Source organism: Rhyacophila brunnea, unplaced genomic scaffold (genome assembly GCF_057557595.1).
Source record: "Rhyacophila brunnea isolate RB1 unplaced genomic scaffold, BYU_Rbru_1.0 scaffold_21, whole genome shotgun sequence".
Lineage (NCBI taxonomy): Eukaryota > Metazoa > Arthropoda > Insecta > Trichoptera > Rhyacophilidae > Rhyacophila > Rhyacophila brunnea.
In genome coordinates this window covers 13,938,486-14,880,460 of record NW_028232871.1, presented here as the reverse complement: position 1 = coordinate 14,880,460, position 941,975 = coordinate 13,938,486, and the positions used below count along the sequence as shown (strand labels likewise).

The 941,975-nt window shown below is 34.7% G+C and overlaps 5 protein-coding genes, 1 long non-coding RNA gene and 5 other non-coding genes across 20 annotated transcripts; 7 read left to right on the top strand and 4 right to left on the bottom strand.

Moving 5' to 3' along the window:
- The first annotated feature begins 75,650 nt into the window (after nt 1-75,650).
- Nucleotides 75,651-81,371, top strand: LOC147070765 (uncharacterized). Its single transcript, XR_015070912.1, has 4 exons — nt 75,651-75,766; nt 75,944-76,220; nt 77,955-78,130; nt 81,281-81,371. It is a non-coding gene; the product is annotated as an uncharacterized LOC147070765 (long non-coding RNA).
- An 11,223-nt stretch (nt 81,372-92,594) lies between these two features.
- DAAM (disheveled-associated activator of morphogenesis-like protein) lies at nt 92,595-644,000 on the top strand. 8 transcript variants are annotated; one of them, XM_085949180.1, is made up of 19 exons: nt 92,595-93,519; nt 229,035-229,117; nt 524,419-524,574; nt 591,113-591,241; nt 608,286-608,453; nt 611,989-612,225; nt 614,104-614,244; nt 614,362-614,590; nt 616,035-616,262; nt 617,313-617,647; nt 618,225-618,380; nt 623,491-623,835; nt 631,608-631,747; nt 632,096-632,257; nt 633,950-634,129; nt 634,260-634,383; nt 635,921-636,163; nt 636,462-636,647; nt 637,778-644,000. In XM_085949180.1, exons 3-19 carry the CDS (start codon nt 524,536-524,538, stop codon nt 638,129-638,131), a joined length of 3,396 nt encoding a protein of 1,131 aa, XP_085805306.1. In that variant the 5' UTR covers nt 92,595-93,519; nt 229,035-229,117; nt 524,419-524,535; the 3' UTR covers nt 638,132-644,000. The 8 variants fall into 8 exon arrangements, with proteins under 8 accessions (XP_085805306.1, XP_085805310.1, XP_085805304.1 ...); XM_085949178.1 differs by lacking the exon at nt 92,595-93,519 and adding an exon at nt 227,880-228,384; XM_085949185.1 differs by lacking the exons at nt 92,595-93,519; nt 229,035-229,117 and adding exons at nt 379,455-379,958; nt 621,110-621,184.
- Nucleotides 115,318-118,229, top strand: LOC147070764 (uncharacterized). Its single transcript, XM_085948818.1, has 2 exons — nt 115,318-115,357; nt 115,501-118,229. Exon 2 carries the CDS (start codon nt 115,713-115,715, stop codon nt 117,438-117,440), a length of 1,728 nt encoding a protein of 575 aa, XP_085804944.1. The 5' UTR covers nt 115,318-115,357; nt 115,501-115,712; the 3' UTR covers nt 117,441-118,229.
- LOC147070763 (uncharacterized) lies at nt 151,610-153,808 on the bottom strand. The gene is made up of 3 exons (XM_085949204.1): nt 153,427-153,808; nt 152,637-152,731; nt 151,610-151,976 (listed from the first exon to the last, which is right to left on the bottom strand). Exons 1-3 carry the CDS (start codon nt 153,761-153,763, stop codon nt 151,629-151,631), a joined length of 780 nt encoding a protein of 259 aa, XP_085805330.1. The 5' UTR covers nt 153,764-153,808; the 3' UTR covers nt 151,610-151,628.
- TRNAF-GAA (transfer RNA phenylalanine (anticodon GAA)) lies at nt 205,209-205,281 on the top strand. Its single transcript has one exon. It is a non-coding gene; the product is annotated as a tRNA-Phe (tRNA).
- Nucleotides 244,330-244,402, top strand: TRNAF-GAA (transfer RNA phenylalanine (anticodon GAA)). Its single transcript has one exon. It is a non-coding gene; the product is annotated as a tRNA-Phe (tRNA).
- Nucleotides 279,683-279,755, bottom strand: TRNAF-GAA (transfer RNA phenylalanine (anticodon GAA)). The gene has a single exon. It is a non-coding gene; the product is annotated as a tRNA-Phe (tRNA).
- Nucleotides 280,079-280,151, top strand: TRNAF-GAA (transfer RNA phenylalanine (anticodon GAA)). The gene has a single exon. It is a non-coding gene; the product is annotated as a tRNA-Phe (tRNA).
- Nucleotides 580,795-580,910, top strand: LOC147070758 (U5 spliceosomal RNA). The gene has a single exon (XR_015070928.1). It is a non-coding gene; the product is annotated as a U5 spliceosomal RNA (small nuclear RNA).
- On the bottom strand, nt 626,768-631,351 carry LOC147070757 (THAP domain-containing protein 1-like). 2 transcript variants are annotated; one of them, XR_015070871.1, is made up of 4 exons: nt 631,156-631,351; nt 630,134-630,329; nt 627,020-628,305; nt 626,768-626,970 (listed from the first exon to the last, which is right to left on the bottom strand). XR_015070871.1 is itself a non-coding variant. In XM_085948872.1 (3 exons), the coding sequence occupies exons 1-3, from the start codon at nt 631,224-631,226 to the stop codon at nt 627,946-627,948; spliced, it is 627 nt and encodes a 208-aa protein (XP_085804998.1). In that variant the 5' UTR covers nt 631,227-631,338; the 3' UTR covers nt 626,768-627,945. The 2 variants fall into 2 exon arrangements, 1 of the variants encoding a protein (XP_085804998.1); XM_085948872.1 differs by having other exon boundaries at nt 626,768-628,305; nt 631,156-631,338.
- A 15,013-nt stretch (nt 644,001-659,013) lies between the features above and the next one.
- On the bottom strand, nt 659,014-941,244 carry LOC147070755 (uncharacterized). 2 transcript variants are annotated; one of them, XM_085949174.1, is made up of 10 exons: nt 940,676-941,244; nt 933,702-934,202; nt 888,538-888,594; nt 831,489-831,560; nt 825,148-825,235; nt 822,826-822,952; nt 680,456-680,630; nt 663,645-663,796; nt 661,530-661,754; nt 659,014-659,853 (listed from the first exon to the last, which is right to left on the bottom strand). In XM_085949174.1, exons 2-10 carry the CDS (start codon nt 934,006-934,008, stop codon nt 659,416-659,418), a joined length of 1,641 nt encoding a protein of 546 aa, XP_085805300.1. In that variant the 5' UTR covers nt 934,009-934,202; nt 940,676-941,244; the 3' UTR covers nt 659,014-659,415. The 2 variants fall into 2 exon arrangements, with proteins under 2 accessions (XP_085805300.1, XP_085805301.1); XM_085949175.1 differs by having other exon boundaries at nt 888,559-888,594.
- Between the last annotated feature and the right edge of the window lie 731 nt (nt 941,245-941,975).

The window sequence follows — 941,975 nt, the reverse complement described above, 5'->3', positions numbered from 1 at the left end:
CAGGCTGTCCATGAATGAAAGGTAAAAGAGGATAAGTTTTGATAAAATTAGTTTTCATATTTCGACGCTTGTTCCCTATTACCTTTCAAACGCTGTCAACCGCAGGCTGTCCATGAATGAAAGGTAAAAGAGGATAAGTTTTGATGAAATTGAGTTTTCATATTTCTTCGCTTGTTTCCTATTACCTTTCAAACGCTGTCAACCGTTTTCATATTTCGACGCTTGTTCCCTTTTACCTTTCAAACGCTGTCAACCGCAGGCTGTCCATGAATGAAAAGTAAAAAAGGATATGTTTTGATGAAATTGAGTTTTCATATTTCGACGCTTGTTCCCTATTACCTTTCAAACGCTGTCAACCGCAGGCTGTCCATGAATGAAAGGTGAAAGAGGATAAGTTTTGATAAAATTGAGTTTTCATATTTCGACGATTGTTCCCTTTTACCTTTCAAACGCTGTCAACTGCAGGCTGTCCATGAATGAAAGGTAAAAGAGGATAAGTGTTGATAAACTTGAGTTTTCATATTTCGACGCTTGTTCCCTATGACCTTTCAAACGCTGTCAACCGAAGGCTGTCCATGAATGAAAGGTATAAGAGGATAAATTTTGATAAAATTGAGTTTTCATATTTCGACGCTTGTTCCCTATTACCTTTCAAACGCTGTCAACCGCAGGCTGTCCATGAATGAAAGGTAAAAGAGGATAAGTTTTGATAAAATTGATTTTTCATATTTCGACAATTGTTCCCTATTACCTTTCAAACGCTGTCAACCGCAGGCTGTCCATGAATAAAAGGTAAAAGAGGAGAGTTTTGATAAAATTGAGTTTTCATATTTTGAGGCTTGTTCCCTTTTACCTTTCAAACGCTGTCAACCGCAGGCTGTCCATGAATAAAAGGTAAAAGAGGATAAATTTTGATAAAATTGAGTTTTCATATTTCGACGCTTGTTCTTTATTACATTTCAAACGCTGTCAACCGCAGGCTGTCCATGGATGAAAGGTAAATAAGGATAAGTTTTGATAAAATTGAGTTTTCATATTTTTACGCTTGTTCCCTATTACCTTTCAAATGCTGTCACCCGCAGACTGTCTATGAATGAAAGGTAAAAGAGGATAAGTTTTGATGAAATTGAGTTTACATATTTCGACGCTTGTTACCTATTACCTTTCAAACGCTGTCAACCGCAGGCTGTCCATGAATGAAAGGTAAAAGAGGATAAGTTTTGATAAAATTGAGTTTTTATATTTTGACGCTTGTTCCCTATTACCTTTCAAACGCTGTCAACCGCAGGCTGTCCATGAATGACAGGTAAAAGAGGATAAGTTTTGATAAAATTGAGTTTTCATATTTCGACGCTTGTTCCCTATTACCCTTCAAACGCTGTCAACCGCAGGCTGTCCATGAATGAAAGGTAAAATAGGATAAGTTTTGATAAAATTGAGTTTTCATATTTCGACGCTTGTTCCCTATTACCTTTCAAACGCTGTCAACCACAGGCTGTCCATGAATGAAAGGTAAAAGGGGATAAGTTTTGATAAAATCGAGTTTTCATATTTTGACGCTTGTTCCCTATTACCTTTCAAACGCTGTCAACCGCAGGCTGTCCATGAATGAAAGGTAAAATAGGATAAGTTTTGATAAAATTGAGTTTTCATATTTCGACGCTTGTTCCCTAATACCTTTCAAACGCTGTCAACCGCAGGCTGTCCATGAATGAATGGTAAAAGAGATTAAGTTTTGATTAAATTGAGTTTTCATAATTCGACGCTTGTTCCCTATTACCTTTCAAATGCTGTCAACCGCAGGCTGTCCATGATTGAAAGGTAAAAGCGGATAAGTTTTGATAAAATTGAGTTTTCATATTTCGACGCTTGTTCCCTAAGTTTTGATTAAATTGTGTTTTTATATTTCGACGCTTGTTCCCTTTTACCTTTCAAACGCTGTCAACCGCAGGCTGTCCATGAATGAAAGGTAAAAGAGGATAAGTTTTGATGAAATTGAGTTTTCATATTTCGACGCTTGTTCCCTATTACCTTTCAAACGCTGTCAACCGCAGGCTGTCCATGAATGAAAGGTAAAAGAGGATAAGTTTTAATAAAATTGAGTTTTTGTTTTTCGACGCTTGTTCCCTATTACCTTTCAAACGCTGTCAACCGCAGGCTGTCCATGAATGAAAGGTAAAAGAGGATAAGTTTTGATGAAATTGAGTTTTATATTTCGACGCTTGTTTCCTATTACCTTTCAAACGCTGTCAACCGCAGGCTGTCTATGAATGAAAGGTAAAAGAGGATAAGTTTTGATAAAATTGAATTTTCATATTTCGACGCATGTTCCCTATTACCTTTCAAACGCTGTCAACCGCAGGCTGTCCATGAATGAAAGGTAAAGGAGGATAAGTTTTGATAAAATTGAGTTTTCATATTTCGACAATTGTTCCCTATTACCTTTCAAACGCTGTCAACTGCAGGCTGTCCATGAATAAAAGGTAAAAGAGGAGAGTTTTGATAAAATTGAGTTTTCATATTTTGAGGCTTGTTCCCTTTTACCTTTCAAACGCTGTCAACCGCAGGCTGTCCATGAATAAAAGGTAAAAGAGGATAAATTTTGATAAAATTGAGTTTTCATATTTCGACGCTTGTTCTTTATAACATTTCAAACGCTGTCAACTGCAGGCTGTCCATGGATGAAAGGTAAATAAGGATAAGTTTTGATAAAATTGAGTTTTCATATTTATACGCTTGTTCCCTATTACCTTTCAAATGCTGTCAACCGCAGTGTGTCTATGAATGAAAGGTAAAAGAGGATAAGTTTTGATGAAATTGAGTTTACATATTTTGACGCTTGTTACCTATTACCTTTCAAACGCTGTCAACCGCAGGCTGTCCATGAATGAAAGGTAAAAGAGGATAAGTTTTGATAAAATTGAGTTTTTATATTTTGACGCTTGTTCCCTATTACCTTTCAAACGCTGTCAACCGCAGGCTGTCCATGAATGACAGAAAAAAGAGGATAAGTTTTGATAAAATTGAGTTTTCATATTTCGACGCTTGTTCCCTATTACCCTTCAAACGCTGTCAACCGCAGGCTGTCCATGAATGAAAGGTAAAATAGGATAAGTTTTGATAAAATTGAGTTTTCATATTTCGACGCTTGTTCCCTATTACCTTTCAAACGCTGTCAACCGCAGGCTGTCCATGAATGAAAGGTAAAAGGGGATAAGTTTTGATAAAATTGAGTTTTCATATTTTGACGCTTGTTCCCTATTACCTTTCAAACGCTGTCAACCGCAGGCTGTCCATGAATGAAAGGTAATAGAGGATAAGTTTTGATAAAATTGAGTTTTCATATTTCGACGCTTGTTCCCTAATACCTTTCAAACGCTGTCAACCGCAGGCTGTCCATGAATGAATGGTAAAAGAGATTAAGTTTTGATAAAATTGAGTTTTCATAATTCGACGCTTGTTCCCTATTACCTTTCAAATGCTGTCAACCGCAGGCTGTCCATGATTGAAAGGTAAAAGCGGATAAGTTTTGATAAAATTGAGTTTTCATATTTTGACGCTTGTTCCCTTTTACCTTTCAAACGCTGTCAACCGCAGGCTGTCCATGAATGAAAAGTAAAAGAGGATAAGTATTGATAAAATTGAGTTTTCGTATTTCGACGCTTGTTCCTAATTACCTTTCAAACGCTGTCAACCGCAGGCTGTCCATGAATGAAAGGTAAAAAAGGATAGGTTTTGATTAAATTGAGTTTTCATATTTCGACGCTTGTTCCCTATTACCTTTCAAACGCTGTCAACCGCAGGCTGTCCATGAATAAAAGGTTAAAGAGGATAAGTTTTGTTAAAATTGAGTTTTCATATTTCGACGCTTGTTCCCTAAGTTTTGATTAAATTGTGTTTTTATATTTCGACGCTTGTTCCCTTTTACCTTTCAAGCGCTGTCAACCGCAGGCTGTCCATGAATGAAAGGTAAAAGAGGATAAGTTTTGATGAAATTAAGTTTTCATATTTCGACGCTTGTTCCCTATTACCTTTCAAACGCTGTCAACCGCAGGCTGTCCATGAATGAAAGGTAAAAGAGGATAAGTTTTAATAAAATTGAGTTTTTGTTTTTCGACGCTTGTTCCCTATTACCTTTCAAACGCTGTCAACTGCAGGCTGTCCATGAATGAAAGGTAAAAGAGGATAAGTTTTGATAAAATTAGTTTTCATATTTCGACGCTTGTTCCCTATTACCTTTCAAACGCTGTCAACCGCAGGCTGTCCATGAATGAAAGGTAAAAGAGGACAAGTTTTGATGAAATTGAGTTTTCATATTTCGACGCTTGTTCCCTATTACCTTTCAAACGCTGTCAACCGCAGGCTGTCCATGAATGAAAGGTAAAAGAGGATAAGTTTTAATAAAATTGAGTTTTTGTTTTTCGACGCTTGTTCCCTATTACCTTTCAAACGCTGTCAACTGCAGGCTGTCCATGAATGAAAGGTAAAAAAGGATAAGTTTTGATAAAATTAGTTTTCATATTTCGACGCTTGTTCCCTATTACCTTTCAAACGCTGTCAACCGCAGGCTGTCCATGAATGAAAGGTAAAAGAGGATAAGTTTTGATGAAATTGAGTTTTATATTTCGACGCTCTTTTCCTATTACCTTTCAAACGCTGTCAACCGCAGGCTGTCTATGAATGAAAGGTAAAAGAGGATAAGTTTTGATAAAATTGAATTTTCATATTTCGACGCATGTTCCCTATTACCTTTCAAACGCTGTCAACCGCAGGCTGTCCATGAATGAAAGGTAAATGAGGATAAGTTTTGATAAAATTGAGTTTTCATATTTCGACAATTGTTCCCTATTACCTTTCAAACGCTGTCAACCGCAGGCTGTCCATGAATAAAAGGTAAAAGAGGGGAGTTTTGATAAAATTGAGTTTTCATATTTTGAGGCTTGTTCCCTTTTACCTTTCAAACGCTGTCAACCGCAGGCTGTCCATGAATAAAAGGTAAAAGAGGATAAATTTTGATAAAATTGAGTTTTCATATTTCGACGCTTGTTCTTTATTACATTTCAAACGCTGTCAACCGCAGGCTGTCCATGGATGAAAGATAAATAAGGATAAGTTTTGATAAAATTGAGTTTTCATATTTTTACGCTTGTTTTCTATTACCTTTCAAATGCTGTCAACCGCAGACTGTCTATGAATGAAAGGTAAAAGAGGATAAGTTTTGATGAAATTGAGTTTACATATTTCGACGCTTGTTACCTATTACCTTTCAAACGCTGTCAACCGCAGGCTGTCCATGAATAAAAGGTAAAAGAGGATTAGTTTTGATAAAATTGAGTTTTTATATTTTGACGCTTGTTCCCTATTACCTTTCAAACGCTGTCAGCCGCAGGCTGTCCATGAATGACAGGTAAAAGAGGATAAGTTTTGATAAAATTGAGTTTTCATATTTCGACGCTTGTTCCCTATTACCCTTCAAACGCTGTCAACCGCAGGCTGTCCATGAATGAAAGGTAAAATAGGATCAGTTTTGATAAAATTGAGTTTTCATATTTCGACGCTTGTTCCCTATTAACTTTCAAACGCTGTCAACCGCAGGCTGTCCATGAATGAAAAGTAAAAGGGGATAAGTTTTGATAAAATTGAGTTTTCATATTTTGACGCTTGTTCCCTATTACCTTTCAAACGCTGTCAACCGCAGGCTGTCCATGAATGAAAGGTAAAAGAGGATAAGTTTTGATAAAATTGAGTTTTCATATTTCGACGCTTGTTCTCTAATACCTTTCAAACGCTGTCAACCGCAGGCTGTCCATGAATGAATGGTAAAAGAGATTAAGTTTTGATAAAATTGAGTTTTCATAATTCGACGCTTGTTCCCTATTACCTTTCAAATGCTGTCAACCGCAGGCTGTCCATGATTGAAAGGTAAAAGCGGATAAGTTTTGATAAAATTGAGTTTTCATATTTTGACGCTTGTTCCCTATTACCTTTCAAACGCTGTCAACCGCAGGCTGTCCATGAATGAAAAGTAAAAGAGGATAAGTTTTGATAAAATTGAGTTTTCATATTTCGACGCTTGTTCCCTATTACCCTTCAAACGCTGTCAACCGCAGGCTGTCCATGAATGAAAGGTAAAAGATGATAAGTATTGATAAAATTGAGTTTTCGTATTTCGACGCTTGTTCCCTATTACCTTTTAAACGCTGTCAACCGCAGGCTGTCTATAAATGAAAGGTAAAAGAGGATAAGTTTTGATAAAATAGAGTTTTCATATTTCGACGATTGTTCCCTATTACCTTTCAAACGCTGTCAACCGCAGGCTGTCGATGAATGAAAGGTAAAAGAGGATAAGTTGTGATTAAATTGTGTTTTTATATTTCGACGCTTGTTCCCTATTACCTTTCAAACGCTGTCAACCGCAGGCTGTCCATGAATGAAAGGTAAAAAAGGATAAGTTTTGATATATTTGAGTTTTCATATTTCGACGCTTGTTCCCTATTACCTTTCAAACGCTGTCAACCGCAGGCTGTCCATGAATCAAATGTAAAAGAGGATAAGTTTAGATAAAATTGAGTTTTCATATTTTGAGGTTTGTTCTCTTTTACCTTTCAAACGCCGTCAACCGCAGGCTGTCCATGAATAAAAGGTAAAAGAGGATAAATTTAGATAAAATTGAGTTTTCATATTTCGACGTTTGTTCCTTATTACATTTCAAACGCTGTCAACCGCAGGCTGTCCATGAATGAAAGGTAAAAGAGGTTTTTTGATAAAATCTAGTTTTCATATTTTGACGCTTGTTCCCTATTACCTTTCAAATGCCATCAACCGCAGACTGTCCATGAATGAAAGGTAAAAGAGGATAAGTTTTGATGAAATTGAGTTTACATATTTCGACGCTTGTTACCTATTACCTTTCAAACGCTGTCAACCGCAGGCTGTCCATGAATGAAAGGTAAAAGAGGATAAAATTTGATGAAATTGAGTTTTCATATTTCTTCGCTTGTTTCCTCTTACCTTTCAAACGCTGTCAACCGTTTTCATATTTCGACGCTTGTTCCCTATTACCTTTCAAACGCTGTCAACCGCAGGCTGTCCATGAATAAAAAGTAAAAAAGGATAAGTTTTGATGAAATTGAGTTTTCATATTTCGACGCTTGTTCCCTATTACCTTTCAAACGCTGTCAACCGCAGGCTGTCCATGAATGAAAGGTAAAAGAGGATAAGTTTTGATAAAATAGAGTTTTCATATTTCGACGATTGTTCCCTATTACCTTTCAAACGCTGTCAACCGGTGGCTGTCGATGAATGAAAGGTAAAAAAGGATAAGTTGTGATTAAATTGTGTTTTTATATTTCGAAGCTTGTTCCCTATTACCTTTCAAACGCTGTCAACCACAGGCTGTCCATGAATGAAAGGTAAAAAAGGATAAGTTTTAATATATTTGAGTTTTCATATTTCGACGCTTGTTTCCTATTACCTTTCAAACGCTGTCAACCGCAGGCTGTCCATGAATAAAATGTAAAAGAGGATAAGTTTTGATAAAATTGAGTTTTCATATTTTGAGGTTTGTTCCCTTTTACCTTTCAAACGCTGTCAACCGCAGGCTGTCCATGAATGAAAGGTAAAAGAGGATAAGTTTTGATAAAATAGAGTTTTCATATTTCGACGATTGTTCCCTATTACCTTTCAAACGCTGTCAACCGCAGGCTGTCGATGAATGAAAGGTAAAAGAGGATAAGTTGTGATTAAATTGTGTTTTTATATTTCGACGCTTGTTCCCTATTACCTTTCAAACGCTGTCAACCACAGGCTGTCCATGAATGAAAGGTAAAAAAGGATAAGTTTTGATATATTTGAGTTTTCATATTTCGACGCTTGTTTCCTATTACCTTTCAAACGCTGTCAACCGCAGGCTGTCCATGAATAAAATGTAAAAGAGGATAAGTTTTGATAAAATTGAGTTTTCATATTTTGAGGTTTGATCCCTTTTACCTTTCAAACGCCCTCAACCGCAGGCTGTCCATGAATAAAAGGTAAAAGAGGATAAATTTAGATAAAATTGAGTTTTCATATTTCGACGTTTGTTCCTTATTACATTTCAAACGCTGTCAACCGCAGGCTGTCCATGAATGAAAGGTAAAAGAGGATGTTTTGATAAAATCTAGTTTTCATATTTTGACGCTTGTTCCCTATTACCTTTCAAATGCCATTAACCGCAGACTGTCCATGAATGAAAGGTAAAATAGGATAAGTTTTGATGAAATTGAGTTAACATATTTCGACGCTTGTTACCTATTACCTTTCAAACGCTGTCAACCGCAGGCTGTCCATGAATGAAAGGTAAAAGAGGATAATTTTTGATAAAATTGAATTTTCATATTTCGACGCTTGTTCCCTATTACCTTTCAATTGCTGTCAACCGCAGGCTGTCCATGAATGAAAGGTAAAAGAGGATAAGTTTTGATGAAATTGAGTTTTCATATTTCGACGCTTGTTCCCTATTACCTTTCAAACGCTGTCAACCGCAGGCTGTCCATGAATGAAAGGTAAAAGAGGATAAGTTTTAATAAAATTGAGTTTTTGTTTTTCGACGCTTGTTCCCTATTACCTTTCAAACGCTGTCAACTGCAGGCTGTCCATGAATGAAAGGTAAAAGAGGATAAGTTTTGATAAAATTAGTTTTCATATTTCGACGCTTGTTCCCTATTACCTTTCAAACGCTGTCAACCGCAGGCTGTCCATGAATGAAAGGTAAAAGAGGATAGGTTTTGATAAAATTGAGTTTTCATATTTCGACGCTTGTTCCCTATTACCTTTCAAACGCTGTCAACCGCAGGCTGTTTATGAATAAAAGGTTAAAGAGGATAAGTTTTGATAAAATTGAGTTTTCATATTTCGATGCTTGTTCCCTAAGTTTTGATTAAATTGTGTTTTTATATTTCGACGCTTGTTCCCTATTACCTTTCAAACGCTGTCAACTCTACTCTACCTTTCAAACGCTGTCAACTATGAAAACTCAATTTTATCAAAACTTATCCTCTTTTACCTTTCATTAATGGACAGCCTGCGGTTGACAGCGTTTAAAAGGTAATAGGTAACAAGCATCAAATATGAAAACTCAATTTCAACAAAACTTATCCTTTTTTACTTTTCATTCATGGACAGCCTGCGGTTGACAGCGTTTGAAAGGTAATAGGGAACAAGCGTCGAAATATGAAAACTCAATTTCATCAAAACATATCCTTTTTTACTTTTCATTCATGGACAGCCTGCGGTTGACAGCGTTTGAAAGGTAATAGGGAACAAGCGTCGAAATATGAAAACGGTTGACAGCGTTTGAAAGGTAATAGGAAACAAGCGAAGAAATATGAAAACTCAATTTCATCAAAACTTATCCTCTTTTACCTTTCATTCATGGACAGCCTGCGGTTGACAGCGTTTGAAAAGTAATAGGGAACAAGCGTCGAAATATGAAAACCAATGTTATCAAAACTTATCCTCTTTTACCTTTCATTCATGGACAGCCTGCAGTTGACAGCGTTTGAAAGGTAATAGGGAACAAGCGTCGAAAAACAAAAACTCAATTTTATTAAAACTTATCCTCTTTTACCTTTCATTCATGGACAGCCTGCGGTTGACAGCGTTTGAAAGGTAATAGGGAACAAGCGTCGAAATATGAAAACTCAATTTCATCAAAACTTATCCTCTTTTACCTTTCATTCATGGACAGCCTGCGGTTGACAGCGTTTGAAAGGTAAAAATGAACAAGCGTCGAAATATAAAAACACAATTTAATCAAAACTTAGGGAACAAGCGTCGAAATATGAAAACTCAATTTTAACAAAACTTATCCTCTTTAACCTTTTATTCATGGACAGCCTGCGGTTGACAGCGTTTGAAAGGTAATAGGGAACAAGCGTCGAAATATGAAAACTCAATTTTATCAAAACTTATCCTTTTTTACCTTTCATTCATGGACAGCCTGCAGTTGACAGCGTTTGAAAGGTAATAGGGAACAAGCGTCAAAATATGAAAACTCAATTTTATCAAAACTTATCCTCTTTTACCTTTCATTCATGGACAGCCTGCGGTTGACAGCGTTTGAAAGTTAATAGGGAACAAGCGTCAAAATATAAAAACTCAATTTTATCAAAACTTATCCGCTTTTACCTTTCATTCATGGACAGCCTGCGGTTGAGTTTTCAAATTTCGACGCTTGTTCCCTATTACCTTACAAACGCTGTCAACCGCAGGCTGTCCATGAATGAAAGGTAAAAGAGGATAAGTTTTGATGAAATTGATTTTTCATTTTTCGACGCTTGTTCCCTATTACCTTTCAAACGCTATCAACCGCAGGCTGTCCATGAATGAAAGGTAAAAGAGGATAAGTTTTGATAAAATAAGTTTTCATATTTCGACGCTTGTTCCCTATTACCTTTCAAACGCTGTCAACCGCAGGCTGTCCATGAATGAAAGGTAAAAGAGGATAAGTTTTGATTAAATTTAGTTTTATATTTCGACGCTTGTTTCTTATTACCTTTCAAACGCTGTCAACCGCAGGCTGTCTATGAATGAAAGGTAAAAGAGGATAAGTTTTTATAAAATTGAATTTTCATATTTCGACGCATGTTCCCTATTACCTTTCAAACGCTGTCAACCGCAGGCTGTCCATGAATGAAAGGTAAAAGAGGATAAGTTTTGATGAAATTGAGTTTTCATATTTCTTCGCTTGTTTCCTATTACCTTTCAAACGCTGTCAACCGTTTTCATATTTCGACGCTTGTTCCCTATTACCTTTCAAACGCTGTCAACCGCAGGCTGTCCATTAATAAAAAGTAAAAAAGGATAATTTTTGATGTAATTGAGTTTTCATATTTCGACGCTTGTTCCCTATTACCTTTCAAACGCTGTCAACCGCAGGCTGTCCATGAATGAAAGGTAAAAGAGGATAAGTTTTGTTGAAATTGAGTTTTCATATTTCGATGCTTGTTCCCTATTACCTTTCAAACGCTGTTAACCGCAGGCTGTCCATGAATGAAAGGTAAAAGAGGATAAGTTTTGATAAAATTGAGTTCTCATATTTTGACGCTTGTTCCCTATTACCTTTCAAACGCTGTCAACCGCAGGCTCTCCATGAATGAAAGGTAAAAAAGGATAAGTTTTGATAAAATTGAGTTAGCGTCGAAATATGAAAACTCAATTTTATCAAAACTTATCCTCTTTTACCTTTCATTCATGGACAGCCTGCGGTTGACAGCGTTTGAAAGGTAATAGGGAACAAGGGTCAAAATATTAAAACTCAATTTTATCAAAACTTATCCCCTTTTACCTTTCATTCATGGACAGCCTGCGGTTGACAGCGTTTGAAAGGTAATAGGAAACAAGCGTCAAAATATGAAAACTCAATTTTATCAAAACTTATCCTATTTTACCTTTCATTCATGGACAGCCCGCGGTTGACAGCGTTTGAAGGGTAATAGGGAACAAGCGTCGAAATCTGAAAACTCAATTTTATCAAAACTTATCCTCTTTTACCTGTCATTCATGGACAGCCGCGGTTGACAGCGTTTGAAAGGTAATAGGGAACAAGCGTCAAAATATAAAAACTCAATTTTATCAAAACTTATCCTCTTTTAACTTTCATTCATGGACAGCCTGCGGTTGACAGCGTTTGAAAGGTAATAGGTAACAAGCGTCGAAATATGTAAACTCAATTTCATCAAAACTTATCCTCTTTTACCTTTTATTCATAAACAGTCTGCGGTTGACAGCATTTGAAAGGTAATAGGGAACAAGGGTCAAAATATGAAAACTCAATTTTATCAAATTTTATCCTTATTTACCTTTCATCCATGGACAGCCTGCGGTTGACAGCGTTTGAAATGTAATAAGGAACAAGCGTCGAAATATGAAAACTCAATTTTATCAAAATTTATCCTCTTTTACCTTTTATTCATGGACAACCTGCGGTTGACAGCGTTTAAAAGGTAAAAAGGAACTCGCCTCAAAATATGAAAACTCAATTTTATCAAAACTCTCCTCTTTTACCTTTTATTCATGGACAGCCTGCGGTTGACAGCGTTTGAAAGGTAATAGGGAACAAGCGTCGAAATATGAAAACTCAAATTCATCAAAACTTATCCTCTTTTACCTTTCATTCATGGACAGCCTGCGGTTGACAGCGTTTGAAAGGTAATAGGGAACAAGCGTCGAAATATGAAAACTAATTTTATCGAAACTTATCCTCTTTTACCTTTCATTCATGGACAGCCTACGGTTGACAGCGTTTGAAAGGTAATAGGGAACAATCGTCGAAATATGAAAACTCAATTTTATCAAAACTTATCCTATTTTACCTTTCATTCATGGACAGCCTGCGGTTGACAGCGTTTGAAAGGTAATAGGGAACAAGCGTCGAAATATGAAAACTCAATTTTATCAAAATTTATCCTCTTTTACCTTTCATTCATGGACAACCTTCGGTTGACAGCGTTTGAAAGGTAATAGGGAACAAGCGTCGAAATATGAAAACTCAAGTTTATCAACACTTATCCGCTTTTACCTTTCATTCATGGACAGCCTGCGGTTGACAGCGTTTGAAAGGTAATAGGGAACAAGTGTCGAAATATGAAAACTCAATTTTATCAAAACTTATCCTCTTTTACCTTTCATTCATGGACAGCCTGCAGTTGACAGCAATTGAAAGGTAATAGGGAACAATCGTCGAAATATGAAAACTCAATTTTATCAAAACTTTTCCTGTTTTACCTTTCATTCATGGACAGCCTGCGGTTGACAGCGTTTGAAAGTTAATAGGGAACAAGCGTCAAAATATAAAAACTCAATTTTAACAAAACTTATCCGCTTTTACCTTTTATTCATGGACAGCCTGCGGTTGACAGCGTTTGAAAGGTAATAGGGAACAAGCGTCAAAATATGAAAACTCAATTTTATCAAAACTTATCCTCTTTTACCTTTCATTCATGGACAGCCTGCGGTTGACAGCGTTTGAAAGGTAAAAGGGAACAAGCATCGAAATATGAAAACTCAATTTCAACAAAACTTATCCTCTTTTACCTTTCATTCATGGACAGCCTGCGGTTGACAGCGTTTGAAAGGTAATAGGGAACAAGCGTCAAAATATGAAAACTCAATTTTATCAAAACTTATCCTCTTTCACCTTTCATTCATGGACAGCCTGCGGTTGACAGCGTTTGAAAGGTAATAGGGAACAAGCGTCGAAATATGAAAACTCAATTTGATCAAAACATATCCTTTTTTACTTTTCATTCATGGACAGCCTGCGGTTGACAGCGTTTGAAAGGTAATAGGGAACAAGCGTCGAAATATGAAAACTCAATTTCATCAAAACATATCCTTTTTTACCTTTCATTCATGGACAGCCTGCGGTTGACAGCGTTTGAAAGGTGATAGGGAACAAGCGTCGAAATATGAAAACTAATTTTATCAAAACTTATCCTCTTTTACCTTTCATTCATGGACAGCCTGCAGTTGACAGCGTTTGAAAGGTAATAGGGAACAAGCGTCGAAAAACAAAAACTCAATTTTATTAAAACTTATCCTCTTTTACCTTTCATTCATGGACAGCCTGCAGTTGACAGCGTTTGAAAGGTAATAGGGAACAAGCGTCGAAAAACAAAAACTCAATTTTATTAAAACTTATCCTCTTTTACCTTTCATTCATGGACAGCCTGCGGTTGACAGCGTTTGAAAGGTAATAGGGAACAAGCGTCGAAATATGAAAACTCAATTTCATCAAAACTTATCCTCTTTTACCTTTCATTCATGGACAGCCTGCGGTTGACAGCGTTTGAAAGGTAAAAATGAAAAAGCGTCGAAATATAAAAACACAATTTAATCAAAACTTAGGGAACAAGCGTCGAAATATGAAAACTCAATTTTAACAAAACTTATCCTCTTTAACCTTTTATTCATGGACAGCCTGCGGTTGACAGCGTTTGAAAGGTAATAGGGAACAAGCGTCGAAATATGAAAACTCAATTTTATCAAAACTTATCCTTTTTTACCTTTCATTCATGGACAGCCTGCAGTTGACAGCGTTTGAAAGGTAATAGGGAACAAGCGTCAAAATATGAAAACTCAATTTTATCAAAACTTATCCTCTTTTACCTTTCATTCATGGACAGCCTGCGGTTGACAGCGTTTGAAAGTTAATAGGGAACAAGCGTCAAAATATAAAAACTCAATTTTATCAAAACTTATCCGCTTTTACCTTTCATTCATGGACAGCCTGCGGTTGAGTTTTCAAATTTCGACGCTTGTTCCCTATTACCTTACAAACGCTGTCAACCGCAGGCTGTCCATGAATGAAAGGTAAAAGAGGATAAGTTTTGATGAAATTGATTTTTCATTTTTCGACGCTTGTTCCCTATTACCTTTCAAACGCTATCAACCGCAGGCTGTCCATGAATGAAAGGTAAAAGAGGATAAGTTTTGATAAAATAAGTTTTCATATTTCGACGCTTGTTCCCTATTACCTTTCAAACGCTGTCAACCGCAGGCTGTCCATGAATGAAAGGTAAAAGAGGATAAGTTTTGATTAAATTTAGTTTTATATTTCGACGCTTGTTTCTTATTACCTTTCAAACGCTGTCAACCGCAGGCTGTCTATGAATGAAAGGTAAAAGAGGATAAGTTTTTATAAAATTGAATTTTCATATTTCGACGCATGTTCCCTATTACCTTTCAAACGCTGTCAACCGCAGGCTGTCCATGAATGAAAGGTAAAAGAGGATAAGTTTTGATGAAATTGAGTTTTCATATTTCTTCGCTTGTTTCCTATTACCTTTCAAACGCTGTCAACCGTTTTCATATTTCGACGCTTGTTCCCTATTACCTTTCAAACGCTGTCAACCGCAGGCTGTCCATTAATAAAAAGTAAAAAAGGATAATTTTTGATGTAATTGAGTTTTCATATTTCGACGCTTGTTCCCTATTACCTTTCAAACGCTGTCAACCGCAGGCTGTCCATGAATGAAAGGTAAAAGAGGATAAGTTTTGTTGAAATTGAGTTTTCATATTTCGATGCTTGTTCCCTATTACCTTTCAAACGCTGTTAACCGCAGGCTGTCCATGAATGAAAGGTAAAAGAGGATAAGTTTTGATAAAATTGAGTTCTCATATTTTGACGCTTGTTCCCTATTACCTTTCAAACGCTGTCAACCGCAGGCTCTCCATGAATGAAAGGTAAAAAAGGATAAGTTTTGATAAAATTGAGTTAGCGTCGAAATATGAAAACTCAATTTTATCAAAACTTATCCTCTTTTACCTTTCATTCATGGACAGCCTGCGGTTGACAGCGTTTGAAAGGTAATAGGGAACAAGGGTCAAAATATTAAAACTCAATTTTATCAAAACTTATCCCCTTTTACCTTTCATTCATGGACAGCCTGCGGTTGACAGCGTTTGAAAGGTAATAGGAAACAAGCGTCAAAATATGAAAACTCAATTTTATCAAAACTTATCCTATTTTACCTTTCATTCATGGACAGCCCGCGGTTGACAGCGTTTGAAGGGTAATAGGGAACAAGCGTCGAAATATGAAAACTCAATTTTATCAAAACTTATCCTCTTTTACCTGTCATTCATGGACAGCCGCGGTTGACAGCGTTTGAAAGGTAATAGGGAACAAGCGTCAAAATATAAAAACTCAATTTTATCAAAACTTATCCTCTTTTAACTTTCATTCATGGACAGCCTGCGGTTGACAGCGTTTGAAAGGTAATAGGTAACAAGCGTCGAAATATGTAAACTCAATTTCATCAAAACTTATCCTCTTTTACCTTTTATTCATAAACAGTCTGCGGTTGACAGCATTTGAAAGGTAATAGGGAACAAGGGTCAAAATATGAAAACTCAATTTTATCAAATTTTATCCTTATTTACCTTTCATCCATGGACAGCCTGCGGTTGACAGCGTTTGAAATGTAATAAGGAACAAGCGTCGAAATATGAAAACTCAATTTTATCAAAATTTATCCTCTTTTACCTTTTATTCATGGACAACCTGCGGTTGACAGCGTTTAAAAGGTAAAAAGGAACTCGCCTCAAAATATGAAAACTCAATTTTATCAAAACTCTCCTCTTTTACCTTTTATTCATGGACAGCCTGCGGTTGACAGCGTTTGAAAGGTAATAGGGAACAAGCGTCGAAATATGAAAACTCAAATTCATCAAAACTTATCCTCTTTTACCTTTCATTCATGGACAGCCTGCGGTTGACAGCGTTTGAAAGGTAATAGGGAACAAGCGTCGAAATATGAAAACTAATTTTATCGAAACTTATCCTCTTTTACCTTTCATTCATGGACAGCCTACGGTTGACAGCGTTTGAAAGGTAATAGGGAACAATCGTCGAAATATGAAAACTCAATTTTATCAAAACTTATCCTATTTTACCTTTCATTCATGGACAGCCTGCGGTTGACAGCGTTTGAAAGGTAATAGGGAACAAGCGTCGAAATATGAAAACTCAATTTTATCAAAATTTATCCTCTTTTACCTTTCATTCATGGACAACCTTCGGTTGACAGCGTTTGAAAGGTAATAGGGAACAAGCGTCGAAATATGAAAACTCAAGTTTATCAACACTTATCCGCTTTTACCTTTCATTCATGGACAGCCTGCGGTTGACAGCGTTTGAAAGGTAATAGGGAACAAGTGTCGAAATATGAAAACTCAATTTTATCAAAACTTATCCTCTTTTACCTTTCATTCATGGACAGCCTGCAGTTGACAGCAATTGAAAGGTAATAGGGAACAATCGTCGAAATATGAAAACTCAATTTTATCAAAACTTTTCCTCTTTTACCTTTCATTCATGGACAGCCTGCGGTTGACAGCGTTTGAAAGTTAATAGGGAACAAGCGTCAAAATATAAAAACTCAATTTTAACAAAACTTATCCGCTTTTACCTTTTATTCATGGACAGCCTGCGGTTGACAGCGTTTGAAAGGTAATAGGGAACAAGCGTCAAAATATGAAAACTCAATTTTATCAAAACTTATCCTCTTTTACCTTTCATTCATGGACAGCCTGCGGTTGACAGCGTTTGAAAGGTAAAAGGGAACAAGCATCGAAATATGAAAACTCAATTTCAACAAAACTTATCCTCTTTTACCTTTCATTCATGGACAGCCTGCGGTTGACAGCGTTTGAAAGGTAATAGGGAACAAGCGTCAAAATATGAAAACTCAATTTTATCAAAACTTATCCTCTTTCACCTTTCATTCATGGACAGCCTGCGGTTGACAGCGTTTGAAAGGTAATAGGGAACAAGCGTCGAAATATGAAAACTCAATTTGATCAAAACATATCCTTTTTTACTTTTCATTCATGGACAGCCTGCGGTTGACAGCGTTTGAAAGGTAATAGGGAACAAGCGTCGAAATATGAAAACTCAATTTCATCAAAACATATCCTTTTTTACCTTTCATTCATGGACAGCCTGCGGTTGACAGCGTTTGAAAGGTGATAGGGAACAAGCGTCGAAATATGAAAACTAATTTTATCAAAACTTATCCTCTTTTACCTTTCATTCATGGACAGCCTGCAGTTGACAGCGTTTGAAAGGTAATAGGGAACAAGCGTCGAAAAACAAAAACTCAATTTTATTAAAACTTATCCTTTTTTACCTTTCATTTATGGACAGCCTGCGGTTGACAGCGTTTGAAAGGTAATAGGGAACAAGCGTCGAAATATGAAAACTCAATTTCATCAAAACTTACTCTCTTTTACCTTTCATTCATGGACAGCCTGCGGTTGACAGCGTTTGAAAGGTAATAGGGAACAAGCGTCGAACTATAAAAACACAATTTAATCAAAACTTAGGGAACAAGCGTCAAAATATGAAAACTCAATTTTATCAAAACTTATCCTCTTTTACCTTTCATTCATGGACAGCCTGCGGTTGACAGCGTTTGAAAGGTAAAAGGGAACAAGCATCGAAATATGAAAACTCAATTTCAACAAAACTTATCCTCTTTTACCTTTCATTCATGGACAGCCTGCGGTTGACAGCGTTTGAAAGGTAATAGGGAACAAGCGTCGAAATATGAAAACTCAATTTCATCAAAACATATTCTTTTTTACCTTTCATTCATGGACAGCCTGCGGTTGACAGCGTTTGAAAGGTATTAGGGAACAAGCGTCGAAATATGAAAACTAATTTTATCAAAACTTATCCTCTTTTACCTTTCATTCATGGACAGCCTGCAGTTGACAGCGTTTGAAAGGTAATAGGGAACAAGCGTCGAAAAACAAAAACTCAATTTTATTAAAACTTATCCTTTTTTACCTTTCATTCATGGACAGCCTGCGGTTGACAGCGTTTGAAAGGTAAAAGGGAACAAGCGTCGAAATATGAAAACTCAATTTCATCAAAACTTACTCTCTTTTACCTTTCATTCATGGACAGCCTGCGGTTGACAGCGTTTGAAAGGTAATAGGGAACAAGCGTCGAAATATAAAAACACAATTTAATCAAAACTTAGGGAACAAGCGTCGAAATATGAAAACTCAATTTTAACAAAACTTATCCTCTTTAACCTTTTATTCATGGACAGCCTGCGGTTGACAGCGTTTGAAAGGTAATAGGGAACAAGCGTCGAAATATGAAAACTCAATTTTATCAAAACCTATCCTCTTTTTTCTTTCATTCATGGACAGCCTGCGGTTGACAGCGTTTGAAAGGTAATTAAGAACAAGCGTCGAAATATGAAAACTAATTTTATCAAAACTTATCCTCTTTTACCTTTCATTCATGGACAGCCTGCAGTTGACAGCGTTTGAAAGGTAATAGGGAACAAGCGTCAAAATATAAAAACTCAATTTTATCAAAACTTATCCTTTTTTACCTTTCATTCATGGACAGCCTGCGGTTGACAGCGTTTGAAAGGTAATAGGGAACAAGCGTCAAAATATGAAAACTCAATTTTATCAAAACTTATCCTCTTTTACCTTTCATTCATGGACAGCCTGCGGTTGACAGCGTTTGAAAGGTAATAGGGAACAAGCATCGAAGTATGAAAACTCAATTTCAACAAAACTTATCCTCTTTTACCTTTCATTCATGGACAGCCTGCAGTTGACAGCGTTTGAAAGGTAATAGGGAACAAGCGTCGAAATATGAAAACTCAATTTTATTAAAACTTATCCTCTTTCACCTTTCATTCATGGACAGCCTGCGGTTGACAGCGTTTGAAAGGTAATAGGGAACAAGCGTCGAAATATGAAAACTCAATTTCATCAAAACATATCCTTTTTTACTTTTCATTCATGGACAGCCTGCGGTTGACAGCGTTTGAAAGGTAATAGGGAACAAGCGTCGAAATATGAAAACGGTTGACAGGGTTTGAAAGGTAATAGGAAACAAGCGAAGAAATATGAAAACGCAATTTCATCAAAACTTATCCTCTTTTACCTTTCATTCATGGACAGCCTGCGGTTGACAGCGTTTGAAAGGTAATAGGGAACAAGCGTCGAAATATGAAATATAATTTTATCAAAACTTATCCTCTTTTACCTTTCATTCATGGACAGCCTGCAGTTGACAGCGTTTGAAAGGTAATAGGGAACAAGCGTCGAAAAACAAAAACTCAATTTTATTAAAACTTATCCTCTTTTACCTTTCATTCATGGACAGCCTGCGGTTGACAGCGTTTGAAAAGTAATAGGGAACAAACGTCGAAAAATGAAAACTCAATTTCATCAAAACTTATCATCTTTTACCTTTCATTCATGGACAGCCTGCGGTTGACAGCGTTTGAAAGGTAATAGGGAACAAGCGTCGAAATATAAAAACACAATTTAATCAAAACTTAGGGAACAAGCGTCGAAATATGGAAACTCAATTTAAACAAAACTTATCCTCTTAAACCTTTCATTCATGGACAGCCTGCGGTTGACAGCGTTTGAAAGGTAATAGGGAACAAGCGTCGAAATATGAAAACTCAATTTTATCAAAACTTATCCTATTTTACCTTTCATTCATGGACAGCCTGCGGTTGACAGCGTTTGAAGGGTAATAGGGAACAAGCGTCGAAATATGAAAACTCAATTTTATCAAAACTTATCCGCTTTTACCTTTCATTCATGGACAGCCTGCGGTTGACAGCGTTTGAAAGTTAATAGGGAACAAGCGTCAAAATATAAAAACTCAATTTTATCAAAACTTATCCGCTTTTACCTTTCATTCATGGACAGCCTGCGGTTGACAGCGTTTGAAAGGTAATAGGGAACAAGCGTCAAAATATGAAAACTCAATTTTATCAAAACTTATCCTCTTTTACCTTTCATTCATGGACAGCCTGCGGTTGACAGCGTTTGAAAGGTAATAGGGAACAAGCGTCGAAATATGAAAACTCAATTTCATCAAAACATATCCTTTTTTACCTTTCATTCATGGACAGCCTGCGGTTGACAGCGTTTGAAAGGTAATAGGGAACAAGCGTCGAAATATGAAAACTAATTTTATCAAAACTTATCCTCTTTTACCTTTCATTCATGGACAGCCTGCGGTTGACAGCGTTTGAAAGGTAAAAGGGAACAAGCATCGAAATATGAAAACTCAATTTCAACAAAACTTATCCTCTTTTACCTTTCATTCATGGACAGCCTGCGGTTGACAGCGTTTGAAAGGTAATAGGGAACAAGCGTCGAAATATGAAAACTCAATTTCATCAAAACATATCCTTTTTTACCTTTCATTCATGGACAGCCTGCGGTTGACAGCGTTTGAAAGGTAATAGGGAACAAGCGTCGAAATATGAAAACTAATTTTATCAAAACTTATCCTCTTTTACCTTTCAATCATGGACAGCCTTCAGTTGACAGCGTTTGAAAGGTAATAGGGAACAAGCGTCGAAAAACAAAAACTCAATTTTATTAAAACTTATCCTTTTTTACCTTTCATTCATGGACAGCCTGCGGTTGACAGCGTTTGAAAGGTAAAAGGGAACAAGCATCGAAATATGAAAACTCAATTTCAACAAAACTTATCCTCTTTTACCTTTCATTCATGGACAGCCTGCGGTTGACAGCGTTTGAAAGGTAATAGGGAACAAGCGTCGAAATCTGAAAACTCAATTTCATCAAAACATATCCTCTTTTACCTTTCATTCATGGACAGCCTGCGGTTGACAGCGTTTGAAAGGTAAAAGGGAACAAGCATCGAAATATAAAAACTCAATTTCAACAAAACTTATATTCTTTTACCTTTCATTCATGGACAGCCTGCGGTTGACAGCGTTTGAAAGGTAATAGGGAACAAGCGTCGAAATATGAAAACTCAATTTCATCAAAACATATCCTTTTTTACCTTTCATTCATGGACAGCCTGCGGTTGACAGCGTTTGAAAGGTAATAAGGAACAAGCGTCGAAATATGAAAACTAATTTTATCAAAACTTATCCTCTTTTACCTTTCATTCATGGACAGCCTGCAGTTGACAGCGTTTGAAAGGTAATAGGGAACAAGCGTCGAAAAACAAAAACTCAATTTTATTAAAACTTATCCTTTTTTACCTTTCATTCATGGACAGCCTGCGGTTGACAGCGTTTGAAAGGTAAAAGGGAACAAGCGTCGAAATATGAAAACTCAATTTCATCAAAACTTACTCTCTTTTACCTTTCATTCATGGACAGCCTGCGGTTGACAGCGTTTGAAAGGTAATAGGGAACAAGCGTCGAAATATAAAAACACAATTTAATCAAAACTTAGGGAACAAGCGTCGAAATATGAAAACTCAATTTTAACAAAACTTATCCTCTTTAACCTTTTATTCATGGACAGCCTGCGGTTGACAGCGTTTGAAAGGTAATAGGGAACAAGCGTCGAAATATGAAAACTCAATTTTATCAAAACCTATCCTCTTTTTTCTTTCATTCATGGACAGCCTGCGGTTGACAGCGTTTGAAAGGTAATTAAGAACAAGCGTCGAAATATGAAAACTAATTTTATCAAAACTTATCCTCTTTTACCTTTCATTCATGGACAGCCTGCAGTTGACAGCGTTTGAAAGGTAATAGGGAACAAGCGTCAGAATATGAAAACTCATATTAATCAAAACTTATCCTCTTTTACCTTTCATTCATGGACAGCCTGCGGTTGACAGCGTTTGAAAGTTAATAGGGAACAAGCGTCAAAATTAAAAAAATCAATTTTATCAAAACTTATCCGCTTTTACCTTTCATTCATGGACAGCCTGCGGTTGACAGCGTTTGAAAGGTAATAGGGAACAAGCGTCAAAATATGAAAACTCAATTTTATCAAAACTTATCCTCTTTTACCTTTCATTCATGGACAGCCTGCGGTTGACAGCGTTTGAAAGGTAAAAGGGAACAAGCCTCAAAATATGAAAACTCAATTTTATCAAAACTTATCCCCTTTTACCTTTCATTCATGGACAGCCTGCGGTTGACAGCGTTTGAAAGGTAATAGGAAACAAGCGTCAAAATATGAAAACTCAATTTTATCAAAACTTATCCTATTTTACCTTTCATTCATGGACAGCCCGCGGTTGACAGCGTTTGAAGGGTAATAGGGAACAAGCGTCGAAATATGAAAACTCAATTTTATCAAAACTTATCCTCTTTTACCTGTCATTCATGGACAGCCGCGGTTGACAGCGTTTGAAAGGTAATAGGGAACAAGCGTCAAAATATAAAAACTCAATTTTATCAAAACTTATCCTCTTTTAACTTTCATTCATGGACAGCCTGCGGTTGACAGCGTTTGAAAGGTAATAGGTAACAAGCGTCGAAATATGTAAACTCAATTTCATCAAAACTTATCCTCTTTTACCTTTTATTCATAAACAGTCTGCGGTTGACAGCATTTGAAAGGTAATAGGGAACAAGGGTCAAAATATGAAAACTCAATTTTATCAAATTTTATCCTTATTTACCTTTCATCCATGGACAGCCTGCGGTTGACAGCGTTTGAAATGTAATAAGGAACAAGCGTCGAAATATGAAAACTCAATTTTATCAAAATTTATCCTCTTTTACCTTTTATTCATGGACAACCTGCGGTTGACAGCGTTTAAAAGGTAAAAAGGAACTCGCCTCAAAATATGAAAACTCAATTTTATCAAAACTCTCCTCTTTTACCTTTTATTCATGGACAGCCTGCGGTTGACAGCGTTTGAAAGGTAATAGGGAACAAGCGTCGAAATATGAAAACTCAAATTCATCAAAACTTATCCTCTTTTACCTTTCATTCATGGACAGCCTGCGGTTGACAGCGTTTGAAAGGTAATAGGGAACAAGCGTCGAAATATGAAAACTAATTTTATCGAAACTTATCCTCTTTTACCTTTCATTCATGGACAGCCTACGGTTGACAGCGTTTGAAAGGTAATAGGGAACAATCGTCGAAATATGAAAACTCAATTTTATCAAAACTTATCCTTTTTTACCTTTCATTCATGGACAGCCTGCGGTTGACAGCGTTTGAAAGGTAATAGGGAACAAGCGTCGAAATATGAAAACTCAATTTTATCAAAATTTATCCTCTTTTACCTTTCATTCATGGACAACCTTCGGTTGACAGCGTTTGAAAGGTAATAGGGAACAAGCGTCGAAATATGAAAACTCAAGTTTATCAACACTTATCCGCTTTTACCTTTCATTCATGGACAGCCTGCGGTTGACAGCGTTTGAAAGGTAATAGGGAACAAGTGTCGAAATATGAAAACTCAATTTTATCAAAACTTATCCTCTTTTACCTTTCATTCATGGACAGCCTGCAGTTGACAGCAATTGAAAGGTAATAGGGAACAATCGTCGAAATATGAAAACTCAATTTTATCAAAACTTTTCCTCTTTTACCTTTCATTCATGGACAGCCTGCGGTTGACAGCGTTTGAAAGTTAATAGGGAACAAGCGTCAAAATATAAAAACTCAATTTTAACAAAACTTATCCGCTTTTACCTTTTATTCATGGACAGCCTGCGGTTGACAGCGTTTGAAAGGTAATAGGGAACAAGCGTCAAAATATGAAAACTCAATTTTATCAAAACTTATCCTCTTTTACCTTTCATTCATGGACAGCCTGCGGTTGACAGCGTTTGAAAGGTAAAAGGGAACAAGCATCGAAATATGAAAACTCAATTTCAACAAAACTTATCCTCTTTTACCTTTCATTCATGGACAGCCTGCGGTTGACAGCGTTTGAAAGGTAATAGGGAACAAGCGTCAAAATATGAAAACTCAATTTTATCAAAACTTATCCTCTTTCACCTTTCATTCATGGACAGCCTGCGGTTGACAGCGTTTGAAAGGTAATAGGGAACAAGCGTCGAAATATGAAAACTCAATTTGATCAAAACATATCCTTTTTTACTTTTCATTCATGGACAGCCTGCGGTTGACAGCGTTTGAAAGGTAATAGGGAACAAGCGTCGAAATATGAAAACTCAATTTCATCAAAACATATCCTTTTTTACCTTTCATTCATGGACAGCCTGCGGTTGACAGCGTTTGAAAGGTGATAGGGAACAAGCGTCGAAATATGAAAACTAATTTTATCAAAACTTATCCTCTTTTACCTTTCATTCATGGACAGCCTGCAGTTGACAGCGTTTGAAAGGTAATAGGGAACAAGCGTCGAAAAACAAAAACTCAATTTTATTAAAACTTATCCTCTTTTACCTTTCATTCATGGACAGCCTGCAGTTGACAGCGTTTGAAAGGTAATAGGGAACAAGCGTCGAAAAACAAAAACTCAATTTTATTAAAACTTATCCTCTTTTACCTTTCATTCATGGACAGCCTGCGGTTGACAGCGTTTGAAAGGTAATAGGGAACAAGCGTCGAAATATGAAAACTCAATTTCATCAAAACTTATCCTCTTTTACCTTTCATTCATGGACAGCCTGCGGTTGACAGCGTTTGAAAGGTAAAAATGAAAAAGCGTCGAAATATAAAAACACAATTTAATCAAAACTTAGGGAACAAGCGTCGAAATATGAAAACTCAATTTTAACAAAACTTATCCTCTTTAACCTTTTATTCATGGACAGCCTGCGGTTGACAGCGTTTGAAAGGTAATAGGGAACAAGCGTCGAAATATGAAAACTCAATTTTATCAAAACTTATCCTTTTTTACCTTTCATTCATGGACAGCCTGCAGTTGACAGCGTTTGAAAGGTAATAGGGAACAAGCGTCAAAATATGAAAACTCAATTTTATCAAAACTTATCCTCTTTTACCTTTCATTCATGGACAGCCTGCGGTTGACAGCGTTTGAAAGTTAATAGGGAACAAGCGTCAAAATATAAAAACTCAATTTTATCAAAACTTATCCGCTTTTACCTTTCATTCATGGACAGCCTGCGCAGGGTTTGAAAGCGTTTGAAAGGTAATAGGGAACATGCGTCGAAATATGAAAATTCAATTTTATAAAAACTTATCCTCTTTTACCTTTCATTCATAGACAGCCTGCGGTTGACAGCGTTTGAAAGGTAATAAGAAACAAGCGTCGAAATATAAAACTAAATTTTATCAAAACTTATCCTCTTTTACCTGTCATTCATGGACAGCCGCGGTTGACAGCGTTTGAAAGGTAATAGGGAACAAGCGTCAAAATATAAAAACTTATTTTATCAAAACTTATCCTCTTTTACCTTTCATTCATGGACAGCCTGCGGTTGATAGCGTTTGAAAGGTAATAGGGAACAAGCGTCGAAATATGTAAACTCAATTTCATCAAAACTTATCCTCTTTTACCTTTTATTCATAAACAGTCTGCGGTTGACAGCATTTGAAAGGTAATAGGGAACAAGGGTCAAAATATGAAAACTCAATTTTATCAAATTTTATCCTTATTTACCTTTCATCCATGGACAGCCTGCGGTTGACAGCGTTTGAAATGTAATAAGGAACAAGCGTCGAAATATGAAAACTCAATTTTATCAAAATTAATCCTCTTTTACCTTTTATTCATGGACAACCTGCGGTTGACAGCGTTTAAAAGGTAAAAAGGAACTCGCCTCAAAATATGAAAACTCAATTTTATCAAAACTCTCCTCTTTTACCTTTTATTCATGGACAGCCTGCGGTTGACAGCGTTTGAAAGGTAATAGGGAACAAGCGTCGAAATATGAAAACTCAAATTCATCAAAACTTATCCTCTTTTACCTTTCATTCATGGACAGCCTGCGGTTGACAGCGTTTGAAAGGTAATAGGGAACAAGCGTCGAAATATGAAAACTAATTTTATCGAAACTTATCCTCTTTTACCTTTCATTCATGGACAGCCTACGGTTGACAGCGTTTGAAAGGTAATAGGGAACAATCGTCGAAATATGAAAACTCAATTTTATCAAAACTTATCCTATTTTACCTTTCATTCATGGACAGCCTGCGGTTGACAGCGTTTGAAAGGTAATAGGGAACAAGCGTCGAAATATGAAAACTCAATTTTATCAAAATTTATCCTCTTTTACCTTTCATTCATGGACAACCTTCGGTTGACAGCGTTTGAAAGGTAATAGGGAACAAGCGTCGAAATATGAAAACTCAAGTTTATCAACACTTATCCGCTTTTACCTTTCATTCATGGACAGCCTGCGGTTGACAGCGTTTGAAAGGTAATAGGGAACAAGTGTCGAAATATGAAAACTCAATTTTATCAAAACTTATCCTCTTTTACCTTTCATTCATGGACAGCCTGCAGTTGACAGCAATTGAAAGGTAATAGGGAACAATCGTCGAAATATGAAAACTCAATTTTATCAAAACTTTTCCTCTTTTACCTTTCATTCATGGACAGCCTGCGGTTGACAGCGTTTGAAAGTTAATAGGGAACAAGCGTCAAAATATAAAAACTCAATTTTAACAAAACTTATCCGCTTTTACCTTTTATTCATGGACAGCCTGCGGTTGACAGCGTTTGAAAGGTAATAGGGAACAAGCGTCAAAATATGAAAACTCAATTTTATCAAAACTTATCCTCTTTTACCTTTCATTCATGGACAGCCTGCGGTTGACAGCGTTTGAAAGGTAAAAGGGAACAAGCATCGAAATATGAAAACTCAATTTCAACAAAACTTATCCTCTTTTACCTTTCATTCATGGACAGCCTGCGGTTGACAGCGTTTGAAAGGTAATAGGGAACAAGCGTCAAAATATGAAAACTCAATTTTATCAAAACTTATCCTCTTTCACCTTTCATTCATGGACAGCCTGCGGTTGACAGCGTTTGAAAGGTAATAGGGAACAAGCGTCGAAATATGAAAACTCAATTTGATCAAAACATATCCTTTTTTACTTTTCATTCATGGACAGCCTGCGGTTGACAGCGTTTGAAAGGTAATAGGGAACAAGCGTCGAAATATGAAAACTCAATTTCATCAAAACATATCCTTTTTTACCTTTCATTCATGGACAGCCTGCGGTTGACAGCGTTTGAAAGGTGATAGGGAACAAGCGTCGAAATATGAAAACTAATTTTATCAAAACTTATCCTCTTTTACCTTTCATTCATGGACAGCCTGCAGTTGACAGCGTTTGAAAGGTAATAGGGAACAAGCGTCGAAAAACAAAAACTCAATTTTATTAAAACTTATCCTTTTTTACCTTTCATTTATGGACAGCCTGCGGTTGACAGCGTTTGAAAGGTAATAGGGAACAAGCGTCGAAATATGAAAACTCAATTTCATCAAAACTTACTCTCTTTTACCTTTCATTCATGGACAGCCTGCGGTTGACAGCGTTTGAAAGGTAATAGGGAACAAGCGTCGAACTATAAAAACACAATTTAATCAAAACTTAGGGAACAAGCGTCAAAATATGAAAACTCAATTTTATCAAAACTTATCCTCTTTTACCTTTCATTCATGGACAGCCTGCGGTTGACAGCGTTTGAAAGGTAAAAGGGAACAAGCATCGAAATATGAAAACTCAATTTCAACAAAACTTATCCTCTTTTACCTTTCATTCATGGACAGCCTGCGGTTGACAGCGTTTGAAAGGTAATAGGGAACAAGCGTCGAAATATGAAAACTCAATTTCATCAAAACATATTCTTTTTTACCTTTCATTCATGGACAGCCTGCGGTTGACAGCGTTTGAAAGGTATTAGGGAACAAGCGTCGAAATATGAAAACTAATTTTATCAAAACTTATCCTCTTTTACCTTTCATTCATGGACAGCCTGCAGTTGACAGCGTTTGAAAGGTAATAGGGAACAAGCGTCGAAAAACAAAAACTCAATTTTATTAAAACTTATCCTTTTTTACCTTTCATTCATGGACAGCCTGCGGTTGACAGCGTTTGAAAGGTAAAAGGGAACAAGCGTCGAAATATGAAAACTCAATTTCATCAAAACTTACTCTCTTTTACCTTTCATTCATGGACAGCCTGCGGTTGACAGCGTTTGAAAGGTAATAGGGAACAAGCGTCGAAATATAAAAACACAATTTAATCAAAACTTAGGGAACAAGCGTCGAAATATGAAAACTCAATTTTAACAAAACTTATCCTCTTTAACCTTTTATTCATGGACAGCCTGCGGTTGACAGCGTTTGAAAGGTAATAGGGAACAAGCGTCGAAATATGAAAACTCAATTTTATCAAAACCTATCCTCTTTTTTCTTTCATTCATGGACAGCCTGCGGTTGACAGCGTTTGAAAGGTAATTAAGAACAAGCGTCGAAATATGAAAACTAATTTTATCAAAACTTATCCTCTTTTACCTTTCATTCATGGACAGCCTGCAGTTGACAGCGTTTGAAAGGTAATAGGGAACAAGCGTCAAAATATAAAAACTCAATTTTATCAAAACTTATCCTTTTTTACCTTTCATTCATGGACAGCCTGCGGTTGACAGCGTTTGAAAGGTAATAGGGAACAAGCGTCAAAATATGAAAACTCAATTTTATCAAAACTTATCCTCTTTTACCTTTCATTCATGGACAGCCTGCGGTTGACAGCGTTTGAAAGGTAATAGGGAACAAGCATCGAAGTATGAAAACTCAATTTCAACAAAACTTATCCTCTTTTACCTTTCATTCATGGACAGCCTGCAGTTGACAGCGTTTGAAAGGTAATAGGGAACAAGCGTCGAAATATGAAAACTCAATTTTATTAAAACTTATCCTCTTTCACCTTTCATTCATGGACAGCCTGCGGTTGACAGCGTTTGAAAGGTAATAGGGAACAAGCGTCGAAATATGAAAACGGTTGACAGCGTTTGAAAGGTAATAGGAAACAAGCGAAGAAATATGAAAACTCAATTTCATCAAAACTTATCCTCTTTTACATTTCATTGATGGACAGCCTGCGGTTGACAGCGTTTGAAAGGTAAAAGGGAACAATCGTCGAAATATGAAAACTCAATTTTATCAAAACTTATCCTCTTTTACCTTTCATTCATGGACAGCCTGCGGTTGACAGCGTTTAAAAGGTAATAGGGAACAAGCGTCGAAATATGAAAACTCAATTTTATCAAAACTTATCCGCTTTTACCTTTCATTCATGGACAGCCTGCGGTTGACAGCGTTTGAAAGTTAATAGGGAACAAGCGTCAAAATATAAAAACTCAATTTTATCAAAACTTATCCGCTTTTACCTTTCATTCATGGACAGCCTGCGGTTGACAGCGTTTAAAAGGTAATAGGGAACAAGCGTCAAAATATGAAAACTCAATTTTATCAAAACTTATCCTCTTTTACCTTTCATTCATGGACAGCCTGCGGTTGACAGCGTTTGAAAGGTAATAGGGAACAAGCGTCGAAATATGAAAACTCAATTTCATCAAAACATATCCTTTTTTACCTTTCATTCATGGACAGCCTGCGGTTGACAGCGTTTGAAAGGTAATAGGGAACAAGCGTCGAAATATGAAAACTAATTTTATCAAAACTTATCCTCTTTTACCTTTCATTCATGGACAGCCTGCGGTTGACAGCGTTTGAAAGGTAAAAGGGAACAAGCATCGAAATATGAAAACTCAATTTCAACAAAACTTATCCTCTTTTACCTTTCATTCATGGACAGCCTGCGGTTGACAGCGTTTGAAAGGTAATAGGGAACAAGCGTCGAAATATGAAAACTCAATTTCATCAAAACATATCCTTTTTTACCTTTCATTCATGGACAGCCTGCGGTTGACAGCGTTTGAAAGGTAATAGGGAACAAGCGTCGAAATATGAAAACTAATTTTATCAAAACTTATCCTCTTTTACCTTTCAATCATGGACAGCCTTCAGTTGACAGCGTTTGAAAGGTAATAGGGAACAAGCGTCGAAAAACAAAAACTCAATTTTATTAAAACTTATCCTTTTTTACCTTTCATTCATGGACAGCCTGCGGTTGACAGCGTTTGAAAGGTAAAAGGGAACAAGCATCGAAATATGAAAACTCAATTTCAACAAAACTTATCCTCTTTTACCTTTCATTCATGGACAGCCTGCGGTTGACAGCGTTTGAAAGGTAATAGGGAACAAGCGTCGAAATCTGAAAACTCAATTTCATCAAAACATATCCTCTTTTACCTTTCATTCATGGACAGCCTGCGGTTGACAGCGTTTGAAAGGTAAAAGGGAACAAGCATCGAAATATAAAAACTCAATTTCAACAAAACTTATCCTCTTTTACCTTTCATTCATGGACAGCCTGCGGTTGACAGCGTTTGAAAGGTAATAGGGAACAAGCGTCGAAATATGAAAACTCAATTTCATCAAAACATATCCTTTTTTACCTTTCATTCATGGACAGCCTGCGGTTGACAGCGTTTGAAAGGTAATAAGGAACAAGCGTCGAAATATGAAAACTAATTTTATCAAAACTTATCCTCTTTTACCTTTCATTCATGGACAGCCTGCAGTTGACAGCGTTTGAAAGGTAATAGGGAACAAGCGTCGAAAAACAAAAACTCAATTTTATTAAAACTTATCCTTTTTTACCTTTCATTCATGGACAGCCTGCGGTTGACAGCGTTTGAAAGGTAAAAGGGAACAAGCGTCGAAATATGAAAACTCAATTTCATCAAAACTTACTCTCTTTTACCTTTCATTCATGGACAGCCTGCGGTTGACAGCGTTTGAAAGGTAATAGGGAACAAGCGTCGAAATATAAAAACACAATTTAATCAAAACTTAGGGAACAAGCGTCGAAATATGAAAACTCAATTTTAACAAAACTTATCCTCTTTAACCTTTTATTCATGGACAGCCTGCGGTTGACAGCGTTTGAAAGGTAATAGGGAACAAGCGTCGAAATATGAAAACTCAATTTTATCAAAACCTATCCTCTTTTTTCTTTCATTCATGGACAGCCTGCGGTTGACAGCGTTTGAAAGGTAATTAAGAACAAGCGTCGAAATATGAAAACTAATTTTATCAAAACTTATCCTCTTTTACCTTTCATTCATGGACAGCCTGCAGTTGACAGCGTTTGAAAGGTAATAGGGAACAAGCGTCAGAATATGAAAACTCATATTAATCAAAACTTATCCTCTTTTACCTTTCATTCATGGACAGCCTGCGGTTGACAGCGTTTGAAAGTTAATAGGGAACAAGCGTCAAAATATAAAAACTCAATTTTATCAAAACTTATCCGCTTTTACCTTTCATTCATGGACAGCCTGCGGTTGACAGCGTTTGAAAGGTAATAGGGAACAAGCGTCAAAATATGAAAACTCAATTTTATCAAAACTTATCCTCTTTTACCTTTCATTCATGGACAGCCTGCGGTTGACAGCGTTTGAAAGGTAATAGGGAACAAGCATCGAAGTATGAAAACTCAATTTCAACAAAACTTATCCTCTTTTACCTTTCATTCATGGACAGCCTGCAGTTGACAGCGTTTGAAAGGTAATAGGGAACAAGCGTCGAAATATGAAAACTCAATTTTATCAAAACTTATCCTCTATCACCTTTCATTCATGGACAGCCTGCGGTTGACAGCGTTTGAAAGGTAATAGGGAACAAGCGTCGAAATATGAAAACTCAATTTCATCAAAACATATCCTTTTTTACTTTTCATTCATGGACAGCCTGCGGTTGACAGCGTTTGAAAGGTAATAGGGAACAAGCGTCGAAATATGAAAACGGTTGACAGGGTTTGAAAGGTAATAGGAAACAAGCGAAGAAATATGAAAACGCAATTTCATCAAAACTTATCCTCTTTTACCTTTCATTCATGGACAGCCTGCGGTTGACAGCGTTTGAAAGGTAATAGGGAACAAGCGTCGAAATATGAAAACTAATTTTATCAAAACTTATCCTCTTTTACCTTTCATTCATGGACAGCCTGCAGTTGACAGCGTTTGAAAGGTAATAGGGAACAAGCGTCGAAAAACAAAAACTCAATTTAATTAAAACTTATCCTCTTTTACCTTTCATTCATGGACAGCCTGCGGTTGACAGCGTTTGAAAAGTAATAGGGAACAAACGTCGAAAAATGAAAACTCAATTTCATCAAAACTTATCATCTTTTACCTTTCATTCATGGACAGCCTGCGGTTGACAGCGTTTGAAAGGTAATAGGGAACAAGCGTCGAAATATAAAAACACAATTTAATCAAAACTTAGGGAACAAGCGTCGAAATATGGAAACTCAATTTAAACAAAACTTATCCTCTTTAACCTTTCATTCATGGACAGCCTGCGGTTGACAGCGTTTGAAAGGTAATAGGGAACAAGCGTCGAAATATGAAAACTCAATTTTATCAAAACTTATCCTATTTTACCTTTCATTCATGGACAGCCTGCGGTTGACAGCGTTTGAAGGGTAATAGGGAACAAGCGTCGAAATATGAAAACTCAATTTTATCAAAACTTATCCTCTTTTACCTGTCATTCATGGACAGCCTGCGGTTGACAGCGCTTAAAAGGTAATAGGGAACAAGCGTCAAAATATTAAAACTCAATTTTATCAAAACTTATCCTCTTTTACCTTTCATTCATGGACAGCCTGCAGTTGACAGCGTTTGAAAGGTAATAGGGAACAATCGTCGAAATATGAAAACTCAATTTTATCAAAACTTATCCTCTTTTACCTTTCATTCATGGACAGCCTGCGGTTGACAGCGTTTGAAAGTTAATAGGGAACAAGCGTCAAAATATAAAAACTCAATTTTATCAAAACTTATCCGCTTTTACCTTTCATTCATGGACAGCCTGCGGTTGACAGCGTTTGAAAGGTATTAGGGAACAAGCGTCAAAATATGAAAACTCAATTTTATCAAAACTTATCCTCTTTTACCTTTCATTCATGGACAGCCTGCGGTTGACAGCGTTTGAAAGGTAATAGGGAACAAGCATCGAAATATGAAAACTCAATTTCAACAAAACTTATCCTCTTTTACCTTTCATTCATGGACAGCTTGCGGTTGACAGCGTTTGAAAGGTAAAAGGGAACAAGCGTCGAAATATGAAAACTAATTTTATCAAAACTTATCCTCTTTTACCTTTCATTCATGGACAGCCTGCAGTTGACAGCGTTTGAAAGGTAATAGGGAACAAGCGTCGAAAAACAAAAACTCAATTTTATTAAAACTTATCCTCTTTTACCTTTCATTCATGGACAGCCTGCGGTTGACAGCGTTTGAAAGGTAATAGGGAACAAGCGTCGAAATATGAAAACTTAATTTCATCAAAACTTATCCCCTTATACCTTTCATTCATGGACAGCCTGCGGTTGACAGCGTTTGAAAGGTTATAGGGAACAAGCGTCGAAATATAAAAACACAATTTAATCAAAACTTAGGAAACAAGCGTCGAAATATGAAAACTCAATTTTAACAAAACTTATCCGCTTTTACCTTTCATTCATGGACAGCCTGCGGTTGACAGCGTTTGAAAGGTAATAGGGAACAAGCGTCGAAATATGAAAACGGTTGACAGCGTTTGAAAGGTAATAGGAAACAAGCGAAGAAATATGAAAACTCAATTTCATCAAAACTTACCCTGTTTTACCTTTCATTCATGGACAGCCTGCAGTTGACAGCGTTTGAAAGGTAAAAGGGAACAAGCGTCGAAATATGAAAACTAATTTTATCAAAACTTATCCTCTTTTACCTTTCATTCATGGACAGCCTGCAGTTGACAGCGTTTGAAAGGTAATAGGGAACAAGCGTCGAAAAACAAAAACTCAATTTTATTAAAACTTATCCTCTTTTACCTTTCATTCATGGACAGCCTGCGGTTGACAGCGTTTGAAAGGTAATAGGGAACAAGCGTCGAAATATGAAAACGGTTGACAGGGTTTGAAAGGTTATAGGAAACAAGCGAAGAAATATGAAAACGCAATTTCATCAAAACTTATCCTCTTTTACCTTTCATTCATGGACAGCCTGCGGTTGACAGCGTTTGAAAGGTAATAGGGAACAAGCGTCGAAATATGAAAACTAATTTTATCAAAACTTATCCTCTTTTACCTTTCATTCATGGACAGCCTGCAGTTGACAGCGTTTGAAAGGTAATAGGGAACAAGCGTCGAAAAACAAAAACTCAATTTTATTAAAACTTATCCTCTTTTACCTTTCATTCATGGACAGCCTGCGGTTGACAGCGTTTGAAAAGTAATAGGGAACAAACGTCGAAATATGAAAACTCAATTTCATCAAAACTTATCCTCTTTTACCTTTCATTCATGGACAGCCGACGGTTGACAGCGTTTGAAAGGTAATAGGGAACAAGCGTCGAAATATAAAAACACAATTTAATCAAAACTTAGGGAACAAGCGTCGAAATATGAAAACTCAATTTTAACAAAACTTATCCTCTTTAACCTTTTATTCATGGACAGCATGCGGTTGACAGCGTTTGAAAGGTAATAGGGAACAAGCGTCGAAATATGAAAACTCAATTTTATCAAAACTTATCCTCTTTTACCTGTCATTCACGGACAGCCTGCGGTTGACAGCGTTTAAAAGGTAATAGGGAACAAGCGTCAAAATATAAAAACTCAATTTTATCAAAACTTATCCTCTTATACCTTTCATTCATGGACAGCCTGCGGTTGACAGCGTTTGAAGGGTAATAGGGAACAAGCGTCGAAATATGAAAACTAAATTTTATCAAAACTTATCCTCTTTTACCTGTCATTCACGGACTGCCTGCGGTTGACAGCGTTTAAAAGGTAATAGGGAACAAGCGTCAAAATATAAAAACTCAATTTTATCAAAACTTATCCTCTTTTACCTTTCATTCATGGACAGCCTGCAGTTGACAGCGTTTGAAAGGTAATAGGGAACAATCGTCGAAATATGAAAACTCAATTTTATCAAAACTTATCCTCTTTCACCTTTCATTCATGGACAGCCTGCGGTTGACAGCGTTTGAAAGTTAATAGGGAACAAGCGTCAAAATATAAAAACTCAATTTTATCAAAACTTATCCGCTTTTACCTTTCATTCATGGACAGCCTGCGGTTGACAGCGTTTGAAAGGTAATAGGGAACAAGCGTCAAAATATGAAAACTCAATTTTATCAAAACTTATCCTCTTTTACCTTTCATTCATGGACAGCCTGCGGTTGACAGCGTTTGAAAGGTAATAGGGAACAAGCATCGAAATATGAAAACTCAATTTCAACAAAACTTATCCTCTTTTACCTTTCATTCATGGACAGCCTGCGGTTGACAGCGTTTGAAAGGTAAAAGGGAACAAGCGTCGAAATATGAAAACTCAATTTTATCAAAACTTATCCTCTTTCACCTTTCATTCATGGACAGCCTGCGGTTGACAGCGTTTGAAAGGTAATAGGGAACAAGCGTCGAAACATGAAAACTCAATTTCATCAAAACATATCCTTTTTTACTTTTCATTCATGGACAGCCTGCGGTTGACAGCGTTTGAAAGGTTATAGGGAACAAGCGTCGAAATATGAAAACGGTTGACAGCGTTTGAAAGGTAATAGGAAACAAGCGAAAAAATATGAAAACTCAATTTCATCAAAACTTATCCTCTTTTACCTTTCATTCATGGACAGCCTGCGGTTGACAGCGTTTGAAAGGTAATAGGGAACAAGCGTCGAAATATGAAAACTAATTTTATCAAAACTTATCCTCTTTTACCTTTCATTCGTGGACAGCCTGCAGTTGACAGCGTTTGAAAGGTAATAGGGAACAAGCGTCGAAAAACAAAAACTCAATTTTATTAAAACTTATCCTCTTTTACCTTTCATTCATGGACAGCCTGCAGTTGACAGCGTTTGAAAGGTAATAGGGAACAAGCGTCGAAATATAAAAACACAATTTTATCAAAACTTATCCGCTTTTACCTTTCATTCATGGACAGCCTGCGGTTGACAGCGTTTGAAAGGTAATAGGGAACAAGCGTCAAAATATGAAAACTCAATTTTATCAAAACTTATCCTCTTTTACCTTTTATTCATGGACAGCCTGCGGTTGACAGCGTTTGAAAGGTAATAGGGAACAAGCATCGAAATATGAAAACTCAATTTCAACAAAACTTATCCTCTTTTACCTTTCATTCATGGACAGCCTGCGGTTGACAGCGTTTGAAAGGTAAAAGGGAACAAGCGTCGAAATATGAAAACTCAATTTTATCAAAACTTATCCTCTTTCACCTTTCATTCATGGACAGCCTGCGGTTGACAGCGTTTGAAAGGTAATAGGAAACAAGCGTCGAAATATGAAAACTCAATTTCATCAAAACTTATCCTCTTTTACCTTTCATTCATGGACAGCCTGCGGTTGACAGCGTTTGAAAGGTAATAAGGAACAAGCGTCGAAATATGAAAACTAATTTTATCAAAACTTATCCTCTTTTACCTTTCATTCATGGACAGCCTGCAGTTGACAGCGTTTGAAAGGTAATAGGGAACAAGCGTCGAAAAACAAAAACTCAATTTTATTAAAACTTATCCTCTTTTACCTTTCATTCATGGATAGCCTGCGGTTGACAGCGTTTGAAAGGTAATAGGGAACAAGCGTCGAAATATGAAAACTCAATTTTATCAAAATTTATCCTCTTTTACCTTTCATTCATGGACAGCCTTCGGTTGACAGCGTTTGAAAGGTAATAGGGAACAAGCGTCGAAATATGAAAACTCAATTTCATCAATCGATCATGACGATAAGAATGCCAAAACTATATCCGTCTTCTTTTCAGTGACGAAGGGTGGACGTAGGTCGTGCATATCGGGTATACATAGTGCATACTAAATTTTGTCAGTCAAACATAACATAAGTTTTCATTGAACTCTAAATTGCAATGTTTACTAAGTTTAACTAAGATTTTAAAATTCAATTAAATCCTACTGATCTAAGCGATATAATACTAAAAAAATATTCGACTATTAGCTGCTGTCTTTCTAATGATTTTTTATTACCACCTTTAAAATGCACGTTAATTACATCGATCGGCCGCCTGGTCATTACGCGCCAGGTGCTTCTTCAGCGTCCAAAATATTTATAGGATGTATTCTTAATTCAACGAAAATAAATAAATACGACTGTAAACGAGTGCACCATTTTCGTCGGGTCGCGCATAGCACACCTGAACTATAATGGTTTGGAAAAGGCAGGGCTTAATTGAATTTTAAAAACTAACAGCACCATCTGCCTGTATTCTTAGTTCAATGAAAACAAATAATTATGACTGACAAAAAGTATAGTGCGCACTATTTATGTTGCATCTCAACAGCCTACCTCCACTCCTCGCCACTGCCATTAGACACAGAGATTCATTTTTTAAGCTATTAGTAAAAAAAACTTCATCATTTATATTAAAATATATAAGTAATAATATACTTACAAATAAACTATCACACACATATTATGTGTCAACTTACCTACATATGAAACGTAATATCTGCTTCTTACTTCTCAGTACGGCTATTATAATTTTTAGTTAGACCCCTTTTTCTGACTCTATTTTTGTGACCGAATTGCATAAGCGACACTAATTCTTAAATTGAGTCATATTTTTAAAAAGTATCAACACCACCACTTAGACATAATCCTCAGGACTTTATAAAAGTGCAAATTTTAAAAATCGAATTATTGGGTGATTAAGAATGATTTTTTTTCCAAAATTCTTAACTTTTGAACATTTTGTATTTTGTCGGTTATTCCCGATAGCCTTTCAAACGCCGTCGACGTATGAAAGGCTTAAAGGAATAAGCGACAGTTTTGATGAAATGGAGTTCTATGTAATGGATGTTCTTTTTCATGTGTTAATAAAACTAGCTAAACGGTGCATAAAAAACATACAAACTATTAAATTCCATATGTACCTATGTGATAGTTTAATACATATTAAATGTGTTTTAAAATAAACAGTTCGGTTGTTTTTACAACTTTTTTCTTAGCTTGTATTCTTATTTGTCCGGTGATGCTTTGTCCGGTACAAATCTTGCAATCGATTTTTAACTAATTTCCCGACTAGCTAGACATTTGAAACTTTGAGAATATATCAGAACACGATGCCAATGCATTCTTTTAATACTTTTAGCTCTTTTAGTAGAATTGAATTCATTTTCAGTTAATTCTGTATTGTATGAAAAGTTATTTCGACACCATTATCGATTGCTAGGGGTCTGGGGTCCTAGCAACTAAATTATTAATATATACGTGCCTTACTATTGAAATCATTATGACATATTGTCAAGTACTTACATTTTTTTTTAAATCGTTTAAGCTAGTCAAGTCAAGTTGATATCTTTCAACAGAATTTAAAAACGTTGTATATAAAAAGTTCTTTTTTATCTTGTTATTATTTTTATAAAGGTAATATTTTATCTTAACCAATCCAGTATTCTCAAAATATAAATTCATTTTAAATCAAAAATGATGCTTTAGGTAAGTAAGTAGGTACCTAGGTACATACCTAATTCATTTTGCTATTGTCAAAATATATTTTCCTTTCAAGGCTGTCCATGAATGAAAGGTAAAAGAGGTTAAGTTTTGATAAAATTGAGTTTTCATATTTCGACGCTTGTTCCCTATTACCTTTCAAACGCTGTCAACCGCAGGCTGTCCATGAATGAAAGGTAAAAGAGGATAAGTTTTGATAAAATTGAGTTTTTATATTTCGACGCTTGTACCCTATTACCTTTCAAACGCTGTCAACCGCAGGCTGTCTTTGAATGAAAGGTAAACGAGGATAAGTTTTGATGAAATTGAGTTTTCATATTTCGACGCTTGTTCCCTATTACCTTTCAAACGCTGTCAACCGCAGGCTGTCCATAAATGAAAGGTAAAAGAGGATAAGTTTTAATAAAATTGAGTTTTCATATTTCGACGCTTGTTCCCTATTACCTTTCAAACGCTGTCAACCGCAGGCTGTCCATGAATGAAAGGTAAAAGAGGATAAGTTTTGATAAAATTGAGTTTTCATATTTCGACGCTTGTTCCCTATTACTTTTCAAACGCTCTCAACCGCAGGCTATCCATGAATGAAAGGTAAACGAGGATAAGTTTTGATACAATTGAGTTATCATTCCACACAAGTATATTTCACATATCTTAATTTTTTTTAATACTTATAAATATACATAAATAATTACTTACTTCGCATGCTTGTACGTTGGTTCTGTTTCGACATCTCCACAATCATTACCTACCTCTTCAAAACATTGTTTATATGCAAATATGAACCGATAGCAAGTGTTTACTTAAGTCAAATTGACATCTTACGCCAAACTAAAAATTACGAAATTTCCATAAACTAAACTTTATGTCGGTGTCATAAAGACGAAACGCCGCTTACGCTGAACTGTCCTTAATCAATCGGCATAAATGTCAGTCACACAGGCGTAAAAAGGTGTTCGCCTATATGAAACTAAAATTCCATATTGATTTGTAGATACGCCGAGTAATGTCTGGCAAACCGCTATACGTACGAGTTTCATCTTTGTACATATAATAGAACTGCGTTCTAGCAAGACAATGCAATATTTAACTCAAAACAGCCATTTTGTAATTTCGCCCTTATGATCCTAGAACCCCGATTTAATGTCAACGACACACATACTCTTGCGCAGCCCTTATGAATGATAGCTTGGCGCATGGAACTCAAAAATAGTAAAAGTTCTATGGCTTGGCGTAATAAGGAAATTTGTTTAGAGTCAATAAATCGGCGAACTATATTTCTGTAGACGATAAGAATGCCAAAACTATATCCGTCTTCTTTTCAGTGACGAAGGGTGGACGTAGGTCGTGCATATCGGGTATACATAGTGCATACGGTACATGCAGGCGGTACAATTCTTTTATAATACTGTATATAATGTGTTTGATGAATGTTTTTCAAGGAAGTCGCCATGTCGTGGTGGAAGGCGATACCCGAGGTGGTTTTCTCGAGAGATTATTGGGGACATTCAGATCAAGCATTGCTATCACAAAGCTTGGAAGGCTGAGCATGGTCAACGCGACTATGAAATGTTTAGCCTTTATCGCTTGAGAGTGAGGCAAGCTGTTCGAGTGGCCTATCGAACATATATGGAATCGGTAGAAGATTGCATTCGTGAAAATCCCAAATCGTTTTGGGATTATATTAAATCATTAAGAAGGGATGGCGGGTATGCCGATTCGATGAGTTGGAAAGGCGAAAAGGTGACCGGACATGGAGTGGCAGAAGCATTTGCTGGTCACTTCAGGTCTGTCTACGCAAGTAGTATTCCTTATTTGGATGTTGCCTCTGCGTCAAGACAGCCATCATGCGGTGCCCAGTCCATTGATATTTTTCCAGTTGATGAGAGTGATGTGTTAAAATTTATTAAAAAACTAAAAAATACTCACTCTTTGGGACCTGATAACGTCCCTACATTTTTTTTAAAGGGGTGTGTTGATTTTGTCAAAGGCCCACTTGCATATATTTATAATCTTACAATGGAGACAGGTATCTTTCCGGAAACGTGGAAGATGTCGAAGGTTACTCCAATCCATAAGAGTGGTACAGAGTTATCAGTGGAAAATTACAGGCCGGTAGCTGTTCTCTCTGCACCAGCAAAAGTTCTTGAGATGATCATGCACAACATGATTTCTCCAAAAATTGAGTCATTTATAATAAATGAACAGCATGGATTTAGAGCAGGCCGATCAACGGAAACTAACCTGATAGTATTTACCAATTATGTGTCATCGGCCCTGGATAGAGGTCACCAGGTTGACTGTTCTTACAATGACTTCTCGAAAGCATTTGACAAAGTCGATCATGATGTCCTGATGGAAAAACTCCAACTTATTGGATTGTCTGATCGATTTTTGAAGCTATTCGGGAGTTATTTTAGGAACCGTCAACAATACGTATCGTACGGCCTGTATCAGTCACAGACCTTTAACACATTTTCTGGTGTCCCTCAGGGCTCAAACTTAGGGCCGTTGCTGTTCACGATTTTTATAAATGACATAGCATTGGTAATAAAAAATGCTATGTTTTTGTTGTTCGCTGATGACTTGAAACTCTTTTTGGAAGTTGTCACCTTGGACGATTGTCGTCAGCTCCAACTTGATATAGATAATATATTAGATTGGGGCAGGCGTAACAAACTAGAATTCAATATTGATAAATGCAATCTTTTGTCGTTTACCAGAGCCTCAAAAGTGTTGTTTTTCCAATACTCGATGCATGGCAGAGTTCTGTCACGAATATCATCTGTAAGGGATCTTGGCATTACGTTTGAGAGTAAACTGACATTTATTAGCCATATAGTTACCATTTGTAACAAGGCGCTTAAAATGTTGGGCTTCGTCATGCGTACTTCCCGGGTCTTTTCGGATGTTACGGTATTAAAACTTTTATTTAATTCTTTAGTTCGAAGCAGACTTGAGAGTGGGTCTATTGTTTGGGCACCGCATCAGTTGAAGTATGGCCTTATGGTGGAGAGGGTTCAGAAGAAATTCTTGAGACTCCTTTATTTGAGGTTGTACGGATACTATCCGTGGCTTTATCCAACTGACTTTCTCTTAGGCATGCTTACATACTGCAGTTTGCAATTTAGAAGAAATCTTTATTTAGCTAAGTATTTTTTTCGACTTATACGAGGTATAAATGAGAACTCTGCCATTCTGGGCAGTGTTGACCTGTGTGTCCCTGATAACTATCTTAGAAATAGAGAACATCAGTTGTTTATTCTCCCAAGGTGCAGAACCAACCTGCCACTGGTAATGCCAATTGGGAGGGCGATAACTATGTTCAACGAAATTGCTTCGGGTGTTGATATATTCCGCCTACGTGAGGATGAGTATAGGTGGACGTTATTTTATAAATTTTTAAAATAGGGTCTGCTTAACTCATCCGGTGTATTTCCATGTACCTATATAATTAATATTTTTGTATGTACATATTTGTTTAATAACATATTATCTATCTCTTTTTTATGTCATGTTGTGAACGTCTTAAACTTATAATTTGTAATGTCCACAATATGTAAAAATAAATAAAAAAATAAAAATAAATTGAAATTGAATACTAAATTTTGTCAGTCAAACATAACATAAGTTTTCATTGAACTCTAAATTGCAATGTTTACTTAATTTAACTAGGATTTTAAAATTCAATTAAATCCTACTGATCTAAGCGATATAATACTAAATAACGGTGCATAAAAAACATACAAACTATTAAATTTCCATATGTACCTATGTGATAGTTTAATACCTATTAAATGTGTTTTAAAATAAACAGTTCGGTTGTTTTTACAAGGTTTTTCATAGCTTGTATTCTTATTTGTCCGGTGATGCTTTGTCCGGTACAAATCTTGCAATCGATTTTTAACTAAATTCCCGACTAGCTAGACATTTGAAAGTTTTAGAATATATTAGAACACGATGCCAATGCATTCTTTTAATACTTTTAGCCCTTTAAGTAGAATTGAATTCATTTTCAGTTAATTCTGTTTTGTATGAAAAGTTATTTCGACACCATTATCGGTTGCTAGGGGTCTGGGGTCCTAGCAACTAAAGTATTAATATATACGTGCCTTACTATTGAAATCATTATGACATATTGTCAAGTACTTACATTTTTTTTTAAATCGTTTAAGCTAGTCAAGTCAAGTTGATATGTTTCAACAGAATTTAAAAACGTTGTATATAAAAAGTTCTTTTTTATCTTGTAATTATTTTTATATAGGTAATATTTTATCTGAACAAATCCAGTATTCTTAAAATATAAATTCATTTTAAATCAAAAATGATGCTTTAGGTAAGTAAGTAGGTACCTAGGTACATACCTAATTCATTTTGCTATTGTCAAAATATATTTTCCTTTCCAGGCTGTCCATGAATGAAAGGTAAAAGAGGATAAGTTTTGATAAAATTGAGTTTTCATATTTCGACGCTTGTTCCCTATTACCTTTCAAACGCTGTCAACCGCAGGCTGTCCATGAATGAGAGGTAAAAAAGGATAAGTTTTGATAAAATTGAGTTTTCATATTTCGACGCTTGTTCCCTATTACCTTTCAAACGCAGGCTGTCCATGAATGAAAGGTAAAAGAGGATAAGTTTTGATAAAATTGAGTTTTCATATTTCGACGCTTGTTCCCTATTACCTTTCAAACGCTGTCAACCGCAGGCTGTCCATGAATGAAAGGTAAAAGAGGATAAGTTTTGATAAAATTGAGTTTTCATATTTCGACGCTTGTTCCCTATTACCTTTCAAACGCTGTCAACCGCAGGCTGTCCATGAATGAAAGGTAAAAGAGGATAGGTTTTGATAAAATTGAGTTATCATTCCACACAAGTATATTTCGAATATCTAAAAATTTTTTATTACTGTAATAAATATACATAAATATTTACTTACTTCGCATGCTTGAACGTTGGTTCTGTTTCGATATCTCCACAATCATATCCTCTTCAAAACATTGTTTATATGCAAATATGAACCGATAGCAAGTGTTTACTTAAGTCAAATTGACATCTTACGCCAAACTAAAAATTACGAAATCTCCATAAACTAAACTTTATGTCGGTGTCATAAAGACGAAACGCCGCTTACGCTGAACTGTCCTTAATCAATCGGCATTAATGTCAGTCACACAGGCGTAAAAAGGTGTTCGCCTATATGAAACTAAAATTCCATATTGATTTGTAGATACGCCGAGTAATGTCTGGCAAACCGCTATACCTACGAGTTTCATCTTTGTACATATAATAGAACTGCGTTCTAGCAAGACAATGCAATATTTAACTCAAAACAGCCATTTTGTAATTTCGCCCTTATGATCCTAGAACCCCGATTTAATGTCAACGACACACATACTCTTGCGCAGCCCTTATGAATGAGAGCTTGGCGCATGGAACTCAGAAATAGTAAAAGTTCTATGGCTTGGCGTAATAAGGAAATTTGTTTAGAGTCAATAAATCGGCGAACTATATTTCTGTAGACGATAAGAATGCCAAAACTATATCCGTCTTCTTTTCAGTGACGAAGGGTGGACGTAGGTCGTGCATATCGGGTATACATAGTGCATACTAAATTTTGTCAGTCAAACATAACATAAGTTTTCATTGAACTCTAAATTGCAATGTTTACTAAGTTTAACTAAGATTTTAAAATTCAATTAAATTCTACTGATCTAAGCGATATAATACTAAAAAAATATTCGACTATTAGCTGCTGTCATACTTATGATTTTTTAATTACCACCTTTAAAATGCACGTTAATTACATCGATCGGCCGCCTGGTCATTACGCTCCAGGTGCGTCTTCAGCGTCCAAAGTATTAATATGATGTATTCTTAATTCAACGAAAATAAATAAATACGACTGTAAACGAGTGCACCATTTTCGTCGGGTCGCGCATAGCACACCTGAACTATAATGGTTTGGAAAAGGCAGGGCTTTATTGAATTTTAAAAACTAACAGCACCATCTGCCTGTATTCTTAGTTCAATGAAAACAAATAATTATGACTGACAAAAAGTATAGTGCGCACTATTAATGTTGCATCTCAACAGCCTACCTCCACTCCTCGCCACTGCCATTAGACACAGAGATCCATAATTTAAGCTATTAGTAAAAAAAAACTTCATCATTTATATTAAAATATATAAGTAATAATATACTTACAAATAAACTATCACACACATATTATGTGTAAACTTACCTACTAATGAAACGTAATATCTGCTTCTTACTTCTCAGTACGGCTATTATAATTTTTAGTTAGACCCCTTTTTCTGATTCTATTTTTGTGACCGAATTGCATAAGCGACACTAATTCTTAAATTGAGTCATATTTTTAAAAAGTATGAACACCACCACTTAGACACAATCTTCAGGACCTTATAAAAGTGCAAATTTTAAAAATCGAACCATTGGGTGATTTAGAATGATTTTTTTTCCAAAATTCTTAACTTTTGAACATTTTGTATTTTGTCGGTTATTCCCGATAGCCTTTCAAACGCCATCGACGTATGAAAGGCTTAAAGGAATAAGCGACAGTTTTGATGAAATGGAGTTCTATGTAATGAATGTTCTTTTTCATGTGTTAATAAAACTAGCTTAACGGTGCATAAAAAACATACAAACTATTAAATTTCCATATGTACCTATGTGATAGTTTAATACCTATTAAATGTGTTTTTAAATAAACAGTTCGGTTGTTTTTACAACGTTTTTCTTAGCTTGTATTCTTATTTGTCCGGTGATGCTTTGTCCGGTACAAATCTTGCAATCGATTTTTTACTGAGTTCCCGACTAGCTAGACATTTGAAACTTTTAGAATATATCAGAACACGATGCCAATGCATTCTTTTAATACTTTTAGCCCTTTAAGTAGAATTGAATTCATTTTCAGTTAATTCTGTTTTGTATGAAAAGTTATTTCGACACCATTATCGGTTGCTAGGGGTCTGGGGTCCTAGCAACTAAATTATTAATATATACGTGCCTTACTATTGAAATCATTATGACATATTGTCAAGTACTTACAATTTTTTTTAAATCGTTTAAGCTAGTCAAGTCATGTTGATATGGTTCAACAGAATTTAAAAACGTTGTATATAAAAAGTTCTTTTTTATCTTTTAATTATTTTTATATAGGTACAAGATCTTAACAAATCCAGTAATCTCAAAATATAAATTCATTTTAAATCAAAAATGATGCTTTAGGTAAGTAAGTAGGTACCTAGGTACATACCTAATTCATTTTGCTACTGTTAAAATATATTTTCCTTTCAAGGCTGTCCATGAATGAAAGGTAAAAGAGGATAAGTTTTGATAAAATTGAGTTTTCATATTTCGACGCTTGTTCCCTATTACCTTTCAAACGCTGTCAACCGCAGGCTGTCCATGAATGAAAGGTAAACGAGGATAAGTTTTGATGAAATTGAGTTTTCATATTTCGACGCTTATTTCCTATTACCTTTCAAACGCTGTCAACCGCAGGCTGTCCATGAATGAAAGGTAAAAGAGGATAAGTTTTGATAAAATTGAGTTTTCATATTTCGACGCTTTTTCCCTATTACCTTTCAAACGCTGTCAACCGCTGGCTGTCCATGAATGAAAGGTAAAAGAGGATAAGTTTTGTAAAAATTGAGTTATCATTCCACACAAGTATATTTCGCATATCTAAAATTTTTTTAATACTGTTATAAATACACATAAATAATAACTTACTTCGCATGCTTGTACGTTGGTTCTGTTTCGACATCTCCACAATCATAACCTCTTCAAAACATTGTTTATATGCAAATATGACAGCCTGCGGTTGACAGCGTTTGAAAAGTAATAGGGAACAAGCGTCGAAATATGAAATCTCAATTTTATCAAAACTTATCCTCTTTTACCTTTCATTCATGAACAGCCTGCGGTTGACAGCGTTTGAAAGGTAATAGGGAACAAGCGTCAAAATATGAAAACTCAATTTTATCAAAACTTATCCTCTTTTACCTTTCATTCATGGACAGCCTGCGGTTGACAGCGTTTGAAAGGTAATAGGGAACAAGCGTCGAAATATGAAAACTCAATTTCATCAATCGATCATGACGATAAGAATACCAAAACTATATCCGTCTTCTTTTCAGTGACGAAGGGTGGACGTAGGTCGTGCATATCGGGTATACATAGTGCATACTAAATTTTATCAGTCAAACATAACATAAGTTTTCATTGAACTTTAAATTGCAATGTTTACTAAGTTTAACTAAGATTTTAAAATTCAATTAAATCCTACTGATCTAAGCGATATAATACTAAAAAAATATTCGACTATTAGCTGCTGTCTTTCTAATGATTTTTTATTACCACCTTTAAAATGCACGTTAATTACATCGATCGGCCGCCTGGCAATTACGCGCCAGGTGCGTCTTCAGCGTCCAAAGTATTAATAGGATGTATTCTTAATTCAACGAAAATAAATAAATACTACTGTAAACGAGTGTACCATTTTCGTCGGGTCGCGCATAGCACACCTGAACTATAATGGTTTGGAGAAGGCAGGGCTTAATTGAATTTTAAAAACTAACAGCACCATCTGCTTGCATTCTTAGTTCAATGAAAACAAATAATTATGACTGACAAAAAGTATAGTGCGCACTATTTATGTTGCATCTCAACAGCCTACCTCCACTCCTCGCCACTGCCATTAGACACAGAGATCCATAATTTAAGCTATTAGTAAAAAAAACTTCATCATTTGATATTAAAATATATAAGTAATAATATACTTACAAATAAACTATCACACACATATTATTATGTGTAAACTTACCTACATATGAAACGTAATATCTGCTTCTTACTTCTCAGTACGGCTATTATAATTTTTAGTTAGACCCCTTTTTCTGATTCTATTTTTGTGACCGAATTGCATAAGCGAAACTAATTCTTAAATTGAGTCATATTTCTAAAAAGTATGAACACCACCACTTAGACACAATCGTTAGGACTTAATAAAAGTGCAAATTTTAAAAATCGAACCATTGGGTGATTTAGAATGATTTTTTTACCAAAATTCTTCATTCATGGACAGCCTGCGGTTGACAGCGTTTGAAAGGTAATAAGGAACAAGCGTCGAAATATGAAAACTCAATTTTATCAAAATTTATCCTCTTTTACCTTTCATTCATGGACAGCCTGCGGTTGACAGCGTTTGAAAGGTAATAGGAAACAAGCGTCAAAATATGAAAACTCAATTTTATCAAAACTTATCCTCTTTTACCTTTCATTCATGGACAGCCTGCGGTTGACAGCGTTTGAAAGGTAATAGGGAACAAGCGTCGAAATATGAAAACTCAATTTCATCAAAACTTATCCTATTTTCCTTTCATTCATGGACAGCCTGCGGTTGACAGCGTTTGAAAGGTAATAGGGAACAAGCGTCGAAATATGAAAACTCAATTTCATCAAAACTTATCCTTTTTTACTTTTAATTCATGGAGAGCCTGCGGTTGACAGCGTTTGAAAGGTTATAGGGAACAAGCGTCGAAATATGAAAACGGTTGACAGCGTTTGAAAGATAATAGGAAACAAGCGAAAAAATATGAAAACTCAATTTCATCAAAACTTATCCTCTTTTACCTTTCATTCATGGACAGCCTGCGGTTGACAGCGTTTGAAAGGTAATAGGGAACAAGCGTCGAAATAAGAAAACTCAATTTTATCAAAATTTATCCTCTTTTACCTTTCATTCATGGACAGCCTGCGGTTGACAGCGTTTGAAAGGTAATAGGAAACAAGCGTCAAAATATGAAAACTCAATTTTATCAAAACTTATCCACTTTTACCTTTCATTCATGGACAGCCTGCGGTTGACAGCGTTTGAAAGGTAAAAAGGAACAAGCGTCGAAATATGAAAACTCAATTTTATCAAAACTTAACTCTTTTACCTTTCATTTATGGAGAGCCTGCGGTTGACAGCGTTTTAAAGGTAATAGGGAACAGGCGTTGAAATATGAAAATTCAATTTTGTCAAAACTTACCCTCTTTTACCTTTCATTCATAGACAGCCTGCGGTTGACAGCGTTTGAAAGGTAATAGGGAACAAGCGTCGAAATATGAAAACTCAATTTCATCAAAACTTATCCTCTTTTACTTTTCATTCATGGACAGCCTGCGGTTGACACCGTTTGAAAGGTAATAGGGAAAAAGCGTCGAAATATGAAAATTCAATTTTATCAAAACTTATCCTCTTTTACCCTTCATTCATAGACAGCCTGCGGTTGACAGCGTTTGAAAGGTAATAGGGAACAAGCGTCGAAATATAAAAACTAATTTTATCAAAACTTATCCTCTTTTACCTTCTATTCATGGACAGCCTGCGGTTACAGCGTTTTAAAGGTAATAGGGAACAAGCGTCGAAAAATGAAAACTCAAATTCATCAAAACTTATCCTCTTTTACCTTTCATTCATGGACAGCCTGCGGTTGACAGCGTTTGAAAGGTAATAGGGAACAAGCGTCGAAAAACGAAAACTCAATTTTATTAAAACTTATCCTCTTTTACCTTTCATTCATGGACAGCCTGCGGTTGACAGCGTTTGAAAGGTAATAGTAAACAAGCGTCGAAATATGAAAACTCAATTTTATCAAAACTTATCCTCTTTCACCTTCATTCATAGACAGCCTGCGGTTGACAGCGTTTAAAAGGTAATAGGGAACAAACGTCGAAATATGAAAACTCAATTTTATCAAAACTTATCCTCTTTTACTTTTCATTCATGGACAGCCTGCGGTTGACAGCGTTTGAAAGGTAATAGGGAACAAGCGTCGAAATATAAAAACTCAATTTTATCAAAACTTATCCTCTTTTACCTTTCATTCATGGACAGCCTGCGGTTGACAGCGTTTGAAAGGTAATAGGAAACAAGCGAAGAAATCTGAAAACTCAATTTCATCTAAACTTATCCTCTTTTACCTTTCATTCATGGACAGCCTGCGCTCGACAGCGTTTGAAAGGTAATAGGGAACAATCGTCGTAATATGAAAACTCAATTTTATCAAAACTTATCTTCTTTTACCTTTCATTCATGGACAGCCTGCGGTTGACAGCGTTTGAAAGGTAATAGGGAACAAAAGTCAAAATATGAAAACTCAATTTTATCAAAACTTATCCTTTTTCACCTTTCATTCATGGACAGCCTGCGGTTGACAGCGTTCGAAATATGAAAACTTAATTTTATCAAAACTTATCCTCTTTTACCTTTTATTCATGGACAGCCTGCGGTTGACAACGTTTGAAAGGTAATAGGGAACAAGCGTCAAAATACGAAAACTCAAATTCATCAAAACTTATCTTTATTTACCTTTCATGTATAGACTGTCTGCGGTTGACAGCGTTTGAAAAGTAATAGGGAACAAGCGTCGAAATATGAAAACTCAATTTTATTAAAACTTATCCTCTTTTACCTTTCATTCATGGACAGCCTGCGGTAAACAGCGTTTGAAAGGTAATAGGGAACAAGCGTCGAAATATGAAAACGGTTGACAGCGTTTGAAAGGTAATAAGAAGCAAGCGAAGAAATATGAAAACTCAGTTTCATTAAAACTTATCCTCTTTTACCTTTCATTCATGGACAGCCTGCGGTTAACAGCGTTTGAAAAATAATAGGGAACAAGCGTCGAAATATAAAAACACAATTTAATCAAAACTTATCCTCTTTTACCTTTCATTCATAGACAGCCTGCGGTTGACAGCTTTTGAAAGGTAATAAGGAAAAAGCGTCGAAATATGAAAACTCAATTTTATCAAAACTTATCCTCTTTTACCTGTCATTCGAGGACAGCCTGCGGTTGACAGCGTTTGAAAGGTAATAGGGAACAAGCGTCGAAATATGAAAACTCAATTTTATTAAAATTTATCCTCTTTTACCTTTCATTCATGGACAGCCTGCGGTTGACAGCGTTTGAAAGGTAATAGGGAACAATCGTCGTAATATGAAAACTCAATTTTATCAAAACTTATCTTCTTTTACCTTTCATTCATGGACAGCCTGCGGTTGACAGCGTTTGAAAGGTAATAGAGAACAAAAGTCAAAATATGAAAACTCAATTTTATCAAAACTTATCCTTTTTTACCTTTCATTCATGGACAGCCTGCGGTTGACAGTGTTCGAAATATGAAAACTTTATTTTATAAAAACTTATCCTCTTTTACCTTTTATTCATGGACAGCCTGCGGTTGACAGCGTTTGAAAGGTAATAGGGAACAAGCGTCAAAATACGAAAACTCAAATTCATCAAAACTTATCTTTATTTACCTTTCATGTATAGACAGTCTGCGGTTGACAGCGTTTGAAAGGTAATAGGGAACAAGCGTCGAAATATGAAAACTCAATTTTATTAAAACTTATCCTCTTTTGCCTTTCATTCATGGACAGCCTGCGGTAAACAGCGTTTGAAAGGTAATAGGGAACAAGCGTCGAAATATGAAAACGGTTGACAGCGTTTGAAAGGTAATAAGAAGCAAGCGAAGAAATATGAAAACTCAGTTTCATCAAAATTTATCCTCTTTTACCTTTCATTCATGGACAGCCTGCGGTTAACAGCGTTTGAAAAATAATAGGGAACAAGCGTCGAAATATAAAAACACAATTTAATCAAAACTTATCCTCTTTTACCTTTCATTCATAGACAGCCTGCGGTTGACAGCGTTTGAAAGGTAATAGGGAAAAAGCGTCGAAATATGAAAACTCAATTTGATCAAAACTTATCCTTCTTTACCTTTCATTCATGGACAGCCTGCGGTTGACAGCGTATGAAAGGTAATAGGGAACAAGCGTTGAAATATGAAAATTCAATTTTATCAAAACTTACCCTCTTTTACCTTTCATTCATAGACAGCCTGCGGTTGACAGCGTTTGAAAAGTAATAGGGAACAAGCGTCGAAATATGAAAACTCAATTTTATCAAAACTTATCCTCTTTTACCTTTCATTTATGGAGAGCCTGCGGTTGACAGCGTATGAAAGGTAATAGGGAACAAGCGTTGAAATATGAAAATTCAATTTTATCAAAACTTACCCTCTTTTACCTTTCATTCATAGACAGCCTGCGGTTGACAGCGTTTGAAAAGTAATAGGGAACAAGCGTCAAAATATAAAAACACAATTTAATCAAAACTTATCCTCTTTTACCTTTCATTCATGGACAGCCTGCGGTTGACAGCGTTTGAAAGGTAATCGGGAACAAGCGTCGAAATATAAAAACACAATTTAATCAAAACTTATCCTCTTTTACCTTTCATTCATGGGCAGCCTGCGGTTGACAGCGTTTGAAAAGTAACAGGGAACAAGCGTCAAAATATAAAAACACAATTTAATCAAAACTTATCCTCTTTTACCTTTCATTCATGGACAGCCTGCGGTTGACAGCGTTTGAAAGGTAATAGGGAACAAGCGTCAAAATATGAAAACTCAATTTTATCAAAACTTATCCTCTTTTACTTTTTATTTATGGACAGCCTGCATTTGACAGCGTTTGAAAGGTAATAGGGAACAAGCGTCGAAATATGAAAACTCAATTTTATCAAAACTTATCCTCTTTTACCTTTCATTCATGGACAGCCTGCGGTTGACAGCGTTTGAAAGGTAATAGGAAATATTGCGAGGAGGTGTGTGTGAGCGAGGATGAGGTAGATAGATGGACTTCAATGGATCGAAGGTAGATGCGTGTTTGAGTAAATATCAGTTTATTCTCCTCAACAATACTTGAACAATTCTTACAGACAATATATTTAGAATTAAGGTAAAATTGATAAAGTTAAATTATAAAGGCGTGTTGCTATGAGAAAAGTTGAACCGAATGCGACGAGCAGAGATTCGACTATATGTTTCAAAGATTTGACGACGTGTGTTATCAGATTCGCCCCGCTTTGAGCTTTTATAGAAGTTTGAACAAAGAAAGGTTATCTGAGGTCAGGACGTTGACCCGATGACCACATGTTACTTGTTTACTGTGAGTTTACTAAGTACGAGCAAATCTGATAAGTTGGCACATTTCCGGATCGCTTTATAAGGACATGGAAATGCTGCTACAGCATACTCGTTACAATGTTGCTCAATAATTCTTATGAATAATTATATTTTATCAAGAAAGCAAATGTGTTTATGATGAAATTTGATGTCTTGCAAATTGCTGCGAAAGTTGGTTGACCTGACAGCGTGTGCCGTCAGTCAGATTATGAATCATGCCAACACGCTTTTCTTATCAACTAGTTTACATAGTAACAAATATTATTAGATACTTAAATATATTATGATAATTTATATGTAATGATGAGTTTCCATGCTAGTCCCGACAGACCCCCTCCCTAGCGATCTGGTGTGGCAGGTCGTGATGCAGGAAGATAGACGGTGTGTAGCATGGTGACTCTTGCGTTATAGTTGTCTTGGTGGTGCTCGGGATCCTGGGACGTCTGCCCTGATGTCCTTGAGGATCCTTTTTGTGAGGTGTTTCTTGCAAAGCATCCACAACAGGAAACTGGTTGCTGCTGCGATGATGATGATGACGATTGCAAAAGTTGTCCAAGAAAGCTGGTTGGCTGCTGATGTGTCATTTATGATGGTGCCACCCGCGGCGGCTTGTGACAGTACGATTTCCTCTTTTGTCTGCTGGGAACTCATGTTATCGGATGTTGGCGTTAGTAACTTGATTCGTTACTGCTCTCGTATTTCACACTGGTTAGTCCAGCTGTGTGGTCCAATATATATTGTTATTTTCTTGCTTGCGAAACGTTTTGTCGTTGAGAAAAACACACTGACCTGTATTTCGGTCACTCGTATGGTTTTTTTGCTTGCACTGGTTTTGTAATAACAATGAAACTCGTGTCGTCGTTTTGCAATTCGACGCTTGGACATTCCGGCGGCGCGTTCCGTGTGCGATATTTATGGTTTATTGTTCTTTCGCATTTTGTTGACCCAGTCTCTCCGGGAAACGGACACGACGGCCTGTTTGAGTTACATATTGTGTTTGTCCGAGGTCAGTTCCCTTTGTCGGCGTTGTTTGCGTATGCAAATTATTTTCGTTAAATAAATATGCCGGTTTTAAACGATCGATTGAAACCGTGATATTTTTTCCATGTTTGCAAATGACATAAGTACGCGTGTTGCGTGTTATGACTTCATATGGTCCATTGAACGGGGATTGAAGTGGAGTCTTAACTGTGTCATCACGTACAAACACGTGTGTTGATTTGCTGAGGTCCTTGAAAATAAATACACGCTTTTCGCCGTGTTGTTGAATTTTCACAGGTTGTAGCTGTTGGAAGTGCCTTTTTAGTCTCGTGACGAAGTTACTAGGGTCTTCGTCTGAGTCGACCTGTTTGCACAGAAATTCTCCTGGTAGTCGTAAAGGTTCACCGTAAACCAGGTCGGCTGCTGTTGTTTTCAGGTCTTCTTTCCAGGCTGCTCGAATACCCATTAACACGGTTGGGAGTGTTTCCGTCCATTTATTGTTTTCATGGCATTTGATTGCGGCTTTGAGCTGTCGATGCAGGCGTTCGACCATCCCGTTTGCTGCGGGATGATAAGCTGTTGTGTGAATTCTTTTCGTACCAGTCAGACGATTTAATTGCCTGAACAGGTTCGATTCGAATTGTTTCCCTTGGTCTGTAGTGATTCTTAAGGGTGTGCCAAATCTTGTGATCCATCCGTTGTAAAACGTACGAGCGATTGTTTCTGCCTCTTGATTTATTATCGGGAATGCCTCTGGCCAACGCGTGAATCGGTCGACGCAGGTAAGGCAGTATCACATCCTTCAGACATGGGGAGAATGACGATGTCAATATGGACATGTTCAAACCGGCCTGAAGGTGCGAATATTCCGAGCGGTGCTGAGACGTGACGGGTGATTTTGTTTTTCTGGCACTGTACACAATTGCGGGCCCAGGTTCTGCAATCTTTTTTAATGGACGGCCACACGTATCTTTGTATGACAAGTTTGACCGTCGCATTAATCCCTGGGTGGGCAAGACGATGAATGTGGTTGAACGCTGCCTGGCGATGTTGTTTGGTGACGAATGGTCTAGCTAGCGGTGTCGATAAGTCACAATATACGTTTACGCTTGAGTCCGGAATTTGCACGCGTTTTAACTGCAGTGCTGTTCCTTCACGTAGGTACGTATGTAACTCTTCGTCGTTTTCTTGATCGGCTGCTAGGGATGTATAGTCCAGTGGGTTGTCAATTTCTTCGATTCTTGACAAGGCGTCAGCGACAACATTGTCTTTTCCGGCGACGTGGCGAATATCCGTTGTGAATTGGCCGATAAAATCCAAATGGCGGAATTGTCTCGGCGAACATTTGTCGGATTTCTGTTGGAATGCGAACGTAATGGGTTTATGGTCGGTGAAAATCGTGAACGTGTGAGCTTCAATCATGTGTCTGAAGTGTTTCACGGCTAGGTAAATAGCCAGCAATTCACGGTCGTAAGCACCATACTTTTGCTCCGCTGGGCTTAGCTTCTTTGAGAAAAATGCCAGCGGTTCCCATTGGTCGTCGATTCTTTGTTGCAGTGCCGCGCCGACGGAAGTGTCAGATGCGTCGCTGATGATTGCCAAGTGTGTTCCTTTACTCTTGGGATGATGCAGCAGTGTTGCTTGTGCTAGGCTCTCTTTGCTTATGTCGAAGGCCTTGATTGCTTCTGGTGTCCAGTTTAGAGGCTCTTTCTTCGACGTTTTTCCTTGTAGGAGTGTGTTTAGCGGAGCTTGCATCTCTGCGGCCTTAGGAATGAATCTTCTATAGAAATTCAATATTCCTAAGAACCGCCGTAAACCTTTTTGAGTTTCGGGTCGGGCGTAGTCACGTATTGCGCTAACTCTGTCTGGAAGTGGCCGGGTTCCCGTGCTGGAAACTAAGTAGCCGAGGAATTTGACTTCCTCTACTCCGAAGTGGCACTTTGAAGAGTTCACTACCAGGCCGTATTCTTGAAGGCGTTTGAATAGTACTTCCAGGTGTTGCAGATGTTCTTGCTCAGAAGTTGACGCGACTAATATGTCGTCGATATAAGCATAGCAGAAGTCCAGGCCTTGCAGCACCTCGTCGATGAAGCGCTGGAATGTCTGGGCTGCATTCCTCAAACCGAACGACATATACGGAAATTCGAACAGTCCGAAAGGGGTTGTGATCGCTGTCTTGGGGATGTCTTCTTTGGCAACAGGGATCTGATTGTAGGCTCTCACCAGATCAATTGTGGAGAAAATCTTCCTGTCGCGCAGTGATTGCGCGAAGTCCTAGATGTGCCGCACGGGGTACCTGTCTGGTATGGTTCGTGCGTTTAATCCGCGATAATCTCCGCACGGTCTCCACTGATCCTCGTTCTTGGGAACCAGGTGAAGCGGTGAGGCCCATGAGCTTTCGGATGGACGTGCTATTCCGAGTTTAGTCATGGTGTCAAATTCCTTCTTGGCGATTCGCAGCTTGTCAGGGGCTAGGCGTCTGGGTCGTATGGCGACTGATGGTCCTGCAGTGGTACGGATGTGATGTTGAGTATTGTGAATGACTTCTCTTCCTGCTCCATCCGGGCGAGTAAGGTCGGGAAACTGCTGCAGTTATCCATGAAATGTGGATTTGCCTGCGACAGTCTTGATCGATGTGATCTCCGATGTGCTGTAGCGTCCAGAAGTCGTAAGATGAGTCGTTTGATCTAATAGCTTGCGGTTTTTGACGTCGACGAGTAATCCAAAATGGATTAAAAAATCGACGCCAATGATGGGTTTTGTTACATCCGCCACGAAGAAATTCCATGTGAAATCTCGCCGTAGTCCTAAGTTCAGGGTCATCGTGATGCTGCCATATGTTGAAATTACCGTTCCATTTGCGGCCGAAAGTTCGTATTGTGCTTTTGTTCGGCGCCCCTGCACTTTTGTGCGTGGGAAAACGCAAAGATCTGCGCCGGTGTCGATTAAAAATTGAATTTGCGTAGCGAGGTCGGTAACGAAAAGACGGCTTGAAGTAGGGCTGAAATCGCTTGCCGCATTTAACGAGCGCCCTGTGCGTTTCCCTCGGCGAAAGTGCACGGTGTGACGCACTTCTTCGCCTGCTGGCCGAATCTGTGATGGTACCAGCACATGCCGTGGCGTGATTGGCTTCGTTCTCTGGTTCGGGATGCGCTTCGATTTCTGCTGGGCTGACGTGACTGCCTGCTAGCTGGGCGGGAATCCTGGTTAAAATCCTTGGAGAGTTCTTAGCGGAGTGCTGAGATTTCCTGGCGTAACGTGACGACCAGCTGCTTGATCCGGCTGTCGAACATGTTCTCCATGGCTGTTTCAGCGATGGTGGCTTTCGATGATGATGCAGCAGACATGGCGTCTGCTAGGTCGGCAACTTTGTTCAAATCGGCGTCCTTCTGTGTGGCCAGGACCACTTGCATGGTGTTTGGTAGGCGGCCCATCCACAGAATGCGCAAGATTTCATCTGACATAGATGTGCCTGCGAGGGTTCGCAAGTGACGCAGGAATTGTGATGGTTTCCTGTCGCCAATTTCTTCGTGTTCCAGGAGTCGCCTCGTCTTTTGTTCTTGGGTGAAGCTCAGTCTTCGTGTCATCTCCGTCCTTAAAAGCTGGTATGCTCCTTCCTCTGGTGGATTGAGGATGATGTCTCGTACTTCCGCGGCGTAGCGTGGCTCCAGTGCTCCCAGGATGTATGCGAATTTGGTTGCGTCGGTCTTGATCCCAGATGCCTCGAAGCTCCTTTCTGCCATGCAGAACCACATTTCAGGGTCCTCCGGGCAGAATGGTGGAATCCTCACCGCCACGCGGCTGATCTGTGCTGCTGCTTGCTGGGCCGGTGCTGTGGTGTTTTCTCCGGCAATGCTGCCATACCCAGTGGAATCTTGTCCAGTGGGCATCTTGAAAAGCAAGTGATTTTAATTGAAAAGAAATACGCGGGAAAACGGATGTTGAAAAACTTCGCGGGAAAAACCAGATCGACGATTCAGTTAACTTTCTCAAAGCAAACGCAGTGTAAATTTATAAAAAAATAAATATGCAAGTAAAGTCTGTAAAGATTGATCAGCTGAATTGATTGATTTACTTTTGAGGGGTCACCACTATTGCGAAGAGGTGTGAAGGATGAAGATGACCCAGTAGTAAAACTGATCAGAAGAGACTCGAATGTGTTGTAGTCTATTGCAGTTCGTAAATTGAGATTTCTTACTCTCAATGATACTTGAACAATTCTTACAGACAATATATTTAGAATTAAGGTTAAATTGATAAAGTTAAATTATAAAGGCGTGTTGCTATGAGAAAAGTTGAACCGAATGCGACGAGCAGAGATTCGACTATATGTTTCAAAGATTTGACGACGTGTGTTATCAGATTCGCCACGCTTTGAGCTTTTATAGAAGTTTGAACAAAGAAAGGTTATCTGAGGTCAGGACGTTGACCCGATGACCACATGTTACTTGTTTACTGTGAGTTTACTAAGTACGAGCAAATCTGATAAGTTGGCACATTTCCGGATCGCTTTATAAGGCCATGGAAATGCTGCTACAGCATACTCGTTACAATGTTGCTCAATAATTCTTATGAATAATTATATTTTATCAAGAAAGCAAATGTGTTTATGATGAAATTTGATGTCTTGCAAATTGCTGCGAAAGTTGGTTGACCTGACAGCGTGTGCCGTTAGTCAGATTATGAATCATGCCAACACGCTTTTCTTATCAACTAGTTTACATAGTAACAAATATTATTAGATACTTAAATATATTATGATAATTTATATGTAATGATGAGTTTCCATGCTAGTCCCGACAGAAACAAGCGAAGAAATATGAAAACTCAATTTCATCTAAACTTATCCTCTTTTACCTTTCATTCATGGACAGCCTGCGCTTGACAGCGTTTGAAAGGTAATAGGGAACAATCGTCGTAATATGAAAACTCAATTTTATCAAAACTTATCTTCTTTTACCTTTCATTCATGGACAGCCTGCGGTTGACAGCGTTTGAAAGGTAATAGGGAACAAAAGTCAAAATATGAAAACTCAATTTTATCAAAACTTATCCTTTTTTACCTCTCATTCATGGACAGCCTGCGGTTGACAGCGTTTGAAAGGTAATAGGGAACAAGCGTCGAAATATGAAAACTCAATTTTATCAAAACTTATCCTCTTTCACCTTTCATTCATAGACAGCCTGCGGTTGACAGCGTTTGAAAGGTAATAGGGAACAAACGTCGAAATATGAAAACTCGATTTCATCAAAACTTATCCTCTTTTACCTTTTATTCATGGACAGCCTGCGGTTGAAAGCGTTTGAAAGGTAATAGGGAACAAGCGTCGAAATATGAAAACTAATTTTATCAAAACTTATCCTCTTTTACCTTTCATTCATGGACAGCCTGCGGTTGACAGCGTTTGAAAGGTAATAAGGAACAAGCGTCGAAATATGAAAACTCAATTTGATCAAAACTTATCCTTCTTTACCTTTCATTCATGGACAGCCTGCGGTTGACAGCGTTTGAAAGGTAATAGGGAACAAGCGTCGAAATATGAAAACTCAATTTTATCAAAACTTATCCTCTTTTACCTTTCATTCATGGACAGCCTGCGGTTGACAGCGTTTGAAAGGTAATAGGGAACAAGCGTCGAAATATGAAAATTCAATTTCATCAAAACTTATCCTCTTTTACCTTTCATTCATGGACAGCCTGCGGTTGACAGCGTTTGAAAGGTAATAGGGAACAAGCGTCAAAATATGAAAACTCAATTTCATCAAAACTTATCCTCTTTTACCTTTCATTCATGGACAGCCTGCGGTTGACAGCGTTTGGAAGGTAAAAGGGAACAAGCGTCGAAATATGAAAACTCAATTTCATCAAAACTTATCCTTATTTACCTTTCATTTAAAGATAGCCTGCGGTTGACAGCGTTTGAAAGGTAATAGGGAACAAGCGTCGAAATATGAAAACTCATTTTTATCAAAACTTATCCTCTTTTACCTTTCATTCAAGGACAGCCTGCGGTTGACAGCGTTTAAAAGGTAATAGAGAACAAGCGTCGAAATATGAAAACTCAATTTTATCAAAACTTATCCTCTTTTACCTTTCATTCATGGGCAGCCTGCGGTCGACAGCGTTTGAAAGGTAAAAGGGAACAAGCATCGAAATATGAAAACACAATTTTATCAAAACTTATCCTCTTTAACCTTTCATTCATGGACAGCCTGTGGTTGACAGCGTTTGAAAGGTGATAGGGAACAAGCGTCGAAATATGAAAACTCAATTTTATCAAAACTTATCCTCTTTGACCTTTCATTCATGAACAGCCTGCGGTTGACAGCGTTTGAAAGGTAATAGGGAACAAGCGTCGAAATATGAAAACTCAATTTTATCAAAACTTATCCTCTTTTACCATTTTCATAGCAGTAAAGGAGAAATTGACAAAACAGTGATGGATTTATCGGCATTTGGAACTCACTGTCAAATTTATCGTATTTAGGAACCCAGTAGGTGTGACTTATCGGTCTTTGTTTCTCAACGCTAACGATGAGTGGTTGACAAGTATAGGGTAAATAAAAAACAATTATTATTTCAATAAATACAAAAATAATTTGTTAGAATGATTTCATTCATTGGTGATCTGGGAATTTTCGTCAGTAAAATAAAAATCGTATTTTTTTTAAATTTATTTATTATCATAAAACCTAATACATTAGAACGAATCGAACATAAGTTTTGTCTTCTCTTTATCAAATAGACAAATGATTAGTAAAATAAAATCAAAAAAATATAACATGTTTAGGTAACTTAAAAAGATATTTTAGGTAAGTGATAGTAGAAAAAGATACACAAATGTAATTACCGTCTTCGCTCCTAAGCAGAGCATAGGAACCTCTACAGAGTGAAGGTTATATTAAGAGACCCTTTTTTTTCGAGGAATGGTTGTTAGCCATTCGCCCAACCCATTAGGCCCTTGCACTGGATCAAGCATACCATGAAAAAACAACATGTCTTTTTACACAATGTACCTATTATGTATAATTTTGACCCTTTTTTACTATCAAGAATGTAATCACAATTTTTTTTTTCTTTTCTTTTCTTGATGGGGGCGTCTCGTAAGACTGCGTCCAACGCATCCGGCCTCTCGCCAAGGGTTATCTCTTCATTAGATATCAGAGCACCGCCATTAATTTCTGGATCCTCTGAAATCTTGCGTCCGACGTTCGACATCTCGAAGACATCGTCGTCGCGCTCTTCGTGCGGAAGTTTCTGATAGAGTGTTGAGTCAACAACTCTTCCCACTTCAGCATCTTCATCGCTAAGTTCGGAATCTGTTCCTGAACTCGCCAGCAGTTCTTCCCGCGCACATTCCTGCGCATCCACACGACGTTCTGACTGGGCGTGCACTCCCTCGTCTCTGTCGTTGGTAGCTTCGGAAGGCGGCGCAGGCGATACCACTGGGTCGTCTGCTCTTTCATTAGCCAGATTCTTCTCAAACTATTTCGCACCGCTGCTCCAAATACTAGTAAGGACTTAGCGTGGAAGTCAAATGCTTCCCCACGCCTTATCTAGCATCTTTCTCCGTCTTGCAGTTCCGATTACTAGTAAGGACTTAGCGTGGAAGCCATATGCTTCCCCACGCCTTAACTAGTGACGCTTTCTTTGCTATTAATTTAAGATATATCACACTTATCACAGATATGTATATCACGCTTATCATAATCATATATATCAATTTAACGCTAGTATTTAAAACACTTTTAACACTAATATCTCCATCAATTAATTTCTTATGAGGTAAGCTATTTTTATTACGTGCAATTGCAGTAGTTGGTAATTTCTCTTCACCCGGCGCATCCAACGTACTACCTACAATTGTCCCCGTATTCTTGATTACGCTATTTGGACGGTCTGTAGTCGTTACATATGGTAGTGTCTTTTGACACGCCGCAAAATTCTGTCCCGACTACACCTGTCCCTAGGATCTAAAATATTTACAAACCCAAATAAATCCGTAGTATTGTCGCTTTGTTTGTTATGGGCAGCCGTAGCTGCGTCCAATAACTTTTGCTCTCCCATATCGTGTATATCACCGCCTTTAAGACCGTGATCAATGATCATACACAATAACCTTAACGTCCCTATATCTAGTTTTATCTTTGTACATTAAGTTACTATCTCTTAGTTCAAACTTAACGCTATCAAAGTTAATCTTATTAATGCTACGTAACTTATTTTTAACATTCTTAATACCAAAGGACTTACATTTACTTGATCTTTGCTTAAGATAATGATCATAGTCATCTAATGCTATGATCTCTTCTTCATTAAGTTTATTTCGCCTTAATTTTACGAAGGTATTAATGTTTCGTAGCCGACGATTAGTTTTACTCTTCCTAATAATATTCTTAACGCCAACCTTGCGGGGTCTGGTCGCTAATTTAAAAGGTAAGTCCTTTCCTAATGCTTTGTTGCTCGATTGCAACGACGATCGACTATCTAAACTACATATGTCATTATCAATACCAAGTAAACTGCCAGCTTCGGCTTTAGTAGAATTAGTACAATTAATGTTTTTACACAAATGGTTAGCGGAAGCACAATAATTCATTAGATTATTTGTTACAAGAGGTCTGTCGTCAGCTTTGACGAGACTACAGTTACTAACGTTTGCCGATGTTCTCAGGACTGCAAGTGCGCCACTGCTTACGCCTTCGCCGCTTCCACTGCTTGCTGTCTTAAGCTACTTCTCTTGATAACCTTTTTCTTCTCTTTCGCCAACATTTATTTCATAATCCCCTAATTCTAATCTAGTTAAAAACTTCTTATATTCTACCTCGCCGCCGGTAAAAGAATTAGCTCGCGAAGTCTCAACATTGGACAACGTCTTACCGCTATTCTTTTTATTTTTAAAATTTACTATTTTACTAGCAAAATTCTTAATATCGCGTTACTGGGGCCAGCTTCGACCTTACAGATAACCTTAGAATTAAATGATTTCACCGGAAAGGTGTCTCTCAATTCACTTCCACTGTTAACTTTATTCGCCAGAAGAGCGTCTATTTCTTTAGCTAAAACTCGGCTGAACGATGTTCGAGGAACGTTCGCACTATCTTCTCGAGTCTTGTCTTCGGCGGTCGGCCAGTGTCCGTTGTCTGGAAGCCGCTGACGATCAACCGGGTCCGCTAGCCGACTTCATTGCTCCTTCCTGGTCTGCTGAGCTGATTGTCTGACTGGGCAATCCTTGTTTTCGTGGAAGCCAGGACAATTTTGACAGCGCCTTTGTCCGTTAGCGTCTCGCTCTTCAATGCGAGGAAGTGGGCGGTACGCAGGTCTTTCCGTATTAATTGGTTGATTTGATGGCCGCGGAGGCCGTTTATCGGTAGCCTCCGGGGCTTTATCAGATCGAGTATTAGGCTCCTGTACCGAGCGCGGATTTTCGCGCCAAGTATTTTGCTGTACGGGCCTCTTTTCATTATTAGCCTTGACGGCGTTTGCTGGAGATGGCACGGATGCCAATGCTGACTTCAATGGACGAAGTGTATGAGCTACTTCAAGCAGCTCGTCCATCGTCTTCCATTTCTCTTGGTTAACCCTTATCTGATCGCTTACAGTGAGCAGGTCGTAAAAGGTTGAAGCCAGGGTTTCCGACTTCATTTCTGGAAGGAGTACCTTGGCTAACTCCATCTTCCTCAGGAGAAAACCATAAGCTCCCACTTGAGGTCCTTGCTCTTTATGTTCGAGCTCGGTTCGTTGAGCACGTCGCCTTGAAGGTGATTCGAAGTGCTCTTTCAGGTCGTTACTAAACGACCGCCAGCTATCTGACGCATCAATGTTCTTGGACCAGGTCTTGGCCTCTCCTCTGAGTTGACGTATAGCCAACTCCTTCCAATGCTCGGCCGGGTACTTCACGGCTTCACAATACTCTTTGCAGCGGCTGAGAAACAGTTCAACACTCTGTTTCGGGCTGCCTTCGTATGTGGATTGGAGTTCCGGTTTCACATGGCAAGGGGTGCAAACAGGTGGTTCTGGTGGCGCCATTTTCTGTTCAGGATTCGACGTGCTTATTTGTAAACACTAACTTTCCTCAGAGAATACTTGCGCGTTCTGAAGACGTTCTTCCAATATGAAGTCTTCTTCTACACTTGGACCCGGAATAGGGCTTGGCACAATTTCTTCGAATTCTTCCGTCCCCTGAAGTTGGAAGTAACAGACCTTCGAAAGTAAATTCATATAAAATTCTAGCTATCGATTGCGCTAATTTTCATCTTTCTACGACTACCCGTTCGTCCGCAATCGACGTTTAAATTTTTTGGAGGGCATGCGCTGCTTGTCGCTGATAACCCTGGTGGCTTGTAACTCCCGCTACAAGCGTCCAATCTTCTCCGATAAAAATCTTATATTGTAATAGGTACAGGCCTTCATGTACCTATACCTATGACGTCACGGTAACTATGATAATTATCAAGATTTTAATATGCAAAGTAGTATAAATTTATTTTTTTCAATTTTTTTTTCTTTGTCTGGGTTCTCGTACCTATACTTGTATGGTACTTAACTTTAATTTAGAAAAAAGCTTAAAAATTCACGCGTAATTTTTATTGTGCATTTTATTATTAATTCTATTATTTCTGTTACGGTGAATCACACCATTTGTTCTTATACTTTCTTTATGGTTTAAAAAGATCAGAAAGATCCTTTGGATAGTCTCATCGACATAATTTTGCTTAATGTCGGTATTTGACTCTAATAAATCACCAAAAGTATTTATTTTATTTATTCTTTCCTTTTCCAAGTATGTCAAGAAAAGTATTCTATATATAGTTGCCTTTACGTATATATTCTTCCCCAAATTATATTTTTCAAAAGTATCCATCACTGGTTCCTTGTTAATGTGAGTTACACTTTATTTCATTGTACTCACAGTTATAAAGTTGAGGTAGATCGCTCTTGTAGCTCCGGTATAAGGTTCTTAAAACCTCTCAGGTAACCACAATTGATTGATACACTTCACAATATATTGTTTTTAAAATCTTTTAGTAGATCTTAGTTGTAGGATCGTTCAGGTTCACGCGGCCTGAAGATGCCGCACGCATTTAGGCGCCATAATGATATGACCCGGCTCACGGCTAGCTCAGTTAATGTAACCGGGCTGTCACTAAGGAGACTAGTGATGAATTAGGTGGGTGGAGCTTTCTTGTGGTAACACAACTTTTGATTATCCCAAATAAAACTCTCGGTCGGTGTGATACCAAATTTATTAGTCGAGCTTTTATACTCTCTGGATCGAAGTTTAGTAAGAAATAGTCCGAGCGGGATGGCAAATCCGTCCCTTTCACACGAACTTTAGTTTTAGGTATCTCTTATATATTATTATCCTAAGAGATTTTGGAAAATTCACTAACGGCTCATTTAAGCGACATTTTATTGTTATTTTTACATCTTCACTTCGAAATGTGCGCTACCGATTCATCTACCGTTTGAATTGACGACATTTCAGAAATTTTCAATGATTTTACAGGTACGTGACGTTTATATCCGATATTTTCTTACATACCGTATACGATTCGCCATATTTCATTTAACGTACAGCAGAATGACGTCTTCGTCGCTTAAAACCTTCTAATCCTTTAATTGACAAACGGATTCGATTATTTTTATTCAAATATCGTAATGTAGGCATTGGCGCACTTTTTTCCGGTGAAAAAACCATACTCCTGGTACAATTCACTACGTATAATGTCTTTTGACAGGAGCGTGCGCCACTGTCCGCAATTTCATAGATAACATGATATTCCAAATTTGATTTTTTTAAATACTTCTTTGTGGCTGTTACGCACTATTTTTTTTATTAAATAATTACCTAGGCTACTAATTTCCATAGATCACAATATAGTCATATTAAACTAACAAAGTTGCCATTGCAAACAATGAAAGAAATTAATACGAATTGTTATAGTTATCAAAATGTGTGATATTGTATAATATCTACCTATTTTTAAATCTTGACCTATCCACTGCTGGATGAAGGCCTCCTCAGCCTTATTCTACTCCTTATTTACACATGAATTGTTATATTTATCAAAATCAGTGATATTATATTATTATCTACCTATCTATATATAATCCATTATTATCACGAGCCTCAATAAATCCACTGCTGGATGAAGGCCTCTCTACGTTGATTATATTCTAGACAGTATTGAATTTCTAATGTTATTTATCTACATATTCATATCGTCATCATAATCATCATCATCATCAACCAGGATCAATCCACTGCTAGATGAAAAGTTCCGCAACCTGATTCTACTACTATTGGTTTAACGAATTTGTGATATTATACATATTTCTATCCATCTTATCATCATCGACTTGAACCAATCCACTGCTGGATAATGGCCTCCCTGGCCCGAATCTACTCCTTTCTGTCATATGAATTGCTGTATTTATCAAAATCGGTGATACTATATTTATCTACATATTCATTTTGTCATCATCAACCAGGATCAATCCTCTGCTTAATAAAGACCTCCATAGACTGATTCTACTCCTTTTTGTCATATGAATTTCTGTATTTATCAAAATCGGTTATATTATATTTATCTACATATTCATATCGTCATCATCATCATCACATCGACCTGAACCAATACACTGCTTAATAAAGACCTCCCTAGCCTGATTTTACTCCGTTATGTCATATGAATCCCTGTATTTATAAAAATCGGTGATATTATATATTTTATCTGCATATTCATATTATCATCATCACCATCAACCAGGATTAATCCACTGCTTAATAAAGACCTCCCTAGCCTGATTCTACTCCTTTCTGTCATATGAATTTCTGTATTTATCAAAATCGGTGATATTATATTTATCTACATATTCATATCGTCATTATCATCATCATCATCATCATCGACCTGAACCAATTCACTGCTTATTAAAGACCTCCCTAGCCTGATTCTACTCCTTTCTGTCATATGAATTGCTGTATTTATCAAAATCGGTGATATTATATTTATCTACATATTCATATTGTCATCATCATCATTATCATCATCATCATCATCGACCTGAACCAATCCACTGCTTAATAAAGACCTCGCTAGCCTGATTCTACTCCTTTCTGTCATATGAATTTCTGTATTTATCAAAATCGGTGATATTATATTTATTTACATATTCATATCGTCATCATCATCATCATCGACCTGAACCAATCCACTGCTTATAAAGACCTCCTTAGCTTGATTCTACTCCTTTCTGTGATATGAATTTCTGTATTTATCAAAATCGGTGATATTGCATTTATCTACATATTCATATCGTCATCATCATCAACCAGGATCAATCCACTGCTGGATGAAGGGTTCCGCAACCTGATTCTACTACTATATTAAACCTATTTCTATCGTCCTTATCATCATTGACCTGAACCCATCTACTGCTGGATAATGGCCTCCCAAGCCTGATTCTACTCCTTTCTGTCATTTGAATTGCTGTATTTATCAAAATCGGTGATATTATATTATATCTATTTATATTTCCATTATCATTATGAGCCTGAATTAATCCACCGGTGGATGAAGGCCTCTCTAAGTTGTTTGAATTTTAGTCGGTCATATGAATTGCTATATTTATCAAAATTGCTGATATTATATTTACCCATTCATAATATCGTCATTATCATCATCAACCAAGATTAATCCACTGCTGGATGAAGGTTATCCCAACCTAATGCTACTCTTCTTGGTCATATAAACTGCAATATTTTTTTAAATTTGTGATTTTATATACCTACCCATTTATATCGTCATTATCCTCATCAACCTGTATCAATCCACTGTTGTATGAAGGCCTCTTTAAGCTGATTCCACATCTTTAGGTCTTATAAATTCCTATTTTTATCAGATATAATATGTATTGCTTCATTATTTATCAACATTTGTCTCGATATGAATGTCCCGCACCGGGAAACTATATTGTTTAAGGTTAATTTTTAAATCAAAATATGATTTTTAAAATATTATTCTATGGCTCCGAGCATTTATTTTTTATAGACAATGAAACAAAATAATGTTTAAATTTATTTTTTATGCTGCTAACCTTTTTCTATTATGTAAATGGGACCCGAAAGAGATTAATATTCGCGTTATATTGGATCGCTATTTATGATAATCACGATTGAGATGTATAATTATTTATCATATTTAAATGCACATACCTATACATATATTGTATTAAAATTAAAATGACAGTGGTAGCAATCGGCGATTGCCAGCTGTTCTGCTAGGCCTAGCAGCCTGAAATGGTGTCAGACGATATTGAGAAGGCCAGACTCCAGAATAGACTACGCACATGACTCCAAATTTGTATTGGCAGTGACGACATGCAGATCGTAAAACTGACAAATCAGCTAAATTTTTAATTGTCTGACGTGAATGAAAATCCATCCCGAAGAGAAAACTATGGCGCCGTCTATACACGCTTTACAATTTTTATATTAAAATCCAACACCAAGTCACTATGACGAAAAGCTGTCTGCAAGACCTAGCGAGACAGACTGGCGAGAGCCAGCTGGCTCAGCTAGTATCTTTTATTTAAGACACCTTTTGAATAGAGACAACTTTCAATAAAGTTGAGCTGAAATTACTTTATATTATTTTAGTAATTTTACATGTTGACCGTGGCTATTTCTATGGCCTCCGGAACATGTCTTGTAAATACGCATTTAGAATGACTCAACTTAAATAGTTAATTTTGTTCATTTTTATGCATTCAGAAGAAGGGAAAGTTTTTTAGCTTTCCAATGAGCTATTTTAATAAGTATTCGTACATAAAATAAAGGAATGGCAGTCTTTAGATTTAAACAACAAAATCGTGACGCGTTTAGATTTTCCACTACTCTAAACCGTTTTAGGCCAATAGAAATTCACTTAACTTTAACAAAACTAGTTGGGCCCAAAATATCTTTATCAGTCAATAACTTCCCTTAGCACGGTAATTATCACGTAATATTATTACAATGATATACCTGACATTTACAATTAAATAGGCAAATGCTTTAATTTGACAAGGATATTAATCGCGAGTAATCATTAATTTATTAAGCTTTTAAGGGTGTTTTACACTTTAATGTAAACATAATCCCTTATTTTATTCCCTCTCATGACGAGGAATGGTCGATTCGAATTTTTACGTCGAACACATTTTACAATTTCAAAATCGCGCGATGTATATCACGTACAGAAATTTAAAACTTTATATCGTCATTCATTCGAAGCACGTTCAAGATTTATTATGGCTGATGGGTGGAAACCCATCTAAGGCAAGACCTTGAGATTCTCTGCTAATTATTTTTACGAGATTTAACGGATTTAGCGGATTTTTCGTATAAAAAATACCTAGATTTTATAATTACGCATACATAAACATATGTACGAGTTTACAATATTTTTACAATAATAGCTTAGCTCTATCGTAATCTAATTTAATTAACATAAAATTCCATTATTCATTATTATTTATTATACAGTACAGGAATTTATAAAAATTAATATTTCTATTTTTATTTTTATACATTTCTAATAAGTACTTGTACTAAGTGTAAGCAAGCATGTACTTATCGGCTTTTGTGTAAACAATTTTTCACATGTTCTATTTTCAAATTTCAATGGACATTTAATCAAAAGAAACAAGTTTATTCATATTTCAAAAGATCGCGGCCAAAATTGGCAGGATGACAGCACCGAGAGTCTCTGATCACAGCGTTATAATTACGCATGAGATCTCTCGATTTCTGAAGTAAATTTTTTAACATGAAATTTTTATTACATTTATAAAAAGTGTTAATAATAATACATTTATCTTCTGCTACTAAACGATTATTCTAACTTATTACCTGTTTATGGTCTTTTGACCAATTATTTTTCTACTTCTTCCATAGTATGTACTAAGAAGTCATTTTTGACTTGCTGACAAGGACTATGGGACTTATATACATTTTATTAGTACTTTGTCGCGAGGTTGCCGCATGGCTTTTGAGTGGCGGAATTGACTACAAGGCTAGATTTGTATAGTTATGTCGTCAACCATACTCTTTTTCAAACACCAACTGAAGGTCGGCGTTTTTGTTCGTGTCACTACCCGGAACAGTTCGATGGAGCTGCACTCGTACCAATCACGAATCTTAAGCCACGAAATGCGGCGCCGTCCTGTGCTACGCTTCCCATTGATCTTTCCTTGACTGACAAGTTGGGGAATGCTGTATTTGTGTCCTCTCATAATGTGGTCGAGGTATTGTAGTTTCCTGGTTTTGATACTACGTAGAATTTCTCGGTCCTTCCCCATTCGATTGAGAACTTCAACATTTGTCACCCGGTCAGTCCAAGGAATTTTGAGGATGCGTCTATACAGACACATCTCGAAAGCTTTAAGTCTCCGTGACATCTCTTAGTTTAGCGTCCATACTTCCATGCCACAGAAAAGAATTGAGAGCACATAACAACGTACCATACGCAGTCTCAGACCAAGGTTAAGATCTCGATTGCTAAGGAGGCGTCTCATTTTGAGAAAGGCGCTCCTTGCGATCTCAATTGTAGTTTTTATTTCCTGAGACTGGTCCCATTTTTCATTGACCCATAATATCGTTGTTAGGCAAAAAATACATCAAATCATTAATAATTAATAATTATTATGCTGTGTTATAATATGAATCATTATTTTTTACTGTTTATGTGTTAGCAGATCTAAAAAACTATAACGAAGTGATCGTATACTATTTTAAGCCTTTAACTTCCAAGTCGTATTTTTGATATAAATTTTATAAGCCCCACTTGCCTATACGCTGAAATGATTCATTATTTTTCTATGTTACTAGAAGCTTCATACATCGAATGGCGTAGGCCGTAGCGTATCGTTATACCGTACAATAGACAAAGGGTTAAGTTGACGATTATTCGTTATAAGAAAATATAATATATTATGAATTTTGCAGCAATGTGAAAATAGATTACGGCAAAGCAATAATTCCTTACGGGGCATCCCAAGTTTTCTAATGCAGCTCGAAGACGGTGAATTCCCATAACACGGGTAAGTACAGCGCAATTATTTTTTACTCTAGTAGACTTAAAATGTAATGACGTCATTCTTTAGTTCCTCGTACGTACTGCGGTCATGCGACTTCGAAACATTTTTATTTTTGATAATAGTGTAAAGATAAACTTTTAACATCACTTATTTTATAATAATGTAGTGTTTTGAATGTTTAGTTTCGTTATAATTATTACATTGAACTAGCTAAAGTTTTGTGATGTGATTAACGTAATCAATGTCGTTTGCCTAATCTAAATTGTTTTTAGGTGATCGAAGTTGGATCCTGAACAATTATTACCTACCGCATGAGATGAAAAAAAATACTCTATAAGATTTTACGCATGGAATGTAATGAAGTTAGAATGTCACCATCAATTTCCTAGGGTAAACAGTCTATTGTAGAAAAAAAAACTATCAATTATAATCTGGATGGCGAACCCTTTTGAGTAGGTATATTAATATTTTACTAAATAACTAAATGAATACTTTTTTAATCAATTTTTATGGGTAATGATTACTCTCTGGTGTTTGCTTTTCTCCATCGCCAACCACCACGTCTCGACACACATAGTCGAGCGTATACCATGGTGTACCGAACATTGGGCGTTTTTCATAGCTGTGCGAAGAGTGACACCTGTAGAATCTTCCCGATATCTCGATTGGCGTGCAAGAATGCATGATTTCTAGTCCAATTTAAGGCCTATGGGTTCATTCGTAAGAATCAAATTTGACGTAAGAGCCACAACAAAATAGCAATACGCGGAGCGCGCATAAAAAAACAAACAGCGTCTCTGGGAGTAGATACGAAATCAGAGGTTTTAAAAGTGTTGAATTAATAATATTTTTTTTCCTAACAAATTTTATAAACATTTTTGTGGTAGGTAGAATAAATTATAAGAATAAAAATAGTAGACCTCCAAATAAGAACCTCATATTATTGATATGCTGAATTTGTGAAGTGACACCTTTTCTTGAACCTATCATATTGTGGGTTCAAATTCAAATATTTTTCAAAAAAAAATCTAATACTTATGTATGTTTCTGAGGTGTTTCAAATTGATATATTATTTATATATATCGGTGTGTATGAATACAAAAGTTATTCATTTTTTCATGAGCTCACATTACAAATTATAAGTTTAAAACATTCACAAGATGCATAAAAGATTTCTGTTATTATTGCGTTTTTATTGAATTATAAAAACATGACTCATAAAAGAAAGCAATTCAATGAATATTTACAACTTTTTACAATTTTTTTTAAATTTATTACGCAACAATCAAGATTTAAGAAACCATTATTATAATAACGTGTATTTGACGGCAGTACGTTTTGGTCGCCGCGGAGGATTTCGGAACATTAGTGTGTATAGAAAATTAATAATTGGTTCTTTAATTAGTGTACAGGCTTAACGGTATGTAATGTGTTAGAATAACTATTATAAATTATTATTTTTTATTTTTTTTTCTTTTCTATTGATAGCATCTAATATAATTATGATATTGAGGGTTTCTTATATCCATCGACCGTGTTAGTCTAGGATCAATGAGTTCAGGCAATATACAATTCATATAAATCTTGTCAGTTGTGATGTAAAGAGTAATATTGTTTTTATTATTCAATGAACTAGGTTCTTACCTCAATATATTTTTTACTTGTGTTAAATAATTACTAATAAATGCCTAAGGTGATTCCATTCAATTCAACTCGGCATTAAATATATTAAATTCTAATGGATTTAAGTTTTGTACTATTTCATTTGAGTCGTTTTATGCGATCCTGGTTTCGCCTTTCGACATCGTCAGGCACTATGCGCACTCATCAAATACACACTGACAACGAAAGCAGCTAATTCTCACTTAACAATAAATTAATACAATAAAGTAAGGTAAAAACTTTATCACCTACCTATTAAGTCAAAGTGCACAATGAAAAATTTAACAAACAATTAATTATGAATAGTTGAATTGTGGCAGTATGAAAAAAAAAGATTTTACCACAAACCATCTGAAAAATACATACATCATAAAACATATACGTGATTTTCTGCCCCAAAACACTTATTTTATTATTATTTTGACGATTAGGAAAATTATGACACATGTTTCAGTGGCCATTACTATGACAGCATTCGAAAACGTATTTTACTTTAAATTTTCTACAAATTTACTATTTGTGACATAAACCACTTAAGATCGATAATAAATAGACCTTGAAAAATAATATTATTTTGTTTCTATTGATAATGCCAATAAACATACTCCTGGATACGTCCCTTTGAAAATAACAAAACATGGCGACCCAGGTACATAAAAACTGTATTAAGTACATGCAAAGTTTTTCAAATCGTTTAAAGCCCAACCAAGTAGGTATTTATCAAAATAATTAAAGTCCACCTATATTTTATCTAAACTGCTCAAGTCCAAAATATTTTTTTTTATAAATGTTGCACCGAACGAATACCTTTAGGACTTCTTTGTAGCCATCGTGGTTATAAGATTCAATTATCTTACAATATCTCACATGCTGCAACCATTTGTATTACAAGATAATAAATAATATAATATAACTACATTTTTCTCAGTTTGACATTCACTGGTATTTTATGATGTTTGATTTGTCAACACAAATTATAACACCTGGTCTACGTCATGTGGTCTTGCCAATTTGATTGTTACTGCAATGCGAGTAAAGGTCATTTTTCTATGAGTTAAAATACTGTTCGCGACGGATAAAAATTTGGAAAAAAAAGACGTCCTCACCCGTTGAAATTTAGAAGCCTACTAAGGTTAGAAATGAGAAATTAGAAAAACTATATGGATTAATCGATCAAATGGTCTCTTTTTGTTAATTTTGCAAAATAATTATATATCTAAATTGTCTGAAAATAGGATAAATACATGAAAACGTACGACGTGTTTTGGTAATATAGCGTCACTAATTGTACCGAATTTATAGGGTTTTATTTATTTTTTCATTGTTAATTATTATTTATAGTATTACGGAAATGTTATATTATAATAAAAAAATATTTTTATTGTGCAGTATATATTATTTTGTGAGAAAAAATCATTCAAAATTGGCTGATGTATACTCAAACTAAAATGGCTTTAAAATCTTTATTTTTCTGAAATTAAAAAAAGTACGTGAGTTAATCAATGAAATGTATTGTTTTACCCATTTCTTTCATACAATATATACCTGCAAAACTATTATTAAGTTCAAAAATTCACTGTGGCGTGACAGTCGTTTTGGCCAATTTCGAAAACAGGACCGACTATTTGTCATTTATTTTAAAAAGTAAAGCGAATCAGAAAATTTTAATGACACAAAAAGTGTTATTTGAATATTATTTATTAGATTTTAAATAAATAAAGTGTTTATTATGTGTCAATTCGTGTTCAACGTCCTTGCCATTTCCACGATTCTGAGAAGACAGGAAAAAACGGGTCCAATGGCCTTAATCTATTATGGTCATGCCTCAATGAAAAAAGACCTTGCTCATCATATGACGTTTCAAACTTTTTGAAAGAAATAGTGCCCCATAGAAACCAAGTTACAATAACCGAGCGGGTATTAAAACTTACTCGTTTGTATACATTGATATAAGTACCATGATAATACACCGTTTCATACAAAATCATACAAAATCACAATATTAAAGTGGGCAAGTTTTGCAGAATAGGTCAAAGACATCTTTCAAAAATCTCGAATAATCCTTTTTTTGCAATGTGGGTAAAGTTAATATTTAACTACTTGCTACAATATAATATAATATCGTCACCGTTCAGGCAAAAGTCACCAACCCTAAAAACATAGTTTTGAGATATCGCAATTTGAAAGTTTGAAAATGCAGGAAAAATCGGATTTTAATGTTTTTAAGGTTTTATCTACATTAAATTATTTTCTTATGTCTTCTTAATAATTTCTTTAAAGTAATTTTACTTTTTGATGCTAATTAAAACATCTGGAAGGTTTTGAAGGGGGCAAGGTAGCTCAATTATGGTTTGGTGACCTTTGCTTGTTAATAATCTGAACATTGTTAGCCAAAAGAAGGATCAGTAAAACTCACCACCCATAGTATAGTGACTTTTGCTTGTATATTTATAACGAATGATTTTTTTTTATAAAGTCAATAATGTATATTCACCCATAATGACTTTTGCTTGTTAAGATTTTATCGAAAGTCATTTAGTGAAAAACAAATAATTCGGATTTAAGCAAAATTTTACTAACTAATGTACCGTGGTGAGTTTTTCATCTTAAAGAACATAATTTTACGCTTCGGGTGACATACTCAACTCAAAACTGCCATTTTCAGGGTTGGTGACTTTTGCCTGAACGGTGACGATATATATATTAGCGTTTTGGAAAGAAATGTTGTACAACAATAACCCTTATTGCGATGTAGGCAGGGTTAATTTTTCAACCACATTTATCCACATTTTTATGTCCAGAGAGAATGATATTTGAATGAATGGATGGGACCTGTCAGATCTTGATTTCTATTAGCATCGTTTGCGAGGGTCCTTTCAATTTTTCAAATTGCGTATTCTCATATAAATGTTTGTATTCTATAAGGTGCCGTACGTAAACAAAAAGAACTGATGACTTCATTAAAATCTTGGATGCGGGCCGCACCGCGGCCAACATCGATTATTCTAACTCGGAGAAAGATCAGATGCGGTGCCTGGACATGCTTGCCACATACTGCGTGCAGGAAGCTAACCATGAAAAGAATATAAACATGAAACGGGATCTGTTCACCAAAGCCACACACCTATACACCACTGCCGACAAAATCATCATGTATGATCATGTAAGACGATACCTATTTTATTCAACCTAGTCAAATTTTGTTCAAATTTCTTTATATATAATAATCCATTCACAACATGACTTGGAAAAACAAAATGAAAACAACTGATTTTTCAACAACAGCCGAATTTACTTTACCGGCGAAAATGCTGTACATCTGTATTTTTTTTTTTTGCAGAATCATCCTTTGGGCCGAGCATACTTGTGCTTGTTGGAGGGTGATAAAGTGGTGGACGGTGGATGCGCAATTCAATTTTGTGGTGAATCAATCTTCCAACAACATCCCCTCGCTGTTCTGGAAAGTGTGCATCGCTTTCAATAAAAAAGGACTACCGCAGCGCTCTCGGCTTCTACAGGGAAACTCTGAGAACCAACCCCAACCGCCTGGCTGTTCTCCGTCTCCGTTTCGGCATGGGCCATTGCTTTATGAAGCTAAATAATCAGGATAAAGCAAGGTTTGGGATACTTACATTGTTTTAAATATTTTTCACAGCAAACGTCAATCTGTGAAATGAGAATATACTCATCTCTCATTTAAAATAGTTCAATATAATAGTTTAAATATTCAGTTAAAATGAATATCTAGAATTTTTCAAAATTGAGTTTGCATGTTTCATCAAAGATCCATTAATTCTCATGTTTTTTTAAGTTTTGTTGATTTACGGATGAATGCCATGTGCCAAGTGCAATTTTGCATTATCTATCTTATATTCAAATTCTAAATAGTCATGACTCATGACTCTGGATCCAATTGATAATGCAAGTGGCTAAACATCCATTTCTCATAAAAAAAATATTTTATATTTAAAATATTTTTTCCAATGAAAAACCATTATAGTGTAACAATAATTTAACCCTGATCATCCACAGATACGATTTCTAGTGCGCATGAATTACACAACTGATAGACATTCTACGAATAATGTTTGCTTTATAATAATTATTGACCTAAGAATAAGGTAGTATTATTTTGAAATACGCCATTTCTATTGGCATTTCCCAGTGGCTAAGCCACAACATACGACCGTAGCCATAACCATAATCTAACCTAACCGAAAAAAAATATTTTTTTAAATCGGTACATGTTCAAACACGGGCATTACCATGATCTTACTCCCTACTTCATTTATCATTTGTCAATTTATGGCTACGGCCGTATGTTGTAGCTTAACCACTGGGAAATGCCAATAAATATGGCGTATTTCAAAAAATAGTACCTTATTCTTAGGTCAATAATTATTATAAAGTAAACATTATTCGTAGAATGTTTATCACATTTGAATGGTCAAAGACATAGCTTATAATTAGTGTCTTTAGAATTATCTTCAAATGTGTTAATCGTGCCAATTTTTAATAATAAAATGCCTAATTTTTGTTAAATTTGGGATCACAAAGATTATTAAATATAATTTTTTATCGTAAATATGTCACTATATAATGTTAACATTAATTTTACTAATGGTTTTGTAAATGCGTTTAAAAATTAATGAATCTAAAAAATATTAATACCACTGCACATGGATGTACCGAAATATGACTATATTCTAAAACATTAGAGCGAAAAGTTTAAAAAAAACTATTTTATGTAATAAAAATACTTTATGCAGTCATCAAATGTTTAAAATAAATATAAAGGATAATAAGGCTTCAAAACTATATAAATAGATTATCTAAAACGTTTAAGGAATGTCCAGGATTATGCTCTGAATATACCTAATAGGTTGAGCAAATGGCTGACATCCATTTCTCGTAAAAAACAAAATCTGTCAATACAAACCTCTACTCTGTGGAGGCCCATATGATCCTATTAGGATCGGACATGGTCGAAAAGAAAAAAGAAAAAGAATACCATAAAAGCTCCATTTTTACCTACGCTGAGCATGTGGGCCGTTAAGTCTCTGTAAAGAAAACATGAAGAAATTATATGAACCTATAATTATGTCTGATTAATAAAATTACATACTTAATGTAAATATTATGATATAAATTTCATATATCACATGAGTATGAAATGAAATTTATGAGGAAAAGAATAAAATCCTTTCTACATAAATTTTAAAAAGATCTCATTGCTCCATCTATCTAGTAATCATAATAGTAATTCAAGAACCTTGTCTATCCGCTTAATTCAGCAGGGTGAAAATTTTTCTCAGTTCAGTTCATTCAGTTGTCTTGTAATTTGTTTTCAGGATTACAATCCAAGTCCAATAACAACACAGAGAATCAGGGGTTGTGTGCGGAGAACTGTTACTAACTTGCACGAGAAACCGCGACCAGGCTACGCAGTTTGCACTTTCTGCATTTGTCCTGCCGCACTTTGGCCTCGAGCAGATGTATATCATTTTATCGGGGGGATTCAGAGAATGTATGTATATTTTATATCATATTTGTATAGGCGTACAGTTAAAAATATATTTTTTACTGGCCGTACAATCCGATGTGGATCTCGGCTGCCTCACGAAGAGGTCTCATAACAGATATTTTTTACAAGAAATATATGATCGTTTGCTCAACCTATTGGGTCCACAGCTTAACAGTTGATATTCCTAAATAATACACGTGATTTAAGAATGTAACAGTCTTCATTGAAAATATTTAACTTGGAACAGCCTCAGTAAAATACCCATTCGAAAAATCTTGGATCTTCTCAAGCTGACTCAGCTGGCATGCGATAAATCTAGGGTTGATTCCCATGTCATGTTCTAACATTTTTATCAATTAGGTTTGTTTCTGAACCTGTTTCGAGTTATGTATGGAAGATTGATGAATGTTTCATTGTTAAATCTTGTGTAACATCTTGAAGAATCTATAATTTAATTTAAACTATTAAAAAGTACTAGTATGTCAGTACGAAAATTCGAAGAGATCCTTATGCTATCTATGAATCAAAATTTGTATATAATAGAATATGACCTGGTATTCACCACTTAAGAAAATTGCTTTACAATAATTGTTTTGTTCACCCATACGCACTTGCGGCAGGCCGCTGCGGCTAGCCGGCATACAAAAAACGATATGCGGCAGGCCGCTTCGGCTAGCCGCAAGTGCGTATGGGCACTAAGCTTTTTATCAAGTCATCATCATCAGCCGGGGTCGATCTACAGTTGGATGAAGGCCTCCCTTAGCTTCCTCCATTTTTCTCGGTCCATAATTCTTTACTGCCACATACATCCTTCTTCTTGGTCGTTCACTCATGGCTGAGGATCGTGATGATACACCCCTGTTACAGGCGGGCTTCTCCCGGTGTAAAATAATCATTTAGTAGCTCAAGTCGAAACGTAACCCTGACCTCTAGAAACGGCTTCATAAAACATCTAATCTGATTCCTTGCTCAACCACGTAAGTATTTTTTTTAATTTAAAAAGTAAAAATGATGATGGATGAAAGAGATAATTTTAAGACTAAATATAAGGATTTAAAAATAATAAATTTTGCCGCGCTTGTCGGCAACGTCCAAATTTCGACGCGCCTGTGCCAGGGTGGTCCTCGTGATTCGTGAAATCAAAAAACATCACGCGATAAAATTTGGCCAATCACGAGAGTCCTTTTTGTGGAATGGCGTGGGTACGCGAAGTTTGAAAAAGAAAAAAAAAAATAGTAAGCGTCCCCTCTCCGATAGGATAGGACCTGCGACTATAATCGTAAAAACCCAGATATAAATTTGTGAAACTAAAAAGGATAAGAAAATATAAGACCACGTCACGAACACGAAAGACCGAGTTTTATTTATACTCCAACCGTTTGAATTTCTTTTTTTGTGAATCCGGGGTTCGATGGACTCCTGAGCTAGCCGCTGGAACCCCGGGGATCTCAGTGACCACTTTTTAATTTTGCCATCCAACTTTATTGCTGAGTTTTTTCTTATTTTTTTATCAAGTATGAGGACTGAAATTTATGTTCTAGTCTATATTACAGTGGCGAAGGGTGGAGGTAGGCTGTTAATATTCGCTATAAATAGTTCACACTAAACTTTTTTAGTCATATGTATTTGTTTTTATTGAACTAAGACTACAATTTACAGACGGTGTTAGTTAGTTTTTAAAAATCAATTAAACCATGCCTAAACGAAACCATAATAGTTTTGGTCTAATTTGGGGAATACGACATAATTGTGCACACTTTTTCATTCATACTTATTTGTTTTCGTTGGATTAAAAATACATATTACACATATTGTTGGTTATTTTTTTTTAATTCATTAAGCCCTGCCTAAACCAAACTATAATAAATAAAAAATATTATTATATATATAAAATATTCAAAGTTATGTATGATTTAATTGTATAATGTTAGATATTTTATAGATAGACATGTATTTTTTGACTATTATCTATTATGGCTTGGTTTCTCAGGGTTTAATTAAATTTTAAAAACAAACCAACACTATCTGTAAAATGTAGTCTTATTTCAATGAAAACAAATATGTATGTCTGAAAAAGTTTAATGTGCACTGTTTATGACGGATCTTAACAGCCTACCTCCACCCTTCGCCACTGCTATATTATTATAATGTTGTAATTATTATTGTCAATACTGTATGGTGGGCGAATTTAAATAATTCATGCAAAGCCAATGTATAAATATATTAAGTTGTTTTATTGTATTCAACAATTATTCCTTCACTGGGCCTCCCAATGTTTCAAAAATGTCATAAAGGCTCAACCAAACAACTACGAGATAATAAAAATTCTTGGATCACTATACGCTAAATCTACCTTTCAATCTTAACGAGATGTAGCTCGTGCACATCTCAAGAAAGTCACCAATCAATTCCCAGATGACATCGAAGCTTGGATTTAATTAGAGCAGTCTGATTTGCAGTTATATCATCCCATTTTTTTATTAATATACAAGACATAAACTTTCATTTTTAAAGATATAATAATTATGTATAACCATCTTAGTCATTTTGTCATGTGTCTTTGTTTCATCGTTGATACTAGATAGATCAAGAGGTGTTTATTATCTGCATTGTGAAACTTGTAAAACAGTTAAGAGATTCAGATTCACAATTCACCAAGCACGTCTTTATAGCGAGCAGCAGCCATATTGTAGATCCAATCCATGGTCCCAAATATGTGTATCTATATGACAAGGGTGATCGACTAAATCTCATGGAGCAATTTGGGATAAAAAAAGTGTATTCTAAAAAAGTCTATGTGGATGTTAATCTGTAAAAGACTTGTTTTCGCAGGGTTTAATTGAATTTTAAAAACTAACCCAACACCATCTGTAAGTTGTCTTATTTCAATGAAAAAAATATGCATGACTGACAAAGTTTAATGTATGGCAGTTCTTAACAGCCTACCTCCACCCTTCACCACTGCTATCTATCCCCAAGGCTTTCTATGCAATGTGCTGCTCATCCATCTAATGGTTAAACAATCAATTAAATGTAAAAACAATAAATTATTGACTACGTAGTATACGTTTATACAGCAAATATTTTAAGTAATATTCTGTATAAAATCTATATCACGTTTGCTTAATCTTATCAATGCTTTTTTGTTTGCAGTATGAGAATTGTTTGAACAAATTCCACGCTCACCATAATGTGGATGATTTGATTTACATGGCCCGAGCTGTGTCGTATGCGAATCGACTCCAGTAAGCCAATATAGCTTTGCTACGAGCCAGACGAGTTGGGCCTTGTAACGGCTCTCTATTCTACACCATGGTGCTCATCCTGGAAGAATGTCCGCCCACGTTTTGATTGGTCACAGAAGTTTATTACTTTCAATACTTACCTATGTAACTACCTACCCACAGAAAATTGATTAATTTTTGTATCATAAATTTCATGATTTTTCCTTTATAACATTGATGATTTATTGTAATATATTTAGACCAAGCAAAGAAATTACACGTTACATCTCCTTACATTTTTAAGTTTATGTCGACCACCCAGTTAAGTACCTCTTGGATTGATGATTGATAATAGAAAGGTAGTTTAAAGTATTTTAATAAATAATTGATGTTTTATGATAAATGTTGAATTTCATTTTTTCACCCTTTCCTTTGCTCAGCTGTTAAGTTATAAAATATTATTATATTCGCAGAGAGCATAATATTCATGGACTATAGATACATCTAGACGCCACCCGTTGCATTGCTAAATGAAGCTGCGTGCCATGCGTTTGGTTTGTGGGCGAGCGAACGCATTCGTCTACAAATGTTCGAGACCATAGACCATTTCGGTAGTGCTCGCACTAGACGCTCAGAATTAAAATATAATTTTCTATTTTTTTTACGTTATATAGTATTTTTAAGCGGTCAAAATGCAACCATTAGGTAAAGATATCCATAATTTAAGTTATTTTAAAGAAACTAGGTCACTGATATTAAAATATATAATAATATACAAATAAATTATCACGAACATGTATCAACTTACCTATGAAACGTTGTCACCTCCGAAAGGGGGGGGGGTAGGTATTAGCGCTGGACCCCCCCTGATGATGTAATGTCATCGTCACGGTGGTATCGTCTGCTTCTTCTTTCGGGGACATGTTTATGTTGATTGACAACGCGGAAGTACAGGCGAAAACAGGGCGTTTATTGTTCGGAATATAAATACAGTAAAGTACAGCGTACAAAATATTTAACAAAAAAATATTTTAAATTTAAAATGGCGGTGACGCCGGCAAGCGCGGCGCCACAGCCGACGTCACGCTCGAGAGTCCGAAAACCGAATGACCCTAATAGGGGCTGGTAGGGCAGAGTAGGTAGTAATAATACCCAACAAACAATTCACAATTATTCTATCTCTGACAAATGACAAAAACAGCCTCTGGCATATGTACCTGGCTTGTAAGTAGGTACCTCAGGTCTCATATTTCAGACCTTTTCTAGGTACATGCTTTGGAAAGGGGCTGTGAATTTTTTGGAATTATTACTAGATTAGCTACATATTTTGAAATATTTGAACTAGGTACAAATACATATTTTTTTCAAAGTAATCTCAAATCAGATATTCTAGGTGCTAGGTACATTGTATGGCTGGGAACTTTGCTTCCAATATTGGTCAAAATTGGATGAAATTTAGGTAATAATATTAAAAAAATGATATTAATAATTACTATTTGCTTACGGGCTAGAAATTTGCCTCGCAGTCGATCTGTTCATGTTTGCATGAATCAGCCCAATGATGATTCAGGCCTCGTGGCCTTGGATCCTCTGAGGATGCCATGGTTTAGGCGGTATCAAGCGACCTCTCTGGGAAAGGCCCTGAACCGTAATTGGGCCGATTAAGATCGACCACGATACAAAGTTTTTAGCGTGTGTAACTGGACAATGCGGCGGCTTGATATGTGGGTGGTTGCAACTCCTGCGTTAAAGGATCGAAGCCCCTCCGAACCGTCGGTGGCCGGTCAAACTGGGAATACAGTACTTTGACGCCTCGCGGTCAGTGGTTCCACAGTTTTCCGGACCCACCGTAAGGATGCTGAGAGAGGAGGGCATCGCGCCCAGCCTCTCTTAACGCCGGTCCGAAGATCGAACGACACTTCACCTAGATGCATACCACGCGACCACTTTTTGATTGCTTGCTTGCCATGCCTCCAGTTACACACACTGACAGGCAATTTTACATGAAAAAAAAACTATGCTAACACGTAATTACACAGGCTAAAGTTTTTTTTACACAGGCTTAGGTTACTAGGTATAAACTGACGCTAAAATGTTGTATATTTAAACTGACTTTACACCACATTCAAACACAAACACTATTTGAAACTACCTAACCTATGACGCTATGCTACGGCTGGTTGAGGATGCTGCTAGGCTGCTCGCTTTGCTGCTGAAGGCTGCTTTTCTCTGCTGAAGAAGGCTGCTTGGCTCTTCCGAAGTGTGGTAGATGACGCGCCGGTGGCGTCGACTACGCACTTTGGTGTCCCGTGTCTGGGCCAGGGCTGATTCCAAGGCTCGCAGACAGTTGGAGCCAGGAACTTCCTCGACGTATCCGTCCGTGGGCCAGGGTCGACTGATGATACAGCTGGTCGGGGAAACATCGAGAGTCCTTGGTTTTGAAATGGTCTGGCGTGCTGTTATTCGGCAGCATCCTCGTGCGTGATTACTGATGATGCGCGATGAGTCGGCCGGCGATAGTTTCCCAACTGCGGCGGATCCATGACAGGCGGAATCTTGAAGGCTTGATGATTCTGCTTGCTTGCAAGTTGAGCGCCACCAGAGGTCGAGCCTCTGGACGCTGTACTGTTTCACGCAATTCCACACGCTGCTCTCTCTTCCGGTTGTCAATCAATCGCTTCTCAGGGCTTGGATTCGGGCGAAAAAAATTCCGCCTACCTCCTAATCGTAGACGATCACGATCAGAAGGCGTACGCCCCACGCCTTGGGGGCCATTGTCACCTCCGAAAGGGGGGGGGGGTGATGGATGAGTGCTCTGGACCCCCCTGATGATGTAATGTCATGTCGTGTCACGGTGGTATCGTCTGCTTCTTCTTTCGGGGACATGTTTGTGTTTATTGACAACGCGGAAGTACAGGCGAAAACAGGGCGTTTATTGTTCGGAATATAAATACAGTAAAGTACAGCGTACATAATATTTAAAAAAAAAATAAATAAATTTAAAATGGCGGTGACGCCGGCGAGCGCGGCGCCACAGCCGACGTCACGCTCGAGAGTCCGAAAACCGAATGACCCTAATAGGGGCTGGTAGGGCAGAGTAGGTAGTAATAATACCCAACAAACAATTCACAATTATTCTATCTCTGACAAATGACAAAAACAGCCTCTGGCATATGTACCTGGCTTGTAAGTAGGTACCTCAGGTCTCATATTTCAGACCTTTTCTAGGTACATGCTTTGGAAAGGGGCTGTGAATTTCTTGGAATTATTACTAGCTTAGCTACATATTTTGAAATATTTGAACTAGGTACAAATACATATTTTTTCAAAGTAATCTCAAATCAGATATTCTAGGTGCTAGGTACATTGTATGGCTGGGAACTTGCTTCCAATATTGGTCAAAATTGGATGAAATGTAGGTAATAATATCGACCCTTAATCGGCAGAACAACGTAAGCGACACTTTTTGGTAAATTGCGTTTTAAATGGAGAACTGTTCAATATCACCTAGCGCATAAGTGACAAAAATATTAGAGCCCGATCTCAATCGCGTGACATTTTTTTAGGGTCTGTGCCTTTTAGCGTTTTAACTTGTAGCGCATTATAAAGTAGAGCAAAACAACGTAACCGACGTTATTTGATAGTGTAAGCTACGGTACGGTTTATTCGGTGGTCCCTCTGGTAGTGAGTTGTGCGAAAACCGATTTGGGAGCAAAGTTCGCGCCGTCCAGTAAAACTGGCCGAGATAAAATAAGCCTGGTAATAGAGTTTATTAAATAATAATTACCCGCCGTTCCATCTCACTACTGTCGGAATAATCTACGAAGAATAGTATCTTCCTGTAGATTTTTGAAATGTTAAAAATGTATATAAAATTTATACTGAAAATTTGGATTCTTCGAATGAATCCACTAATGTCGTGATTCGGAATGTTTTCAGAAACGTATTTAATAGACAGTAAGTTCAACTTGGGTTTTCATCTACCAAAAAAGATAACAGTGTTCTTTTTGCGAGAAAGTAACAAATATGTCTGGTGACGAGAGACTTCGGCTAATTGAAACGGATACTTACAAATGTCCCCTTACCGTAAAGGATAAATGCAAGGAGATGTTCTTTAATGATCTGGCCAAAAGTAAAAATCACAATGACATTTTGTGCGCAAGTTTTGACCTCGAGAAGGTGCTAAACACTCCCTAGTCGAAATACGCATACTATAATGAAAGTATCTACAAATGGAATAAATATAAACAAATGGAACAAATAATGGATACTGCTTTTTATGGGGTGAAACTGATGGTAAACGTGGCAGTAATGAGATCTCAGCAATCATGCACAAATCTTTGGACAGGACTGACAAAGCGGGAAAAAATTAAGGAATTATTATACTGTGATTGGTCAGAATAAGAACCGGGCAACACTGGGTATGCTACCTTATTTTATGAAAAATTCAACTTTCATTGAATTTATAGAAATACACTTTCTATTACCAGTGGGTCTATTCTGTATTTATCGACCGCTAAAGTGAAAGTGATAAATATTATCAAACTTAGGGTAGGTTTGTATTATAGAATTAGCACTTATTGTAACAATTACAATACGTTGATTGTAATTGTTGCAATAAGTACTAACACTTTTATATAAACCTACCCTAAGTTTGATAATATCTATCACTTTAGCGGTCGATAAGTATAGAATAGACCCACTGGTCGTACTACGATGCCGGTCAATTCCATTCATACGACAATTGAGTCTTTTATATTCATAGTAGTTTGGGCACTATCAGAATGACCCACCATCATTTCAAACGCTAGGTCATCATGTCATATGCAGAATTCCGTGACTGGAAATCTTTCGCTGCTACTTGCATTCCTTCAAAGTTCAAAATTAAATTTGGTGAATTACGATAGGCATAATTTAAAAAACTTACCAAATATTGTACCTACTCTGGTGACAGTAGGACTAAACTGTTATACCTAGAAAATGTCATCAGATCCCGATCAAGTGCTGTGATGCTTTAAGCGCAGCCACCCTTGCTGTATAGTGCTAAATCACCAATATCGGAGATCGAGTATAACGATCTTAAAAGTCTCTGTGTTAAATGTAATATCCCTCAGAGATGAAGGATGAGTTTATGAAACTGCCACATGGATTATCAGTGGAAGATACTTTACCGGAATCCGATCAGGAAGATGTGAATGAGGATAATACAGCGATTACTGCTTAAAAAATGTGGGACAATATTTTTTTTGTAAAACTGAATAGTTGATTACAATTTTATTTTATCATAATTAGTAGGTCCCCATATTTAATTATGTACGAGTAGATACGTACCTATTTCATTTTGAAAAATAGCAGTACCTGATAATATTAATAATATAAGTGAAACCTTAAAAATACCAATCATTTATTTTTATTTTACCTATATGTGATTAAGTATCTACAAGCAAAAATATTAATTTAAAAAGTCAAAGTATTTTTAATTTATTTAACAACGTCCCCTTTCGTAAAATAAATGGGTGCTTATGTTATTTATTTTAATACTTAATTAGTAATGCCCTGTGATGATAATTAGTATGAAATTTATAAATAAAAACGACTACGCCAAATAGCGTAAGCGACATGCCTGGAAAAAATATCGTGTCATAGACATAAGCAAAACAGCGTTACCGCCACTATCTCGAAAACTAAAAGCACTAATGCAATTGTTTTATAATTTCCGTATAGGCAGTAACCCATTATTATTAACCACATTAACAGAATTCATTTTTGGAACTAATTACGGAAATAATTAAAAAAAAACCTTCTCCTCTAAAATTTATGAATTGTCGCTTACGTTGTTCTGCCGATTAAGGGTCGATATTAAAAAAATGATATTAATAATTACTATTTGCTTACGGGCTAGAAATTTGCCTCGCAGTCGATCTGTTCATGTTTGCATGAATCAGCCCAATGATGATTCAGGCCTCGTGGCCTTGGATCCTCTGAGGATGCCATGGTTTAGGCGGTATCAACGTAATACCATCTTTTTGCTTATCAGTACGGCTACCATATTTTAATACAACACACAAAACCATCTTTCCTGCTTAAATAATTAAAAATATTTACCAATGACTATGAGCTACGACGCTACGTGAAGCGATTTACCACAATTTGTCGGCGATTCTTTTGGAAACTAACTCAAACATATGTAGACCTTTTATCTTACTCTAGCGCGTGTCGCAGAGATTATAAGGGTGCCGAATACTTTCCCACTCGCACTCATGCATCGTTTTTGTTCAGGCCTTGATAATATTACTAATTTCACTTTTGGAGGAGTCCACACTGCTCTAAAGGGATCTTATAGAATATACTATATCACAATATTTGTGAAGGTGACATTCTTTATGAACATAAAACACAATTTTAAAACATATCTGCTCGATTAATGGAACCGCTGGAAGCTGTGTCCCATTGTATTCTTACCAAGCCGCAAAGGTCAATAATACTAGCATAATTTGTAAAAAGCTTCAGTCACATTACGGCTTGTTATGCCGTAATTGGATATAATACTGGTGACTAAATTGGTAAAGCGCATCGGCCAGAATTCAATGTATACAGGTTCGAATTCTGTCAGGTGTCTTATTTTTTTAAGTACCAATGTTTCTGAGGTGTTTTCAAACAGTGCAAGTAGGTAGGTATATTGTTCTTGTCGGTTTATAGGAAGCCAGCGGCAAACAAATTTTGAAAATAGCTGATATACCTACTGGATTATTTGTTAGGTTAGGTTTTCATTTTTGTATTCATGAATTTTGCCAAAATCAGCAATAAAAATTGGCGCGGTTCCCGCCTGGCTTCCTGTAAACTGACTTGCACCGGTATGTAAATCAATGCCCCGCAACCTTTTCTCACCCACGACACACCACAGGTCTTCACAGAAGACAGTGACACACCGCATGTAAAACAATTTATACACCAAAACATGGACCCCACATCCTGAAGGGGGACCCCAGACTAGGATATTTGCCCCCCCTACCTATCGCTAAGGTTAAAGACAGTGTGATACTCTAAAATAGAGTTTTTAAAATGGTGTTTGAGGTATAATTAATGGTATTGAATGTTTGTATTTATTAATACATCCACTTGAATTATGGTTAGTTGTCTGGTTAAGAATATTTGTTTGTCGAATATTGACACAATAATAATAAATAATTATTGTAACCTACAATCGAATGTTTTAAATTATTAATACCAGCGTAGTAAAATAGCGCTGCAGTCAATTATTTTTAATATGTGAGCAAATTTGTAATTTATGTTTATCTTACTTATCTGGTTGACCTGCCACGCAGACCCACCCCTGAGCCTGGTCCCCCAGGCTAGAGGCTTATCAGTCCCCCACCCTGTGGGGGCCATGCACCAAAATAACATTAGTTTATGTTTTTTTAGTTGATACATAATTAAATATTTACATGTATTTGTATTAATAACAAATTAATGTGATACCTGAGCTTCTTTCAATGAAGGTAAAAGTTTTATATATTTTTTGACTTGATATTTGAAAAAGCAACCCGAAGTTCTTGGTTATACTACATTCTCGAAATTTTTAATTATAACTTGAGTTGAAAAACTTTTGCACACATATATCGTAGATATGGTAGCTGAACTGCAATAGCCTTGTCGGAAATCCAAGAATATTCTTTTTTAACCGAAATCCAGAAAATAGCCAATGGAACATCTGCAAAATTCAGTTTTTAGAGTCCCATCGTTTCTCAATTCAACTAATTCCTCTCAAATTTATAGAGAAAGCGCTTCCATAGAATTTTCGGCATTGGTTGCGAAAGGGTTTCGAATCCAGTCGTATTGATTGTATGAATGTAATGATGAAATTTCTTTTGCTGCAAAGTTAATTGTTTTTGAGACGGATCCAAAATTAATTGCTTGTTTTTAATGGTGGTCTGGTAGGTCCTTTGATACATTTGTAGAGATCCTTGTCTTAACTCCTTCTAGTTTATCAGAGCACGTCAATATATTATTTTCATTCTGACTTTGCATTGTTTTATTAAGTTCATGCAGGTGCTAAAATATATTAAGTACCGAACATATATTTTTATATGTACGCAAATTTGGTTATTAAGTAATTATCGTATAATATACAAAATTATTTGTTTTTTTGCAAGCAATGCACCGCGACACACCTACTAACGTCTAGCGGCGCACCGGTGTGCTATAGAGCTACAAGCCTCATGACAGTGTTAAACAGAGTATGATTCTCTCAGTTCAGATGGCATCCTAGTTATTTTCGTGGAGCGTATGTGGCATAGGTGCTGGTGCATTATGGCTCATCCATCAATATTGACCACGGCACTGGGTGTGTAGAAAATGATGGGTATTAGGAAATGAAAAAAATATCGAAGTTATCGTGACATTGTTACCATAGAATACTTCAATGTAGTTACTAGGTGCTGGGAAAATTCTAGGGAGAACAATAATTATCCACTATAATTGCTTAAGCAGGGATGTGGTAAATAGACGGATAAACTTGTATTAAATAGTATTTCCAGTACCCAAAACATGAAAGGCGCATCTCATGTGACAGAAGATTTTGACGTATGATAGGCAACGACAACAAACTTAGTATACATAATATAATCATAGACAATATATGACAAAATACAAATATTAAATAATTATTAATTATACATGATTCATACGCTGTCATTCGAAAAGGTGGATAATATCTACTTATAATTTTGTTTGTTGGTTGTCTTATTATTAAACGTACTTAAAATTGGGATTTTTAAAGTAACTAGCGTTGGATATAAAGCTTGCTCGTCATAAATTAATGCATAACGAAACATTTATGAACGCACGAGGTCTAAAGATACAGTGAAAGCCATCAATAATTTGTAAACAACAATAAATAGTATAATATTATTATATTGTGACATTGGAGTGGTGAAAACAGTTTTTGGTGACAGCTATGACTGTTGCGAATGGCTTTGCAAAATATATATTTTGACGACGCACCAATAAAAATATATACAGGTGCTTTCCAAATTGAAGCACGAAGATGTTGATTATCATTAATTAGTATAAATGGAAAACAGGTAGATAGGAGCCGTATTGGCTGTTTTGCGAAACTCTTTTGACCAGACCATCCATGCGGATGCGATTGTTTTTGTTCGGGATATTTTGACGGGGTACTTAGTGAAAATGGAAAAATGCGAATTTTTCGCGTAATTTACATGGAAAAACAATAAAAAATATATGAAAAATCATATAATTAAATTATTCAAAGGTATGCATTTAAAAAATGTGGAAAAAAATGTTTGGTGTTAAAACTTGACGGCCACTCAAAATTAATTTTCTAGATTAATATAAAAGATAAAAATTTGAAAAATCGTGTTCAAATTTTAAATAAATATACATAATCGTATGCACTTAACAATTTTTTTTTAAAGCAAATTTAATTGTTCAAGTATCAAGTCACTGAATTTAGAGAACTAATATCTCTCACGATATAATCTCGAAAACAAAAAAAGTACGTGCAAAAACGTAAGCTAATAATAGGCAAATTGATGACCTAATAAAAAATTTAAAAAGTTTGTTGGATGGTTCTACTTAACGTTCATCAAATATATCATATCGAATAACTCACGCACTATATCAGAAAAAAATTAAAAAAGTATGCAGGATTGCGCATTAGCTATGCGACAAGAGATTTTACTAAAAGAAATATTTTTAAACCCACGCAGTCAGGTTTTGCATACAAACTTAAAAATTAAATAGCGCGCTGAATACAGATGAAAAGACAAAAAAAAATCATGCACTAACGTTCACTACCAACGCACTAGTGTTTACAATTTAAATTTTGAAAAAAATCTAAGTTTAGTGACACAAGTATCCAGCATTTAGCTGGGTCACCCAAATTGAAATGCAAATAACCCCCTTAATGTGCGTGTACAAACGAAAAAAACGCGTGCACAAACGTGCACTAACGATGCACAAACGAATGCACTAAAAAAAGTTGAAAATTCAACATTGGGTGACCCAACGTTTAGCTGGAACACCCAATTTGAAATTGGAATTTTTCGGTTATTATAGGTGCACAAACGAAAAAAAATCGTGCACAAACGTGCACTAACGATGCACAAACAAATGCACACAAAAAAAAAGTTGGAGTTTTAACATTGGGTGATCCAGGTAAATGGACCTAATAATTACCGTGAATTTGTTACTTTTATAATATAATATTGATTTTAATACATCATGGGTGCTTAATAATTATTAAAGAACTAAAAAAAATCATCACCATTAAAATAGTTTAGAAACTGTAGTAATTATAAACTACTGTCATAGCTAAAGCAGTGTTTCTCCAGATTAAAAAATATAATATATAAATCTATTATTATTTATTAAATTTTAATGGTTCGTTGTAAGCAACTTTTATTAATTACAACGCTCACTTCGCAGTGGTCCTAGTCAAGCAAAATGTTCAAAAATGTTGTTGCCTTTTGATGCATATTGAAATACCGACCGTTGTATCGATAGACGGAAAACGTAACATTTGCTGGTCTTTAAAATTTAAAAGAGGGCCACATACGAGTTAAAACCTGCCACTCATATAAAATGAATGGATGGATATAGGTTTTGATTAAATATTTACCTTCATTATTGTAATTCACATAGATCCGTTCTACCTATTCGATTGTAAATATTTTAAATTCATGAAAACTATTTTTCAAATACGAAATTGGTGGGTATTATGATGTTATTATGTACTTACTTACTTACTTTTGTATTATGATGTGTAAGAAAGGAGACTGTTTCAATTAAACCAAAATTAGATTGTAAATTTGTTTATCGTAGGGGGGCTCAAAATCAGTCAGTGCGTCGGGTCGCTATGTCACTAAATTCACCACTGGCTGTCTGCCTCTCCAATCGCATTCTTCAAACGTACGTTGTTTCATTGTATGGTGCTATTTGACAGGGTCGTAGATAATCGGTAAACGTCAAAATATTCTGTGCTGTGTAGTTCGTATTTCTTCCGACAGATTCGCCACTATCGTTCTCCATCCGCCGTGCAAGTACTAATTATCGCGTGAAAATTCAGAAGCTTCTGAACTTTTTTGATCCATACAAGTAATCTTGCAACTTAAGTTATGTTCGCGATAATACGTATTGTGAACAGTAAATCCATGCACGTGACGGGTTAGGTAGTTGTCGAATAGAACAACGTCATCTTTTACCGCGCTTAAAAAAGTTTCATTTAAAAGAAGAATAGTTTCACGAAACATACTTTTGAAGAATTTGGTCGGGGGTTGAATATCGAGAATATTCAAATGTTCATTCACACTGCGCATGTCTAGTGAGTTGATGTATGTGTCTGGAAAAGCAAAACAAGGAAATTACGAAAACACCCCATTTAGAAAGCGTTAGCCGTGGAAAATGATCGTTCGCTACTTTTCTTCGGACATAACCGCCGACCAAATTTAATTCGCATCTAGGTTCATAAATAGCCCGCCGCGTTATTTCCGATTCGCGAAGTGACAACGTTCTGTTCTAAATTTAAATTTTAAATTTCGAACAGAACAAAAAGAAACGCCTCTCCTAGCAATACTGTGGACATTTCGTAAAAATGACATCTCAGTGTTTTGTAGCAATGTTAAATAATCTTCAAACGTTTATTTACAGTTGCAAAACACATCATTGCAATCGTGCTCAGCTGTCTGAAATAGTGCTAAAATCACAATAACAATAAGCATCATTGTTTCGTTTTGAATCGTGAGTGAAATTCGCCGTGTCGAAATTGAGACAGATCATAACATAATATAACATAACAGAATACTGTCAGATCAATCATATAAACATAAACGATGTGTTTTTGTGTTTATTATTAATTTCAGTTGTGATTGTTATTGTTATTAAAATATAATAATGTGCAGTGTTTCGTTAGGGATTGTCGAGCCCATGCGTTATCGATCGCTATTCACCCTTAGTTGTTAGACAAGGACGAGGAAGGAAAAGGGAATACGGCTTTTCTATATTATATACATATTGTGTTATCCTCCCTTGCCGGCTCCAAGTAGTAGGTATACCCACTTAGTGAACAGTGTGTGAGTTTCTTTTGTTCTGTGAGACAGTATATAGTGAAGGAATGTGAATTTTCCGGCTGGCAGGGTGAATTGAGAGGTAAGCTACTTTATACAGACTCTTGTTTGACATGCGAATATTAAGTATTTATATTCGGTGTGTGGAGGTATTTTTGAGCTTCGCACTCCTGTGCACGTGGTGGATTTTATGATCGATAAATCTGTCTGCGGTTGAGAGGTTTGCCCAGGACAGGTTTAGTGACTTTTAACGCCTATGTATATTAATATTTTAACTCCAATATTTTGACAGCGTCATAAGGAGTTGCAACGCAAGGAAGTCTAGTTTAGTTTCAACATAATGCAATTGGTCCTTACGGCGTATTCAGGGTGCAGAGTAGGGAATACAATCCTGGGATCCCGGACAATTTTCGATACCTATGAATCCCGGGACTAATTGACATAATCCTGAAACTTTCGGGATCAATCGCAATCAATTGGTATGTGTACAAAATCATTTTGTTAGTGACGTATGTGTACATACACATTGTATATTCTACATTGTACAAAAACCACCTTTGCAATTTGTTGAAAATATTTCATCCAATCAATGAGATTTTACAGTTACCGGCATTTTATACGCCAACGTTGGCTTGGCGGGCTGTGCGGTGACGCTGGTGTAGCAATTTAATTTTCAAAATCGCCGCTTCTTAACGTAATATAATTGTCCAGCAGCAATCTGGATCCTCATTAAAAAAGTCACATCAGACATTTCATATCCCGGGATAATTATCACTCTGAATACGACATAGCATATTTTTTATTACATTTTTATTGATTTAGGTTTAGGAGATAAGTGAAAACGTCCGTTCTCCGTAACGCTAATTTTTTATTGAGGACTTCGCCTCATCACCTTCCCGGCCTATGTTCCGTCCATATTAAGAGTGCACCAGTGGCTAGTATCGCCACCTTGATAATTTGACTTAAACATATCCGGTTAGTTTATATAAATTTGAAATTTTGCGCCATTCTTGTCGCCTCATGCCCGCGTGGACAGTGTGGAACAAGTGACACCAAACAGTGAGAATATCTTGGCATTTTTTTTCTATATGATCACATTTACAATATTTACAAAGATCATAGCATTCCTCGATATGAAGTCCCGATCGTCCCGTTGTAAATTAACCGAATGCCAATAATTATTAACGGTAACACTTAGTAGTTGCCGTGTATGACTACTTAAGTGTGAATTGTTATTATTTTCGTTTTCATAACAGGCAGCTTTCGTCCGTGATTGATAGTAATTAGGGTAGCTTCCTACCCTACTCCATATTTATATAAATAAGTTGGCTATAGTTATTGTATTACCAATCCCAATCCGACCCTGCGCTTGTTAGTTCCGCTTTTAATGACGGGTATTGACTTCCGACAGTGAATGGAAAAGCGAACGCGTGCATTTTATTATTTTCCCTAAAGCAGGTGCACGTCGAAACGAAATTATGAAATATAGCCCAGACACATTGTGAAAACAACAAAGCATGTTTCTTGGAAATGATTATTTCGGATAACAGCATAAACATAAATAAAATACCTTGAGCTAAAAGTGCAGAAGTCACATTTTTATGTGTATTCACGTTCTCCAATATCACATGGTTTTCAAAATACTTACCTACTTCTAAAACGACGGTAGTCCAATAATTATTATACTTCAGAGCTGAAAGAGTGGATGTCCAATTTAAGTCATACTCATACTCATAAGCTATAGAAAAAGATAAATTTTATTGCAAAAGTGCAGAAGTCCAAAATACGGAGTTTGAGTACGAACGCGAGTGAGTATTTTAACTAGATTAGATTAACTATGCTAAAACTGCTCTCCTGCAATATATTGAATATGTGACTTCCAGACTTTCAGCTCTAAGGTACAGATTAATAAAATACCTACATAGGTATTATGGTAACAATTTTCTAAACATTGAAATAATAATATCTGTACCTCAGAGGCAGACGGATACAAATCCGTTTTTGGGGAAAATGAGTTTTTTTAAGAATCGTCATGCTAAAGGCTTTATCTATTAGTGGCAGAGAGATGAAAGTCCTAGTCCAAGATATGCATAGCATAAAGATGCAAATGCCATACCTACATTAGAAGCAGAAGGATGCAAATCCAATAACCCACTAAGATAAAATTCTCTCAAACCGTCTGCAATATGTACTAGACGAAAACCAGCCAGGAGAACGAGCTTTAGAGGAGGATACAGCACTATGGACCATATTATCCAAGTCATCAGAGAAATCAGAGCGGTAACAGGAATACAAGCTGCCGCTATCCATGGGTTTTATAGACTATGAGAAAGCGTTCGATTCCATAAAGAAATTTTCAATACTCGATGCACTCAGAAATCAAGGAATCCCCGGGCGCTATATAAATATTTTCAATAATATATACAGTAGCGCAACAGGATCTCCATACACCATCGCGCATTTCCTATCAGCAAAGGAGTCCGACAAGGTGATACAATCTCACCTAAACTATTTACAGCTACATTTGAAGACTTATTTAGACAACTTGACTGGAATGACACGGGTCCCCATAAATGGAGAATACGTGAGTCATCTACGCTTTGCCGATAACAATAAATAGTAGTTTGCAAGACTCAGAAGGCCTCCAAAGCAGAATGCAGTAACTCGCTGGAGTAAGCAACAAAGTAGGCTTGGAAATAAATGTATCAAAGAAAAAAAATCATGTTCAACTGCTTTGCGGGCCAAAAAGAGATCCTCATCAATGGCATTCAGCTCGAACAGGTGAAAAACTACATCTATCTGGCACAATAAGTATCTATAGATGGATGTATATTTGATGAAATTGTTCGCAGAGAAAGCTAGCCTGGAGTGCTTTTGGCCGCCTGAGTAATTTCTTCGAAAATGCCTAAAGTGCAAAGTGTTCAACCAGTGTGTACTTCCCGTAACCACATGCGTGTGAAACATTGAGCCTAAGTAAAACAGAGATCCAGAAACTTAGAGTAGCACAACGTGGTATGGAAAGGTGCATGCTGGGCATAACGCAAAAGGACAAAAAAAGGAATGAGTGGATAAGGGAACAGACAAGGATTAATGATGTGATAGAGTTTGCTAAAAACCTCAAATAGAAATGGGCTGGAACATGGCTCGAAGAAAGGACAATCGTTGGACAAATTTAGTTATCCAGTGGTATCCAAGAGGTAAAAAACATCCGCAAGGTAGACCTAGAGGCCGCTGGATCGATGAAATGATAAAGTTCTGCGGAAAAACTTGGCAACGCAACGCACAGGAACGAGAGAAGTGGAATCAGCTTGGATATTAGCGAGGCCTTCATCCAGCAGTGAATAGATTCAGGCTGGTGATGATGATGATGACATAATAAAAATTAAAAAAAAATGTGTTTTGCTTTGTTATGTTTATACCTATAATTTTTTTTAACTTATAAATTGTTTTATTTTGGCTAGGTAAATAAGATACAAATCCACATTAACAAAATATCTTTAGAGGCAGAAGGATGCAAATCAACACTACGTTTTTTATTTAATTTTTTTTAGATATAAAATTGTATTATATTTATTCCTTTCTTACATATTCCAGAAGTACTTTAATTGAATTAGAATAAAAAAATAATGATCATTCTATGTATATTTTCTTAGAAGTTATGAGTATTCGTTTAAAATAAAAATTGTTTTTTGGCTCTCCTGAACAATTGGGTATTTGGATTTGCATCCGTCTACCTCTGAGGTACAGATATTATATCTGTATAATTTTTTCTCAAAGTGATTGAATCATAATTGTCATGTAAGCCGGCCCTCACATCTAAACTCGATCATCTGCCACACAGCCATAAATCAAACCTTCTAAGAACGTCGATCCGGTGTTGCATATGAAGACCGCGCACATCTACCTAGCGACAGTCGCACGTAACTCTCGAAACGTATAGATATTAATTTAATGCGACCAATTCGTAGGTGTTCGCATGCGTTCTGGCGTCTTTGACTCGCAGCCCGAGAAGCATGCAACGTGTCGATTGCAACAGTAGATGTTTTTTCAAACTAAAAAGTTGCATTCGACCAATCTGCGGAGCTCCATTTGGCAACGTGTGTTTTGTGAATAACGATGACGTCATATATACGTATTCGACACGTTGCAGACGGACGAGTTTTGATGTGAGAGCCGGCTAAAAGGTTTAGTTTCAACTCAACTGACGTCACCACGTAACGCTCCATTTGTCATGTCCTGCACCTCTTGCCGTGGCAGGTGTAGGGTCGACGAAGGTGACTTTTTGTAACTTGTGTGCAAATGAATATTATATATTTTTGCATACACATAAGAAAAAAATATTCTTTATAACAGTACAACAGGCCAAGAGGCTCAATGATAATATTGTAGTGAAACAGTAGTGTATTTCGCTATCGAAGTGAAACAATCACAAATTTTGAGAAAAATCACATAAATATATTGTGATTTCACCAGGCTCGAGCCCCGAGCTCCTGGAAAAAAACAGCGCCTTATTCACTGCACCATGAGAGCCGCGGAAAGAGATGTAGGTACTTATCTTATATTATAATATACTAGAAAAAAATCCAGGTGGCAGTACCTTCTGTCCACATTCTTTGATGTGGCTTATTATATAACATAAATTATTTTGATTAATATCACATTTACCTAAATTTTAAAATCATCTGTCAAATTTTTTGAGAGTATCGTAGCATTTGTTTTTTTTTTAAATTTATTTTCGTGGCAGTTTATTTTACCACGTTTTTATTAGCCCGTATTTTTGTTTGTCCGGTACAGATTTTTTCTTGTGTGTCCAGTATACATTTTTTCTTGTTTGTCCAAGATTTGTATTGGACGATTGAAGATTTTTAACTAACTTCCCGACTAGCTAGATATTTGAAACTTTTAGAATATATCAGAACACGACGACAATGCATTCTTTTAATACTTTTGGCCATCTTTAAGCAGAATTGAATTCATTTTCAGTTAATTCTGTTTTGTATGTTTCGGAAAAAAATCGTAAAAAAGTAATATTTACTACTCACTATTATTGGTTGTTAAGGGGGTCCTAGCAAATAAATTATTAATATATACGTGCGTTACGATGGAAATCAATATGAAATGTCAAAATGACAATTCAGTATTCTATATTTATTCAGTACCTATTTCTATCAAGTGCAAAAAAAAGTTTTTATTAATACATAGAATTGTCAAGTTTATATGATTCAACAGAAAATTTAAAAACGTGGTATATAAAAAGTTCTTTTTATCTTGTAATTTTTAAATTTAGAATTTGCGTTGTGTATCTTTTCTTTCAACTTACGCCATAAGGCTCCTGTCTTGCTCTCTCATTTACATATTATGTTTTATCTCATGCGTTACAGACAGGGAACTCAGAAATTATTATTTGTGCTGTGGTTACAGATAAATTAAGACAATTAATTATGTATGTAGATATAAGGTAATATATTTTTCAAAAGACGGATAAGATTCATATTAAAGTGTTTTGAGCGCCTGCGATTTTTTGTTTGCCTGCAATGTTTTATAATCATCGTTTTGTTCTGATTTATAAAACACTGCCAATTTCTGCGAATGTTATAAGATGCAAGCACACTCCACAATGCCCATGTTATGATAATATGGTGACATTGCTGTAACATAATAAAATATTACATACCATAATAACACTCTGAACACAGAACAGATAATAAATAAAATTCCGATAGGCTATATTCAATACGCTACATTTTGATACAGGGGTTTGAATGCGTGAATGTCCTACGAAAATGAAGCACGCATTATAGACGTGCAATAGTGTGTGTAATACACCAATATTAAATGAGCGTCAATGCATAAACCGAGAGCAGTTGTCAGTATTCGACGTATGGCGTATTCTTGACACGTGTTTAAGTTTATCACGGATTCTTCCTTACTCGAGATCGGTTACCTGCCACTCCTTACCCGTTAGGTATTTCAGTTCCCATTATTTCTTAGTTCCCTGACTTTGAATAATATCATTGTTAATAATCACATACTGATTGATGTTTTGCCTTCTTGCAGTAAGTACCTTATAACTTCTACTAACTAGATATTTTTGAAGTTATACTTCTTTTGGCGCGTTTGGTAAAACAGACCAGAGTGTATTTTTGGCGCGTGACATGTAACACATAATTTATTTTTTCACACGAAAAAATCGCACTCGATTGGATTCGAACCACCGATTGTTCGGTTATCAGTCGAACGCACTGCCTTTACGCCACAATATGATAATGCAATCGTGACGATTATACAGTATAATATTATAGTTTAGAATTGTTCCGTTGCCTAGGCAGCGAATTTATTATTGTCGGCCATTTGCAATTCCTTACATAAACAAACTATTAATCGTCAGAGTGATTATTATTACCCTTATATACTTTAGTAATATAAGTTAAAGTGTATAGAAATAAACCAACGGCGTTCCAATAAGCGGTCCTTTTTATTGAGTGTGTAATTTAACAAGATAATTATTAAGATGATACATCAGTGAAACGGCAAATAATTTTCAACTATAGGCGCGACGAAATATTGGACTCGCTGGCATTCGGAGAGAAAACGTCGAGCTGGGAACACGTCAATTTGTTTCGTGATGGCGACGGGGGTATTAATTCTTAAATTGTGTAAAGATGACTAAAAACGTTACCCATTTACTTGAGAAAGAAAACATATTATTATTGTTACTACTAGAACAATAAAGAGAACATTAAATAGACGCATGTTGGATTTATATGACAAATTATATTTCGTTCGGCATGCGTTATTTTCACCCGCGACCCGCAATCCACGCATCGCCTAACCACGATCTTTTTAGACCATGCCTCAACTGAGGTATAGCCTTAAGACCTAGTCAAAGAATCTAGTTTATCACAAGTTTTGTTTTTGTTTGTTACGCCAAAGAAGTATAACTTCTAACGCGCGTACATAAGTACACACACCGATTTTTTTTCATGTATAGTTGTAATGTCCTCGTCAATCTGACAAAGAGGCGTAAGTCAGTTTTGGGGGGAATGGGACGACTGGCCTCCGGACAATTGGACGCCGCACTGTCGTAGACACGTATACAGAACGTAGACGAGGTATTTTAATCAGTTTCTATCTACTACTTAGTAGTTTGAATTCATTTTACTCTTACCATAATGTATTCTTTATCGCGGATTGAGAATTACCATGCCTAAGGCTTTTTATAAAATAAAAAAACTCTTTTTTCGTTGGAACTTAAACATATGCACGATTAAATCATTGTTTACGTCTGCATATTTACATTCTCACCAACTATTAAATCATAATATAATCATTTAAATATAAATGATAATATTGAATATTTATTTTTAAAGTACCTATAAGTGCCTAACGTCTATTTATTTTCGAATTCCGTGGCGTCCAGTTGTCCGGTGCCAAATCGTCCTAGACCCGTTTTGAGGGGGTAAACACAGTTTTGAGGGAGAGGTAAAATAAGATATTTTACACTTTTTGAAGTTATACTTCTTTTGGCGCGTTTGGGAAAACAGATCAGAGTGTATTTTTGGCGCGTGACATGTAACACATAATTTATTTTTTCACACGAAAAAATCGCACTCGATTGGATTCGAACCACCGATTGTTCGGTTATCAGTCGAACACACTGCCTTTACGCCACAATATGATAATGCAATCGTGACGATTATACAGTATAATATTATAGTTTAGAATTGTTCCGTTGCCTAGGCAGCGAATTTATTATTGTCGGCCATTTGAAATTCCTTACGTAAACAAACTATTAAACGTCAGAGTGATTATTATTACCCTTATATACTTTAGTAATATAAGTTAAAGTGTATAGAAATAAACCAACGGCGTTTTTGTTTTATAAGAATACCGACATACTTTGCCGATGTGATGATATGGGTAATATTATTAGAAATTGTTTACCATTTCCAAATTATTTTGCTTGGAGTAATAGCTAGAAGTGTGGCAGAAGGAAGACTGCGAAATGTCAGTTCTCGCTTGCCGAAATTTCAGATAAACGGCGCGATTTTCCGACGCTGTCCGGTCGATGAACTTTATCGCTGTGTACCTTTTGGGTTATGCAATATTGTTATAATATTTATACATTTACGCAACTTTTTGGGTCGATCGCTTTCTTTCACTTGATCTTTTCGAAGATGGAGGAAATTATGTTTTATATTGCGAGCTGTATGTATGCAATCTGAATATACACATATTTATAACAGTGGTGGACCGCTGAATAAAAAAAAATCGGTGTGTGTACTTATGTACGCACGTTAGAAGTTATACTTCTTTGGCGTAACAAAACAAAAACAAAACTTATGATAAACTAGATTCTTTGACTAGCTCTTAATTATCTTGTTAAATTACACACTCAAGAAAAAGGACCGCTTATTGGAACGCCGTTGGTTTATTTCTATACACTTTAACTTATATTACTAAATTATATAATGGTTTCTCGTTGTTATTATCTTTAAAGTACTAACTGTCACTCTGACGTTTAATAGTTTGTTTACGTAAGGAATTGCAAATGGCCGACAATAATAAATTCGCTGCCTAGGCAACGGAACAATTCTAAACCGTAATATTATACTGTATAATCGTCGCGATTGCTGTACCATACTGTGGCGTAAAGGTAGTGCGTTCGGCTGATAACCGAACAATCGGTGGTTCGAATCCAATTGAGTGCGTTTTTTTCGTGTGAAAAAATAAATTATGTCTTACATGTCATACGCCAAAAATACACTGATCTATTTTCCCAAACGCGCCAAAATAAGTACAACTTCAAAAATATCTTTAGCGGTGATTTATGTTTCCCTACCCGATATTGACTTTTCAGCTTTTCAAAAACTATTCAGAATTTTCTAGGGTCCGTTGTAAATTTGAACAGAGAGTGATGAATAGTCAAAAAACTATATTAACCACCAAAGAATAACATATTCTTAATTAACAGACACACAGTAATATGTATTGAACATAGGTACATAATTTTGAAAACATTTCTGAGAAAATATATTATAACCGATAGAAAAAATCTTTTTGAAAAAAGTAAGACACCCCGCAGGAATCGAACCTGCATCTCTCGGGTATCGCACCCACGCACATAGACTACTATGCTAAATGAGCGATACTTAATTGCAACAAATTTTAACAAAATAAATGGCTTTTAATATACCTAGATATAAGATAGCCGAAAATAAATAGAAACGTAGGTACAATACGTAGGTAGATACATAAAAAAATACAATTTAAAAAAATGAAGGGGACTGCATTCTAAGTCTGCCTAAGGGCGGGGCAATTTCCTAAGGATATTACTGTACTTGGATACACTGTTACTCTTTATCTAACAAATAATCATTGAATAAGGGTTTATTAAATAGCTAACATCCAATCCTAATAAACAATGCATTTTGCCTTCACGTTGCTAAGTTCATATGATCCGAATTACGGTAAAACTATACCAATATATTAACTCCAAAAGCAATAAAAGTGATAAGTATGATAGTTAGACGTGATATTTTTTAACACGGCCGCTCATGACCGCGTTATATGGGAGCTATCAAATTTTGTTAAGTGACATAGTTAACACGTCTTACTTAATTCCAAAATTAATGTATCACATTAGAATCAAGTGAGACGTGTTCACTGTGCTAACAATTAATTATTGTAGTTAACCACCTTGTTTATGAAATTGCTACGGAGTGGTATCCGTGTTATTTTGGAGCAATAAAAATAACGGAACCGTGTTTCCATGTAGAATAGCCCTGCAAGACAGATACGTTTGTTATTTTTTAAGGGCTGAATGATGTACGGCCCAACATGGTATTATTATACCTTGGCTGCGTGGTGTGGTATATCTGGTGGGTTGGCCTTGGTGCCTTAAAAGGACTGCAGAGGTCCTCGAACTGAACGTGCCTTTTTTGTCCCTACCGCGAGCCTACCGCGATCGTAGTAGGGTTGGCACAACTCGTCTGAAGACGTTAATTGAACGATACATAGTACTCTAATATTTTTCCCCCGACTATGTCCGATCCTAATAGGATCATATGGGCCTCCACAGAGTAGAGGTTTGTATTAACAGATTTTGTTTTTTACGAGAAATGGATGTCAGCCACTTGCTTAACGTATTAGGTCCATACCCTGACAGACACAAATTGAAAAACAATATGTGTACTTGCCAGACCCAGGAATCGAACCTGAACATTGAATACGAACACGAGTGTAGTTAGTGTTTTGAGGGTACGATTAATTGGCGCGCAATATTGTCGGCGTTCGGCTCGTTGGTATTTTTCTTAAGTGGATCACCACGACTTGCATTATACCTACATACCAGTAGCGAAGGGTGGAGGTAGGCTGTTAAGATCCGCCAAAAATAGTGCACATTAAACTTTGTTAGTCAGACGTATTTGTTTTTATTGAACTAAGACTACGATTTACAGATGGTATTGATTAGTTTTAAAAATCAATTAAACCCTGCCTAAACCAAACCATCCTTGAGTACCACTGTATGATGGCATTTGTCCAGCGGTAGCCCACTGGCCTGGCCTAGCGACATATTCAGCCTATTGTCATTTCATCTGCTTAGCGATCTCTATCACAACGTGTACCCTTGTCTGCTTCCTTATTCCATGCAAAACCGAATACATTTTTATTATTATTAATTTTATTATAAAAGTTTGCTAACATGATTTTTTTGTATGTTTACATAATATTATATTTTGGGATTAAGAGCATACTTCAGTGAAACGGCAAATAATTTTCAACAATAGGTGGGACGAAATTTCGGACTCGTTGCCAATCGGAGAGCGATAGTCGAACTGTAAGCACGTCACTTTGTTTTGTGATGGCGTCGGAGGAATATATTCTTAAATCGTGTAGAGATTACTAAAAACACGTTAAGCATTTACTTGAAAAAGAAAACGTGTCAATGAATATATTATTATTATTTTTATTATTATCAATATAACAATAAACATAACATTACTTAAACGGACGCATGTTGAATTTTTATGACAAATTATGTTTTGTTCTGCACACGTCGTTTGCACAATCTGCGCGTCGCATAATCACGATCTTTTTAGACCATGCCTCAGCTGAAGTATGTATGATGTGTTAAATTAAATAAATGATTTATTATTGTATTTTTCAACGTCACGATGGCAACCCTAACGATTGGCGCCAATTTATTCCTATTGTGGTCTGTGGCTTAGTTATATTGTTACGAGATAAAGTTATTTTTATACAACGTCATTGTTGAAAGAAAGTGGTCCATCTTCAGATCAATTTAACAATTTATCAGTATCATTCACTTCTCTATATTATATTCATAGAGTATGCAACTACAGAGAAATATACAACTGCTGGGTATTATTATATAATACATAGGAACCTACGAATTTAATATTGTATATGATTGACAGTTGTGGATTGAGAAATCTCGAGAAATAAATAATGAGGGATCAGGGATTTCGTTTCTCGGTTTTCAGATATCAGTTGCAGGCATTAAGTCGATAAAACGGTCTACATTAATTGAATCTGAAAACGATAGTTATATTATCCTTTTCAGACAATTCTAAAAAAGATCTCTTATACGGAACTGATAGGAAAATTTCCAACAAATTTATTGGCAGCTCATAACACCACTGAATGTAAACAGTAAATTCGAGGGCTTAGTGTCAAACAACACTATCTACAAAAGTGCAACATTACAGGAGAGCCAAAAATCGTTATTTTAGATTCTTGTGACTTAACAAGGGAAATGTTTATTTAAAACCTAATGTTAATATTTTATAATTTATTGTGTATTGTACATTTATCTTGCTTATGATGATGTTAAAATTTATAGGGATAGTTTTAAAAAAATATGAAAACAAGGGTAACTTATGTAATTAGCGTGAAACTTTACTGACGATTTAATAAGAAATTAGAAAAGATTGACATGACGTTGTTTGACTATCATGTAGCCGTAAATGTAAAATAACGTTATCTCAAAAAAAAAAACACTTTTTTGTAGATAACGTTGTCTGACTTTAAGCACTCGAATTGGGCCAATAGAATTAAAGTAGAAAAGGAACAAACTTGTTAAAAATTTGAGTTCTTTTTTGTTTTTTTTTATGGTACCTTACCTTTTAATATAGTATAAATTTCTCGAGAAACCAATCTCCAATAAAAACTGAATAGGATCAAATATTTTTTTAATTCTGGACTTTTCAAGAATCGATAAAGTCGAAAGACTTTTAATTGTAACTAGCATATCATTATCAAAGTTTCATTTTCCTTTTATGGAGATAAAATAAAATAATAGTCACCGGAACAGTTAGTTACTGGAGAGCTGTAACTATTGAAGCAGATTATTTAAATGTTATTTTGACAGTTTGCATACCATGGGGTTACGAGATGCTGGCATGGCCTGGGACTGGCGAGGCGACAGGGATTCTTGAAGGCATTTATTTTGTTCTAACTGAGGAGCAAATATGGTCAAAGAAGAAGATAACACAAAAATAAGTAAAATTTTTCATAGGGTTTTTTTAGGTATTTGTCGTTAACGTCGTAAAGTTTGTTACAGTCAGTGACTGTTACAATCAGTAATTCATATCTTTTTTTACTAAAGATCTAAATTCTAAACCGACCCTCATAACTAATCTTTCAATACTTAAACATAATTGTATTCATAAAAGTGAATACTTTGATAATCTTCACGACTTCTATTTCTATTTAGCTTATGGATAGGGGGGACATTTTATATTATTTTTTACACTACAACAGGCCGTGATGGATATTAGTTCCAATGACAGTAGTGTAGTGAAACAGCGGTATAATCAGTAATAGAAGTTGAACAATCACAAACACCCAGTTTTTAAGAAAATCACATAAATATATCGTGACTACAACGGGAATCGAACCAGGAGCCAACGCCTTACACACTGAACTAAGAGGGCCGTCGATCATCGGCATCTAGATATTTTTGAGTCTTTTCCATAGCAGTAATAATTGTAATGTTAAATTACTATCATGTCATTTACCGGACTATTATTTTGTTCTGAGAACAAAAAAAATGAACTCGTTATAGATTTATTTCTAAATACTTAGTATAAGTATGGGATATTATGCTTTTCTAACGTCTCTCAAGATTTAGTAAGATGGTAGTATGAATTCTTTTTTGAATTTGTCGCCCTTCGAATAACGGCGCATAGTCTGCTTGGCCCCACGGGACGTCACTGGTTACCGTGTCATTCCCTTTTTCTGTCGCAGATAATTTCTCTCTTGTTTGCGCTGCACTCAATTAGTGACATTATCTAATTAATGGCACGTCAATGCTTTTGACGGCGCTGTCGCCTGTTTGCTAATCCAGTAATGGAAAATGGTGCTTTGAGACTTTCAGAGGAGGGTGGTTTCTCATTTACTTTAAACACTCTCGATTTATAACTAAGCTTTCCTGACAGAATACATTTAGAAACAGAGGTAAAATAAAATTAATGCCAGTTAAAGATGTCAGTTCCATGATTATAAAAAAACATTCCTTTTTTTACATAGCAAAAGACGCAGTGACGTACCTAGGGGCTTAAGCAGACTTAGAATGCCATCCTCCTGTCAAAATATCTGCAAATTTGTAAGTACTTAGTACGTACTAGGTACTTACATATTTTTTCATTATTTTCATTAAACAGACAATTAGACCAAACAACTTAAATTAACATACACCCTTTCTACAGAATATTGGAACATTTCCACAATACGTGGAGGTCTGTGACGCTGATAGATTTGGAGGCACCCCTGTGATGTGCGATAAACCGCCACGACAACATGGGTTACAGTGGGTTTATTGTGTTGTCTGGATTTTTTATGATTCTTATATTCTAACAAAAAAGTGAGGTTATTTATCATTTGGCCGTATTTAAAATAATTCCAGTGTTGCAAAGTGTCAAATATAATCTTTTCATCGGATTTTAGGACAATTTAATAATAATAAAAAAACATCCGGATCAGTGGAGCACTACAAATTTTCGGTGTTCCGGCTCCGCTCCTACTCCGGGTAAAACCCCATTGCTCCACTGCTCCGTGCTCCTGCTCCGAGCTCCGCTCTAATGCTCTGATTCTAGCACATCTTGCTGACCTGGAGAGTCACTGGAGAGTCCTAAAATCAAAATTCAAAACAAGATCCCTCAACTGTTATGGGTGCGGTAAAAAGAGAGATCAAATTGGAGGGCTTGGTTATATCCAGTATCTGAGAAGGGTGGGGGGAGGATTATGAAAATTAACGATTATGAAGTTCTAGATTCTAGATCAGTGGTTCTCATGTGAGACCACCAGAGGATTTTGCTGCGGCCACCAGCGCTTCACAGAATAATATTTCAAAAAATATTTATAAAATTATGAAATTGGTTGAATACACATGACTTGTCTTAAATTTCTTTCCACGCTCAAATGATCCATAATGTGTTCTTGTAATGAGATCGTATTGTATGACATAGTTCGGTTCTGACTTAATGACTTAACTGCCGGTATACAATTTCACGCATTTATTTAAATGTGGGACCAAATATGGCAACAATAATTGCTTTATTAATATTATCGATTTTTCCTAATATTGTATACCAACTGTGTGAAAGATCATTCAGTGTAATGCACGTCTTCATAAAAAAAACAAATATCGAATCAAGTTGACATGATAATATATTTTAACTTAGAAGCAGCCATGCGGCTCGCATTAGAAAAAGGAAGTATTGAGGAATTTCCATTTTTTTTTTAAATAAATAGATATGTACTAAAATGTCCAAATGTCTTTTATTAAATGGACTTGTCTATAAATAAATTGATCCATTGTTTAGCCTTAATTTTTACAATCACACAAAAGTGAACTTTGGTGCCGCCACCAGACGTTTCCATAAAACTGTCAGTGTCAATTGTGTGGCCACAGCTAAATTTCACGTGAGAACCACTGTTCTAGACGCACTGTATCTATCTAGTATCTGCTATTTTTGAATCCGCGGCAGAGTTGCATCACAGAACCACAATAATCATAATCACCTATTTGCCGTATGTTTCGTAAAGGGTTTCTATTTTTAGTCGCTTTTAAGTTTTGCAGATGTGACGGATTATGAGACGAAGCAGAACATGCTGTCGCGTTTTTGGGTAGAAAAAATATTTATTTCGTCGCGCATCAATAGTCCCAAACTTTTGATAATAAATCGCCACGTGTATATTATTTATTCAGCGAACAAAATATTATAAGGAAACATTGATATACTACTGGATGAATCATATGCTTCTTAAAATGACGCCCGATTTTCAGCGACTCGGCCAGTGTTAAAACTTACTGTTTTAATATCAGCGGACTTAACTCGATATAAGCTCACTTAATATTTGTCTCGAAAACGACCTGGCAATAATTATGAGTAAGCCCGATCTAGCTTGCATCCTACTCTAACTAATAGTCAGCACATGACGACTTGCTCTGTCCGCTCAGACATGAATTTTTGGTAGCTTGCAAGCTTTGGGTTGCAGACACCCTTAGGGTCACTATTCCAATAACGCAAATTTAGTTTTATAGCCAGGGCAATACGGCCGAAATTCGGGAATCCATGTTAACAGTCTTAACGCATTATACCGACAAGGAAATATTAGAAGACGATATTCGTAACATCTTCTTTTGTGGTACATTTTTAAAATGACACTTGTATGGGAACTCCTCATCTAGTAGTATATCAATGTAAGGAAAGCACTGTGAATGTGATGTCTCTTTATGATGACATAAAGTTTTGATATGCATGTACCAACCGAACCGCATTGGACCAGTCATTCGACATTCGTGTATAACTGATTAAAATTACATGAGTGAGAGCCTGCCCGCTATAGTGAAATAACTTAACCTTGAAATTGCGCAGATTGCGATTTCTTCTACTACGCATGAATTATACATAGGGTAAATTTAATTAGTGTCACCATTATTATTTCCGACTGCTCTTGATTAATCCTATTGCATCGTTTTCTCTTGCTCGGCGTCGATATAGCTATGTCATATTTTCTGTCAAAACTGTCGAATTTGATGTTTATGTGGTATGGTTATGCAATAGCGTTATTGCTAAAAAGCTACGCTTCCATAGTCAGAGTCAGAGGTTCCATGTGAAAGAGTCACCAGCCTTTAAGTGAATGATACATACAGTTTTATGGTGTTTGTAAGCTCGTAACGCTTTTTGCAGTGGACTGTAATTTGAAGCTGATGCTGGTAAATTTCGGATCTAAGGGAGGGGGTTTAAACAGGATACCAGACACTGGCTGGTAAACGGTTCGGAATGTCACTGGTTTTGGGATAAATGATAACGACAGGTATACGGTGTATGATAGACGCGACGTTCGCTCAAACCGTATCAGATTTGGCGCAACGAAGGTTTAACAGATGCGTTTTAGGTGAGTAACTCTGTGGTTAACGCGGCTTCGGTCGTATCGTATCACATAGAGCACGATAGAGTCTTAGCTTTAATAAGCCTAGGCGCGTCGGTTGTCTTGAAGTAACTGAATGTAACTTGCAATCACGGTCGACTCATGACCCGTAACTGCTGACTTGCAACAATATCTGGGGATTTAAGGTAGGTGGGATAAGCGACCATAATTAGCCCAACCATAAGCAAATTTTTATGATTTAAATCATTACATGATTGATTGTTCTAAAATAGTGTGACGTCATGATTAAAAAATAGATTCGTGTGTTAATGTTTCCAACTGACGAAAATCCCTAATGACTCAAATGAACTAATAAGTCAGAACAGATCATTTCCTCAAATTGAACGAAAGCCTCAGTGTCACTACTGAGTAGATCGATTGGCATGGCTGCCTTGGGCCATAATTAGGTTAACCGCCATTTCGGACGGTTTGGCGACCGCTGGTAGTTGAATTTGAAAGCAGACAATGTGGATTTTGAGAATCGTTGATAAATTATTTATTTATCAGGTTTATTTTTAACCTTATCTCGAGCCACGTTTTTTTAATGTGTTTTCACATTTATCAACACTTTTTTATATGCAGTTTTTTATCCTGTTTGATTACAATAGTAATAGTAGACGTACATACGTAGTAAATTTAATGATGATCCTAACAATGCCGGGTCATCCGCTTCCTGGCAGACTGCCTTTTACGGCCAATGAATAATAAATAAACAAATTTTGAAGATTACGCTTTTGGCGCGTTAATATTCAGAACCCGCCATATTGTCTATTCAACGCGCGCATTTTTAATCAATTTAAAAATGGAATGTTTATATTTTTTTATTGACATTTGCATAAAGGCGAATCTGCAGCAAACCTACCTATATTGTCTCCGTAATGTAAATAACATTAACTCAGATTTATTGTGTCAAAACGAAATTCTGGTTGAGAAGTTTGGTACCTACCTAGATGTTTGTTTTCTGTCGTTTTACCTAATCTAGACCTAGAACATTATAATATGCAATGTTTCCCATCCGCATTGGAAAACAAAAATTAAAGGTCGTTTGTTAGAGTTTATAATATACAATGTTCAATGTTCACCAAACCGATGTATTTTGGTTTGGAATAGGTATGCATTACAAAAAACACAACACACAGGGCTCGAAAGGGACCGGGGCGCCGTTCTGGTTCATATGATCCTCAAAATTATCGCTTTCTCGTGGAAAAAATAATTGTCAAAGCTAAATAGACCATATAACAAAAAATATAACACATTTATTTTTTATAAAATACCCATAACATAAGACAACTAAGTTAATATTTTCGTACAATTATCGAGCGCTGATAACACATCGACATTTGCACCCAATTTTATAATTATGTAAAAGAAGAAAATGATATACTTAATTAAGAAAGTAAAATCAACTTTAAAATATGACTGGGCTTACATTTAGCCTAAACAGGACTAGCCTTGCATCTTTTTTAAGCTTAAGGGCGGACGTGCTCAGCGTGGGTCAAAATGGAGCTTTTATTCTATTTTCAAAGCATGGTCCTGGACATTTCTTAAACGTTGTAGATAATCTATTTATGTAATTTTGAAGCCTTATTATCCTATAGTTTGTCAATTTATGGCTACGGCCGTATGCTGTAGCTTAACCACTGGGGAACGCCAAAAGAAATGGCGTATTTCAAAAAAACACTACTTTATTCTTAGGTCAATAATTATTATAAAGCAATCACTATTCGTAGGATGATTATCACACTTGAATGGCCAAAAACATAGCTTATAATTAGTATCTTTAGAATTATGTTCAAATGTGTTAATCTTGCCCATTTTTTGAATAATAAAATGCCTAATTCTTGTCAAATTTGGGATCACAGAGATTATCAATATAATTTTTTATCGTAAATATTTCACTATAATAATGTCGACATAAATTATACTGATGGTTTTATAAATGCGTTTAAAAATTAATAAATGTAAAAAATCTTAACACCACTGCACATTTATGTACTGAAATATGACTATATTCTAAAACATTAGAGCGAGAGGTTTAAAGAATACTATGTTATGTAATAAAAATACTTTATGCAGTCATCAAATGTTTAAAATAAATATAAAGGATAATATGGCTTCAAAATTATATCTACAACGTTTAAGGAATGTCCAGGATCATGCTTTGAAAATAGAATAAAATCTCCATTGTGTGGTGTTAAGATTTTTTAGATTTAAGTATTATTTTAAACGTATTTATAAAACAATTAGTAAAATTGTTGTTAACATTATAAAGTGAAATATTAACGATAAAAAATTATATTTATAATCTCTTGACAAGAATTAGGCATTTTACTATAAAAAAAAACAAATTTGAAGATAATTCTAAAGATACTGATTATAAGCTATGTCTTTGACCATTCAAATGTGATAAAACATACTACTAATAATGATTGTTTTATAATAATAATTATTGACCTAAGAATAAGGTAGTATTTTTTTTGAAATACGCCATTTCTATTGGCATTTCCCAGTGGTTAAGCTAGAACATAGGGCCGTAGCCATAAATTGACCGAAATAAAAAAAAACGTTTTTTTCGGTTCGGTACATGTTCAAACACGCGGGTTAACATGATCTTACTCCCTACTTCAGTTAGCGTTTGTCAATTTATCGCTTGAATCATGACAGTAGGTCATCTTTTGTAAAGTCACCATTCTGCAGTCTCCAACTGACGAATCTTAATTTTTGCAGGAAGTGGAAGTGTGATGCTTTGAAATCAAACGTACTTTTTATTACCATATCCCAGTTGGGGCTTGGTTTTCTAATATAGGCAGAATATACAGACAATCTGTAAAAGGACATTCGATATTATAAAAATAGTTTTGTGCGCACGCGCCCGTCGCCGCGCCGTGCCAACAAAGGGGCACAAAATAATCAGTCACGCCTATTTTTGGAGGGACCGGTTAAAAAGGAACTAAAACAAATTTGAAAAACGAACGTCATAGGAATAAAGCAGAATAAAAAAAACTATTTCTTTTTCAATCTGATTTAAGGCCATCGCGTGAATGAATCTTTTGAAATATCATTTCATTCTTATGTAAATTTTGTTTGTTTAGGTAACTGGGTTAGGGTTATATTTTTATTATTTTTGTGGTTGATTTTGTTTGATTAAAAATAAAACGATGTTTATATTTTTTTAGATTAAAATTACCCGATTTGGAGCGTGCTAATAATTTGTAACATACTAAGTCAATAAATGCATTGGTTTTCAATGGAGAATAACTGTAGGTACATAGTTTATATTTGATGTGATTATATTATTTCATAAAAAGCACAGGCCGCCTGAGTAATGTCTTCAAAAATGACCTACCACTGTGCCTAAAGCGCAAAGTGTTCAACCAGTGTGTACTTCCCGTAATCACATATACCGGTAAAACATGGACCCTAAGTAAAAGAGAGATCAAGTAACTTGCCAGTAACATAGCGTGGTATGGAGAGGTGCATACTGGGCATAACGCGAAGAAGTAGAAAACGTCCGTTAGGTAGAACTAGAGGCCGCTGGATCGATGAAATGGTTAAGTTCTGCGGAAGTACGAGGCGACGCAACGCACAGGACCGAGAGAAGTGTAATCAGCTTGGAGAGGCCTTCATCCAGCAATGGATAGATTCAGGCTGATGATGATGATATTATTTCATGCAATCTGTATTGCCATGAATTGAAAATACATATAAGTAACCGGTTTTTTTTCAGGAAAGGGCGTCAACACTTTATAAATCACCATTTTGTCTGTTATTTGAGACTTGGCCAAGGTTCTTTTATACTTACTTCTATACCTAGTAAGGAACCTTTTCTTATTCGAAGGCCGCATTAACTTAGATGTATCCTAAAACATCCGAGAAACTTCATTTAGATACCTACACTGTAATACTACTAAGGCATAAAGCCCACCAAGAAAGCGCTCGACGCGCTCACTACTGAGTAGGCCCCCTCCCACCCGCGCATTACCCTTCACCTATGTAATAAGCGGCTCAAGCAGCACAAAATAATTATTATTACAGCGCCTCTCATAACAAAGCAATAAAATATTATATTATTTCGGGGCTTGTAATTAATATTCACGATGACATTATTCTACCAGCGAAACATCGGACACGCAATAAAATTAAACAATGAGTTCTCTGTTATTAAATAATTGCTTCTCGCCCGTCGATCGACGACGCTTCGAGCAGCGTGATTTTGGTAGCCGTGTTCAATGAATGGACTTCTTTGTATTTTCATTAAATCGTATCGCCGAGAAGCGAAAAACGGTGACTCATGCGGCAGGCAGGGCACAAGGCATCGTCAAGTCCAGTGTGCGCTGGCGTATTTGATTACGTTGTATTTTCGATGATTTACGCGCCACTTGTAGAAATTTTGCGCGAGCGCCGCACTCGCTGCGTCAATGGACTTTATGCCTAATAGTACTAATGTAATTGAAGGGTACACGGTAAAAATAGGCTCATCACATTTTTTTTTTCATTTTTGAGATTTGAGATTAAATACAAATTTGTTCAACAGAGGAAGGGCTCAAGAATGGTATCAATAAAACTACCAAAATCGATTTTATTGCTTCATAAATCGTCGCCGTAGATGTCAAGGGAGTCAAGCCACACATTTGGCGAAAATGAGTTAAGTACACAAAAGCATTTTAAAACCATCAAAGATGCCGTGGTCAATGGATTTGAGCCACAAAAAGCCCTATGTATGAGTATTTTGTAAATTGCCAATAGACCTAGCACACATACATTAAAGTAGTCAATGACGACAAGCCGCATAAGTCTTTTGACTTCCGAATAATTTCACATGATTATGTGACTTAACGCTGTTGACCACTGGGACTTCCCGCTCAATCTGTGGCCCGGTACGCACGCCTCGGCTCACATTCGACAAAGATTTATAGTGTTGTCTTGCTCTAACTCAGCATAAGAAACAGAGAAAACTGAGTTTAGCGAGTCGGGTTATTCACGCCAGCACCTGTATCGTGTCATATTATTCATACTAACATTGCGGTTGGTTTATTTGGTGATCTTTTTTCTTTGGGTTTGCGACTGTAAGCATTTTTATTCAGTGTATTTAGTGTGATTGTTGTATTCAGTTGTGATTCAGTGAGAAAAGGTGCTAAATAATGAACTATTCACGTGGGAGACTAATGGTTGCAGCCGTTTTAAATTCTACTAATCAACATACCCGTAAAGGTAAGTGTCGATGAAATATTGAGCTAAAAACACTTACTAGTTAAAAATGTTGATTCAGGCTGCTTTGACAGCAATGAGTAATGTGTGCGCAAGCTGTATTAGTTTTATTTCTTTTACAGACTCTCACGGGAATGCCGTACAAGCTGGATGTGCAGACCTCGAGCTGAATATGCAAGCTCCGGACAAGATTGCTCGTCCAGCCATATATACAGAGCTCCAAAATGTCTCTCCAAGCACACACGTGGGAGGTCAATATTTTAATTTGTTGGTTATCAATAATTGTTGGTTTGATTAAAACCTGTGACCATCAGAGAGTCATTTGCTAATAACAAATTATTAATATTTACCTTGGTAGTTTCAAAGAAATAAACTACTTTGTTTTGTTTTACAGATTGGAACGTCAACCTGGCACCAACACTACTAGATTCAAATGAGTCATGCCAGCAGGAACCTGCATATTATCAACACAACATTAATGTTTCAGGAACTTATACTTCTGAAATAACCGAGAGCAACCATAGTAACAATCCTGTATCATCCATCCCCACTTCTACAGATCAGACTACAGATGATTTAAGTAGGAAACGCAAGCGAAACCCAAAAATGTGGAAGCGGAATTCACAAAAGATATTGAGAATGGCAGGCAGCGAATATCAAAGCAGATCCGGAAAAAAAATTCGAGCAAGGGCGATAAGAGAAGTTAACTGTAAGTGCCATTATAAATGCACATCCAAAATAGGAAAATCACAGCGGGAGCAAATGTTGGCCGACTATCTGAGTCTGGATTCCGAAAGAGCAAGATGGGCCTTCATTGGTAACAGTATAAATCGTATCCCAGTGAAACGAAGGTACCATGGAGACTGCACCAAACGAGAGTATACCTTGCAATACTCTGTGATGTGTAATGAATTGAGAGCCCAAGTGTGCAAACAGTTCTTTTTGGCGACATATGACATCTCGAGCAAAAAAGTTGAAAATGCAATGAAAAAGTTGACTCCTTCAGGTGTCACTGATATAGATCGGAGAGGTCACAAAGAACCGCCCAACAAAAAACCAGAGGAAGTGAGGAACATAATCAGGGACCACATCAAATCGTTGCCCGTAGTTGCTTCCCATTACTGCCGGAGCAGCAGTAAGAGAAAATACTTGCCTTCTGGTTTGAGCGAGACTCGTATCTACATGGACTATGTAGAGTATTGCAAGGAGCATAATGTTGAACCAGAAAAGCACGGCTTCTACAAATCGATCTTTGTCACAGAATTTAACTACGGCTTTCACACTCCTAAAAAGGATCAGTGTGACTTTTGTACTCAGTACAAGAACAAGTCAGACGAAGAGAAGGCAAAAGACGAGGAGGAATACAAACTGCACTTGACTCGAAAAGAGGAAGCGAGAGAACACAAAAAAATCGACAAGGCCCAAGCTATGTGTGATCCAACAATTAGTTGCTTTACCATGGATCTGGAAAAAATATTGTTGACTCCAAGTTTGCAAGTAGGACAGTTGTATTATACCAAAAAGCTGAAAACCTACAATTTCACAGTGTATGACCTGGCTACTAGACAAGCGACGAACTACATGTGGCATGAAGGTGCAGGTACAAAGGGTGCTTCGGAGGTCGCCACGTGCCTGTGGAAGCTCTTGGTTTCAGTAGGCCCCAAAAAAGAAGTAACTCTGTATTCGGATACAGCTTCAGGTCAAAATCGCAACTCAGTTGTATCTACAATGTTATTACGTGCCGTGGAACAGCTGCCCATCAACACAATAAACCAAAAATTTATGGAATCAGGGCACTCCGAAATGGAGTGCGATTCTGTGCACTCCACAATAGAGGCCCGAGGAAGGAAAGTGGACGTATTCACACCAGAAGGATGGTATATGGTCGCCCGTACCGCGAAAACTAGTAACCCCTACCATAAGGTTGTGGAAATGGAATATTCCGACTTCTTCGATTACAAGAAATATTGCAGTCAAGTGATGACCAATAAAACTCTGTCGGAAAATGGAGACAAAATGAAGTGGCTAAAGGTAAAGTGGTTCCAATATCGCAAAGGTGAACCCACGACTATCTTTTATAAATACCAATTGAGCCAGAATAACTTTGAGTCACTACAAATCCAGCGAAGACGGCATCGAAACGTACCTACCCTAGAAGTACCAAGGCTGTACAGTTCCAAACCTAGAATTGACCAAGGTAAACTAAAAGATCTGTCAAAACTATGCCAAAAAGGTAGCATTCCGTCAACCTATCACGACTTCTATAAAAATTTGGAGCCTGAAGATCGTCCAACTCAGAAAAACAGCAGCTCAGAGAGCGATGGAGATGATTAAAATGTGTGTCTAGTTTTATTGTAACTTAATTGTAATTATATATTTTTTTCTTTTATTTTGTTAACTGTCAATTCATGGTGTAACTGCATTGTATTGTTGTTTTAATTTAATAAAACGCAATTTTTTTGTAGTACTTATTCCACTTTTAATCAATAAATTAGGACCGGTTTCGTCCGCCTCATAGGGACATTTTCAACTGAAATGAACAAGTTGAAAATGTCCCTCTGAGGCGGATGAAACCGGTCCTAATTTATTGATTAAAAATGGAATAAGTACTACAAAAAAAGCGTTTGATTAAATTAAAACAACAATGTAATTATATTTTTGAAAAGCTAACTTTTTGTTTAGAGACGACTATGTTCACATACTGAATGAAATCAGGTAGATTCTAGGTTAAGGTGGGCACCATAAAAGGTCAATAATAGACTTTTCTTTAGAGTATATCCACAAAATGTTAGTGCTTTGTCCACAAATTCTCAGTGTTCAACAGGCATAAGAGGCCTAACTCTTTTGACTACCGCACAAGTATGCCAACTGTACATGTCAATATTCAGTGGTCAAGAGATATAACACACATTACTTTTAAAATACAATTTTTTTTAGTTATTCATTCAAAATAATAAAAAGATAATATCACAAAGTATCTACGTTCAAAGTTTCACAATTCTATCTTTAAAAATAAAAAAGTTACAACAAAAACTGTTCCTTTTTTTGTCACACAAAATCTTTGCGCGCCGATTTCTCAGCATTATGATTTTGTGGACTGGCTCCCTTGACATCTACGGCGACGAAATAAAGGGAGAAGAAAGTGTAGTCAAGGCAAAAAACAATCTCATTATATAAATAACTGCACAAAAACATAGGATATGTTTTTATTACTTTTTTTTCCACTTTTATTATATTTCTAATTAAATGAGAAATCGATATATAAATTCTTTTACTTAATATTAAACCCATTTTCTAACCAATAACGATTGGTTTGGTCAATTATGGTCACTTTTTCCCACCTACCTCAAATCCCTTATTATTGTCGCAAGACCAGGCGACCACCAGTCACGGGTCATCAGTCGCCCGTGATTAAGTTACATTTAGCTACCTATTTCAAGACAGCGAACTCGTCTAGGCTTCTTAAAGCTACGTCTCTATCGCGATAAGATAAGCTACACAGATAATGGACCATGAGGTCGCAGGTACTGCACCTCTATTCTATGGTTATAATATTATTAAGTATATAACATTGAAGTACTTACCTATATATTTGTGCTTTTGTGATGTGAAGATGTGCCTTCTGATTTGATTGATGTTGTGATATCTCGGCATTCGGTCTGCGCAGGGCTCGAAATGGATCGGAGCGCCGTTTCGGATCATAAAATTACCAAAATCATCGCTTCGTCTCGTGGTAAAATTAATTTAACCAACTGAAGTAGATAGGCCATATAACAAAAAATCGAACACACTTACATACAATTATTTATAAAATACACATACAAGTAGATACATAACTATGTTAATAAGTTCGTAAACTTATCGAGCACTCCGGTTAGTAATGGTGTCCATTTCGAGCGCTGACTGTGTTAGTGGAATACTCGTGGCACTCTTGGTTTGGTGTGCCAGTGAGTCTAGCTTGAATATTGATATAGATTCTTTATGATAGTTTATCGAGTTGATTATTGTTTACAGTTGCATTATTTTGCAAACATGAACAAAATATTATCGCTTGTACTTTATCAACTTCCTTGTGATATTGATTCAGCCGGCGTTTGAGAAACAACTCGTGCATGTAATTTTTCTCGATAAACCTAATTTATAAAGAAAAAAAAATATGTTTCTGGCAGAGAAACGGCCTTGTCCTAGAAACGATGAAATCAAAACGTGATAATCTAATCACATCGTTCAACCATTGTATAGTTGGTTCATTAATCGAGCTGGCATTTGCAAGTATTTCTTCTTCTTACGATGGCTCTATAGATCAACTGCTGCCTTGGTCCACTCTCACCCAGCGTCAGCGATTCTCTGTGGCTTTTCTTCATTCAGAGGGGTTGAGAATTAAGTTTTGCACCGCTCTTCAGCCCCCTTCTTCCAGCGATTACTATTTTTTATACTCGTATATACTATGCGCTGAACATTTTTTGTATAAAAAATACGAAAACAAAATAAGTTTTTTTTATTTATTTCAGAATCTTACCTATTTACTCACATTTATAAAGCAACTGAGGCATAGATTTATCCAGATCGTTTATTTACTAGCTTACATAATATATCTATCAATAAAATCAATATTTAATTAACCAGAATCCCCCCCCCCTACCCTTGTGTGCCCGCCTGAGTGTTTGAAATGTTCAATTACAGTTAGTGGCAGTGGCGAATTCTTATTTTAATAAGAAAAACTATCGACACTTTAAAAAATACATATTTTATTTACCATGCATAAGGTCCAACAGTACCGAATTAAACACAGAACAGATTAATAAATAGATTTCCGATAGGTTATATCCCAATACACTAAATCTTGAGGCAGGATTTTGTATGCGTGAGTGTCCTACGAAAATGAACCATGCATTATAGACGTGCAATAGTGTGTGTTGCAACCTTCAAATATACCAATATTGAACGAGCGTCAGTGCATAAAACGAGAACAGTTATCAGAACGAAATACAAGCGTATTCTTGACACGTGTTTTAGTTTATCCCATATTCTTCCACATTCAAGATCAGTTGCCTGTTTCTTCACACCCGTTAGGTATTTCAGTTCCCATTATTTCTGAGTTCCCTGATATTAAATAACTTTTTATCAAACCTTTATAATTTAGATATGTAGTAATATTGTTTGTAATCTTTAAATTACCCGGGTACCTAATCCAGATTGAAACACCTTAAATTTAATATATTGTGTTTTTTTTATTAAATGCACTGATATAATCTTCTACTAATTCCCTGTGAACGGCATATTTAACTGTAGTTTCAGGGCTCGCAATAGACCGGAGCGTACCGAAACGCCGTCCCGTTTTATGAAATCCCCGAAATTATCGCTCCGTCTCGTGGAAAAATTAATTTGACCATTTGACAAAATATAACAAAAAATGTTAAAAATTTATTACAACGTTTTTATTAGGTCGTATTCTTATTTGTCCGGTGGTTGTTTATCCGGTACAAATTTTGCAATCGATTTTAACTAACTTTCCGACTAGCTAGACATTTGAAACTTTTAGAATATACAAGAACACAATGCCAATGCATTTTTTTTTAAATACTTTTTAAGTATCCATCTTAAAGTAGAATTGAATTAATTTTCAGTTAATTCTGTTTTGTATGAAAAGTTATTTCGGAATAAATCCGTAATCCAATCCACTATTATTGGTTGCTAGGGGTCTGGGGTCCTAGCAACTAAATTATTAATATATACGTGCGTTGCTATGGAAATCAATATGAATGTCAAAATGACATTTCAGTATTATTTCTATCAAATACAATTTTGTTTTGATCGTTTAGGCTAGTCAAGTAAAGTTTATATGATTCAACAGAAAATTTAAATACGTTGTATATAAAAAGTACTTTTTATCTTGTAATTATTTTTATAAAATATACACGAAATTAGATATCTAACTATGTTAATAATTATTTTCGAAAAATTATTCAGCGCTCCGGTTCGTAAAATTTTCTATCTCGAGTGCTGCATTTCCAATCTTAGTTTTACAATGAAAAAATATTTTCTTTTTAACACACAAAATGACTATTTTTTTAGGCTTTCCAAGCTTGAAGGGATTGCAAAACTTTTAAAAGTCATGGGCCTTTTATGCCTGAATAGACCCTGTTGTAAAACTGAACTTAATCAGTATATCTAGGGATTGCAATACCGGTTTTAAAAATCCAAAATGCCGGAATTTTCGGTATTAAGAAAGCACACTCGTTTACGTTTTTGAAAATGAATTATAAGTTATGTGCTGCTAAAATGTAAATATATTGAGTGTACCCAATAGAGATGAAAAAATAATAAAACAAATTTCATCAAATATATTTATATAAGTAATTGTCCCGATGAATTATATTATTTCGAAATAGAAAACATCCATGACAAAAATGTTCAATTATTCTATATTTATTGATGACTGTACAAGCGTGGAATTTAAGAAGCTTTTCCAGCAGCCGGATTTATTTGCACTTGATGAACTTGTGAGGGCTTTAGTTAAAATTGTCAATATATTCAAAGTATTTGTAAAAAAATCACTAGTTCTACAAATATGATCAATACCTACATATTTTTTAATGTCAACATAATAAATGTATGTATGTAGGTTTTTGCTATAAAATAATATTTTTAAAAGATTTTAATAGCTATATTTTTGTTATGTGCCATTCAAAATTGTAACTGTTAGTGAGTCAGCAGTGAATTCGACCGGCTGAAACAATGAGTTCATTGTTTCTTTTACATGTTAAATCTTGTTCATTTCTTAAGTTTGTTGCATCATCTTTATTGTTCCTTTCTAGTAGCATTCCAATATATAAAACACTAGAAATGAAAATATAATTAATATTAAATTCTACAGGTTTTTTAAAAAGGTTTGTCGATAGCTATTTCGGTTGTAACACCATTATCAAGACTATTCAGATAGGCCGTTTGCCTTTGCTTAAATACTATACGTGTATAGATAGAGACAGAATACATTTTCTTATTCGTTCCAGCAATATTATGAATTTTTACATTATTATTAATTGTAATATTATTAATACTTTGAAAACCCTAAGTGGGTTTTTTAAAAAATGGATATCGAAATTTTCAAAATTTATCAAAATTACAGTGTTCGATGGTTATTTATTGACATTATTAATCAATTAAAATATTATTAGTATAATTGTCTTAATCGTGTGTTTAGATTATATTTAATAGTGGCGACGAATACATTACCAAATTTTCATTAATTATGTGATTACTTTTGGATAATTCGCGATTAATTTCCAACTGTTCAAGTAAATTTAATTTTAGACCTTTATTACATATATGCAAACATTGTAGCGTTTCATTGTTACTGATGCTATGCGAGTTTGATATCGAATGTTTAGCAAACTGAGAATCTGTTTTACCATTCCTAGATTCTCAGTTTGCTAAACATTTGATATCTAACTCGCATAGCATCAGTAACAATGAAACGCCACAATGTTTGCATATATGTAATAAAGGTCTAAAATTAAATTTACTTGAACAGTTGGAAATTAATCGCGAATTATCCAAAAGTAATCACATAATTAATGAAAATTTGGTAATGTATTCGTCGCCACTATTAAATATAATCTAAACACACGATTAAGACAATTATACTAATAATATTTTAATTGATTAATAATGTCAATAAATAACCATCGAACACTGTAATTTTGATAAATTTTGAAAATTTCGATATCCATTTTTTAAAAAACCCACTTAGGGTTTTCAAAGTATTAATAATATTACAATTAATAATAATGTAAAAATTCATAATATTGCTGGAACGAATAAGAAAATGTATTCTGTCTCTATCTATACACGTATAGTATTTAAGCAAAGGCAAACGGCCTATCTGAATAGTCTTGATAATGGTGCTACAACCGAAATAGCTATCGACAAACCTTTTTAAAAAACCTGTAGAATTTAATATTAATTATATTTTCATTTCTTGTAAAATGGAATTCTACCAAGTAAATGCTAACTCAATTAATATAAAACACTCTTCAGTCGGACTTCTCACAAGAAACACATTGTACCTAGTAATATTCAACCTTATATTAGTATACCAGTAATAATATGTTATGTGATTTTGTGTTATAAAGCGGAAATAAAAGGATTACATTAAATACAATAATAATATCTTTTAATAATTCCAACCCATAACATTTTTATTGATAAGCACCTACTTCTGTTTTTTAATGTTTAAGAAATACCGGTATTCAATAATAAATACCGAAAAACCAGTATTGACATTTTCATTCGGTATTGCAATCCCTAAGTATATCACGAGTCCCTTCATTTAGGCTCAATCGAGTCTATAGAAGTGTTTTTTCCAACCTTTCTGATATATTATATATTAATGTGTTTATGTACGAGTACTTACTTAAATATAATTTTCATTGAATTGTATGGAATTGCTTGTTGCGCATTTCGCATCTAGATGTCTCTAGTCGTTCTACACTAGCACTCTCTCAAGATTAGGTGGTTACATATTACTATATACTACCAACTGATACATCGGAGATATCACTGTAATGAACATATTATTTTATTATCATAAGCGCCAGGTGAAATAATTAATTCAACTCACCTGCCTATCTAAGCATAGTTTATCCGCTGTACGTATTCAGTATTCGCTGACAACTGACAAAGCTCGGAGGAAAAGATAACAAAACCAATACTATGAATTAGATATTTATAAAATTATCTATCCACTGATGCTATTTAATTAAACATGGTTGCGGGGCTCAAAAGAAAAACCGCCACAATATTTAAAAAAAAATCTATTTTTACTGGCTTTTGTCAATATTTCTTCTTCTTATTGTGTAATCCCCTAGCGGAGGTCGGCCACCATCAAGGTGATCTTATCTTTGTAGTCTGCTACCCGGAACAGTTCAGTGGAGCTGCACTCGTACCAATCACGGAGCTTCTTAAGCCACGAAATGCGGCGCCGTCCTCTGCTACGCTTCCCATTGATCTTTCCTTGAATGACAAGTTGGGGAGTGCTGTATTTTTGTCCTCTCATAATGTGGCCGAGGTACTGTAGTTTCCTAGTTTTGATACTACGTAGAACTTCTCGGTCCTTCCCCACTTCAGTCATTACATGTCATGTCATTGTCAATATTATTGTAACATTGTCAATATTACTGTTGTGTAATGGGAGGAATAATAAAGTGATGGAATGAACTGACGAATATTCTAATATTTTGACATTTGACCGTCAGTATTGGAGTTAAGATGAGATAAATCCAGATCATAGATAATATTATATTGAGATTTGTAGTTAATATCCTCGTTTTTTAGCCAGTTTTTAACAGAAGTTTATGGTGTACTATTTTTTTTATTCAACGATTAATTAAGAATGTAACATTCTAATTATTGAACATACATAATTTTGAAAACATTTCTGAGAAAACATATCATTATAACCAATAGAAAAAATCTTTTTGAAAAAAGTAAGACACCGCAGGAATCAAACCTGCATCTCTCGGGTTTCACGCCAATGCACGTAGACCACTATGCTATAGACGTCATACTTAATTGCGACAAATTTTAACTAATCTCAAGAGCATACATAATAATAACATAATTTTCAACAATAGGTGGAACGAAATTTCGCACTCGTTGCCAATCGGACAGAGGTAGTCGAGATGTGAGCGCGTCAATTTGTTTTGTGATGGCATTGGAGGAATATATTCTAAAATCGTATAAAGATGACTAAAAAACGTCACGCATGTAATCGAAATAGAAAACATGTCAATGAATATATTATTATTATTACTAATATAACAATAAATATAACATTAAATGGACGCATGTTGAATTTTTATGACAAATTATGTTTTGTTCCGCACGCGTCGTTTGGACAATCTGCGCATCGCGTAGTCACGATCTTTTTAAACCATGCCTCAGCTGAAGTATATCCTTAATACTCTCTGAAACGCTTTCCAAATTTAGTTACTATTGCCCATGTAAGGGGGCGGTACCCGAGAGATGCAGGTTCGATTCCTGCGGTGTCTTACTTTTTTCAAAATGCATGCCCCAAGACTGTGTGATTCTAGAAGTATATAACAAAAAAATCTAATACACTTATTTTGTATAATAAATATGTTAATAATTTCGGAAAATTATCGAGCGCTCCGATTCGTAAAATTAACACTTTCGACCGCTGTCGTGTTTATATTTAATGTCAGAGAGAAATCTCCTGTAATATCTAATGAACTGGCCGAATTCAAATCGGCAATATCCGATGCGGGTAGACGAATGATTTCCAATAAGGCATTTTTCTAAACCGGTCATTTTATTTTGAATTTATATCACGTACACGTAGAGTAGATAGTTTGGATGACATTGTTATTAAAGAAACTTTTAAAAAAGAAATAAAGTTATTAAAAAAAACTTGTTATTATTTTATCAAAAGGCAAAGTAGCGGTTTTACTTCTGAGCCTCACATTTTATGATATGCATTGGGATATAACCTTGTTGACAGTGTCGTGCGAAATATTTACAAATGCACGGTACACATTTCATCGTGTTTTAGAAGGAATGAATTTAAATGTTTAACATAAAATTAAAAAAAAAAAAACAGTATCGGTCCACCAATGCATACTAGTAACACAATTGACTCATTGAAAAGCGATACAATTTTTATTTTCTTTCAAAGTTTTTGTAACTAAAAAAAATTGGAAATTATACATTGTTTGAGACTTTCACGGTTGTTTTTTTTTATCGTAATAGATTCTGGGGTTTCCACCGCATGTATTTCTTCTTTCCTCGACGTTTCGGGCTCGTTGCAGAGGCCATTATCAAAAGATATGTATTATTATCATAGTAATGCAGTAGTGTAGGTGTATGATTGCAAACGTCGCCCTAAAAATACTAAAATGAATCCAATTGGCTAAGAGCAAACGTTGTTCAGAGTAAGTGTCACTCGTTACGACGAGAGATACTGGATCAAATATTGGATTTTGCTGACAGTGCCGGAAGCCATGACGTTTTTAACCATAACCCATTATCCCTATTAATATGTTCAGGGTTTCTATGGATTTAGATGGCCCTCTTTACCAATCGTGAGAAATATCCTTATTCCGACCCAGTATCTTGGTTTCTAAGTCAAATTTGTGTCCTGTATCCATCGAGTGCTCGGCAATTGCTGACATCGTGTAGTGTTTAACTGTTTAACAGTAGTGAACACGAGAGGGCATACCGACTTAATTGCATTTAAAAAAAATGCGGGGTCTTATTGCGGACGGGAAGATCTCTTCACATACTTTTGTTTGTCCGTATTATTTTAGCTTTGTTTTTTTGTCTCTCATATATTATTAAATTCATTTCTCCGTGCCTTTCTTTCCAATGGCACTTTTTATTAAATTACGTCTTTCAGTAAACGCACTTAAAGCTCACTTGAGAGCGTGGCGTGGACAAGTCCTGAGTCCTAAACGTAAACAACTTCTGATGCTTCACACCAAACGTAGGGCATCGTGATACGCTCGATTAAGACCGAGTGTTGTGCGGGGGGATTAGTTTGTATGTTTATGTTGTAGTTGGTAGAATCCGGGAGGCTTGTAAAACAGGCAACTTTTCAACTCTGAACCAATTAATAATATTTTAATTTTATATCAGTTATTTTAGATGAAACTGATTATTAAATGTAAACTGGTTGACACAATGCCGTATTGTATTCTTAATGATAATATCCAACTTACCTGGAAGAGGAAATTGACAGCGACGTCCCTGGTTTCCACCACTCGCGGTAAGCTGGTTCTCAATATGGTTTAGATTGTGTAAAACCTGTAAATTCCATGATTATCTATGATGCAAAAATCTATGGAATAAATGAATTATCTGTTTTATTTGGATGGTGGTTAAATCGCTTTGGGTCTTTATAAGGAGAGCGTTTCCTGTGGTGGTATCAGTCGCTCGAGGACTGCGTCGATTTTTCTATTGGACTACTGACTGATTCATCTCAACATGTTTCATTATTTATTCAGAGTGAGTTCACATTTATTTATTTATTCTGAAATACTTTGGATTTTTTTACATCTTTCTCGGCGGTTCATCATAAGATAGAGCTTAGCATCTTCCATGTGTGTCTTCGATCGGCTCCATATACTCGATGATCTCTGATTTACATGCATTTCCATCGTGTTCTAGTATTCCACCTGTTTCGTGGTCTGCCTTTATGTTGCTTCTACTGGATTATACATATAGTCAGGATCTTTGGTATTCGGTCGGCAGGTCATAATGTGGTCTGCTCATCGCAGTCTTTGTGACTTATTTCTAATATTGCTGTGAATAAATACCACAATTCAAGGTATTCTAAAGGTCTGATGGCCAACGTTACGTGAATCCATGATCTGATCATCGACGAACAATGGACAGAACATTGAGACCTTTAATACTTTCAAGTACGAGGCAACACAAACATGGACCCTCCAAATCAACCCGCCACCATCGTTCAAAATGGAAAATTTTACAAACCGGAACCCTCGATAATTTTCCGAAAATATTATCTAACATAATTATCTAATTTTATGTATATTTTATAAAAATAAGTGTTAGATTTTTTTGCTATGTGGCCTATCTAGATCAGATGGTCAAATTATTTTTTCTATGAGACGGAGCGATAATTTTGGAGATGTCACTGAGCGGGACGGCGCTCCGGTCCATTTCGAGCCCTGTCTGCCCCGTACCACTTTTGGTCTTAATCGAGCCTATAATAAGCTGTTAAGATCTGACATAAATAATGCACTCTAAAATTTACAAATCATACGTACTCGTAGGAATTTGTTTTCATTGAACTAAGACTAGACATTGCAAGCCTTGCGGCCGTTTGGGTTTATATAATTGTTTCTTCATTCTATATATCTGTCATGGCCCCCACAAAGGGGGCTGACAGGGCTCTTGCCTGAAGGTCCGAGCTTAGAGGGAGCCTGGCGTGGCAGATCGACTAGTTAAGTTAGATAAACACACAACAAATTTGCTCTGATTAATCTCTAATAAAAATATAAACATTTACAAATATGTGGCTATGTGATGCAATTCGATGCGATATGATGATTGATATAATTCACATAAATGTTACTTGACTACCACAAATGGAGGTTGCGATTAATGCTTCATAATCGAATTCCGTAAACTCAATAATTCAAATGAATATATAAAAATACGAAAAATCGCTAAAAAAATACACAGAACGCCCTTAATTTTACTTTGCGAAACCCTGGGGTTCCATTAGGAATACCATTTATGTAAAACTAAAGTGTAGAACACCACACTGCCCTTAACTTTAGTGATAGGTATGGGGGCCCGCCAAACATTCTGGCCTAGGCGCCTGCTTCAGGATCTCTGTCAATGTATTTTTTTTATTAAGTTCTACGGACTATCATTTTATCATTATGGCATTTACTTTACTTTAGGTAGAATTCCATTTTACAGATGGTAACACAATTATATTAAATTCTAAAATGTTTTTTTTATTGTCATAGGTGTTAATAATTTTAATAATACCGTTTCGGATTCAAATACTTTGCCAGGCAGCGTATGATCATAATGCAAACAATGATGCCGTCAAGCAATTGTACCAGGATTTTTCGTATGGTTATAAACCACTACCGATCAAAACTATGGGTCCAAGAAGGCCCAGTCCCAACAGTGGGTCCACCCAATCTCAATACACAGATGACATTTGGACGGAGTTGATCAATAACGAGCGAATGCTGAACACGCTTTTAAAACAGCTGCAGCAGAACAGACATGGTGACGCAGGGAACGTTGCTTGGACCATGAAGGGAGGCAATGAGGAATACGAAAACTATTCGTATGGAGGCCCTCTCAAGACGATTCCTGCAGTCCAAAACGATGTGAGTAATTTGATATAAGAAAATGTCTCTTCATATATTACGTCATACGAGGTCAGATCATTCTTTTTAAACAATTGTGTTAGACTTTTTCTTATTGTGACCTATCTACCTCAGATGTCCAAATTATTTTTCCACGAGACGGAGCGATAACTTTGCCGATTTCTTGAAACGGAATGGCGCTCCGGTTCATTTCGAGTCCTGTAATTATCTAATCATAATGATAGTTCGGAATTATATAAAATCTATGTGTACAGTAATTATTATGTTAATTATATAGGTATGACAGATTCTAATGGAATTTAAATTCGATTGTTTCACAGCTGGAAAAGTTTCCCGACATCAACATGCGAGAGAATCGAGATGAGGTAAATACATTTAATATTAATTGAGTGAGTTTTGGCCCACGGTGGAATTGTTGATCCCTGTAGAAAGCTCTGGCAAATAACTAACATATTAAGCACTTCGATGGATTAATTAAGATGTACTTGGTAGCATTCAATTTAAAAAATATGATATTATACATTATATTAAATTGCACAGGTTTTTCGGCTGTCACGCGATTATCAATACAACAAAGAAATTTTGTATAATTGCATTTAGATATTCAGTGGCGAAGGGTGGAGGCAGGCTTTTACAATCAGCCATTAATAGTACACATTAAACTTTGTCAGTCATACGTATTTGTTTTCATTGAAATAAAACTACAATATACAGACGGTGTTGGTTAGTTTTTAAAATTTAATGAAACCCTGCGAAACTAAACCATAATAAATTATAGTCAAAAAATACTCGTCTATCTATAAAATATCTATAATTATACAATTAAATCGTACATAACTTTGAATATTTTATACTCAAGCTTTGAGAAAAACACATAAATATTGTGTCCTCACCGGGATCGAACCCAGAACTCTCGGGTGGAAGGCCAGCGCCTTACACACTGCACCACGAGAGCCGTCTACCTATCAACATTATAATATTTTTAGGATTAAGAAAAAATTATATGATAAGCATTCTTCAGCATTTGTATATCGTGAGATGTTCGTATTAATATTTTAGACATTTACACAGTACCTAGGAGGTCAGTTGAATTATGTATATTATAGCTTAGTGATCAATACTTATTATGCACAAGTAACCATATACGAATAAAAACAATAAACCGCTTTTCGTCACACCAGCTGTCAACATGAAAACAACAAATTTGAAGCGATTTGGAAAAGCTTTGGGCAACAGTAATTTTGAAAAACCTTTGTCATATAAATCTTATAAATGAACTAGATGGGTACTTATTCACGAACTGTCGTAATCATTTATTTTAAATGTACCTATAAAATATAAAAAATGCTTCGTTTACTGGAACGTGGATCAGTATCGTGCGACTTAGTGGCGAGATTCCGCATTTACATATAAATGAACACCACCTTAGTGTGTCGCCGTTTGAACGCGCCCATTCAGTTATGTGTAAATGCGGCCGCTCGCCACGCCGGTGGCGCCACACAGGTGTCCCGTGTGAAACGGGTCTTACTCGACCGTGAGTACCGACAGTTAGGTTTATTTAACGATTACATTAATATATTATAATCAATGGGTAATAAATACATTTGTATTAAATTACTGTAATATTTTCCAGGCATACTCCTTCTGTAACACCATCGATTTGTCATTTAAGCCGAAGATACGTGGCGTCTCAAATCCAGACTTGAACTATATATACTGGCCGGACAAGTTTGAAACAATAGAATGCCTATCGGATAGACCATTGATTGACAAATATGTAAGTTTACATGCCTACTACAACCTCTCCTCCTCATGTTACCTTCCACTACAACCTTGTGACGGTCATAATACCAACGTCCACCTTCAGATTTTAGTGTCTCAGTTGAAAACAAAAAGTTCTTCGTGGACAAAAAGCATAATATACAATTCAACAGTTACCATTATTAGAAACCGCAGGAATGCAATTTTATCCAGAGTACGGACCTAATAGGTTGAGCAAGTGGCTAAGATCTATTTTTCTTGGAAACAAAAATCTATTACAACCAAGGCCTGAACAAAAACGATGCATGAGTGCGAGTGAGGAAGTATTCGGCACCATTATAATCTCTGCGACACGCGCTAGAGTAAGATAAAAGGTCTACATATGTATGAGTTAGTTTCCAAAAGTATCGCCGGAAAATTGTGGTGAATCGCTTCACGTAGCGTCGATAACCTGCGAGCTCGTGTTGATAAAATTGCTATTTTTTGTGTTAAACATAAAGTCAGTGGTAAATATTTTTAGTTAATTAAGTAGAAAAGATGGTTCTGTGTGTTGTATTAAAATGTGGTAGCCGTACTGATAAGCAAGAAGATGGTATTACGTTTCATAGGTAAGTTGATACATGTTCGTGATCATTTATTTGTATATTATTGTGTATTTTAACATCAAGTGACCTAGTGTTTCTTTAAAATAACTTAAATTATGGATATCTTTACCTAATAGTTGTATTTTGACCGCTAAAAATACTATATAACGTAAAAAAATAGAAAATTATATTTTAATTCTGAGCGTCTAGTGCAAGCATTTTGGGCGAGCACTAGCGAAATGGTCTATGGTCTCGAACATTTGTAGACGAATGCGTTCGCTCGCCCACAAACCAAACGCACGGCACGCAGCTTCATTTAGCAATGCAACGGGTGGCGTCTAGATGTATCTATAGTATATGTAGTACATACCATTTTTTAACAAATTGTTTATATAATTATTATACATTTACTTACACTATCGCGCATACAATTTGAATTCAGTTTATAAGTTCCAATTATAACACTAAAAATCGAGAAACTCGACGTGACGAAACCAGATAGACGCGTAAATACTTATCAGAAATCGAGCACTAGTACCTATTCCGGGACTTGAGTCTAACGTCAACTCAATATAAGTCTCATGCTACCCATACACACTACGCCACACGTATTGTGTATGGGTAGTTGAATCCGAGACTTGCGTACACAGACTGGTGACTCACCTCTAATCAAAACTCACCAGAAATATACGATCGTACCTATGTATTATTTATTTTGTGTAGGTATGCCCAGGCCGTGGACTCCGATGTAGAATGTTGAACAAGACAGTCGAATTCATCTACAGGGATAAAGCGGCTGGGGGGTAAATATTATTTTTTTACGTTACTTCTCATCGTAAGTGTACGGCCTGAGTGCACAGCGTTCGGCGGAGCGTTGAGCGGCGTGCGCAACTCAAACGTATAACCGTGTGTGAAAATGTTCGTAGACAATGTCTTTTTTCAGAGCGTTGGAGCGAAGCTCGGAGCAGGAGCACGGGGGGTTTACCCGGAGCAGGAGTGAAGCCGGAGCACCGAAAATTCGTAGTGCTCCACATGATTATTATGACATTTTCGTCCTAAAATCCAATGAAAATATTATATTTGACACTTTGCAACACTGGAATTATTTGAAATACAGCAACATTGCCAAGTGATAATTAATAATCGCACCCTTTTTTTGACAGAAGAGGCAGATAATGAAAGACGATTCGCTGCCGGAAAATTTTGTTTAATATAATTAATAATGAAAATGACGAATAATCATTTCAAATTCATTTCAAAACTAATTATTAATTCCATTTTTTTAACATGTATACCTATACATTTACCCGAAGCGGAGCAGACCCTGGAGCGGAGCTGGAGCGGAGCTGGAGCGGAGCAACTCAAAAAAGGATCCGCTCCAACCTTCTGCTTTTTTGGTTATACGTTAATACGTTTGAGTTACGTACGCCGCTTAACGCCCCGCCGAACGCTATCCACTCATGCCGTACACTTGACCACACCGTGGTTTTATGAAGAACTTTTTTAGAAAAGTTCGGAGTCAATTTGTACTAGCTTTCGGATTCCGCGCGGGACCCATTATTTTGCGGTTGACTAGCGGATACCTATAGAAGCTAGCACAAATTGACTACGTGCAGATCAAACCGCGCGGAATCCGCCGTGTCTAAACCAAGCCTAAAGCCAGTACAACTAATCTTTAATTGCATTATAGTATTTTCAAGACAGCCACGGCTGACATGTTTTGTCCTCTGTCAATCAAGTAATCATACCTAATCAATTAAGGACTCCTCAGTTTTGGGTGATCTGATAAGAGTGCCAATCAATTTTAATCACATCTTACATTAAATTATATTTCAGAGAGTGGATTCTTGAAAAAATGCACGTTCCCACATGCGAATTAACACTTCACAATTAAGAATTTGATAATGCTTCTACGACGAATCGCTTGAAAAAACTGAAATGAATGTATTGTCTCGATATTTCTTAAGAGTTGAACCTTTAATATGATTAATAGTGAATATATTATATTTGTAATTTATTATTATCTGTATATCAGTGGCGTGCGGGTGACTTTTGAAATCAGGCGTGCTCTTAATTATATTATTACGTAGGTTTTATCTCTGGGCCTATCAAAACAGCCGTTTACTTGTTACAATAATTAATTCTCGAACATATACATTTTTTGAACAGGCTGACTATAATATTATGAGTTGATGTTATCAATGGTAGAAATGTCACACATATTAGGTATACCTATATGGGATAGCTCGACCTTTGGTAGAGACCTACAAGTTTAACGTAAGGCTTGGCGGCGGCGCTCGTATTGTTCAAAGTATTGTAAGAGGATTGTCAGGATTGAAAGATATTATTTCCCACTTTCTTATTTTTGCAAATTTAAAATACAATGGTAAGTATGCATATTTTCCCAATTATATGGCAACATTACAATTATTTCAAGTGTGTTTTGTAACACGTCTAAATGACCGATACCGCGCACTTATAAGAAACGTCAAATGCTTTCATGGTGAGGGGATTGCGGGGAATGAGTACTAAAACGCAAGAGGAGGGGATTCTAATTCTTCAAGCCACCGCACATCAACTTAAACTTTTCGCGTTCTAGTAGACTACTCGAATACAAATTTGATGTGACAATTGTATATTTTGATACAACTATTATTTAACTTTTTAACTTGACATCTTAGGTTAGTATATTTTTTTATGTTTTGATTTTGAATAAAACGAAGAAAAAATATTTTATAAATGTATGATAACAAATAAAATGTAACTTCACACTGACTATGTGCGTAAGGGATAAGCCACACCATTGCCGACTCAAGTAGAAAGCCGATACATTCACAACGACTGGCCCTACCTTTTCCGCCCCTCCCGTTGTTATCTATGGATGACCTGTCATTGCCTGTCGTTGTTCTATACTCTATAGAGTGCTCATACTGACACGTATGTCGTGTTCACACAGGGAGTGGTTTTTATTTGGATATATTATGAGTTACATGATAAATAATACACTAGCTTTAACACACCTTCTGCAATAATGTAATGCATAGATCAATGGTACATATTTTTTGAAAATCGATATTACCACTGGTTTTTGTGTGAAGGACTAGTCTGACTTTGACAACTGATGAATAACAGGAATGTATAGTATTTATAAATAACACTGATAGTTAATATATTTGATTTGAGAATTTTTTATAATTCAATTTGAAACTAGAAAGGGCGAATCAATATGTCAAGCAATTTGGGATCTGATTTTGACAGCTGAACAGTGGACTAATCGTTGCTTGTGCAAAAATATATGTCCAGGCTTTATTAATCTAAAGATGGCGCTGGCCACACACAAAGGAGCGGGGTGGGGCGCACGCGCAAATTTCGCAAGTGGCGCGGTGAATCATCGAAAAAAAAACGTGATCAAATACTGCAGCGTACACTGGATATGGTGAGGATCTGCACCCGCCCGCCTCGTAATTCAACGCACACAGGTGATGTATGGCGAGAATGCGCTGTTCAGCGCACTTTGACCACGATCGCCCCGATTCGCTTCTTTTAGTGGGCTTTGTCGCCAATACTAATAATATAAATTAATACCAGGTCCACAATCTCTCGCACCGACGTTTGGTTATGGGCTATTCGGTCGTCGCGGTAAGCATATCAGGCGTAGCTCATATATCTTGAATTATGATTTTGTCCTTGTCATAGGTACGTATACTGAAACACAATCAAAACGGCTATCGAAATGAAATATGAATTATTTTTGAAGAGGATTTTTGCTCAATAAATCTTCTTGGCTCGCCGCTGTATTATTATTATTTTGATATTAATTGTTAAATTACATATTTTTTACTGAATATCTTATTTCATATTAATAACTTAGAATAATTTAGGGATGCGCCATATCTACAGCACCTATTAACCGTACGCCACTGCTATATGCACAGTGGCGATTATCTTTATGCCGCTTTCTATGAGTTTAATATTAATAAAGCATTGTTAGTTTTCATTGTTGTTTTATTTATTTTCCATGTCCTTTAAAATAAATTAAGAAATCAAAATCTTATGCCCTCACTCCAGAAACATAAAAAGTTTACTTATAATAATCACTGGAAATCTGGAAACTCTAGGGAGTGTTGGCAATATGGCAACAATTTAATGCAGTGCCAGGCATGAATATGTCAGGTCGATTGAAAATTATGTAAGTTCATATTTTTTTAATGATATGTAATTACTGATATCGAGCGATTTATAGTAGGTACTGATAACTAGAGGTTTGTCAGGGTAACTCACCTATACATATACCTATACCCATGGCCCCCACATCCTGAAGCGGGCCTCCAGGCTAGGATCTTTGGCGGGCCCCCCTATCTATCGCTAAGGATAAAGGCAGTGTGACGCTCTACGATAGCATTTTCCAAATGGTGTACGCGGTAAAATTAATGTGTAGGTACCTACCTATGTTTTAATACATCCATTTAAATTATGGAGTTGTTGAGTATTAATACGATAGTTAAAAATTGTATCGTACAAGCACATAATTTTAAATAATAATATTATTGAAAGATAATAGCGACTTTTTTTTTTACTAGTGAAGCAAATTTGTGATCTGTGTTTATCTTATTTATCAGGTCGTCTCGCCTCGCCGGTCCCCTCCTGAGACCGGGCCCCCAGGCTAGGGCCGTGTCAGCCCCCCCTTGTGGGGGCCATGCCTATACCTCCTTAATCTTTACAGCCCGAACGCCACAGCTGTTGTGTCCTGATTAAGGGGTCATTAGGTATAATTAGCATGCTATCTCAATGTGGTAATTAAATATTAATTAACTGATCCGCAGTGAATGACATGAGTTAACTAGTTTTCACGATCCGTCAAATAGTACTATAAAATGAAACATCGCGTCACGTTTACTCTTGAAGAATGAGATTGTGGAGTCAAGTGGAGGATCAGTACATTTGTAAACAGCAGTGGTGCAGGGTGGAGGTAGGCTGTTAAGATTCGACATAAATAATACACACTAAACCCTGTCCGTCATTTTGTTTTCATTGCACTAAGAATAAAGTTTGTGAATGGTTACTAGTTTAGGGATGCTATGAGCAATCTGACAAAAATAGTGCACACGTTTTCAGTCATACTTATTTGTTTTCCTTGAATTAAGAATATTCATCACTGTTCTGGCAGAAAACACTAATTCGAAAAAATGACATATTGAGTTAGTACCAAAATGTTCCTTATTTCAAACTTTACCGTCTGGAAACCTTCTTAATAAATAAACAGTCTTTATTTTAAAGTCATCCTTTTTACGATTACTTAATAAACTCACATGATAGACCATTATTTCAAACATTTTAACAACTTCAAAGTCAAATTACTCAAAACTAGTATTCTCCAGTTAGTGTGTTCTGCCAGAACAGAGACGATGTATTACAGTTGGTGTTGGTTAGTTTTTTTTTAAATTCATTAAGCCCTGACTAACCAAACCATAATTGATAAAAAATATTCTTCTATCCGTAAATATCTAAAATATATGATATGTATGATTTAATAGAATAATTTTAGATATTTTATAGAACGAATATTTTTCTACTGTTATCTACTGCGGCTTGGATTAGGCAGGGTTTAATTGAATTTTAAAGACTAACACTATGTAGGTACATATTGTAGTCTCAATTTAATGAAATCAAATACGTTTGACTGACAGGGTTTAGTGTGTACTGTTTATGTCAAAACTTAACAGCCTGCCTCAACCCTTTGCCACGGCTGTTTACAAAAGTGCTGACTGTCTCGCCAATCTCATTCTTCAAGAGTAAGCACGTTGTGCACTATTTATGTCTGATCTTAACAGCCTACCTCCACCTTTCGCTACTGGTAAACAGTTATCGCGATAGTTTTAAATACACACTATTGCTGCAAGTTAATCAATGCACGTGTACATGCTCTATTATTCTGTAATGAAGTTAGAACTACTTTTTGTAGAATAGGACAAATGTACTCGTACCTATGATGAAAGCAATAATTAAGTTCTTATTTCAAATTTCTCCTTTGTAATGTTGCAAGTCATAACTTACATTAGGCACTTCTTACCACATAACTTTATTGCCAGATTTTCAGAGACAATTATAATTAATATTGGGATGGCTTTATGGCTATCTCTTTAGTTAGATAAATGCCACGTCATTATGGATGGTAGGGTCGCTGGTTATCTGGGTTATGGTAGTTAGGTAAGGTTAAGTCCGCACCTCACTACTGCCGTTCCGGTTCATAAATTCCGGCGGGGTCGCTCTACCGGAAAATCATTGTAAATTAGTACCTACTCTAACTACTATGACCGCAAATTAAATGCAAACATGCTGAAGCTTGAAACAAAAGCACCCAAGATGGCGTGACGACGAGAAACAGTATTATATTATTAATTGACAAAATTAATAATTGTCGTAGCGCACACGTATCGAGAGTAAAAGCCCACCCACATTGAGGTGCATGTCGCGGACTATCACGTGAACTCACGGCGATAAAAATGTCTATGGTTTTGTCATTTTGAAGAATATTTTGAGCGTGCACCATCTCGTAAATTCTCTGAATAATGACACTGATGAAGAGTGCCTACTATAATGTATTAGTAATTTGAATTATTATTAATTATTCATGCTAATTTCAATTAATTTTAACAGTTTCTACGTGTGCGTACGTTAAAATCCATGCGGCATAACATTCATAGATAATAGAACACAGCCTGCAGACCATAGATAATAGACAACATTCTCATAGAAAATACATAGTGCCAACTGCTAAAATCAAAAAAGAACGTCAGTTTGACAGTTTGACGTGACATTCGAAAAGTGCAGGCATGTGGAATATGATAAAAACGTTCAAAACGTCATGCAGATGCAGTGAAGTTCTACGTGAAGTGCGCTCATTCTTGTTTTAATTATTACGACAGATTTTTCCAACTGACAATGTTCGTTTAAAGGTTGAAAATGTGCTACGGAATGGGAGCATCCATCTGATAAGATTTTAAGCACCAGGACCAACGACATTATACACTTTTCCTCCGTAGTAGCAGCCCGTGACAGCAGGCGACAAGCACCGTGACATGCACCTCAATGTGTTGGACCTTAAGGGTGGTATTTTCACGAGGGTTAGGTTCGTGGTACATGTTAGCTATCAGTGATTTCTTCTTTTGTCACTACCCCCAGTGTGGCTTCTGGAGTCGCCCAGAATTCATGAATTCTAGTAGAGGGCAGCTTCCATCCAGTTTTATACTCCTAGTTTATCATTAGTGAGGATGGTGATAACTGAAATTACAAGCGTAGCCACCAATCTCCTGCCATCATGAATGATCCTCCGTTGATTTTTGACCAATTCATAGTTTAAATATTTTTTATATTTATTTTAAAAAACATCGATTTTTATAAAAATATAAATGTGTTGGTATAACTTGAAATCCTTTTTATTTATATTAAATCGAGCTTCAATATTGAGACCACACCTAAATAAGATTTCATATAAACTATGAATTAGTCAAAAATCTCTTAGGTACAGCATAGAAAACTTAATAAGTGAACTAAATTTTAATAATAAATATGACTATAAAATCTATTATGACGTAATAATAAGATGGGTCCTATCATAAATTCACATTTTTTACAATTGTAAGCTGTATATCTTTGACTTAAAATAAAAATTATTTTTAGATAAGTACATATTTATTAATAATTAATACATGATTTGAGATTCCCCATCTCCACCGCCATGTATAATGCAGCCGCGGTTTGTGCACGGCCGACTTCCATGACGCTATAAACATATCAGAATGAAAAGATTTTAGTGCCACACTTCCTTGTCCAGAAGCGATGCTGCACGGGACTGATGTAGCAAGAAAATTATTTGTAATTAAATGAAACACAATTTTATAATACTTATTCCACTTTTTAATTAAATTCTGTACCGGTTGTGTCCTCTTCAATGGGGCATAATCAATTTAGAAAATAAAAAGAATATTGTAAATTATCAAAAAAAAAATGTCTCAAATTGCAAGCTTCATATTTTTCCGCTAGGTGCCTCTGGTAGGTAAAGACGTCGCCTTAATACCGGACCTGTATTTGAGTTCAAGATGATAATTGAAAGCAATCCAACTTTCAGTGGCGACACGTTGATTCCTGCACCCCGTTCAAAAAACGCGACAATTTTAACGAGCCCCTGTGAATAATTGCCACAATAAAAGTTATTTTCGTTGGTAAACTTTGTGTTGCCAGTTAAATAAAAGAATTACTCGTTTAGTGACACGTCTTGTGATTTTGACACGGTCTGACTCGCGACAGCCATTAAAATATCCAAAGAAGTGACATTAATTTATTAGTATTACTGTGAGTCATGGACCTTATTTCTATCCAGGGCTCGCACCGCTGACTTCGTTTGGGAATTCGCTCCTTTCACATTATACGGTTTTGACCGTACGGAAAAAAAAAAATTACTAGTCCAGGATCCCATAGACTTTTCGTATACATAATATGCGGAACGCATTCTGACAATTGGAATAGGTTCTAAGGGTCACAAAGATATATAATGTCGATGTTGCCAGGCGATATTAGTGGTAAATTTTTTTTTTTGAGGTTTTAATATTTTTTCTTATAACCCACCAAAAGTTGTTCTGAGTTCTTCAATAAAACCAAGACCGAATCAGGGATTTCCTACAACTTGGCTATGAGTTACGAGAAAATAATTTGTATCCAAGACAAATGACGAACGAACCTCTACCAAATTATTTAGTTAAACCATGCAAATGTAATTCTAACTGCCGTACATTATCATGTATTTATAAGAAATCGGCTTTGAAATGTATATCATTTTGCAAATGTCGACGGCCCCAGGAAAAACCGGTGTAAGTCTAAAATCACAAATGTTCAGGAGAGCGAAAAAACTAAAATATTTACGCTATTAAATTCATCATATAAAATGAGTGAGTTTTTTCCTATCTTATTTAAGTAAATCAGATAGACTAATTTATGGTCTATATTCCTATCAAAATTTAATGTTGATTAATTAATAAACAGCTGAGATATTGTCAAAAAATCGTTTTTATTTGGAATAATATTACGCGCTTGGTGCTTTGACTTGATTCAACATGCTTTTGCGCGGACGAAATAGATTACAGACTCCGCGTAACAGACTCATACTCTGAGATGTAACCTTGTTTTATGTCGCGTTTTTCTTACTCTATACGATTTTATTTAGTACAACTATATTTATAATGCTCTTTTACGGAAGAACCATCATTGCGCAATGTTTAACTCGAAATAATACAGCGTGTCTATAAAGTTTTAACAAAGAGTATGAGGATATATTGACATATATAATTTTTTATACGGAGTTTTTATAATTTAAAAGTATTTAAGTATGATTTTTTTAATTTTTTTGTAAATTATTATTGATATTTTTATAAATAATGAGAATATGTACATAACGAAACAATAAACATTCAGGAAAAATGTTAATAATGGAATAATAAAGAAGTTGTATAAGAAATTAGTACATAACACTAGTAACTATTAGATTTAAAAAATAGCTAAAAGAAATGTTTTTTTATTCTTTACAACACAATTTTCATTAAAACTGTTGAAAAAACATAATGTCAATCGCCATGTAAATCAATAAGACAATTTTAATTTATTAATAGTAATTGACTTAATTATGAAAACTAGGGAACTAATTACTTTTATACTTATTCTATTAACTGCATCATTGTATTTCTTAGGGAATGAATTTTATTTAAATAAGTAATTACCATTTTAGAAAAAATATATGTACGGTTTAATACAATAATATAAATTACTAACCGCTTTGCTTATTTGAACATAATAATGTAGGTAGTAAACAACTACTGAAATATATTCTTGAACATTTGGCACAGATATACCTATCTAAACATCATACTATTTGCAAAAATATAGATTTTCTAGTTTGAAAATTATAACTACGTATTAACAAAATAACTAGTGTTATGTATACCTAACAATTATAAATGAAAGAGAAATTTATTACGTTCGTTCTCAGATGAGACCGAAGTCAACTGTTCATCATCAGAAATCTTTATAAAAAATTATAATCAATATAATTATTAGGCTTGTATTACAAGCCCATTCGATAATTATGATTAGGTACCTATCTAAAATGATATTCATACAGTATCTGTATAAAAAAGAGAAATTCCTTTGTCAGTACCTACCTTCTATTTTTTTAAGAGTATCCTTATTTGTGCATATAATTTTATAATACCTTTATATAATTAAACAAGTAGGGACACTTACTTATTAGATTATAAAATTTCATATAAATCATGACCATATTAATTATCGTTTGTATTTTTTAATATCTATCGTTAATATGAATGTTATTGCCAATTATAATTAAATATAGATTGATTATATTCTATTGTCAACATAAACTTCAGTAAGTATATTTCATAATTGAGCTCAGTTACGTTAATTAATATGATGTTTTATGATTTTTATTATTTATTTAAAAGGTTGAAATAAATGTGTACTAATGTTTTCAAATTTAAATAATCAAATTTATTTTGTTGGTGTGGATTTGCATTTTTTTTATAAACTGAAAAAAATTAAATAATTTGCATTCAAGTAGGTAGTATGTTCTTGAAATGTTATATTATTATTTAATCGATTGCGTAGAGTTTTAATACAAATTTTCTCAAAGAAACACAGTTTACTATATCATTTGTCCATTCATAACTATTTATTTTGATAGTTTTACAAAATGTATAATTCAGACCAATTTAAATTGGATGAAATAATAATTAGGTAGTTACTATTTAAAGTGATTTTCATAATTTATAAAAATCATAGTCAATAGGTGAATAGGAGGTAAGTATATGAATTTAAGTACATACTTACCATTACAGATTTTTCAAATCTAATTGATATTTTAATTAAAATCTACGAGATACCGTGTACGATATCACCATTTGACATGGTTTATTTAAGTTTTTCACAAACTATAGATACATAATATTTATGTACTTATCTATAGTGTTAAAACTCAAATAAACCATGTCAAATTGTGATGGAAATATTATAGAACTGTTATTGTTTGTTAAAAGCAACACTGTATATTTATTTTGAACAAATTTAAATAACATCGAAAATTATGTCACCACTCACCAATGCTAAGATTATAATATAAGTATGTCTTTAATTAGTAGGTAATATTAGAAATTCCCAATCACCAGCGATGCGTTTGTTTTCAGAATACCTACACATAATTTTGTTTACTTTACTTCATCGTTTTTCCAAAATATATCTACTTAGATAAGCATAAAATGCTTTAGCAATTATTGACCATTAAAATTTTATTGCTACTTTCAAATTGTATTGTAAACAATTACACGTTTTCAAAAATCCCAGCCGCCTAATCCCTTTCGGCGAATGGCATGTAATAAAATTATATAATCCTTTGGGTAATTTCTATCTTTGAGGAATATTCAAAATACAAAATTATGCATAATATACTTAATGTGTACACTTTTATATTTTCAAAAATACTGAGAACTGACGCACGTGTTAATGATATTTAAACGAAGTTCATTACTATTATACTATTTCCAAAGCAAGCCATTCATAAATAATTCCATTTCAAAATGCAATCAAAAGGATTATTTAACTTGGTTGGATCATAAAAAATTAGTCAGCAATTAGTAATGTTTTCAAACTGAACCATGATAATAGTGATTTTTTATTATCTTTGTGCAAGATTAATTTAACCTAAATAATATGTAATGTCATTTTCTACTAATGATAAAATAACATTTTGAAGTCAAAACATAATATTTTAGGTAGTTACCTTTTCAGGTCCAAAATATTTGATTTTATAGTGATAGTAATATTTAATTAAAATATGTATTTTTCTACTGGGTATTTATGTAAATTAAATTTATATATTAGAATATTACAAACTAATTTTAAGTTAAGTAGGTAACTGCAAAGTAATTAAATATAATTATATATAAATAACGTTTTATATATAATATTATTTTTCTATTAAATAATATAATATTTTCAAATTGAAACTTTACTTCATTGTTTTGTTGATTATCTATATGGGAGAGTAATCAACCGAAAAGAGTAAGAGAGAGCTTGAAGAGGTCTTTATCATGCAGTGAATTATTTAAATAAGCGAATCAAAATTAATATAAGTACTTAAAATTTTAAGATAATATTAATTACTGAGAAGTTTTTTAAAGTAGCTATGCAAGTGAAAATTAATTCCGTTTCTTGTATTGGTTTTATATTAAATAATATATTAACTTAACTTTCTGACACAATAATATTGACTAACTTACTGCAAATACCAATATTTTTCGGAGATAAACCAATATGTTTTTTTAAATTATTGTGATACGTCAATATAAATCATGCCGTATATTTAGATCTCCGTAAAATAATGTTATAGCAAGTATAACAACCTTCTTATTTGTAAAATAAAGCGCAGTGCACTTTTGTTATCGAGGTATGACTATACTCCTCGGATATTTCTGTGAACACAAATTTGGTCGATGCGATAAGTAGATATAGAGCACCATTGTCAAAAACCTAACTTTGTCAATTTTTATGCTAGAGACCTGATTTTTTTACAGGACATGCATAAAAAATTAAATATTATAAAAAGCGAATAAAACCGGAAACGCTATTTTCAGACTTACAATGGTTTTTCCTGGGGCCGTCGATGTGTAAGTAGTATTATTTGTAAAAACTGTGATCATGATACTTAAAGCAGTTTGAACACTTGACTTGTTCGTTCTTTTTCTATTTTTAATAAGTGGGGCATGGCACAAATAAGTTTGGGAAACTGGTTTAGATACTTTTAAACTGCTTTATAAGTATAATTTTTCAGTGAATTCTATGGAATTGCTTGTTTAAAATTTCGCACTCTTAAGGTACATACCTAGCACTAGCACTCTTAAGGTACATATCTATTACTAGAGACCGGATTATATGCAGCATAAAAAGCTTGAAATATGCATGAAAAATGGTTAAAATATGCATGAAAAGTGTCAAAATATGCAATATTAAATAATAAAAACTCGACAATATAAAACATTTCCGTCGTATGTAAATGTTGCAGGATAGTCAGCTATCCACAAAGAGACACTTTTTTTCGGGAGGCATGGTATACATCAAACTTTTCACAAATGAAAAAAAAAAAAACTAAACTGATGCAATGCGTGCGTCAACAATAACATGCGTAATTTAATTGCCTAGTGGGAGGAGTGCTGCAGTAGGCGAGCGCGACGCAGAACGGTATCGTCCGTCCTTGTCTGTGCGGCCAACAGGTTTGGCCGGCTACAACGTATTAAGGCTATACCTCAGTTGAGGCATGGTCTAAAAAGATCGTGGCTAGGCGATGCGCGGATTGCGGGTCGCGGGTGCAAATGACGCATGCCGAACGAAATATAATTTGTCATATAAATCGAACATGCGTTCGTTTAATGTTCTGTTTATTGTTCTATTAGTATCTCCAAACGTATTCTGCAGGCACCAAACTAGAAGACTCCAACCTTCGCACTGGATTAGCCAGTTCCTCACCGGCCATGGCAACTTCGCCGCCAGACTCCACGAGTTTGGCTTGATAGTAGATGGGCCGGGTTGTACCTGCGGGCATGACCACCAAGATGTTGAACACATCCTCTGGGATTGCCCGCTTATGGAATTCGAACGAGCGGAGCTGTTCGCCAGGGTCCGTCCGCACACGGGCCCAATTGGTCATGGAGATCTGATAGCAACCGAGGCCAACTTTGCGGCATTCGAGAAATTTGCAGCGTCGTATGGGGAGCGGGATAGTCCCGACTCTTCTGTAGACTCATCCATTTCAATTCGTGACACTCAGTATGCGGGTACACAAAGCGCTTAACGTCAGCGGACAGCAGAGCCAGTCCAAAAAACAAAAACAAAAATTCTTTCTTAACTTTATTCTTTAAGCACTACGGTGCATGGTTGCAGCATCAGTCCCGTGCGGCTCCGTCTCGGGATGGAATGAGTACTTAAAATCACTTCTTTCAGACACGTTTAAAGCGTCATAGAAAGCGGCCGTGCATGTTGTCGATAGCTATTTCGGTTGTAACACCATTATCAAGACTATTCAGATAGGCCGTTTGCCTTTCAGAAAATGTATTCTGTCTCTATCTATACACGTATAGTATTTAAGCAAAGGCAAACGGCCTATCTGAATAGTCTTGATAATGGTGTTACAACCGAAATAGCTATCGACAAACCTTTTTAAAAAAACCTGTAGAATTTAATATTAATTATATTTTCATTTCTTGTAATAATATATTCATTGACATCACTGATGTATTCTCTCAATTATTATACGATATTGTAAATATAGCGAAAATATGCATCATCACTTGATTTTAGGTAACATATGCAATATAACCAGTGTGAATGGGCTATGCAAATATGCAAATGCATACTATAATCCGGTCTCTACAATATATTACTATCTACAACCTACTGATAACTCAGAGATATCACTGTAATGAAACTATTACAAATATTATACCTAGTAAATTATTAGTAATATAATTATTATATTATTGCAATAAAAAAAACAAAATTTTTCTTTCCTCCCCCCCCCCCCCCCCCCACACATTTCATAATTCGAAATTCAATTTTTTTTAATTTTCCATCGTTTGCCAGGTGAAATAATTACATCCTAACCGGATTATCTAAGCATAGGTTTATCCGCTGTACGTATGGAGTTTTCGCTGACAAAGCTCAGACGAAAAGATAACAAAACAAATTCAAAGAATTATCTATCAACTGACGCCATTTAATTAAAAATGGTTGTGGGGCTCAAAAGAAAAACCGCCACAGTATTTTTTTTTAATCTATTTTTTAATAGATTTTGTCAATATTACTGTCAGTTCCATAAAATATTGACATTAATACTGGTTGTGTAATGGGAGAAATGGTGGAGTGATGGAATGGATTGATGAATATAAAAATATTTAGATATTTGACTATCAGTGTTGGCAGTATCATAGATAATATGAGATAAAACCAAATCATAGATATTAGATTGAGATGAGTAATATCCTCGTTTCTTAGCCACTTTATCATTCGCTGTTAGTGATTCAATAATTATAACCAAAACTAGCTTTGAAGCAGTGCTCGAAATAGAAAATCTTACGAACCGGAGCGCTGAATAATCATTCAAAAATATCAAATTATGTTAAATATTTTTCGGATATCATAAGGGCGATATGCCTAATAATCAGGGTTTCATTTATACTTGAAGGGGCTCTGCGCTAATACACATTACCCCCCCCCCCCCCCAATAAAACATTAAAATGTAGTTTTTTTTTTTAAATGGGTACACTACTCATTTTTGCAAAATCATTTGCAATCAATGCAAAACTATTTTTCAGGTTCCGGAGCCCTACTAATTTAAGGTCTTGGACCTGTAGCCCTTTAGCCCTTTTTTTAAACACATCTGAAGCCTATATTATATTATAGACCTTGTAGGACTAATCATAAATAAATAATATACACATTTTGTCAGCACCGCATGCGAATTTTTTTCCCATGAATCAGTTCTTACAACTTTAAAAACTATATACCTACATGCAATATTATCTCAATAACATGAATCGGAACGCAATTTTCAAAGAATCCACGAGCCGGAACAGTATCTTTTAGAATTTCACGAACAGGAACGGCGCTCCGGTGCGTTCCGGACTATTTCGAGCCCTGCTTTGAAGAATAAATTATTCATTTCGATAGATGGTGAATAACAGCAGAGGCCATTGATTAATTTATACTGACAAGTGCTGCCGAATGAAATTAGTTATTAATACATAATATCAGTGATTTAAGAAAAGGACTAACTTTTAAAACATGTATATCGTTATAATCTCACACAAACAATTTAGCGAAAACAAGTTAAAAGCGATATTTTCGCGAACGACGTAACGTGACCATGATGTCATGGTGAAATTGAGTTATTTATATGATTAGATTATTATTATTAATGTCATCGGCAGTAAACCAAAAATGGATCATGAATAGTTATTATGTATCTCAGCTACTACTGGATGAAGGCACTCCTTGCTGTCACCACTCGTCTTAATCTTGCTTATATTGCTCGTGTTTATATTTAATGAAGTAACCTTCTGTAATATTTGGATTGAGATAAACATAAAGGACCCAACTGATAATTGCTGAATGGAGATATTGAGCTTCAAAGTCTGTACATGTTTTTAGATACTCCATGAAAATGTTGTGAACATGAAAACTATTAAATACTGTGACTATTAATATATTGCTGTTACCAGTAATATATCTTAGGATATTAATCAATAATACAGTTGGTTCTTTTTTACTTTATGACATTTTCCATACAAATAATCACTAGAAACTATTTTACACAAAGGAACCAACAGGTGATTCTCTCTTTTATTATTTCATATTACTTGAAAAGTCGTAAACTATTTATTTTTTCATAAAATATTAAGCTGGTAATAAATATTTGTATATCTGTGATAACCTTATCAAAATAACTTTAGGTAAATTACTCCATATCATTAAAGAAACCTTGACATCTTGCCTCTTCCAGTACTTTGATACTGACTATGACAGATACTTTGCAGTTGGTTCCTTTTTCATCACAGAAATATAGCCTTTTAAAATATAAATGTCCGTTAAACAAAAGGGAAATACATAATGTAAATAAAAATTTGAACAACACCGAATACAACTTGGATCACTTTTGCAAAAATTGAAATTTGGGATATTTAGGACCAGTTCTCATTCATAACACAAAATACCTAAACACGTTAGTTGGGTCCTTTATGTTTATCTCAATCCATTTAATCAATTGGTCAAATTCAAATCGCATGAAGATCTTAGATGAATGATTTCCAATAAGGTATTTTTCTCAACCAGCACACTTTCTTTTGAAAAATTATGTATATGTATATATATGTATTAAGTATGTGGTTTGCGTACCATAATAACTTTCGTTAGTTAACGCGGGGTATGCATAAAGGCATTACTAAAAATTATTTCATGAAAGGCAGTGAGGCGGTTTTTCTTCTGAGCCTCGCATTTGTGATATTCATTTGGATGTAACCCCGTTGACAGTGTAGTGCGAAACAAAATTCATAAATTGACAGTGGGTACCCACACATTCCATCATGTTTTATAATGAATGAATCAAAATGTTCAAAAAAAAAAACGTGGGTATACTACTTCGGCGGTGGATAGGTGTTGTAGATGAAAGACGGTCGTATTTGTTCGTGATGATGGAGGAGGCGAGACTGTTCTAATAATTTATTTATTTATTTAAAAAAGACACGTTGAGCACATAATAAATTATTAATTCAAGACGTTCACAACATGACATTTAGAATAAAAAGTACAAGTAAATCAACTAGAGAAAAACACTAGGTTCAAAAATCAAAAAACAAAGCAAAAAATAATTTTATAGAAAAGAAATAAAATAAAAAAACAAAAATAATTTAATAAAATGCAAAGTAAACAATAAAATAGAATTTTAAAAACAAAATACATAATGCAAGACTAAAAATGTCTACATCTCTAGGGAGTGCATTGCTAGCCGTACAGCCCTCGCTATCAGTGCCTGGTGAGCCTGACATGAGGAAACAGCTTTCACCCAAAATAGGTCAACGCATGTAATAATTATTGACGGGTGCATAAAAATTCAAATTTTTTAGAATATCGGGATTGGAAACTATGCCACGTGAGAGCAGGAAAAATGAGTTAAAAGCAAAAGTGACCTACGAGCTTCAAGAGAATTAAAGAAAAGCATGCCTTGAAGAAAGTTAGTCGGAAAATACTCGTTTGAGAAGCTGTCAAAAGGAAAATAATTATAAATACTAAAATAAAGATGTCGAAGAATTTTTTCTTTACTCGCTCTAAAACAAGCTTATAGGAAACCTCATAACGACTTCAGATAATGGACCCATACTCAAGAACTCATAGAGTGTACGTGAAACAGTTGGATTATTGAATGGCTTGGCTTGTCTCATGACGAATACTAGAAGCTTGCTCGCATGCAATGCCGTAGAAGTGATGTGTGACTGAAATGATAAACGTGATAAATGACAAAGGTACAATCGATACAATATAATAAATACAATGACAATACGATGCGATGTGTTTTTAACGGGAACTTATAATCGAGTGACATGTCCGTGAATTCGTGGGCTTGAAATACAGTAGAGGTTTAAACTCTGAATAGATTATTAACAATTATTTCATAAACAGATATTTTAGCTGAAGCAGATTAACAAATGTAGACTTACAGCACAGTTGGAGAGCTTACCTATCTTGAATGATCAACTTAGCTATCCTAGTAGCCCTCTGTTATATCCTATATGATGTTTTACATATGAGACTATATTATGGTCAATGTTATTGACACAAAATTTATATGTGTATGTATGAGAATGCATGGATGAGGATGTAGGTATGTATAGGTTAGTATATACATATATATTGTATTAGGTGAGTTATATATATTATCGTCTGTTCACGTCTTGTCTGCACGAAGAGAACATCCCAGAGTCATGGAAAAATGCCTCCATTATTATTCTCCATAAGAAAGGAGACACTGAAGATCTGAAAAACTATCGACCAATTAGTCTACTGCCAATTCTGTATAAGGTTTTCACGAAAATACTCTCAAACCGTCTCGAAACAGTTCTAGACGAGAACCAACCAAGAGAGCAAGCCGGTTTCAGAAGAGGCTACAGTACTATGGATCATATACAGGTCGTCAAGGAAATCATAGAGCGCTACCAGGAATACAAACTGCCATTATATCTTGGTTTTATAGACTATGAAAAGGCGTTTGATTCCATCAAAAAATTCTCAATTATAGACGCCCTTAGCAACCAAGGAATTTCCAGACGCTATATAAACATATTGAACAGTATAGGTATACAGTGATGCCACAGCATGCGTGAAACTCCACAAACGGTCGTGTAAATTCCCCATTAACAAAGGTGTCCGGCAAGGTGATACCATTTCACCTAAACTATTCACCGCTACTCTTGAGGACTTATTTAGGAAACTTGATTGGGAAGAAAAAGGTTTTCCAATTAATGGGGAGCACCTCAGTCACCTGCGCTTTGCAGATGATATTGTTATGCCAGCGCTCCATTGGCGAGCCAAAAGTCCGACGACAATAAGTCTTCAGATTTTTCTACGTTCTGCTACTGGCCAACAGACGTTCAACGAAACGAGTATATAATTAATTTGACGAGTAAAACAGTCGACTTTGACAGCATAGATAATATACGTATATCTGACAGTTAAATCGTGATGGCGTTAAATGATACCGACGTTTTATGTTTTTTGGGTTATTGGGTGGCAGATAATGTAATAACGAAGCAAAGGGTACACAAATACTGGGTGAAACATTGGATAAGGAAACGAACGACATTATCCCACACAAATTTAATACAAGAATTGCGTTTGCAACCGAGCGATTTCCGCAATTATTTGCGAATGTCGGAGGATGTATACACAGAACTGTATAATTTGGTCTCCCCATTTATTAAAAAAAAAAATACTATGATGAGGGAAGCTATTTCTCCTCATGATAGATTATGTGCAACCCTGCGATTTTTGGCTGCCGGCGGAACATTCACTGACTTGCATTATAGAACTGCGATTGGAAGACAAACTCTGGGCAAGATAATTCCCGAAACTTGCCAAGTCATCATTGACGTTTTGAAAGGAGAATATTTCAAGGTGTGTATTATATTATACGTCATCTAATAAAGTTGGGCAAATTTACAAATATATCATTAACAAGTAGACATTGGTTGGTCTTATAAAGTGAACGTTTAGTGGATTGTTTTACCTATATAAATCATAGACGGCAACATCATAAGAATGGCAGACAAGATGCATTTGAGATAGGTATATATATAGTCACAAATAAGGCCATCGTTGACATGCTAAATATTCAATAGACCATTAGAATGCTGTACCTAGCCAGGACTCTCCATATAGGCTGTAAGCAAGCTGCTTAATTATTCCTGTTGAATGTATTGTAATACTAGTCATATTCTTCGAAAAGCAAGCATGGAATTTGATTTCTAAATGAGGCCACATAATAATATAGGTTTGCTAACATAGCTCAAATACTTACCATTTGTTGTATCGCTTAAGCTAAGGTTTATAGGCATAAAAACAAACAAAAAAACAAATATTTTTACAAGATATTTATTCATACAAAAAACATTAATTTATTATACCGGCTTTTGTACATTTTTGCTTAATATACGATAAACTGGTTGAGTATGAACAGTAGTTGCTGGCGTTATTTTGTCACTTTGTCCCATAAAGGCAACTTCATGCATCAGCTTCTCGGCCAGCAATCTTTGTCCCTGTGACATCGATCGTAGTTTCATGGCCATCATTTTGCCAAAAACATCAAATTCATCTTCAGTCTTGCTTAGTTTGTCGGTGATTAATTCTAACACTTTGTTGGCGCTATCATTCGATTTTTTTCGTTTGAACGATGGGGGTTCTGGTGCTCTATTGAGATTCGACCTTGGAGTAGTCGACAACGTGGATGTTGAAGGCGAATATTCTATCTGTAAATAAAATGTTGATTATTTTTTGTTGCAGTTCCCTGACACGCACGAAGAAATGGAGACGATTGCAGAAGAATTTAATAGTAAATGGCAATTTCCAAATTGCCTGGGCGCAGTTGATGGGAAACACATTGCAATCGTGCCACCTGCAGGCGCCGGCTCCCACTTTTATAATTACAAACATTTCCACAGCATTGTTTTGATGGCGATTGCAAATGCTAATTATGAATTTATTTATGTTGATGTTGGAACAAATGGACGTATTTCTGATGGAGGCGTACTGAGAAAATCTGATTTTTTCAAACGTTTAGACGAAGGCAGATTAAAAATACCTGCACCAAAAAAACCTACTGCTAATTCTGATGCACTGCCATTTGTTTATATTGGCGATGAAGCCTTTGCATTACGTAACGATTTCATAAAGCCGTATTCACAAAGGCAATTAAATCACAGTAAAAGAATATATAATTATCGGACATGCAGAGCCAGGCGAATTATAGAAAATGTTTTTGGCATTTGCCAATGCCACTGCCAATGCTAAGAAAGCGCGAGGAGATTTCGAAAAATATTTTAATACTACCGGGGCTGTCACATGGCAAGAAAGTATGATAAGCAATAGATAAATTAAACCAATGTAACAATTTAGTTAAAATGTTTTACCTCAATACAATCTTCGTTGTTTAACGAGTTGGAGTAACTCTCATCAGGAGACATGTTTTCCAAATCGTCCACCATGCTGGATATTGAGCTCGATTCTGTAAAACAAAATGTAAATTGTTAAAATACAACATAATACTCAAACTTGTTTTTTATTATCTCTCCCCTAAGTACCCATTCCTTCATACGGTTAATATTGATATTGGTATAATTGGTGTAATCCAGTATATCGGGTATTTTCAAAATGTGTTTTCCGCTGTATTCCTCATAACCAAACTGTACCATTAATTTTGATTGATGATTGACGATTTATTGATTGTCTCTGAAGGAACCTAACTCGAGCGATTTTTGATTTTATGATCATTTCTTTTCTTCTTCTTTCGACCATGTCCGATCATAATATGGACCTCCACGGAGTGGAGGTTTGTATTGACAGATTTTGTTTTTACGAGAAATGGATGTCAGCCACTTGCTCAACATATTAGGTCCATACTCTGACTCATACACAAATTGAAATTCAATGTGTACTTGTCAGACCCAGGATTTGAACCTGGGACCCGACCACGACTCAATAAGCCGCGCTTCCACCGCCATGATCGTACCTATATATTATTATTTCTTACCTACCTCAGCAAAGAATAAATAATTTTATTGTGACTAGAAGTGATTCATAGCTGTATGTTTTAATTGCTTAATAGTAGCTAATCTAATGCGATGTCACTTTCAGAGCTAGGTACGACAATTTCATAATCTGCACGTGTATAATAAATAGCTTTAAAGCATTCCTACGTACCTTCCATTTGGTCGTTCAAGAACTCCAAATTTTTATAGTACCACAGTTTGGGTAGATAAACTGCGTCTGTGCCGGCTCCGCTTCGATATGATGTCCTTACTTTATTTCTCTCCTTTCTGTAACCCGACCTCAATGTCTGTATTTTCTTTTTAACATCGTCGACCCTTGCCTGCGGCTCCACCTTGATTAAAATCTCCAAAAGTTCCGCATACGCCAAGGACTTGGCATCACGATTCTTGTATAGTGGGCTGGTCGTCTTCCACAACGATGGGTTGTCTTTAAAACAACTAATAAAATCTTCCAAGAAACTTTTCGAATGCACTCGTAGATCTACCATTGTTGTTATCGATGTGAGATGTCCGAACACTTTGAATGACAGTAAAATAATGATGGCGCTGTCGTCCGTCGGCATAGATATAAATAATGTGACGGTAAAGCGTGGTGAACGTACGAATTTCAGCGGCTCGGCGAGTAAAATATCAAACATGTTTGAAATCCAACGAGCCTGGTCTGCGGATTAAAAAGTCCGCAGACCTGGGGTGCTCCACGCGAAAAAAAAGTCCGAAGACTGTAAATCGTCTGACTTGCGTGCCAATGGAGCGCCGGCATTATACTCTCACAAGACCCGAAAGACCTCCAAGGTAGAATGCAAGAACTCGCGGATGTCAGTCAAACGGTCGGTCTAAAGATAAATGTCTCAAAGACAAAAGTGATGAGGAACTGTTTTTCGGACCCTGCGATTATCTGTATTTCTGGCACCCAACTCGAGCAAGTCAGCAGCTACGTCTATCTCGGACAGCAGGTGTCCATAGACGGAAGCATGCACGATGAAATTGCTCGAAGAACAAAGCTGAGATGGAGTGCTTTCGGACGTCTGAATATTATCTTCAAGAGTGACCTACCATTATGTCTTAAGCGTAGGGTGTTCAACCAATGTGTGCTACCCGTGCTCACGTATGGCTGCGAGACGTGGACCCTCAACACGAGAGATGTCCAAAGGCTAAGAGTCACACAGCGAGGCATGGAGAGGTGCATGTTGGGCATCACGCGAAAGGACCGTAAGACGAACGAATGGGTTAGGAAGCAGACAAGAGTACGCGTTGTAATAGACGTTGCCAAACAGCTGAAATGGAGATGGGCGGGGCACATTGCTCGCCGAAAGGACGGCCGCTGGACAAATGCCGTCATCCAGTGGTACCCAAGGGGTACGAAACGGCCACAGGGTCGCCCTTAAAGCCGCTGGATTGACGAACTGGTAAAGTTCGGCGGAAATACGTGGCAGCGAACGACACAGGACCGAGAGAGTTGGAGAAAGCTTGGGGAGGCCTTCATCCAGCAGTGGATTGGCCCCGGCTGATGATGATGATGATATAATTATATTAAGCCAGTTTAAAAGTATAGTTTTTTAAAAATAAGGTTATAAAAGTAGGTACAATGTAAGAGAATACTGAAAGAGAAGACTAATATCCCATTAGTTAACTCCATAAATTATTTTTTAGAATTGACGATTTACACCCCTTGAGTGTAGTATTTTTATTGTTTATAAAGGATAATGATCTATTATTAGGTTTTTTACTGACACTCCGACTATTCATAACTTGTTTGTTGTATTTTTTGTGACCTCTGACTAGATAGGTAGGTAATGGAGTTTTTACCTACTTTATTGTATTGATTTACTTATTTACTATATAAGGTATAGTTCGTCGTCAGTGTGTGTTTACCTTTGGTGAGTGTACACGACGCCTGAAGATGCCGAAAGGCGAAACCCGGGTTGCAAAATACGACTTAAATGGAATAGTACAGAGCTTGAATCTATTAGAATTTAAATTCAAATTCCATCAAGAACCTTCGGTCGATAGTATTAATATTAAATATAGACTGGTTGACACAATGCCGTATTGTATTTTTAATAATAATATCCAACTTATGTCGAAGATGAAATTGACATCGACGCCCCTGTTTCCAACCACTCGTGGTAAGCTGGTTCTCAATACGGTTTAGATTGTGTAAAACCTGTAAATTCCATGATTATCTATAACCCAAAAATCTATGGAATAAATGAGATAACTGTTTTATTTGAATGGGAGTTAATTCGCTTCGGGTCTTTATAAATAGAGCGCTTCCTGTGGTGGTATCAGTCGCTCGAGGACTGCGTAGATTTTTCTATTAGACCACTGACTAATCCATCTCAACATGCTTCATTATCTCTTCAGCGTGAGTGCCCATTTATTTATTTATGAAGGTTTTTTTTACACCTTTCTCGACGGTTCATCATAGGGTAGAGCTTAGCATCTTCCATATGTGTCTTCGATCGGCTCGTTATACTTGCTGATCTCCGGTTTCAGTGTCTTTTCATCGTGTTCTAGTACTCCTTCACACAGTCAATTCACCTGTTTCGTGGTCTGTCGCTTTCGCTGGAGTACTCATATAGTCAGGATTAGGGCTTCCAATCAACCGGGGGAGAAATACTACCCGGTTAGCGGTTTTTTTGCTAATAACTAACCATTGACCCAGTATAAAGAGTCAGAATTTAGAAAATATTTTGCATATTTATTTTTTGATATATGTACCCAAGTCCTAAATAATAAAGAACACACATAAAAAAATCTACCTATTATAAAAAATATGGCGCCGGACAATACACGAACCTACAACCATCGGCGTGGCGACCTCAGTTTTGGGTATCTGCTCACGAGCTGCTCTGAAACGTAAGGCTTCGTGATACGCTCGATTATCACCAAGTGTGGTGCGGAGCGGTTGGTTTGGAAGGGTCATTGTTTGTGTTTTTTCTTCATTCTATATTTCTATCTACTTTTTTTTATTAAGTTCTGCGGGTTTACTACTGGTGTTTAATGGTAAATCTACTGGACATTAAAATCAGCATTTACATTACTTTAAATGATAATATAAATTATATTAAATTCAAACATTTTTTTTTATTGTCATAGGTGTTGATAATTTTAATAATACCGTTCCGGATTCAAATACTCTGCCACGCAGCGTATCATCATAATGCAAACAATGATGCTGTCAAACAGTTGTACCAGGACCTATCGTTTGGCTATAAACCGCTGCCGATCAAAACTATGGGTCTAAGAAGGTCCAGTCCCAACAGTGGGTCCACACAATCTCAATCCATAGACAACATATTTTGGACGCAGTTGATCAACCACGAGCGAACGCTGTACAAGCTTTTAAATCAGCTGCAGCAGAACAGACATGGCGACGCAGGGGCCGTTGATTGGTCCACGAAGGGAGACAATGAGGAGGACTATTCGAATGGAGGCCTTCTCAAGAAGATTGGTGGAGTCCAAAACGATGTGAGTAATTTCATTTAATAAAATGTCTCTTTATATTCAGGGTCAGATCAAAAAGTTCAACGATTTTTTAAATTCCGCGTACCTTCTATCTATACATACAATTTAATTGCACCTATTAGTTAATTTTCACCCATATTCGATGTGTTGTTGGTTTTTAACAGGCTGATGAAAAATTGCGCTCATTTTGAGTCGATGTTGGCTTAATTGCGTTAAATGCCCCGATCAGTCTTTGAACGTTTTGTGTTTTCTGTCCACTTTTTTCATATGGAAAATCGTTTTTTAAATAATTAATATGTGCTAATAAAGAAATCTCAAATCCCGAGAAAAGATTCTCGAGATTCGGGATTTCCCAAAATATTAAAAAATTCAATTCCCGAGATTCGGAATGGAAAATCTCGAAAATTTCTCGAGAATTCTCTTCGGGAAATTCCCGAAACCCAACTCTAGCAATGGGTAATAAATACATCGGTATTAAATTAGTGTAATATTTTCCAGGCAAACTCCTTCAGTGACACCATCGATTTGTCTCTTAAGCCGAAGATACGTGACACCGCAAATCGAGAATCGTATATATACTTGCAGGACGAGTATGAATCAAAACAATGCATATCGGGATCCGAACCATTAATTGACACGCCATGCGTAAGTTGTCATGCCTACTGTAACATCTCCTTATCGTGTTAGACTTCCACTACAAAGTGAGACGACCATAATTTCAACTTCCACCTTTAGCCGGCTCTCACATCAAAACTCGCCTCGTATGCCGCACAGCCATAAAACAAACCTTCCGATAACTGAGATCCAGTGTTGCATGTGAAGACTGGGCACATCTACCTATCGACAGTCGTGCGTAGCCTTCGAAACGTATAGATATTCGAATGCGGTCATCGGCGAGCCGGTATAGGAATGACTAATTCGTAGGTGTTTGTATGTGACTTCGATTTTTTGACTCGGAGCCCAAGAAGGATGCAACTTGTCGATTGCAACACCAGATGTTGTTTTCAAACGAAATAGTCGCATTCGACCAATCTGCGGAGCTCCATTTGGCAACGTGTGTTTTGGGAACAACGATGACGTCACATTGACGTAATTGACACGTTTTAAGCGAGACGAGTTTTGATGTGAGAGCCGGCTTAGATGTTGGTGTATCAGTTCCCCGTGGACAAAGAGCACAATATACGATTCAAAAGTTACAATTAACATAATATTATGTTAAACATAATATCATGATAACTAACTAGCTTATTTACCGATTAATTAGCTACGAACTTCAACAATAAATCGTTTAATAATGCAACGTTAACGGGTAAGTACTGATTAAATATGAAGTCATTACCAAAATGGATAAAAATGTTATTTACTTTCCATGAAATCGACAAAGAGTTCCGTCTTGACATGTTTACTTTTTAATTATTCGATAAAATTTCTATCTCACTCTAACGCAGGGGGGGGCAAACTTTTTGGATGGAGGGCCAAATTCAAGAATTCAAAATGAGTGGCGGGCCGCAAGTAAAATACCATTTTTAGATAAACACTGTTTATTATAACGAAAAATAAACATTACAAAAAAATCAATGAGAAGAATGAAACTGTTGAACATTTTTTAACATTTTTTTAAAATTTAGGTAGTTGATATTCTCAAAACTGCTTGTAAATGGGCATCGGAGGTATTTGATCGTAAAGAATTTTTATTGAAGTTGATGATCGAAAATATTTGTTCACATATATATAGATATATAGGTTGATCCACAAATAACGAACATTTTTCATGCATAATCTTAAAGTTGGTCGAATTTGTCTGAATTAAGGGCATTGTAAAATTTGGAGATTTCTTCACGACGATGCAATTCTCTTAAATCAGTGTCACACTGCAGATCAATAATCTCAAGTTGTAGCTCCGTCGGTACACTATCAATATATATTGAAAATGGATCGCGTACTATTGCTAAACTTGTCTCAATTTTTCGGAAGTCACCAAATCTTTGTGAAAAAACGTCATTCAGAGCTTTAATAATTTTACCATATTCTAAAAAATTTTCAAATTTATATTCTGATATATTCAGCAACTTTAAAGTTGGAAAGTGATCCACGTTGTTATTCGATATTTGTCGAAGGAATAACTTAAGTTTAAATTGAAATCCATTCAAACTTTTTACCATATTATCATGGGCATATATTTTTTTCCTTTCAACGCAGAGTTAAAAGTATTTAAACGTGTACATAGTGTGAGACGAGACGCAAGGAAGACGTACTGAGATAATACATTTACGAAACAACAAATTCTTCAAATTTTAATCTATTGTCAATATTTTTTTTAAAATTATAAAAAAGTTATTCGTAATCAGAAGTACAATTAATGATGGCGGGCCGCAAAAAAATACCCGGCGGGCCACATGCGGTCCGCGGTCCGCGGGCCGCAGTTTGCCCCCCCTGCTCTAACGCATGGACCGGAGTAAGCGTGCCGAATGCTTACTCACTCGCACTTATGGCTCATTTTTGTTCCGGCCATTCGAAGCTCTGTACACACAATATTTCCTTTAAAAATAACAATTTCTTGTGCTTCAAGGACTTTAAGGCTTCAAAATTTTTACTTTTTAATTATTCAATAAAATTTCTATCTCACTCTAACGCATGGACCGGAGGTATAAGCGTGCCGAATGCTTACTCACTCGCACTTATGGCTCATTTTTGTTCCGGCCATTCGAAGCTCTGTACACACAATATTTCCTTTAAAACTAACAATTTCTTGTGCTTCAAGGCCTTTAAGGCTTCAAAATTATATAAATAGATTATCTACAACGTTTAAGGAATGTCCAGGGTTATGCTCTGAAAATTCCATAAAAGCTCCATTTTGACCTACGCTGAGCATGTGGTCGTTAAGACATTATGAATTTACCAATAATGTAAAAAGAAGAAAAATTGGATTAACCCACTTACGAACGCGAGTGGCAAATGGGTCAAAACTCATCAGGAATATACGATCGTACATATATTATGTATTGTTTTATTTTGCTTAGGATTGCCAAGGTCGAGAACTCTGGTGTGTACTCACGTCCAAGACAGAGGATTTCTTCTACGAAATAGGGGGGTAAATATTATTTTTTACGTTAGTTCTCACCTTGACCACACCATAGTTTTATGAAGAATTTTATGAAAATGCTGCGATTTTTTGCCCATTAATGACTTAAGGGGGGACATGCTCGTCGAAGGTCAAAATTGAGTTTTTATTGTATTTTCAAACCATGATCCTGGACACTCCTTAAACGTTGTAGATAATCTATTTATATAATTTTGAAGCATTATTATCCTTTATAGTTATTTTAAACATTTGATGACTGCATGAAGTATTTTTGTTACATAAAATAGTATTCGTTTAAACCTCTCGCTCTAATGTTTTAGAATATAGTCATATTTCGGTACAGAACTGTGCAGTGGTGTTAAGATTTTTTACATTTATTAATTTTTAAACGCATTTATAAAACCATTAGTATAATTTATTACGAGATAATTTTTGTAAAATATTCACGATAAAAAATTATTTTGATAATCTCTGTGATCCCAAATTTGACAAGAATTAGGAATTTTATTATTCAAAAAATCGGCAAGATTAACACATTTGAAGATGATTCTAAAGATATTTATTATAAGCTATGTCTTTGACCATTCAAGTGTGATAAAAATCTTATGAATAATGATTGCTTTATAATAATTATTGACCTAAGAATAAGGTAGTGTTTTTTTGAAATACGCCATTTCTTTTGTCATTCCCTAGTAGTTAAGCTACAACATACGGCCGTAGCCATAAAATGACAAAATATAATTAAAGTAGGGAGTAAAATTATGTTAACGCGCGTGTTTGAACATGTACCTAACCGAATTTTTTTTTATTTTTTTTAAACGGTACATGTTCAAACACGCGCGTTAATATCATTTTACTCTTCACTTCAATTATAGTTTGTCAATTTATGGCTACGGCCGTATGTTGTAGCTTAACCACTGGGGAATGACAAAAGAAATGGCGTATTTCAAAAAAACACTACCTTATTCTTAGGTCAATAATTATTATAAAGCAATCATTATTCATAAGATGTTTATCACACTTGAATGGTCAAAGACATAGCTTATAATAAATATCTTTAGAATCATCTTGAAATGTGTTAATCTTGCCGATTTTTTGAATAATAAAATGCCTAATTCTTGTCAAATTTGGGATCACAGAGATTATCAATATAATTTTTTATCGTGAATATTTTACAAAAATTATCACGTAATAAATTATGCTAATGGTTTTATAAATGCGTTTAAAAATTAATAAATGTAAAAAATCTTAACACCACTGCACAGTTATGTACCGAAATATGACTATATTCTAAAACATTAGAGCGAGAGGTTTAAAAGAATACTATTTTATGTAACAAAAATACTTCATGCAGTCATCAAATGTTTAAAATAACTATAAAGGATAATAAGGCTTCAAAAGTATATAAATAGATCATCTACAACGTTTAAGGAGTGTCCAGGATCATGGTTTGAATATACAATAAAAACTCAATTTTGACCTTCGACGAGCATGTCCCCCCTTAAGGCGATGTCTTTACCTACCAGAGCCACCTAGCGGAAAAAATATCAAGCTTGCAATTTGAGACATTTTTTTGATAATCTACAATTTTAACTGTGTTAATTAATAAATATGCATCTGAAAACTTTAAAATGAAAAATATTTTGTATTTTTAGTCAAAGATAATCTTACAATTGTAAATATTGTAATAATGAATTTGTTGAATCAGACCCCATCTTATTATTACATATATTTTATGGTCATATTTATTAGTTTATTAAGTTTTCTAAGCATCGGCTAAAGACTTTTGACTAATTCATAGTTTTAATATTTTTTATATTTATTTTAAAAAGCATCGTTTTTTATAAAAATATAATTGTGTATAACTTGAAATACTTTTTACATAGATCAAATCGGGCTTCAATATTTTGACCATCTATACCATTTTTTTTATTTATCTAACAACCTACGATAATAAAGGTTCAAATAGACTATGTGACGATTGGGCACATATGTGACAAGAGCGTTTTAGTGTCTATGATCATATATATGCCATTCCGTTTACACATAAGCAGATATATGTCAAAAAAATCTATGACAGAGGCATGGGCATAGATTCTATGACACCCGTATGTGCCAATCCGTTTACACACGATGCCGTAAAATCTATTGTGTCACATATTTGCCACTGATAAATACTACCAACATGAAGTTTGACAAACTTTATGGTTTGTACGCCTTCGTAAACGTCAAACAGATAATAGAATAAAATTAAATAAATCAGTAGGCTTGGCTTGTTAATGAGATTTTAAATTTGTTTATCTATTTATTAAACTATTTGGTTCCTGTCCATATCATATTATAATGCCGGTGGATGGAGCTACTGCCGTGGCTACCGTGGCATATTTATTGTTGGTAGACAATATTTCGTACCTATGCTTGTCGCTGGAAGATTTCGATGCATTGTTGTTAAAGGTTGAGCCGATTATAAAAAAAAGACACCCATATGCGAAAAATCGTCTATTCCGGGTGTGTGCCTCCGAATCCCTCGGCTAGCTCTGAGGGTGGGAGTGGAGGTTCATCGATGTAGGAGAGCAGGCAGTGGTCTCTTGGATTGGAGTATTCATGAAGGGGCTTCAAATGAAACTCGTCGAAAATTAATTAAGTCCTTATATTGTCCACATTCACACTTTATTAAAAAGTTTTAGTTTAATTATAGTCAAAGGGTTGTTTATTGACACAGAATCAATTATTATTTAGTTCACAATTTATCAAAGTTCACATAATTCAAACAAAGCTGTCACCGATATTATACAATTATTATTACAAAGCGCACGGAGCCGTCACGAAGAAGCTTTGGAAACCGATGGCCAATAAAATAAAAGTTCGAATAAAAAAATTTAGGGCCTCCGTTGAAGAGCCGCTGTTCAAAACTAAAACTTTCGCGTCTCCAAATGATTAAGTACTGAAGAGGTATTCCCATTTCGGTATTTATAATTATTCGAGTGAAATTTTTACAAGTCCCAGTTAGGTATTTAACCTCATGGGGTGACTTTGGGGTGGTAAATCTACTACGCACGGAGCCACTAGACTTAAAGATTATGATTTTGTATGGAAAATTTTTGAAATCAAAGACAGAAAAAACACTTCCCGCGCGATCTATGACACATAAACAATAATATATGACAACATGTTTGGCATAGATGTCACAGACATGGAACTAGTGTCACACAAAATTCCGAGGTGTTTACACTGAGCCGAAAATCTATGACATAGAAGGCCGTCATAGATCGTTTGACATATATGTGACAGTCTATGACATCGTATTTACACTCTGTGACACAGGACGCCAACATAAGAAACGGGTTTTTCGACATATATGTGACCGATCGTCATATAGTGTATTTGAAGCATTAGTAATAATTAGGTAATTACCAGAAATTGGAATCTCCGATAATAGTCAATCCAATGCCATATTATGCCTAAGCACACATTCAATTATAATATCTGATACCATTATATCACTGTAACTCCAATAATGCTCCTATTGTTTAATTGCGTCGTTTTATTTCTCAAAAAGCGACCCACCTTCATTAAATATCTGATGGTCAAAAATTTAATGTGCAAGAAAATAAATAAACTAAATATCTACGTAGCTTATTTTCGGCATATTTAAAGCTGTTGAAGGCATCACAAAGGCTAATAAAAACGCCATAAGCAAGATGAACTTTTTGCAAGCTAGACGGCTATCCAAACTGCTAGATCTGGTAAGAAGTTTTTCTTGCGTTTGCTGGTTCCAATGTTGATATGTTTTGTCCTTTGTCAATCAAGTAATCATACCTAGAGTTGGGTATTTCCCGAGAAAATCTCCATCTCGAGATTCGGGATTTCCCGAAATGATGAAATTTTGAATCCCCGAGATTCGGGATTTCCAGAAAACAATTCTCGAGAATACTCGAGATATCGATAAAATTCAAACTTGTAAAAAATTCTAAAATCAGTGTAAAAATAGACAAATTTAGTTCAATTAAAAAAATCGTTTTTTCAATTAATTTTTGAAATACCGAATCCCGAGAAAAGATTTTCGAGATCCGGGATTTCCCGATATGTTAAAAATTTTAATTCTCGAGATTCGGGATGGAAAATCTCGAGAATTCCAGTCGGGAAATTTCCGAAACCCAACTCTAATCATACCTAATCAATTAAGGACTCCTCAATTTTGGGTGAACTTGGAAGAGTGCCAAGCCAGCAGCCCTATGTTGTAACTTGTGACATGAAGACACCCGATGACATGACGTAATTGTGACGTAAGTTCAATACACGCATCGAGGCGAGCCGCCCAATGCACACAGCTCACCATAGATATTATTATGCTGAAACACCTATTTGTGTATGGGGACAATGAATAACGCCAGTATTAGAGTAGCGTTAATTTCTCGAATGCTATTGACTCACTCCGGTAGTACGACACAGTGATGTCATATGACGTCATGTTGCCGGGCGACTTCAACTCGCAAGTTACAACATAAGGCCCCTGGGGTGATATCGAAGCGTGATTTTAATCTCATCATACATCAAATTATATTTCAGAGAGTTGCTTCTTGACAAAAAGGAAGTTCACTATTGCGAATTAAGACGGAATTAATAATACTTCCCGAAGAATCGCTTGATAAAACATAACTGCATGCATTGTCCCGATATTTCTCAAGAGTTGAACTTTCAATATTATTTATAGTGAATATATTATATTATTTGTCATTTATTATTATCTGTATATCAGTGGCGTGCGCAATGCAAGTGCATCTGCAATCTCTCGTACCGACGTTTGGTTATCGTGTAGGTATGACAGGGTTCGCGGACCTTTTTACGTAAGCGTGCCAAAATTTCCCAAATATTATTTTTCGACTGTCTGACGTGCCGAGGAGTTTTTATGGGAAAGAAATGAAAAAGTAGTTTTTAATTAAGTAATCGATTTAGTTTTTTTAGTTTTAGAAAAAGTTTAAAAATGACAATTGAGTTCTTGAGATTCTATCTTTCAGCGTGTTTCTAGCCGAAAGCATATCGTTAATTTTTTGAATATTTTTTCCTTGTTTTCAAGAGCTCGCGGGATCATTTTAACCACGTTTCTTTCATTAAATTCCTCATAACTGAACGGTTTTCCATTTTCACTTTCTGCCAGAATTACTATTACAAGCCCCACCAAGTTTTTGTTTCTTATTCTGTACAGCCATTTTTGTGGGTACCAATAAAACTGTTTGTTACTATATTACTTAGCTTAGTTTTTATGCACAAATGATTGATCGATCAGCATAAGGCATAAGGCATTCTCTCGTTACAGTGGTCTCAAACATTGTAAATCAATCAAAATCAGAAGTTCGCGGTGCGGTTTCCTTCGCCGCCTGATGAGGTCAGTGCGATAATATTATGCGTAATGCATAAAGCCTGAGGATCAAAATATGCAATTATATATTTACATTAAATCTAATGTTTATTCTTGAAGAGTATTTACCTGCTATTGTTTTTACAATGCGATCTGTCATTTATGCATGAGTTTCGTCGTTTTCGTTTGTGCATCGATTGGTAAATATTACTGGATATATCTATTATCTTTTAATAATATTAAAAACCGTAGAAAATACGCATGGCTATGCCGTCATTATTTTACAACGTTTTTATTTACTCGTATTCTTGTTTGTCCGGTGGTTGTTTGTCCAGTACAAATCTTGCAATCGATTTTTAACTAACTTCCCGACTAGCTAGACATTTGAAACTTTTGGAATATATCAGAACACGATGCCAATGCATTCTTTTAATACCTTTAGCCATCTTTAAGTAGAATTGAATTAATTTTCAGTTAATTCTTTTTTGTATGGAAAGTTATTTCAGAAAAATCCGTAAAAAGTAAAAGACTATTATTGGTTGCTAAGGGGATGGTCCCAGCAACTAAATTATTAATATATACGTGTGTTACTATGGAAATTAAAATGAAATGTCAAAATGACATTTCTGTATTCTATATTTGTTTGTTTGTTTTTATTTACTTCATATCAAGTACAAGTTTGAGCATATTGAGCATAATAATTCAACAGAAAATTTAAAAACGTTTTATATAGAGTTCTTTTTATCTTGTTATTATTTTAATATTATATATATTTATTTGTACTTAAACCTTGTTCGTAACAAAAATATTTTTTAAATTAGGTAAGTATAGGTTTTTTTTTCTTTTCAAAATAAAAGATTCGCGTGCCATAACTTCGCTATTACGTATTTAGTATGACATAGTCTGTATGTATACGCATATGGCTCAAAATGCATCGCGTTGTGGGCTATTCGGCTATCCTTGCATCAAGACACCAAGAATTAATTAAGATTCTGTCCTTGTCTTACGTATCCTGAGACACAATCAAAACGGCTATCGAAATTAAATATGAATTATTTTTATAAAGCATTTTTGCTCAATAAATCTTCGTGACTCGCCGCTGTATTATTTTTATTTTGATATTAATTGTTAAATTACATAATTTTTACTAAATATCCTATTTCATATTAATATCTTGAAATAATTTAGGGATGCACCACTACATCATCTATGAACCGTACGTCACTGATATATATGTATATGCACAGTGGCGATTATCTTTATGCCGCTTTCTGTGAGTTTAAAATTAATAAAGCATTGTTTGTTTTCATTGTTTTGTTTTTATTTTCCTTATGCCCTTCAAAATAAATTAATAAATCAAAATGTTGACCTCACTCCAGAAACATAAAACGTTTAATATTAATCCTCAGAGTGATAAGATAATATAAAGAGAATGAGAGTATTGATTAGCTTCGTTTTTGTTATATATGTTACGCCGAATGTGCGAAATTGACTATTACATGAAATGGGAAATTTTTTGTCTAATTCATGTAATAGTCAAGCCCGTTGCCTTATTCATGAATTAGGTAAATTATCTGCCGAGTACCTACGTGAATTCGCCAGGGTATGGAAGTCTCAAACTGTCAACATGACAGTAGAAAAAGTAAATTTAATACGGATGGTTTTATTAGTTATAATTGGACAAAATATAATATTATTATTAGGTTAGGTTAGGTTAGGTTTTGTAATTCTGAATTCAACTGAATGTCCGTTTTGAGGTTAGCTAACAAGTGTTAACAAACTATCACAAACATACAATCGACCATTGCACGATTGATACCCAAGCACGTATCAAATCGCGAAAATACCTTTTAATAAAATTCTTCCGTTATCATATTATAGTTCTAGATTTTTTTTGGACATAGTAAATAGATATGAACGTCATTGTAGTTATTGATTGGTATATTTTTATATTATAATCAATGTCATTTGACACAATTGGTTAGTTTGATTAGTTGCATAAAACACCACCGGAGCCTGACCATCTATTTTGACCATAGATATTATACGTAAATTTTGACCAATGCATGAGCATTTGACACATTTAGTTTAGTTGCAAAAAACACCACCGTAGCGCTACTATCTAATTTGTCCAATGAATGAACTAGGCAGAAAAAATACTGCCGAATTCACGCACTCGGTAGATATTTTGTCTAATTCATGAATAAGGCAACGGGCTTGCATTTTTCATGATTTAGGCAAAATTTTGCCCATTTCGCACATTCGGCGTAACATATATATATTATTAAATTCCCTTTCCTTTTGTTAATAATTCTCCGTATCTTTCTCTACTACGGCACCTTCTATTTGAGTAAAATAATTAGAATCAGCCAAAGCTCACTTGATAGCCCAATGATTGGGTATCTGCTCCTGAGACATATCCAGGCGTAAACAACTGCTGATGCCTCACATGCAAACGTAGGGCCTCGTGATACGCTTGATTAAGACTGAGTATGGTGCGGGACGGGTTGGTTTGGACTTTGGAGGGTCCATGTTTGTGTTGATCATGGATTAAAAATGTAAAATTTTATTCTCGAAGAAAGAAAATAATTAACCAGTTTATTGATTGATCATAATGCTCTTATACAGGGGCGGGTCTAGCGATAAGCGGACTAAGCGGCCGCGTGGGGCCCCGAGATCTTGAAATGTCTTTAAAGAATTGTCTCACAGACGGATTTTTTATTATTTCTGATATTTTTTTGATAATTTCTGTGACTGGGTGCAGTCCTTTAAATCTAAAGAAGATTCCAAAGTAAATTCATTTTATGTCATATGTGATAAGACCAAGGCAGAACTATCGCAAAGAACACAAACATATGAAATAGTTATAGAGCCTTTTCGAATATTTTTTGATTTGAATCTATCAATGGGAGAAAAAAAGAACGCGATAAAAAAGTTGATGGATATTTATAAAGAGGACATTGATGTTTGTAATTTTGAAGATGATTTTGACCCTTTTTCAAAGAAAACCAGGACACTATTAAAACCACACCAGACATCTATCGAGCCGCTAAAGAAATGTCTTGCACATTCCCAAATGTAGAAATATTATTGATTTTTTTTAACAATCTCTTATCTAATGCGTCATTTGAAAGATAATTTTCTGTTTTAAAGTGTGTAAAAATTTATTTGAGAAGTACTATGGGAGAAGAAAGATTAAAATAGTAAGTATGGCTATTTTGTATATAGAGCAAGAAATTTTAAATCGAATTTATTGAAATTTATTAAAAAATATTTAATTTTTATTTTATTTCTATTACCTACATATATATTTTACCATATATGTTATATTTTATGTTAATAAATTAATGAGAGCTTCTATGTATAAAACTTTTTTTTCTAATTTGAATTTGGGGAAATTTTTACCGCTCAGGGCCTCCGCTTGAACCGCTACTGCTCCTATAGAGTATTTAGTTTGCCTAAAATGTGAAATTTGCCCACTCAGTTTGCCTAAATCCGGATATGGCCCTATGGCCAAACTGGTCTGAGACTCAACACTAAGAAAATACATAATGTAAGAGAATCTCCTACCTACGGGAGATTCATTTTAATTTTAATATAGCCCGAAGGAACGTGTCACCTTTGTATGCGAGTGTATTTAAATGTTTCAAGATGCAATAAAAATAAAAATTAAATTAAGTATTTATTTTATTTATGTAGGTATTAGTTAGTACTTACAACAAAATTGTTAAAAGTACAGTGTGTTTGCTAATTCGATGATTTCACGTTAGAGATAATTTAAAGGTATTGCTATGAAACATAAGCGCGAACCAAATTGAGGCGCATGTCGCCTACTGTCACGCCGTCGCGGTGACAAATTTAAAATATGGTTTCGTCATTTTGCAGAATATTTTGAACGAGCACCATCTCCGTAAATTAACTGAAGAATGGCGCTGATGAAGAGTGCCAACTGTAATGTAGGTATTAGTAATTTAAATTATTATTAATTGTAATAACAATATCATGCTAATTAAAATTAATTTTAATAGTTTCTACGTGTGCGTACGTTAAAAATACTTACGACATTATATCCATAGAAAATATTTTTAACACAACCCAACCTGCACACCATAGATAATAGACAAAATTCTTATAGAAAATAGATAGTGCCAACCGCTAAAAACAAAAAAAACACGCGATTTTGACATGAGTCGAAAGTGTGTAGGCATGTAGAAAATGAAAAAAAAACGTTCATTGAGTCATGAAGGTGTCGATGCAGTGCAGTGAAGTTCAACGAGAGGTGACCTCATTGTTGTTCTTGTGACTTCGGCAGATTTTCCTAACTGACAATGTTCGTTTAAAGATTCAAAATGTGCAACGGGATGTGAGCATCAGTATGATAACATTTTAAACACCAAGAAAAACGACATTACATAATTTTTCCCTGTAGCGGCAGCTTACTGTGACGTCACGTGATAGTACGCGACGTGCATCATAATATATTTCGCGCTTAAGTTTTGTTAATATGATTAACATTTTTTTTAAAATAGGAAATTGAATAGATCTTGTGACTACCTACATACATACTCTAGTGAAGTCATTCGTTTTTTATTTATTGTTTGTACGAAACCACCGGAGGCGTGACTGTAATGCTCCGGTCACGGTGTATAAAAATGATAATAAACACACCGCCCAAGTTGATGGTACAAACTCACCTCGTATTTATGTCTGGTACCTACCATATATTTAGTTAGTTGCACTTTGTGGGTGTCAGAATGTAGAACCATAGATATTCAGAGATTACTATCTCTATAAAAGTGATTTGGAAATAGTTGCAACGGGATATCTGACGATGATATTGCCAGTAGTAGGGTTTTTAATGACGATTGGTTATATGTTGTCATGGCAATGATCTGTATTAATTGGATGTAATGTTGGGTTAGTCAGGTTAGTGCATTCGTCTTCGTTGTCATTATCTTTACATTATGAGGGTTGTGATGTCCTCTGGCCGGAACAACTACGTTATCTTCGACGGTATTCTAAGGCCCGTTTCAGACGGGACACCGGTGTCGCGCTCGTATTAATATATGAGGCCTTTGTATTCCAATAAAGGGGCCTTTCTATTATGTTTATGAACGCCCCAGAGCTAATGAGCCAACGCGTACCCGGTACACTTTTCCGTCGGCTGCTACATTCTCAAGCCGCCGATACACTTGTTTTTATTGCCGCAGCCAGTTTTATGTTCTAATTTATAACTCGAAATTATGCGTTGACTTATTAGCTCTGGGGCGTTTTATTCGAATACATAGGCCTCCTATATTATATACGAGCACGACACCGTGTCCCATCTGAAACGGGCTTAAGAGCCACGCCAGGTTGCAATCGTGCCCGGAAAGTTGTACGTATGCAGATCGCCGTATCATGCTTCACCGTGAAATGTGATACGGCGAACTGCATACGTACACATTTCCGGACACGATAAAGTAGAACAGAATGTATGTAAATATTAAAGTAAAATGATAAAAACAAATATACATTTAACCTATTTATCACACCCATGAATATTATAAGTATAGTTTAAAAAAATAATTAACCTTTATGGTGCCATCAAACAGGCTAATCGCGCGATACACAGCATCGTGAAACATCACATCCGTCCTGCGACACGTGTCCGTAAACTTGTACGTATGCAGTTCGCCGTATCACACTTCACCGGAAATGTTGTATCAGAAATATATCACCGTATATTAAAGACCGTCCAACCTCTTTGGGTCGTATAGTACTGACATAAAATTCATGTCAAAATAAAACACGGTTCTTGTCGGTTTACACTTTACAGGAAGCCAGCAGCAAACAAATTTTGAAAATAGCCGATATATTAGATTATTTGTTAGGTTAGAAGTTTTCATTCTTGAATTCATGAATTTTGACAAAATCAGCTATGAAAATTGAATTAATGTTCATGTTGAATCTAATAAAATTGGAGACCTATATAGTATACCTACGGTCATCTCTTTCCGATAAGAGAGCTCACGGCGAACTGTGCCACAGTGAAATGCTTTACGTACAATTCGCAGAGTTACAAGTTTAGTGATATTGGTGGGAAAATGAATATTCATGATACAAAATATAAATATAACTTAGTGGGGTATAATTTATGAACACGATGAGACATGAGAGAGATAAACCTGTCATTTTCTTTTGTTTTCACGGTCTCCTATTATAAACAGCTCCCAATTATTGATGAAAGCTTTGAATGAAATGCGTGAAAGAATTCGAAAAAAGAACGTTCTCACATTCGGTCTATTACTGTCCATATTATTTTTGTCTAGTTCTAGAGAAATAGAGATTACGTTATTATTTTATGACTGTTATAACTTTTCATTCACGGAAAATTGACCGGTGATGAAAAATTAAGGCGTGTCCGGAAAAATTGTATGTATCACAGAGTTCATCGTCAGTATTATATTGGTAATAGGTAACCAAATAATATTGAGATAAAATGAACTTAAAAATAGGTAGGTAACCTAATAATTCATTTTTTACAACGTTTTTATTACGTCTTTTTGTATTTTTTGTCCGGTGGTTGTTTGTCCGGTACAAATCGTGCAATCGATTTATAACTAATTTCCCGACTAGCTAGACATTTGAAACTTTTAGAATATATTAGAACACGATGCCAATGCATTTTTTAAATACTTTTAGCCATTTTTAAGTAGAATTAAATTAATTTTCAATTCAATTCTGTTTTGTACGAAAAGTTATTTCGGAAGAAATCCGTAATCCAATCCACTATTATTGGTTACTAGGGTCCTAACAACTAAATTATTAATATATACATGCGTTACTATGTAAATCAATATGAGTGTCAAAATGACATTTCAGTATTATTTCTATCAAATACAATTGATCATTTAAGCTAGTCAAGTCAAATTTATATGATTCAACAGAAATTTTAAAAACATTGTATATAAAAAGTTCTTTTTATCTTGTAATTATTTACATTACAGTGAACATTACAAATTACAGCATGACATTAAGAAGAAAAGAAATATGTATTAATACAACAGTATTATATACTTAAGTATATAAAAAAGAAATAAATCAGCATTAAACAGTAGAAAAGTGTAAAAATACAAAAAAATATAAATTAGATACAAGGAAGTAGGTACACTGAATGAGCTAAGCAGACCCTATTTTAAGAATTTATAAAACAATGCCCACCTATAATACTCACCTCACTCAGGTGGAATTTATCAATATCCGAAGCGATTTTATTCAACATAGTTATTGCTCTCCCAATTGGCATTACTAATGGCAAGTTAGTTCTGCACCTTGGGAGAACAAACAACGCTCGATTCCTAAGATAATTATCAGAGACACACAAGCCAGCACCACCAAGAAAGTGTCCGTTTACGGTGCGTATGTCAGAAAAATATGCAAGTAGCTAAATAATGATCCCTTCTATTACATTGGTAATAGGTGACCGAATACTATTGAGATCAAATTGTCTAAATAAAACACTTAAAAATAGGTAACCTTATAGAAACCAGTGGCGAGGAGTGAATGTAGGCTGATAAGATCCGACATAAATAGTGCACACTAAACTTTGTCAGTCAAATGTATTTGTTTTCATTGAACAAGGACTACAATACGTAGATAATGTTTATTAGTTTTCAATATTCAATTAAACCCTGTCTAATCTAAGCCAGAGTTGATTTCTAATAGTCAAAAAATATTAGTTTACCCATATAAAATTATGTTATTAAACCATACAGATATTTTAAAGGTAGAAGAATAGTTTTTATCGATTTTTGTTTGATTGACAGGAATTAATGAATTTAAAAAAAACTAACCAATAACATCAGGAATATGTATTGTCCATTCAACGAAAACAAATAAATATGACAGAAAAAGTGTGTACTATTTTTGTCAGATCGCCCATAACACACTTTAACTATTATGGTATGGTTTAGGCAGGGTTTATTTGAATTTAAAAAAAAAACTAATCAGCACCATCTGCTTATCGTATTCTTAGTGAAAACAAATACATTATGACTGACAAAGTTTAGTGTGCACTATCTATGTCGAATGTCAACAGTCTATCTCCACCCCTCGCCTGCGGTGGAGGATTCGCCTTAACTGATTTGAAGTTTGTAAAGTATTTGACCTCAGTTATGTTATCTTCCAACTTGCAATAATATTTTCTAATCGAGCCTCATTATCTTGGTAAACAGTTGCCTTGAAAATGTGCAAATATTTCCAGCGCAGCGAAACGCATCCTGTTCAAATATTTACACGCATAATATTATTATTTCCCTTTGCGAATGCTCTTCAGTCTTTTGCACACGTACATGTCATGAACATAATGTCAACTTCACTGGCAACACATAATAGGTAGCAACCAGTGGCGAAGGGTGGAGATTCAATGTACGTAAATAGTGCATACCTACTAAAATTTGTCGGTCATACCTACTTATTTGTTTTTATTGAACTAACAATACAAATTGCAGGTGGTATTTTACTATTTTTTATTAACAAACAATATCGAAAAAAAATATAATATAAAATATTTTATTTATTGCAAAAATGCTTTGGATGCACGATTTATACGAATGGTGTTAAGAGGACGTTCTACAGAATTGGCCTTGAGAATTGAAAATATGATTTTTTAACATGTGGTCCATAATATCTGGTCTACTAGTTAATATAAAAAGGTCGTGTCAAAGTTGTTTGTGTTAATAAATTTGCTCTGTGACTGATCCGACTCATATTTCACATTTATTTCATCAGGGCTGTCGAAGACATAAATCATAATATATATTTATAATTTTAAATTTTTATTTATAATATATATTATTTAAGTTTTGTGCATCTAATGCCGGGTCCACACTGGCAACAAGTTAATTTGCTGGCAACCTCGTTAGATTTTACGATAATTATTGTAAAATTTCTTAAGCAATTATGGTAAGTATCGTAAAATTTAATGAGGTTGCCAGCAACTTGTTGCCAGTGTGGAAATGGCTTAACATCCACTGTGGTTCACGTAGTGGCATGGACCTGGGCTTAGCTAATTCAGGAAGTCAACACCCATGATAGAATTTTTTCCAGTTTTGGTTGCATTATATTCCAAAACTGAAGAGCCCGCCGTTCAAATATAATTCAGTATAAAAAGGACCTCGGCGTCGTAACTACGTCAATTTAAATCGATCTTTTCGCAAAAATCACTAATCATCGGAGATTTTATTTCAAGAAATATTATTATTATTACTGATAATTTCTGCCGCGCGGATAATTATTATTATTTTATGAACACCTGCGAGATGAAGCCGATCAGAAAACAGGGCTGTCAAAATAATATTAAGCATTCAAATTTTTTAAATGTTAATTTCATCATGGTTTTTAATCAAACCTGTGCAAGTACGTACTGATAACTTGGGTGGATTTTGTAGCAAACATACTATTGATATATATACGGGTATATTATTATTATAACCCAATTCAAATTGAACATAGGTTGATACTCAAATACTATTATAGTATGTTTATGATTTCGAGAAAATAATACGATGGTATAATTAATCCATATCAATTATTTGAAAACATTACATTCGCACTTTGCACAAAATTACAAACACATTCGAAGTTTGCCGCACACGTACAGACCACGTGATATTTGTTTACGCAAAATCGTCGCTTTTCAAAATGGCGAATTTGATTACCAGATTTTACTGCGATGAATCAGTATGTTCCTTTTTGTCTTTTTTTATTCGTAGGTTTGTTTACTATGTACACCGAGAAATTTCCATTTATAAACTCGGAAACGATTTTTACAGAAGAGTTTTGGAATATAATGCAACCAAAACTGGAAAAAATTCTATCATGGGTGTTGACTTCCTGAATTAGCTAAGCCCAGGTCCATGCCACTACGTGAACCACAGTGGATGTTAAGCCATTTCCACACTGGCAACAAGTTGCTGGCAACCTCATTAAATTTTACGATACTTACCATAATTGCTTAAGAAATTTTACAATAATTATCGTAAAATCTAACGAGGTTGCCAGCAAATTAACTTGTTGCCAGTGTGGACCCGGCATTAGATGCACAAAACTTAAATAATATATATTATAAATAAAAATTTAAAATTATAAATATATATTATGATTTATGTCTTCGACAGCCCTGATGAAATAAATGTGAAATATGAGTCGGATCAGTCACAGAGCAAATTTATTAACACAAACAACTTTGACACGACCTTTTTATATTAACTAGTAGACCAGATATTATGGACCACATGTTAAAAAATCATATTTTCAATTCTCAAGGCCAATTCTGTAGAACGTCCTCTTAACACAGTAACATTTAAACACATCGATAAGTACCTATATATTTTTTAGTTTTGACAGAAACAAAATGGGCCGGTGACATTAAATAATGACAACTGATATAGGAGTACGTAATATTATATTTATTCCTTGTACCTTTTCACAATATTTTACGAATTCTCGCGGAGCTCCAGGGTTCCGCGGACCGGTTGGGAATCACTGCAGTCTCAGAGATGCGCCAAGCGGAGGTGTTGAAGGATGCGCAGCACCCGGGCGGCAAAATACACAGAAAATATATTGTATTATACCTACATAATATTTATTATTAAAATATAATATATGCTGATAATCAGAGCGTTGGAGCGGACCCTTTTTTGAGTTGCTCCGCTCCGGGACCTAATACTTGCTCCAGCTCCGTATACCTATGTATACAAATGTATAAAAAAATAAGAAATAAGTTGTTTTAAAATAATCGTCGTTTTCATTACCTATTAATTATATTAAACAAAATCACCGAAAGCAAATCGTCTATCATTATTTGCCTCTTCTGTCAAAAAAGTGAGGCTATTTATCACTCGGCAGTGTTGCCATATTTCAAATAATTCCAGTGTTGCGAAGTGTCAAAATATAGGTACTTATCTTCATTGGATTTTAGGACGAAAGTTTAATAATAAAAAAAACATTCGGAGCAATGGAGCACTACAAATTTTCGGTGCTCCGTGGTCCTGCTCCAAGCTCCGCTCCAACGCTCTGCTCATAATGCTTCTATAGTACTTCAACATTGTTCATTGACAAATGGATTCTATATCCACGCGAACTTTGTAAAATCGAGATCTTATAAGTAAATTAATATTGTGAAAAGTGCATTAGCAAACTAGTGCTCAGTAAATAGATTTTTGTTTGCTTCAATATAGGTAGGTATATGTAAAGCCTAAAAATGTAATGCCTATGTAATGCATCGTGGCCCAGTCGGACAACGGCCCTAAAGCAGAGGTCTATAACTTTTTTTTTATCTGTTTACACTAGTTTACAGAAACAGATTAAAAATAAATATCTAAATATGAAGAATGGAAGTAAAGCTGAAGGGCTAAATCGCTAAATAAACGTTTTCACTACAAATTTTGAGCGGAAAAGCTGTTTAGGTCGAAGAAAATATTGGAAACAAGAGCTAAACATTTTTTAACGCTGAAGGGGGCCATACAAAATTTTTGCGTGAGCCCCCTTAACTCTAGCAACGTCACTACATATATATCTGGCGCAGAAATCATTTAAAAGTGGAAACATGACGAACTTGTTTTTTTTGTAATTTTGATTTTCACAGCTCCAATTTTTTATAAATCCTTCACTGTGAATGCATTAGTGGTCCTTGCAATGATTTATTCACTCATTTTTTTAAATTTCAATCAAATAGACAAGCTTAACAACAAAGTTATCGTTTCTAAACAAATTTGCCTCGAATTTCAATAAGTATTATGATTTGACCCTTTTATATCATTTTTTCACGAGATAGCCAGCGCGCTTTACAATAGTAGATATTGAAGTGAGGTATAATAAAATTAGTCTCCATATCTTCAGACAGGTTTGCAAACAACCTTTTATATGACTGTTTTTTTAATACTTAGCTTATAACTAGCGGCCGTTTTATAAAATATGCACTTGCAAACTACAAACCTGTACATTTGTGTTCAACTTTTCGCGCCTCCTTTGCAACACTCCGCGCCCAGTTTGGAAATCGCTGCTGTACATAATCTAAACATATATGCCATAATGACGTATTATCTATTATAATTGTATGTATACATTAGCCATAAACTTTTGTTTAAAATAGGAACAGTTTCATCGTTTCCCGCCAGAAATACAGCGGCGTGACGTCACAGTCAGAAATAGGCCCATGCGTCAAACAGTACGCGGATTTGCATTAATGAAATTAACATTGAAGTTCTGCGATATGTTCCTGTAGTGAAGTAGTCACTCAATAATGTACCCAGTAGCGAATAAAATGAAATGAGAGGGAGAGGGTCTATTCATCTGGACCGCGGGGTATCGTGCTCTCGCTCGCGGAACGTGCACTATGAAACGCTTACATGGGCCAAATCGGGTTAGCTACTTCTTATTGTATTATTATTTATTAACTATTTTTTTTATTCAACGAATAATTCACAAGATTTAAGAACGTAACATTCTAATTATTTATGTTTATGTTCAATAATTAGAATTTTGCATTCTTAAATCTTGTGAATAAATTATTCGTTGAATAAAAAAAATACTTAATTAAAAATTATTAGCAAGTTCAAGTAAGTCACAACAAAAAATAGTGATCCGTGACTCCGGTTAGTAATTAAAGCAATACTTACATACTTTGATATAAAATACAAAAACCGATCGCCAATAGTAGCTCAATTTGGAAAGCCCTTCAGTGGGTCTATTCTATACCTATCGACCGCTAAAGTGATAAAGTCATAAATATTATCAAACTTAGAGTAGGTTTGTATCAAAATATTAGCACTTGTTGTAACAATTACACGAAGTTGGTTTTTATTGTTGCAATAAGTGCTATATTTTAACAGCACCTATCCTACTGCTGTTAAAATAAAGCACTTATTGTAACAATAAAAACCAACTTCGTGTAATTGTTACAATAAGTGGTAATATTTTGATACAAACCTACCCTAAGTTTGATACTATTTATCACTTTAGCGTTCGAAGTATAGAATAGACCCACTGGGAGTACATATTAAAAGCCATTAGTTAAAATTTGTCGCAATTTAGTATGACTCCTTCAGCATAGTGGTCAATATACGTGGGCGCGATATCCGAGAGATATAGGTCCGATTCCTGCGGAGTGTCTTACTTTTTTCAAAAAGTTTTTTTCTATTGATTATAATATATTTTCTCAGAAGTGTTTTCAAAATTATGTGTGTTCAATATTACATTACTGATAAACGTTTATTAACACAATGACGAAACGTACCCGTCCATTGAATGAAAGATTTTAATATTTTACATAACATACTGAATTTTTAAAACACTAATCTTATAAAGGGAACAAAACAAAAGAAAATAGGATGATGTGAAGTGAGCCTCATAGTGAACTACTGAAACTAAACTGAGCAGGGTGTGTGGGTTACATGTCAATTGTACGTGTTACATTTCGCCGTAGCACAGTTTACCGCGAGCTGTTTTGCAGTAAAGAGATTGTTGCAATTTTATTAGATTCAATAATTAAAAAATAATAATTTTATATTTATTGGTACTCGTATCAAATGTTTGATAATAACGCTGTCATTATTATGCCGATATTTGATATGTACGACTTGATTCGAGAACCTTATCAGAATCTTATATAAATTATACTGTATGATTGTATGTCTAATTTACTTACCTACCTATTTTCCTTCTTCCTACTTTCCTTTGTATTCCGGTGGTTTTTATTACGTATTTTTAAGTGGTCTAGTCTGGGGGCTCGGGCTTAAGGGAGGCCCGGCATGGTGGGTTGACCAGTTAAGAGAGATAAACATGCATCACAAATTTGCTCTAATAGCAAAAATAGTTACATGCGGGGTTATCACACGACAGTATTTTATTTTATAATTATTTTCAGTGTGTTTTCTGACCAATTAATATGACTATTTATCCAATATAGCGAAGGGTCGCATGTTACTTGGCCATCACAAAAGGGGATCGCGATCAGTGCTTCATAATACGATGCCGAGTTCTAACAGCTCAATAATTCAAGTAGACTTATTTATAAATACAAGAAATCACTAAAAATACACAGAATACCATTTGCAGAACACTAACGTAGAATATTAAACTACCCTTAACCTTAGCGATAGGTTGGTGGGCCCGCTTTAAGATGTGGGGGCCATGACATACAGTGACGTGTTTAGACACGTAGAGTATCGACGCACTGACTGATTTTGAAGCTCTTGACGATAAAAAAATAATAATCAAAGTTTAAACGGAAAAAAACTATTAAACTTATATATAACAAAATACAGGCATTTTGTATGCTCTAAATTTATGAGAAGCATGCATCTTCTGAAGTTCATAACTTTATGACTGGTTTGAACCATTTAGAGGCCACCTTTTAAATTTTATGGTGACTAAGTACAAAGGGAAACTATTTTATATGCAGTGATTGTTTTTATACGTATTAAATAAACTCCATCCTTACATATGTACTTAATTAATGATTAATACAGGTAGGTGAAGGTGAGATTTACCATTTTTTAGTATGTCAACCCTTTGAGCAGCCTAGCGGCTAGCGGCCGAGCCTTCGAGCGTCCATTTTGGGAATGTTCTAAGTAGTTAGTCTAGACCACGGATGGCGAATCTATGGCACGCGAATGAATTGTGCTGAAGAGAAAAAAAATAGATATATAAGTTTAACGATATTTTTTTTTACAAAAAGTTTTACAGCTTATATAATATTAAAAATGCGTATTTTCTTCGGTTTTTAATAATATGTTTAACAATAATATTTTTTAATCGATGCGCAAACGGCGACGACGAAATTCATGCATAAATGACAGATCGCATTGTATAAAAAATTACAGACAGTTGATACTCTTGAAGAATAAGCATTATAATTAATTTAAATTGCATAGATGGGTCCATACGTTTTATGTGTCACACATAATAATATTATAGCACTGACCTCATCAGGCGGCGGGGTAAGCCGTGTCGCAACCCTCTGATTTTGATCGATTTATAATAATTTTACAATGCTTAAGACCACTGTGGCGAGAGGATGCCTCATCTGATCCGAGAAATTTCGGCGTCAATTTGTGCGTAAAGAACCAAACTAAGTATAAATAAAATACTAAGTAAGTTAATACTAAGTAAATAGTAATAATACTCAAGAACTCAATTACTTATAATGATGAACTTTTTTAATAGAATTTTTATGACTATTTTTATTTTTTTCCTGCTCGAACTGCGCGAAAAACTGCTCGGCACGTCAGACAGTCAAAAAATAATATTTGGGAAAGTTTGGCATGTGTACGTAAAAAGGTTCGCCATCCCTGGTCTAGACGTGTCATGACGACTATGACGATGGCACAGATGTAGTATTTTTTAAACATTGAGCAGCATGAAAATATGTGACGTGTGTAATATATTTTTTTATTATAAATTTTAATTGGAATATTATGATTCGATTCGCCCCTGCCTCACCCTACAAAAATAAAGTCTACCCTAAACACAGCACACGCCACGCGAGAAAAGTGATCTAAACGCCAGTCGATACAGCTGTCCGCCGCAGCCGCTCGCTTGCGACAGCGCCACCTACCTACCTCGCGGCGAATCGCTCACTGAACACGGAAACTCGACTATTATTATTATTTGTACAATATTATCATCTGTTCCGATTGCATTGTTTTGCGTTCGAAATTCAAAATGAATCGCGATTATTTTTAAATAAATAAATCGGCAGATGTATTGAAGGGCTATTGTGTATTGTTTATAAGTGGCTAGGTTCTTAATCGAGTGTATTTTAGAGGTTTTTTGCCGGTGTTTTAATAGTAAACAAATACGAGGTGACATTGTGACATACAAAAATAATAACAAGCTAACTCGCGCATTATTAAATTTGTTTATAGTGATTATGAATAAACACCTACATAGTTTGTTTTAAAACTGTAGTGAAAACACAGTTATTTAAAATATTTTAAATTATTACTAAAACATAATTTTAATTAAGTGTTACCAATAAATTGTTTTGAAAGTTTATATTAATTTATCACAGTTCATTTGTTCAATCTCTCTCCAAGTTCGTTGGTGGAGTAGGTAGAATACGTTAATAATTATTGTGTTTTTTTCTTTAAAAAAAAATCAACGTTCAAGTTATTTTTAGCGTTTCAAAAGACAAGTGGGCGTGCGAGTGTGTGTTAATAAATTGTGTTGCCCTGAATTTGGTCAAACCAAATTATTAAAATATAAATCATTTGACACAAGGATTTAATAATTGGATTACCAACAATAAAAGTGAGCCTTTTAATGTTACTCCCTTCTTATATGTTATTATGTATAGGTATTAGAGGTAATATTAAAGTATGTATTTCGACAGTGACGTCACTAGATAAAATGCCGCCCCTAGGCAGCGCCAAAATGCCGCCTCATTTTTTTATAATGCAACATCAACAACAACTCGTGCAACATCTACATCTAATGAATATGGTAGTCGAAAAAGAGATTATTGGTGTAACAGTCAATAAAAGTTTCGAAGAGATATTACAATCGTTTAAAGTTCAACATCAGTTTAAAGTTCATATAGTCAATTTATATGCCGCACTTACCTCACCTTACATTATTTTTATCATCTTTTCATGAGTCCAATATCTAAGAAATGGGCTGTATGGATATTAAATTACTAACAAAATACCAGACTAATTATTCGCAAATCTGCACGTGCCGTTTCTGGTCACCAAGGACGTCGAAGGGCAACGGAAGTAAACTAGATATCGCGAACCCGACAAAACCAGTGAGCTGATTTTTTTAATGGAAAGATATTTTCGTTATTACTATGTTTAGGTAGCTATTTCTATATATACCAAATGATTTTCTTCGATTTGCCGCCCTTAGAGTAACTGCCGCCCCCAAGCGACGCTCAATCTGCCTACCCCCACGCGACGTCACTGTATTTCTAAATTATGACACGGATAGTGTTATGCTTGTACATTATGTACAATCAATGACACGATAGTTATAAATAAGTAAATCAAAAATGTTATGAAACTGAAAATATTGGTTTAATGTTTTTTTCTGTACTGTTCGGTTATCAAGAATACAGCGGAAATCACATTTTGAAAATACCCGATATACTGGATTGTTTGTTAGTTTGGGTTAGTTTAGGTTAGGTTTGGTTAGGTTAACCTAACAAATAATCCAGTTTAACGGCTATTTTCAAAATGTGTTTTCCGCTGTATTCCTGATAGCCGAACAGTACCGTTTTTTCTTCTTAAATATCAGTGGCCAATTTATGATATTGAGATAGGTAGCTAGGTAATTAATTTTACCAATTTGGTGAGGCCTTCTGTTTGTTCAATCTAAAATATTGAAATAATTATAAAAATTCGACAAGGGGACACAGAACTAATGGGAACTTAAATACCTAACGTGTGTGGAGTATCAGGCAATCGATCTCGAGTGTGGAAGAATATGGGATAAACTTAAACAGTGTCAAGAATACGTCATTCTAAGCTTGTCATTTGTTCTGACAACTGCTCTCGGTTTATGCACTGACGCTCATTCAATATTGGTCTATTCGTAGGTTGCAACACACACTATTGCACGTGTGTTTCATTTTCGTTGGACATTTATTAACACATTCAAAGCCTTGCTTCAAATGTAAGTAGTGTATTGGGATCTGAATTCTATTTATTATTCTGTTCTGTGATTAGACATTAATTATTAATTATGCACAGCGCTCGAAATGGAAAATTTATGAATCGGAGCGCTCAACAATTTTCTGAAAATATTAACAAAATTATCAAATTTAATATGTATTTTATAAAAATAAGTAAGTTAGTTTTTGTCATATGGCATATCTAGCGTAGATAGTCAAATTATTTTTTCAACGATACAGCGATAATTTTACCGATTTCACGAACTGGAACGGCGCTCCGGTCATTTTGAGCCCTGATTATGTACTCTATTTTCAGGGGGAAATTAACCCAATAAAGCAGAAAAGTAAATTTGACAATAGTCGACTTACACGGCTACAACTTTATTATCTATGTGTAATTTCAATATTTTTTTAAAACTTGTGTAGGTAGGTGTGTATACCTACCGATTCCTATATTTTTGAACAGCGAAACTTTTTGACAGATGCTTTGCCATTGATACTTTCTTTCGATATGATATTATGATACCGGGTTTCGATATTGTGACAGCTCGGGGTAGGTATAGGCGTGGGCAACAGTGACAAACTCAAAATCACATTATCACGATGACAACACTAGAAAAGCACCGGTATAGCCTCAATGGTATGTCAACGCCTAAGACGCTTACTGTCCAACAAGAAGATATAGGCACAAGCCGGAAGTCGCTGTCGTCGACTAAATAGGAGGAGCTTGTTAATTCAGTTTTAACACGTGGACAACTCGTCGCTAACCTGAATGCGCTATAATCGAAGTGCGGTTAAAATGGGAGGAGCTTTTTAACAGTTTTAACACGTAGCCAAGAAGATCTTGTTCGACGTACTGATTTACACGCTTCTTTTATATGAAATTTCACATTTCTGTGCTTTTTAATATGTGACAGACAGGTCCACATTATCACATTATCGTAAAATTTCTTAAGCAATTATGATAATTATCGTAAAATTTAACGAGGTTGCCGGCGACATGTTGCCAATGTCACCCGGCATTAGGTATGTTTTACAAAATACTTTAAGGTTTCCACGAAACAAAAGAGTCTGCGAATCACATTTTAAACAGTAGTAACGTGGTTATTTTTAAATACTCACGTCTTGTTTTTTTGGTCAAATGTTTCGCATTCAATCGTCAGGATTTATTAGCAGTAGTCTTTCCTGACGTCATAACAGTTATTTTTTAGTGTTTATTTTCCAATGTTGATAGTGTTCTCAATTTATATTATTTATTAAAAGCTACATAGTTAACTATATTTACACAAATGATTTATAAAACCTGTTTATGATTTAAATTCGTACTTAGGTATACGCTGTTCGATGCTATATTTCAGTGTTCAAATGACGAAACCTGATAACTCGTCATTTTGACGAAATTGAGTTATCACCATATTCAAATTCCTCTCAAGAATATGGCAAAACCCAATAAGTATATCGTCGACCTACTAGTTCTGGAGTTATGAACGTTGGCATTTTTTTATATGTAGATAATATCTCCAAAACGTTGATTTACGAAAGTTGAAAAAAGCTTATAAGCAGAATATCTCATTGTCCCATCTTTATAATTAATTATTATTAGCATTATAAACCAAAACGTCCACGACTTTAAACGTTTTAACAGCTGTGGATTTAAATTCTAAATAAATTAGTAACTACGCATTTATTGTACTGTGATAATGCACTTTGTCATGCGAAGCTCATTTTATTTAAGTATAGATTGTTTATCATTTTATCTTAATTAAATTTCAGAATTCAAACCGCTGCCCCATTACCATCAACTCTCCCCTATTTTGAAAACAAATAAATTTATAGCTGCTCTGCTGAGAGATTCTATTTGTTTTTTTTATTGCAAGGGTGCGTTGTTACTGGCGGAAGTAAAACGAAAATTGCTATAGATTAGCTTAGGGATTGCGATTTTTAAAAAATGGCAATGCTGACATACGATATAAAGGTACATGGTACCAAGCCCGCTTTATCTATACGAGCTAAATGTGCATTGTACGAGGGCGGTTAAATTTAGAGGGGTGGCAGAAACTTGTTTGATGTTAGGTATTAATGTTTTTATAGAATATAGTATATTCTGAAAGCTTTCCTAAAATCGTCAAAATTTGCCATAAAAACGAATATGCAGTTAATATAAGTGAATCCACCAGGGCTCGAAATGGACCGGAGCGCCGTTCCTTTTCGTGAAATCGGTAAAGTTATCGCTCCGTCTCGTGGAAAAAATAATTTGACCGTCTGAGCTAGATAGGCCATATAACAAAAATCTAACAAACTTGTTTTTATGAAATACACATACAATTTGATAACTATATTAATATCTTCAGAAATTTTCCGAGCGCTCCGGTTCGTAAATTTTTCCATTTCGAGCGCTGGAATCCACGTCAAATAATGGCAGGCCTGAGCAACGCATGTGGCTCTGTCATAACAATCAAGTGTATCACACACAGACTTCAAGAAAATATAGCATTGTATATCGTATAGCGTAGGGCATCACGCGAAAGGACCGTAAGAGAAACGAATGGGTTAGGAAGCAGACAGGAGTACGCGATGTAATAGACGTTGCCAAACAGCTGAAATGGAGATGGGCGGGGCACATTGCTCGCCGCTGGACAAATGCTGTCATCCAGTGGTACCCAAGGGGCACGAAACGACCGCAGTGTCGCCCTAAAAACCGCTGGATTGACGAACTGGTAAAGTTCGGCGGAAATACGTGGCAGCGAACGACACAGGACCGAGAGAGTTGGAAGAAGCTTGGGGAGGCATTCATCCAGCAGTGGATTGACCCCGGCTGATGATGATGATGATATCGTTTATTTGTACACATCATACAACACTATTCTTGGTCGATTATTGTCCACAATACACCACCTGATTATTCTGACAGCTGTTTCTTGGAGCAATTGAATATAATTAAACCTATTTTACATTATTGTTATAAAACGTTTTTTCTTCTCTTTCCGCTCCCTGAATCCTACATTCTAAGGATAAATTACTAAGAAAATATATATTTACCACTAAAATATACAAGAATAAATTTAGATACAGAAAGCGAATAAATATAATAGGTAATCATGTTAGATACTTACCCAAATCACCAGATGTCTGAGGTTCTATTTGGTGGATATTTCTGACACATTTGGTCTGTGCCATTTAGCAATAGGTAAACAGATTTATTATTTTCACACCATTTTTACTATACAACACGTAAACAAATCAATAATGTTAGCTATGTCGAACAAGAACTTCTTGTCCACGTGTTAAAACTGTGAATTAACAATCCCCTCTAATGCTGCTAATCGCACTTCCGTTTGCAAATGAGGAACGCCCCCAAATTTATTATTTCATTTTACACTCCCGTGGTGTACGGATCTATCAATTTACGTAATTTGAAGTTTTTATAATAAAAATATGTCTAAACGATCAGGAGTGATGTTAGAATTATAAATAGTAAAATTTTGTTTTATTGCGAAGAAGAAAAATAGTCGCATCTAAAAGGAGAGCCGATACATTATTTAAACAGGCCTCTAGCACGCGTTGCCGCCATGACAGGTACATCACTGAGTAGTTTTCTATATGTGACTACAGCGACTCCTGTTATCGCCGATTTCTTGTTGTCGGATAGTATTTCTATATAATATACCAAATGATTCTCCTCGATATGCTGTCCTTCGAGTAACTGCTGACCCCAAGCGACGCTCAATTTGCCTACCCCCACGGGACGTTACTGGCTGATCCAGACTGATGCGTGATGACAATATATTAGTAGTAACACATTTTCGGTAAAATAACACAACGATCAAAACGATAAGTGATCGTCAAATAATTTTCATGATTGAAGCAGATGTTTTATAGATCTCAGCTGTATGCGTATCAGATAAAACATTGTCGAGTTGGGTCGGTTTGATATTGTAAATTTCGTTTAATCAAATCTGTGAATCTAATCGTATTTTTCTCTAGGGATCTTATAACTGAATGCATACGTTAAGTTTATGATCGTTTTCAATTTCTACATGGATTCTCTACACTCTACAGCAGTGCTCCGCAACCTTTTTTCACCCACGGCACACTAAAGTTCTTCTCCGAATTCCACGGCACACGCGTAAAACAATTTATATACGAAAACATGGACCCCAGGCTAGAATCTTCGGCGCCCCCACCCCTACCTATCACTAATTTTGAAGACAGTGTGATACTTTAAAATAGCGTTTTTCAAATGGTGTTCGAGGTAAAATTAATTGTATTTATTCTATGTTTAGCGATTTTTTGTATTTATTAATATATCCACTTGAATTATGGCTAGTTGTCGGGTTAAGAATAATTATTTGTCGAGTATTAACAAAATAATAATAAATTATTGTATCCCACAATTGTATGTTTTAAAAATAATAATATTAGCGAAGTGCAACAGCGCCGCAGGCGACTTTTTTGCTATTAGAGCAAATTTGTAATTTGTGTTTATCTCACTTATCTGCTTGACCTGCCACGCCGCCCCCCTGAGCCTGGGCCCTCAGGCTAGAGCCCCCCACCTTGTGGGGGACGTGCACCAAAATTACATTACATACTTATGTTATGTTTTTTATTTGATAAATAATTAAATATACATAACTCAAAATGAAGAACCAAATGTACATATTCCCATGTATTTGTATTTTCAATAAAATAACTAATTAATGTGATCTTGTTCCAATGAACGTAAAAGTTTAATATATTTTGACTAGATATTTGAAAGAGCAACCCGAAGTTCTTGGTCAAGACCCTTGAAGCAAGACTGTATATTATTTTTAATTATAACTTACTTTGCTCACCTAGATATGTCGTAGAAAATAGCAGCTGAACTGTGATAGCCTTGTCAAAAATACGAGGATTTTCTTTATAAACCGAAATCCAGAAAATAGCCAATGGAACATCGGCGAAGTTCAGTTTTGTTTCTCAATTAAAAAAATTACTCTCGAATTTATAGGGAAAGCGCTTCCATAGAATATTCGTCATTGGTTGCAAAAGGGTTTCGGATTCAGTCGTATTGATTGTATGAAAGTAACGATGAAATTTCTTTTGAAGCAAAGTTACTTAAATTTTTTTGAGACGGATCCAAAATTAATTGCTAGTTTTCATTGGTGGTCTGGTAGGTCCTTTGGTACATTTGTAGAGATACTTGTCTTAACTCCTTCTAATTTATCAGATCACGTTCATATATTTTCATTCTGACCTTGCATTATTTTATTAAGTTCATGCAGGTGCTCAAATGTATTACCAGCCATGTACGCAAATTTGGCTATTAAGTAAATATTGTATAATATACAAAATTATTTGTGTTTTTTTTTTGGAACCATTGCTCCGCGGCACACCTAGCATCGTCTTACGGCACACCAGTGTGACGCGGCACACCGGTTGCGGAGCACTGCTCTACAGTATACAACTCTAGAATAATGATCTTATGCTAGGGAATCCAATCCCTAGCCAAATTTTTGATCCCGGGATTTCGGAATTACAATTTGACGGATCCCGGGAATGGTCCCTGGATTGGCGTTGTTTTCGATAGGTACCTAGTTAATATTTTTTAAATGTGCCGCAGATGCGCGCATGCGATTGTATAACATTCTTTTTAGACCAAACCAAACCTAACCTAACCTACCCCAACCTAATATTACCTAATATAATCGTAGTTTGTGATAATGATCCATCAAAATGTATGAAAATTTCAAATTCTAAATTAACAATTATTGGATCGAAAAGCCTATGCGCCGATGGAAAAAGGTATTTATTATAATTGTCTACATGGAATAAACTGTTTTCGTAAAAATATATATATAAAAGCTCATGCGCGCATCTGCAGCACAATTACCAATGTTTTTATTTATTTATAGTATTTTTACAAATAGCATTGATAAAATCGGTCAAAAATGTCTCGTATAATTTAAACTATTCAAGATATTCAATGTTAATATTGTGTACGTTGAATCTTGAAAATACATGGTTTTAATGGAGTAAATAATATTGTAATATAGGTAATAATGTGAAAGTAAAACAGTTTATTTTAGAAAAGATAACATTCATAAAATTCGGCGTAGAAACAAGTGCCTGCCTGCACGTCCGTGGCACTGGCTGTTAGACGCCGTTCGCGTGCCAGAACGTCAGTGACGTCTAGCTGGTTAAATGAACGAATATATTATTTTTCTGATATCTTACGATTGTGTATGACAACAAAAAATAGTTATTTATTATCCGTGAGCATCCGGCGATTCCCCCTGTGACATGTGCAGGTACATACACTTCACTAAAATAATTTTCTACACATACTAATTGATTGTGATTGATAAAATGAAGGTTCCGGGATTATGTTTACTAATCCCGGAATTCATAGATATCGAAAATTATCCGGGATCCCGGGATTGGATTCCCTACTTATGACGTGTCACACTTATTTTATCTCACAATCATTATATTGTACTGCCGTTGCTGGACGTCAGCGATGAGGTTTGGTGTTCTTTTTTAATAAACGATTTTTTAATATCAGGGATGAGGGTATTCGTCATGTCTAATTCCTTCGCCCCACTATAATGTTATCATGTCGTTATTTCTTTCCCAGAATTAAGTTTTTGTCGCTACTTAACCTTTACTGCGCGTTTCACAATATGTATACACAACCCTTATTACCCAGTTTTGTGGTATACTTAATTTTGCGATGGGTGTGGTCTACTTTTCCCCTATCGATTCTGTTGTCTATGAGTCCGGCTGGAATTTAGGGGATGAGGGGGATCGTCATGTCTAATTCCGTCGCCCCACATTACTGTCACGTTCTTTCCTAGAAGTAAGTTTTTTGCCAGTACCTAACATCCTAACCTTTATCGCGCGGATTTCACAATAGACAAACAAAACATGCTAGATAAGCGGCGTTCAGGAAATCGCGTTTGGGGCGTGGGTTGACTTTTAATAACATCCGGTCCGTGAGCAATATTGTGCAATATTATATTTGATAAACAAAATAGTAGATATCCTCTGATATTTAATTTATAATGCAATAATGATGTGCCAACATGCATCGCAATCATACGTGATTAATAATTTATCCTATTGACTGATATTATGTGCTCTTTTTTTTGTTTCGTGACTTCCTACTATTTTGTGCAGGATTCCGTGACGTCCAGTGGGGGGGGGGGGGTAGGCAGGTCATGCGTTGCATAGGAGCGGCGGCGTAAATGTGAACTCTGCCATTCTTGGTGGTGTTGGCTTGTGTGTCTCTGATAATTACCTTAGGAATCGAGGGCATCCGTTGTTTGTTCTCCCACGGTGCAGAACTAACCTGCCATTAGTAATGCCAAGTGGGAGGGCAATAACCATGTTTAATGAAATCGCTTCGGATATTGATATATTCCACTTACGTGAGGGTGAATTTAGGTGGACGTTGTTTTTTAAATTCTTAAAATAGGGTCTGCTTAACTCATCCGGTGTACTTCCTTGTACCTATACACTTAATATTTTTTGTATTTACACATTTATACTGTAGAATAACTTAATACTGACGTATCTCTTGTGGTATGTACATAAAACTGTTTTAATAATATTTCTTTGTTTCTAAATGTCATGTTGTGAACGTCTTAAGCTTATAATTTGTAATGTCCACAATATGTAAAATAAATAAATTGAAATTGAACATTGAACATTATATAGGGCGGGTAATGGAGGAACGAATACAAATATTACAATTTTTGAGAGCAGTGGTGATTTGCAGTGAAGCAGAAGATGCGGTCACTTCGTTAGAATGTTTTGACATCTTAGTTTAAAAAATAATAAAAATCTTGATAACATAACTAGTGTTGAACATAGATATGTATCTACATAATTTTGAAAACACTAATGAGAAAATATATTATAACCAATAGAAAAAATCTTTTTGAAAAATGTAAGAACCCCGCAGGAATCGAACTTGCATCTCTCGGGTATCGCGCCCACGCACATTGACCACAATGTTAAAGGAATCCTTTTTAATTACGACAAATTTGAACTAAAGTCGCTTTTAATACTCATGCTCAATACTGAATGGTTTATATAGCGCCAGATCTAAGTCTAATTTTGTTGCATTAAAATAAGTAAACTAGGTATTGTTAACCACCATCTTTGGCAGCCATGTTTAAATTTCGATATAAATGCACGTATGTCATAGATTCGCGATTTTTTGTGATTGTATAACTAAATAATATGCTAAATAGGGGATCGACAGCACATGTTTTTCATGGGTGCAAACAAGGAGATCACCAAGTGACTAGGTGCATTTGGCAGCTTATTCTAAAATGCATCTAATGCATTTACTGCAGCAATTTAATTAATGCATTTTCTTTCTGCACACTGCGAATTGTGTTTGATTAATATTATCTCTAACGCAAATATGACTCCATTGTTCTGAAAGATCCGTCGCTCAAACACCTGTACTTGTTTGTTTGAATTTATTATATTATAAATGAATAATGCTAGCGATAAGGAGAAAACCTACAGTGAATTTGTAAACATTAACTGATAACAGGACGATATTCATCATGTCATTATGTTGGCACTACTTAAAACCTCTGTCAATTTGCTTTGTTTGTTGTACCTACATCTAATTAAGTAGTTACCTGAAAAGATAACGATTAAGTTATTCGCGCAATTATATTTTCACCTGATAAATTCTATAAAATAGAGTAAACATTACAGTTACGTTCTTAGACAGTGCCTTAGAGTGCCATCTCGTTTCATTTTTAGTTTAAAATTGTCTGCAAATTTATTATGTACCTACCAGTGGCTAATGGTCCACCCTCCAGGTAGGCTGTTAATTTTTCATTCCGACCATGTCCGATCCTCATAGGATCATACGGGCCTCCACAGAGTAGAGGTTTGTATTAACAGATTTTGTTTTTACTAGAAATGGATGTCAGCCTCTTGCTCAACTTATTAACTACATTAGAAATAAACTGAGTTTGAATGAAGTTTGATTTATACCCATGTGTAAGTTGCCGATTCATTTTATTTTTTTCACATAAATTAATAAAAATGAGAACGTATTACGGATGTTTCGTATTTGGCTGACTAATTAGATTTATGAAGCGGAAAGGCCATACGTACACCATGATTTGCTTTACTATTTTAAATCTCGCTAACCCATTCATTAAGTCTTTACTATCAGAAACAGCAATCTCATATTAAATTCACATTATTATTTATATTACAATATTATTTACTACATTAAACTTATGTATTTCCAAGATTGAACGTATACAATATTAACAATAAATGTCTTAAATAGTATAAATTATACTAGATTTATTTTTGTTCGATTTTATCAATGTTATTTGTAAATATAATTTTTTTATATTAACAATGGAAAAAACCCGGGATTGTCAAATTGTAATCCCGAAATCCCGGGATCAGAATTTTGGTTCCCGGATTGGATTCCCTGGTATGTACCTATCTACATTTATTTTCTAAGATATATTTTTTGCAAATGCCTAAAACCACTTTTTAATTTTACAGACTTTATCTTATTATCATGTTATACAAATTTATTATAAAGCAGGAAAATGGAATTTGCACATAGTATCTAATAATTCAATTTCGCAAAATTTAGAGCTATGTACCTACTTACTTTTCGCATACTACCCATTATGGGATTGGCAAGGTCCACATTCGGGAGTCAACGTAAGGCAGTTGCTGATGTTAATATGTAATGTTAATCGCTTGGTATGTTTCCCATCGGTTGTGCAATAACCAGAATCGGAAATAACTTGACGACAATCGAGAACGGTCTTAAAACAGGCTCGTTGCCTTTTCTCCAAATATGGTACTTCATGAAAGCTGCCTGTCTTTGACTCTCTTCGCTGGACATGTGTGACTTGCAGGGTAGCCTGTTGCGAAATATAAACCAAAAACAAACATACAGTACACTCTCAGAATTCCGCCGCTGGATTAGCCGACAACTACTATAATCCGCCGTTATTTTTACTAGTTGAAAGCACAAAATCAAGCTCTATAATTCGCTGGTATTCGATTGTCAAATTCAGTAGTCCGCCCCATACAAACAACGCAGATGAGATGGGTTTATTTTGGAAACTTCTCCTTCGTAAAGCGTACATTCATCGCGAAGAAAGTAATGTACCAGGGAGGAAAGTGCAAAAGGACCGCAACACTTATGCCGTGCTCCAATGTAACCGGGACACACAAAATGAAGCTTTTGGTCATAGGGAAAGCCTGGAATCCTAAACCATTGAACCATTGAAACATATGCCTCACTGGTTGTGTCAAGTGATTTAGTTAATAAACTTAGTTATATATATAATTTAGTAAATACTTGATTTTGATAATAAATAAAACCATAATTTTCTAGTACAAATTTCTCAAAAAAACTATTTTTACGAAATATTTGTTTTCATTTTTACCATAATTTGTATGTATGCACTATAATCCGCCGCTTTCACTAATTGGACACTTGTCTGGTTTATGGGGTGGCGGATTACTGAGAGAAAACTGTAATATTAAAACACTTAATTTGGAAAAACCTCAGCAACAAACATACTAGGAAAAATACCGAATCTAATGTGACTTAACTTACACCCCATAAGCCTTATACTCCGTTTAAACGTGCATGGATTTTACTGTTGACAGTAAGGTATTATCGCGGCCATAACAAGAAAATGTATAGGTAAACATTTATTATTATCCTGCAGTTGCAAGCTTGCATGCATAAATCGAAAAAATTTGGAAACTTCATGCGAAAGTAGATATTTTTTCTGCGCAGTAGAACGATAGTGGTGAACCTGCCGGTAAAAAAACGAACTATAGTCATGTGTATGTGGTATGTTTATTCAGTAATTCCCTAACACATGCATCTACGGTCTTATTTCAAACTCCGTGAATATTAGTAGCACAGAACAGATTAAGGCTATACTTAAGTTGAGGCATGGTCTAAAAAGATCGTGGCTAGGCGATGCGCGGATTGTGCAAATGATGCGTGCTGAACGAAATATAATTTGTCATAAAAATCCAACATGCGTCCATTTAATGTTATGTTTATTGTTATATTACTAATAATAATAGTATGTTCATAGACTTGTTTTCTTTTTTAAGTACATACGTAAAGTTTTTTAGTCATCTTTACACGATTTAAGAATATTTTCATCGGACGCCATCACAAAAGAAATTGACGTGCTCATACCTCGACTACCGCTCTCCCGTCCGAAATTTCGTCCCGCCTATTGTTGAAAATTATTTGCGGTTTCACTTATGTATGCTCGCAAATAAGGCGACAACCCATGCACAGTTACCCGAATTTAAGCATCTTGATGGAATACCTACATACTTTTAAAAATAAGTTTTTTAAATTTAGTCTAATAAAGAGTGTAGCTATCGTACCCATTCACCTCATTTTATTTATGAGGATAAACAACTCAATGCGTGTCAGCAAATTGATCGGCAATATTAAATACATTACAGCAATTACAAATTCCTTAATATCCATTTCTTGTAGTGTCCATTATGGCAAACTCAGTAAATAGCTTACTGCAATGATAATTTCCGCATAAGTATCCGTTTTTCTACATAGTCAGCTATATATCCGATGACGCAAACTCCATATAGAGTAGCTGACTCAATTATAATAATTATTTCCTAAATATTCTTTTCAATATATTATTAAAAAACGGATCATAATTCATTGGACATGTCACTCGAATATAAGTTCTCGGTCTGTTAGTTCCTCAGTCTTTGTATCGCTCCGCACAACATCTTATTTTTCCGAGACTCAGGTCACGGAACAGTATCATAAGTATTGTAACGAATAAAACTCGCTCTTCCATCCATCGGAGCAACCACCAAATCTCGACGTCTTCATTCACAACACCATGAAACCCACATATTCATCAATGTTTTCGTTACAATATTAATATATATTGGCGTTGCGAATGGGAACCGCTGTTTTAGCAAATAGGCATTGATATAATACATGCATATTCTCTTAATAGTTTGCCAATATCCTTGCAGTGTTTATTGAATCGCGTCCGTCTGGTTGGCTGAGCCTCTGGGGGCAGTGGGGTGAAACGAGACGCGGATCAATACGCAGTTCGCTTTATATAAAAATCTATATTATATTATTACACGTTTCCGCACAATATGACATTGCAGGCCGGTCCAATATTGAATTTGATTTGATGACGGTGGCGTCTGCCCTGGTCTGTTAACAGTGATACGCAACCGGTGTGCCGCGAGACGATGCTAGGTGTGCCGCGGTGCATTGCTCAAAAAAAAAAAATACAAATAATTTTGTATATTATATAATACTTACTTAATAGCCAAATTTGCGTACATGGCTGGTAATATATTTGAGCACCTGCATGAACTTAATAAAACAATGCAAGGATCTCTACAAATGTACCAAAGGACCTACCAGACCACCATTGAAAGCAAACAATTAATTTTGGATCCGTCTCAAAAACATTTAACTTTGCTGCAAAAGAAATTTCACCTTTAGATACTTTCATACAATAAATACGACTGGATTCGAAACCCTTTTGCAACCAATGCCGAAAAATCTATAAAAGCGCTTTCCCTATAAACTCGAGAGGAATTGGTTGGATTGAGAAACGACGGGACGCTAAAACTGACCTTCGCCGATGTTCCATTGGCTATTTTCTGGATTTCCGTTAATAAAGAATATCCTCGGATTTCCGACAAGGCTATCGCAGTTCAGCTCCCATTTTCTACGACATATCTAGGTGAGCAAAGTTTTTCAACTCAAGTTATAATTAAAATTAATAACGCTGTTTTAGAGGGTCCGCCAAAGATCCTGGCCTGAGGTCCCCCTTCAGAATGTGGAGTCCATGTTATGGTGTATAAGTTGATTTATGTGTGGTGTGCCGTGGAATTCTGGGAAGACCTTTGGTGTGCCGTGGATGAGAAAAGGTTGTGGAGCACTGTGTTAACATAAATCATGAATCAATCACCTTTTATCGCCGTGTTTGATCGTTGTATCGTGACAGCTGTGGCCAACCGCGAGGGTCAATTTTTGACAGTCACCATCCTATAACGATTACTTACTGTTCGACAACTCATTGTTGGATCCTGCTGTATGGAATGGGAGGAATTTCCGGAAAATTACTACGAAAGAAAAATCGGGTTTCAGTTAAAGTTTAGTCGTAATATTATGACTCTTAAATGCTGGAGATTGTTCAGAAGAAATTTTTGAAACTCATTTACTAATTGAACCTTTAGGTATCAATGGCGAAAGGTGGAGGTAGGCAGGTAAGATCTGCCATAAATAGTGCAAATTAAACTTTGTCAGTCATAAGTATTTCTTATCATTGAAGTAAGACTACAATTTACAGATGGTATTGGTTAGTTTTTAAAATTCAATTTGAACCCCGCGAAAAACAAACCCATTATAGATAATAGTCAAAAAATACTCGTCTATCAATAAAATTACATCTAAAATTATGCAATTAAATCTTACATAACTTATTTTATAGATATTTTATATATATATATATGTATAATTTGGTTAGGCAGGGCTTAATGTATTAAAAAGATTCGCCAACAATATGTGTAATATCATGTATTCTTAATCCATCGAAAACAAATCAGTATGAATAAAAATGTATGCACAATTTTGCTGTATCGCCCAAAATATACCAAAAATATTATGGATTGGTTAGGCAGGGTTTTATTAATTTTTAAAAACTAACCAACACCATCTGTAAATTGTAGTCTTAGTTCTATAAAAACAAATTCGTATGACTAACAAAGTTTAATGTGCACTATTTATTGCGGATTTTAACAGCCTACCTCCACCCTTCGCTACTGGTAAGTATAGATCCTATCCGTGGCTTTTTTCTTAGATACACTACATACTTGTAATAGAGTTTGCTAAAAACCTCAAGTTGAAATGGGCTGGACATATAACTCGAATAAGTGACAATCGTTGGATAAATGTCATCCAGTGGTATCGAAGAGGTAAAAAACGTCCGCAAGGTAGATCTAGAGGTCGCTGGATCGATGAAATGGTTCTGCGGACGAACGTGGCAACGCAACGCACAGTCTGAGAGAAGTGGAATCCGCTTGGAGAGGCCTTTATCCAGCATTGGATAGATTCCGGCTGATGGTGACGATACTACATACTGTAAAAAGTTTAATGATAATTTTATTTTTATATTTTTTCCGACTTACACTCGGTGTAAATGAGAATTCTGCCATTCTATCTTAGAAATCAAAAGCATCACTTTGTCTGTTCTCTCAAAGCGCAAAACTAACCTGCCATTGGCAATGCCCATTGAGAGGGAAATAACTGTGTTAAACCAATTTGCTCCGTGTAGGTAGGTATTAATATATTCCTTTTGCGTGAAGCTTTAGGACACTAGAGTTGGACGTTGTTTCGTAAATCCTTAAAATAGGTTCTATTTAGGCCACTATGTGTTGGTATTTCCTTGTGGTTTTTAATGTCTTTTATATATTTTTCTTACTATCTATAATATTTTCTTTATATTATTCACAACATGTGAACGTTTTAAAATTCTAATGTTCGTTTCGTTTAAAATGATAAATTAAAATTTAAATAAAATAGTAGTTTTTTAATACTAGACTAGATTTATATTAGGTATAGAGATCATTAGAAACAATTAAAATAAATCTTCCTGTCAGATATATGAGTTGATTATAACACATCGCTCATATTTATTATATAATGCCGCTATCTCACGTGACGATTTTTGTCGTTCAACTATCTGTGGAATATTGAACTATAAATTGAAAGGAATGTTCTCACGTATGGTTATAAGTTGAATCGATAGTCGCAATCAAAGTGGCGTCAAGTGAAACAAACAAGTTTGACGTGCCGATAGCTGTTATCACCTTGGTTACCCTAAGATACTTGCTACTTGCTAGGCAACCAGTTGACTCGAATGATAGTTCACTGTTGAATCGACGAAAGTAGAAAAGACCTCAACATCGTTCAATTATTCAACTCACAAGTTGATCAACTTTGTTGAAATGTGGTTCCTATTTCTCAATTAATTGACTTTCAACTTTACTGTCGTTCAATATCATATAGCTGAAATTCTAATGAATTTAAGTTTTGTACTATTCCATTTGAGTCGTTTTTTACGACCCGGGTTTCACCTTTCGGCATCTTCAGGCACTATGTGCACTCACCAAAAGGCAAATACATACTGACAACAAATACAGTTAACTCTAACTTATATAACCAATTAATACAATAAAGTAGGTAAAAACTTTTTCACCTACATATTAAGTCAAGGATCACAATAAAAAAATAACAAACAAATTATGAATAGTTGAAGTCTTTGTAAAAAAAAACCCTACCTTATCAATCACTAATACTCTATAAGCGTTTAAATCGTCAAAACCGAACATTAGATCATTAGTATAAAGTTATAAACAATAAAAATACTACACTCAAGAGGTGTAAAATCGTCCATTCTAGGAACAATGTACAAAACTTAAATCCATTAGAATTTAAATTCAAATTCCGTCAAGTAGGTACGGTAACTTCGGTCTATAGTATTAATATTATAATATAGTTGTACGATAAATATCGCCACGTGAGAAGATTATGTCTTTCTTCTGTGTGAAAACACGATTTATTAGTCATAATGAACGTTATATAATTTTTTAATGTGGAAAAAAAATAATCGGGTTTTTGATACTTTTAAATTATATATTTATGTGGTGTTGAGGATGATGATGAAGAAGTCGAAGATGTATGCAGGAGCGAGTTTTATTGGGCGTAACGGTTGGTACAATAGTATGTTACAGCAGCTATGTTACAATACTAAACTTATGATAGGTACGGATCCGAGGTCCGCATCTCGGTACAATCAGATGTTGGGCGAAGCGATATAGAGACAGCTATTGTAACATACTGGAAACGTATATTCGAGTGACATTTTGATAAATCATTATTCGTAATTTATACAGTCGAAAGTAATACCTAAACATTATATTCTAATATATAATTATATTGAACGAGTCAGCGGTTTAAATACGAGTAGCTGTGAATTTTATTTATTATTACAGTCATAATATAATATTATGATACTATGGGAATGGATATTAGACTAATTATTTTCCATTGCGATACCATATTTAATATCGTCAATCAATCTGCTGACACAGGTAAACAGCTGTTTACCGGTATATGAGTCGCTGGGAATTTATTATTGCGGTCGAATAATTTGATACATTAAAAATAGATATTTGATCAATAATATACTGACAGCTACATATATATATTATATTATGTAGCGATGTTTTCTTCATATTTTAACACGTTTCAAACGGGTATTAATGGGCGTCGACCCTAATATTGTGTATAAACGCAACACGAGGTATACTATTGAAAAAGTAACGATTACATATACCTAAATGAGTAAAGCCATGCCTAAGTAAATTTGTGAAATTAACGACGTGGACTTAGGTACTGAAATAGCAAGTTGTTAAAAGTCACGAAGGGCACTTAAGTAATTGAATTAGGTCAAAATGACAATTGAAATAATTTCTCCCATGAGGGGACTTACAAAGTTATTGTACCAATTACCTACTCGTACAGACAGACTGTAATAAAAATGCAAGTAAGTAGAATAATTCATTAAGTTAGGTTAGTTAGCTAATAGTTGTTTCGCCGATACAATATTACAATAAAGATATAACTCGAAAACCACCACTTTTCATGATAGCCATTTCAATTAGTTGGCCGAAAGAATATTTTGGAATACATCTACTGTCCGACTTGTCAGTTTGAGCGATCGGAAATGGTTACCCGATTTTCACGATGAGATCGTGACCACCTTGAAATGCAGTCATTTACTGTGCAACCAAAACTGTACACCCCTCATGGTACTCAATTTCTCTTAGAGCAGGGTTGGCGAACCTTTTTACGTACGCGTGCCAAAATTTCCCAAATATTATTTTTCGACTTTCTGACGTGCCGAGCAGTTTTTCATGGAGAGAAAATGGTTTTTCAGAATTCTATTAAAAAATGATAATGTTCTAGATATCACTCAAAGAACATAGCATGCATATAGTTTTATTACTTTTTAAAATTATTCCATACATTTCGGTCCACCAATTTTGAAACTGTCTCCAGAATAACTACTACAAGCTCCACCAAGATTCTTATTTGGTAGGTACAGTTATTTTTGTGTGTAGACATGGAATTGTTTGTTGCTGTATTACTTAGTTTGGTTCTTTTCGCACAAATTGACATCAGAATTGCTCCGATCAGATGTGGCATTCTCTCGCTACAGTAGACTCAAGCATTGTAAATCGATCAAAACCAGGAGTTCGCAGCGCGGCTTTTCCCGCTGCCTGTCGCGGTTAATGCGATAATATTATATGTGACGAATAACGCCTAAGGACCGACCAATACAATAATTTATTATATATTTGCAATAAACGTAGTGGTTACTTATTCTTGAACAGCATTTATCTGCTATCTTTTATACAAGCGATCTGTCATTTATTTATTACTAGCTGACCCGGCGAACTTCGTACCGCCTCAGAATCAATAATCTTGTGTTAACTTATTAGCTGAATTAAATTCAGTTTTTTATTAAATTAAAATGAATACTCAAAATGAATAAGTTCAATAAATGTGCAACAACAAATCAAAATGAAAATTATTTTAATTACATTGGAACTGTACACATTGTACACCCACGATGACCACGTGAATTAAGCGCCGGTTTATAGTGTCGAGGGTCCCAGGCTCGAATCCTGGATCTGTCAAGTTCACGTATTGTTTTTCAATTTGTGCATGAGTCAGAGTATGGTCCTAATAGGTTGAGCAAGTGGCTTACATCCATTTCTCGTAAAAATAAAATCTGTTAATACAAACCTCCACTCTGTGGAGGCCTATATGATCCTATTAGGATCGGACATGGCCAAAAGAAAAACAAATAATGTAATTCACGTGGCAGCAAGGCATTTGCTATATTGAAGCGAATCGAAATGATTCGCGTAGCATTGTTGCACTACTTTCTGTTAAACTATTTGCTGGATGGGTTGCACTCGGATTGTTTTAGCATTTTTCGTTTTGTTGTCAGGTGAGAAAACGAACAAAGCAGATGGTTTGCCGACACATGAACATGCTACGTACAACTTGCTACCAAAACTTTGGCCATTGCTGAGTGTTTCGCAATGTTGTATGTCTGTTTTTCAGTCGTTTGAAGGTTTAAGGGCAATTTCAACGTTGAATGCGACGTTCGGCATCCTTCTAGCAATGTGGCCGCTATCCCAGAAGAAGCAACTGCTACAGCATTTTCGGATCTCGCACGTAACAGTAGCCAAAATCAATGACATGAGGAATGTCTTCCCAGTTCCACCGGGCGCGTCGAGGAAAAATAAGCCACCATTTCCATCATCAATTGCCTTCATTGACGTATCGTACACTTCTTTCTGTTGGGGGTTCAACAGTGGTACAATCGTTCGAACTGATTGTTTCAATGCATCTCGATCATATTCACGTTCACGTTCAAATTCTCGATTGAAAACGTCGTTCATTCCACGATGTGGCGTTGGCATTCCTAACTTGACTAACAAACTGCCGCACATGAGGTAACACATGTATTCGATCAAAAGCAAAGCCTGGTTATGTATCTCCTCATTCACCTCGAGATCGGGATTCCCTGAACTGACACGAATTCGATGTAAAATGTCTTCTGACATGTCATCCTTGTACTTGTTTCACAGTTCAGGTGGATTCGATGGGAAGCATGTCGAAATAATGATAGAAAATAATGTGCGTATCTGATTTGGAGATATATAAACAATTGCTTCAGCGATTGTCATATCCCAATGAGTATCGTTTTCAAGCAAATTGAGCTGTTGACATGAAGCACGAAATGTTGGGCACACTACACCATTGACAGTTAGACATTTCGACTATCATTCTTTCTTTTGTTTGTTTGTTTCTTGTTTATTGTTTCTGTCATGTATCAGATATGGCGTTGTATATGTATTTAAATTTTTTGTGATTTTCTTTTATTTTCGAATGCGCAAGGTTCATTGTTCAAAATGTCAAAATGTATGAGAAAATGAATTTTCTTCATAATTTATTTTTTCCGTGATTTATCCGATATTTTAATAGTTATTCTGCTATTCCGGGCGGAGACAAATCCAACAAAATCTGTCCAGCCGTTCTTGAGTTATAAATGGTGTAACTAACCCGACTTTTTATATATATAGATTATAGGTATATTTTTTCTCTTCAAAATAAAATATTCGCGTGCCACTGATGGCACGCGTGTCATAGGTTCGCCACCACTGTCTTAGAGCATCATCGTGAAAGCTGCTCCCAGTAAGCTACTTCTTTTGATCGCGCCAAAGTTTTATCTCTGCTTCACCTTCCATACCATAAACACAAGCCCTCTCCAGATAATCTATCTGATCCGTGACGGTCTGACAGACTGTTTCTTTATCTCGAGATTTTGGATGATTGACTGGTTAATCCTGACTCCTGTACCATGTCTAATAAATAAGAATCATTCGGTGCCAACACCACATTTTGAAGGTATCAATAGCCTTCCGCTCCCTTGCCATCAGGGTCCATGACAAAAATAATTATGCAAACAAGCTATCATGTAAAAATGTAATTTACAATGAGTGACTTGTGAAGTTTTTCCTGTGATGAATTATTACGATGCTTCTCGTTTATTTTGCCACATCCATACGTATACACCCAAACTCATGCGATGACTTGTGAGCGGTGGAGGGAAGAACATGGAAATTATACATGCACGAAGATAATATCATTTATTACATAATTTTTGGTTTGGAAAAAATCAAATGGCTTCGATAAAAAGTAATGTTTTTCAAGTTATCACCTTTTTCTACCCCCGGCGGCGGAATAATGTCATTATTTTTTTTATGACTCACCAGAGAAACGCAGACGTCAATTGTCATTTAATTCTTCTTCTATAGCACAGATTTCCCATAGAGGGGTGGCGACAGAATTGCAAATTGCTCGTATTAATACGAGTACTTGGAGAAATTGCGAAGATTGTACCAATTTCTGAGTTTGAGAAACTAGTGGTATGAGTTTAATTAAAATTAATCCCTTTCTCTAGTCACTGTGCTTCCCAAATTTTTGCGTAACTGTAATTTTAACGTAAAATTTTAGTGCTTGTTTTTGTTCGTGAAATATCTATTATAAAAAGGTGAAATATAATAATTTTCATTTAGTAAAATGTTGTCCTGTATACCTATATGACTGTCCTAAGACTTTCTGCTATCTAGCACAACGTAGGTAACTATCTTCAATAGGCACCATTCGCCACTAGTTACTTTGCAAAAACAAGGCAAACATAATGCTTAGTCTACACTCTACAGTATGGCCCCCACATCCTGAAGGGGTCCCCAGGTTAGGATGGTTATCGCTAAGGGTAAAGGTAGTGTGACGCGCTGCAGTAGTGTTTTCCAAAATGGTGTTCGCGGTAAAATTAAGATGTAGTTTTAGCGATTTTTTTGTATTTTTAATATGTATCTACCTACTTACCTACATCCATTTGAATTAAATAAAAATTGCATTGTACAATCAAATATTTAAAATTACTAATATTATTGAAGTAAAATAGCGCCGCAGGCGACTTTTTTTATTATTAGAGAAAATTTGTGATTTGTATTTATCTCATTTATCGGGTCGACTCGCCACACCGGGCTCTTCCTGAACCCGGTCCCCCAGGCTAGAGCCCTGTAACCCCCCCCTTGTGGGGGCCGTGCTCTACAGTCTAGACTACGATACAACTACGCATGAACAGTTTTAATGTTACAAGCGTACAAACTGTTCGAAAGTGTAATCTGTTTACAGGACATTGCTATGCAGGCGTTTACTTTCTTACCGACATTTAAAATATTTAATACTAATTCTTGTATTCCGCCGCGGATGGAAAACATTGTTCACATACAAATAGGTACTCTAGTTATGGACTAGCCAGGGATGGGAAATGGGATTTGATCGGCGTGCCAAAATAAGCCGATTTTTTTAACTTCGTGGCGCGTGCCATTCCTTTTTAGGTGTACGTACACATGATGTACCTAATCTAAATCATATTTATTAAATATATAAAAAAATGATAGGTACACATAAAATGAAAGAAAATAAGTTTGAGGTTTTATGTTTCATGTTATTTGCGAGAATTTTTATATCAGGCTGATGTCGTTGATTGCACATTAATACTTGCCGCTGAATCTTCCTTTGTCAACCTAATTTTACCATGTTTTTCTTAGCTCGTATTCTTGTTTGTCCGCTGGTTGTTTATCCAGTACAAATCTTGCAATCGATTTTTAAGTAACTTCCGGACTAGCTAGACATTTGGAACTTTTAGAATATATCAGAACACGATGCCAATGCATTTTTTTTTAAATACTTTTAGCCATCTTTAAGTAGAGTTGAATTAATTTTCAGTTAATTCTGTTTTGTATGAAAAGTTATTTCGGAAGAAATCCGTAATCCAATCCACTATTATTGGTTGCTAAGGGGGTGGTCCTAGCAACTAAATTATTAATATATTCGTGCGTTACTATGGAAATCAAAATAACATTTCAGTATTCTATATTTATTTGTTTGTTTGTTGCAAAATAGCAAAAAAATGATTAGTTGACAATTGCCTTATTTGTCCTAAATTATTAAAACATAGAATTGTCAAGTTATATGATTCAACATAAAATTTAAAAACGTGGTATATAAAAAGTTCTTTTTTATCTTGTAATTATTTAGTCTTTGAATGTAGGTACATGATTCAATATAGATAAAATATTTTCACATGAGTAGGTGCGTGGAAGAAAACATGGTCAACAACGAGATTGCTAGTTTTTTAACAGATATAAAAGTATCAGTCTTGCTTTTCCATGTTTTTAATATTATTATAATGAATATTAAAAAAATAAAGGAATTTATTTTTTGGCGTGCTGTCGAATTTTTTTAGCGTGCCACGAGTTTACCTTCGCTGGCATATTGCAAAAAGTGTAATTTTTACGATATAATTTAATTTGAACGATATCATGCGGCATACCGGTTAGGAAGCTCTGCGATAGCGAATTATAATAAAATATTAAAATTAAATGATTGAAAGACTTTAAAACACTATTTAATGGCTAGAAAGTAGACAGTAAATAAATGTGTGTGCTTAATAGTATAAAAATATCTTATTATTTTTATTTATTTAAAAATTAATTAAGTACTTAATTGCTTATTTAATTATGTGTATAATTAATTCTTCGAAGGGGGCAGTACTGATAATGGTTGTGATAATAATTCGACTGATTAATATAAATGACATTACATATTTTATAATGTCACTATTGCCATCAGCCGAAATAGCTCAGTTGGGAGAGCGTTAGACTGAAGATCTAAAGGTCCCTGGTTCGATCCCTGGTTTCGGCAGCCATCTTTTTTAATATGTCAATTTTAATAAAACTCGTCTTTAGACTCCGATCGTGCAATATTATCAGTGTTGCCAACTGTCATTATCAAAATATGCCAGATAGGGTAAGAAAATAAGCCAGATGATAATAAAATGCTAGATTTTTTAAAATTGAAAAAGCGTCAGTACAAACCATCATTTCAAAAAAATGTCTAATTATAAACATAGTTTTTACAAGAACAAAGATAAAAAAAAATGTAGTATTTTATAACATACTAATAGAACATGTCGTCGAATTTAAAATTAATGAAGATAGGAAATTTTGTCGTCAATTTGTATGTAGGTAACATTAAGTGCAGGGTGTGGGGGGGAAAACTGCGGCCCGCCGGGTATTTTTTTGCGGCCCGCCATCATTAATTGTACTTATGATAGTTATAATTACGAATAACTTTTTTATATTTTTTTAAAAATATTGACAATAGATTAAAATTTGAAGAGTTTGTTGTTTCGTAAATGTATTATCTCAGTACGTCTTCCTTGCGTCTCGTCTCACACTATGTAACCACTATACTTTTAACTCCGCGTTGCAATGAAAAAAAATATATGCCCATGATTATGGTAAAAAGTTCGAATGGAATTCAATTAAAACTCAAGTTATTCCTTCGACAAATATCGAATAACAACGCGGACCACTTTCCAACTTTGAAGTTGCTGAATATAAATCAGAGTATAAATTTGAAGTATATGATAAAATTATTAAAGCTCTGAATGACGTTTTTTCACAAAGATTTGGTGACTTCCGAAAAATTGAGACAAGTTTAGCAATAGTACGCGATCCATTTTCAATAGATATTGATAGCGTACCGACAGAGCTACAACATGAGATTATTGATCTGCAGTGTGATACTGATTTTACAGAATTGCATCGTCGTGAAGAAATCTCCAAATTTTACAATGCCCTTAATTCAGACAAATTCGACCAACTTAAAGATTATGCAAGAAAAATGTTCGTTATTTTAGGATCAACCTATATATCTGAACAAACATTTTCGATCATGAACCTCAATAAAAAAAATTTACGATCAAATATCTCCGATGCCCATTTACAAGCAGTTTTGAGAATATCAACTAAGTACAAAATTAACACCAACATTTAAAAAAGTGTAAGTACAACAGTTTCATTCTTCTCATTATTTTTTTTTGTAATGTTTATTTTTCGTAATAATACATAGTGTATATCTAAAAATGGTATTTTACTTGCGGCCCGCCGCTCATTTTGAATTCTTGAATTTGGCCCTCCATCCAAAAGCCCCCCTCTGATTTAGTGTATACTGTATTACATAATTATAATGTGTATATAATATTACATCTACCTACTTGTCGTGATATGTATGTCTACTTTATACAACGCAGCGCACGACACACATTATTTATATCGGTTGCGCATTGACAAGGATGTTGACAGGTGACGCTGCCACCTGGTATTTTTTCCTAGTAAGACATAAAATACGTTAGACCAGCAGCTTGACTTTCGAGTAATTTTGGTGTGATATTATAGCTTTATTATGAGAAGTTTTAGACTGTTTGCTGTGTTGTAAAACGCTAGACTTAATACTATAGGCCAGAAGGAAATTTTGAAAGCTAGATGGCTATTCAAAAATGCTATATCTGACAAGAAAACCGCTAAGTTGGCAACGCTGAATATTATGGATGTTGAATTCTGGAATTGACCTTTCGTACAGATTCACAAGCCTATTAAAAGTATCTACTGAATGCGAGATTGAACCACAATAACATGGTATGTATGAAATTATAGTTAGGTATACTTAATATTATTTGAATTGACAACTTACTCTCATCAGAAACGTCGTCTAATGACATTATACCTAGATTGGAGTGTATTCTTTATAATTTTGAATAAATCTTGAATTTGTATGTTTATTAATTCCTGAATAATGCAGAAGGCATAATGTAAACACGTAATTACTAAAGAATAGGCTAGAATTAATATATATCGTCACCTCAATACTACAACTAGATAACTTGATGTTCACTGTTTTTGAGATATCTATTGAATATAATTACCTTTACATTTCCTTCTCTACAAAATGATAAAACTAGGTAAGTCAGAAGTTAATGGGAACTGTATTAATTTTGTATTTGAAAATACATACATAAATGCATAAAATAAATAAATCTACAATATTTTTTTTATAAAATTGAACATTATTTAATTGTTCTCAATTAAACAAGCAAAATTTTCTATTTTTATTTTAATTAATAATTATAGCCTAGATTTATGTTAATCAAGTAAAGTTTAAATTTAATTTTCCCAACAATGACCAAATCAGTGTTATCTAGTTGTAGTATTGAGGTGACGATATGTTACTAGCAACTTAGTTTTGCGTCTACTAATGGTAGTGGTTAACTTTGTGTGATTAGGTATATTTCAATGAATGGTCAGAAGTTGGGTAATTTTTTTCAAGATCTCAACTATTACTGCTGGAGCTTACGGAGGTCATTTCCATTTTAGAGTCGTAAACAACGAATAAGAAGTTATATGTGGTTAGGTTAGATTAGACGTCCGTCTCACTGTTTATCCCCGGAGAACGATTTCAATGATTTCAGCGAATGGCTACGATCCAACCTTGTAAATTCTAGTACATTTTACATTTTTTACATTTGGGTAATAACAAATACCTGTCTCCCGCCATATTGTGTAAACACGACGCTCTGTGCCTTCTGCAATGTTAACCCGTGCAGTCACTAATGTTGCGTATTTCATTCTTGTAGCACTGCTACAAGGTGAACAATGACCGTTGGGTCTAAGACGATTCGGCGCCGGGACAACTGGGCGCCACGTAATCAAATGGTATTCAAAAATAAATAGACGTTCGTGAATTATAGGTACTTTAAAAAAAAAATTTAATATTGTTATTCATATTTAAATTATATAATTATTTAAATATGTCATTATATATGTCACATAAATAATGTTTTAATTGTGTATAGTATGTTTAAGTTCCAATGAGAAGAGAGTTCTTTTATTTGTATATAAAGCCTCAGGCGTGATCTCTCAATCCACAATAAAAAAAATCGGTGTGTGTAGTTATGTACGCGCGTTAGAAGATATACTTATTTGGCGTAACAAAAATAACAAAACAAAATGTAGGTAAGTAGAAAATACGATAAAAGCTATTTAATACAATCAATAAAGTTTTAATTAAAAAGCATAATCAAATTATAATGATATGTATTTATACACAGTTATTGTTGTTGTATTGTTAAATAAAATAATTATAAATAATTTGAAAATGGTAATATTAGTTTTAATAATTCTATATATTATGTAATATTATTTATAATCTATTTCCCATGATGGCATCTCTGAAAATTGTAAACATCATCTGACGTTTACGACGTTTAGTAAGAAAATTTTAATGGCGGACCAGACTCCAGTGTTACCATATCGGAAAAAATCGAAGGCTCTAAAAATCACTTATTCGCTAATTGCATAGACATTAAATTATATTAGTTGTGTTTTTATAGTTATTGAATTTATTTTTTATAGTTTTCATATTTTTGTCATCGTTTAACAATTACAAAATAATTTACCTAAACAATGGGAAAGAGAAATTTTAAATATGGTATTATTTTCAATAGAAAAACGGAATGAAGCTATTTATGACGAGGCGACATCATTTTCACTTCCGTAACGGTTTCTCAATTTCACTACGTCCCAAAAGAAGTAGGTATAAATTCAAAAACATTATGATATGAGCGAACATATTAAAACTACCGAGTAGTAGATAGAAACTGTATAAAATTCCTCGTCTACTTTCTGTACAAAAGGTCTATTTATTTCATTGGACAATGCGACGCCCAATTGTCCTGGCACCCAAATGTCCCAATCCTAGGACCGTTTAGGTTAGATTGTTTTGGAAATATGGCGCCGCATTATTTTTCTTGGAAGTGACAAAATTGAAAGAGGGATTAGGCAAGGGGTTGGATTTCCAGACTTATTAGTTTACTTTGTAGGGCTTCCAAGTTAAGTCTTCATATTAAATTTGACACCGAAATACTCAAAATAGGGGAGGTTTAATCCAGACGGGGATTAGGCATAAAGGTTATGTAAAATTCTTTTCGACGTGTCAAGTGTATTTATTATCCTTCTTTATTAATCTGGTCGTTAGTACATGCGTGTATAAAGTTGATACCCTTGTGGAACGTCAAATTGTTATTGAATGCAGCAGCGTATCGTCTACCGGAGTGAAGATAGATTTTTCTCGGCTGTCTTCGGATTTGTTGAAACTTTATTTGTAGAAGATTAGCTGCCGTCCAAACCAATTCCAAATATTTTCCAACACATTTGGCGTGTCGGAGTCGAGTCGATTCGAAATAGATTTCTATGAAAAGGAGAAAAAACAAAATGCTTCTAATATGCAGTAGCTAAATACCAAACTCAACCAAATAACATTTCGAACGAAAATAGTTGTTGAAACACTGGCTGTCAATCTAATCTGTTCTATGGTAATGTTGGAATTTCTTTGATAAATCTACAGTCAAAATTTATCAAGAATTCTCATCTTGAATTATTATCCACTTTCTTCTCCAATACTTCGTATCCGGAAACTTGTACGTATGCAGTTAGCCGTATCAGACTTCACTGTGAAATGTTTTATCGGAAATATATGGCTGTATATTAAAGACCGTCTAACCTCTTTGGGTCGTATCTAACTATCGTAATCGTAACTAACATAAAATTCATGTCTAAAGAAAACACGGTTCTTGTTGGTTTACGTTTACACTTTACAGGAAGCCAGCAGTAACAAATTTTTAAAATAGCCGATATATTATATTATTTATAAAGTTAGGTTAGGTTAGTTTTTCATTCTTGAATAAATTCATGAATTTTGCCAAAATCAGCTATGAAAATTGAATTAATATTCATATAAGATAAGATTTTACCGATAAAAAAACTCAAACTGTGCCACGGTGAAATGTTTTACGTACAATTTACATGTAACCCCAATAGGAGCAGCGACCGGATCAAGGAACAGTGGAATAATAGGTATGTTTTTATCCAGATGGAGTGGAGCACGGATTTTTTTAGATTGTTTCACTGCTTCAGATATTTCCGTTTTGAAATTAGTATTTAACCACGTAGGCCAAGCGATGAAAGCCGTGTCCAATTTTATTTTCTAAAATCTTTTTCAAATATTTTCCAAATTCATTTCGTCCTAGCTTCGGACCTTCGGACAATTTTGTGGGAGAAATGTGCGTCTATTTATTATTGTGAACTTGCCGACTTGTGATTTAATTAATATTAGGTACATATCAAGTTAGATGCTTACTTATCTAAATTAGTTCATTTTCATTTTAGATGACTCGAAACAAAGTTTTCTCTTAATTCTACATTAGGGTGATATTTCAAAATTATTTAATCATGATTGGCAGACTGTTATTAAAATGATATCCATTAATTCATATTTCTGTTATTCTCAAAAATATCGACTCATTGTCTCTATCCATTCTTTCATGTGTGGCTAATGTCAGTGACGTCCCGTGGCGGTAGGCAGGTCGTGCGTTGCATAAGGGCGGCATATTATAAAGATTTGCTAAGGAAGGAATGAATACAAATATTACAACCCTTGAAAGCAGTGGCGGTTTTCAACGAAGCAGACAGTGTGCCCGCTTCTTTAGAAGGTATTGACATCTTAGTTTAAAAAAAAATAATCGAAGCATAAAAAAATCCTCACAATATAACTAAATTGTTGTATTGTAATCGTTGCCTCCGAACCTGTCAGCGCCACATACCTCCACGTACCCAACACTGAGATTAGGCTTTGTGGAAATGCTTTAATTCTCAGCAAATGGTGTGTAGTATGTACCTATTTTTTTCAAATTGGTGTATTAGTGTGTTTAAAATTGTCTGAAGTAACTAGGTACCTAACAATTTTTTCAGACGGTTTTAAACTAAAAATTAAAAGGTAGGCATTCTAAGTCTGTTCTTTGCCTGAGGACGTCACTGGGTACTGTCTATTCATGTTTAATTCCATAAAATACGCTTCGAAATCAACCAATCAGCTACTTTCGTTTTTTTTTCATGAAATAAATACGATTCATTAATAAATTTTTTATTCTAAAGCCACCCCTAAATCAATTATCGCGTTATTTTATAAACACTCTCATTCCTCAATTTTATCTTAATTACTTTTTTATACTCTAACTTCTGTTATATATTGTTTAAAATTCAAAAGCCGTCGATTAAGCTTATCCAAGTCAATGAGCTTTCGCGTACTAATGGTTTTTTTAAAGCTCAGCGTAAAGATAAAACCTACTTTTTCTATAAGGGGATAATAACTAGTTTCCTTTAAAAGCCCTTCTTGGGTCACATTCTTTATTTATGAAGACATCTCGTGATTAATACTTTTGCCTTGTGCATTTAATGGTTTTGTCTATGGGTTCTGCATGTTTTCTGGTTGGTATTATGGTAGGTATTAGATAATATATGTTTTAAATTATGTATAACCTACAATGATTGTGTACGAGATTTAAAGTGGTAGAATACAATTCTTTTGAAAATACGACAATACGACACCCGACGGAACTTGCACCTGCAACCGCTGGCCTGTGTGCTTTATTACAATTATTTAGTGTGCATTATTTAAAAAAAAGTGGTTTAACACAATTCTTTTATATTGGTGACAAGTTATGGTGACAAGCGAAAAACTCGTTATGTAAATAAATGAATTTGAATCATCCATAGTGCAATGTAAGTAGGTACCATTGGCGAAGGGTGGAGGTAGGCTAATAAGATTCTAATAAATAGTGCACACTTTTGTTAGTCAAAGGTACGTATTTGTTTTTATTGAACTAAGACTACAATTTACAGATGGTGTGGGTTAGTTTTGAAAAATCAATAATTAAACCCCGCCTAAACCAAACCATAATAGTTTTGGTATACTTTGGGCGATACGACAAAATTGTGCACACCTTTCAGTCATCCATACACATATTGGTGGTTCATTTTTTTAAAAATTTATTAAGCCTTGCCGAAACCAAACTATAATAGATAAAAAATATTATTCTATAAATATTCAAAGTAATGTATGATTTAATAGTATAATTTTAGATATGTTATAGATAGACGAATATTTTTTAATATTATCTATTATGGCGTGATTTTCGCAGGGTTTAATTGAATTTTAAAAACTTACCAACACTATCTATCTACATATTGTAGTCTTAGTTCAATGAAAACAAATATGTTTTACTGAGAAATTTTAGTGTGCATTATTTATGTCGAATCTTAACAGCCTACCTCCACCCTTCGCCACTGAGGTACCTACATAATAGATATAATGTGCTCCCTCCAAAGACACGCCATGTCATGTAATAACGAATTGTTTACCAATACTAAAAACTTAAATTTTAATTACCTAAGTACTACATTTACATATTAAAATCTTCAAAATATAAACTGTTACTAACCTCTGTTTAAGAGTCGCGCGATTCAAAAATATTTTACAGAATACCTTCGTATCACCCTGTCAACGTCGGGTCGACATGTTATTTTATTTGTAATAATATTATAAGATGGAAGATTATATTTTTAAGGTATGCCCTTTGGTGCGAGAAACGGTGTTAGTAATGCCAAAGCGAAGGGATTTTGGGGACTGCTTAAATTAGTTGTAGTCCTTTGACAGCTTAATATATTGTATTGTAATCTGTTAGGTATAGTTATAAGAATTTTAACGCATACTGAATGATTTGACAGTTCAAATAATAATGGGTTACAAGTAAATTGTACGTAAAACATTTCACCGTCGCACAGTTCGCCGTGAATTTTCTATCGGAAAGAGATGACCGTATACCAGTGGCGAAGGGTGGAGGTACGCTGTTATGATCCACCATAAATAGTGCACACTAAACTTTGTAAGTCATACGTATTTGTTTTCATTGAACTTAGGCTACAATTGACAGACGGTGTTGGTTAATTTTTAAAATTCAATTAAACCCTGCGAAAACCAAGCCATACTAGATAATAGTCAAAAAATACTCGTCTATCTGTAAAATATCTAAAAGTATGCCATTAAATCATATATTATTGAGGATATTTTATACATAGAATAATATTTTTTATCTATTATTGCTTGGTTTAGGCTGGGGTTTGTGAATCCAAACAAATTAACCAACAATGTGTATAATATGTATTCTAACTCAACTAAAACAGATAAGTATGAATGAAAAAGTGTGGATAATTTTGTCGGACCGCCCAAAGTATACCAAAACTATTATGATTTTGTTAAGACAGGGTTTACTTGATTTTTAAAAACCAACCAGCACCATCAGTAAATTGTAGTCTTAGTTCAATGAAAAAAATACGTATGACTAACAAAGTTTAATGTGCACAATTTATGTCAGATCTTAACAGCCTACCTCCACCCTTCGCCACTGCCGTATACTATACGGTTTACAATATTATTAGATTCAATATGACGTAAATTAATTCAATGTTCATAGCTGATTTTGGCATAATTATTCATGAATTCAAGAATGAAAACCTAACCTAACCTAACAAATAATCCAGTAGGTATTTTTTCAAAATTTGTTTGCTGCTGGCTTCCTGTAAAGTGTAAACCGACAAGAACCGTGTTTTATTTTTATGTCAGTATCATACGACCCAGTGATTGGACGGTCTTTACTATACGGCCATATATTTCCGATATACGATTTCACGGTGAAAAAAGTGTGATACGGCGAACTGCATACATACAAGTTTCCGGACACGACTTAAAATATTGTATTGTAATCTGTTAGGTATAGTTATAAGAATTTTAACACAAACTTAGTGATTTGACAGGAATACCATTGAGAAGATAGGTGATATGTGCCATACATCAAAAGTGTGGGAAATTAAGAAAAACATTTTATTTGCAAAAAAGATGTATTAATTTTTGTCAGTAAAATTACAATGCAGCTCCGATAGGTTTCAATACTTTAAAAGCAATATGGTAGAAATAATAAATATGAAAAAAAATAAAGGAAAATGAAAATTAAAAATGGTGTACAACTCGATCATAAAATGTTTTCTATACTTATGGAGCCACCAGCCCGCCCAATTGGCATTACCAATGGCAGGTTAGTTCCGCACATTGGGACTACAAACAATAATTGTAATTCCCGACTTATAAGATAGTTATCAGGGACACACATGTCAACACTGTCGAAAACGACAGCGTTCGAACTCTATAAACTTTCAAAAGCTCACTGGCGATCTACACTATATACCTACTTTTTTTTTATTAATTACTAATGCAAAACAAAAATAATATAGAATACGATACATTTTGACAAATCACAAAATTGTGGTTCCTACACCAACCATTTATTTATAAATAAATGGTACCTACATAAATTATTTAATTGAATGGTAATAAGGCCCCCACATCTTGAAGCGGGCCCTAGGCTAAGATGTTTAACGGGCCCCCCTATCTACCGTTAAGACTCAGCTGAACAGGAACAAGGTCATTCATAGTTTAGTCAGAAATAAACCTCAGCGTTGAAAGGACGTCATTTTAATTCAGTCTAACCTCAAAAACCTCTAACCATCGGGGATTTATTTTAAGAAACGCAATAATTATTAATTACAATTCTCGGTCGAAGGAATATCATTATTATTATTCCCTTCAAACATAACATGTATGCGACGTAATCTGAAACCGGCCGAACGAATACAGGGCTGTCAAAATAATATGAATCTAATTTTACGTTTTAAAGAGTTACAAATTTAAAGTTAAAAATAGCTTACTGTACCGATGGAATAATTACATACTTCCAAGCGTCAAACGGCATACAACATTCATCTAAAATAATTATGAAAAGACTAGCTGATTATGTTATGTTATTTTTGTATTGTTCTTATTTTTTTGCTTATCAAAATATTTCACATATTATCTGATGATGTGTATTTTGGATATATCGTCATATGTATCTGGTCTCATTAAAATTGCTATTAAGTTGATATAACATAGGAAAATCTGTAAATCATTAAAATGTTAATTTCGTTATAGTTTTTAATTAAACCGGTGCAATTACATATTAGATTTAAACACTGTTGTACTGTGTGACTTTTATAATATCAGATAAAACTGTAGGATGTCAGCAAAAGAGTAAACAAAACCCAGCTCATGGGATAACCGAATGGTAAGCAACTGTATATATTATATTTTCCCGCCAAATTGCACACAATTAAAAACAATTTATCATAAAAACAAGTAAGACGTCTTCGACAGCCCTGGGTGATTGATTCGATAAAGTCGGCAGTTTTTTTTGTCTTGTTCTCTGCGATCGCTAGCTTTGAATAAAAAAAAATCTATGGGTGACCATTTTTTATGAGTATAAATTATTTCTTGCATTGGCTTTTATTAATTAATAATTATTGTACCTACCAACTAAAAGTAAAGTTGCGTTACTTGTTTGTAAAAGTGTCAGACTAAATTAATTAAACTAATCGGGTAAGTAATAAAAAGTCATTAATTGAGTTAGCATTTACTTGGTAGAATTCCATTTTAAAAGAAATGAAAATATAATAAATTATATTTTCATTTCTTTTAATAAAAAGTCACTTTCTTTTATAATAAACAGACATCACTATATTATTTTTTTTTTAAATATGCATTAGAATTAAACAATATGTACCCATTTTTTTAAATAGTTATGTAATAGGTCTTACATATTCAAAATAAATACTATTCATTAATAATGTTTTTTGGATAGCACATGAAATAAAAATGTAGGTAGATATGTATTTCAACATCCTTCGTATGTTTAGCTCTCGGACAATTTCAGGTTAAAACGTTATTAATATATTATTATTAAGTTTATATCGTGGCTATCCATCATATTGGTTGCAATGTTTTCCACCAAACACCTGATTAACAAATTGAATTTAGTAACATTTACGTATATTAGAAGATATCATTTTTTGGTCACCCCATATTTTATACACTTTGACAGTGTTATGATTTAAATTAAATAAGAGATCATTATTATTACTTTAGACCAAAGCATTGTCGGCGACCTTTGCATATTACCAGTAGAGCAACAATTCCGGACCACATGTAAAAAAATCATATTTTCAATTCTCAAGGGCAATTCTGTAGAGCGTCCCCTTAAGGGTAAAGTCAGTGTGACGCGCTACAGTAGCGTTATCCAAATGTTGTATTTTTAGCATTTTTTGTGGAGTTGTTGAGTATCGGCACACAGTAAAAAATTGCATCGTACCTACAACCAAAAGTTTTAATTAGGTATTAATATCATCAAAGTAAACTTTTTTTTACTATTAGAGCAAATTTGTGATCTGTGTTTATCTCGGTATGGTCGTCTCGTCACGCCGGGGCCCCAGGATAGAGCACTGTCAGCCCCCCTCCCCCCTTATAGGGGCCATGGTCTGAGGGCATGGGAATAATATTTAATAACCTGTTTAATTACTTAATTAATTAATAATTAAAATTAAATTATGTTATTACGTTTTCCAAGTAGTAGGTGGGTATTTTTTTGAATTTTGCTGGGATGAATGATGTTGTATAGGTACTTGAATGGAGTTAAAGGATTAATTTTTATATTCTTGATAATGGTGTTACGACTGAAATTGATATCGACTATTAAATCAACATCTCGAAATTAATATAATTTATATTTTCATTTTTAATTCATTGTATTCATTTTTACATTTCAAATATGCTTGATCACTATACTCGAAGGTAAAGCAATTCTCTACGTCAAGACCGTCTATAAATCTCGGTTTTATTTTTTAAACTCAGGTTGTCTTTGAAAAGGGATGTAGGGTTTATAAGTACAAAAACATGGAACAATCGTTCATCATAATATAGGGCGGTGTCCAGACCAGACGGCTTGAATGTGGGATAGCCTAATGATGTTTTTACAGGGTCGAACGGGTGTATAAGTAAATGTTTCAATTTGAATTTAAAATTAGATTTCGAGATTTTTACCGTGGTTTTGATGCAACACCCAAGTTAATAAGTTATATAAGTATTTAAAAGTTTATTCTCATTTTACCAAGCTCAGTACTTTTGCAAGGAGTGCCTTTCTCAAAATGAGACGCCATTTCAGGAATTGAGACCTTAATCTAGATCTGAGACTGCGTATGGTTTGCTGTTATGTTCTCGCGATCCTTTTTATGGTATAGAGTTTTGGACGCTAATCCAGGAGATGTTACGGAGAGTTGAGACTTTAGAAATGTGGCTGTATAGATGTTCTTTAGACTGACTGGGTGACATAATATGTTGACATTCTCAGTCGAATGCAACGCCAATAAGGCAATAAGAGTTTAAATATTTATTGATAGCAGCACATGCACAGAATCTTGAACAGTTTAGTAAACTTATTTAAATCGCATATTTAATTTTGAAATCAATTTATACACTCGAAACCCTTTAATCCTCCATTTTTTATAAATTGAACTGACTTTATAATATTTTATTGTATATCAGTGGCGAAGGGTGGAGGTAGGCTTTTAAGATCCGCCATAAATAGTGCACACTAAACTTTAACAATTAACCCCCCGTTTGTTTTCATTGAAATAAGACTACAATTTACAGATGGTGTTGGTTAGTTTTTAAAATTCAATTAAACCCTACGAAAACAAAACCATAATAGATAATAGTCAAAAATACTCGTCTATATATAACATATCTAAAATTATGCAATTAAATCATACATTACTTTGAATATGTTATAGATAGAATAATATTTTTTATCTATTATAGTTTGGTTTAGGCAAGGCTTAATGAATAAAAAAAAAATGAACCAACAATATGTGTAATATGTATTATTAATACAACGAAAACAAATAAGTATGAATGAAAAAGTGTGCACAATTTTATCGTATTGCCTAAATTATACCAAAACTATTATGGTTTGGTTTGGGCGGGGTTTAATTGATTTTTAAAAACTAACCTATACCATCTGTAAGTTGTAGTCTTAGTTCAATAAAAACAAATACGTATGACTAACAAAGATTAATGTACACTATTTATGGCGGATCTTAGCAGCCTACGCCTACCCTTGCCTACTGTTGTAAGGTGAGTTAGAGTAAGTGCGGCATATAAATTGACTAGATGAACTTTAAGCTGATGTTGAACTTTAAACGATTGTAATATCTCTTCGAAATTTTTATTGACTGTTCACCAATAATCTCTTTTTCGACTACCAGATGTAGATGTTGCATGATTAATTATAATAAAAACGTTTTAAGGAAACAAGGCGAGTAGACGATCTTACCCCCGCATTTGGGGTAAGAGCATCTAGTTAAATTATTTCTCATAATTATTACCAGCCAAAAAATATATCAACCTCAGGATAATATAATATTTTAAGTGCAACATTTTGATTGTTTATGGTGGTAAATTTCCTTAGGGAACAGAAGATATTAAATAAAATCAAAAAAAGTTGGGCAAGTGCGGCATATGTAGCACTAGTGATGTGACTGTGGTAAAATAAAATAGGTACTTAACTCGTTATTTTTTAAATATTTTATTTGCTGAATAATTTGAGATGTACAATGTAAAATTCAACATGTTCACAGTATATAATATGTTATAAAAAATGTTCTTTTCGATTTTTATTGTACCTAATTACACATAGTTGCCACCATCAAAACGCATTTTAAATATAATTTCTCCCCTTCGTCCTGTAGTAGGTGTCGGTAGTACCGAAATTATATGCTCGTGGCCGATTTCGTATATATCCTCTACTTTAGGGTATGAACAATTATTGGCCCTCCCATGCGATTTTCTTACAAATTTTACAGTTTTATTTTCGTCCAATAAAATGTTTTTCAAACTTTTTCGCAAGGCCACAAGTACCCATTTCGCCCAACTTCTTTTTGGTTTATCAGAGTATATCATTTCTTTTAGTTGACTCACTGGTGGAATTTAATGTGATATCAGCATTCCACATTTCATTAGTAATTACAACCCTTACCTCAATTTAAAAATCGTCAAGCAAATTCTTCTAATAATTTTCTTCGAATATAAGACCTTTACCTATAAAAATCATCAACATTTTCCTCTTCGGAAGAGGATTTCCATTCAGACTCACTCTCGTCTGATCCACTGCGGCTCTCGTGGTGCAGTGGGTAAGGCGCTGGACTTCCACCCGAGAGTTCTGGGTTCGATTCCCGGTCATGACAAAAACATTTATGCGTTTTTCTCAAAGCCTGGGTGTTCGTGATTGTTCAAAATTACTAACAACCACCTTGTACGAAAAAGCAAGGACATGGTTATTAATAATTCTAAAAAAAAAAAAAAGATCCACTGGTTGTAACTGTTTTTTTTTTAATTTCTTGAATTTTGTAATTTTTTTTTGTTTGAATTTTTGTCTATCTTCTTAAACTGTTTTTTTTGGTTAACGGATGTTTTCAGACGGTTTAAAACATTCTTCTGTTGCTTGATTTTTTAAATTTTATAGGATCCTCCCCTTTTATCCGCAACAACAGTTTTTTTTATATCAGTTGTTCCTACTGGCGGTTTTATTATTTGACAATCCAAAATTTGTATTCGCTTAGTAGATTTCACTGGTGTCATTCATTCATTAGAAGTAGAAGGTGCTTGAATAAGTATGTTATTTTCCTCGCCAAATATTGAAGAATCTGTTGATTTTTGATGTGTTAATCATCCGCAGATTGTGTCATTGAAAAAGATCCCTGATCAATACAATGCTCATAATCAATTAGAGTTTCCGTAATATTTTTACTGTCAATCATAGGGTCAAACTTGTCTTAGCCCATAACATTTCGATTAAATGGCTGAATCCTCCCTTTTTATCATCTGTTTTTGATTATTTGGTAGTCAAGTTTTTTCTAGGTTTCTGCGATTATTCTTGTAAATTCATTTTTAAGCAGTTTTGAATCTACGTGTATGTAGTCTTTGCCATTTCACCAATGATTCATCACAAGCTTTTTTCAGGAGGCAATTTTAAAATTGTGACATTATTTTTTCTTATTTCTTCTATTAAGTTGACAGTCAAGTGTGACGTATGACTTCATAAATCAATAATACAGGCCGAGTAGAGGACGAATCTAGAGATTGTATTAAAAAATGTTTAGGTACCACAAATTACAAATTCAATACATTTTTTTATTTCAAGGAACATCACTAGCCAAAAACTTGTCCATACAAAAAAAAATAGAGAATATGGGGTAAGAGCATCTGACGCACTTACCCCATGATATATTTTTGGCGGGGTAAGTGCATCTAGTTCAATAAAACATAATCACATGCATTAATCATAAATCTTATAGTCGGAACACAAATCACAATTTAAAACAAAGGTAGTCACCATATATCACCTTCTTAGCACGAAAGATTGTTGAGATCGATTGAAAAAAAACAGGTCCAACTTGATTTTTGACTTCAAACGAACGTCAAACTCTTAGTTGTCATACTGGACACATCAAACATTATTATGATGCCATCTTTGGCTGTTGGCATACATTTATGTATTTGTAATAGATTCCTATCGACGGCAGTATTTACATTCATTGCAGTAAAAAGTTATTTAACCTAGATGCTCTTCCCCCATAGACGCACGAACCCTAACTCACCTTTTATAATACATAATATTATGTATATATTTGTCTATAGTCGACTACTTAGGATCAGAGAAACATCACATTTACCTCAATTTTAAGAACCTCCGTGATTGGTACGACTTCACATCCACCGAACCGAAAAGCAAACATCGCTTTGATGGTGGCCGACCTCCCTTATAGGATTGCACGATAAAAGGAATAATACTTTTGCAACTTTCGATTTTTTTTAAATTATCTACGTTTTGCAAACGAAATAACATAAAACTGTACAGATTTGGTCTGTAGATCAAAGAAGCGACAAATTGTCGATCATGGCGTTGTTAAAAGCACTTATTTACGCGCAGGGTAAATATAGTATCCGATTAATCACCCTAGACTGGAATAAAATAAAATATAAATGGCCGGTTTAATTAATGTCTGAGTTCGTTCCTGATTTTAAACTCACCTTTGTAGTATTTTGAACCCTCTCCCACGCGTTTTCTTTTCATCCCACGTGCGCCGTGGCGGTCAATGACGTCATTCTTTCTTGTAGCGCCGGCTCTTATACGTGCTCGGACAAATCCACGTGTGCCATGCAAATTCGTACTTGAAATATATAACAATATCAAATATATTTGGATCTAGGATCTTGTAGAGGGATGATTGGTTCGGTGGGACACTGTGAATGATCCCGGTAGACGAACAAATCCTAAATGCAAAAAGAAATGCTAAACATTTGAAAATGTTGAATAAGATTACACGAAATAATCGCTATTGACTTGTTGCGGTGTTTTATTACATTGTTATCGCCATCTGAGCCGTTCAATATTCGGAAATATGGTTCATTCGTTTTTATGTCAGCATTTTTTACAATATTGTACTATGATATAATATAATTATAAAAAATCACAAGTAACAGTAGTTGAGACTATGATCCAAAAATATTATATCTATTCATCATCATCAGCCGGGGTCAATCCACTGTTAGATGAAAGCCTCCTCTAGCTCCCTCCATTATTATCGGTCCCTAGTTCTTCACAGCCAAGTACCTACATCCACCGAAATTTGTGAGTTCGTCAATCCAGCGGGTTTTAGGGCGTCGCTGCGGGCGTTTAGTGCCCTTGGGTACCTAGAACTGTATGGCGGCATTTATCCAGCGGTTGTCCACTCGCCCAGCGGCATGTCCAGCCCATTGCCATTTAATCTGTTCAGCGACCACTATCCTATTACTTATACTAAAATATTGACGTATATCTTTAATTACAATTGATTCGAATTTTGCACCAGTCAATGCGGTGGGTAGATCGCAGTCTATTCCAGACATTGATTATCAATGATTCTAGCCAGTATACATCTGCCCGGAAACAATGTATACAATAATTGTTATTATTCGTAAACTTTTGTCCACAGAACAGATTAATAAATATATTTCCGATAGGCTATACATTTTGAAACAGGCGTTTGAATGTGTGAATGTCCTACGAAAGTGAAACACACATTATATACGTGCAATAGTGTGTGTTGCAACCTTCAAATACACCAATATTGAATGAGCGTCAGTGCATAAACCTAGAACAGTTGTCAGAACGAAGGACAAGCTTAAAATGATGTATTCTTGACACGTGTTTAAGTTTATCCCATATTCTTCTACGCTCGTTAGGTTTTTCTTTGTTCCCTGCTTTTGCCTGTACATATGTTATTATGGACGTACACACACGTTTATTTAAAACTCGACGTATCTACACCTGCAAATACTGCTATCAAATTATATACAATTTGGACGATCTATGTCGTACATATTTGCGCGCTTTAATAAAAACAACATGAGACCACGCGTCGCACTTCCGAAAAAGTAAATGTTTTTACGCAAACACGACTACACATCGTTTGGCTTTGGATTTGTACATTTTTCATCTGCGGCGGAATCAGGGCTCGAAATGGACCGGAGCGCCCGGGAGCACCGTTCCGGTTTATGAAATCGGCAAAATTATCGCTCTGTCTCGTGGAAAAAATAATTTGACCGTCTGAAGTAGACATGCCCATAAGTATTACAAAAATCTAGCACACTTATTTTTATAAAGTATATATAAAATTAGATACTTAACTATGTTAATATTTTCGGAAAATTATCGAGCGCTCCGGTTCGTAAAATCATCTATTTTGAGCGCTTGGCGGAATACAAAAAAAAGTAGCATAGGTAACATATTTATTAAAAAATTAAAACCTTCTAAACAACCATAATACTTATTATTATGTTTATCTGGAGTTTGGTAGTAGTTTTTATATATTACGCTTTCGTATACTCTCTTTTTAAATTGAAAGATACATTTATTATATTAGAATGAGTAGGATCTGTAAGAGGTATTGTGTAAAATTTTCTACATTTTAATTTCCAAAAATATCCTGATTGATTGTCACCGTTGTAATAATGTCAATAATTAATATAATACCTTTAATTGCACCGATTTTGTTCAACTGGGGAGACTATGCAATACCTGCCTTGATAGAAAGCAAGATGAATCAAAAAATATAATATTGGATACGATTTGAAAAAAGTTACGCATGCGCTTGGCTAGATGGCAGTGTAAGATAAATAAATAATTAAATTAATCAATGTATAATATTTTTTTATAAAACCTTTTTATTCTATACAATAAATTTAAATAGTTACCTAACCATAATATGCGGTAAATAATATATAGTGATAACTGATAACCCATTTTATTAATCGTATAGTTTAAATTTAGTAGTAAATGTATAAAAAACATTTTTTATCGATGAGTATTTATAATTAATAACAATAAGTAACAACTAATAATAGGTATGCTTATCATTAAATTTAATATAAGTATAAATTATGAGAATAGGCCATATAAGTATTTTTAAACCATTTTATACAGGTACCTAAGTAATATATTATTAGTATGTAGCTACATTTAAATTTTTTAAATCGTGTGACTATAATAATATTATTATTGTTAAAATATTTAATGTATAAAAGGTCCCACCAGGGTGCCTAAATTGCAGTGTGTACTCCCAGCAGTGGCGAAGGGTGGAGGTAGGCTGTTAAGATCCGACATAAACAGTGCACATTAATCTTTGTTAGTCATACTTATTGTTTTTATTGAGCTAAGACTACAATTAATTTACAGATGGTGTTGGTTAGATTTAAAAAAATCAATTAAACCCTGCCTAAACCAAAACATAATAGTTTTATTTTGGCCGATCTGACAAAATTGTGAATAATTTTTCAACCATATTTATTTGTTTTCGTTGAATTATAAATACATATAAGTAAGTATATTATACATGATGATGGCTATTTTTTTAAAATTCATTATGCCCTGCCAAAACCAAACAATAATAGACAAAAAAATATTATTCTATTTATTGTGTGACTGACAAAGTTTAGTGTGCACTATTTATGGCGGATCTTAAGAGCCTTTCTCCACCCTTCGCCACTGACTCCCAGTAATCATAATATGCTTGCGAAACAAACATTAATAAAAGAGAGGTTAGAGTGTGCTGTGGAAATGTGCATGCTGGGAATAATGCGTAAGGACAAAAGCGAAACAATAAGGGAACAAACATGCCGTACTCAAGTGGTAGAAAACGTCCGAAAGGTAGACCTGTATCCTGGATCAGTTTGGAGAGGCATTCATCCAGTAGTAGATTGATCCAGACTGATGATGATGGCGGTTGCAATGTAACAAAATAACAAACACGACAATGTATCGAATGGAAATAAATATTGTCATGTCGGAAATAGTAAGAATAATTGTAAAAATAATCATTATTTTTTTATAAAATCGTATAAAAAGAATGCAAATACCGGGACATATTTTTAAACTATTTAATTATTTAAAATAAATGTCAAATTTAATGCTGAAGTTTTGTATGTAGGTAGATAGATTTACACAGCTGATTCCTAACAAACGTCATATTATTGCTTGTAAATAAGTTTAATTGCGCAAGTCAGGGTCGGATTTCCTCTATTATTGGGCAACATTGCATAGCACAGTGGTATTCAGACGGTGTGCTGCGCTGCCTCCCATAACCAGGGGAACTAAAAGTTGTTTTAAAAAAAATAATAAATACAGATTTTTTTAATATAATGCGCTAATACACTATCACAACGATAGTTATCATTATTGCACCAGTTTGTGACCTTCTCACGATGAAAAATTGTTTTTGAACATCACCTAAAGATAACACTTAATCTTAAGCCAAACTGTTTCCCAACCATTTTAAACATGCGGACCGGTTGAAATAGGAAAATATTTCACGGACCGCAAAATAAAAATTATTATTTATATATTGTTTTGTTCATTAGATCTTGAATCATGCATTATAGTTAATATACATAACCATGCCCCCCACAAGGGGGGTCTGACAGGGCTCTAGCCTAGGGGCCCGGGATCAGGGGGGGGAGGGCGGCGTGCCGGGTCGATCGGATATGTGAGATAAACACACATCACAATGCTCTAATAGTAAAAAAATCGCCCGCGGCGCGATTTCACGACGGTGTCATTAACATTTAGATTGTAAGTTGCAATTTTTGATTGTTTTGTGTTGACTCGACAACTCCATAATTCAAGTAGATGTATTAGGCATAAAGTCCACTAAAGAGGACTTGCGGGGCGCTCGCGCATATTCTATGTGAATCATCTAAAATACAACGTAATCAAATACGCCAGCGCACACTAGATTTGACGACGCATAGTGCCCGCGTGCCCATGATTCATCGTTTTTTGGCTTCTCAGCGATACGAATTAACGAAAATACAACGTAGTCCATTCATTGAACACGGCAAGCAAAATCGCGCTCCTCGAAGCGTCGTCGATAGACGGGCGAGAAGCCATTATTTAATAACAGTGAACCCATTGTTTAGTTTGCTGCGTGTCCAATATTTCGCTGGTAGAATGATGTAATCGTGAATATTAATTACATGCCCCGAGAAATAATATAATATTTTTATTGCTTTGTTATGAAAGACGCTGATAATAATAATTATTTTGTGCTTCTTGGGCCCCTTATTACATAGGTGAAGCGTAATGCGCGGGTGGGAGGGGGCCTACTCAGTAGTGAGCGCACCGAGCGCTTTTTTGGTGGGCTTTATGCCTTAAAACTACAAAAATCGCTTAAAATAAACTGATGGCCCTTACTTTTACCTCTAACACAATTTCGAAAACGCTTATGCTATAATACATCTCACATGCTATTAAACTTAGCGATAGGTAGGGGAGCCCCCCGAAGATCCTAGCCGGGGGGGGGGGGGCTGCTTTAGGATGTGGAGGCCATGGACATAACATACGTGTAACAGTATATACGTTATTGTTAATCAGGAACCGATCTGTAAATTGATTGTCAATAATAGTGCGAAATCTGCTGTTGCATCGTAGCTAGAATAGTTGATAGCCGTGGCTTCAGTGTTGTTTCGGAGAGACGAAGCTCTGCAATGACCAGCATTCGTTTTCTATATTTAGTTTTATTACTGACGTAGCCAAAAAAGGCTTCTCATACGAATATGTAGGTCGTCGTAAATCCAGACAATAATTTAAGTGATTTTATCAAAAAACGAGACAATATTTTTGTATTTTATGTCTGAACACCAGAGAGGCAATAGCGAAATAATAATATTTTATAAGCAAGTACTTTAATTTTTGAATAACGATTTGCGAAAAATTTTTGGCATATGCAATATGCATTTTAAAATGGACAATACTATTTGCGGACCTTCGGTTCGGAAACGCTGATTTAAGCAACTGATTTCAGTTGAAAAGTGTACATACAAAAAAATATAACTTAGATTCAAGGAAGTACCCCGAATGAGCTAAGCATACCCTATTTTAAGAATTATTTCACATTGATCTAAAATCTAAGAGAAATGAGGGTAGGTAACATTCTGTGTGGTTGTAAGATTGTGCGTTGCTTGGGGGCGTAAATTAAGGAATAGGTTCTGTGGATTCGTCAAAAAATTCACTTACGGCGCTAACAATCTGCGTCAGGGTTGGCGAACCTTTTTACGTGCGCGTGCCAAAATTTCCCAAATAATATTTTTCAACCGTCTGACGTGCCAAGCAGTTTTTCAAGGTGAAAAAAAAGTTTTCTAAAAAAATACTTAAGAATTCCATTAAAATACGAGTAGCTTAAAAATTACAATTCTTGTTCTTACTCAAACTCTACTATTCTTATTCTTATACGTATACTCTATAATTATTCAGTTCTTGATATTCTTCCTTTCATCGTATTTCTAGCCAAAGGCATAACTTTTATTCTTTGAATATTTGTTCCTTGTTTAAAATAAAATTCTCAAAGAGATCGTGGAAGCATTTTAAACCACTCTTCTTTCATAATATTATATTCTCCATCATTGAACGGTTTTCCATTTTTAGAGATTATGTTTGAGGCAAAATAACGAGCAGTTTTTGAATGACTGCCGATAATTAATTTCCTTAGGTTTCTTGGTTTAATATTTATATTTTTAATTGCCCGATCCTAAGGACAGACCTATGCAATTGTATATTTACAATAAACGAAATGATTATTCTTGATAATGATTTCCCTGCTATTTTTTATGCAATGCGATTTGTCATTTATGCATGAATTTCGTCGTTTCTGTTTGCGCATCAACTGGTAAAACATACATATGAAAAACCGAAAGAAATACGCATGGCTATGTCATTATTTTTTAATATTACTGAAATAGTACTCATAGTATAGGTATTTAAGTATTTGTAAAACTTTTTTATAAAAAAAACATTTTTTAAATATATATAGGTAACATAGTAATTTCTTTTCTCTTCAAAATGAAACATTCGCGTGCCGTGCAAAATCATCTCGCGTGCCATAGGTTTACTATCCCTCTTCTACGTACTACAGGCAGTAATCTCTGACTGTATTTCAGACACAGTAATGTCGGGACTTTCCGTTTTAGACAATTATTTGGGTTTAATATACACTTAAACGCCCCTGTATATAAAATACTTGCAGTGTAAAATCATTAGTACTTTATAATGTAGTCTTTGCTAGCAATCATTTCGATAATCCATCGATTGTCATTTTGTGATTCAGTACAAAAATACGTGATATTAATATGATCTACCCATTACATTATTTTGTTATTGAATATTTCACGTTCATATATTCGTATTTAGAAATGTTTTAATGTTTGACTAAATAAAAGTGTTCTGTTTTCCAAAGGTGTAATATTATTAATGGTTTGTCATATTGAGTGACAAATTAGTGACAGTCATAAGTATTTTTTTTGTCTCAGATCAGATAGAATTAATCTGTTAACTGTTTAGTGTAAACCTAGCTGTATTACTGAGTTGTGTTATTAATAACTTTTAGTGTAATAATGACAGCTAGAGTTTAAATTATATTTTTATACGTTAAACCTTAAAGCTGTCCGATTATAATACAATTTTATCCGATACGTTTGACAGAAAGTTGGCAGTTGTTTTCGTGAAATCTGTGTTACGTTTTGTGATAACATTTCAATTTTTAGATTCGTATTGATAAGGTAAAAACCATTTTTAATAAACCATTTCTTTCATTCAATGAATAATTCACAAGATTGTGAGAATGTAAAATTCCATATATTGAATGAACATACATAACTTGAAAACACCTCAGATAATATTATATACCCATTATAAAAATCATATTTGAAAAAAAATACGAAACTCGACGGGTTTGAACCCGTATAACCATTTGTGTCGCGCCAATCTATGCATTAATGAATAAATAAAATTGTTTTACTATTACAATAGTATTTACTTCATTAAACCTATGTATGCCCAAGATTGAACGAACATAATATTAACAATCAATGTCTTAAATAGTATAAATTATACCTACTAGACATGACTGACTTTATGCAACGTTATCTTTATATTATAAAAATTGAATATTAACTATCGAAAAAAATGCCAATCCCGGGATCGACAAATCAAATTGTAATCCCGAAATCCCGGGATCAAAATTTTGGCTCGGGATTGGATTCACTAATCTAAGGTGTTTTCATACCATACATATCATTCTAAGGTGTTTGTAAGGTGGTTATGTATGTTCACAAACCATTTTATTACTGTCTTTGAATAAAAATATGTTTTAAATGCCTGGAGTTAATTAATTAAAATAATAGGAACTAATTTTTAATTTTTTTTACAGATGTTAACGGAATGATCGAGTAGAAAATTTTACGGAGAAGTGGATATCTGCAGACTTCTTTCAACTTCAATAATAGTCGAGGGGTAAGTGAATAAAATTGATTATTAAAAAATAATATGTTAGATTTAAATCGCTCCCCCCCTTGTGATCCACCACTGTGTTTAAGCGTAAAGTGTTCAACCAATGTGTGCTACCAGTGCTCAGGTATCAGTGGCGAAGGGTGGAGGTAGGCTGTTGAGATCCGACACAAATAGTGCAAACTAAATATTATCAATCATACTTATTTGTTTTCATTTAAATAAAAATTGCAGATGGTGTTAATTAAATTTTTAAATTCAATTAAGCCCTGCGTAAACCAAGCCATAAATAGATAATACACAACAAATATTCACCTCTCTACAAAATATCTAAAATTATACCATTACGTCATACATCATTTTAGATATTTTATAGATGGAAGAATATTTTTGTCTTTCATGGTTTGCTTTAATTGTCATGTATGAGTGTATGACGTAATTGTGACGTAAGCCAATAAGCCGCTCGAGGTAAGCCGCCCAACACACACTGCTCACCATAGATATTATTATGCTGAAACACCTATTTGTGTATGGGAACAATGAATAACGCCAGTATTTGACTAGCGTTATTTTCTCGAATGCTATTATCACTCCGGTAGTACATCACAATGATGTCATATGACGTCATGTCGACCGGGCGACTACAACTCGCAAGTTCTAACATAAGGCCCCAAGTGGCTGACATCCATTTCTCGTAAAAAAATCTGTTAATACAAAACTCCACTCTGTGGAGGCCCATATGATCCTATTAGGATCGAACATGGTCGAAAGAAGAAGAAAGAAGAAAAAGCTAACCACCACTATCTGCAATTATTTGTTCTTGTATTTCAAGAAAAACAAATAAGTGTGACTGGTAAAGTGTACCTACAATATTCTCATCGAATCTCCACAAGCCTATCTCCACTATTATGGTTTGGTTAGGTAGGGTTTAATTGAAAATTTATAAACTAATCGGCGCCATTTCCAATTTATGTTCTTAGTTAAGTAAATGAAAACAAATAAGTTTGGCTGACAAATTTCAGTGTGCACTATTTATGTCAGATTTCGACAGCCTACCTCTAGTAGACTTAGCAAGTCTAAGTACGTTATAAAAATTAAATAATGGAGTAATCCGCGACGTCGGTTAGTAATTAAGGCTAATACCTCAGCTGAGGCATGGTCTAAAGATCGTAACTATGCGACGCGCGGATTGTGCTAATGACAAATGTGTCATAAAAATTGAATATGCGTCCATTTAGTGTTATTTTTATTGCTATATTAGTAATAATAATAATATATTCATTGACATGTTTTCTTTTTCGAGTACAGACATAACGTTTTTTAGTAATCTTTACACGATATAAGAATATAGTCGTACGACGCCATCACAAAAAAAATCGACGTGCTCCCACCTCGAATGCCGCTCGGCGATTGGCGACTAATGAGAAATTTCGCCCCGCCTATTGTTGAAAATTATTTGCCGTTTCACTTATGTATGCTCTTAAGCAATTAATTGATACCTACTTTAATTTAATATACTAAAACCGATAGCCAACCTTATAACGCGATTCGATAAGCATTTCATGTAACAACTAGTAGTTACAATCGTCGTAATTATCTAAGGCGCCCGTAGTTTAATTGGTAAAACATACTGGCTCGAATCCAGCAGATACAGATTCAAGTCCCGTCAGGTGTCGTATTTTTTTTCTACAAAAACGATTTTTCTAGTGTGTATATGCATGAGATGTTTTCAAATTATGTATATTCAGTATATAGAATGTTACGTTCTGAAATCTTGTGTCTTCTTCGTTGAATAACAATAAATAGTTTATTAAAAATATAGGTACTCATTAACGGCCCACAACATTCCTTAAACGTTGTAGATAATCTATTTATATAATTTTGAAGCCTTCTTATCCTAATATTTTAAACATTTGATAACTGCATAAGGTATTTTTATTACATAAAATAGTATTCTTTTAAACCTCTCGATCTAATGTTTTAGAATATAGTCATATTTCAGTACATCCATGTGCAATGGTGTTAAGATTTTTTAGATTTATTAATTTTTAAACGCTTTTATAAAACCATTAGTAAAATTTATGTTAACATTATTATAGTGAAATATTTACGATAAAAAAATATATTTATAATCTCTATGATCCCAAATTTGACAAGAATTAGACATTTTATTATTCAAAAAAATGGGCACGATCAACACATTTGAAGATGACTCTAAAGATACTCATTATAAGCTATGTCTTTGACCATTCAAATGTGATAAAACATCCTACGAATAATGATTGTTTTATAATAATTATTGACCTAAGAATACGGTAGTATTTTTTTGAAATACGCCATTTCTATTGGCATTTCCCATTAGGCTACAACATACGGCCGTAGCCATAAATTGACAAACTATAACTGAAGTAGGGAGTAATATCGCGGTAAAGCGCGTGTTTCAACATGTGCCATTAAAAAAAACTATTTTTTCGGTTCAGTCATCAAATGTTTAAAATAAATATAAAGGATAATAAGGCTTCAAAATTATATACATAGATTATCTATAACGTTTAAGGAATGTTAAGGCTAATGCTTTGAAAATACCATAAAATCTCCATTTTGACCTTCGTTGGGCATGTAGGCCTTTAATCTTCAGATCTTTCTAGATGTTTCCATTGCAGTAAACAATACTTGATCGAAATAAGTAACCCACCATTACGTTGAATTGCTATCAATATTCCCCGCACAGCTTCGCCGGCTTTCACGAGTCGATGCACCTGAGACGATACCTGAAAGTAATATGCATTTGATTCGCATCCTTGAACGTGCATTTCGACAGGCATCCTTGACACGGTCTCGGGTTTTCCGCATTCGCATTAAATTAATATTATTTGCTTCGACGCACCAAGCAGACTTCACCTGTTGTTTTTTACAAATGTATCTGTCCACTTATCTATGTACTGATTGATGCAACAACCGTTTGACTTAGGCGGGAAATATGAATGACAAATGAATATTAAAATTGATGAAGGATTTTTGAATGTTTAGTTTATTTTTATGACACAGTTAATCTCAAAAATGTAAGTACACATTAGAAATATCTTATAAATAATCTTGGACCAAAGGTGATTTAAACACGTCAAGTTTTTCGCTTGGGTTGCGTACTGCCAAACTCTAGCTCTCTGGGCTCAAAGCTCGGGGGTGCGGATTTGTCGAGGCTGTATCGAAGTAGCGTTTGGCGAGCACATTTTAACGTCGCCCATATTATATAGTGTAATGACAAATCCGATATATCATGGACTGTATAATTTTTAATCAAAATAATAATATTACTAACTTGGTTCATATAATATAATGTCAGGATTACACCAAATTTAGCTTCGACGTTCTTGTAGTTATCATTAATTAAATTAATATGATTTTAAATAAAGACATTTTCTATCAATCCAAAAGTTAGACTAATAAACCTAATTATTAATAAGGATTATACCTATGGCGATATTACATATTACAAATTGAATTAATAGACATTTCCATGTAGGTATCAAGTTATAGCTAACTTTGTAGATCAATGACCGCGACAATAATCTTTGTATATCTGTTCTCACTTAGTTAGTTAATAGCCTAATCTAATATATAAAAATTAAGATTTGTTTGTCTGTGTGTTTGTTTGTTTGTTTGTTTGTTTGTTTGTTTGTTCGTATTGTATGCACTGCCATACCGTTCATCCGATTGCAATTAAACTTTGTTAACTTATTGCTGGCACTTCTGTGAAGAGTATAGGCTATATCTTATATATAAAAATGAATGTCTGTCTGACTGTATGCCTGTTTGTCTGTCTGTCCCGTATGCGTTCCTATACCATTCATCCGATTGCGATGAAATTTTGGTAAGTGGTTGTATGCACACCCGCAAAGATTTCTGAATTAGAAAAATCATCACCTTCTTCTTCTTCATCATTCTATTTTCTTTTATTCGTATGGTTCCTGTACCATTCATCCGATTGCAACGAAACTTTCGTCAGTTATTGTACACACACCCGCAAAGGTTTCTAAATTAGAAAAACCATCTTCTTCTACTTCTACTTCATTATATCTTCTTTTATTCGTATGGTTCCTACACTATTCATCCGATTGCGATGAAACCTTCGTCAGTTGTTGTGGTAACACCAGAAAAGGTTTCTGAATTAGTACAACCATCTTCTTCTTTTATTTTATATTCTTCTATTCGTATGCGTTTCTATTCCATTCATCCGATTGCAATAAAACTTTCGTCAATAATTGTGCCAAAATCCGCAAAGGTTTCTGAATAAGTACAACCATCGTCTTCTTCTGCTTCTTCTTCATCATTCTATCTTCTTTTATTTGTATGGTCCCTATACCATTCATCCGATTGCGATGAAACTTTCGTTAGTGGTTGTGCCAACACCTTCCAAGGTTTCTGAATTAGTACAACCATCTTCTTCTTCTTCATTATATCTTCTTTTATTCGTATGGTTCCTACACTATTCATCCGATTGCGATGAAACCTTTGTCAGTTGTTGTGGTAACACCCGCAAAGGTTTCTGAATTAGTACAACCATATTCTTCTTTTATTTTATATTCTTCTATTCGTATGCGTTTCTATTCCATTCATCCGATTGCAATAAAACTTTCGTCAATAATTGTGCCAAAACCCGCAAAGGTTTCTGAATTAGAATAACCATCTCCTTCTTCTTCTATTTTATCTTCTTCTATTCGCAATGAAACTTTGGTGAGTTGTCGTGCGCATACCCACGAAGATTTCTGAATTAGAAAATCATCTTCTTCTTCTATTCGTATGCGTTCCTATAACATTCATCCGATTGCGATGAAACTTTTGTCAGTTGTTGTGCGTACACCTGCAAAGGTTTCTAAATTAGTATTATATAAAATACTACGTTCATTTTTTGTTTGTTCCATGTAATTTTGATTTTTTTTTACTACATATTAATAACATTAATAACGTTTGCATATTTTGGATTCGATTTTAATTTAGTGGTCTTTTGTTTGACCTTTACTCCTATTAGAATTATTTTCATATTGCCATATTGTATAACACAGATATTTTAATATTAAAAAAATAATTACCTCTTATTATTTTATAAATATCTAAGATAAATATAACCACGAAGTGACCCTGTGCGAAGCCGGGTTCTTCAGCTAGTTATTACATAATTATAAGTTGATAAAATAATAATCATTACGTCATGATTGATAAAAAGAGAATTATTCGATTGTAAGTTTTCGACCGAAGCACATCGCTCTGTACTGTGATTCACATTATTGTAACAATTGTACACCTGTACTTACCTAATATAACTATTTATTTTTGATTAATTCAGAAAGTTTTTTGAATAGGTGACTATGGAAAATAATAAATCATTCTTGTGTTAGCAGCAATGGCGAAGGGTGGAGGTAGGTTATTAAGATCAGACATAAATAGTGCACAATAAACTTTGTCAGTCATACGTATTTGTTCTCATTGAACTGAGACTACAATTTACAGATGATGTTGGTTAGTATTTAAAATTCTATTAAACCCTGCGAAACCAAGCCATAATAGATAATAGTCAAAAATGTTCATTTATCTATAAAATATCTTAAATTATGCCATTAAATCATACATACTTTTGGATATATTATAGAATAGATTTTACTATTTTCTATCTATTATGATTTGGTTCAGGCAGGGCTTAATGAATTTAAAAAAAAAAACTAACCAACACCATTTGTACTATGTATTGTTAATTCAATGAAAAGTATCAATAAAAAAATGTGCATTATTTTGTTGGATCATCCATAGCATACCAAAAATATTATGGTTTGGCTTAGGCAGGGTTTAATTGATTTTTAAAAACTAACCAACACCATCTTAGTTCAATAAAAACAAACATGTAAGACTGATAAAGCTTAGCGTGCAATGTCGGATATTAACAGCCTACCTCCACCGTTCGCCACTGGTTATTAGTGTGGTTTGCCGATAAAATATGACTTTTTAGCTACTTCCGTGTCGTTATTTGCGATTATGTGTGACTGTAAATCAACCGATGATAGTTCGTTCTATTGGAAATATAATATTTCGTTAGGTACCTACAACCCAAAAATATATTAAGAAAATGTCTTTCTGTCAAGATGGGGTCTAATCATATGACAATGAGCCAATAAAAGACCTCGAGGACATTCATCCATTTTTTTTGTATACAAGTATAGAATTTTTTTCATTGAAATATTTCAGTACCAATGATTCAGTATCTTTTGAATAATCTTTCTATTGACATGTTCAATATCTTCATCATGGCCCCCATAAGGGGGAAGGGGCGGCATTGCCAGATGTATTAAATGTCAAATCGTTATAGAAAAGCAAGGTTTTCTTCATCTTTGGTAACCCTATACGAAATTTAAGATGGCGTTACCTTTTGCGAGGAGCGATTTCGTCGATTGAACTTTCACAAACATTTTGTGATTTATTCAGTGCATGCTACACATTTATTATTTATATGCGGATAGCATCTTTATGACTGTCTTTTGTTAACGGGGAATACCGGAGAAATAATTTATTTCATTGGCTTTCTTTTGAACTCCGATAAACTTTCTTTGCCAAATATTACAGACATCCTTGTCAATACATTAACATTGCAATCTTTGACTTGAATAAATATTGTCATCATTGTATACACCTGGGTTGGCGAACCTTTTTACGTACACCAAAATTCCTAAAATATTATTGTTTGACTGTTTGGCATGCCGAGCAGTTTTTCACAGTGAAAAAAATATAAAAATATTTATAAGAATTCTATTAAAAAAGTTTAAAAATTATAATTAAGTTTTTGAGTATTGGGTACTGCATTTGGCTCTTTACGCATAAATTGACGCCAGAATGTATCCGATCAGATGAGACATTCTCTCGCTACAGTGGTCTCAACCATTGTAAATTGACTCGATCAAAATCAAAGGTTCGCGGCGTGACTTCCTCTGCCTCTGGTGAGGTCAGTGCGATAATATTATGTGAGACGCACAAAAAATAAGATCGACCTATGCGATTTTATATTTACATTAAACGTAATGCTTATTCTTGAAGAGAGTTATTACCTGCTATTTTTTATACAATGCGATCTGTCATTTATTATTATTAGAGGTATTTTTTCTCTCTACAAACGCGTGCCACTGGTGGCTCGCGTGCCATAGGTTCGCCACCACTGAAATAGAATATCGGTTAGGCATTACCTTTTAATATCTATGTTTTATATATTTTTGTTCAGTAAAACAAAATTATTCAAATTCAAGTTCTGTGAATAGGTATGGGTATTATAATACTATCTTTCAATTACCTACCACAGCCTACGTACCTTCAACATGCACCCTTTATCACTGCTATTTTCTTTACCATATGACTGACAGCAGGTAGTGTGCACTATTTATGTCGGATCGGAACAGTCTACCTCCACCCTTTGATACTGTCGCCTGCTGGCTGATGATGACGGTGGTGCACCTACGTCACATTATTTTACAGTTATCTATTGGCATTGGTTGTGGAAATATAATATTATATCCACGAATAACGTTGTATGTTCCTCGTCGCTGTATGTATGAAAATAATTCTCAAGTATCTGCATAATACGAGGGGAGTTCCATAAGTTCTCGGAATGGGATAGAAAGAAAAGAATATACCTATATATTATGTTTTATATTTTTATTTTTCAATATATTCTCATCGGACATGAATGCACTTCTTAGATCTATCGATTAATTTTTCTAAACCTTCATATTTCCGATTTGCCTTCAAAATGGTCGTTTACGGCTGCCTGTAGGGCTCATGGCGTCATGATCAAAATGTTTTCCACGTAAGTCTTTCTTCAAATTTGGAAACAGTTAATAATCACTAGGTGCCAGATGACGACGATATTTAGTACAGTTACATGTTTAGTGTCGTCATAGTGACGTCACTTGGCCTTCCACAACGGTCATCTTCTTCTAATGACACTCTTCTTTGCTTAAATAAACGAGACCATTTGTAAATCATGGTTTTACCACAACAGATAGTGCCATAAACCAATTTCATTTAATTTTGTATGGTTTCCACATATTTTCTCTGTTTTATGAGGAATTTAATTACCGCACGGAGCTCAATATTTGACATTTTTTAAATTAAGTATCATAATAGACTTCCATTTGTTCTTTTGAATATTGGAAGCGATTTAATAGAAAATCAACTTGTAAAGTATACATAAAAAGGATTACCTAACAAATAATTTAAACCCCAATATTAATTAAATTTGCTACTTTCACCACCATTCCGCGAACTTATGGAACTCCCCTCGTATGTATGGACGTCAATCATTGGGGGCGTCGCTTTGTCTGCGTACTGTGCAAGCCGCGCGTGACCGGCGTCCAAATGCGAGGCAAGGCCGCGACGCTCACTGTGGAATTCGTTGACCCACGGCTCCTGGCCTCCGCACTAACCGTACCTATTTTTCGCACTTGCAGGGGAGTGGTTTTTAATGGCACGGGGGCGGTTGGGTGTAGAGTGGCTATTATCCGTTTATCTATGGCCGTAAAATAAATCATACTGAACAATGAAGTACTGCGAAGTGGCTCAGTACTAAAGATTATTTATTTTCCCCAGATTTTCATTGACGCATTAGTGAATCGCTAAATCCCAGTGAAAGTAAGAATACTTTGGATCAATATAACGTAAAATTGTGTAGGTACACAGTGAATTAATTATCCAACATAAAATTATTATTTTAAACTAATTTTATTGACGTCTCTAACATGTTTATAAAAATGTAATTACAACAATTATTATTGATGTAGACTTAGGACTTTATGATGTTAAGGCTATACTTCAGCTGAGGCATGGTCTAAAACGATCGTGACTACGCGACCCGCAGATTGTGCAAACGACGCGTGACGAACAAAACATAATTTGTCATAAAAATTCAACATGCGTCCATTTAATGTTATGTTTATTGTTATTTAAGTAATAATAATAATATATTCATTGACATGTTTTGTTTTTCGAGTAAATACTAACGTTTTTTAGTCATCTTCACACGGTTTAAGAATTAATTCCTCCGACGCCATCACAAAACAAATTGACGTGCTCACAGGTCGACTATCGCTCTCCGACTGGCAACGCAAGCGAAATTACGTCACACCTATTGCTGAAAATTATTTGCCGTTTCACTGAAGTATGCTGTTAAATAAATTTAATCGGTAATTAGGCAGATTTCTTACATCTATCATACTCCATTAATCATGGCCCGCACATCCTGAAGCGGGCCCCTAGGCCAGGATGTTAGCGGACCCCCTACCTATCTTTAAGGTTAAGGGCAGTGTGATGCTCTACAATAGTGTTTCAAAAATGTTAACGAGGTTAAATGAAGAGTATTTTTTAGCGATTTTTTGTATTTTTAAAAAAGTGTGACCCTTCGCCATATTGGATAAATAGCCATTTTAATCAGTCAGGAAATATTAAAAATAATATACAATTTTACACGTGAATATCATTCATCACAACACATCAGGTTGCGTCATATAGCAACATACCTACTTATTTTAAAATGTTAATATTTCGCAAATATAATAGATTTTTTTTTTTTTACTGTATGAGTAAATTTGTGTTGTATGTTTATCTCACTTAACTGCTCGACCTGCAAATCTGGGCCCCCCTAAGCCTAGGCCCCCAGGCTAGAGCCCTGTCTGCCCCCCCATTGTGGGAGCCATGTTATTAATAATATAATGTGAAAGATGTGACTGTTAGAGGGAGGTAAACGATGGGTACCTCACCGATAAGAATAGTAAGAACACTTGGACAGGCATACTTTCGAAAATGGAGCAGATAATGAGTACTTACAATGTGATATTACTTAACATAATGAATGGGTAGATACGAATGAAGATGTCATATGATATTTGAGACGAATTAATATTGAGTGATGAATTTAAACTGTATGAAAATAATTTGAACCATTTATTATCATTATCATGCTGATGTAAGAGGAATCCAAAAATTGTGGCCAACGTGGCGTGGAAAGGTGCATGTTGGGTGAAAGAAACAAATGGATAAGGAAGCAAACAAGAGTACGCGATATGATAGTGGTCGCTAAGCAGATAAAACGGTAATGGGCTGGAATATCGCTCGGCGAGTGGAAAACCGCTGGACAAATGCCGTCATACAGTGGTAACGAAGGGGCGCTTAACGCCCACAGAAACGACTGCGGGTTTTAGCGCTGGATAGACGAATAATTCATAAAGTTGGTGGATGTACGTGGCATCGAAAAGATAGAGCTCGAAGGGATGCCTTCATCCAGCAGTGTATAGACCATGTTTTCTACCACGTTCACTTGTATTTTATCATAATTATTTAGTAGTCGTAATCAACGTTCCCTCTAATTTTTCTATTGTGTGTGCGGATCATCAACGCATCTGAGTAGTGGCGTCAGTGACGGACCATCACCCGGTGCGGTATATTTATACTTCGCCCCCCCGCACCCCCACCCAAAAACGCACATACAATTTTTCATTAAAACTTTTATTTTAAGGGATATTTATTAATTTCAGTGATTTTATATAATAATATCACTAATAAAGATAATTTTTGAAGTAAATAAACTAGGACTTCTATGAGATTGTACTGACAATGTTTCTTGCAAGTTGAAACATGTCAAAGACTAAGACATGTGGAGGACCAGGCACATAGATGGTCATTGATAAACACTAAAATACGTATCTTCTTTTCGTATACTTTTGCACACGATAGAACGGGACGGATATAGTGATCCCGCTCGACGTGAAATTTCACTTGCGTGCTCGCGTTAGTCGCACTGGACCTTCGCCTTCCGAGTAATGTGTCAAAGAATTATACATGTGATGGTTTCGTGCATTCGAGCAAAACTAAAATCTGGCAAAGCTTTCTTTTACAAAATTTGGGATGGATCGGGGGATGAAAACATGTGTGCGAACAAATTTTGGTTGGTACGTGTGCGCGCGCACACCTTACAGGGAGCATTGGTCGTAATGAGATAGGACACAGGTGACTATATTCGTAAAGCACGTTGGCCGCAATCAAATGGATACCTATAGGTATATATATGTACGGCGTCGTATTTTTTAAGCCTTATTCAGAACATACGTATATATAACGAATTTTATTTGTTTATAATATCAATTGATTTTTTAAACACATTCACCTGTATTTTATCAGTTTACGAAAGAATGAAAATTGTATCAGAAGACCCGTACGTCCATCAGCGGACATGTTCACAGGTGCTTTGATATTCTACACATGCCAAGTCCATTAGTAAGTCAACGTTTTGACGCATAGAAATGTATATTTTTTATGTGCAACATGACATGTGACGTAAATAGTTCAGTGGGTGAAATCGTGTTACCGCGTAACCAAGTATAAAACGTTTTTTTAGATTTAGAACCTACGCACCAAATTGACCTAATCAGCGATTACATTATTTTATTTACTGACCCAAAGTGCGTGATCGCTGATAGTGATTTACGTAATATAATAATACCCACAAAGGACGTAAAAATAATATTTTGCATAATATTACGTAAGTAAATTCATATTTTTGCTGTACAATCTTTTTTCTACTGGCTAACATCGATTCCTTAGCCCTTCGTGTTTGTTTCTGCGGCAGTAACTATGAACCTTTTCGTTGTTGACCTAGTGCTAAGAGGTATGTAATATTAAAGTTATTTATAGGAAATTGTGCTTCGGTCCTTTTTGTCTCGTTGAAAATTAATGGCACTGCCGAGGACATCTTTATACTTAACATAATATTCCCCCGGTTTCTCGGTTCCCAGAATGGTTTTTCTGCAGCGACGTTCAATTCAGTACAGAATGTCTGGGACTCACGGCTGTACTGTCGAAACCAAATAATATCCAATTCAAAAAAGATTTTTTCTATTGGTTATAAATGTTGTAATATATTTTATCAGAAGTGTTTTCAAAATTATGTATGTTCAAACATGACCTGTTCAATGTTTATATTTTGACAGTGCTGTATGTTCAATAATTAGAATGTTACATTCTTAAATCTTGTGAATTATTCGTTGAATAAAAAAAATAGTCAATTAAAAATTATTAGCAAGTTCAAGTAAGTTATAACAAAAAAATTTGGGGTGATCCGTGACGTCGGTTAGTAATTAAAGTAATACGTACTTTGATTTAAAATTTTAAAGCCGATCGCCAATGGTAACTCAATTTGGAAAGCGCTTCAGATAGTATTAAGAGCCATTAGTTAAAATTTGTCGCAAATTAGTATGACGCTAATAGCATAGTGGTCTATGGTGAATGGGTGCGAAACCCGAGAGATGCAGGCTCGATACCTGCTGGGTGTCTTATTTTATTATATTATGTTCACAGAAAAGTTTTCAAAATTATGTATTATTAGGGGTGGCACATTCTAATTGGGGCGGTATTTCAAATATAATTAAGGACGAAACTTTAACTATGGATATTACTGAAAGACATGGGTTGGACCTTGCTCGGCGTCGTCCTAAATGAGTCCCAACCTGGTTTTTCTCCAAGCCATCAGGATTCGGGGACCTTGCTTGCAAATGAATACCATTTAAATGGCGGATCTACAAGAATCAGGATGCTAGCATGAGCTAGAAGCGAAAATACTGGAAAATATTAAGGATTTTTTGAGGAACTGCGTGTTGTCTATACGGAGCAGACATGGAGAAGAATAATCGATTTCAATTTTCCAGATCCCATAGGGGGAAATGGGACAACTGGGCGCAAGGACAATTGGGTACCGCACTTTCTAATGAAATAAATAGACGTTCTTTACGATTTTATAAATAAAGTAGATGAGGAATTTTAATCAGTTTCTAACTACTACTTAGTAGTTTTAAATCATTTTACTTTTAACACAATGTTTTTTTATTTCGGACTGAGAATTATCATATTATCCCAAACATATTATGTACAATTAAATTGTTATTTTTTATTTACGTGTGTATATTTAAATTCTCACCAAGTATTATATAATGGTAAACGTGATATGAAGAGGTGCATGCTGGTCATAACGCGAAAGGACAAAAAGAGGAATGAGTGGATAAGGAAGCAGACAAGGGTATGCGATGTAATAGAGTTTATTAAAAGCCTTAAATGGAGATGGGCTGGACACATAGCTCGAAGAAGAGACAATCGTTGGACAAATCTAGTCATCCAGTGGTAACCAAGAAGTACAAAACGTCCGCAAGGTAGACCTAGAAGCCGCTGGATCGATGAAATGAAAAAAGTTCTTCGGAAGTATGTGACGACGCAATTCACAGGACCGAGAGAAGTGGAAGCAGCTTGAACAGGCCTTCATCCAGCAGTGATTAGATTCAGGCTGATGATGATGATGATTAAATAATAATATAATAATTTAACTTTAAGTACTTACATATAATTCACGAACGTCTATTTATTTTCGAATTTCATTCGACTGCATGGCGCCGAGTTGTCCCGGCGCCGAATCGTCCTAGATCCCCCATAGGGTTATGGTAGAGATTGGCGGATTGCCAAAATCCGCCATGGAAAAGAAGGAAATTGTAGTAAAATTTAAATCCTTTTGAAATATGACTCGATGTACAGGCTACGAGTGCTGCATCGCTGTTAGATGACGCACCTCTCTAAAATTATTTCCAAAGTTTTCGTTATAAAGCGATGGAAATCATTTTCATTCGTGCGACGCATTTTCTTTTATATTTGACTTTTTCGTGTCAAGGGGTAGTTTTTGAAAATTATGCCATAACGCCCATAGCATGCAAGCCTTAAATTCTACAATACATTATTAGGTAGCGAGGCATACACTAATACTTTTTTAAATACAGGCTAATTGAAGGTCAACCTTGTTGCTCATACTTTAGTATAAATATATAATTAACGAAGTATTAAAAATAGGTAGATTAAAAAAACCACATTTTCTTCTATATAGTACTACGCAGTGGCGAAGGGTAGAGGTAGGCTGTTAAGATCGGCCATAAATAGTGCATATTAAACTTTGTTAGCCATACGTATTTGTTTCTTTAAACATAATAAAAATATTTTTAAAACCCCTACCCTTCATCATGAAAGCTGGTACGCCCACTAGTGGGCGGTGGGGACCAGGTTGACTACCCCTGATATACACACAAGAAAAAATCATTTTGTGGAAAAAAAAATATTTTTTCTAGTGTGTATAAACTTTATCTCATTGCTTTGAAAAAAATTAAAACGAATCAATACCTGTATATTATTATTGTTATTTATTTATTCTGATAATGTCGAGAAGGTCGCAGACTTTTACTAGTATTGAATATTTATAAAACTCCATGAAATAAATGCTCTTTAATGATTTTTTGTAGGTTAGATATTATAAGTTAGATATTGGTGCATAAAAGTTTGATACGGTCGACAGTTTCATATACCTTGGATCTCTTGTAACTCGACATAATGATATTACAGAAGAAATCAACAAGAGAATCATGTCTGCGAATAAATGCTACTTTGGCCTGTTAAGACATTTTAAGTCCCGCATACTATCTCGCTGAACTAAAAGCACTCTTTACAAGACACTTGTAAAGCCAGTGCTCACCTACGCATCGGAAACCTGGACATTAACTCTGCGAAATGAACGAGCCCTGAACATTTTTGAAAGCAAAATTCTCCGCCGTATATATGCACCGATCAGGGACGGCACCAATTGGAGGAGAAGATAAATAATGCTGAGCTTTACGGGCTGTACGAAGATTGCAGCGCAGTTCAATCAATTAAGATGGCTAGGTCATGTGCACCGTATGAATGACAATGAACCGGCATAGAGAGTGATGTCAAGCATTTCGGGCGTAGAAGAAGAGGCAGGCCAAAGATTCGCTGGTTGGATGGAGCTGCCAGTGACTGCCGTATTCTGGGGGTACCGAATTGGAAAGCGGCCACACTGGATAGGGACAGGTGGAAGGAGCTGTTTGAGGAGGCCAAGACCCACACCGGGTTTTCGCGCTCTTGATGATGATGAATGACTTTTTGTTGCATAATACGTGTGTAGATGTTGTACAATATAATATGTTTTTAAATTATTGTTTTTTTTATTCATGTTCAGGTAATTGATAAGCGAACGAGAAAACACATAAATCTAGTTTATCGTCAGGAACGAGATTATTTTAATGAGAAATTGCAAATCAAATGTTGTGTGTAAATAATGAAATTAAATTACACCTGTTACATCAGCCGAAATAGCTCAGTTGGGAGAGCGTTAGACTGAAGATCTAAAGGTCCCTGGTTCGATCCCTGGTTTCGGCAGCCATCTTTTTTACCTTCCCTTTTAAATTTGTGACATTCGAAATAACGTGATCATCTGAATATTTCGTATGCCCTCATACACTGATGGCTGTATGTAGGTAAGTATCTTGTTATCTTTTGTTATCGCGAGGGATGGTTTCTAACCCTGTTGTCCTAATGAAATTGAGCAATGCACAAACTGTCAGTTACCTACGTGGTCGCGAAGCCATGATTTATTCTGGATCGGAACTGTTTCCTCGTGTCAAGCCTTATCAAGCACCATAGCGAGGTGTGCAAGATTAGTAAATGCGCTCCCTAAAAACAAAAACAATTTCAATGATGTACTTGTATTTTGTTTTCAAAATTTTTATTTTTCTATATTAAATTGTACTTAAGTATGTTTTGATTTTATTTAATTTTTGTTATTATTATTGTTATTAGATATATATTTTTCTATATTCTCTTCTCTCTTGTGAGCGGTGACGTCCCGTGGAGGTAGGCAGATTGAGCGTCGCTTGGGGCGGCAGTTACTCGAAGGGCGGCAAATCGATGAGAATCGTTTGGTATATAATATAGAAATAGCAACCTAAACTTATTAATAACGAAAATATCTGTCCATTAAAAAAAAATCAGCTCACTGGTTGGAAATAAAGTGTATTAATTGACATAAAAGGTTTAACGGGTCTGTAATTTTTTGTCGAGTTCGCGATGTCTAGTTTACTTCCGTTGCCCTTCGACGTCCTTGGTGACCGACATATATTCATATGAAACGACACATGCACGAATGATAAAAAATACTATATACAAAAATGGGGCGGCATTTTGGCGCTGTCCAGGGGCGGCATTTTGTCTAGGGACGTCACTGATTGTGAGGGTAATATTTGACTTATAATGTTAATCTCATGTTGTGTACGTCTTGAATTTAGATTTGTTATGTCCACAATTCTTAAATAAATAAGTAAATCTCTCTTATTATATCATTTAACTCAGTTCAGTCATTCCATGCAGTACCTATAATATTTTTGGTTCGGAGCATTAGTTTAATAATATTAAAGCTTTAAAAGGGGAGGCAATCAAATGCAGTCGCTTTTTACTGCATGACGCGCCACGTCCCTATTACGTTTTTATTGCCTGATCTAGCATTTTAAATAGGCATCTATCTTGCAAAATTCGCATCTGCCGTATGCCGTTAAATCTAGCGTTTATCGGCACCGTAAATAGCATAAAACTTTTCCTAATGTTACCCCGTTTTCTCGTGCTTAGATTTACCACTGACAGTACGCATTATCGCGGCCATTAGGATTTTGACGACCTGTCAAATAGTACCATACAATGATAACATGGCGTTTCGCTTACGAGATTGGCGCCACTTTTACGCGTAAACAGTTATTATCGCGATAGTTTAAAATACACAATACAATACATGCACGTGTACAGGCACTATAAAGCTAAAATATTATACTTACCAGATTTGCTTGAAAATCAACATGTTGGTACCAAGTGGCAGTGCCACCCGTCAATATTTTGTCGATCCGTTGAATGTTTTTAATGTGCAGACAGAGATAAAATGTGTGTGTTATGCTGTGTTGAGCTGCGTAACATACAGATAAATTAAGACACATTATTATAACTTATAATTAATAAATTACATGTTACCTACATACGAAATGATGACAAATTTTATTACTTATATTCAGTAATATTTTTATGACAGTAAGTTGTAAAACACTAAATTTCTCGATTTTTTTTCTCGTAAGTTTCTACACCTTAATCTATTATCTAGATAGAAATCTAGGATATCATTTTTTTTATAAATAATAGTTTATATTATTAATACTATCGACCGAAATTACTTGATGGAATTTGAATTTAAATTCTAATGGATTTAAGTTTTGTGCTATTCCATTTAGGTCGTTTTTTGCGACCCGGGTTTCGCCTTTCGGCATCTTCAGGCGCCGTGTACACCCACCAAAGGCAAACACACACTGACAACGAACATTCTTTAACTCTAGTTTATATAATAAATCAATACAATAAAATAGGTAAAAACTCCTTACCTACCTATCAAGTCAAAGGTCACAAAAATACAACAAACAAATTATGAATAGTTGACGGGTCAGTAAAAAACATAATAAAATATTTCATTAGATCTATCATATGATTTTACACTTTTATTGTTATTATTAGGGCCCGGATTTATATGCTAGTGCATGTTTTGTTAGGGTGTATGCACAGCTATGAGAGTTGCACAGAAATCCGTTTTGAAAGACCCAGAATCGAAAAATAAAATTTTATTGTGCATATAAATGCATATTTGAGACGTTAGAGCATATTTGTGACATTAGTGCATATTTCATAAATAAATGCGTATTTTAGGACTTTTGCATTTATAATTTTAGTTTTTTTTAATTATTTTATCGAAATATTACTAAATTAGGTATGTATATAGTTTAGATGCACTTGCATTTTTAATGGCATTTCCGAAGTGTGGACTTATCAGAAAAAGTGTAGTCAACTGGGGCAACTTTATTTAAATTTTGGGCAATCACCTCTGTGGACATTTTTTCGAAATTTTAATGCCAGAGCACAATATTGAAAAAAATATTGTAACTTTATTTCGGAAAAAACAGTTAGTAAATAGTATTTAGGAATAGTCACGTGTGTCGTTTTAGTTTTTTAAAGTTGTGTAGGTATAGTTTACATTGCATTTATTATTTCATTATTTGTACCTACTTGTAAAAAACTATTTTGAAAATTGTAATTGATTAATATTACTTTATTTTGAATATTTGTGTTTTTTTGTTATTGCATTATATTGATTAAGATTATTAATTTGATATACGATTTTTTATCAGTAATATTGGGTAAAGTGGGTATTTACAATTTTTTTCCATAAAAATGTAATTTTGTAACTGCATATTTCTTTGGTTTTAGTGCATATTTTAATGATTTTAAGTGCATGTGTGCATGCATATAATCATGTTTTTTGTTGCATATAAATCAGCTCCCTAGTTATTATATTATTAATTGCCCATGTAATTCTTGATTTAAGCTATTAATAGTAATAAACCAGCATTATTTATTAATAGTTAATATCTATAATTTAGAGAAAACTTATTAAACTGCATTAAAATTATGCATTTCATTCCTCGATTGTGTCAATCCATAACAGGCCGCGTGCAATCCGTTCAGCTTTCAATCTCCCAAAATAGCAGTCGGCTGGACATAACGTCATTGTGATGCGATGAAAGTTTCCGCAGTCGTAATGGACGGACTGCATGCGGCGATGTTTTCTTTTCCGCCTCGCGCGACGTCACATCTGCAGTCATCGTCTCGCTGATGCCGGAAGAAGATTACGTTTCTGGTCAGATGTTATCACGGGAGTCGGCCGAGGCCACATTACAAATAATAAATATAATTCAACACTACATTTTGATGCAGGGTTTTGAATTTGTGAGTGTCCTACGAAAATAAAATACGCATTATGCACGTGCAATATTGTGTGTAATACACCAATATTAAATGTGCGTCAATAAATAAACCGAGAGCAGTTGTTGTCAGTATTCGACGTATGACGTATTCTTGACACGTGTTTACATTTATGCCGTATTCTTCCTTACTCGAGATCGGTTGCCTGCTTCTCCTTACCCGTTATGTATTTCAGTTCCCATTATTAATTCCGAGTTCCCTGGCAGAGGTATTTAGAAGGGATATAGACATTGTAGATGCTGTTGCTAATTGAATTGGTGTTTATAATGGTTAATCGCCTTTACATCAATTATGTAGTATTTAAACAAACTTCATGGTACATATGCAATTGTATTATTGTGACAATATCTTGGTTCAAAAGCTTGGTTCGATATAAATGAAAAAAAATCAAGTTGTACCTACACATTTTTTTTAATTAAATTTAAAATTTAAACTGAATTATTAAAAAATCTTTTTTGGAAAACTTAATAAACAATCATAACCACAAAAAATACATATAACGTATTTAAAAAAAAATATTTGTTCATCTTTAACTTTCAAACATGTTTATTTTGATTTTTAATATCTTTAATGTTTTAAAAATTATCAATAGATTGTATTAAATTGCAAGCTACGTATTTTTTTCCCGCTAGGTGCCTCTGGTAGGCGGAGAAATTACCTTAATTCCAGCGCTCGAAATGGAAAATTGTACGAACCGGAGCGTCTAATAATTTTCCGAAAATATTAACAGTTTTCTAATTTTGTCTATATTTTATAAAAATTAAGTTAGGTTTTTTGTTAAATGGCCTATCTAGATCAGATGGTCAAATTAATTTTTCTATTAGACGGAGCGATAATTTTGGGGATTTATGAACCGGAACGGCGCTCCGATCGATTTTGAGCCCTGCTAAATTCTCGTGTTAAATATCATGTTAGAATGGATAAAGGTTGTTCTTTACATAGTAATAAAGCTTCTGCCTATCTGAAAATATATTATATACGGCTTATATGTGTCAATGTAGTTTTGTTTTTAGTTAAAACTTTCTAAATATAAGAAAATCATTTTCGATATTTTTATTATCTATTAAACTACCTATATTTATTTACTAGGAAGTTGATAGTATGGATAAATACTTTTATTACATACCTTTTTCTTAATACAACTTGACAATATCTTGAATTATGTATGGTATCCATTCAAGCTTTTTAGCCTTCTTAAGATCCGGTGGCCTTATGCTGCGTCTTTGAGTTAATATAAGAAATCTCTAACGTATGTAATGAGCGAGTTTAGTATTATCTTAAATTTAAATGTATATCAAAAGATAGTTTATTATAAATTTACTCGTTTACGTTAATTGAACATTCTTGTAGTTATTTGTAGAGATGCAGTATTCCGAATCCGTTTTGAAATGTCAGTAGGTTGCTATTACAAGATGGCGTCGCTGGTGTAGGCCCGACCGTAGACGATCTTATCTCTCAAAATAATGTAAGATGGGATTTGAACCTGAAGGTATCGGAGCGTGCGTATCACGATTTCCATCTTTCGATAGCCGATCTGTGTATATAATGTCCGTAGGTTTGTTTGCGGACATTGAGATCGAGGAATTCGCTTTGTTTGATTCGTTTCCCTGTGTTATATGTTGGCTGCATGGCGCATAGCGGACGATCTAAGTGTATGCAGGAAGCGATGACCCATTCTGCACTATTTTTTTTTAATTTTCCCAAAATGTGAATATTTTTTTATTATTTCATGCTGTTTGTGATAACTGGAGTCATTCTACAGTAGTGGTTCTCACGTGAAATTTAACTGTGGCCGCACAATTGACATTGACAGTTCTGTGGAAACGTCTGGTGGCCGCACCAAATTTTACTTTGGTTGTGATTGAAAAAATTAAAGCTAAATTTTATTTACTAAAAAATGCACCAATTTATTTATAGACAGGTCCATTTAATAAAAGACATTTGAACATTTTAGTACATATCTATTTATTTAATGGCTGCTTCTAAGTTTACATCTGTCAACTGGCTTCGATATTTGTTTTTTATGAAGTACATTACACTGAATGATGTTTCATAGTATACAGTAGTAGGAAAAATCGACAATTTATTAAGAATGCAATTATTGTTGCATATTCTTTGAATTGATTTGATTCTTGGTAAACGTATAACTTCGACCTAAATTTTTTAACCGTGGTATTATTAAAATGGTTTTTAAGTACTTGGTCATGACTCATTTTCAATAACGCATATTTAACGTTAGCCCAGTTAATTAAATGAAATACTGAAAATGATGTTGTTGGCCGCAGCAAAATCTTCTGGTGACCGCACACGAGAACCACAGTTCTACAGTAGCACAGTGGGCGATTCTCATGTGTATGTTTCCTACAATTGCTGGCCACAGACGTACAGTTTTCGTAACAGGTTGAACATGCCAGTTAATACGTAATGGCGGCCATACAGTTATCTTTGGTAGATAATCTGCTGCGCCCATAGACGGACACTTTTCGACCTGCCAGATGTGTGCCAGGTTCAAACTGCCAGCGACCCCCTACTCCCGAGTTTTTGTAAAACTGTTGGAATTTCAACTAGCCGAAAGTTCTCGGGTGACGTTAGATGTTGGTAACGTAAAGTAGAATATACCGCGCGATACAACTGCGGCTGGTGTTGCTTGTTATAAAATACAAATTCATTTATTATTAAAAATGTAATAATATTATATACGCAGAGATAGCAAATATTATATTTTATTTATTTTTACGAGAGTATAACAAAGTAATAGTTATTTATGTAAACATATTATTTTATACAATATAATATAAATGTTGAAATTTTAGAGAGCATTATAAATATTAAGTTATTGTGAAAATATAGACTAATAACTCAATACTCAAATTTTATTTATTGTGTGTAGTGAATATTAAAATTATTAATTTAAGACGTTCACAACATAAATTAATATACCTCATTGTGAATGACAATGTCGCTAAATCTAAATTAAGTATATATTTTAATAATATCATAGTAATTAATTATTATACTGATGATTGATGTAAATATAATTTTATGGCATGTTTAAATTTATTGTATATAAAATCAATACCTTTATAAATATTACCGTTTTCTTACTTAATTAATACTGTGCATTAAAGGGAATAATTTATTCAAAAGAAAAGATTATGTTTTATATTTACACGAATGTGTATAATATTGTTTGGGTGAATCGATAAAATACACAATCCACTAGCGAAATCATGATTTATTTTACCAACGTCATAGTATTTTATGTCAATTTGTTTCTAATAAATACAATTATAACTATAATAAATTCAAAGTAAAATTATTCGTGTATCAATATCGTTCAAGTATACTCTACCTAAAACTAATTGAAACAATACCCCTGTGTAATATCTCCGCGAACCTAACCTCCATAGTTTTTGACACTTGCTCTGCCACAGACAATAACTGTACGTATATGGGCACGTCTGTTGACAGTTCGACATATTTAAATGGGGTAGTTAAACTGATCTGTGGTGTGGCCACTAACGTACAGTTATTGTCTGTGCCATGTTCAACCTGCTACGAAAACTGTACGTCTGTGGCCACCTAATGCCTGTTTCAATGATGGTAAATAATTCCAATACAACTGCGAATCTCTTTAACCGTACCCACGGTGGAACTTTAGAATGGTTCCATTCTCTGTTCATTTTATCATATTTGAGTTATCTATGTTAACTGGAGATTCGGGATATAAACCCATCTCTAGAACGACGATAAGATAAGTAATTTTCAAAAACCCAAACTTCTAAATTTTGAAATTTTCAAGTTATACCAAAAAGAGGGGAATGGGACAACTGGACGCCAAAACAATTGGACGCCGCACTGTCGTAGACACGTATACAGAACGTAGACGAGGAATTTAATTCAGTTTATATCTACTACTTAGTAGTTTTAATTCATTTTACTCTAAACATAATGTTTTTTTATTACGCATTGAGAATTACCACACCTAAGGCTTTATATAAAATAAAAAAACTCTTTTTTCGTTGGAACTTAAACATATGCACGATTAAATCATTATTTACGTGTGCATATTTCAATTCTCAACAACTATTAAATCATATTATAATAAATTAAATATAAGTAATAATATTAAATATATTTTTTAAAAAACCTATAAGTACCTAACGTCTATTTAATTTCGAATTGCGTGGCGTCCAGTTGTCCCAACGCCAAATCGTCCTAGACCCAAAAATTGGGGTAATATTTTTTTTCTTCGCACAACAGTGGCGTAGTCTTATTTATATTATCATTATTTATTTCATTAGAATGATTTACTTCTACGAATTTGAAATATCTTTGGCTGTAAACAGGCGTCAACATAAATAACTAAAGTATAGTAGAGTTAATTAACGATTTAAGAAGTATTTTCATCTTTATTATTTTTGTTCAAATGTTAAACACATTTCCATACCGTCAACGGGTTAAAGCCTAATAGCAAACCTTTCTAGTATAATTTAACTCACGTGATTTTATTACAATACTCCGATTTTGATCAGCTAAATGCCCATAATAATAAAATTTTGATTAAAACCCGGAGAAAACGTGCCTTCGCGTATTTTAATATTTTGCTTTTATTACAGCGATAAGAAATTATTATGTTTTCGTGAAAATCTCACTTCTTTGTTAAACGACCCTTTACAAAGTTATGTACTTGATAATTTTCAGTTGAAATTTTCATCAATTTCTAATTAGTTTTCATAAGTTTCGTTCTTCTTTATTGACCACCACAGATGTTGATGAAAGTCTCCCTGTGTAGACGTAGCCTAAATATAGAGAAGTGTATCTGAAAAAAATAGATAATTAAATTTGTAATGTTTTTTAACATCTTATGTTGGTCACCGATTTTTTATACATAATTGTCAATTTATTTTTGAAATAAGCACTTAGGCATATTTTAATTAAACTACATTTTATTCAAAGAAAATTGGTAATAGGTACACAATATTAAGAGTAGTAGCTTAACATATTAACATAATATGTATTGATTACATTTGTATGGCGATTGAGAGTTTTTTTAGATAAGCTAATAGCGCCTGTACACGTGCATGGATTTACTGGCACCAATAGTGTGTAAATTAAACTATCGCGATCATGGCCCCCACATCCTGGGGCGGGCCCTCAGGCTAGGATATTTGGCGCCCCCCCCTACCTATCGCTAACGGTAAAGGCAGTGTGACGCACTGTAGTAGAGTTTTTTAAATGGTGTACGCGGTAAAATTAAGGTGTATTTTAGAGATTTTTTGTATTTTTAATATGTAAATCCATTTGAATTATGGAGTTGTCGAGTATCGCCACACAGTTAAAAATTGCATCGTGCAACCAAATATTTTAAATTATTAATAACATTGATGTAAAGGCGACTTTTTTTTACTATTAGAGAAAATTTGTGATCTGTGTTTATCTCAGCTATCTGGTCGACTCGTGACGCCGGGCCCTTCCTGAGCCCGGGCCCCCAGGCTAGAGCCCTGTCAGCTCCCCTTATGGGGGCCATGAACGCGATAATAACCGTCTCGTCAATCTCATTCTTCAAGCGCAAGCGAGACGCGATGTTGCTATTGTATCGTGCTATTAATTGATAGGTTGTGAAAATTTGTAAACGTCAAAATGCCGGTGTATTTCGTATTTTTTCCTGTAGGATCGCCACTATCAATGTACATCAGCGCTCGAAATGGAAAAGTTTACGAACCGGAGCGCTCGACAAATTTTCTGAAGATATTTACATTGTCATTAAATTGTATGTGTATTTTATAAAAATAAGTGTGTCAGATTTTCTATTCTATGGCCTATCTAGCTAAGACGGTCAACATATTTTTTCCACGAGACGGAGCGATAATTTTACAAATTTCACGAGCCGGAACGGCGCTCCGGTGCGTTCCGTTCCATTTCGAGCCCTGATGTACATTGTACTGTGCAGGCGCAGTTTCAACTATCACGCGAGAATTCAGAAGCTGCTGAGCTTGCACGATATGTGTTTACAGTCCTATAAACGTATCTAAAGAACGGTCAAAAATGGAACTACGAACTACCATATAGACGCCATTTTTAAAACGTCGTTCGAATTTCAGATTCTGTCCAGTTGCGAGTCTTGATTGGGTAGTTTTCGACAGTGGCTCCCCCATCCATTCTTTAGATAAGTTTGTAGGTCTGGACAACTGCATTTTCTTGTTATGGCCGCGATAATACGTAATGTCAGCAGTAAAACGTGCAAACGGGATAATATTATAACTTCTATAAAATTCATTAAAAACAATACTTAATAAAATGTCCAAAATTATAAAATATGTACATTATGTTTAATGTGAAGGATGATTTTGTTTAGTTTAAAAAAACAACTTTAAGCTATGAGGAAAGGAGCTCACTGTTGTATTATTAAATTTGATTCTATATATTATCTTTTATTCTTGTTTTTATTTTTTATAAAGTTAATAATATTAACAATGCACTACACTGCGATACAATAAGTATAGTCGAAATGATTTTTGTCTTGTTTCGTCTTACCGGTTTTGTTTTTATGGAAATAATCGAGGAATTATTTCAATATGACATAGCATAGGAAGTGAATTAGATAAATCTACCTACGTATTAACTGAAATATAAGGTACTGTTCGGTTATCAGGAATACAGCGGAAAACACATTTTGAAAATAGCCGATAAACTGGATTATTTGTTAGGTTAATGTCACCACCTACCTGTAGGTAGGTGCCTTCGCACAATAAATTGATTAGTAATAAGCCGACATGTAAACCTGATCTCTAACTATACGGCTTAGTAAAACGCCTAAAAACGCTTCCTTGTCGAATCACATATAAATTGTTTATCTGTTCACAGGTTTTTACGCTACCCGTTCGGTATGTAAACGTATCGAACGGGGCATCGATTGCTACGAGCAGGGTAATGCAGTGTGAAAGAATGATGGATGTAAAATTGCCTTGTTCTGTACAATAAAAAAACCTGTGACGATGTTATTATAAAATGTTAGATATAAATGTATTATGTAACTGTATATTAGTATAAAAGGGGAAGAATGATTGTTAAATATAAAGAGACGAATGCAGTAGCGAGAGATTATTATAAGAGTGTAACATATTTAATATATTTTGTAATAGTATGAAAGAAGAAGAATAACTGTTAACATAAAGAAGAAGAACGCGGTAGCGAGTGATTAGTATTAAAAGTGTATATAATTAATTAATATGTCATGTGGAACACACTAATCGAATAGTATTTCGATCCGTAAACTCATTAATAGCAAACTAATAATTATAGAATCAATTATCCGCGAGTGGCAACACTTAAAATTATAACGCAGCAACACCTACCAACGCGTTGGTATGGGTGTGCCTCTGTGCGTGTATACGAAAATGTTACCGGCTAAAAAGTATCCGGCGCACAGATTAACTCAGAAAATAACGCCTTAAAGTCTCTAGAATTCAACTTTTCGGAAATATTATTTCATTATTGTGTTCCTAATTAGGGTATTTATCGTCTGTAATATAAAGCATGAGGAAATTCACATATTTAAGAAAGAGTAAATTCTTGATAGCAACAGACGGGAGCTTCGCCGATTTCTAATAAAATAAATTAAAATCACGACCTTTATGCAGCTGTGCGGTGTAAAGACAGCGGCTAAAAATAAGGCAATGCGGGGGAAATATCGCCGATCGATATACTCTTCGACATTGAATTGCGAATTACCTCTATGAAGAAGTAGTATTTTGCTATTTTTCGGAAATAGTAAAATATTATTTCGTATTACTATATAAGACGTAGTTTTAAGATTAAACTGTTATTATTATAAATGTAATATTGTAAAAGGTAAAGGCAACAGACAGGTTTTACGTCGTAAAATCACAAATGTTTATGTGAAGGTCGATGGATAATGATTACAGGGCCTATTATTATGTCAATAGGTACCTAGTAAGTAATTGTAAATGCATGTAATTTAAACGCTAATCAAATCGTGCGTTTACTCCTGGCATAAGACTAAAACCGCGAGTTTATGCCGGAGATAGCTATTTAAATGCTCTAAATAAATTCATATAAAATCCATAGAATTAGATAGACGATATTTTATAACGTCAATATATCCATCCACGTGCACAGAATATATTATCTCTTGATACCTGGTCCTTCTGACAATCCAGTAAATTCTTATTAAATAAACAAGAGATATTACGCAGTACGAAATTAACGGACATAGTAGAATCTTTGGTCACCCCTTCTCAAACTCTTTGGACCAATTAGAATAAGGGAGGCTGCTATAAAAGAGGGCGCATCCGAGAGATTTTTATCAGTCTACCGGATCCTCCCTCGGGAACAAGTCTCATCTCTACTAGCAGCCTCTCTTCAAACACTCTGGACCAGTTTCACCAGTTTTCGCCGCGCATCTCTTCGCTTCTTGAACGCCGAAGTACTCCCCGGGGAGAGTTTCACATCCCGTTTACCTACGGGTGGGAAACATCTCTCGCGTTCGCAGTCATCGGTCGTCACGTATTCCTGTCTGCCGCCTTCACCTACATTTGGCCTGTAAAATTATTTACTAGACGCTACATACAAGAAAATAAAACCAAGTCATTACCGACTTTTTCAAAAGGAAACATCGTTATTATTAATAACCCCTCCACCGACTGAGCTAGGAAAATACATCAACGAAGTGCGCAGTGGCGTATCGTTGAGGGGGTGTTGTTAATTTGGCGCCAAACGTTTACGGGCTCAGAAAAAGCTTCTTTTTCTCGAATCCACGACCGGACGACAGACACGAGGAATATATATATATATATTTCATATATATATTATATATATGAGAACTAGATCGCAGACAAAGGACCCACACACATCTAGCGAAGAGATGGCGGACCCTCCACTGATGGAGCCGATCCAGAGGAATGAGGAGATGGAAGAAGGTATACAAATACCTGAGCGCAGTATACCAGCGTTCGTGAGGAGCCCGGGCACGGAGTCATCTTTACCAAGCATTACTCAGGAGACTAGGACCGGGGAATTTCCAAAATACAAGGAATGGATGCATAAACCTGAACTAGAGGTGACGTTCAGCGGAGCACCTCAGCACAGAGTAGCCGAATTTCTTGAGGAGTGCGAGAAATATTACGCAGCCGCCAGGAGCCCGTCACTAAACTGGACGCGACTCGCTATACGCCAGCTCCGAGGTGAAGCCAAGACCTGGAGCATGAAAGTAGATCCCGAAGACGACTGGGAGTCCTTCAAAAGCCGGATGACCCGGTTCTTTGAATCTTCCACAAGACGACGAGTACAGGAAAGCGAGCTTAAAACTCGCCGACAGAAACCTGACGAGGACGTATTTCCGTTCTTGCTGAACAAGAAAGCGCTCGCCAAAGTTTTGATGCCGACTACGGGTGGAGAAGAATTGGCGGAGATTTTCTTCGACCTTCTTAACCCTCACGACCAGCTTCGAGTGGGCCAGAGTGGCTGGAAATCACTAGACGGACTGCTGGAGGTGGCCAAACGCGTTCGACCGATGGCACCAGACTACCTGCCTCCAGTACCGCTGTCACATATTCAGAGGCCAGCAACTAAAAGAGACTGCGCGTGCCACTGTACGTGCCAGCCGCCACCACGCGAAATAAACTATTCCACGAGGGAAACGCGCCCAGAAAACGTAGACCGGCATAGACCGCAGATGGAAGAAAACCTCACAGATAGAACACCGGCCGGAGCCTATGTTGGCCGAGGTGGATATTTCGTAAATCGAGGTAACTTCCGTGGTAGAGGCCGTGGCGACTACCGAGGGAACTGGCGCGGGGATTACAACCGACCGGAATATCAAGAAAGGACGACACCGGCTGAGAACGTCCAGAGGGAGCAATGAAGAGGACTTGCAGGAGCTAGACGTCACCCACGGCTCGACGGTGATGACTGGGGATCTGCAAGTGCCAGACATCATGGTGCTAAAAGTGGGAACATTCTTCCAATGTCCTTGAATACTAGTGTTAAGTGCGGAAGGCAGGACGTTCTTCTAACGGCTGACAACAGTGAATATGTGAAACCTCCTCAAGGTAATAAGAAAGATTATGTTAGTAAACAGTTTTACGTTCCATATAAATGTATAACTTCGCCTAACGACGCCGAAACAAATGGTGCTACCCAGATAAAAATACCTACTACGGGTATTACGTCAAAACGACGAAAAGTATTTGGCTCGGCGTTGTTAGGTGAAATAATTAGTAACGAACGTGGAAGACGTAAAACTATGGTAAAATCCGAGGAAAGAAAGGTGAAGAATGATTGGAAACAAGTTTTATCTACAAACAGAGAACATCTCTACGGCGCAGCTCATCCAGAGATCTCACAAAACCAAACCGTAAGTAAATATTTAGCTGACTCTGGCAAAATTATTAATTACCCGGCTCTTAAAGCACCCGTCAATTATCTCAAAGGCCAAAGTAATAAATTAACGTCAAATATTAACGTCAGGCCAGACGCAAAATTTTGCTGTTTAAATTCTTGTTATAAAGGCATCGATCCTATTAATAATAAAAACCAACCTTTTTTTAAAAATATTAACGTACTATATCAATATAACATTAATCAAGACTCTATTATGTTAAAGAACAAAGTAAATAGGGTATCTGAATTAAATAATAACATGTATATCGAAGCTGATATAAATAATACGGCAAGTGCGAAAACTCGGTTAGAAATATTGAGAAACAGTGGAATACCGGCAAACGCCGCGCGAGTTTCTAAAAATAGCTCGACAAAAACACGTGCTAACACGACCCAACCGGCCAGCCGTACAAATAATATCCAACCGTATAAACAAAAAGAAATTAACGTTTATTCATCCGATTTAACTAGAAATAATCAACCAAGCGTGATAAATAAATTAATTATCACCAACGATAACGCGAATGATAATAACTTAAGAAGAAAGAAAAATATAAAACCGAAATTACCATGTAAAAATAAAACTAAATTGTTGCCCGCACAAGATGGGGTTGATTTTAAAAAGGATTACAACAATGATAGTGATAAAATATATCTACCCAGTAAAAGTGTGAAAAATAATTGTGAAAGTTTGATATTAAATAAAAATAGGTATAATAATAGTGTTAAATATAAAAATATTATAGATAAAGTGAATAGTGTGGAACTTAATGGTAACTTGAAGTATGTAGTGTCGGATAACGTGATTTCTGCAGGAGCCTATTTATCTGGGGGGGGAGTAAACTCACAAGTAAATGTGAAACCTCTCCTCAGATTACCCCTGCGCATTGATGGAGTAACCGGGAGTTACGAAGCCGTTATCGACACCGGAGCTACACGGACCCTAGTCAGAAGAGACTTAGTGTGCCCACCATATAGAGTTAAGGGAATGTCTCAAGACCTGGTCACTGCCAATGGAGAAACTTTACGCACCGGGGGCGAAGTATTTATTCGCGGATATTTGCGCGATAGTCCGGTGGAACTGAACGCTCTCGCGTTTGACGGTTTAAGCGTGGACTTGCTACTGGGCTTGGACTTCTTGAGTCAACAAGAAGCGGTCATTGATCTGAAAAGGCGCTGCATGCACTTCGGTGACAAGAAGAGGCAAACCATTCATTGTCAAACCGCTAAACCGCATCGATCATGCGGACCCATAACGTTGGCAGAATTAAATCCGGGGATCCCTGAAGCAGCACGCATCTCTCTGACCAAGGTCATGAAGGACTTCGAAGACAGATTCGCTGATTCAGGCCCTCCAAGTAGAACCAGCGAACTTAAAATCTTTTTAAAAGATAAAGTACCTTTTCGATTGATGCCGTATAAACACTCGGAAGCCAAAAGAAAACAAATACAGGAAGACGTCGAGCAAATGCTCGCTGATGGTGTGATCGAGCCGAGCACCTCCAGCTATAGTTCTCCTGTAGTCTTAGTGGCCAAGAAGGACGGATCATCTCGATTTTGTATCGATTTTAGAAAACTTAACAGCAAAACCATAGAGGAAGCAGCGACTCTCCCACTGATACTAGACACCTTGAAGGACCTCGGCACGGCGACCATCTTCTCCAGCCTGGATTTGGTTTCTGGGTACTGGCAGGTCTTGCTGCATAAGGACACGAAGCCGCTGACTGCCTTTGCCACCGCTGATGGCAGCAGTTACCAGTTTCGTGTTCTTCCATTTGGCTTGAAAAACGGAGTGACGCATTTTCAAAAACTGATGTCCCAAGAGGTTCTTGTGGGTTTGATCAATAAATTTTGCATGGTGTACTTAGATGACATCATCATCTATAGTAAAACGTGGGAGGACCATGCAAATCACTTGAGATTAGTGTTCGAGAGGTTACAATACCACGGCCTACGAGTTGCGCCGGCGAAATGTCGAATTGGATGTCGCGAGGTGGACTATTTGGGCCACCGTATTACGGCCACCGGCAACGAACCCCAGCTACATCACCTTCAAGAGGTAGAAGCAGCTGCTCAACCAACAACCCGAAAGGAGGTGCGTAGTTTCCTTGGGTTATGTAATTGGCTTCGCGAATACATTCATCGTTTTGCAGAAATGGCCGTTCCATTGACACGCTTACTGCGTACCACAGTTCGGTTTCGGTGGACAGATGAGGCCACAGAAGCCTTTGAACTAATAAAAAAGGCACTGAAACAACCTCTGCGACTTGCACGACCGGATTTCGAACGACCTTTCTGCCTGCAAACCGACGCTTCGGGCCATGGAATTGCGGCGGTGCTCTTTCAAAAGAAAGATAGCGGAGGCCGAGATGTTATAGCATATGCGAGCAGACGAGTTAACGACGCCGAAAGCCGGTATCACAGCAATGAGCTGGAAACCTTGGCCGCAGTATGGGGAATCACTAAATACCGGGGGTACCTCGAAGATAGAAGGTTCACCCTTATTACCGACAACCAAGCGTTAACTTGGCTTAATACAGCGAAGCATCAAAAAGGCAAACTTGCTAGGTGGGGAATGCTCTTGAGTGAGTTCAACTTTGACACAGAGCATTGCCCCGGATCAGAAAATCACCTAGCCGATCATCTTTCGCGGTTTCCCCAAGAACCCGCCGGTGATAATAAAAATCCTGATGAGGAACACGAACGAATGGCCGCTCCTATACGCAGACCAAAACCAGTAACGGCCATGTTGCTAACTACCGTAGCACTAAGGCAAAGGGTTATCGAACGTCAGCGAACTGACCCGATAACCAGAGGACTAATGCAACAAATTCGCTCCAACGACGGTTCGAATAGAGGACTTACAGGATTAGCTATTAGAAACGGGTCGTTGGTACGAATAGGCAGCGGGCAGAACTTACAACTCGTAGTACCCGCCTCGTTAACTAAAGAGGTACTAAAAACTTTTCATGACGAAAATGGGCACCCAGGTGCTTCAGAAACCGACTACGCGATTCGTGAGGGATTCGCCTGGCATAAGAGACGAAGTGAGGTAGAAACTTATGTCCGGGCCTGTAGCATTTGCGCCACTCGAAAACGAGGCGCCCTACAGCCCAAAGCCGCCCAAACGACTCACGTAGAGGCCAAAAGGCCATGGGAAATTCTCGCTCTCGATATTATGGGACCTTACCCTACGTCGAGAAAAAAGAATCGCTTCCTACTAGTTGTAATAGACCTATTTTCAAGATGGACGGAAGCTTTTCCGATGAGATCAGCTGTAGTGGGTAATATTATACCCTTGATCCATGATAATATTATCCTACGCTACGGTAGCCCAAGGGCAATCTTATCAGATAATGGAACCCAGTTCAATCACCCGGCCTGGATTGCGGCACTTGAACGCTGGGATTCCTTGCAATGGAATACGTCCATATGGATGCCTCGAGAAAACCCCACGGAAAGAAGAAATCAAGAAATTAAGAAAGGGTTACGTATTAGGTTGGCCGGTTTGGAACAAAATACATGGGATGAACATGTCACCGAAATTTTAGGCGATCTTAGACGCCGAAAAAACGCAGCTACGGGTTTTTCCCCAGCTGAAGTATTATGGGGGCAGAAAGTAAGTACGCCGGGCTACTGGTCGAACCCTCTGCGGGATATCGACAGTTATGAGGTAGCGCGAGATAGAACCGAGATGAATACGGCAGTGTTGGCCAACCAAGCAAGGTACGTGGAACAGCGTCGGCAAGAACGTGGACCCGAACCACCCACATACGGGGTTGGGGACTCCGTTTTTACAAGGGAATTCCCGAAGAAACGACCTGGTGCGTGTGCCGGCTTTGATCCTAAATGGAGCGGCCCGCATCGGATCATTTGGAAGGTCAGCGACGTAATGTTCTACGTAGATCGCCGTGGACGACCGTACAAATTCCACATCGATCATATCAGAAAGTATTACCCTCCAATGGAAGAGGAAGTTACCGAAGACAGGGATGACGAGGATGACAATAATGATGCAGGACGGATGGAAGCCATACTCGCAGAACCCAGTGCTTTAGACGGCGACCCCGCACAACTTGCGATACCGGAGGAGGTGGAGCGGGGTAGTATACGACCCCAAACCCCGTCACCGCGACGTGAGGAATCTGAAGACGAGTTGCCCTTAGCACAAGTTAAGGAAAGGATATGGAAAAAGATGCGCCCTCTCAAAATACTTCCCTGTATCTGCGAGGAGACTATGCCCTCAACTAGTTCGACACAAGTATCGATACCCGAAACAATTATCACCATAGGAGTAGATGTGGCCACACCTATTCCTATGAACGTGTATAATAACCGAAAGAAAGTTAACGAAAGAATAAATAACAAACGGTTAGCGGAGGGCACACAACCCCGTAAGGCTGGCACTCGGAGGAGTCGACGATTGCAATTAATAAAACTCTCTACCGAGCTGCAGTCAGACCAGCGAATTATAAATTGTCAATTGTAACTGTAAACTATAAACGAAAACGAAAATGTATATGGACCCAGAAAAAAAAAAACAAATATTATATGTGTATGATGGTTAAACAAGGAAGGTATAGGCGGCCGATGAGGTCAGGCTGTACATGTCAGCTTTCATCGGAGGGGGCGAATTGTCACCACCTACCTGTAGGTAGGTGCCTTCGCACAATAAATTGATTAGTAATAAGCCGACATGTAAACCTGATCTCTAACTATACGGCTTAGTAAAACGCCTAAAAACGCTTCCTTGTCGAATCACATATAAATTGTTTATCTGTTCACAGGTTTTTACGCTACCCGTTCGGTATGTAAACGTATCGAACGGGGCATCGATTGCTACGAGCAGGGTAATGCAGTGTGAAAGAATGATGGATGTAAAATTGCCTTGTTCTGTACAATAAAAAAACCTGTGACGATGTTATTATAAAATGTTAGATATAAATGTATTATGTAACTGTATATTAGTATAAAAGGGGAAGAATGATTGTTAAATATAAAGAGACGAATGCAGTAGCGAGAGATTATTATAAGAGTGTAACATATTTAATATATTTTGTAATAGTATGAAAGAAGAAGAATAACTGTTAACATAAAGAAGAAGAACGCGGTAGCGAGTGATTAGTATTAAAAGTGTATATAATTAATTAATATGTCATGTGGAACACACTAATCGAATAGTATTTCGATCCGTAAACTCATTAATAGCAAACTAATAATTATAGAATCAATTATCCGCGAGTGGCAACACTTAAAATTATAACGCAGCAACACCTACCAACGCGTTGGTATGGGTGTGCCTCTGTGCGTGTATACGAAAATGTTACCGGCTAAAAAGTATCCGGCGCACAGATTAACTCAGAAAATAACGCCTTAAAGTCTCTAGAATTCAACTTTTCGGAAATATTATTTCATTATTGTGTTCCTAATTAGGGTATTTATCGTCTGTAATATAAAGCATGAGGAAATTCACATATTTAAGAAAGAGTAAATTCTTGATAGCAACAGACGGGAGCTTCGCCGATTTCTAATAAAATAAATTAAAATCACGACCTTTATGCAGCTGTGCGGTGTAAAGACAGCGGCTAAAAATAAGGCAATGCGGGGGAAATATCGCCGATCGATATACTCTTCGACATTGAATTGCGAATTACCTCTATGAAGAAGTAGTATTTTGCTATTTTTCGGAAATAGTAAAATATTATTTCGTATTACTATATAAGACGTAGTTTTAAGATTAAACTGTTATTATTATAAATGTAATATTGTAAAAGGTAAAGGCAACAGACAGGTTTTACGTCGTAAAATCACAAATGTTTATGTGAAGGTCGATGGATAATGATTACAGGGCCTATTATTATGTCAATAGGTACCTAGTAAGTAATTGTAAATGCATGTAATTTAAACGCTAATCAAATCGTGCGTTTACTCCTGGCATAAGACTAAAACCGCGAGTTTATGCCGGAGATAGCTATTTAAATGCTCTAAATAAATTCATATAAAATCCATAGAATTAGATAGACGATATTTTATAACGTCAATATATCCATCCACGTGCACAGAATATATTATCTCTTGATACCTGGTCCTTCTGACAATCCAGTAAATTCTTATTAAATAAACAAGAGATATTACGCAGTACGAAATTAACGGACATAGTAGAATCTTTGGTCACCCCTTCTCAAACTCTTTGGACCAATTAGAATAAGGGAGGCTGCTATAAAAGAGGGCGCATCCGAGAGATTTTTATCAGTCTACCGGATCCTCCCTCGGGAACAAGTCTCATCTCTACTAGCAGCCTCTCTTCAAACACTCTGGACCAGTTTCACCAGTTTTCGCCGCGCATCTCTTCGCTTCTTGAACGCCGAAGTACTCCCCGGGGAGAGTTTCACATCCCGTTTACCTACGGGTGGGAAACATCTCTCGCGTTCGCAGTCATCGGTCGTCACGTATTCCTGTCTGCCGCCTTCACCTACATTTGGCCTGTAAAATTATTTACTAGACGCTACATACAAGAAAATAAAACCAAGTCATTACCGACTTTTTCAAAAGGAAACATCGTTATTATTAATAACCCCTCCACCGACTGAGCTAGGAAAATACATCAACGAAGTGCGCAGTGGCGTATCGTTGAGGGGGTGTTGTTATTAACCTAACCAAACCTAACCTAACCCAAACTAACAAATAATTTAGTATATCGGGTATTTTCAAAATGTGTTTTCCGCTGTATTCCTGATAACCGAACAGTACCAAATATAATTTATATTTTTGGTCTAATATGCACAACCCTGCATATTATTTCAGTGACGCAGTAGGTGGGTACTGTGACCCACCAAATGTGAAACCTGATGAAAAACAAACTGAAATGTTGGGGACGAAAACGAACGCTCTTTAAATAACAAATTATGCAACTAAAATATTGTTGATATTTTTATTTATAACGGCATTTTTTTGTAAATCTTATAGTAATTCGTTTTTTTTATACGTGTATTTTGCAATCACAAATTTAATTAACGCTTCATAGACTAACATGACGTGATTATGATATTAAATTATCTAATGCTAAGAGGTCAATGAAAAACATATCATTAAATAAAACAACACTTATAATTTTAAAATATCCTCACATAAAATATAGAAATAAGTAATATTTACAATGATTCTGTAGATTTCTAAGTTATCTCTTCTTGGTCGTGCACTCATGGCTGATGATCGTGACCACATTTAAATTTCGCCATCCTTTGAGCGACAAGACTTTCCACCCTTCTCGATCTTCCGATTCTCTCAGGGCAGAATGGATGGTGCCGTGCAGTCAGCTCTTCCACTCGGTCGCTCCATTGCGCAGACGCTCTTCTTCTGCTTCGCCTTACCTGGAGGCTACCCAAAACTACCAGTCTCTCCAGTTTGTCTAGTCCGCGCCTGACAATATGTCCAAAAAACTGCAGAATTCTTCTCAGACATATCGTCGAGTGTTGTTCCTTTATCTTCAGTCTCTGGATGATTGACTGGTTCGTCCTGTGCTCCGTCCAAGATATGCGAAGCATTCGGCGCCAACACCGCATGTCAAAGGCATCAATTGCCTTCCGTTCTCTTGCCTTCAGGGTCCACGACTCGACTCCGTATATAAATATCGAGAACACTAATGTTTGCACAAGCATCATTTTTGTGGCAATCGAAATTCCCCGATCCTTCCATATAGTGGAAGGTTCTAAGTTATAGAAGATACTTTAATGGTAATTCTATAGTATAGGTATGTGTTATTTGTACTGACAACTGAGTTATATATCCATCATCAAAAGGGTCCATAGATCCATAGTCCAAACTTAAATATCTAAACAATATACATACATATATAAAGGACAATACCGTAGTTACTATGCCTCTTTTCATATTATGTATAAGTTTTTAAAAAGCTGTAAACTTACGTGTCCGGAAATTTGTACGTATGCAGTTCGCCATATCACACTTCACCGTGAAATATTGTATCGGAAATATTATATAGCCGTATAAAGACCGTCCAACCTCTTTGGGTAGTGTAGTACTGACATAAAATTTATGTCTAAATAAAACACGGTTCTTGTCGGTTTACACTTTACAGGAAGCCAGCAGCATTTTTTTTTTCAAAATAGCCGATATACCTACTGGATCATTTGTTAGATTAGGTTAGGTTTTCATTCTTGAATTCATGAATTTTGTCAAAATCAGCTATGAAAATTGAATTAGGTAATGTTCATATTGAATCTAATAAAATTGGAGACTTTATAGTATACTGTAATCTCTTTTCGATAAGAAAGCTCACTGTGAACTGTACCACGGTGAAATGTTTTACGTACAATTTACATGTAACCGTTAACCTACGCATATGAACTTTCACAGTTTGGGTGTTATTTTAACATCTTTGAAGTTATACTTATTTTGGCGCGTTTGGGAAATCAGATCAGAGTGTATTTTTTGCGTGTGACATGTAACACATAATTTATTTTTTTCACACGAAAAAAAACGCACTCGATTGGATTCGAACCACCGATTGTTCGGTTATCAGCCGAACGCACTAACTTTTCGCCATAGTATGATACTGCAACCGTGACGATTATACAGTATAATATTATAGTTTAGAATTGTTCCGTTGCCTAGGCAGCGAATTTATTATTGTCGGCCATTTGCAATTCCTTACGTAAACAAACGATTAAACGTCAGCGTGACAGTTGGTACTTTAAAAATAAAAACAACGAGAAACCATTATATTATTTAGTAATAAAAGTTAAAATGTATAGAAATAAACCAACGGCGTTCCAATAAGCGGTCCTTTTTCTTGAGTGTGTAATTTAACAAGATAATTAAGAGCTAGCTACATAAGTACACACACCGTTTTTTTATGAGAAGTGGGTATAATCACTCGCCCAATCCATTAGGTTCGTACGTTGGATCGAAGACGGATTCAAAAAACCTATATACCTACGTACATTTTGTCTTTACCCTTCCATGGTTTAGTAGTTAGGTGCTCTACAAATTATTTTTCATTAGCTTTTAACTAAATACAAGACTGGTAAATAGTTATACTAATCTTTTGGCATTTAAGAACTGAAGTTCCCACAAAATTATATATTTTAAAAGTAATATTGTGTGTATCAAGATCAAAGATAACCGTCATGCCATCATTATAGTATCGAATTTATGCACGATTTGCGTATTATAAAATGTGTAATGTTATGAATTAGATTATAATATTTTTAGAAATACAGTGTTACGAAATTCGGAGCAGAGACCGCCGTGTCATCATCAGAGCAATCCGGTACACGGGGGCCAGGATTTTGATCGTTGCAATACTTTACAATTTACATATTCTGCAAAATCTAATGGTAAAATTGTACTGTATTATTCTTGAATGACATATTATTGTTTATAACCTGAATACGTTAAAGTTCTACGCATTGCCGGAATGCCTTCAATTATGATATAAAGCGCGTAAATTGTATTTGTGGTGGGTCTATTCTATAGACAAGGCAGCTATCGAATTAGTTTATCATAATGCTTTTCTACAAGGCATGCTCACTTTTCACATATCTCGTAGGTCACTTCTGCCCTTGAAACATTTTTGCCTGGTATCACGAGGGATGGTTTCCAATCCTGGTGTTCTAATGAATTTGAATTTAAATGCGCCTGTCAATTACCTACGTGGTCGCAGCCATGACTTATTCTGGATCAGTACTGTTTCCTCGAGTCAAGCCTTTCAGGCACCATTAGCGAGGGGTGCAAGACTGCTAAATGCGCTCCCTAAAGACATAGACATTTTCAATGATGTAGGTACTTTGCATTTTGTTTTTGAAACTTTATTTTATTGTATAAAATTGTTTTTTTTTGTTGTATTATATATTATATTATCTTCTTCTCTCTTGCGAGAGTAATATTTGTTATAATGTAAATCTCATGTTGTGAACGTCCTGAATCTTAATTTGTTCTGTCCACAATGTTTTGTTTTCAATAAATAAAAATTTTAAAATAAATGTATTGAGGCGGTTAATTGTTACAATATGTGAACCATTGGGTCTATTCTATACCTATCGACCGCTAAAGTGATAAAGTGATAAATATTATCAAACTTAGGGTAGGTTTGTATCAAAATATTAGCACTTATTGTAACAATTACACGAAGTTGGTTTTTATTGTCGCAATAAGTGCTATATTTTAACAGCACCTATCTTACTGCTGTTAAAATAAAGCACTTATTGCAACAATAAAAACCAACTTCGTGTAATTGTTACAATAAGTGCTAATATTTTGATACAAACCTATCCTAAGTTTGATACTATTTATCACTTTAGCGTTCGATAAGTATAGAATAGACCCACGTGTAAATCATCAAAACAGCCCATCTCTTGGTGTGCTAACTTTTAGAGCGAGATAGACAGTTTTGACAATTTAGATGGCTAACTTATTGTAACGATTTATAATACCTCAATACATAAATATGATAAACTATCGTTTATAGCCGCCTTGTGTATAGAATAGTCCCATTGGAACATCTCGATATTGATAAAGAATTATCTGACATTAATGATGTGATAAAAGAATCATTTTATAATACGTATGATGAATACATCGTTTATTTACATTTAGGTCTGGAGCCACTGCCTGAATGGGTCGATAGATTTGTTTCTACTTAACGTGGTTTTTAATTGAATAAGTTTCATTCATTCACATGCAGTAGTATAATAACATAATAGCAGGGAACACAGAATTAATGGGAACTGAAATACCTAACGGGTGTGGACTAACAGCAATCGATCTCGAGTGTGAAAGAATATGGGATAAACTTAAACACGTGTAAATAATACGCTTGTATTAGTTCTGACAACTGCTCTCGTTTTATGCACCGACGCTCATTTAATATTGGTGTATTTGAAGGTTGCAACACACACTATTGCACGTCTATAATGTATGTTTCATTTTAGTAGAACAATCACACATTCAAAACCATGATTCAAAATGTAGTGTATTGCAGTATAGCATATCTAAATTCTATTTATTAATCTGCTCTATGCAAAATAGATAAGATAATGAGTTATCATTTATTCAATAAAAATAGTCCACACGGTTTGAAAATGTAACATTATTTATTGAACATGCGTAATTTTAAAACACCACGGAAACATACACACTGAAAAAAGTCTTCAGGTGTTTTCAAATTATGTACGTTCAATAAAGATTTTTACATTCACAAATCGTGTAGGTACATTATCCATTTGTTGAATACAAATATAGTTATATATTAAATTATTAAATTATTAGTAAATACATATACTTACGTTAATACTAATAATACACGGAAATATCCTGACATGGGCTAGGGATCACGATAATTATTTATTATTGGTACCTTGATGCAAACCACAAAAGGCGATTGCCAATATTAGCACAATTTGAGAAGCGTTTCAGTTGTATGACTGCTAGTTAATTTTGCCGTAATTAGATAAGATGCGTGTGGCTCATTTCACATTTGTAAAGCATATTGGTCGGAAACCGATGGATGCGCCTAGCGTCGTGTTTTTTTAATAGTAGATATGTTTAAAATAGTTATTGATTAACATAAAATTTGTTACTATATGAGTAAAAAAAATCAGAAGGAGACTGGACGCCAGGAAAATTGAACAACGAGACAATTTGACGACGGTCATATAAGCGCCGCATAGATGAAAGAAATGCGCGAAGAAATAAACACACGTTACATATTGAACCTAGTCGTAATAAAACGAGGTTTATCGTTGTTGCAATGTTGCTATGGAGTGCATTCACATTCAAATATTATAACCCATTTACACGTGCATGGATTTATTGTTGACAGTAAGTATTATCGCGACCATAACAATAAAATGTATTTGTAAACATGTATTTATCCTGCAGTTGGCAAGATTGCATGCATGAATCAAAAAAGTTTGGAAACTTCTGAATTTTCATGCGGCAGTAAGGATTTTTTCGATCTGTGCCTGCGCAGTAGAACGATAGTGGCGAACCTGCCGGCAAAGAAACGAACTACGAACGATTTTTACGAAATAGTACCATAAAATGACAACATCGCGACTCGCTCACTCTTAAAGAATGAATTGGAGAGACAGTCAGCACTTTTACGTGTAAACAGTTATTGTCAGTTGTCACTATAGTTTAAAATACGCACTATTGCTGCTAGTTAATCCATGCACGTGTACAGGCGCTATTACACCGATTCGCAGCAATACTGTGCAGTGAACGACAGGCCGTGAAACGAAACAATTTGAAAACCACTGACCTGAGTAATTATTGCAAAAGATGGTGCATTGACGACAGAATGAAATAATATTATAAAATTACAATTTTTATGTTGTAATATTTTTTTACTTGCATTATAAAATTACTAAAAAATTGCAACGAATTTGTAATAAGTTTAGTCGTGGGCGTGTCGGATTCTTAAAGGTCAGATCGATAATGATCGTGTAATATCAAGAGATTTAGAAGTCGATATTTTACAATATTAATGAAAATATAAGAATGATTAATTATTTCTCTAATCGTCCATGTCCAACGAAATAATTTTTCGTTGAGATATCAAATTCGTCTCCCGCTGGTTGCAATTTTTCATAATAATTGCTAAATAATATATTATCTGCTAATTAAAAAAAATAGAGTTATGTTATACAGATTAATGCATATGGTCCATATCGTGGTTGACCTCGTTCAGTATGTAAAAGGTGAGAAATTTTGAGACCATAATATTCCTACATGGACATGGACGTACTTCTCTCCCCCCAGAAACAGAAAAATACAAAATATTTAGTTTAAATAATGGAATATCACTTTATGACCGAGGATCGTAACCAGGATGGTTTGGCTGTGTAAGTACTTCACGGTAGTTTAATTGCAAAATGTCAAGTTTGACTTCCATTAATACTATTCAGCGTCATAAAATACGTATCTAAACTGAAAAGCAATCAAATCGGACGGTCATTATTATAGAAAATTGAAATTTTGGCCGCCATCTTGGTATTTTATGGGCTTCCAATTGTAATATGTCAAGTTAAGCATTAAATTCAAATTTCATACTGAAAATCTATCTATAGTCCGGCGACATAGCACGGAAAATTCTACGAATTGTGGTCTTTTTTAGAACATTTTTATACACTTAATATAATCAATCGAATCAGAAAATAATAAACAATGTTATTTTTCGTCGCCATTTCGGTAAGTACTTCACGGTATAAAATGTCAAATTTAATTTCGAATTAGTAGCCAGCGTTATAAAATACTTATCTAAACTGAAAATCAATCAAATCGGACGGTAATTATAGAAAATTGAAATTTTGGTCAATATCTTGGTACCTACCTATTTTATAGGCTTCCACTTGCAATATAACGTCAAGTTTAACATCAAATATAAATAAATTTTGAGGCAGCCCTATATCTTAATTATATTTCATTGGACTTATACTAATAATATACCCTAGAAACCTCAGAGTAATAATATAAAGAGAGCTGTTGTTCGACAAAATGAAGCCGTGTTTCTCGCGTATAACGCACTGTAGAACCTCAATTTTATTATCATTAACGTTATACCATCATGTTGCTTCTCAGTATGGCTACAAAACATACATAACTAAATTAACTAAAAATAATGACCACTAACTTTATATTTAACACAAAAACAATAAATTTGAGAAACACGTGCTCGTAGTTTTTAAATGAAATTCAAATCAGTTTTTTTTATTTTGTATCAGTATTTACCGGCGACGTTTCCAAAAAATATTTATTCAGCCGTAGAAATTCTAACTTACTCTAACGCATTTTGCGGAGATATAAGCGTGCCGAATGTTTTCTCATTCGCACGTATGTTTCGTTTTTGTTCAGGCCTTGGTAGAAACTATAAAAAATTGGATTAATAATGTGAATTTAATCATTTCTGTATAACTGAATGCAATTGTCTTGACCGGTGTTACTCGCCACCTTTTCAATTATCGGTTAATTGTTAATTTACACGTTCTAAGCGCCGCAGCCGCACCTGAGTCCTTGTTAACCCATTAGGCGAGGCGCACGCCAACCCACATTTTCAAAGCCGCAGCGCAAAATTTACCCAAGGCGCGATATGCAGGTTTTTAGCATCCTTTTGCTTTTTTATAACTTACATAGTCTTTTGGGCGCTTTCATTGGAAACAATTAACAGTGTTTACTGTGGGCTATATAAAATATGGCCGCCGTAAATGTGGCACGCGATGTTGCCCACAACAAAAAAAGGTTCGCCGCGCAATTACCTGTATTACATTTTTCCACCTCTTTATCGAGAAAGTTTGCTTTTAATTACACCTATAAAGGGATTGCGATAAAGCAGCGATGCACAACCTTTATATCAGTAGGGCACTTACATCACGTTGAATTAAACATGTACATTTAGTAAAACGATTTTTCTTTTAGAAGAATTCTTTCTACATCTCTATGGGTTTATTTACTATCCTTCTATGCTAGCAAGTATTAATTTAAATTTTCTCACTAGTGTAATTCGTGACCATGCGATTTTTGTAACACCGCGTCGCAGGACGCACGGACATACATACATAATAATTATTATATGATGCTGTCTATTGTGTGGTTGAAACGTTTGATAGCACTGTTAAGATTCTTCTATTTTTCATAATGTATTTAATTTTTGTGTAAGTATGTGTTAAATATTCTAGGTTTATAATTGGTTTTATTAATTGAATATTCCTAAGCGCGAAAAAAATGAATATATAATATACAAAACATGTTAAGCTTATATACCGATAGCCTCAGGTTTTGATAGTGTGTACGTGTGTTTTTTACAATACGTGTGTAATAATTTATATGTATTATATCCGTGAAATGTACCAACTTAGTTGAAACATATAATATAGTCTAAGTTTGAAGCCTTTGGGTTTGTTAGATTGTGTTTGTGTTTGTATTATATATGGAAGTCAACAGTCAATTTACAATACATACCTACAGGCAGATGTCCATGGCATTTATTATTTAACAGAAGTTTTTTTCTGGTAATAAAATATTTCCAGATAATAATATACTGAAGACGATTAAGGAATGTGGAGAGGGCATCAAAAATGCGACGTAATTTATAGAACGGGTAAAAGATTTCATGATGATTAAGGGGTGAACATTAGGGGGTGAGATTAGGGGGTGAAGGGGGGTGGTAGAAAAATATCCAAAATCGTGTGATGTCATTTATGGATTACCCCCAACGAACCACAAAATTTTACTATGTTTCCTGATATGCTTGGATTTTTAAGAATATTTCATATGTAGTCGGTGTAACCGCAATAAATGGAATGGCGAGCCGCATGTTGACTATCACTGTAATGAGGAAACTTTACAAAAGGTTTTAAGTCATTTTAAGCTGTCATAAATAAATACAAATGAGGTTTTAGTGGAAAATGTGTACACTTTGTAGTTAAGCGTGTTTTAATACACATTTTAATGTTATTTGATGACCAACTTTTACTTTAATCGGTTCATGATGTCAAACGGGTGGATGTCAGTCTGGCGCCATACTGATTTTTGCAAGAGAAATAATATCACGTCTTCTCCGTTACCATGAATTGAATTATTTTTTGTCCATTCATTAATAATTATTTATTTCGTTTATCTCAAAACCCAGGGAGGGGTGGAGGTAGGCTGTTAAGATTCTACATAAATAATGCACACTAAACTTTGTCAGTCATACTTATTTGTTTTCATTAAACTAATAATACAATATGCATATTATGGTGCTGGTTAGGTTTTAAAATTCAATTACTCCTTTCCTAATCCAAACCATAATATTTTAAATTCTAATGGATTTAAGTTTTGTACTATTCCATTTGAGTCGTTGGTTTCGCCTTTCGGCATCTTCAGGCACTATGTACACTCACCAAAAGGGAAATAGGTACACACTGACCACGAATACAATTAACTCTAACTTATATAACAAATCAATACAATAAAGTAGGTAAAAACTTTATCACCTACCTATTAAGTCAAGCATCACAATAAAAAAATATATAACAAACAAATTATGAATAGTTGAAGTGTATAAAACAATTTAAAAGCAATTCCATCAAGTACCTTCGGTCGATAGTAAGTGTAAGATAGGATGATCGTAGCATAATTGGTTAATGCATAGTTGGCGCGATACCAGTGGTTATACGGGTTTAATCCCGTCGAGCATCGTATTTTTTTCAATATGATTGTTTCTAGTGGGTATATATATCTGAGGTGGTTTCAAGTTATGTAATATGTTTAAAATATAGTTATTTAGCATTTATATCAACAAGTATGCTTTACAGAATATAACCTCAAAAGCCCTGCAATTTTCGCTGTTTTTGGCGATATATTTGATAATTTTATTAACGTATCTTTATGACGGAGCTGTAAATATTTTAATGACGAATAATAAATAGCTGAGAGATGTGGAAGTCGCGCGGACTGATAGTGCTTCGAGAAAGTGACATCTTTCGTCTGACCTTCCGACCCTTGCGCTAAATATCTTCTCCGTTCAGCTGGCAACACTGTACCTACTGATTGGAATATCTACTCACTGCTGTGACAGATTACTATCGCGGTCAATGGCGTTGAGGAATACGTTACCTATATAGATGGGGCCTAAATATAATATGAAGGTTCTTGAGACTACTTAAAAAGAAATTAGCTTTGTTAGAGACATGCAAAAGAGTAACATAATGTTAGACGTACTAATACGTCGTAAAATACCTTTGTGCTAGTGACTTCGCGTGGGGGTAGGCAGATTGAGCGTCGCTTGGGGGCGGCAGTTACTCGAAGGGTGGCAAATCGAGGAGAATCATTTCGTATATAGACGTAGCTAAAATTATTTTGTTTACATGCCTACAATAATAGTAAAGTAAAAATGGTGTCGAAATAATAAATCTGTGTATTGCTAAAATTAATGGTACAAACCAAATATGTGTAAAATATCAACCGCATAAAACCTCAGACTCTGTGTTGATTTGGGTATATTTATTCTCTTTTTATATCTAAATTTAAGTTTGTATGTTTTAGCGGTAGGTAACTATATCGCACCCCCAGTAAGATACTGTAGTAAGTCAAAAATTGGCATTTTGCAGGAGAGCCATTTGAAGTTTCAAATATTCTTTGTAAATACAGGAAAAGTCTGAATGTAAAAATTATTACTCATTTTTATGGAAAAACATGATCTATTTTCAACTGTATTCATCATTTTTCTCTAAAACATATACAAACGGAGATATTTGAATATTTCTGAGTAACGACTGTATTTTATCAGGATATTTGAAAATTTCATGGTAAAATTTGAATCAACTCAATACTTTCTGTGTAAATTTCCCTACCATCACTCTAATAATTTCAACTAATTTGTTGGGCACTGTAAAGGAAGGTTTTCAAAATATTAAGTTATGGTACAATCTATAAAGATGTATTGAAAAAAAGAAGAAAAATACAATTATTAGTTCAAAACAACAAAAAAATACTTAATTATTTTATTTAATGGGAAAATTAAAATTTTACATACGATTTTTAAATTTTAAACATCATTTGGAAGAGAAGCAAAAAAATCATAATCAAATTCACGATGTTTAGCGGTGCAGAGAGAAAGCAAATCCTTCTTTTTAATTGTCGTTATTTTTGGCCACTCTTGATATGCTTTGGATAAATTGAGACCATCCATTGGTAACGGTTTACCTATTTGCTGTTGTCGAACATTCAATTTCCTACGTTCTTCATGATAACTGGTTTTAAAAAAAATAATGTATGGATAGTTTCTGTCTACTTTTATAACTTTAATCTTCTGCCACAAAAATTTTTCTCCATTTTCATCCGTGTTGTAATTTTTACCGATTTCATCTGCTAGTTTTTTCATGTTGAGAAAATTATTTGTCGTCATGGGTTTAACTATGTATGGTTGTCCTGTTTTCTTACTTGTTTGTACAATGGTAATCATTTGGCTGGGCACAAATATTGGTCCACTTTTTAGAGCCCTAGTCTTTCTGCTGCTCAATTGAAGAATGGACAATATCGCCTTCATTTTGTTTATGCCCGGTAACCAAAAACTTATGAGAGATCGTTTAATTTTTTTGTGAATTCCCGGTGGCATATAAATACATTGCAGCAATGTATTTATTTTTATTCTGCCTGGCACAATTGTCACTGTAAAAAATAAAATGCTCATTGTGGTGATATTTTTTACATGCATTGTAATCGAGTACACAGCTACCAATTTCATTGGATCCTCATGCAGCTTGACTCTCGTCCCACATGTATCAGTTTGCAATATTTTCATTGATATTATAGACTGTAAGATACTACATTGCCAAACTTTCGTTTATAATAGAAAGTTGACACATTTCCGCAAGGAAGCGGTAAAACAGCCTGCAAATCATATACAGCTACATTAATGACGCTATTTTGGCCATTAGTTCGGGACTCTGCTACGTCTTTGGTCTTTTCATCCCTTGCCTCTTTTTTCCAGGTTGATGTGTCTCATATTTTTCTTGAAGTTGTTTTTTTTCATCTAGTGAAGAATTATTGTATAGGTCGCATTCAACGCACAAATCTTTTTTTGGCTTAAAGAAGCCAATATTAAATTCTTTATTAAATATGGATGCGTATAATAGTGTTCTTTTCCAAATGGCATATTGCTGTCAGTTTGTTGTTTTTAGTATAACCGATACATTTCAGCATTTGTTAATTTACCATCTAAATACAATTTAGACGCCTGTGCACGCAAATAATGTTACTTGATCACTGGGAAAGACTTAATGTGAGCTCTTATATATTTTTTTAAATCATCATCATTATTTTTTTGTGATTGCCATGATGACCTCTTTGTTCTGGAATTGGCGTTCCGGAAAGGAGATCTCTTGTTTTCCACGCAGTGGAACAGTACCTTTCACTCGCCCCATATGTGTTGATAAAGTATTTTTTGCATACTTTTTTTATTTTACTTCTATTTAATTGAAGTTGATAACAAAAATTGTTGCCTCTGCTGATTCCAGTTTTTTTGTTTGAATACTTTGGAACAATAATATCCATGCAACTAGTGGGAAAATTACGCTGTATCTCAAGATCTTCTTGTAGTAACAGAGTTACAACAGTATTTTTTTGAAAAGTATTGTTTTAGTTTTTTAGAAAGCCTCTTGTAAAATACTGTCGTAACTTAGTTACAACACTATTTTATTATCGATTTAACAGTTTTCGGAAAGTAATGTACTGTATTAAGTGCTTTCTTTCTGACACTATTTGAGTTTGAGATACGACGGTATTTTATTAAAATAGCAAAAAAAAATACGAATCCAACCACATCCATAACTCGAAAACGCCCATTTCAGATTTACGACAGTATCTTACTGGGGGTGCGATATAGTTTGTTAGTAATAAATCCATACAAGAGATTTATTAGATATTGGAGTCATTAAAGGATGATAAAAAAATATTGTATTATAAAATGGGGCGGCATTTTGTCTAGGGACGTCACTGCTTCGTGCTAATTATTAGCTGCGAGAGTTCGCATGGCAGCGCATCTATTCTATACACAAGACTGCTACCCGCAGCAATCGAGGGTAGTTTTTCATTGTTTGTATCGAAGTATTATAATATTGTTACAATAAGTTAGCTGTCTATACAGTCAAAACTAAATATTAATATACCGAACCGTAATTTTATTTAGATGAACAGTAAAAAAAATCGCATATGTCATACGTACCTACATACTACCGAAACGGCAAAACAGAATGTCACCTCAATGCTACAACTAGATAACTCGATTTTCACTCTTTTTGATATAGTCATTGAATATGATTCTACATTTCCTTCTCTACAAAATGATAAAACTAGGCAACTAAGTCAGAATCTAATGGGAACTGTATTAATTTTGTGTTTGAAAATATTAGATAACTTTAAAACCATTAATGCATTAAATAAATAAAATAATATATCTACAATATTTTCTCATACAGTTGAACATTATTTAATTGTACCCAATTAGACAAGGAGAATTTTTCATTTTTATTTTAAATAATAATTATAGCCTAGATTTATGTTAATCAGGTAAAGTTGAATTTTCATTTTTCCAACAATGACCAAATCAGAGTTATAGTTTTGAGGTGTCGGCTGGATACAAATATTTCTATAGAACATTATAATATTACTATAGAGGAACAATATGTTTTTGTAAATTGATAGCTATTGTGACGTTTTGAGGATATGAAAGAATATTAAATAAAGTTTCGTCTTTTCAGGATATCTGGACTACTTACATTCTTTAGAGAACGTTTTGTCCCTTTGTATTGATTTTCCTCTTTTGCATGGTCATGCAAGATAATTTCTCAAACATACAATGTATGAGGTATGCATAACGTGAACATTTATTTTATTTTACAACGTTTTTATTAGGTCGTATTCTTGTTTGTCCGGTGGTTGTTTATCCAGTACAAATCTTGCAATCGATTTTTAACTAACGTCCCGACTAGCTAGACATTTGAAATTTTTACAATATTTATCAGAACACGATGCCAATGCATTTTTTTAATACTTTTAGCCATCTTTAAGTAGAATTGAATTAATTTTTAGTTAATTCTGTTTTCTATGAAAAGTTATTTCGATATCATTATTGGTTGCTGGGGGGTCCTAGCAACTAAATTATTAAATAATATATACGTGCGTTACTATAGAAATCAATATGAAATGACATTTCATTATTCAGTATTTCTATCAAGTACAATTTTTTTTGACGTCTAAGCTAGTCAAGTCAAGTTTATATGATTCAAAAGAAAATTTAAAACGTTGTATATAAAAAGTTCTTTTTATCTTGTAATTATTTATTTTAAATAATAATTATAGCCTAGATATATGTTAGACAAGTAAAGTTAAAATTTCATTTTCCCAATAATGACTAAATCAGAGTTATATAGTTGTAGTATTGAGGTGACAACTGGATATAAATATTTCTATAGAATGTATTATTATAGAGAAAAATATTTTTTTTTGTAAATTGATAGCTATTGTGACGTTTTGAGGGAATGAAATGAGATTAAATAAATTTTCGTTTTTTAGAATATCTAGACTAGGTACTTAGGTACATTCTTTAGAGAAGGTCTTATTCAACATTGTTGTCCCTTTGTATTACAATTTCCTCTTTTGCATGGTCATGCAAGATAATTTCTCTGGGTTAAGATAGTATGAGGTATGCAAAATTATTTCAATGCATTGAAGACTAATACGGCCCATTAGTGCTAACAACGCGACTGGCGCGTTTGCATTACCTGGCCTTTAGATATAATTAACATGATATTTAAATGTGGTAATTAAACATTAATCAACAGGTCAGCAGTGATTGTGTTACTGTATTATCTAAACGGAGGGTTGACTGAAACCAAAAAAAATGTCTGCCGAAACCAGGGATCGAACCAGGGACCTTTAGATCTTCAGTCTAACGCTCTCCCAACTGAGCTATTTCGGCCTATACGAATATCGCAATTTAAAAAAAAATATGATCTTCAATGTTTTTTTCGCCTGCGGTACTAATTTTATATTATCTCTATATTTTTTATCATATCTCTGATATTAGGTAGTACCTACTCATCATGCATTTTTTTATATTATGTATTTTATCATAATATACAATAATTTAAGTATTCAATTTCATTCAGAAAATTTGCGAGCATACATACTAAACAATACGATAAAGTAGGAACTTGTTTTATCACCATTGATACCGGTCAGGTCAGTAAAATACACTGTTTTAATTCAACACACGTCATTTGTAGTACACCTGTAACATCAGCCGAAATAGCTCAGTTGGGAGAGCGTTAGACTGAAGATCTAAAGGTCCCTGGTTCGATCCCTGGTTTCGGCAGACATATTTTTTACATTATTATTAGCTAATAAAAATATTCTAAGTTATCCACTATAATTTATAATACAGTTATTTTGTTTTTTTGCGGTTTTTTTTTTCAGTTCATTCGATATTGACTAACTATTATTCTTATTTTTCTTCGGGACTTGAATGATTTGGCCATTTGCTGACCTTATCCATGAATGGGAGTAGCAAGACTGCGGCATTATTCATTTTGGTGTATCTACCTGGATGCAGTGGCGCACCCAGGGGGGGGGGCAAGGGGCCCTGGCACCCCCCAAAAATGAAAATTATCAGAATGATTTTAAACATTGAAATTGAAAGCCAATAAACTATACCTTTGGGCTTAGACAAATAAAGACACGACAAAAAAATGATTTGTAATAATTCTCCAGCACCCTTTTTAGAAAAATTTCTTAGATTTTAGTTTCTTACACAAAAATTTCGAAAGACTAATGTCAGGTTTTTTTAGAAACACAATCCCTAATGGAACTGTCAAAAAATTCTCGGTGTACACCCGAATTCCGGAGTGGTGTAGGTCATGGCTGGGGAGGGCTGACAGAGCTCTAGCCTGGGGGCCCGGGCTGTGGGGGGCCCGGCGTGTCAGTTTGACCAGATAAGTGAGATAAACACACATCATAAATTAGCTTTAATAGTAAAAAAAAGTCGCCTGCGGCGCTATTATACTTCATGGCCGTGACCATTTTCAATTACTTATATAATTGTGCAATATATTTTTTTGATTATTATGTGTCGATACTCAACAGCTCCAATATTAAAGTAGATATATTAAAAATCGCCAATAATTCACTGTGTAAGTCCCCTTAATTTGAACTAAAACACAACTTGAAAAACGTTAATGTAGTGTTTCACACTGCCTTTAATCTTAGCGGTAGGTAGGGGGCCCGCCAAATATCCTAGCCTGAACGCCCGTTTCAGGATGTGGAGACTATGGTGTAGGTACACCGAGTGCAAAAGACAAAAGACCGATAAACGAGAAATTAGGCTGTGAAGAAGAAAAAGAGCCTATGGGAATAATTTACATTTTGCTCCTTGGGCCCCCCCATAATTAAATCCTGGGTGCGCCACTGCCTGGATGAAGCTCTTCCTCGCCCGGCTTGGTATTTAGACATTTGGATTCGTATTGTGGCATGGTATAATAGCGAATGGTAAAACTGGACGCCAGGACAATTGGGCGCTTGCACTATCGAATGAAATAAATAGACGTTCGTTACGATTTTATACAGAAAGTACTCGAGGGATTTTAAACAGTTTCTTTCTACAACTTAGTAATTTTAATTCATTTTGCTCTAAACATAATGTTTTTTTAAATTTCCGATTGAGAATTAACATCACTGAGACTTATATAAAAATAAAAGAACTCTCTTCTCGTTGGAACTTAAACATGAACAATTAAATCATTATTTATGTGTGCCTATTTAAATTCTTAAATAATAATTTTAATATGAATAATAATAATAATTAAATATATATTTTAAAAGTACTTATAAGTCAAGAACGTCTATTTATTTTCGTATTTCATTGCGTGGCGCCCAGTTGTCCCGGCGCCGAATCGTCCTAGACCCGTATAATAGGCGGTAGCATAGAGTTATTAAAAAATGCAACCACAGTCGTACACACGAAATAATATTGCCGAGACATTGCACTAGAGACATCGGTAAAGCCTCAATATATGTCAGTTTTCATCAGTTTGGTGGATGATAGAAAGTTCCCCAGAGAAGGTGCGGAAGTACGCAAATCTCAATAATAACCTCAGCGATTCGGATTTATCCGCACTCACATAAAGAAGAGAGATTTAATTCAAATTTATATATTATGTCATACGCACATTGTGTATGTATGTCCGCATTATGTGCGGTTTAGGACTATGATTTATTCATCAATCGATAGCTTAGAGACAAAAGCACTGACCCGGAAAGTAAAAGGCGTTTTTCAAAATTATGTTGTTTCAATAATAAACAATCGAACATTCTTAAACCTTACGTTTACAAAAATTACAAACCATGTAAGTTATAAGTAATTCGGATAATACAAAAATATGCCTTAAATAAGAAGAGAACGCACATGCGAATTTGATTAAAGCACTTAATTCATGCTAGCCAAAACCTATATTTTAAATAATATGTGGGTGTATTATATTTCTTTCAGTGTTGAGCGCTACTAAATTGTAAAGTTATATACTCACATGAATGACCGCCTCTAGAAAGTTAATGTGTACCTTGAAATTCTATGCCATCCTCAATTCTGGCCTTTTTCGTGTTCCGATATATTGTTTACACTTCACAGCATACTTTTTTTACACCACATATCCGATTTTTTGAATACACACGTTCAACATAAAATTACATGTAACACATTGGTCATGTATAATATTATTGATATTGACGATCACCCCGAGGCATAATAAATAATATTATAATATATTCGCATTTTGCCCTTATACGTCATGTTGTTTATTTATTTAAGAAAAGAAAACATTGTGGACATAACAAATCTAAATTCAAGACGCGCACAACATGAGATTTACATTATAACAAATATTAGCCTCACAAGAGAGAAGAAGAAAATATATAAAATAATAATAAAAAATAAAATAAAACATACTTAAGGGGGGACATGCTCGTCGAAGGTAAAAATTGAGTTTTTATTGTATTTTCAAACCATGATCCTGGACACTCCTTAAACGTTGTAGATAATCTATTTATATAATTTTGAAGCCTTATTATCCTTTATAGTTATTTTAAACATTTGATGACTGCATAAAGTATTTTTGTTACATAAAATAGTATTCTTTTAAGCCTCTCGCTCTAATGTTTTAGAATATAGTCATATTTCGGTACATAACTGTGCAGTGGTGTTAAGATTTTTTTGCATTTATTTATTTTTAAACGCATTTATAAAACCATTAGCATAATTTATTACGAGATAATTTTTGTAAAATATTCACGATAAAAAATTATTTTGATAATCTCTGTGATCCCAAATTTGACAAGAATTAGGCATTTTATTATTCAAAAAATCGGCAAGATTAACACATTTGAAGATGATTCTAAAGATATTTATTATAAGCTATGTTTTTTACCATTCAAGTGTGATAAACATCTTATGAATAATGATTGCTTTATAATAATTATTGACCTAAGAATAAGGTAGTGTTTTTTTGAAATCCGCCATTTCTTTTGTCATTCCCTAGTAGTTAAGCTACAACATACGGCCGTAGCCATAAATTGACAAACTCTAATTAAAGTAGGGAGTAAAATTATGTTGACTCGCGTGTTTGAACATGTACCTAACCAAATTTTTTTTTATTTTTTTTTAAACGGTACATGTTCAAACACGCGCGTCAATATCATTTTACTCCCTACTTTAATTATAGTTTGTCAATTTATGGCTACGGCCGTATGTTGTAGCTTAACCACTGGGGAATGACAAAAAAAATGGCGTATTTCAAAAAAACACTACCTTATTCTTAGGTCAATAATTATTATAAAGCAATCAATATTCATAAGATGTTTATCACACTTGAATGGTCAAAGACATAGCTTATAATAAATATTTTTAGAATCATCTTCAAATGTGTTAATCTTGCCGATTTTTTGAATAATAAAATGCCTAATTCTTGTCAAATTTGGGATCACAGAGATTATCAATATAATTTTTTATCGTGAATATTTTACAAAAATTATCTCATAATAAATTATGCTAATGGTTTTATAAATGCGTTTAAAAATTAATAAATGTAAAAAATCTTAACACCACTGCACAGTTATGTACCGAAATATGACTATATTCTAAAACATTAGAGCGAGAGGTTTAAAAGAATACTATTTAATGTAACAAAAATACTTCATGCAGCCATCAAATGTTTAAAATAACTATGAAAGATAATAAGGCTTCAAAATTATATAAATAGATTATCTACAACGTTTAAGGAGTGTCCAGGATCATGGTTTGAAAATACAATAAAAACTCAATTTTGACCTTCGACGAGCATGTCCCCCCTTAAGTACAATTTTATCCAAAAAAAATAAAATTTCGAATTCAAAATACATAGCACGTCACCGAAAATGTCTACGTCTTTGGGGAGCGCATTGACTAGTCTTGCACCCCTCGCTAACAGTGCCTAATAGGTTTGACACGAGGAAACGGTTCCGATCCAGAATAAATCATGGCTGCGACCACGTAGGTAATTGACAGGCGCATGTAAATTCAAATTCATTAGGACACCAGCGCATCTATTCTATACACAATACTGCTTTCGGCCGCTATCTAGGGTAGGAAAGTATCCAAGTATTATCATTTATTGTAACGATTACAATAAGTTATTTGTAATTGTTACAACAAGTGCTATGTTTTAACAGCACCTTTCTTGGCTGTGATAAATTTTAGAGCCAGATAGACAGTTTTGACAGTTTAGACGGCTAGCTTATAGTAATTGTTACAATAAGTGCTAATATTTCGATACTTTCATACCCTAGTTAGCTGGTGTAGCGGCTGAAAGCAGTCTTGTGTATAGAATAGATGCGCAGGATTGGAAACCATGAGCGGCATGCGAAATCTAAGATTTCGATCTTAAGGATAAGTCGCCGAAAAGGATGACTTAACTATAGACTATACTGAGTATAGAGTAAATAATTTACCTAAACAATAGGAAAGAGAATTTTTAAATATGGTATTATTTTCAATAGAAAAAGGACTAAGGACAATGTTTCTACATAGTGTTTTCTGCTAAGGAAATTTTAGTTATGACAAATGTTTCTGCATTCCGCTCCATCTCTCGCGATATCAGGCACAAGTAGGGAATCCAATCCCGAGCCAAAATTCTGATCCCGGGATTTCGGGATTACAATTTGACAATCCCGGGACTGGCCCCGGGATTGGCACTTTTTCCATTGTTAATATAAAATTTTTATATTTACAAATAACATTGATAAAATCGGTCAAAAATAAATCTAGTATAATTTATACAATTTAAGACATTTATTGTTAATATTGTATACGTTCAATCTTGGAAATACACAAGTTTAACGGAGTAAATAATATTGTAATTTAAATAATAATGTGAATTTAATAGGAGATTGCTGTTTCTGATAGTAAAGACTTAATGAATGGATTAGCAAGATTTAAAATATTAAAGCAAATAATCATGGCGTACTTATGGCCTTTCCGCTTCATAAATCTAATTAGTCAGATAAATATGAAACTGCCGTAAAACGTATGATATCATGGTGGAATCACTTTGTTAAAAGTGCGAAGCATTGTTTTTTTCAAATCTTTCCATTTTTAATAATTTACGTGAAAAAATAAAATGAATCGGCAACCTACACATAGGTATAAATCAAACTTCATTCAAACTTAGTTTATTTCTAATGTAGTTATTTTTTATTAAAAATATTTTTTCTGTTATATTTTCGCTTTTATTTTATTTTCCATAAAAATTGATAAAAAAATCAATCCCGAAATCCCGGGATTATGTTTATCAATCCCGGGATTCATAGGTGTCGAAAATAGCTCGGGATTGGAATCCCTAAGCACAAGTGTTTCTAGAGCAGAAGAGATATACGATATTCAAGAGTAGCGTATCCTCCGTATGTCATACTTTCGACTTTCGAGAATCTTTCCCCAGGATGTAAATAATATGTCGCACAAGTGTTATATCCATTCGTCATAATGGCGTACATGACGCCTCTTTCTTGTCATGGTATCTAGCAAAGTAACACACGCCTCAGCACCTCACCGATTGCAATAGTAATTTTATTGCAAACATCGCCGGCTTCAAGTGACGGTTGATATTTTCAACTCCTTACAGAAGCTCCTCTCACGACTTATTACGAAAGCGCAACACCTCGGTCTCTCTCGCTTTTATGCGCAAACTTCTATTTGCCATTTTCCATTTAGGTAAAAGACTCGATTAATGCTCTACTCGGTGTGTTGACACCTGTCGACGAAAGAATTTACTCTTGCCATACAACGTGCACAATCTTTTTGTATACCTTCTATTGGTGAATTCAACGTTACTGAGCAATACAGCCGTATTAATAAACCATTTCTTTTATTCAACGAATAATTCACAAGATTTTGAGAATGTTATATCATCATCATCATCAGCCGGGGTCAATCCACTGCTGGATGAAGGCCTCCCCAAGCCTCTTCCAACTCTCTCGGTCCTGTGTCCGTTCGCTGCCACGTATATCCGCTGGAATTTACCAGTTCGTCAATCCAGCGGCTTTTAGGGCGATCCTGTGCCCCTTGGGTTGGATGACGGCATTTGTCCAGCGGCCGTCCTTTCGGCGAGTAATGTGCCCCGGCCATCTCCATTTCAGCTGTTTGGCAACGTCTATTACATCGCGTACTCCTGTCTGCTTCCTAACCCATTCGTTTCTCTTACGGTCCTTTCGTGTGATGCCCAACATACACCTCTCCATGCCTCACTGTGCGACTCTTAGCCTTTGGACATCACTCGTATTGAGGGTCCACGTCTCGCAGCCATACGTGAGCACGGGTAGCACACATTGATTGAACACCCTACGCTTAAGACATAATTGTAGGTCACACTTGAAGATACTATTCAGACGTCAGAAAGCACTCCATCCCAGCTTTGTTATTCGAGTAATTTCATCGTGCATGCTTCCGTCTATGGGCACCTGCTGTCCGAGATAGACGTAGCTGTTATGTTAATGTTATATACCATGTTATATTGAACATACATAACTTGAAAACACCTCAGATATAAACCCACTAGAACCAATCATATTTGAAAAAAAATACGATGCTCGACGGGTTATGATTATGCTACGAGCCTCCTATCTAATTGCGACAATTTGAACTAGTATCATATTATGTATATTACGAAGCACTGATCGCGACCCCCTTTTGTGATGTGACCCTTCGCCATATTGAATAGTCATTTCACAACGTTTTTCTTAGGTCGTATTCTTATTTGTCCGGTGGTTGTTTGTCCGGTACAAATCTTGCAATCGATTTTTAACTAACTTCCCGACTAGCTAGACATTTGAAACTTTTAGAATACATACCTATATCAGAACACGATGCCGATGCATTTTTTTAATACTTTTAGCCATCTTTAAGTAGAATTGAATTCATTTTTAGTTAATTCTGTTTTGTATGAAAAGTTATTTCGATACCATTATTGGTTGCTAGGGGGTCCTAGCAACTAAATCATTAAATACTATATACGTGCGTTACTATGGAAACCAATATGAAATGACATTTAATTATTCAGTATTTCTATCAAGTACAATTTTTTTTTGATCGTTTAAGCTAGTCAAGTCAAGTTTATATTATTCAACAGAAAATTTAAAAACGTTGTAGGTATTTAAAAAGATCTTTTTATCTTGTAATTATTTATTAGTCAGGAAACACTAAAAATAATTATAAAATAAAATTTTAATCGTTAAACAGTGCCGCAGGCAACTTTTTTTACTATTAGTGCAACTTTGTGCTGCATGTTTTTTGTTACATAACGGGTCGACCTGCCTGCCCGGGCCCTTGTGGGGGCCATGCACAGGACAGAATTAGAGGATTCCTCAATTCAATATAAAAAAAAAAACATCTATGGTATCCAACGGTCTGTTTCTTTGACGGTCTCCTACGACTTATGTACCTACTTGTTATTATGTAAGATTATTATTGTAAGAGAGGAGACTATGTAAATTAAACCGTTAATTAATTAAAAATTAAAATGATATATTCATTATGAATGAATGGATTTGTTTGAAAACTTTAAAATGTTGATTTTTTTAATTTTAGGGGCCTCAAAATTAATCAGTGCATCGGGCCTCTACGTCACTAAACGCACCACTAACGATATCCATGGTAGAGATGAACTTCCGTGATTTGGAATCAAACTTTTCGGGTAGCAGGCCATAAATTATTGAAGATCATCTTGATGCAGGCCTGATCAGAATAAGAATTGGCTTTTGCTCGTCTCCCTTATATAAAAGCTTATCCGAGTGAGCCATACTTTTTCTATATGAGTCTTAAGCGCGAATTAAATTGAGGTGCATGTCGCCTACTGTCACGCTGTTGCGGCGGAAAATTTAGTCTATGGTTTCGTCATTTTGCAGAATATTTTGAACGATCACCATCTCTGAAAATTCACTGAAGAATGACAGCTATGAAGAGTGCCAACTATAATGTATTAGTAATTTCAATTATTATTAATTATTAATGCTAACTCTATATAATTTTAACAGTTTCTACGTGTGCGTGCGTTAAAATTACTTGCGACATGACATCCATAGAAAATATTTTGAACAGAACGCAACCTGCAAACCATACATAGATAATAGACAACATTCTTATAGAAAATACATAGTGCCAACCGCTAAAAACAAAAAAACGTGATTTTGACAAGACAGTCGAAAAGTGTAGGTATGTAGAAGATGATAAAAAAGTTCATTGAGTCATGCAAGTGTCAGTTGCAGTCAAATGCAGTACAGTTCAACGTGAGGTGATCTCATTGTTGTTCTGGTGATTTTGGCAGATTTTGCTGACAATGTTCGTTTAAAAGTTCAAAATGTGCTACGGGATGGGAGCATCAGTCTGATAACATTAGAAACATCAAGAAAAACGATATTACACATTCTTTTCCCGTAGCGGCAGCTTTCTGTGACGTCACGTGATAGTAGGCGACATGCACCTCAATTTGATCAGAACTTTATAATATTATTATGAACAGTGACGTCCCGTGGGGGTAGGCAGATTGAGCGTCGCTTGGGGGCGGCAGTTACCCAAAGGGCGGCAAATCGAGGAGAATCATTAGGTACTGTATTTATAGAAATGTCAACCTAAACTTAGTAATAATAATAACGACAATATCTTTCCATCACAAAAACTAAAGTCACTGGTTGGAAACAAAGGTACCTACCAGTGGCGACCGGTGAGTTATTTTACTGGGAGTTCACTTTTTTTACCTTTTGACTGCCGTAAAAAGGCCTTTGCCTTCATCAAAACTTCACCAAAAAATCAAAAAAAACTATTGAGAATATTATCATCAACAATGCCATTTATCATTCAATTCCAATGAAAAAATAGGACTTCCGCTAATGAGAAGCAACATATTAAGGATTGGCTTACTTCAATAACAAATTAAGAAAATAGGTGACCTGATTTAATGTGGCTCTTGAAAGCAGTAACTCATCAAAATTGACATTATTAAAGCATGTAGCCGTGATATTTTACGATTTTCACCCTACCACACATATTAAACCCCCCACAGAGCTAGTTTGGAGAGATATCATACTTGATAAACATTGTGAATTTAGTTATCAAACTGAAAAAAACTTGAAGTTTATTTTTAAATTGTACTTCGCCTAAATTTGAGAAATGTTGTCAACATGTGCGGAAATTTAATATACGTACTGTGAAAAGAATATTGAATAAAAATTATCAAACAATAATTGTACGTGTGATACGAGCTGTATTGTTTTAAAACCGACGAAGCCGCATTCGGGCCGGGAGCGACTGAAACAGTCGCTCCGGAGCACGCAGAAAAAATATTTACATATTGCTATTCCACGCGACAGACGACGCTCTTTCTCATTGCAAAGAATCGAACTGGGCGCTTTGGTCGAGCGATGTCGGATATCGCTCCCATTAACATATAATATTTAAAATAGCCGGTTAAAAACACATATTAGAATTTGTTTTTGTATATGAATAAATGACTACGGTAATATATCAGAACACTTTTAATTAATCAAATATAAATGAAATACTTATTCAAAAAAAATAAGTCTTTTCGCATAAATTGAGTGGGTGGGTGTTCACCGCTCCAGCGCTCTCAAGGGAGCATCGCCACTGGTACCTACTATAAAAGTTTTAACGGGACTTTATTTTTTTGTCGGGTTCGCGATGTCTAGTTTACTTCCGCTGTCATTGGACATCACATTCTTCGTAAACAGCAATGACACGTGCATACCTAATTTAAAAATTATCCAAACATGCCACTCGCGAGTTTAGGAAGTTGTCAGGTGTATGTTTAAATTAGATTTAGTAGTACCTATATATTTTGTTAGTAATGTATCCATACAACACATTTCTTAGATATTAGAGTCATGAAAAGATGATAAAAAGTACCTACTGTATAAAAAAAATGTGTCGGCATTTTGGTACTGCCTGGGGACGGCATTTTGTCTAGGGACGTCACTGATTATGAACGTATTAGATGGATACGTTTTGATGGATTTATTTTAAACTGTTTGATCTCGTTGTGTTAAAAAAATTATTCGACCCACCGACATTAATTGGACCAGTAATAATATTATAATAATGGTACGTTAAATTTGAAAGTCAAAATAATATGTAATATAATTGATTAAATATTTATTGTTATTGTGAAACCTGACTGACATAAAATTATTATCATTTTGAAATATGCGGTGAAAGATTTATACTTGTACAGTCTTGCGGTAGATGTCAGAGGTGTTGAATTGATATAAATAAATTGAGGGAAAAATTGCGACGTTGTCCTTAAAATATGTGTAATTTGAAAAACACTAAGTACAGGTACTATGGAGCATATTCATATTATATTATAATAAATGATTTAGATACTAAGCAATGGCGAAGGTATGTCGTGGTAGGTATGGATTGCAATACCGAATAAAAATACTCATACCGGTATTCGTGAAATGTATTGAAATATTAATATTTTATAGCACATGCCATTGCTGGTTTTCAAGGGTGTTGAAGGGTAACAGAATTAAACTAGACATCGCGTAACCCGACAAAAAATACAGTCATATTAAGCTTCTACGTTAATTAATACATTTTGTTTCCACTTTCGGATAGTTCAAATTGTAAATTATCAAAAAAAAATATCAAATTGCAAGCTTCGTATTTTTCCGCTAGGTGCCTCTGGTAGGGAGAAGATTCGCCTTAAGGTGATACATCAGTGAAACGGCAAATAATTTTCAACTATAGGCGCGACAAAATTTTGGACTCGCTGCCATTCGGAGAGAGAACGTCGAGTTGGAAACACGTCAATTTGTTTCGTGATAGCGACGGGCGTATTCATTCTTAAATCGTGTAAAGATGACTAAAAACGTTACTCATTTACTTTAAAAAGAAAACATGTCAATGAATATATTATTATTGTTACTGATATAACAATAAACAGAACATTAAATGGACACATGTTGGATTTATATGACAAATTATATTTCGTTCGACCCGCAATCCGCGCATCGCCTAGCCACGATCTTTTTAGACCATGCCTCAACTGAGGTATAGCCTTAAGGCGATGTTAAGTTAAGTTGAGCTCGATTTGATATAATTTAAAAGGATTTCAAGTTATACCCATTTAGGTATATTTTTATAGCAATCGATCTCAAAAATCTCTTAAGTACCTACAGCATAAAAAACTTAATAAACTAAATTTTAATGACAAATATGACTATAAAATACATGTAATAATAAGATGGGGTCCTTTGACAAATTCACATTTTATAAATTTTTTTTAGAATTGTAAGTTTATCTTTGACATAAAATAAAAAATATTTTTCTTTTTCATGTTTTCAGACACGTACCTACATATTAATTAATTAATACAGTTTAAATTGTAAATTATCAAAAAAATTACTCAAATTGCAAGCTTCGTATTTTTTCGCTAGGACCCTCTGGTAGGTAGAGAATTCGCCTTGGACATTAAAACTGTTGAGATTTTATGCACGTTTAACCACACTACTTGGTCCCAATGTTTGTGTATATCGGCGGTCGGGACCCGAACCACGCATTGGAAAACAATGCCTTACATATTTTTAATTGATAAAACCATTTCGTTTTGATTGTAATTTATAATAATTATGATCGAATAAATCTAATTTGTAATTTCTGATAATTCTTACAAGGCCGAAATGTGCGATGAAAAAAAAAACGTTCTCGACGTATATCTAATAATAAATTGTATATTAAATACCATATGGCTGTCTTTTAATATATCATTAGATGTATAAAAAAAATGATTTTTCAAGTTGACGTAAATAATTATAATATCACTGGTGAATTGTTAAAAAATTTAAATGATTTTTTTTAATGACGCAGGTCATTAAAAAGTCGAATATCTATAAAGGACAAAAGTATTTTTTTTGTTATTATAATAATTTATAGGTCATGATTAATTGTTTTTATGTTGGCAACAGTTAGAATTATTTTCTGTTACCTAAATATTTTAAATAAGTGAGATAATTAATAATTTTATACCCGGTCACTTAATATTTTTAAACATTACCAAGTCGACACCTGCAGGGTCACTGTCAATTGTTGGAGTTAATAAATTTAAAATTCTAAATTTATTATAATATATTGGCAACTTAACTTAAGTGTTTAAGTACAGTAAATAAATTAGTTTATGTTATTATTATTTAAGAATTATTAATATATTATATTGAGCTGATTATTAATTACTATTTATGGTATTGAAGTAGTTTAATTTATAGTGTCAGGTTTCGACCAATATTCAATCCTCCCACAACCTGTTAAATAAATAAGTTAATTGCCCCACGTATTAAGTTAGTTTAAACTTTAAATACATCCATAGTTCAGGTACGTTATTTGTAATTTACTTAACATGGTGGGTCAATAATTCCTTAGAAAAAAGCATTAAAACAGTTTTTATTTTTGTATTTTTTTTTATTTCTCAACATAATCTCCTTGGAGCTCAATACACTTGGTTAGACGTTTCTCAATTTTTTTTAAACCGTCAAAAAGAAGACCCAGAAAAATAAGTTTTCGGAAGGTCCTCAAAATAAGCATTTGTCCGATCGATGACTTCTTCATTTGAAAAAAAACGTTGTCCACTTAGCCATTTTTTTAAGTTTGGGAAAAGGAAAAAGTCACTGGGGGCTAAATCTGGCGAATACGGTGGGTGGTCGACCAATTCGAACTTCAATTCTTCAATTTTAGCCATTGATCGTAAACATGTGTGAACACGGGCATTGTCCTGATGAAAGAGGATTTTTTTCCTGTTTAAATGAGGCCGTTTTTCTTCAATTTTGTTTTTTAGCTGGTCCAATAAAGATGCATAATAATCCCCTGTTATTGTTTTTCTTTTTTCCAAATAGTCAACGAAAATAATTCCACGTGCATCCCAAAATACAGTAGCCATAACCTTACCAGCTGATTTTACGGTTTTCGCCTTCTTTGGACATGGTTCGCCTTTCGCAATCCACTGCTTTGACTGTTCTTTCGTTTCGGGAGTATAGTGGTGTATCCATGTTTCATCTACAGTCACAAAGCGACGAAAAAATTCATCCGGATTGCGTTGCATGAGCGACAACAGGGCTTTAGAGGCCACCACCCTATTGCGTTTATTGTCGACTGTGAGCAAACGCGGCACCCATCTTGCAGAAATTTTTTTCATGCCCAATTTGTCATGTAAAATAGAAATGACGCTACCTTTTGAGATCCCTGTAACCTCAATTATCTCACTCAACTTTAATCTTCGGTCACTTAACACCATATCGTGGATTTTATTGATCATTTCTGGTGTAGTCACCTCTACAGGACGTCCTGAGCGTGGTTCATCCTTTGTTGATGTACGACCACGTTTAAATTCATTTAACCAGTTATAAATAGTTGCAAGTGAAGGAGCAGATATGCCGTGAACTAAATCCAATTCTTTTTTTATTTCCTTCGCTGTTAACCCTTTTATATTAAAATGTTTAATAACAGCTCTAAACTCAATTTTCTCCATTTTTGTAAACAAGCAAAAAATTTTTAAATGTACGAGAAACACACAACAACCCGACCAATCTGATTGAAACTTCGCAGCATACTGAATCGGTAGTGCCGCTGCATGAAAACAAACCGCTTACAGTACTAGTCGCGCCACCTGTCGGCTTTTCTAAGGACTTATTGACCCACCCTCTATATCGCACCCTCGCAACTAAACCGCCACAAGTCCAAATTACGTGTTTTGAGTTAATTACTATGTTTCTTTGTTTATCGTTCATAGTACATGTACCGAAAATTTCATATCTATAAGTCATCAAATTCAGGTTAAAACTTCATTCAATATCTAAACATATTTCAAAAATACAGTACAAAAATGCGAAAGGTAAAAACTTCAAAGCTGATTTTCTCTGATTGACGTTTTTTGGATTGTGGCAGTTTATTTGCGAGGCTGCGATATATCGATAACACGTGTGAATGGATGCAATCTCATTTGTGTAGTCAGTGATTGATTGGTCAAAACCAGAGATGTTGAAAATTTCCGTCTATAGCAGCGATGTCAAATACGTGGCACGCTAAAAGTTTTCCACGGCACGCCAAAAAAATAAATTCCTTTTATTTTTACTACGACATATAAATGGATTTCAAATTAAATTAGATATATTCAATAGACATATCAAATACGCCAAATTTGAAATTTTCAAAAACAATTTTTAAATGAATCACAAATATTTGAAAAAAAAATACTTTTAACTACATATATGAATTTTCGAAAATCCTTAATTCTATCAAAAAGTTTTAACAAAGGTTTCAAGATTTAAATAATGTGAAAAGTTAATGAAAATCAACTATACAGACATATTCAATATGGAACATTTCTTTTCTTACCCTCCTGATTGGACGCAATTAGAAATTTTTGAAATGGAAATTATTGAATTGCAATCTAATCCTATTTCGACTGAAAAATTTTTAAACATGCGAAAATGTATTGAAGAATTGGAATGTCTTCGGCTTTCTCAGTTGATGAATCGGAATGCCACATTGAAAACATAATATTAAAAACATGGAAAAGCATGACAGATACTTTTATATCTGTTAAAAACTAGCAATCTCGTTGTTGACCATTTTTTCTTCCACGTACTCATGTTAAAGTATTTTTTTTCTATATTGAATCATGTATTCAAAGACTAGAATTATGTTGTCAAAGGAAGATTCAGCATCATGTATTAATTTGAAATCAACGATATATCAGCCTGATATATAACGTCTTGCAAATAACATGAAACAAAAAATATTGTGTTATTAAATGTTCTTATATTTCCTTAATTTCTTTCATTTTATACCAATGTACCTTTTTTTATATTCAATAAATATGATTTAGATTATATCATGTGCATGGCCCCCACAAGGGGGGCTCTAGCCTGGGGGCCCGGGCTCAGGAAGGGCGCGGCGTGACTAGTCGACCAGATAAGTGAGATAAACACAGATCAAAAATTTACTCTAATAGTAAAAATAAGTCGCCTATGGCTCTATTTTACTTCAATGATATTAATAATTAAAAATATTTGGTTGTGCGATCCAATTTTTAACTGTGTGCCGATACCCGACAACTCCATGATTGAAATAGATGTACATATTAAAAATACAAAAAAATCGCTAAAAATACACCTAATTTCACCACATTTGGAAAAGGCTACTGCAGTGCGTCACTGCCTTTACTCTTAACGATAGGTAGGGGGCCCCGCCAAACATCCTAGACTGGGTGCCCGCTTCAAGATGTGGGGGCCATGATCATGTGTAGCTGCATCTGCACCTAAGCCGGCTCGCACATCACAACTCGCCTTGTGTGCCTGATGGCCATAAATCAAAATTTCTTACACCCACCGGTCAGTGTTGCATGATACAACCTCGCACATCTCTAGCGACATCGACATTCGCCGCATTCGCGCGTAATCTCCCGAAACGTCAAAATATACTCTAGCTAGACGACGCCATTGCGCAAATATGTCATCAGACGCGGAAACAGCGATTATTATGTATTGGTACCGGAGACATTTAAGGAGAAGTCTCTCGTTTGCCATTTTTATTGTGTTGATTGTATGAACAAACGTCAAACGCGGTGACCAGCGATGAGCGAGCAATGACAGTGTAGACAGAGACAGAAATGATCGATTGTGCGGCTGTGCGCATGCGCGGAGTCGACATTTATCGATATCGACATACAGGCTCTAGCAAACGCAACTCGTCGCATGCAGAAGCGTCGCAGCGTCGCAGTTGCATCGGCCAATCTGCGAAGCTCCGTTTGATAACGTTTGTTTCTTGGTTTACGATGACGTCACATCGACGAATTGCCATGATGAAATCGACATGCGAGCCCTCTTAAAGAATGGCACGCGCCACAAATTCAAAAACAAAATTAGCTTATTCTGGCACGCCGATCAAATCCTATTTCCCATCCATGGTTTATAGAGATGTAGCCTAATAATATGAAATTGCAACAAAAAGGACTGCTGGTCCACTAATTAAGTTAGCTTCAAGTGGCTTTGCAATTTTATTTGCAGATAACTTCACACCACTGCTATGATTGGCCAATTTGCAGGGCGTATAAAAAGACAATCCGATGAGGAGTAAGCACCCTATAATAAATACTACACTTCATTATTACCTATTTACGAGTAGTTGGAATGGCAATAGTATAGATAAACTGTTCATATAATACCCGTATATGTGATATTATTAAAATTATTATATAAAAGAAATCATTTCTTTTTGTAAAAAAACAACTTTACTGTGTTTCCTGATGTCTGTTTACGTCTGCCATCTGGCGCAGAAAATCAACGTTATTTTATTTTTCTTCTCTGTATGTACGGCATATTCGTTAAATGTTTCGTGACACATAGTAATTACATCTTTATATCAATCGCTTATGTTTATTATGACTCAAATGACAATTTAGTGTGACTTCCGTCCGGTGTTTTCTTATTAATGATGCACCTAAGAAACTTATGTATTACGTATTCATATGCGTAAAAAATTACATCGGTGGGACTGTACTTTCACTTGAAAATTCTTTTAATTATTGTCCCTTGAGATGGTTTACGTAAGAACGTGGATATCAACAATGATTCATAGATTTTGGTAATTTATGTGTGTAAAGGCTTTATTAAATTGGCAGATGCGCAGATCCAACCAGATCCAACGATCCACGCCGACCGTCGTGACGTGACCAACGTCTTTACACTATAAGCAATTACACATTCATCATTCATTAGTGTATAGCTTTTTATTCTTAGGGGTGGAGCACCAGGGCTAGGCCCTATATCTCCATCTTCTCTAGTGGAGATATTATGTGATATAGTATGTGAGAAAGAGAGAAAAAAAAATAAAAAAATTACATTTTATACAGTGTTCTTCAGTTTGGGGGTGGTGCGAGCCAGAGTCAGCCCGCGCCGCCGCTCAGCTGGTTTGTTTTGGTCTTTGCGTGTGTACAGACACAGGGTTGTATCACCCGAGCGGTATTTTCTCTTTTATACTTTACGTCCCCTTAAAAAGTCGGTAGAGGAAGGTTCCCGTCACCTTTGCAGACGACGGAGTGCCCTTCGTCTTTTATTTTCCTCGGGGTGGGGGGCGGTGTCTGTACTTCTCTTTTTTTGTGCAATATATAGACTTAGTCGCTATGTTGAGGGAGGGTATGCGGTAGGGATTTGAGGGAACTATGGTGGTTGGTCCAGCAGGATTGCCCTAGGCCTCCTATATAGGCGTAGTCTGTGCCGTTGTCGTCGGGGGTTAGTAAATTTTGAATAGGTACTCGCGTTGGGATGACCTACCATGGACTTGTAGAATTTCTCCAACAGTTTCATGATATGGTCATGGATAGGTTCTATGTTAAGGTCTATGTGGAGCAATTACACGCAACGATTTTTACTTTTTATTGGTTTAAAATAAATTTAGTGTTGCTATTATTAAAAATATAGGTTAACCGAAAACTGCTTCTTCGTTAGATTGGTGGCTACACTGAACAGTTTTCCCTCGCAATTGTACGTCAAAACTCAGCTGTCAAACCGAAACTCGCAAGCGGGCGGTGGCTTCGGATATGTTCATACGTTCACGGCAATCTACGCTTGAATCTTCGTGAATCGTGGCAGACGGAAATAGGGTTGGTTCCTATTTGCTCACGATCGTTCATGATCCCGGAAAACCATAGATAATAGATTATGGCAATCATGGCAGACGATCGGGCCAGACGCAATCTGCCAATGTAATTTGAGCATAATACTATTGGCAAACCACCTTAAATGATCTCATCAATTATTTTGTAAACTAATGATCGGGTTTTAAAATGAATAATAATTATTAGGTATTCGATTGAAAATCTTTCCCTAAAACTCTTTTCTAAAAAAATAATGTTCCCAGAATGCTTCTAACACAAGGACAATTCTCGTAATTACGCTACATGGCGGATGATGGAAGGAAATCGCCTAGATTCTAGTTTAATTGCTCCATGTAGGTTAGATAAAATCAGAGTCACCATCACTGCGAACGTTTGGGAGAGCCGCCATTTTTGTATCTAATAATTTTATTATTTTTTATATTATATAATTATATGACAGGGATGGGCATACATAAGGTCATCGAGAGCCACATTCTGGATTTTCATATATATAAAGAGCCACACCACAGTCACATTTAGAAAGCAAAACTCTCGAAAATATAAGTATAATGGGGGGAAAAAAATACTATATTTTTATCAAGAAATATTGGGAGCCGCATGCGGCTCTCGGAACCACATTTTCCCACGTCTGTTATATGAGTTGTGATCAAAGTTTACTGTAATAGCTTTGATAACTTATGCCATTATTGCCAGCGTTAGGAAGTTTTACGTATATGTACGATTACACAACCGTTCTCCAGATATCTCTATCTCGAGTTCTATCTCGACAGTCCGTCACAGCCTTTATGCCGTCTCTCTTGAAGGTTTCCGAGGACGGCCCAGGTATCGAGTGACTATTGGGGATTCTATTCCTGATTCTGTGGACATAACACCTAGTAATTCAGGACGTTCACAACATGTGATTTACATTATAATAAATATTACTCTCACCAGAGAGAAGAAGAAAATTTTATTAATAATAATAAAAAACTTAAACAATTTTATAGAATAAAGTTATGTTTCAAAAATAAAATGCAAAGTACATCATTGAAAATGTCTATATCTTTAGGGAGCGCATTTACTAGTCTTGCACCGCTCGCTAATGGGGCCTGATAGGCTTGACTCGAGGAAACAGTTCTATGACAGGCGCATATAAATTTAAATTCGTAAGGATGCCAGGATTAGAAACAATCCCTCGTGGTAGCAGACAAAAATGTCTTTGTGTCCTGGAGACATTAAATATATTGGGCATAAATTGTCAGAAAACCTCAGAATTTTGGTACTGTACAGAACCTTTGGTTTTCTGTACCTGGTCCGAGTCTTTATCGTGGAAAAGGGAAGCCAATGAAGACCTTTGTTCAATTTCAATGAGTCAGAACAGCGCTATCTTTAGATTAATAAAGCCTGAGCATATCTTTTTGCACAAGCAACGAGTGGTCCACTGTTCAGCTGTCAAAATCAGATCTCAGATTGCTTGATATATTGATTCGCCCTTTCTCGTTTCAAATTGAATTATAAAAAAATCTCAAATCAAATATATTAATAAATTATAAATAATATACATTCCTGTTATTCATCAGGTGTCAAAGTCAGGCTAGTCCTTCACACAAAAAACCGGTGGTAATATCGATTTCCAAAAAATATGTAGCATTGATCTATGCATTACATTTGTAGAAGGTGTGTTAATGCTAGTGTATTATTTATCATGTAACTTATCTATTCAAATCAAACCATTCCCTGTGTGAACACGACAGACGCGTCAGTATGAGCACTCTGTAGAAAAATGACAGGCAATGACAGGTCATCCTTAAACAACAATGGGAGAGGCGGAAAAAGTAAGACCAGTCGTTGTGACTGTATCGGCTTTCTACTTGGGTCGGCAATGGTCAGAAACGTACGAGTACGATTTCTGACTATCAACCTCTTGGCTCTCGTATAGGTAATATTGTCAAATAAACAGAATACGCTCTACTAGTAGATTCTCCAGAATATAATATAAATTATGCCTAAGCCGAATTTTCCTTCAGAATCACACGTCAAAGACAGCTAAATGTTTCATTCTCTTTCTTTGAATGATTTATAATCGATTCAGTGATGCCAATCGTACTATAACTATAGTACAATACTATAATTTTAATTCCGCGAAAATGTAAAATACTATAATTTTACGCCAAATATACCAAAATACTATAATTTTAAAGGATACAAGACGAAAAATGTTCCTGTACTATATATTTTTGAGAAATACTATAATTTTTACGCCTTAGTACTATAATCAGCATATAAAAAGATGGCAACACTGAATCGATTATAAAATGGCAAAGATATTTTTAAACTATGACCCCTCAAAACTATTTATCATTATTATTTAAAAAAACAAGATACCATTCACAATGAAAAGATATAAATTTTTATTATTATTTCAATTTTCATAATTATTTTTTAGTCACTCTTGTTTCACGGTTCAACAATAATTTAAGAGGTTGCCAGGTCGGTATAATAATTCTGCTCGAGTATTTAAAAAGTAATTAGTGAGGTTATCTCTCTTTTCTTTAGTCGTTTGACGTAATATTTTAGAAGATAATGAAATTACTCTTCCATTTTTTTTTTACATCATGACTGTTGTGAAGTCAGTTGCGCGTCTCGGATTTTAAAATTCTTTCACTGTAGCCATAATATTGTATCACGTAGAAATTATGAATAGACAACATTTTTATATGTTTTTTGTACCGTTGCTCAGGTAGCAGACTTCATGGACGCATATTCAGATCGTGTCCGGAACCTTGTACGTATGCAGTTCGCCGTATTACACTTGAGGCGTCTAATTCCAAAAAGCGATAAGTCCACATTTGGTCAAAATCGAGAAAAAAATACGCACGTATTCTTTGTATAATTTTACACAATATGTATTGATCTATAAATTACAAAACGCGACGTAACCCTACGAAAAAAAATATTTTAAGTCTCGATTTATTACAAAAAGCGCCAAGTCCGTGTTTCATATTATTTAAAGCTTGGTTGATTTCGTGCGTGTTTAAGTCAACCAATAAGGGAACGTTCAATATTGAAATGGGCGTCTCCCATGCTGTAGCATCTGGTAAACTTATGACAGTGCCATGGAAATATGTGCCTTATGCGGTATAAATTAAAAAGTGAAGTACAAGTAGCGCTAAGTCCAATTTTATTTTGCCTATATTTATTGCATTTAAGAGTTTATCGGCTGAAACAAATTGTCATTTGTTTCTAATTTCGACAAAGAATACAACGGGAAAAAAAATCTCACGTTAAAACAAATAATTAAAGCTAGAACCATAAAAACGTTGTTTCTCGATAATATTGAATTGTGGACTTGTCGCTTTTTGTAATTAGACGCCTCAGTCTTCACCGTGAAATGTTGTATAGGAAATATATGGCCTAATATTAAAGACTGTCCAACCTCTTTGGGATGTATAGTACCATTAGTACCTACTGACATACAATTCATGTCTTAATAAAACACGGTTCTTGTCGGTTTACACTTTACGAATTTATGAATTTTGCCAAAATCAGCTATGAAAATTGAATTAGGCTTCGGCCACATAGACATGTGCTTCGCTAGTGCTGAGGTAGGTGCTAAGATTGTCTACTAAAAACACTACTGCCACATTGCACGCTACGTGCTTCGGTACAATCTGATATTTGGAGCGCTCAAGTCAACAACGATATGTCACTCTCAAAACTAACCAGAAAGCTACTTCTCACAGAGAATTTAAGTTTGAAATTTCCAAATTCGCAAAATTCGAACTTGTTGGGTGCATAATGTCAATTCATCCCATTTGTCATTATTCATAACCTCAAAATATACGGTGTTTGACGTTTGTCATACTGAAGAAACATCCGCCATATTGCAAAATTCATAGACAATGGCAAAATCATTAGGTGTCACAATAAAAATAATCAACACGTTTGATCGCCGGGAGACTCACGAGGTGACTCACAATCACGTAGCGAGGCGCGAAGCGTGCAGTGTGGCCATTGCGATAGTATAGTGTGCATTCGTTCGCTAGTATATGTCACCTAGCACGTAGCCACCAAGCAAGGCACCTGCCTATATGGCCTTAGCCTTAATGTTCATATTGAATCTAATAAAATTTGAGACCGTATAGTACACGGTCATCTCTTTCCGATAAGAAAGCTCGTGGCGAACTGTGTCACGGTGAAATGTTTTACGTACAATTTACATGTAACCAATTCAGGTAGGATCTCAATGATCATATGCATGGGGTCGGTATGTTTTTTCCAAATATTAAATGGCGATTTATCGAAATATCTGACTCCTGACTATCACACCAGTCACTTTGTGCCTGGACACGGTGGGTTCGCTGGCAAGCTCTTTGAGCTTGGACTTGTAAGCCGTCCGACATGTCCATGCAGAGGGGAAATTCAGGATGCCAACCACATCCTCTGGGAATTTCTTAGAATGTGCTCCGAACGGGAGGAGATGGTCAGGTCGGTCCAACCAGCTGTTTGCCCCATCGGGCCGTCCGACTTGGTTGCTACTAAGGCCGATTATCTTGCATTTAAAAAATTGCGGCGTCTTACTGCGGGCGTGAAGATCTCTTCACATACCTTTTGCTGTCCGTATGATTAGCTTCATTATTTTTGTTATATATACACTATAATCATTTTCATTTTTATAATTTCCCTGTGCTCTTCTCTCCCCGGCACTTTGCATTAGAAAGTAACTTTAAACTCAGTCAGAGCTCACTGTGAGCGTAGCAACCTTAGTCCTGGGTATCTTCTCCTAGGGCATTCCCGGCCTAAAACTGAACTAGATGTTTCACATCGCCATTGTAGGGCCACGTGATACGCTCGATTAAGACCGGGTGTGGTGCGTGGTTGCTTTTGGTTTGGAGGGATTAACTTCAATGGTTGTCATTCTGACGCTGGTTGCTTGGGGTTTTTATGGCAAGAATTTCAGAGTTCAAGTATGAAACCGGTTACAGATAAATCTACTGTGCAAAATAACTTGTAGCTAATTTTAACACTATCCCCAGTAATCCTGTTTTCATCCTTTCTTCATTATATAATAGATCATCAACATTTTCGGTTGTCGACTTCTGATTTGCTCCGTAACGTGTGCGGTAACTGAATCGCTCCAGTGGTATTTTTTCATTTGCAACAAGACAAACTTCGCAACTCCGAATAGTAAGGAAACAATAAAAAATGATTTTGACAAAAACCGATAGACCAAAAAAAATATAAAATTAAATGAATTAATAGAGTGTGAAAATTATGTCTGTAAGCAATGATCTCTGATAATAAATACATTATTGAGATGTTCACTTGCAGTACTACAAAATGAAAGCTTCTCCAAACTACCGATTTTGTAATGGATCTTCTGGGGTACCGACAAAACCGCTCGAACCAAAACCGCCCAGATATTATCGCCAAAACAATTTAGAAGTGAGACAATCTTTATTTTTACATAATATTATATTTTAGATACATAAATTAAAAAATATATGAAAAAGATAAAAAATATAAATTATTTTCATTCCTTATATTTTGTATAGGTATAGATACTAGATAGGCAGACTTTATGACCAGCGCTCGAATTGGAAAATTTGACGAACCGGAGCGCTCGACAATTTTACGAAAATATTAAGATAGTTTTAATTCTAATTCATTGTTCTAATTTTGTGTATTGTATAAAAATAAGATGTTAGATTTTTTGTTATAATATGGCATATCTAGCTCAGACGGTCAAATTATTTTTTCCACGAGACAGAGCGAAAATTTTAGGGATTTTATGAACCGGAACGGCGCTCCCGTGCGTTCCGGTCCATTTCGAGCACTTATTTCGTAGATATATCTTATCGGCGCGTTAAAAGTGTTAAAAGTGTTAAAACCTTATGATTATACGTTATTATTCTACTAACAGCTGTATCATAATTAGTATGTGAATTTTTATCGATACGCAATTCGAAAAACCAAGAAAAGCACTTGTTTATATATATTTTTTTACTTTTTGCGGGCGGTTTTGTCTCGACGGATTTGTCCGGGCGGTATTGACGAGCACTGGTACGGGCGCATTTGGTTTGGCGGCAATGTCTGGGCACCAATGTCCGGGCGGTTTTGTCTGTTTAGCTACATGCAATAGCTACGATGTATCGCTCCAGAAGTTGGCGAACTCAACACCATTTTCCTCGGCTTGTAGGACCTTGTCGAAATTGCAGCTTACTGAGCAATCCTTGCACGAAAAAAGGTGCTCCATGCTTTGTATTTCACCGCACTCGCTTGTTTGGTCATCGGAGAACCCCCACTTCACCATGTTGTCTCGGATGCGCCCTGCCAATGTTCTCAGTCTGTTTAGGGCTTTCCATGTACGGTACCGGAGACTAGCTCCGGGTGGGAGATGCTCTGTTGGCTTTACCCAATCTTCGAGACCCTTAGAGATTAGGTTCGCCTCCCATGCGGACTGTCTATCTTCTTCGGGTGAGACGGGCAGAGGTGTGATTGTCACCATAAATCTTTTTCGGGATTTAATGATGGGTAATGAGTGGGAATTAATCACACATCGCGTTGGTCAAAATTCACACCAACAAAAAATATTCTTACATTTAGCCTATAGCGTCCTGGGTCCCAGGTTCGAATCCTGATAATCTGGATCTGGCAAGTAAACATATTGTTTTTCAATTTGTGTATGAGTCAGAGTATGGACCTAATAGGTTGAGCAAGTGGCTGACATCCGTTTCTCGTAGAAACAAAAAAATCTGTCAATACAAATCTCCACACTGATGCAGCACCTATGTGTCATTTGTACAAGGGAAAATTGACCGAAATGATTATTCATCGATCAGCAAGTACGCTAGCGGTATTTTGTAAGAATTTTAGAAATAAATAGCATTTTTTGAAGAAAATCTATCTGAAAATAATGATTTTCCACTATAATTTAATAATAAAAGAAATAATCATTAGTACTTATTTAGTTATATTTACGTTAATGGATTTATGCCAGAATTATCATCATAATTTTCCATTATTATTATGAATAATTATCGTAATGCAGGTTTAATCTGTTAATATTATATAAATTATATTTTTACGACAATATTTTAGCCAACAATGTTGTGACCTAATTTATAAATAAACACTTAGTATTATTCATTGTACCATTGTATGGTAGTTAGTATCTATTCACGATAGACAATGATGTTGTACATACTAGACCCGTTTAGAATGAAACCGGTAATTTCGGTACTGGGTAATTAACAATGGTAATGAAACGATAGTGGTGAATTTTAACTGGCTACGTTAATTTGGTAACCTCTGAACTGATCTAAAGACTTTATTATAAATTAAACTATTTTTTATTCAATGAATGGTACAAAAGATTAATTAATAATGTGGCATTCGTTATTGAACAGCAAAGTATTTATTTTTTTAACGCCTTTTGATCGGTTACATGTAAATTGTACGTAATACATTTCACCGTACCACAGTTCGCCGTGAGAGAGATGACTGTATAATACTATACGGTCATTCTTGAGACTCCTTTACTTGAGGTTGTATGGATACTATCCGTAGTTTTATCCAACTGACTTTCTCTTAGGTATGCTTACATACTGCAGTCTGCAATTTAGAAGAAATCTTTATTTAGCTACGTATTTTTTTCGACTTATACGAGGTATAAATGAGAACTCTGCCATTCTGGACAGTGTTGACCTGTGTGTCCCTGATAACTAACTTAGAAATAGAGAGCATCAGTTTGTCATTCTCCCAAGGTGCAGAACCAACCTGCCACTGGTAATGCCAATTGGGAGGGTGGTATCTATGTTCAACGAAATTGCTTCGGGTGTTGATATATTCCACCTACGTGAGGATGAGTATAGGTGGACGTTGTTTTATAAATTCTTAAAATAGGGTCTGATTTACTCATCCGGTTTACTTCCTTGTACCTATTTAATTTATATTTTTTGTATGTACACATTTCTAATTTTTAATAACTTACTATATAATGTCTATTCTGATCTATCTCTTTTTTTTATATAAATGTCATGTTCTGAACGTCTTAAACTTCTAATTTGTAATGTCCACAATATGTTAAAAAATAAATAAATTGAATTGAATAGCACAGAGATAAAAAAATACGCGTTGTTCTGTATTTCTAATTTAATTACATAGGTACCTATTTTCTACTATCTTTCCCTTGTATGTCGGTAGTTTTTATTACGTATTTTGTAAGTGTTTTAGGTACAAGTCGCTTTACAGGAAGTCAGGCGGGAACCACGCCAATTTTCATAACCGATTTTGGAAAATTTATGAATTTAAAAAATGAAAACCTAACCTAACCTAATCTTACCTAACAAATAATTCAGTATATCGGCCATTTTCAAAATTTGTTTGCCGCTGGCTTTCTGTAAACCGACAAAAACCGTGTTTTATTTATACATGAATTTTATTTCAGTACTATTTCTTTAATATAATAGTCTTTAATATATGACTATATTATATTTACGATACAAAATTTGACGGTGAAGTGTGATACGGCGAACTGCATGCGTACAAATTTCCGAACACGCTTTTGATCATCATCATCATCATCAGGGGCGCGACAACCCGGTGTGGTTCCTGGCCTCCTCCATCAGCTCCCTCCACCTGTCCCTATCCAGTGTGGCCGCTTTCCAATTTGGTACCCCCAGAATACGGCAGTCACTGGCAGCTCCATCCAACCAGCAAATCTTTGGCCTCCCTCTTCTTCTACGTCCTATTGGATTGCTGGACATCACTCTCTTTGCTGGTTCATTGTCATTCATACGGTGCACATGACCTAGCCATCGCAGTCTCCCAATCTTAATTGATTGAACTGCGCTGCAATCTTCGTAGAGCTCAGCATTATATATTCTCCTCCAATTGGTGCCATCCCTGATCGGTCCATATATACGGCGAAGAATTTTTCTTTCAAAGATGTCCAGGTTTCCGATGCGTAGATGAGCACTGGCTTTACAAGTGTCTTGTAAAGAGTGCTTTTAGTTCGGTGAGATAGTATGCGGGACTTAAAATGTCTTAACAGGCCAAAGTAGCATTTATTCGCAGACATGATTCTCTTGTTGATTTCTTCTGTAATATCATTATGTCGAGTTACAAGAGATCCAAGGTATATGAAACTGTCGACCGTATCAAACCTGTATGCACCAATATCTAACTTTGGTGCGACTTCTCGTGGTGTGACATAGACAGGCATGTATTTAGTTTTTGATCATACATAATTTAAATCTAAATTAAAAGTAGAATAATAATTGTGCTAGGTAACACGACGTCAGCTGAATGCAGAACTATTCTAACAATACCTCTATGATTCTAACTTATAATTGAAATTTTTGAGGAGAGAGTTTTTTAAAACAACTTACTGAAATTATTTATTATATTTATGGATATGTACACATCATATTTTAGTAGGATTATTTATATTCAGGGTGGAGACGAAGTTACAACTACGAGCTGTATGCTATGTATGAATGGAGATAACCCCTTTGACTCCAGATCGTTACACCAGTCAATTCTTGGTTGGACTTGGTGGCTTCGCTGGCAAACTCTAAGAGTTTCGTCTTGTTACCCGTTCAATATGTCATGTAGCTGAGAAATACAGGATGCGAACCTCATCCTTTGGGAATGTCCTAAAATGTGTACGGAAAGGGAAGAGCTGCTGAAGTCGGCTTAACGACCTGTTCTGCTCAATGGACCGTCCGACCTGGCCGCCACAGAGGCCAATTTTGTTGCATTTAGAAAATTTGCGGCGTCATATTGCCAACGTGACGATCTCTCCAATTATATTGTTTGACAGTTTTGTATTAGCTTTTTTTACTTACTAAAGATTTTAAGTTTTCCTCTACGTGCTCTTAAATTCAGTCAAAGCACATTTGAGTGCATGTCGATCTCAGTCTTGGGTAACTGATCCTGAGACATTCCCAGTCTTAAAAAATGCTTCACAACAAAAGTAAAGTTCCGTGATACGCCCGATTAAGACCGTTTAGTCATTATTGACTTCAATATATGCTATGTACGGGGGGCGCACATTCCACAGTCTATTAAATTAGGCTGCCTTAGATAACTGTATCATTTACACATGATTGACGAGTCACGTATGACAAAAAAACTGATATTCTGGAAGCCGGAAGGCAAATAAATACCTGGTCGACCTCGTAAAAGATGGACGAAGCGAAAATAATAATTAACTCCTTTTTTACTAAATAATATCTTCACAGGTAGTGTTTAAAGATTTTGTCACGTCCGATCGATTGTTATTTTGGGTCAAAGTTATATTGTTTGTAATGTTGCCTCCATCTATCATAGACGAGTGACACGAATTCTTGGCTGCCAAACCGGGGACTGCCTTGACGTTTCCCGTTACGCATTTCGTATTCGCGGCGCGGTCGGTCTGTGAATGTAATTTATTTGACTTTTATTCGATTGATCTGCATACAATCGATTCGGCGCGAAACAAAAATAAATATTGTAATAAATTTTATAACACAGGTAGGTTAGGTGGCATACTGTATTGTTATTGCAAATTTTCTCACACGATAATAAAAGAATACCAACATAAAAGATATCAATTCACAAGTTCAGTGGCGAATTAGGACAACTCCAAACTCGCTTTGTAAATTAGTCACGTTTATTAAAAAAAAACGAAAAACGCATTGACCTACTGTTAAGTCTGGGAGGAAGGAGTATTTATATTATTATCCCAGTGTGCCTGAATTCTCTTATCCTAATTACTTTATCACGCCGTGGGTCTCAGGTTCTAATCCTGGGTCTGGCAAGTACACGTCATATTGTTTTTCAATTTGTGTGTGAGTCAGGGTATGGACCTAATAGGTTGAGCAAGTGGCTGACATCCATTTCTCGTAAAAAACAAAATCTGTTAATACAAACCTCTACTCTGTAGAGGCCCTTATGATCTTATTAGGATCGGACATGGTCGGGGGGGAAAAAGCTATTTACATAAATGACAATTAATGTTGATATTTATAAAACATAGATAATATTAATAGTTTTTTTGGGCTAATTCTGTCTTTTTATGTCGTCCAATAGGTATTACCATCGTCAAATTCGATAAATTTAGAGAAAAATTATCCCAAAGTTTTTTTTATCATTCTAAATTCCTGTGTAGTTTTCACATTCATGTAGTACCTATATTTTTCCAATCCAATAGAAGCACGTAAATATTCGTTAGATTGAATTATTTGACTTATTTCTGAACAGAATTATTAACTAAGTAATTATTATTCATGCCTTCAATAAACACAGTTGTTGGTATACTGATAGTAGTATATTTTTTATAAGTTAAATGCATGGCCCCCATATCCTGACGCGGGGCCCCAAGTCAGGATCTTTGGCGGCCCTATACTTATCGCTAAGGGTAAAGGCAGTGTGACACTCTACAGTAGTGTACCTACCCCAAATGATGTTCGTGGTAAAATTAAGGAATTGTCGAGTATTGGTATAAAATAGTCAAAAAATTGGATCACATAACAACATATTTTACCACGTTTTTCTTAGCTGGTATTCTTGTTTGTCCGGTGGTTTTTTATCCAGTACAAATCTTGCAATCGGTTTTTAACTAACTTACCGACTAGTTAGACATTTGAAACTTTTAGAATATATCAGAACACGATGCCAATGCATTCTTTTAATACGTTTAGCCATCTTTAAGTAGAATTGAATTGATTTTCAGTTAATTCTGTTTTGTAGGAAAATTTCGGAAGAAATCCGTAATCCAATCCACTATTATTGGTTGCTAAGGGGGTGGTCCTAGCAACTAAATTATTAATATATACGTGCGTTACTATGGAAATCAAAATGACATTTCAGTATTCTATATTTGTTTGTTTGTCGCAAAATAGCAAAAAAATGATTTGTTGACAATCGCCTTATTTGTCCTAAATTATTAATACATAGAATTGTCATGTTTATATGATTCAACAGAAAATTTAAAAACTTGGTAGCTATATAAAAAGTTCTTTTTATCTTGTAATTATTTAATGATTGGCTTGAAGGAAAATAGCAAATTTGTGATGTGTGTTTTGTGTGAAGCCGATGAAACTGGTCCTCATCGTTGTTAATTTATGTCCACTACAAATTGTGTCTTAAAATTATTTATTTGCATTATATTATAAGCAATGATCGCTGACAGCTCTGTAAGCCAAATTTTCTTATTTATTGTAATAGTAATGATCTTTCGATCAAGTCGCTCAGATTTTCTTTTTGTTCCCCCAAACTTTCCCCTTTCATGAATAATTTCAATAAATTATTCCAAGTGTCGTAAAGCATAGCAAGAATGCAAAGCGCGGCCACATCCCTTTAAAAATTGGTGCATTTGAATTTAATATTTTTGTTATACTTTGAGGATGCTTTATAATTAAAGTCATAATGTAACCTCTAAAGTTCTCACCTAATTAGTAAAATTTGGGATTTAATTATTATCGTATCGGGATGGCTAAAGTCGAATTAACCAAAATGCTATTTTACAGGTGGAGGATTTTTAACTTTTGACACTTATTTATTAATTACCTGCAGATGATTATAAATCTCCAACAAGTTTATAATAAAGGTTAGAAATAATACTGTCTTTATAATAAGCATTATAATATAATATTTTAAAAGGCCTAATATGTGACATTCGCTTTTTATTCATAATACTAAGTGAATATTCGCCCTTACGATTATTATCGTTTTTAAGGACTTTCCTATTCATACAGATACAAATTCTCAGTTTTTGCGTAACAAAGCTAGTTAGGTAAATATTGTTTTTTCATTAAAATCTCGATTTCGCCAAAATTGTTGATTCGCCCTTTTTACAAAACACCGACGACATGAGGTCAACGAGAGCCACATTCTGGATTTTCATATACCTATATGTTACGCCGAATGTGTGAAATTGCGTATGACAAGAAATCGGCAATTTTTCTGCCTTATTCATGAATTAGGCAAATTATCTGCCGAGTTCGGCAGGGTATGGAATTCTTAAACTGTCAACATGACAGTAGAAAAAGTAAATTTAATACGTATGGTTTTATTAGTTATAATTGGACATAATATAATATTATTATTATTAGGTTAGGTACCTGAATGAAATAGGTGAATTACACAAAATTTTGCCGATTTCATGTAATACGCAATTTCACACATTCGGCGTAACATATATGAAGAGCCACACCAGTCACCTTTACTTCTCACGTAGTATTAAATACGCAAATTCAAAATTAATTAAATTTCTACGCATATACTAATTCCTATGAAGAACTGCTACAACATTTAGAATGGAAAACTCACGAAAATACAAGTATAATGGGGAAAGAAAATACCTATATTTGTATCAAGAGATATTGGGAGCCGCACTTAACCCAACGAAGATCCGCATTTGCCCACGTATAGTTAAATAGTTAAAGGGGCCAAAATAATTATAACACTATAAAAAATAAAACTAATGAGATCTACTATAGAAGGTGTAAAAAACTAAGTATGTCTGGCATATCAGGTTTTCGCGCACGTGACAAAAAAGTTTTCGTTGGATTAACCATCAAAACGGCACGTGCCTATGTCATATTACAAATTATTTATGTCTCGCACTCCGAAAAGATAGCATTTCCAAGAAACGTGATATAATTTCTAGATGCCTCATTCTGCGGGCACTGCCTTTGATTGATTTAAAACAATGGTTAGCAACCAGTGGTCAAACGAGTAAATTACATATAATATGGGAAACATCGTATCGTTACCTTAATTATGTTTGTCTTGAATTATCTGCAACGCATGAGAGAAAACATATGACAATATTTAAGAGATAGCTTTACAGGGAGAAGACATACAAACACACATATAAACTCAAATTATAAATTTGAAAATTGGAGGAATCGTTTATAGTAATTGGGTCGTGAAAGAAAACAAATTATACTCTCATAATAGTTTGATAAATGCTTAGGTACAGTGCGGTAATGTCATATCGAATGATTAGATTATCAGGAAATTAGTGCGTTATTCAAGACATTTAAGGGTGGTTGGAATAGGGATAAGATGATTTAACATTTGTAACTTTAGGTACTCAGTGGCAAAAGGTGGAGGTAGGTTGTTAAGATCCAACATAAATAGTGCCAGTGACGTCCCAAGATAAAATGCCGCCCCTAGCCAGCACCAAAATGCCACCTCATTTTTTATACAGTATTTTTGTCATCCTTTCATGAGTCCAATATCTAAGAAATGTGTTGTATGTTATTACTAAAAACAAAGGTAACATACTTATTATTCGCAAATCTACACGCGTCCTTTCTGGTCATCAAGGACGTCGAAGGGCATCGGAAGTAAACTAGATCGCGAACTATCGCGAACCCGATATAACCAGTGAGCTGATTTTTTAAATGGAAAGATTTTTTCGTTATTAATAAATTTAGGTAGATATTTCTATATATTCCAATTCTCCTCAATTTGCCGCCCTTCGAGTAACTGCCGACCCCAAGCGACGCTCAATCTGCCTACCCCCACGGGACGTCACTGAATAGTGCACACTAAACTTTATCAGTCAAACGTATTTGTTTTCATTGAACTATGACTACAATGAGTAGATAGTGTTTGTTAGTCTTTAAAATTCAATTAAAGCTAATCCAAGCCATAGTAGATAATAGTAAAAAAATATTTGTATGGGTATCTATAAAATATCTAAAATTATGCCATTAAACCATACATAATTTTAGATGTTTTATAGATATAAGAATATTTTTTATCGATTGTGGTTTGGTTTAGGCAGGGCTTAATGAATTTAAAAAAACTAATCAACGCCACCTGTAATATATATTCTTAACTACGTTGTCTTTACAACAAGTAAGTATGACTTCACTATTTTTATCGGATCTTAACTAGCATGGTTTAATTGAATTTCAAAAATTAACCACCACCACTTACAAATTGTATTTATAGTATGACTGACAGAGTTTAGTGTGCATTATTTTTGTCGAATTTTAACAGCCTACCATCAACCTTCGTCATTCGGAAGAGAATATAAAATCAGAAATTTTGTGCGGCCCGCGAAGAAATATTATATATTCAATATATTATATTAATTTACCACACTAATAAAAAGGTTATGGATCACTAATTTTAAATGTCTACGTTGGTTCTTATGATGACTAATTACTGATTTTTTTATGCGTGCCCTCAAATTCATGAACTTCTTAATATAAATTGGGAACTCATTTGTATCTATGATAATTATTGCACCGTCCATTTTTGAATTATCTGTCTTGATTAATTTGTGTTGCTCTGTTATGTATAAATAACATTAGCGCTTCAATCCAATGTGGGTCTTGCGTCTTGACGTTCGACAGAAACTGTTTTCACTCCTAAGTTTCATAACCCTAAGGGATGTGATATTTATTTATTAAAAAAAAAACCAAAATATTGTGAACATAACAAATCTAAATTGAAGACGTACACAACATGAGATTTACATTATAACAAATATTACCCTCACAAGAGAGAAGAGAGTATAATATAATATAAAATAATAATAATAAAAAAATAAAAATAAAAACATACTTAAATACAATTTTTTACAGAAAAATAAAATTTCGAATACAAAATACATTGCATTGATTTTATTGTCGTAAATAAATACCTGTTTTATTATTCAGTTGAAAATGTCCCTTTGAGGTGGACGAAACCGGTCAAGTACAAAAAAATCCGTTTTATTAATATAAATCAATAAAACAATGCAGTTCCACGATGTATTGACAGTTAACATAATAAAAGAAATGATATTCACTTGTATTAATACATGTATGTCATTTCCCTCCATTTTCTAAAGTGGGAAGCACGCTGTCACTTTGTTTCTTTGTATAGATTTTCGTCTGGATTCAGGACTTGGAGGTGGACAAATAACACACCGGAATTGTGGTCAGAAACGACGAGTTTTATTTGCGTTAATATCTACTAGGTTACTACATTTTATATATATTTTTCTACGGAGGACGAAATGTATAATATGTTTACGATTTGGCTGTTTGCACTGTTCTGTCGCGCCAAAAAAACGGCCGCTTACGAAGCGATACCAATGCGGCGTTGCCAATATGAAATTTTGCCGGTTTATTATTATTTATTTTCGTATTCAACCCTTACTATTTGTCGGCTTGGTACCGATTAGGGGTTCTCCAGATTCACAGAGACATCCCCAAATGGGGACCATTTGGGAATGTAATAGTAGTAATAAGAAAATAAATAGATAATTATATTATGTAAAAAAATATTTTTGGAATACATATATTATATCATTTCCATCCTAGAACCGGAGTACAACGTTATGAAGTAGCAACTATAACTGCGCTTACTGCTGTATTTTTATGACATAATCTATAATAATAACACCCAAACAGGTAACGACTATAAGTATGTGTATCTAATAATAATAAAATAATATTATTATACTGCACGTATCTGAATTAGTTTGACATTCTTACATACTTATAATATGACATTATATAATGTCATTCAAAGCAATCGATTTCAATTATTACAGCGATATTGTAAAATTAGGATGTAATACGACGTACCCAATAATGTTTAGAAATACGAGGAAGTCATTTTCTCCCAGTTAAAGACACGTTCTTCGCCTAGGTACTTACTACTATGCGCGCTTTAAATTGTTTCTTTCTATTTCTTCATGGTTTCATTTTCAATTATTCTGCACTTAACTAGTCAATATTAATTGTCCTAACCCACTGACATCACTCGTATTTTTTATCTATTATAGTTTGGTTCAGGCAGGGATTAATGAATTTAAAAAAAATAATCAACAATATGTGTAATCTGTATTCTTAATCTGACGTAAAAAAATAAGTATGAATTCAATTCAATTTCAATTTTGTTTTAACATATTGTGGACATTATTACAAATTATATGTTTCAGACGTTCACAACATGACATGAAACATTATTATGAAGAAGAAAAGTAATAAAAACGATAAAAATGAAAATATAAAAAGAGAACATAATAATATAAACATACAAAAGCAGTGAAAAAAGTGTGCACAATTTGGTCGTATCGCGCAAAATATATCAAAACTATTATGGTTTGGTTTAGGCAGGGTTTAATTGATTTTTAAAAACTAGCCAACACCATCTGTAAATAATTGTAGTCTTAGGTCAGTGAAGACAAATACGAATGACTGAGAAAGTTTAGTGTGCACTATTTATGTCTACCTCCTACCTCCACCCTTCGTCACTGCATCACCATATTCGATAAATTTAGAGATAAATTGTCCCAACGTTTTTTTATCATTATAAATTCTTGTGCAGTTTTCACATTAACGTAGTATATTTTTATAATCTAATGTTCTAATATATTATAAAAACACAAAAATATACATTAGATTGAACTATTTCACTTATTAACTAATTATTTTTAATGTCTTCAATAAACGCTCATATTGAAGCTGTTGAAACCGGTCCTGATCATTGTTAATTTAATAATATGTTGAATAAGTGTCTACTACAAATTGTGTTTAATTTTAATTAATTATTTATATGCATTATATAAACAGCGATCGCCGACAGCTCTGTCAGTTAAATTATTTTGCCAGAGACCATTTTGCTAGGTGAAATATTTTTTCGTTTTGTGAATTTCGTCCTTTTTCTATATTGTAAAATATTTTTATAACCGAGCAAAATTTCATCATTGTGACTAATTACATTTAATTACATTTAAATTATTTAGTTTATGTGAAAACTATTTATTTTATAAATATGCTATTAATTCGCAACCTAAATTATATATCTATTTTCTTGATATGTTGGTTGTCACGCCATTATCAAAACTGTCTTTCATTGTTTCAGTTTCGTAAAAAACGACACACTTGCCATATAAATGAGTAAGACCGTACAGTAATTGTGAAAATCGTGAAAACTCAAGTCTCGCTACGGTTCAGACGTTTTAATCACAGCTAACCTTTACAAATAAACCGTAGAACTATCATTATAAATTGATTTTCATTAAATTGCGTAATATAAATTGTTTCCAGACATGGTGTCGGATGTATTAGGACATATTATTATATTATTCGCGTTTAGTATCGAGTGAAAGAAATGTTGCCCAATGCGGTCGGACTGTGTTATTGTTATCAGGAGACATTGACGATCTCGGTTTGGCTTTCATAAAGCCAGTGGTGTTTTTAACTGGGGACTGGGGCCATTTAAATTAGTTCTCGTTGTCGTATCTATAGTTTGCTATTTTTCGCTGTCTTGAAAAAAAGTATTTGAAACAAACTGCTGTGTTGTCAATTTACATTCATGTCAATAAAACTACCATTGAGTTCTAAATGCTGTGTTCACATTGGCAACAAGTTGCTGGCAACCTCATTAAATTTCGATTAAAATAAGTTATTTTCTTTTATTGTGTTAACTGTCAATTCATGATGAAACTGCATTGTATTGTTGTTTGATTTAATAAAACGCAGTTTTTTGTAGTACTTATTCCACTTTAATAAATAATTTTTGACCGGTTTCGTCTGCCTCAGAGGGACATTTTCAACTGCCTCTGAGGCGGACGAATCGGGTCCAAATTTATTTATTAAAGTGGAATAAGTAATACAATTTTTTTGCGTTTTATTAAATCAAACAACAAAATAAATTATGATAATTATTATGGACATCGCTTTACATATTATTATTTATATTTTGGCAAATTTGTAAAAACTTTTTAAATTTATATTGGAAGTGAAACTATACCTACTATCATCTCCCGTCAAATGCGAGAGCGAAGAAGATGCATTCTCTCTCATCGTCTGTTATTTGGGACTTAGGAGTGAACAAATAAACACTTCAGAATGGTCGACAACGGCGTTTTTATTTGGATTATACTTTTACTATTTATTACATTTTTTTCAATTTTTGGAGCGCGCGATGTATTTGTTTACATTTATTGCAATCTCTGGGAGCATCTGCCGCCAAAACTTTTGCATTCAAGCTTTTGCTTTTGCATTGCAAGCGATTTTCCACAACAAAAGCGCTATATACTATATGCTACGTTGCCAGGACTTTTTTGGGACTTAGAGCGTTGCCGGATATGTTTTTTTTTCATAATCATCAGCTCGAAATGGTTCCGGCCTCTGACCTACAGAGGAGACATCCCCAAATGGGGACAATTCGGGGGTGTGACACTACCTTCGTTAATCTGGTGCTACAGACCGTACAGGTACATGGCCGACTGTACAAACGTCTCCAGGAATCTCTATCCCGAGCTCTCCAGTCGGCCACACTCAGTCTTTCTACGTCCCTCTTGTTAGTAAACTAACGTTTAGTGGGCATATGGCCACCTTTTCTCAAAAGCGCTACAAATGTTGGGCTTCGTCGTGCGTACTTCCTGGGTCTTTTAGGACGCTGAGATCTAAGCCACACCCAAAAATGTTGACATTGCACTGCACTGCACTGCCACCTAATTTTTTTTCTAGTATCGAATTAACTTCTTATTTGCTTAGTAAATATTTTTTCAACGTAGGTATTTAATTATTCTATTGATATTTCAAATGGGTTTCATTACCCGAGTGTTTTTTGTTTTATATGGCGGTCAATGCCGAGGGTTTTTACACGGGGATTATTAACGACGTGTTGCATGTATAACATATGGGTGTTTCGTTGAAAGTTCTGTGGTACCGCACTGGGTATAAACTATAATGTTGCTATCTGTCAAATCAATCGACATGCAATATTGCTCTTATTGTGAACACTTCGGCGTTATAAAGTTCAATCTTGTCCCTGGGTGCGATTGGCACACTGATCGAACAACCCGGCAGTAAATTCGCCTGACATATTCGTATTATTTATTGCGTATATATGCGCCCATAGCAATATAGTTTGACATTGTTTGCCTTTTTCCTTTACGGCCACCCTAGGGTTGTGCCTCAGATAATACCAAAACATATCATAATTTGACATTTTGCGTACATTTTTTCTTCTTTGTCCAAGTCAATATAAATTCCACACGCACATTCTTTACCGCGTGCTCAGGAGCGTACGCGCCAAAACCCGGTATTGAGCGCGTGGTATCACGCGTGTCAGTAATATCTGCTGCTAAAATTTACATCTCAACTATATCCTGCACGATAGAACAACATTTTGAGGAGCGCACGCCGGGGTTGAGCGTCCACTTAAGGCTATACCTCAGTTGAGGCATAAACTAAAAATATCGTGGCTGGGCGATGCGCAGGTGCAAATGACGCATGCCGAACGAAATATAATTTGTCATATAAATCCAACATGCGTCCATTTCATGTTCTGTTTATTGTTATATTAGTTACAATAATAATATATTCATTGACATGTTATCTTTTTCAAGTAAATGGGTAACGTTTTTAGTCATCTTTACACGATTTAAGAATTAATACCCCGTAGCCATCATGAAACAAATTGATGTATTCACACCTCGACGTTCGCTCTCCGATTGTCAGTGAATCAAAAATTTCGTCGCGCCTATAGTTGAAAATTATTTGCCGTTTCACTGATGTATCATCTTAACAGCCTACCTCCACCCTTCGCTACTGGTAGGCATATTAAGAATATCTAAACAATTTAATACTAACCACAATTTACAATATTGCCTGACATAGAAAAATTCATACCGTCTGCAGTTTTTATATTTGATGGGGCTCCAAAATTGTCCAAAATTTCGTCGCGCCTATAGTTGAAAATTATTTGCCGTTTCACTGAAGTATCGTATTAAGGAATATCGCGCGTTCATTACCGCGTGATCCTAGAAGTTGTTGGAGCGTACAACAATTCAACGGTTTTAGCAGGAGTGTGGTTTTATTGTCTCGTGAACTAGTTTAGCTTCGTTTTTATACAAGAAAGCATTTGTACACGCTTGATTTGTACATTATAACGGATATACAAAAGAAAAATCTTATACTAGCTTGCAGCTTGTACAGGCGCAAGAAGTATGCGTTTAAGTCTTTCCGAAAAGAACCCTTAAGGCATTGAATTTTTTTTACTACAGAGTCTCTATTTGTCTCGGGTAATTGGCTTGACAAAAAGACAGGTCACGTTCAGTCTCGCATGAGAAGAGAGCACGTGCCCTAACCAGGTTGCTTCCTGCCAAACCCTACTTATCAGAAAGAAGGTAGAGTTCGTGCATACATACTACTTTTGGCGATCGCATTTGAATATCGCCCATACCAATTGAACGTGTGATCCATTATAAATATTTAGGAACATGGATCATTGAGAAATGGGACCAGTTTCAGGAAATAATAAAAGGTTTAATTGAGTTTTAAAAACTAACCAGCACCATCTGCAAATTGTATTCTTAGAATGACTGACAAAGTTTAGTGTCCAATTCTTGGACGGAGCACAGGACGAACCAGTCAATCATCCAGAGACTGAAGATAAAGGAACGGCTCTCGACGATATGTCTGAGAAGAATTCTGCAGTTTTTTGGACACATTGTCAGGCGCGGACCGGACAACCTGGAGAGACTGGTAGTTTTGGGTAGCCTCCAGAGAAGGCGAAGCAGAGGAAGAGCGTCTGCGCGATGGAGCGACAAAGTGAAAGAGCTGACTGGGGGCACCATCCATTCTGCCCTGAGAGTAGCGGAATATCGAGAAGGATGGAAAGTCTTGGTCGCTCAAAGGATGGCGAAATTTAAGTGTAGTCACGATCCTCAGCCATGAGTGCACGACAAAAAAGATTTATATCGAATCTTAACAACCTACCCCACCTTTCGCTACTGTATTAGCTGTATCTTTGCTATCGAATCCTGTAATTTTACGCGTAAATGCGCGAATCAATAGCCTTAATTGAACTATTATGTCGTATCGTATCGATTGTGTCATGTATCCCGCGCGTGAAAATAATTCGATTTTGGGAGGTTTTTTTTTTATTTTTTTTTAAATTATAGATCGATTATGAGATATGGTAATACTGCTAATGGATGTGAATGATTGTCTATTTTTATAAGATTCTTATCTATCGCTCTGTCAATCGGCAATGTTGCAAAACGGTTCGATGACACACTGCTGAAAGAAATGCGCGCAATCATGGCGCCCATTTGAATTTGAATATTCATTTTTTTGCCAGGTTTAAATGGCACACAAACTTTACGCAACAATAAAATACACGTTAATATTATTATACTTGTTCAATTTCTTAACGTACACATTTAACGTTAGCTACTAGTTAGAAGAGTAGGATCTGTAGGAGAGAGTTAGTAAACTATCGGTAACTGAAAAAAGCACTTCTAGGACAGCTATACTACCTAAGTTGAGTTTTGGTTAATTTTCTGTTTTTACTAATATGGGGATAAACAACTCAATCCGTGTCAGTATATTGATCGGCGATATATAATATCCATTCCCCATAGTGTCCAATTATTGAAAACTAAGTAAATAGCTTACTGCAGTTATAATTTCCGCGATATCCAATTTTCCACCTAGCGAATATAAGTTCCCGACAGTTCTCAACATCTCATTCTACCTAGATTCGGACCTCGGAACAGTATCATAAGTATTGTAACATAACTACTGTAACATACTCCTGTACCGACTGTTTACGCTGCAAATAAAACTCTCTCATCCATCCATCGGAGCAACGCCAATATCGACTTCATCATCCTCATCCAACCCACACTAATATAATAATTTACCTTTTTTTAAAAATGAATGTACTACATACTAAAAAAAGACAACATGCACTCTGTTTTGTCTCTGCACCTGTCACGGGATAGACCCTGTGACCTACGCCATGGACTTATTTGGATTACTGGATCACGATGGACTCGTAAAACATGCGTAAAATAAATCTAGCCAAACGAACCTAAGCACAAATACTATAACAGTAGATGGACCAATTATCAAAAAGATAAAACCGCTGTAGGTTGATTGCTACTATCACACATTTTCAAAAATACTGTTCCATTTTTTTCAGTATTCATAGGCTCCTCGAAAAACGCCTATTTCGACAATAAAATCGTGAATATTATTAGTGACGTCAGAAACGTATTTGTTTATATTTAGTATGCATGAAAAAGGCTGAGAGAATCGTCGTATTTATAAATGATTCCTGGAGATTTTACAGCCCAGTTTAAATAAACATACAGGTAAATAATATTTTTTCTATCACTAATTAGTTACATTTTAGTGGTTATGTTAGTTAGGTGTAGAAGAGAGCGGATTATCGCATATTGCAGATGGAGATGACATCCATCACCAAAGACTATCTGAGTTTTCAGCACCGTGATCCTAGCATAACGTATTACCCAAGGCCTGAATAAAAACGAACCACAAGTGCGAGTGAGTAAGCATTATATCTTATATATTATTATAGCTTATATCTCCGCTCTAACGTGCATTAACGTAAGATAGAATTTCTACGGCTGAATTAAATATTTTTTGTAAGCGTCGCCGGTAAATATGGATTTGATTAATTACATTCATTAAAAAACTGCGAGCACGTGTTCCTGGAATCTATTGTTTTTGTGTTAATTATAAAGTTAGTGGTAATTATTAAGTTAAGAGTAGAACATCTTGTTAACTTCTTCTTCGATGGCGCTACAGCTCAAGTCGAGCCCTGGCCTCCTCTACCGCCGTCCTCCAGCCCGAACGGTCCTCCGCACGTCTTTTCCAGTTCTTGATTTTTAGCAGCTGGTTGGCATCTTTTGTAATGTTGTCACCCATCGTGTGCGTGGCTTTCCCCCCTGGGTTTCCTTCGAGGATCTTCTTCGGTATCCATGACTCAGGCATGCGCTGGACATGGCCTGCCCAGTTTAGCCTCTGGAGTTTTACGAAGGTGGAGAGCTTGGTATAATCGATACAGTTCCGTGTTGTATCTAATTCTCCACTCTCCACCATCATTCATGGGTCCGTATATCCACCTTAGGATTTTTCTCTCAAAGCAAACACATTGTTAACTATTTTGTGTTTAAATTTGGTAGCCGTATTGAGAAGCAACACGATGGTATAACGTTTCATAGTTAAGTTGATAATAAAACAATCGTGGTTCTATTCACTACCGTACCTACGCAAGAAAAATAGCTTGCCGAAAAATAGGCGATCTCTATACTATCATTACTCTGAGGTGTTATCCTAAAATTGGTTGTTACTTTAACGTTTGCCTTCTAAGATTGTAAATCTATAGGATTAAGTCAATCAATAAATTATTTTGGAAATTTCCGTATAAATAAATTAGATGTGAATAATCGCGAATAAATAATTTAAGTAAACAATGGAGAGATCGCAAAATAGCCATGCATAATTATGTTTATTACATTAATTTATTATAAACGGTAAAAGTTGAAATTTGATAGTCATGTTGTACAGCCGACAGATAATAGACCGTGAAATATAATTTTCGACAAAAATAACCATCTCTAAAAAAAGATATCTTACGAAATTCAATATTAAAAAAGTGTATATAATTGGTTGACAATGTTTATATATTGTTTGTATCATAGTAGATTTTTGGGTTTCCACCGTGTGTCCTTTTTTCCTCGACGTTTTGGGCAGAGGCCATTTTCAAAAGATGATATGTTTTATGATGAAATGTAGTGTAGGTATATGAATGTAAACGTCGCTCTAAGAATGTCAAAAGGAATCCGATTAGCTAAGAGCAAACGTTGCTCAGAGTAATGTGTCAATCGTTACGACCAGAGATACCGGCTCGAATATTAGATTTTGCTGATAGTGCCGGAAGCCATGACGTTTTTAACCGTAATCCATCATCTCTATTAATCCTTTCTATGCCGCAATTAGTTAATTGATAGTAATTAACATAAGAATTCGTGTAATTAGGGCGTCCAAAGACGCTTTGGGCACTTAACCGGTTAATATTTTCAGGGTTTCTATAGATTTCAAATTTACCAATTACTTTACCTTTACGAAACGCCGAAGAAAGAAGGAAGAAGGACACATGGTGGAGACCCAAAAATCTACTACGATAAAAAACAACAGTGAAAGCCTCAAAGATTATATTGATTTGTTTGTATACACGGTTCTGAAGAATACGTTTTTGAATTCGGTCTCAAAATATGGTTGCCATTCTGGAATTGGGGTGTTATGAAATTACTAGCAATTGTAGCAACAGCTATAACTTGGAAAATATAAACAAATGATAACCCGTTGAGAAAGTTCCAAAGTTATCAACAGGATACGGCACGAATGCGCGCGAATTTTGGGCCGCGTGGGGAGGGGGCTTTAAGATAATCCAAAATTGCATCAGCTTGAACTTAGTGTGAAATGCGTATCGAATTGTTGTCTTCTTTTTTCAACGCCACCGACAGAATAGTAATTTTGCGTATTATTTATTTATTTAAGGAAACAAAACATTGTGGATTGTTCAAAAAATCTAAATTCAAGACGTTCGCAACATGAGATTTACATTATAACAAAAATTACCCTCATAAGAGAAAAATAACAATTCGAAAACAAAATACATAGCACGTTAAAATGTTTATGTCTTTGTGGAGCGCATCGACTAGTCTTGCACCCCTCGCTAAAGGTGTCTGATAGAATTGACACAAGGAAACGGTTCCGGCCCAAAATAGATCATGCATGTAATTGGCAGGCGCATGTAAATTCAAATTGTTTAGGACACCAGGATTCGAAACTACCCCTCGCGATAACAGGCAAAAATGTGTTAAGAGCAGAAGTGTCATACGAGATTCAAGAGAGTGAAAAGTAAGCATGCCTTGTAGAAAGACAGTCGGAAAATAATCAATTTATGGATTATCGAAAGGGAAATAGTTTTATTTATTTATTACAAATATATAAGTCTGTATGTACTATTTTTTCTTATTCTTCTTTTCTTTGGCCATATCCGCCACTTAATTGGAGCATATGGATATCACGCGGCGCCTCCAGGAATCCCGTCTTCTTGCTTCGTTCCAGGTTAAACCAGCATCCCGTTGCTCCGCCGTATACACTCTATAGAGATAGTAAAGAAAGGAATCCGGTCGGCTAGAAGAACAGGCAAGCCAGGTTGAGATTCTCTTCTGGCATCCGAGTCAGGGCCAACGTCGTCTCTTCTCTCTCAGCGTGATGAGAGGCTGCTTGATGCGTTTTCTTATCTACTCGTTGCTCCTAAAGTCATACCATCGCACACCTAGTATCCTTCGAAAACATCTGGTTTTGAGCTCAGTATACGGTCGATTTGAGCCTTCGTAAGGTGCCATGATTTACTACTGTAAAGCAGCAACGTCAGAATGCAAGCGTACGATTTTTTACCCATCGTTTATCCGCCTCTGACATTCAGTCTTCACCACTGTGACTCGGCTTTCTTTCTTTTAATTAGTTCAAAACGATACATCTAGTGGCACTTAATGTGTTTTGAAATGAAAAATGTTTTCTTTTTATTACGTCCAAAGTTTCCAAAGCTATAAACGCGGAATCATAATTAAATGTGTACTGTTGTCTCTTCGTGACTGCGAAGTAAGTATGCATGATATTGAAGCCATTTTATATAGTTCTTTTAAGTGCTCGCATTTCGAAAACAATTTAAATGCCTCAACTAATTATTATTGTTGTGACCTGTATGTCCTGAAAAGTGTGATATGTCTGATATTATGATTTAGATTCGAGAGACTGGATAATTACAAATAAATCTGTCACAGTGAGCTTAGCGCTTGTTAGAAAGTACTATTATTTTAATCGTGTCAGGTGGACTTAGTCGGTTTTGCAATGCGTATCATTCGCAGTTTGTTTGTGTCGTTAAAAGCCGTTGGCAGTGGTTCTTATATCTATGTGCTGGCAGAACCCTACGACCTTAATTATATATTCGTATCTCATGCAAAGAAAAAGTCGTTTTTAGAAAAAAGGTACGACTCCTGCAACGTTCCCTCTAATTTTTCTAATGTGTGTGCTGATCATCATCGCATCTGAGCAGTGGTGTAACTAGGGTTAGTGTCACCCGGTGCGGTAAATTTACAACAACCCCCCCCCCACAAACACACATACAATTTTTAACGTATTTATTAGCTCAGCGATCTCAATCATATTTTTTCGTTCTTATAGTGTTTCCGTCATTATTTTCAAAAGTCCACCTCTTTTCAAATATTTCAATTTCATAACAGCATCCCGGTGTACTTATTGACTTAAATGTCTTTTTAAAAGATACAACCTCCATTCAATCCACTTGTTTTAAGACGTGAATTCTCCTTGCATATTTTCTGCGGACCATATATAAAAATTATAAGTAAGTTCAAGTAAGTTACAACAAAAAATCTTGTATTGATCCGTGACGTCGATTAGTAATTAAAGTAATATGTACCTACTTTGATTTAAAATACAAAAGCCTACATATTATTATTTAAAGTCGTCAGTATTATTATTAAAATTTAGTTTATTAAGTTTCCTATTTTTTGTAGAGATGATAATATCTGACCAATTCATGATTTCAATAATTTTTGCATTATTTAAAAAATCATCGATCTTTATAAAAATACAAATGTGTATAACTTGAAATTCTTTAAATATATAAAAATCTTCTTTAGGTATGTTCACAATATTGAAGCTCGATTTGATATAAATAAAAAGAATTTCAAGCTATACCTACACATTTATATTTTTATAAAAATCGATGTTTCTTAAAATTTATATAAAAAATATTAAAACTCCGAATTCGTCAGATATCATCTCTACAAAAATAAGGAAACTTAAACTAAATAATAATATGACTATAAAATAATATTTTGTAATAATAACAATATGGGACCCTATACGAAATTCACAGTTTATAACATTTTTCTTAAATTGTAGGTTTACCTTTGGCTTAAATAAAAAATATTTTTCTATTTAATGTTTTCAGATACATATTTATTAATTAATACAGTTGAAATTGTAAATTATCAAAAAAATGTCTCAAATTGCAAGCTTCGTATTTTTCTGCTAGCTGCCTCTGGTAGAAAGGCTAAGTAAAGACCTTAGGTGCATAGTGGTCTATGTGCGCGGGCGCGAAAAGAGCGAAGAGAAAGAGAAAAAGCGAAAAGCTGCATGTTCGATTCTTAGTTTTTTCAAAAAGATTTTTTCAAATAATAATATAATATAATTTCTCAAAAGTATTTTCAAAATTATGTATGTTGAATAAATGATACTTAGAGTGGTTAAAAAAGAACGATTATTAAATAATTTCATTTATATTTTTGTCTAGTATCAAACTTAAATAAATTACAGGCCACGGTTTGGGAAAGCTAATCTCAACTGATAAAAATCTTGGAATTCGATTGTTTTGTGATCGATCACGATCGAATATCATTATTACACTGTTCGATTAACGAACCAAACAGTTCCAAATGGTATTTATTTCATATTTTGATCTGTAATAATAAATGATCGTTCACCATGCAAGTAATTAAGTAAGCAATATATACCGATTAAGAAATGAGAATTTATTTATGACTCGATCATACAATATTATATACCTACCTATATATCGATACCTTACTACTATACTATATAGTTTATACAATTCTAAAAACGCCTGTTATATTTTAATCCGCTGTTTAAGTATCTATTAAAATTGCACCAACCGAATTATTAACCGCATTGCGTACATAAACTATTTATTTTTATTCAACGAATAATTCACAAGATTTGAGATTTTTTTTTCTAGTAAGTTTTCAAAACCAACTTAACGACAATTTTTTTTTCAAATTTCGATGCCAAACTATTCTCTATTTCAATATCTACGCGCTTATTCATTCAGTTTCGTAAGGCTAAGGCCACATAGGCAAGTGCCTTGCTTGGTGGCTACGTGCTAGGTGACATATCCTAGCTAACGGACGCACACTATACTATCGCAATTGCCACGCTACACGCTTCGCGCCTCGCTACGTGATTATTAGCCACCTAGTGAGTCTCCCGACGAACAAACGTGTTGGTTATTTTTATTGTGTCACCTAGTGATTTTGCAACATGGCGGATGTTTCTTCAGAATGACAAACGTCAAACACCGTATCTTTTGAGGTTATAAATATTACGCATGGGATGAATTGACATTATGCACCTAACAAGTTTGAATTTGAGATAATCGAAATTTTAAATTTAAATTCTCTGTGAGTAGTAGCTTTCTGGTTAGTTTTGAGAGTGACATCGTTGTTGACTTGAGCGCTCCCAAATGTCAAATGGATTTGTACCTAAGCATATAGCGTGCAATGTGGTAGTAGTGTATTCCCAACAATGACCAATTCACAGTTATCTAGTTGTAGTATTGAGGTAACGATTTACTTACGAGTATTATTGTACCTACCACAAAAATGCATCGCCCAAGTAAACGGAGACATATAATTTTTATACTTAACTCATTTTAATTGACTCAATGGATTATTTAGATTTCGACTATAATTCACGGGATGAAAATGTAGAAAATGGAAAAAAATATTTCCTAAGTAAATGTCAAACGCCTCAGTAATCGCTTGCAAAAAAGATATCGTGCCGTGCTGTTTGATACAATAATAATATAATATAATAATAATACAAAATAAATTAATACAAATACAATTAAAATATCTTCTTTTCTCTATGGGGAATTGACCGCATCTTGCTATTCTACTGATATATACCTTACAATGAAAATTAAAATATTAAGTATACATTTTCCATTAAAATAAACATATCGCATCTCATTCCGGTCACATAATAACCATTATTAAAATCGTTTTAAAGAGAAAATGATAATTTTTTATTTACAAAAATGTCGACTTTTGGTTAAAACAACTTGGCATTTGACAGCGTGTGGGATTGTTACTTAAACGCATGGCAGTTAACGAATAATTAATAACGTTTTGGTAAAAAAACAAATATTTAAAATTCTAAAATAGGTTACAAAATAATTTTAAATAATACATAATTTAAAATTCCTCACTGATTATTATCGATAATGATTTTTTATTATGATATTAATTATTTAGAAACATAGTTATGGAATTTTATAATTTAAATTACTTAATTAAATCTATACCCATATGCATATTTTTCTTTCATACTAAATATATGTTTTTTTGTATTTTTTCAGGTAAGTGTTGCTTCCATCTACTAAATATACTTCCTGTCAGCTCGTTAATTATTGTTTGCTGTATGACACAGACCTTCATTTTTCACATCCTCCACTTCTGGTCCTACGTTATTCTGAGCATTGTTTTAATGCTTTGTAATAAGAGAGAAAAGGTTTCGTCCAAAAGGTAAGGCTTAATTTTCCTCTTTGTTTTGTATGGGTGATGATTATCTCATTGAACTTAGGTATTTTATTATGACACCCATGGTGGCCGCGCGGCTTAAGCGTTGGACTATAACGTCGTGGGTCCCAGTTTCGAATCCTGGGTCTGGAAAGTACACATATTGTTTTTCAATTTGTGTGTGTCAGGGTATGGATCCAACAGGTTGAGCACGTGGCTGACATCCATTTCTCGTAAAAACAAAATCTGTTAATACAAACCTCAACTCTGTGGAGGCCCATATGATCCTATTAGGATCGGACATCGTCGAAAAAAAATATTATCTCTTGTATAACACTGGATGACAGATTCATTGAAATAATACAACACTTTAAGACGGTGTTAGTTCGTTTTTAAAATTCAATTAAACCCTGCAAAACCAAGTCATAATGTAGTGAAAAAATAGTCGTCTATCTATAAAATATTTAAAAATTTGCAATTAAATCATACATAAATTTGGATATTTTATAGATATATTAATATTTATTTGTTTGATTTAGGCAGGTTTAATGAATTTAAAAAATTGAACCAACAATATGTGTTCTTAATCCAACGAAAACAAATAGATATAAATGAAAAAGTGTGCACAATTTGGTCGTATCGTCCAAAGTATACAAAAACTATTATGGTATGGTATAGGCAGGTTTTAATTGATTTTTAAAAACTAACCAACACCATCTGTAAATAATTGTAGTCTTAGTTCAATGAAAACAAATTCGTATGACTAACAAAGTTTAATATGCACTATTTATGGCGGATCTTAACAGCCTATCTCCACCATTCGCTACTGCTGCATGATAAGATTTGTGCAATGATGACATATTATTATTAGAGTGATGTGCAATTAATACATAATTTGAAAACATCCCACTTAGGTATATCGCCACTAGAAATGTATAAAAACAATACGACACCCGCCGAGACTCGAACCTGTAACCACTGGATTCGCTCCAGTGTGCTTTTTCAATTAAACTATGGGCATCATACTTAATTACAACAATTTTAACCAGTAGTTCTTACATGAAATGCTTTTAGAATTGCGTTCCAATGTTGGCTATCGGTTTTTGTATATTAAATCAAGGTAGGTAAATAAATGCCTTAATTACTAACCAGCGTTACAGATTACTCCAATATTTTAGTTTTTATAACGTACTTAGACTTGCTAATAATTGTGGTAATTAAAAGGTCAGCAGTGATTGTGTTTTAACTGGTCGACTGGCCACGCCGGGCCCCCAGGCTATAAGATATCAAATAGACGAATAAGTTTTTTTTTTTTTTTAGAATTATTAATAACCATGTCCTTGCTTTTTCGTACAAGGTGGTTGTTAGTAATTTTGAACAATCACAAACACCCAGGCTTTGAGAAAAACACATAAATGTTTTTGTCATGACCGGGAATCGAACCCAGGAACTCTCGGGTGGAAGGCGAGCGCCTTACCAACTGCACCACGAGAGCCGCCTAGACGAATAAGTGACGGTCCCCCATTTTCTAGAAAAGCTTGTCTTCAACGTTTTTGTCTAAATCCATAGCGGTATCTTTATACCAATAATTGAACATGATTATTTCAGGCTATTCTTCTATTCTAATTTCATTCTTGTATATCGATTACTAATGTACCGCATGATTGTTTTTACAACAACAATAATTTTGTGGTAATATCTTGCGGCACCTGCCTTCTGACTCATCATGAAATCCAAATTTGACTGCGGTCAGCTGCAAAAAACTGCGCCAATCGATGTCCAGTAAGCTAACTGTCGATAGCTCAATGGCCTTTTAGGTTAGGTGGTAATCGACCTTCAGATTCCATGCTCTCGGGGCCGGTGTGTCCAGGAAGCAATTTTCCCAATACCACAATTTTCGCTATGTCTTTACATCCGTTTTGTCATATCCGTCCAAGCTGTGTTATTGTGGTGTAGTACATTATTATAAAGGGGTATTTCATTGGCCTTGAATTGAAGGCCGCAGCGAATTGGCGGAATTAAGACCGCATCCAAATCCACGGGTTCGGGTTTAAATGAAAACTCGGCTGGGGTAAGTTGATTTTTCAATATGCCACACAGTGTCGAACCTATAAAACAGGTTGCTAATTATGTAATTAACCAGTATAATATCCCTTTGAAACGGACGAAACCGGCCCTAACTAATATTAAACTAAGTGGAACTATTAATATATATTGGGTTTTATTTTAATTATTACAAAGCATTTCCACCAAGTATTGACAGTTACACAATAAAAGAAAATAATGAAAATATCTGTGTGTCACTAATTTACAGTTTCAAATAAATCCATAGAACACTTTATTATTTTGCTCTGAAATTTATGGTCAAAATGGTCAAAAACTCATTGTTGTTACAAGCCTATAATAAATTAAAAAAAAATATCAAATAAACTACGTATGTAATAGCGCCTGTACACGTGCACGGATTTACTGGCAGCAATATTGTGTATTTTAAACTATCGAGACAATAGCTGTTTACACGTAAAAGTGCTGGCTGTCTCTCCAATCTCATTCTTCAAGAGTAAGCGAGACGCGATGTTGTCATTTTATGGTACTATTTGACAGGCCGTAAAAATCGGTTAACCTCAAAATGAGTGTCTCCGGGTGTAGTTCATTTTTTTGCCGGCAGGTTCGGCACTATCATTCTACTGCCCAGGCGCAGATCGAAAAAAAGCCCTACTGTCGCATGAAAATTCAGAAGCTTCCGAACTTTTTTGATTCATGCATGCAATCTTGCAACTGCAGGATAAAACATGTTTACACGTATATTTTCTTGTTATAGCCTCGATAATACGGACAGCAGTAAATCCATGCATGTCTAAACGTGGTATAAGTAAACAAAGCACGGTGTCATTTTGATTTTTATTTAGAAACAATGCAGCAGTGTTGCCAACGTATATATTTTTTGTATCATTACCCGATCAACCACATGTTTTTTTTTATTGACAACATAATATACTGAATTCTTTTTAGATTACCCCCTCCCTGCTTTTCTGCCTTACTTTGATATACTTAGGTTTCCTCTCATGGATCCCACATCCTGATGCAGGCCCTCATGCCACGATGTTTAGCGGCCCCCAAATCATAATATTATAATATTAATATGAATTATGAAGCACCAATTGTGACCCCATTTTGTCATAGCCAAGTAACATGCGACTTTTTGCCATATGTATTGAATAAATAGTCATTTTTATTAGTCAGGAAACACACTAAAAATAATTATAAAAAAAATATTCGGCATTTTTTTTAATGTTGGAGTAAATTAGTGGTGTGTGTTTACCTCACTGAACTTGTCGACCTACTACGCCGGGCCCCTGGGCTAGAGCCCTGTCAGCCCCCCTGGTGGGGTCATGTTCCCTCTTCTAGAGTAGTTTTCCATCAACATATTTTGTTACGGCATTGATGATGAGTGATGACACAAAACATTATAAAGCATTATTGTAGTTTCATTTGTCGGAACTTATTGCTTTGTTCATTCCGTCTGTTGGTAAAACGGTTGGGAATTTATAGTGGTCAATATTTTGGAGTCGACGTACTCGGACGGTATGGAAAAAATGTATCATCAGTTTTTGGCGAAGTGGGCGATGACTGCTGCGTTCACGTGCTGTGGTTGTCATAATTCTAAGACAGGCCATTTTTTTCGAAATTATATTATTGTAATAATTATTTGTTATCGTTGTACTTTTTAGTGCGGTGAAAGAGTCGGGTGATCAGTAAACGACGTGAGTTGTTCTCAATCAAAGAGTTTGGGCTAAATAACGTTTTATATTACAATTCTTCTTCTACTTTTCCGGGCGCTAAGGAACGTGACCCGGATGACTTTACCTCCACGTCCAGTCTTATCCGTGGCTTAGTTTTACTCCTCTCGCCATTCAGGGACACGAAGGACCTTTGCTAATTGAAAACTTGTGAATTCTTGTTTTGGTCTGTAATTCCTCGTTCTTTATGACCTTCTGTTATTCTGCCTGCTGGAAAAAATCGAGCTATTTTCGATGATATTTTCTTATTCCCGATGTTAAGTTTAAAGTTCAGAAGGTTGGTGGAGTGTGTGTGTGTGACATGATATATTTCTGCAGTGATAAAGAGAAACACATGTTGGTATTATCTTGGTTTTATTTTATGGTAATACATTTCAGATAAACACGGCACTAAGAAATGACAATCACATTGATTTAAGTTTCGACTTGAAAGGTTTATATTAATTCGGAGTTTAGATACGTTGAGAGACACATAACAGTGGAACGTGTCGGCTGCATTGTAGGAGGCCGAAAGACAACTGTTTTCTAGGATGGCTCAATGAGAACTGTTCCATTTCCGTTGCGTTATTGTCTATGGTCTATCAATGACCATAGACAAGAACATGACAGTTGTAGAGTTATATACAAAACCTTTACAATGTTGATGATATACTTTCGCGTCCATTTGGCCATCCAGTAGAAAACTCGTACCATTCTGACAAAACACCACGTGCTTTTACAGGTTAATATCCTGCCTCCCTCGAGGAGTTTGTCTTTAATCTAGAGTTTGCGGACTGTATATTATAGCAATTCACCTTTATGTCTTCCAGCAGCAGACTGAGTTGCTGCATAGTGTTGTTACAATATTTTAAGTTTAATAGTATGGTTGAATACTTAGCGAATAATAAATACATTTGTCTGCAGCATCGATTGCATTGCTTTTAAAGTTTAGATTTTCCATTTTGGCCAACTTTTAGTAAATAAAACAAAAATGGCGCCGTAAAGTTTTCGCTTTTTGATTGTTTACTGATTGATGTACGGTTTTTGCGAGAGAGGGAGGATGCAACGTCAGATATAATCAGGATTCGTTAATAGCAAACTGTATGATTAATTAATCCACATTTATCATGAGAAGATAGGCCCTGGAAATATATTTAGATATAATACAGATGCCCAAAGCAAACATGATTGATGAATTAATAGACATTGTTCGAATGCCAGTGAGTTTCCAAGAGGAAGATAAGCTCGTTGATTACCCATCCAGCAAAAAAGAGAAAGGGGGTTTCAGTAAGTATAAATCTGTGGTTTTTCAAAGACTTCAGGATACATTAAACGCGGGGAATACGTTATCAAATAAGTTGATAATTATTATTCGATCCTTTGGCAATTGAAATAAGAATGTGCTTCCCAAACTTTTTCACACCACGGCCCCCAAAATCTGAAATAAATTATCTCCAGCCACTCTCCACGAGTGGCGAATGGTGAAGGTAGACTGTTAAGATTCGACATAAATGGTGTACAATAAACTTTGCCAGTAAAACGTATTTGTTTTCATTGAACTAACTAAGACTACAGTGCGTAGGTAGTGCTTGTTAGTTTTTAAAATTTAATTAAACCATGCATAATCCAAGCCATAGTAGATAATAGTCAAAAAATATTCTAATGGATTTAAGTATGTACTATTCCATTTAAGTCGCTCAAATGGAATAATACAAAACTTAAATCGATTAGAATTTAAATTCAAATTTTATCAAGTACCTACCTTCGGTTGATAGTATTAGTATTAAAAGTATATTCGTTTATGTATAAAATAATTTAAATTAAGCCATTAAACGATACACAATTTTTGATATTTTATAGATAGAAAAATATTTTTTATCGAATATGGTTTGGTTTGGCAGGGCTTAAGGCTATATACCTCGGTTGAGGCACGGTCTAAAAAGATCGTGGCTATGCGATGCGCGGATTGCGGGTCGCGGGTGCAAATGACGCAAGTCGAACGAAATATAATTTGTCATAAAAGTTTAACATGCGTCCTTTTCATGTTATGTTTATTATTATATTCGTAATAATAATAGTACATTCATTGACATTTTTTCTTTTTCAAGTACATGTGGAACGTTTTTTAGTCATCTTTACACGATTTAAGAATATATTCCTCCGACGCCATCACAACAGAAATTGACGTGCGAACAGGTCGACTATCTCTCTCCGAATGGCAACGCGCCGCAATAGTGTTGAAAATTATTTGCCGTTTCACTTATGTACGCTCTTAATGAATTTTTAAAAACTAACCAACATCTGTAATAATGTACTCTTAATCCAACGAAAATAAATAAATATGACTGAAAAGTGTGCACTATTTTTGCGAAATTGCCCATAGCATACATAAACCATTATTGTTTGGTTAAGGCAGGGTTTAATTTAATTTTGAAAACTAACCAGTACTATTTGCAAATTGCATTCTTAGTTAAATGGCATCAAATAAGTATGACTCGTAAATCTTATAAATCTATTAATAATACCCATATTATTATCCATCATGCAGTGGCCGTTTGCTATCACCCTGTTTCTAATTTCTTCAGATTATTGCAAAAAACGAAACATAGCTGCCGAATTGATCAGCGTTCGACTCCTAATGTCAGATAATAACGGCCGGTCACAGACGGCAGCTGCTGGTGAGGTAATTCGGCTGCCAACGGGAACAAAAAGAAATGCTCTTCGTGCTCGGAAAAACTTTTCTTGCAGAATGTGTATCAGATCCATTATTCTACGCGACATTATCTAGGTATTAGTCGTTCATGGGTCATAGAACTCGAAAAGTTTCTCGAACATCGTTATTGAACGAGCTCTTGTGACACTTTGAGAACCTCAGATTTTCTTTTTAATTTTCAATTCAATTCGTCATGTCCCCATAAATATGCGGTTGTATATTGTAGTATAATGACCGTTAGTTGTACCGGCAGTCTCCTTCGAGAAATGTGTGCGTAAACCAGTGTGTAGGACGTAGGTGATACGAGTACCTATCCTGATTTAATCTAATTTGGTCAAGTCTTGGCGAGGAGAGACCGTGTCATTCGGCATAAAATGCCAACTTTTTAGAAACCAAGTTTCAATTGCCGACTGATCCGACGGCAGTGGCGAAGGGTGGAGGAAGGCTGTTAAGATCCGCCGTAAATAATGCACACTAAACTTTGTTTGTTATACGTATTTGTTTTTATTGAATTAAGACTGCAATTCACAGATGGTGTTGGTTGGTTTTTTTTTTAAATCCATTAAACCGTGCCTAAACGAAACCATAATAGTTTTCGTATATTTTGGGCGATACGACATATATGTCCACACTTTTTCATTCATACTTATTTGTTTTCGTTGGCTTAAAAATACATATTACACATATTGTTGGTTCATTATTTTAATTCATTAAGCCCTGCCTAACCAAACTATAATAAATAAAAAATATTATTCTATCTATAAAGTTTTCAAATCAAATATATTTTATAGATAGACGAGTATTTTTTACCATTATCTAATATGGTTTGGTTTTTGCAGGGTTTAATTGAATTTTAAAAACAAACCAACACCATCTGTAAAGTGTAGTCTTATTTCAATGAAAACAAATACGTATGTCTGAAAAAGTTTAATGTACACTATTTATGGCGGATCTTAACAGTCTACCTCCACCATTCGCCACTGTCCGACGGTCTGGTGAAAAACTCTCCCTCGATCAAAATTAGGGTGGTTTCCCATGCCCTAATCGAAAACGAAAATTATGGGCTAGACAGGACTCCTTAACATGCCGTATTATTTATTCTGCCCGCATATTGTTGCGATTGCCATACGGCCGTAGCCATAAATTGACAAACTATAATTGAAGTAGGGAGTAAAATGATATTAACGCGCGTGTTTGAACATGTACCGTTTAAAAAAAAAAAAAAAAAATCGGTTAGGTACATGTTCAAACACGCGCGTTAACATAATTTTACTCCCTACTTTAATTATAGTTTGTCAATTTATGGCTATGGCCGTATGTTGTAGCTTAACTACTGGGGAATGACAAAAGAAATGGCGTATTTCAAAAAAACACTACCTTATTCTTAGGTCAATAATTATTATAAAGCAATCATTATTCATAAGATGTTTATCACACTTGAATGGTCAAAAACATAGCTTATAATAAATATCTTTAGAATCATCTTCAAATTTGTTAATCTTGCCGATTTTTTGAATAATAAAATGCCTAATTCTTGTCAAATTTGGGATCACAGAGATTATCAATATAATTTTTTATCGTGAATATTTTACAAAAATTATCTCGTAATAAATTATGCTAATGGTTTTATAAATGCGTTTAAAAATTAATAAATGTAAAAAATCTTAACACCACTGCACAGTTATGTACCGAAATATGACTATTTTCTTAAAACATTAGAGCGAGAGGTTTAAAAGAATACTATTTTATGTAACAAAAATACTTTATGCAGTCATCAAATGTTTAAAATAATTATAAAGGATAATAAGGCTTCAAAATTATATGAATAGATTATCTACAACGTTTAAGGAGTGTCCAGGATCATGGTTTGAAAATACAATAAAAACTCAATTTTGACCTTCGACGAGCATGTCACCCCTTAAATTTAGATAATTTCTTACTATATCGCAGTGGCGAACGATGAAGGTAGGCTGTTCAGATCCGCCATAAATAGTGCACACTTATCTTTTTCAGTTATACGTATTTGTTCTCATTGATATTAGGTATAGGACTACAATTTACAGATGGTTAGTTTTTAAAATTCAATTAAACCCTGCCAAAACGAAGCCATAATAGATAATAGTAAAAAAAATAATCGTTTATCTATAAAATATCTAAAATTATATAATTAAATCATATATAACTGAATATTTTTAATCTATTATAGTTTGGTTTTGGCAGGACTTAACGAATTTAAAAACAATGAAACATATGTATTCTTAATCCAACGAAAACAAATAAGTATGAAATAAAAAGTATGCACAATTTTGTTGTTTTACCCAAAATACACCAAAACTATTATGGTTTGGCTTAGGCAGAGCTTAATTGATTTCTAAAAACTAACTAATACAATTTGTAAATTGTAGTCCTAGTTCAATTAAAACAAATATGTATGACTAACAAAGTTGGACTATTTATGGTGGCTCTTAACAGCCTACCTCCACCCTTCACTACTGTTATATTGAATCACTCAGAATCATAACTATGCTGGTAATGGAAAAAAATATCAAAAAAACAGGATCGGGTAGGACTCGAACAGTCATAATTATTTCACTATTTAATGACTAACAAAGTTTAATTTGTTCTATTTATGGCGGATCATAACAGCCTACCTACACCCTTCGCAACTGCTAAATCGTATACCCACCATGAAGCGATCTTGAATTTATTCACAATACAGAAGTAACTGTAAGTACCTACCTATTGTGTATTTCAAACGATAAAGCCATCATTATATAGTGACTTTCCATTATATTGTTCAATCCGTCAGCGTTGAAGAATTCACGATTCGAGTAGCAAGTGGCAGGTAACATAGTAGCAATGTAGCAAATGTCGCTTTGTATAAGATCGCAAATATTTAGTGGCAGAATAAGTTAGCGTCCCCTGAATTCAATGGCGTTCGATGTTCATTGAGTGTTTTTCTTTTCGACACTTCACTTTAAATCGCTATGTCAAATTTGAGAGTAGAAATTTAGAGTGGAAACAATGTGGTAGGCACTTTGTAGATTAATATCGGGAGGACAATGCGTTATCATTTCTAATTTATGGGCATTTTCGCCAAAGTTTGTACATTGCGTTTTTGGCATGTCCCATGACTTTGATTGATTTTTTCATAGTTATTATATTATAAAATGTTGGAAAGTTATGTACTTTTAACATGCAAATTTATTAATTTACTCTATTCAATCAGTTAAATACAACTATCTGACCTGTATATATTTTTAATTGATTATTTAGATCGAAAGGTAGTGCGTTTTTACCATGTCCCACCCATAAATTCAAATAAACAAAGTCTGATTTCGTCATTAATTTTGAGTGTGTAAAATTAAATTCGTAGTGTTTTCAACAGCTTACATTATATATTTTTGGAAAATATATAGTTTTTTCGTAAATTTGTACCAATATTGAAAAAAAATCACGTTTAAAGTGTGTCCCAGGATATTTGAAAAAGTGGAACTCCACATTCCGTTACCACGATTTTAGCATGAAGGCGAAAAATTTTCACTATAAATATGTTTTTTTTTAATGTAGCAACATTTTTGTATAACACTGATCGCCATGTACACTTTAAATTGTTGGTGTGTGTCGGTATCGCTATCGGAACAGGTTGCTTTCTGGGTTGGTCATTTAAGAAGTTCCACTACTGTTACCACGATTTATAAGGTAAGAAAACACATATTTCTATTTCACATACTACACATATGGAGCTTATCTTTCATACTACAGATATAATAAAACATATCGCAGGTTTAACAATAAAACTAAGCTAAATTTTGGCTTCAAACACTTCTGAAACAGAATCCGTTACTTCCACTCCGAAACTATATTGGTGGTAACGTATATGTGGAATGTAAAAGTAACGAAATGGCATGCATAAAGTTGGGTTTACAGTGTGTGTTTAGTTCTTCATAGATTATAAAAAAAATTATTTTGTCTGTTCGTATGAAAAACAAAAATATTTTCATTAAAAAATATAAAAAATAACCTGACTATAATATAATAATATAATAAAGATTAAAAAAGTATGTGATATGTCTGAATACGCAAAAATAGCGCACATAAAAGTATGGAGATAAAAAAAAACAACAGAAGGAAAAGAAAAAACACCAGACTGAAATAATTGCGAGACAGGCACTGGCTCTGTCATACTCTTTCTGTTATACGCCACCAAAATTTTAAAACTTCTCCATACATTTTAGGCATAGAAATTTATAAAAATGTATGAAAAAGTATTTTTTTGTCACGTTTAACAGAAATGTGTACTCTCGATTAGATTTAATACCTAGAACTGTAGGTATTCACGAAATGTCAGAAAAGTACGTCTTGATTACAATCAACCTGTATAGCTACATTTTATGTTGATGAATACAATTAAATTTCAAGACAACATAAAGTCGAACTTGGTTATTACGAGGAAGATGGGACCGACTGAATTTGCTTGTTATAAGCGTTACTCGTTATATCAGAGAATAGGTATTTTTAAATGAGCATGTCACATTACACAAAAAGCCGAAAATAAAAAATTTGGAAACCATCGTAAAAATCCCCGAAACGAGCATGGCATTCATAAACTACAAAAGAAGTTGTTTATTGTAATTAACGCTGGTAGGTACCTACGGACTTCACAAACCTTGGATTTTTCAACCATATGCGTGGATACTTTTTTATTATTGTCGGTGAAACACCAATAAGGTAGGTACTTAGACACTTTACTAGTGTCATAAACGTAATCCGACCCCGGCGGCATCCTGTCCAATCGGATTTTATTGCTTAGGGTCGAAATGTTTTAAAACGGTCGACACATTAACAGTATTTTAGCTCGGTATATCCGATAAGTTGCTCGTTATAACAGTGAAAGAATTAAATGTATGGCGAAAATCATAAACCAATTGTCAACAAATGTTTCGTTATTACATCCGAGATCTCGCTATGTCAGAGATCGTAATAACCGAGTTTGACTATAATTATTTTCGTAAAAGTTATATACTCCGTGCCGCGCTAGGAACTCGCGTCTGAATCCCTTGCTGATTTTTTTTTTCATATATTGTTAATTTGCTTAAAAATATTTTTTATCTGAGTTACAAATAATATAAATGCCAAATAAAGTTATGGTAATGTATAGTGTGTCAAAATTATTACCTACCTTATTTTACAAGTATTGTGAAATTTATTATAAAATATGTCTATTTTAGTGATTAAGTTTGATTTGTTTTGTTATTTTGACGCACGTTGAATATTTATCTGTCTATCAAAAAATTCAAATAAATTTCATAAAACAAAAATTTGTTTTTATGGTAACATGTAACTTAAGCTTTACAAATTACACTCCGTTACCATTTCGTTCCATTCCGAAAATGTCCCCAAAAAAGTTGAACGTTAACTATTTTTCATTTGATTATTAAATAACGAAACTTATTTATTTTTCCAATAAAATTTAGTAAAAGTGATTATTGTCTTTAAAAAAATAGCAGAACGAACATTGATTGGTTTTTTCAAATACTAAAGGAAAAATGCTCTGCCATTATAGACATAGGGTAACGGAGGGGAACGAAATGTGCCCAAGAATTAAAATTCAATAATATTTTTTGACTATTTGTAGTTTTATTTTGAAGTGTATGGTTTTTTTAATCTAATAGAGCTCTTTTAAGTGATAAAAAGTGTTTCATTCATGTTTTAAAAGCTAAGTTTCGTAGTCACGGAACGGAAACTTATTATGCCCAATTTCATAATAAAAATGATATAAATATTGTATTAATCAATATTTTGCTGAAAAATTGCTATCACCAATTCAGCAATAGAACAAGGAATCTGCTAGCTATATAAAAATGGTTAATTTGAGTGAAAAAATAATATTACCCAAATTTCAAACATGTACAAACTTTGGCGAAAATGCCCTTATAATTCCCTCGTGTAGACCAAAACATATTATATATTGCGCGGACCAGTGGCGAAGGGTGGAGGTAGGCTGTTAAGATCCGCCATAAACATTGCACACTAAACTTTGTCATTTATACGTATTTGCTTTCATTGAACTCAGACTAAAATTTACAGATGGCCGTTGGTTAGTTTTTAAAATCCAATTAAAGTGAAATTAAACCATTGGAAAACGAAGCCATAATAGATAATAGTCAAAAAATACTCATCTATCTATAAAATATCTACAATTATGACATTAAATCATACATAATTTTGGATATTTTATAGATATAATGATATTTTTATATATTATGGCATGGTTTAAGCAGGGCTTCATGAATTAAAAATAAAACTAACGAACAATATATTGTGTAAATACTAAATATGTATACTTAATTCTACGATAACAAATAAGTATGAATGGAAAAGTGTGCAAAATTTTGTCGGATTGCCCAAACAATACCAAAACTATAATGGTTTGGCTTAGGCAGGGTTAAATTGATTTTTTTTAAATTATGTAATTAATGCCATCTGTAAATAATTGTAGTCTTAGGTCAATAAAAACAAATACGTATGACTGACAATGTTTAATATGCTCTATTTATGGCGGATCTTAAGAGCCTACCTCCACCCTTCGCCACTGGCGCGAACAAACACCACTGTATAAAAACTGTTTGAAACATTTCGAATATTTTATATAAAATATATTCATGTTTTTTTTATATTACGCTGCGAATTAAAATCCTTACGAACATGCAAGTGGCCATGTTTCGAAGACATTTTGTAGTGTTTCATTGGAAGTATTAACGCTTCGTTTTGTAGAATGTTGTTTTGATTGAAACGTGCAAATTTGTACCACGTAAACTATCTAAACTATACTTTATTTTGATGATTTTGATCATTTGTAGTTTCTAATGTTACTGAGCTTATGCGACTACTTCTCGGGTAGATACAGGTAATAGGTATGTATATGTAACAGTGGCGAAGGGTGGAGGTAGGCTGTTGAGGTTCGACATAAATAGTGCACACGAAACTTTGTCAGTCATACGTATTTGTTTTCATTGAACTAAGAATACAATTTGCATATGGTACTGGTTTTTTTTAAAATTAAATTAAACCCTGCCTAAACCAAACCATACTAGTTTAGGTATGCTATGGGCGATTCGACAAAATAGTGCACATTTTTTAGTAATACCTACTTATTTGTTTTTGTTGGGTTAAGAATACATTATTACAGATGGTGTCGGTTATTTTTTGTAAATTCATTAAACCCTGGTTAAACCAAAACATAACAGATAAAAATATTCTTCTATCTATAAAATATCTAAAATTATATATGGTTAACGGCATACTTTTAGGTATTTTATTGATAAACGGATATTTTTTACCATTATCTATTATGCAAGTTAATTTAATTTTAAAAACTAACCAACACTCTCTGCAGCGTGTTGTCTCTACTTCCATGAAAACAAAATAATATGTCCCTCCTGTAACAATCGTTGTATACCATCGGGACTTAAAAAATCAAATGTCATAGAAAGGAAAATAATTATAAATTACCGATATAAAGATACTTCTGAGGCAATAAATTGATTAAAAAGGAAATAAAATCGTGATGAAAAATAATTGTTTTTTCTTATCGATCGCGATGTGTTGATTTAAAACATTTGCATATTTTTTTAAAAATATGACATTAAAAAGTAACGAGGTAGCGTAGTTTAACATTGGTTACGACACCAGGATGAGGATCATTGAAGAAACCTTGATCGGGCAGTGACTATGCAAGTAAAAATGCAGCAAAATTTACATATTTCACAGATATTAATTACATAGCTGCCAAAATGGAACTGTACATTTTTAGCGAAAAACCTCGAATCAATTGAATTTCTAATATATTTATTTTATGAAACCAATAAAATAAAACGATGAGTTGTGGGTATTTCACAAAAACAATATTATTATGGCCATACCGTTTTGGTAGCAGGAAAACAGCAATGTAAGGCTCGACGCGCACTTGCCATTTTTGTGGCGTGGAATTTTATATAATGAAAGCGAGCATAATAATATTATGTTATTAAACATATTAATTAACCTACAGTTGTCCTGTACCATTGCCGACTCAAGTAGAAAGTCGATTCATTCACAACGACTGGTACTACTTTTTCCGCCCCTCCCGTTGTAGTCTATGGATGACCTGTAATTGTTCTATAGAGTGCTCATACTGACGCATCTGTCATGTTCACACCATTGGGTCTATTCTATACTTATCGACCGCTAAAGTGATAAAGTGATAAATATTATCAAACTTAGGGTAGGTTTGTATCAAAATATTAGCACTTATTGTAACAATTACACGAAGCTGGTTTTTATTGTTGCAATAAGTGCTATATTTTAACAGCACCTATCTTGCTGCTGTTAAAATATCGCACTTATTGCAACAATAAAAACCAGCTTCGTGTAATTGTTACAATAAGTGCTAATAGTTTGATACAAACCTACCCTAAGTTTGATACTATTTATTACTTTAGTGTTCGATAAGTATAGAATAGACCCAATGGAATGGTTTGATTTGGATAGATGTGTTACATGATAAATAATACACTAGCATCACACCTTCTACAAATGTAATGCATATGTCAATGCTACATATTTTTTGGAAATCGATATTACCACCGGTTTTGTGTGAAGGACTAGTCTGACTTTGGCAGCTGATGAATAACAGGAATGTATACTATTTATAAATAACACTGATAGTTAATATATTTGATTTGAGAATTTTTTATAATTGAATTTGAAACGAGAAAGGGGGAATCAATATGTCAAGCAATCTGGGATCTGACTTTGACAACTGAACAGTGGACCACTCGTTGCTTGTGCAAAAAGATATGCTCAGGTTTTATTAATCTAGAGATGGCGCTGCTTGTACGCATTCGATGGTGGTTATTCAGTTGTAGTTTGGTCCAAAATATATAAAATGTTTGTTACACACACAGTATAGATAGTAAATAGAATTACGATAGGCTATATACCAATACAGTAAATTTTGAAGCAGTGTTTTGAATGTGTGAGTGTTTTACGAAGATGAGCCACGGATTATATACGTGCAATAGTGTGTGTAATACACCAACATTAAATGAGCGTGAATGCATAAACCGAATTCAGTTGTCAATATGCGACGTATTATTCTTGACACGTGTTTAAATTTATCCCGCATTCTTCCTTACTCGAGATCGGTTACCTGCTTCTCCTTACCTGTTAGATATTTCAGTTCCCGTTATTTCTGAGTTCCCTGCCCTATGCCCCAATGCTGGGTCGTGACTGGGTGAAAGAAAAGAAGAAGACACACATTATACCTAATATTTACTACTTCAATAAAACATAATATTAATATCCAGCATTGGCGAAGGGTGCCTTTTGGAAAGAGGTAGCCTGTGGAGTTCTGATAAAAGAGCACACTTGTCAGGTATACTTACGGATAATAAGAAGATAATAAGATATTACTTCTTATGACTAAGTACACACTAATGACAAAGACACACGAATAATACACAAAAACCGATAGTCAATAATAACGCAATTTGATAAGCATTTCATGTTTGACCTACTCGTTTAAATTGTCGTAATTAGATATGAGGCTCGTAGCATAATTGGTTAATGCAAAGTTGGCGCGATACCAGTGGTTATGCGTATTGAAATCCCGTCGAGCATCGTATTTTTTTTTCAAATATGATTTTTTCTAGAGGGTATAATATTTTAGGTGTTTTCAAGTAATGTATGTTCAATATATATGGAATTATAATAAAGGCTACGTTAAAGTTCCCACCACCACCCGTCATATATGCACAGCCGTGGATATGCACGACCGCTTTCCATGACGCTTTACACGTGTCTGAAAGAAGTGATTTTAAGTGCTCATTCCATCTCGAGACGAAGCCGCACGGGACTGATGCTGCAACCATGCACCGTAGTGCTTAAAGAAGAAAGTTAAGAAAGAATTTTTAATATATATGGAATGTTATATTCTCAAAATCTTGTGAATTATTGGCTGAATAAAAGAAAATATGGTTTATTAAAAATTAATTTCATATATTGCAACCCGCGAATCATTAAAACTTTGTATAACAGCAAGACAAAAATAGAGGAAAAATATTAATCGCATCATATTTTTTGCGGTTGTGGTTTTTAATCGCAGCGACAACTATTAAAATATTTGCAAGTGGACTCCTAGCCTTATTTAAAAAAATACGTGTATTTAGTAACAATAATAATTAATGTTTTAATAAACCGGTCCCCCCGTTTTATTTCCTTATTCGTTCGCGTTAATAATAATGCTAAAAGTGTCTGATATTTCAGACTTCTTAGCCATAATATTAATAAAATAAATATGTCCGATAAAATAATTATAATTAACCGTAGGTATTATAATGGGTTATTGCAAAAAAATGTAGTAATTTTGCCAACCGGCCTACGCTCTCCTGTTTGAGAAAATAATTTTTTTTTTTTTAATTAATTGCCCCGCTAAAACAGTAAGAATTTTTATTGTATGTATAATAAATAAGATATTAATTATTTAAATATAAAAATTTGCATATTCGCTTCTTGTGAGGAATTTTTGTATCGATTGTAATGGGTGTTACGTACGTATTCGAAATTTATGATATTTGATCAGTTATTAAGGCGATACTTCAGTGAAACGGCAAATAATTTTCAACTATAGGCGTGACGAAATTTTGGACTCGCTGGCATTCGGAGAGAGAACGTCGAGGTGCCAATACGTCAATTTGTTTCGTGATGGCGACGGGGGTATTAATTCTTAAGTCGTGTAAAGATGACTAAAAACGTTACCCATTTACTTGAAAAAGAAAACATGTCAATGAATATATTATTATTGTTACTAATAGAACATATAATAAGTGCCCACCACTACCCGTCATATATGCACAGCCGTGGATATGCACGGCCGCTTTCTATGACGCTTTAAACGTGTCTGAAAGAAGTGATTTTAAGTGCTCATTCCGTCCCGAGACGGAGCCGCACGGGACTGATGCTGCAACCATGCACCGTAGTGCTATAAACAGAACATTAAATGGACGCATGTTGGATTTATATGACAAATTATACTTCGTTCGGCATGCGTCATTTGCACCCGCGACCCGCAATCCGCGCATCGCCTAGCCACGATCTTTTTAGACCATGCCTGAACTGAGGTATAGTCTTAATGTTAAGTTTGCTTAGAAAAATGTACATGCCAACAATTTCTTTAAAAAAATATACATTGTGTACCTTGTTCCTGCGAATACTAATAATAACTTTATACGGATAGGTATTGTCTGCTTTGAGGCGGAGTGGTTTACTGTTTTCAGGGTAGTTGGAGAGTGATGTATGGTAAGTGGGCACTAAGAATGAATGTACAAGAAATAATACTGTTAAAATTTTATTATTAGTTGAGAATTGAGATAGAGATAGAATCCCAGAGGGAGGGTCGGGAAAAACACCCTTGAAAAGGGGCCGTGAGGAAAAATTTGAGAAACTGCAATTTAGACGAACGCTTGGGAATAATTAATACTATATGCGATGTGTAAAGTGTCCGCTTATGAAATCGTGCGTTGAATTCAGCGTCAGGAAAATTAACGTGTTGTTTTTCAATGTGTGTATGGTTCCGGGGCATGAACCAAATAGGTAGAGAAAGTGTCTAACATTCGGATCTCATTAGAAGATCTGTAAAGAAACACCTGATCGCCAGGATCCACAATAAATTGTACCTATACCATAATGTATATTTGTGTAGGTATGTGCATTATTGGATTAAATCTCAACTGACATTAATTGGGTATGTATTGGAATATTTTTTATTCAGACATCTCAGAGCTATGTGGGCTCAATTTATTATCACTGAATTCAAAAAAACAATGTCGTATAAATCACTGATATTGACACTGCTACATATTTAACGGGTAAAAAAACCTTAGGTACTTAACAAAAGTAATTTTAATTGATTTTTTATGGAGAGCTATTTTTTCGTCATTTTTATCAACCCTTATGACTTTTGCCCTGTTTAAAAAATATATTTATTGGAAAACGCGACATGTCTGCAAACGGGACTCAAATCCGTGGCATAAGTATCAGAAACACGGCGCAGTAATCATCTTTTCCAACGTTGTTGTCACGTAATAAACACATTGAAACTTCTGATGTATTTTTGGCTATTTCGTTATAGTAATTTAATGTAGATATACTGATTTGAATAATTGTCATGGGAAAAGTGTAACGACACATTATGCTACTAATATTCATATTTCTCTATGCATCGTCGAGATTAGATGTCATTCTACTATCACTGTCATTGTTCCACATCCCCCCTCCGAGACGAGACATCAAGAATTTCTGTTTTCTTTCACTGCTCAGAGACTACAGGTGCATCGAGTATCGGCCGCGTTGAGTTACCTGTAATACTAGCCAGCCTCCGTCAGTCGGTTGGCGGCTTCGCATTAAAGTGGTCGCAGCCACGGACCCCCTTTCCGCTCACTTCCGGTTCGATTCGCCATCGCAGATAAAACAAACAAAATTCACGGCCGGACATCCGTTTTCGCGATTCGCTTTTTTTCGCGCGGCAATTTTCTCGCAGTGCCAATAAAAATATTCGGAAATTAAATTAATTATAATAGTGTTCGGAATTTAAAAAAAATATTCAATGATACGAGTATATTTAAAAAAAAGAAAGTTTTAATATTATTTTTACTAGTGTCCATAAACATAAGTGTTTTTCTACATTGTTGTGAATAAATTAGCCGTTATTTACAGAATATAAATGGAATAAGTCAGTGTTTTGTGAATGTTTTTTCTATTAAATATAAGGGTGTTTTAATGTAAATAATCTGGATTTCTTTTTGGATATAATGCAATTCAATGATTGATATCGTAAGTATTAATTACTCATAAAGACGTTTTAATAAATTTAATAACAGAAATCAATTACTTACATAAATGAAGAGACTTATAATATATGGGTGGTTCACAACAATTATGGATCAAGTCCAATTTTCATAAAAATTGATTTTTGTTTCAGTGGCTAGATAAAACAGATTTCTATATTGTGTGTTAATATCACAATCGTAGCTCTACAATTTTCCGCATAAATGGCAACACTAGTATTGATAAGACATCAAATTGAATGTGAATCATGTCCGTTTTGATAGGTTCCTTCAGCAGTATAAAGAGATATTTTTGCTAACATTAATTTGCTAATATTAATAAAGCCTGAATATACTTTATGTTTTAACTATTTTATTTAAATTGATCCATGTTCTATCAAAGTATGGTAAGTATTATACAGTGAAAACGTTTCTGAATTTTACAAAAGGAGTTTTAACTTTAGGTCCAAATATCTTAGGATCCATTATGATGGACTTGATCCATAATTATTCTGAACCACCCATATAGTAATTCAATTTAATGAATGATAGGTGAATATTATGCTTTTAAATTGTTCAATGAATGTAACAATACTTCAAATGCATAATTATTTAGAAAAATTTACGGTAGTTCAAAATTATTGTTTTGGCAAAACTCATCGCCTGAATTGTCCCATTTACTATATTTTTTTCTTATTACTTTCCTATGGTGATTCTGAAGTTGCTCCACATTATGTATTGTACAATGAATCGTATACTAATTATTAATATACATAATGTAGAAACTTGATTATTTGGACCAATTGGGGATGAAGGCAGTCCGGATAACGGTAGGTATATCCGGGTTATCGAATAAATAATAAAACATATTTTTTACTTCCAGAATAATTTTAGTACGAATATTTAAAGAAAATAGGTACTTACACTTTTTTTAAATCATACTAAACTGATAATCAAAAATCCGGGTAGTCTTGGTCCGAATGACCGATGTTCTACCGCAGTTACCGTTTTTTATTAATTCATTTTTAGTGCATCTATCTAGCCCACGGTGGCCGCGCGGCTTAAGCGTTGGACTATAACGCCGTGGGTCCCAGGTTTGAATCATGGGTCTGGCAAGTACACATATTGTTTTTCAATTCGTGGGTATCAGGGTATGGACCTAATAGGTTGAGCGAGTGGCTGAAATCCATTTCTCGTAAAAAATAAAATTGTATCTAATACAAACCTCTACTCTGTGGAGGCCCATATGATCCTATTAGGATCGGACATGGTCGAAAGAAAGAAAAGAAAATCTATACACAAGGGTAGTTTATCATATTTATGTATTGAGGCGGTTTATTGTTACAATAAGTTAAACGTGTCGGAACTGTCAACAAGTGCTATATTTTAACAGCACCTCTCTGTGTTAACTTTTAGAGCAAGATAGACAGTTTAGACCGCAAACTTTTTGTAACAATTATAATACCTCAATACATAAATATGATAAACTACCATCGATAGCCGCCTTTAGACGCCTTGTGTATAAAACAGATGTGAAGTGCGGGAGACGGACGACATGAGAAAATGACCCTAAACGTAAAAAAATTGTCATCAAAACGTGACGTCCAGATGCATCCCGCAACGGAGCTAATAGCTGAGGAACACTCGCCATTTCAACCACCGACCCCTTACTTATCCAGTAAACAATTGCAATTATACTTATTACTGGTAGGGTGCTCCTACGAGAAAATTCGACCTGTCAGACGCAGAAATGGTTATCTTGTGCAATAAAACGTATAATAAATCATTAATTAGGTTGGCATCTACGTTTACTGGTGCAGCGAGGCTCTCGACTGGATTTAATATTTAATGCAATGGTTCCGTATAGTGATAGTATTTTTTATTATCAAGTATCTTTCTATGCATACAAATCTTCCGCGTAACTATCAATGTTGTCATATAAAAATTATGAATATCATTAAAATGGTGTAAATTTATTTTTCCGTTGCGATTCATAAATTCTGTCAGTTTGAATTTTTTACAACTCGAACGATACAAGTCATCGGGCACTCGGTTAGTTTTACGAGCGTGAAAACTGACAAGTTTCTAGCGCTATAAATTATTGATTTTATTAAGTTGCACTGGATAATCTATAGACATCTTTTATTATTACGTAAAGTATTTTTTTTATTTTCAAGGTATCTTTATTAAGTAGTTATGTTTATAGAATGCAGGTATTTCACGCAAAAAACGCACGTAAAAAAATAAGTAGTTTTGAAATAAAGTTGGTATTTGTCATTTTCAATATTAATTCTATTAAACGAAATTCTGCCTCTTCTGTCAAAAAAGGTGAGGTTATTAATTATCACTCGGTAGTGTTGCCGTATTTAAAATAATTATTCCAGTGTTCTTTTTCTTATTGTGCCATCCCCTTGCGGAGGTCGGCCACCATCAAGGCGATCTTAGATTTGTCGTCTGCTACCTGGAACGGTTCAGTGGAGCTGCACTCGTACCAATCACTGAGGTTCTTAAGCCACGAAATGCGGTGCCGTCCTCTGCTACGTTTACCATTGATCTTTCCTTGAATGACAAGTTGGGGAATGCTGTACTTTTGTCCTCTCATAATGTGGCCGTGGTACTGTAGTTTCCTGGTTTTATGGTATGGTATGGTATTATGTAGAACTTATCGGTCCTTCCCCATTAGATTGAGAACTTCAATATTTGTCACTCGGTCAGTCCAAAGAATTTTGAGGATGCGTCTATACAGCGACATCTCGAAAGCCGCAAGTCTCAGTGACATCTCTTGGTTTAGCGTCCATACTTCCATACCATAGAACAGAATTGAGAGTACATAACAACGTACCATATGCAGTCTCAGACCTAGGTTAAGGTCTCGATTGCTAAGGAGGTGTCTCATTTTGAGAAAGGCACTCCTTGCGATCTCAATTCTAGTTTTTATTTCCTGAGACTGGTCCCATTTCTCATTGACCAATGTACATAAATATTTATAATGGGTCACACGTTCGATTGGTTCGCTGTTAATGACAAAATTTGTGTTGGTGTCTGGTGTCGCTATTTTTGATACTAGTAATAGTTTTGTTTTCTTGAGGTTCATTTTTAAACCATAAGAATGACTGATTCAGTGTTGCAAAGTGTCAAATAATATTGATATTTTCATTGGATTTTAGGACGTCCGGAACAGTGGAGCACTACAAATTTTCGGCGCTCCGGCTAAACCCCATTGCTCCACTGCTTCGTGCTCCGCTCCAACGCTCTGGTTATAAACATTGCCTCGTGAATTAAAAAAAATCATTACATTCGGCTAAATGCTCTTCGGCCATTTGTCAATCGGACGAATGGTTTAGGTCAATTTTCAATCGTACAAATAATTACTAATTATTCTATTTTCTGAAATAGGTCAAGTATATTAAAAAAAAGTAACACTTATATTATGGATTGTGAGTTAATTCAGTCAGTTGATTTTATTACAATGTACCCGATAAATATGGTCCATTATATTCTGAAACCCACTCTAATAATTTGTAAATTTAACACCTGTTGTAATGGAACCCCCTGCGGACACAACAGTTTCATGGCTTTAAGTAGACAATGCATTATGTTTTATGACATGGGTACTTACATTGTCAGTGTGATGGTCATGTTACACTATACGATCGTATCTAAGTAAATCCAACTCAAAGATTAAAAAAAAAAAATATTCCGACCATGTCCTATCCTAATACGATCATAATATGGGCTTCCACAGAGTGGAGGTTTGTGTTAACAGAATTTGTTTTTACGAGAAATGGATGTCGGCCACTTGCTCAACCTATTAGGTCAATACTCTGACTCATTCACAAATTGAAAAACAATACGTGTACTTGCCAGACATAGGATTCGAACCTGGGACCCTCGACACTATAAGCCGACGTTTAAGCCGCGCGGTCATCGACGGCAATATACTATCATTATTACGAGAGTCCCAAGCGAAGTTCCCTCTTTTTTATTATATAACATGTTTGAGCAGGAAATGTTGTACGAAAAAAATATTTGTGCAAATGTTCTCCATTTTTTTTGCGTAAATAAATGAACTCGTCAAATTATTATAACGCGAAAGGAAGTAGCTACCTAAAAAAATATGTAAATCAAATACTTAGTATCGCATACTACTTTTTATGACAGTGATACGATTTTATCATTCATTAGTGTTATCTTTGCGAGCTTGGCGTAAATAATCTGTATTTATATATATACGAGTAATATATAAAAAAGTTTGTAGGAGAGACGCATAAGTAGATATATGTTATGGATGAGAAAAAATGGACATATAGATAGTAAATAATACATTAAACTCTAATGGACTTAAGTTTTGTATTATTCCATTTGAGTCGTTTTTTTGCGAATCGGGTTTCGCCTTTTGGCATCTTCATGCACTATGCGAACTCACCAATGGTAAAACACTGTCAGCGTGTATTGGTTTCAATACATCGATGGTTGAGGACTGCGGTCACCGTATGGCAAAAACAAATTATTGATTATGATCCAGTAGCGATCTCCATTGACAGTAACGCGAGCTCAGGCGTTGTTCTAGCCTGGCTCTATTCATGATGATTTTCCAGACTATATTGATCATAAGTGTCAAAAAATGAGCCCAGAATCATAGCTCGGTTTGACAGTTAACCCCATGGCCCCCACATCCTGAAGCGGGCCCCCTGGCTAGGATCTTTGGCGGGCCCCCCAACCTATCGCTTAGGATAAATGTACTGTGATGCTCTACAGTAGCGTTTTCTAAATGGTGTACGCGGTAAAATTAATGTGTAAGTATACCTATTTAGTGTTTTTTCTGTATATTTTAATATATCCATTTGAATTATGGAGTTGTCGAGTATCGATACACAATATAAAATTTGTATCTTACAAGCAAATAATTTTAAATAATAACATTATTGAGTAAAGAGAGAAAATTAGCACCGCAGGCGACTTTTTTAAATATTAGAGAGAATTTTTGATGTGTGTCACTAATCTGGTCGACACACTACGCCGGGCCCTTTCTGAGCCCGGGCACCCAGGCTAGAGCCCTGTCAGCCCCCTCCCTTGTGGGGGCCATGGTTAACCCTTTCGTAAGTTCTATTTAAGCAATAAATTAATGTCAGTTAGGTGTGTATACTTCAAATGAAATGAATGTCATATACACTTTTCGCTCTACAATTTTTGAAGGGTCTTGAGTCTTCAGTCTTGAACAAATACTGGAATACTTTAACTTCAATCGAGTCGTGCAGTGTAATATGACTGTACGTCTTATTGAGGATTAACCAGCTGATCGTGAACAGCAAACAAGAATTCACAAATAATTGAGGTGTGCAATTCAACCTTCGATCACCTGTAATTATATTTGACTGCAAAGCCGACTCGATTTTTTTTGCTAGGTGTTCTACAAACTGTTTAGATAGATTTTTTGTCTGTTTCAATCGGAGGTGTTTCGGAGGTTTTGGACACACCCCACTATTGCGATATGCAGGCGATTAGCGGTAGAAATAAGGCAATTTAGTTTTAGATGATTATTGATTTATGACATGACATGTATTTGATTTTTTTTTTGTTAGTAGGTATACCTAATATTTGTGTTTGATTTGAGATAATATTACATTGTATTCATACTCAGTATAAAGAAGGTAGTTCTTTAAGGTTAAACAGTTCGTATAAGTACCTTTGTGAGATTTCGATTATCCGTGCATGAATTTAATTTTTAAAAAAATCCTTTGCTTTCGTAAACATGAACTGATATTAGAAAGATTTTTTACAAACAAACCAAAATCACAGATTTTCTTAATAAATAATGAGTAACATGTTAAAATAATTGTCTGCTTTAGAAATGTAACACCCACGGTGGCCGCGCGGCTTAAGCGTTGGACTATAACGCCTTGGGTACCAGGTTCGAATCCTGGGTCTGGCAAGTACACATATTCTTTTTCAATTTGTGTGTGAGTCAGGGTATGGACCTAATAGGTTAAGCAAGTGGCTGACATCCATTTCTCGTAAAAAAAAACAAAAAAATCTGTTAATACAAACATATACTCCGTGGAGACACATTGATCCTATTAGGATCGGACATGGTCGAAAAAAAATGTATAATTATGTAGTAGGTACCTATTTAAAAAAGAAAAAAAAACATCATTCGGATTATCCGTGCCGCCTCTCCCCACAATTAGCCCGGATAATCGGGAGTCTACTGTAACACTTACACGAAAAAAAATATATCGAAAAGTTGTGTAGAAAACGTCTAATGAATCCAAGAATATTTTATACTTAATTCTTTTCAACGATTTACGTTTTCACTTATACATTTCTAATAGTATTTACTATTTTTCTTTTCAATCTATTGTTCAAAGTTTTTTTTATATCATGTCAAAACCTATATCGAAATCAATTTTATTAGTCGATCGATATTAATAATCGAATTCAGATTTACAAAATCGGCAATCGTTGGTATGTTTTTATACCAAATATATTATCAGAGATAGCGAACCATTTACCTACGCTTACGTGCTAAAAAAAATATTTGTAAATCTGAAGAAAAAAACAATTAGAAGCAGCAGTAACTACCATTACCCTTTCTAATTCTTTTTCTGTTCGAACGGCTTCTCCTATTATAAGAATCTACTGTTCCAAAAAGTCGAAAAATGTTTCATTAGCTTTTCTTCCCAAAATATTTTTTTGGCACGGATAGGTTTTTTTCGCATATTAAATTATTTTCCAGTTTTAGTAGAGTTACTATGAATTAAAAATTGGCGATTCATTGGTGCCAGGTTCATTCCAACCTGCGTGCTAAATAAAAATCATGTCGATGGACTTTAAAATTCTCTTGTCAGGAAGCTTTTACGTATGCAGTTCGTCGTATTATACTTCACAGTGAATTCTTGTATCGAAAATATAAGCCGTATATTAAAGACCGTCCAATCTCTTTGGGTCGTACCTGTAGTACTCCTCACATAAAATTCATGTCTAACTAAAACACGGTTTTTGTCAGTATATTCTTCACAGGAAGCAAGCAGCAAACAATTTTTGAAAATAACCGATATACTGGATTATTTGTAAGGTTAGGTTTTCATTCTTGAATTCATGAATTTTGCCAAAATCAGCTATGAAAATTGAATTAATGTTCATATTGAATTTAATAAAAGAATATACGGTCATCTCTTCCCGAAAGAAAGTTCACGGCGAACTGTGCCACGGTGAAATGTTTTACGTTCAATGTACATGTAACCTAAAATTCTTGGGTATTTTCAGTCCTACTTGAACCATAACTAACCAATCATTTTATAATACCTATAACGTTTTTAAAAACTCTCCTAGGCATTCACGTACATGGAAAAATATTGTCATTCTTTGTATACTTTCACAAATTTAATAATATTGCTTTGTTTGTGGTTACTGGCTAGAATCTAAAAATACTTAAAAAAAAAGAAATGTTACATGCTCTCTGTTATAATATTTAAAATGTAATTTTATTCCCATGAGTTTATTTAAGAATGATAATACAATCTGATTCCATCATACCGTGTTTCAAATTCTTCTTATTGTCTAAAGTTAACGGAAATTATAACATGATGCCTTCGTTCACAAGTGACGTAAATTGCGAACTATTAAATTTCGTCCGTATTGTATTTCAGATAATATTAGATAGCAGTAACACAACTTTGTCATTTTGCCATAATCTTATAAATCCTCATTGTGTAAGACGTGGAAAAGAATAGTCAGGTCCATGGCCAACTGTACAATCGTCATCCTGATGTCTTGATGTTTTGTCTGTTATATTCACTAAAAATATCGTCCCATTTTACAGTCATTCGCAATATTACCCGTATAACAAATTAATAAATTGTTAACTATGTTAAACAAATAATTGTATTAATCTCTGTAAACACTGAAGGAAATTCATACTGATTGTTGTCTTTGTACGGTACCTGTTTGGTGTTGTTCTTTTCTGATCAGCTTCAGTTATCATCCCAAGTTAATCTCTCCTTATCAATTTGTTTTAAAGTCTAATTCCAACATGTAAGTATATTTAACTACCATTTTTTTCGGATGCACAGAATTAAATAGCTTTTAATAATGTTGTAAAATCATATTATGTGTTCTTAAATTCTATAAACCGTCCATGTGGACTTTTTATTGATCAATTAATACACCAATTTCTCAAGATGGTTGCTCTCTATCTGTTGTAGTGTAAGGTAGCAGGAGGAAGTTAGAGCGAACCCTTTTTTGAGTTGCTCCGCTCCGAGTAAAAAGTTTTAATATGTATTTGCATTATATATTATATACCAATGTTAAAGAATCAATTTTAAAACAAGGTTTATTGTTAGTCATTTTCATTATTAATTGTTTTGCAAAATTAATTCTTCTTGACAAGATCCGCCGGCAGCAAATCGTCTTCCATTATCTGCCTCTTCTCACTTAGAATTCATGTTAGTACTGAAAATAACCTCCCGACACTCGTCTCGCTTGGGTAGTGGACATACTGGATACGACTCGACATACCGCTTGAATTCGTTATAATATTTACATTGGATTTTAAAACGAAAATTTAATAATAATAAAAAAAAACATTCGGAGCAGTGGACCCCTACAGATTTTCGGTGCTCCGTCTCCGCTCATGCTCCTGGTATAACCCCATTGCTCCACTGCTCCTTGCTTCTGTTCCAAGCTCCGCTCCAATGTTCTAGTTACCATACACCCATTACACCGCTCGAGAGCTCTGGAAGTCAGGACCTCACGCATCTGAGGCGTGTCCTGTTGTTTAATAAACAAGCACTGATTGAAATTTAACCACGCATAGTAAATTGTTATATTTAATAATTCGTTCAGCCATTATCATTATTTCATTTGTTAAATAATTATTTATGTCATTTCAACAAGGGCGTCTCGGACACGCCTTGTTTCGATTCAAAATTCAAGGATCTGCAGTGATATATAATATTAATAGAATATTTTTAATTTCGAAAAATGCCATTCTGTCGTGACTTGTCAAAATAGTATTTCTTTGCTTTGAATTTCGCATTATTAATGCCTTTTTCAATGAGTTGTCCAATAAATTATAGCAAGCAGATTTGCTAAGGTATTTATGGTAGGTAGTCAACATTGTATGCAGATCATGTAACCGAAAATATGTGTCATAATGTAAAAATAGACTTCCCGATACTTTTTTGTATGTTATTAATTATCTTATTTAATAAGGCCAGGCATCGTTACACTGTTGCTATCTCTCTAAACAACAAAATATGAGATACGAAACCAGCAGCCTTATATTGTAACTTGTGACATGAAGTCACCCGACGACATGACGTAATTGTGACGTATGCTCAATACACGCATCGAGGCGAGCCGCCCAATGCACACGGCTCACCATAGATATTATTATGCTGAAACACCTATTTGTGTATGGGCACAATGAATAACGCCAGTATTAGAGTAGCGTTAATTTCTCGAAGACTATTGACTCACTCCGGTAGTACGGTACAATGATGTCATATGACGTTATGTCGCCGGGTGACTTCAACTCACAAGTTACAACATAAGGCCCCAGCTCTCTCGCGATTATCGTTTAACGGAGAGAGAGAAAATCCTCTGGTGTAGGAAAATATGACTTTTCTTAAACCTTCCAGAGAAAAATTCTAATTTGGAACTTATTTGACGAATTTCTCTTTTCTTGGTCGTAAGTCTAACTCAGGAATTCTGGGGTAACCTTACCCAGCTTTCCCTATCATCTGCAAGCCTTGTGGTCGATGCTATCGGTTTCTAGTAATTTACTTCACCCGGTCGCTCCACCTCAACGATGTCCACGCTCTGCTACTTTTACCAGGCACATTACCCAAAACAATAAATTGATATTCCGAGGCTTTATGGAACGTGGAGAACAGAACAGCTCGTGTCCTCATCTGCACTACATTTCGAAAAAACAATATTGATTGAATTTTTATTTACTTAAATGAATATCGGAGACAGAAAAAATTAATATTTTAATGTTATAATAATAATAATACTAGAAGAATTTTTTGGTGTTCTACAAGGCACTAATCTTGGTCCTTATTTATTTTTAAGGGTTATACTAAAAGAAAGTTGGTATATTCAAGATGAAGCTTAATTTTAAAGATGTATGATAAAAACTTTGAGTGATTTATAGTTTTAACATAATACATGTCTTAATATAACATATGTCTTAACATAATATATGTCTTAACCTACATGTTTAGTAATGTAGTTAGGTGCACAAATTAAACCAGTCAAATTTCGTATAAGCATTTATATTAAATCTCAGTATAATTACATTGTTTGTACCTGTTCTTGATATTGGATTTACAGCTGAGTTAACATTGTTCTGCTTATCTGCTCTGTTGATCAAGAAGAACGCTTACAATAGAACTTCAACTATAAAAAACAACAACAATCAATTGAAGTCAGATTTAAATAGATAATTATCGTAAATGCATCCAAATAGTTTAACATCAGATCTCTACTTTTATATATTATTTCCTAACTACTAAAGGAGACTTAAAAATAATTGAAAAATGTAGGTATTTGTTTATTATTGATCAGGTACACTTAACAATTTATAAATTACGTTTTACAAGGACACACAAATTCTTAAGCCATGTATGAATTGTGTACCTAAATATGACTGACGATTCAAATAACAACACACTAATAATTATTATTGATTTAAGGCGTACATATATATTTTACATTTATACATATATATATATAGACATAAATATTTTTTCAGTAATACACTAATTCGGCATATTTATGATAAAAATCCGAATTGGAATTGTACAGAACTCAAATGAATTGGAATTTAAATTCAAATTCTATCAGTTTTTTTTATATTTTTTTTATTTATATTCATATTTCCGCGTTAATAGAACTCCAATATCGGTTTCGTCGTACGGGATTATCAATTGGATAACACAATAGTAAATGATTGTATTGTATTTTTTTTAACGAAAAATTAAGAAGACTTGAGTATGTAACATTATTGAATATACATAATTTGAAAACATCTCGGAAACATACATATTAGAAAAAATCTTGGCGCCTAACAGGTCGTGAACCTGCTATGATTATGAGGTATCTTTCTGAGGTCTTTTCAAGTTACCTATGTAATAAACTATTTCTTTTATTCAACGAATAATTCAGAAGATTTGAGAATGTAGGTAACATTATATAATATATTGAATACATATTAACCAACATTAACGCAGGTAAGTAAGCATTTCGTGTAAGACGTACTAGTTAAATTTGTCGTTATTAAGTAGAATACTTTTTGCTTAATTATTTAAGTACATTGGTGCTAGGGAATCCAATCCCGGGCTATTTTCGATACCCATGAATCCCGGGATTGATAAACATAATCCCGGGATTTCGGGATTGATTTTTTTATCAATTTTTATGGAAAATATAACAGAAAAAATACTTTTAATACAAAATAACTACATTAGAAATAAACTGAGTTTGAATGAAGTTTGATGTGTAGGTTGCCGATTCATTTTATTTTTTCACATAGATTATTAAAAATGAGAAAGATTGGTAAAAACACAATGCTTCGCACTTTTAACAAAGTAATTCCACCATGATATCATACGTTTTACGGCAGTTTCATATTTGGCTGACTAATTAGATTTATGAAGCGGAAAGGCCATAAGTACGCCATGATTATTTGCTTTACTATTTTAAATCTCGCTGATCTATTCATTATGTCTTTACCATCAGAAATAGCAATCTCATATTAAATTCACATTATTATTTATATTATAATATTATTTACTCCATTAAACTTGTGTATTTCCAAGATTTAACGTATACAATATTAACAATAAATGTCTTAAATAGTATAAATTATACTAGATTTATTTTTGACCGATTTTATCAATGTTATTTGTAAATATAAAAATTTTATATTAACAATGGAAAAAAATCCCAATCCCGGGACCAGTCCCGGGATCCCGGGATTGTCAAATTGTAATCCCGAAATCCCGGGATCAGAATTTTGGCTCGGGATTGGATTCCCTAATTGGTGCGAATACAGTGCTTACAGGTTAAAGTCCTGCCCCAAAAAGTTTTTTCTACCAGTTAAGTTGTTTTCTGACGTCGGGAACATTGGTTTGGTTTGACATTTTGTCTGTATGATTATCAACGATGAACTCAACAAAAAACCAATTATTAAATTAACACATCGAAAATACGAGCATCGTCGTAAATGACGGTAATTGGCGTAACAGAATAGATGTTTTTGACCTTGCTTATGAATCAGAATTTAATAAAAGTGTCACAACTGTGTGTATTATGCCACTGGTCCAATTAGCAAAGAAAGAATGATTTGATTATCAATTTAGATAACGTATTTTCTTGATCATGGCTTAATCATGGCTTAATCGTGGCTTACTGCTTTCCATTGTTTATCTTTGGTTTTATTTAACTTACTCTGTAGATTCCTGACTGCTCTCTGTGGTGTATGTTTTCACTACTCGCTTTTTTATCATAGTTTTGCAATTATAATAAAATTATTAGTTACGTTAAGGCTTGTTCTTTTTCATTTAAATGTCATGTTGTGAATGTATTGGATTAATATAACTTGTAATTTTCAAAATACATATTATGTTAAAAAAATGAGGATACCTACGTATAATCTTTTTACTTTCGTTGAAATGCGTTTAAATTTAAACGTTTTCTCGTTTACGCAGCTAACTACTGTTATTAAAAAAATAAGTGTATTTTTTCAATATACACCTGATACGAAAAGTAAATATTTTTATAACAGGTAGATACACTGACAATCTGGTTCACGGGTTGTCAAATCATGGGTCGCGACCCCCAGTAAAGCGTCAATTACATTGAGCTACTTTACGAGTTGTTTATTGGCGAATTTAATAGCGGGCGATTCAGCTACTGCGATTATGATGATGACACACAAAACTTTCCATTCGCTGAGAAGCCACAAGCCAGCGACTATTTTGACAGAACGTAGTTCGTTTTTTACCGAGAGTTTGCTACTGCGCTCTACTGCGCAGACGCAGTAGGCCCACACGCCGGCGTGTAGCGTGTAAAGTTGACCGGCCTTCAACTTTTCTCGGTAGAGTGTTCGATGATTACACTGGGCGACTTTACAGGCAAATCGTAAATTCGCCAACAAACAGCTCGTAAAGTAGTTCAATGTAATTGACGCTTAATGGTTAACTATATATTGGCAACGAAGGAAAATTAAATTTGAATCTGAGTCTCGATGTTTGTATAACAGATTGTCTTCATCGGATCGAATTTCATGTTTAAATTAATTTATGTTGTGGAATCTTTATAAGACTTGAGACTCAAGAATTCGAGACATTCTTAATTCTATACTTTCTTAAAGGTTTAATTACATTGGCCGACGCGCAGATCCAACCAGATCCAACGATCCAGGCCGACCGTCGTGACCAACGTCTTTACACTATAATTTACATTACCCGCAACGATTCGATGGCCTTGGTCCTTGCTTTTGATTGGTTTAAAATAAACAATGTTGCTATTATTAAAAATATAGCTTGCCCGAAAACTATTTCTTCTTTAGATTGGTGGCTATACTGAACAGTTTTCCCTAGCAATTTTACGTCAAAACTCAGCTGTCAAACTTAGCCTCGCAAGCGAGCGGTAGCTTCGGATATTTTCGTACGTTCTCGGCAATCTTCGCTTGAATCTTCGTGAATCGTGGCAGACGGAAATAGGATTGGTTCCAATTTGCTCACGACTGTTCACGATCCCGGAAAACCATATATAATAAATTTTGGCAATCGTGGTAGACGATCGAGCCAGACGTAATCTGCCAATGTAATTTGAGCATTAGACTGTTAAAAATGCAGGGAATAAATAGTAAAGTGAATCAAAATGTAATTATAATATTGTACATAATTATAGTTATGTTGTTGATTATTTTTATTGTGTTTTCTTCATCTTATTAAACTTGTCTTTTTATGCAAATGCGGTGTCGCTGGTTACTTTGCTATTTTGAAAGGGGGTCGCCACTCGTAAAAGGTTAGGAACCCGTGATCTAGCTAGTATGTACGAGGTCGGAAGTTTCCCATACTTAACCATAGCATTAATAGTTAATAAGTAATAACAACAATAAAACAAAGAAAGTGGTCGAGCATTCAATTATAGTCGAAAAAACTTTCGGATGTCACGAGCGTGCATCGCCGTCATTATTTTGTCTAATGATTATTTTGTATGACCGTCTATTAAATATTTATTATTATTCATATCCACGTTTCATTATTTTCAATTTTTAACTATACGTTCGTTATTTGATGATAATAATCTTGTTTGAGTGTTTCTCTTCGAGTGCCTATTTGTATTAGGAAATTACTGGATGCGTTTTGTTGGTCGTATATCATAGGCCGGTATCGAATCATTTATCAAATGTTTTATAGCATTTATTATTGTATAAAAGTTAAGTGTAAACAATGGACAACGAATTTTTAACCCTTAAATGCATGGTGTATTCACACAGTACTACATGACAACTCTTGTCTGAGTTTTAAAAATGTTAGTTTTGATTTAAGCTTTTAATTCATAATCAATATGTAACGATGCATCCTTTTAATTTAATGTTTGACCACTAGACGACTCTATTTAATATTGCATTAGGTACCACGGATAAGGATAAGGATCTTATTAGGATCGGACATGGCCCAAAAAAAACACTTTCACTGATTTTATTTTGAATGTGTTCCGATATTTTGTGACACACCTGGTACACACGGTAGCTAACGGCGGCACACCAGTGTGTCGCAGTGGATACAGCATTTGAGAATGGCTATCGCCTTTAATACATCTATGGGCTATAGTAAGGAATTCGTATCAAGTCGTTCAATATACCCCTCCGTACGTGTTTGCTATTATTGGTTTTTGTGAAAGGCTTTCTTTCTTCCATTCTTTAAAAATTAATTATCATCCAAGAATTCGAGGCAGCTATAATTTGACAGGCAATATCGCTAGTAATTAATAAACATCTTCATGCGAATCTCGGAATTGACCTGTCCAAAACGAAAGTGAACTATCCCATTGGACTTGTCGGCTATTGATTGAAAATAATTGCCGCAAAAAACGGACGGACATCTTGGCATTTATTTCATTATCTTTTTGATGTTGGCGGACACACGAAGTCTATTATTTTGTCAGAAAGTCGAAATGGACTCCGAAGCACGTACGTATAGCAGTGATTCGAAACCTTTTTGTTAACAAGGATCGCATTTAGAAAATTTTTGGCGTCATACTGCTAAAGTGAAGATCTCTTCATTTAGAATGTTCGACAGTATTGTATTAGTTTTACTTTGTTACTTACTACAATTTTTAATATTGCCTCCACGTGCTCATCTCTTCCATGGGTGCCTTCACCACATCAGTGAAACGGCAAATTATTTTCAACTATAGGCGCGATGAAATTTTGGACTCGCTGCCATTCGGAGATCGAACGTCGAGCTGGCAACACGTCTATTTGTTTCGTGATGGCGACGGGGGTATTAATTCTCAAATCTTGTAAAGATGACTAAAAACGTTACCCATTTACTTGAAAAAGAAAACATGTCAATGAATATATAATTATTGTTACTAATAGAACAATAAACAGATCATTAAATGGACGCATGTGGGATTTATACGACAAATTATATGTCGTTCGGCATGCGTCATTTGCACCCGCGACCCGCAATCCGCTTTACTTAAAGTCATGTAAATTCAGTCAAAGCACATTTGAGTGCATGGCGACCTTAGTCTTGGGTAACTGCTCCTGAGACATTCCCAGTCATAAAATAATGCTTCACACCAAACGTATGGTTCCGTGATACGCCCGATTAAGACCGGGTGTGGTTTGGTGGGGCAATTAACTTCAATGTTCAAAGGGATCAGCACGAGCACCTCGTTCAAGCGGATAATACGTCCTTTGACGCTGCATGTGGCGACGTGGTGAAAGTGGAATGAATCCACCAAGGGCCGCCATATATATTTGTTATTTCAGGATATTAAATGGCGATTGGAGATAACCATGTTGACTCATGATCATCACACCAGTAAATTTTTGACAAGATTTAAGAATGTAACATTCTTTTTATTAAACATACATAATTTGAAAACACTTCGGAGAAAATATATCACTAATAGAAAAAATGTTTTTTTCAAAAAAATACGACACCCTGCAGGATCGAACCTGCGTCTCTCGGAATTCACACCCTCGCATATCCACCACAATGTTATAGGCGTCCTATCTAATTGCGTCAAATTTTAACTAATGGCTCTTGCAATACTCTCTGAAGCACTTTCTAACTTGAGTTATTATTGCCAATCGGCTTTTGTATTTTAAATCAAAGTAGGTAAGTATTAATTAAAGATTTTTTCTATTGGTTATATATTTTCTCAGAAGTCTTTTCAAATTATGTATGTTCAATGAATAATTTATATGATTGAAAAATGTATAATTCTTCTTTGGAAGAAAAATCCTATCATTGGATCTAGTGACACAGATATTTAGCTTGCTAGGCGAGAGCTTTTCTTTCATTGAAGATTAAAAAAATGCTTCAATGTGGTATTCATTAATACATTGCCTACAAATTTTGGTATTTTTTTACCCAAATTACAAAAATAATCTCGCAGAAGCCTGGTTGTGAATCACTGTTATAAAGTATACCTAGACATTTTCATTTCACCAGCAAAGACTGGCTGTAGTTTTTCTTGGAATTCCGCAGCAGTTTGTTTACCAGATGATTGGCAGCACTGGGAATTGCTGCAAATGTCGGAGATGTCTTCTTCTTCTTTTCTCTTTTCCTTTGACATCTGCGGATTGATTTGGTTCAATTGAATTGCTTGTGACGTCATGCCTGACAGTCTGACAGCCAACCTCCGTTACCCTATGGCCACCTTATTACTTTATATTTATTTATTGACCAAACATTGAACAACTGTTGGTTCAATATTTTGATTATTTTGAACAATGAATCATTTTAGTCGAAGAGCTTTTTCTATATCTGCTCCTTTAGTAGAGCAAACAGTCAACCACGCGTTTCTTTGAAATTACTTTGGTTTCCCCCGTGTATGTAAAATATCTGGGTGCAAATAACAACTATGAAGAATACTAGCTATTGCTCCCCCAATTGGTGTTCTCATAAATGACATACATAGGTTCTAAACTCTGGGTCTTAAGAGAGAAAAACAACAGCAAATGGTTCTCCAGATTTCTCTAGTAGTTTGACACAGTTAATAATATTACCTATTAGATTAATAATTGTTATTTAAACTGTTCCTAAAAATGTATATTATACGATATACCTACATAAATGCATATAATATAACTTATAAATTATTGTACGGCTAGCATTCCCGAAAGAAACTCAGTGGGATGAAGCCGGGTTTAGTATCCTATTCACCATGCAGGTGTGCTTATACGATGCCAGATCAAAATACCCACCAACCACCATCTTCGTTTGTTTAGACTGTTTAGAGGCCCACTAATAGTCACGCTGTGAAACTTCGACGGTAGTGCCTAGCTATTGGGATAGCCTGAATATAGACGGCCTTTGTTTGATTATTGTAGTAAGTATTCATTACAATACTTCAACATCTTGAATTTAATAAATCTATCCACATTCGTATGTAATGTATTGTATGTTTTTTATTTTGCGTTATATTGTCTTAAATAACTAGAAATATTTATAATCTCATATCAGTATCATACTTTTGCAATTGTGCTGTCATTATTGCATACCAAATATAGTAACAATGTACGGTTTAATAATTCATTATCTTATGGGCAGGTGCTTAGCCGGAATAAGGTGCACTGTCCATTTGAAATTCATATCGCGATCAGAAATATCGCGAATCTTATGCTTGCGCCATTTTCGCATAAATTTAATATTGCCTGTGGGCCAACAGCTTGTTATGCTACGAGGGCCTTGCGTTAAAAATCAGCACGAAGTGAATTCATTCAAATTGTGATCTAAATTAGCAACGTCGAATAGCATATTAGATTGATTGGTAACTATTCCATCAAGCACCCCAGTCAAATTTAGAATTAAATAATCAGGTTTTGAGTTGATATCTATCCATATTACTTATCCAATGGCTATAATTGCTTTATTTCCTATCTCATTGAGTTTAAATTCAAAACAAAATTATAACAAAACTGTTAAAATTCCCTTAGTATATACAGATAAGGCTTTAATTTAATATATAACAGCACAATATTCCAGCATATCACTTAACTCGAAAATCAATAAAGGATAGTGATAAAAATGCTATGACGCATTCCAAGAGTTAACTATATCGGGTCTAGGACGATTCGGCGCCGGGACAACTGGGCGCCACGAAATCGAATGAAATTTGGAAATAAATAGACTTTCGTGAATTACAAGTAGATACTCTAAAAATATATGTTTAATATTTTTATTTATGTTTTAATTATTATTTAATACTTGGAGAGAATTTAAATATGCACTCGTAAATAATGATTTAATTGTGCATATGTTTAAGTTCCAATGAGGAGAGAGTTCCTCTATTTTTATATAGCCTCAGGATATGATAATTCTCAATCCGCAATAAAAAACATTACCTATTATGTTATTATTAAGGGCAAAATGAATTAAAACTATAAAGTAGTAGACAGAAACTGATTAAATTCCTTGTCTACTTTCTGTATACAATCGTAACGAACGTATATTTATTTTATTCCTTATGGCTCCCAATTGTCCCGGCGCCCAATTGTCCCATTCCCACTATCTCGAGGTAACTGTCAAAATGTATTTTTAAAGACTGTCTCGCGCTAACTAGATATAGCCCACGATGGCCGCGCGGTTAACGCGTCGGCTCAAAATGTCGTGGGTCCTAGTTTCGAATACTGGGTCTGGAAAATACACATTGTTTTTCAATTTGTCTTTGGAGTCAGAGTATGGACCTGATAGATTGAGCAAGTTACTAACATCCATTTCTCATCCCCACGCTCGTGTGCTCATAGTATACCTGAATTATTATGGTTTGGTTAGCCAGGGTTTCATAGAACTTTAAAAACTAACCAGCACCGTCTGCAATTTGTATTATTAGTTAAATGAAAACAAATAAGTATTACTGACAAAGTTTAGTGTGCATTATTTATGTCGAATCTTAACAGCCTACCTCCACTCCTCGCCACTGAGACATACGTATTATTTTTACCTTCATATTGTTTATTATTACAAGGGAAAACTATGGCGTCGTCTATGTATACTTCACAATAATTATATTAAAATCCAACACCATGTCATTAGGATGTCAAGCTGTCTGCAAGACCTAGCGAGACAGACTGGCGAAAGCCAGCTGGCTCAGCTAGTTATTATTAATAATTATATTTTTAGCAAGCATAACTTAAAAATAGTTTCATAAACACACCTTTAGAGATTTTTAGGTTAAATGCCAATTAATAGTATTACAAAAAAATGTATTAAGCGAGTACTTAACACGTAGTATTTGTGTGAAAATTTCCAATTAAAAGTTCAACAAGTTGTGTTATGCAATTTGGCCACATTTAAAAATAATTTCTGATCTTTTGAGCGAAATGAACGTAATATTTCTCAAGACGAAATTATGGTGGAATTTCCACTTGACTCATCGATAATAATTTATGATCTTCGCACATATTTTAATATTAGATTATAGGATGGGTAGCTAATCTTACTAAAATCAGTAGAAGTCACGTTTGTCTGAATGAGATGTTGTACTGATGTTGGGCAATTCGCACGTGTTAACACGCCTCAAACTTACAGCATATAAAAACGGTTGTATGCAATTTGGACAGGTAATATGCCTTTGTTTTTTTAATCAAATTTTAACAACAGTAGCGAAAAGTGGAGGTAGGCTGTTACGACCCGCCATAAATGGTGCACATTAAACTTTGTTAGTCATACGTATTTGTTTTTATTAAACTAAGGCTACAATTTACAGATGGTATTAGTTAGTTTTTAAAAATCGATTAAACCCTGCCTAAAACAAACCATAATAGTTTTGGTATATTTTGGGCGATACGACAAAATTGTGCACACTTTTCCATTCATACTTATTTGTTTTCTTTGGATTAAGAATTCATATTACATATATTGTTGGTCCGTTTGTTTTAAATTCATTAAGACCTGCACAAAACTGTAATAGATACAACATATTATTCTATCTATCATAATTTTAATTATTTTATAGATAGACGAGTATTTTTTACTATTATCTATTATTTTCGTAAGGTTTAATTGAATTTTAAAAACTAACCAATATCATCTGTTCACTGTAGTCGTATTTCAATGAAAACAAATACATATGACTGACAAAGTTTAATGTGCACTATTTATGGCGGATCTTGACAGCCACTGCCTTATAAATCCCACTAAAATCTTACAATGCACTTTTCACGACCATTTAAAACTGTTTTTTTTTTAATTATTTAGTATACCTATTTGCGGTAAGTGAATATTTGCCGTGTCGGTTATATATTTACTGCATATGAATGTGTATAGTGCCTGAAGATATCGAAAGGAGAGTCGAAAATGATGGTATAAAACATAAATCAATTAGAATAGAATTAAAGTCTTTATAATATGTAGTTTATTGAATTTTAGTTTCGGGGAGGTACTAAATGTTAGCTGGCATAATATTACCTGTGGTGTCTCCTGATGATAAAAAGGTGCTAAAATACCCATAATATAATTATATTCAATATTATCTATTGATGTGTATCCAATACCTAAGTGTCGATTTTTTCAGCTAAATTTTATGGCTAAAACGTGAGGTAATGCCTTGTTGTATGTGATCTTGACATATTATGTTATGTTTTGTAATGCCCGTGAAACATTCAAATGTTTATTTTGCTAATTCAATCAGCATACAGACAACGTATACAAGTATTGATGAACGTTGCCAAGTCAAGAGATATTAAATCTCTCATATTTTTCCGTATTACGAGTCGGATTAAATCGTACTATTATATTTCATTACGGAAAAACCTCAGTGGTATTAAAAAATGAGTTGATAAAACATAATTAGAATCACAGCAGCTGGCGAATAAAAATGTTTGCAAGAAGCATAACTAATAATAATTGTCTGTTGTGTTCATTTTAGTTATTTTTAAAACATGTACTGACTTTAAATATGTACCCTAGTTTTCTTTAACTACGTGTCTCAATATAAAACTTAAATTTAATAAATATTTTAATAGAAACAGCGCTATTTAACCTAATAGTTATTTGTTGCGTTTAATAAACCAAGTATTTATTCACTAAACTGATAATTAAGTTTATACTCTAGTTTTCTTTGTGTCTGATCTAAAATATAAATTTAATATATTGTTTAATAGAATCAGTGTTATTTAAACTGCATAAGCCCAGTTCTGTCAATCAGACATTAATAATATAACAGCCAAATTTTGACTGCTTGCTCGCCAACCGTCAAAAAACAATTTTAATCGATCGTTTTTTTTTTTTGCAAAATTCCTCAGAGCTGTATAATTTTCGGAATGCCGTATCTACCTACCTAAGTACCTACCGGTCAGCGCGGCGGATGGTGCAAAAAAAAATCGCGCATTATTGAAAAGTGAATGTGTTCTGATTGGAGCAGATATAATAAAAAAATACTTATTAAACGTACAGTCTGACAGGTTTGAGTCCGCGGATGAAGTCGTTTTTGGTGGGTTTGCGAAAATCAGGTTTTACCGTTAATTTTACGTCGTTTTGCCGGAATGAAACGAGCAGTGAAGATGTAAGATTTTAAGTAAGTCGGTACACTGGTTTTTTTTCTAGTTTTATCGTCAAAGTGATGAATGAGTTCAGAAAAAAAACTACACAACATTGATAAGTCTTGCCACTGTCAGTGGCAATGTTTTTAAATTTGGAACCATTTTTCTTCGTACCTGGATTCTAGTTTATATTACAATACAGTCTAACTTGGTTATTACGATCTCGGACATAGCGAGATCTCAGATGTAATGAGGAAACATTCGTTGACATTTGGTTTATGATTTTCTCCATACATTTATTCACTGTTATAACGAGCAACTTATCGGATATATCGAGCTAAAATACTGTTAATGTGTCGATCGTTTAAAAACATTTCGACTCTAAGCAATAAAATTGGATCGGACAGGATGCCGCCGGGGACGGATTACGTTTATGACACTAGTTAAGTGTCTAATTGTTGTTTTCGCCGACAATAATGAAAAAGTATCCACGCACATGGTTGAAAAATCCAAAGTCCGTAGGTACCTACCAGCGTTCATTACAATAAACAACTTCTTTTGTAGTTTATGAAGGCCATACTTGTTTCGGGGATTTTTACGATCGTTTTTTATTTTCGACTTTTTTTTGTTATGTGACTGCTCATTTAAAAATACATATTCTCTGATATACGAGTACCGCTTATAACGAACAAATTCAGCCGGTCCCACCTTCCTCGTAATAACCAAGTTCGACTGTATATACAATTATTTGTACTTAATACCAGGTAACTCAGAAATAATGGGAACTGAAATACATAACAGGTAAGGAGAAGCAGGCAACCGATCTTGAGTAAGGAAGAATACGGGATGAATTTAAACACGTGTCAAGAATACGTCATACGTCGAATACTGACAACTGCTCTGTTTGTGCATTGGCACTCATTTAATATTGGTGTATTACACACACTAAGGCACGTCTAAAACCCTGCGTCAAAATTTATTGTATTGGTATAGATATATATATATATATAGCATATCGGAATTCTATTTATTATCTGTAATGTTCTTAATACCATGCGTTAGAATGCACGCAAACACGGCTACTAACCACAGCCACCGGCGGTAACCACACGCCTCGGACTGCATTTCTATCCGCACTGTTTGCATATTATGACGTCTGACACGTTACGTAACATGCATTGATCGAGTGCAACAAGCCCACAGCTCGTCCTCCAGACTGTCGTAATCAGTCAATTATTTTGCCGTGACTAGTTGCTTCCACGGCTGATCCGCGTACATTCCCCATACACACACACACACTACCACGCGTTTTCGTTTTAGTGGTGAACATTGGGCTTGCAGGCATATTAGTTGTTGCGACCTGTCAAAAAAAAAATGCTTGTATTCCACAAAGTACGTGTTTTACAAAATTAACAGTATTGTAATCCATAAAATATTACTAATTTTAGCCATTTTTTTCAACTTGCAATAAATTACTAATTTAAATTACTTAGGTACAACGTACAACCAATTGACAGATCTATCAAGTTAAATATTTACTCAGGAAATTCGTTTCCGCTTTCCTGAAAATGGCGAATGAATCAATGTTGGAATAAAATTGTACTTTAACAAAATACCTACTTTATTATGGAACGGTCAGCGGAGCGACTTGCTCGGGTATGAACTGACCAGAGAAGAATGACTCCGTATAAAAAGACAATGGTCATATTGAATGTCTCTCAGTATTAACAGAGTGATTAGTGATTACTGATTAGTGATTACGAATAAAAATTAAACAGTGATGTTATGAAAATAAACTCACATTGATGCATTAGCTTTAATCCCTTAAGTTGTGATCAAATTGAGATGCATGTTACGTCACTGTCACGCTGTTACGGCGATAAATTTAGTCTACGGTTTCGTCATTTTGCAGAATATTTTGAACGATCACCACCTCTCTAAATTCAATTATAGATAGTGCCAACTCTAATGTATTTGTATTTGAATTATTATTAATTATTAATGCTAATTTCAATTCATTTTAACAGTTTCTACGTGTGCGTACGTTAAAATTACTTGCAATATTATATCTATATATAGTAGACAATATTCTTATAGAAAATACATAGTGCCAACCACTAAAAACAATAAACCTGATTTTGACATGATTCAAAAAAGTGTAGACATCTAGAAAATGATAAAAAAGTTCAACACGTCATGCAGGTGTCGATGCAGTGCGGTTTAACGTGAGGTGACCTCAATGTTGTTTTGGTGATTTCGGCAGATTTTGCCAACTGACAATGTTCGTTTAAAGGTTCAAAATGTGCTACGGGATTGGACCATCAGTCTGATAAAATTTTAAACACCGAGAAAAACGATATTACACATTTTTTTCCGTAGCGGCAGCTTACTGTGACGTCTCGTGATAGTCACCAACAAGCACCTCAATTTGGGTCGCGCTTTATGCTCTCTCTCGATACTTTATAATATTTCGTGACTAATTTTAGTTTTACTATTTATTTAGTGACTAAATAACATTTTAAACACCGAGAAAAATGATGTTACATATATTTTTTTCCGTAGCGGCAGCTTACTGTGACGTCACGTGATAGTCCGCGACATGCACCATAACATATTTTGCGCTTTACCGGTGCATTATCATGTATCTAGGTGACACTATGTTTTAGCAAAATTTGTAGCAAACGAATAATTAAATCCATTCCCTGGCTCAAACCTGTCATGCCACAGTTCGTGACATAATTAAACCAAGCTTTAAAATAATTATTTATTATGCATTGAAAAACAAATCATGTTCTTGAAATTGATTTCTATGTGACGTGGACAAGTAAAATTAATGCCGGCGATATAACATAATGCGAAGTTGGTATTTGAACCCGGATACCTAATAGTTCTTAGACGATATGTCTATCATCCATCTCTTGTATTGTTACAAATATTATTATGCGAGATAAGATCTTTGTATTACATTTAACAAGACAATTTTACACGGGCTTTTAATATCAATGTCACACTCGGACACCGGTAGTTTTATAGTATTCGTAGGATTACACATTGGTGCTAACTTATGTGAACATTCATAATTTTAAAAACACTTCTGAGAAAATATATTAAGTATAAACAATAGAAACAATCTTTTTGAAACAAGTAAGACACCCCGGAGGAATCGAACCTGCATCTCTCGGGCTTCGCGCCCACGCACATAGACTACTATGCTAAAGGTACCATACTTAATTACGACAAATGTTAACTAATGGCTCTTATTCTTCTTAATCTTTTTAAAAAGATTAACTTATATTAATCATTAATACACTAAATGTTACATACAAAATGACTTACATAATATAAATCAATTCTTAACTGCATTTATTTTAAATTGTATGACCTAGGTCCTAGGTATTATTTTAGTAATTAATATATAAAGTAACTAAATTATTTTTCGATATTTCTTCTTGTAAAAACGATGTTTGTATTTGTGACACATTTTTTTGAAATGCTAGTTTCTAGACAGTTTTTCAATTTTGGGAAAAATCTAGCTTATTTTCTTATCCTATCTGTCATATTTTTGCGAATGACAGTTGGCAACACTGATCAATAGTAGGTATTGTATCGTAAAATTTATTATATGTTATATAAAACATTTTGATAGATATATATTGTTGAACCATATTTTGCAACCTTTAGTTTTTTATAATCGCAACGTCGATACATAAATGTTATATTATGATAAGTCAAATAATACTCCTAAATGAGTTGTAATTGTGTCGATATCTGTAACTCTCGAAGATAAATACTTAATAATAATAATATTATCTTGATTCTCATCTGCACAAAAAATATAAAAAAAATAAACTTGTTTGTTTGTTTTTTTTTTTGTTTGCAATTTTCGAGGTCGTCGTTATTATGTCAGTGGAGCGATCGAATTCGGCGCTTGCTTCTTTCGCCGACAGATGCGTGATTGTTCTTTTTTTAGCGGTTCGAATCTCCGCTAATTCAGACGTCATTGTTTGCTCATTGGGATTATGGTAATTGTGGGAAAATTTACGGTTTATTTCGGTAAATTAGTACATTTTGATACGGGACGGGTATTAATTGTTATTCGAAAAAGGTGTTAATGTTAATTTTGTAGGCGTGCTCCAGTTTGATAATATTTTCTCACGTCTGCTTCCATCAATTTAATCGTTATTAATTAATAGTGGCTACACTTGATTGGAACAGGTTTACACATTTTTATAAAATTTAATTCGTTGTGTCACATTCATTATTGAAATTAAACTATACACCTACTTTGCAATATTTTCCCGCATAGAAAATCATGGTGATCAGTAACGAAATAGCGTCATTAAAAACGAAAAATAAAGTATCAATGCAGTCCGATATGCGAAGGGGCGCTTGGAATCAGAGCGTCGGAGCGTCCCTTTTTTGAGTTGCTCCGCTCCAGCTCCGCTCCGGGACCTAATACTTGCTCTATACAAATATTAAAAAAATAAGTAGTTTTAAAATAATCGTCATTTTCATTATTAATTCTAATAATTAAACAAAATTCCCATCAGCAAATCATCTCTCATGTTTGCCTCTTCTGTCAAAAAAGTGAGATTATTTATCACTCGGCAGTGTTGACATATTTCAAATAATTCCAGTATTGCAAAGTATCAAAATATACTATTTTCATTGGATTTTAGGAAGTAAACTACGAAAACTTAGTAATAAAAAAAACACCCGGAGCAGTGGAGCGCTACAAATTTTCGGTGCTCCGGTTGCGCTTCTGCTCCGGGTAAAATCCCATGCTCCAGTGCTCCTGCTCCGAGCTCCGATCCAACGCTCTTCTTGGAATGCAACTAAGTTGACTGATGCTAATATTAAATACATGCTGTTTCGAATTATATATCTTCTTCTTATCTTCTTCTTTCACCCTGTCATGATTCAGCATAGTTCATATGGCAAGTACAAGTTCGCGCCACTTCTCTCGGTCCATCGCCAACTCTTGCGCCTCCTGCCACGTCAGACCTGCAGCACGTAGGCCGCTTTTGTAGCACCGCAGCAGGGTGAGGAAGGGCCGGCCACGGCGATGGAACCCTTGAAGCTGTGCCACCTCAATCACCGAAGGCTGCTGTGTCCGCTCACGAACTCGGGTGTTTGTAACGTGGTCATACCAATGTACCACTAAGATTCGGCGGAGACATCGATTCTCAAAGCTCATAAGCCGAGAGCCTTGAAGCTTAGTAAGATGCCATCTCTCACAGCCATTCTGGAGCACAGGTACCACTCACGCGTTAAACAAACGACATTTGGTCCTCACAGAATACAGCCTTGACCTACATGCGACTCCAAGTTGGTTGAATGCAGACCCCGCCATACCCATGCGGATTCCAAGCTCACTAGAAATACCACCATCGTCGGCATATATAATAATTATTTAAAATACCTGTCGTTTATTTCCATACTCTATTACCTTTTTGTATTGTATGTGCACCAGTGGGTCTATTCTATACTTTTGTATCAAAGTATTGGCACTTATTGTATTCAGAAAAAGCATTTCTTTGATACTATTGCACAGTGTACCTACCCCTGCCCTGTATTAAACGAGACAGTTATCTGAACTCGACGATTGTATTGAAAAGTTGTATGTAACAAGTAGGTACGGGTGTACAGTCTTTCCACTAAAACTCGTTCGATCGCCGATTTCGAGTTGCGTTTTTTTGTTACCGCTGTTTTTTTTTTTTTTGAACAAGCGCTCTCGTAACTCTGTTACAGAATGTGGAGCAAGTGTAATTTGAATGCAGGACAGTGTGGCTGTAAACTGTAACTGCATTTATTGTAAATTTGTTATTCGCGCGTACTCCAAGACGTGTTTGTCAAAAGTGATTAGTGATTTTTTGAAATTTTAATTAATGTTGTATCACTTTGCACCACATAAAATATTTTTAATTTTATAGGAAATCGGCTGTATTTGCAGTAAGTATTAATTTTACGCCGAATAACTTCCAACAATTAAGTACATAATGCTTATTTTAAGACCAATAAATAATTTTGTAGGCTATACCTACTTTAATTATGTGACATTTTATCATAATTTAGTGGGTATGCCATTAACTCTGATATGTCACTCTACGAGTGGATAACATAATATTATTATGATCAGTTTATAAGGAGACCCTTTCTACTAACCAACTGTTACTAGTTAACTGCATGGCCCCACATCTTGAAGCGGTTCTACATGCCATGATCTTTATCGGGCCCATCTACCTATCGCGAAGGTTCAGGGCAGTGTGATGCTCTACAGCAGCGATTTCCAAACTGGGGGGCGCGCCTCCCTGGGGAGGCGCGAAAAGTTTAACACAATAATGTAGCCACAGGTTTGCAGTTTGCAAGTGCATAGTTCATAAAACGGCAGCTAGTTATAAACTCCATAAAAAACAGTCCTATAAAAGTTAGGTTGTTTACAACCTGTATGAAGATATGGAAACTAATTTTATTATACCTCATTTCTATACTATTGCGCATGGCCCCCACAAGTGGGGGGGCTGACAGGGCTCCAGCCTCGGGGCCCGGCGTTGCGGATCGACCAGTTAAGTGAGATAAACACACACCACAAATTCGTTCTATTAGTAAAAAAGTCGCCTGCGGCGCTGTTTCGGTTATAGAATATTAACATTTTGTAATATATGTGTTTGTGTGATACAATTTTATGTGATTGTGTGATGTGTGTGATTGATGATAATTCACATGTAGAATTTTATTTTATAATTATTTGTAGTGTATTTCCTGACTAATAAAAATGGATATATGGAAACAAAAACCTTTGTTCAATTTTGGTTGAATCGAACTGAAGAATAATATAATACTTTGTCAAGGAAAGCAATGCAAGTAAGTAGGTACCTACTGCTACCATTCGTAACATACTTATGTGAAACGGAATTTTCTACATTATATGCAATGAAATCTATATATCGAGCCCGTTTAGTAGAAAAAAACACTGTGTAAAAATGTATTTAATGAAATAAAAAGGGGGGAGGCGCCAAGATTAGAGTTTTTTTTTAAAAGGGAGGCGTAGAACGTAAAGTTTGGAAACCACTGCTCTACAGTCTACAATCTACAGTAATATTTTCCAAATTCTACACGTGAATTATCATTTAAGTACCTTTATCAATTATTAGTATAGCGTGTTTATCTCACATAGCTGGTTGACCCACCACGCCCCCCTGTGCCTGGGCCAAGGACAAAGGTTAACTTTACTGTCTATCTTAAAATAGTATTAACCATCATCATCATCAGTCGGGGTGAATCCACTGCTGGATGAAGGCCTCTTCAAGCTTCTTCCAATTCTCTCGGTCCTGTGTCGTTCGCTTCCACGTATTTCCGCCGAACTTTACCAGTTCGTCAATCCAGCGGCTTTTAGGGCGACCCTGTGGCCGTTTCGTGCCCCTTGGGTACCACTGGATGACGGCGTTTGTCCAGCGGCAATGTGCCCCGCCCATCTCCATTTCAGTAGTTTGGCAACCTCTATTACATCGCGTACTCCTGTCTGCTTCCTAACCCATTCGTTTCTCTTACGGTTCTTTCGCGTGATGCCCAACATACACCTCTCCATGCCTCGCTGTGCGACTCTTAGCCTTTGGACATCTCTCGTGTTGAGGGTCCACGTCTCGCAGCCATACGTGAGCACGGGTACTTACGCTTAAGACACAATGGTAGGTCACTCTTGAAGATACTATTCAGTATACTATTCAGTATGCACGTAGGTATCGTATATAAATTATTTAATATCTGATTAACACCAAGAGATATCTTTTCTTGGTACCGTGTTTTATCTGTACATCTTATCTCCCTATATTGGGTCAGTCGTGTCAGATCACAAATGTTTTGGACAACAATTGACGGAAATTACGCAGCCAAAACAATCTCTTTGTGTCTACACCTCTGTTGCCCCTACCATTTCCTGCGTTATAAATCGATTTTTAATTACTGAATATACGCCTGAAATATGTATCTTTTCTGCGTAGGTAGCTATAATAGGTTATCTTCGCTTATCGGATTGACTTAAAACCTTTTCATTTGTAACGTGAAATTCACATCTCGAAAGCTTCCGGTATTATAGTTAATTTAACATCCAATATACTCGTCTATATCAATCAGTATCCAGTGTTGCCAACTGTAGTTGAGAAAAATATGCCAGACGGGGTATGAAAACAAACCTTTGGCAGGAAAAAACGCTAGATTTTGTGAAAATTTACTTATTCTACCAAGAACGTCAATACCTTTGCTTTAGCGTATCGAAAAAAGTGCAAAAAACGAAAAAATGTAGATACTTGCAAAAACCATATATTTTAAGGGAGGACATGCTCAGCGTAGGTCAAAATGGAGCTTTTATTGCATTTTAAAAGCATGATCCTGGACATTCCTTAAACGTTGTAGATAATATATTTATATAATTTTGAAGCCTTATTATCCTTTATATTTATTTTAAACATTTGATGACTGCGCGTGTTTGAACATGTACCTAACCGATTTTTTTTATAAACGGTACATGTTCAAACACGCGCGTCAACATGATTTTACTCCCTACTTCAGTTTAGTTTGTCAATTTATGGCTACGGCCGTATGTTGTAGCTTAACCACTGGGGAATGCCAAAAGAAATAGCGTATTTCAAAAAACACTACCTTATTCTTAGGTCAATAATTATTATAAAGCAATCATTATTCGTAGGATGTTTATCACACTTGAATGGTCAAAGACATACACAACACTGTCAGTATCATTTGATCATCTTCTATCAGGTGAACTGGCTTATATCTCGATTGCAAAATAGATGTTACCAATTTATGCATTATCAACAAGCAAATAATGCTGAATCTCCTGAAAATACGATCTACCTATTGCCTTTCATTGAAGAGATTTACAAACTGACCTCTTTTGTTCTACAATTTTAGTGTGAATTTATACTTTATACCAAAAACTAATTAAAAGATAAATAATGAAAACAAAAATGTCAGTAATCCAACCAAAATCATTTTTACAGTAATTAGCAACCTTTTTAAATTTCCCACATATTATATACTTTATAAGTCTATTTGGGTACACTCAGTGACACTTTGACAAATCATCAGCAAATAAGAACACAACGGAAAAAAAAAACATATTCCCGCGGCGACTGGACCGTGTAATTTTTTGTCATTGCCTTGAATCGGAGCCGCGTCCCAATTGTGTCAAATGTTGTTCTCCCTATTATTTTATTTTGAGAAAATAAGCTATGATAATCATTCATCTTGTAATCAAACTGATTTCTTAAAATAAACACGATTTATTAATTTGGTTAAATGTAAATTGTACGTAAAACATTTCACCGTGGCACAGTTCTCCGTGAGCTTTCTATCGGAAAGAGATGATCGTACTCCAATTTTACTCCAATAAACATTAAGTCAATTTTCATATGTGATTTTGGCAAAATTCATGAATTCAAGAATGAAAACCTAACCTCTAACCCAGTGGTCTCTAAATTCAATAAGGATGTGAGCTACTTTCAGAAATTGAAATTGTCTAGTGAGCTACTTATACATATTCCTTCTTTATAATTTTTTATCATCGTCCTTTATCGTACCATATATTATATTATTATATTACTTAAAATAAATTAGGACATCGAACTTTCAATAAAACATAAATTGCATACTTTAATTATTTATTTATAAACAAAATAATAATTGAAAAATATCTTGAAACAAGTGTGAGTAAAACTAAAAATAATTAGTGAAAAGAATGGCATTGACTTTCCTCCAGAATTTTTTCAATTCTCGGTGAGTACCTTCATTGTCACTTCCATCCGAATGCAATTATCAAGATGTACATCTGTGAGTCTGTTTCTATATTTACTTTTAATCACCTTCATAGTGGAAAACGTTGATTCACATAAGTAGGTAGAACAAAACAATGCCTTCATTTTGAGCAATAAAATTTGAGAGGTAAATTTATAAATATGATAAAATACCTACGCGAGCCACCGGTAGCTCGCGAGCGACCGTTTGGCGACCACTGCTCTAACCTAACGAATAATCCAGTATATTGGCTATTTTCAGAATTTATTTGCTGCTGGCTTCCTGTAAGTGTAAACCGACAAGAACCGTGTTTTATTTAAACATGAATTTTATGTCAGTACTATACGACCCAAAGAGGTTAGACGGTCTTTAATATACCGCCATATATTTCCGATACAATATATTCACATTTCCTAAGTACAGGTTTCGGGACACGCCCGAATTCCATTAAGTACCCCTCGGTCGATTGCATTAATATTAAAAAAAAAAAAAAGTTCTTTTATGGTCTCTTCGCGTTCTGACTTCTGCCCAATGTGTACTTTTACGTTAGTTTTATTCACAACGAATGTACGAAATTTAATATGTTTTTACAGTGTTAATAATTGTGATTTTGGATTTATTAATAAACAGTTAAATAGAAAATGTGAACTGTGATCGCCGTGATAAGAGGTTGTGTTGATGCGAAGCCTTAGTGTGATCGTTACCGACGCAAGTCGATTCGAAAGTAAAACCGAGACAACTCCAAATAACAATAAACTTATTTTTCAAAGTGCAAGGTGAACAGGTGAAATAACTCGAGATGATTTGCAACAAGGAGCAGATTACGAACATCATGGATAAGATTAACGTGGTATGTATTTTAATTTTATCATTATGTCTGTTTTTTGTATGTTACTTACAGAATATCATAATAAAAAATAAGGATGGGGAGCCACAGTCGAAAACTACCCAATCAAGACTCTCAACTGGACAGAATCTGACATTCGTATGACGTTTTTATACATTAATTATAGCGTCCATATGGTAGTTCGTAGTTCCATTTTTGACCGTTCTTTAGATTTAGTTTGTAGGTCTAAATATCCTTAATTGCGTGGTGTTGCCTTTCAGTAATAAACTGTATTATTCTTTATGGTTTTTTTTTATTTGAATGAAATTTTATTTAAAATATTGCAGTTCTCTGCAGATATACTGACAAAATAGTTTTTATTCACAGGTGCCTAATATTGCACGCGCTTTAGGCCCATTTCAGACGGGACACCGATGTCGCGCTCGATATAATATAGGAGGCCTTTGTATTATGTTTATGAACGCCCCGAGCTAATGAGTCAAAACGTGTATGGTACACTTTTCCGTCGGCCGCTACATTCTCAAGCCGCCGGTACACATGTTTTTATGATCGCAGCCAGTTTTATGTTCTAATTTATATCGCGAAATTATGCGTTGACTCATTAGCTCTGGGCATTCATAAACATAATACAAAGTCCCCTTTATTTGAATACAAAGGCCTCTTTATTATATACGAGCGCGACACCGGTGTCCCGTCTGAAAGCGGGGTTAGGCTCGTTTCAGACGGGACACCGATGTCGCACTCGATATAATATAGGAGGCCTTTGTATTAAGTTTATGAACGCCTCAGAGCTAATAAGTAAACGCGTGTCCGGTACACTTTTCCGTCGGCCGCTACATTCTCAAGCCGCCGATACACTTGTTTTTATTACCGCAGCCAGTTTTATGTTCTAATTTATAACGCGAAATTATGCGTTGACTCGTTAGCTCTGGAGCATTCATAAACATAATACAAAGGCCCCTTCATTCGAATACAAAGGCCTCCTATATTATATCGAGTGCGACACCGGTGTCCCGTCTGAAACGGGCTTTAATCGCTTATTTTGTACGCACGATTCGATAAAGATTAGATAAAATTGTAAACAAAATTAGCTATAATCATAAATTTAATCATCATCCATGTTTATGGGATAAGCTTGAGTGATGAAATTCCTTTGGTTTATGATTGAATTTCGTCAAACAAAATCGTTTCGACGCGCTAAATACGCGTTCAATTGCACCGATTATTGTATTATATTTTTTTATTATCACTGTTTTTTTGCGCAACAATTATTATTTGCCAATTTAAAGTTATGCTACTGTATTTTAAAAAGAAATGTAACAAATGAAAAACGATCAAGGCTGTTCATTTTTTTCCCTCTGCTAGTGCATGCAGGAAATGAAATAATATTGTAATAATTATAATACGATTTTATTCCAATTTACCAAGTAAGTATCCAGACAGATGACAAAACTTATTTAAGTATTCCTGATACAAATTTATTAGTTAAATAAACAGCGTTCAAAATACTAATCTTATAAAGTACTACAACGTCAGAAAGCAGAAAAACGTTGAAATAACTACTGACAAGAGGCTCATTGGCTCCGCAAGGAGGATTCTACGAGGTTTAATTTTTAGGGTTACATGTAAATTGTACATAAAATATTTCCCCATAGCACAGTTCGCCGTGAGATTTCTTATTGGAAAGAGATGACCGTGTACTATACGGTCTCCAATTTTATTAGATTCAATATGAACATTAATTCAATTTTCGTAAGCGATTTTGGCAAAATTCATGAATTCAAGAATGAAAACCTAACCTAATATCACTTCCCTCCATTTTGGTATGTGAGATTATTTTCTCAACTGTCACTTTATTTTTTAGTTATGGTTTTTTTTCGTCTGGGTTTGGGATTTGGAGGTGGATAATTGACACACCGGAATTGTGATGGAAGACGGCGAGTTTATTTACGTTTATTATACTATATGGTTACATTTTTAATAATTTATTTTATCCGTACGAAATCGGCGTGCTCGCGATTTTTCTGTTTGTCGCGATCTGCGCGCCATCTTGTGATTTTTTTCAACGAAACCGTCGTCGAAAAGAAAGCGACGTTGCAAATCTCCAACGGTTATCAAAATTTACGGCATTGCCGGCTGGGCTCTTTTATTATTATTTATTTTCGTAATCAGCGCTTTATTATTTGTTGGCTTTGATACCGATTCGGGCGTCTCCAGATACACAAAGACATCCCCAAATGGGGACCATACGGGGGTGTCACACTAACCTTACAAATAATCGCGTATATCGGCTTTTTTCAAAATTTGTTTGCTGTTGGCTTCCTGTGAAGTGTAAACCGACAAAAAAATGTGTTTTATTTGGACATGAAATTTATGTCAGTACTATACGACCCAAAGAGGTTGGACGGTATTTAATATACTGCCATATATTTCCGATACAAAATTTCACGGTGAAGTGTGATACGGTTAACTGCATAAGTACACATTTCTGGACACGAACTAATATAATGTGATATTTGTAAATATCAAAGGGTAACGTGTAGGTATTGCGTATTTTCACTCCGGGCTATTCCAAAAATGTCTCGAATACGCGCTAGCCTCCAGTTCGAGGAGGGGAGGTATCAGTAGGAACGTACTATGAAATTGGTTCAAAATGATAAAATGGTAAAATACTTTTATTACTTTATTTAGTTAACAAATATTGTTATGCGTTTTTCAAAGCGAATCAATTGTTTTATTTTTCTCAAGGCTGCGAGTTGTACCTATCTGAAAATCAGAGCGATTTCACAAAAAAGAATCAACAAATCAAAATAAAATTGGCAGTCCATCCGTCCTGCTTTCCGAGTGGAACGTTGAACTTCGCTGAACAGAGGCGAATTAGAAATAACTAAAACAAACAATCGTATTTATTTTGGAAGTGGTGTTTGTAACCTTTGACTTCACGGTTAGGTACCTTCCACTAGAACAGGGTTGACGAACCTCTTTACATACGCGTGCCAAAATTTCCCAAACATTGTTTTTTGGCTGTCTGGCGTGGCGAGCATCTTTTCATAGCGAAAAAATATTTAAGTATGTATAAGAAAGTTTAAAAAAGATAATTGAGTTTTTTTTTTTTTTGTATTTCTCTATTCTTCAGTTTGCTTTACACACAAATTGTAAAAAAAGGGCATTCTCTAGAGTGGCCTCAAGCGTTGTTAAGTGATTGTAAATCGATCAAAATCCGAGGTTCACGGTGCGACTTCCCCCGCCGCCTGATGAGGTCAGTGTGCTAATATTATGTGTGACGCATAAAACCTAAGGACCGACCTAATGCAATTTAAATCAAACGTAATGCTTATTCTTGAAGAGTATCTGCATGCTATTTTTTATACAATGCGAGCATTGCGACCTGTCATTTATGCATGAATTTCGTCGTTTCCGTTTGCGCATCTATTGGTAACATTATTGGTAAAAATATTATTAAAAACCGAAGAAAATATGCATGGCTATGACGTCATTATTTAAAAAAAATATATTAGTAGGTACCTATCAAATTTTTTTTCTCTCCAACATAAAACATTCGCGTGCCATGCAAAATCATCTCGCGTGCCATAGGTTCGCCATCACTGCACTAGAATAAGCTGATAGCCATGAGAAGAGATTCTATTTTCAGTTTGCTTGAGTTTTCAGTCCAGTCTTTTATAATATCTTTTGTTAAATTAATATTTGTACATGGAATTACATTGACACAAAACAATCGAAAATATGATTTAACTGAGTCAGCTTTAATTGTTTTTAAAACACAGTAAGGGAGAGCTGAATAACAAAAATTATCTGACACCCACCAGGGAAGAGTGGAGGTAGGCTGTTAAAATCCGCCATATATAGTGCACATTACACTTTTTTAGTCAAACATATTTGTTTTTATTGAACTAATACTACAATTTACAGGTGGTATTGGTTAGTTTTAAAAAATCAATTAAACCCTTCCGAAAAACATCACATTCATCGCAGAGCTGCGAATCGTGTCTTCCCATGAGGAAATTAAATATATTACCCATTGTGTGACCTGTTCTTAGCCTCAGTATCAGCTTAAGCTCATTTCTCTTCAAAGGAGACTACAAACCAGGTCACCAACCGTAACCGTGGGGATGGTAGAATGGACTTACTCCATTTCCCCTTTTCTAGGGATGCCCTATGATGAAAATATATCCACATGCTTTCGCACAGTTTCTTTATGGCCTCATTCCAAGCCAGTTTTCTGGTATCCATTGATATGTCATCCCTGATTGGCCAGCTTCCTTTGCCAGATCATCCGCCCTTTCATCACCCTCAATACCCATGTGCGATGGGATCCATTGAAGGCATAGGTCTCCTAATGTCAGCTATAGAAGTAGTTCCTTGTCACGTTAACCACTGCAATTTTTTTAATGAACCTCTGATAATTAGACAGTCGCGTTTTTCAATGGATTCAATTTCAAAAAAAGTGCGTCTGTCAAAGCTGAATCGAAGACTGAGTGAAATGGCGATGGAAGGTGATTACGATCCTCAGTAATGAAAAATCTTTGAAGAAGAAGATGCAATATAAGATTTCACGAAATCCTCTCCTGCACCAACGGCTGAAGTGAAGCGTGAAATCTTGAAATTGTCTGCAAAAGAGACGGATCATTAGTCCGCTGCAATATAATAATATCTAATACAATATTGTGCCAGCGAATATTGGACACCGAAATGCAAAAAAACGAGATTAAATTCTATTTCTGACACCGGCAGATTAAACTGTTTTTTTTCCTTCATATTATTTCGTCGTAAATTTTAAGGCCTTGTTTAGTGTATCGCTAAAATCAGTGAAAATCTGTGAAACACTTTGGGGTAATTTTATGTAAAGCACATATTATTGTGCTCACGTAGGTATACATAATATACTTCAGAATTTAAAAAAAAAACTCTTATGAAACATTCGTTGCACGTGGCCGAACAGGTCCAACGTCGCTTCTTCACTTTCAATGTAACGAGAGGCTGCATGATCTGCCTCCTCATCTCTCTGTTACCTTCAAAGCCATACCACCCCACCACTCACTCATCACCAGATGTATGCATCTGCTATCTCAAATCATTACCGTCAGAACATAACCGCTGAAAAGGTATCATTTAATTGTAACCGAGTACAACTTTGAGAAACATTCTGCATAGTATTGAATGTTCTTCCAGCCATTGTAGTGCCATCTACTGTGATGTGTATCCTTTGGTATTCAAAGCTGCCGACACCCTACCCTTATTTCACACTGTATGGTTTTAACCGTACGGTAAAAATACGAATCGGCAACAAGTATTGCACGCTTTCACAGTAGACGGTTTTAAATCGTACGGTCAGCAGAACACTCAACCACAAATTGAGCTGGTGACGGAAAAAACCGTGCATAAACCGTATAGTGTGAAATAAGGGTTACCCGTCGCTAATCAGGAGGAAATTCGGATCGGGCTATTGCACAAACTTAGGTGCAGATCTGCCCCCAAATATCTGAAACACTGTTCTATATAATATTGTCTACATATGGGTACTTCACAATAATTATGGATCAGTCCAATTTTCATAAAACTCGATTTTTTTTATTTCAGTGGCTAGATAAAACAAATTTCTATATTGTGTGTTAATATCATAATCGTAGCTCTACAATTTTCCGCATAAGTGACAATAGGTATTAGTATTGATAAGACATCAAATTGAATGTGAATCATGTCCATTTTGACAGTTCCTTCAGCAGTATAAAAAGGTATTTGATGACATTAATTTGCTAATATTAATAAAGCCTGAATATACTTTATGTTTCGACTATTTATTTAAATTCACCCATGTGTGTACTATCAAAATATGGTAATTATATAGAGTGAAAACATTGCTGAATTTTACAAAAGGAGTTTTAACTTTAAATATCTCAAGATTCATTTTGATGGACTTGATCTATTATTGTGAACCACCCATATTTTGGATGATAAGTTTACTGGCTCCGTTATTTGTTTTTTTCAATTTTGATAATGCCATATTGTTTTTTTTGTGCTCTGGTACAAAGTATAGAAATAAATGTATAAAATCTTTCAAGTTTCACTTCCTTGTGTCAGTAGAGTGTGCAGATACAAAATTGATATAAGATTAAGTAAATATGTAGGTATGTTTACATTTACAAGGTTCCATTGTAGACATCATAGTATACATAGTCGGTCAGCGGTCTGGTGACCTATACAAGTGCATATTTTAAATGCGTGCCGCGCCGTCGGTCCGTGTTTTGCATTGTTTCCGAGACCCAATTATGCTAAAGTAACCAATGCTTTATTTTATGTCTGTTTAGTAAGACAATTGGCCCCATTAACTATTCAATTTTATGCCATTAACGATGTACTCTGTTTGCTAATAAAATGTACCGTTTAACTGCAATTCTGAAATCAGATTTACAGAAGCAAAGACAGTGAAGAAACCCTCCTCTATAATATAGATCAGTGGTTCTCATGTGCGGCCCTGAGGCTCAGAGGATTTTGCTGCGGCCACCAGCGCTTTACAGAATAACATATCAAAAAAATATTTATAAAATTATGAAATTGGTTGAATACACATGACTTATTATTGGTTTTATTTAATAAAACGCAATTTTTTTTTGTAGTACTTATTCCACTTTTAATCAATATATTAGGACCGGTTTCGTCCGCCTCAGTGAGACATTTTCAACTGAATACCCCATTGTCCATGAAAGTGGAATAAGTACTACAAAAAAATTTGCGTTTTATTAAATAAAAAAAAACAATACAATGCAGTTCCACCATGAATTGACAGTTAACAAAATAAAAGAAATTACACATGACTTGTCTAACATATCTTTCCACGCTCAAAATGAAACTTCGCCTTTTCAGATGGCAATTCTAGACACTTTTTCAATTAAAAAAAAAAAATCGGCATTTTTTCTGCCATCTAGCTTTTTTTCTTAGCTTGTCTGGCATATTTTTGTGAATGACAGTTGGCAGCACTGGGCGTCAGTTTTGATTGATTTTTCGAACCTTGCTCGTCTCGAAAACGTCGCAAAATTTAAAATTTATAAAAAGTGTTTTCAGGTAAAATTATCCCAATCATAATAATGAATCGTCTTACCGATGCATTATCATGATGATGACGAGGGGTAGGTACCTACTACTGTTACTAGTATGTTGAAAGTTTAGGAAACACTGTACAAATCAAAATAAATTAATGCTTAATGAAACTATGCATATGGCAACACACCGAGTTATGTCATTTGATATAAGTATAATATAATAACTTAATAACTAATAAAATAACTATAGACACTGCGTGTAAGTTACACACATTTTAGCTATAAAACCTAACCTGTAAGGTTAGAGTGTGACAGATTTGCACATAAATTATTTAATTTTATAACGATGTTATTAGATAAATGCTAAGAGAGTCAGTGTTGCAACTCGCAAATTTAATATACTTCTTATATTTATTTGTAATAATATTTTAATAGTTTGCATATTGTAAATAATGTTAATTTTACCTAACCCGTCGATTTAAGTGAGAGCTGATTTGCATTTCGAATGGATAAAGTAATCGAAATTATTGACTTGGTTGTACTATGGCCGCAATACATTCCAATCTGTGTTTATCGATTCGCCGCTAATAACTGTGCATTATATATAGTGTTTATTTTTTTTTCTTTTGTTGTCAAGCTGTCAAACGCGAAAAAATTATATATTTTTTATGTTGATAATATTTGTGACTGGAATTTTCGCATACGATTAAATTAAAACGACAGGGCGAACGCCGTTAGTTGGACTTACCAAGTGAAGTAGTTTACTGGAAAACCTAAAATTGAGAAAGCTGATTCAAAACTTTTTGCAGTATTTCCAGAATGGTTAGAGTAACTTCAGTACACTCATTTTTATACTATTGCAGTGATTTTTGAATTACACTTATAGTAGTTATATACGGATTGATGAATAAAACAGTACTCATCGTTTTTGGCTATTATATTACATATATGTTTTGGTAGTATAATCTTGGGTCAACAACTACGTCTATATCGTACAACGAATGGAGCATAGAGTGCATTCGGGTTGCTGGTTGAGGCACATAGTGCCTGAAGATGCCGAAAGGCGAAACCCGGGTCGCAAAAAACGACTCGAATGGAATAGTACAAAACTTAAATCCATTTTAATGTACTGGTACAGATAGAAATACTCAATGACATAAGTTCGTTCGTTTCTCACACGTCTTTAGAGTTTAGACAAATGATGTAGGGTAGAGTGACGTTAACTGGACAGGGCAAGTCATTCCAAACAATATGGTAATTAAAATCGGAATTTTAAAAAACATTGTATTTTTAGTTTGGCTCTTGGATCCCAGATGGCGTTATGTTCTTCAACCATAGCAGAAATATAACAATGTGTCATTACATCATCAAATTAATGTCAAAAGTGTTGTTTGTAGTATAATTTTGCTCCTCAGTAATTTCATATTTTAATAAGTTTAAACTGTCTTAAACATTATTTTTTCGAACGTATCGTCTTGCAAAAGTCATCTGAATTCGTATTATATCAGGAGACAAGGTACGCTGTGATTTTTTAAACTTTAAATTTGTTTATTATCAAAAAAATGGCCTTCGGGGTTAACTGGACAGTGTCAGAACTGGGTTAACTGGGCCTGCTCAGTTCACTTGCCGTGCATGTAATTTTATTTATTGATAATTTATCATTTTCAAATAATTAATAAGTGTGTTTTATTACAGATCATCGAATTAAGTTACTACTGCCCTCAGGAAATGTAGCCAAAACATCTAGATATGCAGGGTTATTATCATTTGAAGTGAAGGAATTAAATAAATTTAATTTTTATTAACATTATCTGTATTACATACTATAATAATAATAAAATATATATTATATTTCAACAGTAAATTCAAACTACTAACTAAAATTCGTTGTAAGTGCTAACATAATAGATTATCTAAATATGCTCAGTTAACCTACCTATGAGGCCCAAATAACCTGCCTATGTGGTTAACTGGGCAGGTTTCCCCTTTTCACTATTTATGTTTTTTTACGAATGTCTTTAAAATAACTACATTGTCAATTTTATCAACCATAGCTAATTAAGTTTGTAATGTTTTTTTACGGAAAAATCAGTTAATTCCTATGGTAAATAAATTATTAAAAATGAAAAACAAAAAGGGAGCCCAGTTAACCTCACTCTACCCTACATCGCAGATTTGACTCAAACTCGAACCCCAGCGGCAAGTTTAACTTGGCGTGCAAAGCAGGGCAGAGTCGTGAGTGAAGTCTCAGGCTATTGCCAACTGACTGCCAAGAAAAGTTCTCGTAGTTGGTACCTAGTAGCGTTGGTACTCTTCGGTACCTATTGCCGGACGAAAAAGTGTCAGTGTGTCAGCGGTTGGCTGGAGAGGCAAAAAAGAGCGTAAACAAACTAATCACCTTGCGGCTTTATCTTTGCTTCTTCGAACATGCATGCATCGGGAACATTTTTGATTATCAACTTTATTTTGTGTATTCATAATTATTATTGCCAACAATTAGCGTATATTAGGAATCCGTTGGCCCCCACAAGGGGGGGACTGACAGGCATCTAGCCTAGGGGCCCAGGCTCAGAGGGGGCCTGGCGTGGCGGATCGACCACATAATAGAGATAAACACACATCTTAAATTTGCTCTGATTGTAAAAAAAGTCGTCTGCGGCGCTATTTTACTTCAGGGTTATTACCATTTTAAAATAGGTATATGGTTGTACGATGCAATTTTTGGTTTTTGTGTGTTCTCCATAATTCGTCTCCATGTGCTAAAAATCGCTAAAAATACACTGAATTTTTATTGACCTTGAACACCATTTAGAAAACGCCTGTGTAGAGCGTCAGACTGCCTTTAACCTTAGTGGTAGGAAGGGGGGCCGCGAAAGATCATGGCCTGGGGGCCCGCTTCAGGATGTGGGGCCATGCCGTTAACATATGAAATTGAAAGTGCTATCACAACAATCCAGATACATATTGTACAAAACACTGGTGAGGTTAGTCCTCACATATGGAACAAAGTTTTGGGTCATCGGAGCGTGATTTGTGATTTCTCGAATTCTCGATTTCGAAAATTCTCAAAATCAAGACTAATTGTTTTCTCGAGAATTATCGAGATTCTCGAGAAATCGTCATTATTACAATAGTTACTAGATATCTCTTGCCAACAGTTTTCTTCAATTTTTAGGTCTTTTACTGACAAATTTAAGAAATTCCGTTCAGAAACAAAAATTACATGAAATTTATGTTTTTAAAATTCCGGTTGCGGTCGGCAGCTTAGCCTAGTGACAGTTTCTCAATTTATTGAGAATCTCGTTGATGATTTTTTGAAAAATGAGAAATCTTGAAATTTCAGAAAAATAATTTCTGAAGATTCGATGTTGGCCTTTTCTTGTTATTTCTCGAGATGTTAACGGAATATCCTGAGCGAAATATTTAGAGCTAAGAATAGTGCTGAGAGAACTACATTTTAACATAAACCATAGTTGGTAATATTCTACCGGACATACTGTAAAATGCCTTTCAATTATTGTATCCGAGATGTCACATCACATGTAAGCATCCTTATGATCTTCCCTTTTATATGCATACTGACTATAGTTCGTTCAATCAACAAACCCCTTTCTGTTGCATCCCTTGCATCATAGCGAACTACTTTAGTATTACTATTTAAATGTTAGAGCTTCAATTCGTGATATTAATCTGATTCCATCGCCGACAGTTGGGTACGACTGCTTTGCCAAGAGTTCAACATTAGCGGAAACAGGTTTGGATTCGCGAAGAGGCGGGCCGCGTCCCGTTATTTATAGTTCTCTGGCCGGCGATCGCTCGCGGGACCTTGCTGTTTTATATCTGATCATTCGGTTGACCGAAAGCATGTGCATTTCAATTAGGTACGATTTATTGCTATCAAAAGGTGAGTCAGCATTATGGATTAGTCGTTTTTTTCCGTTTACTTTCGCTTGTAGGTAAATGTGTTAAAACTACATCTATCTAACTGGCTTTTGATGTCTGTGAGCAATCCCCTGTAAGGTTTCGTTCTAGTTCATATTTCAGAGTTAGTGACTATATCGGTATAGGAAATTCGAAGCATTCTTCCTGGGCTACACCAAGAGTTGTAGCTGTTTCGATGCCATTCAAAAATCAGCCAGAATCTATCCACTGCTAGATGAAGGCCTCTTTAAGCTGATTCCATTTGTCTCGGACCTGTGCGTTGCGTTGCCACGTACTTCCGCACAGCTTAATCATTTCATCGATCCAGCGGCCTCTAGGTCTACCTTGCGAACGTTTTGTACCTCTTGGGTACTACTGAATGACTAGATTTGTCCAACGATTATCCTTTCTTCGAACTGTGTCCAGGCCATTTCCATTTGAGGATTTTAGCGAACTCTATTACATCGAAAACCCTTGTGTGTTTCCTAATCCACTCATTTCTCTTTTTGTCCTTTCGCATTGTGCCCAGTATGCACCTCTCCATACCACGTTGTGCTACTCTTCTGGATCTCTCTTTTAGTTAGGGTCCATGTTTCACACACATATGACGTGTTACGTACGTATGTACTTATATATAAATCAATTAATGTTCTCTCTTTTCTTGTTAGTCGTTCCCTCATGGCTGAGGATCTTGACCACCTTGAAATTCCGTCATCTTCTGATCGACTTTCCACCCCCTTGATTCCTCTGCTTTTTTCAGGTCAGGTCAAAGGCTGCTCCCCAGTAAGCTACTTCACATGGTCGCTCCAGCGTGCCGACGCTCTTCTTCCAGTTATATTTTCGAGAGCCGTTCCTTTATCTGTAGTCTCTGGATTATCGACTGGTTCGTCCTGTGCTCTGTCCAAGAAATACAAAGCATCGTCTCCGAGAACACATTTCAAAGGCATCAATTGCCTTCCTTTCCCTGGCCCTCAGGGTCCACGATTCGACACCTTACAAACGTATGGAGAATACTAATGTTTGCACAAACATAATTTGTATTGCAATAGAAATTCCCCGATCCTTCCATATAGTGGTAAGACGTGTTATCGCATTTTTCGCAATCGGTGTTTCTAAACACCGATCACAGATATTATACAATCTAAAATATTTGAAGTATAGGTGTTGTTGGTAGAAGGTTTGGCTGATCGATAACCATTAATTTGCTCTTATTCCTAGGGACGATATAATGATTTATAAAAAGAAAATAAACCGGTGACTTTTTTACTCTTCCTTTGGGAAGCTGGTTTCGTGAATGCTTTTTGTCTCTGATGTTTACCCCCCAGTTGGTAACCCGATGTCTATCCGTTCCTAAACAAAAGACTATCTGGTTCGGAATAAATTCGTTGGTTCTCTTCACGTCGATTTTTAGGCCAACACGAAACGAATTGTATGTGTGTAGCAGTGGCGAAGGAGTGGAGGTAGGCTGTTGAGATTCTATATAAATAGTGTACACTAAACTTTATCAGTCATGCTCATTTGTTTTCATTAAACTAAGAATACAATTTGCAGATGGTGCTGGTTAGTTTTTAAAATTCAATTAAACCATGCCTAAACCAAACCATAATAGTTTAGGTAGGCTATGGGTGACCTGACAAAAATAGTGCACACTTTTTCAGTCATATTTATTTGTTTTCGTTGAATTAAGAATACATGTTGCAGATTGATGGTGGTTATTTTTTTTTAATTAATTATGCCCTGCCTAACCAAACTATAATCTATAAAATATCTAAAATTATTTAACGTTTAATGGCATAATTTTAGGTATTTTATAGATAAACGAATATTGTTTGACTATCATCTACTTCTACTATGATATGGATTAGGCAAGGTTTAATTGAATTTTAAAAACTGTTCAACACTATTTACACAATATAGCAGCCTTCTTCTTCTTCTTTGGCCATATCCGTCCCTTAATTGGAGCATGTGGACAGCATGCGGCGCCTCTAAGAATCCATGTCGCTCGCCAGTCTTCTTGCTTCGTCCCTGGTCAAACCAGCATCCCGTAGCTCCGCCGTAGTTCAATGAAAAGAAATACGTTTGACTGACAAAGTTTAGTGTGCACTAATTATGTCGGATCTTAACCGCCTCCCTTCGCCACTGGTGTGTAGCTTATCTTGTACCTATGTTATAAATATCGTTTTGAATGTTTAGAATATATAGTGCAGGATCCCATAGACTTTTCGTATACACAATATGCGGAACGCATTCTGACAATAATTGTAATAGGTTTTAGGGGTCACCAAAATATATAATGTCGATATTGCCAGACGATATTAGTGGTAAATTTTTTTTTATTGAGGTTTTAATTTTTTTTCTTATAACCCACCAAAAATTGTTCTGAGTTCTTCAATAAAACCAAGACCGAATCAGGGATTGATTGAATATGCAATAATTGTACCATGCCATCGGCATGGTCGTAGAACGGTTCGTCCCATTTGAAAAAATAAAAATAGCGGATAGTGCAATGTGTTCAAAATTATCGATTCTTAGGATCCTCCTTGGTTTAAATTATTTTATTTAGTAGCATTTTTGTATAAAATCACCCAGATTGGTTTCTTTACTATGCATATGACATTAGTTTTAGTATTATGGTTAATCCAGAAACAGTGTAGGTTGCATATATAGGTAGGTGAATAAATGAAATAACGATAGCCATTATTCACACTAAGTACACATTTATTAAAAAAAGAGGGATCTCAGAAGAATTTCCGTATTTAAGGATGCCATTTGGCAGCTGAATCTCTTCGAATTGACCACTAATATCGCCAGGCAACATCTACATTATATATCTTGGTGACCCCTAAAACCTATTCCAATTGTCAGAATGCGTTCCGCATAATATTATGTATACGAAAAGTCTATGGGATCCTAGACTAATAATATTTCATTCAAACATCATTCATCCGTCAACGCTGCATAATAAATTGAAACCTTGTACTTATTGAAAATGACCATACAAATTATGGTGTTGAACAACTTGACCAAGAATACGTTAATAACATGCATCAGTATGGGATTTAATAAATCGCTTTCACAGCCAAATGTAAACATAATTGTCGAGTTATTCACGTTTCAGGTGTGTACATATTATTAGTAAATATTTTCGAATAGCAGTCATATTAATTTGATTAACGTGTAGTTAATATTAAGTATAAAAAATTAATCGGTACCTATATAAAAATGACAGCGCTGTTTAAGTATTAATATAAGTAGAAATTAAGCCGGAGATGACGTCTTCACATAATAATTACAAGATAAAAAGATTTTTTTATATACCACGTTTTTAAATTTTCTGTTCTGTTAAACTTGACAATTCTATGTATTAATAATTTAGGTCAAATAAGGGATTTTTTTATATTTTGCAACAAACAAACAAAATATAGAATACTGAAATATCATTTTGATTTCCATAGTAACGCACGTACTTATATATTAATAATTTAGTTGCTAGGACCACCCCCTTATCAACCAATAATAGTGGATTGGATTACGGATTTCTTCCGAAATAACTTTTTATTAAAAACAGATTTAACTGAAAATGAATTCAATTCTACTTAAAGATGGCTAAAAGTATTAAAAGAAAGCACTGACATCGTGTTCTGATGTATTCTAAAAGTTTAAAATGTCTAGCTAGTCGGGAAGTTAGTTAAAAATCGATTGCAAGATTTGTATTGGATAAACAACCACCGGACAAACAAGAATACGAGCTAAGAAAAACGTGGTAAAATAATAATATACCTACTGAAATAAGCGCACTGAAACATGACAATATTGTTTACACCCGCCGTCTTTGACAACTGGTTCGATGTTTTATACATACGCATTTTTGGGCACTGGGACAACTGGACGCCAGGACAAATGGGCGCCGTACTATCGATGAAATAAATAGACGTTCGTTACGATTTGATACAGAAAGTAGACGAGGAATATTAATAAGTGTCTACCTACTACTTAGTAGGTTTAATTCATTTTGCTTTTAACATAATGTTTTTATTGCGGATTGGGAATTATTGTGCCTGACGTTTTATATAAAAATAAAAGAACTCTCCTCTCGTTGGAACTTAATATGCACAATTAAATCATTATTTACGGGTTCATCTTCAAATTATCACCAATTAAATTATAATGTAATAATATTATATAAGTATTAAATATATATTTTTAAAAAACCTACCTAATTCACGAACGTTTATTTATTTTATAATTTCATTCGATTGCGTAGCGCCCAGTTGTCCCGGTGCCGAATCGTCGCAGATCACATTTTTGTGATCAAATTATTTAAATAAATGATTGTTCGGTTTACCTACTGACTCTTCCTTTTTATGAAAGGAAACCGTTTGGTCGTGTCTAGCCGCTTTCGTTCGTAAAACGGATTCATCATACGTTTTGGGTTAACGATGCACCACGATGGGTCAGAGTTCACCCCCCCCATTTGAACTGTGTTTTTAAATGCACTATCTGTCTTTCAGCCACGGAATGAAAACGCGTTTTTGATCAATAGGTACTCCCCCTTTCTGTACAAGGAATTATGAAATGTATTGTACCCACCCTCGCCGTTGCGAACCTTGAGAGTGCCGATACCCATGTCGAAGAAGTTTGAAACCTTCTAAATTATTCAAAACTTGTTTCCCGCACATGCGTTGTGTAAATACAAATATTATATACTCATCTTTGCAATTTATAATATGCCTCAATAAATCAGTTAGCATGGATATAGTATTCATACTGAAGCTATCACCTTCACCAAAAACATTTCATCCCTTCTCTCCCACGATTCCACATAGTACCTATTCATCGGAGTCACGAGGGAAGTTTGTTAGTACTTATTTGGCTGCTTATACGCAGGCAGTCAGTGACGTCCCTAGACAAAATACCGCCCCTAGGCAGCGCCAAAATGGCGCCAAATTTTTTATACAGTATTTTTTCATGTCTCCAATTTCTAAGAAATGTATGGGTACATTATTAACAAAATATATACCTATTACTAAAAATTAAGTTTATAAATATTTGTCCTCTTCTTTCATTTCATTTTTTCTATACATTAATTTGCTATTTCTGGAGGAATTAAGGGCGATCCGTGTCGCTTTTCTTCAAACGGAAAGATATTTTCGTTATTACTAAGTTTAGATATATTTAGGTAGTAGCTATTTCTATCAGTGGCGAAGGGTGGAGGTAGGCTGTTAAGATCCACCATAAATAGTGCACATTAAACTTTGTTAGTCATACGTATTTGTTTTTATTGAACTAAGACTACAATTTATAGATGGTGTTAGTTAGTTTTTAAAAATAAAGTAAGCCCTGCCTAAACCAAATCACAATATTTTGGTATACTTTCGGCGATACGACAAAATTGTGCACACTTTTTCAGGCATACATATTAATTTTCGTTGGATTAAAAATACTTATTACAGATATTGTCGGCTTATTTTTTAAAAATTCATCAAGCCATGCCTATACCAAACCGTAATCGATAAAAAATATTCTTTAATCTATAAAATATCCAAAGTTATGTATGATTTAATTGCATAATTATAGATATTTTATAGAAATACGAGTATTTTTTGACTATTATCTATTATGGCTTGGTTTTAGCAAGGTTTCATTGAATATTAAAATTTAACCAACACCATCTGTAAACTGTAGTCTTATTTAAATGAAAACAAATACGTATGACTGATAAAGTTTAGTGTGCACTATTTATGGCGGATCTTAACAGCCTACCTCCACCCTTCGCCACTGATTTCTATATACATATACCTAATGATTCTCCTCGATTTGCCGCCCTTCGAGTAACTGCCGCCCCCAAGCGACGCTCAATCTGCCTACCCCCACAGGACGTCACTGAAGGCAGTCTAATAATTAATAGATACATCAACTTGTAGTACAATGTGAATGTTTTGGTAAAATGAGTTGTTGTGCCGTGATGTCGTTTGCATGCGTAATTGCGATATCGTGATCTTATTGAGGATAGCAATATGTGTATAGATAATTTGAATTTCTTCACTTCCTTTGACGTCCTAAATCGTCCACACAAAGTGCTAACAGGATTTCGTTTAGCAACTAATGTAGTCGCTAATTATACTATAATGATAGTGAAATCACTTATTTAAAATGTTTTCTATAGATTTTCGAAAACAAACATCGCTTTCCCTATTCAAAAATCAATACAAAGTCCCGGACATATGTCGGTTAAATAAATGTAAAGTGTTTTTGCTTGTAGATCGTTTGCAAAGAGACATGTGCAAATGTGAAATCAATGGACGAGTGCTAAAAACACTCATTAATTGGTTTCGTTTTATAGGATTACTTTCTTACGCGAAAGGAAATACCTATCTAAAACTTTTTAATTCACTATTTCTTTTATTCAACGAATAATTCACAAGATTTAAGAATGTACCATTCTAATTATTGAAGATTTTTTCTATTGGTTATAATACATTTTCTCAGAAGTGTTTTTCAAAATTATGTAGGTATGTTCCAAAACTTTTTATTAGTGGTAGCATAAAATTGCTTGAATTAGAATAATGTGAGACCAAAATTAGTCACGAAATATTATAAAGTATCGAGAGAGAGCATAAAGCGCGACCCAAATTGAGGTGCTTGTTGGTGACTATCACGAGACGTCACAGTAAGCTGCCGCTACGGAAAAAGTGTGTAATGTCGTTTTTCTTGGTGTTTAAAATGTTATCAGACTGATGCTCCCATCCCGTAGCACATTTTGAACCTTTAAACGAACATTGTCAGTCGGCAAAATCTGCCGAAATCACCAAAACAACAATGAGATCACCTCACGTTGAATTGCACTGCATCGACACCTTCATGACGTTTTGGACGTTTTTATCATATTTCACATGCCTACACTCTTCAAATGCCATGTCAAAACCGCGTTTTTTTGTTTTTAGCGGTTGGCACTGTGTATTTTCGATAAAAATATTGTCTTATCTATGGTCTGCAGATTGGGTTTTGTTCAAAATAATATTATCTATGGATGTCATGTCGCATTGTAATTTTAACGTAAGCGCACGTAGAAACTGTTAAATTAATTGAAATTAGCGTGAATAATTAATATTAATTCAAAATACTAATACATTGGAGTTGGCACTCTCTATAATTGAATTTAGAGAGGTGGTGATCGTTCAAAATATTCTGCAAAATGACGAAACCGTAGACTAAATTTGTCGCCGTGACAGCGTGACAGTGATGTGACATGCATCTCAGTTTGATCACAACTTTACAATTGAGGATATGTTCGATTTTATTCGAATGCAACGATTAAAACATGAAGACAATTTTTAAATATAGAACACTCGAAACAAATGAAATGAATTTTTCTGTCATATTTATTCTATTGTCGAGTTTTCTTCTCTGGTGTCTGCTGATGAGGGTTACCCGAGCGAGGAGTCTCTGCTGGTGATTAGAGGCCTCGCTTCCCTTGGGCGAATATTAAGAGCCACGATTCTACAATATTATATGACTTCCAACGATTATTTTTATTTCTTGTTTATGGAACACGCTTTCCGGTGTGTAAATCTCACGATTATTTTTATGTAGGTAGATAATCGCTAATGGTCATTAGTATTTTAGTTATTTTAAAGTTATTGAAAGACGGTATGTTGAGATATGTCACAGAATCATATTTGAATGGATTGCTTTCGAATGAATCCAACTTTACCATGTCACGCTCTAGCATTGGAGTATTTCACAAGCATACGATTGTGGCATTTTATTTACCTTCGTCCATACTGCAGCGGATAATGCTGTAAGATGGGGATGGATTGGCTATGCCGATAGTCAGGGGCGTGCCAAGCGGGAGTGTCAGGGATGCGAAACACCCGGGCGGCAAGATTTAAGGGCGGAAAAAGTTCTAAGAACCATTCACCAGAAAGTAAATTAGTCATAAAGGTACAATATTTCAAGAAAAAAATAATTTGTCTCATGAGCTTGTTTCACGGATAGTAGTTCAAAGTTCAAAAGTGGAGACTCAGCCTTCGTCAGATGACATGGCTCTCAAGTACAGTGCAAATTAGTGGCGAAGGGTGGAAGTATGCTTTTAAGATCCGCCATAAATGGTGCACACTAAACTTTGTCAGTTATACGTATTTGTTTTCATTGAAATAAGACTATAATTCATAAAAGGTGTTGGTTAGTTTTTAAAATTCAATTAAACCCTGCGAAAACCAATTCATAATAGATAATAGTCAAAAAATACTCGTCTATCTAAAATTATGCAATTAAATCATACATAACTTTGAATATTTTATCGATAGAATAATATTTTTTATCTATTATACTCGTAGTTTGCTTTAGGCAGAGCTTAATAAATTTACAAAAATGAACCAACAATAATATCTAATATGTATTCTAAATCCAACGAAAACAAATAAGTATGAATGATAAGGTGTCCACAATTTTGTCGTATCTACCATATGTATCAAAACTATTATGGTTTGGTTTACGCTGTTTAATGTGCACCTTTTATGGCGGATCTTAACAGCATACCTCCACCCTTCGCTACTGGTGCACATGCATTTCAAGTATCCGTTCAATGGATTTGAACGTAATACCTTCGTTAGACCGAAGGGACGTTGCCTAACACAATTGTTCACAAAATTTTGATATCTAGCATACCTACTGTCATTGTTTTTTGACGAAATTATTCGTATGTCATTAATCGGCATAACATCGTACATTTGTTGCAATACATATGTGGGTGCCATGGTATGATGGATAAGGAAGTCGGGATTCGGTGGATGCTCCGATGGATGGAGGAGCCAGGTTTATTTGCAGCGTAAACAGTCGGTACAAGAGTATGTTACAGTAGTTATGTTACAATACTTATGATACTGTTCCGAGGTCCGAATCTCGGTAGAGTGAGATGTTGTGCGGAGCGATATAGAGACTGAGATACTAACAGGCCGGGAACTTATATTCGAGTGACATGTCCAATCAATTATGATCCGCTATTTATTGATGTACTTCTCCTTCTTCTTCGATGGCGCTACAGCTCAAGTTGTGGCCTGTCCTCCAGCCGGAACTGACTTCATGACTTTTCCCGTTCATGATTTTTAGCAGCTGGTTGGCATCTTGTGTAATGATATCACCCCATCGTGTGCGTGGCTTTCCCACTGGCCTTTTCCCCCCTGGATTTCCTTCAAGGATATTCTTCGGTATCCGTGACTCAGGCATGCGCTGGACATGGCCTGCCCAGGTCAGCCTCTGGAGTTTTATGAAGGTGGAGAGTTTTGAATCTTGGTATAAGCGGTATAGTTCCGTGTTGTACTGCACTCCCCACCATCATTCATGGGTCCGTATATGATGTACTCGCAATCAAAATAATATCTTAAAAAGAATATTTAGAAAATAATTATTATAAGGAGTTTTTATCATCGGATATTACTGATTATGTAGAAAAATGGATATCTCGGAAATTAGCATTGCAGTCAACTAGTTATTTACTGAATTTGTCATAATTGGACACCACGGGAAATGGATGTACCTATATCGCCGAACAATATGCTGACACGGATTGCTTGTTTATCCCCATACATATTATTATCTACGTCAAATGTTTTAAATTTAAGTAAAAGTCTCCAAGTCGATTATTTGGGGTAATAAATTATGGTTTGTTTTGATTATGTCTTTCAAATAACAATATTGAAAGTATGTAGTCAATACTCAGAAGAATGAGTCAACCACTTTCTTTCGTCTTGTTTGATATCTATTTTTAAGGTGCGATCATGCTAATTTCTGTCTAGCGAATAATTTTAAAATGTTATTTATTTGTTTATAATGTCCATCTGTTGTATAGTATGAATGAGAAATTATTCTTTGGAATGCGATTCGGCGTTATGTTGTATGCGAAATGGGCGTGACACAGAAAAAATAATGTAGTTTGGCCATAAAATATAAACACATCGATCGTGAACTGTCGGAATTCGGTTTCACGGCGTGGACATTATTATAATTGGGTAAAAAGTGTGAAATAGTGATAGCGAAACTTTTGCAATAAAAAGAAAACTGATAGATATAGACTTTTCCTCAAACTGTTAGAACAAAATATGCGTAAATTACACCTCTTTGTGTCCAAAGAATTGAAGAACGCACTTCTTCCAGGGAGATAAGAGATGTTATTTGAGGCCAAAACAAGCCACACCTCGGACGTGTTGATTCTCTTCTTATTGGGTTCTTGAGGAGTCCAGGTTTCAATAACGTAGGTATAAAAAAATAGAAAATTAGCTTTTTAGTTTGCATAGACATCACAAATTATAAATTCAAATCGTTCAAGACATGACATAAGAATACGAGTAAATAATAAAATAATAAAAATAAAAGTACATAACACAGAGTGAAGTTGGTTCAAATTTAAATTTAGGTATTTAAATTCAAATTCATTTTTTTATATATATGCCGTGAATATTACAAATTATATATTTAAGACGTTCACAACATGACATTTAAAAACAAAGAAACAGTGTAAAGAAGAAATAAATACATGCAGTATCACAAAAACGGTATGAAAAGTAAAGTAAAAGGTACAAAAATTATAAAATATATAAATTATAAAGCATGTAAGCATACCGAATGAGCTAAGTGGACCTTATTTTATAAATTTATAAAACATCATCCACCTATACTCATCCTCGCGTAGGTGGAATATATCAATATTCAATATCCGAAGCGATTTGGTTGAACATAGTTATTGCCCTCCCAATTGGCATCACCAATGGCAGGTTAGTTTTGCTCCTCGGGAGAACGGTTGATAGACGTTATCTTAAAAACAACGTCCAACTAAAATCACCCTCCCGTAAGTGGAATATACCTATCAATATCCGAAGCGCTTTGATTGAACATGGTTATTGTCCTCCCAATTGGCAGTAGGTAGGTACTAATGGCAGGTTTTCCCCCGATTTCCTAGATAATTATCAGAGACACACAAGTCAATACTACCAATAATGGCAGAGTTTCCATTTATATTCGATCTATTTAATAAAGTAGGCTCGCTTCAGCTGGGGCACGGTTTAAAACGATCGTGACTACGCGACGCGCAGATTATGCAAATGTCGCGTGCAGAACAAAACATAATTTGTCATAAAAAGTCAACATGCGTCCATTTAATGTTATGTTTATTGTTCTATTACTAATAATAATAATAATAATATATTCATTGACATGTTTTCTTTTTCATGTAAATGGGTAACGTTTTCTAGTCATCTTTACACGATTTAAGAATTATTTCCCCCGTCGCCATCACGAAACAAATTTACGTGTTCACAGCTCGACTTTCGCTCTCCGATTGCCAGCCAGTCCGGAATTTCGTCGCACCTATAGTTGAAAATTATTTGCCGTTTCACTGAAGTGTCGTCTTAATTAAAAGTATTTGCCACTACACAGTTGGTATCTATATATTAGAATATTATACTCATATCTCAATTATTGTATGACATTGGCGGCCCTCATTCTTCAGGTGGATCACAACTGCAAACGAGATGTTTTGAATTTTTAATGGACTTTCGATAGCTTCGATGGCTCTAGCCCTGGGGTCATTTCACCAATTGAAGCAGCTGCTTAGAAGTGGAACCATTTAGGTTCGTGTTATGGCTATCTATAAAATTTATTTGCAAGATTTGTTTTTTTTTTGCCATCGCTGCGCTGTTCTGTCCTAAGGTTGATTTACACAATATGGCATTGGTGTCAGTGAGCACGGGTTCAGTATCAAATCGCTTCAGTATAATGCATATCGACCTTGTTTAGGGAAACGGGCGTAACCCTCACAGAACAAATTTTACAGGAGAGGCAAAAAACGTTTTTTGAATGATTTTAGTTTAATATATAAAAAAAATAAGCACATACATTGGGTGCATGATGATTGATGATTTAATATAATATATTTTCGATCTAATAATAATTAAAGAAATTACAGAAAAATCATTAAATTTGAGAGTAAATGGTTTTTTACTTAAATTAAACCTTAATTATTATCAATTCAAACCTGAATTCAGATAATAATTCATCTTTTGCGGCTTACTTCCTTTTTATAGAACGTTTATTTAGTTGTATACTTACATTGTTAATATCTAATAAAAGCATTTTTCGAAAAATCGAGGGTTACGCCCCTTTTCCTAAATAAAGTCGATATTTTCCCTGTACGCTGCTGACATGGATGTGGGCATCTCCTGAGAAAGTTTCCTTGGATGTCAGGTTCACGCTCTGGGTATTAAGAAAAAAGTGTGAATTTGCTAGATGCAAGAATAGAACCCATGTCCTGGCACTATTTTATCTAAATTTTCAATGTCTCTTTCGTTAATTTATCATTTTAAGGCAGCAGTTTATCAAAAACAGGAAAAACGGAAACACTGTGGCTACACAAAATCACACCATTTAAGGTTAATGTAACAGCCTTAGTCATACTATCAATTTGTTTATTATTTACTCTGTATGTCAATATTTGCACTACTAAAACTGGATATGTAATAATCTTTGATTCTAGTATTTTTTTTTTAAACGACATTTGTTTTGAGTTTTTTTGATTGTCAATTTGGTAGCCGCTATTTTCAAATTTGAAAATATGCTGTCATATTTGGAACGATACTCTTCTGAACTTTATATGGCGTATTTAGACATAACTACTCAGTATTCTCCTGTTGTTTTATATAATAATATCATCACCGCGTTTCTAACTTATAAGATACACAATAGGTACCTACCTACCGACTTGTTTTTAACTCTTCCAGTTATCACAAATGTGTGTTAGTTTGGTTTTTATTCAGTAGCTCGTATTATATTATATCGACTGTGTTTAGAAAAAAGGGCGTAACCCTCGATTTTTCGAAAAGTACTTTTATTAGATATTAACAATGTATGCGACTAAATACACGTTCTGTAAAAAGGAAGTAGTAAGCCGCGAATGCCGATTTTTTTAATCTAAATTCAGGTTTGAGTGGAGCTTTAATTAAGCTTTAATTTAAGGAAAAAAGCATTAACCCTCAATTTTAATGATTTTCTGTAATGACTTCTTTAATTATTAGTAGATCGAAAAGATATTACACCAAATCATCAATCATCATGCACCCAATGTCTATGCCTATTTTTTTTTTTATTAATATTAAACCAAAATCATTCCAAAAAACGTTTTTTGCCTCTCCTGTAAAATTTGTTCTGTGTGGGTTACGTCCTTTTTCCTAAACACGGCCGATATTATTATTTTTGTCTTTCTTTGCTACCCAAAATTCTACTGTGTCACATATTCTAAAATCACATAAGTATTATTCGAATCGTCGAATACTATTTGATAAAAAACTAATATAGGTACCTAATATTTATATTTATTATAACTTTGATTTCACACATACGGTGGTCAGGAAAGCTGGCAGTGCCAGTATTTGTTTTTATTGAACAATTTACAGATGGTGTTGGTTAGTTCTTAAAGATCAATTAAACCCTGCCTAAACCAAATCATAATAATTTTGATATACCTACTTTGGGCGATACGATAAAATTGTGCACATTTTTTTTATTCATACCAATTATTTGTTTTCGTTGGATTAAGAATAAGTAAATGATACACATATTGTTGGTTCATTTTTTTTAAATTCATTAAACTCTGCCTAAAGTCTAAACCAAACTGTAATAAATAAAAAATATTATTCTGTTTTATAAAGTATCCAAAATTATGTTTGATTTAATTACATAATTTTAGATATTTTACAGATTTTGTGACTATTATTTATCATGACTTTGTTTCCGCAAAGGTTTAATTAAATTTTAAAAACTAACCAGCACCGTCTGTAAATTGTAGTCTTATTTCAATGAAAACAAATACGTATAACTGTAAAAGTTTAGTGTGCACTATGTATGGCTGACCTTAACAGCCTACCTCCACCCTTCGCCATTGGTGTCGGAACATACATAGCACTGAACTGGTACGGCGCCGAGGTGTGTAAATCGGTCTTTAATATCATATTTTTATATGACACCTGCAAAAAGCACTAAATACGTTTTGGACAGGTGCTGCGAATTGGTCGATTCTGATCGGTGTAATAAATTACAAAGCGATGTCATTATGGTTGCTCTTGAAAAAAACGTGATTCATTCGTTTGTTTATTTGTAGAATGTATCATTGGATATTTGAGAAGTAGACATTCAATCTAGGACAGTGAATGATTTTACTATCTTCTTAGCAGAGGTCAGTATAATAGGTACATAGAGATCTATCACCCGCGATGGACGAGTGGTAACGCGTCCGCTTATATGGAGTCGTGGGTCTCTGCTGTGAATTGTGGGTCTAGACATTTCACATATTTATTGTTTTATAATGTGTGATGTGACCGAGAGCAATGAACATGGGTTCAGTAAGTTGTTAACATGCATTTATTGAAAAAAAATGTGTTGCTAAACCTCTTCGATTTGCAGAACCAATGAAAACAGTGCCTGTTAAATAAATAGTCTTGAGTTTGAGTTTTTCACTTAGCATACAATTGCAAGATATGTGCCTGACACTAAAAAGAATGCCAAAAACGTATAGTAACACAACGCAGCATGGAGAGATGCATGTTGGGAACAGCAATAAAAATAAACAAATGGGGAAGAGAGCAAAAATTAATGTTGGACATAATCCAATACCTTGAAGTGAGATGGGCAGGCTATATCTTTCGAAGAACATAATATAAACGCTAGATTGATGTGTTAAGTTTAACGGAAGTATGCGGCAACGAAGGGCTAAGATCGTGACTAGTTGAAACAGCTAGGGGAGGTCTTCATATAGCAGAGGATGATCAACAATTGATGATTAAATGAACTATATATTTATAATTATGAACCCTTTAATACTACAACACGTCTTGATCGTGATTCCATTGCGTATTTAAAGTAGGTGATTAGTTAGTAACCATATAAAAAATAATATTATGTACGTTGACGCATTGAAACATGTTTGAGACCTGTTTTGATGTTTTATTTTTATGAACGCATTACTTTTGATTGTTCATCCAATTATCCAAAACAATCCGGTGTATTTTGTTGTCTATATGTAGAGGTAGGCTGTATTCGACATAAACAGTGCACACTCAGATATACTTATTTCTTTTCATTGAACGAAGAATACAAATGGTGCTGATTAGTTTTTAAAATTCAATTAAACCCTGCCTAAACCAAACCATACTCGTAGTTAAGGTAGGTATGCTATAGCGATCCGACAAAAATTGTGCATACTTTTGTAGTCATACTTATCTATTTTCGTTGACTTAAGAATATGTACGTATTATTACAGATGGTGTTGGATAGTTTTTTTTTAAATTCATTAAGCCTTGCCTAACCAAACCATAATCTAAAAAAATATTCTGATATCTATAAAATATCTTAAATTATGTAGGTAAGTACCTACGTTTTAGTTGCATAATTTTAGATATTTTATAGATGAACGAATACTTTTTGACTATTCTCTATTGTGGCATGGATTAGGCAGGGTTTAATTGAATTTTAAAAACTAACAAACACTATCCACACATTGTAGTCTTCAATAAAAAAAAATACGTTTGACTGACAAAGTTTACACACAGCCTGCACAGGCGCGGCGGCGTCTTATCTAGCTCAAACGTATAACCGTGTGTATTATGCCCCAAAAAAGACACTGTCTACGAACATTTTACACACGGTTATACATTTGAGTTTCGCAAGACGCCGCCACGCCGCCCCCGCGTGACCACTACGTTCCTTGCATAACACATTGCAAACCTTTCGTAACACATTTTAATTTCAATATTTATCATGGCACTATCTTAATATCATTTGATTATAATATTTTATGGATTCGACTGTGAGTGAATCTAAAATGTTTTGAAATACTTGTGATTTCTAAGGCGATATCAGTGCGAAATTTGTTACAAATGAATCTCCAATGCAAAATGGCATGCAGTTGGTTTCATTAATCTTGCTTATATTATAATCAACAAAGTGATTTTTCTGCTGCAAACTGAGGAAAGTATATTCGAGCATATGAATTATCCGGTAACTTTCAAATTATATTAAAAATTCATCACAAAAGATCTTGGATAAAAAATTAAACGAAATATAATTCATACTACGCGTGATATAGTTCTTCAATCTAATTATTAAAACAGAATATAACATTTTCGAGAGAGATCTTCAGCGCTGATATAAAAACTGACGATAATTTAGTTTTTGTGTGATTGTAATTTTGTGAAAGATATTTATTTTAATGGTGTAATTTTTTGTAGAAGGCCCCAAAATAAAATAAAAAAATGTTGATTTTCCACTGTACTCATCAATGGATCACTTTCAGTTGCAACTGCATCTTAGGGGCTCGATGGGATGATACCCGATAACAACTAAATGAAAACAAGCATTTGTTTCATTACTATCAATCGAACGCCTTCTCATAGTCTATAAAACCCATGCATAGTGGCAGTTTGTATACCTGGCACCGCTCTATGATTTCTCTAACTAATTTTATATGTATATATATGTATCCCGAAATCTAATACTCAATATATTATTCTATAACCGTTATTACATGCTAAATATAATATATTATTATAAGGAAGAGTACATACTTATCTTGAAGTATGAAAATAATGTTTTCGCATTAATTCGTATAATATAAGCATAAGCCTATTAGGTGAAACAACATAAATTGTTGTGAATTTGGTATTCAAATAATTTTGCCGTGTGATTTATGCGATTTGGTATTCGTTGAATATTTTTAAACTATTATTTACAATATACATAATATTAATATTTATGTAACATGTAAATGCGCGAGCTGCTTATTAGAGGGTGAGTCAACCATTAATTTACACAGGACTCACCATTATTAGGGGTTATTTACACGGGCTTTGTACTTAAACGTCCAAAAATACTATAATTTTGAAATTCCGGCAAAAAAAATGGCAATAGAAGAAACACAGGAGAAAAGTTGCTTGAGAGAGCTAAAAAAGGAATAATTATTCGATTTTGGCTCTCGTCTTTCATTTTCGGTGGAATTTTTGAAAATGCATAAAAGTATTGTTCATTCAACGAGCACTACATTTTTTGCCGAAATACTTACTATATTTTTTTTGTTAACGTACTATAATTCCGTGACAAAAATATGGCAACACTGTATATCGTCTCTGTTCTGGCAGAACACACTAACTGGAGAATACTAGTTTTGAGTAATTTGACTTTGAAGTTGTTAAAATGTTTGAAATAATGGTCTATCAAGTGAGTTTATTAAGTAATCGTAAAAAGGATGACATTAAAATAAAGACTGTTTATTTATTAAGAAGGTTTCCAGACGGTAAAGTTTGGAATAAGGAACATTTTGGTACTAACTCAATATTTCATTTTTTCGAATTAGTGTCTTCTGCCAGAACAGTGACGATATGAGAAATGTAGATCGCAGAATATTATGATTACCACCGGTGGTTGTGTCTACGCATGTTGTAAGAGCCGTTTCAGACGGGACACCGGTGTCGCGCTCGTATATAATATAATAGGTCTTTGTATTTGAATAAAGGGGCCTTTGTATTATGTTTATGAACGCCCCAGACCTAATGAGTCAACGCATAATTTCGCGTTATAAATTATAACATAAAACTGGCTGCGGTAATAAACACAAGTGTATCGGCGGCTTGAGAATCTAGCGGCCGACGGAAAAGTGTACCGGACACGCGTTGACTCATTAGCTCTGGGCTAAATATAATACAAAAGCCCCTTTATTCGAATACAAAAGCCTCCTTATTATATACGATCGCGACACTGGTGTACCGTCTGAAACGGCCCTAAAGATTGAGATACACCGACCAGAAAAACTCCATCAGCATTCAGTAGACTGTAATTATCATACAAATCTTATTTGCGTACGTGTTTTCCTGGTCTGTACCGATCGCGTTTTGAGCCTCTTGTGTGCCACTGCTCTAAGATAAAACGCATATTTTCATGTTTGTTCGTAGCAAGTTACTAAACAAGAATTGCCTTCTGGATTCCATGCATCTGAATAAATTTACCTGTTGATAAAATTTCACTTTCGCCTGTGCAATGTCCGCTTCGTCGAATGAATCAATCGAAGACTATTGTCCGTTCGTCTTGTGCAATTTTACCGCATTCCGATCGGTCGATTGTGATCGATTTCGTTCATATATTATAATATACCTATATATATTAAATTAATAAGTTGACTCATTAGATTGCCGTTCGTTAAAGTTAAAATTTGAATTCTGTTTTGAATTTTTCGAATGCAAAATTTTATATGTGTTCCGAAATGCGCATTTATGACACACTGACTTTATAGAGGTTTTTTTTTTTTTTAATATTTTGATTTATTTGTAAGTGAAGCTGAATAAAAGGGGTATGACGAGTGTTATTATTGGTTATTATCAGTTGCGGATCATTAATTATTATTATTGAGATATGAACATACATAATTCTGAAAACATTCATAAGAAAATATAGCCAATAGAAAAATCTTTTTTCGAAAAAAGTAAGAAGAGTGTTTTCAGAATTATGTATGTTCAATAATTGGAATGGTACATTCTTAAATCTTGTAAATTATTCGTTCAATAAAATATATAGTTTATTGAGATATCATTTACTCGATATAATACCACATTGTAGGTACCTATAAAAGTTTAGTATAATTGTTGAGAGATAGCCGTCTAATAGAATAATACAACAATATAATTAAATAATATAATTAATAATATAAGAATAAAGAAGTACGTGTCGAGACCTAGCACTCGCTGCGACGATGCTAGATATAGATTATTGTTTGTAAGAGGGAGACAGATTCTTCTTCCCACTCTTACGCCGCAACTGTATGTGCGGCGTGATATCAGTTAGTTCTCTTCGGTTAATTGTAACGCGCTCATATAAAATGTAATCTTTCTGTATAATAATATTCATGCAGTTGAATATAAATAAAGTTAATCGTATATTAAAACTACGTTGCTTATTTACGATCCTCAAAACAATCCACTATTCCCAACAATAATACTACTATCTATTTTCTATTCCGATTTTAACAAAGATATGTCACAGTACGAGTTTAAAATTTACTACAAATGTTTTTCAGTTTTATAAACATATTGGGCCATCCCTTGAATACTGCTGTATTTTAATAATGCCTATAATAATATTAATACTATCGATCGATGGTACTTCCGTATGAATCGTTTTTTTGCAACCCGGGGTTGCCACCCGGGTAGTGCCTGCAGATGCTGAAAGGTGAAACCTGGGTCGCAAAAAACGACTCAAATGGAATGGTACAAAACTTAAAACCACTAGAGTCTATAATAATGTTAATTTTCACGAAAATGGTTTTATAATCGATTCCTATATCGGTTATCTTACAACAATTCTAGATTAATGGACGACACACAAAAATCCTGCTTTATAAACGATCAATTCGGCTTATAAGGTGAAGAATTAATGTAAAATAAATACTGATAGCTTTTTTTGTATATGGCAATAAAATTCCTACCTTACCACAGACTGCGCATACCTACCTATTTATGTTACGTTAATAATTAATAATTAAAATTGATTTCCTTTTAGTATTCATCTAAAAAATACGTCTCGCGCGGACCTTGTTAAATGTGTAACACGTAATTATTTATGTTTTTATTTGTGATTGATGAATTGTAAAAAAATATAATACAATAATTATCATTTATAATCATTAAAAACGGTCCGTATTAAAAGTGCGTTTATTGTGCTGGCAAAACCGGTATTTTTTTAAATATTGTTTATGGCATTTTTTTAATCCTTGTTTTTCTGTTTGTATTGAAGCTCTTTATCTATTGACTAGTAAGTCACTATGGACTTAATATTGCAAGGAACCATGAGTAATAATTCTACGTTAGTGGTAAACGATTTTTTTTTTCATTATACAACTTCGATAGTAGGAAATGAACAGTAGTTTTTTTTATTGAGGATTAGATTCTCAATAATACTACATAAGGATATTATCATTATTAATTTATATTGCATATGAGATTATATTGCCATATTATTAATAAAATCATTTCCTTGCATTCACATGAATATGACTGACGAAAACCAACTTTTGATAAAGATATTATATTTATGGGGATAAACAACTCAATCCGTGTCAGCTTATTGATCGGCGATATAACTGCCCGCAATTATAAATCCCTGAATATCCATTTCCCGTAGTGTCCAATTATGGCAAACTCAGTAAATAGCTTATTGCTATTATAATTTCCGCAATATCCGTTTTTCCATCCAATGACGTAAACTCCATATAGAGTAGCTGACTCAATTATAATAATTATTTCCTAAATCGTCTCTGTTCTGGCAGAACACTCTAACTGGAGAATACTAGTTTTGAGTAATTTGACTTTGAAGTTGTTAAAATGTTTGAAATGGTCTATCATGCGAGTTTATTAAGTAATCGTAAAAAGGATGACTTTAAAATAAAGACTGTTTATTTATTAAGAAGGTTTCCAGACGTTAAAGTTTGAAATAAGGAACATTTTGGTATAACTAATTCAATATGTCATTATTTCGAATTAGTGTCTTCTGCCAGAACAGTGACGAAATATTCTTTTCAAGATATTATTTTGATTGTGAGTACGTCAATAAATAGCGGATCACAATTCATTGGACATGTCACTCGAAAATAAGTTCCCGGTCTGTTAGTATCGCAGTCTCTATATCGCTCCGCACAACATCTCATTCTACCGAAATTCGGACCTCGGAACAGTATCATAAGTTATGTAACATACTCTCGTACCGACTGTTTACGCTGCAAATAAAACTCGCTCCTCCATCCATCGGAGCAACCACCAAATCTCGACTTCTTCATCCACAACATCATGACTACTAACCACATATTTAAATTCTACATTTACAACGTTTCATGACAGGTTGGTAGCTTCATATTGACTACAAGGAAGTGCATTAAGGCTATACCTCAGCTGGGGCACGGTCTAAAACTATCGTGACTACGCGACGCGAAGATTGTGCAAACAACGCCTGCCGATCGAAATATAATTTGTCATATAAATCCAACATGCGTCCATTTAATGTTCTGTTTATTGTTCTATTATTAACAATAATAATATATTCATTGACATCTTTTCTTTTTCAAGTAAATGGGTAACGTTTTTAGTCATCTTTACACGATATAAGAATTAATACCCCCGTAGCCATCACGAAACAAATTGACGTATTCACACCTCGACGTTCGCTCTCCGATTGGCAGCGAGTCCAAAATTTCGTCGCGCCTATAGTTGAAAATTATTTGCCGTCTCACTGAAGTATCGTCTTAATATTATTCAAGTTTTAAAATATGTACCTACTATAATGAATTCGCTTGGTCGATTTTAAATAATCGGGAAACTTGCCGTGTTTCATAAATACCTCATTGTTGTGGAACAACCAAAAATGTCCCAACCGTTGGCGCCAAATTGCCGCGCGTGCGCAGTACTCCGACTTTTAATTTAATGGCGCCTGCATTTTGCGACGATTTACGAGACGAATTCATTTATTTTCATCTGCCTATTACTCACTTGCATGATCACCTCTCTACCCTTTTTAACACGCGCAGTCTGAATGCGAAGATATCTTATGATAAGTATTTATTTCTATATAGAATTCACACTGTCAGTTTTCGTATGTCCATGTTTCATTTTGGTATCTTAAAATTAATGTAAAATTTTATCTAATCTAATATTATTTGCAGTTCTGAAGAATATGGAGAGAGGAACACACTTGGCGTCCTTAGTCTACTCACTTCAGCGAAATTGCTAGTCTTAAAGATACCAACAAATTTATTATACCAGACGGTGGTTTTGAATACCTAATTATTGTTACAACATTTTGGACGCCGCTGAAGAAAACTGAACGATTTCCATCTTGGCGCTTGTAAAGAGTAATGAAATTCGTGAAAAAAATCCTAGTTTTTTATTACGAACAATGTTGGTTAACCATTCGCTTAATATAAGAGTTCCATTATCTGATTCGAACCTGAGACCCATGGATTGGTTACACTCTCGGATTTCCTGTTAATGTATAATTCAACATCTAGGACTTATTTAGAGAGAAGCGCGCCTAGATTCTACCCAGTCGCATTGATCGGCACCGAAAATACACTTGAAAGTTAAATTGATAGGAAAATTTGCAAATGTTTGTGCAGAAGACCTAAAAAACGCAGTGTGGTGTTATTTTAGCAATTACTAACCTTTTAAATCCCATCTGCGCATATATTCTACACCCAAGACTGATATCGGCAGCTATCGAGGGTCATTTTGTATCGAGTGTTGGCACTTATTTTAACAAATTACAACTAACAGCACCTTTCTTGGGTGTGCTAAATTTTAGAGCGAGATAGACAATATTGACTGTTAAGACGGTTAACTTATTGTAACAATTATAATTCGATAAAGACATGAAAAACTGCCCTCGATAGCTGCTGATAGTAGTCTTGTGTATGCAATAGATGCGATGGCATATATGGGTGGCAGTGGCGAAGATTCCATACTAGGCGATTATTTGAAGCCTACCTTATTAAGAAAAATATTTTTTAATTGCATATTGACTTATTTATATACTTAATCACTTGATTATATATTCTATAAAATAATTTATTTTGCCAACGAGAGATGCCGTATGTATAGGAATGTATTGCATAGAATATAGATAATTACAAAACAATCTGCAAAGGTTTTAATAAATATACCACAGCGCTCGCCATCTGTTTTGACGTAAATAAAGGTCGGATAATGTTTCAAATAAATCTCAATTTTTTTTATATGGACTTTATGTCACGTAGCCCCGCCCAGTCTATCGAATTGTATGAACTAAGATAAGCTCCGATCGCAGAGCCTAAAACCGAAAAAAAAATAATGTCTATGGTGTTTAATCGAATATTAATAAATATAGACTGTTTTTTAAAATTAAAATAACTTTAACCTAATGATTTTTGATGTGTATAAATGTTTTTTAAAAAATACGTAATTTAAACTGATCGCTTAATTTTATGTCGTCAGAGAGTTTTTGAAGTTTCGTTAAATTAGTGTGTCGTTGTCATTAGTGTGTACCTATTCATTAGTAGTAATATCGTATTATCTTCTTATTTATCTTATACTTATATTTATATTAAGTATACCTGACAAGTGTGTTCTTTTTATCAGATCTCCACAGCCTACCTCTTTCCAAAAGTCACCCTTCACCACTGATGGGTGGCTCACAATAATTGTGGATCAAGTCCAATTTTCATAAAATTCGATTTTTTTATTCCAGTGGCTAAATAAAACAGATTTCTATATTGTGTGTTAATATCACAATCCTAGCTCTACTACAATTATTGTCCGCATAAATGACAATACTAGTAATGATAACAATACATCAAATTGAATGTGAATTATGACCATTTTGACAGTCCATTCAGCAGTATAAAGAGGCATTTGCTAACATTAATTTGCTAATATTAATAAAGCCTGAATATACTTTATGTTTCGACTATTTATTTAAATTGATCCATGTAAAGGATGTTTTTTTTAGAGGTATAGAACTTTGAAATGGAATAAAACAAAGATGACTTTTTATATTGACATGAAATTTACTTTATTCGAAAGATGCTCTTCTGGCATTATAATTTAAATATGACTTCTGGCATATGACCGCCACGGCTGGCTCGGACGTAGTCTAATCTGGAGGTCCAATTTTCGATGACTTTTTCCAACATTTGTGGCCGTATATCGGCAATAACGCGGCTAATGTTGTCCTCCAAGTGGTCAATCGTTTCGGACTTATCGGCGTAGACTAGCGATTTCACATATCCCCACAGAAAATAGTCAAGCGGCGTTAAATCGCACGATCTTGGAGGCCAATTCACGGGTCCGAAACGTGAAACTATGCGGTTACCAAACGTTTCCTTCAATAAATCAATTGTGGCACGAGCTGTGTGACATGTTGCGCCGTCTTGTTGAAACCACAGCTTCTGCACATCATGTTTGTTCAATTGATGAACGAAAAAGTCAGTAATCATGGCTCTATAGCGGTCACCATTGACTGTAACGTTCTGGCCAGCATCGTTTTTAAAGAAGTACGGACCAATTATTCCACCAGCCCATAAAGCACACCAAACAGTTAATTTTTCTGGATGTAACGGTGTCTCAACATACACCTGAGGATTATCATCACTCCAAATACGGCAGTTTTGTTTATTGACGTATCCATTCAACCAAAAGTGAGCTTCATCGCTAAGCAAAATTTGCTTATGAAAATCGGGATCAACGGCAATCTTGTTTTAAAATAAATTTTCACAATTTGGAAGCGTTGTTCAGGCGTCAGTCTATTCATGTTGAAATGCCAAACCAAACTAAACATAAATCACTTAACAGCTGACAAAATGGCCGCCAATTAAAAAAGTGCTGCCAGCTTAAAGTTCTATACCTCTAAAAAAACCACCCGTTACTATTAAAATATGGTAAGTACGAGGGTGGGTCAATAAGTCCTTAGAAAAGCCGACAGGTGGCGCTACTAGTACTGTAAGCGGTTTGTTTTCATGCAGCGGCACTACCGATTCAGTATGCTGCGAAGTTTCAATCAGATTGGTCGGGTTGTTGTGTATTTCTCGTACATTTAAAAAAAAAATTGCTTGTGGAAAATGGAAAAATGGAAAATGGAGAAAATTGAGTTTAGAGCTGTTATTAAACATTTTAATATAAAAGGGTTAACAGCAAAGGAAATAAAAAATGAGTTGGATTTAGTTCACGGCATATCTGCTCCTTCACTTGCAACTATTTATAACTGGTTAAATGAATTTAAACGTGGTCGTACATCAACAAAGGATGAACCACGCTCAGGACGTCCTGTAGAGGTGACTACACCAGAAATGATCAATAAAATCCACGATATGGTGTTAAGTGACCGAAGATTAAAGTTGAGTGAGATAATTGAGGTTACAGGGATCTCAAAAGGTAGCGTCATTTCTATTTTACATGACAAATTGGGCATGAAAAAAAATTCTGCAAGATGGGTGCCGCGTTTGCTCACAGTCGACAATAAACGCAATAGGGTGGTGGCCTCTAAAGCCCTGTTGTTGCTCATGCAACGCAATCCGGATGAATTTTTTCGTCGCTTTGTGACTGTAGATGAAACATGGATACACCACTATACTCCCGAGACGAAAGAACAGTCAAAGCAGTGGATTGCGAAGGCAAACCATGTCCAAAGAAGGCGAAAACCGTGAAATCAGCTGGTAAGGTTATGGCTACTGTATTTTGGGATGCACGTGAAATTATTTTCGTTGACTATTTGGAAAAAGGAAAAACAATAACAGGGGATTATTATGCATCTTTATTGGACCAGCTAAAAAACAAAATTAAAGAAAAACGGCCTCATTTAAACAGGAAAAAAATCCTCTTTCATCAGGACAATGCCCGTGTTCACGCATGTTTACGATCAATGGCTAAAATTGAAGAATTGAAGTTCGAATTGGTCGACCACCCACCGTATTCGCCAGATTTAGCCCCCAGTGACTTTTTCCTTTTCCCAAACTTAAAAAAATGGCTAAGTGGACAACGTTTTTTTTCAAATGAAGAAGTCATCGATCGGACAAATGCTTATTTTGAGGACCTTCCGAAAACTTATTTTTCTGACGGTTTAAAAAAAATTGAGAAACGTCTAACCAAGTGTATTGAGCTCCAAGGAGATTATGTTGAGAAATAAAAAAAAATACAAAAATAAAAACTGTTTTAATGCTTTTTTCTAAGGAATTATTGACCCACCCTCGTATTATACAGTGAAAACATTCCTGAATTTTACAAAAGGAACCATTTTGATGGACTTGATCCATAATAATTATTGCGAGCCACCCATATTGTGTTTAGTCAGCACTTATCTGTATAGGTACAATATATGTTTATTTTCCAAACTATTTTCTCCTTCCGTGTACGCAGTGTAAAGCCGTCACTTTGCAGAAATAATTACAGAGCGCCGGGAAAGCTGTGTCTCAGCTTTCGATGGAATAACAGCATTGCAAGAGTAAGTTGGTCGCGACGTTTATTGACGAAAGTAAACAGCAGAGCGACTACGACAGTGTTTCTCAAAGTGTAGTACTCGTACCCCCTGGGGTAGAGTATCCTCCGGATAACCTTGCCATTGTACACAGTGACAAGAATTTGTGTGTATACTTAACCGTATAATTGTATTAGTAAATTCCAAGCACGTGATTGGTTCACGTTTTAATTCAAAAAAATCTATTCCATATGGCAAGGTTACGTGACGGATACTCTACGGGAAGAGTTTGGTGGGGGTACGCGCTGTACCGGGCTTTGGCTGCGCCTTGTGGAACAAGCATTAATACAACATCAATACAACATCCATGCTAGAAGGTTTATCGCATGCGGAAGAAGAGCAATTGTTGAAATTAGCTTCAGACGGATTCTTGAAAAATAAATATAAGGAGTCTACTTTAACATCATTCTGATTGCAAATGCAACATAACGTGTATCCAGTTCTAACAGAAGAAGAACTTAAATACATCTTACCTTTTCCAGCTTCATATATATGTGAAGTTGCTTCAGCATTTGTAGACGTCATTACGTAAAAAAAGGAACAGGCTTTTGGATGTGGAACCGCATCTCAGATTAAAATTAATAACCAGGGAACCAAATTACAGTGATCTGTCGTCTCAACATAGACAATTTCATCCCTCTCATTGATTATAATGAATGATATTTATAATATAACTTTTACTTATTTTATTTACATTTTATTATGAATGAATTTTATTTTTCGTTTATTATTGTTTTGTTATGTTATTGCATGTGTTATATGCATTTTTACAAGGGATACACAGATGTCGAAAGTTTGGGAAACACTAAGTGTACGACAACATAGTGAAGTTGGTTTTATTGGAATGTGGTGGCTGCAATTTCTTCAAAAACAGTCATGCAATTTCCGAGCTAGCTCGTCGATGGTGGAACACTCATAATATTCTACGTGACTTAATTTTTGGTTAGAAAATTATGGATCGATTACGCGTTTCGCAAAAATGCACCCACTCGCCGTGTTCGAGCGTCATAACATCAGCTAATGTTGTGGGTCTCGGGCTGATTTTCTGTCTGTTTGAATATGGCTATGACCAGTGGATCTGTATGGGTATATTTGATGAAATTGTTCGCAGAGTAGAGCTAGGCTGTAGTGCTTTTGGCTGCCTAAATGATGTCTTCAAAAGTGACCTCTCACTGTGCTTAAAGCGCAGTGTTCAACTAGTATCAGTGACGTCCCGTGGGGGTAGACAGATTGAGCGTCGCTTGGGGCGGCAGTTACTCAAAGGGCGGCAAATCGAGGAGAATCATTAGGTATATATAGAAAGCTACCTAAACTTAGTAATAACGGAAATATCTTTCCATTAAAAAAATCAGCTCACTGGTTGGAAACAAAATATATCTATTAATTAGATAACTACTATACAATTTTCAACAAGACTTAATTTTTTTGTCGGGTTCGCGATGTCTAGTTTACTTCCGCTGTCCTTGGACGTCACGTTCTTCACAGTCACTCGCGAGTTATGGAAGTTGTCAGTTATCTGAAACCGTAGACTCGCAATATTGTCTATTGAAGCAGAGACGGCATTTAAGTTTGATTTAGTGGTACCTATATGTAACGATATCTTGTTAGTAATGTATCCATACAACACAATTCTTAGATATTGGAGTCATGGTAGGATGATAAAAAGTACTGTATAAAAAATTGTGGCGGCATTTTGGCACTGCCTAGGGGCGACATTTTGTCTAGGGCCGTCACTGAGTATGTGCTTCCCGTAATCAAATATGCGTGTGAAACATGGACCCTAAGCAAAAGAGAGAGTAGCACAACGTGGTATGGAGAGGTGCATGTTGGGCATAACGCGAATGGACAAAAAGAGGAATGAGTGGATAAGAAGACAGACAAGGGTTTGCGAGGTAATAGAGTTCGCTAAAAACCTCAAATGGAAATGGCCTGGACACATAGCTTAAAGAAGAGTCAATCGTTGGACAAAGTCAGCAAGGTAGATCTAGAGGTAGCTGGATCGATGCAATGATAAAGTTCTGCGGAAGTACGTCGCAATGCAACGCTCAGGATCGAGATAAGTGGAATCAGCTTGGAGAGGCCTTCATCCAGCAGTGGATAGATTCAGGCTGATGATGATGATGGATCTAATAGGCTGAGCAAGTGGCTGACATTCATTTCTCGTAAAACCAAAAATCTGTAAATACAACCCCCACCCCGAGGGGGACGGGGACGTATAATATGTTCCGTTTCGAATAGGGTAATTAATTTACTTTTACTTTATTTGCATTTTAACTTTAGTGATATATGAATCGTTCTGACGATTAATTTATGGACACAACTGTCAACATATAAATATCACCTAATTAATTTTAATTTTAATTTCTATAGTTTTTCATTTTCTTGACCCGAATTTCGTTTTTCAGGAACTATGTAGGTACCATTAATTAACTACCTATTTATTTTATTCAACGAATAATTCACGCGATTTCAAGGTTGTACCATTCTAATTATTGAACATACCTACATAATTTTGAAAACTCTCTTGTGTCTTATTTCAATTAAGGGCGGACGTGCTCAACGTGGGTCAAAATGGAGCTTAGGAGGAAACACGCACGTTAACATCATGTTTCTCCCTACTTCAATTATAGTTTGTCAATTTATGGCTACGGCCGTATGTTGTAGCTTAACTACTGGGGAATGCCAAAAGAAATGGCGTATTTCAAAAAAACACTATCTTATTCTTAGGTCAATTATTATTATAAAGCAATCATTATTCATAAGATGTTTATCACACTTGAATGGTCAAAGATATAGCTTATAATAAGTATCTTTAGAATCATCTTCAAATGTGTTAATCTTGCCGATTTTTTGAATAATAAAATGCCTAATTCTTGTCAAATTTGGGATCACAGAGATTATCAATATAATTTTTTATCGTAAATATTTCACTATAATAATGTCGATATAAATTATACTGATGGTTTTATAAATGCGTTTAAAAATTAATAAATGTAAAAAATCTTAACACCACTGCACATTTATGTACTGAAATATGACCATATTCTAAAACATTAGAGCGAGGGGTTTAAAATAATACAATTTTATGTAATAAAAATACTTTATGCAGTCATCAAATGTTTAAAATAAATATAAAGGATAACAAGGCTTCAAAATTATATAAATAGATTATCTACAACGTTTAAGGAATGTCCAGGATCATGCTTTGAAAATAGAAAAAAAGCTCCATTTTGACCCACGCTGAGCATGTCCGCCCTTAAAGTATATTTCAAATACTGGTTGGATTAAAATAATTCACTTTCACTCATTACAATATGCAGTTTAGTAGATTGTTCTTCAACGTCTTAGCATAAAATAGTGTGACTATTATAATTCTATACTTACAGTATGCATAATGACAGGTGCAATGCCTTTTGAATATTACTGTGTTGTCATATATTATTATCGGATATATTATGCCGGCTACAACCGGCAGGCTGTCGATTATAGCGAGTGCAAATTCTGCTCTCAATGCATGAATTAGCGTAATCAACGGGTCGATATAACAACATATGCGATATTCATAGGATAACGTAGGCAGATATAACTGGCATGTGGGTGCTCATTGTACACTGTGTTTAGTCTGACATTTTTGGCACACCTTGTTGCAGGCAAAAGAAGCATTTTAAATTAATATTTTGAAGATTATGTGTAAAATATGTCGGCGAAGAAATGAGTGTCTTGTAGAAGAAGGTTACGTGGTCAAAGATAAATATTTTTTTTCAGAATTGATAAATAAAAGATAACATCCACGATGGCCGCGCGGGTTAAGCGTCGGCCTATAGTGGGTCTCAGGTTCGAATCCTGGGTCTGGCAAATGGGTACACATATTGTTTTTTCAATTTGTGTATGAGTCAGAGTATGGACCTAATAGGTTGACCAAGTGGCTGACATCCATTTGTCGTAAAAACAAAAGATGTTAAGGCTATACTTATGTTGAGGCATGGTCTAAAAAGATCTTGACTAGGCGATGCGCGGATTGTGCAAATAACGCGAGCCGAACGAAATATAATTTGTCATAAAAATCCAACATGCGTCCATTTAATGTTATGTTACTGTTATATTAGTAATAATAATAGTATATTCATTGGCATGTTTTCTTTTTCAAGTAAATGGGTAACGTTTTTTAGTCATCTTTACACGATTTAAGAATCACAAAACAAATTGACGTGCTTACACCTCGACTGTCGGTCTCCGATTGGCGACGAGTGAAACATTTCGTCCCACCTACTGTTGAAAATTATTTGCCGTTTCACTTATGTATAAGTACTCTCAATACAAACCTCCACTCTGTAGAGGCCCGTATGATCTTATTAGGATCTGACGTGGTCGGGGCGAACTGTATTACGGAAAACCGAAATGGATTCGAACTCACATCATTCGCTATTTGAGTGTTTAAAAATATAAATGTACATTAATATTAAGACAATTAATATTATCGACCAACGGTACTTGATGGAATTTGAATCTAAATTCCAATTCGAATAGTACAGACCTCAAATCAATTAGGATATTTATATTATTTTCGAACTAACAGGCCGTGAAACCCAATGATAGTAGTGTAATTACTTAAAGAAGTGAGACAATAACAGACACCCAGGTTTTGAGAAAATCACAGATATATTGTGACCTCACCGAGTCGAACCTAGAGCCACCGGATAAAAGACCAGCACTGGGCTACGTTTATGGGATTTACGAGAGCATATTATACGTGATGATGAGTATAGGTGGACATTGTTTTATAAATTCTTAAAATAGGGTCTGCTTAGCTAATAACTAATTTATATGTTGTTGTATTTACACTTTTCTACTGTTTAGTAACTTAATACTGATCAATTTCTTTGTTATACACTTCTGTTTTATTAATATTTCTTTGTTTCTAAACGTCATGTCGTGAACGTCTTAAATTAATAATTTGTAATGTTTACTATACTTATGTAAAAAATAATAATATTGAAATTATGTATTTATTGGTTTTGCCTGTAAGGCCCCCGAATGGTGAAACCAAAACCGACTTTATGCAGGCCGTGGCATTGAACTGCAAATTACGATATTAGCGCTAGTTATTGATTATCTTCCTATGAAATGTGGTAAGCTGTTCGCAATAAAATAAATAAAGATTTTATATTGCATATTTCATTCAAATTTCTACCATTTATTTCAATATGCATCAAATATCACTTTCTACTAACGGTACCTAATTGCATTCTAAGAATTAGCAATACCTAACTAGCGTTGCATTGGGTTACACTCGCCCACGGGGAGAAACATAATATGCACGCTGGACAGATCATACCAAGAATGCGAATGGATCTTCACTACTGTCGGATCGGCAATCTACTTGGCTGACAACTAAGTCCAGAGACAGCTGGAGGAAAATCGTATCCAGTGTTGGAACTAGAGGTGGGAAAACTGGTCGATTTTGAAGACTAAATATACTTACTACCAATATAAAAAAAAACTTAGGTAGTATCGAAACTTGTTCCAAAATACTTACTAGTATTTGAGACATTATATTATAGTGCTTTTTAGAAGCCATTATTAAATAAATTGTTTATATAATTATTATTCATTTACACAACCACGCATACAATTTGAATTCAGTTTATAAGTTCCAATTATAACACTAAAAATCGATATACTCGACGTGACGAAACCAGATAAACGCGCAAATACTTATCAGTCTCATACTCAACTGGAAATAAAACTAACATATTATTACTTTAAAACGAACTTGTCACCATTTCTGTCCTTCACTATACCAACTTTACAACTGAGGAGAGCAATGACGCCAATGACAGTTGAGTATATCACAGCTGACATACGTGTATTATGCTATCTCGCTCGTGCGCATTTAATTGTCAATAGTATTGAAAGTCTATCAACAGTACTAACGACCTCATCGCATGCGTTCGAACTTCGAACAAGTTTATTTGGCTAGACGTACTGAGTATGGGTAGTAGCATGCCGAGACTTGAGTACACAAACTGGTGACAGTATTTCTAAGGCCCTGTCCAGGGTAGGCGCGTTCGGCGGAGCGTTGAGCGGTGCGCGCAACTCAAATGTATAACCGTGTGTGAAAATGTTGAACCTCTAGTTGGAACTGCTCATGAAGATTATGATTCTCTGTAATGACGCAATGACCAAGTATGACAGCGATGAATAAAACCATATTTTATAAGTGCCATTTTGAATCAATATAGAAAATGAAATCATTGCATAAAAATGCATTTTTTTCCATGACGTAAGAGGAATTACTTAAATGCCAAAAAATCGTATCCGATTACCAACAAGATTGTGTTTTATTTTGTCTTATAAAGTATTCATGAGGTTGTTTATCACTGCCGGATTATAATGAATAGGTTAGTGATTATTTTAATTGTACATGCATGCATTTGTGTCGAAACATCGATGCAAATTTATTATTTTGGATGCGAACGCTGGCAGCTCAAGGATACTAATAGTAATTCGCGTGTGCGATTTCTCTTCTTTAATTATTTATAGATGCTTTTTTAAATATACATTCGCGAAGGTTAGGCGTTGAATTAATTTCTAGTTTAATTTTATTGCTCGGCATTAGTAGCGAATTGTGTCAGTTATTAATAATATGGTTGATTAATATGGAATTAAACCTAGCACCTTTGCATTTTTATTTAATTGTTTTTTCTTAATTTCAAAAAGAAATGTCAAGTATATTTATTATACGTAATATTCTGTCATAAAGGTAAAATAAATGTTTACACATTTATACGAGGGGCGGTTATTTTTAATTTGTCAATAATTAACCTTTGAAAATACGAGGGAGCCTTTTTTCTAGTTGTCAGTATTTTGGGGTGGGTTGTTTAACTTCCGAAATTCACAACGTTGAATGTGCAGCTTGCACTTATGTATGAAGAGCATGGCCCCCACATCCTGAATCCCTGAAGCGGGCCCCTCTATCGCTAAAGTTTCCCGATATTTCCGATACCCGTTTCCCAAATTCGAAACTTGAATTATCATTTAAATACGAGTATATCAATGATTACATTAAAAAATTCAACACTGGAAAATAGCGAATTTTTTAAACTGTTTGAAGAAATTTGTGATGTGTTTATATGTCACTTACGATGGGCCCCCAGGCCCCTTGTAGGAGGCAGTGACGAAGAGTGGAGGTAAGCTGTTAAAATCCGTCATAAATTCCGACCATGTCCGATCCTGATAAGATCATATGGGCCTCCACAAAGTGGAGGTTTGTATTGACAGATTTTGTTTTTTTACGAGAAATGGATGTCAGCCTCACATTAAACATTGTCAGTCATACGTACCTATTTGTTTTCATGGAAATAATACTACAATTTGTCAGACCCAGGATTCGAACCTGGGACCCACAGCGTTATAGTTCAACGCTTACAACGCATATTGTTTTTCAATTTGTGTGTGTCAGGGTATGGACCTAATAGGTTGAGCAAGTGGCTGACATCCATTTCTCGTAAAAAACAAAATCTGTCAATACAAACCTCTACTCTGTGGAGGCCCATATGATCCTATTTGGATCGGACATGGTCGAAAGAAAGAAAAGAATACTACAATTTACTCTGGCGTTGTTTAGTTTTTAAAATTCAATTAAACCCTCCGAAAACCAAGCCATAATAGATAATAGTCGAAAAATACTCATATATCTCTAAAATAATGCAATTAAATCAGACATAACTTTGGATATTTTTAGATTGAATAATATTTTTTATCTATTATAGTTTGGTTAGGCAGGGCTTAATGAATTTAAAAAAGAGAACCAGCAATAGGTAATTGTAATATGTAACTTTTGTCGTATCGCCCAAAATATAATAAATCTATTATGGTTTGGTTTAGGCAGGGTTTAATAGATTTTTAATGTCGAAACAATACCATCTGTAAATTGTGGTCTTAGTTCAATAAAAACAAATACGAAAGTTTAATGTGCACTATTTTTGGAGGATCTTAACAGCCTACATTCACTCTTCGCTATTGTGGAAGACCATGGTGTCGATACTTGCACCGGCGTGTATTTTTTTTATATAAAAATGAAAAAGATAGTAATGGAGCTTCGAATTAAAGCATATTTGTTTTCTAGAGAATTCGAGATTGTTTTATTGATTTCTCGAGATTCTACAGTAGAGGTGAGTTGGAAATACTGTCACCAGTTTATGTACTCAAGTTTCAGTATGTGTGGCCCAATAAACTTATTCCAAAAAACTTGTGATGATATCATCGCGAGTCGCTGTTCTGTGCACTTGCTAGTTGGTAGACTTTCAACACTATTGACATTAAATGCGCGCGAACGAAATAGCACTTGAATATCGGTATATTTTAATTTATTAGTATATTGCGTTCGAATGTATGAATAATAGGTCATAAATTTTGTGTTGAAGTACAGTGGTGAGATGACGCACAGGCTTGTTATATGACCGCTCAAAAATGTTTAAAATTAAAAAATCACTGTTATTCATTTTTGTTAACTAGAATATTGTAACCTAACAGAAAAACAACTCATAAATTTAAATAAATGGGACTATTGGACAAGCGGAGCTCAGCGTATTTTTAGCGATTCTATTGAAGCCGATACACAGTCTGAGTTCCCTGAGCCGATACGTATTTCAAATACTAAAATTGAGTTGGTTTTAGTTTCAGTTGAGTATGAAACTTTTACGCACGACAAACGCTCTATATAGTATTCCAAATACTTATATTTATAACTATAACTAAATACTATAAGTATTTTGGAACAAGTTTCTATACTAAGTATTTTTTATACTGGTAGTAAGTATACTTAGTCCTCAAAATCAGCCAGTTTTCCCATCTCTATTCTACAGAAATCCCGAGAGAGTTATTTAATGACGTGCGGTTTTCCCTACAAAAAAAATAAGGGCCAGAATCAATTTTGCGAATTATTTTTTGGCTGTACACTCAATATAGACAATTTAAAATTGGTTTAACTGTTGTACAAATTATGTCTTATCATGGCCATCGCTCTAACTATTAAAACTTGGTGATATCCAAACAATATATTATAATAAGAATGTATTATTCATTGTTGTTGTTGATGTTTCCGCTATGAAAGAAACTCCTAAGTAATTCTTCGTAGATCAACTTCATAACTTTCAGCAAATATTGAAATTGCAAGTCAGTCAGTCGGCCGACCTGGCATTATAATAATCCGTTTGTAATTTATATTCAGGGAGTGGTTTAAATGGCGTCTTTTTGTTACACTATTTCATTTCCTTGTTCTTATTTCGTACGTCAGCCCAGGCAGCTGATGGGTGATTTTTGTATATCATGCAGGCCCGGAAAAGATCTTTTAACGGCCCGTATTTTTTGACATGACTACTGTTAACAATTGGACACTATTATTTGTTGTCACTACTTGATGAGGTTCTAATCGATATTGGAAATATATCATTTGTCTATGATCAAGGCGTTAAAATTCTGACCTTTTAGTTGCATTTAAAGATATCAATTCGATCTGTGACAGTTCCGAGCTCGTGAACATGATTCAATTACGTGTCACCATTCTAAATAGTGACACAAAAAGGGAAAGATCAAAACGGCATGATTTCAAATTTAATTTGTTTTTTACATATTATAGTGAACATTACAAATTATTAATTTAAGACGTTCACAATATGACATTTAGAAACAAATAAATATTATTAAAACAGTATTATATAAAAAAATAGATCAGTTATTAAACAGTAGAAAAGTATAAATAAATATATATATATATAAATTAGATACAAGGAAGTACCTACACCGAATGAGCTAAGCAGACCTTATTTTAAGAATTTATAAAACAACATCCACATATACTCATCATCGCGTAGGTGGAATATATCAACATCCGAAGCGATTTGGTTTAACAGAGTTATTGCCCTCTCAATTGGCATTACCAACGGCGGGTTAATTCTGCTCCTCCGGAGAACAAAAAACTGATGCTCCCGATTTTTAAGATAGTTATCAGGGACAGACACGTCAATACTACCAAGAATGGCAGAGCTCTCATTTACACCACGAAAAATACATGGCCAAATATTGATATCTTCTAGCATTTAAACTACAGTATGGATAGATTTTCGATTCTATTCGAATGCAGAAACAAACACTATTAACTTATTTTTCTAGAATTACACAACATTTTTTTTCTGGAATAGACTTGTCCTATGTATCAGATCTATGAATTTATTAGGTTTCTTTAACTATAACATAATATTCACATGTCTATGAGTTTTGGAAAAAAGACAGAAAATTTTGATGATCGTCATAACTAATATATTTTCACGGAATCAGCCAATTGCTCAAATAATCGCATTCAGTGATGAACTTGGGTTATTACAACTCATGTTTTAAGTACCGTATGTGGAACGAAATTTCGGCCGCGTTGCCTTTCGGAGAGCGCTAGTCGATCTGTTTGCACGTCAATTTGTTTTTTGATGGCGTCGGGGGTATACATTCTTAAATCGTGTAAAGATGACTAAAAAACGTTCCGCATGTACTTGAAAAAGAAAACATGTCAATGAATATACTATTATTATTACGAATATAATAATAAACATAACATAAAAAGGACGCATGTTGAATTTTTATGACAAATTATATTTCGTTCGGCTCGCGTCATTTGCACAATCCGCGCATCGCCTAGTCACGAACTTTTTAGACCATGCCTCAGCTGTGGTATAGCCGGTAAGAGGTATAGGTACTCATCAGTGATTTTCTTATATAAGAAGATTTAAACATGACCTCAAAACAGTTTAAACCATTCATACATTTATTTAACTATTAACAGAATAAATATTTCTTAAAAATTGAGTAGGTAGAAAATATTACCCAAAGCATTACAAAATCCCTACAACTGACATTAAAAGGACCCATAACCTAACTAAACCACTAATATTATTATGTGCCACCATTGTCATCCATATTGATAGGGAACTTCCACCCCTTGCCGCTGCTATCGACTGAGGGTACTTGATGGAATTTGAATTTAAATTCCAATGAATTTAAGTTTTGTACTACCTATTCCATTTGAGTCGATTTATTGATTATTATTCTATTACCTATGACTACTGACTTTCTAATGACATATTTATTTTTATTTTCAGGTAAGTGTAGTCTTCCAAAAGCAACTGAACACGGTCCACTATCCAGAACGGATGCGCAGCCTAAAAGGGTGGTAAAGGATGATATTAGAAATGGACTGATTTGGTATGAAAGTGATAATTAATTATTAACCATACATAATTCTGAAAACACTCATGAGAAAATATAGCATAGCCAATGATGAAATCTTTTTCGAAAATGGTAAGACACCCAGCAGGAATTGAACCTGCGTGTTTTGGGTTTCGCGCCCTGTGCATTACCACTGTGCTACGACTGCCGTGCTTCATTGCGACACATTTTAACTATTGGCCATATTAATACCTACTCATAAACGCTCTCTACATTAAGTTACGATAGGCAATCGATTTTTGTATTCTAAATTAAAGTACTTATTCCTTTAATTACTAACCGACGTTACGGATCATTCCAATATTTTTCTGTTGTAACTTACTTGAACTTGCTAATATTTTTTATTTAACTAGGTATTTCTTTTATTCAACGAATAATTCGCAAGATTTAAGAATGTTCTATTCTAATTATTGAACGTACATAATTCTGAAAATACTCATGAGAAAATGTAGCCAATAGAAAAAATCTTTTTCAATAAAGGTAAGACTCCCGGCAGGAATCGAACCTGCGTCTCTTGGGTTTCGCGCCCTGTGCGTTGCCACTATGCTAAAGAAGCAGCTTATATATTATTTTATAATATTAGATGTTTGTTGCATAAACTAAGGTTTTTTGCGTTTCATTATATTTAAGCTGTCAGTAATTCAAATCCACCTCTGCTAATCGACGCTGTTCTGTGTGCATAGTCGAGCAGCGCATTCCTCAGTAGACGACGTATGCAAACACTTCAGGAAGAAGAAGTGGTCTTCGAAATCTCTGATCCAACAAGCAACACGCCATAATAATATATTGTTTGGATACCAGTTTATTACACCTTTGAGGTACATATTAATAATAAAACAAAGGCACGCGTTCGCTATTTTAATTGACTGATCTCGTGTGTATCCGTATTGACTTAAGTATACTAGTATACATATTGGAATTTGTTATGTTAGACCAGTGGATTCCAACCTTTTGTATATATGAGTGAGGTTGGTGTTAGTCTATCAAAGATGATCGTGCAATCTATATATTATATTCTACATAGGTACATATAATATGTCAAAATATGTTTGATTTTCTTTCCTACTTGACTCCATCTGATATCTACATTTATCATGAAAAATACAAAGTTTGTTCAAATTACCTTTCCTGCCAACTCCAATTTAGAATTTTCACGGCGGCAGATGATTACTTCATTGCGTCGATACAGCTAGGTATTTTAATATTTAAGAATGTAATTATTATTGAACATACATAACTTGAAAATACCTCAAGTCATATTTGAAAAAAATGCGATGCTCGACGGGATTTGAACCCGTATAACCACTGGTATCGCGCCAATTGTGCATTAACCAATTATGCTACGAGCCACCTATCTAATTGCGACAATTTAAACACAAATGAAATGCTTGTCAAATTCCTTTATTATTGACTATTTGTTTTTGTGTATTAAATCAAGGAATATTAATTACCTTAATTACTAATCGACGCCCGGTTTTCGCCAAATATTTTAGTTATAACGTCTACTTGAACTTGCTAACCATTTTTAATAAACCATTTCTTCCAAAGAATGTATTATAAATATATATAGATTACAGAACCGTCTATCAAAGGTTTTTAAAAAAATATGCCACAGCGCGCAAACTGTCTTTAACGTATTTATCGGATTATTCGCCGAGGAATGGTGATGTTTTTTTTTGTATGCACTTGTGGTCACGTAACCTCAGCATGTCTATAGCAATGTATGCAATACGATAGGCTCTGATGGCTAAGCCTAAAATATCTACGCATAATATTATTGTCTATGACTGCATATTTGTCCAAAATAATTAATAATTAGATAATTAAAAAAATAACTTCTATTGCATTCAATCACATATTATAAATAAAATAATAAATAATTTTATCTAATGATTTTTGTAGTGTACTTATAAATTAATGTTTACTAAAACACGTAATTTAAACTCATCGCTCAATTTTATGTCGTCAGTGAGCTATTGAAATTTCATCCAATTAGTGTGTCGTTGTCATTAGTGTGAATTCACCAGTAGTAATATTGTATTATCTTCTTATTTCCCGTAAGTATCTATACCTGACAAGTGTGCTCTTTTATCTGATCTTTACAGTCTACCTCTTTCCAAAAGTTACCTTTCGCTACTGATATATATGATAGGTAATGGTTTAACTATAACTCAAACATTAATAACTAGACAACTAGAAGTGCTAAACAGTACATAATTAATTCCGTTATTAATCACGTACTTCCACGATGATGTAATTCATTTAAATCCTTAGTAATGTTTAAAAATTGACATCACATGGTCATGATGTAATTGGGTTGAAGTGAGCATAACTTCAAGATGGCTATAATTAATCAATGCAGTTGGTTTGTTAGACAAAGCTGTTATTAAATATACAAAAACACCGTCAAATTGACAGCTAGTATAAACCAAATCATGCTCATTATACCAAACATGCAATAAATTATCAAGTACTGGCAGTAATAATTGTATTTACGGTATTATTTTGCATTCTTGCTGTAATAATTTACATTATTGGAAATTCCCAAAGAATGTGTTTTACACCTGTAGTTCTCCGCTACATAATATAGTTTTCTGCCACTGTAGTTTATGGCAACACAAACATGGACCCCTCCAAACCAAGCCGTCCCGCACCACACTCGGTTTTAATCGGGCGTATCACGAGATCCTACGTTTGGTTGTGAAGCATCAGCAGTTGTTTACGCCTGGGAATGTCTCGGGAGCAGTTGCCCAAGACCTAAGATCGCCACGCTCTCAAGTGAGCTTCGACTGAGTTAATGGCAGTTGGTTAACAGTTAGCAGTTAATGGCAGTCACCTTTCAATGTATCGCCATCGTTAGCAGTGGCGAAGACTCCATACTAGGCGATTATTTGAAGCCTACCTTCTTAAGAAAAATATTTTTTAATTGCATATTAACTTATTTATATAATCACTTGATTATAATATAATTATTCTATAAAATATTTTATTTTGCCAACGAGAGATGCCGTATGTGTATGAATGTATTACACAAATAATTACAAAACAATCTGCAAAGGATTTAAAAATATACCACAGTGCGCCATCTATCTTGACGTAAATAAAGGTCGGATTATGTTTCAAATAATTCTCAATTTTTTTTCATATGGACTTTACGTCACGTAGCCCCGCCCAGTCTATCGAATTGTATGAACTAAGGTAAGCTCCGATCGCAGAGCCTAAATCTAAATAATTAATAAATAGATAATTTAAAAAAAATATTTCTATGGTGTTTAATCGAATATTAATAAATATAGACTGTTTTTAAAAATAAAAAGAACTTTTATCTAATGATTTTTGATGTGTCTAAATGTTTTGAAATAATACGTACTTAATTTAAACTGATCGCTTAATTTTATGTCGTCAATGAATTTTTGAAGTTTCGTTAAATTAGTGTGTCGTTGTCATTAGTGTGTACCTACCCACCTATTCATTAGTAGTAATATCGTATTATCTTCTTATTTCTCGTAAGTATTCCTGACAAGTGTGTTCTTTTTATCAGATCTCCAAAGCCTATCTCTTTCCAAAAGTCACCCTTCGCCACTGATAGTTAGACAATATTATTTTACTACGATGACCAATTCAATCACTCTATAAACGTTGATTAATCGCTATCAAGAGTTGTGATAAAAAAAACTCTAGTTATTATCTAAAATCTTTGATCAAAACAATATGACCGCCCCCGTATGAAGTTTCCATATGCACGTTAACATACGAGCATTCACCTACATCGCTTCCGTACATACGGAATCTTCCTGATGAATTTTGATTATGCAAAAACAATGATAATTATTGACATTTTGTTGTAATACTTCAAACTCTTTTTCCCGCCAAGGTGGTATGTTATGAATTTAATCGACCCGAGATTTATAGAATGCCATGATAAATATCAAGCAACTCAATAAAAGTTTTTTTTTATATATACCTATACTCATTCGTATCTAGTCAATGTTATGTTATTGTCTGCTAATTGAATTAATGATTACTTTTACTGTCAGCTTGGAATGGTAACCTTATCAATAGAATAATAACATATATTATACCTTATAGTCTTTATACCTATATTATATTATAACTTCTCAATAACACACCTTTTATGATTAACATTGTATATATTATGAAGTATGTTAGTTGATCCGCAATATTAATTATGATTCCAACATTTACTTGTTGCTTTATAAAAAAAATGTCAGCTTCTGTTTGTGATATTCAAGTTTGACATTAACGACGCTTGCAGCCGCATAAGTATGGCGGGATGCATTCAGATAACTTGGAGTCGCATGGAAGTCAAAGCTGTATTAATGTAATTTGTTCAATGCGTGCGTGCTATCTGTACTCCTGTATGGCTGTGATACGTGGCATCTTACACAGTTTCAAAGCAGTTTCTTTTGAGCTTTGAGAATCGATGCTCCGCCGAATCTTATGCCTGGTCCACACCGAAAACAAGTCGCGCGACAACTCGTTAAATTTTACGATAAGCATGATAATTATCGTAAAATTTCTTAAGCAATTATGATAATTATCGTAAAATTTAACGAGTTGTCGCGCGACTTGTTGCCGGTGTGGCCGCACTTTTAGAGTTACACTGGTACAACCGAGTTACAAATACTCGAGTTTGTGAGCGGACACGGCAGCCTCCACGCTTCATGTGGCTGGGGCATGTGTTTCGGATACCGTCAGAGAGTGCGACACTTTGTACCCTTGTAGCGCAGTTTCGAGGATTTTGAGGCGTGGCCGACCCTCCCTTACCCTGCAGCGGTGCTACAAAAGCGACCTACGCTCTGCAGGTACTCGCCCTATGCCCCAACGCTGGGACGTGACAGGGTGAAGCAGTGGCGCACCCAGGATTTAATATTGGGGGGGGCCCAAGGAGGATAATGTAAATTAGTCCCATAGGATCTTTTTCTTCTTCACACCCTAATTTCTCGTTTATCGCCCTTTTGTCTATTGCACTCGGTGTACCTATACCATGGTCCCCACATCCTGAAACGGGCCCTCAGGATAGGATATTTGGCGGGCCCCCTACCTACCGCGAACATTAAAGGCAGTGTGAAACACTACATTAACGTTTTTCAAATTGTGTTTTAGTTCAAATTAAGGGTACTCATACAGTGAAATATTGGCGATTTTTAATACATTTACTTTAATAATGGAGCAATCGAGTATCGACACATAATAATCAAAAAATATATTGCACAATTACATAATTGAACATGTTCATGGTTATGAAGTATAATAGCGCCGCAGGCGACTTTTTTATTATTAAAGCTAATGCATGATGTGTGTTTATCTCACTTATCTGGTCAACCCGACACGCCGGGCCCCCAGGCTAGAGCCCTGTCAGCCATTACCTACACCACTCCGGAATTCGGATGGACACCGAGAATTTTTTGACAGTTCCATTAGGGATTGGGTGTCTAAAATCATTCTGATAATTTTGGGGGGTGTCAGGGCCCCTTGGCCCCCCCTGGGTGCGCCACTGACAACGAGAGGGGCGGAAAAAGTAGGACCAGTCGTTGTGAATGTATCGGCTTTCTACTTAAGTCGCAAATGTCCACACTCAGAGTTCCCTGATAGAGTATATGCTTCATAACTTTGCACTCCAGCTCTAGGATGAAAATGATTTAACATATTCTAAAAACTTTTTTTTACATGTATTGTTTGTCTATTTATTTATTAGTAAATAATATATTATATTAATACAAGTAAATATCATTTGATCTAATTTTATGCGAGGTAATTACGCAAAGAGGCTTATCAGTATAGTAAAGAGTGCAAAAAAGTGCAAAGTTATAAAACGTTTACTCTGGCAACCCTTCGATATGCAGTATTAACTAAATTAGCCGTACAATTTTAGAATATTAATGGAAGGGGTTGCATTATTTTATTCTGCTTTAGGGCGGCACTTTACCTAAAGACGTCACTGTGTCTATGTGCTTGGTCAAACGGAATCGTTGATGGAATCTACTATTGTTATTGAATATATATACAATTATAGTTACAGTGATTACAGTGAATTACAGTTGATTACAGATTACCCAGGATTTATTATTGGGGGGGGGGGGGGGGGCGAAGGAGGAGAATGGAAATTAGTCCCATAGGCTCCTTTTCTTCTTCATATAAATATTTTTAAATAATTTCACAATACACGGCGATATATTTGTACAGTTTCTCCTAGTTTTTATTAAATTGGAGGCATAGTGGCGGTAACCGTTGAGCGTGTCATCAGCGACTGGCGGATTGGAAGTGAACAGCGACCATGCTGGACATGTGTACCTAGTATGCTGAAACATTGCTTAAATAATATCGGCTGTGCTACCCGCTTGGTCTAGAGCAGTGTTTCCCAAAGTGTGGTACGCATACCCCCTGGGGTACGGGAAGAGTTTGGTGGGGGTACGTGCTGCACCGGGTTATGGCTACGCCTGGTGCAACAAGAATTAATACAACATCCATGCTAGGTTTATCGCATGCGGAAGAAGAGCAATTGTTGGAATTACTAGCTTCAGACGGATTCTTGCAAAATAAATATAAGGAGTGTACTTAAACATCATTTAGGTTGCAAATGCAACATGTGTATCCAGTTTTAACAGAGAAATTCCTGAAATACATTGCCTTTTTAAACTTCATATCTATGTGAAGTTGCTTTTTCAGCATTTGTAGACATTAAGTCAAAAAAAGGAACAGCCTTTGGGTGTGGAACCGCATCTCAGATTAAAATTAATAACCAGGGAACCAAATTATGATGATCTGTCGTTTCAACATAAATAATTTCCTCCTTCTCATGGTTTATAATGAATGTTATTTTTTTATAATATAACTTTGATTTATATTTTATTATGAATGAATTTTATTTTTCGTTTATTATTTTGTTTATGTACTACAAAAGGAATATATTTTGATTGTTATTAAAGTACTTACATGCATTTTTCTTTGACGAGGAGTACTCAGTGTTACGAAAATTATAGAAGGGGTACACAGATGTCGAAAGTTTGGGGAACACTGGTCTAGAGAGCTACAATATTTATGCCGAATTCCACCGAAAAAATGTTCTTTTGATTTACACCACCACCGTAGTGGGTGTAGTCGTTCTTTTCGCCGAATGTTTATCGCAGATTTTTGGTTTTTTAATATTGAGGTTTTAACATATTAATTGAAAATGGACAAAAAAGTATTATTGCTTTTAAATTATACACAACCTACTCAATACAACACAGCCTAATATCTCGTTTATCGGTCTTTTGTCTATTGCACTCGGTGTACCTACACCATGGCCCCCACATCCTGAAACGGGCCCTCAGGCTAGGGCAGTGGTCGGCAAACTGCGGCTCTTTAGCCCCTTGAGCGCGGCTCTGCCGCAGATACTCTCTGCCATATTTGATATGGCTACAAAGAAGAAGCAAAGAAAATGGAAGAGGATATCCGTAAATGTAATGTTGAATAGACCGAGACTTTGCGTTTATTCAAAACTTAAATGGCTTACCAACCTTTATTTTGTCGGGAAAAATTAGCGCATTCAAATTTAGAGAGATACTACAACTAAAAACTCGTAATTTTGCGCTAAATATTCTGTCGATTATGCAAGGAAGAAAGCAGCTGAGGAGAAGAGTCAAGAAAAATAAAGTTCTGTATTTAATTAGGTACTGAATAACATCTTTAAACAATGTTAATATTGCAAGTTTTGTGATTAGTAAAAAGATTTCCAAGAGAGGAAATCAAGAGTAAATTGAGAAATCGATTTATTGATGAGAACCTGGAATCGTGCTTAAAATTAAATCAACAACATACGAACCTGACTTACCCAAACTTTACAAGGAGATGCAAGGCCATTATTCACATTGAGTTTGTCAGTCATTGTCATGATTCAATTTTATGGATACCTGACTTACAATTTAATTTGTATTAATAAATAAGATCATTATTACGTATGATATTCAGTTTTATTCAGTGTACCTACCTATAATTTAATTATGACTTAAAACTTTAACTAAAGTTTATTAAGTAAATTAGCAGTGTACCTACTTACTACATACGCATATAATTTAAGTTTAAGAAATTTGGCTCTCAAAAGAAATCTCAATCGTTGTACTGTTGATATTTGGCTCTATTGACTAATGAGTTGGCCGACCACTGGGCTAGGATATTTGACGGGCCCCCTATCCACCGCTTAGATTAAAGACAGTGTAAAACACTACATTTACGTTTTTTAAATTGTGTTTTACTTCAAATTGAGGGTACTTATACAATGAATTATTGGCGATTTTCAATACATCTACTTTAATAATGGAGCTGTCGAGTATCGACACATAATAATCTGAAAATATATTGGACAATTATATAATTTAAAATGTTGTGATGATGTGTGTTTATCTCACTTATCTGGTCAACCCGACACGCCGGCCTCCCACAGCCCGGGCCCCCAGGCTAGAGCCCTGTCAACCCTCCCCAGCCATTAGCCCAGAATTCGGGTGGACACCGAGAATTTCATTAGGGAACGGGTTTCTAAAAAAACCTGACATCAGTGTTTCGAAATTTTTGTGTTAGAAATTAAAATCTAAGAAATTTTACTAAAAAGGGTGCTGGAGAATTACAAATCATTTTTTGCCATGTTGTTTGTCTAAGCCCAATGTATAGTTTATTGGCTTTCGATTTCAATGTGTAAAATCATTCTGATGATTTTCATATTTTGGGGGGGGCCAAGGCCCCCTGGCCCCCCCCCCTGGGTGCGCTACTGGGGTGAAGTAGCAGTTACATAATATATGTCGATGTGTAGTCTGTTTAGCAGTGGTGGTAGGTTAGGTAACGTTTTTGAATTTCGCAAACGGTATGGAAATTTCAGTCTGCATCGTGTGGTTGTGTGTGGTGGTTCATATCTGTCTAAAAAAAATACAACAACAGTTACCTGTTTCACTTTCTTCTAACCTGAATAAAATATTTTTTTGTACTTTTTAATTAAAATCAAATAGCGGTAGCGGGTATTTTTTTTACAAATATATTTGTATGGGGCTTAATTATATGGAATATTAACAGTATCTTTACAAAAAGTCTTATCACCCAATAATGTTATATAATTAAATTGTCATAATACTCAAAACACCGTATATTTTATTGCTATACTTAACAATAATTGTATTATTATGTTCGAATAGAAAAAAAAACTATTGCTAAATAGATACATGTTCTAATACAGTGGTAGCGAACCTATGGCACGCACTCTCCGTGGGTTTATTCAACTGACTTTCTCTTAGGTATACTTACATAAGTACTGTAGTTTAAATTCTAGAAGATATCAATATTTGGCCACGTATTTTTTTCGACTTATACGTGGTGTAAATGAGAACTCTGCCATTCTTGGTAGTAATTGACCTGTGTGTCCCTGATAACTTATCTTAGCAATCGGGAGGATCAGTTGTTTGTTCTCCCAAGGAGCAGAACTAACCTGCCATTGGTGTTGCCAATTGGGAAGGCAATAACTCTTTTCAACCAAATCGCTTCGGATGTTGATATATTCCACCTACGTGAGGTTGACTATAGGTGGACGTTGTTTTATAAATTCTTAAAATAGGGTCTCATTCGGTGTACTTCCTTGTATCTAATTTATATATTTTTTTGTATTTACACATTTCTACTGTTTAATAGCTTTATACTGATCTGTTTTTTAAAATATATAATACTGTTTTAATAATATTTCTTTGCTTCTAAATGTCATGTTGTGAACGTCTTAAATTAATAATTTGTAATGTTCACTAAGTATATGTAAAAAAACAAAATTTTGAATTTGAATTGAAATTTGAATTGCCACCAGTGGCACGCGAGATCATTTTGCATGGCACGCGTTTGAAGAGAAGAAAAATACCTATACTAATAATATATGACAGATCGTATTGTGTAAATAAATAATAGCAGGCAAATACTATTCAAGAATAAGCACTACGTTAAATATAAATAAATAATTACATAGGTTGGAACTTAGGCTTTATGCGTCATATATAATATTATCGCTCTAACCTCATCAGGCGGCGGGGGATGCCGCGCCGCAAACCTCTAATTTTGATCGATTTACAATGTTTGAGACCACTGTAGCGAGAGAATGCCTCATCTGATCGGAGCAATTCTGGTATCAATTTATACGTAAAGAACCAAAATAATGGATACATTAACAATTTTATTTCTACCAACAAAAAAATACTGCACCAAATAAACAAAAACGTGGTGGAGCCAGTAGTAGCAATTCTAGCAGACAGTTTTAAAAAATGGTAGAGCGAAATGTATGGCGTAATCGAAAAAAGCTAGAACATCACCATTTTGTACATAGTATTCTTAAAAACTATTTTTTTCCCATGAAAAACTGCTCGGCACGTCAGACAGCAGAAAAATAATATTTGAGAAATTTTTACACGCGTACATAAAAAGGTTCGCTAAACATGTTCTAATATATGTTATAACATAACTATCCATAAGTAGTTTATATATATATATAATAAATATATAGGTACATAAAATTAGATTCAATATTATTAATTATTGTTATTCGGTTGACCGTGACTTGGTATTCAAAGTATTGTAAGTAGGTATGTTAACATGATATACTTATATTATTATTTTTGAATTTACATACATACCTTTAGAATACAATAATTGGAGGCTTAAGGCGTTTATGTATGCAGTAATTTAATTATATAATATTATAATTTACGAAAAAACAATGAATTACAGTTTTAAGGACATTTTTTTTATTGGTATGTGGATGGATACAGAACAGATAATAAATATAATTCCGATAAGCTATATTCAATACGCTACATTTTGATGCAGGGTTTTAAATGTGTGAGTGTCCTACGAAAATGAAACACGCATTATGCACATGCAATGGTTTGTTTCATACACCGATATTAAATGAGCGTCAATGCATAAACCGAGAGCAGTTGTCAGTATTCGACATATGGCGTATTTTTGACACGTCGTGTTTAAGTTTATCCCGATTCTTCATTACTCGAGATCGGTTACCTGTTATCCTTACCCGTTAAGTATTTCAGTTCACATTATTAATTTATGAGTTCCCTGGTGTTTTACATCTGGAATACCTAGTGAATTTATTATAATATATGTATAGGTATATTGTCAACAGTACATTGTGGTGACTTTTGAGATGAGTGATGCTCTTCAAAATAAGTCGTATAAATTATAATATATTACTTGAATTTGCTATATATAATATAATACTATGTACCCACTTATGTGGGATTTATGTAGAAAGTAGAGACTTGTAGAGATGTCTACGCTGCTACGCCGTAGCAACAGCAAAATGTCTATTATGCCATTCCAATCTTTTAATGATGTGTGATTAGATCACAATTCTAGTAATTCTTTAAGCCCATTGCTTCAGCTAGAATTACGTTAGTGTCGGCGGTTGTAGGTTAGTTTATAAACTGTGTAACTATCATCGAAATTAGTCAAGTGCGTTTTCAGTTATAACAGAACGGACGAAAAGAACAGACATACAGATAGTATAGACCAGTGGTGCCCAACCTCTAGTCTATCTCGAGTAAATTAAAAATTTAAAAAATTTAGGCGAGCCACACATTGGCGATGACATTTTTTTAAAATCAGCACAAAAAACGCATTTTTCTAAATCTTTTTTTCTGTGTTATTTGATATCTTCAGACATTGCTTCTATTCTACGAGTGACTGAATTTCTTGATAATTAAACATCTTCAATAGCTGAAATAATTTCCTTCTTATTTTTAAATTCTTGAAACAATGTTTCTGATGCAGTAAGCATTACTTCTTTAATTATGTTGCCGTCGTCAAAGGGTTTTTGTGCATTGCAAGTATAATATGTGCAATCTTAAATGAAGCAATTGTAGCAGCTCTTGATTTAGTTACGGGCTTAGTTTTAAATATAGATTGTTGGGCAACTAATTTGGCTTTCAATTCTTTCACTTTAGATTGTGTTAAACTGCTGTTAATAGGATATTCGGTACCATATTTTTTATGAACCGTCGTAAAATGTCGTTCAGCGTTGCACTTTTTCCAATAGCAACTGTTGAACCGTAAATCAAACAAGTAAATTTGTTCTTAAAATAAATAAAAAATATTTCTCTTCCCAATCTTTTTTTAAAATTTTATTTATTAAGGAAACAAACAGTTACATATTGATTACAAAAATTTAAAGTATAATAATGAAAAGTTATTGCAACCAGCAAAGTTTCCATGTATACATTATAATATAGTTAAGCCTAACAAGATAGAGAGTAAACATAACATAAATATAAAGAAATTACATAAAATTACATGAGAAAAATGAGGAAGAATAATAAATAATTAAATTATATACAAAAAAGTAACATAAAAAATAAAAATATATATATATTTATACAAAATTTTGGAGCGCGTTTAAATGAAACAGGTGAATTATTAAAAGTGTTAACGGTGGAGAAATACATATTATAATTTAAACAAGAGCGCCGAATAAAAGAGTTTTGTGCATAATTAGAACCGCTACGACTGATATGGTACAAAGTTTGGTTTCACGTAAATCTTGATGGACAATGGAAACCCACCATTTCGAGTAGGTTTAGCGAGTCAACAAAACCATTGATAATTTTAAAAAGAAAATATTGATCAGATATAGAACGTCGACTTTCCAAAGATGGTACCATAAAAGTTGCAGTGGTCGAAATAGACTTAGATAAATCATAACTCCTTGAAAATTGTAAGTGTATGTCCAACACGTCGCTCGCGAGCTACGGGTTAGGCACCGCTGGTATAGACAGTGAAATACACTCCATCTAGTAGAGAAGGCTTTCTTCATCGTCTTTGTTTAGTAATGTGTCTTCGACACTGATAGTGATAGGTTATTGTCCCAGAACGGAGTACCTTAAAGTATGTGATGTGGTTGAGGCGTATGCATATTCCACTCTCGCGCGTCCAATTTGGTCCATCGAGTGAAGTGTAATGGATTTTGCACATGTCGTGGAAAGAATGCGGCAGTGAAGGACTGACTATATTTTGTACACGAACCCACGAACTGTTAGAGATTCCTGTCGGTATGATTTATTTTTCGCAACTTATTCTTTTGTACATACCTACATAATGTTGAAAACACTTTGGAGAAAATATAAATATAACTAGGTAATAGAAAAAACATCGGTGTGTACTTATGTACGCGCGTTAGAAGTTATACTTCTTTGGCGTAACAAAACAAAAACAAAACTTGTGATAAACTAGATTCTTTGACTAGCTCTTAATTATCTTGTTAAATTACACACTCAAGAAAGAGGACCGCTTATTGGAACGCCGTTGGTTTATTTCTATACACTTTAACTTATATTACTAACTGACGTTTAATCGTTTGTTTAAGTAAGGAATTGCAAATGGCCGACAATAATAAAATCGCTGCCTAGGCAACGGAACAATTCGAAACTATAATATTATACTGTATAATCGTCACGATCACAGTATAATGATGTGGCGTAAAGGTAGTGCGTTCGGCTGATAACCGAACAATCGGTGGTTAGAATCCAGTCGAGTGCGTTTATTTCTGTGACAAAAAATAAATTATGTGTTACATGTTACACGCCAAAAATACATTCTGATCTGATTTCCCAAACGCGCCAAAAGAAGTATAACTTCAAAAATCATTTTTGAAAAAAGTAAGACATCTCTCGGGTTTCGCACCCATGCACATATACCACTATGCTTAAGGCGCCATACTTAAATGGAAACTCTGCCATTCTTGGTGGTATTGGCTTGTGTATCTCTGATAATTATCTTAGGAATCGTGGGCATCCATTGTTTGTTCTCCCAAGGTGCAGAACTAACCTGCCATTGGTAATGCCAATCGGGAGGGCAATACCTCTGTTCAACCAAATCACTTGGGGTATTTACATATTCCACCTGCGTGAGGATGAGTACAATAGGTGGGCATTGTTTTATAGATTCTTAAAATAGGGTCTGCTTAGCTCATTCGGTGTACTTCCTTGTAGGTATCTAATTTATATATATATATTTGTATTTACACCTTTCTACTGTTTAATGCTGTTGTTCTATTTCTTTTTTTATTATATACTACTGTTTTATTAATATTGCTTTGCTTCAAAATGTTATGTTGTGAACGTCTTGAATTAATAATTTGTAATGTTCACTACTTATATGTAAAAAAAAAACTACTCTCTGAAGTGATTTCCAAATTTAATGACTGTTGGCGATCGGCTTTTGTATTTTATATCAAAGTAGGTATTACTTTAATTACTAACCGACGTCACGGATCATTCCAAGTTTTTTTGTTGTAACTTATTTGAACTTGCGCGAAGCCCGAGAGAACCTGCTAGTAGCGAAGGGTAGAGGTAAGCTGTTAACAGGTTTAATTGAATTATAAAAACTAACCAACACCGTCTGTAAATTGTAGTCTTATTTCAATGAAAACAAATACGTGCGACTGACAATGTTTAGTGTGCACTATTTATGGTGGATATTAACAACCAACTCCACCTGCTTATTTTTACTTACTTACTCATGGAGTCATGGAGCATTAATAACTCTACTGTCTTGAATTAGTCTTTGCATGCTTATTGTAACCATACATTCAGCAATCACATATTGTCGTTTGTTTCCATTCATTCTTAAACGGCATACGTTATTTGATTTTTAGTTACGTTAGGCCAGGCGTGTTGTGTGAATACATAATACAGTTAATATGTCTCAATGTCTGAACAATTTTGAAGTTTGCCTTGCAGCCTATAAATAAAGTATCCATAAGCAATTCTATAGGATTGCCATTAGTTCAATTACAATCCATTATCATGTAACAATAATTGTAATTATCGCTACAAATTACCTACTATAAATTACGTAACACCAAGGACGTTGAAATAAACCTTATCTAGAAGACGGAGCCTAAAATTATGAAAATGAAACTGAACAGACTAAAACTAGTGATTAATATACCTGGAAATCATTTTACATTGTAGATTAATTTGTAACATATATGCATTTGTGAAAATTCGCAAGCATTTTAAATCCATTCAAACGGTAAATATTCGTACTTATGAGGTGAGGTGTGTTAATATTAATGTAGCTGTCAATACCTGTCAAAAGACAGGCCGCATCAATTATTACCAATGCATAGCCAGGTGGATCTATCGTTATTCAGAATATTAGATGACCTATCCAGGGCTCTGAATGGACCGGAAACGCACCGGAGCGCCGTCCCGGCTCGTAAAATCCCCAAAATTATCACTCCGTCTCGTAGATATATTAATCTGACCGTCATCAAGGAGATAGGTATCTATGTTAATATTTTCGTAAAATTATAGAGCGCCCCGGTTCGTAAAATTTTCCATTCCGAGCGCTGGACCCATCGTAACAGTGACGTCCCGTGGGGTTAGGCAGATTGAGCGTCGCTTGGAAGCGGCAGTTACTCGAAGGGCGGCAAATCGTGGAAAATCATTTGGAATATAAAGAAATAGCTACCTAAACTTAGTAATAACGAAAATATCTTTCCATTAATAAAAACAGCTCACTGGTTTTGTCGGGTTCGTGATACCTAGTTTACTTCCGTTGCCCTTCGACGTCCTTGGTAGCCAGAAGCGACATGTGCAGATTTGCAAATAATTAGTCTGATATTTTGTTGGTAATGTATCCATACAACACATTTCTTAGATATTGGACTCATGAATGAATGATAAAAATAATGTATAAAAAGTGAGGCGCATTTTGGCGCTGCCTAGGGGCGGCATTTTATCTATGGACGCCACTGTATTACAATAAATAAATATTATAACTACAAGACAGTGTTCAATTTAAAGATTGATGATAAATATGGCATTGTTTATACCCGTTATGTTTCACTGTGTCAATGTACAAAATATTATTGTTTGTATGACTACCAATTCAACTACACAAAAATCTTGCAGAATCATCTGCATCATGTTAGTAAGACTCCTTCTTATTCCAGTTTAAACTCTTTGAGTCAAAATGATCAGATGTTATACACATTTTGTACCATGGCAGCTTCTATAAATGTATGATACCTCGAGAGAAATCAAACAACCAGATAGATCGAATTATCGATTAAGTTTCTCGGAAATCTGTAGCCTTAATTAGCGAATGTCCGAGATGAGAGCAAGGTAGTAGGGGAGACATTCATTCAGCAGTGAATCGACCCCGGCATATACAGTAAGATCATGGCCCCCACAAGGGGGGGGCTGACAGGGCTCTAGCCTAGGGGCCCGGCGTGACGGGTCGACCAGACAAATGAGATAAATACACATCTTAAATTTGCTGTAATAGCAAAAAAAGTCGCCCGCGGCGCTATTTTGCTTTGAAGTTATTACCATTTTAAAATATACATATATGGTTATTGTAACGTGTTGAGTGATACTCGACAGCTCCATAATTCGATGTGTTAAGAAATCGCTAAATTACACTGAATTTTATTAGACCTCGAACACCATTTGACAAACAACACTGGAGAGCACAAGGCTGTCTTTAATCATAGCGATAGGTAGGGGGGGCCGCCCAAGATACTGTAATGTATGACAGGTGTATGATATTTGGCTCACTAAAATCGATTCTTATGAAATAGTAAAAATTATTCATCGGTTATAATTATTTAAATTCCATGTAGAATTCCATTCGGCTGATAGTATTAAAAATACTTAGTTAAGTAATTAACTACTTAAGTGTTTATTCATACAATGTAGATATATGTATATAGTATGGTACCATTTGGTGATTTATGAATTACGACATAGTGATATTGAATACATTATACGAAATATTCCTTATCGTTAATCTTAATTAACAATAAAAAAAATACACAATGCACTATTTAATACGATAAATCGCCGCAGGATCTGAGCGCTAGTGTTGCGCACTCGCCAGAGAGATCAATTTTGATATCCGAAAGGCTTAACCGCGAAGGCTGTGTTTACTCGGCCACAGCTGATCACACAATTTTATATTGAAGTGATACAGCAGGAATTGTAACGATTAAGTAATTAGCAATTACTTTGTTTGAGCCATTTCTCGAATATCATTTACACGGAAGCATTTTTTTTACGCACGTGAGCTTTTTTATTCGCTCATTTCCGCTGTCAGATAGAGCGTAATTTAATTTTATGTTATTACAAGATTGCATGCGTGTATAAAATATAGTACCTCTACACGTGCATTGATTTACTGGCAGCAATAGTGCGTATTTTAAACTATCGTAACGATAACTGTTACATGTAAAAGTGTTGACTGTCTATCCAGTGACATTCTTCAAGAATTGTCTCGTTGTCATTTTATGGTACTATTTGACGGGTAGTGAAAATCGGTTAACCTCAAAATGAGTATAGTTCAATTTTTTTGCCGGCAGGTTCGCCAATATCGTTCTACTGCGCAGGTGAAGATCGAAGTAATCCCTACTGTCGCATGAAAATTCAGAAGCTTCCAAACTTTTTTGTTCCATGCATGCAAGCTTGCAACTGCAGGATAATACATGTTTACCCATACATTTTCTTGTTATGGCCGCGATAATGCTTACAGTAAATCTATGTACGTGTAAACGGAGTAATAAGTTCAGAAGTTTCTGAATCTTCACACAATAACTGGTACTCGCATGGCGGTCCGCATGCTCAGTAGAACGATAGTGGCGAACCTGCCGGCAAAAAAACGAACTATATCTACTCATTTTGAGGTTACCCGATTTTCACTACCTGTCAAATAGTACCATAAAATGACAACGAGACAATTCTTGAAGAATGAAACTGGATATACAGTCAGCACTATTAAGAGTAAACAGTAAGTTGTTGTCACGATTAGAGTTGGGTTTCGGGAATTTCCGACGGGAATTCTCGCGAAATTTTCGAGATTTTCAATCCCGAATCTCGAGAATTGAAATTTTTAACATTTCGGGAAATCCCGGATCTTGAGAATCTTATCTCGGAAATCGGGATTTATTTATTATCAAATTAATATTAATTGAAAAACGATTTTTCTATATGAAAAAAGTAGACAGAAAACATAAAACGTTCACAGACTGATCGGGGCATTTAACACAATTAAGCCAACTTCGACTCAAAATGAGCGCAATTCTTCAAGGTCAGGGAATTTTGTGTCTCAAAAGCGTACGCGATTGTCAGACGCAGCGATTGACAGTCTGTGTTTTTTGAAATTCCATTTTAATAAAAGTAATGTTTTGAATTATTTTTGTTTTCCTACTTCTATTTGTTTGTCTTCTTACATAAATAAAAAAAATCATTTTTTTTGGAATTTGCCTGTTTTTACACTGATTTTAGGATTTTTTACAGGTTTTTTTTTTAAATTTCCCGATATCTCGAAAAAAATATTCTGGAAATCCCGAATCTCGAGAATTCAAAATTTCATCATTTCGGGAAATCCCGAATCTCGAGATTGAGATTTTCTCGGGAAATACCCAACTCTAGTCACGATAGTTTAAAATACGCACTATTGCTGCCAGTAAATCCAAGCATGTGTAGAGTCGCTATATTTGATACACGCATGCAATCTTGTAACGCACGATAATACGTGTTTACACGTGCATTTTATTGTTATGGCCGCGATAATACGTACTGTCATCAGTAATGCACGTGTAAACGGGGTATTATTACAGTACCTACTTAAGTAAATACACATCTCGGTAATGTAATAATATTCATAATTTAATACTTACAATATATACATTTCGTTGGAGTCACTAAACTAATGATGATTAGAAAGTGTGCGATAATAGTATTTTTTTATTGTGCGGTTTTACACTTCCGACATGACAATGCATACTTGGCGTAAATTTATTTGACGTTTAAGACCGTTTTATTATTACAATATTGTGATGTAAATATGTATACGTATAACTATCTTGCAGCTTAAAACGCATATAATAGTATGGAGACGTGACGTTGTCTGTGACCTATTGGCCTTTACTTGTCACAGATCGGTTTGACACAGTGCGCTAAATGCTTTGAATAATAGGCGATTATCGAATAGTATCTTCTTTATTATTTATTAAGAATGTAAAGGGGTCGTCTATATATTAGTTTACGTCATAAGCGGTAGAGGTTCTGATAAAACGTTTTTACGTTATAATGATTCTCAAAGAAGGGTTTGTAGAAAATGTGACGTCACAAAATCAGAAAAAATATATATTTTTGAAAATAAATTATGTTGTTTGAATATTTTACTGAAACTTCTATGGACGATCCCTAAAAGGGTGAGCATATTTGAAAGTAACTTTAAAAAAATCGATAATGATATACCTATGTAGGTAAATGCAAATGATAGATGTTAATCAGGGAACTCAGAAATAATAGGAACTGAAATACCTAACAGGTAAGGAGAAGCAGGCAACCGATCTCGAGTAAGGAAGAATACGGGATAAATTTAAACACCTAATACGTCGAATACTGACAACTGCCCCTCGGTTCATGCATTAACGCTCATTTAATATTGGTGTATTACATACAATATTGCACGTCTATAACGCGTGGTTCATTTTCGTAGGACACTCGCATTCAAAACCCTCCGTCAAAATTTACTGTATTTGTATATATTCTATCGGAATTCTATTTATTAATCTGTTCTGTGATGCTAATATTTGATTTGTTCACACTCCGTCATCATCATGAACATAAGGTCGATACCTATGCGCCCCTGAGAACTAGGTATAACTTTATTTCCGCTTGCGAGAGATGAGTGTAGATGGGCGCTGTTTTATAAATTCTTTTGATTTGGTCTATACTCTATATAAATCAATCGTAGTACCTTCTCGTACTTTTTGTGATTTTGTACATAATATACATTATATGTATTTCTTATTAGGTAAATATAATATGTATTTTGATTTTTATTTTAAATATTTGATGCATGGCAGAGTTCTTTCGCGAATACCATTTGTAAGGTATCTTGGCATTACGTTTGATAGTAAGGCGTCATTTAGTGGCCATATCATGTTGTAAAAAACCTCATTCAGTGTTCTTTCTTGTATCTAAGTACTTTATTATTTTTGTAGGTATTTACTCGTGCTATTGTTTATATAATAGTGGATATATTTATTTATATCTTTGTTGTAAACGTCTTGAATTTATAATTTGTAAAATTCACTGTATTTATGTAAAATAAATTTGAATTTGAATTGCAATGTCGTTTAATAGTCATCATTACTAAAAATGGCGGAATGTGGAGATTACCGACTTTGTAACTAATAGCATCAATATAAGTACATAATTTGAAAACATCTCATGCATATACACTCTAGAAAAAATCATTTTGTAGAAAAAATACAACACCCGCGGGACTTGAGCCTGTATCTGCTCGATTTGCGCTAGTATGTTTTTCCAATTGAACTACGGGCATCTTAGTTAATCACGACAATTTTAACTAGTAGTTGTTACATGAAATCCTTATCGAATTGCGTTATTATGTTGGCTATCGGTTTTAGTACATTAAATTAAGGTAGGTATTAATCAATTCCTTAATTACTAACCGACGTCGCGGATTACTCCATTATTTAGTTTGATAACGTACTTATACTTGCTAATAATTTAATAAACTATTTCTTTTATTCAACGAATAGCATCAAATTATAGCTTTGACAAAGAGCCAATCGATACAGATTCCATTCGGTTTGAATGAGTTTCTTCGATATGTGAATTCGGTCAATTTTCTTTCATACAAGTGTTTTCGTACATATTACATTTATCTGAGATATTAGTAATCGAAGTAAATACATTTATAGTAGGTATAACTATAATGAAAATACTGTATCAGCACTCCGAAAGACGGTGTAGGTTTAGAGCGGAATGCAGAAACATTTGTCATAACTAAAATTTCCTTAGCAGAAAACACTATGCAGAAACATTGTCCTTAGTTAAGATCATTTCTATTGAAAATAATACCATATTTAAAAATTCTCGTTAGGTAAATTAGGTAAATTATTTTATAATTGTTAAACGATGACAAAAATATAACAACTGCATCTTATAAATGCAATAACTATAAATACATATTAATATTAAATTATAATACTCTTATGTTTCCGTTATAAGTCATTATACGTGATTCCACAGGCACCGCAAGATATTTTTTTAACATGGTAACACTAGCGTTAAGCGTTATTCTTCACCTGGTATTTTGTATTTCTGCGGGTTGGCGTATAAAAGTAAAATAATATTCTACAAGTACATGCCAAAAGAATTAACACTATCATTATCCATATTGAGATACATTGTTAAATGAATTTGAGTGTATGGACTGTGTTATAGACATGCGAATTTATTTTGACAGCAGCTGTCAGTGGTAAATGGTAATACAGAAGGGGGCGTGTTCATAACAAAAGTAGTCTATGGTTAAGGTTTCCTTAACTCTATACTCAGGATTGTCTATAGTTAAGTCATGCTTTTCGGCGACTTATCCTTAGGAACGAAATCTTAGATTGTGCATTCCGCTCTTAGGTCGTAACTCTTGGCGCTCTATCGGTTTATCGCGGAGGAAAAACGGAGCCAGTAATGTCAGTGGGTAAGCGGGCCAAAGTGTTTCACTTGTTGCAAGCTATTTGTAATATAATGATAGGATAGGGCAATTCGTAGAATGTAGACAGATTGTCTATTGCCAGTGGCTTCTATTGAAATGATAACAACCATAGAGAAGGAAAATAAATATTACTTATTACTGAAATGAATAGTGACAACCATTGGCCCCACACCCTGATGCGGGCCTCCAGACCAGGATCTTTTACGGCTCCCCCGAACTATTGCTAGGGTTAAAGGTAGTGTGACGATTTGCAGTAGCATTTTCCAAATGGTGTTTCAGGTAAAGTTCAGGATATTCAGTGTATTTGAGCGATTTTTTTTTTAAATATTTTAATAAATCTACTAATTATAGAGTTATCAATTACAGATACACAATATTTTAAAATTTTAATACTCTTCAAGGAATATAGTACGCCGGCGACCTTTTTTTACTATTAGAGCAAATTTGTGTTTATCGCAGTTTTCTGGTTGACTCGCCACGCCGGGCCCCAGGTTATAGCCCTGTTACCCCCCCCCCACCCCTTGTGGGGGCCATGGTGACAATACTGTGTAGCGGTGTCTCGTGGTGCAGTGCGTAAAGCGCTTTTCTTCCATCCGGGAGCTCTGGGTTCGAACCCGGTGAGAACACAATATATTTATGTGATTTTATCAAAGCGTGGGTGTTTGTGATTAAATTACTTACAACCACATTGTACGAAAAAGCTAGGACACCTTAAGGACACGGTTATTAATAATTACAAACAACACTGTGTAGCGATTACTTATTCGAGGTATTCAACACGAAATGATTAGGATCTGAATCCTGGTTTCTATATGATTTTTGACAAAATATATGCTTGCGATAACCAAAGAAGTATTATTTTAATGAAATGGTTAGTTAGTATAAATAAAAACGTAGGTATTAACATCTCGGAAAAATGATATTAATTTCCAAACTTTATCGGAATTTCGGAATATTTTAAATCTTTTGATGTATTCAGAATAATATATGGCCATCAAACCTCTTTGGGTCGTATAATAGTACTGACATAAAAAAAAAATCATGTCTAAATAAAACACGGTTCTTGTCGGTTTACAGTTTACAGGAAGCCAGCAGCAAACAAATTTTGAAAATAGCCGATATACTGGATTATTTGTTAGGTTAGGTTAGGTTTTAATTCTTGACTTCATGAATTTTGTCAAAATCATCTCTTTCCGATAAGGAAGATCACGGCGAACTGTGCTACGGAGAAATGTTTTACGTAAAACGTGCATGGAACCTAAAAAACTAGGTACATTAAATCATTTCTCCTCTTGGTGTTGAATTTAGTCCACTGCACTGTCGATAGTGAAGAACCAATTGCAGGCGCGGGTGGCGTTTAAAGTTCAAATCCACGGATGGCAATTTCGACATACCTTTTTTACCTACCTACCGCAACAACATCGTCACGAGCATCGTGAAATAGGTAGGTAATAAAGTTTTCCCTCGATGACAGAGAAAAACAACTTACGACATTATTTAGTTATATTAAAATGATACGTTTAAATCCTTTTCAGAATAAGATGACGTCATATTAGCGTTATTTTTAATTAACCATTTATCAACTTTAGTTTTAATATAGACATGGTTTTAAAATGTGTAATTAATGAAAGGTTCAGAGACGTAGAATGGGATTGAAACACATACTTTCGCGTCTACGAATTACATTGAGATTACGTTGATTTACATTACAAAGATGGTAAAAATGTTGACGGAATTTGAAACATTCTTAAATAATATTATGTACTTATTAGAAAAAATCAGCGCACAAAATTTACGAAACGGAACGATCAACAATTTTCCGAAAATATAAACAAAATAAATAAAAATATAAATAGAATTTATTTAATTTTAGTTCCATTTATATGATGTTACTCGGCGCATCACATTTTATTCACTAAGTCACGACTTTGAAATGTAATGTTTGAGGCTTTCACGGTTATTTTTTTATCGTAGTAGATTTTTGGGTTTCCACCGTGTGTCTTTCTTCCTTCTTTACTCGACGTTTCGGGCTCGTTGCAGAGACCATTATCAAGAAATGATATGTTTTATGATGAAAATGTAGTGTAGGTATGTGAATGTAAACGTTGCTCTAAGAAAGTCAAAAGGAATCCGATTGGTTTTAGATTAGATAAGTAAATCAAACGTTGCTGAGAGTAATCTGTCAATCGTTACGTCATGGCTTCCGGCACTATCAGCAAAATCCAATATTCGAGCCGGTATCCCTGGTCGTAACGATTGACAGATTACTCTGACCAACGTTTGCTCTTAGCTAATTGTATTCCTTTTGACTTTCAAATGACCTTGCAATATCTTGATTTTTCTCAATATATTTGGTCAAATTGCTATTATCCGCGGCACATTCATTCTGCTCTTTCAAGTGTGGAAATTGACTTAAATCCTCATTTTCTAACTGAGAGATGAACAGTTTTAATTTCATTTTAAATGAACTGATGCTATTTACTGAGCTAGGAAATAATTTATTCTTGCCTTGTTGTGTTAAATTTAGATCACTTAGACGTCAATGCGCCACGGTTTGGCCACCGCTGGTCTAATTTAAATATCAGGCATCTTGTCAATTCAATTAATAAAATTATGACGGTTAATATGTTACTTATTAGAATCGTGTTGCACCTATTTTAATTAATAAATGGATTTATAACTGCCTATACTTTAGAATCACAAGAACAGATTAGATAATAAATATAATTCAGATAGCCGATACCCCCCTATAAATTACATAATTGAAGCAGGGTTTTGAATGTGTGAGTTTGCTACGAAAATGAAAGACACATTATAGACGCGCAATAATAGTGTGTGTTGCAACCTTCAAATACACAAATATTGGACGAGCGTCAGTGCATAAACCTAGAGCAGTTGTCAGAACGAAGGACAAGCTTAGAATTACGTATTCTTGACGCTTGTTTAAGTTTATCCCATATTCTTCCACACTTGAGATCGGTTGCCTGTTACACCACACCTGTAAGATATGTCAGTTCCTATTAATTCTGTGTTCCCTGTTTAAAGTATAAATAAAGGTCTCTGAGTCTGCGACCCGAATTTATAAATAGATGGAAAATATCTGCATTTCGATGATTACTTTATCAACTTTTATAAGGTCAGTCGTATAAAAAAGGAAAGCTCAAGTCAGTTTGGCGTGGCAGTCGCTTGCAGGTGAAGTGAAACCCCGATGTGGTATTTTGTCAAATAGGTCGACCCAAAACTGGGACAGTCGGATCTATGTTAAAGTTTGGAAAAATAAATGGATATATTTCGGACATTAATGGTGTGTTTCACACATTTGTTTTCAAGCCATTTTAGTTTTTTAACAAATCATTTCTTTTATTCAATGAATAATTCACAAACATGTAACATTCCATATAATATTAAACATACATAACTTGAAAACACATATTTTTTTTTTCCGACCATGTCCGATCCTGATAGGATCATATGGGCCTCCACAGGGTGGAGGTTTGTATTGACAGATTTTGTTTTTTACGAGAAATGGATGTCAGCAACTTGCTCAACCTATTAGGTCCATACCCTGACACACACAAATTGAAAAACAATTTTTTTGTACTTGCCAGACCCAGGATTCGAACCTAGGGCCCACGGCTTTGTAGTCCAACGCTTATGCCGCTCGGCCACCGTGGGCGTCAACACATATACCCACTAGAAAAAAAACAGTTTTGAAAAAAATACGAAACTCGGCGGGATTTGAACCCTTATAACCATTGGTGTTACGCAAATCTGTGCATTGATTTAATACACAAACACTGATAGTCAATAATAACGCAATTTGATAAGCATTTCATGCTGAGGTTACGTGACCACAAGTGCATACAAAAAAAACATCACCATTCCTCGGCGAATAATCCGATAAATACGTTAAAGACAGTTTGCGCGCTGTGGCATATTTTTTTAAAACCTTTAATATACGGTTCTGTAATATATATATATTTATAATACATTCCTTGGAAGAAATGGTTTAGTAATAAAAATGGTTAGCAAGTTCAAGTAGACGTTATAACTAAAATATTTGGCGAGAACCGGGCGTCGATTAGTAATTAAGGTAATTAATATTCCTTGATTTAATACACAAAAACAAATAGTCAATAATAAATGAATTTGACAAGCATTTCATGTGTGACCTACTATTTATACTACTATTTTAAATTGTCGTAATTAGATAGGAGGCTCGTAGCATAATTGGTTAATGCACAGTGGCGCGTTACCAGTGGTTATACGGGTGTCAAATCCCTTCGAGCATCGTATTTTTTTTTTCAAAAATGATTTTTTCAAGTGGGTACCTATATTATATCTGAGGTGTTTTCCTGTTATGTATGTACAATTTATTTAGTTTATACACTGACTTTCGTCGGGGTTAATTATAATTTTTAAATTTAATCTCTGCTGGTTAGGTACGCGCATTTTGGCGCGAAAAATGTGGTGAATTTGGAACGGATTGACATAAGAAGTTTCAATTGCATATTAATACATCCTACTTTTACCATAGTACAGCGCCTGTGGAAATGTGATAGTTATGGGGTCAAGTTAAAGTATACTTAAATCCAATAGTATGTATCTTACTCACGAGGATGGCGATCGCTAAAATTATATTATTGACCTTTCATCTTGAGTGATCCTGCGTTAATCTGAAAGGTCATCGATAGTTGAGACCCTTTCTAGCGCTCCACCTGGAAGGCTCGTGCCCTTGCTACCTCCTTCCTTTAACCCCACTAATGATTACCTTCCTCTCGAAGCTGACAGGATCAGGATCTAAAGAAGACATAGACCGCTATGTTATGAGAATATCCTAAAATTAAATTATTGACAATCACCCTTCATCTTGAGGGATCCTGATCTGATTGTTCATCGTTAGTTCAGGCGCTTTCTAGCGCTCCACCTGGAAGGATCATGCCCTTGATACCTTCTTACTTCGACCCCACTAATGATTACCTTCCTCTCGACGCTGATAGGATCAGGATCTAAAGAAGATCATGGACCGCTATGATATGAGAATATCAGTTTATCTGTGATAAGTAAGGGTCGGTTCGTGTGTATAAATGAATTAATATTAAGTGAGTTCTTGTGTTTTTTTTAATATGGAGTTGGCGGGCTGATAATACTTGAAAATTTAAAAAAAATATTGTTGCATATTGAATTTTATTCCTATATGTATTCTACAATTTAACGTATACATTGATACTTGTTTGTATCTTCACAATGCTTCTACCGTGTACAGAATTCATGACCTATACTGAAGCCATAAAAGGTCATAAAATGCATTTAGATTGAGGATACGGTGAATTCAAAATGTTTTCAACTGTATGGAAATACCACACAAATGTCTTCACACAAAGAAATACAAAAAATAACGTTTTATTGCGTTTTGCAAAGTTCAACTTTTCATGCATTTAATTTGTAGGTAACCTATTAATTCTGGTGCATTGTTTCACGAAATATGGGTCGCATTTATATTATTTTTATCAAAGTTAATTAAGTCAGTCAATGTGGGTCATGTTGTCATAATATACAATGGGTCTGCAGGTCATAAGGGTCATGAAAGACATCCAGTAGGCACAGAGTGTGAATGATTGGAGAGAGAGATCGGGATGCAGACCTGGAAGAAGGTTGTGTTTTTTTGTTGTAATTTCCGTTTTTAAGTAGTTCTTGTACGTTACGCCCGACATGGACATTTATATGCTACACCAGACCACTTTTTATATTAAATTTAATACCCATACACGAATTTCACTGAGGAATTATTAGATTTATTTGCAGTTTTCAGCATTGCGGACGTATTACTAATTCAAGTTGATATAATATAGAACAGGTTTGGCGAACCTTTTTACGTACGCGTTGCAAAATTTCCCAAATATTATTTTTCAACTGTCTGACGTGCCGAGCAGTTTTTCATGGGGAAAAATAGTTTTTAAGAATTGCGGTGCGGCTTCCCCCGCCGCCTGATGAGGTTAGTGCGATAATATATGTGACGTATAAAACCTAAGGACCGACCCATGCAATTATATATTAACATTAAACGTAATGCGTATTCTTGAAAAGTATGTGCATTACTATTAGGTATTATTTTTCTCTTCAAAATAAAATATATTCGCGTGCCTATTCATCAGTTGTAGTATCGTATTATCGTCTTGTTTCCCGTGAGTATACCTGACAAGTTTGCTCTTTTTCTTTGATCTCCACAGCGTACCTCTTTCCAAAAGTCACCCTTCGCCACTGCAGCATATATTGGGTGTAGCGTAGCGCCTACGTCAAAACCTAAACTCTTACTCACACGAACCATATTTTGCGGTGGATTCGAGCCGCAAAATACAGTCGCCTCGTGATTACTCAACGACTGATACTTAGCAACTATGTGAACGTCAACCGTATGTGTATTTTTCTTTTTATTTCATTAAAACAATTTTTTTCTTTCTGTCTATAAACAAAAATTAAAATTTTATGTCACCATAAATACTAATGGACATAGAGAGGCCTTCAATAAGCATCAAACTGACAGCCATCGGTAATAAAATCAGTGAAAAGATTCTTCAATACAAGTAAAAGGTCATTATAAATTGAATAGTAATTTATTGATGCCAAATTGCTCAATACGCTTGTGAATAATTAACGTAAATTCTTTGTATAGAATATTTTTTTATTATTATTCAACAAACGAAATTTAATAATGGTACGTATTATGGTGGTGCCATTTAAAAGATGAAGGCCATCCCAGGTTGTTATTATTTATTGTTGGAATGAGTGATTGGTGATGGATATTAAATTAGCCTAATACCAAAGGTGTGGCGTTCTTTCAATGGCTATTAAATATAATTAAAATTTTCGGCTACATAAGCGATTAATATTATTTATCTTGGCGTGAAGTATTTTACTGCCTACCACTATTAACAGTTCAGTTAGCATGGTCAAATTAATATACCTGAAGGGTATACGTGCCGTTTAGCAGTCAAAAATTAAGAATTTTCTAAATTAAGAGTTCTGTTCTAAACAATCTTTAGAATTTGTAGGAAACATATTAAGTAGGTGCCTACATCTTTTCTCGTCATAGAAATCAATATATTTTTTTTTACGATCCGGGTTTCGTCTTTAGGCATCTTCAGGCACTATGCACCAGTGGCGAATGGCGGTGGTAGGCTGTTAAGATCCGATATAAAGTGCACACTAAACTTTGCCAGTCATACGTACTTGTTTTCATTGAACTTACACTACAATAATTTACAGATGGTGTTGGATAGTTTTTAAAATTCAATTAAACCATGCGAAAACCAAGCCATAATTAATAATAGTCAAAAAACACTCGTCTATCTATAAAATATCTAAAATTGTGCCATTAATTCATACATCATTTTGGATATTTTATAGATAGAAGAATATATTTGTTCTCTATTACGGTTTGGAACTAACCAACAGTATGTGCAATATTATGTATTCTTATTATAAACAAATAAGTATGAATGTAAAAGTAAGTGTGCCCAAATCGTACCATAACTATTTTGGTTTGCTTTAGGCGGGGTTTAATTGATTTTTAAAAACTAACCAACTCCACATGTAAATAATTGTAGTCTTAGTTCATTAAAACGAAACACTTATGAGTTATGACTGACAAAGTTTAATATGCACTATTCATATCGGATCTTAACAGCCTACCTCCACCCTTCGCTACTTCTATGCGCACTCACCAATGGCAAACACACATTAAACAAAACACGTGCGTTACTTGTTGTCTAACATGATATAGTGAAATATATTCGGTGAAATTTCCATTGAAGTTTGCGATTGGCTCGTATTTTTTTGAAAAATTGCAAAATTTACCATCACGTACTTTAGGGATGGTCAAATGGTTAGATACATGTAAATTGTACGTAAAACATTTCACGGTGGCACAGTTCGTCGTGAGTTTTCTTATCGGAAAGAGATGACCGGTCTCCAATTTTGTTAGATTCAACATGGACATTAATTCAATTTTAATAGCTGATTTTGGCAAAATTCATGAATTCAAGAATGAAAACCTAACAAATAATCCAGTATATCGACTATTAATAAAATGAGTTTGAACCGTGTTTTATTTAGACATGAATTGTATGTCAGTGTTAAACGACCCAAAGAGGTTGGACGGTCTTTAATATACGACCATATATTTCCGATACAACATTTCACAGTAAAGTGTAGTACGGCGAACTGCATACGTACAACTCGTACATGTTTCCGGACATGATGAAAATACGTCAACGAAGAAATTAGTTTCGTATAGAAGAAGGTTACGTTATCAAAGATTAAAATAAAAGATAACTAACTGTATTACGTAAAAACGAGATTCGAACTTATATCATTCGCTATACGAGTGTTTAAAAATATAAATGTATATTTAAAAAGATCCGACTCTATAAAACCGTCATACGCTTGCATACGGGTGCGAATCGTGGACGCTAAATATGAAAGCAGCTGTAATGGCGGACTGCTTTGAGAGAAAGATCCTGAGGCGGATATACGGACCCATGAATGATGATGGGGAGTGGAGAATTAGGTACATCATGGAACTATACCGCTTATACCAAGATTCAAAACTCTCCACCTTCATAAAACTCCAGAGGCTAAACTGGGCAGGCCATGTCTAGCGCATGCCTCAGTCACGGATACCGAAGAAGATCGTCGAAGGAAACCCAGGGGGGAAAAGTCCAGTGGGAAAGCCACGCACACGATGGGGTGATAACATTACAAAAGATGCCAACCAGCTACTAAAAATCAGGAACTGGAAAAGACGTGCGGAGGACCGTTCCGGCTGGAGGACGGCGGTGGAGGAGGCCAGGGCTCGACTTGAGCTGTAGCGCCATCGAAGAAGAAGTACATTTAAAAATATAAGTGTCATACGGCGATCTGCATACGTACAAATTTCCGGACACGATGAATTCGAACATAATGTATGTACCTATAGCAGTGGCGAAGACTCCATACTAGGCGTTTTTTTGCATATTTACTTATTTATATAATCACTTGATTATATATTCCATAAAATAATTTATTTTGCCAACGCGAGATGCCGTATGTGTAGGAATATATTACACAGATAAGCATAGGTTTAAATAAATATACCACAGCGCGCCATCTGTCTTGATTTGACGTAAATAAAGGTCGGATTATGTTTCAAATAATTCTCATTTTTTTTTTCATATGGACTTAACGTCACGTAGCCCCGCCCAGTCTGTCGAATTGTATGAACTAACGTAAGCTCCGATCGCAGAGCCTAAAACTAAATAATTAATAATTAGATAATTTAAAAAAATAATTTGTATGGTGTTTAATCAAATAATATTAATAAATATGGACTGTTTTTTTTTAAATAAAAGAACTTTTATCTAATCATTTTTGATGTGTATAAATGTTTTGAAAAAATACGTAAGTACTTAATGTAATCTGATCGTTTAATTTTATGTCGTCAGAGAGTTTTTGAAGTTTCATTAAATTAGTGTGTCGTTGTCATTAGTGTGTACCTATTCATTAGTAGTAATATCGTATTATCTTCTTATTTCTCGTAAGTATACCTGACAAGTGTGTTCTTTTTATCAGATATCCACAGCATACCTCATTCCAAAAGTCACCCTTCGCCACTGACCTATAGTGATCACTTGGATCCTGAAAACACCATTTGTGCAGTTGTTAATATTATTGAATTAAAATCAATGAATGCCTCAAGTCTAGCGTAGATTTTCTTAGTGTTTTTTTTTTGTGCGTAAAAATCTTTTATTCATATAGGCATTTTAATATAAATTTTAATGCGTAGTATGAATAAATTAGTATGCAGTGCGTTGGAAAATGGAAATAGTATGTTATTATTTTTTTACAGACAGATATTGAGTTATTTAGTTATCATGAGGAAGTGATTAATGTGTCTTTTGTGTTGTGGGCACGCCTGCAATTGGCATTCCTAGCGCCACGCCAATTTTGCTAAACCAACCTGCACTTATTATACAAAACAGTGCAAGATTGAGGAATATGATTGCCATGGAAAATTTATAGGATTTTTCTGGTGATATTTTAATAACTTGCGGTGGGATTAAGTTGATTAATGAGGTGTGCGAAGTGTGATTAAGGCTTTTCTGTACGTCGCGATAGGGATAAGTATAATTATAACAATATTCACACTTAATTATTGAAAAAGTAAGTGCATGGCATGTTATCAGTGGCGAAGGGTGGAGGGTAAGCTGTTATGATCCGACATAAATATTGCTTATTAAACTTTGTATGTCAAACGTACGTGTTTTCATCGAAACAAGGCTACAATGTGTAGATAATGTTACCTAATGTTAGTAGATACATATAGTGGCGAAGGGTGGAGGTAGGCTGTTAAGAAACGAAATAAATAGTGCACAGTAAACTTTGTCAGTCATATGTATTTGTTTTCATTGGACTAAGATTACAAATTACAGATGGGTTTGGTTAGTTTCTAAAAATCAATTAAGACCTGCGTAATTCAAGCCATATTAAATAATAGTCAAAAAATATTCATTTATCTATAAAATGGTAGAAGAATATTTTTTATCGTTTATGGTTTGGTTAGGCAGGGCTTAATGAATTAAAAAAAATGAACCAACAATATGTAAATAACTTACATAATTAATTAATTGCATAACTTTACATATTTTATAGATAGTGTTTTAAAAAATTAATTAAACCCTGCGACAACCATGCCATAATAGATAATAGTCAAAAAATACAAATCTATCTATAAAATATCTAGAATTATGCAATATAATCACACATAACCTTGGATATTTTATAGATAGAATAATATTTTTGGTACTGTTCGGTTATCAGGAATACAGCGGAAAACACATTTTGAAAATAGCCGATAAACTGGATTATTTGTTAAGTTAACCTAACCAAACCTAACCTAATGTCACCACCTACCTGTAGGTAGGTGCCTTCGCACAATAAATTGATTAGTAATAAGCCGACATGTAAACCTGATCTCTAACTATACGGCTTAGTAAAACGCCTAAAAACGCTTCCTTGTCGAATCACATATAAATTGTTTATCTGTTCACAGGTTTTTACGCTACCCGTTCGGTATGTAAACGTATCGAACGGGGCATCGATTGCTACGAGCAGGGTAATGCAGTGTGAAAGAATGATGGATGTAAAATTGCCTTGTTCGGTACAATAAAAGCCTGTGATTATGTAATATGAAATGTTAGGTATAAGTTTAATATAATATGTATTAGTAAAAAAAGGGGAAGAATGATTGTTAAATATAAAGAGACGAATGCAGTAGCGAGAGATTATTATAAGAGTGTATAAGTGTAATTAATATATTTTGTAATAGTATGAAAGAAGAAGAATAACTGTTAACATAAAGAAGAAGAACGCGGTAGCAAGTGATTAGTATTAAAAGTGTATATAATTAATTAATATGTCATGTGGAACACACTAATCGAATGGTATTTCGATCCGTAAACTCATTAATAGCAAACTAATAATTATAGAATCAATTATCCGCGGGTGGCAACACCTAAATTCATAAAATGGCAACACCAGCCAGCGTGTGGGTGTGTGTGCGCGTCGGTGTGAGAATATTACGAGTGGCAACACTTAAAAATTATAACGCAGCAACACCTACCAACGCGTTGGTATGGGTGTGCCTCTGTGCGTGTATACGAAAATGTTACCGGCTAAAAAGTATCCGGCGCACAGATTAATTCAGAAAATAACGCCTTAGAGTCTCTTAAATTTAATTTTTATGAAATATTATTCGATTGTTGTGTTCATAATTTATATATTTACCGTCTGTAATATAAAGTATGAGGAAATTCGCATATTTAAAAACGAGTAAATTCTTGATGGCAACGAACGGGAGCTTCGCCAATTTCTGACTAAATAAATTAAAAACACGACCTTTATGCCGCTGTGCGGTGTAAACACAGCGGCTAAAAATAAGGCAATGCGGAGAGAATATCGCCGTTCGATATACTCTTGCACATTGACGTCGAATTTCCTTTATAGAGAATAGAGACGAAGGGGATAATGCTTAACGTATGTGAGCCCCATAACTACTGAAGGATGATCCCAAGTCAAGTCAAGTCGAATTTCCTTTACGAGAGGTGGTATCTTGCTATTATTTTGAAAATAGTAAAATATTATTTCATATTACTGTATAAGACGTAGTTTTAAGATTAAACTGTAATTATAATAAATGTATAATTGTCAAAGGTCAATGCAACAGACAGGTTCTACGTCGTAAAATCACAAATGTTTATGTGAAGGTCGGTGGATGTCAATTACAGGGCCTATTATTATGTCAATAGGTACCTAGTAAGTAGTTGTAAATGCATGTAATTTAAACGCTAATCAAATCGTGTGTTTACTCCTGGTATAAGACTAAAACCGCGAGTTTATGCCGGAGATAGCTATTTAAATGCTCTAAATAAATTCACATAAAATCCATAGAATTAGATAGACGATATTTTATAACGTCAATATAACCATCCACGTGCACAGAATATATTATCTCTTGATACTTGGTCCTTCTGACACTCCAGTAAATTCCTATTAAATAAACAAGAGATATTACGTAGTACGAAATTAACGGACATAGTAAAATCTTTGGTCACCCCTTCTCAAACTCTTTGGACCAATTAGAATAAGGGAGGCTGCTATAAAAGAGGGCGCATCCGAGAGATTTTTATCAGTCTACCGGATCCTCCCTCGGGAACAAGTCTCATCTCTACTAGCAGCCTCTCTTCAAACACTCTGGACCAGTCTCACCAGTTTTCGCCGCGCATCTCTTCGCTTCTTGAACGCCGAAGTACTCCCCGGGGAGAGTTTCACATCCCGTTTACCTACGGGTGGGAAACATCTCTCGCGTTCGCAGTCATCGGTCGTCACGTATTCCTGTCTGCCGCCTTCACCTACATTTGGCCTGTGAAAAAATATTATTTACTAGACGCTACATACAAGAAAATAAAACCAAGTCATTACCGACTTTTTCAAAAAGGAAACAGCGTTATTATTAATAACCCCTCACCGACTGAGCTAGAAAAATTCATCAACGAAGTGCGCAGTGGCGTATCGTTGAGGGGGTGTTGTTACTAACCTAACCCAACGTAACCTTACCTAAACTAACCCAAACTAATAAATAATTCAGTATATCGGGTATTTTCAAAATGTGTTTTCCGTCGTATTCCTGATAACCGAACAGTACCATATTTTTTTATCTATTAGTTTGGTTTAGGCAGGGTTTAATGAATTTACTGAATTGAGCCTACAATCATATGTGTAATATTATGTATTCTTAATCCAACGAAAACAAATAAGTATGAATGAAAAAGTGTGCACAATTTGTCGTATCGTCCAAAATATATCAAAGCTATTATGGTTTGGTAAGGCAGGGGTTAATTGATTTTTAAAAACTAACCGATACCATCTGTAAATTAAATTGTAGTCTCAGTTCATTAAAAACAAAAACGTATGACTAACAGAGCTTAATGTGCATTATTTATGGCGGAACTTAACAGCCTACCTTCCACCCTTCACTAATGGTATCTGCACGTTATCATGGGCGTAAAATACATTAATCCTGGCCTGTCCACCGCATCAGTTCGATGTATTTGCTATTATAATGCGATAATTCAACACAAGTCTGAGGACAATAAACATTTCCAGAGCAACGTCAACCTGTTGCTGCCGGCCTATATTAAAGACTTACTTCCTCGTATTGTAATAATTGCAACTTAATAATATTATGGCAACATTATCATGATAATGCATTAAGTATTAGCTAGAGTTAAGCTTGAGGGCATACTGCAAGTTGTATAGATATTATAAATTATTGTAACATGTCATATTGAAAATCTGTCTGTCGATTATTAGCCATATTGTTATATTACGGATCGTATATGGAATGACATGATAGGTTGCCATTTAATTTCAACCATTGTTAAGCCGCATTTCAAAATTATAAATGAATTTCATTTACTTACATGATTTTTAACATTCAATGTGAAATACATTCCTTTAAAGCGGAGTTTCACACTGAGAATTCACGTATCCGATACAGGTATTATAATACTGTGTTTCATGGTGAGCTGACAGGACCCTAGCCTGAGCGCCCGGGCTCAGGAAGGACCCGGCGTGGCAAGTCGACCAAATAATTGAGATAAACACACATCACAAATTTGCTCTAATAGTAAAAAAAGTCGCCTGTGGCGCTATTTACCTGCATTAATATTATTATTTTAAATTATGTGGTTGAATAATGCAAATTTTAATTGCGTATCGATACCCAACAACTCCATAATTCAAATGGATGTAGGTAATAAAATATACAAAAAAACACTAGATATATATATTTTATTGCTACTGTAGAGCGTCAAATTACCTTTATCCTTAGCGATAGGTAGGGGGGCCGCCAAATATCCTAGCCTGGGGGCCCGCTTCAGGATGTGGGGTCATGCTGTGTTTACTTACAAAGACGAGTATCTCCATGTGAAACTGCTATAAGAAAATAATAATTTTTCATTAATTTTAATATTACCAGTGGCGAAGGGTGGAGGTAGGCTCTAAAGGTTCAACATAAATAGGGCATACTAAACTTTGTCAGTCATACTAACTTATGTGTTTTCATTGAACTATGACTGCAAATTGCAGATGGCGTTGGTTAGTTTTTAAAATTCAATTAAACCTTGCCGCGACCAAACAATAATAACTTATTTTTAATACCGTGGTTCAAACCACAATAAGCCGGTTGTCAATGTTTTTAAAATTCAAGAAGCGCGTCAGTTGCATGAATATAGAGCGCATGTGGCTAAATTGGCAAAGGAATTTTGCCGGAATCTCATGAATGGAGTATCTAGTCCTATCCAATGCCATATTTTTTCATATATGTATGTTTCTGAGGTGCTTCCAAATCTGTATGTTCAATATTAATAATGTTACATTCTCAAATCTTGTCAATTAGCCGTTGAATAAAAAATGGTTTGAAATGAACAAGTAACTTTTACTGATGAATTCTTTTAGTTTTATTAAATTAGTTTTTATTTTTATAAATGTTTTTTTTATTGTTTCAATACTTTTTTACGACGTTTTTCTTAGCTCGTATTCTTATTTGTCTATAATCTTGCAATCGATTTTTAACTAACTTCCCGACTAGCTAGACTACTAAACTTTTAGAATATATCAGAACACGATGCCAATGCATTTTTTTAATACTTTTAGCCATCTTTAAGTAGAATTGAATTCATTTTCAGTTAATTCTGTTTTGTATGAAAAGTTATTTCGACAGCATTATTGGTTGCTAAGCGGATGGTCCTAGCAACTAAATTATTAATATATACGTGCGTTACTATGGAAATCAATACGAATGTCAAAATGACAGTTCAGTATTATTTCTATCAAGTACAAATTTTTTTGATCGTTCAAGCTAGTCAAGTCAAGTTTATATGATTCAACAGAAAATTTAAAATCATTGTATATAAAAAGTTGTAATTATTTTGCTTATAAATGTCATTTTATGAACATATTAAATTTATAATTTGTGAATTTCACAATATTTTGTATATAAATAAATGAATTTAAAGAAATATTGTATTTACTCTGTAGGTATAACGTATACGCTGTTTTATACAAATTCGCCATTTAAAAAAAATCTTATTTTATTGTATTTTTTTAAATACCTAATAAATAATCAGTGGAGGACTCGTATGATCAGGCAATTTCAGCCTGCATATACCCAAATTGTGGACCGAGAATAATAATATATTAGGATTAAAGAATATATATTTTTTTTATTAAGTTCCGAAGTCTCAATAGAGTCTTATTTAGCTTTACTTTTTTACATATTATTACAATAAATACTCATACAGTTATTACAATACAACTTTACAGGAGAGGAAAAAAAAAGAACAAAAACAGTTTAAACTTGTAGGCATATGTGGCATTAAAATCAAAAAGAATATATAATGGTATTATTTCGACGATATACTAATGTGATGTTTCTTTTCTTTCCAGGTAAGTGGAGTTCTTCGAAAAGCAAAGAATGAAGATGCGCAACAAGGAATTGAAGATGGTGAAGGGTGATTATGGAAACAAACTTATTAATTGGAATGTCTATTATCACCATGATTGACATTGACATTCTTTTTACTGCACTCCCTTTAATCAGTGCCCGGATACGCCACTGTACAGCATCCGTCAATTCGACAAATCAATCAAATATCGTAAACGTAATACTATATTCGATTGTGCAATCAGTCGTAACTGTAATCGATTAAAATTGACTTTAGGCTCATGATGTCAAATACCAAACCAGGACACGAGCTAACAATAACTTTTGCATTATTTTCCGTGTGCACGTTGAAAGATATTTTCGTTGCGGGAAACGCCTTCCATTGTTACAGACGTTGACATTTTGAAGACGTTGACAGCATTATCTGATGATCTAATGTGCAAGTTAATCACAATTTAATTTGCAAAATGTTTATGGCATAACTACTGACCACAGACATGGTGTATCACTCTCTGATGGACTGTATTATCATACTGTCCATATGCTCACGCTCCGTATCGTATGACGGATGGATCGATGCATACGTTCTCACACCTTTCCGATCGTTGGTTCTATCTCATTGAAGAAGTAGGAACAAGATGGAGACAATATGGTACAGTTCGGTTATGAGGTGTGTTTTCCGCTGTATTTCTCATAACCGAACAGTACCGTGATTGCTCTTTTAAAGCATTTCTTTTTACTTCTTCGTGGGTTCATTTATAATCCGTATATACTGGCAAATATTACTTTTCATGTTCCTACCAATCCCACCAATATCACTCGTAACACTACGGTCTTCATGATACCTCGTCGCAGAACAGATGTGATGTTTCATGATGCTGTGTATCGTGCGATTAACTTATTTGATGGCGCCATTAAGGTTGATTTGTTTTTTATTAACTATGTCATGTTTGTGGACGTGTTAAATAGGTTAGATTTATAATTGTATTTATCATTTTACTCTAATATCTACATAAGCACATACTGTCTTTTCTACTTTCTTGTTATACTGGTTATTATTTTGTAATTAAGTCATTTTTATAGTTTTGTATTAATTATGTATTATGGCGCATTGGCCAATCGCTGTAATGCCGTAATACTCTTTCGAAATAAATAAATCTCTTTCCGATAAGAAAGCTCACGGCGAACTGTGCCACTGTGAAATGTTTTACGTACAACTTACATGTAACCCTTGGTTGCAAAAGATATGTTTCTTTTTTTCATCGCAATTTTGAATTTAATCTCAAGGTTTTGTCTACAGACAGTTTTACTTGGGACGGTGGCGTAGTTTAAGTGATGGTTTGAGTAACCTTTTCATCATATCACACGTGTATAAAAAGCAAAATAATTATTTTTTGAGTGTTTTATTATCGATGAAATAAAAGAGAAAGCAAAGTAACTGTCGCTAAGTTATCAAGCACGTGTACCTCAACCCTGGCATGGATATTTCCCTTTGTATTCAATGACCGCGACCATGTTGAAAGGGTCAGAAGAGGTGACGGTGGACCGTTTTTAGCGCTTTTGGGGTCAATTTGATTGCAGAAAGTCACATCACTTGCCCATCTTTCATAACTCAATTAGGTATTATTATCATTTTAATAAAGATCGCTCGCCGCCATTGTTGTGACATCGATCATAGTGTTTTTTTTACGACAGACGATTTGACACAATTTTCAAGTTGCCACATTGACACGTACAAGTGATTGGTCTGATGTAAGTTGGTAAATTATTATTATTATATAGATTAAATTTAGACCTAGTGATTTTTTTAAGATGCGGGTAATCTCCATAATAGAGACCTCGACCTGAGGATGATTATTCTACACTGTTATGCCTTGGCGATATTTCTTAATGATTGGAAACTGGACACTGACACAGGTTATGGAAAATAGCTAGTGGCTTTTGAAATGTGGTGTTACATATTGAGAATATTAAGAATTTTCAGGTGGATAGAATCCAAAATCAAGACGAGATGTATGAAGAAGAAATAAAATATTAAATATATCTACTTTAGGTCATGTGAAAACACTGAAAACTATCTGTTGAGGACCTACCATAAAATTTTAAGACTAAAAAAATAAATCGGTGTGTGCGCGTTAGAAGTTATACTTCTTTGGCGTAACAAAACAAAACTTGTGATAACCTAGATTCTTCGACTAGCTCTTAATTATCTTGTTAAATTAAACACTCAAGAAAAGGGACCGCTTATTGGAACGCCGTTGGTTTATTTCTATACACTAACTTATATAATTATGTATCGTTGTTTTTATTTTTAAAGTAACAACTGCCACTATGACGTTTAATAGTTTGTTTACGTAAGGAATTGAAAATGGCCTACAATAATGAATTCGCTGCCTAGGCAACGGAACAATTCTAAACTATAATATTATACTGTATAATGGTCACGATTGGAGTATGGCTGGACACATTTGTGTCTAGACACCGGTGTTCCGTGTGGAACGGGCCATATTTTACGTTAGTTTTCCTAAGAGCCTATTACTTTATTCATTTTGAGTATTTATATAGAGGATTAAAATGATGTAATATATTCTATAAATATATTTTTTACATATTTTATCTATTTATTTATTACTACATAATATATTAATACAAGTGAATATCATTTGATTTGATTTTATGCGAGATAATCAAAGTGCAAAAAAGTCAAAAGTTATAAAACGTATACTATACCCTCAGACGAAAGTATTTTTACAAACGCAGTCGATATTCGATAGTGTAAGAACTGTATGACGTAAGTAATGCTATTATACTAGAGATTAAAGCTGTCAAAAAGTAAGAAAGTGCCTTTATAATATGTGTTTAGTAGAAACTGGCTTCTAATATTGTACAAAAATAATTTAACTGCACTTTCCTATTCATTTCAATATGCAAACATTCCACGTCACGCCATTTTCTATAAATAATATATAATAACATATTTAAAACTATTATATTATCGAGTTGTCGGCCGTTTCCCAACTTTCACTGGAAACAAACGAGTGACCGCCCGATTTCGTTCGACACGTGACCACTTGCAACGAGGCAGGTAAGAGGTCGTAACGTAAATCTCGAGCGTAACGACTTTACGCCGATAATATCTGGATTATCGGAGAAAAACAAAGAACTTATCAGCGGTAATGTGAAATCCAATATGCATGTCTGCTTGGCAGTGATTGCCAACCAACTATCACCTTCTCTGTAACTTGAAAACTTGAGCTGATTTCTATTCAAGTTTTGCTAAAAAATTACTCTACGTCTCTCTACTGTATCAGGCAGTGGCGAAGGGTGGAGATTAGGGAAACCAATTCCGAGCCAAAATTTTGATCCCGGGATTTCGGGATTACAATTTGACAATACCGGAACTGGTCCCAGGATTGGCGTTTTTTTCGATATAATATATTGTATTTTTTTATTTATACAAATAACATTGCTAACATCGGTCAAAAATGTCTAGTACCTATAATTTATACATACTATTTAAGACATTTAATATTGTGTACGTTCAATCTTGCAAATACACGGGTTTAATGAAGTAAATAATATTGTAAACTGTAATATAGATAATAATGTGAAAGTAAAACAGTTTTTTTTATGTATTTAAGAAAAGATAGCATTCATAAAATTCGGCGTAGACACAAGTGCCTGCCTGCTCGTTTGTGGCACTGGCGGTTAGACGCCGTTCGCGTGCCAGAACGTCAGTTGCGTCTGGCTGGTTAAATGAACGAATTTATATTTATAATTAACTATTTCTTTTATTCAATGAATAATTCACAAGATTTAAGAATATATCATTCTTATTATTGGACATATATAATTTAGAAAAACACTTCAAAAAGATCAAAAAGATTTTTTCTATTAGTTATAATATACTCTCTCAGAAAGTGTTTTTCTAAATTATATATGTTCAATAATAAGAATGATATATTCTTAAATCTTGTGAATTATTCATTGAATAAAAGAAATAGTTAATTATAAATTATTAGCTAGTGCAAGTAATTATATCTAAAAAATATTGGAGAAATTCCTCGACGTCGGTTAGTAATCAAAGTAATAGTAAATAGTTACCTACTTTGATTTAAGAAACAAAAATCGATTGCCAAAGTAGCTTGATTTGGAAGAGCGCTGATGAGTAGGTATTAAAAAAAGTGACCAATAGTTAAAATTTGTCGCAATTAGCATGTCACGCCGTAGCATATAGGTTAAATGCGACGGAATGGGGCGTAAACCCGTGGAGATGCAGGGTTCGATTCCCGGCCGGGGTGGCTTACTTTTTCAAAAAGATTTTTTCTATTGTATACTCTCTCAGAAAGTGTTTTTCTAAATTATATATGTTGAATTTATTATTGTTCTGATGTTCTCACGATTGCGTATGACAACAAAAAATGGTTATTTATTATTCGTGAGCATCCAGCGATTCCCCCTGTGACATGTCCAGGTACATACACTTCACTTACATAATTTTGTACACATACTAATTGATTGTAATTGTTTAAATAATTGTTTTCCTTGAATTAAAAATATATAATATTAAAGATGGTGTTGCACAGTTTTTTTTAAATTTAATAAGCCATGCCTTAAACAAGCCAAAAGAGATAAAAAATATTCTTCTATCTATAAAATATCTAAAATTATTTATGTTGTTATAGTTTTAGATATTTTATAGATAAATGAATACTTTTGACTATTAATTACTATGGCTTGAATAAGGCAGAGTTTAATTGAATTTTAAAAACTAACAAACACTATCTGCATATTGTAGTCTCACTTTAATGAAAACACATACGTATGATTAGAGTTGGGTATTTCCCGAATTGATGTAATTTTGAATTCTCGAGATATCGGGAAATTAAAAAAAACCTGTAAAAATCCTAAAATCAGTGTAAAAACAGACAAATTCCAAAAAAATATGATTTTTTTATTTATGTAAGAAGACAAACAAAATAGAATTAGGAAAACAAAAATAATTCAAAACATTACTAATCTAATAACATTACTAATGTTGCAAAAAATGCGCTCATTCTGAGTCGACGTTGGCTTAATTGTGTTAAATGCCCCGACCAGTCTGAACGTTTTGCGTTTTTTTCACTTTTTTTGTGTTTTGCACTTTTATCATATAGAAAATCGTTTTTTCAATTAATAATTGAAATAAATAAATTCAAATAATTTAAATAAATCCCGAATCCCGAGAAAAGATTCTCGAGATCCGGTATTTCCCGAAATGTTAAAATTTTCAATTCTCGAGATTCGGGATGGAAAATCTCGAAAATTTCTGGAGAATTCCCGTCGGGAAATTCCCGAAACCCAACTCTACGTATGACTGCTAAAGTTTAGTGTGCACTATTTATGTCGGATCTTAACAGCCTACCTCCACCCTTCGCCAGTGGTATCAGGCCATTAACGCCTTGGACCTTGAGATTACATAGCCGAGTGAATCTCTTTTTGCTTATGAATCTGCTGACTTCTACGTAATATTTCGTATTGCAGAAAATATGGCTGTAGTGTTCTTTTGGATTACTGACTCTTCTTAAAATCTCCTCACGGTTAACGTGTTCAACCCAGGAAATCCTTATCGTATGCTGATACAGTCTCATCATGAAAGCCTTCAGTCTTCTGATGGTCCGTTTCTTTAACGGATTCGCTTCCTTATAACTCTCATTTACATAATATGACTAATTATTGACTATTTTTATAAAACTTAAAATAAACGACAAACTTTTGTATTCCTTAGTGAATTTAAACTAATTAATTTTGAACAAAGATTTTTTTTTAGTAATTTATTTGATTAGTTTTCATAATTATAATTGTTGCTATCGAGTGAGAGAGAGTGATTAAGTTTCAATTCAAATTTTAGTTGCCTTTTTACGATCTTTACACATGTCATTTCTGTATAATATAATCATTAAGCAACTGTAATATATTATGTGTGTTATACCTTTATTTATTTTATCATATGTGAATATGCATACTACCTGAAGATGCCGAAAGTCGAAACCCATGTCGCTAAAAACGATTCAAATGTAATAGTACAAAACTTACGTCAAGTAAAATAATTATTAATATAGAATAAACGTACTTTCCGTATTGGTTGAGAAATTCCAGTTAATCTATTGTTAATAATATAAATGATATTGGTTTAATGGAGAGTTATAACCTTTAATATGTGGATGTGTATACTTGTTCTCAAAAGTCCATGGACTGACAGGGTGACAATTAATGGCAACGTCCTTAAACGAATGGGAAAGGACCGAGAAATTTGATGTAGTATTAAAGTCAGAAAACTACAGTACCTCGATCATGTTATGAGAGGACGAAAGTGCAGCATTCCCAGCTTATTACGCGATAAAATATCAACGGAACACGTAGTAGAGGAAGATTGGTAAAAGTGCAGGTCTACGATGAAGCAAAAATCGCTCTGATTGTTGTCGATCTCCTCTCTTAGGCCCTTTTCACATTACACGGCGCCGTATAGCAGCCGTCCATTGCCACTGCACGCACAGCGGTCGTACGGTCAGCGATGACTCTGTAGTGTACCTGACCTAATGAACGCTATCATATTAGACGGTTTTAAATCGAACGGTCAGTCGATTCATTATGACCAAACAGCACCACAAACTGAGGTTGAACCGTATAGTGAGAAAAGAGCGTGATATTTACCGTTCAATTTTTTGCCATACGGTCAAAACCGTATGGGATAGGTAATGTGAAAGGAGGGTACTCTTGGATCATTGGATCATTTTCAAACATCAAATCATTGGTAATGTCCAGGAAATTCATAATTAAAAAACCAACACGTCAATTTGCCAGATGTGCGATTCGAACTCGGGATACACGTCTACTACGCGTATCTACTCTTCAACAAGAAGATTTAGGCAAACGCCGGAAGGCGCTATTGTCGACTAAATGGGAGGAGCTTGTTAGTTTATCATGGAATTGCGGTTAAAAATAGGAGGAGATTGTAGTTCACAGTTTTAACACGTGGCCAAAAAGTTGTAGTTCGAGTATACTAAGCGATAGTGCCCATAGAACGCGTCGAGCGGGCGAAGTCGGCGTATGAAGCGTTTATTCATAACCATAATCACACGTCTCTTGCCGCGCATTACCCTTCACCTATGTAATAAGCGGCCCAAGCAGCACAAAATAATTATTATTACAGCGTCTCTCATAACAAAGCAATAAAAATATTATATTATTTCGGGGCTTGTAATTAATATTTACGACGACATTATTCAACCAGCGAAATATAGGACACGGAATAAAAGTAAACAATGTCTTCTCTGTTATTAAATAATGACTTCTCGCCCGTCGAACGACGACGCTTCGAGCAGCGTGATTTTGGTAGCCGTGTTCAATGAATGGACTTCTTTGTATTTTCATTAAATCGTATCGCCGAGAAGCGAAAAACGGTGACTCATGCGGCAGGCAGGGCACAAGGCATCGTCAAGTCCAGTGTGCGCTGGCGTATTTGATTACGTTGTATTTTCGATGATTTACGCGCCACTTGTAGAAATTTTGCGCGAGCGCCGCACTCGCTGCGTCAATGGGCTTTATGCCTTACAGTTATTAATTAACATCACTTAGATTGAAATTTGCATCGATTACGGCGACCTCGTCGGTATTGCAGTCAACACAATTATCGATTAAGATTGACCAATCGAATCCGATTAGTGATTGATTATTTTGATTATGTATTGATAATAAACGATTAAGAATTGGTTTGCGGTAGGTAAGCGCGTCTTCCGGGTGTCCATTGTTAAGTGTCTTGCCGCTCTTAAAAAGTCAAAAAGACTTTTACCAAACTCGATTCAACATTCATGGCTAAAACGTATCTAACGTTAACAATATTTTAAAACATTGTTAGCACTGTGTATTTATATCCTTTCTTTGCATTTGCCCGTTGGCGTTTGCATGTATTATAGAAAACTATATGCGATGCTGTCAAAAATATTATTGTACAGTTTTATGCATACAATATCAATCAATTTACGAATATCTCAGTGAAACTTAATCTTATGCAAATACAAAAAAATAGTCATATTTATGATATAAGTATATATATATGACTATTTATATCTACTTATATCATAAATATGAATATGAAAATATATTAAATTTACAGACAACGAGTAACTACCACTAACATTCATATTTAGGCCTGGATCTTTAAATTAGGGATGTTTTTTTATTCTTGCAAAAAGATCGATTCGATTTATGTAATCAAAAATATCGATTCTTCGATATATCATTTTTTTTATTAATAAGTCCAGATCACAGATTGATTGAAAACGTACCTAGCGACATAGGATGCTTCGTCATTTAAAAAAATAAAAACGTAGGATGCACAACGTTAAACTCTAATTTTGCAAACTGTTTAGTCGTATTTCTGTGTAGAACCACTCCATCCGTTTATTTTTCTGACCAAGTCCGATCCTAATAAGGTCAAAATATATGGGCTTCCACTAAGTGGAGGTTTGTATTATCGAATTTTGTTTTTACGAGAAATGGATGTCAGCCACTTGCTCAACCTATTAGGTCCATACTCCGACTCATACACAAATTATTGTAAATCAATGTGTACTTGTCAGATCCAGGATTCGAACCTGGGACGCCTAAGCCGCGCGGCCATCGTAGCTGTTATGTTACCTGTTTATTTAACTTAATATTAATAGTAACGATAAATTAATGACATTATTTATCGTTAAATTATTTAAATTAATTGATGAAATTTGAATTTAAATTCTAATTGATTTAATTTTTGTCCTATATAATTTGAGTAAATTTTTGCAACTCGGGTTTCGCCCTTTGGCATCTTCAGACACTTTGCGCACATATCATTACCTTAATTTATTGTTTTAAATTACTACATAAACACGAATTAATTATATTCGTTGTCAGTGTGTATTTGCCATTGGTATGCGCGCATAGTACCTGAAGAAGCCGCAAGGCGAAACCCGCGTCGCAAAAAATGACTCACATAGAATAAAAACTCAAATCAATTTGAATAATGATATCAATTATTTTTCATTTAAAATCGATTCATGTATTAATATTTTTTTTTTAATTCTGATTTTTTTAATCAAAATAAAATACTTAACTCAAAGATATTTATGTAATGATAATTCAGAACTTCTTATACTTAGTACCTACTTACATACTATGCAAAGAAAATCTATATAATCGTCATAATATGGAATTGATTCAAAAATCGATTGAGTCGAAATGAAAAGATCGATTTCCCGCAATGTCGTTGCACATCCCTATCTCAAATCAATATCATTTATTATACAAAACTTTAGCAAATACAAGTTGAAGCCCAGGTTGATAGGGTACAGGTTGGGAAACACTGCATGGCCTTACCTGTTTTTAAGGAAGTGTTTATTTTACACACGCACGAATAAGAAATCGCCTACTTACATAAATAATTGACATTTATTGGAAACAATAAAATCTACAATTTCTCAGAAGGTGTTTGTTCTGATTACATGATTCAGTTTCGGATAATGAAGGCGTACCTACGTCAGTTGTCACGTTTTTTAATTGTTGTCATACCTTAAGTGACCATTTATAATTGACCGTATTAACACTAAACATGATCATTTAACAACAAAAAATAAGTCAATTGTATTCACTATTATATCATAAGTGAGTCAGTATGATGAAATGGCGTTTCATTCAGGTGTCATTATTGTAAAAATATTATTATAATCGGGAACTCAGAAATAATGGAAACTTATCTTATCTTCTACTTATCTTCTTTATTAGATTTTTGGAAAGTAAATGGGTCGTCTATATATGAGTTCACGTCATAAGCGGGAGGGGTACTTACTATGAAATGTTTTTTACGATAAAAATATTTTTTTTCGGCGATGTTCGGGGGAGGGATCTGTAGAAAATATGACTCAAAATCAGAAAAATATATTTATTTCTGAAAATAAATTATTTCATGTGAATGTGAACTGAAACGTGATCTATGGACGATCCCTAAAAGGGTGATCATATTATGTGAAAGTAAATTTAAACAAATCGAAAATGATATATGTAAATGCAAATGATAGATGCTAATCAGGGAAATAATGGGGACTGAAATACCTAACGTGTGCGGAATAATTCGGGATAAACTTATACACTTGCTAAGAATACGTCATACGTCGAATACTGACAACAACTGCTCTCAGTTTATGCACTGACGCTCATTTTATTGAAGGTTGCAACACACACTATTGCACGTTTATAATGCGTGGTTCATTTTCGTAAGACACTCGCACATTCAAAACCCTGCGTCGAAATGTACTGTATTGGGATATAGCCCATCGGAATTATATTTATTATCTGTTCTGTCAGTCCAGTCAATGAGTGCTCAAAATATGGGTGTAGAGTGCATGGAATATGCGAGAATTTTTGACTTCATGACGTTGTTAGGAGTTGTTAGTAAGTAAACATACTAAAAGTTTCCCCCCCTGGGAGGTGAGCTAAAGGCGGGAGGGGGGTCGAAAGGTCCTGTTTTTCGCTTGTTTCTCGGAAACGGTGCATGTAGAAAAAAAATGTTTCAAATAAAATGAAAGCTAATTAAATTTCCTATAAAATTGTTTCTATACATATTTGTCGAATTCTTAACGGTTTCCGAGATATACGTTATTGAAAATCGTTAATTTTAAACGATAATTGGCAGCCAACGAGCAAATCAAAAAAATTATCAAATATATTACGAGTAACAAAGCGAAAATTATCGATTTTCAATAGCGTATATCTCGGAAACCGTTAAGAATTTGACAAATATGTATAGACAATTTTATAGGAAATTTAATTAAGTTTCATTTTTATTTGAAACATTTTTTTCTACATGCACCGTTTCCAAAATATAAACGAAAAACCAAAAAATGTGACCTTTCGACACTCCTCCGCGGTGGGGACGTTTAGTATGTTTACCTACTAACTACTAACAAAGTCCTGTGGGTCTATTCTATGCTTATCGACCGCTAAAGTGATAAAGTGAAAAATATTATCAAACTTAGGGTAGGTTTGTATCAAAATATTAGCACTTATTGTAACAATTACACGAAGCCGGTTTTTATTGTTGCAATAAGTGCTATATTTTAACAGCACCTATCTTGCTGCTGTTAAAATATCGCACTTATTGCAACAATAAAAACCGGCTTTGTGTAATTGTTACAATAAGTGCTAATATTTTGATACAAACCTACCCTAAGTTTGATACTATTTATCAATTTAGTGTTCGATAAGTATAGAATAGACCCACTGAAGTGAAAAATTCTCGCATATTCCATGCACTCTACAATATATTCATTGACTGGACTATGTGGCCATGCATGAATATTATATCTCTTCACTGACCGGTCATAACAGAATCTTATTTAGCATCCATCAAAAAACGCGACCAAAATTTCACATTGCGGTACACATCTTTGGTCAGACACTAATTTTAACAAAACAATTATATTATAAAACCGCGACTTATTATAATATTGTGTGGATGAAATTTCTATTCCCATATCATTAAACTGTCGCCTGAAGGTTTTGCCAAAAATTAGTTATAGCAATAATTCCATCTATAATGTATCAACAAAATTAGTACAGATTTCTTCTTTACCATAAGTGCAACGATTTATTGTTTATTATTGGCGAATCAACAAGTCGATGACTAATAAAATAAAATGTATCGGTTTCACATGGGACGTGTCGTTATGCGGTTCCGGTGTTTTCGCTTCTAAGGTCACGTAGGAATTAGTCAGCTGTCAGTCACAACGACCCGTTGCTAACTCGCTTAGACCCGCAACGTAACATGTTTGCGGCAATTACATTTTGGACACGAGACATATAGGGCGGACCTAACTTATTTGGTTACATGTAAAATATACGCATTACATTTCACCGTAGCACAGTAGTTCGCCGTGAGCTTTCTATGGTATCTTATATGGTCATCTCTATAACACCGAGATAGAAAAATACGCATTGTTCGTGAAGGGAGCATTGCAGACAATAATATACCTAACATAATAATAATACAGTATATCGGCTATTTTCAAAATTTGTTTGCCGCTGGCTTCCTGTAAACATAAACTGTCAAGAACAGTGTTTAATTTAGACATGAATTTTATGTCAGTACTATACGACCAAAAGAGGTTGGACGGTCTTCAATATACGACCATGTATATTTCCGATATTCACGGTGAAATATGATACGGCGAACTGCATACGTACAAATTTCCGGACACGTCGGCTATGAGCTGTAATATTCATGCATAGCAGGATAGTATTTTTTTTTCTACAAAATGATTTTTTTTAGTGTGTATATGCATGAGATGTTTTCAACTTATGTATATTCAGTATATAGAATGTACATTCTGAAATCATGTGTCTTAGGCATAAAGTCCACTAAAGCAGACTTGCGAAAACACAACGTAATCAAATACGCCAGCGCACACTGGACTTGACGACGCATTGTGCCCGCCTGCCCCACGAGTCACCGTTTTTGGATTCTCAGCGATACGAATTAACGAAAATACAACGTAGTCCATTCATTGAACACGGCAAGCAAAATCACGCTCCTCGAAGCGTCGTCGGCGTAGACGTAGACGGGCGAGAAGCCATTATTTAAGAACAGTGAACTCTTTGTTTAGTTATTGCGTGTCCGATATTAATTACAAGCCCCGAGAAATTTAATAATATTTTTATTGCTTTGTTATGAGAGACGCTGATAATAATAATTATTTTGTGCTCCTTGAGCCCCTTATTACATAGGTGAAGGGTAATGCGCGGGTGGGAGGGGGCCTACTCAGTAGTGAGCGCACCGAACGCTTTTTTGGTGGGCTTTATGCCTTATACGTTGAATAAAAGAAATAGTCTATTAAAATAATATTCCAATAAACTAAGTGATTCACTTGCAAATGGTTGTGCACATTAAACAATGAAGTAATAATAACACATAGGCGTTCAATCTTAAATCTGATTTATCATCAGCTGTTTGTAAAACTTGCGCCATATTGTAGCCGTAAATAAATCACTGAACTGTGAAAAGGTTAAATTAAAAAGGAAATATCAATTATTATTAAAACTGAATAAAATTGTATTTGCTAGTTATAAATTATAAGTTATAACTATAAGGTAGTGTAGTATTTATAACGGTACGAAGGTCGTCCACTATGGTACTGTATGGGTTTATAATTTGAAAATATTTTTAAAAATAATCGATAAGAATTTTTATAGTCCATATTGTGATTTGCTGATTTATTACATATATTGCCATTAAATGAATAATGTTCTTTCTTTCCTGAATGTATATTATTATACATTTATTAATCGTAGTAAAGATTGCCTTTTGGAGCCAGGTCAACGACGGGCAACCGGAAAGAATTGTGCATATTTTGACTCAAACTTGTGGGAATTAAGCATATAGATAGATCATAGAGGTATTAATTTAAAATAGGGGCAAGGAATCGGCTTTCTCATACAGCTGAATGAAGCAGGCCAACAATAGCCGACAACTTACTTACAAGAAATAGCGACGCGATAAAAAAAAATCTGGGCATCACAGAGGATTTACTTTGGTCATTATAACGTACCCATATAATATAATGTTAACGTTCAAATTTTGCCACAAATTGATTACCAGCCCGCCTCACCATACTTTTTCACCATACTAGCCTGCTTCACCATACTTTCATATAACCTGCCGCACCTAGAGATAGATAATACCATGATATTATTAATGGTGAATTGAAATATACCATAGAATTTGGACTCTGGAATACGCTTTTATAGCACGGGTTGACCAGGCTGCTATAAGTAGTCCAAAATAAGTAATTAACGATTTTATCTTATTAAAATACTTTATTAGATTGGTTTGTTAGACAATTATTGTAGAATAAGTTATCAGTATGAGATCTGAAACAAAACTACGTTCTATTAGCTCGGCGCTCAATATATTGGTTGGTTCCTACTCAATAGACATATTATTTTGTTGTATCGTCAATACTTAGGGGAGCGTTTCCCTAACCAATAGATTTTACACATCATAAATATTGATCGCATGATATACATCACAATTTATTATTACTACTTCTTATCACAACACTGTGGAAACATACTACTCTATAAATTCTCACAATAAATCTTAACTATAATCGGTACTTAATTTAAAAGGTACCTATCCCCTTGATTGAAAAACATGCCATGCGATATTAACAATACAACATATTCCTGTGGGAATCTGGTCAGTTATTGACTTACATCGTAGCATAATGTATATTTATTTTGGTTCACATCTTATCTTTAATAATATTTCATAACAACGCATGTCGTATTATTAGGAATTTTGAATACACATAATTCGATTTTCGAATCCATCGATTGTAAGTGTGGGTGCATTCGTAAAAAGTTTATTTTTTATTTTTCCATTGGCAACTCCAAACACAAAATGGCGGCCCATGTTTTGGTTTGAAGTTTATTGCATTGTTTACATAACTTACGTATTTATTTTTCGGTTTTTTTACGTGATTATTTGTCTTAGAAACACTGGTCTATTGCTTTTCGCTGCGTACATAAACTGCTTTGATACAACAATATGAGATAGGTACCTACGTGAAATGCCAAATTGAAGTCGAATTATTTTATAGACTGTAATTCTTATTCAAAGCTTATTTTGGCAATATCTCTACATTTATAATATAATCATATATGTAATTGACTAATTGAGTGAATCTGAATTTGTAGAGAAATTCTGCTCGTTAGTGACATAGTGCAAATTGGCAAATGAAAATGTCATGTTACAGGTGTGAAGTTTTCTGCAAATGAACTTGCAATGCAAAGTTATTCGTAGCTAACTTAATTAGTACATCAGAGGTCCTTTTTTCACTTAAATTTCGTACATTTAGACTCAATTTATGTAGTGTTGAAGGTTTTTGAACATCTATGAAACACACCACGAAAAAATCAAAATGTATATCATCTAAAATTCTAAAACATATATCGTGGGTTTAAATTTTGTTTTTATCTAATTTTGTCCAGTGGATTATATTTTAATGTATTTTTTACCGATCAGGCCTCGAGAAAATGAATACACAACAATATTTTACATTTTGTTGTTATTGTTTCTGGTTTGGTTCAAAATACGTTATCATCGACAAAAAATGTAGGTATTATAAAAGTTAATCATAAAATCTCTGGACATAACATTTAAAATTATGTGAATTCGGGATTAAGAAATCCACACAAAGGTGTGTTTAAAGTAAATTATATAACATTGACAAGTCTTATTGATTTCATAACTTCTTTTGTGTGGTTAAAAATGTACCTACAAATGATAATCTCGCCTTAAATGCGAGTGTTTATGAGGATAAATAACTCATAAAAATGTAAAAATAACTACATCGCTTACGTTCATAATACTCGTAGTATAATCATAAGATTGCAATCGAAGGTTTTCCAATAACGCCCTTAGGCACCGATACTAGGTATTTTAAGATCTTAATATTTTTCATTCATTTTCAAGTATTAACTACATAATGGCACCAATAAAAATCGTTTATTATGTTTGATTTATATGATTATTACACAATATTATCTGCTGAAATACACAGATAGCCTTTTAAATTTAGATGTAAAAAAAATATTACATTCCGGTGAAGAAATCTCGAATAATTCTGCTGTATGTATACTTACTTAATAGTTTCCACTGTCAATCCTTCTGGGAGAGTCAGCGTTAAATTATACAATAAAAGCCTTTGCACGCAGTTAATATGAACAGTTTTACCTTTCGTTATATAATGGTGACTATATAAATCAGACGATGAAGTCGTTGCCGGCAGAAATTTGAACTTGCTAAAACGGATGTTCTATCTCTAATTCTATAAGTACTGGATTATTTGTTAGGTTACGTTAGGTTTTTAGGTAGGTTAGGTTTTCATTCTTCAATTCATGAATTTTGCCAAAATCAGCTATGGAAATTGAATTAATGTTCATATTGAATAATTATATTAGTATCAACAATATCATTATTTTTACACATTATGTCTTCAAAACGACTCAAGGCTTTATTCTGCATGAGTATAATGCCTGGTCCACACCGAAAACAAGTCGCGCGACAACTCGTCAAATTTTACGATAAGCATGATAATTATCGTAAAATTTCTTAAGCAATTATGATAATTATCGTAAAATTTAACGAGTTGTCGCGCGACTTGTTGCCGGTGTGGCCGCACTTTAAGGCTTATTGGAATTTGTTGTTGCTGCATATCTTCCATCTATATAACCAATATTTTTCCATTCTTCTATTACATATTATTCCTCCTTTCTTGGTAATTATCGCAGATTGCATTACTGCTAATTTTTTTACATCCTCCATAATATATAATATAATATTTTAGGTAAAGATAAGCGCAGAAAAACAAATAGCAGCAATAAAAATCATATGTTTAAAAATCTCGTAAGTACGAATTCACGTAAGTCGAACGGGGACTTACTGTACTATATCAATATTTTTCAATGGTGGAACTCCAATATCATTTTAAGGCTATACCTTAGCTGAGGCATGGTCTAAAACAGGGGGGGGGGGGGCAAACTGCGGCCCGCCGGGTATTTTTTTGCGGCCCGCCATCATTAATTTTGTACTTCTGATTACGAATAACTTTTTTATATATTTTTTTTAAATATTGACAATAGATTAAAATTTGAAGAATTTGTTGTTTCGTAAATGTATTATCTCAGTACGTCTTCCTTGCGTCTCGTCTCACACTATGTAACCACTATTTTCTACGTTGAACATCGTGACACATTTAAATACTTTTAACTCCGCGTTGCAAGGAGTAAAAATATATGCCCATGATATGGTAAAAAGTTTGAATGGATTTCAATTAAAACTCAAGTTATTCTTTCGACAAATATCGAATAACAACGTGGATCACTTTCCAACTTTGAATTTGCTGAATATACCATAATATTAATTTGAAGAATATGGTAAAATTATTAATGCTCTGAATGACGATTTTTTCACAAAGATTTGGTGACTTCTGAAAAATTGAGACAAGTTTAGCAATAGTACGCGATTCATTTTCAATAGATATTGATAGTGACAGCGCTACAACTTGAGATTATTGATCTGCAGTGTGACACTGATTTAAGAGAATTGCATTGTCGTGAAGAAATCTCCAAATTTTACTACGCCCTTAAAGATTATGCAAGAAAATGTTCGTTATTTTTGGATCAACCTATATATGTGAACAAACATTTTCGATCATGAACCTCAATAAAAATTCTTTACGATCAAATATCTCCGATGCCCATTTACAAGCAGTTTTGAGAATATCAACTACAAAATTAACTCCTGAATTTAAAAAAAAATGTTAAAAAATGTACAAAAGTTTCATTCTTCTGATTAATTAATTTGTAATATTTATTTTTCGTGATAATAAATAGTGTATATCTAAAAATGGTATTTTACTTGCGGCCCGCCGCTCATTTTTAATTCTTGAATTTGGCCCTCCATCCAAAAAGTTTGCTCCCCCTGGTCTAAGAAGATCGTGACTAGGCGATGCGCGGATTGCGGGTCGCGGGTGCAAATGACGCAAGCCGAACGAAATATAATTATCTGTCATAAAAGTTCAACATGCGTCTTTTTTATGTTATGTTTATTTTTATATTCGTAATAATAATAGTATATTCATTGACATGTTTTCTTTTTCAAGTAGATGCGGAACGTTTTTTAGTCATCTTTACACGATTTAAGAATATTTTCATCCGACTCCATCACTCAAGAAATTGACGTGCGAACAGGTCGACTATTCTCTCCGAATGGCAACGCGGCCAAAATTTCGTTCCACATAGTGTTGAAAATTATTTTCCGTTTCACTTATGTACGCTCTTAAATACTGTTGTTATTAAAAGCATTCTTAAATTTTATTAAACATTAATTTCCTCCATGACTTGTGTCTACCTCGAATTTAAACAGTCTTTAAAAGGAGTGGCATGGACAAAATAATAATTGTAAATAATTATTAATTCCCAGGTCACGAGTTGCGTATAAAATGTGCCTAAAACAGTAGTCAGTATTTAAAAAAAAATAAGTTAGATCTATTGACGTGTCCTCTATTATTAATAAACAATATAAATATTGTATATATTAAAAAAAACAAAAGCAAAATGTTTTGCCCAAACGGAATTGACCCGGTGGCCTTAAAGCGATTTGTCGGCTGTCTATTATATTGATGTATTTAAAATTTACTGACCGGAACGTGTAGTGAATAGTAATTATTATTATTTTAGTGCTTTTAAGTGTACTATCATTGTTGTGTGGTGTATAATGAACTAACGCATTTTACGTGTCAACGTGTTATATCCGTATGTGATTTTAACCCATTGAGTGCTTTGATGGACTGATACGTTTGACGTCGTCAATATTTCAATGCGAAGGATATGAAGAACATCATATTATTATCAGCATCAGTTGAAGTAAGGTCTGGCCTTATGATCGAGAGTGTTCAGAAGAAATTCTTGAGATTCCTTTACTTGAGGTTGTATGGATACTATCCGTGGCTTTATCCATCTGACTTTCTCTTAGGTATGCTTACATACTGCGGTCTGCGATTTAGAAGAGATCTTTATTTAGCTACGTATTTTTTCGACTTATACGAGGTATAAATGAGAACTCTTCCATTCTGGGCAGTGTTGACCTGTGTGTCCCTGATAACTAACGATCTTAGAAATAGAGAGCAACAGTTGTTTATTCTCCCAATGTGGAGAACCAACCTTCCACTGGTAATGCCAATTGGGAGGAAGGTAACTATGTTCAACCAAATTGCTTCGGATATTGATATATTCCACTTGCGTGAGGGTGAGTTTAGGTGGACGCTATTTTATTAATTCTTAAAATAAACTCGGTGTACCTACTTTGAACTTATATATATGTATAATAATTGTATTTTCACTGCTTTCGTTTATATTATGTTCTCTTTTTATATTGTGTTTACAGCGTGTCTATCAGCTGAATCTAATCAATTTGACGATTTAATAGTATTTCGGTAAGTACCTACCACCATATGTGTGCTTTCATAGACCTCGTTGTATAAGTGCACAGGTAGATAATTGTTAACTGTTTATACGAATGGTGTGTTTGCGAAAAATTCATGCTCAAGTCATGAAATTGTTCGCAGTTATTTAAGGCTACTTCAGCTGAGGCATGGTCTAAAAAAATCGCGACTAGGCGATGCGCGGATTGTGCAAATGACGCGAGCCGAACGAAATATAATTTGTCATAAATGTTCAACATTTGTCCTTTTAATGTTATGTGTATTATTATATTCGTAATAATAATAGTATATTCATTGACATGTTTTCTTTTCAAGTATATGCGGAACGTTTTTTAGTCATCTTTACACGATTTAAGATTATATTCCTCCGACGCCATCACAAAACAAATTGACGTGCTCACACCTCGATTATCAGTCTCCGATTGGCGACGACTGCGATATTTCGTTCCACATACTGTTGACAATTATTTGTCGTTTCACTTATGGCTACGCTCTTAACGTTTACAGACAATCAACGGGAAAATATTTGTCAAGTGCACCAGTCGTTGAATTCCGTGTTATACACTCGTCAGTTGATATGTTATTAATGCATGTACATGTTGGGCATAACGGTAAAGTACTAAAGAAATTAATAGACATAAGAAAAGCGCTAGGAGGGGAGCAATGTGATCATGGCCCCCGCAAGAGTGGGGCTGACAGGGCTCTGGTCTGGGGGCCTGACGTGGCGGGTCGACCAGATAAATGAGATAAACACACATCACAAATTTGCTCTAATATTAAAAAAGTCGCCTGCGGGCTATTATTACTTTGGACACGGAAGACGCACACGGCGCGTAATGACCAGGCGGCCGATCGATGTAATGAACGTGCATTTTAAAGGGGGCAATTAAAATATCATTATGTACTCAGCAGCGAATGCGTTATACTTCAACAATAACATTATGTAATATTTGGTTGACCAATGCAACTTTTGATTATCGTGTGCCGATTCTCGACAACTCCACAAGTTGTTGAATTAAAAATAATCAACCCTCTATTTTACCTCGAACACCATTTGGAAAATGCTACTGTAGAGCATTACACTAAAGATCCTAGCCTGGAGTTCCATTTCAAGATGTGGAGGCCGTGAATGATGGACATTTTTACATATACTTTTTCTTAAAGAAAGTGGTTAAAAAGTAAATTCCTTTATATTATTCTATTTTACTGGATGAAAAAAATAGAGTGAATTCAAAAAAAGAACAATATCTACAAAGCAGAAATAACAATGGATGTTGCTTTCAATAAAATAGAATGAGTCAGAAGAAGGTTTCACAAAGATAGGTCAAAGCTTACAGAGTGAGATGCAATTATTTAGATCGAGCTAGATAAAGCGAGAAGTAATGTCCTGTGAATAATCGACCCACTCACCCGAAATGCCACCCATTCAAAACGATTACAATGTACTCGTTGTTTTATTACATTCTATAGAATTGAGTAAATGATAGGAAGAACCACCTGTACTTCTCGTAGGGTGACTGTGATTTTGTTAACTGTGGGCTGAGTAAATAGACGAAATATAATGTTATGGTGAATATCACTAGGTATGCATTAACTACATACGATGGATATAAGTGAAAAAGTAGCATTTAAAAGTATTAAAAGTTAAATATTCATAAGAAATGGTTGAATTTGATGCAAAACTCCATGATCAACCAACCAGTAATTCATTTTAACGATTTTGTGTGTGAAACTTTCACTAATAAAATCCGCATGGACGATTTATAGATATATAATAAAAAACCATGGGCGTCGTTGATCTAATTTTCAAAATAATGGAACTTAAACATTGTATTAGTGCGTGTGTTGCGAAAAGAAGTAGCGTCCCTGTTGGAGATTCGAGATCAGATGGCATACATTTTTGTACTGTATCCTTATATTTAACATTGTGTTGAAATTCTTGATGTTCTTGGCAGATGCAGGCAATACCAGTATGATGTTTTAGCTCCAGTTTCGTATATTTATGCTCCGCCTGTATCAACAAGGTTAACGTATATGATTATAATTATTAAATATTTATAACGAATACTAAGATTTAAGAATGAAAGTCTTTTTAAAATTTAACATACCACAAGTTTAAGTGTGAATACTTAGAAATACACTTATTTATAGATACAGTATTTATGTTTGTGAGGCTCTCCAAAATGATTTTCCTGTTACAAATATGATTATAAATAAAAACCAATGAACGTTCAGAAACTAATAAATTATGTACTATTTTATATGATTGGTACACATAAATCATAACTATAGGCATAATTATTATTAGCAGAATCGACGATTTAAAATGTCAGAATTATATCGTTTTGAATAATCACCTGCTAATTTGAAATATATTTTAGTTATTTTAAAAAAAACATGTCGCAAAATTTAACAAATACAAATTAATAGTTAACCTTATTCTGACCTCGTATTAGTTTCAACGTATCCAACATCCTTTCGCCAGGAAGCTTGGCGCATTGTTCGAAAAAATAATCTTCGTCGATAATCGAAACGAAATATTCACAATGCGTCCGCCTAAGCGGGTCACTTGGTCACCCCATTGAATTGCCTATGGTCTTTCTTATCCTGTCGGCACCAACGTACGTGGAGTGTTACAATGGAGAAGATTTCAATTACTTTGAGTGCTGCGAGATACAATGCTATATAAAGAGAATAGATCAGTGATGTTTGCAAAGAAGTATCAACCGGTTCTCCGAGTCAGAAAAAAAATTAAAATACAGCCTTATATCAGTGGCGAAGGGTGGAGGTAGGCTGTTAAGATCTGACATAAATAGTGCACATTAAGCTTTGTTAGTCATACGTATTTGTTTTTATTGAACTAAGACTACACTTTTATAGATGGTTTTGGTTAGTTTTTAAAAATCATTTAAATTCTGCCTAAACCAAACCATAATAGTTTTGATATATTTTGGGCGATCCGACAAAATTGTGCACACTTTTACATTCATACTTATTTGTTTTCGTTGAATTAGATATACATATTATATTACACGTCATGTTGCTGGTTGTTTTTTTTTTAATTCATTAATCCAATCGGTCGTAAAATCGTTAATTCAACGAAAACAAATAAGTATGACTGAAAAAGTGTGCCGAAAAATTTTGTCGTATCGCCCAAAGTATACCAAAACTACTATGGTTTGGTTTAGGCAGGGTTTAATTGATTTTTAAAAACTAACCAACACCATTTGTAAATTGTAGTCTTGGTTCAATCAAAACAAATACCTACATATGACTAACAAAAACACTATTTATGGCGAATATTAACAGCCTACCTCCACCCTTCGCTACTGTAACCTATCTACTTTACGTGACAGCATCGGAGTATAGGTCAGGCACAAAGTCCCGCCATTTCCTTCGGTCCTGTCTCCTGCGTCATGCCCCACGCCTTTTATTTTGTAGGGTAACATAAATTCTCTGTAGCAGTGAGTGAGTTGTATACAATAAATTAACTATAATTATTGTCAACAAAATATTTGCCTAGTTTGAAAGAACATTTTGTTAAAAATTGTCGTTTTTATCAACCAGTTCGTGCGAGCCGTTAGTGCACATCACTAAAATAGGATCAACTTTTTTTTAACAATAAAACGCTATTCTGGTCGAACTGTTTTGAACAAAGGTCATTTCCGTTGTACTGAGAACAGAATTCACCATTCACCTACATTTATTTAGTTAGTTTGGAAACAAAGAACATACAATACTTATCATGTTAGCTATCTCCTTGGCTACACCCGTGTACCTATGTATTGTCTGGTAGAGCAACCTCGTTAATGCATCCATTCAATGCAAACTTCATTTCGAAATTTACATCATTATAACGAAGTGATAGGTACTCGAATAATAATCGGAATCGTCAGTCTATTTTACCCAATGACATTAATATGGACGAATCATCTGGAAAAGAAAATGACACTCACTTTATTGTCGGGTCTGCCGAATGGCATAATCTGTTCTAACGCCATTACAATAAAGGTGATATTGCTATAAATTCCTGATGCTTTTTGTTGGGTCTGCCGAATGGTTCGGTTCGAATGGGTTCGCTCAAATGAACATTGACATTAGAAACACTGCTCTAACGCCATTACAATAAAGGTCATATTGCTATAAATTCCCGATGCGTGATATCGCATAATGGAAATTGCGCGACGTCTACCTATACACGCGAATGCGCGAATTTACTTGCTAGCTACTGTATTGAGTGCGTCGTCCATTAATAATGTCATTGATTTCACCAGATTGACGGTAAAGCAGCTTTCTTTTATTGTTGCAAGATGATTTTAAAGTGTATTTCGCAGTTGTTTTCAAAGTGTGCGCCACAATGCTCTGGGGCGCCGCAGGATAATTTAAAATTTTGATAATTCTGGGTTACTCATTACAACGTTTTTATTATCTCGTATTCTTGTTTGTCCGGTGGTTGTTTGTCCAGTACAACAGGTTTTTAACTAACTTCCCGACTATCTAGACATTTGAAACTTTTAGAATATATCAGGACACGGTGCCAATGCATTCTTTTAATACTTTTAGCCATCTTTAAGCAGAATATAATTCATTCTCAGTTAATTCTGTTTTGTATGGAATGTTATTTCAGAAAAATCCGTAAAAAGTAAAAGACTATTATTGGTTGCTAAGGGGGTGGTCCTAGCAACTAAATTATTAATATATACGTGCGTTACCATGGAAATCAAAATTAAATGTCAAAATGACATTTCAGTATTCTTTATTTGTTTATTTGTTTTTTATTTACTTCATATCAAGTACAAGTTTGAGAATATTGAGCATAATAATTCAACAGAAAATTTAAAAACGTTGTATATAAAAAGTTCTTTTTATCTTGTAATTATTGTTTGAATACACTCTCAGTCTGTCACAATGCAAAATTTATGTTATAAAAAGGCGCTACAAAATAATGTTGGGTTTCATCTTACGTACAGATATTACAGTATTAAAAATCCTTTATAATTCCTCAGTTAAAAGCCTGCTTGAGAGTGGGTCGATTGTTTGTTCCCGTATCAGTTGAAATGCTACCTTATGATGTAGCGAGTTCAAACGTAATTTTTGGAACTCCTTTACTTGGGGTTGTATGGATACTCTTCGTGGCTTTATCCAACTGGATGTATATATTTTTGTTGCTACGTATTTTTTCCTATTAACTAACTTATAAATCGGGAGCGTCAGTTGTTTGTTCTCCCAAGATGCAGAACTAACCTACAATGGGTGATGCTAATTAGGAGGGTTATAACTCTGTTCAACCAAATCACTTCGGATGTTGGTATATTCCACCTATGTGAGGATGAGTATAATAGGTGGACGTTGTTTTATAAATTCTTAAAATAAGGTCAGCTTAGCTCATTCGGTATACTTCCTTGTACCTATCTAATTCATATATTTTTTGTATCTACACTTTTCTACTGTTTAATAACTTATTACTAGTCTATTTCTTTTTTTATATAATACTGTTTTAATATTATTTTTTTGTTTCTAAATATCATGTTGTCCTAAATTATCAACGTCTTAAATTAATAATTTGTAATGTTCACTATAATGTGAAAATATGTAAAATTTGAATTGCATAATTATTATAATAAATTGTAAATTAGGTACATCCTCTAGTTTTAACCGTCGTACAAACTCCTTCTACAAGCAAATAAAATAACTATGATATTATTAATAACTCAATCGTAAGATTATCTAAATTTATGTTATAGTGTGTCGTAGAACTAAACACTTTGAAAACCATTGGTAAATTGTATATTTTTACCATACAGGTGAAGGAAAAAAATCATCGAATAGATGTTTTCAAAATATTATAATGTTTGTTGATTTTCTTTATCATTATTTATACAGTATGAAAACGTTACACAATGAGAGCGAATTGAATATGGTATTTTTTGTCGTTATTATCTTATCTTATTATATTATTTAGACTGCGTCCATTGTTTGTTTACCACTTTACCACGTACAGCCACTGTGGAAAATCTCACGTAGGTATCACACAGGTAGAATTAATTGAGGTATTAGTATTAAAATATTTAAATAAATGACTGATTTGTATCCATTAATAGTGGTACCTAATCTAAGGGATGGTTAGATGAAGAATATCATAATGTAACCCTCACGATGTCAACGCACGAATGCTGACAGAATATATTACAATATACTCAACATACGCCGTCAACACTACATGCAAATAAAATTATTCATAATAAAAAATAGCTAATGCAGTTTTTACTGTAGATTTAAAAAAAATGTGTGAGGTAGATTGGCTGTATCTGTTTTGGCATATTTTTTCATTAGTAGTTATCAAAAATGTGTATTGTTTTGGCTTCTCGAACACCTAGATTTTAGGTGAAATTTAAGAAATGAGAGATCAGAGTTATATTTGCTGCCTCGCTCCCCCCATCCAGTGCTCTAGCAGAGTAGCCAGACAACATAAACATGTCGACTTATGCAGACAAATGAGTTCAAATTGCATACATATTTTATTAAATAAGTGTTATGAAAGAACGGTAGAAAACTCATCCTGATTTCGTTTTGAGAAGGTGGAATGGTATATATTTAAAAATAGGTACTTCCGGTTAGGGATCCGGAGGTATATTTTTAAACATTTATATGATAAGTTATACACGATTATGTAATTGATTTTAACTCTGCTTTGGTCAATTTTACCCGGATTTTGCATGGATTTACTGTTGACAATTAATATTATCGCGGCTGTAACAAGAAAATGTATGGGTAAACATGTATTATCCTGCAGTTGCAAGCTTGAATGCATGAATGCAAAAAAGTTTGGAAGCTTCTGAATTTTCATGCGATAGTAGGGATATTTTCGATCTGCGCCTGTGCAGTAGAACGATAGTGGCGAACCTGCCGACAAAAAAAAACGAATTAAACTCATTTTGAGGTTAACCAATTTTCACTACCTGTCAAATAGTACCATACAATGACGACATCGCGTCTCGCCTACTCTTGAAGAATTAGATTGGAGAGACAGTCAGCACTGTTAGGGAACGGCTTCATCGGGAAGCCTAAGCCCAACACGGCAACGCAAAGGTGGAGGGAGCGCCGCATGCCAACTACCGCGGCAATAATGAACTCCTAACAATAATTATAACGTTTGACACTATTTTAGTTTATTATGAGTTATTTTAACATAATTGACAACGGCAATTTAATAATAAAATATTTAATTAATAATATGGCATTACGTAAATCGACAATCATCATGGGAACTCCGGCGGACAGACGATCCAGCCTTCGCCTCCCGGATATCAAGTCCCGAACAAAGGGCTCACAACATATTTTATATTTTTGACATACTCTATATTACTGCCTTTACTTGCTAATAAAATGGTTTGGCGCAGCCTTTATTAATAAATTCATAAATTACAAGATTAATCAATATATAAGTAATATTATTCCATAACATCACTTTTACGTGTAAACAGTTATTGTCACGATAGTTTAAAATACGCTCTATTGCTGCTAGTAAATTCATGCACGTGTACAGGCGCTATTATACACGATTATATTGTACTTCTTTCTTCTTTCGACCATGTCCGATCCTAATAGGATCATATGGGCCTCCACATGGTGGAGGTTTGTATTGACAGGTTTTGTTTTTACGAGAAATGGATATCAGCCACTTGCTCAACCTATTAGGTCCATACTCTGACTCATACACAAATTGAAAAACAAAATGTGTACTTGTTAGACCCAAGATTCGAACCTGGGACCGTGGGTATATTTTGTACTTAATTGATTTTAAATCTGCTTTGGTCAAATTAATCACGATCATAATAATGCATCGGTTTTCACATCTTAGCGATGTATCATTATGATGGTAACAATATTTATATACATATATACGTTAGATTTCAATTGTTATTTTATTACTAAGAGAAATAATAATGACTAAGTTGCGATTGAGTCGTATATCTTTGCATAATCAACTCTCATCTTGATAGCTGCAATTTATTCGTGGAAAATTTTCATTCTCGACATCACAATTTTCCTCGCGTTTGAAATTTTTCACTTAGTCACCGCTCGCGCATTATCCCAGAATGTGTAATACTTTTTAAACGTAAGTAGTGTGGATTCCGTGCCATATTCCAAGCATATTACACCACAAACGAATAGCTATCTGATTACATGATTCGTTGTAACATACCGATTTTCCAGTTAAATTCTACATGAAATAAATGTCGAGCTTCGTGTGTGTGTGAGGTTAAAAAATGTGACAGTTTGATAGAGTTATAACCCTTTTTAGGTTTCCATAAAAAAAACGATTTCATTGTCTCACTGTGTTTTTGTTGTTTGTGAGATTTATTTAATTTTAAAGATACTAAACCACGTGTTGTTTTTATACTTAGTGTGATAAATTCAGTCGTAGTTATTCATTCATTCGATGTAAATTATTTAAATTTGCGTTTATGTATTTAATAAACTATTTCTTTTGTTCAACGAATAATACACAAGATTTGAGAATGTAACATTCTATTATATATACTGAATATACATAAGTTTATATATTATAACCGATAGCCAACATTAAGCGCAATTCGATAAGCATTTCATGTAACAACTACTAGTTAAAAATCGTCGTAGTTTAATTGGATGCTCGTAACTGGAAATGTATACTGGCGCGAATCCAGCAGATACAGGTTCAATTCCCGTCAGGTGTCTTATTTTTTCTGCAAAATGATTTTTTCTAGTGAGTATATGCATGAGATGTTTTCAAATTATGTATATTTTTTATGCATTTCATGTTTTGTTATAATTATTTTAAAAATATATAAGAATAAATTTATTTATTTTAAAAACTTTACGCACCCCTCTCAGGAATAGCAATGGTTCAGTTCCTGGAGCTAATAGTATATTTTAACATTTTTTTTCAATATCGGTTTGGTTCATATAATATAATTAATTAAAATAAAACACAATATTATATAGTACTAGTTCCATTCATTTTAATATTAGTCAGGGTCGATTTCATCCACGTCAAAGGGACATAATCTAAAATTTCAATTCTAAACTATCCTAACCGCCAAACCATAAAACGTGCAGGAAAGCGAAATTTAGAAATTATGAAACTATACTTAATTCGATTTTAGTTCTGTAATATCGAAATATTAAAAAACATTTTTTGTGTTTCAAATATCAATTAATTTTCGGGATTTTTTTCCATTTTCAAATTTATAAAAAAAAATCAATACATTGGCAAATAATCTCACTTAGGATACTTAAAAAGTAGCATAAAAATAATTCTATCTTAAATTCAATATAATCCTATGCATTTAGGTTTATACAGAAATGTTGGACATGTCATAGACATCGAGAATCCATTGATGTAAAAAAACGTATTTCGAAAAATTGGCGTTTAGGATAGTATATGATTGAATATACGCATTGTCGACCAGTTGACAATGCATTTCCACCAAAACGCCATAAAATAAATTAAATTTTACACTGGCTATACCTCAGTTGAGGCATGGGCTAAAAAGATCGTGGCTAGGCGATGCGCGGATTGTGCAAATGACGCGTGCCCAACGAAATATCCATTTAATGTTCTGTTTATTGTTCTATTAGTAACAATACTAATATATTCATTGACATGTTTTCTTTTTCAAGTAAATGGGTAACGTTTTTTAGTCATCTTTACACGATTTAAGAATTAATACCCCTGTCTCCATCACGAAACAAATTGACGTGTTCACAGCTCGACGTTCGCTCTCCGATTGCCAGCGAGTCCAAAATTTCTTCGCACCTATAGTTGAAAATTATTTGCCGTTTCACTGAAGTACCGTCTTAATTTGTAATATTTGAAATTGTAGTTTAAATATTACAAATTAAGTACTAATTTAACACTTTTTTTAGACATCATTACTGAGCAGTTGACCACCCATTTTTTCTGAATACAAATACGTATTTCTACGTTTATAAACGTGGACTGTCATTGTGGGTGTTTGATTTCATTTTTTATTGTATACATCTAAAACGTACGGCCGCCTGTTATATATTGAGTTTCTTGTAATAGGTTAACTGTTAATAGTTATTATGTGCTTACTTAAGATTAAATCATACAATTTAAATAAAAATCGAATCGTTTATTTTCACTATCGTGTGCAGAAAGTGTGTGAGAATCGATCTAAATAACAATAACAAAGTTATATGCCATGTTTACGTAATGCATCTATTTATTAATCAATTAAAATGTGCAACGTTTGTAATGAGTGCCATCGCGTGACGCCACTGTGCAGTAAAAACAAAATTGTTGATTTTATAATTAACTTGGGTAAGTAAGCTAAATAATTTTTAATTCGTTCTCAAGTACTATTTCCAATATGATGGTGTACCTATTAGTGTTATAAGGAGCAGAGTTATTGATGTGGGAATTACTTTTTGTGACATGATTTGGTTTGATTCTACAAAAATTTAAGCCTGAGAGGGGGTTGTTATCGCCTCAAGGGTAGGGGGTACCAGTATCTGCTCTATAACCTGCTCAAATATTATCATTTAAAATGTAATCCCTAAATTTATGTTCTCGGGTACGTAATGTTGACGATGATTTTAAACCAATAACGTTTCTACGCGGAAATACGTGTTTTTAATAATTACACCAATCTCCTCCTCAAGTTGAACTCTTCGCCTGGTGACTCTCTTTAGGAGGGAGGTTATAGTACCTACCTATTCTAGATATGTGCGAACATTGTCTAGTAGAAGATTCAAATAGGCCCAATGTGGAATACTGGATAGATAAAGCTAATGATGGAGGAGTCAAAACAGTATTGTGGATGTCCATGGACATAGATGATCTTTGCGCCAGATAGGTTACAATTAGTAAGAAATGAAAATATAATTAATATTAAATTCTACAGGTTCTGTAGAATTTAATATTAATTATATTTTCATATCTTGTCAAATGGAATTCTTCTAATAAGTAAATGTTAACTCAATTAATACAATAAGTTTGTCAATTTTTACTATATTATCCAATAGTAGTGTTAATTTTGTAAACTCTCAGTGGAAATTATCATCAGCCATGCCATATCCACCGCAGGATAAACCCCTTTCTAAGCTGATTCAATGCCTGTTGATTACGTGCGTTTTCACATAATTCCTGAGAAATTACCCATTACATCGATCCAGCTGCATAATAAATCGTCAGGTGGTCGAATTTGGAACTAAGCTCAACACAGTATAAAAAGTATCGAACGATATGTCAAATGTTAGCATGTGGCGCCCTCACACAGCGGACAACGTATACTGGTGGATCTATTACCTTTCTGACGTTTTCTCTACGACAATAATAAACTTCTTGAGCAGTCAAACTCGGTTCTGTTCATTGTAGAAAAATGTCGTTTATAATATACAATATATTTTATTGTGTATTATATTTTATCGCATTGACTTAAATAAAAACATGTCGATGTCCATTAAATGTATTTGGTAAACTTTCTCGGTAAAAACGCCATTAGTTTTTATTAAACACCAACGCATATTATATTTTCTACGCATTTTCTTTATCTTTTATAATATCTAAAACGCGTCTCATGAGTAGGTTTATTCAATTTAATGGCAAATTAAGTCGTTATACTTATAATTTAAGCATGCAGTATATTATATATTATACTATTTTGAAAGTGGAACTATTCGGATGTGATGTATATATCAGTTTATATTCTAATTTAAACATTTAAATGATATAACTGTTCGGTGTCCGTTGATTTTTTTTTGTCACGCAAGTTTATTACATGTACCTATTATTTCCTTCCATATCTACTTATTATATAATTCGACTTTTTTTTTTAAATTTTTGGATTTATTATCTTCACATAAAAATGCATTATCGTAGTTCACACAAAACAGCCAATTGCAGATGCCAAATTTCCAATTCAATTCAATTTATTTATTTTACATATTGTGGACATTACAAATTATAATTTTAAGACGTTCATAACATGACATGAAACAGTATTGTAAAGAAGAAAGAAAAAGAAAAATAATAAAAGGGAAATCAACATAAATGGAATGCTTTTTTATATAAATTTTCTTTATGTGTAAAACGGAAGTCAAAGTAGTGTATTAGTTCACATTGCAACCTACGATATAACAAATTACTATATAACATTTATGTTATATTATTATATATGTATATGAGATTATTAATTTTCCTTTAATTTTTTGTGGTATTGGCGACATTATAATTTAAGGCTATGTCACATTTCAAAATAGCTTGAATTATATGCCTTATGTTTGACTCAATTATATATTATATTCGATTTGATTGTGAATGAAAATGTTTCATTATTATTTTTAGATAGTATCATGTTTAGGTACTTTGGCTGTAAGCACTGGGGATTTCAATGCCGAATGAAAATACCGAAACCGGTAAGTATTTTGATGTTTCCAATTGAATACCACCTTCCGTGAAATATATGGGAAAAAAATATCTACCAATAAAGATAGATATATTAATCTCTTTAAAATATTAATATTTCATAATATATAAACTTTTAAACATTAGGTAAAGGTAAGATAATATGGTAGAGATGCTGATGTTTACAAATACATAGTTACTAATACATAGTTAAAATACATAGTTATTATTGGCACTTTCTGCATGATTATACAAACGCACAGTATTTAACCGTGATTCAGATATAATCTACTTAACCAAAATACACCACACAACTTCTAAAACCCGCGAGCGACTGGCGAAAATATTTAGATGAATTTAAAATTACAGATTTATTTAATGCAAGTGTATTTCGCAAATCTGCAGGTGTCATCACTAAGGAAGTCGAGAAGCAACGGAAGTAGTTCGTCTATCGTGGGCATATTTTAATATTTTATACGTCTGTATAATTTAATAATTGTATGACTGATTTGAACTGTATCGGGGCCCCTTTTAAAACCAAGGACGAAAATCGTCGCTCATTATTTTGTACCAGGTATGTTTGAAAGAAATGTTATCATTACCAGAGGGTTGGAGTGGACCATGTTTTGAGTTGCTCCTCTCCGGGACCTAATACTTGCTCCAGCTCCGCTCCGGGTAAAAAGTTTTAATTGGTAATATAGTATTATATTATGTATACAAATGTTAAAAAAATAAGTAGTTTTGCAATACGGTTTATTATTCGTCATGTTTATTATTAATTCTATTAAACAGAATCCGCCGAGAGCAAATCGGCTTTCATTATCTGCATCTTCTGTCAAAAAAGTAACATTATTTATCACTCGGCAGTGTTACCGTATTTCAAATAATTTCAGTGTTGCAAAGTGTCAAATATAATATTTTCATTGGATTTTAGTACGAAAAATTAATAATAAAATAAAACATCCGGAGCAGTGGAGCACTACAACTTTTCGGTGGTCCGGGTTATACTCCATTGCTCCACTGCTCCGTTCTCCTGATCCCCGAGCTCCACTCCAACGCTCTGAATTAATTACGTCTATAAAAATGTAGTCTAAGTATATTTACCATTTATACAATAATAGCGTTTAAGAGTAAATTATCATTTGACGTTTTCTTGCAAGGTGGCAAAATAGTAATTACTTAGATTACTATCTGCATCTGATATGCCGATAGGACACAGTAGATTATAATATAAACTTTGAAGAAACCAAAAAAAGCATTTATCAAAGACGTAGGCGTTTATTTCATAGAATTTAATACAAATTACAGTAGGTATTGTTAATACATTTTTTTCAACTTGTACTTTGATACATACATTTATAGTAAGAATTGATATACTAGTAATTTAAATATTATAATGTTTTTTTATTATTAATTGATTGTAATCGAATGTCGGAACAAAACTGTATAATAATGTCTGTATTGTATGCATTATTGTTCACCACTTCTAATATGTCCATATTATATTCTGAAAGGCTTGTTATTTTTCTCTTACATATTATTTAAATACGTGATTTTGAATGCAAATATCGCGGCAGAATCGAATTCACAAATTGTTATGTTCCAATGTTTGTTTGTGTACACTGTACAGGATGTTGGATCATTGTGCTGAGCGAATGGCTAACGTTTCCTTGCAAAATAACCGTTAAAATAACTAAAAAGTAAGCGGTTAAGATTGTCACCGGATTGTAGAGCCAATGAAAAAAGAGATAGGTACCTGGAAAATGCTTTACTAACTAACTGGCGTATGCATATAACAGCAAACTGCATTCAAGCTATTTAATGTAAATTTGCATGCATAAACCTAAATAGAGACCGTTGAATAGTGACGTCACGTTGCTGACGTAATACGCATCATGCCGTGACTAATGTTACCAACTTTTAAATTTTGAAATTGTGAATAGGTGTAAAAATGTGCAAATGGTACCATATAAATTTAATAATTATAAATGAATAATTATCATGAACTTTAAATAATTTATTTGTTATAATATCATATTTATTTTATACTTCAATGCACAAAAGGATAAAGTATACCCAGTAAACATGTCCATAATATGGCAATACAGCTTCGCGGGCTCATTGACAATATTGACATTTCCATCGATCCTCGATATCTGTATACATTTTTACAATTTTAGCATTTTTACCATCATGAATCCATTTCTAGCCCAACGACGACGGGCAGTTAACTTCAATGAAGACGAACTAAACCTACTAAACGCTTATTGTGATGAACTCATTTTAGACATATTATATTAAAGTGACACTGACAGATCGCGCAGGTCGCCGCCATTTTAAGTTTGGTGCGCATTCCTGTACGCATCTTCGTGACGTATGCATTTTTTATAGTTTTCTTATTCGGCCGATAAACCACCAACTGCGTTGAGCGCGGTTCGGAACTATATGAATACGGCTGTAAGCTACCAACTCAAGTATACTATACATGCAAATATATCTTAACAACGCATCTGATGTATTTTAAAAATCCGTCAGTAATTTAACCATATTTTGCAATTTTAAATAAAAGCCGGATGTACATTACTAATTTAGAGTTATAGGACTTTTTCAAATATGAGTAGGTATTGACGTTGGTTCTTCCACAGACTTTGAAACAATTACCATTTATTATTTATATAAATAATGGTAGGTACTGTCACCACCTCGGACTTCGGGTCTTGTACCTGGAGTACCTTTTATGGGTGTAGAGTGGCCTGAACACGCCCTTTGCCTCGTAGTCAAATAAACTGCACCGAGCCGCACCCTTGATCACCCGGAGGGACGTTTCTTGACCAGGAAGACCAGGTGTGAATAAGTAAGAAAGTATGCGAGACGACGAATGCAATTGGGCTTCGCCACTTAACCAGTATAAAAAGTGACCAACTGTCGCTAACAATAATGTATGAAACATGTCAGTAGAATGTATAGAAAAAAAACCGCCAATAAATTGTAATACCATGTATAAAGAATGAATGGGAAAAATAACTTTTATTGTGACTGAGAGGGAGGAAGGTTAGATAGTGCAAGGAGAAGAAAAAGAGTTGTTAGAAAATAATTAAATAATGTTGAATATCTGCTGGCAACAATGCCATAATTTTGACCGTTGGAGATATTGCAACGTCGCCTTGAAAAAAAACCGTTGAAAGCAGAAGACAAGATGGCGGCAGTGTTCGGAAAACAGCCAAACAAGAAACGCACAAATCTTGTCCTCCGTAAAACAAATTATAAAAAAACGTAACAATTATATAACATCCACTTAAATATACCCTACCGTTTATAAAACAAATTCCGGTGTGTTATTCTGCCCAACCCAAATCCTAAAAACCATACTAAAGATAAAAGTGACAGTTTACTAATTACTAACCAAAAATTATGATACCCACCTTCAAAAACAACTGAAACTGAGCTAGACCAGAAGTGTGGTGGTTTATCAGTACCTATACATCATAATTTAGTAGAACTGTTGATGAAAAGGATAATGTATAAATTTGTTTATGAAACTAAAAGATAATTTAAGTAGGCTGTTTCAAAGAAAAATATTTCAAATGTGAGTTAGAATAGTTTTGCATTCATAAATATTATATAGAACGTATGATATATTGTGACATATTACTATATTACATTTATATTATATTATTACAGGCATATACGAGATTATTAATTGTCCTTTAATTTTCTGTGGCATTTAAGACGGCATTATAATTTAAGGTTATGTCGCATTGCAGAATAACTTGAATTATATGCCTTAATTTTGACTCAATTATATATTATCTTCGAAGTGGGCGTGAATCTTCTTATATTCAATAAAGAAATAAACCCAAATTAGTCACAATTGAAAATATATATACGTTTACGGATTAAATAATAATATATAATATGAAATAAACTTTGGAAGTGTTTCGTAATAATATAATAATATAATATGTAATGCATAGTGCAGGGTTGGCGAACCTCTTTACGTACGCGTGCCAAAATTTCCCAAATATTATTTTTCAACTATTTAAAAAATGACGATGTTCTAGATACCACTTACAGAACATAGCATAAATAATATAGATTTATCACTTTTTTCAATTACGCCATACATTTTGGTCTACCAATTTTGAAACTGTCTGCCAGTATTACTACTACTAGCTTCACCACTTTTTTGTGTCTTATTTGGTGCAGTCATTTCTGTGGATATAAATGGAATTGTTTGTTATTGTATTATATTTGATTGGTTATTTACGCACAAATTGACACCATAATTGCTCCGATCAGATGAGGCATTCTTTCTATACAGTTGTCTCAAGCACTGTAAATCGATCAAAATTAGAGGTTTGCAGCGCGGCTTCCCCGCCGCCTGATGAGGTTAGTGCGATAATATTATATGTGACGCATAAAGTTTATGGACTGACTTATGCAATTATGTAATTAAATTAAATGTAATGCTTACTCATTCACTGCGATTACTAATAAATTAAGTACCACATATAAATAATGTGCTAATTATATATAGTTATATAATATAACAAAATCTGTTAATAAAAACCTCCACTCTGTTAAGGCCCATATGATCCTATTAGGATCGGACATGGTCAAAAGAATATAATATATCTAATGGCCATTTAATGGGCAACGCAATAGTTGCGTTGGACGCACGTAATGAGTTAATCTTGAAAAGTATTTGCCTATTATAATATTTTATACAATGTGATCTGTCATTTATTATTACTAGCAGAGCCAGCTAGAGGTCGCCAGTCTGTCTCGCTAGGTCTTGCAGACGGCTTGGCGTCCTAACGACATGCTGTTGGATTTTAATATAAGTGTGAAGTATGCATAAACAGCGCCATAGTTTTACCTTCAGGATGGATTTTCATTCACCTCAGACAGTTTTACGATTTGTAAGTCGTCCCTGCCAATATTAATTTGGGGTCCTATGCGTTGTCTATCTGGAGTCTGGCCTTCAGAATATCGTCTTACACCACCTCAGACTGATAGGCCTAGCAGAACTGCTGATTGCTACCACTAACGTTTTAATACAATATATGTATAGGTATATAAATGTTTCGATAAATCACATGCATTAAAATATGATTAATAATATACATCTCAATCTTTCGAATATAAAGCAATATAGATAGATATCTGGTTATGGTTTTTTTCGGTTCTGTTCGGTTATGAGGAATACAGCGGAAAACACATTTTGAACATACCCGATATACTGGATTAGTTTAGGTTAGTTTAGGTAAGGTTATATTGGGTTGGGTTAGGTTAGGTTAGGTTAGGTTCACCTAACAAATAATCCAGTATATCGGCTATTTTCAAAATGTGTTTGCCGCTGTATTCCTCATAACCGAACAGTATCTTTTTTTCTCTTTAACTCATTTAGTGCTAACACCGCGACTGGCGCGTTTGGAGTACTTGGCCATTAGACATAATTAACTTGTTATTTAAATGTGGTAATTAAAAGTTCAGCAGTGATTGTAAGGCGTGCCATGACATTGGTTCGCGACCACTGTCACTACACCAAATATAATGGGTATCGTAGTGTAATAATATGTGAGATATCAGGTGACTGAAAATTCGTTTTTTTTATTACGCAATAAACAAACGTTAAGTTTGAATGATTTATTTTTGTGTCGGATTCAGTATTAAATGAAGTGGTAATAAATTTACCTGTTCGCTGACATATTTTTTTTTCCTAGTACATATTGTGTTTCTATATATTTTTTTAAATTCAATTTGAAGGTAGTGTTTTGTTGTTATTAATGTCGCGTGGAAAACCGAATTGAGCCCCGGGCATCCAGGTTTTGTAATTAATTGATAAATTTCACAGTGAATTATTTTTTAGACGTCAACCATTAATATAACTACGTGAGGTCTTTCGGATTTGAATTTTACATTTTCGAAATTGCTTCGTTTTATGCATGTGATTTTGTTGCATTGTCTTAAATATTTTATTGGTATATTGTTACGAAATATAATAGCAAATTTTAAATTGCAAACACTTGCATTATGCTGTTCAATTTTCCACTCATAAAGTGCGTGGTAATATCAATCATAATGAGCCATATATTAGATTCAAACCAACACCATCTGTAAATTGCATTTGCGAAGGGTGACTGTTTGAAAGAGGTAGGCTGTGGGAGTAACGATGCTTGTCAGATATATTTACGGAAAATAAGAAGATGCCCCAATATTACTGATGAATAGGTACGCTAAATCGATGAAATTTCAAAAAGCCTAATTGGTTGGTTAAAATTAGTTTATAAAAATAAGCAATTGGTTTGAATTACTTATGTATTTTCATAAACATTTATAAACGTAACATACGCTCAAAATATATTACCTATCATCTTTGAAAATATCCATTGTTGTGTAGGTATATATTATGTTCCATAACAATTTATAATTTAACCCGAAAAACTAGACATTTTAAAATACTTCTATATTTAAAACACAGGTACAGGTAGGTACAATATCATATATATAAATTGTCTGATGAGTGAACTAATAGATAAATAAAAATCACGAGATAAATTATTTTATATTTTTAACAACAATCAATACATATTTATGGGATTGAATCACATAGAATTTATTTTTTAAATTATCTTATTAATTATTTTGAATAAATGTGCTCTAGCGATGCAAGCGCTAACGAAACAACTTGTAGATTTGTATGCGGGACGCCAGACATGTTGAAATTATGAGAAAAAAACTTCATATTGAAAAACCCGACGATTCACGCCAAAATAATCCTATACAATATGTGAAGCGAAACGTGGTGTGTTTTATTTTTTTAAACTTTTGAGATATGCCATAGATGGTGCTTATTGAAATATGGGAAAAGATCGTAAAATTATGACAGTTATACGATAGTCTTTGGGCATATTGAAAATATTATTATTTGTGATTATATAAATACATCAATATGAAAATACAAATTATTTTTCTTAAGAAGGTAAGCTTTAAATAATCACCTAGTATGGAGTCTTCGCCACTGGTAAATTGTAGTCTTGGCTCGATGAAAACAAAATAATGCTTATGACCATGGACCCCACATCCTGAAGCGTGCCCCCGGGCTAGGATGTTTGGCGGGCCCCCCTACCTATCGGTAAAGGTAAAGGCAGTGCGACGCGCTACAGTAGCGATTTTTTGTATTTTTAATATGTACATCCATTTGAATTATGGAGTTGTCGAGTATCGGCACACAGTTCAAAATTGCATCGTACAATCAAATGTTTTAATTATTAATATTCATCGTACTACAATTTTTTACGACTTACGGCGACTTTTTTTACTATTAGACCAAATTTGTGGTCTGTGTTTATCTCACTTATCGGTCGACTCGTCACGCTGGGCCCTTCCTAAGCCCGGGCCCCTAGGCTAGAGCCCTGTCAGCCCCCCCTTGTGGGGGCCATGCGTATGACTGACAGCGATTAGTGTGCACTATTTATATCAGATCTTAACAGTCTAACTCAACCCTCCACCAAATTTTAAACAATTTAAAAACTTGTCAGTCTCTAGCCCATAGAATCGCGACATTGATAACTATTTTCATTAGAACTATGTTAGTAATGCTTGCATTGATAACATTTTAAAAGGCATCGCTGGTGTAGTGTTTTAGTGAATCGATAGTCACTCATTCATTAAACACTGTTCATTAATCTTTATCTAACTTGCGCACATGTCAAGAAAGATGCTGCGAATGGCATTCGAACCTTGACATAGATCTACATAGATCACTACAACAGCAGGACACTTGTTGCTTAAACGGTGTAATTATATACGTTCATTTGCTTATTAAAAATAATGACTAGACTAATAGATGTGTCTATATTATAGACAGTATCACGTTATCGATTACAAATTAATCAAAAAAGCATACTTATATAATTCGACAATCGTAGTCAAATCAGCCATATGCTTGCTTGACACATCCTGCATGGAAAGTCCGTGATGTTTAGTACTTTCTATTTGCTTTTATGGAATGGAAGCCTGGGTATTAATAGACGTGTCAAAGAAGTGAAGATTGTGGGTGTTTTTTAAAATAAGATGTTGACAAAACTGCAGATGATATCGTGTCGAAAACACATAAGTTAATGATACAGGAATTGAACATCAGGGTGTGGGGTCTAGGACGACTCGGCGCTGGGACAACTGGGCGCCAAGCAATCAAATGAAATTTAAAAATTAATAAACGTTTGTTATAATAGTCTCATTTCCCTCCATTTTCGGATTGTGAAAACACGCTGTCACTTTGTTTCTTCGTATGGATTTTCGTCTGGATTCAGGACTTAGAGGTGGACAAATAACACACCGGAATTGTGGTGAAAACGACGAGGTTTATTTGGCTTAATATATACTAATGGTTACATTTTTTCACAGTTAGGTAAAATTTATTTATTAAGCGCGAGTTAACGATGTTTACTGTTTGACCGTCTGGCGCGTATTACCCGCCATCTTGTGTTTCGCTTTCAACGAGAAGCGTTGTCGAAAAACGGCGACAATTGCGACGTTGCCGATATTTTTAAACGGCCGTGATTTACAGCATTGCCGGCTCTATTATTATTTATTTTCGTAATCAACCCTTACTATTTGTCGATTTGGTATCGATTTGAGCCTCTCCAGATTCCCAGAGACATCCCCAAATGGAGACCATTTGGGAACGTAACAATAGGTACTTTACTTATTTGTTTTAATTAATGATTTATTTGTGCATAAGCCTAAGTTCCAACGAGAAGAGAGTTCTTTTATTTTCATATAAAGCCTCAGACATGACAATTCTCTATTCGCAATAATAAAAACATTAAGTATGTTAACAGCAATATGAATAAAAACTACTAAGTAGTACATAGAAACTGATTAAAATTCCTCGTCTACTTTCTGTATAAAATCGTGACGAATGTCTATTTATTTCATTTGACTGTGCGGCGCCCAATTGTCCTGGCGCCCAGTTTTCCCATTTCTAGGATATGGGCGTCTTTTAGATGCGTGCATCGTTTAGTTAGTTGCACTGTTCATAGAAAGCTTTGAATTGCTAAAAAAGTCAGCTTACGTGCGCTCAGCGGTCGAAATGGACCGGAACGCATCGGAGCGCAGCTTCGGTTCGTTTAATCCTCAAGACTACCGTCTCGTGGAAAAATTAAAAATTGCGCTCCGGCTTGGGAATTATTATGAAAATCATACATTCATTTAATTTTTTTAATAAAGTTTAATAAGAAACATACAATGCGCACATATTTCTATAAACAATAACAAGGTGTTGTGTTGTTCTGTTACAAAATTTTTAGGCGATCTTAATATAACATAAATTCTAATTAATGAGAGTTGTGTACCATTCCATAGGATTAGGGTTTAGTATTCAAGGATTCGCCGTCCGATATATTCAATCTCTGTGGTCGATTAAACGATTGTCAACAATACATTATATTGTATAGTATGTATGTAGTACAAAGCAGTGACGACCCGACGTTTTGACCGCATATTTCGTAAAAAAAATAGATTATTTTCTCCTGTGGCGCTGAAAAACGTTGTCAGTTCAAATCGTTAGTACCAGGGAACTCAGAAATAATAGGAACTGAAATACCCAACGGGTAAGGCGATAGCAGGTAACCGTCTCGAGTAAGGAAGAACCCGGGTTAAACTTACACACGTGTCAAGCATACGTTGTACGTCTAATACTGAAAACTGCTCTCGGTTTATGCATTTACGCTCATTTAATGTTGGTGTATTACACACACTATTGCACGTGCATAATGCGTGCTTCATTTTCGTAGGACACTCACACATTCAAAAACCCTGCTTCAACGTGCGGCGTATTGAATATAGCCAATCGGCATTCTATTTATTATCTGTTCTGTGGTTAGTACCTACTTAGTGCATATCGGATGTTTAAAGACTGTGATTGTTTTTGTCCGGCTAATGTGGTATATATAAGGTTTATGTTTAAAAAAAATGCACACTTAATTTTGGAAAAGTATTGAGCGCTCTGGTTCATATTTCGAGCGCTGCGTGCACTAATAATGTGAAGTCATCAGATTTTTTAATTTTTTTATTTAAGGAATTAGACAAAAGATTTGAGAATGTAACATTCTATATATCATTTGAAAACATCTCATGCATATACACACTAGATGAAATCATTTTGTAGAAAAATTACGACACCCGACGGGACTTGAAGATGCATGTGTTGGATTCGTGCCAGTATGCTTTTCCAATTAAGCTACGGGCATCTTACTAAATTACGACGATTTAATCTAGTAGTTGTTACATCCAACAGATAAAGGTTCAAGTCCCGTCGGGTGTCGTATTTTTTTTACAATATGTTTTTTTCTAGTGTGTACATGAATATATCAGAGGGTTGGAGCGGAACGTTTTTTGAGTTGCTCCGCTCCGGGACCTAAAACTTGCTCCAGCTCCGCTCCGGGTAAAAGGGTTGAATAAGTATTAGGTATATGTATGCAATTTTTAAAAGATTATAAAATAAGCAGTTTTGAAATAAGGTTTATTATTCGTCCTTTTCATTATCAATTCTATTAAACAAAATTCCGACAGCAAATCATCTTTCATTATCTGCCTCTTCTGTCAAAAAAGGTGACGTTATTTATCACTTGGCAGGATACCGCATTTCAAATAATTCCAGTGTTGCAAAGTGTCAAATATAATATTTTCATTGGATTTTTTGTGATTTAGGACGAAAATTTTACAAAAAAAAAAACATCCGGAGCAGTAGAGCACTACAAATTTCCGGTGCTCTGGCTCCGCTCCTGCTCCGGATAAAACCTAATTGCTCCACTGCCTGCTTGTGCTCCCGCTCCGAGCTCCGCTCCAACGCTCTGGAATATACCTATCACTGATAAATGTCTGTGCGTCATGCAGAAGACAATAAAATAAAGATAGGTAATTGAAAGCAATGCAGTATTTTAGAGTGTTTGCTAATATCAACTACGAGTAACACGAGTTATACTACAGATTAATTTAAAGCAGATGAATGACCGTTATCAATAGGAATTTTAGCTGTTTGTTTATATTATATTATAATATGTACTGCTCGCCTAAATCGGAAGTCAGTTCCTCGTACAATCGCTATCAAATAAACACTTTCTTCTTCTAATCGGATTATGTATTCTTCCAAACGACGATTGATGAATCGTGTTTAATATTTTGGGCGGCCATTAGTAATGTATAAAAGAATATTTTCAATTGAATCGGAGGGGTTTATGTCCGGCGAAGATTGGCAGGGCCGTATTTGGACGCGCGGCAAAGCGTGCTTATGTGTCAGGGTAAAAAATAAACACTGGACTACTAAAATTAACGTCCATACCATTTTGCATAATCCTTTTATTTAATTTTCGTTTTGATTAGATTGTTTTTTTTTAAGATTCAAAATATTTTTATTTTCAACCATAAAAATCTTAAAGCATCAAAATAATTTGACGTCAATTCACAGAAACACGGCAAAGCAAAACTTAGATTGTATGGATTAGTTTTATGTATGTACTTGTTGTCGGTGATAACAATAATTGTAGTATATTTATGTTCTTCTTTTTCATCCTAATTCTTATAACTGAGGATCGCGATCACTCTATAAAATTCTGGATCAGTCTTCCCACAGTTTTCCCTATCTTCCGCAAGCCTTGTGGTGGATCGTATTTTGGTTATGGGTTTCAATTAATGTAAAAAAATACGAAAAGTTCTCTAAAATAATTATTTTTACTGCTTTCGTCTAGATTCTAAAAGTTCTAGACTCTAGAACTACGACTATTCAGTCTTATTCTTATTGTGCCTAGCGGAGGTCGGCCATCATCATGACGATCTAAGTTTTGTCATCTGCTACCCGGAACAGTTCAGTAGAACTACACTCGTACCAATCATGGAGGTTCTTAAACCATGAAAAGCGGCGTCGTCATCTGCTATGCTTACCGTTGATCTTTCCTTGGATGGCAAATTGGGGAATGCTGTATTTTTGTCCTCTCATAATGTGGCCGAGGTACTGTAGTTTTCTGGTTTTGATACTACGCAGAGCTTCTCGGTTCTTTCTCATTCGATTGAGAATTTCAACATTTGTCAGCCGAGCAGTCCAAGGAATATTCATTAATCTTTGTTATTTCGTTTGACATATTTATTGTCTTTTTAAAAACCTCGGGAAATTTGATAACCAAGTCGAAGTTCAAAATAATACCTGTTATTTATAAGAATAATATCTGTTTATTATAATAATATGCTGTTTGTTATCCTTCAATTCAATGCATTGGTTTTCGGATAAAAATTATCAAAAATAACTATTTAAGTTGCAACATTGAACAGCCATTAAAATAATATATTGATCATCATCATCAGCCGGGGTCGATCCACTACTAGACGAAGGCAATCTTTAGCTCTCTCCATTCTCCTCGATTCTTAGCTCAACGCTGCTACGTACATCCACCGAATTTGATGAATTCTTCTATCGAGCGGGTTTTGCCTGGGTGGAGGTTATAGAGGAACTCTCATTGGGATACATGAAGACTTAGGACTTTTTAATCTATGAGCGCAGTTAGGTGCAGAGTCATATGCTATGGAAAGAACTTGCTAAAGGCAAATGACAAAGTGATATCCGCTGAATTGTTTTGAAGAGAATTGACTTGATTCTGAACACGTTCAATTTCCACTGGTAGTTTCCGTTTCGGATACAGTCTCGTCTCATGGTGGTTAAATAAAACCCTAATGGCTCCCTGTCGTGAAGTACTTGCATATATTAAAAAAAAAATATGCTATATTGAATTCAACACGCATGCACTTAGGATGCGTTGTGTAATTTCGGATACAGATTATGGAGCGCAGTCGAAAGTTAGGCACTATTATTTTTTAAAACGTGTGTACAGAGCATAGCAGATTGCGAGACGGCGCGTCGGTTATTGTTTGTTATTGTGATATCTGGTACGTGATGAAAATTGATAAGGATGATGTGGAAATGTGATGAGTTTGAACGATTGAATAAGATATATATATATATATGTACTTACTTCTATAAAATATAACTTATTTACCAGATTTGTGAAATAGACACCAACGTAATCAGATACACGTTCTCTATACTTACAAATTATTCATCTACTTGAGAGTAAATTACATTGTATTGAACCTAAAAAATTGCAACATTTTTTTGTGTAGAAAATCTTTGAGGCGAAGTGCTTTTCTATGGTTGTGCCTACTACTAAATGACGTTATCTACCGATTAAATACGAAGCATGTAATTAAATGCAATTTTCTGACATTTTACATTTTAATTAATCAATACTTAAGGCTATACTTCAGATGAGGCATGGTCTAAAAAGATCGTGACTACGCGACGCGTAGATCGTGCAAACGACGCGTGACGAACAAAGCATAATTTGTCGTAAAAATTCAACATGCGTCCATTTAATATTATGTTTATTGTTATATTAGTAATAATAATAATATATTCACTGACGTGTTTTCTTTTACGAGTAAATACGTAACGTTTTTTAGTCATCATTACACGATTTAAGAATATATTCCTCCGACGCCATCACAAAACAAATTGACGTGCTCACAGCTCGACGATCACTCTCCGATTGGCAACGAGTGCAAAATTTCGTCCCACCTATTGTTGAAAATTATTTGCTGTTTCACTGATGGCTCTTAACAAAACCTTAATAAGAAAAATAATAAAAAATAATCGAAGATATGCTTACCTTGTACGTGTCTGTGGTTTTTTGCGGTTGTTTTTATAATTAAAATATAGTTTAATAAGTTATATCGAATACCATAAAGATTTTTTTTTATAATTCATAGTTCTAATCAGAAAGTTGGAGAGGAGCTCGGAGCAGGACCACGGAGCAGTGGAGCATTGGGATTTTAACCTGAACAGGATCGGAGGATAATATTATGTGACGCATAAAGCCTAAAAACCGACCTATTTAATTATATATATATATATATATACATTAAACGTAGGTGATGCTTATTCTTGAAGAGTAATTTCCGTTTGCGCATCGATTTGTAAATATTATTGGTAAAAATAATACTGAAAACCGAGGAAAATACGCATGGCATTTGTATGGTGATTTGTAAAATTTTTATGTATTTTCTTTTAAATTATTGTAGGTATTTTTTTATTCTCTTGAAAATAAAATATTCGAGTGCCATGCCAAATCATATAGCGTGCCACAGGTTCGCCATTACTGGTTTTGATGTTTTGCATTAAAAAATCTTTATCTGCCGCGCCATATGACAAAAAGCTTGCTGATCTTGCTGTCACGCATCGTTTGGTTTAAACTTAAAGTGTCAAGTACCTAGGTACATATGTATATAATTTTAGGTACAATATATACTAACTAACTCTATCTATACTGTAATCCGTAAATGCCGATTCAATCAGCATGATAAAATTTTAAAAATTGACATGAACTGTCTATCTATTCAAATTTTTCACGACTTCATTTTTCGATATAAAGTAGGCAGAAAGTAGTTGGGAAATTACATAGTCATGTCCTCATGTGCCATAGATAATGCATATAGCATAGATATTTTTTATCTCTGATCTCCGGCATATGGCGTTGATTGAATTAGTGATTTAGCCCTGCTATAAAAACGGACTATCGTTTAAAGTCAGGTGTCGAAAACATGTTTAGAAGATCAATTGCTCGTGCGATTAGAATTAGATTAACACGTAAATACAATTAAATACCTACATATATCGGTTGCTTTTTTTTCTATACATCAAATCAATGAGTATATTAATGTTTCTGTACTATAAATCGATTAGTTCAAATCTATAGTTTTAAGCATTTTTGCCGTGTACACACGATGGAAATACATTCTATAAAATTTCGGGCGGTCTTGTAATCCAAACATGGGATCTACATTCAACGTCTTAGCGGTGACAGCAGTAGCGAAGGGTGCATACTAGACTATGTCTGTCATACCTATTTGTTTTCATTGAACTAATAAGATAATTTACAGATGGGGCTGGTTAGTTTTTAAAATTCAATTAAGAGCATACATCAGTAAAACGGCAAATAATTTTCAACAATAGGTGGAAAGAAATTTCGCACACGTTACCAATCGGAGAGAGGTAGCGAGGTGTGAGCACGTCAATTTGTTTTGTGATGGGGTCGGAGGAATATATTCTTAAATCGTGTAAAGATGACTAAAAAACGTCACCCATGTACTCGAAAAAGAAAACATGTCAGTGAATATATTATTATTACTAATATAACAAACATTAAATGGACACATGCTGAATTTTTATGACAAATTATGTTTTGTTCCGCACGCGTCGTTTGCACAATCTGCGTGTCGCATAGTCATGATCTTTTTAGACCATGCCACAGCTGAAGTATAGCCTTAAACCCTGCCTAAATTAAACCATAATAGTATAGGTATACTATGAGCGATCTTACAAAATAGTGCACACTTTTTCAGTCATACTTATTATTTTTCGTTGAATTAAGAATACATAAATATTACAGATGGTGTAGGTTAGTTTTTTAAAATTCATTTAGCCCTGCCTAGACCAAACCATAATAGATAAAAAGTATTCTTAAATATGAAAAATATCTAAAATTATGTATGGTTTAATGGCATAATTTTTGATAAACGAATATTTTTTGGATAGTATCTAATATTGGTTGGATTAGACAGGGTTTAATTGAATTTTAAAAACTAACAATCACTATCTACACATTGTAGTTTTAGTTCAATGAAAACGTCATTGCTCTATGCTAGTAAAGTATTTTGTAATTACCTGTTTTATAACTGATTTTGATGTGAGTGCATTCATTGTAGACGTCGATAGTAATATATTAAAATTTTTAGTAAGTATATGAGAATGTTTCTCGATCCCTGATTCAATCAAAACCATCTTCCTGTAACAGTGACATGAATAAAATTGATTCAGTCTCGTTTGACAGGAGTGACTAGTGAACTGACAGTGCTACAACGTCCTAACTAGTATTCATTGGTACTTAGGTACTGCGTTTTATCGTAGTGCACTCTACGTGACACAACATCCTAAGTGAATAAGTGAATTATAATAAATTATTTTTGTGTAGTTACTAACATTAAAATATGTGTTGCAACTACGCGATATAAGATAATGTCGGTGGTGATTTAAATAAAATCATTTTTTATGGTGAGATTAAATTGAAAGTCACGAGGTAATGGAAACAATATACATTTATACATACATCCTATGACCAAAATAACATGTTCGAGCATATTATGTACATGGTTGTATTAACAGTTTCTTTTTATTTCTACGAGAAATGTATGTTAACCACTTGTTCAATCTATTAGGTGCTTACTATGGTTTTAAAAAAAACATATACAAATATTTGCCAGACTTGGTATTCGAACTGGAGTTTAGCACGACTTTATAAGACGATACGTTACCGCTCGACCATAGTGGGCTATTATTTGATTAATAATACCCCGTTTACACGTCCATGGATTTACTGCTGACAGTACGTATTATCGCGGCCATAACAAAAAAATGCACGTGTAAACACGTATTATCGTGCAAATTGCAAGATCGCATGGATCAAAAAAGTTTAGAAGCTTCTGAATTTTCATGCGACAATTGGATTGTGCGATATCTGCACTTGCGCAGTAGAACGGATGGTCGTGCCCGCACGTGCATTCCGGCCCATGTCATATCAAACGAAAACTGTGGAGCTTGGCTGTTACCATGGCCGGTCAGGAACTGGCTTACCCAATGTGTTGTCTCATCTGAAGCCTGCAGGACACATCTTGAAAAAACAGATACGTTTGTCGTCCATTGGTGGATGCCGACCACCTCGACTGCCATGTATCGAGCGCTATCTTGTCGAGTTGTAGACTAACATTTGCCTGTAAGGTACGTCAGGTTTTACTAGGAGCGAATACCAGCTTGTTCAGTTTGCCCCATTCGAGTATTCTACGCATGGCCCCCACAAGGGGGCTGACAGGGCTCTAGCCTTGGCGCCCGGGTTCATGGGGGGGGGGGGCGGCGTGGTGGGTCGATCACATAATTGAGATAAACACACATCTTAAATATGACCTAATAGTAAAAAAAAAGTCGCCAGTATGGTTGTGCGATGCAATTTTTGGTTATTGTGTGTTGATACTCGACACCTCCATAATCCGATGTGTTAAAAATCGCTAAAAATAGGTACACTGAATTTTTATTGACCTCGAACACCATTTAGAAAACGCCACTGTAGAGCGTCAGACTGCCTTTAACCTTAGTAACAGGTAGGGGGCCCGCCAAAGATCATGGCCTGGGTGCCTGCTTCAGGATGTGGGGGCCATGATTCTACCCAAAAATGCAACGTCCAGACGTTGTAGTGGGAGTATAGCGTTTGTTGAAAAAGCCAGCAGGATCCGGATATGGATTCTTTCGTATACAGCCTTATTATTTTAGTGATATGTTTATATAGATGTTAACAGAGAGAACACATACCTACATTAATTAATATGTAGATACCAAACATTAGTTTAAAATAATAGCGAGGTATATAATTGATAATAACTATATAATCAACAAACAGTTATAATAATTATTAAGCAGGTATTTCAGTGAAACGGCAAATAATTTTCAACTAAAGGTGCTACGATATTTTGGACTGGCTGGCAATCGGAGAGCGAAAGTCGAGCTGTGAGCACGTCAATTTGTTTTGTGATGACAACGGGGGAATTAATTCTTAAATTGTGTGAAGATGACTAAAAAACGTTACCCATTTACTTGAAAAAGAAGACATGTCAATGAATATATTATTATTATTAGTAATAGAACAATAAAAAGTTCCCACCACCACCCGTCATATATGCACAGCCGTGGATATGCACGGCCGCTTTCTATGACGCTTTAAACGTGTCTAAAAGAAGTGATTTTAAGTGCTCATTCCGTCCCGAGACGGAGCCGCACGGGACTGATGCTGCAACCATGCACCGTAGTGCTTAAAGAAGAAAGTTAAGAAAGAAAAAAAATATTTTTTGGACTGGCTCTGCTGTCCGCTGACGTTAAGCGCTTTGTGTACCCGCATACTGAGTGTCACGAATTGAAATGGATGAGTCTACAGAAGAGTCGGGACTATCCCGCTCCCCATACAACGCTGCAAATTTCTCAAATGCCGCAAAGTTGGCCTCGGTTGCTACCAGATCTCCATGACCAATTGGGCTCGTGTGAGGACGGACCCTGGCAAACAGCTCCGCTCGTTCGAATTCCATAAGCGTGCAATCCCAGAGGATGTGTTCAACATCTTGGTGGTCATGCCATAAGGAGAACATTAAATGGACGCATGTTGGATTTATATGACAAATTATATTTCGGTCGGCATGCGTCATTTGCACCCGCGACCCGCAATCCGCGCATCGCCTAGCTACGATCTTTTTAGACCATGCCTCAACTGAGGTATATATAGCCTTAATATGTAGATACCAAAAATTAGTTTGACATAATAACGAGGTATATAATTAATAATAACTTTACTATATATATATCAACAAACAGTTATAATAATTATTAAATTCATATCCAATAAATTATGCGTTGATGTATTTATGTATTTTGACGTTACTACACCTACAGACGCACAATAAATAATATTATTAATTACATTATTATCGTTTTGCGCAAAACTTGGCTTTCCTGCGGACAAACTCGCCGGTTCACTTTTCATTTCGTAACTTTCATTCCGTACGTTTGTCAAACGTGATTTTAGACAAGCGATAAAGTTAAACGATTAGCAATGCAGTTAATTAGCTGCAGCAGCAAAGTGCATACCGTGAGTGTTTACCGTATACGGAGTGCGTAATCGAGGGTAAGCGTCTCTGTTATGGACACTTTCAATTAATTTTCCTAAGTTTGGTGTTGTATTAATACTTTCTAAGAATATTGAAGAAATTTAATTAAGCATAATATGTTATCTGTCTAAACTTTCTTGTGTATCATATTGGAATTCTAACAGATTTAAGTTTTGTACTATTCCATTTGAATCGTTTTTTGCGACCCGGGTTTCGCCTTTCGGCATCTTCAGCCGCTGTGTATACTCACCAATAGGGAATCCAATCCCGAGCCAAAATTCTGATCCCGGGATTTCGGGATTACAATTTGACAATCTCGGGATTGGCATTTTTTCCAATGTTAATATATTTTTTTTATATTTACAAATAACATTGATAAAATCGGTCAAAAATAAATCTAGTATAATTTAATTTATACTATTTAAGACATTTATTGTTAATATATTATTGTATACGTTCAATCTTGGAAATACATAAGTTTAATGGATTAAATAATATCGTAATATAAATAATAATGTGAATTTAATATGCGATTACTGTTTCTGATAGTAAAGACTTAATGAATGGGTAAGCGAGATTTAAAATAGTAAAGCAAATCATTGAGTACGTATGGCCTTTCCGCTTCATAAATCTAATTAGTCAGCCAAATATGAAACTGCCGTAAAACGAATGAGATCATGGTGGAATTACTTTGTTAATAGTGCGAAGCATTGTTTTTTCCAATCTTTCTCATTTTTATTAATTCATGTGAAAAAATAAAATGAATCGGCAACTTACACATGGGTATAAATCAAACTTCATTCAAACTCCATTAGAAGTATATTTCCATGACTTTCAAAATAATATGTGTTGTTATTCTTTTGTCCAAAAGTCATATGAGCATGTATCACCTGTACTTTTGTACCTGTGCTTTTTAGTGACCCCGTAAAACACTTGCTCTCATTTCGGTTTCATTATTATTTGTGATAGTAAAACCATGGATAGCCAAACCTGTAAGTCAGTGATTTTCAAACGTTTTCATTTACTGCACCCCCAGAAAAAAAAATCACGTTGCCCTAAAAATCAATGAGATTGGCTAAATTGTTTTTTATCACACAGCTTCTCAATACGTTGAGTCAAAATACATATTTCCCGTTTTACGTCATAGGTACATACTTTATTACAGCTGTCGTAGAAAAGCATGCTTTGCAGTGGTTATTTTTTATTAGTTGCAAATGGAACCAGAATTTACCGTGTGTTAAAATCCAGTAGAGGATTTCCATAATTTATTGTATACTTTATTTAACTTCGCTTGTGGTATATTTGTCTAACCCAATATGGTTGCCGAGTTTAATAGCTATCTGTCAAACATTACCAGAGATATAAGGCGTCCAATATTTAAAGTTAACTGGAGTTAGTTCTAGATAAACGACGATTTATTGACTAGTACAAAACCAATTCTCGCAATAAAATATTTTCACTTTAAAAAAATGATTTGTGCTGCCAATGTCCAACTTGCAATAGAAAAATCTAAAAAATCAAACTTGCAGGCAGAATCAATAGGTAGGTACCTATGTTCTCCAAATTTAGTCGCATTGTGACGACCGTTAGAAAAATGAAAAGGGATTCAAAAAACCAAACATTAACGATATTCAAAACACAATCGGTTGTATATCGACAAATTTTGTGTTTAATTCAATGTCGAATAAATGATACAGGCTAACCGGACTCTCTTCATTTACCGAATTATCTAAAGTAAGATTTTAGAAATTGGACCCTAAATTAAATTTTAGGTGCGTGCGAAATGTGTCCTATATGCCCCATCAAAAATTTCAACCCAAATCATGAATCTAACATGTTGAGTATGTGGCTAACATCCATTTTTCTTAAAATGCATCTGTGGTATTTTGTCTGTGGTAGAGGTTGTTTGAATTTACTTTTGTGTGTTTGTACCAAGTGCACTATGTGTGCGATTCTATTTTGTTTTCGTCCGGCTCTTGATGAGAGCCGGGTGAGGTCTTTGCCTCATATATTTGAGAGTTTATCTTCGTTCTCGAGCCACCCTCGCGATCAGCACGACTACGCACGCACCCTGATCCATCAATCTTCCATCGACTTCACGCAATGCTCCTCGGTTTTCATCGGGACCCATTTGTTCTTCTCTATTGGGGTTAGTGAGGAGAAGGGGAGGCGAAGTTCAGAACTTGGGCGTTCACCAAATAAACCAGCTCCAAGCAAATGTCGTCTGAATGAAGAAATAATCCTTCCTCTTACAGGAAACTTCATAACCTGTTTTTTTCATCAAAGTATATTGGGGAAAGAAAAAACCTATATTTTTATCAAGAGATATTAAGAGCCGCATTTGCCCACGCCTAGTATATAGAGGTTGTATTATACGAGTAATACCCCTTTTACGCAGAATAGTTGTAAGCCATTCGCTTAGCCTACCGAGTCCTTGCGCTGTATCAGAATAAATAACATAAATATTTTAGAATTTTAGAAGAAATGATGAAAATAATAAAATGTATAATTAATTAATAAGTCGTGCATTAGCGCATTAAATTATTTAAAATAAAATGAATATTCTTCACTTAATTGGTAGGTTCTTAATTGCACCGCCCCAAGAAGCAGAAGCGCACACTTTGAAAACGTCTGCTGTAAGATATACTGGTTAGTTTACCTTCAATAAATATACAAGTATCCAGCAATACTTGTTCTCGTATTGGTCGCCAGTTTTCCCTTTCTGATTATTTATAGGTCACCCAGTATTAATTGGTTTGATACGTCTAAATTATTACACCCATATAAGTAATAATTAAAGTTATCTCAATAGTAATCCGATATATATTAGATACTATATATGTTTTAATAATATACCTTAAACAACTTCTGCTAGATCCCTGGTAATACCAGTTATCAAGTGAATTTTTCATAAAGATCTACGTATTTGATTAAGCCTTCTAAGGAAATCGTTGGGTGAGTTTTCTTCATACCGGTTTCGTCGCTTTTGACTTTTCCTGATTTGATTTAATTGAGTTAATAAATTGCATAGGATAACAGCTGTCGTATATGGTTCAGTACAGCTACGACTGTGAGCCAATTGCTGATACTTACAAGTAGCATTGAAGAATAAATCACTTGAATTCACGGAAAATCGCCGATATTTGTGATAATTTTCCGTAATACACTAATTGTGTACCTACGACATTTTTTAATACATGTACATTCCAATATTTCCGCTCTTGTCTTGGGGCATGTTGTCAATGGTAATGACACTAGCTAAGTAGTCAAACACTTAAAAATGTAGCATTTTTAATAATGTTAACAAAAATGAATTGCGCGCAGGTTACTTTTTAAAATTTTCTTGGAACAAACTGACGAGAAACTAGTAATATTATAACAATTTACCAGATTTTTTTTTAGGAAAATATGATTAAATTCTTAGAAGGGAAATATTCTCCATAAGTTCTGGGTCCAATGAGGACGTAACAAATATCACATACTGGCGTACTGACGCGGTTACATATTGTAAATTGTACGTAAAACAGTTCTCCGTGAGCTTTATTATAGGAAAGAGATAACCGTATATCGTACGGTCTCCAATTTTATTTGATTCAATATGAACATTAATTCAATTTTCATAGCTGATTTTGGCAAAATTCATAAATTCAAGGTTGAAAACCTAACCTAACTAGTATATCGGCTATTTTCAAAAAAAAAATGCTGCTGGCTTCCTGTAAAGTGTAAACCGACAAGAACCGTGTTTTATTTAGACATGAATTTTATGTCAGTACTATACGACAAAAGAGGTTGAACGGTCTTTAATATACGGCCATATATTTCCGATACAACATTTCACGGTGAAGTGTGATACGGTGAACTGCATACGTACAGATTTCCGGACACGGTTTTGCAAACCATTAAAACCATTCTCGAATGCTACATATTATATACTTAGTGTGATTTTCACACCTACTATTTTTTTATATGTTATAACGTGTCGTTTCTTATCCTGTTTTTTCCACGATATGCTACGGAGCTTGATTGGTCAAGAAAATTTCTTTATAGTTAGGGATTGCAATAACGGTATTTCCGTTAAGTAAGTTTCCGGACACGTACTGACGGACGTGTTGCCGACTACTGAGTTGGACATTCAATAATAAATAAAAGTGGACTGTTTATTTTAATTTAATTGAAAAACTGCTGTTACGTTACACCTACTTATTGCTTTCTGCGAACTATCGAATTTGCTTTGTTTGGTTTTAAAGATTAGTTATTATTTCAAATCGATGTTCTGTCTTCAGTTAATGTATTATTTCGATTACCGGATGTAAAAAGTATACCCACACAACACACACTGGTGTCAAATTTGATTTTCTTTCTTATAGCTGTCCAATCTTCCACAATGCTTTCGTTCGCACGAAACTTCCAAAGCTGACAAAAGACATTTTGAAATTGGATATCACAGAATCCAATTCTACATATCGATTTCACAGAATCTCACGGCGATCACAGGTGACCTCACAATAAGTGAATGAAAGCTTATCATAATCTGCTGGCTGTCAACAAAGCAGCCATTGATCTCGGGCAAGCCTACATACTGATAGAGAGATAATTCTAAACTTTCTCAAACGGATACGTACGGATAGATCCACAATCCACAGGTACAGGTAAGCTCTATAGTACGTAAATCAATTAAACCTGCTTATTCAAAGTCCATCCCACGCTTCATTTCGTTTTCCTATCGGACTGGTCATTAGTGATATACTCGTACCTAGTTGTTATATGCGTACTTGCAGTTGAGACACCGATAAGGAAGTGTGTTTGTAAAAAATATGAGCTTAAAATATTTTAAATGCGTTCAATTTTATGTTAGTACTAAATTTGCGTTATCATAGTGGGTCTAGGACGATTTGGCACCGGGACAACTCGACAATTCGAAAATAAATAGACGTTAGGTACTTATAGGTACTTAAAAAAATATTTTATATTATTAAGTATTTATATTTAAATGATTATATTATGATTTAATAGTTGGTGAGAATGTAAATATGCAGACGTAAATAATGATTTCATCGTGCATATGTTTAAGTTGTAACGAAAAAAGAGTTTTTTATTCTATATAAAGCCTTAGGCATGGTAATTCTCAATCCGCAATAAAGCATACATTATGTTAAGAGTAAAATGAATTAAAACTAGTAAGTAGTAGATAGAAACTGATTAAAATACCTCGTCTACGTTCTGTATACGTGTCTACGACGGTGCGGCGTCCAATTGTTCGCAGTCCAGTCGTCCCATTCCCATCATAGTATAAAGAGACGAAAAAAACTGTAATCAAGTTGACAACCCACCTAATTGTGGTTTATTGGTTTTTAATAATATATATATGCATTATACCCTCGATGGTCACGCGGCTTAAGCATCTACCTATATCGTCTAGGGTCCCAGGTTCGAATCATGGGTCTGGCAAGTACACATATTGTTTATTAATGTGTGTATTAGTCAGAGTATGGACCTAATAGGTTCAGCAAATGACTGACGTCTATTTCTCGTAAAAACAAATTCTGTTAACACAAACCTCCACCCTGTGGAGGCCCATATGATCTTATTAGGATCAGACATGATCGGTGATATATGCGTAAGCGTTAGTCGTTCAGCAAGATACAAATCCGGTTAGCAAACACTTGATGAAACCATTTCATACAATACTATTCAAAACAAAATTTTATTTTTTTACATAATATAAACTTTGCAAAAAACACATTCAGTCAAGTTCACAAAATGACATGGAAAAAATATTGTATTAAAATACGAGAAAAACTGTATTATAAAGAGTACATATAAAAATTGTAATACGTTAATTGGCACCATCGATGGCACTTGGAAATTCTGTACTGAAAACAATCAATTGGTGATTTTTAAGATGTTATTCAGGGACACACAGGTCTCCACTACAAACAATGGCAAGGTTCTCATTATACTGTATATAATTCTATAAATACCCCAGTGCCTACAAAAGAGAGATAACTAATGGAAAACCAAACCAGTACCTATATTTGTTGCATTTAGAAAATTTGCGGCCTCAACTTGAAGACATCTTTACTTACATTGTTTGGCAGCGTTGTGTTAGCTTTTGTCACTTATTACAATGTTTACTACCCTAGTCTTGTGTAAGTACCTGATCCTGGGACATTTAAAAATGGTTCGCCTGATTAAGACGCGATGTGGCTTGGTGGTTCATTTATTAACTACAGTGTACTTATTGATTCAATTAGCAACGGTCACTCTTAACATTTTATAGTTTCTTCACTTTTGACTCCCTTGTAAGATCAATGCTTTGTTTTTATTTAAATATATTGAAGTTATACTTATTTTGGGGCGTTTGGTAGAGAGTGGAACTGAAAGCTGCGCGCGTACACCGTTACGAAAGTGCGCGACAGTATGACATTAGCTGCGAATCAGTCAGCTGTATACAAACGCAAGTTTGATAGTAGAATTGTTCCGTTGCCTAGGCAACGAATTTATTATTGTCGGCTATTTGCAATCCCTTACGTAAACAAACGATTAAACGCCAGTGACAGTTGTTACTTAAAAAAAACAACAATGAGAAATAACTACTTATATAATTTAGTAATATAAGTTAGTGTACAGAAATAAACCAACGGCGCTCCAATAAGCGGCTCTTTTTCTTGAGTGTGTAATTTAACACGATGATTAAGAGCTAGTCGAAGAATTTAGGTTATCACAAGTTTTGTTTTTGTTTTGTTACGCCAAAGAAATATAACTTCTAACGTGCGTACATAAGTACACACACCGATTTTTTATAGTACTTATATAAATATTTAAGGGTTTGGTTGATAGAATATTTTCTTCGAGGTGTTTCTACTACAGTTCATAAGTAGACACTCGTTGTACCAGTTGTAATATTACAGCCTAGAATGAGAGGAAAGTTTTGACATTGCATTCAACATGTTGTTGTTTCTAGAGTTGCAAACATACCTCGTTTTGCATCAAGTTGCAATCAAGTGTCGGAATATAACAAGCAAATCAACGATATTAATTTTTTTCTGTAACGTTAGTTAGTTAACCAAATGAAATGTAATATACGTGATCTGAATCAATCTGAATTCTGTTGAAACTGTAATTGGAAGAGTTTGAATCTTTCATTACCTAATTCTTTTCTTTCTTCAGATCAGATTGACCAAGTAAAAGAGCTCACTACAGTTGGTAAAACTATAGGTCCAGGATTGGCGAACCTTTTTATGTACGCGTGCCAAATTTTCCCAAATATTATTTTTCAACTGTCTGACGTGCCGAGCAGTTCTTCGTAAGGAAGAAATAGTTTTAAAAAAATTTAAAATTATGATGTTTCTAGATACCATTCCCAGAACATAACACACATATAGCTCTTAAGTATCATCTCGGTCCATCAATTTTGAAACTGTCTGCCAGAATTACTACTACCTACTAGCTTCATCAAGTTTTTATTTCTCATTTGGTGCAGCCATTTTTTGTGGGTAGGAATGAAATTGTTTGTTAATGTATTAGGTAATTAGTTTGGTTCTTATCACACAAATTTACACGAGATTTTGCTTCCATCAGATGAGGCATTCTTTCGCTACAGTCAGTGGTCTCAAGCATTGTAAATCTATCAAAATTAGAGGTTTGCCGCGCGGCTTCCCCCGCCGCCCGATGAGATTAGTGTGATAATATCATATGTGACGCATAACTTCTAAGGACCGTCCTATCCAATTATATATTTACATTAAACGTAATGCTTATTCTAGAAGAATATTTGCCTGATATTTTTTATACAATGCGATCTGTCATTTATTATTATTATATATATTTTTTTCACTTCAAACGCGTGGCATAGAAAATCATCTCGCGTGCCATAGGTTCGCCACACCTGCATAGGTACTCTCCTATTTCGAAATTACTAATTTTGGATTTATCATAAATTGACAAATATCACAGATATGTAGGGTTTCTTCGTTACTGGTTGTTCCCAGTCACCCATCATCAAGTTTATCCAATGTGGATTATAGGATGAAGTAGCACCCATTTGTCCCAGCCCCGAATCGTCCTAGACCCAATGAAGTACGTCAAGTTATACACCCTTAGGTACATTTTTTTATAAATATTTTTTAACGTGTGAATGTTTCACAAAAATTTTGTCACATAAAGAAGACCTTATTTTAAATTAGCATTTCTCTTTTTGCAGGGAGTCCCCTCGTGGTCAGCAGGCGTGGAGGTGGCCAGAGCTCGGCTGGCGCGGTTGCGCTGCCCTTCCGCCCTCACCCTCACCAGCTGCTCCCAGAGGCAGCACAAGACGCACCACATGAGGAACCGAACGAGGGGCATCTGCGGATGCCTACAGGTATGCTTAATTATAATTCATACATATTTTGTCGTGATGCATTATGTATTTCTTTTTAGAATTCAAAAGGAATAGGTACCTTCATCGTGTGTTTTTTTTCTCTGTCTCGTAAAGATTTAAATATATTTCTTTTTCTAGTGATACAACTCTATGTTGATATTCATGGCATCTTGAAGTTTCCGAAGTTATTTTCAATGACAATAGTAATGGGGAAATGCATTGTAGTGGTAGAAGTGAAAGGTTTTGAAAAAAACCTCATAAATATATTGTGCACTTATGGGGAATCAAACCCGAATCCCTGGATGAGAAGCAGTGTGCTTTACACGCTGGACTATGAGGGCCGCATAAAATCATGCGAGCCGTCTAAGGCGTTCTAACTTGATGTACTGCACGATGTGTGGACTCTCGTTAAAAGCGTATAGCTCTTTGTTCTCTCATATCCGTCTCCACTGTGGTCATTGATGGGCCTGGAGATACTCTGCAGCACGCTCCGTTCAAATGAGCATAGCACTCTTCCTATGGTTTTTGTTGTGTACTAGGTTTCCTAGCAATACAACTGTCAACTGAATTTTAATGTTCCTACATACTATTACATTTCACACACAGCTGGTTTGTCGTGCGATTTCGAATGTTAAAAATTCTTGTTATTTCAGTGTGTGTTTGATTCAGATCAAAGACTCAATGCGTTGGGAGAAAAGCTTAAAACTCTACTCTGTGGAAACCCATATAATATGGTAATTTACATTTTACACATTAGATATACACATTCAACCACTTATCTAAATAATAATATTGTAAATCGATAATGGGTACTATCAGATTAAGTCATACAAAGCCTTAATGTCGTGCTTTAAGACAGTTAATGGCCGTGTTAAATGTTCAGGATCAATACAAATCAATTAATGAAATGTGTGTCCTGTCGAGTGGACTTTACGGTTTTAGACCGAGTTAAATTATCTTAATTTACGATCTATGCAAATTCCAAAACTCGTTTGCCAATAATTTTATTAGATTAATTCATCGATTATAGACAGATTTTGGTAACTTGATGAATGAACAAGTCTTATTTGTTATTTTCATGCCGTTTTCTATTCAAGGTTGGCGAGCAACTTGCAGTAAATTTCCCTATCATGGGCCAACGCCTTGGAGCCAGCTAAGGAGGTTGCGCGACCAAGAGAATCTCTTTTATGGTGTTAGTCTTGGTTGGTGGTCTTATAATCGAACATAGTAAATGAATATAAATGTGGTTTCAAAAAATATAACTTAATTTAGACAGGGGGGTAATTTTTATGTGACAAAGTTTTACGTTGGAGGGAAAGGGGAGATTTAAAATACCGAAAATGTGACGTAATTTATGGACGAGCCCCGATGTTACCATTAGTAATCAACTTAAATCAAATTTTATTTATTTTACATATAGGTACATATAGTGAACTTTACAAATTATTAATATAAGCCGGTCACACCATTACATTTAAAAACAAAGAAATAGTATTAAACCAGTATGTATATAAATGTATATATAAGTAGGTAGGTATATTCAATAGAAAGAATAAATACATCAATTATAAATTAGATGAGTACAGGAAGTACACCAAATAAGTAAAGTAGACCCTATTTTAAGAATTTATAAAACAATATTCATTATAATATATATTCTCATTCTCACGTAAGTGGAATATGCCAACATCCGAAGCGATTTGGTTGCACAGAGTTATTGGCATCATGATTGATAAGCTGTATCACTATATCTCACTTCTCGTAAATTAAAGTAAAAAAAATTACCCCACAAACAAATGCTACAGTCTACACCAGGCATGCCCAACCCGTGGCCCAATTGAAGATTTGTATAAACTTTCTATAAATGTTGCATTTTGGTATTCATACAATAAAAAAAAAATCTCGTAAATTTACCACATTTATATTATATTTTGTGAAATTAGAACTTTCTTATTGTGCTGCGTGCCAGTAACCTGTTTTTATACATATGCCGGCTCCACACACTCCGTACTTAAATGACTGCAAAGATTTTTTTTAAATATTCTAATAGAGTCACAAAATTAATTAAAGAATTCGGTACCAGGTTCGTATTTATGCAAACGTATGAGGAAATGTTCAAAATATTCTTAACTCCGTTTAACGTGGATGTGGAATCAGCGCATCCAAATTTACAAATGGAACTAAAATAGAACTGCAATCAAGCAAGTTAATGTGCATTTTCGAAGCTTGACTTTTATCAGAAATATATCCTCAAAGATAAATTTCCAAAATTAAAACGACTGGCAATGTGCATTGCAGCAGTATTTGGGACTAGATATCGCTGCGAATCATTCTTTTCGAAATTAAATGTAGTATAAACGAAGTGACGCAGCAGGTTGCTCGATAAAAACACGTCCAATCAAGTGCGATGCGCGTCGGTTAAATTACCAGTCTATATGAAAAAGATATCAAATAATATACAAAAACAAGTGTCACAATATTAATTATTATCAGCGCTCGAAATGGAAAAGTTAACGAACCGGAGCGCTCGACAAATTTTCTGAAGATATTTACATAGTTATCAAATCGTAAGTGTATTTTATAAAAATAAGTGTGTCAGATTTTCTATTCTATGGCCTATCTACCTCTGACGGTCAATATATTTTTTCCACGAGACGGAGCGATAATTTTACAAATTTCACGAGCCGGAACGGCGCTCCGGTGCGTTCCGTTCCATTTCGTGACCTGAAGGTGACGTATGCCCACCTATGCTCAGTAAATTTTTTTTTGGCCGATCAAAGGATTTGGGTTGGCTACCCCTGGTCTAAACGTTTTGTATCCGCATTTTCGTAGTTTTTTTTTCATTGTCTCACCATTACGAGCCGCTAATGGGATTAGATCACACCGCACACTATTTAATTGAATCCGATCGTTAAACCGCGGCGGACATGCAATAAAGTTTCTTAATAAAACGATACAAAACATCTCAGCATTGACATTTTAACGTTTTAATGCATGGAGCAGTTTAATTTCGAACGTCCGATAATTATTTGCAGTCGTACGGAACTTTTTGTAACCGAAATGATAATCTGAAGTATCAATTATAATCATTTATACACCCGAACCGAATCAAGACAATTGACCGCCATGAACATTTGCACGCACACACGACTTATCTTATAAACCTACTGCAAGGTTACAATTAATAGTGACTTTACATTAAGGCCCATTTCAGACGGGACAGCGGTGTCGCGCTCGATATAATATAGGAGGTCTTTGTTTTTGAATAAAGGGGCCATTGTATTACGTTTATGAACGCCCCAGAGTTAATGAGTCAACGCATAATCTGGCGTTATAAATTAGAACATAAAACTGGCTGCGGTAATAAAAACAAGTGTATCGGCGGCTTGAGAATGTAGCGGCCGACGGAAAAGTGTATCGGACACGCGTTGATTTATTAGCTCTGGGGCGTTCATAAACATAATACAAAGGTCCCTATATTCGAATACAAAGGCATCATTATTAAATACGAGCGCGACACCAGTGTCCCGTCTGAAACGGGCCTTAGGTATCTCAGCAAGGGTTGCCAATTATTTCTAAAATTTTTACAGGAACTTTAAAATCTTCTTTTTAACAACGGCAAACGTTACCTCTTGAATCAGTTCTGCTAGTTTTTACCTGATATACCTGTGTATCGTCCCAATCTGTCTATTAAATGTGTGAACCAGAATCAGACTTGTCCAACCTACAATTAGTCAGTTCTGAGAGTTTTGGATTCATTGAAAAAAACACTCGGTGTTTTAATATATTTTTATTATTATAAATGTTTCTTTTATGTGTTTTTTGTTTTGTACTCACTGTTCTCTGTTGAAAAATCTTCATCTGTTTCTTCCACCATTTCACGAATGTCAGACTTGTCCGCCATTTTTATGTGGAATTGACAAATATGATAGTCACAATGAATTATTTTATATGATTACAAGAAATTACTGTAGAGTGTAGATGGTAGTGTCGTAAGACGACAATTTTTAGTGATAGTCATATTTAAACCGACAATAAATGAATATTTAATAAGATGTAATAATTTAACTCTGTGCGTTATTTAAACCACTGTACTTCTCTTATAAGGAACCTACTCATTGTAATAGTTTTTTAGCTTTTTATTTTTATTTTAATTCTGTAATATTTGAATTATGAGCTTTCCTATGATGGGTTCACAGCCCGAAACAGCTGTAGCTGCAGCTATTGTAGAATTACCAAATACAACATTGTTTCAAAACCATTATAATGGAGTTCTAACATTTCAATTATTTAATGTGCCTACACCCATTTCTGAACAATGCAGTAAATAGAAAATAAACAAAGGAATAATAAACATGAATTATTAGCTATTTATTTATATAAGAATACAAAACATTGTGGACATAACAAATCTAAATTCAAGACGTACCCAACACGAGATTTACATTATAACAAATATTACCCTCACAAGAGAGAATAAGAGAATATAGAATATAATAATAATAATAACAGAAAAAAAATCAAAACATACTTAAATACAATAATTTAAGTAATACAGAAAAATAAAATTTTGAAAACAAAAAACATATAATTTTATACAGTTAAATAAAGTTTCAAAAACAAAATGCAAAGTACATCATTGAAAATGTCTATGTCTTTTGGGAACGCATTTACTAATCTAGCACCCCTCGCTAATGGTGCCTGATAGGCTTGACACGAGGAAACGGTTCCGATACAGAATAAGTCATGGATGCGACCACGTAGGTAATTGACAGGCGCATATTGTTATGCAGCTATCTTTAATATATATTTTTTTAACTGGCTCGTAAGCCAACAGTTAACCGCAAACGGTTAAAATTTTTACGAGTTTCACCTCATCGAAATGCCTAATCGTAAATAATGACATGGGATCGTTCAACGCTCAATGCCACGATGTCTAAAAAGTATAATAAAACCGAAATTAATAAAATTTAAAATGAGTGTTTCGTGCCAGTATTGACTGCACCAATTATAAATTTATTATTATTGATGTCTTGCAACACAAAGCAAAACGCAGCCTGTCGTGTAAATCTAATACGGTGTAGTCATTTAAAAAATTGATGTACCTACTTCGTGCTGACGGTATCATTGATGTTGCTGACATTTACAAGACAAATTTATTGAACTTGATGACTGGTGAGAATAAAGCTATGTCAGTTTTACGGAGGCATGCGTTATCGTATGCGTTAGGGCAGGGGTCGGCAAACTTTTGGACCAAAGGAGCCAAATATGAGTGGCACAACGGTTAAAAAAAAATCGAGAGCCATACCTACATATATTTTTATAAATATGATTTATTTAAATAAATTAATTACATTTTATAATTGTTTATTTATTAAGGGGGGACATGCTCGTCGAAGGTCAAAATTGAGTTTTTATTGTATTTTCAAACCATGATCCTGGACACTCCTTAAACGTTGTAGATAATCTATTTATATAATTTTGAAGCCTTATTATCCTTTATAGTTATTTTAAACATTTGATGACTGCATGAAGTATTTTTGTTACATAAAATAGTATTCTTTTAAACCTCTCGCTCTAATGTTTTAGAATATAGTCATATTTAGGTACAAAACTGTGCAGTGGTGTTAAGATTTTTTACATTTATTAATTTTTAAACGCATTTATAAAACCATTAGTATAATTTATTACGAGATAATTTTTGTAAAATATTCACGATAAAAAATTATTTTGATAATCTCTGTGATCCCAAATTTGACAAGAATAAGGCATTTTATTATTCAAAAAATCGGCAAGATTAACACATTTGAAGATGATTCTAAAGATATTTATTATAAGCTATGTCTTTGACCATTCAAGTGTGATAAAAATCTTATGAATAATGATTGCTTTATAAGAATTATTGACCTAAGAATAAGGTAGTGTTTTTTTGAAATACGCCATTTCTTTTGTCATTCCCTAGTGGTTAAGCTACAACATACGGCCGTAGCCATAAAATGACAAACTATAATTAAAGTAAGGAGTAAAATTATGTTAACGCGCGTGTTTGAACATGTACCTAACCGAATTTTTTTTTATTTGTTTTTAAACGGTACATGTTCAAACACGCGCGTCAATATCATTTTACTCCCTACTTCAATTATAGTTTGTCAATTTATGGCTACGGCCGTATGTTGTAGCTTAACTACTAGGGAATGACAAAAGAAATGGCGTATTTCAAAAAAACACTACCTTATTCTTAGGTCAATAATTATTATAAAGCAATCATTATTCATAAGATGTTTATCACACTTGAATGGTCAAAGACATAGCTTATAATAAATATCTTTAGAATCATCTTGAAATGTGTTAATCTTGCCGATTTTTTGAATAATAAAATGCCTAATTCTTGTCAAATTTGGGATCACAGAGATTATCAATATAATTTTTTATCGTGAATATTTTACAAAAATTATCTCGTAATAAATTATACTAATGGTTTTATAAATGCGTTTAAAAATTAATAAATGTAAAAAATCTTAACACCACTGCACAGTTTTGTACCTAAATATGACTATATTCTAAAACATTAGAGCGAGAGGTTTAAAAGAATACTATTTTATGTAACAAAAATACTTCATGCAGTCATCAAATGTTTAAAATAACTATAAAGGATAATAAGGCTTCAAAATTATATAAATAGATCATCTACAACGTTTAAGGAGTGTCCAGGATCATGGTTTGAATATACAATAAAAACTCAATTTTGACCTTCGACGAGCATGTCCCCCCTTAAGCGAAGAAGATTTCCCGAATAAAACTAACGTAAATATTTGTTTTTATATTTTTTAAATATCAAATGGAGAAAAACTTAATATGTCGACTTTTGCAATGGGTGGATTTAAAACAACAACAATCATACCTTTTTGCATCAACATCATGGAGGAAAAATTATTTTCGCGATAATGTCATTATATATAATATAATAAGTGTACAAATCAATGATAAAAAATGAAAATTGTGAATTGGGAATTTGGCAAAGAGCCGCACGCCAATACTCAAAGAGCCGCATGCGGCTCGCGAGCCGTGGTTTGCCGACCCCTGCGTTAGGGCAAGCAACATAATCTATACCTTCGATTGAGAACGGTTTATATTTTAAATATCAAGACAAACGCTGTACAGTTTACTGGATTTTTTCTATAAATTATCAATGCTAATCTTCGAGAAGTGACTCGCCCCGGTAAGGGTTCAAACACACATACGTCTTACTTGATTCTAAATGTATCCCAGTTGAATCTCAAATTGGATTGTTTTATTCAATTGGAGATTCTAATCGGATAATCACGTAATACAGTAACTACAGTGTTGCGTGTCTGACCCCTAATGGACGAGATCCTACTGCTCTCACTTGATATTTCCAGCGCACCGCATTGACTGAGTCGTGATTTCTCAGAATATGGGACCGGGTAAAATGTTTGTTACACAGCTTTTAACTTATTTTGGACGCTATATTAATATTTGTCTGCGTTACAGCCAACTCATTGTTATAAGACCATCAGAAGCCAGTTTAGGTATAATCCCCGAAGGAATTATTAAGTCTTCTGTAATATTTGCTCTCGAAGAACTATGTTATACTATTTTTAAATTTTGGGGATATCTAGAACATATTTATGTAAATCAGCTCATTTTCTTATGATATCTGCCATTGGTTAGGTCAATTAGGGCGCCCCTAAAACAATATAAAAGTCCTACTCGTCTGACATCATTATCTTTGCCAGGCCGATTAAGAGTTAGTCATTCATCAACTGTGTGCTTGTAAACATTTTTGACCGAAGTGCCGCGCACAGGGTGACTCAATAAACTGTAGCGCGCGAGAGTGGTGGTGACAGGAGTGACAACCAGACCACGGAGCCAGCCTCTACATCATAAAAGTTCAGTGCCCGGCATCCTTCACATAATCCCTCCCCCCAGCATCAGACTCATTCCGTCACATTTACCAGGCATTATTTTATGAATGTTAGTTGGCAAACTGGTTTCTTATTTTTCAGGTGGTTTGACTTTTGGTTTAAGAATAGGTACATATTAAATTCATTATATATAACCGAGTATATTTTTATGAACTACAGTTAAATTATGAAGATTAAATTCTATTGGAGATTATAATTAATGTTCAATTAGTGTTTTTCGATTTTTCATCACGTGCCTGCCTCTAACAGGCACTCTTCGCCACTGGTATATTTCAGTCCAGTGGCGATGGGTGGAGGTAGGCTGTTAAGATCCGCCATAAATAGTGCACACTAAACTTTGTCAGTCATACGTCTCATAAATAATAGTCAAAACATACTCGTCTATATATAAAATATCTAACATTATGCCATTAAATCATACATAATTTGAATATTTTATAGATAGAATAATAGGTATTTTGTATCTTAGTTTGTAAAAAAAATAACCAACATGTGTAATATGTACTTACGTATTTCTAATTCACTGAAAACAAATAAGTATGAATGAAAAAGTGTGCACAATTTTGTCGGATTGCCCAAAATATATCAAAACTATTATGGTTTGGTTTAGGCATGGTTTAATTGATTTTTAAAAACTAACCAACACCATCTGTAAATTGTAGCTTAGTTCAATAAAAACAAATACATATGACTTACAAAGTTTCATGTCCACTATCTATGTCAGATCTTAACAGCCTACCTCCACCTTTCGCCACCGGTACTGTCCATTACTAATGCAGTGCAACTATTATCTATCTGTACATCACCTGTTCCGTGATCGGAATACTGTATAATTTTCTCTCACCGACCGATAGGAATTTAATCTAATAATAATATTCCCCACCGGTTGAAAACGAAAGCTGTCACTGGTCAGTGAGTAAGAGGCAACATTAATTTTGTTCAGAAAAGTGAAGACAGACTGGGAACGAATGCATTTTGACGTGTATAATTCGGTTGCCTTGAAGCTGTGCGAGGCACTGCCCGCCGAAACGCCACAGCAATGGCATTGACTTTGACGGGTGAACTCTGTGGGGAGTGATTTCACAACACGGGCAGAGAGAAATGCATTTGTAATAATATTGAATCAGTTGTGTGTTGTAGTTACAGATTTGTATTTGAGGCCACGTGGATAAGTGAATAAAACGTCTGACCCATGGACTACAGACTAACTAGTTATACTTAAATTAAATAAAAAGGTACAATTTTACGGGATTATGCATTTTTAAATCAGGATTTTGACGGAATGAAATTGATTATCTTTAAGAAAATGTTTTCCGTTAATTGAAGGATTGAAAGTCTATAGGGTCTAAGTGCAAAAAAATGCGAAACTGAGATATAAGAATAAAACCATACATTTTAGAAAACTCACATTTATATTTTTACAAAGTTACTTACAGAATAGCATCAGTATATTATTATGATTAAGTTTACATAATAATTCTAAAGATAAAATAAACAAAGAAAGAATAAAATATTTAAACATGGACAATATTGAAACGTCCTATGTACAGGGTACTGTAGGGGCACATAGAACCCGCCCATATTTCAATGTATTTATGTGACAAAAATGGTGAAGTTAGGAACTTAGACCCTTCAGAATATCATTAGGCTTGGCATATAGATTTATTGAAGTAAAAAAACTTTTAGGCATTTAGACCCTATAGACTTTCAACCCTTCAGTTGTTAACATCCGTTCTATTTAACCTTGCTTCCATTTGATATAATTCAGATCTTTATGATTTAGTTACAAATTCATTTTTTAGTGAACTGACCAAATTATAAATTGAAGACTCTTACATCATGACACGGTGGGGTGAAACAAAAAATATGTAACAGTATTATTTAACTAGAAGAAGACATGGGATAGTCTGAAAGAGCTAAGTAGACCCTGGTTAAAAAAATGAACTATGTCCCGTCTGGGTCACCACTTATCGGGGGGATGAACGTAGTGTTGTTCATACCCCCGATGTTATGTTTAATCGACGAAGGTTGCTTGATGGGATAGCAGAGTGACCACGTAAAATCGTTTCTTTCAGACACGTCATAAGTAGGGAATCCAATCCCGAGCCAAAATTCTGATCCCGGGATTTCGGGATTACAATTTGACAATCCCGGGATCCCGGGATTGGGATTTTTTTCCATTGTTAATATAAAATTTTTATATTTACAAATAACATTGATAAAATCGGTCAAAAATAAATCTAGTATAATTTATACTATTTAAGACATTTATTGTTAATATTGTATACGTTAAATCTTGGAAATACACAAGTTTAATGGAGTAAATAATATTGTAATATAAATAATAATGTGAATTTAATATGAGATTGCTATTTCTGATAGTAAAGACATAATGAATAGATCAGCGAGATTTAAAATAGTAAAGCAAATAATCATGGCGTACTTATGGCCTTTCCGCTTCATAAATCTAATTAGTCAGCCAAATATGAAACTGCCGTAAAACGTATGATATCATGGTGGAATTACTTTGTTAAAAGTGCGAAGCATTGTTTTTTTTACCAATCTTTCTCATTTTTAATAATCTATGTGAAAAAATAAAATGAATCGGCAACCTACACATCAAACTTCATTCAAACTCAGTTTATTTCTAATGTAGTTATTTTGTATTAAAAGTATTTTTTCTGTTATATTTTCCATAACAATTGATAAAAAAATCAATCCCGAAATCCCGGGATTATGTTTATCAATCCCGGGATTCATAGGTATCGAAAATAGCTCGGGATCCCGGGATTGGATTCCCTAGTCATAAGTGTCATAGAAGGCAGCCGTGCTTATCTACGGCAACACATACGTGACAGGTGGAGATGGGGAAATTAAAATTAGTTGTTTTACCTTTGGCTCTTCAATTCGCCTACTTCCGCTAAAGCGTAGTTAGGATCAGTGTTGCCAACTATCGTTGACCAAAAAATGTCAGACAGGGTATGAAAACAAGTTATTCATATTTTGTGAAAATAAAATTACAAGTAAATTTACTTATTCTACTAAGAACGAAGTCAATACATTTTCTTTCGTGTATCGATTCTGGCCAGTTAATTACCACAACTCGGACACTGCTAAACACGCCTGGCGTGTAGCAATTCGCTTGACAATTAAATGTAGTAATTAACTAGTCAGCAGTGAAAGTATTAGTATCTAATGGCCACGCACCTGGCGCGTCTTTAGCAATGAAAGACTTCAAAGAGTGCAAAATGTCTATACGTGTAAAAACCATACATTTGAACAGAAATATATTTCAAAATTGACAACAAATGTTTATATTGTGTCAATGGCGTTCAAGTTTCGTTTCATGTCATTCCGATAATCGTCAAACTGATGTCACATCCTAACACACATTAAATTATATGATACCATTTCACTATAAGTCCATGAATGTTGATATTGTTTCAACGTGTTAAATTATGTTGTTTTACTTCTCACGCTACTAAAATAGGCACCGACCTACGTAGTAAGTTAAGTAGGTATCTGATGGTCAGAAATTTAATGCGAATGAAAATAAATAAACTAAATATCTAGCGTATTTTCAGGAGGCATCCAAAAATGCTAGTAAAAACGCCACAAGCCAGATGCGTTTTTTGCAAGGTAAATAAATGCCTTTCTAAAAATGCTAGATCTGGTAAGAAAAACGCTAAATGGCAACGCTGGATAGGATTTATTTACCATAGCAATAATTCTTTTACTAACTTCATTGTTGTAAGTATTAATAATTATTATAATCTGAGTGTGACCTGTGATTCTCAAAGTGAACTGGCTTACTAGTTAGATATGCGCCCAAACAACTTTTACACATACAGAATATCAAATTCCATTGTCTGATAGTTAATCGTTTTATAATAAGAAAAACAATGATAGAATGACATTCACTTTTTTTGGTGGCGGAATCCAATCAATTCAGGTGCACACGTTGCCGCACTTACCTGCTGAATTCACGGCTATCTGAAATTAATCTTTTCCAGTGATTCGCAATCGTTTGTGTAAGACCTAAAATATAGTCTTAAATTTTATAAGATGCTATACAATTTGATCCCGATAACTGGTATGCTTTGAAATATAAAAATAATTAGTATTAAGTTTACTAGGAAGAGTGAGAAAGAAGGAAAGGATGCCCTTTTTTTAAAAGTATGGTTTTGAAAAACCTCAAACATACTAATTAACCATTATAAAAAATCCTAGAAAACAATGTTGAATCGAGTGTTGAACTCAAACCTTTCACTTTCCGGGTGTGAGTTCAATTTTTCCTATTAGGTCCATACTCTGACTCTAAAAACACTATGTTACACACTTGTTACATTCTCAAAATATTGGGAATCATTCATTGAATAAAAGAAATGGTTTATTAAAAATTGTTAGCAAGTTCAAGTTGACGTTATAACTAAAATATTTGGCGATTAGTACCAAATTAAGGTAATTAATATTCCTTGCTTTAATACACGAAAACCGATAGTCAATAATAGCTCAATTTGATAAGCATTTCATGAATGACCTACTGGTTTAAATTGTCGTAATTAGATAGGAGGCTCGTAGCAAAATTGGTTAATGCACAGTTGGCGCGATACCAGTGGTTATATGGGTTAAAATCCCGTCAAGCATCGTATTTTTTTCAAATATTATTTTTTCTAGTTGGTACCTATATATCCGAGATGTTTAAAAATGTTTCCTGTTATTAGGGAAAATTAAATTAAAGTAAATCACATTATAATAATTTAAACAGTTGGCCATCACAGATCAATCAAGAACACAATAAATCTCGCGTAGCGAAGCGAAATAATAATGGTCCGTTGATAACATGAGTTAGTAGGAAAGATCGTAAGACAATCGGATCCCATCGAGAGTGAAAAGTGGTGAGGAGAAATTGAACCCTTGGGCCTTGATAGATTAGGCACAATGTATTATTATTTTATCTCTCAGGTTACTTGGAAATGAAAAGTAAAATACTGACTGGCCGTTTGGCCACTTTGGAATAGATTTCTAACGAGAAATGTTGCTCCTTTTAATATGAATGACATTGGTTAAAACTTAAAACTGTTACAAGTGAAATTTTGTATGCACTCTTGTGTCTTATATTACAAGAGAGCAATATAATATCACTGTTGGTTGATATGACAGAGATGCATGAAATATCACGAATTGCTGTATGTTATCTTGGCGTTTATCGCCTGTCAAACACATAGCGAAAAAATGTAAACAAATGTGGTAAAAATAGTGACAGATGACACCTGTCATCCGCGATATGCAAGTATTCACGCAAACCACAACATAAAAAAGCTATTGATATAAACAACATAGATAGATATTTACTTTCGTAAACACACGATATCTCAAAACGACATACAAATTTCCTGCCATATCAATAAAAAATATACGATTTCAGTTTACCTTACTAGGGTTACTGTATCCATCAGTAGCGAAGGGTGGAGGTAGGTTGTTAATATTCGCCATAAATGGTGCACATTAAACTTTGTTAGTCTTACGTATTTGTTTTTATTGAACTAAGCTACGATTTACAGATGGTGTTGGTTAGTTTTTAAAAATTAATTAAACCCTGCATAAACCAAACCATAATAGTTTTTGTATACTTTGGGAGATACGATAAAATTATGCACACTTTTTCATTCATACCTACCTATTTGTTTACACACATTGTTGATTCATTTTTTTTAATTCATTTAGTCCTGCTTAAACCAAACTATAATAGATTAAAAATAATATTATATCTATAAAATACCCAAAGTTGTGTATGATTTAATTGCTTAATTTTAGATATTTATAGATAGACGAGTATTTTTTGACTATTATTTATTATGGCTTGGTTTCGCGGGGTTTAATTGAATTTTAAAAACTAACCAACATCATCTGTAAATTGTAGTCCTATTTCAATGAAAACAAATACGTTTGACTGACAAAGTTTAGTGTGCACTATATATGGCAGATCTTAGCAGCCTACCTCCACTCTTCGCCACTGCAAGAGAACAATATCATTGTTCGTTACTATGAGGGATGCATGAAATATCACTGCTATATGCTATCTTGGCGTTTATCGCCTGTTTGACAGATAGCGAAAAAATATAAACAAACGTGGTAAGAATAGTGACAGATGACACCTGTCATTTAGTAATTCACGCAAACCACAACCGAAAAAAGCTATTGATATAAACAACATAGATGTTTACTTTCGTAATCACACGATATCTCAACACGACAGTGAGGGTAGGCTCTTAAGATCTGCCATAAAATATATTAATTTGTTTTTCTTGAAATAAGACTACAATTTACAGATCGACCGTGATCAAAATTAAGTTGAGTTGGCTCGAGTGACATCAATAAAGCGGTCGCGTTGCGGGTTTCTGATAGCTTAGCCGTCGTTAACTGCCGAGTGACTCAAAACGTATCTGTTCGACCTTCGTTACACTAAATCTGTTACGGTTTGAGTGAACGTCGCGTCTATATCATCAATTCTGAACTTAGCATCATCATTCATCAACCTCATATACCTGTTATCCATCAAATGTATACCGTCCGTTTACCGGTGCGTGAGTGTGTGAACAACGAACCGGACCCAGCGCGCGCCAGCCCTCTCACCATATTATTATGTCAGTGTATGGTAGAGGTGAGTTGGAAATACTGTCACCTGTTTGTGTACTCAAGTATCGGATGAAACATCCATACTCAGTACATGTGGCCCAATAAACTTGTTCCTTCTTGTTCTTTTTATGGTAACAAGAATATTATAACTTAACATAAAAACAACTCATAAATTTAAAAAGTGTTTAAATTTTTTTAATAAATGGGACATTTCGAAAACTCCAGCTCAGTGTATTTTTAGCGATTCTATTGAAGCCGATATTTCAAATACTAATATGGAGTTGGTTTTAGTTTCAGTTGAGTATGAAACTTTTGTCGCATACGCACGCCAAACGCTCTATATAGTATTCCAAATACTAGTAAGTATTTTTGAACAAGTTTATATACTAAGTATTTTTTATACTGGTAGTAAGTATACTTAGTCTTCAAAATCGACCAGTTTTCCCGTCTCTAGTGTCTGGCATCACGTGTAACCCCCTCCCTCCCTAGATCCGTAATCTACCAATCCAGCATCACCTTCAAATTACAGTCCACTGCAAAGAGCGCCACCATTAGCCATTGCTTTTTTTAAAAATTGGAATCGCTGATAGCAGACTTGTGGTTGCAAAGAATCGGCACCAAATTATTATTGAATATAATATATGCTGACTTGTTAAATTTAAATTAAATAATAAAAATCATGAAATCAGGGGCTAGATTTTTTAACCTTGAGCGAGATAGGTGATTTACTTACGTGATTTAAAATCCACTCCCCAGGCATGTGACATTTGACTGTAATAATAAATTCACAGTAATATACATATTATTTGCATTCTCAAGTAGCGACTCGTAATAATTATTATTCTTATCGTAATGCAAATTATATGATATATTTATACATATAAAATAATGAGGTGTATATATATTATATATAAGTATAATATGACATTTACAAAATGGCTTTAGAGTCGTGCAGATTAGAAATTAGCTAAAAAAATCGAATTAAAAATCTGATTAGTCATCGTGCATCTGGTTGGATGGGTTTTTGCAAATCGATTTCTTATAAGACTATAAACACAATAAGAACAAGTTATGAGTCAGACCCATTTATATTATGCGTATACCATCAAAATAAAAGCAAATATATATAATAATAACTATTATAATATAAATGTATATCAGGTATCGCCAACGGGTCTATCTATAACGGTAAGACAGCTGATGCAGGAAATTCTAAAAAAGTCAATCTTTAATGTTTATCAGAGATTTCGAAAAAAAATCTTACAATATGGATACATATTTACAAAATCATTCCAATTTTACAACGTTTTTCTTAAGTCGTATTCTTATTTGTCTGGTGGTTGTTTGTCCGGTACAAATCTTGCAATCGATTTTTAATTAACTTCTCGACTAGCTAGACATTTGAAACTTTTAGGTATATCAGAACACGATGCCAATGCATTTTTTTAATACTTTTAGCAATCTTTAAGTAGAATTGAATTCATTTTTAGTTAATTCTGTTTTATATGAAAAGTTATTTCGATACCATTATTGGTTGCTAGGGGGTCCTAGCAACCAAATTATTATAATAAATAATATATACGTGCTTCACTATGGAAATCAATATGAAATGACATTTCATTATTCAGAATTTCTATAATAGATAAAAAAAAATATTATTTTATCTGTAAAATATCCAAGGTTATCTATGATTTGATTGCATAATTCTAGATATTTTATAGAAAGACGAGTATTTTTTGACTATTATTTATTATGGCTTGGTTTCCATAGGGTTTAATTGAATTAAAAAAAAAACTCGTCTATCTATAAAATATGTAAAATTATGCAATTAAATTAAACAGAACTTTGGATATTTTATAGATATTATTTTATCTATTATAGTTTGGTACAGGCAGGCCTTAATGAGTTTGAAAAAATGAACCAACGATATGTGTAATAACATTATGTATTCTTCATCCAACGAAAACAAATAAGTATGAATGTAAAAGTGTGCACAATTTTGTCGTATCGGCCAAAATATACGAAAACTGTTATGGTCATTATTACGATGGCCGCCTGGCTTAAGCGTTGACCTATAGTGTCATGGGTCCTAGGTTCGAATCCTAGGTCTGGCAAGTACACATATTGTTTTTCAATTTGTGTGTGAGTCAGGGTATAGACCTAATAGGTTGAGCAAGTGGCTGACATCCATTTCTCGTAAAAACAAAATATGTTAATACAAACCTCCACTCTGTGGAGGCCCATATGATCTTATTAGGATCGGACATGGTTTAAAAAAAAGGCTTTTAACATGCCCGCAACACAACCGTTTTCTTGATGTCTCTCGAGCTGACCACGCGCGTCGGCTGTCTTGATGTGGCTTCTGTCCTTCGCACTTACGATCGATTAGTGACCCGTAACTGCCGGTCATTTGGTCTTGTGGCAATAAATAATACTGGATTCGGGATAGGAGGAAAATAACGATGGCAATCGCTCACAATCGGCGCAACCACTATTTAATGCGTTCTATGCGAAAGAGGTGATCACAATAAAAACGTTGTCGACCTCTGAATTATTATATTTTATACACATTAATTATGTCTACCATGATATACGTCATACTTTCTTCTCGATCGGTTTTTTGTTGTGTAGTATTATTTTGATTTACATAGTTGCTGTTTATGTGTTTATAATTGGTAGGATTATCTGATTTATCTTAATGGGAGTATTAGCCGTAGAATAAAAATTGATAGATATTTGGCACGCCAAGAAATTCTTCGAGGCGTCATGGAGATTTCGCGCATGTTTTTAATTTCATTACTATCAAAACGATTCGTTTAATCGCAGTTAATTGTTGTTGTTTGTATGGCTGAGGCGATTTCACTTGTACGCGTACATTCACTGCAGGTATAAAAAATACTGAGGAATTTATTCCAAATATAGGTATTGATTAGGTCTCTCCCCGTATCATTTGGCAAATTACTGAGAATGGCAATCACCGAAACTACAGCCGTTGAACCAGAGCTGATCTGGTTACTTGGACCATTGTTTATTCAGTCTCTTGAAATGTCGCTTCGTATGGAAGGCGCACTCCCTCGCAGCCTACTCTCTTCTTCTCACTCTTCTCTCCTGCTCACATTTCTTATAATAAATTATGTGCCAGAATATTCTTGTATACCTATTATGTTTTTTTTCCAAATATCAGATGGCCAATGGAGATAACCGATTTGTCACTTTTTCACAGTCAATTTTTGAGTTGAAATGGTGCTCTATGAGCTCGGTCTTGTTACCTGTTCAACATGTTCATGTGGCGGAAAAATACAAGATCCAAACCAAATCCTTTGGAAATATTCTAAAATGGGTACGGACAGGGAAGTGCTGCTCAAGTCGCTTCAACCATCTTTTGGGCCCATCGGACCAATGTTTATTCAAATAAAGCTTTTATAATATATACCTACTTACCCGATGTGGCGTATGGATTGTGACTTTGAAGAAATCTAAACTACTGAGCGTATTGTTGACCCCCGTGTCCTGTATGCCTTTCATTGTTGCCACCCGCAAAACTGATAAAGGCGTGCTGGAATGGTTTTCGATGAATGAATCGAGGGAAGTGGTGCGAACTTGTGCTTGCCCTATGCCCCAATGCTGGGTTATGACAGGGTGGAAAAAGAATAAGAAGAAGAAGGAATGGATCGTTTCGTGGCGATGTGATTTTGAGCTGGTAATTGCTGTTTTGATTCTCTGGATACTTTTATGTTGTCATTTAAATTAAACCCCCCCGTACGAGTGAATGAATGAATTACAATGTTTAACTAAACAAGATTTTAATAAACTGTCAGGGATTTTTATGTTACCTAGGAAGCTTTAAGCTCCGATCGATTTCATAGTATTAATTGTTCACATAGGTAGGCTGTTGTAAATGGCAGCAGGATCTTTATCACTTCCACACGCGCATACAGTATTATATACATTTATTTGTAATTTTTTCGACTTTCATTCGGTCCAAAATTTTCATGTTTATACCATTTGCGCAAATTTGCCCCTGTTCCCAAACACTAATAATTGTTCTATTAGCAAATAACATTATTTCTCATCATTTCAATGTCAGTGCAGTACGTGGAAACGTATGTAGGCAATCTACTAAATTAAGTTGACCATGGGAAACCAAAAAAATAAACGAAGTCAATAATTTTTATCGTTTTTTAATTCAATTTAAATATTACGAGAAAGTGTTAAAATATCTCCACGCGTCTGACTTCCGAAATGATAAACGCTAAATTCCTATGAAACGCCTAATACATAATTGAATAATATAACATCTTGACACACTGGAACACTTTTTTTCTTGCCGCGATGAGAACAAAAAAAGTCAAAAGTGACGAATCCAATTTGGCGATTTAAATAATCGAATAGTGTCAAGTGTGTAGATGATTCGTGAGGTGTGACCTCAGTTTTACAATGTCGTATTAAATGTATAGTGGGATTTTCACACCTATTTTATTTGTATATTTGTTTTACGTTTCGTTTCTTATCCTGTTTTTTTTCCACGACAAGCAAGCTCCGTATGCTTGGTCAAATCTCTTCAAATCCCTCCTCAGCTGCCCTCTACATTTAGTTTTACAAGCAAATTGTACGTTAAACATTTCACCGTGCTACAGTTCGCCGTGACCTTTCTTATCGGAAAGAGATGACCGTATACTATCCGGTCTTCAATTTTATTAGATTCAATATAAACATTAATTCAATTTTCACGGCTGATTTTGGTAAAATTCATGAATACAAGTATGAAAACCTAACCTAACCTAACAAATAATCCAATATATCGGCTATTTTCAAAATTTGTTTGCTACTGGCTTCCTGTAAAGTGTAAACAAACAAGAACCGTGTTTTATTTAGACATAAATTTTATGTCAGCATACGACCCAAAGAGGTTGGACTGTCTTTAATATACTTTAATATATATTTCCAATAGAACATTTCACGATGAAGTATGATACGGCGAACTGCATATGTACAGATTTCCGGACACGCTTTTACAAACCATTAAAACAGCGCTCGAAATGGAAAAGTTTACGAACCGGAGCGCTCGAAAATTTTCCCAGGATATTAACATGGTTATCAAATTTTATGGATATTTTATAAACATAAATGTGCTAGATTTTTTGTTATCTAGCTCAGACGGTCAAAATATTTTAACCACGAGACGGAGCGATAACTTTACAGATTCCACGAACCGGAACGGCGCTCCGGTGCGCTCCGGTCCATTTCGAGCCCTGCATTAAAACCATTCTTGTATGCTACATATTATATAGTGTGATTTTCACACCTACTGTTTTTGTATATGTTATAACGTGTCGTTTCTTATCCTGTTTTTTTCACGATATGTTACGGATCTTGATTGGTCAAGAAAATTTCTTTATAGCTAGGGATTGTAATACCGGTATTTCAAAACCGGTATCCTAGAGTTTTTCGATACCGAAATACCGGTTTTAAAAATCAGACAATACCGATGTATTCGGTATTGAAATTGGAAACAAAATGTATTAATATAATAAAAGGTTTAACAGAACTGGTTATGCGATGTTTGGTTTACTTTCGTTGTCCTTCAACTTCCTTGGTGACCCAACAATGACGCGTACAATACATTGCATTATATGTATATTTTTGCCAGTCATTCGCGGGTTTTAGAAGTAGTAAGGTGTGTTTTTAGATATATCATTAATACCAGTAATACCGAAATACCGATATTTTCATTCGGTATTGCAATCCCTATTTATAGCTACTCCTCAGCTGACCTCTAGATTTTCCTGCGTTATGAGTTGATGTAAATGTCACATACCTATTTCGTTGCAAAGAATGTAGCCGTACTGTGCAGTCTTTCTGCGTTGATAGTTTATTAGCTCATATTAAATAGGGGGCCTCGAAACAGTTCACAGTAGTCATACATTTATTATGCGTAATACTCACAAATGTCCAAATTCTTTGGGACTCAACTGTCAGGGACACGTCCAAGTATTATATTATTTTCTTTTGTAAGCGTAGCTCACCTGTATTCGCTTTGATCATACAAAATTAAAAATCGATAAATAAATAAGTTGTCTTTAATAGTATTCATTTCCTTACTTTTACTGATGGCAGGGGTCACCAATGTTAATCGGATCCCAATAAACAATAGGAAGGTACTGCGATGTATTCAATTTGCAAACGCGCCGTGTCGTATTGGATTTTTTTCTCAAACACCTGTTCTGCTACTAACCACCTTGTTCTCAATACGGTTTCAACACTTTCGATACCTTCAGTATTGTGAATCGCATACCAACCCACTTTCGGTATGCACTTGTGCGGGTTTGTATAAGTATTGATTGTCTATTATTTTAGACTTTTTCATGACTTTCGCATGGGCATACATAATAAAAATATATATTGGCGGAATTTGAAACATTTCAGATATTCGATTTAATACAGCGATTCGCAATTTATAAGATTCAGCCACGAATGTCAATAGATTGAGCAAGTGGTTGACATCCATTTCTCGTAAAAACAAAATTGGTTAACACAAACCTCCACTCTGCAGAGGCCCAGGTTATGATCTTATTAGGATCGGACATGGTCTGATGTAATTGGACCGATTTTTTTTTGAAAACTAAAATGGTGAGGTAAAGAAACATGATTAGGTACTGATTTTTTCTGGCATGAATTAGAATTAGATGATTTTGATCTGGCCGATAGCCATATAGCTCATGACGCATCAACATCAACTTATTGAGAGAAAAGTTCAGTAGGTATATATATAATATATCTCTTATTTGATAGTTTTTAATAATAATTTAGTATTTTTTAGTAATTATTACTCATAACCAGGGAATGATATTAACTGAAATATCTAACGGGTAAGGAGTAACAGGTAACCGATCTCGAGTAAGGAAGAAACCGGGATAAACTTAAACACGTGTCAAGAATATGTCATACGTCAAATACTAACAAATGCTCTCGGTTTATGCATTGCCGCTCATTTAATATTGGTGTATTACACACACTATTGCATGTGAATAATGCGTGTTTCACTTTCATAGGACAATCACATATTCAAAGCCCTGCATCAAAATGTAGCGTATTGAATATAGCCTATCGGAATTCTATTTATTATCTGTTTTGTGCTTATTATAGCACAGTTTTGTATCATCATCAGCCCGAATTTATCCACTGCTGGATGAAGGCCTCTTCAAGCTGCTTCCACTTCCCCCGGTCCTGTGCTTTGCGTTGCCACGTACTTCCGCAGAAATTTATCATTTCATCAATCCAGCGGCCTCTAGGTCTACCTTGCGGACGTTTTTTACCTCTTGGATACCACTGGATGACTAAATTTGTCCAACGATTGTCTCTTCTTCGAGCCATGTCCTTGTCTGCTTCCTTATCCACTCATTCCTCTTTTTGTCCTTTCGCGTTATGCCCATCATGCACCTCTCCATACCACATTGAGCTACTCTAAGTTTCTGGATCTCTTTTTTTTACTTAGGGTCCGTGTTTCACACGATTACGGGAAGCACACACTGGTTGAACACTTTGCGCTTTAGGCACAGTGGAAGGTCACTTTTGAAGACATTATATTGTATAAAGGAGATAATTAATTATTATAAGTCCTTTGAACTGTACATGATTTTCGCTTTTGAAATATATTTCATTGTTATTTATAGTAATTATTTTTTGTAACTCTTGCACTGTCTAATTGGGGCGATAGGGATGTTTTTTCGTGGTACGTAAGACGGTTTATCTGACGTTTAACTATGTATTCGTAAAAACAGTAGTTCTTTATTATGTTACGTGTCCCACTTTGGTTCTTTCATTTCTGAAAAAAAAATATTATCTAAACCTACTTAACCGGTTCTTGCAATAAAAATAAATATTCTATTTTTATACAGAATTAAATCAAAACAACTTTTTTAATGTGGCATCAATTATGAGGATTAGGTTATATGAAACAGATGTTAGCGTTGTTTACATAAATTGTATGATGCATTGCTGTTTGACTTTTACGTCTAAAATTCTTTTTAATGGATAATTTATATACATATTTAATGGCGCTTGGGGATATATTATCTATATTATGACTGCCGAGACATTTCCTTTTAACATTAGTTTGATTATAATAGTGGCTAATCTGCCTTAATGGCGTTCGTTCATTGTGTAAATGATAGTGATGCTGAAGTGAATGAAACTTTCTTTTGCAATAATGTATCCTGAAATATTAATTTAATTGTTAATGAAAACTTTCTGTGCGAAATTATTTATAAGGTAGGTAATCGAAAGATCATTCTTATTGTATCTATATTATATAGCTTAGTCAGGGTACGGGGAAATTTGAGCGATCAAGCGATGACATCAACACAGGTCAGTGGCGAAGGGTAGGCTGTTAAGATCCGCCATAAATAGTGCACATTAAACTTTGTCAGTCATAGGCATAAAGCCCACCAAAAAAGCGTTCGGTGCGCTCACTACTGAGTAGGCCCCCTCCCACCCGCGCATTACCCTTCACCTATGTAATAAGGGGCTCAAGGAGCACAAAATAATTATTATTATCAGCGTCTCTCATAACAAAGCAATAAAAATATTATTAAATTTCTCGGGGCTTGTAATTAATATCGGACACGCAATAACTAAACAAAGAGTTCGCTGTTTTAAAATAATGGCTTATCGCTCGTCTATCGACGACGCTTCGAGGAGCGTGATTTTGCTTGCCGTGTTCAATGAATGGTCTACGTTGTATTTTCGTTAATTCGTCCGGCTGAAAGCCACACAACGGTGACTCATGGGGCAGGCGGGCACAAAGCGTCGTCAAATCCAGTGTGCGCTGGCGTATTTGATTACGTTGTAATTTCGATGACTTACACGCCACTTGTGAAATTTTGCGCGAGAGCCCCACTCGCTCCGTTAAGTGGGTTTTACGCCATACGTATTTTTGTCATTGAAAGAAGTCTACAATTTAAAGATGCTGTTGGTTAGTTTGCGAAAACCAAGCCATAATGTTACTAATCAAAAAATACTCGTATATCTATAAAATATGTAAAATTATGCAATTAAATCATATATAGGTAAGGTTGGATATTTTAAAGATACAATAATATTTTTTATCTATTATAGTATGGTTTAGGCAGGCCTTAATGAGTTTAAAAAATGAACCGACAATATGTGTAATAATTTTATGTATTCTTAATCCATCGAAAACAAATAAGTATGGATGAAAAATTATGCACAATTTTATGGTATCTCCCAAAATATACCAAACTAACAAAGTTTAATGTGCACTATTTATGACTATTTATATGACTATAATCAATATTTATATTTTATGTGCACGTATCATTCAGTCTACCTACCCTGCCATCCTCCCTCTCCAACAGATATACCTACGTATTTTTAAGAGTATTTGATCTCAATGCTATATGTAGGTACATAAATTTCTGATGCACAGGTCACAGTGAACTATAATATGACCAAATACGTACGTACAATTTTCCTGTCATGGTTTGTACCTAATTAGTCAATCATATAATAGTTTCATAAAGTTTCTATAAGTTAGTATTCATTATTTATGTCGGATCTTAACAGCCTACCTCCACCCTTCGCTACTGACACAAGTATGTATATATAATTATATAATACAATACATATGTAAATATAAAATATGCTGTTTATTCAACGTTTTGGACGAATGACTAAATCACCGCCATCTCTAGATTAATGAAGCCTGAGCATAACTTTTTGCACAAGTAACGAGTGGTCCACTTTCCAGCTGTCAAAATCAGATTCCAGATTGCTTGACATATTGATTCGCCCTTTGTCCTTTCAAATTGAATTATAAAAAAATCTCAAATCAAATATATTAACTAGCAGTGTTATTTATAAATAATATACATTCCTGTTATTCATCAGCTATCAAAGTCAGACTAGTCCTTCACACAAAAACCGGTGGTAATATCGATTTCCAAAATATATGTAGCATTGATCTATGCATTACATTTGTAGAAGGTGTATTAATGCTAGTGTATTATTTATCATTTAACTCATCTATCCAAATCAAACCATTCCCAGTGTCAAGACAGCTTGAAATATCGATTTGTAATAGCATTTTAAAACTCATTTTTTTATTAGCAGAGTATTCATATATTATGAATAGTGTAGGAATATGTTTTCTTAAAATATAATGGCTTGTAATGAATGAAACTGAAAATCAGCTGAACTTTAAAGTCTCCAAGATACTAGAGATGGGAAAACTGGTCGATTTTGAAGACTAAGTATACTAACTACTAGTATAAAAAAATACTTAGTATAGAAATTTGTACCAAAATACTTACTAGTATTTGGAATACTATATAGAGTGTTTGGCGTACGTATGTGACAAAAGTTTCATACTCAACTGAAACTAAAACCAACTCCATATTAGTATTTGAAATACGTATCGGCTCACGGAACTCAGACTGTGTATCGGCTTCAATAGAATCGCTAAAAATACGCTGAGCTCCGCTTGTCGAAAAGTCCCATTTATTATAAAATTTTAAACACATTTTAAATTTATGAGTTGTTTTTCTGTTAGGTTACAATATTCTTGTTAACAAAAATGAATACTTAACAGTGATTTTTTCAAATGTTTTGAACGGTCATATAACAACCCTTACCATGTGCGTCATCTCACCACTATGCCGTGACACAAAATTAATGACATATTATTCATACATTCGAACGCAATAGACTAATAAATTAAAATATACCCATATTCAAGTGCCATTTCGTTCGCGTGCATTTAATGTCAATAGTGTTGAAAGTCTACTAACTGGCGAGTGCACAGAACAGCGACTCGCGATGACATCATCACAAGTTTTTTGGAATAAGTTTATTGGGCCACACATACTGAGTATGGGTAGTTTCATCCGAAACTTGAGTACACAAACCGGTGACAGTATTTCCAACTCACCTTTACAAGATACGTTAAAATAATCTGAAAGAAATCTGAAACTAAGAATACTCCGACAAGTGAACACGACAGACGCGTCAGTATGACCAGTCTATAGAAAATGACAGGCAATAACAGGTCATCCATAGAGAACGGGAGGGGCGGAAAGGTAGGACCAGTCGTGAATGTATCGGCTTTATCTTCAGTCGGCAATGCTATAATCATCAAATAAAAAAGTCTGACAATATGACCTCCACTTTGTGGATGCTCATATGCTGTGCTCAGGATCGAAAATCGTAACTTACCTTTTTATTATTATATTGGATTAATCATATAATCACATTTCAATCAAATTTGGTATTTGAATATTAATAATATATAAAAAAGCAGTGCCGGGGGGCAAAACATAGGCGGACGTAAGCCAATAAATTAACTTGTTATTTTTAAAAATATCAATCAATTTTTAAACTCGTTAGTGGGAAGCGCGAGTTGGGCATACATTTTTTTTATTTATTTTGATGAGGGGAAAAAATTAAATCGAATGCATCATCATCCGTCAGGAATTTGTTATTAAATTGTTATTCTTATGAAGTCAGCACTTTCCTTTTCTAATATTATGTTATGTAAAATAAAAATCATCATTGCCAAACTGTGCGTTTATCTGGATTAATTATATTAGTATGAATTATATCTTAACAATGAGATGGAAAGTGAACGGTGATTTGTGTAATATTTTTTTTTCAGATGTTAATCTAATCAAGTACTAATTACACCGAAGATGTGCAATTTATTATCTACGGTTTTAATTAATTGTTTCTAATGCTGTCAAAATCTGTCTAAATGCACAAATTATTTTCTTCATATTCTTACATAATTTCTATATTAAGTCACACCAAAATGACGGGAAGAACTTGCTGTCAGTATAGACCACACAATGACATTAATATGGACGACGCATCTGGAAAGAAAAACGACACTCACTTTTTTGCCGGGTCTGCCGAATGGCATAATCTGTTCTAACGCCATTACAATAAAGGTGATATTGCTATAAATTCTCGATGCTTTCTGTCGGGTCTGCCGAATGGTTCGGTTCGAACGGGTTCGCTCAAATGAAGATTGACACTAGAAACACTGTTCTAACGCCATTACAATAAAGGTGATATTGCTATAAATTCCCGATGCGTGATATCGCATAATGGAAATTGCGTGACGTCTACCTATACATGTGCGAATGTTGCTATGCGTGAATTTACTTGCTTACCACAGAACAGAAAGATAATAAATATAATTATAACTAAGTACTTATTTTTTTTTATTTAACGAATAAGACACAAGATTTCAGAATGTGACATTACTTACTGAATAATAATATACATAATTTGAAAACATCTCATGCATATACACACGTGAAAAAAATCGTTTTGTAGAAAACAATACGACACCCGACTTAAACCTGTGAACCTTTTCTTTTCTTGCACCTTTTTATTAGATAAATTCAAACGATTACATTGGATACAATAAAATTATAAATTGTGGCATTGTCCTTGAATACATACATGTTGGATTTAGCTAAAGGTGGGAAATTAAAATCAAAATAACTGTTAAAAATATTTTTTGTGATAGTTTTGTCATGACGTAAAAATTATGCTAAGGGAAACGTTTATCTACCAATGTGTAATGTGTTTTCGTTTGAAATACTAATTGGGAATTACAGGTAGTTCACAAAGAATGTTGAAACAAAATTGATTTTCATAAATGTTATACTTGTTTCGTATTATAATATTAATACTATCGACGTAAGGTACTTGATCTAATTTGAATTTAAATTCTAATAGATTTAAGTTATTGTGCTATCCCATTTGAGTCGTTTTTTTGCGTTTTGACGATTTATACGCTTATCGAGTGTCCTATACGTTTGTCGGTTGAGTTGAGATCGGGGAAGAAATAATGGTAACTGAAATACCAAACGGATAAGGAGAAGCAGGTAACCGATCTCGAGTAACGAAGAATACGGGATAAATTTAAACACGTGTGAAGAATACGTCGTACGTCGAATATTGCTCTCGGTTTTTGCATTGACGCTCATATAATATTGGTGTATTACACACACTATTGTACATCTCTAGTTCGTGGTTCATTTTCGTAGGACACTCACACATTCAAACCCCTGCGACAAAATTTACTGTATTGGTATATAGCCTATCGGAATTATATTTATTATCTGTTCTGTGTTACAAACCGATTAAATTATTGTCCGTATCTTCGGTTACCTATTCATGTAAGAATACTTTTCGGCCATGTCCAGTGATCTCCCTAGGCAAACTGCTGCCCTTAAGCAGACTTTTTGTTTCAAACCTTTCATTTTAAGTTACAATATATTGTCTGCAAATCTGACTCCAGACCATTACACCAGTCAATTTGTGACTGGTCATGGTGGATTCGCTGGCAAGCTCTTCGAGCTTGGACTTGCAAGCCGTCCGACATGTCCATGCGGAGGGGAAATACAGGATGCCAACCACATCCTATGGGAGTGTCTGAGTATGTGCTCCGAACGGGAAGAAATGCCCAGGTCGGTCCAACCAGCTGTTGGGCCCATCGGGCCGTCCGACTTGGTTGCTACTAAGGCCAATTATCTTGCATTTTTTTCTTTTATTTTGTTAACTGTCAATTCATGGTGGAACTGCATTGTATTGTTGTTTTTATTTAATAAAACGCAATTCTTTTGTAGTACTTATTCCACTTTTAATCAAGAGATTAGGACCGGTTTCGTCCGCCTCAGAGGGAAAGTTGGAGTTGAAAATGTCCCTCTGAGGCGGACGAAACCGGTCCTAATCTCTTGATTAAAAGTGGAATAAGTACTACAAAAAAATTGCGTTTTATTCAATAAAAACAACAATATCTTGCATTTAAAAAAAATTGCGGCGTCTTACTGCGGGCGTGAAGATCTCTTCACATAATTTTTGCTGCCTGTATGATTAGCTTCGTTCTTTGATTTAATAAACAAGTAGCTTCATTTTATTTTTAGTATTTTCCGTGTGCTTTTTCTCTCCCTGGCACTTTGCATTAGAGTAAACTCAGTCAGAACTCACTTTAAGCGTAGCAACCTAAGTCTTGGGCATCTTCTCCCAGGACACTCCCAGGCCAATTCTTAGATGCTTCACATCACCAATTGACGGGTCTCGTCATACTCTCGATTAAGACCGAGGGTGGTACGGGGCGGGTTTGGTGGAGGCAATTTAACTTCAATATCTGCAAATTCGTAAGGTACCTACTTACATATTTTATTGATTATTTGCGACTAACTTAGTAACAGACAAATACATTAAAAATCTTTAAATTTACACACACCATCTACCGAGAATAAGAGCATTTCCACGAAAACTGTGGTGCTGACAGGTTTGGAAACACCCTTGTGAAAAATCTGTGTGTGCGATAAACCGCCATTAAAATATGTATTACAATGGGTATCATCCATAGAGGTATTAAATAAAAAGAGGGGCAAGGAATCGGCTTTCTCATACAACTGAATGAAGCAGGCCACCAATTAATAGCCGACAACTGACAAGAAATAGCGACGCGATAAAAAAAATGCAGGGCACCACGGATGACTTTGGTCATTATAACGTACCCATATAATATAATGTTAACGTGGAAATTTTGCCGCAAATTGATTACCAGCCGGCCTCACCATACTTTTTCACCATACTTGCATGCTTCACCATACTTTCATATAACCTGCCGCCCCTAATTATCATCATATCAGTGGCGAAGACTCCATACTAGGCGATTATTTAAAGCCTACCTTCTTAAGAAAAATATTTTTTAATTGCATATTGACATATTTATATACTTAATCACTTCATTATTTTATGTTATATAAAAATAATTTATTTTGCCAATGAGAGATGCCGGATATGTAGGAATGTATTACAGTATTACACAGTTTACAAAACAACTGCAAAGGCAATGACATTATTCATTGTGCAAAAGTATTAAAAAATATACCACAGCGCGCCGTAAATAAATAATAAACGCCGCGACGTCTCAACGTAAATAAATCTCCGATTATGTGTGAAATAATTCTGAATTTTTTTCGTATGGACTTTACGTCTCCGGATTTGTACGAAATAAGGTAAGCTCCTATCGCAGAGCTTAAAACATTCGCGCATAATAATGTTGTCACGATTGCGCACTTTGTCCAAAATCATTAATAATTAGATAATTAAAAAAATAATTTCATTGGCGTTTAATCGAATATTAATAAATAAGTATGTATATATTGTTTTTATAAATAAAAATAAATTTTATCTAATGATTTTTGATGGGTATACATGTTTTGAAAAATACGTAATTTAAACACATCGCTCATTTTTATGTCGTCAATGAATTTTTGAAGTTTCATTGAATTAGTGTGTCGTTGTCATTTACTAGTGTGTACCTATTCATTAATAGTAAATATCGTACTATTCTCGTAAGTATACTTGACAAGTGTGCTCTTTTTATCAGATCTCCACAGCCTACCTCTTTCCAAAAGTCACCCTTCGCCACTGCATCATATTAATTATCTGTCCTGTGGTTGAAATGTACAGCGGAAGATGCTGAAAACTAATCACTGAGCCATTCAATAAACACCGTAATATAAACGTATCATGGTTAACTCATCTTCAACAAAGATAGTTATGCAGAAATATCATTACGTATAATAGTTATTTTCTAAGTTGAGTGGTGAATAGTTTTCACATTCGCCGATCGCGTTTTGCACGACTTTGTAAGACGGGGCAAGATCGCATGAAAAAACGATGGCGTTATGAGGAACGCAGTTAGATAACTTTCGACCAATTCATTTTGGATGTTATATTATTATGCCTGTTATGGATGCGAAAAAGTTTTGCACTAATGGATCTTTTAGAACTTTATTATGCATGTCAATCATGTCGTGAGTAAAATGCTTCCGTGCGGTGTCATAAGTTTTATATTACGACTTATGATAACATAATGATGTAACCACGTTGATAGACAAGAAGTTTTCATCGGTTGGTTGTCTTTGGTGAAGACTGCAATTTAGAGGGAAGTGAACGATTCGTAATCGGGAAGAATTGTAGGTACACGCTTGGATGGTAATAAATAGGGATTGCAAATTGCAATACCGAGTGAAAATACCAATACCGGTATTTCGGTATTTCTTATTGAATACCGGTATTCGTGAAATATATAAAAAAACACAGAAGTATCTAAGTACCAATAAATATGTATATGCAAATCTCTTTAAAATATTAATATTTTATAGAAAAAATATCTATATACGTACATATTATAATATGCAAACCTTTAAAAATAGGTAAAGGTAAGATATGGTAGAGATGTTGATGTTTACAATTAATTAATATTATTTTAATAGTTGAATGATTGTGCACTTTTTTCTTCGAATGATCTTTCAATAAATTTGTATTATGAAGTAATTTTAGATGTGTATGTGCCCCACTGATAATTTCACCTTATGTTTTATTAGTTTATTGTAATTTTTGCACTTACACGTCTAATGACAACGGAAATAAACTAGATATCGCGTTAAATTCCTGTTAAACTCTTTATGTTAGTTAATACATTTTGTTTCCACTTTCAATACCGAATATATCGGTATTGTCTGATTTTTAAAACCGGTTTCGGTATCGAAAAATACTGAGATACCGGTTTTGAAATACCGGTATTGCAATCCCTAGATGGTAACACGTATTGTTCGGAAAGAACCAGTCTTAGGGCACATTCGCCAGGACCGACCCTGGGTAGGTTACACTCAGCCCATCTGCATCTCTCTTGAGGTTGTCTGTTTATCTCCTTCGGGGATGGCTCAGGGGGCGACTGCTTGTTGAGGTTTTCATAAACAATATGAAGATATAGTATCTATCAACGTGATGGATCCATATGAGTCTTCGCACCGAGATATTAAGTACTTATAAGTATATTAAAACACATAATTTTGAAAACACTTCTTGTTGATATTGGGTAGGGTATGGATAGTAAACTAAGAATACGTTGTATTAAGATAGAAGAAGTATTTTCATCAATACCTTTGACACGATGATTAGGGATTGCAATACCGGTATTTCAAAACCGGTATTCGAATATATATCAATACCGAAATACCGGTTTTAAAAATCCAAAATACCGGAATTTTCGGTATTAAGAAAGCACACTCGTTAAAGTTTTTGAAAATGAATTATAAGTTATATGCTGCTAAAATGCAAATATATTGAGTGAATCCAATAGAGGTGAAAAATAATAAAACAAATTTCATCAAATATATTTATATAAGTAGAAATTGTCGCGATGAATTATCATAATATTATTTCGAAATAGAAAACATCCGTGACAAAAATGTTCAATTATTCTATAATTTATTATTGATGACTGTGCAAGCGTTGAATTTAATAAGCTTTTCCTGCAGCCGGGACTTATTTGCAATTGATAACTTTTGAGGGCTTTAGTTAAAATTATCAAATTATTCAAATTATTTGTAAAACACCACGTATTCTACAATTATGATCAATACATATTTTTAAATGTATACATAATAAATGTAGGTATGTAGGTTTTTACTACAAAATAATAAGTATTTTAAAAAGATTTTAATAGCGTTATTTATTGATAAGCACCTACTTCTGTTTTTTTAATGTTTAAGAAATATCGGTATTCTAGAAGAAATACCGAAAAACCGGTATTGACATTTTTATTAGGTATTGCAATCCCTAACGATGATGCTCTCCACTATCACATCCATTTGAGCAAACGCCATTGAAGAAGTAGGGAAAATGAAACATGTAATATTACGATAATTATAATTATTTAAATCATTATTTTTTATTATGCACGCAATAGGTACATTCGTTTAAATTTTACAACATTTTTTTGTGGGTCCAATCAATCGGGTCGATAAACAAAATATGCGTGCCGTGTTAATATTCAAGAATGTTTTTATTGGATTTCTGGTAATTCGTTTGATTGATTAATATGTTTTTTCAGCTTTCCCGTGTCGTTGTACCAACTATGATAGTCGATTAATTTAATTTGACAACGATTGCTTCCGCACTTGTTGGCAGGGTTGCCAACATAATAATGCAGTCACAATTTTATTATTCGTTCACAAAATTTTCCACGGAAACAAAGCCACAGTGAAATCGTTTTTTTTTTTTTACAAATTTTGGTCGCTTATCCTGGATACAGCGGCAAACACATTTTGAAAATAGCCGGTATACTGGATTATTTGTTAGTTTGGGCTTGTTTAGGTTAGGTTAGTGACGGGGCCCTCCACTGCCGCGGCTAGTTCCAAGGGTATGGAAGTGAAGGTTGTCATGCCAAGAGGAGTCACAGGCCAAGGTCTTCGTATGGTTGGAAGTCAGAATAAAAACTCATAGTTGGTAGATGGTCCATATATTGTTCAAGTTCACAAAAGTTCACAAAGTTCACAATGGTTCATCATATTATAATTATTAGTGTTCAGAAAGTTAATATTATTCACATAAATGTTCAAGCACGGTATACGGTCATCCGTCAGATGATAAAGTACATTAACACTCGCAACAAAGAAATATTAATTCGAAGAAAAGTTCCACAATTATCCAAAAGTATCAAAAGATTACTACTATCGAACTTAAGTTGACAGTCAGGTACATACGACCCGATGAATAGCAGATAAAAGTCGAAAAAGATTCGGGGCCTCCGTTGAAGAACCGCTGTACGAAATTATACTTTCACTCGAAAATTTTTAAAGTACCAGATAGGTATTTATATTCGAAAAATTATTCGCGAAATTTTTCTAAGTCGGGGTTAGGTATTTATAAACGAATACTCGCGCCGAAACGACAAAGTCCAACTTTAGGTATTTTACCCGCAGGAGGAAAAGGGGGAGTTGGGTGGTCCCAAACTCCTGTGCAGACTTGCACAATTATATGAATTTGTATAATAATTCAGACCGACGCCCGACGTGGACTCGGTCCTGGAAGCAGTAGAAAACTGGATACAGAATTCGGAAATCCTGGGTTTTTATTCGAATCGGGAGATTTCATCCCCTCGGGCGAGCGTTCTACGGGTCAAAAATCCACATATCATTTTCACTATGAGATCTGGACTTAATTGATTGCCCCGCGAAACCGCAAGTCGCGAGGGAGCTGAAATCAACGGTGTTCGGTAGGCGCGGGCCGCCTGCATAAAACCTCTTTCGCGACATCCCGCTGAGAGCGCGATTTCACATAGCTCTCCCTACAATGAATGCGTTTTTTAGCTTGTATTGTACTTTTAGTTTTTAATTAACCAAGCGAAAACTCAGTGTATCAAAGAGTGTGATACGTCAATCTGCTCGTTACCGTTCACGCTAGCATTTGAGTATACACCCCGTGATGTGAGTCTCCTCATGATTGAATGGCGGGAGCCACAAGTTCGGACCTATAAGCGGGCCGCCCGCGTGCTACGTGTATATTTATGATAAAAATAAAAATTATTAAAATACTAGGTCTTATTCTCTACGTATACATATAAATGTTATATCTAATTAACTTATATTTAAGGCGCTAAAATTAATGGAATCTGACCCGTCTCTGAGCTCTATATCTCGCGAACCTTTATGGTTACGCGTACTATAGAATAACTAAAATCTCCGCGGTCCGTAGACGCATATGTCATTTCAAGTTTTACGTTGATCGGACACGCGCAGCTCCAGCTATCATTAATAATGTGTTTGTATGGAGATCTCGCGGCTGTCATGAATTGCGTAACAGGGATTTCGCTCCACACATGAGCCAATCGGCTGTGGCCGCGGTCGGGATAGGGAATTGATCCAGTTGTGCGAGGGAGACAACTGTCCGGTTACCGACTGGCGAACGCAGCGCCAAGGCCGCTCATATGTTACACATGAATCGCGAGAAATTCCGCGGGGCAATCTCGCGCTGGATGCGCGGATCACGCGTATGGTATTAATATGGGAGTGATGAAAATTAGAAGCCAGAGGTATACAGTACCTCGTGAGTGGTTTAGATGCTATGTAGATGCTACGTACAGAGCCCAGGTCTAGACCGATTCTCGTCTAATTAAATTAATTAAAATATTGATTAATTATTATCTAGCTTAATTTCGCGGATCGAATTAGGTCAACATTATACTCTAATTATAGGTACAGATTTATATACTAATGTCGGTTTACAATTACACACGCTGACAATACCTAATCATCGCAATTATACAATATTAGATCCATTTATCTTAATTACATTATTATATCTACTCGAAGTCCAATACAGTTATTATGCTAATTTAATATTTATATACCTATCAATTATTTATTTAACATGGCAAAATATCTATTACTAACATTATATACCTATTGCTACCATCTTAATTAGGACACATAATCTTCGTACTGCATCTCATTAATTGGATTTTAATTACTACCTTATTATTACTCCGTCGTTATTTACATTCTTACCATCACTCTTCATGGTCCTTATGACCGATTTATCTCATCTACAGTTCACCCTGAGGAGCAGTGGGACCTGCTGGGGCAACTGTAGGACTTCCTCATACATCATATATGGCTTGTCTTCGTCGAGGGTCGCAAGCTTATTACTTTATAACCGGTGGTACATTGACTATTTTGATCAGATCGAGCGATTGGATGGTACCACTCCTTATGGGAGCGTCCTCTCAGGAGCACACTAAACGTGTTCGTGTCATTAGGTTATCCAGGATAAACGTATAGAACCCAAATTTTTACTATTGACTGGTTTTATTAACCGATGGTTTATTTATCTTAAAAATACCAGTCGCGAATCTCACTAGCTAACGATTATTAATTTAACATTTAATGTTTACCTCGACGCATAGGTATATTATAAATGTGTCCGGAAACTTGTACGTATGCAGTTCGCTGTATCACACTTCATCGTGAAATATTGTATCGGAAATATATGGCCGTTTATTAAAGACCTTCCAACCTCTTTGGGTTGTATAGTACTGACATAAAATTCATGTCTAAATTAAACACGGATGTTTACGCTTTACAGGAAGCCAGCAGCAAAGAAATTTTGAAAATAGCCGATATACTTACGTATAGTATAATATACGGTTATCTCTTTTCGATAAAAAAAAACCTCACGGCTAACTGTGCCACTGTAAGATGTTTTACGTACAATTTACATGTAACCATAATATATAAATAAATCATAATTACTAGAATTCATTAACCACTAAAATGTAAATAGCGGTAGAAAAAAAATACTTGTGTTTTTATTTAAATTAAGTGGTGACATATGCCTGTCTGCATATAAACCTCACGATTATCTAAGCCTACTTGACGCCTTAAATCTTAACAAACACGGCGATATCAACAAAGAACATTAATGCTAGAAACACATTACCACCACGTCACGTGAGCTGGAACCTCACGAACATCCAACAATAAAAAACTGACAAGGTACAAAGCATCAACTACATACCTGTCATCTGTAGCCCTCTTCCAAACCACTAAAAGCAAAGATACGTGAGAGCACTTGAATGGTATGGCTTGATATGCGTGAGGTGACCTGATACATTTTGGAAGATTTTTATAGCTGACACTATTAGTTTTCGGCTCAACATGAGTGGTACGAGATGGTAGCATCTGTCTGATTTAAATACCAGATAAAACAACATTGCAGATTTATCGAACTTATCGTCGGCTCACGTGCGATGACGTGACGTGATCGTAATGTAATAAATTCTCAACCGAATATCGACGTATTCAAATAACTATAAGTAATAGTCGTTGATAATAAATTCTTCTTTCTTCTTCCGACCATGTCCGATCCTAATAGGATCAAATGGGCTTCTACAGAGTAGAGGTTTGTATCAACAGATTTTGTTTTTTGCGAGAAATGGATGTCAGCCACTTGGTCAAGTTATTAGGTCACACACAAATTGAAAAACAATATGTGTGCTTGCCAGACACAGTATTCGAACCTGGGACCCACGGTGCTATAGTCCAGCGCTTAAGGCTATACCTCAGTTAAGGCATGGTTTTAAAATATCGTGGCTAGGCGATGCGCGGATTGCGGGTCGCGGGTGCAAATGACGCATGCCAAACGAAATATAATTTGTCATATAAATCCAACATGCGTCTATTTAGTTCTGTTTATTGTTCTATTAGAAACAATAATAATATATTCATTGGCATGTTTTCTTTTTCAAGTAAAGGGGTAACGTTTTTAGTCATCTTTACACGATTTAAGAATTAATACCCCCGTCGCCATCACGAAACAAATTGACGTATTGACAACTCGACGTTCGCTCTCCGAATGCCAGCGAGTCCAAAATTTCGTCGCGCCTATAGTTGAAAATTATTTGCCGTTTCACTGATGTATCGTCTTAAGCCGCGCGGCCACCGTGGGTGGTGATCATAAATCCGTTCGAATATTCCTTTGTAATGTGGTTTATAGATATTGAAAAGATCCATTATTTGGATGCCCAAAACCGCTAAAAGTTTTCATTTTACGGTGGCGATTTACTCTGTTTTATGCACATTACACACAGCATAAATTTCCACGATGATATCGGAAGGTTTATTCAGTGCCTAGCAAGTAATAATGCCACAGATCAAATATATTTTAAAAAAATCGAAATTATAAATTCAATACTAATTAGTCAAAGTGTCAAACGCGAATGCGGCGAACCTTTAATTTCTCCAAACGAAATCGGAAACGACCGCAGCCGTTGCCTTAGGAATTTCTCTCCAGCTGTGCTGACAATTTTTATCACATTTCATTACCTTCCCACAACACGAAATTAAACTATTAATAATGGCTATGAATGAAAAATAAATTAATTAATGAACACCACGAAGGCGCAGTCTGTCTAATAGAATGTTTATTAGATTTTTTGGAAAGGTGTATAAATCAAGATGAAAAAACGGTACAAGTCGGTTATGGGGAAAAGCCAGGCGGCAACCGCGCTTATTGTCATAGCCAATTTTGGCAAAATCCATGAATTTCTAACCTAACCTAACCTAACAAATAATCCAGTAAATCGGCTCTTTTCAAAATGTGTTTGCCGCTGGCTTCCCCATAACCGACTTGTACCGAATAAACAATTATATTTTCGAGTCTATTCTATATACAAGGCGACTATCGACCGCTAAAGTGATAAAGTGATAGTATTTATTACATATTTATATTGAGGTATTATAATTGTTACAATAAGTTAGCCGTCTAAACAGTCAAAACTCTCTATCTCGCTCTAAATATTATCACAGCACAGATAGGTGCTGTTAAAATATAGCACTTATTGCAACAATTACAACTAATTTATTGTAATTGTTACAATAAGTGCTAATACTTTGATACAAACCTACTCTTGTTTGCCGTCGTATTTAACACATTATCACTTCTGCGGGTCTATTCTATACAAAAGGCTGCTTTCGTCCGCTAAAACCGCTAACTAGGGTATGTTTGTATTGTTAACACGTATTGTAACAATTATAATTAGCCGGTATTAATTGTTGCAATAAATGATATATTTTAACGGCATGCCTTCCTGTGCTAAAATTTAGAGCATGAGCGATAGAGCGAGAGCGAGGGAGAGACAGTTTCGACTGATTAACTGATTAAAATACAATTACAATTATAATATTTCAATATAAAATGTATGTAACAAATACTAACACATTATCACGTTAGCACGTTAGCGGTCGATAGTCGCCTTTTGTATAGAATAGACCCGGCGGTCGATAAATATAGAATAGATCCACTGGACATGCAAGCAATGCTAATATGTTTTTAGGATCGTATTAGGAAGAAGGTGGTGAGTGTAGATAAAGGCGACATGGATGTGGATAAATAATGTCGATGTTTATTGTCTTGTTGGAGAGTACAGAGAGTTACAATGGTAAAGATTAACGGTGCAGAGTAATCGCGATGAGCTCGTGCTCAGACCAAGTCGCGATCTGGTAGCAACGACTACCGATCTACTGTTAATGTGATACATCAGTGAAACGGCAAAGAATTTTCAACTTTAGGCGCGACGAAATTTTGGACTCGCTGGCATTCGGAGAGAGAACGTCGAGCTAGAAACACGTCAATTTGTTTCGTGATGGCGACGGGCTTATTAATTCTTAAATCGTATAAAGATTACTAAAAACGTTACCCATTTACTTTAAAAAGAAAACATGTCAATGAATATATTATTATTGTTACTGATAGAACAATAAACAGAACATTAAATGGACACATGTTGGATTTATATGACAAATTATATTTCGTTTGACATGCGTCATTTGCACCCGCGACCCGAAATCCGCGTATCGCCTAGCCACGATCATTTTAGACCGTGCCGCAACTGAGGTATAACCTAAAGTAGGTGGCTGTGTCGAGTGACGGACTCGAGATGAGTGGCAACGAGTTACGGATCGTCCTCGCTATTTATACAAATGAAATCAATACGTTACAAGAGACATTGTCGCAATTAAATAAATCATAATTTTCACTGTTGATCTAGGTTATGATTGAGGAAATGTTGAAAATCGCTTCCGCTTCTTTGATTTGTTTTAACAACAAAACATAGATATTGAAGTGTCTCCCCGTGTAATTAACCTGTTATGTTAGTATGATCCAGTGGCGAAGCGTGGAGGTAGGCTGTTAAGATCCGCCACAAATAGTGCACATTAAACTTTGTTAGTCATACGTATTTGTTTTTATTGTACTAAGACTACACTTTACAGATGGTGTTGGTTAATTTTTAAAAATCAATTAAACCCTGCCTAAACCAAACCATAATAGTTTTGGTATACTTTGTGGCGATACGACAAAATTGTGCACACTTTTTCATTTACATTTATTTGTTTTCGTTGGATGAAAAATACATATTACACATATTATTATGTACCTATTGGTTCATTTTTTTTTAATTCATTAGGCCTTCCCTAACCAAACTATAATAAATAAAAAATATTATTCTATCTATAAAATATCCAAAGTTATGTATTATTTAATTGCATAATTTCAGATATTTTATAGATGGACAATTATTTTTTGACTATTATCTATTATGGTATGATTAAAATTAACACACTCGGTAAATTGTAGTCTCATTTCAATGAAAACAATTACGTATGACTGACAAAGTTTAGTGTGCACTATATATTGTGGATCTTAACAGCCTACCTCCACCTTTCGTCACTGATGATCAGTCGAGTAAGTAATGCACGTTTGAGACGCACGCGGGCCGCCGGTCACCGACCACTGCTCCAAACAATTCATAGGTATAACATAGTATCCTAGTTGACGTTTTGTGAGTTGAGACAAGCCTTTAATAAGTCATTTATTCGAGTCATATCGTGCTTTTATTATGATTAATATATTTCCTTTCGTCTCGACCTTTCTGCCAGAACAATAAAATTGGCTGCACTATCGTCAGCCATCGGGGCTCGGTCGCCGAATTATCATTTTGCATCATCATGGCTGCAATTCAATTTAGCATTATTCGTCACGAATATTGTTTTGAACTTGATCAAGTACGTTTTTTATGAGCGATTACACTTTTACAGTGAATTGAAACGTTGTAAACTTGACATTTTGACTTATCATCATTATTCGTTTGCGAATTAACAGTGACCTGGAAACACTAGCACGCGGGCCAATTAGAATTTCTTGAAATATCATTCTTCTTCTCTTGTCTCCTCCTGCATTGGTGAAAATATCTATCGTCTAAATCAGGGGTAGTCAACCTTTTTATACCTACTGCCCACTTTTGTATATTTGTTAGTAGTAAAATTTTCTAACCGACCACCGGTTCCACAGTAATGGTGATTTATAAAGTAGGGAAGTAACTTTACTTTACAAAATTTATAAAGCAGAGTTACAGCAAGTTAAAGCATATGATAATAATTACTTACCGAATATAAATTTGGCAGAATAAATCTTTATAAAACAACTTAGGTACTGTAGTTAAATCTAAAACATAATTAAAATGTTTCTAAAACCCCTACCGCCCACCATGAAAGCTCGATCGCCCACTAGTGGGCTGTAGGGACCAGGTTGACAACCCCTGTCAGTAGTCAATAGTGGTCGTTTATGTGGCGATTATGTGTTTCTCCATTTTTTTTTTTTTTTTATGAAATGGAAAAGCGCTATTCATGGCCAAATTGAACCCTCTTTTTACGGACTAGCGTTTCAGCGAATAATTTTTATAATTGACAGTGATGGGGTTCGGGGCGTGGATGCTCAAGGCGCTGACTGATTTTTTTCTTTTATTTTTTTAACTGTCAATTCATGGTGGAACTGTATTGTATTGTTGTTTTAATTAAATAAAACGCATTTTTTTTGTAGTACTTATTCCACTTTTAATCAATAGATTAGGACCGGTTTCGTCCGCCTCATTTGAAAATGTCCCTCTGAGGCGGATGAAACCGGTCCTAATCTATTGATTAAAAGTGGAATAAGTACTACAAAAAAATTGCGTTTTATTAAATTAAAACAACAATGCACTGACTGATTTTGAGCCCCTTCATTATTTAAAAATAAAACAAAAACCATTAATTAGAACTACCGACATAACTAGTTAACATAGGTTTTGACTATTTGGAGACCATTGCGTTATTTACGTCAAAGGAAATCACCACTTTTAATTCAACTGGCATATATCTCCATGATAATGGTTTTGACTTTTTTTTGTTAATTCTACAATATTAATTGAATTATTTATTGTGGCACTGTAATGTGTAAAATAAATGAATTTGAAAGTCAAATATCATGATCTGTATCAATGACATTAATATGGATGGAAGCATCTGGGAAAAAAAATGACACTCACTTTTTTGTCGTGTCTGCCGAATGGCATAATCTGTTCTAACGCCATTACAATAAACGTGATATTGCTATAAATTACCTATGCTTTTTGTCGGGTCTGCCGAATGGTTCGGTTCGAACGGGTTTTCTCAAATGAATGTTGATACTAGAAACACTGTTCTAACGCCATTACAATAAAGGTAATATTGCTATAAATTCCCGATGCGTGATATCGCATAATGGAAATTGCGTGACGTCTACCTATACATGTGCGAATGTCACTATGCGCAAATTTACTTGCTAGCTACTGTATTGAGTGCGTTGTCCATTGATAATGTCATTGATCTGTATGATTGTCATTATGCAATTTTCTGCACCACTGATAATATTGTAATGACCGGGAAATACGCTAAGTTAGTTAAAAATGAAATTAGTAAACAGGTTGTCAATGATTTTAGAATATTTAGAAGATATTGATATTGCTAATATACTTGCCCATTATGTAGTATAAAATAAATAGTATAATGTTATTTATTATAAATTATAATACATAGTTGGTAATATTTTATATAAGATATTACTTATACCGTTCTTCAAGGTTTTGCCTGTCGGCGGTTCGTTTACAATGTTTGGTGTTGATTCATAATAATATTTATTTAGATGGATAGATACATTGCTTCATTCAGTTTACAACATTTTGATTATAATTGCTTTTAATGATATTAACAAAACTATTCAGAAATGTTAATAGCTGTTCATTCATTTTTATTTTAAATTCTCGCAAGCATGTTTAGACTTCATTAGGCTATACAAACTTTCATCCCAGTTTTCTATCGACATAAAATCAGCGCTCGAAATGGAGAATTTTACGGAGCGGAGCGCTCAGTAATTTTATGAAAATATTAACATATTTATCTAATTTTGTGTTTTATAAAAAATAAGTGTGTGATTTTTTGTTATATTATGGCCATTCTAGCTCAAATGGTAAAATTATTTTTTCCATGATACGGAACGACAATGTTGCCGATTTTACGATCCGGAACGGCGCTCCGGTGCGTTTCGGTCCATTTCGAGCCCTGCATAAAATGGAACTAACGATCTCAGTCGATAATGAAGTACCCGTCATAGTACCCACTATTCCATTCGAGTCGTTTTTTGCGGCCCGGGTTTTGCCTTTCGGCATCTTCAGGCACTATATGCACTCATCGAAAGGCAAATACACACTGTCAATGAATACAATTAATTCTATCTTGTATAACAGATTAATACAATAAAGTAAATAAAAACTTTATCATCTACCTATTAAGTCAAGGATCATAATAAAAATTAAACCAACAAATTATGAATAGTTGAAGTGTTTGTAAAAAACCCTTATCACTAATAATATAATCAATGGGTGTATACTTTGTCACGAACCTAATAATATATATTTAAATAATAATCAATAAATACATTTAAGAGGTATAAAATCGTGAATACTAAGATTTTAATGGAATTAACCAATGAGATACTTACCAATATCAATAATACTTATCAGTCTTTAAAAAGTTATACTTATTAGTTAAACAAATTTATTCTTACATGCTACTTATTATTTTTAATTTGTTATACATAACAAACCTGCTATAATAAATGCTAATAATTGGTGTAGATACATCAGTGAAACGGCAAATAATTTTCAACTATAGGCGCGACGAAATTTTGGACTCGCTGGCACTCGGAGAGAGAACGTCGAGCTGGGAACACGTCAACTTGTTTCGTGATGGCGACGGGGGTATTAATTCTTAAATCGTGTGAAGATGACTAAAAACGTTACCCATTTACTTGATATAAAGAAAACATGTCAATGAATATATTATTATTGTTACTAATAGAACAATAAACAGAACATTAAATGGGCGCATGTTGGATTTATATGACAAATTATATTTCGTTTGGCATGCGTCATTTGCACCCGGTCCCCCGAACCGCAATCCGCGCATCGACATGATCTTTTTCGACCGTGCCTCAACTGAGGTATAGAGGCCATCCATGGGCTGAAACTGTATGCGGCTTAGATCCGTGTGCCATACTAAACTTGTGATTTTTGTTCATGAAAATATATTTTCACTAAATTTGTAAGTGTAAGTGTATGGTATAAACGGATACGATCAGATGCTTATAATATAGTTTGTGAAAATATATTTCCATGGACAGAAAAGATAAGCTTAGTTTGGCACACGGTCGGCAAAACCAGTGAAAAAGTTAAAAAAAAAAACATCTTACTAAAAATATGTAAGATACATTTTTTGTGTAGAATTGAAAGATCTTTATTTCGTCTTAGAATACAATTTTTGTAGGAGTAGGTAACGGTTAATGAAAGATTATGTAAAAATACAGTTTTAGGCCCCCATTTTACCAAGATGGCGTCGTTTGTCCAGAGTCTGTCTTTCGATAATACCAGGTCTCCCTACTCTCCTAGCAACCAGACTATTGCGGAAATCAGCTGTTTATCATATAATATATAGGTACATGCGCCATATTATTATAATATAGCTCTGGGATGTTTATGATACCAATAAGAAATAGGAGAGATCTCAATTTAAATTGTCTGCTGTAATATAAAATAAAATTATTGTACGATATTTACTTCGATATTCACTGTCTAATAGTACTGTTTCATGACGCTTAGTTATAAATGTAATGCCCCTAGAACAGTTTTTAATAATATTTCAGATTGTAAAATAACAATTTATAATAATATTTCATATACATAGGTAGCGCATGAGCCAAATTTAATGACAGGCGGAAATAATACTATGCAATATTTATATTAATGGATGTTTCGATAGGAATGTCAAATTTTCAACGCGAACTTGAAATTGGCAATGACAGATTGTTTATTTAAGTGAAAACTTGCACATGACATTGCAATATGGTGTGTGTTTCGTAATTAATTTAATAATATTGTATATTTTATTGGTTATGTCTCACTTATTAGTTTTTAGAATAATATCATAAATATTAAATTTATAAACGGAACAAAATAACAAGCATACTTAAATCAATATGAAAACATTGAAAGTTTTTTTGTGTGTGGACTATTCAAATAATTGGATCTACATCCTACTGTATTGCAAAGCTCCTTCATTGTTAGTTTTAAGAATTCTGTTGTGGCGAGTCGGGAAGATTTGGTTTCAAGCAAACACCAAGCGACCAAACGCGCGCGCCATTCGACGTGGCCAATTCCGGATTTACTCCGTCGTGTTGCATACGTATGTGTTTTTATTTACTTTGATAGTAATTCTAATCGGTGGAAAAGAATATGTAGAATCAACTTTCTTTAGTGCTCCAACTCTATATTGTGTACTGATTCTTACTCAAACTGGTGACCCCGACGCGTTTGTCTATTTTCAATATTGTTTATCTTGTCTGCCTTAGCTTAGATCTCCAAAATCTCTTTTCTGGTCTGTTGTTCAGAAGCTTTTCTTGACGTTGAGCTTCTTGCATCATTTAGGCATGTCCTGGTCAATGTAGGTTCAGTGTTCACATTGGGATTATGACGACAAAGGTCATGAAGAAACCATACAATTTTCTCTACAAAACTACATGCATAAACAACGTAATGTACGAGTATACCAAACGTGTTGTATTATCAATACGAATATATTTATATACTTATACATACGTTTCGATTTGACCGGGATTGTCCCGGTTTGACGATGGGTTCCGAAATCCCGACTGGTTTGTCATTTTGTTTCGATTTATAATGGTATAGGTATTACACAGAACATATAATAAATAGAATACCGATAGGTTATATTCAATACGCTGCATGTTGAAAGCAGGTTTTTGAATGTGTTAGTATCCTACGAAAATGAAGCACGCATTATGCACGTGCAATAGTGTGTGTAATACACCAACATTAAATGAGCGTAAATGCATAAACCGAGAGCAGTTTTCAGTATTCGACGTAACACGTATTCTTGACACGTGAGTAAGTTTCACACGGATTCTTCCTTACTCGAGTCAGTTACCTGCTATCGCCTTACCCGTTATGTATTTCAGTTCCCATTATTTCTGAGTTCCCTGGTATATTACGTATTTTCTGACTGACACGCAAGATATCGATAATTTCAGCCATAAAATGCCATCTATTATATTTTTTTAAAGCTTTAAATATACTAATTTTGCCAATATTATTATTATCTATTATAGATGGCGTAAAATTTACATTGGGTGCATTTATGTTATTGTTATTTAGGTTGAACGAGGTTGTCGAAAATTTTTGTTTTCTATTAGACATTTTATTAGTACCGGCTTTGAAGCCGGGTCTAGGACGATTTGGCGCCGGGACAACTGGACGCCACGCAGTTTGAAAATAAATAGACGTTACATACTTATAGGCACTATTAAAAAAAATATTTAATATTATTATTTATATTTAAATTATTATATTATGATTTAAAAGTTGGTGAGAATTTAAATGTGCACACGTAAATAATGATTTAATCGTGCATATGTTTAAGTTCTGATGAAAAAAGAGTTTTTTATTTTTATATAAAGCCTTAAGCATGGTAATTCTCAATACGCAATAAAAATCATTTTCTTAAGAGTAAAATGAATTAAAACTGCTAAGTAGTAGATAGAAACTGATTAAAATTCATCGTCTACGTTCTGTTTACGTGTCCACGACAGTGCGGCGTCCAATTGTCCTGGCGTCCAGTTGGCCCATTCCCTTGAAGCCTATATACATGTCATTTTGTTTGTGAAGCACGTTGGGCTATGTAAAATACAGTAAAACTACCTCAGTTATATTTAGAATGTCAAAGATTGTCTTATCGAATTTTCTCCCACGAAATAAGCAAAATGGGAGTACCCAGCCTTAAATGAACCCACGCAAAAATAATGTTAATGTACATAGATATATATGTAAAATTATTATCACAATATTACAAATACGTTGGCAAACAAAACGAAGAAAACTTTGAAAGAGAGATTGCAAAATCAGAAAATAGTATCATGCACAAATCTGCAGCGCAATTTACCCGGGGGCGAGTGTTTAAGGGTAAGCTCTACAGAATTGCCCTTGAGAATTGAAAATATGATTTTTTTATATGTGGTCCGGAATTGTTGGTCTACTAGCAATATACAAAGGTCGCCGACAATGCTTGTGTCAAATGTAAATGGTCTCTAAATTAAATTTAAATCATAAACACGGTCGACGTGAAGACAGAATGGGGTGACCAAAAAATAATATCTTCTAATATAGGTAGGTACGTAAATGTTACTAAATTCAATTTGTTAATCAACTGTTTGGGAAAAAGTATTGAAACCAATATGATGGTGACATTTTCAATTATGTGGTTACCACAATATAAACTTAATAATATATTAATAACTTTTTAACCTGAAATTGTCCGAGAATTAAACATACGAAGGATGTTGAAATGCATATCTACCTACATTTTTATTTCATGTGCTATCCAAAAAACATTAATAATGAATAGTATTTATTTTTAATGTTTAGGACCAACATATTAAAAATAATAGGTACTTATTGCGCAATTTTACTTTTATACAACTAGTGAAACAATAGGTAGGTAGTACCTACCATTATTTATGTAAAGCCAATGGACGAAATAATTTATATCATGAGTGCCTAAAAAAATATTTAACATACAGTCACCACACACATTTATTTTTTATTCGCCAGTCGGACTGGCAGGCAAAAAATAACGTCAGGGCTGTCGAAGACATAATTATTTTGTACTTTTTAAGTTTTATTTATAATATTTATATTATTTAAGTTTTGTCCATCTAATATCCACTGCGGTTCACGTAGTGGCATGTACCTGTTTTTCTGGGGTCAACTAATTCAAAAAGTAAACACCCATAATAGAATTTTTCCAGTTTTGGTTGCATTATATTCCAACTCATTTCCGATTTTATTAATGGAAATTTCTCGGTGTACATAGTAAACAAACCTACGAATAAAAAAAGACGGGAAGGAACACATTGATTCATCGCAGTAAAAACTGGCAACCAAATTCGCCATTTTGGAAAGCGACGATTTTGCGTAAACAAATATCACGTGGTCTGCACGTGTGCGGTAAACTTCGTATGTGTTTGTAATTTTGTGTACTTTATGTTTGTGTATCATGCATTGTCGGCCATATTTTCCGGCCTTTCTGATTGCCGTGATTTTTTATTCGTAGAAACAAACAGCATTTTTTATTAGTTATATAAAGTCAACTTTGAGCTTTGAGCCGTGCTCACTCATGAATGTAAAGTCTATATAAATTTTGATGTTATCTTGCAGAGAAAACAGTTATCTGACCTTTTCACTATATTATATACATGCAAATATAATGTTTTCAAATAATTGATATGGATTATATAATATATTCCATCGTATTATTTTCTCGAAATCATAAAGATACTATAATAGTATTTGAGTATCAACCTATGTTCAATTTGAATTGGGTTATAATAATAATATACTCGTAGATATATCAATAGTATGTTTGCCACGATATCCACCCAAGTTATCAGTATGTACTTGCACAGGTTTGATTAAAAACTATGATGAAATTAACATTTTACAAATATTATATTATTTTGACAGCCCTGTTTTCTGATCAGCGGACACGTGCAGCTGTTTATCAAATAATAATGTAAGATTGTCCACAATAATAATAATGCAGAAGGTCGACAATAGTAATAATAATATATTTTTTAAATAAAATCTCCGATGATTAGTGATTTTTGCCAAAAGATCGATTTAAATTAACGTGCGTACGACGCCGAAGTCCATTTCATACTAAATTATATTTGAATACAGAGCTCTTCAGCCGCCCCTTAAGAGGCAACTATACATGGTAGGAGATGATGAGATTTATGATAAAATTGTGTTCTGCCTGTGAAATTGTAATTTGCAATATTTTACATATTATGTGCTAAATAATTGTAATATTTTGCCAAAGGTCGTGACTCTCCTTTTGGCCTTCAGTACGAATTTGACACACCTTGGTGTTGATGATGCATGTATCAATGGTTTTTCAAGCATATTAAAATACTTGCACTTTCGGCAAAATCGCTACGTGGGAATTATATCCAGGTGTTTGCCCCAGAAGCAGCATTCGGATCACGTACTCTACTGTGCGAAGGTATACTAGACTCTAGACCAGTGATCTCCAAACTTTATGTTACTACGCCCCCCTTTAAACATATCTAATTTTGGCGCCTCCTCCCCACCCTTAAATTAAAAAAAATAATATAGAAAAATGTAGCAATACAAAAAATTAAAAAAAAGTTTCCAACGTTTTATTATATGAATTATGTATTCATATTTAAATTAATTGGTTTTTAATATTATTGATGTGTTTAATAATAAATGATGTTACGAATGGGAGCAGTTGACCTAATGAAAAGAGTGAAAACTATGAAATTTTTATTTCAACTAAGTATCACATGATAATTCCATCAATTTTTACTTTTAAACAGTAGTCAATCCAAATTTCGGCTCCCCAGGGAGGCGCGCTTCCCAGTTTGGAAACCGCTGCTCTAGACCACGTGCTCACGGCGATCAATAGACGTTACCGCAAATGACAGGAAAATGAAGATTTGGTGTTAAATGCATGGACGGTTTGGACATGGGTACACCAAGCTAAAAAATACGATAGGTCAACGCTAGCAATGTAAATTTTAGTTTAGTGTCGTTTAGTGGATGTACTTTAATAGATTAATGGTGCGATGGAGACCAAACTACATCATATATGCATATATTATCATGTATTTCAATATTTATATAAGTAGATAGGTACCTACAGTAAAAACAAAACAATGAATCGGTTGGTCGATGGTGTGCGTGTGGATGAGGAGCCGTACTACCTGCCAGCCGATGAGCGCGTACTCGTAGGCATTCGTTCGTATTCGTACGCATACAATCCACGAACCGAATCATTATTTGGTTTTTACACAAACAAACAATTAAAATATGCATCAATTTTCGTAATACATCACCGGAGGAAAAGGATTTTTTACACCAAAATTCATCATGAAATACCTACCACAAAGTAACAGGTCAGCATAAACTATGTTGGTATCTGTCACGTTAATCTTCCGTGTGAAACGTGAAACTGCTTTAAGAGTGTAACGTACATTTTACTTGCCTGGTCTGGCCAATTCCGGGAAGGCAGGACAGGGCGTACCTGCTATCGTACGCTGCCACCGGCTAATGCGTATCGATATCATCTGATTCGGCTGGCGCCCGGACGTCTCTGCGAACCGTTTTAAAATATTATTGTAATTCTTATGTAATTGTCTTGATTTTGAAAATAAAAACCTTTTTCCGCTATAATCTTGATTATTGCACCCGCTATGTACATCATTATTATATGTTAGGACCTCGTCCCAAAGCCTTAATAATTGGTAAATCGTCTTTCCACGCACAACCTGATCATTGATAACCCACGTCACATCATCATAGTGCACAAAATGAAAATAAGTACAGTAAAAACAAAACAATGATTCGGTTCGTAGATTGTATGCGTACGAATCCGTATACCGTCGTCAGCGCTACGAGTAGTACATCGGCTGCCAGGTAATTAGTAGCACTAGTAGGGGTAAACATCCGCACGCACACCATTGTTCAACCGAATCATTTTTTTGTTTTTACTGTACCTATATAGGTATTTGTTGATTTTGATTTGTGGAGTTCTACTAAACTGTGTATATCGGCACAGTTGCGCGTGTTATCAATATTGTACTTTCAATGCCATCACCAGAGTTCAAAATACACGATGTTTTTTTTTGAAACAGTGAGTAGGTAGGTGGTGTTAGTAAAATTAATTATAGTTAATTAGTCTGGTCAAGCGAACGGAGTCGTGATGTTAGCTTGCAGCTTGCATTAAAATGCATTTGGTGCGAATCTAATTTATTGACTTGTTTCATCGCATTCTCGACCCATTGACTCTGACTTGTTGCTCATTTGTTTTGCAGTGGCTGACGTCAAGTACAAAGTAAAGGGATACAAATAATTATTATATTAATCTTTTTGTAATGTAATAATAATATATAGTATTGCCTAATATCGGACCATAGTTTTGTTTTCTGTATGCTGTTAAGATCCGCCATAAATAGTGAACTTTAATCTTTGTTAGTCATACGTATTTTGTTTTTATTGAACTAACACTACAATTTACAGGTGGTGTTGGTTAATTTTTAAAAATCAATAATTAAACCCTGCCTAAACCATACCATAACAGTTTCGGTATACTTTGGGCGATACGACAAAATTGTGCACACTTTTTCATGCATACTTATTTGTTTTCGCTGCCTATACCAAACAATAGACAAAAAATATTATATCTATAAAATATCCAAAGTTATGTATGATTCTATTCCATAATTTTAGATATTTTATAGATATACGAGTGTTTTTGACTATTATGGCTTGATTTCGCAGGGTTTAATTGAATTTTAAAAACAAACCAACACCATCTGTAAATTGTAGTCTTATTTCAATGAAAACATATACGTATGACTGATAAAGCTTAGTGTGGACTATTTATGCAGGATCTAACAGCTCACCTCGACACTTCGCCACCGCTTTATTATATTATGAAACATATACGTATGACTGACAGCTTAGTGTGGACTATTTATGCAGGATTTCAATTTCAATTTCAATTTATTTATTTTTACATATTGTGGACATTACAAATTATAAGTTTAAGACGTTCACAACATGACATAAAAAAGAGATAGATAATATGTTATTAAACAAATATGTACATACAAAAATATTAATTATATAGGTACATGGAAATACACCAGATGAGTTAAGCAGACCCTATTTTAAAAATTTATAAAATAACGTCCACCTATACTCATCCTCACGTAGGTGGAATATATCAACACCCGAAGCAATTTCGTTGAACATAGTTATCGCCCTCCCAATTGGCATTACCAGTGGCAGGTTGGTTCTGCACCTTGGGAGAATAAACAACTGATGTTCTCTATTTCTAAGATAGTTATCAGGGACACACAGGTCAACACTGCCCGCTCTAATATAATATAATATGAAATAGGAGTAGGTGATTTGGTAATGGCGACAAGTAAAATAAAAGTAATTCCTATTTCTACGCCACTGTAAAATGAGGATTATTTTTCTTCATTGTAAAGAGGTTGCCCTTGACATACCGAATGTCACTTTTGCTTTTTACTGCTACACTGCATTAATAAATTTATTTAAACTTTATACCAAGTATGATATTATTTATGTAGAAATTTAATAAAAATACAGATCTGAGGTTACCATGGTCTTAAATGCCATAGGTACAATGAAATAAAACACTGCTCCAAGAGAATTAAATAGTGAACTCATTTGTGGCATCTAAAATAAGTACCTATACCTATTATCAACCACTTATCTTTTCTTTCTTTTGTCCATGCCCGATCCTAATAGGATCATATGGGCCTCCACAGAGTGGAGGTTTGTATTAACAGATTTTATTTTTTACGAGAAATGGATGTCAGCCACTTGCTCAACCCATTAGGAGCATACTCTGACTCATGCACAAATTGAAAAACAATTTGTGATCTTGCCAGACCCAGGATTCGAACCTGGGACCCTCGACACTATAGACCGGCGCTTAATCCACGCGGTCATCGTGGATAACTCAATCAATGACTCAAGATCAATGATAACTTTACTATAAGTAGGTATAACACAATTATACGTCAATTTTCTATCTGACGCTAAATTATTAATACCTACGATATAATCACTGTTTTCCTTTCTTAAAATATTATTTTCTAAACTAAATTTACTCATATTAATACTATCGACCGAAGGTACCTACTTTAACCCGTTCAGACCTGAATTAATTCTGAGAGGTAAAAAAATTATCTCTATGTTGATTCCGTGTGATAGAGACCCAAATAAGACAAAAATATTTTTATTTTATTTTTTTCATTGAATTTTCCTAGTTTTCCAGCATGGGCATAATTATGCACATTTGGTCTCAAGCGTTGCAAAATTGGTACTCGAAAGTATTGCAACACCAATTAAAATTTTGCCTGTTTTATTAATTTTAAGGCTATTTATAGTTAAATTTAATATATTCAAGAAATAAAAAGTACAGTAAATACTTAACATATTATATTTTATTGAAATTTAAGATCTAGAGACATAAATGTTGACAATTAATTATGTTTTTCTGTGATATGTTTCTAAACAATTTCTCTCCGTCTTTATGCATAAATGAATATTACTCTTATCATAGTAAAAATGTGTTTTTTTTTCTATTACATAGGTATATTATTTTTACATCTTTTCGCTTCTTTACTCTGGTCCAGTTGTGGCATATGATCAATGCGGTCATACTGGACTTCAGGAATCGGTTTTACCTCTTCGTTTGGTTTCCTAGCCTTTTTTCGAGGCTCACTGTAACTAATATCACTAGGGCGGCCAGGTTTTTTTTATTTATAGTTTTATTGGCCTTTACCATTGACCCTGATAGCCTCATGCGGAAGTGGTACAAATCCATCTCATCTTCGCCATCGTTTTCTAATGGCATTATATATCGGCCAAACCTTTAAAACTCTATCGGTTTGTACACGACATCTCGACGGTACCACAAGTGTTGTGATATCTGCCAGTTCATCATCAGACAAATCAAGCAGTCTCTCATCACACCGAGAGTGAAGAGGCGACGTTGGACCTGGCTCGGCTACGTGCTGCGGATGCCAGAAGAGAACCTCAACCTGACTTGCCTGTTCTTCAAACCGACCGGATTCCGGCATCCTGGAAGGTCGCTAAATACTATCTATAGAGTGTATATGGCAGAGCTACGGGATGCTGGTTTGACATGGAATGAAGCAAGAAGACTGGCAAGCGATAGGGATCCTTGGAGGCACCGCGTGGTGTCCATTTGCTCCAACTAAGGGGCGGATATGGCCGAAGAAGAAAAACTTTTGTCCAAAAAGCTTCTCCATATCTTCTTCATTGGTAGAAATGGTAGAATCATACATTTTTGCTAAAATACGGTGTTTTATACCGATATAGAAATATATAACACTTCTGCATTCGGCATATTATATAGTGACGTTGAGACCAATTGTGCATAATTATGCACATGTAAATTCAAAAGTCTGTGAAATATTATTTTACTAATATTTTGTTTATTTTATGTTTTCAACATGTCGTTTATATATATTATTCCATCTATTAATTGATATCTAATGCTTAACGATGCCTCAACTTGAGTTTATCATAATAAAATGTACTAACCTCGAACGCTGTTCAATGTCAGTGCAGAATAGGTTTCATATTCGATCATTGTCAGTTTATCATTCATAGATGGAGTTAATTGTTCCATTTATAACAAAGAGTATTAATTGATCGAAAATCACATAGATGGTGAAGTTTTAATAAACGAAAAATGAATATTTTATGAAGGTTTAAAATAAGTGTGCATAATTCTGCACACGGGGTCTGAATGCGTTAATGCAATTGAATTTAAATTCTAATGGATTTAAATGTTGTACTGTTCCATTTGAGTCATTTTTGACTACTAATAGGCATTATTGATTGTATCTTATTAGTTAAGACGATACATCAGTGAAACGGCAAATAATTTTCAATTATAGGAGCGACGAAATTTTGGACTCGCTAGCACTCGGAGAGAGAACGTCGAGCTGGGAACACGTCAATTTGTTTCGTGATGGCGACGGGGGTATTAATTCTTAAATCGTGTAAAGATGACTAAAAACGTTACCCATTTACTTGAAAAAGAAAATATGTCAATGACTATATTATTATTGTTAGTAATAGAACATTAAATGGACGCATGTTGGATTTACATGACAAATTATATTTCGTTCGGCATGCGTCATTTGCACCTGCGATCCGCAATCCGCGCATCGCCTAGCCACAATCTTTTTAGACCATGCCTCAACTGAGGTATAGCCTTAATACTATCGACCGAAGGTACCTACTTGATGCAATTGAATTTAAACGTTGTACTATTCCATTTGAGTCATTTTCGACTATTATTGATTGTATCTTATTAGTTAACTCATTGCCATTGTTTTCCCAGTATTGACGATTTTACAACTCTTGAATGTAGTATTTATGGATTATTATTTAATGATCTAAGTATTACTGCCGAACAAGATCTTCTTGTCAACGTATTAAAACTGTGAACTAATAAGCCGCTCCTGTTTTTAACCGCACTTCGACTGCAACGACTTCCGGTTATCGACGAGTTGTCCACGTGTTAAAACTGTTAACTAACAAACCCCTCCCATTTAGTTAATCGCACTTCGACACTACCGACTTGCGGTTATTGCCTAGGCCCTAGATCTTCTTGTCGGGCAGTAGGTATTAGGGTTTCGACGATGTAGGTATATGCCTATTGATTGTATTATTAGTGAAAGGGTTTTTTTACAAACACTTCAACTTACTATTCATAATGTGTACAGTATAACCTCGTTTTTACGTGCCCGGAATTCACGTTTTCCCGGCAATTGCGTGTAATTTTCTCAGTCCCAATGTATTTCAGTACATTTAATACCCGAATTTACGTTTATCTTTCCCGCGATTTACGTCGGAAATATTCAAAATATGCGAGGTACGCGCGCTTAACAATGATTGGGTCGTGACATTCGAACGGCGTAAGGTGAGAATTACATAACAAAAATGCAACAAGCTAATATAAGTACATGATTTTTTTAATAAAAAATGAAAAAAAATCAATAAAAATTTTAATTGAATGTTGTTATTTAATAAAACGTTATTTTTTTAGAAACATAAAATTTAAATGTTCCTTTTTTCAATACCCCCCTTTTACATTTTCCCTCCAATTAGGTTTTTTTTCTTCAGTCCCTCAAAAAACGTAAAATAGGGGTTATACTGTATATTATTATAGTTTTATTGTGATCCTTGACTTAATTATTGGTAGGTGGTACAGTTTTACCTACTTTATTGTATTTACCTTTTGGTGAGTGCACATAGTGCCTGAAGATGCGGAAAAACCGGGTCCCAAAAAACACCTCAAATGGAATAAGTATTACAAAACTTAAATCCATTAGAATTTAAATTCACTCAGGTGTAGGTTGAAGTGACGCAGTCGTTTTGATTGTAAATTATTTTAGATATTCCAAAAATCACTAATCTAAATAAAATGTTATCATTTTCAAAATCGATGTCATTGTCCAGTAAATACTTATCTACTACATTTCCCTTCTATCTACAGTAATAATAATATTGTCAATATCGTATGGTAACCGAAGATGATCACCGGAATAGTCGGATTTTTCTAGGGTCGTAAAGGAAAGGTTAAATCACTAGGTACCTACTTCGTCTTCAAGATATGTATATCAAACTACACTGCATAGTTAACTTGTCAAACCTCTTGCACCGTAATTGTTTCGGTAAATCCCTTGAACGAAATTGAATCCAAATATTGTACTGCTAGACAAACGCCTCCCCTAGCTCCTTCCACTCATCCCAGTCCTATTTTAGCAGTCATGTACTTTCGTCAAACTTGATGAGTATCGCGTTCGGCTAGCACCGTTGTCGTCTTCGATACCAGTGGATGAATTCGTTTAGTTAGTTATCCACTCGCCTAGCTATAGTTATAGTATGTCCGACCTATTGACATTTAATCAGTTTGGCGACTTCTACCATACTGCTTTCTTTAACGGTGTTTGTACGTTTTGCCCATATAATAATATGTTCGCTCTGTTATAATATGGAAGGCACAATTAAATTATCCTACTTGTGGCCTCACCTGTTGATCACCTAACAAATTTGTCTTTCAAAAATTCTCGACAGATGGCAGTGTTTAGATACGATTTGAAACCGCATGCATAACGTGTATTGAAAGCAATAAACTCTCAATTAATATTATCGCAGGTACTCTGGTTTCCCTTCAATACGTATAAATCTTTCGCCTTTTACTAAAGATTTCCGTGGAGGGGAGCACTCAAATGAGTCTATAACCAATTTTTCAAATCCCGTCTCGGCGGGTACCAAACTTTATCCTTACTTCGTGAGTCGTGACTCTTTAGGTCCTAGGGAATTATAGTATTTTAGCAATAAATATAATATCTAGTACTCCTTGAAAATGTATAGAATTTTTGTTTTTCACCAAAAAAAATAATAACTAGTTTTGACAATGTATGTACCTAATTCATATTTTTATCTATTTTATTTTTCATGTCATCACCAATTTCACTGTTTTACATCGATACATTAGGCGGCCACAGACGGACAGTTCTCGTAACAGGTTGAACATGGCACAGACAATAAGAGCTCTCACAGACGGGATTCCGGTGTCGAGCCACCGAAGAATCCAGCCACTCTACACTGCAGTGGCTATGGCAGCCACTGAATTCATATCGCACCATCACAACTAAACCGCCACAAGTGCAAAATTATATGATTTGAGTTAATTATTACGTTTAATCGCTTCACCGCGGAACATTTAATTACTATTTAAATACCATGTTTAAATAGCATGCTAATTATATATAATGGCCACCAAATGAGGATACAACAGCTGTGCTGTCAGCGCTGTAAGGATTAATAGTCTATCATTCATAGTAGGGGAAATGTGTTCAAAATGGCACAGTGGGGAAAAATAAACTTTTGCTCTACTGGCGAAATGGTGCAGTCTAACATGATGCAACTAGCTCAGGAACAATGCATGACCCTTCTTTTAAATATTCAGCCATATTGAGTTTACTCAAAACAGCCGTACAAGAAGATACAGTCGAAAGATTTGTGAACCAAACGAATATTTTTGCAGCTTGTCGACAAAAGGTAATATTACATGTATTTTATATTATTAAATCTATATATAGATAAACCAGCTTAAGTAGCCGTTATTAGTGTTCATGTACGATGTAAATTTATCATAATTACTGAAGTGTAAACTGCATTTTTTTTAACGAATTTGCCAAATTCATTTGATTGGGATAAAATGGCATACATTATGGTAGGCTAAAACGGCATATTATGTGATTTATGATTTTATTGTTTCTGAAAGATTATGTTCCGAAATTACCTACGTAAAACTCTGTAAGAGACATGGGATACAATGAAAATAAATCAGGCAGTTTTAGCTGTGAAAATGAATGGAAGAACTTAAAGAAGGCATTTTTTAAATAGAAATAAAACAATAAAAACGGAGATAAACATCTTGGAAGATTTATGACTACTTTTCCAGTGGAAATTGAATGTCAAAATATGAAATTTTTATTTGATAATATATTTTTGTTTCTATTTTTGACAAATATTTATGTCGTTTGCCATTTTGTACAACCGGAGGGGTGAAATGATTTCTAACTACACGTTTTTACTTCTTATTTTTGTAGTTTTACTTTATTCGTGCTCCGTTTTTATAATAAATTATACGTTTTGATATTCTTTTTTTCATTAAACTAAACAGTATGCCATTTTGTACACCCTTCTCCTACATGTACCGAAAATTTCATATCTATAAGTGAAAAGATCGTTCAATTTCTAAATATATTTCGAAAACACAGTACAAAAATGTGAAAGGTCAAACCAATTTTGCGTTAGGCGGTTTAATTTATATGGTGCGGTTTCATTACGATCGTCTAATTAATAATAATATAATAATAATCACATGTTGGTCGACGAATATAATACTATTATTATTATTACGTATTATTATTACGACGTTGAATCATAAAGAAATTACTTGCCGCAATAAACTATGTTCTTTAGTCGATGCAGCTTTAACAAACCATTTATTTTATACAATGCGTATAGAATACGTTGTTTAATAATTATATTATATCTAATAGCTTTTTCGCAGGTACCTTTAACTAATATAGTTAATAAGTTCGAGCGGCTTGACATTGTGGCGGGCAAAGGAAAAGTGTGCGATTCTCGTAAACACGAGTATCTTCCGTCTGAACGCTCCCATTTAGTTATGTGTAAATGCGGAATCTCCGCCACACAGGTGGCTTAAAAAAAGTGCGATACGGGTGTCTTCCGTCTGAACGCTCCCATTTAGTTATGTGTAAATGCGGAATCGAGCCACGCCGGTGGCTCGACACCGGAATCCCGTCTGAAAGAGGGCTAACTGTACGTTAGTGGCCACACCACAGATCAGTTTAACTACCTACCCCATTTAAATCTGTCGAACTGTCAACAGACGTGCCCATATACGTACAGTTTTTGTCCGTGGCAGAGCAAGTGTCAAAAACTATGGAGGTTATGTTCGCGGAGATAATACACAGGGGTATTGTTTAAATTAGTTTTAGGTAGGGTATACTTGAACGATGATACACGAATAATTTAACTTTGAATTTATTATGGTTATAATTGTTTTTATTAGAAACAAATTGACATATATACACACCTATGACGTTGGTAAAATAAATCATGATTTCGCTAGTGGATTGTGTATTTTATCGATTCACCGAAACAATATTATACACATTCGTGTAAATATAAAATATAATCTTTTCTTTTGAATAAATTATTCCCTTTAATGGACAGTATTAATTAAGTAAGAAAACGGTAATATTTATAAAGGTATTGATTTTATATACAATAAGCCACAAAATTATATTTACATCAATCATCAGTATAATAATTAATTACTATGATATTATTAAAATATATACTTAAATTTTATTTAGATTTAGCGACATTGCCATTCACAATTAGGTATATTAATTTATGTTGTGAACGTCTTAAATTAATAATTTGTAATATTCACTACATACAATAAATAAAATTAGTCTATATTTTCACAATAACTTAATATTTATAATGCTCTCTAAAATTTTAACATTTATATTAAGTATATTGTATAAAATAATATGTTTACATTAATAACTATTACTTTGTTTTACTCTCGTAAAAATAAATAAAATATAATATTTGCGATCTCCGCGTACATAATATTATTATATTTTTAATAATGAATGAATTTGTATTTTATAACAAGCAACACCAGCCGTAGTTGTATCGCGCGGTATATTCTACTTTACGTTACCGACATCTAATGTCACTCGAGAACTTTCGGCTAGTTGAAATTCCAACAGTTTTACAAAAACACGGGAGTGGGGGGTCGCTGGCAGTTTGAACATGGCACACATCTGAAAGGTCGAAAAGTGTCCGTCTATGGGCGCAGCAGATTATCTACCAAAGATAACTGTATGGTTATTAACTGGCATGTTCAACCTGTTACGAGAACTGTCCGTCTGTGGCCGGCAATCAGTAATTATTAGAGTTGGGTGTCAGGAGTTTTCCGGCGGGAATTTTCGAGATTTTCCATCCCGAATCTCGAGAATTGAAATTTTTAACATTTAGAAAAATCCAGGATCTTGAGATTCTGAATTTCTTTATTATCAAATATTACTATTTGAAAATACGATTCTTATAATAATTATTATTGAAATAAATTAACAAAATTTGAGTTCGAGTGTGTGCGATCGTGTGATTTTAGTTCAACACAATTACCCTAAGTTTTTTGAAATTTGTAATTTTGTAATATTTTTTATAATTTTTTGAATTAATTTTGTTTTCCTACTTCTATTTGTTTGTCTCTTCTTACTTAAATAAAAAAAACATTTTTTTTTTTTTTGGAATTTGTCTCTTTTTACACTGATTTTACAGTTTTTTGAAATTTTCTGGATATCTCGAGAATTCTTTTCTGGAAATCCCGAATCTCGAGATTTCATCATTTCGGGAAATTATGAATCTCAAGATTGAGATTTTCTCGGGAAATACCCAACTCTAGTAATTGTTGCTTGCATTTTTTGAACACTGCGAGATCACTTTTGAAGATTATTATATTGAGGCGCCCAAGTGCACTCCTTTCGAGTTTTTTAGTTCTTGAACAATTTTGTAACAGATATTATCTATAAGCATGCTTTGTCTGAGATAGACGATGTTGATCTGACCGATTTCAGTGCCTTTGATGAAAATCACATTTAGGTTAGCAATGCAGTTTATCGTAATAACGCCTGTACACGTGCATGGATTTACTTGCAGCAATAGTGTGTATTTTAAACTATCGCGATAATAACTGTTTACACGTAAAAGTGCAGACTGTCTCGCCAATCTCATTCTTCAAGAGTAAGTGGGACGTGATGTTGTCATTTTCTATTACTATTTGACAGGTAGTGAAAATCGGTCAACCTCAAGATGAGTATTTATTATGTACTTCGGCAGGTTCGCCACTATAGTTCTACTGCGCCGGTCGAAAAAATCCTACTGTCGCATGAAAATTCAGAAGCTTCCAAACTTTTTTGATTCATGCATGCAATCTTGCCAGCTGCAGGATAATACATGTTTACCCATACATTTTCTTGTTATGGCCGCGATAATACTTGTAGTTGTTATCAAATTGAGATGCATGTCACGTCACTGATTTAGTCTATGGTTTCGTCATTTTGCAGAATATTTTTAACGATCACCACCTCTCTAAATTCAATTATAAAGAGTGCCAACTCTAATGTATTAGTATTTTGAATGATTATTAATTATTCATGCTATTTTGAACTAATTTTAACAGTATTACTTGCGACATGACATCCATAGATAACATTTTGAACAGAACCCAACCTGCAGATAATATACAGCATTCTTATAGAAAATACATAGTGCCAACCACTAAAAACAAAAAAAACGCGATTTTGACATGACAGTCGAAATGTGTAGGCATTTAGAAGTTGATAAAAACGTTCATTGAGTCATGTAGGTGTCGATGCAGTGCAGTTCATCGTGAGGCGACCTCATTGTTGTTTTGGTGATTTCGGAAGATTTTGCCAACCAACAATGTTAGTTTAAAGATTCAAAATGTGCTACGGGATGGGAGCATCAGTCTGATAACATTATAAACACCAAGAACAACGACATAACACATTTTTCCCGTAGCGGCAGCTTACTGTGACGTCACGTGATAGTCAGTGACATGCGCCATAATAATATAATTCGCGCTTTACTGTCAGCAGTAAATCCATGCTCGTGTAAATGGGGTATTACTTTTGTTTTGTGACATTTATCTTTAAACGTAATTTACGGCTTTCATATTTTGCAAGTTGCTGGTGACTGAGATATTCGCCTTTAATAGGAACCTCAATATTTTCCCAATCATGTCGTATGTAGAGATATTTCATAATAGTACCGACCCAGCAGTTAATAGTTTTGGTGAGGTCATATCGCCTTGACGGACACCTATATTAAATAAAATTGTTGTATTAACATTATGTATGCTAAATTATATTTTCTCTATGGTCTCCCGATAAAATGTTGCAATAATTGCAATAAAATTATTGTAAGTCCCTATTGAGAAAGAGGAAAAATAATGGCATATTTTATTGCGCCCAGACAATAAGGGCCAAATTTGAAATATGGCGTCCAACGAATTAGATTGGCGCCGAATTGTGTGTTCGAATGTTGCCCTCTTTTAAAAGTTATAAATTGTAATTACATCTTGACAAGCGGTTGCAAAACAGTGAATTATTCAGCAAAATAATGATATACATTGAACTCTGCTACATTGTTCGTATAAAATGCAAGGTCGATGGACAATCATATTCAAGCATATCAATATTAGTATGTACACATAAAACAAATGAAGGTTTTTTAAATGTTGTCGTTAAATTCATCATTAAAATATATGCCTAACGACCATTAAATATTAAATTTACCATTGTTCTATTTTTTTAAATGTAATGGCGCGATTACATCGCGGTAATAGGTCACTTTCAATACAAAAATCAAAGAAAAAATAAGCCTACATAAATTTAATGTGTTTACTGTAATTATCAATAATTTATCATACTATAAAAGTATCAAAATTTCTAACGATTCCGTTTTTATTCACAGTAATAAATTAATAATACATTTCCAAATAGTAAGCTTCATCATCATCAGCCTGAATCTATCCACTGCTGCATGAAGGCCTCTCCAAACTGATTCCACTTCTTCTGGTACCTGTGCGTTGCGTTGCCGCGTACTTCTGCATATCTTAATCATTTCATCGATCCAGCGGCCTTTAGGTGTATCTTGCGGATGTTTTGTACCTCTTGGCTACCACTGGATGACTAGATTTGTCCAACGATTGTCTTTTCGTCGAGCTATGTGTCCAGCCCATTTCCATTTGAGAATTTTAGCGAACTCTATTATTACATCGCAAACCCATGTCTGTTTCCTAATCCACTCATTCCTGTTTTTGTCCTTTCGCATTATGCCCAACATGCACCTCTCCATACCACGTTTCTGGATCTTTTTGATCGTTTTGGTGGGAATTAGAACAAAATAATTACAAGATAAAAACAACTTTTTATATATTTTGAAATTTTCTGTTGAATCATAATATAAACTTGACAATTATATGTATTAACGGCCCACATGCTCGTCGTAGGTCAAAATTGAGTTTTTATTGTATTTTCAAACCATGATCCACATACAAAACAATCATTATTCATAAGATGTTCATCACACTTGAATGGTCAAAGACATAGCTTATAGTTAGTATCTTTAGAATTATCTTCAAATGTGTTAATCTTGCCGATTTTTGAATAAAAAAATGCCTAATTCTTGTCAAATTTGGGATCACTGAGATTATCAATATAATTTTTTATCGTAAATATTTTACTAAAATTATCTCGTCATAAATGATACTAATGGTTTTATAAATGCGTTTAAAAATTAATAAATGTAAAAAATCTTAACACCACTGCACATTCATGTACCGAAATATGACTATATTCTAAAACATTAGAGCGAGAGGTTTGAAAGAATACTATTTTATGTAACAAAAATACTTTATGCAATCATAAAATGTTTAAAATAAATATAAAGAATAATAAGGCTTCAAAGTTATATAAATAGATTATCTACAACGTTTAAGGAGTGTCCAGGATCATGGTTTGAAAATACAATAAAAACTCAATTTTGACCTACGACGAGCATGTCCCCCCTTAATAAATACTTTTTTTTGTACTTGATAGAAATACTGAATAAATATAGAATACTGAAATGTCATTTTGACATTTCATATTGATTTCCATAGTAACGCACATATATATTAATCATTTAGTTGCTAGGACTGGACACACAAGAAAAAATGTGTACAAACAAACAAGAATACGAGCAAATAAAAACGTGGTATAATAGCTAGTGCTATGACGTTTTAAAAATCTATACCTAGTACTAATTTGATATCCCTGTATAATAAATACGTTTGTTTAATTTAAACTAAGATGGGACAATGGGAAAAAGCAGGTAAATCACTGTTTACTAGAAGTTGGGCATCCCTATAATTATAGATTAGTAAACAATCAACCTACTAATAACTAAACTAAAATAAACATAACTAATAAATAATACTCAAAATAACTCAGCAGGTAATCATAGGTAACTGCATTCCATTTTTTAAAGAAAAAAACTCACTTAATTAGGGGTCATCACCATCGCTTTCAAGGAGGTCATAAAACTAAGCCCCCTTCGTGAATCACCTGTCGGACTTATCCAAGGTTTAAGCCTTACAACATGTTTATGTCTCGAGATATCGTCGTGACTATTGTAATTAATCGAGGAGATAGGCCCGCTTGACATTATGCTCTCTGAATGGCGAGGTAAGCCTGGATTAAGCGCGAAATGAGATGACCTCGGAAATTATTGATGATGCACTGAATCTTGAGTTATATTCGTTATATTGTACCGCTGAACATGCTTCGGTTTTCTAAAGGGTAGATTATGTTTAATATTGTATGCTTATCTTTGAATTTATTGCGAGATTTAGGTACACTTTACAGCAACATGGACTCGCTATTAAACTATCACATTTTAATATTTACTTTTTGTTACCTACCTTTAATTACGAGCTATTAACGTAATACCTCAGAGCAGTAGTTCCCAAAGTTGACTGGGCTCCAACCCATCTAACAAAAATTTCCAGTCTTGGGACCCACCTCTTTGCTGTCTTAGAGAAAAGAGGGCATAAATATTGGTAATGCTCAGATTCCCTAGTGGCGAGTCGTGGAACTACTTAAGGGCGGACATGCTCAGCGTAGGTCAAAATGGAGCTCTTATTGCATTTTCAAAGCATGTTCCTGGACATTCCTTAAACGTTGTAGATAATCTATTTATATAATTTTGAAGCCTTATTATCCTTTATATTTATTTTAAACATTTGATGACAGCATAAAGTATTTTTATTACATAAATTCGCTGTAATGTTTTAGTACGAGTATATAGTCATATTTCAGTACATGCATGTGCAGTGGTGTTAAGATCTTTTACATTTATTAATTTTTAAACGCATTTATAAAACCCTTAGTATAATAATTTATGTCGACATTATTATAGTGAAATATTTACGATAAAAAAATATATTGATAATCTCTGTGATCCCAAATTTGACAAGAATTAGGCATTTTATTATTCAAAAAATGGGCAAGATTAACACATTTGAAGATAATTATAAAGATACTTATTATAAGCTATGTCTTTGACCATTCAAGTGTGATAAACATCCTACGAATAATGATTGCTTTATAATAATTATTGACCTAAGAATAAGGTAGTGTTTTTTTGAAATACGCCATTTCTTTTAGCATTCCCCAGTGGTTAAGCTACAACATACGGCCGTAGCCATAAATTGACAAACTATAATTGAAGTAGAGTGTAAAATAATGTTAACTCGCGTGTTTGAACATGTACCTACCGTTAAAAAAAATCGGTTAGGTACATGTGCGTGGTCTACTGTATACGTTCAGTAGAGTTATTATTATCAACTTAACTATGAAACGTTATACCATCGTGTTGATTCTCAGTACGGCTACCAAATTTAAACACAACATAGCTAACGATATGTTCTACTAAAATAACAACAATTACCACGAACTACGAATAGTACACAAAAACAATCAATTTCAGCAACACATGGTCGCAGTTTTTAAATTAATATAATCAGTCAAATCCATTTTTACCGGCGACGCTTACGAAGAATATTTAATTCAGCCGTAGAAATTCTATCTTACTCTAACGCATAGTGCGGAAATATAAGCGTGTCGAATGCTTACTCACTCTCACTTATGGTTCGTTTTTGTTCAGGCCTTGACCCATACCTGTGACTGGATAGCATGACTGAGAATATCGTAGCGGCGATCTGGTTCCCCCAGCACTTTCAGATACGCTTCCAACCCTCGCCAAAGTCTTTGTCCCTGCATACAGCGCAATAAAATCACAGCCGCGATATTACGATGGTATTAGAATATATATTCTGAGGTCGTACACTCATGGTTGAGGATCGTGACCACATTTGAATTTCGCCATCCTTTGAGCGAGACCAAGACTTCCCATCCTTCTCGATCTTCCGCTTCTTTCAGGGCAGAATGGATGGTGCCCCCAGTCAGCTCTTTCGCTTGGTCGCTCCAGCGCGTAGACACTCTTCCTCTGCTTCGCCTTCCCTGGAGGCCACCCATAACCACCAGTATCTCCAGGTTGTCCGATCCGCGCCTGACAATATGTCCAAAAAAATCGGTGTGCGTACTTATGTAGGCGCGTTATAAGTTATAGGTACTTCTTTGGCGTAACAAAACAAAAACAAAACTTGTGATAAACTATATTCTTTGACTAGCTCTTAATTATCTTGTTAAATTACACACTCAAGAAAAATGACCGCTTATTGGTACGCCATCTGATCGTTTGTTTACGTTAGGAATTGCAAATGGCCAACAATAATAAATTCGCTGCCTAGGCAACGGAACAATTCTAAACTATAATATTATACTGTATAATCGTCACGATTGCAGTATCATACTGTGGTATAAAGGTAGTGCGTTCGGCTGATAATCGAACAATCGGTGGTTCGAATTCAATCGACTGCGTTTTTTTTCGTGTGAAAAAATAAATTATGTGTTACATGTCACACGCCAAAAATACACTCTGATCTGACGCGCCAAAAGAAGTATAACTTCAAAAACTGCAGAATACGTCTCAGACATATTGTCGAGAGCCGTTCCTTTATCTGCAGTCTCTGGATGATTGACTGGTTCGTGCTGTGCTCCGTCCAAGAAATACGAAGCATTCGGCGCCAACACCACATCTCAAAGGCATCAATTGCCTTCCGTTCCCTTGCCTTCAGGGTCCACGACTCGACTCCGTATAGAAATATCGAGAACACTAATATAATTGATAGCATTGACTAAATTGTGTTATGTTTTATTTGTTACAGAATGACGAACCCCCTGAGATTACGTACTGCGTGGTGGACCATGCCGGGACCCTCTCCCTGCAGCCAGTGGCACCCGTGCAGCCCATGCCCCCTCAGGATGAGCTCGACTGCAAATTTGCAGAACTTGTGGTGAGTTATTGTTTTTTCAAAACTGAAACTTTGAAATTCATATTAATTCTCGGAGGTATCAAATTGATATATTAACAATTATTGTGACTGTCTGTTTTACGGAAAGCTAATACCTATATAAAATCATTTATTATTTTGTGAACACGGAAGAAAATGAAGTATGTAAATGAAGGGTTCCATGACAAAACAGAACAACGATAAATATAACTATGACCTTTCAGGAAAAATATAAATTTAATATTGAAATTGTCCTATCTCTATTATGTTGATAGATTTTTAATAGCACAGATTGTCAATACGCCATAATAAATAAAATTATATACCTAATTTCTGCATTCCTAATCGCTAGAAAGCCTCAAATAAACGGGACTTTGCCGGCAAGCTTAGGATATCATTCTCATCTTAATCATTATATGTTTTATTTTTGTTTTTATTTAATAAAACGCATTTTTTTGTAGTACTTATTCCACTTTTAATCAATAGATTAGGACCGGTTTCAGTTTTCAGTTGAAAATGTCCCTCTGAGGCGGACGAAACCGGTCCTAATCTATTGATTAAAAGTGGAATAAGTACTAAGTACAAAAAATTGCGTTTCATTAAATAAAAACAACAATATGTACAATGCAGTTCCACCATGAATAATTGACAGTTAACAAAATAAAAGAAATAATATAATATGTTCAAAATGATTGGGTGACTAGGTACAACGAAATAATTACCTAACGGTTAGGTTAGGTCCTAACCTAACCTAAATAGATACTTACCACAAAAATTAATGTTTCATTTTTCCCCTGGCTGTTTTGTCATGTTGTGTTTTGTCCGGTTACCGTAAAGATTGATACTAAACCTTGCGAATTATACACTAAGAAATCGTTACTTTGTCAATAAGTACCTAATACTAATTATTATAGTTTCAATTTTATTAGATGTAGCTTGATGGGGTCATTGAATATTTGTCTAGAGTACAGCATCTTTGATAAAGTTGACGTAGTTGTTCATCACTTTCCGTCAGGATCACCATTTGTAGTTGTTTGGTGTTTTAATTTGGTATGCTGTCCAACAAATAAGCTTAGTTTTATATGGATGCATATTTAATTAATAAAAACATAACTGTTTTAATGGTTGTTAATTATTGTATGCATTTGTACACTGTATTACATTTTGATGATGTAGGTATATATTTAGATAATATTAATTTATCTATGTGGATTTAGTATAATAGTTTTACGTTTTACGATCACGTTCACAAGTTCGCCGTATCACACTTCACCGTGAAATGTTGTATCGGAAATATATGGTCGTATATTAAAGACCGTCCAATCTTTTTGTGTCGTATAGTACTGAAATCAAATTCATGTCTAAGTAAAACACGGTTTTCGTCGCTTTACAAGAAGCCGCGGCAAACAAATTTTGAAACTAGCCGATATACTGGATTATTTGTTAGGTTAGGTTAGGTTTTCATTCTTGAATTCATGAATTTTGTAAAAATTAGAGATTACCGTAACATTCATCTCTTTCCGATAAGAAAGCTCACGGCGAACTGTGCTACGGTAAAATGTATTACTTACAATTTACATTTAACCGTTTTTTCTCGTAAAATTCAAAATAGGCAGAGTTAACTGATAGTAAAGTCCCTGCTTTAGCCCTGTATTTAGAATCAGTAACTGATGTTATACCGGTTTAGTTCTCGTTCCAAATGAGGTCGTTTTGTGAAATTCAGTATGATTTATTGTTTCAATTAAATAAATAACCGATCTGAGATGAGCATTTGACTCTTCATAACTGTGAACTGACTTATTCCGTGCATAGCGATGCGGTATGGTAATCACTCAGATGGCATTTTCGTGGACAGATAAAGACGCGACTCTGGCCTAAGTGCTTTCATAAAGTGATTAACTGGTTAAGAATTTTGGTATATTTCTGTAAGTAACTGATAGACGTGTAGTTTAGTCAAAAATAGTGATTTATAAAATCAGTCAATGGAATAGAGATTTGACGCATTGTGTAGCTATTTTTTCTGTCGTTTTACGATGGCGCTGCGGTCCAGCTGGACGCTTTTCACCTGGTGTTTAGCAGGATCTGGTTATTGGGCTACAAGTTTCTTCTCTTTTAACGTATCTTCAATTGACAATCACACCGTCTATGACTCCTGGCTTGCCGTGTCACCGTGAGCACTGGCATTTGTTCCACTTTGAATGTGCAGTTCTATTTCTTCCAATCTTATTTTGTGTCGTGAAGAGGGCCCCCAGGCTAGAATCTTTGGCTGGCCCCCCTACCTATCGCTAAGAATAAAGGCAGTGTGACGCTCTACAGTAGCGTTTTCCAAATGGTGTGTATGTAAATTGTTTTATTGTATATTTTAATACATCCATTTGAATTATGGAGATTTCGAGTGTTGATACCAATGACAATAATATGGACGAAGCATCTGGAGAAAAAAAATCGACACTCACTTTTTTGTCGGGTCTGCCGAATGGCATAATCTGTTCTAACGCCATTACAATAAAGGTGATATTCCTATAAATTCCCGATGCTTTTTGTCGGTCTGCCGAATGGTTCGGTTCGAACGGTTTCGCTCAAATGAACATTGACAGTAGAAACATTGTTCTAACGCCATTACAATAAAGGTGATATTGCTATAAATTCTCGATGCGTGATATCGCATAATGGAAATTGCGTGACGCCTACCTATACATGAGCGCATGTCACTATGCGCGAATTTACTTGCTAGCTACTGTATTGAGTGCGTTGTCCATTAATAATGTCATTGGTTGATACACAATTAAAATTTGTATCGTACAACCACATAACTGTAAATAATAATATTATTGAAGGAAAATAGCGCCGCGGCGAATTTTTAGTATAAAAGCAAATTTGTGATGTGTGTTTATCTCACTTATCTGGTCGAGACCCCTTTGCCGGGCCCCTCCTGAGCCCGGGCCCCCAGGCTAGAGCCCTGTCAGCCCCCCATTGTGGGGGCCATGGTCGTATTTATTATGTCCTATGTCGGAACATTACAGCCTCTTCTACGTCAGGACGTAAACGGACACTAACGTTTCTAAAAATTATGACCATTAGCTGCGGACATTCAAAAACCACTTGCGGTTGCGCAGGTCGCAATAACTCGTAAGTGAACACGTGTAGTTATAGCTATAGGCCACGTCTTCGTCGCTATACTCAAAGTGCAAAGTGTCTGGGTATGGATAATGTACCCGGAAAATGCGGGTGGAGTCTGTGGCACCCGCTGAATGTTATTAATCCCCTCGCTCCCCTATAAGATTTTCTGTGTGCGAGCTTGGTGTACCCACATTAATCCAAAATGCTTCCAGTTATTTAGTGTTGTTCCGTATAAGAGAACTGAAAAGACAAGCATCTTACCATTCTTCTTCTGATTCCCAGGTTTAGGTCATGGCTACACAGTACTGCTGTCAGTCGTGTAAAACTCACCGTGGCTTTCTCGACTCAGCATTTAGTTCAATGGTGTGGTCCAATTTGTCACTCACGTTTCTTTCAAACTGTACTAAAATTTACGATATTTTCCCAACCATGTAACCAAAATTTAACTACCTGTTAACTGTACCTGTACTCCGTCTTAACTGATTATAGCAATATTACCGAGTCATTATTTCACTAAGTCTTGTTTGTTTAGGAAGTTCAAAATATTCTGGATTACTGAGCCATCGTAGGATACAGGGGCAATAAAAATATCTTAGATTGTTCACCTGAGTGACCATTTAAATATTTCAAATACTATCAAGTAGGCACCAGCTGAGTGGAAATAGCTGATAATGTAGATTTCTGTTTTATTATTGTTATTTTATTGCTCATTGGAATTTTACTCTGCATTTTGTGTTTTAGATAAATAATGGTATTTTGTAAATGCTAAGGACTTTTATATATCAGTGATAGTAAATGTACGGCGCGCGGGCGGCTGTTCCTAACTATTTTACAACGTTTTTCTTAGGTCGTATTCTTATTTGTCCGGTGGTTGCTTGTCCGGTGGTTCTTTGTACGGTACAAATCTTGCAATCGATTTTTAACTAACTTCCCGACTAGCTAGACATTTGAAACCTTTAGAATATACGATGCCAATGCATTTTTTAAATACTTTTAGCCATCTTTAAGTAGAATTGAATCCATTTTTAGTTAATTCTGTTTTGTATGAAAAGTTATTTCGATACCATTATTGTTTGCTAGGGGGTCCTAGCAACTAAATTATTAATAATATATACGTGCGTTACTATGGAAATCAATATGGAATGACATTTCATTATTCAGTATTTCTATCAAGTACAATTTTTTTGATCGTTTAAGCTAGTCAAGTCAAGTTTATATGATTCAACAGAAAATTTAAAAACGTTATATATATAAAGTTCTTTTTATCTTGTAATTATTTTTAATATATTAATACCTAAGTACGTATATATAAACTGAAATACATGCGTTAAATTGGTATAACTGGACCACAGAACAGATTAATAAATATAATTCCGATAGGCTATATTCCAATACACTACATTAGGATGGAGGGTTTTGAATGCGTGAGTGTCCTACGAAAATGAACCACGCGTTTATTGACGTGCAATAGTTTGTGTTGCAACCTTCAATACCCCAATATTAAATGAGCGTCAATGCATAAACCGAGAGCAGTTGTCAGTATTCGACGTATGACGAATTCTTGACACGTGTTTAAGTTTATCCCGTATTCTTCCACACTCGAGATCGGTTACCTCTTTCCCTCGTTACTCGTTAGGTATTTTAGTTCCCATTATTTCTGAGTTCCCTGAGCTGGACGTGTGTTTAATGTAAAAGTTATGTGGCCAAATACCAATGGCTAGGTACTTGTTACTTTTTTAAATACTAAAATGTACTTCTATCTGTCAATTAGTTGTGATACACGACATACAAAATGTCCTTTATGACACGTGTTTCGTTTACACAGTAAGATTTATCGTGTACCTAAACGTACCAAAGTAACCTATACTGAAAGCTAGTTGATTTTATTGTTTCAATTTCGTGCCAGAATATTGTGATTGTATTAATTTAAGAATGTCTAGATTACCTATGTATTACGTGATTGTATACATATGTAAGTGTCAACAAAGTTTAATACCTAAATAATGCACTTTTTACTTATATAAACTTATATTATGTTACCTCGGAACACCTCACTTACCTGCGCTTTGCAGATGATAATGATGTTATACTCTCACAAGACCCGAAAGACCTCCAAGGTAGAATGCAAGAACTCGCGGATGTCAGTCAAACGGTCGAACTCCTTAACTCTCGTGAGACGCGCACTACTAAACGGGCAGCGACTTGCGCTGATCTCGCTTACCAAAGCCTACCGCACAACTTCTACTGACGCGCTTGCCGTACTCGCGGGGGTGCTACCCCTCGATCTGCACGTCCAAGTCAGAGGATCGATCACCTTCCTCTTGAGGGGGATCAGCACAATACTCGCCGGTGTCCATCTGACACCACCGCAGAGATCCGAGGACGTTCCTTACAGGAAGACTGTAAGTGACATTGTGTACAAGACCACATTTGCGGCAAGGCAGGCGAGGTGGACCGCTTCCCCCAAGGGGCGGCACACTTACCGTTTTTTTCCAGACGTATTCTGCAGGCACCAAACTAGAAGACTCCAACCTTCGCACTGGATTAGCCAGTTCCTCACCGGCCATGGCAACTTCGCCGCCAGACTCCACGAGTTTGGCTTGATAGTAGATGGGCCGGGTTGTACCTGCGGGCATGACCACCAAGATGTTGAACACATCCTCTGGGATTGCCCGCTTATGGAATTCGAAATTTGTAATAGACGTTGCCAAACAGCTGAAATGGAGATGGGCGGGGCACATTGCTCGCCGAAAGGACGGCCGCTGGACAAATGCCGTCATCCAGTGGTACCCAAGGGGCATGAAACGGCCACAGGGCCGCCCTAAAAGCCGCTGGATTGACGAACTGGTAAAGTTCGGCGGAAATACGTGGCAGCGAACGACACAGGACCGAGAGAGTTGGAGAAAGCTTGTGGAGGCCTTCATCCAGTAGTGGATTGATCCCGGCTGATGATGATATGTTACCAATAATAATTGAAGATTTCGTGAAAATTGATCAAGTCTTGGAGTGATAATTACAAAATGTGAAAATACTATAGTAAAAATATTAATCAGTGTTTGTTATTTCGTACTTATTAAAACTTCGTATCGCGAAATAAATTATTTTAAATATTTAAGCCGTTTAAGTGGTAGTCCATTTAGGTATTAGGTATATTATACGTGGAACGTTCTATAAAAAATGTTTACAAACATTTATACAAAAACATTAATTTCGGCATAACGAATTTTGACGAAAGTAACAGTGTGGGGGGGGGGGGGGGTGACGTCACAAATCACACAACATATTATCATCTCATTTACACCTATTTCTGAAAATAATAAGTACTTAATACTAGATTGTTTTGAACGATTTTGTTTTTTAACGAATGAGGGGAGTGGGGGTGAAAAATGTGAAATGTATTAAAGTTTTTATGACGATGGGGTGGCCAAAAATATCTTAAATCGAATGACGTCATTATAAATCGTATTTTAGTGTTTCATTTTTAGGTTAGGAATCAATATAAGTGTTTACAGACCTACAGACTTATCTGGAGAATTGATTTTGGAGCCACAGTCGAAAACTATCCAATCAAAACTCGCAACAGAACAGAATCTGACATTCGAATGCCGTTTTCAAAATGGCGGCCATATGGTAGTTCGTAGTTCCATTTTTAGCCGTCCCTCAGATAAGTCTGTAGGACTAACAAAATAATTGATTCGAATCGTTTGCTACTGCTGTACGCATATCAACGAGTTTCACTTATGTACACAATTTTTTATATCGATTTTCATTTTATTTTGTTGATATTGTTTTTTGTTTATATTCTATTAGACGTGAAACATTATTATACCTAAATACAAATTATGATATAATTATTAATGATGCAAATATTCAAATTCGTGAAATCGGTTCGCAGCTCTCGCAAAGCGATTAAAGTATGATTTATTATTGCGATCAATTTACATGTTTCGATTTAATTACCCAGCATGATGTTCATTTGTTTTTTTTTTATTCTAAATATTTTAGGTTGTTCAGTGCACGCCATTTAAGCCCAGGAGCGAAGAAAATAAAGTTTTTTTTTTCATTTTGATATCGGAAGTTGATTGAAATCAAACGATTAGGTGTACGTATTATGTAGGTAATCAATTTATTAAAATAACCGTGGATTAATAACAAAATATTTATCATTAGTTTCTATATTAACTTTCTCATTATGAAAAATGTTATAGGAAAAAATTTGCCAAGGCATTTCCGGAGTATTTTTTAATACCTACAACCACGCATCTTGTTTCTAGAACTTTGAATACAATATCTATTGATAATAAGTTATAATTCATATGAAAATTGCCTTCTACTAAAGACTAAGAGCGGCATGCACAATCTAAGATTTCGATCCTAAGGATAAGTCTCCGAAAAGCATGACTTAACTGTAGACAATCCTGAGTATAGAGTTAGGGAATCCTTAACCATAGACTACTTTTGTTATGAACACGCCCCCTTCTGTATTACCATTTACCACTGACAGCTGCTGTCAAAATAAATTCGCATGTCTATAAAACAGTCCATACACTCAAATTCATTTAACAATGTATCTCAATATGGATATTGATAGTGTTAATTCGTTTGGCATGTACTTGCAGAATATTATTTTACTTTTATACGCCAGCCCGCAGAAATACAAGATTCCAGGTGATAGAATGACACTTGACGCTAGTGTTACCATGTTAAAAAAATATCTTGTGGTGCCTGTGGAATCACGTATAATGACTTATAACGGAAACATAAGAGTATTATAATTAAATATTAATATGTATTTATAGTTATTGCATTTATAAAATGCAGTTGTCATATTTTTGTAATCGTTTAACAATTATAAAATAATTTACCTAAACTATAGGAAAGAGAATTTTTAAATATGGTATTATTTTCAATAGAAATGATCTTAACTAAAGACAATGTTTCTGCATAGTGTTTTCTGCTAAAGAAATTTTAGTTATGACAAATGTTTCTGCATTCCGCTCTAAGACAGTGTATATTGTACATCCATAAAAGAAATAATTTAAAAAATGCCGTGTAAAAAACAAAAACTATGTTACCTACGCATGTTCTTTCCGAAGTCCACTCGTCGAGATGTTTAGTAATTTAGATGCTAAAATGGTAGGCGCAAGAAATCTGCCGTTTAGTGAGTGGCAACACCACTAAATAGTGGCGGAATTGAGAAACGCAAGTGGTAGCTGTCGTACATGGAATTCGGATACCTACGTATAGTTTCAAATTAAATGTTATTTTATGTACGATAAACGAAATACATCCTATATGCGATACGCTTAACTGTTTATTTTGGTGGCGGCACCACTATGTTACGAGTAGTTAGGTTAATTTATATATAATTACATTAATAAAAATACTAATTCATTAGAGTTGACACTCACTATAATTGAATTTAGAGAGGTGTTGATAGTTCAAAGTATTCTGCAAAATGACGAAACCATAGACTAAATTTGTCGCAAAAACAACGTGACAGTGACGTGACATGCATCTCATTTTGATCACAACTTTACTCTACATTATAAATGCATGTTGGGCTTAGAATCAAAACATTACTTGGATTATCTTCATTTATCAGTCCGAAACTTATTTTGCCAAATAACATTGTTTTAGATTATTATTTAGGTACTCACATGTCTTTGTGTGTACTATTAAGGTACCTAATTTTACAAAGTTAATACGGTTATTTTCCAGGCTATTGTCATTTTTCATTATTTTCTCAATGATTATTGCCCATTTGTTGTAAGTACACGATTAAATTCACGATTCACATCAGCCATTGTTCATTTGATTAGGATATCAAAACATTTCACTGGCGCGAAAATCCAGTTGTAAGTAGGCAGAAGCTCAACTCTGAGAATGGATCGCTGACTATTTATTATTTTTGGTAATTTAGATTTACTCCATTTCTATTTACAAAAAGTGGACTTTTTTATTAAAGATATAGATAATAAGGGTATACAGCCAAGAAGGTATACGCATAAATACAACTAAGATTAGAATTGTCAAAGAGAAAAATTATTTTCTCCAATGAGGAATCTAAATTTTGTCTCTCAATATTATATTACCTATCACTATCGTTCAAACAGCCTAATATCGATGTTGGTTTCTTCCAAGAAATGTGTTCACTCCCCATTGCTTTATCCTTAAGGACGATGTCACCATATTTCTTCCCATAAGACTCTTGGGTGACGTGTATCTTTCACTGTTAAGACATGCATTTTCTAAATAATTTTCCGCAGATCTAATGGGGACCAATATCGATATAGGTATCTATATACAAGACTTCACAGTGAATTCAATTCAATTTTCAATTCAATTCAATTCATTTTTATTTAACATATTGTGGACATTACAAATTATAAGTTTAAGACGTTCACAACATGACATTTAGAAACAAAGATATATAAATATAGCAGTATTACATAAAAAAGAGATAGATCATTAGATAAATTAGATAGGTACAAGGAAGTACACCGGATGAGTTAAGAAGACCCTATTTTAAGAATTTATAAAACCCACCTAAACTCATTCTCACGTAGGTGGAATACATATATCAATACCCGAAGCAATTTCGTTGAACATAGTTATCGCCCTCCCAATTGGCATTACCAGTGGCAGGTTGGTTCTGCACCTTGGGAGAATAAACAGCTGATGGTATCTATTTCTAAGATAACTATCAGGGACACACAGGTCAACACTGCCCAGAATGGCAGAGTTCTCATTTATACCAAACAACATGGCAGCCAGCTTAGGCTATCATATGCACTAGACAAAAATCAAAGGATATCGATGGTGTCATCTGTACCCCGGAGAATCAAATTGATAGGGGGACGGGGGCAAAAAATAAAAAATAAATTGCCTCGTATAGAAACGATTTTAGCAATAATTTAACGTTAATGTGTCAGGAACATGGCCCCGGCTGACAGGGCTCTAGCCTGCGAGCCCGAGTTCAGGAAGGGCCCGGTGTGGCGAGTCGACCAGACGAGTGATATAAACACACATCACAAATTCTCTCTAATAGTAAAAAAGTCGCCTGTGGTGCGATTTTTCTTCAATAATGCTATTATTTAAAATAATGTAGTTGTACGATACAAATTTTATTGCGTATCGATACTCGCCAACTCAATAATTCAAATGGATGTATTAAAATATGCAAAAAAAAACACTAAAAATATACACATTCATTTTACCGCGAACACCATTTGGAAAACGCTATTGTATCACACTGCCTTTATCTTTAGCGATATGTAGGGGGCCCCGCCAAAGATCCTAGACTGGGGGGCCGCTTCAGGATGTGGGGACCATGGTCAGGAATTAAAGAGAGAAGAAGGTCTGCATACAATGATTTATTTGAGTTGGATGAAATACGAGGAAAATCCAAAGCTATGGTATTCCAATAAAATGAGGATTTAAAGATTAGGTTAAATTAATTGGATTTGTAAAAATTTATGAATTATTTAGACTATGCCGGTAAGTGATTTTTCGAAAATTCTAGATTTTAAAAGATGGGAGCCAAATTCCCAAACGTTGGAATCTCTTCTAGATTTTTCTCATTATCTGTAGCACCCACGATGGCTGCGCGGCTTAAGCGTCGTGGTTCCCAGGTTAGAATCCTGGATCTGGCAAGTACACATATTGTTTTTCAATTTGTAGAGTAAGAGTCTGGACCTAATAGGTTGAGCAAGTGGCTGACATCCATTTCTCGTAAAAAAAACACAAAAACTGTTAATACAAACCTCCATTCTGTGGATGCCCATATGATCTTATTAGGATCGGACTAGGGATTCCAATCCCGGAATCCCGAGCTATTTTCGATACCTATGAATCCCGGGATTGATTAACATAATGCCGAAACTTTCGGGATTATGTTTATCAATTTTTATGGAAAATAAAATAAAAACGAAAATATAACAGAAAAAATACTTTTAATAACAAATAACTACATTAGAAATAAGCTGAGTTTGAACGAAGTTGCCGATTCATTTTATTTTTTCACATAAATTAATAAAAATGAGAAAGATTGGAAAATACAATGCCTCGCACTTTTAACAAAGTAATTCCACCATGATGTCATACGTTTTACGGCAGTTTCATATTTGGCTGACTAATTAGATTTATGAAGCGGAAAGGCCATAAGTACACCATGATTATTTGCTTTGCTATTTTAAATCTCGCTAATCCATTCATCCCACGGTGGCCGCGCGGCATAAGCGTTGGACTATCATGCCGTGGGTCCCAGGTTCGAATCCTGGGTCTGGCAAGTACACATATTGTTTTTCAATGTGTGTGTGAGTCAGGGTATGGACATAATAGGTTGAGCAAGTGGCTGACATCCATTTCTCGTAAAAACAAAATCTGTTAATACAAACCTCTACTCTGTGGAGGCCCATATGATCCTATTAGGATCGGACATGGTCGAAGAATCCATTCATTAAGTCTGTACTATCAGAAACAGCAATCTCATATTAAATTCACACTATTATTTATATTACAATATTATGTACTCCATTAAACTTATGTATTTCCAAGATTGAACGTAGATATACAATATTAAAAATAAATGTCTTAAATAGTATAAATTATACTAGATTTATTTTTGACCGATTTTATTTGTAAATATAAAATTTTTATATTAACAATGGAAAAAATGCCATTCCGGGACCCCGGGATCAGAATTTTGGCTCGGGATTGGATTCCCTAGATCGGACATGGTCAAAAAAAAAATAGCAGCCATGCGATTAGAAACGCTTGATGATAGTGACATTTTCGAAAAAGAATGTATATTAAAAAAATGACAACGCGAATAGGAAGTAATACTTAGATCACTGCACTTGATTCATTGTGATATCGTCTCTTTCATCGGTCACGTCACGTTATTTACACAATATCAATCCACTTCCATAGATAATAATATGTAGGCATTATCTGTCCATCTCGACTAAAGCATTTCTATCAATCTTTCCAAGAGATGTTGTTGTTGTTAAGAAAGGCATTACCTACCTACAGCGATACAGCGTATATAATAATAATATATTTTATTCGAGATTGTCTACCTACCTGCCTAGTGGCCCTTTTACAAACTTTCTCACACGCCGATGTTACTGGCTTGCATTGGATATAATCTTGATTCTGGTGCATTGATACGTTGTCAAACCGTGGGATGCACCCTAGCATTATGTTAATTTATTACAAATTGTTCATTGATACTTAATTCATAGTTAGGCGGAACCAAGCCAGCATAGAATTCATTCGATCACCTGAATACCTAGTACCTATCTTAAATTTCAATTCCAAATTTACTGTATAAATTATTAGTTATTTACCTTAAAAAGGTAACGGTGACATATTAAAATAAACATAATGTAAATTTACAATTAGAGTGTATATACATTTTTTATTGAGACACCCATTCTTTTTACCGCTTACAATGGAAAATTTTACGAACCGGAACACTCGATAATTATTTTCAGAAAATAACAACATATTTTATCTAATTTTATATGCGTGGGTATATTATATTACACAAATAAATTGTTTATTTATTTAAGAAAACTAAACACTGTGGACATGACAAATCTAAATTCAAGACGTGCACAATATGAGATTAACATTATAACAATTAATATTATCCTCATAAGAGAGAAGAAGAAAATAAATCGTCGTTGTTTTGTAAAAAGGGCGGATCAATCATTCTGGCGAAATCTAGATTTTCATGAAAAAACAATATGTACCTCACTAGTTTTTTTTCCACAGGAAAGTACTTAAAAACGATAATCGTAAGGGCAAATATCCACTTAGTATTAGCGAATTAGTAAATAGCGAATGTGACATAATATTAGGCCTTCTAAATATCATACTACTATAAGGACAGTGTTCTTTCTAAGCTTTATTATAAACTTGTTTCACATTTATAATCATCCACAAGTAGTTAATTAATTTAAAAAAATGTCAAAAGTTAAAAATCCTTCTCTGTAAAATCGCATTTTGGTTAATTCGCCCTTTTCACAAAACACCGATGATGTAATATAAAAAACATAAGTACTTATACAATTTTATACTGAAAAATAAAATTTCGAAAACAAAATACACAGCATATCACTGAAAATGTCTATGTCTTTGTGAAGCGCTTTGACTAGTCTTGCACTCCTCGCTAATGGTGCTTGATAGGCTTGACACGTGGAAACAGTTCCGATCTAGAATAGATCATGGCTGCGACCACGTAGGTAATTGACAGGCGCATGTAAATTCAAATTCTTTAGGACACTGGAAACCATCCCTCGCGATAATGAACAACATGTCTCAACAGCTGAAGTGGCCTACGAGATTCAAGAGAGTAAGTAGTAAGCATGCCTTGTAGAAAGGCAGTCGGAAAATAATCATTTGACGAATTATTGAAAGGAAAATAGTTATATGTCTTAAAATTTCTTCTGGACGCGCTTTAAAATAAGTTTGTAGGAGACCTCATAAGGACACCAGATAATCCACCGATATTCACGAATACCTCACACTAACGAGACGTATTAGTGTACGTATGACAATTGAATTCTTGAATGGTTTGACTTGTCGCATGATGAATCCTAGAAGCTTACTTGCACGTAGAGCTGTAGAATGTAGAGATGTAGGTAGGTATTATGTTATTCTGGATTTTTATATTATATCAATCGCCTCGAAATTTAATTAGTGCTCGTCTGTAATTGAGGATTTTTAAATCTAGTCAAATGGTTTTTTTTTTATAAACAATGAAACCAGAGCAAAGTGTAAAACCTCAAAAGCCGTCTTGCAGATTTTCTATTTGCAAAGGTGTCCGATATGGCGATATTATTTTAATCAGGTGACTTGGCTGAGATCAGGACTCAAAATGGACCGGAGTGAACCGGAACGCAGCTCCGTTTCATAAAATCCTCGAGACCATCACTCCGTTTCGTCGAGTATTTATAAATTGCATTCAAAATCTAGAATTATTAAGAAAATATTAAATTAATTTTCATTAGGTACTTATATATTATTTTTTCTTAAAGTTTAATGCAAAATATATGGCAAGTAGGTAGGTATTTAACAGAAAAATCGAACATATTTTAATATTTTCGAAAAATTATTGAGCCCTTCGGTTCGTAAGATTTTCCATTTCAAGCGCTGGCTGGGATAATAAAAGAATCTCGATTAACGTCCTCAACTGTCTTGATTAATCATAATTTTGATTCATCGAAATATTATAATGATATAATTAAACCCACGATGGCCGCGTGGCTTAAGCGTCAACCTATAGCGTCGTGGGTCCCAGGCTAGAATTTTGGGTCTGGCAAGTACACATATTGTTTTTCAATTTGCGTATGAGTCAGAGTATGGACTTAATAGGTTGAGCAAGTGGCTGACATCAATTTCTCGTAAAAAAACATTATATTCTGTTAATAAAAACCTCCACTCTGTAGATATCCATAATATGATCCTGTAAGGATTGGACATGGTCGGAATGAATGATAATTAAAATTGATTATGGGGGAGAGAAAAAATGAAAGTGCTCACCGCTTTTAGATGCGCTGATATGTATTCTGATTTTCTAAGCCAGCCGTCGAGGTTGAGTTTGGACAGCGCGTGTCAATGCCAAGAGTGACGAAGTAAATTAGTACCGGCTGACTGGGACGAAGAAGCGACCTTCCTTACCTTTCTTCGCTGGCAGTACTTCCACTTAGCTGGTGATCATCAATCATCGTCATTTTCGAATGAAAGTGTGGCGTTTGATCTGATTATGAAGGTACTCTGTGAATGTACAAAGGTACAACATCGCAGGCATGTTTTCGTTTATTTGCTCTGCGTATATCTGAGTTTTATCTGTAAATACTTCGTTCGTATTCAATAATACTGCCCATACGAGATACAAACGAAAAACTAAGTTGTATTCAATGGTTACGTGTACATTGTATATGTAAAACATTTCACCGTGAGCTTTCTATATTATACAATACATTTACGGTCTTCAATTTTATTAGATTCAACCTGAACATTAATTCAATTTTCATAGCTGATTTTGGCAAAATTCATGAAATTAAAAAATGACAACCTAACGAAACTTAACAAATAATCCAGTATATCGGCTATTTTCAAAATTTTAAAGTTTCTCAGGCTATTATCTAGTTCTAGGCATTGAAATACAATATACCTACAGGTGTGTATTAGGATTTTGAAGTATCCACTATACCTACCGGATTGTTTCGATATAGTTCGATTTGAGGTAAACATTTTTCTTCCGACCACTCCATTCATGGGCCTCACAAGGGGGGGGGGGGGAGCTGACAGGGCTCTAGCCTGGGGGCCCGGGCTTAAAAGGGTACCGGCGTAGCGGGTCGATCATTTAATCGAGATAAACACACACTACAAATTCGCGCTAATAGTAAAAAAAGTGTGTTTCCTGGCTAATAAAAACGACTATTAATCCAATACGGCCATAGGCCGCATGTTACTTGGCTATCACAAAAGGGGTCGCTATCATTGCTTCATATAATACCTTGCCGACAATTCAAGTTGATTTATTTTAAAATGCCAAAAATCTCGGAAAACCCTTTATTTTCCACAGAACCATGCAGTTCCGCAGAATACCATTTGGAGATCACTATTGTAGAACATTACACGGCTCTTAACCTTAGCGATAGGTAGGGGGCCCCGCCAAACATCTTGGTCTAGGGGCCCGCTTCAGGATATGTGGGCCATGACTCCATTACAAGTTATTGTTACAAGTCTGTTACACGAACACTCCACACGTTCTGGTTCACTGGCGTCCACGAACCAGTGATGCTATCTTTTTGTCATCGTTATAGTATTTTGTCAAGAATTATAGTATCTATGGCCTATGCATTGTCTTCGGTTGAAAATGTATAGGTTTATGTTTGTCACAAAAACGTACAGTCCTACAACTTATCTAAAGAACGGTCAAAAATGGAACTACGAACTACCATGTGGACGCCATTTTGAAAACGTCATTTGAATGTCAGATTCTGTCCAGTTGCGAGTCTCTTGATTGGGTAGTTTTCGACAGTGGCTCCCCCATCAATTCTTCAGATAAGTTTGTAGATCTGTAATGGGGAATTTGAATCATGTTTTTTTTTTCTCTTCCAGTCAAAAAATTTTCACTGGCGAATCTGAAAAAATCTGTTTCATTTCGAGGACTTTTTTTACCTCAGACAACTTTTGTTTTCTCGACTCGATAATTTTTCCTCTATTACGAAATTAGAGTACTTACTTCGCACCACATTATGGTACGGAAATACCAAAATTATGGTAGTTTCGGTGTATTTTTTAAATGTAGAAATGAAATCTTTAAGAAAAAATATTTTTGGTACAATTAGTCGGTTATGGGGGAAACTAGCGGCAAACACATTTTGAAAATAGCCGATATACTGGATTATTTGTTAAATTTAGTTATTTTAGGTTAGTTTTAGTTGGTTAGGTTAGGTTTTCATTCTTGAATTCATGAATTTCGCCAAAATCGGCCATGACAATTAGCGCGGTTCCTGCCTAGCTTCCCCATAACCGTCTTGTATCATATTTTTTCCGATATTCAAAATTGTAGTATTTTAGGCGTAGGTACTATTCCTTTTTTATATCGTACACGTATATAGTACGGTTGGCAACACTGCCACGAACGCAGTCCGGAACGCATTTTGTGGTTCGCCTTACTGGTTCGCGAACGTAGTGGATATGCAGCTTGAGGATTCCTCCAGGCCTAGAATGGTACTCTGGTAATGATGAACTCAACTTTACTATACCATCGATGGTAATAATGTGTGGAAAGCAAATGAAATGGCAATAACAGTCATCAAGGCGTGGAACAAAAGAGCCTACTCCCAGATTATGTCGAGCGTTCGTTAAACATTATAAATTAACGTGGTGTTTTAATTTTCAGGAGGAACTGGATCTCACGGCGCCCAACAAGTCAGCGATGCTGGCGCTGCCCTCGGAAAAGAAGTGGCAGATCTACTGCAGCAGGAGGCCAGCAGGTCCGCTGCCCCCGGGAGACCAGGCGCCGAAGTCTCCCGACGACTATGTCCTGGCGCTCAGACAGATATACAACGTGAGTAACTATTTCATTATAGATCGTAATAATTAATTTTATTATTGAAGTTATACTTCTTTTGGCGCGTTTGGGTAAATCAGATCAGAGTGTATTTTTGGCGTGTGACTAACACAATTTATTTTTTCACTCGAAAAAAAAAACGCACTCGATTGGATTCGAACCACCGATTGTTCGGTTATCAGCCGAACGCACTACCTTTACGCCACGGTATGGTACTGCAATCGTGATGATTATACAGAATAATATTATAGTTTAGAATTGTTCCATTGCCTAGGCAGCGAATTTATTATTGTAGGTCATTTGCAATTCATTATGTAAACAAACGATTAAATGTCAGAGTGACAGTTGGTACTTTAAAAATAAAAACAATGAGAAACCATTATATAATTTAGTAGGTAATATAAGTTAAAGTGTATAGAAATAAACCAACGGCGTTCCAATAAGCGGTCCTTTTTCTTGAGTGTGTAATTTAACAAGATAATTAAGAACTATTCAAAGAATCTAGTTTATCACAAGTTTTGTTTTTGTTTTGTTAACGCCAATTCTAACGCGCGTACCTACATAAGTAGCCACACCATTTTTTTTTAATTCCTCGTGGTCTTCTCTCCTATGGGTACTTTTATGAGCAAGTCTCTGTTCGGTCAAATCACACTTCAATCGTTGGCATCTGCTCCTGAGATATTTCCAGGCGTAAACAACTGGTGATGCTTCACATCTTGTGATACACTCGATCAAGATTGCGTGTGATGCGGAGCGGGTTGGCTTAGAGCATGGGTGGCCAAACCGCGGCCCGCGGGCTGCATGCGGCCCACTGGGTGTCAACTTGTGGCCCGTGGAGTAGTGAGAAAATAAAAATAATATCAAATAATGCTGCCGCTAGATGTGCTTATTTCATAAATTGGCTCAAGATTTTAAAAAGCACTGCGTGCTTTTTGCTGCATTTGTAACGCTATTCTCCGTAGACGTGAATTTACAAATGGAACATAGTGAAATGTGTTGCGATGAACAGTTAATGGGGAAACTCCATCAGGTTGGTTTGGAAGAGTTTTACAAAAGATATTTGGACAAGGAGATATATCCTGCATTTTACAAACATGATGATTTCGCTCTTTGGAAACACTATCGCTTTTTTGTCGGATGAAGCATATCAAATTCCGAGTGAGAACACGTATCACTGATGTGCATTTGGAAAACTGTTAGCGTGTAGGAACTACCTCACTCGATATCGATGCACTTAGTTCTGCCACACAAAATCAAACTTCTCACTAAAATTTATTATTTTTATATCATTTTGTTCAAATTGTATTTAAAAAAAGTCTAATCTAATAAATATGTTTGATTCTCATTTTTGTTTTATTTTATTAATATATAATTCGTTTTTGTTTTGTATAAAAAAATATCGGTTATGCGGCCCAGGAGGAAATCTCATTTTTAAAATCTGGCCCGGCTGCTGAAAAGGTTGGCCACCCATGGCTTAGACTGCTTAGAGGGAACTTTTAGGTAGTACCTTACCAACTTGATTTGTAGATAGCGTTAAGATTACTCCTAATTTAGTTTTGACGTCCTCGTCGCAATACTAGGTATACTTACTGCATACTAAGTGGATAATAATATGTACCTGCTAAGATAATATGCCTACCGGATACTAGCATATTATCTTGCTTATTGAACCATAGGTGGTTATTACTATATAATTCTCCATTTTGTGGTCTTGTAGCCTTCTGACTAGGGATCGATATGATATTTTGTTTCGCCTTTTGTGAGTTTTCAAACTTTTTAAGGACAAGGATCATATTATTATAGGTACCGACACTTGCAAGTATTGATATTTTTCTTCCCTCACCTACTTATCGATACTGGTATCATTCTTTCAAGACGACATCCTTATTTTTGAACTGATAAAAATGCGGAAGATGCCTTATTATTATCAAATAATATTATTATACTGCCATCTATCTGCGTAGGCCGTAGTTGATTGATGTGGTTGGTTATTCAATGTATTTCATAGATGTCAATATAATATATATAATATATTATGAATTATTTTTGTAATAAGAAAAATTGTAAACATATTGTTGAATTAATTTCATTGCAAATTATTTCGTAGCGTTTGTATATAGAAATACTCTTATCTGTTTATTTAACATAATCTGAGAAATTACTGATTTATAATTATATTATATAAGTACAGCAGAACCTCGATATAACAGACAAACTATTATCCAGTCAAATGTGAAAATTTTTAAAAACATCCCCTTAATGTTATACAGTGAAACCCCGATTCTACGGTTTTCAAGGGACCCTAAGAAAAAAACGATAAATGCGGGATATATAAAAAATAAAAAAATTGTTTTTCTCCTGGATTTTTTTCGACATTTTGAATTATTTTACGAAAGCGAAATGAAAAATATTCAACAAAAACAGTCAATCGGGATAATATTTGTGACGGGACCATAATATTTAGACGATAGATCGAGGAAAACGATAAATTGGGAATGGTTAATGCAGGATTATTTAACATTGTTCTTATGGGCGTTCGGCGGGACTTCCAAAAATGAACGATCCATGCGGAAAAACGATTTATGCGAGAACGTTAGATCAGGGTTCCACTGTACATATTTAAATCCAAGTGTCACCGCTTGTAAACAATATTTTGTGAATGATAATCATGTCGTACCTCTCGCACTCGAATTCTATCCATAATGCCGTCCTGCTCGTAGACTGAACGTAGCACTACCATATTTATTGGCTATTAGTCAGATAACGGAATTCAGCTATATTTCAGGCATTTTCGTGAGTGCAAACAAAACTAGATTCCATTTTCAAAACAGGCTTACCAAAAGCAAGCGCGTTGATATCGAACATTAACGTCACTCCACAACGGGTGTGTCTGCATATTATGTCATCTAAAGACGAATAAACAGGATTTTGTTTGTGTTTTTATATAACTGACTTTTGGCTTTAACGGCCTCTCCGGGGTTACATTAAAATTGTACGTAAAACATTTCACCGTGGCACAGTTCACCGTGAGTTTTTTTTATCGGAAAGAGATGAATGTGTACTGTACGGTCTCCAATTTTATTAGATTCAATATGAATATTAATACAATTTTCATAACTGATTTTGGCAAAATTCGTGAATTCAAGATTGAAAGCCTAACCTAAACTTAACAAATAATCCAGTAGTTGGCTATATTCAAAATTTGTTTTCCTCTGGCTTCCTGTAAACCGACAAGAACCGTGTTTTATTTAGACATGGATTTTATGTTAGTACTATACAACCCAAAGAGGTTGGACGGTCTTTAATATACGGCCATATATTTCCGATACAACATTTCACGGTGAAGTGTGATACGGCGAACTGCATATGTACAAGTTTACGGACATGCCACCGGGAGGTGTCGATGTTATTTTTCAATGATGTCTATTTGATGAAACTCTCACATATTATATTGTAGGTACTATTTTTGTATTGCACTTTTTAATGAAATTTATTATTATTATTAGTCATAATATCATCATCTTCTTTCCAGACTCTCACTTCTGAAGGCTCGACCATGCCCGAGGAAGAGCTGAAGCAGCGGATGGCAGAGACGGAAGGCCTCAAGACGGCTCTAAGGACCTCGGCGCACAGTTTCGTGTTGCAGTTCATCGAGTTCGAAGGGCTGGCGGCCATCTTGGACGTTCTCGAAAAGATGGATTACTCCACTGGCCAGACAAACATTCACACTAGTCTCATTGGGTGCCTCAAAGCGCTTATGAATAACTCGGTAAGCATTGCTAATGCTTAGCTGTTAGAAATTGATATCACTAAAAATTTTGCAATAATATATTATGAAAGTAAGTCACTAAATATTACATAAATAAGCTGCAAAATAATTTTTATTTTAGATTAATTTTTAGCAACATTCAGAACTATTATCTGTCAGGCTGCACTAAGACACATTGACTGCTGACTAGATAATTAATTTTTAATTACCACATTTAAATAGCATGCTAATTATATTTAATGGCCACCTTAATCATTACGCGCTGGGCGGGCGTGTCTTTAGCGTCCAATGTATTAAATAAAAAATATGCCCTTACATTAACGTTGTAGGCCAGCTGTTTTTGGAATAAAATAAATCCCTTAAAAAATATGTAATAGGACCAGAATGATAAATATTTGTGAAAACTTACCATTTGAACATGTTTCTCGAGTTTATCGTGAATATTTTCACACTAAAATGATAAATATTGTTTAGAAAATATATACAAACAGTTTATTCAGAAGTTATGACGTTTACAAGAACGCACAAGTTAAAAGCAAACTTAAGACATGCTTTGACCATCCTCTTTCTCATCTCATCATCTTTGAATATCCATGTGGTTTCTAGAGTTACCATATAAAAATGTTATAAAATCGCTGCTAATTTTATTAGTGTGTAGTTAAGTCATTTCAAAAGATATCAATAGGCTCATTATATATTACTTTAAATTCTTTGAATAACTTTGAATGAAAAATCATTTCTGGCAGTTATCATAAATGCGTGTGTAGTTATGGTCTCTTCGCCGTAGGAAATACCATATGTTATCATTCGGCTTAAATTTTTTCTACCTAGAATTCTACTGTACCTTCACATATTATATTTCATTACCTCAATACTACAACTAGATAACTTGATTTTCACTGTTTTATTAAATATGATTCTACATTTTCTTTTTCCACAAAATGATAAACTAGGTACCTAAGTCAAAAGTTAATGGGAACTGTATTAATTTTGTATTTGAAAATATTAGATAACTTTTAAAACCATAAATGCATTAAATAAATAAAATAATATATGAGGCGTCTAATTCCAAAAAGCGATAAGTCCACAAATGGTCAAAATCGAGAAAAAAATACGCACGTATTCTTTGTATAATTTTACACAATATGTATTGATCTATAAATTCCAAAACGCGACATAACCCTACGAAAAAAAATATTTTAAGTCTCGATTTATTACAAAAAGCGCCAAGTCCGTGTTTCATATTATTTAAAGCTTGGTTGATTTCGCGCGTGTTTAAGTCAACCAAAAGAGGAACGTTCAATATTGAAAAGGGCGTCTCCCATGCTGTAGCATCTGGTAAACTCATGACAGTGTCACGAAAATATGTGCCTTATGCGGAGTAAATTAAAAAGTGAGGTACAAATAACGCTACGTCCAATTTTATTTTGCCTATATTTATTACATATAAGAGTTTATCGACTGAAACAAATTGTCATTTGGTTCTAATTTCGACATAGAATACAACGGAAAAAATAATCTCACGTTAAAACAAATAATTGAAGCTTGAAACATAAAAACGTTGCTTCCCGAAAATATTGAATTGTGGACTTGTGGTTTTTTGTAATTAGACGCCTCATATTATCTACAATATTTTTTCTACATTATTTAATTGTTCCCAATTAGGCAAGCACAAATTACAAATTAATCTAATAACTCACACTTACAACAAGATACGACTGGGGTGATTTTTAATGTTCGTGTGCACGTGGTTGATGGATATTTTTCCTGCCCTCTGACTTCACAAAATATCATTTGAATATGTGTGACTATCAAGCAAAATTGTTTGACTTACTGTGTTATGTACATTGAAATTAATTATTGTGTTTAAATTTTCAGAATGGGCGGGCACATGTATTGGCACACCCGACTAGCATCAACACCATTGCGCAGTCCCTCAACACGGAGAGCATCAAAACGAAGATTGCTGCTCTGGAGATTCTCGGTGCCGTCTGTCTGGTTCCAGGAGGCCATAAAAAGGTAAGGAGTTGTATAAATTATCAAATATTTACTTTAAATAGATACTTGAGTTCACAAATATTCATAGTAGGTACCTAGTCAATGTTTTATTATCATTAATTATTGATCAATTTTAAGGTTTTGGAAGCCATGCTGCACTATCAGAAGTACGCCTTTGAGAGGACCCGCTTCCAAGGTATCGTCAACGACCTGGACCGTTCCACCGGAGTATACCGGGACGAAGTGAACCTTAAGACTGCGATCATGTCCTTCATCAATGCCGTACTCAACTACGGGCCGGGAGTCGAGAGCCTGGAGTTCAGACTGCATCTCAGATACGAGTTTCTCATGCTGGGAATTCAACCAGGTATGCTAACGATACCAATTAGAAATAACAAACACTTAAAATGTGTAGTTATAAGCTTTGTTCATACTATTCCACAACAAATTATTGCATACCCAAGACTACTTTTGTCATAATGGATATTTTCAATTGATAATAAAACTTTACATATAAACATATTTGTAAACTTGATGGGTTATGCAAAAAGATATAAGTATTCTAAACAAGGGTTTCTCAACCTTTATACACCTGCGGACCGTTAAACTAGGAGAAATATTTTGTGGACCGCTTACTTAGAAATAAAAATTATTTATGTAGTATTGTAGTATTAAATTTCATGTATTAGTTTTAAAATTTTACAGTTTTACACAATCACTGCTGACCTTTTAATTACCACATTTAAATAACACGTTAATTATATCTAATGGCCAATTGCTCCAAATGCGCCAGTCGCGGTGTTAGCACTAAATGAGTTAACTGTCTGAATCTGAATGAATGTGGCATGAAAATTCTATTGTTAATTGAAATAATCAGAAATCGAACTAAATTGTTAATAATATAATATCCACGATGGTCGGCGCTGCTTAAACGTCGGCCTATAGCGTCGTGGGTCCCAGGTTTGAGTATGGACTTAATAGGTTGAGCAAGTGGCTGACATCCATTTCTCGTAAAAACAGAATCTGTTAATACAAACCTCCACTCTGTGGAGATGATCTTATTAGGATCGGATATGGTCGGATGAGTTACACAAAACGGCATAAGTATTCTAAACAAGCGTTTCTCAACCTTTATACACCTGCGGAACGGTAAAACTAGGAGAAATATTTCGTGGACCGCTCAGAAATCAACATAATTTATGTAGTATTAAATTTCATGTATTATAGTTATTAAATTTTACAGGTTACTAATTTAACAGGCTGAATCCGAATTTGAAAAAAATATAACATGAAAATTTTATTGTTTATTGAAATAATCAAGTACCTAACTAAATTGTTAATAATAGAACTTCTTGAATTTAGAGAAGCCAATGTATAGTTTTAAAAAAATACTGTGAAATCTGCAGCTGCATATTTTCTAGAATAGTTGATAACCGTGGCTTTAGTATTGTTTCGAAGTAAAGAAGTGCTGCATTGGCATCCATGTTGGTTTCTCTGTCCGTTTAAATTCTTTTGACTGACGATTCTCTTGAAATTTTTGGCATATTACGCATTTTTAAATGGGCGACAATTATTTGCGGACCGGCGGTTGGGAAACACTGTTCTAAAGCATTATCAATCAACACACACACAAAAGCTAACGAAATTAACCAATTACCTACATCAAAAGAATCAACTTGAAGCGAAGGATATTAATAATCATTTTAGGCTATGTATTTTGAGTTCATATTATATTTCCTGCAAACGTCTTCTATATCATCCTTGCTATCAATTCGATTGTCTACCAATATTAATAATGTAATAAATTTCAGTGATCGAAAAGCTGCGCTTGCACGAGAATGAGACCCTGGACCGGCACATAGACTTCTTTGAGATGGTGCGCAACGAGGACGAGAAGGAGTTGGCGCGGCGCTTCGATAAGCAACACGTCGACACCAAGAGTGCCTCTAATATGTTCGACCTCATCCGACGCAAGCTCAGCCACACCGCCGCTTACCCTCACCTTCTGTCGCTACTTGAGCATTGTCTTCTATTGCCATGTAAGTATTTCTAAGTGTTGGAGATTGCCTGTAGGAGGGTTGTTAACAACGACTAATGGAAAACAATAATATACATATTTTTATTCATCCTCACCAGAAAAATACTAATATGAAACACACACCAATGAAAATATGACAGGAATTTGTCTGAAAAACCCAAAAATTTGAATTTCTTATAAATTGGAGTGTAATACCCCGTTTACACGTGCATGGATTTACTGCTGACAGTAGATATTATCGTGCAAGTTGCAAGATTGCATGCGTGGCTTAAAAAAGTTCAGAAGCTTTTATGCAATAATTGGTAATTGCATGGGGGTGCGCATGCCCAGTAGAATGATAGTGGCGAACTTGATGGAAGAAATACAAACTACACCGCACAGAATATTTTGACGTTTACCAATTATCTACGAACCTGTCAAATAGCACCATACAAATGACAGTAGTATAATATAGTATATTATTAGTCTATGAATGATATCTTGTCTCGTTTGAAAAATGAGATTGGAGAAACAGTTATTATTGCGATAGTTTAAAATACACACTATTGGTGCAAATAAATCCATGCACACGTGTACAGGCGCTATAATGGTTTATGAATTGACTATTTCAAACATGAAAAATGGTCGACAAGTACCGAAACTAGAACATTCATATTATAATAATATAAAATATGGTAGCTATATCTGCATATGACAGAACAAACTGTCGTCAATGATTATTTCACGTACATGATACGCAGCGGAATAATGCAAACCCTTATTATTTAGAATATTTTTTAATGAACAATCACAAAAATTTCATATATCATACGTATAGAATAATAAAATATCGGAACACGCTGTCGCTGCCAAAGAAGTCGGTTAGAAGCAATAGTTATCAACACAAAACAATATTAATTCTGCTATGATTACCAATCTTAATCGACTACGTAAAAGTGTTTAGGAATTTAGGAATTGGCAACAAGTCTTGTAAAAAAAATAAATTGATAAGAGTCCCTCTAGCTATCTATAATCCAAACTCTTTGAATAAAACCCTATTGTTTCTTTACAGTGGAATACAGCCCCCATGCTCAGCACTGGCTCTTGCTGGACAGAATCGTCCAGCAGATAGTCCTGCAGACCTCATCAAACACGGCAAACTCCTCCAGCTCTCAAGAGAATCTCAACGAGAAGTCGTCCACCCTCTCCATCGACCAGTCGGAGAAGGGCACTGACTCCATGAAGAGTGTGGGCAAGATCAGCAACCCCGATGTCACGCCCATCGAGATCAACGTCATGGAGATCATTCAACTGCTGGCCACCGAAGAGGAGCTGGTCGCAGCCAGAACTAAGGCCGATACTCTTGAGAAGGAGAACTCAGAGATCGCGCAGAAGCTAGCAGAAAAGGTAACAATTGCACGTTATTTCGGTTTTGTTTTTGTAGTGTGAAATTTTGAGTATGGTTAAATTTAAATATGTGTACAATACAATGTACTAAATAATAACTTGTTTCCCATTCAGGCCTTCCGCGCATGAGAATACTCAAAATAGACGAGATAGAAACTAAAATTCCAGCCAGTATCTAGCTAAAGTATTTCAATGGTGGTTCGCTCACGCCAAGACTGGAATCTCTCAATTTCAAAATGTTTGCGACTAAGCTGAAGAGACGCGATATGGTAGTCTCCCAGTCTCTCAGTTTCCAGTTCCACATAAAACAGTGGTGCCAATATCAGTAGATTCAATGAAAAATCATATTTTCTTAACAAAATTGGTAGCACTGAACTAAACTGAACAAGCAATAAAAAGTCAAGACATCAAAAGTTAAAAATGGGATGGGAGCCTGTATAATTACAGGCTGCCAGTTCCCGTAAGGATATTACGGAAGTAGGAAAGACAATGGGTTTGACAGTTTGGTGTTATGAAATTAATATTTCAAGTGGGTTTCAGTAGCGCCAATATTAATTAACCATTTTTTTTTGCACAGGAACGTGAACTGGATCTGAGAGCGCAGGAGAAAGAAGATCTCGAGGCATCGGCCAAGAGACTGAAAGAACGGCTGGAGAGGGAGTCCACGGCGCACGCTGACGCTGCAGCCAAAGCGAGACAGTCGCAACACATTGTCTCCCAGCTGGAACACCAGGTAACGCTTCATCAAAGTGTGAAATTAATGCTTTGCTTACGTACTGATCATTTTGTTGGTGAAGTAACAACATATTATTATATATTGTGAAGATTGGTCATTTTGATATACAGAAATATCTCCTTTTCTATTAGCCGTTATATTTCATAGCTTTAAGTCTACATGGTGTGATACAAATGATATGAGATCTAAATAGAAAGAGGTTTAAAATGATAATGTAATCATTATATATTTTTCAAACTCTTCGTTGTCAACTTATTTAGGGCACATGCATCCATGTCGGCTTAGCGCAGCTATCTTTGTTTAAATACGAAGCTGTAGGTCGCGGGTACGATCAGAAAAATGCCTTCCAATGTGTATTTAATCCAGTGCAGGAGCTTAACCTTTTCTATGCCTCACGATATTACTATGCCAGTATCGGACAGGCCGCAGATTTTTATCAACACACATTGAATGTAGAGCGAAGCTATTACTACAATTGCTGTAATTGTGGCCCCCACATCCTGAAGCGGGCCCCCCAATCTATCGCTAAGGTTAAGGACAGTGTCCTACAGTAGTGTTTCCCAAATGGTATTCCGCGGAACTCCATGGTTCCGTGTAAAAGAGTATTCTGCGTATTTTTTAGTGATTTTTGGTATTTTTAAATAACAAAACTACACATATTTATGGTTGTTAATACAGTCGAGCTCGGTTATTATGATCACGGATATAGCGAGATCTCGGATGTAACGAGGAAACATTCGTTCACATTTTAGTTTATGATTTTCTCCATACATTTATTCACTTTTATAACGAGCTCCTTATCGGATATACCGAGCTGAAATATCGTCAAAAATTTTCTTAAAACCGTTAATGTGTCAATTGTTTAAAAACATTTCCACCCTAAGCAATAAAATCCGACTGGACAGGATGCCGCTGGGGTCGGGTTACGTTTATGACACTAGTTCAGTGTCTAAGTACCTACCTAATTGGTTGTTTCGGCGAAAAGAAGAAGTATCCACCCATATGGTTGATATTCCATGTAAAAAATCCGAGGTTTGTGAAGATAACAGCGTTCATTACAATAAACAACTTCTTTTGTAGTTAATGAATGCCATGCTTGTTTTGGGGAAAAATTCTAATTGTGTATTTTTGTTTGAATTGCGACTTTTTGTGTTATGTAACCGCTCATTTAAAAATACCTATTCTCTGATATAACGAATAACGCTTATTATGAGCAAATTCAGTCGGTTCCATCTTCCTCGTAATAACCAAGTTCAACTGTAATTTAAAAAAAAAATATTACAATATAGAGAAGGCTTATAGGGAATATATGAAGGGATATAATATGTTGTTATTTCACCAATAAGCTTACAGTCAATATTATGAATAATAAAATCATTAATATATTTGATACAATAATAAAAACATTTCATTGTGATCAATGTCATCAAAAGATCTTAATAAATTTAATGCTTTTTTAAATCCATTTTTCTAACATTGATATTAATAAATATTGTTTGTTTGCCTAATATTTTAACAATGCACTTTTGTACACTTCTGCTAAATATTTATGTTTCCTTGCAGAAGGCCTGGCAAGTGAAACTTCAGTGTATTTGATACAATAAGCATGTTCAATGAAAAAGTTTTGTTTATTCTTCATTATTTTAAAGCAGTGGTGCACAAGCTTTTTGAAAGAAGGGCCAATTTAACCATTTTCTAATTTTTTTCAAAGGGTATGTTTTATTTTTAATTTAACGGCCCACATGCTCGTCGTAGGTCAAAATTGAGTTTTTATTGTATTTTCAAACCATGATCCTGGACACTCCTTAAACGTTGTAGATAATCTATTTATATAATTTTGAAGCCTTATTATCCTTTATATTTATTTTAAACATTTGATGACTGCATAAAGTATTTTTGTTACATAAAATAGTATTCTTTTAAACCTCTCGCTCTAATGTTTTAGAATATAGTCATATTTCGGTACATGAAAATTATCTCGTCATAAATTATACTAATGGTTTTATAAATGCGATTAAAAATTAATAAATTTAAAAAATCTTAACACCACTGCACATTCATGTACCGAAATATGACTATATTCTAAAACATTAGAGCGATAGGTTTAAAAGAATACTATTTTATGTAACAAGCATGTCCCCCCTTAATAGTTACATAATTTTATCAGCAACTTCAATCACTCTCCACCCCGCATTACGTGTTATGCATTACGTACAATGTTTCATAATCGAACTGGTTTTTTTTCTGTTAAGACAAGCGATTTTTTAATATCGATTTACAAAGTCTTGCACTGACAAAATTCCTGGAGAGCGAACACTAAAACACTAAAATAATCTAAAAATAGACTGCACCTGCACCACAGACGCCATTTCGCGCTGCATTTGTGCACCACTGTTTTAAAGCAATCCATATTTACAAACATAGCTAAAGAGACATAAAGATGTGATATTATCGCTAAGAAGAAGATTTAAAATAAAAATGTCAGGGCTTATTATAGACATCAAACTAGATGAGATTTAACTGAATTTGCTGTCAGCTTTTATCATATTGCTTTCTACAAAGGGCTAGATGTGTGAGAGTCAAATAATACCAGTGAAGTAACCATTATAAAAACAATATGATCTCTTGGTGGATTCTGTATTTTATCAAAGACTATTCGTTGACCATGCTTATTGCATATTGTTGAAAAGAAACTTTCAACATTGTGTTATGTTGTGTGTGATTAGGTGGCCCAAGAAAGGGCTGAAAGACTCCGATTCGAGAAGCTGGTCAGCGAGGGAAGCATTCCAGACGACGCCAAGGTAGGACTACTAATTCATGCTTCTGTGCAAATTAAAACCTATAACAATCTTTCTCATATCAGGCACAAGTTCATTTTCCATTTTGATAAATTTTTTAATAAGACAATCAAAGGTAAAACGAAATATGTGAGAGACACCTTAAAACAAACATCAATGATATCATAGAGTTAATTAACAAAAGAATCATGTCACTAAACACATGCTATTTCAGTTAATTAAGACATTTTAAGTCGGGCGAACTAAAAGCATGCTTTACAAGAGCGCTGTCCAACTGGTGGCCCGCGAGCTGTACAGCAAATTTTTCATCAAACATTGGGGAGCAAAACTGTCAGAATTAACATTCGACGTGAAATGTCCAGTGAAAGAAAATATAAAATTGTGTTCAGAGTTACCCATCATACATTAAAATATGAAAACGTTTCATTATAATACTGAATATTAAAAATATTTTTTCAAAAGAATGAAATATACTGCTTAATTTTTCCAGCTTGAAAAAAACATAAATTTGTTGATGAGAATTAAAATATTACATTACAAATAAATAAATATGACTATTAATTCATTTTATTCGTCAGGCAACATTTTGCCGAACGTCATCCCTTGTCGGCCTAGTTATGTTATTTTTAATTTTTTTTTGTATAAAAGAATAACTTTTGAATTGACATTAACTGACTTTTCATTTACCTATTCTCTTTGGCCCCCGAAATGTTTGCTAAAAAAAAATGGCCCGCGGCCTAAAAGAAGTTGGACAGCGTTGCTTTACAAGATACGTGTAAAGCCTGTGTTCACATATGCCTCGGAAAACTGAACTGGAATAAACAAGAATGTTCAAAATACCGTTTACAATGCAGGGTGTAAATGTGCAAGTATACATAATATTTTTATTTTCGTTCTTTTGACCATGTCTGATCCTTATAGGGTCATATGGGCTTCCTCTGAACTAGTGTTTTGTATGAGAAAGACTTTTAACAGATTAATATTATTACTATGTGCAAACATAATATATTATAACATGTCATGCTTGTTAAACAGCTTATGCATCCGTTCAAATACTTCTCTATAATGTTTATTTAGTTGTCCTATCTACCTGAACTACAAATTTTTGCAAGCCATTACGTTTAGCATTGATATATTTATATGCAAAAATATGTCAAACTTCAAGTATCAATTTTTTTTAGATTGGGCTGTGTTATGTTAAAAAACGTCAACACGATAGTTAGTCACTGTGACACATCATAACAGCTGGTGAGTGGGCTAAACCACCAGACGTTTTCGACTCAAAGTGACACACTGTATCTCCTGTCAATACCTTACCTCACCTTATTACATCTGCAGCGGTACCCCGCTTTCTCTTTTCATACTTAGGTAGTGTATATTTGACGCAGACTGCGGCTGCGGTTATGACCACCGACTAGCCATTTTGACATGTTGCCGCAAATAGCCATCATATTGGCTAGTATTAATGTAGACATGTTTTATTATATCTAATATATTGCCCTTTTCCGTAAAAAAAATAGTGTTTTGGTTATAGTGAAGTCAGAGAACCCAAGTTTTAAACTACTTTTCTCTTATATCATGTAGCATTATACCATGTTTACTTTACTGCTGACAGTATGTATTATCGCGGCCATATTAAGAAAATGTATGTGTAAACATATTGTATTATCCTGCAGTTGCAAGATTGTGTGGATGAATCAAAAAAGTTTGGAAGCTTCTAAATTTTCACGCAACAGTTGGGATTTTGTCGATCTGAGCCTGCACAGTACAACGATAGTGGCGAATCTGCCAGCAAAAAAATTAACTATACCGCGGAGACTCATTTTGAGGTTAACCGATTTTTACGACCTGTCAAATAGTACCATAAAATGATAACATCGCGTCTTGCTCTTACTCTTGAAGAATGAAATTGATGATAGTTTAAAAAACACACTATTGCTGCCAGTAAATCAATGGATGTGTACAGGCGCTATTATTGAATTGTTTTGTTAAAATCTTTAAATAGACTCGCCTGTTTAGAGATTATTCTTTTTACTTAACAGGGCAGTATAGTAACATGAGGATACTATCCTCTATTTAGTTAATATTTAAAAAAAATTATAAACATTGATTTCATAACGTAACATGAGTGGATTGATGCATTTGAGAGATGCGCACTGAGATTTTTGGCTAGCAACTCAATCACACCAAACTAAAATACAAAAATTCATATGAATTTTCTTTAAGTATAGTGTACATTTTTTACTTTTATATATAGATGTTGAGTAGTTTACTTCACATAGATTAATGAGTGTTTGTTTATTGTCCAGATGATAGGCCTGAAGTCATCGCCTCCGTCTCTCTCGTCACCGAGCGCCACCTACCAGCCTCCGCCTCCCCCTCCACCCACGCCCCCATGTGCTCCCCCTCCGCCCCCACCAGCGGCACCGTTCTGCCCTCCGCCAGCCATGCCGCCGCCCCCGCAGAAGGAGCAGGCCAAGAAAAACGTGCCGCAGCCTGGGAATCCCCTCAAGAGTTTCAACTGGAGTAAATTACCCGACGCGAAGCTGCACGGGACAGTGTGGTGCGAGCTGGACGACAGTAAGCTGTACGACGCTATGGAACTGGACGCCATCGACAGGATGTTCTGCGCTTATCAGAAGAACGGAGTTGCGGTGAGCTATTTTAATTTATTGATATCAGTGGCGAAGACTCGACACTAGGCAGATATTTAACGTTTACCTTGATTCATAATAATTCTTTTAATATGTGAATTTTTTAAGTGCAAATTCATTTATTATTCCAACCAAGAGTAATGAAATTAAACCTGAGAAACTAGAGACACCTTAAGGCGAAGTCTTCATTGAGCCTTTTTTAAAGAGGCACCTAGCGGAAAAATACGAAGCTTGCAATTTGAGACATTTTTTTGATAATTTACAATTTCAACTGTAATAATGTATAAATATGTATTTGAAAACATTAAAAATAAAAATATTTTTTATTTTAAGTCAAAGACAAACTTACAATTTTAAAAAATGTAATAAAATGTGAATTTGTTCTATCGGTCCGCACCCTATTATTACATATATTTTATGGTCATATTTATTATTAATATTTAGTTTATTAAGTTTTCTAAGCATCACCTAAGCGATTTTTGACAAATTCATAGTTTTAATATTTTTTATATCTATTTTAAAAAACATCGATTTTTATAAAAAATATAAATGTGTATAACTTGAAATCCTTTTTATTTATATCAAATCAATTATTTTTATAAATATAAATAAAATAGTTATATGAATATAAATAAAAAGGATTTCAAGTTATACATATTTATATTTTTTATAAAAATCGATGTTTTTTAAAATAGATATAAAAAATAATAAAACTATGAATTTGTCAAAAATCGCTTAGGTGATGCTTAGAAAACTTAATAAACTAAATTTTAATAATAAATATGACCATAAAATACATGTAATAATAGGGTGCGGATCGATAGAACAAATTCACATTTTATTACATTTTTTACAATTGTAAGTTTGTCTTTGACTTAAAATAAAAAATATTTTTATTTTTAATGTTTTTAGATACATATTTATTCATTAATACAGTTGAAATTGTAAATTATCAAAAAAATGTCTCAAATTGCAAGCTTCGTATTTTTCCGCTAGGTGCCTCTTTAAAAAAGGCTCAGTGAAGACTTCGCCTTAAATACTATGAATACAATTATTATTGGGTCTGTAATTGTAACTAATATTTGTATGAACATAAGTGATGAGCATCGCATTTTGCTGAAATAAGAAAGACCTATTTCTATATAAAATAGTTTATTTTAATATTTCGGGTTGCACCGAATTGCCGGGCGCTACTTTCTATTGCATATTATATTGTGGTATATGTAAATTTATATTATGACATTGATCAATGTCTAAGTGTGTATTGATATATTTTAAATTTGTCATTAGTTTATATCCTTCTAAAGGTGCTTTTAAACGATCAGTTTTGATGTCCGATCAGTCTCCGTTTCAGGCGAGCTGTCAAACTGATGCGTAAACGCAAAACTGAAGCAGCCGATTGAAACTGAAATGGACATGAGACAGGATAGATTTTCCATCAGTTACAGCAGTGGTCTCCAACCTTTATGTTACTACGCCTCCCTTTAAAAAAAATCAAATCTTGGCGCCTCCCCCCCTTTATTTCATTAAATAATACAGACACTTTTTTAGCACACAAGTTTTTACTACTTACTTATATCAAATTCATTTTTTAATTAATTTTTTTTTCATGCGACGAATGAGCTTGTTTATTACCACAATCAATTTTAAAAGAAGTCAACCAAATTCATCATCGTTCATTGACAAAAATTAATGGATTCTATAATGAGCTCCACATAGTGAATAGGGCCCACAGGCCAGGATCTTTCACCCATATATTAAAAATATTTAATAGCCCTGAAACAAAGCAGCGCCGCAGGCGACTTTCTTTACTATTAATAAAATTATATGAAAAATGCGTTAGCAAACTAACCAAGAACTCAGGAAATAGATTTTTGTTTGCTTCAATATATCTGGCGTAGAAATCATTTAAAAGTGGAGACATGTATTATTGTTATATTATATTAAAGAAACCACGTCAAAAACAATTTAAAAAAAAAATATCACACCCTGCCTACACGCTTCAGTTGACACTTTAGCTACGAGTGACATTTAAATTTGAGGTTATTGTTTTCATGCAACCAGCGGTCGTTTTGTGCATTACCGAAACAGAGCGTTTGCAAAAGCGCCATTTTTAAATTTCTCCGCTCCAAATATTTTTTTAATAGGATTTAAATATATGTATTATATATTAAAATAAACATTCATGCACTGAATTTTCACTGTTACGTTAAGATATGAACTTTTATTTATTTGTAGATATTATGGTATAAAAAATAATTTATTCAAAAATTTTGGCGCCTCCCCTGGCAATAGATCGCGCCTCCCAGGTTGGAAACCGCTGAGTTACAGTATCCATTTTTAGAGTTGCCAGTTAAATTGACGTGTAAATTACTATGTTGCCATATTTTCATACTACTTTTCTAATTTCGATTAAATTATTATCATTTCTTCAAATATAGCTACTGTATTATACCAACCGATATGTTTAGAAAGTTATTATATAAATAATATTCATTTTTAGTGGGTAGAAAATATGTAAACATACATTGCCGTTTCCCAACTGAACTGTCAACTGAGACTGAACGAACAACTAAACTGATCGTCTAAATACATCGCCGTTTCAAAACTGAACGGACCAAAGCGGAACCCTCGATTGAACGGACAACAGAACTGACGCCTAAAAGAATCTTAAGAGGCAATTTTCGCCAATGATATACATTATAAACTTTATTAAAATGGTTCTCGACTCACTGACATTAAGGCAGAAATGCCCGGGGTCTGTGATATTTTATTTGCATGAGAGTATTGTTGCAATTACTGTGCGATGTGATTTTCAAATTCAGTTTTTTTATGCAAAAGTGGCGGAGGGTCGCAGGTTATTTGGCTGTTATAAGAGAGGGGTGAAAAGGGTTTGGGAGCCTGGGGATGGATAAAAATTAAAAAGATTACATATCATTTTCCTTTTTATTTATATAATATACATAGCATATTTTTTTTAGATAAAAATTGCATCATAATCTGTACAACAGAGAGAGAGAACTGTGAGCAATATATAGTAGTTTTAATCGTGTTTCAATGAAAATTATACTGTTATGGGATTTCTCGTAAATATTCTAAAGCAGTTCCATTGTAGTATTCCACCATGATCGAATACTGTATCGGCGGTAGATGTCCAGTGACACCAATACATACTAGACTAAACTGGTCACTAGAGTGTTTCTACAGATTTTAGTCTTAACTACTAGCAGGCGTGTCAATATGGGTATAGGATAATAACTTAACGATGCCCAGAGAACTGAAAACTCAGCGCGTCGGTAAAGAAGAATAAAATGAGTGAAATAAATAATTCTGGGTGTAAAAGTAGTCTTAAATTAAAAAAAAAATGTTGAATAATAGCTATTAAATAAACTCCACTCTAATGGTGGGTCCAGAAGCGTGTAATGTAACGCGAATTTGTATGGACAGCACACAATCGTCTCACAACTCGATGCGAATCCTGTTGTTTGAGTTCTCGAGCACTGCGAACACCTTTGTGTTCGCGTTAAAAACTGACAGCCGATGGATTAGCTCGAACGTCGCTATGAGCTATGTAGCTACGTCCATACGATGAATTCGCGTTACATTACACGCGTCTGGAAACGGCCTAAAACATACTGATTCTCATACAAAATTGTCCAAACTTCTATCGGCTCCGATGACAAGCATTGATTATAGACTTACATATTTTCGTAATTATTCATAAAACATTTTTTTTGCAATTACTTGATATTACGTAATATTATTGATTGTTTGGTTTATGTAGTAGTTTGTGCAATAGATTGTGTAACAAAAGTTTGTTGAGATGTATTGCGCAACTTAATATTTATTATTGTGCAACATTGTTAAATTTCAGAGCGAGAACAGATCAATTCAAATCGTAATGTCAGTGTCACGCATTTTATTCCTTTTTACTGGCACCAAATTGGCAATTCTCCAGTCGTCCTGGTGATCAAATGGCATCGTCAAATCGACCCATTCCCTGTCCATAAAGCGGTTGCTTTTCATCACATATTGGACGATATACTCTAGATCACCGGCTACAATTCTATTGGACATAGTTCAAAGACCTCACTTTGGCCTTTAAGCATATCAGTTTTCTTCGAAGTCTCTACCTACGAGTAACGCCGAAATCCATTTCTTCCTCAATTCCTTCAGCGTAGACTTCATCGCAGCATTCCGCTTTTTATAACGCCGGATAAACTGCGTCAGCGATTTTATTTTGTGTCGGTAATTAGTTATAGAAGTTCTGAGCTGTTTTGCCTTGTCTTCTAGAACTTTATATTGTCCCAGCATGGGCCCCCACATCAGCGGTGAAGTTGACACGTCCACACTCCTGGAAGACTGCGGGGCATGCTTGGTTTTGGCTTTGGTCTTGAAGATGTTTGGGTCGCATTTCGGAGGTGGCGGCAGTGGAATTCTGACTGTCACCGGTTTCTTTAGTTTAGACTTCTGTAATAATAAAAAATAAAGGTAACTGATTGACACATCTATCTTAAATATTGTGATAATATTTTGAGGATAATATTTTTATCCTCATCAGGGTATATTCTGGGTTTAAAGGCCTGCTACGTGATTAATTCTAGGTAGAGGTGCTGTGGGTTGATTTCCTGCACACCAAAAATCCAATAGATTAACACAAGCACAAGGAAGCCTCGGACACCCGTTTCCATCTGGACAACTCCGCCTGAATTCGGTATACGATTTTGTTTTGGAACCTACAATATTCGCACTCAAATGTCCCTGGAAAGGCTGAGCATCTTACAGAAATATTCTGTAAATACAAGTTCGACATTTTCGGGATCAGTGAATGTCGTGGAACCTACAATATTCGCACTCTAAATGTCCCTGGAAAGGCTGAGCATCTTACAAAAATATTCTGTAAGTACAAGTTGGACATTTTCGGGATCAGTGAATGTCGACTCACTGGCATTGGTGAGGTTATTTGTGAGTTTTGCCTCTTGTACTCCGGACATGCCATTCTGCAATGTAGTGGAGTCGGATTGCTAATGTCCAAGCAAGTTTACAAGTGCCTCACTAGCTGGGAACCTGTTTCCGAATGCCTAATATGTGCTACCTTAAAGACTAAGTTGAGCTCCATCACATTTCTGCAGTGATATGCTCCTAGCGATGCAAAGGCTTCTAGCGAAGCAGATAAGGATCCATCTTACGAAAGTTTGGCGGAAGCTACTGGAAAAATCCCCAGCTGTGATCACGCAGTTATCTTTGGTGATCTAAATGTCAAAGTAGGATCTGATCCCTCACATGGACCCTTTGTGCTGTGAAAACATGACCTTCCCCAAATCAACGTTAATGGTTGCCGTCTGGTAGATTTCGCCTCCATGAACGGTCTTGTGATTGGTGGTAGTCTTTTCCCCCATAATGACATCCACAAATATACATGGATATCGCTGGACAGTAATACAAGGAACCAGATCGACCACATCACGGTCCGTGTCCGGAAACTTGTAAGTATGCAGTTCGCCGTATTTACACTTCACCGTGAAATGTTGTATTGGAAATATATATATTAAAGACAGTTCAACCTCTTTGCGTCATATAGTACCGACATAAAATTCACGTCTAAATAAAACACGGTTCTTGTCGGTTTACACTTTACAGGAAGCTAGCAGCAAACAAATTTTGAAAATAGTCGATGTATTGGATTATTTGTTAGGTTAGGTTTTTATTCTTGAATTCATGAATTTTGCCAAAATACGCTATGCAAACTAAATTAACTCATTGAACGGTAACGATGAGCCTAGCGCATAATGATTAGGTGGCCATTAGATATAATTAGCATGCTATTTAAATATGGTAATTAATTAGTAATTACCTAGTCAGCAGTCAATGTATTAACTCATTCACTGCGGACCAGTTAATTACTCATTAATTACCGCGTTTAAATAATATGCTTATGGTATGTAATGGCCATCTAATGCCGACACGGCAGCCGTGTTGTCAGCACTGTATGAGTTAAGGTTCATATTGAATCTAATAAAATTGGATAGCGTATAGTATACGGCCATCTCTTTTCGATAGAAAGCTCACAGCTAACTGTGCCACGGTGAAATGTTTTATGTACAATTTACATGTAACCATCATGGTCAAAGTGAAGTATCGGCATGAACTGCTAGACGTGCGGACATATAGCGGTGCAGACATCCATAGCAACCACAAACTCTTAGTGGGAAAACAAGGAAAAAAGTGTGTGGATAAAGGATTTTATAAAATATTTTAAGGGTGCCTCCATTCAAAGGCTGGGAATCGACGTACATACCTTTTGCCAAAATGGTGGATGTGTTGGAAATATTGTGGGCAAAGCGTCCGGTTTCAACAGCTTATATCGGTACCACTTCTCAAAGCAATCTTCCTGAAAATGGATTGAGCAGACTGCGCTACTGCTGGTCGGTATGAATTTCTTCCTTCTTAACGCCAGCACCCACAATCTTCGGCGGATCGGATCCTTTGGGAATCTGTAATCAAGGGATAATAATATGACTTAAACTCTTAAAACCTCACTATTATATTGTCAACCATTTCAGCCAATTGCATATTTTGTATTAACATTTAATTTCGCAATCGCTACATACACATGTTTCGCTGCGTTCCGGAAACTTGTACGCATGCAGTTCACCGCATCACACTTCACGGTGAATTTTGTATCGAAAATATATGGCCTATATTAAAGACCGTCCAACCTCTATGGGTCGTATAGTATTTCTGACATAAATTTCATGTCTAAATAAAACACGGTTATTGTCGGTTTACACTTTACAGGAAGCCAGCAGCAAACAATTTTTGAAAATATCGATATACTGGATTATTTTTTGTTAGGTTAGGTTTTCATTCTTGAATTTATGAATTTTGCGAAAATCAGTTATGTATGAAAATTAAATTAATGTTCATATTGAATCTAATAAAATTGGAGACCGTATGGTATACGGTCATCTCTTTTCGATAAGAAAGCTCACGGCGAACTGTACCACGGTGAAATGTTTTACGTACAATTTACATGTTACCCGTTTTACCCGGTTACCCGCTTCGTTGCCAGCAGAAAGCAGAATAGTCATTCAAAATAGAGGCCGTAATACGTATAGGTTAGGTTTTGTCTTATTTAGTTGGTAATATTATATTAATCAAAATATAGCGGTTTGAATGATACTACCGGGCCACATATTATCTAGTTAATCACGTTGTGCGTGTACATTGTTTAAAATAAATTTAATATTTTAATGATAAAAAATCTATTACATGTTTTTCTATTAAGTAAACTTTTGCGTTTACAATGTTTTTCTGTACCTGTGAAACGACATTTCCTGCGTTTTCTTGGGCGTAGTGCTAGGGCACTTGTATACTGAACAAGATACCATTTTATTTACTAAATTGATATAGTACGGAAAGTCAGAAATAATAAATAGAAAATCTTTTGTATAGTAATTATCACAACTGTCACTTTGCGCAAATCTAGTAAACAAACATGGCGGCCCGACTTTGCGCCAGTGCTGCCAGTTGCAATAATTATTCACAATCAATACTTTCTATGAAGGTTTTATTATGACAACTTTTATGGCCATTAGAAATAAATGTTAATAATAATTATTATTTTATTACCTATTTATTATACTAATAATATTATGAATTTATTCACTGCAGTTGATAGATATTTTGTGTTAACTTGACGATACACCTATTCCAACAGGTTTACAACTTTTGCCTGCAATTTACAATTATTTAATTTTTTTGCGATATAGAATGATGGATCTATTGAAGACTTGAGACAGCTGGGAACGAAGAGTCGCACAAAGATTTTATCAGTCATCGATGGAAGGCGAGCACAGAACTGCACCATCTTGTTGTCAAAGCTGAAGATGTCTGACGAAGAAATTTGCAGGTGAGATTTTATTTCCAATTTATTGTGAACAATTATTATTCTTCTTCACTCTCTATATTAAAACGTAGGTAGTTGTTTTTCCTCATTGTGGAAAGTCGTGATCATCAATGAGCGGAATTTTCTGAAATGTAGATACCTATCAAACCATTGAAAAATATTTTTATCCACTTAGTCCTTTGATCTTTTACATTGTCAATAACCCTCCTAGACCCTCCAAATAAAATTGTCATCATTAGTGCAAACAATATGTCCAATATTGGTCTTTTGAATATTGAAAGACCTAAGCTACATTGGTAATTAGGATGTACGTACATAATAGAATAGAAACATAATTATTGTTATTTTCAGAGCAATCCTATCAATGGACAGTGGTGAACAGCTTCCAATTGACATGGTGGAACAGCTCCTTAAATTCACCCCGAGTGCTGAAGAAGCGGCTTTGCTGGATGAGCATCAAGATGAGTTGGATAATCTGGCGAGAGCTGATCGATTCCTCTACGAGATATCCAAGTAAGTCTCATTTTCTTCTGTTTTGGAGAATACCTTCCTCTTCTTCTTCTTTGGACATATCCGCCGCATAGTTGGAGCATGTGGACACTATGCCGCGCATCCAAGAATCCCCGTCGTTAGCCAGTCTTCTTACGTCGTTCCAGGTCATACCTACCAGCATCCCGTAGCTCCGCCATATACACTCTAGTATTTAGCAACCTTCCAGGACGCTGGAATCCGGTTGGCTTGAAGAACAGGCACGCCAAGTTGAAATTCTCTTTAGGTGTCAGTAGCACGTGGCCGAACCAGGTCCAATGTCGCACTCTTCACTCTCAGCGTGATTAGAGACTGCTTGGTGCATTGTCTTATTTCCTCGTTATTCCTAAAGTCATAAGTACCCACCGCACATCCAGTATCCGTTGCCTGTTTTCGAAGCTCAGTGTACGGTTGCACTGAGCCTTCGTAAGGTGCCATGATTCACTACCGTAAAGCAGCACCGTAAGATTGCAAGCATCGAATAGACCATTTGGTTTTGATCTAGTTTAATCGTGAGTCCCAGACACTCAGCATCAAGTTGAATGTTGCTCCAGCCATTCCCAAACAGATAGCGAGCTCTCTCTACAGAATGCCAACTCCTGTGATGTGTACCCCCAGGTATTTGATGCTGTCGACGCTCTCGATGTTTTGCCTGTCGCTAATCAGAGGGAGATCAGGATCAGGACAGGTGCTATTGTACAAAACGATGATTTTCTCGCGTTTCAAACCAACGCAACACAAGTTGTCATGCAACCTGTCGATTGTCTCTGCTTGATTGGATTGTAGAATAGGACAACGTCATCGGAGTATTCCAGGTCACATAGCTTCACTTTGGGGGTAACAGATATGCCTCGGTCGGGTGGTATTGACTTCTGTAGTATGAAGTCAAAGAGAATAATGAAAAGAAACGGAGCATGGACACAACTCTGTCTGACACAGCATTTGCTATTGTCGTGCAGGCATTTATTTGATTAAGGCAATGATCTAGGGAGGGATCCTGTATGGTCCCAGTATCCTCCAAAGGGAAGGGCGGTGCGGACTGTTGAAAACCTTCTCATAATCCATAAAGCAGCAGACCAATGGACTGTTCAGCTCATGGCTCTGCTGGAGAAGACATCGAAGGTTGTGGATTTTGGCCAGCACACACTCATCCCGGTAGAAACCCGGTCTGGTTTTCCTGAGGACAAGCATTATAGGGTCGTTATTCTCACCAAGAGGATGTTTGCCAAAATCTTTCCCGGACCTCTGAATCGCGTAATGTCTCAGTAGTGAGTGTGTGCTTGCCAAATACACAACCTTCGATGTCTTCTCCACCAGAGTCATGAGCTGAACAGTCTGTTGGCCTGCTGCTTTGTGGATTATGAGAAGGCTTTCGACAGTCCGCACCGCCCCTCCCTCTGGAGGATACTGGGAGCACACAGAATCCCTCCCAAGATCATTGCCTTAATCAAATGCCTGCGCGAGATTAACGAATGCTGTGTCAGAATTGGTGACTCTGTCAAAGAATGGCTTGGGGTCACCACCAGTGTCAGACAGCGTAAAAAAACAAAACTTAAATCCATTAGAATTTAAATTCGAATTCCATCTTCATCATTCAAGTATCTTCGGTCGATAGTATTAATATTAATAATTAAAGTGTTTTAAAATATGTAAATAATATTACTTACTCTGTTGCAGAATCCCTCATTACCGTGAACGAGTGCGCTCTCTCCTGTTCAAGAAGCGCTGGGGAGGCAGCTCAGCGGAGACCGCCGCCAGGACTGCGGCTGTACTGAGAGCGTCGCGCCAGGTGGCCAGGTCTCGCCGCCTCAGGAGACTGCTGGAGATTGTCCTTGCACTGGGAAACTACATGAACAGGTACACTGACGATTTTCTTATTTAATTATATCTATCGTATTCTACTCTGGCTGCTTTACAGATAGTAAAAAAATTAAATAATGTAAAATTCATTAATTTATAAAAAGTATTTTTTATATTTTTTTTGCAGAGGTGCTCGCGGAAATGCATCAGGGTTCCGTCTGGCTTCCCTGAACCGACTCGCAGATACAAAGTCTAGTCAGGCTCGCAACACCACACTTCTCCATTATCTTGTCCAGGTTTTGGAAAGCAAGGTATGAATTAAAACAAAATCAACTGCCTACCGAAATATTAGGAACCGACCTGTTGATAAATTAATACAAGAAGATATATAATATTTTGATTTACGAATAAACGCATTAAATTACATTGACATACAGTCGAACTTGGTTATTACGAGGAAGATGGGACCGACTGAATTTGCTCGTTATACGCATTACTCGTTATATCGTTAAGAACATAAAAAATCTGAAAACCATCGTAAAAATCCCCGAAACAAGCATGGCATTCATAAACCACAAAAGAAGTTGTTTATTGTAATGAAGTGCTGAGCCGCTGGCGCTGTTAGGTACCTACTGACTTCACAAAGTTTGGATTTTTTACATGCAATTTCAAGCATATGCGTGGATATTTTTTCAATGTTGTCGGCGAAAACACCAATTAGGTACTTAGAAATTTAACTAGTGTCATAAACGTGATCGTAAACGTAATCCGATCCCGGCGGCATCAGTCTAGTTAACTGCCCGGTCGGATTTTATTGCTTATGGTCGAAAATGTTGTTTTTAAATGATCGACACATTAACGGTTTTGCTCGGTATACCCGAAAAGTAGCTCGTTATAAAAGTGAATAAATATATGGAGAAAATCATCAACTAAAATGTCAACGAATGTTTCCTCATTACATCCGAGATCTCGCTATTTCCGTGATCGTAATAACCAAGTTCGACTGTATTTGCGATTTGATTGCGATTTTTATATTCTGGCTATGTCAGCAGGCTATCACAGCGTGAAAGGACGGAAACGGGAGATGTAGATGAAGATAGCAGAAATATTTGTATGGTTAATAGTTGGCTAATATACATAATATAAAGGAAAACAAAGTCAGCCCTGCGTATCTATTCTATACACAACGCTGCTATCGGCGGCTATCGAAGATAGTTATTAGTATATTTATGTATTAAGGTATTATAATTGTGACAATAAGTTAGCCATCTAAACTGTTAAAATTGTCTATCTTGCTCTAAAAGTTAACACAGCCGAAAGAGGTGCTGTTTATACATTGCGCTTTTTGACAGTTCAGACGGACAACTTATCGCAATAATTAACCGCCTCAATACATAAATATCCCTTGATAGCCGCCGATACCAGCCTCGTGTATAAGTAGGCTAAAGCAGAATGATGCACCAAACGATATGATTACCAATTTAACCACGCAATATTGTCACAATTTTTGTCGCCATCTATTTTACAAATGAAATAATATCTAAAGCAATATTTAGATTTCAACTTTGGCTCTAGTGATTACCAGTTATGTACACTACCAATACGCGATTGCCGATATTTCATTTAATGATAATTTTACATCTATTTAAAACCACAATATAAATGGAAACTACTATTTAACTAATTAATAGTTTGCATTTTTGAAATAGCAGTATACATTAAAAAAAGTATTCTACTATGCATGATGTTGAGTGAAAGACTGAATTTGATTTATATAATATGTTATGCATGAGACAGTCGGTGCCTGTAAAACGCAGACTTTAATACATTATTTGTTTAATATTTCAGTTCAAAGATGTGCTAATGCTGGAAGAGGACTTACCGCACTGCCGCGAGGCTTCGAAGGTGTCTCTGGGCCAGCTGGAGAAGGATATGGCGACTCTGAGGACGGGTCTGGGTGACATCCGCCGCGAAATGGACTACCAGCGTCAACAGCAGCTGCCTCCCAACTCGGATCGCTTCCTGCCTGTCATGGAAGACTTCTACTCGCAAGCCAACTGCAAGTTTGCCGAGCTTGAAGACCAGTTCCAGGTTAGTCAGTGCTAGTATGCAGCCAATAAGGTATCGACTGATTAATATAAAGTAATTTTCAGCCAATGAGGTTTGCCTAAATTGAAATACTGGGCAATGTATCAATGTATGTCTCCATGAGCACAAACCTCATTAAAAAATATAGACACAAGAGATTTTAGAATTTGGCACCTTCTATGCTTAGAGTAGGTCTAACTAGGACAGTCTCTAAATGCATATTATATTACTATATGCATCATGACATACATAAGATGAGTATTTTTGCCGTTGTTTTAAATGATCATGTATTGTTTTCTAGGACATGAAATCCCGGTTCGAAGGTGCCGTCCGTCTGTTTGGCGAAGACGCCGCCACCACTCAACCTGAAGAGTTCTTCGGAGCCCTGGAAGCGTTCTTGACTTCCTTGGGAGAGGCCAAATCGGAGAATTTGGCCGCTAGAAGACGGCAGGAAGATGATGAGAAACGACTCAAACAAGAACAAGAGGTGAATACTTTCTTTTTCAATTTAGTTATGCTCTAAAACGGTAAAGCCTAAATATATGAATGCGAACATGAAAAGTAAAACTGACTAGCTACTAAGTATAATGAATTATATAGCTGCAAATAATTTCGCATTGCAGATTCACTTGTAGCAAACTTCACACTATTATCACCCGCAACTGTGTAAAACCGCAAGCATTTCAACATAATTTTATATAGATAACCTCAGATACTTGAATTTTGTTTGACTTGTAACGGAACTATAGCATTCACGTTATAATACAAATGTACCTAGCTTATAACATGTAGCATGTGAAAGGACAGACCGCATCAATTAATAGATATAGACAGGCAGCCAAACACACTGAATCATTTTTATTTAAGATTTTTTTGATGAACAATTATAAAAAGTTGTGTAGATAATCATATTATATCACATATTGTATAATATAATAACAAAATGTCAAAGCCGCTGTATATTTTAATATAATAAATATAATATTAAATTTGCTGTGGCTACCAATACAGCTTCACTCAAATCGTTGAGAAACTGCCATTAAGTGTTGTAATGCAACTCCCTCTAGTTGTAATCCAAATACTCTGGTTATACTTACGAAATGTATGTACATTTATTTTTTAATTGGTTCTATAATCCAATGTGGATCAGGGCTCGAAATGGAACGGAACGCACCGGAGCGCCGTTCCGGCTCGTGAAATTTGTAAAATTATCGCTCCGTCTCGTGGAAAAAATTTGTTGACCATCTGAGCTAGATAGGCCATAGAATAGAAAATCTGACAAACTTATTTTTATAAAATACACATACAATTTGATGACTATGTAAATATCTTCAGAAAATTTGTCAAGCGCTCCGGTTCGTAAACTTTTCCATTTCGAGCGCTGATCACGTCTTGCTCAACCTATTAGGTCCATGCTCTTGAGTTTAACACATATTAAAAAGCAATAAGTGACTTTGCCAGACCCACGACTTTGTAAGCCGACATGTTATTACTCGATCATTGCTGGCACATTAATGAATGTACAAAATTAATATAAATTTCGAATGTGTATTTTAGGTTATTATTTTAATGGTTATTAATTTGAAATTTTACTAATAAAAAAAATCAATTTTTCAGCTGAAGAAACGTACGATGGAGCGGAAACAGGCGTCGAGTCTGCTGTCGTCCGTCTCCAAATCCCTCGGCCTCTCCAAATCCTCGAGTCATGCCAACGGAAGCGCAAACGGACAGACCAACCACGCCAACGGAGACATCGCCGACGCGGCTCGAGCCAACGGACAGGCCAAGGGAGAGTTCGACGATCTTATCTCCGCCCTAAGAACGGGCGACGTATTCGGGGAGGACATGGCCAAGTTCAAGCGGGCCAGGAAGGGCTCCAAGGCTAGTCAGAAGGCCGGCAGAGACTCTCCGCCCAAGGGACTGGGCAGAGAGGACTCCAGGGAGAGGGCGCAGGTCGGCGGAAGAAATTAGATTACCTATTGATTCGCGTAGATTTAAGGACGACTCGTTTTTGTTGTGTATATAGTTCATATTAACGATAATTATTTTATAATTAACACATTGTATATCGTATTATTTTTAAGGGGACGGTCACACTTGATGATTTTGACATCACAACGTAACTGGAATATTGGGAATGTACTTTTGAAAATATTCAATAGAGATAAAAGACCTGCAGGTACCTATTGTAATTCTATATGAAATCCACGTACCTAGTAACAAAATTTTTCATCTCTGTATATCGTCACTTCAATACTACAATACTAGATAACTCTGTGGGTCTATTCTATGCTTATCGACCGCTAAAGTGATAAAGTGATAAATATTATCAAACTTAGGGTAGGATTGTATCAAAATATTAGCACTTATTGTAACAATTACACGAAGTTGGTTTTTATTGTTGTAATAATTGCTTTATTTTACCAGCACCTATCTTGCTGCTGTTAAAATATCGCACTTATTGCAACAATAAAAACCAGCTTCGTGTAATTGTTACAATAAGTGCTAATATTTTGATACAAACCTACCCTAAGTTTGATACTATTTATCAATTTAGTGTTCGATAAGTATAGAATAGACCCACTGATTTGGTCATTGTTGGAAAAATTAAATTTAAACTTTACTTGATTAACATAAATCTAGGCTATAATTATTATTACTTTAAATAAAAATGGAAAATTGTCTAATTGGGAACAATTAAATAATGTTCAATTGTATGAAAAAATATTGTAGATATAATATTTTATTTTTTTAATGCATTTATGGTTTTAAAGTTATCTAATATTTTCAAACACAAAATTAATACAGTTCCCATTAACTTCTGACTTACCTGGTTTTATCATTTTATAGAGAAGGAATTGTAGAATCATATTCAATAGCTATCTCAAAAACAGTGAAAATCTAGTTATCTAGTTGTGGTATTGAGGTGACGATATTAATATGGTTCGTCCAGTTTTTTTACAGGAAGCAATATACATTATTTCTACACGGTAATGATTTAAACCAGTAACGAGAAACGATTATGTAGTCGAATCTGAAATTTTGGATGTATTTTTTTTTCTTCGTATAGTTATGACGTGACATCAAAAATATCAGGGGTGGCTGAAAATATTTTATAGATCTGAGAATTCATAAAATATTTAAGTAAATAAAAGAATCGTTAAATTTATGCCATTTTAGTTTATGATTATGTCAGATGTTATGGCTTTCAGTAAATCATGGGAGACCATTTATATTAAACCAGTGATGCACAACCTTTTCATTAGTAGGATAATTTATCTATCGTCTAACTGTGAGTACAAGTGTCGTGGATAGTAATATTCTCTCCTTAATTTAGACTAATTATTTTTAATTTAATCTGTACGTACCAGATACTCTGGTAACTGTCCACTCTGCATTGCATAATATGTCAATAGTAACATGATGTAATTAAGTGACGGCACTAGTGAGATGGCACAACTTGATGCACATTCTATTGTAGGTAATATTATCTGTTGCCGAATAAGTAATAAATTTTAAAAGTTATAAAAATTTGGCCATGATTTTTTTTTTGCATTATTCATTTTTTCGGGTTGGGGGGGCGTAATAAATGGCACAGAGGGTTGTGTACCACTGTTAAACGATATTACATATTATCAGGGAACACAGAATTAACGGGTGTGGAGTAACAGCAACTTACTGATTTCGAGTGTGATAGAATATGGGATAAAGTTAGACACGTGTCAATAATACTTCATTCTGACAACTGTTCTCGGTTTATGCACTGTCGCTCATTCAATATTGGTGTATTTGAAGGTTGCAACGCTATAATGTGTGGTTCATTTTCGTGGGACACTCATGGCATTCAAAACCCTGCTTCAAAATGTAGTGCCTATCGGAATTCTATTTATTAATCTGTTCTGTGCATATTATATTGGAGTAGAGAATTTCAAAGCTATTCAAAATGAATACAATAGGTAACTCTAGTAACAAGAATGTTACCGCTTGTGAAGAATAAATCTTTTTTATATCTGACAACACTTGAAAAACAATAAATCGTTACATTTGATTGCCTGTATGATAAATATACCAATTTATAAATAAATTTAATGTGTAATATTATATTATTAATGTCTATTTATTGTAATATATGTGATTTTGTGAATCGATTCACTGACTGATGAATCGTTCAGTAAAATTGTTCACAATATTATTTTAATTTCTTATTGCATGATAATTTTACAAAAGAAAATAATATATTGAAACAGAAAACATTCTATCCAAGATGGAAGTGTAAATAATTAAATATACATGTGAATGTATCGTCATAATAACAAAAAATTGATAGGCCGGATTGCTATGGCTGTAAAATTTTATGTAATTAAAATGCAGCCTGAGATTTAGTTGATTTATTCGATGAATCTGGCAATAGTGTTTGATGGAAATTATTGACAATCCGTTGCCAAAGCGATATCCGCTTTATCGACAGATTTAAATAAAAGATACCCTTTTTAAAATTGTTAAAATATGTCGCAATACCAAGGATTTTTATCAAAAGAAATTTCATGGATTTGTCTGCTCGGAATTGAATATCTATTGAAATACTCTTTAAACGTTAAATAGTGACATTGTTCCTACAAACGAGTAGTAGGAAAACGTTTTAGTAATGGTGTTTTACAAGTCATTTTATAGATTTTTATATGATTATAATAATATATTATTATGTAAATTTGATGTATATGTATGTTTCAACCACTCCAGTAATTAATGTGAATCTCTTATTATACAAGTTTACTATAATTCTAGCGCATATAATGTAAATATTTCAATTTAAAAATTCTTGTTATTAATTAAATACATTCAAAAGAAAGAGTTTTTTTTTCATTTACGAGGGAAAATTAAATATCACAACATGGTAACATTTCATTGTTTCTTAATTTGAAAAAAAATATGACCTAAAATTTAATAATTATTTCAAATTGCTTTAGTAATCGTATTTCATAATCATTGCCATACTATACATTGAAATAGGTACTCAATAACATGGTAAAATTAATATAATACATAGATAATTTTTTTTATTATATTCATCAATAAAATACAGTGCAACTCTTTTGCTAATGCCAACATAATTGCACACAACGGGCTGGTTCTGTGATTTACGAGATGCACTATGTCATTAGGCCGTTCTTACAGAAGTTACATGGTAGTTTGAACGTAATTATTCATTCTAAATTAAATATAGAAGTCTTTAAACGTGTAGATAATCATTTAGCCATTTGTAAAAATGTCATTATTTCTTTGTAATTAATTACTAACATATTAATTCAATTATTTTTAATTTCTTGTCATTCCTTATATTCTCATTATTTCAATTAATATTATTCCCAGGTAATTTTTGTATCAGTAGATGAGTGTTGAAATAAAATATTTATTATTGTAAATTTTAATCTAGAAAATTAATAACTTTCAAAGGAGCTTTTATTGCTCAAAATAAATTCAAAGCATAGCGAACCTTAGTGTAGTATTAACAAACTAATTATTGTCTAATATAGTTAATAATTATATTATTATATTTGTGACTGAAATCTATAGCTAATATTTATTAAATCTTTATTAGAGTACGTTTGGATGTCGAGTAGATCGTAGAATGAAACTAGAAAAAGTGTTTTTTTGGTTTGGTTCTATCTGCTTTTACTAAAATCTTTTATTTTGCGATACTAATATGTATCTGTTGATCTAACAAACAAACCGAGATATGCCTAGAGAGGGAGTTTGGTTTCAGATATTTCATCTGCCATTTTGAAAATGTTTAAAATGACTACCGAACTGCCTGACAGTCTAAGGCCCTCCTCCACGGAGCAACTACATAATATCACAAACTCAATGTTGCTATACATAATAATATTATAACAAAATTATTTTGCATAGACATTTTTTTTAAATTCATATTCTATCATAAACAAAAGAAAGATTTCTATAATGTTCTAATTTCAAAAATAATACAATATTTTAAAGACATTAAAATGTCACTGAACTGTCATTCAAATAATAATATACTGGTGTTTTTTGATAGTTATTATAGTTTTAATATCAATATGAAGACTATTAATTGCGACTATATAAGAACTGAACATTATTTTGTGAAATCGCTATATAATTATGGAATTTTACTAATAATAAAATTAATCTGTTTTATACACAACATAAATTTTCTAAGCTATGAATTTTTTTTTTGTTTTCTTCTTAATAAAATATCTGAATCAATCTGAAACCATTCAAACGCTTTAGATTTTGGTAAAAAGATTAATATAAAATTATATTCGTGGTGTGTTTTTCGTTTCAAAGGCCTTTACAGAATAAGAATTTTTAGATACGTTTTGTAACTTTTCCAACTATTTATAAAATATACATACATAAGATAATTGTAGTAACGTAAAACCTCTCATACCCCATGCATTGTTAAAAACAGTCTGGTAGGTAATTGATTTCTTCATTCTTCTTTTAGAATACACAATATGCGGCTTTAGATATTTGGAGCTCAGGCGTAAACAGAATTTTAAGCCTTATGGTAAATATACGTCTAATAAACAGGCAATTGTTAAGATCCTATCTACTGCCGACGTTGTCACTGGCTAACACAGATATACTGTCTCTCTTTTGGTTTAGTGGCTAATCCATTGATCCATTGCATTTGTATTTTGAAGAAAAACTGAAAAACTGGCTACCTATCTATTATTACGTAGGGTTACTTGTAAATTGTAATTTTCTTATGGGAAAGAGATGACCGTATACTATGCGGTCTCCAAATTTATTAGATTCAATATGAACATTAATTCAATTTTCATAGCTAATTTTGGCAAAATTCAAGAATGAAAACCTAACCTAACAAATAATCCAGTAAATCGGCTATTTTCAAAATTTGTTTGCTGCTGGCTTCCTGTAAAGTGTAAACTGACAAGAACCGTGTTTTATTTAAACATGAATTTTATGTCAGTACTATACAACCCAAAGAGGTTGGACGGTCTTTAATATACGACCATATATTTCTGATACAACATTTAACGGTGATGTGGGCGAACTGTATAAGTTTCCAGACATGGTAAACGTTGTGTGCATGTCTTATTTATTTCTATTCGGTTTTTCATCACATTTTCCTGAAACTACTTTGGGGGGGGGGGGGTTACTTCAGCATGAATATATCCATCTTTCAATTCTTTAAATCAGGCACTTCCTGCGCTTTGGGATAGATCATTAATATAACATAACAACATAATTAAATATAATATTCTTCAATTTTTCAGTCACCTTTTTTAAAAGCTTAAAATCTGGAATGGACACATAAAAACCCAACTTTCCTTAATAATTTAAAACATTGGCAACACTCAATCACCAAATTTTTATCTATGAAATACTGCTACTTAATTAATACGGAATTGAGATTGTTATAATAATAATATTAACACCAGTAAAATTAAAATTATACCTAATCAGAATTTTTTTATATGACCACTGAATGTTAAGCTAATATTTATTTTATACTCTTATCAAAAGTTGATTATATCTGAATGAACAATATTCATACATCTAGGATTCGACTGAAAGTAAATTAAAAACTTCATTATATAAAAAAAAAAATTACAATAGATGAAAACGCGCAAAATTTTATTAAATGTTAGAAAATAAATTTTGATTGGTGTTGCGGTAGAAGGCACGGTTTGATAATTTTATAATATACCATAGTGGCTTTTGTATTTTTGTAAATATTTTATACATTTTATCAATTTAATAATAAAATTAATATATAATTATTATATATATATTATATCTATATGTACCCGTAAATAAACTTATATGTCATACCGAGCATGTTTATTCAAATTTAGTAAATAAAGAAAATACTATATTTTTGAGACTTTTAATTACTTCCTTCCATTTCATAAATTGACATTTTAGTTCTATAGGGAAAGAACTAGGGAACTATGGGTGCATACTGAATCCTTCTCAAGCATTGCCGTCCAGTGGAATGGTATCAAAATAATTTAGACCATGTTCTTCGAAAAATTATTTTGGTGAATCGAATATTATTTACCGTGTTGAATGCATTTAATGTTGTCATGCAGCATGACTAAAAGACAGAACAGCGTGGCGCATGTGACATAAATGGACACTAATGGTCTTAATAATTAATGCTATGTAATATAAATATAATAAAGGGTAAGTTTTCAATGCTAGACCTGAAGCATGGAGTGTCTGGACAAAAGAAGGGAGCTGGTGAAGGATAAAACATCTGGATTGTACTCAGACAATAATTGACGAAATAGACAATCTAAATCTGATAGAGTTCTGAAAGAAGTCACCAGAGGATAAAGAATTTAATTCATGTACGTAAACGTGCTGGAAGTTGGTAAAGTGTCTGCTAATGAAGTAGAGGGTGGTGGGTTGAAATCCCATGCAACCATTGCCGATTCTGGTTCAACCTATTAGGTCCATACTCTGAAATATAAATTTTATAATAGTTTAGTAAATAACCAAAATGGGAATGTTACGGACAACTGATTGAAAACTTTTTGTTACCCCAAATGGAAGAACTTGAACTACTCGTGGTGTCTCGATAAACAAAGGTTTGAAAAAGTTTTTCATTTGACGTTTAATTATTGCACGATTTGGCAATATGCACTAGCCACCAAGATCATCAAATTTGGCAGCCCCGGGTTGTCCCCTATATATGACAGAACCTGCGAAGTTAATGAAGTGCCCTTGGAAAGAGTAAATTCCATTGTATACTTAGGTTTCTGGATTGTAGCACGAGACGTCAGGGTGCACAACAGGCTATGTTTAGAGATGACTCAGTCATGCGAGCATACCTGCACCGGTTTAAAATAACATCTGACGGCAATAATGTGAGAAAGTAGGTAGGTATGTATATTTAATAATCAAAGGCTAAACCCCACCACCTAGAAAGTTATCGAGCCGCCACTGCCTACATTTACTCCTCGATTGTTTAATTTTTAGCAAGAAGCGGAACAACCTGAACTTTTTATTACAGATGGCAGATGCGGACATTCGAGACCTTCTGGGGACCATGGCAAACGAAGCCGGAAGATATGCACTTTTTAATTTCTGTATTGATGTAATGAAAATAATAAACGGTGACACGTAATGATGATTAATGCCTTTCAGATCCAATGATTGCAGTCATATAAGATAGGATAAGTATATGCTCAGAATATCAGTCCTATGCGACATCTCTTTTACCACGGGAAAAACTTGACTATAAATCGTAGTTCTCAGTTCCCCATGAATAACCAACGAAATATTCATCAGAATCACCACCGCCTTGCGCTACAAAGACTTTTCCAGGGTTTTTGCAAGGTGGTTTCATAGGCCCTGGCCGAATTCAAATTAGCAATAATTATCATTAAGTTAATATTTCTCCCCAATTTCAATTCAATTCAATTTATTTATTTTTAACATATTGTGGACATTACAAATTATAAGTTTAAGACGTTCACAACATGACATTTAGAAACAAAGAAATATAAAACAGTATTACATAAAAAAAGAGATAGATCAGTATAGAGATAGATATTATGTTATTAAACAGTAGAAATATGTACATACAAAAAATATAAATTAGATAGATACAAGGAAGTACATAGTTATCGCCCTACCAATTGGCATTACCAGTGGCAGGTTGGTTCTGCACCTTGGGAGAATAAACAACTGATGTCCACTATTTCTAAGATAATTATCAGGGACACACAGGTCAACACTGCCCAGAATGGCAGACTTCTCATTTATACCTCGTATAAGTCGAAAAAAATACGTAGCTAAATAAAGATTTCTTCTAAATTGCAGACTGCAGTATGTAAGCATGCCTAAGAGAAAGTCAGTTGGATAAAGCCTCGGATAGTATCCACACAACCTCAAGTAAAGGAGTCTCGATAATTTCTTCTGAACCCTCTCCACCATAAGGCCACACTTCAACTGATGCGGTGCCCAAACAATAGACCCACTCTCAAGTCTGCTTCGAACTAAAGAATTAAATGAAAGTTTTAATACCGTAACATCCGAAAAGACCCGGAAAGTACGCATGACGAAGCCCAACATTTTAAGCGCCTTGTTACAAATTGTAATTATATGGCTAATAAATGTCAGTTTACTCTCAAACGTAATGCCAAGATCCCTTACAGATGATATTCGTGACAGAACTCTGCCATGCATCGAGTATTGGAAAAACAACACTCTCGAGGCTCTGGTAAACGACAAAAGATTGCATTTATCAATATTGAATTCTAGTTTGTTACGCCTGCCCCTATCTAATATAGGTATTATCTATATCAAGTTGGAGCTGACGACAATCGTCCAAGATGACAACTTCCAAAAAGAGTTTCAAGTCATCAGCGAACAACAAAAACATAACATTTTTTATTACCAATGCTATGTCATTTATTAAAATCGTGAACAGCAACGGCCCTAAGTTTGAGCCCTGAGGGACACCATAAAATGTGTAAAAGGTCTGTGACTGATAAAGGCCGTACGATACGTATTATTGACGGTTCCCAAAAAACTCCCGAATGGCTTCAAAAATCGATCAGACAATCCAATAAGTTGGAGTTTTTCTATCAGGACATCATGATTGACTTTGTCAAATGCTTTCGAGAAGTCATTGCAAGAACAGTCAACCTGGTGGCCTCTATCCAGTGCCGATGACACATAGTCGGTAAATTCCATCAGATTAGTTTCCGTTGATCGGCCTGCTCTAAATCCATGTTGTTCATTTATTATAAATGACTCAATTTTTGGAGAAATCATGTTGTGCATGATCATCTTTTGCTGGTGCAGAGAGAACAGTTACCGGCCTGTAATTCTCCACTGATGACTCTGTACCACTCTTATGGATTGGAGTAACCTTCGACATCTTCCACGTTTCCGGAAAGATACCTGTCTACATTGTAAGATTATATATACCTATATGCAAGTGGGCCTTTGACAAAATCAACACACCCCTTTAAAAAAAATGTAGGGACGTTATCAGGTCCCAAAGAGCGAGTATTTTTTAGTTTTTTAATAAATTTTAACACATCACTCTCATCAACTGGAAAAATATCAATGAACTGGGCACCGCATGATGGCTGTCTCGAGGTGGAGGCAACATCCAAATAAGGAATACTACTTGAGTAGACAGACCTGAAGTGACCAGCAAATGCTTCTGCCACTCCATGTCCGGTCACCTCTTATCCCTTCCCAAAACGATTTGGGATTTTCACGAATGCAATCTTCTACCGATTCTATATATTATGTTCGATATGCCATTCGAACAGCTTGCCTCACTCTCAAGCGATAAAGGCTAAACATTTCATAGTCGCGTTGACTATGCTCAGCCTTCCAAGCTTTGTGATGCTTGATCTGAATGTCCCCAATAATCTCCCGAGAAAACCACCTCGGGGATCAACTTCCACCACGACACCTCCTTGAAAAACATTCATCAAACACATTATATACAGTATTTTAAAAGAATTGTACCGTCTCATTTACATCACAAATCCCGAGCAACTCACTCCAATCGACTGAGCTAGGGTAACGTCATTTTGGGGAGGTATTAGTTGTCTACCCCAACTGTGGGCCACAGGACATCACTGAGTGACAAAGCAGAACAGTCAGTAGAAAAATAAAACATTCATTTTTGTCGTATCTATTTATTTATTAAATACTAATTATAAAACTTAAATTTATAAAAGAAATATATATATATATATAGATATTGTAACGTTATTATTCCCGGTCTTGTGAATAATATACGTTTTCGAACACTGGCAACTTCGTTGAAGATTGTGTTACATCGTCGGATTGGCAGGATTGCGCGGAAACGATTTTTAAGTTGGCACCTTTCCTGCGCGTTGCTGGAGAAATGGGCATCGCAATGAAGTATTATAATATAATCAGTGCATGTTGGCCATTCGTGATTCGGTGTAAAACCTCAATTTATTTGTCTGCTTGATTTTGATAATCATGCACAACTCCGCAGAATTATTAAACACATTATTTCGTTGTACCTGGTCACCCAAGCATTTTGAGCATATTAGATTGATTAAGACGAGATATACCTACCTAGCATGCCGGTAATACCGATTTGCATGCCCCCCACATCCTGAAGCGGGCCCCCAGGCTAGGATCTTTGGGGGGGCTATATCTATCGTTAAGGGTAAAGTCAGTGTGACGCTCTACTGTAGTGTTATCCAAATGGTGCACTCAGTAAAATAAATGTGTATTTTTAACATATCTATTTGAATTGTGAAGTTGTCAAGTATCGACACACAATTAAAAATTGCATCGCACAACCACATATTTAAAATAGTAACACTACGCCACATCGGAGCCCGGGCCCTCAGGCTAGAACCCTGTCAGTCCCCACCATGCCGATTTGGGTCCCGTTTAATTGAGGCTTTCCAGCGACTAAAAATGCAGAAATTATATATTTGTGAATATATATAAGATATACCTGTGAAAACCTGTGTTATTAAAAATCTAGGTACATCATAATATAGAGATACGACAATGTCAATATTAAATGTTATATTTTTCCTGAAATATCATAGTTTAGTTTATCGGTGTTCTGTTTTGTGACCGTTCTGTAATATCATGTTCTGTTTATTCATGGAACCGTATGACTGCTATTAATTTATCTCCCATTAAAGTAGCGACGGACATGGAGAAAATAGCCGAAAGTCTGATAACGGATATGGCACAAAAAGAAAAAGAAAAATCATGTCTGTACATGTAATTGAAAGGAAAGTTTATTATTTGAACAAGTCAAGGGTATTGGAACAGATTAATGACAACACTTGTAAAGACACCCGAGATCAAAGAGCTAAAATGTCGAAGGCAGTGATGGCAAATGATATGATTGTACTGCCGCCAGAAGCGACTTACCCGATATTATTTTTCAAAACTGATGATAGTATAATAGCGTCTGTACACGTGCATCGATTCACTTGCACCAATAGTGTGTATTTTAAATTATCGCAACAATGACTGTTTACACGTAAAAGTACTGACTGTCTCGCCAATCTCATTCTTCAAGAGTAAGCGAGACGCGATGTTGTCATTTTATGGTACTATTCGACAGTCGTTAAAATCAGTTAACCTCAAAATGAGTCTCTGCGCGGTGTAGTTAGTTTTTTTCCCGGCAGGTTCGCCACTATCGTTCTACTGCGCAGGCGCAGATATCGAACAAATCCCAACTCTCGCGTGAAAATTCAGAAGGTTCCGAAGTATATTACAGTGGCGAAGGGTGGAGGTAGGCTGATATCATCTGACATAAATAGTGCGCGTTAAACTTTTTTAGTCATACGTATTTGTTTTTATTGAACTAAGGGTCGTATGTATGAGATTCCCAAATTCTTTATAAGCTATTTTACCGATTTTCCATCATATATCGTATAGCACTGTTTGTGACGTAAGCAATCTGACGTCACACGCCATTCAAAATGGCTGCTTCATCTGTCTCTTTCAAATGCCAAATGTTAAAGCGCAATATTTCTCATGGAGAGATAAGATGGATTTACGTGAGATTACGATAAAACATGTCCGCTAAACGACCGCAAAAATAGGTACCTACTGCTGTATCTGGCATTAAAATATGCAATTGGAACAGCGCTCGAAATGGAAAAGTTTACGAACCGGAGCGTTCGACAAATTTTCTGAAGATATTTACATAGTTATGAAATCGTATGTGTATTTTATGAAAATAAGTATGTCAGATTTTTTATTCTGTGGCATATCTAGCTCAGACGGTCAACATATTTTTTCCACGAGACGGAGCGATAATTTTACAAATTTCACGAGCCGGAACGGCGCTCCGGTGCGTTCCGCTCCATTTCGTGCCCTGAATTGGAAGCATTCTGCATTCTTCAAAATATTATGGTACCTACCTACCTAGTTAATTATTGTAAGATAACGGTAATAAACAAGGCACAACTGTCAAATACACTGGATATATCATTAGTGCCATGCGGTGATTGGTATAAATGATAATATTATACAGAGACCATTACATAATATTATCGTCTCTGTTCTGGCAGAACACACTAACTGGAGAATACTAGTTTTGAGTAATTTGACTTTGAAGTTGTTAAAATGTTTGAAATGGTCTATCATGTGAGTTTATTAAGTAATCGTAAAAAGGATAACTTTAAAATAAAGACTGTTTATTTATTAAGAACTTTAAGAAGGTTTCCAGACGGTAAAGTTTGAAATAAGGAACATTTTGGTATAACTAAGTCAATATGTCATTTTTTCGAATTAGTGTCTTCTGCCAGAACAGTGACGTTATATTATCTAAACCATTTGCATTTCTGTCATTTATTCTTATTCTGTTTTGACATCTCATAATTGAAGTGAAGTTAGTCATAATAATATGTAGGTATGTATTCAGTATTGCCACCAAATGAAAATGTTTACTGGCAATACTTTATCCTTTCGTACAGTAGAATTATAAAATAAATGTGATAAAATAACTGATAAATTATTTAAAGTTCATAATAATTATTCATTTATAATTATTAAATTTATATGGTACCGTTCGCACACTTTCAGACACATTTACAATTTCAAAATTTTGAATTATTGATCGGGGAATAAAATTTTATAAGATTGCCATTACACGGACACCATGACACATGGCGACGTCACATTAAACAACGAATTACGTTTGTACTCATGCAAACGTGCAGTATATAGCCTATAAGGTTTTTGGGAATCTCATGCATACGACCCTCTAAGACTATAATTTATAGATGGTGTTGGTTAGTTTTTGAAAATCAATTAAACCTTGCCTAAACCAAACCATAATAGTTTTGGTATACTTAAGGCGATACGACAAAATTGTGCACACTTTTTTTATGTATTCTTATTTATTTTCGTCGGATTAAGATTTATTGTTGGCAAATTTTTTAAAATTCATTAATCTCTGCCTAAACCAGTTATAATAGATAAAAAATATTATGCTATCTATAAAATATCAAAAGTTATGTATAATTTAATTGCATTCTTTTAGATATTATTATTATATAGCCGAGTATTTTTTTGAATATTATATAAGCTTTGTTTTCGAAGGATTTAATTGAATTTTAAAAACTAACCAATTACTATCTGTAAATTGTAGTAGTTATTATTTGTATTGTATTCTTAGTTCAATGAAAACAAATACGTATGACTGACAAAGTTTAGTGTGTTCACTATTTATGGCGGATCTTAACAGTTTACCTCCACCCCTCAACACTGGTATATTATCTATGCTTCCTAACTTTTTTGATCCATACATGCAATATTGCTACATGCCTGTTTAAACGTGCATTTTCTTATTATGGGCGCGATATTACATCTGTCAGCAGTAAATCCAAAGTAATGTCAAAGTGTAAACGAGGTATAAGGATTGAATAAACATTATAGACATCAGTGGCGAAGACTCCATACTAGGCGATTATTTGAAGCCTACCTTCTTAAGAAAAATATTTTTTGCATATCGACTTATTTATATAATTACTTGATTATATATTCCATAAAATAATTTATTTTGCCAACGAGAGATGCCGTATGTGTAGGAATATATTACACAGATAAGCATAGGTTTTAATAAATATACCACAGCGCGCCATCTATCTTGACTTGACGTAAATAAAGGTCAGATTATGTTTCATATTATTTTCTTTTTTTATTTTATTTATTTCATATGGACTTTACGTCACGTAGCCCCGCCCAGTCTGTCGAATTGTATGAACTAACGTAAGCTCCGATCGCAGAGCCTAAAACTAAATAATTAATAATTAGATAATTTAAAAAAATAATTTCTATGGTGTTTAATCGAATATTAAAAATAAAAAGAACTTTTATCTAATGATTTTGGTGTCGTTGTCATTAGTGTGTACCTATTCATTAGTAGTAATATCGTATTATCTTCTTATTTCTCATAAGTATACCTGACAAGTGTGTTCTTTTTATCAGATCTCCACCTTCAAAAGTCACCCTTCGCCACTGATAGACATATAAATCAGATGACATTTGTGCTACCCCATACCTAATGGTAAAATTAAACAGGTCTAAATGCAACTGAAATGCTGTGTCATTCTATCTACAAAGGAAAACAAAATTATTCGACATCTTTCCCAACAAACATAAGCATTAATCCCATTTTCTTTAGATCAAACAGTAATCTGTATTCATTTATTCCGTCTAGCGGCATTCGCGAGCAGAGTTTTCTCAACTAAATGGTAATTTCAGTCAACATATTCTATGATAAACGAAGGAAAATTTTTGACGAAAGAGGTCATTGTATGAATGAATTTTACACATATCCTCCCAAAGTATCTCGAGCGCCATTTTTTGAATTTTGAATAAAAATTACTAATTATACTGTTAGGTTTCTCTTCGGTTCGTCTGTGTTTGCTCTCTGTATGGAGCATGTTGACACCACATGGTGGTGGTTCACGGAAAATGACCACCACATACAAAATTGAACGCATACAAAGATGACAGGCGTCGGTCAACACTCGAAATAAAAAATAATTTTCCGATAATTTTCCAAAAAAATATGTCTCCGATTTTTTTTATTATGTATAATGGACATTGGAAGGACAAATGTAATTAGCCTTTTTAAACATTAAACATGCACATAGACTGAAAATATTTGACTGGTAACGTTTATCAGTGCCGCAGGAGAAAATACAACGTCTTTCTAGGGTCTAGGCAATGACATTAATATGGACGAAGCATCTGGAAAAAAAAATGACACTCACTTTTTTGTTGGGTCTGCCGAATGGCATAATCTGTTCTAACGCCATTACAATAAAGGTGATTTTGCTATACATTCCCGATGCTTTTTGTCGGGTCTGCCGAATGGTTCGGTTCGAACGGGTTCGCTCAAATGAACATTGATACAAGAAACACTGTTCTAACGCCATTACAATAAAGGTCATATTACTATAAACCCCCGATGGGGGATATCACATAATGGAAATTGCGTGACGTCTACCTATACATGCGAATTTACTTGCTAGCTACTGTATTGAGTGCGTTGTCCATTAATAATGTCATTGGGTCTGGGATGATTTGGCGCCGGGACAACTGGACGCCACGCAATACGAAAATAAATAGACGTTAGGTTTATAGGTACTTTAAAAAAAAAGATTTAATATAATTATTATTATTTAAATTATTATATTATGATTTAATAGTTGGTGAGAATTAAAATATACACACGTCAATAATGATTTAATCGTGCATATGTTTAAGTTTCAACGAAAAATGAGTTTTTTTTATTTTTATAGAAAGCTTTAGGCATGGTAAGTCTTAATCCGCAATAAAAAAACATTATGTTACGAGTAAAATGAATTAAAACTACTAAGTAGTAGAAAGAATCAATCAGATTCATCGTCTACGTTCTGTTTATGTGCCTACGACAGTGCGGCGTCCAATTGTCCTGGCGTCCAGTTGTCCCATTCCCGTATTTCTACGAAATTTATTCTAAAAAATATATTACTTTCTTTTCTGCCTTTATTTTCTGCATACAATGTTCTATCTACCCCCAAGGTACGCCACTGTCTCTTTACATATAATTAATAATGTATTTATTTACGATTGTTTAATAATTATATGTTGATGTAGTAATTACCATCCTACGATGGCCGAGCGGCTTAAGCGTCGGCTAATAATGTCGTGGGTCCCAGCGCATATATTCTATACACAAGACTGCTTTCGGCCGCTACGGCAGCTATCTAGGGTAGGTTTGTATCGAAGTATTAGAACTTATTGTAGCAGTAGCGAAGGGTGGAGGTAGGCTGTTAAGCCCCGTTATCACAGTGCACATTAAACTTTGTTAGTCATACGTATTAGTTTTTATTGAAGACTACAATTTACGGATGCTGTTGGTTAGTTTTTAAAAATCAATTAAGCCCAGCTTAAACCAAACCATATTATGTAACAGTTTTGGTATACTTTGGGCGATACGACAAAATTATTGTGCACCCTTTTTCATTCAAACTTATTTGTTTTCATTGGATTTGGAATACATATTTCTCATATTGTTGGTTCATTTTTTTAAATTCATTAAGCTCTGCCTAAACCAATCTATAATAGATACAAAATATTATTCTATCTATAAAATATCCAAAGTTATGTTTGATTTTATTGCATAATTTTAGATATTTTATAGATAGACGAGTATTTTTTGACTATTATTTATTATGGCTTGGTTTTGCAGGGTCTAATTGACTTTTAAAACCTATCCAGCAACGTCTGTAAATTGCAGTCTTGTTTCGATGGAAACAAATACGTATGACTGACAAAGTTTAGTGTGCACTATTTATGGCGTATCTTAAGAGCCTACATCCACCCTTCGCCACTGCCTTATAGCGACAAAAATTTATAATTTTCTGTAATATGACAAAACCATGGGGTAATAAAATTAAAACGATGTTGTAGTGTGTTTAATTTAAATATTTATATTGTATTAATGTTGAAAGTTTTTTTATTACAATAATCAATAATGTCTAGTTATACATAATATTATATAATCATCGGTACACGATGTCCATAGAGGAAAATTTTATATTAAGTTTTCAATAAATACATTTACAGATTTAGTTAGTAATTCACTGCATTTACAATATTATTTTCATTCGTCAAACCCTTCATACACAATTTATATATAATTTTCCAGGATTTATTTTTACAAAATAAATATAATTTAAACGAATCCGAATTTCATAAACAAAAAAGTTAAGTTACACTACGTTTGGATAACTTTAACCCATATTGTGTAAACTAAAATGTTGTCGAAATATTATGGCCAGAGAACAGATTAATAAATAGAATTGCCCGGGGGCTAGCGGCAGCGGGTCGACCAAATAAGTAATATAAACACCACAGATTTACACAAAAAGTAAAAAAGTCGCCTGCGGCACTATTACACTTAGATGGTAATTTTTTTTAATATGTGGTTGTGTGATACATTTTTTGATTGTTGTATCTCGATACTGGACATCTCCATAATTCAAGTGAATTTATTCAAAAATACAAAATATACACTGAATACCCTTAATTTTCACCCGAACACTATTATTAGTGTCACACTGCCTTTAACGCTAGCGTTAGGTATGGTAGGGTGGGGGGGCAAAGATTTTGACCTGGGGCCCGCTTCAGGATGTGGGAGCCATGGTATCGATTTTTGACAACTTATTAGGTAGGTATATCTTTTAAATATTTCTTCAGTATACAAGATATCAAATCAATTAGTATTAATTTATGAGTTCTTTTACTCCGATGCAAGTCACTTAAACGGTATCTACTAGGAGGGCGATCTACGTCAGTAATCGTCAGCGAAGTATTTTCCCATTATTCAAACCACGTTCCACGTTCAAATCCCATTCTAGTTTTCCGCCGAGTGCACATCGAAATTTAGAATGTATCTATTCTGTCAATGCTATGATCCTTGATGGCAATGTAAATCTAGAGACAGCTGGATTGAAATAGTAGTTAAGTTCTGTGAAAGTATCGCATCGTACATAACCGAGAAGAGTGGAATCAGTTTGGAAACACTTTCATCTAGCAGTGGATAGATTCAAGTCGATGTTGATATAAAATAATGGGAAATATATTGCTGATTTCGATTCGTCTGAACGAATTCTTCTTGGATTAGAAATTGTATAAATCATTTTACCGGTGTTGCTATGAGTAACAATCGAACAAGTAATTTATATTTATTTAGGAATGTAACTAGGAATACAAAAAAATTTATAGTCAGTAAAAAAACATACATAGGTAAACAACACAGTGAATGGTCACTTATAGATCGAACGTAGATTTACTAAAATTTACTTAATAAGTACTTCGACGCTTTTTTACAGTTTTTTTAATATAATATATTAATAATAATAATCAATATTGCACTTATTCAAAATAACTAAATTAAAAGCTAAGACTTGAACGACTTAAATATTAAATTATCTTTTATTTTATTTTTTAAAACTATTTTGCACAATTACTATTATGATCTAAAATAAAAATATCTGCTAATAATATTATTAATATGCTATTTATTTACAATGTTAAATTATTAAGTAAATCTTCAAGACCCTAAGTCCAATTTGATTTGAATAATTAGTTTTAATATTAGTACAGTTTAGGTTTGTTTTCCTCATTTTTTATATATATCTACAGGCCTTTGATTTTTTTTCATTGTCTTTCATAATAATTTGAACTGAGTTCGTTAGGTAATGAATAATCTCCATATTCTCTTATCAATTAAAATACCCTTTATTTAAGCTTACGTTTAATTTTACAAAAAAGTTCGATGTTTTTTCTTTTATAGATTCGTAGATTTTTTAGTGAAAAATCAAACATACAATATCACCATGTTTAGCGGTACACTTCAAACACATCTCAAATCATTGATACATTGTTTCTATATGTTAAATTAATATTTGTTTTCATAACCGACTGAGATAGATAATCACAATTCACTGTATTAAAAACAAAGTTTATTTAAATAGCGGAAACTAAAAATGACTTCAATATTAAAAAAGGGTAAGTACTGCAGTTATCGACCATGCCAAATACAAATATGTAATTAAAAATTTTGATATTAATTTTAACCTAATTAATTATAAATGTGTTATCACTTGATATTCAACATATCTACATACTTAAATATTGTTTCTATAACATGGTTTTCGTTCAAATATGTAAATATTGGCAATTTATAAAAGTTAAAATGCATACAATGTAAATGAAACACATGTCTTGGAAAAATATTTATATATGGTGAATACCAATTTATAAATTACCAACAAGTAGACGCTGAATTAATAGAAAAAACAGAATTTGACAGTTGTCATTTTAAAAAAATCAAAAAATAAATACTTTTACAGCACAAACTCTATTTTAATATGAAAGCTGAATACAATTAACAAATTTATAATAATAAATAGTTCATCTTTAAGCCACGTGGTCAGCGTTGCCAATTTTGCATTTTTCTTGCCAGATCTATCATTTTTCGATAGGCATCTAGCTTGCAAAAAACACACCTGGCTTGTGGCGTTTTTACTGGCATTTTTATTGACAGTTTATTAATCAATTAAATCAAATAATCAATTAAGTATTGACTTCGATCTTGGTGGAATAAGTAAATTGACTTGCAATTTTGTTTTCACAAAATCTAGCGTTTTTTCCTGCCAAATAGCTTGTTTTCGTACCCCGTCTGGCATATTTTTGTCAACGACAGTTGACAATACTGTATGCGGTATCCCCTTACGAACATATTTTTAAGGAATTTACACAGTTTTATGAAAAAATCCAAACAATAAATTGATAAAATATTTTACTATCCCAGTCAGGTTGTAAATCAATCAAAATACCATGGTAATCATTATTTATTTACATTTTTACTATACTCGAATGAAAAATATTTTTTTTGAATAATACTCAGTAATTATCATTTTGTCAAAATAATTTAACATTATTATTATTTGGAAAAGAGGAACTTTATATTTATTAATATTTAAAAATTAAGTTTATTCTTAGTAATTACTATAATTTATTAATATTATTATTCTATAACTATGGAATGTTTTCTAGTTATTTCTCGAGTATTAGAAATTAAGTATCTTTACAAGTCGTTGATTCAATTTTCAATTATTATCTGTCTCATTTTCGATGATTCAATCAATTAAGTTGTAAGTGAATAAATGGTTACATGTAAATTGTACGTAAAACATTTCACCGTGGCACAGTTCACCGTGAGCTTTCTTATCGGAAAGAGATGATCGTATACTGTACTGTCTACAATTTTATAAGATTCAATATGAACGTTAATTTAATTTTCATAGCTGATTTTGGCAAAATTCATGAATTCAAGAATGAAAACCTAACTTAACCTAACAAATAATCCAGTATATCGGCTATTTTCAAAATTTGTTTGCTGCTGGCTTCCTGTAAAGTGTAAACAGACAAATGCCGTATTTTATTTAGACATGAATTTTATATCAGTACTATACGACCCAAAGAGGTAGGACGGTCTTTAATGTACTGCCATATATTTCCGATACAACATTTCACTGTGAAGTGCGATACGGCGAACTGCATACGTACAAGTTTCCGGACACGGAATAAATATGGCGAAACTGATTTCATCACACATTAATATTATAGTGAAAGAAAATAAATCAGGAAATTGAGTCGCCTAGAATTATAACTCACATTTTGGATTAATATATCGTGAGTGATTCCAAAGGCATTAATCTATATAAAGAAACATAGTTGGCTGTCAAAAGTCACTTTAAACCAATGACATTAATATGGACGAATCATCTGGAAAAAAAATGACACTCACTTTATTGTCGGGTCTGCCGAATGGCATAATCTGTTCTAACGCCATTACAATAAAGGTGATATTGCTATAAATTCCTGATGCTTTTTGTTGGGTCTGCCAAATGGTTAGGTTCGAACGGGTTCGCTCAAATGAACATTGACATTAGAAACACTGCTCTAACGCCATTACAATAAAGGTCATATTGCTATAAATTCCTGATGCGTGATATCGCATAATAGAAATTGCGTGAAGTCTACCTATACATGCGAATGCGTGAATTTACTTGCTAGCTACTGTATTGAGTGCGTCGTCCATTAATAATGTCATTGCTTTAAACCATGTCAAAATCGCTGACAAAGTTGACTGTTTGTGTCATAACTCACATTTTTTAATGGATAATGTGAGTTCTCTCATCAAAGCCTTTCTAATCAATCAGGGACCTCTATTTCTCATAGTATGCTGTGTGTCTGCTGTCTTAGTAGTATTATATATATATATATATATATTAAATAATTAATGTAAATCGACTCACTCACTCATTAATATTCAAGTGGGTTCAATACTTTTCTTCTAATCACAAAAAACAGTGCTCTGGTGGTATTTTGCGATTATCTGAAAACTTGTTTTTGGAGTATGTGAGTTATGATTCTAGGCAACTCAATTAATGTCAAATAAGAAATAAATAAATAAGTTAGGTAACCTTTGATTACGGTAGTTATTTTTAAATAAAATAATTATAAATTTGTTAATGCAATGTCAATATAGAATTGCATTTTTTATGACAAATAATCTTTTGGATTTGAACATGCCGGGGAAACGAAAATTTAATATTATAATCATCAGCCAGTAAAATCTACGTCCAAATTCACGAAACAGTCTCTGCTGAACAATCCCTTTCGTCTGAACGTCAAAACACTTCTGTGCTATCCACTCCGACTTCAATATGCGCGTCTTCATCAAGATCTCTCTGACTCCTAGCCAGAGCCTCTCTGTGACTCCTTACTAGAGCTTCTCTATGCCCTGCTAAAGCCTCTCTATGCCCGTCTGAAAGTCCTGCCAGCGCATCTCTGTGTCCTGCCAATACGTCTCTATGTCCTGCTAAAACATCTCTATGCCCATCCGCTAATCCTGCCAAGGCTTCTCGGTGACCGTCTGCTAGTCCTGCCAGCGCTTCCCTGTGCGCTCCACTCAGGTTGGCCATGGCTTCCCGATGGCTGTGAAGCATGGCTTCGTGGTGTGACGCCAGCGTGTTGTGGTGGTGGTGAAGACTGTTTGCGTTGGAATCGCATACTCCGGGGGGCATCGAAGATACGCCGGATTGGAGGTTGGCCAGTGTGCGGACCTGCTGTGGAAACGGAAAAAAAGAAAACATTTTATTGCCGAAATTTACAAATGTAATACTGATAATTGAAATCAAGAATAGGTACTATCAGAGAACTTAGTTATAATGGGAACTGAAATACATAACGGGTGTGGTATGCTTACATACTGCAGTCTGCAATTTAGAAGATATCTTTTTTTAGCTACGTATTTTTTTCGGCTTATACGAGGTAGGTATAATTGAGAACTCTGCCATTCCGGGCAGTATTGACCTGTATGTCCCTGATAACTAACTACCTAAGAAATAGAGAGCATCACTTATTTATTCTCCCAAGGTGCAAAACCAACCTGCCTCTGGTAATGCCAATTAGGAGGGCGATAAGATAACTATATTCAACCAAAATGCTTCGGGTGTTGATATGTTACACTTGCGTGAGAGTGAGTTTAGGTGGACGCTATTTTATAAATTCTTGAAATAGGGTCTCCTTAGCTAACTCGGTGTACTTCTTTGAACTTCAATATATGTATAACTGTATTTTCACTGCTTTTGTATTTTTATATTATGTTCTCTTTTTATTTCTTTTTTTGCCTTTTTTTCTTTTTTATAATAATGTTTCATGTCATGTTGTGAACATCTTAAACTTGTAATTTGTTTTGTCCACAATATGAAAAAAATAAATAAACTGAAATTGAAATTGCAGTAACAGGTAACCGATCTCGGGTGTGGAAGAATATGGGATAAACTTAAACACGTGTCAAGAATCCGCTTGTCATTCGTTCTGACAACTGATCTCGGTTTATGCACTGACACTCATTCAATATTGGTAGAAAATGAAGAAATGAACACAAATATTACAACTTCTGAGAGTAGTGGGTATATTCTATGAAGCAAACGATGCGGTAGATTCGTTAGAAATATAATGGATGGAATAAAATCCTGGTAACTTATCCTATTATTCCTATTGTAATACCCAAAGGCGGTTTATTGAATTGGAAAAATAATTACGACGGGGCCTCCAAACATGTCAGTACCTAAGACCTCCATGTTCTTAAAAATAACGCTGTTTGAGAATGTTTCGTTGAAATGCTCGATTCCTCAGTAAATGATGATGACTAATAAAAAAGGTCGGTAAGTCCCCAACAAATTTGCATATATTTTGAGACTAAAATGAAAGAGAATTGCATTCTCCGGCTCTCACATCAAAACTCGTCCGCCTTAAAACGTGTCGAATACGTCGATGTGACGTCATCGTTATTCAACACCAATAACAAAACACTCGTTGCCAAATGGAGCTCCCCAGATTGGTCGAATGCGACTGTTTCGTTTGAAAAAAAACATCTGGCTGTTGCAATCGACAAGGTGCATCCTTCTCGGGCTTCGACTCGAAGAACACCTACGAATTGGTCATTCCTATACCGGCTCGCTGATTACCGCATTCAAATATCTATACGCTTCGAAGGCTACGGGCGACTGTCGCTAGGTAGATGTGCGCGGTATTCACAAGCAACACTGGATCTCAGTTCACGGAAGGTTTGTTCGGCACACGAGACGAGTTTTGATGTGAGAACCTGCCTAAGGGCAGCACTTTGCCTAGGCCACTGCATATCAGTTAGTGACAACGAAAATTTACTCCTATAAAATATAATAAATGAACGAGTGCATTTCACGTAATAATTGTTTATTTAACAAAATTCACCAACCTGAAGAAGTAAGCCCGATCCCAAAATCCTGGCCTGATGTTCCTGCGCCTTTGCTCTCAAACATGCGATGGAGTTATTCCTAAAGGCTTCCGGATCATCAGGGTAGTGAGTCTGGTCTTTGGGCTGAGGTTCCGGGCTCCCGGAAGCTGACTGCTGTAGTTGTTGCTGGGGTAGATGCTGTGATTGCTGGTGGGATTGCTGCTGAGGAGAAACTCCGGGAGGTGTCTGTAAATTATTATTTCATTGAATACGTATCAACATATAATGTACAATTACAAAATATAATGTTATTTCTCCTTTTCGTCAGGACCTCGTGACTGAGGATCTTGACCTGCGTGATTTGGCTGTCGAACAGCCTTATTAACCGGTTGGGCCCTCTCCTCTGAATAGGTATTCTATCACACTCACGGCCTGTATCAGTGGAAAATTCGTGTCACTCATGAATTGATACAACCTTCTAAGGCAGTGCTTCTCAAATTTTTTATACCACGGCCCCCGAAATCAGAAAAAAAAATCCAAGGCTCCCCCCAAAAATGTTAGTCTTTAGTGACCAACAGTACTTTATTTACCATTAATTATTATTATAAGCACATTTTTATCATTATTTTATAGATTATGGTGCATCTATTCCTTTTGGTGTCGCCAAAAGTTTCCTAAAGAAAAGTAAATCGTCATGAATTTGGGAATCATACTGATATGCATTGATATACTACTAGATGAGGAGTTCCCATAGAAGTGTCATTTTAAAAATGTACCACAAAAGAAGATATTACGAATATCGTCTTATAATATTTCCTTGTAGGTATAATGCGTTAAGACCGTTAACATGGATTTCCGAATTTCACCCGTATTGCCCTGGCTGTAAAACTAAATTTGCGTTCTTGGAATAGTGACCCTAAGGGTGTCTGCAACCCAAAGCTTGCAAGCTACCAAAAATTCATGTCTGAGCGGACAGAGTAAGTCGCCATGCCCTGACTATTAGTTAGAGTAAGATGCAAGCTAGATCGGGCTTACTCATAATTATTGCTAGGTCGTTTTCGAGACAAATAATAAGTGAGCTTATATCGAGTTAAGTCCGCTGATATTAAAACAGTACGTTTTAACACTGGCCGAGTCGCTGAAAATCGGGCATCATTTTAAGAAGCATTTATGATTCATCCAGTAGTATATCAATGCTGATATGTTACAAAAATCATTAACTGTGCGTATTTTGTAATATCAGTAGATTCATTGAGTTGTATTGCAAAGAAGTTGCTCTGTTTAATGCGAGATATTAAACAAGTTTTTATGTTTTTTTTTCTTCAAATACTGAAATATTTCGCGGCTCCCTTGCAGGAAGTCCAGGGCCCCCTAGGGAGCCGCGCCCCCCAGTTTGAGAAGTACCTAAGGCATCCAATGTTTGCTTTAAGATTCTGATGCAGCACGTCTGAATACTACAGTGGATACTAACGATTTTAATAATTATGACAATTAAACTACGTGCATTCGATAGCCATTTGTGAATGCGACAGCTCGCAATAACTCGTAGGTGAGCACTCGTTGTTAGGTATAACTGCAAGCCAGGTGATCATCGCTAGACTCATAGTTGAGAGTGTCTGGGTATGATGAATATATATAAAAAAAACAATAATACATTTTCAATATGGACCCCCCCATACCACTATTCTGTGTGAGCGCCTGACATCAACTAAGAGTATACCTACTCATATGATAGTTCAAATAAAATAACTATTTTTTATCCTAAGTCTATCTGACAATCAGTAGGATCCACAGAACAGATAGGTAATAAGTTCTTCTGAGTTCCCTGGTAGGATCCGAATTCCACGAGAAAAAAATATTTAGCAAATTTGTGTCTCGTATAGGCTTGTTCAAAATAAAAGTGGAAAACCAATAGGAATCTTGCACAATCTAGTCAATAGTGCACGCCATTTACAACCAGGGTCTTCGAAAGTTCTTCTTTACACATCCCCAACATAACATAATATAAAGAGGTGATCTTCTCAACACGGTCGAAAAGGTTTGCAGACGTATTGGGTGATGGAGGGAAAATATGAGCACATTAAAAAACAAAATGGTTGACGTATTATTTGTGGGTTTGATGAAAGTAATACTAACATGGGCATTCTGGTGCAGGTGTCCCTGGGAGGGAGTCGGCGTAGGCGCGCCTCTCTCGCTGGTGTCAGTCCTCGATCCCGCGTCCTCTCTGTCTGATGATGCAGCGTCCTCCTTCAGATGCTCAGCCGCTTCGAGGGACTTCCGGTGCATTCCTGAAAATAATAATATTAATTATTTTCAATGTTCTTCATTCTGAAAAATATAATTCTTTCGAAAGTTTTAGGTATTTTCGTTGAAGAAGTGACAGCAAAATTTGTATGTTTTTGTTCCCAATATATCATATAGGTATAAGTATATTAGGCAATTGTGAAGGGTGGAGGTGGACTGTTAAGATCGCCATAAATAGTGCACACTAAACTTTGCCAGTCATACGTATTTGTTCTCATTGAAATAAGACTCCAATTTACGGATGGTGTTGGTTAGTTTTTAAAATTCAATTTATCTATTATAGTTTAGTTTAGGCAGGGCTTAATGAAATTTAAAAAAAGAGCCAACAATATGTGCAATATACTAATATGTATTCTTAAATTATGAGTGAAAAAGTGTACACAATTGTGTCGTATCACCCAAAATATACTTACCAAAACTATTATGGTTTAGTTTAGGCAGGGTTTAATTGATTTTTAAAAACTAATCAATACCATATGTCAAGTGTAGTATTAGTTCAACAAATACAAATACGTAAGACTAACAAAGTTTAATATTGTGCTCTATGGTGGATCTTAACAGTATACCTCCAAACCTTCGCCAAAATAGCCAAAGTTGTGTATGATTTAATTGCATAATTTTAGATATTTTATAGATAGACAAGTATTTTTTGACTATAATTATCTATTATGGCATAGTTTTGGCAGGGTTTAATTGAATTTTAAAAACTAACCAACGCCATCTGTAAATTGTAGTCATATTTCAATGAAAACAAATACGTATGACTGACAAAGTTTAGTGTGCACTATTTATAGCGGAACTTATCAGCCTACCTCCACCCTTCGCCACTGATACATATAGGTAAAAATATTGCGTATTGTTGAATTACATATTTACGTAAATTTATTCAAAACTAATAAATCGCATTTGCAAGATGTGTCTTGTCATAAATTTCATTAAAATGTGATACTAAAGTCATTGTACTTATATTTTGAATTCATAAAAATCCACAAGTGGTTGCATTATAATAGGGTGGTCGAATTTATAAACCACCAGATCTAGATTACTTTAATTCTTTAGATCAGGGTTTCCCAAACTATGTTCCGCCAAACTTGAATAGGTGTTCCGCGACCATTTGGAAAGGTTTTATACACTGCAACACATTTAAAGATTTTCTACTAAGTAGAAGTAAAATAATTAAAGAATTTACTTCATATTGAAAGGCGAGTGATGACCAATCTTCACTGATGTTTATGACGTCAAGTATGTAGATAGGTCATGGCTACCACAAGGGGGGTGGCTGACAGGCCTCTAGCCTGTGGGCCTGGGCTTAGGGGGGCCCGGCGTGAGAGATCGACCAGCCATGTGAGATAAACACACATCACAAACATGCACTAATAGCAAAAAATGTCGCTGTTCAAGCATACTAACATTAAATAATATGTGTTTTTGCCATACTTACAATTTTGGATTATTGTCGATATTTAACATATACATAATTGTGCATATCAACATAAAAGTGGGTGTATTAAAAATACAATCGCTAAAAATACCCTTTGGTACCTCGAACACCATTTTGAATATGCAGCTGCAGATCGTCACATTGCTTTTAATCTTAGCGATAAGTAGGGAGCCCGCTTCGGTATGTGGAGGCCATGAGCTAGGTACAGACAGAGGACCATCTTTTGTCACACCGTGCGTATGAAAGAGATGGTGTATATTGTTTTTAAATGACCGGCTGACAAGTCTTGTCAGTTTAACGACAGTTGCCAAAATTAGCAGAACGCTTAGCTGCGCTAATAAATAGCCTACAAAATAAACTAATTGTTCCGTTAAAATTTCCGGGTTTGCAAAGTGTTCCATTGCAGAAAAAGTTTGGGAAACCCTGCTTTAGATTATAGTATGGTACAGTCTAAAATGACACAACAAAAATTTAGATGTCATTAAAATCCTTCTTTTGTTTTAATTAATTGTTAGACAAGAACACAATGCAATTTGCTAAAAATTCGCTAATTTCCGAGAAGATTCATTAATTTCCCTTAACGAAATACAATATTTCACAGCCGCATTCCGGAAGGGCGGTATCTTACCCCAGCGACCCTGCGTACATGTGTGAATGTATTGTGAGGATATGTGCCTACTTATGGAAATTTCGGTGTGCTTAATTACCCCTTTGCCCTGCAAGGCAGTGACGAAGTAAGGACTATAAATGCCAACATACAAATATTAATGTCGAGCCACACGTGATTTACTTCTACCACCTGACCATGGCCCCCACATCCTGAAGCGGGCCCCCAGGCTAAGATCTTTGGCCGGCCTCCCTACCTATCGCTAAGGATAAAGGCAGTATAACGCTTTACAAATAGTACCTAGCGTTTTCCAAATGGTGTACGCGGTAAAATTAATGTGTATATTTAGTGGTTTTTATATATTTTAATACATCCTTTGAATTATGGAGTTGTCAAGTATTCATAGATAATTAAAAATTGTATCGTACAACCGCATAATTTTAAACAATATGTAATATTATAGAAGGGAAATAACGCCACAGGCGACTTTTTTTAATAGTGAAGCCAATTTGTGATGTGTGTTTATCTCGCTTATCTGGTTGAATCGCCTCGCCGGGCCCACCCTGAGCCCGGGCCCCCAGGCTAGGGCCCTGTCAGCCCCCCCCCCTTGTGGGGGCCATGCACTTGACACGTATCTACATACATTTTTTGGGAGTATGTCGTAGCAAAACAATGGAAAAGCACCATCTAATATTGTACTCGAATTGATGTTCCAAGAAAAACTTCCTAAACCCTAACTGTGAAAAGCGTAGAGGAATTCAAGAATGCCCCCCACATCCTGAAGTGAGCCCCCAGGCCAGAATGTTTGGCGGACCCCCCCCCCCCTCCTACATATATACCGCTAAGGTTAATGGCAATATGATGGTCTAAACCAGGGGGGGGGCAAACTTTTTGGATGGAGGGCCAAATTCAAGAATTAAAAATGAGCGGCGGGCCGCAAGTAAAATACCATTTTTAGATATACACTATTTATTATCACGAAAAATAAACATTACAAAAAATTAATGAGAAGAATGAAACTGATGTACATTTTTTAACATTTTTTTAAATTCAGGTGTTAATTTTGTAGTTGATATTCTCAAAGCTGCTTCTAAATGGGCATCGGAGATATTTGATCGTAAAGAATTTTTATTGAGGTTCATGATCGAAAATTTTTGTTCACATATATAGGTTGATCCAAAAATAACGAACATTTTTCTTTCATAATCTTTAAGTTGGTCGAAATTGTCTGAATTAAAGGCATTGTAAAATTTGGAGATTTCTTCACGACGATGCAATTCTCTTAAATCAGTGTCACACTGCAGATCAATAATCTCAAGTTGTAGCTCTGTCGGCACACTATCAATATCTATTGAAATCGATGTTCAACGTAGAAAATAGTGGTTACATAGTTTGAGACGAGACGCAAGGAAGACGTACTGAGATAATACATTTAAGAAACAAGAAATTCTTCAAATTTTAATCTATTGTCAATATTTTTTAAAAAATATATAAAAAAAAGTTATTCGTAATCAGAAGTACAATTAATAATGGCGGGCTGCAAAAAAATACCCGGCGGGCCACATGCGGCCCGCGGGCCGCAGTTTGCCCCCCCCTGCTCTAAACTAAACACTAAAGTAGTCTTACCAAAATGGTATTCCGCGGTAAAATATGACGGTATTCTAGTGGGTATATAAATCTGAGGTGTTTTTAAGTTATGTATGTTCAATAATGTGTATTTGTCAGACCTAGGATTCGAACCTGGAATCAATGATATTATAAATATGACATAAACCTGGGATCAATGATATTATAATGTTATATACCACTCTAATTAATGTAGGAATATAAATTCTATGTTAAATGAGCTTTTGAGATGCCGAGGTGTTTTCAAGTTATGTAAGTATGTTCAAAACAAAATGATTTCAATAAACATAATTCTTCTTCTTATTGTGCCATCCCCTAGCGGAGGTCGGCCACCATCAAGGCGATCTTAGATTTGTCATGTGCTAACCGGAACAGTTCAGTGGAGCTGCACTCGTACCGATCACGGAGGTTCTTAAGCCACGAAATGTGTCGCCGTCCTCTGATATGCTTACCATTGATCTTTCCTTGAATAACAAGTAGGGGAATGCTGTACTTTTGTCCTCTCATAATGTGGCCAAGGTACTGTAGTTTTCTGGTTTTGATACTACGCAGAACTTCTCAGTCCTTCCCCATTCGATTGAGAACTTCAACATTTGTCACTCGGTAAGTCCAAGGAATTTTGAGGATGTGACATCTCTTGGTTTAGCGTCCATATCATAGAAAAGAATTGAGAGAACATAACAACGTACCTTTGAGAAAGGCACTCCTTGCAATCTCAATTCTAGTTTTTATTTCCTGGGACTGGTCCCAGTTAAACATAATTAGTAGCTTGCTAGTATCAATATTATACAATCACCAATAGTTTTCTTTGTTGTTTGAAGTAATATTCTAAAAATACTGTTTCAAGGAGCTATTAAGCTGAGGAATACTTATATAGTTTGGTAAAATCATTTTTACATCACATAACTGTCGCCAGATTACACGATAAATATTTTTTTATTAATTTTCAGTGCATTTTCTTAATTCGCTCCTGCTCACTAACACAAGCACATAGCACCACTCACACACGCTAGCGTATGAGCATATTTACATGCGTTTAATTACCCGTTCCTCCCCACGGAGTGCCGGCGAAGCATGTACGTACACAGTGGGATAATTTGCGTCCATCACTCCTCCGGGAGGGTGGAGTGAAGTGGTAAGGGCGCGGAGGAGAGGGGGATGCAAACAAAACAAACTGCAGGAGGACCACCTCCTGTAAATTGCGCTCAGCTTCGTAATACCCTCCTGCGTGGCACTGCGTTATGGTTGAAACAGACACAATGACGATCTGGCATATAGGTATATGCCGAAAAACCCGTTTCTTATGTTGGCGTTCTGTGTCACCTAGTGTAAAGACGATGTCATAGCTGTCATAGAATATGTATTTATAATATGTCGGAATGGCATAGATATGATCATAGACACTAAAACGCTCTTAGCATGTATGTGCCAGATCGTTATTGTGTCTGTTTCAACCTTTATTTGCTCTTCCCTGCCACGCGTACGCGTAAATGTGTACCCCAGAGGTCATCGTAAAGGGTTGACTTACTGGTTGTTTTTGGTAGAGAGTGAAATTGAGAGCTGCGCGCGCATACCGTTACGAAAGTGTGCGACAGTATGAAGTTAGCTTCTAATCAGTCGGCTGTATACAAACGAAAGTTTGATAGTGGAATTGTTCCGTTGACTAGGCAACGAATTTGTTATTGTCGGCCATTTGCAATTCCTTACGTAAACAAGCGATTAAACGAGTGACAGTTGTTACTTTAAAAATAAAACGACGAGAAATAATTATATAATTTAGTAATATAAGTTAAAGTGGAAAGAAATAAACCAACGGCGTTCCAATAAGCGGCCGTTTTTCTTGAGTGTGTAATTTAAAAAAGACAATTAAGAGCTAGTGTTAGTTTTAGTTTAGCTAGTGTTAGTTTGTCTGCAATACATATTAAACTATCAAAATAATACGGCCATACTATCATGTAATTTAAAAATCGATATGAAACAATAAACATCAACAAACAATAACAGTTAAGTATGTATTTATTAATCAATTATGTATCCATATATTGAATGTGTTCTTGAATAATAGGGTTGATTTTTTCAAAGATTCTACTGCACAAACCTCCTGCGTTTTAAATGTATTACAATCGAATTATTGATTTCATTTCAAAATATATTTATTTATTGCTGTTTTATTTTAGTTTATGAAGCCCGAAATCATCTAGGGCGCGAGACCCCTAGAACCCGATTCCTGATTGGACCCAACTGGTCCAATCCAATCGCTTTAAGACCGTGTCAGTTATTTATTATAATTTTAGAAAAAAATGACCTTAATTGATCACAATTGTCTCGTGATTGACGAGAATATAATATAATGTGAAATCAGGGAACTCAGAAATAATGGGAACTGAAATACACAACCGGCGTGGAGTAACAGGCATCCGATCTCGAGTGTGGAAGAATATGAGATAAATTTAAAGACGTGTCAAAAATACGCTTGTACACAGAACAGATTAATTATTCCTGAGTTCCCTGGCACTGAAGCTCATTCAATACTTATTGGTGTATTTGAAGGTTGCAACACACACTATTGCACGTCTATAATGTGTGGTTCATTTTTGTAGGACGCTCACACATTCAAAACCCTGCGCCAAAATGTAGTGTATTAGGGTATAGCCTATCGGAATTATATTTATTAATATTTTCTGTGGAAACAACTCAAAACACCTCGTTCTAAGATGGCATTTGAAAATAATTTTGCACAAATTCTCATTTCAGTGTTAACGCCTTGATTTTTGAAGTAAGTAAATTAGAGGTGAGTTTGAAATACTGTCACCAGTTTGTGTACTCAAGTCTCGGATGAAACTACCCATAGTTAGTACGTGTGGCCCAATAAACTTGTTCCCAAAAAACTTGTTCTAAAAAAACTTGTTCCCAAAAAACTTGTTCGAACGTATGCGTGATGCGATGATAATATCATCGCGAGTCGCTCGCTTGTAGGCAGACTTTCTTGAAAACATAATATATAACAAGATATTTCAATTTATTAGTCTATGCAAGTGAATGACATAATCTTATGTATGAACAATAGGTCATCAATTTTGTGTAGCAGCACATTGTATATTCATTGTATGTTACCAAGAATATTATAACATAAAAACAACTCATACATTTAAAATGTGTTTAAAATTTTATAATAAATGGGACATTTCGAAAAGCCGAGCTCTGTGTATTTTTAGCGATTCTATTGAAGCCGATATTTCAAATACTAGTAAGTATTTTGGAACAAGTTTCGATACTAAGTATTTTTTATACTGGTAGTAAGTATACTTAGTCTTCAAATCGATCAGTTTTCCCACCTCTAAAGTAAATGTGTCTTTTTATATTTCGTTGTAATTTAATGTAGGTACTTAGATTGCATAATTAAATTTTACAGTTTAGCCAATAATCAACCCAGACATTCCACAACATCTTTGCTTAGTGTCGTTACCTCAATACTACAACTAGATAACTCTGAATTGGGTAATTGTTGGGAAAATTAAAACGTTACAAATCACTCCAGTCGTATTTTGTTGTAAGCGTGATTTATTAGATTAATTTGAAGTAATCGATTATGAAGATTGAATCCAAATCGTCACCTCAATACTAAAACTAGATAACTTTGATTTGGTCATTGTTGGAAAAAATAAATTTAAACTTTACTTGATTAACATAAATTTAGCCTATAATTATTATTTAAAATATAAATGGAAAATTGTGCTTGGTCTAATTGGGAACAATTAAATAATGTTCAATTATATGAAAAAAAAATCTAGATAGGTATATTAATTTATTCATTTAATGAATCTATGATTTTAAAGTTATCTAATATTTTCAAACACAAAATAAATACAGTTCCCATTAACATCTGACTTACCCAGATTTATCATTTTGTAGAGAAGGAAAGTAGAATCATATTCAATAGCTATCTAAAAAACAGTGAAAATCAAGTTATCTTGTTGCAGTATTGAGGTGACTATATATTACTGGGCCTTTCTTGGTAGCTTTGTATTTTAAATTTAGAATGTAATTATTATCTATTTAAAAAAATGTTAGATTATAGTAAACTGCTCTATGTACCTATGTAATGTTCTGCAATTTACTTTCTAAAATAATCGCATCTCGTACATTTTCTCCGCGATATATGCTCAAAGTTAGGCCATTACCATTCCGGAGAGTGCATCGCAATTTGGCTGGCTGGATGATAACGCGATGACTCGGGCCTTTGTTCGGGCGATTTGGCGTTCCAGTCGAATTAGTGTAACTCCTTGTACCGTCACATACGTCTCTTTGATTTAACGGGTGCGCTAAAACGCGGTAAGTCGCATCGCGGAATTGCAACGGTCTTTGTTCGCATTTAATTACTTATAGGTACTTAATAACAATCATATACCTGACAACAGTGGTGAAGGGTCGAGGTATGCTGTGGGGATTCGTTATAAATAGTTCACACTAAACATATTCAATCATACTTTATTCGTTTTCATTGAACTAAAAATAAAAATTGTGGATGGTATTGTTTAGTTTTTAAAATTCAATTAAACCCAAAGGCCGTGGGAGATCCGACAAAAATTATGCACACTCTGCCAGTCATACTTATTTGTTTTCATTGAACTAAGAATACAAATTGCAAATGATTTTTAAATTCGATTAAGCCCTGCCTAACTAAACCATAATAAATAAATTAATATACTTTTATAATATTATGGGGTGGATATTTTAAAGATAGAAGAACATTTTTTAATCTAATATCAATATCCATTATAATTGGTAGGGTTTAATTGAATTTTAAAAACCATTTGCAATTTGTATTTTTAGTTCAATGAAAACAAATAAGTAATGACTGACAAAGTTTAGTGTGTACTGTTTATGTCGAATTTCTAGCGCCTACTTCTACCCTTAGCCACCGATGTCCCTAAATACTTTGATAAGTCACCACATACGGTTCATTCACTTACTTCACTTACTGTATTATTATGAAATACCTTTTTATTCACTAATCAACACATAATTGACATACCTGTTAATACCAACAAGCATTTATCGATTTGAGAAACCGTTTAACTTAGAAAATTAATGAAATATCGTTTGTAAAAATGTAGTTTTCATTTTAATGATATACTTACCAAATTATCTTTATTATCAATTAATATTTTCTCCCCACTTCTCCTATAGGTAACTATTATTTTTAAATTAACTATATAATAGGTAGGTATCTTGTGAAATAGATGTCTAGGTTGGTACTTAAACAAGTATCTATTTCACAATTTATATTGTGTGCGTAATGGTATATGACATCCCGTGGGGATAGGGAGGTCATGCGTTGCATAGGGGTGGCATATTATAAAGGGCGGCGAATGAAGAAACGGCGGTTTTCCATGAAGCAGACGATGCGGTTGCTTCATTAGAAAGTATCGACATCTTAGTTTAAAAAAATAATCGAAGCATAAAAAATCCTGACAACAAGTAGGTACTATTGTATAATAATATCCGTTTAAAAAAACAATAAAAAAAATCGGTTAGGTACATGTTCAAACACGCGCGTTAACATAATTTTACTCCCTACTTTAATTATAGTTTGTCAATTTATGGCTACGGCCGTATGTTGTAGCTTAACCACTGGGGAATGACAAAAGAAATAGCGTATTTCAAAAAAACACTACCTTAATCTTAGGTCAATAATTATTATAAAGCAATTATTATTCATAAGATGTTTATCACACTTGAATGAACAAAAACATAGCTTATAATAATTATCTTTAGAATCATCTTCAAATGTGTTAATCTTGCCGATTTTTTGAATAATAAAATGCCTAATTCTTGTCAAATTTGGGATCACAGAGATTATCAATATCATTTTTTATCGTGCATATTTTACAAAAATTATCTCGTAATAAATTATACTAATGGTTTTATAAATGCGTTTAAAAATTAATAAATGTAAAAAATCTTAACACCACTGCACAGTTATGTACCGAAATACGACTATATTCTAAAACATTAGAGCGAGAGGTTTAAAAGAATACTATTTTATGTAACAAAAATACTTTATGCAGTCATCAAATGTTTAAAATAAATATAAGGGATAATAAGGCTTCAAAATTATATAAATAGATTATCTACAACGTTTAAGGAGTGTCCAGGATCATGGTTTGAAAATACAATAAAAACTCAATTTTGACCTACGACGAGCATGTACCCCCTTCCAAACTAAAAATAGATAAAAATATTATTTCATCTATAAAATATCTAAAGTTATGTACCTATGATTTATTTGCATAATTCTAGATATTTTATATAATTATATATAGACGAGTATTTTTTTACTCGGCTTGGTTTTCGCAGGGTTTAATTGAATTTAAAAAATATACCAGTACCATCTATAAATTGTAGTCTTATTACAATGAAAACAAATATGTGTGACTGATAAAGCTTAGTGTGCACTATTTATGGTGAATCTTAACAGTCTACCTTCACCCTTCGCCACTGACCTATGGTGTATTTGTCTGTTTAAGATAGCGGAATATAAATAAGAAATTATGTAAATAGGTAAGTATTTATCAAATTTTCAGACAATTTGAAACTAGAAATGAAAAGGGGTGGCATTCTAAGCCTGCTTAAGGGCGGCACTTTGCCTATGGACGTCACTGTAGGTACCTCTATCATTTTAGAATAATTGTTCGCATTTTTTCTTTTACAAAGCCTTGGTTCATTTTACTTAAAAGCTACTCACCTTGGTGGGACGACACATTATCTCACACTTAGATAAAACAAAAATGAATTTAATGATCCGCGCATACATAAAACATCAAGTGAATAATGCCCCACAGTTTGGTACATCCGTATGAAGGACTTAGCGCTTTTTAAAACCGATCATGGGACTTATTCTTTTTTACTTTTTGTTAAATTAATGGCTTCTTTGCCCATTTGATGGGAGACGATTATTCCCAGCGCTTTGCCAAAGAGATATTTAAATGGGCTTTGTGATTATCGGGGAATGGAAAAGGAAGTAGGCTTACATAATATCTACTTATGTGAGTTTCATAGTTTTATTACTCATACATGGCTACATAGGTAGATATGTAATTCAGTGGCGAAGGGTGGAGGTAGTCTGTGAAGATCCGATATAAATAATGAATACTAATCGTTGTCAGTCAAACGGATTTGTTTTCATTGATCTAAAATCTCTAATCTCTGATCTAAGTGCTCACACCAAAAACGGATATTTTAAAGTTAAAGCCACGAATTGGGGTGTAGTTTTCTGACAATTTGTTTACTGTTAATCTTGTGATTGAATGTGTGTGTAGATAGTTTTGTTCTCTCATACTGTAACTGAAGTATGGTAGTTTTTTGGTTTTGATTTTATACAGAACTACCTACTCGGTCATTTGATGATGTATTGCTGTGAGTAATTTTTTTTGAGGATACGTCTATACAGCCAAACGTATACGGCTTCAAATTCTTGCGACAATTCTGGATTTAGGGTCCATACGTCTATGCTATAATAGAAAAGAATTGATATGACATCAACGCAAACCATACACAGTCTCAGCGCATCTATTCTATACACATAACTGCTTTCAGCCACTACAGCAGCTATCTAGGGTAGGTTTGTATCGAAGTATTATCACTGATTGTAACAATTCGAGTGCTTAAAGTCAGACAACGTTATCTACAAAAAAGTTGTTGATATATAGCCGTCTAATATAATAACATAACTAAATATTATAAGTAATAATATAAGAATATTATTACTACGTTTAACTACGGCACTGGCTGTCGGGTGTCCGGCATGACATTAGTGTATAATCGAAGGTCTACTGTAACGGTCGCATAATCAATGTAATCTATTACTCTGTACATTATTATTCATGATGATGATAATAATAAAGTTAATCATATGAAGAAAACCATGTTCATAATATAACATCCTCTAAACGATCCATTATCCCAACAAAAGTGTTTTTTTTTTTTTTGAGATAACGTTATTTTACATTTACGGCTACATGATAGACAAACAACGTTATGTCAATCTTTTCTAATTTCTTATTAAATTGTCAGTAAAGTTTAACGCTAATTACATAAGTTACCCTTGTTTTCATAGTTTTTTAAAACTATCCCTATAAATTTCAACATCATTATAAGCAAGATAAATGTACAATACACAATAAATTACAAAATATTAACATTAGGTTTTAAATAAACATTTCCCTTGTTAAGTTACAAGAATCTAAAATAACGATTTTTGGCTCTCCTGTAAAGTTGCATTTTTGTAGATAGTGTTGTTTGACACTAAGCCCTTGAATTACAATAAGTTATTTGTAATTGTTACAATAAGTTCAATAATTTAATAGCACCTCTCTTGGCTGTGCTAAATTTTAGAGCGAGATAGAGAGTTTTGACTGTTTAGACGGCTAACTTGTTGTAATTGTTGCAATAAGTGCTAAAACTATACTTCGATACAAAACTACCCTGGATAGCTGCCGATAGCGGCCGATAGCAGTCTTGCGTATAGAATAGATGCGCTGGAATGTTATATTAAATAAACCTCAAACATAATAATACATGACGTTTTTTTATTATTATTTATGTTTCTTACATATGTGTGGCTCACAATAACTGTGGATCAAGTCCAATTTTCATAAAATTTGATTTTTTTTTCAGGGGCTAGATAAAACAGATTTCTATATTGTGTGTTAATATCACAATCCTAGCTCTACAATTTTCCACATAAATGCAATACTAGTATTGATAAGACATCAAATTGAATGTGAATCATGTCCATTTTGACAGTTCCTTCAGCAGTATAAAGAAGTATTAAATTTGTTAATATTAATTTTGCTAATATTAATAAGGCCAGAATCTACGTCTTTATGTTTCGACTTTTTTTATTTAAATTGATCCAAGTAGGTACTATTAAAATATGGTAAGTATATACAGTGAAAACATTCTTGAATTTTACAAAAGCAATTTTAACTTTTGGTTCAAATATCTCAGGATCGATTTTGATGGACTTAATCCATAATTATTGTGAACCACTCATATATATTATGATACTATTGTAAAACTACCGATATATAGCTAAGTTACCTATAAAAACATGTGTATTTAATATGAAGAGCAATGAAAAGAGATTGGGAACAAAAGTTTGTCGACAACTCCCAAACCAAGATGGAAATAAACAACCCATTGTTAAATGGGTTAAGTCAAAACAAAAGGCAAAATTCAATATGGCCGTCAAAACGTCTTAACCGAGCGTTAATTAAATTACGTTTTTGTTTTATTCCGGCGCATGCGCGGACCGCGTTAATTTGCAGGGGCATTCAAAAGCAATGATGCCGTCCCCCTTTCCCTGCATAATAACTCCCCCGCCTCATTCCCCGGGCAGGAAAGGAGTAAAGAAGAAAATTGTTGGTATGTATTCACCGGTGACATTTTCCCTGCGAATGTGTGCGCTTTCCAAAACAGCGTGTAGATGGCGCCGACGTCCGTTGTTTTTCTTGTGGTGCTACGGTCACTGCGATAAAGTTTCAAATAATATCTTTCCGATCACATTTGTTTTCATTAAAATGAATTTCACCGAATTTTTTCTTTATTTGACGTCGTTCTGTATTTCATTTTTTGGTACTATACGGTTATCCTGGATACAGCGGCAAACACGTTTTGAAAATAGCCGATATACTGGATTATTTGTTAGGATAACCTAACCTAACTTAACCTAAACTAACCCAAACTAACAAATAATCCAGTATATCGGCTATTTTCAAAATGTGTTTGCCGCTGTATCCAGGATGAACTTATAGTACCATTTTTTTTTTCAAATACTATTTGCGTAAAACTCAGATAGATGGTTTTAATATTTTGCGTTTTCTTTACATATTTCAATACACAGCATATTGTGACACTACGAAAAGGATCAACTTCTGCAGACAGCTTTCATCAATATTGTGTTATAAGTTACAAGCAAAAGTTTTAAACCACGTGAATAAAGAAAATTATGTCGAGAACCAATAGATTGGTCGTAAAATACGAAGAAAATGATTAGTCAGTTCAATTGCTGAGTGATTATGGAAGAAACTATTGACTTTTTGACCGGTTTGAGCAAAATAAATTTGTCATGTGTTCATAGCAGTGTCAGACAGAGAAAAGATCTCCCATAATGGATATAGTACAGAAACAAGAAAATATATTTTAAAAAATTTGAAAACATTACTAACTGTATGATATATGTATTTTTGCGTATATGATAATATGTTATTACTTTTTATTCATATTTTCCTGGGTCTATTTGACACAATTGCAGAATTAGTTTAAGTTATTATGAATAAAGTCGGTCTATCGGTTGATTTTCCATGCTGTATTTTTACAAGCTTTTCTTGAATCTTTTTTGGAAGGCAACAGTGCCCAATGGAATGTAAATAATGAAGCTTTTGTGATTTAGAGGCTATGAGAATGTTCAACTATACCCTTCCTCTGTCGGACCGACTGTAATTAGGCTTCTGATTTAAAAAATATTCTCAACCGTGTATAAATTTGTTACCATTTATCACCTTTTAAATCACAGTTTATAGCTCTCTGTCGCCCATTGAAAGATACGACGTTCTCAAAAGGTTACGGTAGGTGTAAAATATATAAATACTTTAGCTGGTTTACATACATTTTCGGATATAATTTTCTTATCGGCGATTTTCCATTAGTATTAAAATCATAACGACGTGACCGTAGTCCTCCCTTGTTTTCCTTCTTGAAAAAATACGCCAGGGGGTTGGATATTGGAGTGTATTTCGAATGAAGAACACGAAACATTAAATCCGAACCGTCGTAAGAGACATTGTAAATATTAGCCAATATAGCCTCGAGTATCATATCCATACGGTAAATAGTTGCTTGTGATTAAAGATTATGTGTTAAGACAAATTGGAAAGTTGCATGATTTATAATATTTTCAAAGTAAGAACTCGGAAATATCAGTTTTAAAATGTCGTAAGTCTAGTTATAATAGTTAGGCTAAATTAACTTGTATATTCAGATGCATACAGTAGGTTATTCCGTATTTTGTTAAACTTTTAAGATGTCTTTGACAACAAAGGTTGTGATGACGCAGATAAAACAAACATAGATGGCAGGTCGGAATTATAATAAAACCCGCGTAATTATTACGACCGTAGTTTTTATTGTCTTTTTGGCTGTCAGATTTTACATTCAAAGAGGTTTTCTTTTCTTATAAAAAATAATAGATACGTTTTTATGTTATGCATACGATTTATACTTATTACTATTTAATAAATCTCATGGAGTGACTGAAACAAAACCGTCTAACGTTTTCATTAATAAATCATTCTGGTTTAAAGATAATAAGATAATCAATCCATTTTCAACTGAATGTCATGACAAAATATACTTAAATAATTTTAACCAGTCGCTCGATTCGAACCCGCAATTTACGAATCGAACGCACTGTTCTACTACAAGCTTTATCAATGCATATTTTTTTAATTGTTTTTTTTTTATAATCTGGGAAATCATAAAAACATCTTATCGTTAATATAAATAAGTAATAAATTCTAATAGATTTAATATTTGTACTATTCCATTTGAGTCGTTTCGTTTCTACTGAGATTTCGACCATTTTCAGGTATCTTACTTTCAAAAAGTGGTGGTTTTAGGTACGTAGAGGTCTGTGGCATTGACAGGTTTAAAGGCAATCTTTGTAAAAATGATTTCCTGTATGATAAACCACCATTACATTATGAATTACAATACAACAATTAATAAGTAATTGTGTTGGGATATTTTATGACTATTTATTTAAAACTTATTTAAAACTAAGATGTTGATACTTTCTAATGAAGCGAAAGCAGCGTCTGCTTCATGAAAAACTACCACTACTATCGATATTTGTAATAAGTATTTATATTGGTTCCTTCATTCGCCGACTTTTATAATGTGCCTCCCCTATGCAACGCATGTCCTGTCTACCACTGACAACGCTAGTCACAATCAATATAAAATAACAATTATTAGAGATATACCCAAAGGTGTTCAAGGAACCATTCTTCTGTCAGGTGAAGGCTTCAGTGGTTTTCCTATCAAAATCGCTGAAGCAAGCTAGAGTTTGTGCTAGAGTGCATGTAATTTTTCTATGCAATAATAACTATAAACCCTTGTAATTAGTATTCCAGGGAACCTGTTTTGCATCACTTTCATACATTTGGACTTTATAACAAGATTTTTTTCAACATCTTTGGATGTATTATAGTACATACAGGCAGGGGCGGCTATACCTTAAGGGTTCGTAGGGACCATCCCCACATCGTTATAAGTCAAAAATACACGTCCGATATTTTTATCATTGTCATAATATACCTACCTAATTACATGATTACAAATCTCGTTCTACAAAGTATGTGAATGCATTAGTGTTAGTCTACACATACTGGGGAGAGAATAATTTAATAACCCCTAGATGGGTAAAAACGCTAACTGTATGTCGTTGTTCAAAACTGATAATGATAAGTCTATAATAGTTATTAATATTTATTAAATTATTAGTTTTTTAGATGTGATTAAGTAAGGACTCAGATAATCATATTATTTAGTCTGAAAAATTAATCATTTCCGAATTAATGAAATCATATTATTTTAAGTAGCTTGGTTCATAATGTATAATATGAGATAGGTTGGTAGGTATAAGTAAATAATTAATGGCTAAACCCCACCACCTAGAAAGTCGTCGAGCCGCCACTGCCTACAGGCCTACAAACTTACCTGAAGAATGGATGGGGGAGCCACAGTCGAAAACTACTCAATCAAGACTCGCAACTGAACAGAATCTGACATTCGAATGACGTTTTCAAAGTGGCGTCCCTATGGTAGTTCGTAATTTCATTTTTGATCGTTCTTTAGATAAGTGTGTAGGACTATGCTTAGTTTTTAATAGGAACAAATGCTTACCTAGTAACCATGGCGCCACGGCTTCGTTTTCCTTCGCACTCTTGAGAATGGTCTCGGGCAGGGGTAACGAATGACGAACCATGGCTCCGTACAGGCCATACTCTGCCATTATTGTAGACCTCCCCCAGCATTTTTCCGTCTTGCGCCATTTTGCTCGTCGGTTTTGGAACCAAACCTGCAAAAACAATAAATTAAATTATTTATATTTTAGTAGTAAAATATATAAGTACACATTTGTTATGGTGACAGGTAGAGAATCGTTTTTAAAAATATAATAATTTACTTGTTCGATAACAACCAACCAACAGGATTAATCACAGATAACAGAAGTACAATACGAGATATAAAAGAAAGAATTACCTAGTGATGATAACAAGCGGACACAAAAAGCATAATACAATACAATAAAATATTAAATACATGTAGTTATGAAAAATACATTGGAAAGAGCTATTAAAAATGATTAAAAAACATATAGGTTGTAAGATTATAAGAGAGTAAAAAATAAAATATACTGAAAAACATAAAAAATGTATAAATGAAGAGGAGGAAAGTAGTGTAATAATTAATTACGTAGGTATTTACCATTTATTTTCAATTGATATAGGTACGATTCCCTTAATTATTAATCTAAGTGAAACATCATAGTTTTATAAATATATGTACCTACTATGCAAGGCCCCCACATCATCCTGAATCTTTGGCAGGCCCCCCTACCTATCGCTAAGGTTAAAGACAGGTGAATACCTGCATCCACTTGAATTAAGGAGTTGTCGAGTAATCGACGAACAATACTCAAGAATTGCATCGCACAACGACATAATATTTAAAAATGTTGTTATTTTTAAGTAAAATTGCGCCGCAGTCGACTTTTTTTACTATTAGATCGAATTTGTGATGTTATTATGTTCACTATTTGGTCGATCCACAATGCCGGCCACCCAGGCTAGAGCCCTGTCAGCCCCGCCTTGTGGGGACCATGCTAATATGTATCTCAATGTAAAAGTAACAAAATGATAATTGATGAAAATTAAATTCGGCGTAAAGGCTTTTCTTCTAAATCGGCCTGGTGGTTTCGGTCATTTTCCCGTTGTATAACAATTGTATATCAAACAATAACATCTAACCAGTAAATTATTCATAGAGTTGAAAGTTTATACGAGGTCTTCGGGGACCATCCCTAGTTGTAGATCTATATAATAGTATTAATGCAAAACTAAATATTGATAATGACAAATAATAGTTAGCTACCAGCTGATCTATGACTTGTTAAACTCTCGCAAACTTTTCCTAAACCCTCCGGCCGAAATGTGTTGCCAACTGTCCGGCGTGGTATAAGGAAATCGCCGTCAGTGACGCCAACACTGCGACCAAGTTTCATTTGTCAAGTTGGCTTCCCCGAAGAAAGCCATAGATAAGTTTTGCGATAAATCCATCTCTTGAGTTTTGTCCTGCGGTGCGCCAGTTGGCCGCTGGCAACACTGCTGATACACTCTTCGGTATTTTATTTGGGTAGGTAAATATAAATTTTGTCTACCAACTGTCTTGGAAAACTTTACTTGGCTTGGTTTTGCACTGACTATAAAATGAATGTTAAAAGTAGACAGGAGTTTGTATTGTTTTAATTTTTAAACTATTTTTTTAAAATAAATAATACACATTTGAAATGTACGCCGAAATTTTCCCCATATCATAGATAATAATCGTATTTTTACTAAATATTAATCAATAATCACTCCAAGTATGCACAATAGCTATCTATACTATACGGCAGTGGCGAAGGGTGGAGGTAGGCTGTTAAGATCCGACATAAATAATGCACACTAAACTATGTCAGTCATATTTATTTGTTTTCATTGAACTAAGACTACAATTTACAGATTGTGTTGGTTGGTTTTTGAAATTCAATTAAACCCTACCACGAAACCAAGCTATAATAGATAATAGTCAAAAATTACTCGTCTATGTATAAAATATAAAATAAGTATCTAAAATTATGCAATTAAATCACACATAACTTTGGATATTTTATAGATAGAATAATATTTGTATCTATTATAGTTTGGTTAGCCAGAGCTTAATGAATTTAAAAAGATGAACCAACAACTTGTGTAATAAATATTTTTAATTCAACGAAAACGAATAAATATGAATGAAAAAGTGTGCACTATTTTGTCGAATCGGCCGTAAAATTTCGTCTCTATAGGATTGGTTTCCCAAATATCCATTTTTGTTGAAATCGACCTCTTAATGCAGAATGTTTTTTTGTATCTAATTGGACGAGAACCATCCCTTTCTTTAAATTACTTTGTAATGGTAATGAATACATCATTCATATGCTGTAAAAATAACAATTTAAATATCTCCATGTATTTAAATATAGGATTATGAAATTTGTCTTTCGTCTCCTGAACATTTGGTCTATTCGGGAAACCAATCCTACAGCGACGATTTGTCAAAACTATCATGGTTTGGTTCAGGTAAGGTTTCATTGATTTTTAAAAACTAACCAAAACCATCCGTAAATTATTGTCTTAGTTCAATAAAAACAAATACGAATGACTGACAAAGTTTAATATGCACTATTTATGTCGGATTTTAACAGCCTACCTCCAGCCTTCGCTTCTAAAATACACACAAAGACATATTCTCCACGGTACACAAATAAACAGTAGCCAATAGACAGAAAACAATAAAAAAACCCTAAAAAAGATATATAGGAAATGTAACTACTTAAAACGAAATATAAATACTATTCACGGATACTTTCTACAAAACACTTCCACCACAGGAGCAAAGTGTTCGTTAGTAATTAGATTAGTACGAGTTTACAGTATCGACTATCTCGTCGAAGGGTTAATTTCCTAATTACTGACAGACCCCTGGGCTTGGAGGACTCCTAACAGATTGGACCAGCGTTTTGTGTGACAGGGTTATTGGGTTTATCAGATAAACTACTGATTTGTTCGCAGTGTAATTGCTTGGAGGTTTAAGGCATCGGCGGGCAACGTTTGGTACGCGATATTATCGTAAAAATTTAAATTGATCACTTATTTATCTAAAACAGAGTGAATTTGTTTATTTTGTTGCCGATTTCTTGAAGAAATTTATTAGAATTCATTTATTTGATACCCAAAGTTGTGATTATATTGAGATAGACGCGTATTATCACGTGACGTCACAGTAAGCTGCTATACGGGGAAAAGGTGTAATTTCTTTTTTATTGGTGTTTAAAATGTTATCAAACCTTTAAACGAACATTGTCAGTTAGCAAAATCTACCGAAATCACCAGAACAACAATGAGATCACCTCACATGTACCGCACTGCATTGACAAATGCATGACTAAATGATTTTTTTTTTATCATTTTATACATGCCTACACATTTTTTAATCATGTCAAAATCGCAAGTTTTTTGTTTTAGCGATTGGCACTATATATTTTCTAGGTGTGTGGGTAGAGTTCTGTTCAAAATATTATTGAATTTACAAAAACTGGTTACTAGGTTATTCCATCATTGAATTTACAGAGATCGTGTTCGTTCAAAATATTCTGCAAAATGACGAAACCATAGACTAAATTTGTCACCGTGATAGCGTGACATGCATCTCAATATAATCACAACTTACGTCTCATTTTTGTTTATCTACATAGAATATTTGAAAAAAAATAATCCGAAAATAATCATTAAGCATTGTGTTACACATTTAAATGTAGATTAGTTAGTGAGATAATATTTATGTATACTGAATCTCGCTCTATAGCACAGAGTAAATTGTTATACATATAATATAATCGACTGTGCATTTGGGCTTTTGAATAGTATCTTCATAAGTGACCTTCGAATATGGACTACCCACGGTGCAGATTAATAAATATAATTCAGATAGGCTATACCCCCATACATTACATTTTAAAGCAGGGTTTTGAATGTGTGAGTTTTCTACGAAAATGAAATACACATTATATACCTACGTAGGTACAATAGAGTATGTTGCAACCTTAAAATAGACCAATATTGAATGAGTAGATATCAGTGCATCAGCGAACAATCATAACAGCAAACAATCATAAGATACTGTAAGTCCTAAAGACTACGATGGGCGGGACATGTGGAGAGAATGCCTGAAGCTAGAGCGCCAAGGATGACGAAGCGGCTACCCCAACGGAAGAGACCCAGAGGCCGTTCAAGAAGGAGATGGGCTGACGCCGTAGAAGTGAACTGGCTTCATATAGGAAGACCCGGTAACTGGAGAAGTGTGGCGAGAGACCGGAGTGAGTGGAGAGCGGTTGTGGAGGAGGCCAAATCCCACCCCGGGATGTAGCACCGTGGAAGAAGATATCAGTGCATAAACCGAGAGCAGTTGTCAGAACGAAGGACAAGCTTTGAATGACGTATTCATAACACGTGTCATAAGTTTATCCACGTATATATTATTCCACATTCGAGATCGGTTGTATGTTACTCCACACCCGTTAGGTTAGGTTAGATTTCAGTTCACATTAATTCTGTGTTCCTTGGTAGGTACTAACTGGGCTCACGTATACATGTGAGTGAAATGTGGACTATTAGTATAAGAGAAATCAAAAACCACGAGTAGCATAACTTGGCATAAAAGGTGTTTTTTATGAATCCCGAATTTACTATTGACTTTCTCTAAAGATTTTTGGTCCCACATACTCAATCTGATACTAACTCAAACTAAAAAAAATGTAGATACTGCTGAGAAAAATGCTTTATAAAAAAAAATCGTCCATCCGCATAGGTAATTCCTGATTTGAATTCAGTTAAGGCCTATGCCACCTCCTTGCAAAAACCCTGTAATATACGTTGCAGTGCAAGGTGTTCGTGGTACAGAAAGGTTTTCAACCCCTAAAGCAAGGTGACAGAACCACCCTTTTCTCTTTCGCTAATGCTTAATCAGCAAATTGTATCGATCTAATAAACCATTATAATAATTGTGCCGGTCAATTTTGTGGATTGGTTATTAAGCATTTGTACAAGATTACATTTTATACAGAGTGATGAGTTTTTGATTTGGAAATCTTAATATTTTTACCACGATAACATAATATTGTAATCTAATGTTTATTACATTGGATCTACGCCTCTTCTTAGATAACGGAGTATTTTGGCAATCAATTTATGTGGTAGGTAGTCATTTTTAAGGGGACGTGTACTGCAGTGGCGAAGGGTGAAGGTAGGCTGTTACCTAAGATCCGCCATAAATAGTGCACACTAAACTTTGCCAGTCATACGTATTTGTTTTCATTGAAATAATACTACAATTTACAAATGGCGTTGGTCAGTTTTTAAAATTCAATTTAAACCCACGAAAATCATGCCATAATAGATAATAGTAAAAAAAATACTATCTATAAAATATCTAAAATTATGCAATTAAATCATGCATAGCTTTGAATATTTTATAGATAGATTAATATTTTTTATCTATTATAGTTTGGTAAGGCAGGGCTTAATGAATTTAAAAAAAAATAACCCACAATATATTGTGTAATATGTATTTTTTATCCAACGAAAATAAGTATGAATGAAAAAATGTGCGCAATTTTGTCGTATCGCCCAAAGTATGCCAAAAGTATTATGGTTTGGTTTAGGCAGGGTTTATTAGATTTTTAAAAACTAACTAATACCATCTGTAAATTGCAGTCTTGGTTCAATAAAAAAAAATACATATGACTAACGAAGTGTAATGTGTACTACTTATTACAGATATTAACAGTTTACCTCCACCCTTCGCCACTAGTACAAGCCGCATTGTCTGTTTAATAGTTTTTTTCAATTAGAAATGAAATTCTCGGAGTACTTATCATTTCTGATTCCTTTTTCTCTAGAGTCTAGGGCATTGATGAAAATATATAATATGCTTTAAAAGGGTGCGGTAGTCGGTTACATGTAAGTTGTACGTATGCAGTTAATCGTAGGACACTTATTCGTGCGCCGCAGTACGTGAAACCTGAGTTCGTATAACATTTTATCAAATGACGAGTTCTTAGTTGAACATTTTACCGTGGAATACATTTGTACATATCTTACAAAATGCGGCGATAGTTTGCAAATAGTACTGTTCCAATTAGATTAACCCTAACCTAACCTAACCTAGTAAAGACATCTCTACATGTTGTAGCATACGTACAAATATACTCCACGGTGAAATGATCAACGAACAACTCGTCATTTGATTAAATGTTACACAAACTCATGTTTCACGTACTGCGGCGCACGAATAAGTATCCTGCGGTGAACTGTTTACGTACAAATTCCGGATACGGCGGTAGTCAGGTGTAATTAGAGAAAGTCTGGTGTATTTAACGAATATTGGTTTGTTTTCTTCATACAATTACAGTAGGTATCCAGTGTTGTCAACCGCCGTTGAATAAAATATATCAGATGGTGTACGAAAATAAGTTTGTTCGTTTTGGTGTTGATTGTTTGTTGGAAAAATACGCCAGATTTGTTTTATATTTCAAAGAATGCCTAGAAACTAGCACTTCAAATAATTTGGAACATTGTTTTGCGAGAACAAAATACATTGAAGAAGAATTTATTAATTATTTCATAACTAATAAATTACTAAGTTATACAATAAACAAAAAAAAAATCGGTGTGTGTAAGTACTTATGTACGCGCGTTAGAAGTTATACTTCTTTGACGTAACAAAACAAAAATAAAATTTGTGATTACCTAGATTATTCGACTAGCTCTTAATTATCTTGTTAAATTACACACTCAAGAAAAAGGACCGCTTATTGGAACGCCGTTGGTTTATTTATATACACTTCAACTTATATTACTAAATTTTATAATTATTTATCGTTGTTTTTATTTTTAAAGTAACAACTGCCACTATGACGTTTAATAGTTTGTTTACGCAAGGAATTGCAAATGGCCGACAATAATAAATTCGTTGCCTAGGCAACTGGCGTAAAGGCAGTGCGTTCGGCTGATAACCGAACATTCGTTGGTTCGAATCCAATCGAGTGCGTTTACTTTTGTGTGAAAAAATAAATTATGTGTTACATGTCACACGACAAAAATACACTCTGATCTGATTTTACAAACGCGCCTAAAGTGCGAGGCGCCTAAAATGGATAAGTATCTATCTTTTTTAGGTGTCCCGGTTTGGGGGAAAAAATTAATGGTCATGTTACATTATTTATAACAGATGTAAATTTTGCAAGAAAGATGTCTATTAACAATGCTAGATCTGACAAAAATGCTAAGTTGGCAACGCTGGTGTTGGTATCAAAGTCTTGATGAGGTCGTTGAAAACTAAAACAGTCTAAACCTAAACCTCCAATGAAACGAGTCCATTCAAACCAGGACACAATTGGAACAACTCAATCAAATACATCATGTAATTAATTTTATTATGAATCGTGACGATCATTCAGAGCCAGAGAACTTTCCACCGTGTCAGTTGTCACAAACGACAACCTTAATAGACCAATACAAAACTGTAAATTGCTTTAACAAAGGTGTATTATTATTTATTATAATATTATGCAAAGAGACGCCCGAAGCAGGCAATGGTGCCAACCAAAGAACAGTGAAAGAAGTGCCAACCTACCTATTACCAACCTGACGTGTAAATAAAACGAGTTACATTATAATTCGCGCCTTTTGTGTCATTGACAGCTCCTAATGGGCAATAAAGGCGGGAAATTCGGGGGGAAAGGGGAGGCCGTTAGGCAATGTCGCACTCAGGAATATTTTGGCCGCTCAAATAGATTCTATATAATATGTTATTACTTATTACCATCACAGGACATAAATGAAAACAAATAACCATGTTTAATAATTGGTTGAATATATGGACATTCAAATATTATAGATAACTTTACTCAGTGATGATACTGCGCTCAAAATGGTTTTTTTTTTTACCTGGCGTGTACGATGTTTTTATGTTGGTATATTTTATAAAAATAGCTGTTTGATGTAGATTAGATGTAGATTGATGTAGATATAGATTTTTTTGTTATATATACTCGTATAACCTACCTAACTCAGACGGTCAAATTATTTTTCCATGAGACGGAACGATAATTAATCACGAGGATTTCATTAACCGGATTCGCGCTCCGGTCCAGTTCGAGTCAAGTGATGAAAAGTGAACATTATAAGCGATGGAAAGAAGTAGCATAATTAACGTTACCATTTATTTTTTTCCCTCAAAACAGGACATCTACTAATTTTCATGTAATAAATAGTATGTGTATTCAAGAAAACGCATCTGTCTCCATAGTATTTATTTATTAACGAAAAGAACAGGAGTGAACACGTGAAAATAAATAATTTACGGTCTTATATTTTTCTGAAGAACAAATTTGTTTTGATTTTGATTTCAAATAAGACTGAAATTATTGGCAGGTCTTCTTAAAATTAACATTGATTTAAGAACTGCGTCTTGCAACTGTGTTTGCTTGTCCACAAATTCATAAGAAAAATACCCTTTCTACATGTGCATTAGTGCCGAGAAGATATAAAATATATTCAATATTTATACAAAAGTTCGTATGATTCAAATTATTGGTATGAAAGTGTTTGAAAAATTATTCTACTCAACGACTTTCGGTTGAAACATTTCCGTGTTCCATTCTGTCACTTTTTCTTGTGTAATGTAGTCAGAAATAAGTGAATACTCATTAAATACTTCTGTATTTTGGTTACAATTAATCCCTTTTCAATCAATACATCCATTACACGTTGAATTTCTTCCCAAGTACGTATTTTGGTTAAATTCGCCCATTCAAATATTTCGAATTTTATTGTTACCGTGGGTTGTTCTCTTTCTGTAAACTGGACATTTCGGCGTCCCGAAGCTGTGTTTGGGGACAACGGGATGGGCTACCGAAAAACGAGACGTATGGTCACCATAAGCATGAAACACTAAAAGAATGATAACGTGCAAGATGAAACAGTATTAAATAAGGGGTCAGCCATCTATGACATCACGCCTTATTGTAGGTAGGTACGTATGTGGCAATATCATAAGACGAAACTGGTCAAGGTTTACTAAAAATATACATAGGTATTTAACTAACATTATTGATGTTATATTTTTTTTATTATGTTTTTACAAGAGGAAATAACATTTTTTACATAATTAAATTAAAGGGTGACAAACGATCGAGTTCTGGCCTCAATGTAGTATGTTGATGCCAATAAGCTTACTTCTATAAAATGTTGAGTTGCTACCCATTCACGAACCGACAAATCCTATCTCTGGCCTCCCCGCGGCGTCACCCGGGCAATGTGGATGATGTGCAGTCCTAGACAATGCAGTCAATCCATAGCTGACAGAGAAAGGTGAAAGGCGAATCTCTGGCGCCTAAAAACGAGAGACCTTTGGCCATGGGATGGAAACCCAGACAGAAAACCGCACACCAACCCGTCTGGACAGCGTGGCGTGCTATGTCCGAAAACCCCCCGATGAAAACCAACAACAATAAATCTCGGCCCTTATTCTCCGGAGGCCAACCTGACACTGATCATGGCAGCAATCAGCAAAAGAAAGCAGAAGGTGCTAACAATCCCCGGAGCAACGGTAACGGCTGCTTACCGATGACCATAGCCACGTATAACGCCAGAACACTATCCAGCAACGCCAAACTTGAATAACTTCAGCAAGAACAGAGCGTACTCCACTTGGACGTCGTCGGCCTCAGCGAAGTTCGACGTAAAGATGAGGCTATCATCAACTTCCACACCGGACATGTGGTCTGCTATAAAGGAACTACAAGTGGACGCACTAGCGGTGTCGGATTTATTATGCATAAATTCGTGGATCGATCCCGGCTGAAAATATATATATATACATAATTAAAAACGTAAATTACCTAAAAAGATGAAGAATGTAGTAAAGTAAATTCAACCCGTCCCTTAATCCTTCCCTGCCCTACGGGGCGATGGGGGTAGAGGGCCCATGCTCAATTCAATTAACTCGACAATCGGAGGGCGTCTCCCGCAACATAATTGCTGAGTTAAATTGGCGAGTATGGAGTCGACATCCACAACTAGGAACGCCTTGATGTCAATTTGCAAAGTAGATATCAGCCACCTACCAACCTCACACCTTCATTACGTTATTAAAATATCATTTTTTGTGTCTCTTATTGAAGGTTGGTGACCAAATTGCAGTAAGTACTGTTACCATTGCGATATTTCCATGCATTATTGCAGTCTAAATATTTGTTTAATTTTATTCATTTAAAAATTCCCGCTTTTTCGGAACAAAATTTGTAAAAATATCAATACGTTACCATTTATTATTGTCGATGTTATGTAAAGCGTGGTAAAAAAGGAGACACTTAATTGAAAATAGCTACAACCACATTAAGCCAGTGGCAAAGGGTGGAGGTAGGCTGTTAAGATCCGACCTCAAATAGTTTATCAGTCAAATGTATTTATTTTCTTTTAACTGAGACTGCAATGTGTAGATAGTGTTTATTAGTTGTTTTAAATTCAATTAAACCTTCCCTAATCCAAGCTATGGTACATAATTAGTACCTAGTCTAAAAATATTCGTTTATCTATAAAATATCTAAAATTATGCATTTAAACTCTGTACTATTCAAGCTCAAACCCGGGGCGCCAAAAACGACTTAAATGGAATAGTACAGAGCTTGAACCCATTAGAATTTAAATTCAAATTCCATCAGGTACCTTCAGTCGATAGTATTAATATTATGATTTTGTTTAGGCAGGGTTTAATTGAATTTTCAAAACTAACCAGCACCATTTGCATATTGTACTTTTAGTTCAATGAAGACAAATAAGACGTATGACTGACTAAGTTTAGTATGCACTATTTATGTCGAATCTTCATCTTCAAACAGTCTACCTCCACCCCTTACCGTAATTTTAATATTATTCTTCATCGTAAAACTGTAATAGTCTGTCAAATCACTTCGCTTTTACCTATTTGCAATAGTTATGTAGGTATCAACGCAGTTTTAGGGTTATCGTTAAGGTTAGGTGGGTACTGATTAAAAATTGACAATTCCTTTTTAAACGGATGACAAAGGTGACCACACGAGACAACCTTGCAGACGCCATAAAACAGAATAGATGGCGCTAAAATACAAAAGATACAGTTTAATAGGTCACGAACTGGTCAGGTGTCATAAAAAACTGTTCGGCTGTCATAAAATGACAAAGTTTATGCTTAAAATAAGGCAAACAGTAAATACGGGGTTATCTGTAGTTTTATTTTGAGGTGATAAAATGAAACATTGTCAGGCAAAAATGTGAAAACGGGTTACGACATTTTATGGCAAAAGGTTGTAACGATCACCAGCATCATTGACTTCATTCAATGTTCACTGTTGGGTGAAGGGCTTTCCAAGCTGATGTCATTCTTGTCGGTCTATACGTTCTTGTTTAGCAATTTTCTTTTCCTCGAGCTATTTATTCTGCTCATTGTTATATAAGAATTTTAGCATACTATTAATACCTATAATTTGGCAAATTTGCAATCTAACAGGTATTTTAGTCTTCTTTGTTTAGTCTTCTAGTCACTTCTACGGCATTGCGTGCGAGCAAGCTTCTAGGATTCGTCATGAGACAAGCCAAGCCATTCAAGAATCCAACTGTTTCACGTGCACTCTATGTGTCGTTAGTACGGAGTATTCTTGAGTATGGTTCCATTATCTGGAGTCCTTATGAAGTCTTCTATAAGCTTGTTTTAGAGCGTGTTCAGAAAAAAAATCTTCGACATCTTTATTTTAATGTATATAGGAACTTAATTATTTTCCTTTTGACAGGTTCTCTAACGAGTATTTTCCGACTAACTTCCTTCAATACATGCTCGCCTTTCATTCTCTTGATGCTCGTAGGTCACTTCTGCTCTTAAAGCATTTTTCCCTGCTCTCAGGTGGTATAGTTTCCAATCCCGATATTCTGGTAAATTTGAATTTTTATGCACCCGTCAATTACGTCATGCGTGGTCGCCATGACCTATTTAAGGTGAAAGCAGTTTCCTCATGTCAGGTTCACCAGGCACCAATAGCGAGGGCTGTGCGGCTGGTCAATGCACTCCCTAGAAATGTAGACATTTTTAGCGATGCATTATGCATTCTGTTTTTAAAATTCTATGTTATTGTTTAATTTGTATTTTTTTTTGAAGTTGTTTTTCTTTCTTTTCCATAACATTATTTTTTATTTTGTTTTTTTTCTCTACCATTGTTTTTCTTTCTAGTTGATTTACTTGTACTTTTTATTCTAAATGTCATGTTGTGAACGTCTTGAATTAATAATTTGTTGTGTGCTCAACGTGTCTTTTTTAAATGAATAATTTTATATAAATTAATTGGTATCAGTATTATGTCGGCCAATTTCAAACTGTACCAAGTAATACTGTCATTCAAATCTAAAACACAGGCCAGGAATATGACGGGGAGTGCGGGCCGGAAGGGGACACCGGGCAAGCGATTTAATTAACAAATTAAATTAGAAATTAACTGTTTGAATGGAGCGCTCGCTGTAAACTGGAGTGGGGATGGATTTACCACCCCCACCCCCCCTTTATCACACAAACGCCCCACGCCGCCCTGCTTTGGCTAATGAAGTTTGCTTTTGAACGCGACAAAACGTTTTCCCTAGATGCTTCCTGTAATATGCGTGTAAACAAAAGAAGATTATACGCATTTGAGATTTTAGTAAATTAGTTTTTAATTGAAATAACTACAGAAATTGATGTGTTTTGATAAAATAATACAAATTATATAATACCTACTTCGTATTTCAACATTTTGAATAGATATTATTTAATTATTATTATTACCTATTGATCTCCGTCTAGGTAATGATAAATGGGCACTTTTAGAATTTACAATGATATTTTTTATAAAAACGTTAAATACCTATTCACAGTAGCGGCTCGACGACTTTCTAGGTGGTGGTGGGGTTTAGCTATTAATTATTAAATATACATACATAAAGTAGATAACTTTCTCATATTACACATTATGTACCAAGCTACATATAATAATATGATTTTATTAATGACAAAATGAGTAATTTCTTAGAATAAATAATATGGTTATCTGAGTCGTTACATAATCACATCTAAAAAGTGTACTTAAAAATATTTACTTAATAACAATAATAATAAGTATAGACTTACCACTATCAGTTTTGAACAACGACATACAGCGAACGTTTTTACTCACCTAGGGGTTATTTGATTCGCTCCTCAGTATGTCAATACTAACGTTAATGCATTCACATCCTTTATAGAACGAGATGGCACTGAGTGACTAAATATCTCTATAAAATTGCGACGGGTTTAGATGGATAAAATAAATTAAATAGTTCATTTAATCATGTAATTAATTATGTATATTATGACAATGATTAAAATATCGTGCATCTACTTTTGACATGATAACGATGTGGGGATGGTCCCTACGAACCCTTAAGGTAGAGCCACCCCTGCCTATGCATTTAAAAAAATATTATAATCTTTGAACTAATTCACATAATAATATGAAATGATAACCGAGAGGCAAAAACACGGTGAAAAAAACCGCATTCACAGAGTGCAGTGCTACTGTAGTTTTAGTAGAGACATCTAGGAACAGAACAGAAAACATGCAATGTAAAACAATTAACACAAAGAAGGTGTAAAGGTTTTCGAAGAATTGATAGTTTTAAATGTTTTTTTTTTTTATTTGCCATTCAGTTACGTGGAAATAGATTTGCTTTGGCTGGTGCATTGTGTAATTACTAATCATGTTTTGGAGTAGAGAAGAGGACTCAGTAGAGGAAGATAGTGTATGTATACTGTACCAGTATGCACCACGACGTCTGTCGTTTGTTATAAAATGCACATGATAAGTATTATTTTACTCAAATTATATCGAAATCACATGACTGATTGTCCAAACAGTAGCAGTGACGAGGGGTGGAGCTAGGCTGTTAAGATCTGATATACATAGTGCACACTAGACTTTATTTTTTTTAAATTCAATTATATCGTGTCTAGCCAAACTATAATAATTTAGGTATGCCAGTGGCGCACCCAGGATTTAATATTGGGGGGGGGGCAAGGAGGATAATGTAAATTAGTCCCATAAGATCTTTTTCTTCTTCACTCCCTAATTTCTCGTTTATCGCCCTTTTGTCTATTGCACTCGGTGTACCTATACCATGGTCCCCACATCCTGAAACGGGCCCTCAGGATAGGATATTTGGCGGGCCCCCTACCTACCGCGAACATTAAAGGCAGTGTGAAACACTACATTAACGTTTTTCAAATTGTGTTTTAGTTCAAATTAAGGGTACTCATACAGTGAAATATTGGCGATTTTTAATACATTTACTTTAATAATGGAGCTATCGAGTATCGACACATAATAATCAAAAAATATATTGCACAATTACATAATTGAACATGTTCATGGTTATGAAGTATAATAGCGCCGCAGGCGACTATTTTATTATTAAAGCTAATGCATGATGTGTGTTTATCTCACTTATCCCGACCCGACCCAACCCGACACGCCGGGCCCCCCACAGCCCGGGCCCCCAGGCTAGAGCCCTGTCAGCCATTACCTACACCACTCCGGAATTCGGATGGACACCGAGAATTTTTTGACAGTTCCATTAGGGATTGGGTGTCTAAAATCTTTCTGATAATTTTGGGGGGTGCCAGGGCCCCTTGCCCCCCCCTGGGTGCGCCACTGAGGTATGCTATATACCTATTACAGATAGTGTTGGTTAGCTTTTTAAATTCATTAAGCCCTGCCTAAGCCAAACCATAATTGATAAAAAATACTCGTCTCTCTATAAAGTATCTGAAATTATGTATGAATTATTAGTCATAATTTTAGATAGGTATTTTATATATATATCTAGACAAATGTTTGTTTAACTATTGTCTATTTTGACTTGGTTTACTCGGGATTTAATTGAATTTAAAAAACTAACCAACATTCTCTGATTGTAGTAATGGTTCAATATAAGCAAATACTTATTACTGACAACGTCTAGTGTGCACTATGTGTGTCGGATCTTAGCAGCTTACCTCTACCCTTCGCCACTGACATATAGTATAAAACTAATACTATCTACGTGGTAATTTATTAATACATAGGTATTGAATATTGCTGTATCCGTATGCAACAATATTAAGAAACAATTTGAATTCGTTTGTCGTTTGTCATACAATATGCATATGATAAATATTAATTTACCAATATCATATGGAAATTACACAACGATTGCTGAAACTTAAACTCTAAACTATGTAGTCAGTAGTATTATCTCATCACTTAGCGGCGTGGGCTCGAGGTGGAAGGAGGGTGACCTGATATCCTTCCAACAGTGGATCGATCTCAGACGATGATAACAGGAAATATAATGCAAACGTAATTCAGTATCAGTTACCCATCTTATTGCCAACAGACTGCCAGAATAAAATCTCTTCATACAGAAAAGAGTACCCCACTCACGGCTGTTTATCCAAAATGCAATAAACTCAAGTAGCGGGGCTTCAAGTTCATTGTTGCCTGACAAAACGGTTTAATACACTTAACACATGTCCGTTTCGCCAATGCGCCGTGTAATGAATTACCCGATAATCGCTAGGGAATAAACAAGACATCGCGGATAATAATATGCGTTTGGAAACATGGTCACATTAGCCCCCAATCTACCCTAATAATTTATAGTAAAATATTTCTATTTATTCGAAATTCGAATACTCAATGTTTCGATAGAAAGTTGCCATAAGAAATTCGGAATATGTAATAAACTGCATTGAGTGGTCAATATAGAGTACTGTAAAAGAGTTTTTACACTTGTTTTAAACCCCAGATCAGTGGCGGGTTCAGAGACTTGGAGGCCAGATAAAAAAATTAAAAAAAAAAAACAATAATGCCATCCACCCAGATACTTGCCAATAGAAATGGCGTATTTTAAAAAAATACTACCTTATTCTTAGGTAAATAGTTATTATAAAGCAAACATTATTCGTAGAATGTTTATCACATTTGAATGGTCAAAGACATGGCTTATAATCAGTATCTTTAAAAGTGTAAATCTTGCCCATTTTTTGAATGATAACATGCCTAATTCTTGTCAAATTTGGGATCACAGAGATTATCAATATAATTTTTTATTGTAAATATTTCACTATAATAATGTCGACATAAATTTTACTAATGGTTTTATAAATGCTTTTAAAAATTAATAAATATAAAAAATCTTAACACCACTTCACATGGACGTACTGAAATATGACTATATTGTAAAACATTCGAGCGCGAGGTTTATAAGAATACTATTTTATGTAATAAAAATACTTTATGCAGTCATCAAATGTTTAAAATAAATATAAAGGATAATAAGGCTTCAAAATAATGTAAATAAATTATCTACAACATTTAAGGAATGTCCAGGACCATGTTTTTAAAATAGCATAAAAGCTCCATTTTGACGTACGCTGAGCATGTGGGCCGTTAAAGTCATGTAAATTCAGTCAAGGCACATTTGAGTGCATGGCGACCTGAGACATTCCCAGTCATTAAAAAAATGATGATTCACATCCAAACGTAGGGTTCCGTGATACGCCAGATTAAGACCGGGTGTGGTTTGGTGGGGCTTTTAACTTGAATGATTCTATCACGACATTAAACTAGGTAGGTATTCATTATGCTGACAGCAATAGTTTCTAACTCCTGGTGTGACCAATCCATCGAATTTTATCGGAACACTCTGGTCCCCGGGGGACTTAAAATGGGGGAAGTTGTCGCGAAATAACACCAGAATGTTTCAATTACTCGCGCCCGCTGCGCCCTCCTGCGATCAAAATGTTCAATCAACTGCTATTTACGCGAGACAAAAATGTGTATTCCCGGGACGCCGGCAGAGTGAATAAGTGGAAAATGCGGACAATGTAACGGCATCTTTACTTGTCACCGCAAAAATACGCAGGGTGACCATTATTTCGTGAATCTGTTAGGTCAGTTCATAATATGTATATTCATGTAGAATTATTGTACCTATACATATTGTGGTATTCTTTCGTTCGATAGAGCAGTGCTCCGCAACCTTTTCTCACCCATGGCACACCAAATTTCGCGGCACACCACACGTAAAACAATTTATACACCAAAACATGGACCCCACATCCGAAGTAGGCCCCCAGGCCAGGATCTTTGGAGCCTCCCTTACCTATTGCTAAGGTTAAAGATAGTGTGATACCAGGGGCGGCTCTACCTTAAGAGACCAAGGGGACAGTCCCCCCCATCATTCTTTAATTAATATTCAATTAAATATTCATGTTACACATGCCTGCCACAATACGTTGACTTTGTTAAGTATAAATTAATTATGAATTTTATTTGTACCGTTTACCCATCCTTGATTCTTGTTTCTTAGCGCAACCCTGTTAATGCTTCAGTCTACCTACATAGCAGTTATACGTACAATGATAATGTCGGATTGTGACTTCTGAGAACCGAGTTCCCTGTGGCCGGGACCTTCTGAGACGTACCCGTTCAAATCAAAGCAAATATTTATGCTAGCAAAGCAATTATGAGACGCTATATGCGATTGTCAGTTATGATTCTCAAAATTCTCTATCGCTATAACTGTGTAGAACATTAAGCACGTCATACACGTTTAGCTTTACATGCATTGGTGGTGGTCCGGGGATGCGATTCATTATACCCACCCCTGCATAAATGTTAGTACCTAGGTAAAAGTTGACGTACATATTATTATTATATTATCTTGTTGGTCGGGGCATATCCTGTCACAAGTTGTTTTAGTTTGCCAGTCAGACGTCAGTGAATAGTGATCAACGGTCATTCATCTATTAAAATAAGTTTTAAATTATATTTGTTAATAGGTATACACTCTCTATATGTATTGTGAAGTACTATTTGTAGATAGTCACGTTAGTAAAATAATTTTGATAAATAATATTAAGTAGGTACTATGATGAATGAGGTGGATTATTTATTGAAATATAAGTTCAGTACATTGACATTTGAAGATAAACTAGAAATGAAACGATTAGGACCTCACCAACCTAGTGATTTAGTTATTGTGTATGAACTAGTGAAACCAAAAAAAAAAAAATATTTAAATCGGAATGATTTACTAAAAAAACGTGGTCGACTGCAAGTGTATCCTTAAAAAGACTGTTTTGTTTTCCTTGTGGTTCGTGCGAAATTGGAATCCGTGGCCTATAAGTATTATATATTTCACCCCATCTGACCCCACTTACTAAAATATGCTAGAGCCGCCACTGTGTGATACTCTATAAGAGTAGCGTGCTTTAAATGGTGTTCGAGGTATAATTAATGGTATTCATTTATGTTTAGTGATTTTTTGTATTTATTAATATATATATTCCTAATTCGTTTATCTGCCCTTCTAGTACAACTGCTCATCATTTTTAATTGTATCTTGTTGAGTTGAAAAACGTTGCTCGTATAAAATGGGATCTGAACTATAGATGTATGATCTTGAGTTATTGGTTGTAAGATATAACATCTATTAATTGTATGCAAGAAGGTTGCGTCGTGTGTGAGCTGTTATATGTTCGGGACACAATATAAATAAGACACAGTGATGTATTTTCTTGGATTTATATTCTAGCACTACATTTTAGATTGTCCACGGCATTACGAATAGAGTTACATTGATATTGTTACTTATATTATACTAGTTAAAAGCACAAAATCAAGGTCTACAATTCGCCGGTTTTTGATTGTCAAATTCAGTAGTTTAGTTATTTTAGTTTATTATTAACGGGTTTATTTTGGAAACGTCTCCTTCGTAAAACGAAGGTATGTTCATCGCGAAGAAAGTAATGTACCTGGAAGGAAAGTGCCCAAGAACCGCATCACAATCATACCGTACTACAATGCAACCGGGACACATAAACTGAAGCTTTTGGTCATAGAGAAACACAGGAATCCTAAGCCATTCAAGAATATCTGCCTCACTGAACAACTGGTCGTGTCAAGTTGATAAACTGTTTAATATTTAGTTAATAAACTTAGTTTATAAATATGTATAATTTAGTAAATACTTTAGTAATTTGCTAGTACAAATTTCTCAAAAAAAACTAATTTTACGAAATGTCTGCTTTAATGTTTACCATATTTTGTATGTATGCACTATAATCCGCCGCTTTCACTAATAATTAGACACTTTGTCTGGTTTTTTGGGGTGGCGGATTACTGAGAGAGTACTGTAACTCGTTAAATAAATGTTTATATGTAGACCTTACTTATGAAGCCCCGATATATAGTGTGAAATTCACAGACTGACGCAATTCGGGATTATCTTAGGGCCCCCCACCCGCGCGCCCTTCACTTTTCAAGAATACGCGCTATATTCTGTTGATAATTTTGGAGCTTTGAATTTCCAACGCTATAACACGGATGGCTTATAATCATGGCCCCCACATCCTGAAACGGGCCCCCAGGCTAGGATCTTTGCCCCCCCAACCTATCGCTAAGGGTAAAGGTAGTGAGACGATCCACAGTAGCGTTTTCCAAATGGTGTACGCGGTAAAATTAATGTGTATATTTAGTATTTTTAATATTTCAATACATCCATTTGAATTTTGTTATACCTATTGATACACAATTAAAAATTGTATCGTACAACCACATAATTTTAAATAATACCAATATTGAACGAAAATAGAGACTTTTTTTTAATATTAAAGCAAATTTGTGATGTGTGTTTATCTCACTTATCTGGTCGACTCGCCTCGTCGGGCCCCTCTTGAGCCCGGGCACCCTGGCTAGAATCCTATCAGCCCCCCTTGTGCGGGCCATGCTTGTAACTGTACGATTTATTTTAACGGTACAGTTCGGTTATGATGAATACAACGGAAAACACATTTTGAAAATACCCGATATACTGGATCATTTGTTAGTTTGGGTAAGTTTAGGTTGGGTAAGGTAGGTTAGGTTAGGTTTAGTTAGGTTTGGTTAGGTTAATCTAACAAAAATTCGTAGTATATCGGGTATTTTCAAAATGTATTTTCCGCTGTATTCCTCATAACCGAACTGTATCATTTTAACTATCGAATAATAATTATAATAATGTTGGTACATGTGTTTATGTATTCTGTGCGTAATATATTATATTCCCGGACTTCCTGTTATAAATAATGACACACGTCATCATTAAGCGCTTTGAGAAAAAAATACTTCTGTTTACCGACACAAATCATATCGTTAGAATTTGACCATGAAAGTTGTAAAGTATGTAATTCCTTGCTAACCCACTCGTTTCCAAATAAAGCTCTCCGATAATCCCGGAGGTTAACAAAAGAACCCTGGTTCCACCACGATACGATCTGGCGGAATTCGAAAGCAGGGCACGCCCGGAGATAGGGGTGATCTTCTGAGACGGCCGTGATCGCCTCCTCTGAATATTTTCCTTTATAAATAGCAAATTTACGAAACGTGTAAGGTTTACTTAACCCGAAAAGAGCGGCGAGCTTTCTGAGGACATTTTTATTAGTCGAAAACCTGTATAGGGAATATATAAAAAATCCTAATTCAAAATAGATGTGGACCTATTTTCACAGTTTTCTTTCCTGGTCTCTTTATTCAGTTTGTTTTATTATTGTTGATGGCACTGCAACCATAAGCCAGTAGCGAAAAGTGGAAGTAGGCTGTTAAGATCTACAATAAATAGTGCACATTAAACTTTGTTAGTCATACATATTCGTTTTCATTGAACTAAGACTACGCTTTACAGATGGTATTGGTTAGTTATTAAAAATCATGTAAATTCTGCCTTAACTAAACCGTAGTAGTTTTTTGTATACTTTGGGCGATACGACAAAATTGTGCACATTTTTTACACGTATTGTTGGTTATTTTTTTTTTATTCATTAATCCCTGACTAAACTAAACTATAATAGATAAAAAAAAGTATTATTATATCTATAAAATATCCAAAGTTATGTACTAATTAAATGCATAATTTTATATATTTTATAAATAGACGACTATTTTTTGACTTCTTCTTCTTATTGTGCCATCCCCTAGCGGAGGTCGGCCACCATCGAGGCGATCTTATCTTTGTCATCTGCTACCCGGAACAGTTCAGTGGAGCTGCACTCGTACCAATCACAGAGGTTCTTAAGCCACGAAATGCGGCGCCGTCCTCTGCTACGCTTCCCATTGATCTTTCCTTGAATGACAAGTTGGGGAATGCTGTATCTTTGTCCTCTCATAATGTGGCCGAGGTACTGTAGTTTCCTGGTTTTGATACTACGTAGAACTTCTCGGTCCTTCTCTATTCGATTGAGAACTTCAACATTTGTCACCCGGTCAGTCCAAGGAATTTTGAGGATGCGCCTATACAGCCACATCTCGAAAGCTTCAAGTCTCCGTGACATCTCTTTGTTTAGCGTCCATACTTCCATACCATAGAAAAGAATTGAGAGAACATAACAACCTACCATACGCAGTCTCAGACCTAAGTTAAGATCTCGATTGCTAAGGAGGCGTCTTGAGAAAGGCGCTCCTTGCGATCTCAATTCGTTTTTGACTACTATTATCTATTATGGCTGAGTTTCGCATGGTTTAATTGAATTTTAAAAACAAAGCAATACCGTCTGTAATGTATAGTCTTATTTCAATGAAAAGAAATACGTATTACTGACAATTCAATTATATATAGGCAATGACAGGTATAATATGAAGCACCAAGGATAAATGGCTATGTATACCTATTAACGAAAAGCGCACGGCACTCGTCGTGGGTCTAAAGGTCTGACAAAGTTTAATGTGCACCATTTATGGCGGATCTTAACAGCCTACCTCCACCCTTCGCCACTGCCATGAGCGGGTCTTGGCCTTCTTTAAAAACTACATCTATCCTGGAAGATCTAGCGCTGACACTCTTCAGTTGCTTTGACAGAACATTATTAAAGCTCCTGTGGCGCAGTAAAGCTCAAATTACATTGGCAGATTGCGTCTGGCCCGATCGTCTGCCACGACTGTCAAACTCTATTCTCTATAGGCCATATTCCATTGGCAGACGCACAGACCCAACCCGATCCAACGATCGACGCCAACCGTTGTCGCTAGCTATTTTCAATTACACGCAACGATTCAATCTCGTTGGTCCTTGATTTGATTGGTTAAAATAATACTAGTGTTGCTATTATTAAAAATATAGGTTGAGTGAAAACTAGATATTTCTTAGATTGGTGGCTACACTGAACGCATTCCCGCGCAATTTTACGTCAACAAAACTGAGCTGTCAGCTGTCAAACCTAGCGAGCATCAGATCTGTTAAAATTTATGCGGCCGTTTGACATTTATAGAAAGTTTGTATACTTATTGTTAATTTACATCATGAATAACTGGGCGAGCTTGAATCTCCTAACCAGTTGAGTAATTCGAATATCGAAATCGAATAATCCAAAGACTAATTTATTGTAGCAAGTATGGCTATATTATTTTCAACTGGCAGTAGAATGAAAGAACGACCGTTTGCATGACTCAGGCGCATATTCGGCTATTTTCGTACGCTTTCGGCAATCTTCGCTTGATAATGAAAGGATCGCACGACGGATAATAGGAAATTTTCCACTTTCGACCCGATCGCTCACGATCCTTGAAAACCATAGAGAATAGAGTTTGACAGTCGTGGTAGACGATCGGGCCAGACGCAATCTGCCAATGGAATATGGGCTTATGATTTTCAAGGATCGTGAGCGATCGGGACGAAAGTGGAAAATTTTCTATTATTCCGTCATGAGATCCATTCATTAGCAAGCGAAGATTGCCGAAAGCGTACGTAAATAGCCGAATACGAGCCCGCTCGCGAGCCACGCAAAACGGTCATTCATTCTACTGCTCGATTTCAATAACTACAAGATGGCGAAATCTCAAAAAATGTAGGTATGGACTAGCGCTGAGGTCCTCGTCGAATTAATACACGCCAGTTGAAATATAGCCATACTTGCTACAATTAGTCTTAATTGATTGGCTTGGAAATTCAAGCTCGCCTAGTTATTCATGATGTAAATTAACAATAAGTATACAAAACTTTCTATAATAATTGTCAAACGGCCGCGCAAATTTCAACAGACGCTCGCTAGGTTTGACAGCTCAGTTTTGTTGACGTAATATTGCGCGGGAATACGTTTACTGTAGCCACTAATCTAAGAAATATCTAGTTTTCGGTCAACCTATATTTTTAATAATAGCAACACTATGTTTATTTTAAACCAATCAAAAGCAAGGACCAATGCGATTGAATCGTTTCGTGTAATTGCAAATAGTGTTAAAACGTTGGCCACGACGGTTGTTGGATCGGGTTGGGTCTGCGCGTCTGCCAATGTAATTAAACCTTAATTAACAACCATCTCAATTTCTCAGGTCTTTTCTTACCTTCGGGGCTTGCGTACATAGCCCGTTTTGCTGGTATATTGGATTTTTTAAAGTATATAGATTTTACATTCGTTACCACTCACAAATTTGTAATATACAAAAAAATTACGTGATAAATTAAAAATAATATTCGTATATAGAAAAACTAATCCCGTGGTTCCGCTCTTTGATGTAAAGGCATCTTTTTAGAGATCAAAGTTTGTAGGTATTGAAAAAGCGTAAAACGAAAAAAATGAGGGATGAAAAAGCTCGTCAAAGTTATAGGCAGTCAGTCGGTCAGACGGAATTTTAAATGCATGCCTTTGTACACGCGGGCCGCGGTGTGAAAATGGCCTCGCCGTGCAACTTTTATGCCTCGCCTCAGGGGATAACATTTATCCCCTTCTTTTCTTGTCCTAACTTTTACTCGTGTTTTTAAGAGGGCGGCGAGAGCCTCTTTAGAGCATTTCGGGTCTTGCGGGTAGGATGTCAATGTGGGCAATGGATGTATTTTTAGAGTCCGTGTTTTATAAAAGAATATTGTGCTTAATCCGTATAACGTACAAAATGCTGGCAACGCGTTTTAATAAAGTATTGTTTGTAATGATTGTTAGATTAGCTACCTAATTGCAGTGGCAAAGGGTGGAGGTAGGCCGTTAAGATTCTACATAAATAGTGGACATTAAAATTTTCAGTCATACGTATTTGTTTGTATATAACTAAGCCTACAATTAACGGATGGAGTTGGTTAAGGGCGGACGTGCTCAGCGTGGGTCAAAATTGAGCTTTTTTCTATTTTCAAAGCATGATCCTGGACATACCTTAAACGTTGTAGATAATCTATTTATATAATTTTGAAGCCATATTATCCTTTATATTTATTTTAAACATTTGATGACTGCATAAAGTATTTTTATTACATCAAATAGTATTCTTTTAAACCTCTCGCTCTAATGTTTTAGAATATAGTCATATTTCAGTACATAAATGTGCAGTGGTGTTAGGATTTTTAAACGCATTTATAAAACCATCAGTATAATTTATATTGACATTATAATAGTGAAATATTTATGATAAAAAAATATATTTATAATCTCTGTGATTGGAATCAAAAAATGGGCAAGATTAACACATTTGAAGATAATTATAAAGATACTACGTCTTTGATCATTCAAGTGTGATAAACATCTTACGAATAATGATTGCTTTATAATAATTATTGACCTAAGAATAAGGTAGTGTTTTTTTGAAATACGCCATTTCTTTTGGCATTCCCCACTAGTTATGCTACAACATACGGCCGTAGCTATAAATTAACAAACTATAATTTAAGTAGGGAGTAAAATGATGTTAACGCGCGTGTTTGAACATGTACCATTTAAAAAAAAATTCGGTTAGTATCTTTAGAATTATCTTCAAATGTGGTAATATTGCCCATTTTTTGAATAATAAAAGGCTTCAAAATTATATAAATAGATTATCTACAACGTTTAAGGTATGTCCAGGATCGTGCTTTGAAAATAGAAAAAAAGCTCAATTTTAACCCACGCTGAGCACGTCCGCCCTTAATTTAAAAAAAAATCAATTAAACCCTGCCTAAACCGAACAATAATAGTTTTAGTATGCTTTGGGCGCTCCGAAAAAATTAACACAAATTTTAATTCATACACAATTGTTTTCGTTCAATTAAGAATACATATTATACAATATGTTGTCAGTTTTTTACATTCATTCAAAAATATGATTATATCTATAAAATATTCAAAATTACCTATGATTTAATGTCATAATAATATATATTTTATGGATAGACGAGTATTTTTTGACTATTATCTATTATGGCTTGGTTTGAGCAGGGTTTAACTAGTATATCAATGGGTTTATCTGAATTGTAAAAACTAACCACCTAACACAATCTGTAAATTGTATATTTGGCAGGGTTTAATTGATTTGAAAAAGCATGTGCAATTGCCAATTTATATTCTTAGTTCAATAAAAGCAAATACGTATAACTGACGAAGTTTTGTGTGCACTATTGATATCGGATCTTAAGAGCCTACCTCCACCCTTCGCCACTGCCTTATTATATATTTGCATGTATTATAATTACCTATTAGGAAAGTGGAAAGAAAATCATGTGAATTATCGCATTGTCATTCATTTTCAAATTTCTTTATAAGTCCTTAGTTAGAAGCAGATTTGAAAGTGATCTATTGTCTGGGCCTTGCACCAGTTGAAGTACGGCCTTATGGTGGAGAGGGTTCAGAAGAAAATTCTCCTTTACTTTTCAGCTGTATGGATATTATAATATATAGCTTAGTCCTACACTGTGACTTTCTCTTAGGTATGTTTATTTATATAATGTAGCTTAAGCCTGATCGCACATCAAAACTCGTCTCACCTGCAACGTGTCAAATACGACGATGTGACGTCATTTTTATTCATAAAACACACGTTGTCAAATGGAGTTTTGCAGATTGGTCGAATGCGACTTTTTAGTTTGAAAAAAACATCTACTGTTGCAATCGACAAGTTGCATGCGTTACGAGCTGCGAGCCGAAGCCACCATAATACATACGGACACCTACTAATTGATCATTCATATATCGGCTCGCCGGTCGCCGCATCCAAATATATATATATATATATACTTATCTACGTTACGAGAGCTTACGCGCGACTGTCGCTAGGTAGATTTGCGCAGTATTCATATGCAACATCGAAGCGACGTTCCTAGAAGGTTTGATGTATGGTTGTGTGGCAGACGAGGTGAGTTTAGATTTGAGAACCGGATAAAGTTTAGAAGAGATCTTTATTTAGCTACATAATATTTTTTCTGACTTATACGCGGCATAAATGGAAACTTTGTCATTCTCTTGTATGTCTGATAATTATCTTAGAAATCGGGAGCATCCGTAGTTTGATCTCCCAAGGTGCAGAACTAACCTATCACTACTAATGCCAATTGGGAGGGCAATGACTATGCTTAATCAAATCGCTTCAGATATTGATATATCCCACTTACGTGGAGGTGGGTTAGGTGGACGTTGTTTTATAAATTTTTAATATATCTGTAGGGACATAATTATTAAAATATATTATTACGTATCGAAGTAGTTATATGTTAGTCTGTTACTGATATCATGCAATGTATAATTTATTTACGCTCTAACTAAAAGAGAAATAATCGCCTAGTAAGGAGTTTTCGCCAAAAATATATACCTACCTATATCCCAGTGGCGAAGGGTGGAGGTAGGCTGTTGAGATACGACATGAATAGCGCACACTAAACTTTGTCAGTCATACGTATTGATGCAATTGAAATTGCAAATGATGATGGTTAGTTTTTAAAATTCAATTAAACCCTGCGTGAACCAAAACCATAATAGATAAGAGACAAAAAATATTAATCTATCTATAAAATATCTCAAAAAAATGGATTTAAAAAAAAACTAACCAATATTATCTGCTATTTGTTCTCTTAATTCATTGAAAACAAATAAATATTAGTGACAAAATGTGCACTATTTTTGACGGATCTCCACAGCCAACCTTCACTATGATGGTTTGGTTTATGGCAAGGCTTAATTGATTTTATAAAAATTAAATAGCATCATCTACAATAATTTGTATTCTTAGTTCAATGAAAACAATTAAGTATGACTGACAAAATTTAGTATGCATTATTTATGTCGGATCTTAATAACCTACCTCCTCCCTTCGCCACTGCGTACCTATATCTATATACCAAAGTGATATCACCTGTAGTAGGTATGAAATCAGGTAATTTTAGCATATATTTACAGGCAGGTATCGTGGGCACTTTGCAAATTATTCGATTACAACGATTGCCGTATGTACATAATGTTGGGTACAAAATACATGATAGTCCATTGTCGAGTATCTGCAGGGTTTTATTGACCGATATAATTTGTTTGCGACATTTTAGCTCCCCTTTGCATTTAGGGGTGATCATATTAACACTTTGAGAAAGGACTTGAGAATAATAAGTACTAGGTAAACTGTTTGAATTCGATAATGGCCATGATCATGGGCCCCCAGGCTAGGAGCTTTGGCGCCCCCCCTACCTATCGTTAAAGATAAAGGCAGTATGATGCTCTACAGTTGCGTTTTCCAAATGGTGTACGCGGAAAAAATAATGTGTATATTTAGTGTTTCATTGTATATTTTAATACATTTATTTGAATTATGGAGATGTCGAGTATTGATACACAATTGAAAATTGTATCGAACAACCAGATAATTAAGTACTTAATAATATTTTTGAAGGAAAATAGCGCCGCAGGCTATCTTTTTAATATTGAATCAAATTTGTGATGTGTGTTTATCTCACTTATCTGTTCGACTCGCCTCGCCGGGCCCCTCCTGAACCCGGGCCCCCAGGCTAGAGCCCTGCCAGCCCCTTCCTTGTGGGGGCCATGGCCATGATAGTCATGAGTCGATTTCGCCGAATACGAAAATAATGAAATAATGTAAATTGCACGTCAAACATTTCACCATGGTACAGTTCGCCGAGCGCTTTCTTATCGGAAAAAGATGTCTCCAATTTTATTAGATTCAGTATTAACAATAATTCAATTTTCATACCTGATTTTGGCAAAATTCATGAATTCAATAATGAAAACCTAACCTAACCTAAAAAATAATCCGGTGTATCGGCTATTTTCAAAGTTTGTTTGCTACTGGCTTCCTGTAAAGCGTTAACTTGTAAACCGACAAGAAACGTGTTTTATTTAGACATGAATTTTAATATGTTAGTAGGTACTATATGACCCAAAGATGTTGGACGGTTTTTATTATACGGCCATATATTTCCGATACAACATTTCACGGTGAAGTGTGATACGGCGAACTGCATACATACAAGTTTTTCAGACACAAATTTGTGTACCGACGTTAATTTTTAAAATAATTAAAATATTTTAAGTAGTTATACCTCTTCCTACATTACAATAAGAGTGATTTTCACAGATTTTAGTCACAAGTCTACAACCTTTTATAGAATAAATACCGACACATTCTTATTTTCAGATTTTGTATGGAGAAGTCTATTTTCTAATCCATGACACTATTAGTATGTATGTATTATGTTCGAATTTTAAAGTCTTTTGAAAACAATTTTACACAATCAAACATACTTCTGCTTGTTTATTATTTTTAGTGGTTTACAATTAGATGTAGATCACACCGCATTTGCTCTTATAGGGAGTAGTTCCGGGCACTTAGTTAGCTATTATGATATACAGTAAAATATAGCCTGTAATGGTTTTTGGTTCTTAAGCAGTTAAATCTATAATACAATAAATTTGGGGAGAATTTACCAAGACTGGTGTCAAAGCTACATTGTCAAATGCTTATGCAGGCACAAGTGATATTCTGAAGCATGATTACGTGTTTGTTGGCGATTTAATATGTCAATATCGTCAGCAATCATTATTGTGATAATATGCCATTATTATACGCTTGCAACTTCTCTTTAAGCCATAAAAATAAGCAGGCTTGCACATATACACACGTCACAGCCGCAACTCGCCTAGTTTATTTATATTGTAATTATTGAAATTAAAAAAAGCTTTTGATCATGCCGGATAAAAACGAACTGCACAACGCAGAGACTCATTTTGAGGTTAACCGATTATCACGAGCTGTCAAATGGTACCATATAGTGACAACATCGCGTCTAGCTTACTCTTTTAAAATGAGATTGGCAAGACAGTCAGCACTTTTACGTGTAAACAGTTATTATCGCGATAGTTATCAAAATTTTATTTTTCTGTATAAAATTGTATTTAAGTATGTTTTGATTTTTTTTTCTTATTATTATTATTTTCTATATTCTTTTATTCTCTCTTGTGAGGGTTATATTGTAACAAATGTTGTTATAATGTAAATCTCATGTTGTGTGCATACGTCTTGAATAAAGAGGGCTCGCACATCAGAACTCGCCGCATGCGTCTTACGACGAATCGTCGATGTGACGTCATTGTAAACCAAGAAACAAACGTTATCAAATGGAGCTTCGCAGATTGGCCGATGCAACTCGACGCTGCGACGATCCTGCATGCAACATGTCGCATTCTGCTACAGCCTGTATGTTGTATCTAAAAAAAGTCGACTCCGCGCAAGCGCACAGCCCGCGGCCATCGGCCATTTCTGTCTCTATATCTGTCTACACTGTCATTGCTCGCTCATCGTTGGTCACCGCGTTTGACGTTTGTTCATACAATCAACACAATAAAAATGGCAGACGAGAGACTCTCCGATGCGGCGAATGTCGATATCGCTAGGCAGATGTGCGAGGTTTTATCAAGGAACACCGCCTGCCCGTTCTCGGAAGCTTTGATTTATGGCGGTTAAGCACACGAGGCGAGTTGTGATGTGCGAGCCGGCTTAGATTTGTTATGTCCACAATGTTTTAATAAATAAAATACATACTACTGGTGCAAGTAAATCCATGCACCTGTATGTTTTCTCAATCTTTTCCATGGTATGGAGATGTATGGACGCTAAGCGATGAGATATCAAGGAGTGTTAAGGATTTTGAGCAGCGCTTGAAATGGAAAAGTTTACAAAGATATTTATATAGTTATAAATTTTATGTATATTTATATACCTACAATAAGTGAGTTAGATTTCTATTATATGGCCTATTTAGCTCCGACGGTCAAAATAGTTTTTTCACGAGACGGAGCGATAATTTTACCAATGTCTCGAGCCGGAACGGTGCTCCGGTGCGCTCGGGTCCATTTCAACCCCTGCTTTCGAGATATGGCTGTATAGACGCATCCTCAAAATCCGTTGGACTGACCTTGTCACAAATGTTGACATTCTCAATCGAATGGGAAAGAACCGAGATGTTCTGCATAGTATAAAAACCAGAAAACTACAATACCTCGGCTACATTATGAGAGGACGAAAGTACAGCATTTCTCAACTTGTCATCCAAGGAAAGATCAAAGGTAAGAGTAGCAGAGGACGACGCCGCGTTTTGTGATTTGTAAACCGGCTCTCACATCTAAAATTGTCTTGTCTGCAACGTGTCGAATAAGTCGATGTGACGTCATCGTTATTCACAAAACACACGTTATCTTTTGGACCTTCGCACACTGCTGGAATAAAACATTTTAGTTTGAAAGAAAACATCTGGAGGTACATGCAACTGTTTTCATCCGACATGCAGCGCAGGTATCCCGAAATGTCGTACTTCGTCATTTATTTTGGCTTGCCGAGTGACGTCACTGTCCCTGCATGGTCTTGCTATACGCACATAAGAAAGTTGCATGTTGCACTCAGTTTTATTTATGATTATTATCACAGTCGAGACGAATTTCAATGTGCGACTAGGTTAATAGTGCAGCTCCATCAAATTATTCCAAGTTACAGATAAGCTAAAGACTGCCCTGATGGTGTCCGCAAGAGATGGCACGATACGAAGAATAAAAACGTATTACAATATTTTTCACTATCAAATCATGATGTTTTTGTATATTAAATTTCTATTTGTAGCTTGTCTGTTGAATAGAAGTTACCAATGCCATCATCTATTCTGCAGTCAGACAAGTGAATACTTACAGAACTGTGTTAGTGTTGCATTAAAACACTACCCCCTTACATCACCCCATGCCGGCGTTAAAACAACCCCTTAACAAATTGATTGTTGTCCATATTTCGTACCGTTTCGAATGTGTTCGCTCTCTGACCAGGGCCGGGATTAATAAAACGCCAGCGGTCAGATTAGCGTTTAAATTCTCAGACGCTATAATTACTGAGGTACTTTCATTAAAAAATTCAAATGAAATTACTTTGTAGCTAACCCTGGTTTATTTGTATTATTTTGAAATAACACTCTTACGTGTAAGGTTAGTATTTTAGACAGTCGTGTGTTTTTTTGCCATCTGCCGTGATTAGATACGATATCTGGCGTATACTGTAGTGTAACAAATGATAAGAGATATTCAATTTTGTGTCCGGTGAAATTCATACGCATATATTTATAATATTTTATACAGTGAATGTAAATATAAATATACAGGTAAATATTTTTAGTTAATTAAGTAGAAAAGATGGTTCTGTGTGTTGTATTAAAATGTGGTAGCCGTACTGATAAGCAAGAAGATGGTATTACGTTTCATAAGTAAGTTGATACAATATGTTTGTGATAATTTATTTGTATATTATTATATACCTACCTATTTTAATATCAGTGACCTAGTGTTTCTTTCAAATAACTTAAATTATGGATATCTTTACGCAATGGTTGCATTTTGACCGCTTAAAAATACTATAGTATGACGTAAAAAAAATAGAAAATTATATTTTAATTCTGTGCGTCTAGTGCGAGCACTAGCGAAATGGTCTATGGTCTCAAACATTTGTGTACGAATGCGTTCGCTCGCCCACAAACCAAACGCACGGCACGCAGCTTCATTTAGCAATGCAATGGGTGGCGTCTAGATGTATCTATAGTCTAAACACTATAGCCAATACGCTTTACTGACTAACTATGTATCAGTGGCAAAGGGCGAAGGTAGACTGTTAAGATCCGCCATAAATGGTGCAAACTAAATTTTGTTAGTCATTCATATATGTTTTAATTGAAATAAGACTACAATTTACAAATGGTGTTTGTTAGTTTTTAAAATTAAATTATGAATTCAATTATGAAAACAAATATGAATGACTAAAAAAAATTAGTTAGCAGCATTTATGGCAGATCTTAACATCCTACCTTCACCCTTCGCCACTGCACTGCTTGTAATCTTTGTAACAAAGTGTCCTTTTTATATCGGATCTCAACAGTCTAATATAGAATGTATACGGCGGACCTACGGGATGCTGGTTTGATCTGGAACGATGCAAGAAGACTAGCGACCAACAAGGATTCGTGGAGGCGCCTCGTGGTGTCCATATGCTCCAACTATGGGGCGGATATGGCCGAAGAAGATTACCATTTACATATGGCGCCATATCATAATCAGATAAACTATGTGCATTTTTGTTGTTGTATTGTCGGCCATCGTCAGAAACAAGATTGTCGAAAAATATGTTTCGTATTTGACATATCTATTATAACTTTTTCCAATTTAAATTTTGTGTTTTTTTATTGAATAAGTATCTACTTAAATAATACCTATTTTTTAGTTCTTTTTAGGTATATCCCAACTTGGAATTTTTAACACAAGATTTAAGAAGCGGGAATCGAATCTGCACCTCTTAGGTTTCGCGCCAATGTACATATACCACTATGCTATTAGTAATACCTACTTTGATTTTTAAAATACAAAAGCCGATCGCCAATAGTAACTCAATTTTGAAAGCGCTTCAGAGAGTATTAAGAGCCATTCGTTAAAATTTGTCGCAATTAAGTATGGCGCCTATAGCATAGTGGTCTATGTGCATGGGCGCTAAATCCAAGAGATACAGGCTCGATTCCTGGCTGGATGTGTTACTTTTTTCAAAAATGAATTTTTTCTCAGAAGTGTTTTCAAAATTTGTTCAAAAATAATTATGGTAAACCTAACTACACCTAGGGTGTATTAAAAAAGCCTTTTTTAATATTACAATCATCTATAATTATTATTTCAACAAATAACTACAGTTATTAAACACACATTCAATATATTCTTACGAATAATATTAAAACTCACCCTAGAGTGATAGATACAGGGGGAAAACAAGTGCAGTCATGTTATTATTATTTATTTTAACCCCTCGCGCGCAAGTGAAATTTGCCGGACGTTTAGCGGGTTGTTTTGTGCGCTGCGGACCGCGAAGCACTCACTTATCGCATCTGTACGCCGGGGGTTGACATTATTATTTGTTTATTGCAACAATGGGGTGAGATAATGGATAATAATTACATTTACAACTAGTTTTATTGAATTAAATTGAAAATGGTTCACTGTTTTCAAACCAGTTTTTATATTTGAGTCCATGAAATATTTTTAAATCGATGCATCAACTGCAACTTGCTTTCATAATGAGACTATTATGCTGCTAGTACATTATGATCACGTTACGTACTGTCACATGCCGTGTACGTATGCAGTTCGACGTATCAAACTTCACCATAAAATGTTGTATCGGAAATATATGGCCGTATAATAAAGACCGTCCAACCTCTTTGGGTCGTATAGTACTGAAAATAAAATTCATGTCTAAATAAAACACGTCCTTGCCGGTTTACACTTTAAGGAAGCTAACAGCAAACAAATTTTGAAAATAGCCGATATACTTGATTATTTGTTACATTAGGTTTTCTTTCTTGAATTCATGACTTTTGCTAAAATTAGCTATAAAAATTGAATTATTGTTAATATTGAATCTATTAAAATTGGAGACCGTATAGTATACGGTCAGTGACGTCCCGTGGGGGTAGGCAGATTGAGCGTCGCTCGGGGGCGGCAGTTACACAAAGGGCGGCAAATCCTTATATTAAAAAAAAACAGCTCACTGGTTGGAAACAAAATATATAGTACCTAAGTACTATACAAGTTTTAACAGGACTTTATTTTTTATCGGTTTCGCGATGTCTAGTTTACTTCCGTTATCCTTGGACGTCACGATCTTAGTGAACAGCAATGACACGTGCACACCTAATTTAAAAGTTATCCAAATATGTTTGACAGTCATTCGCGAGTTTTGGAAGTAGTCAGATGTATTTTTAAATGTACCTATCTGAAACCCTATACTCGCAATATTGTCTATTGAAGCAGAGATGGCATTTAAATTAGATTTAGTGGTGTACCTATATCTTGTTAGTAATGTATAAGTACATACAACACATTTCTTAGATATTGAAGTCATGAAAGGGTGATAAAAAGTATAGACGTCACTGTATACGGTCATCTCTTTCCGATAAGAAAGTTCATGGCGAACTGTGCTACGGTGTAATGTAATACGTACAATTTACATGTACAGTCCTACAAACTTATCTAAAGAACGGCCAAAAATGGAACCACGAACTACCACATGGACGCCATTTTGAAAACGTCATTCGAACGTCAGATTGTGTCCAGTTGTGAGTATGATTGGGTAGTTTTCGACTGTGGCTCCCCGTCCATTCTTAAGATACGTTTGTAAGTCTGTACCAGGGAACTCAGAAATAATGGGAACTGAAATACATAACGGGTAAGGCGATAGCAGGTAACCGACTCGAGTACGGAAGAATCCGGGTTAAATTTCAATTTCAATTTATTTATTTTACATATTGTGGACGTTACAAATTATAAGTTTAAGACGTTCACAACATGACATTTAGAAACAAAGAAATATTATTAAAACAGTTTTATGTACATAACACAATGTGTAAATACTAAAAATATTAAGTATATAGGTACAAGGAAGTACACCGGATGAGTTAAGCAGACCCTATTTTAAGAATTTAAAAAACAACGTCCACCTAAATTCACCCTCACGTAAGTGGAATATATCAATATCCGATGCGATTTCATTAAACATGGTTACTGCCCTCCCAATTGGCATTACTAATGGCAGGTTAGTTCTGCACCGTGGGAGAACAAACAAAGGATGCCCTCGATTCCTAAGGTAATTATCAGAGACACACAAGCCAACACCACCAAGAATGGCAGAGTTCACATTTACGCCGCGTATTAGTCTGAAAAAATATGTAGCTTAATAAAGATCCCTTCTAAATTTTAAGCTACAGTATGTAAGCATCCCTAAGAGAAAATCAGTCGGATAGAGGCACGGATAATATCCATACAGCCGAAAGTAAAGGAGTCTCAAAAATTTATTTTGGACTCTCTCCACCATAAGGCCGTACTTCATCTGATGCGGGGCCCAAACGATAGACCCACTCTCAAGTCTGCTTCGAACTAAGGAGTTATAGTACCGTAACATCCGAAAAGACCCGGGAAGTACGCAAGACAAAGCCCAACATCTTTAGCGCTTTTTTACAAATGGTATCTATATGACCACTAAACGTCAATTTACCGTCAAACGTAATTCCAAGATCTCTTACAGATGATATTCGCGAGAGAACTCTGCCATGCATCTAGTACTGGAATAACAATACTCGTGAGGCTTTAGTAAACGATAAAACATTGCATTTATCAATATTGAAGTCCAGTTTGTTACGCCTGCCCCTATCTAATATATTATCTATATCAAGTTGGAGTTGACGACAATCGTCCAAGGTGACAACTTCCATGAAGAGTTTCAAGTCGTCAGCAAACAACAAAAACATAGCATTTTTAATTACCAATGCTATGTCATTTATGAAAATCGTGAACAGCAATGGCCCTAAGTTTGAGCCCTGGGGGACACCAGAAAATGTGTAAAAGGTCTGTGACTGATAAAGACCGTACGAAACGTATTGTTGACGGTTCCTAAAATAACTCCCGAATAGCTTCAAAAATCGATCCGACAATCCAATAAGTTGGAGCTTTTCCATTAGAATATCGTGATCGACTTTGTCAAATGCCTTCGAGAAATCATTGTAAGAACAATCAACCTGGCTGCCTCTATCTAGTACTGACGACACCTAATCAGTGAATACCATCAAGTTGGTTTCCGTTGATCGGCCTGCTCTAAATCCATGCTGTTCATTCATTATAAATGACTCAAACTTACACATTGTGTCAAGAATACATTTTACGTCGAATACTGAAAACTGGTCTTGGTTTATGCATTTACGCTCATTTAATGTTGATGTATTTACACCATTGATATACTACTAGATGAGGAGTTCCCATACAAGTGTCATTTTAAAAATGTACCACAAAAGAAGATATTACGAATATCGTCTTACAATATTTCCTTGTAGGTATAATGCGTTAAGATCGTTAACATGGATTTCCGAATTTCACCCGTATTGCCCTGGCTGTAAAACTAAATTTGCGTTCTTGGAATAGTGACCCTAAGGCCATCCTCCCACGGCGCAACTGAAATCTGATGGAACTGGTTTGTGAAAGAGCTCATAAACTGACCAATGTGATGCTTCGCACACGGCGCTACTGAAACCCAGTTGAAATAATAATCACATAACCTCAAACTGTCAAAATCAACTATCAACCGTGTTGTACAAAAACTGACAACACGGGCGCTGCAGCGTTTACATAAGGTTATTTTGATTTTCCAATTAATATTTAACCAATTTTGGTAAGAAAATATGATTTTTCACCGAAATCTAATGATGTTGGTACCACTGTTTTACGGTGACTGGAAACTTCAGAGTCCGCGCGACTAGCATGTCGCATCTCTTCGCGACCGTTTTGAAGCTGAGAGATTCCAGTCTCGCCGTCAGCGAGCCGCCATTGAAATACATTAGCTAGATACTGGCTGGAATTTTAGTTTCAGTTCCGACGGACATAAGTGGCGCCGTGGGAGGATGGCCTAAGGGTTCTGCAACACAAAGCTTGCAAGCTACCAAAAAATCATGTCTGAGCGGACAGAGCAAGTCGTCATGCGCTGACTAAAAGTTAGAATATGATGCAAGCTAGATCGGGCTTACTCATAATTATTGCCAGGTCGTTTTCAAGACAAATATTAAGTGAGCTTATATCGAGTTAAGTCCGCTGATATTAAAACAGTAAGTTTTAACACTGGCCGAGTCGCTGAAAATCGGGCGTCATTTTAAGAAGCATATGATTCATCCAGTAGTATATCAATGATTTACACACACTACTGCACGTGCATAATGCGTGCATCATTTTCGTAGGACACTCACACATTCAAAACCCTGCATCAATATGCGGCATATTGAACATAGCCTATCGGTATTCTATTTATTATCTGTTCTGTGGTCTGTAGCTATTTGTATGTAGGTATTACAATGTGCCATATTCTCAAAAGTGACGTCACCATTAAGGAGATGCTAAACGATAAATTCGAGAGCTGGATTCTGCGCTCATTTTTCGAGATCGTATAACAGCATTATCGAATTATTAGTCATTTTTGGCCATTAGCCATAACTCATGAATAACTCCGCCATGGATAACCGCGTTAAAACGCTTTCTCCGCGAGTTATTACAATAACTCACGATCGGCGGGATAATACGCCATCTTGACGTACTCCTTCGCAATGCCAACATGGCCGACATGAATTATTCATAGATAATATTTTATAAAACGAATGTTCCAATAAATTGTGTTAGTTACGCTATCCGCCGCTAGTCGGGTGAGTGAATTCAAAATGGCGGCGAATTTTCTTATTTTGAATGAGAGTTTATTTTTTACGTTTCATGTGTGTTTGATATACTAGAATGATAACAATAGAACATAGTGCCTGAACAGATTCATATTTATATATAGACTGAATGTAAATAACCCACTGAAATATGATTATTGACAAAAACTATCTCGGAAACAGTGACGTGCTAACCTAGCGTCAATTTAAAATGCCACCCCTTTCCATATCACTTTAAAAAAATTATGGCGACAACCATACCTCTGATCGTCCCACCCTAAGAAGATAGATTATCTGCATGGGAGGCGAACCTAGCCTCTGAGGGTCTCGAAGATTGGGTAAAGCCAGCACAGCATCTCCCCAGTAAGCTGCAATTTCGACGAGATCCTACAAACCGAGGAAAATGGTGTTGCCTTCGCCAACTTCTGGAGCGATACATTGTAGCTATTGAAGACCCGACAAAAATATATTTATATATTTGCCGCTTAAAAGGTTTGTTTAAAAGGCATGTTTTCAAAAATAAACGAGCAAATTCATAGACATCTTGGATGTATAAATTTTATTCTTTCATGAACTTTTAAGTAGTTGTAAAAATAGTTGTACATACAACATAAGATGAGTGATTTGATTGATTGTATATTGTATGTCGTGTCTTTGATCTATTCTGTTAATGGCATGGCCTCTACCTATTACTGGTTACTATTGCTGTTAGTTACAGAGCCACGGATAGTATAAATTATCTTTTGAATTAAGAATGACTAATAAACGTCAGTTTACTGTCAAACGTAATGCCAAGATCCTTACAAATGCTATATTGAATATTAGGAAAACAATACTTGTGAGGATTTAGTATACAATACATAGTATAAATATTAATACACACTATTAATTCTAATAATATAATAATAATTTTAAAAGCAATGTGAGGCTTTATAATAGCCTCTTTCAAACGATGTTCAAGGTAAAATTAAGGGTATTTAGTGTATCACACATAGATAATAATCAAACATTGCATCGTACAGCTACATATTTTAAAACTTTGACATCTGTGATGTGTATGTATCTCACTTATGTGGTCGATCCACCACACCCCCAGGCTTCCAGGCTACAGCCCTGTCACCCCCCCTCGTAGGGGCCATCACTAGCGTGTCCACTTTTTGACATGATTTGACATTATGTATGTGAGGAACTGCATTGTATTATTGATTAATTTAATAAAACGCAAAATTTTTAATACTTATTCCACTTTTTTAATAAACAAATCTGGACCGGTTTCGTCCGCCTCAGAGGGACATTTTCAACTGTATTGCTAGATTATTTGTGTCGCCTTTTGAATTTGTTTTGGTAAATACCTGTTTTATAAATATTATTCAGTTGAAAAATGTCCCTCTGAGGCGGACGAAACTGGTCCAGATTTATTTATTAAAAAAGTGGAATAAGTTTAAAAATAAATATGTAATAAAATTTGTACATTATTATTGGAGCATGAAACTGTCAAAACGTTTGTCATTAAGGGGGGACATGCTCAGCGTAGGTCAAAATTGAGCTTTTATTGTATTTTCAAAGCATGATACTGGACATTTCTTAAACGTTGTAGATAATCCATTTATATATTTTTGAAGCCTTTTTATCCTTTATATTTATTTTAAACATTTGATGACTGCATAAAGTATTTTTATTACATAAAATAGTATTCTTTTAAACCTCTCGCTCTAATGTTTTAGAATATAGTCATATTTCAGTACATGAATGTGCAGTGGTGTTAAGATTTTTTTTAAACTGGGTGACTTTTTTTAAAATTCTGCTTTGATTATTTAAAATTTAAATTCTTGTTTCATAAGAAAATCTTAGACGCGTATCGTCACGTCCTTGGTGCTATCAAAAAAAATACAAAAAAAATGTCTCCAGAGATTATGTAAAAACAAGACATAATTGCTTTATTTGCCTATGTAGCGTAAAAACAGAAAAAAAAACAATTTAAATATTTTAACGGCGTGATTCGGAGACGCGAGGGCATCCAACTGTGCTATTATCTCTGCCAAGTAACAGGGCCGAACTAAGGTAAAGTAGTTTTAATAACAATATTTTATAATTAATCTAACTTAATTGCCCTGCTTAACCCTGCCTAAGTCAAACCATAATAGTTTAGGTATGCTATGGGCGATCCGACAAAATTAGTACAAACTTTTTCAGTCACACTTATTTTGTTTTCGGTGAATTAAGATGACATTATTGGAGTTAGTTAGTTTTTAAAAAAAATATTAAGCCCTTCTTACACCAACCTATAATCGAAAAAAAACTTCTTTGCATGAAAGTATAATTTTAGATAAACGAATATTTTACAAGGTTTTTTTTAGCTCGTATTCTTATTTGTCCGGTACAAATCTTGCAATCGATTTTTAACTAACTTCCCGACTAGCTAGACATTTGAAACTTTTAGAATATATCAGAACACGATGCCAATGCATTTTTTTAATACTTTTAGCCATCTTTAAGTAGAATTGAATTCATTTGCAGTTAATTCTGTTTTGTATGAAAAGTTATTTCGACACCATTATTGGTTGCTAGGGGTCTGGGGTCCTAGCAACTAAATTATTAATATATACGCGCGTTACTATGGAAATCAATATGACATGTCAAAATGACATTTCAGTATTATTTCTATCAAGTACAATTTTTTTTGATCGTTTAAGCTAGTCAAGTCAAGTTTATATAATTTTTATATAATTCAACGTTTTACTTAAAAGTTTTTTTGTCTTGTAATTATTTTGACTATTATGTACAATGGTTTGGATTAGGCAGGGTTTAATTGATTTTTGAAAACTAACAAACATTATCTACACATTGTAGTTTTAGTTCAATGAAAAAGTACGTTTGACTGACAAAGTTTAGTGTGCACTATTTATGTCGGATCTTAACAGACTGTCACCACTATTCGCCATTGGTAGGTGATCAAACAAAATTATCCCGCATGTGACATTTTTGCTATATATTAAAAGTGAATGAACAAATCATGTCTCGTTACTATATTGCGAGAGAAAATTAAAAGGGGTATTTTTCTAATTTATACAATGTTGTTAAAGAAAGCTTTAAAATAACTGCGCGGCCAATTGGTGATTACTAATTTACAATTTGTAGTAAATAGTAAATGCTGGAATTCATTTGGCTTATTATTTACTCGGACATTGGTGTCAATGTATTATTTAGTGTCAAATACACGATTTAAAAAATATATAAGTAGGTACTGTTACATTTCCAAATGGCCTTTGTGAATCTGGAGAGGCCCTAATCGATATCAAGCCTACAAATAGTAAGGGTTAATTAAGAAAATAAGTTATAATAAACCGGCAACGTTGTACATGGTTTCCGGTAAAATTTCATATTGGCAACGCCGCATTGTATTGCTTTGTAAGCGGCCGTTATTTTTTGGCGGATCAGAACTCTGCAAACAGCCAAATCGTAGACACGCACGTTTCGTTCTCCGCATAAAATGAATTATTAAAAATGTAACCATTAGTATAAATTAACCTAAATAAAACTCGTCGTTTCTGATCACAATTCCGGTGTGTTATTTGTCCACCTCCAAATCCTGAATCCAGACGAAAAACCATACAAAAATAAAAGTGACATCAGCGTGTTTTCACAACTTAAAAATGGAGGGAAATGACATTACTTATTACTGTTTTAAACTCAGAGTACGATATCGTTCAAGCCCACTAACCCAATACCATCACAAGCGGAGGTGTAAAATGATTCGATTGAAGTATTATTTATTCATTGTCGTAAATTTAAAGTCCGCCTCTGCTGTCCTACGATTAACTTAAACAAAACACCGCTTTCAAAGTGAACAGTTAAAGTCTGAAATAATTGCTTATTTATGAATAAGCAAAAGCGGGGGCGAATAAAGATGGTGAATGGGGTTGAGGGCGGTTTGGGTAGATGGGGGGGGGGGGGGGCAGTTGGAGATGCTTTATGAGATGTGCCATATTTTCAACGACGCTTATTCGAGAATATCTTGTAAAAGCAAACAGCGAATACAATGTTGGCGTACAGCTCGCTAAAAAGCTGTATTTGTAATTTATTTAATTTTGCCTGTGAAATTAACCTTTTAATTGACATAAACTTAATAATATGTACTGCCAACGTGACAATGCGTCGATAAGGGATGAAAATCAATGTATTATCTACTATCGTAAAAAAATAAGTTTTTGTGACGTAACCAATGACATTATTAATGAACAACACACTCAGGACATGCATAGGTAGACGTCACTTAATTTCCATTATGCGATATCACGCATCGGGAATTTATAGAAATATCACCTTTATTGTAATGGCGTTAGAACAGTGTTTCTAGTGTCAATGTTCATTTGAGCGAACCCGTTCGAGCTGAACCATTCGGTAGACCCGACATAAAGCATCGGGAATTTATAGCAATATCACCTTTATTGTAATGGCGTTAAAACAGATTATGCCATTCGGCAGACCCGATAGAAAAGTGAGTGTCATTTTCTTTTTCCAGATGCCTCGTCCATATTAATGTCAATGGACGTAACATGCCCGTTTGATATTTAAAATGCATAGTTTTGTAAACACAGTGAGAAATTCATAAATGGCCGTGTGTAGGTATAATACAGTGGCGAATAGTGGAGGTAGGCTATTAAGATCCGCCATAAATAGTGCACACTAAACTTTGTCAGTCATACGTATTTGTTTTCATTGAACTAAGACTACAATTTACAGATGGTGTTGGTTAGTTTTAAAATTTAATTAAACCCTGCGAAAACCATGCAGGGGTCCACAAACTCAATAAGGATGTCAGTTAGTTTCAGAAATTGAAATTATCTGGTGAGCTACTTACACATATTCCATTCCATTCCACTTATACATCCTGAAGCGGGCCCTCAGGCAAGGATTTTTGGCGGCCCCCTACCTATCGTTAAGGTTAAAAGCAGTGACGCACTACATTAACGTTTTTAAAATTGTGTTTTAGGTCAGATTAAGGGTACTTATACAGTGTATTATTAGCGATGTTTAATTATGGAGTTGTCGAGTATCGACACACAATAATGAAAAATAACATCGCACAATCATATAATTTAAAATGTTAATGGTCATGAAGTATAATAGCGCCTTTTTTACTATTAAAGCTAATTTGTGATGTGTGTTTATCTCACTTATCCGGTCAACCCGACACGCCGCCCCCCCCCCCAAAGCCTTGGCCCCAAAGTCCCCCCCTCTTGTGGGGGCCATGACATAGGTATTCCTTTTTTATATTTTTTTTATCATCGTCCTTTATCGTACCATACATAAATTATTATATTACTTAAAATAAATTAGGACATCGGTCTTCCAATAAAACATAAAATGCGTAGGTACTAAAACTCCTCCACATTTTTTTTCAATTCTCGGTGAGTACCTTGTCACTCCCTTCTGAATGCAATAATCAAGATGTAGGTAGGTGCATCTGTGAGTCAGTTTGAGAAATACTCGTATTTCATTACGGAGTCCAACAATAAAATTTGGGAGGCCAATTTACAAATATGACCGGTAGCTCGCTAGCGACTGTTTGGCGATCACTGGTCTAGTGAATAGAAATGTGTTTTACTATAACAATAACATTAGACAGGTACCTAAATAATATTATATCAGTTTCTCTGTTAATCAAACAGTATTTAAAAAAAATATATAAGTAAATGAAAACGTTCCCGTTTGCTACCATTTGTCCCGGCCTACCCATTCCGAGTTGTAAGCGCAATCCTGCGTCATTGTAGACAAATTATATTCTTAAAGGAAAGAGATATAAAATTAATTGCACGGAAAAAATCGTAAAAGCCGGTCACCCCGTCCCACTCGCACTCACAAAGGGAGCATTGCTGAGAGAGGAACAGAGCTAAAAATCTTAAGGAACAATCAAAGAATTTGGCGCTCGGTAACTTGACTCGCGTTCCTCGGTCGGTAAAAAAGAAATCTTCTGATGAAGTCAGGGTTAATACAAAATGGGGTCGATTTTATCATTAATAATAATAATTATAAGTTTGAATTTTAAGGAAATTTTTATGACGCAACCGATTCGTCAAAAAAACAAATTAAAGGGACATACATAATTTTGAAAACACTCATGAGAAAATATAGCCAATAGAAAAAATCTTTTTCGAAAAAATAAGACACCCTGCAGGAATCGAATCTGCGTTTCTTGGGTTTCGCGCCCTGTGCATTACCACTATACTACGACTGCCGTGATTAATTGTAACTATTATGGCCTTTTTTATTACCTGCTCACAAGGGCTCTCCAAATTTTGTTACGGTAGGCGATCGATTTTTGTATTCTAAATTAAAGTACTTAAAGTATTTATTACATACTTTAATTACTTACCGACGTCACGAATCACTCCAATATTTTCTGTTGTAACTTACTTGAACTTGCTGATAATTTTGATTAACTATTTCTTTTATTCAACGAATAATTCACAAGATTTAAGAATATACCATTCTAATTATTGAACATACATAATTTTGTAAATACTCATGAGAAAATATAGCCAGTAGATATAATATGCGTGTGAGAGGGAATGAAGAAAGTATACTTAATTAAAAATGGTAAGGCCAGACATGTATGTGTGTAACGCATAAGCTGTCTCTCTTTAACGCACGTTAATTTGATTGATTTTGCGTCTTTGTTGCGCAATCGCATAAATAGAACACCCAAGTTGCACCCCTCTCATGCGCGCTGTTAATTAATCGCTTAGTCACGTGTGCATTTTGCTGACATGTTTACTTGTGTAAAATACACCGGGTTTATCGAAATAGATATATATATTGGTATTCAAATCGACGCGTTCTTTGGCTATGAATATTGTTACCTAATGTCGTAAACGAATGTTGATAGGTGGCGCTGCCACCTGGTAATTGTTTCTAATTATTAATATCAAGATATATGATATATAAGTGGCCCTTAAAATGAAATACAAACACCTCTTAATCGATATATTCACAGTGACTGATGATAATTTTCTCGATACGACAAAGTGGTCTGTTTCTTTATAAAGGGGGTTTCACTTAGTGTGGGTTGGGTAGGGAGGGTTGAAATTGAAAAGCGATTGATAGCTAACGTCTTTCAAAGTGAACAAAGGGGGATGGAATAAAATAAGTGATGAGATCATCTAGCGAAAATATGCTGAAGCTTAGGTATTTTAATTCTGTTTCTTTTTTCAAATAAAATGGTAACAGTGTGTACTGCCTGTATTAATAGTAAGCACAGGTTTTTACAAACACTAACTTCAAATGTCCAAAAAAAATATATACTTACTTGCTCCCTTACTAGTAAATAATAAGGGTTTCACGTTATTTTATTGTATTAACTTGTTATATAAACGACAATTAACTGTAGTCGTCGTCTATGTGGATTTACTATTAGTGAATGCGCATAGTGCCTGAAGATGCCTAAAGGCAAAACCGGCTTCGCAAAAAACGACTCAAATGGAAAAGTAAAAAACTTAAATCAATTAGAATTTCAATAATTTTATACTATTTTAAAGCTGTCGGTGTTGGGCCTTGTGGCAAAAAAAAATACGACTATAAAAGTTTGATGTTTGATGTATACAAATTTAAATTATACTTACACCTAATATGCACATTTTAGAGATAAACTATACTAAAACCTAAGGATAAAGAGAGTGAAAAAAATCGGTGTGTGTACTTATGTACGCGCGTTAGAAGTTATACTTCTTTGGCGTAACAAAACAAAAACAAAATTTGTGATAAACTAGATTCTTTGACTAGCTCTTAATTATCTTGTTAAGTTACACACTCAAGAAAAAGGACCGCTTATTGGAACGCTATATTACTAACTGATGTTTAATCCTTTGTTTACGTAGTTAATTGCAAATGGCCGACAATAATAAATTCGCTGCCTAGGCAACGGAACAATTCTAAACTATAATATTATACTGTATAACCGAACAATCTGTGATTCGAATCCAATCGAGCGCGTTTTTTTCTTGTGAAAAAATAAATTATGTGTTACATGTCACACGCCAAAAATACACTCTGATCTGATTTCCCAAACGCGCCAAAAGAAGTATAACTTCAATAATTCATTAAAAATATTGAAATCTATCAAGAACTATTTTTTCCATTGTTTAATTATGTCAAAATTAAACCAACCTCAAATCCACCATTATTGTCACAAGACTACCAGTCACGGGTCATGATCAACCGTGATGAAAGTTAAGTTTAGTTAGCTCAAGATAACTGGTGTGCGTGTTGGCCTGTTACCGCTCAACCACAGTTTATTTATTGATTAATTCAATTATTATAAAGACTGATTCAGATGTTGTTCGTGGGCCACGGCCGGGTCAACTTGATATAGTGTGACCGTCATCCAAGCGATACTTCTGAATACTTGGCAAGTCGTGATACCGGCCCTCATCATTCATACAACCTATCACCATCATTCACCAACCCCATATATCATCCATCAACGGTGTACCGTCAACTGCCGGGCACCGGGTAACCCAACAAACCATACCGCGCGAGTGATAGTGCAACCAGACCATGGAGCTATCATCAACCCAAATACAGTCCACTGCTAACAGCACCACCTGTTTTATTTATAAACAGGGTTTTTACTGGTCGGTTTTTCGACAGGGGTAAATGTCTAATGAGGTTGTTTGACCTATTACTATACACATAGGTTGAAGAGTTGTGTTTCTTAGCATCATTTTAATACAGTCGAACTAGGTTATTACAATCACGGAAATACCGAGATCTCGGATGTAATGAGGAAACATTCGTTGACATTTTAGTTTATGATTTTCTACATATATTTATTCACTTTTATAACGAGTTATTTCTCGGGTATACCGAGCAAAACTGTTAACGTGTCGATCGTTTAAAAACAACATTTTCGACCCTAAGCAATAAAATCCGACCGGGCAGTTAACTAGACCGATGCCGCCGAGATCGGATTATGTTTATGACACTAGTTAAGTGTCTAAGTACCTAATTAGTGTTTTCGCCGAGAAAATTGAAAAAGTATCCACGCATATGGCTGAAATTGCATGTAAAAAATTCAAGCATCGTGAAATCAGTAGATACCTACCAGCGCTGGTGGCAATTATTCATTAATAACGATAAACAACTTCTTTTGTAGTTTACGAATGCCATCCTTGTTTCGGGGATTTTTACGATGGTTTTCAGATTATGTTATATGCTTAAATAGAAAGTGGCGCGAAAAATGTTATACAACGATGTAACAAGTAATGCTTATAATGAGCAAATTCAGTCGGTCCCATCTTCCTCGTAATAGCCAAGTACGACTGTATATTATTATTTAGGTCCTTCATCGCATTTTATTTCCGGCCTTTGACGAGAGATGGCACACGAGGAAGAAGAATATAAATAGCATAATAATAAATTTCTTATAATATGTATTTATATCCAAACGTGAAGTGGTCCCACAAAGTTCTGGTATTGATATATTATATGGAAAACGTCGCGTTAGCGTCGAGTAGCTATGAAAGCGTCACGCTGCGCCGTCTTGTTATCCGTAACGGGCAATTTCCCACCATTTTCCGATCCGTTATCCGTTCGTCGTTCGTCGTTTACCGTTAGCTCCACAGACGGGAGTAAATTAAATTTACCTACAACATTTCGAGATGATTTTAAAATTGTATTTACTCTGCCAGTCCATTTATATTTTTTCTACCGCTACAATAATCGTCCGGAAAATTGTATATAGGTATACAGTTAGCCGTATCACAGTTTATTTATTGATTCAGAAAAGAATATTATAGCATTACAGCGATTGGCCAATGCGCCATAATATATAATAAATACAAATTATAAAAAAATACTTAAGGGGGAGAGGCATGCCAGCAGAGAACCTAGCAGAAAAATACGAAGCTTGGAATTTGAGATTTTTTTTGATAATTTACAATTTCAACTGTATTAATTAATAAATATGTATCTGAAAACATTAAATAGATTTTTATTTTTTTTTAATTTAAAGATAAACTTACAATTGTAAAAAAATGTAATAAAATGTGAATTCGTTGCAGGGTCACATCTTATTATTACATTATATTTAATGTTCATATTTATTATTAAAATTTAGTTTATTAAGTTTTCAATTTTTCATCGTTTAGATTTTTGACTAATTCATCGTTTAAATATTTTTTTATATTTATTTTAAGAAACATCGATTTTTATAAAAATATAAATGTGTATAACTTGAAATCCTTTTTATTTATATCAAATCGAGTTTCAATACTGGGACCAACATAAAATAAATTTTGATATAAATAAAAGGATTTCAAGTTATACACATTTATATTTTTATAAAAATCGATGTTTTTCAAAATAAATAAGTATATTTATTTTGAATTTATTTCTTCGCTGGCATGCCTCTCCCCCTTAATTACAAATAACCACCAATATATGTAACAAAAAATGTGCTTATGTAGATATTAAAGTAAAATGATAAATACAATTATAAATTTAACCTATTTAACACGTCCGAAAACATGATATAGTTAATAAAATAAAAAAAATCAACCTTTATGGTGCCATCAAATAAGTTAATCGCACGATACACAGCATCATGAAACATCACATCGTAGAGTTACGAGTGATATTGGTGGGAACATGAAAATTAATATTTGCCAGTATATACGGATTGTAAATGAACCCACGACGAAGTAAAAATAATAAGAAGGGTGGACAGGGATTGCATTGATAGCATTCCCAAAAGAAGACTAGTCGGAAAATTCATTTTTATTGTCATTATCATAAGGAAAGAATCCGTTTGTCCTTAAGTAGAGAAATCTATTGTGAACTCGATCCAACTTAAATCTAAAATTATCGTGAGATATTGCTTTGGAAACCGTTGATATATAGCATTGATCAAATTTATATCTAAATAAAATTGGAGCATTTCCACGAAACATCCTCTTAAACAGCGGTAGCCGTAGGTACGTGAAGGTCTGAGGTGCTGACAAGTGTGAAGGACCTCTTGTGATGCTTTAGAACTAAGATGTCGGTACTTTTTTTTAAGAAAGTGACCGCGTTGTATATTTCATGGAAAAACGTCGCTGCTTCCAAATGTTGTAATGATTTTATCCGATTCTTTATTCGCCGCACTCTATATTTTGCCACCCCTAAGCAACACATTGTTTACCCTTATGCGACGTTATTGAGCTTAGCTAAAGTTTTCGATTCACACAATATATACTTATTTACTTGTCAAATACCTACTACAAATAAGTTACATACAAATCAATAGTAAATTACATCTACTTACCTGATATTGGTCAATAATATATAGGTACCTAAGTGTTGAGCGTAGCTTATTATTTGGGAGTAATATTTAATATAATGTGTGTCGAATCGTGACCCAAAAATTGACAAATCAACACAGGCTTGACTCGAGCCAATATTGACAGAATGGCAGTTAATTGAGCTAAGTGGCTCGCATTGAAAGAGTGCCTTGGAAATGGCAGAATAAAAGCATAACCCGATACCTTTAGCACGTGGTATTTTTCACACGTGGACTTCTCACTAGCTGGGAGGGTGACGAGAGGAAAGAGTGTTTGATAACATTATGTAGCTACTTTGTGTGGATCTTATCAGGCGAAGTACTGATAGAGTTTTATTACTTATAACAGTCTTATTAGAATAAACACTGGTTATTTAATTATATTCTTTTAAGGATTATAACAGGCCCAGTGACATTAGAGTGCGAAAAGTTTAAGTTAATGTGCGGTAGCTTGAAGAATTAGAATCCCCTCCTCTTGCGTTTCAGTATTCATTCCCCTCACATTGAAGGCATTTTACGTTTCTTATAAGTGCGCGATATCAGTCATTTAGACGTGTTAATAATGGCAAAAGTTTTGAAAAGTGACAGCAGGAAGATTAAGTCATCTTATCTCCTACCGGGAAGAAGAAAAATGACAAAATAAGTAAATAATAAAAAGAGTTGCCGCGTTGACAGATACTGATAGGTACAAAACATACTTGAAATTTTAATGTTGCCGTATACAAATTATCCTAAGTTATTGGGAAAAAATGTATATTATCATTGTACTTATTTGAAATTTGAAAAATTTGTGTAAAAACATACCTATTTAAGGAAGTGGGAAATAATATCTTCCAATCCTGGCAATACTCTCACAATAATTCGAAATTGAAAACAATACTAGCGTCGCCGCCAAGCCTCACGTTAAACTTTTCGGTCTCTAGTGTTGAAATTTAATATATTATATATTTTTATTTACTACATAATTATTCTCTTTTTCTTTTCTTTTTCATCGTTCTCTTATGGCTGAGGAGCGTGACTATCTTGAAATGTTGCCACCTATGAGCGACCAAGACGTTCAACCCCTCTCAATCCTCTGCTTCTCTCAGCGCACAGTGAAGGTTGCCCCCGGTCAGCTACATCACTTAGTCGCTCCAGCGCATCGACACTTTTCCACTGCTTTGCCTTTCCTGGAGGTTACTAAAAACCACCAGTCTCTCTAGGTTATCAGGTCTGCGACGAACAATATGTGTAAAAACCTCTTGTTATACTGTTTCCCACTGAACCTTTTTGCGTCCCTCTTGATATTATTCGCCCATTTCCTCAAGGCATTTCAGGAGGCGAGTGCCTACAGGGCAGTGACGTCGGAGTGTAGTGACAGTGGAGGTAGGCAGGCCATTCGTTGTGTAGGAGATACACATTATAAAGGGCAACGAATAAAGTAACGAATACAGCAGTGGCGGTTTGCCATGAAGCAGACGATACTGTGACTTCATTAGAAAGTATCGACATCATGAAGCACTCCAAGACTCCTAATAGTATTCCAGTAGTAGTAAGGGTGGAGGTAGGCTGTTAAGATCCACCATAAATAGTGCACATGACCGAGAGAAGTGTAAGCAGCTTGAAGAGGCCTTCATCCAGCAGTGGATAGATTCAGGCTGATGATGAAACTTTGTTAGTCATACGAATTTGTTTTTATTGTGCTAACACTACAATTTTTATAATTATGTTGTTGGTTAGTTTTTAAAAATCAATTAAACCCTTCCCAAACCAAACCATAAAAGTTTTGGTCAACTTTGAGTCACCGATTGAGGTTGATGGTTAATTAATAGTAGGTGCCAGAAAAAGCAAGGAGAAAATCGTCTATTCAATTCTAAACTATCCTAAACGCCAATTTTTCGAAATACGTTTTTTTACATCAATCGATTCTCTATGAAATTTACAACATTTCTGAATAAACCTAAATGCATAGGATTATATTGAATTTAAGAAACAATTATTTTCATGCCACTTCTTAAGTATCCAAAGTGACATTATTTGCTAATGTATTGAATTTTTCATAAATTTGAAATTGGAAAAAAATCCCCAAAATTTATTGTAATTTGAAATACAAAAAATGTTTTTTTAATATTTCAATATTACATAACTAAATCAAATTAAGTATAGGTTCATAATTTCTAAATTTCGCTTTCCTGCACATTTTATGATTTGGCGTTTAGGATAGTTTAGAATTGAATAGACGAAATATGTAATGTACATGAAAATTATACCAAAATAATCTATGTCTACTATTGGTGTGATCTTGATGAAGAATAAGAAGAAATAATATTTAACGTACCTAAATACATTGTGTTTTGTTGTTAGGGGGGGTTCAAACCCGAAAACCCCCCTTTGTGTACGCGCCTGGTAAAAATTACACTTAAGTTGTTACAAAAAAACACGTCTAGGTACTTAGTCACAATAATTATCTATTAATACTAAATAAATAAACATAATTATCTACTTATCAAGACATAAAAAAATACTAAAACCTCGACAGCAGTGCGCGGTGAATAGAGCATGAAAAAATGTTTATTTAAACGCACATTATGCTGGTAAAAGAAGAAATTAAAAAAATATGACCGGCTGACAGTTCCATGACTGGGATTATTCAATTCATCGTGAATAACAGTCATTTTTTGATCATTAGGTACCTCGAGGATGAGGCGAGTATCTGATGCGAAACGTTACATGACCATTCAACGCGGTAACAAAAAACAACACAATGACTGGGCAATTTCACCGGAACATTTCGACGCATGTTTACATATGAGCCAAATATTCTCAATCTTGCAGTCAGAGGTAAACAAAATTATACCTACCTAATTGATTATTTGTTTACTATTTTTTTTTTGGACAAAAATTCAATCCTTGTAAATGGTTCGATCAGCTGGAATCAGTTGCGCTAACAAGGGGGTTGTTTTTGCATCCAGACCATCCCCAGAAACGTAAAAGTACAATATTAATTGTATTTTTACGTTTCGTAGGCGAATAGAATATTTCTGCTTCTTCTTCATTAGGACAGGTGATTTGGCTGTCGAAACGGCTTCTCAAAGGGTTGGCCCTACTCCTCTCGGTATTCTGCGATACGTAAGTGGAAGACCAGAGGCACTTATGAATTGGTACAATCATCAATGTTTGCTTTAATATTCTCATGCGATATGCTAAAAAACAAGACGGCGCGGACTTAAAACTGAACTATACCTGGATAGCAATAAGAGTGATGCTTACAGATTTTTATCAGATGCCCAGTGGCGGCTTGATGATTTTTTAGGTGGTGGGGTTTGGCCATTAATTATTAAATATAGATACGTACATACTTTCTCATAGTATACATTATGTACCAAGCTACTTATAATAATATGATTTTATTGATATATTGTATATCTGGGTCGATACTTAATCTGATCTAAAAAGCGTGCTTAAAAATATTAACTTAATTAATAATAATAATTATAATAGACGTACCATTATCAGTTTCGAACAATGACATACAGCGAGCGTTTTTACCTAAGGGTTATTTGATTCGCAGTTACCCCAGTGCGTATACTGACGTTAATGCATTCACATTCTTTGCAGAATAAAACTTGTGCCGTGGCGACGGGTTTGGCCTGAGTGACCCCGGTCATCGAAAAATAGACTAGATAACTTTCTTAATTTGTACATAGGTCTCAAATAGGGCGTATTTAATTTCAATAATTAGGTATTCTAATACCGTGTAATTATCATTATGCTATTACATCATTTCTTTATTTATTTTTACAATAATAATAAATATATTTATAAAATTGCAACGGGTTTAAATGGATAAAATAAATTAAATACTTAGTTCATTTAAGTAGGTATATTATGACAATGATAAAAATACCGGACGTCTATTTTTGACATGATAACGATGTGGGGATAGTACCTGCGAACCCTTAAGGTAGAGCCGCCCCTGTAGATGAATTTAACCTTTTCTGGAATTAAGTAGGTAATTACCATAATGTATCCTGTATACATATCAACGAATGGGTCCATAATCAGCTATATTGACATATAAATTGACACAGGCTTGCAAATTTATCTTGATTACATTTTACATTGCATTTGGAGTAAACTTTCAAAATAAAATTTGTCTCACTAAATACACCACTGTTAAACTACACTACCTATTGGGCCTCAAGACCTGTTATAGTGACAAAAAGAATATATATGTGCACAAATATATATTTCGTTTACTGTCGTTTGACAGCGTGTCCGGAAATTTGTACGTATGCAGTTCGCCATATTACACTTCACCGTGAAATGTTGTATTGGAAAGTTATATGGTCGTATAAAAGACCGTAGTTTGAAACAAATTTTGAAAATAGCCGATATACTGAATTATTTGCTAGGTTACGTTAAGTTAGATAAGGTTGGGTTAGGTAAGGTTGGGTCAGGGTTGGCGAACCTTTTTACGTACGCGTGTCAAAATTTCCCAAATATTATTTTTCAACTGTCTGACGTGCCGAGCAGTTTTTCATGGGGAAAAAATAGTTTTTTAAAATCATATTTAAAAAATGATGATGTTCTAGATACCACTCATAGAAAAGAGCACAAATAATATAGTTTTATAACTTTTTTCAATTACGCCAAACATTTCAGCCCACCAATTTTGAAACTGTCTAAAATTACTACTACTAGCTTCACCAAGTTTTTGTTTTTTATTTTGTTGGTTAATGTATTAATTAGTTTGGTTCTTTACGCACAAATTGATACCAATGCTCCAATCAGATGAGGCATTCTCTCGTTAAAGTGGCATTGTAAATCGATCAAAATGAGAGGTTCGCAGTAATAGAAGAGTACGAGAATATTAGGTAGGTATATATGACGCATAAAGTCTAATGCCTGCTCCACACTGGCAACATGTCGCCGGCAACCTCGTTAAATTTTACGATAAGTATGATAATTATCGTAAAATTTACGAGGTTGCCGGCGACATGTTGCCAGTATGGACCCGGCATAAGGATCGACCTATGCAATTATATTTTTACATTAAAAGTAATGCTTATTATTGAAGAATATTTGCCTGCTATTTTTTATACAATGCGATATGCCATTTATTATTATTATTATAGGTTTTTTCTCTCTTTAAACGCGTGCCATAAGTTCGCCATCGCTGGGTTATGTTTTCATTCTTGAAGCAACATTATTGTCTGCAATGCTACATGAACAACGCAAACTTTTATCATCTATTTCTGATAAGAAAGCTCACGGCGAACTGTGTTACGGTGAAATGTAATACGTACAATTTACATTTAACAGTTCTTTTTATATTTCAAATTTTTTTAAAAATATAATGCTATTACTATATTACAATGTTATTACATATTTAATCTTTGAATAGTTTGAAAACCACTTCAACTCTCTGCACATGGTGTATTTTTGACAAGGCCCCTCCATCACTTACTCGATTAATAATATAATTGGGTGTTACCAAATTATAGACTACCTCTGTCACCTGTAGGCTGACTGGCCAGTCAAGTGCGGCCGTAGACCAGTCAAGTAGTCGTCAAGTTACTGGAACACAATAGGACTGGTGAATAATTTAAAAAAAACCTAACGAAGGAGAACGACTTCCATCATTTTTAGTCTTGTTATATTTAACAATATAGCAAAGGAAATTCAAGACAATGACAACATTATTTATTTTTTATTTTATTGTACATCATTTTCTCAAAAGCGCATGAACATGGGGTGCACATTGGCTTCCTCCAAGGTTTCCTTAAATTATACTTTATATATAACGTCTCAATATAAAAATGGGCATGTAACCAACCAGTGACGTCCCGTAGGGGTAGGCAGATTGAGCATCGCTTGTGGGCGGCAGATACTCGAAGGGCGGCGAATCGAGAATAAGCATTAGGTATATCATGGCCTCCACAAAAGGGGGGGCTGACAGGGCTCTAGCCTGGGGGCCCGGCCTTAAGGGGGGCCTGGCGTGGCAAATTGACTAGCCAATTGTGATAAACACACAACACAAAACTGCACTAATAGTTAAAAAATGTCACCTGCGGCGCTGTTTCACTTCAAGCATACTAACATATTATAATAATATGTGGTTGTGCGATGCAATTTTTGATTATTGTTGATATTCGACAAGTTCATAATTGTGCATATTATTAAACTGGCGCTAGGGGCCGTTCAGGTCCATGGCCGACTGCACAACGTTTCTCCAGGAATCTCTGTCCAGCGCTCTCTCTTCCCAGTTGACTATCCCCAGCCTTTCCGCATCCCTTTGAATGTTGTCCGCCCATCTCCGTCGAGGGCGGCCAAGAGGTCGAGTGCCAACTGGTGTGCCTTTGTAAATCCTATAGAGAGTTCTAGATCTTTCAGATCGTACAACGTGGCCCGCCCATCTGAGCCTTCTTGACCTCAGAATATTAGTGATTCTAGGTTGGTATCGGTCGAAGAGCTCAGCGTTTGTGCGGATGCGCCACCGGTGGTTCTCATTGACGGGTCCAAGTATTCTCCGGAGGATTCGGTTTTCAAACACTTGGAGCGCCTTTTCTTGTTTTTCTGTTAAACCCCACGTTTCACATCCATACATGACGATTGGCTTGATGACCACGTTATACACCCGGAATTTTGTTTTGATGGACAGCATTTTGGACCTGAACAGACGACTCAGCGCGAAGTACGCTGCATTTCCACTTCTCAGTCGGTCAGAGAGCTCTAGGGACATTTCATTTTTAGAGGTAATGTTGGAGCCCAAGTACTTGAAGAGAGAGGTTCTCTCGAACGAGGAGTTTCTTATTCCAATGTTTCCAGAGGGTTCAATGCCTCTTGTCATTTTCAAATACTTGGTCTTTCCCACATTTACTCGTAGGTTCAACCTTTTCGCTGTGTCCTCCAGAGGAGTGAAAATATCTCTGACTTCTTCTTCAGATTCTCCGAGCACCACCAAATCATCTGCGTAGCCCAATATTTTATGGGACCCATTCAGGGTAACTCCACCTTCTGCTTTCAGAGCTTCTCTAACGGCTTTCTCTAAAGCTAAGTTGAACAGCATGGGTGATAAGGAGTCGCCTTGTTTTAGTCCTGCTGTCACCTCAAAAGATTCTGATATACTACCTTGCATATGAATTCTACTTCTGGATCCGTCCATGCATACTTTTATTATATTTATAAGTTTTGACGGTATTTCAAATTCTTTCAATATATTCCAGAGAGCTTCTCTATCAATAGAGTCATATGCGGTTTTAAAATCTACAAAGAGACAGTGTACATCTTGGGCGTATTCCCATTTCTTTTCAAAGATTTGGCGCAGTGTAAAGATTTGATCGGTAGTACTGCGGTTTCGTCTAAAGCCGCATTGGTAGTCACCAAGAATGTTTTCGGCATATGGTAGAATTCTTTCGAGAATAATGTTCGACAGAACTTTGTATGCAGTAGGAAGAAGAGAGATGCCACGGTAGTTTGCACAGTTGAGTTTGTCCCCTTTCTTGAAGATAGGACAGACCAGTGATTCTTTCCATTCTTCAGGGATCTTTTCTTCCTCCCATATTTGTTGCAGTAGCTCAAGCATGGCACTAAGAAAGGTTTCTCCTCCATGCTTGAGAAGCTCCGATGGAATATTATCGTTTCCTGCCGATTTGTTATTCTTTAAATAACTCAGTGCTCCCATCAACTCTGCCTTATTTGGTGGCGGTATAAGAGGTTCTGCTGTCGCGATTTCTGGCGATTCCAAAGGTTCATCTGGTACAGAGCGTTGAAGTAAGTTTTCAAAATGGGACTTCCATATGTTTAGCACTTGCTCTTTGTTTGCCACTATCTGACCCTGTTGATCTTTGATTTGTAGCGTGCTATGTTGAAAGCCTCTTTTTTCAAAACTCACTTTCGAGAAGAATGATCGAGTTTTATTTCGTTTTGCTTCTTCTTCCATCTGCTCAAAATTACTTTTGATGAAGCTTCGTTTGCACTTTCTCAGATGCTTTCGGACATTTTTGCACGTCTCGCTATATCGTTTTTGTGCTTCTTCGCTCTGCGTATTTTGCAGATAGAGCGCTCTTTCTGCTCTTCTCTCCTCCACCATTTGTCGGCAAGTGTCGTCGTACCAAGGGCACTTTACTTTCTTGGGTGCCAGTCCTATCGAGACTTCAGCAGCTTTTACCATTCCTTCTTTTAGTCTCTTCCACCTCTCATCGATACTCCAGGCTTCTCCTTCGGTGAGTTTTCCGATTTGGTTTTGTAACTCTTTTCTGTAGCTATCTCTTCCGTTTGGAGTTGTCAGCTTTTCTATATGGTACTTCACTCTCGTCTTCGCATTTGCGTGCGCTGTCTTTTTAAGTTTTTCCCTAAAGGTTGCTATCGATAAGTTGTGGTCCGTATCACAGTCATTGTGCATAGCAACACAAAATTGGGTGTATTAAAAATAAAAAAAAATCGCTAAGAATATACCCTTAATTTCACCTCGAACACCATTTGGAATATGCAACTGTAGATCGTCACACTACCTTTAACCTTAACAATATGTATGGGGGGGGGGCGCCAAAGTTCCTAGCCTGGGGGCCCACTTGGGGATGTGGGGGTCATGAGGTATATATAGAAATAGGTGCCTAAACTTAGTAATAACGGTAATATCTTTCAATTAAAAAAATTCACCTCACTGGTTGGGAACAAAATGTATTAACTAACGTAAAAGGTTTCACAGAAGTGTAATTTTTTTGTCGGGTTTTCGATCTCTAGTTTAGTTCCATCGTTCTGGACGTAACGTCTTTAATGACATTTACCTAATAAATTTATCCGAATATTTTTGCCAGTCACTCGCAAGTTTTGAAAGTTGTAAGGTGTTTTTTTAAACATCTGAAACCATGGACTCGTAATATTGTCTATTGAAGTAGAGGTGGCATTTAAATTAGATTTAGTGGTATATTACGAGTAGGTATATTCTGTTAGTGTTGTATCCACACAACACATTTCTTAGATATTGGTGTCATGAAAGGATGATAAAAAATACTGTTTAATGAGCTGCGTTTTGGCACTACCTAGGGGCAACATTTTGTCTCAGTACGTCACTGCTACTATATATATAAAATCTTAATTGAAAATTAGATATGTAAACAGAATAAATGAAATATACACTTGATGCTGATTTTGACACTTAGCACTTTGAAAGTGATGAACACTTGGTCTGGAATTATATCTACGGGTCAGACGGTATTTTATAATGAAGTCAACGATTGAAATAGAAAATTTTAAGAACCGGAGTGTGGTTATCTAATTTTAGGTAAATTTTATAAAAAAAGGTGTGTTAAATTTTTTTGTTAAACGGTCTATCTACCTCAGACGGTCAAATTCATTTTTCCGCAAGATACAGTGAGAATTTGCCGATTCCATGCACCGGAACGGTGCTCCGGTACGCTCTGCTCCATTTCGAGCCCTGAATGGAGTGCGTGAAGTACACGCAGCGAAGCGACATGTGGACGATGTTGAGGGTGCCAGAACCCGGGCGGAATGTTTCACAGGGTGCCAAAGTAAACGGAAAACAATTTTTATAATACTATTGAAATATATCTATGATGTGCCTACATATGTCGCGTGTCGACGATTGGCGGCACTTATAGCATATTATAGAAGAATTAAGAATTTAAAGTATTCCCTCAAAGTCTCAATAGAATGGGTTGGTATCCTAATATAATAAATACATATGCATAAAAGATTTCAGCAAAAATGTAACTCTTTTTACGGCAATGGTCGCCTGGAAATGAATCATAAAATTAAAAAAAAATATTTTTATATCCCGAATCTGCTTCAGCGCATCTATTTTATACGCACGACTGCTATCGGCAGCTTTCGAGCGTAGTTTTTCATATGTTTGTATCGAAGTATTATAATTGTTACAATAAGTTAGCCGTCTAAACAGTCAAAACTGTCTATCTCGCTCTAAAATTTAGCACACCCAAGAGAGGTGCTGTTAAAACATAGCACTTATTGTGACAATTACAACTAACTTATTGTAATTATTGTTACAATAAATGCTAATACTTAGATACAAAAATACCCTCGATAGCAGTCTTGTGTATAGAATAGATGCGCAGGAATAGTAAAAAGTCTTCTGTGGAGCAATTTTATTTCGTGCTATTAAACACTACTTATTATTAATTAAATACTATAATTTTGAGTTGTCGGTTGTCGTTGGCACTTTATGTGGCGATTTTTAATTTAAAAAAATGCAATAAGTAGTGCGACCCTGGATTGGACATGCTCAGGGCTCGAAATGGACCGAAACGCACCGGAGCGCCGTTCCGGTTCATAAAATCTCCAAAATTATCGCTCCGTCTCGTGGAAATATTAATTTAACCGCCTGAGCTAGATATGTTACATAATAAAAAATCTAACAGACTTATTTTTTATAAAATACATATACAATTAGATAACAACGTTAATATTTTCATAAAATTTTCGTGCGCTCCGGTTTGTAAATTTTTCAATTTCGAGCGCTGGACATGCTGATATAAACACATTTAAATAATTAGACTTAAATAATAGAATAAAATTCTGTATCCAATAAAAAACTAACAAGTCATATTATAATAAAAAAAATACAACATTCATATTACAAAAGACCGTGATTATCTTATTACAGGTTGATTTTGAAGTTTGAATTCCTCCTAATAAGAGCCGGATAACGAGTATGTTGGTTGAATCCAAACTAATTGGGTTCTGCCTAAACGATATGGCTCCAATTTACACCTGAATATAGCAATTTGCCAACTGGAATCATTTAGAGTGGGCACATACGCGGATGTGGGAGGAATTATACGATTTATTATTTCGGTCACTATTAGAAATCGGTTTTGCGAACTTGACGTTTTTATTGTCACATCTAACATTTTTGAATAAGCATTCATCAATCAGTTCAAATCCCACTTGAACTCACTTACTTCTCTAGATTTTTTTAAAAATAGTAGGTACATAGGTATGACTAGGGATCAGTCGCGAAGGGTGGAGGTAGGCTGTTAAGATCCACCATAAATAGTGCACATTACACTTTGTTAGACATACATATTTGTTTTTATTGAAATACGACTACAATTTACAGTTGGTGTAAGATAGTTTTTAGAAATCAATTAAACCCTGCCTAAGCCAAACCATAATAGTTTTGGTGTATTTTGGCCAATGCGACAAAATTGTGCACACTATTTCATTGATACTTATTTGTTTTCATTGGATGAAGGATACATATTGTTGGTTCATTTTTTAAATTCATAAAGTCCTGCCTAAACCAAACTATAATAAAAAACAAATATTATTCTATCTATAAAATATCCAAAGTTATGTATGATTTAATTGTATAATTTTCGATATTTTCTAGATAGATGAGTATTTTTTGACTATTATCTATATTTTATGGCTTGGTTTTCGCAGGGTCTAATTAAAATTTAAAAACTAACAACACCATCTGTAAATTGTATTCTTATTTCATTGAAAACTAATACGTATGACTGACAAAGTTTAATGTGCACTATTTATGGTGGATCTTAACAGCCTACCTCCACCCTTCGCCACTGCTAGGGATTACAATACCGAATGAAAATAACAATACCGGTTTTCTGGTATTTATAATGGAATACCGGTATTAATACCGTTACCGATTTGTTAAAACATAAAAAACTGTAAATATAGCTATTCAAATCTTTTTAAAACGTTATTTTATAGAAAAAACCTACCTACCTACATTTATTATGTTGACATTTAAAAATATGTGTTGATCATAATATTGTAGAACTGGTGATTTTCATAAATAATTTCAATATTATTAACTAAAGTAAAGTAAAGTAAAGTAAAGTAACTTAACTTAACTAAAGCTCTCTAAAAGGCTAGTTCATTGAGTGCAAATAAGTGCAGGTGTAGGAAAAGCTCATTCAACGCTTATACAGAAATATCAATAATAATTATATTAAGTATAGAATAATTGAAAATTTGTCACGGATATTTTCTATTTCGAAATAATATTATGTTAATTTATCCGGACAATTTTATAAAGAGGTATATTATTTTTTGATGGATTTTGTTTTGTTGTTATTTCACCTTTGTTGGATTCAGTCAATATTTATTTTCATTTTAGCAGCACATAACTTATAGGCCATCCATGGACTGAAACCGTATGCGGTTTCGAACCGTGAGCTTATACTAAGCTTATCTTTTCTGGTCATGGAAATGTATTTTCTCAAAGTATATTATAAGCATCTGATCGTATCCGTTCATACCATACACTTACACCTACAAATTTAGTGAAAATAATATATTTTCATGATCAAAAATCATAAGTTTAGTATGGCACACGGATCTAAACCGTATACGGTTTCAGTCCATGGATAGCCTCTTACACACTTGTAGCTGTCAATTGCAATAGTATCGTCAATATAATTTCAATAGGATCGAAATTTCGTAATTTCTGGAAAGGGGGTATGTAGCTGTCAGTATATTAGCGATCAAATATCTATTTTTTAATGTATCAAATTATTCGACCGCAATAATAATTTCTCAGCGACTCATATAACGGTAAACAAGTTTACTGTTTAGCTGGATCAGCAGATTGATTGGCGATATGAAATACGGAATCGCAATTGAAAATTAGTCGAATAATTCTTTCCCATAGTATCATATTATATTATGACTATAATAATAAATAAAATTCACAAGCTACTCGTATTTAAACCGCTGACTCGTTCAATATAATTATGTACGGGAATATAATGTTTATGTATTACTTTTGAATGTATAAATAACGAATAATGATTTATCAAAATGTCACTCGAATCTAAATACCTGGCTCGTAACTATCTCATTAGATAATATGTACTGTCATTGTATTTATACTATTGTACCGATCGTTACACTGCAAATAAAACTCGATCCTGCATACATCTTCGACTTCTTCATCATCATCCTCAACACCATAACCCACACATCGAACACTACAGTGGTGACCCCAACACACTCAATTTAATAGGCAATACAGTACAAAGTAATGAAAAATAACATTAAATTCATTTTCAAAACGTAAACTAGTGTGGTTTCTTAACCCATATCTTACGGGCCACACAAAATTGTGTTTTTGCTAATTATTTTTCAAATGCAAATTAACACGTTAATTACAAAATTAATTAGAAGGGCCCGTAAGCATTGTGTTAATACCGAATATTCCGGTATTTTGGATTTTTAAAACCGGTATTTCGGTATTGATAAATGCTGGAATACCGGTTTTGTAATACCGATATTGCAATCCCTACTGGCGTTTTTGAAAATAATTTAATTTCTTAAGATTTTAATTTGATTTAATACGACAGTATGATGGTAATAGTTTATTAAATATTATGTAAACGGAATATAAACCTATACGCTTGTGCAATTGCATGGGTGAGAAACTTAACATTAAAATGTCCAAGATCGAAGGATTTCGACGTTTGAGATTTGATAATCTTAAATTGGCATGGGCGCGTGATACCTACTCGTGTTTATCAGGGAACATAACAGTCTTTGGTGACGGATGTTATTACAAAAAAGTGATAACGTGGCTGAGACGGTTAGATGTAAATTGTACGTAAAACATTTCACCGTAGCACAGTTCGCCGTGAGCTTTCTATCGGAAAGAAATAACCGTATATTATTCGGTCTTCAATTATTATTGTATTAGATTAAATATGAACATTAAATGAATTTTCATAGCCGATTTTGACAAAAATCATGAATTCAAGAATGAAAATCTAGCCTAACATAACAGATAATCCAGAATATCGGCTATTTTCAAATTTCGTTTGCCGCTGGCTTCCTATAAACCGAAAAGAATCGTGTTTTATTTAGACATGAATTTTATCTCGCTAAGTTACTATACGACCCAGAGAGGTTGGGCGGTCTTTAATATTATACGACTATATATTTCCGATACAACATTTCACTGTGAAGTGTGATACGGCGAACTGTATACGTATAAATTTCCGGACACGGGTTGGGACATATGCAACACTCCACATATTATCCCTACATCAGTCTGCAGCGATGTTAGAAAGTCTATCATGACGGAAGGCTCGAAACGTGGTAATAAACCGAAGTAAATGGCGCTACCTTGTGCCTGCCCTATGTTCCGTTGCAGAAGCAGGATGAAGAAGTAATCATAGGAGTTTTTGGTTATTAACAACCGTGGGACCAGAGTTATACATATTATACTATTTAAATAATAAGCAGGAAACATTCTTCAAAATAACACGCATTTACAAAGAGACACTTGTGCAATCAAATTCAACAGGACATCATGGTAAAATAAATTTATTTAATAACACTTTCCCACACTATCTATTCAGGTTCAGGCGCCAACTGGCATGGGGTTCTTCGATGACAAAGGAAGAAAAATTCTCCGAATACTTCAGGTTCAAGATGAACTTCAATAATAAGGTAGTAGTATCTGAGACTTGACTGGGGTGACCAATCTAATAATAGTGGTTTTTATTTAAACAGAAGAGAATAATCACTGTAAGTATTATATTAAAATATTTCTAATATTAGTTTCATCATTATGACTAACGAATGACGAAGCCATTAACGATTCGTTCCTTTTTCAATAAAATACACGAAATAGCAATAAACATAAAAATATTTAAATTATAATTTTGAACATACATAATGAGAATGTTACATTCTTAAATCTTGTGAATTATTCGTTGAAAAAAAAATACTTTTTTAAAAATTATAAGCATGTTCAAGTAAGTTATAACAAAAAATCTTGAAGTGATCCGTGTCGTCGATTAGTAATTAAAGTAATATGTAGGTACTTTAAAAGAGTTTTCAAAATTATGTACCTATGTCCAATAATTACAATGTTACATCCTTATATGTTGTGAATTATTTGTAATAAAAAAAATAGTTAATTAAACATTATAATTTTATATATTTATCTATTGTGCCATTTACAATAAATTGTTGAAAGACAGGTCACCCTACTTTCAGATGAGCATAATATATTACTATGTATTTACAGAATATTTTTTAAAGTCCTCCAGTGCTACTTCAATAAAATTAAGAATGTAAATAATTATTTTCTGACCCCTTTTACACTTGTAACAACACAATTTAATATTAAGAATCCTCTGTTGGAAAACCATAAGCAACTTGATTATTTTTTGTGAGTGTTTAAGTACCTACCTGCCTAGGAAGGGTTTAGTATATACCTAAGTACTAATTATTTATACTTTTTTTTGTAAATTTATTGTGCCATAGCCGTTGACCAATTTACTAAAAATCTGAAAAAATTGTAAATTACATTTACTTATTCTAAAAAGGAAGTTCTTTTGCGAAAACTGACTTTTGGGAGTATGCAGGCTATGGAAGTTACAGTATTCGCATATGTAGGTGCTTGTCAGTTATGCTTGTCTAAATAGATAGTAGTAATATGATATAACTTACTATATCTTCTTTTTCTTCCACCCTGTCACGACCCAATATTGGGGCATAGGGTAACCGATGAATAAATACACTTACACTAATGTGAACGTAGAAAAAGATCGTAAAACCAAAAAAATTGATGATGTTATTTAGGTAGTTCTTTAGAATGTAATTAAATCATAAATAAAAACCACATGAGAATTTTATTAAAAAAATATTTAAACCTACTTTAAAACTGCTCCCGGTTTATGCACTGACGCTCATTCAATATTGGTGTATTTGAAGGTTGCAACACACACTATTTCACGTCTATAATGTGTGGTTTATTTTCGTAGGACACTCACGCATTCAAAACCCAGTAGGTAGTGTGTTGCAGTATATATAGTCTATCGGAATTATATTTATTAATCTGTTATGTGAAGCACATGTAGGTATGCTATAAATCCAGCTGGATCGATGAATTCATAATTTAGGTAGACTCAGTACAAATTTATAAGACGGTTTTGTGTAGCTTTTTGTGCTCAAAAATAATAGTTTAAACTAAAAGATTGTATACAATAAAATTTAATTAAAATAACTGATAATACTGACTATTTATATCGGAAAATGGGTAGCCATATAAAGCAAATTCTATCGGATAACACATATTTATGTTGGTGTTATTGACCGTCTTAAATATTAAATTCACCTCTAAGTGGCTACGAAAAACTGGAGTAGAAGGAGCTAAGAGAAGCCTTTATTCAGTAATCGATCAGCCTCGCTGATGATAAGTATTTCACATAATTGAATGATCAAGACCTGTTTCGTCCGCTTAGTAAATAATCATAATTAAATGAATAAATGGAAAATAAAAATAAATACAAAACTTCAAAGTAAGTCTCGTAAAAAAAAGATTTTTCGCCTGCGGCGCTGTAACTTACCCACGCCAACTAACTGTAAGCTTATTGTTATTGCATTTTAAATATAATTTGACGTTAAAATTTTAAAGGGACGGGCATTTAATTTATCTTAAGGGACGTCACTGATTATTTACCTTGATAATATGTTATAAAACTGCCACACGCGAATTATTACTTCTGGAAAAATCATTGACCGAATCGTTCTTGTATTTTAATTAAAAGGTTTGTCTGTCAAAAGCGTTACATTTTCTTGTTAACACAATGATTATATGGTAGCACTTTACAGTCCAACGCGTTTGAAGCAAATTGCAACAGTTGAAAAATAGGCGTCGGTAAATACCTACACAAGTAGATACTTTCTACATATTTTACAATACAACATTTTTTTCTTTAGCAGATTTTATAATATTGTGTTAATGCAATATGAAAGGTGCTAAAGATTTTTGAAGTTATATTTCTTTCGGCGCGTTTGGGAAAACAGATCAGAGTGTATTTTTGGCGTGTGACGAAGTTGCGCGCGCCGATGCAACACAATTTATTATTATGATTATATTCATTTCGGTCTCGAGGGTATATGCGCATGCGCATAGTATCATTTAGTTAGTCGTTCAATACAACCAAGTAAACAGCACGTATTGTAACCAATATTTATACACTGCTAATTTATATTCACAAAACTTTATTTATACTGTACTTGGAGTGTATATTTATTTTTCATTTTAAAGATTGTGTATCAAGATTTGAGACTATATTTATGTAAGTATTATCTATGAGTAAATTATATATCAATAAATAAATAAATTTTGTGAATGTTTAGTTGGTAAATAATTCAAAAAATTTATTAAAATTTGATTTTTTTATTAATTATTTATCATGGGCACTTTTGAATCGATTATAACCGCTGTATGGCAAAGATGAGTTTTGGTCCAATACAATAAATAAATATCAATTATCATGTGCTATATGAGTCACAGATGAATCGCGTACGTTTTCATCAACCTAATCCACTGTAATATTAATAGACTCAGGTAACGGCTTATTTTGTTTTGTTACGCCAAAGAAGTATAACTTCTAACGCGCGTACATAAGTACACACACCGATTTTTTTGTATTCTTTAACCATTTATTATTGACGGTTACATGTGAAGTGTACGTAAAACATTTCACCGTGTTACAGTTTGCCGTGAGCTTTCTTATCGGAAAGAGATAACTGTGTGCTATACGGTAACCAATTTTATTAGATTCAATATGAACATTAATTCAATTTTCATAGCTGATTTTGGCAAAATTCACGAATTCAAGAATGAAAACCTAACCTAAACTAACAAATAATCCAGTATATCAGCTATTTTCAAAATTTGTTTGCTGCTAGATTCCTGTAAAGTGTAAACCGACAAGAACCGTGTTTTATTTAAACATGAATTTATGTCAGTAGGTACTATACGACCCAAAGAGGTTGGACGGTTTTTAATATACGGCCATATAATATTTCCGATACAATATTTCACGGTGAAGGGTAATACGACGAACTGCATACGCACAAGTTTCCGGACACGATTATTGACCATACAATAAGGCAATTTACAATAATAATTTGTATGGTTTTGAAACAAAGTTATGTTTGTTAATTCTAGTTAAATTGATTCATTTTCGATGACAGCTGTTTCGTGCTTTAAATCCATCTTCTGAACGGTCGGATTATAGTCTTTTTATAGTTGACCATTCCGAACATGGGTTTATAGCCCGAAATATCTGTCGACGTATCTAAATGACTGAATTAAAGTAAAATTAACAAAAATACCTTTATTTAAAAACTTTAATACATAATGGATTTCTACCAGGAAAACGCCAGTAAATAAAAAGGATTTCAAGCTATGCTAACACATTTTTTTTTATAAAAATCGATGTTTTAAAGAAATATAAAAAAAACATTAAAACTATGATTTCTTCAATAATCTTTTCTGATGTGTTAACAAGAGTTGAGGCGAAGCAATACTCACACAGACGCATTGTTTACAAACAGGGTGTTTCGAATTTTTAAATCGACATCAGCGTATACGCATGTTGTCCTCTTTTCGCTATAAGCGCAATAAGTGGGCATAAACAAGACAAATGGCTGTTTCTTGTAGACGTTGTGCAATGCCCGCTGCCTCAGAAATGCACCAATACACTCAATCTTTCGTATCTGTGTTCGCCTCAACTTTCATTGCGCGACCATACCTATAATTAGATGGGATCCTTTAACGAATTCTCATTTTAAAAGGTTTCTTTAAATTTTTAATTAAGTATCAAAAAAATGTCTCAAATTCACTCACAAGTAGTCACTTTGGCATCTTGTTTTGGTACGTTTGAAAAAGTAACCTTAAAATAATTTAAGTCTGCCTCTACTATTATTTAATATTTTAATAGTGCACAAAAAATACGTAACAATTTTCACATAGGCATAAGTATCCCGGATCAGGCCCCTCGTTAATATTCCGATTTTCCCCCGCTGGCAGCACCGCTCGCTGTGACGTCACGCCTCCGCCGGATGCGGCTGACACCTGTCTCTTCCGGCGGAGCGGCCGCCATTGTTACCCGCGGATTTCATCATTGGAACGTTTTTGTTCGCGCCCGGCCGTTTCGCGCTCTTTTCGTCGCCGTTTTCCCGCGTTAAATAACAACTGTGAGAGCAATCATGACGGTGGCCATTCCACGATGGCTTTTTGTATGTAGAATGATTTCTTTGTGTGCGTTTTATGTACGTACATACTTACTGCTTTCTATGTGAAGGTATGCACATTGGTGACAGAACTGTACGTAGGATTTATTTTAAGAGGGTTGCCATCGTTTATTCTTAAGGCTATACCTCAGCTGAGGCATGGTCTAAAAAGATCGTAACTATGCGACGCGTGGATTGTACTAATGACGAGTGCCGAACGGAACATAATTTGTCATAAAAATTGAACATGCGTCCATTTAGTGTTATGTTTATTATTATATTAGTACTAATAATAATAATATATTCATTGTCATGTTTTCTTTTTCGATTACAGGCATAACGTTTTTTAGTCATCTTTACGCGATATAAGAATATATTCTTACGACGCTATCAGAAAAAAATCGACATGCTCCCACCTCGAATGCCGCTCGGCGATTGGCGACTAATGCGAAATTTCGTCCCACCTATTGTTGAAAATTATTTGCCGTTTCACTTATGTATGCTCTTGACAACGGTAATGTAAAATTGCATGAAGGAAAAAAATGTGAGGCCAAACTTTGTCATGAAAATATCATAAAGTATCCGGGGAACATGGTGTGCGAGGTGATGTTCAATTCGATTGGAATGCGGTGAGTGTGCCAAAATTGGATAGCAGACAATAAACTGGTTGATATCGTAGAACATAGAAGGATCGGTGCCAAAGACGATTATTAGAGCCTACCTTAAAATATCTTCAACTAGACCAAACTATTTTTTATAATTATTAACTTGGCAAAAGTCAATAATAAACGATTATTCTTCATGGCCGCGCGGCTTAAGCATCAGCTTATCTATAACGTCATGGGTCCCAGGTTCGGACCCTGGGTCGGGCGAGTATACTTATTGTTTTTCAATTTGTGTATGACTCAGAGTATGTACCTAATAGAAATAGATTGAGCAAGTGGCTGACATTCATTTCTCGTAAAAACAAAATCTGTTAAATAAACCTCCACTCGGTGGTGGCCCCATATGATCTTACTAGGATCGGACATGGTCAGGAGAAGGGGTTGATTCCACATTTAATAAAAATATATTAACCTTTTCCATGCACAAACAATAGAAATATTCTGATGACGTCAGAAATAATAATCAGTACTTAAAATTACCAAATTATATCGGTGAAGTAAGTAGTAAGTAAAGGAAAACAGCATGTTGTAAAATGTATGATAATAACAATCTACTGATGACAGTCTCATCTTTACGAGCTTTGGTGGATGCGGTGTACTATGGTTGTTATCCATATCTAGTTGTAGAGCAGGTGCCAATGAAGCCGTGGATCACAGATTCAAGGCGCCGCTGGATGAATAAGAGTTAGAAATTTTAGTTTAGAAACACAAGTAGGTAAGTATTTAAATTTATAAAAGAAGGAATGTATAATATTTTTATGTTAGGTAATTAATTAATACCTATCAATAAAATACTGAATATAAAATAAAATTCAACTGCAAGACTCTCACTGTCCTAACCAGGGAACACAAAATTAATGTGAACTGTTTACTACACTACTGGGTGTGGTATAACAGGCTAAATATCTCGAATGTGGAAAAATATGAGATAAACTTAAACACGTGTTAAAGAATATGCTATTTTTTATATTTGACAATATGCATTTTAAATTGTCATGTTAGGTTAATGTAACGTGCTTTCAATCTTTGGGAACAATCGACGCGGTTTTTTTTACTTGGGTTTTATGGCTGTCAGGCCATAAACTACCCTGCTTCAGAACTTTGGTCAATGGTGATGGCTTTTACATTTATATTTATTAATCTGTTCCGAAGCCCCAATACTTTTTCTGATGTGATTAACTTACTTCCCTCCAAATGGCACTCCACTGGGAAGAATAATGTCAAGTTGGAGTCGACTCCAAGAAGTAACGCGACTTTGGATCGATATACCTAACATGGGTTGAAGCAAAAACTGGAGATCCAGATTTTGTTATAAGTAATGCCAATCATACATCAATTAGTAGAAAGGGTTAATGAGGTCAGTAATTCTTATGGTTTAAAAATGAACCTCAAGAAAACAAAACTATTACTAGTATCAAAAATAGCAACTCCAGACACCAAAACAAATTTTGTCATTAACAGCGAACCAATCGAACGTGTGACCCATTATAAATATTTAGGTACATGGGTCAATGAGAAATGGGACCAGTCTCAGGAAATAAAAACTAGAATTGAGATCGCAATCAAGACCTGAACCTAGGTCTGAGACTGCGTATGGTACGTAGTTATGTTCTCTCAATTCTTTTCTATGGTATGGAAGTATGGACGCTAAACAAAGAGATGTCACGAGGATTTGTAGCTTTCGAGATGTGACTGTATAGACGGATCCTCAAAATTCCTTGAAATGACCGGGTGACAAATGTTAAAGTTCTCAATCGAATGGGTAAGGACCGAGAAGTTCTGCGTAGTAGTATCAAAACCAGAAAACTACAGCACCTCGGCTACATTATGAGAGGACAAAAGTACAGCATTCCCCAACTTGTCAGTCAAGGAAAGATCAATGGTAAGCGTAGCAAAGTACGGCGCCGCATTTTGTGGCTTAAGAATTGGTACTGTTCCAGGTAGCAGACGATAAATCTAAGATCGCCTTGATGGTGGCCGGCCTCTACTAGGGGATGGCACAATAAGAAGAAGAATGCCAATAAGAATAAAAATAAAAATTTAAATAAATATTTTCTGGTTAGCGTAAAATATCTAATATTGTTTGTTCATTATTAATGATCAAAATCCGCTCCTGTAGTACCTATTACTGAGTGCTTGTCGGTTCACGTATGACAATATACTAATGTGTGTATGTATATATAATAGGCTGGTACTTTGTGTAAGTGTGTAAAATATGCATACGCGAATGTGTGCAGTTTTTTCGCGGGAATAATTTGAAAGAAGAACGTAATGAATGGCGGAATTAAAAGGAAAAAAAATGAACGGCGATTTTGATTGGGCGGAGCCCGGTGACAAGCAATGATGGCCGATGGTAAAAAAGAATGTCATTGCACTTTTGCAACAAATACTGTACATAAAATTAATAAAGCCTTTTGTCATTCACCCGTACGACGAATATAGAACGGTTCGGAAACAGTGGCGAAGGGTAGAGGTAGGCTGTTAAAATCAGCCATAAATAGTATACACACTAAACTTTGTCAGTCATACGTGTTTGTTTTCAATGAAATAAGACTACGATGGTGTTGGTAAGTTTTTAAATTCAGTTAAGCCCTGCGAATAAATAATAGTAAAAAAAATACGCGTCTGTCTATGAAATTTCTAAAATTATGCAATTAAATCATACATAACTTTTGATATTTATAGATAAAATAATATTTTTTGTCTATTAAAGTTTGTTTCGGCAGGGCTTATATATTGTGTAATATGTATTTTTAATCCAACGAAAATAAATAAGTATGGATGAAATAGTGTGCACAATTTTGTCGTATTGCCCAAAGTATACATACACTCATAAACTATTATGGTTTGGTTTAGGCAGGTTTTAATTAGTTTTTCTAAACTAACCAATACCATCTGTAAATAGTTGTAGTTTTAGTTCAATAAAAACAAATACGTATGACTAACAAAGATCGATGTGCACTAATTATGGCGGATCTTAACAGCCTACTTCCACCTTTCGCTACTGCTGGGAGGTCAATAAAATTTTAATAAATACAACAAGGTGCCTATCAGAAACTATCGCATATTATGGTCTCATATCATAGTTTAAAAAATCTGTGATTCCCGATTTGAAATAAAAATCTTTGGCGAAAAAATTATTGGCCTATCAGGATTTCTTTCATTGTCCCGGCGGACCAATCCATACCTGACCCTAAAAATATAATTTCCAATTGTTTTTTTAACCTATTTAAATCTTGGAGTGATCCGTGACGTCGGTTAGTAATTAAAGTAATACCTACTTTGATTTAAAATACAAAAGCCGATCGTCAAATAGTAGCTCAATTTGGGAAGCGCTTCAGTGAGTATCAAAAAGGCCAATAGTTAAAATTTGTCGTATTTAAGTATTACTCCTTTAGCGCAGTGGACTATGTGCGTGGGCGCAATACTCGAGAGATGCAGGTTCGATTCCTGCGGGGTGTCTTACTTTTATCAAAAAGATTTTCTCAGAAGTGTTTTCAAAATTATGTATATTATCATAAGTTGTATTTGCCGGCCATAAACAGCGCATGAATTCCCTACCTCGAAGGGACGCCACCGTTAAAAGCACAATTGCTAAAAGAAAAAGTAGACTCCATCTGCCTGAATGCTAAAGTCATGCGACGTGTTATAGTTAACCCTTCAACCGGCCGTTGGCGATTCTTTCTCGAGAGTTTTTCAAATCTTCAGCTCGGGTTGCGAGTGGGTAAGTGTATCGAAAGGGTATCGGCAATTTGTGGGCACACACCTTCAAGAGGGTCTCCACCGTGATAGTCCAATTCACCTGCTGCTCCCGATTTCTTCAGCGACCTGGCCAAGTGTTGCCATCTGCTGCTATTTATTTTCACTTCAATATATTTTTTATCCAATGCCACTTTGCACTACCTTCACGCGGAAAGGGTGTTCAGGGTCTCCTTCTTTAGTTCACTTACAATACATAATAATATATTACATTAAAAAGGTTTCAATCATATTTTTACATTGAACGTATCGTAAAAACAATGTTATACGACATCAACAACTCAGTTAGTTACCTATAGTTTGTGGGATATATTAGTTTTAAGTTAATCAAGACTGATTACCTATATGCGGCATAGTTGTAGAATTCGATTGTTTACATACTAATAATATATTCTCACTGTAGATGTTTGTGGAAAGGAAAAAGGAGCTAACCCTGAGTTTTACCACGTTTTTATTAGCTCGTATTCTTGTTTGTCCGGTACAGATTTTTTCTTGTGTGTCCAGTACAAATTTTTTCTTGTAACTAAGCCAGACATTTGAAACTTTTAGAATATATCAGAACACGACGGCAATGCATTCTTTTAATACTTTTGGCCATCTTTAAGCAGAATTGAATTCATTATCAGTTAATTCTGTTTTTTATGTTTCGGAAAAAAATTCGTTAAAAGTAATATTTACTACTGACTATTATTGGTTGCTAAGGGGGTCATAGCAACTAAATTATTATTATATAGGTATAATACGTGCGTTTCTATGGAAATCAATATGAAATGTCAAAATGACACTTCAGTTTTCTATAAGTAATATTTATTCAGTATTTCTATCAAGTACAAAAAAAAATGAAAAATTATTCAGTTTATATCATGATTCAACAGAAAATTTAAAAACGTGGTATATAAAAAGTTCTTTTTATCCTGTAATTATTTAAAAATAGATTTTATTGGATAATGACATTCAGTGCTGCCAACTGTCGTTGACAAAAACATGCTAGACGAGGTACAAAATCAAGTTATTTAGCAGAAAAAATGCTATATTATTTAGTGAAAAGCTGTGTTTATCGAAAAAAAGTGCAAAAGAAAAAATACTAATATTTAAATATTTTCCCAGAAACTCCTACCTAACCGATTTTTTTTAAACGGTACATGTTCAAACACGCGCGTTAACATAATTTTACTCCCTACTTCAATTATAGTTTGTCAATTTATGGCTACGGCCGTATGTTGTAGCTTAACCACTGGGGAATGCCAAAAGAAATGGCGTATTTCAAAAAAACACTACCTTATTCTTAGGTCAATAAATATTATAAAGCAATCATTATTCGTAGAATGTTTATCATACTTGAATGGTCAAAGACATAGCTTATAATTATTATCTTTAGAATTATCTTCAAATGTGTTAATCTTGCCCATTTTTTGAATAATAAAATGCCTAATTCTTGTCAAATTTGGTATCACAGAGATTATCAATATAATTTTTTATCGTAAATTTTCACTATAATAATGTCGATATAAATTATACTGATGGTTTTATAAATGCGTTTAAAAATTAATACATGTAAAACATCTTAACACCACTGCACATTTATGTACTGAAATATGACTATATTCTAAAACATTAGAGCGAGAGGTTTAAAAGAATACTATTTTATGTAATAAAAATACTTTATGCAGTCATCAAATGTTTAAAATAAATATAAAGGATAATAAGGCTTAAAAATTATATAAATAGATTATCTACAACGTTTAAGGAGTGTCCAGGATCATGCTTTGAAAATAGAAAAAAAAGATCCATTTTGACCCACGCTGAGCACGTCCGCCCTTCCATGATTTTTATTCCGTTTTCTTTAATTAGGTACTTACCTCAATGATTAACATCAGATTGGAAAAATAAAACACCAAAATAATTATATTCATGCACTTTAGTTTTACGGTTTATAGTGTCGTGGGTACAAAGTTTGAATCCTGTGTCTGGAAATTACACAATATATCGTTTTCTTAATTTGTGTTTAGAAACAGAGTATGGACGTAATAGGTTGGACAAGTGGCTAATATCCATTCCTCGTAAAAACAAATCTGTTAACACAAATCATTACTCCGTGGAGGCCCATATGATCTTATTAGGATCGGGCATGGTCAAAAAAAAATTTAAGGTAGTTATTTCTATATATACCTAATGATTCTCCTCGATTTGCCGCCCTTCGAGTAACTGCCGCCCCAAGCGACGCGCAATCTGCCTGGTCACATGTAAATTATACGTAAAACATTTCACCGAGTCATAGTTCACCATGAGCTTTCTTATCGGAAAGAGATGACTGTATAATAAACGGTCTCCAATATTATTAGATTCAACGTGAACTTAATTCAATTTTCATAACTTACTGATTTTGGTAAAATTCATGAATTCAAGAAAGAAAACCTAACCTAACCCAACACATAATCCAGTATATCGGCTATTTTCAAAATTTGTTTGCTGCTGGCTTCCTGTAAAGTGTAAACCGACAAGAATCGTGTTTTATTTATACATGAATTTTATGTCAGTACAATAATACGACCCAACGATGTTAGACGGTCTTTAATATACGGCCATATATTTCCCATACAACATTTCACGGTGAAGTGTGATACGGCGAACTGAATACGTACAAGTTTCCGGACACGAATCTGCCTACCCCTACGGGACGTCACTGATTTTACTCATGGGAAGAATATCGGGAATGGGACAACTGGACTCCAGCACAATTGGACACCGCACTGTCGTAGATACGTATATAAAACGTAGACGATGAATTTTAATCAGTGTCTATCACTACTACTTAGTACTTTTAATTCATTTTACTCTTAACATAATGTTTTTTTATTGCGGATTGAGAATTACCATGCCTAAGGCTTTATATAAAAATAAAAAACTCTTTTTCGTTGTAACTTAAGCATATGCATGATTAAATCATTATTTACGTATGCATATTTAAATTCTCACCAACTATTAAATCATAATATAATAATTTTAATATAAATAATAGTATTTTTAAATGTAAGTATAAGTAACTAACGTCTATTTATTTTTGAATTGCGTGGCGTCCAGTTGTCTCGCCGCCAAATCGTCGTAGACACAGAATATCTATACACGTTATTGTGAAGAAGATAAACAAACGAGAGCAATTGCCATAACGATAATATTTTATACTCAGCACAAGTAATTAATTGATTATTGTAAAATTCATTTATAAGTTTTGATGTATTTTGATTTTATACATCATGATAATATAGTATCGTAAAAGTTGACGATCGCTAGCCTATTGTGTGTGGTTGTGTACAGATCCTTCAGGTGGAGTACCTGGAGAATTATGCTCTCAAGGAAACCCTATTTATATTTATCCTCCCCGCGGGCTCGAGGAGGCAATTTTGGCGACCGCTGCCTGCACTCGACAACAATATTCAGTGTTTAACCTTTTTTCAGCTTGTTAAGTTGGCGCGCCTACTCAACGATGTATCATCATCAGCTGTTGAAAACACTGCTCAAAAAGGTAAAGAATTTTGATAATATTATAATTCAGAGATTTTTCCAGTGACGACCCGTGGGGGCAGGCAGGTCATGTATTGCTTGGGGGTGGGACTTTGTAATAGTATAGTATCTACCTATTAAAACTTTTTTGAGCAGTGACGGTTTTCTATGAAGCAGATGATACGGTCACTTTTGAATTTATAATATTTAAAATTTGTGCTAAAAAACTCTCGATTTGGATTGGACTTAGGGTAATATAATAAATAGGCGAATCCAGCGGGATTTTTTTGACGCAGATAACGCAATCGATTCGTTCAAAAAATTAAAAGGGGGCCTCGAAACTGTTTAAACCTTACACGTATTAAAATATACCGAAATCATAAAAATACACGTATTTATCACAAATTTACTCAAAAATATTACCAAACATATGTTAAGTATTTTACCATTTTTACAATCGAATCGTAATATTTAAATAATTGATTAGTAACCCAGAGAATAGATCTATTAAATTGCTGTAAGCAATTCGTAGACCCTGTCTACATAACAATAGCGAAGGCTGGGGGTAGGCCATTAATAGCCGACATAAATAGTGCAATCGCTCATAGCATACCTAAACTATTATGGTTTAATTTAGCAACGGTTAATTGAACTTTAATAAATACAAGATAAAAAGAACTTTTTATATACCACGTTTTTAAATTTTCTGTTGAATCACATAAACTTAACAATTCTATGTACTTAGGTACCTATTAATAAATACTTTTTTTGTACTTGATAGAAATACTGAATAAATATAGAATACTGAAATGTCATTTTGACATTTCATATTGATTTCCATAGTAACGCACGTATGTATTAATAATGTAGTTGCTAGGATCCCCTTAGCAACCGATAATAGTGTTTTATTTTTTAAGATTTTTTCCAAAATAACTTTCCATACAAAACAGAATTAACTGAAAATGAATTTAATTCTACTTAAAGATGGCTAAAAGTATTAAAAGAATGCATTGTCATCGTGTTCTGATATATTATAAAAGTTTCAAATGTCTATCTAGTCGGGAAGTTAGTTAAAATCGTTTGCAAGATTTGTATTGGACAAACAAGAAAAAAATTGTACTGGACAAACAAGAATACGAGCTAATAAAAACGTGGTACAAAATAACCAGAACCAGTTGCAAATTGTATTCTTAGCTTAATGAAAACAAATAAGTATGACTGACAACGTTTAGTGCGCATTATTTATGTCTATTTGTTAAATGGTAATTGTATTTTACAATTTTTTACAGTCGAATCGTAATACATCTTTAAATAATTGATTAGGAGCATAGAAATAAAATCTATCAAATTGATGTAAGTAATTAGTAGGAACCTGGCTACATTATATATTTAAAAACATATATAATATTGTTAGTTTAGATATACACCGATTATACATTGTGAACATAACTGACAACATAATTAAATTTTAAAAAATTAAACCCGGCCTGACTCTGGTGTTGACTGTTGCTATTTCGTTTTGTTGTGATGATAGAGGTCCACAATGTGGTGTCGGGATCCATTGTTGGTACGTCAACATCCTCAGGATAATAGCGTCTGAAGTCCTGAAGACCTCGCTTCAGTTTTGACACTTGAGAATATTATTATAGGATCTCCCGTCAGTCTATTGTGTTATTCTTTTTTAGTGCCCGTGTTATCGTATTAGATTTAATTATTTAATTTGATATTTTCAAAAATTAAGTTGTCGACTATATTATTTTTGGAAATAGCTTATCATTTTGGGGGTGGCGACTGGCACGATTGGAATATTTATGTTATACTACTGATGACATCTAGTGATGGTATTAAGAAACACACAATTAAATTTACCTACATATAAGCCGGATCGCACATCTAAACTCGTCCGACTACAATACGTCGATTATGTCGATGTGATTTTATTGGTATTCACAAAACAATGTAACATAATGTCCCTACCTCAGCACACACCTCGAATCTGACATTTTAGTTTGAAATAATTACAAGATAAAGAGAACTTTTTATATACCTACTTACCACGTTCTTTAATTTTCTGTTGAATCATATAAACTTGACAATTCTATGTATTAATAAATACTTTTTTTGTACTTGATAGAAAAACTGAAATGTCATTTTGACATTTCATATTGATTTCCATAGTAACGCACGTACATATTAATAATTTAGTTGCTAGGACCCTCTTAGCAACCAATAATAGTGTTTTACTTTTTACGAATTTTTTTCCGAAATAACTTTCCATAAAAAACATAATTTACTGAAAATGAATTCAATTCTGCTTAAAGATGGCTAAAAGTATTAAAAGAATGCATTGTAATCGTATTCTGATATATTCTGAATGTTTCAAACGTCTAGCTAGTCGGAAAGTTAGTTAAAAATCTTCAATCGTTCTATACAAATCTTGGACGAACAAGAAAAAAATTGTACTATACAAACAATGCTAAGGGGGTCCTAGCAACTAAATTATTAATATATACGTGCGTTACGACGGAAATCAATATGAAATGTCAAAATGTCATTTCAGTATTCTATATTTATTCAGTATTTCTACCAGTACAAAAGAAGTATTTATTAATACATAGAATTGTCAAGTCTATATTCAACAGAAAATTTAAAAACGTGGTATATAAAAAGTTCTTTTTATCTTGTAATTATCTTATAATAATTTTTATCAATGAAAAATATAGTTTCGTCGAACGTGTGGAGGATAATTATTGAATTTTCTAGGTAATAAAATATACAGATGGACTGTGTGTATGCCGTGCTGTGTTGCAGTCCGTTACAGACAGATAAATCAAGACACATAGGTAATATAATATAATGTATGTACCCACCTAATTACTACCCACTTTATTATGTAAGTAGATAAGTAAAAATGAAACATTGTTTATTTTATAAAAAAGTATAATGGCTTACCCCGTCATACTATGCATCCCTTACTTTCCCGGACTCTGGTATCGGACCACAATGATAGATTCTTATGATAATCTCAAAGTCCTTACCTGAAATAATGACAAAAAAAGATTATTAAACAACATATTTAATTTAATTTGTGATTAGGTATCACTTGCTGGATATGCCATTAGAAATAGCGCTTTGTTATGTTACTTAATAATTATATTTTATAACCCCACGATGGTGGGCGGCTCTCGTGGTGCAGTGGGTAAGGCGCTGGCCTTCCACATGAGAGTTCTGGGTTCGATTCCCGGTCATGACAAAAACATTTATGTGTTTTTCTCAAAGCCTGGGTGTTTGTGATTGTTCAAAATTACTAACAACCACCTTGTACGAAAAAGCAAGGACATGGTTACTAATAATTAAAAAAAAAAAAAAACCCCCACGATGGTCGAGCGACTTACGCATCGTCTCAATGACATCCCGTGGGGGCAGGCAGATTGAGCGTCGCTTGGGGGTGGCAGTTACTCGAAGGGTGGCAAATCGAGGAGAATCATTTGGTATATATAGAAATAGCTACCTAAACTGAGTACTTAATAACGAAAGTATCTTTCCTTTAAAGAGTTCAGCCAACTGGTTAGAAACAAAATGTATTAATTAACATGAAAAGCTTAACAGGACTGTAATTTTTTGTTGGGTTCGCGATGTCTAGTTTACGTTGCCCTTCGACGTCCTTGGTGAGTGGTGACCAGAAACGACACGAGCACGGATGATAAAAAATATTGTATATAAATACGGGGCTGCATTATGGCAGTCACTGATCGGCTTATAATGTCGTGGGTCCCAGATTCGAATCCCGGGTCTGGCAAATACACATATCGTTTTTCAATGTGTGATTGGAGTCAGAGTATGGACCTAAGCCGACTCAAAACTAATCAAAACTCATCAAAGCTCGTCTCGTCTGCAACGTGGCGATGTGACGTCATCGTTATTCACAAAACACATGTTGTCAAATAGAGCTCCGGAGATCGGTCGATTGCTACTTTTTAATTGAAAAAAACATCTAGTGCTGCTATTAACAAATGGCATGCGTCTTGGGCTGCGAGCTGAAGACGCCAGAACGCATACGCACACCTAAGAATTTGTCATTCCTATACTAGTTTCCAATTGAAAATGTTCTTTAGGGTACCAATACTTATTGTTTGGCATAATGGTTCTGCGTTTTATTGCTGTAATAGAAAAGCAAAAATAGATAAAGGTAGGTAGGTATATGAACATACATTATTTACAAGTAGGTGCCTACAAATCAGTGACATCCCATGGAGCTTGGGTCGACTATGCATTGCTTGTGGGCGATAGAGAATGGAAGAAAAGATAATAATACCATTTTTATTAGATTACCTACATAGATAAGAGATTTTTTATTCTTTCAACATTATTTGGCTAACTGGGACGAATATAGAACGAAATAAGAACATGAATATCAGAAGTTGGTTACATGTAAATTGTACGTATTACATTTCACCGTAGCACAATTCGCCGTGAGCTTTCTTATCTGAAAGAGATAACCGTATACGGTTATCTCTATAGCACCAAGATGAAAAAATTACGCGTTGTTCGTGGAGCATTGCAGACAATAATGTTCCAATTTTATTAGATCCTAAAAAAGGCTTCCTGTAAACCGACAAGAACGGTGTTTTATTTAGACATGAATTTTATCTCAGTAATGACTCAAAGAGGTTGGACGGTCTTTAATATACTTACGACCATATATTTCCGATACAACATTTCATCGTGACACGTCAGAGCTTCATAATATTGATTTTTTGTCTGCCTAAGGTAGGTAGGTACCATATCTATATTGTTATATTTATGATTTATTGTATTTAGGTTTTTATACTACAAACAACGTGCTCGGCTGTCAAGACGAAGAAGGGAAGTGATTTTATTTCCTTTCATAGACAACACAAGTCAACAAACTTACACCTAGAGTTGGGTTTCGGGAATTTCCCGACGGGAATTCTCGAGAAATTTTCAAGATTTCCCATCCCGAATCTCGAGAATTGAAATTTTTAACATTTCGGAAAATCCCGGATCTCGAGAATCTTTTCTCGGGATACGGAATTTCTTTATTATCAAATATTAATTGAAAAAACGATTTTCTATATGAAAAAAGTGGACATAAAACACAAAACGTTCAAAGACTGATCGGGGCATTTAACACAATTAAGCCAACGTCGACTCAAAATGAGCGCAATTTTTGCAACATCAGGGAATTTTGTGTATCAAAAGCGTATGAGATTGTCAGACGCAGCGATTGACAGTCTGTGTTTTTTGAAATTCTATTTTAATAAGTAATGTTTTGAATTCTTTTCGTTTTCCTACTTTTATTTTGTTTGTCTTCTTAAATAAATAAAAAAAGTCATATTTTTTGGAACTTGTCTGTTTCTACACTGATTTTAGAATTTTTACAGGTTTTTTTTTCAATTTCCCGATATCTCGGGAATTCTCGAGAATTCTTTTCTGGAAATCCCGAATCTCGAGATTGAGATTTTCTCGGGAAATACCCAACTCTACTTACACCTCTATATCATAGGCGGTGCTAGTGATAAATAAAGACACGGTATTTTGAGCATATTTCAACACAAATACCAAACCAAAATTAAATTTAAAAATTATACTTGAAACTTATTTAGATTTGTAGGTTAGGTTTGACTTCTTATCTCTTATGAATTTTCTTCGCAGAATTTTCCCTTTTTTTAACCTTCGAAGCACCCCCTACTATACTCCGTAACACGATTAGCGACGCAGGCAAAAATGACACAGTACAATAATAAAGTGAGCTTCCACGGGGACACAACGCTGTTGATATTTTATTTATTAAATGAACACATTATCGAATAAACAAGCCCGTCGACCGACATTAATATCCCTCCCTTTCGTATTATAATATAATATATTGTGATTTAACGAAATTACGTCCTGATTTATATGTAAAATGTGACGGAGTGACAGATTAGAGTAGTGGAGTATTCTGTGCATTGAGTTAGGGATGGATATTAAGTCTACGCCGTGAAAAATGAGCGATGATAAAAAACCGGTAACTAATAATTTAAAAAAAACGTAAAATTCGTGCTATTCCATATCGTTGCCTCAATACTACAACTCAGTAGCAAAGGGTGGAAGTAGGCTGTTAAGATCCGCCATAAACAGTGCACATTAAACTTTGTTAGTCACCACCATCTGTAAATTGTAGTCTTATTTCAATGATTGATAGCAAATACGTATGAATGGCAATGTTTAGTGTGTACTATTTATGGCGGTTCTTAACAGCCAAACTCCACCTTTTGCCACTGCAACTAGATAACTCGATTTTCACTGTTTTTCAGATATGTCGCTATTGAATATGATTCTACATTTCCTTCTCTACAAAATGATAAAACTAGGTTAGTCAGAAGTTATGGGAACTGTAACTGTATTAATTTTGTATATAAAAATATTAGATACTCGTAACTTCACTTTAAAACCAGAAATGCATTAAATAAATACAATAAAATGTCTACAGAATTGTTTCATTTAATTGAACATTATGTACCTAATTATTCCCAATTTTTCCATTTCTATTTTAAATAATAATTTTAGCGTATATTTATGTTAATCAAGTAAAGTATACATTTCATTTTTCCAACAATGACCAAATCAGAGTTATCTAGTTGTAGTATTGACGATATGAATAATTGGTTTTATAAAACCAGGCTTAATCTTTTGACAACTGCCTGCAATATATAATATAACGTCACTGTTCTAGCAGAAGACACTAATTCGAAAAAATGACATATAAAGTTAGTACCAAAATGTTCAATATTTTAAACTTTACCGTCTGGAAACCTTATTAATAAATAATCTTTATTTTAAAGTCATCCTTTTTACGGTTACTTAATAAACTCCCATGATAGACCATTATTTCAAACATTTTAACAACTTCAAAGTCAAATTACTCTAAACTAGTATTCTCCAGTTAGTGTGTTCTGCCAGAACAGAGACGATAATCTATATCTTCATCTTCTGACTTCTACCCAAATTTAGAATTTACCAGTGAGCGCTGGAGGGGGTCCGAAATTCAAAATATTAATTGAAACTAACAAAAAACTTGTAGAAAAAAACTTTAAATACTATAAAAATGCAGTTGATACAATATTAAAGCAATATTAAGAATATTAGGAAAAAATGAAGTAAGTACTTAAATCCCTGCAATCAAGAAATGGTGTGGATTTAGTTATTTTTATAGATTTATTATCAAAAAAAATATTTGTCCAAATGTTTAAAAAATCCACTGACTATAGAATAAAGATAATTTAAATTACTACTCAAAAGATAAACCAATGATACTGAAGCCACGAAAACATTAAAAAAGTAAACGACATTGTCTTTTAAAAAAAAAATTACACTGTCTGCTTTTACTTTTGCTAAAAACACAACTGACCTATTTTTAATATATCTAATATTCGTAAAAAAAATACAACAACGCCTAGTTAGTGGTGGAAATGCCCACTGTTGTATGTATGCGTTAGTTAATTCAATTATTGATAATGGCATCCTGCATCTGCTAACGTAGTGTTATTTGCCACACTATATTATGCTTGTTTGTCTAAATAATAATAAATTACTGTATAAAACAAACTTCCAATAAATCATGCAGCAATTTAAATATTAGATTCCAGTTTCACATAAAACCTATATTTACCTATATAATAAAAGGGTTATTCTTTAACAGCTTTGATTGTCGGCATCTCATTTAAACATTTCAAATATCATATTCCTAATAAACTTACCAAAATTATAAATAAATTGAATCTGTATTTCCATGTTACCAAATTATTAAATAATGTATTGATTTTTTTTAAATTATGGAAAACAATATTTTCATAAACTTGTTATCGATCACTTCTCATTATTTAGGTTGGAAAATTATTTTCATGTAAGCTTGAAAAGTCTGCCGCGAGATGTCGTCAGTCATGCGTTGATTTAATAAAATCAGTGTTGTTTATATTTATAATAATTTAATATCCATGGAAATTTTACAATCATACATTAGATAGGTACCTACATATTTTTGCGTTAGATTTTATCTTTTTTTAAATTACTTATTGACGAATATAAATAAAGTTTTTTTTCGGACAGTTAATTAAGTTCAATAAATTTAATACTATTACGGTAGGTTACATGTGAATTGTACGCAAAACATTACACCGTGGAACAGTTCGCCGTGAGCTTTCTTATCGGAAAGATATGACCGTTTATTACAAAGTCTCCAATTTTATTAGATTCAATATGAACATTAATCCAATTTTCATAGCTGATTTTGGCAAAATTCATAAATTCAAGAATGAAAACCTAACCTAACCTAAAAAATCATCCAGTATATCGACTATTTTCAAAATTTGTTTGCTGCTGGCTTCCTGTAAAGTGTAAACCAACAAAAACCGTGTTTTATTTAGACATGAATTTTATGTCAGTACTATACGACCCAAAGACGTTGGATGGTCTTTAATATACGGCCATATATTTCCGATACATTTCACGGTGAATTGTGGTGGCGAACTGCATACGTACAAGTTACCGGACATGAAATTGTCAGGTTAGGTTAGGTTATTTAAAACAAATGCAACAAAAAACTTAGATAAATTGACAGACACATCATAATTTATTTAGAAAAGAGTATTATGGCATAAAGCGATTGGCCAATACGCCATAATACATAATAAATACAAAATATAAAAATGACTTTAGTAGATATAAATAAAAACCAATATAACAGGAAAGTATGTGCTTATGTAGATATTAAAATAAAATGATAATTACAATTATAAATTTAACCTATTTAACACGTCCACAAACATGATATAGTTCTTCCCATGAGGACATCAATTCTTTTACTCATTGTGTGACCTGTTCATGGGGCCCACATCCTGAAGCGGGCCCCCAGGCTAGGATCTTTGGCGGCCCCCCTACCTATCGCTAAAGATAAAGGCGCAGTGTGACGTACGACTACAGTATCGTTTTCCAAATCGTGTACGCGGTAAAGTTAATGTGTATATTTAGTGTTTTTTGTATATTTTAATAAATCTATTTGAATTATGGAGCTATCGAGTAACGATACACAATTAAAAATTGTATTGTAGAACCACGTAATTTTAAATAATAACATTATTGTTTATTTTTTTTATTATTAGAGAGAATTTTATTTGTGATGTGTGTTTATATCACTTATCTGGTCAGCCCGAGTCCTTCCTGAGCCCGGGCCCCCAGGCTAGAGCTCTGTCAGCCCCCCCTTTGTGGGGGCCATGGATCTGTTCTTAGCAAAATGTTTATTTAATGTGCTCTATTATCCTATCTTAACAGTCTACCTCCACCCCTTGTCACTGCTACCTATATGCATATATACATTCAGAATTTACCCTAGTGAAACATATTAAAATCATTTTTAATATATGAAATCAAATATTGTCATTAAAACTCTTTCACTGCCGCTCGTTCAATTCAACCAACCATTTAATATTAAAAAAAAACTAATTCAATTTAAACTAATGTGTCCGCACTGTTTTACAAAGTGAACCCAATGTAATATAATACTGAATAATTTAGTGTATAGTGATTTGTTTTTTTTTATATTATGTATGATAAAATGAACAAAATGTTCATAACACTATTATAATAATCGAATTAAATTCCCCGCACGAAAGAAGCGAAAGTTTAGACGGCTAACCGCCCGGCGACGCACACGAAAAAAAATGATAATTTATTATTACTTGACAGTTTTATACAATGGGACACGCGTGTTTTCATTTCAATTAAATTAGATAGATGACATACATTACAATATAAACACAAAGACTTGAAACGGTTCATCTTATTGAATTATATAGGTAATACTTATAAATAAAACAATGTTACACAAGTGGCGGTTTATTCAAATTAATATTTATTTATTTACATGCATACGTGCCAGTGGCGAAGACTCCATACTAGGCGATTATTTAAAGCCTACCTTCTCAATAAAAATATTTTTAAATTGTATATTGACTTATTTATATAATCAATTGATTATATATTCTATAAAATAATTTATTATGCCAACGAGAGATGCCTTATGTGTAGGAATGTATTACACAGATAATAACAAAACAATCTGCAAAGGTTTTAAAAAATATACCACAGCGCGCCATCTGTTCTTGACCTAAATAAACGTCGGATTATGTTTCAAATAATTCTCAATTTTTTTATATGGACTTTACGTCACGTAACCCCGCCAAGTCTATCGAATTGTATGAACTAAGGTAAGCTCCGATCGCAGAGCCTACAACTAAATAATTAATAATTAGATAATTTAAAAAAATAATTCTATAGTGTTTAATCGAATATTAATAAATATAGACTGTTTTTAAAAATAAAAAGAACTTTTATCTAATGTTTTTTATGTGTATAAATGTTTTAAAAAAATACGTACTAAATTTAAACTGATCGCTTAATTTTTATGTACATATTCATTAGTAGTAATATCGTATTATCTTCTTATTTCTCGTAAGTATACCTGACAAGTGTGTTCTTTTTATCAGATCTCCACAGCCTACCTCTTTCCTAAAGTCACCCTTCGCCACTGATACAAGCACACAAAGAGGGGAGGGTTTTGGGTCCGGCCTCCATGTACCAAAAACCACATAATGTTTAAGAGTATATTTCGTAAAAATCTCTAATCCTCGGTAGACAATCCTTGTCCACCCGAAGAGTGATTGCTCTTTCAAAGCATTTTTTTTTACATATTCGTGGGTTCATTTACAATCCGTACCTATACTTATACTAAACATTTTCCCACCAATATCACTCATAACTCTACGGCAGTGGTGTCCAAACGCGGCCTGAAATGGCATTTGTGGCGGCCCAAAATAACAAGTACTTCATAACCAAACTTTTCATTGAATATGATAAAAATTATGCAGTACCTATAAATAATCTGAATCGTCCCTGATAGAAAACTTAATGCTATTTTTTAGTATTTAATATGATTAGGTATATTTTCACGTATATATTTGCGACCGAAATTCATCTTTTTACAATGAGTTACACCGTCTGTGGTGCAAGTGCAGTCTATTTTTAGATTATTGTTTTCAAAACGCGCATTTTAGTGTTAGATCTCCAGGAATTTTGTCAGTGCACCACTTTAGTTAATCGATATTAAAAAATCGCTTGTCTTAACAGAAAAAATAAAGTTCGATTATGAAACATTTATTTGTGTACATATGTATGTATAGTGCGTGTACCAAGTTCTTTATGTAACACTTTTATTGTTTTCTAACAAGTTAATCGTGTCTAAACTAATTTTCTTCGTGCAAATATGCACGTAATGCGGAGTGAAGAGTGATTGAAGTTGCTGATAAAATTATGTAAATATTAAATTAAAAATACAACATAAAATGTATATTTCATCTAGTATAATATAGGTATCATTATTTCAACACTTTTACCTTTTGCGGCCCGTGAAAAATTAGAATATGAATAAATTGGCCCTTCTTTCAAAATGCTTTTGCACCGCTGCTCTACGGTCTTCATGATACCCCATCGCAGGATGGATGTGATGTTCCATGATGCTGTGTATCGTGCGATTAACTTAAAATTATTTGATGGCACCATTAAGATTGATTTATTTTCAAATAACTATATCATGTTTGTGGACGTGTTAAAAAGATTAAATTTATAATTGTAATTATCATTTTACTCTAATATTTATATAAACACATACTTTCTTTTCTACTTTCTGGTTATATTGGTTGTTATTTGTAATTAAGTAATTTATATGATTTGTATTTATTATTTATTATGGTGCATTGGCAAATCGCTGTAATGCCATAATACCCTTTTTCTAAATAAATATTAATTTAGTCGATTTATAAATAAAATAATACCCGGCCAAATTTGGTGATTGACAAAAACACCATTTACAAAGAATAATGACGAAAATTCTTGGTTCTTCCAATAATAATTGTGTTATGAACGAATAATCGGGATAATTTATTATTAATGCTATTAGCGATTCGAGTCGACTAGGTTCAAATCCGACACGCAACATCCTTTGTGTTATTTTGCCGTAATATTATTTAACAAAGCGAATCAAGTAGTCGTACAAATTATTATATTCTAATCAACTTAGTGCTATAATTTGATTAATTTTAAATGTACAAGGGACTAAGACAAATTAGTCATTGTCATATTATATAAACTTTATTGGGCATATAATTATACATACCAGTGGCGAGGGGTGAAGGTAGGCTGTTAGATCCGCCATAAATAGTGCACACTAAACTTCGTCAGTCATAAATGTATTTGTTTTCATTGAAATAAGACACAATTTACAGAATATTGTGTTGGTTAGTTTTTAAAATTAAATTAAACCTTGCGAAAACTAATCCATAATAGATAATAGTCAAAAAATACTCGTCTATCTATGAAATATCTAAAATTATGCAATTAAATCATATATATATAACTTTGAATATTTTATACATAGAATAATATTTTTTTATTTATTATAGTTTGGTTTAAATGTCATTGGGCGTAATGAATTAAAAGAATGAACCAACAATATGTGTGATAATATGTATTTTTAATCCAACGAAAACAAATAACTATAAATGAAAAAGTGTGCAAAATTTTGTCGTATCGCCCAAATTAGACCAAAACTATTATGTTTCCGTTTAGGCAGGGTTTAATTGATTTTTAAACACTAACTAACACAATCTGTTAATTGCATTCTTAGTTCAATAAAAACAAGTACATATGAGTATGACTAACAAAGTTTAGTGTGCATAATTTATGGCGGATCTTAACAGTCTATCTCCACCCTTCGCCACTGAATACTACATAATAATATTATAATGCAAATGTATTTCTCAAATCTACACGTGTCATTGCTGGTCACCACACGTCGAAGTGCAACAGAAGTAAACCAGACATTACGTAACCAAATAAAAAATACAGTCCTGTTAATCCCTTTATGTCAATTAATACATTTTGTTTCCACTTTCGATACCGAATATATGGGTATTGTCTGATTTTTAAAACCGGTAATTCTGTATTGAAATAATTACAAGATAAAAAGAACTTTTTAAATACAACGTTTTTTAAATTTCTGTTGAATCATATAAACTTGACTTGACTAGCTTAAACGATCAAAAAAATTTGTACTTGATAGAAATACTGAATAAATATCTGAATTAATGTCATTTTGACATTTCATATTGATTTCCATAGTAACACACGTATATATTATTAATTTAGCTGCTACTTGCTAGACCCATCCGCTTAGCAACCAATAATGGTGTCGAAATAACTTTTCATACAAAACAGAATTAACTGAAAATGAATTCAATTCTACTTAAAGATGGCTAAAACTATTTAAAAAAAATGCATTGGCATCGTGTTCTGATATATTCTAAAAGTTTCAAATGTCTAGCTAGTCGGGAAGTTAGTTAAAAATCGATTGCAAGATTTGTACTGGATAAACAACCACCGGACAAATAAGAATACGACCTAATAAAAACGTTGTAAATTACTGCGATACTGGTTTTGAAATACCGGTATCGCAATCCCTAATTAGGTATTATCAGGAAGATTCATAATTTATTATTATGACGTATTTGTTAAATATATTAAATTGTAGAACATTAGGATTTCGTATTTAAAAAAATATATATATTGCGGTGAACAAATTCAATCAAATTAACTAATTGAGATTTAGTATTTAGGGGGAAAGTTTATGTATACGTATTTTATTTCTATTGTAATAAATTACTTGAATAATAGTGTTTTCTTTATTCAGTTAACGACTTTGATATTTATTGGACAAAAGATTTTTATTTTCATTCGATATATGGACATTTTTTTAATGTACTAATATGATTGATGACATACCTAAATATGAAAGCGTTGAATTTTTGGTTCGCTAATTGAATATTTTTTTGACAATAAAACCACGAGGTTCTGTACTTACCTACTAATGACGCCATTATTACTAAACGAAAAAAGACCAAATATAACAAAAATATCAAACTATCTTGACAATGTACAAAAAAGGTCAGTATCATTTTCATTCGTTCGGCGTCGCTCTGACTACTTCATATATTCTGTCAAAACTATCGAAATTCACGCTTATGTCGTTTGTTTATACCGAAAGTGTCAAAATATTTAGATAGATAAAGATAACTATTGCTATATTTGTAATACTCAATGGTATATTAGGATATGCAGATAGGCAAATTTTAGGGGCCTTAAAACCTGTCAGCGCCTCGGCCCTCCACGTACCCACCTAAAAAGAAAACTAAATCTATAGAGATATGTGACATAGAAATGAATGTGATGAAAACAGCTTGGGAAGTCTTTCATCTTTTTTTATAATCTACTCTATAATCTGATATGGATAATAGATTTTGGTTTGGCTAAAAATTGACGTTCACTACTTGCTGAATCTGTTAGGTTAGAGTTCAAACACATTGAAAAAAGGCAATATGTACATTTTACAGACCCGGGATGAGAACCCGAGACCCACAGCTATATAAACCAACATGTTACCTCTCGGTCATCGAGGGTCTTCAACTCCAGGCTACTAATGACGACGGTATCTGTAAATAATTATATAGCGTCACCATGTGGCGATTCACATCAGTATATTTGTATAATTTGCTACAATGCCCATTTCAATGTCAGTAAGCAATTCCAATACAATTGAGGGTTGAAAGTCTAAAGGGTCTAATTGCCAAAAATTATATACGCAATAAGTTTTTTACTTCAATACAATCTATATGCCAAGCATAATGATATTCTAAAGGGTCTAAGATCCTAACTCTACCATTTTTGTCACACAAATACATTGACATATGGGCAGGGTCTAAGTGCCCTTACATACCTCTCTACATAGAACGTTTCAATATTGTCCATGTTTAAATATTTTTTTCTCGCTCAGTTTATTTTATCTTTAGAATTATGTAAACTTATCATATTATATTGATATTCTTAAATTTAAAAATGAAAGTTTTCATAATTATTATGTATGGTTTTATTCTTTTTTTGTTATATCTCAGTTTCACGTTTTTGGTACTTAGATTCTTTAGACTTTCAACCCTTTAATTGCGAATCGCTTTTACCATACCTATGGTGCTATAGTTAGTAGACCAATTTATCTATACCTACATGAGTAATTGAAGATTTATGAATGTTCATAAAATAAAGAGAATGTCTAACAGTAAATATTCACTATTATAAATGAATAAAAAGGCTAACAAATCAAATCTAATAATAATAATATGTCATCTTTAATACAGAGCAGCGGAGATTTTCTCGGGCAAAAATCTGTCTTGCGTGAATCGTAGACATTTTTCCATGCCCGTGCACTGGCAACATTATTATTTTTATGAAATTTCCCGCCAGAGTGCGCCAGTGTACCGCTTGTAAAGTGAAATTTACTGCCGTCTGGGGGTCGACGCGGGAAATTCTTTCAATAGAGACAACTTCATGAGTCTTGGACGATATTTTTTTAACTTTTTATTTATAAAAAGTATCTATTAATTAACATTTTTTTGTTCAACGAATAATTCACAAGATTTAAGAATGTAATGAATTCTAATTATTAAACATAGGTACATACATAATTTTGAAAACACTTCTGAGAAAATATATTATAACCAATAGAAAAAATATTTTTTGAAAAAAGTAAGACACCACGCAGGAATCTAACCTGCATCTCTCGGGTATCGCGCCCACGCACATAGTCCACTATGCTAAAGGAGTCGTTCTTAATTACGACAAATTTTTAAATATTGGCATTTCCTTACTCACTAAAGTGCTTCCCAAATTGAGCTTCTATTAGCAAGTTCAAGTAAGTTACAACGAAAAATCTTGGAGGGATCCGTGACGTCGGTTAGTAATTAAAGTAATACCTGCTTTGATTTAAAATACAAAAGCTGATCGCCAAATAGTAGCTTAATTTGGGAAGCACTTCAGTGAGTATTGAAAGCCCAATATTTAAAATTTGTCATAATTAAGTATGACTCCTTTAGCATATTGGACTATGTGCGTGGGCGCGATACCCGAGAGATGCAGGTTCGATTCCGTCTTCCTTTTTTCAAAAAAGATTTTTTCTATTGGTTATTATATATTTTCTCAGAAGTGTTTTCAAAATTATCTATGTTTTATAATAAGTAAGTAGGTAGGTATATTGCCGATAAATATAATATAATAATTCAGTACCAAAGTGTCGATATTAAATGAGTAGGTACCTATTTAATTGATGTTTATTTACCTTTCCTTCTCAAAAATGCTTTGAATACGAGAGTTTACTCCGTATAATGGGTTCAACCCGTAACCCTCGATTTTTCGAAAAGTGCTTTTATTAGATATTAACAATGTATACAACTAAATACACTTTCTGTAAAAAGGAAGTAAGCCGCAAATGCCGAATTATTATCTAAATTCAGGTTTTAATTGAGTTTTAATTAAGTTTTGATTTAAGGAAAAAAGCATTCACTCTCAATTTTATTGATTTTTCTGTAATAATTTATTTAATTGTTATTAGATCGAAAAGATATTACACCAAATCATCAATCATCTTGCATTCAGTGTCTGTGCCTATTTTTTTTTAATATTGAACCAAAATCATTCAAACAAACGTTTTTTGCCTCTCCTGTAAAATTAAATTTGTTCTGTGAGGGTTACGCCCTTTTTCCTAAACACGGTCGATAATGATGCCAACACTTTAGCGAGTGACGAGTGATTTAATTACAAGTGAAAAAATTGTCTGAAACCTGTACCTACATTTTAGTGAGTTGCGTGCACATAGAGATTAATAAATAGAATTCAGATAATCTGTGCTCCAATTTATTAAATTTTGAAGCAGGGTTTTGAGTGTCCTACGAAAGTGAAACACATATTAAAGACGTGCAGTAGCGTGTGTTGCAGCCTTTAATTACACCAATATTGGATGAGCGCAGTGCATAAGCCGAAAGCAGTTGTAAGAATGAAGGACAAGATTAGAATGACGTATTCTTGACAAGTGTTTAAGGTTATCCCATATTCTTCCACACTCATATATTTTATTTATTAATAATAATAGATTATTGGTAGTAGGTACATTAGCTTTCGTGATTTAATCTCTAATGAAGTAGATTTGGCCGGGTGGGCGAGTCCATGTGTGCTCTGATCCGTGATTTGTGAGCGGACGAGTCCATCCGTGATTTGTGGCCGATTATCTGCCCACTGAGGGTGGACAATGAAATTGATACAAAAGTATTGCCATGTTAAAAATATTTATAGACAATAGAAACGATTTAATTTGTAAATTGCAGTGTGTTTGTCGTATACCTAGTACCTACATATTATGATCAAAATAAATACTTTTAATCTGTTGATCATCATCAGTAACCCTGAGTGGGTTCCGGTTTTTCCAACAAATCTCTTCATGTATCCCAAGCATGGTCCCCACAAGGGTAGGGGGGCGACAAGGCTCTAACCTGGGGGCCAGGACTCTGCGCGGTAGGTCGAGAAGTGAGATAAACCGACATCACAAAACTATCTATCTCGCTCTAAAATCTAATACAGCCAAGAGAGGTTAACAACAATTAACCGACTCAATACATACAATATATGATAAACTACCCTCGATAGCCGTCGATAGCAGCCAACAGCAGCCTTGAGTATAGAATAGCTGATGGGCTGGTGTACTTGGTCCCCACTACATTACTCAGTGATATCATAATTTATATATTTAATATGCAATAAAAATAATGAAGTTTCATTCGATTTTGTGACTGTTCAATATTCAAAATCGTATAATAATATACCTACAGGAGGCGGAACCTCCGCTGTATCCTCGCAATACGTCTCATTGTACGCAGCAAAATTGAATACCTAACAGAATTCATCTGATCCTGTCCAGAGAGGCAATTCTCAAAATCATTAGGTAACTTCCCCAAAGTCCCCAAACGTATGCTTATCGTCGAAAGCGGGGTAGTGCAACTGTTCCTAGTTCGATCACAATTTAAGGCTATATTATAATCTACCAACAATCGGCGGCTCTCGTGGTGCAGTGGGTAAGGCGCTGGCCTTCCACCCGAGAGTTCTGGGTTCGATTCCCGGTCATGACAAAAACATTTATGTATTTTTATCAAAGCCTGGGTATTTGTGATTGTTCAAAATTACTAACAACCACCTTGTACGAAAAAGCAAGGACATGGTTATTAATAATTCAAAAAAAAAAATCTACCAACAATCACCTATCAACATAAAATAGAACTAACGACCTCAGACGATATTTAAGTACTCGTCACTCAAACTTATCCTATTAAATTCTCTTAGATATAATCCTTAGTCGATATCAAGCCTTTCAATCAAGCAGTTCACAAATAATCTCTCAATTGAATAGTCGTTCCTCGCATACTGCGTTTGTCCGAGAATGACGTAAAACTATAAAATACTAAATTCACTTAGATAAATATGTTAATATTATCTAAATATAATACATCTTTAAAAATGGAATACAGTGTGCAAGTGTTTACAATAAACGACTATTAAAATAGTTCTGTGTTTTTTCTCAATTGAATAATCGTTCGTTGAATAGGTACTGCATTTGTCTAAGAATGACGTAAAACTATTAAAAAATACAAAATACACATATATAACTAAATTAATATTATCTTAATATATGCATCTACAAAATGTATTAAGGTGTATACTTACATTGACGACCATTAAAATAGTTCTGTGTTTATTAATCAAATTTGTATCCATATAAAATTAAACTTTGTAGTTAGACATCATACCAAATTAAAATAACGAACAACTACAAATGGTGATCCCGACTAAAAATGATAGATAATAAAGAAAATATAATATACTTTTTCAATTTAGAAATGTACCTAATTAAAATAGTTATAATAATGATTTGATCGTTAAACGAAAAAAACAATTTGACTGGAATGGGTCCAATTTGTGGTTGGTGCGTGGTTTCACAACCCACAAACAACCTGTCCAATTTCTTTTGAATAATAGTATAATTAAAAAATAACTAACTACAGCGATCGTCTAATAGAGCGTGCCCGTACTTTTTTTGTAGAGCGTGCTCGAGAATAAAAGGATTAAAGACACAACGTTTTCCACAAACATACAATGACGTTTTTCTTTATGAATTTTACCATAAGGATGCTCTTGCAAAATTATTGACATTTACCCCCGTTTCAGACGGGACACCGGTGTCGCGCTCGTATATAATAAGGAGGCCTTTGTATTCGAATAAAGGGGCCTTTATATTATGTTTATAAACGCCCAAAGTTAATGAGTCAACGCATAATTTCGCGATATAAATTAGAACATAAAACTGGCTGTGGTCATAAAAACATGTGTATCGGCGGCTTGAGAATGTAGCGGCCGACGTAAAAGTGTACCGGACACGCTTTGACTCATTAGCTCGAGGCGTTCATGAACATAATACAAAGGCCCTTTTATTCGAATACAAAGGCCTCCTAATTATATACGAGCGCGACACCGGTGTCCCGTCTGAAATGGGCCTTAGAATCGATTCAATTCGGTTAACTGCCGGACACAAATCCAGAATCAATGTATCGCCAACGTACCCGTGTCCGGAAATTTGTACGTATGCAGTTTTCCGTATCACACTTCACCGTGCATTTTTTTACCTATCGGAAATATATATGGTCGTACCTATATCAATTAAAAACTTTCCAACCTCTTTAGGTCGTATAATACTGAAATAAAATTCATGTCGAAATAAAACATGGTTCTTGTCGGTTTACAGAAAGCCAGCGGCAAACAAATTTTGAAAATGGTCGATATACTGGATTATTTGTTAGGTTAGGTTAGGTTTTCATTTTTTAATTCATAAATTTTGCCAAAATCAGCTACGCCAATTTGGCGCGGATCCCGTCTATCTTCCCGTAAGCTGACTTGTACCTAAAACACTTTAACGTAATAAAAACTACCGAAATACAAGGGAAAGATAGTAGAAAATAGGTACCTATGTAATTAAATTAGAAATACAAAATATCAAATCGAACATATCAAATTTAATATATGCTGACAATGCATTCATTTTTTCATCTCAGTGCTATATTGTATAGTATACGGTCATCTCTTTATGATAAGAAAGTTCACGGCGAACTGTGTTATGCTCAAATTACATTGGCAGATTGCGTCTGGCCCGATCGTCTGCCACGATTGCCAAAATCTATTATTTATGGTTTTCAGGGTTATGAACCATCGTAAGAAAATTGGAACCAATCCTATTTCCGTCTGCCACGATTCACGAAGATTGCCGAGAACGTACGAAAATATCCAAAGCTGCCGCCCACTTGCAGGTTAGGTTTGACAGATGAGTTTTGACGCAAAATTGCCAGGGAAAACTGTTCAGTGTAGCCACCAATCTAACGAAGAGATAGTTTTCGGTCAACTCATATTTTTAATAATAGCAACACTATGTTTATTTTAAACCAATCAAAAGCAAGGATCAATGCGATCGAATCGTTGCGTGTAATTGCTTATAGTGTAAAAACGTTGGTCATGACGGTCGGCGTGGATTGTTGGATCTGGTTGGATCTGCGCGTCTGCCAATGTAATTAAGAGCATACATAAGTGAAACGGCAAATAATTTTCAACAGTAGGTGGAACGAAATTTCGCAGTCGTCGCCAATCGGAGACTGACAGTCGAGGTGTGAGCACGTCAATTTGTTTTGTGATGTCGTCGGAGGAATATATTCTTAAATCGTGTAAAGATGACTAAAAAACGTTTCACATGTACTTGAAAAAGAAAACATGTCAATGAATATACTATTATTGTTACGAATATAACAATAAACATAACATTAAAAGGGCGCATGTTGAATTTTTATGACAAATTATATTTCGTTCGGCATGCGTCAATTGCACAATCCGCGCATCGCCTTGTCACGATCTTTTTAGACCATGCCTCAGCTGAAGTATAGCCTTAAGGCTTTGCGGTGAAATTTAATACGTAAATTTACATGTAACCCAACGTACCATACTAACTTGTAGGCACTAAATAATGGTACACGTCATATTATTTTGTAATGTTGGCTATATTTTTAAAACTATTATTCAAATATTAAAATAACGACTTTCAACGGATCTTGCAAACTATGACAAGACGCCACGCGCAAAATAATCGAGCTTTTTTATTACATTGTTTCTCAGTGAACTTTGGGTTGAGGGAAGGGTGTTCGGTAATTGGGACTGCGGACACGTGCCTTGTTGCGCGATGCGCCTGACACGTGCCCAGACACGTACTTTTACACGCAACGCTGATAGCCGGTGTCATTATCGGATTTTCGGTTTGTTGCAGAATTGGTTTTATCTATTCAAGTACTTTGCCAAACCTTTTTGTGTTTACATATCGTTGTCTTTACGAACGACCAAGAAGACATTCAGCGTAGGATACAGGAACTTGCAAAAATGAAAACCACAAAGTAGTTTTAAAGATAAACGTTTTGAAGATACAAGTAGGTAATGATTAATTGCTTTCCTGAACCAAAAGCGATTCTCACCAATGGCACTCAAATCGAGAGAGTCAACACTTATGTCTATCTTGGAGGAGTACATTAATTTTGGACGTCTGAATAGTTTCTTCAAAAGTGACCTCCCATTAAGGGCGGACATGCTCAGCGTAGGTCAAAATGAAGCTTTTATTGTATTTTCAATGCATGATCCTGGACATTCCTTAAACGTTGTAGATAATCTATTTGTTAGTTAGTTGTAGAAGCCTTATTATCCTTTATATTTATTTTAAATATTTGATGACTGCATAAAGTATTTTTATTACATAAAATAGTATTATTTTAAACCTCTCGCTCTAATGTTTTAGAATATAGTCATATTTCAGTACATAAATGTGCAGTGGTGTTAAGATTTTTTACGTTTATTAATTTTTAATCGCATTTATAAAACCATCAGTATAATATATGTCGACATTATTATAGTGAAATATTTACGATAAAAAATTATATTGATAATTTCTGTGATCCCAAATTTGACAAGAATTAGGCATTTTATTATTCAAAAAATGGGCAAGATTAACACATTTGAAGATAATTCTAAAAATATTGATTATAAGCTATGTCTTTGACCATTCAAATGTGATAAATATCTTACGAATAATGATTGCTTTATAATAATTATTGACCTAAGAATAAGCTAGTGTTTTTTTGAAATACGCCATTTCTTTTGGCATTTCCCAGTGGTTAAACTACAACATACGGCCATAGCCGTAAATTGACAAACTAAAACTAAAGTAGGGAGTAAGATCATGATAACGCGCGTGTTTGAACATGTACCATTTAAAAAAAAAAGATTTTTTTTTCGGTTAGGTAACTTTATGCAGTCATCAAATGTTTAAAATAAATATAAAGGATAATAAGGCTTCAAAATAATATAAATAGATTATCTACAACGTTTAAGGAAAATGCAATAAAAGTTCCATTTTGACCTACGCTGACCATTTCAACCAATATATACTAGGTACCAGTTCTCACACATGAGTGTGAAATAATAATATGGACAAATGTAAGAGAAATCCAAAAATTGCGAGTAGCACAACGTGGCAAGGAAAAACGCGAAGACCTCAAGAGAAACTAATAGTATAATTATAGGAAGTAGACAAGAGTACCTACAAAATGTGATAAGGGTCGCTGGATAAATGCCATCATACAGTGGTACCCAAGGGGCACTAAATTACCATAGGAGACTCCCTAAAACCCGCTGGATTGACGAACTCGTTAAGTTCTATAGCGAAGAATAAATTAAGGACCGAGAAGAGTTTTTGGAGCTATTAGAGGCCTTCATCCAGCAGTGGATCAACACTAGCTGTCAATGGCGATTGATTTGAGGGTTTAATTACATTTTCAAAACTAACCAACACTCTCTGCCCATTGTAGTCTTAGTTCAATGAAAACAAGTACCCATGTTTGACTGAAAAAGTTTAGTGTGCACTTTTTATGTCGAATCTTAACAGCCTACTTCCACCCTTCGCCACGCGCGGATATAAAAATACAATGCGTCAAATTACAAATAATTTATTTTTGGTGTGGCTATCACAACTACATAATATGCTAAAACGTTTTAAAAATGTCACCAAGTGGTGTAAATGGTAAGTGTTTATAATTATTCCTCAAGCTAGGTAGCTATAATCACTATAATCCAACCTCTTTGGGCATTCCACAATAAAATAACAATAAAAAAAAATGACAACCTTAATTTTAAATAAAAATAGGTCATGAGAAAGACTTAAATACAGCAGCATAACAGTATAAAAATAGTTATGAATAATACAATAGTATCATCCCCCTTTAGCATTTATTAATAGGGTAAATTTGTTCATAAACACGTCCTTCAGAAAGATTTGCTATTTGTCCAACCATTGTCCCTTTTCTCTTGAATTAACTTTTCACAATGGAAAGCAATTTGATTTATTTTAATCTATAATCGGGTATGAATTTCTATATTGCCCTAATGCAATATATAATTGCATTCTAAGTATTTTATAGATATTAGATTTTAAAAACTTAACAACACCATCTGTAAATTGTAGTATTAATTCAATGAAATCAAATACGTATGACTGACAAAGTGCACTATTTATGGTGGATCTTAATAGCCTACCTTCACCCTTCGCCACTGATGTGTCGATAGGTACCCACCATGAATTTAAACACAGAACCAAAAAATAATAATATGTAGGTATGTACATTTTATACAACCGTGAGATTCGAATCCACAACTTACATTTCTAACGGTAGGCATTTAGGCCACCACACTTTGTCATTAATTATACCTACATAATATATTAATGTAATAAAAAGTATATTAATTATGGACCCTTTACTTTGATTTTTGCGTACAGGGGTAGAGCTCATATTATATTTTATATTTCATTATCACCAAAATTCATTCTAATGGATAACATTCACACACATTGAATTATTAATTATTATCCAAACAAATGCTCAGTTACTTCAAAAATAATAGTTCGGGTTGCTTTTTTACCCCTCTCAGTTCATCCCCCGTTTGTAAAAAGTAACGAAGTATCGATGCGTGTGTCTCACAGCGGGTGACAGAACAAATCGTCCCTTGCATGATCAAAAAAAAACAAGCCCTTCGAAATAATAATCATCGATGTGAATAATATTATTGTAACAAAAAAACATAAAATATAATTATTATACATTACATTTTACATTATTAAGTTTCTATTTATTTTGAAGACTCCAAGATAACTTTAAAAGTATTGAGTAGATACTAGCATATATCTATAAGTATAGATATCATCACTAGCTATCAGTGGCGAAGGGTGACTTTTAGAAAGAGGTAGGCTGTGGAGATCTGATAAAAAGAACACACTTGTCAGGTATAGGTACTTACGAGAAATAAGAAGATAATACGATATTACTACTAATGAATAGGTACACACTAATGATAACGACACACTAATTTAATGAAACTTCAAAAACTCACCGACGACATAAAATTAAGCGTTCAGTTTAAATTACGTATTTTTTCAAAAAATCTATATACATCAAAAATCATAACATACAAGTTCTTTTTATTTTTAAAAACAGTAGATTTATTAATATTCCATTAAACACCATAGAAATATTTTTTTTTAATTATTTAATTATTAATTATTTTTTCACTGTCGTTTGACCTAAAACGGTTTTAGGCTCTGCGATCGGAGCTTACCTTAGTTCATACAATTCGATAGACTGGGGGAAGCTACGTGACGTAAAGTCCATATGAAAAAAAATGAGAATGATTTGAAACATAATCCGACCTTTATTTACGTCAAGACAGATGTCGCGCTGTGGTATATTTTTTAAAACCTTTGCAGATTGTTTTGTAATTATCTGTGTAATACATTCCTACACATACGGCATCTCTCGTTGGTAAAATAGAATATTTTATAGAATATTTATAATCAAGTTATTATATAAATAAGTCAATATGCAATAAAAAAATATTTTTCTTAAGAAGGTAGTATGGAGTCTTCGCCACTGCTAGCTATATTATATGCGCCATACTTCCTAGTAAATGCTTTAATAAAATATATAAGTGTTGATGATTTAGAAGAGGTCAGATGATGTTCCAGCTGCTCACACAAAGCACTCTGTATTGGTGTAGAAAGCTTTCCAGTTGGAGTCGCATGGAGGTAAAGGATGTATTCTGTGCCGACCAAATGTCGTTTATTCAAACGCGACTTTTGAGCTATGGGAATCGATGTCTACGCCGTATCTTAGGGGTACATTGGTACGGCTGCGTTACAAACACTCGAGTACGCGAGCGGACACGGCAGCACTCTGTAATCACAAAGAAACGTTTCTGGGACATGAGGATGTTCCCAGAGAGTGTGGCGCTCCGTACTCTTGTTGCACAACCTCAAGGGTTCTGTCACCTTGCAGCGGGGCTACAAGTGCGATATACGCGCTGCATGTCGCAGGGAAGTGACGCGACCTTGTACATGCCATATCCTTATGACCCAATACTGGGACGTAACAGGGTGAAGTAAGTAGGTAAGTAAGTCATTTTAATAGGGAGTTGTTTGTATCTAGGTATGTATCTCAGGCCACGATATTTGACGGGCCCCCAACCTATCGCTGAGGTTAAGGGCAGTGTAATGTTCTATAGTAGTGTTTCCCACATGATATTCCGAGGAATTCCGTGTATTTTTTGGCGATTTTTGGTATTTTAAATAAATCAGCTTGAATAATTGTAGGTATATTATCATATTATGAAGCACTGATCGCCACCCTTTTTTGTGATAGTCAAGTTACAGGTGACCTTCATGTGACCCTTCGCCATGTTGGGTAAATAATCATTTTTATTAGTCAGGAAACACACTAAAAGTAATTATAAAATAAGATTCTATTTGTCTTATAGCGCTGCAGACGACTTTTTTTTACTATTAGAGCTTATAAATTTACGGTTTGTTTATCTCACTTAACTGGTTGACCTGCTACGCCAGGACCCTTCTAAGCCCGGGCCCCCAGACTAGAGCCCTGTTAGCCCCTACTTTTTGGGGGCCATGATTACGGGCTACGGCCTTGAGGAGATACTAATTTCCAATGAAACGAGAACTATCAATTATTAATAGGTCACAACTTAGCAGGTATACTCATAGGCCATAGCAATACATTTTTTTTAATCTTACTTGGAATTTTGTTTTTCGCTGGTACTGGCCAATATCTCGTAAATTAATTGTTTGAACAAAACAAGTATATTTATACAGATGTCGAAACAAAAAAATAATTCTTTTCAACAGTTTTTTTTATTAGTTTGATTAGCTTTGGGCGAGGGAAATTGAATAAGTAGTAGGTACCTAAATGTTTTCTCTTCAGGAATTTAAATTTTACAATCTTTGAGTACTGTACATACTTCAACATTATATTATAAATAGCACATTATTTATTTAATTTGTTTATCTTTCCTATAATAAAAGCAATAATTTAACTATCTAAGGGTAGTTAAAATATTGAGTAACAGGGCCCGTTGGCTCTCCCAATTTTTTAAAAGCTTTAGTTCCGGTTCTTTAAAAAATAAATATATTACGCAATTACCATATATGAATTACTTAGCTACACTTTATGAATATATTTTATTTCAATTTAAAAACTGAACAATTAGATATCTGTAGTATTTTTTATTGTAGTAGTAGGGATACATTGGTACGACCGCGTTACAAACACTAGAGTTCATGAGCGGACACAGCAGTCGATTGAGGTAATCACGAAGAGACGCTTTACGTGGCTGGGACATTTGTTCCCGTTTGCCGCCAGTGAGTGTGACACTTGCAGCGGTGCTACAAAAGTGATCTACAGGTCTGGAATGGGGGAGGCAAGAGTTGGCGATAGATCGAAGGAAGTGGCGCGAAATTGTGCTTGCCCTATGCCCCAATGCTGGGTCGTGACAGGGTGAAAGAAGAGAAGAAGATGTCTGTAGTATTTTTTATTGTAGTGGTAGGGGTACATTGGTTCGACCGCGTTACAAACACCTGAGTTCATGAGACACAGCAACCTTCGGTGATTGAGGTAATAACGAGGCTGGGACATGTGTTCCGGATGTCCCATGTGACCCTCCCTCACCCTGCAACGTAATCTACACGCTGCAGGTTTGGCATGGGAGTAGGCGCGAGAGTTGGCGATGGACCGAGGGAAGTGACGCGAACTTATGCATGCCCTATGCCACAATGCTGGGGCGTGACAGGGTGAAAGAAGAAGAAGAAGTTTTTTTTTTCAATTTATATCATATCCCAGATGGAGCAAATGCCATATTATGGACTTAATAACTTGTAGGTAATCAATCACATTAATAAAAAAGTGTAAAACATCATTCATTATTCATCATTAAATCTCCAACTATATTACTTCAGGAACAGCTGCGTATCTATTACTTAAACAAGACTGCTTTCGGCAGCTACGGCAGCTATCTAGGGTAGGTTTGTATCGAAGTATTAGCACTTATTGTAACGATTACAATAAGTTAGCCGTCTAAACAGTCAAAACTGTATCTCGCTCTAAAATTTAGCATAGCCAAGAGAGGTGCTGTTAAAACATAGCACATATTGTAACAATCACAACTAACTTATTGTAATTGTCACAATAAGTGCTAATACTTCGATACAAACCTACCCTAGATAACTGCATAGTATAGAATTGATGCGCTGGTCTATAATAATATTATACAATAATAGTGGTAAAACTACACGACCATGTTCGTTCGCGACTATCAGTTTACAACAGATGACAAAATAAATATTACTGGAAATAATTGCAAACAATTAGTTAAGAGTTTCGAGAGAAAACAATACACAAAACAAATGGCTGATGACTTTATTACAAGTAATTTAATGGCACGTCAAATACACACTGTTTATCCAGACGACATTGACGAATAAAATCGATGTCTAACTTTTTAGAATACGTTTTTTGCGCAATGGCAACATTGCTGTTTTTGAGAGAGTTCATAATAATTTTCTGAGAATTAAGGGGGGACATGCTCGTCGAAGGTCAAAATTGAGTTTTTATTGTATTTTCAAACCATGATCCTGGACACTCCTTAAACGTTGTAGATAATCTATTTATATAATTTTAAAGCCTTATTATCCTTTATAGTTATTTTAAACATTTGATGACTGCATGAAGTATTTTTGTTACATAAAATAGTATTCTTTTAAACCTCTCGCTCTAATGTTTTAGAATATAGTCATATTTCGGTACATAACTGTGCAGTGGTGTTAAGATTTTTTACATTTATTAATATTTAAACGCATTTATAAAACCATTAGCATAATTTATTACGAGATAATTTTTGTAAAATATTCACGATAAAAAATTATATTGATAATCTCTGTGATCCCAAATTTGACAAGAATTAGACATTTTATTATTCAAAAAATCGCCAATATTAACACATTTGAAGATGATTCTAAAGATACTTATTATAAGCTATGTTTTTGACCATTCAAGTGTGATAAACATCTTATGAATAATGATTGCTTTATAATAATTATTGACCTAAGAATAAGGTAGTGTTTTTTTGAAATACGCCATTTCTTTTGTCATTCCCTAGTAGTTAAGCTACAACATACGGCCGTAGCCATAAATTGACAAACTCTTATTAAAGTAGGGAGTAAAATTATGTTAACGCGCGTGTTTGAACATGTACCTAACTGAATTTTTTTAAATTTTTTTTTAAACGGTACATGTTCAAACACGCGCGTTAATATCATTTTACTCCCTACTTCAATTATAGTTTGTCAATTTATGGCTACGGCCGTATGTTGTAGCTTAACCACTGGGGAATGACAAAAGAAATGGCGTATTTCAAAAAAACACTACCTTATTCTAAGGTCAATAATTATTATAAAGCAATCATTATTCATAAGATGTTTATCACACTTGAATGGTCAAAGACATAGCTTATAATAAATATCTTTAGAATCATTTTCAAATGTGTTAATCTTGCCGATTTTTTGAATAATAAAATGCCTAATTCTTGTCAAATTTGGGATCACAGAGATTATCAATATAATTTTTTATCGTGAATATTTTACAAAAATTATCTCGTAATAAATTATGCTAATGGTTTTATAAATGCGTTTAAAAATTAATAAATGTAAAAAATCTTAACACCACTGCACAGTTATGTACCGAAATATGACCATATTCTAAAACATTAGAGCGAGAGGTTTAAAAGAATACTATTTTATGTAACAAAAATACTTCATGCAGTCATCAAATGTTTAAAATAACTATAAAGGATAATAAGGCTTCAAAATTATATAAATAGATTATCTACAACGTTTAACGAGTGTCCAGGATCATGGTTTGAAAATACAATAAAAACTCAATTTTGACCTTCGACGAGCATGTCCCCCCTTAATATAAATAATATTGAGTGGACACAATTGTTTCATTTTGAAAACATTACGTAATAATTAATAATTATTTAAATAAACAATTATTATAATATTACATTTTTACGCAAGTCTGAATAATCATCATCATTATCATTAAGACTGCGAAAACTCGCGGTGGGATAAAGCTTCTTCCATCTCTAGACTCTAGAGTCTAGTCTAAATTGAAAAACCAACGATTTTATGCATAGTGAATATAGTAGGTATCAAACCAAGAACCTTTCCACGGTCTAAGTACCTACTTAGTCAGAATTAATAATGGTGACCAACTGAAGCTCCTTCTTCCAATGTGGCTGTAGCCCAAATCAAGTCTTCGTCTATTAAATTCCCTTCGGACTCTAGCAGTCTCCGACCAGTTAGTACTGCATACCAGGCACCTCCAACGGTTTTCTCCAGGGAACCTGGGGCATTTTAAAATACTTCTATATTTAAAACACAGACTTTGGTAGGTAGGTACAATATCAGATATCTAAATTGTCTAATGAGTGAACTAATAGATAAATAAAAATCACGAGATAAATTATTTTATAGTTTTAACAACAATATACATATTTAACGAAATTAATTTTTAAATTATCTTCTTATTAATTATAAATACGTCAATATGACAATAAAAAATATTTTTCTTATGACAGTAGGCTTTAAATAATCGCCTACTATGGAGTCTTCGCTACTGACCTACGTGAACAAACGTCAAGTTGTTAAAGAGTGTAGATTTCCAGATTCCAGTGTAGTGAAAAAGAGGCGGTAGGGGCTAAATAAGTTTAGGAATCTATGATTACTAGAGCTTGTGAATTCCAGAAATTAAGAATATTTTATTTCTTCATATCAATATCTTCATTTTTTTCAATCACCCGACCGAGAGTGACTGAGATGGTGTCATAGGTTGAAGAAACTCTCGTATGAAAATTATCGTTTACAAGATATTACGTGGATATTATCACTCATCACATAACTATCTATTTACTTGAGATTTAGTAAGTAGGTAGTATGTATAAGTGATTTTAGGGTCTTAATATGAAAGTTTAATAACATAATAAATAATAATGGGGTATAATCCAGATGACCTGCCGCTCGCATAAAGCCCTCACCCAATCAATTGGCGCTGCATTTATTTCGCCGGGGACGAACCCCGCGAGTGCAATAAATACCACATAAACGCCAACAAATGACCCCCGGGGACTCTCTAATGAACGTGGAACTGTGTGTAATGATACGGTTCTCACTATCTGTCGAAATATTGGTAATATTTTTCCGTGGGAGAATTTTTCAATAATTTAATTTGTATCGGTATTGGGGAGACTGATATAGTTCTACTCTAGTATTGCCAGTCAAAGATTAAAAGTGAAAATCAGGGAACTCAGAAATAATGGGAACTGAAATAAATAACGGGTAAGGCGATAGCAGGTAACCTACTCGAGTAAGGAAGAATCCGTGTTAAACTTACACACGTGTCAAGAATACGTTTTACGTCGAATACTGAAAACTGCTCTCGGCTTATGCATTTACGCTCATTTAATGTTGCTGTATTACACACACTATTGCACGTGCATAATGCGTGCTTCATTTTCGTAAAACACTCACACATTCAAAAACCTGCTTCAACATGCGGCGTATTAAATTTAGCCTATCGGTATTCTATTTATTATCTGTTCTGTGGTGAAAATAGAATAATGTATTAGGTACCTACCTAATAAAAAAATTAAGACAGAGGTGAACAGTGGTATCTTCAGACAAGACATGTGGAGCTCAACCATTTATATATACACTCAAGATTCCAGCTCTTCCATTCTGTAACTCGCTGGCTAAGTACGCATGTATCTACCAGTGGCGAAGGGTGGATGTAGGCTGTTAAGATCCAACATAAATAGTGCATACTAAACTTTCTCAATCATACGAATTTGTTTTCATTGTGCCAAGACTACAGAGTGAAGTGTTGGTTAGCTTTTAAAAATTCATTAAACTCTGGGTAAATCAAGCCATACTAGATAACTAATTGTCAAAAAATACTCGTCTATCTATAAAATATCTAAAATTATGCGATTAAATCTCACATAACTTTCAATATTTTTTAGATAGAATAACATTTTTTATCTATTATAGTTTGGTTAGGCAGGACTTTATGAATTTAAAAAAAATTAACCAACAGTTTGTGTAATATGTATTCTTAATCCAAGGAAAACAAATAAGTATCAATAAAAAAGTGTGCACAATTTTGTCGTATCACCCAAAATATACCAAAACTATTATACTTTGGTTTAGGCAGGGTTGAATTGATTTTTAAAAACTTTACTATCCATCACCATCTGTAAATTGTAGTCTCAGTTCAATAAAAACAAATGACTAACAAAGTTTAATGTGCATTCTTTATGGCGGATCTTAATAGCCTATCTCCACCCTTCGCTACTGGTACCTAACAACACTAAACACGCTAATATTGCACTCAACCAGTGAATTGTCAAATGGGGGTAGGCAAGTCATGCGTTGCTTAGAAGTGGCACATTATAAACGTCTGCAAATGAAAAACCGAATACGTAATCAAAATATTCATATCAAAAAGATCGATATATTTTACCTATAGAGACTTTGAACGAATACCGAGGTGCACGGTTGCAAATAATCGGTTCGGGACGAAATTTGAGCAATTAAATATTTATTCTGTCTTAATACAGCGCTGTGGAAGGCGGCCGTGCATAATCCATGGCTGTACAGACACGGCGGGTGATGGAGGGTGTATTGATCGATATGTATCGATAAAGTCCAAATTTTGTATCTTGGAATATTTATACTTAGTACCTTTGGTTAATTTTCTAGTGACTGGTTTTTAGGACTCTTTCCACCCCTTAAATCATGCCGCCCGGGTATTTTGCACCCCTAACATCCCCGCTTGACGCGCCCTTGATTTTACCCATGTAAAGAAAGCATTGACGTTTTGATACAGTTAAGTACTTAATTACCTACTCACTAACGACTAAAATGACCCACCTTCGGGGATTTTGCAGTCTTATAACCTGGAATTAGCATCAATTTACTTGAGAATAATAATTTTTATTTTATATATTTTTGTTAAGTATAAAATATAACCTATAATATTTATATATAAATATGTATTTCTTGCGTAATATGAATCTAGTTAAATTCAGGAAGGTAGGGCTCGCCTGCTATCGTCACCACACACTACGTTTTGTTGAATCATATAAACTTGACTTGACTAGCTACTAGCTTAAACAATCAAAAAAAAATTGTACTTGATAGAAATACTGAATAATGAAATGTCATTTCATATTGATTTCCATAGTAAAGCACGTATATATTATTTAATAATTTAGTTGCTAGGACCCCCTAGTAACCAATAATGTTGTCGAAATAACTTTTCATACAAAACAGAATTAACTAAAAATTAATTCAATTCTACTTAAAGATGGCTAAAAGTATTGTACAAAATGCATTGGCATCGTGTTCTGATATATTCTAAAAGTTTCAAATGTCTAGCTAGTCGGACAGTTAGTTAGAAATCGATTGCAAGATTTGTACCGGACAAATAAGAATACGACCTAAGAAAAACGTTGTAATAATAAAATATGATGGTAATCGAATATGAAATAATAATTGTTTCATTACTAATGACTTTCATATAGCATTGACCATATTCGACCATTCCAATACGTCTGGCCTCCTAATCCCCACTCTGGCGGGTGAAAGGGGCATTATTGGATATTTAGCTGCCGTGGACATGCACCCCTGTCTCCCCGATACCAGCTGAACCACCCTCCCATGCCACCCCATTTCACCTTTTACGCCACCCTCGTATCACGAGTAAGGGGTTTAAACATTGTATGGGTTGAGAATTAATCGGTTCTATATCAATTTTAATTAAAAATCTGACTTTATTCATGATAATATTGCAAACCTACCTACTGTGTATCGATGGAAGATATATCGATCTGAAATTAATTAATATGTAGGATAATAATTTAAAAAAATATATAAGTATTATTTCATTATTCAATGAAATTCAGATATTAATGATATAATTAACGAAATGACAAAAACCTGTCTACTCTTATAGACAAAAAGACAAAGATAATCAGTGGCGAAGACTCCATACTAGGCGATTATCTGAAGCCTACCTTTTTAAGAAAAATATTTTTTAATTGCATATTGACTTATTTATATAATAAGTTGATTATAAATATTCTATAAAATAATTTATTTTGCCAACGAGAGATGCCGTATGTGTAGGAATGTATTACACAGATAATTACAAAACAGTCTGCAAATGTTTTAAAAAATATACCACAGCGCGCCATCTGTCTTGACATAAATGAAGGTCGGATTATGTTTCATATAATTCTCAATTTTTTTCATATGGACTTTACGTCACGTAGCCCCACCCAGTCTATCGAATTGTATGAACTAAGGTAAGCTCTGATCGCAGAGCCTAAAACTAAATAAGTAATAATTAGATAATCTAAAAAAATAATTTCTATGATGTTTAATCGAATATTAATATTTAAATTTTAAATTTTAAATAGAATTTTAAAAATAAAAAGGACTTTTATATAATGATTTTTGATGTGTATAAATGTTTTGAAAAAATACGTACTTAATTAAAACTGATCGCTTAATTTTATGTCGTCAGTGAGTTTTTAAAGTTTCATTAAATTAGTGTGTCGTTGCCATTAGTGTATACCTATTCGTTAGTAGTAATATCGTATTATCTTCTTATTTCTCGTAAATATACCTGACAAGTGTGTTCTTTTTATCAGATCTCCACAGCTTACCTCTTTCCAAAAGTCACCCTTCGCCACTGCAGAGAATAACTTAAGGAATAAACAGGATCCAGTGGTGAAAAAACCATGATAATTAATGAACCAGCAATACACGACTTTTTTCAGTATCTGTTTACTTATTTTTGGTTTTGATTTGGTGATCACGAGACACTTTACATGGTTGTGACATATGTGCCCTTGTAACTCAGTCTGACGAATTTCATTGTCAAAGCAGAACATTTCTAACTAACTCAGCCTGCAGTATTGCTACAAGATCGATCTCCACGCTGCATCTCTGACATGGTATGAAATATGACGCTGGACATAACGAAATGGTGCGACGTTGTGCTTTTACAATACTTCGATAGTGGAGTGTGACAAGATGAGTATATAAGTAATTTCCTACATAGTAAATACATACATAAATTCTGATAAAGTATCTTTCAAGAAGGACCTTAATTATTTTCACCACTATAAGATGTATGCTATGAATAACAAATTAACAGTTATTTTTAATTGTTTAATGGGTACTACGATTTCTAAACAACAAAACTCGCACAACTTCTAAAAAGCTACTAACTAGTGTGATTGCCAACAATGCTGACAAGATGGATAAATTATATCATCAATTTTGAAAGATGTAGTCATCGTGATTAACAGGATCGCGTAAGTCGAAGAAACAATGAGAATATCAAATAACACAAAAATAAAAGAATTGGGTTATCTTCTAGATGTGTGGCTGCAAGAAGGAAATATTCATTATTGAGAAGTATGGGAAAAACTTAAACACGTGTTAAAAATATATCATTTTAAATATATACAATGTCTCATAATATGCAGTCACGTAAACGAAACGCGGGTTCAATATTGATAATATTTGAAGACATCCAGGACAATAATTGTCTGACCATCGTAAGCTCATAAACCAAAACTGCCTTAAAAGTATTGGTAGGTACCTATATGGCGACTGGCTTTAGAATTTCTATTTTATAAACAGGTTTAAAGGATGGACAAGAAATGTTTTTTTATGAAAATGGAGGTAAGTGACTATTGATATGAAACGAAAAATTGTATTGCGATTTTCCATGTGTAGCAAAATGACAAGGATACACACATCATATTATGAAGTTTTAGAAAACAATTAATTATAACTATAATAATACAAGTATTTCTTTTATTCATCGAATAATACACATGATTTGAGAAAGTAACATTCTACATTATATTGAACATACATAATTTAAAAACATTTCATTCATATACCTACCAACACACTAAAAAAATCATTTTGTAGAAAAAAATACGACACCCGACGGACTTGAACCCGTATCTGTTGGATTCGCGCCAGTATGTAAGCTTTTCCAATTAAGCTACGGGAATCTTACTAAATTACGACGATTTAAACTAGTAGTTGTTATATGAAGTGCTATCGAATTGCGTTATAATATTGGCACCTTGCCTACCTTAATTTAATATACTAAAACCAATGACATTAATATGGACGAAGCATCTGGAAAATAAAATGACACTCACTTTGTGTCGGGTCTGCCGGATGGCGAAATTCATATTTTAATATCGGTATCCTACGCTCAAATGAACATTCTGCTTGCAAGTGGTCTGGCGACACCGCTGGGTCTACCCACACAATCTACAACGTCTAATCTCCGAGAAGTCGTAAGTAACCTAGAATCTGTTTCTAACGCAATGAGTAATGACACTAATACGCCATTACAATAAAGGTTATATTACTATAGATTCTCGAAGCTTGTATCGCATAATGGAAATGGATACGTCATATGGTCACGTGACGTCTACCTATACATCTGTGAATGACTTTCACGCACAATTTCTCGTGCGCGCCGATATGAAGTGAGTTGTCCATTTAAATATGTCATTGACTAAAACCGATATCAAACACAAAGACCTGAAAAGCATTTTCGTGCAAATATATATTTTTTTAAACCATGTTCGATCCTAATAAGATCATATGGGCCTCCACAGGGTGGAGGTTTGTATTAATAGATTTTGTTTTTACGAGAAATGGATGTCAGGCACTTGCTCAACCTATCAGGTCCATACTCTGACTCACACAAAAATTGAAAAACAATATGTATACTTGCCAAACCCAGGATTTGAATCTGGGACTCACGACGCTATTGTTCGACGCTTAAGCCGCGCCGCCATCGTGGGTGTAATATACTTGCCAGACCCAGAATTCGAACCTGGGACCCACGACGCTAAGCCGCGCGGCCATCGTGGGTGTATTCGTGCATTTATATGTTTCTGTATAGTATTAGTATATGTTTGAGAGGGAGTTTTGTAGGCACTATGTGGTGCCTATATGCTACGACTAAAGAGCGGATATGTAGTCGACAGTAAAATAAAAATTTAAAAAACTATTCAATGAAGCGAGAAAATAGCTAGTAATCGACGGTCTTATTAACTGAAATATAACTGAATCGAAAATAAGTGAGAATAAAATAAATAATCGAATCCGACACGAATGTTGTGACAGCCCTGCCGATTGACGGCTTAAATGGCAGCAGTAGGTAGAGAGTGTAGGCACCGGCTTAGTACCAACAGGCAGGAGCTAGCGGCGGTGTATAGTGTAGAGACTCGCTCGGAATTAGTCAATTATATTGGCAAAGCTCGCATGCCTGGCGTTCCGCAGCCCTGAATATACCAAAGGGGTGTATTGCAAATGATTTTTTTCAACACGTTTACAAAAAATAAACTATTCATATAAGTAGACGTCTTTTTTACTCGTTTTCGGAAACTTGTACGTTTGCCGTTCACCGTATCACACTTTACCGTGAAATATTGTATCGGAAATAATATATGGCCGTATTAAAGACCGTCCAGAACAACCTCTTTGGGTTGTATAGTACTGACATTAAATTCATGTCTAATAAAACACGGTTCTTGTCGTTTTACACTTTACAGAAAGCCAGCAGCAAACAAATTTTGAATAATTACAATATGAAAAGAACTTTTTATATACAACGTTTTTAAATTTTCTGTTGAATCATATAAACTTGACTTGACTAGCTTAAACGATCAAAAAAAATTGTATTTGATAGAAATAATACTGAAATGTCATATTGATTTCCATAGTAACGCACGTATATATTAATAATTTAGTTGCTAGGACCCCAGACCCCCTAGCAACCAATAATGGTGTCGAAATAACTTTTCATACAAAACAGAATTAACTGAAAATGAATTCAATTCTACTAAAAGATGGCTAAAAGTATTAAAAAAATGCTTTGGCATCGTGTTCTGATAATATCAATATTTTAAAAGTTTCAAATGTCTAGTTAGTCGGAAAGTTAGTTAAAAATCGATTGCAATATTTGTACCGGACAAAGAACCACCGGACAAATAAGAATACGAGCTAAGAAAAACGTTGTAAAATACCCGATATACTGGATTATTTGTTAGGTTAGGTTAGGTTTTCATTCTTGAATTCATGAATTTTGCCATATTCAGCTATGAAAATTGAATTAATGTTCATATTGAATCTAATAAAATTGGAGACCGTATAGTATACGGTCATCTCTTTCCGATAAGAAAGCTCACGGCGAACTGTTCGACGGTGAAATATTTTACGTACAAATTACATGTACCTAACCTTTTTGCGACTTTTTGGACATTAATTGCCGAAGATGCCGAAAGGCGATACCCGTGTCGCAAAAAACGATTCAAATGGAATAGTACAAAACTTAAAACCATTAGAATTTAAATCTATTTGAATTGCGGAGTTGTCAAGTATCGCGACATACGATAATAAAAAAATGCATCGTACTACTATTGTTAAAATCGTTGAAATAAATAGTGCGCAGGCGACTTTTTTAGTATTAGAGGCAAATTTGTGATGTGTGTTTATCTCACTTATCTGATTGACCCCCAGGTTAGAGCCCTGTTAGCCCCCCCCCCCCGCCTTGTGGTGGCCATGTTTGTAAATATCGTTGTCAAATTATGGTTGTTTGCGAAGGATTATTTGTAATTTTATTATATAATATCCATCGTTATCGAAAGAAATTATCAATAGCAAAATATCGGTGTATCTTTCATAAAGTATTGATACTTCAAAATATCGATATTTTTGTTACGGTCCTATACTCATGCGTAATACAGAAGGGGGCGTGTTCATAACAAAAGTAGTCTATGGTTAAGGATTCCTTAACTCTATACTCAGGATTGTCTATAGTTAAGTCATGCTTTTCGGCGACTTATCCTTAGGATCGAAATCTTAGATTGTGCATGCAGCTCTAAGAGCAGAATGCAGAAACATTTGTCATAACTAAAATTTTCTTAGCACAAAACATATCGTCGTGGTAAATGCAATAGGTCGTATGTCAAAAAAATTTCAATTTTGTTTTATTGCACCATAGTGACCAGCCCAGTCATCTACACCATCTCCAATAGGTCTTATGTCGTTAGACCAATAAGAAGTCGACTATCCCAACACTTGCAAAAAGACGAACCGACACGTCATTGATATTGGTCACGCCAAACAGTCGTATGTCAGAGCTCATCATAATGATAGTAATGTTTTTGTTTATTTTTATTCCTCGTTCTTGACTTTATACTAAAGAATTCGTCAAATAATACGATGTAAGTAATTTACCAATCACTGTTTTTTAAAATCTACTTTATAATTACATTATTGTTGTCAGATTTAGTAAAATTTTCAAGATTCTTTCTACAGATAATCTAACATTACTTTTTGTCTCAAACTAAAGAAAAATTCTCCGACGTATATATGGACCGATCAGGGACAGCACCAATTGGAGAAGAAGATATATTGCTGAGCTCTAGGGGCTATACGAAGATTGCAGCGCAGTTCAATCAATTAAGATTGGGGGACTGCGATGGCTAGGTCATGTGCACCGTATGAATGTACGTACGTATGATGTCCGGCAATCCAATCGGGCGTAGAAGAAGAGGCAGGCCAAAGATTCGCTGGTTGGATGGAGCTGCCAATGACTGCCGTGTTCTAGGGGTACCAAATTGGAAAGCGGCCACACTGGATAGGGACAGGTGGAGGGAGCTGTTGGAGGAGGCCAAGACCCACACCGGGTTGTCGTGCCCCTGATGATGATGACTTTTTGTCTCATTTATTTATTGTCAAAGTAATTATTTGTTCACCAATCACGATTGACAGTTTTAATAAGACACTGTTTATTTAGTTAAAAATTATTTAGTAAAAAGCTATTAAAATGATTAATGGAAGGTGTGGGCGGTACTTGGTATCTTTAGCAGTCAGCAACATTACTTCACCGGATACTAATGGTAAGAATAAATAAGATTATGTCGCCACAAATGTGGAGTGGAGATGATATTTTGCTGAGATGCATTAACGATTATCAAATTTAAAAATGATTATTTTCTTCAGGACCTCAAATAACCTGTGAAGTCGTAAGAACCACTGACTATATGGCGTTACAAGTTGAACCTGGGAATGCAGCGGAACTCGAAATCTTAGTCTTAGAGCATCCATTTGAAATCACTTTTCAAAATATTGGTTCAGAAATAGAACTCGATTTCGCTGAGGTTAATAATACTTTGACTATCAAAACTCCAATTTTAGAACAAGCAGAATCATTGCTGAGGCAACCTTCGGACATAAAGATAGCAGAGAACATTGTATCAACACAATCATCCCTGAGATAAAATATAGATTGTGATATGACGATGACTGAACATCTAAGTGGCCCTGAACATTTACTATCTGATATCAGTAGTGACTCTGAAGCTCTGTATCAACCTGAATCAAATCAATCAAGCTCATCAGAAGACTTAGAGGAGTTTGCTATGCAGTCTGACACCCATGGTGACGAACCTACTGAGCAAGTCAATCAAAGAAAACGAAAAGGGCAAAGCAATAATTGTAAAGAGTGGAAGAGGCAAAAAAAACTCTCAACTGCTTAGACTATAGATACATCTCAACTGCTCAACTCAACTCAATCAGCTCAACTGCGATTGCTAGGCAAGTCTTATGCGGGTTTTGAGAAGCATGAAGAGTCCGGCAAGGGCGGCAAGTATAGACAGACGTCTAAAAAAGATTCTATGACCATAGGTCCACGTTGTGGTGGGCATAGTGACATGCTCAAAAGGGTGGGCCAAAAATAGCCTTTAAGTGCGATACAATCAGTGATGAACAACGCAGCTTGCTATTCACAAATTTTTGGAAGAAAACAAAATAATACTACCTACCGTTTAAATAAAAAAATTACTTTTCTAAAAAAAAGTATTCTTTTAAAACTGTTCTTTTTTCTTTTAAGTAGGTATTTACCTGCTCTGTTTTATGCAAATACATAATTAAACTATGATATTTTTAAATAAATCTTTTTAAAAATTATTGTGTGTTATTTTGAATATTAACTTTTAATCTTTTCTTTTAAACATTGAAATCGTTTTTATACAAGTGCCTAATTAAACAGAGATTTATAATAAAAAAAAACTTTTTCATTAGTTTAAGCTTACTTTTTAAACGTTTATGTACAAGTGTATAATAATATGTCTATATTAATATAATATTATATTTTGTTTCATTATAAATACCTAATTTTAGTGTTTTCAATTTAAGTATGTTTGCATAAAAATTGGACTTATGTCAACAAAAGTGGCCAACATTGACGATCAAATAGTTGTATGTCAACCTAACTTTCTTATTATTCATCTTACATCAAAATGATGATAACAGTCTTAACAGGGAACAAATTCTACTAAGTAAATAAATTTGTGAAAAAAATCGGTGCATTGGGGTTAAGATGGGATAGTTTTTTGTCTCTCCTGAAAAGTTTGGTATCTTTGACATACGACCTATTGCATTTACCACGACGATATGCAGAAACATGTCCTTAGTTAAGATCATGTTGTCTATGGTTCACCTCGTCTTAAAAGCTTCGTTCGTTTTTTCTATTGAAAATAATACCATATTTAAAAATTCTCTTTCCTGTAGTTTAGGTAAATTATTTTGTAAATGTTAAACGATGACAAAAATATGACTACTGCACTTTATAAACTCAATAACTATAAATACATAATTAATATTTAATTATAATACTCTTATGTTTCCGTTATCAGTCATTATACGTGATTTCACAGGCACCGCAAGATATATTTTTTTTAATTGGTAACACTAGCGTCAAGTGTCATTCTGTCTGGCATCTTGTATTTCTGCGGACTGGCGTATAAAAAGTAAAATAATATTCTGCATGTACATGTTAAACGAATTAACACTATCAATATCCATATTGAGATAAATTGTTAAATGAATTTGGGTGTATGGACTGTTTTATAGACACGCGAATTTATTTTGACAGCAGCTGTCAGTGGTACCTAAATGGTAATACAGAAGGGGGCGTTTCATAACAAAAGTAGTCTATGGTTAAGGATTCCTTAACTCTATAGTCAGTGTAGTTAAGTCATCCTTTTTGGCAACTTATCCTTAAGATCAAAATATTGGATTCTGCATTCCGCTCTAAATACTATTTTATCGATAATTCAATTTAAGGGTTTACTTCTGTCGTGACTGCACCCCTGCGGAATTCAGAATACGCGAGAGTTAATAACGAAGCGACCGTGCTCCGCAATATAATTGACTAATGTTCTAACTCATCCCCATTCCGGGCCATCCCCATCCTACCTATACTATTTACCTACCTATATATTTAATTTCATTTCTCTGCAATATTCCATTACATTCTAACATTTCGTTTCTTCATTTCAATTTAATTGGTTTGTATACGGGAGGATAATTGCGTCACTTCTGCTCGAAATTAATAACGGTAGCAAAGAATAAAGATTTTAGACTTCCCTTATATTTGGACATATTAACTTATCGTCGTTGTAGGATTGGTTTCCCGAATAGACCAAATGTTCAGGAGACAAAAAACAAATTTCATAATCCTCTATTTAAATACATGGAGATATTTAAATTATTATTTTTACAGCATATGGATGATGTATTCATTACCATTACAAAGTAATTTAAAGAAAGGGATGGTTCTCGTCCAATTAGATACAAAAAAACATTTTGCATTAAGTGGTCGATTTCGACAAAAACGGATATTCGGGAAACCAATCCCATAGCGACGTTATGCCATTGCCGACTCAAGTAGAAAGCCGATACATTCACAACGACTGGTCCTACTTTTTCCGCCTCTCCCATTGTTGTCTAAGGATGACCTGTCATTTTTATACAGAGTGCTCATACTGACGCGTTTGTTGTGTTCACACAGGGTTTGATTTGAATAGATAAGTTACATGATAATAAATACACTAGTATTAACACACATTCTACAAATGTAATGCATAGATTAATGCTACATATTTTTTGGAAATCGATATTACCACCGGTTTTTGTGTCAAGGACTAGTCTGACTTTGACAGCTGATGAATAACAGGAATGTATATTATTTAAAAATTTATTAATATATTTGATTTGAGATTTTTTTATAATTCAATTTGAAACGAGAAAGGACGAATCAATATGTCAAGCAATCTGGGATCTGATTTGACAGCTGAACAGTGAACCACTCGTTGCTTGTGTAAAAATATATGTTCAGGTTTTATTAATCTAAAGATGGCGCTGCTTATGCTCAAATTACATTGGTAGATTGCGTCTGGCCCGATCGTCTGCCACGATTGCAAAAATCTATTATCTATGGTTTTCCGGGATCGTGAACGATCGTGAGCAAATTGGAACCAATCCTATTTCCGTCTGCAACGATTCACAAAGATTCAAGCGAAGATTGCCAAGAACGTACGAAAATATCCGAAGCTACTGCCCGCTTGCGAGGTTAAGTTTGACAGCTGAGTTTTGACGTAAAATTGCGAGGGAAAACTGTTCAGTGTAGCCACCAATCTAACGAAGAAATACTTTTCGGTCAACCTATATTTTTAATAATAGCGACACTATGTTTATTTTAAACCAATCAAAAGCAAGGACCAACGCGATTGAATCGTTGCGTGTAATTGCTTATAGTGTAAAGACATTGGTCACGACGGTCGGCGTGGATAGTTGTATCTGGTTGGATCTGCGCGTCTGTCAATGTAATTAAGCCTTTAGGTAGATAATTTTGCAATGATACTGCTTGGAACGAGGCGTTTAACGTTGACGTGCCTCGTGTCTGGAAATTTGTACATATACATTTGACCGTAGGACACTTTTTCGTGGGCCGTTGTCCTTCAAACATGTGTTCGTATTGTATTTAATCAAATGACGAGTTGTTCGTTGAACATTGCACCGTGGAGTATATTGTACGTATGTTACAAAACGTGACAGTAATTTGCAAAGAGTCCAGTTAACTAGAATCATTTTTGTTAGTTCACCGTTTTCCTCTCTCCCATGGGCACTTTTATTATAAAGTCTCTGTAGAGTAAGGTGCGTGGCAACTGGCAACCTCAGTCTTATGTACCTGCTCCTGAGGCATTCAAAGACGTAAAAAAACTGCTGATTCAAAGACAAACGTAGAGCCTAATAATACGCCCGATTAAGACCGTATGTGGTTTGGTGGGGCCATTAACTTCAATCTTCAGGGGCTAGTAACTACCTACATATATTTTTTTTCAATTTTTTTTTTTACAATATATATTAAACATTACAAATTGTTAACTTAAGACGTCCACACCATGAGATTTAGAAACAAAGAAATATTATGAAAACAGTATTAAGTAGGTACATAAAAAAGAGATAAATCAGTATCGAGTTATTAAATACCTAGTAAGACATGTAAATACAAAAAATATAAATTAGATATGTAGGTACAAGAAAGTACACGCAGACCCTATTGTAAGAATTTATAAAACAACGTCCACCTATACTCATCCTCACGTAGGTGGAATATATCAACACCCGAAACAATTTGGTTGAACATAGTTAATACCCTCCCAATTGGCATTAGGTACCAGTGACAGGTTGGTTCTGCACCTTGGAAGAATAAACAACTGATACTCTGTATTTCTAAGCTAGTTATCAGGGACACACAGGTCAACACTGCCCATAATGGCAGAGTTCTCATTTATACCTCGTATAAGTCGAAAAAAATACGTAGCTAAATAAAGATCTCTTCTAAATTGCAGACTGCAGTATGTAAGCATACCTAAGAGAAAGTCAGATGGATAAAACCACGGATAGTATCCATACAACCTCAAGTATAAACATAATAATATGATGGACGCCCCGCCTGGAATCTTCTAACTAAGACGTATAGGAAAAGACGTCCATTATTTCCTCAGTTGATAACATACAGCTATAACCTAACTATTACTACAAAAGGTATAATCATCAGTGCAAGGGCGGACTTGGAAGGGAGGCGCTATATCAGTGAGGTCGGACAGCGATCCGAACAGATATTTCCGGTTATTAAATTACATCATTAGCGAATTCGGCATTCGAGAACAGTGCAGTGCGAGGAAGTAGTCTATATTGGCAGGTGAGGGCTGTCGTTCGACGATAGGAATAACAATAATTGCCTAAATTACCTAACTGTAAATCCACAGTGATTTGTGAAAAAAAGGCTTGCATTTATTTAGATGGAGTTATTTAAATTTTGAAAAAAACAACATCTTATAATAGTACCTACCTACGCATGAATAAAATCCAGGAAGCACAGAACTAATAGGAACTAAAATACCTACTGGCGGGTCCAGACGCGTGTAATGTAATATGTAATGATTGTAATGTATCGCGAATTGTATGGACGGCACACGATCTCGACGCCAATCCTGTTGTTGTTGATCCATTCCAAACGACCACTGTGAGCGCCTTTGTGTTCATGTTAAAATAAAAATCATGGATCAGCGCAAACGTCTCTATGAGCTTAAGAATCGTAGCTACGTCCATACGACAAATTCGCGTTACATTACGCGCGTCTGGGCGCGGCTTTACTGGTGTGGAGTAACACGCAACCGATCTCGAGTGTGAAAACATATGGGGTAAACTTAAACACGTATCAAGAATACGTCATTCTAAGCTTGTCATTCGTTCTGGCAACTGCTCCCGGTTTATGCACTGACGCTCATTCAATATTGATGTATTTGAAGGTTGCAATATACACTAGGTATTGCACGTCTATAATGTGTGATTCATTTTCGAAAGACGCTCACACATTCAAAACTCAAAACAAATTCTGGATTATATTTATTAATCTGTTCTCTGGTAAAATCTAGTTTACTCCAGGAAGTCGTGAAGTGTGGAGGTAGGCTGTTAAAATCAGCCATAAATAATGCACATCGCAATTTGTCAGTCATACGACTCATACGTATTTGTTTTCATTGAAATAAAACTACAATTTACAGATGATATTGGTTAGTTCTTAAAATTCAATTAAACCCTGTAAAAACAAGCCATAGGTATCTACATAATAGATAATAGTCAAGAAAAATACTCGTCTAGCTATAAAATCTCTAAAATTATGCAATTAAATCATATCTAACTTTGGATATTTTATGGATAGAATAATATTTTTATCTATTACCTATAGTTTGGTTAGGCAGGGCTTAATGAATTTAAAAAAATGAACCAACAATATGTGTAATAATATATTGTATTCTTAATCCAACGAAAGCAAATAAGGATGAATGAAAATAGTGTGTACAATTGTGTCATATTGCCCAAAGTATACCAAAACATTTATGGTTTGGTCTAGGCAGGGTTAAATTGATTTTTAAAAACTAACCAACACCATCTGTAAATTGTAGACTTAGTTCAATAAAAACAAATACGTATCACCAACAAAGTTTAATGTGCACTATTTACGGTGGATCTTAACAGCCTACCTCCACCCTTCTCTACTGACTCCAGGTGAATACATGATGGGGATGTATAGGTAAGTATTAGATACGCCAATAATTATCACCAAACTGCAACACGTCCTAACCCAAATTTTACCAATATTAAATACCTAAGTCACCAAATCTGCTCTCAGGCAGAAAATACCTACCTATCTACTGAACCCATAATATATTGCCGTATAATAGGTACGAAAATAATACGTATTAAAGTACCTATTATACTTAGAATGACGTTGTATATAATATGAACAAGGGAGAGAGACGTGACATTTCTGCAACTATCCACTTTGAGCAATCATTTTTTTCCTAACAGAACATCTAATATATAAATGGTCATTATAGGAAATAGCGACACCTACCTACACTAACGTTGTTATGCCTTGTTAGTTATTAGTTATACTTGGATATTACCTACAGTTACTTGTACGTTTTTTTAACATTTATTATAAGGGTGACCATGCTATAAATACCTAAGTAGAGATCTGATATCTATCCAATTAAAGTTTCCATATTTCTTATACTTGCCGGTAGGGATTCCAATCCCGGGATCCCGAATCCCGGGATCCCGAGCTATTTTCGATACCTATGAATCCCGGGATTGATAAACATAATCCCGGGATTTCGGGATTGATTTTTTTTTATCAATTTTTATGGAAAATAAAATAAATGCGAAAATAAAACAGAAAAAATACTTTAAATAAAAAATAACTACATTAGAAATAAACTGAGTTTGAATGAAGTTTAATTTATACCCATGTGTAGGTTGCCGTTTCATTTTATTTTTTCACATGAATTATTAAAAATGAGAAAGAGTGGAAAAAAACAATGCTTCGCACTTTTAACAAAGTAATTCCACCATGATATCATACGTTTTACGGCAGTTTCATATTTGGCTGACTAATTAGATTTTGCAGGTTGAGCAATTGGCTGACTCAAAACTTTCTCGTAAAAAAAAAATCTGTTAATACAAACCTCTACTCTGTGGAGGCCCATATGATCCTATTAGGATCGGACATGGTCGAAAAATTAGATTTATGATGCGGAAAGGCCATAAGTACGCCATGATTATTTGCTTTACTATTTTAAATCTCGCTAATCCATTCATTATGTCTTTACTATCAGAAACAGCAATCTCATATTAAATTCACATTATTATTTATATTACAATACTATTAACTCCATTAAACTTGTGTATTTCCAAGATTGAACGTATACAATATTAACAATAAATGTCTTAAATAGTATAAATTATACTAGATTTATTTTTGACCGATTTTATCAATGTTATTTGTAAATATAAAATTTTTATATTAACAATGGAAAAAAATCCCAATCCCGGGATTGTCAAATTGTAATCCCGAAATCCCGGGATCAGAATTTTGGTTCGGGATTGGATTCCCTACTTGCCGGTATGATTATTTCTAAAGTAGAGTTTCTAAAGTTTAAAACTTGGAGAATAGATCGGTATATAGTTTAAACAATCTGGATTTTTGTAGGAAAGATCTTACTTATTTGTCATTATGATGAACAATTTTTCTTATCCAATAAATCATCACGCCACAATCACATAACGTATTACTTATTAGGTAGGTAATAGGTATACCGTTATCAAATTGCAAATCAAATTTAATAATAAACCCTTTTAACGTTTACTGTTAAAACGTTAAAACGTTTTACTGTCATGGAAGCAATGACATCCCGTGGGGGTAGGGAGGTATATACCGTTTTTAAAAAAATATATTTTTTTCGGTTAGGTACATGTTCAAACACGCGCGTTAACGTGATCTTACTCCCTACTTCATTTATCGTTTGTCAATTTATAGCTACGGCCGTCTGTTGTAGCTTAACCACTGGGAAATGCCAATAGACATGGCTTATAAAAAAAAAATACTACCTTATTCTTAGGTCAATAATGAATATAAAGCAATCATTATTCGTATGATGTTTATCAAATTTGAATGGTCAAAGACATAGCTTATAATCAGTATCTTTAGAATTATCTTCAAATGTGTTAATCGTGCTCATTTTTGAATAACAAAATGCCTAATTGTTGTCAAATTTGGGATCAAAAAGATTAAAAAATATATTTTTTTATCGTAAATATGTCACTATATAATGTTAACATAATTTTACTAATGGTTTTGTTAATGCGTTCAAAAATTAATAAATCTAAAAAATCTTAACACCACTTCACATGGACGTACTGAAATATGACTATATTCTAAAACATTAGAGCGAGAGGTTTAAAAAAATACTATTTTATGTAATAAAAATACTTTATGCAGTCATCAAATGTTTAAAATAAATATAAAAGATAATAAGGCTTCAAAATTATATAAGTAAATTGATTATCTACAACGTTTAAGAAATATCCAGGAAATTCTGAAATTCTGAAATATCTGAAAATTCCATAGAAGCTCTATTTTGACCTACGCTGAGCATATGGACCGTTAATATCCTACAAGGGCGTAGGTTACCCACTTTTCCAATATTCAACTTTCAACATACCTACTAACATTATTTGGACAATATCAAGAATTAGTAGATATCTCCTATTCGTAAAGTTTCCAATAATTGAACCTGTAAAGTCAACCCCATTGTCACCCTAGCTTACTCACTCATATTGAATAAAATATATCTTCTAGTAAGCATTATCTCTTAGCTTGTAGATTCTGCGCATGTATCTGGCTAAAAGATAGATAGCTAGTAGGAACTACTTAGGTACCAACCTATATCACCTGATATACATTTGGCGTTTGCAATTCGCAACGGGCAAGTTAGTTGTTAAAATATCCGCCGGGTGGGCGCTGGCTGCTAATGGTGCTAATTTGCAGGGGCGCACTGGAGGCATGAGACAGGCCCCGATTTTCATTTACCCAATTCGGCGAAAAAATAAATAATACATATGTACTTATGAATAACAAGCAATGAATAATTATAAATTACGAAGGCTCAGAGCAACCGTACACCTACTGAGCTTCGACAACAGGTGTTTGTGGCGGACAGGTAGTTACCTACTGGGTGTGCGGTGGACTAAGTCCAGTCGCACATTGAAAATCGTCTCTTCCGGGATAATAGTCATAAATCAAAACTAAGCGCAACATACAACTTTCTTATGTGCGTATAGCAATGCCGTGCGAGGACAATGTCGCACTCGCCAAGTCAAAATAAATGACGAAGTCCGACGTTTGTCGTTTCGGTATTATACCTGGGCTGCATTTCAGGTGAAAATAGTTGCATGTGCCTCCAGATGTTTTTTTCAAACTAAAAAGTCGCATTCTACCAATCTGCGGAGCTCCATGTGGCAACGTGTGTTTTATGAATAACGATGACGTCACATTGACGTATTCGACACGTTGCGGGGGAGACGAGTTGCATCGCACAGTAAGAGGACGCACGGAAGAGTTCGCACATCAGAACTCGCCGCATGCGTCTTACGACGAATTCCTCGATGTGACGTCATAGTAAACCAAGAAACAAACGTTATCAAATGGAGCTTCGCAGATTCGCCGATGCAACTGGGACGCTTTCGCATGCGTCGAGTTGCGTTGGCCAGAGCCTGCATGTCGACATCGGCCAATATCGACTCCGCGCATGCGCACAACCGCACAATCGGCCATTTCTCTCCAGACTGTCGCCGCGTTCGGAGCAGCCACGATGCGGCGAATGTCGATGTCGCTAGGTAGATGTGCGAGTTTGTATCATGGAACACCGGCTGCCCGTTCTCGGAAGTTTTGATTTATGGCGGTCAGGCACTCGAGGCGAGTTGTGATGTGCGAGCCGGCTAAACGATCAATCGGCTGCGTCAATGGCGCCTGGCAATGCGCTTCAATCAAAATTCTCATCATTTGCCGTCAATTGAGAAGTAACAAATGACAATCGCGTCAATTGCATCTGTAATGCTCTACGTAGGTCGGTAGGAAAATACAGGTTTTAATTATGGTTTCCACAAATTAACTCGTGAATTCCAAAACTACACTAAAATAACAATATTAATAAATTGATAACTGTTGAAAAGTTATGTTATTGTTTCTAAATAATCTGTTTCAATGGATTACTGAAACATAGACGGGCAAAATCTTTAGTAACGAACACACACATGTTTAAATAATTTCGAACGCGTACACGTGCATGCATCGATTCACGCACACTGCCATACCGATTCGAATTATTCTGTCTCACTCGACAGTGTTGCGTTTCGCGTCGACGCGTCTTGCTCTACAATTGAATGGTCCCCTGGGTGTACGACGCGGGTTGTATGGAAAAGCCTGGGAGGGGGAGGGGATGCCGGCCAATCAGAGGGCCGCAATAGGCAGCCGCCTTTATTGCTGCCAGCAGGCTACAGTTTTTCAAATTTCGAATTGGGGATTACGATTGTCTCCCTGAAAGGTGAGCCAGTTGCAATATTATATGATACATATCCATTTTAAAAACAAACAAATAGTCACCTTAGTAAAAGAGACCAAAAGGTTAAGTTAGATTAACTGTCTCTTAAAAATTTAAATTAGGATTTAAAAAAAAAATATACTTAAGCATATCAAACAGTTATTAGTTATTTAAATAACATTATACCTACCATCTGCCAATGGCGAGGGGTAAAGGTAGTCAATATATAACACCGACATAAATAGTGCACATAAAATTTTGTCAGTCATAATTATTTGTTTTCATTGAACTACTGATACAAATTGGAGATAGTGCTGGTTAGTTTTAAAAAAATCAATCAAGCCCTGCTTTAACCAAACCATTAAAGTTTAGGTACGCTATGGGCGTTTGTGCACACTCTTTCAGTTATCCCACTTATTTGTTGTTTTCATTGAATTAAGAATATTTATTACAGATGGTGTTGGTTAGTTTTTTTTAAATCATTAATCCCTGCCCAAACCAAACCATAATAGATAAAAAATATTCTATTTATAAAATATTTTCAATTATATAATATATTATGATTTAATGTCATAATTTTAGATATTTTATAGAAAACGAATATGTTTTGACTATTATCTATTATGGCTTGGTAACGCAGGGTTTAATTAAATTCTAAAAACTAAAAACACTTTCTAGGTACATATTGTAGTCTCAGTTCAATGAAAATTAATATGTTTGACTGACAAAGTTTAGTGTGCACTAGTCATATTAGTAAATTTAATGTAATAATAAGAGTTTAAATACTATACTTAATTCAGTATGTATAAGTGATTATTTTGCTACTTACAGTAATTACTCCGATGCAGAATAAATAATTAATTGGTAGGTAGGACCAGTCGAAAGAAATTACTTGAAATTAAACCACACTTAATTAGGTATTTAGGTGATCTTGTAATGACTGCAAAAATATACAGTATTTAATTTCATATTACGTTCGGTCTACAATTTCAATTAAAATTATGATTTAAAAAATATAAGCATGTCAAACAGTTATTTTAATAACATTCTACCTACAGTTTAAGCCCGCTAAACCTTTCACTCAAGATTCTGACATCTACCATCTATCTACCCTCTTCTCAATATTTCAGTTGACGATAATTATGTTATTATGTTCATAAGTTGTTTACCTCAAAGATGGATTTATAGATGACAAAATTATGATTATATCAATAAGTTAAAAAAAATACATTTATCTTAAAAACCCTGGTTTATGATCACTTCTCGCGAACTGGTGTATATTGTATTTTTGTTTTCTCTGCCGGGCCCCGTAATGAATGAATGAATGAACGAGCGAGTGTTCGAAATTCAAATTGGATTTTTATTCCGCCGATGGTGGCGCGCCTGTGGAAAAATTTTCAGCGCGCTAACGGAATCTACCGGGACTCGCGGGAACTTACGTGGACCGTGTTGTACCTATGCCCTGCCCTGTATGGTTTGATTTTAAATGAAATAATAGTTTGGTTGAGTTAGTTCTTTTTTCAAAATGTATTTATGGCTATTGAATGCATATGTTTTGCAGCCACGAAAACTCCCTTCTTAAATAAAAAACAATTTAATATAATTAGTAGGTAGGTTTACTTAACCACAATTTAATTATAGATACTTAATGTCAAGTGTGCACCTACCAGCGTAGATATCAGTTATTTGTAGGTATTATTTTTGTTCAATAATTCTTTGTACCTTTAAGAACATCTCAGAAGTATCCATCTTAAATCCACTATTGACTCAAAGCATTATTTAATTATAATTTATGTATTCAATATAAGCATTGATATACCTACTACTGGATGAATCATATGCTTCTTAAAATGACGCCCGATTTTCAGCGACTCGGCCAGTGTTAAAACTTACTGTTTTAATATCAGCGGACTTAACTCGATATAAGCTCACTTAATATTTGTCTCGAAAACGATCTGGCAATAATTCTGAGTAAGCCCGATCTAGCTTGCATCTTACTCTAACTAATAATCAGCGCATGACGACTTGCTCTGTCCGTTCAGACATGAATTTTTGGTAGCTTGCAAGCTTTGGGTTGCAGCACCCTTAGGGTCACTATTCCAAGAACGCAAATTTAGTTTTACAGCCAGGGCAATACGGGTGAAATTCGGGAATCCATGTTAACGGTCTTAACGCATTATAACTACAAGGAAATATTATAAGACGATATTCGTAAAATCTTCTTTTGTGGTACATTTTTAAAATGACACTTGTATGGGAACTCCTCATCTAGTAGTATATCAATGGCTGCCAGGGCCAAAAAGAAAATGTACAGAAACTGAAAGCTCACGACTTGGTTCTGGATGGAGATTTGCTTTCTGGGGGAAAATCACTCGAATGGATATATTTTTTTAAAAATGACGGAAATCATACTTTTTCAAACTTGGGGGACTAATTTTTCTTCCGAAAATTTAGGAAACAACTAAAAAAACCCCAATATTCCCGAGAGTTTCACAAAAATTTGGCGACCATAGATTTAGGTACCCACCTAATTAATATTCTATTCATAAAATCTACTTTACGTTAGCACTCTACCCAACATTGCAACTATTTTAAGTTGTTTTGCATAGAAGCATAAAAAGATTTGTCATTCCTGTAATAAGTAAAAGTACCTATCTACTTATTGCTTGATAGATACTGTTATAATCAAGGAGCTCAGAAATAATTTGAACTGAAATACCTAACGGGCAATGAGTAGCAGGTAACCGATCTTGAGTAAGGAATAACCCGGGATAAACTTAAACACGTCGTCGCTATAGGATTCGTTTGTTGAATATCCGTTTTGGTCGAAATCGACCTTTTAATGCAGAATGATTTTTTGTATCTAAATCGACCAGAATCATCATTTTCTTTAAATTACTTTGTAATGAATACAATGTTGTAAAAACAGCAATTTAAATACCTCCATGTACTTAAATATAGGATAATGCAATTTGTTTTTCGTCCCTGAACATTTGACATATGGTCTATTCGACAAATCAATCCTACAGCGACGACGTGTCAAGAATACGTCATACGTCGAATACTGCCAACTGCTCTCAGTTAATGGATTGACCCTCATAATATTGCTGTATTACACACACTATTGCACGTGCATAATGCGTGTTTCATTTTCGTAGGGCACTCACATATTCAATACCCTCCATGAAAATGTAGTGTACCTATTGAATATTGCCTATCGGAATACTATTTATTATCTAATCTGTGGTAGATAATAATGTATTGTATTTGTTTTTTGGGCTGTCCCATGTAGGTACCTATTCTTCGTCCTTCTTTCCTCAACGTTTCAGGTTCATTGCAGAGGCCATTCTAAATAATAATTTATAATAAAGTGTACCAGTAGTCACCAGTTATGTGTATAATGCGTCAATTACACTGAGCTACTTTACGAGCTGCTTGTTGGCTAATTTACAATCTGCCTGTAAAGTCGCCCAGTGTCATCATTGAACAAACTAACACGCAGATTGTAAACAATCTACCGAGAAAAGTTGAAAGCCGGTCAACTTTACACGCTACACGCCGGCGTGTGGGCTAACTGCGTCCGCAGTAGAGCGCAGTAGCAACCTCCCGGTAAAAACGTTCTGTCAAAATAGTCGTTGGCTTGTGGCTTCTCAGTGAATGGAAAGTTTTGTGTGTCATCATCACAATCGCAGTAGCTGAATCGCCCGCTATTAAATTCGCCAACAAACAGCTCATAAAGTAGCTCAATGTAATTGACGCATTAGGAACCTATATCTTGTCGTGATGTACAAAACCTATTTAAATATTAATTAAAAACGTTTGCCTACTGTACTTTAATTCCGCTGACTGTACCTCTCTAAAAGCTCTCGCCGACGTAATTCGCTTGTGTTATATTATTTTAGTCACAATAATTGGATTATAACTAATTGCGCCGCGTTCGGGCAATTAGCTACCTTACAGTAGATAGCTGTAAGGCACAGAGTCGGCTATCAATAATGGTGTTCGTTGGGCCGTTTGATCGGCTCAAACTTAATGGAGAATCAATATTGAATTTGAAGAGACTTAAAGCTCGGAATAATGTCAGGGTAATATTATGTATCATCAGCCGTTGTTACTTATTTAGTCACGTGAGTAGGTATGTACCTAGCAGTGGCGAAGGGTGACTTTTGGAAAGAGGTAGGCTGTGGAAATCCGACAAAAAGATCACAGTTGTCAGGTATACTTACGAGAAATAAGAAGATAATACGATATTACCACTAATGAATAGGTACACACTAATGTCAACGACACACTAATTCAATGAAACTTCTAAAACTCACTGACGACATAAAATTGAGCGATGAGTTTAAATTACGTATTTTTCAAAACATACACATCAAAAATCCTTAGATAAAACTTAATATTTTTAAAAACAATCTATATTAATTATTAATATTCGATTACACGCAATAGAATTATTTTTTATTAAATTAATAAAACTACTAATTATTAATTATTTTCGACAAAGTGTAGTTATGGCAACAATATTATAAGCGAAAGTTTTAGGCTTTGCGATAGGAGCCTACCATATTTCATACACTTCGATAGACTGACGTGACAAAAAGTCCATACGAAAAAAAATCACAAATCCTTCACACATAGTCCGACATTTATTTACGCCAATACAGATGGCGCGCTGTGGTATATTTTTTTATATCTTTGCAGATTGTTTTGTAATATGTGTAATAGGTACATTCCTACATATACAACATCTCTCGTTGTCAAATTAAATTATTTTTATAGAATATATAGACATAATGAAGTGATTATATAAATATGCAAATAAAAAATATTTTTCTTAAGAAGGTAGGCTTTAAATCATCGCCTAGTATGGAGTCTTCACCACTGGTACCTTATTAGGGCTTATATCCTACTTGTAGGATACCTTAATACCTTGTAGTATTAAAATAATCGTATTGTGAATCGAGAATACATACAAAAAGTACAAATTGTATTCTTAGTTCAATGAAAACAAATACGTATGACTAACAATGTTCAGCGTGCACTATCTATGTCGATTCTCCAGCCTACCCCAACTCCAAGTGTTTGAAAACAGAATCCTCCGGAGAATACTTGGACCCGTCAATGAGAACCACCGGTGGCGCATCCGCACAAACGCTGAGCTCTTCGACCGATACCAACCTAGAATCACTAATATTCTGAGGTCAAGAAGGCTCAGATGGGCGGGCCACGTTGTACGATCTGAAAGATCTAGAACTCTCTATAGGATACACCAGCTGGCACTCGACCTCTTGGCCGCCCTCGACGGAGATGGGCGGACAACATTCAAAGGGATGCGGAAAGGCTGGGGATAGTCAACTGGGAAGAGAGAGCGCTGGACAGAGATGCCTGGAGAAACGTTGTGCAGTCGGCAATGGACCTGAACGGCCCCTAGCGCCAGTTTAATAATAATAATAATATTTATATTATAGAGACGATGATTTTTTAAGCTAAGATGTCGGTGCTCAATGAACTTCCGGCTCAAGAAAAAGCACCACCAAACTTAATTATTTATTAAATTTGTCTAGTTATTATAATTAACTAGATAAATATAACTAGCTGTTATAATTGATACCTGAATACTCATTAAATAGTCAATGTGTACCTATCTAACTATCAACATATTTACTAATCGCCTTGAGTTAACATGAACCATGGGGGTTTAAATTAATGCAGCACCGCGTATCGCCTGCCCCACCTTTCCTGACTTCTGACAATTCAGAATCTCACACACAACAAAAAAAAAAACAGGGGAAAATTTCTCACCCCTATTTCAGCAGAGGGAAATTCGTGCAGCGGTGATGTTGTCGTTTTCCTTAATCTCGGGGTAGGTATTTCGTTATAGACTGCTCAGTATAACATACCTACATAGTTAGTGATGCACAAATAATAATACGCGGACCACTAACTGGTAGCCAGTGACGTCCCGTGGGGGTAAGCAGATTGAGCGTCGCTTGAGGACGGCAGTCACTCGAAGGGCGGCAAATCGAGAAGAATCATTAGGTATATATAGAAATAGGTACCTAACTTAGTAATTATGGAAATATCTTTCCATTAAAAAATGCAGCTCACTGGTTGGAAACAAAATGTATTAATTGACATGGAGTGTTTAACCGGAGTGTATTTTTTGTCGGATTTACGATGTCTAGTTTACTTCCGTTGTGTTTGGACGTCAAATCCTTGATGACGAGCAATGACACGTGCAGATTTGAGAATTATATTTGAATTATAGGTAGAGGTAGGTACATACTCGTACTTATACTCGAACAATATCGTCTTGGCTACGTGTTAAAACTGCGAACTACAAGCTCCTCCCATTTTTAATCGCAATTCCATTATAAACTAACAAGCTCTACCCATTTAGTCGACAACAGCGCCTTCCGGCTTTTGCCTAAATCTTCCTGTTGGAGAGTACCTAATTAATTTATCCAAATATTTTTGCCAGTTACTCGAGAGTTTTGAAAGTTGTCAGGTGTATATTGCATTGTATCTGAAAACCGTGGACTCGCAATATTGTCTTTTGAAGAGATGGCATTTAAATTAGACCTATATATTTTGTAAGTATTGTATCCATACAACACATTTCTTAGATATTGGAGTCATGGAAGGATGATAAAAAATATTGTATAAAAAAATGGGGTGGCATTTTAGCGCTGCCCAGGGGCGGCATTTTGTCTAGGGACGTCACTGCTGGTAGCCATATAAAAAGTACCTAGGTATACTAAATCACGCTGGCAATGGAGTTGTGCCCTAAGTTAATAACTAAAATTATCAATTATAGGTACATAGTACATACGTACTTAGCAAATAAAAACGTTTAACAAAACCTTGTTTATAGAGACTGGGTCTACTCGGGTTAAAGCTCGGCTGAAGCTTGGCTGGAGTGCTTTTGGCCACCTGAATAATGTCTTCAAAAATGACCTCCGACTTTGTCTAACTAAAGTGCAAAGTGTTCAACTAGTTTGTGCTTCATGTAATCATATATGTGCGTGAAACATGAATCCTAAGTAAAAGAGAGATCCATAAACTTAGAGTAGCACAACGTGGTATGGCGCGAAAGGACAAAAAGAGGAATGAGTGGATAAGGCAACAGACATGGGTTTGCGATGTAATAGAGTTCGCTAAAGGTCTCAAATGGAAATGGGCTGGACATATGCCTAGAATAAGGGATAATCGTTGCACAAATATAGTAATCCAGTGGTACTCAAGAGGTACAAAACGTCCGCATGATAGACCTAGAGGTCACTGGATAGATGAAATGATACAGTTCTTCAGGAGTACGTGGCAACGCAACGCACAGGACCGAGAAAAGTGGAATCAGCTTGGAGAGGCCTTCATCCAGCAGTGGATAGATACAGGCTGTTGATGATTATGATGACATACATTGATGATTGTACGAAGTAACAAGTTGAGAAAATTATCAGGGGTTTATAAACAGCTGCTTTTCCAATACGTCAATTGTATTTTCTTTGACTGAAAATTCAACAATACCAAAACACTGAGGATCGTTATAATGTGTTATAGGATAAAGATACAAAAGTAAATTTGGTGACAATAAGTTTCCACTAATTTACCAGGGCAATCTTAAAACCATTCGACTATATTTCGATAAGAGAGGGGTAGTTTGGGGTAAGTTCCTACCCTGGTTATGAAAATTTAATTTGGTTTCGACATTTGTAAACTGTTTGCACGTGTGAGTGTATTTCTATATAAATGCATGTAGATATGCGATTCGAAAATAATAATAACATGCATCTGTGCGTGTTGTGTATGAGTGGACGCAAAATGGCGGTGGTGAGAGATGAAAACAGGGAATAATCTATCATCACACTGTTACGATATTAAAGCAACATAAGCAGCTAGTAAGAACATAATATTGTGATTACAATACTAGCAGTGTCAATTTGGTGTTGAAACACACCTCTATTACTAAGTTGGTATATTTCCTTACCTCGAGTAAATGTCACAAGTACCTACCAGTGGCGAGGGGTGTAGGTATAATTCGGCATAAATAGTGCACACTAAGTCAGTTATACTTATTTGTTTTCATTTATTAGTTTTTAAAATTTAATTGAATCCCGCCTAACCACATCATAATAGTTTAGGTATGCTATGGGCAATCCCAGTGCTCGAAATGGACCGGAACGCACCGGAGCACAGCTCCTGTTCGTGATTTACTCGAGATTATCGCTCCGTCTCGTGGTAAAATGAAAAATTGCATTAGGATTCGTGAATTAATCATTTACATATTTAAATAAAAATTTTAAAGTTTTTACAAAACTGAAAACTCAACTCAATTTTCATATACCTTGCCGACAACATTATGCCCAAATCTTGCACGCCACAAAACTGTTCCAGCAAACCGTCTAATCTTGGCAGGTATATAACAAAAAATCTGCTAAGTACATACACTCTTTTTATATAAGTAATCTTATAAAAAATAAATATTTAAATATTGTCGGAAAATTATCGAGCGCTCCGGTTCGTAAAATTGCCCATTTCGAACGCTGGGCAATCCGACATAAATAGTGAAAAATTTTTCAGTCATACTTTTTTGTTTTCGTTGAATTAAGAATACCAATTATGTTGGTTAGTTTTTTAAAATTCATTAAGCCCTGCCTAAACCAAACCATAATCGAAAGAAAAGTCTTCTATTTATTAAATATCTAAATAATGATGTATGGTTTAATGGCATAATTTTAGATATTTTATAGATAAACAAATATTTTTTGACTATTATCTACTATGGCTTCGATTAAAGGTAGGTACAGGGTTTAGTTGGAAAAGAAACTACACATTGTAGGTTCACCTACACATTCAATGATTCAATGATAAATAAACAAATACGTTTGACTGACAAAGCTTAGTGTGCACTATTTATGTCGGATCTTAACAGCCTACCTCCATCCTTCCCCACTGTTACCTACTTATATACCAATTTGTAATAGGTATGTCTAAAACGTAGTGTAGTAAACAATCAATGGGTTAATAAAATTATTAGCCTACAAGATACCACGTAAAGACCAAGACACATGGCACTGGATTCCAATTGGATTCAATCGGTAAGATTGGAATTTTGGGAAATACGCTGATGTTGCCTTATGGCTTAGGCATATCACAAGATCCTATGTATATATGTGAAGTATCAATATTTTTTTATGATTAGGAATGTCTCTGGGGCTGTTATCCAAGACTGAGGTCACCATACACTCTAGTGTGCTTGGACTGAATTTACACGACTTTAAGTTAATAATGCCTTTACAAGAGAGGAGCACGCAGAGGTAAAATTAAACTACTTCTGGATGAGGCTATACGAAGGTTTAATTATTGAGTGTGGAAAAATATGGGATAGATATAAATCAACGAAACGCGCACTAAATATTGGTATCTAATATTTGAAAACACTCAGGCGGGCTTTGCATTTCTTGACCATCATTCAGTCGTAAAGTTAAGCTGGCCTTAAAGTTTTGGTGTATACTATATAGGGACTGGCTTTCACATTTATAGTTTATTTATCTACTAGCCGACGTAGGTATCGGGCTTCGCACGAGTTCGCTTCATCACAAAACCATAATCATTACATTTTTCCATTTCAAAATAATTGTATCTAGGCATACAAGTAGGTATGTAAAATGAAAGTAATTCTAACAGCAGTCAAACAAAAGAATGCCAAATTAAATTCGAATCCTCTGTATTCAAACTTTTTCTTTAATTTTAAACTGTGGAACTAAAGAACGATTAGAATATTATTTTGTATTTTATATTATATTACTAGCAAGTACCCGGCATGCGTTGCAATGCCACTTAAAGAAAGAAATTATTTGTGTTTTAATTCGGTTTATTGAAGTGCTTTTGGATAGACAATATTTTTTGTTTTTCCGTCTGGTGCGTACACGAATAAGTCAAAAGATTTTCCAACGCGTGAGCACGCCACGTATAGTTGTCAATGTGAGAAGCATGGATTTTCCAAATTTGGTATAGGAACGCATACGAATAGAAGAAGCAGAAGAAGAAGAAGATAGTTCTACTAATTCAGAAACCTTCGCGCGCGTGCGTACAACAACTGACCAAAGTTTCTTTTTCAAAATGGTATATGAACGCATACGGGACAGACAGACAAACAAACAAACATTCATTTTTATTATATAGACGTAGCACACTGTATTTCGCATTCATTGCTAATTCTTGGTACTCGATTCTGTAGTCAATATTTCTGTAAGTATATAAATACTTCATCTTTTATTCAACTTAATCTGAGATTATAATAATATTATTTTAAATAAAAATATGATAATAAATGCTAATATAAATTCGATATCATAACAGTGTGTAAAGAGCGTTCCTTAAAAAAAGGGAGGGTCACGTGACATCGCAAGAACTAAAAAGACAAGGAAAAATGAGACTGTGGGAGGGGGTGGGGGCAAAAGGGGATGTCGAGATGTTGGTACTACCTTTGTAATAAGCTGCGGGATGACTTTACATGTAGGTAGATATTATAAATACCTGAATAAGTAAATATATACAGCTTAGTTAAGTAGGTAAGCAAAATTATATGTTTTATTATAATATTAGAGAACGTGTCGCGTTACATATACATTTAATGTATTGTTGTTTTTATTTAATAAAACGCAATTTTTTTATAGTACTTAAGTACTATAAAAAAATTGCGTTTTATTAAATAAAAACAACAATACAATGCAGTTCCACCATGAATTGACAGTTAACAAAATAAAAGACATTTAATGTATATCGTAGGTACTAATTTTATTATGGGTTTAGAAAGATCTGGCGCCTCTGACTGGATGCCAGGACAACTAGGTAACTGACAAGTGGATTTAATGGGAAAAGAAATACACGTTTGTAACGATTTGAACCAGGAAGTAGCTAGATTAGAAAGGTATATTTTAGATTATTTACTTAAATAATAAAGCGAGGTTTATAGTTGATGCGAAGACCCATGTAGCAACATTGTGCAATTACTTATATTTCAATGAAATTTCAATTGGCGCAGTATATTGCTATAACCAGAGATAATGAGATTAATAAAATATAGGTACATGTGAACGCCAGTCGCCATAGACGAAGACTTTAATGGCAGTTTCGATTTGTGACTTTATGAGTGAGCCCTCGAAATATATAAGTTTACGAACCGGAGCGTTTGACATTTTCTGAAGATATTATAGAGTAGTTATCAAATTTTATGTGTATTTTATAAAAATAAGTGTGTTCGATTATTTATTATACGGCCTATCTAAATCTAGCTCAGACGGTCAAATAATTTTTTACACGAGACATTAAGACGATAATTTTTCAGATTTCACGAACCGGAACGGCGCTCCGGTGTGCTCCGGTACATTTCGAGCCCTAAATGAGAGGCAAGTCACTAACGCAAAGAATTCAGAGGTCCCTGAATGTTCTCAAACGTTACCAATATTGAAATCACGTTGCGTTTAGGTACTTGAAAAACTTTTAATGAATGTTATGATGATGCTGATGTAAATATTGAAAATGACATATTCTTTAACACGTGTTTAAGTTTATCCCGTATTTATCAACACTCGAGAATCTTGCATTCTTACAACCACGCGGGCCTTCTAGCAGGCACAGGTCATGCCTGACCAAGAATAAGAAGAGGTAATATCTCATTTAGTTAAATAATTATAGTATTTATTCCGTTTCTGGGAGAGGGATCGGGGCAGAACCCCTCCCCCCCGCATATGCAATAGCACAATAAATAAAATCTTTATGTCGACGTATAAGAATTCGTGTCCAGAAATGTGTACGTATGCAGTTCGCCGTATCACTCTTCACCGTGAAAGACCGTCCAACCACTTTGGGTAGTATAGTAGGTACTGAGATAAAATTCATGTCTAAATAAAACACGGTTCTTGTTGGTTCCGAGGAAGCCAGTGGCAAACAAATTTTGACAATAGCCGATATACTGGATTATTTGTTAGGTTAGGTTAAGTTATGTTAGGTTAGGTTTTCATTCTTGAATTCATATATTTTGCCAAAATCGGCTATGATGTAGATAGGTATATGCTATATGTCATGTTCTGTTTTGTCATGTTCCGTTTTGTCATGTTCTGTTTTGTCACTGTTCTGTTTTGTCCGGTCACCGAAAATAGAGATTACCGTTTAGTACACGGTCATCTCTTTCTGATAAGAAAGCTCACGGCGAACTGTGTTATGCTCAAATTACATTGGCAGATTGCGTCTGGCTACAGTGAAATGTAATATGTACAAATTACGTGTACCTAACCATAATAATTAAATTAAATAGTGCCTCATTATAACGCCATAAAATTTCCCAGCTACCTTCCTCCCATTCAAAATATTTACGGAATAAATGATGATAAACAATAATTCGGCGATGATGAAAAAAATGACCGTGAAAGGAAGCAAAAGTTCAATAAAATATCGAATTACGTTCTGGGAGCTGTCGAAAACGCTTTTTTTCTTCTTCTTTTGAGATTATTTCCGCGCGTATTTTGGCTGACGAAAGGCACCGGGCCCCCATTGTCGGATCATTATCCTATTATACAACCTACACATATTTTTATACCAAAGGCACGCTTGACAAATTAAATAATAAAATTATTTATTAAATAAAAGGTAGGATAACGTCAAGAAGCATAATATAATTTAAATAACGACTATGCACAGTTAAAATATTTCAGTATTTCTCAAACTTTCGACATCTGTGCGTCAGTGTTTTGTAAAAAAGGCAAATCAACCATTTTGGCGAAATTGAGATTTTAATGAAAATACCATATGTACCTCACTAGCTTTGTTGTGTTAAAACGGTGAATTTGTATCCCACAGGAAAGTACATAAAAACGATAATCGTAAGGGCAAATATGCACTTAGTATTATGAATAAAAAGCGAATGTGACATATTAGGTCTTTTAAAATATTATATTATAAAGCCTATTATAAAGGCAGTATTCTTTCTAAGCTTTATTATAAACTTGTTAAGACATTTATAATTATTCACAGGTAGTTAACAAATAATTGTCAAAAGTTAAAAATCCTCCTCCTGTAAAATAGCATTTTGGTAAATTCGCCCTTTTTACAAAACACCGACCTGTGTAAGTACCCCTTCTATAATTTTCGTAATAAGTACCTACTGAGTTTTTTTTCTGACCATGTCCGATCCTAATAGGGGTCATATGGGCCTCCACAGAGTAGAGGTTTGTATTAACAGATTTTTGTTTTTTTTTTACGTCAAATGGATGTAAGCCACTTGCTCAAACTATTAGGTCCATACCCTAACTCACACACAAATTGAAAAACAATATGTGTACTTCCCAGACCCAGGATTCGAACATTAAGCCGCGTGGCCACCGTGGGTGTATACTGAGTACCTCTCATCAAAAAAAAAATGCTTATACTTTATCATCATAATTTGGTTCCATGGTTATTAATTTTAATATGAGATGCGGTTCCACATCCAAAAGCCTGAAAAGCTGATAAAGCAACTTTATATAGATATGAAGTTGGAAAAGGCAAGATGTATTTCAGGACTTTCTCTGTTAAATCTGAATACACACGTTGCATTTGCATCCAGAATGATGTTACAGTAGACTCCTTATATTTATTTTTTCATGAATCCGTCTGAAGCTAATTCCAACGATAATTGCCTTTCTTCCGCATGTGATAAACCTTCTAGCATGGATGTTGTATTGATGACGTAGTAATGCTTGTTGCACCAGGCGCAGCCGGTGCAGCGCGTACCCCCACCAAACTCTTCCCGTACCCCAGAGGGTACACGTACCACATTTTGGGAAACACTAACCTACATCGTAGGTGACCATTTTCTTATATATCATTCCGTCATTTAATTAAGGCGATACCTCTGCATACCAGAGGCACCTAGTGGAAAAATACGAAGCTTGAAATTTGGGACATTTTTTGATAATAATTTACAATTTAAGCTTAGGTATGATATAAATAAATAGGATTTCCAGTTATACACATATACCTATATATTTGTAAAAAGCGACGTTTATTAAAATAAATATAAAATATTAAAACTATGAATTTGCAAAAATCTCTACGTCAAAACATAGAAAACCTAATAAACTAAATTTTAATAATAAACATGACCATAAAATATAAGTAGATAATTACCTGTATAAGTAATAATAAGATAGCGTCTTTTGACAAATTCACATTTTATAACATTTTCCTACAATAATTAATTGTAAGTTGGACATAGTTATGCAGAAAGTAGCCAGTTCACAAAAAATAAAAAAATGAGATATGATATAGATTAGATGCGAGAAGGTTTTCTCTACGTTCTGCTGAAAATAGCCAAGCCGCAAAAAAATATTCTTGAAATAAAATACTATTTACAATTTTACATTTTACATACATTTTTGACATCATGTTGTTGCTAAAGTGCCATTGTCTCAGCTCGACATTATTGTGTATTGGCTACATTCTGCATAATAACGTTGAGTTTATCTTTGACTTAAAATATATTTTTTTCTTTTTATTGTTTTAAGATGCTTACATATTTATTAATTAATACAGTTGAAATTTTAAATTATCAAAAAAATGTCTCTAATTGCAAGTTTCGTATTTTTTCGCTAAGTGCCTCTGTTAGGTACCTAAAGACATCTCCTTAAGTGCAAATACCTAATTCATCTGATAAAGTTTACACAATTGAAGTAAAAATCAAATCAAATTTATATCTAATTAAAATATTTAAAAATACGTAGGTAATAAAAACCGTTGGAATTCAAGGGAATGTATTTACTAAGTACCTAATTAGAAATAAAATCAAATCGCAAGGTACCTATATATTTATATAAAACTCTGAATTATTCAAAAACAGGTTAGCAAGTAGGTGCTCGTAACTGTATCAAGTCTTAGGGCCGTATGTATGAGATTCCCAAATTCTTTATAAGCTATTTAACCGATTTTCCATCATATAGCCGATATAGCGTATAGCACTGTTTGTGACGTATGCAATCTGCCGTCACACGCCATTCAAAATGACTGCTTCATCTGTCACTTTCAAATATCATTTTAGTAGGTAACTGATACAATGCCTCGTACCTATTTCGATTACAAAGCGCAATATTTCTCATGGAGAGATAAGATGGATTTAAGTAAGATTACGATAAAATATCTCCGCTTAACGACCGCAAAAATAGGTACCTACTTCTGTATCTAGCATTAAAATATGCAATTATAAGCATTCTTCAAAATATTATGGTACCTACCTACCTAGTTAATTATTGTAAGATAACTGTAATAAACAAAGCACACCTCTCAAATACACTGGATACATCATAGTCATATCAGAAATGATAATATTATACAGAGATCATTACATATTATTATATAAATCCATTTGCATTTCTGTAATTTATTCTTATTCTGTTTTGACATCTCATAATTGAAGTGAAGTTAGTCATAATAATATGTATGTATTCAGTATTGCCACCAAATGGAAATGTTTACTGGCAATATTTTATCCTTTCGTACAGTAGAATTCTTTTAATTATTCATTTATAATTATTGAATTTATATGGTACCGTTCGCACACTTTCAGACACATTTACAATTTCAAAATTTTGAATTATTGATCGGGGAATGTAATTTTATAATATTGCCATTATCTACTAGTCACTTAACAACGAATTACGTTTGTACTCATGCATACAAACGTGCAGTATATAGCCTATAAGGTTTTTGGGAATATCATGCATACGACCCTTAGTCATAACCTGATAATAATGACAGCGTTATTATCAGATATTTGTTAGCAATTAATATCAAATTAATGTTATTATTGAATCTGATAAAATTGGAGAACTACTGTCTGCAATGCTCCACAAACAACGAATCATTTTTTGATCTCAATGCTACATGGCCATCATTTTTCGATACGATCATTTGTAACAATCGGTGGGGATTCCAAAAAGTTGTTTTTTCTTGTACTGACATACAGATAGAAACTATGTAACGATGTGTATTTCTCTGTTGAAGCCTTTGTAAATGTACAATATAACAAAACGATTTGGTAGCATAAGTAGAATTATAATGATGAAAAGAAAGACTCACCTGTATCCTGTCTTCCGGAAGGTCAGTCTTGAGGCTCAGCATCTCTCTGGCATATACGTCGGGATAGTGAGCGTCCTTAAAGGCTTTCTCCAGCTCGTCGAGCTGGTATGACGTGAAAATCGTCCTGCTGTATAGTGCAAAGGTGCAAGGGTAGTTATTCATGAAAGACAAAGTTTGTAGGATAAAAAAAACCTGAACAATTAAGGCGTTTGAAGTATATATAAAAAAATAGATGTTCAAATTATGTCAGAATAATTATTTTACGCGTTCTTAATAGTTTAAAAAAATCGGGAGAATCAGTCGTTTTTTTCTCTCTCCCAAGTTATGATACTAATCTTCCTAAGAATAAGTTTGTAGCCCGACATACTTAGCTATCGACATCTATACCTATAATTATAAAGTCAAAATATTATGTTTGTTTGATTTTCGTTTCCTAGTTGGCTTCAACTGATGTCCACATATTATCACAAATATTCAAATTACCTTCCCTGCCAATTCCAAATTTGAATTTTTACGTCAGATATAGTTTGCATACAGACCTACAAATGTATTTAAAGAATGGCTAAAAATGGAACTAAGAACTACCATAGGACGCCATTTTGAAAATATTATTCGAATGTTAGATTTTGTCCAGGTACGAGACTTGATTGGGTAGTTTTCGACAGTGGCTCCCCTTCTCATTCTTCAGATAAGTTTGTAGGTCTGTACCTACTACCTATTTTGGATTCGAGTTTAATTTATTTTGTTTTATAATATGGCTGTCAGAATTATTTTCATTTTAACATGTTATACCTATACCTAGATATAGATATTTTAATCTTAAAATATGTAATTAGGTATTATTGTTATGTTTAGTAAAATGTATATCGATCAATGAACCGACATCTTGCGAACCCGGATACTTCAGCTAGTAATAGTTTAGGTACTTATATAAAACAAAATATCTTTAAAAAAAATAACAAAAAACTTTGTTTCGAAACCATTATAATGGAATCCTATTGCCATTGAAAATCATAATTACTTTAGGAAAGCAAAACAATTATGTTCTACCAAATTGCATCAAATACGTATTGTCTCGATTATTAAGATCTAGGTATAATTATAGGGCCAGGGCCAGGGCGCATTTTTTATATGTACCTAGATATACTAGGTAGTAGGTATATATTTTAGTTGCTTCCACAATCAGCGCATCTATTATATTTATATACAAGACTGCTATCGGCAGCTATCGAGGGTAGTTTTTCATATGTTTGTATCGAAGTATTATAATTGTCACAATAAGTTAGCCGTCTAAATATTCAAAACTGTCTATCTCGCTCTAAAATTTAGCACACCCAAGAAAGATGCTGTTAAAACATAAAACTTATTGTAAAAATTACAATAAGTTAGTTGTAATTGTTACAATAAGTGCTAATACCTTGATACAAAACTAACCTCGATAGCTGCCGATAGCGGCCAATACTGCCCTTCTTAGGAAGAAGGCAGTAACTGACTCTCACACACTTTCGAGATAAATGACATAATGTGTTTTTCTCAAACTTTAGTAGGTACTGTGAATTAATAAAAAAACGGTTGTAATTTTTATTAATAGGAAGTTGAAATACAAACAAATTAATAATAAACAGGCAGTAACTGCAATGAATATGTGCAATTACTGCCTTTTTGCTATAAAAAATGTATTATTTTAGAAGATATCTATTTTTTCACTAAGGATTTTAACGGTATTTTAGTGATAACACTGATTTTAAAGTGAACAGAATATATAGCTTTCAAAATTACCTAATGGATGGCATTCATAACCCAATTTCACAATTTTTGCGAGTTACTGCCTTTTTCCTATGAAGGGCAGAATAGCAGTCTTGCGTATAGAATATATACGCTGATATCGATTATGTCTAAAACCTGAAAGGTTTTTAAACATATTTGTTATAAAATATGGTTGCAATTCATTCGCTTAACATATTACACCCATAGTATTATGAATCCAAACATACATAAAAAATAGCATAGTAATTCAACTGACATAATAGTTTAGCCTGCAACCCAGGGTTTTCAAAGCGGACAGACTACTAATCATCCATCGCTAAACCATAATATATATGCAGTTATTTTTTCCTATGACTTTTAATTTCCAATGACCAGTCTATCCCATGACTGGCACGTTCATGTTGTCTTTTCAATGTGTGTTTGCATTCTGAACACAGACCTCAAATCGAGCGAATGGGAAACAACAATTTTGGAAGGCAGCCAAGATGCACATGGGATTGTAGACCCAAAAGGAAAAAATGTAATATGTTAATGTAAACAGATTTAAGTGCTCACCTATGTCGTCGTTTCTTCTTCTTCTTCTTATTGAATCCGTTAATACCGTCTACTGTGAAGTCTTTACTAGATTCTAATGGAGACATGCCTGAAAAGAAATAAAATAAACCAATAGTTAGGTACTTAAGTACAATATTTAGAGTCAAAACAGTTTTTTTCAATCAATTTGTAAAATGCGGCTCTCGTGATGTAGTGCGCAAGGCGCTGGCCTTCCATCCGGGAGCCCGATGAGGACACAGTATACTTCGATGGTGCAGATCACAAACCTCATTAGTCAAAAAATACGATTTTACAGGGGAAGGTTAAAACTGATTTATTTGCAGCATAATACGATGAATATGACATAGGAGTTTTAATTAAAAGATCAATAAACTCGGCTATTTTTCTCTTTGACATATGAGGTAAAGTTCAACAGATCCGTTAATTTCTTATTGATTTTTTGATAGCATAAAGTCAAAATCATAAAATTTGACATAGAAGGTTTGTGATCTGCACCATCGCATGTAGGTATGTGATTTTCTCAAAGCCTGGTTGTTTGTGATTGTTCAAAAATACTAATAACCACCTTGTACGAAAAAGCAAGGACATGGTTATTAATTAATTAATAATAACAATAATAATAAAAATAACAATTTGTAAGAGTGGTTATTACTAACATTATCAGTACATACAGATTGGATTATTAAAACGATGATATCCAAAAAATGTCTGAAGATCAAATTCTGAACTAAGATCTTCGTATACGATAGTATGGTGTTATGTTTTGTTTGGTTTCATGTAAGTAGGCGTAGGACGAAAGCCTTAGTTAGATTGTAGAAGTGTGGACTATGAACGAGCATCATGAAAACATAATATGCAGCTTTTTGAGTTAATTATAAATTAATTATAAATATATATACATATTACCTATATTCTTTTTAACGTTACGAAAGGCCATGAAGCCTGATGACAGTGGTGTAGTGAAATAGTTGTTTAATTAATGATATAAGAGAAACAATCATAAACACTCCCATGAATAAACAGAACATGATAAAACAGAACATGAATAACAAGGTCATGAAGAAATAGAACATGAAAAAACAGAACAGTGACAAAAGAGAACAGCGATAAATAGAACTAACAAACTTGGCGTACCTATCTATCTCTATATGTTTAATAACACAGGTTTTCAATAACCCGTAAAAAGAATTAAATTGGGTACATAATTTCTGCATTCTGGAAAGCCTCAATTAAACGGGACTCAACTCGGTGTTAGCTAGGTACCTATATCTCGTCTTATATGTTCATCAATCTAATATGTTCAAAATATTTGGGTGACTAGGTACAACGAAATAATGAGTTTAATAATTCTGTGGAGTTCAAATTCAAAATCAAGCAGATAAATTGACGTTTTTACGCCGAATGGCCAACATGCAGTGATTATATTTATTAAATATTTATAAATATACCTATCGTTTATAAAGTTTTGTTTTTAAGTATTTAATTATTAAGTAATTAGGACAAAAAATAATGTTTTATTTGCCCCTGGCTGTTCTGTTTTGTCACCGTTCTTTTTCTTCATGTTCTGTTTTATCCGGTTATCATAATAAACACACACGCTTTGAGAAAATCACATAAATATATTGTTACATTACCGAGATCGAACTCTAAGCCTCCAAATGAAAAGCCAACGCCTTTCGCATTGGACTACGAGATTCGGGCGAATAGCTTTATGCTTAATAATATATCGTTAGTAAATATTATTCGGATACGAGACGACATGGTATTGCAGAGAATTTATAAGCATTCAGAGCAGAGGATGGTTTAATTAAATAATAAGAATTATGTTATTTTCTGGGTGTGGTTGTTCGAAGGTGTGATTCTAATTAAACATATATTAAAGAATATGTTATTTTCATTGTTTTTGCTCGTATTAAAGTTTATCACGTAAATGTAACGCGTATTAAAATATTGGCAATAACTATTTGAGGGGTTTTATATTTTTGCGTTTATATTTATTGGTTTATGCTTATATTCTCATAATCATAAAAAAACGCAGTGGCGAAGGGTGGAGGTAGACTTTGGAGATCCGACATAAATAGTGCACACTTAACTTCGTCAGACATACCAATTTGTTTTTATTGTACTAAGAATAAAAATTGCAGATGATGTTAGTTTGTTTTGAAAATCTAACTAAACCCTGCCTAAATCATACGTAATTTTGGATATTTTATAGAAAGTTTTTTTTATCTCTTATTGGATTTTAAAAACTAACCAACACCATCTCCAATTTGTATTCGTAGTTCAATGAAAACAAATAAGTATGAATGACAAAGTTTAGTATGTATGTCGGATCTCCACAGCCTACTTCCACTCTTCACCACTGGCATAGATCACGTCATAACGTAGTGACATACCGACGAAACATTATGCTTGTTAGATGCTCCGATGTAATGGGTACGGTGGACAAAGTAATTCAATCTAAAATACTGCCAAATAAAACTGGTTAATTTAAATATCGATCCACTCTACTCGGTGCTTTGGGGTACGCTAACGAGAATACTCGCTGAAGTGAGCTGAAGGGCAATTCCATCTTCTGCTCCGTCTCCTCGAAGATATCTTCCATCTAATCAGCCTCTCGCCCCCTTAAAAATTGCCAAATCACGCGGGAAAACCGCACGAATCAACGGAATCGGATGAAGTCGTACGTAGAAAATTGGCAGTCAGAATATCTTCAAATCTTGGATAGCTACGTACCTAGGATGGTGGGTATGTTTTTACCATAGATAAAAATACAATACCTAATAGAATGAAATAAAGCCAAGTTCTATATAGTTACTATATTATATTATTACCAAATAAATTAAAACCGATTGATGGAATATTCCTGTTAGTAAAGGAAGGTGGAGATGTCTAAGTCTATAATCACTACTATTAACCATTAAATGCATGATGAAAACCATTTAAGTGCATTTCATACTTTTTTAATCGATAGCTTTTAATGTTTAATATTAATGATTATATGAACAGTGGCACATATGAATAAAAACTATGATTATTTTGTCGGCAAACTTTATTCACACAGAGAACTGTAAGTTTTTAAATAAAATTTCATTCACGCATGCAAAAGTATAAAGAATTATACATTTTGTCGCTGAAAGGTAACACCATTCAATTAAGGGTTGAATAAAGCCAAAAGAAGCTTTCGAAATCAAGAAATTTGTATAGGTATAATATGTGACACTTTGATAATATCTATCTGATTTAAAAAAAAATAAGACAGATATCTCTCATTTCCTGACATGCAGATTTTCTCCTTAATATCATTAAGACTTAAAGTAGTTTAAAATAAATGAAAAATAACAAAAAATACTAACAAATATAAATATTAATGCTTGTATATGTATAGTGTAAATCAGTTTTTCCTAACTGCCGTTCCACAAATAGTAGGTATTGTCCATTTAAAAATGCATAATATGCCAAAAATTCCAAGAAAATCGTCATTCTCTTAAGGTTTGGTGCCGGGCTCAATTCCAATAAAGATATCGTATAAAATTCTATTATGAGAGTATATTATTATTAAAATGTTGTCTAATGAAGACATGTACCTAACTACAACCACGGGCGACAAAGGTTCTAAGAACCAGTCATCGGAAAATTAACTGAGTCATGAAGGTTCAATATTTTAAGAAGAAATATTTTGTCACATGAGCTTGTTTCACGGATAGCAAAAAAGTCGCCTGTTGCGCAATTTTCTTCAACGCCATTAAAGATTATTTTTAAAGAGCTTCCGTGCTCCGACGATACACATAGGTCATAGATCATTCCAAATAGGATTATAACATATGCATTTATTATTATCTGTTCTATAGGTACATTATAATTTAGAATGTTAAGTATATTATTTAATAAGTAAAATCTGTCATCATTTTTGTTATGAATATTTTGATGGCAATAAAATAATTTCCCAACTTTTCTTTGACCTTTGCCATATTTCCGCTAAAAATATATTTTTATTTGAGGGAGAGCGCAGCAATTTAACTGGCGTATGCATATAACAGCAAACTGCATTCAAGCTATTTAATGCAAATTTGCATGCATAAACCTAAATAGAGTCCGTTGAATAGTGACGTCACGTCGCTGACGTAATACCCGTCATGCCGTGACTAATGTTACCAACTTTAAAATTTTGATTCCCCGATAATTAATTTAAAAATTTGAAATTGTGAATAGATGTAGAAATGTGCAAGCGGTACAGTATAAATTTAATAATTATAAATGAATAATTATCATGAACTTTAAATAATTTATTTGTTATAATATCATATTTATTTTATACTTCTTAATGCACAAAAGGATAAAGTATACCCAGTAAACATTTACATTATATGGCAATACAGCTTCGCGGGCTCAATGACAATATTGACATTTCCATCGATCCTCGATATCTGTATACATTTTTACAATTTTAGCATTTTTACCATCATGCATCCATCTATAACCCAATGACGACGGGCAGTTAACTTCAATCAAGACGAACTAAACCTACTAAACGCTCGTCGTGATGAACTTATTTAGACGTATATTAAAGTGACACTGACAGATCGCGCAGATCGCCGCCATTTTAAGTTTGGTGCGCATTCCTGTACGCATCTTCGTGACGTATGCATTTTTTATAGTTTTATTATTCGGCCGATAAACCATTAACTGCGTTGAGTGCGATTCGTGACTGTATGAATACGGCTGTAAGGGCGGCAGACACCTTTAGCGCATCCCTGACTACAGCATACGCTACAAACTACAAAACATGAACTAATACTTGAAAACGACCTCATTAATGATCAAATTTTATCCAAAATGTACCAAAATATTTCTATACCTATATACGTTCTCTTCATTGTATCTATATTAGGCTTAGTTATTGAGTATATAGACGGGTAATTTAATACCGGAATAGGAATGGGTGACGCGGTGGAATGAACGCGGGCGAAGAGGGACCGCGATTGGTAGGTAGATCGTAATACTAACCAATTTGTTGAATTTCCTCTCAGAATAATTTAAAATTGCCAATTTTCGCGAACTGCTTCCTTTGGCGCCACTTTTCCCGAGTTTATTCCGACAAATTTGCGGGAATTTTGCGCGCGACAAATCACTGGAATCGTGTTTGTCCATATTGACGATTATTATTATTACTTGAATCAAATTCGAATAACGATTTTTTAGACTTGAATTTTTGGCCACAGCCATTTTAGTACCTAAACAAGCCATGCATAAAATTTGGCGCCAAAAATCGGTGGCCCTATTTTATATCTGTTAATATAGGTAATGTATGAAAATAAATAATTTATTAAATTTATCGTTTAGAAGGATCACTTCATGATTTAGAAAACATTCGTATATTATTTTTCTATATACTGAAAGCTCCTAGTGATTTTACATTTTTTTCGACCATATCCGATCCTAATAGGATCATAATATGGGCCTCCACAGAGTGTAGGTTTATATTAACAGATTTCGTTTTTACGAGAAATGGATGTCAGCCACTTGCTCAACCTATTAGGTCCATACTCTGACTCATACACACATTGAAAAACAATATATTGTGTACTTGCCAGACCCAGGATTCGAACCTGGGACCGACGACGCTATAAGCCGACGCTTAAGCCGCGCGGCCAACGTGGATGTCAAGATTGTCATGATTTTACATATCTGTGTATTTTTATTGTCAGACGAAGGCTCGAACCACTCTTTTTTCATGTTTCGTCAATTAGTACCTACATTTGCAATTTATCTTTGCAAGTATTATATAAGTACCTATATTCATTCTTGAACAAAATATATTGATGTAGGTACGTAAATTGATATACTTATTAAATAAAAAATAGTTTATTTTAAAATATATAAGCCTATAACGTCGTGGGTCCCAGGTTCGAGTCCTGGGTCTAGCAAGTACACAATATATCGTTTTTCAATTTGTGTGTGAGTCAGAGTATGGACCTAATACCTAGGTTGAGCAAGTGGCTGACATCCTGCTCTAGTAAAAACAAAATATGTTAATACAAACCCCCACTCCGTGGAGACCCATATGATCCTATTAGGATCGGACATGGTTAAAAAAACTATTCTATAATGATGGGGCAAATTGATCTGGATTAAACATTGTTTGGTTACCAAGTATTCCACTGTCACATCATAAGTAGGTACAAGGTCGCACCATTTTACTTGATTGGGCGCCACGGCCTCGTACCTCTTCTTGCTATGACGTGAGACCGTGTAAATCGCTATTGTAGCATCGCTACAAAGTGAGATAATATATATGGGTTTATATAATTATTAGATGATAATAAATCTAGATGAAATACCTGAATCGTTAAGCAGTCTGGAATGTTCTTTCAGCATTGGAAGAAGTTGAGATCCATAAAATCGACTATCGCCTGCAACAAAAGATAATAAAAATATTTTAGAAAATCAGTAATGTCGTTATTGCATTTCCAATATTCGGCTTAAATACATCACAATGAAGAAATATACGTTAGAATGATCTTTGTTGGCTGCAGATCCAAGGCCTGTCCAGCAAGTTGTAGTAGGTATATACCTAGATACATAAATGTGTAACTGTATCTACTAATGAACTGTGCTTTAACATTGATAGTACGTAGGTATTTAAATTATCATCATTGTTGAACAGGACCTTCCTCAAATGTCTATCTACTCTTTCAGGGCGCGCACACAAGAGGAGGGGGGTCCTTGTTCCCCCTATTTTAGAGAATTGAATATTACCTTTTCTTCTTGTTCGTGATTTAGCTATCGACCAGCGTTCTCAACGTGTTGGGTTTTCTCCTTTCGGTGTTCTATCACACGTGACGCCTGTGTCAATGGAGCTGAAGCATCCAATGCTTGCTTTAATATTATGACGCGCCATGTCTAAAACGCGAGACAGCGCGGAAGATACAAACGAACACTAACCATCCTAATAAGTATGACCGTTAAATCATGCCAATTCAACAACCACTGATAATGAGTCGTAGGCGAGAACCGGTATCTACAATCTACGCAACCCCCGATGGCAAAGGAAGACCTGGAAAGCCGAAATTGAAGGTTACATGTAAATTGTACGTAGAACATTTCACCGTGGCACAGTTCACCGTGAGCTTTATATCGGCAAAAGATATCCGTATACTATACGGTTTCCAATTTTGTTAGATTCAATATGAAAATTAATTCAATTTTCATAGCTGACTTTGGCAAAATTCATGAATTTAAGAATGAAAACGTAACCTAACCTAAAAAATAATTCAGTATATCGGCTATTTTCAAATTTTGTTTGGTGTTGGCTTCCTGTAAAGTGTAAACTGACAAGTAGGATTTTATTTAGACATATATTTTATGTCAATACGACCCAAAGAGGTTGGACAGTATTTAATGTACGGCCATATAATTCCGATACAACATTTTCACGGCGAAGTGTGATACGGAAAACTGCATACGTACAAGTTTCCGGACACGGAAATTGAGATGGCTGGACTGCGCCATAGGAGGGGCGCTAGATTGTCCAGGACTGAAGAAGTTTTTGAAAGAGGCCAAGACCAACCAAAAGTTATAGTGCCATAAATGATGAGGTGAGCAGTTATAGCTGCATGCCAAGTATCTATTAGACTTAAATACGTAGTGTACGGATATGGTGAATGTACCCGGAGAAGTGCAGGGTCTGCCGTTGAAGGGAGGGGACACTATAAGTAGGTAGTAGGCGTGGTAAGTACGGAACTCACTGGCACCTGATGGATTTTGTTAATTCCACCCCCTCCCACCGCCCTAAACATCAACAATAAATTATTGTTGGCACGTGTTGATAAAACAAACTATGTCTTTTATGAGGAACATCTGATAAAAAAAAATCAGATATAGATCGCCTAAAAAACACAAAATTAGATTTTTGTGGGTAGAAACATGGATCGCTATTTTTTTCGAGGATTTCACGAACGTGCTCCGGTGCGTTCCGGTTCATTTCGAGCGCTGAACTTATCTATATAAAATACAGTGGCGAAGGGTGGAGGTAGGTTGTCAAGATCCAACATAAATAGTCCACACTAAACTTTGTCAGTCGAACGTATTTGTTTTCATTGAACGAAGACTACAATGTGGAGATAAAAATAAAACAAAAAAACTAACCAACACTATCTACACATTATAGTTTTAGTTCAATAAAAACAAATAAACATTAATGAAAAAATGTGCACTATTTTTGTCGGATCGCCACAGCATACGTAAACTATTATGGCTTGGTTTCGGCATGGCTTAATTGAATTTTAAAAACTAACCAGTAACATCTGTAAATTACATTCTTAGTTCAATGAAAACAAATAAGTATGACTGACAAAGTTTAGTATGAACTATTCATGTAGAATCTTAATAACCTACCTTCACTCTTCGCCACTGATAAAATATGTTCAAGAAGTCTTTAAATTAATAATCAGTGATAGGTAAACTAACAATACATATTATGTAGGTATTATTACTAGTAAAGTCTTCGTAGATTTTGATCCGGTACTAATTTCATTTCACAAAGCAAGTCTGAGTGCGAAAATTTTAAGTATTTGCATTTCAAATAAACCCACATGCAAACATACTTTCTGACGATTCGTTCTGTTACGCTGAATAATCGCTAACGACCCCTTCCATCAGCCATTCTCAAAACAAGATGTCTGCCTTACATTATCTCATGATTACGGAGCGGATTTATTAATCAACAAAAAGCATGATTATATGCATGCACGTATGCACTTAAAATCAATAGAATATGCACTAAAACCGAAGAAATATGCAATTAAAAATTGACATTTTTGTGGGGAAAAAAATGCAAATACCCACTTTACCCAATATTACTTACAAAAAATCGAACAACTAGTTAATAATTTTTCAACATGATACGATAGCAGAAGAAAAAAACACAAACAATGAATATAATGTTAATCAATTACAATTTTCAAAATAGTTTTTTCACAAGTACAAATAATTGAATAATAAATGCAATGTAAACCAAACATAACTTTATAAACAAAAATGACATACTTAACTATTTTCTGTTTTTTGCCCGAAATATTTTTTTCAATATGCTCTGGCATTAATTTTTTCCGCATAGGTATCTGTCAGTATTTTATTTATATTATGCGGAAAACGACCTCTCAACGTCCACAGAGGTGATTGGGAAAACTTTAAATAAAAGTGCCCGAGTTGACTTCACTTTTTCTGATAAATCCACAGGTCGGAGATGGCATTAAAATGCAAGTGCATCTAAACTATCTACCTTCCTAACTTAGTAATATTTCTATAAAATAATTTAAAAAACTAAAATTATAAATTAAATTCAAAAGCTCTAAAATATGCATTTATTTATGAAATATGCACTAATATCTCAAATATGCTCTAACGATAAAATTTTATTTTTGGATTCTGTGTCTTTCAAAACAGATTTCTGTGCAACTCTCATAGCTATGCATACACCCTAACAAAACATGCACTAGCATATAAATCCGGGCCCTATTCATGATAATAATCTAGAATAATTATAATCACATGTAACGTTAAGTTAACCACTTGTAGAGTACAGTACACGCTTCATAACTTTGCACCTGCTCTAGGATGAAAATGATGTAATATATTCTAAAAATATTTTGTTCACATATATTATCATTTTATGTAAGTTTTTTCGAGGTAATCAAGCAAAGAGCTGAAAACTTAAAAACTGCATAATTATTGTTCAAATTAAAATCAATTGTTTACAATTTACGAAACGAATCACGCATTCATAGCACAATAAACCTCATAAGCATGAATATCAAAAATATTCAAGTAGTTGATAGCAGCATTTTCTATTGTATCGAATCAATATAAAACACTCAGTAGAAGAAAGCGGCATCATCTTTCAGTTATCAAAGGTTGAACCGTAAGGTTATCGTTTCGCTTTGCCCGGTCGAACTCGTAAATCCATCAGAACGCATACTCGTGATTTCACCCATCTAAATTATAATCTGTAAACTTATCTGTAATAATTAAATTGTTATTTATTTGGAAGGAGATAATAAAACCAGGGTTCATTTCATTCACGCACCAAATTCTGAGTTATTCATTATTGGAGTCTACCCTGCCTGTTCCTTATTTCATATCCTAACCAAAAGTACATGAAACAATATTGACTCTTGAAAAAATAAAATGTGAAGTTTTAAAATAAATTACAAGCTTCATATTTTTTACTTGGTGCCTCTAGTTTAGTATATAATATAAAGAAACTTAACTTAGCAAACTTCCAAAAGCGTCTACTATCATACATATTGCACATTGATACAATTGCATCGTCACTGGGGAGCAGACGCGCATACAAAAAAACGTTATGGGGGATGGATCTATTTAACTACGGGTGCTCACCTAGTATTTATTGTGACCGGTAGCATCCATGTGTGGTTATCGAAAGCGCGTGGCCTAATTATAAATCTGTTAATATCTTTTAGACGAGCCAGGTCAGAATATTAGACCAAACATTCATTAGATGCTTCAAATGGTTGCACCAATTCATGAGTTCCAATGACACAAGCCTTGCATGTCGTAGAATACAGAACGCAAAAGGGGTCAACCCATTCAAAAGATATTTTGACAGTCAAATCATCATGGTGATTCACTAGTTCGTCCTGTGTTCTGTCCATGAAATACGAAGCATTCGGCGCTAACACCCAGGGGCGGCTCTACCTTAAGGGTTCGTAGGTACCATCCCACATCACTATGTGGGGATGGTACATTCCATGTCCGATATTTTTATCATTGTTATAATATACCTACCTAATTACATGATTTAATTAACTATTTATTTTGTCCATTTTTTTATTTTTGTAGAATTAATTTTATCTAAACCCTTCGGTATTTATAAAGATATTTATTTTATTATTACTTATTATACAAATAAATAAAGCAATGATCGTAAATTATGTACTTAATAACATAATGCTGATTACGTGATATTAAAATGATTAATTAAATTAAGTACGCTCTATTTCACGGTGACATCTATGTATAAATTAAGAAAGCTATGGCGCCTATTTTTCGTTGACCGGGTACGACCGGTCTCACCCCGTAGCCGCGGTTCAAATCTCGTTATACAAAGTATGTGAATCCATTAGCGTTAGTATATGCTTACTGGTGAGCGATTCAAATAACCCCGAGGTGAGTAAAAAAAGCTCGCCGTACGTCGTTGTAGTCTATAATAATAATTATTATTAATTAACTTAATATTTTTAAGCATGCTTTTTAGATGTGATTAAGTAACGACTCAGATAATAGTATTATTAATTCTGAAAAATTACTCATTTCCCAATAATAAAATCATATTATTATAAGTAGCTTAGTACATAATTATAACAGGAGAAAGTAGGTAGGTGTATATATTTAATAATTAATGGCTAAACCCCACCACCTAAAAAGTCGTCGAGCCGTCACTGCTAACACCATATCTCAAAGGCATCAATTGCCTTCCGCTCCCTTGCTTTCAGGGTCCATGACTCGACTCCGTATACAAATATAGGTACCTATATAATATCTATGCTGATAATTTTTAGCTTTGAATGTAATTTTCGCTTCATATTGTGGAAAACATTCCGTCGTACAAATGTTTTCGTACTAGTTAAATGACGTGACAATATTTCATAATTTAATTATCGCATATTTAATGATCCATTCCCTCATTAAATCAAATAATTCAATCATACGTGCACCAATTTGTACAGTAAAAAAAACACAACAACGTCGATAATTTGTTACGATAAGGTTTGACAAGCGTTGTCTTAACCCTTTCGCGTCCGACGCGTGTAAACTTGGACCAAACAACCAATTTATACCGCCCCAAACTCCACGCAATAATTTATTAACCGATGTAATGTTTCCAAATTAAATGTTCAAATACTACGAGATAAGCACCCTTCCTTTCTCTCGCAAAGCCTCTCAAACTTGTTATTAAAATTTATCAGAAATAATAATTTCTTATGCTGTTTTGCATGACAATAATATTTATACAACTAACTTACAGGGAATGGGACGACTGGCCTCCGGACAATTGGACGCCGCACTGTCGTAGACACGTGTAGACGAGGTATTTTAATCTGTTTCTATCTACTACTCAGTAGCTTGAATTAATTTTACTCTTAACATAATGTATTCTTTATCGCGGATTGAGAATTACCATGCCTAAGGCTTTATATTAAATAAAAAACTCTTTTTTCGTTGGAACTTAAACGTATGCACGATTAAATCATTGTTTACGTCTGCATATTTACATTCTTACCAACTATTAAATCATAATATAATCATTGAAGTATACATAATAATATTGAATATTTTTTTTAAAGTACCTGTAAGTACCTAACGTCTATTTATTTTCGAATTCCGTGGCGTCCAGTTGTCCGGTGCCAAATCGTCCTAGACCCCGTTTACACGTGTATGGATTTACTACTGGGGGTCTCGACAAAACCGCTCGAACAAAACCGCCCGGATATTACCACCCAGACATTGCCGCCAAAACAATAAATAATTGAGACAATTTTTATTTTTACATAATATTTGATAAATAAAAAAAAGATATATAATAAATTTCAATATTGCGTGCTAAAACTCTTAATTAGAAATACTACCATACAAAGGCATTAACTATGTGTTAAAAGTTGATGATTTTAAGTTATTACTCTATTAACAGCTGCAACGGATTAAATCTCAAATTACACTTATTATCATAAGTATGTAAATTTCTATCGATACGCATTTCGAAAAACCAAAAAAGTTATTTTATATATTTTTTGCGGGTGGTTTTGTCTAGGCGGGTTTGTCCGGGCGGTTTTGTCGGGACCCCCAGAAGTAAATCCATGCACGTTTCTATGACTAAAAACAAGATAACGTTGACGATACAAACGGACACTAACGATCCTAATAATTATGACCGTTAAGCCACGCGCATAACCACTTGTGGATGCGACAATTCACAATAACTGGTTGGTGAACACCATTAGTTATACCTGTACGCCATATGTTTCCGAGTATCCGGGTATGGATAATGTATCTGGAAAAGTGCGATATTTCGCGGTTAAAGCGATGAAAGGTTATAACCTTAGACTATAGATACATCTAGACGCCACCCATTGCATTGCTAAATGAAACTGCGTGCCGTGCGTTTGGTTTGTGGGCGAGCAAACGCATTCGTACACAAATGTTTGAGACCATATATCATTTCACTAGTGCTCGCACTAGACGCTCAGAATTAAAATATAATTTTCTCTTTTTTTACGTCATATAGTATTTTGAAGCGTTCAAAATGCAACCATTAGGTAGAGATATCCATAATTTAAGTTATTTTAAAGAAACACTAGGTCACTGATATTAAAATATATAATAGTATACAAATAAATTATCATGAACATGTATCAACTTACCCATGAAACGTAATACCATCTTCTTGCTTATCAGTACGGTTACCACATTTTAATATAACACACAGAACCATCTTTTCTACTTAATTAACTAAAAATATTTACCACTGACTTTATGTTTAACACAAAAAATATCAATTTTAGCAACACGCGCTCGCAGGTTATCGACGCTTAGCTATGCAAAAAACTAAGGTTATAACTAAGTAGTAAGCGGGGTAAATTGTGGAAGTCAGTGGCATCTAATCCTTAAATATCAAAATGACCCCCCCCCCCCCACCTAGCCAAGCCTGCTCTCGGAATAGACACTTTTTCAAATTTCTAACTTCTTAGTCCCATGCCTATATTTTTTACCGAAATTTGAAATCTTGTGATTATTTTATTTATTTATTTCGGTCGGTTTCGTGTTTTCACGTAATTCACAGGATAAGGTATCTACAGATCATGTAATTGAAATAAACGATCACAACAGTCAACACTTTGAGAGCCTTTTATCTGCAAGCGCCATTACCAGATATATCCCAAAGGGGTTGCACACTCACACGTCCCCCGGACACCGGGGGTTAATCGAAATTTCACTTTTTCACATATTATAAGGATTAGTAGTGCTCAGTACCAAATTAAGGGAGGGGGAGTGCCCGATAATTTATCGCTAAGCACTTAAAACCTGCTGTAGAGGGATGCGGGGGTTGAAAAGTGGCGCAGGGGTGGTTTTGTTGCGGGTCGTTGTTATCTGCTGTGTGTAAATTGTTTCTGTTAATCCTGACCAGTGGTATAAATATTAATTCGGATTTTATGATTAGATTTTGGGTGAGAGAATTAATTGGAAATATGGGACAGGTTATGTAGATTAAAAAATAATACGTATTGTTAGATATATTGCATTAATTTTCATATTATATAAGTAAGTAGGTAAAAGTTTAGGTAATAGCTTAATATGTTGAAAAACTTATGATAACAATTGACACTTTCAATGTCTGGACAAATCTTTGACGTATGTATAACGTCCTTTTATGTAAATGTATATAAAATTATCAATCTATCAGTGGCGAAGGGTGGAGGTAGGCTGTTAAGATCCGTCATAAATAGTGCACATTACTTTGTCAGTCATACGTATTGTTTACATTGAAATAAGACTACAATAATTTTACAGATGGCGTTGGTTAGTTTTTAAAATTCAATTAAACCAAGCCATAATAGATAATAGTCAAAAAATACCTATAAAATATCTTAAATTATGCAATTAAATCATACACAAATTTGGATATTTTATAGATATTATCTCTTATTGTTTGGTTAGGCAGGTTTTAATGAATTTATTTTAATAACAATAGGTATGTGTAATATGTATTCTTAATCTAACGAAAACAAATAAGTATGAATGAAAAAGTGTGCAAAATTTAGTCGTATTATCCAAAATATACCAATACCATTATTGTTTGGTTTAGGCAGGGTTTAATTGATTTTTAAAAGTTAACCAACACCAACTGTAAATTGTAGTCTAAGTTCAATAAAAACAATACGTATGTTTTGACAATTTTCATGGTTTCACTTCTCGATATTTCTTAACACAATTCATTTCCACAAGTATACTCGTGTATATTAGCTAGGAGGAAGAGATACAGTTCAAACGCCGGGCCTATCTACATTATATCAAAAACACCACCGATACAATTTCCAGGATACTTCGAAAACATGAAATCGAAACAATATTCTCAACATCGACAAAGGTCCCAAACTTATGTTAAGACCAGTAAAGGACTCGCAACCAAACGCAACGCAGTCCAAACTCGGCAGGTGTATACCAGTTGAGCTGTCGCGGATGCCCAAAAAAGTATATAGGCCAAACTTCTAGAACAGCAAAGAAGCGTGTGAGAGAACACGAGAGGGCATACCGACTTAAACATTACACGATGTCGGCAATTGCCGAGCACTCGATGGATACAGGACACAAATTTGACTTTGAAACCAAGATTGTGGGTCGGAATAAAAGATATTTCACACGATTGGTAAAGGAGGCCATTGAAATCCATAAAAACCCTGAAAATATTATAGGGATGATGGATTACGGTCAAAAACGTCATGGATTCCGGCACTATCAGCAAAATCCAATATTCGAGCCGGTGTCCCTGGTCGTAACGAATGACAGATTACTCCGAGCAACGTTTGCTCTTAGCTAATCGGATTTCTTTTGACATTCTTAAAGCAACGCTTACATTCACATACCTACACTACATTTTCATCATAAAACATATCATCTCTTGATAATGGCCTCTACAACGAGCCCGAAACGTCAAGTAAAGATGGAAGAAGGACACACGGTGGAAACCCAAAAATCTACTACGATAAAAAACAACCGTGAAAGCCTCAAACATTATATTGTTTAATCGGTTAGTTCTGTAATGCTCTAACCAAATACAACATGTTGAGAAAATATAAGGGGAATTCTGGTTCTGATTTCAAACTCAAAAGACATTGAAGTACCTATATAGGTAAGTATTCAATCATAAGATATAATTGAATAAATGTTCAAATGAAATTGAACCCACATACTTAACTATACATATAAGTACTGCGTCTAGAGACCTGCAATTCCCCATTGGATTAACATGACTCTGGAGTAGCCTCATGGGATCACATTATCACCCCAATGTCCCATAGCAGTTTGTAGCTGAGCACTGCGAGAAAATAATTGAATTCTTATATAATCTGGGTTAATTTAATTCCATAAAATATAAACATGATCACACTATCAACGAGGATTGTTTATATTTATTATGAACCACACACCCTTGCTTTTTCTTGCAAGGTGGTTCAAAGATAATATTATATACAAACTGTCATTATATACCTACCTACATACAGATCCCAGAAAGATTATTATGATAGAAATGAAAAGCTTGCAGCAAGCAGTGGTTTTGATTTTGATTTTAGATTTCTTTTATTTTGTTAACTGTCAATTCATGTTGGAACTGCATTGTATTGTTGTTTTAATTTAATAAAACGCAATTTTCATCAATCAATTAATTAAGACCGGTTTCGTCCTTGATTTCGTATTTTGTTGTTTCGTATTTGATTGTAAAGCCAGTTTTGGTTTATGATTTAATGACGGACATACCATAATAGGTATAGGTACTGCAAGAAATATTACCAATATTGATTGCGCGTATCGTTTACGTGACAAAAAAACACTTCATATAGCTGAACAATACACACTCTTTTTATATTATTACTCTATTATGCATTTAATATTTAATCTAACATTAGTAAATGACTAATTGTATAAAAGCAAAATTTGCTTAAGATCAGGGAACAAAAAGTAGAGGAAGTGGATTACCTTCTGTAAAAATGTATAGATAATTCTGTAGGTATGTATCATAACATTTATTTAACACATACCTAAGCAAATTTAAATAATTCTGAGTTACGACAGTATTCTCTTAAGACATTGGTCATGGTAAAATTTTATATACCTACTTCTGAAATGATTTTTTGCTGACAATATTATTTTGAGCTTGTGATGCCAAATTATTTTATTCAAAAAAAGACAAAAGACTTCAGACTTACGACAGTATTTTACTGATGGTGCGAATATTAAATTACCGTTTGTCTTTGAGTAGTGACATTGGAAACAATATTAAATTCGATCTTTCGTATTCTGCCGGTAGATGCCATCGGTAAATTTTCAGTAGTGTTTCACTTTGCCTTAATACTAAATATCCAATAGAATACTATTATAGCTGTGGCGAGGGGTGGAGGTAAGCTGTTAAGATTCGACATAAATAGTGCATCTAGATAAAAAAATGTACCATTATTATAAAAGGGACAATCTTGTGTCGTTCATAAATTAAATTGGGCAGGGTTTAATTGAATTAAAAAAAACTAACACAATATCTACATATTGTAGTCCGATAAAAATAAATACGTATGACTAACAAAGTTTAATGTGCACTATTTATGTTGGATCTTAACAGTCTACCTCCACCCTTCGCCAATGATATCTAGATAGATACTTACGCTTATTCAGAAATAAAAAATTACCATTATTATTAAAAGGGACAATCTTGTGTCGTCAATAAATTAACTTAGACAGGGTGTAATTGAATTTAAAAAAACTAATACACAATGTCTAAACTACATATTGTAGTGTTTAGTCCAATGAAAATAAATACGCACGACTGACAAAGTTTAGTGTACACTATTTATGTCGGATCTTAACAGTCACTGTCACCCTTCGCCACTGACATCTAGATAAAAAAAATGTACATTATTAAAAGGGACAATCTTGTGTCGTTGATAAATTAAATTGGGGTACCTGCAAACTTCCGGAAAGAATGAAGAAGGAAAATCGGCAATGGTATCAGATTTTCTTAAATACGAAAAGAAAAAAAACGAAGCCTTTGTGTTGCTGAAAATTTATCCTCAAATTGAAGTGGCTTTCTATTCATTCGATGTGGTCGCCTCAACCATCTTCAATTTCTTAAGGATAATTTATTTTTGTTATAATGCTGTAGGGGGGGGGGGCTTAGCCGAGCGTCTTTTTTGAAAGCGATCTCCTTCTCATTTTTTACTTTTTTTCGTTCAACCCAAGTGTATTACTTTTTAAGAGGGGCTCAATAATGACTTGATACGTACCTTCTTGTGGGGGGGAGGGTATTTAGGTGGGGGAATGTTGTGTATTGTAATAATATTCTTAGTAGACCTACACAAAGTGATGAATGAAAACGTTGGTTAGAATTTAGATTGCCATCGACGTAATTTTTGTAGTGTTATTATTAATGTCTATGACTAGGTACAAAGTAAGTCTTGTACGCAATCCATTTAATATATTTAATAAAAGTCTCGAAATGGCTCAAACCGGTCATGCAATTATTATTCAAATCAACATTTTATAACAGATGACCTGCTGAACAGCTGAACATTGTATAGGTTGTTTTTAAGAAAGTTTCAATATACTGCATTATTGAAACTTGTTTCCAGGCATCATCGATTCCTAAATCTTCTCTGTGAGCTACGCAATGTTGTTCTGATTTTTGGTACGAACTGTGATGTTTTCACTATAAGGACTACTATAAGACTGTACTGACAATGTTACTTGCAAGTTGAAACATGTCAAAGACTATGTAGAGGACCCGGCACATAGGTGGTCATTGATAAACACTAAAATACGTATCTTTTTTTCGTACACTTTGGCACGCGATAGAACGGGACAGATATAGTGATCCCGCTCGACATCGAATATCACTTGCATGCTCGCGTTAGTCGCACTTGACCTTCGCCTTCCGAGAAATGAGTCGAAGAATGGTCCATGTGATGGTTTCGTGCATTCGAGCAAAACTAAAATCTGGCAAAGGAAACTTTCTTTTAAAATATTTTTGTGTGAGGACTGTGTGGGGGATGAAAACATGTGTGCGGACAAATTTTGGTAGGTGTGCGCGCGCACACGCACACAACAGGGAACATTGGTTAGGTTAGGTTTTCATTCTTGAAGGAAAATTATTGTCTCCAATGCTCCACGAACAACGCGTAATTTTTCAGAGATGACAATGTAGTAGGTACGGTCATCTCTTTCCGATAAGAAAGCTCACGGCGAACTGTGCTACGGTGAAATGTAATACGTACAATTTACATGTAACTAAATTATCTCCCCATGTAGAGGAGTAATGGTGAAGTCCCGCGAATATCGTCATCCTGTCTTCTGGTGTTATTATTGTTTACGAGGCCAGTGTTGCCCGTTAAAGGGATTTATTTACATTAGCGGTTTTATTTGCGCGCGCAAATCGCGCACCCTTCCGCCCCTACCCCGAGCCATACCTTTGTTTCCTCTTCACTCCAATAATGACGGTGGGCCACACCGCCATTTCCCCGTACTCCGTACCGGTATTACTTCAAAACACCTCCCCCTACCCTCTGAATACATTGCTCATATGGGAGGGAGAGAGTTGCAACTGTGCAAAAGTCAAAAAAATATTTTATTTATATTATAACATGTCACGTAACTTACTAACGTACTTGCGTTAACAAATTCAATAAAAAGAAGTATAAGTAAATAAATTTAATATGCTACGTCGTATACCAACTGATAGTTAATTATCCCGGGATATTAACTGTGATAAAGGCATGTGGGGGTCATGGTGTTGTGGATGGAGAAGTCGAGATTTGGCGGTTGCTTCGATGGATGGAGGAACGAGTTTTATTTGCAGCGTAAACAGCAGTGGCGAAGGGTGACTTTTGGAAAGAGGTAGGCTGTGGAGATCTGATAAAAAGAACACACTTGTCAGGTACACTTACGAGAAATAAAAAGATAATACGATATTACTACTAATGAATAGGTACACACTAATGACAACGACACACTAAATTAATGAAACTTCAAAAACTCACTGACGACATAAAATTACGCGATCAGTTTAAATTAAGTACGTATTTTTTCAAAACATTTATACACATCAAAAATCATTAGATAAAGGTTCTTTTTATTTTTAAAAACTGTCTATATTTATTAATATTCGATTAAACACCATAGAAAATATATATTTTTTAAATTATCTAATTATTAATTATTTAGTTTTAGGCTTTGCGATCGGAGCTTACCTTAGTTCATACAATTCGACAGACTGGGCGGGGCTACGTGAAGTTAAGTCCATATGAAAAAAATTGAGAATTATTTGAAACATAATCCGACCTTTATTTACGTCAAGACAGATGGCGCGCTGTGGTATATTTTTTAAAACCTTTGCAGATTGTTTTGTAATTATCTGTGTAATACATTCCTACACATACGGCATCTCTCGTTGACAAAATAAATTATTTTTTAGAATATATAATCAAGTGAGTATATAAATAAGTCAATATGCAATTAAAAAATATTTTTCTTAAGAAGGTAGGCTTCAAATAATCGCCTAATATGGAGTCGTCGCCACTGGTAAACAGTCAGTACAAGAGTATGTTACAGTAGTTCTCGTACACTACTTATGATACTGTCCCGAGGTCCGCATCTCGGTAGAATGAGATGCTGTGCGATGGTTGCACTTACAGTCGCCATCCGAAGCCCTCCGAAACCCGAAAGATTATATTTGTGTTTTTTGCTTAGTTACATAACGTGTGTTGATTCTTTTGATATTTTTAGTACTTGAGCATATTTTTGTTTAATTACAATAGTAAATATTTATCATTTTATTGTACCTGTCTGTTATAATGTGTATTAAATGTTTCTAAGAATATTAAAATATGAACCTCCCATTACATTTTTGGTAATTTTTTGGCTCTCATTACCCGACATGTGGGGTATTTGGAGCCAAATGTGTTTTTTGGGAAAAAAAAAATTTTTACCTTAAGCATCAATTACATTGAGCTTCTTTACGAGCTGTTTGTTGGCGAATTTAAAAGCGGGCTATTCAGCTACTGCGATTTGATGATTACACACAAAACTTTCCATTCGCTGAGAAGCCACAAGCCAGCGACTATTTTGACAGAACGTAGTTCGTTTTTTTACCGGGAGGTTGCTACTGCGCTCTACTGCGCAGCCGCAGTAGGGCCACACGCCGGCGTGTACCGTCTAAAGTTGACCGGCTTTCAACTTTTCTCGGTAGAGTGTTTACAACCCGCTTATTAGCTTGTTCGATGATTACACTGGGCGACTTTACAGGCAGATTGTAAATTCGCCAATAAACAGCTCGTAAAGAAGCTCAATGTAATTGACGCTTTAGTTATAGAATTTTTGAGTGGAAATTGCAGTAATATTATTACTATGTAACCAAAGGACTCATTTCAAGCCTTAATAATAAACGATTAGAAAATTGTGTTACTTTTTTCATAATTTCCTTAATAAAAAATAAAAAAGCCTTTTTATTTCTTACAAACAAAAGGAAATGACAGTTAAATGACTATATCTAATGAATATGTAAATAACCTATGAATATATTTATTATGTATATATATCTATCTATGGTTGTATTATCTACTTATTTTCTAGTTTATATAATACTATTTTTTTCAGTATATATATTTTTTGTATAATACATAAATTATATATTAAGATTTTTTATTTTTGTATATAATAGTAATAATTTCCTTAGTAGGCTCCAATTCCCCCTTGCTCCCCTACCTACTTAATATAAAATATATTTTGTTGAGAATAAATAATGATTTCCTGTGTATGTTTCCCTTAAAAATATTAAGGTATATTAAGAAGGGGGGGGGGGTCAATTTTGAATTAGTGTAACTTTGTAATCACGCCCTTGCATATTTCATCTCATCTACAAAAAATATGTTGTCAAAATACTGCGATTTTTCTCATTTCAATACTTACTGTTAATTTTCCCTTGGCACGGCGCCGCCAAGGAGGCAGGGGTGTCACAAATTCGGGCGCCCGCGGGTGGGCGCAGGGAGTCGACACTAAAGTTCCACGTGCATAAATATATGCACACGTTGTTCGCCGGCGCGCGTTGCGGCCCTCGCATGAGCGTTTCGCCAGAATGTGGATGCCCCCTCCTCTTTGGAGCGATATTAGCACATTACACGGCAAATGTTTTACTTAATTGAAATTGGTGCAATTACTGCATGCACGGATGTCCTCTACGTTTAGTGTATTTAAAATTTTTGCCTGTAACACTGGGAAAAACCAAGCCACAAGGTAGATGGTAATGGCCAACTACGTATTGTACATTGCATTTTTTTGCAATCAGTTTTGTAGTTTTTCTCTGAAATAGTCAGTAGATATACAATTTAGGTAAGTATTTTTGAATATGTTGGCATGTAGCTAACTAGCTCTTTCACTTTAAATGATTCCTAATTGAATAATACATGGTAAGTAAATTATAAGTAGATTTGTTTTATTCAACACTGAATACTTATAATCTACAATATTTATGATGTATTGGTATGGAATTGATCATGGCCATTGGAATGATCCTTGATACAATTATACTAAATGAAATGGGATTCGAAATGTTTCTGAACTTCCTCACAACGATATTAAATAAAAATACTCTTATACCCCATTTACACGTGCATGAATTTATTACTGACAGTACCTACGTATTATCGCGGCCACAACAAGAAAATGCACGTGTTATTACACGTATGTATGTATTATCATGCAAGTTGCAAGATTGCATGCATGAATCAAAAGTTGGCAGTTGGGATTTGTTCGATATCTGCACCTGCGCAGATGAACAATAGTGGCGAACCTACCGGTAAAATACGAACTACACGGCGCAGACACATTTTGAGGTTAACCGATTTTTCACGACTGTCAAATAGTACTATAAAATGACAACATCTCGTCTCGCTTACTCTTGAAGAATGAGATTGGCGAGACAGTCAGCATTTTTACGTGTAAACAGTTATCATTGCACATATACACTATTGCTGCAAGAAAATCCATGCACGTGTACAACCGCTATTACATTCTTAATTTTCGACGATTTAAGTCGGTAGCGATACACTTCAAGAACTGGGTATGATTATGGAGGGATTTTCGAGGGGTTTCAGGTCCCGGGATCTTTTTACTCTTTAATTTGAATAATTATGATGAAGCGATCACCAAGTCTCCACCAGTTATACGTTCGGTAAAATGCAGGAATTGCTAGGAGACACATTACTAGGCTATTTAAAAGTAGTCAAGATCCTCAACAGTGGGGGGGACGAGAATGAAAATAATAAATTAATAAAAACTTATGTGATAGAGGAACGCGAGCCAACGTTGAATGTTTGCGAAATTAACCCTTAAGACAAGCTGGCATACATCCTCAAATTGCAAGCCTACGTTTAAGTAGTCATTATTAGGATAAAACAAAAGTCATCCACATATTCGCTATGTTGGACACAATTTAACGTATGAACGCTACAAAATAAATAAAAATGATGCCATAGGTGTACCTAACGTTATTTCGTTGATCTAATTGATTTTGTTCAGCGCGTTCTGTAGCCCTGTATGACAGTGAAATGTGGCTAATTTCGTTGTTTAAGAACTACAGTGATTGATACGAGTACAGGACTACCGAACTGTTCCGAGTGGTAGACAATAAAACAATGATTACATTGATGGTGGCCAATCTGCAAGCTCGCACACAAAGATATAAAGGGGTCGGACTACCTAACCTCAGGAACAGAAAAAAATCAAATTTGTCTAGATGAATGAATTATTATTTATCGATTACATGCAAATTGTACGTACAACATTTCACCGTGGCACGGTTTGCCGTGAGCTTTCTATCGGAAATAGATGACCGTATATTATACGCCATACGGTTTCCAATTTTATTAGATTCGATATGAACATTAATTCAATTTTCATAGCTGATTTTGGCAAAATTCATGAATTCAAGAATGAAAACCTAACCTAACCTAACAAATATACCAGGGTACCGGCTATTTTCAAAATTTGTTTGCTGCTGGATTCCTGTAAAGTGTAAACCGACAAGAACCGTGTTTTATTCAGACATGAATTTTATGTCAGTACTATCATACGACCCAAAGAGGTTGGATGGTTTTTATACAACGTATCACGGTGAAGTGTGATACGGCGAAATGCATACTTACAAGTTTCCGGACACGTTATTTATCGTGGTGACAGTATAAGAAATATTTTATTTTATTTTAATTGACGAAACAGTGCGGCGCTGACGACACAAACAGTCCTAATACACTCCACGCGCACACGATGACCAAGTTTAGATTTGTAATATTCAGAAATCAGCATCTCACAAGTAGAGTATCCTCCACGTAACCTTGCAATTTGGAATAGATTTTTTAAAATTTAAAACGTGAGTAAACCAATTAAGTGCATGGAATTTACTAATACAATTATACGGCATACGTGAGTAAACCAATCAAGTGCCTGGCTTTTACTAATACAATTATACGGTTGCGTAGGTATACCCACAAATCCATGTCACTGTTTACAATGCCAATGTTATGTGGAGGATAATCTAGTTAGAGCTGTTGGCTTATAGTAGAATCAAATCTCGGAGTATCTAAACATGGAAAATGCTCCCGGGAAAGTAGTATGCAGGACGTGGAACTCACGTTATTATCGAAATTAAATACTATGTATTTATATATATTATATTCTTTTCTATTCTATTATATTCTTTATAACACTACAACAGGCCAATAGGCCCAATGATACAAACACTCAGACTTTGAGAAAATCACATAGATAATATGTTGTGACCTTACCGGGAATCTAGCCCGCCTTACGCACTGCTATAATTTGTTATATTACAACTTTATTTTTCGAAAATAACCTCTCTCTAAACAATTTTTAAAATGAGCGGTTTCCAAACTCTGATAGAAAATGATACAGGACGAATAGGAATATTTATCTACAATTTTTATAATATATTATAAGTATGTATTTTTTTTAAATACAATTTACTTGGTACCAGCGCTCAAACCAATGTTGTTTCTCGTACGCGAGGGGGTGTTTATTTCTATAGCATTACAGCCTATGGGGGTGGAATTTTCTCGCAAACCCTACTCATGAGAATTTGAACCTCACGCGACACTGACCGAAGAGACCTTTTCGCTTGGGCCCAATTTCCCTTTTATAAAATCATCATAAAGGGATGTCGGCAGTAATTAGCTTGCACCGGATGATTAACACTTCAAAATCTTTTCAGTTTTTTTTATGTACTATTAGCATATGTATGTATTTTGAATTTACTTAGATATTGTCAAATTATTTACATTATGAATTCAACAACATGGTTTTTATCTATGAAAAATATTGATTCCATTTTCCATTCCATTGCCATTCAAGAATACAACTGTTTTATGTACACTCTATGTGTCGGTAGTACGGAGTATTCTTGAATATGGTTCCATTATCTGGAGTCCTTATGAGGTTTCCTATAAACTTGTTTTAGAGCGTGTTCAGAAAAAATTCTTTGACATCTTTATTTTAATGTATATAATTATTTTCCTTCTGACAGTTTCTCAAACGAGTATTTTTCGACAAACTTTCTTCAAGGTATGCTCGTTTTTCATTCTCTTGAAACTTGTAAACCACTTCTGCTCTTAAAGCATTTTTTCCTGCTCTCATATGGTATAATTTCTAATCCCGACACCATGGTAAATTTGAATTTTTATGCACCCGTCAATTACATGCGTGATCCATGAGCTATTTTGGGTGAAAGCAGTTTCCTCATGTCAGGCTCACCAAGCACCAATAGCGATGGCTGTGCGGCTTTTCAATGCACTCCCTAAAGATGTAGACATGTTAGCGATGCATTTTGTTTTTAATGTTTCATTTGTATTTTTTTTTTGAATTATTGTTGTTTTTTATTCTTTTGTTTGCTTTTTTTCTCTATCTTGTTTTTCGTTAGTTGATTAACTTGTACTTTTTATTCAAAATGTCATGTTGTGAACGTCTTGAATTAATACTTTGTTATGTGCTCAACGTGTCATTTTTTTAAAATACATAAATAAATCATAGTCTCCTACAAGAACTTCCTCCATATCCCCTTATCTTGGATCGGTGTCCTCCATAATGTCTGCGCCGGCCGCTCTAGCATATGTGTTGACACCATCCAACCACTGGAGCCTAGGCCTGCCAATATGGCCTGACTTTCAACCGTCTGGTCTGGTATCCAGGATTCCCCTTACTTATTGATCCCTGTCCATTCTTGCTACATGGTTCGCCCATCGGAGCCTAGCTACCAAGTTTAACAAATGCGGAGATGCATTATTCTTGGAAGAGGTTATAGAACTTAAATAATAATGTAAAATATATCTTGGATTAGATTTTAAAACTCAGCATTACTTATAGGTGTCCAATAGAATTTAGTCAGTAAAAGCAGGCATCCATGCAAGGGAGGGGCTGTTCAGGTCCGTACCCGCCTCAGAAATGGAAAAAAATACGAGTATCGCGCGGCGCGATACTCGAGAGATGCAGGTTCGATTCCTGCGGGGTGTCATAATTTCTTCAAAAATACTTTTTCTATTGGTTATAATATAATATATTTTCTCAGAAGTGTTTTCAAAATTATGTATGTTCAATAATTAGAATGTTAAATTCTTAAATCTTGTGAATCATTCGTTGAATAAAAAAAATAGTTATTTAAAATTCATTAAAATATTTTTCAAAACTGACCCCCTCAAACAATTATCTGTGTAAGTACCTAAATGTGTATAAGGATGAACAAGTATTTCTAAGGAAATGTAAATAACCTGTACAAAAGGCTAAATAATAAACTAATAAAACAGTTGATGATTAGATGATAGTAACCACTATTCAATAATCTTAATTCTACGCCTCATTATACCCACCAAGAGTCCGTTCGCCATGGCATGGCATTTGAAAGACTTCTTTTCAGTCTCATTCGAAATGCTGCCAAATAAATCAAAAGGACCTACAATCATACGAAATAAACAAACAAATACCTATACCATATTATTAAAGACAAAAGGTCCAGATTTTCATAAACAAAAATACTCGTCTGAATGCAGTCTGACAGGCATTTTATGAAGGTGTGAAATGTTCACACGGATTTCTTTATTGCTAGACGTCGCTGACAAACGTGTTGGCGGTTCACGATTTGAGTAGGAACCTACACGCTTGGTTTTATTGTAAGCAATTTTTAATATTATTTCGTCCAGGTGGACCATATTCATATAACAGATAGGCCGTATAGTACACGGCCATCTCTTTCCGATAAGAAAGCTCACGGCGAACTGTGCTACGGTGAACTGTAATACGTCCAATTTATAGTGGAGAAGCGGCGAAGGGAGGAGGTAGGCTGTAAGAACCGCCGTAAATAGTGCACACCAAACTTTGTCATTCATACGTAATTCTTTTCATTGGAATTTAATTAAACCCTCCGACAACCAAATATGTAGTCGAAAAATATTCGCTTATCTATAAAATGTCTAAAATTATGCAATTAATTCATAGATAACTTTGGATATTTTATAGATATGTAGAATAATATTTTTTATCTATAATATTTTGGTTGAGGCATGGCCTAATAATTAAAAAAAATGAACCTAAAATATGTGTAAAATGTATTCTTAATCAAAATATACCTCCCAAAACTATTACTTATGGTTTGGTTTATGCAGGGTTTAATTGATTTTAAAAACGAATCAATTCCATCTGTAAATTGTAGTCTTAGTTCAATAACACATATGACTGACAAACTTTAATGTGCACTATTTATGGGAGATCTTAATAGCCTACATCTACCCGTCGCTACTGCAATTTACATGTAACCGCTATACATAGCATACAAAATATTCGCTAATCTTCACTATCAACGTCTTTTTGAAAATGCATTGAGCAATATAGGAGAATAGTACGTGCTCCAAAAGTTAAATCAACCACTGACCAATTGTATAGCATACGACACGGATTGCAATACCGAATGAATATACCAATACCGATATTTCGGTATTTCCTATTTAATACCAGTATTCGTAAAATAATTGAAAAAACCGAAGTATCTACGAATAATTTTACTATAATAGGTAGGTCTACATTGAGTAAAAATCTTTTAAAATTATTAATATTTTATAGCATGTGTTATTGTTGGTCACCAAGGACGATGAAGAGCCACGGAAGTAAAGCAGACATCGGGTAATCCGACAAAAAATACAGTCTTGTTAATCCTTTTATGTTAATAAATTAATACATATCGTTTCCACTTTCAACACCGAATATATCGGTATTGTATTAATTTTAAAACCGGTATTTTGGTATCGTAAAATACTGGGATCCAGATCATATCACTAACTTTTTTTTGACCACGTCCGATCCTAATAAGATCATATTATAGGCCTCAACAGAATGGAGGTTTGTATTAACAGATTTTTGTTTTTACGAGAAAAGGATGTCAGCCACTTGCTCAACTTATTAGGTTCCTACTCTGACTCAAACACAAATTGAAAAACAATATGTGTATAAGTCAGATCCAGGATTCAAACCTAGGACCCACGACAATATAGCAATGCGGCCATCGTGGATGACTAACTAGTAACTATTTATTACCCAAACCTGTGCCGCAGCTCAAAAAGGTTGAGAAGAGAAGATTTAAGCAATAACCGGAAGTCGCTGGAGTCGAAGTGCGATTAACTAAATAGGAGGGGCTTGTTAGTTCACAGTTTTAACATGTGGACAACTCGTCGATAACCGGAAGTCGTTGCAGTCGAAGTACGGTTAAAAATAGGAGGGGTTTATTAGTTCACAGTTTTAACACGTTGACAACAAGATCTTGCTCGACAGTAATGCAATTAATTGTTAAAATTTACCGCATAGATTAAAAAGTTTCTGAGTTCAAGTCCTATTTCATACCTAACTACTAACATTATTCATTTGTTTTTAATAGGTAATCTAAATTACGTCTGTTTAATATATAATGCTACATAGTACGTTTTCGTAAACCAGTGGTTCTGAACATTATTTTTATAAGTGGGTAGGTACTGATTGTAGATAATATGAGAAAAGTTTTTTTTTTTTTTAATTTTGTACATTTAACGAAGCTTTGTATCTCAACAACGGCTTCCCCTCTCGCATGGTTACATGTAAATTGGACGTAAAATATTTCACCGTGGTACAGTTTGCCGTGAGCTTTTTTATCGGACAGAGATGACCGTATACTATACGGTCTCCAATTTTATTAGATTCAATATGAACATTAATTCAATTTTCATAGCTGATTTTAGCAAAATTCATGAATTCAAAAATGAAAACCTAACCTAACAAATAATCCAGTATATCGGCTATTTTCAAAATTTGTTTGCTGCTGGCTTCCTGTAAAGTGTAGTAAGCCGACAAGAACCGTATTTTATTTAGACATGAATTTTATGTCATTACTATACGACCCAAAGAGTTTAGACGGTCGTTAATATATGGCCATATATTTCCGATACAACATTTTACGGTGAAGTGTGATACAGCGAACTGCATACGTACAAGTTTTCGGACACGCTCTTGCACATCTCACATTTATTATAAATAAAGTATTAAGTATAATTATTATTTTATTTACCGAATGTCAAATTTATGACACAATAGTGTAGTTATATAAGATTATTTCAGCTTCCAGTGCGTCACAGGGCTCGAATTTGATAAGCCATTTCAGACCGTCAGCGGATTAGCAATAAGAAGCTTTATTTTTTTTAATTGAATCAGGCTCGCGAGCTTATTTGAAATGAATGAATAGCAGGCAATACGATTTTAATTAGATTTATTTATCGTCGTGCAACAAATAAAATTCAATTAATTTTTCCTTTAGTCAATTCAAACTTTATTATAACCAAATAATCGCCGGTGTTGCCCAGTACAACTTTTTAAATAAAGATACTCGTAATTTCATACTTTTATAAATTAACTGTTTTCATTAAATACCTGGGTATTAGAAATACCAAGAAACTAGCTAAAACAAGTCTTGGACCAAGTAGATGGTACCTAATTCATTGTAAGAACAGTCAACCTGGCTGCCTCTATCTAGTGCTGATGACACATAATCAGTAAATACCATTACAGGCCATCCATAGACTGAAACCGCATGTGGTTTTGAACCGTGCGCCATACTACACCTATGATTTCTGTTCATATAAATATATTTTCACAGAGTATTAAGCACCTGATCGTATCCGTTTGTATACCATACACTTATACTTGCAAACTTAGTAAAAAATATATTTCCATGAACAGAAATCATAAATTTAGTATGGCACACGGTTCTAAGCCGCATACGGTTTCAGTCTATGGATGGCCTCTTAGGTTTGTTTCCATTGAACGGCCTGCTGTAAATTCATGCTGCTCATTCATTATAAATGACTCAATCCTTGTCAACGTCTTAAATTAATGATTTGTAATGTTTACTATATGTAAAAATAAATAAAATTTGAAAAAACAATGAAAAATTATATGTAGTTACTAACCCATGCACATTGAAGTTAATGACCCCACAAAACCACATACGGTTTTAATCAGGCGTATCATTAGGTTCTAAGTTTGGCTTTAGAGCAGGAGTTTTTTTTACGCCTTTGAATGCCTCAGGAGCAGATACATAAGACTGAGGTTGCTATGCACCTTACTTTACGCAGACTTTACATTACAAGTGTCAGTGGGAGAGAGAAGTACGGTGAACTAACATGATTCTAGTTAATAAATATTTAGTAGGTATACAAAAACAAAGTTAAAACAATACGGACATACAAAAACTAAGTGAAGATATAATCACGTCCGCAATAAAACGCAACAACATTGGCTTTTTGGCGACCAGGATGGACGGTCCGATTGGCCCAACAACTTTAGCATATCTTCTCTATCGGAGCACATTCTCGAACATTCTCAGACGATGTAGTTTGCATCCTGCAGTTCACCGCTAGATTGACATATTGGTAGGGTGTAGATATAACGTTGAGAACTTTAATAAAAAAAAAAAAAAATCGGTGTGTGTACTTCTTTGGCGTAACAAAACAAAAACAAAACTTGTGATAAACTAAAATCTTTGACTAGCTCTTAATTATCTTGTTAAATTACACATTCAAGAAAAAGGACCGCTTATTGGAACGCCGTTGGTTTATTTCTATACACTTTAACTTATATTACTAAATTACATAATGGTTTCTCGTTGTTTTTATTTTCAAAGTACCAACTGACACTCTGACGTTTAATAGTTTGTTTACGTAAAGAACTGCAAATCGCCGAAAATAATAAATTCGCTGCCTAGGCAACGGAAAAATTCTAAACTATAATATTATACTGTATAATCGTAATGATTGCAGTATCATACTGTGGCGTAAAGGTAGTGCGTTCGGCTGATAATCGAACAATCGGTGGTTCGAATTCAATCGAATGCGTTTTTTTTCGTGTGAAAAAATAAATTATGTGTTACATGTCACACGCCAAAAATACACTCTGATCTGATTTCCCAAACGCGCCAAAAGAAGTACAACTTCAAAACAATTAGACACAATAGTTAATTGTGTCTTTATCGTGAATAGATCTTTTATTATTTTACATAAAAATTCCAGGACTATTTAAAAAAAAAATCACAATGAGAAAATTATTAAGTACTTACTAGATATCTAATTGGTAATAATGAAATGTACCTACGCAATTATTCCCAATCTGCAGAAAACAATACAATTGCCTATTAGGTACGCAGTAAAGAATTAATTAAAAATTGCCAAAGGGCGGCAATATGTAAAAAGAGGGTGATCTTTCTGAGTGGAAAAGTGTGAATAACCAATCATTGTTATTTTTCCCAGATACTAATGTACATTATTTTTATTACTAGGAGCAAAGCAACTAATTGCTATACTTATGCTATATAATATACTATAGTGTACGAAGTAGGTAACTGAAAGTTGTGATTATTGATTGATGATTGTGGAGCGTGCCAACTCTAATATATAAGTATTTTTAATTATTATTCATGCTAATTTCAATGCATTTCAACAGTTTCTACGTGTACGTACATTAAAATCACTTGCGATATTATATCTTAGATAATATTTTGAACAGAACCCAACCTGCAGACCATAGATAATAGACAACAGTCTTATAGAAAATACATAGTGCCAACCGCTAAAAACAAAAAAAAACACGCGATTTTGATATGAATCGAACATGCGTAGATATGTAGAAAATGATAAAAAACGTTGATTGAGTCATGCAAGTGTCGATGCAGTGCAGTACAACGTGAGGTGACCTCATTGTTGTTCTGGTGATTTCGGTAGATTTTGCTAACTGATAATGTTCGTTTTTAGGTTCTACGGGATGGAAGAATCAGTCTGATAACATGTTAGATACCAAGAAAAACAACATACACACCTTTTTCCCACAGCGGCAGCTTACCGTGACGTCACGTGATAGTACGCGATATGCATCTCAATATATTTCGCGCTTTAGTGTACGTAGAAAAGTTTGACAGAAAAAATAGACGCATGATTTCAGACTCCCCCTTCATTACAAGGTTTAAATTAATGAATTCTTCCAGAATAAAGTTGCAACCAAAAATGAAAAGATGCATTTACTAAGGTATTTGATAAGATAAGGGATGGTATGTCGACATGTGAAACAAACATGAAGAGAAGTAGGGCATCAACCGGAGAAAACATTTCATGTGGCCAGTTTTGGGCAGTGTTGACGTGTGTGTCCCTGATAACTATCTTAGAAATAGAAAATATCAGTTGTTTATTCTCCCAAAGTGCAGAACTAACCTGCCACTGGTAATGCCAATTGGGAGGGCGATAACTATGTTCAACCGAATTGCTTCGGGTGTTGATATATACCAGTTGCGTGAGTGTGAGTTTAAGACTTAAGTGGACGCTATTTTATAAATTCTTAAAATAGGATCTCATTAGCAAACTCGGTGTAGGTACTTCTTTTTATATTTTCATTTTTATCGCTTTTATTACTTTTTCTTCTTTATAATAATGTTGCATGTCACGTTGTGAGCGTCTTAAAGTTATAATTTGTAATGTCCACAATATGTTAAAAAAATAAATTGAATTGAAATGAATATGCGTGTGGTTACTTGCAGGATGCCAGTCTGGGATTTGCTCTCATATCAGCGTCAATTATTGCGGTCAAGAAATCTTACCGAAAGCAACTGTTAACAGGATATCCGCTGTATTGGTTTAGACTGGAGGGAAATCACGAGTGATTTCAATATGATCTATCATACCACCTGCATTACATTTTATCATGACAAAATTAACTATGTTTTTCTTTTGAAGCCAATGACGCACTCATCCACGGTGATCAAGTCATGATTGAGAAAGGAAGAATTTAGGCGCATCGACAGAAGAAGAGGTAATAACTATACGTCCAAGGTATTTCAAAATTCCATTGCTAATTCGGTAGAGCACATTGACTAGAATCTGATGAACGCAAACCCGCGTTTGTGTACCGCTAGTAGAACACTAATGTGACATAATATGTACCCATATAACAAATGCTTTTCTATATTAGCTACTCATTTAGGTATTTGTATTCCAAGTCACGTCCACAGGTCCATTGGAAGTTCATATTTATTTATAAAACTATCAACAGAGGGTGCTTTGCTTGCATTATTACTTTTTTTGAAAATGAGTTCATTTATTTCGAGTTTTGAATCAATTGATTGCACACTGTTTGTGGGGGCGCACACAAGAAAATGGTTTTGGGGTCCATTTTGATAAAATATCCATCATATATTTTTTTAAATATATTAATTTCGAAGCACCGGGACACCGCCTCGCTAAGAAAATCTAGCAGGTGCCTATGTTAAAGTGCCCACCACCACCCGTCATATATGCACAGCCGTGGATATGCACGGCCGCTTTCCATGACGCTTTAAAGGTGTCTGAAAGAAGTGATTTTAAGTGCTCATTCCGTCCCGAGACGGAGCCGCATAGGATTGATGCTGCAACCATGCACCGTAGTGCTTAAAGAAGAAAGTTAAGGGACCCACTCCCACTACTTATAGTTTTTCGTGCGTACCATTCCGGATACATTCCTTATACCCAGACACTCCGCGCGTTGAGTCTATCTATGGATATCTAACCTGCAGTTATAAATACGCGTGCTCACTTATGAGTTATTGCGCAACCACGAGTGGTTATCGAATGCGAGTGGTCGAATATTTGTATCGTCCGCGCTGCATTGTCCTTTCGACATGTCACATAAGAATATTAAAGCAAACATTTGGTACCCCAAATGGTTGCACCAAATTATTAATGCGACGAGTAGGCTTTGTGTGTCGTAGAATGCCGAAAAGAGTGGGGGGGCGCCATCCCGTTCCATTCCATTTGAAATCATCCGGGTCACGATTCTTAGGCATGAGGTCTCGAAAGAAGTAGGGAATATTGTATTTACCTAAATAATTAGTATTTTTTTCTGTTTCTAGGGGGGGGGGTCTAGACACGAAAATTCACCTGCCTTATGAACGACTAAGAAATAATACAGTAATATTAAATTGAACATTTTTTAAGCAATGGCTATTATTTTTCAACGTGTTTATTAAATGGTGTGTGAAGTGATTGGAAGAGATTGACACAATAATAATTTATCTTTGTATAGTAAAGGAATAAGATCATAGGTGGACCTCCAAAGATTGGATGTTTGTATTAACAGATTTTGTTTTTACGAAAAATGGATGTCAGCCACTTGCTCAACCTATAAGGTCCATTCTCTGACTCAAATACAGATTAAAAAAACAATATATGTATTTGCTAGACCCAGGATTCGAATCTGGGTCCCAGGACGCTATAGGCCGACGCTTAAGACGATACTTCAGTGAAACGGCGAATAATTTTCAACTATAGGCGCGACGAAATTATGGACTCGCTGGCAATCGGAGAGCGAACGTCGAGGTGTGAATACATCAATTTGTTTCGTGATGGCGACGGGGGTATTAATTCTTAAATCGTATAAAGATGACTAAAAACGTTTCCCATTTACTTGAAAAAGAAAACATGTCAATGAATATATTATTATTGTTACTAATATAACATACGTTAAAGTGCCCACCACCACCCGTCATATATGCACAGCCGTGGATATGCACGGCCGCTTTAAACGTGTCTGAAAGAAGTGATTTTAAGTGCTCATTCCGTCCCGAGACGGAGCCGCACGGGACTGATGCTGCAACCATGCACCGTAGTGCTTAAAGAAGAAAGTTAAGAAAGAAAATTTTTGTTTTTTGGACTGGCTCTGCTGTCCGCTGACGTTAAGCGCTTTGTGTACCCACATACTGAGTGTCACGAATTGAAATGGATAAGTCTACAGAAGAGTCGGGACTATCCCACTCCCCATACGACGCAGCAAATTTCTCGAATGCCGCAATGTTGGCCTCGGTTGCTATCAGATCTCCATGACCAATTGGTCTTATTGCTAATATAACAATAAACAGAACATTAAATGGACGCATGTTGGATTTATATGACAAATTATATTTTGTTCGGCATGCGTCATTTGCACCCGCGACCCGCAATCCGCGCATCGACTAGCCACGATCTTTTTAGACCATGCCTCAACTGAGGTATAGTCTTATGCCGCGCGGCCATCGCGAGTGTAAATAAGGTATAAGAAACAATATTATTTATAACGGAAATAACAAAAAAATGTGACCTATTATCAGAATTAGATTTCTCTAAAAGTTAGACGGGCAAAATCTACCGTTAGTTTAGGTTTAGTTAGTTCAGTAGTTAGCAACAATACTATACTAGCAGCTTTGAGAAAGGAAAATGACTAATACCTATTGAACACTAATACTACTTACGTCACAAGAAAAAGAATCTTAAGCAGAGGCGTAGTTGGGTATATAAAATAATAAGGCAAAATACAAAAGAACTAAGGGAAAAAATAACCACTTTCTTTTGCAAAACACAAAGTTAAATTTCCAATTATCCATTCGTCTGTAACAGGTTTACTTGGCCATTATATTTTTACACTTGGTTCGGCATTTTTTTTTTCTTTCTTTCTTTTCCTTTGAGTTTATTTTTCCATCGTTTTGGTCGCCACTTTAACGACGTAACAGTTTATCGTTCTTCGGCACAATAACGTAAATAAATACTGAACCTCTCATAAGCCGCGTTAGCCTGTTTTCATTTTTTCAACATGTTGTGGTCAAGTGAATAATGCATACCTATTTACTACTATTATTATGTACGACAATGACCTGAAAAAACGAACCATAAGTGCGAGTGAGAAATCATTTGGCACGCTTGTGAGTTGGAGTAAGATAGAATTTATACGGCTGAATTAAATATTTTTGGTAATATCGCCGGTAAATATTGATTTGAACGACTCGTTATTTAAAAACTGCGAGCACGTGTTGCTGAAATTTATTGTTTTTGTGGTAAATATAAGGTTAGTGGTAAATATTTTTAGATAATTTAATGTAATGTAACTAAGTTATGTTTAAATTTGGTGGCCGTGCTGAGAAGCAACACGGTATAACGTTCCATAGTTAAGTTAAGTATTAATAATAAAATCAAGTTTTATTATACCCATGCAAGAAACACAGCTTCATTTTGACGATATTTTCTATTGCGAAAAGTAATCATTTTTTATATTAGGTACGTACTGATACATTCTTCTTTCGCTTTGCATTATTTTTCGGTCGTTTTTCATTGATAGCGATAATAATTGTGCACACTCCAAAATGTAGCCCATAAATAAACGTTTCCTACGCCTTTCAAGCAGCGGTGATTTTGCTTTGACGCAGATAACGCAATCGATTCGGTAGAACGTTTAAAAGGGGGCCTCGAAACAGTTGAAACCCATCATAAAATATTACCGTAGATATTTCCAAAAAATTGCATTCATGCAACTGGTCCTATAACATAACCACTCACATAAATACGTACTTGAACACACAAAAATAAACCAATAATTCATATTCAATACCTAATTATCTAGTAATTATTTTTAGTTACACCTATTTTGATTGAAAATACAAAAGGCAATTACCAATAGTAACCAAATTTGGAAAGCGCTTCAGGGAGTTTTATAAGAGAAATTAGATAAAATTTGTCGCAATTAGATATGATACCTATAGCATTGTGGGCGCGAATCCCGAGAGACGCAGGTTCGATTTCTGCTGGGCAGTGCTGGGTGACGTATTTTTTTTTCAAAAAAAGATTTGTTATAGTATAAGTATATTTTCTCAAAATTATGTATGTACAATAAAAAGAATGTTCATTCTTATATCTTGTGAATTATTCGTTGAATAAAAAAATAGTTAACCAAGTTTCTTGTTTTTTCAAGTTTTTCATTGTTAGTCAGCAATGAGTTATTTTCTTTTGAAAAAGTGGGTAAGTAATTCATTGGTTTTCTTTTACCCCAAATTTAACGTACACAATGCATAGGTAGATTGGGTATCTATTGAAATATTTTGCGATTTTTTTCAATCTCTTTTCACTGCTCTTTTATTGCGACTTCAAAGGAATTTTTTCAGCGAATTTGTCCATTATATCGACGGAATAATTCGAATTAAAAAAAAACACTTTCATCGCTGCTTAAATGATTATTAAAAAAAATAATTACCACACAAGAAAATGGATTGATTGAAAAGCTGGTTAAAAAGGGTTACTTTGGTGGGTTTAAGAAGCTTTTAAAAAGTTTTAATTGAGTCAAAAAATTCTTTGATATGCCGCTATGTATCTAGATATCCTATCTCTTTAAACGTTTAAAAAATATAATTATGTCTTCCGGTTATTTAACTCTTAAAAACGTATTAATTTACATCTGTAATAATTGTTGGTACAAAAGACGTTGGCGAAAATCTTCAAACGGAAACTAGGTGAGTCTGGTAAATATTTAAAAAAAATATTCTTTACAAAACAAATATTAATTACCTAAATGCATTGTAAATAGTTCATTAAACGTTAATTTCAAACTATTATTCCTCATAACCTGTCACCGACATAATTTTAAATTCACTTAAAGAGTAAATTTCATAAATAAATAAATATACCTACCCAGAGGCGTGTAGAGACTTGAAGGCCTGATACACTGATTGATTTTCAGCCTCACGATAACCCGTAAAATTAAAACTATAAACTTCAACTACTAACGTAACACAAAATATGTACCTAATAGTAATGGTTTATTTTGTTGTGTATAAGTTTGTAGGTATCCACTCTGTTCTGAGTGGTTATGCCCTTTTGGTGTTAGTTGCAAGGATTTTGTTTTGCTTTTATTTTCAATTTGTAAGAAATATGCACCTTTTTGTGGCTGGAGTGAACTGTTTCGATGCCCCATTTGAAATATATTTATGGATAGTTTACGTCATACAATTTCCACTGAATGTACTTACAAATAATGCTAAGTTACACCCTGAAAGTTGAATTTGTCATGTACTTATATAAATTATATTGTTATATTCACTGCTAACATTGTTTATTTCCAGTGGCGGTTTTCCATGAAAATGCTGATGATGATGTCACTTTGCCAGAAAGTACCAACATTGTAAAATTATACCTACTCTCATATTTTTTACATTTTCGACTTAAAAACTCAATCAAAGATTTTTAATTGTCCTGTCAACTTTTATGATAATTAATTGAAAATACTGATCGCGTCAATTATTATTGTTCATATAAATAAGCAACCAAATACATCGAACCATTATTATAGTTTAAAACGTGCACCTACTCAGGTACGTTACCGAAACGCCTCGAGTATGGTTTGGTTTAGGCAGGGCTTAATGAATTAAAAAAAAAAATAACCAACACCATCTGTAATATGCATTCTTAATTCAACGAAAACCAATATGTATGACTGATAACGTATGCGCTATTTTTGTCGGATCGTCCATCGCATACCTAAACTATTATAGTTTGGTAAGTACCTAAGGTTTAATTTTATTTTAAAAACGAATCAGCACCATCTGCAAATTGTATGATTAGTTCAATAAAAATAAATAAGACGTCTTACTGACAAAGTTTAGTATGCACGGTTTATATCGAATCTGAATAACCTACCTCCATTCCTCGTCACTGCGTCAAAATACTATGTCAAAAATAATTGTGGAATATAAGCACGACCTATTAGGTGCATTACAATATTAATACTATCGACCGAAGGTACCTACTTGATGGAATTTGAATTTAAATTCTAATTGATTTATGTTTTGTACTATTCCATTTGAGTCATTCCATTTTTATTGTGATCCTTGACTTAATAGGTAGGTGATAAAGTTTTTACCTACCAGTGGCGAAGGGTGGAGGTAGGCTGTTAAGATCCGCTATAAATAGTGTACACTAAACTTTATCAGTGATACGTATTTGTTTTCATTGAAATAATACTACAATTTACAGATGGTGTTGGTTAGTTCTTAAAATTCAATTAAACCCTGCGAAACCAAGCCTCAATACACAATATTCAAAAAATACTCGTATAGGTAGGTATATATATAAAATTTCTAAAATTATGCAATTTAATCATACATAACTTTGGATATTTTATAGATAGAATAATATTTTTATCTATTATAATTTTGTCTAGGCAGGGATTATTGAATTTAAAAAAAAATGAGCCAACAATAAATCTTAATCCAACGAAAATAAATAAGTATGAATGAAAAAGTGTGCACAATTTTGTCGTATCACCCAAAGTAAACCAAAACTATTATCGTTTGGTTTGGGCAAGGTTTAATTGATTTTCAAAAACTAACCAACATCATCTATAAATTGTAGTCTTAGTTCAATAAAAACAAATACGTATGACTAACAAAGTTTAACGCGCACTGTTTATGTCAGATCTTAACAGCCTACCTCCACCCTTCGCCACTGTTACCTACTTATTGTATAAATATGTTATATAAGTTAGAGTTAACTGTATTCGTTGTCAGTATTTATTTGCCTTTTGGTGAGTTTACACAGTGCCTGAAGATGCCGAAAGGCGAAACCCGTGTCGCAATAAACGAATGAAATGGAATAGTAGATACAAAACTTAAATCCATTGGAATTTATTACATTACGTTTAAATGTGCCGACTTATGCAAAAATCTATATTATACCTACCTAGTCTGACACTTCGCGTGACTTCTTTTTTCTTATTGCGTTATCTCGTTTGTATGCACTATTTGGAGCATGACTGATAATACAATACCCTAACATTGTATAATTTGAATACCCTACATAAAATTGAGACTTATAAAGACGTTTCAAATATTGTGACAGATTCAAGTATTCGATATAAAAACGCCTCATATAAAAAAGTAACATTCGAGCCGAGTGGATGTGACTAAGCAGGGTGGAAGCGCTTTGATGATGGAACCTGACACCTCTGGCGCATGAACTGGCGGCTGCATCAGCTCGCAGCTGTTTTTTTTTTAATATAGGGGATCTTCCTGTTTGACTTACGCATAATATTTTATACCAGGTATTTAATTCTTAATTTCAATTATTGTTTATTCAATAACTAAAAAAACATATAGTATTAAGAATGTGGAATTATTTAATAAAAAAGGTTCTTTCAAAGTACTCTCAAGACCACGGTCAATATTCTACCTACCAGCAAAGCTATTCTATATACAAGACTGCTATCGACGGTAGTTTTATGTATTGATGTGGTTAGACCGTCTAAAGTTTACTAAACTATCAAAAAGTGATATATTTTAACAGCCCCTCTCTTGGCTGTGTTAAATTTTAGAGCGAGATAGACAGTTTTGATAGTTTAGACGGTTAACTTATTGTAACAATTAACTGCTTTAAATGAATAAATATGATAAAGTGATATTATTTATCACCTGACGAGTGTGCTCTTTTTAAATGATTTCCACAGCCTACCTCTTTTCATAAGTCACCCTTTGCTACTGGTACCTATTTCTTATTCCTATGGTTCCCAACATACATTTTGTTTGGCTATGTCTACTTGGTCTAATAGATCATGAAGATTTCATAAAAACAAACATCCACTGGTGAAATTTATGTATCTGGCTGTAAAACCTACCTACTATTCAAAATTATAAAGAAGACTTTGCAATCAGTATTTATAAATGTATACACGTAATATAATAGGCACTAAGTGCACGTAAATAGAAAAAACTGAGTATGCAGAAGTTATCTATATGCCATCATCAATACCTTAATACATGCCTAAGTGCAAAAAAATATTAGAGCTTCTATGAATATTCAACTATAGCTCTTGGTGCAAGAGGCACCGTGGTTATTATAAAAATAGGCACTAAGTGCCGTTTGGTTAATATGAGTAATTGAGACTTGGTTCCTTGTGTTCGATATAGAGCGTGGCACTTAGTCCTTACTTTAAGAAATCAGTGTTGCGACGTAGTGCTTTTTAAAAATATCTTTGATCACACATGTTTAATTATAAATTCTATTTCTTGTCTTGTAAGGACATTATTATATTGTATTGAAAGTCTTTCCCAATATAGGTACCTTCAACAAATCTTTTTATTTCGTAATGTCATTAATTATTTATCTGTTATACCTATTCAAGTATAATAGTATGAGACATCCTGTAACCATATTTTCGGCGTATTCAATTAAATGTACCATTTAAAATAAATCATATAACTTCATTATTTTAAAGTGGTACCCATCTACTTGAAGATTGAGAATCGCTGATTCATATCCTAATAATACGTATTTATTTACCAGTGAATAGTAAATCATTTTTGCCATATGTGCCGCTTCAAATCAAATAGTATTAAATTTAAAAAAATTCAATGCTCGTTATACTGAATTTCATAATAAACTTTCATAAACAAAAAGCTCGGCGGCATTTTCTTGTGGCGGGTTTTTTTTTCAACCATAGACACGGCCAAACTGACACTTGTTCAAACTACAGAGCTATCGTGTTTCTATTAAAACAAATATTTAATGAAAGAAAAGTTGCATTCTTAATAAATTGAAACGTTGTGAATTGAGTAGTACGTACAAAACATGCCTACGTATAATTACAAAACTGAAGTGTTTACGTTTACAACATATCGGTTACTTTCAAAATATTATAGTTTTTAGTTTGTTGTATTACTGGCTTATTATCCTACATAAAAAATTCAAATTTATTTCTTTGCTATAATCTATCATTGTGAATGGCTCAATAGAATAACGTCATAGGCATGAATTTATTAGATACATGTCACTGTTGTTATAAAGTGCCATATATTCTAAATCACGGCTTCCTAACATATCGATTGTGTTTAGGAAAAAGGACGTAACCCTCGATTTTTCGAAAAGTGCTTTTATTAGATATTAACAATGTATACAACTAAATACACGTTCTGTAAAAAGGAAGTAAGCCGCAAATGCCGATTTATTATCCAAATTCAGGTTTTAATTGAGCTTTAATCAAGTTTTAATTTAAGGAAAAAAGCATTTACCCGCCATTTTAATGATTTTCTGTAATAACTTCTTTAATTATTAGTAGATCATAAAGATATTACACCAAATCATCAATCATCATGCACCCAATGTCTGTGCCTATTTTTTATTAATATTAAACCAAAATATGGGTTGCAACCCCAACCCGGGTCCGTGTCCGAAAACTTGTACGTATGCAGTTCGCCGTATCACACTTCACCGTGAAATGATGTATCGGAAATATTATATGGCCGTATATTAAAGACCGTCCAACCTCTTTGGGTAGCAATTTTTGAGAAATAGCTGGTATACTGGATTGTTTCGTTAGGTTTTCATTATTGAATTCATGAATTTCGCTAAAATCTTAACAGCTTACCTCCACCCTTCGCCAATGGTACCTACACACACACAAAAATATTTTTTACATTCATACTTATGCATGTAGGTATTAGATTAAGGTACCAGCTAATACTATAAACATAGTGTTGTGAAAAAGTGACATTTTCACCTAGTAAGCCGGTATTCTTCTTAAGCAGCCGTTGAGTTGTCGGCCCGTTTAAAAGATTCTTCGTTCGAAATTTAAATATAATATCACCGGTTGTTTCTTGTTAGGCGGTAATTTGACTTGTCAACACAAACGCATCCTCCCCGCAAAACCGTTACAACGTACCACTGCATGAATCAGAACCAGTGAATATCAAAATGTCATTAGAGATAGTCAAGTGAATAATAAGATACTTGAAGAACTTAGGATTGAAATGATCTAAGTGTATAGGTAACCAAGATTAGTTAATTGACTTCAATGTTAACTGTGCGATTGACAGCAATGTAAAAGCTCGGAAGTAGATGTTTAATCCAATTTTAGGAATAAAGTGATAATAATTTTTCATGCGAACGAGCTATATATTTTTTACTTAACGGCCCACATGCTCAGCGTACGTCAAAATGGAGCTTTTATGCCATTTTCAAAGCATGATCCTGGACATTCCTTAAACGTTGTAGATAATCTATTTACATAATTTTGAAGCCTTATTATCCTTTATATTTATTTTAAACATTTGATGACTGCATAAAGTATTTTTATTACGTAAAATAGTATTCTTTTAAACCTCTCGCTCTAATGTTTTAGAATATAGTCATATTTCAGTACGTCCATGTGAAGCGGTGTTAAGATTTTTTATATTTACTAATTTTCAAAAGCATTTATAAAACCATTAGTAAAATTTATGTCGACATTATTATAGTGAAATATTTACAATAAAAAATTATATTGATAATCTCTGTGATCCCAAATTTGACAAGAATTAGGCATTTTATTATTCAAAAAATGGGCAAGATTTACACATTTAAAGATACTGATTATAACCTATGTCTTTGACCATTCAAATGTAATAAACAGTCTATGAATAATGTTTGCTTTATAATAATTATTGACCTATTAGGTCCATACTCTGACTCAAACACAAATTGAAAAACAATATGTGTATTTGCCAGCCTATAAGCCTGTTACCCATTTGTTAAAATTAAATTGGATGTTTAATAATTAAACATTGTAAACCTTTCAACTCAAACTAAAATCAATATGACAGTCAGTGCCATTTACTTTGCTTATTACTATAAAATAAAACGAAGAAAATACCAACTCGTGTATTATTCATCACTGCCCGAACATATTATGTATTCACACACAATCAATAATCTGAACTTAAACTTAACATCGGGGGTGAGAATAACACAACGTTCATCCCGATAACTCCACCACGAAGCAAGTGGATTTTAAGAGAATTATTTTAAGCCCAAAGTAAATAAGCTGTCTACAGCACATAATTATTCATTACCTACTTAGAGAACTTTTTAAATATTTGTCTAATAATTATTTTTTACTTTTGCTGCGTCCCACAGGTTCAATAGCACTGGAATGCAGCAATGAAAAACGACCGATATGTAACTCGATATCAGTGTGTGACAAATTAAATTAAATTTAGTTTGAAACAAATTGACTCTAAGTGGACGAGAAAAAAAATAAGCCGCTTCAGATGTAACAACAAACTGGCGCCTATACAGAAATAAGCTCATTAAATGACAGTTTGTAAACCAGGAAGTCAGAAATAATGGGAACCGAAATACCTAACGGGTAAGGAGTAGCAGGTAACCGATCTCGAGTAAGGAATAATCCGGGATGAATTTAAACACGTCTCAAGAATACGTCATACGTCGAATACTGACAACTACTCTCGGTTTATGCATTGACGCTAATTAATATTGGTGTATTACAGACATGGCACCCACAGGGGGGGGGGCTGTCAGGGCTTTAGCCTAGGGGCCCGGCGTGGCGGGTCGATCAGATAATTGAAATAAACACATCTTAAATTTCGTCAAATATTAAAAAAAGTCGCCTGCGGGGCTATTTTGCTTCCAGATTATTGCCTTTTTAAAATATATGGTTGTGCAATCCAATTTTTAATTGATGTGTGTTAATACTCGACAACTCAATAATACACTGTAAAAATCTAGAACACCATTTGGTCAGACTGCTAGCGATAGGTAGGGCGGCCGGCAAAGATCCTGGCCTGGGGGGCCGCTACAGGATGTGGGAGCAATGATTACAGACACTATTGCACGGTGCATAATGCGTGTTTCATTTTCGTAAGACACTCACACATTCAAAACCCTGCATCAAAATGTAGTGTATTGAATATGGCCTATCGGAATTCTATTTACTATCTGTTCTGTGGCAGTTACGTAGGTACCTATATAAGTATATACATATTATTATTAGGCCATGTCCGTTCCTAATAAGATCATATGGGCCTCCACAGAGTGGAGGTTTGTATTAACAGATTTTTTTTACGAGAAATGGATGTCAACCACTTGCTCAACCTATTAGGTCCATACCCTGACTCACACACAAATTGAAAAACAATATGTGTACTTGCCAGACCCAGGATTCGAACCTGGGACCCACGGCGTTATAGTCCAACGCTTAAGCCGCGCGGCCATCGTGGGAATATTGCTTATATGGAAATAAGATCATTAAATGACAGTTTTTAAAGCAGTTACGTACATAATAACTTAATTATGGACCCTAATTAAAAGAGAAATCCAGAAACTTAGAGTAGCACAACCTGGTATGGAGAGTTGCATGCTGGGCATTATGCGAAAGGACAAAAAGAGGAATAAGTGAATAAAGAAACAGAGAAGGGTTTGCGATGTAATAGAGTTCGCTAAAGGCCTCAAATAGAAATGGGCTCGACACAAAGCTCGAAGAAGGGTTAATTGTTGGACAAATCTAGTCATCCAGTGGTACCCAAGAGGTACAAAACGTCCGCAAGGTAGACCTAGAGGCCGCTGGATCGATGAAATGATATAGTTCTGCGGAAGTACGTGGCAACGCAACGCACATGACCGAGAGAATTGGAATCAGCTTGGAGAGGCCTTCATTCAGCAGTAGATAGATACAAGCTGATGATGATGGTCATATATACCTATTACCCATTTGTTAAAATTAAATTGGGTGTATGTAATTACCACCTCACAAGATTGGTTAACTAAACTATAGGTAGAGGAAATAAATCAAACTAGATATTATATTCACAGTTTTTTTTTTAATTTTCTGTTTATTTTGTCATTTATAACCCGAAAACTAGTAGATAAATAATATTGATGAAACTTATATAGGACAGATTATAATATTATTGTTGGTACAACTTTTTCATCTTGATATCTCAAAAAGATTTTAAGTCATGACAAAACAACGCACAAAAATAGCTCATTACGAGTAGCAGAGTGTAGGTCAAGTGGTAAAATAGCAGTGTGGTGAGGTGAGGTGTGGCACACGCCTAGATCCAACCGTAGTCTATTGTATTGGTTTTTGAAAAAAACCGAAATACTGCATTTTTCTTTATGTAAGTACCTATATTTATTTCACGCAGACAAAGTTGCGCGGTGTTGCTAGTGATATCTATCTGCAGTACCTACAAGTAGTATGAGGCGAATCAATGCAGCTGATTTAGTAAATTTTACACGGAAATAAGAAAATCATGTAAAAGTTGTTTGAACGTCAATCATCTTTTAGCTTTCATGAAGTTAACTAGGGTGTCTGCTAATGTATTGGACACATTTCTTACAAAAACTTTCTTTTTAGTCATTGTGTAAGACAAAAAAATATACCTACCTAAGGATTTATAGTAAACGTTTCGTTTATAGGTATACAGAAGCGAAATTTAATGATCTTCAAAGAAAAAGAACTTTACTATGAACTAAAAAAGCTAGACAGTTTTTTTATATATATTTTTATTCGACAAAAAAAATAGGAAAAAAAGTTGTTAGACATTATTTTATAGTGATTGGACACACGTGACACAGTTCTTGATACTACATTTTAATCAATCTAAACATTCTAAACAATATTATTCATCCATTTGCACATAATTGTTTTTTTCCTGATTCTATAACTGCTTATTTTTGAAAATGTGCTACGTTAAAGTTTGTAAGTATTAAATATATTTTATGAATAATAGTATATTTAAAGATTTTAAATCTTAATCTGAATAATACAAGATGGTTTTAATTAGTAAATCCTACAATAATATATTTCTGTATTTTAACATATTTAAAAATTTAAAAAAAGAACAAAATTTACATAATTTTTTCATTATAATATTGTAATAAAATTAATTTACACTAGGTTGTAAAGAATACAAAATGACCTTAATATGTAGGTAACTAACCGCCTACTTATATAAAATGGTTGCCTTTTTCCCACTCAAAATGTTCATAACCACTGTAATTACCAAAATATGTCACATTAAAAATGTCTACGCATTTTTAAACATTTGTATTTTATTATTTTTCTTTGCGGTTTGCGTTATGATTAGCGAATTGCGCTGTTATGTAATGGATAACCCGCGAGCTTTATAAATTGAAAATAATTATTATGAAGTCGTTTTGTCCCCAATTTCTCGGTTTTTTCCCCCGACAAACACGTAAGTATAGTAAAAATGTATCTCAAATTAGCTTTTGCAAATCAGAACTCTATACAATTGTGAAAAACTGGCGACTCTCGTGGCGCAGTGCGTAAGGCGCTGGCCTTCCATCCGGGAGCTCTGGTTTCGAGCCGGTGAGGACACAATATATTTATATGATTTTCTCAAAGCCTGGGTGCTTGTGATTATTCAAAATTACTAACCACCACCTTGTACGAAAGAGCAAGGACATGGTTATTAATAACTAAAATAATATGAAAAACTAACTTTCTTTCTTTCAGTTACTTAGTTACCTACATAGTTTTTAATTGGCTATTTTGACAGTCGCTTTTTGATGGCATTAAATAATAAAATGTAAGTAAATATTTATTTTGAGACTAAAAATCATGTAAATAGCAAGAGACGATAATTTTGTCTACGTAATGCCGAGCCACCCACGCTGACCGACGATGGCCGAACGGCTTAAGCATCGGCTTATAGTATCGTCGGTTCCAGGTTCGAATCCTGAATCTATAGACCTATTAGGTTGAGCAAGAGGCTAACATCCATTTAACGTAAAAACAAGGATCTTCGGAGAAACTTAGGATCGAACATGGAAAAAAAGTCCTTCAATATATACTTCGTCCCATGTATATTTTATGATTTTCCTTATTATTGATGGGTCAGGTAAAGGTTCCACGAGTTTCTAGAAAATATCCCAGAGGTTTCGTCAAGCAATCAACGTTGATAATCACTGCCCTAAGCGGATAATAATAATATGTATCTAGCACATATTTAAACAGCATATCTACAAGCAAAAATCACCGAAAGAAGCTGACATATATATAGACATGGACAATACTTACTAAATTAACCCTAATTAGGTACCTACAATACATGTATGGCAAAATTTTCAACCACTTTCATATATGAAAGGGTGAAATTAATGTTTAATAAATAAGCAAAACATGGTTATTATGAGGTGAGGCCGTATATAATAGTTGTAGGCGAGTTCTGATTATAGTGATAGTTATTGCTTAACTTTCAATGCCAAATGAAAAATTTTAATTGCACGTTTCGTTAATATTAATTCATGTAGGTATTATCCAGGGAAATCAGATAAAATGGGAACTGAAATAGCTAACGGGCGTGGAGTAACAGGTAACCGATCTCAAGTGTGGAAGAATGTGGGATAAACTTAAACACGAGTCAATAATACGATTGTATTTCGTTCTGACAACTGCTTTTGGTTTATTTGAACATTGCAGCACACACTATTGCACGTCTTTAATGTGTGGCTTATTTTTGTAAGACACTTATACATTCAAAACCCTGCGTCAAAATGTAATGTAGTGTCCCAATAGCCTATCGGAATTCTATTTAGTAATCTGTTCTGTGGTTTTACCATTTTTCTCTCAATATGAAATAGTCACAATTTTCTCCTAACAGTTTACCATATTGCATTCGAAGTATACGTAAAAACCTAGGAGCGGCATTTTATATGAAAGTATGGTGAAAAAGTATGGTCAGGCAGGCTGGTAATTAATTTGCGGCAAAAATAATGACCAAAGTAAATCCTCCGTGATGCCCTGCATTTTTTTTATCGCGTCGCTATTTCTCGTGAGTTATCGGCTATTGTTGGCCTGCTTCATTCAATTGTATGAGAAAGCCGATTCCTTGCCCCTATTTTTATTTAATACCTCTATGGTAACACATTTTCATATTTTCTTGCCACTGCATAAATATACAGGGCTTTGTTACGAGACACATTTTATTTGTCATACACTTGGTTAATGATCATAGGCCGATAAAGAAGCATCTAAAAACCCTATATTTGTACATAATCCGTAACAATCTAATAAACGGCCTATTACTATTCTGTTAACAGAGCCATTGTACACTGAGTATTTTTGGACGCTCGCTCCATCGACGCCGCATTATCCATTTCCCTTTCCGTTTGCGCGGGAAAGTTCACCGGAGCGTCGCGACGCCCTAACAAGACGTGAGCGTCTGCAGGGTTGCCTCCTCCTCAGTGGCTAAGTCCTGCAACTGAATTATTCCGAGCCGTTTGGCATTTTTAACGATTCGTTATAATGGCGACTAACCGAATAAGGAAAACGAGCTGGTCACAGTGTGTTTATTGGTGAAAGAAATGACAAAGTGGGTGGTTTTATTTGAACATCTACGAAACTGGTATTATGTTGACGTCATTTATTTAATTTTACTAAACTTACATGGGTCAGACTATGCTAGCATTATGTTTATATCGAGATTTTAAACATGTATTAAATGAGATGCTTTTGAAACTGTGGGTTCATTTGTTTATCTATTCTAAGGTAACTTGTCACGAGCAATAATAACACAGTGAACAAAATGAATTGCTGGATCACCCTCGTCAACAGGTGCTATTTTGGTATCCAAAATGCCTATAAGAGCTAGGTACTCTTACAGTTGGGTATTTCCCGAGAAAATCTCAATCTCGAGATTCGGGATTTCCAGAAAAGAATTCTCGAGAATCCTCGAAATATCGGGAAATTTAAAAAAAACCTGTAAAAGTCCTAAAATCAGTGTAAAAACAGACAAATTCCAAAAAAATATGATTTTTTTTATTTATGTAAGAAGACAAACAAATTATAGAAGTAGGAAAAAAATTCAAAAGATTACTTATTAAAATAGAATTTCAAAAAACACAGACTGTCAATCGCTGCGTCTGACAATCGCATACGTTTTTGAGACACAGAATTCCCTGACGTTGCAAAATTGCGCTCATTTTGAGTCGAAGTTGGCTTAATTGTGGTAAATGTCCCGATCAGTCTGTGAAAGTTTTGCTTTTTGTCTACTTTTTTCATATGGAAAAATCGTTTTTTAATTAATATTTGATAATAAAGAAATCCCGATTCCCGAGAAAAGATTTTCGAGATCCGGGATTTCCCGAAATGTTAAAAATTTCAGTTCTCGAGATTCGGGATTGAAAATCTCGAAAATTTCTAGAGAATTCCCGTCGGGAAATTCCCGAAACCAAACTCTAGGCACTCTCAAAGAAAACCAAATATTCATATTATGTATACTTATTAGTTTTGGTTGAATTAATAAAACATACCTAATATTACAAATGTTGTTGATTAGTTTTTTTTTTAATTCATTAGGCCCTACCTCTTACCGACCAACCTATGAACGATAAAAAATATTCCTCTATCTATGAAATATATAAAATTATGTATGGTTTAATGGCATAATTTTATATATTCAATAGATAAACGAAGATTTTTGACAATTACGTACTTATCTATTATGGCTCGGTTTTTGCAGGGCTTAATAATTGAAATTTAAAAACTATCATCACCATCTGTAAATTTTAGTCAGTTCAATAAAAATAAATACGTATGACTAATAGAGTTTGTTTATTGTGCATTATTTATATTGGATCATAACATCCTACCTCCATCCTTCGCCATTGCCTTTCATTACCTGATTTTCGTCTCACATTCATTTTCTTTAGAAGTTTTATTTTAAAAACTGTTGATATTACAATTATTGTGCTAGTAAACCAAACATTAACAAAAAGATTTAAGTATATTTAATTGGCATTGTTCACAAGTTCCTCGCTACATACGCCCTTCAGCGATGGCCGACCGAAGGCCGTGCAGGCAGGTGTTTTCAAGCGGGGCCTCATTGTTTCAGGGGACCGACACAAAGGGGGGACTGCAAAAATGGCGCGGGCCGCACTTGACTGAGCCGTGACGTCACATAAAAAACAACAATAATAATACTTCCCGCCTTTTTTTAACTCACCTCTTTCGCCCCGGAGTGAGGCGTTGGCTTATTTTTTTTAGTTTTGTTATATTTTGCAAATGGCTGACGTGAGTGGGGCACTTGCCCGGAAGCGATTGTCAAACTTTGGGTCGATAGTAGATTTTTTTTAAATTTAAAATGAAAGACGGATAGTTAAACTATTGATGCTATAAATACCCGGTAACGATGTAACTAGTAATTGAACCCGGACAATACAGTCAATTATGGTGTAGTTACCCGTGGGGGTAGGCAGATTGAGCGTCGCTTGGGGGCGGCAGTTAGTCGAAGGGCGCCAAATACTGGGTACTTAATAACGAAAATATCTTTCCTTTAAAAAATTCAGCTTACTAGTTATAAAAAGTTAAACAGGAATCTAAATTTGTTGTCGGGTTTGCGATGTCTAGTTTACTTGCTTTGTCATTAGATGTCCTTGGTGACCAAAAACGACACGAGCACGGATGATAAAAAATAATGTATAAAAAAACTGGGCGGCATTTTGTCTAGGGACGTAACTGGGTGAATCGCTTGATTTATTTACTATATAATTATAAAAAGCCGAATACCAAATTAGGTACTCTTAGGAATTCTGATATTCTTGGTAGTATTGACGAGTGTGTCCCTGATAATTATCTTAAATCGGGAGCATCAGTTGTTTGTTCTCCCAAGGTGCAGAAATAACCTATCATCGGTAATGCCAATTGGGAGGGCAATAATTCTGTTCAACCAAATCACTTCGGACATCGACATATTCCACCAGCGTTAGTATGAGTATAGGTGGGCATTGTTTTATAAATTCTTTAAATAGGGCCTGCTTAGCTAATTTGGTGTACCTTCTTCCTTGTAAGTATCTTATTTATATAAGTATATATATTTTTTTGTATTTACACCTGTCTACTGTCTAATATCTTTTATATACTTAATACTGTTTAAATAATATGTCTTTGTTTCTGTCATGTTGTGAACGTCTTGAATTAATAATTTGTAATGTTCACTACATGTATAAAAAATGAATATGAATCACATACGTCATATACATAGACTTTGAGAAAATGATATAAATAATTATGACCTCACCGTAAATTAAATCCAGAGCCTCCTCCGCATCCGGCTAGGACGGCTGGTACGTTGAGCTCGTGCTTGAAACTTTAACCACTGGTGGGCATGATTACATGGTACATGCGACTTGTTACACCTACAAGTGGTTAACATGTGCGTGTGGTATTAATCAGGGTTTAAATAAACGTGTTTTCGTTAAAACGTTTGACAAACGAAAGCAATATTTTGAAGATTATTGAGACATGAAATACATCTTCCAAGGGTTCCACGGGAAAATTGTTTCTTTTATCCTTTTATAATTTTGTCGAAATAATTTTACAACATTTTCCTATTCGTAAATAGGTATATAGATGTCTAAATTAGTCACAATGTTAGTTCAAGATATTTTGAGGAGATGGCTGTATTTGTCAAAAGCTTCAACATTCGAATAGGTATTTAAAAAAAATACTCACTTACAATATGGCCTTACTATGAAGTATCTCTACAATATAATATACAGCCCACTTGGGTTGGGAGCCACTGGTTTATTTCCAATCGTAATAAGAATAATACTACTCCACACATGCAAAATTCCTTTCTCTTTTCTTCATTTTCTCTCCCGGCGAGTGTGAGGGCGACGGCAACAGTGTCGTCTGTTGCATTCGCGCATTCAAATCAGCTCACCTTATAAAATAATAATTCGTTTTTGATCTGCCCCCACAAAAAAACCCCGCGTATATTTTTATTTTTACATGCAGTGTCGTAGGAGAATAATTGAGAACAAATTTTATAATAAGTATAAAATTTCTTTTATTATGTTGTTTTATTGAACAGTGTTAGTGTAATTTGTAAACAATATCAATGTTTGTAAATAACGATTCCAATAACTAAAGGAGTCGCCTATACTTCCGAAAGAATCTGACACCATTTATTTACTTTAAAGTGCTTGGTAGTCAATGCATACTTTCATAGGTAAGAGAAATACATAAACGAAAGTCCGCAATAATCAATAGTATCGCAATGTTGGTCGAGTTATTTTTTTTAAACTAAATACCATAACTGCCTATCTATTTGCATGGTAATAAAATCTGTATACATACGTAAAGAAATGAACAGTGATTTATTAATAAATAGAATACCGTTAGGTTATACGCCAATACAATACATTCTGACGCAGGGTTTTGAATGTGTGAGTATCCTACGAAAATTAACCATTCATTAAAGACGTGCAATGGTGTCTGTTGCAACCTTCAAATACACCAATATTGAATGAGCGTCGGTGTATACACCGAGAGCAGTTGTCAGAACGAAATACAAGCGTATTCTTCTACACTCGAGATCGGTTGCCTATTACTCCACACCTGTTGGGTATTCCAGTTCCCATTATTTCTGAGTTCCCCGTTTTTAACAATACTCAATATTTCAATGTAGGCAGATTGACGTTATTGCCATATTATTTTAATCACATTTATCCGTATTTTATATATTTACAAAAGACTATTCATATGAGCTGACCTTGGCAGTCCCATGTGTCTATGAGCAGGGTCATTTAACTATATTCTAATTGTTCGCATGATAATATGTCCAATATCAATAAATAACAATACTTATACTTGTGTAATTTACCAACAATAAAATTATTAATACGCCTTAATAAATGAAATCAGTGGATCTATTCTATACACAAGGCGGCTATCGACGGTAATTTATGATATTTATGTATTGATGCGATTAATTGTTACAATAAGTTAACTGTCTAAACTGTCAATAAGCGCTGTGCTTTTAAAAGCCCCTCTCTTGGCTTTGTTAGCTTTTAGAGCGAGGCGAGATAGAGAGTTTTGACAGTTTAGACGGTTAACTTACTGTAACAATTATAATAAGTAGGTACCTTAATACATAAATATGATAAACTACAGTCGACAGCCACCGATAGCCGCCTTGTGTATAGAATAGACCGACTGGCGTCTAAAAAATATAATAGTATTGATCACTTATAGTATATTTCAATAAGGCATGATTACCGTACCTACCTACACTAAATTTACTACAAAATCTTACAATAGTGGTATTTTCGCATTAATGCTCCACATGAATATTTCTCCAGCCATCTCCAGCCATCAGCCAGTTAGCCAGTCAGACAGTTTTACAGACAAGAGTGGATTCACCCAGCTAATGTTGATGACGAAACAAGTATTTAGCCTACCGTATATAATTATGTACCAACTGCAAATTAAATCGTTCAGTGTACAAAAATGAGGATTAGCCCGATTAGCGTGAGCTTTTCCCCGGTAAATTGAAAATTAATCGTGTACCTAAAATGAAATAATTAATACTGACAAAAAATAGCTACGCCAGTGGAATTATTCCAATATAGACCCCATGTGTTCTAAATTCAAACGTCAGAAGGAAAATATGGAAATACCATTTGTCGTAGTAAGCTACTGAATATTTTCATCTCCTTTTGATTACTGAGATCAACCCAATTTACATATTTGTTAGTACATTAGAAAGAGACAGTATAACAGAGAGTAGTACCCATCATTAATGCGTACGAAAAAGAAATTGAATTTAATTGTATGTTCATATATACATATAAGTTTGTGCAAAGAGAAGGAGCATTAAAAATTACATGACTTTAAAAATTTCAATAATAGAAAACATGACTTTAAATTAAAAATACAGTAGCTTAATATAATAAATGGAAATACTTACATACAATGTAATATATTCATACAGGTCTAGGCAAACTTTTTGGATGAAGGGCAACATTAGGTATCTATACAAAATGAATGGCGGGCCGCAAGTAAAATGCCATTTTTAGACATAATTTATTATTGATTATGAAAAAGGAATTTCAACATAAAAAATCTCTAATAGCCAACAATTTATCTACTGAGAAGAATGAAACTGTTTTATATTTTTCAACATTTTTTAAATTTCAGGTGTTAATTTTGTAGTTGAGATTCTTAAAACTGCTTGTAAATAAATGTCCATCGGTTATACTTGATCATAAAGAGTTTTTATTGATATTCGTAATTCAAAATGTTTGTTTACATAATATTATGTAGGATATTATGTAGGTTTTGATTCAAAAATAACTAACATTTTCATTTTCAGAGTGTTGTAGAATTTTCAGATTTCTACTAGATGGTTCAATTCCTTAAAATCAGTACCAGCAGATCGATAATTTCAAATTCTATATTAGTTTGAACAAAAGCCAACGATTATAAAACAATAAAATTAACAAGTTGACAAATTCTTCAATGCATTATATTATGTATTCAAATTTTATTTCAAAAAATGAGTTAAAATATAGAAAAAAGTATTTTTTTTCAGAAATACGATTAAAACTCGCGGTCCCTATATAAATACTTGGCAGGCCGTAGTTTACCCAGGCCTATATTAATAAATTATTACTTACTATAAATATTAGATTTTAAGAAGAATTTTAAAAGTTTTCCACTGGTTTGATCATCTCACCAAACAAACTTTAATTATTATTAACCTTCATATTATATGTATTTTTTAGCAGGCCACAAGCAGGTAACAAAAGTGAAATAGTCGCAAACATCCTGGCTTTGAAAATATCGCATAAATATAAGGATACCGGTTTACACACTGGACTATGGGAGGAGAAAGTAGAAAGCAGAAACGTAGCAGAGGAAGACGCCACAGAACCTTCGAGATTGGTACGAGTGCATCTCCGCCGAACTGTTATGGATATATCAGAACATAAAGCAAAGATCTCCCTAATGTTAGCCGACACCCGATAGGGGATGACACATGTTCATTTCGTTTAATTGCGTTAAAATATTGATATCATAAAGTTTAAAATAATACTAATATAAATAAATTATTGTATTTCAAAAATGAAAATATGTTTTATTAAATTTAATATTTCTAATAATCCCCCAGTAGTTTTCAAACTGTTTCGTTTCAGTGGTCTTCTGAATATAAATATTCTTTCACAGTGCCGTAATAATGTACGTATATTATAATATTATTATATTCGGAAGCTTGTTAAAGCTTTTATAAGGTTCTAATTGAAAACTTTCCGTCCAAAAATCCGACACCTATTTTACTTTTCCAAGCTGCCAGGCAAAATTGTTCGTATTAGAACCATTGGCAAGAGGTGTTTCTCAGTGTCTATGTAGGTAGGTAGGTACAGTTTTGAGAAACCTGTTATTTATCTGTTTCTCAAAATATTGACGAAAATAAAGTACAGATTTCGAAAAATAATCGATTCGAGTTTTTGAAAGAAAAATAAATCTAAAAGACACAACATAAGTACCTATCTAAAATAAAGGTCGGTCCTCTAAAATAAATGACGAATAACCACAGTGGTGTAGAGGTTTTACTACACTCTACAATAATTGACATGTCTTAAAATGAGCATAGACAATAACGAGCTCACGCGGGTTTCCTTTCGTAAAGACCCACACGATATCATATCGACACACATCTAATCGCAACCTGGCTGAAAATATAATATTAACGGGGGTAGTTGACAAATACCACCACCCGCTATCCTAGTAGCGGTAAGTTAAGAGCAGTTTACATATTTTGCTATCGCTGTGTGAAAGTCGAAAATGAAGAGTATCTTTGCGAGAGAAATTTCACATTGAAAAAGCACTAACAGCCAAATAACTAAATTGTGATATACCTAGATACCTACCTAACTGGAGTTTTAATCGAATAAATATTTATAATTATTTAAAAAACAAAAACACGCAATGGGGGAGGAGGTTTCATGTCTAAACTCCTCCAAGAACTAAAATAATACAAATTATTCTTTGTACCTCTCTTTCGGTATTCTACGCCACGCAAGGCCTGTGTCAGTTAAACTCACACATTGGTACAACCAATACACGGCGTCTAATGTCTGCGCTAATATTTTAATGCGGCATGTATAAAAGACAAAAGAGCGCGGACGACACAAACGGGCACTACAAATTATGATATTAGACTACCACGTACATATTGTTTTTCAATTTGTGTATGCGTCAGAATATGAACATAATAGGTTGAGCAAGTGGCTGACATCCATTTCTCGTAAAAACAAAATCTGTTAATATAAACTTCCACTCTGTGGAGGCCCATATGATCCTATTATTGGGACATGGTCGGTCCAAGCGCATTCGATGGACGTGGATGCAACCGGTTGCAATCATTCGTAGGTGAGCATCCGTAGTTATAGCTGCAGGCCAGTTTTTCATAGTTTAACTCAAAGTTGGGAGTGTCTGGATATGGGGAATGTTACAGCGCTCGAAATGGAAAAGTTTACGAACCGGAGCGCTTGACATTTTTCTGAAGATATTTACATAGTTATCAAATTTTGTGTGTATTTCATAAATAATAAGTGTGTTAGATTTTCTATTATATGGCCAATCTAGCTCAGATGGTCGAATTATTTTTTCCACGATACGAAGCGATAATTTTACCGATTTTACGAACAGGAACGATGCTCCGGTGAGTTCCGGTCCATTTCGAGCCCTGGGAATGTATCAATCTACCTGAAAAGTACCGTATTCCAAGGTTAAAGCGACGAGAATCTATAAGTAGAATGCTGAATATAAGTAGACACCCCACACAATTCTTCTGTGTGATTTTGTGTTAAAAATTAAAAAAAAAAAATACCTAGGATTTGTCTGTTTTTGTTTTAATTTTCTTAGCCGAAGGTTTATGGCACATAGTACCGTTTAATAATAATTGGTGATGTTTAACAATTTATATTTTTTTAGATAATTATTCGGTTCTTGTTTGTTTAACTTTAGTGGAAGCCAGCGGCAAACAAATTTTGAAAAAGCCGATATACCTACTGGATTATTTGTTTTGTTAGGTTAGGATAGGTTATCATTCTTGAATTCATGAGTTTTGCCGAAATCAGCTCTGAAAAAAATTGCTCATGTTCCCGCCTGGCTTCCAGAAAATAGACTTTTACCAATTATTCAGTAATCATTAGTTTGCGTCAAAAGCATTTGGTATAATGGAGTTCTGCTACGTGAAACCAATATTTATTTTAGTGAAATTAAAACAGTATTTTTTAAAAATTACCCATGTTCGATATTGCAACACAAAACTGTGAAGAAATGAAAATACGTTTTCATTTATTTCCTCCCATTTCCGAAAATGTTCCAATGCACACAACAGCCACAAAGAAACTCGCGAAACGAAAATCGATAACGCAAACAAAACCGCGCATCAAGATGCTTAATCTCAAACGAAAACAGCCCTTACTAATAAACACACAAAGGCTTATTTCGTTCGTCAATACTTGTCAAAGATGTTATCTTTCAATATTAGCCAAGACCAGTATCACTTTCAGAGTCGTCCAAAAGTCAAATACTAAGCATGATTAAATCGACTTTATTAATACGCGTAATAAGGGTTGTTTTACGATAAATACTATTTTTGGTTATGACGTTTCGTATACTGGCATGCGGAGGTGGTAAACTGGTGTGTATTCATTATGTAAGAACAAAAGGTTCGGGTGTAAAGCGTTAAGCATGGCTCTTGTGTTTTTTTTATGTTTGTATTTTACAAGGGATGACGGTGAGGAGAAGGGATTTGTAATACGGGGTAAGAGACGTCAGAGGTAGCAGTGGCTCGGGGGAACGTTATTGCATGTATATTAGAGAAAGCAATTAAATTAAATGTTATAATTAAGTACCTACTGAGCAACCTTCCGGTTCTGAGTTGCTAGTTCGAATTTCGAATGACAATGATAGTGACAAATTCTCTTAGAAAGTGAAAATTTATATCGTAACCATTGTGATATATATTTTTAGCATGTCCAATTCTAAGAAAATTATATGGGCTTCTTCAAAGTGAAAGTTGTATTTTTTTTTCGTTTTTACTAGAAATGGATGTCAACAACTTGCTCAATCTAGGTATTAGGTCCATACTCTGGATCCAAACACAATATGTGATATTTCAGGATCCATAAACTGTAACCGTTTGACCATCGTAGGCGTTATGACAAGAGAGTCAAAAATCTGACGCTTAAGTTATTCTAAAGTCAGCTACACAGAATGACGTCTCATGGGAGTAGGCAGATTAACCGTCGCTTGGGGTGGCAGTTACTCGAAGGGTGGCAAATCTATATGTGCTGTAATGGTTTTATAAATGCGTTTAAAAATTAATAAATCTAAAAAATCTTAACACCACTGCACATGAATTTACTGAAATATGACTGTCATGGCCCCAACATACTGAAGCGGGCCCCCCTACCAATCACTATGGTTAAATGCATCTGACGTTCTACAGTGGCGTTTACTAAATGGTATTCGAGGTCAATAAAAATTCAGTGTGGTTGTCGACTATTAACATACATTAAACCAAAATTGCATCGCACGACCATGTATTCACGTGTGCTCATGACTTCAAAGTAAAATAGCGACTTTTTTTTTTACTATTAGATCATATTTAAGATGTCTGTTTATCTCAATTATGTGGTCGACCCACCACGCCGGGCCCCCCTGAGCCCGGGCCCCTAGGCTAGACCCCTGTCAGCTCCTCCTTGTGGGGCCATGATTACTATATTCTAAAACATTCGATCGAGAAGTTCAAAAGAATACTCTTATATGTAATAAAAATACTTTATGCGGTCATCAAATGTGTAAAATAAATATAAAAGATAAGGCTTTAAAATTATATAAATAGATTATATACAACGTTTAAGGAATGTTCAGGCTAATGCTTTGAAAATACTATAAAATCTCCATTTTGACCTTCGTTGAGCATGTGTTAAGAGAATCGTATATAGGTACAATTGAAACTGAAGTGAAGAAAAAGTGAAGATGACTACGATAAAGAGTGGATAGTGGATACCTACGTTTAAAAAATCCTATGTTTCACAGTTAACCTCGTCGCGAATCATCCACCACTTATACCCTTCTGCTTATCAAACCAAGATCTCACCTTGAAGGTTGAAAGGGGTCCTTAGTATTTATCTGGTGTGAACACTCCACGTCTAGCTTTAAGCCGCGGGCCGCCACTGGAAAACAGATACGCACTCGGGACTAGCTCATTTTTGGCCGAATTTTAAAATAGAGTTATAAAGTGTCGACTATTTATAAAGCATAACGTGTCCGGAAACTTTTACGTATGCAGTTCGCCGTATCACACTTCACCGTGAAATGTTGTTATCAGAAATATATGGTCGTATATTAAAGACCGTTCAACCTTTTTCGGTCGTATAGTTAATAGTACCTACATACTAACATAAAATGCATGTCTAAATAGCCGATTTACTGGATTATTTTTTTTGGTTAGGTTAAGTTAGGTTTTCATTCTTGAATAATTCATGAATTTTGCCAAAATAAGCTATGAAAATTGAATTATTGTTCACATTAAATCTAATGAAATTGGAGACCATTTAGGGCTTGCGCAGACAGAGAGCGGTCAGGCGGTCTGCGTTCCGCGTTCGGAGTTCGGCGTTCTTTGTACTGTATGGACTTCATACTGTATGCCGTATGGGTACACAGCCGGCGGTCAGACCGCGCCGGTCAATTGGAACGGTAGCGTTCTAGAGTTCTATTCCCGGAATTACAAAGAACGCCTTACCTCCCGTCCAGTCCCGTCATAGGAATTTAAGCAGTCAAACGGGACCACCTTGTACGAAAAAGCAAGGGTATGGTTATTATTAAAAAAAAAAAAAAAACATAGAGCGAAACCACACGGGGGAGTGAGTACGCAACAGCGGTGCCTTCTCACTTCCACTCGCAGTCGGAATATAGCGGTCTCGCATTATGCAGCGCCTGTGTCACTACAACGTTTGTACACAAATGGAACGCAAATTGTTGACCGCCACCTGTCTGCTGTCCCTAAACGCTAGTGGTCAACGGTCGGTTGAACGCAGAACTCCGAACGCTCTCTGTCTGCGCAAGCCCTTATAGTACACGGTCATCTCTTTCCGGTAAGAAAGCTCACAGCGAACACTGCCACGGTGAAATGTTTTGCGTATAATTTACATGTAACCCCTAGCGATGTTAACATTTTTAGTGATGCGCTGTGTATTTTTGTTAAATTTCTATTTTATTGTTTAATTTATATATTTCTTGAATTATTGATGTTTTTTTTTTTAAATTAATTTTGCTATAAAATTATTTTTTCATTTGTTTTACCTACTAATTTGATTTACCTGTATTTTGATTCTAAATGTCATTTTGTGAACGTCTTGAATTAATAATTTGTTATTTGCTCAATGTGTCTTTTTTTAAATAGATAAATAAACAAAAAAACATGTACGTTCAGTCAATAATAAAACAGAAATAATTTATCCCTGGTTTAAAACGTTTCTACTTATCGCATCGAATTGCGAAGATGACTGCAAGGATCTGTGATATCATACGAAAATAGTATCATCTGACTACTAACACGATGGCCACACGGCTTAAGCATCGGGCTATAGTGTCGTGGGTCCAGGTTCAAATACTGGGGTTGGCAAGTACACATACTGTTTTTCAATTTCTGTATGAGTCAGAGTATGGACCTAATAGGTTGAGCAAGTAAGTGGCTGACATCCATTTCTCATAAAAACAAAATCTGTTAATACAAACTTCCACTCTGTGGAGGCCCATATGATCTTATTAGGATCGGATATGGCGGAAAAAATAATACGTCGCCGAAAAAAATAATAATTAAACTGTTTTGCGGGGTGAAATTTACACTCAATTACGGCCCTGCGTCCACGCGCACTCTTTTTTATACGCACCTACGTTTCTGTGCAGATCTCAAAAGATACGGTGGGCGAATGAGTAGCTGTAGTGAATGAATGGAGCTGATGATGGTGCTGATGATAAACAGGCGGAAATTCATTCACAACAAAAACAACATCACACTTCCCATAAGGACGGAGGACATTGTGTTGACAAACGGAATGACAAAAAAAACTACTTAAGCGTCTATCCATCCATGTCTTTGTTTTATTGTCGAGTAATCAGGAAAATCTGGTATACACCAGCTAACTAATAATCGTATGCCAGTTGAGTGCTTCATGGCCTTCATGTACCTACCTACATACCAACACCAACCATCAATATTTCCTACATCTTTGAAGCATAGTGGATTTTTCTAATAGGTATATTCAGTGGCGTAACAATGGCTGTACGAGTTGGGCATATGCCCTGGGCGCTGCTCGTATAGGGATGCATAGGGATTGCAATACCGAATGAAAATATCAATACCGGTTTTTCGTTATTTCTTATTGAATACCGGTATTTCTAAAACATAAGTAAAAACTGAAGTAAGTGCTTATAAATAAGTAAAGTTATTAAAATCTTTTAAAAATATTATTTTATAGCAAAAACCTACATACCTACATTTATTATGTTGACATTTAAAAATATTTTTTGATCATAATTGTAGAACTAGTGATTTTTTACAAATAATTTGAATATATTGATAATTTTAACTAAAGCCCTCAAAAAAACATCTAGTTCGTCAAGTGAAAATAAGACCGGCTGCAGGAAAAGCTTCTTAAATTCAACGCTTGTACAGTCATCAAGAATTATAGAATAATTGAACATTTTTGTCACGGATGTTTTCTATTTCGAAATAGTATTATGATAATTCATCGCGACAAATACTTATATAAATATATTTGACGAAATTTGTTTTATTATTTTTTCACCTCTGTTGGATTCACTCAATATATTTGCATTTTAGCAGCACATAACTAATAATTATTCATTAACGAATAATAATATAATAATAACATAAACGGGTGTGCTTTCTTAATAGCAAAAATTCCGGTATTTTGTATGTTTAAAACCGGTATCTCGATATTGATAAATACTGGAATACCGGTTTTGAAATACCGGTTTTTAAATACCGGTATTGCAATCCCTATGGATGCTGAAGTCGTTGTACGTGCAAGAATAAAAAGATAACGGAAAATTTCATTCAAAAATTACCAAAATATGAGGGAACGAACCTTATAACTATCATAAAAAGTAATGTTTTATCGTAAATAATGTGTTTATGTATAACTAAATAATACCTTGTCGATTATTGTTTATCGATTGTTTAGTCTTTCATCTTGTTAATTACAGTGTCGAAGGGTGTAGGTAGGCTGTTAAAATCCGCAATAAATAGTGCACATTAAACTTTATCAGTCATACATATTTGTTTTCAATGAAATAAGACTACAATTTACTGATGGTGATGTTGGTTAGGTTAGGTTAGGTAAAATTCAAAACCTTACCTAAACAAACCGTACTGGCTTAGGTATGGTATGGGCGATCCGACAAAAATATGAACACATGAACATGGACATAAATCAATATCGCCGGAAATGTTGCAACTCTCTTTCGCCCACACAGGCGGAATCATGCCAAGACAATGTATCTCTATAGTCTTAAACTATGCAAAATAATTAAGCTTACCTGACAGGCAAGATGGCTGACCTCCTGAGCTGAACGATGATTTCAGTTGAGAGAATCCTGAAACATAAAAGCAATAAATTAATATAAAATAAAATCATTACATATAAAAAAACAGATCATATGAGAAACGAGAACACAATAATTGATAATAAAGAGGCAGGTTTATAGATTTTGATAGTGTTTTCCCGGCTTACTCCAAAAAGACGAACCGGCCTATTAGTCTGGACTTTCATCTACCAGAGGATTTTTCATGAACTGGGTGTCAGCTCTTTGTCTTGTTTATAACCAATTATATATGTTTGAACAATGGTTGTGGCTTGAACACCACTAGGTTCAAAAAATAATTAGAGATTGTTTCTTATAGTTGTATGTATTTCCAAATATGAATATTACATCTTGTGTATCCGCATGCATGCCTCTCCTAGCTCCTTCTATTCTTCTCTTCCCAAAGTTTTCGTCTATCTTGAGGGTTTTAAGGGCATTCTTGTAATCGTTTAGTGCCCTCGGGTACGGCATTTGTCCACATGCCAAACAACACGTCCATTCCATTACCGTTTAATATACTTATTATTCTAATTGTGCCATTCCCTAGGGCCTAGCGGAAATCGACCACCATCAAGGCGATCTTAGCTTTGTCACCTGCTACCGGAAAAAAATATTGGAGCTGCACTCGTACTAATCACGGAGATTTTTAAACCACGAAATGCGGCGTCGTCCTCTGCTACGCTTACCATTGATCTTTTCTTGAATGACGTTGGGGAATGCTGTACTTTTGTCCTCTCATAATGTGGCCGACCTGATTTTGATACTACGCAGAACTTCTCGGTCCTTTCCCATTTGATTGAGAACTTAAACATTTGTCACGTGGTCATTCCAAGGATTTTTGAGGATGCGTCTCTACAGCCACATCTAGAGAGCTTCAAATCTCCGTGACATCACTTGGTTTAGCGGCTATAGTAAAAATTATATTAACAATGGAAAAAAATGCCAATCCCGGGACCAGTCATTGGATTGTCAAACTGTAATCCCGAAATCCCGGGATCAGAATTTTGGCTCGAGATTGGATTCCCTACTTATTACTTGTATGAGAATATGACATAAGACTAGAGGTAAAAATATTATTTTCTCGATTGTAGATTGGTAGATATTTGATAATTTAAATTGGTAATTTCGTCAATAATGAATGCGCCTAGATGTGGAAATAATCAATTACAGTTTTCTGTTCACTTTAAGAAATGTCAAATAGGGGAACGCAAAAATATAATTCGCATGAAATATAATACTCAGGAAATAACAATATTCACCGAGGTTAATGAAATCGGACCTTTCCTTTACAAATCTGACTTGACAGCTACTAACTTGTACAGCAAAAAATCTATACGGATCTATCGTTAGACTTGATTTATTATTCTCCACAATACACTGTAATGAATATTTTATTTGATTTTCTTGGAATTCTGCGAAATAGTCACTATAGTGCTTGTATCATGCTATCAGGGATGAAAACACAGATAATAAATAGAATTCCGATAGGCTATATACCAATACAGTCAATTTTTATCAGTGACGTCTCTAGACAAAATGCCGCCCCTAGGTAGTGCCAAAATGCCGCCACATTTTTTTATACAGCACTTTTTATCACCCTTTCATGATTCCAATATCTAAGAATTGTGTTGTATGAATACATTACTAACAAGATGTAGGTACAACACTTAATCTAATTTAAATGCCATCTCTGCTTCAATAGACAATATTGCGAGTCTACGGTTTCAGAAAGGTACATTTAAAAATGCACCTGACAACTTCCAAAACTCGCGAGTGACTGGCAAACATATATGGATACATTTAAAATTAGGTATGCACGTGTCATTGCTGTTCACCAAGAAAGTGACGTCCAAGGGACAATGGAAGCAAACTAGACATCGCAAACCCGACAAAAAATAAAGCCCTGTTAAAATTTTTATATTATCTACCTAATTAATATTTTTTTCCAACCAGTGAGCTGAATTTTTTAATGGAAAGATATTTCCGCTATTACTAAGTTTAGGTAGCTTTCTATGTATACCTAATGATTCTCCTCGATTTGCCGCCCTTTGGGTAACTGCCGCCCCCAAGCGACGCTTAATCTGCCTGCCCTCACGGGATGTCACTGATTTTTATGCAGGGTTTTGAATGTGTGAGTGTCCTACGAAAATGAAACACGCATTATGCACGTGCAATAGTGTGCGTAATACACGAATATTAAATGAGCGTCAACCGAGAGCAGTTGTCAGTATTCGACGTATGACGTACTCTTGACACGTTTTCAAGTTCATCCCGGCTTCTTCCTTACCCGAGATCGGTTACCTGCTTCTCCTTACCAGTTAGGTATTTCAGTCCCATTATTTCTGAGTTCCCTTCCCTGACTGCGACGAAGTTATCTATTGGTTTTTACAATATTCTCCAATGCGCTTTCTAAATTGCGTCTAATTTTTGCAATCGTCTTTTGGGTACAAAAGAATTATTGGTTTCATGTAGCAGAACTCCATTATAATGTTTTTGAAGCAAACTAATGATTACTGAATGATTGTTACAAGTCTGTGTACTGGAAGTATGGAAGCCAGTCGAGAACTGCGTTAATTTTCATAGCCGATTTTGGCAAAATTCATGAATTCAAGAATAAAAACCTAACCTAACCTAACAAATAATCCAGTAAGTATATCGGCTATTTTCAAAATTTGTTTGTCGCTGATTTCCCCCGACTTATGTATTTTAAATCTACCTATTATTATCTCAATTACTAACCGGTTTTTAAGGCGATACATCAGTGAAACGGTAAATAAATTTTCAACTATAGGCGCGAAGAAATTTTGGACTCCATCCGGAGAGAGAACGTCGAGTTGGGAACACGTCAATTTGTTTCGTGATGGCGACGGGGGTATTAACTCTTAAATCGTGTAAAGATGACTAAAAACGTTACCCATTTACTTGAAAAAGAAAACATATCAATGAATATATTATTATTGTTACTAATAGAACAATAAACAGAACATTAAATGGACGCATGTTGTATTTATATGACAAATTATATTTCGTTTGGCATGCGTCATTTGCACCCGCAATCCGCGCATCGCCTAGCCACGATCTTTTTAGACCGTGCCTCAACTGAGGTATAGCCTTAACCTTGATTAACTATTAGAAGATCGCAACATCTTCAGCCCTGCATTTTTAATGAAGCAATAGTGACAATAATAATATATAATATATTATTATCCACTTCCCTCCTGGTGCTGAATAGGTAAACTGTTTTCCACTTCATTTGATCCTTACACAATTATTTCTACCCAATTTGGTGTAAACTGACACGCCTTTATTGTGATGTAATATTGTGGTGAGGCAGGATTTCTTTGAATAGAGGCATCACGAATGAATTATTGGCTACAACAAAACTTAGGTTAAGATATATCCTCAAAACGCTAATCGATTTGACAGTTAGCTTTAAATAAATCCTGTGTACGATTTTTTTAAAATATTCAAATAAAAACGTGTGAATTTTTATAATTTATAAAAATAAGATAAAAAGAACTTTTCATATACTTACCACGTTTTCAAATTTTCTGTTGAATCATATAAACCTGACAATTATTCTATGTATAAATAAAATCTTGTTATTGTACTTGATAGAAATACTGAATAAATACTATAGAATATTGAAATGTCATTTTGACATTTCATATTGATTTCCATAGTAACGCACGTATATATTAATAATTTAGTTGTTAGGACCCCCTTAGCAACCAACAATAATAACTTTCCATAACAACAGAATTAACTGAAAATGAATTCAATTCTGCTTAAAAATGGCTAAAAGTATTAAAAGAATGCATCGACGTCGTGTTCTGATATAATCTAAAAGTTTCAAATGTCTAGCTAGTCAGGAAGTTAGTTAAAAATCTTCAATCGTCCAATATAAATCTTGGACAAACAAGAAAACAAATGTACTGGACACACAAGAAAAAATCTGTACCGGACAAACAAGAATACGAGCTAATAAAAACGTGGTAATTAACATGGTTATGAATAGCATAACGCAATTGATTCGACAGAAACCTTGAAACCGGTCAATTTGGTCATACAAATAATATTAAAATATACTTATTTGATAATGAGATTATATGGGTTTCCACAGAGTGGAGGTTTGTATTAACAGATGTTTGTTCTTACGAGAAATAGATGTTAGTCACTTGCTCAACCTATTAGGTCCATACTCTGACTGCAAACAAAAATTAAAAAACAATTTGTGTAATCTGCTAGTTCCAGGATTTGAACCTGGGACTCACGACATTATAGCCGGACGCGTAAGCCGCTCAGCCATCGTCGGCGCAAATTATTACCCAAAGCTTGCTTACTTGCGAGTAACATCAAAAAGGCATATAATATAATCACTCAAACAGAATCATACTTATCTACTTGAACTTAAAAAAGACTAATATTATTATGTGTCGTCACTGTCATTTTCAAAGATGATTATATAGTGTAGAGATACATTGCTATTATTAGTAGGTACCTACTAGGTTGGTGGTTGGATTTTACGGTTTTTCATCATAACATTGGAAGATTTCAGATAATCGAGATTCTGATAGATAATAATGTATTAGCTCACCATATCTTAAATTGTAATTTTCGCGAAGCTCAGATTAAATTTGTCATAAGCTATCGCGGTCTTCAGAATCACCACCGCTTTGCGCTACAAATAATTTTCCAAGGTTTTTGCAAGGCGGTTTCATAGGCCCTGGCCTAATTCAAATTAGCAATAACCGATGCGGGTATAAGAATAGTTTTCAATAAGGCATATTTTTTCAGCCGTCACAATTTTGATTTAGCATCAAGTAGAGTAGTTTGCGTGCTAAAGTCCAAAGAAACCTCAATAGTAAATGCGAGGTATCCATATAAAGGCATCTAGAAAAAAAAATGTCTTAGCCCAACATTATATCCCTGTTTAGAGCGATTACAAATAGGAAACGTTATGGCTCTTGCCGGTTTAACTGGCGTATGCATATAACAGCAAACTACATTCAAGCTATTTACTGCAAATTTGCATGCATAAACCTAATTTGAATCTGTCGAATAGTGACGTCACGTCGCTGAAGTAATACGCGTCATGCCGTGGCTAATGTTACCAACTTTTAAATTTAAATTTCCCGATAATTAATTTAAAATTTTGAAATTGTGAATAGGTGTAAAAATGTGCAAACGGTACCATATTAATTTAATAATTATAAATGAATAATTATCATGAACTTTAAATAATTTATTTGTTATAAAATCATATTTATTGTATACTTCTTAATGCACAAAATGATAAAGTATACCCAGTAAATATTTCCATAATATGGCAATATAGCTTCGCGGACTCATTGACAATATTACATACATCTCCATCGATCCACGAACTGTATACATTTTTACAAGCATTTAGCATCATTAAGCATCATCATGAATCCGATTATAACACAACGGCACGTTTCAAGTCTCCTACTAAACGCTTGCTGTGATGAACTCATTTTAGACGTAGGTATATTAAAGTGACACTGACAGCTCGCGCAGATCGCCGCCATTTTAAGTTTGTTTAAATAGTTTTCTTATTTGGCCGATAAACCGCTTACTGCGTTGAATGCGGTTCAAAAGTGTATGAATACGGCAGTAAGGGAAGCCAGCAGCAAGCAAATTTTTAAAATAGCCAATATACTGGAATATCTGTTAGGTTAGGCTAGGTTAGATTTGCATTCTTGAATTCATGAATTTTGGCGAAATCAGCTATGAAAATTAGCGCCGTTCCCGCCTGGCTTATCGTAAACCGACTTGTAACAAAGTTACTTACCCAAAGTTATCGCCGAAATTAATTGATATGGCACAGAAAGAAAAAAAAACACGTCTGTTCAGTTTTCTGTAATATAATACTATGTGTCGTAATAATAAAGGAGCGTTTACATAATCAAATTAGTTGTAAGTAGAAAAAACGTACAATGCCCACGCTAAAGGACGTCTATTAACGACACAATAGAATTAGAGTAGTTTACTCGCTTACAAAATAGAAAAGGACACGAATCCTTAGCTCTATAAAGAGTCTGACTAAAGATATCGTGACAACCCAATACTGTTTGGATCTGTACCTTATATATATTTAGACTATGTATTGTACCTATTGTTATGTACCCACTCTCGTCCCTAATATCTTATAGATTGAGAAGCCCTGATGAATCAATTGATGTTTACACTAATATCATAATATATTTGTTATAACGTACTTGCACTTGCTAATAAGTAATTTAATATACTATTTTTTTATTCAACGAATAATTTACAAGATTTATCTATATTAATAATATGTTCAACAAAAGAATGTTACAATTTATTTCAAATTATATGTAGGTAGGTACATCGTGATGTTGAATTGTTGTTTGTAATTTTATTATTTAAATGTCGATTTACATCAAATAATATAGGAGTGAAAACAACACACAAAATTTCATAAAATCAAATAAAATAATAATTGGTAAATCAAATTAATAAATAAAAAAACGTTTAGAACAATTACCGACAGAATTTTTTCTTGATCAGGATGATTGCGTATCAACTATTGTCATAATACCTAAATGTGCCGCACGTCTTAAGGTTCAAATACATTATAATGCACGTCGCGTACTGTCACGTGCTATCACAGCGACAAATTCAGTCTCTGGTTTCGTCATTCCGCAGAATATTTTGAATGATCACTATCTCTATAAATTCAATGATGGAGAGTGCCAACTCTAATGTACTCTAATGTAATTTTGAATTATTATTCATGATACTTCCAATTAATTTTAATTATTTCTACGTGTTCGTACATTAAAATTACTTGCGATAATGCATCTATAGACAATATTTTGAACCGAACACAGCCTGCAGACCATTGATAATAGACAATATTCGTATATAAAATTCATATTGCCAACCACTAAAAACAAAAAAAACACGCGATTTTGATGAGTCGGAAATGTGTAGGCATATAGAAAATGATAAAAAAAAACGTTCATTGAGTCATGCGTGTGTCGATGCAGTGCGGTACGCGTGAGGTAATCTCATTGTTGTTCTGGTGATTTTGGCAGATTTTGACAATGTTGACAATGACAGTGCTACGGGATGGGAGCATCAGTCTGATAACATTTTAAACACCAAGAAAAACGACTCTACATACATTTTCCCATAGCGGCAGCTTACTGTGACGTCATCATAATATATTTGAAGCTTTAGAAACAAGAGTGAAGAGTGCAAATAGATTTATTCATCAGGCATCTGACCAACCCCAGCTGATAACGATACAATCATTGATATACTACTGGATGAATCATATGCTTCTTAAAATGACGCCCGATTTTCAGCGACTCGGCCAGTGTTAAAACTTACTGTTTTAATATCAGCGGACTTAACTCGATATAAGCTCACTTAATATTTGTCTCGAAAACGACCTGGCAATAATTATGAGTAAGCCCGATCTAGCTTGCATCTTACTCTAACTAATAGTCAACGCATGACGACTTGCTCTGTCCGCTCAGACATGAATTTTTGGTAGCTTGCAAGCTTTGGGTTGCAGACACCCTTAGGGTAACTATTCCAAGAACGTAAATTTAGTTTTACAGCCAGGGCAATACGGGTAAAATTCGGGAATCCATGTTAACGGTCTTAGCGCATTATACCTACAAGGAAATATTAAATGACGATATTCGTAATATCTTCTTTTGTGGTACATTTTTAAAATGACACTTGTATGGGAACTCCTCATCTAGTAGTATATCAATGGATATAATAGAAAGACATGCATTGCAAAAATACTCTACTTAATAGATAGGTACTTTTTTAACTCTTTTTGCCCCAATAACCAGACTGTCAATGGTAATTCGATATTCAACTCACAAAGGAGAATTTATTAAAACTACCCCGTTCAATCTGCCACAATAGTTAGGCCCTTTTATATTTTTAATACTATTAAAATAAGTAGCAACTTAAGGGTGTACGTATTGTTGTAATACAATCGCATATTAAGTAGGCGTGTGATTCCCTTTATGATTATGTGTTAACCTTCACAATATTTGGACATGTTAGCGCTCTGTAAGATGTCGACACAAAAGGACACATTCTAAAGCGAGTAATTTTTTGTTGACATAGCACCCATATGAAAATGTGTTAATAATATTCTATGCAGAATCTATGACCTATTGTTAAATTTAAAGAAAGGTGTTACAAATAAATAATAATATGTACGCGTATTTATAACTCTTTACTGCTGTATTAAAATGAATCAATGGGTCCACAAGGCCATCTATGGTTGGATCGCGATACTAAGTTGCGTTTTTTGATGGTAGTGCTAGATATTGCTTAACTTCGAACGCAATGGGGTAAGAAGATATTTGGATTATATGAAGATTTTTGATTGCAAATTTCATTCACATAAATATCGTATTACTTTTTTTTTAATGGTAAATAGGATACCCGAAAATCATTTTGGTAGCTAATTTGACATTTCCAAAGGTCGAAATAAACTTAGAATTCGCCAGCACACTGAAGAATGGGATTGCAGAATTTTTTGCACTGAAATGTCAACTCGGGTCCAAGTTACCCAAGGCGCACAAAACAACTACAGGGATGCCATAGACCGTATTGAATCGATGAACTCACTACTTTTGACGGAAGGACATGTCTGAAGAAAGTGGAAAGAGCTAGGGAATACCTTCATCCAGCAGTGCATCGACTCTGGCAAGTTGGTGATGATTACCATATCGACTGTGTTTAGGAAAAAGGGCATAACCCTCGATTTTTCGAAACATGATTTAATTAGATATTAACAATGTATACAACTAAATACACGTTCTGTAAAAAGGAAGTAAGCCACAAATGCCGATTTATTATCTAAATTTAGGTTTTAATTGAGTTTTAATTAAGTTTTAATTTAAGGAAAAAAGCATTTTCCCTCAATTTTAATGATTTTTCTGTAATAACTTCTTTAATTATTGGTAGATCGAAAAGATATTACATCAAATAATCAATCATCATGCACCCAATGTCTGTGACTATTTTTTTTTATTTATATTGAACCAAAATCATTCAAAAAACGTTTTTTGCCTCTCCTGTAAAATTTGTTCTGTGTGGGTTACGCCTTTTTTCCTAAACACAGTCGATATATAATTCTGTTATTGTATATGTCTGACTGTAACGCATAAGATAAAACATAATATGTAAGTATAATATTAATACTATCGACCGAAGGTACTTGATGGAATTTGAATTTAAATTCTAATGGATTCAAGCTCTGTACTATTCCATCTAAGTCGTTTTTTGCGTCCCGGGTTTCGCCTTTCGGCATCTTGATGGCGATTCAAATTGGGGAGATTTCGAAGTGAAAGTGAAAAGAAAATAGTGTGTTATCCAATACCTCTACAATGGTGTCGTTACATTTCAAAATCAGCCAAGTCCACCTTTAGGTATTTTTGATTTTTTGTGAATTGCTGAAGAACTAAGTACTGCTTTCTAACATTTCTGCATTATCAAAATGTGGAATTTTTTAATTTTAAATATTCTATACTCGAAATAATATAAACTTTAACCCTTGTGACTGTGTATTCGAGAAAACAAAAAGCTGTTTTTCTCCTATTCATCTATTATCGACTTGGCTTATTTTTAAATCTAGCGACACAATTAATAAAAAATTAGAAAGAAACATTATGGATGAAGAAGAATCATAAACGAAACGTCGCTGTTTGACAAAAATGAACGAGTTCGAGCCATATCCAAAAATGTTGATAGATATTTCTAGTAATAATAATGTTCTATAATCTATATCAATGCTCCTTCTTATACCTTGCTAAGTAAGTGTCTACTTTAGGTAGGTAAGTAAGTATATGCACTAGAATCTCGTTGCTGTATCTACGTCTCCAAGGATTCGGTTGAGAAAAAAAGACACGCTTTGTATTAATAAAAGGTGTCCTTTTCATGTTTTCACCTGAAAGGGTGAACCACTTGTGAACAAAGAAAGGAAAGATCGAGGTGAAGTCCTTTCAACAATAAGGGTGTTTTATTGACATTTGTATTACAACAAATGAAATATAAATTCTCAAAAACCTCAGCATGAAAACACATTTCATTTTTATTACATTTTATCAATATTATATTTAATTAATTTACCAACATAAAATTATTTATAATATTTAGGGGTGACTTTAGGGACGTAGAGGCCCGATGCATCAACTGATTTTAAGTCAACCCTTCTTCTAACGATAGAAAAATAAAAATTATATATCACATTCTTCAACTAAAATAATTACTATTAAGAATGACTGTGATGATGATACTATATAACAGTGACGTAGAGTGCAGGTAGGCTGTGGAAATCAGTCATACTTCGCACTCTCGCAACTAAGCCGCCACAAGTCCAAATTTACGTATTTTGAGTTAATTACTACGTTTCATTGTCTATCAAAACTTCATTCATTATCTAAACATATTTCAAAAACACAGTACAAAAATGCAAAAGGTGAAAACTTCAAAGCTGATTTTCTCTGTTTGACGTTTTTTGGATTGTGGCAGTTTAGTTGCGAGGGTGCGAAATATTTTTTTTCATTGAACTAAAAATACAAATTGCAGATGTTTTTGGTTAATTTTCAAAAATCAACTAATTATTAAACATCGCCCAAAGCAAACCATAATAGATATATCTGTTAAAAAATATTCTTCTCTGTAAAATATTTAATATTATGGCATTAAATCAAACAAAATTTTAAATATTTTATAGATAGAAGAATATTTTTTTATCTTTAACGGTTTGGTTGAGGCAGGGCTTAATCAAATTTTAAAAACCATCTGCAATCTTTGTTCTTAGTTCAATGAACACAAATAAGTATGACTGACAAAGTGTACTTTATTTTTTTCGGATCTCCACAGCCCACATCTACTATTTTGGTTACGTCTAGGCAGGGTTTAATTGAATTTTAAAAACTAACTAATGTAATCTTCATTTTCTCAAATCTATCTTTATCTTTAATTTATCAATGAAAATAAATACACATGACTGACAAACAGGGAACTCAGAAATAATGGGAACTGAAATATCTAACGTTTAAGGAGAAGCAGGTACCGATCTCGAGTAAGCAATAACTCGGGATAAACTTAAACACGTGTCAAGAATAAATCATACATCGAATACTGACAACTGCTCTCAGTTTATATATTGACGCTCATTTAATATTGGTGTATTACACACACTATCGCACGTGCACAATGCGTGTTTTATTTTCGTAAGACACTCACACATTCAAAACCCTGCATCAAAATGTAGGGTATTGAATATTGCCTATCGGAATTCTATTTATTGTCTGTTCTGCACTTATTATTTTGAAACTAAACAGTCTACCTCCACCCCTCACCATTGCTACTTGACAATATGATTTTGTGTAGAACTGTGGAATTATTTCTGTGGATATTTTGATGTTGTCTTTTACTCCCTACCGCCATACGAGTGAATCAATGAAGAAATGAAAAACAGAAGAATACGATAACACTAAAATTAGTCATCTCATCTCACAGTGGGGTGTATAATTCCCTTTTCCGACAGAGTCTAATAAAATTGTTTATAAATGAGCGATTAACATTCATTGTGTGACGCGTTCAATAGAAATATAGGCTTGGTACAGACTCGGCATTCAGTTTATTAATTGGGGCAAGTTACTAACTATTAAATTTGAGCAGAGTCGATACGTCCGCACGTGAAGGAATGCGGAGGGGGGCGCGGGAGAATTTTCATGGGTTGGATTATGGGGTGGTAATGCATAGGCGTCTCGTATCGTATGGCCTTACTAACTCTGTGTTTAAGCCATTTAAAGCGACGTATTAAAATAAAAAAAATCAATGTGACTCCATCTGAATAGGAATAAAATTTAATAATGACCAGTGACGTCCCTATGTAAAGTGCCGCCCTTAACCCATTGGAGACAGAAAGGGAGAAAAAAGTGGACCAACAACAAGATTAAATTTTGTAGCAAATGTAACAAGAGTTTTACTAAAATTGTTACAACTTGTATATTATTATGTTATTAATTTTAATATTTTTTTAAATTTTATGTAGATATTGAAAAATTTCAATTTAAATTCATCTTTAATATATAATAAGTAGATTTTTTTAGGGTTTTATGAAATATCTATAAGTAAAAAAGAAAAAATATTTCATGTTCTTCATTGGAGATATGTTCATAACATGTCTCCAATGGGTTAAGCAGACTTAGAATGTTCCCTTTCAGTTTTAGTCCCAAATTATATAAGTACTCAATTTGTGAGGTAGGTATCTACCTACTTACCTATCTATTTTGTTATTTTATTATCTTAACTAGACAAGTGTCGGCCCTGATAATATTTACAACGAAATGATAAAATTATTAGAAGTGATCACTTAGAAATTCTCGTTGATTTGTTTAATAAAATTTACAAAACGGGCATAATTCCCGATGATTGGTTGAAATCGACATTCATCACTCTACCAAAAAAGGCGAATGCAAAGGAGTGCAGCGAGTTTAGAACAGTTTGATGAGCCACATGTTAAAAGTCTAAAAATCATCCATAATAGGATTTTTCGAAAATGCGAAGAAGACATGGATGACACACAATTTGGCTTCAGAAGTGGTTTGAGCACTCGCGAAGCACTTTTCAGCTTAATGTTCTAGTGCAAAGATTTTTTTTTTAGTTATAGTTTCATCGATTACGAGAAAGCATTTGATACTGTTAGACATCCTAAACTTCTCGAACTCTTACAGGAGAAAGGCATCGATGCAAGAGACATTCAACTGATAGCTAACTTATATTGGAATCAAACAGCGAATATTAAGATTGAAAACGAAATCAGTGGAAAGGTAAAAATTCGTCGCGGTGTAAGACAGGGGTGTATATTGTCACCTTTGCTATTTAACATTTAACATGTACTCTGAAGCTATTTTCAAGGAAGCCTTACAAGGTGAATCGGTGGGTATTATGGTTAATGGCAAACATATTAACAATATACGATATGCCGATGATACTGTGCTGATTGCTGATAGTTTAAAGAGTTTACATCAACTGGTAGAAAAGGTTAATGAGGTCAGTAATTCTTATGGTTTAAAAATGAACCTCAAGAAAACAAAACTATTACTAGTATCAAAAACAGCGACACCAGACACCAACACAAATTTTGTCATTAACAGCGAACCAATCGAACGTGTGACCCATTATAAATATTTAGGTACATGGGTCAATGAGAAATGGGACCAATCTCAGGAAATAAAAACTAGAATTGAGATCGCAAGGAGCGCCTTTCTCAAAATGAGACGCTTCCTTAGCAATCGAGATCTTAACCTAGGTCTGAGACTGCGTATGGTACGTTGTTATGTGCTCTCAATTCTTTTCTATGGTATGGAAGTATGGACGCTAAACCAAGAGATGTCACGGAGACTTGAAGCTTTCGAGATGTGGCTGTATAGACGCATTCTCAAAATTCCTTGGACTGACCGGGTGACAAATGTTGAAGTTCTCAATCGAATGGGGAAGGACCGAAAAGTTATACGTAGTATCAAAACCAGGAAACTACAATACCTCAGCCACATTATGAGAGGACAAAAATACAGCATTCCCCAACTTGTCATTCAAGGAAAGATCAATGTAAAGCGTAGCAGAGGACGGCGCCGCTTTTCGTGGCTTAAGAACCTCCGTGATTGGTACGAGTGCAGCTCCACCGAACTGTTCCGGGTAGCAGACGACAAAGATAAGATTGCCTTGGTGGTGGCCGACCTCCGCTAGGGGATGGCACAATAAGAAGAAGAAGACAAGTGCAACAAAAATATTAAAAAAAAAATGACATGCACATTGTTTACTTAATGTTAGGGCATTTTCATGACACTCACTCTCAAACAATGGTTTTTTTTCGGCACATTAAGGACTGATGCACTGACAAGAATGGAGGCCCCCTGTAAAAAAATACCTCTGCGATAAACCCCATTGGGTATTACAATATAAACATTGGATAGGATACCAGTATTTTTTATGATCATATTATTGTCAGGGAACACAGAATTATTGGGAGCTGAAATGCCTAACGAGTGTGGAGTAACAGGGAGCCAATCTCGAGTGTGGAAAAAGAGATAAACCTAAACACGTGTCAAGAATATGTTATTCTAAGCTTGTCCTTCGATCTGACAACTGCTTTCGGTTTATACACTGACGCTCATCCAATATTGGTGTATTTGAAGGTTGCAACACACACTATTGCACGTCTATAATGTGTTTCATTTTCGTAGGACATTACAACTACACATTCTAAACCCTGCTTCAAAATGTAGTGTATTAGGGTAAATCCTATCTGAATTCTATTTATTAATCTAATCTGTGATTATTATATATACCAACTATTTTTTATTCAATGAATAATTCAAAAGATTTAAGAAAATAATATTCTTTTAATGAACATAATAATGTGTGATTTTTTCCCTCGTTTTTTTTTAAATTTCGATTTCCGGTGAGCAGCTTTCTTTTCCCGTTTAATTTTTTCCCTTTGTTATTTTTGCATAGTAACAGTTTAACGAATTCTCGAGAATCTCATTGATGATTACTCAAAAAATGAAAATTCTCAAAATTTATTTCTTGATCACAAATTGTGGACATCTCAACATGTTGAATGTATACACAATTACGAACAATGCGTGATTTTAAGATTCAATTATATATTTATATTGATTCATTTACTGCTACATTTATTTTTGTTTTAAATTTCGCATCGAAATATCCCTACGCCCTTGGCATTGTCAACAACCTCCCTTCCCACACAAACTCACGACTTGTTTGTTCCGCCACTGCCGAAAACAGGGCCGATTGGGGTAAAGAGGGGCCACGGGGTGAGCAAGCCCCTGGCCAAAAACTAGGGAGTGAAAAGTGAATTAAGTCATTCTGCTGCCTAAAAATCTGTAAGTAGGTGCCTCCTTACGATCGTTTCTTTCGCCAAAGTGAAGATTACAAATTATTTCAGAAATTAGCATACAATGTTTCTTTTTCCCTCTTTGTTAATGTCAAATTCAAATTCAAGTTTATTTATTTTACATGACATAGTGAACATTATTACGTTTACAAATTTTATAAAATTAGTGTTGCCAACTGTCGTTGACAAAAACATGCTGGACGGGCATGGCCCCCACATCCTGAAGCGGGCCCCTAGGCCAAGATAATTGTCGCCCCCCCCTACCTATCGCTAGGCTCTACAGAAACGTTTCCCAAATGGTATTCCAGATAAAATTACGTGTATTAAGTGTATCTTTAACAATTTTTTGTATTTTTCAATAAATTCATTTGTGTTATGAAGTTTTTGAATATCGACACACAGTATTCAAAATCTGCATTACACAATCACATATTTTAAAATGGTAATATCCTTAAAGTAAAATAGCGCCGCAGGCGACTTTTTTACAATTAGAGCAAATTTGTGATGTGTGTTTATCTCGCTTATAATGTAGACGCGCCACGCGGGCCCCCAGGCTAGAGTCTTCTCAGCCCCCCCCCCCTGTGGGGGCCATGCAGACTGGGTACTAAAACAAGATAGTTATTTGGTAGGAAAAAACGCTAGATTTAATGAAAATAAAATTTCAATACTTTTACCTTTTTAACTATCAAAAAATAGTGCAAAAAAATCATACCACATTTTCCCAGAAACTCATTTCAAAATTGACAAAAAAATATTACTCTGACAACCGACGATAAGAATTATTTAGGTAATACATACCGGAGATTGGAATCCCCGATAATCGTCAATCAGATGGCACATGCTCAAGCACACATTAAATTATAATATCTGATACCATTATATCACTATAACGTCAAGAATGCTCTTATTATTTCAGTGTGTTGTTTTATTTCTCAAGTACCGACCTACTTTCAATAAATATTTGAAAAACTAAAAAACTAAATATCTAGCTTATTTTCAGTACATTTAAAGCTGTTGAAGGCATCAAAAAACGATAATAAAAACGCCATAAGAGGCAAGGCAAGAAAAACGCTAAGTTGGCAACGCCGAATTTAATACGTTCACAACATTTAAAAAAATCGGTGTATGTACTTAGTACGCGCGTTAGAAGTTATACTTCTCTGGCGTAACAAAACAAAAACAAAACTTGTGATAACCTAGATTCTTCGACTAGCTCTTAATTATCTTGTTAAATTACACACTTAAGAAAAAGGACCGCTTATTGGAACGCCGTTGGTTTATTTCTATACGCTTTAACTTATTTATTTATTTGAAAAAGACACGTTGAGTACATAACAAATTATTAATTCAGGACGTTCACAACATGACATTTAGAATTTTAGTTAGGAAAAAAACAAGGTGGAGAAAAAAAAAGAAATCAAAAATAGTTTTATACAAAAGAAATAAAATAAAAAAACAACAATAATTAAAAAATACAAATTAAACAATAAAATAGAATTTAAAAAACAGAATATAAATGGATCGCCAAAAATATCTACATCTCTAGAGATTATATAATTATTTATCGTTGTTTTTATTTTTAAAGTACTCGTAACAACTGCCACTATGACGTTTAATAGTTTGTTTACGTAAGGAACTGCAAATGACAATAATAAATTCGCTGCCTAGGCAACGGAATAAACTATAATATTATACTGTATAATAGTCACGATTGCATTATCATACTGTGGCGTAATGGCAGTGCGTTCGGCTGATAACCGAACAATCGTGGTTCGAATCCAATCGAGTGCGATTTTTTTCGTGTGAAAAAATAAATTATGTGTTACATGTCACACGCCAAAAATACACTCTGATCTTATTTTCCAAACGCACCTAAAGAAGTATAACTTCAAAAAAGTACACGGATGTACGTTGAATGAGCTAAGTGTATTCTATTAAAATGTACCTATATATATATATAAAACAACGTCCACCCAAACTCACCTCATGCAAGATGAAATCAAGTGATTTGATTGAACACATTTATTGTCCGAAGTGAAGTGCACAACTTAGCTGATATTAACAACGCAAATATTGAGAAGGAAATAGGCCAGACCGACATAAAGTACCTTGCTTCAAAACCTTGATAGAAGGTGATGGTTTTTACATTTTTATCTAATCTTAATCTGTTATGTAGTACTAAATGATTATTTAATGTTTATACTGTGGTATTTAACTTAATATATCTCATTTAATTACCATGCGTGTTATAATTGTAATACATCACGAGAAGCTGAAGACAACTAATGACTGGTGACAATTAACAATACTATATTTAACATAACCAACTTATTAAATAGTTAAAAAATATATTAGAAGGTAGGTACTGAACGGGACTTGAACACGCATCCATCAAATTTCGGTCAATGCACTAGGACTATGTCATCTGAACCGCCTGCACCATAACCTAGATATATTTTTTCAAATTATCATTTTTAATTAGGTGTGTTTTTAATTATGTAAGTAGGTACTTAGGTACAGCTCTACTTCAAAAATGTGACATTCTTTATTGAATATAAGTACCGGTACAGTTCGGTTATGAGGAATACAGCGGAAAACACATTTTGAAAACACCCGATATACTGGATTATTTGTTAGTTTGGGTTAGTTTAGGTTAGGTTAGGTTGGGTTAGGTTAGGTTAGGTTTGGTTGGGTTAATCTAACAAATAATCCAGTATATCGGGTGTTTTCAAAATGTGTTTTCCGCTGTAATCCTCATAACCGAACTGTACCGGTACTTATATTCAATAAAGAATGTCACATTTTTAAATTATTCAATGAATAACAATAAACAAATAGTTTAATAACTACTGTCTTAGTCTCGTTGAGGCAGATAGCCTTTGCCGTTTCCCTGTGTAGCCGGTTCAGAACGGTTTAAAAACCGTGAAGTGTATTCCAAAACCTTCCAGAGTACAATAGGGGGCAAGTGGGCACTCTATTTTAAATCGAAATGAGCAATTTCGCACTTTTAATACAATACTCACAAAAGCTCACGAGAGCTTTTTATTGATATGGCCTTTTTCAAACGGTCAAGCTGCTATCTTGAGATGGCTGACCACAAGTTATTGACACTTAAAAGAGTATTTTGGGGAGAGATTAAGTCTTATATTCACTGAAAAAAGCTTTTTAACGAACACTATCAATAGCCATGGACTTCGAATAAAAAGTTAAAAGTTCAGTAGTATTAGAGTTATACTGAAATAAACAGACTTTAACGCAGTGGCGAAGGGTGGAGGTAGGATGTTAAGATCCGCCATAAATAGTGCGCACTAAACATTGTCAGTCATACGTATTTATTTTCATTGAAATATGACTACAATTTACAGACGGCATTGGTTAGTTTTTAAAATTCGAACTCTGCGAAACCAAATCTTAATAAATAATAATCAAAAAATACTTGTATATCTTTAAAATATCTGAAATTATGGAATTAAATCATACATAACTTATAGATAGAATAATATTTTTTATCTATTATAGTTTGATCTAGGCAGGGAGGGGTTAATGAATTAAAAAAAAATAACCAACAATATGTGTAATATGTATTCTTAATTAAATGAAAACAAATAAGTATGAATGAAAAAGTGTGCACAATTTTGTCGTATCGCCCAAGTATACCAAAACTATTATGGTTTGATTTTGTCAAGGTTTAGTTGATTTTTAAAACTAACCAACAACATCAGCTGTAAATTTTTGTCTTAGTTCAATAAAAACAAATACATATGACTAACAAAGTTTAATATGCAATATTTATGGCGGATCTTAACAGCCTACCTCCACCCTTCGCTACTGCTATAACGATTATGTAAAATAGTCAAACCAGTGATTAAAAGGTTAAATATTAGAAACACTGATTATTATCAGTAGGTATGTAGATTTTTTAGACTTAGAAGTTACTGCCACAAATAGTGCAAATTGTTTTGTTCTTTCAACCGTTTGAAAAAGAAAACACAAGTGTTCACATAAGGGAGGGGTGGTTACGGATCTCCCCTCTGGAGGAAACGGAAAAAATACAAATTATTTAGGTGAATGGAATATTACTTCTTCTTATTTTTCACCAGGACCTCATAACTGAGGATTATGGTCCAGATAATTTGTCTATCACGCCTCAGAGGATCACAACCCGGGTTTTGGAATTCTACAACAAGCAAGGTCTGCGTCATTGAAAAACCCGTGGCACTCATAAAACTGGTGCAACTATCTGGGGCATTGAATTTTTGCTTTAAAATTCCGATGCGGTATGTCTGAAAGACAAGACAGCGTGGACAATACAAACGGACTCTAATATCAATTTATTTATTTTTGAACATATTGTGGACATTACAAATTATAAGTTTAAGACGTTCACAACATGACATGAAACATTATTATAAAGAAGAAAGAAAAAGAAAAGTAATAAAAGGGATAAACATGAAGATATAAAAAGAGAACATAACATAAACATACAAACGCAATGAAAATACAATTATACATCTATAGATGTTCAAAGAAGTACACCGAGCTTGCTAAGGAGACCCTATTTTAAGAATTCATAAAATAGCATCCACCTAAACTCACCCTCACGCAAGTGGAATATATCAACACCCAAATGAATTTGGTTGAACACATTTATCGCCCTCCCAATTGGTATTGCCAGTGGGAGGTTGGTTCTGCACCTTGGGAGAATATAAACAACTGATGCTCCCTATTTCTAAGATAGTTATCAGGCACACACTGGTCAACATTGCCCAGAATGGCAGAGTTCTAATGTATAATTCTATATCCTATCTGGATGAGACCGGCCGCGATAACACATAAGTTAGCACCCGTAGTTATAGCTGTGAGCCAGGTGTTCATCGTCAGATTAAAATTGCGAAGTTTCTGGGTATAGGGTATGTACCTGAAAAAGTGCGGGTGCGTAGGGTAAATGTGGAAAACAGTGGCACCTGCTAGATTTAGTCATACACCCATATAATTTTTATGTTTGCGCGACTCTTTGAGGAAATACAATTATTACATTTATATAACTAATCTTAGCCGTGTTGCAAAGTTGTGCGGGTCCACCAGAGTGCGATCAATTCTCATTATGATGCAATAGATTATCGCGCCTTAAACAGAAAAAGCGGTATTCTGGAAGCAAAAACTGAACGAAAAATTTGTTTGTATATTATAATAGAGCGATCCACGTTTAAGGGGCATCTCTCCCCCGACGCGGAGAAACGCTGAATCTCCTCGCGAAACTCTCCAAAATGAAGTTATAAATCTCGCTTTTAAACCTAAACCCTAATTTCGCTCCGCACGAATAAAAGGCGTCCGTTCGCCCCCTCTGTCCCCTTTCTTATTTCTCGCAGAATATAATTACGCTGGGCCAGATAAGATTTTCGCGAGGAAAATGGGGAAAGCCCGTCTTGAATGGGGACTGCAAACGCTGGCTGGGAAATTCTTTGTCTGGCGCTCTGAGGTTGTTTTTTTTTATTTTTTTAAATTGGCGTTTTAAGGCCGGTTGAGAATTTTATTTTGTCGCGTATTATCACACCACAAGCGTGATTTTCTTATAGAAAAAGAACAACTCGATAAGGGAGGAGCATTTTTAAACGAACATTCATAACACCTGAAAAAGTTCAATGGGAGAAAGACTTCTGGATGAACAGTTCTGTACAAGTAGATACATGACTTTATACCAATGGTGCGAAGGGTGGGGGTAGGCTGTTAAGATCCAACATAAATACTGCACACTAAACTTTGTCAGTCATACGTTTTTGTCTTTATTGAACTAATACTACAATTTTACAGATGGTTTTTAAAAATCAATTAAATCCTGCCTAAACCAAACCATGATAGTTTTGGTATGCTATGGGTGATCTGACAAAATAGTGCACACTTTTTCATTCATAATTATTTATTTTCGTTGAATTAAGAATATATAATTGTTAGTTAATTTTTTTTTAAATTGATTTAGCCCTGCCTAAACCAAACTATAATAGATTCAAATATTATTATATCTCAATAATTTTAGATATTTTATAGATAGAAGAGTATTTTTTGACTATTATCTATTATGACAAACTTGGTTTCGCAGGGTTTCATTTAATTTTAAAAACTAACCATCTACAACTACTAACTACACATTGTAGTACCTATTAGTTCAATTAAAACAAATACTTTTGACTGACAAAGTTTAGTGTGCACTATTTAGGTAAAATCTCAAAGCCTACCTCCACCCTTCGTCACTGATATATATGTAAGTATAGGTATGTACCTTTTGGCAGTAACTACAAATTAAAATATATATTTTTTTAAATTTCGGAAGCGTATTAAAATAAAAAAAAAAGGTTGAGAAGTGCTGGTATAGATTATTACTTATTATAGATCAGCGATTTCCAAACTGGGAGGCACGGAGTGTTGCAAAGGGAGGCGCGAAAAGTTTAACACAAATGTAACCACAGGTTTGCAGTTTGCAAATGCATATTTATAAAGAGCCTGGGGGCCCGGGCATAACAGGCAACAAATTTTTACTCTAATATATATTCATCGTAAAAATATTCATGCAAAACGGTCATTCCTGCATTAGCTGTAATGATATCCAAATATCGACCCCGTTTAGTTAAAAAAGAGCACTTTGTGCTAATAAACAAACACATCCATCGCATGAAAAACAAATTAATTTAATAATGAATATAATAAAAGTAGTAAAATCTTGTTTATTTTTATAATTGAGTTTTTTTCAATGTTGTATTAAGCAGTACATTTTTGGCTATTTAAAAATATTTTATGAAATGAAGGGTGGGGAGGCGTCAAGATTAGATTTTTTTAAAAGGGAGGCGTAGTAACATAAAGTTTGGAAACCACTGTTATAGATTTCCATATTGTGTTATGATAGGTACTTTTAAACAAAATGTAAATAGGTACCTTTATTTTTGGGAGATAATTTTAGCATCCGATAGGTAGGTATAGGTAGATTTTGGCCCGAGTTATTGGCTATCAACCAGTTCTTATAGAATTGTTAATTGAACGTAGATATGCAGAATGTAGCCAGTCCACAATATTGTCGAGCTGAGATAGTGGCACTTTAGCAAAAACATGATATTAAATATGTATGTAAAATTGTAAATAGTATTTTATTTCATGAATATTTTTTGCGGCTTGGCTATTTTCAGCATAATGTAGAGAAAACCTTCTCGCATCTGATCTATATCATATCTCATTTTTTATTTTTTTGTGGACTGGCTACTTTCTGCATAACTATGTCCGATTTAGATATTTTTCACATTGATACTATTATATTATTTGCGCTTCGTCTGAAATTTAAATTGTGATTTATTCAATGATAATAATATATTCTCAAAGGATATTTCCTAATAAGTGAAATATAATATTATTAGTATAAAATCTATGGATTTGTATTAATACATTGGTATTTTCAGAATTAATATTGTCACAAAACATCCCTTTTACAATATCTAATTATGCTTTCCACTGAAATTCGCTTCCTTAATAAACAACCCTTTAACGGACCACGTTTGCGTGCAATACCGCGTATCTTATAAATGAAAGTTTTTAATTCATCGAAGTAATTTGATCAAAAACCACAATTTCACCAAAAAAAAATATTATAATCAATGAAAAAATGTATAATAATTACATTAATGTACAAAAAAAAATGTAATTTTTTCAAACAAAATGCACATTTTTAAATGTATGTTTTCATGAAAGCTTTACTCAGTTACGAGGTATTGCACCTTGTCACGTTGCGAAATAGCCTAAAGGAAAATACACACGTCGGTACAATGTCCCTTACGTCGTTGAAAATACAATTTTCCAAAGCAATACTACACTGATTCTGCACGTTCTGTCCCTTTCGTTTATCATTGTGTATGAGAGGGACGGAATGATAAATGACACTATTTTATTATTAGGATACTTGCATTCGTTTTTACCACGTTGGTGGTTCTAAATTCAAATCTATTTTTAGAAGAAGACATTTTGTTTTTAGTGTCATGATAGAATTTGATGATGGATAGGTAATTTTGATAAGGCATTATAAATTTGGATGAAACTAAAGCTTTATTAAGACAAGTGTTATGATATGTACATTCGAACTTGGTTATTTCGAGGAAGATAGCACCGACTGAATTTGCTCGTTATAAGCATTACTCGTGATATCAGAGAATAGGTATTTTTAAATAAGCGGTCACATAACACAAAAAGTCGCAATTCAAACAAAAATACACAATTATAATTTTCCCCAAAACAAGCATGGCATTCATAAGCTTCAAAAGAAGTTGTTTATTGTAATGAACGCTGGTAGGTACCTACTTACTTCACAAACCTTGGATTTTTTTTCAGCGATATGCGTGAATACTTTTTCAATATTGTCAGCGAAAACATCAATTAGGTAGGTAATTAGACATTAAACTAGTGTCATAAACGTAATCCGATTCTGGCGGCATCCTTTCCGGTTGGATTTTATTGCTTAGGGTCGAAATGTTTTTAAACGATCGACACATCAACAGTTTTAAGAAAATTTTTGACCATATTTTCTCTCTCGGTATAACCGAAAAGTAGCTCGTAATAAATGCATGGAGAAAATCATAAACTAAAATGTGAACGAATGTTTCCTCGTTACATCCGAGATCTTGCTATATCCGTGATCGTAATAACCGAGTGCGACTGTATTTCCATCTCTCCCAGTGTCTATTATACAGTGTAATAATTATAGAACAATACTATAATTTTAAGCCAAACATGTAAACAATTACATATATATAATTTTGAAGGAATCATAACAAAACATGTACATAGATTTAGGTACTATTGTTTTTTTTCAGAAATACACTATAATCAGCATAGAAATAGATGGCAACACTGATCCCACTTATATTGTTCAACCGGAATTAGAACGATAGACTAGACGCCGTGCTGCCAACTGGACGCTAAGACAACTGGACGACAGACATCTTGTCGCCGCACAGACGAATGAAATACACATAAAAGTACTCAATCAAGTGTAATATCTAGAGAATATCTATAATTTAGCAACTGTTGTACAATGTACACATGTCAGTGGTGGAATTTTACACAGGAATATATTTTTTCCAGCGTAAAAATATACAGTTATTATGTTATTATAACAATATATTATACCAATTAAAATTGTAAGTAGTTATATATACCTACGTCGAGATAGAACACCCCGATCTTACATTCACAACTGTCTCTATGCTCCGAGGCTGGATCATAATATGAAATAAAAAAATGTGTTTGTGTAGTAAACTTAATTCGCAGTCAACATAATAAGAAGATATCTGTCGAATCTTGATATTAACTATAAACACAAGCTATAATAGGCTGACAGATAGCCATAGTCAACCACAGTAGTGTATTAGTTTACTGGTTCGCACATAGTTTACGAACCGTTTGTTTAAAGGTGATGCTTCTACCTACCAGAGGCACCTAGCGGAAAAATACGAAGCTTGCAATTTGAGACATTATTTTGATAATTTACAATTTCAACTGTATTAATTAATACATAATATGTACCTATCTGAAAACATTAAAAAGAAAAATATTTTTTATTTTAAGTCAAAGATAAACTTATAATTGTAAAAAAAAAGTTTTAAAATGTGAATTTGTCACAGTACCGCATCTTATTACTACATTATACATTATATTTTATGGACATATATATTATTATTATTAAAAATTTGTTTACATATTAAGTTTTCAATTTTTCCTCGTAAAAAATTTTGACTGTTTTAATATTTTTTATATTTATTTAAAAAAAATCCATTTTTATAAAAATATAAATGTGTATAACTTGAAATCCTTTTTATTTATATGACATCTTATTTAGGTACTTATGGTCCTAATATTTAAGCTCGATTTGACCATTGAGCCAAAATGATTTGGCTTGCCGTGTGACGTCACAGTCTTCGTACGGCCGTGCCCATACGCACCTAAGAAAGATTCATGTCGCATGTTGCGCTCAGTTTTGATTTATGAGTATTATCCAATGACATTAATATGGACGAAGCATCTGGAAAAAAAAATGACACTCACTTTTTTGTCGGGTCTGCCGAATGGCATAATCTGTTCTAACGCCATTACAATAAAGGTGATATTGCTATAAATTCCTGATGCTTTTTGTTGGGTCTGCCGAATGGTTCGGTTCGAATGGGTTCGCTCAAATGAACATTGACACTAGAAACACTGCTCTAACGCCATTACAATAAAGGTGATATTACTATAAATTCCCAATACGTGATATCGCATAATGGAAATTGCGTGACGTCTACCTATACATGTGCGAATGTCGCAAATTTACTTGCTAGCTACTGTATTGAGTGCGTTGTCCAATAATAATGTCATTGGTATTATCCCAGTCGAGACAATTTTCAATGTGCGACTGGGCGAAGGGCGTCACTGAGTAGATTAACATAATTCCTGAGCAAATTCGAGGTTAAATTGCATCTCTATAAGTAACTCTTAATAGTATTACATCTCTGTATTTCTACAATGCAAGTAAATGAATAAAAAATTCAATGAATTAAATTAAGTTGTAGAACCGGTTGTCGGAGAATTAGAATTGTGGCACCAGCTATACGCTAGCTACTCGTAACTACCAACTATTATTGCCTTCGGATAGCTTCGCAGCGATGTACGAGCATAGGGACAATGCTAGCTTTGCCGGTAGGTAGGTACTGTGCCCACCTATTTTGCAGCGCACCTATTTTACTTATATTTTAATTAAGAGCCAAGAATTAATAAACTTACTTGAGGTTTACTGGGTATTCCGATGTTTCTGCGCGGTGGGTAGGTAATGAGCGGGAACGGCTCGTGGAGGGTAATTCAAACAACAAATTTATTTTTTACATTTTTAAATTAAACAACTTAAGTTGTAGGTAAATAGAGTCGTATAGTATCAAAAGTAGAACTTTCGCAAATATAATATCGAAATTTAACTAAGTAAGCCAAATTATTCTTCTGACCATAATGTACGACTAGCAATATAATATTAGAATCAAAATCATATCTGTGTGGTATAAAATTGTGATGGAAAATAGGGCTTGGTATCAGAATTATAACTGTTCAATACTTTGGAAATAAAAGTAGAACTGTTGAATTTGAATTGAATTTCTAATTTCTAAATGTAGAAACATATTTCATGCTATTATAGCACTAAAAAACCCAACAAAACGTTTTTCGTCATTTTCTCGAAATTATTAATAACGCACAGATCTGCTTTTGATACTATACGACTCAATAGCTTAGTTTGTTTTATTTCTTAGTTTTAGATTAGGTCCGTCTCCCTCATACTGCAAAAATGCTACAAAATCAACACACGTTATGTTCTGTGGTTAGGTACATGTAAATTATACGTATTACATTCTGCCGTAGCACAGTCAACCGTGACTTGTCGTGACCGTAACTGCGACCGTGTCGTGAATCGTAAAAATATGGCCGTATATCATTAAGATAAAAAAAATACACGTTGTTTGTGGAGCATTGCAGATAGTAATAGGTATTCCAATATTATAAGATTACAAATAGGTATATTATTTATAACACTACAATAGACCAAGAAGCCCAATGGCAGTAATGTAGTGAAACAATAGTGTATTTAGTAATAGAACCACAAACACCCAGGCTTTGAGAAAAATTACAAAAATATATTGTGACCTCATCGGCAATCGAACTCGGAGCTTCTGGATGAACGGCCAACGCGTTACGCACTGCGCCACGACAGCCACCAATAATAATAACATCAATTTTATATTGGATGGTATTCAGTGACGATCCGTGGGGGTAGGTATGTCAAGCGTTGCTTAGGGGTGGCACATTTATAAAGGGCGGCAAATGAAGGAACATATACGAATATTACAACTTTTGAAAGCAGTAACAGTTTTCCATGAAGTTGATGACGAGGTTGCTTTGTTCGAAATAACCGATATCTTAGTTTAAAAAATCGAAGAATAAAGAAACCCTGGTAACTAATGTTTTACTATTGTTGTATTTTACAGGCAACATTTTCACAAGAGGACCTCCAAATCTTTCAGCGCCTTAGATATTCAAATACATAAAACCATCTCTGTTTAAAAGCAGTGTATGTAGTAATGCTACTAAAATCATGTTTGTGTCATTTTTACACATTGTAGTCGAATTTGTCTGTCAAAGATGGCTGAAAGTAAATTCTACTTAGCAAAACGTAAGTAAAAAATTGTATATAATTTGTTGCTAAAAATGAAAGAGGACGAGGGGTTCTAATTCTACCCAAGAATGGCATCTTGCCTAGAGACATTTCTGTTGGTATGACAGCGTTTACAAGCACGTAACGTACGTATATATAAATTAATCTAACAAGTCACCTGTACCTATTAATTTCAAATTAATGTTATTATTGAATCTAAAAAAATGAATATTATCTGCAATTCTCTACAAACAACGTGTCATTTTTTGATCTCAATTATATTCGACCATATCTTTCGATACGACTGCCCATAGCGAACTGTATAAAGAAAAAATGTACAATTTACATATAACCCGAATAATTGAGGTCCATTTCACGTAGATTTTAATGCATTCTTCAGTACCATGAACTCATCATATTTATATTCGTATATTTATTGACATGTTTAATACCTCACTGCCTCAACGCAGCATTACAATAAATTAACATGTTGTGTAGATTAGTAAACTAATCGATTCTTGTCCATTTAGTGGAAGCCACCGGCAAACAAATTTTGAAAATAGCAGATAGGTATACTGGATTATTTGTTAGGTTAGGTTAGATTATCATTCTTGAATTATGAATTTTGCCAAAATCGGCTATGAAAATTCCCACTGTTCCCACATGACTTCCAGTAAACAGACTTGTACCAAATAATCTTTTGATATTCTTTTTCTTATCAATTATTGTAATTCAATATATTATTTTAATTTTATTAATTTATAACATAAATCTGTAAAATTTAATTCTAGGGTACAGTATATGCTTCATAACTTTGCACTCCGACTCTAGGATGAAAATGATGTAATATATTCTAAAAATATTTTTTTTACATATGTCATCATCATCATCAGCCTGAATCTATCCACTGCTGGATGAAGGCCTCTTCAAGCTGCTTCCACTTCTCTCGATCCTGTGCATTGCGTTGCCACGAACTTCCGCAGAACTTGATCATTTCATCGATCCAGCGGCCTCTAGGTCTACCTTGCGGACGTTTTGTACTTCTTGGATACCACTGGATGACTAGATTTGTCCAACGATTGTCTTTTATTCGAGCTATGTGTCCAACCCATCTCCATTTAAGGCTTTTAATAAACTCTATTACATCGCAAACCCTTGTCTGCTGCCACATATGTAATCTGTGTATTTATTTCTTACTACATCCATTAATACAAGTAAATATCATTTGTCTAATTTTATGTGAGGTAATCAGGCAAAGATGCGTATCAATAAAGTAAAGAGTACAAAAAAGTGCAAAGTTATAAAACATAAACTCTATATGCGCGCCGTTTATTACAAACAAAAAATTAAATAAACAAAATTAAATCGTTTCTGTCACGAGCCACCCTCGTACGTACGTCTCAGTTTGAACTGCGAACTGCAACCCCCTACGACTCTCCCTGCCCATTCCACCGCACCCAATTGTTCGCGGGGCGAAATTATTTCTTAATTATTTCATTAATTCTTAGTTCACTAGGAAACGCAATAAAGTCTAATTTTACAGCCGGGAGTCGCGCGAAGTTGGCTGCGAGACGACCGGTCTGAAGTCAGCTGCGCAGTGCTGCCATCACAATAAAATAAAATTATAATTAAAACGTCACCCCCTCTCTATGCTCAACCCCCAAGGGGTACCGTTAATTTAATAGCAGATTAGACGGTGGAATTGGTAATTTTAGTTTTATATCAGCTGTTGATTGCGTGTGGAAAACACTGCAAGACATAATGATATGTTATATTGTCATTCAATGTGATTCATGGATTATATAATGTAATATATATTATGGCAATAATAAGACAAACGAAACATTAGAAAATCTAATTACAACAAATAAAATTAAAGAACTAGTCACATATAAGTCACAGTGAAACCATCAAGACATCAATCCACGCAACAGCCTTTCATTCGGCCTGTTATATAGTTGAAACTCCTGCACGAGTTTGTTGAATTTGTTGAATCATATAAACTTCACAATTCTATATACTTATTAATAAACACTTTTTTTTGTACTTGAGAGAAATACTGAATAATTAATATAGAATACTGAAATGTCATTTTGACATTTCATATTCATTTCCATAGTAACGCAAGTATATATTATTAATTTAGTTGCTAGGACCCCCTTAGCAACGGGTGCCGGACGAAATCCCGAAGGCCGGAATCCCGAATGCTGAAATCCCGAATGGCCGAAATCCTGAAAGCCGAAATCCCGAATACCGAAATCCCGAACGCTGAAATCTCGAATGGCCGGAATCCCGAAGGCCGAAATCCGAAAAAATAAAAAATACAAGAGAGTAAAGACCATTTTTCTGGAAATATAAGAAAACGAAAAATAAAAAATACAAACATTAATGACAAAAGTCTCAACTGGGATATGGTCATAAATAAAAACAATGTTGCAGCTCTCTTCGGTGCGCACATGCAAGACCATACCAGGACACGTATGAAAAATCAAGTTCTGTACATGCACCGATGCGGCTAATTGCTTTTCTACCTGCGAGAGAAATTTGTTACACGTTTTTTTCATTTGTTTGTCAAATGTTATACCGACGCTATGTACGGTTTTACATTAAGTTACGTGTGTTTTGTGAATGATAATACAATAACATCGATGAGTTTCTATGTTCGACCAGACTTGAGCCAGGATGGTCATCTAGCAAAAATATTAATTGTAACGTAAATTACGCGCGTAAAAAGTTATACTTCTTTAGCGTAACAAAACAAAAACAAAACTTGTGATAACCTATATTCTTCGACTAGCTCTTAATTATCTTGTTAAATTACACACTCAAGAAAATGGGCCGCTTATTGGAGCGCCGTTGGTTTATTTCTATACACTTTAACTTATATTACTAAATTAAGTATATAATTATTTCTCGTTGTTTTTATTTTTAAAGTAACAACTGTCACTCTGACGTTTAATCGTCTGTTTACGTAAGGAATTGCAAATGGCCGACAATAATAAATTCGTTGCCTAGGCAACGGAACAATTTTACTATCAAACTTGCGTTTGTCATGGTGTGCGCGGGCAGCTCTCAATTTCACTCTCTACCAAACGCCCTAAAAGAAATAGAACTTCAAAAATACTTGAATGAATCTTATATTTATTTTGTAATGGTTGCATTTTTCTAATATAAATTTAATTTTTTTCAATCTACACAAAAAATCGTCAATTTCTTACAAAATCTCTATATTTTCTGTTTTCATTTTCCAAAAGGCAATGAATAAAAAATGACCCGAAAACCAACAGACTGTTCAAAGGCATCTCTTTTCTGCCAGCACCTCCCTCGCTAGATCAAAAGACTAGAGCTTAAAAATCTGAAAGCATGCGATTTTTTTTCTCGCCCGCCAAAAAAAAGATATCTACGGCACTGTGCTTTGTAATGAGTGCAAGATTTTTTTCGGCACTACTAAACCAAGGCATCGAGCTTTTAGACTAAGATGAGACCAACGTATAGTGCATAGAGATATGTACTTATATTATTTTTTAATTAACTATTTTTTTTATTCAACGAATAATTCACAATATTTAAGAATGTAACATTCTAATTATTGAATATACTTACATAATTTTGACACTATCCAATATCTAGCTATATCCACTAGCCAATAGTAGCTCAATTTGGAAAGCGCTTCAGTGAGTATTAAAAACAATTAAGTAGTTAAAATTTGTCGCAATTAAGTATGACTCATTTAGCATAGTGATCTATGTGCGTGGGCGCGATACCCGAGAGATGCAGGTTCGTTTCCTGCTGGGTCTTACTTTTTTCAAAAAGATTTTTTCTATTGGTTATAATATATTTTCTCAAAGTGTTTTCGATTAAATTACTTATATTTTGTATGATTTATTATTTTTTTAGATGTTTAGATCAAATTCATGCATAAATAAAATACTTAAAAATACGTAATTAAACTTACCGGAATAAAAGAGGAAAAAAAAACATTATGAAAATAGGTAGAGAACTCAATTAGAAACACAATCATGTCGTATAAGTATATTAATAAAAAAAATCTGGTGGGTGCTCGTATCAAGTATCACGCATGGCCCCCACAAGATGGGCTGATAGGGCTCTAGCCTGGTTGCCCGTGGTGAGTCAACCAGTTAAGTGAGATAAACTACAATTTTGTACCTACCTTAATTTATTATACTTACTAAAACCGATAGCCAACATTATAACGCAATTCTATAAGCATTTCATGTAACAACTACCAATTAAAATCATCGAATTTAAGTAGGATGCCCGTAGTTTAATTGTAAAAGCACACTGGCGCGAATCCAGTTAATACAGGTTCAAGTCTCGTCAGGTGTCGTATTTTTTTCTACAAAAAGATTTTTAGTGTGTACCTATTTATGCATTAGATGTTTTCAAATTATGTATGTTTAATATAACTTTAGACTATTTTACCTGTTGCAAAATGTTCTATACATATTTAAAATATACCTACATTTTCCCCTTAATAGGAACTCGCATATCATGTTTTACATTTTATAATATTTCGTGATAAATTTTGATGTCACATTCCTTTCATTAAAGTATTTTTATGCTACAGCCAATGGTATATATTATATTAAAAAAAACCTGCCTGTGATATCGTAATTTTGTATGGATGAACTATATTTAATTACCCACACGTGTACACGTGCATGTATCACAAATACAGCCATGAGTTTTATAGTGAAATTCGCGCAGTCGCAGAAATTATCATAAATGTACCAGCTGATCAAAAACGCTTATCGACCAAAGCCTCTCAAATGTCAACTAGGTACTATTTTCACAAATAATCATAATAATATCTACTTAAAAGTGACGTCCCTAGACAAAATGCCGCCCCTAGGCAGTGCCAAAATGCCGCCACATTTTTTATACAGTACTTTTTATCATCCTTTCATGACTCAAATATCTAAGAAATGTGTTGTATGGATACATTACTAACAAGATATATATCACTAAATCTAATTTAAATGCCATCTCTGATTCAATAGACAATATTGCGAGTCTACGGTTTCAGATAGGTAGGTACATTTAAAAATACACTTGACAACTTCCAAAACTCGCGAGTGACTGGCAAACATATTTGGATAAATTTTAAATTAGGTGTGCACATGTCATTGCTGTTCACCAAGAACGTGACGTCCAAGGACGACGGAAGTAAACTAGACATCGCGAACCCGACAAAAAAAAATCCTGTTAAAACTTTTATAGTAGGTACCTAATTAATAGGTACAGTTTGTTTCCAACCAGTGAGCTGAATTTTGAATGGAAAGATATTTCCGTTGTTACTAAGTTTAGGTACCAATTTCTATATTATATGCCTAATGATTCTCCTCAATTTGCCGCCATTTGGATAACTGCCGCCCCCAAGCAACGCTCAATCTGCCTACCCCCACGGGACGTCACTGCTACTTAATTATAACGCATACAATATTCAATATAGCAGAGACGATGAACCTATGATTCTCTAGGTGATACGCGAACCATTTTTGTATGACACACGGGCAAAGTTAGAATTTAATTAATTGTTTTTCTACGAAATTTATCTAGAACGTGTTGAATTTTTCTATTTTACTTCATCCGAAAACTTAAAACTCTACAAAATACTTCAGTTTAACTCGCAAAGATATCTCAAACTTTTCATTTTCAACCTTCAAACGACACCTGAGAATTAACCCTTAAGAATTTCAAGAAATAAGGTAGGTAGGTATAAGGGAACATTTGCCATTTGGTCAGATATTGTCCTTTCGAAAAGACTTTTCGGTTCTATACCTTTATCCTGGATACAGCGGCAAACACATTTTAAATAATTACTATATAATTTTTTTTTATATATACAACGTTTTTAAATTTTCCGTTGAATCATAATATGAACTTGACTTGACTAGCTTAAACGATCAAAAAAATAATGTAATAATAAAAAGGTAATGCGCCCATACTAATGCTGAGCTATCTTGAAACCACGAAGACCCATAATATGGTCATCTTAATTTGGTGCATGCAATACATTTTCAGACCTCTATATTATGGTTTATGTAGGAATTCGTAAAATACAGGTCAGGACAAAGATTCATCTGAAAAGACTCTTGGCGACTGTTGTAAATGATTTGACTTACCCCATCTTTACCCGTCATGAATATTCAGCCGTGATTTGTGACGGCCGCCTTCCATGACACGATAAACGTATCAGAATGAAAACATTTTATTTCCACACTTTCTTCTCAAGAAACGAAGCTGCACGGGACTAATGCAGCACACCTTGGTGCTTAAAGAAAGAATTTAGAAAATAAAAAAAAAGAATTTGGATTTGCTCTGCCATCATTTCTTTTTAGTGATATTAAAGCGGGAAATATAATATGGTGCATGTCGCGGACTATTACGTGACCACACAGTAAGCTGCCGCTACGGGAAAAAAGTGTGTGTGGTGTTTAAAATGATATCAAACTGATGCTCCCATCCCGTAGCAAATTTTAAACCTTTAAATGGACATTGTCAATTGGCAAAACCTGCAGAAATCACCAAAAATAACAATGAAATTCCCTCACGCTGAACCGAACTGCATCGGCACTTGCATGACGTTTTGAACGTTTTTAACATTTTCTAGATGTCTACACTTTTTCGAATCATGTCAAAATCACGTTTTTTTAGTGGTTGGCACTATGTATTTTCTATAAGAATATTGTCTATTATCAGCTATGGTCTGAAGATTGGGTTAAAATATTATCTATGGATATAATATTGTAATGCTTCAAATAAACTCTATGACGATCGGTCATATATATGTCGAAAAACCCGTTTCTTATGTTGGCGTCCTGTGTCACAGGGTGTCACAGAGTGTAAATAAGATGTCATAGCTGTCATACTATATGTATGTATAATATGTCGGAATGGCATAGATTTGATCATAGACACTAAAACGCTCTTAGCATATATGTGCCCGATCGTCATATTATAGTCTATTTGAACTTTAAGTAATTTTAACTTACGCACACGTAGAAACTGTTCTAATTAATTGAAATTAGCATGAATAATTAATAATAATTTAAAATACTAATACACTAGAGTTGGCACTTTTTATAATTGAAATATTCTAAAAATTACGAAACCATAATATAACAAATTTGTCAACGTGACAGTGACGTGACATGCATCTCAACTTTAGTGTCTTCTGTACCCGTGTACTTAAATCTGCCGAAACAGAGGAGTCAGGAGTTGAAAGTGATCGGCATTATTCCGTCCTCCATATGACACATTTTTTTTTCAAATGCCCCAAAGTTGGCCTTAGCTGATATCAAGTCGGCGTGTCCAATTGGGGCCGTGTGTGGACGGACCCTGGTTGTACAACCGGCCTTTGACTATAACGCGTCTAATAACCGTATATATATATTTTTAAATAATTTAAATATAATTAAATTTAAATATCTCTGATTTACGCTAAACTTCATCTGACGTAGGTATGAAATAAAAAAAAATATATTATAAAGCCGAGCAATTCATTGTGTGCCTCTAACGCATTTTATTTGTATTTGCCAAGCATAATTCGGAGGTGTCGTGAGAGTGCGCTTCTAAAACGACCCTCGCTCTGTAAAGCTCCCTCTCACTCTCATCCAGTACTGCCCAGTATCGCCGACTCGCTCTGGCGGTAGTGATTGTATGGAGATGAACGAGGGGTGATTGATAAGTTTGTAAGACAGTTAATAATTATTAGCACATCGTATTGTTAGCCGACCGCCGTAGCTGAGCGGTAGTGTAACCTACTCACTAACAATCTAACATGTTGGGTCAATGTTTCAATTATTCAAAATCCCAGCCAAGGAGTTTGGACCGTAAGTGATTATAACAAGATTGAGTATTATGAACTTAAAATATTGCCAGTAGCGGTTTGAGGTGTGTCGATACCCAATGCACTGAAAGGTTTGGAGCCCCCTTGCAAATATGTTACCCGTGCGAAGACGCGTTGGTTATGTATTTTTATTCTTTCTTTGACAGATTTTTTGCATTTTTTAGGGATTTTGTATTTTCTAATAAATCGATCGCCTCTGTTTAATGAAACCCTCCACTTAGTATCGCCCAGAACGCATCACTCCCTTAAGTCGTGACTAGATTTAAATGAATAAACTTTTATTCAAATTATTATAATGATCAGCACCGGTTTCGTCTTCTAGACATTATCTACTGTTTCATCCAGAAACACATTTATATGTTTTTTTTTTCAAATATCAAATGGCGAATGGAGATAACCGCTATGACTCCGGATCATTGGATCATTACACCAGTAAATTCTGGACCGGAAATGGTGGCTTCACTGCCAGGCTCTATGAGCTTGGTCTTGTTACTCATTCAACATGTCCATATGGCGGAAAAAATACAGAACGCAAAACACATCCTCTGGGAATGTCCTAAAATAAGTACGATAAAGGAAGAGCTACTCTAGTAGGTTCAAGTAGTTATTGGAATTGGGCTCATCGCACTATCCGACGTGGTCGCCATAAAGGCTAATTTTACTACATTTAAAAAATTTACGGCGTGATACTGCTAACGTGAAGATCAGTTCACTTAGATTGTTCGGCAGTTCTGTATTAGCTTTTGATACTTAGAAAAATAAATAATTTTATCTCTAGTTAACTTCAAGTCATGTAAACTCAGTCAAAGCACATTTGAATGCAGTCTGGGGTAACAGCTTCTGAGATATTCCCAGTCATGAAGAAAAATGATGCTTCACATCGAAGCATGGGGTCCCGTGATACGCCTGATCAAGGCCGTGGCCAGGTGTGATTTGGCGGGGCCATTAACTTCAATGTAGCATTGATTATTAAATTTATATTTATCTTCTTGTTAATCAAATGGCCCTCAAATAAAACAAACTCGTCTCCCTTACACGTCATCAATAAAACTATTGCCGTTTCATCCTCTCGCAGCGCGGCAGTATGAAATCGCTCATAAACGCGGGAGGGGCGCTCGTATAGTTTTAGTAAACGACTACTCGAAAGGTACTTTGGTAAAGACGCTCCACACAACTGTTTGAATGAAAAATTTATCGATTTTTTATTCATTTTATATTAGGCAAGTATTTGGTAAATGCAATGGAGAATGGGGAGTCAGTGGGTGGTAGCATTTTATTAACCAGTATGCCAACTGTCATTCTCAAACAAACATACCAGATAGGGTAGAAAATATTTTAATTGGCGAAAAAAAATCTACATTTAAAACGTCTATAAAACACAATAATTCATATTGACAATTTTTAACTCTTCATTATCTTTTCACTCGCATATAACCCAGTGGCGAGGAGTGGAGGTAGGTTGTTAAGATTCGACATAAATAGTGCACACTAAACTTTGCCAGCCATCAATCAGTTGTTTTCATTGAACTAAGAATAAAAATCTTAGATGGTTTTTAAAAATTGATTCAGCCATGCCTAACCAAACCATTAAAGATAAAAAATATCTATTATGGTTTGCTTGAGGCAAGTTTTATTAATTAGTTGATTTTTTTAAACTTACCATTACTATCTGCAATTTGTATTTTAAGTTCAATCAAAACAAATAACAATCTATGATGGTTTAGCAGGTTTAGCTTGTTGCATGATGAATCCTAAAAGCTTACTTTCACGTAAAGCTGCGTATGTTATATCAGTGACGAAGGGTGGACGTAGGGTGTTCATTATCTGACATAAATATATACACTCAAGTTTGTCAGTCAAACGTATTTGTTTTCATTGAACTTATACTACAATTTGTAGATAGTGTTTTTTTTTAATTCAATTAAGCCCTGCCTAATCCATAGTAAATGGTAGTAAAAAAACATTCCGTTTATCTATAAAATATCTATAATTATGCCATTAAACCATACATAATTAGGGCTCAATGAATTTAAAAAACTAACCATCACCATATGTAATAATATGTATTTGTAATTCAACGAAAACAAATAAGTATGACTGAAAAAGTGTAAGTACACTATTTTTGTCAGATCGCCCATAGCATACCTTAACTATTATGAATTGGTTTAGGCAGGGTTTGATTAAATTTTGAAAACTAACAAACACTCTCTACACATTCTAGTCTTAGTTCAATGAAAATAAATACGTTTGACTGGCAAAGTTTAGTATGCACCATTTATGTCAAATATTAAGAGCCTACTTTCACCCTTCGTAACTAATATTGAGTAGCTACAGAAGACTAACATATTGATTTTCACGCAAAAAGGGGTGTAAAATTCTAGCTTTTTTTATGAGAAATTTTAATCTGTTTGAGGTGTCAAAAAACTCTTGATTAAATGGCATGACCCAGTTTGTAGGAACTACTTTGGAAACTAGATGCCTACTCAATAATCCTAGACATGGTAAGAAATACGCTAAATTGGCCGCGCAAATAATGAAAATCCAAAAAATAATATGCACTGATAATAATTAATATATTATGTCGTAAGGCGACCGCAGATGGACGAGTTGTATAATGTCGTATAGTGTGGACGTGTGTACGAGTGGGATAGAGATTCCTGGTGGACGGTTATGCAGTCGGCCATAGACCTGAATGGTTTGTATATCTTAAGTAAGTAATAAAAAAACAGATTTTAGGTTCCTCTTTCCTGGTTTGAGTCTCTTTTCCAATTTCAATAACAATCAACATTTTTTTTAGCTCTCCTAAGACGGTGAAAATTTTAAAAACCATCATCTTAACACGTTATTAAAGGGTTATGAAGTACACACATACTTAACCCTATTAAATTTCATAATAAAATCTGCACAGTGTTTTTTTTTCAACGCCTCTGTCATTATTAATTAGCTGAAAGACAATACGACATATTATTTTATTCTCGTGGTGAAAGGACGTCTCCAGTAATTCATTGTTTCTGCCTCATTGACATGTTATTTTTTTTTTATTTAGTTCATCACAACCTTCTAAGCTTATTAAAAGAGAATCCTTTCACGTGTCATTTATTTATTGAATGGAGCAGCGATGGCGAAATATAGCAGACGAGCCAAAATAATCGGTAAATATTACCAACTTGCTCACAAAGCAATACAATTTGAAGAAACGTTCTTTGTCATGATATTAAACGATCATTACCTATTACTGTAATAAATATATGAAATAATTTTTGTTAGAATTATTTTTTTTAATTTCTTTTATCATCATCATCAGCCAGGATCGATCCACTGCTGAATAAAGGCCTCCTGTAGCTCGCTCCAATCTAATTGTTTCCTATTCCTTTACTCTCACTTTGTACCTACATCCACCAAAGTTTATGAGTTAGTATATCCAGTAGGCTTTAGGGCATCTATGTGGGCGTTTAGTACCCCTTAAGTAACACTGTATGGCGGCATTTATCCAGAGGTTGTCCACTCGCAACATATCCAGCCCATCACGTAGTCTTGTCTGTTTTCTTCATATTTCTGTTTAAACATATTTGTGGTGGGGGCGGAAATTGTAGGGTTGGCAAACGGGCGGCTCTGCTAACAATCATTTAGGTCCATGACCGACAGAACAATAATTATTCAATTATCAGAAAAAAACGAGCCAATCGTCAAATTTGAAATGTAGGAATATTCACTCGTTATTACGTGCAGTTGCCATCTAGTGGCGGAGGCTGGTAACTCAGAAATAATGGGAACTGAAGGGTTTGGGTTGAAATCCCGAAGGCCGGAATCCCGAAGGCCAAAATCCCGAATGCTGAAATCCCGAATGGGCGAAATCCCGAATGGCCGGAATCTCGGAGGCCGAAATCCCGAAATATAAAAAAAATACAAACAGTAATAATTCTCAACAACTACTAACTCTAAAGCAAAAAATAATAAATGCGATAAGTGTTAAGATTGCGCAATTTTTAAAGGAGTGACAAAAACCCATTTTTTCTACAAAAAATGGTTTTTTGTCTCTCCTGTAAAATTTGCGCAATTCAAAATAAGTGTTTAAGATTTCGAAAATTGTTACAGGAGAGACAAAAAACCATTTTTTATGATATTAATAATTTTCAAGATATACATTTTTTTATTGCATTTTCTTTTATAAAAAGTAGTATTTTTTGCTTTCGAGTTGGTAGTCGTTGAGAATTATTACTGTTTGTATTTTTTTATTTTTCGGGATTTCGGCCTTCGGGATTCCGGCCATTCGGGATTTCAGCATTCGGGATTTCGGCATTCGGGATTTCGTCCGGCACCTGGAACTGAAATACCTAACGGGTAAGGAGAAGCAGGCAACCGATCTCTGGTAAGGAAGAATACGTCATACATCGAATATTGACAACTGTTATTGGTTTATGCATTGACGCTCATTTAATACTGATGATTATACATAGACAATTGCACGTCTATAAATGCGTGGTTCATTTTCGTAGGACACACACATTCAAAACCCTGCGTCAAAATTTACCGTATTGGTAGATATATAGCCTATCGGAATTCTATTTATTGTCTGTTCTGTGGATGGAGGGTATAACATATAACTATGAAAATAAAAAAATCTCTAAGAATAATCTTTTCGAGAATATTCTCGATTTGTTGTCTTATAAAATGTTGGCCACAGCCGCCTTCAAGGACCAAAATATGATATTCCTCATACGCTTAACATCGCCTTCGTAAAATTGGTGGCATACGGGCTTATTTTGCATTATAAAGCTAATTTATTATTTGGCTTAAACGGGAAGAACTCAAAAGAGACACCGCATTTGTACCAATCTATTGCACAAAGGCGCCTCGCAAAACCGTGCTGACAAATTTACCTTTCATCAACTGCTCTGTTGGTAATTATTTTAATAAATAATTAGATTCTAATAATAAGTATTCTCGTCATTACAAAGAAAATTGACTGAACCAACTACCGACATTTTGGTTTGACTTTATAGAAAGACTTCCTTAATATACTCGTATTAATATGATTATATTTTTTATTTATTTATTCGACCATTTCCGATCCTAATAATATCATATAGCCCTCCACAGAGTAGAGGTTTGTGTTAACAGATTTTGTTTTTACGAGAAATGGATGTCAGCCACTTGCTCAACCTGTTAGGTCTGGGACCTGGGACCCACGACGTGATAGGCCGACGCTTAAGCCCCACGGCCATCGTGGGTGTAAATTATATAGGTATATGATATACCTACATATTATTCATTTGTTTTATAATATTAGAAACTTATATCTTATTGCTACAAATTGCTACCAGGCGTACACACAAGGCGGGAGGGTTGTGTCGGGTGGGTAAGTAGAATACATAACTAACTTTCTACAAGGCATGGTTACTTTTCACTCTCTTGAATCTCGTAGGTCTCTTCTGCTCTTGAAACACTTTTGCCTGTTATCGCGAGGGTTGGTTTCCAATCATCCTGATGTCCTAATGAATTTGAATTTACACGCGCCTGTCAAAATTACCTACGTGGTCGCAGCCATGATTTATTCTGGATCGGAACCGTTTCCTCGTGTCAACCCTATCAGGCACCATAAGCGAGAGGTGCAAGACTAGTCAATGCGCTCCCCAGTGACGTAGACATTTTCGGTGATGCGCTATGTATTTTGTATACGAAATTTAATTTTTCTGTATAAAATTGTGTTTTTTGCTTCAGTGAAACGGCAAATATTTTTCAACCATAGGCGCGACGAAATTTTGGACTCGCTGGAAATCTGAGAGCGAACGTCGAGGTGTGAATAAGTCAATTTGTTTTGTGGTGGCGACGGGGTTATTAATTCTTAAATCGTGTAAAGATGACTAAAAATATTACCCATTTACTTGAAAAAGAAAACATGTCAATGAATATATTATTATTGCTACTAATAGAACAATAAACAGAACATTAAATGGACGCATGTTGGATTTTATATAATATCTGCTTTTTCTTTCTGGTGAGGGTAATATGTATTATTAATATAAATCTCATGTCGTGCATGTCTTGAATATAAATTTGTTGCGTCCGCAATGTTTTGTTTTCTTAATTAAATAAATAAATACTTTCTCTATATAAATGATGCTTCATGCTATTCTCTTTTTGTCGTCGTAACCCATAGATTTACCATAAAGATGATAGACATTTAGCTAAATTTAAATAGATTTGATGCGTACAAAATTTCTGACAGTTCGTAAGGCAATGAGATGTCGACTGATTAGTAAGGAATGGTTTAAAGCCAATCAGATTTTATATCGTTATGATGCTAGTTTTCCCAAACTAGAGGTGGGCAATTTATGATTTTCATTTGTCTCCGTCTGCGTCTGCGTCTCCATGAGCACAGCGAAAAAATCAAACTTCATTGTCATCACCATAATGGCTGAGGTTTGTGAACTGCAAAATTCTGGATCAGCCTTGTGATAGATGCTTTCGGTTTATGGATAAATTTCTTCACTTGGTCACTCCACTTTCGCCCCTTCTACTAGGAACTTCTACTATTTTTGGCAGATGCAAAGCTCGTGTTCCTTCCAGGACACCAGTCCTCACCATCAAGCACTACATCTCGAATACTACTAGCATTATTTTCCTTGATATTTAAGATTCTATTCTATGGATTACAATGAAAAACATCAGTTAAGTTCAAATTTAACTTCCGTTATTTATTATGTCTCCATATTATTATTATTATGATAGTAAAACTAGTAAGTATATAAATATTATTTGCACATATGGAAAATATCAGGCCGGCAGAAAAGCAGCATGGCTTTTCCAATTTACGATCTCCTTTGTGACACTCGATACATCAGTGGGAAAATTTCTTTGAAGAATATTATTTTCACACTAATAGCTAATGCCGTACAATACAAAAGAGGCAATTACCACTGCGTTATTCTGTGCGCCTAATACAAAATCTTATTCATACATATTTTTTTCTTTTGTAAAAACTATTGACGCAAATAATTAATTAACATTCTGTTTATAATACATACTAGTAGATAGAGGAGATATACGAGTTTGTAATAATAAAATTAATATCAGTTTATTTTTTATTATTTCAAATGCATTACTTAGCCCTGCCTCACACGGGCAATATATGGGGTCGCATTCCTATAGGTATCTATCACAAATGTTGATAAAAAAACACACTTAGAGAGAATTACTGAAATTACTAAAAATATTGTCTTTCTAGTATTGCATGATAGCGCATCTGTGATTGGAATCTATTTATTAAAACGACTAGGTACATAGTTAAATATCTTTTAAGTACCGAACTGTCTGTCGACTGAAGGAAAATAATAATACTGGTAAAAAGAAAAAAAAATACTTAGTGAGCTGTAATTAATACACCTGCCGTATGCAGTAACGCCAAGTACCCGGACGGCAATTTGTTCTCTTATATTATTTGACTTGACTCAAAAGCATTATTTTGTACAGACATGAATTAAGACTACATGTGCAAATGTTAGTTACGATGACAGCCCCAATAATTTCATTGTAATTAATGGTGGTTTCATATGTTGTAAATTCATTGCTTCCGGGTGAAATAAAAAACATTCGCGTTTGAGAGAATTTCGATATAAATATGCTTGGAGAGACCGTCATATTATACGATCGAAAAATGTGATCATGGGGACATCCTAGGTGCATTGATTAAGGTAACACGAACTTACCTATTAACTAAAATGACAGGTAAATCAGGGTTAATTGACGATTGGTAAATACTTATAAGTATATTTGGTACTTAGGTATAACTATGTAGGTACATCTTGCACCGAGACACATATTATATCCGTATACAAATTATAAAACAGTCTGTAAACTTTTGCCGCTACAAAAATGCATGCACCTCGGTAGGTAGGTCATGGCCCCCATATCCTGAAGCGGGCCCCCAGGCTAGGATCTTCGGCTGGCCCCCCTATCTATCGCTAAGGATAAAGGCAGTATGACGCTCTACGGTAGCGTTTTCCAAATGGTGTACGCGGTAAAATTAATGTGTAGGTACCTACCTATGTTTTAATACATGCATATTGCAGGCGACTTTTTTTTTACTGATGAAGCAAATTTGTGATCTGTGTTTATCTTATTTATCTGGTCGTCTCGCCTCGCTGGGCCCTTCCTGAGCCCGGGCCCTCAGGCTAAGGCCCTGTCAGCCCCCCCCCCCATTGTGGGGCCCATGCAGTAGGTACCTACATAGTTCAAAACTCAACGCAAATCCACATCTGAAAATTTTGCCATTGCAGTATAGACAATCCAGCGCATCTACACATATATCATATACACACAAGGCCTGCGGCTATTGAGGGTACTTTACCATATTTATGTATTGATGCGGTTATTTGTTACAATAAATTAACAGCAACTGACTAAAAAGGGCGATGTTTTGACAGCACTTTCCTTGGCTGTGTTAATTATTAGAGCAAAATAGACAGTTTTGACAGTTTAGATGGCTAACTTATTGTAACAATTAGAAAACTCAATACATAAATATGATAAATTACCCCCGATAGTCGTTGATAGCAGCCTTGTGTATAGAACAGCTGAGCGCTGAGTCCACATCGTACGAATTTCCCCAAATAGGGACACAATTTTTTGTCCGCGGCACTACAACAGACCATAGAGCCCAATAACAATAATGTACTGAAATAGTAGTAGTAAGTATAGTTAGTTATAAGTGAAACAATCACAAATACCAAGACTTTGATAAAACCCATAAAACAGATTAATAAATAGAAATGTTAAATTCATCGCCATGGATCAAGGTTTTACAGCAAGGTACTTTATGACGGTCGTGTCATACAACCCAAGTATAAAAAACCGTGCCGACTACCCTCAAATATTTAATACACGTTACATTCACTTGATACACGGATGTAACTAAACATAACATATTCTTTAATATATGTTTAAGTTTATCCCATATGTTTCCATAGTCAAGATCCTTAGTCTGTTATACCACATCCTGTAGTGTAAACCAGTTCTCATTAGTTTTGTGTTCCTAAAACCACATAAATACATTGTGACGTGACTTGGAATCGAATCCGGAGACCCCGGATGAAAGACCAGCGCCTTACGCAGCAGCCTACAAGGGCCGTCGGTATGTTATAATAATTATTATCCATTGGTGTAGTGGTAATTTATTTTATCAGTATGGATAACTTTGCAAACACCCTACATCCACAGAGGATGTTTAAACAAAAAGCTGTAAACAAAGTAAACGATTTAATAAAATCACTATTCACACAATTATACCACTAACCAGTGGCGGCTCTTCTACTTTCTTTGTGGTGGGGTTTAGCCATTACTTATTAAATATATATACCTACCTATTTTCTCACAATATTATACATTATGTACCAAGCTACTTATAACAATATGATTTTATTAATGAGGAAATAATAATTATACACTTACCATTATCAGTAAAGTTTTGAACAACGAAATACAGCGAGCGTTTTTACTCACCTAAGGGTTATTTGATTCGCTCCCCGGTATGCGTATACTAACGCTAATACATTCACATACTTTGTAGAACGAGATTTGTACCGCGGCGACAGGCTGGGACTGAGTGACCCCGGTCAACGAAAAATAAACGCCATAGATTTCTTAATTTGTACATATGTGTCACCGTGAAATAGGGCGTACTTAATTTAATTAATTACTTTGATACCGCATAATCATCATTATGTTAGTACACAATTTACAATCATTGCTTTATTTATTTGTATAATAATAATAACTATCTCTATAAAATTGCGACAGGTTTAGTTGGATAACAGTTCATTTAAACATTTAATTAAGTAGGTATATTATGACAATGATAAAAATATCAGACGCGTATTTTTGACATAATAACGATGTGGGGATGGTCCCTATAAGCCCTTAAGGTAGAGCCGCCCCTGCCACTAACTATTAAAAGGCCAATAATTCATAGGCATGAAGAGTGCTGCTACAGTGGGCAAGCTAAAATTTAATAACTTAGGTATTTTCCGACATTACAAAGACAAGGATGACCGTCAGATACGATTAGAAAGATTATCACTTACCAGAAGACGGTGCACCGTGTAGTCCCAACGAAGGCGCGTGCTGAGGCAGAAAAGCAGCGGCGACAGCAGCCTGGGCGTTGAAGTACGCCATCCTGCTCGCAGCCATAGTCATATGGTGATGGTGGTGATGATGCGACGGCGGGAACGGAGGGGCAGGAGGATACAGGGGCCTCGACTGGGGCTCGCCGAGGCCTAGAAGCTCCTGTATAGCAAAGGGACTCCTCTGCAGCGACGGAGGGCTCCTCCTGGCCGCCGCCAAGGAGCTCGGAGCCGCCACGTGGACCGTGGCACCTCCCGGGGAATTCATTGGCCCGCCTATTTTTGACACTTTAATTATAAATTCAGCCAACTCTTCACTTCATTTGAGAGCCTGATACGTTTAAATCAATTATTATTCACACATCATTATTTAAAGTCTCTTTTTATCTCATTATTTAATTTATTTTTAATGGATTTAGGTAAAGGTATTATGAATACCTAATTCAATTGCTCCTTCTGCTTCTATAATGGTTCAATTAGGTAATTAGGCTTCATCTCACTGATCAGTTAAATCAGGGCTCGAAATGGACCGGAACACACCGGAGCGCTGTTCCGGTTCATAAAATCCACAGAATTATCGCTCCGTCTCTTGGAAATATTAATTTGACCGTCTGAGCTAGATATTTCAAATAATAAAAAAATAACACACTTATTTTTACAAATCACATTTACATGATATTTTCGTAAAATTATCGAGCGCTCTGGTTCGTAAAATTTTCCATTTCGAGCGCTGAGTTAAATAGCTTTAACTATTTATTCATTCAATTTAATTTCGATTCCTACTTTTTTACTTATAATACCTATTTGCACTAATTACGTAGCCAAGGATCATGACGAAGTGGCTACCCCAACGGAAGAGACCCGGAGGCCGTCCAAGAAGGAGATGGGCTGACGCCGTAGAAGTGGACTGGCTTCATATAGGAAGACCCGGTAACTGGAGAAGTGTGGCGAGAGACCGGAGTCAGTGAAGAGCGGTTGTGGAGGAGGCCAAATCCCACCTCGGGATGTAGCGCCGTGGAAGAAGAACTAATTACATATGTTTTACTTGATTATAGTTATTCGAAATTCTGTAAACCCGATAAAATTATACACATATATTTTTTAAATAATAGGTACGTAAAGCCTTAGGTATTAGTGTCTACTTTCGGAAGGGTAGGTAGCTAAATAACTAAGTAAATAGGTATACTTACTTACCTATCAGAGAATTCAGAAATAATGGGAACTGAAATACCTAACGGGTAAGGAGAAGCAGGCAACCGATCTCGAGTAAGGCAGAATACGGGATAAATTTAAACACGCGTCAAGAATACGTCATACGTCGGATACTGACAACTGCTCTCGGTTTATGCATTGACGCTTATTTAATATCGGTGTATTACACACACTATTCCACGTCTATAATGCTTGGTTTATTTTCGTAGGACACTCACACATTCAAAGCCCTGCATCAAAATTTACTGTATTGGTATAATAAAGCCTATCGGAATTCTATTTATTATCTGTTATGTATTACTTATCTTATAATATCGGTAGTATTTGGTCAAAATATGACAATTAATTAATTGCAAAGTTATTAATTTTGACATAGCCTTTACAGTTTTACGAAATCTGCTAAAATATTGCATTTGGTTAATTCAAACTATTGAAATAAGTAAACCTGGTAAGTACATAAATCTGCCCTCTTCCATAAAATATATGTTAAGTAGGTATATATTTTATTACTACTAGGTAGGTGTTTAACAAAATTTAACTGAGTATGATATTATGAGCCTTCACGTTGTGGAGGTTGTATTACCTATGACAAAATTTATTTTTTACGAAATATTTATGTTAGCCACTTGCTCAACTCAAATATACACACAGATACTATGGATCTAAATGCATATTGAAGAAAAACGACATGTGAATTTGTCAAACCCGGAATTCGAGCCCGTAACGCACGACTATATAAGCCGACAAGTTACACAACATTAATAATAATAGTAGATGGCACGAAAAGCTATATTTTAATATTTTGATACTCGTAATATTTTCAATGTAATACCTACTTGTATGTAAGCATATCTATAAAAAATATTAGTTAGAAACATTCTGATTACAAAATTAAAAAAATATTAAATAGTGAATCTAAAATTCGTAATCTTTCTATCCATTGGAAAAATTATTTTCTAAAAATATGTAGGAGAAGCAATACAACTAACTGTAAGCAAAGTGTTGCTATGTTGAATTATCTACGCTTTCTTATTGTTTTGTTTGAAATGATTTAGATATTTTATTTTAATTCGTCAAGGTTGAAGCATTCAGAGTACCTACCTGCATTTTAAAGGAATTAATTAATTAATTCATTATTTGTCTGATAAAAGTATACCTATGTGGGTACCTTGAATGTTTATATATTTACTGCTTTATATTATGTATCTCAGTGGCGAGGGGTAGAGGTAGGCTGTTAATATTTGACACAAATAGTGCACATTAAACTAATTGTGTGTTTTCATTGAACTAAGAATACAAATTGTAGATGGTGCTTGCTGGCTAGTCTTTAAAATTCAATTAAAACCCTGTCTAAACTTTTAAATTCATTAAGCCCTGCCTTACCAAACCATAATCGATAAAAATATTATTCTTTTATCCATAAAATATCTAAAAATAAGTATATTATAATGGCATAATTTCAGACTATTATCTACTACGGCTTGGATCAGGCAGGGTTTAATTTAATTTCAAAAATTAACAAAAACTACCTTCACATTGCAGTCTTAGTTCAATGAAAACAAATAGGTACGAATGGCTGACAAAATTTATGTCGGATCTTAACAGCCTAACTCCACCCTTCGGTACTGATGTATCTACAATTAAAAATATAAAGAAATCGATTTGCATTTTTAGATAATTGGTTAGTAGTTATCTTTTCCATATGTACTTAATAATATAAATTTATTATAAAGATCTTTAGAATCTATTTTAAGGACCTAAGTCCTTCAGTTAATGATTATTTTTCTATAAATTAATTTATTTATTTATATATTTACAAAGTATAGCCTACTCTTTATCTAACCCCCCAAAATATAAATATAGGTACCTACATAAGAGATTGAAAGCGAGTATAAATAAATTGGTATGAAATATTTTGGAAAATCTGCATACCTAAATTAGTTGGGTCCCGTCGGAAAATATCCAAGCTATCAATATGGACTACTACAGTCAGACTAAGCATTTGAAAGATTAATTTCATTTAATTAAAACATCTAGGTACATATGACTAATTGTTTAAATATAAATAGTGATTAGGTACACAATATTTGAGTCAACTTTTCTTTAGGTGGGTAGATAAATTCGCAGTTTATTACCTAAGTACAAACCAAAAAATATTTACAATATGACATGGATAGCAATCGAACAGAAAATACTCATAAATTTGAATTAAGAATAGATAATCTTGAGCTAGTTTTAGTACTATTAAATACTTAGTCAAAATAAAATAATTTAATTAAAACATTACTCTGATATTTAGCTAAGTACTGCGTCTACTAGAACTCCATTATAATATACATGATACCTATTAAGTACCTAATCATATGGACCTACTGAATATACCAATAATACATAGTGTTTTTATTATTAATGAAAATACTACTTAGGTACTGAGGTATAGGTACCTATACTTTTTTATAAATCTTAGGAATCTACCTATTAGAAAACATTCTAGAAAAAAGTATAATCAAGTGACTAATGTGATTTAATGCACATCATTCACTTTCCGGGTGAGTGCTTTTATACAAAAAGCTTTCGATCCGTCTATGATTCATGAGAATTATTATTACCGATATGTGTGTTGATTGATGTTAATGTGTCGGAGAGAGTGAATACCTAAACTCAAATTATAAATTTGAAAAATAAACTGACGCCAAAATAAAGGAGTCGTTTATTTTAATCGGGTCGTGAAAGAAAACAATAATATGATAATCTCATAATAGTTTGACAGATACTAAACTGCACTTGAGTAGCATATCGAGTACCTACATATACTTATAGAAAGTATTAAACGACATTAGAACTATTTTTTGACAGATTGACGGAAAGTAAGGCAAGGCGGTAATAAAATCCAAATGTGATTTTAATCAAATTAATTTATGTTTCAGAACTAAGCCACATCTAAGAATGTTGACAGGTGACAGTGCCACCTGTTTTTTTTAAGTATTTGTAAATAATTAGGTTCAAATTCAACCAAGAAAAAGCTACCAAACTTATGCAATCAAGAAATGATTTACTTAAGTAAGTTAATGCAGGTAATATATAATTTAATTATGCATTGATTAGTCTGAAAGTTAGTACAATATACTGTGTTTATCAGCAGCGAAGGGTAGAGGTAGGCTGTTAATATCCCCCATAAATAGTGCACATTAAACTTTGTTAGTTATACGTAGGTATTTGTTTTTATTGAACTAAGGCTAAAATAATTGACAGATGGTGTTGGTTAGTTTTTAAAAATCGATTAAACACTGCCTAAAACAAACCATAATAGTTTTGGTATATTTTGGGCAATACCTACACATAGGTATTATTGGTTCATTTTTTAAATTCATTAAGCCCTGCCTCACCAAACTATAATAGATAAAAATATTATTCTATCCATAAAATATATAAAGTTATGTGTGATTTAATTGCATAATTTTAGATATTTTATAGATAAACGAGTATTTTTTTACTATTAGCTTGGTTTTATTAGGGTTAAATTGAATTTTAAAAACTAACCAATACCATCTGTAAATAATTGTAGTCTTATTTCAATGAAAACAAGTACGTATGACTGACAAAGTTGAGTTTGCACTATTTATAACGGATATTAACAACTTACCTCCACCCTTCGCCAATGGTGTTTATAAGATCTGCATTATTATAATATCCAGAGACCAGCTTAACACATAATAATTATTGATTTAGTGAGATTATTGTAAATTGTGGTTGATTTAAAAACAAAATAATAATAATTGTAAAAATACAACTAAGTGATTAGGTACTTAAATTTATTTTCAATAAATCTCGTGTGATTGAATGTATTTTTTTGCGAAACGGTAAAATGGGAAATTCGACCCGACGTGACCTGATCCTATCATCCGTCGGTCGACGAGGCCTTTTCTTCGCGTACAATGAAAGGTCCCACAACACCTTTTGTGCGAGCCCTTTCACGCGAATAATAACATCATCGTTTAAAGATTTAGGCCTAGTCCAGGTAGAAAACTCACTCATGTGGTTCTTACCGTGGCCACAATAAAATAATTGAGCTGTGTTTGAACACTTGGGGTGATAGAGCTGATATGGGTTAACAGCTGCTGTCAAATGATATTTAATTTATCTCATTCGAATTTCGTCTTTTGGAGGTTTAGTAAGTTAATAGTAATAAAACATACCTAAAGAGTTTTAGGTAACACTATTTATTTGCAGGCTAATCGTGCTTGAATATTAATTAACCAGTGATTTAAAGAAAAATACATATAAGTACCTAAGTATGTGAGTTTACTTATAATGTGTTATTTAATAAGCTAGTTTCTTTGACAATATAATAATATGATTGTTTAAAAGTCTTGTTATGCAGTTACATAGATACTGTAGTCTAATGAAGCAAAATGGTTAGGTTAGGTTAGGTTAAAACTACTTACATATCGTTAAAAAACGATAGGTACCGGCTAATATGTATTTGTGTTCTTTTGTGTAGCTGGTAGAGTATACGTTTTATAACTTTGCAATTTTTATTACACTGATACGCCTCTTTCACTTATTACCTACCTCGCATAAAATAGGATCAAATTTTATTCATTTGTATTAATATATCTACTGTAGAAATAAATAAATAAATATATAATACATGAAGCGCCTAGTTTCAAAAGCCACATAAATGGTTTTTGAAAATTTTTGAGTTAGATGTGTATTTAGACGGATATTTTTGTTACATATATGATGGCCAAAGATTGAACCTTAAAAAATGCCAAAAACTGTCAATACAATCAAGATCAAAAATTAGGGTAAATTTCAAAATCTGCGAAAATGGTTGGGTGTGCTTTTCAAATACCTACCCCTAAAATGGATAGCCAAAATACTCTTTAGAATGTAACAAATTAAAAAATAAATACATACAGTTCACAGATTTAATAGATATCTATGAGTTTTTCTCATTTTTCTCACAACTACCTAAAATCGTTTTTCTCAGAACTACATAGAATCGTTTTAGGGGCTTTTGAAACTAGGCGCTTCACATGTAGAATATATTACATCATTTTCATCCTAGAGCCAGAATGCAAAGTTATGAAGTACCTATATAGGTACTCTACTCTACCTATCTACTGATTGATTTATGAAATGCAATATGGAACCTTACTTTACTATAAAATAAAGCGTTCGATACCTACAATAAAAGTCAATACTGTCTTCGTGAATCAATTATTAGATTTTCATAGAAGAAAATTTATAGCTTTTTAAAATTATATAACAACATGTTTTTTTTAGTTTAGGTTAATTACAAAAAAATACATAGTACTTAGGTAAGTAATTTAATAAAAAATACCCATTTGGTTTAGTTATGCGTACAATTGTGCTTAAAAATAATTAAATATTGCTTTTTAATGGTTACAATAAAAACCTCTACATTATTTACAAAGTGAATGAACATTTCTCCGTCTTTGACAATATGAAATGAGCTTATTTCGTCACATCTGTTCTACATTGGGGGTGTGCCTCTCTAAATACCCCAATAATCAAAATCTATAATAAATCATAACTAACTATAAAGTTATGTTACAATTAGCTTGCCTAAATGAAACAGATAATTTTTAATATACCTATATCTAATATTTTCAGTCGATTTTAATTTATCTACCTATCTATTTTTTCATTATACCTACATAGTTTTGTTGTCGTATTATTAATATGTAGGTACTTACTGAGTTTGTCTACCTATACAGTATATATACACAATAAAATTGCACATTTATATATTTTTTTAAAACACTCAAATTAACAAGTACCTATTAAAATAAAATGTTGTCTCAACAATAATAGATAATTATTATTTTCGTTAATTTTCACAACACTTTGTAGATTATCGTAATTAATGTAGATTATCTATTGTTAGAGTAGCTAAGAATTATATTATTTTATACTATATTATAAAAAGGTTGATCAAGTTATTTTTTTGTTATTAATAACAAGTAAAATTTGGTTTAGCTTAGCCCGAACAGTTTTAGTGTTTAATTAAGTATTCACTTGTTTTAATTTAAATTTGGAATAAAATATTTTTTTAAATTCGCGCCAGACGTTTGTTTTATTCAAAAATAAGGCCCATCGCGCACTTTGTTCAACTGTCAAAAAATCCAATCACAGTAAAAGTCGATTCAGTCACAAAAATATGCAAATAAAAAAATGCAAACTGTCACTCCACGATGCCGTGTCGTGAGGCTGTCACAACGCCTGGCGCAAAACGACGTCTGATCGAGAGGCGTCCGACGACAGTGCCCCACAGCCTTCGTGCAGACCACGCCTTTACCTACGCCCTCGCCAGACCGACGCCCAACACTTGTCAAAGAGCCCCCCTCCGGCAAAACTAAACCAGCCGTCTCTCTCATACAAAAAACTCACCCCGATACAAAAAAGCACGCGTTCGATTTTCAAATCGCCAACATACGTCTTTTTAGTAATTCTTTTCAATACAGAATCCCCTCTAGTAATTTTTTCTCGATGTTTATTATTAACTTAGGTAGAAGGGGTACCTTTGAGGTAGATTTTTAAGGGCGGAGCATGCTAATAGCTACACTTCTTATGGTCTATTGGCCGGATTTTGGATTATTAACCACGCCTACTTAGTTACTTCACACAATTATAACCCAAGTATTTTATTTCCACAAGGTTTATATTTCTGTGAGTTTATTTTGCGGTAATCTTTGACTTGTGTTTTGTTGGATTTTGTCTTGTTTTGGTTTGGTTCTGATTGTAATCCAAGGGGAGAGGTCGTTGGTTGGTGTGTTTTTTTGTAAGACCCTTTTCTTTCCGATTTACTGCAGCTGTTTTGTCATGAATAATTAAATTACAGTACAATGACTTTGCAAATATTATTTTTTATTCTATTATTAGCGTTATATTTTCTATGAAATTTAAAATGGCTGTACCTACCTGTGTTGGCACGCAGGTTCACTAGATATGATTAATGATTTTAAATTCTTTTACAAGTATAAACCTATCTAACTT

What these genes read in the sequence shown, in the direction of transcription:
- DAAM (XM_085949185.1), top strand. Translation starts at nt 379,908, where the DNA reads ATGATTTGCAACAAGGAGCAGATTACGAACATCATGGATAAGATTAAC. An exon ending in AAGCGCTTATGAATAACTCG is followed by an intron (nt 612,226 to 614,103) that starts GTAAGCATTGCT and finishes TTAAATTTTCAG; the next exon opens with AATGGGCGGGCACATGTATT. An exon ending in CTGGGAAACTACATGAACAG is followed by an intron (nt 634,130 to 634,259) that starts GTACACTGACGA and finishes TTTTTTTTGCAG; the next exon opens with AGGTGCTCGCGGAAATGCAT.
- LOC147070755 (XM_085949174.1), bottom strand. Translation starts at nt 934,008, where the DNA reads ATGAATTCCCCGGGAGGTGCCACGGTCCACGTGGCGGCTCCGAGCTCC. An exon ending in ACACGGTGCACCGTCTTCTG is followed by an intron (nt 888,595 to 933,701) that starts GTAAGTGATAAT and finishes TTTATGTTTCAG; the next exon opens with GATTCTCTCAACTGAAATCA. An exon ending in CGTGGCGCCATGGTTACTAG is followed by an intron (nt 663,797 to 680,455) that starts GTAAGCATTTGT and finishes TATTATTTTCAG; the next exon opens with GAATGCACCGGAAGTCCCTC.
- LOC147070764 (XM_085948818.1), top strand. Translation starts at nt 115,713, where the DNA reads ATGTGGAAGCGGAATTCACAAAAGATATTGAGAATGGCAGGCAGCGAA.
- LOC147070757 (XM_085948872.1), bottom strand. Translation starts at nt 631,226, where the DNA reads ATGGTATCTTGTTCAGTATACAAGTGCCCTAGCACTACGCCCAAGAAA. An exon ending in CAGGAAATGTCGTTTCACAG is followed by an intron (nt 630,330 to 631,155) that starts GTACAGAAAAAC and finishes CCTTGATTACAG; the next exon opens with ATTCCCAAAGGATCCGATCC. An exon ending in ATCCACCATTTTGGCAAAAG is followed by an intron (nt 628,306 to 630,133) that starts GTATGTACGTCG and finishes TTATTATTACAG; the next exon opens with AAGTCTAAACTAAAGAAACC.
- LOC147070763 (XM_085949204.1), bottom strand. Translation starts at nt 153,763, where the DNA reads ATGGTAGATCTACGAGTGCATTCGAAAAGTTTCTTGGAAGATTTTATT. An exon ending in CTTGAACGACCAAATGGAAG is followed by an intron (nt 152,732 to 153,426) that starts GTACGTAGGAAT and finishes TTTGTTTTACAG; the next exon opens with AATCGAGCTCAATATCCAGC. An exon ending in ACAACGAAGATTGTATTGAG is followed by an intron (nt 151,977 to 152,636) that starts GTAAAACATTTT and finishes TTTTATTTACAG; the next exon opens with ATAGAATATTCGCCTTCAAC.